This window comes from Elephas maximus, chromosome 24, assembly GCF_024166365.1.
Source record: "Elephas maximus indicus isolate mEleMax1 chromosome 24, mEleMax1 primary haplotype, whole genome shotgun sequence".
NCBI lineage: Eukaryota > Metazoa > Chordata > Mammalia > Proboscidea > Elephantidae > Elephas > Elephas maximus.
Window position 1 is genome coordinate 38,983,109 of NC_064842.1, and position 1,031,892 is coordinate 40,015,000.

A 1,031,892-nucleotide genomic window follows, 5' to 3' on the forward strand; every position below is an offset into this window, starting at 1 on the left:
ACATATTTAAAGGAAGACCACAAAATCCGTCATTTAACAGCATGAAACTGATAAATAATTTCATTAGAAAAATTATGAGTTACCAAACATATAAAAACAGAAAAATGAGATCCATACCCTGAAGAAAAACAAATCATAGAAACATACCTAGAAATGACAGATGATGAACTTAGCAGAAAATAACTTTAAAACATTTATCATTAATATGCAATGAGGAGAAAAATGGAATATATATAGAAAAACAGAAAAATACAATATCTCAAATGAAAAATTCATTGGATGGAATTTATAACAGATTAAACATTGCTGAAGAAAAAATTAGTGAACTTAAACACAGCAATGAAAACTATCCAAAATGAAGTACATAGAGTAAAAGACTGGGAAAAAGTGAACAATCTCAGTGATGCTGGAGAAAATTTCATGCAGTCTAATATATGTGTGTACGAAGTGCAAAATTGGAAATCATCAAAAATGAAATGCAATGAATAAACATCGATATCCTACGCATTAGAGAGTTGAAATGGACTGGTATTTGTCATTTTGAATTGGACAATCATGATCTACTATGCCAGGAATGACAGCTTAAAGAGGAATGGTGTTGCATTCATCGTAAAAAAGACTATTTCAAGATCTATCCTGAAGTATGATGCTGTCAGTGATAGGATAATATCCATCTACCTACAAGGAAGACCAATCAATATGACTATTATTCAAATTCACCCATCAATCACTAAAGCCAAAGATGAAGAAATTGAAGATTTTTACCAGCTTCTGCAGTCTGAATTTGATCAAACATGCAATCAGGATGCATTGATAATTACTGGTGATGGGAATGCAAAAGTTGGAAACAAAGAAGAAGAATCGGTAGTTAGAAAATTTGGCATTGGTGATAGAAATGATGCCAGAGATTGCATGATAGAATTTTGCAAGACCAGCGACTTCTTCATTCCAAATACCTTTTTTCACCAACATGAATGGCGACTATACACGTGGACCTCACCAGATGAAATACACAGGAATAAAATCAACTACATCTGTGGAAATGTAATGTAAGATCATTATATCACCAAAAGCTAATGTCATCAGTAACAAGGCCAGGGGCAGACTGCGGAACAATCAATTGCTCATATGCAAGTTCAAGTTGAAACTGAACAAAATTAGAACAGGTCCACAAGACCCAAAGTACAACCTTGAGTATATCCCATCTGAATTTAGAGACCGTCTCAAGAATAGATATGATGCCTTGAACACTAATGATAGAAGACCAGACAAGTTGTGGAATGACATCAAGGCCATCATACACGAAGGAAGCAAGAAGCCATTAAAAAGACAGGAGAGAAAGAAAAGACCATAATGGATGTCAGAAGAGACTCTGAAACTTGCTCTTGAACGTCAAGTAGCTAAAGCAAAAGGAAGAAATGATGAAGTAAAAGAACTGAACAAAAGATTTCAAAGGTTGACTTGAGAAGACAAAGTTAAGTATTATGATGACATGTGTAAAGACCTGGAGATAGAAAACCAAAAGGGAAGAACATGCTCAGCATTTCTCAAATTGAAAGAACTGGAGAAAAAATTCAAGCCTCAAGTTGCAATACTGAAAGATTCTATGGGAAAAATGTTAAATGATGCAGGGAGCATCAAAAGAAGATGGAAGGAATACACAGAGTCATTATACCAAAAAGAGTTGGTCAACATTCAACCATTTCAAGAGGTAACATATGATCAGGAACCAGTAGTACTGAAGGAAGAAGTCCAAGCTGCACTGAAGGCATTGGTGAAAAACAAGGCTCCAGGAATTGATGGAATATCAATTGAGATGTTTCAACAAACCAATGCAGTGCTGGAAGTGCTCACTCATCTATGTCAAGAAATTTGGAAGACAGCTACTTGGCCAACTGACTGGAAGAAATCCATATTTATGACTATTTCCGAGAAAGGTGATCTAGCTGAATGCCGAAATTATCGAACAATGTCATTAATATCACACACAGGTAAAATTTTGCTGAAGATCATTCAACAGTGGCTGCAGCATTATATCGACAGGGAATTGCCAAAAATTTCAGGCCAGATTCAGAAGAGGTCATGGAACCAGGGATATCATTGCTGATGTCAGGTGGATCCTGGCTGAAAGCAGAGAATACCTGTGTTTTATTGACTATGCAAATGCATTTGACTGTGTGGATCATAACAAATTATGGATAGCCTTGGGGAGAATGGGAATTCCAGAGCATTTAATCTTGCTCATGAGGAACTTGTACATAGATCAAGGGGCAGTTGTTCGGATAGAACAGGGGAATACTGCATGGTTTAAAGTCAGGAATGGTGTGCATCAGGGTTGTATCCTTTCACCATACTTATTCAATCTGTATGCTGAGCAAATAATCTGAGAAACTTGACTATCTGAAGAAGAATGGGGCATAAGGATTGGAGGAAGCCTTATTAACAACCTGCGTTATGCAGATGACACAACCTTGCTTGCTGAAAGTGAAGAGGGCTTGAGGCACTTACTAATGAAGATCAAAGTCTATAGCCTTCAGTATGGATTGCACTTCAACATAAAGAAAACAAAAATCCTCACAACTGGACCAATAAGCAACATAATAAACGGAGAAAAGATTGAAGTTGTCAAAGATTTCATTTTACTTGAAATTATAATCAACACCCATGGAAGCAGCAGTCAAGAAATCAAAAGATGCGTTGCACTGGGCAAATTGACTGCAAAAAACCTCTTTAAAGTGTTGAAAAGCTAAGATGTCACCTTGAAGACTAAGGTGTGCCTGACTGAAGCCATGGTATTTTCAATCATATCATATGTGTGTGAAAGCTGGACAATGAAAAAGGAAGACCCAAGAAGAATTGATGCCTCTGAATTGTGGTATTGGTGAAGAATATTGAATATGCCATGGACTTCCAAAAGAACAAATAAATTTGTCTTGGAAGAAGTACAACCAGAATGCTCCTTGGAAGCAAGGATGGAGAGACTACGTCTTACATACTTTGGACATGTTGTCAGGAGGGATCGGTCCTTGGAGAAGGATATCATGCTTGGTAAAGTACAGGGTCAGTGAAGAAGAGGAAGCCCCTCAACAAGATCAATTGACACAATGGCTGCAATAATAGTTTCTGAGCAAAGGATTGTGAGCAAGGCACAGGACCAGGCAGTATTTCATTCTGTAGTACACAGATAGGGCCACTATGAGTTGGAACTGACTCGATGGCCCCTAACAACAACAATATATATGTATTTGAAGTTCAGAAAATGGGGTGGGGGAGGACAGAAAAATATTTGAATATATAATGGCTGAAATTTTTCTAAATTTGATGAAAACTATAAGCCCACAGATGTGAGAAGTTCAAGGAACTCCAAGCAGGATAAACACAAAGAAAACCACATGAGGGCACATCACAAATTGATAAAAAACTAGTGATACAGAGAAAATCTTACAAAACAATCAGAGATAAAAAGACATGCTGTGAGTAGAGGAACAAAGTTAAGAATCCCCAGTTTTCTCAAATGAAACTCTGCAAACCAGAAGACAACAAAACATCTTTAAAATGCTGAAACTAAAATGCAAAACAAGAAAAGCAAACAAAACTCCTATCAGACTAGAATTTTACATCTAGTGAACATTTCTTTCAAAAATGGAGGTGAAATAATGACTTTTCAGACAAACAAAACTGAAAGAATTTGTATTGTATCCAGCAGAACTGAGCTACAAGACATATTAAAAAGACATTCTTGAGGCAGAGATTTAGACCCAAACAAAAAATTAAAGGGCTGTATATATGGTGAATATGTTGGCAAATTTAAAATATTTTTTTCTAATTTTAAAATTTTGTCAAAAGATAATCAGCTATTTTGAAGCAAAACTAATAATATAGTTTGTGATTGTGATAATTACACAAAGAGTGAGAAGAAAGAAATAGATTTATACTACTGTAAGTTGTATTTGAAGCTAGAGTGTGATCATTTAAAATGTATGTTGTAAACCCCAGGGCAACCACAAAAACAAAAAACATAGTGGTGAATTTAATAAGTAAGTTATTACTGTTGTTAGTTGCCTTCCAGTGGATTCTGACTCATGGTGACCCTGTCTGTACAGAGTAGAATTGCTCCATAGGGTTTTCAAGGCTGTGACCTTGCAGAAGCAGATCACCAGGTCTGTCTTCCAAGGTACCTCTGAGTGCATTCAAACAGCCAACCTTTTGGCTAGTAGCAGAATGCTGAACCGCTTCTACCACCCAGCTACCCTAATGAGCCAATAAAAAAAAAGACATAAAATTCAATCATAAATATTCAATTGAATCCAAAAGAAAAAGAAAAAAAAAATCAACAGAAAAAGAGGGAACAAAGCAAAGAAATGGTTGGACGAATTGAAAACAACTAGCAAGATAGTCAATTCATATTTAACCATGTCAAGAATCACATTAACTGTAAATTCTCTAAACAGGCAAACATTGTCAGAATGGATTAAAATAATAAGAACCAATTACATGTTGTCTAAAAAAAAAAACCTACATTATATATAAATAAAAAATAGGCCAAGGGTAAAATAATGGAAAAAGATATACCATGCAAAAAAATTAAAAAAAAAAAAAAATAGTGTCAGCTGGAATTGCTATAAAAATTTCAGAAAAAGAAGATTTCAGAACAAGGTATATTCCAAGAAATAACAACACAGAATAAGCATTTGAAAAAATGCAACCACCACTTATGATCAAAACTCTGAGGAACACAGGAATAGAAATAAATTTCCTTAACTTGTCTTAATGGCATCTACAAAAAAATATACAATGAACATTATACTTACTGGTGAACAACTGAATACTTTTCTACATAAGACTATGAACAATTTGAAGATGTTTGCTCTTACCACTTCTGTTTAACGTATTACTTATGGTCCTAGCTAGCGCAATAAGACAGGAATAAGAAATAACAGCATATAGGTTGGAAAGGAGAAAGAAAAATGTTCTTATTTGCAGACGATATGATTGTACAATAGAAAATCCCAAGGAATCTTAAAAGGTGTGGGGGGAGGTATTAGAACTAATAAGTAAATTTAGCAATATCAGAGGATACAAAATCAATATGCAAAAATCAAGTGCACTTTTAAATACTAGTTATAAACAATTGGAAAATTAAATAAAAATGCAATGCCTTTACAATAGCAACTAGAAACATGAAATCATAAAATACTTAGGAATAATTTAGAAAAATACTTGCAGTACCTGCACAGTGAAATCTACCAAACACTGATGAGAGAAATTAAAGAACGCTTAAATAAATGGAGAGCTATATTATGTTTATGTGTCAAAAGACTCAAAATTGCAAGTCAAATCTCCCCAAATTGGTCTGCAGATTCAATGCAATCCCAATCAGAATCCCAGAAGGCCCTTCTGTATAAATTGACAAGCTTATTCTAAAACTTAGGTGAAAATGTTATGGGCCTAGCAGAACCAAAACAATTTTGGAAAAGTAAAACAGAGTGGGAAAACTACATCATCTGATTTCAATTATTACCACAAAGCTTTTTTTTTTTTTTTATACTATTCAAGTCAGTGCAATATTGTTATAAGGATAGTCAATGGAACAAATAGAGTAGATAAAGACTATATGTATAAACACACACACACACATACACACATAGAAAAATGTATTTAATTAATGAACTTCAGTGTACGGGTTTCTGTTTGCATTCCTGCTTTCAAGCCTCATGAGTATATAATTAGGGTTAGGATTGCTGTGTTGTATGGGAGACCTATGATCAACTTTTTGAGGGACTGCCAAACTGTTTCCCATAGTGACTGTACCATTTGGCATTCCCACCAGCAATGGATGAGGGTTCCAATTTCTCCACATCCTCACTAATACCTGTTACTTTCCAACTTTTTTGGCCATAGCCTTTGTAATGGGGAAGTAGTATCTTATTATGGTTTTGATTTGCATCTCCCTAATGATTAATTTTTTAATGATTAATTTGGAGCCCTAGTAGTGCACTGGTTAAGAACTTGGTTGCTAACCAAAAGATCTGCAGTTCGAATCCATCAGGCCCTCCTTGGAAACCCTATGTGGCAGTTCTACTCTGTCCTGTAGGGTCGCTCTGAGTTGGAATCGGCTCAACAGTAACTGGTTTGGTTTTCTTGGTTTAGTGACTAATTCATCCAACTCGTAGGGGCCCTATAGGACAGAGTAGAACTGCCCACAGGGTTTCCAAGGCTGTATTCTTTACAGAAGTAGACTGTCACAGCTTTCTCCCATGGAGTGGCTGGTGGGTTCAAATCACCAACTTTTCAGTGTACAGCCAAACACTTTATCATTGGGGGAGAGGGACTTGTATATGTTAATAGAGTAGAAGTATTCTTTGGGGGTCCCAAGTAAAGAGTGATTAGTTCTGACCGGGGTAATGGGGCAGGCTTTACAGAGGAAGGGACGCTTGAGCTGCCCTGAAGGAAGAGTCAGAGTCTGATAGCCACAGATTTTAAAAGGGCATTCTGGTTGGATGAGCCAGCAATGTAGTCACTACATGATCTCATTCAAGAGAATCGTGATCGTCCAGACTTCTGGAAACTAAAGAGCCCCAAGCTCACAATGGGAGCAACCACGGTGAGAGGACAATTAAGCTGCAGCCTGTTCATGGACTTCCTGCTGAACCTAAACAGATTTCTCAGACCAGTGAGTCATCAGCAGGACAAACTACATGTACCTGTTGCACGGAACTGGTGCTTTTGGTTTATTTTTATCTTGCTTCTGTAATTCCTCTTTGTTCCATTATTAATATCCAGTGCCCCGGGCAAGACAGGCTTAGAAACGTGATGAGCTCCATTCTGGCTCTTTTTTTTTTTTTTAACGTGTTATATATTTCTGTGGCCAAGAGAAGCAAGTTTCTCCCCACACCATTCTGCTTTCTTCTTTTAGGAGGAGTAGCTATCACTTCTGCTGTTTGTTCCTCAGTGTGAAAGACGTAACCTCTTGCTATGGATATACCGATGAAACTAGTATTTACTGAGCCTTGCACTAGGCATTTGAAAGGTTTTTTCTTATTTAGTCCTCACAACAACCCTCTGAAAGAGGCACTGTTACCCCATTTTATGGATCAGACTGAAAGTGGTGAGGTAACCTGGTCAAAGTCAGCTAAGCTAGCTCAACATGCGGTGTTCTCCCTGGTGACTTTCTCTTTCTCTCATGGCTGAACAATGTTTTTGGGGCACCCAGATTGGGAAGAGCAACTGTGTGGGGGATGGGGTGAGGCACAGCCCCCAAACTATTTCTTACTTCTCTTAATGAAGATATCCCAAAAGCCCAGTTCCATGGCTACTGAGTGTCTTGTCACAAATGCTGCCAAGATTCCCATTTCTATCCTTTTCAATCAAATAGAAAATGCTTAATTCTCTCCTTTGTGACAGGCTTTTACTCCTATCCTCATTACTTACCACTCCTGCCCTCTTTAGTCTTTTCTTTTTAAGGCAAAAGAGTTTCTGTTTATAAACCTTGGTCTTAAAGGATGAAAGATGAAAAAAAAAAAAAAAGTAAGTGCTGATGTGACTATCTTCAGGAATCTGGTTAGCTCTCAAAGGTCAATTATGGGCAGATCACATTAATTTCTATGGGTGGTTTTCCTCAGCTACTGAACAATGACACCTGCCACTGCCATCTTCACCTTTATTTGAGCATTAAAAAAAAAAAGTGTATATATGTATATATATCCTACTTCTTCAATTTCCTCTTCTGTGACTTCTGGCATGAATGAAACTTGTGAAAACACTAAGAGGTTAGTAAGCCGTTTAACCTACAATTCCTGGTCAACTTTTCCATTCCTACCGATTCTCATATTTATAGAGATTTTTCCTCAACTTCTCTCATTAACCAGGAGATTTCCTTTAGTTAAAATGTTCTTTTCTCGTTAATAAGTCAACACTGCCGTGGCATTTTACCCCTTCTTCCCCCTGCCTACGGTGCTTTGACTGGTGGTGGAATTAATTGGGCCATGAGCAATCTCCTAAAAGACAGCAAATCGGGAATGGCAGGTGGAAGGAGGAAAGCATGAATATTAATTAGCTAAGATTCCAAACAGAAGCCTTTTAATTATATTAAAACGCACAGGCCTGCAGGCAGTAAGATAGTTCCTGCTGTAAATCTGTCGACAGGCCATTACCTCAGCAGCCTCAATGTCTTTTAATGAACGAATATATACATTTCAAGTGGGGGAGAAAAAAATACTTTTATGTTTATAAATATTAAAAAGTAAACTATCAATGTGAGGAGATATCCGTGACAGCTCCTCTCAAGCTGGAGGTGTTTGGGGAAGGTGGGAAAAGGCAATCTCCCTAGACGGCTCATCCCAGGCTGTGAAACTAAAGCCTGTGGCTAATAAGGGGACCAATGCAATTAAAAACAGATGACTGCTGAGCCAGGGTGAGCCAGAGGCTCAACTTCTCTGTAGGTCACCAAGTGAGGAATTTAGGGAAGTTACATTAACTTTTCAGGTCACTTCAGAACCATTCACCACAGGAAACAAGGAAGTAGGTGCCTTTCTATGGCACTTGTTTAACATGAAGGAAACATTTAAAGGTTGAAGGGTGAAGGGTCACCCTGGGGGAAGGGACTCTATGCTGAAAAAGCTTGGAATTCCAGGGCAAGAAATTTAAGAAAGCAGATTTCGGGAGGTCTACAGTCACCTTGAAAAGATCCATGCAAGAGGGTGTCAGGGAACATGGAGACACACTAGTGTGAAAGCAGGAAAGCTAGATGGGAAGCAAAGCTGGTCATGGATTATTTCACAAACTTAAAGGTCTTGAACAGAACTTAATGATCAACAAGTCCAATCCCTCTTATTTTAGAGAACTGGAAACTGAGGCCAAGAGGGGAGGATTGACTTGCCCAGTGTTAGAGCACTGGTTAAAAAAGCAGAGAAACCCTATTTAGCTACTTACATAACTACCTCCTACCTGCCTACCTACCTACTTATATATTCATGTACCACTTCCTTCTGTAAAGTATTTGAGGCCCTCTCAATCTCCTGACTGCCAGTTTAGAGGACTTTCTAAGACTTTTTGGTGCTTTCCTAACTTTAAATAAGAACACTTTTGAGGAAACTACGAGTACTGCATACTATGCACACCTTATATACTCATAAGATGACCCATCTACACTGAGCCACAGTAAAAGCAGAGAGTCTATAAGGTCCATCCCAATCAACTGGGATGTCTATTGGAAGACTGCAGTGCCCCTGAGGAATTACCCTTGCTTTTGGAAAGCTTGATAGGTATGTTAAAAAAACACAAAAAATTCACCAGAAGACATGGGAAAACACTCAGGTCTTGAAGTTCAGCTTTGGTGACTTTGAAAGAAAAGTAAATAGAAAATAATTCTTTTAAGTGCAGTTTTTAAAAAATTCTATGCATTTGAAATCCAATCAAGAGTACTCATAGTTTCGGAAAACCTAATGTAGGCATTTTAAGAATTAATTGAGAAATTAATCCTGTCCATGAGCCTGCTTCTATGTGGAGATGTGTATGTAAAGGGTCAGTCAGGGCAAGTCATGAGCTGGTCCCATCATCTAGAGAGACTATATTCTCAGTCTGGACGTACGTCTTGCCCACATCTGCCTTTAGCTCAATAGGAACTCAGGAACTAGGGTGGATGACTCAGTAAAGGAAAAGCAACTCAAAGGGTACATCAAAAAAGTAGAAGGAAAATAAATCAGTTACAAAAGGACAAATATTGTATGACCTCACTTTTAAAAAAAATTATCGTGCTTTAGATGAAAGTTTACAGGGCAAATCAGTTTCTCATCCAAAAATTTATGCACATATTGTTTTGTGACATTGGTTGCAATCACCGCAATGTGTTAGCACTCTCCTCCTTTCCCTTTACACCCTGGGTTCCCCATGTCCATTTGTCCAGTTTTCATGTCCCTTCCTGGCTTCTCCTCTGCTTTTGGGCAGGTGTTGCCCATTTGGTTTTGTATGCTTTATTGAACTAAGAAGCATGTTCCTCATGTGTGTTATTGTTTGTTTTATAGGCTTGCCTAATCTTTGGCTGGAAGTTGGGCTTTGGGAGTGGTTTCAGTTCTGTTCTGAGTTAGCAGGGTTTTCAGGGTCCATGGTCTCAGGGGTACCTCCAGTCGTTGTCAGGCCAGTAAGCCTGGTTTGTTTGTGTGTGTGTATTTGAATTTTGTTCTGCATTTTTCTCCCGCTCCGTCTGGGACCCTCTATTGTGATCCCTGTCAGAGCGGTTGGTGATAGCCGGGCACCATCTAGCTCTTCTGGGCTCAGGCTAGTGAAAGCTATGGTTCATGTGGTCCATTAGTCCTTTGGACTAGTATTTTCCTTGCATCTTTGGTTTTCTTCTTTCTCCTTTGCTCTGGATGGGATGGGACCAATAGATGTATTTTAGATGGCTGCTTGCAAACTTTTAAGACTCTAGATGCTACTCACCAAAGTAAGATGTGGAACATTTTCTTTATGAGCTTTGTTATACCAATTGACCTAGATTTCCCCTGAAACCATTGTCCGCAGCCCTTTGTCCCAGTAAATCCATCCCTCAAGGTGTTTGGATGTGTCTAGAAAGCTTCTATGACTTTGCCTTGGTCAAGCTGTGCTGACTTATTGTGTGTTGTCTTTCCTTTCACCAAAGTTAACACTTGTCTACTAGTGATTTCCTCTCCCCAGCCCTCCCCTCCCTTGTAACCATCAAAGATTGTTTTTTTCTATGTAAACCTTTTCTTGGGTTTTTACAATAGTGATCTCATCCAATATTTGTCCTTTTGTAATTGACTTATTTCACTCAACATAACGCCCTCCAGATTCATCCATATTGTGAGATGTTTCCCAGATTCATCATTGTTTTTTATCATTGCGTAGTATTCCATTGTGTATATGTACCATAATTTGTTTATCCATTCATCTGCTCATGGGCACTTAGATTGTTTCCATCTTTTTGCCATTGTGAATAATGCTGCAATGAATATGGGTATGCATACGTCTATTTGTGTGATGGCTCTTATTTCTCTAGGGTATGTTCCTGGGAGTGGGATTGCTGGATCCTATGGTATTTCTATTTCTAGCTTTTTAAGGAGGTGCCACATCGTTTTCCAAAGTGGTTGTACCATTTTACATTCCCACCAGCAGTGCATAAGAGTTCCAGCCTCTCTACAACTTCTCCAGCATTTGTTATTTTCTGTTTTATTTTTTTGATTAGTGCCAGTAATGTCAGGGTGAGATGCTACCCCATTGTAGTTTTGATTTGCATTTCTCTAATGGCCAGTGATCACCAGCATTTCCCCATGTGTCTATTAGCTGCCCGAATATCTTCTTTGGTGAGGTGTCTGTTCATATCCTTTGCCCATTTCTAAATTGGATTATTTGTCTTTTTGTTGTTGAGGTGTTGAAGTATTTTATAGATTTTAGAGATTAGACCCTTGTTGAATATGTCATAGCCAATTTTTTTTTCCTAGTCTGTAGGTTCTCTTTTTACTTTTTTAGTGAAGTCTTTTTTTTTTTTTTTTGCCTTAAATGAAACTTTACAAATCAAGTCAGTCTCTCATACAAAAACTTATACAGGCCTTGCTGCATACTCCTAGCTACTCTCCCCCCAATGAGACAGCATACCCCTCCTCTCCACCCTGTATTCCCCATGACCATTCAACCAGCTCCTGTCCCCCTCTGCCTTCTCATCTCCCCTCCAGACAGGAGCTGCCCACATAGTCTTATGCATCTACTTGGGCCAAGATGCTCACTCCTCACCAGTATCATTTTCTGTCTTATAGTCTTTTGGTGAGCATAAGTGTTTAATTTTTAGGAGCTCCCAGTTATCTAGTTTATCTTCTGGTGTTTGTGCGTTGTTAGTTATGATTTGTATGCTGTTTATGTCATATATTAGGTCCCCTATCCTTGTCCCTATTTTTTTCTTCCATGATCTTTATCGTTTTAGGTTTTATATTTAGGTCTTTGATCCATTTTGAGTTAGTTAATGTGTATGGTGTGAGGTATGGGTCCTGTTTCATTTTTTTTGGTAGATGGACATTTGGTTTTTCCAGCACCATTTGTTAAAAAGGCTGTCTTTTCACCACTTAATGGACTCTAGTCCTTTGTCAAAGATCAGCTGATCATAGGTGGTGGATTTACATCTGGGGTCTGTTCCACTCGTCTGTTTGTCTGTCTTCATACCAGCACCAGGCTGTCTTCACTGCCGTGGCTGTGTAGTAGGTTCTGAGACCAAGTAGTGTGAGGCCTCCTACTTTGCTCTTCTTCTTCAATAATGCTTTGCTTATCTGGGACCATTTTTCTTTCCATATAAATTTGGTCATTAGTCTTTCCATCTTGTTAAAGAAAGCCATTGGTATTTGGATCAGGATCGCAGTATATCTGTAGATTGCTTTGGATATAATTGACATTTTCACAATGTTGAGTCTTCCTGTCCATGAGCATGGTATGTTTTTCCATTATGTAGGTCTCTTTTAGTTTCTTACAATAGTGTTTTGTAGTTTTCTTTGTATATATCTGTTATATGTCCCTAGTTAGATTTTTTCTTAAGTATTTTATCTTTTTAGGGGCTATGATCTCACGTTTATAAAAAGACAAGAATAGGTATACATACAGAAACCAACATTTATTGGTGGTTACCAGGGATGGGAGGAGGGGAGGGGGGAATCACTCTCTAGATAGTAGACACTTGTTATTTTTGATGATGGGAAAGACAGCACCAAATGTGGGTGAAGTACACACAGTTGACCAAGGTGAATGATGTCAGTAAGAAGAACACAAGCAAAAAGTATGTTTTGGTAAATACTATGACATATAATTTTGCAACAACAACCAAAAAATATATGTGTGGTTACATATTTATGTATTCATGCATGTATGTGTATATGTATGTATATATATGTGCATATATATAAAAAAATATGTATGTATATATATGTGCATATATAGATGTACCTATATGTATATACATGTAATGTATGTGTGTGCATGCATATGTATTCATATGCATAATAAAACACATAGGGGGCACAGTTATGGGTACTTCTTAGACATAACCAAACACCTCACAGGATTGGTTTTTGGATTTGAAGGCTTAGGACCGTAGTCTCATGGAACAACTCAGTCAATTGGCCTAATATAGTTCATAAAGTTTATGTTCTACATTCTAGTTTGGTGAGTAGTTTCTGGGGCCATAAATGCTTGTGAGCAGCCATCTAAGATACTATTGGTCTCTACTCATACAGAGCAAAAGAGAAAGAAGGAAACCAAAGACTTGGGAAAGAAAGTAGTCTACAAGACTAACAGTCTACACAAACAACAGCCTCATCTATCCTGATGCCAGAAGAATTAGATCGTGCCTGGCTACCACTACTGACCATTCTGATCAGGGCCACAATAATGGATCCTGATAGAATGGGTGAAAAATGTCAAACAGAACTCAAATTCTTAAAAAGTCCAGACCTGGACAGGTTGAGACTAGAGGACTCCCTGAGACTATGGCCCTAAGATACTCTTTAAACCTTGGCTGAAACTGTCCCCTGAGGCCATCTTTTAGCTAAATAACATATTGGTTTATAAAAGAAAGAATACCATCCCCGAGTATTGTGCCACTTTAAAAAACCATGTGTATGAGACCAAATAGTCAACATTTACCCTAAAGCAAAGATAAGAAGGTAAGGGGGCAGGAAAACTAAATTACTGGAAACAAAACAACCAAAATAGAAGTGAGAACATTGACACATTGTGAAAAAATATAGCCAATATCATTGAACAATTTGTGTAGAAATTGTTAAATGGGAACTGAATTTGCTGTGTAAAGTTTCACCAAGAACACAATAAAATATTATTCAAAAAAAAAAAAAAAGAAGGAAAGTACTGCTGCAATACAACAATTATGTAGATTTTGATGTGCTCACTCTTCTGGAGAGCAGAGACCAGGCAGACTTAAAACTTTGTTGAAATGCGTTTCAGTTAGCACCATGATTAAGAGATATATTATCATAACTTATTTGGTAGCATTGGGGAGAAGGAAGAAGATGCCAAGCCACACAGCAGTATGTTAGATATAGATTCAGTTCAGTTCAATGTGCACTCAGTACCTTCTATGTGCCAGACATGGTGTTAGGATCTAGTGATGCAAAGCAGAATAAGATATAATCTCTGCTCTTTATCAGCCTATAGGAAGATAGGTCCATGAATAGGTAACATCAATAACAAGTGGTAAATGCAGTAGTTGGTGAGTCAGAATCAACTCAATGGCAACTAACAGTGACAAATACAGTAGTGTAGGTGTGCCAGGGAACAAAAGAGCATAGAAGAACTGTACTTAGCTTCACCTGTGGGGTCAGAGGAGGCTTATTGTAGAAGATAGATTCTGAGAATGAGCTGGATGGGCAAAGAGGTGGAGTGGAGGGAGAAACAGTGGCAGGGAGGGGCGAAAACATGACTCTCAGACCCAAAAGCTGGAGGAAAGGCATACATTATGGAGCACTATGTGCTCCTCCTGCTCTATGCCATGTTTTCTGATTAGAGGAAAACCTATTTTGCTGCTCCTACCTCCAGATGCCTCCAGATGCAGTTCCAGGGTTGTGTGAATTCGAAATTTGCCACTCTTATGAGATGATGATAGGAAAACTTAATAAAACAGAGCAATCAGCAACCCACTACTCATGGTCCCGACTTGCTCCCATTTTCCCACCTAAGCATTTGGAAGACTTGGCTGCTGATAATCCCCAGGAAGTGGAAACAACACAAACGCCCATCACCTGTCTGGATAATAAATTGCAGTTAATCAATATAAGCCAAGACAGGGTGATTTATCACAAACTGCCCACACTGGCTGATAGTATCTTTTCCTTTTTAATATTCACAATGAGATAGTGAAGCAGAAAGTCAGTAGTTGGATGGAAGCTACAATAGGAAGAAAATCTGTCATTGTGTCTTTGGGTGTTATTAAGTGCTCTTCTCTTTGACTGCGTTTCTTCTCTAAGGCGAGTGAGGAATGGGGCAGTTTGAGTTGTGAAGCTTGGACTAGGGAAAGACCACACCTCATCTCTGGCTCAACTTGCTTAATAGTTAACTGTCCTTGGGGCAAGGTCTTCGCAGCTGGCCCAGGTTGGATTCTTGGTTTCCTGGAGAGGGGACAGGAGAAAGTCATCTCTTTGCAGCTTCAACAGCTTTAACCTTACTCTAGAACAGGAACAAGCAGAAAATTAGAAACACTACACTCTTCTTCTTCCTTATCCAACACTATCTCCTACCTCTTTTTCCCTCCTTCTAGGCCTCTTGCTGGTCTTGGATCCACACACAGGGTTGGTCAGGGACTATACTTTTCTGGCAGGAGGAGGGAACTCTCCCGGCAGACTAGGGAGTGTTGTTTCCAGAGCCTCTTGTTGTTGTTAGTTGCTATCCAGTTGGCGCCTACTCCTGGTGACCCTTTGTATAACAAACAGAACAAAACATTGCAGGGTCCTGTGCTGTCTTCATGGTCACTGGTTTGTTTGGTGCCACTGTTGCAAATACTGGGTCAATTCATCTCATGGAGGTGCCTCATTTTTGTTGGCTCCTCTTCTTTACCAAACATGATGTCTTTTCTAGTAATTGGTCTTTCCTGATGGTGTGTCCAAAGTAAGCGAGTTGAAGTCTTGCCATCCTTGTTTCTAAGGAACATTCTGGTTTTGATGTTTTTCGTTAAGACTGATTTTTTTTTTTTTCATTCTTTTGGCAATCTCTGGTATATTCAACCATGCGAATGAGGGTATTTTGGCTCTTCCAGTCATCCTAGTGCCCTACCTGACACCACACAAAGCAGATTAAATAGCCAGTTAATCCAAAGACTCATGAGAAATAATAAATTGCTGTTGTTTTAAGTCACTAAGTTTTGGTGTGGTTTGGTAGCAATAGATAACCAAAACATGTGGGATCTCTACATTCTGGAAGGAATGACTTAACAGGAATGTAATTTTGGTCAGTGAAGCCCCTCGGGAACTTCCAGAAAGAGTTGGGGAGACTGATGGGAGTGAAGGTGAGATCTGAAGATTCTCCAGTAATGAGTAGGCATGAACTAGAAAACCCCAAGCTATACAGATTTTTAATTATTAACAATCTAACCCTAATGTTAGTTCAGTCTTCTCTTCTCCCTGAGATGTGGATAAGATTGGATTGGACTTCCAATTCCATGTCCTATGAAAGACTAGAAGACCTTCCAGATTTCTATGATATTTTAGGGAAATTACATTCTCTTCATTATCCCCGGCTCTAAATTCGCTAGGTCTCACTGTCCTTCTCATGCTGTGTCTGCCTCACATGATAGCAACCTAACACAAAGTTCAAATCATATAACATCAACCTAAACTTGAAATTCAAACTTTCTTTAATTTTCACAATTTCTACTCACAAAAACAATTGTGTGATGAGTAGACTTTAATAAGGAACTTGGGGATATAAGATTTTAAAAAGTAGTATAAGGAACTTGGGGATATAAGACTTTAAAAAGTAGTATATATAGTTCAAATTGAACCCGAGGCTGTTTTCATTTTTAAAATACCTTTGGTTGTCTTGCCACTGAGGAATTTTCACAAGTGATATCACTCTGAGCTCTGCCCAAGCCTCATCTATGCAACACTGTCCCTCTCTCTCCTTTCCATCTTGCGGTACCAAAGCAAATACCTCTCATTTTCTCGTATCTACCTGTTTATTATGCTCCAAGTATACCCTCTACCCTAAGAAGCTTATTAGGACATTTTACTCAGCAAAGACAGCTTTCCCCCATGGAGCAATAATTATGATGTCACCTGTTATAGTAATAACATTTTGCTCTCTCACATTCTACCCTACTAAAATCAATCTGTAGGCTGAGCAAATAATACAAGAAGCTGGACTACATGAAAAAGAACGCAGCATTAGAATTGGTGGAAGATTCATTAACAACCTGCAATATGCAGATGACACAACCTTGCTTGCTGAAAGTGAAGAGGACTTGAAGCATTTATTGATGAAGATCAAAGAATACAGCCCCCAGTATGGATTACACCTCAACATAAAGAAAACAAAAATCCTCACAACTGGACCAATAAGAAACATCATTATAAATGGAGAAAATATCGAAGCTGTTAAATATTTAATTTTACTTGGGTCCACAATCAATGCTCAAGGAAGTGGCAGTCAAGAAATCGAATGACATATTGCATTGGGCAAATCTGTTGCAAAAGACCTCTCTGAAGTGTTAAAAAGCAAAAATACCACTTTGAGGACTAAGGTGCGCCTGACCCAACCAATGGTATTTTCATTTACCTTATATGCATGAGAAAAGTTGGACATGAATAAGGGAGACTGAAAAAGAATTGATGCCTTAGATAATGTTGTTGGCAAAGGATATTGAATATAGCATGGCCTGCCAGAAGAAGAACAAATCTTTCCTGGAAGAAGTATAGCTAGAATGCTCTTTAGAAGCAAGGATGGTGAGGCTTCATCTCACATGCTTTGGATATGTTATCAGGAGGGATCAGTCCCTGGAGAAGGCCATCATGCTTGGTAAAGTAGAAGATCAGTGAAAGAAGGGAAAACCCTCAACGAGATGGATTGACACAGTGGCCGTGACAATAGGCTCAATCATAACAGTGTTTGTGAGGATGGCACAGGACCTGGCATTGTTTCGTTCTGTTGTACATAGGGTCACTTTGAGTTGGAACTGATTCAATGGCACCTGACAACAACAAAATAACTGCAGTTTCCTGCAAAGATGCTCAATGTTGGTTTCTCTCTCTCTGAGTGTTGGGTGAGAGGAAAGTTTAATATAATAAACTTGGGCTTGGCCAGGCTCATTGCCATACCTCTTCTTTCTTCCTCTTTAAGGTTGGAGATAATGCCCTATTAGGGACCCCTTAAGGTGTTACCTTCTTTCTAACTCTTCTACATTGGCCAGATGAGGATCGAAGAGTTTCTGGATCTCCTCTCTGGATCTGTTGACCCAGAGTCTCTCTCATCCCACATTGTGCCCTCGCCTAGACCTGGGGACACAGTCAAGCCTTGCAAACTGGGGTTGTAGGTGAGTAGCCTTTTAGGAGCAAACACAGCAACTACTTGGCTTGACATAAAGTATCGCCTGTCGTTGAGCTGAATCTGTCGGGAAAGGTCCTCCCTGCTGCACTGTGTGTGCATGGACTTCCTTGCGTACCTGTTTATGTATGTGCTTGTTTCTCTGTGGGCAAGTGGGTTGAATCACTAGGTTGGTTTTCTAGGACACCTTATCCAGACCAAATATATTTTTCCTCCCTTGGGGAGCTGCCAAGTAGGCTGATGAGGACTAGCATTTTTTGAGAAGTTTAAATGTGTTTGAGGTGTAACCACTGCTATATCTTAACCTACACGAGCCCCTTCCTACTCCCACACCCCTACCTTCTTCTCAGATTTCTACCAGTTAGTTCACGACACCCAGAGAAATCTGTTCTTGGGGCTTGGACAGAAGTAGGATGGGGGCTAAGTTTTCTCTAATTCTTCTCATTCATCACACTGGATATGAGACACATCTGGGAACTCAGAGACCGTGTCAGATTATCTTCGGTCCCCGAAAGCTTGGGCCTCTTTGCACAGCTTAAGCCTGATTCATGACCAGCTCAACATTATTTATCTTGCTGGCCTCCTTTGTGGAGGAAACTTGGGTAATTTCTGATAAAAATGATCTGTATACCGAATTTCTGAGAGTTTTTATTTTCTAAGTGACATGTCAGAGATAATGAGTGGTGTATTTCATTTAGAAATCCATTCATTCATTCATTCTTTTTTTAGTTTTTCTGGCGTGGCTTTTTAGTAGACTCTGAGCAAGTCAGAGATGAATGAGACATTGAATCTCTGGTTAAAGGAGCTTATGATTTAGTAGGAGAAATAAAGCAATCATGTTTATCCAGTTTGGCAGGGTTGATGCCGTTTTGGAAACAGGAGCTCTAACTTAATCAGAGCTAGAAAGGTTATTTACAGCACAGTCTCTGTGGAGTTAGGTTCCCATTTTGTACATTGTCAAATGATTCTTCTATCCCTCCAGATTCTCTGAAGTCTTGACCTGCAGTGTTCCTTTAGTCCAATCCATACAATTGTCTGTCAGTCCTCTTGGGCTACAGTGATGCTTTACAAAAACCAAACCCATTGCCACTGAGTTGACTCTGACTGATAGTGACCCTAGAGGACAGAATGGTACCATGGAGTTTCCAAGGAGCACCTGGTGGATTCAAACTGTCAACCTTTTGGTTAGCAGCCGTAGCACTTAACCACTATGCCACCAGGGTTTTCCTGCGATGCTTTAGACCCCTCAATGTGTCAGAGGATTTCTATCCATCTCTGATTGCCTGTTTACTTTTACCCTTTGTTTTCTCATTCATGGTTATTTCCTTGAAGAATTCTTAAGCTGCTTTAAAACTTACCTTTTAGCATCCAGCATGGTACTCACTGGAAACACTTGTGGCGAGGTGGTTAAGAGCCACGGTTGCTAATCAAAAGGCCAGCAGTTCAGATCCACCAGGCATGCCTTGGAAGCTCTACGAGGCAGTTCTACTCTGTCCTGTAGGGTGGCTATGAGTCGGAGTCAACTCGATGGCAACCGATTTGGTTTTGGCATGGTACGCATTTATTTCTTTCCTGCAGTATCATGTGCAGACATTTTCTCAGTCATTATGGGCTTAAACTGTTGTCCATAAACACAAAACAAATGGCAGAGAGATAGAATCTGATGGAGTGAACTCCCACTGCAGAACGCAGTAAGCTCGTCCCTCCCTGGGGGGACCATTTGCAATATGGTGTGATAACTTTCACTGACCAAGGCTACAGGGACCAGGCTACTATGGTACCTCTCACTGGCCAATACTCAGGTCTTGGGAAAGAGAACTATATGACTAGCATACTTTAATAGGTTTTTTTCCCTAAAAGTATTTAAGAGAAAAAAAAAATTTTTTTAGAAGTCAGCACTACAATGGAGGGGGAAAGGATGTTAAAATATATACATTAGGATAGGATGTTGCTGTTGTTAGCTGCCTTTGAGTCAGTCCCCGACTCGTGATGAACCCACACACAATGGAATGAAACACCGTCTAGTCCCTCACCATCCCCATGATCAGTTGCAGATCAGACCACTGTGATCCACAGGGTTTTCGCTGATTAATTTTCAGAAATAGATCTCCGAGTCTTTCTTCCTAGTTGTCTTAATCTGGAAGCTCCACTGAAACCTGTTCAGAATCACAGCAACACGCAAGCCTCCACTGATAGATGGGTGGTGGCTGTGCGTGAGCTGCGTTGGGCGTGAGTTGAACCTGGTTCTCCCACATGGAAGGCTAGAATTCTATCACTGAACCACCACTGCGCCCAAGGATAGGAGAGTGACCTCAAATAAATAAAACACATAAAAGACTGTTATCCTTGGCTATGGTGATCAGGGGTGGCTCTTCCTGGAGGATGTAACCTTTGATATGGCATTAACTTCTTTGCAGTGAATAATGAGATTCACCATGTGACACACAAGTTAGTTCCAGGTGAGTCAAGTGTGATCAAGAGAGCAGAAGTCTGGGTTTTTCTTAGAGAGCTGCATTTACACTTAAAAAAATACTGTAGGTTGAAAACTTTAGGAGCACTGTGGTAGGTACTATTAGGAAGCAATCCGTGGCTATAGTTTTTTTTTTTCCTTTGTCTTACCAAAGCCTAGGAACTATATCTTATTATTTTTTATAGCCTCAGAGCCTAGCATCCAATCCATTGCTGTGAAGTTGATTCCAACTGAGAGCAGCCCTATAGGACAGAGTGGAACTGCCGCATAGGTTTTCCAAGGCTGTAAATCTTTACAGAAGCAGGCTGCCACATCTTTCTCCCATGGAGCGGCTGGTGAGTTTGAACTGCCGACCTTTAGGTTGCCAGCTGAGCGCTTAACCACTGTGCCACCAGGGCTCTTCCAAACCCTACCACAGTACCTGGCAAATGGCTCAATAATCATTTCTTCACTGATTAACTGACTAAGTGAATTAATCAATCTCTCAATCTAGCAAAAGTCTTCTGACTTCTGACCATTACCAGGTCTTCACTCAGGCATTTCTTTGTCGAGTTGAAAGTGTCCATACTCACATTATGGTGCATTTGCTTGGGTAGTTCAAGACTCTGAAAGGTATAATAACACTAGGGTGGCATTCTGGTTTATTAAAAAAAATTACGAAGTAGAACAAATGTATATGTCAAAAAATGTTGAGGATTTCTCTTAGGACCTTAGGGCAGTGGTTCCCAATGAGGCTAATGGACCAGTGCCAGTCTGGCTATTTCTGATCACTTAGGAATCTTAAAACAATTCAGATATCAGGGCCCTGACCCTCTGTATTTTGGCGAATTTCCTCAGATGATTGTGATATACAACCAGATTTGAAAAGCACTGCCTTAATCTTTAAATAGTAGTAAAATTTCAGAAATACTCTCTACTGGCAAATTTTCAGAAATAGATCATATAGTTGTGGCCCATTGAGGGCACCCAGGTATCTTTTGGGAGAGAAGTATTGTCCTCCCTGAAAGTTATACTTATTAATGCAGGTACTCACCTAGTGCTTCTCTGGTCTTCCACCAACAATGTACTTATTGTGTGTTCAATCTATTACTCTGGTTGGATATACCGTATTTTTACGTAAATAATACCTGCCTTCTACATTTGTTTTTCAACTTCACCCTCCCCCCATCAGGTATTTTTGTAAGTGTGCTATGATAATTTTTTTAGAGCAACATGCAAAAAAAAAATTGGCATAGCAGTGCTTAAAATATCTCGCAGGGTGAGGGAGAGGTTGGCAAACAATTGCAGAAGGTTCACGTTATTTGCGTAAAGCATGGCAGGTCACCATTTATCTTAGGACTCTGAAAAAGCTCTAATTTCAAGTAATCTTTCCTGCTATTCTCATGAATAAAAATGGATTCCTAGTATCCATACTTCGAGATGTAGTTCCATGCTCTCGGAGGTTATAAAACCTGTTCAATGAAATAAAGCTGGAGAGGGGCGCTCAGACCATGTTTGTCTCACCATACTCTGCTGCTTGTCCTTGGTAACTGTTGGCTGAGGTTTTACTATGTCTCTGGAACTGTGTATGAGTCCTCTAGTCCTACAACAGCCCTGCAAAGAAAACGATCTCTAGGTCTCTGGAGTTCCCCATTATGTGGATTGAGTGTTCGAAGAGTTGATAATCTCAAGACCGCTGACATTTCAACCTCAGGACTATTGCCCATGTGTCTCTCTGGCAAAGACCGCTGTGTTCACTAAACTGCTGTTGTTGCCTTTTCCTCACGGACATGCAGCTACCCGTCATTTCCCAGCCTCCCTTGCAGTTAGGTGTGACCATGTGACTGAGTTCTGGCCAATAGAGTATGGGCAGAACTGATACATTACACTTCTAGATTTAGCTCATAAGCAATTCTAATATAATCCTTTGGACTCTTTCTCTTTTCCCAACTGCAGGCTGATTGCAGCAGATGAAAAAGTCCTAGAAAATGCAGAACTACACAATGGAAACAGCCTGAATGATTGTGTGAGACAGCACCACTCTGGTGGTATTAGGCAGTCATCTGGGGAGAAATAAACTTTCAGTGAGGTAAGACACTGAGATTGGCAGCTGATTTATTACAGCAGTGAGCCTCCCCTGGTTAATACATCTGCCCTGACTTTGTTCCACAGCTTTTACAACAGTAATACCAACTTCTGATCTGAGAGTCCCCAGACCAGTGGGCAAATGGAAGAGGTTCTTTCAAAAGAGCTACTAAGAGGTTGCTGTGACATGGGGAGAAGCCACAGTGCTTAAAGTTAGAAGAAATAGGCTTGAATCCTCACTTTCTGCCTAATTGTGTGACCTGAACTTATCCTGCCAGAGATTTCTCCCTGTGAAGTGGGGCTAACCTGAGACACCAAAAACCAAACCTGTTGCCATTGAGTCGATTCCGACTCATAGCAAACATATAGGACAGAGCAGAACTGCCCCATAGGGTTTCCAAGGAGCAGCTGGTGGATTTGAACTGCTGACCTTTTGATTGCAGTTGATTGTACCACCAGGGCTCCTACCAAGAGGTAACGTATATAAAAAAATTTGGCAATGGTGCTCAATAAAGCTTATTAAACCTAAGAACTCTTTAGAGATACAACAGGAGTTTCACAGAAATTGAAGGAGTTATCTAACAGAAATTGTACCTTCAAATACCAAGTTCAGAAAAGCAAAGATATCACTATGGCTAGATAGATCATCCCAAGTGGCAGGATCTACATTTTTTTTGTTAGCTTCTGTCGAGTCAGTTCAGCTTCATGGTGACCATACATACAACAGAACAAAATGTTGCCCAGCCTATTCCATCTTCATGATCACTCATGTGTTTAAGTCCGTGGCAGGCTCTGTAGTGAATGCTTTACACACATTATCACAATTTCCCCTACAACAACTCTGAGAGGTGTGTATTATTACCTCCACTTTGGACATGAGGACATTGAAGCCCTTCTAGATTGAGTTTGCCCCTGGATGATTTTTGAGGTATTTCTTTCTTTTTCTTGCCTGCTTCATAATAAAAACAGAATGTAAGTTTTATGAGGAGGGGGCTATTGTGTATCTTTTCCCCACTGTATGTTGAGCACTAGCACAGTGCCTGACACAAAATATATGCTCAGTGTATGTTTTTCTACTGAATGACTGACTGATCTCTCAGAAGAACGAAAGGGTAATTTTTTTTTCTTTCTGCCCCCACGCCTTCCTCCTATCACCTACAGGTAGAATGGCCCTTCCCTTGGGAATTATTTAATGACTTTTTGCTTCAGAGCCAAATCAAGAAATTGCTAGGTATTCATAAGAAACCCCACCATTCATATTTGTGCTTTAACTTAAAGAAGTAGAACTGACATTGAGAGAAAGATGACAGGGTGGTAGCAAGTCTGTGAGGACTGGAGGTCCAGTCCTGCTCCTTGACAGAGCCTGGGCATGCCAGAGCCTCTGATGGGGTTGCATATAAATGCCATTGCTCTGGGCATTGGGCACTGGGTACGAGGCATAGAGACCAACTCTTTCTGGTTTGCACTGGACTTTTCTGGTTTTAGAACTGAAAAGTCATGCATACTGGGAACCCCTTCAGTTCCAGCTAAAAAGAACAGTTGGTCACTCTCTACTGTCATGACTGAGGCTCTATAGTGAAAGATCACCTTGCCAAGCCTGGCATGGGGAAAATGGACCCAACCACCTTCAAATGGACTATGAGGGCTCATACATTTAGAACTCAGGTTGCCCACAATGGACAGATGTCAAAGAACAGAGGCCCTGCTCCTCTGAGATGCTTGAACAATCCTTTGGGAGGGGCAGCTCCCCGCTCCGCCTCACCTTCTCCCATCCCAAAACATCACAGAGAGTACATTTATTGCTTTCTGGTGAAGACCCAGAGTCAGATTTAACTTGATTTAGAAAAAGAGGGCAATGTGATGTTTCTTATGCCCAAGGAGGTAAGCAAATTCACATCAGCTGCAAAAAACAAAAAAAAACTGCCTAAAGGCCAATAGGTAAATAGGAATAGAACTACCTCTTGACTATTGGTCTGTCTGGCTAAAATGCTGGTTTTCTTCCCATTATACCTGCAGGACCTTAGGGGCCACAGTGGCACCAAACATTGAGTGAAAAGGAAAACAACAATTTATCCATGCAACTAGACTTTTGGACATGCTCTATTCACAACTATGATCTCTGTATCAGTGGTCCAAGACCTAACAACTGCAGCAAACCTTTTTTTTGTTTTATCTGATTGATTTGAATCTAAATTTCTCAGTCTAATATTCAAGAGGAGCACTGGGTGGTGCAAACAGTTAACATGCTCAGCTGCTAACTGAAAGGTTCGTGGTTCAAATCTACTCAGAGGAACCTGAAAAGAAAGGCCTGGCAACCTATTTCTGAAAAATCAGCAATTGAAAGCCTTATGGACCACAGTTCTACTCTGATACACATGGGATCTCCCTAAGTTGGAATTGATTTGATGACAACTGATTTGGACATTCAACACTTTCCTGATTTTAGCTCCAACAGGCCTTTTTGGGCTGACAACTTCTTCCACGTACACTGTGTTTAGGCCAAGCAGTGCTACTTTCTGCTTTCCCTCCTTCTACTGCTCCTACTTTTGTGCTTTGTCCCAGGAATGCCCTTTCCTCCAAGCCTCTTATCAAGATCCTGCCATCCTTCAAATCCTCATGAAGCCTTCCTTGATCCTTCCTTCTGTTGCTCTCCTGCAGTTGAATAAGGCCTACATTCAATAATTGCCAAATAACTCATTCTGCTTACTGGATTCCAGGTTCCTTGAGGACAGGGACAGACTATTCATTTTCCTTTTTTAGAACCTCCAAGACAACCCAGCACAGTACTCCACACATAGTAGGCACCTATAAAGATTTGTTGAAATGCAGTGGAGAGGATTAAGGGAGAAAGGAAGTCTTTAGATTTTCCCTAGAGTTGTTGTGTTGTGTGCTATTGAATCACTTCCAACTCATAGCCACCCTATAGGACAGAGTAGAACCGCCCCATAGGCTTCCTAGGCTGTAATCTTTATGGGAGCAGATAGCCAGATCTTTCTCCTGCAGAGGATTTGAACCTCCGGTCTTTTGGTGAGTAGTCAAGCACTTAACCGTTAAGCCACCAGGGCTCCCTATTTCCTAGAGTGTGACCTGGAATTGGGACAAAAGCCAAGTTGATGGAGTGCATTTGAGGAAAATCAAGTGGGACAAACTGATTATAGAAATCGAGGCCAAAGAGTGCAGCCAACAGCCCATTTCATTCTAAGTATGTCCCTGAAAGTCTCAGAAAGCCAGACCTGATCTCTCTGACCTTCATCCAAACACCAGCACACACCTCTCTGTGTTTGGAAAACCCACTCTGGGGCTATCCTTCCAGGCTGCGATTAGCTGAGGGAGGCAGACAATCCACACATCGAAGTACTGGGGATGCCAGTTGCATAAAATTATACGTTATTTTCTTCTTTGCTGGTGCGAGGGGAGGAAGGTGATGGGAAGTGGAGAGAAGAACAGCTATCAGCTCAGGAAGATTGAGGCATGAGCTAGTGATCATCGAGAAGCTAGCTCTGTCTTCCTCTTCCCTCACCACACACATCTCCTCCAAATGTGCCCTTCATATGCATTCTCCAACCCAAACAAAAAACCTGGAGAAAAAGTGATTTTGTGGCTAGCTCTGTTTTCAGTACCGTGGAACGTTTGCCTGTGTGGTGATCCATCACCAGTCATTTTTTTTAACCCAACAAAATGGCCACTTGCCTCTTTTATCAGCATGTTTGCATCCATGTTGCTACTTACTTTCTCTTGAGGCCAAGTTTCCTCCCTCCACCCCCCGATTTTTGCCATCTGTGCCATATTTCTTTAGAGTTTCTCTCCTCCTTTCCTTTCTTTGATGCCAGGAGAAAAAATACCAATGGACTGGAGAAATTCCAATGCTTGATGCCTAGGAGCTAGCTAAAAAAACTCAACAACATTACTTCACACACATTCTGGAAGCTTCCCTCTCTCTCTCTCTTTTTTTGCAAGTAGGCATGTGATAAGTGGCACAAAAGAAGAGAAGAATCACAATTCAGCCCTAATGAGCGGCCAGTCAGGTTCCCGCTTTTAGAATGTAGATCAGTGTGCCCAGCGTTCCCATTGTTGCCTAAAATTCCTGGGAGACAACATTCCCCCAGTGATTTGGGATGGCCAGACCTAGGAATCACAATTTTAGGAAGGGGAATTAAAACCTCACTCTTTACTTGGGCCTTGAACTCTATGTTTCAAGTCAGGAGCTATGAAATCCATGAAGCTTAAGACCCATCTATATTTTAAGAGAGTTGTAGAAGATTCTCCTTTTCCCTTTAAATTGTGGTGTGGTAGAAAGTGGCCTAAACTGAAAACAGAGACTTCTGCCAAATAGCTTTGTGGTCTTGGACAAGTCACCTAAAATCTCTGGATCTTAATTTCTGTATTTGCAAATTGTAAGAGTTGGAAAAATTTTGTGATTCTGTATTAACCCGTTAAAACCCTTTGCCATCGAGTGAATTCTGACTCATAGTGACCCTACAGGACAGAGTAGCACTGCCACATGGAGTTTCCAAGGAGCGCCTGGTGGATTTGAACTGCCGACCTTTTGATTAGCAGCTGTAGTTCTTAACCACTACGCCACCAGGGTTTCTGTATTAGGGGTATATACTTCATGAGATTCAGAGGTTGGGGTTGAATTGGTATGGAAAGCATGGTCTAAGGATTAGAACTCAAAATTTTATAGGGCTAATGAATTTTGTGCATTTATTTCTTTTTTGTCCCTCTACTTTCATATATCTCTCCCTGCTTCTGACTGGGAGCATCAGTTCTATGGCCACATGAAAGTCCTATTAGGCCCAATATCTTAGGCCACTTTTGTAGATTGTAAAAGACAACCAGGTTTGTAGCTCTGCCTCCATGAGGTTACCAGGCCAAACTGGAACTGAATGTTCTAATTTGTTTTGAATTATTTGCCAAGCAAATATGGAGCTCTTTTGATGTGAATAGGAGTGTTCACACTAACACGGTTCCTAGCAGTGAGCAAGCAAGCCAGATCCAACTTGGAATCTGCCTGCTTCCAGTAGCTCTGCATTAATGTTGACGTAAGTGAGTCCAACTTGCTCCTGTGGGATGTTCAAGGTTCACCACCATTGGTTTTCAGTGTATTGTGTCAAAGGCAAAGGCTGCCAGAAGCATGACTTCCTGAACAAGGATGGGATCTGAGCAAAGGCTCTGTTTGGGCACTAGAATGTTTATAAGCATGGTAGAAAGATGGCCATAAGCTTGGGATTTTAGTCAGAGAGTCAATCAGTATTTATCGGTACTGGGGATAAAGCACCGATGATGTTCGTGGACGTGCTCTTTGCCCTTTTCAAGCATTCTCACAGTCTAGTTTTCAATTAATTTTCTCAGACTGGTCACTGCTTTATTTTCATAAAGGAAGGTCACTGAGAAATTATCCTTCCTAGCATTGGTAGGAGCTCTTTACAAGGATGTGGTAAGGTCACTGCTTAACAATTTATATCTGATATTGATTAGAGGTTCTAGGTGTCAGTGTTTCTTTTTAAACTAATCCCCAGAATTTCCTTTACAACTGAAGTGTGAACAGTACCCAAAACCAAACCCATTGCCCTTCAGTCGATTCCAGATCGTGGCAACCCCATGTGTTCCAGAGTAGAGCTGCTCCGTAGAATTTTCTTGGCTGTAATCTTTATGGAAGCAGATCTTTAGGCCTTTCTTTCACAACACCACTGGGTAGGTTTGAACTGCCGACCTTTAGGTTAGTAGATGGGCACAAACCATTTGCGCCACTCAGGGACCTTGTGAGCAGTACACAAGTAAGTAAAATAAAAAGATACAAATATAAAATCAAGTGTGTTGTCTTTGTTATTTATGGAACTCATACTGAACAATAGCCTGCCCTCTGGTGAGCTTGGGCTCCGATGATGGTTAATGTTAACTGTAGCATGTGTATATCCTGGGACCTATGCCATATAGAGACCTCCTGAGAAAGGGCTGCCTGGGGCTCAAGAACGGGCTCTGACATTTTGGCAGAGGCGCTAAAGAAAAACTGTCTCTCTCACACCAAGGTTTTTCAGTCCATAAACCAGCAGCAATTTGGTGGTGGAAGACCCAGGCAGAAACAACAAGAGAAAATTGAAAACACATAAACACATTTGCCGGGTTTAATAGCCCTGCTCTCACTCTCTACCTCCGGTACCTTAGGCATAAATTGCTGACCTCTATTTAATTTTCTGAACTGCAAGAATTATGGGCCCAAAGTTCAGTGAATTGGAAGAGGTAAGCTTTTATGCCTCTGAGCCAGCTTCCCCATAAGCATTAAGTCTACAAATAAAAGCAACATTTCTATTTATACTTCCTGGGGTTGGCGTATTAGGAAAGCCAAGCACGTCCCTGCAGCTCCACGAAGGTGACTGCATTGGCAAGTCTCCGTCCAGGTAATGCAACAGAGCCTTCCAATCGTGGCCAGAGGAAATAACCAGAGCAGATGGACAAGGGATATTAAAAATAACACACGCAATTTCATTTGGAAAAGGACACCTGCTCAAACAGTGACCGATTTACTTGCGTTGGTGTTTGTTTGACTCTCCTCCTGGGCGGTAGTAACAAATGTGTGTTAGGGGAAGTCTTACGTTCATGCCCTTCCTGGGTACTCACCTTTAATCATGGCCAAAGCCCTGGAGGGCATCTAGCTTCCTGTGCCCACATGGCTCTGGGTCAAGGCAGCAGCACCTTCTCACTTCAGAAACAAAAAATAAATAAAACAGTTGCCATTGAGTCAGTTTTTACTCATGGTGACCCCCTGTGTGCCAGAGTGGAACCGTGCCCCACAGGGTTCTCAATGGCCCATTAGGAGTATATTGCCAGGCCTTTCTTCTGAGGCATCTCTGGGTGGACTAGAGCCTCCAACCTTTTTGCTTAGGAGCTGAGCACATTAAGCATTTGCACCACCCAAGGACTCCATTCAGAAGTGGAAGTGGCAGAGGCAGGAGGCATGTGGGAGGGATAACTGAAAGGTTGGAAGTTGAAGTCCACCCAGAGATGCCTCAGGAGGAAAGGCCTGGCGATCTGCTCTGAAAAATCGGCCCTTGAAAACCCTATGGAGCATAGTTCTACTTTGACACACATGGGGTCGCCATGAATCAGGATGTACTCCATGGCCACTGGTGTGTGTGAGCTCATGTGTGTGTGCACTCGGACCCCTGCAGGAGACTCACATCCACATCACATCTTTTTATTCTTGCTTGACTATTTCTGCTCTGTGTTCCCTGAAGATCATTTCTGCCTCTGTTTCTGTCTCCATCTCTGAGGCCCAGCATCAGCATAATCATCCAATCCGACACACATTTATTGAGCACTTACTTCCTGTGTGCACTCTCAGCTAGACCGGAAGTCTTCTGTTAGCCCAGAGTCCTCTGCACTTGAAGCACAAATGCAGATTTGTCCATAGCATCATGTTGGTGGTTCGGGGAGGCAAACTAAGGTTTGTGAGGTTTGCATTTGATTCCTCACTGCTATGTTTCCTTTAGCGCCTCTGCCCTCCCTCAGAGCTACTCTTTGCTGTGCATCACATCACCAAGCTTCCTATTCCTGTCAAAACATTGCCTTTCTATTCCTTTCCACCTGGATGTGTGCTACGAACAAATGCTCTGCAGGGTGTAGGTAAACCTATATCTGATGATCCTTTCCAGGGATAGCTCTGCATTTGGTCAGGGGCTTTCTGGAAGTAACACCTTAATTGAAAGGTATAAGCCAAATGATAAGGATTTTAGCCACCTGGGCTGGCTGCTGTGGGAGCTATTTTGGGGCAGGTGATGGTTCTTTCTTGAAACATGCCCAGTGCCTCTGTCCAGAGATTCGGCCTTGGCAAAGGGTAGGTCTAGGTCACCATCACCTTAAACAATTTGACTGAGGCTGAGCCCAGGGTACAGGGCTCACTGGGAGGCCCTCAGTAACTGAAGAGTTGTTGGGATAAGCGTTTTGTTTTTTTCAGACCTCTCCGTTTGGCGCTTTTTGGTATTCAGCTGTGGTGTTCTTTAGTTCATTTGTTTTTCTCTGAGGAAACAGCCAGGAGAGTGAGGGAATTTTGCAGCCCCTCCCTGCCACTTCTATGGCCACGCAGAGACTGATAAGCTAAAACCTTCATAAAACTTTGTCACATAAAAATTTCTTCTAAAGGACTTCTGCCTTTGCCTACAGCAGTATCTCTCAAAATTTCATGTGCCTGTCTCCTGAAGATCTTGTTAAAATGCAGATTCTGACTCAGTGGAACTGCCAAAGACTCAGCAGTTCTAGAAGTTTCCAGATGATGCTGGTCCATGGGCTACACTTTGCGTAGCGAGGGTGGCTACTGAGCCCCCGGAATGTGATAGTTTAAATTGAGATGTGCTGAAAGTGCAAAACACACCAGATTTTGAAGATTTAGTACAAAAAGAAAAAAGAATGTAAAATATTTCATTAATGATTTTAGAAAATATATTGATTTACATTTTTTTGAAACTTTTTTTTTGTGGTAAAATAAGCACAACATAAACTTTGCCATTTTAGCCATTTTCACACTCAGTGTTGTGCAACCATCACCACTATTTGTTTCCAACACTTTTTCATCACCCCAAATAGCAATTCTGTACCCAGTAGGCAATAACTTCCCATTTCTGCCCCCCACCCCCACCCATGGTAACCTCTAATCTACTTTCTGTGTCTATTCTAGATATTTTCATTTGCATGGAATCATACAATATTTTTCCTTTTGCACCTGGCTCATTTCACTTACCATAATGTTTTCAAGGTTCATCTATGTCATAGCATGCATCAAAACTTTGTTTCTCTTTATGGCTGAATAATATTCCATTGTGTGGATATATCACGTTTTGTTCACCCATTCACCTGTCGATGGACACTTGGGTTGTTTCTACCTTTTGGCTATTGTGAATAGTGCTGCAATGAACATTGGTCTGTTTGAGTCTCTGCTTTCAAGTCTTTTGGCTATACAACTAGGAGTAGAATTGCCTGGTCACATGGCAGTCCTAGGAGCCCTGGTGGTGCAATGGTTAAGCACTCGGCTGCTAACCAAGAGGTTAATGGTTTGAACCCACCAGCCACTCCGGGAGAGAAAAGACCTGGCAATCTGTTCCCATAAAGATCTTTGTTATAGTTAGGTGCTGTTGACTCAATTCCAACTCATAGATGCCCTATAGAACAGAGTAGAACTGCCCCCATAAGATTTCTAAGGAGTGGCTGGTAGATTCGAACCGCTGATCTTTTGGTTAAGGAGGTGAGCACTTCACCGTGGAGCCGTCAAGGCTCCCTCCATAAAGTTTCCTAGGAAACTTTATGGGGCAGTTCTACTCTGTCATACAGGGTATCTATGAGTGGGAATCAACTTGATGGCACACAACAACCTGGTATCCTGTGTTTAACTTTTTGAGGAACTGCCAATCTGTGTCCCACAGCAACTGCACCGTTGATTTACATTTTAAAATGATATTTTGGATATATTGGACTAAATAAAATATATCATTAAAATTAATTTCGCCTGTTTCTTTTTACTTTTTTTTTAATGTGGCTACTAGAAACTTTAAAATTACATGAGGGCTTACATTGTATTTCCATTGGACGACATCGACCTAGAGAACTGGGCCCATGGGAAGCCACAGAGAAGTGTTGAGTTACTGAGATCAAGATTATCCTGAGCTCTGGAACCTCCTTGCATTTCAGCCCTGTTGCCCTAGGGTATTTGATTCCAATTTGCTCCCTGCCTGGTTTGCCTGGTTTCTAACTTTAGGGCTCTAGGTTGATTGCTAATATCTTGGCATTGTCTGGGCACAGCCTACTCAGTCTCTTCTATTCCAATCCTGACCTTCCTCCCAATTTCCGTGATTCATAGCTTTCCATAACCCCAGCAAGATGGTGGCTCAAAACTGCCCAGACAGGGAAAACCACCCTGGCTGCTTAAAACGGGGCAAGAACATGTTTTATCAACTTGCCTTTATATATGAAAAAAAAGAACACATTTGAAAATATTTGATGAGTTTAATAGATATAGTAGGTTCACGATGGCTGTTTCTGCCATCTTGTCAGCCCCACCTCATGGTGAGCCCATGCACAATGGAACGAAACTCTGCCCAGCCCTAGCCCTAGTTGGTTGGAGAGCAAACCATTGTGATCCACAGGGTTTATATTGGCTGGTTTTCCAAAGTAAGTCACCAGGTCTTTCCTCCTAGTCTGTGTCATAATTGTTGTTGCTATGAAAAAATTAGAGGCCTTCAAGTTGGCCCCTGACTAACGGTTATTCCATGCACAGACTCTTGTGATCCACAGGGTTTTCACTGGCTGATTTTCAAGAAGTAGATCACTAGGCATTTCTTCCTAGCTTATCTTCGCTGAAACCTGTTCCACATCATGGCTGTGCCTGAGGTGCACTGGCCAGGAACTAAACCTGGATTACTCGCACGGAAGGTGAGAATTCTGCCACTGAACCCCTACTGCCTCATTTCACAAATAACCAAAACCAAGCCAAACCTGTTGCTGTTGAGTCGATTCCAACTCACAGTGACCCTATAGGATACAGAAAACTGCCCCATAGGCTGGTGGATTCAAACTGCCAACCTTTTGTTAGCAGCCATAGCTTTTAACCACTGTGCCACTAGGGATCCCGTGCCACCAGGGATCCCGTTTCACAAATAGAAAGAGTTTATTCTGCTTAGGATTACTGACTACAGGAAAGCCTATTTCAACCTGCTGTGACTTATCTAAATCTGATCATATGAAAGGTGTGTGTTCTAAGAAAAGAAACCCACACACTATAGCTTATCTCTGGGAGTAGCAAGAGCCTCAGGTTACAGCCCCTTTTTCATGGGTAAGGAGCCCTGGTGGCACAGTGGTTAAAGCACTCGGCTGCTAAGTGAAAGGTTGATGGTTTGAACCTACCAGCAGCTCTGCGGGAGAAAAATTTGGCAATCTGCTTCTGCAAAGATCACAGGTTTGTAAACTCTGTGGGGCAGTTCTTCTACTCTGCCCTATAGGGTAGCTATGAGTTGGAATCGACTCGACGGCAATGGGTTTGGGTTTTTCTCATGGGCAACCATCCTAAATAACCATAAAAAACAGAAACTCCTGAAACTTTTTTACGTGTAATTCAATGGCAAACACCTAGAAATATGGCTTTGAGGGGGTTTGGAAAGGAGAATGAAGGAGAAGAGCCAAGTACTTAGAATGGAAATGATTTGCTCTGCTTGAATTATAGTTTAATCCTTTGCAAATTGATAAATGCCTAGTGTTTTGGGGCATAAGAAGATCCAAAATTGTTCTTTACCGTGTTTTTCATGCTTCTGTTTCCACTCTCAAGATCAGAGGGAATCTGAAGAAGGTTGTGATAAAAATTGGAAGTGAAGAGGAATGGACCAACTTGCCATAGGGTGGAGAAAAATGAGAAGGAAGTGAAAAAGAGGTAAAGGATAAAAGAATTAAAAGTGAGAAAAAGTATCCTTAAAGGAAAAGACCATGCCCTCTTTCCCTTTCCTCCACACTGCCGGCTAGAATGTGGGTGTGGTAGCTGGAGTGCAAGTAGCCGTGTTGGAACGTGAGGCAGAAGCATGTGTTAAGCTTTGTGAAACAAGAGAGGAGGAACCCTGATCATTGATGACTGAGGAGCCCATACCTACTGTATTTGCTGACCTCCAAATTTCATTTTCATAAGAGATGAATTAAAATCTTCCATTTTGCTTAATCTATTACATTTTGGGTTTCCTATCCCTGACAGTTGAAAGAATTCTACTGATAACAAAGGCATACCATGAAAATAACTTGGGAAAAGAAGCATGGTGCCCAAAGGCACATGAGAGGCCCCCAAACTAGTGTCAGGGTTTCTTCTGTGAGCAGGTCTGTTAGGGGAAAATGAACAGAGCAGATGGGAGCGCGCCCGAGCAAAAAGAGTGTAGTATAGGGACAGAGAAGCAGCATCTATAGGAGGTGCGAGAATGGGATCAGACAGATGTGGGTGTTAATATCAGCTATGTCATTTTACTGACCCTGTGGCCTTGGAAAAGTTTGTTAGCTCTGGGAGCCTCAGTCTTCTCCTATATAAATCGGGTATAAAAACAGTTCTTCACTTTGGATTTCTTGAGGAATAAGTCAGATAAAGTGTGAAAAGTGCTTAATGGGGTGCCCAGTGCAGAGTACGTGCCACCTGTTATTATTTGAAAGTGAAGGCAGAGAGTCTTGAGCACAGATTGCATCCCGTGCCTTTGATTTTGAAGGCATCCTGACAAGTGCCTTCTTAAGACCTCATACCACAAAGTCCCTGTGAGAACATGTTACTCTAGAATCTAAGTTGATGGAATAAGGGAGCTTCACTAATTAAACTAATTAACAATTCATCATAACAGCCTGTGAGGTTACACTGTCACAGGTATCTTCACTCACAGGAAAAATAATAGCATCATTAGCACCAACCTGTCAGGGAAACAAGGCAAAAAGTTCTAAAGAAAAGCAACCATCTGCTCATTTTGTCTAATGCTTTCTTTTCCTTCCCTGGAAAGGATTACAGGTTGTGAGAAAGACATTTTGCCTCAGACAGCTAGGTAGGGCCTGGGTGAGCCTTTTTTTTTTTTTTTTTTTGCTCCTATTTAAAGTAATTATTATAATAATAATGACGGTACCAACATTAATAATAATAGCCTATTAGTTATCTATTGCCACAATAATGCTGCATAACAAACAACTTCATAACAAATAAAACCTCAGCGGTGTACAACAACACAGGTTTATTTAGCTTGTAAGTCTGTGGGGTTTAGCTGATCTGAGCTAGACTTGGCTGATCTTGGCTGAACTAGTTCATGATTCTGAGGTTAGCTGCAGGTGGGCTGGGCAGCTGTGCTTATCTAGGTTTGGTTTGTTTATCTGCCTGTGGATTGGCTACTTTGGGCTAATCTAGAATGGCTTCAGCCAGAATGACTGTTTCTCATCCTCCCAGCAGATTAGCCTTGACATGTTCTTAAGGCCATGGCAGAGGAGCAGGAGCAAGCACACCCAATCATGCAAGAACTTTTCAAGTGTCTGGTTAATCACATTTGCTAAGAACCCATTGGCCAAAGTCCAGTGTCAGAGTGGGAAGCACTACAAAGTCAACTATAGGGGGAGTGAAGAATTGGGACTAACAATGCAACCAATATACCACAAGAGGTAATGATGTTACCAGGTATTGGGAATGTAAGTCTGCTCTGACACAGTGCTATGCTCTGTTCATGTATTATTTAATCTCCCACCACCCTATGCTGTTGCTGTTAGTTGCTGTCAGGTTGGCCCCGACTCATGGCAACCTCAAGTACAACAGAATGAACCATTGCCATCTTCATGATTGGGGTATGTTTGAGTCCATTGTTGCAGCCATTGTGATTTTTTTTTTTTTAATCTAGGGGGCTTATCTTCCAGCACTATATTGGACAATATTCTGTTGTGATCTATTGGGTTTTCATTGGTTAGTTTTTGGAAGTAGATTGCTAGGTCCTTCTTTGTCTTAGTCTGGAAGTGCTGCTGAAACCTATACCCCATGGGTGACCCTGCTGGTATTTGAAATATCAGTGGCATAACTTCCAGCATCATAGCAACATGCAAGCCACCACAGTAAGAGAAACTGACAGGCAGGTGGTGGACAACCTTATGAGGGGGTACAATTACATCCTAATTTCCCAGTTGAGGAGCTGAGGCTTAGGGAGGGCATACGTTCTGGATGGGGTAGAGTTAGGCTTGGGCTTCAGTTATCGACTCCAAAGCTTATGCATTTAACCCCCTTGCCACACTTCTTCCATTCATGGCCCTGTAGAGGTAGAGCAGATATTTCTCAGAGGATTTATTTCTAAAGTGACTTTTCTTTACAGATTTTTCTAGACTTGGTTGAGGGTGGTGCAAACAGCTAAGCACTCGACTACTAGTTGAAAGTTTAGTGGTTCAAACCTAACCAGAGGCACTTTGGAAGACAGGCCTGGTGATCTGCTTCTGAAAGGTCACCTTGAAAACGCTAGAAAGTAGTTCTTCTCTGCACACATGGGGTCACCATGTGTCAGGATCAACTAACAACAGACTTGGTTGAGGATGAAAGGTAAGCAAGCATGTTCTAGAAATAATTTCATACTCTGATTGCTCCTTTGCGCTGAGTATACTTGAGACAGATTTAATTCTATTCCCCAACACTGGCTCACTGGGTGCCCACTGGCCTTCCCTCCTGGACAAGGCTCATGTATTAGAAAGTGAAGAGACTCAAATGCTGTTACATAAGCTGGACCCTCTTGGACCTCTGTGTCCACTGCTTTGTAATTATTCTCATGGGACTTGAGCTACTCTCACGCCATTCCATCTGGCATATATTTTAAGCGAGTTCTCTGAGTACTGGAGATGCTCAATAAATTTCATACTCTGACTTATTTTAAGATTCCCACACAACTTCCTTACACCTTGCCCCTGCACCAAGTTCTGTGTTCTCATACTTATTTTCCTTCTCTGTTCAGTGCTTAAGGAGCCAAATCTTTTGACTTTTGGCTGAAAAAGAGAAAGGAATAAAGACAGCCATTTCAAGGCAGAAGAGGTATGGGATGTGTGTGTGTGTGTGTGTGTGATGCGCACAACTTCTTCCCTTGACACAGGCAAATCAATGAATAAAATTAAGTTGGGAAAGATTTTTAGAAAGTACTGTGCTTACCCCAATGTAGAAAGAACAAACCTTCAACTTCTTTGTGGAAGTGCCTCGTAGGAAGCCTTAATTAGGGGCTCTCTCATTGGCTTTCTCCACCACTATGCACCTGAGGGAAAAAAAAAAAAAACCTGATGGCATAGTGATTAAGAGCTACAGCTGCTAACAAAAAGGTCAGCAGTTCGAATCCACCAGGTGCTCCTTGGAAACTCTATGGGGCAGTTCTACTCTGTCCTATAGGGTCACTCTGAGTCAGAATTGACTCGACGGCAACGGGTATGCACCTGAGAGTCTAGTTCACACAAATGCAGAATAAGCAGCCTTGTTCTAGGACCAGGCACCTTCTATTGTTAACGCCCTGACCTCCAGAATCCTGGTCCTGCTGCCCAGGCTTTCCTGTGAGCTTGACCTTTCTGCCTCTTAACCACTTAGATACCTTGACCTCTGCTCACCCCTGCATAAGTTAACCTCATGTTTCATGAATTTCTTCTTCCATGTTCTTGAGTTTCATGTTCTGAATCCAACTATTCAGCCCAGGTCTGCAGTAGCTCTTTCTTTTTTTTAGGACCCTGATGCTTTGGGGAAGGCTCTTGACTCAATTCTGCTTATTCATCATGTCGACATTGCGATTCAAAGTGTTATAGAACTTGTTTTGATTTCACTGCCTCTCACCCTCCTCTCCTAACATTTTACTTGGCTCTTTTACACTTCCAAGTGACAGAATTACCTTTCCCAAGCCTCCCCTTCCTCCTTTCCAACTCACTTCCCATACAGCTGGGATAACCTCTAGGATTAACACTCTTAACATTTATTGAGTATGTGTTAGGTGTTAGGGGTATAACAAGCACTTTACATTCATCATCTTAGTGGATCCTCACAACAGTCCTATGAGGGAAGTACAATTATTTATTTATTTTTTCCATTTTAGAGAAGTAGAAATTGAGACTTAGGGTGGTGAAGACATTTGTCCAAGATCACGCTGCTTGCAGATGACAATGCTGGGCTCTACAGACACCTGTTTGACTCCAGAGCCTGAGCCTCAATTCACTATGTTCCACTTCAGTTTTCTTCCTGAAGTCAAACCAAGTTAGTTTTTCCCTTGAGCAAGCTTGCATGATTGCTTTTAGAGATGAATGAAAAATAAAACTTATAATCTTTCTACATTCTCTTTTGGATCTGTTTCACTTTTCTTCAGGCCCTTCCCTCATGCATTCCCCCACCTCCCACTTCCATGTTGTTGTTGTTAGTTGCCATTGAGTCAATTCTGACTCATGGCAACCTCATATGTGTCAGAGGAGAACTGTGCTCCACAGGGTTTTCAACACTGTGACTTTTCAGAAGCAGATCACCAGGCCTCTGTTCCAAGGTGCCTCTAGTTGGGTTTGAACCAACAATCTTTCAGCTAGTAGTCAAGTGCTTAATTAACCACTTTCACCACCCAGGGATCCTTCTTCTCCTCCTCCCATGATCATTCAAATTCCCTAAAGCAGAATTCACACTCAAGTGATCTCTTTTTAAAGTTGCTTTATCTCATCAGTAGACAATATTTCCCAAATTCAAGCCACCTGCAAACCTTGCTGCCAGCTCTTCATTCACGGGTCTTTGAAAAGCAGACTCATAAAAAAGGCCAGTTGAGATTCTGGTTCTGAAAGTTGTACAGTCTGTTTCTGCTTGGCCCCACAGGTTTAAAAAGTTTTGGTTAAAATATGTCTGTTTGAGAAAAGAATATTCTTTGATGGTTATGAGAGGGGGGAGGAAGGGAGAGGGGTATCCACTAATTAGATAGTAGATAAGAACTATTTTAGGAGAAGGGAAAGACAACACAGAATACAGGAGAGGTCAGCACAACTGGACTAAACCAAAAGCAAAGAAGTTTCCTGAATAAACTGAATGCTTCGAAGGCTAGCATAGCAGGGGCGGGAGTTTCGGGACCATAGTTTCAGGGGACATCTAAGTCAATTGGCATAATGAAATCTATTAAGAAAACATGCTGCATCCCACTTTGTTGAGTGGCATCTAGCAAACAGCCACCTAAGATGCATCAATTTGTCTCAACCCACCTGGAGCAAAAGAGAATGGAGAACACCAAAGACACAAGGTAATTATGAGCCCAAGAGGCAGGAAGGACTACATAAAGCAGAGACTACATTAGCTTGAGACCAGAAGTACTAGATGGTGCCTGGCTACAACCAATGATGGCCCTGACAGGGAATACAACAAAGAACCCCTGAGGAAGCAGTGGGATGCAGACCCCAAATTCTCATGAAAAGACCATACTTAATGGTCTGACTGAGACTAGAAGGACCCCGGGAGGTCATGGTCCCCAGACCTTCTGTTATCCCAAGATAGGAATCATTTCTAATGCTAACTCTTCAGACAGGGATTGGACTGGACTATGGGATAGACAATAATACTCGTGAAGAATGAGCTTCTTGGATCAAGTAGACACATGAGACTATTTTGGCATTTCCTGTCTAAAGGGGAGATGAGAGGGTAGAGGGGGTCAGAAGCTGACCAAAGGGACATGAAAAGAGAGAGTGGAGGGAAGGAATGTGCTGTCTCATTACGGGGAGAGCAATTAGGGGTACAGAGCAAGGTGTTTATAAATTTTTGTATGAGAGTCCGACTTGATTTGTAAACTTTCACTTAAAGCACAATAATTTTTTTTTTAAAGTCTTTTTACATAACCATTAGAAATTGTCCCTCAGACTCTTGAAGAGACTTCAGTCATCCCTTTCCCTTTCACCTACATCCAAATATCTTGGTGGATCCTAAGGCTCACAAGGTGAAGGATGAGACTGGGATTCCTTGTTGAAGAAGCCCCTCACCAAACACTTTGAATTCAAATACCCTCATGCTGGTTTGAGCAGGCAGAAGAGACATACTGACAGCTTAGAGGGCTCAAGTGTTGTAACAGTTTCATTCTGCGTCCTACTTTGGTGAGTGGCATCTGGGGCCTTAAACACTAGCAAGTAGGCATCTAAGAGGCATGAATTGGTCTCAACCCACCTGGAGCAAAGGAGAATGAAGAACACCAAAGACACAAGGTAATTATGAGCCTAAGAGACAGAAAGGGTCGCATAAACCAGAGATAACATCAGCCTGAGACCAGAACTAGATGGTGCCTGGCTATAACCGATGACTGCCCTGACAGGGAACACAAAAGAGAATTCTTGATGGAGCAGGAGGACAGTGCGATGCAGACCCTAAATTCTCAGGAAAAGACCAGACTTAATGGTCTGACTTAGGCTGGAGGGACCCTGGAGGTTGTGGTCCCTGGATCTGCTGTTAGCCCAAGACTGGAACCATCCCCAAAGCCAACTCTTCAGACAGGGGTTGGACTAGGCTATAGGACAGAAAATGATACTGGTAAGGAGTGAGCTTCTTGGCTCAAGTAGACTATGTGGGCAGCTCCCATCTGGAGGTGAGATGAGAAGGCGGGGGGGTGGGGGGCACGAGCTGGTTGAATAGACATGGGAAATACAGGATGGAGAGGAGGAGAGTGCTGTCTCATTAGGGGGAGAGCAACTAGGAGTACATAGCAAGGTCTGTATAAGTTTGTGTGTGAGACACTGACTTGATTTTTAAACTTTCACTTAAATCACACTTAAAAAAAAAAAAAAAGGAAGAGTTGTACCAGTTTCCTTGTCTGGCTGCTGAGTTGGTATGGAGTATAGGGCATGAGCTGGTGCCAGCTGAATTGTGCTGGGCACAGAATGATAGGAAGTTGCCAGAGGCGGGCTGAAGGCAAGTGGTAGGAAGCACAGGCCCAGGTCACGGTGGCCTGACCCAGCAGGAGTCACAGGGATCTCACATCTGGCCTCTATTTCTGTTCAATTCTGCAAATATTTATTGTGGCTCCCATTCTGTTGTCCAGGCACTGTACTAGTCTCTGGGGATGCATGCACTAAGTCTAGGGTGGGGGGAAGACATATAGGAAGGGAGGAATGTGTAGGGTGCTGGTTATGACTCCAGCTGAGAGCCATAGGGGGTTTTCCTAACAAGCTATGGCATCTGTTGGGTACGTGGGTAAGAGCTTTGTGCACTGGGATGTGAATATTGTTGCTTCAATAAAGTACCCTTCCCTCTAGGCCAGTGGAGATTTCTCTGGACACCTGGTTTCCTACTCTTCATTCCACTGTGACTCCACTTAGGTCCTGCTCAGCAATTAGGAAAACTTATGCTGGGCAGAAAGTCCCAGAATATTTGGTTGTGACCAGGGGCTTTTCTTTCACATCTGGACTCTATTGAAGAGATGCTGGAAGGAGGAATAGTCTTTTGCTATTCAAATGCTATTTCTTTTTTCATTGTATCTTTGAGAGCTGTGGTTGCTGTTCCTATCTCTGTAAGTCTTTTCTGGTCCCAGACTGCAGGAAGAGCTCCAGACTGTTCAGTAGGAGGAGAGGAAAGGGGCGGCCCATTTGCTTCTTTCTAGGAAGTTCTTTTCCCCAACAATCATAATTTCTCGTAGTTCTGTAGTCGAGCCGGATTTTTTCAGAATTCAGGGGATACAGAGATAAGACACAAGCACCGCCTTGGAATGCCTTGCAGAGTCGTTAGGGAGAAGGATATAAACAAGGATAAGCCCTAGGACATTGCAATATTATCTCAGAAATCTGAATAAAATACTACTGGGGCATCTTATACATTCCATTCTTTCTCTAGAAATGTCCTTCACTTGGAAAACTCCTTTATTTAAGATCTTATGCAAGCTAACCTCTCTGTAAAATTCTCCTTGATTACTGCATGAAGTGTTTGTTTCTTTATCCTCAGTGCCCCACTAATATTTCGCTTGAACTTCCAAGATAGCCATTTTCTACAATTTATTTATGTTCGTATCTTTCTTCCTAATAAGCCTGTGATGCAGTCCAGGGCAGTCCAGGGTTGTGTCTTATTATCAGTGTATCCCCAGAATCTAGTGTGATGCCTGGTACCTAGTAGGTGCTCAATTTATGATTCCTGAAAGATCAGGTAAGGCTTGACTTAACCTCTTCTGTACTGAAGGAAGACACAGTTCAGAGGGCAAACTGAGGCTAAAATGTTGAGTTAAGATGAAGCTCAGCATATACACCAGGCTCTGACCCACATGGCCAACTAAGCTGGCCTACTCATTAAGGCCAAGAAAAATGAAAACTCAAAGCTTACCGGTAGAAAACGAGGCATTGGTGTCTCAGTGGTAGAATTCTTGCCTTCCATGGTGGAGACCAGCGTTCACTTCCCAGCCAGGGTACCTCATGTGCAACCACCAGTCTGTCAGTGGTGGCTTGCATGTTGCTATAATGGACTAGGAAGAAAGGCCTGGATATCTATTTCCAGAAATCAGCCAGTAAAAACCTTATGGGTCACAATGGTCCGATCTGCAATTAATAGACTTTGTTAGCCGTTATTTCAAAATGTCGATAGAAAGAAAGGTATCTATGATATATGGTGAATATTATTTTTTGTTCCTCTTAAATCTAAACTTGCTAATTATAAGTAGCTTTAAACTTTTGATCACAATATTTGTCTTTTAATATGGTTGTGTCTGAAATATTTACATATTGAAATTCATATTATTTCATTATAAATTATTTTGTTTGTTTTATAATATAGACTGTTAACTTTTTTATCGTTATAAAATATATATAACACAATATTTGCCAATTCAACATTTTTCAGGTGTACAGTTTACTGGTATCAATTACGTCAATCATGCTGTGTAAACATCAGTTATAGTCATTGCCAAATTTCCCATCACCATAAACAGAAACTCATTGCTTCTTAAACAATGGCTTCCCTTTCCCCCCTCCTTCCCATCCCTGGTAACCACTAATAAACTTTGGTCTATACAGATTTGTTAATTGATGTAAGTGAGATCATACAGAATTTGTCCTTTTGTGATTGAGTTATTTCACTGAGGTTTTCAAGGTTCCTATATATATTGTAGCATGTATCAGGATTTCATTTCTCTTTATGGGTGGGTAGTGTTCCTTTGTATGTATGTACCACATTTTGTTTATCCATTCACTCACTAGTAGACATTTAGGTCGTTTCCATCTTTTGCTATTGTGAATAGTGCTGCAATGAACATTGGTATACACATGTCTGTTTGTGTCACTGCTTTCAAGTCTCTTGGGTATATACCTAGGACTGGAATTGCAGGATCATATGGTAGTTCTAGGAAACCCAGGTGGCATAGTGGCTAAGTGCTACGGCTGCTAACCAAAGGGTCGGCAGTTCGAATCCGCCAGGTGCTCCTTGGAAGCTCTATGGGGCAGTTCTCCTCTGTCCTGTGGGGTCGCTACGAGTCAGAATCGACTCGACGACACTGGGTTTGGTTTTGGTTTATGGTGGTTCTATATTTAACTTTTTGAAGAACCACCAAACTATTCTCCATAGCAGCTGTACCATTTTGCTTTCCCACCAGCAATGGATAATGGGTTCCAATTTCTCCACAACCTCGCCAACATTTGTTATTTTCTGTTTTTACTTTTTTGTTTTTTAATCTTAGCTATCCTAGAGGGAATGAAGTGGTATCTCGTTGTGGTTTTCATTTGCATCTCTAATGGCTAATGGAGGAGCCCTGGTGGCACAGTGGTTAAAGTGCTCAGCTGCTACATCCAAAAAGTCAGTGGTTCAACCCAGCTGCTGCCCCATGGCAGAAAGATGTGGCAGTCAGCTTCCTTAAAGATTTACAGCCTTGCAGACCTTATCGGGCAGTTATACTCTGTCCTAGAGGGTTGTTTTGAGTTGGAATAGACTTGATGGCAATGGGTTTTTCAGAATGGCTAATGACATTAAGCATCTTTTCTTGTGCTTGTTGGTCATTTGATTATCCTCTTTGGTGAAATGCCAGTTCCTTTGCCCATTTTTTGATTGGATTGTTTGTCTTAGCATTAACTTTTTTGGAAACTATTTAGGAGACAGGTAATACTATGCTAGAATTTTTGATACATAATATTGCCTATAAAACAGGCCTTGTGGGACCCACAGGATTGAGAACAACAGATTTAGGCAAACAAGAAGAGCTACTGGGACACAGGAAAGAATTAATTATCTTTTGAATGTGGTGACATGAAACTGGACCCTTGGGAACAACTGAAAGTTTAAAATAAGAATGAAACTTGTACGGTTGAAAAGTCAAAGAAGTTGGCTTCTTTAGTGATACGCATGTTTAGCAAGTGCTTAGAAGCTCTGGTGGTGCAGTGCAGGTAAGCACTTGGCTGCTAAGCTAGAGAGTGGTTCGAATCCACCAGCCACTCCACGGGAGAAAGATGTGCAGTCTGCTTCTGTAAACATTACAGCCTTGGAAATTCTATGGGGCAGTTCTACCCTGCCCTACAGGGTCACTATGAGTTGGAATTGATTGGACAGAAGCTAGTGTTCTTTTGGTATTAAGTGCTTTCTCTGTGTCACATGCATTGCAGAGAAATTTTCCTTATTACTTTCTGTCACCTCTGGCATAGTGATGTTATTCTCAACAGAGGTGCTGAAACCTGCCCAGATCACACAGGCAATGGGTGCAGAGCCCAGATTAAAGCCTGTGTTTGTTAGCCTAGAGGACCTGCGGGATTTTAAGTCAACAAAAAAAGAAATTTGAATTTTTCCTGGCACCTACTGGACAAAAAAAAAAAAAAAACTGGACAAGGCCGCTGTTAAATGGATTGGAGAACATCTGAAAAGCTTAGGGGCCCAAGCTACCTTGCTTTGATTTCCTGCCTCAGGCTGTGGCTGTGATCTATGGAAAGGTTGGGCGAGGATGGGGTTTGGTAAGGGTAAGTTTCCTTTTCCATTGGCCTGTTCCCTTTCCTGAAGGCATGTGAGGGGCATATACATTTTGAAATAATATTTACACATGGACCACATTTCAGCAATTAAAAAGTATTTTAATGACACAGCCCAGAAACGGGAACTCTTGTTCAAAGTATTTAAAACATTTTAGGCTCTACGAAATTACCTCAGTAGGAGTTCCATTAATTCTTTCAAAAAGATAATTGTACCTTTGTCGTGTCCACAAGTTCCTGGGCTGAGGTTCCTTATCCTGCAGTTTCAAAGAGTAGGAGGAATTCCACAACCTCCTATGACATCTCTGTTGTTCTGTCCCTTTCAGGAAGGAAAATGAATCCCAAACACCAATACTGGCTTCTTCAGGCTCCCACAGTCTTGGGAGTGGCTCTACACAGAAGCAAACGTAGGAAGAAGAGGAACCAGGCTCCTAAGCATCATCCGTCTATAGCTCCCTAGACTTCCATAGACATGTCCAAGGAAAGCACCAATGTCCTGTCCTGTCCACTCTGTCCCTGCCCCTCAATTAGCCTGACTCTCTCCTCCATTGCTTTGTGTCCAAGTAACAGCCTCTGTTCAAGAAAACCATGCCAGACCCCTCTGCATTTTCTGTTTCCTTGCTCTCTTCTCTCTGCCTTCTGGATGCTGAGCCCCATATTCCAGCTTCATCCCTGCTCCTGGCCTCCTCTGTTTGGTCACTTTCCAGGGCCCTACACTCCCCTTCTGACTTTTTGGTTTGTGTCTTTCCATGGAGCTTTAGCTCAGCTGGAGTCCCTGGAAGGTGTAAACGATTAATGCCCTAGGCCCAATGACCACATTTCCAGCCCCTTGGCTTCCAGGTGAGTACATTGACTGTTTCTTTCCAGTGAAATGTGATGTGTGCCATTTCTAAACTGAGGGGATTAAGAAGGCTACTTCTCTTTCCCCACTCAGCAGCTGAAGACAAGGACTCTGAGGTTGTAAGGGAGGGTAGAAATCAGATGGCAGGGCCTGGCGCTAAATTACCCCTCACCGTCAGGAGCCTTGGTGAACCATGAGAACTTGGTAAGCCAGAAATTAACTCTATTATTCTAGGACCTGAATTTTAGGATTTGGCTGTTTTATCAGCTGGCATTTCCCTAACTCATTCCCAGCCTCCCCATCTATGGATCCTGAGCTTGTATGAACAAAACCAAGGCCTGGGGAACACCTGACCTTAACTCTAGGGCTCTCAAAGACACTGTGTACCTGAGCACTGATGACTTACCTCAGTCCTACCACTTACAGTCTGTGTGATGACCTTGGGCAAGTTCCTTACCGCTCTAAATCTCAGTTCCTGCATCTGTACAATGAAAATATTGATAGTTTGTACCTCTGTTGGTTGTTGTGATGACTGAGTGCACCAGACACAATGCATGCCTGGTGTTTAGAACAGGAGTGGAGAAAATATTCACTGCATGTTAGTTATATTAGCACTTGGCTCAGGATCCATGATGTCCTGTGTTAGGGTCACCTCTGATGTAGAAGTCCAAGGTTTAGCCCAGGTACTAAATACTGAGTAGTCCTCTTGGCATTTTTTAAGTATCTTCTTTAGCTTGGGTGAAGGAGGTAGGCAGTGAACCAGGATGTCCCTCTGTCAGTCTTTTTCAGTCATATATACAATTTTTTTCTTCTTGCATGCCTTCTGGCATCAAATTGTTGAGCCTAGGTTAATGGTCATCCCATGTGCCCTGTTCTTAATGTACACACTATTCTCCCTTGCAAGACTGTGATATCTTTGCATCTCTTCAATCCACGCTTCTCACACTGGTGAAGGTGGGAGTGTGCAAAGGACAGACAAGGACACAGAATTAATAAGCCTTCTGTTCCTGGAACACCAGTTTTTCCCAAAGATTTATTAATATCCAAACAGGAGTAGACATAATATGTAGTAAAATACAAATTTGATTTCTTTTTAATGATAAAACATGAGATATACTCTTCTTTCCCCAGAGCTGCTTCCTGGGAAAGTTTGAGAAATGCTGTTCTAAAACCTCTAATGCCCCTTGCAGGGTATTTTTTTTGCTCTCTGTTTTGATTCTAGGATTTAGAATTCCTGTCCCCACCTCAGCAACATTTTGATACTGTCATTTTTCTCTTTTTGTTTCTCCTCTGGTATGGATAGTTAGGATGGCATACACAAAGTGATTGAAAAAATTTAGGGTGGGAATACAAGAGGCCAATCAGCCCTGGAGAAGAGAGCAATCCTGGAATACCTGCAGGAAATCGCTCACATTTTTTCTTGAAGATTAGCCAAAAAAAAAAAAAAAAAAAATGCAAACAGTCGAAGTGTTTACACAGCTCGTAATGAATATTACAAATAGAAATAATCAATGCAAAATAAATCTGCTAAGGAATAAAATTGCAGACCGTCAGATTTACATCTGAGAAATTTGTCCTAGGATAACTGAACTTAGTAGGAATAATCACCACCAAAGAAAACTCACAATTAAAGCTGTAATTGGTAAATTTGATGTGGACAAATAAAATGATCTATTTTTTTTTTTTTTTTATGAATCAATTTTTTTGTTTGTTTGTTTTAACACAGACAAAACCTAAGAATTGGTCTAGGTGAAAACTGATTTTAGTAGAATAATCATCAAGATAGAAAAAACTGAAAATTATTTACAACACTGACAGAAATTGATTAAAGAAGTGACTTAATAAATTTTGAAATTTTTTTCTCTAAAAAAAAAAAACCTTTTCTTTCTATTCTTTTTTTTTTTTTTGCCCATTAGTCTCATATACATGATTGAACTATGAAGCACGTTCCTCATGTGTGTTATTGTCGGCCCTAGAGACCTGTAAATCTTTGGCTGAAGGGTGAACTTCAGAAGTGACTTCAGTTCTGAGTTAAAAGACTATCCAGAGGCAATACTCTCAGGGTTTCTCAAGGCTCTGTCAGAGCAGCAAACCTGGTCTTTTTTTTTTTTTTTTTGGTGAATCTGAATTTGGTTCTACATTTTTCTTCCACTCTGCCTGGGACCCTCTGTTGTGATCCCTGCCAGAGGTGACTTAATAAATTTTTCTCTTGAAATAATCGGTTTTCAAATAATGCTGGTTCAAATGTTTATTTGTATAACATGATGTCAAATTATTCCTAGGGCCAAAAATGGTGGCTTCAAGTCCATTGACTGGGTCCAAAGGATGAGTCAAAACAGTGTGCCAAATTGTTCTGAACCTTTGGCTTGCATGTAGAAATTATCCAGCAAGAGTTAATTAATAGCCACACTCCTTGTGTGCTTCTCTGTGCCAGGCAGCATGCAATGTAGTTCACAGGCACTATTTCATGAATCCTTCAGGCAGCCTTGTATGATGGGGTGTTAGCATATCCCTTTCATACATGAGGAAACTATGCCAGCCCAGTCATGTAACTCATCTAAAAAGGCCCAGCTTCCTGCAAGTCTATCTCCCAAGAACTCTTAAATTCTACTCTACTGCCATCCACCCACCCACCATCCATCCTGGAACAGCTCAAGACCATTGGGCATCATTTTGTTAATCACTTTAATTCAGTGGAATGAGTTGTGGTAGATTGCATTCTTGTTTCCAATAATTTGCTCCCATTCCTGTAGGAAGATTATGAATCCATGACCATAGCTATGTGACTTGTAATATTTCCCTATGTGAGACATCTACTTCCCTGTCTTATTGACATCTGGCCTGGCCATGACTTGCTTTGGGCAATAGAACATAGGTGGAAGTGCCCTATGCTACGACCCAGCTGAAGCTTTACCAGCATTCCATGGTTTTGCCATTGCTCATTTTCTGTTACAGGGTTTCTTGGCCTCCCTGCTATCGGCATTTTGGGTTGAATAATTCTTTGGGTGGGGATAAGCATTTGTCCTGTGCATTGTAGGATGCTTAGCAGCATTCCTGGCCTTTTTACACAAGTTGCCACTAGCACCCCTCCCCACATTGTGACAACCAAAAAACATCTCCAGACTTTGACAAATGTCTCCTGGGGGTCAAAATCATCCCCAGTTGAGAACTACTGCTCTGCCACAAGAATGGCACATCCCACAGGGGTGTTGTTCCTTTACCCTTGATTCCAGAATAAAAAATAAAAACAATACATGGGAGGCAGAACTGCAGCCAACACACAGCTAACATGTAACTTTTGTGAGAAATAAATCTTTCCTCTTTAAGTAAGTCTCTGAGATTTCGTTACCTGGTGAAAGCTGACTAATACAGAAATGTAGAGGAAAAGAGCAGAGTACGTTGGAGATAACAACAACAAAAAAAACAGTTGCATGTGTATCAGAGTAGAACTGTGCTCCACAGAGTTTTCAGTGACTGAAATTTCAGAAGTAGATTGCCAGACCTTTCTTTTGAGGAATCTCTGGGCTGGTCCAAATGTCTAGCCTTTCAGTTAGGTCCCGAATACATTAACCACTGCAGCACCCAGGGACTTAATACTAGACAACTCAACATTTGTTCATCTTTGGTGGTTCCTCCCAGCTGGACTTAATGAGTTGGGGAATGGCTTATTTTCCATTTAAAATCCATAGGTTATATGCTTCTTAGATTTTAATGAGAGACATGATGGATCCAGGGGACAGAGTTGGTGAGAACAAGAGTTCTAGGGGAGTTGTGGAGGGTACCCCTGCAGGGCTTTATCTTTACCTTTGCATTGGCAGAAGCAGAGTTTGCACTTGGCTGATGCTCTTGACTTGGACCACATTTCTTGGTGGCATTGGATTTTCACCCAAAGAAGACTTTAGGAAAGGCCTAAGATGATCTCACTGAAATGTCCTTCTCAGGAAAAGTCTGTCCTGTTGTGCTGGGAGTCAAATAATAATCGGTGTGTGCTGATATCCTTCAGGAAGAGGCTGTGCACTATGGAGACAGCTCTTTTCAAGCTTGATAAGCTTGTGCAAGTTGATTAAACCTCTCTGTACCTTGGTTTTCCCACCTACAAGTGAGGACCATAGTGGGGAGAAATCATAGGTTAGTTGTTGGATTAAATGAGATGATTTATGCAAATTGCTTAGTAGAATTATATTGATTAGTAGTTACCACATTGAGTATGTAGTACATAAATGTTAACACCTACTTCTTCATTTTGGAAATGGGGATGCTAGAAGTACTCACATCACAGAATTGTCATGAAGATTGAATCAATTAATGTATGTATTATTTATTACATATAAACAATACATATATTAATTGTCTAGCACTTTGTAAGTAATAAATGCTACTTTAATTGTTGTTATTATTATCACCTTTTTGGCGACATTACTGTATTTTAAGATTCAACACAGTACCAAATTTACATATTGCTCTCATTCAAGTATTTTATACTAACATGATGTATTCCAATATTTGATTTGCGAAATCCGCAACAATGCTATACACATACAGGACATCTTCCTCACTATAAGAGGGGGCTCGAAACGAGAAGAAACAGCTGCAAACATTCATTAATAATTGCAACATGGAATGTAAGAAATAAGAATCTAGGAAAATTGAAAGATATCAAAAATGAAATGGAACGCATAAAGATCTATATCCTAGGCATTAGTGAGCTGAAATGGACTGGTGTTGGCCATTTTGAATCTGACAAACATGGTCTACTATGCCAGGAATGACAAATTGAGGAGGAACGGCATCACATTCATTGTCAAAAGGAACATTTCAAAATCTATTCTAAAGTACAATGCTGTCAGTGATAGGATAATATCCATACGCTTACAAGGAGGACCAGTTAATATGACCCTTATTCAGATTTACACACTAACCACTAATGATAAAGATGAAAAAATTCAAGACTTTTACCAACTTCTGCAGTCTGAAATTGATCAAACATGCAAACAAGATGCATTGATAATTACTGGTGATTGGAATGAAAAAGTTGGAAACAAAGAAGAATCTGTAGTTGGAAAATATGGCCTTGGCAACAGAAACAATACCGGAGATCGCATGATAGAATTTTGCAAGGCCAATGACTTCTTAACACCTTTTTTCAACAACATAATTGGCGACTATACACATGGACCTCGCCAGATGGAATACACAGGAATCAAATCAACTACATCTGTGGAAAAAAAGGATGGAGAAGCTCAGTATCATCAATCAGAACAAGGCCAAGTGTTGACTGCCGAACAGACCATCAGTTGCTCACATGCAAGTTCAAGCTGAAGCTGAAGAAAATTACAGCAAATCCATGAGAGCCAAAATATGACCTTGAGTATATCCCACCTGAATTTGGAGACCATCTCAAGAATAGATTTGATACATTGAACACCAATGACCAAAGACCACATGAGTTGTGAAATGACACCAAGGGCATCAGACATGAAGAAGGCAAAAGGTCATTAAAAAGACAGGAAAGGAAGAAATACCATTAATATCACACACAAGTTAAAATTTTGCTGAAGGTCATTCAAAAGGGGTTGCAACATCTACAGGGAACTGCCAGAAGTTCAAGCCAGGTTCAGAAGAGGACATGGAATGAAGGATATCATTGATGATGCCAGATAGATCTCGGCTGAAAGAGGAGAATACCAGAAAGATGTTTACCTGTGTTTTATTGACTATGCAAAGGCATTTGACTGCGTGGATCAAAACAAATTATGGATAACACTTTGAAGAATGAGAACTCCAGAACACTTAATTGTGCTCATATGGAACCTGTACATAGACAGAGAGGCAGTTGTTCTAACAGAACAAAGGACTACCACACGGTTTAAAGTCAGGAAAGGTGTGCTTCAAGGTTGCATTCTTTCACCATACTTATTCAATCCGTATATTTAGCAAAGAACCCAAGAAGCTAGACTATATGAAGAAGAATGTGGCATCAGATTGGGGGAAGACTCTTTAACAACCTGCAATATGCAGATGACACAACCTTGCTTGCCGAAAGTGAAGAGAACTTGAAGCACTTACTCATGAAGATCACAGTCTTCCGTATGGATTACACCTCAACATAAAACAAAAATCCTCACAACTGGACCAATAAGGAACACCATGGTAAACAGAGAAAAAATTGAAATTGCCAAGGATTTTGTTTTACTTGGATCCACAATCAATGCCCATGGAAGCAGCCGTCGAGAAATCAGATGACATATTGTGTTGGGCAAATCTGCTGCAAAAGACATCTTTAAATTGTTGAAAAAGAAGAATGTCACTTTGAGGACTGAGGTGTTCCTGACCCAGCTATGGTATTTTCAATTGCCTCATATGCATGTAAAAGCTGGGCAATGAATAAAGAAAACCAAAGAAGAATTGACACATTTGAATTATGGTGTTGGCAAAAAATATTGAATATACCATGTACTGCCAGAAGAATGAACAAATTTGCCTTGGAAGAAGTACAGCCAAAATGCTCCTTAGAGGAGAAGCAAGGATAACAAGGCTTCGTCTCAAGTACTTTGGACAAGTTATCAGGAGGGACTAGTCCTTGGATAGGGACATCATGCTTGGTAAAGTAGAGGGTCAATGAAAAAAAGGAAGACCTTTAACTAGATGGATAGAGACAGTGGTTGCAACAATGGATTCAAGCATAGCAAAGATTGTGAGAATGGCTCAGGTCCAGACAGTGTTTTGTTCTGTTGTGCATAGGGTCTCTGTGAGTTGGAAATGACAGGATGGCACCTAACAACAACAACAACGACATAATAGAGGAGGTCTAAAACTTCCCACGTGACATCCCTGTTTCTGAATGTCAACGTTATAATGGCGTTACATTTGAATATATATCTTTTTTTAAGGACTACAATTAATGTCATAAATGTCCATTGCTAATATGCACTGGAGTCTTTGGGATAGTTATAGGAAGCAAGCCCTACCTGTTTTTCATAATTGAGAAAACAGTCTTAAAAATGTGTTGGGCTGAAATATTAGAAGATCTTAGGTGTGACGTAGAAGGAAATGTAGAGGTCATCTATACCAACCTCCTAATTTTACAGATGGCTCAGAAAAGCTCATTGACTTGCTCAAGGTCAGGTGCTATTAAAAGGCAGGGCAGGAATATAATTGCTGACCACTGCTCATTTGGTGATTGGTTATTTGATCATTTAGAGTCAACTGGGTTGATGGGGCTGGAACTAGAAGCCAACTTCATTCAGTCCAGTTCCACAGGGCCCGCCTCAGTGGTCTAGGCCAGAGGTTAGAGTCACCAGAGACTTTAGTCACAGTGCAGCCCTTGACCATGGCCAAACAATGCGACACTCTCCTTTGTTCTTTGAGTGCCTACAGGATATAGACCGAAGAATACCGGATTCAGAATCAAAAGACCCCAGCCCTCCCTACCCCTGGATCTGTGTTTTCTTCCCCCAGGGTTACTGAGATATAATTTACATTCAGTCACCTTTGTAAACACACAGTTCTTTGAGTTTTGACAGATGCACACAATCAGGTACCATTACCACAATCAAGAAAGAGATCAGTGCCCTACCCTCCAAATCCCTTTTTGCTTTTCTGTATTCAACTCTTTCCTCTGTCCTCAGCTCCTGGCAACCACTCATTCATTCTCTGTCCCTACAGTTTTACTTTTTCCAGAATGTCTTATAAATGGAATCATACAGAATATGGTCTTTTGAGCCTGGTTTCTTTCACTTAGCAGAATGCATTTAAAATTCATTCTGGCTCCATTTTTATCATCTTCAGTGTTAGGGTTAACCTTTTTCAGCTTCAGCATCCTCATCTGTAAAATGGGCATAGCACTGTGTCCTTGTAGTTAGAAAGAAGGAATGCACACACTAGGTAAAGTGCATTAGGAAAAAGGAAAATCAAGTGTACAAGTCTGTTTATTAATCTTGTTATGAAGTTGCCCTTTGAAGAGAGCCCAGGTGCAAAAGCAATCCTAATTGAAATACAGACCCTGCTCAGCCTTTGTTTCCCTGAAGCAGGGCAGGATCCAGCATTGCTGTTAAACACTTCCCCAGCCAAAAGGCCCCACAAGCTGATTCCAAGGCTTCTAAATGTAACAGGAAACACTTACCCAATAGGGATTGTCACCAGGGGAAATAGATTTCTGGCAGGTTGCCCCCACCATGTTAGAAGGCTTATCCATCTGTGAAATACTTTGATCTATTTGGATGAAAGGTATTTTGCAAAGTACTAGCGTTAACAGCGATAATAATTTGTAATAGTAATTGTGTAGTAGGAAAAAAAAGAAAGTATGATTATCTAACATATGGAGCACCAAACCATTCTCCAGGAAGATAGAGTTCTCTTGGCTCAAAATGCACAGGCAGGAGAGTGAAATTCTGAACTGCATTCCCTTCTGAGTGCTGTCATTCTGAGTTACAGACCATAGATGACCAACATATGTTCCCTGAGCGCATTTGCCTGGAAGTGGAACAGCGGAGGCCAGTCTTTGATACTGTCTACACCTCCTATTCAGGAGCCCTGGTGGTGTAGTGGTTAAGTACTTGGCTCCTAACCAAAAGGTTGGCAGTTTGAACCCAGCAGCCTCTCTGGGGTAGAAATGGAACAGGCTGCTCGCCCATGACGTGAATAGGATCTACGCCATTTTCCTCTCTTCTAAACTTATTCTTGACTGCTCAGTTCCTTTTTCCTTGTTGAATTTTTACTAATGGCTAATGTCCTTTTCAGACTGTAAAAACAAATCATGTGATCTAAGAAAGTCTTATGACCACCGAAATCACCCCAGGTGACCAGTCACCGCCTGGGCAGACAAGATGATACCTTGAAACCATGATCACCAGAGCCACCAGGAGAGAATGACATTCTACAAGTTCCTGAAACCAGTGATTATGCCCTATAAATCTTTGAGCCAGTCTCCATTTGGGGGAGACAGGCTTTGGAGGAGATCATTCCCCTCTGTCTCCTGTGTATTGATACACATTAAAGCTCTTGCTACTCTTCTCACCCCTGTCTCAGGAACTGGCTATCTATGGCAGGCAGCTCTGGCCTTCAAAATTGTGGTAATTTTGACATCCAACGTGGGGCTCTAGCCATCTGAGACACGGTGGCCCTGGGGCGGGGCTTGGGTCTGATCAGCAGTTCTTCTGTCTAGCAGCTGCTGGGGACATTGTTCACCTCCAAAGGAGCTGTTGGTCAGACTCAAGCTCCCCATGGCACCACTGGTCCCCGACCGTGTATCTGGAGGTGAGTAAACGGCAAGATCTGTTTAGGACCCTAAAATGAGTCCGCAACTCTCTCCCTGTTGTGTTCAGGGCCAGGGAGGATAGGGCAGACCTATGTGGTTTCCAGAACTGGATCCTAGCCCTTGGTTTCTACAGTGAGTGGCGCCCTGGATGACCGACTCCATGAGTAGGGTCGCAGAGAGGGACTCTGGGGGAACTCTAGAGTTGGAAGATTGGTGTGGTGGCAGTTGGAACAGGGAAGTCTGTGAGGTTGAGGCCTTCAAGATCACCACCCATCACTTCTTTTGGTTATCTGGGGGGAGGGTTGAGGCCGTCGAGATTACCTCTGTCACCCTTGTGTGTTAGTCTTGTGTCAGTCTAAACATTCTTTGTATGTCTATTCCCGTGTACTCATACCCCCGAATCCTTGTACCATCATCAGCGCAATCTTCACTTGTATAAAACCCCCACCAGATTCAAGAGCTATTTTGGTTTGAGGAAGTTTACGCACAGGCTAGCATGGAGTGGTGTCTGGGGGAGGTTGGGGCCCTAGGATGGGGATTCCGGGAATCCTAAGAGAATTGAGTCAATCTTACCAAAAATTGCTGTAAACACTTTAAGAAACTAGAATCCTCATATCCTTGTTTTGTGTAGTATTGTTCAGTGAGTTTAGGTGATCTTTCTGTTCTAAGAACTTGCATCTGGTCTGGAGCATTGTGTCTAAATTTCTATCTGGTATCAGGTTAGAAGCTATGGCTGACAATTGTGGGGTTTTTTTTAAGACTGTCTTAGAACCTCAATTCTTTCCTTGTCCAGAAAAACTGAGTTTTGTGTCTGTCTTGAGATTCAGATTTTTAGTAACAACTTAGAAAAACTTTTATATAAATTGGTCTATTTGAAAAGGACACCAAGACTTTTATGTTCTGTATTTTTTTTTATGTCAGTCTTAGAAGCAAAACCTTTCTAAATAACTCAAGCTAGATATTATATGAAATGTGTTTTATTCAAAGAAAAAAGGGTTAATTTTGCCTTAAAGTAAAAGTAACAGTTCCAGAACAGTAAAAGGGAAAGAAATTAGCTATCTTTTGCCTCTCAAAAACGTCTAGATCGACTTAAACATATATAAATGAATTGGAATAACCTAATCTTGCCTTCTGCCATGAGTTAAAAGGTAGGTAGGGCAGGGCAAGATCACACCTTCTCAGCCCCTAGTCCCTAGTTTCCAAGGTTGTATAGCTCCAGGGAAGCTTTTGAAAGACTCTTTCTAATTAGGTAGAGACCCTTTTAAGACAAAAGATAAGGAAAATTGCTGTTTTACTATAGTTATCAGAAACTGGGTGGATCCCGATCATAAAAGAACTATAAACAAGTTCTTTCTATTGTAGGAGAACTTTAAGAAGCCAAAAGAAATATATATATATATATATATATACACACACACATATACATATATATGCAGCATATATAGTTGTAGGGGAAAAAAATCACAAAGTTCAGTAAAGCAAAACAAAGTTTTATTCGGCATGTATTCAAAAAGACAAAAGTTGAGAAGTGGACAAGCATGCTGCCAGAGCTAATGTCTGCCCAAGTCCAAGGAAATATTACAGAGTAAGCAAGAATGGGAAAATGGACAAGCACGTTTCACAGCCATGTCTGCCCGAGTCCAGGGAACATTACAGAATAAACAAGAATGGGAAAATGGACAAGCACACTGCCACAGACATGTCTGTCCAAGTCCAGAGAATATTACAGAATGCACCAGAATGGGAAAATGGACAAGCACGCTGCCACAGACATGTCTGTCCAAGTCCAGAGAATATTATAGAATGCACCAGAACGGGAAAATGGACAAGCTTGCTGCCATAGCCATGTCTGTCCAAGTCCAGAGAATATTACAGAATACAGCAGAATGGGAAAATGGACAAGCATATTGCCACAGCCATGTCTGTCCGAGTCCAAAGAAGGTTACGGAGTCATCAGTATATTTTAACGTTACAAATGGGCAAAACCATTTTCCTTTTCACAGACTGGCTTGAAACTGTCATCCTACATTTTGAATTGTCTTTCTTAACGATCTTTGGTACAGGTTTCAGTAACGACAGTCAGGAGGGTCTTCATTGGTCCAACAATTTCTATTCACTAATAATAGAAAAAGATAAGAGTGGAAAGTCTTTTGTGTTCTGGCGTATGTGAAAGGTTCCCTAGAAGATATTTTCCAGGATTATTCTATCTATTGTCTTTATCTCAGGGCCCAACTGATGTGTCCTTGTGAGTCCTTGTGAGCTCTTGTGAGCCCAACTCCAGCCAGGTCACATTCTCTACACTCAAGGGCAGGGAATAATGATTCCAATATTACTTCCTAAATCATTCCCTCCTTTTGAGTGGAGATAACACATTGATGATCAATACCTGGACTTAGTCGAGCTCCTAGGTGGTAACCATGGCAGGTTCTTTAAACTCACAACGCTGGTTTTCCACCAGGTACCATCTGGTTCTTCAGCAGGCTCTTAAGTGCGATGTTCTCATCAATCACATTGCCAAAGCGAGCAAACTCAACGTACAGCAACATTTTAACCCAAAGCCTTCTTTTGACTTTTAGGTGTATAAGACAATAGAAGATTAAGTTTTATTATGCCTAATGCTATAAGGATATAGACTAAGAATATTACTTGTAGTAGTGCAAATAAATCTGGTGTTTGTAAGGGTGTTACAGTATGTAACCAAGTAGCTTGCTGTCCAATTCTTTTTGTATATCCTGTTTTTTTCCTGTGTTATTTATCTAAATACAACAAGAGGTATTTGCTATAGCACATATTATACTTTCTTGGACCAATAAGTAAAAATCTAAGGCTTTTTGTTATCTCGTGTTGCCTTGGTTGAATGAGGTCAAAGGGCACTGTTGTTTTTCTATCCCACTGGCAACTTTGTCTGTTATTTGTCCCACAGTGATTGGTAAATTTCTTAAAGCTTTCTCCAATTCAAATATACTGTAAGTAGGGATTAAATTTACCAACCATACCCTGGGTGTTGGACCAATAGGCTTTCTTCCGACTCTCATTTTACAAAGGATAACAAATTAACGTTACCTTTCTAGTATTTACTATGAATATCTAAAGATAATCCTAAAGTTCCCAAGGTGCGTTGCCCGCGCATTCACCAGGAATCTAAACAAGAGATTGCCCGTGTAAGTTCACTGTTAGTTAGAAAGGAATCATCCAAATTAGTATAGTTTCCCCCACCACACGAAAACATGTATCTATAAAGGGCACTCGAAGTTTGTCTAGAGAAAACAGAAGGTATAGAAAAATTTACACGTGACAAGTTTCTATTAAAGAACACATGATTAGCAAGATAATACAGATGGACTTCTGTTGGCTGTCTCCAGTTAATCTGTCTAAAACATAGTAAGTGTTTTCCCTGAGCGCAAGCTGCCTCTCCTTGGTTTACCTATTAATAGTCATGGGTCACTTATTCAGAAGCATAAGCAGGATCTTAGATAAAATGGAGTGTGAGCCATGAGGTCGATCTCCTCTGAGAACCTGATTTCTTTAAGTTACATAATTTTCTGTATAGCAAGAGGGTAAGAGTTTGGTTACAAGCATTGGACAGGTATTTCATACATTTTCTTAAAGACTGATTAAACTGATTACTGATTTACCCTAAACATAACTCTATTTACTGATCTTTGGAGTCAGTTTCCCAAAACAGACTGAATTCTTCAAAAAAAAAGCACAACACCCAGAGCAAAATGGTCTTGCTAATTTATCTGGACAGTTGTTTGACTCAAAGTGGCTTTGGGTGTAAGTTTTTTCCTCAAGACTCAAGGTTCAAAAGGACACCCAAAGGCAATGGCCTATGTAGATTACCGCAACCTCCATGAAAGCCAGAAATCTGGATTCCAGGAGAATTATATGCACGCTCTCATGGTTCCCACCTTTGGATCACGGTCTTGTTGTAGAATCTTTGATCAAAAACACTCAATAAATGGTAATTGGGCACTATCTGGTTTTTAGGATCCCAGGCACCATACATCAGAAATAGTCTCACATAAAACCCCTAGTGTCGTTTTGTTTACTCAGTCTTACGTAGGTAACTTCTGCTGCAAGTGATTCTGGATCAGCTGCAGTCTGCAAAACCATCAGCTTCTGCAGAGAGTTCTGGAAATCTTGATTGAGTCTAGTCACAGTCTTTTTTTGCAAGTTCAGGATAGTCTATCTTTTTTTGTTGAGATGTTCTTGTTAAATGTTTTCAGGAAATCAGCAAAGCAAAAACTTATCTGCAGATAATGAAACTTAATATGGCCATGATTAATTTATAAACATAACTCTTAATAGTGAAAGACCTGATAGAAATTAATTACAAGCATAATGTAAAGGCCAAATAAAATCAGTTAAAAAAAAAAAAAAAACTTTAGATAAATATTTCTAAATATATCCATTAACCATATTTTTAAAGAACTTTATAATAATCTTGAGACATAATACCATAGAGTCAGGATATACTAAGAATATACCAAGATTATCAAGTCTCTAAATACCTGAACAGTAATAAAAAATAACTTCAAGAGTAAATGATTTGACTTCTCCAGCCAAACTATTGGCTTTGATGGTGCTAGATTCAAAAAATAAAGTCTGAACCAAGTTAGTAATTAAGAAATAATAAAATTATGACATAATATTGTGCATTTGTTGTCTAATATTAAGCAAAAACACAAGAGGAAATACATATAAATTTTAACCCAAAGAGAAAGAATGAGCACTTCTCTTGATTTTAACAACATGCCCTATATGATTTATAACATGTTAAATAAACCTTTTTAGCACTTTTCCCTTAAAAAAATTTTGTGGCTTTCCATGAAGTTCTGAACTGTTCAGGAGTTTATCATAAGTTACTGTGAAACAATACTTAAGTTATTTAACCAAAGATTTCAAAATAAAAACCTTAGTGTTTTTTTTTTTTTTTTTTCCTAAAGCCATGTGGCTTGGTTTCTGATTCAGGAATCTTATTCTAATGAGAGACCAAGCCTTTGTTTTAGAGGCCGCGGATCACACTAGTAAATTAACTCTTTAACTCAGAAATCAAAGAAAATTTTGTTATTTTAACAGCGAGAAACCTAATTCTTAATGTGCTATAAAAGCTCCTAAAAATCTCATTAATTAAATCATTAAACTTCAGACAGAAAAAAATTTTGACCATATCAAAAAAATTTCTTTTTAATAAACTTCTCAAAAGTTGCCTTTGTCGTATACCTCTTTTCATACATCCCTTTAAATGGCAAAAATGAACTCACTCATTAGCTGACCCAAATATACACATATATATATATACCCTTTCTCTTGTGGTATAAAAAGCAAAAATATATAAGCTTAAATTATGACAAATATCTATTTTAAGTTTTTTGTTTTTTTTTAAAGGCCTTAGAAATTATTTTAAGCCTATATACCATAAAACATAACTATCGAAATAAAGTTTCTTTAAATATTCCAAGTTTTCATTTAACTTTCACTATTTTTCATATTTTTCCAATCTAATTTTATCAACTGTGTTTGGAAATCACAGTCTGTGCTCAACTGACTAGTTCATTGATACGGATATAATCTTAAGCCTCTGGCTACTGTTGGAAACATTTTTCCAGGCCATTTCAGGTAAGTCTCATTGTGATTTTTATTTGACCTTGGAGGCTGAGGGCTGGGGGCTGAGAAGGGAGTCATCTCAATTCATTCACATATGTTTAAGTCCACCTAGACATTTTGAAAGACAAAAGTAACTGATTTCTTTCTCTTTTGCTGTTCTGGATGGAACTATTAATTTTACTTTAAGACAAAACTATCCTTTTTCTTTAAATAAAACACATTTCATATAACATCTAGCTTAAGTTACTTAGAAAGATTTTGCTTCTAAGACTGAAGTACAGAACATAAAGATCTTGGTGTACTTTTCAAATAGACCAGTTTATCTCAAAGTTTCTCTAAGTAGCTATTAAAAGCCTAAATCATAAGATGGACTCAAGATGCAGGTTTTCTGAAGAAGGGAAGAACTGAGGTTCTGAAACAGCCTTAAAAAAACCCAACAATTCTTAGCCATAACCTCTAACCTGATACAAGACAGAAACTTAGACACAGTACTCTAGACCAGAAGCAAGCTCTTAGAACAAAAGCAGACGGAAAGATCACATAAACTCACTAAACAATACCACGCAAAACAAGGATGTGGGGATTCTACTTTCTAAAAGTGTATTTAGCATTTTTTTGGTAAGATTGACTCAATTCAACACAAAAAACAGGTTCTAGATAAAACTTATTAACTTGCCAGAGCTTCAGATGGAGGAATGTTAGACCTTTTGACAAAACCTGAGCATCTAGCATAAGTTCTCTAAAGAGGAAAGAAAGGACTACACAAACGAAAGGTCATTTTCCCAAAATGGTCGCTGAAGTTCCAAATTACTTCTGGTATACTCAGTTTATAGCATTTTTCAGTATGAACCCCAAACCACTGTCTCAGTAGCTGGAGGGAAAATTGAAGCTCGTTTATTGAAGATATTAAGTTGTAAGGTTCAAGCTTTTGATTTCCTTTTTTTGATCTTAGTTCATTCTGCTGGTTAGAGACCTATTCTCTTATTTTAGACCTTAAATATACTAGTTCTTCCAATTGGGAAGTACTTTAAAGCTACTGATGATTTTAATTTTAACATTGTGATTTTTCATTGAGAAACTATCTCATAAAAAAGATACAGAACTACCACTTCTCCGTTCAAATTTCATAACACAGGTCAGAAGCTACGACCTACCCTTGAGAATTTGGCAAAACAGGTCAGGCGCTGCCACCTCCCCCTACAAATTTGGCAAAACAGAGCACTATTTTCCAGATTTTCTCTGAGTCACAAAAAGGCCCAAACTTTGTGGCTTATGGTGATCCAGACCTCTCTGAAAATAGAATTACCTCTTTAATGTTTCAAACACCCAAATCCGGACCTAAATTGCAGTTTACCTAAAGACTTACCAAATATCACTCTGAGCCAAATGATAAAGCAAAAATCTAAGAAAGATTCTCCTTAATCAACCAGCTGGTTTTCCAAACAAATATGCCAAACAAAGCTTAAAAAAACATGGGAAAGAGAACAAAAAGGAATAAGCAAAGGCTCATTTTCCAAGAGCCTTTCCTGTTGGTGTCAAAGAAAAGTAGAGCAGAAACACGTGTGTCCAGAAAATACGACCTGTCTTTTTGTCATCTTCCGCTCCACAGTCCAGGTCTCCTCAAGTTTGACTGCATTCATAGCTTCAGAAATCCTGCCGACTACGCCATTAACTGTTGTAGGGGAAAAAAATCACGAAGCAAAAAGGTTTTATTTGGCATATATTCAAAAAGACAAAAGTTGAGAAGCGGAAAAGCATGCTGCCAGAGCTAATGTCTGCCCAGGTCCAAGGAAATATTACAGAATGAGCAAGAATGGGGAAGCAGACAAGCATGTTTCACAGCCATTCTGCCCAAGTCCAGAGAATATTACAGAATACATCAGAATGAGAAAATGGATAAGCATGCTGCCACAGACATGCCTGTCCGAGTCCAGAGAATATTACAGGATAAACAAGAATGGGAAAATGGACAAACATTCTGTCACAGCCATGTCTGTAACCAAGGAAGGTTACAGAGTCATCAGTATATATTAATGTTACAAATGGGCAAAACTATTTTCCTTTTCACAGATTGGCTTGAAACTGTCATCCTACATTTTGAATTGCCTTTCTTAACGATCATTGGTACAGGTTTCAGTAACGATAGTCAGGAGGGTCTTCATTGGCCCAACAAATTTCTATTCACTATATGATAATAGAAAAAGATAAGAGTGGAAAGTCTTTTGTGTTCAGGCGTATGTGAAATGGCCCCTAAAAGATATTTTCCAGGATTATTCTATCTATTGTCTTTATCTCAGGGCCCAACTGATGTGTCCTTGTGAGTCCTTGTGAGCCCAACTCCAGCCGGGTCACATTCTCTGTGCTCAAGGATAGGGACTAATGATTCCAATATTATTTCCTAAATCAATATGTGTGTGTGTGTGTGTGTGTGTGTGTGTGTGTGTATTTGGGTCTGCTAATGAGTGAGTTCATGTTTGCCATTTAAAAGGAAGTACTACAAGAGATAATGCAACAAAGAACATTTTAGAGGTTTATTAAAAAAAATTTATTTGATAATGGTCAAAAGTTTTATCTGACTGAAGTTTAATGGTTTAATTTATGAAATTTTTTAAAACTTTAATGTTAAATAACATATATAAAAAAATTGGGTTTCTTGCTGTAAAAATAACTAAATTTTCTTTGATTACTGAGTTAAAGGGCCAATCTATTCTTTGTGTAATTTGCCTCAAAGACAAAGGTTTGATCTTTCATTAGAATAAGATTCCTGAGTTGAAAATTAAGTTTTTTTGTTTACTTACAGATCTTTGGTTAAATAACTTTTTTTAAGTATTGTTTCACCGTAACTTATGAAACCTCCTGACAGCTTTAAAACTTAATAGAAAGCCATAAAAAAAAGTCTTTAAAGGAAAAGTGCTAAAAACATTTATTTACCATGTTATAAATTATACCTGTTGTTGAAATCAAGAGAAGTGCCTGATTCTCATTGGGTTAAAATTCACGTGTTAATATTTCCTCTTATGTTTTTGCCTAATATTATACAGCAAATGCACAATATTATATCATAATTTAAACTTTATTTTTTGATTTTAGCATCATCAAAGCCAATTGTTTAATTGAGGAATCCACATCATTTACTAGGAAGTTTTTCTTTTTTACTATTCAGGTATTCAGAGTTGATAATCTGGTCTATTCTTAGTCAAAACTATTATGTATTATATCTGAAGCCCTTTAAGATACAGTTAATGGTTATATTTAGAAATATTTTTATCTAAAGTTTTTTAAACTGATTTTATTTGGCCTTTACGTTGTACTTGTAATAAATTTCTATCAGGTCTTTCACTACTAAGGGTATTGTTTTTATAAATTAATCATGGCTATATATTAAGTTTTGTCATCTACAGATGAATTTTTACTTTGCTGATTTTCTGAAAACATTTGAACGAAAAAAGAAAAGATAGGCTATATTAGACTTAGGAAAAGGACTGTGATGAAACTCAACCAAGATTTCCAGGACTCCCATGCAGATGCTGATGGGTTCACAGACTGCAGTCAACCCAGAACCATTTGGAACAGAAATTAACTACACAAGACTGAGTAAATGAAATGATACTACGGCTTTTATGTAAAAGTACTGCTGATGTTTTAGTCTTTCTTTCCGGAAAAAAAAAGCTTTAAGGTCCTACTATCTAGATATAGGAAACCATTTCCTCTTTTCTCCTAAATTATCTAACTAGTGGGTTTAGATATTGTAACTCTTGAATTAGAATTTCCTCTCAGTAAACTTAACAAAGTTTTAAATCATAATCAGAAAAGTGCCTAAAATTTGATCTATGGTTTTATAAATTAGAATAACATTAGATTTCCTATGAGTTCTCTCAAGGAATAGTTTGTGCCTTAGTAGATAAATGTTGCTGTGTTTACATCAATACACAACCTTAGGGTTTAGAGAACACAGTTGCTGCTGAGGCACATGAAAAGCAGTTACTGATGCTGTTTACGCAGAAACGAACACCTCATGAGATTTGTTTCCTTGGTTCAAAGACCTTAGAGTCATGGTTTCATTGGTTATTTCAGACAATTTGGCCTAACGTTATTTGTTAGTGTTTCTATTTTACCTCATAATTTGCTGTGTGGTACCTGAGATCTTAAAAACCAGATAGTGCCCAGTTACCATTTATTGAACATTTTTGGTCAAAGATTATATAACAAAATCATGATTCAAAAGAGAGAACTGTAAAAGAGTTGTAATTGTCCTGAAATCCAGGTTCCTGGCTTTCATGGAGTTTGGGGCAACCCACACAGGCCATCACCCTTGGGTGTTCTTTTGAACCTAGAGCTTTGATGAAAAAGTGATTCCTGAAGCCATTTTGAGGCAAATAATTGTCCAGATAAACTAGCAAGGCCATTTTGCTCTGGGCATTGTGCTTTTTTTAAAAAACAATTTGGTCTGTTTTGAGAAACTGACTCCAAAGATCAGTAAATAGAGTTATATTTACGGTAAATCAGTAATCGGTTTAATCAGTCTTCTAGACAGTGTTGTGTGAAATACCTGTCTAATGTTTGTTATCAAACTCTCACCCTCTTGCTATACAGGAAATTACAAATCTTAAAGAAACCGGGTTCTCAGAGGAGATCGACTTCATGGCTCAGACTCCATTTTGTCTTAGGTTCTACTTCTGAAAAAGTGAACCATGACTGTTAATAGGTAAACCAAGGAAGGGCAGCGTGCCCTTGGGAAAAAACACTTAGTACGTTTTAGACAGATTAACTGGAGACCTCCAACAGGATAAGTCCATCTGCATTATTTTGCTAATCATGAATTCTCTAATGAAAACTTGGTTGTCTCATGTAAGTTTCTGTATTTTCTGTTTTCTCTAGACAAACTTTGTGTGTTCCTTCTAGATCTGTTTTTATGTGTTACATCCACCTAAACTGGTTTCGATGATCCCTTTTCAGCTGTTTGTGAGTTTATGTGGACAATGTCTTGTTTAGAGTCCTGCAAATGCATGGGCAATGTACTTTGGGAACTTTAGGATTATCTTTAGATACTCATAGTAAATATTAGAAAAAAAAAATTTTTTTTTTTTTTTAAAGGTAATGTTAATTTGTTACCTATTGTAAAACCCCATTGATCCAACACTCAGGGTATGGTTGGTAAATTTAATTCCTACTTGTGGTATATTTGAATTAAAGAAATTGTTAAGAAATTTATCAATCACTATGGGACAAATAACAGACAAAGTTGCTAGTGGGATGAAAATACAACAGTGATCTCTGACTTCATTAAGCCAAGTGACATGACATAACAGAACAGCCTTAGATTTTTATTTATTGGTCTAAGTAAAATGTAGTCTGTGCTGTAACAAATACCTCTTCTTGGATTTGGACAAATAACATAGAAGAAGTAGAACACATAGAATTGGACAATAAGCTACTTGGTTACTCACTGTAACACCCTTACAAACACCAGATTTATTGGGTTGGTTACCATCAGGAATAAGTACGTGAGCTAGATCACTACTGAAAGATAGTCCTGATAGTGTCAGACATAATAAAATCTATCCTCTGTTGTCTTACACACTTAAAAGGCAAAAGAGAAGCCTTGGGCTAAAATGTTGATGTACATTGAGTCTGCAATTGATGAAAATTTTCTTGTACTTAAGATCTGGTGAAGAATCAGATGGTATCTGGTGGAAAACCAGCACCACTGTGAGTTTAAAGAGTCTGTAATGGCCGCCATCTAGGAGCTCAACTAAGTCCAGGTATTGATCATCGATGTGTTATCTCTAATCTCCCATCAAAAAAAAAAGGAATGATTTAAGACATTATTCCCTGTTCTTGAACATAGCAAATGTGACCCAGCTGGAGCTGGGCTCACAAGGACTCACAACAACACATCAACTGGGCCCTGAGGTATACAGACAATAGCTAAGATAATCTTAGAAAATATTTTTTAGAGAACATGTCACGTAAGCCAGAAAACAAAAGACTTCCCACTCTTATCTTTTTCTACTAACATTTAGTGAATAGAAAATTTGTTGGCCCAATGGAGACCCTTCTGACAGGTTACTGAAACCTGTACCAGCTAAGACAGGCAATTTGAAATGTAAGATCACAGCTTCTAGCCAATCTGTGAAAACGTGAAGCTTTTGATGGTTTTGCCCATTTCGTACAGGACTCAGACAGACATGGCTGTGGCAACATGCTTATCTGTTTTCCCATTCTTGTCTATTCTGTAATATTCCTTGGATTTGGACAGACATGGACCTAGCAACATGCTTGTCCACTTCCCACTTTTGCCTTTTTGCATATACAAACCAGTTAAAGGATTTAAGTGGCTGTTCAAGATAAAAAAAAAAAAAAAGACTGGTAACTAAGTATCATAAAAATGAGTGCTGTAGAGATACTATGAATTGTTTTTGCTCTAGTGCTTTTATTAATTTTTATTTTAACCTTTCCTTGTATTGTCCCTCTTTCTAGACTAGCTTATGTGTCTTCCTATATGCCTTAATGAGTTGGTGCCTTCTCCCCGAAGGGTAGAGTCATTTCAGTAATTCAAAAGTTCCAGCTCCAAATGATGTTGATTAGGGATTTCAACCCATCCCCCATGGATGGCGGAGACAACAGTCCAATAAAGGGCCAATATAGATACACGAGAGTTATAATATTTTAGCTCAGACAACACAAGAGTTCCATAACTTTAACCTTTAGGGCTCTGTGCCCCCATCCAGCAGGAAGCAGATACAGAGACTCAAAGCCCTGTTTCCCAAGACTGAGAAACTCACAACAAAAAGGGGGGATTGGAACAGGCTGCTCGGCCATGACATAGACAGGACCTATGCCATTTTTCTCTCTTCTAAACTTATTCTTGACTGCTCAGTTCCTTTCTCCTTGTTGAAATTTTACTAAGGACTAATGTCCTTTTCAGATTGTAAAAACAAATGATATGATCTAAGAAAGTCTTATGACCACCGAAATCACCCCAAGAGACCGGTCATCCCTTGGGCAGATGAGATGATACCTTGGGACCATGATCACAGAAACCACCCCAGGAGAGAATGACATTCTACAAGTTCCTGAAACCAGTGATTTTGCCCTATAAATCTTTGAGCCAGTCTCCATTTGGGGGAGACAGGCTTTGGAGGAGATCATTCCCCTCTGTCTCCTATGTATTGATGCACATTAAAGCTCATGCTACTCACCTCACCCCGTCTCAGGAATTGGCTATCTGAGGCAGGTGGCTCTGATCCGTGAAATTGCGGTAACAGAAAGATGTGGCAGTTTGCTATCCTAAACGTAGCAGCATTGAAAACCCTATGGGGCAGTTCTACTCTGTCCTATAGGGTCACTATGAGTTGGAGTTGACTCAATGGCAATGGGTTTGGTTTGATTTTTTTTTTAGGTATAGATGTGTGACTCCAGCCCCGCAGACAGGTGAAGCTTCAGTGCGTAGCCAGAGGAGGAAAAAAACTGGATCGAGATTCAAGAGACCTGGGTGCTATATCTGGCCCTGGCATTAATTGTGTGATTTCACCTTTGTTTCTTCACCCATGGAAAAGGGGGCTGTAGTAGGCCCCCCAGAAAGAATCTCAGGTTACCCCACGAATGGTAGAGCCACTGACTCCCAGCTCTGTGCACTGAAGCAGAAAGCAACAACTCAAGCCTTTGAGTGAAATCCTTCAGAGAAACTCATTCTTCCCAGCACTCGCTGAATAAGATTCCTATAAACATATTGCTGAAATGTTTGTTTCCGGGTGTCATTTTAGACTGCAAGTAGCTAAAACAGATCCGGCTCCTATATATAGATACTGTGTTTGGTTGTGTTCTGGGAGGCTTTTATTACTACGCTCCCTGGCTGGCTCCCAGATGAGCTTTTCCCTCTAGGGATCAGATTTTGGAATCAGAAAGTCAGAGAGAAGCAGTGACCATATTAAGGGGTCTCTCTCTTTCTCCGCTAATGCTCTATACTGCAGGTGGACGCCAACATGGGGGCTGGCTCCTCCCTTTGCTCAAAGACTCTTACTAATAATGATGACAATGCTAATGGAAACTGACCAGCCCCATTATGGCAGCAAATACAAGCAAAACAGCTTTGGCGGCCTGTGCTTTAAAGGAGGCATAGTATAATTTGAGTTGAAATTAGCACAGATAGTCATAAACGCTCCAATCTTTAGATAAGAGGACTCAGGACCCTCTGTGGGTAGTCCATCTGATAGAAGCAAAGAAGGGGGTTATTCAGGGTGAGGTTTTTTGGGGGGGGGTAAGCGCCTGAATTTTACTTATTAATTCTTCAGGGAAAGTATGCTAAGGAAGAAGCTGAAAGGAGGAAAGTGGAGGTGGGTGCTAAAGGAAGAGGTATAGGGAGGAAGCAGGAGAGAATAGGGGTTTATTTAAAGAGACAATGTTGAAGCCTTGTAATCCAATTTTTTAAATACGTCAGATAACTAAGAGTTAGTCCTCTGCTGTGTGTCTTTTGTTTTCTGTGCACAAAGCCTAACCTCTGCCCCATTTTATAGTTTCTCTCTTCACCTGCCTCTGCAATTTCTGTGTTTAACCAGCAAGGATCTAAATGCTTTCCTGGTCTCCATATTGTATGAGCCTTACCATCTTTCTCTTTTTTCTTTTACTCTGCTTCATGCTTTTCTCCTCTCTTCCCTGTTCTTCTTTCTCAGTCCTTCCTCCTCCCAGACTCTTCTCTTCTTCCTTCGTCCCCTTCCCCTCCCCCTTCCATTTCACCCCTTTTCTCTTCAACCCTCCCTTCCCCCCTCTCCTCCCCTCCTTTCCTCTCCCCTTCTCTCCCCTCACTCCTCCCTTCTTTTCGCCCCTTTTCCCCTCGCCCCCTTTCTCCCCTTCTTTCCCCTCCCCACGTCCCCATCTCCCATCTCTTCTCCTTCTCCCCCTCTCTTTCCTCCTTTCCCTCTCCCTGCCTCTCCCTCTCGGTCCTTGTTTATCTGTCAGCTCCAGTTTCTTGTCTTATATAGATTTACCTGCAGGATAAGACACCGCTCCTCTTGCAAAAAACTGTTTAAGAAATCCATATCCTCTCCCTTCATTCCTTGGGCATTTCAGAAATGATATTCCTCCCCCAGCTACACCCGTCAAAATAAAATACATTCAGCCAGCTCCTGCTGTGTGTCCTTAAATCCATTCCCTCCAGCTTCGCTGGGTTGAAAGCCTGTACCCTAGAAGGGGCCTCCTGCATTTGCTGGCAACCCTGCTCTAGTCTGATCGCCACAGATAGTGCTTAGGAGTGAAAAAAGGGGGAAAAACCCTCTTGTTGGAGATTTCAAAACAGATTCTACCAGCTCTCAGATCTGTGCACTTGCCGAGTGGCAGGGCTTGGGGGAGAAGGGCAGGGGACTTAGGGTGCGGACGTTTGGCATAAACAAATAAGCAACAGAATTTATGCATAGATGTATGAAATTTTGGGTTTCCTTTGGCATATTTGGTGTCTGTCTCCCTGGCATCGAGGATGGGTGCTGTGCAAGTCTGACTCCTCTCACACTTTGGCTGACTCTGGGGTCTGTGTGTGTGTGTGTGGAACTGAGGAGGGGGTTGCTATGTTTTTGATCTGAGCCACTTACTTGATGGATTATCTGAATCCAGCCCACCTTTCCGCACATGTCAAACAGATGGGATCATTGTTAAAAGCCTTGAGAGAGCCGAGGCTGAGCGGTGGGTAAGGGAGGGTGGGGGAGGAGAGGAGGGGGGCCGAAGGAAGGGAGGGGGCACCTTCTAGTAGCTTTGTGTTTTTCACACATTGAAACTGACAGGAGTCCTCCTTCTCTGTGTGTGTTGGGGGGGCGTTTTGGGGGTCTGGGGCTGGTGAGGGGTGGGTTGGAAAGGAGGGAGAGAGGTGGGGTGTTGGTGGGCAGGGTTATGATGTCACAGCAAAAGTTACAACAGGAGGAAAACACAGAAATGGTTCAACATTTTTTTTTTTTTTAAACTTGGGACTGCCAAGAGCTGAAGGAGAGTGGTGAGCAAAGGAATGAAGGGGAGAGAGAGAAACTAAACTGGAAGCTTGAGTTTTGTGTGGCTTCTTGAAACCTTATGAATGGATTATTAGCAGCAGAAAGCCAGGAGAGACCTATAGGGGATGCAAGACCATTTACACATTAAAAGGGGGAGAAAAGCAAGGCGGGATGCTTCTTCCTTGCTGTGTTCTCCCTCCTTCCTGAAATGAATGGTATGAAACCTTTTTCTGAGGGTCCTGGGGGTGGCAAGAGGGAGGGGGAAGTTGACTTCTCCTTTTCTTACCTGAGCATCTCCCCTTTACTTAAACCAATGCTCCTCTCTTTCCTCCCCTCTTTTCTCTCCTAGTCTCTTTCCTCTGTCTTTCTGTTTGTCTGTCTTTCTGTCTTCTCTGACTTTTTCTACTCCCCCTACCCCTAACCCTAATCTATACTTGAACTGCTTCAAACAAACAACAAAAAAAAGACTGAGTCAGAAAGTGAGGGACATAGGGAAATGCAAAAAAAAAAAAAAAAAAAAGGACAGCCTAGGATAGAGGGCTATCTGTGCAGCAGTATCCACGTGCCTGGATTCATTTCTTCTGTGGGAACTTGCTTTTGAGGCTCCAGTGGTGTGCTGGGGATGAGGTGGCTCAGGATACAGCATTCAAGGCAAGTAAGTCAGTTATAAGCTGGGGTAGAAGAGCTTAGAAGATGATGAGGAGACCCAAGGCAGAAGAGACAGTATGTTCTTATTCCAAAGTATGTGGGCTGCATGTTTTATACGTGGGCAACACAAGCAATGGTTTTAAAAGTGTAAGAGATTTGTCTTATTATTGAATGAAGGCTCCAATGTATTTCTCTACCTTTTTGGTACCCACCTGTGGTCAAACATCCCTACCTGTGTTGAGAATTCAGCACCATGCTTTGTGTGTGTGTTTGTGTGTGTGTGTGTGTGTACATGCACATGTGATTAGGGGGTGGAGACACTGAGAGATAGCCTGCATCTAGGCAAACGTTATTACCGAAGCTGAAATCACATTATTTGCTTCCCCATCTGATCCATTCACTTCAAATCAATTGAACAAATAGTTTCTTGAGTCTGGCTGTTCATTTTTGTAAATTACTTATTTTGAGCATCTCATTTGTTTATATGTTCACTCAGCATATGGTGACTTTTAGTAACTTCAGATTGTGAAACTCCAGAGAGAAAAAAGAAGATCTGGGTAGTATGCATTCATGGCATTCCCACTTAATGCTTCTCACAGCAGAATAATTGATTTCTCATTTTTCCCAATATCCAATATAAAGTGAATTTGGGGTATTGCTCTTTTAAGTCCCAAATGATGGGAAAAAAAATACAGGAGATTTGTGACAAGATGAAAGAAAGAGATGCAAGCCTAGTTAGTCTGGATTTATTAGGCAGTGGACAGGTCTGTTCACAATGGTTTGTGAGTGTGTGTGTGTGTGTGTGAGAGAGAGAGAGAGAGAGGCAGATTACACACAGAAAAGAGTGCTCCAAAACAGTATTGATTGTTTGCTATTGATTGTGTAGGCTGCGGCTGCTGAAAGAGAAAGCCCGAGATGTTTACTGGGGAAACCAAGGGTAGCGTCTGTCCCCACTAGGCTGTCTCCCCAGTGCCTCGGTGAGGTGGGGAGGTTTTCAGGAGGAAGGAGGGGACAGGGAGTAGGTGGAGTGATGCACCGAACTTATTAGCTTTGACATCATCATTGTCTTTAAATGAAACAAACAAGAAGATAATTACAGGCAGAGAGAAAGGGAGAGAAGGGGAGGAGAGACTGGAGAGAACAGGTCCCCTGAAGTGTGCGCTCTTCTTCTCACTCTCGTTTCAATCTTTCCAGGGACCTACAAGACTCCCAGAACGTGAAGTCAAAGGCTCTCAGACTCATAAGATTATTAGAACAACAGATTGGCACCCCAAAGGAGAACTTTACAGAGGCTTGCAACATACCAACAAGTTGGAAGGGGATAAAACACCTTCAACAATCAACAACCCCAAGAACCAGGCTGAGGAAAAAATTCTAACCTGCACGGGCAGACTGGAAGCTGGTTGGGAGCTGGCTGAGGAGGACAACTGGAGAGAGCAAGTTAAGTACAAGCTTGGGTTCTTGTGTCCCTCTGTTTAAAAGTTCTTCTAGCAATTCGTTTGAAGGTAAATGTATTTTGAGTTACGGGCTACAGAGAGAAGATAACTCTGAGAGCAGGAAGAAGGAGACAGAAATGAAAATTAGAGGATAAGATTATTGTTAAGGACTCCAGGTAGCTAGGGGTGTGCGTTTGCTAGTAAGTGTGCATTTGAGAGAATTTGGCTCCGGCTCACATGTACCTCTTTTAGTATCAGAGAGGGGAGTGGCTATTGAAGAAGAAGAAGAAGAAGAAAGGAAATCTGAGCTCTCTGGGAGGAAATTTATAGGAACCAAGAGAAATCAACATCATTCTGCAAGCACTAAAATAGAGCAAGAAGAGAGGTTAAGGGAGCACCTTGAGGTGAAGAGAAACCCACAGAGTAGGGGATCCCCGAAACCACACTGGCAGAGGAGGATCCAAGGCAGGTAGTGAGAAGAGACGCTCTCTGGGGCTGCTTGAGAAAGTTTGGTCTGTGGACAAAACAGTTTCCCTGGTGACTATAGATCCGTTGCTAGCTGCCTCTTTCTCTTCTCCCCATCATTTCAGTGTGGTACCCAGAAGTTGACTTCTGATTCTGTAAAAGCTGCTGGGAGGAGGTATGATGAGCTTAAAGGTCCTGAGAATAAGCCTGGTGATTCTGGCTGGCTGGACATTCAGTCCTGCCAACTCTAAGCTGGACTGGACACACAAGAAATCCTTGGCCCAGAGGGGGCACCTGAACCAGGTGCTGTTGGAAGGGGAACGTTGTTGGCTGGGGGCCAAGGTTCAAAGACCCAGAGCTGCTCCCCAGCATCACCTCTTTGGGGTCTACCCCAGCAGGACTGGGAACTACCTGAGACCCTATCTTGGGGGTGAGCAGGGAACCCACAGTGCAGGGCTCAGTAAGGCAGACACCAAGGAAAAGGTGGAGAACCATGTTCTCCGAGACCTGACAGGAAATCCAGCAGGAAATCCAGCTGCCCCGTGGGTAGGGGGTGGTCCAATTGGGCAATCGGAGCTGCTGGGAGATGATGACACTTATCTTGGCAATCGAGGACTCAAGGAGTCTGTAGGTGAGGCTGGGACTCAGGAAAGCACAGCCACTGCTGACACCATTATCACCACCTTCACACGCCTGAAGGAACCCAAACTGGACACCCTCTGGAAGGGCCGAGCCAAGACTAGGCTTCATCGGCTAGTGGTGAAGAGGCAGGCAGAGGGCGAGCAAGGAGACTCTGACATCTCTCCTCAGCATCTCCACCCTTGGCCTAAGCCTCCCCTTATGCATGGGGTCAGAAACAGAGCATTGGAGGACAGCATCCGCAACAGTAGAGATGACCCTCACTGGGAAGGAGAGACCTTTCACCCCCAAGGAGGACTGCCTGTCTTGTATTTCTCAGGGAGGCTGGAGCGGCTGCTGCTGCGTCCAGAAGTGCTGGCTGAGATTCCCCGGGAGGCATTCACAGTGGAAGCCTGGGTTAAACCAGAGGGAGGACAGAACAACCCAGCCATCATAGCAGGTAATAACCCATTCCTGGGCTTTCTGTGGTCTTCAGGGTATGGCTGGCTCCATTTCTGACTGGGCTAGACATAGGGGGCAAGTAGGGAAAGGGAACAGAGCAGGGAAACCAGTACGGACTGGCCAGGGGGCAAGGGGCAACGGCCTTTATTCATCTGCAAGGCAGGATTCCAGACCCCATTGAAAATAAACCCACTGCCCTCGAGTCGATTCCAACTCAGAGTGGCCATTGAAAATAATGCCTCTGTAATCATTTAATCATAACAACAGTTGTCCTTCGTATTGATCTCATATAGCTCTGCAGGCTGTGTGTGCACCTAGAAGAACTTCAGCTCAACCCCTGGCCGTTTTTTAAATGGGATGACCTCTTTGGTTCTTTGTCAGTGAGAAAAGGTGTCCTACTCCATTTCTCATAGTCCTGAACGAGATACCCAGGCACCTTTCAAAACAGATGGGAGCCCAAGGAATTGGACAGTGAGTCCTGCCTAGCTTGGTCCTGGCAGTGAGGGCATAAGGCTGCCAGGTACACAGCCATCAAATTCTGACTGGCCCCCTTTGCTCCGAGCAACCCTGGAACTTGGCAGAAAGGTACTATCTGATCCAGGTCCTGGGGTTCCCTTTACTTTGTTCCAATAATTATGTGTCCAGCATAAGGGCTTTATGGAAAAGGTAGGCACACGTGGCCAGGATCCTGGGCTTCTAGTCTTGGCTGTTGTAAGAGAGACCTAAAAATGCAACCTTGTATAACTCATTGGTTTTCACCAGAGGCACCTGTCTGGGAACATTACCCATATTTGTTTTCCCCTATACCCAGATCTTGGCATTTGTGGTGAAGAAAAGAGTGGGGTTAGGAGTAATTGTCTTTCTTAACTTTACTGGGGGAGTTGGTTCAAGCAGGGGGTGGGTGATTAGACTTGATATTTCATTATTTAATATCTCATTACCTTATTGGATTTCCTATGACTCAACCCAAAGCTAGGCACATAGTAGAGCCATTTTAATCTTGCTAATTTGTATCATTTGCAACACCCTTTGATGCTGGCCAGTCTCATTACATTGATGCGGAAACTGAGGCAACAAGAAGTTTGCCAGAGGCAGGCTAGGAATAGAACTCTGGAGCTCCGAATTGCTTGACCACTCCCCAAATTAAAAACTTCAGGTTGCTGGATGCCTGTGAATAGATTTCAGACCAATGGGAAAGAAATCTGGACTGAGGGATCCTCTTCCAATGGGGCATTGCTGGAACATCCCTTCTGGACACTCTGTCTCCCCCTCTTTGGCTGTGATTTTTCCTTTGGAAGCTGGGATTCCCAGACACTGAGCACTCTAGAGTCTTCTGGTTTTGCTTTATTTTATTTTTGGTGGGAGAGGGGATAAGGGGAGGGAAGAGAGAAGGGGCTGGGCTGTAAGATAGGTGGGGGACAAAGAAAGAGTGCAAGGAAATCCTTATTCTGGAGCCAAATGGATGAAATAATGAGATGATTATCTGATCGGAGTTGGCAGCTTCACAGTTTTTCCCAGATGACATCTTCTTACTGTCTAATCTCACTTCCTAGTACCCATCTGCCAGGGAAACTGTGTGCTTTCAGTCTAGACTGAGCCTTGCAACTCTGCTTACCCCTCCAGTTGCAGTAGCAACATGGGGACCCAAAATCAGCTCCCTGAATGTACAGAATTAGAGAAGGGCCCAGTGGGAATACATATAGGAGGGTTCAAGAGACTATACTGCGTTGAGTTATTAAAGCCCAATCCTGGGGGAGACAGTTTCAGGGCAGTGAAGGTACCTGACCTCTGTTCTGTCCCTTCCAAGTCCTCCTGTCTCAGGCTCTGCATGGAGGAAAGTAGCATCATGGTTTGGTTCTAGTTACAGCACTCCCTCCCTTACCCACCTGTCCACCGCCATCAAACACCCCATCAACCTTGCCACAAAATACACACTCAGATCCTTCCCCAAAATGCCTATCTGAACTCTATTAACCTTAGGCCTGCAAAATTGGGCAGAAAACCTTAAAAAAAAAAAAAAAAACTCTTCATTGTGTTTTAGGTGAAAGTTTACACAGCAAATTAGATTCCCATTCAACAATTCATACACAAACTGTTCCGTGACGTGGGTTGCTTCCCCCACCACACACGCAGTGTGTCAGCAATCTCCCCATCTCCCCATTTCCACCCTGCCTTCCCCATTTCTGTCCCTCCAGTTTTCCTGCCCATCCTTGCCTTCTCATCTTTGCTTCTAGACAAATGTTGCCCATTTGGTCTCATATAGTTGATTGTTCTAAGGAGAACATTCCTCACAAGTTTTATTGTTTATTTTACATTGTTATTTGGCTGACAGATGACCTCTGGGAATGCCTTCAGCTCTAGATTTAAAGGGTGTCTCAGGGTGATAGTCTTGGGGGTTGCTCCAGCCTCTATCAGTCCAGTAAGTCTGGTCTCTTTTATGAATTTGAGTTCTGTTCTACATTTTTCTCCCATTCTAACCAGGACCTTCTATTGTGTCTCTGGTCAGAGCCAGCAGCGGTAGCAGGCACCATCTAGTTCTTCTGGGTCTGAGGCTGTGGTTCCTGAGGGCTATTTAATCCTGTGAATGAATTGCTTCCTTGAGCCTTTGATTTCCTTCTCTCTCCTTTGCTCCAGACGGGAAGAGACCAATCATTGTATCTTAGATGGCCACTCACAAGCTTTTAAGCCCCCAGATGCTGCTCACCAAACTAGGATGTACAACATTCTTTTTATGAGCTGTGTTATGCCAATTGACTTATATGTCCCCCGAGACTATGGTCCTTAGCCTTCAAGCCCAGTAGCTCAGTCCCACATGGTGTTTGGATATGTCTAAGAAGTTGTGATAACTGTGCCACCTACGTGCTCTATTATATATATGAATATATATGCAGCACACACAAATATATATATATGTATTTCCTTTTTAGGCCCACTGCAGGAAGGATGAGAGATAGGGGCCCACCAGGACAGGGAATACCCAGGGCTGCCTCTTCTCCACCTTCCATCCTGTTTCTTTCTTCAGCATGATGCACATTAGCAAATATTCAGTGCAGACTTAGGGTGAAAGTCTAGGAAAGGTGGAGTTTGGGAATGAGACCTTCATTCTTTAGGATTCTGGCAGCCGGGCTCTTGAGGGCTCAGGCATCCTTGTCTGAGTGCAAGTGCTTAGCTACTTACAGTTACCTGTGGACCCGACGGCTGAGACCAGGAGGTTGAAGCTCTTCTGGAGTAAAGGTCTCTGATTTGTACTAACTTACTTCTATCAGCAAATCAGCCAGACTTCCCTCTCTTACCCTCCCGTTGGCTCTTATTTGGCTACTACCTGTTCTTAGGATTGTTGGCCTTCACTTATGCAGGATGACTATGATAGAAGCATTTTCCTTGGAGCTAAACAGCTATCGTAGTTCTGCTACTCCAGAGGGTTAATCCATGGTGCTGCAAAACTTGGCTCGCACATTCTTTCCAACAGTTCTCAAACCTTACCTTCTGCCTACTTAACGTAAACTGTTTCCAGGTTCTTAATCTGCCCAACTTGGGGAATTTTATTTTCAACAGGGATATCAAGCAATCCAACTACACCAGCCCTTGTACCAGAACCCCCCATGAGACGTGGTGCCATAGGGAATACTTCCCACACAGGGCACTAGGTGGCAGTGTTGCTTCATGCACAGGGAAGTAGGCGCACCTTTGGAAGCCACGTAGTTGGAAATAATGTCTGATATTGGAGGGCTGTCCCTGCCCTGGCCTCTGGGCTGTATTTAGTCATCCCCGTCCCAGAGTTTTCTTGGTATTCATCCCTCAGGGTTAGCTTCATACAAGACTTTTTTGGAGGGCCTGTGTGAAAAAGGCTCAAGTGGCATTTTTATGGTTGTAGCAACTTGTAGCAAACTAGTAAAGAAGACAAAATCAGCTAGAGTTAACTACTTCCCCCACGGTGGGGACCACAGCTCAAATTTCCAAATTCTTCCAGAATAGGAAACTGGACTACAGAGTGGATTGCCCGATACTTTCATTTAGGTCTGAGGACAACGTAGGCCTCAGAACCTTCAGGTGCTGAGACTCCGGCTGTAAGGGGGAATGATGTGTCCGGCCCCAGCAAGTTAGCCCTTCTGAGGTTGCCTAATTCCTGTAGCTGTGAAGTAGGCAACTGAGGCCTGGATACAACCATATGCAACTGCTCTGATTTTGCTGCGTCCTCCATAAAGTGGCTACTCAGGGGCCTGCCAATTTAGGGATATGTGGACACCTAGGAGTAGCCCGAGGTCAGGGGACCATTTGGACGGGCCACTGGAAATGCGTAGTGGACGTAAGCCAACTTCTGTCCCATCCTGGTGTGAAAGCTATGGTGCCCAACCCTTAAACCATCCTGTTCCTTTCCCTTCCTTCTCAACTTCCTTTCCTCTCCTTCAACCTCAACACACACAAAACAAAAAATTTAATAGGTTCTTCCTCACCCATAATTGATTTCAAATGTTCCCTGAAGCTGCCCAGCTGAGTAACCACCTGCAGCTCCAAGCTGCAGGAGACTGAGTCACTAAGTCCATGGCAGAATTAGAGCCCGAGCCCAGGTTTCTTCATTCAACAAATATTTATTGAGTGCCTTGCCATGTATAGCATGCAAGGCACTGTGGGGAATACAAAGATGTCTAAGAAGCTGCCCCTGACTTGAAGAAGAGCTTTCCTTCTCTGGGGACCGATGTTTTAGAGCTTATCACAATGTTGCAGGAGGAAGGGCATGAACTTGGGAGTCAGACAGACCTGCCTAGAATCAGATGCCATCTCTGACAGTTATTAGTGCTGCGATCTTTGGAAATTCATTGAACTTCCCTGAGCTTTGGTTTCCTCAAATTGAAAAATGAGATAATGTCTTGCAGAGTTGTTATGATGTTTAAACAAGTCATGTATGTAAAATACCCGGCACAGGGCTTGACACGTGGTAGGCATTAACAATGGGAAACAGTTATTACTAAGAGCAGTGTATTAACCTACTCAACTTTGGTTTTAACCCACTAACCTGTAATTTCTCCTGAGATGGGATATTAACTTTAAGTTCTTAGGAATTTAGTTTGTTAATCTGTAGAACAAGAATGGTAGTAAATAGGCTTCCCCCCGCCGCAAGGTGTTCTAAAGAAGATTGAGAACATTGTAGAATCAGAGGCTTGAAAGGGTTTTTGCTTTTTTTTTTCCTTTCTAATGATCTGTTCTTTTTAGCTTAGGCAGTGCTATTTCTAAAGAATTTGCAGTGGTACTAAGGGTTTTTGGGGGCCACAAACTCTGTTGAGGATCTGATGAGATCTATGACCACACCCAAGAAAAATGTATAAATGCACATAATATACAATGTTTGGAGCTTTCTGGATTTCCTGATGGCCAAGGTCTGCTGACCTTAGGTTTAAAACCTTTTGTTTAGGGCATATTGATAGCTTTTCTGTTGTGAATGGTGTCTGTCTTAGTTATCCAGTGCTGCTATAACAGAAATACCACAAATGGATGGTTTTAACAAACAGAAATTTATTCTATCATAGTTTAGGAGCCTAGAAGTCTGAATTCAGGACGCCAGCTCGAGGGGAAGGTGTTTTCTCTCTGTTGGCTCTGGAGGAAGGTCCTTGTCAGCAATTTTACCCTGGGTCTAGGAGTTTCCCAGCACAGGAACCCTGGGTCCAAAGGACACGCTCCACTCCTGGCTCTTCCTTCTTGGTGGTAGGAGGCCCCTTCTCTGCTTGCTTGCTTAATCTCTTTTATATCTCAAAAGGTATTGACTCAAGATACAACCTAATTGTATAGATTGTGTTCTACCTGATTAACATAATTGCCTGTAATCCTGACTCATTAACATTATAGAGATTAGGATTTACAACAAATAGGATAATTACATCAGATCACAAAATGGAGAACAACCACACAATACTGGGACTCATGGCCTAGCCAAGCTGATACATATTTTGGTGGGACACTATTCAATCCATGACAGCATCTAAGTTATGAGATGTCACAAGATGCTGTGATTACACCTCTCTGTGCCTGGCAATATCCCCTTCTCCCAATAAGGAATCTATGAACTTAAAGAGAAGAGTATCACTCATATGGAATATACTCACTGAAGAAAGATTCACATAAACAGATAGACATATAAACATAGATGTAAAGAGAATTTAAAAGGTGGGTCGTGTGTTCTATCCCCCTTTTATGCAGTAGGACTCAACGATAGACAAGAAGCCAAGTCCATACCTTTCTCAGAGTTTCTCTGAAGATGAACTCTTCATGACCCTCCTCCTCAGGTGCCTCCTCTTATAGTGTTTTGCACTCTCAGGATTGCCTGAGGAATTACCTCTTCCTACCACATTATAACTCTGCTTCCCAATCGGGATCAAGATGGGCAGCTAAGTAGTGGCAAATCCACCCTCAGCATGGAAGCACCGTGGATGTAAGGGCCTGTGGGTGATCTCTGGGTAAGTGTGCTTACTGAGACAAGGTTGAGTGGCTTAGTCACTTAGTACTGCTGGAACACAAATAAAAATGGGTGGCTTTAAAGACCAAAACTTAATTTTCTCACAATTCTGGAGGCTAAAAGTCCAAATCCTGGTCTCAACCATGTTGATTCCTTCCTTTTCGGTAGCCCTGAGCATGTCTTAGTTCCTTGGCTTGTAGGCAATCCTCGCATGGCATCTGTTTTCCCCCGTATGTGTGTCTGTGTTTATTCTAGTCTTTTGATAACTCAGAAGTGATTAGGTTTAGTATCTACCTCCATACTCTTGTTACCTCATCAACGTAACAAAAAAAAAAAAACCCTATTTCCAAACAGGGTCACATTTACAGGTACAAGGGCCAGGAATTCAACACGTATTTTTGGGAGGACACAAATCAATCCATAACAATGAGATATTTATTTAAGAATGAACAAGGTATATGCCCTGACCGAGGTAAGCTAGCATCTGCCATACAGGAGAGTTTTTATCATGTGGCTATATGGCCCTCCAGAAAGAGGTGATGTGGAGGGAGAGTGTAAGATGTCTGATTTCAGACTTAAAACACACTGCCATTGTGACTCTGAGTTTCACACTCTTTTGCTGTGCCCCTCTCCTCTCTATGGAATCTTCCCTGATCCCCCTTTGTGAATATGCTCTCTACTTTTCTGCTTCCATAGCACTTCGTATGTGGTTTCCTAGGGTACATATTCCTGCCTTATTAGTTGTGTATATGTTTTGTTTCTATCCACTTTAAGTTCCTCAGGAGCCAAATCCATGTCTGATTCACTTTTGCAATCCCAAAATATTTAGCATGGTGTTACCAATTACCAGTTGCGATCAAGTCACCTCTGACCCCACACGTGTCAGAGTAGAATTGTGCTCCATGGGGTTTTCAGTGACTGTTTTTTTTGGAAGTAGATCACCAGGCTTTTCTTCTGAGGTGCCTCTGGGTGAACCTGAACTTTCAACCTTTTGGTGTGCAGTCATGTACTTAACTGCACACTCAGAAACTCTAGCACAGTGTTGGACTTTGAGTTATATTTGTTGAACAGATGAAGTAGAAATATAGATTGCTGGATGCCCATTTGGGATAAGAAAGACAGTGAGGGGAACTTACTGAAATTCTTCGTGGGAACCAGGGCAGCAGCTTTCAAATTTTGCTTTTGCGGCCTTACAGAGGTGTCTTAGGGGCTTCTGAGGGGAAATGTTGGGGCACAGGGCTCTTACCCTTAACGGGAGAAGCCCGGTTCTTCTATGTTTATATGAAGAAAAGGCTTGCTGTTTGGTGCCCTCGGGTCAGTTCCGACTCATAGCGACCCTAGATACAACAGAATGAAACATTGCCCGGTCCTGTGCCATCCTCACAATCATTGCTACGTTTGACAGCATTGTTACAGCCACTGTGCCAATTCATCTCATGGAGTGTCTTCCTCTTTTTCACTGACCCTCTACTTTACCAAGCATGATGTCCTCCGGGGACTGGTCTCTCTTAATAAAATGTCCAAAGTATGTAAGATGAAATCTTGCCATCCTTCTAAGGAGCATTTTGGTTGTACTTCTTCCAAGACAGATTTGTTTGTTCTTCTGGGAGCCCATGTTTTATTCAATATTCTATGCCAGCACCATAATTCAAATGCATCAGTTCTTCATTGGTCTTCCTTATTCACTGTCCAGCTTTCACATGCAGATGAGGTGATTGAAAATACCATGGCTTGGGTCAGATGGACCTTAGTCTTCAGAGTGACATGTTTGCTTTTTAACACTATAAAGAGGCCTTTTGCAGCATGTTTCTCTGATTCAATATGTTGTTTGATGTCTTTTTAAATAATTTTTCATCATTTGATTTCTTGACTGCTGCTTCCATGGGCATTGATTGTGGATCCAAGTAAAATGAAATCCTTGACAACTTCAGTCTTTTCTCCATTTATCATGATGTTGTTTATTGGTCCAGTTGTGAGGATTTTTGGTTTCTTTTGTTGAGGTGTAATCCATACTGAAGGCTGTGGTCTTTAATTTTCATCAGTAAGTACTTCAAGTTCTCTTCACTTTCAGTAAGCAAGGTTGTGTCATTTGCATATTGCAGGTTTTTGATGAGTCTTTCTCTAAGCCTGATGCCATGTTCTTCTTTTTTTTTTTTAATTTTTATTGTACTTTAAGTGAAAATTTACAAATCAAGTCAATCTCTCATACAAAAATTTATATACGCCTTTTTATATACTCCTAGTTGCTGTCCTCCTAATGAGACAGTACACTCCTTCCCTCCACTCTCTATTTTCATGTCCATTTGGCCAGCTTCTGACTCCCTCTGACATCTCATCTCCCCTCCAGACAGGAGCTGCCCACATAGCCTCGTGTGTCTACTTGAGCCAAGAAGCTCACTCTTCACCAGTACAATTTTCTATCCCATAGTCCAGTCCAATCCCTGTCTGAAGAGTTGGCTTTGGGAATGGCTCCTATTTTGGGTTAATGGAAGGTCTGGGGACCATGATCCCAAGGGTCCTTCTAGTCTCAGTCAGACCACTAAGTCTAGTCTTTTTACCAGAATTTGAGGTCTGCATCCCACTGCTGTCCTGCTCCCTCAGGGGTTCTCTGTTGTGTTCCCTGTCTGGGCAGTCATCGGTTACAGCTGGGCACCATCTAGTTCTTCTGGTCTCAGGCTGTTGTAGTCTCTAGTTTATGTGGCCCATTCTGTCTCTTGGGCTCATAATTACATCGTGTCTTTGGTGTTCTTCATCCCATGTTCTTCTTTATATAGCCCAGCTTCTCAGATTATTTGCTTAGCATACAGATTGAATAAGTATGGTGAAAGGATATAACCCTGTGGCATACCTTTCCTGATTTTAAACCAGAAGAAAGGGCTTAATTACATTTTTAAAATATGTTTAAGCCCTACAACTATACAGCAAAGGTCACGCACTATCGCCTATGGGCCACACCTGGCCTGAAGCCTGTTTTTGTAAATAAAGTTTTATTGGGGCACAGCCACACCCACTCAATTATATATTGCCTATGGCTGATTCCATGCTAAATGGCAGAGTTGAGTAGTTGCAACAGAGACAGCATAGCCCATAAAACATAAAATATTTACTGTCTGGCCCTTTGCAGAAAAAATTTGCTGCCCCCTGCTCCACAGCATTACTTCTCAAACTTGAATTTGCATATTAATCACCCGGGGCTCCTCTTAAAATGCCGTGGCTGCTGTGGAAATACACCTCTCAGTGGATGCCATGAGAACATGCCTCATAGACATCCAACTACTAAGGGTTTCATTGACCAAGAATTCCAGCTGCTGGGCTGTGAAATCCGTCACCGCTTTTGTACTGAAGCCACATGTCCCTTGGGCTGCTCCCAGCCATGGGAATACATATCATAGTGGATGCCATGAGAACATGCCTCAGAGACCTCCAACTACTGAGGGTTTCATTGACCAAGGATTCCAGCATCTGGGCTGTGAAATCCATGACAGCATTTGTACTGAGTCCACATGTCCTTTTGGGGTGCTACCTTTAGAGATAAAGGCAGACCAGTTCCTTGGAGACACAGGACTCCTCTGATGGCTGACTTTGACTCAAGAACTCTCGAAGGCCTTGCACAACGTTCCTTGGACTGCACAGCAGTCTAGGATGTTTTCACTCTATCTTTTTTCCTTCTCTCCTTCCCTCAATGTCAGATTTGCATTATGGTCTGATTGCTGTCCCTGCCTTTTCAGGCTCCTTATTTTCTCTCACAGGTGTCTCCCCTGATAAAGTCTTTGTACATATAATCCTATCTTGGCTTCTGCATTTTGGAGGACCAGACTGACATAAATGCAGATTCTGGTCCTGTAGGTCTGGAACAGCCTGAGAGTCTGCATTTCTAACAGGCTCCTGGAGACCCTGGGTGGTACAAGTGGTTAGTGCCCTGAGCTGCTAAGTGAAAGGGTGGAGGTTTGAGTCTACCCAGAGGCAAATCAGAAGAAAGGCCTGATGATCTACATTTAAAAAATCAGCCATTGAAAACCCTACATAGCACACAGTTGAAACACCTGGTGTCTCCAAGAGTCTGAGTCAGCTCAACGGCAATTTTTTTTTTTTTTTTTAAAATAGGCTCCTGGGTGATACTGATGTTTTTAGTATGTGAACTATGATTTGAGCAGTAAGGCTCTAGACTCATAAGTCTAGAGCAGGGGTCCTCAAACTTTTTCTGTAAGGAAACAAATAGTAAATAGTTTAGGCTTTATAGGCCATAAAATCTCTGTTGCTATCATTCAATTCCGTTGTTATAGCGTGAAAACAACCATAGACAATATGTAAACAAATTGACAAGTTGTGTCCCAATAAAACTTTATATACAAAAACAAGTTGTGGGCCAGATTTGGCTCACGGACCATAGTTTTCTGAGCCCTGGAATAGAGGGTTCTTCCTGCATGCCACGGTTTTTTGACAGCCCTCTTTTACTTTGCTTCCCAGTTCTGCACTATTCATAATAGTCCCAATAAAAGAGACTGGTCCCTAAAAACGTGTGAAGTTGTTCAAGTTAAAACAAAACTTAGCAGAGATTTCCTACAGGAAACAAATCATGCTAACTTCTTAGTATGAGTATTTCAGGTGGTTTATATTTATCTCTTTGCTTTTCAAAAAATAGCTTTATTGAGATATAATTTAAAACCATAAAGTTCACCTGTTTAAAAACCATAACTAATCATTTTTGCTGTATTTACAGAGTTGTGGAACCATCTAATTTTAAAACATTTTCATCATTCTCAAAAGAAATCTCATAACCATTATCAGTCACTTCCCATTTCTTCCTCTTTTTCATCCACCCACCACAATCTTAAGAAAACATTAATTTCCTTCCTATCTATAGATTTACCTATTCTGGACATTTCATGTAAGTAGGATCATAGAATACGTGGCGTTTTGTGTTTTGCTTCTTTCACTTGAGGATCATCTGTGTTGTAGCATGTATCAACACTCCGTTCCTTTTTATTGCCAAATAATATTCTGTGAATATACCACATTTTACTTATCCATTCATGAGTTTATGGACATTTGGGTTGTTTCCACTTTTTTGTCTCTTACGAATAATTCTACTATGAGTATTTGTGCACAGGTTTTTACGTGGATGGCATATGTTTTCACTTCTCTTGGGTAGATACATACAAATGGAATTGCTCGGCCATATGGTACTACTATGTTTAACATTTTGAGGAACTTCCAAACTGTTTCCAAAGTGGCTGCACCATTTTACAAACTCCAGCAACATGTGAGGTTCGGTTTTATATTTCTGGCCCCCTAAAATTAAATGGGCTCCTGATAAGCAGGATTTGCCACTGCTTACATCCGATAGAATCTCTGTGATCTTCTTAGAGAACGGTGCCATTGTCTTGCACAATCAGAAGAGATACCTGGGCCTCTGATGTTGATGTTCTTCCTGGTAGTGATGGTTGCTCTCACCAAGCTCCTCCAATATCTTCTCAAGGGTATCCTAAGAGGAACCCTTTTTTGCCTGGACCTGGCTCTGCTTGAATGCACTTTTGGCCTGAGCCGCACTACTTTCCACTCAGTTAACGCCTAAGTGATGTGCATTCAAGAAATACTCAGACCTTCAGAAGTCACAGTGCATTGGATTCTGATGTAACAACACCTTCAGAAAGAAAAGGAGAGAAACGGGGGGCGGGGGGGGGGGGAAGCCCATGTAACTCTCTTATAATGACATAAACTTTCTCCTGGATTCCAGGTTTCCTGGATTTCTCTGGGTCTCGCCCCAGCTGTGTATGGTGTTGCCATCTCTCTGTGGCCAACACTGTTCAGGGTCTAGTGCCTGACTCACAAGGGTTAGATACATCACTTTGGAGTTATCTGGTTGTCTGGTGTGAGTGTAGGGTAAGAAGAATCACTTCCAGGTTGCAGCATCAGAGGGCGTTTCCTTTGAGCATGGCCGTGTGGTCATCCTACTTGTCAGACATTCAGTGCCTGACATTTTTTATTCCCCTTTCTCTCCTCATTCCTTGACCTTCAGTTACTATAAAAGACACACAGTCTCAAGGAACAATGCAGTGGAGTGAGGTTTTGACTCAGGTGGCACCATCAGCTGCTCATGCTTTCATCTTCCGTTAACTGTGTGTTCTCTCCAGTCCTCAGGATGGTGACGGGGGGTGGGGGGTGGATAGTTCTTTGACAAAGCAAAGGGTGTCAGGTTGGAAACCTTCATGAGTGACAGAGGCAGGGCTAGAAGGTAGGGATTACCTTTGGCAGCCCAAATAAATTCAGCCATCTGCCTGTCACCAGCAACACTTCACCTTCTACTTCCTCCTTTGTGCATTTCTTTAGTCTTCCTCTGAGGCTGGTCATCTGATTCCTTCAGAATGTGGGCCAGGAGGTTTGGCTCCTTCTCTTTCCTATCGTAGGCCATGCCTTGGTGAGGCCAAATAAACAGAAGAGAAGGCAACACCTTCACTTGGATTCAGAGCTTGTATACCCTGAACATCCCTTAGCTTCAGTTCCTTGTGTCAAAAACAAGTACATAAATTCCATGCTGTTGTCCTCAAGTCCATGGAATTCGGTTGCTCTGGGGGCTCATCAAATCCATTTCTGCTCACATCATTCACCCTAGGATCCGAGAATCTTCCAGAAAGCATATCTCGATGCCAAGTTTATATAAAAAAAATAACACCATCTTTTCCTCCTCACGTTCACTACCTGCCTTAAAACAATTCCACTGTTTGAATTTTTTTTTAAATGAGAACATCCAGGAAATAAAACTCAGAGGGCAACAAAAACATCCCAATTCCCATCATGAGTCAGAAGTGAATGGAGAAAAGTGATTCAGATCGATAGAAAGAAAAACCTGCAGGCAGCTTTCCCCCTCTGCTGAGGAACAGCAGCCCAATGCCACCATACCTCCTCAAATCATCGTGCTTATCTTATCACGCAAACCACAGCCCTTCAGCCACTGGGCGTTGTTATGCTGTTTACCTAATTCCACAGTCACAGGACCTGCAGAGTGTATTGACGCTCAGGAAATTTCATACTGCTTGTTCTCCTAGATTATGAAAAATGTTTGAAATGACATTTAAAAAATAACCCAAAAGATTGCTGTTTTCTGGGGTGGGGAGCATGGGCGAAAGTAGACATAAGGAACATTTCAGTAGGTATGGCTGCTGGTTGCTGCTGAGTCAGCTCAACTCCTGGTGACTCCATGCACTATGGAAAGCACCACCGCCATGACCAGTTGTAGATCAGACTGTCGTGATTGATAGGGTTTTCATTGGCTGCTTTGCAGAACCAGATTGTCAGGTCTTTCCTCCTACTACATCTTAGTCTGGAAGCTCTGCTGAAACCTGTTCAGTGTCATAGCAACATGCAAGCTTCCTCTGACAGACAGGTGGTGGCCATGTATGATATACATTGGCTGGGAACAGAACCCAGCCTCCCATATGGAAGGTGAGAATTCTACCACTGAGCCACTGATGTTCTCTCGGTACATATTAAACTCTTGTTATTTATTTCCCTATGTGGGAAAAAATACAGTTGCTCAAATATACTGAGTTTTTTTTTTTTTTTTTTGCCAGTAAGTCCATTTATATTTAATGTAGGCTGTACCTCCAAGGAAACTTCCTTTCAACTGGTTGGCTACTCACAGCAGATCCCATCATGGAGGTGATCATATTAAATCAAATCTCATCACGGAAGTGATTACATCATCATACAACTGCCTAACTATCTCATAACTTTGAAACCACTGAGATTCATGGCCCAGCCAAATTGATACACAACCTTAATTATCACGGTTAGTAACTCTCTCCACCTGTGGGGAAGTGAATGGTGCAGAAGGTTTGGGAGCTTTTGTTTTTTATTAGATGAAGCATTTTTCTTTGTCAGAGAAAAGGAAGTTGTTAGAGTGGCATGTGATATGTTTCAATTGGGAGGATGCTATTGGGAGTGCTGCTAACTACCCCTTGTGGATTCTCTCCATTAGTAAGTTATTTGTTCCAACCTTAGGCAAGAAAGTGGTCTTGATACATTGGGAATGTGGAGAAGCATAAGATGGGAATGTGGAGAAGCATAAGACAGGATTGCTGGCTCTCAAGGAACTTATAATACAGTTGAAGAGATAAGTCTATATATGTCAAAATGATAGTGATAATGTTGTTGTTAGCTGCCATCAAGCTGTGCACGTAACTCCATGCACATCAGAATTGGATCATTGTGATCCATAAGGTCTTCATTGGCTGATTTTTTGGAAATAGAGATCACCAGGCTGTCTCAGTCCAGAAGCTCTGCTGAAAAATGTTCAGCATCATAGCAACAGGCAAGTCTCTACTGACAGATGAGAGCCTCCACTGGGAAATGAGAGGTGCAATGAATAATAATACTGAGTGTTCCTTATGTGCTAAGCACTGTTCTCATGGTATTACATGCATGAGTTAACTTAATCGTCCCTCGAAATCTATAAATTAGGTACTATTGTCATCTCCATTTTAGGAAGGAGGAAAACGAGATGCAGAGAACTGCTCAGTTTGGCTCGAGGTTGTAGAACTATGAAGTGGTAGATATAGTGAATCTAGCTTCACAGTCGGCTCTTTTAACGAGAACAGAATTAACCACCTTTTTGGTTCTCAGTTGAATGCCGGTCTGACTACCCTTGGTCATTTGTGGGTCTGGATCAAGGCCTTGGAGAGTCTGGGGAAGATGAAGATGGGGCAGGGTTCTGCTGGGAGATCCGCAGGAGGCCCTGAAGGTGTTGGCCACTCTCTGAAAGGCACACTAGAACTCTGGGTTTGCTATTGGGGTACCTCTTTCTGGTCTGTGAATACCTTTTTCAGCCAGAAAATAGATAACCATCCCAAGCAGTAGGTGATGAGTGCTTAACAAATGGTATGGACTACGGGTATGAAGAAAGCCATTTTGGTTTTTGCTGGGATGGCCAAGGAGAGAATCCTTAGGAAGGAGGCTCCTGCTGCTTCATCCGCCCAGGGGAGGGGTTTATTTCAGGTCAGTGGCAGTACTGGACCTGGTCCTGAGCATGCTTCATGGTGACCCAAGCCCTTTGCTTTCTAGGATTTTCCAAGTAGTACAAAATTTCTTTAAGTAATCTCTGGGCACAAAGGACATATAGAAATGGAAATGGTCAATTTACTATTCTCCTTTTAGTTATTTTCATCCTTATCATTATTGTTCCAATATTCTAACATCACCATTAGAATTTTCTAACAAATCTGATCAGGTCACTGTCTACTATGCCTTACCTTCCTCCACCTACCACCCTTCAGTGGTTTCTGATTTATCATCCAGAGTGTAAAGTCAAGACTAGTTAACTCATATTCAACATCCTTTGTGACTGATTTCAGTCAATAGATCAGGTTTCATTTCTTCTGCTACCCTACATACAGTATATAATTATTAGTTTATTCAACAAATACTTATTGAGTGTCTAATATGTGCTAATTATGGCGTTAGCAAAGAATATTAAATATACCATGGACTGCCAGAAGAATGAACAAGTCTATCCTGGAAGAAGTACAACTAGAGTACTCCTTGGAAGTGGGGGTGGCAGGACTTCATCTTGTGTACTTTGGACATGTTATCAGAAGGGACCAGTCCCTGGAGAAGGACATCATGCTTGGTAAGGTAGAGGGTCAGGAAAAAGAGGAAGATGCTCAACGAGATGAATTGACACAGTGGCTGCAACAATGGGCTCAAACAGCAATAATTGTGAAGATGGTGCTGGGCTTGGTAGTGTTTTGTTCTGTGCATAGATAGGGTCACCATGAGTTGGAACTGATTCGGTATCACCTAACAACAACAATATGTGCTAGGCTCTATTCTAGGCACCAGAGACACAACAACAAACAAGACAAAATAGCCAGAATTAATAACATCTTACATATTTGAGTGTTTACTATAGTCAGGCTTTACTTATATTAACTTATTTAATCCTTAAAACAATCTGATAAAGTAGATATTAACAAGAGTTCCATTTTACAGCTAAGGAAGCTGAGACTCAGACAGGTTGTTTATTAGGTAAATACAGAAATACAAAAACTTTTTCCTATAAATTTATGCTTATGAAAATAAAAATATTTTATACAATTTGATCCATGTATTATATATTATTTTAGAACTTTGTTTTCTAATAAATAAGCTGTGAACATTTCCTATGTCCCTGGACATTCTTATAAAATGTGATTTTTTTTTTTTGCTGTGAACCTCGATATATATTTTTTAATTGTGCTTTAGGTGAAAGTTTACAGTCCAAATTAGTTTCTCATTAAAAAATTTATAGTTCAATTATTTTGTGACATTGGTTCCAATTCCCACAATGTGTCAGCACTCTCACCCTTTCCCTTTACAACCCAGGTTCCCCATGTCCATTTGTCTAGTTTTCCTGTCCCTTCCCGCCTTCTTGTCTTCGCTTTTGGGCAGGGGTTGCCGATTTGGTCTTATTTACTTGTTTGAACTAAGAAGCCCATTCCTCACATGTGTTATTGTTTTATAGGCAAGTCTAATCTTTGGCTGAAAGTTGGACTTTGGGAGTGGCTTCAGTTCTGAGTCAGCAGGGAGTCTAGGGCCCATAGTCTTGGGGGTTCTTCCAGCCTCTGGCAGACCAGCAAGTCTGGTCTTTTTTTGTGAATTTGAATTTTGTTCTACATTTTTTCTCCTGCTCTGTCTGGGCCCTTCTGTTGTGATCCTGGTCAGAGATTGTGGTAGCTGGGCACCATCTAGTTCTGGGCTCAGGATGGTGGAGCTGTGGTTCATGTGATCCTTAAGTCCTTTGGGCTAATATTTTCTTTGTGTCTTTGGTTTTCTTCATTCACCTTTGACCCAGATGGGATGAGACCAATAGATGCATCTTAGGTGGTTGCTCACAAGCTTTTAAGACCCCAGACACTACTCATAAAAATGTGATTTTTTTAATGGCAGGATAGTATTTCTTTGGATGGACTGTACTGTTGGATGTTTAGGTTTCCTCTAATGTTCTGCTGTTATAAATGCTGTTGTGAACATCCTTATTCATCCTTGTGAACATACTTCTTAGACTGTTTTCCTACAATGATTCCTAGAAGTGAAATTATAAGGTTAGAAAATGTGAACATTGTTGGGAAATCATTGCCAAATTGTTCTACAGAATGGTTTACCAATTTTTAGTCTTTCAACAGTGCATGAGTGTGCCTATTTCTCCACAATGTCACCATGTCTGGAACAGCTTCATCTTTGCCAGGCTGATAGACAAAACTTTTCATCTTGTATGAATTTGCATTTCTTTGAGGCTGGACATGTAAAATTTTTATTTCTTCTTTTTTGACTTTCTTCATTCATATCTTTATACCTCCTATGCCTCTTTTTTCTATAGCTGCTGCCTAGTATTATTGTAGGAGTCCTGCTGGTCTCAATGGCTAAGTGCTTGACTGAGGTTCAAACCTACCCAGAAACTCCATTAGAGGAAGACCTGGTAATCTACTCCCAGAAAGAATACCTAGGAAATCCTACGGTGGCAGTTCTGCTCGGATACATGGGGTCACTATGGGTCAAAATCAACTCAATAGCCCCTAACAACAACAACTACATTATTGCATGGGTGATAAGTGAGCAGAGAAAGTCACAAACGTGGTCACTAGCTAAACGTGTCTATGCTATATGTGTATGCTTGCGTCTGTATGTGTGTGGGTGTTCGTGTCTGTCTGTCTGTAGTAAGTGAGGTGAAGTTGGGAGTGGAGGAGACTTGCCTGCTGCTATTAGTTTTATTTAAGTCACCAGATGAGTCTCTGTCCCTTACTCACTGCCAGCAAAGGCCTGTCCTCACAGACACAGATTTTGTTCTGCTCTGATTCAGATTCTTGCTACTCAGAGTGTGGTCTGAGGACCAGCAGCATTGATATCACTTGGAAGCTTCTTAGACACGCAGGATTTAGGGCAACAGTGAGGACTTACTGAATCAGAATCTGCAGCTGTTCAGATCCCTGGGTTGTTTATATGCATGGTAAAATGTGAGAAGATCTCATCCAAAGTTGGTCTTTCGGAAGGTTTGTGTGTACTTTCATCCTGACCTCCAGGCAGGCACTACCAGTTACAGAGGAGTACAGCAGGTGGTGATGCTTTTGATTTAAAACCCCTTTTGCTGACCCTCTCTCCAACAAAAAGTAATAATAATCATTCTAAGAGTCAAAAAAAAAAAAAAAAAAAGCAAAGAGTAGCCAACATTTATTGACACTTTGTGCCAGGAACTGTGCTAACTTTCTCTGGATGCCATATGTGGTCCACCTCTTCTGAGGCTGTAGACCCCTTTAGATTCTTATCCCCTATGTCACCATTCCATGGCACGCTGCCCTCTCAGGCAATCACAAAGCAAATCCTCTTCTCTCCCTGTAAATCTGCCTCATTGACTCTCAACCTAAGCATGGGTGGCCTATGGGAAGCTAGAGAAACCACCATCCTGCTTTCTGTCATCTTTGTTCATGAAGGGAGCATGACTAAAATGAAAAGTGGACTGTAAGGAGAGATTGAAAAATTTGTCAAAAAGATGCTAGTGAAACGGTTTCCAGGAAGTTTTCTCACTCTGTGCTGTAATTCCTAAAATTTTGACTCATAGATAAAAGTTGACTCTAATTCTGTCTTGCAGGAAAGCTATCTAGACAACTGAAACACCCCTCCCTGGGCTGCTTTTTTCAGTCTTTCCCACTCTTCCCGCTGACATGTGCCTGCTTGTTGCCAGGTTTGCATGGCCTTTGATGGATGGCCTCTCGCCTTCATCTTTTTGGTCCTTTGTGTGTTCCCCTGTGCTCTCACTGGGAGGTCAGGGCATTGGGTAAGTAGTTCTGCAGAAGGCAGCAGATACATGTATGGGGAGCCATGGGCATAATAACATCCTGAGAAAGGAGCTTGCCTTGTATCAGGTTGATTTATGGCAATGACCTAACCTTGTCCTGCTTTCCACTCATTTTCCTCATAAAAACATCCTGATACCACATAGCATGTTTTTTTAGTTAACACAGCTGATGACACTGTGTGCGACTCCTCTGTTTTGTTGAATACAACCTCACCTTCCTGGAAGCTGATGGGGCTTCTTGGAGAAGCAGGACTCTCACTCCTGACCTTAATCTCCCCAGGAGTGCTGAGAAGAACTCTGCCTTGGGGGTTTCCTGGAAGCAAATTTCCATGGTCATGTCTGAGCCAAGAGCAGCATTTGTGCTTGGAACTCACCCTCATCTTCTGCCACCTCGGCCTGTGCTTAAATGATCTTCTCTTCGAGATTCTGCCATAGATAGATGTTTCCTTGAGGGTGGGGATTTGCCCACGAAAAGCTCTCAATAAGTCTTACCATCTGTGCGGCAATGCAACAGTGTAGGATCCAGAAGGAAACAGCTTAGTATTTGATGACTGGTGAAAAGCACATCTAACATCAAAGGAAAGTCAAAGCACCTGTAGTTGCAAGGAGCTGCTGGTCTCTCTTGGATCATACCTTTAAGTCAGATGTAATTGCAGGATTATTGGGGGCCCCTGAGACTGGTAGGAAATGCTCCTTCTCTGGGCCAAGACTCTCATGACTCAGTCTGACATCCAGAGTACAGTGGGTGCAATGCAGGAACTAAGAACAATCTTTTCTTCCTTGGCTCTGTGGCAAACTCACAGATGTCAAAGACATGCGCCTGTCACTAAGAAGCTTTCAAGTTGTTTGGGTTACTACTACTACTAATATAACAGCAATACAACAAGTCTCAGCAATTTGCCACAGAAAAGGGAGATGACTTTGAGTAGGGTGGCCAAAGAAGACTTCATGGACAAGGCAAAACTTAAGCTGATTTTCAAAGGGCATACCTATAGAGCAATATGATATAATTTGTGTGGTTGGGAATGTACTGGGAATGTTGGTGTTAGAAAAATGATATGTTGACTAGAGAGGAAGATTTTGTTTGGGGAAGTATAAGAAAATAGGGACTCAGTGCATCTTTCTCAGCCTTGAGTCCACATAAATGCTCCAACAGGGGTATTTTTGGCTTTTCCATTTATTTGAACACTCTGAAATAAGTCTGCATACTGTTCCTGGAACAAATATACTCCTTCACTTTGTGGAAGAAGAGGGTATAAGAGTCGACTTTTTTCCTTTTGTCATTACTGTAAAATAAGAATGCCAAGGAGAGTTGGATTCCTGACCTGAGAGCTTTCAGGAGATTCATTTTTTTTTTTTTTTCCACTTTTTATTGACCTTTAAAACTCCTAGTGTAGGGTGGTGCTTTAGCCCTCATTATGCACCTATAGTTGCAAGGAAAATGCTGGTTGCAAGTATGCTGGCATAATGATGCCAGGAGCAGTGTTGAAGCATAACTCTCTGTGTCTGGTTTGTGGTCAGGGGACTCCATTCCATCAAAACCAACTGACAGAAGATTTCAGTAGGGGAGAGGGGGGATTTTTGCTGGAGAGGGAGGTAAGAGATCAGAGCAGTATGACTGGAACTGTTGAGAGGTGTGGGCAGCTCCTATCTGGTTCCATTTGGGTTATATTCTCTTCAGACACAGATTTCTACTCTGCCAGTTAAATACCTAGTGGGGAAACCAAGAGAAAGATGGATGCTGCTGGCTTGGAAGCAAGTTGTCAGTTGCACGCTCTTCACATTAGCTTCTCTCCTACCTTTTCCAACCTTCAGTTACACTCCTGGCTTTCTAATAACAAATCCTCCTTAACCTCAGAGTCCCCTACACTTGATGATGAGTGTATGTGTCACAGGAAATCCTGTGAGGCCACCCAGACATTTTACCTAATGTTCAGCAAGCCAACCTGTCAATTTAAGGACTGGCCACAAAAGAGATATTAATACATGTGTTAGCCAGTCTTTGCCTTTTCCAAACTATTTCCAGGTGTGGGTGTTCATCTGTACTTTTTTTTTTTGAGAGTCAGATCCCAGTTGCCCTCAAGTAGTGGTCTGCGAATGTATTGATAACACCACCACACTCCCCAGCTTATATTTTTCTGTTTGCCCCAAAACAACAAAGTAGCAATTTATTTGTTTTTAGTATTTGAAATATTTTAGTGTAGTGGAAACAACATGGGCTTTTCAGTTGAATAGATCTGGTTTTAATCCCTGTCTCTGGCACCTGCTCATACATTTGTGGTAAGGTTTAAAAAAAAAAAAAAAACAAAAACCCAAACCCGTCACCATCAAGTCAATTCCAACTTATAGCGATCCTATGGGACAGAGAAGAGTGGCAGGTAGATTCTAATTGCTGGCCTTTTGGTTAGCAACCATAGCTCATCATAGCTCTTAACCACTGTGCCACCAGGGCTCCTAAGGGTGCCATATGTTCAGTGCCTGGAATATAGTGGACATTTAATAAAAGGTAGTTCAAGTCTTTACTTCTTCTTGGCATAAGGAGCAGGTCTCCTGAGTGCAGAGAAATAATCCAAGAAATTGAAAGAAGCAGGAATACCCCTCTACAGGGGCCATATTTTTAAATTTCTCCATTAAACAGTTGTTTATAACTTTGTAGATGTGATATTTGCTGCTGTATTAGAATTTTTCATAATCACCCAGGGAGCCTATATCCCTAGTTTGAGAGAAGGCCTTTCTCCTTGAGGGTACTTGACTCTATTAATTCTAAACACTGACAATTAATAATAGAGAACTGAATGCAAATTATTTTTACTGAAGACTCTTATGAGTATATTGCTCTATTAAGATATCCATGGTCTTGGTTTCAGGGGACATCTAGGTCAATTGGCATAACAAAGTGTATTAATAAGACGTTCTGCATCCCACTTTGGTGAGTGGCATCTGGGGTCTTAAAAGCTAGCAAGTGGCCATCTAAGATGCATCAATTGGTCTCAACCCACCTGGAGCAAAGGAGAATGAAGAACACCAAGGACACATGGAAAATCTGAGCCCAAGAGGCAGAAAGGGCCACATAAGCCAGAGACTCCATCAGCCTGAGACGGGAAGGATTAGGTGGTAACTGGCTACCACCAATGACTGCCCTGAGAGGGAACACAAAATAGAATCCCTGATAGAGCTGGAGAAAAGTGGGATGCAGACCTCAAATTGTAGTAAAAAGATCAGACTTAATGGTCTGACTGAGACTGGAGGAACCCCAGAGGTCATAGTTCCCTGACTCTGTTAACCCAAAACTAAAATCATTCCTGAAGTCAACTCTCCAGACAAAGATTTGACTGGACTATAAGCCATAAAATGATACTGGTAAGGAGTGTGCTTCTTAGCTCAAGTAGACACATGAGACTATGTGGGCAGCTCCTGTCTTAAGGTGAGATAAGGCAGAGGGGGATAGGAGCTAGCTGAATGGGAACGGGAAATACAGGGTGGAGAGGAGGAGTGAGCTGTCTCATTGTAGGGACAGCAACTAGGGTCACATAACAATGTGTGTACAAGATTATTATGTACGAGAAACTGACTTGAATTGTAAACTTTCACTTAAAACACAATTAAAAAACAAAAGATAGCCATGGTCTCTAAATACAAGTTTTGTAGTTAAGAGTGTAAATTTATTGAAGAAGGTATACTCTCTCAATTTAACTTCTTTTCTCACGAAACTTAGATTAAATACAAGGCAAAGTATCTGCACAATTTTAAATTTTATAAACATTGACATATAATGGAAGCCAGTTGCAAGCAAGAGATGAAAGAATGGTTCTTAAAGTTTTCAGACAATACGGTCCAAATGTTTGGCTTCAGCAACATCCCAATCTTTTGAGTTACATCATTTGATCTGATTTTTCTAACCCAGGGGCTATCATAGTTCAGTTTGGTGTTGAGTGATTTCATAAATCATATTCATAATCTGGTCCCTCTGACCTTCCCAAGAATGTGGCTTTGATGAGTAAACAATAGAATGTGTTTGCTTCTGTCACATGTACATCCAAAGTTATAAAATCTCAATGTTGCACAAGCTCAGAGTTTCTCCACATACATTGTGTTGGCTTAGACGGCATTGGTTTTTGTCAGCCTTTGTTCTGTTAGACTGGGAAGAGTAGTCTCCTAGATGTGGAAATTGCATTATTTTTCTTTTGAAACAGAGTCCCTCCAGCTCTTGCTTATTGGAATCAAGGATGCAAGACTGGGGGGCCCTGTTGAGAGCATGTGGGTTAGCTGTGCAGGCTGCTCTGTGATCTCGGTTTGCAGTTGAAGGGTGCCGAAGCAGAGACCTGGGATGGACAGGTTCTATTTCACAGGTACAGTTGGTTGCCTGGTGCTCAGGTGGACATCTTAAGGCTTAAAGCCCAGTGAGGGGGCAACATTTACCCCTTTCAAATTATAAAATAATCAGGCCACCAGCAAAGCAGCCACATCTACTCTAGTAGTCAGAAGGAGAAGGAGACACTTGGCAGCTTGCATCTGCTTTCCCTTTTTAGTCGTTACAGGGCTGGAGCTGGCTTACACTGGCTCATGAAGCTGATTGCACACATTTCTTCCCAATTCCATGTTCAGTAACGTCATATTGATAACTTGAAATTGACCATTGTGGAAGTATGTCCGCCACAGAAATTGGCAAATGCTACAAGTCTCTTTCAGGGTGCTGATTGTTAAAAATGATGGACTTTCCACATCTAGGAGATTTTTCTTCCTTAGACTAGCAGAGCAAAGGCTGACAAAAACCAATGCCATCTGAGCCAACATAATATACATGGAGAAACTCTGAGCTTGTGCAATATTGAGATTCTATAATTTTGAATGTACATGTGATAAATGCAAACATGTTTTAGCTGTTGTTTACTCATCAGAGCCACATTCTTGGGAGCAACAGAGGGCCAGATCATGAATATGATAAATGAAATCACTCGATACCAAACTGAACTGTGATATTGACCAGGATACCACTGGTTTTTAGTCTAATTTGCTCTTCTCTTTTATACCTGTCATTAAACTGCTTATTATCATAACACTTAAAAGACTCTTTGCTGTCAAGCTGACTTCAACTCACAGCAATCCCATGTGTGTCAGAGCACAGCTGTGCTCCATAGGATTTTCAGTGGCTGATTTTTCAGAAGTAGATCACCAGGACGCTCTTCTAAGGCACCTCTGGGTGAACTCAAATCTCCAACCTTTTGGTTAGCATCTAAGAGTGTTAACTATTTGCACCATCCAGTGAGTCCATCATCATAGTTCATACTTATTGGTCACTTTATACGTTAGGCTGTGTACTAAGATCTTCTTACATATGTTCTTTTATTTAATTTTCACAACAACCTGATGAGGTAGGCTGTGATCTCAGCTTATGGTAGACGGGTGCTGAAGAGTACTCCTGGGATGGACAAATTTTATTTTACAAGTAAGTTTGCAAATGAGGAAACTGAGGCTCAGTAAGGTGATGCAACTTTTCTGAGGTCACATAGCCTGTGAGTGGTGGAGTGAGAAGTGAAACTTTGGCTGACTCAGGTTTGTAATCTCTGCCCCAGCATTGGTGTGGTAGAAAACTGTCCTGGCTCACAATCATGACACCTTCATTCTAGTACACTCTTTGTACCCATCCTGACACCTGACCTCTTTGAGCCTCAGTGTCTTCATCTGTGAAACGAGGCTATTGGTAATTACCCTGCCTAGCTCACAGGATAGTTTTATAGCTTAAGATGAGATTGCGTTGAAAAGTTCAACCGCTATACAAATGGTAGATATCACTATATGCTCACAAAGTGAAGGAAAAGATATTCACAAAAATGACACCACCTCCCAGTTTAGAAGATTCAGCTTAAGTGGGTATTTTATGTAAATACAGTCAAAAGGACCTCTGGAAACACCTGTAAATACTTCTAGATGAACTGCCAGAACCTCTGATCTGGCAAATGTCTGAACTTGTCTCTTTGGCTTTGGGTTCACTTAGCCTTCCAGAAGATCCCTGTGGCACAATGTTTAAAGCACTCAGCTGCTAACCAAAAGATCAGTCATTCGAACCCACCAGCCATTTCACGGTAGAAAAGAACTGGCAATCTGCTCTCGTAAAGATCACAGCATAGGAAACCCTACTGGGCAGTTCTACTCTGTCTTATAGGGTGGCTATGAGTTAGAGTTGACCTGACAGCCCACAACAACAACAGCCTTCATAGACAGTCTGACTAGTAACTAGGGTTGCCCTGGTTTCATGGGGAAGATTTGGATAGCGGATACCTTCATGGAACCAAATTAACATGATAGGTCAGCTCTAGAATGTTGACCACTAATGACATTAGGGAGAATGTCTGCAATATTATGTCCATGTTTTAATAAAGATATTCTTTTATTATACATTTCTGTTTATACTTCAGTGTAGTTTTTACTACAATGTACATATTTCATTGTAGTTTTTTACTTAAGGTTTATCTTTTGCACTATGCTGAACTCTCGTTGGCGTCAATCATCTGATCACTATAGAATCCTCAGCAGCAGCTCAGATTGGCAGCTAGTATTGCTTCATAGATACCTACTGAACAACTACATGGGTGAACTGACTACCTGGAACCCTTGTGGTAATCATATACCTCTTGTGCCACAGTTGTCCATCTAAAAGTTTAAAGAGTTTTGTTTGTTTTTACCATGTTTTAATTGCAGTTGAACCTAGTTTGACAGAGTAAGGGTCAACCACGGGATGTTTCATGCTATAATTACTGTGTGCTCTCAGGATATCAGAGGTATTTGTCAGCAGTAGGAAGACCTCCAGGTGTTTCCCAACTTACAGAGTATAGTCCAAGACCCTTAATGTGTCATACAAGGGCTACCTTGACCTGGCACATAAAGTTTAATCCCCGCCTCCCCCCCACTCCCCGCCGTTAATACCAAACTGCTTATCATTGCTCCTATGTATTAAAATCCTCACCTCCAGTGCCTTTGTTCCTGCTGTCCCCACTGCGTGGAATGATCTTCTATAATCCTTCTGTCTGGCCAACTCTTACATACTCTTCAAGGTTTGATTCAGGCCTCATCTCCTCAGGAAATCCCCTTCTGAACCCTTGGGTTGATATTAGGGCCCCTGCTTTGTGATTTTATTCACCTATGCATTCCTGATTTTAGTTCTGATATACTGAAATATCTCCTGTGTTTCTTCTCCCCCATTAGACTGTAACTCCTTAAATATGCAGGCCATCCTTTTCTTCCAAAGCTGAGAACAATGTCCGGTATGGCATGAATGGGGTGTTCAAAAAATTTTGGTAAACTAAACAGATGGATTTCAAATGGAATTCCTTTTTCCAGGGGAAAAGATGGTGAGATGAAATGTAAAACCCTTTTGGTTTAGTAGGGTGACAGCCCCTTAAGTCACTAAACACAATCCTGTTCCCACCAGCTAGGGGTGGAGGTTGGAGCTTCCAGATGAGAGGTTCAAAGTTGGGGCCAATCAGTGGTTGCCTGAACACAGGCTCCAATTCCAACCTAACTGTGGACTGACGTATTCACTCCTGAGGGAGAAAAGGATCAGATCATTCTTCACATTGGGGGGATAGGTTATTACCAGTACAGACCAAGAAGATACAAGGAGGGCAGAAAGATGTAGTTACTTGGTCCTCAAAATTCTGAAAACTCTTACTTGCTCTCATGAAAGAGGTTGAACCTGATCCCAGTGATTCTTAGGGAGATGTAAGTGATACCATGTTTCAGCGCCACAGCGTTCTCCCTTGGAATGATAGATTTTTTTCAGTTGGAGCAAAGGGTGTTTATTTCTTTGCCAGTAATCTTAAGCACAAGTTTTTATTGAAAATGATTAAAAAAAATTAATAATCAGTCTTAGACAATCATTTAGCTATATTCCCTAACAGCATTCTATCTGTGCAATTACTTATACCGGGCCCTTTTCTTTTATTTACCTCTCATTCCATTAGTGTGCTGAGTTACCAAACCAGTACGTACTACTCTTGCGTAGATACCTCAGGCAAACTTAACATGCTCAATCAGATGTGCTTTTTAAATGGTTTAAAAGAATTTCAGAGAAGCTTTCCACTTTTATGTCTGATTTAACTTATCATTGATAAAAATCTTCCAAACTTTCCTAGTCTGGTTGAAAAATACCTAGGGTTCCAACTTCCAACTTCTGTCCTCTGCATTTCCATCCACTGAGCAGCAATGAGAATTCAGTTCCTTTTGTAAATATGGGGTATCAGCAGCCATCAACATGGTTCCCTAAGAATCTGTAGTTGTGAAAGTACGCAGATGATTTTGATCTGCAGCAAGGGTAGATGACATTGAGTTAGGGAATTTGAGTTACTAAATATGCTTTTTTTTTTTTTGCTGGAAAGAGTGCAAGGCAGTGCTTCAACAACTATTTATTCACTTCCTGTAGATAAGGCCTGCAATAAAAATACATCAAATGAAGTGCAGTTATCTAAGCACCGTGGTAGTGGAAACAGTTACGTGCTTGGCTGCTAACTGAAGAGTTGGTGGTTCGAATAATCAGGGCTTCAAACTAGTTCATTTTGGTTCAAAGCCCTGCCGAGAATTTGTATTTATAACAAGTTTCCAGGCAATGCTAATACTGCTGGCTGGGGACCAATTCTGAGAACCACTAGTAGAACAGTGGTTCTCTAATTTTATTGTACATAAGAATCACCTGGGGATCTTGTTAAACTGTAGATTCTGGTTCGGTGTATCTGAGAGTGGAAATGCAAAGTTCTACCCCTGGAATGAACCGATTTGAAGCCCTGGTTCAAACCCATCCTGAGGTGCCTCAGAAGAAAGGCCCGGTGATCTTCTTTAGAAAGATCGTAGCCATTGAAAATCCTATGGAGCAGTTTTGCTGTGACACACATGGGTCACCATGAATTGGAGTGGACTCTACAACAATTTTTCTTTTTTTTTTTTTTTTTAAATCTAAGTACCTAGTAAGGTTTCCCATAAGCTGCTTAGACATCTTAATAAACTAGAAAACAAGGAATTATTACTTTGGTAACCATTCAGAAAGTAATAGTTCTACATATCTACTATGACAATTAATAAATTCCCCATGTGTCTGTCAGTTTGTTGTCCTGTGAGGGCTTGTGTATTGCTGGGATGCGGGAAGCTATGCCGCTGGTATTCGGATACCAGCAGGGTCACCCATGGCAGACAGGTTTCAGCTGAGCTTCTAGACTAAGACATACTAGAAAGAAGGACCCAGCGGTCTACTTCTGAAAAGAGTTAGCCAGTGAAAATCTTAAAAATAGCAGCAGAACTTTGTTTGATATAGTGCCAGAAGATGAGACCCTCAAGTTGGAAGGTACTCAAAATATGACTGGGGAAGAGCTGCCTCCTTAAAGTAGAGTTGACCTTAATGATATGGATGGAGTCAAGCTTTCAGGACCTTCATTTGCTGATGTGACATCACAGAGTTGACCTTAATGATATGGATGGAGTCAAGCTTTCAGGACCTTCATTTGCTGATGTGACATCGTTTAAAATGAGAAGGAACAGCTAGAAGCATCCATTAATAATCAGAACCTAGAATAGATGAGGTATGAGTCTAGGAAAATTAGAAATCATCAGAAATGAGGTGGAACACATAAAGATCGATATCCTAGGCATTAGTGAGATGAAATGGACTGGTATTGGTCATTTTGAATTGGACAATCATATGGTCTACCATGCCGGGAATGACAACTTGAAGAGGAATGTCAGGGATAGGATAATATCCATACACCTACAAGGAAGACAAGTTAATACTTCTATTCAAATTTATGCAACAACCACTGAGGCCAAAGATGAAGAAATTGAAGATTTTTACCAACTTCTGCAGTCTGAAAATGACCAAACATACAATCAGGATGCACTGATAATTTCTAGTGATTGGAACGCGAAAGTTGGAGACAAAGAATGATCGGTAGTTGGAAAATATGGTCTTGGTGATAGAAATGATGCCAGAGATCACATGATTGAATTGTGCAAGACCAATGACTTCTTATTGCAAATACCTTTTTTCACCAACATAAACGGCAACTACACACATGGACCTCGCCAGATGAAATACACAGGAATCAAATTGACTATATCTGTGGGAAGAGATGATGAAAAAGCTCAGTATCATCAGTCATAACAAGGCCTGGGGCCCACTGCGGATCAGACCATCAATTACTCATATGCAAGTTCAATTTGAAACCGAAGAAAATTAGAACAAGTCAATGAGAGCCAAAGTACAACCTGAGTACATCCCACCTGAATTTAGAGACCATCTCAAGAATAGATTTGACGCATTGAACACTAATGACCAAAGAACAGACAAGTTTGAAATGACATCAAGGACATCACAGATGAAGAAAGGAAGAGGTCATTAAAAAGACAGGAGAGAGAGAAAAGACCTAAATGGATGTCAGAAAAGACTCTGAAACTTGCTCTTGAATGTCAGGTACCTAAAGCAAAAGGAAAAAATGATGAAAGTAAAAGACCTGGACAGAAGATTTCAAAGGGTGGCTTGAGAAGACAAGGTAAAGTATTACGATGACATGTGCAAAGGCCTGGAGATAGAAAACCAAAAGGGAAGAATGCGCTCAACATTTCTCAAGCTGAAAAAAACAAAGAATAATTCAAGCTTTGAGTTGCAATACTGAAGGATTCTATGGGGAAGCATCAAAAGAAGATGAAGGGAATATACAGAGTCACTATATCAAAAAGAATTTGTCTACATTCAGCCATTTCAGGAGGTAACCACATGATTAGGAACCGATGGTACTGAAGGAAGAAGTTCAAGCTGCATTGAAGCCATTGGCGAAAAACAAGGCTCCGGGAATTGACCGAGTACCAATTGAGATGTTTCAAAAAAACAGATGCAATGCTGGAAATGCTCATTTGTCTCTGCCAAGAAATTTGGAAGACAGCTACCTGGTCAACTGACTGGAAGTGATCCATATTTATGTCTATTACCAAGAAAGGGGTTCCAACGAAATGCGGAAGTTATTGAACAATATCATTAACATCACATGCAAGCAAAATTTTGCTGAAGATCATTCAAAAGTGGCTGTGGCAGTATATCAACAGGGAACTGCCAGAAATTCAAGTCAGATTTAGAAAAGGATGTGAAACCAGGCATATCACTGCTGATGTCAGATGGATCCTGGCTGAAAGCAGAGAATACCAGAAAGATGTTTACCTGTGTTTTATTGACTATGTTAAGGCACAGGACTGGCAAATGTTTCATTCTGTTGTGCATAGGGTCACTATGAGTCAGAACTGACTCAACAGCACCTAACAACACAACAACAAGTTAATAAATGCTTTCTGATGTAATTACCATAACTACACTATAATTAACCAGAACTACACTAATTGACTCGATGGCACGGGGTGGTTGTGTACACTGGTATATGAAAATTCCATATGCTATGTAATGTCCTCCAGAAGTTCGAAATACTATTTTAGACAAACCATCAATAATTTCATAGCTTCCTCTGAGTCAAATAAGCAGAATGAATTGTTTTATTGATAATAGAAGAGAGGTGCTAAAGACAGTAAATCAAAGTGTTCACAATTGCAACTCGATGACTGTCAGGTAATCATGTTAATTATCTGGTAATTTATATGTCAAGCCTAAAAAGTTATACCCCAACTCAGACACATACTTGTGTATGCAACAAACAGAAAATACCCAAAGCCTGTTGCTGTCGAGTTGATTCCAAGTCATAGCAACCCTATAGGACAGAGTAGGACTGCCCCACAGTTTTTTTTTTTAATCTTTCCAGAAGCAGACTGCCGCATCTTTCTCCTGCTGAGTGGCTGGTGAGTTCGAACCACAGATGTTTCAGTTAGCAGCCTGGCACTTAACCACTGTATGAGCAGGAACTCAGCGGAATAAATAAGATTCTTGGTTTTATAGAAGGTGCCCTGATGGCACAGTGGTTAAAGTGCTCAAAAGTGCTCAGCTGCTACCAAAAGGTCGTCGGTTCTAACCCACCATTCACTCAGAGGGAAAAAGATGTGGCAGTCTGCTTCTGCAAACATTTATAGCCTTGGAAACCTATGGGGCAGTTCCTGTCCTATAGCGTCGCTGTGAGTCAGCTCCAGGGCAGTAGGTTTGGATGGAGGTTTTCATAGGCTTGGGGAAAAGGAATATTGATGTTAATAACCTCAGGTATCTGATCAAAGCCTAGTGTTTTTTCCATCCTTCATTCATCAGTTCAAGCAGCAATTATTAAGCACTTCCAATGTGACGGCACTGTCTTCCAGTAATTTACAAGTATAATCCGCTCCCAAGACTTTCTCTAGCTATATGCTAGCAGAGGTGCACAGGAGGAGATGGTGGGTCCATAACCCAAGATGGGCTGCGGGGAGCATCCAAGGCCTCCAAATTGCCTTCTGGGTCCTCTTTCACCTGTGGTCAGGCCACATTTGGCTCTCCCACTCCTCCCTGCTTATTAGTGGTATAGTTATCTACAGATGTTCCTGCCTTGGTTTATTTAATTTGATGTACTAGTCTTGTGCCTGCTATGGGCAAGGTGGTAAGGTAATGCATCGCTGGGGTCCTCATTTACATGCGAAAGTTTTGCTTCGGTACTGTGGGAGGCACCATTGTTACTAGAGGAATCTTTCTTATCAACTGACTCGACTAGTTTTTCAGGTGAGGTCCACGGGGCAATGCCGTTTTGCTGGCTTTGAGGGGTAACTGTTTTCTGTGGGTGGGTGCCTCTGGCCGTGGAGAGGCAACAGAGGGACTAGCAGGCTAAGAGTGAAGTCTGGCATGTAATTGTCTTCTCCAAGGGACTCCCTGTCTCACCAACTCCTCGCTTTCCCCATGCAAATGACCATTTTAATATTCAATGGAGAAAAATGCCCTTTTGAGGGGGAGGGTAGCAGATTACCTACTGGCTTTCCTAAAAGCTATGCCTGCCCTCGGGACATCTGAGGAATTGAAAGCCGCCAGGGTCAGTGAGGAAAAGGCATGGACTCCAAGTCAGTTAGCATAAGGAATATTTGTGAAGAATGAAAAGGATGGTTTACATTGGACAGCCCCCTCTAGCCGCCATTTTGGTTATTTAAAAATGCCAGAATGAGTTTCAAATGGCTAGACTCTCAAAGCAGATTCCTTTTGGGGATAGATGCTGCCAGAAACAGCCCAATATGGGCTACTGGATGGACATCCCAGGTGGGAAATCTAATCAGTTATTTTTTTCCCCCATTAAAAACCTACATTCTTATTTATTTACATGCCTTTTCTCTTCCCTGTCTCCACCCACCTTTGTGTCTGGTATTTCTTCCCTCGATTCGTCCCTCTTTCCCAGGTGTGTTTGATAACTGCTCCCACACTGCCAGTGACAAGGGCTGGGCCCTGGGGATCCGCTCAGGGAAGGACAAGGGAAGGCGAGATGCTCGCTTCTTCTTCTCCCTCCGCACCGACCACGTGAAGAAAGCCACTGTTGTGACTGGCCGCAGTCGATACCAACCAGGCATGTGGACACATGTGGCAGCCACTTACAATGGACGGCGAATGGCCCTGTATGTGGATGGAACTCAGGTGGCCAGTAGCTCAGACCAGTCTGGGCCGCTGAACAGCCCCTTCATGGTGTCCTGCCGCTCTTTGCTCCTGGGGGGTGATAACTCTGACCATGGGCACTATTTCCGTGGGCACCTGGGCACGCTGGCCTTCTGGTCAATGGCTCTCCCACAAAGCCACCTCCAGCACAGCCTAAAGCATTCCAGTGAGGCGGAGGAGTTAACCACCCTGATTCTGACAGCCAGTTTTGAGCCCCTGGAAGAACAGTGGGTCCCCTTTAGAGATGAGAAGTTCCCACGTCTTGAAATTCTCCAGGGCTTTGAGATGGCGCCTGAGATTCTGTCACCTCTGCAGCCCCCACTCTGTGGGCAAACAGCTTGTGATAATGTGGAACTGATCACCCAGTACAATGGGCACTGGCCCCTTCGGGGAGAGAAGGTGATACGCTACCAGGTGGTGAACATTTGTGATGATGAGGGCCTGAACCCCACTGTGAGCGAGGAGCAGATCAATCGGCAGCATGAGGCATTGGACCAGGCCTTCAGTCGCTACAACATCAGCTGGCAGCTGAGCATTCGCCAGGTCCACAACTCCACCCTGCGCCACCGGGTTGTGCTTGTGAACTGTGAGCCCAGCAAAATCGGCAATGACCATTGCGACCCTGAGTGTGAGCACCCACTCACCGGCTACGATGGGGGAGACTGCCGTCTGCAGGGCCGCTGCTACTCGTGGAACCGCAGGGACGGGCTGTGCCACGTGGAGTGCAACAACATGCTGAATGACTTTGACGACGGTGACTGCTGTGACCCGGAGGTGGCCAACGTGCGCAAGACCTGCTTTGACCCTGACTCGCCCAAGAGGTAAGGGACCTGGCTTGGGGGTGTCTTACTTGGAGGGTACATTTCTAACATTGTTTATTCTTTTGGCTTCTGGAGACAAAAGAGGGTTCACACAGACCCCAAATAAAACATTCCTTCTCCCATCAGACAATATTGGACTTCCCTGAGTATTAGGTGTTGTACTTAGGGATACCGGGATTACTAAAACACACTGACCTTCATGCAACTCGCCATCTATGGAGCAGACAATTATGTAAGCAAGTTTGTGACGCTACCAAGTGTGAAGTGCACCTGGAGAGCTATGCATCAGGTATGTGGAACACAGGAAAGCTGAACGGCTTAATTTACCAGAAGTCGGGGAATCTTTACAGATAACAAAGTATACACCGAGAGTAACCAATCAACACCAATTATACATGCTCCCTCTTCCTGTAGTCTTAGGTTCTCAGCAAAGTGGTACAAATCCATGAAGAGTTTGCATATCTGAGTCTGGTGCATTTTCAGCAGTTTCACAGACACAAGACATTCTACATCTCCAAATCTGAGACACACCTCCTTTAGGCAATGGGGGTCTTCCACTCTTGGCCTCCTTAAATTCCGTTCTGCACTCAACAGACAGAAAAACCTTTTGAAAAAGGTAAATCAGATCCTGTCACTCTGCTTTTTAAATTTTATTATTATTTTTAAGCTAAGAATAAATCAAAACTCCTTACTTGGCTTACAGAAGTGTGCTGCACTCTGGCCCTTGCTGACTCTCCAGCATCATCCCACCCCACCCACAATCACAGCCTCGCCAACTTCATTCTGGTTTCTTTGAATGGATCAAGCTCTTTCTTGGACTTTACATTAGCTGTTCTATCTTCTCAGACTTTGATTGTCCTTGATTTTTCCCTGGTGGGTTTTCTTTTGTCATTCAAATATGTTTAACTATCACCCCTTGGGAAGGTCTTTCCTGATCACCCAAATTAGTTACTCCATCACTATTACACCACCTGATTTTAATCAGCTACCATTATCACTTCTGATGTTTTTCTTATGTATTCATTTGTCTGTCTTTCCCCTATCTTTAGAATATTAGCTCCATGAGATCAGTGGCCTCGTCTGAGTCCCTGGGTGGTGAAAAAGATTAATATGCTCAGCTGCTAACTGAAAGATTGGCAGTTGGAGTCCACCCCGAGGTGCCTCAGAAGAAAAGCCTGCCAATCTACTTCTGAAAAATTAGCCATTGAAAACCCTATGGAGCACAGTTTTACTCTGACACTTATGGGGTTACCTTGAGTTGGGATCAACTTGATGGCAACTTTTTTTAAAAAAATGGATTTCCTGTGTTTTTTGTTCTAAGACAAAAGCCAGTAAGAGGATTCTCATTTGATGGCTAATGCAGGGGTTGGTGACACAGTGGTTAAGCACTCAGCTGCTAACTGCAAGATTGGTGGTTCGAACCTACTAGCTGCTCTGTGGGAGAACGATGTGGCAGTCCACTTTGGTAAAGATTTATAGGTTTGGAAATCATGTGGGGCAGTTCTACTCTGTCCTATAGGGTTGCGATGAGTTGGAATCAGCTCGACAGCAATGAGTTTTTTTTTTTTTTTGATTTGGCAGGGGTTGGGGGTAGAAGAGGAAGGTAAGAGGAGAGGGAGGGAGGAAAGAATAGAGGTGGATGGTAAACATGTTAATTTGTGTTAAGGGGACAAGGCTTCTCCAACATTTGTGCAAATTATAAATAGGCTCACCTGAGTTAGAGTGTAGGGGTGGTGAGAGGCAGGAGGACTGGATCTCAGCTCCTGCCCAGTAAATGGATGGCTGCTTTTGTACTGGCCACAATTTGTATAGTAAATTATGGCATCCTTGTGTGGGGGAAGTTCTCTTCGTGTCAGTTAACACTAATAGGTTGGCCTGTAGTCCATGCATTGTGGTGTCAAAGACTGAGTGTGGCATTTGGGTTCAAAGGACACAATTGAATTCTGGATTTTTATTTAACTAGCTATGTAAATTAGGCAAGTCTTTGACACTCAGATGCTTTGTCTGTAAAATGGGGGCAAATGCAATAATTCTTTGCATTATCTATATCACTTTCAAGCCTCAATTATTTTCTGCTTTGAATTTTTTATTGATACCATAGGTTTTCATTAATGGAATGCAAACTGAATCACTGAGCATGTGTGAATTTTTAGTAGGTAGTATGGATTTTTTTTTTTTCTTGCCTCATCCCTCCAATTCTACCCTCAGAGTCCAGAGGTACCTATGCATCCCACTAATTCTACCCCTCCCCACATCCAGTGGGCCATCTGTGTCCCAAAAAACTTTATCAAAATTTATATTTTTCATGCCAAAAGCATTGGTTCAGCACCACTTCATAAAATACCATGTGAAGACAGTAATTTGTAGCACATGCCTGTTTTTTCCCTTTCAAACTATCATACAAGTCTCCACCTGTCAGCAGCACACGCTGTCAGTGGGAAAGCAGCATCCTAATAAACCCCAGAGGTGGAAAATATAGGTAGGCAACTGTATATCCCAATGGTTATGAAAAGGATATTTTAGGATTGTTTTGTGAATCAAATGAAATAAAGGCATGCAAAAATGCTTGATAACGCTAAAGTATTCAATGTACAAAAATAGTCCTAAACTAACATTAGTTATTATCATTATTACAGCTGACAGATGGGGAGCCTTTGTTTAGATAACAGTAAGCAGGGAATTGATCACATTACTTGAAATATTTGCATAGGGAAGATTCTGTTTGGATTTGGTTTTCAGATTTTGATAACTTTAAGCAGAGGTTGAACCTCACCAACAAGAATGGTTGACAACTCTTAGGATCCCCAGGAGAGATGGGGAAGTCTGGCCTCTTCCCATTTGTCTTCTACCTCAGTCCTCCAACCCAGTACCCTGACTGAGAGAGCTGTCTCACAAGGCACCCAGGCCTCATTCTACTTAGAGCAGCCCTTTATCTCTCTAAGTCTCTCCCACCACTGCCCTTATCTGGGTGTTTATAACTCATTCCCTTCACTGCTGTGGTAACTCATCCATGTCTGTCTGTAGACCCAGACAGTGTTTCAATCTTTTATTTGTATGTTACTCTCTTACTCCTACATACAAAACCTGTTTTGTGGAATACAAAGGAACTGTTTATACTTTTTGATACATAAAAATATTTAAATCTAAAGAATAAATATTTGTGGTTCAAAAGATCAAATTTTACCAAAAGATATAAGGAAGAACAAAAATTCCTTGCCTAACTCTTCTTCCTTCTTTACTCTCTAGCCTTTCCCCACATAGGTACCCTTATGTAATTCTTTTATTTGTCTCCCAGTAGTTATCTCCCTATCTCTAAATCTTGTATTGCTTGATTTATCAGTTTTTACCATTATCCATTGACTTTCTCTTATAATAAAGATGAGACTAACTCTCTTCCATTGTCCCCACCTCCCTTCCTCCAAAAGTTTTTTAAATATAACCAGTAATCAGATGCCATCAAGACGACTCCAACTCATGGCAACCTTATGTGTGCCAGAGTAGAACTGTGCTCCATAGGGTTTTCCAAGGTTGATTTCCCAAATGTAGATTACTAGGCATTTCTTCTGAAGCATTTCTGGGTGAACTTGAACCTCCAACCTTTTGGTTAATTGCTGAGCTTGTTAACCACATTTGCACCATTCTATTCAGAGCCTGGTGGGGCAGTGGTTAAGAATTCAGCTGCAAACCAAAGAGTTGGTAGTTTGAATCTACCAACCAATTCTTAGAAACCCTATGGGGCAGTTCTGCTCTGTCCTATAGGGCTGCTATGAGTAGGAATTGACTGGACGGCAATGGGTTTGGGGTTTTTTTTGGTATTTACATATAGTTATTCATTATTTTTTGATAAAGCAATAATATGCTTTAACAATATATAATTTTTATATTATGACTATAAAATATCATTTGTTATAGAACACAGTCTTATTTTGTTGTTATTTCCTTTCTGGCACAGCTCCTCCCCCCACCTTCCTTGAGTCTGTCTTTTCTTCCTTCTTTCCTTTATATTTTCACTTTTTTTTTTTTTTTTTAAATGCATTATCACGCACCTAACCTGTGGAAGGAAATCCTGGTGGTGTAGTGGTTAAGAGCTATGGCTGCTAACCAAAAGGTGGGCTGTTCGAATCCACCAGGTGCTCCTTGGAAACCCTATGAGGCAGTTTTACTCTGTCCTTTAGGGTCGCTATGAGTCGGAATCAACTCAGTGGTAATGGGTTTTGGGTTTAATCCATGGAATGTGTCTTTTTTTCTTATGTCCCCCTGGAACTCTCTAGTTCATTCTATTCTCCTCCTCTGTCATGAGCAGTTATTTCTAGGTCTGTTGCACAGTTGTCATTCTGGAACTTCTTTTCACTACTTTATTGGACTGGAGCCACTGTGTCCTAAATTACACACACACACACACACAAACAAAACAAACCAAGCCCAGTGCCATCGAGTTGATTCCAACTCATAGTGACTATATAGGACAGAGTACAACTGCCACATAGGGTTTCTAAGGAGCGGCTGGTGGATTCAAACTGCCGATGTTTTGGTTAGCAGTTGAGCTCTTAATCACTAGCCACCAGGGCTCCGAACTACACAAATAAATCTCTTAATTTACTACCTTATTTTACCGGAGAATATCCTTAAGTAACTTCGTAAAAAAGAATTGTTGGTTTTTTGTTTTTTTTTTGAAAATGCATTTCTCAAAATATTTTTATTCTGCCTTTACACAAAACCGATAGTTTGTCATGGTATAAAATTCTAAATTGGAAAACATTTTCTCTGAAGCATTTTAAGAGATTTATTAAGTCACTCTAGCTTCTATTCTGATAATTGTATCAATTTTTAAGGTGAATTTTTTTTTTCTTTTAAAAATCTTTTAGAATCTTACCCTTAGCTTTATTACTTTATGGATATTGTGAACATTTTTCTTATTAATGACCTTTTGTAATTGTGCTGAGCACTCAGTGGGTCCTTTAACCTGGACACTCAGGTGCCTTACCTCTGGAAAGTTTTCTTACATTATTCCATTGTACTTTTTCACTTGGTTTTTTCCATTCTCTTATTTTCCCCCTGAAATTCCTTAGGATAGATCTCTCGAATTTATTGTCTATCTCTAATCTTTTTTTTTATTTCTGATATGTTCTATCTTCTTCTCATTTTGGGTTTTGTTTTGGAGGGGGTAGACTTCCTTGAGTTTCTCTTTCAACTCTTCTGTTGATTTTTTATCTCAGTAATCACATTTTAAAGACTTTTTTATTCTCTGATTTTTTTATATTAACCTGTTTTGTTTTAAAGATGCAACTTCTATTGAGCCTAAAAATAAGATTATTATATTTTTCTGTGTGTCATATCTAATTCATTTGGAGCCTTCTTTTCTTTTATTATTCCCCCTCCCCCCCACCATTTTTTAGAATTTCTCTCTTTGGTGGTGGTGGATTTCCCCAAATGCCTGGTGATTGTTCACAGTAAGAATCACACTTTTAAATCTCTACTTATGATGATTTAAAAAGGGGTAATTGTCTATGAGTTTCCTTTTATTTTTTGGAGGAGGAAATCTGAAGGGGAGAGGTTTTCTTTTTTCCAACTATCTTAGATTTATTTCATGTGTAGGGCTTTATTTCCCTCCCCTACCCTCTGCCTTGTATACTTTGTGCTGAATTTTTATTATTAAAAAAGTGAGTGTTTTTCATAACTCTTACTGGCATGAACCATAATTTTTTAAAAACAATTATTTCTCAATTCACTATAGTATGCTAGCCATGGTAAGAGAGGGACGAATATAAAAACTGTAAGTGGAATCAGTACTAGCAAGTTAGCGAATGGAATGAATAAGTTCATCTATATTTTCTGGGCTTAAATCCAGGCTGAGGCACTAAAAGCAGGACATGGGATGCAGACAGCTTTTCTGTGCTAGAGCTTAGCTTGCTTGAAAGGACTTTGTATTCATAGAGACATAGATCTCTGGGTTTCTGTGAGGCCCTGTGACATGGTAAAGTTAGTGGCTATCTCTGAACTAAATTACCCATCTGTACTATTTGTATTGTTACAATTAAATCACAGAGCTTAAGCTCACAATTCCATTATAGTGTGACTCTGGAAAGATCCAACTTCAACAAATGCTTTGCCAGACATTTATTGAGTAAACAGCATGTGCCAGGCACAGAGGCTGTGAACTCAGGAGCTCAGGGGTTTGTGGGGGATGTTTGGGTAGTGGGGGATACCTTATAGACAGGTTACTAACACGCAAGTACAATGATTGTTGTATGAAAAATGCTTCTCACTTCCCAAATCCCACCCAGAGCACTCACCCTCCCCCACTTCCCCGCAACCAGTGTGAAACAAGAAATGTAGCCCAAAGGAGTTCTTCTCCCAGGGTATCTGAGAGGATGAGAGAGGATGAGGAATCCAGCATTTAACATCTGTAACCCAGATGGGCCTCCTATCAAAGAGAGAGTATTTATCAGGCTTGGGGCTGGTCAGGAGGAGATATGAATTATGGATGCATCACCCAGCCAGTTGAACAGAATTACCAAGATAGAGCAACTTGGCTTGTAGTGGGGAGGGCTACATAGGCCAAATGTCTACTTCTACAAAGTAGCTTCCCTGAGAGAGGGCCTGCAATGTTTGGGGGAAGGAAGGGGTAAGTGTTCACCTTAGAGAAATCACAAATGTCATTGGCCACTCTGTATGGGAGAGCCAAGCCACGGAGTCTCAATGCTCTAAGGGAAACTCAGATTCCCTGGCCTTTCTAGGGTTCAGCTTAATTTTGGTCACTAATTATTTCTGTTATTTTTCTCTTTAAAATCATGACTCACAGTTGAAGACCTCTTTGTTACTGAACCTCCTTTTCATCCCTTGTTTTTTCTCCTGTTCACATTAGAGCTGAGCTAAGTATCCAAGCAAATCTGGAATTGTGTGCTTATCTTTGTTGGTTTCTATGTCTCAGATCCTATAACATTATCACAGGGAGAAAAAAAAAAAAAAAAAAGATCGCCAAATAAAAACAAACGACTGAGAAAGTTTAACCAGGCCATTGATCACCAAGTCTCAGGTCATGCTGTGACACAGACAATGGGATACGGTACATTCATTTTCTGAACTTGTGGTGGTCTTCGGTCTCCTTGTGTTGGTGACTCATTGGCTCTTCTCTGCCTCACTCCCCGGAGTTTTGCTGCTGGGAAGCCTGAGGGCAGAAGGGCCGTTATACACAGCAATGTTAGGGACATGGCCCCCTTCCCTCTAAAAAGGTTCTCAAGAGGGTGGGCTGGGGGGTGCCCTGCAGGTTCATGGCAGAGTGGAGTCTGCAGCTGAACACCACAGGGCATGTGTTATGGAACAGGAGGGCAGATGCATGTGGCATCAAGGGGCACAGGTGGAGAATTTGGTGCTACACAGACCTGAATGCTGCAGCTTAGCCGTGCTCTGCTCACCCACAGTCTATGGTTGTTGAGCCAAAGGAATGGTTGGGCTGGGCCCCTGCAGTGGCGGGTCTGTTAAACATCAGCCAGGCTTCATTATAGGTTTCTTTTGAAGTTGGGATTCAAAGTTCCCTGAAGCCAAAAAAAACATGCACGGGGAAAATAAGTGTAAGGGGTAGAAGAGGGCAGAGAGAAAAGAAATGGAGGAGAAACTTTAAAACTGAACAGCAAGAAAACTTCTCAATGCATTCACTTCAAAATGCACAAGCAGTGCAAACTCTGAAGAGACAAGTCTTACCTTCTCATACTCATTTCACCCAGCAAAGAGAAAAGGAGAGAAGCAGCAAGAGAACACCCTCCAGATAAGCTCAAAAAGTTCACCTACAAATAGAAATGACACCTTTGTTTTCCTACAGGCCAATTTCTCCACAGTCCCAAGCGGCACCACATTATAGAATAATCAAAATTCACAATTTTTCTGTTCACCTGGCTCAGTGAACTTTCCTCCCCAGGTGAGTGGGAAAGGCTGTTTTTCTCCTTTTCTTGGTTATTTCCTAGCCAAATAGACTTGTGAGCAAGCCATGTGGTCTGTCTAGGTTAAAAATATTTCCTCTTAGAAAATGTTTAGGAGAGACCCTAGTCTCCAACCACATTTTGGTTTTTCAAGACACTTTGGCATCTCCCTGAGAGCGGGGTGCTGGCGCTGGTATCCTTGGACAGACGCCAGTCTGTCTCAGATGATTTCATTTAGGGATTTTTTCCTAGAATTTTTTTTCCGAGGAATCTGAAAGACAGCTGCACACTTACAAATGTTTTCTTTATTTCCTCTAGGAACCCTGTTTGTATGATTACTTTAATGACTGAATAAAAGTAAAATCTTTTTGCCACAGAATATCTAACCCAGACCTGGTAATATGTTGTCCTCTCATTCCCTTGACTTCAAAGATGGAGACTGGAGAATGAGTGGAACATAGAGTTAGCCTGGGTGTGTTTGTGTGTGAGGAAGCTGTTTCTAAGGTTGTGTTTCATTACAGCGCCATCCCCAGAAGGAAGCTGATGACCTATTAACCTCTACACTTGTTCTCACTGCTCACTCAGAGCTCTGTCTACTGTCGTCAACATGACAACAAGCTTGTCACTTGGATAACTCCTACTTACCCTGCAAGTCTCAGTTAGGATGTCACTTCATCCTGGGAACATCCCTTTGTTCTCAAATATGAGTTGACTATCTCGTTTTTTTTTTTTAATCTCATTTGTATAACTTGTCCCCCTACTGCTACCACTCTACTCCAGGACTCAATTGTCTCTCCCCTAGATTATTGTAATAAACTTCTAACTGGTCTACCCACTTTTGTTCTTACACCCCCAGTCTATTTACAACACAGCAGCCAGGGTAATTCTATTAGAGCGTAAGTCAGATCAGGTCACTTCTCTGCCTAATCTGTGGTGGCTTCCCGGCTCACTCAGAGCCAAAGTCAATGATATCACTCTGACCTGTGGTGCCCTACCTGATCTGGCACCAGTAGTAAGTTCTATGTCCTCATCTCATGCAAACGTTCCCTCATTTACTCAGCTCCAGCCACACTGGCCTTCTCTCTGGCTGTACTTGCCAGACATACTCCTGCCACATGACCCTATCAGCAGCTTTTCACTCTGGTGCAATGCTCTTCCTCCAAACTTCAACCTGGTTAGCTCTTCCATTTCCTTCTAGCCTTCTTTTCAAAGTCACCTTCTGGGTGAAGCCTTTCCTGGTGACCTCATCTAAAAGTTCATGCACCCCTGACTCTTCATAGTCTCTTCCCTGCTTTATTTTTCTTTTTAGAAGTTACCACTAACATGCAGTGTCTTCATTTTGCTTAAAGTCTGTTTTCTCCACTAGAACGTCTAAGTTCCACGAGGAAAGGGGTTTTTGTATGTCTTAGTTACTATTATTCCCTAACACCTAGAACAGCAAAAGGAAGAGTAAGTGTTTAATAAATAATTGTTGAATAAATGAATTTGGCCAGCTACCTATTTTTATAAATAAATCTTATTGGAACACAGCCACACCCATTCATTTGCATATTGCCCATGATTGCTTTTGCATGGCAGAGTTGTGTAGTCAGGGCAGAGAATGTATGGCACATAAAGACTAAAATGTTACTATCTGACCCTTTATAGAAAAATTTACCAACCTCTGCCCAAGTACATCTTTATTACACTATACTGTAATCACTCATTATTGTCTGTCTCATGAACTAGACTTTAAGCTCCTTATTCACAGCTCTTAGAATATAGGATATGCTCCAGTGATTTTTTTTTTAAATGTATTGATGTATAGAATAATGAAAACTCAATGACATGAGGGAAATGACATTGTTGGTCAAGGGTTTAGACAGGGTGGAAATTTATAGGATGAGTATACTATTTATTGAAAATAGAAGGGTATTCAGAACAAACACTCTAATAATCTTTTCTACTGATCCTGTTAAAATTGCCGCATTCAGAAGTTAAGTAAAATATCCATGAAAGTGTGAACATGTTAGCTGAGGAGGGAATGGCTTCAGCCATTTTATTATGTAACTCGTTATTTGAGTAGCTTGGCTCCTAGATGGCTCTGAAAGCATGGAACACAGAGTAAATTTTAATGAGCAGAGAAATAGCTGTAATAGCCAGGAGGCAAAGTGAATCGTTCTTTAACTGGGGAGATAGTGATAGAATAAGTGGGCTCCAAAAAAGTGATATAGCATACATCGGACAGATATAACCTCTTTTAAAGGATGTGACAGGTTAGTCAAAATTCCTACCAGACATTTTAGTTAGGCTTTTCTGGTTGTAAGTAACAGAGACTCATTCAAGTTAACTAAGGAAAATGGGGTTATTCTACAATTATGTGTGGTCTGGAAGTAAAGCTAGAAGGCTACCAGGTACTGAGGCAGGTCCAGGCACTCTATTTCTCTCAAAGGTCACATGGTTCTCCACATATTAGCACATATGAACAATTCATATCTTATTATGAACCTGCTGGGACACTCCTGGATTTTGCTGCATTGTGGTTTTAGTTTAAAACATTGTTTCAGCGTGCTGTGGCTCCTAGTGTATCTCATTGAGGCTTCTGTTCAGATTCATATCCCATTGCTAATTGCCTTGGTATCTTTCAATATCTTTGTTCAAATTTTGAAGACAGTCAATGTGAAGTGGCCCAGCCCAACATTACATGTTAGGCCAGGAGTCATAGGTCTCTGGCCAGCCTTGGGTTCAAGCAACTGTGGTTAAAAGAGTAGGGCAGATGGAAAATACTAAGTGCTGTCAAGGATTTGGAAAAACAGAAACCCTTGTTCATTGCTAGTGAGAATGTAAAATGGTACAGCCACTGTGGAAAACAGTTTGACGGTTCCTCAAAGCGTTGCATATGGAACTACCATATGATCCAACAATCCCAATCCTAGGTATATACCTAGAAAGAGTGAAAGCAGCAATGCAAACAAATCTGTACACCAGTATTCATTGAAGCACTGTTCTCAATAGCCAAAAGGTGAAAATAACCAAAATGACCATCAGTGGAAGAATGGATAAACAAAATATGATATATACATACAATGGAATATTACTTAGGCATAAAGAGAAATGAAGGCCTGATGCATGCCACAGCATGGATGAACCTTGAAAACATTATGCTGAGTGAAATAAGTCAGTTGCAAAAGGAAAAATACTGTACGATTGCACTTGTATGAAGTATGCAGATAAATAAAACCCAAAAATTATTGGTGGCTACCAGTGGTGGAAGAGAAGGCAGTGAGTTTAGGTTAATGGTGGTGGAATAATTTGGAAATGGATAGCAAGAATAATTGTACAACTTGAAGAATGTAATCAATTTCACTAAATTATACATGTAGAAATTGTTGAATTGGTGCATGTTTCTTTGTGTATATTTTCACCACAATAAAAAAGAGAGATATCAGGACAGTAAGGAGGGTTCTTTAGGGTTCCAAGGCAGCAATCTTCTCAAGTATGCCAACATGCTGGGTAGAGTGAGCTGTTTTCTTGATTTTACTTCTTGGGTACTTTCCTCTTCCTTTGACCTTAAAACCAAAAACCCATTGGACAGAATAGAACTCTCCCCATAGGGTTTCCAAGGAGTGGCTGGTAGATTCAAACTGCCAACCTTTTGGTTAGCAACCTAGGTTTTAACCACTGTGCCACTAGGTCTGATAAAATGAACCACAGATCTGAGTTCACCTGAGATCTTAGGTTTTGAATTCTGAATCATCGAATCTCAGGAATAAAATCGGCCGTTAACATTCTGTGGAAGATACTTCACCAGAAATAGGCATTTCTAGTGCTGGCGGAGCAGAGTGGTGGCAATAGGGGTGATGAGTGATGCAAATGAGATAGTTAATTCGTATTTGAGAACAAAGGGTTGGATGTTCCCAGGTTGAAGAAATGGGTAGTGATGTGGGTTGTTGTTGTTAGGTGCCGTTGAGTTGGTTCCAACTCATAGCGACCGTGTGTACAACAGAATGAAACACTGCCCTTTCCTGCACCATCCTCACAATTATTGCTATGTTTGAGCCCACTGTTGCAGCTACCATGTCAGTCCATCTTGTTGAGGGTCTTCCTTTTTTACGCTGACCCTCTACTTTGCCAAACATGATGCTCTTCCCCAGGGACTGGTCCCTCCTGATAACATGTCCAAAGTACAAGAGACGAAGTCTTACCATCCTCACTTCTAAGGAACATCCTGCCTCTACTTCTTCCAAGACAGATTTGTTTGTTCTTCTGGCAGTCTGTGGTATAGTCAATATTCTTTACCAACACCATAATTCAAATGCATCAATTCTTTGATCTTCCTTATTCATTGCCATGTTCTTCTTTATATAGTCCAGCTTCTTGGATTATTTGCTCAGCATACAAAATAGAATGTGGAAATTATCAAACAATATCATTAATAACACACACAAGTAAAATTTTGTATCCTTTCACCATACATAGAGTATGGTGAAAGGATGCAACCCTGATGCATACCTTTCCTGATTTTAAACTATACAATATCACCTTTTTCTGTTGGAATGACTGCCTCTTGGTCCAGGTACAGGTTACACATGAACATAATTAAGTGTTCTGGAATTCCCACTCTTCACAATGTTATCCATAATTTGTTATGATCCACCCAGTTGAATGTCTTTGCATAGTCAATAAAACACAGGTAAACATCTTTTGGGTATTCTCTGCTTTCAGTCAAGATCCATCTGACATCAGCAATGATATCCTTCGTTCCATGTCCTCTTCTAAATCCAGTTTCAATTTCTGGCAGTTCCTTGTCCATGTACTGCTGCAACCGTTTTTCTAATTATCTTTAGCAAAATTTTACTTGTGTGTGGTATTAACGATATTGTTAGATAATTTCCACATTCTATTGGATCACCTTTCTTTGGAATGGGCACAAATATGGATCTCTTCCAGTTGATTGGCCAGGTAGCTATCTTCCAAATTTCTTGGCATAGAAAAGAGAATGCTTTCAGTGTTGCATCCATTTGTTGAAACACATCTCAGTTGGTATTCCATCAATTCCTAGAGCCCTGTTTTTTGCCAGTTCTTTCAATGTAGCTTGGACTTCTTTTAATACCATTGGTTCTTGATCATATGCTATCTCCTGAAATGGTTGAACATCGGCCAGTTCTTTTTGGTACAGTAACTGTGTATTCCTTCCATCTTCTTTTGATGCTTTTTGCATCGTTCAGTGTTTTGTCCATAGGATCTTTCAATATTGCAACTTGAAGCTTGAATTTTTTTCTTCAATTCTTCAGCTTAAGGAATGCCAAGTGTGTTCTTCCCTTTTGGTTTTCTAACTCCAGGTCTTTGCATATTTCATTATAATGCTTTACTTTGCCCTCTTGAGCTGCCCTTTGAAGTATTCTGTTCAGCTCATTTGTTTCATCATTTCTTCCATTTGGTTTAGTTACTCTAAGTTCAAGAACAAATTTTAGAAAGTTAAATAACTATCATCATTCAGTGGCAGAACAGAGATTAAACTCAGACTTCAGTGGTTAATGTTATTAACCAGTATTTTACATTGTATGTCAGATATAAATCTTAAACACCTAGCAAAGTACATAGCTCAAAGTAGGTAAGTAATAAATATTAATTTTAGGTATATAATGATTATTTCAGAAAATTTATACTTGAGAAGCTGAGGGAAAGGACAGATCACTGTGGGATTAATGATTAGGAAGGATTTTATATAAAGTGATTATTTCCTTAAAACATTTTTTTTTTTTATGCATACAGAGAAGAAGAGAAAAAAGTTTATCAGGTAAGGAAAAATGTATAAACCAAGGTACAGACTGTCATGCACAAACATATTCAAGCCACTGAACAACCTGAATACCCCATACCTTTGCCTTCGAGTGAATTTCAACTCATAGTGACCCAATAGGACAGAGTAGAACTGCCCCATAATGTTTCCAAGGAGCAACTGGTGAATTCGTACTGCCAACCTTTAGGTTGGCAGCCGAGGTCTTAACCACTGGGCCACCAGGGATCTGAACAACTCGAAAGGAGGGGACATTTCCTATGAAAGAGTCAGAAAGTGAGAAAATTGGAAAAGCTTTGTTGGGACAGTACTGGAAGGCTTTAGATGTTAGGTTAAGGGTTTTAGACAGTAAACTATTGGGAGCCAGAAAGGTATTTGATTTCCTAGTTATGATTCTTTCTTGAATCTTAGATCTTCCTTCTTGGATCAGTTTCCTTATCTCTGAAAGCTGTCTTTTGGAATTTCTGTTGTTAAAGGTTTGCTAATCATACACTTTCTCAGTTTTCATTTCTTTGAAAATGTCTTTAATTTACCAGACTTTTTAAGAGATAACTTTGCTAGATACCCAATTTTAGATTGACTTTTGTATTTTCTTATCACTTGTAAAATATCAGCACAGTCTTCTGGTTTCTACTGATGCTATTGAAAAGTCAGCTATCTAGTTGTCATTTATTTCTATTTGCCTTTTCTCTTCAGCAGTTTTTGAGACCTTCTCTTTGTCTTTGGTGTTCTGCAGTTTTGCTACAATATGTTTGATGTGGACCTTTCTTTCTTAATTATTCTATTGGGGGTTTATTGCCATTCCCAAATCTGAGCACTCATGTCTTAATCAATTATGGGATATTATCAGTCTTACCTTTGGAAACCCTGGTGGCATAGTGGTTAAGTGCTACAGCTGCTAACCCAATGGTCGGCAGTTCAAATCCACCAGGCGCTCCTTGGAAACTCTACGGGGCAGTTCTACTCTGTTCTATAGGGTCGCTATGAGTCGGAATCGACTCGACGGCACTGGGTTTGGTTTTACCTTTTCAAATATATGCTCTTTATAATTTTTCTCATATCTTTTAGGATTTCTTATTAAATATGTATTGCTCCTTCTCGCTTTGTCCTCCATATCCCTTAACAGCTCTTTACTTTTACAATATCTTCTCTGTGTTGCATTTTGAGTAACTATTTTTGGATTTATCATCCAGTTAACTATTACTTTCTGCAGGTTTGGCTAACTTGCTCTTATAACCCACTAATAAAATTTTAAATCAATTAGTATACTTTTTAATCTCCATTGGTTTTGTTTAGTTCTTTTACATTTTTGCCTAGTCATTTTTTAAAAATAAATTCCTGTTACTTTTTTATACCTTTATACGCTTTTTTACTTTTAAAAAACATTGAGGTGATTGATATGCAAACTTACACATGTAATAAAATTGCATAGAACTAAATATACACACACAAATGAGTATGAGTAAAATTGGAGAAATCTGAACAAGTTTGGTGGCTTTTATCCTGATTGTGATAATGTAGTATACTATAGTTTTGCACAATGTTATCTCACTGGGAGAATCTGGGTAAAGGGCATATGGAATTGCTCTGTAATACTTCTTACAACTGCCATGTGCATTTACAATTATATCACATTTAAAAATTTAATTAAAAAGCATATCAAGCATACTTTTTATATTTTACATCATTTGATCTGGTTCTGCTATTTGTTATTTCTGCTGGCTCTTGCTCATGGTTACTTGTTTCCTCATGTGTGCTTTGTGATTCCTGATTGTGAGCCCATGTTCCTTGAAACTTTCTGTTATATTTCAGGCTTTTTTTTTTTTTTTTTTTTTTTAATGAAGATATGCTCTTTTGATTCTGTCGAGTACCTGGGGTGCTACCAACATAAAACCACTTTAAACTATATTCTTGCCATGAGGTTTTAAGGATGATAGGGTAGTGTGAATTTGGGGTGCAAATCTATGAAGGCTGGATTGTGATTACTTTTCAGAAGAGATTTTTCTCCTTACATCTTGGGTCAAGGAATGTGTTTTTCTGCTTTCTCTTTCAATGTAGTAGGGTTTAATTTTATTTTTTTGCAGGGGGTAGTCTCATAATGACAGTATATTTCTTTGGAGTCCTCGGTTTATGTGGGACTCTTCTATCAAACTCCCCACCTTGGCTAGACTCTAAATTTTCTTTCCTATCCCAGAGTCTCACAAGGCCATCAAACTGAAGTTCTAAGGCACTAGAAATGAGCAGATCCTTCAGGGCAGCCAGTGGTTTCAGAAAATGTTTACTTTTCTTGATTCTTGTTTTTCTTTTGTATGTAGACTGTAAGGATATCCTTTAATTTCCTTCCAGGCTTGCAATGCATTTAAACTTATTTTTATATTTTATTAAGTGAGGATGGCGAGATTTCGTCGCCCATATACTTTGGACATGTTATCAGGAGGGACTAGTCCCTGAAGAAGGACATCACGCTTGGTAAGGTAGAGGGTAAGCAAAAGGAGGAAGACCCTCAAAGAGATGGATTGACACAGTGGCTGCAACAATGGGCTCAAACATAGCAATCATTGTGAGGATGGCACAGGTCTGGGCAATGTTTCATTCTGTTGTACATAGGGTTGCTATGAGTTGGAATTGACTTGATGGCACTAAACAACAACAACATGAAATTTTATTTGTTTTCAGTGGAGGGGTAATCAGGGCTTCTAAGCTCTTTACTACCTGAGACAGAAGTTGTAAGCCATTGAATATTTGAGTAATTCTCCTGAAGACTAATTTGAAGGCAGCATGCAAAATTAATGCTATAATCCAGTGAGACTGGAGGCAGGAATATAAGTTAGTAAACTGTTGCAATAATCTAGGCAGGGAAAGGTAATGAGGCGAAAACGACTAGGGAAATTATTGGGCAGGGCGAGAAGAACTAGAAAACTAGAGATTAGAAAAACTAGATTATAGTCCTAGCTCCAACCTAATCACACAATTTAACCATTTTCTCATTTGTATTTAACAAATATTAATGAGCATCTGTTCTGTGCCAGGTACTGTTTTAGGCACTGCAGATACTGCAGTGAACAAAAAATGTTCTTTCCCTCATGAAGTTTACAGTCTAGTGTGAAGGAACAAGCAATAAACAAATAAGCAAACATACAGTATGCCAGATGGTGATCAGTCCTGTGGAAAGAAATAGAGCAGAACAACGGGAACAATGAGCACTCGCTGTGGAAGCAACCCTAAAGGGTATCCAGAAAAAATGACTTACTGAAGAGATGGTGTCACAGATTGAATTTTCTCCCCCCTCTGCTGCCAAATTTGTGTCAACTCAGCTAGGCCATGATTCCCAGTACGGTGTAATTATCCTTCATTTTGTGATCTAATGTAATTGTCCTCCATTTTGTGGTATTGTGTGATTATTCTCCATTTTATGTGTTGTAAATTCTAAACAGGATCAGTGCGGGGTGTATCTTGAGTCATACCCTTACTTAAGGTATGACTCAAGTCACCACCTTACTCAAGATACATCCTTATTTAAGTCATACCCTTACTTAAGTCACACCCTTGCTTGCATCACATCCTTTATCTTGGAAGAGTTAAAAGTACAGAGAAGCTAGCAGAAAGGAAGAACCTCACTACCACCAAGAAAGAAGAGACAGGAATAGAATTTGTCCATTGGACCTGGGGTCCCTGTGCTGAGAACCATCTAGACCCAGGGGAAGATTGATGCCAAGACACATGGAGATCTCCAAGAATGCCAGGCCCATAGATGTTGAAGGAGACAAGGACCTTCCCCAGAGCTTACAGAGAAAGAAAGCCTTACCCTGGAGCTGGCACCCTCAATTCAGAACTTCTAGCCTCCTAGACTGTGAGAGAATAAATTTCTCTTTGTTAAAGCCATCTACTTGTGGTATTTCTGTCATAGCAGCACTACATAACTAAGACAGCTGAGCTTTTGACAGATACCTGGAGGAGAGAGTAAGGAAATGAGTCACATGGGTTCTGGGAGATTATTTCAGGCAATGGGAACAACCAGGAGCTTATGTGGCTGGAGCAGAATAAGTTAAGCAGAGCTTCTTTGGTGGGAGCAGGTCATATGGATCCCATTGGTCACTGTGTGCCTTTTATCTTTTACTCTTAATGAGTTGGGAGGCTGAAGCAGGGCTTGAGCAGTAGCATGACATGAGCAGGGGCATGACATCAGTGAAGGAGGGTAGAGAAGTGCCTGACTGCTCTGTCTACCTTAAAGGGATATTGTGAAGTTCAAAAGAAGTAATATTTGTTGAAAGTATTTTGGTGGAATTGACGCTACTTAAATCCTGGTGGCGTAGTGGTTAAGAGCTATGGCTTCTAACCAAAAGGTTGGCAGTTTGAATCCATCAGGCGCTCCTTGGAAACTCTATGGGTCAGTTCTACTCTGTCCTATAGGGTCGCTATGAGTCAGAATCCACTTGAAGGCAACGGGTTTAGGTTTTGGTTTGAATAAGTGAAAATGTTTGGTGAGACATTGCAGTGATGAGTTTGAAGAGATGGAGGACATCCTCAAGGAGACATCAAGCAAGTGAAAAGATATTCATTTAGGTGTACAGTTTACAGAGGCAAGATCATGCTTTCTACAGAAATAAGGATTCATCATGAACCAAAAAGCACGAGACGTTAAGGAATCTGTGTTCTATCTTTTCTCTGGGCCTCTTTGAGTGTAAAAATGGAAAGCTGAGTACAAGGAGTGTCTCTGCTATGTTTTCAGAAAGGTTTATTATTCAGAGGTCTATGCCTACCAACCATGATCAGTACCTAGCTGTTGTTGTGTGACGCCAAGTTGATTCCAACTCATAGCGACCCTATAGGATAGAGTAGAACTTCCTCACAGGGCTTCTTAGGCTGTAATCTTTACAGGAGCAGATTGCCAGATATTTTCTCTCATGAAGCAGCTGGTAGATTTGAACCACTAACCTTTCTGTTAGCAGCCAAGCGTTTAACCATGTGCCACCAGGGCCTATACTCAGAACTGCCTACTGAATGAATGCTGCAAAGCTGGAGGTTCATAGCACTAAGGACTATGACAGAGTAGGGGTTCACAATTATTTCAAAAGGATTCAATGCTGGGCTTAACAAAACACCATGAAAATTTACAGGGATGAACTTAGAATCTAGGCTATAACCTTGGAAATAGGACAGCAAGCATTATGGTTCATTCAAAGAGCAATATTAGAAGGACAATTGTTCAGATCTGACTCCATGTAGAGTGTAATAATTTCAGTTAAATGTATTTTGTCATTAAAAATTTTTTGTTCAATAGTTTCATCTATCCCTTTTCCATAGAATTTACCATAATGAAAATGTGTAAACCACAGATGGTGGAGGCCTGTGTTTATAGCAGTCAATGCGAAAATAATCTAGGATGTTAGGTAGCCATAACCTCCAAACAAAACAAAAGTGTGATGGGGCTGCTAAAAATATGCCAACAAACTTGGGCCCCATTAAAAAGAAATAGAGTGTCCAGATTTCCAGATTGCTGGAGGAGATGCTTCTACTAGACACAGCCCTGGTGAGACTAGGTCTGGAGTCTCTGCTTAGCTCTGGGCAGCAGGTTTTATGGGGAACATCAACAACCTGGAAAACATCCAAAGATTTGGGAGGAGAGTGGTGATGATCAAGATGGCAAAATGGCCCTGTTCCTCTTCAAGCATAGGTTTTTCACTTGCTTGAGAAAACAGCATACACAGAGAAATACAAAAAAGGGTCACAATGGCTTCTTTTGCATCTCATTCTATTGGTTCTTATGCCTATTCATTTATTAATTCAATTTCTAACAAATATTTAGTCATTGACTACTATAGTTTTGACCCAGTAGCAGGCCATAGGGCTCCAAATAAGCTATACATCTAATTCTTGTCCTTAAAGAGTTCAAGTGGGGAGAGTCACATGTATGCATATAATTTCAATATGGCATGGAATAGTTGAGTGCCATCTCTAATCATCTTTAGCCCTTTAAGTCTGGATTTCTACAGTAACTAACTAGTCTTTCTGCTTCAGTTTTCCCCCACCCTACTCCAAAGATTAATTCTGTACATCGTCATCAGAATAATCTTTCTAAGAATCACTTACATGTTCAGTGATTCTCCACTGGAAGGGCTCAATGGAGGAGAGCATGTGATTTGACGTTGTTCTTAAAAGATGGATAGTAGAGACCAGAAAGGAGGGTGTGTTGCACAGGGAGTAAGATCAACAGAGAATTGGCACCTGGCATATAAGTAGTTTTAGGATATTAACAACAATGTTAACTGCTATTTATTCAACGGCTTACCCGTTAACCATGGAAATAGAGCAGCAAGCATCGTGTTATATTCACAGTCCAATATTAGGAGAACAATTGTTCAGAACTGACTCCATGTAAAGCATAATACTTTCAGTTAAATATATTTTGTGATTACACAGAAATCTTCTGTTCAATAGTTTGGTCTATCCCTGTTCCGTAGATTTGACTATAATGGGGGGGAAAAGAAGCCCATCATCTTTAATTCTATCATTTTCGTACCTCCTTGCAGAAGCATGACTTCTTGGCCAGCAAATAGATAAAATCCCATTTTCTTCTTTTGTTAGTAGCCTAGCCCATCACAGATAGTTTTGATATGGACACACAGTGAAGATGGTTAGTCTATGCAGTACTGGTCTGTCCTGTTGTTAGCGTTCTCAAGAGAGTGGTTACAGCATCTTCCTACAGCTAATTTGAGTGGATCATCTTATTTCAAGAATTCATGAAGGAATTGTTTTCTAAGTCTTATCCCAATGTCTTGTTTAGTTTTACTTTCTTATATATTTGGACTTTATTTCTATCTGTGGAGAAATCTTTTTTTTTTTTTTTTTTTTGAATATGTATTTTTTAAATAAAGCATCTCCAGAAGAAAAGTTTATTCATTTGTTTAGGTGTTTAGTTATACCACACCTTATTGCTAGTTGGATTTAAGGTAGCATTTATATTTTCATATGATACAACAGTTTAAAATAAGAAATGTATAGATAAGAGTGGACAGAGGAAAAATGAGGGCTGAAGACAGAAAGGAAAGATTAAGTCTGTGATGAGGCTGGTAGGCAAAATAAGTGTACCTAGTAGAATGCTAGAGTTAGAACGCAGATTTTACTCTGAACTTCTCAGAATCAGTTCAAAGAGGAAAGCAGGATAAGTTACAAGGCTCACTCATAAGATGAAAATAAGCCAGCTGCTCAAGAGGGCAGTTAGCACATACAAACATACAACAGAAATTTCTTCCAGGCGACCACATATATAGGTAGCTGTGAAGTGCAATGATCAACATCCTCAACAGCACTCTTATGCAAAAACCTAATATTATCTTTTTTTTCATAATTTTTATTGTGCTTTAAGTGAAAGTTTACAAATCAAGTCAGTCTCTCACACAAAAACTTATATACACCTTGCTACATACTCCCAGCTGCTCTCCTCCTAATGAGACAGCCCACTCTCTCCCTCCACTCTCTCTTTTCGTGTCCATTTCGCCAGCTTCTGACCCCCTCTACCCTCTCATCTCCCCTCCAGGAAGGAGAGGCCAACATAATCTCAAGTGCCCACCAGATCCAAGAAGCTCACTCCTCCCCGGCATCCCTCTCCAACCCATTGTTCAGTCCAATCCCTGTCTGAAGAGTTGATTTCAGGAATGGTTCCTGTCCTGGGGCAACAGAAGGCTTGGGGGCCATGAACACTGGGGTCCTTCTAGTCTCAGACAGACCACTAAGTCTGGTCTTTTTATGAGTATTTGGGGTCTGCATCCCACTGCTCTCCTGCTCCCTCAGGGGTTCTCTGTTGTATTCCCTGTCAGGCAGTCATCGGTTGTAGCTGGGCACCATCTAGCTCTTCTTGTCTCAGGCTGATGTAGTCTCTGGTTTATATGGCCCTTTCTGTCTCTTGGGCTCGTAATCACCTTGTGTCCTTGGTGTTCTTCATTCTCCTTTGATCCAGGTGGATTGAGACCAATTGATGCATCTTAGATGGCCGCTTGCTTCCATTTAAGACCCCAGACGCTCTCCAAGGTGGGATGCAGAATGTTTTCTTAATAGATTTTATTATGCCAGTTGACTTAGATGTCCCCTGAAACCATGGTCCCCAAACCCCCGCCCCTGTTATGCTGGCCTCTGAAGCATTCAGTTTATTCCAGAAACTTCTTTGTTTTTGGAAAATACTAAAATTCTCTTAAAGAATCAGTCTTGCATCTGCTCCTAAGCACAAACAAAAAGTCACTTAATGTTCTCAATTTCTATCTTTTAGAGCATGTTTGGAATAATATTATCCTGGAAAAGTATAAAAGAGAAAAAATAATCAATAGAGTAACCCTTCTGTTGAGGTCAGAGAGAAGGGGATTCAGAACCAGGTAACAGGGGTGGCCATGGACTGAAGAAAGGACACAACTTTCTCTGGGACTGCAGGGAAGGAGATGAAGGTGGATGCAGATATGTTGGTTGTTGGGACAAGGGTAGGGATGTGAGAGAGGTTTTGCCTTGTAGCATAGATCTTGGTGAAGAAGGGGGCAGTTGTCTCTTGAGAGGAGACGATTGTTGGCAGAGTATGGACTTGAGGAAGGTGGTGGTGGTGGTTGTTAGGTGCTGTTGAGTCGGTTCCAATTCACAGTGACCCTATGCACAGCAGAATGAAATACTGCCCTGTCCTGTACCATCCTCACAATTGTTATGCTTGAGCCCATTGTTGTAGCCACTGTGTCCATCCGTCTCATTGAGGGTCTTCCTCTTCTTCGCTGACCCTCTGCTTTACCAAGCATAATGGCCTTCTCCAGGGACTGAGCTCTCCTGATAACATGTCCAAAGTATGTGAGACACAGTCTCACCATCCTTGCATCTAAGGAGCATTCTAGTTGTACTTTTTCTAAGACAGATTTTTTTGTTCTTTTGGCTGTCCATAGTATGTTCAATATTCTTCACCAATACTGTAATGAAAAGACGTCATTTCTTCTTAGGTCTTCCTTATTCATCATCCAGCTTTTGTGTGCTTACGAGGCGATTGAAAACACCATGGCTTGGGTCAGGCACACCTTAGTCCTCAAGGTGATATCTTTGCTTTTCAGCAGTTTAAAGAGGTCTTTCATAGCAGATTTGCCCAGTGTAATGCATCTTTTGATTTCTTGACTGCTGCTGCCATGGATGTTGATTGTGGATCCAAGTAAAATGAAATCCTTGACAACTTCAGTCTTTTCTCTGCATTCAAAATAGCCTCTTTGCAGTCAGTATTCATTGCTGAAATGAGAAGAACCTCGAGTCTAATCCTAGCTGCTGTGAAAGAAAACAATTCTGGAAATAGCTGCTGCAAACCTCTGAGGAGATACAACCAAGTTGAAGTCTGGATCACACAATGAGTCTTCTTGGATTCAGTCATAGGATGTCACGGCTGGACCTTGGAGATCATCTAGTTCAACTTTTATTTTACAGATGAAGAGACTTGTCTCAAGTCACAGAGCTAGATGATGGTCTGATTAGATAACCCAAGGAGAGGTCATCTGCCACCTAGTTGTTTTTCTACTGCACCCAGCTACCCAAACTGTTAGACAGGAGGCAGAGGACATTGTTTAGGTCTCTGCCTCAGTTTCTTCATTACCGTCAATGCCTCTGGTTTATTCTCTAACCTCAAAAATATCTTTTGAACCTCAGAAAGAGAAGTTTGAAGTTACAGATTCCTTTGCCTGTGGGTTCATGTGTGTATCTGGTTTACTACTTCCCAATAATAGAGCCATTAACAGAGTAGATGAAGCTGGAGAAGAAAAATAAGAAGGAAGATCAAAAGATAGCGGGAAGAAAAGTTCAGAATGAGAATAAAGCCCAGGGCCCATCAGTAAGGTAATGTGACTCCCAGGAAATTAGAATGGGTTGACTCTGTGGTATCTACTGTTGGCCCCCTGGGAGGCTGCTGGCTTGATGACCCAGCACCATCTCTTTGCAGTTAGCATGGAGAGCAGCATACAAGTCTCAATTTAAAAAGAACAAAGAGCCTGTGGCTATGCTTCAGTGCAATTGTCACAGAGGAGAGATTGGGAAATAATGAAAAATTCTAATGATGAGTTGGCTGAGAAAACCCTATCCTTTTCCCAGAGCAGGCAGTATTCTTCTACTTTGAAGACCGAATAAGTCATTAACCTATCCTGCGGGTTGGACAAGGGAGAGAGAGTGGTTAGATGGTGTGGGAAAGAGAGGGATGAGAGGAGGAAGAAAAAATTCGAATATAGAGGTGCTTTGTTTTTATTTTGATCAATTGTGAGCTGATTTCTTAACTTACCAGGCTTTATTAGGAGTAAAATGGAGACTAGATAGGCCCATCCATTGCAACATGGAGGGTTCACCTAAGCAATTTCCCTAGAGGTATGTAGGTTCTTTTAATTGGGTCATGTACTGAACTGTAGCAGGATCCGGTATTAGGTCAGCCTTCCTTAAAGCCTTTTTGAACGACCTCAGGTATTACAAAAAAAAAACTTGAAAGGTTAGCTAAAAGCTAAGTAAATCCTTTGGGATCAAATTTCTTTCTTAACTTCCTCCCTGACAAGGTTCATTCAAGGGCCTCCTTAGGTATCTACCACTACCACCAGTTGCCATTAAGTTGACTCAGCCTCATGGTGACCCTGTGTGTCAGAGTAGAGTGTCACAGAGTAGTTTTAATGGCTGATATTTTGGGAGTAGATTGCTAGGCCTTTCTATTAAGGCACCTCTGGGTGGGCTCGAACCTCCAATATTTTAGTTAGCAGCTGAGCATGTTAACTGTTTGTATTACCTTGGGACTCAGGTATCTAGAGCCTTTATACTGTGTCTAAACAGATGCCGAGCAATGATTAGGTCTACTTCCGAGTAAACTATGGTTGTGAAGAAGGCCCCAAGTCAAAGTAAATGCCATAGGAAACTGAAGAGGTGCTCCTTCTCAGGGCATCTAATCAGTTATAATGACTCATTTGACAATCTGAGCAGACTTAAAAAAGCTCTATAAAGGGAGGCCAATTTTTTTTTTAATGGAGTAAACAGTGGTTTGGAGCTGAGAGTGATGTTTGGAGCTACTAGATCAAATGCTAAATGGGAAAGCTGAAATTTGAGGAATGTAGCCAGGTTGTGTCAGGAAAAATATTCCCCAGGATATATTTATGACCCCAATAAATACTGATTCATGTGGCCTCTCAGCCTCAGTTTCTCCATTTGGGAATGTCTGTTATTTTGATATCAAGGTAAACCTTTAATTCCTTGGCTACTATAGACTCAATTTGGTGGTCTCCTTTCATGGTTCATATTCTGAGACCTATCTTGTCAAAACACCTTTTCTAGATGGACCAAATGGACCTTAGGAGGTCATCACCTTCATGCTGTCTTCAGACATGGGTTACCATTGACCCAATGTTTACTAATAACCACACTAAGATATGCAGACAAGGAGAATTAACAGCCTTTCAGTCAACCCCTCAAATGACCAGGAAATAAAACATTCTCCCCTGTGGCATATGCTGCTCTGTTCTTGTTTTGTACATAGCAGTTGATATTTCAATTAATGAATCTTTGTCAGTGTATCGTCCATAATGAAGTGAAGGACATTATGAGAATAATGAACAGTAAGGTCAAGAAACTGCTTTGCGAGTATTCACTTGTTTATTCATTCATTCAAACAACATTTATAAAGCATCTATGGTGTCCAAAATTCTGTGCCTTTGTGAGGTTTACTGAATTGAATAATAGTTTTTGCTATTAGTGATCTTATAATTTCAAGCTTTCGTAAATTCAACAAATGCCTTCTTTGTGTCTAGTCTATATAAGGCATGAGGGGTTAAAAGGTTGATTGGATGTGGATCCATGTACAGTGAAACACAACTGCCCTCAAATAGTTTGCAATCTAGAATGAAAAGTAGGTTGTGAAGGCATAGATTATAACTAAAAGTAGTTATTACAAAAATTTAAATAATTTGTCACATGAGAGCTATTAAGCACTACGAAGATTTTAGAGGAGGGAGAGACTTCTTCCAAATTGCAGCATCAATAGGATGACTGTACAGATCATACAAATCAGGACACTACTGAGGGTAATTATGGCAGGATAAGAGGCACGAAGAGGGACTGCTGGTGTAAACCAAAACATAGGGAAATTTCACGGATAAAGTTACGCTTAGGTTGGACTGCGAAGTAAACTTAAGCCACAATCACAAATCCTTTCTCAAATGCATTGTACTATCAGTGCTGTCTTTCCCCATGTATGCCTGGGGCTGCCTTAGAGTTAAATAGGTAGAAGGTAAGTTCTTTCAGTACTTCAGCAGCCAATCAATCTTAAAAAAGGATCTGAAACCAACTTATACCAATATTTGCTACATAAAAACCCAAACCAAACCTAGTGCCGTCGAGTTGATTCTGACTCATAGTGACCTATAGGGCAGAGTAGAACTGCCCCATAGTTTCCAAGGAGCACCTGGCAGATTCGAACTGCCTACGTTTTGGTTAGCAGCCGTAGCACTTAACAACTATGCCACCAGGGTTAGAGACTACCACTGTGGAATGTTAGTTGTTACCTATATCAGAGAAGGCACATGAATTTCAACTCAGGTGCCATCTTTAGCTGAATGATGGTAGTTTCCTGAAGCATTGTGTTGAAAAGAATTTTGAAACTTCATCCAGGTTCAGTGGGAAAGAATGCTGTGTGTAATTAGCAATGTCTGCCATGGGTACAGGAAGTCAAATTGGTGGTGCTTATTTGCTTTCTCTCATGAAAGTATTTATATACAAATTTATCAGGTAATTTTTGAAAATAAGTATACATTGTTCAGCTTGCCACTTACAGGCATGCAACCCCTGAGCAAGAGTAAAAACAGTGAAATTAAATTGAATATTCTCAGTGCTAGGTGATCCTTTCTACGGGTCTTTTAATGATCTGTTGTCTTCCTTTTTCATACAGCTTTGAATAAGCTTAAATGTGTCAAATAAAATGGCTATCTGCTAAGTTTTTGACAAGACATTAGCGAATACTATTTTGCTGTCAAAAGAAATTGTGTAAAGGGATGGGCAGAGACTTATTTAAGGTAAAGCAAGAACCTCATGATAAAACAACCTGTTTATTTTGATGGCTTCCTAGGGGAAGGTGGTATGGTTCAGTGAAGAGACTACTGGATTGGGAGCTAGAAAACTTGGATTTCTTGTCCAGATTTATCATTAGTTATATGACTCTAGTGAGGTGGTTGTTGTTGTTAGCTGCCGTCAAGCCATTCCTAACTCATGGTGACCCCATGCACAATGGAATGAAACACTGCCTAGTCCTGTACCATCCCCAATGATCGGTGGTGAATCAGACCACTGTGATTCATAGGGTTAATTTTTGAAAGTAGGTTGCCAGGCCTTTCTTCCTAAATCTGTCTTAGTCCAGAAGCTCCACTGAAACCTAGTCAGCATCTTAGCAACACTCCAGTGATAGACAGGTTGTGGCTGTGCATGAAATGTCTTTGGCCAGGAATCGAACTTGGGTCTTCCACATGAAAGGCAGGAATTCTACCACCACTGCCTTCTCTAGACAGGTTACCTAGTTCTTAAAGCCAGTCATTGAAGTATTTAATCTGTAAAAAGGAGAAATTGGGTTACTATCTTGGATTCCACATCAAAATCAGTATTTCTTGGTCATTTCAAATCAAGTTTATTAATCCACTGGTCAGCAGAGTTTTTCTATAAAGGGCAAATAGTAGACAGGTTACTCTTTGCAGGCCATATGGTCTCTGTCACAGCCACTCAATCCTGTTGTTACAGTGTAAAAGCCATCACAGGTCATACATAAATGAATTGCTATGACTGTGTTTCAATAAAAAATTATTTGCAAAAACAGGTGGCTGGCCTGCAGGCTATAGTTTGCCAGCCTCTGTATAAATCTATCCCTTCAGATACAGTGAAACCTGTAAAAGCTGGAACCTTTGTAAGGTGGAACCTGTCAGAGAAGGAAAACTCAAATAATTTCCACTAATAGAGAACAATAGGAAAGTGGTACGTCTTCACCCTGTCAAAGGTGGAAACCTTGCAAGACCTGGAAAAATAAGGCAGTCCCATCAAGATCCGGCTTTGATGTGTTTCACTGTATTAGTTATCTATTGCTGAATAACAAATTACCCCAAGATGTAGAAGCTTAAAACAATAAAAAAAAAATCTTTTGCTATCTCACAGTTTCTGTGAGTCAGGAATCCTGGAGCAGCTTAGCTGGGGAGTTTTGGCTCAGAGTCTCTCAGGAGGCTGCAGTCAAGGTGTCAGGCTAGGATGTAGTCATGTGATACTTGACTGGGTTGAAGGATCTGTTTCTAAGCTCACTCCTGTGCTGTTGGCAGGAGACATCAGGGCTTCATCATATGGTCCTCTCCATAAAACTGCTTGCCACACAGCATGCGAACTGGGAGAAAACCCAAGATGGAAGCTGCAGTCTTTTCATAGCCTAATCTCAGAAGTAGAATCTCATTACTTGTACTATTTTCTATGAAGTGGAAGTAATGTGAACCCCAAGCCACACTCAAGGGGAGGAGATTACATCAGGGTGTGAATATCAGGAGGTGGGGAATCACTGGAGACCATTATTGAGGCTGCCCACCCTACTCCATCATTTAAAAAAAAAAACAACAAAAAACCCGTTGCCATCCAGTTGATTCCGACTATGGTGGCCCCAGGCACTGCAGAGTAGAATTGCTGCATAGAGTTTTCTTGGCTGTGATCTTTACAGAAACAGATCGCCATGCCTTTCTTTCACGGCATCAGTGGGGGGATTTGAACTGCCAACTTTTAGGTTAGTAGTCGAGCAAAAACCATGTGTGCCACCCAGGGACCTCACTCCATCATAGTGGTGCTTATTAGGAAAATTTTACAGCAAAGTGAAAAAAAGGAAATAATCAGAAGTGCTTTATAAGTTTAACTCTATCAGATGCCTGGAGACTTCCAGTAGTGACGGATTATTGTAAGGCTCTAAATGTTGCTCTGTAAGTACCAGGGGTGATTCCGGAGATTCTTTTACATGCTAAGTTATTATACCCCTTCACCTTCCCCCAAAAGAGAAGATCAGATTAGGTGAATGGGTCACAATCCGATACGGAACACTTTTATTGAGTAGCTTTTGATCCACATACTAACCCCTGATCTAATCAAATATGGCAAATATGTTGTTGTTAATTTGCTGTCAAGGCGATTCCAACTCATGGTGACCTCATGAGTGCAGAGTAGAACTGCTCCACAGAGTTTTCAAGGCTGTGACCTTTCAGAAGCTGATCCCCAGGCCCGTCTTGGCAGTTCAAACCCATCTCTGATGGGTTTGAACTGCCAAGTTTTCAGCTACTAGTTAAGCACTTAACGATTTGTACCACCCAGGGACTCCTTGGCCAGTATAAAAGGGTTAATATGGTCTAAGTAGATGGCTTTGCAAACCACAAAAAAATGATGTGCAGCTGCTTCTTTCAGAAGAGGTATAATTAGCAGGCCTTTTGAGACTTCGTGGCCATTCCCAGGACTGCACCATCTGTATGTAGGAACATCTAACTGAGGGCCAATTCATTCAATGAAAATGCGTCCTAAAGACCATCCAAAGGATACACACTGAGTGTATGTTCCTGGAAGATTTTAGTGACATTTCTGTTAATACCTTTTTTGGTAAAGTTATAGCTCTTGGGCATGTATTTACTACATTAACTCTCAAGATGTCACATTACTATCTGGCACTGTCAAATTTCTTTAAGTAATACAAGTCAATGTGAAAATACTGCATTCGAGACTCAATTTATAGAAATTTACAAGCAAATGCTCTCAGAAGGCATTGAGTATGAAAAGTAAGATCAATTTCAATTTGCATTTAAAACCCATGTATGTTGCCTCAAGATAATCATTGCTTAATTTCTCCTTTTCCATATTTTTCTAATAAAGGCATAGGCATAATAATATCCTTATACATCCTAAACTCAAGGTACATTCTGGGCCTTCAGGTGCAGAGAAACCAAAGGAGAGGTGAAAGATTCTGCAGAGGGGGATCAAGAGGAAGGGAAATAGGTGGGACAACAGAGTGGTTCCTAAGAGAGAAGACAGCAGCAACAAAAAATCCCAGACCAGAAGAAGGTATCATTAACATATACAGAAGCAGAGAAAATGTTGCTTCACGAATATGCTAATAACTCAATCTGTTCTTCTGAGGTTTAGGACATCTGGTAAGCCAGTGATCTAAAAACTATTTGGGGTCTTCTGAGATGCCCCTAGACTGTGCAGTTGTTTTATTTATTTGTTCAGCAAGCATTCATTGTAATGGGAGATGACAAACCTAACAGCAGGAAGGATATAATGGGTTCATTGAGAAATCAGATGAGGCCTTGGGGGCAGTAATGAAGAAGGGACGCCATGCTTCATAGTAGTCAAAGCTAGCATCACCTCTGGCATGCTGGCTCCCTTACCCAATGTCTGGAATGACTGATAACCCCATTAGCTTTTATCCATATTTCCCAATCAGACTTCATGTTTGCAAATAATTTATCATACCAGGTCTTATATTAAACAACAACCTGAAAAATAAAAACAGAAAGAAGGCAATGACGGTTGTTTTTGACAAAGCCAATTTCTTGTGAGTGAAGGTTACAATTCCATTCAAAACTGCAGAAAGGACCAATTGATGGCAGTGATTTTCCCTGGCACAGATGACTCCCACGTGGCACCTGCTTTGTCAGTGAGGAGAACAGGATCAATTGCTTGTCTATTGCAGTAACTTCCTGTAGTAAACGTAATACAGCCTCATGCCAGGAAACACTGCTGTCTCTGACTTTCTCTCCTTTAGAAATTGTAATTAAAATTGCTTTCTACTGATTTTGAAGAGTTTTGGGCCAGAAATATTATTCACAGTTATGATCACTTGACAGCACCTTCCTAGCGTCCTTATTTCTCTATTATACTTAAATTAAAAATATCCCACAGTTTTAATTTAACATCTAAAGATGGTAGCAGAGCCAGGATCTAGAACACACACAGGAAAAAGCTTCCCAGAGTTCTCAGCCCATGGTATATATATATATAATTAAAAAAAAATTTAATTGTGTTCTTGGTAAAATCTTGCACAGAAAATTAGGTTCTCATTTAATAATTTCTACACATATTGTTTGGTGACATTGGTTGCATTCTTTATAATATATCAGCATTCTTGTTATTTCCATTTTGGTTGTTCTGTTTCCATTAATCTAGCTTCCCTATTTCCCCTTGCCTTCTCATCTTCGGTCTAGGGTAAATGTCAACCATTTGGTTTCATCCAAACAATTATTTCGAGGAGCAGAGTATTCACAAGAGAATTATTTATTTTACAGGCCAATCCATCATTTGGCTGAAAGATGACTTCTGGGAGTGGTTTGAGTTCCAATTTTAAAGAGTATCTCGGGTGATAGTTTTGGGTGTTCCTCTAATCTCTACCAGTCTAGTAGTCTGAGCTCATGATATATTGAGTAGCTATTGTTCACATCCCATTCAGAGTACTTTTGGAACCCTGCAGTGATTTCAGGCACAATTTATACTGTATGTTCCTTGAGGGAAGACAAGTATACCCATCTACTTTTGTATTGCCGTAAATGAAGAAAGTAACTATTAAGCTTTGATTTTGTATCAGATGTTGAGGTAAGTAAGTATTTTACATTTATTGGATCATTTAATTACCATTTTGAGAGATGGGTATGTTCTCATTTGACTAATGAAAAAACCTGAATCTTTCATAGTTTGTCTTGAATAATCTAGCATAGAGAATGTGATAGCCACTCAATAAATCATGCTGACTAAATTCATATAAACACACAAATTGTGACCTAAAGGAGGCCAAAGGTGATCTCTAAGAGTTTAATGGGCTCCAGAATAATCACCATAAGCCAAGGACTGTCCCTAAAAAAAAGTCCCTAGAGGTTACTTATTCAACCATTTCTCCCACCCTCCTTTTTTTTTTTTATATCAATGTGTCTTGAAGCAAGTGCTATTACTAACAAACTTGATGACGATAATGCCATAAGAATACAAGGTTCCTTCTGAGGTTGGAGTGTTGACTTTGGGCATAGCTGAGGTACAGAGCTGATGAAACATGATGGTAGGCTCAGTCCAATGAAATGGGACTTCCAGAATCACATGGCTCACATCAACTCCAGTTGTGTTCATCTAATTCTGACAGAAATAAAAATGTGGTTAAAAATAAAAGGGGGAGGGGAGGGGAGTCATTGACCAAATCAATAGCTCAAGATATTTTGTTTCCTTCATTATTATCATAACCACTCTATATTTGTCCCCAGAGCTCCCATTTTGATTCTACTCTCTGGCCTAATGTTTTTCACCTTCTCATTCTGTTCTGAAAAGAGTGTGGTTGAGTCAGTGTGTCTATAATTCAAAGAGGTGAACAGGTCTGTGTGTGTCTCTGATGATTCACTATTGGCCATGTGGATCATTGGACAGTAAAGAGGTCTGGCAGCCAGAAGGCCCTTGAAATGAATAGTGTAAACTCCAGAAGCGCCAGGAAGAGTTACAGCCAACATTCACTATGGTTGGGCTGAAAAAAAAAAAAAACAGCCAGTCCTCATTTCACCTGGGACTGTCCCTGCTAAAGACCTCCCTCCCTGAACAGCTGCTTTTCCTACCGTGTGCAGGACAGAGAGCTGTCCTGACACTCAAAGAAATAGAATCTAATGTGCAGAACTCTGGAGAGATTTCCCAAAGGATCAGGTTTTTGTTTAATTCAATTTAAATACATTCACCAGTAGTTTGTTGAGCATTTGCTATGCTCCTTCCTTGGTGATCTTAGGTAAGTCCATTAAAGTTACCGTGCATCTGGGCAGGTGCTATTCCTGCTTCTATCACCTACCCAAGAAATGAAATGGATGATAGAACTAGTACTAAAAGGGTTCAGGGTTTCTAGAAAGCTAAGCCTCATAAATCATGAGTAAGTGAATTCACACTAATCCCCAAATAACAGATTGCACTCATCTGTTTCAGGCAGTTACTTCATCATTTTTGTGATCAGAATATTTTAAATGCATGTCAACTTGGGCACATTTTTACTAGCAAGACATTTAAGAGCCTTCTTCATTTGTCTCTTAGCTACCTTTGTATTCTCTGCTTCAATCATTCGCTGAATGCATGAAACCTCTCATTGTTTTCCAGACAGGTCAGGCCTCCCCCCATCTTTACGCCTTTGAAGAAGCTGTTCTGTCTTTCTGGAATGTCCCTTTCCTTCTTCATCTGACAAATTTCTAATTAAGACTCAGCTTAATGTTTCTTCCACTTTCATCCCCATCCCCAGTCCTTCCTCTGTGCCTCCATATCACTCTGGAATCACCTCTATTGTTACATTTATTACATGATTTTATGATTTCTGTCATGATTTTAGGGGGTTTGGTAGCAAAGCCAGAGCCCTAGTGGTGCAGTGGTTAAGAGGTCAGCTGTTAACCAAAAGGCTGGCAGTTTGAATCTACCAGCTGCTCCTTAGAAACACTATGGGGCAGTTCTACTCTGTCCAATAGGGTCCTTATAAGTTGAAATAGACTCAACAGCAATCGGTTTGGATTTTTTTTGGTAGAGGAGCCAAGACTACTCAGACTATTCAGCAGAAAGATGGAGAGAGTAAGAACTCGGCAGGGCTCGGACTGAGTGATTTAGCCCAGTTGCATGACGGACCCCCATGAGGGCAGGCAGGAAGGGATTCAGTGAACATCAGTTGGCTGATCTCAGCAATAGGCAGCCCAGCCAGTGAAGGACACTGAGGGACACCAAGCCTTTCAGGGTTCCTCCATATAGGGGTGGTATCTTGGGTCCAGATGCTGAGAGATCATTCAAATCTAAGTAGGGCCATGGTCAGGGGGCAACCAGCTGGCTGGAGGAGTTCAAGGCCAATGCTAGGAAGGGAAACTGGCCAGTGGACTGGGTCAATATTACAGGGATAAAAAGCCCAGGGCTCACTCTGACCCGAATACTGAGTCTGACAATATGACCGATTCCACACTGTACCAAGGGATGGGCCCCGAGGCTGCCAGTAGAACTCAGTCCTGATAGTTGGTTTGAAAACTGGATAGAGAGAACTAGCGGAAGGGAGAGCAACCCTGCATCCAGCTAGGAAGAGTAGGAAGGTAGGCTGGGACTGTCATGGTGGCAAATTGGAAAGGTCTTCCTCACTAGACATGTACTCTTCCAGAGTAGAGCTCATACCTTACTAATCTTTGTCTCTCTAGCACCTAATACCATGCCTGACATGTAATGGATTTTCAATATATGTTTGTTGAAACAGTAAATTAAAGGATAAATGCCTCAGTCTCTTAAAACACGCTTTCTTTTATACACAGCCTACTATCAGTTGACTATGAATGCTAAGCCAATACATTAGTGATGTTATTGTTCTTAGGTGCCATCAAGTCTGTTCACATTAGTGATACAACCTGTAATTTTTTTCTGTATGGGTCTCTTTCCCATTTTTTCATCCCAGTGTTTTTCTAAACTGAAAGTTATACTAGGTCAAATTCATTTTAAAAAATAGAGCTCCTGTTCATTTTTTTTAGTGTGAAAATTATCATACATAGAAAAGAGTATGTAAACCATATGCATATAATTTAAAGAATAATTACAAAGTTAGCATGTATCACCTATGTTGAGATATAGAACTTCACAGATAACTCGGGAAAGTCCTTTGGGCACCCCATTCCTCCCTGCTCTCAAACCCCTCTCTTTCTCTCGGTATTCTGATATTTGTGATAATTCCTTTGTTTTTCTCTATAGCTTTATCATCTATGTACGTATTCCTAAAATATATATTTAGCGTGCTTGTTTTTGAACTTAACATAAATAGAATCTTTATGCATTTGTGTGTCAGCTTTGCTTCTTCTAAACATATTTATAAGATTATGTCAATTTATTTTGAGATTTTCTTTTTACCGTTTCTGTTGCAGAGATGCCTGGAGCATAAGTCTGCCTTCTACCACTGGGGTGGAAATTTCTGAATGAGCTATAAAATATACTCATGCCCATCTTTCAGAAAAGCCAACCTGACAAAACAAATATTGAGGATGGTTGTTTACTTTCCAAAAGTGTTTACCATAGCAGCCATTTAAAATAAGATCAGGTTAAAAAACTAAGACACAGCATTTTGGAAACTATCATACCAAAATTGATTTCACGTGAAGATCAAAACTGAGTACATTTGAGGGATGGGGAAAAGAAGAAAGTGTGTAATGAGCATGAGGATTAGGGAGGACAGCTGAAAGCTTCATGTCCAGACAGTGCAGGGTGAGGAGAAATCTCGTTACACTTCTAGGCCAGGTGCTCATAGAGGGAAATACTGTATTTTTTGGCAACAAGACTGGGTGTGTTGATAGTTGGCAGATTACACCTGTTTTTCCTCTTGTATCTTTATCTGTGGGGCTTCCTTTATTTCTTCCTATCTCTTCAATGATTTAGGTCTGTACAATCAAAGCTATGCTGTTGGTGCCAAGAGAAATGTTGGCACTATTTTCTAAGGGGTTCAACAACCATTTTTCCATTAATTACTCAACTAACTTCAGCTATGCAGACGTGATCTAAAACTATGTCCATATGTGTCCACTGCTTTGGTACCAAACCCAAATATGTTATCAAATGACTAGTTGTTCTGAAAATAATTAGTTGAATTAAGTCCGACAACTAGTTACCCATGAATTGTTACCAAAAAAAGCTGATTGAGGCTTTCTGGCCAACATGGTGCCATAGAATCATCACACCATCCCTCTACAGCAAAGACCTGAAAAACTAAGCAAAACAGAGACAAATGTCATTCCTGGACCCTAAGAGTCAAATGAAGAGATAAAGAACTCAGCTAAACACTGAATGGAATAAGAAACTGACAGAGGACTGAGAGTAAGGAGAGATATGTGCTGAGGTTCCTTATCAGCTAACGCAGCTCGGATTCATCATCTTGGACTCCTGTCGGAGATCAGTAGAGAGGGAGCACGGGAAAGGAGCTTCATGGAGTCCCTAGCAGGAGACAGAGCACCCGGTAACCAGTGATACACCCTTTCCCATCCCTCGTCCTCCCCCTCGCTGCTCTACCTCTGAGCTTCCTGGCTGGCTGCGGTGGCTTGACCGGCTGGGAAGTGCAGCGTCCGTGCCACCCGGATTCATCCCACTCACATAAATTGGTGGACAGGGAGTACGGGAAAGCACCTTCATAAAGTTCCCACCTGGTGAAGAGCAATATACACTTTCCTAACCCCCTTCGGCCTCCCCTGCTTCCAGCCAGCCACAGTCTCTTGGCCAGGAGGCAACTGCTTCTGCCCCGGGCTGCTTGGATTCACCCCAACCACACTGGCCAGGTCCCTGAGCTGATGTTGCTTCCTTTCACCTCTTTTGGTTTCTTCCATGCCTCCCACCACCTCCCCCTCCTTTCACTTGAACACCTGGTTCCTTGTGCCATCTGTGCTGCTTCTTCAAAGGCTATGAAGCCCTGCTTGACTGGGAATCCATTTCGCCGGCCCACAACACCACGCTGGTGGGATCCCTGGGGCTTTTTTCCTTTTGTTGTTTTGTCCTGTTTTGTTTTGTTTGTTTTCTTTCTCTTTTAGCACTTGGGAGCCCCTTCTAGCCAGGTTGCACTGCATGGCCTAGAAGCCACTCCCCCAATCTGCACAGCTGCATAGGTGAGATCCCTGAGGGAATTTCTTTTTTTCTTTCCTTTTCTTTTTCTTTTTCCCTTCTCTTTTTTTTCCCTTTCTGTCTTTCTTCATTTCTCAGTTCTCGTCTGTCTATACTTACGTTCTTTCCCTGTCTTCTGAATAGCTGGTGCTGTGTGATATCTATACCCCGTCTAGCCAGGCTATACTGTGCAACCTGGGATACTTCCCCCGTCTTCTAGGCCACGCTGATGGGACCCCTGGGGCTTTTCTTCTTTTTTTTTTTCCAAATTTTTGTCTAGTTATTTCCTTTTCCTTTTTGCTTCTTCCCATTTCTCAGGTTCTCATCTCTCCACTCCAATGGCAAGCTCCCTTTGCACTCTTTTTTTGTTTGTTTGTTTTTGGCTCCTGTTTCTCTCTCTTCTTTCCCATACCCATACTACCTCCACACATCACAACCTCTCCCCTCTTTCCTGCCTACCTGCACTGTGTACTAAACATCACACTTCTAAGCAGCACAGGCATGGCCTACTGGAACCTGCCCAGCACTAATTCTTGGCCTGCCCTGTCAGCCCTAGTACATGACAAAAACAATCCATCTCAGTCTCTCCCCTTCAGCTGGACCTGCCCTGCTGTTCCATAGCTGAATGAGTGGCGCCACCCATTGGACGAGGAGGTCAAAAGTATCACAACTACAGATGAGCAAACAACAAAGAATGCACAGCCTGCCTGCTCAGATATAACCAAATAAGACAAAAAAAAACAGGACAAAACAAATCTACAATCAAGAAATGAAGAAAATAACTACTAAGTATCCAGAAGACAGCAGACAATATCAAAACATATAAAAAACAGAAGAGGGCATTTCTAGTAGTTGTCCAAAATAAAACACCAGATGACTTTCCAGTAGATGAAAAGACACTAGAACTACCTGACAGGGAATTCAAATCTCTAATATTCACAGCTATCCAAGAGTTGAAAGAAAAGCAGACAAAAATGAAGAAAAAAGAGACAAATTTATGGAAAACGCAGACAAATTCATGGAAAATACAAACAAAAAAATGGAGGAATTAAGGGAAATAATACAGGAACAAAATGCTAAAATAAATTCACAACTAGAAATCATACAAAAACGATTAGAAATCCAAAAGATAAACAATGAGATTTCAGAAATGGACAGTGTCATAGAAGGGCTGAGGAGCAGGTTTGAAATGATGGAAGACAGGATCGGTGAAATTGAACACAAACATTTGGATACAGCTCTGAGGAAAAATCAGAAAAAAGAACAAAGAAAAATGAGGGTACCCTGAGAATTATGTGGGATACAATCGAAAGCAAAATTTTGTGAGTGATGGGAGTTCCAGAACAGGGAGAGGAAATGGAAAACACAGAGAGGATCATTGAAGAATTGTTGACAGAAGACTTCCCTAATATCATGATGGTGAAAAGTTAACCATCCAAGAAGCTCAACAAACCCCATATAGGATAGACCCCAAAAGAAAAACACGAAGGCATATCATAATCACACTCACTAAAACCAAAGACAAAAAACCCTGCTAACAGCTCGAGAAAAACAAAAAGTTACATACAAAGGAGAAACAATAAGACTAAACTCTGATTATTTGGCAAGAAAGCAATGGGATGATATATATAAAACCTTGAAAGAAAAACCTTGCCAACCATGAATAATATATCCTGCAGAACTTTTGTTCAAATATGATGGTGAGATTAGGACATTTCCAGATAAACAGAAATTAAGGGAATATGTAAAAACCAAACCAAACCTACGAGAATTATTAAAATGAATCCTTCGGTCTGAGAACAAACATCAGACACAGCCTGAATCTAGGATGCAAGATTGTACCAGCCAGATACCAACATAGGAAATGAACTCTCAAGGACTATCCAAAACCAAAAGAATTGCAACAGGAAACCAGAGAGGTTAATCTGTAAATGACAACAAAATCAGAGCAATAAAAGATGGAATAAATGGTATAGGTATAGAACTTCCTAATGGAGAGGCAGGCAAGGTGATACCAAGTAATAATAGACTGGTTCAAACCTAGGAAGATAAGGGTAGATTTCAAGGTAACCACAAAGAAAGTTAACAAACTTAGTCATCAAAATAAAGAAAAACATAAAGTCTACAAAAACATATAATACCCACCATAAGCATCTAACAGGGCTGGACGTATGGAAAGCTAAATATTTACAGAGTGCACGAACGAGTGAATAGTGGTTGAACACCATCCTGGTTTGTGTTCAGGGTCTTATTGTGGCTACGATAAGGCAACATCAATACAGCAGCTGGAAAATAAACATTCTCTCAAAGAACTTTTTTTTTAACAAGAAACAAATGGATTTCCTATCTTACTCTAAATAGACTAGGTGGCAGGAAGAGTTCCATTTTAGCTATCATTTGGTCATTATACCTAGAACGAGTGGGTAGAGGAAACCTGTATGAATCCAGCCTTATTTGTGGCAAGCCAGTTTGAATTCATTAAAATCCCAAATCATAAAAGAAAAAAAAAAAACCTGATTGACAGAATTTAACAGCTAGCTATGAATCTGAGAGCTGGAAGGGACAGCAAAGATCCCTGAGTCTAAACCCCCAGTGAACCAGAGAAGTTCAATGAACTGGCCAAAGAAGAACAAAGACTAGACCCAAGTTTCTTAGTTCCCAATCCAAAGTTCTTTCCACTGCCTTGAGGTTTTGATTTAATTTGGTTGGTGTATATAAACTAAGTTATATTTTAATCTTTTTTTTTTTTTAAGAATATAGACATAGGTGTTATTTTCATTATTTTAAAAGTTTTTTTCACACTGTAATTTATCCTTTCTTATAAGGAATAATCAAGGTACTCTCTGAAACTGGAGCCTGTCATTTTTAAATTTAATCTGTCTTGAGCCAGTCTTGTTTGATGCTATAGACGCATATAAAGACTTCTATGCTAGGATAGGGTAAGTACAATTTCGAGGCAGAGGAAGGTCATTTGAGACCCCTTCATTCACTCACTCACTCACTCACCCACTTATTCATTCATCCAACAAATACTTATTGGGTATCATCTTTCTGTCAGGCATTGTTCCTGGCTTTGAAGATATAGCAGTGGCCAAACAGAAAAACTTCTCTGTCCTTATGAAACTTACATTTTAACAGCTTATAACCAAGATAAATAGGTAGGTTAGAGAGTAATAAGAGCCAAAGAACATACATAAAGCAGGTAAAGTGAATAGAATTTAAGAGTGTAATTTAAGACTTGAAAGCCTACTCTAACTCAGAAAGTAACATTTGAGCAAAGATCTGAAGGAGACGAGCAAGTGAGCTGTGCAGATACCTGGGAAAAAACATCTCAGGTTGAGGGCATAGCAAGTGCCAAGATTCTGAGGTAGGAGCAAGGTGGGGGAAGTACCTGACTTGTTTGAGGAACAGTGAGGAGGCCAGTATGTCAGATATGGAATGAGCCAGAATAGTAGCAGTAGATGTTGTTGTTAGGTGCCGTCGAGTTGTTTCCGATTCATAGCAGTCCTATAAGACAGAGTAGAATTACCCCATAGGGTTTCCAAGGAGCAGATGGTAGATTTGAACTGCTGACCTTTTCGTTAGCAGCCGAGCTCTTAACCACTACGCCATAATTAATGGAGAAGCCAAATATTTCAGGTCTTATGCATCATTGGAAGATTTTTTTTAATCTGAATGAAATGGGAAGCTATTGTAAAATTTTTATCAGTGGCTTGATGTGATCTGTTTTATGATTTGATGGGCCATTTTATCTTAATTGTTTAAGCCTCTATAACTTCGAGGTGAGTGGATGTGTCCATTGTTTAAAAATGAAGGAGATAGTGGAGTTACATTTTAGGAAGGGGTTAGATTCTAATTTCAGGAGTCTTGCTGTAAAAGAGGAAAGTGAAATGGATGGTAGCTGGAGAAAAAAAGAGGCCAAGAGAGATTTTTTTTTCAAATGTGAACAAAAGTAACTACTTGTCTTACGTTGATGGGAATGTTTCAGTAGATAGAGAAATTTGATGGTTCTCAAGAGGGGAGAAGTTCTAGAGAAATATCCTAGAGAAGGTGAGAGGGGATGGAAGCTAGAGCACAACAGCAGGGTTGGTTTTAAGTCTGAACTTTTTCAGTTTGCTCACTTACCAGCAGGACAGGCAGAGTGTAAGGGTCTGGTGGGACAGATGGGTTAGGTAGGATGGTGGGAATTAGTCTGAGTGTACCTGTCAGTTCTGTTTCCTTCATGACACAGTCATTAAGGTAATTGGCTGAGAGCAAATGTGAGGAAGAAGGTGTTGGAGGCATGCAAAGAGAAAAGAAGGTGTGAAATAGTCACTGGGTGAGCAGGAGAATGAATGGACCAGGGAAATTTGGTACCATTTGGATGGCATAAGGGTCCGCTAGAGATTAAAGGTCATGCATGTAAATGAAGTCTAGACAGCATACTTGTATGTTTTCTCTGGTCATGTTAAGCTACATGGGTGCAGACAGTTTGTGGAAAGGTTGATTTAACTGGGTTTGGGTCTTTGCCAAGGGAGTACAGTGAAATAAGGGAAAGAAAAGTCAAGGTAGTTGAGGATGTGTGCAAGAGAGTGTTCTAATGGTAGAAACTTATGACGTCTGTGTCTCAGAAATCTTTGTCTCCTATAGATCCCATTTCCCAAATGCGGAACTGTCTTCAGACTGGGCCATAAAAAAAAAAAAAGTAGTAGTAGTACTGTAAAAGTAGTAGGCTCTAAAAGAATATTTTTGAATGTATAATTTTTAGTTAATAAAGTCATTATTAATCACGTATTTTCATCACCATGCTATGTGCAATGAAGGATTAAAAAAAAAGGAAGGCTACATAAAGAGATATACTATAATTTTGCCCTAAAGTCTTAATAATCTAAGAAATAGGACATGATGTAAAATATAATAAAATGGGGACAGAAGTCCCACGTGTGTGTGTTTTATAATGCCATTATTTGATGACTATTAGATATTTTCTCTGAATAATTGCTGTCTTTTGGATGCCTGCCAGTACAAGGTGATCTCTGGTTGATAAACCCAAGCAAAGTAAAAGTAGATACAGTGGATCTTTCTTATACAAGATAAGCTTGTATGTGCCTTTTTATTTGGTTTATCATCTGGAACTGAAGCTGCCTCTCAGTGTTGAATAAGTATTGCTGTCTCCTATTTTTAAAGACTGTGTGGCTCATAACAAATTATGTATAACTTTGTGAAGAATGGGAATTCCAGAACACTTAATTGTGTTCATGCTGAACCTGTACATAGACTACCAAGAGGCAGCTGTTTGAACAGAACAAGAGGACACCGTGTGGTTTAAAATGAGGAAAGGTATGCACCAGGGTTGTACCCTTTCACCATACTTACTCAATCTGTATGCTGAGTAAATAATCTGAGAAGCTGGATTATATGAAGAAGAACACGGCATCAGGACTGGTAGAAGATTCATTAATAACCTGCACTATGACACAACCTTCTTGCTGAAAGCAAAGAGGACTTGAAGCACTCACTGTTGAAGATCAAAGACTGCAGCCTTCAGTATGGATATTACCTCGACATAAAGAAAACAAAGATCCTCACAACTGGACCAATAAACAATGTCATAATAAATGGAAAAAAGATTGAAATTGTCAAGGATTTCTTTTTACTTGGATCCATAATCAACTCTCATGAAGGAGCGGTCAGGAAATCAAAAAACGTATAGCACTGGGCAAATCTGCTGCAAGAGACTTCTTCAAAGTGTTGAAAAGCAGAGATGTCACTTTGAGGACTAAGGTGTGCCTGATTCAAGTCATGATATTTTCAATAGCCTCATATGCACATGAAAGCTGGACAACAAATAAGGAAGACTGAAGAATTGCTGCATTTGAATTATGGCGTTAATGAGGAATATTGCATAGATCATGGGCTGTCAAAAGAATGAACAAGTCTGTCTTGGAAGAAGTACTGCCACAGTGTTCCTTGAAACAAGGATGGTGAAACTTTACCTCATGTACTTTGGACATATTATCAGGAGGGATCAGTCCCTGGAAAAGGACATCATGCTTGGTAAAGCAGAGGATCAGTGAAAAAGAGGAAGACCCTTGATGAGATGGAGTGACACAGTAGCTGCAACAATGGGCTCAAACATAGCAATAATATCGCGGATGGTGCAGGTCTGGGCCGTGTTTCTTTCTGTTGTGCATAGGGTCCCTATTAATCAAAACTGACTTTTTTAATAACAGCAGCAACATTTTTAAAGAGAATAAAAACTCTGGTGGCACAGTGGTTAAGCACTTGGCCTTCTAACTGAAAGCTTGGCAGTTCAAATCCACCAGCAGCTCCGAGGGAGAAAGATGTGGCAGTTGGCTTCCTTAAAGATTATAGCTTTGGAAACCCTATGGGACAGTTCTACCCCGTCCTATAGGGTTGCTGAATCAGAATTGACTCGATGGCAATGGATTTTGGGTTTAGTATTTTTAAAGAGCTTGCTTACAGATAAAATTCAATTTTTCTTTCTGGTTCTGCTCTTCACAAGATGTATTGCCTTTGACAGGTCTTTTATGTTAAGAGCTGAATATGGAATCCAAGACTGCAGTTGCGATTTATGCTGCCCATAAAACTTAAGACCTTCCCCAGCAACGGAAAAGCAATCAAGAATTGATGTAAACAGACCAACCTGACCCCCATCTGTTGTGCTTTATAGTATTTTCCCAGAGAGAGACATTTACTCCAAAGACTCCTTGTGATGTTAACAGGAAGTTATACACAATATCATAGACAGTCTCCTTTTGAGTAAGTAGATATAGGTGGACAGACAGGTGGTATGATTTTAGAGTCTCTAGGAGTAACTTAGTCCATCAGAAGGTGATTTCCATGAACAAACTTTGTAATGCCTGAAATTTCACAGTTAGAACATCATTTTCATGGTTTCAGCTAAATAGGAATTTTTCCCCTGTTAAAATGAAATGTAGCCTTATTAGCCATTTAATTACATATCAAAGGATTAAATAATGAAGTGTCCAAGTGGGTGGTCATAGCGATGATGTAAAATTTAGGTATGTATGTGTGAGGTCCTTGGAAGTCCAGACATAGAGGTTGGCATATAGGCAAATGACAGTAGACAGGTCTGTCAGTAAATATCAGAGCTTCAGATATCAAGATGAGGGTTAGAATTATAGATCCTGAAAGAGGTCTTTGTAAGAATTAGGTGGACTCTAATTCTGTGTGGGCTTAGCATACTCAGTGGGCAATAAGGAAAGTAACCTAGGGAAAAGACACAGGTATAAGTTCAGTAATCATAGCTGGGATATATCGCTGAAGCTGGATCTCATGAGGAAGTTCATCATTCATTCTCATTTTTTTATTCTCTAATTAACAAATGTTTATTAAGCATCTACCATGAGCCAGACTTTGGGCAAGACTTTGGAATATGAAGATAGACATAGTGATTATCATGCAATGTGCTAGGTATTGTGACACTGTGTATGTTGTGCTCTGGAAGTATTTGGGCGGATCACCCAAAGCTGACTTGGGAGAAGGGGAGTTAGAGGATGCTTCCTGGAAGATGTAATGTTATGGTGGAATTGTGTTCTCCAAAAAGATATGTTGGAATCCTGACTCCTGTACTTCGAAATGTGACCCTGTTTAAAAGAATTTATCAGTTAGGTCAACATGAGTTCATACTGGAGTAGGATGGGTCCTAATCCTATATGACAGTATCTATATAGAAGAGAAGATACACAGAGACAGGGAGACAGAAGAAGGACACCAGGTGATGCTGAAGCTACAAGCCAGTGCCTACAGCTACCAGAAGCTAGGAGAGAGGCATAGGTTTCCCCTCAGAGCCCTCAGAAAGAATCAATACCACTGACACCCTGATTTGGACTTCTAGCCTCTAGAACTAGGAGAATAAATTTCTGTTTTTATAAGCCACCCAATTTATGGTATTTTTTTATAGCAGCCCCAGGGAGTTAAAACATGTATGACTCTTAAAATATTATCGAAGATCAAACACACACCAAGCAATGTGCTAAGCATTCAGAGGACACAAAGTTAGATGGGAGGCAAGTCCTGCCTTTGAAAGCTTACAGTTAATGCAATAAATACTTCATCAGACGGTACAATGAGAGCTATCTATATCAGACAGGAAGGTTAGAGAAATCTGAGAGGTGTTGAACTTTGGATGTTGAGAAAGATTTAGGTAAAGGTGAAGACAGACACATTCTAGGCAGAACAAGGTGTACAAGAGTACATGAATGGGAAACAGCAATCAAGCAAGGTGAGACCGAAGCAAAGGCTGTATTGGGGGAAAAGGTGTTGATGATGCCAAAGAATTAGGCAAGGATAGATAATGAAGAACCTTGTATGCTAAGATATGGGGAATCATTGAGGATTACTTAAACAGATGACGTGCTAAGATTAGCATTTTGTAGCTATATGGAGAATGGGTTAGACAGGAACAACGTAAAGGCTATTATGTTAATTTCCAGAAGAAAAGACAAATGGTCAACTAACAGAAGGCAGTGTCAGTAAAAGTGGAGAGGCTTTGGGAATTTACAGGAAATGAGGCTGAGGAATGAGGAGATGACCCATGTATTTATGGCATGGACGACTAAATGCAGAGATAACATTCCCTGTCTTAGTTATCTAGTGCTGCTGTAACAGAAATACCACAGGTGGATGGCTTTAACAAACAGAAGTTTATTCTCTCACAGTTTAGGAGGCTAGAAGTCTGAATTCAGGGTGCTAGCTCTAAGGGAAATCTTTCTCTGTCAGTTCTGGGGAAAAGGTCCTTGTCTTCAATCTTCCCCTGGTCTAGGAACTTCTCAGAGCAGAGACCCCAGATCCAAAGGACACGCTTCCTTCCTGGTTCTGCATTCTTGATGGCATGAGGTCCTCCTGTCTTTCTTCTCACTTCTCTCTTTTATATCTCAAAAGAGATTGACTGAAGACACAACCTAATCTTATAGATTGAGCCCTGCCTCATTAACATAACTGCCTTATTAACATCAAAGAAGTAAGATTTATAACACATAGAAAAATCATATCAGATCACAAAATGATGGACAATCACATAATACTTGGAATCATGGCTTAGCCAAGTTGACACATTTTTGGGGGACACAATTTGATCCATAACATCCCCGTGATAAAGAATTGTTGAGAAGTAGCTGGTTTAGGAGTGGGAAGTGGGGGAAGAGATAAATTCAACTTTGGACTTACTGAATTTAAAATGTACAGAAGTACACTTAAGTAAAAATGTTCAGTACAAAACTGGGTACGCAGTTTGAAACTTAGAAAATAAGCATATGGATCAGGGATATCAACAAATGGAAAATCGTCAACAGATCGGTAACAGTGATGCTGTAGATTTGGATTAATTCATCCAGGGAGAGTCTGTAGAATGTGAAAACCAGACCATTAAATGGTGAGGAGTTCAAAGAGAAGCCATTTGAAGAAACTGGGGGAAAAAAAAACAGAAGTAGAAGAGAATGAGAAGGGTATGTTGTTCCAGAATTTGAGAAGATAATTTCTTAAAAGAATATGGAGTTGATAAACAAAATGTGGTAGGTATATGTGCATGATGAAATATTCTTCACCCATAAAAAGAAATAGAGTACTAATGTTGCTTCAACATGGATGAGCCTTGCAAATATTATGCTGAGTGAAAGAAGTCAGTCACAAAAGACCACATATTATATGACTCAATTTATATGAAATGTACAGAATAGTAAAATCTGTAGAGAAAGAAAGTAGGGTGGTAATTGCTTAGATCTTGGGGGCAAGAGAAGATAAGGGGTGACAGCTAAAGGGTGTGGGTTTCTCTTTCTGGTAATAAAAACATTATAAACTGAACTTTAGCGATGGTTGCACATATATGTGAATATGCTAAAAATCTTTGAATTGTATATTTTAAATGGGTGAATGGTATAGCATGTGACTTGTATCTCAATGTCTTCATTTGCTAATGCTATTGTGGCAGAAATATCACAGATGGGTGGCTTTAAAGAATACAAGTTTATTTTCTCACAGGTTAGGAGGCTAGAAGTCCAGATTCAGAGTGTGGCTCTAGAGGGAGGTCCTTCTTTGTTTCAGCAATCCTTGGAGTTCCTGGGCTTGTAGATTCATCTGCCTCTGTCATCATCGGATGTTGTTGTTGTTGTTAGGTGCCATCGAGTGGGTTATGCTTCATAGGGACCCTGTGTACACCAGAGTGAAGCACTGCCTGCACCTGCAGCGTCCTCACAATTGTTGCTATGTTTGAGTCCATTGTTGCAGCCACTGTGTCACTCCGTCTCATCAAGGGTCTTCCTCTTTTTCACTGACCTTCTACTTTACCAGGCATGATGTCCTTCTCTAGGGACTGATCCCTCCTGATACCTTGTCCAAATCACGTGAGATGAAGTCTCACCATCCTCACTTCCAATGAGCACTATGGCAGTACTTCTTCCAAGATAGACTTGTTCGTTCTTCTGATAGTCCGTGGAATATTCAGTATTCTTTGCCAACACCATAATTCAAAAGCATCAGTTCACCTTTGGTCTTCTCATTCATTGCCCAGCTTTTGCAAGCATATGAGGCAATTGAAAATATCATGACTTTAGTCAGGGGCACCTTAGCGCTCAAAGTAATATCTTTGCTTTTCAACATTTTAAAGAGATCTTTTGCAGTGGATATGCCCAATGCAATACATCATTTGATTTCTTGACTGCTGCTTCCATGGGTGGTGATTGTGGATCACAGTAAAACGAAATTCTTCACGGTTTCCATCTTTTCTTTATCATGATGTTGCTTATTGGTCCAGTTGTGAGGATTTTTGTTTTCTTTATGTTGAAATGTAATACATACTGAAGGCTGTGGTCTTTGATTTTCATCAGTAAGTGCTTCAAGTCCTCTTTGCTTTCAGGAAGCAAAGTTGTGTCATCTGCATAGTGCAAGTTGTTAATGAGTCTTCCTCTAATCCTGATGCTGTGTTCTTCTTCATACAGTCTAGCTTGTCAGATTGTTTGCTCAGCATATAGATTGAATAAATATGGCAAAAGGATACAACCCTGACACACACCTTTTCTGATTTTAAATCATGCAGTATCCCCTTGTTCTGTTTGAACAACAGCTTCTGGTTCTATGTACAGGTTCCACATGAGCACAATTAAGTGTCCTGGAATTCATATTCTTTGCAATGTTGTCTGTAATTTGTTATGATCCACACAGTGGAATGCTGTCTTTCACTGTGCTTCCTACTCTCTGTGTCTGTGCTGCTCCTTATAACTCAGAAGTGATTAGGTTTAGGACATACCCTGCACTGGTATGTCCTATTAACACCACAAAGAAAACCCAAACAGGATTACATCCACAGGTACAGGAGTTAGGATTCCAGTGTATACTGGGGATACAATTTAATGTAATTCATAGCAGTCAATAAAGCTGTTTAGAAAAAAAAGAGTATGGGGTTAAATCATCAAATGCAGGTATAGAGATTTGGTAAAATAAGGACAGAAAAACCTCAATTGTATTTGACAATATGGAGAGATTACTGGCAGATTTAGCTGAAAGATTCAGTGATATGTGGGAGAGAAATGCAGATGGCAGTGGTTGTGGAATGAATGGGAGGTGAAAATGTGGAGATGAACTCTTTCAAGAACCTTGGCTGAGATAGGAAAAAGAGAGCTGGAAGCTATAGGGTAGAGACAGTATTTCTCTAAAAATGGAGGTGATCTCAACATATTGTTATAGGAAGGAACCAGGAGAACATGAAAGTTTTAAACTACAAAAGTAAGAAGGAGTGACTGACAAAGGAAATTGAGAAGAGGTAGAAAGTGATGGGACCCATTGCATAGGTGGCAGTGAAATGAAGAGGAACGAAAGCAAAGGAAGAAAGTGGGGATGATGATGAAGATATTCATAGCTGAGAAGGAGTTAAAGGAAGTGCTGCCATGTAGCTTCTATTTTCTCATTAAGGTGGAAAGTAAATCTGCTAAGGTTAAGTGGGATGTGGCTTTATAGATGGCTTAAGGAGGGGTGAAAATTTCCAAAAGTGAAGGAAATGGAGGAGGGAGCTGACTAGAGACACATAGGCGGCAATGAGTGTTCAACTAAACTTGAAGACCGAGAATCAGCAGTGACACCAGTCTTTGTAGTTGTGCGTATTTTCTCCAGCAGTATTCAGGAACTTGGGAATAAGAACAAATGCTTGAGTTGATTCAACTCTGAGATTTTGTGAGACACTTTAGGAGTCCCCAGGTTGTGTGATCAGTAAAGCACACTTAACTACTAACCAAAAAGTCAGCAGTTCAAACCCACTCAGAAGTGCTTTATAAGAAAGGCCTGGCAGTCTACTTCCAAAAGGTCACAACCTTGAAAACTCTATGGAGCACAGTTCTACTCTGCACACCTTGGGGTTGCCATGAGCTAGAATCGACTTGATGGCAACTGGTTTGGTTTGTCCTCGAATTCCTGTTCAGAATTCCATGTACAGAAAATGAGAGAATAAAATGTTAAGATGAATGACTGAAGTGTTAGGTTGGAGTGGGGGGTAAGAAAGTGATGTCAGAGGGTAGAGACGGTAGCCTAGTGGTCTGGGAGGGGGTTGTTCCAACATGATTTTAGCAATGGAACTATTTTGCTTAATGCAATGATTGTGTAAGTAACCACGGAAGGGAACAAATAGAGCCTTTCTGGTGGAAACAGGGGTAAGCAACCTGAGAGCTCATGTCTCAGCTTACTCTTCCCCCTCTCAGCACTCGCTGAGTCACCTCACAGAGCCCTACATCTCTTAGAACAAACTTTGAAAACCACTGGTCTACGGAGGACATAATGAAGTGGCATAGTGAGAACAAGCTAATAGTAACAACAATAATAAACACTTATTGAGCATTTACTTTGTGCCAGGTACAAAGTGCTTTATATCTAAATTTCATAATAACTCAGGAGTTAAGAAAAACTATTATCTGTATTTTTACAGATGAGGACATTGAAACACAGACAGCTAGGTCACTTCCCCAAGGGTATGTGTGGAACAAACAGAAGTAATGGGAGTAAATTAATACTAATCTCTGAGCCGAATGGTGAGCTGGTAAAGTCTCCTGCCTTGGGCCAAAGATAGGAGTTATAGATGGCACTGCGTCTGGGAATCAAGTGACCTCAACTCTGGAGAAGATGAGGGATGCAGTGGCTTGGAATCAGGCTGGGTCTTATAGGATCAAAAGGATTTAATGAGTGATACTGGGGTCAAGGGAAAGCAAGGAGTCAAAAATGGGTCCAATATTTCATATGTTGTGTCTTAAAAAATTTGGAGGCCTGATGATGAATTTGGTTTGAGGAAGATGGGAATTATTTAAAAAAATACCTGGAGTCCCTGGGTGATGCAAACAGTTAACTCGGCTGCTAACTGCAAGGTTGGAAGTTTGAGTCCACCCAGAGGCAACTTGGAAGAAGGGCCTGGTGATTTACTTCTGGAAAATCAACCACTGAAAACCCTATGGGGCACAGTCCTACTCTTCTATTCTGACACACATGGGGTCCTCATGTGCTGGAGTCGGCTCCATGGCAACTGGTTTTTATAAAACGCATAATGGTTACAAAGAACTAAGAATTTAATATGTAAATAGGAAGATACTATTATTCACATTTGATGGATCAAGAGACTGAGGCTTTCAGAGATTAGATAGTTTGCCCAAAATGATACAATCATCAAACGATTTTATAAAAACTTGGACCCAGATGTTTCTACTTTTAGATGCATTGATTTTGAGAGTGACAATGAAGCCAGAAGGTAGCTGGATATAGATATTAGTGCCTTGGAAAGAGATAAATTCTTGAGATACAGATTTGGTATAGATCTGCTTAGTATTGTTGATTGCAGTTAAAATTTCCAGCGGCTAGTATATACACACACACACACACACGACAGAGAAGCAAAGGACTGGGGACTAAATGTGAGAAGACACTCACAAGTTACAAGTCAGAAGGCAAAAGAGGAGCTCTCTAAGAAGACAGAGAAAGAATTAAGGAGCAGAAAAGTTGACTCCTATAGCAGCAGTTTTCAATTTTTTTTTTTATCCTGAGCCTCAGTAAAACATTTTGCACGGCAGTCCAGTATGTCTATATGTGTATATTTATGTATACGTGTAAATCAAGAGTTGCCATACACAATACTTCTGTTCACATTGTATGATGCATGCTGATATTTTCCCATCTTTTCTTTTTCTTTTAAAAATATGCTGGCTAGCAACCCACTAAACTGATTTCATAACTGAACAATGGGTCCCCATCCATCACTTGGAAACATTGCCCTATAGCTATCCACACACATGTGCTGTGACTACATGGTAACACTGTGTTCTTAGGTTTGGCTGGCCATCTTAGAACAAGAGCAAATATTAAAGACATTCAAAGGATGATCCTCTATCATTTATCATGAGAAATTGTTACAATTGCCTCATCTCTAAGGCCCGCTCTCCGTCTGTGTCCATGTCCCAATATTTGTTTTCTCCTCCCTTAATTTCCTGTTTTGCACTCAACTTTTCTTGGTCACTTTGGTTTGGAAATTAATTCTTCCTGGGCTTTTCTTCTTTTTATTGTTTTCTTTTTTTTTAAATAAATTAAAATAATTTTAAGGCTGACCTTTTCATGTCATTTCCAATCTTCCCTTGTGGCTGTTTTATGCTTAACTATACTATACCACAGTAGGAGAGTGAACATTTTATTGTGTGGTACATAGTTTTCATTACACTATAATTTAATTATATGACAAATGAAGTTGTAAAACTGACGTTACTCATAGCACCTCGAACAGTGCTGCCAAATGCCCTGTGTTAATCAGACATTACCAGGAATGAATTCTGGAAACCCAGAACCCACAGATTCAGATGAAGTTTGTCATAGTTCTGAAACCAGGGAATCAGAGTAAATAACACAAAACAACTTTGCCTCAATGTTCTTTCATCCTTTTGTGGCACCCACAAAATGGCTTCCAATGATGCACTCTGTTACCGAGAATATGATAGAAACAATGTCAACAGACACAACTAATGTAAATTGACAGTTTTGTAAATTAGTGAAGAACTTCTTTTGGAGCTTCTTCGTTTTACAGAGATAATTATAGAATTTTAAGGCATGTCGACTTTGCTTATTTCTTTGTTGTCATATTTTAATTGGGAAAACGGAGGTGTGAGAGTTTAAGTGGCTTAAACTGAGATTGTCCAACTACTAATTTGTACAGCTGGACTAGACCACAATAGTGGAACCTGGGGAAGCTCTAAATTTAAATAGCTGGAAAATATCTCTAAGCTAATGGTTTTTCAGAAAGGATGGCTATGTCTGTTAATGATTAAAGACAGTAACCAGTCAGATAGGAATGACAGAGGAGAAAAATTGGGCAAATCAATCTGATTTTTAAAATATGACTTACAGATGGGAAAGTTGGTAGAATTGGTGGGTTAATTTCAACTTCCAACCTCAACCAAAATATTTGGGAGCCCTAACTTCAATAATTTTTTCTATCATTGGCAAGACTGATGCTTTACAAGTTGTGTTGTTCATCAGAATAATCTATGAAGCTTTTTTTTAAATTTTTTAATGCTTTAACTCTACTTGAATATATTTTTAACAACCCTCCATAGGTGATTTTGATGAACAGAAAAGTTTGGAAAACCCTAGCCTAAAAAGATCAGATCTTTCTGGCATATAAAGACTTAGGTTTAATCATTTATAAAATAAATATTTGTTTACTGTATACTATAAGAACCTAGGTTCTTCATGGGAGATAAAAAACACTGAGGCATGTATTCAGTGAACTTGCTATATGTAGGGGAGATAAATACACAAACATGAAACAAGGTAAAATATGGTTACCTGTTGTGAGTGAGGTCTGGGATTTCATTGTAGATAAAATTCAACAAAACCGGAGTGGTAGGGATTAGATTATACTTCTGAAGGAGGTAAAAATTCATCTCAATGTGTTGATAAGACTTGGAAGGCAAGGGTATGGGATTTCAGGCAATGGGAATAACATGAATGAAAGCATGGAGAAAAGTTTTGGGTGCATTCAGAGGGCAATCATATTTGAAAGGATTGGGGTACATAAAGAAGGATGGGGCAAAAGAAGGCTGAAGAGCAAGATCATAAAACATCTTCAACATTAAACTAAGATATTTGAAATTAATTATTGGGCAGTGAAGAACCATTTTTGATTTCTGAGAAGAGACTGACATGATCAGCACTTAGTCCTTGAAAAATTATTTTGCAGCAGGATTGGAGTTTGGACAACCTGAAGGTGAGCAGATGGGTTAGAAGGCTTACTAGGTTGCTTCAAACAAAGTCTTTCCCATTGCTTGCTCAAGGTCTTTCATCTATAATACACTCAGTGATGTTTTTCACATGATCCTCCACTGCCTTTTGAATCACTGAGTCAATAGGCAAAATTCAACAAGGCGTGTGAGTGCTTATGATCAAGGTGTTACTGGACCAGTGAAAAGTGGCCCTATAGTCATTTCAAATGTAACATGACTCATAATAAAAAAAAAAGTTAGGGGTTGTATTAGATGAGAAATCTTGAGGACAAGGTTCCAAATCAGAGTGATAGCATCACATTCATTTGAAAGAATTCAGTGGCTTTCTCTTGATAATTTGAAGGTGACGGGGCATGGGATCTATTTTCAACTCCCTAGTTTTAATTGCTTTTCTTGTGCAAGGGTGGGCAAGAGTGGTCTTTGTGGACAACAGTGGCTCCTGATTTGGTTGTCTTGCCCTATCATGAATATCTTTCTTTTCTCTGCCTACTCTTTTGCTTCTTTTCTTAATTATATGTTCTCAAATATTTTTTTTTAAATCATTTTTCTTATTTTCTCCTTACTGCCAACCTCTTCTTTAAGTCTGCCCAAAATGGTCACCATGACCTTTTTCCTTGGGACAAGAGGGGATGGGGATCGTTTGTTAGTTATTGTTTAGAGTGAAGGCATTTTCCTTTTAGTTGAATTATCTCAGTGTCATCCCAATTGCCTGACACAGTGCTAGGAAGTAAAGTTCTCAAAAAAAAAAAAAAAGCTTTGTGAAAACTTTTTTATACCATGCAACGTCAGGCATGTTAACGTCCTTAATGATGGTTGGCTCTACTTCTTAGATTTTTGATTGCAGTCATGGTTTCAAATATACTACAATATTGTCTAGTCAAATACCCTTATACTATATATAAAACAGTGTCCTAACTTGGGTTTTAGAAAATATTTTCACCATGAATCTGTACCCCAAACATCATACATATTGAAAAGAGAATATTCTTTGGATATTTTACATATTCCTCTTTGAAAAGGCCAAATGAAAAAAAGAAAGAAAAAGTGGCAGGAAGGACGAGGTGGTGGGTAGAGATTTGGTGGGTTTTCTTTAGCTCCAGTAGAAGCTCTCTCTAAAACAATTTAGCCAGCATTTTCATTGGCAGGCCTCAGCAAAGCCATTAGACATATTAAATGAATGTATTGTTTAGAGTTTTCTTTGGCCCAACCTCCTCCATTATTTAGGGAAACAGAATTGCAGATTCACAGGGAAGAGAGAAGACTGAATGCCAGAGAACTCTAGCTCTCCTTCATGGCACTGTGGATGAACAGGCAAGATAGCTGAGGAGAGTGGAGAATTCCTACCCCTGCAAATTCCCTTGTGCCAAGTGCAATATTGGATCTGATCAGGATTCTTGGATATTTTTTTCACCTTCTGGTTAAAAAGTAATCAGAGTTTTGTGAAAGCTCCCCTGATAAATTATACAGTGGCCTTTTTTTTTTTTTTTTATCTGGCAGTGAAGCCTTTTTTGAATGTCTGCTCAGGAGCAGAGGGCCCTGATTTGGAACACCCAATCTCTAGCCTAAAAATAAACCTGTGCTTTAAGAAATTATGTGTGTGTGTGCGGTGTGTGTGCATACAGAAGGCAAATAAGGGTATGCTGAACATCAAAAATACTTTGTTAATAGATCCTGAGGTTGGAAATGCTGACCTTTTTTTTTTTTTCCTTTAAAAATGGATGAGGCTGAACAGACGGCCCATCCATCCTTTCTTTTCAGCTTGTGTTTGGGAGAAATGCCAGGTGAAAAAAATCTAGGATGAACTCACTTGGTCCGTGCTCTCTGTGTCTCTGTTTTCTCTGTTAGTTATAATTGGTTGACTCCTCTTTTGGTTCCAAATACAATGTTGTTGTTAGTTGTTATAGAGTCGGCTCTGACTCATGGCGTCCTTATGTATAACAAAACACAGCATTGCCCAGTGCTGTACCACCTACACCATCTTCATAATCTTTGGTATGTTTGAGCCCATTGTTGTGGTTATTGTGTCAATTCAGCTCATTGAAGGTTCCCCTCATTTTTGCTGACCCTCTACTTTACCGACCATGATGTCCTTTTCTAGTGATTGGTCTTCTCTGATGACTTGTCCAAAGTAAGCAACCGTAAGTCTCTCCATCATCACTCCATCCTGGCTGTATTTCTTCTAAGACTGATTTGTTTGTTCTTCTTGCATCCCACGGTATATTCAATATTCTTCACCAACACCACAATTTGAATGCATCTGTTGTTCTCTCTTCTTTCTTCATTCTCTAACTTTGACATGTATGTAAGGCGATTAAAAAGATCACAGCTTGGGTCACACACACCCCCATCATCAAGGTGACATCTTTGATTTTAAAACTTTAAAGAGATTTTTTGGAACAGATTTTCCCAATGCAATATGTTCTTTGATTTCGTGACTGCTGCTTCCACGATGTTGATTGTTGATCCAAGTAGAATGAAATCATCGACAACTTCAATTTCTTCTTCATTTATCATGAAGTTGTTTATCGGCCAAATACTATGTAGAGTAGAATAATAGAAACTACTTAGTGCAACTTGTGCCTAGGGAAGCTCTTACCTAGAAAACCACTGCCCACTTTACCTTCCTTTGCAGGATATTTGGAAACCCTGGTAGTGTAGTGGTTAGGTGCAACGGCTGCTGACCAAGAGGTTGGCAGTTTGAATGCCCCAGGTGTTCCTTGGAAAGTCTATGGGGCAGTTATATGCTGTCCTGTAGGGTTGCTATGAGTTGGAATAGACTCAGCGGCAGTGGGTTTGCTTTCTGGGTTTTGGCAGGACATTCTGCTTTAGGCTATGGGTGCTGGCCCTTCAATTGTGAAGCTGGCTTTTACTATGTTGCCTGAAAAGATTGAAGGTTATAGGGTAAGTATTCTAACCAAGGACTAATTTACCCTTTTTATTCTTTAAAAATTTATTTTTCTTCTAAAATAGTATCTTCTCCCTGTAAATTTTCAAACAGTAAAGAAATAAAGTTATACATCCTATTTTTTTTACATTTCCTTTGCCTTTTTTTTTTTTGCCTACTTTTCTCTACCTTCTCACAACCTTTGAAAACAAGCCTGATTCTAAGTCTAGATCAAATTCTGAGTTTAAAAACATAAAGTATGTCTCATTTGTTTTTAAAGGGGTTATTTGAAAAAACAAGAAAAAGTGTGCCATTTTCACATATGTTTGAGAAATACTTTATATGTGCTTGGTATCATGCCATGTGCTTTACATACATTATCTCATTTAATCTGGATGGCAGTTTTAGGAGATAGGTACTATTATTTTTTTAATTGTGAAATTGAGGCTTAGAGATATTATATAACATGCCCCAAATCATATAAGAAAATGTCAAAGCCCAGATTAGCCCAGGTCATTTCAATTCAGGGATGCAATCTTAATCACTACTTATACCATCCTCAGGAATTTAAACACGTTTTAGTTTTGGCTTTTATTTAGTAAAGAGGTCTCAGAACTTTCGATAATCTGCATTTAGAATAAAGAAAGGAGTGTACTCTTCTCTCATGTTTTTGACCATAGACTCTTTTTTGTGAAAAACACCTTGGAGAACCATTGTTTAGCATTGAACTCAATCTAGACTCTCTTATCACGTTGGTCCTGTGGGTTTCTGAGTGATGGAAATGTTACTGAGACTCACTGAAGTGTTTTTGTGATCACCTAGGTAAATCAAAGAGGTCTAAACTGGTGCGTACAATTTTGCATCAAAGCTGGCTGAAATATCCACATTACTCCCAGAATTGCCACTTGAATCTGTTACCAAATTGCTACTTGTCTCTGGAGCCAAACTTAGATAAAATTGTAAAGCAGGAAGATTTCATGCTCCCAGAATATCCTTTTTATTCCATGTCCCAGTGCAGGATAACTCTTCACTTTTCACCACAATGCCCAAGCTCTCCTTCCTCTTACAGATACACTCTCAAAGACATGGCAACGTCTTTTGCCCTATAGAGTAAGAGAAAGGGATGACTATTACTTTTCTATGGTTTGTTGCTGTTTAAATGACAATGATTACTGCAACTATAAGGGATATTCAATTGCATATATTTGGACAAAAGACATTTTATAGACCCCCAAAATTGAAAAACAGCAGCTCAAGGTTCAAGAAAAGAGTATGTGCCCAATTATGTAAATTAGTGTTTTCATACACATCAGAAAACAATAGAAACAAATACATCAAAATAAGAGCCCTGGTGCCACAATGGTTAAGAGCTCCACTGCTAACCAAAAGGTTGGCAGTTCAAATTCACCAGTCACTCATTGGGAACCTTACTGGGGCAGTTCTGTTCTCTCCTATAAGGTCCTTATGAGTCAGAATCGACAGCAATGGGTTTGGTTTGTTTTTTTCCCCCCACTGCTAGGGAAGGGAATTTGGGTACTATGTACTTTTTAATTCTTTTTTGTATTCCAAATTATTGACAACATGCATGCAGTACTTTTACGATTAAAAGAGAGGGATTAGGTAGAAGGAACAACACAAGCAAAAGGACAGAAGCACTAAACCACATAGTTGAGAGTGGGAGGGCAATTCTAAGTAGTTTGATGTTGCTGGAACATGAAGCGTGAGCCAGATAGTGACAAGAGATAAGGTGGTTGCAAGCAAGACCATGGTTTGGTCATATTTGTGGTTTAGATGATGATTCCAGCAGCTATGTAAGTAAGAGTCTGGGAAAAACTGAAACTGTAGCCAAGAACAGGTAGAAGATCACTGCTGTAGTTGGACCGGTGACAGTGACATTGAAGTAGAGGGGACAAAATTGAAAATAATAGGTAAAATAGGTAAGCCTCCATGACTGGCTGTATATTAGGGTGAGAATGAATGATGAAGAAGAATAAGGATGAGTCTCAAATTTCTTCCTATAGGAATAAAAAACAGAAGGTGTAACTCTGAGATCCTCCATCAAGACATTTTAGAGCTGAATATGGAAGTGTTTGTCTTACAAGCCTCTAATCTTTATAGAATTATGGCTCTGACAAACTCTTCCTTTTGAGAGTGAAGAAATCCAATCATAGGATACTTAAGAGAGTTGGCTCATCTGTTGGTCTGAAAATGGTTGCCTTTCTTGGGTGTAGGTTATGAGCCTAAATAAAAGGTGTAGTAGACCTTGCTGAATCCAAAAATAACAACAAAAAATAGCTACTATTTGTTTGGCCCTTCCTATGAGTAAGTACAATGCTAAGGGATTTATTTAGCATGGCTTTTAATCTTTACATTAGTCACAAGAGTTAATATTTATTTAATGCTAGAATTGAGAAAACTGAGCCTCAGAGAGGTTAAATGTGTGCAGAGTCACATGGGTAGTAAGTGGCAGAGCTGGGCTGTAAATCCATGTCTGTCTGAGTTCAGACCAAGCTCTAGAAACATACCTTAGTATAGTACACTTTTACTGTAAATGGACAATTGGTACATATTTTAGCTTTGAATGCCACAAATGGTCTCTCTTGCTGCTGATGCTCCTTCTTCTTTTTCTCATGCTTCTTCACCTCCTCCTCCACATTATTCTTCTTTTATGTGTGTGTCCATTTAACAACTCTTTACAAATGCAAAAACTCTTCTTTGCTCAAAGATCATACAAAAACAGGCCACAGGCTGGATTTGACCCACAGGCCATAATTTGTCAACTCCTGGCATAAAGTACACACATACACACTCATACATGCATAACTTTTTTGGAGTTTGTTGGTGGCGAAAGGGCAATGTGGGGAGTGCTGAGGTAGAAGGACAAAAATGGAGAAATCGCTCTAGGTTTTCTGGAGAAAGGGAAATCCAGCTGGAATTGAATATCCATGGTAAACACAATGAGACCACAAGAGTGTGAGTCATCGCTAGGCCATAGTCTGAATACGCTCACTCAGCCAACGAATGATCCTCAGATGGCTTCAAAGCATTAATGTCAGGGGAGGGAGTGCGAGAGAGTTTGAGGAGAGGAAATGTGCTCTATAGATAGAATGTTGGCCTTGTCTTTCTGGGAAAAGAAGCACAGGCTTAAAGGGAGTATATTTCTGGGCACCAGCTCTCAGAGCAAAGGAAAGGGTGAGTAACAAGTTTGGAGGTGGGAATGGAGAAGGGAAGGTATGCAAAGTGCAACTATGTAAGTGTATAGAATTCCCTTTCCTTGGCCACCACAAACAACACCTGCAACTTTCAGATGGATGAGAATGGTCTGGCATCCTTCTGGAAGAGAATCCAAGTTTACAAATGATAACACAAAAGTCAAACAAAATTTTTCCCATCAAAAGCTCAGTGTCTTCATCAGGAGATACTGGTACTGAATATCTGCATAGAGTCAGTGGGCTTATGAGAATTTATCAGGTAAGAGGGTAGAATTAAGAGCTCTCTGTCCCTTGCAGCATGACGGTGAGTTTGAAGTGCACGTTCACACACCTTCTCAGCAAGCTATGAGCACCATTAGAAGGGCCAAGAGAGCTTTGGTGGATTTAGATTTCCCTACGTTGTGTCTCTTTAAGCAACAGGACTTTCCTAGATGGCAATTGCACGATATTTTTAAAATGCCTGTGTTATTATCTAGTGGTCCTTTGCGCTTAAGTATTTTGTCAAAAAGTATCAAATATGGATACAGAAATGGATGTTTTCTCCAATAAATCTATTTATCACAGTGGAGTTTATTTTAGTTCCTATTAGGGACTCAATACTGAGAAAAATTGCCTGTATCAGTAGAGGTAATACTGCATAGAGAGCGGGCTCCGGAACCAGAAGGATCTCAGTTTAAGTTTCAGCTTTCCACCAGTCACCAGCATAATGTGATAAGTTTTATGCTGGAGAGACACAGAGTATGTTAAGGGAGTATCTAGGCTTAGAACCAGATCTTGACTCAGGGGTTGGGAGGGATGTCAGGGAAGGCTTCTTGGAAGAGATTACATTTGTGCCAAATTTTGATAAATGGAGGGTTCTTAGTAGAAAAGTACAGGAAAAGAACATTCCAGGCAGAAGAAATATTTGTACAATTGCGTGGAATCAAGAGAGAGAGCGCAACACAGGTACAAGGCTACAAGTACTTTGGGGATATGGTATGCAGAATTTAAGAGGAATAAAGGCCAGAGAAGTTGGACAAGTAGCAGGGGACCAGATCATGAAGGGCTTTAAAAATTGGTTAAGTCTTTTAGATTTTGTCTCAAATGTACTAGGTCACCATTGCAGTGTTTCAAGCAGGGCTTGATCAGATTTCCATTAAAAAGATGGAAGAGGATGGTGAATGATTGGAAATAGGCCAACCAGTAAAAATTTTGCTCAATAAACCATGGGAGAAAGTGTGATGGCCTAAAGCAATGGCAATGTGGATGGTGAAGGGGAGATATTTTAGAAATATTCAGAATGTAGAATTTACTGGATTAGGTGACTGATTGGAAGTGGAATTAAGAAGGAGGGAGGAGTTTAGCATCACTCCCTGTTAGTGTTCTGGATTAGATACAACGTAATGGAGAAGCTTGCTTACATGATAGAGAAATACAAGAAGTGGAGATTAAAAGGGAGAATGAATTCTGTCTTAAACTTGTTGAGTTTGAGGTGCCTGTGTGACATCCAGGGGCTGATATTCATTAGATATGCATACTTGCCTTGAGCTCAGGAGACAGATCAAAGCTAGAGAGACATTCTGGAGTCGTCATTGAAGAAGAAGCCATGGGAGTGAATGAGTTCACTCTACAAGAGTATAGGGAGCAAGAAGTGAGAAAGCAGAGGATAGAACCCAGAGAAAACAGAGTTTAAGAGTGGAGTAGAAGAAAAAGAATCCTAGAAAGGGTGTGAGAATGAGTGACCTTAGAAATAGGAGACAAGCCAGGAGACTGCTGACTCATCGAAGCCAAGTGAAAAGAAAGTTTCAGGAAGAAAGTGCTCAATGGTGTCAAATGATTCAGAGAGATCAATATGGTAAGGACTGAAAGGTATCTACTGAATAGAGCAATTGGGAGATTATTGGTGACCTTGCAACTTTTGTTGAGAATTTGTAGTTTTACTGAGAATGAAAGCAGAACATCTTTGAGTCTAGCCTATAAGTAACAAAATTTATTACTATATAATATTTATAAATTCAACTAAAAATGAATGATCTATCTTGAAATCATTAGTAACAGCAGAAGTTTCTCTTTTTCCTACTCACTGGCTACCCCTAGGTAGGAATTATAAACGGATTGGGGAGAAAATGAGCATGGAAGTATTTGCACATTAATTCTTCCCAGCTAATGTTCCTACATCCCCTAGTCCATTCTCTCCTGTTCGCTTTCTCCCACAGTGAGTATGTTGCATCTGTTAACTCTCTTCAAATCTCTGTACCCATCACCTCACCCACTCACTCTCGGGAAATCACATTACTTTCTACTTCATTAAGAAAGCAGCATAGAGCCTGCTTATATACAACGAAACTACCATTACTGTTTTGATCAGAGTCTATAGAAGAATCCTGATCCAAAGAGGGTAAAAATGCAGAATAGAATTTATAATTCTCATGGAATCCAGACTTTCTGAAGCCATTGAGGCTGGATGAACCCCAAAACTATTTCCCTGAGGTAATCTTTAAGCCTTACACTGAACTGTCCCCTGAAGTCATCTTTAAAGCAAATGGTAGTTTAGCTTAACTAGTAAAGAATGTCTGCCTTGAACATTGTGCTCTTTTAAAGAATTGCCTATATGGGATCAAATTGACAACAGCATCTCCAATGGTTAAATGGGGAACTTATGGGGAAGTGAGTTTATCTTAATGATGATGGAATCATTTGGAAAAGGATAGTGAGAATGGTTGCACAACTTGAATGTAATCAATGGAACTGAATTGTACATGTAGAAATTGTTGAGTTGGTGTATGCTTTGCTGCGTGTTTTTTCACCAAAAATGAATAAAAAATTTTAAAAAACAGTATAAATTAGAGGAATGTTCCTTCAACACAACGGTATCAACCCTCGAACTATTTGCATATTTTCCTCCCTTCCCTCCATGTTGTTGTTCTTAGGTGCCGTCGAGTCAGTTCTGATTCATAGTTACCCTATGCACAACAGAACAAAACACTGCCCGGTCATGCGCCATGCTTAAAATCGTTGTTGTGCTTGAGCCCATTGTTGCAGCCACTGTGTCAATCCACCTTGTTGAGGGTCTTCCTCTTTTCTGCTGACCCTGTACTTTGCCAAGCATGACATCCTTCTCCAGAGACTGATCCCACCTAACAACATGTCCAAAGTATGTAAGATGCAGTCTCGCCATCCTTGCTTCTAAGAAGCATTCTGGTTGTACTTCTTCTAAGACAGATTTGTTCGTTCTTCTGGCAGTCCATGGCATATTCAATATTCTTCTCCAACACCACAATTCAAAGCCATCAATTCTTCTTTGGTCTTTCTTATTCACTGTCCAGCTTTCACATGCATATGATGCAACTGAAAATACCATGGCTTGGGTCAGGCGCACCTTAGTCTTCAAGGTGACATCTTTGCTCTTCAACACTTGAAAGAGGTCCTTTGCAGCAGATTTACCCAATGCAATGCATTTTTTGATTTCTTGACTGCTGCTTCCATGGCTGTTGATTGTGGATCCAAGTAAAATGAAATCCTTGACAACTTCAATCTTTTCTCCATTTATCATGATGTTGCTCATTGGTCCAGTTGTGAGGATTTTTGTTTTCTTTATGTTGAGGTGCAATCCATACTGAACGCTGTGGTCATTGGTCTTCATTAGTAAGTGCTTCAAGTCCTCTTCACTTTCAGCAAGCAAGGTTGTGTCATCTGCATAACAGGTTGTTAATGAGTCTTCCTCCAATCCTGATCCCCCTTTCTTCTTCATATAGTCCAGCTTCTCAGATTATTTGCTCAGCATACAGATTGAATAGGTATGGTGAAAGAACACAACCCTGACACACACCTTTCCTGACTTTAAACCATGCAGTATCCCCTTGTTCTGTCTGAACAACTGCCTTTTGATCTATGTAAAGGTTCTTCATGAGCACAATTAAGTGTTCTGGAATTCCCATTCTTCATAATGGTATCCATAATTTGTAATGATCCACACAGTCAAATGCCTTTGCATAGTCAATAAAACACAGGTAAACATCCTTCTGGTATTATCTGCTTTCAGCCGGGATCCATCTGACCTCAGCTATGATATCCCTGGTTCCACGTCCTCTTCTGAAACCAGCCTGAATTTCTGGCAGTTCCCTGTCAATATACTGCTGCAGCTGTTTTTGAATGATCTTCAGCAAAATTTTGCTTGCATGTGATATTAATGATATTGTTCTATAATTTCCACATTCGGTTCAATCGCCTTTCTTGGGGATAGGCATAAATATGGATCTCTTCCAATCAGTTGGCCAGGAAGCTGTCTTCCATATTTCTTGGCATAGACAAGTGAGCACCTCCAGTGCTGCATCCGTTTGTTGAAACATCTCAATTGATATTCCATCAATTCCTGGAGCCTTGTTTTCCGCCAGTGCCTTCAGACCAGCTTGGACTTCTTTCAGTACCATTGGTTCCTGATCATATGCTACCTCTTGAAATGGTTGAACATAGACTAATTCTTTTTAGTATAATGACTATGTGTATTCCTTCCATCTTCTTTTGATGCTTATTTGGTCATTTAATATTTTCCCCATAGAATCCTTCACTATTGCAACTCGAGACTTGAATTTTTTCTTCAGTTCTTCCAGCTTGAGAAATGCTGAGCGTGTTTTTCCCTTTTGGTTTTCCATTTCCAGCTCTTTGCTCCATACCTTGTTAAATGGCCATGTGTTCCTTCTTGTCTTCAGTGAAGTTCTTAAGAAGTGGACCCTGAAACAGAGATGTGGGTACATGTGATTTACTGAGGTGGCTCTCTTAGGAGTGGTGAGGAGAACAGCATAAAGGAGGGGAGGGGATTAAGCAAGCTGTGTCCTCAGTCGGAGTCTAGCTTCAGCCTGATCTCACAAAGAGATCAGGGAGTGAATTGTACAGTGAATTTTGTCCCATCTTGGGGGAAAGGGCCTGGTTTTGTGTACCCTCCTGTCAGTCAGTAATTGGCTGCTAGGGGATGGGTATAAGTTCTTATGAGGCAGCTCTTAAAAAGGGGCTAGCAGTGAGCTCACAGCAGCTACAAGATGGTGGTAACTTGCTTGATTGAGGCACCAACAGTATCTATCATCCACACTGGTATGTAAGGTGTATCTCTTCTGCTGGGTTCTGGATCTAACTTTCTTGGTTAACTCTCTCTTTACTCTTCGTTTGAAAACTAATTTGGTATAAGACTTGTTGTTGTTGAGTCAGTTCTGGCTCATAGCAACCCTGTGCACAACAGAACACTGCCGGGTACTGTGCTATCCTCAATCATTGTCATATTTGAGCCCATAGTTGCAGCCACTGTGTCATTCCATCTCTTCAAAGGTCTTCTGCTTTTTCTCCAACCTTCTACTTTGCCAAGCATAATGTCCTTCTCCAGGAACTGGTCCCTCCTGATAACACATTCAAAGTATGTCACATGAAGTCTCACCATCCTCACTTGCGATGAGTGCTGTGGCTGTATTTCTTCCAAAACAGACTTGTTTGTTCTTCTGGTAGTCCACAGTATATTCAGTATTCTTCGCCAACACCAAAATTCAAATGCATCAACTCTTCCTCTTCCTTATTGGTTTTCCAACTTTCACGTGCACATGAGGTGATTGAAAATACCATGACTTGAGTCAGCCACCTTAGTTCTCAAAGTAACATCTTTGCTTTTCAACACTTTAAAAGAGGTCTTTTGCCGCAGATTTGCCCACTGCAATACATCATTTGATTTCTTGAGTGCTGCTTCCATAAGTGTTGATTGTGGATCCAAATAAAATAAAATCCTTGACAACACAAATATTTTCTCTGTTTATCATGATTTTGCTTATTGGTCCAGTAGTGATGATCTTTGTTTTCTTTGTGTTGAGGTGTAATCCATACTGAAGGCTGTAGTCTCTGACTTTCCTCAGTAAGTGCTTCAAATCTCCTTTGTTTTCAGCAAGCAAGTTTGTGTCATTTGCACAGCTCAGGTTGTCAATCCTGATACCACATTCTTCTTCATATAGTCCAACTTCTCAGATTATTTGCTCAGCATACAGATTGAATAAGTATGGTGAAAGGGTACAACTCTGACACACATCTTTCCTGATTTTAAACCATGCAGTATCCTCTTGTTCTGGTCGAATGACTACCTCTTGGTCTATGTACATGAGCACAATTAAGTGTTTTGGAACTCCAGTTCTTTGCATTGTTATCTATAATTTGTTATGATTCACATAGTCATATGCCTTTGCATAGTCAATAAAACACAGGCAGACATCTTTCTGATAATCTCTGCTTTCAGCCAAGATCCATCTGACATCAGCAATGATACCTCTGGTTCCATGTCCTCTTCTGAATCAGGCTTGAGTTTCTGGAAATTCCTTGTCAGTATACTTCTGCAATTATTTTTGAATTATCTTCAGCAAAATTTTACTTGGATGTGATATAGATAATATTGTTCCGTAATTTCTGCATACTGTTGGGTCACCTTTCTCTGGAATGGGCCCTAATATGGATCTCTTTTAGTCAATTAGCCAAGTAGCTGTCTTTCAGATTTGTTGGCATAGATGAGTGAGCGCCTCCAGTGCTGCACCCATTTGTTGAAACAGCTCAATTTGGTATTCTGTCAAGTCCTGGAGGCTTGTTTTTCACCAATATCTTCAGTGCAGCTTGCACATCCTCCTTCAATACCTCAGTTCTTGATCATATGGTACCTCACAAAATGGTTGAATGTCGATCAATTCTTTTTGGTACAGTGACTCTGTGTCTTCCTTCCATCTTGTTTTGATACTTCCTGGGTCATTCAATATTCTACCCATAGGATCTTTCAGTACTACAACTCAAGGCTTGAATTTTTTTCTGCAATTCTTTCAGTTTGAGAAATGCTGAGCGTGTACTTCCCTTTAGGTTTTTTAACTCCGAGTTTTTGCACATTTCATTCTTATGCTTTACTTTGTCTTCTCAAGCTGCCCTTTGAAATCTCTTCTGTTCAGCTCGTTTACTTCATTTTTTCTCCATTTGCTTTAGCTACTCTACATTCAAATGTAAGTTTCAGAGTCTCCTGACATCCATTTTGGTCTTTTCTTTCTTTTCTGTCTTTTTAATGACCTTTTTCTTTCTTCATACATGATATCCTTGATGTCATCCCACAAGTCGTCTGACCTTCGGTCATTAGTGTTTGGTGCATCAAATCTATTCTTGAGATGGTCTCCAAATTCAGATGGGATGTACTCAAGGTCATAATTTGTTTCTAGTGGACTTGTTTTAATTTTAACGTCAACTTAAACTTGCATATAGCAATTGATGATCTGTTCAGCAGTTGGCATCTGGCCTTGTTCTGACTGATGATAATGAGCTTGGCCTTGTTCTGACTGATGATATTACATCCATTTCCAGAAATGTAGTCGATTTGATTCTCCTGTTTTCCATCCAGTGAGGTCCACATGTATAGTTACCATTTATGTTGTTGGAAAAAGATATTTGCAATGACTAAGTCATCGGTCTTGTAAAATTCTATCATGTGATTTCCGGCATTGTTTCTATCATCAAAGCCATATTTTTCTACTACCAATTCTTTTGCATTCCAATCACCAGTAACTATCAATGCATCTTGATTGCAGATTCGATCAGTTTCAGACGGTAGAAGTTAGTAAAAATCTTCAATTTCTTCATCTTTAGCATTAGTGGTTAGTACATAAATTTGAATCATGGTTGTATTCACTTGTCTTCCTTGTAGACTTGTGGATATGATCCTATTGCTGACAGCATTGTACTTCAGGATAGATCCTGAAATGTGACTCCAAACCTTTTTAATTTGTCATACCCAGTATAGTAAACTATATAGATTGTCTGAGTCAAAATGGCCAATTCCAGTCCATTTCAGCTCATTAATGCCTATGATGTGGATTTTTATGCATTCCATTTCATTTATGATGACTTCCAATTTCCCTAGATTCATACTTTGTACATTCCATATTCTGATTATTAATGGATGTTTGCAGTTGTTTCTTATCATTTTGAGTCATGCCAGTTCAGCAAATGAAGGTCCCAAAAAAGCCTTACTCCATCTACGTCATTAAGGTTGATTCTACTTTGAGGAGGCAGCTCTTCACCAGTCATATTTCTAGTGCCTTCTGATCTGAGGGGCTCATCATCTGGCACTCTATCACACAGTGTTCTCCTGCTATTGGTAAGGTTTTCACTGGCCAATTTTTTCAGAAGTAGATTGACAGGTCCTTCTTCCTAGTCTGTCTTAGCCTGGTAGCTACACTGAAATCTGTCCATCGTAGGTGACCCTGCTGGTGTTTGAAATACTGGTGGCATAGCTTCTACTATCACAGCCACACACTAGCTACTACAGTACCACAAAGTAACAGACTCGTGGTGGTTGGTAATGCTTAAGTCTCCTATTAAAAGACTCTTTCTCCTCTTCTAGATCCTGCTTATCTTTTCCTTGTCTCCCCACCCTCTTCACTGCTGAGATTCTTGTCTCTGCTCATTATCTTTTCCTTTTATGTGCTACTCATTCCCCAAACCACTGTAATCTGGTGTCTGTCTCTACTATCCTTCTGAAATGTCTTTTGTCAAATTTACCAGCAATCTCCTTGTTTCTACTTATGACGGATACTTTTCTGTTTTCTTACTCTAGTTGTCAGTAACATTTGGAATGATCTTCCTTGGCTTTGGAGATGCCATGTTGCCCTGGATTCCTTGCTACCACTTCATCACTGTTTCTCAGACCTGTATGTGGATTTTTTTTTTCCCTCTGCCTATTCCTCAAAGTTTACTGTTTCTCAGAGTTTGATCCTATGCTGTCCTTTCTCATTCTAAACACTTTTTCCTGTGCCATTGTGAGGACTTTGAGACCCTTCAGCAAAGATCTCCCCCATCACTATCTCATGATATGTAGTTTAAACATTTTTTTTTTAATAAAGCAAAATTAGTCTCTTTTTAGATTTTCAGATTGTACAATTCTATATATATATTTGAAATTCTCTCTCTCTGTCTCTCCTCATTTACTGGTTCCCTAAGCATGTGTTGAGTGTATGTACCTATTACAAAGTCAGTACTGCACTACTTCATTCATCTCATGGCTTTCATTATCATCTATGTGTCAATATTTTCTAAGTTTATATCCTGCTCAGATCAATAGTCATGCATTCGGTGCTCAAATCTATTCTTAAGATGGTCTCTAAATTCAGGTGGGATGTACTCAAGGTTGCACTTTGTTTCTTGTGGACTTGTTTTAATTTTCATCAGCTTCAACTTGAACTTGCATACAAGCAACTGATAGTCTGTTCACAGTAAGCTCCTGGCCTTGTCCTGATTGATGATGTTGAGCTTCTCTATCATCTCTTTCCACAGATGTAGTCAATTTGTTTCCTGTGTGTTCCATCTAGTGAGGTCCATGTGTATAGTTGCTGTTTATGTTGTTGAAGAAAGGTATTTACAATGAATAAGTCATTGGTCTTGCAAAATTCGGTCATGTGCTCTCTGGCATTGTTTCCATCACCAAGGCCATATTTTTCCAAGTACCAATTCTTCTTCTTTGTTTACAATTTTTGCCTTCAATCACCAGTAATTATCAATGCATCTTGATTGCAGGTTTGATCAGTTTCAGACTGTAGAAGGTGATAAAAAAATCTTCAATTTCTTCATCTTTGGCCTAGTGATTGGTGTATAGGTTTGAATAATACGCATATTAACTGGTCTTCATTTTAGGCTTATGGGTATTATCCTATCACCGATGGTGTTGTACTTCAGGATAGATCTTGAAATGTTCTTTTTGTTGTTGTTGTTCTTTAAATGAAAGTTTACAAATCAAGTCAGATTCTCATACAAAAATTTATAAGCACCTTGCTGTATACTCCTAATTGCTCTCCCACTAATAAGACAGCACCCTCCTTCCCTCCACTCTCTCTTTTTGTGTCCTTTTGGCCAGCTTCTGACCCCCTCTGCCCTCTCATCTCCCCTTCAGACGGGAGATGCCAACATAGTCTCATGTGTTAATTTGATCCAAGAAGCTCATTCTTGCCTAGTATCATTTTCTATCCCATAGCCCAGTCCAATCCCTGTCTGAAGAGTTGGCTTTGGGAATGATTCCTGTCTTGGGCTAAGAGAAGGTCTGGGAACCATGACCTCCAGGCTCCTTCTAGTCTCAGTCAGACCATTAAGTCTGGTCTTTTTATGAGAATTTGGGGTCTGTACCCCACTGCTCTCCTGTTGCCTCAGGGGTTCTCTGTTGTGTTCTCTGTCAGGGCAGTCATCGGTTATAGCCGGTCACCATCTAGTTCTTCTGGTCTCAGGCTAATGCAGTCTGTGCTTAATGTGGCCCTTTCTACATCTGGGGCTCATAATTACCTTGTGTCTTTGGTGTTTTTCATTCTCCTTTGCCCCAGGTGGGTTGAGACCAACTGATGCATCTTAGATGGCCGCTTGCTAGTGTTTAAGAGCCCAGGTGCCACTCTCTGAAGGGAGATGCAGAATTTTCTTAATACGTTTTATTATGCCAGTTGACTTAGATGTCTCCTGAAACCATGGTCCCCAAACCCCCACCCCTGCTATGCTGGACTTCGAAGTGTTCAATTTATTCAGGAAACTTCTTTGCTTTTGGTTTAGTCCAGTTGTGCTGACCTCTCCTGTATTGTGTGCTGTCTTTCCCTTCACCTAAAATAGTTCTTATCTACTATCTAATTAGTGAAAACCCTCCTCCTCCCTCCCTCCCTGCCCCCTCTCATAACCATCAAAGAATATTCTGTTCTATGTTTAAACTATTTCTCAAGTTCTTTTAATAGTGGCCTTATACCCAATTTGTACTTTTGCAACTGAGTGATTTCACTCAGCATAATACCTTCCAGATTCCTCGATGTTATGAAATGTTTCACAGATTCATCATTGTTCTTTATCAATGCATAATATTCCATTGTATGAATATGCCATAATTTATCCATTCATCTGTTGATGAGTACCTTGCTTGCTTCCATCTTTTAGCTATTGTAAACAGTGCTGCAGTGATCATGGGTGTGCATATATCTGTTTGTATAAAGGCTCTTATTTCTCTAGGATATATTCCAAGGAGTGGGATTGCTGGATTGTATGGTAGTTCTATTTCTAGTTTTTTTAAGGAAGTGCCAAATCGATTTCCAAAGTGGCTGTACCAATTTACATTCCCACCAGCAGTATACAAGTGTTCCAGTCTCTCCACAACCTCGCCAATATTTATTCTTTTGTGTCTTTTGGATTAATGCCACTCTTGTTGGAGTGAGATGGAATCTCATTGTAGTTTTGATTTGCATTTCTCTAATGGCCAATGATCATGAGCATTTCCTCACATATCTGTTAGCTACCTGAATGTCTTCTTTAGTGAAGCGTCTGTTCATATCCTTTGCCCATTTTATAATTGGGTTATTTGTCTTTTTGTGGTTGAGTTTTTGCAGTATCATGTAGATTTTAGAGATCAAACGCTGATCAGAAATGTCATAGCTAAAAACTTTTTCCCAGTCTGTAGGTAATCTTTTTACTCTTTTGGTGAAGTTTTTGGATGAGTATAGGTGTTTGATTTTTAGGAGCTCCCAGTTATCTGGTTTCTCTTCTGCATTGTTGGTAATGTTTTGTATACTGTTTATGCAGTGTATTAGGGCTCCTAGCACTGTCCTTATTTTTTCTTCCATGATCTTTATAGTTTTAGGTTTTATATTTAGGTCTTTGATCCATTTTGAGTTAGTTTTTGTGCATGGTGTGAGGTATGGGTCTTGTTTCATTTCTTTGCAGAAGGATATCCAGTTATGCCAGCAGCATTTGTTAAAAAGACTGTCTTTTCCCCATTTAACTGACTTTGGGCCTTTGTCAAATATCAGCTGCTCGTGTGTGAATGGAGTTGTGTCTGGATTCTGAATTCTGTTCCATTGGTCTATGTATCTGTTGTTGTAGCAATACCAGGATGTTTTAACTAATGTGGCAATATAATAGCTTCTAAAATCAGGTAGAGTAAGGTCTCCCCCTTTGTTCTTCTCTTTCAGTAATGCTTTACTTATCAGGGGCCTCTTTCCTATGCATATGAAGTTAGTGATTTGTTTCTCCATCTCATTAAAAAGTGTTGGTGGAATTTGCATCAGAATTGCATTGTGATTGCTTTTGGTAGAACAGACATTTTTACAATGTTAAGTCTTCCTATCCGTGATCAAGGTATGTTTTTCCACTTATATAGGTCTCTCTTGGTTTCTTGCAGTAGTGTCTTGTAGTTTTCTATGAATAAGTCTTTTACATCTCTGGTAAAATTTATTCCTAAGTATTTTATCTTCTTGGGGGTTACTGTAAATGGTATTGATTTGGTGATTTCCTCTTCGATGTTCTTTTTGTTGGTGTAGAGGAATCCAACTGATTTTTGTATGTTTATCTTGTATCCTGATACTTTGCCGAACTCTTCTATTAGTTTCAGTAGTTTTCTGGAGGATTGTTTAGGGTTTTCTGTGTATAGGATCATGTCATCTGCAAATAGAGATACTTTGATTTCTTCCTTGCCAATCTGGATGCCCTTTATTTCTTTATCTAGCCTAATTGCTCTGGCTAGGACCTCCTGCACAATGTTGAATAAGAGCAGTGATAAAGGGTATCTTTGTCTGGCTCCCAATCTCAATGGAAATGCTTTCCGACTCTCTCCATTTAGGATGGTATTGGCTGTTGGCTTCGTATAAATACTCTTTATTATGTCAAGGAATTTTCCTTGTATTCCTATTTTGCTGAAAGTTTTTATTGTGAATGGGTGTTGAACTTTGTCAAATATAGATGGATCGTGTTTTTTTTAATCCATTCTGCCACTATCTGTCTCTTTATTGGTGCATTTAGTCCATTTACATTCAGTGTAATTATGGACAGGTATGAGTTTTTTTATGAGTTTAGTCCTGTCATTTTGATGTCTTTTTTTGTGTGTTGTTGACAGTTTCTTTTTCCCATTTAATTTTTTGTGCTGAGTAGTTTGTCTTTTATTCGTTGTTGATTTTCTTTCTCCTGAGTCTCTATTTTTTTTTTGTATTTTATTTTGATGAGTAGGATAGTTTGTCTCCTTTGTGGTTACCTTATTATTTACCCCTGTTTTTCTAAATTTAAACCTAAATTTTCTTTCTTTGTATTGCCTTGTCTTGCCTGATCTCCATATGGAAGATCTATGACTACATTTCTTAGTCCCTCTTTATTGTTTTATTGTTGTCTTCTTTGACATAGTAACATCTCTGTTTCCCTGTTTTGAGCATTTTTTAATCTTGATTTGTGATTTCCCTTTCTGGGTTGAGTTTTGATTGCTCTGCCCAGTTTCTAGTGTTGAGTTGATACCTGATATTATTGATTTTCTAACCAAAGAACTCTCTTTAGTATTTTTTGTAGTTTTGGTTTGGTTTTTACAAATTCCCTAAACTTCTTTTTATCTGGAAATGTCTTAATTTCACCTTCACATTTGAAAGACAGTTTTGCTGGATATATGATTCTTGGCTGGCAGTTTTTTTCCTTCAATGCTTTTTATATGTCATCCCATTGCCTTCTTGCCTGCATGGTTTCCGTGGAGCAGTCCGAGCTTATTCTTTTTTTTTAATATAATTTTTATTGTTCTTTAAGTGAAAATTTACAAATCAAGTCAGTCTCTCACACAAAAACTTATATACACCTTGCTACACACTCCCAATTACTCTCCCACTAATGAGACAACCTGCTTTCTCCCTCCAGCCTCTCTTTTCATGCCCATTTTGCCGGCTTCTAACCCCCTCTACCGTCTCATCTCCCCTCCAGGCAGGAGATGCCAACATAGTCTCAAGTGTCCACCAGGTCAGAGATGCTCACTCCTCCCCAGCATCCCTCTCCAACCCATTGTCCAGTCCAATCCATGTCTGAAAAGTTGGCTTCAGGAATGGTTCCTGTCCTGGGGCAACAGAAGGTCTGGGGGCTATGACCACCAGGGTCCTTCTAGTTCGAGCTTATTTTTATTGACTCTCCTTTGTACGTAACTTTTCGTTTATCCCTAGCTGCTCTTAAAATTCTCTTTTTATCTTTGATTTTGGCAAGTTTGATTATAATATGTCTTGGTGGCTTTCTTTTTTAAAATCTACCTTATGTGGAGTTCGATGAGCATCTTGGATTGATATCTTCTCCTCTTTCATGATATCAGGGAAGTTTTCTGCCAAGAAATCTTCAACAATTCTCCATGTATTTTCCGTTACCCCTTCCTGCTCTGGTACTGCAATCACTCATAGGTTATTTCTCTTGATAGAATCCCACATGATTCTTAAGGTTTCTTCAGTTTTTTAAATTCTTGTATATGATTTTTCTTCAAATATATTGGTGCCAAGTGCTTTATCTTCAAGATCACTAATTCTACCTTCCACTTGCTCAATTCTGCTCCTCTGACTTTTTATTGAGTTGTCTAATTCTGTAATTTTATTGTTAATCTTCTGAATTTCTGATTGCTGTCTCTCTATGGATTCTTGCAGCTTATTAAATTTTTCATTATGTTCTTGAATAACCTTTTTAATTTCTTCAACTGTTTTATCTACATGTTCCTTGGCTTGTTCTGCATATTGCCTAATCTCCTTTCTGATGTACCGAAGAGTCCTGTGTATTAATCTTTTGTATTCTGCATCCAGTAATTCCAGAGAGCCACCTCCGTCCAGAAGATCCTTTGATTGTCTGTGTTGAAAGCTTGTTGAAGTGATCATGGTCTGTTTCTTTATGTGTTTTGGTATTGACTGTTGTCTCTGAGCCATCTATAAGTTATATTAGTTTCTTTTATGTTTGCTTACTGTTTCCTAGTTTCTTTCTTTGTTTTGTTTTGATTTGCCCGGATGGGTTGCTTGACTGAGCTAGCTTGATTATTTTCACCTTTGGAACTCTGATGTTCTGTCACCAGATTGCTAGAACTGTCATCAGGTATATGAGCTTATGAGTTCATTCAGTTTTCTTCTGTGGATTCAGCTCAGGTGTCCAGGTAGCTGGTCATCAAGTGGGTGATACGGTCCCTGTCATACAGTCTTAGAGGGGCAGGGGTGTCTGGTGTAGGTACCTGTATCTGATTGCAGCAGGGAGTCATGCTCTGAACAAGGCAGGGGGCTGAGAACTATCCCCCGAGTGTCTCTGAGAAAACCACGTCCCTGTTCCCTAAATCATATAGGTGGGTGGGTTCTGCAGACAGACCATGGGCACCTAAAGCTTTTGGTTGTAAGGGCTGGGAGGTATCAGTTATCCTTGGACCCCTGTCACAGGTGGCTGGGTGAACTGAATGGAGCCACCAGTCCTTAGGCCCCTGATGTGGGTAGGTGAGTACCCTGTTTAATAGGCAAAGTGGTGTCAAACATCAAATGCCCACCTCTCCACCACACAGCTGAAACAGTTGTAAGCTGACAAGGGCCTATTCTCCTGAAATAGGCCCACACAGGTCCATGCAGGGGAGAAAGGTACTCAAAGTCCATGGACCATTTATGCCTGGACAGGAGCCACTTTTGTCCTGAGCTCCTCTGGTTAGCAGAACCGGCAAATTATCTTTTTCCCCTGACGTGAATTTATTCCTTCTCCAAGGCCAGGACCATGGCTCAGGGTGCTCAAATGGGCCTATCTCAGAACCAGGGAATTCAACAGCCACTGAAGCCAGCTTAGGGGCTGAGGACATGGTATAATGTATACAAGTACTTAGCTTTTGCCTAGAGTGCCATCCTTCTCTGGTTCTGGAGGTATGAGTTGGCTGTGCAGCTGGCTGCTTCTCCCTGAGGAAACTGCAGCTGAATGCTACTACTGGCCCACAGCAGCCGCTCCCAGGAATGGTGCCTGAGGGGTCCCAGTGATTCAGGTCTGGGAACTCCTCTCTGCTTCTGAACTGCTTCTGTCCCCTCTGCTGCTCAGTCCATTTTCTAACTTTGCCTTTGATGTTTAGGGCTTCTAACTTGGCATAAATATAATCATTTCACTTGATTTTTCGGGTCTTGGTTGTAAGAGGGACCGCTGGAAGCATCTGGCTATTTTGCCATCTTGACTCCACCTCCAAATGCCCTTTTTGTTGACAAATGCAATGCCATTTCTCTTCAGAGAAAATACTGAAGTTGTCAAGGATTTTGTTTTATGTGGATCCACAATCGATGCCCATGGAAGCAGTCAAGAAATTACACAATGTATTGCATTGGGCAAATATGCTGCAAAAGACTTCTTTCAAGTATTAAAAAGCAAAGATGTCACTTTGAAGTCTAAGGTGTGCATGCCCCAAGCCCTGGTGTTTTCAATACCTCATATGCATGCAAAATCTGGGCAATGAATAAGGAAGACTGAAGAAGAATTGATGCACTTGAATTATGGTTTGACAAAGAATATTGAATGTACCATGGACTGCCAGAAGAATGAGAAAATCTGTCTTGGATGAAGTACAGCCAGAATGCTCTTTAGAAATGAGTATGGAGAGAATTTGTCTCATGTACTATGGACAAGTTATCAGGAAGGACCAGTTGCTGGAAAAGGATGTCATGCTCGGTAAAGTAGAGGGTCAGCGAAAAAGTGGAAGACCCTCAATGAGATGGACTGACACAGTTGATTCAACAATGGGCTCAAACATAGCAAGATTGTCAGGATGGTGCAAAACGAGGCAGTGCTTCATTCCGTTGTATATCAGGTTGCTATGAGTTGGAATCGACTTGATAGCACCTAACAATGACAACAACAGATCAACAGAACTACATAATAAAAAAAAAAAAAAGCACATATAATTGGATTATCACAAGGATCTCAAACTGCCATACAAGCCTGTTGCTACTCCTATTTCCCACCTCAGTCAATTGTGCTACCTTCAACCTAGTTACTCAATTAAAAAACTCAGGAATCATTTTAGACTCTTCTTTACTCCACCTCATCCAATTAATTACCAATTTCTATCAGTTCTATTCCAAAATATTTCTCAAACCTAACCACAGCCTATTAACTGGCTTTTCTGTTTCCAGTTTTGCACTCCTCGAACCCATTCTCTATACTTTCTCAAGACCAGTCTTTCTAAAAGGAAAAGTTAATCATGTTTCTTCCCTGCTTTAAAGAACTCTAAACTTCTTACCATGGTTTTTAGGGCCTTTTAGGTCCCGGCTTCTGTTTAACTCCTCATCATTAATCTTTCCACTTCCTTCCAATTCTTGTGAACTGCTTCTCTTCTCTTACCCAGGCCTCTGTCTTTTTGCACCAATGGCTACCTCTTCCTCCCCTACCTCCAGCTCTCCAGGTTAACTCCTTCTCATATGCCAGGTCTTGGTGTAGATGACAATTCTGGGAAGACTTTACTAATACCCCAAATCTTGGTCAGGGGCTCCTCTCTGGGCTCTCAGGGCACCTTTTACTTTCTCCGTTAGAGCACCTGCTTTGTCACAGTGAAAAACTCTATGAGGATGGGGGTACTGTCTGGGTTTTTTCAACATTTTACATTCTGGCTGTCTAGCATAGTACCTGAAATTTAGTAGGTGTTCAGTAAATTCTTTCTTAATCGATATGTCAGCTGCCTTTTAAAGATAATGTCAAAGTTTTCCAATTATTAGTGTTCTGATAATATCCATTCACCTGAAATAGAAAGTCAGAGGGTCAGTTTAGTGCCTGTATCAAAAAGAACTGCTGGTGTGTATGTAACATATTACAGAAAGATTTGTTTGAAAACAGGATTTGAAGGAAACCTTTAAAAATGTTCTAAAGCAATGGAGAAAAGAGCTTCAGGAGAAAAGAATCACAAAAGAATGAGTAAAATACCATGTGGCTTCATGAGTTTTTAACATTAGCTGAAACACATTGTGTCTGCTCTAATTATCCACAAGAACCGTTTCTCGAGGAAAAGCTTCCTATTTTTAAACCCAGCATAATGCTTGTAGGAATACATTGCCCATTCCTCCTCAGGCCTCAAGAGTTTATCATTATGCAGTGTTTTTGCCAAGAACCTGCTCTGCCTTTAGTCACCATACAAAGACTTGTCAAAGAAAGAGAAAGATTAGGCTTGGGGTATATTTTTGTCTCTTCTTCCGTACCAGCTTTGTTTATGTTACTCCTTGAGGTTCGGCCCTTTCACATGCAACTGTGGTTTAAGGGGGTTCTGTAGCAAGGCAATATCAGTGAACTTGGGATGGGGATGAAAGAGGTATTCTCTGCCTCATCTTCCAACTAGAGCCTGTCTTACCATTAATACATTCAACGATTATTAAATGATTACTTGATAATATACAAGATGATGTACTAAATTGCTGTCACACCAAGAAAGGCATGATGCTTGCCTACTAGGAACTTTGTCCAGTTGATGTGAAAAAGAATGCTCTATAATATGTCTATGTCTATATCTCTATGTGTTTTTTTTTTGAGGGGAGATACATTGTTTTTTGAAAAATACTCCACATAAAAATAACAATAGAGAAGTGTACAAAGGAGAAAGGAAAATCACTTCAAATCCCACCCCCTTCTAGATATCACTCAACATATGTATATTGATATAAGTATATGGTTTTAAATAAATACAATTACATTACACTTACTGTTGTATAGGCTGATTTTTCACTCAATAATATGTTGAGGCTGTTTTCCATTTTAATAAGCATAGATCTAGATCACCATTTTCAATGACTTCATGGTAAAAATATCGTATACTTTTAGTTAGTCTCACAAAAGTCATGTTAATGGAGATTTAAGTTCTTATATTTTGTTTATACTTTTTGCGATCATATGATTCTATTAGCATAGTATACTATGGTATTATACTATTATGCTATTGTACCAGATATTTTTGGTATTAAACTATCCTTGTAGATGTATTCGACGGCACTGGGTTGGGTTTGTAGATGTATATTTTATATCCATACAAATATATCCTTAAGTTAAATATTTAGAGGTAGAATTTCTACTGTTGGCAAATATTGCCAAAACAGGCTCGTACATTGTAATTGCTATTACAAGTTATAGACTAGAGTAAATGATGCAGGGGTTCAGATGGAGGGGCCCATTTTAGGCTGGGGTGATCACTGAGGGCTTCACAAAAATGGGATAGAAATGGGAGCTTAAATGTCATGTAGAAATCTAATATTTGAATATGGAAGGTGTCATGGATTGTGTCCCCCCAAAATATGTGTCATCTTGGTTAGGCCATGATTCCCAGTATTGTGTAGTGGTTCTCCATTTTGTGATTGTAATTTTATGTTAAAGAAGATTAGGGCGAGATTGTAACACCCTTACTAAGGTCATACCCCTGATCTAATATAAAAGGAGTTTCCCCGGAGTGTGGCCTGCACAACCTTTTATCTTACAAGAGATAAAAAGAAAGGGAAGGAACCAGAGAGGGGGTATCTCATATCACCAAGAAAGCAGCACCAGGAGCACAGCATGTCCTTTGGACCCTGGGTTCCTGCATGGAGAAACTGCTAGTCCAGGGAAAGATTGATGACAAGAACCTTCCTCCAGAGCTGACAGAGAAAGCATTCCCCTGGAGCTGACACCCTGAATTTTCACTTCTAACCTACTAGACTGTGAAAGAATAAACTTGTTTGTTAAAGTCATCCACTTGTGTTATTTCTGTTACAGCAGCACTAGATAAGACAGAATGGAAGGGCAGCTTAAGCAAAGTCAAGGAGGCAAAAAAAAAAAAAAAAAATGGATGCATGTTTGGCAGCAATAAGTAAATCAATTTACAGAGTGGTGCTGGGGCAAGCCTAGAGGGTGGCCTGGGGTCAGATTGAGAGGACTTTGAATGGCAAACTAAGGAAAGCCTATAAGACTTTATTGGGGAACCTACAGGAAACCAATAGTGAACAGGGAACACTAGTTTTGATTTTGTAGAGGATGAACTGGAGTGAATGTGATATTAAAGGAAGAGAAATAAGAATACGTTTTAAAACATCAGAAATAAAGTAATAAGGATCTATTACAGGTAGTGGTAGTGGGAAGGAAAAGAGAGATGGTTTTTAAAGACTTTATGGTGACTAATTTGATGGTTAGTGTTCTGGCTGAAGATTGAAGCCTGTGCAACTGGTAGAATTATTATGGTATGACTAGAAATGAAAATTAAATCAGACTAGAGAACATTAAGCAAATCTGCTGCAAAAGACCTCTTTAAAGTGTTAAAAAGCAAAGATGTCATTTTGAGGGCTAAGGTGCACCTGCCCCAAGTCATTGTGTTTTCAATAGCCTCATATGCATGTGAAAGCTAGACAATGAATAAAGAAGACTGAAGAAGAATTGATACATTTGAATTATGGTATTGGCATAGAATATTGAGTACACCATGGAATGCTGGAAGAACGAACAAATCTGTCTTGGAAGAAGTATAGCCAGAATGCTCCTTAGAAGTTAAGATGGCTAGTCTTTGTTTCACGTACTTTGGACATGTTAGCAGGAGGGACCAGTCCCTGGAGGAAGACATCATAGTTGGTAAAGTAGAGTGTCAACAAAAAAGAGGAAAACCCTCACCAGATGGATTGATGTAGTGGCTGCAACAATGGGCTCAAACCTAGCAATGATTGTGAGGATGGCATAGGACCAGGCAGTGTTTCATTCTGTTATATATAGAGTTGCTGTGAGATGGCTGACTCAATGGCACCTAACAACAACAACAACAGAGAATTGGGTTGTGTGGGAGGATTAAATTAATGAGTTATATGACCTGTTGATTGATGGGGCAGGGCTATCAGTTGGAAATGTTCAAAGAATATGAGAAAATCAGCACTGGACTACTAACCAAAAGGTTGGTGGTTCAAACCTACCCAAAGGCATCTTGAAAGTAAGGCCTGGTGATTTGATTCTGAAAGGTCACAGCCTTAAAAACCCTGTGGAGCGCATTTCTACTCTGCACACTTGTGGTCGCCATGAGTGGGAATTTGACTGTACTGCAACTAACAACAACAAAGATGTATAAATCATTTGCATTAATTAACAGCTGAGATAATGAGAATGTAGGAGGTCTTTGAAGCCCTGGTGGTGCAGTGGTTAAGAGCTTAGGCTGCTAACCAAAAGGTCAGCAGTTTGAATCCACCAGCCACTTCTTGGAAACTCTATGGGGCAGTTCTACCCTGTCCTACAGGATCGCCATGAGTTGGAATCGACTCAAGAGCAACGGGTTTGGTTTTTGGTTTATGACATGTTCAAGATTGTGAAAATTGAGTTTATAGGATGGTTCTACTCAATACAAAAATTCTATTTTTGTCATTTCTGAAAAGTGACCCTTTAGCTTTTGTTTGACTGTTCATAGCATCAGGGATGTCATTTCTTAACAACCAAAGTTTAGAAAGCTTTCTGTATATTGAGGCAAAATATGCGTACTTATGATTTTCCTCATTGACCCTAATCCTTTCCTCTGGAGCTATACAGAGCAAAGCTCTTATATACAATTGAATTACAAATATTTAAACAAAGTTTTCAGGCTGACACCCCCCTCTCCCTGCCCACCATCATCTAGACTATTTTTTCTTTTTTAAGATTAATATGCCCAGTTTCTCCTGCCGTTCCTCACATGGCATGGTTGCTTGATCTCCCTCCTTTTTACACTCCCTCTCTGGACATTTCTAATGTTCAGAGTCCTTAAAGAAGGACATCCCTAACCAAGCACAGGTGCAGCCTAGGACTTTATACATTTTTCCCCCAGGAAAGCCACATAACGCTACTGGCAACAGAAATCGATAGGCATTTTTTCTTACTAAACCCAGAATCCCTAATACTGTATTTTAGCAATTGGTTGTTTGTGCCTAAATTCATATTTTACTTTGGGAATTTTTTAATTCTATCTTCTGAGTTTACCCCCTGATTATAGCTATTTGAGATCTATTGGAATCTTTATTTTGCCACCATCATACTATCTTCTTTTTCAAATTCTCATTCAGGGTTTTATTCTATTTTTTCTATTCCTTCTTTTTTAATTGTTGTAAGAACGTATATAACACATTTGCCAATTCAACATTTTTCCTGTGTATAATTCAGTAATAGCAGTTGCATCTCTTTTAAATCAGTGTCACTTGCAAATTTGATGAGCTTAAATTCTATGAATTCTTGCATGAAATTGATTAAATTGTTGGGTGAAATAAAGGCAAATACAGAGACCTGGGCCAAACTGTTAAAAACTTCCCTTCCAGTAGTTTTAGGATTTATTATAAGTTGCTATGAATCCATTTTCCATCCTCCTGTAAAGATGTCATAGAGAATTTATCAAATGTCCTATTGAATCAATATACAGTTTTTCCAAAGAATCCTCTTCTTCCAAAAACTCAAAGGAAACAACAAAAGCAACAACAAAAGAACCTAGTGAGCCATGGAGGTTCTATCACCCCTTTCTTATCTAAGTAGTAGAGGTTCGTCCGTTTTATTATGCATTGAAAATATTTCCGGGAATTGACATTGAGCTTACTGATCTGCACTTCCCAAATCTCTCCTTTTTCCTATACTGGGAGTTGAAATATTGTTCAGTCTCCCTGCACCTCTCCATTATCCCCAAAGATGAAAGTAATGGTTATATAAGTACCAAAACAGACCTTTTTTTGGACCTTAGGTTAAATTCTTACAATTCTAGAGACTCATTCATTCAAAAACAATTGTTGCACTATTTCTGGAATCAGCTAAGACATCTCGTTTCTTTTAGTCCTTTTTTTTTTTTTTTTTTTGCCTGAATATGTTTTCCCTGACTTTTCTGCTTTGAGAACTAAAATTGAATATTAAAAACACAGTCGAAGTATCATCTTTGAATCCATCAAGATTTAGTAGCAGAAAACAGAAAATATTGTAGTTATTTTAATCCAAAAAGGATTAAGAACAGGAATTTAGTTGGCTATAAAATTTTTTGTGTCCCTGGTTGTTGCAAATGGTTAATGTGCTTGGCTGCTATCAGGAAGGTTGGAAGTTCGAGTCCTCCCAGAGGCACCTCGGATGAAAGTCCTAGTGATCTACTTCTAAAAAATCAGGCCTTTAAAACTCTATGGAGCACAGTTCTTCTCTGGCATACACTGGGCAGCCATGAGTCTGACATACATTGGACTTGATGGCAAATAGTTACTGGTTATAGAATCTTTGGAAGGACTTGGGTAGTAGGATTAGGTGAGCATCCAGAAATGTCCCTTAGAACACAATCATTACAGACTTGGTCTGTGAATGGAGCTGCTATCTCTGCCACAGACAGGAAGGTAGAGAATGCTGAAATCTCCATGAAAACTTTTGGTTTCAGGAACACATTGCTGCCATCACTGAGTCACACTGTGCTGGCTAGATCCACATCAGCGACAAATATTTGCCCCGTAGCCTGCTCCTCAAGTCCCACACTGCTAGTGAGTAGACACCATAGCGCTACTGCCCAGCCATGCCTGCAGGCAGAGAAGGTAGGAGCAGAGTAAGCTTGTCGTTTTATGGTCACCTTCCAACTCTAACCAGAGCACAACTGATGGGTGGGATCTAAATTACATCTAGATCCCTAGCTACAAGGAAGTTGGAGAAATGTAAATTGTAACTTCTCTGTCCTGCAAAGAAGCTAGAATAGATGTGAACAAACCAATCCACAATATCTACCTTAGCCTTTATGATGCCTTATTAATGTCTGATTCTCTAAGCCAATTTTTCACTTCATCCTCCATCCTTGCATATATTTTTGTGCATACTTCTATTACAGTGCCTGTCACTTTATATTATAATTATGTCTTTACATGGTTGTAAAGTAGACTGAGCTTCTTAAAAGCAAGACCCATGCCTTATGTATCTTTTCATTACCAGAGCCCAATACTGTGACTAACAGACAATAGAGAAGTCAATATAAGAACAGAATAAAGAATGTGGGTTTTGGAGTTAGAGGGACTTGAACTTGACTCCAAAATTTACAAGCTGTTTGGTTTTGGGCAAGTGGCTTAATCTCAGTAAGCCTTAGTTTCTTATCTATAAAGTGAAATAATTATGCCAACCTCATAGGGTTATTGTGAGATTTAAATGAGAAAATATATATGAAACACCTGGCATTTAGTCGGGATGCAATAAATTGTGATCGCTATTATTATTAGGAGAAAATAAATGGTTACAGGTAAGTAAATTATTGAATGGAATTCCACTTTAATGAATACTCTATTTGGCAGCAAGGTAGACTTCAAAGGGCTCAATTTTGATTGGCCTTCTATGCTGCTATGGAGTTCCTGGGTGGTGCAAACGGCTAATTTGCTCAGCTGCTAACAGAAAGGTTGGCAGTTTGAGTCTACCCAGAGGTGCCTTGTCAGAAAGGTCTGGTGATCTACTTCCAAAAAATCAGCCATTGAAGACCCAACAGAGTACTGTTTTGCTCTGAAACACATAGGATCTCTATGAGTTGGAATCCATTCAACAGCAACTGGTTAACCGGTAGCAAGCAGACTTTGAAGAGTTCAGTTTTCTTTTGCCCCCTGTATCATTATACGCTCTATTTTTTTTATTCTGAAAAATAGAAACGTTTACATTTATCATTCTTTTCATGTTGTGTGTGTGCGTGTGTTTATGCTGGTTCTGGACTTTGTCTTTTTTTACCCTATTTTTTACAGTTTTATGCTATTCCTCCTTCCAAAAATCTACATATATTCTCTTAAAATTTCAGCTCAGCAGAGAGTTCCCTGACAGAAGCGGGCTGTTTTTGATGCATTATCTCCTTTCTGCTTTAACTGAGACATTCTGGGATTATGTTGATTTTCAAGGTTTATATCTTTCCACCTCCAAAAACCATTTTCCCCTTGAGAGTCCTAGACCAAGGAGTCAGTCTTTCTTTCTAGAAATCTGTTTTCCTAAAGCTTGAGTCCTTGCTGGTACCAGCTTTGGCTATCATGAATACTAAGATTTCATGGTTTCTTTCACTGAAGGAACTCGTCTACTCCATGTCACCAACTAGTTCTTTCTTGTTACAGTGAATTAAAATCAAACTAGCATATTTCTTTGTTATTTTCTGGATGTTTTGAAGGATGTTATCAGGAAGTTAAGAAAAGGAATTTACCAGAAGCGCTGCTATTGTTATTAGCAGAATCAACTTTCTGGCGGAGATACTCAGCTGAAATTCTGGCTCATCGCTATATCTTTATTCGGTGTTAGTTATCTGCCTTTGGGAGATACTAAAGCTACCCTTTGCTTGACCAGGTCAACTGTACTTTGTGCCTGTAAGGGTTTTATTTCTATTTTATTTCCTTTTGTTTTCACTAAAGGTGTCCCCATCATGGGTCTATCTTCATGTCCTAGATATAAGTTCTGTTTGCTTTTTGTGGGCCAAATGCTGAAGCCCTTGATATATACGGAGTTGCCAGGTAGGAAAATGTAAGGAAATGGAAGTTGTATGGTGATGTAGTCAAGTGCCATGAGCCTGAGAGGGAGAGGGAGTTGACAGAAGGAGAACAAGCTAAGATTCTGAAGTTACGTTGGACAGCTGGGAGAATGCTTGTTGGTGCTTCTGAGGACCTACAAGCCCTGAGGTGTGGGCATAGTAGAAGTGTTGGGGAACAGGTAAAGGGGAGGAACCATAGCACATAGTAGACGGGGATGGAGGTGGCAGAGGAACCCTTCTGTATATTTTGGGTAGAAAACCATGCTTTACAGTGATGATAGGAAGGTTTAGCTTTAACCAGCCCAAAATACTTCAGCTCTTGCACAGACTGTTTTTGTGAGGGGAATTGGCTGAGGGTACTTGGGGTGTCTGGTTTGGTTCTAGAGGAGGTTGCCTTAATACCTCAGGAGGGACTTGTTCAGAGCATGGGAAGTAGGGCTGTGGGTTTTAGACTCAGTGCACACAGGAATCCTTTATATCTTGTTTTTCAACATGCCATTTTTTAATTTCGACTTTAACATCCTTAAGACACCTCAGGATCTTTTTCTTCTCTCTGATTTCATTCTTGAATTATTTCTATATAAAGGACATATTCAACTTACTAATAAACTAGTGCACTAAGGGGCAATGTTTATTTCCTTTTGCCTTATCTTCAAGGACTAGTCAGAAGCTTAGTAAGAGTTGGGTGTGTATGAACACTTAGGTACTGGTGGTAAGGCTAGGGTCACGGGTCAGGGTTGTTGTTAGATGCCATCGAATCGGTTCTAAATCATAGCGACCCTATGTACCACGAACAAAATACTGCCTGGTCCTGTGCCATCCTTACAATTATTGTTATGCTTGAGCCCATTGTTGCAGCCACTGTGTCAATCCATCTCATTGAGGGTCTCCTCTTTTCTGCTGACCCTGTACTTTACCAAGCATCATGTCTTTCTCCAGGGACTGATTCCTCCTGATAACATGTCCAAAGTATGTAAGATGCAGTTTCGCCATCCTTGCTTCTAAGGAGCATTCTGGTTGTACTTTTCCAAGACAGATTCGTTCATTCTTTTGGCAGTCCATGGTATATTCAATATTCTTCACCAACAGCACAATTCAAAGGCGTCAATTCTTCTTTGGTCTTCCTTATTCATTGTCCAGCTTTCAAATGCATATGATGCGATTGAAAATACCATGGCTTGGGTCAGGTGCACCTTAGTCTTCAAGGTGACATCTTAGCTTTTTAATGCTTTAAAGAGGTCTCTTGCAGCGGATTTGTCCAATACAATGCATCTTTTTATTTCTTGACTACTGGTCAGGGAGTGTGGCGGAAATCAATGTGAACACACTAAGTCTGGGGAACAATGAAACATGGTAGGCTGAAAACCAGGCAATGGATTTTCCCAAACCAGTAGATCACAGTCATAGAGTAATAAGACAGGTGTGCATTCTTCCAGGGTACATGTCAGGAACAGCTGGCCTGAGCAATGTGGGCAGAACAACTTGGTATGGTAGCCCCCAGGAAAACTTGTTTCTGAAACAATTTTTATAAAAATTATGACACAAGTTCACTTTGGTCTGTCTGAATCCTTCAGGGAGATGTCATGAATATCTCTATCTAGAGTGTGGAGGGCATAAGTAAAGGTGGATCCTAGCAGGAATTAAACAGAATGATGCAGTTCATTTTCTTTTTCATACATAGTTCTGGTCAGTTCCAGATCCTTGTCCTTTTTACTGCATTTTCTCATGTCATTTTAACTTTCCTTGAGTGTTAACCTCTTTTGGATGGTGAATCTCTCTCTTAAGAGATCAATTTTAAAGCAAGATGTTAAGCTCAGAGCTTAAGAATAACATACATTCTTTCCTACCCCAATTTTGAGCCTAGCTCTGGTCACATTAGTTAGCAAGCTAAGAGGTTTATCTTCATCAGCTCTGGTTAACTTCTGAACTGGTGTGTATGTATTATAACTCATTGCCGTCAAGTTGATTCTGACTCATAGCAACCCTATAGGACAGTGCAGAACTGCTCCATAGGGTTTCCAAGGAGCAGCTGGTGGATTCAAACCTTTTGGTTAGCAGCCAAACTCTTAAACACTGTGCCACCAGGGCTCAGCATTCTGCATGCAAATGACATCTACAATTTTATCCTCTTTGGGTTAGAGAATAATCTGGATAACAGTCTTAGTTTTCAACAAAATAAGACTTTCCTTTATTAATTTAATTATTCACTGTTTCTAACTGGCTCTAGATTTTTTATTTTCATTCTCTCCCTATTACTCACTGACTTCTATCTATATCTCTGTGGAGTGCAGGAGTCTAATGATCTCACCTGATTTGCCACCAGCATGACATAAACACTCTCATCTGGAAAGGTAATTTATGACTGGAGAAAGAATTGGGCAAGGAGGAAGAGGGAGATGAGTAGAACCAGCTAATGAGGTTGTTGGTGGAAGTGAAGACCTCTAGGGAGGTGCTCAAGAAAAATTAGTGGAACTGATGGGTTGAGGGAAGACAGAAAGGTGGTGGCCAAACTGATAAATGATAGAGAAGCCAGTATCACATACAAAGCCAAAGTAAACCATACCAGGGACAGTGAGTTTTGGGGAAAAGGAAGTAGGAGAAAAGAGAAGAAACTGTCAAGTTACCAGTTCTTAAGTTTAATGGGAAGCCTAGAACTGGAGGAGAGAAGGGGTGCAACTTTTCTTCACTGGTACCCTGAGCTGAGCAAAGGCCCAATCCCTGATTCTCTCTCCCTTTTTTCTTTCCTTCCTTCCTCCCTCCCTTCTTCCCTTTCTTCTTTCCTCTCCCTTTTTCATTCCTCCCACCCTTCCTTTTTTCTTTCCTTCCTTAATTTCTCACCCTTTTTTCTTTCTTTCCTTCCTTCTTTCTCTCTCTCTCTCTTCCTTTCCTGGCCTATTAAAACATCTCCGTGTTGAAGAGTTTGTTTGATGTCATCACGGCCCCAAACCATCAATTTGTCAATAAAGGAAATTGTAATTATTTTTAATGAAAGGGAATATGACTAATGTCCAGGGAAAACCGGGCAACAGCCCAAAAAACAGTGTGTCTCCAGGAAATCAGCAGAAGGAATATCCCTCTGATCACATCTGATATTACCTCATGGAATTTGGATGGTTTGTTGGGGCTGAGAATTTTTGCAAGATATTATAAGTCAATAAGAAATGGTATTTTTAAAGCCCTTTCTCCCAAGCATCTTTGCTTCCAGGGCAAGATCTTTTTTGTTCCTTTACCATAATACCACTTTTTGGTTCTGTTCCAAAAAATTCAATAACAATCTTCTTTGAAATCTTTTTATTTATCGAGTGCTCTTTGCCAGCACAGCCTACACATGGATTAAATAGATGGCATCAACCGTGTGGTTGGGAGACAGGGAGGAGAGGCAGAGCAAACAAAAGAAGAAGGGTCGTGTTGTCCTAACATTAGCTTCTGGATTGGGAAATTTCAGTGTCTGTAGCTTGTCTACCAGAATAGCAAAAATGTAGTGTAATCTGTAAAGGAAATTTCCAACTTAGGTTGAAGGATCTGTCTGTCCAGCTAAGCTGTGATGGGAACATTCCTCTCTTTAGACTGACATTGTGAGAAGTATCCAGTGTGTCTAGGAGTCCACTGAGTTCTGGTTTAGTTGTTTCTTCTTAAAATAGCTCTTCAGTAAGAAGGGTGGAGCTCTATTTGCTCATGGTAAAGTTTTAAGTTTGGCTAATGCCAGGAAGATGAAGGTCTTTGACTATATATAAGCTTATAAAGAAACCAAATGTTTATTGTTGTTTTTTTATAGGGCCATCGGGCATGTGTTTTTGATAGACCTTTAATTCTGTGAGTAAGTGCAAGGATAATATTGCCTGGTGCTTTGAAGGCCACAGAGAAAAATACTTGGTGAATATCATAAGGTAGTAAGAGTAGAGGTAGAGTTTTTATGAGTTTATGGACCGGGAAGAGAAATGCATATACAATTAGCAATCTTTTCAGTAGACTTATGATATCTTCTCTAATATCAAACTCATTTCTTTTTTTTCTTTTCTCCTTTATGTTTCCTAACCGCTGTCTTCTTTAAAAAATAAGACCCAAAGTAAGCATAAACTGAAATAGACATTCAATCAGACTTCCTATCATTGTAGAGGTCATGAAGTATGATGGAAAGAACCAGGAACTGAGAGTTAGAAGGACTTCTTCACCACGGCTTGAGGTAATTCTCAAGGCAAAGGATTGGCAGTATCATTGGATTTATCTTGAAGAAATAATCTGTGTGTAGAGTGGTGAAGGAGCCCTGGTGGTGCAGTGGTTAAGAGTTCAGCTGCTTACCAAAAAAAGGTTGACAGTTGGATTCCACCAGTTGCTACTTAGAAACCTCGTAGGACAATTCTACTCTGTCCTATAGGGTCATTATGCATCAGAATTGACTTGACATCAACAGGTTTGGGTTTTTTTTTTTTTTTTTTGGTTTAGTGTGGGGAATTGGGTATGATGTCAGATACTTAGTGGCCATACAGATATTCTAGTGGTTTAATGGCTAGAACTTGGTGTTTCAAGAGACTGGTGTTTAAGTCTAACTCTTTTACTTATTAAATTTGAGACCTTGGGTAAATTAATTTCTCCAAAAGTAAATTTCCTCATATACATAATAGGAACAATAGTAGTCTCTACCCTATAGAAGTATGAGAATTAAAATGATATAATGCGTCTATAGGCCAGCCTACAGTAATTGTTCAATAAACATTAGTTGTTACTAGTTTTGTAATTGTTAATACAAAGTAAACTACTCACCACCCCCATCATCAAACAAAAATGATTGGAACAAAGACTTGAGTTTATCGTTTTATTACTTTATATCTTATTTTTCTCACTAAAGAGAAAAGGCACTAATATCCATTTGGGATATTGTTGTTGTTGTTAAGTGTGGGTCCAGTCAGTTCCAACTCGTAGCAATCCTATATAGCAAAGGTAAATAATATCTTGCCCTTTTTAGAGTCTTGGAGTAGATTTAGATGAGAGATGTGTATAGTATTAACCATTTCCCATGATCTCAGTGTGAGCATTGGCAGCTGTTTTGGTTGTAGATGCTAGTCCTCATGAAAGCCTGGTCTTTGTCTCTCTGCCAATCCAAAAGGCAATGCTGATTGGGAGTGTCGAGTCTGATTAGATAAGGTTCTGTTTTTCTCTAAGTCCTGATTCCTTTGTGTGATATTTTCTCTTCTTTTACCTCCAGGGCATACATGAGTGTGAAGGAGCTGAAGGAGGCCCTACAGCTCAACGGTACTCACTTCCTGAATGTCTACTTTGCCAGCTCAGTTCGGGAAGACCTTGCAGGTGCAGCCACTTGGCCTTGGGACAAGGAAGCCACTAGTCACCTGGGTAAGTGAAGTGGAGGCCAAGTATGGTAGAAAAAAGCAGCAGATATGAAAGAGGCATTAGAGAAAACGCTGGCAAATACCCAGGATGTTCTAGGTAGATTTTATAATCTAGATCTAAATAAAATGCTAACATGGAATAAGATCCATTTTAAATGGACAGCCTCAAGGGGGAAACTAGCAAGAAGGTGGCTAGACTCTGAAACCTACTTTAATAATAATCACTGTGCCAGAAGACTAGTGGACTTCTTGCATGAGTTGGGCTCTTGAGAGGTCATGAGAAATTCAGCTGGTGAGCAGGCTTGCCTGTTCACCTAGGAGAAGGTTGGACACTGTAATAGTGCAAAACTGTTGCATACTTAAGCAAGCTAATCCCTTTTATAATATTTTATCATTATTATAAAGGGAATCTTACAGACCAGTCAGTGAGAGTCATTAAACCAGTTTAATAAACACGTGAACAAAAAGTAAGTGTTAAATATAGTATGTATATACTTTCAAAGAATCTTGAGTAGGAGTCTATACAAAATTATTTAAAAACTAAGTTGCCACAATTGGAAGAAATCTTTCATGTTGGGAAGAGAATGATTATAAAGATCAGAAATTATTTTATGAATGTTTTAAAAGAGGTTATGCAAAGTTAATCTTCTCAGTAATCAAATATGAAACAGAGAGGAATAAATTGAAGGAGGGCTCATATAATGGTGCCTATTTTGTTTTTATATATGTTAAGCCTGGAAACCCTGGTGGCATAGTGGTTAAGTGCTATGGCTACTAACCAAAAGATCAGCAGTTCAAATCCACCAGATGCTCCTTGAAAACTCTATGGGGCAGTTCTACTCTGTCCTATAGGGTCACTATGAGTTGGGATCGACTTGATGGCAACGAGTATGGGTATAGTATGGGTATGTTAAGCCTATGCATGATGGGATCATTATGGAGCCCAGAACATATTGAATTGATAATCAAAGAATATATGAACAAGTGTCCAAAGAGAAGCTAGGGTTATGGATTGTGGAACAAGGAGTAGATTAGCAATAGATGAAAGAATATCATTGCTATTCAAGAGGGAACCAGAACATGAAAAGCCCAAAGGTGAATCAGGTCAAGATTCAGAAGGGGTTTTATATATGTATATATTAGGTAATGAAGGAGACAATAAAAATTCGAGCATGTGGTGATCCAAACTGAATGCTTTGCTAGCATGCATGGCCCCATCTGATCAGTTTTAGAGTCCTGCAGTCCTTTTATCACTAAAATCTGTATTGACCGTTCTCAATACATGAAAAGCCAGAAATTTGTGGCAGCCTGAGGCCACCAAGGCTACCAAGGCAAGAGTTTGCATGTGTTGAGAACTTATTTCACCAATCAAGAACCGGGTATCTTCAGGGGTCCAGTATGAACCAATGAATATATTCAGATTCATCTGTAATTATTGTAAGTAGAGAACCAAGGAAAGAAGTATTGCTAGGTAGAATGAGACATTTTGTTGGGCCTGGCAAAAAAATAAAAAGGTCTTATAAATTATAGCCTATACTACTTGACTAGTAGTTTCAGGGAAAATGCCAAAAGATGTTCAATAGGGCTAATAGGGAAAGGCTATTAGTTTCAGTCATATATTTCCAAGGTGCTCAGGTAAACCAGAGATACCCCTGTGCTTTCCAGCTGAGTCATTCGAACATTCATGGTAGTGAAGGGTAGACGGAAAGGTCATCTTCCAATAAGCTATTTATGGTGAGGCTGGGGGTCTTGAATTATCCTCATAGAAAACAACAGGTGGAGGGAGCATATAACAATGTAAGGAAATACCTCCAGATTGATGCACACCTGAATCACCAAGGATAACCTTTTGAGAACGTGTGTGAGGGGGCTCCTGTCACCAAGGTTTACCCAGCAATGGTTTTCAGTAACTCTAGATCTATCGTATAGGAGCCTGGTAGTGGCACAATTAAGTACTCAGCTGTTAACCAGAAAGTTAGCACTTTAAACCTAGCCTATGGCTCTGTGGGAGAAAGATCTGGTAATCTGCTTCTGTAAAAATTACACCCAAGAAAACCCTATGGGGCAATTCTACTCTTTCACATGAGGTCACAATGAGTCAGAATCAATTCAGTGGCACCCAACAACATCAACAAAAAATTCCCTCAAAACTGACTCTTTGAAGGCATCAGACATCAGTCAAAGAAGCAATGACTTGAGGGACCTAATCTAAGAGAAAAGAAAAATGCATTGAAGGGAGACTCATATTTAACTTATTATTGTTGTTGTTAGGTGCTGTTGTACAACAGAACGAAACACTGCCCAGTCCTGTGCCATCCTTACAATCATTGCTATGTTTGAGCCTGTTGTTGCAGCCACTGTTGTCAATTCCTCTCATCTATTTTCAGGGAAATTGCCACGTTCTCAGTAAAGGAAATCAAGATAGAACAGAGAACAACAGTCTCTTGCATCAGTGTCACTACTGAGGAGACAAAAATTAGTGTTCAGATCTTCCAGGGCAGCCAAGATTTGAGGCACCAAGACCCCAGAGAAAAAGAAATCACAGAACTGTGAGCCTGATAATTCTGCTCATGATCTTCTCTTAAGATAGTTGCTAATTTTTAAACTATGCATTCTCAAGGCCAGTGGCCAAGAAAACAAGTAGAAATAACTGCTAAGAGATTACAGAGCTAAACGGTGATTTCAGAAGTCTTATATTACTGCAGAGAAAAAAAATAGTGTTGAGGTCCTGTCTAGGCAGAGGGGTTCTAAGACACCCTATGTGTAAGGGCAAACAAAAATCGTCTAGTTTACACAAGTACTGAAATTCAGTCTGAATTACTCATAATCCCTGATTGGAGAGGGTCATCTGCCTGTACCTGAATGGCCTAACAGAAAAAAATTGAATATTCTTTGGAGGAAGATGATATTATTAAAAGCCTCTATAAAATTTTATTCACAAGGTCTAGCAATCAATAAAAAATTACCAAGTATACCAGGAGACAGGACCAAATGATAGTAAACCAAAAAATCAACGCAAAACAAAACGCAACAAACCAGTAAATCAACAAATTATATTACAGACCCACAAATTATCCAGATATTGAAGTTATCAGGCACTGACTTTAAAATAAGTATGATTACCCTGACCCATTGTGTTCAAAAATAGATTAAAAAGATGGAATTGCTCAGAGAAATATAATCTACAATAAAAAATTAAATTCAAGCTTTAGAACAGAAAAATACAATAACTGAAATTAAGAAATTAATAGGTGTGATTATGAGCAGAAGAAAGAATTAAAGAACCAGATGATCATGAAAATATACACATTGAAGCACAGAGAAAATACTATGAAAATATAGAAAAGAGCTTAAGAGACATTTGAGATCTAAAGAACATTTTGTGATGTATGTGCAGTTGGAATTCTGAAAGAAGAGAGAGGAATTGGGGCAGAAGCAATATTCAAAGAGATAATGGCTGAGAGTTTTGCAAATTGATACCACACCACTGATTCAAGTATGTTTTATGAATGCTCAAGTAGGATAAATAGAATGTCACACTGAGATCCATTGGAGAAAGTGCTGAAAATCAAAGACAAAGGTAAAAATCTCAAAACTAGCCAGAGAAAAAAGATGTATTACCTTAAGAGGCATAACAGTAAGAATTATATGACGATTTTCCACAGAAACTATGGAATTCCTAAGACAATAGATTAATGTCTTCTTTTCAAATCATGATGAAAATATACACAACAAAACATTCACCCATTTAAGTTTCTACATGTACCATTCAATGACTTTGATTACCCTCTTTGTGTTGTGCAATCGCTATCCCTTTCTTCTAATTATTCTGCCACCATTAACATAAGTTCAGCACCTTTCAAGCAAAAACTCCCCCTTTCCCTCTCTCTCCCACCTAGTGACCACTAATAAGCTTTCGTTTCTATATATTTGTGTATTTCATATAAGTGATGTCATACAGTATTTATCCTTTTATGAGTAACTTATGTTGCTCAGCATAATGTTTTCAAGGTTTATCCATGTGTGGCATGTATCAGGACTTCATTTATCTTTATGCCTAAGTAATACTCCATTGTATGTACGTACCACATTTTGTTTATCCATTCATCTGTTGATGGACATTCAGTTGTTTCCACATTTTGGCTATTGTGAAAAGTGCTGCAATGAACATTGGTGTGCAGGTTTCTATTTGCATTCCCGCTTTTACTTCTTTCGAATAAGCCAAAAACCAAACCCATTGCCATTACTTTCACTTGCACTTCTGCGTTGGTTACTTCCAGACATACAAATGTGCAAAATTGTTGGATAGTAGATTTGTTACCATTGTCATAAATGTGAAGTCTCTGATAATGAGTTAGTCTATAACTGAGAAGGTGTATATATATATATATTTTTTTTTTTTTTTTGAACCACCAACCTTCAGGCTAGTAGCAAGTACAAACTGTTTGTGCCACTCAGGAACCTCTTTAGCGGAGATGAAAATCGACACCACAATGAGATACCACCTTACCCCCATTAAAATGACAATGATCGAAAAAATGGAAAACAAGAGGTGTTGGAGAGGATATGGAGAAATTGGAACCTTCATCCATTGTTGGAGGAAATGCAAAATGGTACAGCCACTGTGAAAAACCGTTTGGCAGTTCCTCAAAAAATTAAACATAGAACTACCATATGACTCAGCAATCCCAAATTTAGGTATATACTCAAAAGAAATACTGGTGGTGTAGCAGTTAAGAGCTACAGATGCTAACTAAAAGGTTGGCAGTTCGAGTCCATCAGCTGCTCCTTGGAAACCCTATGGAGCAGATCTACCCTGTCCTGTAGGGTCACTATGAGTCAGAATGACTCAGTGGCAATGAGTTTTTTGTTTTTTTTTTTTAATGGAGTCACTGAGTGGTGCAAATGATTATGCTCTCAAATACTAACTGAAAGATTGGCAGTTTGAACCCACTCAGAGGCACCTCAGAAGATAGGCCTGGTGATCTGCTTCCAAAAGGTCACAGCCTTGAAAACCCTATGGAGCAGTTCTTCTGTACACATGGGTTACCATGAGTCAAATCAACTCAATGTTAACTAACAGCAACAATGACATGTGCTGAAAACATGTAAAATGAAAATTGACAGAAATAAAAGAATAGGCAAATCCACAGTCATTTTGAGTTATTTTAAAACATTTCTCACAAAATAATAGAAGCAAACAAAAAATCCGTACAGATATTTAAGATCTGAAAAACATGATTAATATATTTGACTTAATTGATAATATTAGATCGGTGTACCTAAATAGTGAAAAATGTACATTCTTTTTATGTGCCATGGAAAATACACCAAAAGAATGTTGAACCGAAAAGCAAATTTTAAAGGTTTGAAATCCTATAGACTTCATTCTCTGACTTCATTGGAAATCTGCTAAAAATCAATTAACTACAATAACAAGGTATCTAAGGAATCCTTAAGTGTTTAGAAATCAAGCAATAAACTTCTTACCACATTATGGCTCAAAGAAAAAATCACAGTAGAAATAGGAAGATATTTTAAACTGAATGAAATGACAATATGGGATAACAAAATTTGTGGTATACAGCTAAAGCCTTATAAGGGGAAATTTATAGATACATACGTAGAAAAGAATGTCTGATCTAAGTATCTGTCTCAAGAAGCCAACAAAGGATAACACGTTAGAACCAAAGAATGAAGACATAAAGATGTAATAAAAATAAGAGATCAATAAAGTAGAAATAAAGTCATAAAAAAAATTCACAAAATCAAAAGTTGGTTCTTTTTGGGGGAAAAAAAAAACCTAGAAAGTCTGACTAATCAAGAAAAACACACAAGAGAGAAGGAATGCATTACCACTATGAGGAAAGAAAAGGAGCCCTGGTGGCGCACTGGTTAAGTGTTCGACTGCTACCAAAATGTTGGCAGTTCAAACCTACCAGCCACTCTAGCTCTGCAGGAGAAAGATGTGACAGTCTGCTTCCATAAAGATTTACAGCCTTAGAAACCCTGTGGGGCAGTTCTACCCTGTCCTACAGTATGGCTATGAGAATCAATTCAATGGCACGAGAATGTGTTTAGGAGGAATGAAAGCCATAACATCCTTACATATACAACAGGCAATAATTTCTTTCAAAAAATGGTGCTATAGCAATTGGACATTCATAGGGAAAATAAAACAAACAAAACAAAACAAAGCAAAAAAATAACCCTCAACCTAGACCTCACAGCTTATACAAAAATTAACTATAGAACTTTCAGAAGGAAACATAGGTGAAAATATTCAGGACAGGGCCAGGTAAAAGAATGCTTTTATAGGACACCAAAAGCATGATCCAGAAAAGAAAAAAAATAGATAAATCAGACTTCATTAAATTAAAATCTTTTGCTCTGTGAAAAACTCTGTGAAGAAGATAAATAAAGAAACTACAGACTGGGAGGAAATATTTGCAAACCACGTATCTGGCAAAGAACTTGTGTCTGGAGTATATAAAGAACTCTGAAAACTTAGCAATAAAACAAACATTCTAATTAGAAAATTGGCAAAGGCATGAGCAGACATTTTACCAAAGAGGATATACAGATTGAAAATAGCCCATGAAAAAAATGTTCAATATCATTAGCCATTAGGGAAATACAAATTCAAACTATAACGAGATATCACCACCCACCTACTAGAGGAGTTAAAAACAAAACAAAAAATGAATGACAATACTAAATGCCAGCACAGTTGTAGAAACTGAATCTCTCATGCATTGCTGGTAGAAAAGTCAAATGGTACAGCCACTCTGGAAAATAGTTTGGAAGGTTTTATAGAACTAAGTATACACCTAGCATATGACCCAGCAATTGGACTCCTAGACATTTATCCCAAAGAAATAAAATTTCATGTCCACTCACAAACCCGTACATGAACCTTTATAATAGCTTAATTTGTAATAGTCCCCAAATGGAAATGACCAAAATGTTGTTCAGTGCTGACTGTTTCAACAAACTATGAACATGGAACATTACTGAGCAATAAAAAGGTACAGAGTATTAATACAATCAAAAACTTTGAAGGCTCGCAAGAGCATTAAACTGAGTGAAAAAAGACAATCTCAAATGTTTACATGCTGTATGATTCCATTTATGTAGTATTCTCAAAATGGCAAAATTATTATAGAATAGATTAGTGGTTGCCAGGGGTTAGGAATGGGCTGAGGAATGGGGGAGAGGTGGTAAGTGTAACATAAAGAGGTAGCAGGAGGAAGATCTTTTTTTTTAATTAATTTTTTTTTAATTGTGCTTTAGGTGCAAGTTTACAGAGAAAGTTAGTTTCTCATTAAACAATTAATACACATATTGTTTTGTGACATTGGTAGCCAACCCCACAATGTGTCAACACTCTCCCCTCCTCGACCTTGGGTTCCCCATTTCCATTCATCCAGGTTTCCTGTTCCCTCCTGCCTTCTTGTCCTTGCTGCTGGACTGGTGTGCCCATTTAATCTCATATACATGGTTGAACTACATGTGTTTTGTTTTATAGGCCTGTCTAATCTTTGACTGAAGGGTGAACCTCAGGAATAACTTCAGCACTGAGTTAAAAGGGTGTTGGGGGGTAATACTCTTGGAGTTTCTTCAGTCTCTGTCAGACCAGTAAGTCTGGTCTTTTTTTTATCAGTTTGAATTTTGTTCTACTTTTTTTTCCAGCTGTGTCCAGGCTCCTCTATTGCTATCCCTATCAGAGCAGTCAGTGGTGATAGTCGGGTACCAGCTAGCTGTGCTGGACTCAGCCTGGTAGAGGCTATGGTAATTGTGATCCATTAGTCCTTTGGACTAATCTTTCCATTGTGTCTTTCATTGTCTTCATTCTCCCTGGCTCCAGGTGGGGTGAGATGTATCTTAGATGACCAATCACAAGCTCTTAAGATCCCAAATGCTACTTAACAAAGTATGATGTAGAACATTTTCTTTATAAACTATGTTATGGTGATTGAACTAGATGTCCCTCGAGACCGTGGCCTGCAGCCCTCACCCAGTAACTTGGTCCCTCAGGGTGTTTGAATGTGTTTATGAAGTTTCCATGACTTTGGTTATATTGTGCTGATTTCCCCAGAATTATGTTCTGTCTTACCCTTCAAATTTACCACTTATCTATTGTCTAGTTAGTGTTTTTCCCTCCCTACCCCTCCCCTCCCTTGTAACCATCAAAGATGGTTTCTTTCACTTGTAAACCTTTTCATAAGTTTTTATAACAGTAGTCTCATACAGTATTTGTGCTTTTGTGATTAACCTGTTTGGCAGCATAATGCCCTAGCACAAAGAAGATATTAATGGTGATGGACCAGTCCTGTATCTTGATTGCAGTAATGGTTACACAAGTCTATACATGTGATAAAATTGCTTGTAATCGTGCATGCTAGCATGTGTGTGTGCACACACTCACATGCACTGGTGAAATCTATGTAAGGTCTGTGACCTGCATATGTAAGCAGAGTACTTTGCATATAGCAGGTATTCTGTGAATGCTCAAAGAATGAAGATATGAATGAATAAATGAGTGAAGTTATTAAATTTAAATGATTTCAAGAAATGTTTAAATTATTTCATGAGTCACTGACTCAATAAATTGTAAAAGAAGCTAGGGATATTTATATTTTATTCTTAAACTTCCCAGGAATAACCATGTTCCTCTACAACATATTTCTTGATGTGATTTTCAGAAGTAGAAAACTAGACTGAACAGCTCACACATCTAACTCAATATTAAATTGCTTGTGTTCTTATATATTTCTTCATTTTCAGTCATCATTACGGCTGAATAAAGGAACCGTATTGACCTAAATCAGGTGTAGAGTAGTGCAGACAGCTAATATAATGCAATAGAGGCAAACATGTAGGATTTTCTAAATAGTCTATCAAGACTCAAGATTATCTGCTTGTGTCAACATACAAAGCCCCTACATTTTGAGCGTCCGCAGAATGACATAGCAAATAACCGTACTAGGGTCTAGTCTGAAAGTTTGAAAATTTAATCCAGTTTCTGACTTTCAATGGCTTAAGTCACTGTGTGGAAAGGCCAAGGTAACCTGTGGCCCAGCTTTGTCATCAGTAACATTTCTGCCTTTTGACGTAATTTTGTACTTTCAATGCCATGTTAAAGCAGGGAAGAATTTTTTTATAGGTAAATGAATGAATGAGATCCCTCTCAGCTCCAGTGTTCAGTGGTTTGATTCTATTTAGCCTCAGTACCCAGTGCCTAGACTGAACATATATCTTCAAAGACGGAATACTTAAAATACTGGTAAATCAGTTCTTCTCTAAACCAAACCAAAGATAGAACAATGAAATGAGTCCACCCCTAAGGGACTCACAGCATAACTGGGAGAGAGTCATGTAACACAATTATAACACAATATGATTTTTTTTCTTTTTTTTATGATGGCACTACACATGAGGTTAGGTAGGAACGTGGGAGGGAGAATGCCTAATTATATGAAAGCATCAGGGAGGAGTTTCCAGAGGATCTGAGGCTTGCTTTGAGAGTTAAAGGATAAACCAGAATGAAAGAACTTGTAGATGCCAAGGTTCAGAACTGTTAAAAACCTGGACATACTTAGAAGTGGAATGTACTTGGCACGGTGAGAGCAGTGCTACTTAAGCTTATTTTTGCTCTTGTAACCCCTAAAAGACTTTTGAAAAACTATGTACCCCTTCACACATTCTTAGAGTAACATCAAAAAACTTAATTACAAATTTAAGTAGTAGCAAAGGATGTAATTTCCAGCACATTAAAAATACTGACATCTCGAGATAAAACTGTTAAATCACTCTTCTAAATGTATCAATACCATAATGATTTGATAATCACTATTCATTTAAGGAGCCTGGTGGTACGGTGGTTAAGAGTTCAGCTGCTAACCAAAAGGGGGGCAGTTGGAATCCATTAGCTGCTCCTTAGAAAACCTATGGGGCAGTTCTACTCTGTCCTGTAGGGTTGTTATGAGTCGGAATCAACTCAATGGCAACGGGCTATCATTCATTTAAAAAGTACATGGCCATGCATTCTTCTTTTAACATTAGGAAATTATTCATCATTTCTTTTTCTCTTTTAATTTGTGTTTTCATTTTACTTCCCCCAAAGAACTTGATACTAATGTAGCATATACATGTATTTTTTTCAAAGTCTTTTGTTGGTCATCTACCTTTCTGCTAAAAACACATTTTGATTAAGACTTTTTTTATTATAAGTTTTTTAATTAAACTATCTTGAGATAATTGTGTATTCACATGTAACTCAGTTGTAAAAAATAATAAAATGAAATCTGTGTGTGCTTTACCCAATTTCCTGCAATGGCAACCACTTAGAAAACTACAGTACAATATCACAATCAATATATTGACACTGATACTTATCATGAGTTTTAAAGTGTTCAAAACTTCTCGATTTATTTGACATGATTACTTGTCCACAACTGATCAAAACAATATTTGAAAATGTTGATTAATGATTATTATGACAGAAATTAAAATAGGCAAGAAATGCATACTTTAATAAGATCTTTTCCCCCAAATTACTTTTATGTCTGTGGATGAATAATAATTATTCATAATAAGACAGGACTCAGTATGAATTCTATTGCTTTGTTTTTTCCTTTCTAGCTCTAGGTGCTGTTTACATAAATGTGTAGGGGAGAAAAGAGGGGTTATGCTTGATTGGCCATATTAATGGCGATGCCAAAAAGGAAAATATAGGAAAAGGAGGAGCAAACAGGGAGCCAGTTTGCTTTTGGATATGTTGAGTTTGGGGTCTCTACAAATTAGACTGAGCAGGGATTTCCACAGGAGTGGGAGGATGACCAGGACTTAGGGGTGTACCAGGAACCAAAAGAGAAAAAGGACTGAGAATGTCCACATTCTACTTCTGAATGTGATCCACAAAGACAGCTGCTACAAAGAGATGAAGTAAGTACAAGGGCATTTTGGCTGGGTTAGAGAGGAGAGTCTATTACCCTGGCACAAGAGTTAGACAGGTTGGAGTGCTCTGGTCCAACCAGACTTCTAATTGTCGTAGACTATTCTAGGGAATGTCTGTATGGCCACAGAACACTCAGAGATCCCGAAGAGATCACAAGCCAAATGCCTCAATGTGTGTGAGACCCAGAACCCTGCGGAGGAAAAATGAACCTGGCTCATAATGGAGGTTTAAACATAGAATTTTCAAATGAGACCATCCAATGTGACCCTTGTAGGTAAAAAAATATATATATATATGAATGAAGGAGAGGGCTATGGCTTCATAAAGCTAGAACAAATAGGGTCTTGAGCAAGTTATTTCCCTAAGCCTTAGTTTCTTCATGTGTAAAATAGGGATTATAAACACCTGGAAGAGTGCCTGGCACATAACCCAAAAACCCAAACCAGTTGTCCTTGAGTCAATTCTAACTCATAGTGATTCCATGTGCATCATAATAGAACTGTGCTCCACAGGGTTTTTAATGGTTGATATTTGAGAAGTAGATTGTAGGGCTTTCTTCTGACTGGCACATAATAAATAAAATATTTATGTGTCTTTGGTTGACCTTCTTCATCCTACCCTTATCCTCATGCCACACCTCCAGCTTGGAGTTTCCTAAATCCCTGGAAAGAAGTCGAGCTGTTCATAAGAAGCAAAAGGAGTTTTCTTATAAGCCAGAAAAGGAGAGGGTACATGATGGTGATCAATTTGGGGGAGGTGAGCAGCTGCAATGTAAAGTCCATGTATATCTTAAACCCAATAGGCTCAAGGAAGCAGCAATCACAGGGGTGAGGTGTGGTGGGGTAGCTATCTACAGGAAGGCAAAGCAACAGCAATATAGAGGACAGTGGGAGGTGAAAGCAGCAGAAACCAGATGACAGATGAATTACCTTTCTCACCTAGAGCTTTTAGAGAATCCCCAGGACAAACCTCGACTTCCTCCTAACCAAGCGGTTGGACATTGAGATCACAGTAGTACATCAATTGTGATATATTCAGACACACTCTGAGTAAAGCCTGAGAACTATCCATTGATTTGACAAGTGGGAATTCTTTGGTAATTTTAGCCAGATTTTCTGTGGAGTACAGGTTCAGAAACCAGACTGTGATAGGTAGAGGAGTCAACAAAAGGTTAAGAGGAGAATGTATATCTTCCAAGAAGCTTGGCTGTGAAGGCCAAAGAAGTAGTATAGAAGAGGTGATAGATAGAGGGCGATGAAGAATCTAAGAAAGCGTTAAACTGAAAGAGACTTTAACATGTTTATAGGCTGTGGAGGATGCTAATGGAGAGAGAGGGAAGCTCAGAGGCATCCCACCATTTATAGATTATAAAGGTGTTAACTGGATTCCATGTATTCTGATGGAACAAGTTATTAAATGCCTGGGCTAGAGCAAAGCAGTTCTTGCCCCTATCCACTAGTCTTCTCTTTACTATCCCAAAGCACAGTATTTCTTTCTGGAGATAAGCAATAAGCAAGGTGTATAAACTGAGGCACACCATGCAAATATGGATTATAGAATCTATGATTAGGCAGGGCACATGATATGAGCAAAATGAGGACTGTTCCTGGGAATTACCCTCTGGCTGCTATTGTAGATTATTTCATTGTCCGAAGACGGCTTTCAGCATCTTCTGGCTTGGAACTCAATGAGCCCCTTTGGGTATTGAAAATCTTAAGCAAAATTACCCTAGAAATATAAATTTCATGCCTTAAAATTGGGGTGCCCCAAAGGAATATTCATTCTCTTATAAACAGATGGAGTAAATAATCACTCACCTTTATATGTGGGGATTTGAAAGGCCTTCTGTTTTAGAACATGCTCTAGTAATCAGCGGATCCTTGTTTCCCCAGACAGTGCCCCTGACATACAGTAGATGTACAATAAATGACGAGTGAATGAATTTATTATAGAAAATATCTTTCTCACTCTGTACCTAAAATTCTTCCATGAGGTTGTATGTGTGAGTCAATGTGTGTGTGTTTTAAGAGCTGCTCCCATGCAGAAGCAAAGAAAGGTTACCTATTAATTCTCCAGTGCCTTAATAATAATATTTTCAGTTGTAATCTACCCTATTACTTTTTTCTCCATGATATGGATGTGATGAAAAAACCCTGAGTACTTGACAGGGTAAGTAGGAGGGGTTTAAAGGGTGTAAAAGAAGACAAAATGACATCAGACTCTGCAAAATCATTGCTGTCTACACATTCTTGTCTTGGTTCAGTCCTGTCTGGAACATAGACTTCCTCCTAACGAGACCACAGGCTGTAAAACCAGGAAGCCAATGTAAGATTTGGAGATGAATGGTTCCTGGGCTGGTTCTATTAAGGATTCACTTCCATTTCTGGTTTCTGTGGTCTTCTTTTTTTTTTTTCCTCCTTTATCTCCATTTCTTCCTCTCCTCTTCTCCACTACTTCTCCACCTCTGTCACTTTCTTCCCTTCCCCTTCCCCTCAGTGCTCCTTCCTTGGATCCCTAGGTGTACTGTCTGGGATTGTCCCTTAAGCTTCACTGTGGAGACTTGGGAAGTGTGTTTTAGCGAGTAACTGGAAGTAATTATGTAGGCACCTGCAGACCAGTCCTCAACCTCCCTGTTTTATGGGCATATAACATTCAGCCCTAAAAGTTTTACAGAACAGTTTTAAAGTCATTTTAAACAGTGTCTTTTTCTCAGACAGCCTGAGTTTTCTTAATAGAAGTGGCTCTTTACCATGAGCCACTCTAGGGGGCTTGTGTTAAAACTGGGAAAAGCCAGTTGAAACTTGGAGACATAACATCCCTTTGGGAGCTTGGCTGTCTGCTAGCAAGATTTCATCTTTTAATCAGAAACTTCTCTCTTCTCTTTCCCTCCACCATCCCCTAGGCCACACAACAACCCTGTCTTATTGTTTTAGCTTGTCCCTCATAATCAAGGCTGAAAGGTCTTCCAGGAAGGCATTTGTGATCCCTCTGCCAGTCCACTAAACAACAGCTGTGCCACACGTGCCCACCAGTTGTCTAACCCTGGGTGTTCTATGTACAAATTGGCAGTACTGGAATGTATTGAGTTCAAATCTCTGTATATACATTTAAGTATGCAACAAATACGATTTTTTATTTATTCTTGTATAATTGAATATAATTTCTATTTTGAGCCCACGTGTTGCTGGGTAGTAGAATTTTCCCACAATCAATTAAGCTTCTTTCTCTTGGAATTATATGCCTATATAAATGGCTTATACATGCCAATTTGTAAGTGGATAGATCCATTTTGGTTTTAGTCATCAGGTGATGCTGGTCATCTGGGATGACTCTTTTTCCCATTCACAGGGTCTTACCCTCAAAGAATCTTTTGAGAGGCTGTTTATGACCCTTCCTGGTTAGACTCACTGGTCAACCATTCTTCTCTAGAGCTAGGCTACTTTGCCATGAATCTATCACTGGAATGAGGCAAGGTCCCCCTGCTGTCAGTTCACACAAACCTACTTTGGAATTTTCTCCCTTCTCCATGATCTTGAAAGGCATGGTATAGCCTACTTTACCTGAACTCACTACTCTCCATACATTTCTATTGCTTCTCATTTATCTCTTTTCTCTTCCTCCAACTTAGGGGAAATTTTCTAGGCGAAGCTGGTTGTGGTGGTGTGAAGGCAAGGCTGGATATACCATGGAGAACTCTCAGGGGCTGAATAGCATATGCTTTGGAATCCCTACAGCCAGAAAAGTCCTTCTTCTTTCCTTGTTTTTATCTCTGTTTTATAATCCTAGTGAAGTAACAAATGCAGAAGAGTGTGGCTTCATGAATTGGGGATGTTACAAGAGTAAGGTGGACAAAGAACCACTGGGAGAAAATGCTAGTGTTTCCAAAATATTTTCCTCCACATAGACTGTTGCTTCAAAGTTTCATCTGGTCCCGTCATTAGGTCCCAACGTAGTCTTTCAAGAGGAGTGTTAGGGAAAGGAACAAAGGTGGAGAGAGTCTGATAGTGTATGAGAGTAAGGATTGAGAAGCCAGGTTTTAGTTGAAAACATATATTGACCTGTCTTTTCACTTCCTGTTTCAATGTGGCTAGTGAAAGCGGAAACCACAAAGGAGGTGATCCAATTTCAGGGAAGGACCCCCTCCCCCCATCCAAACCCTTCCACCACATTTTACTTATGACTTTTATCCCCCAAGATGAAGAGAGACAAAAATAAGAGTGATTTTCAGTCCAGAAAGTGATAATTACATGCTCCATAACTGAAAAAGGGGGAAGGAAGAGATTATTGGCACTATTGGAAAAAGGTGTCCTGTATAAATCTAACCTACCATAAAGCTCTATGAAGAATTAAGCTAACAGCCTCAATTCTTTAAATTTTCCTTTCTTCCCACAATCACTAATTTCAGGCTGCTAGGCATCAGTTTGAACAAGAATATGTTGTCTATGAAGGGAATGGGCACTGGTCTGTAACCATGTCTGAGTCTCATCTGTCTTCTGGGTGCCCATGGGTCTCTGAGTCAGAACAACATGGAAGCAAAGTGTGAGCATCTTAGCAGCAAATGAAAGCTCCTTGTGTAAAGATGATTGTTGTCTATAGTTGGTGAGGCCTGGTTTCACTTTGGGAGGTCTGTCCTGTTCCTGGTCAGACTCTAGCTTCCATTTTCTTGATAAATGAAGATGATTGGGTGGGAGCCAATGAGGTGTAGGGGCAAAGGAGTGTGTGCTTCCAGGCTGCATTACATAATTAAAATAACACTGACAAGTCATCATATATATATGTATATGTATATGTATATGTATATGTATATGTATATGTATATGTATATGTATATGTATATGTATATGTATATGTATATGTATATGTATATGTATATGTATATGTATATGTATATGTATATGTATATGTATATGTATATGTATATGTATATGTATATGTATATGTATATGTATATGTATATGTATATGTATATGTATATGTATATGTATATGTATATGTATATGTATATGTATATGTATATGTATATATATCTTGAGTTACTTTCTTTTAGGAAATAATCTAAGTGCTTATTTGCCTACATTATCTCTTTTAATCTTAGTAACAATTTTTGAGGTAGGAACTCTTATTATTCCCACTGAACAGATCAGGAAAAAGCTTTTAGAGCTTTTAAGGAACATCCCCAATGTTAAGGATCAATGTATTTCCTTCCAGTGTCCACAAAGAAGGAGCCCTAGTCATTCCAAACGCCATCTTATGAGAAAGGCTTCTGCACAGTGGTATAAGGGCCCACTTGTAACCACTGAGAGTCTGACCTATGCTGCTGGTAACAAAAACCGTGCAAAGTGTGGGGCATAGGTATGAATTCCAGAAAGTCATGCTGGCTTGTCTGAATATTGATATAAAATGGTACTGACAAGCAATATTTAGTACTATCTTTTCATTATTCCTGTGATCTTGAGCATTTCTCCTAAAGGGTGGTACAGTGGGATAGATCATTTTTGTGTAGCCTTTCTAGCCATGGTCTTGAAACTCCCATCCAAATGATTGGCAGGCTTGTGTGATAGGGCTTTTGTAGCCCACCAAAGGGAGTAGTTGGTTTTGTCATACCACTGGGCTTGAAATGAGCCACACTAAAGGTGGGAGAGAAAAAATTCCACCACTACCAAAGAAGAACAGCCAGGAGCCAGCATGTCCTTTGGACCCAGGACCCCTGCACTGAGAAGCTCCTGGACCCAGGAGACGGAGAGCCCACCATCTCCACAGAAGGTAAGACAGGCAAGAAAGCTGGCAGGGGAGACCTTCAGGAGACTGCAGTGGGCTTCCCAGTCCACAGAGCAAGAAGACTGAGTGCCTTTGGGCAGAGATTGAGGGCCAGGGAGATGCGTGCCTGTGAGCAAAGCTGGGAAGAGGCTGTCCTGATAGAAGAACTGTATCCTTAAGTGTTCCTGAGCCTGAATTGTAACCTGTTACTTCCCTAATAAACTCCATAATCGTGAGTATGGTCTGTGAGTTCTGTATGACCACTGCAATGAATTATTGAATCCAGCTGAGAAGTAAAGAGTGTCATGGAGGGATGGCTGGTGTCAGAATTGATAAAATGGTGGGGAGAGTAGGCAGGTCTGACTGGTGCCTCATAGGTATCAGCCTTGGGCTGTTGATCCTGAGTCTTCTTCCCCCTTGTGAACTGACAGGAGGTCAGACACTGCCCCGAGGCCATTTTTACAGGTGTGAATTCACAGCCCCTCAGAGCTTCCTTGGTCAGACCCAGTAGAACAGCTTAGAAGGTGGAAAAGCCATAAAGAAGTTGCCATTTGGGGGAACTCATTTTTTATATATTATTATCATGTTTTGTTCCTTCTTAATTAAAAAAAAAGTCTTACATTCATCTTTTTAAATTCTGTACAATTTTTTATGCCTCATTCAGACTGTGGCATGAATGTACTTGATGTGTGTGTGTATATATATATCCGTAGGTATATATTTGTACATCCTGAAGCACCTTGTAAGAAAGGCATAGCAATCTACTTCCGAAAGATCACAGCCATTGAAGGCTCCATGGAGCACAGCTCTACACTGACACATGTGGTGTCACCATGAGTCCATGAGTCAGGGTTGACTTAATGACAACCTGTTAGTATTCAGTTATGCAGATATATGGATGTGGAGTGTGTGACCTGGAGTAAGAAAACAAAAAAAAGGAAAAACACGCTCAGCATTTCTCAAGCTGAAAGATTTGAAGAAAAAATTCAAGCCTAGGGTTGTAATATTGAAGAATTATATGGGCAAAATATTGAACATCACAGGAAGCATTGAAAGAAGATGGAAGAAATACATAGAGTCTGTACCAAAAGGCATTGGTTGACATTCAACCATTTGAGGAGGTAGCATATGATCAAGAACCTATGGTATTAAAGGAAAAAGTCCAAGCTGCACTGAAGTTATTGGCAAAAAACAAGGGTCCAGGAATTGACGAAATACCAATTGAGATGTTTCACCAAATGGATGGAACACTGAAGGCACTCACTTGTCTATGCCAAGAAATTTGGAAGACAACTACCTGACCAACCAACTGGAAGAAATCCATATTTGTGCCCATTCCAAATAAAGACAATCCAAGAGAGTGCAGAAATTATCGAACAACATCATTAATATCACGTGCAAGTAAAATTTTGCTGAAGAAAATTCAAAAATGGTTGCAGCAATACATCAACAGAGAACTGCCAGAAATTCAAGCCTGATTGAGAAGAGGGTGTGGAACCAGGGATGTCATTGCTGATGTTAGATGGATCTTGTCTGACAGCAGAGAATACCAGAAAGATTATTGACTATGCAAAGGCTTTCAACTGTGTGGATCATAACAAATTATGGATAACTTTGCAAAGAATGAGAATTCCAGAAAACTTCATTGTGCTCATGAGGAACCTACACATAGACCAAGAAGCAGTCGTTCAAACAGAACAAGGGGATACTGAATGGTTTAAAGTCAGGAAAAGTGTGTGCCAGGATTGTATACTTGCACATACTTTTTCAATCTGTTTGCTGAGCAAATAATACGAGAAGCTGGACCGTATGAAAAGAACAGGGTATCAGGTTTGAAGCAAGACTCATCAACAACCTGCATTATGCAGATGACACAACCTTGCTTGCTGAAAGTGAAGAGGACTTGAAGGCACTTACTGATGAAGATTGAAGACTACAGCCTTCAGTATGAATTACACCTCAACGTAAAGAAAAATTCTCACAGTTGGACCAATAGGTAGCATCATGATAAATGGAGAAAATATTGAAGCTGTCAAGGATTTCATTTTACTTGGATCCACAAGCTGTGGCCATGGAAGTAGCAGTCAAAAAACCAAACAATGTATTTCACTGGGCAAATCTACTGCAAAAGACCTCTCCGAAGTGTTAAAAAGCAAAGATATCACCTTGAGGACTAAGGTGTGCCTGACCCAAGCCATGGTATGTTCAATTGCTTCATATGCATGCAAAAGCTGAGCAATAAATAAGGAAGACCAAAGAAGAATTGATGCCTTCAAATTTTGGTGTTGCTGAAGAATATTGAATACATCATGGACTGCCAAAAGAATGAACAAATGTGTCTTAGAAGAGTATAGCCAGAATACTCCTTAGAAGCAAGGATGGCGAGACTTTGTCACCTACTTTGGACATGTTATCAGGAGGAACTAGTCCTCGGAGAAGGACATCATGGTTGGTAAAGTAGAGGGTCAGCAAAAAAGAGCAAGACCCTCAACAAGATGGATTGACACAATGGCTGCAACAATGGGCTCACGTATAATAATTGTGAGGATGGTGCAAGGCTGGGCAGTGTTTTGTTCTGTTGTACACTGGGTTGCTATGAGTTGGAACCAACTCAAAAGCACCTAACAACAACATATATGCAAATATTTTTCTTTCTATTGAAACTTGAGAAAACTTTTCTAATCTAGACCATGAAACAAATTAATGCCATTCTTCTCTTGAGCACATGGGTGTATGTGTATATGTGTGTCTGAGTGATTAGTAATTTAACAAGTGTGGTATAGTTGGAATACAGAGTCACTGAGAAGAACCGTGTGGGACCTTTGTGAGTATGATTGCAGAAGGAGAGTGCAAACTGGTGGGCAAGGTGTGAGGGTTAATAGGCAGGAATCTGGGTCAGTTGAAAATATGTAGCAGGTTGGAGAATAGAATGCTTATGGTCTGCTCCTTCGGTTATTGAGAGATGAGAATCTTGGAACACAGACTAAAAGGCTGAGGTGGTGACAGTCCATGATAACGTGAATTTCCTCACATAGTATTTATGATTGTCTCACAAAGTCCCTGCATGTTAGCTCACCATAGGCATGGAATGAGAATAGAAAGATCTTAGTGATTAGCCAGTATAGCCCCCTCATTTTACACATGAGGACACCTAGGGAAAGGATGAACAGCAGGGCCAAGAACACACAGATTTTAAGGGTCAGGACCACACTCCAAGTTCCTTCCTTCTAGTCCAGTGTGATCCCATAACCTGTGCTAGCAGGCAGAATTCTGTAAGAGTTTCAGGAGCTTAGGATATATTGCTTTTTCATCACCATATAGTATTGTACACAGGACTTACTCCTAAATTAGAACATGCAGCGTTGTATTTAACACAGCTATAGTTTTGTTTTTTTTTTTTATAGTTAAGCCCATTACTGTGTGTTCCATACAGATGATTTGGAGACAGAAATCTCCTTGCTTTGGAATAAAAAATTTAACTGTCAGCAAGTGCGTGTTAGTTGCTTATGTTTTTAATTAAAATTTAAGTGTTCTCTGGTTAAACCTGTACCCTTTTGTTTTTAGAGTGTGAGAGCCCTGATCTGTTGTCCTGGACATAGAGGGGATTTGCTGAGAGTGTTGAGGACTTCGATTTTTATTCTTCTTCCTTCACTTATAAATAAGCTGGTTTATTGAAAGGTGATGATGAATATGTTGTAGAATATTCTTAGGTGTTAAAATATCTTATTTAGTATTGAGGCAGGGACTTCTAGAGATTTCCAAGATCCCACAGCTATAATGACCCACCACCCCCATATCCTCTTCACGTGCCTCCAGGGGCACACTCCTGGCCATCTCTTCTTCCTGGACACATGCAGCCTTTGCCAATCTTCTTCCTGGGATCTTCATTCTGTTAAGCCCCAATTTCTTTCTTTACTGGTGGAGAAGTTCACCAGAGGACTTTGGGGCTGGACTGACCATAGAATGAAGGGATATTTGATGTTTTCCCAGAGATAAGACATATGGGTAGAAAATAACTATTTATTGTGAGTTCCTTTTCTCTGCCAGTGCTTTCTTTTTTTTTTTAATATTTAATTTTATTTTCGATGAAAACATACACAGCAACACCCACTTCCATTCCACAGTTTCTAAATATAATGATCAGTGACATTGGTTACATTCTACACATTGTCAATATTCTCATTATTTCTGTTTTAGTTGTTTCATTTCCATTTACCTAAACTCCCTGCCCCCAACCTTCTTATCTATGCTTTAAAATAGCTGTTGACCCTTTGGTCTTCTACAGGTAATTTTTTTTTTTTTTTTAACACAGTACTCCAGGCTGACAATCTTTACTCTTTGAGCTAAACTGTTACTTAGTTTAAAGGGGACTTCAGGGGTAGTTTCAATTCAAGTTTTGAAAAGCAACTCAGGACGATAGTTTTGGGGACCCTTCTAGCCTCAATAGGTATAATAAGTCTGAATTCTTTAAGAATTTCAAGTTCTGTTTTACATTTTTCTCCCTGTTTTTCAGGATTTATCTATTGCGTCCCATATCAGAAGGTTTAGTTATGGTAGCCAGGTACCATCTAGTTCCTCTGGTCTCAAGGCAGAGGAGGCAGTGGTTCATGGAAACAATGAGTCCTGTATTTCAGTTCCTTCTCTGATTCTTGGATTTCCTATTTTCTCTTTTGTTCCAAATTAATAAAGGCCAATAGTTGTAACTTAAATGGTTGCTCATGAGCTTTTAAGATCCCAGACACTACTCACCATACTAGGAGGTAGAACAATAAACTTTAAGGACTATGTTATGCCAATCGACTGGATCGTCCCACGAAACCGCAGCCCTAAACCCCCAAACCAAGAGAACTAATCCCATGAGATGATTGATTATGTCTAGTTAGTATCGGCATCTGTAGCCACTCCTCCTTCTTTTGGTTATAGTTATTGTTACAAAGCCATATACAACCAAGCATTTGCCCATTCATCCGTTTTCCCTATGTACAGCTTGACATAAATTACATCAGTCATGCTGTGCAAACTTCACCCACATTCGATGCCACCTTTCTTATTGCTATAAACAAAAAGCGACTACTTCCAAAAGAGTGAGTCTTGGTGGTGCAGAGATTAAGCTCTTGGCTGCTAACCAGAAGGTTAGTGGTTTGAACCCACCAGCCACTCTGCAGGAGAAAAATACGGCAGTCTGGTTCCATAAAGATTACAGCCTTGGAAACTCTATGAGGTGGTTCTGCTCTGTCCTAGAGGGCTGCTATCAGTAGGAGTTAACTCTATGGCAACTTTTGTTGTTTGTTTTACCTAAGGAGTGCTCCTCGCTCTACTGGTAACCACTAACAAACATTCTATTGCCATCGAATCAATTCTGACTCATGCGTTTAACTGCCCCATTAGGTTTCCAAGTTTGTAATTTTTACAGGAACAGACTGCCACATCTTTCTCCCATGGAGCCACTGGTGAGTTGGAAGCTCCATCCTTTCGGTTAGCACACGAGCTCTTTAACCAAACGAACATTAAGTTTCTGTATATTTCGAACATTAAGTTTCTGTATATTTACCTATTTGTCATTTCATAAAAGTGAGAACATACAATATTTGTCTTTTTGTGATTGACTTACTTTGTTCAACATTATGCCCAACAGGGTTCATCCATGTCATAAAATGTTTCAGGAACTCATTTTTCTTTATTGATGAGTAGTATTCCACTGTATGTATGTACCACATTTTGCTTATCTGTTCATCCATTGATGGGCACTTAGGTTGTTTCCATCTTTTGGCTGTTATGAATAGTGCTGCGATGCACATAAGTGTGCATATGTCTGTTTGTGTCACTTCTATTAGATCCCTAGAGTATATTCCTAGGAGTGGGCCATATGGCAGCTCTAGTGGCATAGTAATTAAGAGTTTGGCTGCTAACCAAAAGGTTGGCTGTTCGAATCCACCAGCTGCTGCTCCTTGTAAACTGAATGGAACTGTTCTATTCTGACCTATAGGGTCAGAATCAACTGGACAGCAATGGATTTTATGGCAGCTATACCGGTTTTTTTTTATACCTCTAACGGGTTTTTTTTTTTAATGGGTTTTATGGCAGCTCTCTAGATTTTTGAGAAACCACCAGACTATTTTCCACAACAGCTGTACCATTTTTTCATTTCCACCAGCAATGGATGAGGGTTCCAATTTCCCCACATCCCCATCTAACACTTGTTATTTTCGGTCCTTTTTTTTTTCTTACCCATCCTAGTGGGAGTGAAATGATATCTCCTTGTGGTTTTGATTTCCATTTCTCTGATGGGTAATGATTTGAGCATCTTTTTATGTGTTTGTTGACTATTTGAATATTCTCTTTCATGAAGTATTGTTCGTGTCTTCTGCCCAGTTTTTGATTGGGTTATTTGTCTTTTTATTGTTAAATTGTAGAAGTTTTCTATACCTTTTAGATATTAGACCCTTATGAGTTATATCATTCCTGAAGGTTTTTTCCCAGTCTATAGGTTGTCACTTTTTGATGAATATAAGCATTTAACTTTTACAAGGTCCCAGTTATCTATTTTATTTTCTGCTCGTGCATTTGTTTTTGTATTTGATAATCTATCACTGAAAAAAAATTAAGTTCCAAAGTTTGACTCTTATATTTTCTTCCAAGAACTTTATGATTTTAGATTTAACATTTAGGTCCTTGATCCAATTTTGAAATAGTTTTTGTTTATGGCATGAGGTATGGATCTTGTTTCATTTTTCGGTATGCAGAAATACAGTTTTGCTAGCATCATTTATTGAAAAGTCTGCTCCTTCCCCATTAAACAGGTTTGGCTCCCTTTTCAAAAATTAATTAACCATAGATGTTTGCATTTACTTCTGAGTTTTCAATTCTACTCCACTGGTCTATGTGTCTATCATTAAATAAGTACCAGACTGTTTCGATTACTGTATTATGTAATATATTTAGAAGTTGGGAAGTGTGAGGCTTTCTATTTTGTTCTTCTTCAAAATTGCTTTGGATATTTGGGGTCTCTTCTCTTTCCCTGTAGAATTGAGGATTAGCTTTTCCATTTCTGTAAAGAATGCTGTTAGAATTTTAATCGGAATTGCATTGTATCTGTAGATTGATTTGGGCAATATTGATACCTTGACTATATTAAGCCTTCCAGTCCACGAGCATGGAGTGTCTTTCCTGGCAGTGTTTTCTGAATTGTGCATCAAGGAATCTAATATTCCAGATATGTCAAAAGATATTCTACCCCAAGCAAGTTCTGTGTTCAAATAAGTTTGGGAAGCAATGGGTTAAACAAAATCACTATAAGACTTTTCAGGACCTTTAATGTGATAATTCTAATGTACATGGTGAATCTTCAGGAGGAAAGTATGACATGCTGTATTTTTCTCAAAAATATTTAGCCACCAATATCAATTTTTTTCCTCCAAAGTATCACCTAGGGCCATAAATACAATTTGGGAAAAAACTACTCAATGTGGACACTTAAACCTTCTGTATGAATTATAGCCTTCAAAGGTCCTCTGTCTGGCAGAGTGGTTTTTGAATCCAAAGCTTAACTAAAGGTAGGGATAGGAGGAGTGTTGAGAGTGGGAAGGAAAAGGACAAGCAGTAGTAAGCATACGTAGAGGAAAGGTATGGTGAAGAAAAGGTATGATGAACAAGAAGGATGCAGAGGGCAAAGGCACTTAAAAAAACAATCAGGAGAGAGAACAGAAAACCATTATCTTAGGACATCTTCATTGATGTGAAAGTTGATATTGTTGATGGAGAACTGAGTGAATACTTGTGTATGACCTTTGATGATGATTATCACTGTAATTGGATATCTAAAACATGGAGCAATGAGCATCTTGAAAAGTAGAGCTACTGCATTTGACTAGGTTTATTCAAATACTAGGCATTCTTAACGTTATTGAGCTAGACTAGTTTTCAAGTTATTTTAATGTTATGTCGACATAATAATAATGTTTAACAAATGAGAGAAATGTAAATAAATAACTTTATAAAAGGAGAGATAAAGGAAAAGAAAGCATAATGTTGGAGAACAAGAATTTTTACTGGAAGTGGTAGAAATGGTAAACAATGGAGGGGAGATCTAGCTATATTTTGGATGTGAAAGTAGATGATATATCTCAGGATAAGGCTGGTCATGGCTTGATAAATGTCAGCATGTCTCAGTAGGCTGGCAGAGACAAGGACTTGGATCTAGAAACTGCCCTTTGCAGTAAGGTAGTCACTAGCAAGGCAAATTGAACCACTCATTAGGCAGAAACTAGTGAGTGTGTCCTGCATATAAAACCATGTATATACACCTACTTCTCACTTATTGACTATCTTATTATCTAACATTTTGCATTTACAATAGTAGTAAAAACTCTACTATCCAATTATTTTGCACATTAATGATGTACTTCTGGCAGTAACAAATGATGAGGTACAAGGTGAGAGTTACACAGGCTGTGATGGTTAAGGTCACGTGTCAACTTGACTGGGTCATGATTCTCAGTGGTTTGGCAGTTATGTAATGATGTAATTTGGCAATTATCTAAGGATGTGGTCATCTTCCATTATCACCCAACACTAATTTTTTTTTTTTTTTTTTTAATAATGACCTGGTCTTTGGAACCTAACCATGTCGGTAAGTGAAGAGTGGATGTAGTTGTCTATAGGCATTGTCTGGAGTTCAGGAATAGAATATATTCCCTGGAATATGGTCTGCCAAGAGCAAGGCAGAGCTGTTCTTCTAGAGGGCCTGTTACACACAGCAGACTATTGATACAGAAAGGGTTCAGGTATGAGGAATGAAGCAAGCACTGGAAACTGGGATCAAACCTAGGACAGAGGGGTAGGCCAGCCTATCAACACAGCCAAGGATGACTCTGGACCACAGAGAATTGATTCAAAGCTGGTGAAATCACCTGCTTCACATCCTAGAAATGAGACTGGGCCTGAGCCTGTCAATTTGAATTAAAGAAGGGAAGTCAAGTGGTTCCAACTATGGCAGCGGACAGTCAGGGGTTGGCACCCCAGCAAGTTGTACAGATAAATGTTGTGGCTCTCAGAGGTCTTTAGCCTTTCATTTTGTAAAGTCACAGTGATACTGCCAGGTCATTCATCTGAGCCCAGATTGCATGCAATTAACTCTTCTCTGAAGCATCCCCCTTGGTGTTTTCATGGAGATTTTGGGAAACGAGGGTAGAATACTCCTACAGTGCCTGTGTTATTCTGAATTTCATGGTGGTTTAGGTGGGCTTGTCTTACTGGTTGTCAGTTCTGTGAGAGTTGTTGTTAGGTGCCTTTGCGTCAGTTCTGACTCACAGTGACTCTGTGTACAACAGAACAAAACACTGCCTGGTCCTGCACCATCCTCAGAAATGTTGCTATGTTTAAGCCCATTGTTGCAGCCACTATGTCAATCCATCCCATTGAGGATTTTCCTCTGTTTTGCTGACCCTCTACTTTACCAAACATGATGTCCTTCTCCAGGTACTGGTCCCTGATAAGAACATGTTCAAAGTACAGGAGACGAAGTCTTGCCATCCTTGATTCTAAGGAGCATTCTGGCTGTACTTCTTCCAGGACAGATTTGTTTGTTCTTCTGGCAGTCCATGGTATATTCAATATTCTTTACCAGCACCATAATTCAAAGGCATCAATTCTTCTTTGGTTTTCCTTATTCATTGTCCAGGTTTCACATGCATATAAGGCAATTGAAAATACCATGGTGTCTTGGTTATCTAGTGCTGCTATAACAGAAATATCACAAGCAGATGGCTTTAACAAAGAGAAATTTATTCTCTCACAGTCTAGTAGGTTACAAGTCCAAATTCAGTGTGTCAGCTCCAGGTGAAGTCTTTCTCTCTTTGTTGGCTCAGGAGGAAAGTCTTTGTCAGTCTTTCCATGGTTGAGGAGCTTCTCAGGCACAAAGACCCTAGGTCCAAGGGGCGCGCTCTGCTCCCAGCACTGCTTTCTTGGTGATATGAGGTCCCCACTCTTTGCTAGCTTAAAAAAAAAAAAACCATTCCTTTTATCTCTTGAGAGATAAAAGGTGGCGTAGGCCACACCCCAGGGAAACTCCATTTACATTGAATCAGAGAGGTGAACTGACCAAGAGTGTTACATCTTACTCTAATCCTTTTAACCACAGGCAGAGATTATGATTTCTAAAACTTAGGAAAATCACAAAATGGTGGGCAGCCACACATGGCCTAACAAAGTTAATACACACATTTTTTGGGGGATATAATTCAATCCATGACACATAGCTTGGGTCAGGCACACCTTAGTCCTCAAGGTGACATCTTTTCTTTCTGATGCTTTAATGAAGTCTTTTGCAGCAGATTTGGGCAGTGCAATAAGTCTTTTTTTTTTTTTTTTTATTCTGTTTCCATGGGCATTGATTGAGGATTCAAGTAAAATGAAATCCTTGACAACTTCAATGTTTTCTCCATTTATCATGATGTTGCTTATTGATCCAGTTGTGGGGATTTTTTTTTTTTTTTTTTTTTATGTTGAGGTGTAATCCATACTGAAGGCTGTGGTCTTTGATTTTCATCAGTAAGTGCTTCAAGTCTTCTTCACTTTCACCAAGCAAGGTTGTATCATCTGTATGATACAGGTTGTTAATGAGTCTCCCACCAATCCTGATGCTTCATTCTTCATATAGTCCAGCTTCTCTGATTATTTGCTAAGCATACAGATTGAATAAGTCTGATGAAAGAATACAACCCGGAAGCACACCTTTCCTGATTTTAAACCACTCAGTATCCTCTTGTTCTGTAGAACAACTGCTTTTTGGTCTATGTACAGGTTCCACATTAGCACAATGAAGTGTTCTGGGATTCTGATTCTTCACAAAGTTATCCATAATTCGTTATGATACATACAGGTGAATGCCTTTGCATAGTCAATAAAACGCAGGTAAATGTCTGTCTGGTAGTCTCTGCTTTTAGACAAGACCATCTGACATTTGCAATGATATCCCTCATTCCATGTCCTCTTCTAAATCCAGGTGGGATTTCTGGGAGTTCTGTGTTGATGTACCGCTACAACTTTTTTCGAATTACATTCAGCAAAATTTTACTTGTGTGCAATATTAATGATATTGTTTGATAATTTCCTCATTCTATTGGATCACCTTTCTTTGGAATGAGCACGTATATGGATCTCTTCCAGTCAGTTGGCCAGGTGGTTGTTTTCCAAATTTCTTGGCCTAGATGAGCGAAAGCTTCTAGTGTTGCATCTGTTTGTTGAAACATCTCAATTGGTATTCCATCAATTCTGGTGCCTTGTTTGTACATCTGTATTTTTAAAAACTCCTTCAGGCCCTCTATCTGTTTTGTCTATATCATTATCCTTAGCATTTAATACAGCGCTCACCCACGGTAGGGGTTAAAGAAGTATTTATTGATTACTTCAGAAGGTGTTTGTGGCCGGAGAAGCAGAGCAGGGATTGGGTGCACTAGAAGTTATAAATTGTCTCCCTAGAGACTGAAATTGACTATTTGATGGCTATCAGAAGACATAATTAAGGGTTGGATGGCTGCTACCTATTCCATACTGAAGATGCTTTCCAAACCTTCCATTACAGGTGGTGTTGTCCTCAACCCTGCCTATTACGGCATGCCTGGCCATACCAACATCATGATCCATGAGGTGGGACATGTCCTGGGACTCTACCATGTCTTCAAAGGGGTCAGTGAAAGAGAATCCTGCGATGACCCTTGCAGGGAAACAGTGCCGTCCATGGACACGGGAGACCTCTGTGCTGACACGCCCCCTACTCCCAAGAGCAAGCTGTGCCAGGACCCAGAGCCTACCAATGACACCTGTGGCTTCACCCACTTCCCAGGGGCTCCGTTCAGCAACTATATGAGCTACACAGGTATCACAACAGCCAAGATTTTTTTTTTCCATTAAGATTATATGGGGGCTGAGGGGGATTGTGGGAGGTATAGAAGATGATGAAGTGGTCATTTGTGCCAATTTGTGTCAGAGAGTTAGAGTGTATTTATCACAGTACACTCCCTTTTTTTACATCTTTGAAGAAGTTGAAGAAATACTGAGATATTAAGGGGTCTGTTTTCTATCAGAGATATAAAAATTAAAAACACTTCTGTCTTGGATTGCTAAAAATTAAGGGACAAAACCAAAAGCCCTCTTGAGGTCCCTCATGTCTCTAGGGCTTGGTTTTTCTTGTTCTTGCCCACATCCTTTAGGCATTTACTCTGAAGGAGAGTCCAATAACAAAGGGGTAAGAGGTTTCTAGGTCAAGGTGGCTGTTTGTGCTATTTTGAAGAGGTCTATTTAATTTTTTGCTTGGGATTACTTTTTTGTTTTATGCTATTAAAAAAAGTATCATATTCTCTCTTCCAAAAACAGCCAAGGAGTAATTCTTAGCTCTCCTACCAAAAAATGACAGCATCTCATTTTAAAAATGGCATTTCTTTGACCCTGGTACCAACCGCATTGTCAGACTAGTTGTTTTCCTCAGTCCAGCTCCTTAATTCTCCTTCTTCCCTGTCCTCTCATACCTTCCTTGTTTCTGGAGAAAAGCAATGCTAGCCACAGTCTCCTGCTAAGGAGACTCACATTTACCCCCAAAACTAAAGACTGATTTGATTTGATGATATTCCCCAATGGAGAAGGAAGGGGGTAATTTTTCTATTAGGTCTAGGGGTTTGGTTGGTGATAAGTTCTAGAATTTATCTAGGAGGATAAGTTAAAAAATAATATTCAAGTTTATTTAAAAGGATAAACCACTCAGACTCTGACCATACCTTTCAAAAGGAAAAGAAAAGTAATGAGCTGGTCCCTTTTGTGAGCTCTGAAGATGTTTCTGTCTAAGTTCCACTTTGATGAATGATTCAGGCTCATCAAATTTGTAAGCACCACCACCCCTGTCTCCTCAACAAGCACGTGGTGACACTTACCAGGGGCAGAGAGATCTGACACTGGGCTGCAGAGGGCAGAGCTGTTTAGGTACCACCTGTGAGGTGGGAAGAGGAAAGAGCTATGTAGCAGGAGAAGTAGGTGACTGGTGTGTCTTCACTACGATAACTCCTTTTCTAGCCCTGTGAAAAATGTATCCACGAGAGGAACTTTGCCTGCTCCAACGGTAAGGCTGGGGCCATCATTTCTTGACATTTGAACCCTCCCCGCCTTGAGCATCATTACTGAATACTTACTCACTTTGACCAAAGTCACTGGGCAATATAGTAGGTGTCTCTAACACCACAAAGGTTCACAAATAAAAAGACCATATGCTGAAACACTGCCATCTGGTGGTTTGCTGAATAAGCAACCAACAGCTCAGAACAGCCTTGTACCTCATGACATGAGCCTCATCCTGGTCCAGCCCAACATTCAAAGTAAGGGCCCCGTTTTAGAGATCAGTAAGCACTATGTTTCTGCCTTCTCTTTCCCGCTTTCAACCAAGAAATTTCCTGAAACAGAATACATTTATTAACTCAACAAGTGTTTGTTAAGCCTAGTGAGTGCACAGTGGTGTGATAGTTGCTAGGGATTCAGCCATGAGCAAGACAGATTTGATCTTTGCGTTTATGAACTTCACAGGTTAAAACCTCATCTTTTGTGCTCCTCTTTTGTCTCTGCAGATGATGACTGCACTGACAGCTTCACCCCTAACCAAGTGGCCCGAATGCATTGCTATTTGGACCTTGTATATCAGCAATGGAGTCAAAGCAGAAAGCCCACCCCCGTTCCCATTCCACCCATGGTCATCGGGCAAACCCACAAGTCCCTCACTATCTACTGGCTGCCTCCAATTAGTGGAGTTGTGTATGACAGGTGAGAGAGGCCCTTGTGGTGGCTGAGGCCGGTACAATACTCTCTGAGGGCACAAAGAGAATGGACGTTTCTTATGAACAAGGGGAAGAATGTGAAGTGAGGGGAACCCCAAATTGGAGCTATAAATGTGTGCGCTACTGCACAGTGAATGTCTCCTCACCCGGCACAGTTTTCATCTCCTTAACAATGGCTCATCATGTGTGCACACTCCTTGGGGATGGGCCTGCCAGATGTTTCCTTGGAAATTCACATCTGGCCAGCTCCCTGGAGCTGAGAAGGAGTTGACAAGAGAAAATGATAGAGATTAAGTGGCAGAACAGAGAGAGCATTTGCCACCTATCAAGTCAGGCATTCCTCCTTGGTGTGAGGATGGGGCAGTGGCTTCCAGAGTGGTGTTAGGGGGAAGGGAAGTAAGGCGTGTTCCTCCAGGTAGTTCTGGGGTGGGGGTGGGAGGCTGCGCATTGCTCCAAGCTATGCATCAGGGGCTTTGCTGGCTGATGAGGCCATTTCTGACGCCTCCTCTGCCTCTGGTTGTACCCTGTGCCGCCCTCTCTTATGGCCACTATCTTGTGGAATTGTCGTTATCTGTTCATTTTTCTATCTTTCCCGTCAAACTGGGAACTTCTAGGGGACAGGACTATTTTTGTAATCTGTCTCTTGACCTGACACAATAGACACCTATGACACGTTTATTAAAGAAAAAACATTAGACTTGAAACTTCAGCTGTCATCCATTCTTTGAATATATCAGGAAGTATTTGATAAAAGGAGAGAAGGTATGAAAAAGCATGATAGTTGACAGTTGGTGGGGATATGGGAGAAGTGGCTTAACTAGGAGGACCAAAACCCCCACCCTGATCTGGACAGAGTCACCTATCTCAAAACCTGCTTTACGAGTTGTCAACAAATTGACTCCAACTCATGGTGACCCAATGTGTGTCAGAGTAGAACTGTGCTCTATAGGGTTTTCAATGACTGATTTTTTGGAAGTAGATTGCCAGGTCTTTCTTGATTCTAAATAACAAGAAGAGCTATTGTTTATTTGATGCTACTATGTGTGAAGCATTGTGAGAAGCATTCATCCTACAATCATCTAGTCCTTTCAATAAGCACAACTCCTGTTATATAAAGAAAAAATCCAAGGCATAGAGAAATATCCAGTGGCTACCCCAAGACCCTACAACTAAATAGAAGTGGATCTGGGGGGTAAAACGTTGATGTTGGAATTGCAGCAATGGGCAAGCAGAAACAGATGATTTCTTTGAAGTTGGAACATTCTCATTTAGCAGGTAGATAACCCCTCTTCCACTTGCCACACCTCCCTTCTGGGTGTCAGGCTCCAGCTAAGAAGCTGGATGTCCCTGAAATATTGTTTACATGTACCCCAGCTTTGCAGAATGATGGGAAGAGAGTAAAGGAAGACACATGGATAGAAGGAAGCTGGTGAGTAATCATTCAAAGTGGCGTTCCCAGCCTTCTGCAGTCTTGATAGCTGTCCTTGATGCCTTGATAATACCTAATACGTGATATCACTTAGACCTTGCAGCCCTATAAAGTAGTTATTATTGCCATCCGCACCCAAGCTTGCAACGGCTCCGTTTGTGAGTCAACACACGTCTATGTGATGCACGTAAGAACCATCTTCCTGCAAGTATGATCTTGTGCAGCTTCGGATAGATTGGCTGAACAGTAAGTCCTCGGAGGTATGTGCAAAGCAGAGTTTTACATCAGTTTATTTAACACATGTAAACAATTTAATCTTTCAATTCTCTCTCTGGTACAAACGTTACGAGAAAGCAGACATCAGTGCTGGCTTGCTACAAGTCTGTTGGCAGAAAAGGCTATAGTTTGCTTCCTTTTCTCAGCTAGGTGGGCCTCAGTTTTGAGTCCTCTCGATACGTGTGTCAGGGAGACTCACGTCACATACCCAGCAATTTGTGTCATGGTTGGGGTTATGTTTACTCCACTCCAGTAGGTATTTGGAATTCTTGTGTCAGAGAGGAGCCCCAGCTACGCACTCAGCAGCGGCCCCGGAAGGGCCAAGTGCATCAAGGAAATGTGGTTTTGAGTTGTGTCCACATTAGAAGTGAGTGCCGATTGGAGTCAGAGGTTGGAGCTTAACTACACCTTTTAGTTGCCAAAGTACTGGATACTAGATGATGCTTGGAAACATGCTCAAAGGAATTCAGGAACTTGTTATGTGACCTCAGGCAATTTATTTAACCTCTGTGAGCCTGTGTTTCCTCAGTTGTAAACACAGGGTTATTACAGGAATTAGAGGTAATTTATGAAAAGTACCTAGCGGCACAGTGCCAGGTATATAGAAAGTGTTTAATAAATGGAAGATGCTATCATAATTATTACCCCTACTTAACAATACTGTTTTTTTTAGCATATTACAAGATATTACTTTTTCTCCTTAACTATTGAGTTGTACTGATTTAATGCCTCCATTTTCAGATGTGTCGTTCATAAGTGTCTCTATAAAGATTCCAAGTATCAGAGATAAGCCTCATAAAGTGGTTTCCCTTTGTTATTTAGCTGCTATTGACTCTATTTCTTCAAGCACAAATATGGTGCTTAAAGAGTTCTTCATAAAAAAAATTTTTTTTCATAGATTGTATTAATAGCCTCAAATATGTTCATAAAACAAGCATTTATGGAAAGACTGCTGAGTTCAGTCCCTGTGCTAATTGCTGGGGATAGAAAGAGTAGTTTGATCTGGACCTGCTCACAAGCAAATGAGAAAAAAGAATGTGAATCGAAAATCTCAACACCACAGAGCAGTATCCTATGGAGGAGCCAGCAGGTGCAGTGGGAGCATAGAGGAGGGATTGCCAGCCACTCTGAAGAAATCAGGCTAGTGCCATTCAAAGGCTACATTTAAATGGGTCTTGAAGGGTAGGAGTTTGCTAAACCGAAAAGCTGGGGAAGGCTATTTGATTGCAGCAGGAACAGTACGTTTCAAGGATCTGTGTGAGGGGCATGATGCCTTGGAAATGGCAAGAGTTAATTGTGAAGGGTGCATTAAGTTCATGAGGGTGCTGTAGTAGGTGAGGCTGGAGCTAGCTGGTGAAGAACCTTGGCTCGCAGTTAGGGAAATGGATGCATCCCCATAGAAATGGAGACAAAGGGATGTTTTTGTGATGAAGAGTAAAAAAAAAAAAAAAAAAAAGGGAGTTTAAAATACAATAACATATCACTAATAAGTTGACTCTGAAAATTGTTGTCTGTATGCATGGGGAAACTCTAAGGGGCCTTTGGATGACTTATTGAGAATCAGCGTAGAAAGGAGTTTTATGTTGAAAGCTTCAAATTGTAATTGTTTTGTGTTTAACATTTCTAGGACAGGAGCTGCCCCCTTTCATCTCCACAGGCCTCATTTATGACTTAAAGTTTTCTGCTTCATGATTTTGAGATTTTCCTGTCACTATGAATTCTGCTAAGATGAGGTCTACCCAAGAAGGAAATGAGTTAAGAAATAGTTGTGTTCTCAGTTACCCTCCAGGGCCTCATTAAAATTTCCTTATCCCCGTTCATCTGATGGATTCTCCCCATCTTTCTCCCTTTGTTTTCTCAGGGACCCAGGAAGCCTGTGTGGAGCCTGCACTGAAGATGGAACATTCCGTCAGTATGTACACACAGCTTCCTCCCGGCGGGTGTGTGACTCCTCAGGTTACTGGACTCCAGAGGAAGCTGTGGGTACAGTACCGTAGCTTTTTGATCTATACATTGGTGGCCACTGAGGACGGGGGTGGAGTATTCTCATGTTGTGAAAAGCAGTGGCAGAGTAAGGAAAAGGTAGCATGTGATGTTGTGTGTGTGTGTGTGTGTGTGCGCGCATGCACATTTTTTTGGAAAACTACAGGTGCCTCAGAAAGACTCTGCCTGGCACCTTTGTGTGCTGAATATCCCATGTGTGGTTTATGTGGAGGCCTAATGTCTGTGGTGAAGCAGAGATTGGCATGTAGGACAGAGGGATGAACTGAATTCAGCTGAACTCAAGGGGTGACTTCAGGGTGAGGTGTCTCAGAAGTATAGTGTTATATGTGCCTACTGGCCCAAGGAACAGCCTTGCCACATGACAATGTAAGCTGAACTCTTGCTTCTCTGTATCAGGAGAGGAACAGAGAACACGTTGCAGAGAACACTGACACACTGGCTGAGCCAGCCTGAGCGCGGGTAGGGTGAACTAGGTGTTCTAAACTGATCGTTCTGATCTATGCTATTTTACGAGTCTATTAATCACTGGTACTTGTTGTGCCCGGAATATGATCTAAGCTAGGCTCCGGGAGGGGAAAAATGTTTTTGTCTGCCCCTTTCCCTCTCCCCTAGCTTCTCAAACACTTACATACCTCACACACATGTATATATCGTTGCCTCAAGATAAATTAGAACAGAAATCTTTTCACAACTCAAGTCCAAAAAATGCTGTCGAAACTTGGTTTTAGCACCTCCTGATGAATGGCTTGACTTCTTCCATCATCACCATCTTCAGTGTTAACCTGAGCATTATCTTTTTCCTTGTATTTATTAAGACCTAAAAAGCACTCAGTAAGTTGTGCTGGACACAGTCCTATTTCAACTAGCCTTAAGTCTTCGCTCTGACAGGAGAAAAAAGAGAACATTGGTCTTAGAGTCCATAACTACAGAGTCTGTAAGATGTCACCTTGGATTATAGATACTCAAGGAAAAGGAGCCTCAAGAAGAAATCTGAAGGGAGACAATTTACTTGATTGATTATATATGATTTTTCTCAAATGTGAGTTTTCAAGGAAGAATGGAAAATTAATATAAACTTTACATTGGCACTGCATTGGACCCATTTTGAGATTGGCATTCCATAAAAGACCATTTCTATGGCCAAGGGTTTGTCTTGCGCTGGTGTTTTAATGCTTGTTTGACTCCCTGGTCTCATACTTTTTCCTTTCTAATTCTTGAAAACATTCAATTATCTAGTAGAAGTAAAAGGAATGAGAATTCTTGTATTGTGTCTTGAAGCGAATAAAGACAACTTTTAGGTCCTCTTTTCATGTTATATCATGAGATCATGATAAAAACTTTTCTGACAAGCAGTGCTGCTGTTGGGTTGTCTTCCAAAGGGCCTTTTCTCTGCTAGTATTTTGGAATAAGCATTGGAAAATACTGCTAAGAAATACTGATCTTCCCTTTGCTTTGAAAGGGTGAAGGACCAAGCCATATTTAAAATATACACAATAAAAATGATTGAATATCAAGCAGAGCAGTCACAGTCCCATGAGCTTTCAGATACAATGATGGTGTATTTAATAACAGAATACTTGGAGCCCTAGTGGCCCAGTGGTTAAGAACTCGACTGTTAACCAAAAGATGGGAGTTCGAATCCACTCCTTGGAAACCCTATGGGACAGTTCTACTCTGTCTCTATAGGGTCACTATGAGTTGGAATCGACTTGACAGCAATAGTTTTGTTTGTTTGTTTTGGTAATGAATACTTACTGGCTACCAACTGCTTTCTAAATGCTATGGGGAATACAAAGTTGAATCAGACATAGTCCACGCTTAAATATCATCTGCTTGGAGAGACCTTCCCTGACTCTGTAATCTAAAAAAGCCCCCAACTCCACCCCATCTTTCTGTAGCTCTCCTTTATTTTTTCTTCAAAGATCCCATTACTACTTGAAATTATCGTCTATATCCCTTTATCTATTTACTGTTGCATCGATCACCTTATTGTGAGATATATGAGGGCAAAGCCTTTAGCTCTCTGATCCACTACTTTGTTTCCAGTGCCTAAATCAGGGCCAGGCTCATAATAGGGACACAATCAATTTTTGCTGAATGAATGAATGGGTGAGCTTACAATGTGGGCAAAAAGCAGCAAGGATCATAAGATGTAATAGACACACACATTCACACACACATACACACACATCTGAACTTGCTCCTTTTGGACTTTGGGACTCTATTTTCCAAAGTCTGAAAGGCTAAATAATTCTCTTGAAAATTTAGAAGCTTAACTTCCATGTAATGCTATGTAGATCTTCTATGCTAACCTAGTAAGACAGGTGGTTAAATATTATTACTTATTTTATAAATGTAGAAAATGAGGCTTAGGGAGGCCTGTTGCAGTATCACAGCTAATGACACAGTGCCAATCAACTCTGCTGATTCCGAATTCAGCACTTTCTCTTCATGTGATATAAAAGAAAACCACCTTGTATGGATTATTCCCGCAGAGCAGAACACAATGCATTTGTGATATTTGATCCTTCACTATTACGTTTTTACTTAGCTACTGAATCTCCATTTGTTCTCCCTCAGTAATGTATGCTTATGTTTCCTGCCTTCAGTTACTTACCTACTCACACCTCAGCTGAAATGGAAATTCAATGTATGGTTTTAAAGTTTGGCTAACAGTCAACTGGAGGAACTGCCAACATGGGATCTTAGGGAATCAAAGAAGTTTTGTGAAGAGCCTTTGCTTAAACAAAGAGTGCATTGACAGACTGAAATTAATGTTTTCCTTATTAATTAGTAAAACAGGGTTTCAGAGGCAGTAATTTTTATATAAATTATTAATAAACTAAGCACAAATAATTCTCTTCTGCTCAAGGATTCTTTAAGAATATGACCTAACCACTCCGCATCAGCCTTGTGTTTTTACCTAGGGCCTGGGTTACTCCATTCCCAATTCTTTGCTAGGCTTCCACCATGTAAGGGTGATGTGGTAACAAGAGCATAATACAATTGACTTGTTACACTACACCTTTGTCCTAAGTTGTACTTTAGGTCTAACTCACTAAGCTAACCAGCTTTTACATGACTTCTAAGTTCAGAAGCACCTCCTTTTTCATTCTCCTTTCTGGCCACTGACATGGGCTGCTCATTTTCAGATTTTCAGTGGTGGTACCTGATGTGTTTATCTGCTCATCTTCCCCAGGGCCTCCAGATGTAGATCAGCCCTGCGAGCCAAGCTTGCAAGCCTGGAGTCCTGAGCTCCACCTGTACCATATGAACATGACGGTCCCGTGCCCTACGGAAGGCTGTAGCCTGGAGCTCCTCTTCAAGCACCCAGTCCATGCCGACATGCTCACTCTGTGGGTCACCTACCTCTCCATGGACTCCTCCCAGGCACTCTTCGACACGGAGATCTTGCTGGAAAACCAGGAGTCTGTGCACCTGGGCCCCTTAAACACTTTCTGTGACATCCCACTCACTATCAAGCTTCATGTTGACGGGAAGGTTTTGGGGGTGAAAGTCTACACCCTTGATGAACGGATGGAGATTGATGCAGCTCTCCTGACTTCTCAGCCCCACAGTTCTTTGTGCTCTGGCTGCAGGCCTGTGAGGTACCAGGTTCTCCGCGAGCCCCCATTTGCCACTGGCTTGCCCATGGTGGTGACACACCCCCACAGGAAGTTCACGGACGTGTGAGTTGGGCAGTAGGGCCTTCTAAACCATGGGATTTTCTGGGGATTTTGGGGTGGGTTTTATGTCCTTTCCCCCCATTTTTTAATATTCTGACCTGTTCTTAGTTGGAGAAATGTTCAGATCTCAGAAGGGATTTTATCCTAAAGTGCCATATTTAAGGTGAAGAAAAACATTCCCCACGTGTTCTGACTGCTAATGCCATCATTAAAAAAATTATGGAAAAAAGAGGCTCATCTTTAAACTGCTTCAGTCAGACTGAATATGACTGCCACAAGTCAATCAGAATCAGATGCTCCTATGGGTGACACAATTTAATTTCTGATTCCTTGCTACTACTTTCTGGTAATCTGCCACCATTTCTATAATATACAAAGGCTACAGTCAGCTCTTCCTCAGCTAAGTAAAGGGACCAAGGACCCTACTGACACTATATTTAGTTCAAGACTCATTCGACATGTACATTTCATTCTTTTTCCTTTTTCTTGCTCCTCCACTCTCTCCTTCTTTTTCTTCTAGCTCTCCCTTTCCTCCTCCTTGCTAATCTTTCTACAAGCACTTAGTAAATTCTGCTCTGTTCCTGGCACTGTGTGCTCAGTGCTGGGAACACAGACTCAGATAAGATTGTTGCCTTCAAAGATTTCAATATCTAGAGTAGAAGGCTGGTAGCTCCAAAGGTGAATTCTCCCCACCTCCTAATTTTCTTCAGAGTCTGCCCTGAAGACAAAATTAGAGATCAAACAGAAGTTTTATCAGAGACACTATATCTGTTAGTTTTTGCTGCATTAGAAACCATCACAAACATAGTGGTTTAAAACAACAAACATATTATTTCTCATGATTCTGTGGTTGGCTGAGTGTTCTTGTCTGGACTGGCTTGGCCAGAACTGAGATGGCCCAGTATGGCCTCAAGAATAGGCCAGAGGTGTCAGCTGAGAGGGCTGGCATGGTTGGAAGATGAAGCCTCTTTCAACATGGTCTCTTGTTCTTTAGTAGGCTTACTTGGGCTTGTTCTCATGGGGCAGAAGAGTTTCCAGCAACAGGGGATGACAAACCCCAAAATGCTTATACTTCAAGTTTCTGATTATGTTGCTTGTGATAATTTTCCACTAGCAAATATGGCCAATTCCTGATTCAACCAAAAACCAAACCTGTTGCCTTTGAGTCGATTCTGACTCACAGTAACACTGTATGACAGAGTAGAACTGGCCCATAGGGTTTCCAAGGCTGTAATCTTATGGAAACAGACTACCATACCTTTCTCCCGTGGAGCAGCTGGTGGGTTCAAAACCCTAACCTTTCAGTTAGCAACCTAGCCTTTAACCACTGCACCACTAGGGCTCCTCCCTCTTGATTCAAGGAGTAGCAAAAAAAAAAAAAAAAAAAAAACCTTTTCATGGGAATAGCGACAAAGTCACATCGCAGGAGAGTGTGCATTTGGGATAGGGGAGAGTTTGTGGCCACTTTGCCAGTCTACATCAGCTGTACAAAAGGAGAGAAAAATGTCCACCTTTAGTGTCACTACATTTTTCTTCCCATGTGTGCTTTCTTGGTTAGAACAGGAAGACAGTGAAACAGTCAAAAATCTAATACAAATGGAAGCATAGATCAAGGAATGGATTTAAAAAGGAAAAAAAAAAAATAAAATAAAATAAAGTAATTTTTGAGCTTCTCTAATAAGAGTACTTGGATGGTACAAACAGTTAAAATTGGTGATTTGATTCCACCCAGTGGCATCTCAGAAGAAAGGCCTAGCAACTTACTTCCAAAAGATCACAACTCTCGAAAACTCTATGGAGCGCAGTTCTACTCTGACACTCGTGGGGTCACCATGAGTCAGAATTGACTTGACGGCAACTGGTGTTTTGAATATCTAACTGGATATCTAATTAAAACCCAAAACTTGTTGCCAATGAGTCGATTCCGACTCATAGCGACCCTATAGGACAGAGTAGTACTGCCCCATAGTTTCCAAGAAGTGCCTGGTAGATTTGAACTGCAGTCATAGCACTTAACCACTACACCATCAGGGTTTCTAATTGGATACACACACACACACACACACACACACACACACACAGAAAACCTTTGATGCCGATAATATCCCATTTTATAGGTGAGAAAACTAAGACTTTAAGTTGGTTGAACAGCTAGTCAGCAGCAGACTCAGGATTGAAATCCAGTTTCCTGGCTGACTCCCATTTTGGTCCTCTTTCCTTAGTAACATACTGCGTTTTACAAACTCAGATCAATGATCTGAGATCACTGAAATTTTGGGCTACCTGCTGCTGAGTTTTTCCCCCAAGAAGAGTAAGCATATGCTGACATTTCCATCTGATCATTTTCCCAACCACAGAGCAGTATAAGACTTTCATGCGTGGCTAGACAAGAGTCTGGCAAAAACCACCCTGTACAGGGAAGCCACCAGCGTGGGTAGGATATAAAATTGGTCTTGTTTTTGGAAATAGCTGGCACTCTCATGAGAGGATTGGTTTCCTGAGAAGGAAAGATAATTTGGAAATTAAAAAGTCTTTAATATTTAGATGTCTTTTCTATTAAAATGCCTAAAAGCCAGTGTAGAGGTTTTTAAAGGTGTTTTTGAAACCCCAAGACATTTCCTGTTTGCCAGTTGCAAGCATCCAGTGAGGGAGTGGAGGCTTTGTGGCTGAGTTGAAGAGCCTATTAAAGAAGAGAGAGGCTTGGCATGAGATTTATGGCAGCCACTCATGGCAGCCCCAACAACTCTCATAGATCCTTGTCCTCCTAAGCTCCAAAGTAACTCCCACCCTGGCTTGACTTTGGTGGTGGTTTTTCAATCAGGGCAGACACTGGACAAAATTAAGATAAGGGCAGCATTAGTCATTGAGACAAGCAGCCCCCCTTCTTGGTCCCTTTCTCTCTTCTAAATATTCTTCATACTCTCCACTGGGGTTCTAGAGAGAGCCTGATAAACCCCTTCCATATCTGGTATCAACTGATACAAGACTCCGTTCCTGGTATGTATACATTTTGACAGATTTGGATTGAAGAGGAATTAAATGCATTTCTTTTTTAAAAAATATAATTCATAAGATATAATTCATATACTATACAATTCACCCATTTAAAGTATATAATTTAATGGCTTTATTACAATTCTGATTGTGGAATATCCAGCATCGCAAAAATGGTGATGGAAGGTGTTCTTACCCCCTTCTATGAGAGAGTTGCTCTTACTAAAGATTCAGTCTCCTAAAGCCAAGAATTCTCTTGAGAGACAAGTAAGCTGACTGTGTTGCACTGACCCAAGAAGGGCCTCACTGAACCCGAACTGTGAAACTTTCATCTAAAGTTTCTTCGATTACTTCTAAGATAGAGGAGACTAGTTTATATATATGTATGTAGATGTATATACACGTACGTGCACGCACACACACACACACACACGTATATATAAAGATATACTTGGGATACCATCCTAATACATTGTCTAAAAACTTTTAAATTCAGTGTTAATTCAGCAAGCATTTATTACACATCTACTATGTGGCATGTACTGGGAATACAGAAATGAAGATGATTTCAAACGTTCTGTTGCTTAGTAAGACTATGTGTCCTTATCTTTGTTTCAGACAGTGTAACAAATATACCAGGTTTATGTTACCATAATATTTCCCTTAAACTCCTGCAAACCATCTTCAAACCGTGTTCCATTTTACAAATGTGATAGTCACCAGCTCATTGGTTTCCGCAGGGAGGTAACACCTGGACGGACATATCAATACCAGGTCCAGGCTGAAGCTGGAGCAGAACTGGGAGAACCTTCGCCTCCCCTGATCCATATGCATGGAGCTCCTTACTGTGGAGATGGGAAGGTGGCAGAGTGAGTAGAGTGTGTGTGAGAATGTGCAAACCAGGACATTGTCCTACTCTGGCCAGGAGGTACAACCTCCAGCTCGAGTTTGGCTTTTTTGGGAAATGTACGGGGGCAGGATACTGTGTGATTCCAGTGTTAATCTTAAAATTACAAAATTTGGAATCTGGTAGTGATCTTGCAAAATTATCATATCTTTGCATAGTTAAGAAGATACCCACTTCTATTTAGAGCTCACCCTTCTGGAGGCCTTCCTAATGCTTCTCACTGCTGGGTGGTGACCAAAGGAAGGTTAATTGTCAAATTATACTAAAAGAGGATGGGAGGTTATCTTTTGAATCAATGGCCTATCCTATGCTACGACTAGTTGTATGACCTGAGGAAGGTCAGCATAGCTTTCTGAACTGCAGCTGCTCATCTGACCTAGAGACAAATTGAACAAAATGTAATTTCTAGCTATTCTATTAGCATTACCAAGGTAAAGATGGAATCACTCCTGTCTGTTTCTTAACATGCCATGTTCCTTTTCCTATTTCCCTTTTGTGATATCAACCTAGGGGACCAAGTCACCCCGGTTTACCTGGGACTTTCTCAATTTTAGCACTGAAACTCTCACATCCCAAGAAAACTGGGAAAGCTGGTCACACTACACCAACCTATCCTTGATGTTCATTGTAACCTAACATATTACTTACATAAAACTGCAAATAGGCTGGAAAGACAGGTACTGTGATTTGTCCTGGATTCTGTATCCTAATAAGATAGGCTTTTTTACATTTCCCAGAACAGGTGAAAATATATTTTAAACCCCTAATGGGCAACAATTTTATAACTTTTCTTAGGATCCCATCCCATTGTTTAGCAATTGTTGCTCTTTCTGTTAGCTGCTGTCAAATCACTTCCAACTCATGGTGAGCACATGTGTACAGAGTAGGTCTGATTCATAGGGTTTTCAAGGTTGTGACCTTTCAGAAGCAAACTGCCATGCCTGTCTTCTGAGGTACCTCTGGGTGGGTTTGAACCACCAACCTTTTGGTTAGTGGCTTTGTGCTTAACTGTTTGCACCACTTAGGAAGCCCTAACAATCATTAAATTTTTTTTTTCTCATTCTTCTAAGATCCTTAAGCTGTAGTGTAAGCCTATTTGCTCCTTTTTGTAGAAATGTAAACACCAAATGCTTTCAGACCTTATTAATATACGAAGGTGACTGAGATCACTTCAATATTCAAAACCTTGCTAGCTTGCTGCTCCCCCCTGCTTCACAAGTCTGATTATTGTTGTCATTATTTTTCCTATCCTGGCTGCCTTCCTTGTATGACCTTGGGGTCTGCTGCCTACCAGTTAAGTTGTTTGGGGAGCTTGGTTACCACTGATACACTGGCGTGAAGGGCCCTCTTCCAAACTTGGTATGTAGCATTCTCTTCTGCACCTCCGTGCACCTTTACCTGAGGCAGCACTGATTGCCTGCAGGTCTCACAAATCTGCTTATCAAAATGATTTTTAAACTTCTGCCTAGATTTCTTCTCTGTAGAGGGTAGTGCTTAGTTTTGCCAGTCAATTGGAAGATAGCTCTGTCCTGCATTTCCTTGTCTCTCTCATGTCTGTTTCAAAATTTTGTTTCCCCAAACCCAAAGCTCTCAAGAGTATCAATTTATGCAAAGAGATACCTGAAAGGGTACTAGACTACCAGTTCTAGAAGCAACCAGTCCCTGAATTCCAGCTTTGACTCACCTGGGGCATCCCATTACACTAGAAGAAGGACTCATATGAATCATTTAATGCACTACTTAAAACTGAGAAATGTATAGACCCATTCTAAGGGGGAAAGATGATTACAGATCCCCTAAACATCATTCTCAGGCTCTAGTTTTTAAACATTTTTATTAAAAAAATACAAGTTGTCACTTTGGATATCACCAACAATAAGACAAGGAGAACAAACGTAACTGAGTTCCTGAAGTTGTGAGCAGTGTTCATTCAGAAGTTGATCATGTCAGTCTGCCCTCTCCAATATGGTAGTTACCAGCCACATGTAAAGGAGCCCTGGTGGTGCAACAGTTAAGCACTCGGTCGCTAACTGAAAAGTTGGCAGTTCAAACCCACCCAGTGGCTCCATGGGAGGAAGACTCAGCGATTGCTTCTGTAAAGATTACAGCCTAGAAAACCCTACGGGGCAGTTCTATTGTGTCACAAGGGGTCACTATGAGTCAAAATTGACTTGACAGCATCTAACAAAAACAACAGCCACATGTGCCTCTTGGATCTTTGAAATGTAGCAAGTACAAGTACAGAACTGAATGTTTAATTTTATTTAATTTTAACTGATTCAAATTTAACAACTGAAACTTGATTCAGTTATTGGAGAACGTTAAAAGTACATTTGGAAGAACTTAGGTAGGTGGATTTACTTTTTCAAGTATTTGAACTAAGATGTCCTATAAGTGAGATATACACACCAGTTTTTGAAGACTTAGTATGAAAAAGTAATGTAAAATACCTCACTAATATTTTTATACTGATTGGTTAAGAGCTACGGCAGCTAACCAAAGGGTCAGCAATTCAAATCCACCAGCCACTCCTGCCCTTGTTGGGGCAGTTCTACTCTGTCCTATAGGGTCACTATGAATTGGAATTGACTCGACATCAATGGATTTGGAATCCATTTCACAATAGCCAAATCTTGGTTCTTTCAAAGGGGCTTCAACTCAAGTTTATATATTTTGCTACCCTAAAATGCCTCATGTCCCCCTCACTCTAAACCAACTCCCCCAGCTGGATCCAAATTCAGTCATCAGCTGTAATAGCATTTGAGGTTCAAAACATTTTCTTCTCACAGTATTTTTTTCTGCCCTGCAATATATGTTAGCTGTCACCAGGTGGTAGTAGGGAGTGAGCACAGGGACCTGACTCCTAGGTTGCTCAGGACTGAGGGATAGCGGCAATCTGGCTACTCAAATCTCCTGGTATGTAAATAGGAGATTTCCATTCTGCAAAATTATAACATTTACGACTCCTTCTAGATAGGATAAGGCAATGAAAACATAAAGAAATATGAGATAAAAATGAATAGAAAGCAAAACAACACATAGGTAGCTTTTCTCCTCACCAAGTCAGCAGGCTATTTTAAGACTCCATTCGTTTTACACCAGTAGGCCTTTCCTAAGAAGTCCCTGGGTGGTGCAAATGATTATGCACTTGACAACTATTTGAAAGGCTGGTGATTTGAATCCATTCACAGGCGCCTTGGAAGACAGTCCTGGTGATCTGCTTCTGAAAGGTCACAGCCTTGAAAACTCTATGGAGCAGTTCTACCCTGCACACACTGTACCTCCATGAGTCAGAATCAACCCGAGGACAAGTAACAAGAACAATAGCAGGCCTTTTCTAAGCTTAAGACCTTCTACCAGAAACACTATCAGGATCCACATGGATTTCCTAGGTGCTTCTGAGCCATGAACTACTAGGAATTCCTACGACCTACTGGACACTCCCATTGACAGTCATTGCTCAAATTGCATTTACTTTAAATGCCTGTATGTTTCATTTGGAGACCCTAGTGGCGTAGTGGTAAGGTGATACAGCTGCTTCAAAGAGGTTGGCAGTTCAAATCCGCCAGGCACTCCTTGGAAACTCTACAGGGCAGTTCTACTCTGTCCTATTGGGTTGCTATGAGTCGGAATCGACTCGATGGCAGTGGGTGTGGTTTGGTTTTTGGATGTCTCATTTATTTATTTTTTTCCTTTCTATAAAGGCATTCTCTAAGCTCCTCCTTCCATTTAGCTTGTACTTTTTACTGTACAATGAGGAAGTTCGAGAATTTTAAAAATGTAAAAGGATGGGAGATAAACAAGGAAATTTTTATTTATTTACTTATCTACTTAAGTAAATAGATGTATGGGTGGATGGATGGATTTATGTTTTTACTTTCTAGGGGATTGGGAGAACAGTGTGATGATGGAGATCTTTTGAGCGGAGATGGCTGCTCAAGGACATGTGAACTGGAGGAAGGCTTCAACTGTGTAGGTGAGTTTAAGAGAACCTGCCTTGAGTATGTCATTATTTTTGTTCACGGTACCAGGGCCCCATTTTCAATAGCCACAGTCCTTTTGTGTCCTAAAGTAACTTAAAGAAGACAGAGGCTCTTCTTGCATAATCTCATGTGATCAATAGTCAAAGCTTTGGACAGCACTAGTTATTCAAAATTAGGTATTATGATGGAGAAATCAGTCTAACAATTGAGCTTGGAGGTCTCTCAGTGTCTTTGTGAGTTCTTGATATCCTGCAACATATAGCTTTGAGATAATAATATTTGGTGTGTTTATTATGTGTCAGGCACTGTTTAATTGTTTTATATATATTATCTTTTTTTTATCCTTACAGTAACTATGAGGAAACAAAACTGAAGCTCAGAGAGCTTAAATAACTTGTTTTGGATCATATAGCTGGAAGTGGTGAAACCAGGATTTGAACCAAGGAAGTGCAGCTCTAGAATCTGCATGTTAAGCCATAAGGTTTTACTGTCTCCTAGCTTAATGTTACCAAGGTTTTCTCTTGAGTGCTCGTGTCTAACTTCAAAATGTCAGTTAAATAGTACAATCATGTAGATTCTACGTACAATCAGACATTCTAAGCCACAGGTAGTGCGAGGTGTCTCTTGGCATCTGCGTTTAATAGATAAGATCATGAAGGATGATGGAGGGTCAGACATTTTCTTAATCCTGGAGAATCACTGGCAATAAATTATAACTAGGAGGCTTTGACTCTAGACCCTTGCAACTCAGGGAGGTGGTCCAGAAGGCTTCTCCCAATTCTGGTTTAAGCCAGAATCAATAAGTTTCTTCAGGGCAGATTATTTTCCTTTCCCATTTGCATTTGTTGCAATGATTCTGTAGAATATAACCATTTATTAAAGTTATTCTACATAGCAGTGCATTTTAAATATTTTAATGTCTCCAAATCGCAGGATAAAGTAGAATTTACTGAAGTGTTAAACACCGCATAGAACACACAAAGCCCCTATCTCTGGTGATTGTAGTGATCTTCCAATCCATCCATCCACCAGTCCATCCATCCACCCATCCAGCCGTCCACCCATCCGTCCATCCGTCTGTTCACCCATCTGCTCACCAACCCATCCACCCACCCATCCATCCAACAAGTACTTATTCAGTGCTCACTGTGTGCCACCAGTCTGATCAAGACCCTCTTCTCTACATGCATATGTATAGTCTACAAATGGCTTAGAATCCAGTTTCCCTCCTTTTCAGAAATCCCTACTACTAATTCCTGAGAGATGGGTCTCTAGTTTCTGCTTATATACTTCCAGCAGTGAAGAATGCACCTTGAAACAGACCGGTCTATTTAAATGTGGCTTTTTCTGTTATAAAATTCTCCCTTTTTCTGATTTGAAAGCTGAGTCCCAGAGAATTTTAGCGATTCCTCCAAGGGCATACAATAAGGTCTCTGCAGAGCCAGCACTGGCACTCAACTTCCCTACTGTTTTATCAAGTGCTTTTTCCCTGCTATGGAGCTACAGGGAATACATTCTCTTTTTTCTGTTTTATTTGACTTCCATTCAGATATTTGAAATGCCTCCCCATTATTCTCCTTTCCAATCCAAACATCCCCTCATGTGATTAGGTTTCCAGACCCTTTCCTATTTACCCCAAACTGGCATGCTTCTTGTGGTCAATGCCCAGAAAGGAATTCAATCCTCCAGATGTGGTCGGGTTGTGCAGAATACACTGAACCAACTACCTCCCCTCTCTGTGCATATGTATTTGTTAATGACATCTGTGTTTGCATCATTTCTTTTGGTCACCACATAGTTGGCTCATATTTAAAATATGTATGTATGTATGTATGTATACCTGTATATGTCCAAACACTGCTTTCTCCATCACAGCTCCATTTTCATTTAAATTAAGAGCTGACCTTGTTTTGTTTCTATCACATTTGACCCATTAAGTCTGGCCAATCTTTCCTTAGTCTCCAACTCCAGTAAGAGTATACCTAAATTATTTTAACTTTGCAGATATCTAGGATAATATATTCCACACCTTGACATCTGTTTCAGGGAGTAAGAAGTGCATAGTATGCTAAGCCCATTGTTCTACTCCATTATTTCTCAAAAGATACGGTTTGAAAGAACCATTATGAAATATGTTGTTTTATATGGATTTGAAAAAACAGAGGGAAACATTTTAAGGCTGTGATTAAAAAAAAAGAATAAGTGGTGACTGGGTTATGAAGTTTTGGGGGTTATAAATGCAAACCGTGGTGGCGTAGTGGTTAAGTGGTACAGCTGCTAACCAAAAGGTCGACAGTTCAAACCCACCAGGGGCTCCTTGGAAACTCTACGGGGGCAGTTCTATTCTGTCCTATAGGGTCGCTATGAGTCAGAATTGACTCGATGGCAGTAGGTTGGTGGTGGAGTGGAGTTATAAATAGAATAGAAAACTGTATGGAGTCCCTGAGTGGTGCAAACAGTTAAGCACCGAACTATTAGCCAAAAGGTTGGTGGTTTGAACCTACTCAGAGGTGCCTTAGAAGACAGGCCTGAAGATCTGCTTCTGAAAGGCACAGCCTTGAAAATCCTATGGAGTGGTTCTACTTTGCACTCATGGGGTCGCCATGAATTGGAATTGACATGATGGTAGCCATCAACAACACGTGTGTGTGTGTACAAAATATATATGGAGAGAGAGAAGAATCATCGTGGGAGAGTCACATCAAATCTACCGGATACACACATATTAACTTTGGTGGAGTGGTTTGGGTAAGCCACGGGTTTGATGGACTGCTAGGGCTGAAAACCCAAAACAGGTTTAGAACCAAGTCCTAGGATCAGTGGCTTATTCCTGGCAAGTAAAGATCGATTTACTATAGAAGGGACTTAGGCTTGAAGAGATTATTAAGGAAAATAATTAATAGCTATATGTTGATGAGCAGCTGACAAATTGCTCGAACATTCCTGTGGTATTGCTGTGAAGAATTAAAAAAAAAAAACAGTAAATTTTAGTAATGGTGTTACTGAATATGTACCTAGGGGTTATTCGTTTTGAACCTTGGTCTTATTTTTAGGCTCTATTTTTTTTTTGTTTGTTATTTTGTAGGAATGCAAAATTAGAATTGGGCTGTTAATGCCCCATATTTTGGTAGAAAACACAATAGAACTGAATAATGGTTTATACCTGCTTTTTACTTTTCCATTCTTGAAGAAAGTGAGTCTACAAATCCATAAAGAGTCAGTACTGTTCACTTAGTAGGGATTATCCTATGAGCAAGTATGGAACTTGTCCATCACATATAACTTGTTTTAAAACCCCAACAGTTTTTCCTAAGTATTTGCAACTCGCTGGTTTACTCTTGAAGACAATCACTCTGTCTCAGCTTGATGTAGCTGTGGTGTGATAGCAGGGCCATAGAACTGCATTCTGCATGTCTGGTTCAAATCCAAGCTCTGTTGCTTACGAGTCAAGTGACCTTTGGCAAGCCACTTAAAGTCATTGACTTTGAGATTTCCTGTCTTTGAAACCAGCAAACAAAAAATGCACACCTCACATAGTTACCATAAGACTAAAATAAATAATACGTATCTAACCCTTATAAAAGTGAAACCCTTATAAATCTGGAGCCCATATAGTCAAGTTTCAGAACTTTTGTACAATTCAGCAACAATAAGTAATTGGGGAAAAAAAAAAAAAAACCTCAAATACTTTAAAAACTATGAAGAGAATCCGAAGGTATAACACCATACCATTTATTAAAATCCCTTTCTTCTTTCACCTACTTCTTTTATATCCCCAGCTTCCCCTAAGTATCTCTCTCAACTATTCCTTAATATTTCTTTCTACACCTAGTCCACCACTGCTTTTTCTACATGTGTCTTCTCCCCCCAATTCCAAACATTTACATAACTTTTTTTTATATATAGTTACGTGGTTCCTGGGTGACAGAAATTGTTTGTGCTGGGCTCCTAACCAAAAAGTTGGCAGTTTGAACCCACCCAGTTTTTTTAGTGGTGTCAAGGAAGAAAGACCTGGCAATCTACTTCATAAAGATTACAACCAAGAAAACCCTACGGAACTCAGCTCTACTTGGTAACACTTGAGGTTGCCATGAGTTGGAATTGACAGCAGTGTTTTGTTTTGTCTTTTTTTCCCCTTTTGGTATTATATAGATGGACTCTACCTCGTTCAATAAAAAAAAGAATCCTTCTTCTTTAGGTGTATGTGGTGTTTGTATGGTTTGTATGCAGTATGTGTATTATCTGTGTGTTTGGGGTGGGCATTAGACTGACTGGCAATTACAGAATTCTCTTTACTGGGGGCTGGAAAGAAATGTTATGAACGTTCCCATTTTAATTTTATTTCATGACATTTATAAAAATACTTTTTCAAGTGCCATATTTCTTGGCAGGGGAACCAAGCCTGTGCTACATCTATGAGGGAGATGGGATATGTGAGTCCTTTGAGAAGGAAACCAGCATCTTAGACTGTGGGCTCTATACTCCCAAAGGATACTTGGATCAGTGGGCTACCCAAGCTTACTCCTCTCATGAAGACAAGAAGAAATGTCCTGTTTCCTTGGTAACTGGAGAACCTCATTCCATGGTAAGTCAAGCCAGACAGAGTCAAGACTGAACAAAATTGTGAAGTGACTTCTGCAGATATTTAATGAGAGCTTACATTTTTCTCCTGATTTTACCAATTTTACCATCAAATGTAGCCCTTGCTGAACTCAAAACAAGGTAATGTTAAGTGAAAATCTTCTAGACTAGCAATTAACCACCGCCCCCCCCCCCCATACACACACAGAGGCACACACACTTACTTGCACTACTTTTCATGGAGGGATGTTTGGTCTATGCAATGACTAACTCCAAGGCATACCTGAGCATCTCAAAGTTTAACTTATAAGTACACATATCAGAAATTACACTTGGGCTTTGAATTTAAGAGAATTTAATTTAAAAGAAAGGAACAGTAATGAATCAGAAAGCCTGGATTACACTACTGGGTCTACTTTCATTACCACTAAATGATGTTTGGCAAGGCACTTTACCCCTTTGGGCCCTAGTTTTCTCATATGTAAAAGAGATATAAAGACATTTTTATTATTGAAGAAATCTTCAGAGTTAGTACTAAAAATAAATGCATAGGTATACGGTTCTCCCTGTATATTTACCTATATAAACTATATAGGTAAGAGATATTCTGAACACTCTAAGATGCTATACCAATGACTTTTATGAATTTATTTGACTGTTCAAAAGATGAAGAGCTCTTGGCTCTTGGGTACCATTCCAGATGCTTCAATTACCAAACAAACTGTTCCATTTATTATAATAATAGGCAGTATAGTCCCTTCACAGAAGTGAGATTTAGTCCTTGAAGTATTTTAGGCGAGGACGAAATAATTGAATTTTTAGATCCAAGGTGACATCCCCAAGGAGACTGAGGAATCAGCCATAGTTGGTGCTTCAGTTTAAGGAACTCATCAAGGACTCAAGTGTCTTCCAGATTCTGGTCCTTCCGTCCTTGGCTTGCCGTTTCTTCCTCCTGCTCATAAGATGGCCTCTGATCCTCTAGTCATGAAGTCAGCATTTCAAGCAGGAAGAAGGGGAAGGTCAATGGGAAATAGGTGAATGCTAACTGAGTCTTTCCTTTTTTTTTTTTTGAGAAAAATGCAGCTTTTCTGGAAGTCTAACATTATAGCCTTCTACCAGCATCTTACTGGTCAGATCCAGGTTACTTCATCACCCTTCACTGTAAGGGAGTCTAAGAAGATCAGCATTTTAAAACTGGATACATGGCCACCTTGAACAAAACTGGGGTTCGTTAATGAGAAAGAAAGAGAAAATGGATATGGATGGGCAACTAGCCGTGTCTGCCACACTCTCTCAGCCTAATTCTGGAATCTTACTGCAGGAGTCCTGGTGTCTAATGACAGGAAGCCAGGAAAGTTGGGAGCTTCTGAGTTAGTGATAGCTCTCTGAAGTGGCTTTTAGTCTAGCCTGTCTGTCTTCCCTAAGTGAAGTGGAAGAAATTTCCTGGAGTTTCACTGTTCTGGCTCCTTTACCCAGCTGAATCCTCAGTGCTTCCCTGTCTCAATAGATCACTCCAGGGGCCAGCCCATCTTGTATGGTAAGGACCTAACCATCATCATAGACTTCATGGCTAATCCTAGGAGCAGTTGCCTGAGATGCACCAGGATATTCTTTGGACAAATTCTGGGCTGACGGTGGGCTGAAGGTTGTCGTGCGCATTTTTCTACCCTGGCAAGTTATATCTTGAGGTTAACAGAACATTTAGAAATTCTTCTACATTGAGAAAAGTTTTCTGCTAATAATGTGATCATTAGGGAGAAAAACTTTGGTTTTGTGTTGGAGTGTTACTTTCTCATCACTTATGTCTCACCCTGTACACTTAATTTTTCGTTGAAATTATATTTCAGATTTGCACATCATATCATCCAGACTTACCTGAACACCGTCCCCTTACTGGCTGGTTTCCCTGTGCCACCAGTGGAAATAGATCTCAGCATGAAGGGAGTGAGCAGCCAGAAGGTAGCCTGGGGAGAGAAGATGAGGTTTGGCTCCAAGTGAGTGACCTGAATAGCTTTTCGTGAAGGCTGTAGATTGTATGCGTGTGTGTGTGTGTGTGTGTGTGTGTTAAGATGGTTTTGAATGGGCAGTTAGGAAGTTTCTTTGTTATCTCAGTTTTTAGGTTTTTGAATTTATTTTTACTTTTGAATTTTTGGACTTCTTCCTTTATGAATAATCCTTTTATCAGAGTGTAACAGATACAGAGAAAAGTGTACAAATTGGATACGTAGAGCTCAGTGAATTTTTACAGTCAATACTCTCTCTAACCACCACCTGAATCAAGCAATAGAGTGTTAGCATCACTCCAAAAGACTCTCTCTTGCCCTTTCCCAGTCATTACCCTACAAAGGTATCTACTATTTTTACTACTCTCACCATAGGTTAGTTTTGCCTATTTTTGAACTTTATATGAAAATATATATATAGCACAGACTCTTTGTGTCTGATTCTTTTTCACTCAGCAGTATATACGTGGAATTCGTGTGTGTTGCATCATTTAGGAACAGTGTACGTATTTTCATTGCTACGTAGCATTCCACTGTATGGATATACCACAATGTATTTATCCATTCTAAAATTGATGAACATTTGGGTTGTTTTCAGTTTTTCAGTACTGCAAATAGTTCTGCTATGTTTCTATACATTCCTTTTTGGTGAATGTATTTAAAGAATGCATTTGTGTATATATTTGTATATCTATATTATATCTATAAAACCAAAAGTATTGCCGTGGAGTCAATTTCAACTCATACAACCCTACAAGACAGAGTAGAGCTGCTCCATAGGGTTTCCAAGGAGCAACTGGTAGATTTGAACTACCAACATTTTGATTAGCAGCCGAGCTCTTAACTACTGTGCCACCAGGGCTCCATGTGATATACAAAACCAGAAAACCAAAGCTGTCGCCATCAAGTCATAGCACAACTTATGGTGACCCGATAGGTATAAAATAAGGACCCCTGCTGGCGTAACGGTTAAGCTCTCGGTTACTAACCAAAAGATTGGTGGTTCAAACCCACCTAGAAGTTCCATAGGAGAAAGACCTGGCAACCTGCTTCTGTAAAGGTTGCAGCCTAGGAAACCCTATGGGGTGGCTCTACTCTGTTACATTGGGTTGCTATGAGTCAAAATTCAACTTGATGGCACCTAACAACGCCAACATATTTAAAATATGTCTACTGGATTATAAGCATGCGGATGATCAGTTTAGTAGTTAATCACAAATAGTTTTCCAAAGTTGTACTAATTTATACGCTTACCAGAGGTTCATGAATGTTCCAGTTGCTTCACATTTCACCAACACTTGGTATTTTAAGACTTAATGTCAATCATTTTGTTGAGTGTATATTGACATCTCCCTGTGATTTCAATTTGTGCTTCCATGAAGATTAATGAGATTGGGAGCCTTTTATATGTGTGTTTTTCCATTTGAATATCCTCTTGTTTTTAAAGTACATATTTAAGTCTTTTGCCCATTTTCTGTTGGATTATCTGTCATTTTTTTCCTCTTTTGTATGACTTCTTTCATAAATTCTGAATATAAATCCTTTTTATATGTTATTTAATATGTTATTTTTTTATGTGTTATTTAATATATTCCAACACTCTATGGCTTACCTTTTCTTTGCCTTAAGAGTATTTCTAGATGAACAGAAGAAGTTCTGCATTTTAGAAGTCTAATTTATTTATCTTTTCCTTTATGATTAGTGCTTTTTGGTATTGTATTAAAAAATACTTGTGTATCATAAAGATATAATTCTGCATGTTACAAAAAAAAACCCAAACCAAACCCAGTGCCGTCGAGTCAATTCCGACTCATAGCGACCCTATAGAACAGGGTAGAACTGCCCCATGGAGTTTCCAAGGAGTGCCTGGCAGATTCAAACTGCCGACCCTTTGGTTAGCAGCTGTAGCACTTAACCACTACACCACCAGGGTTTCCAAGTGTTTCCTTCTAGAAATGTTACTGTTTTACGTTTCATATTTAGGTCTCCAATCCATCTGGCATTTTTGCATATTGTGTGAGGTAGGGATCAAGACTTTCTTTTCCCAGATTAAAAATTTCTTTTCCCCACTAGGCTGCACTGTGTCATCTTTGTTAAAAGTCAGCTAACAATATATATGTGGAGTTCTGTTTATTGATTCTCTATTTTAAGCTATTGGTTGTTTATCCCTGCACCAGTAGCATACTGTATTAATTACTGAATATTTTTAATGAGTTTAAACATTTGGTAATGTAAGTCTGACAACTTTATTCTAGATTATTCTGGCTATTCTCAATCCTTTGAATTTCCATATAAATTGGAAGATTATCTAATCTTTTACACACACACACTAATGCAATTTTGACTGGAATTTTATTTAATCTATAAGTCAATTAGAGTTTTCTCTTTAAAATGTTGAGTCTTCTAATATCCCTGCAGGTACTTAGTCCTTTTTTAATTTCTTTTATCATTTTGTAGTTTTCTGAGAATGGGAGTTGAATTTTATCAAATACTTTATTCTGCATCTGTTGAGATGATTGCATGGTTTTGCCCTTATTCTATTAACGTGTTGACTTACACTGGTAAACTTTTAAAAGTTATGTACTTGGAAAAAAATTGGGGGTAATGCATTATTCTTTGTAAATAGTTTTTTGTTCTGTTTCAGAATATTTTGTTAAGTATTTTTTAAAAATTTGTGTTTATTAGAACTTCTAATTTTATTTTAATTTTTTTTAGGTTTTATGATCAAAGTTATGTTTGAGTCCTAAAACAAGTTTCTTTATTTCCCAATTTTCTGGGAAAATTTGTGTAAGGTTGGTATTAATTTTGGAGGTAGTGACCGGTGATGCTATCTGAGCCTGGAATTTTCTTTGAGGAAAAATTTTAAATTATGGATGGAATTTTTAAAATAAATTTGGAAAAATTTACATTTTAAATTTTTTCTTAGGTCAATTTTGGTGAGTTGGGTTTGTTTTTCTTTGAGAAATCCATAGAGTTCTTCTAAATTTCAAGTTTATTAGCATTAAATTTTTACTTAGTTGAAAGGTAATCTCTGGGAGTAGTTTCAGCTTGATGTTTAAAGGATTTCTCAAGGTGGTAGTCTCAGGGGTTCCCCAGGTCTCTATCAATCTAGTAAGTCTGGCCTTTTTTTAAGATTTTGAGTTTTGCTTTACAATTTCTCCCACTCTAGTCAGGACCATCTATTGTGTCTTAGGTGGCCACTTACAAGCTTGGTATTAAGTTTTTGATAACATTTTCTTATTTTATTTGTAATGTTTTCAGGATCTTCAGGACCTTTAATCACTCATGCTATTGCTAATTCGTGGCTTCTCTTTTATTTATTTTTTTGTTCAGTCTTGCTAAGGGTTTATTAATTTTATCAGTCTTTTAAAAGAACCAACTTCTAGCTCTGTTTATTTTCTGTATTGTACGGTCTTTGCATATACATATATTTCATATACATGTATTTGTATATATGTTTCTTTTCTTTATTTCCTTCCTTTTTATATTTACATTAACTTTTCTTTTTCTAGTAACTTGAGGTGGTGCTTAGACAATTGATTTTTAGATTTTCATCTTTTTATATATATGCATTTATGGCTATAAGTTTTCTTCTTAGTGTGACTTAAGCTATAAGCCACCCGTTTTTATATGACTTATTTCTGTTATCACTCGGTTCAAGCATATTTTCTATTTTTCATTGTGATTTTTTTTTACCTCTGAGTTATTTGTAAGTGTGCTGCTTAACTTTCAAACCTTTGTGAATTTTTTAGTTATCTTTTTGCTTTTGATTTATGGTTAATTCCTCTGTGACCAAATAATGTATTCTGTATAATTTTAATTCTTTAAAATTTACTGAGCTTTGCATGATGGATCAGCATATGGCCAATTTTGGTAAATATTTCACATACTTTGAAGGGAATGTGTAGTTTTCAATTGTTGGGTGCAGTATTCTATATATATAAGTCAAGTTTTTCCATCTTCTTGCTGAAATTTTCTATATCATATATGTCTTGTCTGGGTTCTCTAGAGAAGCAAAACCAGTAAAGCGTATGAATATATAGAGAGGCAGATTTATATCAAGGAAATGGCTCACTGGTTGTAGAGGCTGGAAAGTCCCAAGTCCCTGGGTCAGGCTGGAGGCTTCTCCTGATTCACTTAGCTGCAGGGGCTGTCGAACCCAAGAACAGCAGGTCAGATAGCAAGGCTCTTGGTTACAGGCTGCCGAGACCAATGAATGCTGAGATCGGCAGGCAAGATATCAGGTAAGCTGCTAGCTCCAGTCCCAAGAATTGGAAGTCAGACAAACAGAAGCCAGCTGCAGGATCCAAAGTGAGCAAAAACCAGTGAGCCTTGCCAGAAAGTCCACCTATATTGGATGTAGGCCACATCCCCAAGGAAACTCCCTTTCAACTGATTGGCACCTCACAGCAGAGCCCATCATGGAGATGATCACATTATATTAATTCTCATCATGATAACATGATCACAAATGATCACATCATTATACAACTGCCAAACTACATCATAACTGCCAAACCACTGAGAATCATGGCCTGGTCAAACTGACGCACAACCTTAATGATCACAATATATATTTTGTATGTATAAATTTTTTTTCTGATATTTTGTTTGCTGTTTCCATCAGTTACGATATGTGTTAATATCTCCCATCAAAATCTTGGAATTGTGTGTTTCTCATATAGTTTGTATACATTGTTTTATACATGGGGAAACTATATTTATTATTAGGTATGCAGGCAGTCCTTGCTTTACAGGATAGCGGAGGACTGTAAAAATGATGGTGCAAACTGAAACTATGGAGAGAAACCTAAATAATCAATGGAAAAATTACAATTTTTCTGTGGCCTTTAAAATTTTTTTGTCACAATGTTAAAAACTTTCCTAGTTATACATGGGTGTATAAATTTAAAAAATAGTAAAACTTAACATTTATTTAGCTCACTATAATTTAAAGCAGTAGAAACATTAAGAATTAAAATGTTTCATTTCTTTGTAAAAACCTTATCAAGAGAAGTTTGAACAGTGCCTGCCTTCTTTTTCTCATCATGACTGACATTACAAAGCAAATGTTTTTTCTATGCCTTGGTGAATTGTCACACTCCTGTCTGAGTCTGGATCAGCTCTCAACGTTTTATCCTTTGCAGTTTCAATGTCAGAAGACATAGTGAGAGTTCCATTAATGTGAATTTTCTGTTGGTATCGCTTCCTCAGGGACTCCACATATCTAGAATCTCTCAAATGGTTTCAGCGCCACCATTCCCCCAGTCAGCTGTTTTTCTGTAACTCCATTTCCATTTCATTCCAGCATTAGCACTTTTCCTTGCTCTGTGGCACTTTCCCCTTTGTTGGTTAATTCCCTGTTTTGACTACCCATTTTTATAAAATGTCTTGTGAATTTGTCACTGGAAATCAGGAGGCAACCTGACTAGACACTTTCCTGTCTGTCTGGAAAGTGAATAACCCATACACAGTGACTGATAAATGACAGATATTGAAAGAAGTGATGTGATTGGTCACTGATTATGATGCACATCTGTTATTTTCATAATGACTTGCGGACAAAAGAGCTGTTTGTGAAGTTTGTGCTTTATGGAGTTATAATCAATATACTATGTTCACTGAAATTTAAACAATGTTATTGAGGGGGTGGGTGTTATTTAACTAAATTGTGATAACAGAGATTCGTATATATTGTAACTTTCTAAAGTTAAAACTGCCAGTGTGTAATTTTAGAATTTTTATATCTACCTACTGGATTATCTAGGTTAACATTATGAAATGTCTTCTTTATATCTGCTACTACTTCTTTTTCTTTAATGTAAACTTTGATAATTAGCATAGCCATACCAATAACAGCTAGTTTTTGTTTATGTTTGCATGTCTTCTCCCATCTTAATATTTTTAACCTTTCTATATAACTATATTTAATATGCTTCACTTATAACCAGCATATAATTTCTAAAAATATATAGTAGTCTAAAATTCTTTGTATTCCAATTGGAATATTTGGCCCCCACGTGTCTGTCAGTTTGTCATACTGTGGGGGCTTGTGTGTTGCTGGGATGCTGGAAGCTATGCAACCGGTATTCAGATACCAGCAGGGTCACCCATGGAGGACAGGTTTCAGCTGAGGCTAAGACAGACGAGGAAGAAGGACCCGGCAGTCTGCTCCTGAAAACCATTAGGCAGTGAAAACCTTATGAATAGCAGTGGAACATTGTCTAATATAGTGCTGGAAGATGAGCCCCCCAGGTTGGAAGGCACTCAAAAGATGACTGGGGAAGAGCTCCCTCCTCAAAGTAGAGTCAACCTTAATGACGTGGATGGAGTAAAGCTTCTGGGACCTTCATTCGCTGATGTGGCATGACTCAAAATGAGAAGAAACAGCTGCAAACATCCATTAATAATCATAACCTGGAATGTACGAAGTATGAATCTAGGAAAATTGGAAATCGTCAAAAATGGAACGCATAAACATTGATATCCTAGGCATTAGTGAGCTGAAATGGACTGGTATTGGCCATTTTGAATCAGACAATCATATAGTCTACTATGCTGGGAATGATAACTTGAAGAGGAATGGTGTTGCATTCATTGTCAAAAAGAACGTTTCAAGATCTATCCTGAAGTACAACCCTGTCCGTGGTAGGATAATATCTGTATGCCTACAAGGAAGACCAGTTAATACGACTATTATTCAAATTTACGCACCAACCACTAGGGCCAAACATGAAGAAATAGAAGATTTTTCATCAGCTGTTACAGTCTGAAATTGATCGAACGTGCAATCAAGATGCATTGATAATTACTGGCAATTGGAATGCAAAAGTTGGAAACAAAGAAGAAGGATTAGTAGTTGGAAAATATGGCCTTGGGGATAGAAACAATGCTGGAGATTGAATGATAGAATTTTGCAAGACCAATGACTTCTTCATTGCAAATACCTTCTTTCACCAACATAAACGGCGGCTATACACATGAACCTTGCCAGATACAACACACAGAAATCAAATTGACTACATCTGTGGAAAGAGACGATGGAAAAGCTCAATATCATCAGTGAGAACAAAGCCAGGGGCCAACTGTGGAATAGACCACCAATTGCTCATATGCAAGTTCAACCTGAAACTGAAGAAAATCAGAGCAAGTCCACGAGAGCCAAAATATGACTTTGAGTATATCCCACATGAATTGAGAGACCATCTGAAGAATAGATTTGATGCATTGAACGCTAGTGACCACAGACCAAACGAGTTGTGGAATGACATCAAGGACATCATCCATGAAGAAAGCAAGAGGTCATTGAAAAGACAGGAAAGAAAAGACCAAGATGGATGTCAGAGGAGGCTCTGAAACTTGCTCTTGAGCATTGAGCAGCTAAAGCTAAAGGAAGAATTGATGAAGTAAAAGAACTGAACAGAAGATTTCAAAGGGCCTCTCAAGAAGACAAAGTAAAATATTATAATGACATGTGCAAAGAGCTGGAGATGGAAAACCAAAAGGGAAGAACGCGATCAGCGTTTCTCAAGCTGAAAGAACTGAAGAAAAATTCAAGCCTCGAGTTGCAATAGCAAGGGATTCCATGGGGAAAATATTAAACGACGCAGGAAGCATCAAAAGAAGATGGAAGGAATACACAGAGTCATTATACCAAAAAGAATTAGTTGATATTCAACCATTTCAAGAAGTGGCATATGATCAGGAACTGGTGGTACTGAAGGAAGAAGTCCAAGCTGCTCTGAAGGCATTGGCAAAAAACAAGGCTCCAGGAATTGACGGAATATCAATTGAGATGTTTCAACAAACAGGTGCAGCGCCAGAGGTGCTCACTCATCTATGCCAAGAAATATGGAAGACAGCTTCCTGGCCAACTGATTGGAAGAGATCCATATTTATGCCTATTCCCAAGAAAGGTGATCCAAACGAATGTGGAAATTATAGAACAATATCGTTAATATCACACGCAAGCAAAATTTTGCTGAAGATCATTCAAAAACGGCTGCAGCAGTATATCGACAGGCAACTACCAGAAATTCAGGCTGGTTTCAGAAGAGGACGTGGAACCAGGGATATCACTGTTGATGTCAGATGAATCCTGGCTGAAAGCAGAGAGTACCGGAAGGATGTTTACTTGTGTTTTACTGACTATGCAAAGGCATTCGACTGTGTGGGTCATAACAAACTATGGATAATGCTGCCAAGAATGGGAATTCCAGAACACTTAATTGTGCTCATGAGGAACCTTTACATAGATCAAGAGGCAGTTGTTCAGACAGAACAAGGGGATACTGATTGGTTTAAAGTCAGGAAAGGTGTGCATCAGGGTTGTATTCTTTCACCATACCTACTTAATCTGTATGCTGAAGAAATAATCCGAGAAGCTGGACTATATGAAGAAGAACGGGGCATCAGGATTGGAGGAAGACTCATTAACAACCTGTGTTATGCAGATGATACAACCTTGCTTGCTGAAAGTGAAGAGGACTTGAAACACTTACTAATGAAGATCAAAGACCACAGCCTTCAGTATGGATTACACCTCAACATAAAGAAAACAAAAATCCTCACAACTGGACCAGTGAGCAACATCATGGTAAACGGAAAAAAGATTGAAGTTGTCAAAGATTTCATTTTACTTGGATCCACAATCAACAGCCATGGAAGGAGCAGTCAAGAAATCAAAAGACACATTGCATTGGGCAAATCTGCTGCAAAGGGCCTCTTCAAAGTGTTGAAGAGCAAAGATGTCACCCTGAAGACTAAGGTGCGTCTGACCCAAGCCATGGTATTTTCAATCACATCATATGCATGTGAAAGCTGGACAATGAATAAGGAACTGAAGGAGAGTTGACACCTTTGAATTGTGGTGTTGGCAAAGAATATTGAATATACCATGGACTGCCAAAAGAACGAACAAATCTGTCTTGGACGAAGTACGGCCAGAATGCTCCTTAGAGGCAAGGATGGCGAGACTGCGTCTTACATACTTTGGACATGTTGTCAGGAGGGATCAGTCCCTGGAAAAGGACATGATGCTTGGCAGAGCACAGGGTCAGTGGAAAAGAGGAAGACCGTCAACGAGGAGGATCGACACAGTGGCTGCAACAATGAGCTCAAGCATAACAACGATTGTAAGGATGGCGCAGGACCGGGAGGTGTTTCATTCTGTTGTGCATAGGGTCGCTATGAGTCTGAACCGACTTGACGGCACCTGACAACAACAACATATTTAATGTAATTAATTATGTTTAGTTTTAAATCTACCAACTTCCTCTTTCTTCATTTATTCCACATGTTATTGGTGTCCTTTTTTCTCTTTCTTGTTTTCTTTTGAACAAGTAGTTTTATTATTCTATTAGGTTGTTAGTTGTACTTCTATTCTGTTGGTTAAGTGGCTACACTAGAGATTACAGCATGCATCTTTAGTTTATTGGAGTCTGCTATAAATTAATACTTTTGCAATTCTGTCGCTAGTCAGAGTACCTTAGAATACTTTAACTCCATTTACTGCTTCCTGATTTTTTAAGTTAGTGTAGTTTTAAATTACTCAGTATTTACCCTCTCCAGTGCATATCTTAATCTTTTCTACATTTCTATGCTTCCGTCTGAGATTCTTTTTATTCAGCTTGAGGAAGTCTACTTACTATTTCTTTCAATATGGGTCTGCTGGCAATGAATTCTCCTTAGGGCTTTGTGTGTTTGCAAATACCATTTATGAACAGTATCCTTGCTTAGTATAGAATACTAGGTGGCCAGTTGCTTTCTTTCGTCATGTTGCCTTTTTACCTACATAGCTTCTTTGGAGAGTCAGCCACACGTCCGAGATCTATTTCTTTGAAGGCAATGTCTTTTATTCTCTGGTGCTTTTAATTTTTTTTCTTGTCTTTTGTTTGAACAGTTGTACTATTATCTTCCTAGGCCTATTTCTCTTTGCATGTATCTAGCTAAAACTTTTTACGCTTCTTTAATCTGTAGCTTGATATCTTTATTTAGTTTTGGGAAAATCTTTTCAAATATTGCTCCTGCTCATTCATTCTCTCTTTTTCTTAGACTCCAAATATACGTAAGAAAGACTTGCTTTCAGTATATCCGTTGTCCTTTTTCTCTTTTTTCTATTTTAAATTCCCTTTTGTCTCCTGCTGTATCCTGATTATTTTCTACTGATATAACTCCTTTTTCACTAATTCCAGCTTTTCCTGTATATAATCAGCTGTTAAACTGTTTATTGAATTCTTAATCTTTTATTATATTTTAATTACAGAATACCTATCTAATTTTTTTCTAGATTTTTTTATTTCTTTGAAATTCTTCATCTTATAGTCTTTTAAAAATATATTACTCACAATTATTTGTGTTAACACCAATATCTTAGTGACCCAGCATCTGATTTTACTGTTTTCTTTCTTTAATTTTCTTTCATTTGGGCTTATTTACTATTATACTAAATAATGTAATAACTGAATATTATTCGCCATGAATAAATTTTGGAGACCTTGGTTAGAATCATATTTTCCCTAAAGTAATTTATTTTTGCTTTTTGACATGTAGTACATTTGGGAAAGCTCACCTTGATCTAGTCAGTAATTAAGATGACTCAAGCTTATACTTATATCTTTGCGAGTCCTGATATATTTTCAGTTTTTCTTCTCTCCTAAAGGCATTTTTTTTTTTTTAAGCCTTTCAGGAGTCTCAAATGAAAGCATCTATTAAGCCCTCCACCTTTATAATCTGTGACCCACATTTCTATCTCCTCAACAGTGTATATCTGCCAAAAGCTCTGCTTAACTTCCTGGCCTCTCACCTGCTATTTTTCTCTGTGTTTTTTTTACACTCTTATTCTGCATAGATTAAGAATTAAAAAATACCTCAGCAGCAAAAGTGTCATAAAATGTTAGGTTCTCTTCAATATATGGGTCTTTTTTTTGTTTGTGATATTGGTCTTTTAAGTTCTGACTGCCTTGGGAACCCACAAATACCTTCAAACTTTTTCCTTTTTACTTCATCCATATTTTATAGTTGTCAAGTATACTTGTTGCACTGTAAGCTACTTCATCATAGCTGAAAGCAGAAATCTCCCTTTTAATGTAAATCAGCTAAGTACCTCATGTATTTTAGGCTTGTACCCTGTCCTTACTATATGTGATCTAGGAGTAGTAGTCCTTGTATAAGAAAAAAAAAAAAAAAATTTATGAAAAATATTAAGAAAAGTTAGCACCAGGAGAAAGCAAATAATAAAAACTAGAGCAGAATTAAATGCAATAGAAAACAGAAAAACAGTTGAAAAAGTTAACAAGACCAAAAGCAGGTTCTTTGAAAAAATTAACGAAATCAATAAACCACTGACCAAACTGACAACAGAAAAACAGGGGAGGGAGCAAATAACCCGAATAAGAAGTGAGATGGGTGGTATCACAACAGACTCAACTGAAATTAAGAGTCATATCAGATTACTATGAAAATTTGTACTCTAACGAATTTGAGAACCTAGAAGAAATGGACAAATTTCTAGAAACACACTACCTACCTAAACTAACAAAACTAGAGGTAGAACAACTAAATAAACCCATAACAAAAGAAGAGATTAAAAAGATAATTAAAAAACTCCCAACAAGAAAAAAAAAAGAAAGAAAGAAAATTTGGTTTGCATAAATCTATCCATTAACTATTGTTATCTAGTCGATTCTGATTCATACCAATTGTGTAGGACAGAGTAGAACTGCCCCATAAGGTTTCCAAGGCTGTAATCTTTATGGAAGCAGACTGCTACATCCTTCTCTTGAGCATGTAGCGGGCTGGTGAGTTCAAACCACCCAACTTTCAGTAGCAACCAAGCACTTAACTACTGTGCCACCAGGGCTCCACGCATAAATCCACATGATACCAAAGAAAACAGAAAGTGATTTTAAAATATAGGCTGATTAGTTGTTTTTTTTTTTAACTTAAGTTTTCTGAGAATTGTAAGATTTCTGAGCTTTTAGTGTTCCTTCTAGTACCCGTTACACTTGATACACAAATTTGATTTGTATGCAATAGATCAGAGACAAATTTATTGCACAAGTGAGAAAAAATTGGATTAGAAAACATTAGCCTTGGAAAAATCTTTTCAAAATCCTTGGTTTACTAAAATGCTACTTTCCTAGCAAAATTTACTATCATTTCTGTTCATGTTTATGGAAATAACTTGTTTATCTTAGTTTCCTTAGTTTCTTCTATTCTTTAGCCAGTAAACCAAGAACATTGGGATTTTCTCTTAAATATGAGGAGGCTTGGTGGTACGGTGGTTAAGCACTTGGCTGCTAACCAAAAGGTCAGAGGATCGAATCCACCAGCCACTCCAAGAGAGAAGGACCTAGCAATCACTTCAGTAAAGATTACAGTTTTGGAAGCCCTACAGGGCAGTTCTGTTGTTGTTAGGTGCTGTCACGTCAGTTCCAACTCACAGCCACCTTACATTGTCCAGCTGAACTATATGAAGGAGAACAAGGCATCAGGACTGAAGGAAGACTCATTGACAACCTGTGATAGGCAAATAACATAACCTTGCTTGCTGAAAGCAGAGAGGACTTGAAACACTTACTGATGAAGATCAAAGACTACGCCCTTCAATATGGGACAGTTCTACTCTGTGCTATAGAGTCCTTGTGAGTTGGAATCTACTTGGTGGCACACAACAACAACGAGAGCATAAAAAATAGATTATTTTACTAATGTTTACACTGATAAGCACATACAAAGCCATTTAGTTCGGAAAGTACATTCTCATGTACTTTTTTAATTTGGTTCTTACAATATCCCTGAGAGTTTGGCAAGGTAGGTGTTTTTCTGCTTTAGAAGTAAGGAAGATTTGTGAGGAAGATCAAAGAGAAAAAAAGACTCAAAGACTCAAAGTATGTTCTGCACATCACTTGCCTTATTCAACCAGCATTCATTAAACACCAGCAATATGCCAAACCGGGAACTAAGCACGGGGATAGATGGGGAGATATGACATGAGCAAGAAAACAAATTAAAATATACGTGGAAGGAAAGGCTTCCTGTCTTCTTGGATTTCTTCTAAATTCTTGAAAGACGAAGTGTCTTACAGATTTAGTTCATAGAATTTGTTGAGTGTATATTGTAAAGTCTAGGTGCCATCAGGGGATAGAGAAAGAAACAGGAGGCTTGCTTCTTCCCCGAAAGTGCTTTGAATTTAAGCAATATAGACAACAAATGAAGCAATTTGAAAAGCAGACACCCAATAAGTACTTGCTGTTTGGTTTCACAGGGAGTCCATCAGCATATGCAAAATCATATGTTCATGTTTATTTTCATGACTGTTCTAAAATGTCTCCAGATTGGAACAGTGTCACTCAAGATGGACTGGTTAGCAATCCTAACAGAAACCACCACATGCTCATGGTATTTTAATACCAGGGTCCTCCACATCAGTTATAGATTACAGATCACCCTTGCTGCATAAAGCCCAAGGCCTGCTAACCGTAATTTCCTCCCTTTCTTGATCTGACTTCAACTAGCCAAACACTGCATATGAACTGTCACCAGAAAATGCCATGAATATTTAATTGATTGCATTTCAAAGATGAGAATTCCTAACCCTAGACACATGGGGAAGAAACTAACACTTATTGAGATTTACTCGGTGCCAGATATTACATTATTTATTCTAGTCAGATTCTGTATCAGAGGTATGATTTCCCTCATTCTAAAAGGGTTTGTCTTAAAACTCCGAGATTTTAAGAATTTTGGATAACACAGCTAGTAAGAAACACAGATAGCAAGAAACAGCATTCAAATTCAAATCCATCTTATTGAAAAAGCCCATGACCCTCCTTCTATACCAGAGGTCAGCAAACTTTTTGTCTAAAGGGCTGAAAGTAAATATTTCAGGGTTTGTAGGCCATATAGTCTCTGTCACAACTACTTAACTGCTGTCGTAGCATGAAAGCAGCCATAGACAATATATAAACAAATGCACTTGGCTGTGTTCCAATCCAGTTGTATTTATGGATGCTTAAATTTGAATTTCATATAATTTTCACATCATTTTTCCTTTGATTTTGTCCAACCATTTGAAAATGCATAAACCATTCTTAGTTCACAGGCCATACAAAACAGGTAGTTTGCTGTCTAGGTTTCCACTAAATACCAAAGATATATACAACATTTACCTTATTTTCACATTTATTGCCTAATATGAACAAAATATTGCATTCAGAGATGAGTGAGCCACTGTCTTCACCCTTAAGCTACATACAGTGCAGTGGGCATGTTTACATAGTACTAAAGAAGGCCGGATGTTGTAGGTTGTGTGCTACAGATAAAATAGACTCAAAAGGCCAACGGCTTGGGCTTCGAGAGGTAGAGATAAGCCTTATAGTATGCCGAATGCACCCATTTCCCCCTCTTTCACACTCTTCTACACACACACACACACAGACACACACACACACAGATACTCTAGACTTTAGTCAGAATAGTCTGCTATCAGTGCTGGGTCATATCAGGGTTTTCACATCTCCATAACATCCCAGGAAGGGAACTCATGTTTTTCCTTTTCTGTAAATACTTTCTCTACTCTGTCTCATCAAGAAACCCAACTCATTTTCTAAGATTTAGTTCAAGGATCATTTCCTTTAGAAAGCATTTCCTGAATTTTTCTCTCAAGCCCCATCTGGTATAATTGATCACTCCCTCCTGTGTGCTCCCTTAACACACCCTTCAGTCATAGTTCCTGTACACATCACTGTTCTTGTTTACTTGTCTGTCTCTCCATCTTAGGAACTCTAAGGGACTTGTTATTGTTGCATGTTGAGCACCAAGCACAGAGTCTTCCTATTGTACTCTTTGAAAATGCTTGGTGAATGCATGAATAAACGATGAGGTGTTAGGTCTTAGCCTTGGCAATGGAGAGAATTTTGATAATACTAATTGTGACACAGAACAGCTATGGTTAAACAGGACTGGGGACTGGGCTGGATTGAAATGGGGAGAAAGCATAGACCAAAAATAGAAGCAAACCACCTCTTCCTGCTAGGATTTTTAAAAGATGGGATGGGAATAAAGTGATATCTTGTTTGCATTTTTTTTTCTGATTTTTACTGAGGTAAAGCATATCACTTTACGTATGGGATAATTTAGATAATAATTAAGTATTTTGTGTTCCCTTTCTCTTTAATTTTAGTTGTATTTAGATGTATTAGTTTTTGCTAAGATCTCAAATATATTCTTTGTTTTCTTATATATTAGCTTTATAGTTCTGCCTTTCAAATTTGAAATTTATATTTGTATATAACATAGGAATCCACTTTAAAAAATATAATAGGCCAGTTTTTCTAACACCAACCATTAAAATATCTATCCTTGCCTCAATGGTTTGTGGTGCCATGTTGATTATATACTAAGTTTTGCAATATACATGGGTCTGTTTTTTTAACTCACTATTGCATGCCATTGGCCTGTTTTCCTGTTTCTTACACCAACAATACACGGTTTTTATTCTACAGCTTTTACTATGTAAACAGACCTAGTAGGGCATGACTTCCACCACCCCTTCCTTTTGCACATTAAAAAAAATCAGATTAGCTATTCATTATTTTACAAATATTTATCTTTAACTTTCATTTTAGAATAGCCTTAGGTCATTTCTCTTGCCTCTTGAAAAGCATGCTTGTATATATGAGCTAAATTTGATCAAATGCTTGGTTTGTATCAATTTATATGATCATGTGCCTTTTCTCCTTTGATCCATCATTATGATGAATTACATTAATTTTTTTTTTTAAATATAAGACCAGTTTTGCCTTGGGGAATGAACCTACTTGTTTATTACATATTTTAAATATACTGTAGATTTGATTGACTAATTTTATTTTTATATTTCTGCTTATATGTGAAATTAACATATTTATATAAAAAAATTTATATAGTCTCTTTTTATATTGCCCTTAGTGATTCAAATATTCAGATTATATAAGTCTCATAAAATTTGTTGGGCAGTTTTTCCTCTTGATTTTCTGAAACAACTTGTATAAAATAAGGATTATCTGTTCCTTCAGATTTTGGCAGAACCCACCTATAAAATGAGTTGAACCTGGGGTTTATTTGAGGAAAGATTTATGGTGCCATTTAAATTCTTTGATTTTTATTAATATATGCAATTTTTTCTAATTCCTTTCCAATTTTGCACTATTGGATATTTCCAGAAATTTATTAACTTCTACATATTTCAATTTGGTGCTGGTAGTTATTCATAATGAGTTTTTATTACACTTTTCTTCTCTATTTTAGCTTATAGTTATCATTCCCTTTATATTGTATGTCTTTGAATCTTCTTTTTCTTCTCCTGGTTACAAGTGCCAGAGATTTGTCTACCTCATTACGGTCTTTAAAGAACAACATTTAGTTTTGTTCATCTCTCTGTTTATTTTAGTTATTCTCTATTTCATTGATTTCCACCTCATCTTTATTATTTCCTTCCATCTTGTTTCTCTGGATTTATACTGATGTTCTTTTTCTAGCTTCTTGTGTTGAATGCTTAGATAATTTATTTTCTATGTTCCATAATTTTCCCTTCTAAGCACTACTTTAACCGTGTCCCATAAATTTTGACATATAATACTTTCATTGCTATTCATCTCTAAGGATTTTATAATAACCCTTATGATTTTTTTTAAACTGTGGATTATTTAATAACATTTTGTTTGTTTACAGCATTGATTTTTTAGAACATAACAACTGTTAATTGTGCCTGCTTTGTTGTTATTCGAGAATTTTCATTTTCTTCCTCTTGGCCTTATATTTTAGAAGCAATTAAATAATGAACCTTTATTCATTCAGAAAATAAGGATCAGGTCATAGTAGAAATGTGTACTCTCCCTTAGCTAGTCAAAAAGTGTCTACCACCCTTAACATTATTCTGTTTTTTTTATATGCACAAACATTTATATAATCCTTCCTGCCATTCCTCTTTTTTTGTGTGTGTTCCCTGCTATTCCTTCTTTTAGCTCTTCATCTTTTGCTGTTGTTGTACATTTTTATGTCATTCCTACTTAGGGTTGCAGATAAAATATAGGATAAAACCCCCAGTGCGGTCAAGTCGATTCTGACTCCCCTATAGGGTCGCTGCCCCGTAGAGTTTCCAAGGAGTGCCTGGCGGATTCGAACTGCTGACCCTTTGGTTCACAGCCATAGCACTTAACCACTACACCACCAGGGTTTCCAAAATACAGGATACCTCCTTAAATTTCAGATAAAGAGTGAAAATTCTTTAGTATAAGTATGTCCCATGCAATATTTGAGATATACTTATATTAAAAACTTAATGGTTGTTTGTTATTCAAATTTAAGTGGGCATCCTATTTTTTGTTTGCTAGTTCTGCCAACCCTTCTAGTTTTTTTCTTTATTTAATCAGTTAAATCCCAATAATTTATTTAGAGGTCATTTCAACCACCCATAATCAAGCAAAAAAGAAAAAGCCTATGTGTAAAAGGGACCATGTCAATCACTAAAGTCCTTGACTTTGTTCACTGAAGTTGAAAAAGACCCTCTGTTTACTTTACATAGAATTCTAATGATATTATTTGTTTTCAGCCTGCTATAGAAAAGTAGCAGCAAATTAGAAGGAGATTTAGAAACTAAAAGAAAAAATGCAATCAGAAGAATACCATTGCAAGCCCTATTTGCCATTAACCATTCAAAGGACCTTATATAAATCATGATAGACTCCCTGGGCATCACTTCTTAAAATGATGTGTTTGGACCAGATAACTCCTTCTAGCTCTGTATTTTAATTTTAAGCTTGATGGTATATTAAAAAAAATTAATAAAAATATTGCTATCTCAGTCTACTACATTCTAAGGACAGAGGTAATTAGATTTACTGATGCCTTTAGAGCCTGAGTACTCAAACTATGGTTGGCCACCTTCAATGTTGATGACATCTCAGAGCTAGTTAGTAGTGCAGAACCTCAGACCTACTGAATCATAATCTGCATTTTAACAAGAATCCCCAGGGGTGATTTGTATGCACATTAAAGTTTGCTAAGCAATGCTTTCAAGGATTGTTATTTTAGAGTTCAATCAAATAACTGATATTACGTTCAAAATGATGCCTCCAATTCAACAAGTGAAAGTTCAGTTAAATATAGGATCCTCGTTTAAGGGGCAGGAACATTTCTAATGTATGTTGGAATTATTTCCATACCTATGATTGAAAATTTTAGAATGTTCTTGTGCTTTGAAAGAAAATTTTCTGTTATTTGGAAAATTAACGTATGTGGATCCCTGCATTCCCACTTCCAACTTCATATTGGTTTTACACGGAAGCTTTTGCATGCTCAGACATGACAACTTAACATGAATGATAACTTAACATGAATAAGTTGCATGAATAATTGGGATCGTCATTTTTTCAATCAGGGTGAAAGCTTGCCTGGCTCTACAGTGCACCCATCCATCCCCTCATTTAAACATTATTGTTCCGAAGATATCTGTCTCCAGTTATGTTCAATAACACCTCTTCTCACTCTCAGACTTTGTCTTAGGTGGCTTTCCCCAGAATGCAAACTCCGGGATATAGATTTGCATGCAGACAGCTTATTGAGAACTGTCCTAGAGATCAACATCTAAGGTTGAGTGCCAGAAATAAGATTGGAAGGAGGGAGGAGTGGAGCTGTGACACAGCTGCATGAAGGTGTCAGAACCCCACAGGTGGCCAGGATGGGCCTTCAGGGTTGTCTTTCATTCTAACTCCACTCACTTCTATTAAAAGTCACTGGGTGTGGTACTGGGCGGGTATGGGCTACCCACTCCCCACTCCCAGGAAATATCATGCCCTTGTGAAAGGAAACTCTCTTCTTTTGAGGGCAATTTCCAGAAGGAGGTTTCACTGTGAACTAAGTGCCTCAGCCTTGAAGGAAAAGACTGAGCAGTGCACAACAGCATGTACTACAGACTGGTTTTGCCCATTTCTCTCCCTCCTTCTGAGCTCTTCTACCAGGGTCTCTGCAGATTTAGCCCTGGGGTCCAAAATCACAGTGCGAGGAAACGCCCTTAGAAGAAATTGAGCCAATGGGCTGATTCTAATCCAAATTCTTCCACTGACTTGCCAAGTCATCCATTTTCAAACCTCCACCCCCACAAGCAGTAGGGATCATAATAGTGGTTCCCTGTGCATTTCACAAAATGACAAGTAGACCTCTCTCTTCTGAATTAAGAATATAAGCTCATAATATGTATAGCCTTACTTGTACTGTGAAGGAAAAACACAGGAAATCAGCTCAGTTGTGACCAATCCCAAGGCAAGAATGTAGACGTGGGAATAAAGTCAAACCAGGTTTAAGCCTTTTCCCCATTTTGACACACATCCTTAAGCATGTAGATAGCACAGTGATAAGTGGCTAGTTGCCTCACATCATCCCTTCGCCTGTTGGATTTGGACTCAGGTGGGATCCAATTGAAACCATGAAACAGTCTCTCCCTTGTGAAAATTTGTAAAATCTATATAGACAGCAATATTATAAAGTTGAACTATACATAATTGCCAATATTGGCTAATATTTTACACACACACTCAGAGTATGGCTCAACCAGTAGTTCAAGGGTTCTTAATCTGATTTCTGTTGACTCCCAAGCATGGCCTTTAAAGGGGTCTCTTGGCTCCCTAAGATTGCATAACACATTTATGTCTAAGTGCTTACGTGACACCATTTTTTTTAGGCAGGACAGTGTACAAGTGTCAACAAATTTTCTAAGAGATTTATGATTTCCTGCTCATCCCAAATGAAGAGCCATTGGTATAGTAGAAATAATCCTGAACTGAAGTTGGAAGGCCCAAATTTTTTCCTCTCTAGCATTTACTAGGAGAAGTCACTTTAGTTCTCAAAATTAGTTTTCCCTTCTGTAATATAACTTTTGTATCCTGTGAATAGTATACTGAAGAAATCTCAAATAGTAATAAAAACCCAATGAGCTGGGTGGAGGCTTCAGCAAGCCATGCGATCATGCTTAGCAAACTATTAAGTGCAGTACAAACAGAAGGTAATAACAGCTCACTTTTTGCTGTTCAAGGGCCTCCTCTTTCCCTCCAGAATCACAAAGTGCCACAGATGAGTGAACATGGAAAGGCACAGAAAAAACAACAGCCCAATAACTAACCAAAAGCATTTTAAAGCCTCAAAGAAGATTCTTTTCAAGTTTGTGGTGGCGTTTCAGGGTCTGCTATCCAGTGACTACCACAAAGGATGACCTGGAAGTTGAAATGCTTGGCTTCAGAGTGCATTAAGTGTGTCTGTGCTCAGCAGGCAGACTGAAATGGGTTTCTTAAGCCCAAACAGTTCTGCATTAAGGAAACATTCTTTCAAGCTTACCCTCACCGGTAACCAGAGGTTAGATCGGGTAGTTAACGTACTGCCTTTGGATGGAAAAGCAACTGAGTGTAGGGGTTACCATCAGTCACTATCTGTCTGTCTGCCTGCCTATGTTTCTAGTTATCTGTCTGTCCATCCATCCAATCCATCATTCATCTAATCCATCATCTATCATCTATCTATCTAACCTATGTTTTCTCTAGTTCCAAAGCATTGTCTAATGGATACACTGAGTTATTTTTACTGGCAACCCCTCTATCTTGAATGGTTCCTCCTGGAGAAATGCTTGCTTTTCTAAAAGGCCTTACAACCTTCCTTATATCTGGCCATAGTTTTTTTTTTTTTTTCTTTGTAAGAGCCATGTTCAAATTAAATTGCCTGAGTAATACATAAATACAATCCCCTTGTTAAACAATAAAGCATTACCGATAAAGCTAAAGATGTTTTTAGCCTTCTAGCTCTTTGGGGTTTTTTATCTCATTCCTGGTCCACATCTCCTATCTGATTAGGCCCCCAGAGGTGCATCTTGTGTGCTTTGTCCTGCAGGGGGCAGCTGCTCCATGAAGCATTTGATGCAGTGTTTAGAGAAGCGTCACACTTGCGGTGGCAGAAGTAGCATGGTGGTAGACTAGAGCTTCATGTTGTCGTAGGGCCTGTTCAACTACTACCTATCTTTTACTTCTAGGAATATAGAAGTTATTATTTCATTTAAAGTAAAAATAGTCTGGACTGTTACATATCATACATATATTACACATATCAAGGAGCATTGGTGGCACAATGGTCAAGTGCTCGACTGCTAACGAAAAGATCAGCAGTTTGAACCCACAAGCTACTCCGAGGAAGAAAAGACTTGATGATCTGCTTTCATAGAGATTACAGCCTAGAAAACCCTATGGGGCAGTTCTACTCTGTCATATAGGGTTGCTATGAGTTGGAATTGACATGATGGCACACAACAACATTACGTATATTAAAACAGCTATGACTGGGCCTTGGAAAGAGCAACTTTTAAAAATATCATCTTTGAATAAGGAACACATGTTCAGTTTTCTTATTACACTGTTGATTCTAGAAGTTTCTATGTATACATTTTAAACAGTAGTAGGTCTGTAATAAGCACATGTTGAACTGAATTTTCTGTATATGAAATATATTTTTTCATATATTTTGTTTTTAAAGTAGAGGCATGTCCTATACCAAGAGCTTCAAATATTGCCAGTTTCTATGGAAGCAAAACCTGGAGTATCAATTCATTTCTACAAGTGCCAATTTAAAATAGCATGTGTGAAGTTTTTGTAGCCTATAAATTCCAGAAAAGCATAGTTCTTTATATGTCAAAGTACTCAGGTAAATATTGAATTTTTAAATATTCTTTCTCCTTTCCTCTCTGAAGTGTAAACAGGATAAAAACTATCTCTTGGGGGATAAGAATTATTGAATGTTGAGTCCCCATAATACAATAATACAAAAAAAATTATAGGTACTGCCTTATGTGGTGTCATTTAATCCTTATAGTAACCAGATGAGATAGGTAATCTCTATATCTCAGAAGAGTGAAAGAGGAACCCTAGATACAGAGAGGAGAAATGGATTGCTCAAATTTGCCCAACTAGTATGGGTAGATCCAAGAATACAAACACAGGGCTTCTAACTGGCTGAGTGTATCTCCAGAACAGTGAGTTTACTCAGTTCCATTTGTTGTTGTTGTTGGCTGCCATCTAGTCAACTCCTAGTTCATGGCGACTGTCTTAGTTATCCAGTGTTGCTATAACAGAGATACCACAAGTGGATGGCTTTAACAAAGATGAGTTTATTTCCTCACGGTAAAGTAGGGTAAAAGTCCAAATGCAGGGCATCAGCTCCAGGGGAAGGCTTTCTCTCTCTGTCGGCTTTCTCGTCAATCTTCCCCGGGACTAGAAGCTTCTCCACACAGGGACACACCCTGCTCCCGGCTCTGCTTTCTTGGTGGTATGAAGTCGCCCTGTCTCTCTGCTGGTGCCTCTCTTTTATATCTGAAGAGATTGCCTCGAGATACAATCCAATCTTGTAGGTTGAGTCCTGCCGCACTAACACAGCTGCCACCCATCCTCTCTCATTACCATCACAGAGGCAGGATTTACAACACAGAGGAAAATCACACAATATGGGGAATCGTGGCCCAGCCAAATTGATACACACATCTTTTTTGTGGCGGGGGTGGGGGGGAGGACATAATTCCATCCACGACAGCAACCCAATGCACAGCTGAATGAAATACTGCCCAGTCCTGTGCCATCCCCACAATGGGTTATGGACCAGATTGTTGTGATCCAAGGGTTTTCACTAACTGATCCTCAGAAGTAGATCACCAGGGCTGTCTTCCTAATCTTAGTCTGGAAGCTCTGCTGAAACCTAGTCAGCATCATAGCAACATGCAAGCCTCCACTGACAGACAGTACATTGGCCTAGAATTGAACTGGGGTCTCCTGTGTGGAAGGCCAGAATTCTACCACGGAATCATCAATGCCTCTTCAGTTCTTATTACCCCTGTTCATATCCATTATGCTCATATGTGCAGATTCAAATTACTCTCTGCTTTTGAGGCTCTGATAGTTGCATGAGAGAGTTTATACTTTCCTGTGCTTCTAGTTGCTGCTGTGGGGGCATATTTGGTGTTCAGATGAGAATGAAACTTGGCTCTGTTTCCAATTTCCCTGTGAGAGGAAATGCCCGAGTCTCGGGATTCTGTACCTTGATCAAGCCCTAGTCTCTGTTTTGTGTGGTTCAGCATTCCTCTGCCTGTCTCCTTCATAAGTCTCACCTGTGGCTTTCCTACTTGAGACATGGCCTGGAAATTCTGGCCTCGCTGCCTACCACAAATCAAGACACAGACTCATTGCCACCAGGAGCAGGCTTTGCGATTCAAAGTGGCTTGATATTCAAAGACTCTTAGAGCAATGAGGGCAATTAGTAGGGGATAGAAAGTGAGTTGGAGGTCTTGGGTGTGGGCCCTCAGGTCAGAGAAATCCACATCAAAGATCTACCTTTACTAACTAGCTGCAGGTGGGTGGTGTCTATTTTGGGACCCAACAGAAGATTAGAAAGACTGAGCTTTCCTATTCCTTATTGAAACCACCACACTCCTCAGCTCTGAGTCCTGTTGGGGTAAAGCCACCAGGTACTTGTTTGGGCTCTGTCTGTTCTTGGCTCAGGAAATAACCCAGAACTTTCTTCTAGGACTCAGGTCTCTTTTGTGGTATATGAAAAGGAAGAGGTTATGGGAGTTCCCAGGGGACTTTGATGTCATTTGCTGCTGTAGTTGAGGGCTTTGAATTAGGTTCTTGGTTGCCTTATGATGTGTTTTATGTCTAGCTGTCATCCAGCCAGGGACAAAGGACCTTGTATTACAAACCATAACCTATGGGCCTAGAGGTCTTAAGTTATGAAGGAGCATTTATTACTTCAAAGGGGGGGAATGAAGAGGGGGATAAAGGACACTGTAAAAAGAGAGTGTGGCTGGTCTTTCCCTCAAAGGAAGAAGGGAGAGCTGTGCTACTTCAACCACTGCAAGTTATAAAATCACCCTAATTAAGCCAGCAGTGCAAATGGACGCTCTATAAACACACCAAGACTCAGAAGTCAGTCTGCAGACAAGGAAGAATTCTCATTAAAATGGGGAACATGTTTGACTCTCCTGCTCCCCGCTTTTAGAGGAGGTCCCTGCCATTAGATGCTGCACCCTGTTTTAACACTGTGGACAGTTTTTCTGCAGCTTCATCAACCTTGGAACCTGAGCAAAAAGCTAGAGAAATGCTCTCAGAACTTTGTAAGGGCCTGTGCTGGATTCTAGTTAAGACATGTAACACTAGGGAAGGTTGAGATTTGCTCTCAACAGAAATTAAGAGCAATGCTGAGTTCTGAGAAATAAAACTTGAAGTACTGAATCAAATAATTATAGTGTGAGAATTAAGCTCTCCAGGTCACCTTGTTTCTCCTCCTACCTCTGAGGTTTTTTATATTAAAGGATTTCCAGGAACAAAACTTCCACTGCATACTTTGAAAATCTGTTTTAGTGTTAATCCTAACCATCTAGGAGTATTCCTTATAAATAATTACATTTTTCTGTGCCTCAGTGTTAGCTCATTTTTCAGCCATGGACAGGGTGTATGTACTTGGACATCAGGAGAACTGCATAAGTACAAACAGCTTGGCAGTTTGTAATCTCAGAAGCAACAGATTCTGCAATACTCTCCCTCTCTGTGTGTGTGTCATATTGTCCATATGCTAATGGAAGGCCCTGATGAAACTCTAGGAGAGAGGCCAGCAAAAGGAAAAGGGATAACCAGTTATGGCAATGCAGAGCTTGGAATAGTTCAGAACTAGATGTTACCTTGGTGATCATCTTGTCCACTTCCCTCACTTTGGAGATAAGGGGGTATTGGATGGTTAGGCAGATGGTTTATTGTCTCTGGCAATGCTCTCTTTGAGTGAGCTTTCTGAGAAATTTAAAATAAGACAAGTCCAAGTGAGCAAGAGACAGTCGAGGTAAGCAGTCTCAGAAAAATATGGGAAGCTCAGTAGCTAGAAGTTATCTTCTTTTCATCTTATCTTGACTTTTGGTATGACCTTGAATGCTTTTCTGTGTCTACTCCAAATTTTTCTCATTTATAAAGAAGAAGGAAGTTGTTTTATGACTGTGAGGTATCTGGGAAGAATAAACATAGTGTTTCACATGCCTTGATAGCCCCATGGAAGTAACAGCTCATATATATACATATATATATGTACTTATACCTTTTTTATACCTAGGTGTGTTTCAATAGACCGGGAGTGGCCACAGCAATTTTCATTTTCTTAACGTCTGATGGCCTGGTCCCTGGGGAGCATCAACGGCCAACAGTGACCCTCCAGCTAACTGATGTCAGTGGAAGAAACCACTCTCTTGGTGAGTTTGACAATTATCCCTTTAAGGCCACTATGGGACAACGTAATGAATTTAGGAATCGGCTTGATATCTGTATCTTCTATTGTCTGGGATTTTGCCTACATCACAGAGATATTGAGAAGATAAAATGAATACTAGCTATGGAAACATGGTGCTAGATGAATGGCTTGAAAATATTATTCATCTCCTTATTTCTCCTCAGGAACCTATGAACTGTCATGCCAGCATAACCCACTGGTTATCAATGTGACCCATCACCAAAATGTCCTCTCCCACCGTACCACCTCAATGCTGCTGAATTTCTCATCCCCAATGGTGGGCATCTCAGCAGTGGCTCTAAGGACATCCTCCCACATCAGCCCTGCAGCTCCCAATAACTGCATACCCAAGCACAAGGGACAAGATTATCAGGGACAGAGGTACAAAGTCCCCTTTCCTTCCTTCTTTCTTCCTTCTGTTCTTCCTTCTCCCTTCTTTCTTTCCTTCTTTCCTTCCTTTCTTTTTGTTTCTTTTTGTTGTTGTTGTTGTTGTGTTGTGATTGTGATATACTGCTATGATATTGGTACATAGTGTGTGTATACCCATACAAAAAAACAAAAACAGAAACAAACCCATTGCTGTCGAGTCGATTCCAGCTTACACCAGCTTACACAGTGGATGCTTAATCACTAACTGGAAAAAATGGGTGTAGGAACTACTAAAAAGACATAGGAAAAAAAGCAAAGAACAATTTGTGGAAGCCCCACTGGATTTTATGTTTTTCTTCTTTCTTTAGCTGAGCATAATTTTTTATGTAATTATTTAACATCTTTACAAGGTCTTAAAATCCTTTTTCACATAGAAAACCACTGACTTCAAATCAACATTGTTATATAAACTGCCAAAATTTCTCTGCCAAAAACTCAGTGTTCCCTAAGCAATGTATATTGTTCTACTTCCTCCCACCTGGACAGTGTATATAGCAACTTAACAATTAGTTTCTGAAACATGTCATATAATCAATTAGGCTTGCACATGGGAATCAGGAATACATTTGCTACATATCTCCTTCTGTGGACATCTGTGATTGTGAGACAGAGGGTCTGTCAGGGTCAGTGGGTTCTCAGCAGCAGCCAGTAGAGGGACTCTACTTCATGGTGTGGGCTTGCCCAAGCTTAGCCCTGGCAGGGGAGGGAGCATTACAAACACAATTATCTGCTGCTTTTGGGCTGGAATCATTCTCTGAATAGTCTAATCAATTGAGTGCGACTGTAGATAATAAAGCCTGTCCCTCAGGGAATGAGGTTTCAGGCAATCAGGATCCTAGTTGCAAGGGCTGGAGTTCCAGGCAATGCTCCGTCACCAGGTAGGAACTCTAGTACCACCATGATCATCCCAGGTATACCAGAAACCCAACCCTGATTATGGATGGGAAGTAGATAGCATTAGACCATGTAGTGTATTTGTTACCTATTACTGTGCAACAAATTACCTCAGGATTTAGGAGTTTAAAACAACAAACGTTATTTCATAGTTTCTGTGTGTGAAGAATTTGGATGCAGCTCAGCTGGGGGCCTCTGGAGTAGGGTCTCTCGTGAGGCTGTAGTCAAGCTGTTGGCTGGGGCTGCGGTTACCTCAAGGCTTGAGTGAAGCTGGCAAACTCACTTCCAATCTCATTCACATGGCTATTGGCAGGTCTCAGAAGATCTGTGTCCAAGCTTCCTCACGTGGTGCTGGCAGTGAGTGTGCTCATGTAGGTGTGGCTCAATTCGTCACCACATGGGCCTCTCCATGAGCTATCTAAATGTCCTTATGACGTGGAAGGTAGTTACCCAAGAGAGAAAGAGAGCCAAAGAGGGTGAGCGCATGAGAGATCACCTAAGAGAGAAGCCACAGTCTTTTTATAACCTAATGTTGGATGTGACAGCCATCATGTGTGTCACATTCTGTTCATCAGAAGTGAGTCAATAAGCTCAGTCCACAACAGGGGAGGAGATTGCACAAGGGCATGAATCACTGGAGGCCATCTTAGAGGCAAACTCCCACATACAGTAATGGTGTTGTTATCATCTGCTGCTGAGTCAGTTCTGACTCTTAGCGGCCATATATGACAGAGAACTGCCCCATAGGATTTCCTAGGCTGTAATTTTTACAGAAGCAGATCACGCCAGGTCTTTTCCCCTACAGAGCCCCTGGTGGGTTTGAACCACCTACCTTTTGGTTAGCAGCTGAGCACTTAACCATTGCTCTACCAGGGCTCCTTACAGTAATGGTAGTTTTTATTTATTGAGCACTAACTCTGTGCCAAGTATTGTTCTGAGTGCTAGGCAGGGAAAAACAGTGAGGGAGTCTGGATAAAGGACAGTGTCATCTGCAACTCTTAAGTATTCTTATGAGCAAACTGTTTAAATATTAACACAAGAATATAGACTATTAAAATAACATTGTTTACTAAAATTATTGCCTCTCATGTATTTTCAAATTACTTTCCCTACTGGCTCTACCTATACAGAATTTCTTTCAGGTCTCTGAAATATGTGTTCTTGATGAGCTTCATGTCTTTGCACGTAATGTTCCCACTTTCTTGAATGCCTTCCAGCCTGTCTTCACAACTCAGACTTCACCATCAGAATTCGCCTTCTGTAAAGCTTTCTGCAAATTCTATCCCTGTTTCCATAGGACATGGTACATATTCCAAAAACTCTACAAAAGCAGCTATCACCTTGGGCAATAACTATTAGTTAAGTGTTATACTTTCTCACTAAATTCTGAGCTCCGTACACTGGGAATTCTGCTCAGTTTCTCTCTGAGCCTAGCAGAGGGCCTGGCACATAGTAGGTGCTCAGAAACTGCGTGTTGGCTGAAAGTCAGAGGCATTACCTCTAAATGCTCTAAGGAACAGAACTGAACAAGCAAACCAGAAAAAAGTAGAAGTTGCAGTCTCTCTAGACCTGAGGGGCAAGAATTCCCTTCACCATCACAACTGTGAAGTTTTGACAAAGAAGTTGATTAATTGTGATCACTGCTGCTAGTTCTTCACTTATTTTCATGTGGCTCTGTGGGAAAAACAAGTTTTATATGCATGCATGCAAACCAGTAGAAATAGGATATGATTCTCCAGTTTACACAGAGTGTATCTGGAATGTGTAAGCATTTCCAAACCACATGTGACTGACAGGAGCCATGCAAATTGGCTTTTCCTTCTCAGCCAGCAAATCAGTGCAATGTAGTAAATTTTGATACACAGAAACCCTGACAGATGCCATATATTTTTTGTTGCAAACAGATTTAAAATCTGGACCCCTGTGCACTCTCAAAGAATGGATGAGTCAGGTGTCTTTTGTAGCCTTGTATCAATCACAGTTGTGTATGTAGATACATCATAATATCAAACCCTCAAATTCTGGGCATGGTGAGAGGGATTTCTGGCTACCTCCTTCTTACCCCTTATGACCTGAATTTCGGCAATACTTGCATGGGCAGAGGAGAGCTGACAGATGCCTGGAAGTGGAAGATTTGTTATCCATTTTGTGTTTAACCACTTATGTAGAGTGGCCTGTGCCTCTTACAACACTACACCTTTAAACCAGCCTGACTGCCTTGCAGGACTCTCATCTGAAGGCCAATGAGCCTAAATATGGCTCAATACTGACGTTCATGATCTTTGTCCTAGGCCCTTTGACTTTGATCTAAGTCTTAGTCTTGTTTCCCCTTCTATTATGTTGGCTACCCCGTTTATGGCCCTTTGGGCTTAGTCTACTAAGGAATGCCTAGGATATTGAAAACCAACCTTAGTTTTCCTGGTTTTGGATAACAATACTCAATAGGAGCTCAATACATTTTTACTCTACGGCTATGTTCAGCTCCAACCACTTTAGGGAAAGGTCCTGCACAACCTAACATAACATCTCATGAGTTGGGGGATCCAGAAGACCTTCAACCAACCCAGGATTTTGTTGAAGGCTTTGGGAAGTGGAAACCATATTTTTGATAAATGTGGCAGAACCTGGAATGTGTCTGAGATATAACCCAGGCACTACGTTGATTCGCTTAAGTGAATGAATTAACTTGCTGATAATCATGCCACTCAGTTCTCTACTTCGAGAATTCACAAGGTCAAGTCTAGAAGAATTTATCGATAGGAATATGGGCATGCGGTTTCTCCTGCACTGGAAGTTTGTTCTTCCAGTTATGTGAGTACAATGGAAAAGCAATTGCAACTTCTCTGACTCTACATGGTGCTATATCCATAGGAGACCCTAATGATGAATCTTCCGGAGATGGAAAACATAATCTTTTTTTCCAGAACTTGGGCTGAGAATGGTCAAAACTTTTCCTGTCTTTATATCATTTGCACTTACCCTCATATTTATTTTTCCACCTACCTACTCTATAAAAGGTCAAAAATGCTATGTAATTCTTCCAAATAACTGTGCTTCTTTCAGTTTTTCCTTTTATTTCAAACAGATTTTGCTGTTTATAGTTTGATGTTAGATAATCAGGTATATGAACGTTCATAGCGGTTTTAACTTAATTAGCATCATCTCTTCTGCCGGCCATTTTACCCCTTTAAATGCTTTTGGCTTTGGGTTCTACTTTTTCTGAAGTTAAAATTCCCACCTCTGCTTTCCTTTTGTCTGTATTTGTTTGATAAATATTTGCCTTTCTTTTATTTTTAACCTTTCTATAGCTTCACTGCCAATGAGCCCAGGGCGTATGACTTCACTGTACTGTTTACAAAGACAGGAGGATTTCATCGTGTGAAACTACTTTAAGCTTTTATTCTAGAAACACATCTTATAATCCTCAAGCCTTTAGGGTCCTTTAGGACTCTGTAGCATTTTTACCTTTGTGACATTTATCTTTCAGGATACAACAGTCTTTGCCAGTAGTTTCCCACCTCATTCAGCCCCCCTACCTCACCAAAACCTGAAGTCTTAAATGAGTAAAGAAAGGGTGTTACTGATGGGAAATGATGGATGGAGAACAGGTCTCTGACCTCTGAAAAGCAGTGGCCAGTTTCTGGTCTTTATTAGAGCCAGGGAATTAAGAGAGCATGACCGGTTTCCCTCTCTTCTTTTAGGATGGCTCAATTCCTTACTTGCTTTTTTTCAGAAAACAAAAAGTGCGTGCTTTGGCTTCCAGTGATGTTTCTCAATTTAACTCCAATACATTTCGCAGTCAGGAGGAAATCCTCACAGGTTCTGGCTGTCAGTCTTAGTTTTCAGTGTTAATAAGCATTTTCGTAGTTTTATATATGGTTGGTATGTAAGTGGAAAGCAGAAAGAAATTGCCTCATAGTATTCTTGTGAGATTAACAGAATAATACATGTGGAGCTTGTAGCATAGTCCAACACCTAGTGGGAGCACCATCCGTGCTAGTTTCCATACCATTCTCCACCCGTTTTTTAAATCATCCTCATTTTAGGTGTGCCAGTTAACAATTTGTTGCTTCCCATCTCCAAATCCACCCTTCATTACCCTGCTTTTTACTCTCTGTACTAGAGCTAGATTCTATTAGCATTTATCCTTTGCCATCTGGCACAATGTTAACTTTTGTCAGGTAAGGTTCTGAAGAGACATTCCAGAAGGAAGGGGCTCCTTTTCGCGGCTCCTGTGTCCTTGTCTTGCTCCTATGACAGGATCAGCCAGTGCTGTGCAGGGTACTCATGGTCAAATACTTGAACTCACAAGGCACTGGCATCAGTTGCCACTTTATTACCATCGATGAAAAGGGATAGTCTGATTGATTGTGATGCCACTGTATGCAGTGGGTTATTAGCATCCCATTTCCCATGGGCAGGAGCTCAGCACTGTCCTTAGGCCCAAAGGCACAACCAAACCAATCCCCAAATCATATCTTGTAGTCTATCTCCTAGTACCATTCGCAGATACAGTTCTTTCTCAGTCAGGGCCCAATCAGGACAAAGCAATTAGAACAGAGAAAGTTTAATATAAATAATTTTTTAACTAGTAACAGAGAATTAACTTTGAAAGAGTAAAAAGAACCTTAAAAATAGAAGAATGGTTGATAAAGGGAGAAATCATTATTTCTAGGGCTGAGGGAAGAGTATTCATTCAAGGAAGAAACAAATGTGGAAGAGACTCCCCACCCAAAGTTGGGATTTAGATCTCACTGGAGAGGATGGGGAAACCCTGGTGGTGTAGTGATTAAGAGCTACTGCTGCTAACCAAAAGGTCAACAGTTTGAATCTACCAGGCACTCCTTGGAAACCCTATGGGGCAGTTCTGTTCTGTCCTATAGGGTCGCTATGAGCCAAAATCAACTTGACAGCAATGGATTTCTTGATTTGGTTTGGACAGGATGGAACTCTGGCAAACTGGATGGCAAAGAAGATTGCTCAGGTCTCACAGGCTGGGGCTGGCAAGCCAAAAACTGCTCACTGGGGCACTGAACAAAGCTCATTAGGAAGATGCCTGCTGCAGCATTATCAGGGCTTGCTGGAAGGATATCTTTGGAGTGCTACTAAAACTTTCTAGCAGGTCACTCACTAGGGTACTGGTGAAACTCAATGAGATACTGCCCACTGGAATGCCACTAAAACTTACTCGTAAGTTGCTCATTGGGAAACATTTGAGGCTTGCTGAGAAACCAGCTAAGGTGCTGGTGCTAGTAGAACTAGTTGGGAAGCCATATGTGGATAGACATTGAAACTTCCCAGGAGTGGGCACCACTGGTTGTCTCAGACACTGCTGAACATCGAGTATATCAGAAGCAAAGGGAAGAAAGTACACAGAAGCCAAGAAAAGAAGACCCTTCCTCCTGCAGTATCTCTTCAGTGCCGTCAACTGATAAAACTTGCTGTCGTGGTAGTTGGCAAATGAGAAACGTTTGCAGGGCCCAATTCTAGTTCACTAAAAGGGAAATGAAGGGTAGATTTGGAACTCAAAGGCAACTGGTTGATAGGCAGAGAAGGTCTTGTCAAATAACCAAGAAGAAACTCCTTTTCTGTCTTGTATGTTCAAGATAGGATTTCCTTTTATTTCTTGGCTTGAATACTAAGACCACTTTTCACTATAACTTCTAAATAGATAGCCCCCATAGAGGCAACTGGAAATGCATATTGTCTTCTTTTAGTGTTTTAAACTCATTTTAAGAACAGGGCAAACATCATGTAGAAGTACCTCATTAGCTTATTCAATATGAATACACATTCTGATTGAGATGGAAAAAAAGAAATAGATACTCATAAATATAAAATTGTAGTTGGTTCTGAGGTTTACCTTAAACTATAGCTTATTAAGGCCAAGTATTCTAGTATAAAATTGAATGGGATATTAATCTTTTACAGCAAATATCTATGTGAAAACCTAGTTATTTCTTCTCTCTTTCTTGTTCTCAATCTCATTCTTTCTCATTCACTGTATATAATCATGCTGTAATCCTCTTCATTATTATAGACAATTTAGAGTTGATTTTATAGCGATTTAGATCTAATACAATGAATATTTTTTTCTAATGCGTACACATTGTACACACATTGATGTATTTTACTTCAAGTGGAGGAAAGGTTTCTGAAAAACTTAGTGTAAATTGATTTGTAAAACTAATTACTCTATATGGTGTGTGTGTGTATGTGTGTGTGTGTAAAGAGACTAACATTAAAAAAAAAAATTTACTGAATGCCCACAATGTGCCAGGAATCATTTTTCAGTTGAGGAAATTGAAACTCAGAGCATCCAAATTCACCCTGAGAGAAGCAAAACAACGACCAAAATCCAGGTAATTTGTTTTTAGTAAAAAAAAAAAAAGAGTTTCCATTGTATGTTGGCAAAGTATTTCAGAAATACACCCATGTCTACTATTCCACTACTGTCTGAGAAATCCTACCTCCCTTCCCCAAACTATGTTTGGATTGGGGTGGCAAGAGATTAACTTGACCTAGATTAATTGAAGAACACCTATGGTTTAGATATGTTCGTATAAATGGGCACGTTTATTTTGAGTAAACCATGAAATTAAAAAATATAGATGTGGGCTCCAAGGAATATGGGGAGCTGATGGTGTTTGATGGAGGTGATAAAAGGTGGAGCTGTAAAGATACTTTAGACTCGTAGAGAAGTTCAGGAAATGGAGTATCTTGATTAGAACAATAATAGGAGCAGAATCTCTAGGTTTGGGGTCATTAACAAAAGAGAAGTTTTGACCCAGCTCCTATAGGGTCCTATCCCAGACAAAAAGAATCTTTCTTTTTTCAGAAAAGAGAAAATAAGAGGAAAAAAATCTCCTTGAGATTAGGAGTATGGGTAAACCATGAAGAAAAGCTGTAATTTTGATAGCCTGGTTTATGTCCGTATTAGTTTTCTATTGCTCTGTAACAATATTACTACAAATTTAGCAGCTAAACAAGCTTACATTTATTATCTCACAGCTTCTGTGGGTCAGGAGTCTAGGAAAGGCTTAGCTGGAACTTCTTTAAGGTTACAATAGGTGTAGGCCAGGGCTGGGTTCTCATCTGAAGGCTCACTGGCGAAGGTCCCCGTCCAAGTTCATGTGGTTGCTGGCAGCATTCAGTTTCTTGCAGGCTGACAGACTGAGGATCTCAGCTCTTGCTGGCTGTCAGAGGCTACCCTCAGTTCCTTGCCATGTAGACCGTTCCATAGCACAAGTGGCAGCTTGCTTCTTCACAGTCAGCAAGAGTCTCTCAGCAAGAAACTCATACGATGCTATGTGACATAATCACCGAAAGGACATCTCATCAACTTTGCCATATTCTATTGGTTAGAAGTAAATCACTGGTGCCACCCACACTCAAGGAAAGGGAATTACACAATGACATGAATACTAGCAGGTGATCAAATCCACCACAATATGTTTGCCTGGGACAGGAGAACCTGTGCATAGACACTGGCGCTATACCTAACTGCAGGTGCTCATATCCTATAGTCTACATAGTTTCAACTCACTAAGCAGCTTGGGCCACAAGGGGCATGTGAGGAATGTGCATGCAAGAAAAATTTATGAGTGATTCCAAGAGCAAGGACTTCCCACCGAAATTCCCCTTTCTCTGCAGGTGGATTATCTCAGCAGCCCTCTACCACAGTGTCCTCTCAGCTCGCCATTATCCAGATCTACCATGTCTACTTCGTTAATGATCCCTGTCTAGATCTTATTCCAGGCTCATTTCCTTTATTCTTTTCCTTTCGTCAGAGCCACCTTCTCTATGGCTCAACTGGAGTTGTTATGGATTGACCCAAGTGAAATTTCATCCGTAATATCAATTTGTTTTTTAGAAAATCGTAAAATTATATAAAAATCCAAAAATAGGAAAAGTTTTTATTATTGAAGTATCTGATTCTTTTCGTAATGCTGGATCATTGAGAGTTAATTGTCTTACAATCTTGGCCTAGTAAAATATGGATATATATGTGTGTGTGTGTGTGTGTGTATAATGTATGTAGTGTGTGTGTGTGGTGTGTGTGCATTTCACTTTATGTAAGACAATCTTTTGGAAAAGGTTAATGTGCATTAATTTTTAAAACTAGTGTTTTAAATTATCTCACTTTTTCAATGATTTTGGTATTCAAAGGCGTATTAGGTTTTAAGCAAAACATAAATATTGTAAAAAGTAGCATTATCCCCAGATTTTCTCCTCATCCTTCCCTTCCTCTTCTTCCTCTCTCTTCCCTTCATGAATATGCATTTTCCTATTTACTTAAGGCAAGCTAAGCATGACAGATAAAACCTAAGGCAGGGAAAAATAATGAACAGGCACATTATATTCTTGTATGATTCTCTATTCAAGGCAATGACCCCTAAGCTGAGAATTTACTTCTTGCTTTAAATGTATTTACTATTAGGGCATTATTATGGATAGTGGTGGGAGTTCGGTCTCCAACCCTTGTATATTTATCATAAAAATCCACATACATATTCAAGTAATTTTATAATTATCATGCTTGCCATGTTTTGTTAATCATGCTTGGGTAAAGAAGAAGGTTAGATTATTGTAAAAACTGAATGTCTTAGTCTCTTAGTTCTGCTATAACTGAAATACCACAAGTGGGTGGCTTTAAGGAACAGAAATGTACTTTTTCACAGTTTAGGAGGCTAGAAGACCAAATTCAGGGTGCCGGCTCTAGGGGAAGACTCTCCCTGTTCGCTCTGGGGAATAAATCTTGTCTCTTTTGGCTTCCCTTCCTCAGTTTCTTGGTGACCTCCACCTGGCATCAATCTTCCCGCATCTGCGCTTGCTTGCTTTTGTGCTTAATCTGCTCCTTATATATCTTGAAAGTAATTGACTTAAGATATACCCTACACTGATACAGCCTTATTAACATAACAGAGAAAAGCATATTCCCAAATAGTGTTACATCCATAAGTATAGGGATTAGGATTTACAACACATATTTTGGGAGAGAGGGGACACAATTCAATGCATAATGCTGAGTAATCAAAAAAAAATGCTTATGTGCCTTGGAATGGCACAGGACCCATGAATAGAGACTGGCAGACTTAGATATATGCATACTAGTTTACTCACCTTCATTGTCTCTGTGTAGCCTCTTTTCTCCAGGTTACTGTTTCCTAAAGCAAAGTCTACACAAATAACCCAGGGGACAGACAAATCAACAGTTGGCTATAACCAACTAACTCACACTATCTATTTGCAAATTCATAGTTTTGGTGGTATGCAGGGTTAACTTTACCTCAGGCTGATCGGCCCTTGCTGGTTGGCCTCATCATACCCCCTCCCAATACCATCCCTGTGCTTGTGGATACAAAAGGTGTCTTCAACCTCTGAAAAGCATTCTTGAAAAGGTAGGTCCCCTGCCTGAGATACAGCCTGGCTCATTAAGGCAAATACAGTTGATTTCTGGGTTATCTTCCACTGTCCTGAAGAATTCACTGTTGTTGTTGTTGTTGGGTGACATTGAGTTGGTTCCAACTCATAGCAACCCTATGCACAACAGAACGAAACACTGCCGGGTCCTGCGTCATCCTTACAATCGCTGTTATGCTTGAGCTCATTGCAGCCACTGTGTCAATCCACCTCGTTGAGGGTTTTCCTCTTTTCCGCTGACCCTGTACTCTGCCAAGCATCATGTCCTTTTCCAGGGACTGATCCCTCCTGACAAAGTGTCCAAAGTATGTAAGACACAGTCTCGCCATCCTTGCCTCTAAGGAGCATTCTGACCGCACTTCGTCGAAGACAGATTTGTTCGTTCTTTTGGCAGTCCATGGTGTATTCAATATTCTTCACCAACACCACAATTTAAAGGCATCAACTCTTCTTCAGTCTTCCTTAATAATTGTCCAGCTTTCACATGCATATGGTGCGATTGAAAATACCATGGCTTGGGTCAGGTGCACCTTAATCTTCAGGGTGACGTCTTGGCTCTTCAACACTTTCTAGAGGTCCTTTGCAGCAGATTTGCCCAATGCAATGTGTCTTTTGATTTCTTGACTGTTGCTTCCATGGCTGTTGATTGTGGATCCAAGTAAAATGAAATCCTTGACAACTTCAATCTTTTCTCTGTTTATCATGATGTTGCTCATTGGTCCAGTTGTGAGGATTTTTGTTTTCTTTATGTTGGGATGCAATCCATACTGAAGGCTGTGGTCTTTGATCTTCATTAGTAAGTGCTTCAAGTCCTCTTCACTTTCAGCAAGCAAGGTTCTGTCATCTGCATAATGCAAGTTGTTAATGATCCTGATGCCCCGTTCTTCTTCATATAGTCCAGCTTCTCAGATTATTTGCTCAGCATACAGATTGAATAGGTATGGTGAAAGAATACAAGCCTGACGCACACCTTTCCTGACTTTAAACCAATCAGTATCCCCTTGTTCTGTCTGAACAACTGCCTCTTGATCCATGTAAAGGTTCCTCATGAGCACAATTAAGTGCTCTGGAATTCCCATTCTTGGCAGTGTTATCCATAGTTTGTTATGATCCACAGTCGGATGCCTTTGCATAGTCAATAAAACACAGGTAAACATCCTTCTGGTACTCTCCGCTTTCAGCCAGGATTCATCTGACATCAACAGTGATATCCCTGGTTCCACGTTCTCTTCTGAAACCAGCCTGAATTTCTGGCAGTTCCCTGTCGATATACTGCTGCAGCTGTTTTTGAATGATCTTCAGCAAAATTTTGCTTGCGTGTGATATTAATGATATTGTTCTATAATTTCCACATTCAGTTGGATCACCTTTCTTGGGAATAGACATAAATATGGATCTCTTCCAATCAGTTGGCCAGGAAGCTGTCTTCCATATTTCTTGGCATAGACGAGCGAGCACCTCTGGCGCTGCATCTGTTTGTTGAAACATCTCAATTGATATTCCATCAATTCCTGGAGCCTTGTTTTTTGCCAATGCCTTCAGAGCAGCTTGGACTTCTTCCTTCAGTACCACCGGTTCCTGATCATATGCCACCTCTTGAAATGGTTGAATATCAACTAATTCTTTTTGGTATAACGACTCTGTGTATTCCTTCCATCTTCTTTTGATGCTTCCTGCGTCGTTTAACATTTTCCCCATGGAATCCCTTGCTATTGCAACTCGAGGCTTGAATTTTTCTTCAGTTCTTTCAGCTTGAGAAACGCTGATCGCGTTCTTCCCTTTTGGTTTTCCATCTCCAGCTCTTTGCACATGTCATTATAATACATTACTTTGTCTTCTCGAGAGGCCCTTTGAAATTTTCTGTTCAGCTCTTTTACTTCATCAATTCTTCCTTTTGCTTTAGCTGCTCGATGCTCAAGGGCAAGTTTCAGAGCCTCCTCTGACATCCATCTTGGTCTTTTCTTTCCTGTCTTTTCAGTGACCTCTTGCTTTTTTCATAGTTGATGTCCTTGATGTCATTCCACAACTCATCTGGTCTGTGGTCACTAGTGTTCAATGCGTCAAATCTATTCTTGAGATGGTCTCTAAATTCAGGTGGGATATACTTAAGGTCATATTTTGGCTCTCGTGGACTTGCTCTGATTTTCTTCAGTTTCAGCTTGGCCTCGCATGTGAGCAATTGATGGTCTGTTCCACAGTTGGCCCCTGGCCTTGTTCTCACTGATGATATTGAGCTTTTCCATCGTCTCTTTCCACAGATGTAGTCAATTTGATTTCTGTGTGTTCCATCTGGTGAGGTCCATGTGTATAGTCGCCATTTATGTTGGTGAAAGGTATTTGCAATGAAGAAGTCGTTGGTCTTGCAAAATTCTATCATTCGATTTCCAGCATTGTTTCTATCCCCAAGGCTATGTTTTCCAACTACTGATCCTTCTTCTTTGTTTCCAACTTTTGCATTCCATTTGCCAGTAATTATCAATGCATCTTGATTGCACGTTTGATCAATTTCAGACTGTAATAGCTGATGAAAAATCTTCTATTTGTTCATCTTTGGCCCTAGTGGTTGGTGCGTAAATTTGAATAATAGTCATATTAACTGGTCTTCCTTGTAGGCGTATGGGTATTATCCTATCACGGACAGGGTTGTACTTCAGGATAGACCTTGAAACATTCTTTTTGACGATGACTGCAACACCATTCCTCTTCAAGTTGTCATTCCCAGCATAGTAGACTATATGATTGTCTGATTCAAAATGGCCAATACCAGTCTATCTCAGCTCACTAATGCCTAGGATATCAATGTTTATGTGTTCCATTTCATTTTTGACAATTTCCAATTTTCCTAGATTCATACTTCGTACATTCCAGGTTCCGATTATTAATGGATGTTTGCAGCTGTTTCTTCTCATTTTGAATCGTGCCACATCAGCAAATGAAGGTGCCAGAACCTTTACTCCATCCACGTCATTAAGGTCGACTCTACTTTGAGGAGGGAGCTCTTCCGCAGTCATCTTTTGAGTGCCTTCCAGCCTGGGGGACTCATCTTCCAGCACTGTATCAGACAATGTTCCACTGCTATTCATAAGGTTTTCACTGCCTAGTGGTTTTCAGGAGTAGACTGCCAGGTCCTTCTTCCTCGTCTGTCTTAGCCTGGAAGTTCAGCTGAAACCTGTCCTCCATGGGTGACCCTGCCGGTATCTGAATACCGGTGGCATAGCTTCCAGTATCACAGAAACACCCAAGCCCCCACAGTACAACAAACTGACAGACACGTCGGGGGAATTCACTGTACATAGAGGAATGGAGGGATGTGGTAGGAAGGAAAGCAATTTTTCCATTGCTCTTCACTTCTGTTGTTTTAAGTGTTCCCAGAGAATTTCTGGGAAAAGTGACTGCTCTGCATTTTGAGGTTGCAGGGACTCAGGTGTAAAAAGGTTTTTTTCCTGGTTATACACTCGGTTAAGGGTAGAGCTGGGGCTAGATCGTTAGGCTTCTGCGCCCTAGGCCAGGACCACACAGCCAAGAGCACAGCTCAGTACCTTGGCATTTCATCCCTGCTGTAATCAGTCTCTGAGTCTGGTCTTGGTAATAAGATCTTTCCATCTCTATGATCTGTCATTGTGCTTCATGCTTCATTATTCTCTGGAACCCTCTTTGCTGCCGATTTACCAATTCTTACCATGGTTTAATTATTTGGAGTTCAGATTTGAAATACCAATCCTTTCCCCTCTACCTGCACCTGGATTAGGCTTCTGTGCCCTGCCAGACCTCTTCGTCCTCTGCTCAGTTGTATGGGTTCTTTGGTTCACCTCTCTTCTGATAAATTTATGAAATGAAAGGCTCCTTCCTTTCTTTTGCTAGGGGCTGCAGGCTAAAGCATTTATTTATTTTCTGGCTCCTGTCTTTTATTTTTAGCAGAGGGTTTCCTTTTAATGCTCCGGGGTGATGGGAAGTGTTCTCTCTTGCTGCTGGGAAAGGCACTATGGAAATGAAATATGTATTGCTTTTCTACTCATTTGATTATCTTCGTTCCCAAAGCAGTTTAGCAAATTAACGCTGAATTTGTTTTTGTTTCTGCCCAGTTTCTTGTAAGCAAGGAAGGAATTATAGCTGTTCAATTGTTCCCTAGATTTGTTGCCTAACTTCCTTTCCCCAGAATGATTTGTCCACGAAATAAGAGGGAAGAAGAACCCCCTGAAGAGAATTCTGGCTCCCCTGGCTGATGATGGTTGGCTTGGTGGACAACACGTTTGCTTTTGGGGGAGGGGACCTGGTGAAGTATTTGTCTTTTCAACTGTTTGTTCTCATGGGGTCATAGAGGAAAAGAAAAAAAGGCCATAGACTTGGTCTCATTTGGGGTTTATTGAAGCATGGCTAAGATTATCCTAAAAATAGCTTTGGTTAAAATATCACCTTGTCTGAGATTTCCTTAGTGGAAGACATTCTGAGAATCGATTGGGTGGCAGCTTTCAATCAAAAGCTAACAACAGGTAAAATCAGCCTTAGGAAGAATTGGGTTTGGCCTCCACCTCCATGGAACGGGCTTGTTTCAAAATAAAGGCTCCCCAGTGACTTATCACAATGTCTGAAATTCCACCATTAGGAATCATTTTCTTCAAGTCTTGACAATCTTAAGAGATCTCTTAACTCTGAGGGAAGTAGAAATGTTTTAAGTCTTGATCAGCTATTTATACCAGAAGCATTCTCTTATGGACCTTGACAGTTCAAAAGTAGACTAGGGCCCTGCTGAGATACAACTTAGCGTAGGTATCAGGAAGTCTCTGATGGGCTCAGTTACCTCAGTTATGTCCTTTTTGGGGGCTCAGTTGCCTCATCTAAGAGAGAGAAAGTGGTGCTGAAAAGAGGGGTGAATTGAAAATGTTGCCTGTTTCCCAATTTTGCTCAAGGCTGGCTCTGTCATGGTTTGTATTCATGGCAGCTGGTGGAGTAAGCATACAAAATAAAAACAAATCAATTATTTCCAGGGTTCTGTCATTGTACCAGTCTGCCAAGTAGACAGATGCTATTGACTAATTTGACTATAAGCTCTGGTTGGAATGACACTCAGGTCGCGTCTGGTTCTGTGAGTGTAGACGCAACCTTGGAGGCAGAGGAAGGCTGGTGATTGGAGTGGCGGCAAGCCCGATGTCCAGACCCCTCTCTGTCACTTTTGGCTGAATCATCCAGTCTCACCACATGATTTTCCCTTCTTTGGCTCTTCTTTTCTCCGTAAGCAAATGGGCCATTGATGTTGCAAGGTTGGGGAGTGCTAGGAGGAGCAAAGGAGAAGAGACTAATACCCCAAATCTGATGTCAACCAAGAATTGGCACAATCTGGGATTAGAAGATGATGGAAACAATGTGTAGCTTCTGTTGGGGAGTCCAAAAACTTTACAGTGAAAGGAAGCCAAGAGGGGAGAAGGAGAGTCCCAAAAGTACCTAGCAAATATTTAATATTCTATTTCTGTTTGTGAATTTTAGATTCATTTGAGGTGCTGATTGTAAATCCTCAAGACCTCAACTTACTCATAGGTTAGGTATGACGCCTTCTTCTGCCCTATAGATAGTGTTATAGAAATGATGGTTAGAATCTCCTGCCCATTAAACTTTGTTCACGGGACTGTATTATTCCCACACTTAACTCCATGTATTTCACAATTCCCCCGGCTCAGTCTGTGAATGGGGCTGGGGAAGTGTCACTCCCAAATTAATAGTTTAATTGGTGCCCAGGGATGAATAGTAGGCAAGGGGGAGTCAGCAGTGCAGACATTTGGACGGCTCCAGTGATAATTCCTCATTAGCAAATGCCCCACGTGGAGATGGTTACTGTCTTTGCAAATTGGAAAAAGAAAAGCGCATATTGGTATATATTTCTTTTCTTTTTTCAAATTGGTGATTGTACTTCCCTGGGCAAGTGCTAGGAAGCACATTCTCTGTGTACTAGCCAGCAATTGTTTTGACTCTTCCTCTGGTATTCCACATATTTTATAATCTACATTAAAATCATGGGTTCTGAAATTTGGTGAGACAAGGCTTTTGAAAGGGAGTACTTTTGGCTGTGTGATGAAAATATGTTTCTCTTTATAAGGACAGGGGGCATTTGGAACCAGGCATGGTAAAAGCTGTACCGAGAATTAGAAATGAGTGAAGCAAGTTATCCAGTTCTGGGGTCACCAGAGTCCAGTCCTGAATTTACAAATAGGTCACATTTTAGGATGAGATAGAGATCTCATGACCAGGCTATTCTCAGAGGCCAATCTCTGTGATGAGATTTAAAGTGAGGAGCAGGGGAACCTCTACTTTCCCAGCATGCAGAAATGGAAGGAGAGGTCGGCTTGGTGCAATCACTCTTCATTTCTCTGCCATTTGAGGGAGAAATCAAAATTACTGCTGAGATTCCTCTGTTTCCCTCAGATGTGAATCTTCACAGGAGAACTTGAATTAATTTTTCCTTCCCAGTTGGTATGGTTTTTCCGTAAAACACCAGCCTAAGGAGGCTGAAAAAAAAAAATACATATGCTCTGATGTATATGATACAATAAAAAAAAAAAAAAAAAAACATTTCATCTGGTTCCTGTTGTACAGAGTAAACATGGAGCCAGAGGTGAGAATGAGGGAGACTGGGCAGCCAGAGTAGAGACCTTTTTTTTTTTTTTGTATTGCTTTGGAGAAATTGCAAACTCCTTTAAGAATGAATGTTGCTGTTGCATTTGATTTTGCAGTTGGTGGTGGGAAGTTAACAAGGTCTCCATCTCTTCCAGTCCACTCTAAATTCTGTACATCCTACTCCCATCTGCTGCCAAAACCTGAGCATACATTCCTTCTTAGCCCACACCGTCTTTTTTCAATAGGAATCAATAAAACACAGTGGGGAAATGGAGAGAAATCTGATCCTGTTTTACTAGTTAACCTTTAAAGAGCTATTTCTAGAGAAAACATGGGGAGTGCTATTTAGTCAATGGTGACATTTCTTGAATAAATGAATTGCAATATTTTGTTTAACTTAACAACAGAAACATTGGGACAATAAGTGAAAATTTATACCGGGTAGGAAAGCTTATGAGAAATGCTTGCTTGGGTTCTCCACCACATCCTGCCCATTGTTGGGTTTTCTGTACTCCCACTAAATACCACCATCACCTCATCTATGAAATCAAATACCATGTTAGATCTGGAAGGGACCTTCCAAAGAACCTAGTTCTACCCTGTCATTTTACAAATTTGCAAGCTGAGGGCCAGAGTGGTTAAGAGACTTGCTCCAGGGTCATAGAGCTAAGCAAGGGCAAGCCAAGACCAGAACCCAGGCCACATGGGTCTTAATCTACTACTTCTCCATCACACCATGCTGTTGCTGAAAAAGAGTGGTGCAGATGCCATAGTTTCTCCTGGAGTAACCTAGATTCTAGATATCAAGTTGTAGTCAGTATTTTCTGGATGACTGATGGAGGGTAGGACACTGACTTTTATAATAATTCGTAAGTGCTACTGGAGCGTTAGTCAAGCACTCAACTGCTAACCGAAAGGTCAGCAGTTTGAGCCCACCTACCATTCTGTGGGAGAAAGATGTGCCAGCCTGCTTCCGTAAAGATAACAGCCTTGGAAACCCTGTGGGACAGTTCTACCCTGTCCTATAGGGTCACTATGAGTTGGAATTGACTCAAAGGCAATGAGTTTAGTTTTACCAAAGCTGATGCCATCCTGATTTTGAGTTTGTTCTAAAGCCCAGTTAAATGCTTCTTTGGTGTGCATTGCAGTTTTAGTGAGGTAGAAAGTTCTGGAATATCATATCATTCTTTTTGGGCTCAGTTACCTCTCTCTAATATGAGGAATTTGGGGTAAATTACCTTTCAAGTCCATCTCACTTTTAGCAAGCTGTGGTTTCCTCTGAAATGTGCTGATGGTTGTTAAAGGTCTTCCTCACCCCGCAGTAGTCACATTATGGAAATAGGGTCTTAAACCTATAATCTTCCATTGACTCTCACCTGGGAGAAACAAAGGTTTCACTATAGATTCTGATTAACCCTGGAATGTTGTCATGGCCTTCTGAAATTCCTCCAGAGTGGCTTGTACACTCAGGGCAACATTGGCACAAAGCTTCAGGGCAGCTATGGGTAGAACGGCCAGGACCTTGCCCATTCATCAGGAGCTGGCTAGCTTCTCGCGGGTAGACCTAGGCTGTAAGCTATGACAACTTCCCTGTAGCAGCATCAGGAAATGAAAAGAAAAAAAAAAAAAATCAAAAGAGGTATCAGGTTTGGCATTCCCTGGGGACAGCTCATAGAAGGTTTATTAGTGGGCCTGACACTCTGTCATCAGAGAATGATGTCTGTTGCCTGGTATCAGCCTTACCCTGTCCCTCACTAAACGCTGAAAGGTATAGGAAGACTTTGTGAACTTGCCCTTGAATCTGTCTTCAGATGGAGATGATGACTCCTTTCAATATAGAACCAAAAAACAAAAAACAAAACCTCACCCATTGCCATTGAGTCAATTCTGACTCATAGAGACCTGTAGGACAGAGTAGAACAGCCCCATAGGGTTTCCAAGGAGTGGTTGATGGCTTCAAATTGCCGACCTCTTGGTTAGTAGCTAAACTCTTAACCACTGCACCACCAGGGCTCCCCTTTCAATATAGGGTTCTGTTAAATCTGCTAGATAGAATTTAATGGAAACCCTGGTGGTGTAGTGGTTAAGTGGTACGGCTGCTCTGCATATACCGTACTGAAAAGAGTCCTGGTGGTACAGCGGTTAAGTACTCCGCTGCTAACCTAAAGCTTGGCGATTTGAACCCACTAGCTGAACTGTGGGATAGGGATGTGGCAGTCTACTCCTATAAAGATTACAGCCTTGGAAACCCTATGGGGCAGCTCTACTCTGTTCTATAGAGTCACTGTGAGTTGGAATTGACTAGGCAGCAGCAGGTGTTTGAGTTTGGTGTATACTGAAATTTATTTAGTTCACAGTTGTTGTTAGGTGCTGTCGAGTCAGTTCTGACTCATAGTGACCCTATGTACCACAGAACGAAATGCCGCTAGGTCCTGCGCCATCCTCACAATCATTGTTATGCTTGAGCCCATTTTTGGAGCCGCTGCGTCAATCCATCTTGTTGAGGGTCTTCCTCTTTTTCACAGTGGTAGGGAGCAAATGGTGTTTTTGCCCAGGTTTTGAGAGTGCTACCTTTCCATGTGTTCTGTTTGTAAAGACTTGGAAGTGACTTTTCAGGAGTATTCTCCACGTCCCCTTTTCCCTTTCCATATCCTGTCTTTCAATGAGGGTGAATAAATCCCACAATGAAGCTTTCTCAGAAACAGCCATGTATATTTATAATCAGTGGCACATGGTTTTATTATTTTCTCTCTTCAGCTGTGTTCAAAGTTTCTTCAGAACAGGGCAAATGTTTTATGCTTTTGATATACCCTGTGGCTTCTAGGTGATAATTTGTGATTAATTTATTAAAGCATAATAGTTAAACATTGGGACCAGTTCCTCCTTCTGGAATCAACCTTGCTGTTTCATAGTCCTGGCCTGTGGAATTTATTGACATATCTTTCAGATTGCATATAATCAGATCTTTATGGCATTGAATTTCACTCCTGGTGGACATGAAAATCATGGAAACTTAAAAACATCACAGATGCAAATGTTGCATTAGAAAATGTTGTCTATACATATTTTTGCAACAATAAAAACAAACAACAAAAATCACAGATTTCACTCCAGGACTACAGAATCAAAATCCCTAGGGGGCAAAACCCGGTTATCTACATATTTTTTAAAGCTCCCCAGATAAGTAGTCTAAGGCAGAGCAAGAGCTGAGAAAGCCTGCCTTATGACACATGAGGACCACTATTGTATGGAACTGCGCAAAAATACAGAATCATCACAGACCCATCCAAGAAAAGACATGTGCATCCCTATGATGAGATAGTGCTAGGATCATGCTGGTATATCTATGAGTAGATTATATACATTTTGAAGAGAAGAGCCCAGGGTTAAAATATGTTTTGTAGGGGTAGAAAGCATTTCTTAAATCTCTCAAACAAAATGACTTTGGGCAATAAGGATCAGAAGACAGAGAGAATGAAGGCCTATAAAAGAAGTGGAAGAGGTAAAAAGCAAAGCTAGAATCGGGGACAATTCATATGGGGAGGTAGCCATATCTACATAGTGTGATTTCTAAGGGCCTGACATGCTTCTTCTTCCAGCCTACTGACTTAAAATTCCACCATGAAAAAACTCATTCCTTTGGCTTAAAACTTTGTCCCCATTAAAATGGAAATACCTGTGAATCACAGCTCAATGGGTTCATCACATCTTTACCCAAAAATACATTGTGATGGGTATCGGAGACAGTCTGGAAAAAATGGGTGGAAGGGCGAGGAGGTGATGCCAAAGGAGGAAACACATGCAGCACCTTGGAAAGAGTGGTGATTGGACAAATATTGTCAATTTAGTTTGCTATAGTTTAAAATAAAACATACAGTATACTTTTTCCCAACCTATCCTGCTGAAGAGTTTCTTGGCTTACTCTGGCCTAGACTGCTTTGTCAAAAGAAAACAACAGGAAAACAACCCTGTCCCTCAGGAGATGGCCTCGTGGTCTCGGCTGGCCCTGAGAGTGAAGGCTCTGAGGTGCAGGCCCAGGATTTTCTTCTGACTTGTGTGGCCTCCAGCCAATCTCCAAATAGCTTTAGTTTCCTTGTATGTCAAACCAAGATAAATACCTAACATCCCACCCTCTGGAGCATTATATGGCTTCCCTCCTGCCACTTTCATTAACGTTTGTCCAAAGACCATATGAAGAAAGCTTTTGAGAAGTTTTAAAAGTAATTACTTTTACTACTAGCATTATCATTATGATAGCAGAGCTTATGTGGCATTAGGTAGAAAGGAGAACATATTGGAAGGGTGGGAAAATGGAGAACGCAATAACTTTGCTCAGAGAAGCAGTGTTTGTAGTAGAAGAGAAACACAGGAGGGGGTTTGGGTTGAGGTACAAGGGGAGAAGTCTACAATTGGTACCAGATGCCATCTGAAACTAACGACCTGACAAACACCGTGCTCATAAAACAAATTCCTTAAAAAGGAAGCAAATGGAAATATAAGCTAGTGAAAGAATTTGCAGCAGCTGCCCTAAAACCATTTCTCACTTCATAAACAGGTCTGGGTATGGTGCTTTCTTTTTGGTCTCATTTCATTCCACTTTCCCCCTCTTGTATGCTCCCCTGTCTCACTATGCTTCCCTTGCTGCCAGTGCTGGCTGGACTTCGCACACTTGTCGTCATAGCAACAGTGATTAATGGAACCTCATCTTGATGGAAGGAAGCTCATTCAGAGTATTTGTTCTGTGTTTTGTCTCAGCACATATTTGTCTCAATGATGACACGGATTAATTGGATGGAGCCACTGAAAAACAGCACATGCTAGTTCACATTAATTTCTTGGCAATGAGCTGACATGAACAGAGCTGTTAATGAGCCTCTGTTTTCTAGTACTTACTGCTCAACACACTGAAGAAAATATTATGTTCTGTGGGCCTCAAGGACATATAACATCTATGGAGATTGGAATTCTTTAGCATTCCTAAATGAGGTGTTCTGATTGCATCCCATGGAGGATAGGTAGGTTTTAGCTCCCTTATCTAAATAAGTTGAATAAAGACTCAGAGACAAAGATTTATTTCCTGTGTTACATATCCAATTATCAGCACGGGATTGGGGGAATCCATGCTGCCAATTAGCAATCTCCCCACAATTCATATATTTCTAACCCATCAGGCTCCATGAAGTGAGCCTGAGGGCACCACATCATGATAGGGAATAACCAGAGCTTAACAAAGTATATAAGTTTGCTTTATACTACTCAACTCCAATCTCTCCATTCAGTCCCTAACAAACACATGAAAAAGAAACGAAAATGCCACTGACATGATTTAAATCCTATAGGCACAAGATTGGGGGGGGGGGGGCAGAAACTTAACATGTTCAGATCAGTGCTTTTAATCAGCTCTCAATTATTTCAATGTGTGCATATTCAATGACATTTTATTTTCCACTTTCTTATTGCCCAACCCTTTGAAAAAATCATTGATCATTAACACAATTCAAGGGCAAACAGAGCAAATTAACGATGACAAGATTCATAGTAGTCATTTTGGCTAATATTTAGCAGCACTGGCAACAGCATCAAGAACAAGATAATGCTACATTAAATTTATCCTATTAGTCTCTTGGACTAGACTATAATTTACGCTAGACTTAGTTCTTTAAGGGCATGGCTCATTATATCCTCAGTACTCAGACCAGTGCCTTGCAAACAGTAAGTGCTCAGTAAACGTCTATTAATGAATGAAGGAATGATGGTTAAATCCTTGTCTGAGAATGAAATATTTGTATTTCTGATTCTCATGTATCATTTAAAAATTTAACAGAGTTCCCATTTTGATAGTCTCTGACTTACCTTGTTGTCGATAATATGAACAAATTTAATTCAGGAAATAATTATTTTGTCTACTATAACAAGGGGTATGGTAAATATAAAAGTGGGTAAGAGTATTTGTCTTTAAGAAGTTCATAATCTAGCTAGAGAATTGAACATTTAAGAGATACTCATATACCAGTTGCCTAGTTGATAAAAGGATGAGTGAATGAATGAGTAAATGAACGAACCAAGGAATAAACAAAAAAAAAAAAAAAACAAATGCATAATTGAGCATGACAGAAGACAAAGTGAGAGAATTGTAAAAAGGGGAGTTATTTTTGAAATTCAACTGGGAGGATCAAAGGAGGGAGCTATCTGGAGGGAATTCTTAGGGAAGGGAGGCCTTTTAGAAATCTCAACAAATTGAGTAAAGGTACAGAAGTGGGAAAACCAAAAGATATGTGTGGCAAACAGTGGACAGGCCACTGTGGGTGGAACCTGGGTGTCTTGGTCATCTAGTGCTGCTAAAACAAAAATACCACAAGTGGATGGTTTTAACAAAGCGAAATTTATTCTCTCACTGTCTAGTAGGCTACAAGTCCAAATTCAGGTTGTCAGCTCCAGGGGAAGGCTTTCTCTCTCTGTTGGCTCTGGAGGAAGGTCCTTATCATCAGTCTTCCCTTGGTCTGGGAGCATCTCAATGTAGGAACCTCAGGTCCGAAGGACACGCTCTGTCCCTGGCACTGCTTTTTTGGTGGTATGAGGTCCCTGTGTCTTTCTGCTCACTTTTGTCTTTTATATCTCAAAAGAGATTGGCTTAAGACACTATCTAATCTTGTAGATCTCATCAGTATAACTGCCGCTAATCCACCTTATTATATCATAGTGATAGAATTTACAACACATAGGGAAATCACATCAGATGATAAAATGGCAGACAATCATACAAGGGAATCATGACCTAGCCAAGTTGACAGATATTTTTGGGAGGCATAATTCAATCCATGACAGTGAGCAATTGGCAGTGGAGTCGTAGGAAAGATTAATAACAATAGCTTTCATTTTTTGAGTTCCTATTGTGTGCTAGGCACCGTACTAACACTTCACATAATTTTTTTTATTTTTTATAATCTTCACAACAACTGTCTCTTGAGGTACATCTGAGGGAACTTCAGCTTCTCAAGGTAAATTGCCCAGGTTCACACAGCCCAAAGTAGCAGAGATGAGATTCGAACCCAGAAGCATTTGACTGCTAACCAAAAGGTTGGCAGTTTAAGTCCACCCAGAGGTCTGGCAGTCTACTTCTGAAAAATCAGCCACTGAAAACCCTGTGGAGCATAGTTCTACTCTGCCACACATGGAGTTGCAATGATTCACAATCAATTACACTAGTACTGGTACTAGTAGTATGCCTGATTCTGGACATAAAAGGAGACTCAATTATAGAAGGCCTTGAATACCAGAGCAGGGAATTTGTATTTAATTCAGTAGATGATGGGGATGCAGAGAAGACTTCTTCTGTCAGAATAATCACGAGTCCATTCATTTAGCTAATGTTTATAAAGAGCTTATTATGTGACAGGCATTGTTATTGGCACTGGGGATACAGAAATGAATAAAAACACAGGTCTACCTCCATGGAGCTTGCAGTTTAGTGATAACAAGATGGTCTACTTAGGAAGATAGCCAAGCCTTGTTTTTGTGTGCCGTCAAGTGGATTCTGACTCATAGCTACCCTATAGGACAGAGCAGAGCTGCCCTATACAGTTTCCTATGCTGTAATCTTTATGGGAGCAGGTAGATCACCAGGTCTTTTCTCCTACAGAGCAGCTGGTGGGTTGAACTGCTTACTTTTTAGTTAGCAGCAGAGCATTTAACCATTGTGCCACCAGGGCTCCTTAGCCAAGCCTAGAGTTGTGGAATTGACTGTAATGGAAAGAAACATGACTGGGTACATCAGTTAGTAGACTTCATAGAAAGGCCCAACTGCAAAGCAATGGTCTTGGGTAAGATGACTGAGCATGAATGACAGGAAGTGGAGGGACACAGGAATCACTCCTGCTGTGAGCTCTGTAGGCTGGTCTAGCCCAGAGCCTGGCAGGTGGGGAGAGAAAAAGTTTAAGAGGAGCCCAAGGTTCATCAAGGTGGACTGTAAATGTGGTGTCTCCCTTCACACAAGCCATGAAGACAGATGCTCAAACACATTTGCAAGGGCATTGGGAGATGATGTGCTTGATTTTGAATACAGCGGATCCACTAAGAGAGAGAGTTAGGTAATGTTTGGAAATGAAGGGAGGGAGAAGGAGACCTCAGAAATGGATTATAGGCAAGGGATATATCAGCAGAGGTGGCAGATGAGGCAATGGGAGTGGGTGAAAGTAACAAAAGCAACACCTGTTGATATGGCAACTAATATTTACTGTATTTTTATTCTCTGCTAACCAAAAACCGAATCAGTTGCCATAGAATTGACTCCAACACATGGCGACTCCATGGATGTCAGAATAGAACTATGCTCTGTAGGGTTTTCAACAGCTGAGTTTTTTGGAAGTAGATTGCCAGGCTTTCTTTCGAGATGACTCTGGGTAGATTTGAACTTTCAACCTTTCTCCACCCAGAGATTCCTTCCTTTCTTCCAGGTGTTTAAAAGCATTACCATATAATCCTTACAACAGCCTCATAAAGTAGATGCATCGCTGTCCCCTTTTATTAATGGTGGAATTGAGTACTTGGGTTGATTAAGGAATTTTCTTATGGTCACCAGCTTCTAGGTGGCCAAGCTGGGAATTATATGAGGACTGACACTAAAGTCTCCTTGTCAAAGGCAATAAGAACAAGAGAGAGAGAGAGGGAGAAGAAAAAAGAGCAAGAGTGCAAACAAAAGTGAAAGAGAGGCACAATGGAGCCAAACAAGACAGAGAAGAAGTTCAAGGATGTAACCTTAAGGATTATGCATCCAGAGGTTGTGCATGATTTACAGAAATTCCTGTGAGTCAGTTTTAAAGTCTTCAGGCTCCCAAACATTTTCTTTGTTCAATCCACGGAACTAGCTATGAGGGGAGGAGAGAAAACAATATTTGAGAAACTTGAAAGGGTTGAAGAATTAAGGAACATCGTTACAACACAAGGCTCTTCGTTACCCTCTATTTATTAATGGGGAAAGGTTTTCCCAGCTTTGTATTTATAAAAACACAAATAGAATTGATGTTGAACCATATCTTATTCTAGCAATAAGTAATGTCCACTCATGGATGCATGAATTAATTGGGGGAAAAAAAGATTCCAAACATCTCGTTAAAAGATGAATTTCCAATGGTATTTTATTTCTTATAGCTAATGATCACTGATGAAAACATGAAATATTTTAATGTTGTTTTAATCACTTGTGAACTAATAATAATTTTGATGATAAATCAACCCTGAAGAAAAATTCTAACACTTTAAATTTTGTTCTGAAAGAACATGCTAGAATGATCAGTTAAAGACTTCTAGGCATAAAAATATAGTCCATTAAGATAAAATTCTGTAGTGTAAATGGAATGAAAATACAAATTCAAAGAGAAAAAGGTAAGATGCAAACTCTTTGGATGGCTTGAATCTTTTACTGTTCACATATTTTTAAAATGGGTAATGGTGGATGTAACATCACCAGGATAGCTTAGGTTCCACTGAAGAGATTTCTAAAGTGACCCAGCAGCTTTATTTTAATGTCAGTGTTTGCAGTATGCTAGTATTCCATCCTTTGCAACAATTTAAACTTCTAACAAAATCTTTTCCATATCAATTTAAAAATTAGGAAAGTGGGAGGAACTTATTGTGTTCAAAATTCCCTTTAGGGAATATAACTTTAAACTAATTTGAAATCTATGCATTTAGACTGCTTGAGGCTGCCTAAACCTAGTTCATCACTCCCAAGGTCTCCAATATTAACAATAGTTAACATTTGTGGAGCACATTTATGTGCCGGGCACTGTTCTGCATGCCTCACATGAATTAAATCACTTTGCCCTGACTCTGAGGTGTGTACAGTCATTATCCATATCTCACCGGGAATAAGCTAATACACTGGAGAATGGTTAACTTGCCCCAAATCACCCAACTAGTAAATGGTGGAGCTGGGATTCACACCTAGACAGCCTGGGGCCAATGCTCTAATTTTTGACCTCTGTGGTTCTGCCTTGGTAAGAGGGTGGCCCACTTCTTGCTCCATCATATCCTTGTTGCGGTTCCAATCTAAGCGGACTCCACGCTGAGTCTCTCTGAACTCTGGGGAGTTTATACATCTCTCCTTTTCCTGGTTGATTGGTCCCAGCAATCCTGGCAGCACTTCTCCTTTGCTTGAGGTGATGTCTCTGGGTGCACCTAACACAATGCAAGGCATCTGTGAGTTTCCTCTGCCTACCCTGGGCTCAAATTCTGATCAGCCAGTGCTGATTCTCAATGTCATGTACTTCTGTGGCTGCGCCAGTTGTTAAAATTATCCTTACTCATCAGTAAATCAAAAACCGAACCCGCTGCTGTCAAGTCAAATTCTGACTCATAGCAACCCTATAGGACAGAGTAGAACTGCCCCCTAGGGTTTCCAAGGCTGCAGTCTTTATAGAAGCAGACTGCCACATCTTTCTACCACAGAGTGCCTGGTGAGTTCGAATCGCCGACCTTTCTGTTAGCAGCCAAGCACTTAACCACTGTGCTACCAGTACTCCTTATCAGTAAATAGATGCTGCCTTTTCTGCCATCCCAGACACCCAGGCCCTTCATACAGGGCCCCCTGGAACCGCCTTATGATCAAACAAATAAAAGGTTAATGCCTGACCCAGACAGGGGCCTCCACGATTCAGCTCCTAAAATTTGTTCTGGGTCTGTTCTGATTCTTTGGGACCCAGCAGTACTAGTTGTCAGATATTTCAACTATTACTCCCTGATCAATTAATTTCTGGAACTGTACAGGACTCTCAGAATCCACTCCCCCACCTCATCCCATCACCTAAATCTAGTTCCTCCTGGGAGAGTCACAGGAAGTTGGTTACCACTGTGCATGTTTACTATGCTGCATGGTTTCAGAAAATATATAGAAGGCGGAGAGTTCAGCATAGATTTTGGAGAACAGTTATTCTCTCTGGTTTAGAGGCACTTCCCAGAGGGAGCTATGAAATCACTCCTGCTGCCTGGCTGTTGGTTCAGAGCCAGCCCTAAGATGCTTCTGTTTCTATCCTTCCCAGCTGTGTCCATCAGCCTTGTGGGGAGCAGGGCAGCTGTGCTCCATTGCTGCTTGATCACATGGATGTGGTGAATTGTACCTCTGGTGGCCCAGGTCACATGAAGTGCGCGGTCACCTGTGAACGGGGTTTTGCCCTTCAGGCCAGGAACGGGCAGTACCTCAAGCCCATGCAGGTGAGTCGGAGTCCATGGTCAACAGGACCAAGTTCCTGGTAAGAGAGCTACTCATGCTCTTCTCCTGGCTGGGTTGGAGAAGGACAGGTGTTTTTAAATTATTTGAAAGAAAAAAGGAGGACCCTAACAAGCAAGGATGAGCAGGTTTTATAGAAATGCAGGGTATATAAGAGCATGTGCAATTCCAATTAGCTAGGGAAGGGCTTACTGTATTCTGCTTCCTTGTTTTTATCTCCCTATCAGAAATTATGGTCCCCGCTTTTGCCTCAAGATGAGAATGTCACAGTTTAGACATGCCTACGATTTGCAGAGAAGAGAGGTTTCAGTCAGCTTATCTGTGGTTCACTGTCCAGCCCCGCAGCCCTCCTATAAAATGGCTGGGAAGGAGAGCCTGATTTTCTCCCCAAAAGCATTAAATCTGTTACTAGCTTTGGTTCAAATTCCCCAATTTCTACTAGCAGATTTGGAAGACAGATTTGGAATGAAATTTTGGCTCCATTACATACTAGGTTTGTCCCTTCAAACAAAAAATAACACAAAATTAACCTCTTTAAGCTTATTTCAACTTTTATAAAATGATTAAAACAGAAGTATTTATCTCATTAAGATCTGATGATGACTACTGGAAAAAATAAGAAAGCTTCTAGTAAAATGATAGGTACATAAAGCTGCTAGTAAAATGATAGGTACATAGCACTCTAAACTCTTAGCTAATATTATTCTGAGCATGACAATGTATTCCCAGCTAGGAATTTCATTTTCCATCTTTCTTTTAAAGAGCTTACAGTACTCTACAGGGGAATTTTAAACTTGAAATCCACTGGTAAAAAACACCATCATTTGATGAGACAAAAACGCCCTAGACAAAAGGTAATGAATGGTGCCTGAGGAGAGAATCACAAAGTTGCGGTATCATGGGCAGAGTGGAAGCGTGATTGGTCAGCTAGGTGTCAATGGCTTGGAAGATTGGAATGCTTTTTCATTTTGTACCAACTGACTCCTTAACAAGTTATGAAGCCGTGGGAGAATTTCACTTGCTTAGAGATGGTCAGAAGTTACACTCATTTTTTTTGTTTGTTTTAATTGTGGTAAATATGGATGTCGCAAAACATTTGCCATTTGAAGATGTTTCATATGTACACTTTAGTGTCATTAATTGCATTCATCATGTTATGCGACTATCACCATTATCCATTCCCAGTTTTGTAGCTCACCCTTAACCAAAAAAGCTCAGTATTAAAGACATAATCTTTGATTTCAGGTTCTGCCTAGACAAACAGATACAACATGTCCTGAGGCACCAGCTTTTGGTCTAATGATGCCGTCAATTACTTTGGTCAGAAAGGCTGAGCCCTTATCACCTGTTCTTAACCCATCTTAGCCCAAATAAAGGTATATTCATACTAGGAAAGAGACAAAAAGAATGAAAAAAGAAAGAAAAAAAGAAAAGGAGATAGAGACTGAATTCACTGATGTGACAGGTAAAGAGAGTTAATGACAGAAAGAGAAGGAAAGTCAATGTTAGCAAGGCATTAAAATTAGGAAACTCAACACGAAACAGACAGTACCTAATAAAGCAAGGAGAAAATCCAATATATGCAGAGTTTGAGAGACATTCTTTCAATGATGTGTGGATCATTGTGGTTTGAACCAGACTTCCAGGCTGTGATCAGTGTGGAAGGGGCAGAATCTGGATTGGGAGGAAGAAGGTGGGGGGCTCATTCTTTGCCAACCGTCTGGTGGGGTCAGCTGACAGCCCCTGTCACCTGTGACTGGCCCCATTAAGGAAATTATACAATCCCGGCTCGTGATCACAAGACAGTGGGGATAATTGCTTTTTGTTGACACAAGAACTGAAGCTAAACAGAAAAATGTGTCTGGCTTCAACTGGGTCCCTCTGGCAGGCAATAGAAAAACACTGGGAAGCCTGGAGGAGCCACCAGCCAGGAGCTGGTGTCAGGGGGGGACAGGTGCTTTCACCAGTCATTTTACCTTTGGCTTTGGAGCCACTGTGGTCTCCTGGTGGGAATGCTGGCTTGGCGGCAGAATCTCCTCTCGCTGACTTTGGGCTTTGGTAACCCAGTGGCTAAAGTGACTAGTGTGCTTTTTCCCAAACAAGCCGTGAGCTCACAGGTTCCTAGGTCCTGCTCATTCTGTTCCCCTTCTCCCCTCACCCTGAGCACCTTCTCCTCCTGCCTGCTTCTGGCTTCTAGGAAGTCCTAGTCATCTTTCAAAGGCCTGTTGCAGAGCTACATACTCTGTGAAACTTGACCTGAACTCTTTACCTCCCTGCCCAAGGAGGGGCAGCCCCTCCAATTCCCAGAGTGCAGTTTTACTTCCACACAACAGCACGGATGATATTATAGTGTTTGATTTTCCTATATTTATGTTTTCTTTCTCCTTGATCTCAGTTTTCTACTTCGATTTTATTGTTTACATTCTTTTTATTGTATTCTCTCAAATCATTATAGAAGGGGGTAAAGGTAGGATATAACAAATAAAAATATGTTTTGCGTTTTCTTTCTTTACCTCCTTTCCTCTCTTCCTCTTTCCCTTTCTTTACACTCTTCCTCCTTAGGACATTTTCTGAGCCACTGTTCGAACATGTGTTTTGTCACTCTGTAGGTTTTTATCTCCTTCGGGGCATGTGGTTTATCCAATCCTAGTACAGGACCTGGCCCTTCTAAGTGCTCAGTAAATGTTTGTCCATTTAATTAACGGTGATGTATTCTAGAAGCAAGAGCCCTGGTGATGCAAATGGTTAAATTGTCAACCTGTAACTGAAAGAATGAGTGGTTAGAACTCACTGACTCCACGGGACAAAGACCTGGCTGATCTGCTCTCATAAACATTACGGCCTAGAAAACCCTGTGGGGCAGTTCTACTTTGTCACATGGGGTCACTATGAATTGAAATCAACTTGACAGCACCTAACAACAACAACAAGTCTAGGGCTAACCTGCTGAAAATGGTAGGGAAATGGCTAGAATCTTTCTGATTTCCACAAGGTTTTCAAGGGGCCTTGTCTGCATGAACTCCCAGCAGATCTTAGATACTATGCATCATTCTCAGTGGAAGTTTTTTTTTTCCCCAGTAGCATTATCAGTTGGCTTACCAGTGAGGGTCCTAGCAGGAAATGGATGGCATGCTCAAATGTGAGTAATCCAAGGAAAAGTTAATAAAGGGGCTATTTATAAAGGTGTAGTCAGGGTACGGGGAAATTACAGGGAGATGGTGCAGTATCCCAGGGCAAAGGGTCTCTGTGATCACTTCTAGGTCTGAAAGAATGAGCATGGGAGCAGTTAGCAGAACCCACAGAAAAAGCAGGAGCTGTGTGGAGAAGGCCATCAAAGGACGCAGCCAGCTTGTAGCAACTCCCCAGGGAAACAAGCTCCCCAGCCTCCCTATACTCCCTCCCACACCAATATCCTGCCAGTGCGTCCCGGGGCCTGAACTCAGCACAAGCCAAAGGCATGAATTCCTCACAGGCCAGCATCTCTGGGCCCAGAGCAGGATGGAAAAGGGTAGATAACAGACCTAGTGGAGCAAATGGAGGGCATCTAACTGAGTTGGACTGGAGGAGCCTGTCCATTGAATGATTCTTTTACATTCCATCAGCATTATACCTTGGTATTGTTAGACTAGGAGTCGCTAGGTGGTGCAAACAGTTCATGTGCTCAGCCGTTAATCAAAAGGTTGAAGATTCGAGTTCACCCCGAGATACCTTGGGAGAAAGGCCTGGCAATCTACTTCCAAAAAATCAGCCATTGAAAACCATATGGACCACAGTTCTACTCTGATACACATACATGGGATTGCCATGGATCGAAATTGACTCAAGGGCAACTGGTTATTGTAAGACTAGATATTAAAACAATACGGCACCAAAAAGGAGACAGACAAAATAATTTCACCTGTTTTAAATGTTTGTACAGATAATCTCTGGAGTTCTTCTAAAGCCTGTATACTATGTAGATAGGCCTTTCTATGTGACCTTGACATAGGAAATTCTGTTTCTAGAAGGAAATTCTGCTCACGTGTTCCTCTGGGCACTGGGACCGGGCTGTGAGCTGCGTGCCCCTGGACTGCGGCATTCCGGACCAGTCTTTGGTGAACTACGCAAACTTTTCCTGCTTGGAAGGAACGGGCTTTCTCAAACGCTGCTCAATCTCCTGTGTCCCACCAGCCAAGCTTCAAGGTACTGTCTGGCCAACAGAAACTGGACGCAAGTCCTTTTTATTCATTCCTGCTTTGGTGCCCCTCCCATTTGTTCTGCTGTACCACCCTCCTCTGATAACAGCAGCGAAGTCCCAAAAGGGCAAAACCATTCCTCAAAATCTGGAAGAATGCACTGGCTCAGGACATTATCAGTGAAAGAAACAGTCTTTCCTTCTCTCTTTAATTGATTGTATGCATCCTGGAGCCAAGCCAACTAATACAGTTGTTCTGATAATATTAACAATCAAAGTACCATTTATCATGCACATTTGTTACTTAGAATTTTTATTCTAAAAACAAAGTGTTGTTAGTTCCATTTGATAAATGAGAAAACAGGTATATAATTTGTCCTTGGCCACACTGCTAGTAAGGAGCCCTGGTGGCAGAATGATGAGGTGCTCAGCTGCTAACCAAAAGTTCAGTGGTTTGAATCCACCAGCTGCTTCATGGAAGAAAGATGTGGCAGTCTCCTTCTGTAAAAATTTACAGCTTTGGAAACCCTATGAGACAGTTCTACTCTGTCCTACAAGGTTGCTGTGAATCAGAATCAACTCAGTGACAATGAGTTTTTGGGTACTGCTAGAAAGAAATGAAGATGGGACAGAACCTGCCCTAACTGACCCCACACCTTGCTTTTTGCTTCACCAAGAGTTCTCGGGCTCTGGTGTGTCCAGCAGGAGGCTTGTTACAAAGACAGATTCCTCAGCCTTAACTCTGAGAGATTCTCATGTAGTAGGTCTGCTATTATGGGCAGTCTATTAAAAAAAAAAAAATTTTTTTTTCTTTTTTTTAATGGATTACTGTTTGAGGAAGCTTGAATTATACTGTACACTGAGGCATATGGTGTAGTGTTTAAGCACAGAACTTCCAGATCCAAATTGCCTTGGTTCCAACTTGACTCTGCTCCTTACTAGCTTGGGCAAGTTACCTAACCCCAATTTCCTCATCTGCAAAATGGGGGATAATAACAGTATCTATTTCACAGGATTGTTTGAGGTTTGAAGTTTATACAATTTAAACATGTAAAATGCTTTAGAACAGGGCCTAGCATATAATAAGCACTATAAAAGTGCCCTCTGCCATTATTACAATGCTTTCCATGATATTGTCACTGCTATGTTTTTATTATTGTAGGTAGGAAGGGAGATAATGACTTGGCTGGTAGCCCTTCTCTCAAAAATCAGGTCAAGAAATATTTATCCGACCTCTTTAAAAAAAAAAAAAAAAATTTTTTTTTTTTTTGTTGTTAGGATGGGAGTCCCTGGGTAGCGCAAACAATTAAGTACTCATTTGACTACTAAGCAAAAGGTTGGCTGTATGAACTCCATCCAGAGGTGCCTCGAAAGAAAGTCCTGGCTGTCTGCTTCCTAAAGTTCACAGCCCTGAAAGCCCCATGGAGCACGGTTCTACTCGGCACACATGGAGTCGCCATGGGTCAGAATCGACTGGACAGCAGCCGGTTTTGTTTTTTGGTTTATTCTGTCTAGGAGGCCACACTGGATGCTCTGTGGATGAAAAGACAGAGGGTAAACATTTGACCTGAGATTTTAGAGAAGTAGCCCAGCAAAAGAATAATGTGACTTGTTCTTTGGCAGTATGTTGATAGGTTTTTGTTTTTTCTTCTATCGTTATACCGTTGTTGTATTTTTGGGCTCTGTGTTCTAAGCATGCCGTGCTTCTCTTTCCTGGAGTCAGGACTGAACCCATGGTTGACCTGTCTTGAAGATGGGCTCTGGTCCCTTCCAGAAGTCTACTGCAAGTTGGAGTGTGATGCTCCCCCTGTTGTCCCCAACGCCAACTTGCTCCTGCCTCACTGCCTGCAGGGCAACCATGATGTGGGTTCTGTCTGCAGATACGAATGCAAACCGGGCTACTACGTGGTAGAAAGTGCGGAGAGTAAAGTCAAGAAGTAAGTTGAACTGTTTTTCTGACCTTGCAGTCCTATCTACCCTCACACGTTGCTCCTGTTCCTTCCTTTGCAAATCCCAGAAACATAGCTGTAGAAATAATATTAAGACCTTCTGGGTGCTTTGTGGCTTGTTTCCTTGGTTTTTCTGTATAATCTCTCTTCATCTGCAAAGGTTTATTCCCCAGTCATGACAAGCAGGTGAACAGGTGTGCTTTCTGTAAAGATAGCCTCTCTTTACAGGAGATTCCTCAGTCTCACTTAGGTGCTTTAAAGAAAAGAAAAGAAAAAAAAACTTTCATAATAGTTGTTTTACTTCAAAGTAAGATGTTAGGAGCTTCACACATCTTGTAAATGTCACATAAATCCAGGCCTATGCTGGACATCCTCATCAGTACGCCTTGCAGACTCTGGGGTAAACTTCATGGTGTTGCCCCACGTTCAGACACATTATCTGTAGAATGCTGGAAAGTCTTCCTCTGCCTCAGTTTTCTCATCTGTAAGATGGGAACAATAATAATATCTCCCTCCAAGGGCTGATGTAGGGGCTAGATGAATTAATACATGTAAAACATATTCAATACAATTTAGCTGCAGCCTTTCTGCTTCCTCTTTCTGGACTTTGTTTCTGACAGGGATGCTGTGTGTACCCTCCTAGACCCAGAAACCAGGAGTGCCCTCTTCTGAAGCCTGCTGTGGCTTCTGAAACCACAAAGCTTTGCAACATAATTTAGAGAAAGGGCTTTGAAGAGACTCATGCTGGGATTCGCATCCCTGCCACCCTTTTATCAACTCTGTGGGTCTGTAAATTGATGATAATGCCCACATCAGAGTGTTGATTTGAGGAGTCAGTAAGATACGCATATCCATCCCGGTACCAGCTGTGTGCCAATTGTTCAATAAATGGTAGCTTTAAGAAAAAGAAGCCTCTCACATTCAGTAAAACCGGAACTCCAAGCCTGTTGCTATTGAGTTGATTCTGACTCATAGCTACCTTATAGGATAGAGTAGAACTGCTCCATACGGTTTCCAAGGAGCGGCTGGTAGATTTGAACTGCCAACCGTTTGCTTAGCATCCGAGCTCTTTACCACTGCACCACCAGGGCTCCTCACATTCAGTAAATAATATCTATTCTTCCCCTGCCATGAACTACGTAAAAAAAAAAAAAAAAAAAAAAACAGGAGTAAATCAAATTCATGTCTTATCCCAGGACTTAGTACAAAGCCTGACCATAGTAGGTTTATTCTTTTTTTTTTTTTTTTGAGCAAACAAAATGGCAGCCATGGTATTACTAAGGATGCCAGGGGATACAAACTTTGCTTGTAAGCTAGAATTCTCTAAGGAGGCAAAAGATCGGGAAACTGACTCTCTGGCTTATACTTGCCCCTCTGCTAATTGATCCCCAGACATCTTAATATGGGGCTGATAGAGCCAAGGTTTCCTCAGTCAGGGCCTTTACTCCGGAGAAAGCTGGGGCTCACACTTGGACAGGGAAGGGCAGGCCTCCTCCCACACTTTCCGTCCAAGGAAAGAGCAAGCTGACTAGAGCTTGAACAAAGAAAGCCCATGAAAAATTCACACGCTTTGGTTCGGTGGACCCTACGGAGTGTAGTAAACAGTTTCAGACAACTCAGAGCACATTTGCATGTGATTTTAACATGATCTAGGAGCCATTTGCATAGGCACCCAGTGACAGGTAACACCATGAGTGCTCAGGTAATCTCCAAGTAAAAATGTTATTACAGCTAGCCTGAAGGCGGCTATGTTTTTGCTTTCTTCACTCTCTTATTGCCTCCCTTTCCACTCACCGGCAGCCCACTCAGATATCTGCAGAACAGCGCAGTGAAGGACAGTTGAGGGTGATAGAAAAGATTCAGGGCCAGGAGATATTAAGGATAGGGAGATGATCAGAGATGATCACCAGCTTCCGGGCCCCACGCCTGAGTGTCGCGTTGGGAACAGCGAAGCTTTCGCCCAGAACTCTGGCGTTTCTGCCTCAGCCCTGTCCCTCCAAAGCCGGCCTCCCGCTCCCCAGGAAGGGGCACTCAAGGGCCATTCATCCACCCAGCTTTCCTGGCTGAGAAACTGGACACTTGCATCACAATGTCGGCATCAGTTCTGGCTTAAACATTTACACTCGCAAGCACCATGCTGAGAAGAGATTAAATTATTTACAGCACTGTGTAAACTGATTAAATCTTAGTCCACACCTGTTTACATAGCAGGCCGCTGACTGGTAATCAGAAGTTTGCACGTCGAGCGTAAATCACTGTCACTTCTTGCTCGTGTTTACCCAAGGAACTATGTCAGCCTCGTTATTCGCATGGCGGAGAGAGCCCAGCACTGTACAAATGGGGCCCTGAAGTTCTTTCTAGGACATACAGGCAGAGAAGAGAAGAAACTGAGAAAAGCAGGCAGGAAAATCAATCCAGATGGAGTGTTCAGTGTAGTGAGGGGAAAAAAAAAAAAAGGCCTCGTGGCTAGATTCATAACTTGTTTGCATGGCTCTGGTCAATATACTCTGTTATGCGTCTCAGTTTGGGCATCTATGATGTGGTGGTAGTAATTACTTCTATCCTACAGTCTTGTTTGGGGGCTGAAATCAGGGAATCCACTGAACGCATTTTATAAACTATGAAGTTCAGTGTAAATGCTAGATAATACTTTTCTTGCATTGTGGTAAATATATATGTAACAAAGCATATGAGCATTTCGACATTCTTCACATGTACCATTCTGTGACATTATGGTTGCACAGTGGTTAAGCGGTCAGCTGCTAACCAAAAAGTTGGCGATTCAAACCCACCCAGTGGCTCTTTGGGAGAAATGACCTGGTCATCTGCTCCTGTAAAGATTACAGTCTAGAAAACCCTATCGGACAGTTCTACTGTGTCGTGTTAGGTCAACAACATGTTTATCATGTTGCTTAACCATCACCGTTATCTGTTTCTAAATTTTGTCATCACTCTTAACAGAAGCTCAGTGTCCCCTAAGCAAAGAGTTCTCTTTTTCCCTCCTTCCCATCCAACCCTGATAGCCATAATAAACATGTCCTGATACATGCTATAACATGGATGAACCTTGAAAATATTATGCTGAGTACAATAAGTCACAAAAAGACAAGTGTTATATAATCTCACTCATAAGAAGTAGGAGCCCTGATGGTACAGTGGTTAAGAGCTCGGCTGCTAACCAAAAGGTCCACAGTTGGAATCCACCAGCCATCTGCTCCTTGGAAACCCTGTGGGGCAGCTCTACTCTGTCCTATAGGGTCGCTGTAAGTCGGAATTGACTCAACAGCAATGGAAAACCCTGGTTGCATAGTGGTTAAGAGCCACACGGCTGCTAACCAAAAGGTCGGCAGTTCAAATCCACCAAGTGCTCCTTGGAAACCCTATGGGGCAGTTCTATTCTGTCCTATAGGGTTGTTATGAGTCGGAATCGACTTGACAGGAATGGGTTATATATATACATATGAAACATCTAGAGTTAAAAAAAATTAAAAAAAACGTTGCTGTCGAGTCGATTCCAACTCATAGCAACCCTACAGGACAGAGTAGAACTGCCCCACAGGGTTTCCAAGGAGGGCTGGTGGATTTGAACTGCTGACCTTTTGGTTAGCACCTGTAGCACTTAACCACTATGCCATCAGGGTTTCCTAGAGTAGATAAGTTCATAGATATCTTCCATATGTATGCATCAAAGTATCTCATTTATCAATTAACTACAATTTCTCAGTTAGGTGCTGTTCAGTCAGCTCTGACTCATGGCAACCTTATGTATAACAGAATGAAAAGTTGCCTGGTCCTACACCATCTTCACAATTGTTGATATGCTTGAGCCTATTATTGTAGGTATTGTGTATTTTAAGTACCTACATCTTTTTTTTTTACATCTTCTAGGACAATATTACACAATATTCTGTTGTGATTTATAGGGTTTTTAATGGCTAATTTTCAGAAGTAGATGGCCAGGTCTTTCCTCCTAGTCTGTGTTAGTCTAGAATCTCCACTAAAACCTGTCTGTCCCCCCATGAGTGACCCTGTTGGTATTTGGAATACTGGTGGCATAGCTTCAAGCATCATAACAACACACAAGCCACCACAGTATGACAAATTGACAGCCAGGTGATGAATTACCCTTATTACACTTCCAAATTTCTGCCAATCTTTCTGTACTATCCATTCTCTCATCTTATACTGTGAAGCTTATGAAATTTAACATGCAGTTTTGTGATAAAATTACAAGTATAGTTATAATAGGTATCAAGTTAAATGTGAGAAGTTTTTTTTGTTTATTAAGAACTTTCTGGTTGGGTTTTAATTTCTGTAGCCTTTCAGAATTGTGAAGAATTTAAGATTTTGAGTTTAATTTGGACAATAAAAATGTAAAAATAAATTAAAATATATTAGGGTCATAGTGATATAAAATGTGGTACTCTATTAATTAAGACTCTCTGTTGTGACAAAACTTGACCCAAAATAGCATAAAGAAAACAGGCTGAGGGCAAGAGTACAAAGGAGGCCCACATATCTAAGTCTAAATACTTAAAAGTTATAAAACAAATTCTAAAACTCTTAAATAAAATTTGTTCTGACCCCCTAGCTGATAAATATGCCCTTTATGATAACCTAGAAGGCCAGGTTCAAATTTAGAATCCTAGATTGTTTGGAATATTCTACTCTGTAACTTTCTACCCTCCAGCTTCCTCCTATAGTAAAAGGGGTCTTACGTGTGCACATGTGGACATGTCACCCCTTACCCCAAACTCCGTGTATTTGCATGGAAAACAACTGTCCCTTATTCCTTGGACTTAGGGGTGTGTACACCAGTGGTGCAATTCGGCCTCAAGAGGAAAGACAGGCAAGAGGCCTGTGCAGGCCCTGGAAGTGGGTTTGGAGGATAGTTGGGCACGGAATTTCAGGTTTCTAGGTACCTGAAATGTAGTCTAGAAGGAGGCATGGACTGCAGGTGGTCACTTTCCGCTTGGTCCCTTGGATTCCTTTTCCCTTCTTAAGGCATGGGTTGGTGCTGCCCACTCTGAGTCTAGTCCCTGAGGACAGGGAAATACAATGACCTGACTTGCTTAGGTCTGGGTCAAGGACTCCCATCTTGGAGTCACAGGTGGAGTCAGCATCACTAAGCCCCATGTGTTCCCCAAAGGGAAATTGGGTAGGAGGATAGACAGATATTGGAGGACAAACAGAAAAATCAATGAAACAAAAATAAATACTCATAATATGGTACAGCCATGTGAAGAAATACCCTGCGTCCACTAAAGACATTTGGAAAAATATTAAAAAATAAGAAAATATTCATGCTGCAATGTTTAGTGGAAAAAAACCAAGATACTAATTGTTATAAATGATATAATCCTACTTTCTATATTAAAACTGTATTTGTACCACTCTTTTTCAATAACTGGAAAGAAATAACATTTCATATTAATAATCATAATCTCTGTTGTGTTAGGTGCCATCGAGTTGGTCCTGACTCACAGCGATTCTATGTACCACAGAATAAGACATTGCCAGTTCTTGCGCCACGCTCACTATTGTTGTTATGCTTGAGACTGTTGTTGTAGCCACTGTGTCAGTCCATCTTGTTGAAGGTCTTCCTCTTTACTGTTGACTCTGTACTTTTCCAAGCATGATGTCTTTCTCCAGGAACTGATTTCTCCTGATGACATGTCCCAAGTATGTAAGACACAGCCTCCCTATCCTTGCTTCTAAGGAGCGTTCTGATTGTACTTCTTCCAAGGCAGATTTGTTTGTCCTTTTGGCAGTCCATGGTATATTCAGTCTTCTTCTCCAATATATAATATACAATCTCTAGGTAGTAGGCTTTTAGATAATATAACATTTCTTTTTCTGCTTCTTTGTATTTTCTAAGTTTTTTTTCACTTTTCATAATTATATAAATGACTTAACATTTAAACATAAAATAACCAACTATGAACTGTAAAAGGTGGATTGTAGTAATTTGTATGGGGGTTGTTGTTGTTAGATGCCCTCGTGTCGGTTTCAACTCATCGTGACCCCATGTACGACAGAACGAAACATTGCCAGGTCCTGTGCCAATCCCACAATCATCACTATGCTTGAGCCCATTGTTGCAGCCACTGTGTCAGTCCATCTCGTTGAGGGTCTTTCTCTTCTTTGCTGACCCTCTGCTTTACCAAACAAGATGTCCGTCTCCAGGAACTAGTCCCTCCTGATGACGTGTCCAAAGTACTTGAGACAAACTCTCACCATCCTTTCTTCTAAGGAGCTCTCTGGCTGTACTTCTTCCAAGACAAATTGGTTCATTCTTCTGGCAGTCCACAGTATATTCAAGATTCTTTGTCAATGCCATAGTTCAAAGGTGTCAATTTTTCTTTGGTCTTACTTATTCATTGTCCAGCATTTGTATGAATATGAGGCAGTTGAAAACACCATGGCTTGGATCAGGCACACCTTAGTACTCAAAGTAACATCTTTGCTTTTTAACACTTTGAAAAGAGGTCTTTTGTGGCAGATTTGCCCAGCGTAATGGGTCATTTGATTTCTTGACTGCTGTTTCCATGGGCGTTGATTGTGGATCAAAGTAAAATGAGATCCTTGACAACCTCAATCTTTTCTCCGTTTATCATGATGTTGCTTATTGGTCCAGTTGTGAGGATTTTTATATTGAGTTGCAATCCATACTGAAGGCTGTAGTCTTTGATCTTCATCGATAAGTGCTTCTCAGATTATTTGCTAAGCATATGGATCGAATAGGTATGGTGAAATAATACAACCCCAATACACACTTTTCCTGACTTTAAGCCATGCAGTATCCCCTTGTTCTACTTGAACAACTGCCTCTTGGTCTATGGACAGGTTCCTCATGAGCACAATTAAGTGTTCTGGAATTCCCATTCTTTGCAATGTTATCCATAATTTGTTATGATCCACACAGTCGAATGCCTTTGCATAGTCAAGAAAACACAGGTAAACATCTTTCTGGTATTCTCTGCTTTTGAGCCAAGGTACATCTGACACCAGCATAACATCCTTCATTCCATATCTTCTTCTGAATCTAACTTGACATTCCTGTCAATGTACTGCTGAAAATGCTTTTGAATGATCTTTGGCAAAATTTTACTTGTATGTGGTATTAATTATATTGTTTGCTAATTTCCGCATTCTGTTGGATAACCTTTCTTTGGAATTGGCACATGTATGGATCTCTTCCAGGAGGTTGGCCAGGTAGCTGTCTTCCAAATTGCTTGTCATAAATGAGTGATCACCTCCAGCGCTGCATCTATTTAGTAAAATATCTCAATTGGTATCCTGTCAATTTCTGAAGCCTTGTTTTTCTCCATTCCCTTCAGTGCAGCTTGGACCTCCTCCTTCAGTACCATCAGTTCTTGATCATATGCTACCTCCTGAAATGGTTGAATGTCGACCACTTCTTTTCGGTACAGTGATCTGTTTATTCCTTCCATTTTTTTGATGCTTCCTACATTGTTCAGTATTTTGTCCATAGAATCCTTCAATATTGCAACTTGAGGCTTGAATTTTTTCCTCAAATCTTTCAGCTTGAGAAATAGCAAGTGTGTTCTTACCTTTAGGTTTTCTAACTCCAGGTCTTTGCATATTTCATTATAATACTTTGTCTTCTCGAGCCGCCCTTTGGAATCTTCTGTTCAGCTCTTTTACTTAATCATTTCTTCTCTTTGATGTTCACGAGCCAGTTTCAGAGTCTTTTTTGACATCCATTTTGGTCTTGCTTTCTTTCTTGTCTTTTTAATTACCTTTTGCTTTCTTCATTTTTGATGTACTTGATGTCACCCCACAACTCGTCTGGTCTTTAATCATTAGTGTTCAATGCATCAATGGGGGTAGAAATTAAAAAAAGAAAATTAGGCAGGTCTTTCTAAATAGTCAAACCAAGGAGATAAAAGCACTCCAAGATGGCAGTAAGAAGGGTAAGTGGCCTTTTCACTGGGCACATGAATCTTTTTATGTTTTGAAGACAAGTCCTGTTTCTCTTCAAGGCCATTTCAAACCTTTTATCCTCCAACCCTGCCACTTGTTCCCAGTCTTCCATTGTGTCACCTCACTCCCTAATCACAGAGCACTGCACAACTGTCTGCTCAAAGCGTGCAAGTGAATCTTTACCCCAAACATGCTCTCCCCATTCTTACTTTCTAAAATGAATTCCTATACCTTTCCTCTGGATCCCATCTCCCTTCTTGGGAATTTACCTCAATCTGTTTCCCTTTTCTTTCCCACATTAATAACCTATCTCTTCCTCTCTCCTGGCTACTGCCCTTTAATTGTGCTCAGGGCTCTCCCAGGTTGAAAATCAAACAAGTGTAGCCTTTTCTTGATTCCTCATTCCCCTACAATTGCCACTCTATCTTTTTCCCTCCCCTTTCATTAGGAAACTTCTTGAAAGAACTGTATGTACTCACTGTCTCCATCTCACCATCTTCTCTCTCTTTTATATTTTGTTATTCAAGTGTTTACTCCCATCTCTCCACTAAAGCTGACCCTGCCATGGCCCTCCCCATTGCTAAATGCAATGACTCTTCTTGGACCTCATCTTATGTGAGAATATTTGCTTTATGTTATAGTCACCCCACAGAAACAGGATGCGCTCCCCTCATACAAAATTTGGTTCGGATGTCAAAACTGATGATGTCACACACACAAATACATACCGAGAGAGTATGAAAAGATTTACTGCTCACCCAACAAGGCTTTCTGAAGAGAGCAGGAGAGGCTCTAAAGCTGGTATGAAAATGTCTTAAGAGACCAGAGAAAGGAGGGTGGGATGAAGATTACCGCATGTGAACTGGGGCTTGCCAATTTGAACTTCCTGCCAGCACCAAAAAAGGGAGCACCCAGGCTTTCTTAGAGGCTTGCCCAGATGTGGGAGAGTAATGGAACTTGAAAGCTTTCAGCAAACATCAAAAATGGAGTCAAGCTCTTTATTACACCATAGTTGACCAGACCCTCATTCTTGACACTTTTTTCCTTGATTCTGTGACATCTCATTTCCTGGTTTTCCTTCCCTTCTTCTCTGACTCTTTTCAATGACCTTGTCCTAGCTTTTTCCTCCTACCTGTTTCTTCAATGTTGGTGTTTCTCTGGGCTCTCTGTTCTCTATTGCCCAACACGCTCATCAAGAATGAAGCCCATTTACTCCAAAGCCTCAAATATAATCCACGTGCTGATGATTCCTAAATCCATACCTGCCACTCTAGACTTTTCCCTGATCCTCAATCCATTATGGCCAGCTGCTTATGGATATAGCCACTTGGATATTCCACCTGAATTTCAAGCCATAACTATACAAACAAAAAAAAAAATTATAATCCCTTTCAGCTCTGTATGTCCTCCTGTGTTCCATGTGGTTTCTTCAGCTGAAAGTCTGCATATCAACTTAAAACAACTTTTCTCTCCATCCCTGCTGCTGCATCTCTATAACACGCCACTGTCATCTTTTACTTGTGAGGTGATCTTTCTGATTCATCTTTCCCTCTTCAATACAGTCACCATATTGCAGCAAAAGTGATCATCAAAAACTCAACTCTAATTATAATAATTCCCCTACTTAAAAACCACTGAGAGACCAGTCTTTCTGCCATTTCATTTAAGAACAAAAACTAGCTCTCATGGTCTTACAAGATCTGGCTGGGCCTTGCTTATTTCTCCAGCCTCATCTTTCACTCTCTTCTTTGGGACACCATTTTCCTCCAACGGTTGTACGTACTACTTTCTGTACTGTAGGCTCTAAAGCTATTAAATGTATTTCTTCAGATATGCATGACTGGCATGCCTCAGGGCCTTCATACATGCTATTCCTTCTGCTCAGAGCTCTCCCCTACCTTTTGCTTGGCTAAGCCCACTTTGCTATTTTTAGCATAGGCATGATTTCATCCAGGAAATCCAAATCTCCCCAACAGTATGAGGTGTTCCTCCCATGGGCTCCCATTGCACATAGAGCTTCCCTGGTGACATCACTTATCTCACAGAGTTCAAATAGCCTGGTTACATGTCTAAATCATTAATAGACCATGAGTCTTTTGTTTAGTATCTTGTTCAAATGGTGGAGATCTCTATTTCGAGTTCTTTTAGAGTGGCAGAACACTATAAAAACATAGTGTGTGTTTTTCTTCTACCAGTTGTCTTGGTGACATAAAAGGGCTGGTCATTCTCCAAAAACTATTTTAATTCCATTTACTCAACAGATATTTAAGTTTGATTAACATACCACTGTACCAGTTAATGGAGTTCCGGGGTGGTGCTAATGGTTAACACCTTCTGCTGCTAACAGAAAGATTGGAGGTTCAACTACACCCAGAGGTACCTCTGAAGAAAGGTCTTATGATCTACTTCTGAAAAATTGCCATTGAAAACCCTATGGAGCACAGTCACGTGGGGTTGCCAAGAATCAGAGATGACTCAGCAGCAACTTGTACAAGTTAATACTAACAGAAAAACAGAGAATTCAAAAAACTCACCAGAACAAAGTTCTCACCCTTGACTGCACATTAGAATTACCTGGGGAAATTTGTAACCGCCTACTGTCCAGGTCACACCTTGAACCAATTATACCAGAATCTCCAGGGGTTGGATCCAGACATGAGTATTTTTTAAAACTCCCCAAGTCACTACAGTGTACACACAAGGTCACGAATCACTGGCCTCCTGGAACCTTTGTTCTTCTTAGAACAACATCAATCATAGAATTTTGAATTCCCTAAAGTATACAGAAGGAGCTCTGGTGGTACAACAGTTAAGCGCTTGGCCACTAACTGAAAGGTCGGTGGCTCAAACCCACCAGTGGCACCACAGATGAAAGGCCTGGCGATCTGCTCCTGTAAAGATTACAGCCTAGGAAACAGTATTGGGTAGTTCTACTCTGTCCTGTGGGGTAGCTATGAGTCAGAATCGACTCAAGGGTATGCAGTGAAACAACAACAAAGTACCTAGATTAGGCCCGTCTCTTTTCAAAGTTAGTGTAGCAGCGCTCTTGCGTGCCATATTTTTACGTGTCTTTGAGATTAATTTTTGAAGATAATAGAGAAAATACAAACAGAGTTGTATTGCCAAAGAACCTGTGAAGTTTATGTAGTATCAGGAGTTCTTTTCCAGTCACCTTTTGTAATGCACATGAACTCTCCTTCATGTCCTTTTCTTTATTCCTATCATGCTATTTACTTCCACATATGCATTACCATTAATCACCCCTCTGTGGTTTCATTAACCTGAATTCCTAGACAAGCTAGAATAAATGTGTTTGACTTATATTTCATCCAAAAAAAAAAAAAAAAAGAGAGAGAGACCATATTATATTCTCCCTTATCTTTCACTTCCGTGGTTATCTTTTTCTCATTAGGTGCTATCTTTATGTGTGAAGGTTAGGATAACCTCATTAGGGTCCATAATTAATTTAAATTCTAAATTATCCCAACCTTCTAACTTCACTTAGACAGTCTCTCCTTCTATAAGCTGTTCATCAAAATGCCATCTGAAAGGTGCTGTGGGAGCCAGAGCTTCACAAGAATAATTGCAAACAAAAAAAAAAAAAATTTTTTTTTTCTATCCTTTCTGAGGGTCTCCCATTCTATCAGCATTCCCAAAGTACATAAATCTATTTAAGTTGCATAAAAATAAATTTAGGTCATGACTGCAATAAATAAACCTCATGTTGTGACTATTTAATCTGTTGAACAAATGTTTGCTTGGTGAACCCCTCGAGCAGGGTCTTGTATGATCTTTCTCCTCCTGATTTTGGGAGAAGGGCCTGAGAAGGGCTGGGACCAGGTGGGGTGTACTGGGTCCATCTCTACACACACAGAAAGATCATGTGGTATTGCCAGGGGTAGAAGACCCAATAGGCAAGGTAAGCACAGTTCTTACCTTGCTTACCAGACCATCTGTAGTGAACAATTTCACATTTTTCACCACATCAAAGAATCTGCTTCTAGGTACTGCTGCCATCTGTCTCTCTCCCAACCCCACGATGGCTTCCTACAGGATCAAAGCCTCTTTTCAAATTTACAATCCCTGACACAAGCAGATGACCCAGTAAGTCCAGGTAAGCATAGGCTTACTTGTGCTTACTTACTAATCTGCAGTGAACAATGTGAAATTGTTGACTACAGATGATCTGGTAAACAAGGTAAGCACTATGCTTGTCTTGCTTATAAAAAAATCCACTCCTGGGTGTGGCAGAGTTAAAAAACATAAAGCCTGGGCTCTGTTCTATTGGGTTGGTGGTGGTGAGGATGGTGATGATAATGGTGGTTTGTCACTGTGTGCTATGTGTGCTAAACACTTTACATACATTATTCCATTTATTTCTCATGACAATAATACATTTTATTGTATGATATATATATGTTGTTGTTGTTAGGTGCACTTAAGTCGATTTTCAACTCATAGTGTTGCCACCTGACAGAATAGAACTGCCCCATAGGGTTTTCTAGGCTGTAATCTTTATGGGAGCAGATTGCTAGGTCTTTTCTCCTGTAAAGTGGCTGGGTGGGTTCGAACCACCAAATTTGCAGTTAACAGCTGAGTGTTTAACTGTTGCTTCACCAGAGCTCCTTATAATATATATAATAGTATAATGTAACATAATATATATAATTTTATTATTATATATCATAATTATAATATCCTATAATGTAACATAAAATATAATTATGATATAATAATAAATAGTATATTATTTGCCCATACGTCTGTCAGTTTGTCATACTGTGGGGGCTTGCGTGTTGCTGTGATGCTGGAAGCTATGCCACTGGTATTCAGATACCAGCAGGCCAGTTCCAAAAGAGGACGGGGAACCAGGGATGTCATTGCTGATGTTAGAAGGATCCTGGCTGAAAGCAGAGAACACCAGAAGGATGTTTACCTGTGTTTTCTTGACTATGCAAAGGCATTCAACTGTGTGGATCATAACAAATTATGGATAACATTGGGAAGAATGGGAATTCCAGAACACTTAATTGTGCTCATGAGGAACTTTTACATAGATCAAGAGGCAGTTGTTTGGACAGAACAAGGGGATACTGATTGGTTTAAAGTCAGGAAAGGTGTGCGTCAGGGTTGTATTCTTTCACCATACCTATTTAATCTGTATGTCGAGCAAATAATCTGAGAAGCTGGACTATATGAAGAAGAACGGGGCATCAAGATTGGAGGAAGACTCATTAACAACCTGCGTTATGCAGATGACACAACCTTGCTTGCTGAAAGTGAAGAGGACTTGAAACGCTTACTAATGAAGATCAAAGACCACAGCCTTCAGTATGGATTATACCTCAACATAAAGAAAACAAAAATCCTCACAACTGGACCAATGAGCAACATCACGATAAACAGAGAAAAGATTGAAGTTGTCAAAGATTTCATTTTACTTGGATCCACAATCAACAGCCATGGAAGCAGCAGTCAAGAAATCAAAAGATGTATTACATTGGGTAAATCTGCTGCAAAGGAACTCTTTAAAGTGTTGAAGAGCAAAGATGTCACCTTGAAGACTAAGGTGTGCCTGGCCCAAGCCATGGTATTTTCAGTTGCATCATATGCATGTGAAAGCCTGACAATGAATAAGGAAGACTGAGAAAGAATTGACACCTTTGAATTTTGGTATTGGCGAAGAATATTGAATATACCATGGACTGCCAAAAGAACCAACAAATCTATCTTAGAAGTACAACCAGAATGCTCCTTAGAAGCAAGGATGGCAAGACTGCATCTTACATACTTTGGACATGTTGTCAGGAGGGTTCAGTCCCTGAAGAAGAACATCATGCTTAGCAAAGTACAGGGTCAGCGGAAAAGAGGAAGACCCTCAACGAGGAGGATTGACACAGTGGCTGCAACAATGAGCTCAAGCATAACAACGATTGTGAGGATGGCTCAGGACCAGGCCATGTTTCGTTTTGTTGTGCATAGGGTCACTATGAGTTGGAACCAACTCGATGGCACCTAATGACAACAACATATTATTATTATTCCCTATTACAGATGAGGAAACTGAGACTCATTGTATAGCTAAGTGGCTTTCCCATGACTACTCAGCCAGTAACTGATGAAGTTGGGGTTAAAACCATCATAACTCCAAAGCCTGTGTTCTTGGCTAACAAGACTTTGATCTTGAGCAAACTACTTCATCTGTTTGGGCCTGTTTTTCTGCATCTGTAAAGCAACAGAGAGTCTTAGGTAACTTTCAACTGTAAAAGTGTATATTGTATTTCTATCTCAACGGAATCAATGAGAAAAGCCAACATTTTGATATACCATTGAGAAAAGTAATGCATAACAATTTAGTACCACTAGGGAGAAAAAAAAAAAAATCCATTGCCATCGAGTTGATTTCAACTCATAGTAACCCTATTAGACAGAGTAGAACTGCCCCATAGGGTTTCCAAGGAGCGGCTGGTGGATTCAAACTGTGGACCTTTAAAAAAAGCAGTGATGTAAACACAAATGCTACTCAGGTTTGATCTTAGTGGGCAGTACTTAATTAGGGTGATCTTAGGGCAATACTTGGAGAACTTCTAGCCAGGATAGACAGCTGTGGTTTTATTCTCTTCCTCTCAGTGGATTTTGATCAATTGCTCTCCATTGATACTGGATGACTGAATATAGGTATCTCTTCAAGACAGACTATTTGGAGAGTTTTCAAGATTTCTAAAATTGTGACTAAAGATTAGCACTTCTACTTAAAACTTCTCAAAGAATACAATTTAGTCAAATTGCTGGAAAGGGTTTCTTTAGTCAGAGATTTCTCTCCTAGCTTAAAGAAAACAAAACCAAACCTGTTGCTGTCTATTTGATTCCAACTCAGAAATACTATGGGACAGAATAGAATTTCCCCACAGGGATTCCAAGGCTGTAATATTTATGGAAGCAGGCTGCCACATCTTTCTGCTGTAGAGCGGCGAGTGGGTTTGACCCACCTACCTTTTGGTTAGCTGAGCACTTAACCGCTATACCACCAGGGCTCCTCCTCTCTTGGCTTACTGGTTAATAACACAGACTTTGGGGTTAATGAGATCTGAATTTGAATCCTAACTCTCCTATATATTAGCTCTTTGAACTTGAACAAGCTACTGATCTGTACTGAATATCATTATTTTTATATATAAAATGGAGCTAATAGGAGCACTTATAGATTTTTCTGTGAGGATTAAAAGAACTGAGCACAGTTCTTGGTTGTATTTAGCTTTAGGTGAACAAAGCTTCTGTTGTTTATCATCATCAGCATCAAGATCATCATCATCATCATCTGCAGCAAATGAATGTCCCTTGTAAAATCACTGTTGCTGCCTGGGGTACACTTCTAGCTATGTTTAACAGGGAACCTTCCTCTTTAACAAAAATAATATACTCAGCTACATTTTTATCAGTGGCTGTTGTCTCCCATGAACTGCCAGAAGAATGAACAAATCTGTCTTGGAAGAAGTACAGAAAGAATGTTCCTTAGAAGTGACAATGGTGAGACTTTGTCTTACATACTTTGGACATGTTATCAGAAGGAACTAGTCTCTGGAGAAGGACATCGTGGCTGGTAAAGTAGAGGGTCAGCAAAAAAGAGGAAGACCCTCAATGAGATGAATTGACACAGTGGCTACAGCAATGGGCTCAAGCACAGCAACAATTATGAGGATGGTGCAGGTCCAGGCAGTGTTTTGTTCTGTTGTATGTGGAGGCACTATGAGTCAGAACCAACTCAATGGCACCTAACAACAGCAACATTGTTAGTCTGTCTGTGGTTTGTCCATCTGTGGTTGGTCTCTATGCTCCAGAAAAACAACATAAAGACCAGGAAGACCAGGGCTGGCATTCAAGGTAGGAGGTACAGGCTCTCAATTCCCAAAGGGGGGAAAGTGCATTTCTTCTGCCCATGAAAGAAACACACCACAAAACAGAAAGTTCAATGAATTAAAAATGAAAAAAAAAAAAGCACTTTCCTCCCTCAATCAAAACCCTGTCTGCATGCTTCATCTCATCCCACCATCAACCTAGTGAGTTATCCACTCACTACAGTCACTTCAAGTAGACCATGAAAAGGAAAAAAGGTGGATGTGGGAAAAAAGAAATGGAAATGAAATGGTCAGCATAACAGAACTGGAAACACTTCAAAAATTAGGGTGGGCAAAAAAGACAGGCTGGTGTGGAGTTGAAGGGGAAGGGCGTGTCCTGGAGACATTACCTAGATGTTAAGGCTCTTTTGATCTTTTCAAACCATAGTTTGAACCTCCAAGGTAATATTCAAGTGCTTTTGTGCTGCCATAGGGAAGGAAAGAAAGACTTGGTTAACGAAACAGAAATGTGCGGTTTAGGTAGATGTTAGAATTCCTTAGGTTGTATCCTGGATTTATGATTTTATTTTATTTATTTATTTTTTAAATAATTTTTTATTGTGCTTTAAGTGAAAGTTTACAAATCAAGTCAGTCTCTCACACAAAAACCCATATACACCTTGCTACACACTCCCAATTACTCTCCCCCTAATGAGACAGCCCGCTCTCTCCCTCCACTCTCTCTTTTCATGTCCTTTTCGCCAGCTTCTAACCCCTCCACCCTCTCATCTCCCCTTCAGGCAGGAGATGCCAACCTAGTCTCAAGTGTCCACCTGATCCAAGAAGCTCACTCCTCACCAGCATCCCCTTCCAACCCATTGTCCAGTCCGATCCATGTCTGAAGAGTTTGCTTTGGGAATGGTTCCTGTCCTGGGGCAACAGAAGGTCTGGGGGCCATGACCACCAGGTCCTTCCAATCTCGGTCAGACCATTAAGTCTGGTCTTATGAGAATTTGGGGTCTGCATCCCACTGCTCTCCTGCTCCCTCAGGGGCTCTCTGTTGTGTTCCTTGTCAGGGCAGTCATCGGTTGTAGCCGGGCACTATCTAGTTCTTCTGGTCTCAGGATGATGTAGTCTCTGGTTTATGCAGCCCTTTCTGTCTCTTGGGCTCGTAATCACCTTGTGTCCTTGGTGTTCTTCGTTCTCCTTTGATCCAGGTGGGTTGAGACCAATTGATGCATCTTAGATGGCTGCTTGCTAGCATTTAAGACCCCAGACTCCACTCTTCAAAGTGGGATGCAGAATGTTTTCTTAATAGATTTTATTATGCCAATTGACTTAGATGTCCCCTGAAACCATGGTCCCCAGGCCCCTGCCCCTGCTACACTGGCCTTCGAAGCATTCAGTTTATTCAGGAAACTTCTTTGCTTTTGGTTTAGTCCAATTGTGCTGACCTTCCCTGTATTGTGTGCTGTCTTTCCCTTCACCTAAAGTAGTTCTTATCTAATTAGTGAATACCCCTCTTCCACCCACCCTCCCTCCCCCGTCTCGTAACCACAAAAGAATGTTTTCTTCTCAGTTTAAACTATTTCTCAAGTTCTTATAATAGTGGTCTTATACAATATTTGTCCTTTTGCAACTAATTTCACTCAGCATAACGCCTTCTAGTTTCCTGCATGTTATATAACGTTTCACAGGTTCCTCAATGTTCTTTATAGATGCATAGTATTCCATTGTGTGAATATACCATAATTTATTTATCCATTCATCTGTTGATGGGCACCTTGGTTGCTTCCATGTTTTTGCTGTTGTAAACAGTGCTGCAGTAAACATGGGTGTGCATATATCTGTTCGTGTAAAGGCTCTTATTTCTCTAGGATATATTCCAAGGAGTGGGACTGCTGGATCATATGGTAGTATGGTAGTTCTAACTTTTTAAGGAAGCACCAAATCAATTTCCAAAGTGGTTGTACCATTTGACATTCCCACCCGCAGTGTAGAAGTGTTCCAATCTCTCCACCATTTATTCTTTTGTGTTTTTTGGATTAATGCCAGCCTTGTTGGAGTGAGATGAAATCTTGTAGTTTTGATCTGCATTTCTCTAATGATCATGAACATTTCCCCATATATCTGTTAGCTACCTAAATGTCTTCTTTAGTGAAGTGTCTATTCATATCTTTTGCCAATTTTTTAATTGGCTTATTTGTCTTTTTGCAGTATCACGTAGATTTTAGAAATCAGGTGCTGCACAGAAATGTCATAGCTGAAAAATTTTTCCCAATCTGTAGGTAGTCATTTTACTCTTTTGGTGAAGTCTTTGGATGAGCATAGGTGTTTGATTTTTAGGAACTCCCAATTATCTAGTTTTTCTTCTACATTCTTTATAATGTTTTGTATACTGTTTATGCCATGTATTAGGGCTCCTAACATTGACCCTATTATTTTTTTCCATGATCTTTACCATTTTAGATTTTATATTTAGGTCTTTGATCCATTTTGAGTTAGTTTTTGTGCATGGAGTGAGGTATGGGTCTTCTTTCTTTTTTTTTTTTTTTTAACTTTTATTGAGCTTCAAGTGAACGTTTACAAATCAAGTCAAACTGTCACATGTAAGTTTATATACACCTTACTCTGTACTCCCACTTGCTCTCCCCCTAATGAGTCAACCCTTCCAGTCTCTTGTGACAATTTTGCCAGCTTCCAACTCTCTCTATCCTCCCACCCCCCCTCCAGACAGGAGACGCCAACACAGTCTCAAGTGTCCACCTGATACAAATAGCTCACTCTTCATCAGCATCTCTCTCCTGCCCACTGTCCAGTCCCTTTCATGTCTGATGAGTTGTCTTTGGGAATGGTTCCTGTCCTGGGCCAACAGAAGGTTTGGGGACCATGACCGCCAGGATTCCTCTAGTCTCAGTCAGACCATTAAGTATGGTCTTTTTGTGAGAATTTGGGGTCTGCATCCCACTGATCTCCTTCTCCCTCAGGGCTTCTCTGTTGTGCTCCCTGTCAGGGCAGCCATCGGTTGTGGCCGGGCTCCAACTAGTTCTTCTGGTCTCAGGATGATGTAGGTCTCTGGTTCATGTGGCCCTTTCTGTCTCTTGGGCTCTTAGTTATCGTGTGACCTTGGTGTTCTTCATTCTCCTTTGATCCAGGTGGGTTGAGACCAATTGATGCATCTTAGATGGCCGCTTGTTAGCATTTAAGACCCCAGATGCCACATTTCAAAGTGGGATCTTGTTTCATTTTTTTGCAGATGGATATCCAGTTATGCCAGCACCATTTGTTAAAAAAACTGTCTTTTCCCCATTTAACTGTTTTAGGGCCTTTGTCAAATATCAGCTGCTCATATGAGGATGGATTTACGTCTGGATTCTCAATTCTGTTCCATTGGTCCATGTATCTGTTGTTGTACCAGTACCAGGCTGTTTTGACTACTGTGGCGGTATAATAGGTCTTTTTGGATGTGTGCATTTATTGATATAAATTGGCCTCTGAGCACCGCTTTTGCTGTGTCCCAAAGGTTCTGATAGGAAGTGTTTTCATTCTCATTGGATTCTCTGAATTTCTTTATTCCATCCTTAATGTCTTCTATAATCCAGTCTTTTTTGAGCAGGGTATTATTGTTCAGTTTCCAAGTGTTTGATTTCTTTTCCCTGCTTTTCCTGTTATTGATTTCCACTTTTATGGCCTTATGGTCAGAGAAGATGCTTTGTAATATTTCAGTGTTTTGGATTCTGCTAAGGCTTGCTTTATTACCTAATATATGGTCTATTCTAGAGAATGTTCCGTGTGGACTAGAAAAGAAAGTATAGTTGGTTGCGGTTGGGTGGAGTGTTCTGTATATGTCTACGAGGTCAAGTTTGCTGATTGTGGCATTTAGATCTCCCGTGTCTTTATTGAGTTTCTTTCTGGATATCCTGTCCTTCTCCGAAAGTGGTGTGTTGAAGTCTCCTACTATTATTGTGGAGCTGTCTATCTCACTTTTCAATGCTGATAGAGTTTGTTTTATGTATCTTGCAGCCCCGTCATTGGGTGCATGAATATTTAATATGGTTATATTTTCTTGGTGTATTGTCCCTTTAATCATTATATAATGTGCTTCCTTATCCTTTCTGATGGATTTAACTTTAAAGTCTATTTTGTCAGAAATTAATATTGCCACTCTCACTCTTTTTTGATTGTTGTTCGCTTGATATATTTTTTTCCATTTTTTGAGTTTTAGTTTGTTTGTGTCTCTAAGTCTAAGGTGTGTCTCTTGTAGGCAGCATATAGATGGATCTTGTTTTTTAACCCATTCTGCCACTCTCTGTCTCTTTATTGGTGCATTTAGTCCATTTACATTCAGGGTAATTATGGATAGGTATGAATTTAGTGCTATCATTTTGATGTCTTTTTTTGTGTGTTGACAGCTTCTTTTTCCCACTTGATTTTATTTGCTGAGTAGATTTTCTTTATATATTGTGCTTTCCTCATATTTGTTGTTGATTTTGTTTCTGCTGAGTCTGTATTTTTCCCTTGTATTTTATTTTGATAAGTAGGATAGTTTGTATCCTTTGTGGTTACCTTATTATTTACCCTTATTTTTCTAAATTTATAACTACATTATATTTCTTTACATCACTGTATCTTCCTCTCTACCTGGAAGGTGTATGATTACATTTCTTAGTCCCTCTTTATTATCTTAATGTTGACTTCTTTTATAGAATAACATTGCCGTTACTTTGTGTTGGGCCTTTTTTTTTTTTTTGAGCTTGCTTTGTTTTTTCTTTTTTTGGATTTCCCTGTCTGGGCTGACTCCTGGTTGCTCTGCCCAGTGTTCTAGTCTTGGGTCAATGCCTGATATTATTGATTTTCTAACCAAACAACTCCCTTTAGTATTTCTTGTAGTTTGGTTTGGTTTTTATGAATTCCCTCAACTTGTGTTTATCTGCAAATGTCTTAATTTCACCTTCATATTTCAGACACAGTTTTGCTGGGTATATGATTCTTGGTAGGCAATTTTTTTCCTTCAGGTTTTAAATATGTCATCCCATTGCCTTCTTGCCTGCATGGTTTCTGCCGAGTAGTTCGAGCTTATTCTTATTGGCTCTCCCTTATAGGTGACTTTTCTTTTATCCCTCGCTGCTCTTATAATTGTCTCTTTATCTTTGGTTTTGGCAAGCTTGATTATATACGTCTTGGTGACTTTCTTTTAAGGTCTACCTTATGTGGAGTTTGATGAGCATCTTGGATAGATATCTTCTCATCTTTCACAGTATCAGGGAAGTTTTCTGCCAACAAATCCTCAACAATTTTCTCTGTATTTTCTGTTATCCCTCCCTATTCTTGTACTCCAATCACTCGTAGGTTATTTCTCTTGATAGAGTCCCACATGATTCTTAAGGTTTCTTCATTATTTTAAATTCTTTTATCTGATTTTCCTTCAAATATATTAGTTCCAAGTGATTTATCTTCGAATTCAGAAATTCTAACTTCTACTTGCTCAATTCTGCTCCTCTGACTTTCTGTTGAGTTATCTAATTCTGTAATTTTATTGTTAATAGTCTGGATTTCTGATTGCTGTCTGTCTATGGATTTTTCCAGCTTATTAAACTTTTCATTATGTTCCTGAATAATTTTTCTAATTTCTTCAGTTGCTTTATCTGTGTGTTCCTTGGCTTCTTCTATGTATTGCCTCATTTCCTTCCTGATGTCTTGAAGGGTTCTGTATATTAAACTTTTGTATTCTGCCTCTGGTAATTCCAGGAATGCACTTTCATCTAAAAGATCCCTGGATTCTTTTGTTCTGAGAGCCTGTTGAGGTGATCATGGCCTGTTTCTTTATGTGACTTGATATTAACTGTTGTCTCCGAGCCATCTATAAGTTATTGTATTGGTTTATGCTTGCTTACTGTGTCATAGCTGCTTGCTTTGTTTCGTTTTGGTATACCCCTATGGGTTGCTTGAGTGAGCTAGCTTGATTATTTTCGCCTTTGGATCTCTGGTGTCCCGTCCCCAGCTGGCTAAAGCTGTTATCGGGTATATCAGTCTAGGAATCCATTCAGTTTTCTTGTATGAATTCAGCTCAGGTTTCCAGGTAGCTGATATCAAGTGTGTGGTACAGGCTCTGTCCTACAGTCTTAGAGGGGCAGGGGTGATTGGCGTATATACCGGTATCTGATTGCGGCAGGGGGTCACCTTCTGAACAAGGCAGGAGGCTGAGAACTGTCCCCCAAGTGTCTCTGAGGAAAACGCGTCTCTGTTCCCTAGAGTGTGCTGGTGGGTGGGCTCTGCAGAGGGACCATGGGCACCCAAAGTTTTTGTTGTAAGGACTGGGAGGTACCAGTTACCCCTGGACCCCTGTCACGGGTGGCTGGGCAACCCAAGTGGAGCCACCAGTCCTTAGGTCCCTATTGTGGGTAGGTGAGGACCTTGTCTAACAGGCAAAGCAACGTCAAACATCAAACACCCACCTTTCCACCACACCGCTGAAATGGTTGGAGTTTGCCAACAAGGGCCTATTCTCCCAAAATAGGTCCACACAGGTCCATGCAGAAGGAAAGGTGCTCAAGGTCCACAGAGGCTTTATGCGTGGACAGGAGCCGCTTCTGTCCTGAGCTCCCCCAGTTAACGGAGCTAGGAAATTATCTTTTCCCCCCAGTTGCAAATTTTTTCCTTCCCCAAGCCTGGGAGGACGGCTCCAGGTGCTCACCAGGGTCTATCTGAGGCCTAGGGATGCAGCCACTGAAGCCGGGTTGCGGGGGGCAGGGGTGTGATAAAATATACGCAAGTACTTAACTTTTGCCGAGAGCGCCCTTCTCCTCAGGTTCCAGAGGTGTGAGTGAGCTGTGTGGCTGGTTGCTTCTCCCTGAGGAAACTGTGGCTGAACGCTAAGACCAGCCCACTGCCACCGCTCTGGGAATGGTGCCTGAGGGCTCCCTGCAATTCAGGTCCGGCAACTCCTCTCTGCTTCTGAACGGTGGTTTCCTCCCCCTGCCCCTCAGTTCGTTGTCTAAGCTTGCCTTTGATGCTCAGGGTTCCCAGCTTGTCACAAATATACTCCTTTCACTTGTTTTCTTGGGTCTTTGTTGTAATGAGGGCTCGACGGAAGAGTCTGCTATTCCGCCATCCTGGCTTCGCCTCCAGTATGCCGTAATTTTATTTTTAATTCAGTAAAATAATCTACCTAATTTTTAAGCTTTGTGTCATAACATTATGCATATACATACAAGAAAAGTTTCGAAACCTATACATATCTGTATACATGTGCTATCTATGGTTTACCAATTAAAGGGTACCCTACAACCTCTGGGTATATGCCTGCATCTGTGAGAAATAGGAATTTGTTTTCTTTCCATTGAGACCTTGTCTGGCTTTATAATTAGTGTTTATAGTAAATGCAATCAGAGTTTACCCTTGAAATCCTCAAGTCTCTTGCCATTGTAGGATGATGTTAACTTTAGGCTAATTTATTACAGTCTCTTTTGGAATCAGAGCCACAGATCCTCAGCTCCAAGCCTTGGCCACTTGAATATGCACCTGGGGGCAGGCCAGTTCGCTGCTGCAGGCCTTCACTTCAAACATGGCATTTGCTGACCTCATTAATTCCCCATGACCTTCCATTCTGAGCTACAGAGCATCATATTGTAAAACTGTTGATTTCTCTATGAATCAAGAGAAAATCATTCTCTATGAATCAAACAAATATGAGTCAGAATGTGATTGTTATCTATAAGCCAGTAGGACTTTCTTCACCCCACAACTTTTCTCCTTGATGCCCTTTCTTCTTTTCCCATTTCAGCACCCCACCCTCTATCTCAGACTCATGCTAACCCCTTTTTCAGCCTCGTGGGTGAATATTTTGGTTATCTTTGGGTCAAGTCAGGCCAAAGTGATTTATGAACTGCCCTCTGGAGGATTCTGGGTGGAAGAGAATTCTGAAAAATAAAGTAGAATGGGAAAGACTGCATAGTCTATTAACATCCAGCACTCCGTGTGTGTTCTTCTGTTTATAAATTATGAGAGAGAGAGAGACAGAAAATATGACTAAATAAAGCCTTTACCCATCAAAGTTAATAATTTCTGCTGTTTTTTGAGCATTTACTGTGTGCCATTCAAAAAAAATTTTTTTTTTTTTTTGTATTCATGTACTACATGCATGACGTTCACTAACTCAGAATCCTCTAATGACCCTGTGAGCAAGGTATTATTATCCCCATTTTCACACAGGAAAAGTGAGTACCAGAGAGGTTAAATAATTTATTCAGAGTCAGAGATTTATTAAGGGTCGTGGTTGGAGTTCTAATATTAGTCTCCTGATTCCAAAGCATGTGCTTGTAACCACTCTACCACACTGTCTTCCTTGGGGAATCAGGCAGCGCAGTCACTAAAAGCCTGCTGAAGGCTACTGTGACTTCTGACTCTTCCTATTCAGTCAGGGAAGCTTAGCAAGGAGAAAGTTAATCAGCTGTTTTCATTCTAGCCCACATCTGAGTGATGCAGATGTCAGGAGGACTTTAAATGGAGGATTCACCTGTGCGAATTTAGAAGTCAGCTGCTCAGAAGTTCTGATAACCCATTAGTGAGTGGTTCAGGTTTCATCATTGCTGTGCCTTGTGGATAAGAGGCTATATAAAGAACTTTGTTCTTTGGAAGAGCAACAGTGACATACAGTGGCTGATTAGATTAATTCCCAGGTGAGGGTGTGGATTTGTGGATATACCTCTGAGTACTTTCTATCACAACTGTCTGTGACTTGAACTGACCAAGAACAGGGATATAACAATACATGGAGGAATTCTTAAACTGTAAACTTCTGTAAAGATGGCCAAAGGATTTCTTAACAAATGGGTGAACCAACCTTCTGAAATTGAACTCATAGTTTGTGGCTCTTTTCTGCCAGAATTTTGTCCCAGCTGACTTTCCCAGGCTCTTCCCCTGCCCCAGCTTTTCCCCATCCCATATGCTATGTATATGCATACTTTTCTCCACTTATATTTTGGCCAAGGCTTTCAAACACACACTGCCTTGAGATACTTCTAGGTTCTTGCATGCACTGCCCCTTCTGCCTGGCATGCCCTCTTCCTCTTCTATCTAATGAACCCATTTCAAAGTGTCTCTTTCCCGATGTCCTTCATGTCCCCAAACAGGGCTGCACTCTCCCTCTTTGGACTCCCATAGGTCAGTATTCAGGCCCTATTATGGTATTTAATTTGTTTCTACAACTGCAAGGTGTAATATAGTACTAGGTACTCAATTAGTATTTGTCGAATAAATGTATGAATGAGCAAATAATTGAATGGTGAAGGATGGGGGAAGCAAGAAGTTCCTATTTAATGTTTCCATGTTTGGGGCTCATTTCATCCCTGCATTCATTGTAGTGACCACTTCCTCAAACTTGCATGGATGGGAGTTGATATGAGAATTCTATGGAATAATGTTAATAGCTGTTGTATAAGTTTGGGTTTAAAAGGTCTGCATTGGAGCAACCTCAGAATATTTTCAGATCTGGGAGTAACCTGGAAAGAATTGTGTGGTAGGAAGATAACCCTGTCTGCTGCAAGGAGAATTGATTAGAGGGGTCAAGGGAGTCATGGAAGAAAGATGAAGTGGGGGCTGTTGAACTGGAGTGAAGAAGCTGGGCAGTTGGACAATGAAGACAGTGGCAATGAGCAATGATGACGAAGCACCCCAAGTTTGAGTTTAAGTGTTCATTCCCAGGGGGCAGGGCATTATGACACCTGTGAGTCTGGAGACCTAAGATTTAACAGCAAAAGACCAAAGATAGAAGTAAGGGGGGTGGGATAGAAGCAGAACTGTTCACACACTCTTAGAAGTTGGCAGATTGGTCATTCTGAAAGAAGCTCTATTTTACACAGAGAAGAGCTTGATGAGGGACATTTTATTGAGTCAGGGAAGCATGGAAGGCCAAAGCCTATGCATGTGGCTGGTGGGATGATCCTGCTGATACTATTTCTTGTCTAGTAGAAAAGGCTGGGGCAAGACATGGGGAGGCCTAGTATTAGAGAATGCAGAATGACGATGATCGGCTGTGGACTAACTGTGCCTGAAGTCCACCTGCTCCTCATTTAGAATATTGGCTTGAGGAACCAGGTCTGCAATTTATTAAGAGGAAAACTGGCATGGAGTTTGGAAGTGCTGATGGTTCTATTCGAGATGGGATAGACAACTGTGCCTTTTAAAATGGTCCAGGTCCATGCTCCTCAAACTTTAATGTACTCAGGAATCACTTGGGGATCTTGTTAAAATGTAGGTTCTGACTGAGTTGGTCTAGGGTGGAGCCTGAGATTCTGCATTTCTTACAAGGTCCCAGTGTTTCCGATGCTGCTGCTGCAGGGACCACACTGTGAGCAGTGAGGGGCTAGATTATACTCTGAGTAAAGAGATGTTCTTAATTTCAGTTCAAAAAATGAAACTGTGTCAGGGAAGACACCTAACCAATTAATGCCTCAGTTCCCAATCTATATAGTGAAAATAATGCAATTGCCCCTCTCCCTTACATCTCATTTTTCAGAATTTTCTATGTAGTAGGACTTTGAGGTCCTCAAAACGAATGTACAAAGTAAGGGTAGGTAATTACCTGCAGCTCCATTTCTAGGAATATGAATACTTCCATAGTTTTTTTTTATGACTTAGACACTGACATCAGACACATCCTGGTACAAATCCCTGTTCTGCTATTAACCAGCTAGATAACCCAAGGCAAGTTATTATTGTGAACTGTGCTTACCTCACCTGTAAAATAAACATTTATATACTCATCGAATGAATTTAGTATATACTCATTGAACCAATTTCATATGTACTCATTGAACCAATGAATTTCTTGGCACCCACTGTTTAGTAGGCATTGTACTGGGCATGGGAGATATAATAGTAAAAAAGATTTTGCCCTCATCAATCTTGCATTCCAGTGGGGGAAGACCAACAATAAATAAATAAAACCAATAATATTAGAGAGTATACATTCTATGAAAGCAATGAAAGTCTTTTGATTAAAATCAAAGCTTCAGAGGAGTAAAATAAAGATGTCCAAAGGTGGTGAAAATTATTCTTAAATATGAAAAAAGAGAAAAAGCCATTGGGGAGAATAGCAAGAAGAAAAGCCAGAAAGAATGGCACCCAAGCCCTAGAGGTGAGAAAGAGCTGGGATTGTACTTGGGATTCTCAGAAGTCCATGTGGATGAAATGCAATAAAGAAAGCAACTGTGACATAGAAGGAGGCCCAAAAAAGTGGGGTCAGATCATGCAGGACCTTGTAGGCTGGAGCGAGAAGTTTGGATATTATTTTTAGTGTAACGGGAAACAATTGGAATGTTTAAGCAGGGAGATCACAGGGTATGATTTATTTATAAGTGATGTCTCTGATAAGTGTTTGCTGCCTGGGTTGGAGGGGATTCAGAGTAGAAGTGGGATGTCCAGTTAGAGGTGAGAGATGATGGCGTGGGCTAATACTCCTGGCAGTGGAGATGCAGAGATATAGAGACAGATCTGAGAGATATTTGGAGGTAAATGGGATTTGCTGATGGATTGAATGTGTTAGCATGGGATTGGGTTTTGAGCAGGAGTATGAGTGAGAGAAAGAGTAGAATTAAGGAAGTCTCCTAAGTTTCAAATTTGAGCAACAGGGTAGATGGTGGTATAGTTTACTGAGCACAGAATGATTGAGGAAGGGCATGTGTAGAAATATGGGAATCAAGAACTCAAATAATAGTAATCCCTATCATACTGTGTGGATTTGAGGATAAAATGGTGTGTGTGTGTGTGTATATATATATATATATTTATATATATATATATATTTATATATATATATATATATATTCTTCTGTGCAATGCCCAGCACCTAAGTGCTCAATGTTTTATTGTTTTCTTGTTGTTATTAACGAGGGACTACCCACTGACAATACCAGATGCCCTTGGTCTACAAATACATGATGATTCTCTAGGATTCAATAAATTGTACTTTTATTTTCTCCAATGGAAAATAAATATTACTTTTGAAAACCCTGTAGTGGTGATAGAAGGATGGGGTAGACTCATGTGTGCCTCAAGCAACATCAATCAAACTTTCAGCCAAGTTTTGATTACAAGATCTTTATTTCTGGCAATGATGTAAGAAGCAGAAAGAGTGCAGCTGGATTCTCAGCATTAGGTGGATACCACAAATTCTGGAAATTGGAAAAAGTACCTTCTAACTTGGAAACTGTGGTGATTTGTCTGGAGAAGTTAGAGGGAAAATAAATACAAATCTTCCTCTGCCCCCAACTCTTCTCAATACTATTTACCGAGTAAGTTGTCTGCTTGGTCTTTGCTAAGTATGTAGCCTTTTGACCAGAGTTGTTAGGTGGGTAATCTTGCTTTCAGATTTCTACACGTATGACTTATTTTTACTAGTGTGGGAAGGTAGCATAGAGTTTAGTATATAAATACTACTGGCAAGTTTAAAAATACAGATTCCTAGGTCACATTCCCAGGAGATTTGATTCAGCGCGCCTGGCAATCTAGGTTCTTAAGAAGGCTCCTACATGATTCTGATGGGGTTGCTCTTCAAATGTCATTTGGAAACCATAGGTATAATGGTCAGGGTGTTGTTATAGAATCTGAAAACTTTGAATTCTGTTCTTGCCTTTGCAATGACTTCCTTGCTGTATGGCACTGGGAAAGTCATCTCAGAGTGACTAATGTGAAGTTTCTTGCTGTAAAATAAGATAGTTTAGCCTCACTTACCACACTGGGATGAAGGAAATATAGAGAAGTGAGGACAGTAGAGTAGAATCATTCGTGTGAAGGGCACTTGGAAAGAGCTGAGAAGTCTGGGAATCTCTGTAAGGGCCTGTCTGTCTGTATTGGTATGGTATCCAATGCCATATTTCTTTGAAGTGCAAGTCTATTCACTTCATGACTTCATGTCTCTTGATTTATATACTTCATGTGAAGGAATTGGACTATTGTGAGTAAACCAGTTTTTTCATTAATGATGTGAAAAGAGTCAGAGGTCACTCCTCAACATCAACAGACAAGAAACGTGGAGGCACTTGCAGCACTACTGGAGGTCAAAGTCCTGCCATTGCTAAATAACTGGAACTTGAGCAGGGTAGGTGGTGAGACTTGGATTTCAGTCCTGTCAAGGGTCCCACATGGAAAACAAATTTCCTGGAGCTGGGAGGAATCCAGAACACTCTGAATTCCTGCCACACTCGCAATCCCTTTTGGAACAAAAGGGCCAGAACGAGCCCATGATACTCAAGTGCCAAAGTCAAAACTTAGCCCATAAGTAGGAATCAACAGGCATCTATCCTGTGCAAGAGGGCAGTGGTGGTTCACTGGTAAAATTCTCTTTGATACGGGAGACCTAGGTTTGATTCTCAGCTGGTATACCTCAGGTGCATTCACCCCTATCTGTCAGCGGAGGCTTGTGTGTTGCCGTGGTGCGGAACAGCTTTTAGTGCTGTGAGTCGGAACTGACTCAGTGGCAATGGGTTTGGTTTGCCCAGACTAAGCTCATGGCAGCAAACAACAATGCAAATGAGGCAGCTGTCACTCTTGGGCCATGAGGAAGGAACCAATCAAATGCCCTGGAGAAGTGTGAGGGTGGGACTTAAAAAGTATCACCTGACATGTTGAGATACAGAAGCTGTAAGAGATTGTAAAAGAGACTCTAAGGGTCATAGAAACCCTATAGAAAGGAAATTGGATCTTCTAGAAGACAAAGACTTTCTCCCAACCTGTCCTCTCTCCTGACTGTACTGTGTCCTCTTGGGCCTTCAGGGACACCAGTGGGAACAGTGTTACTCTCTTGCCACCTTACAGCAGTCTCCATCCTATATCGCTGGTGGGTCACAGTGCAGGGCCTGTCACGTTGTCTGGGTACCACCCAAAACACCCATACACACTCTTCCACATCCAAGTTTGATCTGTCTATCCTAACCCCTGAGGTTACTAAACTGGCAAAGAAATATACAAAATCGGCATTCTTGAGTACTTCTTCATTCTGGGCAAGGAAAGGGAGGCTATTTCCATGGTTGGAGTGTTCCAACCAATTCAGAGAAAAATACCACACAAAGTCAAAATATTATAGTCCTGGCCAAGCAAGGGTTTCCTTTATTACCATGCTGACATGCAAGGTTTTTTACAGCCTTCTTCTCCCCTGGTGTCAGTGGTATTCCTGATCTCTCCAGCTGGGGGACATCAGTTCAGCAGAGGTAGGAGAATGATTTCATCTGGGGGAGGTGGTAGAAAGAAGAGAGTCCCTGGGAGGATATAAACCCTGTAGTGTGAAGGAAGAGTAAAATATCCAGTCTAAGAGAAGGACAAAAAGCAGCTTTGTTGCAGAGGGGAAAAAAAAAAAAAAAAAAACACCTGCAAATCCTTATTGAAAATAGACTTGGAAAGTCATTTTTAAATGCATCTTCCTTTAGGGGAAGAAACCATGTACTAAAGAATGCACCGCGTGCAGTTTCGTTTATAAGAAGTTCAAAAACAGGCAAAATTAATCTATGGGTATAGAAGTCAGAATAGTGCAGGGTGGGGGACAGTTACAGGGAGTGGATTTTAGCTTTTAGGGAACATGAGGGGTATCTTAGTTATGCAGTGCTGCTATAACAGAAATACCACAAGGGGGTCGCTTTAGTGAACAGAAAATGATCTTCTCACACTTTTGAAGGCCAGAAGTCTGAGTTCAGAGCACCAGCGCTAGTGTAGGGCTTTCTCTCTCTGTTGACTCTGGAGGAAGGCCCCTGTCTCTTTTTGGCTTCTTTTCATTGATTCCTTGGAGATCATCATGTGACATGGCATCTGTCTTCTCCCATCTGCATTTGGTTGCTTCTGTGCCTAATCTGCTGTTTTTATAGCTCAGAAATGATTGATTTAAGACATACCCTACACTGCCATGACCTCATTAACATAACAAAGAAAACCCTATTCCAAAATGGGATTACATCCACAGATTTAGGAGTTAGGATTTACAACACATATTTAGGGGGAACACAATTCAGTCTGTAACAAGGGGGGTCCAGCGGGGAATGGGAGGATGGAAATGTTCTACGTCTTGATCTAGTCATGGTTACACAGGTGGATTCCCATGTAAAATTTCCTGGAGCTTTATGCTAAGATCTGTTGTTTTTTTCTATATGTAATTTATTACTCAATATAAACATTTTAATTTCTTTTTTGCCACACTCATGAGTGTGGCATCAGGATAAAGGGCAGCTGGCATGTTCAATAGGATGGAGATGCTCTTACTCATCAGAGTGAACTATAGAGCATCAAATGAGCAGTTGCATCCTGACCCCGTGGGAAGACTGCAGACTTTGGCAGCAGCAGACTTTGGTCCAAATCCTGCCTACAGGATTACTGGGGGTCTTTGAGCAAGCTTTAAATCTCTTTTAGGCTCAGCTTCCTTCTCTCTAAACTTTGAATAATAATATTTACCTTTAAGTGTTACGCAGGTGATTCAATGAAATCATGTATATAGTTGTCTTGCCAAACACCTGAAATGCTTAAAAATAGTATTATTAGTAAATGTCCACATTGACTATGATGCTAAAGAGTTCCTAAAATCAGCTCCTTATCCTAAAATATTCCTGGGAATAAAGGTATGAATCTAAATGACTATTTAATAATAAAACATTCCCTCATTTACTTCTAAGTAGATATTGTTAAAATATGTTAAACTATGAAAAGGTTTTATTATAAAAAAATTATAATTCTGTGTTGTGAGATCTCCGGGAAGTTACCTAACATCTCTGAGTATGTTTCTTTATAAAATAGGACTAATATTATTTCATTAGGTTTACTACTATACATTAGATTCAATTTGTGAAAATATGTAATTTGCCTCACAGTGTGCCTGGTACACTGTCAATTTTGGTTAAATGATTCAATTCAGCATTTTTTTTAATGTTTAATATAAGCCAGGCATTATTGTAGTTGCTAAGGATTAACTCCCACATGTCTGTCAGTTTGCCGTACTGTGGGGGCTTGCGTGTTACTGAGATGCTGGAAGCCATTCCACCAATATTCAGATACCAGCAGGGTCACCCATGGTGGACAGGTTTCAGCTGAGCCTCCAGACTAAGACAGACTAGGAAGAAGGGCCGGGCAGTCTAATTCTGAAAAGAATTAGCCAGTGAAAACCTTATGAATAGCAGTGGAACATTGTCTGATATAGTGCTGGAAGATGAGCCCCCCAGGTTGGAAGGGACTCAAAAGATGACTGGGGAAGAGCTGCCTCCTCAAAGTGAAGTCGACTTTAATGACACAGATGGAGTAAAGCTTTCAGGACCTTCATCTGCTGATGTAGCACAACTCAAAATGAGAAGAAACAGCTGTAAACATCCATTAATAATCAGAACCTGGAATGTATGAAGTATGAATCTAGGAAAATCGGAAATCGTCAAAAATGAAATGGAACACATAAACATCGATATCCTAGGCATTAGTGAGCTGAAATGGACTGGTATTGGCCATTTTGAATTGGACAATCATATAGTCTACTATGCTGGGAATGACAACTTGAAGAGGAATGGGTGCATTCATCGTCAAAAAGAACATTTCAAGATCTATCCTGAAGTACAATGCTGTCAGTGATAGGATAATATCCATACACCTACAAGGAAGATGAGTTAATACGACTATTATTCAAATTTATGCACCAACCACTAATGCCAAAGATGAAGAAATTGAAGATTTTTACCAACTTCTGCAGTCTGAAATTGATCAAACATGCAATCAGGATGTACTGATAACTACTGGTGATTAGAATACAAAAGTTGGAAATGAAGGAGAATTGGTAGTTGGGAAATATGAACTTGGTGATAGAAAGATGCCAGAGATCACAAGACTGAATTTTGCAAGACCAACGATTTCTTCATTGCAAATACCTTTTTTCACCAACATAAACGGTGACTATACACATGGACCTCACCGGATGGAGTACACAGGAATCAAATGAACAACATCTGTGGGAAGAGATGATGGAAAAGCTCAATATCTTCAGTCAGAACAAGACCAGGGGCTGACTATGGATCAGACCATCAATTACTCATACGCAAGCTCAAATGAAACTGAAGAAAATTAGGACAAGTTGACCACGGCCAAAGTATGACCCTGAGTATATCCCACCTGAATTTAGAGACCACCTGAAGAATAGACTTGATGCATTGAATGCTAATGACCCAAGACCAGATGAGTTGTGGAATGACATCAAGGACATCATACATGAAGAAAAGAAGAGGTCATTAAAAAGACAGGAGAGAAAGAAAAGACCTAAATGGATGTCAGAAGAGACTCTGAAACTTGCTCTTGAATGTTGAGTAGCTAAAGCAAAAGGAAGAAATGATGAAGTAAAAGATCTGAACAGAAGATTTCAAAGGGTGGCTCGAGAAGACAAAGTAAAGTATTACAATGACATGTGCAAAGACCTGGAGATAGAAAACCAAAAGGGAAGAAAATGTTCAGCATTTCTCAAGCTGAAAGAACTGAAGAAAAAATTCAATCCTTGAGTTGCAATACTGAAGGATTCTGTAGGGAAAATATTAAGTGACACAGGAAGCATCAAAAGAAGATGGAAGGAATACACAGAGTCACACTATACCAAAAAAGAATCGGTCAAAATTCAACCATTTCAGGAGGTAATATATGAGCAGGCACCGATGGTACTGAAGGAAGAAGTCCAAGCTGCACTGAAGGCATTGGCGAAAAAACAGGGCTCCAGGAATTGATGGAATACAAATTGTGATGTTTCAACAATCAGATACAGAGCTGGAAATGCTCACTAGTCTATGCCAAGAAATTTGGAATACAGCTACCTGGTCAACCAACTGGAAGAGATCCATATTTATGCCTATCCCCAAGAAAGGTGATCCAACCGAATGTGGAAATTATTGAACAATATTAATATCACATGCAAGCAAAATTTTGCTGAAGATCATTCATAAGTGGCTGCAGCAGTATGTTAACAGGGAACTGCCAGAAGTTCAAGCCAGATTTAGAAGAGGACATGGAACCAGGGATATCATTGCTGATGTCAGATGGATCCTGGCTGAAAGCAGAGAATACCAGAAAGATGTTTACCTATGTTTTATTGACGATGCAAAGGCATTCGACTGTGTGAGCCATAACAAATTATGGGTACCGTTGTGGATAATGGGAATTCTGGAACACTTAATTGTCCTCTGTACATGTATCAAGAGGCAGTCATTCAAACAGAACAAGGGAATACTACATGGTTGAAAGTCAGCAAAGGTGTGTGTCAGGGTTGTACCCTTGCACCATAGCTTTTCAACCTGTATGCTGAGCAAATAATTCGAGAAGCTAGACTATATGAAGAAGAATGTGGCATCAGGATTAGAGGAAAACTCATTAACAACCTGCGTTAATGAGACAGATGACACAGCCTTGCTTGCTGAAAGTGAGGAGGGCTTAAAGCACTTACTGATGAAGATCAAAGACCACAGCCTTCAATATGGATTACAATTCAACATAAAGAAAACAAAAAAATCCTCACAACTGGACCAATAAGCAACATCATGATGAACAGAGAAAAGATTGAGGCTGTTAAGGATTTCGTTTTACCTGGATCCACAATCAATACCCATGGAAGCAGCAGTCAAGAAATTAACAGATGCATTGCATTGGGCAAATTGCCTGCAAAAGACCTCTGTAAAGTGTTGAAAAGCAAAGACATCACCTTGAAGAGTAAGGTGCACCTGATCCAAGCCATGGTGTTTTCATTCGCCTCACATGCATGTGAAAGCTGGACAATGAATAAGGAAGACCAAAGAAGAATTGATGCCTTTGAATTGTGGTGGTTGGTGAAGAATATTGAACATGCCACGGACTACCAAAAGAATGAATAAATGCCTTGGAAGAACTACAACGAGCATGCCCTTTAGAAGCAAGGATGGCGGGACTAGATCTCACGTACTTCGGACATGTTATCAGGAGGGATCAGTCCCTGGAGAAGGGCATCAGGCTTGGTAAAGTAGAGGGTCAACGAAAAAGAGGAAGACCCTCAATGAGATGGACTGACACAGTGGCTGCAACAGGGTGCTCAAGCATAGCAACAATGTAGGGATGGCACAGGACAGGGCAGTGTTTTATTCTGTTGTGCATAGGGTCGCTATGAGTCAGACCAACTCGACAGCACCGAACAACAACGATAACAAGGGTTAAAAACAATAAGCTATACTCTCGCCTTCAGGAAGCTTTCAGTTTAGTGGGAAAGAGAGATATGTGCAGAGTTATAAAACAATGTGATAAATGTTACATTCATGGAAGAGTAGAATACCGGGGAAGCATAAAGGAGATATTATACAATACCCACTGCTGTCGAGTCGATTCCTACTCATAGGGACCCTAAAGGACAGAGTAGAACTACCCCATAGAGTTTTCAAGGAGCTCCTGGTGAATTCGAACTGTCAACCTTTTGGTTAGCAGCCAAGCTCTTAACCACTACGCCACCAGGGTTTCCATATTATATTATACGATAGTCAGTTAAAATTCCGATGTAATTAGCCTTACTGAATTGTTGTTTTTGGGTGCCACTGAGTCGATTCCAGCTCATGGTGACCCCATATGTGCAGAGCACAGCTGCCCCATAAAGTTTTCCTGACTGTAATCTTTATGGAAACAGACTACCAGATCTTTCTTCCAGGGAGCTGCTGAGTGGGTCTGACCACCCAACTTTCAGTTAGCAGCTGATTCTACACGTGAAAAATATTGAATTGTCAAAGTTGTATTATCTATATTTTACAACAATTAAAAAAAAACAAATGAGACTAATATTTTCAACAATCACAGTGTCATTAAAATAAAACTAAAACCAAAAAAGAAAAAAAAAATTCAGCATGCATAGGATTATAGGCGTATTTGAATCAAAAATGGCTTTATAACTCTCAAACCTGTTGCCGTCAAGTCAATTCTGACTCATAATGACCCTATAGGACCGAGTAGAAACTGTCCCATAGGGTTTCCAAAGAGTGGCTGATGGGTTCGAACTGCCGAGCTTTTGATTAGCATCCAAGCATTTAACCGTTGTGCTACCAGGGCTCCATTATAACTCTAGAAAATGGCAATTTAAGGCTACCAAGTGATTAAGAGGGTCAATAGCCAAAGGATTATTTTTACTTTAGAATCATAAGTTTATCTGTAACCAAGAGTATTCTGATACAGAAAACACCTTCACCTATCAGAAGGGAAATAGAATGGAATTCTCAGTAGCAAGAACTCTAATTCTGTTGACTCCCATCCACCTCAAATACAGTCTCTCTGGGGGAATAAGGAGAGACAATTGTTCCAGGGAAGTATTGACTCATGTCCACTTTGGGAATCTGATGAAAGCTATGAGCATTTTCCAAGGAAAGGCTGGACTCATAAATTACAAACAAAATGGATGCAGTAATCTGAGGGAGATTACTATTCTTCTGAAGGTCAAATTAAGAGCCTTTATTTATAAGAAGGGTCACTGGTGGCACAGTGGTTAAGAAGTCGGGTGTTAAGGAAAAGTCAGCAGTTCAAATCCACCAGCCGCTCCTCGGAAACCCTGTGGGGCAGTTTTACCTTGTCCTATAGAGATTTTTTTTTTCTTTTTAATAGGGTTGCTGTGAGTTGGAATTGACTCAACAGCAACAGGTTATTTATAACAAGATTCATATTGCTGCACCTTCTCCTCTCTCTGAAAAACCAAGAAATACTGGTGACTTATTTTTTTTTTAATCAACGATGTTATCGTATCAGCCCTGATGACCCTTTGATCACTTCTGGGAAGTACGCTGAGTATGTGACCCTTTTCCACACTCCATCCTACCCAGCATTTCCCAGTGTACTTAGGTGTGATGAGTCTGCCAAGATGAAAAGCTCCAAGAAAACCCAACTGTAAACAATTTATACCCTGCGCTGACACTTACCAAACCCTCTTGATATTGACAGTTTAAATATTACTAACAACAGCTACTTGTTATTGCTGGTGTTAGGTGCCATAGAGTGGCTTTTGACTCCTAGAGAATCCATGTGACAGAATAGAACTGCCCCACAGGGTTTCCTAGGCGGTAATCTTTACAGGAGCAGAGTGCCAGTCCTTTCTCCCACAGAGCCACTAGGTGGGTTCCAACCACCAACCTTTCACTTAGCAGCCAGGTGCTTAACTGTTGTACTACTAGAGATCTTTCCACTACCAGTGATTAAATGAACATTACTATTTTCATTTCCTTGCAGAGCATTTGGCTAACAAGAACCATCTGCCCCTTCCTGTTACTGAGGATCTAGTCTTCTCCCATGACCTTGAGGGCATCTGATGAGCTATTTTGTTTTATGTCTTCTCAGAAAGTTCCTGAAGATACAGTGTCTAGAGAGTGGAATATGGGAACAAGGCAGCTGCATTCCAGTGATGTGTGAGCCCCCTTCTCCCATCTTTGAAGGCATGTATGAATGTACCAATGGCTTTGAGCTGGACAGCCAGTGTGTGCTCAACTGTAGCCAGGAAAGTAAAAGGGTAAGGATGACTTCTTGAACTTTGTTTTGGATCATGCTCTAATCTCAATCGCCAATCCAAGAATGTCGAGTAGAAATGAAAGATTCCCAACACCAGGGCTTTACTAAGTTGAGATTCTAACCAGGGTGTTGATATTATTTGGTAGGGAATTCAGAAGATAATGTTTTTGGAATGTTCTCTCCAAAGTTCAGACCTGCCTCAGAGATTAGAACCTGGTGATTGGGTACCTGGGCACATTCCAAAAAAAATCCTGGGATTCTGATTTGACAAAGTGACCTCCTCCCATGCATGGCCACTGACCTAACTTGGCTGGGATAGCTGGTATTATTTTTTTAATAGAACAAAGTCCTGAAAAGAAACATGAATTCCTCAGCAAAGCTGAAAGTGCTGTCTGACTATTACCATCCCTAGGATTTTGGCTCAAGAGATCTCAAAGGAAAACCACAGCCTTATCGTGGTTGTATGACTAAAATCAATCTTATTTTAGAATCTTTTCAAGCACCGCACACATACATGAGACAGGAAGTGAAGCAGACTTCCTAGGCAAAGATCAGTGACCTTGAGTGTTCTCCTGGCACACACCTTTATTTCAGTGTCCAGCATTCCAAGGTGTGCACTGAGTGCTGCAGGACAGATAGGAAAAGAATATGCCAAGAAATGAGATCCCAGAGAAACCAAACATCTGTTTGCACTAATGGGTTAAGGAATCTAGTTGGCCAGATGAGGGGAGGGTTATGTATAATTCTTAAATCTTACTTTCTTGGGTTTTGTGAGGTAAGCGCTATTCTTTGTGTTCTAAATACAGAATACTTTTTGATTATCGAGGGTATAAAGCCAAGAATTATGCAGATCAGTATGCATCTAAAGAAATGGAGTAGAAACATAGGTGACATCAAAGGCAACTATGCCCTTAGAGGTGTCCATTTAACCAGAAAGGCCAAAAACACCTTCAGGAAAATTATGAATTGATTTCACCAGATGAAACCCATCTTGCAAAAACTCTGACATTTGCCACAAGCAGCATTGTGTGATAGGACAGATGAATCAATGCAAAACCATACCATCTGGGAAAAAAGTCCAAAAATATCTCAGATTACATGGGCTACAGTTGATAGCTCATCATATCCTTATATAAAAGGAGAATATATTATTGTTCATGATTCCCTCTCAGCAAAAGAGTAGAGAATTCTCTTGAATTTTTTTTTTTTACCTATAACAATATGGTTTGTTGTTTAAATAGTGCCATTTAGTGCAGATTCTAGAAATTGGAGAACACTACCACCTAATTAGATTACTTCCCCCCCACACCCCGCTTGAAATGAAATTAGCAAAATAATAATAGGAATATTCTTTACCTTTGATGTTCTAGCTTCCCATCCTCTGCACTAAGGAGGGACGGTGGACCAAGGAGTTTAAGTTGTGTGAGAACCTGCAAGGAGAATGCCCACGACCTCCCTCAGAACTGAATTTCGTGGAGTACAAGTGTGAACAGGGATACGGGATTGGTAAGGATGGGAGGAGGTGGTGACTTCTGCTCCCAAGAAACCCTTGTACAGTACTAGGCCTGGCTGCAACTTGAATCAGATCCACTGTTCTCACTAGGGATAGATGGAAATGCAAGTTGACCCTTAGCTGCTTCAGTAAAAATGAACTTTATGGCAAATTTGTTCTTGTTACTCTTCCACATGTGTATAAAGTCGATCCGGCTGCTGAACCATTTGCATCATACTTGGTCACATTAAAAAGGAAGCCCCGATGGCACAGTGGTTAAGAACTCAGCTGCTAATCAAAAGGTCAGCTGTTCAAATCCATCAGCTGCTCTGTGGTAGAAAGATGTGGCGGTCTGCTTCTGTAAGGACTTACACCTTGTCCTGTAGGGTTGCTATGAGTCAGAATTGACTCAGTGGCAATGGGTCTGGTCTCTGGTCACATCACCCACTCTGCTGTGGGGCTAAGAGGTGATGAATTTGTGACAGAATCTGTAGTTCCAAAAGGAAAGGTGGGGATATGTAGCCACACACCATGCATGCGCTGGCTTCCTCCATGGTCTCTGCGCTTGTTACTGGAGCGGAGCGTTCCTGGAAGGGACGATTTGATATTGCACTTGCTTGCATTCCTCTTCAGCCATTCTTTCTCTGCAGGGGACTAGGCTCCAGAGCTTGTGGGCAACTTAGTACTCAAGTAATTGCAATTAAAGGTCCTTGTGGCCAGATCTGATTTATAGTGATGTTGACTCAACTTTGCCTGGACTGGGCCTGAGTATCACAGAAAAGTGACACAGTTTGTGGGAAACCTCATGAGATTACCCATCACTTCTGAACTGCACAGGCAAGGAGTGATCATTATAAGTCATTCTAGCCTGTGCAATGCCAGTGGGTATAATTTGAGTTAAGCAGAAACCTCATTAGTTTCTGGAATGGTTCCTTACCATCTTCAAGTTATTCTTTGCTCTTTGACATCTTGTGGTCAGCCATGGAGTATCGGGTGCTCAGACCGTGCCTCTTGAGTGGTGTTTCATGAACAAACCCTCATCATCCAAGCCTCTAATTTCAGCATTAAAATATCATACACTCATATATCTAGAGTCCTTAAGCTCTTTTGATTACCATAAAAGTTACTGAAAAATATAGACACGCAGAGAGTGACAGCTGAAAGGAACTTTGGTGATCACCATATCTAGAGGAAATAAAGGCCTTGAGGTTTGTCTTCTTGGAATAAAATTTGAGAAGATACTTGGACCCCACATACAAGTTAACAGAGCAGTATTCTCCATTGAGAGGCCAACACATGACCAAAGTCTGTGCTTCTGATGTCCCATTGCTACCTCTGTCAATCTCAGAGGTTTCTTGGCTGCCAAAGTAGTGATCTTCAGTGTAGCAACAGCCTTTATAAATGTGCCTTCATAATTGCTTGTCTAGTTTTTTCCCTAGCTAGTAAAGTTCTTAGGTACTAGTTGTTACAATTATAAGCTTCTAGGAGGTCCTATAAAGTAGGGTTGATATTAAATGCATTTAAAAGATGTCAACCAATCAGGATAGACTTTGGCTGGCCAAAGTGCTGGTAGGTCTGTCAGACCAGGAGTTAATCTTTTAATTACTGGATCATGCAGAGATTTAGGGGTCCTAAAGGATTGGAGCCCTGGTGGCACAGAGATTAAGCATCAGGCTGCTAGCCAAAAGGTCAGCTGTTTGAATCCACTGGCCGCTGCTTGGAAATCCTATGGGGCAGTTCTACTCTGTCCTGTAGGGTTGCTATGAGTCAGAATCGACTCAATGGCAATGGGTTTGGCTTGGTTTTAAAGGAGGGGCCATAATGAACTGGGCAGAGAAGGAGACACCTGGAGCAAAGGAACAGAGCTTGAGGCAGTGGAAATATCTCTAAAGGTATGCAGTAGATGAATAATCAGCCCTGCCAATAATCATCATCGTAACATGGTGACTTATAATGTGGATAGCAATTGCCCTTGAAAAATCAAAGCTATTGATTCCAGGATGGAGAAGACTGAGATTGGTGTATGTTCAAGCCTCTACCATGTATTTCTGTTCCTGCAGGTGCAGTGTGCTCCCCATCATGTGTAATCCCCCCTAGTGATCCCGTATTGCTGCCGGAGAACATCACTGCTGACACTGTGGAGCACTGGATGGAACCTGTTAAAGTCCAGGTGAGGAAAGGGATACTTCTATGTGTCAAAGATGTGAGGCTGCTGAGCACTTCTCCCCTGACAGGGTCTTGCCCGTGGTAATTTCAGAGGTCTTCAGGGCATCCTCAAAGCAAACAACCACATGGATCATTCCTAGAGGGAAAGATTAAAAATCAAAAAAGGGGAAACCTTAAGAAAAAAGTGGACCACATCTAAAGGAAATTTCAAAAGATAAGACGTAATAAATGTTCCAAGACATAACACACCATAATAGAGGAGGAAAGTGAATATTAATGAAAAACAGGACAAGAAATATTAAAATAAACAAACGACATATGTAAAGATGAAAAAAGGGTAAAAAGGGAAACATGGGTTAGAAAAGAGGAAAATAAAACTAGGAACAGGGAAAGAGTAAAAAAGGATTGAGTAAGAAAGAAGTGCCTGCTCTGTCTCCATCTCCCAACCTTTCTGCACCCTGACCCCTTCTACTGAACCCTCTCATGTTCAAGATCAGTCATCACCAATATCACTACATCTACAACCTCTTCTCTGGCTTTTGTTTGCTCTGTTTTTCGTGGGAATCTGCCTCTCCCCTGAGGATTCTGCCTCCCCACAGGGCTCACTGGTGCTGTTTGCTCTCTCACATCCCTCCTCCCACTGAGCCTGGCCCAGTAGAAGGTTTTCTTCTCCCTCCTCGTTGCCACTTCTAAGCCATTCTCCTTCCCTCCTCCCTAAACTCACCCACGTTTGAATCTCATGCCTACGGAATAAACCACTCACCATACTCATTGCCACTGTCATTTTCTGACCTTTAAGCCAACTCCCCACCCCTAGTTATTTCTTTAACACTTTATCTTCAGGGTCATAGTCACTTTTGCTAATACCCCTATGGTCATACTTCTTATTAGTTTTAACATCTACACATTTGAGTCTTCCAAAACCTGACTCCTTAGTTCCATGATCGATCTCCTTTTCTCTGATCATCTTTGCTTTGCCCTAACTCAGCCTTTCACCCCCATACCCATACACTAGAGTTTAGGGCTGAAATATGACCATTACTAATCTCTTTGGCTTCTCCTTTATCTCACTTTCAGATATTTCACTCTGACTGACTACCAACTTCTGTGTGTTCAGCTCAGTATCTTGACTCAAATGATAACTTAGCTCCCACTGGGAACTTCTACCCATTGATTAAGTGCTTGGCTGCTAACTGAGAGGTCAACAGTTCAAATCCACTTGCTGCTCTGTGGGAGAAAGATGTGTCAGTCTGCTTCAGTAAAGATACACAGCCTTGGAAACTGTATGCGGCAGTTCTACTCTGTCTTATAGGTCCCAGAGACAACAGGCTTGGTTTGTTTTGTTTTGTTTTCATTCTCCCTTACTCCTCTCATATCCTCATCTCCCTCTTTATCCGGTTTGCGTTCCATGTACAATCGCCATCAAATCGCTTACCCTCTTGCTTCACAGTACTCTCTTAGCTATACCCCACCATGTGCAGACTCTATACTTTATGAACATGCACATCTATGCCGACGAGGGTCATTTTAAGGCCATGATCACTAATCTCAAATGGACCACACTGGCCACCCAGCAATCATATGGCATTCCTTTAGTTCATTTTCTCTCCTGCTTTACTAAACATCTATTTTAAACTTCCTCTTTCCTCTCGTCTTTACCACCTTCTTTACTTGACCACAGTGAGTTTCCTATCATCACACTTAGTTAATGACTTTACTTCCTATTTCACCGAAGAAAAGGAGGTGATTGGAAGAGAACTCCTACAAATTCCTATTGCCATACCTTCCCTCATCCCTGCATCCATGCTTAAATGCCCCACCTTCTCCCCTGTTACTATGGAAGACTTACCCTTGATTTAGTTAAGGCCAGCTCCTTTTCTAATGTGCTCACCTGCTAACTGAAGGATTGGCCGTTCGAATCCACCTAGAGGCACCTAAGAAGAAAGACCTGGTGATCTACTTCCAAACAATCAGCCATTGAAAACCCTATGAGCATGGTTCTACTCTGGCACACATGGGGTCACCATGAGTCTGAATCAACTTGACACCAAGTGGTTTTTGTATCTTATCTCCTTCTATCTTTTATATCTTCTATCTTCTTCTGTCTTTACTCAATTCAATTTCTCTCCATCCATTTTCTCTTGATCCCCTCTAATCAGGTTATGCCCCCCACAACTCCACTGAAGCCACTCTCATTAAAGAGTCAATGATGTCCCTGTTGTTAAATCTAAAGATCAGTTCTCCACCTACAGCACCGAAATACATTCTTAACTTGGTTTGTAGGATAAGACACTTCCCTGGTTTTCCATGTATCTTTCTGGCCACTCCAACTTATTTCTCCTTTGCTAATTCCTTCATTTGTCCCTGATCTCTAAACAATGTCTTGTAGATTAGTCTTTGTGTACTTCTACTCTTCTTTCTACTGTCCTTCTCTAATTGATATCCAGTCTCATGGTTTTACATACCATCTACATGCAGATGGTTGATCCCGACATTATCTCTAGCCTGGACCTTTTCACTGAACCCCAGACTAATATATCTAACTGGCCTCTCAACATCTCTACCTAGATGTCTAAAAAACCAAAACCAAGCCCACTGCTGTTGAGTCAATTCCGACTCATAGCGACCCTACAGGACAGAGTAGAACTGCCCCATAGAGTTTCCAAGGAGCGCCTGGTGAATTCGAACTGCAGGCCTTTTGGTTAGCAGCCGTAGCACTTAGCCACTATGCCACCAGGGTTTCCAGATGTTTAATAGACATGTCAAATTAAACATGTCCCAAACCCCTCACCTCAACCTCAGATCTGCTTGTCCTGCAATCCTTGCCATGTTGGTTAGTGGTAATGCCATTATTCCAATTCCTCAGGTCAAAAATAATAGAATCATCTTTGACTCTTTTTTTTTTTTTTTTTTTTGCACCATACTTCCAATCTATCAGAAGGTCTTATAGCTCTATCTTTATAATGTGTACAGAATTTGAACACTTCTCACTACTTCTACTACTACCACACTAGTTAACCATCATCTTTTATGCAAGGTATTGCAGTGGTCTTCTAACTGTCCTTCTGGTTTCAACTCTTGCCCTTTTTGAATATATTATCAACATAGCAACCAGGGATATCCTACTAAAATATAAGTCAATCAAGTCACTCCCCTGCTCAAAATCCTCCAATGTCACCAGTCGCCCTCAGAGCAAAAGCCAAAGTCCTTTCTTTATCTTACAGGCCCTATGACCCAGCCCACCATTACCTTTCTGACTTCATCTCCTACACCCTTTCCTTGGCTCATCCTAATCTTGCCACAAAATTCTCTTTGCTGATTTTTGAACATACCAGGCATTCTCCCACCTCAGGATCTTTGCTGTGTGGTTCCTACTGCCTACGCGTTCCTCTCTCAGATGCCTGCACAGCTCGCTCCTTCACTTCCTTCATATCTCACCCAGAGAGGAAAAGCAGAATACTTTCTTCTCCTTTAGCTAGTGCATCAAACATTATCATCTATATCATGACTGTGATCTAGTCAGTAAATCCCTCGTTTTGGAAAATTGGTTGTCCAGGCGTTTTTTTGAGGACAGTGATACTACAGAAAGACTGTAGACCTTGGAAAGGAAAAGACATGATTTAAAAAAACAAACAAATGCAAACTGGGTTTTTACTCACCACCTCTGTTATTCCTCAGCTGTGTAACCTTAGGCAACTTTAACTGTTCTGTACTTCAGTTTACTCATGTGTAAAATGGGTAAAATACCAGGGCTTCCAACCAGTCCGGTCATGGCCAATGAAGCAAAACTGGAACAGACCCGAATTTTTTAAATTTGGGTGGTCTGGAACTTTAACCATAACAGGAAAAATTAAGGGTTGAAGCCCTGGAATGGAAGACTCTGAAGAGGCATAGTGAGGTCTTCCAAGAGCCTAAAGTGTGAGACTGAATTATTGCCAGGATTGAGGAGCACAATACACATTCAGAGCGCGCCGTCGGCCGCCATCTTTGAGTGGGACACTGCTAATTCTGACTCTGTGCCAAAATCTGATGGGCAAGAAATTGGTTGTTATGTAATACGTACAGTGTGCTTGTTTTCCAAGAGGGAGATTTAAGTTTCTAGCAGGGCTTCGTTATTGTTCCGGTTATAGTTCCAGTTCACCCAAATTTTAAAAATTCGGGTCTGTTCGACGTCACTCTCTCAGCCATGATGAACTGAAAAGAACCAGTTGGAAGCCCTGGATAATACCTATCTCGTAAGGCTAATGCGGAGTGAGATGAGAAATATCTGTATAGAACTTAATTAGGAGCTTGTGCATAGTAACCGTTACTGTTGAGTTGAGGCAGGCTGCTTCTCCCAACACATGCCTGCCTTTTTTCATTTGCCCTGCTTTTTATGATCGGGGGTCACAACTAAATTATATGGCTGGCCACAGTTTGCAAAGTTGTTGGAGGCCTGATTACTTTAGTGGGATCTTTGAGATTTGTGTCATATTGCTATATGAAAACTAAGTAGTTAAATTAGCTGCTTCCAACAATGTAGGGGAAGGGTTGAGTTATCAAAGAAAGTAAGCCTGCCCCTTTCCTTATAAGGGTAATTGGTTTCTGGGGAGAATAAAAGCCCTCAAAGGACAGAATTTCAAAAGTTGAAACACAATTAACATTTTTATGTGTTCCTGAGCCCTGAAATCAATATCCATTATGCCAAAACCAAACCAAATGATAATTCAGTAGTCAACGTTAATTGTCATAGGGTGGCGAAACAAGCTGTTACTTGAGCTCTCTCAGCAATCCCATAGATATTGCATGAAAAACAAAAATATTGCATAATTAAGGAGTATTGCTTACAACACGTACATGGGATACTCCATGTTTAGGAAATTGAAGTTGCATGTAAAGGAAAAACAAGAAAAGTAAGACAATGGGAGCAAAGGAAATGAGGATGAGAGTATTGCTCTTGTCTACTAGCAACCTCAGACCCTGTGAGATGAGATTATGCACCGGCCACAGATGATCTCAAAATGTCTATCACAGGGCTAAGGGGCATAAAATCTAACCTTGTCTTCATAAACAAGAAGAAATGCCATATAAACCAAAGCAGTTGTATTAAATGAAATTTCTCATGAAGCCAAATCCTTACAACACAAATTGACTTATCTTGAGGGTTGGTCCATGTTGTACTCAATCTTAAATTTTGGTTTCCTTAAGAATTACCTGCATAGTTTGTAAAGAAGGAACAGACCTAGGTTCTACCATTCAGAAAGGCTGGTGATACCTTGGAATATACATCTTTAACAAGCAGTCCTGGTAATTCCACCATGACACTTTGAGAAAGCTGCTATTATAAAATAAAATAATGGCAAAATAAGTATTTTAAGTACAAGCAACAGCTATTTGGGGCATAGTTCATTTGTTTAGTAAATGATGATTGGCTATTTCATGCAAATCCTTACTATCTTCCATAATTCAAATACCTTTGCATCTGGCAAGGCTACAGAGCAATGGATTAAATTGCATCATTTTCTCTACTCTGCCTCCAATAACTACATTCTTTGTAATAAAAAATGATACCTTACATTTGGGTAACACTTTAATATCTTCAAAGTAGTTTTCCATATACCCTTTCATTTGAGTCCCTTCACAAATCAGTCAGCAAGGAAAGGAAGATTTTATTATCCTTATTTTACAGATAAATTAGATGATCTGTCCAATGTTACACAGCTGGCAGAAAATGGAGAAAGAACTACAACCCAAATGAACTGACTCCAGTGTTTAGGAGGTTGAAACTACATCATCCCCTTCTCAGTACTTGGTTGTCTTTTTATTCATCCATCTATCCATTCACTCATTCTTCCGATGTATATTTAGTTTGCCTGTCAAATAGAAAACAAGTCACTCTTCTCAGCTACAAGAACCTCCTCATCCCCACAGCCCCTTCCCCTCCCCGTGGAATCTAAAAAAATAATATAGAAAAGATATTTCCTTATAATACTGATTTTCCTTACTGTGAAAGAGGTTTTTGTTTGTTTTTAAAGAATAATCAAGTATACTTTTTAGATGCCTTCTGAGTTTATTTGCCTTTGTTTGGGGATTCTATTGGTTTTTATTCCTGTAAATAATGCCTAACTCCTAGGTAATATTCTTTTGATTAAAAGGAGAACTTCTTAGGACTTAGATAGTTTGGGGTTTTGATGAAAAACAAGGTAGCAACTGGCATAAAAAGAAAAGTGAAGTCACCCAGGGTTCAAATACAGTAGGACTTACCCCTTGGATCTCTGATGACTCAACTGCAAGGATGAGGATATATTATTTAGTTTGCAGAGTTGTTATCAAAATTAAAAATAACACATGTGGAATATCTTATACAGTTCCTAGCATTTAGTTCTAAAGTAAGTAAAAATGAGATTTCGACTAACTTATTACAAATCTTTCCCTTGGAGATTTTCTCCATCTCTGAAAAGCTATTAGTAGCTATCGCTATGAGAAAGAAAAATATTTTTCTATATTTTTTGCTTTGGTTTGATTTTTGTGAGGAGACAGGAACATGTAGATCATTTCTTTATTCTTTTTCTGCCTCTTCAACAAACTGGAGGAGCCCTAGTGGCACACTGGGTCAGAGTTCAGCTGCTGACCAGAAGGTCGGCAGTTCAAATCCACCACCCACTTCTTGGAAACTCTATGGGGCAGTTCTACTCTGTCCTACAGGGTTGCTATGAGTCGGAATCGACTCGATGGGAATTTTTTTTTTTTTTTTTAGAAACTGGGTTGGGAAGAGAATTAATGGCCATTCCATGTTTTCTAATGGAACATCTCCAACTAAAGAAACAATTTCTAACAGCTTTTGTTATGAGACTAGATGATGGGAAGAATGAAAAAATGTTTTTATTTTTAAATGTCTCAAGGGCATGCTGGCTCTGGAAGATAATAGGTAAGGATTTGAAAATTCCCAAATGGACTTTCTGGGTCTTTGTCATTCAATGATTTTTCCACCCAGTCCTACTATACCCAAGAATTTAGACCTTTCTGTGGTGAGAACGGAAACCCTGGTGGCGTAGCAGTTAAGTGCTACGGCTGCTAACAAAAAGGTCGGCAGTTCACACCGACCATGTGCTCCTTGGAAACTTCATGGGGCAGTTCTACTGCTCTGTCCTATAGGATCGCTATGGGTCAGAATCAACTCAACGGCAGTGGTACGAGTTTTGGTGGTGAGAACATCAGCAGAAAAATGTCCCAACAGGAAGGAGGTATACCAGACTGCTGGTAGTCCAATAGATGCCTGCCAGCCAAAGTGACTGAGGAATGTGATCTGGGCAGTTGGGACAGCCAGGGGCAGCCATAGGGGTTCCAAAGGCTGATTTTCTAGAAGTAGATCGCTGGGCTTTCTTCCAACGCGCCTCTGGGTAAACTAGAACTGCCAACCTTTCAAATAGCAGCCTAGCAAACTAATCATTTGTACCAGTCAGGGACTCCTATTATAATCCCAACTCCTCATTAAACTATAAGTTTCTTGAGGGTAGGAATGATATCTTATTCGTCCTTCATTCCTAGTATCTCATACAAGATGAAACAAAAAATCATTTCAGAACGTGGTTGCTGAATGAAACCAAATACCTCATACACAAGAATGGCTCCCACCTCCAGAGTCATTTCTTAAGACAAACCTTTTTCTTTTTCCAAAAAACATATGTAAGATTGGATTTTTATGATTGTCTTTAACCACTGCATCAAATGAGTGTTTTATTGTATCTCATGACTTTACAGTAGGAAAGCTGAATGTTTTAACTGACTTTGTAAAGTAGTGGTCCTTTAGGAATCTGATTTCATGGAGAGATTTTTTTTTTAACATAATATGGCAATTATTTGCATGTAAATAAGTTTCTATACAATGTATTTGAAACAGTGTTTCCTTCTGAGATACAAAGCATCCTCCATACCATCTCATTACCCCTATTATTTTGCTCCATAAATTCATTTTTCATGGGCTAAACAATGCTTTTTTTTTTTTTTAGAAATATCATAATTATAAATTAAGAAGGTCCAAATTAATGAGATTTTCCTGTGGTTACACACATTAGATTTGCAAAGAGCCTCAACGCTACATGAAATCCATGTCTCAACTCCTTAGCTCTTCAACAGAATTGCTCAGTCACATCAAATCTTAAAATTTCTGACTTTGGCTTCCCAAATTGGTCCTAAAAGGATTAATAGTTTCTTTTTTTTTTTTTTTAATAAAAATAAAATGTTTTTAAAGGAAGAGAGAAATAGAAGAAGAGGAGACAATAGTACCCTCCAGGAGCCACAGTTTCCAACTGAATGATCTCACCCTCCCTCTGGTCTGCTAATCCTCATCCCCCTGCCTCCAAAGAGCACTCTTGATGGATACAACTATGTGTAACCACTCTAGTGACATTGGTTACAAACCACGCATCCATCGGTCATGGAATCATTCTCTCTTAGTTTGAATGAGTCTCTAGGGCATCAAGTCCTATATCCTCACTAGAGAAGAAGAGATAAGAAGGACCTGGAGGAGGGGGGAATGGAAACCAAACACCAAATTGCAGGATAGTGTGCCCAAGTTCAAATAAATATGCAAAACAATACTGTATTTTACTTAGAGACTATACCTAAGTAGTAGTAAGAAAATTATCACAAACCTGGGCAGCAGCAGAACTTTGTGGTCTGATGTAATTAGCAGCCCATTCTGTAAAGTAACTATTCCTGATTTAAAAAAAAAAAAAAATTGATGAGGGAGCAGGAGAGCAGTGGGATGTGGACCCCAAATTCTTGTAAGAAGACCAGACTTAGTGGTCTGACTAAGACTAGAAAGACCCCGGAGGTCATGGTCTCCAGACCTTCTGTTAGCCCAAGACAGGAACCATTCCCAAAGCCAACTCTTCAGACAGAGATTGGACTTGACTATGGGATAGAATATGATACTGGTGAAGACTGAGCTTCTTGGATCAAGTAAACACATGAGACTATGTTGACATCTCCTTTCTGAAGGGGAGATGAGAGAGCAGAGCGGGTCAGAAGCTGGCTGAATAGACACGAAAATATAGAATGGAGGGAAGGCGTATGCTGTCTCATTAGGGGGAGAGCAATTAGGAGTATATAGTAAGGTGTATATAAATTTTTGTATGAGAAACGGACTCGATTTGTAAACTTTCACTTAACACATGATAAATATTTAAAAAATAAATAAATAATTGAGCAATTTATCTGTTAAACCTTAATGTTAACTAGCCATCAATCTTGTGATAATTAACCAGATATTTAATCAGGCAACAGCCTTCACACAGCCTTTATAACCATCCTAATTACTTTTAAGAAATCCCTGGGTGGTGCAAATGGTTAAGCACTCGCTACTAACTGAAAGGTTGGCCGTTTGAACACACCAAGAGGCATCTCAGAAGATAGGCCTGGTAGTCTGTTTCTGAAAAGTCACTGCCTTGAAAAGGCTATGGAGCAATGTCCAGCGCATAGAATTGCCATGAGTTGGAATCAACTTGATGGCAACTGTTTTAGTAATTATTTTTAACTGGTTATCCATTCTTCCTTCCTTCCTTCCTTCCTTCCTTCCTTCCTTCCTTCCTTCCTTCCTTCCTTCCTTCCTTCCTTCCTTCCTTCCTTCCTTCCTTCCTTCCTTCCTTCCTTCCTTCCTTCCTTCCCTCCCTCCCTCCCTCCCTCCCTCCCTCCCTCCCTCCCTCCCTCCCTCCCTCCCTCCCTCCCTCCCTCCCTCCCTCCCTCCCTTCCTTTTTCCTTTGTCTTCTTGCTTTCTTAAAATTTAGCATCCTATAAAATGTCCCAGCCAAGACAAAATCTTTAAATTGGTCTTCTCATGAGTCTTGTCCATTTGGGAAGTTGAAAATAAATCACTGACACTTTGTTGTTCACAATCAATTCATCTGAGAAGGTTGCTTGTTGATACTGTAATAGTAATAGTTGTAATCATATAAAAAACACATGGGAATACTAATTAACAAATTCAAAATAATCGTTACCAATAAGGAAGGAGAATGAAGGAGGGGTGTGTGTGGGAGACATTAATTTAATCTGTAGTGACTTATAATACTCTGGAAGCAAAAAATGGCAAAATGTTAAAATTTGATAAAGCCGGATAGAGGATATAAGCATTTTCTTTCTATTATTCTTCATAACTTTAACTTTGTAAATGTAATATATATGATTGCAATTTATTAAAAGTATTCCAGAAAATAAGAAAATCATATTCTTCTTAACAGAAGCTAGCCTTTCTCCTCTGCCTGTTCTTCTTATTGCTTTTCTTCCTGTTTCTTTCTCATCTTTTCACCTCACCACCACAAATGTGCCCATAAAATTTAGGTCTTGAGAAACATATGAAATTTTTCTTCATTATGATAATTGGGAAGAATGGAAATTCCACAACACTTAATTGTACTCATGAGGAACCTGTACATGGACCAAGAGGCGGGATATCAGGTGGTTTAAAATCAAGAAAGGTGTATGTGAAGATTGTACCCTTTCACCATACTATTCGATCTGTATGCTGAGAGAATAATCTGAGAAGCTGAACCACATGAAGAAGATTGTGGCATCAGGATTGGTGGAAGACTCACTAACAACCTGTGATACACAGATGACACAACCTTGCTTGCTGAAAGTGGACTTAAAGCACTTACTGATGAAGATCAAAGACTACAGGCAACAGTATAGATTATAAATCAACATAAAGGAAACAAAAATCCTCAAAACTGGACCAATAAGCAACATCATGATAAATGGAGAAAATATTGAAGGTGTCAAGGATTTCATTTTTACTTGGATCCATAATCAACGCCCATGCAAGCAACAGTTAAGAAATCAAATGAATATTGCATTGGGCAAATCTGCTGCAAAAGGCCTCTTTAAAGTGTTGAAAAGCAAAGATGTCACTTTGAGGACTAAGGTATTCCTGACCCAAACCGTGATATTTTCAATTGCCTCATATACATATGAAAGCTGGACAATGAATAAAGAAGACTGAAGAAGAATTGACTCCTCTGAATTATGGTGTTGGTGAAGAATATTGACTCTACCGTGGACAGCCAAAAGAGCAAACAAATCTGTCTTGGAAGAAGTACAGCCAGAATGCTCCTTAGAAATGAGAATGGTGAGACTTCATCTCTACATACTGTGAACATGTTATAAGGAGGAACCAGTCCCTGGAGAAGGACATTATGCTTTTTAATGGAGAGAGTCAGTGAAAAAGAGGAAAACCCCCAATGCAATGGATTGACACAGTGACTACGATGATAGGCTCAAGCATAGCAATGATTATGAGGATGGCATAGGATCGGACAGGGTTTCGTTCTGTTGTACATAGAGTCCCTATGAGTCAGAAACAACAGCACCTAACAACAACAGTAACAATGATCAGTTAATAGTTCAATTAATGAAAAATGCATATCTTTACAGAAAAAGGACATCTTTATGGGATGGGTGACTTTCATAGGGTAGAAGATAGAGAAGAATCCTAGAGACACAGCATCCCATTTAGCAGTTGGCAAATACTTGTTAAATATCCCCCTGTGTAAGTAACTGAGATAGGAATTATGAGGGGGAAAGAGTTTCTATTCTCAAGGATTTTGCAATCTAGAAAGGGATAGGAGACAGGTACCCAAATTTTGTGATGTTTTCGGAGATTAAGAAGGATTGCCATCCTGGATTAGTCTCAAAACTGAATTATAGAAAATAAAAAAAATCAACACAATGGACATTGTAATTTCACCATCATGAATTTATTCAACAGATATACTTACACACATGTGAAATTACTTATACATAAACTTTGTTATTGTAAAAGACTAGAATTAAACTAAATACTCATCAATATGGATCTAGTTAAATAAATTAGGGTACATACATGTAGTGGAACACCATGCAATCAATAAAATACAACATTCTAGGTATCCTGAAATGAACAGAACCCCAAAATAAGTGAAATAAGACAATCAAGCAAACAACAACAAACCAAAGTACAGAATAAAATTATAGGATTCTACAATTTGTGTTGGAAATGAAAAATTTATATGCATATGTGGTTATGTGGAGCCTTAGTGGCACAATGGTCCATCTTCACAATCATTGCTGTGTTTGAGCCCAACGTTGCAGCCACAGTATTAATTCATCTCATTGAGGGTCTCCCTACTTACCAAGCGTGATGTCTTTCTCCAGTGATTGGTCCTTCCTGATGACATGTCCAAAGTAAGCGAGACAAATTCTTACCACTCTTGCCTCTGAGGAGCATTCTGGCTATACTTTTTCCAAGACTTATTTGTTCATTCTTCTGGCAGTTCATGATGTATTCAATATTCTTTGCTAACACCATAATATAAATGCATCAAACCTTTTTCAGTCTTCCTTCATCATTGTTGAATTTCCTCATGCCTATGAAAAAAATGCCTATGAGGCATTTGAAAATACCATGGCTTGGGTCAGGTGCACCTTAGTCATCAAAGTGATATCTTTGCTTTTTAACACTTTAAGATCTTTTGTAGATTTATCCAATGCAATAATAAATTATTTGATTTCTCAACTTCTGCTTCCATGGGCATTGACTGTTGATCTAGGAAGAATGAAATCCTTGACAACTTCAATTTCTTGGCCATTTATCATGATGTTTTCCTTGGTCTAGTCGGTAGGATTTTTGTTTTCTTTATGTATAGGTATAACCCATACTGAAAGCTGTAGTCTTTTACCTTCATCAGTAAGTCATCTTCATTTTCAGCAAGCAAGGTTGTGTCATCTGCATATCTCAGGTTGTTAATAAGTTTTCCATCATTCCTAATGCCACATACTTCTTCATATAGCCCAGCTTCTCAGATTATTTGTTCAGCATATAGTTTGAATAAGTAAGGTGAAAAAAATAGCCCTGCTGCACGCCATCTCCAGTTTTAAACCACACTGTATCCCCTTGTTCCATTCAAACAACTGCTTCTTGATCTATGTACAGTTTCTGCATGAGCACAATTAAGTGTTTTGGAATTCCCATTCTTCCCAGTGTTATCCATAACTTGTTATGATCCATACGGTCAAAGGAATTCATGTAGTTGATAAAACGCAGGTAAAAGATAAAATATCTTCTGGCATTCTCTGCTTTTGGCCAAGATCTAACTGACATCAGCAGTGATATCCTTTGTTCCACATCCTCTTCTGAATCCGACTTGAACTTTGGACAGTTCCCTGTTGCTGTTTGCTTGCAACCATTTTTTAATTATTTGCAGCAAAATTTTGCTAGCATATGACATTAATGATATTGTTGAATAATCTCCACATTCTGTGTGATCACCTTTCTTTGAAATGGGCACAAATATGAATCTCTTCCAGTTGGTTGGTGAGACAGCTGTCTTCCAAGTTTCTTGATATGGACAATTGAGCACTTACAGCGTTGCAGCTGTTTGTTGCAGCATCTCAATTGGTATTCCGTCAATACCTGGAGCTTTGTTTTTTGACAATGTCTGCAGCGCAGCTTGAACTTCTTCCTTCATTACCATCAGTTCTTGATTATATGCTACCTCCTGAAATGGTTGAACATTGACCAATTCTATTTGGTACAGTGACTGTGTATTCCTTCCATCTTCTTTTGATACTTTCTTTGTAGTTCTTTTTTTTCTTTTTTGCCAATAGAATCTTTCAGTATTGCAAGTGGAGGATTGAATTTTCTCTTCAGTTCTTTCAGCTTGAGAAATGCTGATCGTGTTCTTCCCTTTTGGTTTTCTAATTCCAGGTCTTTGCACATTTCATTATAATAATTTATCTTCCTGAGCCACCCTTTGAAATCTTCTGTTCAGCTCTTTCATTTCATCATTTCTTCTGTTCACCTTGGCTACTCTGCACTCAAGAGCAAAGTTTCAGACTGTCTTCTGACATCCATTTTGGTATTTTCTTTATTTCCTATCTTTTTAATGACCTTTTATTTTCTTGATGTTTGTTTCCTTTTATACCCTGGTGGCACAGTGGTTAAGAGCTCGGCTGCTAACCAAAAGGTCAGCAGTTCCAATCCACCAGCTGCTCCTTGGAAACCCAATGGAGCAGTTCTACTCTGTCCTGTAGGGTCGCTATGAGTCGGAATTGGCTTAATGGCAATGAGTTTTGTTTTTTTTTTTAATACTTATCGTATTTTATACCATGAACATGTATCACCTAATAATAAAATTACATAAAATACAAGTATATCAGAAATTATAGGGAAAAAGAACATTGGAGGAAAAGAATTGAAAGTAAAGACCGATACTCTTCCTTTTTCTCTTTCTATGGTGAAATGAATTCCTTTACGTGGCCTTTTGCCTTTATTCTTTGGAAAAACAGCCTGAGAAATTTTTCCCCTGAGGAAAAAAGTAACCCTGAGGAGTTACTTTTGCTCTAGTTTTCTACCCCAGAGGTTTTGTTATTTTTGTACAGGTTGATTGATATTTCCTGGGTAAGTTATAAAAATCTTGGTTTGATACTTTTTCTGGTCCTGGGCTGTAGCCTGCCCTGTGCTTGGTATGTACCTTGCAGGGATTGGTCAATAGACTATGCAAATTATCTGAGCTGTAGCCCTGCCGTGCCTACTATGCAAATTAAGTATCTGTGGCCTACTGAGAGGGGATTGGTCAGTTGACGTCCCTGGTGGGAGGGCCATGCCTTGAAATTTATGATGAGTTTGTGTATATATACAGCTAACCTCACAGAGGTTGGCAGACAGAAAGAAGCAAGAAGAGAAATATCAGGAAGAAATAGAAGGAAGTAAAGCAGAAAGAGGAAGCAGAGAGAAAGAGAGGAGGTAAGGAACCACCTAAAAGAGCCTTAACACTGGTCAAGGCATGTAACGCTGAAGACAGTGACAGGCCCGGAAGGGAGGCAGAGGCAGAGCCAGTGGCAACAGACGGCAGGGCCAAGAGGAGCCTATCCTGAGGGGGCTGGGAGGAGCCTGTCCTCAAGAGACCTGGAGGAGCTGAGAGAGCTGCTCTGCACAGAAGAAGGGAGACTCTGCCTACATGCTGCTTTATCCTGATCCTGAGCTGTAGCCTGTTGATCCTGATCCTGAGTTGTACCCTGTTCCTTAATAAATCACTTAACTGTAAGTATGGTCTGTGAGTTCTGTGTGTCCGTTGCAATGGATTATTGAACCCAGTAAAGAAGTAGAGAGTGCCATGAGAGGAATGGCTGGTGTCAGAATTAGTAAAGGCTAGATTTTTTTTTTTTTTTTTTTAGAGAGTAGAGGTATGTCTGACCTCCACCTCATAGAGATCAGACTTGGGTTGGCCTGGATTTGTACTATTTCCCTAAAGTTAGACAGGTTCTGACACTGATCGTACTATTACTCCTACCATTTTACCTCCCCCCCCCTTTTTTTTTTTTTTTGCTTGTAATAAATTTTTAGAATTTCTAAAGGAAGTAAAGAGACCAAAACCTCTGCATTTATAAAAGCAGTGGATGGAGCAGATATTTGGGAAGGTACAAGAGGAGCTGATAGAGTCAATTCAAAGTGTTGTGGCGAGTTCTGGCTGTGGTCATCATGTGAGATTGCCAAGGCTAAATATCCATTTGTCTTGAGGAATTACAGTTTTCCAACTACCTTCCCAACCAGAGTTTGAGCTCTTCAGGGGCAGTGACTAAGTTTGTGGATCTTCAGATCTCTCTGATCACTGGAAAATCTGGCTCATAGTGAGTGATCTATATGCACATTTGGTCTGAACTAAATGGCTGACTGAGGTGGGAACATGGGGGTCTTCAGTGAACGCAGTGCTATGAAGAGGAATAAAGTTGCTGTGCATTTCGCTTTCAAGGGTACAAATTACTGTACATTTTTGCCATTACTACTATCTGGGAAAAGAAACAAAGTATAAAACATTGATATTTAAATAAAAGTCATGACCACTGCTAAGTAGAGTTATAGTAGAACCTGCTTTACAAACTAAACAATAATCATTTATAGTCTGCAGAGCCATTATTTATATGCAAATGGATCTGCTTAAATGACTTTAAGTGCAGGAAGATTTTTTTCAGTAGGCTGAACACCCTTGTATTTGTTTATACTGTTTATTTGCTTTGGTAATCTTTTTTTTTTTCCTAGTGCAATGATAACTTAAGCCAAGTTAGCCTCTACATTATTAATTTTAGAATGTTGAATATCAAAATATGTGTGGGTTTATAATATTTATTTCCCCTTAAAGAAAACTGTGAAGGAAGAGTTTAGTGTATGGTAATATTCTGGTAAAATATTATAGATTTTCAACCTCCTGACTAACCAAGAGGTATATATTTATATTGCTGTTGTTGTTGTTGCTGTCGTTGTTCTGTACAACTTGCACATGAACAAAGAGGCAGTCATTAAAACAGAACAAGCAGATACTGTGTGGTTTAAAATCAGGACAGGTGCACATCAGGGTTCTATCCTTTCACCATACTTATTCAATCTGTATGCTTAGCAAATAATCAGAGAAGCTGGACTATATGAAGAATGAGGCATCAGGATTGGTGGGAGACTCATTAACAACTTGCATTATACAGATGACACAAACTTGCTTGCTGAAAGTGAAGAGGACTTGAAGCACTTACTGATGAAGATCAAAACTACGGCCATCAGTATGGCTTAAGTTTCAACATAAAGAAGACAAAAATCCTCACAGCTGGACCAGTAAGCAACATCATGGTAAACAGAGAAAAGACCGAAGTTGTAAAGAATGTCATTTTACTTGGATCCATAATCAATGCCCACAGAAGCAAAAGTCAAGAAATCAAATGAATATTGCATTGGGCAAATCTGCTGCAAAAGGCCTCTTTAAAGTGTTGAAAAGCAAAGATGTCACTTTGAGGACTAAGGTGCACCTGACCCAGGCCATGATATCTTTAGTCCCCTCATATGCAGAAAGCTGGACAATGAATAAGGAAGACCAAAGAATTGACACCTTTGAATTATGGTGTTAGCGAAGAATATTGAATATACCATGGGCTGCCATGAATATCAGAATGCTCCTTAGAAGTGAGGACACTTCATCTCACATACTTTGGACATATTATCAGGAGGAATCAGTCCCTAGAGAAGGACATCATGCTTGGTAAAGTAGAGAGTTAGTGAAAAAGAGAAAGACCCTTAACAAGATGGATTGACACAGTGGCTCCAACAATGGGCTCAAACATTGCAAAGATTGTGAGGATGGTGTAGGACTGGGTAGTGTTTTGTTCTGTTGTACATAGGGTCACTATGAGTCAGAGCCACTTAACAGCACCTCACCAACAACAACATATTAATCTCCAATAAATATCTCCAATCTAGTTATCACACAGGTCGAGCATTCTAAAATGTGTGACTTCCAATTATTAGAGGGACTGTCTTGTATAAAGCTCATGTTACACCATGTATTATTTTTCTTCCTACTGCCCTGAATTTCTGTTGCACTAAGTTAAGATGTGAGCATGAAAGAAAGTGTGCAGAAGGGTGGGTTGGTAGCAGGCTTTGGTGAGAACTTCATTTTTTCTCTTTGAAACCTGCTATGGGGCTTTCTCTTTTCCTATAGTGCAACTTTTGAAATCTTAAAATCAAAATATTGAAAGAAAAAAAACAGTGAAAATGAGTTATTATTATTTTAGCAAAGAGTAGATGACTGAATATTTGTTTCCATGGGCTATTACGTGAAAATGGCCATTTGGAATGAGAGAGTCACTGGCGTATCTTTTTTAATTATATGTCTGTCTCTCCACATACACCTGCAGACATTCATATGTGTAAGTGTATATTTATCTGCGAGTACATATGTAGAGAGAGAGGAAGAGAGAGAGAGAAACAAACGAAAGCATATGTCTACACAAAAATTTATACATGAATGTACATGGCAGCTCTATTTGTAATAACCAAAACTGGAAAAAACTCAAATATCCATCAACAATTGAGTAGATAAACATATTGTGGAACAGCCATACAATGAAATACTGTTTAGCAGTAAGGAACAATTGATTCACACAACATAGATGAATCTCAAAATAATTATGCTGAGGTAAAAAAAAAAAAAGTAAGACTATATATATGTGTGTGTGTGTGTATATATATGTTCCAAAACCAAACCCACTGCCATCGAGTCAATTCTGACTCATAGCGACCCTATAGGACAAAGTAGAACTGCCCCATAGAGTTTCCAAGGAGCGCCTGGCGGATTTGAACTGCTGACTTCTTGGTTAGCAGCCGTAGCACTTAACCACTACGCCATATATATATTGCCTGAGTCTAGTAAGAATGGGCTATTAAAGAGTACCAGGGAACTTTTTCAGTTAATAGATATATTCGTTACCTTTATTGTGGCAGTGGTTTCATGAGAATATAAATAATACTTGGAAAATTTTATACTTTAAATATGTAGAATTTATTATATGGCAATTATAGCTTAATCAAGCTGTAAAAAAGCAAATTATGCCCTGTTGAATATTACTTTTTTTTATTTTCCTCCTTTGCTCATATAAGAAGCGCTGGTGGCACAGTGGTTAAGCACATAGCTGCCAACCAAAAGGTCGGCAGTTCAAACCCACCAGCTGCTCCGCAGGAGAAAGATGTGACAGTCTGCTTCTGCAAAGATTATAGCCTTGCAAAGCTAGAGAAGGAAGCCTCCTAGACACATCCAAACACCTTGAGGGACCGAGTTACTGGTGCTGAGGGCTGGGGACCATGGTCTCAGGAGACATCATAGATCGTAAAGAAAATGTTCTACATCCAACTTTGGTGAGTAGCATCTGGGGTCTTAAAAGCTTGTGAGCAGCCATCTAAAATACATCTGTTGGTTCCATCATGTTCAGAGCAAAGGAGAATGAAGAAAACCAAAGACGCAGGGAAATTATTAATCCAAAGGACTAATGGACCACATAAACCACAGCCTCCACCAGCCTGGGCCCAGAAGAACTAGGTGGTGCCCAGCTACAACCACAGACCACTCTGACAGGGATCACAATAGAGAGTTCCAGACAGACTGGAAAAAAAATGTAGAACAAAATTCAAATTCACAAAAAAAGATCAGACTTACTGATCTGACAGAGACTGGAGGAATCCCAAGACTATGACCCTCAGACACCCTGTTAACTCAGAACTGAATCCACTCCGAAGTCCACCTTTCAACCAAAGATTAGACAAGCCTATAAAACAAACAATACACGTGAGGAACGTGCTTCTTAGCTCAATCAAGTATAGGAGGCCAAATGGGCAACACCTGCCCAAAAGCAAAAATGAAAAGACAGGAAAGCTGGATGAATGGACACAGAGAACTTGGGGTGGAAAGGGAAAGGGGGAGGGTGCTGACACATTGCAGGATTGCAGCCAATCTCACAAAACAATTTGCGTATAAACTTTTGAATGAGAAACTAATTTGCACAATAAGCTTTCACCCAAAACACACACAAAGATTACAGCCGTGGAAGCTCTATGGGGGAGTTCCACTCCTTCAGGGTCACTATGATTCGGAACCAACACAACAGCAGTGGGTTTTTTGGTTTGTTCATAAGTAATGCAATGTTGCTAACCCAAGGTTGCGTATTCCTGACCCAACATTTCAAAATTGGTTATATTTAAAGTGGTTAAATAATATTTTATCATTAAAAGTTATTTTAGAAAGTGTGGCAAATACGCAAATGTATTAAAAGTATATTTCTTACAACTCAGAAATAATGGCCGCTATTTTTTGTTTTCAGCTTCTTTCATGCATGTATAAATACATTTATTTTTTAATTGGGATTATATTGCATATAGTGTTTTGTATCTTTCTTTTTTATTTAACATTACAATATGAGGGTTTTAAAAAGTATTTTGTTGCATTTTTGGTGAAAGTTTACACAGTAAATTTGGTTCTCATTTAACAATTTCTATACATATTGCTCAGTGACATTAGTTACGTTTTTCACAATACATCAGCACTCCATTTCTGTACTGGTTGCTCTGTTTCCCTTAACGTAACTTCCCTGTCTCCCCTTACCTTCTCATGTTTGGTCTAGGGAAAATGTTTACCATTCGGTTTTATCCTGATGGTTATTTAGAGGAGCATAGTACTTACAGGTGATATTATTATTTCATGGGCCTATCTGTCACCTGGCTGAAAGGTGATCTCTGGCAGTGGTTTTAAATTCCAAGTTTAAAGGATATCCCAGGGCGATAATCTCAGGAGTTCATCCAGTCTCTACTGGTCCAGTAAGTCTGACCTTTTTTCTTTTTTTTAGGAATTTGAGTTTTGTTCTACATTTTTCTCCCATTCTATTTGGGACCATTTACTGAGTCCCTGGTCACTGGTGTTTCATGATGTGTGTGCTTTCACATCAGCTTTAATGTTGGCACCATTTTGAGTCCCAGTGGTTTCACATCAGTTGTATTTGCCCAGTGTATGGACAAGAGATAAATGTTGCTAACAAGAGTTACAGAGAGTGCAATTTAGCTCCAGTCCTTGCTTAGGCACTCACATTTTATGATCTAGAATTTCTGAGATCCATTCTAGTTGAAGATACTTATTTCTTGTACTGATACATTTTTCAGCATTTTAAAGCCCATAGTACTTTTTTTTTCTTTTCGTTGTCGAGAGCAGAGCATACACCAATTCAGCAGTTTCTACATGTACAATTTAGTGATATCGATTATATTCTTCAGGTTGTCCAACCATTCTCACCCTTCTTTTCTGAGTTGTTCCTCCCTCATTAACATAAACTCACTGCCCACTAAGTTTCCTATCCTTTTGAGTTGCTGTTGTCAATTTGATCCCTTATAGATGGTACTTCTTGATCAACACAACCATGTCACAACTTCCTGTAACATTATTTAAAACTCAAAACAAAATTTCAAAACAAATTGAGGAAATATTGTGAGTAAAACCAAATTAAATGCATTGTAATATTTAGAATGCTTTTTAGTCATACCTCTACCACTGTGGAAATTTTGGTACTCTGGTGGTATAGTGGCTAAGTGCAACAGCTGTTAACCAAGAGGTGGGCAGTCTGAATCCATCAGGAGCTCCTTGGAAACTCTATGGGGCAGTTCTAGTCTGTCCTGTAGGATCACTCTGAGTTGGAATCGACTTGACAGCAGTGGGTTTGTTTATTTGGTTTTTAGGTAGAGAAGGAGGGGATTATGAAGGGGCCTGAAATTCTGACATGAGCAAGGAGGGGTAGTTTCCATCTCACCCCCATTTAAGCCCTTTCATCCTGGGAATAGCCAATGACAAATATAAATATTCTGATCTCAGTCACAGCAGGTTTTGTCATCCCTCAGGTTTAGGCATATTGCCATGGGAAATGCCAGACAGCCTTGGGTCTCTTGATAGGGTAAGGCCAGGGTCTTGCTACTCAGGGCATGGGGTTGGGATGGTAGAGTAAGCTCAGGATTTGCCTCCTCTCTTATGAACCGACTATCTTTGATTTTGTTTACAGTCCTTTCCTCCTTCTCCTTTAGAGCATCGTGTGCACTGGGCGGCGGCAGTGGCACCCGGACCCCTTCCTGATCCACTGCATCCAGTCATGTGAGGTAAGCTGACCTCCCCACCACCCCAAACCCAGACTAGAGAGCCCTGGTCTGCTCAACTCACAGGGACCTGAGTCTGTCTAAATCTACATTCTGCTCTCCCCTGCAACCTCACTCCTCCACTTTTAGTTTAATCTTGTTTAAATTTAGCTTTGCAACCCCACTTTTACAGAAATTCGTGTTTCTGACCTTTTAAAGTAAAAGCTCCAGGGTTCCATTTGAAATGACTTAATAAAAATAAGTTAAAAAGCAAGCTTGGGTTATTTATGGTTTTGGGATCCTGTAAGTGGGCCCTGCTAGACCTTAGTTAGATCAAGGTTTTGCAGACTGATGGCCCACAGACAGGCTTTTTTGGCCAGCTCAGTGTCTAAAAACAACCTTGTTTTGGTTGCCAATGTTTAAAAATTGGGACTTTCACCTAAAATTCATATGTGTATAGATAATATTCTCTTCCCCCCCCCACACACATATACACACACAATAAATGAATAAATATAAAATTCTGAGCAGACTTTGCTCTTGAAAACTAAGAATATCTGGCAATCATGGCAACAATTAGCAGCTACAGCTGAGTAGCAGCTACAGCTTCAGAGGGACAGCTGCTCTCCACCTCATCACTGTCCTCACCTCTTCCTATGGCTTCTTACCTGGTGGGTTTCCCTCATTTACATTAAGCACCTGGGTCCTGAAGGTATCCTGTGTTTGCCACTGCTGAGGCTGACCTGAGTCCACTGGTTGACTAATCCAAATGAGACTTTACTACCTCAAGAAATCTGTCTACTTCTTCACACAGTGGATTCCTCTACCAGTGGTGGATCTGGGGTGCTCTGAATCCATTAGCTAGGTTAACTGGAGTTATTACAAGGAACAGTCAAGAATGAGGCAGAGACTTGCTGAGGAATGATAACCCTGGAATCCTGACATGAACAAGGATGGATAGTTTCCACCCACCCTGACATAAGCCCTTTCATCCAGAGAATAACTGATGACAAATATAAATATTCCAATCTCAGTCACAATAGGTTTTGTCATCCAAATCTCTCACTGGAAATAATTAAGCCACTTTGTAGCGATGCTTGGGTAATTCTGGCTCCTCTTTTGTGCTACAGAGAGAGCCTTTAACTGCCATTGATTTCCAGCACCCTCCCTTTTCGCCACCACACGCCCAACCCACATGCATGTTAATCCCTCTATTCTTCTGTATGTCTGTGCTTCTCTTGATCTAATTCTGGGAAACCAGGATGCATATGGGGCCAAAGAGGGGTAAAGGGTGGGGTTTGAGAGAAAAGGGAAAATTGGGTGGGGAAATGACAGCAATAAAAAAAAGCATTCTGAACAGTGTTAGCATGGAGTGTGTTTTGCTATGGTGGAGGCCAACAAAATAGCTCCTCTTCTGCCATCAGGAGAAAAACAGATGGCAGCGGGGTGGGGAGGAGGCTGAGAGGGGAGTGAATCATCCTCTGGGCAGGGGGTGAGAAGGGGGAAAGGGAGGCCAGGGAAGGAGGGAGATAAACAGAGGACTCAGGGAGCTGAGAAGAGATCAAAGTAATCCTGAGAATTCCCTTCTGCTGCTTCTATGCATGGTTGCAAGTGGGAGGCTGGAAGACAGGGTTTGGAGCTGACTTTGGTGTTTCCCAGAAGGTTACAATACAGAGCTTTCCCCATTTGTCCTGCCGTCCTCCCTACACACCAGCGTACCTTCTGGGTGCCTTATCTAGAACTTCCAAGTCTCCTCTAGCCCTTTGTGGATGTGATAAGGAACAGAACTTTATTCCCTCTGATGACTACTCTGCTCAACTGCCCAGGCACAGCTGAGCCTTGGCCTTCTGCTAGCTGTATCCACTCTAGTGGTTTTCAGTGTGGCCTCTGGACCACCACCATTGGCATCACCTGGAAACTTGTAACAAAGGCAAATTCTCAGGCCCCACCATAGATCTACCAAATCAGAAACTCTGGGAGTGAGGAAGGGCTGTCTGTTGTAATAAGCTCTCCAGTGATCCTGATGACCACTAAGGTTTGACAGTTTCTGCCCTATCCATTATGGGAGCAGACAAGAAGTTTCCTGGCGTGTGGATCCCTAATTTGAGGCTTTTTTGTCCAGGAATAATTCTAGCCAACATTATTTACATTCTGATTATTCTACGCTATTTCCTAAAATTCTCTGGGTTGGACAAGCTTTGAAACATTAGATTTTGGCTTCTGGTCTCCCAGCAAAGGCTAGAAAGAGGAAAAACCACCCAGAGGGGTGGAACAAAGAAGAGAAGGGAAGGGAGAATCAACACCCATAGGAAAGGAAGGGGAATTGGACAGGGAAGGAAATGGAGGAACAACTTTGAAGAAATAACTAGTAAGAAATGCAGAGAGGGAGGGAGAAAGAAAGAGGAGAGGCTGAGCCTGGCATGTTCTAGGGGCAACTTGGCAGACACTCAGGCCTCTACTGGAAAAGGTCAGCTAAATATATTAGGGAGAACTGAAGAGTGTTGAAGGCAGACAGGGCAAACAGACCTGGGGGCAAGATAAAGCAAAGAAGGGTAGGTAGGTGAGAGGAAGCTTTCAAACGTGCAGCACAACAACCTGAGCTCAAATGAGGCACTTTGTTGCTCAGTGGCTAAAAAGGGTTTTCCTTCTGACTTTCCAATTTGGAATATAATTTTAAGATGCCCCCTTTAGACATTCAATTTTACCATCCAACCACTAGAATAGAATATCTCATTCTTTATTTCTCCCAATAAGCCCAAGGCAACGAAGCCATGACCTGATGTCCCCCCAGCAAAGTCTCTCTTCATGTCACTTCTGCACCTTTGTTTGTGTTGCTCCCCTTTGCCACAGAAATTTCTACTTCAATTCCCCACCATTTTGTGCATCTCATATTCTCCAAGGATCAGCTCTAGGGTTTTTTTTTTTTTCTGTAAAATCTCTAAATAATGTTATTGTATGCCTTGAGTTGATTCCCACACATAACAACCTTATATGACAGAGTAGAACTGCCCCATGGGGTTTTCTAGGCTGCAGTCTTTATGAGAGCAGATCACCAGGTCTTTTCTCTCAGGGAGCGGCTAGTGGGTTCGAACTGCCTACCTTTCAGTTAGCAACCGAGCACTTAACCATTACGCCATCAGGGCTCCTATTTCTCTAATAAATGACATCCTCGTATTGTCATGTAAGTTCCCATTCCATCAGCAAGAACATACGCAATATCCACAATCCAGACTTGTTCATACATTAAATTCTATTTTCTAGTTGTTTCTTGCATTTGCCCCTCTGGACCTTCAGGCTTCTTGCGTTTTTATTTCTTTTGTAAGCTGCAGACAGGTAAGGGATGACAACTTGGTTAACAGAAAGGTTTTGGCATCAAACAAATCTAGGCTCAAATCCTGGTGCGCCTGAGTGGTGTGAGCCCATGTGTGTTAACCTGTAATGGGAGGTGGGGGCGCTAAAGCTATCATAAAAATTTGTTATGAGGGACTAATATGAAAAAGCACATAAAGCACTTAGCACCATGCCTGGCCCATAATAGATGCTCATAAAGTGGTAGCATTAGCTGTGAGCTATCAGCCACTTTGTGACTATTTGCTGAATGAGTAAAGCAGAAAGCAGGAGCTGCCGGTGTGGCCTCAAGATAATTAGGTGCAAACTTAGAGGATGGGAAACAGAATGAAAAAGAAAAGAGAAGGGAAACATGCCATTCCTGTGACAAATCATTGAGATTCATACTTCACAAATCACTTGGAGACAGTCAGTGGCCGTGTTCCAACAGTCACCAGGCCAATCAGCCACCAGCTTTTTATATGAGTATCTCTATTCACTCCTGGAGCTCCTGGGTGGTAAAAATGGTTAATATACTTAACTAAGTCCACTCAGGGGCCCCTCGGCAGAAAGGACTGGTGATCTACTTCTGAAAAACCAACGATTGAAAACCCTGTGGAGCACAGTTCTACTCTGACACACACTGGGTCACCTTGAGTCAGAGTTAACTCAATGACAATTTTTTTTTTTTTTGGACCAGATATTCAGTCCTACTATTTTCCCCCCTAGTTGGAGCCTCTACATTGCTCACCTGGGCTACTACAGTAGTTTCCCCTCAGTTCTCCTTTTTCTGGATCTGTGCCCATTAGTCCAGTTCATCTTCTCTATTGCTGCCACTGGATTCTTTCTACTGTGTCCCTCTTTTGCCAAACATATTTCAGGAAACCCCCCTATTGTTTTCACTTTTAAATCCAACTCTTTTGTAGGTAGTAAATGGGCCTTGGTCTTTCAGCCTCTTGTCTTTTCAATTCCCTGCATGTGCACTTCGCTCCAGACACATCAACTCACGGTGATACCGTGTTCTGGAAATTGCATGGGCTTTGCACTCTGGACCCACTTGATCTGCAACTAAATACTGGTCCTGCTTGCTGGTGATCTTGGGCAAGTTCTTAGTCTTCTTGTGCCTTGCTACCCTCAACCGAAAGGGCAACGGGGTAAGTAGTAATGCCTACTTCATAAGGTCATAGGAGGAATATGAGATAATGTAGGTAGCCTGCTTGACTAATGTGTAGTACATAATGTTGTTGTTAGGTGCCATTGAGTCAGCTCTGACTCATAGTGACCCTATAGGACACAGTAGAACTGTCCCACAGGGTTTCCAAGGAGCAGCTGGTGGATTTGAACTGCTGACCTTTTGTTTAGCAGCCAAGTTCTTAACCACTACTCCACCAGGGCTCCAGTACATAATAGTGCCTAATAAATATTATCTATTTTGATTATAATACACCTAGATCTCTCTACATTAGGTACCCTTTCTGAATCTCCAAAACCCACTCAATATTTCCTCTGAGACAATGATTCTCAATTGGGCCTATTTTGTCCCCCCAAGGGGACATTTGGAATGTCCAGAAATATTTTTGGTTCTCACAACTGGGGGAGGGATGGTTGCTATTGGCATTTAATTGGTATAGGCCAAAGAAAAAAACCCAAAACCAAGCCCAGTGCTGTCGAGTCAATTCCGACTCATAGCGACCCTACAGGGCAGAGTATAACTGCCCTGTAGAGTTTCCAAAGAATGCCTGGCAGATTCGAGCTGCTGACCTTTTGGTTCGCAGCGGTAGCACTTAACCACTACGCCACCAGGGTTTCCAGTATAGGCCAGAGATGCTGCTAAAGATGGTACACTGCACAGGGCAACCCCTGCAACAAAGAATTATCTAGCCCAAAACATCAGTAGTGCTGCTGTTGAGAAACTCTGCTCTAAGCTAACTCCTATTCATCCTTCAGCATATTTTCCAGATATCCCTTCTGTTTGGAGTGTTAAATAGCTAGCACCTCACCCACCCACCCCTTCCCCAACCACATATGAGTTGTATAACCATACTGTGGTCTCTATTTTACCAGTTATCATCCCATAGAAATTATTCGTTTTCCTGTGTGTGTTTGTCTCAATACACTATGATTACATGGACGCTGAAGTATTTTCTTTTTCATCATTGTATTTTAGCCACCTAACACAGGGTTTGAAACAGCTGGGGCTCAATGGACGTTTATTTATTGAAATAATAATCTAATTTGCAGATTGCTTACAACATTTTACACAAATATACAAATTTTCTATTATAACTGGGTAGAAACAAATATTTATTCTATCAAATACTTGTCTAGTAGAGCACATTTATTTCCCAGCATGGAGACAGAGAGGGAAGAAGGGAGAGAGGCAAAGGAAGGGAGGGAGAGAGAGGTGGAGAGGAAAGGTTTCCCTCATGTTATGGAAGAAAAGAATTGAAGTGAGTGTTCATTTCATGCATGAATACTGGGATAATATCAGATCATATATGTTACAGTCCTTTTTAAAATAAGGTTATCCTCCCTCTTTTTCTCCCTTCCTTCTTCCCTTCCCGCCTGCCTGCCTTCCTCTGATCTTCCATCTCTCCCTCCCTCCTTCCCTTCCTTTCTTTCTCCCCCCGCCTCCTTCCTTCTTTCCTTTCTCTTTCATAAAACCTTATTTATTAATTCTGCCAAAGTCCACAGTCCTAGGTTCCACTTAAACTAAGAACATTTTATTCTCTAGAGAATGTTGCTGGGGATAAAGACCACACCTAGAGCCTCCTTTTGCACAGAACTGATTAATTTCCTTTGTGTGGGGTGATTAAAATTGAGTGCCCATTGACCTACTTATTGACTCTGCTGTTTCTGTGAGCGTGTATTTCTTGCAAGCCCATCCTGTTCTTCCCAGCAGCCTCCATTTTGTATTATAGTTTCTGATCTTCTCTCTTCAGCCTTTTCCTGGTTCTGGTAGAGCTGCGCCCGTTTTCAAAAGAGGAAGCTGCAAAGGAAGACAGAGACAAAATGATGCCAGAAGAATTAGGTTCAAATTCTGACTCTACACTGTCACTACGTATAGTATCTGTCCAGCCTTCACTTGGAATCCCTATGAAATCATGTGAAATAACTGATGTTAAGATGTCGTATAAGTTGCCAGATAATATATTAGAGGTGGAATTGTCTAAGGAGCCATATACGTAGCTGTTTTGGGACAGGATCATATTGAAACAATATATTAAAAATCAGGAAAACAGCCCACTTATACCCACTCTGTATCTTTATGAATCTATTTACTATATACTGCAGATAGTTATGATTAATTGATGTGCTTGAGGCCTCTACTACAACTTATAAAGCTTTTTAAGATTTTGGGGGAATTCCAAATAAGAATCTCTGGACATTGGCTGCCGTTTCTCCAGTAAATTGTTATACTTGCCCTTGTAGTTGCTTATCATTTCACCTATCTCATTATTTCAAGATTATCTGATAGGCCCATCCTTTCAGCAGTTTGTAGACTCATGAGTGTGGCAGAAGCATTTTGTCCACCTTTGTATCCCCTTCGGAAAATGTAGGCATAATTCTCCGGTGATATCTGCTTCTACTCCCCTCAAGATAGGGCTAAGACTGGTGGAATATAGAACTTGGACTTTGAGATGCTTATGTTAGAAAAGAACGAATTGGTCTTCTGTGAATACCAGTTTTACACAATGGGGATAAGACATAGGGACAGAACACAAGGAGAATGAGAGAATAAATGACCTCTCATGGGTAGAATCAGAGGCTTTGTAGAAGGAAGACACAGTAAAGGCAGCACGGAGCAGCAGAAGGAAAGCTGGGTTGGGGATCTGGAGACAGGCTTTTGAACCTCAGTTCCATTCCTTATTAGATATTTTTTTGAGGAAGACGGTTACTTCTCTGAAGTTAAGTTTCCTCAGCTTTAAAATTACATGGATAAAATTCATTTCTTAAAATTGCTGTCAGATGCCGGGTTCAGAAAACTATGGGAGGCACACCCATGAGGTTGTGGTTTGGCCTTCAGAGAGGTCACACCTCATTAAAGTATTGGTCATGCTAAGTTTTCAGGAATAATGGCAAACTCACCCTTTTCTCTGGGGATTTTTGTCATTCATGTGATTTTGGTCTCGGTTATGCCCATGAGTCCTTCTCTTGTAGAGCACCTATTCAGATTTGTTGCCTTTTTTTTTAATTGGTTAGCCTTTAACTTCTCATTCATCGGATGAGTGACATTTTGAAAACCTGGCCTTCTCTGACATCAGTCTAAGGCCAGTCCTTATTTTGGTTTTATTACTTCCATCCTGGCGCTAGCAAGCAAGAGAAAGTCCAGTCTACGATAGGATAGATATGAGAATTAGTGCAAGTACCTATTGTATGAATGTCCAATATACATTAATTGAATGTCACTGTTTGTTGTTGTGTGCTGTCAGATTGATTCCAACTCATAGTGACCCTGTAGAACAGAGTAGAACTGCCCCAGAGGATTTTCTAGGCTCTAATCTTTGAAAAAAAAAAAAAAAAAACTTTTTTTTTTTTTAATCTTTAAGGGAGAAGATTGCCAGGTCTGTCTTCTACAGAGTGGCTGGTGGGTTCGAACCGCCACTCGTTTGGTTAGCAGCCAAGTGTGTAATTTCATTTATCAGTAATACTGAGTGACTTGTGTTACTCAAAAAAAAGGTATTGCTTTTTTTCCAATATTTATCATGGTAAGACAGGCAATTCATATATAAGTACATATATGTTGAGAGGATGAAAAACCAAGCTGGTGGGGAGAAATATTTGGTAAGAGATTGTTTAAGAAGACTCTTCTGAGCCCCTATCAGATCATTTTGATGTTCTTGCAGGAATGAGGACATATCAGAAGACTGGAAGAAAAGCCATTTTAAAAGAAAAGGGGGTTGGACAATAAAAGCTACAGACCTGCAAATATGACTTGTCTGTAAAAAAAATTCTGGGACAAATTTCTCCAAGTCTTATAAGGAACATGCTCCCCTCCACTGATACCATGTTCTATGACGGAGTGATTGACCAAAGAGATAAAAGAGATGTCACTTTTAAAATTTATCAGCTACGTCATTCCAGTCCAAATTATATGTCCTGAATTTAAGAGGAGGAGCCCTGGTGGTGCAGTCATTAAGTGCTTGGGTGTTACCTGAAAGGTTGGTGGTTCAAACCCACCAGCTGCACCACAGGAGAACGATGTGTTAGCCTGCTTTCTCAAAGATTGACAGCTTTGGAAACCCCAAGGGGCAGTTCTACTCTGTTCTATAGGATCGCTATCAGTCGGAATAGACTTAATGGCAGCAGGTTTAATTTAAGAAGGCAACTAAGGAGTTGACCACATGATGAACATCGTAGTAGATTGTGCTGACTTGGGTAGGCCTATCCAGTGGAACACAGAAGTTGTTCTGGCAGCACTTTGTCTTTAGACATTTCACAAGGACCCTGGACTCCACTGGTAGTTTTTTATTTTTTTAAGTGCGCCCAAGAATTAACCAATGTGCTTAATAAAAATGTAGACTCTTAGGTTCTGCTCTTCCCTTCTGATTCTTATATGACAAGCCTGGAGTTCAGTCCAGGAATTTGCTTTTTCAACAAATGCTCCAGGTCCTTCTAATGCAGGTGGTCCTCAACTGCATTTTTTGAACTACCAGACAGGGATTGATCAATACACTCACAGATAATTGTATATAGCAGCACCCAGGCCACACCTTGGAAGAAAAGGAGTCATCTTCCAGAGAGTTCTTGAATAGAGAACATTCCTGAAAGAGAATAGAGTTCAGAAAGGTCAAGGATAAAGGTAAAAGACATGTGGCAGATGATGGTAAGAATGAAATTATTATAACATAAAAGGTAAATTGTTTTAAAATTTATAGTTAAAAATAGGTATATTTATGGCTCATTATGGGTCAACATCAGGGCAGCCCAGGTCTAAAAGAATAAGCTACATACAAATAAGTAGAAGTGGAGCTAACAGAAAACCAGAAGCTAATTGTTTTGTCATTATTCTCACTGTGATCTAGTTCCCATTTCTCTTCAATAGCCACCAGAAAATACAGAACAAGTTGAGAGTAACAAAAATAATGTGCAGACCAGAATAATAATACCTTTGTGGGGAAATCCAAAGAACTGGGATTTTTAAGCCTGAGAAGACTAAAGGTTCATGTAGTAAATATTTTCATGTAATAAGTATTTTGTCTAGAGAAGAATTAATAGACTCCATCCCCCAGTGAGAACAAAACAGGACATAATGTGCTTAAAATTATTGAATAAGCTATTTAAAGTAAATCTGAGTAAAAATATCCTGAAAGTCTATTAGTTTATACAAGTTGTAAAAGGAAGTGTTGAAAGGCTTACTAGTCTTTGGAGTGTTTTAACGAGATCTATATTCTCTCTCCGACGCGGTTAACCAATTTCTTCCGTCTCAAGTTTACAGCATGGTTTGGTATCCTTTCGCTGTAAATCTAGCACTCCATGGATTTAAATGTAAATGTATCTGTGTTTTCTTGAACCAACCAGTACAGATATTTTTATGTGCCATTACCATATAATTGCTACTTCCATACGAATTTATATAGGAGGGAACTGGAAGTGGGAACATGCGGTAAGGAGGCCTTGGAAACAAAATGACCGGCAGCGGAGTGTTTGCATTTACTTAAATGTAGGTAGGCAGTTGTATGGTTTTTGCACATTTAGTAAGTAGTTGGTACCAAAATGCTTCCATCACTAATTCATCCCATCTGCTACACCATTCCTTGCATTCTTTCTTCTGTGTTGTCTTGGACTTCTTTCTGCCGCCCTTTCATTATTTATATTCCAGATGGTGGCTCTGTTAGCTGTGTCTGGGACATGTGCTTCTTGATCATTCCTGGGCACTGCCTGGGTTTTCTGCTATATCTGTGGGATGCGGGGGCCAATATATCATTCATGAGGTAGAAAATAATGACAGGAAAATTGAGTTTTTATTACACCTTTTTTCTTGCCCAGAGTTTGAGCCAAGAAAGGGCAGAGAGGAACTCGAGTCAAATTAAAAAGTCCCAGTTTAGGGGATGTGCATTACTCTGAGAAGCAGGATGCCTGCATGCAGGTCTGGCAGTGGGATGATCAGAGGCCAGGGCTGGGGAAGTGGCCAGCAGATTAGCCTGCCTGAGATGATGTCTGAGGATAGTGATTATTACGGGCTGCTGCATAATGGGAGGTCCTTCTGGGGGAAGGGTTCTGTCCCTCGTGATGGTTTTGTCCCCTTGTTTTTTAGGACAAGATGTGATACATAGAAATAAATAAATATGAGTCAGAGTCCTTCATATTTGACCATGTGAAGTTCCATGGCAGGGTGGTAAAGTCTCATAAAGTCAAGGGATCTTTGTTGTAAAAAATGAAACGAAAACGTGCGGTGTCTGGGAGACCCCAGGACAGCAACATTCCCTGTGACAGCTGAACCCAGCTCAGGCCCTCCCATGGGAAATAGAAAGGGACATTTGCTCCCAAGTCTGAGTACTTCAAGACATAAGTGAGTCAGACAGTTTTGCACGCCACCCATAGGACTCTCTGAGACTCATGGCTCTTAAGTGAGGTGGTGAAACTGGGACCTGCAAAGAACCAGAGTGGTCTAGGGCAATGGTGAGGTCCGAGACCAGTGGCATCAGCATCTCTTGGGATCTTGTTATAAATGCAGATTCTTAGGTCCACTCTGGATTTCCCAGATCAAGAACTCATGGCACGGACACAACAAGCTGTTTAACTAAGCCCTCCAGGCAATACAAATGCATGTTCATGTTGGAGACCCGCTGATCTAGAGTTAGGAGTCCCTTCGTCGTGCAAACGGTTAACCGAAAGGTTGGCAGTTCAAACCCACCCAGAAGCACCTCGGAAAAAAGACCTGGTGATCCACTTCTGAAAAGCCACAGCCCTGAAACCCCTATGGAACAGTTCTACTGTGACTCACATGGGGTCACCATGAGTCGGAATCAATCAACTCAATGGCAGTGGGTTTGGTTTTATGATTTGGTCTAGAGTTGGCTGCAAATAGCAACAAAATAGGGACAGTTCTGAGGGACTTGAAGAATGCACCAATGTTAAATCCCATTCTCTGACTCCAACTCTCCTTTCTGATCCCCTCGGCTTCCAACTGAAACCTATTCATTCTTTTCTCTGTTCTGTCTATAAGATTTATCTCTCTTGATTATGCTTTGGCAATGTGTTTTTCATCATTGGAGAGTCACAAATCACTTGTAGTAAATATCCAAACTTGCTAGTATTATCTCAGCCCAAACTGACCTTAGACATGTAAGCAGATGGAATTGGTACTGATCTTTCAAAAAGCACTCTCACCTGAGTATGTCTTTATAAATTCCTTGTTAAAAGAGAAAAATGAATCTTACTAATTATGTTATCTGTGTACAGAGAACCAAATGTTCTATTCCAACTTTATCACTCATGTTTTTTTTTTTTTTTTACTGTGTGATTATGGAGTTACTTAACTTCTCTTTTTTCATTTTTATATTTTTGTCATTTAAATAATAGCCAACAACCAAAATTCTCTTTGCCACACTTTAGCTATTTACAAACCAGATATAAGGATCTTTTTTTTTTTTTTTTCTCCAGTTGTTCAGAGGATAGCTCTTATGGGCTTACCATTTTTTTTTTTTTTTTTTTTTTTTAGCTCTTGACAAGGAGGTTATTTATGCTAATTACAGTAAGAATAATAATGACTTAAAAGGCAATCGGAGTCCCTGGGTGATGCAAATGGGTAGGTAACAGGTTCAGCTAATCAGAATATTTTGAGTCCACCCAGAGCCACTTCGGAAGAAAGGCCTGGCAATCTACTTCTGAAAAATCAGCCACTGAAAACTCTGGAGCACCATTCTACTCTGACATACATGGTGTCATCACGAGTCAGAGTCTCTCTGTTTGTTTGTTTGTTTTTATTTAGAAGCCAATCGTGGAGACAGCTACTCCAAGTCTGGTAGGATAGTGTGGGTCCTTACAAATCTAAGTATGTGTGTGTTAGATGTGTTAAAATCCAGAGAAAAACTGAAAATTAGCTTAAGTTGGAGCTGTCTTTCAGGCTCACTGTCTGCCAAATTCCAATCCCCTCAAGATTTGTTTGTGAATTTTGCCGCCAGTTTTGTGCAATCTCTACACCAGACTGAAAATCCGGGCCTGTCTTTAGGCTTGCCCAGAGTCCCATTCGGTTCAGAGCTCTACTTTAGATCCACCATCTGGAATCTCTGAAAATCAGGCTCCAAATGCTAATTAGAACTAGGTTTTCATTCTGAAAACTAAAACCATTGTTTTGTTTTGTTTTCTGCTTTTTAAGAGTGAAACATTAAAAGTGCAACCATGTAAATTGTAAAACCTCATCTAGATTAACAACACTTATGAGAGTTTATGCATGTCTAAAACTCCTGGGGAGCCATGCTGTGACATCCTGGTGGGCTTGCTAACAGGCTGCACTTTCCTTCATTTTCCGCCTAGGCCTCCTGGGTGGGCCACTTTCTCACTCTGTTCCCTGTCTCTTTATGGCATTGGTTGTCCCTTTTTCTGATTTACTCTGTGCTTTTCTTGTTTTTCTGTTCTTTTTCATTGCCCTTCCATTTCTAGCCCAGGCTTACAGATAATTTAAACGTTGTTACTGTGTGCCATTGAGTTGATTCCAACTCATAGCGACCATATAGGACAGAGTAGAACTGCTCCAAAGGGTTTCCTAGCATGTAATCTTCACAGGAGCAGATTGCCAGGTCTTTCTTCCATGGAGCCACTGCTGGGTTTAAACTGCCAACCTTTGGTTAGCAGTCAAGCACTTAACCATTGCGCCAGTGGGGCTCCTTATTTAAATGTTATTTGCCTACGGAACTGACATCACAGAAATGCTACCTCCTTCAACATGCCAAGACCTTCCAGTAGCTCCCCAGTAATTATGCTGAGGTTGTAAGAATTAGCAGCATGCAAATACAATCAGGTTATATCTGTAAATAAATTCCCCCTCTCCTCTTTTCATAGGCTCCGCTAAGACCTCCTCTAATTGTACTTCTCCAATGTGTTCTAAATGCATTTTAACCATGTCTCAAATCCATTCATTGAGATTCTTAAGAAATCTCTGGGGCATTGGTTATTTGATGATTTCTCATGCTATTTGGCATAACTCCTTTGAATAGTCTATTAGTCATATAGGCAAGCCCTTTCAGAAAGTTCATGTTGTTTGAATGATTCCTAATTCACCTACCAAAATAGATATCTTTTTGGTGGAATTATTGTATTAAATAATTGTATATTATAATGTTTGCATGCTAGCAAACATTCTATTACAGTTTCTTACATGTTATGTTTTCAAAATATGTAAGTATACATATATATACATATATGTGTGTGTATACATATATATACATGTATATATGTAGGAAACCCTGGTGACGTAGTGGTTAAGAGTTTGGCTGCTACCCAAAAGGTCACTGGTTCGAATCCACCAGGGGCTCCTTGGAGAAACCCTGTGGGGCAGTTCTACTCTGTCCTATAGGGTCACTATAAGTTGGAATTGACTTGACAGCAATGGGTTTGGTTTTGGTTTATATATATCCATATATATGTGTAAGGAGCTCTGGTGGCACAATGGCTAAGCACTCAGCTGCTAACTGAAAGGTTAGTGGTTTGAACCTACCCAGTGGCTCTGTGATCTGTTCCTGTAAAGATTATAGGCTAGAAAACCCTATGGGACAGTTCTCCTCTGTCACACGGGGTTGCTATTAATTGGAATGCCTTGACAGCACTCAACAACAACATATATGTATGTATATATACTTGTGTGAGTGTGTGTGTGTGTGTGTCCTAATGAGGAATACAACAATGAGGTAATGACAAAGAAATATTTGCAAATTGCAGTGAAAAGCATCTGTAGTGGGAAGAATGCAGGTTCAGATCCTGGCTAATTTGGGTATAAATCTCAGTTCTGCCTTTATTAGCTATGTTTTCAATGTCATTACGTTTTAAACTTAATTTTAATTCTACAGAAGTAATTCATGTGTCCAGTCTATAAAGCCAGTAACACCCTAGGTTTGTGTGGAAGACTGGCACTACCTGTCCTTCTGCTACCTCACCTCAGCTTCTCTTGGCAGAGGGAGCATTTTCACGTTTTTTTTTTTTTTTTTGCTTCTTCTGTTTCACTTCTTTTATTTCTTCTGAAAGTTACATTCACATATATATTTTTTAAAAACTTCTGTTGCTAATATTGATTTTTTAATTTGAGGTATTATTATCTACTGACTTCCTAACATAGAAGGCGAGGTTTAAGCTTCCTTACATCACACGCACACATGCACGGCACTCCAAATTCCCTTTAGAGAGCTGTAGTATTGCCATAGAATGTATTCATTTTTAGTTCACTGTCTAATTGTGAAAAAAAAGAAGACCGTCAACAATATGGATTGATGCAGTGGCTACAACAACAGGCTGAAGCATAACAGTGTTTCATTCTGTTTTACATTGGGTTGCTGTGAGTCAGAACCAACTCAGTGGCACCTAACAACTAACAACACGTAATTTATATGTTTAGTCTGTTCCCTCATTGGGATATAAGCCCCACAACCAGAATATTTATTTGTTTTTTTCACTGTTGTATCTCAAGTACTTAGTACAGTGACTGGCACATGGTAGATGCTCAATAAATGTTTCAAGTGAACGAAGTGTGGGAAGTCAATGGCATCCACAGTTAGGTGCAAGGATAGGCAGCAGGGTAGGGATCTTAAGCGGCTTCAAGTCTGAATAACTACTGTGGGGAAGGTAACATTTTGCTAACTTGTGAAGAGTAGAAAGATTGCCAAGAGACCCTGAGTTTATGACTCCTTTAAGAATCTTTACTACTGACAACTTTTTTGTTGAGCTGAGTCTACAGTTAGCCTAGCCCTGTACTGGGACTCTGGGGATGGATGAAGTATGGAATCCCAAGGTACCTCCAGCTCTTTGAGGGCTATTTGGGCACTAGAGAAGAAAGACTTGGTTCCACAGACTGCCTTTCTTTTCCTTGATTGTGGACCTTGATCCAAGGCATTTAACTTCTATGAAAAATATTATCTCCCCTGTTTGACTTATAAAGTTCTATTGGCCCTCAAATGAGTCAATGATTTTATACAGCATGTGCATACACTACAATGCTACACCCGTGTGTGGGATGATTGTCATTATTATTATCCCTGTGTGGGAAGCCTTCTGAAGCAAGGCCAGGCAGAGCAAGGTAACACTGTGCTAATGGATACTATGTGCCCCTTCTGACCAAGCAACCTGAATGTCTAATAGAAGATGTACCTGTAAAACTGTAACAAGGATTGATAAAGGAGACTCAAAGCCTCTGTTTATTTCCTTACAACTCAGTCTGATTTCTTTCAGACCTATGGCTTTGAGCTAGTGTTAGAGTCTCTTTGTAGCCACCTTTCCAAATGTTGGCACCCAAACTGGGCGTCAGAATCCTGATTAGGGAAGCTAAAGACAGCTCAACTCTGAGGGTTACTAGTAGCATCCTGGCTCCAGTCTAACAACTTGGGGTAACCTTCCTTCAGAATTTCCCCTTAAGAGGATGCTCATAACAGTGAACATACTGGCTGCAAACTGAAAAGTTAGAGATTCAAGTCCACCTAGAAGTACCTCAGAAGAAAGTCCTGACTGCTTTCAAAAAATCAGCCATTGAAAACTCCACGGAGCACAGTTTTACTCTGACACACATGGGGTTGCCATGAGTCGGAAATGACTTGATGGCAACTGGCTGCATTTAGCTGCACACTCCACAGAGGACGCACCTTGATTTTTCTCCATTTCATTGAACACAGTAAGAAGAAGAGAGAATATGAGCTTTGAATGTTTAACCAGACTAAAAGAAAACCCCATGCACTTATTTTGAGAACACAGACTCACTGCTTCTTCCTCTTCTCAATGCCCCTAGCCCAGTGACCCTCACTAAGCCTTTTCCCCCTAGCAGCTTCTCCATAGCTTCTTTAGCCTTATACATTGTTTTCTTTCCTATTTAAGAACAGTAATAAGAATTTGGCAGAAAAATGTCTCAAATGGGTCAGGAGACCCTTGTGGCTTTTCTCGGGCTTGTTTTCCACAGCTCATTCTAGCCTGCAACATACTTTGCAAGAATAAGTTGGCTGGAGATCTAACCCATGGTGAGAGGCCGCCACTGAAGGCAGCATTTCAGACGAGTGAGACTGGAGCCAGGAGCAGCCTTCCTGAAGCACAGAGCCTGGGTGTTTCCTTACACATGCACACGCACACACACATGCACACACAGCAGCGCGCACCCACGACCCTCATCGAGAACAGATGTTGCTGCCCACTGTGCCAGCCACGTGTCATGCATGGCATTTTCTTCTGTTAAGTTCCTGGCATTGCTGTTTTTCCTTTCTTCTCTTCTCCCTCCCACTTCTACTCCTTTGCCCATTTCCCACCCCCTACACCCATTGCATGTACAAATTCTCTCCTGATTCATAGTGGGCCAGCCTCATATTTTTGTTGTTGTTATTGCAAACACTAGATGCTTCCAAAGCTAGGGAAAAAAAAAGAAACCACAACAATCCCCAAAGAAAACATGTTCTAACCCAGGAATGCACAATGCTTCGTGCATAGGAAGCATCTTCCCACTTCTCCAAGTTTAGCTACAGAATCTAGGACTCCAAATCCCAACACATGAAAACAACAACAACAAAAAAAACCCAAATTTATCCAACTCTTTGGTATGAACCTTGTACCATTTCTCAATCTAAAATCTTGCTGCTCCCCCAAATGGCCAGGTTTTGCAGGAGTGCTAAGGCCTCCTTTCCCAGCTCACACCACAGTTACTAAACTATGATCATTCCTTCAGTTCCATCCATTCATTTCTTCACTTAAAAGAATATTTTATGAGCACCTATTCTTTGTTGAGATTACAAAATTGAGTAAGGAGTTCCCAATACTGTGCATGGAATAGAGAAGCAAAAAAGCAAATTGCAACCCAATGAGAACTAATACAAAGATGTGAACAGAGTCATATGGGAGCACAGGGAATTAAGTAAATAACTGTTCCTGATCACACAAACAAGGTCTTATAGGGAACAAATAGGAGCATGTGGAAAAGCAGATGTGGAAGGAAACATTGTGACACGTGAAGGAAATTTGGAAAGTTTTCCTGTAATAATGCTGTATAACAAGTAATCCGCAAATATCAATGTCTTTTGATAAAATTTATTTCTCATTTGTGCATCTACAGATTGGCTAAAGTAGCTCTGCTTAAGCTGTGGGTTGGGTTTAGGTATACCCCATGTGCCTCTCATTCAAGAATTGAGGCTTCAGAGTTTCAGGGTCAGCAGCTATTGAGGGTATGTTCTCATGGTGGATAGCAAGGGCAAGCAAGTAACACTTAAAGCCTCTTGTCAGGTGTGATATATGTCACATACATTCATGTCCCATTGGCCAAGTCAAACCACATGGCTAAGTCCAAATTTAGGAGCAAAGGGAATTAAACTCTCCTTATATATATTTTATATATATATATATACATATTTTTTGTGAAGCCATAGCAAAGGGAGAGTACAAAGAACTGTGAACATATAATGATATCTCTTAGTCATCCCTTTTAGTCACAAATATTTACTGCATCCAAATTCACTCACCCTTACCTGGTGGTGCAGTGGTTAAAGTAATTGACTGCTAACCAAAAGGTTGGTGGCTCAAAACCACAATCAGCTCCATGGAAGAAAGATGTGTCAGTCTGCTTGTGTGGAGATTTACAGCCTTGGAAACCCAATGAGTTTGCTATGAGTTGGAATCAACTCAACAGCAGCAGGTTTTTTTGTTTTACCCCAAGACACTTCAAATGCCTTACCCAGTCACAACATCAGGCTTGAAATCCAGAATCTTGAGCTTTACATGAGATTCCGAGGTAGTTTCTCTTAATCTGGAGCCCCATATACTAAAATCTCAAACTATCTGCCTCCCACATACCCTATGTACAAAGTGGAGCAGGGATAAAACAACTACAACAAACACTCCTTTTCATAAGGGGAAAAATGGGAGGCACTTTACAGTCACTGGTCCAGAGCAATTCTGAAATTTCTCTAAGCAAAATTGCAAACGCCCCTACTCTAAGATTAGGTAACACTTCTTGATTAGTCCCTAGTTCTCTCTGGGAGTTCTCCAGTTCATTGTTCTTCACGAGTCTTGGCTCTGCTCTGTTGTAAATCTTTCCTTTTCTATCATCCTCTTTGGCTACATATGAAGAAAGCACTGGATAACATCCCTTTTTTGGAAGTCGAGCAGCTTTCTCAGCTTATTTTCTGCTGGTAGAACGTAGGGCATCCAGAGATCTTTTTATGTTCTCTAACATTAAGTCTATTTAATCCAACCTGCTGTTGCTTTTTGCATTTCAACTCTCATAATACTATTGGTTTTGTATATATTTGCCTCCCAGCAAATCTGTATGCCAAGAACTGGACTCTCAAGCCTTTTTAAGACACTCCTTTTTCTTTAGACTTAGGTACAGGTATTTTGAGTTTTCCCTGGGACAATGTCCTTGGTCTCTTTTCTGGGAGGCATGGTGTTCAACTGAAAGGATATTCTAGGTGTCACTTTAATCCAATTAAAGGTCTTAACAAATGGTATGATGGTCTAGCCCTTAATGCGGTCTTTGCCTGAGGCTGAGTCTTAACCTCAGTCTCAGAAGGCCTTTATAGCACAAAGATTTACTCAATTTTATCTTTTATCAGCTGGAGATGACAAACGGTTTGTTTTCCAATCTTACAAGTCCTAGAATTTCCAGTACTCTATATTTCCTGTCAATTCTGCTTGCAACGAAATTCCCTTTTATGAGCTCATTAATTCCTGCAGGATCTTATCAAATGAAGGTAGTAACCACCAGCTAGCCTAGTAATATTCTGCTTCAAAACCTTTTCAACCAAAGCCATAAGGCCATTAAGTAAGTTTTCTGATGTACAAGTTATAACAGTTAACATTATAACTTTCTTCATGAGTAACCACAGGAAACATTTTATCAAGTGTTTTGCAGCTACATAATGAGGACTGTCAATTTTCCAGGCTTCTAAAACAGTTTCTTTGTTGCCTGCTGCTCCATCCCAGAGTCAATGCCACATATTTTGGTTTTTTTTTTTTTTTTTTTTTTGCAGTGGCACCCCACTTCTGGTACCAATCTCTGTATTAGTCAAATTTTGCTACAGTAATGTTGCATGACAGACATTTCAAACAACTCCAAAAGCTCAATGGCTTATAAGAGAAACTTTTGTAATTCTGCGCAGTGAGGCATAAAGAACTATGGAATAATTTGACATTAAAAAGGCAGACAAGGGGTAGATCATTAAGACTCTGTGGAGTCAAGCTAAGGAGATCGAATTTTATTCTGTAGCCAGTGTTGTTCCAATGAAGGATTATAAATAGGAGAATGTGAATTAATCAAAGAAAGCTGTGGTAACAAAGTAACCTTGAAATAGTGATTTAACATGACAAAGGATTAATTTCTCACTCATGTAAAGTCCGGTGCATGAGTGGTAACTCTCCAGGGTAGTTATCCTCCATCTCTTCCATCTTGTTCCTCTGTTCTCTCAAAATGTGGTCTCCATGATTGTCTTCAAAGAGGCAGAGAACAAATAGACAAAGACCCAAAGACCAGTACCTCTTGGGTCCATTGGACCAGAAGTAATCCATAGTTTCTGCTTACCTTCCCATTTATCAGAATATGACCATGTGGCCTCAAGCCACTACAAGTGAGGCAGGGCAACACAGGGGAGCACACAGATCTTTGGGGAGCATTACATATCTCTGTCACAGAGAAAAGATGGTAGGATTTGCATTTTACGAAGAAAATTATGGCAGCAAATTTGGACCTTGGAAGTCAGAACCTTATCATTCTCTCATCTGAACTAATTCAGCAGCCACTTTGCTAACAGAGCAACTGGAATGAGAAGGGAGAAAAGAGGCTGAATACAAAACTTTCTGAGATAGAATGGTGAAAATTTGGTGGTTGGATACGATAACTAGAGAATAGTTGAAGATGAAGTTAACTGGATTAGAAGGGGGTCGGTGGGTGATGATAACCATGGGCCTGCATCTCACACTAATGTCTCAGTTTGCTCTGACGTAAGTTCAGTCAATAGTTTATCAACACATATTGTTTGAACATGTATACTTCGGGGAACAAATGAAAGATCTGGTTCCTGCCTGTGCAATTGAAGGTGTGCTGTATTTGTGTTTTTGGTGATGTACCTATTTTGAATCTCCAGTTAAACCAGTTTCTGGAGGGCAGGAGCCATATTTAATTTCCCTGTTTTTAGATATACCCCTACAATTTGGTTTAATATTAAGCATTCAGTAAGTATCCAATAAATTTTCACATATGACTATGTGATGCTCATTTTGTTTTCTTCCTTGGCTGCTCTTGGCATATGTTCTCTAGTAAATTCCTTGTGCATTGAATATGGAATATTGGGGTTCAGAACTGGAATTAATACTTCCTCTTTAATTTAATTTTTTAATTAGAGGAACCAAGTAGTGAATTGAATATACATGATCCAGATGTAAAATATTCTGAAAAAATGGAGATAAAACTCACTTCCTGAAGTCTTCTCCCTTGTGTGCTGGTTTGGAAGTTGAAAATGCTTAAGTTCAATTTTCACCTCTGTTGCTTATTTCCTGAGTGACCTTGGGACATGGTCCTTTGTCTCATTTTCCCCATCAGCGGAATATGGATAATCATATTAATCTGCCTCACCAGGCGATGTGAGGACTAATTAAAAATGAGATTAGATTCAGCTAAAGCCTTTCTAATGTGAGAAATATTAAACTTGGTGGTGCATGTCTGAAATGCTTTTAGATTTCTGGGAATGGTCTCTGGTTCTGGAACCACTTGTGACTTTAATGACACTGTGCTGAGACTGGAGAGCCTGCAGGCTGTCCAGCTTGTAGTCCATGTCTCACCTGTCCTGGTTTCACGCCCTTTGTGCCCAGCCTGAGGGCATGACACACCCTGAATAGCCTATAGCTAAGCAGCAGTAACAGTGGTCTTTTTAACTCCTACTGCTCTCTCTGAGAGCTGCTGCTTGCCTGTCCTTCCCTTGCCTTCTTTTCATGCTTCCTCTTTTCAGACAGGATCTCTGGGAATTCTTTGGGTTGGTAAATCAAGAAAACAGCTAACTTGATAAATTCACTAAAAACATACCTGTTAGCTATTCTCCACTTAGGCTGAAAATGCCCTGATGTATAAGACTGGGCTTTCCAATTTTGTTTAATAAATAGCTACCTCCAGCAGATAATTTGGGGGATATTATAGGCATGCTCCTGTTTCTTCCCCCAAATACTTGTCCCCTTACATTGCTCACAAAGGCCTATTCTTCCCAGAATTAAAAAGTTATTTCTTGGTCCTATGATTTTGTTTTTTATTTTGTTGCAGACACATATTAGTCCTTTACCCCTTAGTATGTCCACTGGTTTCCAGAGGGGTAGGGGAATATGCAGATACTATGATGGAGCCCTCTTGGCACAGTGGTTAAGAGCTCAGCTGTTAGCCAAAGGTGGGCAGTTCAAATCTATCAGCCAGTCCTTGACAATCCGATGGGGCAGTTCTATTCTGTCCTATAGGGTCTCTATGAGTCAGAGTCGACTTGACATCAATGGGTTTGGATTTTGGTTTTATGGTAGGGATGGAGACATTGGTTTTGGGTCAGCAGAAAGAGCAAAGAGTCCAACGTGGAGGAGGGGGTAATGGAAAAAAAGGAGACACCAGAGGACTGAAGGTGAACTTTAATGTGATATTGCTGCTACACCTCAACTATCAACAATAGACCATAACAGAGATGATTGGGTATTTCAGATAACTTTGTTTATATATTTTGCCTACTTTGAGGCCATGTATGTGTAGTTATTCTGTGTCTGTGGTTGAGCAAGGTAAATGATGAGATCCCTAAGATTATTTGTCATAGTTAAAAGATAGGAAGAATGCCAATGTCATTACCCACCTTCATAGACATGGAACCATCAATAACCAGAAAATCTAGAGTCTTTGTGCTCAGGGGAAAGAAAAAAAAAAAAAAAACCCTGGGTGGCATTGTATATTTAGTGTACTATGGGAAAAGAAAAGGAAAGGAAAGGAAAAAACAACAACAACAAAAAAAAAAAACAGGAGAACAGAGATAAGGAAGAATGGATAGAATGAAAGAAAACATGAGCTAACATTTTTGAGTGTTTATTGTATGCCAGGTCCTATGTTAAACACTTTTACATGGTCCAATCTTCGCCACACTATGAGGAATTATTATTACTCCTCTTTTACTGATGAGGAAACTGAGACACTGGGAATTTAATTAAATTTCCAAAGTCCCAGAGCTAGCAAATGTGGGACGAGTAAATTAATCCAGGCGGAATGATTCCAGAGCCCATGTTCGTAAACTGGTAGAAGATTAAAAACAAAGAAACAACACCAAACTAGGAATGTTGGGCTTTTAGAAAACTCAACTAGAAGATGAACATGGGGTGTTGACCACCTGTTAGGACATCTCTGTGGACTTTGCAAGTTTTAAGTCAGAGGAGAGCATTCATTGGAGGCGTGCCAATAAATTCTGCTTAGCAAGGATCAGAGACCAAGGAAATGAGACTAGAGAACATGTTGTGAAACAGATGCAGCCAATCAGTGGATGAGTGGATAAGATACACAGACAAGCATCCCGTAGATAAAGGGAATGTAAACAAGACACTTGCACAGAGAATAGGTTCCATATGGGTGAAATTGAGACTGGATGTACCAACCAATTAACGGAGAACAGAACAACCCAGCTGACAACATAGGATGGTGTGACAGGTTGAAGACGAGAATCACAATAATCAGCCACATAAATTGAGCTGTCCACAGACAAGGGAACCAAAAATTAGACTGGGGCTAAAAGAAACAAGACTGTTGGCAAGAAAAATATTCTAGAATAAACATGTAACTTCCCTACTGCCATTCCTCAACTCAACTGGACCTACTTATTAGTGGGAGTGATAAAATAGTCAGGAAAGCTTGGCAGAAGTCGGGCAGGATAAAACACGTACTGGGATCCTCTAGACCTGGGCTTACGTGAGAAAAGAAAATATGTAGAGCTTCTCACTATGAGCATAGAACGGTGTTTTGTCATCTGTTCAGGGTCTATTTCCCATGACTTAGTCCTTAGATCATGGTAAGGATTTGTTCTAGCTGTTTTTAGAATGAGCATATTTTTCGAGCAAAGCATGTGATTTGTATAGTCCAATGTCACACAGAACCCTTCATCTCTGTTGGTCCACTACCCAAATATAACCGTTCACCAAATCCTGACAATTGCAATACCTCTCAAATCTGCTTTTTTCTTTCTATGTCATATTATGGGCAATCAATTCTATTCTTCTTAGTTCATATATAATTGGAATCAAATTCTCACTGTTCTGGGTCCCTTCAGTTCTTTCGCATATATGCCCCATACTGCCCACAGATCCAACCCTTGAAGCACAACTTTTATCATGCTCTTTAAAAAAAAAACCTTCAGTTGCTCCCAGTAATCTTCAGCATAAGGACCAAAGTCCTTTGGATGGAGATTTTGACCTTGTTCCAAACTTGGGCCGTTAATAGTAGAGGCAGGAAACCACAGATTTATCTTTTTCCATTTGAAACCTTGGCTTACATTTGGCCCTCCTGCTGAGATTTTTCTCCCCACTCTGCCTAAATCCTAGCCATCCTCCAAAGGCTAGGTCTAATCCCATACACTCTATAAGTGCCCCTGCCTTTTTACCATTCTGAGCGTTTATAGCTCTTATCCATGGCACTGTTTATTACTTTATCAGTGGTACCATTTATTACTTTGGAAATTGATTCTCCATTTACCTGTAATATCTTTCCTACCGTCTCAGATATTATTCAGAGTCTGCCGAATTGGGTGCTTGTGCCTCAAAAGCTTTTCTAAGGCAAAGACTTTGTCGTGCATAGGACCTAGTGTGCCACCTCCTGTATACAAGACACACTAAATAATTGTTATATTTATTGATTAGATCCCTCAGGGTTCCAACAACTAACCCAATAACTGGCTGCTAGTAGATGTTTTGAAATTAAATGGCCTGTATTTCTCATGGATTTCTGTGACATTGACTTTTCTTAAACAGAATGTGGCTACCTCATGCCTGTAGTTTTGGTGAGAGACGGACCAAGTGTGCAGCATTGAGAATTGGAAGAGGGCGATGATAGCAACACAGCATGCACATGGCCGGGTAGTTCCAAAGCACAGGCCTGGGCGTCAAACAGTGGCTCTGCATCTTCCCATGGCACAAGTTCCTTTACACCTCCATTCTTTGTTGTTTTTTTTTTTTTTTTTAAATCTGTAAAATGGGCATGATAATGGTGCCTACCTCACTGGGTTGTTATGCGAGTTCAATAAGATGATGCAGATAAATTGTGTTGCACAGTGCCTTGTACATAGCACATATCATACATCAATTAAATTATATATGTTGCTTGAATATAATAACTTCCAATTTGAAAAAACTGTTTTATCTTTAGGTCTTTCCTTATGCCTGGAGCATCCATAGAAATTTTATGTATGTGTGCTTATATATATACATATACTCTGTTATATATACATATACTCTGTTGTATATAATATAAATATTATAGATATATGTGTATCATGTATGAGAAAGAAAAAAGCATATACATGTATCATATGTATATATATGTGTATATCTATTTGTGTATATATATATACACACTTATTCAATCTGTATGCTGAGCAAGTAATTCAAGAAGCTAGACAATATGAAGAAGAACGTGGCATTGGGATTAGAGGAAGACTTGTTAAAAACTTGAGATCAAAACCAAAAACACCATAAAATTTAAAAAACAAACAAAAAGTCCGTGTGATATGCAGATGACACAACCTTGCTTGCTGAAAGTGAAGAGGACTTGAAGCACTTACTGATGAAGATGAAGGATTACACCCTTTAGTGTGGATTATACCTTAACATAAAGAAAACAAAAATCCTCACAACTGGACCAATTAGCAACATCATTTTTTTTTTATAAACAGAAAATATTGAAGTTGTTAAGTATTTCATTTTACCTGAATCCACAGTCAATGCTCATGGAAGCAGCAGTCAAGAAATCCAACGATAGTGAGCAGCAGTCTGAGATACTCCACCTGTCTCACCTCTTCTGGAGCAAAGGAGAATGAAGAAAACCAAAGACACAAGGGAAAGGTTAGTCCAAAGGACTAATGGACCACAGCTACCACAGCCTCCACCAGACTGAGCCCAGTACAACTAGATGGTGCCTGGCTACCACCACTGAGTGCTCTGACAGGGATCACAATAGGGGGTACCTGACAGAGCTAGAGAAAAATGTAGAACAAAATTCCAAGTCACAAAAAAAGACCAGACTTACTGGCTTGACAGAAACTGGAGAAACCCTGAGAGTGTGGCCTCCAGACATACTTTTAGCTCAGCAATGAAGTCACTACTGAGGTTCACCCTTCAACCAAAGATTAGACAGGCCCATAAAACAAAATGAGACTAAAGGGGCACACCAGCCCAGGGGCAAGGACTAGAAGGCAGGAGGGGACAGGAAAGCTGTTAATATGGAACCCAAGGTCAAGAAGGCAGAGTGTTGACATGTTGCGGGGTTGGAAACCAGTGTCACAAAACAATATGTGTACTAACTGTTTAATGAGAAACTAGTTCTATAAACCTTCATCTAAAGTACAATAATAAAAAAAAAAGAAATCAGTGTATTGCATTGGGCAAATCTGCTGCAAAAGACCGCATTAAAGTATTAAAAAGCAAAGATGTCACCTTGAGGACTAAAGCGTGCCTGACCTAAGCCCTGGTATTTTCAGTTGCCTCATATGCATGTGAAAGCTGGACAATGAATAAAGATGATCAGTGAAGAACTGATGCATTAGAATTATGGTGTTGGCAAAGAATATTAGATATACCAGGGACCGCCAGAAGAACAAACCAATCTGTCTTGGAAGAAATACAGCCAGAATGCTCCTTAGAAGCAAGGGTGGCAAAACTTCGTCTCAAGTACTTTGGATGTGTTACCAGGAGAAACCAGTCCCTGGAGAAGGACATCACGCTTGATAAAGTAGAGGGTCAGTGAAAAAGAGGAAGACCCTCAATGACATGGATTGACACAGTGGCTGCAACAATGAGCTCAAGCATACCAATGATTGTGAGGATGGTACAGGACTGGACAGTGTTTCATTCTGTTGTACATAGGGTCACTATGAGTTGGAACTGATCTGATGGCATCTATCAACAACAGTATATACGTATATATATACACGCACGTGTGTGTGTATATATATATTTATATATGTATAAACCAAACCCGTTGCCGTCGAGTTGTTTCCAATTCATAATGACCCTATAGGACAGAGTAGAACTGACGCACAGGGTTTCCAAGAAGCGGCTGGTGGATAAAAACTGTCAACATTTAGGTTAGCAGCCAAACGCTTAATCACTGGGCCATCAGGGCTCCATATGTATATGTGTGTATATATATACATATATATATACACATACACACACACAAGGAGCCCTGGTGGTGCAAACGGTTAAGCACTCGGCCACTAGCCAAAAGGTTGGTGGTTTGAACCCACCCAGTGGCTACATGGGAGAAAGACCAGGCAATCTGTTTCTGTAAAGATTATAGCCTAGAAAACCCTATGGGGCAGGTCTACTCTGTCACGTGGGGTCACTATGAATCAAAACTGGCTCAAGGGCACCTAACAACAACAACAGTGTGTGTATATATATAGGTATATGAAATGTATTTATTTATATAATACAAAATAATTTATATTTGTTTTAGTATATATTCATTTATATTTATATAAATATAAAATAAACTCATACATATGAAATAAATTTCATATGCATATGAAAGAAATACATTCACATATACATACATAAGTGTGTGTACATATATAGACACACACATATATATGTATACATGAGAATGAGAGAGAAAACAGGTGCTATTAGCTGTATCCCATGAACACCTGACAAAAACTCAAAAACAAATTTATATTGTAGTTTACACAAAAGTGTAACACTCCCATCTTTGTGAAGAGCTGGGTGTGGTATCAGAATGGCAAAAGGCTTTGTAAACTACTTTGGCTTCCCTACACTCCTCTTCTCACCCTAGGAGTCTCTTGCTTTCTCCTCCAAATTTCCCTCAGCTTGCTTGCTGAGGAAGAGAAGAGAGGGAGTGATGGAAGGAGAGAGGAGGGAGGAGGGTATGAGAGAGAATGGGGAAAAAAATAAGACGCTCAGCAAACAGCAGGAAGGCCAAGAAAAATATTTAATCCAAACAATGAATATTGTCGTTTCCTCCCACAGTCTGCATTCCCAGTCATCTTTCACGGGCAGGCACGGGGAGCCAAGAAATGCTGAGCGCTCGTTGGGGGCCGGGGTTGGGGGTGGTCAGGCACGCGTGTAAGGGGCTTCGGTGGGACACTCCCATCTCCAGCTCGGGCCTGCCTCAACCTCCCATGAACTGAAGGCCAGCCAAGGAACCAGGAGGCAGGACAGAGAGAAGTAAAGCCTAAAAGTCCGAGCAGGACCCAAACAAGCTGCCCTGGGCGCCTCCCAGAATTTACGTCCTTTCCTTCTTTTCCTAGCTGCGGGTTTTCTATCTCTGACCATACCTGTTTCCTCAATCTTTATATCCTTCACTTTTCTGAGCTCTGTCAACCCTTGTACAGACCATGTACTGCTTAATGTTCCAGTCATGTAGGGTGTGGCCCTGGCCAAGAGTGGAGGAGATGGGCAAGTGACCACCGATGCAGGGGATCCAAGGGCAGGCACCAGGAGGTCCCACCCTGCTCAGCAAGTTCCCTGCCAACCAGTACCATTGTCCTTGAGTCAATTCCAAATCGTGGCACCTCTATGTGTGTCAGAGTAGAACTGTGTTTCATAGGGTTTTCAAAGGTTGGTTTTTCAGTAGATTGCCAGGCCTTTCTTCTGAGGTGCCTGTGGGTGGACTCGAACCTCCAACCTTTTGTCTAGCAGTCAAGTGTGTTAACCATTTGTACCACCCAGGGCCTCCGTGGAGTATCTTACCATAGATGAATCTTCTGAATTATGTGAGAGGCAGGACACGTTCTCATCAGTGACAGTAGCTCATTAGAGCCAGCCTTCTCAACAGATCAAAAACTTGTAGGAAGGCTGTACAGTGTTTTTGTTTTCTAAGGCTCCTAGTATAATATGATAAGGACCCTGTGGAGGGAAGTTCTGTTCCCCCATCTCCATCCCTTGAGAACCAGTTCTCTAACTTTAAGCCAGTATTTTTCTGGTACAAATATATGCAGACTCTACCTGAGCCTTCCTTTGCTTATCTTCACTATTTGGGGATTTTAGCCCTTCCCGCTTGGGTGGGCAAGAGCCACTCAGGTCATGTTGGGCCAAGAGGAGAGGCTGTGTGGGAAGCAGGTGTGTGTGTGTTTGTGATGTGGAGCGTCTGTGTTACTCTGCGTCTTTATTTGCAGCTAAATGAAAGGAGCTGCTAGGAGGTTATTTTTGGCTGGCAAGTAAGTCAGTCACAGAGCGTCTTCTCACCTTCCTGTTTTCCTGTGGTGCATGTCAGGGAGGAGGTGTCTGTGATGTTTTGGAGTTTTTCAGAGGCTAAGACGCCCAAATTACCACTGGGGTTTTGAGGAGAGCCCTAGCTTCCTGAAACCAGTCAGTCCTTTCCCACTCTTTTTACCAGCTCCAGACCCATTTCCTTTGTCACCTGGCACCCGCTCCTTCATGACTCAGATGCCTGCACTTGTGGTGAGAGTGGACGAGGCAGGAGGCTCTCAGGATGAGAACATCCATAATTTTGACTCTAAGGTGTTGGTGGCAGGATCTTAAAGTCTGACCAGAGGCTTTATGGGGAGAACTCAGACACCAACCCACAATGGCAAAAACAATGGTAGTTTTCCTGCTGCCTTCATAAAACAACGATTTATTGAGTGCTTACTATGAGCCAGGCTCTGTGCTGAGTATTTCACCTCCATTCGCTCATTTATTCCTCACCACGACCCTATGAGGTAGGTTATTATTATTATTCTAATCTGTAAGCAGGGACACTGATGCTTAAAGAAGTTAAGTAAGGCATTCAGATCCTAATACTTGATACGTGGCAGAGCAGGGACCTGAGCATGGGTATAGCTGACACCACATCCCAGGCCCTCAGTCACTAACGATACTGCACAGCCTTGGTCATTGTTCTGGGTGGGAGTTCATCAGCTCTGGGCACCAAGAAGCAGATGAGAACATTACAGGTGGAAGAAATCGTCTGACCCTATTTTGCTTGCTTTGTGTTTTTCCATCTCAATTCATCCCAACTATTTCTCTCAGAGATGACTTTTTTCCACTATTATTTTCTATTCTAAGACTTCGCTTTGGTCCTGGTGTCAGATATAGATAAGCCAGTTTTAACCAGGCTTCTCTCTCAGCTCCTGTAAATGTACGTGTTTGCTTTTCCTTTTCTGAGGGGCTAGTAGATTGCACAGGCAGAGGTCTGAGGCCTCATACAGCTGCTGGATGACCTCCTGTGGACCAGTAATGTGCAACAGTCCACAAGACCAGATCCCAGGGCCCATCCCTGCCCCCACCCCACTCCACCCCAGAGCTTTGTCCACCAAACTGGGCCGCTTGTCGATTTCTTCTCTTCCTTCATGCCTTTCTTTCTATTGTTTGTAGAGTAGACTCTTGGCCTTCAAGAAGATACTATATGTAGCTTCAACTGTTAGCTGGTAACCCACAGGGCCTTTACCTCTCAGTGATTAGTGATTTTGCCAAGGCCTCAGTTTGAATCATGCAGGCTTTAGGGCTGGTTGTTGTTGTTGTTGTTAGCAACTGTTGAGTTGCCCCCCGACTCATGGTGGCTCCATGCATGGTGGAACAAAACACTGCCTGGTACTGCACTATCCTCATGATCAATTGGGGATTGGACAGCTGTGATCTGTAGGGTTTTCACTGGCTGATTTTCCTACATGCATTGCCAAGCCTTTCTTCCAAGTCCGTCTTAGTCTAAAAGCTCCGCTGAAACCTGTTCAGCATCATAGCAACATACAAGCCTCTGCTGACAGACAGGTGGGGGCTGTGCATTAGGTACACTCGCCGGGAATCCAATCTGAGTCTTTTATATAAAAGGGGAGAATTCCACCACGGAACCACTGATGCCTTTGTTCAGATTGGCTAACTAGGAAACTAGTTACCAGCTCATGGCGACTCCGTGTGTATCTGAGTAGAATTGTGCTCTGTAAGGTTTTTAAATGGCTGATTTTTCAGAAGTAGATTGCCAGCCCTTTCTTCCAAGGCACCTCTGGTTGAATTTGAACCTCCAGCCTTTTGGTTAGCAATTGTTTAGCAATCTTTTGGCTCCTAAGTGAGCTGAGCTACCCATGCTGCATTGCCACATGCTATGTTTTTCCATACTGGTTCTCGCCAATACCCTTATTAAAATTCTAACAGAGCCACTTAAAATGTCCTGACCTTGCAATGGCCCAAGATCTTTTAAAACCCAAACTTGATTACAGATAATTGCAAACATTCCTAGGACTGCAGGGATTTTGCTGCCTTCTTTTTGCTCTGGTTTGCAGCTCCTTCTTTCATTTTGGTCCCTAGGGATTACCCTCCCTTTCTTTTGATCCCAGTTGTAGAACTAAGAGGATATTGTTGAAATTTACCCCAAATTTCTAGGTCTTTTCTAGAGGGAGCACTTTCAGATTGCTTATGCTACTACCTCTTCCCACTTCCAGAAATGAATGCGTAATTCTCCACCTAGCCCATACTCTGCACCCATTAGAAAAAAATTTATGTATATGTAATTTATCTCAATTCTAGTGTCTGTTCATAGTAAGAAAAGGCCAAAAAAAAAACCAAAAACATTGCCATCGAGTCGATCCTGACTCATAGCGACCCTATAGGACGGAGTAGAACTGCCCCATAGGTTTTCCAAGAAGCACCTGGTGGATTCGAGCTGTTTACCTTTTGGTTAGCAACTGTAGCTCTTAGCCACTACACCATGAGGGTTTCCAGGAAAAGGACTAGATGCCCCTAAAAGCCAGACCTGTGTGTAAGTTGTGTGATTCTCATTTTAAAGCAACATGCCTAGTAAATTCTCTGATAACAAAGAAAAAATGAAAAGGAGGTATCTGGTCATAAAGTGTGCTAAAGAAATGTAATTATCTGAACCTCAGAATTGGGCAAGCATATTTATTCGTTGGAAATCTACTATGCATCGGGCACTGAACCAGTAGCTGAAACTACAAAGATGATTAGACTCTGAGCCCTTGATAGTGCAATTCAAAGGGTTAAGTCCTATAATGCACATATAGATAAAATATAGCACAGTAACTCAGAGGCAGGGAGAACTCTCTAGGTCCAGAGAGCTAGGTGGAATTTTCCAGAGGAGATTGTATCTAAGAAGCTATTCTTACACAGTCCATCTCAGGGTATCCATTTTAATACACTTTCCAAGAAGATTGTAGCGGACCCACAAAGGTGACCTCATTGACACTCCTCCATTTCCATCCCAAGAAGTGAACACTGGAGGAGTGGAACAACTCTGTTGCCTCTTTTCCTCAAAGGATTGCAGTGAGCAGCAAAATGCCTGGCTTTAGCATTCCGGGGCCCAGAAATAAATATTTCTGGGCTGCAGGCATCTGCTGCTGTGACTGGAGCATGGTGCTACTTCTTCCTAGGGATGCCAGCCTCTGGGGATATATGGACCTACCAAACCCCAATCCTCATAAGGAGCTATTGTACCAGGTAGCATATTTGGAAAGAACGTTTATCCACAGTTGAGAAAAGCAGAAGTAAGGTTGTGGGGGATCCAGAAGAACTGAGCTTATATATGACACTTTCTTGGATTCTGTGTTGGATCACTAGCCTCACTTCATTATTAATGCCCCTGGGCCTAAACCCTTTTGTAGAGATGACAAGCTACCCTGCTCCTCCAGTAAACTTAAAGAGTAATTAAATCATTGGAGAGAGGTAGCATGATATAATAGAAAGAACCTTAGATCAGGAATCAAGAGAGTTGGGCTCTGCTCCCAGGATTGCCACTAACTGGCTTTGCAAACAAGAAATTTCACATTTTTTAAAGCTCTGTTTTATCATTTGGACAATGAGGGGTTTGTACTAAATAGTTTTCAAGGCTCAATCCAGCCTTAGAATTCCATGTACCTATGGTACCTTTGGAAACCCTGGTGGCATGGTGGTTAAAAGCTGCAGCTGCAAACCGAAAAGGTTGGTAGTTTGAATCCACCAGGCGCTCCTTAGAAACCATATGGGGCAGTTCTACTCTGACCTATAGGGTCGCTATGAGTCGGAATCCACGGCAATGGGTTTTTTTCTGTTTTGTTTTTTATGGTACTTTCAAGAAAATGCAAGTAGTATTCTGGTCATCAGGGATCCCTGAGGAGCCTCAAAGGCCTTCCAAGCTCTTGAGATTCTAAGAGGCCTTGCAGTAGTGCTCTACTTTTCATGTTCTTTGCAGTCTGTGGATATGAAACCAGGCAGTATGGACAGAGTAAGCAGACACATGGGGGTGAGAAGGAGAAGGAGAATCAGGTCAGAGTCACCATTCAGTGGACAGACAGAAGAAAAAAGAAAATGCACATATTTGTGTACATTTTTATAGACCTCCCCATCTGCAATGACTCCACCGGATGCCGTACCACAGCTGCCCCGAAAAAGGGCTTCCTTTGGGCGAAATCCAGCCTAATCAATGTGAAGAAATAGATGTGGTTCTCATTTGTCAGCCCCATGACTGGAGGGTTTAGGTGGAAAATTATGTGGGAAAGAGAGAGAAGATAGTGTTAGGCATTAGTCAAAAAATTGATCAGCATCCTCTGATCTAAAACACTCCTCAAGATAATGAAACGGGATTCTGCCCCATGCTTACCTTTTTATAGGGATGCCGTCATTTCCAACTGATGGCCTGTAGATCGGCAGAACAGATAGGCTAAAGTCCAAACTTAACCTTTCTGTATCAATGTGGTCTTGAGTTCTATTGCAAACTGGAGAAGAAACACATTCTTAATCTAATTAAGTTAACGGAGGTATTATCAGTCAATCAGCAAAAGTTAAGGGGGTGTTTCCTAAGGGTGGGCTCTGTGATAGGCAGTCCTGGCCCACCCACCCCTCTATTTTACCCTCTTCTTCCCCTTTAGTCCTCCTCTAACCTTCGGAGTCATCTAGACCTAAGATCTCTCCCAAGTGTTTTAGACCAGAAGATACTAACCAAATTTTTGCCTAATACCTAGATGTAGTAGAGCCAGCCCCTGGAAGCTCCTGCAGATCCTCTGACCCAGATCTGGTTTAGGTTCTTCTCTCCTGTCCACATTTCTGTGTTTGTACTCATTACACTGAGCTATCATTGCTTAGGGTGGGTTCCTTCAAGATTTGGAGCCATGTTTTATTCATCTCTGTATCCCCATAATAGTACCTAGCACATAGTAAGTGTGGAATAAAGACCATTGAGTGATTGAATGAATGACCACGTCTGTAGACAATGGGCAAGGCCACTATCTCTATGGCTAACACCCCAAACAACGTTAAATGGGAAATAAGCCACTGGGTTATATAACATAAAGCAGAAGTTATCTTTACTTTGAGAAATTTTCAATGTAGTATGGATAGGATAGACTGACAGTCTTTCCTCCTAGTATTTTACATTCACACAGAGCCATTAACTTGGCTACCTCACCTGTCTGGAACACTGCTAGCACGGAGAGGTTGGCAAGGAAAGCCTTCATATAGCAAATATAATAAGTATTCTAAAACTCTTATGTCAAAGGAAGAATAGCCCAGGCTTGCTCTCATGTACTAGATTTACATTAGGTATAATTCTAAAAAGGTCCCTGTGTGGTGCAAACAGTTAAGCACTTGACTACTAGCCGAAAGTTTGGCAGCCCAAAACCACCCAGAGGCACCTCGGAAGACAGGCCTGGCAGTCTGCTTCTGAAAGGTCACAGCCTTGAAAACCCTATGGAGCATTTCTACTCAGCACACGTGGGGTCGCCATAAGTTGGAATCAACTAAATGGCAACTAACAACAACATTAACTGAAAGGTCAGTGGTTAAAACCCAGCCAGTGGTGCCATGGAAACAAGGCCTGGCCATCTGCTTCTGTGAAGGTTGCAGCAGAGACAACCCTGTAGAGAAGTTCTACTCCCTAACAGCGGGGGCCACCATGAGTTGAGTTTGACATGATAGCAATGGGCTTGGTTCTTTTTTAGTTTATTTGTTTATAATTCTAGAGCGTGTTACATTCCGGCTCAGAGATAAACCAGACATAAGGGGTCTGTGTGTGTGTTGAAAAAAGGCACATTTAGCAAAGTGGCAGATAGCTCAATGCAGAGAGGCTCCTGCACAGTGAAAAATAGTAAGTGTCCATGTCCATGATTTTGAATTTTCAAAGAAGCTGCATTTTGTTTTCTGTAAGTTGTTACAAGGCAGGTAAACAGGCATTTTATAAAGCTTTTTGTTTGTTTTATCGAAATGGTTAAAAAGAAAATAGACATGGTTAGAATGAAAATCAAAACCAAACAGAGTCATAGCAACCCTATAGGACAGAGTAGAACTGCGCCATAGCTTTTGAAGAGGCGGCTGGTGGATTTGAACTGCCATCTTTTTGGGTTAGCAGCTGAGCTCTTCTTAACTACTGTACCACTAGGGCTCCTGAAAATGAAAACAAGGCCCCTAAAAAATAGCCCCTAAAAGAGTAAGTTTAGGCGTTTGAAAATTATGCCCTTCATTTTCTGATGTTGGCTGATAAGTGAGGTGTATGTATGGACAGTAAATTCACCCAGTGAAACTAAGCCCAGTAACCTCCCTTGGAAAAGTTTCCTGCTGGTGGGAGTGAAGTCCCAAGTCTTACCCCTTTCAGTTATTAAGACTAAAATCTTCCTAGTCTACAGTTAGTCTTCAAATGCTTTTAAAACTTTGGATCAATTAGTCATTCTTCCCTTCCTATTTTTTCCATTGTAACTTTGGACGCAAGCTGTCAAGCTTCCCAGGCCCATGTTGCCATAGGAGACTCTGTTTGTTTAGGGTGGAGTGGTTGTTTTTGGCAGATTGGGGGAGGAGCAATTAATTCTAATAGGTATATAGTAAATTAAATACTTGGGTCTTTCCAACCTTTTCTTTGCATTTCTGCTCTTTTTATAAATTCCCTTCTCTTCTCAGATGACCCTTTAAGAGCAGAAAGAAGTAGCTTCTAGAAATCATTTCTAGGCTATAGCATTCGAAGTCTGGTGGAACCCAGAGAAGGTCACCTAGACCACTGCTTCTCTTTTCAGTGTGCCTTCTCTGATGACCCTTGAGATGAAAAGCCACCCTTGGTAAAGACCATGGGAAGAAAAATTCCCCAGGATTCCTTATGAACCCATTCAAGTGTTTAAGTTGTTCTCAAGAAAAGGAAGATCTTCTTTAGCTCTACCTTTTAATACCACTACTGAAGAGCATATTTATATATAGGAAAGCATTCTGGGTATTCTTTGGATACCCAAAATATCCAAAGACAATTACATGGAAAAGAAATAAGGAACAGATTAAGTGTTGCCCATGAGACAGGGTTAGAGGGAAAGTAACAGATGCAGTATCTGATGAGGAAAATATATTCCAAACACTTAAAAAACAGCAACAACAAAAAAGAAAACAACTGTTGGGAAATCTCAGTAAATTTATCTGGCCCTCCTGGGAGGACTCAAGAGCATCCATAGTTGTTAAGAATGCAGCTCATTGTATTTTGACTTCTATTGTTTGGCTACAATTTTGGAGCAAAGTCTTGATTATACAGTTATTGCAAGCCAGAGTAACTGGCTCCAGTGTTAAAGACACATACTCATCCCAGAATCTTTGTCTTTTATCCCAGTGAGGCCCATGTTGAAAACAGAATTCATTTTCTCTTCCTGCTTTCAACCAACTTTGCTGTGCAGCTGTGGGACAGCTGTTAACTTCCACCCCACAAGTAGCAGCATTTCAGTGGTTGGCAAACTGGTATACATCTGGTATGATGTTCAAATGACCTCAGGACCCCATAGAATAAATCGAAACATTGAAGTAATAACTTGGATGTACTTGCTCTGATGTAACTCAATTGCTGAAAATTATTTAATGGTCATTTTTTAATTTAGTGATCTGTCTCATCAAAGCACAGTCAAACAGGGAATAGTCCATCCATCTGACATTTAAGACGGGTGGGGGAAAAGAAAATTACTTGAACATATAGACTGGAAGGTGGCCTCAGAACTTGGGAGTCTACAGACTGTTTCATGGCCCAAGTTGTTGACTACGAGGTGTTTCCTGAGGCTTTGCAGCTGGGCATCAATTCAGGATGAAGAGTAGCCAATGTTATTGAGTAGGTGGGCTGAATGGTATGCTCTCCAAGAGTTGATGCAGCCTCTAGGATGCTGGGGGACAGTGTTTCCCACCAGGGATGGCTTCTGGAAAAGCAGTGCATTGGGATGCTGAGTTATTATTTAACCACTTGTTGCTGTTCTTATCATACATTTACTTTTGGGGTAAAACACTTCATTAATTTTGGTTTGGCCTGGGCGCCTTTCCCATTTTGGTTCCTGTTAACTTGTGTCAGTAATAGGAGAGAATGGAAATGGTTTAGCTTTCTCTGCTGTAACCCTGTGGTCTAGCTGCTGTGCAGGGGGTGGCTGCACACATGGGAGTATTTCTGTTCCAGTGCTGGTTTCACCAGAGCCACAGGACTCCACACCCTGAACAGTCTCATCATTTGAACTCATAGTAGCTAATCACCAGGCACTAGGGTCTCTAAGAACCAGTCTTCACTGTACGAAGAGAAGGGACAGTGGTTATGACCCTTAATCTGCAAGAAGCAGCAAAGAGTCAAGACACATGGTTTCTAATCCCCGAATTTGCCTGACCCTAGCTATGTAAGCAGGGAAATTCTTGTGGTCTTTATGCATCTCAGTTTCCTCACTGGTAAAATGGAACTTTTAAAGCCAACCCTGCCGGATCCACAGGCATTTTTCTGATGACCAACAGAGTTAAACTATATGAAACCATGTTGTAACCTATATAATATAACTACTGGTTGCTCACAAATCAATTCCAATACATGGTGACCCTATATGTGTCAGAGTAGAACTGTGCTCCATAGCGTTTTCAATGACTAGTTTTTTAGAATTAGATCTCTAGGCCTTTCTTCCACAGCCTCTCTGGGTAGACCTGAATCTCCAGCCCTTCAGTTAGCAGTTGAGCGCATCAACCATTCGCACCACCCAGGGACTTACGTAATGTAAGGATCTATTATTACGAGATGGCAGGAAAATTGATCACATAGTTTAAATGAGTCATTCAGACCCTTCAATAGCACAGGAGTAGGTGCTACAGGTGAAATCTGTTAGGGCCAATGGTCTTATCTGGAGACTTTTCAACTTCTTGAGAATGTTAAGTCAATTTGTATCCTACCCTGGGAATGCTCTACCATAATCTCTTTCCAGTCCTCGGATCATGTTGGAGGCAGAGGAGGGGGAGAGTAGAGTGAAGCATAGTGAAGCTAAATGAGACACTAATCTGCCATCTCCTTACCAGCCTTTCCAAGCGGATGGTTGGTGTGATACTATCAACAACCGGGCCTATTGTCACTACGATGGAGGAGATTGCTGCTCTTCCACACTCTCCTCCAAGAAGGTGAGTGAGGGCACCTGGGAGAGGTGGGAAAAGGCAGCAACTCAGAAATAAAGGCAGATGCCTTGACGAGCTCATTTTCATAGCGTATCATAATTGGCTTTTATTCAGCAGTCAAGCAGGAGAATTAAGATGAACCAACATTGGAACTTCTAAAGTGATAGGATTAAGGGTAATGGGCTTTAGGGTGGTTTCATAGAAAACACTCACTCTCTGTCAGTGTGGTGACTTCTTCAGAAAAGCATGGCCCCATGGCTACTAGAAGACTCACACCTGCTTATCACTTTTCATGGAGTTTCGGTGTAGGGGAAGATAACAGCCCCCACTCTTGGCGAGGCAGGATTACCAATGATGTGCTAACCAGTTGTTATTGATTTTCACAGTTAAGTTAATAATTCTATATAGTGTGTTATGAGCATATTGCAGGCACATGTTGAGCAGCCACAACAGCCAGCTGGAACACACTCTGGACCACATCCTTAGTAGGCGTCCTTTTCCTGATGCCTTTTATCCCTTTTATACTTTAGATCTGTTCAAGCAGATATGCTAGAGCTAAACCTATAAAATCAAATAGGCTGAAATTTTGTAATAATATGGATAAACATTCAAGTATCTAAGATACTTGGAGCTAGTTGGCCAATTTGATCAATAGCAAAATATGCAAGAAATATGAAGATGTTGTTTCCTTCCTTGTACTTGTCTCCACAACAAAGCCACACCTACCGTGATTACCAATACACAGACCGCAACTCCTAATTGCTAATATTTGGAGCACTCATTGTGTGCCAGGTGCTGTTCTCACCATTGGCATGACTGAACTCATTTAGTACAGAGCGCTCAGGGGCTCATCATATCACTGTGCAATCTGGCCTTTTGCACTAAAAACCAATAAATCCCAAACCAAGAGAAACAACCAATCAAGAGCATGGATTGCAGATCAGAAATCATGCCAACTAGTTTCTATTCTCACTTAGAAAAAGAAACTGGTCAAGCAGTCTATCTCTACATAGGAATGCATGATCTCTTAGGGAGAAAGCAACCCATTCTATCCTCATCTCACACTGCAAATGCTGGATTTATCTTTAATGAAGGGTCTGTGGCCAACATACCCAAGAATCAGGACTGAGAAGGGGCATCACCCTTCTGTTGACTCCTAGGTCACATTTTACTTCATGTGTGCAAACATACCAGAAAATACCCAAACAACCCCACCCATTCTCCAGCCCACTTGCCCAATTACCTATGCCTCTTCAGTGTGGTTGAACCATTCGTGTGTGATGTGCCTACTCATTTTTTATCTCATTTAATTTCCAGTTCCCAAAGAGTAGGATCTTTGCCACTTTTACATCATGAATTCCAAGTGCCTAGTGCTCTGATGCTAGTTATGGACACTTAAAAAGTGTTGTTTGTCTGTTGGTACCAGTGCAAATAGGAAGACGGGAAATTGTACTAAACCATCCAGGGATGCCAAGGGGCAATTACACAAATAGTGCCGTGGGAGAGATGCAAAGTATATTTTGGGTTTAACAAACAACCCATTGAGTCGATTCTAACTCATAGTTTCCCAGTAGGACGGAGTAGAACTGCCCCATAGGGTTTCCAAGAAGCAGCTGACCTTTTGGTTAGCGGTTAAGCTCTTAACCACGTGCCACCAGGGCTCCATTTTGGGCTTACGAAGGGCAAAAACTCATGCTTATGAAGATGGCAAAGATGACTGTATTGCTCCCAAGAACACCAAGAAGTAGGATTCTGAGAGTTAGGCTCTAGAGTCTTGACTTTAGACTTTGTGAAGAAGATAGCAACAACAATAACAACAGTAGTTGTAGAAACTAGGAGTAATATGTAAGTAGCAGTAACAGTAGTTATAGAGAAATTACTAGATGCCTGGCAGTGTATAAAAAGTTTACATTTATTGTCTTATTTAAACCACACAAATACCCTTGGGGCAGGTAGGTGCTACTGATCTCTATGCTCTACATATGAAGAAAGCAAAGTAAGGGAGAATTACTTTGCCTAAGGCATCACATTGCTGAAGAGAGAGAACTGTGTTGAATTTTAGTTTTGCGGTATTAACACTCATACTTTCTTTAGGAGCAAGTAAGAAAAATGAAAGCTGGTTGAAAAGTATGAAGCTCAGCACATTAGGTTATTTCAACTATTCTTCAATTCCCCCAGGTCATTCCATTTGCTGCTGACTGTGACCTAGATGAATGCACCTGCCGAGACCCCAAGGCAGAAGAAAATCAGTAACTGTGGGTTCAAGCACCTTCCTCCCCTGCCCTGGAGGTGGTAAGAAAGAGAGGTCACCACAGGAGGAAACAAGTGAATGAAGAAGAAAGGTCATGAAAAGAAGGAAGAAGAGTGTGGAGGAATGAAAGAGGATATTTATTGCATCAAGTGGCCCAAGTAGGGAAGGATCATAGGCAAAAGTTTCTTCAAAGTGATGGTTGATTAAAAGTGGAAGGAGAAATATGATAGATATACAAGGACCCTCCTCCCTCATTTATACTCTACTCAATCCCCATCTCAACTCTTGCCCTACTCCCCACTCTGCACCCTGCCAGCTATTCAGCCCCACCCAACTTATAAACCAATACCAAATACTAGAAGAAAAGGGATGCTCTGTTAGTACCCATTTTGAACGGTTTGCCATTTTTCAGGGCTTGTCTACTCTAAACTGGCCCTTCCCCCCTCCCATTTTTTTGTGTAGTCTCCCTTAATAATAATGTTAGTTATTAATTCTTTAAAAGTATTTAAACATAATTATATAAATATATATATTTTTTGCTGTCTACTAAGCTGAAAATTATCCATTGTTCCACACATGCTGCTGTGAAGTTCATGTCCAAAATGAATGCTGAGGGTTTGAGAGCAGATGGGCAAATCCTTCTGCCACCTTTCTGTTGATTGGCAGGTGGAGTGGGAAGTAGAGAATGAGACAGAGCGATTAGGTAGAGTTCTTAATGCTGCCATGTTAGCCGATTATCTTTTTATGAGCTGGGAGCTGGGCCCCACTTTGAGGAGATAGGTGGTTAGTATGGCTATACTAAGAAGCATGGGAAGTTGCATGAATACCCATCGTTGATGGGTCCAGGAGAACTAGACTATGGTTCTTGAATGCCCATCCAAAAAGAACGTATTAAGTTCTCTCCACTTCTCGGAACTCTCAGCTGGAGTTGGTGAGACCCAGGATTTTCTCCATTTCCACATGTGCCTGTTGCAAGCGTGGCTCTCAGCCAGCCAATCAGTCAACAAGTGTGTGTTAGGTTTAATTCCCTGATCAACAGGATCACAAAACTCACGCACTCCTCATACTTGGCCTGTGTCCTCGCTCCTTGTTAGAAGTCCCCAAGCCTGGCCATCATTCATAGCCACATGACTAATTTGTTGATTTTCTGAAAAGAATTTTATGGAAGGGACTTGGGGAAAGGTGGGAACAGATGGAAGAATAGTCAGGGATGGAGGAGCCAAGGGAGGCTCAAGAGAGGTGAGAGGTCAGGTTTAAATCAGGCACCAGAGCCAGAAAATGAAATGAGTCAAGGAGACTCAGTCCTTGTTCCAAGCCTCCCAAGAAGACAAAAGAGTACCATTTGAGCAATGTAGAGTCCAAGGTAAATTCTATTCAAATGTGACATGTAAAATCTGTGACCTTGAGATATCTACTTGTGCAAGCTATGGAAACATGTGGAGCAAGGGTGACACTCTGTGGGGAGAGAGAAGAATGTCAACTATTGAGGGTCCATTTTGTTGTCTTTACCTTTTCTTGTTCAGTAGATGGACTTTACAGAAATGATCACTTGAACCTGCCTCTATTTACATCTCAGGCTCACTATTTTCGCATGTGGTCTATTGAAGTTGGGTTTTTTTCCTGACAACTTCTGGATTAGGCTGGGGAGAAGGAGAGTAATTTCTGTTCAACATATCAGTCTAATCATTTTAGGAAAGGCTGTGAGGCTAGTTATCTCCCTGAAAGTTTCTTCTCCAATGGAAGTTAAAAACAGGCATAAAATAGGAGCTCCACCTTGGTCTCTTTAAATTGGCTGCTCTTTGTCCTGGCCACAGTTTTTGTTTGCTTATTTTTGCTTGTTTTTTGTTTCGTTTTTTTTTTAATTCAACACAGAGGCATTGCCTTTGCAAATAGGAAGAAGAAATGCTACCCACCGCTATCTTGAACCAGACTTCATGTAGGAAAGAACAATATTCTGAAATGGAAAAATCAAGGAGAAGGGGGATATACATACATTTATCTCTGGGGAGGTAGAACATGGTTGGCAAAGGCATTGAGAAAGCAAAGAACAGAGTTTACCCATCAAACAACTCTCATCTTCTATATTTCTAGCCCATAAGGGAAACTATAGCCTAGGTACCATTCACTTCCTGGTTTCACATTTAGTGTCCCAAAGAAGATAAACATTTCTGGGACTCTGGTTGATATAGGCTTTAATATGGGAAGAATAGTGGAAAAGCTTAGGTTCTTCATCTTTAAAAAAAAGTGTTACAAAATGGTTTTCTTAGGGAAAGTATCCAAACTCCTGGAAGCATGGCAAACTCCACCTCAGGGAATCCTGCCTTGTCTGGGGATGGAGTAGAGGAGTCCTGGACCTGGGTGTTCCCCAGCTCGGGGAAGGCTGCAGCCCCACACAAGCACAGGGACACTGTGTCTCATTCCAGTGCGTGTCTGTGCTCAGATTCTCCACAGAGTAACATTGAGAGCATTTTTGTCCTCCTTCATTTTAAAATTATTTAATTCTCTGTTGGTAACATCTGCAATTCACCACTCACTGCCTGGGGAAGGCTAGAGGGCAGTTCCCTTATGTGTGAAAAGCCTCTCTCTCAGGCTGAAAGTTACCCAGCCCTCTCAGCTCTAGCCCTTCAGAAATGGCAGGTTCTTCTAACCCTTGTTCCTGGGGCCTAGTGTTTTCAGATCTGACTACTTCTCAGGTCACTGATAATGTTGAAGAACTAAGACCCGTAGTCACAGATCCCCAGAGGATGTCACCTCCATGTGGTGGTCCACACTCTGCTGCTCTTACCCACCCATGGGACCACTGACAGCCTTCCCCAGGAGCTCTTTGGTCTGTTTCCTCCTGGTGTTTTGTTTTTTCTAAAATCACTTCTCTGCTTCCTCTCTTGCCTGGTAACTAGGGAGTGCTGATGCCCAGGCTTCCCAGAGCTATTGTTGTTAGCTGCTGTCTAGTGGGGTCCAAATCATGGTGACCCCACGCACAATGGAACAAAATGCTGCCAGGTCCTGCACTGTCCCCATGATCAGTTGAAAATTGGTCTGTTGTGATCCATAGCACTTTCATTGGTTGATTTTTGGAAGTAGATTGCTAGGCCTTTCTCCCTAGCCCAAGGCTAGCTGACTCTAGTAACTAACATGCCAGCCTCTGACCAGAGAGAACAGCGTGAGAATGGGCAGATACCAGTAAACTGTACATGAAAGTAAAGAGCTATTCTTGATTCCCACCTCTCCTTTCCTCCAATACAAGGCATTGGACTTGGCTCTTCCCCTACTCTGTGAGACGCTATTGTGCGCATCAGTTAGCATCCCCAGGGAATGGCTTGATTGGGAACTGTAGAGAAAGAAGCTGATCTACTGTATTGTAATGTAAAACAGCTACAGTTATTTTGTAAGACTATAAGATGTTCATTAAAAAAAAATCAGCACATAAAACGTGAAGTGTCTTTGGTGTCTTACTCTTTATTTAAATCATCCCTTCAGTTCCAAATCACTTTTCATTTGCTTGAGGCAAGTCTAGGCATCAATCATTGATTGATTGTTTGCTCAATCCTTTCAGGCATTCAAAAAGTCTATTAAGTGAATTGTATGCATAAGGCAAGTAAAACATGACAGTTCGTGAGACAAGATGACATACAAAAGTTCACAGTAGTAATGTTAAGTGTCTCATGAGTTGCAGAAATAAAATGCAAGAGCCATTTACATTTCAGAGGAAGGAGGTGTCATTTCTGGATGCCAGAAGGTAGGTAGCATCTGAAAAATGGTCCTTGAAGAATGCATATGGTTTTAATATGTACACATGAGAGAAGGAAGAGAGAGGAGTTCAGACAAAGGGAAGAACAAGGGTGAAGATGTGGAGGTAAGGATGGGAAAAAGCTGGGCGATACTGAGACACCTAGTTTAGTTAGAATGCAGAACTGAGCTAACAGGTGCCAGGCAGTTGATAAGCATAATTTTGTTAATCCTCACAACAGATGTGCAAATTATGTATTCTCATTTTGCAGATGAGGGCATCTAGCCTCAGTCTGGTGAAAAACGTTTCTCAAGGTCATACAGCTGGAGCTTGGTTCCAGCCTAGGTCTGTGGGACAACAAGATGTAGGATGGAAAAGAAAATAGGATGGGGGAAGAAGAGGGGAAGAGGTAGGAGAAATGCCAGAGATGATGCCTCTGCTTTAAGCCTACACAACACATACAGATTGTTCTCATTGACAGGAAAGGGAAGTCAGGAAAAGGAGCAGGCTTTGGAAGAAAGTATCTGTTTGCTTTTAAATAAACTCAGCTTGAGGGCCAGACAGATTATTAGCTGGAAATGTCACGTAAAGGAGTGAAGGAGGTTCCTGAAGCTAGGGGAAGCTTGCCAAGGTCTCTGGCCGGCCAGCTGGCTACCCTAAGGGCCAGGTGGCTATCTCTGCACACCTGTGAGCTATTGGGAAAACCAGTTGGGTAGATGGAGTTCCTGGAAGGTGCAAATGGTTAATGGGCGCTCAGCTGCTAACCAAAATGTTGGAGGTTCAATTCCACTCAGAGGCACCTTGAAAGACACTTCTGGCAATTTACTCCTGAAAAATCAGCTACTGAAAACTCTGGAGCACAGTCCTACTCTGACACACACGGGCTTGTCATGAGAGGAGATCAACTCGATGGTGAGTGGTAACGGGTGGAGTAGATAGTTGGAAATGTGCGCTTAGAGCTTGGGAGAGAGATTTGTGGCTAGAAATAAACATTTGCGAGTAAAAATAACATTACCTGGTATTTTCTTTATGGTTTACAAAGTGTTTTCATATGGTTTATTGCTTTTGATATTCTCAAAAAAAACATTTTTTTGAGCAAGAACAATATTTTTTTCCATTTTACAGATGAAGAAACTGAGTGTCAGAAAGGTTACTGAAACATTTAAGTTCACGTAGTTAAATGCAGGTTGGAATGTGAGTCCAAGTTTTTTGCCCCCAAATATAATGTGCTTTCCACTACGTAATGTTCAGCGCACCAGGACCAGAGTAAACCCAGACCCAGGTGCAATGGGAAAGTTTAATGTCTTGTTACCTGTTTATGTTTCGAGGTGTCCACTGGCTCTCTTGTGGCTTTCTTAGTAGCTGAGTCTCCTGTCTGTTGTCCACGGCAAATGGTAGGAAAACTGAGGGCAAACCTTCTTGAGTACCTTCCAGGGCCCTCTCCTCATGCCAGGCCCTGAGTATAAGCAGATACCCCTGCACATGCCAGCTAGGCCAGCTGAACTGAAACATTTGGCAAGGCTGACTTCTCCCTAATAGCTTCCCCAGGGAGCGTCCTGGACAGAGACTTTGGAGCTCTGGTTTCCATTGACTGACAAACTTAAATGACCCGATGAGTCACTCGTCAGCTGGACAGATCACTAGCCTTAGATTCAGGCCATCCAGATGATGAGGGGCTCAGGGTAGGGGTGAGAGGTAATGAAAAGCTTTTTCACTTAGAAATAGCTCTTGAGCATCTTTGATGGTGGCTCTGGGTCATCTCTTTTTATGTCACTGCAGGAAGACCACTGATTTTAGACCACTAAGATGTTAGATTTCCCAATGGTTTGCTCGGATAAAAAAGGGGGACGGGTTAGAATCTTATATCCCATAATGATCCATGCCCATAAGATCTTCTATGTGTGGCTTCGGTATCTGGGTCTGAAACAAGACAACACGAGCCTAGAGAATAGATGGTTTTTATCAAATCTGCCCTAGTTTGGACCTGGCTGGGCTTCAGTTCACATTTTCTGGTCAGAAATTCAGTCTGGTGGTCAACACAGTGTGAATATGTGTGGTTTGCTACATTTAACCCTTTCCTAATGACCCCTTTTTTTCCCTCCGATCCTGCTAGAAGATCTTTGGTTTATATTGCCAAATGATAGGAACTGGCGTGACAATGGAAGAGTACATTCTTGAAAGTGTCTCCAAGTCAAATTGGGTAAAGATTTCAAACGAGTATAATGAAAACATTTCTCAGCCCTGAGAGATAGTCCAGAGTAATGGTAATTGGCTAATGTTCTTCATGTTCTGCCAGAAGAACGAACAAATCTGTCTAGGAAGAAGCACAGCCAGATTGCTCCTTAGAAGCAAGGATGGCGAGACTTCATCTCATGTACTTTGGATGTGTTATCAGGAGGGAGCAGTCCCTGGAGAAGGACATCATGTGGTAAAGCAGAGGGTCATCAAAAAAGAGGAGGACCCTCAATGAGATGGATTGACAACAGTGGCCACAACAATGGGCTCAAGCATAGCAACGATCGTGAGGATGGCACAGGACCAGACGGTGTTTTGTCCTGTTGTATATGGGGTCGCTATGAGTCGAAACCGACTCGACAGCACTTAACAACACCGTTCTTCAAATCAGTTTTTCTCCTAAGGATAATTTAATACATACAAGCTTCCTTTTCTTTGTCTTTGTCCACATAAAAGTCACTTATTTGAATTAAAAAGTAAATAAATAATTGGAGGGAGAGTGTTGACTTTTTGATGTTGTCCTTGACTTTTAATGACTGCCAATTGTATCTATTTGCCTTTCCTTTCCATTAGCTATCTTAAGGCATTGCCTTTTTAAAAATGCTTATTTATACACATACAAGCCACACATTTAAATCTCACAAAAGTCTGTAAAGTCCAGAGAATTCCCCGACACCACAACTCAATACGCACAGCTCAAAAGTGCTTTCTGAATGGTGAGCCAGGTTAAGGCACAAATGACTTCCAAGGAATGATTTTGTTGGTAGTGAATTGATAACTATAGGAAGACCTGTAAGAGAATCCCTATAGCTTTAAAAACATCCAAGTAGTTTCTACTGGAAAATATGCTTCTTAACACTGGTCACACCTTCTCTACCTTGATAGGTAGCCAGATGCAAGGAGGCCGGAGCAGGGATGACCAAGTCTGAGCCTTGAAAGTCAATATGTTGTGATGTATTAGTGACTTGTGATCTGGGCCAGAAGCCTGGTGATCTGCACAGAGTTCGAGCTTTGGAGCATGACAACTCTGAATATAAATTCTGGCTCCAACACTAACTAGATCTGTCATTTTCATCAAGCTACTTAACTTCTCTAAGCCTCAGTTTCCTAAATATCTATTTTTGCAGGGGGGTGCCCAGCACAGTGCCTACACAATATCAGCAAGGAAGGGTTTAAGGAATGATTGTGGGAGGCAATGAATGTATTCTACTCTCTCAAGACGTTTGTCAGTGGAGAAGAGGGAGTTGGCATCACATGGCTCCTAAAGACCCTTAGCATTCTCAAACTCTGTGATACTCTGACATTAGAGGGTACCAGAGCTATATGTCATCCTTAGGCATGTGCCCAGGATAGTGAGAACAGATAGAGGAGTCCCAAGTTGTTTGGCTGTCAGGAGATGTTCTAGCTCATTGATCTGGAAAGAAGCAAATAGATTTGTAGGACAACAGTGGTAAAACATGGCAATGATAAAAGTCAAGCAGGCTTATGGGAAATTTTTGGAATTGGTGAAAATATTGGTAAGCTCCAAACGTTTGGAATATACCTTGAAGGTTGCATTAAGCTCTGTGAATGCCAGCTATGTTCTTCGATAGGATAATTGAATTGCTAAATTTATCTAGTTTCTAAAATAGCACTAATACAACTTTCTGCAATAATGGGCATATTCTATATCTGCATGGTCCAATACTGTAGCCACTTGCTACACGTGGCTATTAAGCACTTATTTAAAGTGTGGCAACTAGGACTAATAACAGAGTTTTAAGTTTTATTTAATTTTAACTAGCCACATATAGCTAGTAGTTACCATATTGGACAACACATATATTCTAGAATATTACACACACCTATCATTCACATTTGCTTTAAAAATATACTTTGGGGATGGTTTTTGAAATTGTGCTACTTGTATCTCATGATTGAAGAGAAGAGCATGCTCAGCTGAGTACTTGGGTTATATTATTCTCGTTTAGGAAACTTAAATTTCATTAAAAAAAAAAACATTGCCATCAAGCCGATTCTGACTCATAGAGATCCTATAGGACAGAGTACAACTGCCCCACAGGGTTTCCAAGGAGGGGCTGGTGGATTCAAACTGCTGACCTTTTGGACAGCAGCTGAGCTCTTAACCACTGTACCACCAGGGCTCCAAATTTCATAAAGTATCTAAAAATTAATGCATCCAGAAACCTCAAACAATGAATGAAAAAGCAAATAAAAAGGTCCCCTAATGACATATAGCTTCCATAAAGCCTATGCAATTTGTAAACAGATAAGGTAGCAGAGTAACCACTGGGGCCTTTACTTAGAGAAACTGGACAGTGACTGAAGGGCAGTGAAACAGTTCACATAAATGAGACAGAAGTATTCAGAGAGGTACAGAGAAGCCCAAAGTGGCTCAGCTGGTAAATGGCAGAGCCAAAATTTGGACCCAGGTAGTGTGGCTCCAGGAGCCGTGGTGGTGCAATGGTTAAACTCTCAGCTGCTAATTGAAAAGTCAACAAATCAAACCCACCAGCTGCTCCAGGGGAGAGAAGACCTGGAACTCTATTTCCATAAAGATTTCAGCCTAGGAGATCCTGTGGGGCAGTTCTACTCGGTCATATAGGGTCGCTATGAGTAGGAGTCAACTCAACGGCACAGAAGAACAATGGTCTGTCTGGCTTCAGAGTCTGCGGACTAACCCACTATGTCATACTAGAACATTCCCTTGCTCTGGGAAACCATGCACATGAAGTACAGTAGTGAGTTTTGTAGATCCTCAGCATTGAAAGGGTCTTCAAAAGACTGTATTATTCACTATTGCATCCCTTTCAATGGGCTGCCCTGTCTAATCGTGAACTGATCCAGCATAAAGAAACTCTCTCAAGATGGTACATGTTAAATCTGGGCTTCTCCAGCCTACATTTAATATCAACTAGTGAAGAAAAAAATACTTACGTTGCTGAGAGATCATTCTTTATTTAATAAATATCTATTGAGCACCTATTATGTATAAGTCACTGGGGCTATATCAGGGAACAAAACAAAGCCTTTGTCTTCATGGAGCTTGGAAAGCAGTTGGAGGAGACCTTCAATATACACATAAATAAATATGTCAGCTGGTGAAGAGTTCTATGAAGAAAAATAAGGTGGGGCAAAGGGGGTAAAAACGGATGGGGAGGTGCTCTATAATATAGGGAAGGTCTATGAATGCTTCTCAGAGACGTGAAGGCAGTAAGGAAGTGAGCCAGTGACAGCCTGGGGGAAGAGTGAGGCAGGCACAGGGAACAGCAAGTTTGAATCCCCCTAGGTGGGAGGGGGAAACTCTGGTGGCATAGTCGTTCAGTGCTACAGCAGCTGCTAACCAAAAGATCAGAAGTTCAAACACACTAGGCGCTACTTGGAAACTATGGGGCAGTTCTACTCTGACCTATAGGGTTGCTATGAGTCGGAATTGACTCGATGGCAATGGGTTTGGTTTCTTTTTTTAGGTGGGAGGGAATTTAGTGGGTCTGAGGGACAACATTGAGGCCAGCGTGGCTGCTGCAGGGTGAGCAAGGAAGGTGAGGCCAGAGAGGTAGTGAGAGGAACCTGGAAGAGTGCTGCAAGGGGGGCGATGGCGAGCCTTGTGAGCCACGATGATGATAGAGTGAGACTGTTTCCTACACCTATTTCCCTGTACTTGCACATGACTAATCATACCTCCTTCATATCTCCCACATCCATCACCCTTCTATACATGTGCCTCCTGTCTCCCTGGCTCAGGCTGCCATTACCTCTTGTACAGACCATGTAACATTGCCGAGCATGGTCCTCTCTCCTGCCCCTTTCTCCTCCAATTCATCCAGCACACTGGCTGGATTTCTGGCTGGATTCGCCCCCTGATCAGGCAGCTTTGGGCTATCCACAACCTGCACACCTGTACACGGCAGCCCTGGAAAAATGATCTTACTTGTGTTTAGATCTCTGGCACTGCCTTGTACGGTGACTTACACTGAGCAACACCTTGAAAGTTGCTGAATTAAACCCCAGCCCTGATTTTGTTGGACGTGAGAACCGAAAGAAAAGGGAAGAATGTTGTATTTGGGTGTTTGGGTTTGGGGGTGAGCGAGTGGCCTGTGGAAACCAGAACTTTCTGCTCTGCCTGGTTCTTTAACAACAGATAAATATTTAAGTAGTTAAAGAAGGAGTGATGATAATACAGGGCCAAGATGGACGACGGTAGGTTTTGAGCGCATAGTATCAACATGTCATTTCAAAGTTGACCACTGAATACAGTGCTTACTATTCAATTTTATGTCAGGGTGTTCTTTAGCACCCCTAACAGATGTACCCATTTTAAGTGTAGATGTGTAGTCCATGTGGGCTGCAAAGAAGGGGTACCAACTGTTGATCAAGCCAGATAAGAGAGTACAAAAGGCAGCCTGATCAGAGATCAAGTTGCATGATCATAAGCAAGTATTTAATGGCCTGAGGCTTAGTTTTCCCATTTGTGAAAGGGAATGATAATTCCTGCCTCAGTGCAGATTTACTTTAATGACTATAAATTGCCTTCCATGGAACTGGCACTTAAAAATTTTTTTTTTTTTTTTTTTACTATATGACTATATTAGCAATCCTGTTGGCGCAATAGTTAAGAGCTAAGGCTGCTAACCAAAAGGTCAGCAGTTCAAATTCACCAGGTCCTCCTTGGAAACTCTATGGAGCAGTTCTACTCTGTCCTGTAGGGTCGCTATGAGTCGGAATCGACTCGACGGCAAAGGGTTTTTTAATGACTGTATTGGTTTCCTGGGTGGCACAAACGGTTTGTGCTTGCTTGATTACTGACCTAAAATTTGATGGTTCGAACCCACCCAGGTACCTTGAAAGAAAAGCCTGGCCATCTGCTTCTGAAAAATCAGCCATTAAAAACCCTATGGAGCACAGTTCTACTCTGTAACACACAGGATTGCCATGAGTAAGAATCGACTCAAGGGCAATGGATTTGGTGTTGGTTGGTATCAGTATATTGCCCTAGGTAAACAGAAGTGCCCCAGGTGCAGAAAGGACCAAGAAAAAACTGAGTAGTGGGGTTGGTGATTAGCTGGCTTTTGAATTTCCATGCCACACAGTCTCACTTTCGAGCCTAAGATGTTACTTTAGCTTCCTGGCTGGTGTTCATTCTTTCTTTCTGTCACATACCACACACACACACACACAAACACACAATTAAGTGTTCTATGAACCTTTGGCTATATTTTAAATATAATTTCATTTGAAGTCATTCTGTGTGCCAGTTTAAGGCCCTAGAATAAACACTTAGAATGTGACCCCGATTCCAAGTATTAAGGGAAGAAATTAAAAAAAAAATTTTTTTTTTTTTAACTATGCTAGCCAGACAATGTTAATTCATCCACCATTTAAAAGGGCCATGCTGATGCCAGAGCATGTACGGTGCTAGGCCTAGGCAGCATTGTTGCCAATGGACACTCCAGGTCCACCCATAGTAACTTTGTTATTGTTGGGTGCTGTGGAGTCAATTTCCAACTCAAAGTGACCCCATGTGACAGAGTAGAACTGCTCTATAGGGTTTTCTTCTCTGTAATCTTTACAGGAGCAGAGTGCCAGATCTTTTCTCCCACAGAGCTGCAGGGTGGATTTGAACTGCCAACCTTGCAGTTAGCAGCCGAGCACTTAAACATTGTGCCATGAGGGCTCCTTGTAATACCTTCAGAGTTAAAGAATTACCTTCCTGAAGTCAAGAGGACCCCAGGGAGTGGCCACCACATAGGGGAAAGTAGCAGAAGCTCTTTTTAGCTGTGACTGAAGCCCCAGGAGAGACCCAGGCATCTGGGTATTTCAGGCCTTGACTCCCTCAAAGTAAACTTTGGTTCTCATTCTAGACACCCACATAACTCATGCATGCTCATTCAGAGAGTACAGTCTTTGGAATCAAGATCTAGTTTGGAATCCCAGCTCGGGGAGACCTGAGTTTGGGCAGATAAACTGTCTTTTTGGATATATTTATAAAGTGGGGATAAGTTTATATTTGCGGGGTTGATATGAGCATTCAGTGAGGTCATTGGTACCCCTCAAAAGAATCTGGCACCTAAAGTGCTCCATGTGAGTCCCTCCCCCAAAGCATAGTTAGAACTCAATAAATATTTACTAATGTAAATATCTGTTGATAAATATTTACTAATGACTGAATTTCCTTCCATCTTCTTTAATCAAGTAACCATTACTACCCTAATAGCATTTCACAGGTACTTGCCAATTATTTCATTTCCATTTGTGCTGCCCTTTAGAAAAGTTTTCTCTAAACCAGTTAAGGTCTAAAGTAATATGAAATAGGACTGGAAAAAGTTCAGTATGGAGAAAAGAAATCAAGCAGCAAGACCTGGAAGTGAAGGAAAGGTCAGATTCTGGCAAAATTTGTTTTCCAGGCTATAGGACGAGCTTCAAGGAGCCCTGGTGGAGCAATGGGGAAACACTGGGCTGCTAAACGCAAGGTTGGCGGTTGGAACCTACCAGAAGCTCTGCTGAAGAGAAAACCTGATGATCTGCTCCTATAAAGATTATAACCTAGGAAGTCCTATGAGGCAGTTCTATTCTGTCCTATAGGGTCGCCTTGAGTAGGAATCCACTCAATGGCACCTACCAAAAACTGGGCGAGCTTGAGGCCTCCTTTCATATAGATAAAGTAGCCAGCAGTTGATCTTGTTGATGCATTCTTATCAGGGTTTCTATGAATATTCCAGCTAATGAATGCCCCATCTGATCACTGAGCTTCTGACACCTGACCCTGCGTTGACCTCAGGCTTTTGCGTACTGTCTAAATCCAGTTCTCCAGGTCATAACTGCCCCACCAATTCACCAGCTCTGTGGTTTTGGCTTTCCTGGCACCAGCATCCTTCCAGACTTGTCTTTTCAACCCACTGTCACCTATACTGCCATTGCTAACACATGCCACAAATCTGTCTTTTGTTGGATCAAATTGTGTGGGCTCTAAAATCCCAGGTCCTTCCCCACAATAAGAATACCACACTGGAGGAGGGCAGTCAGCAAAGGAAAGGACAGAAGAAAACGTTTGCGGGGAATAACTTTCAAAAGGCCTCCTCATACCCTAAAGAATGTCAAACTGAGTTGGGGAAAAAAAAATAATTCATAGATCAAGTCTCTTTTGGCTTCTTGCGGAGTTTTCCAAATTTCTGCTAGGAGGCCCCCATGCTGCAGCTGGGGGTAGTAAAACCCACACCTGGGAGGCCTGCTTGTCTTTTCCATGCTTCTCTTTATCCTGGACATTTCTGAGAGGTACGGGCAGTCCCTTCTGGTGGCCTGGCCCCCGTCTCTGTGGGGAGGAATGCAGCTATACTCAGACATTCCTGTTGTTGCTCAAACCCAGTGGCACTTCGTTAAGCCCTGGGCCACACCCTCTCCTTTGAGTGTTTGCTGGTATTGCCTTGGCAAGCAAATACCGTTTCTTTATGTTCCCCCCTCCTTGACCCACTCCAGTCAACTCCATCACCAACACCTCTGTTGTAGGCCTCCTCAGATCCATCCCTAGTTGCCAAAAGACATAGAGGCTACAGGATAAGGATCAAAATATCTTCACTTTTCTGATAACCAGGAGTCAAACTGTTCAAAGGTCTGGGGTCTGAAGTGCGTTAAACTGACCTTCTTGGGGATTACCATGGTGTAGACACAACAGGTCAAAAATGAGTGTGCAAGAACACTCCTTGTTCTATAACTGTATAAACATCTGAGGAACTGAGAAGGTCTGTCTAAGAACGTGGTCAGGCTAGAAAGTGGGGTAGGCTTATGCCTTGACTCTTAAGCCAATGTAGATCAGAACTCAGTGAGGTCAGGATGGGAGGACTTCCATTTCAATTTATGCCAATAAACTCATATCACAAGGAGCTTTGAATATGCGTAAGCCCAGCTCCATAGTCACGAGACTGCTTACGACCAGGATGAAGCAGCAGGGAATGTAGAGATCGTTCTCTAGTTGTCCAAGAGCTTCCAGCTTCCAGTTCTGCTGTAGGTAAGAGCCACCCCTCTCCCCAGTAAAAGCTTATTCAATTAAATCTTGCTTTCTCAGTTCCGTTCATTCTCCATATTGAACTAATGTAGGTTCCAGGTCCAAGTGGTAAAGGGAAGGTGATTTAAGTGGGCCACATGGTAGCACTGTAGAGTTGTAAAAAGGTTATATCCTGGCTCCTAGACTTACCGACTGTATGGCCTTGGATGAGTTATCTAAAGTCTCTAAGTCTGTTCTTCCTCACCAGTAAAATGTAGATGATAATAATACTGTCTATTCACAGGGTTGTTAGAAGCTCCATACAAGTGCTTGGTGCCTGGCACATAGTACATTATTACAACTGCTGACCTTTTGGTTAGCAGCCAAGCTCTTAACCACTGTACCACCAGGGTTCCCAATAAATATTGATTGGTATTAAAAACAATAGCATCTTTAACAACAAGAGAAATGTCATATGAAATGTGGAAAATCTCTTAAAGATTAATTTCACAGGTTCAGAAGGATTTTTGACACATAATAAAGGATGCATGATGTGAACTTGAAAAATGTTCTTTTGCAACCCTACAGTGTTGCCAAGAAATACACTGGGAGAGGACAGTATCAGTGAAACGTTCGGTTCCATTTCCATGTCTAAGGAAGGCTAAGGGGGCCAAGGAACATTTACATTGCTGAGCACTTACCAAGTGTGCTTCAAGCATTGCTGTGTTTTTAGAAGCACTATCTCATTAATCCTCAGGCTGCTGTGGCAGTTACTAGGCTAGGGTCACTCAGCTCAAACCCACCCTCTGTCCTCTGTTTTGTGATGGTGGTGTGGGAACACTGCACACTTTGGTTCCTTTTTGTCAATGGATTCCATATTAAACCCAAAAAACCCATGGTCATCTAGTCGAATTCTGACTCATAGCAATCCTATAGGACAGGGTAGAACTGCCCCAGAGGGTTTCCAAGGCTGTAAATCTTTACGGAAGTAGATTACCACATCTTTCTCCCATGGAGTGGCTGGTGAGTTCGAACCGCCAACCCTCTGGTTAGCAGCTGAGCACTTAAACATTGTGCCACCAGAGCTCCTTGGCTCCTTGCTAATTTTCATAAACAGAGGGCATTAGAGGGAGCCAGGGAGGAAGGAGAAGGACTTTTTCCTTCCTGTTTGCTTGTTGTTCATGTCAGCATCATTCTACCAATGGCTGTTCACCATAGCCGCAGCAGTTTGTTACATTGCCTATCTTTGTGCACCTTGAAGAACCAACCTCATTATCTTCCCCTGCAGAAGTTTCAGCACTAAGCATATGACATCTCCTATTTGATGGCACCTAGTTTCTGTTAAATCCAACATCCTCTTTGTTCCCCCAGCCGTACAGGTGGTATCTGCCTCCTGCAGGAATTATTAATACCTCTGTGTCATCTTAGTGTTTCAAACATGCTTGCTTTTTTGATTCCCCAATATATTTTAATTGGGGGAATTAAATACCCCATATTAAATTCTGTTTATATTTTGAATGGATCTTAACTGACACACTGTTCTAATGGCAGAAACAGATAGAGACTTTGAAATCCTTTGTTTTATGTGGCCTTGTCATCATTGTTAGGTGCCTTCAATTCCAACTCATAGCAACACTATATGACAGAGTAGAACTGCACCATAGGATTTCTTGGGCTATAATCTTCATGGAAACAGATTACCAGGTATTTTTCTCCTACAGAGCTGCTGGGTAGATTCAAACCACCAACCTTTCAGTTAGCAGCTGAGCGCTTAACCACTGCACCACCAGGGCTCCTGTATGTGGATACCAAATTAACACCATTCCAAACAAACCAAACCCACTCCCGTTGAGTCAATTCTGACTCATAGCAACCCTATAGGACAGAGCAGAACAGCCCCATAGATTTTCCAAGGAGTGCCTGGTAGATTCTAACTGCTGACCTTCTGGTTAGCAGCTGTAGCATTTAACTACTACGCCACCAGGGTTTCCATTAACACTGTTATGACTATCTTAAGATACTGATTTAGAAATGAAAGGCTATGAGGCAAAACAATCTCAGAAATGTGTTTTTTTTCTCTATTTCTATTATCAACCCACAATGAATCTATACAATCACTTTTTATGTGCTATAAGTTATATACTACTGTGAGGCATAAATAATAGATTTTCCTGGATAGTCTTCTTTTCAGGTATTCAGGTATTCTTCGCTGGCTCCGGCTCATGGCGTCTCCATGTCTGTCAGGGTAGAACTGTGCTCCATAGGGTTTTCAATGGCTGATTTTTCAGGAGTAAATTACCAGGCCTTTCTTCTGAGGTAACCTAGGCAGACTTGAACCTCCAATCTTTTGGTTAGCAGCTTACGACGTTAACTGTTTTCACCCTCAGGGACTCCAATCTTATAAATTAGGGGAGGCGAGTGTATAGTGCACATCTTGTTCTTCACCATTTCCATGCCGATACCAGGCATGACCATGGACCTCAGCACTCTTTCTAGTCAGGTACAAACTCGTTCTCACAAACATTTTCAAGTCAGCTCTCTAGGCAGCCGCTGTCAATTCAGCACTCAAGTAGAAACCTATTTGCCATCCTTGTAACCAACCTTAGAATTGGTGAAAGTTTCTCAAATCTTAACATCAAAATTTTATCTTCTAGATTATCACTCAGACACTAAAGGGTCATTCAATCCCTATGTGAGGTGATATGTAATGATTTTTAGTTTGAAAAACATATTAGTTAAGGTCCAGTCAGGGAAGCACACGTTATAGGTAATACAATAGAGGAAATTCAAGATGGCAAGCTAGTTAGAAAGGCTTTGGAATACCAGAAAGGGCTTATAGGGAGTGGTGGGGCAACCAGAAGGTTAGCAACAGCAGGAACCAACTCCCTCTCTGAAGGGTTGTGGGGAGCACGAGGAAAAGGCACTGTTAGCATGGTTCAGGAGCTGGGGCCATCTGAGGGAACTGAAAACATGGCAGGGACTTGCTGGAAGAGTTCTGAGGCCATATAGGGAGCTGGAATCGCAAAGGTGGTGCTGAAGCTACTATCCAAAGCAGAGAGAGGGTGATGTACCCTGGCTTCCTTCCTCTTTGCATCCTCCAATTTTCCACTATTGCCTCCCATTGTCCCACCAGGTTGGAAGCCTGTTGACAAGGGAGTCTGGGAAATGTAATTTGCAAGAGTACTTTGTGTTACAGAGCATAGCTGCAGAAGGTTGGGAAATGGATCTGAGAACAAAGAGTTACCATGTTACGCCCAGAGATCGCTAGGACAAAATAGCATTTAAAGTATGTCCAACCTTAGTTTTACCCATGAGCAGTGTCATGGATTGAATTGTGTCCTCCAAAAATATCTATCAATTTGGCTAGGTCATGATTCCCAGCATTGTATGATCATCTACCATTTTGTCATTTGATGTGATTTCCCTATGTGTTGTAAATCCTATCATGGCGATGTAAAGAGATGGATTAGCGGCAGTTACAGTGATGAGATCTACAGGGTTGGATAGTGTCTTAAGCCAATCTCTTTTGAGATATAAAAGAGAGAAGTGAGCAGAGATACAGGGGGCATTATACCACAAAAAAAGCAGTGCCAGGAGCAGGGCTCATCCTTTGGACTTGGCATCCCTGCATGAAGAAGGTCCTACCTAGTCCAGGGGAAGATTGATGACAAGGACCATCGTCCAGGTCCAACAGAGAGAGAAACCCTTCCCTTTGAGCTAACGCCCTGAATTTGGACTTGTAGGTAACTAGACTGTGAGAGAATTTCTCTTTGTTAAAGCCATCGACATGTGGTATTTCTCTTATAGCAGCACTAGATGACTAAGACAGGCAGTAAGGTCCTATGACATCACAAGGACACGGTGTGAAGTGGTGTCATCTCTAAGTTGGTAGGTCAGAGAATACTGCCTGACTCATTGGATAGCAGTAGTCTCAGGGATACTTAACGTTTGAATCCCTTTCAACAGTGGAATATGACTGAGGTTGTCTTACCCCAAAAGATAGTCAGAAATCAATTACACTACTTTGTACGCCCACAAAAGCAGGCATATTCATAAATTACAACAGAAGACAGTTTTGGTGAAGAAATGTGCTGCCCAAACCTGTCCATTCCTAAAAGAATCATTGCAATTACAGCACCTACCGCAACATCCAGGGAACAAAGAGATCTATTTTTCTTCTCTCACTTTGGAAGACAGCACACATGAGCCAAGTCGTAGACTCCCACATATTTCAACAGAATGTTATTCTATACAACACGGACATTTCATTTGAAACTAAACTGCTCATTAATTGGTTCAGTTGAAATCACAATAAAATAGGAGTTGATGGTGGGAGCAGGGTCAGGAGGCAGTAGATGATTCAAAATCAGGGCTGGGTTTTGGGCCAACACATTAAGATTTCCTTTCCTGAAGGGCAGGAGGCCTATGTTCCCCAACTTCTCACCCAAGTGTAGGGTGTCACCATGTATGCATGTAGAACACAGAAAACAGACCAGAAAAACCATTAAAGAATGATACAGGGCAAAGTTGACCAGATGGAGCTAGAGTCAACATTTTTTGGCTCTGCATTGCCCTCATGTGACAGACAACAAAAACAAACAAACAACAAACCAACAAACAAATGACAACATGCCTGGCTTGTGAAAACAAGCTGTGCACCAAGTTGTTTACCTAATGGTAGTTCTGGGTTTGCTCTGGGCCAGTGACATTCTCTCCCATTGGCTACCACTGGATAACCACCCAGTGATTTGCAAAAATCTCACTGAGAGGTGTTTTTTTCCTTTCTAGAAAACTAAGTGAGAAACACACTCATCAAGGGCAGAGACAGTTTAGGTGTAATGGTCAGAGTCAGACAGCCCTTGTTGGAAATGCCTGTACTTCCACTTAACTGTGAACTTGGGCAAGCTATATAAAGTCTCTGAAAAGCTGTTTTCTCTTTCTTAAGAGTATTAATTCCATAGAGTTGCATTGAAAATTGAAGAATATTATACAGTTAAAGTGGTTAGCACAAAGCCTGGCACATATTAAGTGTGGGGTGAGTTCATTCTCTTCCAGGAAGTTCCAAACGCAAAGGAACAGAAAAACAAAGTAATTCCAAGAAACCCTTCCCTTCCAATATTTCTTCCTCTTTTCAAATTGCCTACTTTCTTCTTCTTTCTTTTCCCAGCCTGGTAGGGGGAACAATTCTTCTCTCTTTCAGGGCTTCCATCTAGGCTCTTGCTGTTCACCCTCTCAAAAGCATTGGGATAAAGTTCCCACCTTCACTTTGCTTCCCTCTGATGGGGGAGAGACAGGCCATCATTATTAACCCAACAAATAATAAGACTGATATTTTTATCTCTGACTCCTGTGTGCATCTCTCAAGTGGATCAGAATGAAGAAAAATCAGGGATATAATCAATAATCGCTCTTAGATCTCCCAAGCCCCAGTGATGGTCACCACAAAGAATGAGTTACAAATTATTTTAAAGTTTGTAAATGTATTTTTCATAGACAGCAGCAAATTGTGTTGACATTCTGTAGCCACACAGTAGCAAAGGAGGCATGAAACAAAAAACGCACAGAGCAGTCTATGGTATCTGTTCTGTAAACTCAATAGAGTCTAGTTCTTTGTCCTTTTAAGCACTCAGACTAGCCCTTGTATGAAATTCACTGGGGCAAACACACATATTCCTGTAGCAGGATTCTGTGTCTTAAAAAAAAAAAAAAAAACTCTGCCATCAAGTCAATTCCAACTCATAGCAACCCTATAGGACAGAGTAGAACTGCTCCAAGGAGCAACTGGTGGATTCGAACTGCTCATCTTTTGGTTAGCAGCTGTAGCTCACTCTAGCTCTTAACCACTGTGTCACCAGGGTTCCTTCTAGTCAATATAAATCAGTTGCCATTGAGCCAACTCCAACTCATGGCAACTGCAACTCGTGGCAACTCCATGTGTGTCCTAGTAGTACCGTGCTCTAAGGATATTCAATGGTTGATTTTTCATAGGTAGATCCCCAAGCCTTTCTTCCAAGGCACCTGTGGAAGGACTCAAATTGCCAACCTTGCAATATAAGACAAACCCAACTGTTACAAAACAATGCCTGAGCTGAAGATCTATCAGGAATCAAGCCTGAAGTACCATCCTGAAGACGAAATGTACATGGCTGGCTGAACTCTTTTTTTTTTTTTAAAATAATTTTCATTGTGCTTTAAGTGAAAGTTTACAAATCAAGTCAGCCTCTCACACAAAAACCCATATACACCTTGCTACACACTCCCTGTTACTCTCACCCTAATGAGACAGCCCGCTCTCTCCCTCCACTCTCTCTTTTTGTGTGCATTTTGCCAGTTTCTAACCCCCTCCACCCTCTCATCTCCCCTCCAGGCAGGAGATGCCAACACAGTCTCAAGTGTCCACCTGATCCAAGAAGCTCACTCCTCACCAGCATCCCTCTCCAACCCATTGTCCAGTCCAATCCATGTCTGAAGAGTTGGCTTCGGGAATGGTTCCTATCCTGGGCCAATAGAAGGTCTGGGGGCCATGACCACCAGGGTACTTCTAGCCTCAGTCAGACTATTAAGTCTGGTCTCATGAGAATTTGGGGTCTACACCCCACTGCTCTCCTGCTCCCTCAGGGGTTCTCTGTTGTGTTCCCTGTCAGGGCAGTCATCGGTTGTAGCCGGGCACCATCTAGTTCTTCTGGTCTCAGGATGATGTAGTCGCTGGTTCATGTGGCCCTTTCTATTTCTTGGGCTCGTAATCACCTTGTGTCCTTGGTGTTCTTCATTCTCCTTTGATCCAGGTGGGTAGAGACCAATTGATGTATCTTAGATGGCTGCTTGCTAGCATTTAAGACCCCAGACGCCACTCTTCAAAGTGGGATGCAGAATGTTTTCTTAACAGATTTTATTATGCCAATTGACTTAGATGTCCCCTGAAACCATGGTCCCCAGACCCCTGCCCCTGCTATGTTGGCCTTCAAAGCATTCAGTTTATTCAGGAAACTTCTTTGCTTTTGGTTTAGTCCAATTGTGCTGACCTCCCCGGTATTGTGTGCTGTCTTTCCCTTCACCTAAAGTAGTTCTTATCTACTATCTAATTAGTGAATGCTCCTCTCCCACCCTCCCCCCTCTCATAACCACAAAGGAATGTTTTCTTCTCAGTTTTAACTACTTCTCAAGTTCTCATAATAGTGGTCTTATACAATATTTGTCCTTTTGCAACTGACTAATTTCACTCAGCATAATGCCTTCCAGGTTCCTCCATGTTATGAAATGTTTCACAGATTCCTCACTGTTCTTTATCGATGCGTAGTATCCCATTGTGTGAATATACCATAATTTATTTATCCATTCATCCATTGATGGGCACCTTGGTTGCTTCCATCTTTTTGCTATTGTAAACAGTGCTGCAATAAACATGGGTGTGAATATATCTGTTCGTGTAAAGGCTCTTATTTCTCTAGGATATATTCCAAGGAGTGGGATTGCTGGATCGTATGGTAGTTCTATTTCTAGCTTTTTAAGGAAGCTCCAAATCGATTTCCAAAGTGGTTGTACCATTTGACATTCCCACCAGCAGCGTAGAAGTGTTCCAATCTCTCCACAGCCTCTCCAACATTTATTCTTTTGTGTTTTTTGGATTAATGCCAGCCTTGTTGGAGTGAGATGAAATCTCATTGTAGTTTTGATCTGCATTTCTCTAATGGCTACTGATCATGAACATTTCCTCATATATCTGTTAGCTACCTGAATATCTTCTTTAGTGAAGTGTCTATTCATATCTTTTGCCCATTTTTTAATTGGGTTATTTGTCTTTTTGCAGTTGGGTTTTTGCAGTATCATGTAGATTTTAGAGATCAGGCGTTGATCAAAAATGTCATAGCTGAAAACTTTTTCCCAGTCTGTAGGTGGTCATTTTACTCTTTTGGTGAAGTCTTTGGATGAGCATAGGTGTTTGATTTTTAGGAGCTCCCAGTTATCTAGTTTTTCTTCTACATTCTTTATAATGTTTTGTATACTGTTTATGCCATGTATTAGGGCTCATAACATTGTCCCTATTTTTTCTTCCATGATCTTTATCCTTTTAGATTTTATATTTAGGTCTTTGATCCATTTTGAGTTAGTTTTTGTGCATGGAGTGAGGCATGGGTCTTGTTTCATTTTTTTGCAGTGGATATCCAGTTATGCCAGCACCATTTGTTAAAAAGATTGTCTTTTCCCCATTTAACTGTTTTGCTCATACGTGGATGAATTTATGTCTGGATTCTCAATTCTGTTCCATTGGTCCATGTATCTGTTGTTGTACCAGTACCAGGCTGTTTTGACTACTGTGGCGGTATAATAGGTTCTAAAATCAGGTAAAGTAAGGCCTCCCACTTTGTTCTTCTTTTTCACTAATGCCTTATTTATCCGGGGCCTCTCTCCCTTCCATATGAAGTTTGTGATTTGTTTCTCCATCTCATTAAAGAATGTAATTGGGATTTGGATCGGAATTGCATTAAATGTATAGATCGCTTTTGGTAGAATAGACATTTTTATAATGTTAAGTCTTCCTATCCATGAGCAAGGTATGTTCTTCCACTTATGTAAGTCTCTTTTGGTTTCTTGCAGAAGTGTAGTGTAGTTTTCTTTGTATAAGTCTTTTACATCTCTGGTAAGATTTATTCCTAAGTATTTCATCTTCTTGGGGGCTACTGTAAATGGCATTGATTTGGTGATTTCCTCTTCGATGTTCTTTTTGTTGGTGTAGAGGAGTCCAACTGATTTTTGTTTGTTTATCTTGTATTCCAATACTCTGCTGAACTCTTCTATTAGTTTCAGTAGTTTTCTGGAGGATTCCTTAGGGTCTTCTGTGTATAAGATCATGTCATCTGCAAATAGAGATACTTTTACTTCTTCCTTGCCAATCTGGATGCCCTTTATTTCTTTATCTAGCCTAATTGCTCTGGCTAGGACTTCCAGCACAATGTTAGATAAGAGTGGTGATAAAGGGCATCCTTGTCTGGTTCCCGATCTCAATGGGAATGTTTTCAGGCTCTCTCCATTTAGGGTGATGTTGGCTGTTGGCTTTGTATAAATGCCCTTTATTATGTTGAGGAATTTTCTTTCTATTCCTGTTTTGCGGAGAGTTTTTATCAGGAATGAGTGCTGTTTTTGCGGAGAGTTTTTATCATGAATGAGTGTTGAACTTTGTCAAATGCCTTTTCTGCATTAATTGATAAAATCATGTGATTCTTGTCTTTTGTTTTATTTATGTGGTGTATTACATTAATTATTTTCCTAATGTTGAACCATCCCTGCATACCTGGTATGAATCCCACTTGGTCATGATGAATTACTTTTTTGATATGTTCTTGAATTCTATTGGCTAGAATTTTGTTGAGGATTTTTGCATCTACATTCATGAGGGATATAGGTCTATAATTTTCTTTTTTTGTGGTGTCTTTACCTGGTTTTGGTATCGGGGATATGGTGGCTTCATAGAATGAGTGTGGTAGTATTCTGTCTTTTTCTATGCTCTGAAATACCTTTAGTAGTAATGGTGTTAACTGTCCTCTGAAAGTTTGGTAGAACTCTGCAGTGAAGCCGTCCAGGCCAGGGCTTTTTTTTTGTTGGGAGTTTTTTTATTACCTTTTCAATCTCTTCTTTTGTTATGGGTCTATTTAGTTGTTCTACTTCTGTTTGTGTTAGTTTAGGTAGGTAGTGTGTTTCTAGGAATTCATCCATTTCTTCTAGGTTTTCAAATTTTTTGAGTACAATTTTTCGAAGTAATCCGATATGATTCTTTTAATTTCAGTTGGGTCTGTTGTAATATTGCCCCTCTCATTTCTTATTTGGGTTATTTGCTTCCTCTCCTGTTTTTCTTTTGTCAGTTTGGCCAGTGGTTTATCAATTTTGTTGATTTTTGCAAAAAACCAGCTTTTGGTCTTATTAATTCTTTCTATTGTTTTTCTGTTTTCTATTTCATTTAGTTCAGCTCTAATTTTTATTATTTATTTTCTTCTGGTGCCTGTGGGTTTCTTTTGTTGCTCTCTTTCTTTTTGTTCAAGTTGTAAGGATAATTCTTTGATTTTGGCCCTTTCTTTTTTTTGGATGTGTGCATTTTTCGATATAAACTGGCCTCCGAGCGCTGCTTTTGCTGTGTCCCAAAGGTTCTGATAGGAAGTGTTCTCATTCTCTTTGGATTCTCTGAATTTCTTTATTCCATCCTTAATGTCTTCTATAATCCAGTCTTTTTTGAGCAGGGTATTACTGTTCAGTTTCCAAGTGTTTGATTTCTTTTCCCTGCTTTTCCTGTTATTGACTTCCACTTTTATGGCCTTATGGTCAGAGAAGATGCTTTGTAATATTTCAATGTTTTGGATTCTGCTAAGGCTTGCTTTATTACCTAATATATGGTCTATTCTAGAGAATGTTCCATGTGCACTAGAAAAGAAAGTATAGTTGGTTGCAGTTGGGTGGAGGGTTCTGTATATGTCTACGAGGTCAAGTTGATTGATTGTGGCATTTAGATTTTCCGTGTCTTTATTGAGCTTCTTTCTGGATGTCCTGTCCTTCACCGAAAGTGGTGTGTTGAAGTCTCCTACTATTATTGTGGAGCTGTCTATCTCACTTTTCAATGCTGATAGAGTTTGTTTTATATATCTTGCAGCCCTGTTATTGGGTGCATAAATATTTAATATAGTTATGTCTTCTTGGTGTATTGTCCCTTTAATCATTACATAATGTCCTTCCTTATCCTTTCTGATGGATTTAACTTTAAAGACTATTTTGTCAGAAATTAATATTGCCACTCCCGCTCTTTCTTTATTGTTGTTTGCTTGATATATTTTTTCCCGTTCTTTGAGTTTTTGTTTGTGTCTCTAAGTCTAAGGTGTGTCTCTTGTAGGCAGCATATAGATGGATCTTGTTTTTTAACCCATTCTGCCACTCTCTGTCTCTTTATTGGTGCATTTAGTCCATTTACATTCAGGGTAATTATGGATAGGTATTATGAATTTATTGCTATCATTTTGATGTCTTTTTTTTTTGTGTGCTGTTGACAGTTTCTTTTTTCCACTTGATTTTATGCACTGAGTAGATTTTCTTTATATATTGTCCTTTCCTCATATTTGTTGTTGTTGATTTTGTTTCTGCTGAGTCTGTATTTTTCCCTTGTATTTTATTTTGATGAGTAGGATAGTTTGTCTCCTTTGTGGTTGCCTTATTATTTACCCCTATTTTTCTAAATTTATAAACTAACTTTTATTTCTTTGTATCTCCGTATCTTCCTCTCCATATGGAAGGTGTGTGATTACATTTCTTAGTCCCTCTTTATTATTTTAATGTCATCTTATTTTATATAATCACATCGCTGTTACCCTGTTTTGGGCTTTTTGTTGTTGTTGTTGTTCTTGCTTTGTGTTTTTTGGATTTCCCTGTCTGGGTTGACTTCTGGTTGCTCTGCCCAGTGTTCTAGTCCTGGGTTGATACCTGATATCATTGATTTTCTAACCAAAGAACTCCTTTTAGTATTTCTTGTAGTTTTGGTTTGGTTTTTACAAATTCCCTAAACTTGTGTTTATCTGGAAATGTCTTAGTTTCACCTTCATATTTAAGAGACGGTTTCACTGGATACATGATTCTTGGCAGGCAATTTTTTTCCTGCAATTTTTTAAATATGTCATCCCATTGCCTTCTTGCGTGCATGGTTTCTGCTGAATAGTCCGAGCTTATTCTTAGTGGTTGTCCTTTGTAGGTGACTTTTTGTTTATCCCTAGCTGCTCTTACAATTCTCTCTTTATCTTTGGTTTTGGCAAGTTTGATTATCATATGTGGTGGTGAGTTTCTTTTAAGATTTACCTGATATGGAGTTTGATGAGCATCTTGGATAGATATCTTCTCATCTTTCACAATATCAGAGAAGTTTTCTGCCAACAAATCTTCAATAATTTCCTCTGTATTTTCTGTTATCCCTCCCTGTTCTGGTACTCCAATCACTCATAGATTATTTCTCTTGATAGAGTCCCACATGATTCCTAATATTTCTTCATTTTTTAAAATTCTTTAATCTGATTTTTCTTCAAATATTTTAGTGCCAAGTGATTTATCTTCAAATTCAGAAATTCTAGCTTCTACTTGCTCAATCCTGCTCCTCTGACTTTCTATTGAGTTGTCTAATTCTGTAATTTTATTGTTAATAATCTGGATTTCTGATTGCTGTCTGTCTATGGAATTTTCCAGCTTATTAAACTTTTCATTATGTTCCTGAATAATCTTTCTAATTTCTTCAGTTGCTTTATCTGTGTATTCCTTGGCTTGTTCTGCATATTGCCTCATTTCCTTCCTGATGTCTTGAAGGGCTCTGTATATTAAACTTTTGTATTCTGCCTCTGGTAATTCCAGGAAGGCACTTTCATCTATAAGATCCCTGGATTCTTTGTTTTGAGAGCTTGTTGAGGTGATCATGGCCTGTTTCTTTACGTGACTTGATATTGACTGTTGTCTCTGAGCCATCTATAAGTGATTGTATTAGTTTATGCTTGCTTACTGTGTTGTAGCTGCTTGCTTTGTTTTGTTTTGGTGTACCCCTATGGGTTGCTTGAGTGAGCTAGCTTATTTTCACCTTTGGAGCTCTGGTGTCCTGTCCCCAGGTGGCTACAGCTGTTATCAGGTATATCAGTGTAGGAGTCCATTCAGTTTTCTTGTATGAATTCAGCTCAGGTTTCCAGGTAGCTGATCATCAAGTGTGTGGTACAGGCTCTGTCCTACAGTCTTAGAGGGGCAGGGGTGATTGGCGTATATACCAGGATCTGATTGCAGCAGGGGGTCATGCTCTGAACAAGGCAGGGGGCTGAGAACTGACCCCCAAGTGTCTCTGAGGAAAACGTGTCTCTGTTCCCTAGAACATGCTGGTGGGTGGGTTCCACAGAGGGACCACGGGCACCCAATGTTTTTGGTTGTAAGGACTGGGAGGTATCAGTTATCTTTGGACCCCTGTCGTGGGTGGCTGGGTGACCTGAGTGGAGCTACCAGTCCTTAGGTCCCTGATGTGGGTAGGTGAGGACCTTGTTTAATTGGCAAAGCAATGTGAAACATCAAACACCTACCTCTCCACTGCACAGCTGAAATGGTTGGAGTTTGCCAACAAGGGCCTATTCTCCCAAAATAGGCCCACACAGGTCCATGCAGAAGGCAAAGGTGCTCAAGGTCCATGGATGTTTTATGCCTGGACAGGAGCTGCTTCTGTCCTGAGCTCCCCCGGTTAATGGAGCTAGCAAATTATCTTTTCCCCCAATTGCAATTTTTTTTTTCCTTCCCCAAGGCTGGGAGGATGGCTCTAGGTGCTCACCAGGGTCTATCTCAGGCCCAGGGATTCAGCCACTGAAGCCGGCTTGGGGGTGGGGGTGGGGAGCATGGTAAAATATACGCAAGTACTTAGCTTTTGCCGAGAGTGTCTGATCTCCTCAGCTTCCGGAGGTGTGTGTGACTGGCTGTTTCTCCCTGAGGAACCTGCAGCCGAACACTAGTGCCAGCCCGCCACAGCCACCACCAGCACTGCTCTGGGAATAGTGCCTGAGGGCTCCCCGCGATTCAGGTCTGGTAACTCCTCTCCACTTCTGAATGGTCTCTTCCTCACCCTGCCCCTCAGTTCGTTGTCTAAGCTCGCCTTTGACGCTCAGAGCTCCCAGCTTGTCGCAAATATACTCGTTTCACTTGTTTTTTCAGGTCTTTGTTGTAAAGAGGGCTCGCTGCACGCATCTGTCTATTCTGCCATCTTGGCTCTGCCTCTCTTCATCTTCTTTTAATAGTCCCTGCTTGGGCAAAGACTAGGACTCTGTGATCATTACTTTTAAAGGGGTGCTATTACATGCCCAGGTCTAATTGCACCTAATACCTGGTTTGTTGAGAATTTAAAGGGAATCACAGGTATTGGTGGCAGCTAAGACAACATCTATTTAAAGTTATATTGTAAAGAGAAAGAAAAAGATGGAGTATTTTTGGCTACCCACCATGAAACATTCTTTAATAGCCAGTCGATCGTAAATGCCTGTACAGAATGTGAGAGAAGAATGTATCTGGGGGCAGCCAATGACTGCCCTGACAGGAAACACAACAGAGAACCCCTGAAGGAGCAGGAGAACAGTAGGATGCAGAACTCAAATTCTCATCAGAAGACCAGACTTAATGGTCTAAGAATAGAAGGACCCTGGAGGTCATGGTCCCCAGACCTTCTGTTAGCCCAAGATAGGAACCATTCCCAAAGCCAACTCTCCAGACAGGGATTGGACTTGACTATAAGATAGAAAATGATACTGGAGAGGAGTGAGCTTCTTGGATCAAGTGGACACACAAGACTATGTGGGCAGCTCCTGTCTGGAGGGAAGATGACAAGGTAGAGGAGAATGGAAGCTGGCTGAATGGATATGGAAATAGAGGGTTGATAGGAGTGTGCTGTCTCAGGTGGACAGCAGCTAGGAGTATATAGCAAGGTGTATATAAATTTTTGTACGAGAGACTGACTTGATTTGTAAACTTTCACTTAAAGCACAATAAAAATTAAAAAAAAAAAAAAAAAGAATGTATCTGGGGGCCCTGTTACAACATTTTTCTTAGATGCCCAATGTGTAAATTTCAGCAACCCCCATAGCATCCTGCACTTCCCTGTCATAGTTTCCTCATCCATTTAATTATGGGCTAGAGGCCTTACTTTCCCCCATAAAACTGCATGTTTGGTGATAGGGAAGAAGCTTGTCTGATTCACCACTGCCCCCTCAGGACCACCCATGGTGTCTGGCATACAGCCTATAGGCAACACTCCTTTCCTTGTCTAATTGTTTGGAGAAAATGGCGGAGAGGAAATGGAACTCACCAGTCTGTAACAATAAGTTTATATTTTGCTATGAAATATCTGATGTTTTTTCTAGTTAGGCTAGCAAGCTACAACCCATAGCAAGCTATAAAAAAAAAAGGGCCTATATATTTGGAATTTATGATATAACATTGAAAACTTTAATAATTCCTGTATGGGTCCAATCAGGTGACTTAAATTATTGAAAGACACAAGGTAACATCCACACACCCACCACTTACTAACAGCTTTGTTTATTATTTAGTTGATTATTTCCTTTTTTTATAATTGTACAATAATTGTCTTTTAAACAATACTGTTATACCTGAAGTTGATCACGATATTCTTCCTTCCTTCTACAGTTGTAGTAAAGTGTTTTTTTTTTTTTTTCACACTCAGTTTTTTTAATAGAACATTTGAATATCAAGAAGTATGGTTAACTAAAAATAATGAACAGACCAAACTCCACAGAAAATGATTGCACACTCAGTTAAAGGTCTAACGCTATTACTGTGGTTCATGTACATTCAAGAGGAAACACCAGAGGTCTCAATGGGGAGACCCGTAGCTGGGAGAGTGTTGGTGGATGTAAGTGACTCCCTTAAGATCTGTTTGGCAGCTTGGAAATGTGAGGTTTAATACTGGCTGAGCACCATCATCTCTTATATCAGCATGGGTTCTTCCAGGCAAGCTTTGGGAAATGTCAGGGAGTGACTGGGGTGTCTTCCAAGAGCAAAACCCCTCCGTTTAATTATACAACCATTCTGAGACTATCCCCTCCCTCATTCATACTGGCCCACTTTTTAACCTGAAAGTAAATGGGACCATGTCATAGGAGTTGTGTGTGTGAGTGTGTGCACACGTGCACATGTGTGCCTGCACACACAGATACAGTAAGGAGGGCACAAGGGGAAACTGAAGGAGGAAGAGAATCATGGGAACAGAGGGGACAAAAGAAAAAGGGTCATGGAAAGGAAAAGACAAAGAGGATGAAAAGGGGATGGAGGAACTTGCAAGAATGAAGAAGTAGATAGGAGAGAGGGAGATAGTATGCCTAAAATAAAAACAGGAGGAGAAAAAGAGGGATATCCCTGATGCCACTCCTTGCCCACCCTCCCTGGCCCACTGCTGGGGCAGCAGATATTGGCAGCCTCACCATCCTTCCACTCTGAGTCAGGACTTGAATAAAAGGATAGGAAAACGGTAACAGCAGCAAACTCATCCCTTGGCCCTGCCCAATTGGTTACCAATTGCCTATAGTATGGACATCTCTGTTAATGGTCAGGTCAAGATGAAAAATGTGCCCCTCGAGGCATTTAATCTGAGGCCCCTGCATTGGCCAGGGGCTGGGCAGTTAAGTTTTCTACTTGCCTTGGCTCTGGAAGTAGAAGAATCTGTCAGGCAGGTGCAATTGAGTGTGTACAATAAATCTTTCAACTTTTCTGTGGAAAAAGGCAGAGACGAAAGTGAGCCCACCTGTATTTTCAGCCTAGGGCTGACATCTGTGTCAGGTTATCACATGTCATTCCCAATCCCCAGTTGAGAAGGCAAAGCCGGTGGTCCCAAAGGGTGCTCCAACTCCAGAAGGTAAAAGTCCACTGTGGCTCCTCCTCCTTCCACCACACAGTGGGCACATCTCTACCATGGACACTTGGGGAAAGGTAAGGCTCTCTGGGCAGGCTCCCTGTAGAGCTTAGCTGGAGTGGCTGCCTGCCACAAGCAATGGTGTAAACAGTACTGAGGCTTGCAGTCGTTAAAATCCTGTGCTCTGGAGTCCAACAGCCTGAATTCATATCATAGCAAGTTGCATAACCTCTCTTTGCCTCAGTTTCCTCATCTCTCATATGGAGATGAGGCGAGTACTTCCCTTGGAGATTGTTATGAGAATTCAGTGTTCTGTAAAGTGCTTAGAGCAGTGCCTGGCACACAGTAAGCACTCACTCAATACATGTGATCTGTCATTATTACTATTTAAAAAAAAAATCAATATAGCTCAATGACTGGCCTTATAGATCCTGTATGTCCTTCCTGACTTTTCTCACGTACTTCCAAGAAGGAGCGCTAGTCAGAGGCAGGGGTATTGGAGTGTGGGGACGGCAAACATCCTCCTTGCTGGTCTGGTCAACACGGGTCTGCAGTGTTCTTTCTGAAAGGAAGGTTTCCGGTAATACAACTGTACTCTAGGCAGAAACAACACCCTAGCCCTGCACTGTAGTGCCTCCCTATCCAGATTCTCATCTACTCCCAGCAACTAGGTGGGTGGTAACAATGGTGGACTCCTCCTGCTGACGGTCACTAAAGGGAAGGATTTGTAAAATTAACAACATAATTACGCAAATTTCACAAGGGGGGAAATGGACAGAAGTTGTGTGTGTGTGTGTGAGATCAGTAATAGCTACAGTTCACGAAAACACTGACATGGAGGTACTCAACCCCTCCTGGACCAGAGCAGACATCAACAGGCCTTATCTGTCAAAGGTAAGAGGCATGGGACTAAAGCGAATCCAGGTGCTTGGCTATATATTGGTGGTCTGGAGAAGTTCATCCAAAGGAGGCACAGGAGTTTTTTTTCTTTTTTTAAACAATTAGCTCCATGTCTTTCCAGAGTGTGGTCTCATAAAAAGTCTCCCAGGTAGACTGCTCTGCAGGTCCATCTGACAGGCGGCATTTTGCTCTCATTCAAATATCATCTTGTTCCAGGAAATTTGACGGGTGACATTTTATTGGCTTTCAAAGCTCATGTCATTATGAGGAGAGGGCAGAGATCTGCCAGAGGGAGATTTAATTTCAGTCCTGTCTTGAAAGATTAAAAAAAAAAAAATTCCATGGAGTCAATTCTGATTCATGGCAGCCCAATGTGTATCAGAGTAGAACTATGCTCCACAGAGTTTTCAATGGCTGATTTTTTGGAAGTAGATTGCCAAGCCTTTCTTTCGAGGTACCTCTGAGTGGACCTGAACTGCCAACCTTTCTGTAAGCAGCCAAGTGCGTTAACTGTTTGCACCACCAGGGACTCCGTCTTGAGACATAGGAGAACCTAAAACCCTAGGAGGCCCATTGGTGCAAAAATGGAGGCTGGTTCACCTGTGAAGTATGGAGATGGCAATGGGAAGCCCTCCAAGAGAAACTGAGGCCTAGTCAGGGGTCACTTTCCCCAACCTTATTGTCTTTTCTGTGGGCTGGGCTTAGGCCCAGAGATGAGATGCTTCCTAAGGAATGCCTGAGTGTGTGGCCTGAGGAAGGTCACACAACTTTATGGCCTCATCTTGGTCCCCAATTCCAATAGACTCAGGAACTCAGTGAGTCTGCGGAGCACCAACCTGATATACCTTTCTTCGGAAGCAGAGTGCTCGCTTGAGCATTTTGATGAGCCTCTTGGAAAAAGAAATGAACACAAAAAAAAATCAACTGCAAAACTGCCCCTAAGTAACCCCCTAAAGAAAAATGATGCTGCATGAAGCCGCTGGCCGGCAGGTTGACTGATCATGCAGATGGAGAACGTCATACTGAAGAAGTCCCACAGGGAGCAAGGGTCACATTCTCACTGGTTGAGATGTTGCCTTTGGAGGTTTTAATGTTCCATTAAAAAATCTTAAAAATCTACAATCCAACCCAGGTGCCCCCTCTTCTCTCCTGCTTCACTTTGGCAGCCACTCGCTGGCATCACGGTGCTAGATGTCTTTGCTGTCCCCATAGTCGTTGTAGGGGATGCTCAGGGTCTGCTCCTCACATGTCTTCCTGAGGTCCCGGCTGAGCTCTGACCAGTCAAGTCCGTACGGCTTGATCTCGCTGTAACGGCAGCCCAGGTACTTGAGTGAGCTGCGCCTCAAGCTTATCTTGGGTTCCTGGAGAAGTCCGTTGCACCAACTGCTGAGATCCCCAAGCTGGGAAAGGATGAGGCCCGCTTTCCTATGGGTCAAATGTGGAGAGTACATATGTTAAAATGAAGGGAAGGCCTGGAAGGGTAAATAGCCACTATTAGTGTGAGACTTTGCAGTCCCTGGGTGCTACAAATGATTAACGTGCTTGCCGGCTAACCAAAAGGCTGGAGGTTCAAGTCCACCCAGAGGTACTTCAAAAGAAAGGCCTGGTGATCTCCTACTGAAAAACCAGTCATTGAAAACCTTATTGAGCACGTTTCTGCACTGACGCATGTGAGGTCACCATGAGTTGGAACTGACTCAATGGTAACTGGTTTTAATGTGAGACTTTAAAATTCAAGAGGGCAGTGCCCTACAACATAGTTCATAAAGAAAATATTCTACATCTCACTTCGGTGAGTAGCATCTGGGGTCTTAAAAGGTTGCAAGCGGCCATCTAAGACACATCTATTAGTCCCACCCCACGTGGAGCAAAGGAAAATGAAGAAAACCAAAGACACAAGGGAAATTTTAGCCCAAATAACTAAAGGATCATATGAACCAGAGATTCCACAAGCCTGAGCCCAGAAGAACTAGATGGTGCCCAGCTACCATCAATGACCACCCTGACAAGGATCACAACAAAGGGCCCTAGAGAGAGCAGGAGAAAAATGTAGACGAGAACTCAAATTTATATAAAAAGACCAGACTCACTGGTCCGATAGAGACTGGAGGAACTCCCAAAACTATGGCCCCTGGACACTCTGCTAACCGAGAACTGAAACCATTCTCAAAGCCCACTTTTTGGACAAAGATTAGACGGGCCCATAAAACAAAAAATAATGCACATGAGGAATGCGCTTCTTTGTTCAATCAGATGTACGAGACCAAATGGGCAGCTCCTGTCCTACAGCAGGAGGAGAAGGCAGAAAGGGACAGGAACTGGACGAATGGACCCAGGGAACCCAGAGTGGAAAGGGGGAGCATTCTGTCACATCATGGGAATTGCAACCAATGTCACAAAACTATATGTGTATACATTTTTGAATGAGAAATTGAGCTGCGACCTTTCACCTAAGGCACAATTTAAAAAAAGAGAGAGAGAGAGCAGTGCCCTGGCCTGTTTTGCTTACTGTTCTGTCTTTGGCACTTAAAACAGTGGGTTCTTCATAAGTACCTGGCAGGTGAATGAATGAATGAGTGAATGAATGAATAAGCTAATTAATAGGATGGATATGCAGGCATCAAACAGCAACAAAGAAACAAAATAAGGAAAAATAAAGAAGAGATGTGACTCAGAAAACAACTCATATTTCAGTGGGAATTTATACCCACTTTAAATCACAGGCATTAGCAGTTTTTCACAACAAATCAAATCAGTTTTCTGTAAAGCCAGTTATTTTTCATCATTGAATGATGAATAATGTGTTTAACCGAATATTTCCCTTTTCAAGTCTATTTCTGAACTGGGTAGAAGTGGCAGACATATAGAAATGAAAAGGATATAAAATGTGACCTATTATGCCTTTATTGAGGTAATTATAGCATAGTCTAGGTGAAGACAACAGTGCTCTCAGGTCACACAGACACAAGGCCACTGTGAGGGAAAATGCAGTCTCTCAGCTGCACCTATCACTTCACTAACCTTAAGGCGAGTTCACACCCCCTTCCTCTGCCAGCCTTGGAAAATCAGGAGGCCACTGCTTTTAAGCATCAATCAGAAGAGATGGAAAAGGAGGCAATGAGAGAGCCCCTAAGGCATTGCAGGTCCCTGAGAGAGAAATAAGCAGAGGGGTGCATGGTCACCCCCAATTCACACACACTAGAAAAGAGGCAACCCTCTGGGAATAGAGAGCATGAGAGATTCTGACATATACATAGCTTGAGTGAAGAGGCTCTTAGCAGGACCTCACTGGTGTATCACTCTTTCTGGTGCCCATGCCTCGTGTCACAGAGAGGGACCACCTGAAGGCCAGCTCTCAGACCTTAGTGGGTTTGACTCGAAACTTAAGATGCATGAAACAACAGCATCTCCTCAATCAGCTGCGTCCTTCAAAAACCTAAGAGACCCATGAAGGAAGCATCTATTTTTTTAACAAACTCATTTGAGGCTGCAAAACACTGTTCTGGAAAGCTCAAAGAGCAATACTCCTTACAGTATGTATCAATTGCTAAACTCACTTCTCAACCTAAGAACCATCTCTTTTCTAGTTTAATCAACAATTCCTTCCAGAAACTGAAAGTTTCTGCATCCCATTTAGAATGAGTTTTTAAGAACACTAACAACATTCATTTCGTTCTTCTTCTGTCCTGGCAAGGACTGTCCCCAAGGGATGACTTCACTGCATTCCGAAGAGTGCGTGTTTAGGGAAGGGTGGGGATGATGGTGAAGGAAAGGTGTTGATCTTCAGCAGCAAAGTCCAGGGGCTAAGGGTGTGAAGTCACTGGAGGGGCATTCATTTTCTCCAACTTCAGTGGTGGGCCGGAGGAAATCAAACAAACACTCTGCCTGCCGACTAAATAGCATCTTATGTGGGTAATCTGTCGTCTCCCCATCAGCCTCTGCTTTTTGGCCAAGCAGGCTTCCAAAAGTCGTGATCAACATCAATGGGAACTTTGGGAGCCCTTCTCCTTAATCTCTCCTATTGTACATCACTGGTTGTTTACAAATTCTTGAGGTGGGGGGAGTGAAGGAAAGAGGGGCAGCATCAGCATCCTCCTCCAGGGATGAATAAGGGACACATCCTAACCATCCTTTCAAGAGAATGGATTTAATTAGCCTATGTAGTCTTTGTTGCTGCTTTCATTGCTCATTTTTTTAAAAATAATAATTAGAGTCTGCACTTAATCATCCCAGAGCCTGCAGCCTTCCTCTTTCTTCGAAACAGCGCAACAGATGTCATTCTCCAAGTATTTCAACCTTCAACTCAATCTGGAAGCCTCTATGAATTTTAATGGCATTGGATTTAACTGAACTGAGAGAATCCTTTCTGCTTGCTCACAGGAAATATGTACCCTGCAGGTCCTTTTATATTAACTCTCACAACTAATCACAAAGTGGATCTCAAGGCAGAGGGCTTTTACTTTCTCTCCTAGATTCTCTCTAAGAACCATGACACGTCTACATTTTTTTCACTAATATATACCCTTGAAGACCAGCGTTCATGTTGTTGTGTGCCACTGAGTCGACTCCAACTCATAGCGGCTCTATATGACAGGGTAGAGCTGCCCAGTAGGGTTTCCTAGGCTGTAATCTTTACAGGAGCAGATTGCCAGGTCTTTTATCCCATGGAGCCACTGGGTTTGAACCTTCAACGTCTTGGTTAGCAGCCAAGTGCTTAAATACTGTGCCACCAGGGCTCCTCTGAAGACCAGTCATACACATGAAAGACCTTGCTGGGATGAGAGTTTTGGGAGGAAAGTTTATGGTGAGCAGCAGGTCTTACTTTACATTAAGGGCCTCATTTCTTCCCCTGCTCATTTTCTTCATTAACTAGTTTTCCTTCCGACTCTTCAGTCACAAGGGACAAGTCTTAAAATCAATCCAAATACCCTTGGAAATCAAGGATGAGTGCAATATTAGTACCATCCAAATGGTGACATTTATGTTTCCTGACAAAGAGCAATACATAAAAAAAATAATAATAATTACATCAGAGGGAGGCTGAAAGGGAAGGTGGGGAGTGAGAGAGAAGAGAGAAGAATGGAAGAGAGTGTGAAGGAGGGGAGATTGTTGGCAGGGGGGATGACAATAGGTGTGAGTAGTAATAAGATGGGGAGTAAACGGAACATTTCTTAATATGTATCTGTTTTCTAACCTAGCGTCTGCTTCTTATGAAAACTGAGACAAAACGCATCATAATTTCCTATTTCTCTGTGTGTCCAGGTATGGCACGCCATCTGTTCATCCAGGGACTACCACCATTTATAAACATCAGGAAATAATTTATGAAATGTGGAAATATCTTGTCTGACCTTACATGTGAAATCATTTTATTTCAGGAGGTTAACCTTAAATCTTCTCCTTCCTTCAAAAGTAAGAAAATTGGGGGGGGTGGGGTGGGGAGGTCCTGACCAAAGGTCTTCCCGGGAAGTTTATCACTGCAGGTAACAACAGGCACACGGAGGCTGAGTCTCCCTCCAGTTTAGTCAGAGATGATGGATGGATGGATGGATGGTTGGATGGATGGGATGAATTCTGGGTGATACTTTCAGCTCTGTTGGCTGGAGTGCAAGAATTCTTTAAGTGCCAGAAGATTCTACAGTATTGATTTCTTTGTTTTCTTTTTCAATTCTCACAGCTGCTGCTCTATTGTTTTTGTTGTTGTTTACCTTCATGACCTCCTAAGTAATTTGGGGGCATATAGATGACAATGTTCCATGTGAAAAATCTCTTCATCATGCCTGTCTGAAAATTCCAATATTTCCAGAGAAATCTGTTTTCTCAAAGCAACATACAGCCATTATGAATGGTGAAAAAGAAAGGTAATACCTCTACATCCGCTTCTCATTCCTCTCTTTCCGAGAACTTTATCAGGGCTGCAAAACCTAAAAACAGTGGGCACTGGGTATCAGGAAGTTGTAGCCTCAGGGCAGTGAGGGGGGATGGCAAACTCTGCCATTCTAACTTTGGGTGAGACAGAGTTCAAGGTAGGTAGTTAGCTACTCTATGTTGCCTTTCAATAGAATTTGATATAGCTTGATGTGTGTTTGTATAATGTGTATAAAATATGCAAAGTTCATACGCCATCAATATTTTTTGATAACCTCCCTAATGAAATTCCTAATTTTCTTCACAAGACAAAGTTTTTGGCTACTAGGGTTTTAGCATTTGAATGCTGTGTCAGCATGATAAAGAGTGGAAAAATAGGTCAAGAGCAAGGTTTTTTCCAAAATTTGGGAAATGCATTCATGACTTAACTACTTAAATACAGCTTACCCGGAAATAATCTGCATGAACTGAGCTATTTAAAAGCACAGGGCTTACTTCTTTTTGCCAAGCACCTAAGCTCACCCAGGACATCTGCAAATTCAGGTATGGATGCAGTATGATAGCGCAGGAGGCATCAAATTTCTTTAAAAGAGACAAGGCAGTTTGTCGAGTAACCAGCTGTGCTCTATAGGGCTTTCATGGCTGTGACCTTTCAGAAGAAGATTGGCAGGCCTTTCTTCCATGGTGCCTTTGGGAGGCTTCAAACTGCCAGCCTTTTGGGTCAGTGTTTAGCCATTTGTGCCACCCAGGAACTCCATGTTTGTTGATTACCTGGGGCCCAATTCATCCTCACACCGCCAGGTGAATTCTCCAAAACTCTCATAGTGCTGGTTATAGTGATAGAGGACTCGATGTAAGGTGGGGGAACCCAGATCCAGGAGGGTGTTGTAGGCAGTTTGTTGCTCCTTCCCACTGGTATAGCCATTGAAGAGATTGTAGATCTTATCTGCTATTTCTGAGGAGGAAAGAAAAGACAAATAAATAAATAACATGTGTCTATACACACACACATATATACATATACATATACACACAGATATATATGTATGTGTGTGTATGTGAACGAATGTGTGTGTATGTGTGTAATGTTACCCATAGATACTGAACCTGAAACCTGGAGAAAGTGTTATAAATAATTCAATTTACCTCTGAATCACTCGTCTTCAATTTTCTCTCATGTTATATGAAAGCCTTGGACAAGAATACCTCTAAGGTCAATTTCAATTATTATAGCCTGTTTCCTAAAAATATAGAGCCAGAGGCAAAAGCTCATATAGTAATCCCTTATTGGGCAGTGCAATCCCAGGGACGTGGGACTGAGGATAAAGGGAAATAAGGCAAAATAGAGGGAGGCTGAACATAACAGCCTGCATTATGGAGCTGCCAAATTTTTCTGACAAGCTGATAGCTACATTTTGCAAGAGAGGATTATCTCCAGCTCCTGTCCACTGTTGGTCCACGATTGCTCCCATTAGGCACTAGCTCCCATGCCGTTGTGGGCTGCATATGCGTGGGTACCACCCGGTTCACACAAAGACAACAGGGAAGCTTTGGGCAGCTGGTGACAGACATTTGGCTTGGGGATGAGGTGAGTGCTTTCCGGCCATGCCTGAGCAGTATGAAGGACCACACACCTGTCAGCCTGGAGAGGCCATGGTGCCAGGGTGACCTGACCCCAGGACTGCAGGAACACAAAAGCCTTTGCTAGAACCACTCAGACCAGATAAGAAGGCAAGGGTGCAGATCTGGGGGACACATAAACCGAATCCAGTACATTCTGCAGTTCATAATGGGTGATCTTTCAGTTTAATTTGTATCTCTGGTATTTCTGTCTCAAAGCCATTCATCGGTAAGAGTTAACTTGTTGTTGTTGTTGTTGGGTGCCCTTGATTAAATTTTGACTCATAGTGACCCCTGGGACAGAGTAGAAGGGTCCTGTATGGTTTTCTAAGCTGTAATCTTTATGGGCTCAGATCATCAGGTCTTTCTCCCAAGGAGTCACTGAGTGGGTTTGAACTGTCAACTTTTCAGTTAGCAGCCTAGCGCTTAACCATTGCGCTGCCAGGGCTTCTTTCAGAATAAACTTAGAGACATGAAAAAGTGGCAATGACCTTGTGAAGTCTTGGAATTTTTTTTCCTGTGGAGCTCAGAGCACTTTATCATTAAACATTTTCTCATTAAACCTGTCAGAAGGATGTGTTTGTATTTCCCCCTAAATATCTGAGAATAAAAATCTGGAGAGACATGGTTTGTTTCAAACCCATTGTTAATTCTGGGGATGAAGAAACTGAGTCCGTAGGTTCCCAAGCCCAAGCTTTACCCACCTGACCACCTCGTGGCTTAAAAGCATAGCAACCTGTTTCCTTGCCCCAATTCCAAGTGTATTCAGGGCAGCTGATAATGACAGAGCCATCACTGTAGGAGATTCTTGGGTTAAAATGAATAAATTTCTGTCCCTATCCTGCGCAGCCCACATGTGTCTGTCAGTTTGTCATACTGTAGGGGCTTGCATGTTGCTGTGATGCTGGAAGCTATGCCATCAGTATTTAGATACCAGCAGGGTCACCCATAGTGGACAGGTTTCAGCTGAGCTTCTAGACTAAGACAGACTAGGAAGAAAGACCCAGCAGTCTACTTCTGAAAAGCATTAGCCAGTGAAAACCTTAGGAATAGTAGCGGAACATTGTCTGATACAGTGCTGGAAGATGAGCCCCCCAGGTTGGAAGGCACTCAAAAGATGACCGGGGAAGAGCTGCCTCCTCAAAGTAGAGTCCACCTTAATGACGTGGCATGGTCAGCAGAAAAGAGGAAGACCCTCAACTCGGTGGATTGACACAGTGGCTGCAACAATGAGCTCAAGCATAACGACAATTGTGAGGATGGCTCAGGACTGGGCAGTGTTTCATTCTGTTGTGCATAGGGTCGCTATGAGTCAGAACCGACTCAACGGCACCTAACAACAATGACAACAACATACTGCCCAGACACTGCAATTATTTTCTTACTTTCCTATCTACTTGCTTAGGAGGACAGGTGCCAGATCTTATTTGCTTATATGTCCTGAGTGGCAGCACAATATAGATAAAAAAAAATTTTAGCTAAATGAATGGAGCTCACAACTTTGGGAGCAATTGATGTCTGCTTTGGGGAAGGGCTTTTCAGTGCTCTCTGTTCATACCAGGTTACGCCAACCCTTTGACAACCAAACTCTTATAGCTGTCATCTGTAGCTGTGTTAAAAATAATGTTAGAATAAAAAGGATCATAATAGAATACCATCAAAAATTATACTCCAACAAATTTGAAAACCTAAAGGAAACGGACAAATTTCTACAAACACACTACCTACCTGTCTCAGTCATCTAGTGCTGCTATAACAGAAATACCACAAATGGAGGGCTTTAACAAAGAGAAATTTATTTTCTTTCAGTCTAGTAGGCTAGAAGTCCAAATTCAGGGCGTCAGCTCCAGGGGAAGTCTTTCTCTCTCTGTAGGCTCTGGAGGAAGGTCCTTGTCATTAATCCTCCCCTGGACTGGAGTTTCTCTGTGCATGAATCCCAGCTTCAAAGGACATACTCTGCTCCTGGCACTGCTTTCTTGGTGGTATGCAGGCCACACCCCAGAGAAACTCCCTTTACATTTGATCAGGGATGTGACCTTAGTAAGGGTGTTACAATTCCACCCTAATCCTCTTTAATATAAAATTACAATCACAAAATGGAGGACAACCACACAATACTGGGAATCATGGTCTAGCCAAGTTGACACATATTTTTTAGGGAAACAATTCAATCCATGACACTACCCAAACTAACACAAAGTGAGATAGAAAATCTGCACAGACCCATAACAAAAGAACAGATTGAAGTAATAAAAAAAAAAAAAATCCTAACAACAACAAAAAATCCCTGGCCTGGGTGGTTTCACTGAAGAATTCTACTAAACATCCAGAGAAGAGCTCCCACCAGTACTACTCTATTTCATAGCATAGAAAAGGAAAGAATACTCACAAATTCTTTCTATGAAGCCAGCATAACCTGGATACCATAGCCAGGCAAAGACACCACAAAAAAAGAAAATCACAAACCAATATTTCTTGTGAATATAGATGCAAAAATTCTCAACAATATACTAGCCAATAGAATTCAGCATCATATCAAAAAAATAATACACCATGATCAAGTGGGATTCATGCCAGGTATCTAAGGATGGTTCAACATTAGAAAATCAATCAACATAATCCACCACTTAAATAGAGCAAAAAAAAAAAAAGAATCACATGATCATCTCAATCAACACAGAAGGCATTCTATGAAGTCCAACACCCATTCCTGATAAAAACTCTCAATAAAATAGCAATAGAAGGGAAACTCCTCAACATAATAAAAGGCATCTATACAAAACCAACAGCCAACATCATTTTCAAAGGAGAGATGCTGAAAGCATTCCCCCTGAGAACAAGAACAAGGTAAGGATGCCCTTTATCACCACTCCTGTTTAACATTGTGCTGGAAGTCCTAGCTAAAGCAATCAGCAAGAAAAATAAACGACATCCAAATTGGAAAAACAAGTAAAACTACCCCTTTTAGCAGATGATACATAGGATCTTATAGAGAGAGAACCTCAAAGATTCCACAAGAAAACCACTGGAACTAATAGATTCAGAAGAGTGGCAGGATATAAGATCAACATACAAAAATCAGTTGGATTCTTATACACCAACAAAAAGAACTTGAAAAGAAAATCAGGAAAACAAAACCATTTATAATAGCCCCTAAAAGATAAAATACTTAGGAATAAATCTAACTAGGAATGTAAAAGACTGGTACAAAGAAAACTACAAAACACTATTGTAAGAAACCAAAAGAGATCTACATAAATGGAAAAACATACCATGCTCACGGAGAGGAAGACTCAACATTGTGAAAATGTCATTCCTACCCAAAGTGATCTAATGCAATCCCAATCCAAATACCAACAGCATTCTTCATCAACATGGAAAAACTAATCACAAACTTTATAAGGAAAGAGGCTCCGCATAAGCAAAGCATTATTGAAGGAAAAGAACAAAGTAGGAGGTTCTGACCTCAGAACCTACTACACAGCCACAGTAGTCAAAACAGCCTGGTACTGGTACAATGACAGGCACATAAACCAATGAAACAGAAATGAGAACCCGGGTGTAAATCCATCCACCTGTGGTTAGCTGATCCTTGAGAAAGGACAGAAGGCCATTGAATGGGGAAAAGACAGTCTTTTTAACAAACGGTGCTTGCAAAACTTGATGTCCGTCTGTAAGAAAAAAATGAAAAAGGACCCATACACAAAACCTACTTAAAATGGATCAAAGACCTAAATATAAAACCTAAAACAATAAAGATCACAGAAGAAAAATTAGGGATGACAAAAGGGGCTGTAACACATGGCATAAATTGAATACAACCCATAACTAACAAGACACAAACACCAAAAGATAAACTAGATAACTGGGAACTCCTGAAAATTAAGCACTTATGCTCATCAAAAGACTTCACCAAAAGAGTAAAAGGAGAACCTACAGATGGGAAAAAAATTTTCCCTACAACATATTCCACAAGGGTCTGATCTCTAAAATCTAATGAATACTTCAACGTCTCCATTATGGATTGAATTGTATCCCCCCAAAATATGTGTCAACTTGGCTAGGCTACGATTCCCAGTATTTAGTGATTGTCCACCATTTTGTCATCTGATATGATTTTCCTATGTATTGTAAACTCTACCTCTATGATGTTAAAACCCCTACGTGTCCGTCAGTTTGTCATATTGCAGGGGCTTGCATGTTGCTGTGATGCTGGAAGCTATGCCACCAGTATTCAAATACCAGCAGGGTCACCCATGGTGGACAGGTTTCTAGCTGAGCTTCCAGACTAAGACAGACTAGGAAGAAGGACCCGGCAGTCTACTTCTGAAAAGCATCACCCAGTGAAAACCTTATGAACAGCAGCGGAACATTGTCTGATATAGTGCTAGAAGATAAGCCCCCCAGGTTGGAAGGCACTCAAAAGATGACTGCCTCCTCAAAGTGGAGTCCACCTTAATGACGTGGATGGTGTCAAGGTTTCTGAACCTTCATTTGCTGATGTGGCACGACTCAAAATGAGAGGAAACAGCTGCATACATCCATTAACAATTAAACATGGAATGTATGAAGTATGAATCTAGGAAAATTGGAAGTCATCAAAAATGAAATGGAATGCATAAACATTGATATCCTAGGCATTAGCGAGCTGAAATGGACTGGTATCGGCTATTTTGAACTGGACCATCAAATGGTCTACTATGCTAGGAATGACAACTTGAAGAGACATGGCATTGCCTTCATCTTCAAAAAGAACATCTCAAGATCTATCCTGAATTACAAAACTGTCAGTGATAGGATAATATCCATACACCTACAAGGAAGGCCAGTTAATATATTATTCAAATTTACCCACCAACCACTAAGGCCACAGATAAAGAAATTAAAGATTTTTACCAACTTCTCCAGTCTGAAACTGATTGAACAAGCAATCAGGATGCATTGATAATTCCTGGTGATTGGAATGCAAAAGTTGGAAACAAAGAAGGATAGGTAGTTGGAAAATATGGTCTTGGTGATAGAAACAATGCCAGAGACTGCATGACAGAATTTTGTAAGACCAACAGCTTCTTCATTGCAAATACCGTTTTTCACCAACATAAACAGCGACTATACACATGGACCTCACCAGATGGAATACACAGGAATCAAATTGACCACATCTGTGGAAAGAGACGAAGAAAAAGCTCAATATCATCAGTCAGAACAAGGCCAGGGCCAATTGTGGAAAAGATCATCAATTGCTCACATGCAAGTTGAAGTTGAAACTGAAGAAAATTAGAACAAGTTGAAGAGAGCCAAAGTACAACCTTGAATATATTCCACCTGAATTTAGAGACCATCTCAAGAATAGATTTGACACGTTGAACACTAATGACTGAAGACCAGATGAGTTGTGGAATGACATCAAGGACATCATACATGAAGAAAGCAAAAGGTCTTTAAAAAGACAGGAGAAAAAGAAAAGGCCTAAGTGGATGTCAGAAGAGACTCTGAAACTTGCTCTTGAATGTTGAGTAGCTAAAGCAAAAGGAAGAAATGATGAAGTAAAAGAACTGAACAGAAGATTTCAAAGGGCAGCTCAAGAAGACAAAGTATTACAATGACATGTGCAAAGAGCTGGAGATAGAAAAACAAAGGGAAGAACACACTCAGCATTTCTCAAGCTGAATGAACTAAAGAAAAAATTTAAGCCTTGAGTTGCAATAGTGAAGGATTCTATGGGGAAAATATTAAACAACACAGAAAGCATTAAAAGAAGATGGAAGGAATACACAGAGTCATTATTCCAAAAAGAACTGGTCGAAGTTCAGCCTTTTCAAGAGGTGGCATATGATCAAGACCCCACGGTACTGAAGGAAGAAGTCCAAGCTGCACTGAAGGCATTAGTGAAAAACAAGCCTCCAGGAACTGATGGAATATCAACTGAGATGCTTCAACAGACAGATGCAGCGCTGGAAGTGCTCACTCGTCTGTGCCAAGAAATACGGAAGACAGCTACCTGGCCAACCAAATGGAAGAGATCCATATTTATGCCTTCTCCCAAGAAAGGTGATTTAACTAAATGCAGAAATTATGGAACAATATCATTAATATCACACGCAAGCAAAATTTTGCTGAAGATCATTCAAAAGTGGCTGCAGAAATACATTGACAGGGAGCTGCCAAAAATTCAGGCCCATTCAGAAGACGACATGGAACCAGGAATATCATTGCTGATGTCAGATGGATCCTGGCTGAAAGCAGAGAATACCAGAAGGATGTTTACCTGTGTTTTATTGACTGTACAAAGGCATTTGACTGTGTGGATCATAATAAATTATGGATAACATTGCGAAGAATGGGAATTCCAGAACACTTAATTGTGCTCATGAGGAACCTGTACATAGATCAAGAGGCAGTTGTTCAGACAGAACAAGGGGATACTGAGTTTAAAGTCAGGAAAAGTGTGTGTCAGCGTTGTATCCTTTCACCATACCTATTTAATCTGTATGGTGAGCAAATAATCCAAGAAACTGGACTATATGAAGAAGAATGGGGCATTAGGATTGGAGGAAGACTCATTAACAACCTGCGTTATGCAGATGACATAACCTTGCTTGCTGAAAGTGAAGAGGACTTGAAGCACTTACTGATAAAGATCAAAGACCACAGCCTTCAGTATGGATTGCACCTCAACATAAAGAAAACAAAAATCCTCACAACTGGACCAATGAGCAACATCAGGATAAACGGAGAAAAGATTGAAGTTGTCAAGGATTTCATTTTACTTGGATCCACAATCAACACTCATGGAAGTAGCAGTCAAGAAATCAAAAGACACATTGCATTGGGCAAATCTGCTGCAAAAGAGTTCTTTAAAGCATTGAAAAGCAAAGAAGTCACCTTGAAGACTAAGGTGTGCCTGCCCCAAGCCATGGTATTTTCAATCGCATCATATGCATAGGAAAGCTGGACAATGAATAAAGAAGACCGAAGAATTGACACCTTTGAATCATGGTGTTGATGAAGAGTATTGAATATACCATGGACTGCCAAAAGAAGGAAGAAACCTGTCTTGGAAGAAATACAACCAGAATGCTCCTTAGAAGCAAGGATGGTGAGGCTGCGTCTTACATACTTTGGACATGTTGTCGAGAGGGATTAGTCCCCGGAAAAGGACATCATGCTTGGTAAAGTGCAGGGTCAACAGAAAAGAGGAAGACTTTCAATGAGATGGACTGACACAGTGGCTGCATCAACAGACTCAAGCATAACAACGATTATGAGCACGGCGCTGGACCAGGCAGTGTTTCGTTCTTTGGTACGCAGGGTCACTCAGAGTCTGAACCGACTTGACAGCACCTAACAACAACAACAACATGATGTTAATGGACAGGATTAGAGGCAGTTTTCTTAATGAGGCAGGACTCAATCTACAAGATTATTTTGCATTTTAAATCAATCTCTTTTGAGATATAATGGGCAACACCTGCTCAAAAGCAAAGACAAGAAGGCAGGAAGGGACATGAAACCATTAGGCCTCCCATACTTGACAGGTGGAAAGGGAAAGGAGGAAAGTGCTGACACATTGGGGGAATTCCAACCAATGTTACAAAACAATTTGTGTATAAATTTCTGAAGGAGAGAAAAAAAATCTCAGCTTATAAATCCATTTAGATCTTCAGGTTGTTAAAATTCCCTTTCTGAGATCAAGAGTTAAAGAGGACAGTGATTTAAAAATAGTTATTGTATCCCTAGTTATTTATTAAAGGCCCATGGGATGTCAAGAACTTTACATATGTGGGTTCCAGTTATCACAACATTACTGCAAGATGGGAATGAATGTCCCTGTTTTAGGAAAGAGGACATTCAGAGAGTCCAGGTGACCTAGGTCACCTGGCAGATTAGGCCAGAGTCAAGATTTAAAATGTCTATATGCCACTACTATTTTGCACCAATGCTCCGGGGTTGGTGAAGTTTAACCAATTTAAGACCAGGAGGCAGGGTTTTAAGGGTGGCAAACCTGGGGTGACTATCTCTAGTAGAAAACATTGATCTATTTGGTTGAACCATATATATCAAGTAGAAGGAGTCCTATTAGGTTGGCGAGAGTTCATCATTTCTGGAGTTGAAATATGAGGAAGCAGAGGGGCTAATCCAAGAACTGTGTTGTGACTGATGGGAGACAGGGAGTACTTGCTGAGAGAATGACAGAAAAAAAAAAAAAAAACCCATTCCCATTGAGACATTTCAACTCATAGTGGCCCTATAGGACAAAATGGAACTGCCCCATAAGTTTCCAAGGAGCAGCTGGTAGATTCAAACTGCTGACCTTTTGGTTAGCAGCCAAGCTCTTAACCACTGCGCCACCAGGGCCATTGAGTCAATTCTGACTCATAGCTACCCCATAGGGTTTCCAAGGCTGTAAATCTCCACAGAAGCAGACTGCCACATCTTTCTCGCTTGGAGCTGCTAGTGGTTTCAAATTGCCGACGTTTTGGTTAGCAGTCAATTGCTTTAACCACTGTGCCATCAGGGCTCCTTTTTCTAATTTCTGGTTGTGGAAAATAATAGTCCCAGGCCCATGCCCTGGTTGTGACAGTCTCCACTGAGGAACAGTGATGGCTGAGAAGGTGTCTTTTGACTTATTTACCATTCTCATATCACAAGAGTAATGTACAATTAGAAGAGACTGATGCTTCCTATCATCATCAGCACATGTGCCTGAGACCAGGTGGGATAGACCCAAGTAATCAAGATAATCTAACCCCTAGGTGTGCTTACGAGCCTACATCAGTAAACGGGGTGCTGTATTCAGCAAGATCTGCATGCCAGGCTCCTAGAGCATGGGCCTTTCTGACTCTTCCCTCCTCCACTGAGAGGATCTAGAGATACAGTAAAACCTGTGAACACCGGAACCTGTGTAAGGCAAAACCCCCTAGAGAAGGAAAACTCAAATATTTTCCACTAAAACGAGGAATAGGAAAGCAGTAAAACTGCACCCCGCCAAAGGCAGAAAACCTAAGAGACCAAGAAAAACAAGGCAGTCTCGTTGAGTGCCTCCTCTCACAGGTTTCACTGTATTATTTCATTAGCCTTCACTGCATCTCAAGAACTTGCTAACTCAAAGAATGGAAAAGAATATAAGATATTTTTAGTTCTCATTTTACCCATCTTTCAGTTTCAAAGAAGTTCTGAGTTATCCAAGATAGAAATCTGTCTTCCCTGTCTTTAAGGCGCATGATGTTCAGGAGTAAGTAAAATAATGGTGAAAAAGATGTCAAGGAGCCTGTATCCATAGTCTCATCACAAAAAAGGAAAACTGAATTATCAGAAGGGAACCGACATCTCTCAGGCAGCAGAATACATTAGCAGTGCTGGAATTGAGAGCCTCAGCCTCAAGGATAGGGTTAAGAACAAACAGAGCTGATCCGCACTACAAAAGCTGTGTGTCCTCGGACCAGAGTTGCTTAATCTCTTTGGGTTTTAGTTTTCTTGTCTGTTCAATGATTTTCAAGATTTTTGTGAGAATAAGAGTGATATTAAATGTAAAACCTTTCTTTAGGGCAGTAACAGGACATAGTAAGCGTACATATATTCATTCATTCAGTAAAATTTTTTTGTGTGTTTTTACCGTATATATGGAGTCCCTGTGTGGCACAAAGTGTTAAGCACTTGGCTACAAACTGAAAGGTTGGCAGCTTGAATCCACTCAGAGGCACCTGGAAGAAAGGCCTTGATGATCTACTTCTGAAAGATCACAGCCATTGAAAGCCCTACGGATCCCAGTCTACCCTACACACATGGAGTTGCCAGGAGTCAGAATCTACTTGATGGCAACTGTTTTTTTTTTAACCACATATACAACAATTATTCAATTTGAACAAAATCCTCCCACTCATGGTGCTTACAGTTTAGTGGGGGGAGATAGTTAAACAATAAGCATAATAAATAAGTAAAATATATAGTGTGTTAGAAAGTGGTTTAGAAAAATAAAACAAGAGAAGGAAGATTGGGGGCACTGGGGTGAGGGGCATTGTGGCTTTAATTAGGGTGGTCATTGTATGTCTCATTGAAAAGGTGACGTTGGAGCCAAGACTTGAAGGAGGGGAGGGAATGTGCTATGGGGATATCTGGGAGGAAGAACTCGTCAAGGGGAGGAAATGCCAGCTCAAAGGCTCTCAAGCTGGAGACAGCCAGCATATTTGAAAACAGCAAGGAGGCCAGGGCGGCTGGAATAAGATAAGTGAGGGGGAGAGTAGGACAAGTGCTGGTAATATATTTTTATTATTACATGTTCTCTACTAACCCAAAAAACCAAACCCATTGTCGTTGAGTTGATTTCAACTCATAGCAACCCTATAGAAAAAAAAAAGGGCAGAGTAGAAATGCCTTATAGGGTTTCTGAGGAGTGCGTGGTGGATTCAAACTGCCGACCTTGTGGTTAGCAGCCTGAACTCCTAATCGTTAAGCCACCAGGGCCCCTGTTCTCTACTAGATCATGCTTTTCCCAATGCTATGAGACAGAGAGACAGAGACAGAGAGACAAGGAGAGAGGGAGACAGAGAGAAGAAGAGATTGAAACACAGGAGTCCAAGGCACTGGGAAAAATAGTCTAATTTAAATGAGAGAAGTGATTCCAGGGGCAAAATTGAGCCTTCCCATCCCCAATGGACAGCTATTTTTATTTATTTTTTTACTGTGAAATAAGAATCCTGGGAAGCATCTATACCTTTCATCAATGGTTTCCTTAGCTGTCATAACAAAAGTCCCCTAAACAGAGGTCCTGACACATTACTTTCATTATTCCCCAAGAGCTACCTGCAATCTCGGTCTGTCCAACATTGAAGTAACTGACTATAGAATTCCATATGAAAACTTGAAGACAACAAATCCTACCTGACCTTAAAATGGCAAGGTCCCTTTCTCCCGACCCCCAACCCAGTCTGTCTTGTCCCTTTTACCCTCTTTCTGTGCTTTTTTACCATGATGCCCTGTGTTTCCTCCACTCCACGGGTCTCAAAATTGAGTGTGCATCAGAATCACCTGGAAGTCTTGTTAAAACACAGGTTGCTGACTCCACCCTCAGGGTTTCTAATTCAGCATGTCTAGGGTAGAACCTGAGAATTTGCATTTGTAACAAGTTCCCAGATGATGTTGATGCTGATGATGAGAACCACAGTATTTGAGAATCATCGTTCTATACTAACACATCCTCTCAAAACTTCCCTGTCTTCCTCTGAAATCAGCATTATTACATGGCAAACAACTTCCCTTCCACTCTTGACCTTGGCACACACTGTTGCTTCCCTCTGTATCCCTCCGTTAGCTGAAACCTGCCTGAGCCCTTTTCTAGTATGGAGGGATCCTTCTCACACACCCCAGAAAACAGTGGTCTCACAGTCTCCCATGGCCACTTGCAAGCAATTACTCCTCTGTCTTCAGGTAGAAAGTCTTCCACTTTCAAAACTCATGGTTGCCACCTGCCTCTCCTAATTTCCACATAATCTCCTCCTGACCATTCTTCTGCATCCATGGAAGAATTTGGTATCTGGTTCATAGTTATCTTCTCCACCTCATTTCTTATCATCACTCACCAAGTGAAAGACCTCTTTAAATCTGCAGGCCACGCCACCAAAAGCCAATCATTGTACCCAAGAATTGCCCCACCTTTGAAAAGGTAAATCTTAATATCATATACCCTGAAGACAACCTCCTTTCACAGCTCCTGTACTTCTTACTGCTATTATACCTGTTCTTCAATCTTATGGGAACTCAAGTTCTTTGGCTCTTCTGTCTCTCCTGGCATCATCCCTGCATTTATTTCCTTCCCTACCTAACTGAATCCACATGGCCCTTTGCTAGCACTGTCAACTAGCTTGCTCCCTTTTCTGCCTTTTCTCTTTCTTCACCTAGGCTGCTGAGGTCTGGAGGGAAACAATCACAAGGTGTTGTCCCAGATGATTCTTCTCTTGTTCCCTCAGCATTCTGTATATACCCTCTAAAGCATTTTTCACAATATACGATAAGACTGATAGGACTCTTCTTTCTCTCACGGTCCACTGGTCTACATCTAATCAATTAGCAAATTATTTTGGTTCTACCATCAAACTATGTTCAGGATTGGATCATTTTTCACCACCTCTACCACTATTATCAAGGGCAGTGGTGGTTCAGTGGTAGAATTCTCCCTTTCTATGCTAGAGACACAGGTTCAATTCCCAGCCAATGCTCCTCAAGTACACCTACCACTTAACTGCCCGTGGGGACTTTGCTTGCATGTTGCTATGATACTGAACAGGTTTCAGTGGAGCTTCCAGACTAAGATGGACTAGAAGGAAAGGTCTGGTGATCTACTTTTTGAAAATCAGCCAGTGAAAACCCTGATGGTAAGAATCACTATCATCTTAGTCTAACACAACATCAGCTCTTTTCTGTATTACCATAGACTTCTAATTGGTCTCCCCACTTCCACCTTTGATCCCCTATTATGAATCCATTCTCAACACAGCAATCAGTATGACCCTGTAAAACATTGCCTGACCAAGTCACTCTTCTGCTCAAAGTCCTCCAGAGCTTTCCATCCCAATCCCAGGCAGAGGCCAGCTCCTTACCCTGGTCCCATTACCTTTCAGAGCTCCTCTCTTGGGACTCTCCCTCTCACCATTCCACTCCAGCACACTCCTTTCTCTTCTTCAAGCATGTCAAGAATCTTTGTTCTGCTGCCTCTCTTTCTGGGGTGATCTTCCCCCAGATAACTGTGTGACTTCCTCATTCACCTTCTTCCCAAACCACTCTAGTTAAAATTCCACCCACTGCACTTCCTATCCCATTTTCCTGCTTATTTGTCTCCACAACATTTATCTCCACCTGGAATATTATGTATTTTACTATTTTTTATTGTCTGTCATCTGTACTGAAATATAAACTCCATGAGGCAGGGATTTTTGCCCCCAATGGCTAGAAAAGGTATTTAGAAAAGTAGGGTTGCTGAGTTGAAATTGACTGACAGCAATGGGTGTTTGGTTCTGGTAATATTTATGGGATGAATGAATAAATTCATAAAATCAGATTATAAAATCCTTGAAGACAGATTCTGAGTCTAATTATTTTTGTTTGTTTAGCACCTAAATCAGGGTTCAACAAATGGCTGTGGAATGAGCAAATGAATGACTGGATAAGCGTTTATGTTTGACATCAAGGAAAGGAGAACGGGTATTTGGGGGAGTATTGGAGTATTTACTAAGTGAAGTAAAGCTTAGTACAGCTTCACAAAGAACCCTTAGAATAAAAAACAAACAAACAAAGAAAACTCACTGCTGTTGAGTCGATTCCGAGTCATAGTGACCGTATTGGACAGAAATAGAACTGCCCCATAGCATTTTCAACGCTGTAAATCTTTATGGAAGCAGACTGCCACATCTTTCTCCCAAGCATCGGCTGATGGGTTGGAACTGCCAACTTTTTGGTTAGCAGCTGAGCACTTTAACCTCTGCACCACAAAGTCTCCTTGGAGGGTAAGCAAGAAGCTTGTCCCTACTAGGGGAAGGCTGGCTTCAGTAAAACATTGGTACAAACTTACATGCACAGCAGCTTTACTGCCATGAAGTGATAAAATTCTTCATGAAAAGTATCCAGCTTAAGAAAAATGCTCGTAGAAAGAATGGAGTCTGACTTCTTGATAGATAATTAGGAGTTGAAGTCATGCTTTGGGTCACCTGAAAGGTAATTCCCATTTGTTATTAGAGTTAAATTCAGATCCAAGTGAGCTATATTTACGATCACCACCTGGGTTTGAAGGAAGCAAAGCATATGTTTTTTTGCTAGAACTGTATTAATTTGCAAGGATACCCTCAATTAGTCTAACTCATTAATCTCCACATGTGCCCTGTCCAGGACTTCTTCCTGGCTGAAGGATAGCAGGACTTGGGAATATTAGTTCATTTTGACAGCACTAAATTGCCTCCTGCTCTCAGCTGGTCTGCTGGGATTTCAGGCATGCAGGGAACACAAGCAGGCAGGAGCACATCTTGACACACTCTGTGGGACTGGAGTTGAACCAAAGGAGCCCAGCAGAGAAAACAGTTCCATAGTCTCTTCTGGGCAGCCTTCCCTAGGTTGGCCACTCTTCACTCCAGAGCTGCTTTCTATCCGTCCATTCCTGCAGGTAGCATCATGCTGTATCCCTCCTACCTGCTAATCACCTCCCTGATGGCCCACCAGCCTACTGTCTTCTTAGCAAGCAGCTCCAAGGTGCTTACTGCTGCCTGCAACGATGTCAGCAAACTTGCCAAAAGAGAAATAGCTGAAACACCTTCTCATCACCTGCTCCTCTCTGACTTGGAGTAAGAAATCAACAGATGATAAAACAGGGTGTCATAGATCCTTTCCAGACAGTCTCTCATCTGAGAGTTTTCAACCCCAGACTTTGCTTTCACCATCAAGAGACTGCAGAGACCTTCAAAAGTCATCCAGTCCACAGAAGGAGATCCAGGAATCAGTGAAGGAAATTGACGGCAAGTCTAATTGCATTCATGAACTACTGTCTCCTTCGCCATGAGATCAGAATAAATGAACGGTGCCCAACTACCAGCTTTGATTTCTCAATGTTTTGATCAAGGACCCAATAGATGGATCCTGACCAAAAGGAGGAAAAATGGGGAACAGAGTTTCAAATTCTCATGGAAACTGGACTTACTAGATCCATTGAGCCTGGAGGAACTCCAGAATTTATTGCTTCGAAACAATTTTTTTAACCTTGAACTGATACTATGCCATGAAGTCATTTTAAAACTAAACAACAGTTTAGTTCAATTAATAAAGAATCCTGTCCAGAGGCAGGATGAGAAGGCAGAAAGGGACAGGCGCTGGTTGGATGGACACAGGAAACCTGGGGTGGAAAGGGGGAACGTGCTGTCACATTGTGGGGATTGCAACTAGTGTCACATGACAATATGTGCATAAAATTTTATATGAGAGATTAACTCAAGCTGAAAACTTTCACCTAAAGTAAGTAAATAAATAAATAAATAAGAATGTTCGCCTTAGCACTGTGCTCTTTTAAAGAATCGTCTATATGAGACCAAATTGAAAATAGTAACTCTAAAACACAAATGAGAACTTTAAGGGGGCAGAGAGCCTAAGTTACAGGTGATGAAACAATATGGGTGACGGTAAAAAAAAAAAAAAAAAAAAAAATTTTTTTTTTTAAATGAGAAGGGACACCACGTGACATACGTACCCTTTGTCATTGAACTACACATGTAAAAACTGTTGAGTGGGTATATGTTTTGTTGTGTATATTTTTACCAAAAAAAAAAAAAAAGTCATCCAGTCCCTGTCCTTCAAACCAGGCAGCACTCACTGCAGAGAGGGACAAGTCTGTCCTATACTCAAAGGTCTCCATCCTGCTATCATATTCTAGTACGCCCTCATACTCCTGAAAGAAAAATGCTTTTAGTGTCTAATTTGGATTCTCTTTTGTAATGTAGGCCTTTTCTTCTTCATCATTAGAAGGTTTTTGGTCTTTTACAAATAACTCTTCTAGTATCTGACGGTAACACTGTAGGTGGAATAGGAATAAGGGTTAGATAATCAGTCTGAGTGCGGGCTCTGTTGGACGTGACACCACTCAGCTTCCTCACTCTACTCTGAATCTCAGTCTCCACATCTATAGAATGAAGGCAACATTTCATTCATTCTGTAAATATTTATTAAGTTCCTGTTAGAGGGCAGACTCTATGCTTGGTTAACAATAATAATAGCAGCTAACATTTATTGAGGAAACCCTGGTGACGTAGTGGTTAAGAGCTATCTATGGCTGCTAACCAAAAGGTCAGCAGTTCGAACCCACTAGGTGCTCCTTGGAAACCCTATAGGGCAGTTCTATTCTGTCCTATAAGGTCTCTATGAGTAGGAATTGACTCAAGGGAACTTTTAGCATGTGGCAAGCACTTTTTAGAAAGTATTTTAAATGAATTAACTAATTTAATTCTCGCTAAAACCTTCTCATCTAGGGTGCTGTTAAACACCCCCCTCTTTTTTACAAATGAGTAAACTGATGCATGAGGTTAAGTAACCTCAAGCAGTTAGGTGGTGGAGCAGAAATTTGAACCTGGGCAATCTGGTTCCAGAGTCTAATTTCTTCCTTAACCATCTGGTCAGCATACTGCCTTCCAGGTGTTAGGGACACAACAGTGGGCAAAAAGAGACCAGGACACTGTTCTTATGGAGCTTCCTGTCTAGTAAGGTGGACGGATATTGAGCACATGATTATAACAACTGATAGATGTTTGGGAGGAACAGCTGCTAACCAACAGGCTGGTGGTTCAAACCCACCGAGCAGCTCCATGGAAGAAAAGGCCTGGCATAAGTGTTATAGCCAAAAAAACCCAATGGAGCAGTTCTACTCTGGAACGCCTTTAGAGTCACCATGAGCCAATATATGCAAAGGTCTTGCGGTGCAAATGGAAATGACAGGTAGGAGAAACAGGCAGTGAGGCTGGGGTGCTAAGGTTTGTGGGGGAATTGGGCAATAAGGAGCTGAAGCAGTGAGCAGGGACTTTTCCACTTATGCCCTAATATACCTAGTAAGGAAACCCTGGTGGCATAGTGATTAAGAGCTATGGCTGCTAACCAAAAGGTCAGCAGTTCGAATCCACAAGGCACACCTTGGGAACCCTATGGGGCAGTTCTTTTCTGTCTTATAGGGCGGCTATGAGTCAGAGTCAACTCAACGGAAACGGGTTTGTTTATTTATTTATTTTTGGTATCCTAGTAAACATGTTGCTCTCTGTCCTAAGATAAATGGCAAACCACTAAAGAATTTTAATAAGGGGTCTTGGTATGATCAGAATTTTGAGTTGAAAATCACCATATGCCATGGAGATTAAAGGAGGCAGTAAAGATGAAAATCCTTTCAGAAGCTGTACAGTGTTACATAAACATCAGTGTTTAAATACAGTAGGTCTAGGTCACTCATTTCCATGATTTCCCATCACGTTGTCACCTTTTGGAACATACACTCTGGGATTGTGTCCTTCATAGTTAGCTTGATACAACTGGAGTCAGGAGCCATATATACGTGGTTTGAGTTGTACCAGCCAAACAACTTGACCACACTCTCTCTTATTGAAACTTGGAAAACCTGATCTTTCTGCATCAGCCAATGGCTCTCAGTTCATTTCCATGAAATCAATATTAATGGTTGAACAGAAAAATGATTGCTAGAGTCCTGTAGAAGTGGTACCCAGGACAGATACATTTTTGTGAGCAGGGATCTGAAAAGTCACAGAGCAGTGGTCAATGCCAAGACCTGCCAAGCAGCAACATGAGAAAAAGAGGGACCAAAAGATGCACTTCCTGTGCAGTGGGTGTTGACTTAAGACAAACTATTCCGGATTGACAAGAACGCACCTTCACAAAGGAGGGGTCAATATAGCAGTTAATTCTAAATCTCCAGCTTCTATATGCATTAATTTAAAGCAATCTTTCAGATGTACCCAAACACATGAACAGAGTAAGAGGCCTGATCAGTACCCCGGAGGCAGAGGCCGTGGGCACTTCACTAGGTACCTTGTGCATGACTGTATGCTAGGGTTGCCCAACTGGTGCCTTGCCGCATGGGCTATGTGGAATAATTGGATGCAGTGAAGAGTTCCACCAGAGAGCATAGGTTGTGGTATACTTCTGGAAAGGTGATGCTGAAGGTTGTTCCTCCTGACTCCCTTGGTCCCTCTTTCCTCATGGTGGGGGGGGGGGGGGGCGGGGGGGGGGCTCTAGGCCATCCTTGTGCAGTCTGCTGGCCTCAATCTCTTACCTTGGGCTTTGACATCATCCACCACAGGGCAAGGGGTCTTCACGATCACATCGCTTGGCCTGGAGCGCCGTCCCGTGTTGTCCACTCCCCACAGGGTGAACCTGGCAGGGAGGGGGGAGATTACGATTATCGGAGAGATGTGGCTGGAGGCAGGGGCTCTGCAGCCCTGGCTGACAGCCATGGACAGGTGATGGGAGGGCCAGGTGATGCCTCTGACTACTTTTGTGACCCAGACAGGGGCAGATCCAATAGGCAAGGTTAAGCACTATATTCACCTTGTTTACCAGATCATCTGTAGTGAACAATGTCACAATTTTTCACCACATCAAAGACTCAGCTTCTAGGTATTGCCAGCATCTGTCTCTCTCTCAACCTCACAGCGCCTTCTTACGGAATCAAAGCCTTTTTTCAAATTTACAATCCCTGACTGGAGCGGGTAACCCAGTAAGCAAAGTATGCACCAAAGCTGTTGTGAAACCTGTGTGAAATTGCTTACTACAGATGATCTGGTAAGCAAAGTAAGCACTGTGCTTACATGGCCTATTGGATAATCTGCCTCTGGGCCCAGAAGTGTACTTCCTGCCATCTCTCAAGTCAGAAAATGTGCAGCCCAGAGCCTCACTGCTTCCTGGTAGTCTTGAGCTATGATTTAATGTCTTTGGTATATTATTTGCCAGAAAGATCATGGCATAGGGCAAGTGGTTCTCTACGTTTGGTCCCAGACCAACAGCATCCGCATCACCTGCCCACCTCTTCCTCCCACCCCCAGTTAGGCTTCTGCTATTGAATGCCAAACAAAATACCCCCCTTGAGTGATATAGCTGGACATAGATGAAAAGGAGAAACTCTGGGTTCTGCTCATCAGAGGGGAATTTAAATATAACCATGAACATCAGTTCTGGTGTCTGTGCCCAAAAACCACTCATAGCGACCCTATAGGATGGAGCAGAACTGCCCCATAGAGTTTCCAAAGAGTGCGTGGTGGATTCGAACTGCTGACCTTTTGGTTAGCAGCCGTAGCCTTAACCACTATGCCACCAGGGTTTCTGTCTGTGCCCAAGGCCTCTAATAACTCCACCTGAAGTTCTTGCCCTTTCCCTCTTTGCTGCATCTCCACAGGAGCCTGCATTTATTGGTGAATTTGGATTTTCTTTCCTCTTGGCTGAGTTGCCTCCAGGACAGCAGTGGGAGAAAGGGCTCAAGGCCTTGAGACAGAGCTCACAGGTCACTGAGGCCTGGTCCGTGCACAGGGGACTGGTGGAATAGAAAGGAAATGGGAATTGCCTAATGATGGAGTCAGGAAATGTGTTTCTCTCAGCAAAGAAAAAGATAATCTTGCTTCCACAAAGATTGTCTTTTCTCACAAAGATGCCCTGAGGATGATCTCTGTAAGACTTCGTGGGTGCCAATGAGTTACTTTTCCTGCCTCTGCCTTCCCTGGGGGGCACTGGTGATTCAGTGGTAGAATTCTTGTCTTAGATTCAGGAGACCCAGGTTCAACTTCTCGCAGGGGTGGATTATCCAATAAGCAAGGCAAGCATGGGCTTTCTTGTGCTTATTTACTCATCTGTAGTGAACAATTTCACATGGGTTTCACCACATCATATCAAAGTGAAACCCATGTGAAATTGTTCACTACAGATGAGTCAGTAAGCACAAGTAAGCCCGTGCTTACCTTGTTTACTGAGTCATCTGCCCCTGTCAGGGACTGTAAATTTGAAAAGAGGCTTTGATTCTGTAGGAAGGTACTGTGGGGTTGAAAGAGAGACAGATGTCACCCATACCTTGAGGCAGAGTCTGTGACGTGAAAAGATGTGAAATTGTTCACTAGAGAATAATAAATGAGCATAAGTAAGCCTGTGCTTACCTTGCTTATTGGATAATCCACCCCTGACTCCTGGCCAGGTACCTCATGTGCAACCACCACCCATCTGTCCGTGGAGGCTTTCATGTTGCCCTGATGACAACCAGGTTTCAGGAGCACTTTCAGACCAAGACAAACTAGGAAAAAAGGCTTGTGAAAACCCTATGGGTCCCAGCAGTTGGATCTGCAACTCATCATGGGGATAGCGCAGGACAAGGTAGTGTTTTGTTTTGCTCTGCATGGGGTCACCATGAGCTGGGACTAACCCCACAGCATCCAACAACAACAAGCCTTTCCCAAATGCTCAAGCTGGAATCACGGGTGCTTCACACATGCGGGCTTTATGCCACCAGGAACCCTAGTCTAGTGGGACTTACTGTGATAACTTGCCTGAGCCCAGGATGCTACAGCCCAGGCCAATGCCTGCTCGGTACTGCCTGGCTCCCTCAGCCTGCTTGCTGCCAACAGGATGGGACCAGGTGCTCAGCTTTCCCCTCCTATCTGCACAAGAGGGCTCAGTCCGTTCCCCTGGCTTCCACCTCCTGCCTTACTCCTCAGTTCTGGTCAATAGTCTTGCCTCATACTAAGCCCCACTCTGATCTCAGTTCTGTCATTCCTCTCTACCTAGGTCAGCCTGGGATCTTTGTACCCAGCCCCACGCAGTTTCCCAGTGGCATCACTGGATTGTCTGGATTCCCAGAGTGGCAGCCAATGGATTTTTTGTCATTTGCCCCACACACCTGATCAGGCTCTTGGTATTGTTTCTGGAACTGAGACTGAGGCCACTAAACCCTGAAGCTGGTACAGAGGTCAGAAATCAGCCCTGTCTGGTACCAGCTCAATTTCTGAGTCATCACACAAATGTAGCCCTGATGGCTCGGTGGTTAAGAGCTTGGCTGCTAACCAAGGGTCGGCAGTTCGAATCCACCAGCTGCTCCTTGGAAACTATGGGGGCAGTTCTACTCTGTCATATAGGGTCACTACGAGTCAGAATCAACTCAAAGGCAATAAGTGTGTGTGTGTGTGTGTGTGTGTGTGTCTCACAAACCTGGGATTGGGCCAGATGCCAATTCCCTTCTCTCCCCACTTGCTCTAGACCGTCTCGATCTAAGGTTCCCAGAAATGGGACCAGAGGTAGCACAGGGCAGATTTCAGACCTGCACCCCATGATCCAGTATCTCCACCCATGGGCAAAGCACCCCCTCATGACCATGTACAAAGGGGTGGATTAACCAGTAAGCAAGGTACGCACAGGCTTAGCTGTGTTTACTTACTAATCTGTAGTGCATGATTTCACATGGGTTTCATCACATCAAAGATGAATTGTCTGTACAGACTAGTAAGTAAGCACAAATAAGCCTGTGCTTACCTTGCTGATTGGGCAATCTGTCCCAGCTGCGTCCCCTCCATGGTGTAGGAATCCTGGGGAGAGAGGAAGGTGGGAGAGCCCACGGATTTCCACTGTCTTACAGACCTTGGTGGAACTGCCCTCTAGGGGTTTGGGTGAGCTCCTTTCTCTCGCTGGAGATCCAGTGATAGGACCCTGTGTCCATCTCTCTGACCTTTGGTGCAGACTTGCTCTGATCCCATGTGGTCAGTTTTCACCAGAGGCAGGAGAGCAATGGCGCCCTGTCCTCCCCCAGGCCAATGCTCTCGGGCTGGCATGAGACAGGCCCCCTGCTCAAATCTCACAATTGGGCTCCCCCTCTTCCTCCACTGTCCCTTCCCTCTCAACTGTGCATCTGAGTTCACACACCTGAGCCTCCTCCCTGATTTCTGTTGCTGCAACCCAGCTTGCCCAGCATTCTGTCCCCTGTAAGTATGGTACTGCTTTTTTCCTGTCCCTCTTCCAGGTTCCTGAGCATGGCCCCGAAACTCTGGGTCAGGGGTGGAGTCTTGCTACCCACTGACCGGCTATGTAACACTTCCAGCCGGCCTGTGTGCTTAAGGCTTACTGCCCCAGGTCTCTACTGCTGGGTTCTAGCCACTTTTGTAACATGCCATTATTTTATCCTGGGCCCTTCCTTTCTAACAGTTTGCCAGGACTGTGATGGGAATGTCCTAAGTCTCAGGCACCGCATCAGCTGTCAGACTGATCCTCTCTTTCTCAGTGCCCACCCCTCCCTGAGCTTGTCCCACTGCCCTGGGCAGCCCACTTTGATCTGCCCTGTCTTGCTGTAAGTTCCAGCCAAATGCTATTGGTTCTTCAGCTGCAATGAAAATGCCCATAATGAAATTAATGCTCACATTACTCTGATGGGGTAAGTACTGTAAAATTTAAGTTTCTAAGCTCGCACTATTTTTAATAGCAAAGGGAGATATCAGGAAGGAAAATGCTCCCTACGACATTCTAAGCTGAGATGGAGCTTGAGCTAAGAGCCATTGCTTCATTGTCCCGCTGTCAGCATGGGCAAGACTCCCCCCGTCCGGAGGAAGGGGGAAGGAACAGTCAGTTTATCTGTACCACTGCAGGCCTGGAGTACCTTGCACATCTCCATGTGGGAATGCCGTGTGCAGTCATTTTAGGAAGGCCTTCTCTGCATTATTGTTTCTCCCACTGAACACTCATAGGACCGGAAGAGGGTTAGCTGGAATTACTGGAAGGAAGAGATAGGCCCGGCTCCCAATCCAGAGGGCTAATGTGTAAATACATTTACTGCCTCGTCTAAAGCTTCTGGCTCTTTCCACAGCCATCTTGGCTAGGTTGTCTGTAGTTAGAGTTGATAACCCTTACTGGGGGCATGTGTGCATGTGAACAGACACAAACGGGCTCTGGTCCCAGAGCGGGCTGTGAAGGCCTGAGCCTTCAGTGCCTACAGTCTTCCTACGTCTCTTGTCAAGGGCTTTATCTGGTACTCACACACGCTACCACTCCAGGCTTGGTGGTTTCTATGGACCCTCTGATTTGGCTCCTTTTTCTGAATTATCTGACAGCTGTCACATATTCAGGAAGGCTGTGGTTCTCCTGTGAATACATGTTGTGATGAGGGAGCAGTGGGCTTGGTAGATGGCTGAGTCACCTCCCCAGTCTGGCCTCAGCCTCCTCATCAGACACACTTTAAGATCCCTTCCAGCCAAGGATGCCTAATCATTTTTTGTGCCATGGACCCTTCTCAGATTGTTTTTTAAATGTATTTCAAATAAAATACATAGGATTACAGAGGTAGCCAGTTATACTGAAATGCAGTTCTACCTCTGTGGACCATAGGTTAAGAACCAGCTCTGTATGTTAATGTGTGGTAATAAGATCATGAAGTCCCTGGGTGGTGTGAGCAGTTAACACACTCAGGTGCTAACCAAAAGGCTGGAGGTTTGAGTTCACCCAGAGGCACCTCAGAAGAAAGGCCTGGAGATCTACTTAAAAAAAAATCAGCCATTGAAAACCCTATGGAGCACAATTCTACTCTGACATGCATGGGGTTGCATGAGTTGAAATTGACTTTGGCAGCTGGTTAATAAGATGGTGCTGCTGGGTCCTCACAGTGACCTGGAGTGGCACACAATGCGGTAGAGTGAGGAAAACCCAAACCCTGATTCCATTCCTGACACCTGCCACACTCTGGATGCTTAGCTGTATGATTCTGGGGAAGTTACTTGTTTCTCCTGAATCTGTTTCCTCGACTATGAAATAGGAATGGTAACACCAGTCTCACAGAGTCAGGGAGGGTTCCAAGAGGCACTCTATGTAAAGCACCCACACATAGCAAGCACTCAATGAAGAAGGCCTCCCTTCACCCATTTTATAGATGAGAAAACTTGGTTGCTGCGAGTTTAAGTGTCTTAAACTTAACAGTGAGTAAATTTACAGCTTACAGTCACTTAGTTACTAGAAACAAAACCAGGCTTTGGTGATGCAGTGGTTAAAGCGCTCTGCTGCTAACCCAGAGGTGGGTGGTTTGACCCCACCAGCAGCTCCACAAGAGAAAGATGTGGCAGTCTGCTTCCATAAAGATTTACAGCCTTGGAAACCCTAAGGGGCAAGATGTACTCTGTCCTATAGGTCGCTATGAGTTGGAATTGACTGGATGGCAGTGGGTTTGGTTTGGTTTTAGTTTTGGGCTTATAGATCAGGGGCTCCTCTCCTTACACCAGGGACCAAAGCGCAGGCTACACTTGATCCTTCCATAGAGAGGAATGACACTACTCACCCAGGCTCTGGGACATTGCCCTCTTCATGTGATCTGCAGCGCCACCTAGTGGCCAAGGGCTGTCTTTTCCTAAGCCCCATGCACGTTCTAACTTCAATAATCAGCACTCACAGAAAGTACATGTTTTACAAAACACGGAGGGTAATAAGTTCACCACAGACAGTAGGAGTGGGAGAAGGTACTGGCCTCAGGTCTTTGATCAGGAAATGTAGCCAAATCAGGACAACACGAGGAGAGTCCCAGGCAACCCTGCCAAACTTATGGACAGAGGAACTTTGAAATTCCTAGTTAACATTGGTGACTGGAATTCTTGAACCCTTATTCTAAATGAATGAATAAAACTCTGTAACTTTAGAACTAATTCAAGCTTCATCAAATTTGGGATGTGTTACAGCAGGCTAAGTGGTCAGAGTCCCTGGGTGGTACAAATGGTTAAGTGCTCAACTACTAAACGAAAGGTTGGTGGGTCAAACTCACCCAGAGGTGCCTTGGAAGAAAGGACTGGCAATCTGTAGCTGCAAGATCACAGCCACGCAAACCCTTTGGAGTGCAGTTCTACTCTGAAACATATGGAGTCAGAATCAACTCCATGGCAACTGGTAATGCTTAGGTGGCCCACAGTCCCAAGCCCCTGTTCCTTTTGCCTGACCCCCTCCTAACAAAGGGCTACAGCTGCCTAATATCATGCGAATTGACAAAGATCATGGGATCAATGGTGTCACTAAAAAAAAGACTGAATTACCTTGGTTCTGGTATTATCACATATGTGTATATGTACTTTTCAAATTCTCCAGAATATCACTTGTCTTCATTCATTTTACTTTCATCGCTAACAGTCCCTAGTTACATCTTCTATTCCTGTACCGAAGGTTTTCAGCCTGAGCCTCTGAGTTCATCTTGCAATCAATGCCAAGTCAAATTTCTAGTGATCTTCATCTTTGAACTCTTTAACTGTGGGAATGGAAATTATTTATTCGGAAAACTTGACTCTATTCTTATGACCTCCTCTGTAAACTGTTAAGAGTTTTGCATACTGATGGGGTCAAGAGGTCCCAGAACGACATCACTATGAATTCTACGCTAGCTCCCAAATTTTTCCATCATGACTTAGAGTCTATCATTATCTCTCTTCTTTTGATGTCTTCTGCCTCTGCTTCACAAATATTATACTATTATTCTCAGAGCACAGGCAGAAATGGAGAAGCGTTGACAGGGAGAATAGGCCTGTTCCAAGTGCCATGGCATTGGAGTTTCTGTGTGTTCTTTGAAAAAAGTGCTGACCATCTCTAACCTCTACAAACTATCCATTTCACTGCCACCAGAGGTAGCTTTCTAAAGCAGAATTCTTGGCATTGTACTTCCTTCCTCGAAGCAATTCAATAGTCTCCTCTGATTTATGGCATTCACTCTACTTTCCCAGTCTCGCTTTCTCCCATTCCCTCTCATTCACTGTCTGCTTCAACCTTCTGGACTACCTGCTACTCACCTTTAAGCACTTCATCTTGGCCCTTGCTGTTTTCTCAGCCTGGTGTGCCTTTTCCAATGTTACTCTACTTAATGAAATTCTACACAACCCAATTCAGATGACACTACCCTAGTTAGAATTAATTATTTCTTTCTTTTTTCTTCCACATGTTCCTTACTCTGCTGTTCAACATTTACTTCATTCTGCCTGATGCTAAAGTTACTGGTTTATATACTTCCTTTTTATGTTGCCAACTCCTTGAAAGACGGGACTAGATTATCTTTCTTTGTCCTCCCCGCTTCAGCGCCTGGCACTCAATAAGGTGCTCTTTAATACCAGTTGGGACAACATTTCAGAGACTGAAAGTCTTTTGCCAAGTCCCTAAAGGAACTCAAGTAGCAAAAAGGAACCAGCTACCACTATACCTCCACTAGGATGGTTACAGTCATCATCATCACCACCATCATTATCATCAGACTATAACACTGAAGAGAATGGAGAGAAATTGGAACCCTTGCACCTTACTGGTGGGAATGTAAAATGGTGCAGTCGCCATGAAAAAGCGTTTGGCGGTTCCTTAAAGAATTAAACATAGAATCATCATATGACCCAGCAATTCCATTCCCAGGTATATATCCCAAAGAATGGAAATCAGGAACTCAAATACTTTTACAGGAATGTTCACAGCAGCACTGTTCACAATAGCCAACAGTAGAAACAACCCATATGCCCATCAATGGATAAACAGATTGTGGTATATACCTGCAATGAAATACTATTCAGCCATAAAAAGGGATGAAGTGGTATTATATGCTTACAAAGTAGATTCGCTTCAAAACATTACACTAAGTGAAAGAAGCCAGACACAAAAGTCACATATCGTACGACTCCATTTATGTGAAATCTCTAGAATAGAAACAGAAGGCAGATTGGTAGTTGCCAGGGCCCAGGGAGAGAGGCGAATGGAGAATGACTGTTTTATCTTAGGGTGATGAAAACATTGGGAACTCTATCAAGGTGATGGTTGCACGACATTGTGAATGTGTGAAATGCCACTGAATTGTTTACTTTAAAATGGTTCATTTTATGTTATTTGGTTTTCACCTCATTTAAAAAAAAAAAAAAGAGGGCGCCATCTAAAAGCCTTGGGGCTTCCAGGGTAAGGAATTACGAGGCAGACTGTGTGTTACTCACATGTAAATGGTGTCGGGTTCCAAGCATCGAATGATCAGAGAGATAGTGGTGAGCTGCTTGTCTGGCACCTGAGAAGGCATGGCACAAGGAGATTTCGCCCCAGAGATGATATCGTCCACAAAGCTCAGCACTGTTTCTGCCCAGAGAGAAAGAAATGGAGAAGACATAAGAAATGATGATGACCAAGCAATGAGGAGATGGCATAAACTCAGTGAAAGCATGACATTAAAATTGCTCAGTCCCCAGTCTTCTTAAATCTACAATAGAGAAACATGACTTAGAAGAAAGGACCTTTTTTGACTGTTTCATATTTAACCGATCAAGTTAAGAGCCATTTGTCCAGAGTTAGTTCAGAAACAGCCAAGGAAAGACATACATACCACATCTGTGAGTTCTTTTGTGAAAGTACCTTGGCATGGGCAGAGAACAATTGTTCTGGCCAGTGGTCACTGCTATACCTTTGCAGTACCTTTGCACATCATGGAAAGGGCCTCAAAAGAAGCAATAGAAGGCTTTCTCTGCCTGAAGGCAGCTGCAGAACATCCTCAAGCCTCGTTGACAGGTGCCCCAGAAGGCATTTGCCCTGAGTTAGATAGTGGACACTATCATCCTGCTGATGACCATACCTCATGCGTAAGCTTGAGGGATTCCTTATGTTGACCTTTCCCTATACATAGACAGTGAATACTAAGGGATGGAACATTTTCCATGGGTTATTCCCACTCCTCTAAGGCCTCCCTCTTCTAGCTGGACCTGACAAAAGTAGAGTCTGCTTCAGGACAAGACATGGGGCAAGCGCATCTGTTTGCATATGCTTTTGCCTGGAGGGGGGTTATTAGCAAAGGAATCTTTTTTCTGTAATCATGGCAGTGGTTAGCAGAGAATTGTTTCCTAATTGTGGGCTTGGATAATTAGTGTACTGTGCTGTTGTTTCTTTGTTGAGTGTGCCTAGAGGCAATGAAATGGACACCTCTTTCATAAACAAAAAGCAAAACAAAATCAAAACAAGGCTTTGTCAGATGTTCACCATGCAAAAACTCTTAAATAGACAAGATGGCTGCTGCTTGGAGCAGCAACCACTGCTTCTTCTGTCTGCTCTTCCCACATTACCCGGGAATCCTAGGGACCTGGAACAAAGCCTCAAGGCAGGGCAGGTCTCATTGGTTTTATTTTACCACCGCATTGAGATTTGCCCATGAAGTAGGAGGGGCTCACCTGTCTCCACTTTGGAATGGTCCATCCTGTCGGTGACCTTCTCTTGACGGATGAGGTAATCTACAATCTGCACCCCAATTGGTGGCTCTGAGTGCTCCCACTCCAGGACCACCAGGGTGCTGCTGGGCTCATGAACTATGGAGAGTCTTAGCCTGTGTGCAGACAGGAAGGAATACGAAATGGAGACGCAGCTGAGACTTGCAACGGTCTTCTGATATATGACCAGCCACCTCCTCAATGGTTACACTTAAACTCTTCTATCTAAACTTTCTGAACCAACAACAATTATCTGTCTGGGGCTCTGTCTCTTTCACTTAGGGGCAATGGTGGTTCAGTAGAGTTCCCACCTCCCATGTGGGAGACCTGGGTTCAATTCCCAGCCAACACACCTCATGTGCAGCCATTACTCATCTGTCAAAGGAGGTTTGTAAGTGGCTTTGATGCTGAACAGGTTTCAGCAGACTTTCCAGATTAAGATGGACTAGGAAGAAAGGCCTGCAATATACTTCCAAAAATCAGTTAATAAACACTATGGATCACAACGGTCCAATCCCAATGTGCATGGGGTCCCCATGAGTTGGAGGCTGACTCAATGGCAGCTAACAATAACTTCTTCACTAGGTAGTAGGGTTCTTAAGGATCCTTATATCTATATCTTATGCATCTTAGTGTCTGGTACAGACTGAGAACTCAACAGATAATTGCAAATAAATAAATATGTGGACGAATCAAAGCTGAATGATCATCTTCATTTTACATGGTTTTAGGGGTTATAGGGCTTTCAAAATGCTACTACTTTGTACGGCTTTCAAATAATACAATCTCTGCATTTGCTCTAGAAAAATATTAAGAGAATGTGTGTGCAATGTTCATACACAGGCCCATTGAAGGTGGTATCTGGGACAGCCTTACATTCACAAGGCCACACTTAGTTCAGTTTCCAAAGAATTCCCAGGATCTTCCCTGCCCGGGAAACCCTGGTTTCCTCTCTTGCTGAGGGCCCATATCTGCTTTCCTGGGCCCTCTGCTGGCTGGGTCTCAGACAAACTTAGTTTGAAGATAATGCTCAGAGGGGGCTCAACTGGGCAAGAGAAAGTTGGCCATATATCAAGTTCTCCTCAGGGGTAATGTCCCATCCTATTCCCTCAGGTTCTTATTTCAGTTTCTCTCTTTGCTCCCGGGTTTTTATGAATATCCGAATTCCAGCCTTTCCCAGTTCATAGTCTCCTCATTCTGTTCATGTCCACTTTGACTAGTGTCTGGGCCGGCCACCTTTACCTCCAAGATGCCCTGCTTTGTAGCTTGTGTAGACTCAACAAACATCATTGAGTCTAATGTTTAGACTCAATAAATCACTGGTATGGATCTCCTAATGGTCCAAGTGGTTTCAATTCACTGCCTTGTTCTGACTTAATGTACATGTCTCAGGTTTCTCACTTGTTTCCAATTCCTGTTTCTCTCTAGACCACTGGCTTCTGGGTATTTTCTTGATTCCTGTTCACTCCAGCCTTCCTCCCTTACATACATCTCTGACATTCACACCATCCTTGGTTCCCATAACACATGACCCCTAATCCTGGCCTTTCTACCCCTCACTCAGCTCACAGAATCCTGTCGTGGTCTTAAGAATCACTGGGCAACGTACCGTGGATGGATCATACCAAACTATCTGCACGGTTCAGCTGCAATGCAACATGTATTTATTGAGCACTCATGACTTGTAAGAACATGCTCAGTGCTGGGGATGCGTTGGTGCATACAACCTACCTCCTTTTCTTATGGAATTTAGTGGCCCATAGGAAATACACAATTGTACATGTGATTATAATAATGTGTGACAAGAGGTTCAACAAGAAAAGCACAGAGGCTGTGGAAGCAATAGCACAAATAACGCAAAACACATGCTCTTTTGCTGGTGGCTTAGTGTGAACGAGTGCATATTTTGCACATGACATTAAAGATGGAATAGGCCCAAAACAGAGTGCAGATATTGACAAACTCATTAATTAGAGTCATATGTGGAGTGCTATTTTGAAGAAAAACATTAGGAATCTTAAGTAAGTAACTAAGCCTTTCTCAGAACTTGAATTCTGTCGAAATAAGGACAAAGCCTGGCCTCTACTGAGAAATTTAAGTGTGTATGATTTACGTAGACTTGGGTAAATCTACAGTGCATCTTCTATTTCCAGCCATCAATAAAAATTGCAAGAAATTAAGATCTGCTGATGAAAGAAGGGATCAGAGTTGACAAGAAAAACAAAGTCTTTAATGGATGTTTCTTGTTGATGGAAATTTAGCCCTTTTTGATCTTCAGCTATGACATTCAGTTAACCTAAGTTTAGAAATGAGATTTTTCCCTAGGACACTGTTGGCTGGATCTTGGTATACACCTGATGATAACTGTTTGGCAGCCTCTGTTATGTTTCAAAGGTACTGTTCTTAGCTGATGAGTAAGTCTAGCAGCACCATCGTCTCATAGTGGCTCCCTTTCTACCAAAAAAAAAAGAACTTTTACCAATAGTGAGCACGAGTCTCTTTTGATGCAAGAGGTCCAAATCATGGCTGTAAAGAGGAAGCTACTGTAATGGCTGGTATATATAAAATTACACAGATAGAGAAGGAAGACTGTAGACAAGAGAAGATGTTGGCTTGTAATGACACTCTACTTTTGAGTTTTCCCCCTCTTTCTTTCAGAGGTTTCTTCCTGCTCAGTCCTAGCCCTTTAATGCCAACCCCCGCTGCCATGTAACAACTCAGAGGACAATGTTCACCAGACCAGTCTCCCACTGACTGGTTTCCTCATGTGGGCGCTTGCTCCTGCTCACTTGATCTTCCTGATACCCCAGGCTCTCGTTCCCCCTTCGACTCATGCTTCTCCAGTTTATCTTCCCAGCACTCTCAATTAGACACAGTGTTTCCCTGGCTCTGTTTTTACTCCCAGGGAAATGCCATATTAGAAGCTAAGAGGTGTTCCTGCCTTAGGCCCGGGCCCTTTAGGACTCAAATCAGCTCAGCCAGTTCTGTCTAGCTTTCTCCTGAGGGGAAGGAAATTGGATATGTTCATTCTCAGACAACCACCTTTGTAGCACTTGGTCCTGTACTCATGCCTCAAATACAGACACCCCCTAGTACTTACCTCTGGTCCTGATCTTCCCAGTCCATACTTGTTCTGGAGCATCCTTTCCTATAGCTTTGGCTCCATCTCTTGGGGTTGACTTAAATCTCTAGTGTTCAGTTTTTTTGCAGAGCTCCAGGCCATCTTTCCATCTGCCACTGGGCAGCTGTCCAGGACTGCCCCACAGTACCTCCAGAACTGAACCAGCTTCCTCGTCAAACCTGCTTATCCTTAAATGTTTCTTTTCTCAATTGTGGCATATCTATCTTCCAGCCACCTAGGTCAGAAATTTTAAGGCCTTTCTCAACTTCTTCTTCCTCCTCATCCCCACATTCAATCAATCACTAAGCACTCTTGGTTCTACCCCAAAAACATCTCTCAGTTTTATCCTCTCTATACTATACTGGCTAAGAACCTGGTCTCTTAGCTCTGCTTCCTGATCTGTGACCTTGGAAAATGTATTCAATCCATCTCTTTAGTTGCCTAGTCCTGCTGTAATGTAAATACCTCAAGTAGGTGGCTTTAAAGAACAGATATTTATTTTCTCATAGTTCTGGAGGCTAGAAATCCCAATCAGCATCTCAGTTGTGTTGATTCCTTTTCCGTTTGGTAGCACTGGACATTCCCTGCTTTTTGGCAATCCTCACATGGTCTCTGTCTTCTCCTGTGTGTTCATGCCTCTGTGTCTATGCTGCTTTTTTTTAATAACTCAGAAGTGATTACATTTAGAACCCTCCCAACTCAAAAAAAAAAAAAAAAAAACACACTCAAGTATGATCTAATTAACAAAGAAAACCCTATTTTCAACAGGATCACACCCACAGGCTTAGGATTCCCATACATATTTTGGGAGAATACATTTTAATTTATAACACCATCTGAGTTTGTTTCTTTGTCTATTAAATGGGGGAGGGGATGATAACAACACATAACTGCTTAGCACGGTGTCTAGCCCACAGGAAGCGCTCAGTAAAAGGTTGTGTTGTTGTGCTGCCAAGGTCTATGCAGGGTCTCATTATAGCTCTCTAACTTCCTCCATTGCAACAGCACTTTCACCTCCCTTATCTGGCCATACTCATTATTTCACAGTTAATCCTCTTCTTTACCCATTTGCCAACCGTATCTATTAATACTTTCTTTACCTTTGAGGAGAAGTTCAAGTGCCATCCCCTCCATGAAATTGTCACCATTCCCCAGATTCAGACTTGAATTCCCTCTTCAAAGCTCATACTTTCTTTAAATGTCTTCTATAGCACTTGTCAAGCTATTTCTTTTACTGTGACAATTTATGTAAATGCCTGCCCGCCCTAGCAGATTGAAAGCTCCTTGAAAGCAGGTACTGACTGTGTCACATTCTTCTTTCTCTTCCCTAGTACCTAGCCCATTTGTTTGCGGAATGGTGTTGAGGTACACGTGCTAGAGAGAGGCAGAGAAAGGGTACCGTACACCGGCTGTGGGAGGGGCGCACAGGTGGGGAGTCCATCAGCTCCAAAAGCAGTGGAGTCACAGCGACACCAGTCCTCAATGACATCTCCAGTCCCTGAGCACCAGAGAGAGCTCATGGTGGCCTCCTGCAAGAGCTGCAAGAGAGGGCAGAGAAAAGGAGGTATTGTCAGGAAGCCAGGGCTGGGCCGTCAGAATCAACAGATGGAATATCCAGGCTCAGCTTAGCCCTAAATAGCCTCCAACTAGTAAGTAATTACACTGCTTTACCAGTTTGGGGTCTAAAATCCCTGCCACAGAAGGTTGTTTCTGGGAAGTGTGGGCTCGTAGGAACTCTGAGACCTTGTAGGAATCACTTAGCAAAATGGTTCATGCCTGTGGTTAAGGGCCATTACCTTGGAAGTCATACTCCACCTCCATCTCTTCTTTATTCCACTCTGTCACTCCACACCTTGAGCTTACCAGATATCATCGGAGTGGCCAGCCTTTACAGCTCTTCTCTTGCCCAGAGGCACTTAGTCCCTTTTCAGATGCCTTCGTGCAGCATCTTTATCTGACCTCTCCACCCTGCCCCAGTGTTTCCTCTGCATTCCTTCTGCATTTGTACCACAATTACAATATTTTTGCAATTCTGCCTTGGGTTTTGAATATGCATTAGGCCTTTCTTTCCTAGTAGATCTTGAAAGGGAGAAGTATGTGACCCACTGCTAGGTGCTGGGTGCTTGGGGAGCCAGCCCTGGGTGAGAACCCGGCTTTGCCAATCACTGTCATGTGACCCGGGGCAAGTTCCGTAAACTCTGTTTCCTCAGTGGTAGGTGGGGATAGCAGTAGTACTTCCCTCATAGGCTTGTTGTGAAGAATAAATGAAATAATATATGCCAAAGGCAGAGCATGGTACCTGCCATACATTAGTCACCAATAAATGCCAGCAATTATGACTGTCTCTGAATGGCAGAGTTGAGTCTTACATAGAATTTTGTAACCACCACAGAGTCTGGCACAATTCCCTACATATAATAGTTTCATACAGATGTTTACTCTTAAGTAAAAGGCAAAAGGTTAAAATTAGAACAATGAGGGGACAGAACTTGTAATAGGGACAATTCCCTGGTGAATTAGGAGTACTGACCCCTCAGCAGGGCCTGCTACCCAACCCCAACTCAGGGTGAGAGAGAGGGTGAGACAGGCCACAGGGCACATGACAGTCCCAAGCTAGCCAAGGTCAGAGCTTTCTCTTTCATTCGGCTCAACATCTGTAGCCTCTGCTTTGCCTTGTGACTCTCCTTTCCCTGGCCCACTCTCACCACACCCATACTAATCAGTGAATCAGAGAAATGAAGCCTAGCTATGCCAGAAATTTTTAGATAAAACTTCAAAAAAGAAACAGAAGGAAAGGAGGGAGGGAGGAAGGGAGGGAGAAAAAAGAAGTAACTTTACAGCAATCAAAAGGTACAAGCCCAAGACCACTATCCTGTGTCCTATTCCTAAGTACAGCAGAACTTACCATAGGCTATCTTAGGTTACAATCAATGGAATAAAGGTCCTTACTGACGCCGCTCCTCAGATTGGGAGCCTCTAGGGAGCAAGCACCAAATCTTGAGCATAACTATGATTTGCGTAGTTTTATAATTTATAAGGCTCTTTCAGATACTAACATTGTCGTTTGAGCTCCATGATAAAAGTGATCATGGTTTACAGTGGAGAAAAACGAGGGTCAAAGAGGTCACATAACTTGCTCAGGGTCACAGTCAAGTGAGTGAGGCAGTGCCAGAAGCCTGAGCTCAACATGACTGACTCGAAGTCTTGGGCTTTTTCCATCAAGCTCTCTTAATTAACACTGTAGCCACTAGCTCCTAGCACAAAGCCTGGCACACAGTAGGTGCTCACTTTATGCTTGACCTGACTGAACCAAATTCAAATCAAAAGGTATATTTTTTGAAACTAGAAAAACAGAGAAATTGTTCCTGCTGCTGTACAGAGTCTTCAATCAGTAATTATTGGCTAGGCACCAGTGAGGGGCCATTTCCTGTGCTAAGCATTAGGAATACACTGCTGTGTGAGACATATATGGTTCCTGTCTTCATAAAGTTTACAGCCTGGTAACAAACAAACAAATGAAAATTACACACATAACCAAAAAACTAAAACTCTGGTAAAAAGGCTATGATGGAAAAGGACAAGACGCTTTGAATACATATGGCAGTGGGTAAGGGGAGGGGTGACCTTTGTAGAGGGGCTTGGGGAAACCTCCATGAGGATTAAGCATTTTAATCTGAGCCCTGAGGGAAGGAACAGGAGTTATTTGGTCAGAAAAATTGGAAAGAAGGGCCCAAGTGTTCCAGGTGGGGGCAAAAAAAAAAAATTAAGAAGGCCTCCTCCTGGATGAAACTTGACTTCTAAAAACAACTGGAAAAAGGCTAGTGTGGCTGTAAGGGACAGAGTGAGGGATAAAGAGATGCTCAGCCATAAGAAGGAGGCAGGGCCACATCACAAAGGGTCTTAAGGGCCATGGGAAGGAGGGGAGGCCTCCTCCTGGATGAAACTTGACTTCTAAAAACAACTGGAAAAAGGCTAGTGTGGCTGTAAGGGACAGAGTGAGGGATAAAGAGATGCTCAGCCATAAGAAGGAGGCAGGGCCACATCACAAAGGGTCTTAAGGGCCATGGGAAGGAGGGGACTTACATTCCAAGAGCAATGGGAACCCATTAAAGTGTTTTACACAGAGGGGCAACATGGTCAGATTTGCACTCCAAAGAAGTAAGGACAAACACCTATGATGGTGAATGTTTTCAAAGGCATTTCTTCAAAACTTTGACATTCCTCCTTTGCTCTACTCCACCCTAAGAGCTCCTACAATCTGAATGGTGGGCTACAGGTGATGGGCTAGAGAAAGCTGCGTGGGAGCAGAAGAGTAGAATCAAGAAGGAAACCTTTTGGAAGGGAAGAGAAAGGGAAATTACATTTTACTTAATACCTACGATGTGCCAGGCATTGCATGGGGCAGCCCATCTCCTTCAATCCTGATTCCAGGAAAGACATAGGAATTTTCCATTTTTGTTGTTTTCTTTCACCTCTAAGGAGAGCAGCTGAGCTTTCAAGCCTATTTTATCCATTCTTTCATTCATCCATTTACTCTTCCAACTATGCACAGATCACTGCTAGGCATTGGAAGTCCATAGAAGAAAAAATATTCCTCATAGTCTAGAGGGAAAACGGGCTTGTAAACAACTACGATAGTAGGTGATGCATGCTTTAAAGGATGTATGTACATGTACAATGGGAGCTACATGAAGGAACACCTGGGTTTGCCTAGGAGAGTCAGGAAGGGTTTCTGACATGATGTTCGAGCTGAAACTAGAAACAATAATAGGAGTTTGCTAATGGGGAAAAGTGGGAGAGAGCATTCCTGGGAGAGAGAATTATAAGTCTGAAGGGCCAGATACATGAAAGGACATGTTGTCTTGTGTCTGAGGAGGTACAAGGAGTTAAATTTTGGCATATAAAGTATATGGTATGGAGTGGTAACAACCTAACCAGGTAAACAAAGACAAAATCGAATCATGAAGTACTGAATGATGTTCTAAGAATGTTCGATTGTATTCAACAGGTTATGCGGAGCCATTGAATTACTTTAGTGCAATATAGTCTGGAGCCCTATTAGAGAGATGATTCAGATCAGTCTGGTCTAGTAGGGAGACTAGTAAGAAGGCTACTGTAATAAATAAGGCAGTGGCCTGACATGACGATAGATGTCTGAACTAGTTAGGGATATGATGGGGGTATTGTAAAAACAGGATGAATTTAAGAGATATTTGTGGCTCTTGGATGACAGAAGAGATTTTAGAGAGTGACAAGGAAAATCTAGGAAGCATCTCTTATCTCCAATTTGAGCAACTTAGTGGAATATAGTGTCATTCATTGTGATGGAAGCACAGCAGGTATGGGGAACAAGTTTAGGGTGGAAGATGATAAGTTCAAGTTTGGAAATGTTGGGTTGGAGATATCCAGTTGTGATATGGTAGATGATAGCTCCATTATATGGTTTGACCTTCTTGTTTATAGATTATGATCACAAGTTGTACCAAAATATGACACCAGACATCATCTCATGCACAGAGGAAAAGCACTGCGCCCCAGAGAGGTTGGGAAATTGGTGCAAAGATATACCATAGAGGTAGGATTAGAACTCACACACTGAGTTCCTTCCCTCTACTCCTCCTTTGCTTCTTCACTCCTCATCTCCAGAAGGAGAACCAGTAGGGGCTTGGGGACTCTGGAAAAAAGGGCAAAATTAGAAGGGGAAACAGAGGAGAAGAGAGAATGGCAAAGACAGAATGTGACTAGGAAGTAGGGAGGGAAGAAACATGTGATGGCGACTGAACTACAGCTGAGATCTTGTCATCAACTGAATTGTGTCCCCCCAAAATATATGTCAACTTGGCTAGGCCATGATTCCCATTATTATGTGATTACCCACCATTTTGTCATCTGATGTGATTTTCCTATGTGTTGTAAATCCTACCTCTATGATGTTAAGGAGGCAGGATTAGAGGTAGACATTAATGAGGCAGGACACAATCTACTAGATTAGTTTATATTTTGAGTCAATCTCTTTTGAGATATAAAAGAGAGAAGTGAGCAGAGAGACAGGGGGGCCTCACACCACCAAGAAACAAGAGCCAGGAGAAGAGTGTGTCCTTTGGACCCAGGGTCCCTGCACTGAGAAGCTCCTCAACCAGGAAAGATTGATGATAAGGATCTTCCCCCAGTGCTGACAGAAACAGAAAGCCTTCCCCAGAGCTGGTTTGAATTCAGACTTCCAGCCTCCTAGGCTGTGAGAGAGTAAGCTTCTCTTTGTTAAAGCCATCCACTTGTGGTATTTCTGTTATAACAGCACTAGATGACAAAGACAGGCCTCATGGCTGATGTGTTTAGAAATGAAAGTGTTCAAAATAGGGCCACACCCTCTCTTAAAGCTGGGGTGGGTAGAAAAGGAAGGGCTGAGGTTTGGCAAGTAGGGGAGGCAGGAAAGGGCTTGCTAAAGACAGACCTCCATAGGTCAACTTCCTCACTTTTCCCAAGGCCCCCTTGCAGAAAGCAGGGACTCTGAGCCCTCCTTGCCCACCAAGCTCTTTGTTATTCTGTGACTGTGCAGGGCCTGGTCTGTAGGCTGGTCCCATGTGTGAGCTCAGGAAAATGGCACAGGAGCTCTGAGGTATTGGCTGCAGCAGCCCTGGGTTCTCAGGGAAGCTAACGTGGGGCAGGTAAGGGGAGGGGCAGTCAGGGTGCTAGATTCAAGTCCATGGCAACCTGGCCCCACCCTCTCTTCATCATTTCAAGCCCATCTGGAGTGGTGTCCTCTCTCCCACTCCTCTTCCCATAGCCCCCTCTATCAGTCTGTAGAGGAAGCTGTAGGCCCAAAGGAACAGTTTATCTTTTTTTGTTGTTGTTCTTGTGAAAAGCTTATTTTCGGGCACTCAACAAAATATCCTTTCAGGAGCAGGCAGGTGAGAGAAATATATACACATGCAAAATCCCTCCTGATGGTCTAAGTATCACCTGTAAAACTATCTGTGACACAGCAGGTGTCCCTTAAAGGAGAAAAAAAGAAAGAAATTATCACCCCTTTGGGATGGGCACACCTTTCAGGCAGGTAAGCAGCTCAATGCTGTGACCCTTAATATGCCTTGCCTCAAGCCTGCCTGTCTTAGTCATCTAGTGCTGCGATAACAGAAAAACCACCAGTGGATGGCTTTAACAAAGAGAAATTTCTTTTCTCACAGTCTAGTAGGCTACAAGTCCAAATTCAGGGTGTCAGCTCCAGGGGAAGGCTTTCTCTCTCTGCCAGCTCTAGAGGAAGATCCTTCTTGTCAATTTTCCCCTGGCCTAGGAGCTTCTTGTGTAGGAACCCCAAGTCCAAAGAATGTACTCTGCTCCCAGCACTGCGTTCTCAGTGGTATGAGGCCCCTCCTCTTTTCTGGCTTCCTTTTCCTTTTTACCTCTTGTAAGATAAAAGGTGGTGCAGGTCACACCTCAGGAAAACTCCCTGTACATTGGATCAGGAATGTGACCTTAGCAAGGGTGTTACAATCCCACCCTAATCCTCTTTAACATAAACTTACAATCACTAAATGGAGGACAACCACACAATACTGGGAATCATAGCCTAACCAAGTAGACACATATTTTGGGGGGACAAGATTCAAACCATGACACTGCCTTTGGCTACAGTCTCAGAAGTCTCACACCCTGAGGTTTTTTTTGGTAGTGGTGGTGGTGGTGGTGGTGTGTGTGTGTGTTGACCCACTCTGTTCTTCAAGTCCTTCTCTGGAGTTCAGTGAGCTAGGAGAATGAGCTGTCACTGACTCTGGCACACATCTTCAACTTATTTTTGGGGTCCATTCATTTCCTCCTGAGTGTTTTTGTGAAGCAAGAAGAAGAGGCAAGGAGAAGTGCTTTGGAAATGTCATGATTTAGCATAGATCTGCTGGACACGGCATTTTGTTGTGCGAACCATAGATGGGCAGGAAACCAACCACCTTCCAGGCTCAGGCTGCTGGGTCCTGCCTTTGGGATCTGTGCCTGATATGCCCTTTCTCGTCTAACTGCAGCTGGTCGCAGGTTTGGGGACGAGTTAGGGGAGCTGGCTCTACCTCCCATGCCAGTGGTCATGATCCCATGCCAACAAGGGTGGGACAGAGCTGCACCTCCTTCCTACAGTTGTCCCTCTGAAGCATTAAGGCTCTCTGAACTATGACTTTGGTGATGGTGAGTTGTGCCTCCTTATCTACCTACTTCCTTCCAGACCTTGTTGCTCAAACAACTCCATAAGTGCTGAGCTGTGACTCCTGAGTCATACTACAGTGGGTGTTGTGGATGCATTGATTTGATTTAATATGCAAACATGCAAATATAAGCAAATTAGGTGTCTGGATTAGCTAAACAGAGTCTCACTATCCATATTCTAGCAAGGAGCTCAACAGCGCACTGCAACTTCCTTATGCCCTTCAGAAAGCCTTTGCTGTTGTCGATGTCTTCCAGAGCCAAGAGTCACAGGCCTCTTACCCTCTGGGTCTGGTTGTTGGTCACCAGTTCATAGATGGGGGATGCTCTGGTCACTTCTAGCAGAACCGGCTCAGCAGGGGTGTCAGGACTAGAAGTCACGTGGCACAGGGGGCAGGACGAGGGGCATCGTCCTTTGCTCTGGCATTCCATACGGACTCCAGCTGCCATGCGCTTGGTGCCAGATTCAGACAGGCTGACAATGTACTCTGGAAATGTGAGGACCTTGGGGTCTCTTTCCCGCTCCTCTGACTCATCGGATGGGGAATTGCCTGTCAGACACAAGAGGAAAAGAAACGGTGAAGGAGGGGAAAGAGCAAGGACTGGCATGATCCTGTGGCCTCTCAGGGCTGGGGTCAAATCCTTGAGATGGGGTAAGAATGTGATTTTGTTGTCCCACTTAATTTGGGGACCCACCCCTCTCAGTGGCCCACGGAGTTGGAAATAATCCCTTCCAGTGTGAGACCAGGTCAATCCTCTCTGACCATCATCAGCTCCACTGGTCCTCTCGTGGGGTCTGTGCTGATGACCATCATCATAACACAAACAACAGTGATTGTTCCATGACTCAGTTCCTTCACCTATAAAGTCAGGATATTAACAGTACCTACCTCCAGCATTGGGTAATGAATAAATGGCAAAAATATTTTTAAAGCATGTATCACAGTGGCTGGTTCATGTCAAACCATCATCATAACAGCTTAATCAAAATTATAGCTAAGATTCATCAAGCCTTTACTATGAAAGGGAGATCTGTTCAAGATATCACTTAAACCTTGCAACAACCCCCCACATGGAGTTCTATCATTATACCTATTTTACAGGTGAGGAAAGTGAAACCAAGAGCCTCAAATTCTCACAGTGAGTATATTGTGACAGCTGGGATTTGAGTCCAGTTTTGTCTGATTCGAAAGCCTCTAAGTCTTAGGGAAAGAACAGGGCTTCTCTGCTTCATTATTAGTCAATGACTTGAAAATGGAGATGGTTTTTTTAAGAAAAGATTTGTATTCCAAAAGCTGGGAAATTTGTATTCCACATCACTCTTGTTTGATGAGTGAAAGACAGTTAGGGAAACTCTTGGTCCATTTTTGGTGGCAAATATGGGAGATGCCTACCAGAAAACAATAGTTTTTTCCCTATGCAAGAAAGCACTGCTTCGTGTTTCTCTTCCCAGCTCTCATGGTTCTCTACTTAACCTATTAATTGTAAGGGAAGATCGAAATGGGTTGCTTAAGAAATCTCTGACTCCTTTCAGCTCAGTTGCCGTCTTGAACATGAACTGATTTTAGGAAGACCACTGGGCTTTTGGAAACAATGGGCAGATATAGAACATTCATTCAGGTCCTCCCTGGCTCATGAAGAATGCAACACTTGATGGGCCGGATCTTTGGGGAAACTGGCTGGAAGAAATTGCAAAGTGGTTCCAGAAGATGATTGTGAGATATGACTCATCGACTTCATAAAAGAGTTTTCTCCTATGGGGTCCTTGGAGCTCTCTGCTATTCTCTCCCTTGTTTGCTGTGTGATAGGAGCCCATTTGGACATGCTATGAGAAATTCAGCACTGTTGTTTCCCAGATGAGCACCATCATTGTGCGGATGACGCATTTTTACCCAGCAGCCCCACTGACGCGGGGCTCTTCCAGTGTGCTAAGGGAAAGGATCCACTCCGTGACTGTAAATATAGGACAGAATTCATTTCTCATTTGCATTTTGTTTAATAATAGATCTGGGGTTTAGCACAAGTCCTTCCTAGATTATAAAATAACTGCATAAGAGATGCTCCCAGGCACATGTACTGCAGCACTATTCACAATTGCCAAAAGGTAGAAACAACCCAAATGCCCATCAACAGATGAATGGATAAAGAAAATGTGGTATGTACACACAACGGAATATTACCCTGCCAAAAAGAAAAACGAAGCCCTGATACATAGTGCGACATGGATGAACTTTGAAAACATTATGCTGAGTGAAATAAGACAAACACAAAAGGAAAAAAGTACTGTATGATCTCACTAATGTGAAACACTTAGAATAGGTAGACATCAGAATTTAACACTGGATACTGGGGCAGGAGGGAAGAGAAATACGGGAATCTTTGTTTAGCTATCATTGAATTCCTGTTGATGAACATGGAAAATATGGCAGTGGATGTTGCTGATGGTTGTAGAACGTGATTGACGTAATTGGTTTCATTGGATTGTACAAGTGAAAAATGTTGAAGTGGCCTGTGTGTTACCTACATCTTTACAACAATAATTAAAAAAAGAACTGCATAACTACATACCAAAACCAAGAACGATGGCAACAAGTAGGAGGCCCAGAGGCCCATCCCAGCTAGCCCCAAAGTCACTAATCCACATGAAAATCTTTACTGACGTTCATGTTTATGCAACTCAGTCAACCCCCTGTTGGGAATATTTGCAAAGTGGCCACAATCTGGCTCAGGATTTTCCTCACCCAGCCCCTTCCCAGGCCCCTAATCTTCTTTACGAATAATTGGGTGGGGGAGGTGAAGAAGCCATGGTGCTGCGGTGGTTAAGCACTTGGCTGCTAACCAAAAGTAGGGGTGGGGTGAGATGATAAGATCCTCGGCATGATTTTTGGACAAATAGGACATCATTCATGGAGAGAGTAAAAGAAATTCCAAAAAAAATAAAGTAGTAAAGATACAGTGCTTCTTTTCAAGATAAAATTTTTTTAAAAAAATTTGTCTTACAAGCTTTGTCAGAGGGCTCAAAGTTCTCTTGGTTGTCCTCCAAGCATATTACGATCAAATGTATTTCATTATCAACCCATAGCCCTCCGTATTGAGAATATGTTCACCAAAGAGGAGGGGAAAAGGATTTCCATAGAGTGACCAGCAGATGGTGATATCAGTCTAAAATGCCTTCTATGACTAGAAAAGGAAAGAGGCAGTAAATTTTGCATGACCACCTTGGAACCATGGAAAATCAAGCTCTGTAAAAGTAAAGGGCACAAATGGTTAACATGTTCGACTACTAAGTGAGAGGCTGGATGTTTGAGTCTACCTAGAGGTGCCTGGGAAGAAAGGCCTGGCTATCTGCTTCCAAAAAATCAGCCATTGAAAACCCTACAGAGCGTAGTTATACTCTGACACACATGGGATCGCTATGAGTCGGAGCCAGCTTGAGGGCAAGTGATTTTCAAAACAAAGCTACTGTAAAAAATTAGTGTAGTTTGAAGTTTTTCCAATTGTATCATAAAATATTGGGGAAGTAAAACAATTCCTTAAAACATCTTAAGAAGAAAAATATACAGTAAGAAACATAAGGGAAAATAAAATTCACGTGGAGTAAAAGTTACTTTGAGGGGAGAATCATATGCTTCCAATCTTTCTGTCACCCAAAATACACAGGAACTGCCTCCACCCCCCACCATGCACACACCCATATATCCCGCTCCTTCCTTAGGCTGCACCCGTCACAGACAAAAGAGGCCACTAGAGGGCACTGTAACTCCAAACACAGCCTGAAGCTGAGTTCTGCCAGCCTTTCAGCCCTCCAGCTCTTTATCATTAAGGCCTGTAGTTGCTGCTAAACATTTGAGGGGCTGTTCCCCTTGCTGCTGTCTTCTGGCTGTCCCAATTAAAAGCAAGATGCATCTAATCTCTCTCAATATCCCTCATCCCTGAAAAGACGGCAAGGCTAGGGGCTAAACACTGACGGCAGGAGGGCGCAGGAGATGGTGGAAGACCTCTAAACTTTGTTTTCCTTAAGAACCACATTTTCCATTTCCTGAAAAAATTCAGGTCCGTATAAAAAGGGCCTTGCTGGAGGCCAAGACCCACCGTCCCTCTGGCCCCCTCATCCTGTATGTAGCATGGGGAGAAGCTAGATTTACACAGAAGTCATGAGCAGCAAGCTCCCAAAAGCCACTTAGACCCCAGCAAAGAAGAGAGTTGTGAGCCTGAGCGAGATTTTTCAAAGAAGAAAGACATTTTCTATGCTCAGTTAAAGATACAATTGGGAAATACTCCTTAAAGTGATGGAGTCCGGTGGTGAGGGCCCAGATTAGTCTCCCTCTGCAGTTCGAATCCGCCAGGTGCTCCTTGGAAACTCTATGGGGCAGTTCTACTCTGTCCTATAGGGTCGCTATGAGTCGGAATCAACTCGACGGCAGTGGGTTGGGTTATGGGTGGCCCGAAGAAAGCACCAATAACCACCATATCTCTGGCAAGTGGAAGAGCAGCTCAGGTCCTAAAGCTTCTTTGACCTTTGCTTTTACGTTTGTGTTGGAGGGGCGCTAGAATGGTTTGTGTGTGGGGAGCTGTAATGGGGAGACTCCACTTTACCTTCTCATGGTGAATGACTCCCCGCTTCCATCGCCTACTCCTATTATAGTGCTTTCGTACTTCTCTCTTCTACCCTAGGTAGGATTGCCCTAGTAATTTGAGGCACTATGTAGTCTCTCGGTTAAAGGAATATTCTATTTCAGCAAGCGCACGAACTTCTGAACAGAAGAAACAAGTTACAATGAGACGTTATACAAGCAAAGATTATAAACAACAAAGGTGCCTTCTGATCAAACGCCCAGGGGTAGCCGCACCTCCCCGAATGCTGGGTCAGTTTGCAGAATTCACCCCCTTTACCATCACAGGGAGCTCTAGAGTTGGGCCGTGACACTTAGCTTTCCTACAAGGAGAACAGCCAACATTGAGTGTAGTTAACAACCTCAAACCTGCAAAGCATTTTGCAAAGACAGTCTGCTATAAATAAATGCCATTTGCTTTAGGCTAAATCTGTATCTTACAGCACACAGTGGATGAATTTCCCCAACAAAATATTGTGGCATGAGAATATTGGCATTCTCAACGGTTACATCTCACTGTGGTTGTGTCCATGTCCTTAGGCATGTACACATTGACCTGCCTAGACTTAGGAGCAGATGAAGGGGATAAAAGTGACCGTCCCATTCTCATGCAGGGTCTGCTCTGCTGGTGGGAATTGACAGGTTGTAAAAGTGAATTAGTCACTGTAAAGTAAATTGGTACAATTCCTGTTGGATTCTGGGACTACTTAAGAATCTCTGTCCTGAGTTGGTGCCCTAGGCAATGAGATGCCAATGACATCACAGCTAGAACTAGAGAGGCAGTTCATTAGGCAGCAAAGAAATCAAATGTAAACGGTTCGGATCCCAGCTTTGGAGAACAGCTTAGGATCTGCAGAGAAGAAGGCTTGACACAGAGTGAGGGTGAGTGAAGCACAGCCATGGCAACCTGTGCCCTGAAGCCCACCAACACCCTGCATTCCAGGACAGACCTCCACCCCAGCCTGCTCCTGCTAAAAGCAGGTGTCCTGGAGTTATCTGAATTCACATTTCTACCCATCCCCAAGCTCAAAGCCTTCTCTCAGGATGTTTAATCACACCTTTGGACAAAAAATAAATAAATAAATAAATAGATATTTTTTTTGGACAGAGAGGTGGAAGTAACTCTGGACTCAAACTGAACTCCTAAAATTGCCAGGGTGACTTGTTCTCTGAGACCCAAACACAACTCAATACAATGAATGGGTAGTTAGGGAAAAGAAGATAGGGCACAAAGCAACCACTTCCCTCTGCAGCTCTGTGAGATAATGAGTGCCCTGGGTTTAGGCAGGAACCCTGGTGGCTCAATGGTTAAGACCTACGGCTACTAACCAAAAAGTCAGCAGTTCGAATCCACCAGCTGCTCCTTGGAAACCCTATGGGGCAGTTCTACTGTGTCCTATAAGGTCCCTATGAGTCGGAATTGAGTTGATAGCAACAGGCTCGGGTTTTGGGGGTTGGGCAGGGACTGTATCTTTTTCATCGCTGAAACTACTTTGCCTACGTTAGGTGCCTATGTCTGTGCCTGTGTCTGTGTCTATATGCTTGGGCATCCGCTTGAATGCCCGACTGGCGGCCCAAGCTCAGCACATCCAGACCTGTGCATCACCTCTACACGCTCCCCAGCATCCTGTTCGTCCTATTATAGGTCCTAGCTCAGCAAACAGCACCACCAGCTTCCTAGTTGCTCAAGCCAGAAATCCTGGCTTCATCCCTGTTTTCTCTGGCTCTCTCAATCCATCACCCAGTCTTCTTAGATCTACATTATTTCCCCAAGCCATCCACTTTTCTCCATACCCACTGCTGCCCGGGAGAAGGAGTGGTTTAAGACTGTCTGGGTTTGATTTCTGACCTTACCACTTGCTAGCTGTACAATTTGGGGCAAGTTGCTTTATCTCTCTGTGCCTGGGTTTTCTTGTATACAAACCCAAACAAACCCACTGCCCATAGAGTGGATTCGGACTCATAGCGGCCCTATAGGACAGAGCAGAACTGCCCCACAGGGTTTCCAAGGCTGTAATCTTTATGGAAGCCGACTGACACAACTTTCTACCTTGGGGCAGCTGGTCAGTTCAAATGCCAACCTTTCAGTTGGCAGCCAAGCGCTTAACCACTGTGCCAACAGGGTTTCTTCAGTTGCATATAAAATGGGGATAATAATTGAACTCATTCAGTAAGTTTGTGGTAACAATTATCTGATATAATCCATGACGTGTGCTTAGAACAGTGCCTGGGACATAGTGAGTGCTCTCTCAGTTTTATTATTCTCACATTGCCTGTTTACATTACGTGTCCTGCCCATCACCACCACAAAGGGTGGGCTCCTTTAAACAACGAAACGATGTCTTGTTCTCTACCACTATATCCCACAGTGCCTAACTAATGCATTCAACGATTCATTAAACAAATATTTATTGAATGCCTGCAAATGTTTGTTGAATTAATACATCGTTTCTAATGACTTGTATTCAGACTGACTATCCTCCGTCAGTCGTCTGCAGGTACTAACTGGACAAGCTCGGCTTAAATGCACTGCTTGTACCATTGTCCTGGGTTCTTCTGACATTTACAGTCTCCTATGAAGAAGGACATCGATCCAGAATGGGCTCCACTGCTTTCAGGCACAAATGGGAATTATTCGGAGATGATCTAGTTGCAGAGATTTGAGGAAATAACTGCAAAAAGTACAATTTGCAAATTTTGTAAAACACATATATCTCAAAGGTCATTAATGTGCTTTGGGTAATTACCATGGGGTTTAAGGGTTTAAGGATAAGAAAAGGAGTCGCTGGTTCTGGCTCTGGAGGACAGACAGTGTTATGCAACCAGGTACATTTTTCTCAGTAGTTCTCTTGTGGTTAGAACATGTGTTAGCTGTGGTCACTAACATCAAAAGTGACAAAAGGGCACAACTGGTGACCTGGGCCAGTGAAGCCACAGCTACCAAACAGTAGCTGAAGTGGAAGGTAAATCTGGGTAGGGGTCTCGGCAGCTCTGGAAGCAGAGCTATGGTGGTAGTACTGGGATTCTGCATCACACTCGACCCTTCACCAACAGAAAAGGCAGAAGTTACGAGAGCGAGAGAGTGACATTCTAAACCCCAAGGGCCGTCATAAGAATGAAACATGAAAACTTGCATCAACTGCATTTTTCCTACCCTGCCCAGTGCCAGCCTGTACACAGGAGCCCTTCCCGGTTTCCAGCCTCAAGTTCATCACTGCCCATGAGCTCAGCGTAAGCCTGTCTTTCGTTTGAGATAAAGAATGGAAAGCCATTGGTTTGCAACTAACATGTTCAGACATAGTTTCAACTCCAAAGAGTTATATTCTTGTCCTTTCCTACAAATGGACTCAATTTTTTTTTTAAAGTTCTTTGTCAGAATGTATCCTTTACTTTTTGTTCTAAAAATATGGTTACTATACACTTAAGACCTAGCTCTTTGGTATTTCTTTGAGAAGTTTCTGGAAATAGCAGAAGGTTTGTGATACAATCATGGCCTGAAGTCAGACCCTCAGGAATAGCATCCATCAGTGAAGTGAGGACCACTGTCACAACTAAACCAGTCGCTACGGACTAGACTCTGACTCATGGCGGCCCCATGTAGGTCAGAGTAGAAGTGTGCTCCAGAGAGTTTTCAATGGCTGATTTTTAGCAAGCAGATTGCTAAGTCTTTCTTCTGAGGGGCCTCTGGGTGGACTTAAACCTCCAATCTTTTTGTTAGGCTAGCAGCTGAGCACATTAACCGTTTCTACCACTTAGGGACTCTAGTGTACTAATCAGCAGTCATTAAATACCCACCGGGCAACTCAGCGAATGCCATGAACAGGGGTGTTCAAGAAAAGATTTCTTCCGGATAATGAACATTTTTTTTGTTTAACTGATACTTGGCCAGAAAATGCTTATTTTCCCTCTAACCCTAGTTGACATTTGTCTCTTCTAAAAATGTGGTTTTCTAATTTCCTGCCTGCCTCATGAAGCATCGCCTAACAAACAGAATTAAACCTTTCCCCAAGGTGCCTCCAGGAGATGATTTTGTACATCGATTATGACTATGCAGATTTGGAAGCTGTAGGAGACAGAAATAAAACTGTATCTATTCCCCAGAAGGCTTTTTAAAAATTGATCAATGACATAGATTATATTTTCTTAAGTTTGTCTCCTCTTAATGGGCAAGTGTTGCCAAACAAATAACTGCCAGGTTGAACTTCCTGGCTAATTAGGTTCACATTAAATTGGGTTTTTGGTGTAGGTGAAGTGCTTAGTCTTTGCCAAAATTATGAGTCCATTTTGGCATGGACACAGTACATTTTAATAACAAGTCGACTAAACTCATCAAAGCCTTTGCCAGATTCTTTTTGGTCAGTAATAGTGACATCCCATTTGGGATGAGAGGTTGGGTCAAAGAAATTACAGGATAGCAGCATACACCAACGGATTAATAAAAACCCGAAGACAGGTTTTGCTTACTGCAACCCCAATCGAACCCACCTTTTATAATCTTGGAAACCCTGGTGGCGTAGTGGTTAAGTGCTATAGCTGCTAACCAAAAGGCTGACAGTTCAAATTCGCCAGGCGCTCCTTGGAACTCTATGCGGCGGTTCTACTCTGTCCAATAGGGTTGCTATGGGTTGCAATCAACTCAATGGCAATGGGTTTGGTTTTTTTGGTTTTATCTGAGGGCTAGTCTTTGGGCTAGGAGTCCCTCTGTGGCTTAAATGGTTAAGCACTTGGCAACTAACTAAACGATTAGTGGTTCAAATCCACCCAGAGGTGCATAGGAAGAAAAACCTTTTGATCTACTTCCAAAGGTCAAAGCCATTGAAAACCCTACGGAGTGACGTTCTACTTTGAAACACATGGGGCACCATGAGTTGGAATCTACTTGATGGCAACTGGTTTGGGGATTTTTGTGCCTTAAACCTTGGGTCAAGAGAAAAGAATGAAGATAGCTCAGTGATGCAACTACCTCTTTAAGGATCCCTGGAGATCCATCTTTGTACAGCCCGAGCGTCTCAAGTAAATTCAAGAATTACTGCCAAGCCCTAAAGCTTGTACTTCAAAGCTAAACCTCTCTAGTTAGCTAGGTTGTTAGTTCCCAGTGGGCCAGAAGCTGCCTTATGCTATGCTGGATTGTAGAGGCTCTCACTCAACGCTAAGCATTCAACAAACTCACACAGAGGGTCCCTAAGAGTCGAGTAGAGTCTATGGCAAGGGGTTTGGTTTTGGTTTGATTTGATGGCAGCGCAGTAGTTAAAACGCTCAGCTGCTAACTGAAAGGTCAGTGGTTCCAACCCACCAGCTGCTCCTCGGGTGAAAGATGTGGCAGTCTGCTTCCAAGATTTACAGCCTTAGAAACTCTATGGGCCTGTTCTACTTTGTCCTATCGGATCATTGTGAATCAGAACTGACCCCACCCCAACAGGCTTTGGTTAGTCTCTCATTGGCTTAACCTCCTCAAATCCCAGCCCAAAGCCTCTTAATATTCTCCACAAAGGCAAGGGCCTGAGTTGCCTCAGAAGGATTATCTGAAAGCATTTGATAAGTGCACAAATGTGGGGAGTGTGGGAGATTGGACCGATACCATAGTCCCCATACCAGTTCTGTTGAGTCGATTCTGACTCATGGCAACCCCATGTGTGTCAGAGTAGAACTGTGCTCCATGGGGTTCTCAATGGCTGATTTTTCACAAGCAGATCCCCGGGCCTTTCTTCTGAGGCGCCTCCAGTTAGACTTGAACCTTCAACCTTTTAGTTAGCAGCAGAGTGTGTTAATCATTTGCACTACTCAGGGACTCCTGGCATATCCTAAAAAAAAAAAATTTTTAAGTTTTTTTTTTTCTTTCCCCCTTCTCTGTCTTCCATCTCCATCTATATATTGAGTGAAGGAGTCCTGGTGGTATACTGGTTAAAGCGCTTGGCTGCTAACTGAAACGCCTGTGGCTCAGCCTCTCCGTGGGAGAAAAAGGTGGCAGTCTGCTGAAGATTTACAGCCCTGGAAACCCTGTGGGGCAGTTATATTCTCTCCTATATGGTCTTTATGAGTCAGAATTGACTCCATGGCAATGGGTTGTTCGCTCTGCTCCTACCCCTAGGAGAATTCATTCTACTGGCATTTTGTACCCATGTCCATAGGAGCAGCTACTACTGATTTAGACTGTACCTGGCTTTATGTCGTGTCCCACTCATTTGCAGGCTAAGGACTGATTCACCTGTGTGTCCCCAAAGCCCAGCACCTCATATTCTGTGGGCACTCACTCGATCTTGGTTAAGTTGTAATATTTTGCATTGCATTGTCTTACACCTACATTTTGAAACCTTGAGTTAGGCAATTTAACCTTGGCCTGATTTGTTTCCTTTCTTTTTTTTTTTAAATCTGCCTCTTACAGTTCCATTTCTTTATTCGTCAAATACCTTTCATATAACTCTGAGCTGATCACCAAGGTTTTTCTTCTTATCTAGTATCTCCCTCTTTGGTGTCTACAGACTCTGACATTGTGACATTGACCTTGGGCCCTACCCTGATCCATGGCCTGTTACAATTCATTTCCCATTTATCTGAGGGCTAGTCTTTGGGCACCCTATCTTCCTCCAGGACACAGCACAGGCAGGGGCAGAGGGGAGGAGTAGGTTTCCAGCTTCATCAGCATCCCACAGCCTAGCAGCAGCTGCGTGCAGCTCCTTGTCAACGTCAAAATAAACCTGACATAGAGATTCCGAGTTCTAGCCTTCAGGATGTGCAGGGCTGCTCGGGGATTATCCCCGCTGTTTTGCCACAAACAGAGCGGCTTGGAGGGAGGGAGCAGGGAGAAAGGATGAGGCAGAGAGAGAGAGGTGAAAATGAGGAACACCTGCAGGGTTTGCTATTTTCAAATCTCCATTAGCAGAGAGACAATGTGAATGAGTGGGCATGCTCAGCACGCTCCCAGGAAAGAGCCTCCTGTGCACTTGTCTGGAGATTAAGGCTTTTTCTTTTTTCTTTTTCTTTTGGTCTTGTTTTCTTGCCTGGGAGGCTAAGCTGAGGAGCCTCCTCTGTTTCCTGGTCCTTCCCAAGAAGAGCCCAGGGAAGTAGCCCAGGCACAAGTGGAGAGGATAAACTGTAACAGAGAGAAAGATGGACAGAGTGCAGCAGAGAGGGAGCTCCCAGCAACGGTGTCTTAAAAAAAAAAAACAAACCAATTGCTCTTGAGTTGACTCCAACTCCTGGTGACCTCATGTGAGTCAGAGTAGAACTGGGCTCCGTAGGATTTCCAATCGTTCCTTTTTCAGAAGTAGATTGCCAGGCCTTTCTTCTGAGGTGTCTCAGGATGGAGTCCAGCTTCCAATCTTTCAGTTAGTAGCTGAGTGCCTCAACCTTTGCACCACCCAGGAACTTCAACGCCAACATCAGCCTCTGCTAATGTTGAGGGCACTATTGGGACTTCCGGGGGTTTCCAGTCCCTTTCCACAGAGTGGAGTTAATGATGCTTCTCTCTAGTTACCATACAGCCTTATTTCTCAGCTAGAGGGTATGTGCAGCCCTGGCGGCACAGTGGTTGAGTGCTCAGCTGCTAAATTAAAGGTCAGCAGTGTGAATCCATCCACCAGCTGCTCTTTGGAAAACCTACAGGGCAGTTCTACTGAGTCTTATAGGGCTGTGAGTTGGAATCAGCTCCATGGCAACTAGTAGGTAGGGGAGGTAGAGTATATGCATGAGTCCGTCTAGCTTGACCTGAACCATTAGCCTAGCAAGGTTCTGTCAACGGCTCCATGTAGCCCTTGGCACACCCTGCCTGATTATCTGTACTCGATCTCTCATCCTGTATATGGTCCCGCTCCTGCTTCATCATCTCTGGTCTGTCTAGCTTCAAACCTGGGCAAGACGAGCAAAGGTCAGGGAAACTCCTGAATGGGCAAAGATGATATATTACTATTACTTGCCTTGTCTCTGCCTTCCATAAGCCCAGCTTCACTCTATGTGTGCAGGGGGTGTGTGTGCAGAGGGTAGCCGGGGATGGTAACACGAGTTCCATGCAGGTGGGAGCCTCTCAGGGCTTACATGGCTGCATAGCAGGCGATTCAATACCTTGCTGAGAAACTGCAAAGGCTGGCTTATAAATATCTTTAACTACCAAATGGTCTAGAAATTTTTAATAAAAATATTATTCAATAATAATACTACTTCAACCGGCAAGGGAATGTTATAATGGTCTCCATTTTCCTCTCGATACTCATCTGGCTTCTGTTTTTCAAATGAATTTGGATGTTAAATCCTTTTGCTGCCCTGACCAATTTATTCTGCAAATTAACTATATATGACAGAACTTAAAGCCCGTTACCACTTAGCTCTGCTTCACTGAAATTTATGCTGCTTCCCTGTCCACTGGCGCCACCAGCTCAAACAGCTTGCGGCTCCTAGTGGCAATTTGGGATTCTGCACAAGTCCCTCAACTCTTGTCCTCATCTCTTGAGTTCTAAAATGTGCTGAGTGGACCTGGCTTTTTTCACCTCTCTGTGACCCGTGCCCTGTGTTCTCAGACACTCTGGTCTCTGTGGCTGCCTCTCCAGCCTTAATGAAACTCTCATTATGAGATGTGGGTTCACCTGGAGCTGTAGCCCTAACCAGTTGTGCAGGGAACTCAAGTGACTCTGACTGGGTTTCAGTTCCATTGGTTAATGGTCCAACAGCAGGGCCCATGTGATAGCAAAGGTTATAAGATGCAAGAGGTTGGCAGTAAGTTGAGTGAAGCCTGGCTGCTAAGACAGCAGATGTCAGCTTGTATGGAGAGAGTGTGGTGACCAAGGTGGTGGAGCAGGATGGTGCACAGAAGCCACATACTGTGAGCTGGTCCAGTTCTGGGTGACCCAAATGAAGCTCACCTATTAGGAATGCAAGGACAATCAGGATTCCAGGGCACCTGGAGCCAATGTCATATGAATAGTGGTTGAAGGATTTGGGACAGTTTTGAATGGATAAAAGGGGATTTGGAGCAGGGTTAGCAGTGCTCTATATTTTTGAAGGATTGTCACACAGAAGAGGGATCACATGAATTCTTTACATCTCTAGAGGGCTGAATTAAGGTCCAAGGATGGAAATGATAAGAAGAGGAGTTCATTGAACAGCAAACATTCACTGACTGCCTACTATGTGCCAAGTACAGTACCCAGTGCTAGGATACACAAATAAATAAGAAAAAAGCTCATTTTTCAGTGTGTACAGGGAATACCTAGAAAACTAGATAGCGATGTGCTAAGAGTTGTTATTAGAGGTGTGGGAAAAGTGTACACAGAAGAAAATACTTAATCTACTCTGGTGGTGGGAGGTGCTAAAGGAAGACCCTTGATTCCTTTAAGGATAGTTTTTGTAATAATTTATAGCTGATACACAGTAGAATGGGCTGCCTTGGAGATGGTGAGTACTTGGTTAGTAGAAGCTTCCACGTGGAGGGCACTCAACCACCTGTCAGGGACATCAGAGTAAGGCAGGCAGTCAGAAGAATGAGTTCTATGGTCCCTTTTAACAGCAAAATGTTAAGCTATTATTCTGTGATCTGGTCTTCCCAGTATTTCCCTAAATCATCAGGTACCCCAAGCGATTTTTTACTCAGACTGCTTTCGGACAACATTTTGAGATTTACTGCCCTATTGTTGCTGTTGTTGTGTGCAGTCAAGTTGAATCTGACTCACGATGACCACATGTGACACAGTAGAACTGTCCCATAGGGTTTCCTAGGCTGAAACGTTTACTGGAGCAGATCGCCAGACACTTTTCCCTCGGAGCTGCTCAGTGGGTTCCAATCATCAACCTTTTGATAGCAGCTGAGCGCTTACCACCATGGTTCCTCTTTACCACCCTAGACGAGAGTAATTTATTTCATATATACTGTCAGAACACTTGGAAAAAAAAAAATCTTACAAGTAACCTCAATACGTAAAAGAAATAAGGTAGGGAAGAGACTCCTTAGGCATTTAACATCATTATTGTTGGGTAAAAAGAAACAATTGTATTGTTTATGGAATCATTCAAGCATCTACTCAAAGCCATGGGGTATGAGCAGCCTAATTTGAAAACTACTAAATCAGACTCTGCTGACCTTGGCCTGAACTATTCCAGAAGTAACCAAAAGCGCTCCTCAGCTAGGGGGACCACATGTCAGCTCTGAGAAGGGTATTGTCACAAATAGCTGCAGCGTGCTTTGAGAAAGAGCTTTTAACACTTTGCTACCTGGATTTTGCTAGACAAAAAAGCTGTGTCCAGTCAGTCTTACTTTAGGGGTAACAATGAAAATCAGAGCCTCTGGGTGGTACAAACAGTTAAGTGTCAACTAATAACTGAAAGATTGGTGGTTCAAACTTATCCAGAGACTCTGTGGAAGAAAGGCCTGGCTATCTATCTGCTTCTGAAAGGTCATGGTCGGGAAAACCCAACAGAGCAGTTCTACTCTAACACATGGCGGTCACCATGACTTGGAACTGACTTGACAGCAGCTCGGGTTTTTTTGTTTGTTTTCTTTTATGAACATTTTATTGTATTTCAGGTGAAAGTTTACACAGCAAAGTAGTTTCTCATTCAACAATTTGTACACAGTTTGTTCCGAGACATTGGTTGTTATCCCTACAATGTGTCAGCACTCTCCCCATTTCTACCCTGCCTTCCCTGTTTCCATCGCTCCAGTTTCCCTGACCCTCCTTGCCCTCTCATCTTTGCTTTTGGGCAAATGTTGTTGATTTGGTCTCATATAGTTGATTGTTCTAAGAAGCATATTCCTCACGGGTGTTATCTATTATTTGGCTGAAAGGTGACCTTCGGCAGTGACTTCAGTTCCAGGTTAAAAGGATGTCTCAGGGCAATAGTTCTGAGGGTTCCTCCAGTCTCTATCAGTCCAGCAAGTCTGGTCTTTCCTATGAATTTGAGTTTTCTACGTTTTTCTCCCATTCTAACTAGGACTTTCTATTGTGTCTTTGCTCAGAGTGGTGGTTAGTGGTAGCGGGGTACCATCTAGTTCTTCTGGTCTCAGGCTAGAGGAGACGGTGGGCCATTAGACCTGTGGACTAATTGCTGTCTTCAGTCTTTAGGTTCCTTCACTCTCCTTTGCTCCAGATGTGAAGAGACCAATAGTTGTATCTTAGATAGACGCTCACAAGCTTTTAAAATCCCAGATGCTACTCACCAAGCTCAGAGGTAGAACATCATCTTTATGAACTATGTTATGCCAGTTGACCTACATGTCCCCAGTGACTATGGTCCTTAGCCTTCAAGCCCAGTAACACAGTCCCAAGAGGTGTTTGGATACGTTTAAGAAGTTTCCGTAACTGTGCCCACTATGTACTCTATCTATATGAATATATATGCAGCACATACAAATACGTATATACAAATGCCCAGAACTATACCTATATATGCACACACACGTTCTCCATATGCCCTCCCACAACTCTACAGCATACATATCTACCTATGTAACCACTCACAAATTTTTGGTTCCTATTACAGTTGTTGCAGAATTGTATATGTTCTAGCATTTACTGTAGTTGTTCTTTATTCTCACATACCTCTCAGTGTCTTCATTTACCCTGGTCACATTGTGTTAACTTTCCCCATATTGTATATTGTGTTTTCCTTCATCAGAATTAATACGTTTACTATCTAGCAAGTAATTCTTCCTTTCTCTCCCTCCCATCCCTGGTAACCATCAAAGAATGTTGTTTTCTGTGTGTAAACCTATTCTTGACTTTTTATAAAAGTGGTATCATACAATATTTGTCCTTTTGTGATTGACATTTCACTCAGCATAATGTCCTTCAGATTGATCCAAGTTATAAGACGTTTCGAGGACTCATCATTACTCTTTATTGTCGCATAGCATTCCATTGTTTGTTTGTACCACGTTTTGTTTATCCATTCATCCATGGACGGACACTTAGGTTGTTTCCATCTTTTTGCTATTGTGAATAATGCTGCAGTGAACGTGGGTGCGCATATGTCTATTTCTATCACTGCTCTTACTTCTCTAGGATGTATACTTAGAAGTGGGATTGCTGAATCATATGGTATTTCTATTTCTGCCTTTTTGAGGAAGTACTATACCATTTTCCACAGTGGTTGTACCATTTTACAATCCCACCAGCAATGTATAAGAGTTTCAATCTTCTCACAGCCTTATCAGCATTTGTTGTTTTCTGGTTTTTTTTTGATCATTGTCATTTTTGCAGAGGTGAGATGGTATCTCATTGTAGTTTTGATTTACATCTCTCTATAGGGTTGCTATGAGTCGGAATCAACTCGACAGCGATGGGTTTTAATAGCTAATGATCACCAGTATCTCTTCATGTGTTTGTAAGCCACCTGAATGTCTTCTTTGGGGAAGTGGCTGTTCATGTCCTTTACCCATTTTTTGATTGGATTGTTTGTGTTTTTGTTGCTGAAGTATTGAAGTTTTCTATATATTTTAGAGATTATACCCTTGTCAGATATGCCATTGTGAATTTTTTTTTTCTCAGTCTGTAGGTTCTCTTTTTACTCTTTTGGTAAAGGCTTTCGATGAGCATAAGTATTTAATTTTTAGGAGGTCCCAGTTGCCCCATTTATCTTCTGTCGTTTGTGGATTTTTAGTTATGTTTGATTGTATATTTATGCCATATATTAGGACCTGTAGCTTTGTCTCTATGTTATCTTACAGGAACTTTATAGTTTTACCATTTAGATCTTTGATCCATTTTGAGTTAGTTTTTGTGCGTGGTGTGAGGTATGGATCCTGTTTCATTTTTCAGCAAATGGATGATCTCTTTAACAAATGTGTCTTAGTCATCTAGTGCTGCCATAACAGAAATATCACAAGTGGACGGCTTTAACAAAGAGAAATTTATTTTCTCACAGTCTAGTAGGTTACAAGTCCAAATTCAGGGCGTTGGCTCCACGGAAAGGCTTTCTCTCTCTGTCAGCTCTGGAGGAAAGTCCTTGTCCTCAATCTTCCCCTGGTTGAGGAGCTTCTCAGGCACAGGAACCCTGTGTCCAAAGGATGCGCTCTGCTCCTTGCTGCTTTCTTGGTGGTATGAGGTCCCCAACTCTCTGCTTGCTTGCCTTTCCTTTTATCTCTTGAGAAATAAAAGGTGGTGTAGGCCACACCCAAGGGAAACACCTTTTACCTTGGATCAGGGAGGTGACCTGAGTAAGGGTGGTGTTACAATCCCACCCTAATTCTCTCAATATAAAATTACAATCACAAAATGGAGCACAACCACACAATACTGGGAATCATGGCCTAACCAAGATGACACATATTTATTGGGGGACACAATTCAATCCATGACAAAATGCCAGTATCATTTGTTAAAGAGACTATCTCTTCCCCAATTGAATGGATTTCCACCCTTTGTTGAAAATCAGCTGTCCATAGCTGAATGGATTCACTTCTGGGTTCTCAATTCTTTTCCATTGGTCTATGTGTCTGTTGTTGTACCAGTACCAGGCTGTTTTGACTACCATGGCTGTATAGTAAGTTCTTAGATAGGGAAGTGTGAGGCCTCCTACTTTGTTATTCTTCTTCAATAGTAATTTAGGTATTTGGGTCCTCTTTCCTTTCTATATAAAGTTGGAGAAAACTGAAGTTAGATCACAGCCGAAAGCAGGAAATTACGGGGAAGGCAGGAGAGGAACACATCAGCCCCGTCAGGCATCAGGGTAACCAGCTGAGGCAGAGACTCTGAGTAGATCTATCCCAGGTCACCACCTTGACTGGCAAAGACCTGTCTTCACTCAGAATTCCTGTTCAGCCCTTGCTTCAAATTCAGAGTTTGCCATTTGCTTGCTCTGAGACATGTTGTAAGATGTGTAGCCTTTTTGGGCTGCAATTTCCTTAGCTGTAAAACGCGTTAGTAACAGAACTTGCCGTATAAGATTGTTCCTTCTGGTATATTAGCTCTTATTGGTAGCTATTGTTCACCGTTATTTCCCAATTACCTGTTGTTGTTGTTAGGTACCACAGAGTCACTTCCAACTCATAGTGACCCTACATACAACACAGAGCAAAACACTGCCTGGTCCTGTGCCATTCTCACAGTCATTGTTATATTTGAACCCATCGTTGCAGCTACTGTGTCAACCCATCTTGTTGAGGGTCTTCCTTTTCTTTGCTTCTACTTTACCACGCATGATGTCCTCCTCCAGGGACTGGGTCCTCCTGAAAACATGTCCAAAGTACATGTGAAAAACTCTTGCCATCCTTGCTTCTAAGGAGCATTCTGGCTGTACTTCTTCCAAGGCAGATTTATTTGTTCTTCTGGCAGCATGTGGTATATTAATATTCTTCATCAACACCATAATTCTACTGCATCAATTCTTCTTTGGTCTTCTGTATTCACTGCTCAGCTTTTGAATGCATATAAAAAGCAGATCAAAAATACCATGGCTTGGGTCAAGAGCACCTGTCTTCAGGGTAACATCTTAGCTTTGTAACACTTTAAGGAGGTCTTTTGCAGCAGATTTGCCCAATGGAATATGTCATTTGATTTCTTGACTGCTGCTTCTAAAGGCATTGATTGTGGGTCCAAGTAAAATGAAATCCTTGACAAACAACTTCAATATTTCTCCATTTATCATAATTTTGCTTATTGGTTCAGTTGTGAAGACTTTTGTTTTCCTTATGATGAGGTATAATCCATATTGAAGGCTGTAGTCTTTGATCTTCATCAGTAAGTGCTTCAAGTCCTCTTCGCTTTCAGCAAGTGAGGTTGTGTCATCTGTGTATCACGGGTTGTTAATGAGTCTTCCCCCAATCCTTAAGCTGCATTCTTCTTCATATAGTTCAGCTTCTCATATTATTTGCTCAGCATACAGATTGAATAAGTATGGTGAAAGGATACAACCCTGATGCACACCTTTCCTGACTTTAAAACACGCAGTATCCCCCTATTTTGTTTGAACGACTGCTTCTTGGTCTATGTATAGGTTCCGCATGAGTACAATTAAGTGTTCTGGAATTCCCCGTTCTTTACAATGTTATCCATAATTTGTTATGATCCACGCAGTCAAATGCCTTTGCATAGTCAATAGAACACAGGTAAACATCTTTCTGTTATTCTCTGCTTTCAGCGAAGATCCATCTGACACTAGCAATGACATCTCTCATTCTACGTCCTCCTCTGAATCCGGCTTGAATTTCTGGCAGTTCCGTGTTGATGTACTGCTGCAACTGTTCTTAAATGATCTTCAGCAAAATTTTACTTGTGTGTGCTCTTAATGATATTATTTGATAATTTCTGCATTCTGTTGGATCACCTTTCTTTGAAATGGGCAAGTATGTGGATCTATACCAGTCGTTTGGCCAGGTATCTTCTTCCAAATTTCTTGGCATAGATGAGTGAGTGCTTCCAGAGTTGCATTTGTTTATTTATATCTCAACTGGTATTCTGACAATTCCTGGATCCTTGTTTTTTTGCCAGTGCCTTCAGTGCAGCTTGTATTTCTTCCTTCATTACCATCGGTTCTTGATCATATGTTACCTCCTGAAATGGTTGAATGTCAACCAATTCTTTTTGCTACAGTTATTCTGTGTATTCCCTCCACTTTCTTTTGATGCTTCCTGTGTCGGTCAATATTTTGCTCATAGAATCCTTCAATATTACAACTGAAGGCTTGAATTTTTTCTTCAGTTCTTGCAGCTTCAGAAATGCTGAGTGAACCTAGCACAAGTCTTTTCCACTTGTATAGTATAAGCTTTTATTTATTTATTTTTATGGTGGTAAATATATAGGTAATAAAACATTTACCATTTCACCAGTATTCATATGTACAGCTTGGTGATATTAAATATATTCATCATGTTGTTTAAACCTAGCACAGTCTTGACACCCAGTTGTTGTTAACTGCTGTTGAGTTGGCCCTCAACTCATGGAGACCCCACGCACACAGGATAAAATGGTGCCAAGTCCTGAGCCATCTCCATGATTGGTTGCAGAACAGACATTGTGATCCATAGGATTTTCATTGGCTGATTTTCAGAAGTAGATCACTAGGCCTTTCTTCCTGGTCTGTCTTAGTCCAGAAGCTCTGCTGAAAGCTGTTCAGCATCATATCAGCATGTTATCTTCCACTACAGTTGGCTGGTGGCTGCACATGAGATGCACTGGCTGCGACTCAAACCCAGGTCTCCTACATGGAAGATGAGAAATCTAACCCTTAACTACCAATATCCTCACTGGCAACCAGTAGGTTCTCAATAAATAAGTGATGAATGGAAAAAATTAGCCATGCTCAAAAAACAAAACCAGCATCTCCATTGACCAGAGGTAGAATAAGAACACTCGGTGGTAAGTAAGGACTAAACTTACAGGCTTCAGGTCTGCAGGACCTTAACCCATGCAAGGTCAACTCCTACATAGTAAAGGGGACCTCAAGTCCTCCACATTGGTGAGAAACCAAGGCAGGCACACAGGACAAAACTGGGATTGGGGCAGGGCCCCATTACTTGCCCCCTCCCCCAAGAGAAAAGGTTGAAGAGGCTGTGACTTGATTGGGGCCTCTGACAGTACTGAGCTCCCTGCCCAGGATGCAGGAGGGAGCAGAATCAGAACATGGGCCTAGATGACCTCTGTCTTTGGTGCTGGAGCCACACAGCCTCTGATGTCCCCACAGGATAGGAAAATGGGAAAGAGAAAAAATGATTTAAAATTCATAATTAGTGACAAATTATGAATTTGTGACAATGGGCTTCCACATTAAGTTTTCATATGTGACACCAATCAAAAGATGTAGTTGGTTTGCCTAATCTTTTTGCCTCTCAGGCATCCTCTTTGCTGCAGGCACACTTGTTCAGAGTGACATGATCCTTATGGTCCCAAGGGGGCCTTCAGTGCTGAGACCCAATCTCTCCGGCAGCTGGGTGATCCTTTAATCAATACTAGAGGAAAAATGGGTAGAAAAGATGTTGCTGGCCATGCTGAGTTTTACCTCTTTTAAATAAAAATGCCATACAAGTGGAAGAAAATTAAATTTTGATCCCCAAAGCTAACCTTTCTAGTTACAAAATATTCCCCTTAAAACGCAATACTAGCTGGAGGGTGCTTGCATGGAGTGGATGGTCTATCAATGGCAGTACTTAAGGACCTCTACTCCTTGTCTTGAGTAACTATTCATAATACTTAGGTGTTAGCACTAAGAGAGTGCTAAGATTTGTAATCCTTTTTTTTTATTTTCACAGAAAAGAGAAAAAACGAATCTCCAATAGACGTCAGCAAGACCCCAGGGGTATCTTTCCCCTGCCTCAATCTGGAATCAGAAACCCACAGAGAAGTACAGAAAATAAGCTACTTCATATATATTAAGTCATGAATTTTGTTTCCAAACCTTGTAGCTACAGGATCTTGTATTTAGTTGTCATTCCTACAGTAACATGCCTAAACCAAAAAAAAAAAAACAGTTGCCCTCAAGTTGATTTCAACTCATAGCGACCCTATAAGGACACAGTCGAATTGCCTCATAGTGTTTCCAAGGAGCAGCTGGTGGATTTGAACTGCCAACCTTTTGGTTAGAAGCTGAGCTCCTAGCTGCTGCGCCACCAGGGCTTGTTACCAGGGCTGTTCGTGACAAGCCTAGGGAAGGACAATTCAAATATTGTCTTTGTTCTAGTCCAGTGGTAAATAAGGAGTCCCTAGTGGCATAACTACGGCTGCTAACCAAGAGGTCGGCAGTTCGAATCCGCCAGGCGCTCCTTGGAAACTCTATGGGGCAGTTCTACTCTGTCCTAGAGGGTCGCTATGAGTCGGAAACAACTCGACGGCACTGGGTTTGGTTTTTTTTTTTTTGGTTTTCTGGTTGGTGCAAACAGTTAAGAAGAAAGGCTTTGATTTGTTTCTGAAAGTTCACAATCATGAAAACCCTATGGAGCAGTTCTACTCTTAAGCCTAAGGGGTTGCCAAGAGTCAGACTTGACTGAGTGGAAACTGGTAACTGGTAGTGTCAAATAAATAAAGCCACACAACAGAATGCCTTTCCCTGTGTGCAGGGACACACACACACACATACACACAAGTTTCTAACAAATACCTACTGCTGGGAACTTAGATGGTGTCCAGAAAATGGAGACACAAGGACACTCCTAAAATAGTTGATAAGAAACTCCATCGTTGGCATTTCTAAATTCTTGAGGCACATCCAACTTTTCACTTTCAGAAACAGCAGGAAACGAATGTTACCAACAGGTAATCGACAGTAAAATTTTGCATGCATAGCGTAAGTACCTGTCTCAAAGTTGTCATTGTTATTTCTCCATTTGAGTGCAAATCATTTCAGATCCTTCTTGTGCTTCAGCCTCCCAGGACTTTCTTTTCAGCAATAAGTTAGTTGTCATCAGGCAAAAGTCTGAAGACCCAAACTGCATGCAATTCAGTTCAATAGAGCAAATACAAAGTTATTGAATGTCTATTTATAAGGTGCAGGTCCTCTGAATATGCCAAAATGAATTATGCGTGATCCCTGCATTCAGAGGATGTATTATCTTGTAGAGGAGACAAGGCAGACAACAGAATATAGGCACCAGAAAAGAGAAGGATCAGATGAGGGCCAGCTCATATCAGATGGTTAGGCTAACGGAGGCTTCAATGCGGAGGGATTTTAGGATAAGCTTTTATACAAAAGCTACCATCTATGGCAGGGAGCAGCAACCTTTTCTGTAAAAGACCAGATAGTAAATATTTGAGGCGTTGTGAGCCATACAGTCTCTGTCTCAACCACTCAGATATGCCTTTGTAGCATGAATGAAAGCAGCTATGGACAATACATAAACAAATGGGCATTGTTATATTCCAATGAAACTTTATTATGGATACTAGCATTTAAATTTTATATAATTTTCATACCATGAAATATTATTTTCCTTTTATTTATTTACTTTTAAAAAGTCATTTAAGGAAACCATTTTTATTTAGCTCACAGGCCATACAAAAAACAGGAGGTAGACCAGATTTGCCTGCGGGCCATAGTTTGCTGACCCCTGACCTATTGAGCTCTTACCATACTTACTTTATTAAAACTGATCTCATCGAATTCTTAGACCTGTTCATTCCCATTCTCTAGATATCTCTTAGTTACCTAGCCGCCATGACAGAGATACTACAAATGGGTGGTGTTAAAGACAGAAATTTATTTTCTCACAGTTCTGGTAGCCAGAAGTCAGAATTCGAGGCGTGGCTTCAGGTGGTGTCCTTCCTCGTGGTAGTCCCAGGAATTCCTTGGCTTGCCTTGGGGTCTGTTTTCCCTTTGTGTGTGTCTTGGTATCTAGTCTAGTCTTTTTATAACTCATAAATATTAAGGTGGAGCCCTGGTGGCGTAGTGGTTAAGAACTATGGCTGCTAACCAAAAGGTTGGCATTTCAAATCCGTGAGCAGCTCCTTGGAAACTCTATGGGGCAGTTCTACTCTGTCCTATAGAGTCTCTATGAGTTGGAATCAACTCCACAGCAACGGGTTTGGTTTTTTTTGGTTTAAGTATTTAGGTTTAAAATCCACCCTACACAGGTATGACCTCATTAACATATTAAAACGAAAAAGAAAAAACTTCCAAACAGGGTCTTATTTACAAGTACCAAAACAAACGCATAGCTATCAATTCAATTCCGACTCATAGCGACCCTACAGGACAGAGTAGAACTGCCCCCATAGAGTTTCCAAGGAGCACCTGGTGGATGCAAACTGCTGACCTTTTGGTTAGTAGCCGCAGCTCTTAACCACTTTACCACCAGGGTTTCCATTTACAAGTACAGGGGTTAGGTTTTCAACACATATTTTTGAGGGGCACAATTCAACTTATAACAATATCCAAACTGAAGCTTAGAGAGCTTAGGCCACATTGATTTCAAATCCCTTGCTTTTGACCACTAGGCCATACTACCTCCCTGTAACTATAAGGAATACATGTGGATGGTAGAATGGCTAGTGCACTTAAAAATCTAAAAATACTTTTAACAAAGTATATGAAGTTTGCTGTCATTGTTCATAGTAGACTTATTTTACATCTCTGTGATTATCACGTTTTATATTTTCACAAGTCACACAGGGGATGGATACAATGTTTAATAACCTCTACTTTCCAGAATATAGGAACCCCAGTGGTGCAGTGGGTAAAGCACTTGGCTGCTAACCAAAAGGTCGGTGGTTCGAACCCACCAGCCACCCTGCAGGAGGAAGATGTGGCAGTCTGCTTCCGTAAAGATTTACAGCCTTGGAAATCCTACGGGGCAATTCTACACTGTCTTATAGGATCGCTAAGAGTCAGAATTGACTTGACGGCAGTGGATTTGGTTTGGTTGGTTTTTCAGAACATACTACTTCCCCATATTTGAAGAAAAAAGAACAGCCTTCTGACATTTGTTCCAAACACCATCATTCTCCCACCCCTCTTCCTTAAAGATGATTCACAGTTGCCCAGAAGCCACAGGTGAAAGGCCTTCCTAGAAGGCCCTGAAGTTGATGGGTATGCCAGGAGACCATACTTCTGTCAAAGTTACTAAATTCTCTCTTTCCTTCTCTCCTCACCATTCCGAGCAAAGGTTCTCTCTTACATTGCGTTTCCTATTCTCTCCAATTTAAAGACAATTTTATGGGCTAGAAAAGATGGAAGAAAAATAGAAGTTGCCATGCTCTCCCCTTCACCTGTTAAGACTACATCTGGCAAGGGCCACGACACTTCTTTGATCACGACAGCTAAAATGTGCCTTATACTGTCTTTAGAGTTTTTCACAAATGTAGGATCATACTGTATTGTCAGCTTCCAGAAAGTGTACCAACAGGTTTATCAGCTAATATATGTCTACTGATGCTCTGTCATGTGCCCAGCTCTGCGCAAGGTGTTGGGGAAGACTCTAGAGTAGTATAAGATAATGCCCTCAAATAATTTACAACCTACTTGGGAAAGCAAAACTAATAAACATGCATTAATAATACTAATGATGATGATGATAAAAACAGTTACTCTTCATTAAACATTTTTTATGTCCCAGGCACTCTGCAAAACACTTTGCATCTGTTTTTTTGATCAATCTTGGTGGTTGGTGCTGAAACTTTCCCTATTTTAGAGATGATAAAACTGAGCAACAGAGAGGTTAATTGCTTTTCTCAAAGTCACGGAGCTCATAAGCAGAAGAGTTGGAACTTGTATCCAGTTCTGTCTGACTCCGAATAGAGTTAAGTCCTAAATTACATGATAGAGACTCTAAGTAATATAGGAGTTTGGAGAAAAGAGGAAAGAGGAAGTTAGTGAGGCCAGGGAAGTCACTGAAGGTTTCATGAAGGACTATGTTTTGAAGAATGAGCAGGAGATGACTATAGGTAGTTAGGGACAACATGGATTACCCAAGCAGGGACAATAAGGTCAGAGAAATGGGGGTGAAGGTGGCCAAGGAGGTCATTAAAGACTTTAGCTCCTATGACACAAAGGTTTTAACTGAAAAAATAAAAAGCATTAAAATTACATAGATAGGATGGGGTTGTCCTGAATGAGTTCCTGAAAAACCAGAACAGGAATTTTAGACTTAAAGCACGAGTCAGGAACAAGGCTTTGCCGGAAGCTATCGCCATGAGTCTTAATTAACTCAATGGCAATTGGTTTTTAAATAGGAAATAGCATGAGGCTGAGGAAGGTGAGTCAGGCAGTGGAATGAAGACTGCTTTAGAAGAAATGAACGTCTGAATGGATGGGAAGGTGAAACGATTAGCCAGGAGGCAGCAGCAACAAGGCAGGCTTGGAGCTGTGTGTAGGAAATGAGGGGAAAATCATGAGGGTATTTTGAAAGAAACAAGAAGTTTTGATGCCAGATATGGAAGTTGCCGTTAGATGCCGTTGAGTCCATTCCGACTCCTAGCCACCCCATGTGACAGAGTGGAACTGCCCCATAGGGTTTTCTAGGCTGTTATCATTAAGGGAGCAGATCGCCAGGTCTTTATCTCACGGAGCTACCAAATATGGATAGAGGAGGTCAAAGAGAAAGCTTCCATCTTATTAGAAGCTGCATAATGACAAAAACTCATAATTTTTCTAAGTAGTTTATAGAACTTTTGTGTTTTTTTTTTTTTTGGTCTGTTAATTGCATACTCACCCCCAAAACATGTAGACAAACAACTTTCATGCTCTAGTGTGATAGGAAAACCTGAATTAAACAAAGGTAAGCAGGTTTTTATACATCTCTGAAAAACTTTTAAAATTCTAGTACGTGTTAAAATCCCTAAGAAGGAAATAATAGAATTAGTGTTGTCAAAATTAATTTGAGCACAGAACTCATTTCTTACAGACCCTCTTGTTGGACTATTGCTCCACAGAACACCCTTTAGAAAATGCCCTAATAGTTATATTATTGAGGCCCTACTGTGGGCCAGATGCTTTACCAGCTGTATGATTTTTAGCCTTTACAACTCTGTAATAAGGCCATTATCCCCATCTTGCAGATGAAGACACTGAGGCTCAGAGGCTTTAAGCCATTTGTTCTAAGATCACTCAGCCACAGACTATGTAACTATCAAGCCCTCCTCCATCTCCCTGTATATCATGCATGCCTCCTTCCTATTACAGATATACAAGATCTTCAAAATCAGATTTCCCCAGCTGCCTCTGAGACACCTGATTACCGGGTTTTTCTGAGTTGCTTTCAATATTTCTTTAAAAAAAAAAAATTTTTATTGTGTTTTTGGTGAAAGGTTACACAGCAAATTAGGTTCTCATTTAACAATTTCAACAATATTGTTCAGTGACACTAGATACATTTTTCACAATATATGAGCTTTCTCATTATTTCCATTCTGGTTGTTCTGCTTGCCTTAATCTAGCTTCCCTGTCCCCCCTTACATTCTCATCTTTGGTCTAGGGAAAATGTTTAGCCTTTTGTTTCATTTAGTTGATTATTTAGAGGTGCACATTACTCATGAGTGATATTGTTTATTTTATGAGCAAATCTGTCATTTGGTTGAAAGGTGACCTCTGGGAGTGGTTTGAGTTCCAAGTTCAAAGGGTATCCCAGCGCAATAATCTCAGGGGTCCAACTAGTCTCTACTGGTCCAGTAAGTTTGGCCTTTTTTTTTTTTTTTCTTAGGAGTTGCTTTTAACAATTTCTGAAGTCCTTTCCTAACGTATTGGATTTCATGCATCGTGGGGCTGCTGATAGCAGCTTCCAACCTATTGGCATTCACCTGCCGTTATACACGGCTTCTGGCGGTATCATTAGGATTTGAGATTACTCCTTTCCCTTTGTTCTCCAGAACCTGACATCTCTAAACATGACAACACAGGCAGGAGAGGGCACAGTGAGCAATCCCCAGCTTCTTAATGTGGGCTGGTGTGATGTGGAGGAGAGGGAGGGCACGGATAAGGTCCTGAAGTCTTACATGTCCCTGGAACTGACATGTACCATGCCAATGCTCACAGTTGCCACCAACACAAACTATTTGGTGGTAAATTTAGAATAAAAACCAATTAAAAGATAACAAGGAAACATAATGCTTTGAATGGCAAGAATCAGAGTGTTTACAGAAACATGACTTCTAGCTACTGCAGGGAAGCTTTAGTATGTTTTACAAACCTGAATCCTCCCCCACCCATTCTCAATCTTTCACCCACATCCCTAGTTCATCTCCTCCCAAATGGCTTTCACAAGGAAAAACTACTGTGAATCTCACTATAGTAGATGGACTAGTGTGTGTCTTAAAGCCACGAGATAAGAAGAATCACTGTTGGCCCCTTCTCCCGTGCTAGGCCAGACCACTGAGTCCGGTCTGGGCTCAAGGATGTGTCAGGATAATGACTGGGGCTGGGCTCAAGGTGCTTCCACTTGGGTGGCTGCCAAAGCACAGGCTATTTGTGAGATAAGTATAAAGGTGGGTATGTAATTTCCCACCGCCACCCCCCCAAAAAAAAGGCGGGTATGTAATTTCCCACCCCCACCCCCCCTCAAAAAAAGTCCAGACCAGTTGCCATCAATTCTGACTTATGGTGACCTCATGTGTTTCAGAGTAGATTTGGACTCCACAGGATTTTCAATGGCTGGGGCTTTTCAGCAGTAGGTCACAAGGCCCTTCTTCCAAGGTGCCATTGGGTGGGTTTGAACCACCAACATTTCAGTTAACAGTCAAGCAGTTAACTATTTGCACTACAGAGGGACTACACAGGTTCCTTATACCTCCTTATATCTCAAGAAGGTGTGCCTACGGTCTGGAAGACCACATGGAATGAGATATTGCTAGGATAGATAGACACCCCAGAAAGGTGAGTTTATTACTTTTGATGTCTTCAGCCATGTTAGCATCCGGAAGCAAATTGTAGGATCGAAAAAGGCAATAACTCTGCTACTCAGCAATCCATGTTACCCACGCTTAATGTCTGGGCTTCAGATCTTCAAATTCTCACTATGCCATTGTATCAGTTTCCTGGGGCTGCTGTAACAAAGTACCTCAAAGTGGATGACTTTTAGTAACAGGAATTTATTGTCTCACAGTTTGGGAGGCTAGTAGTCTGAATTCAGGATGTCAGCAGGGCTACACTCTCTCCAAAGACTTTAGGGGAAGACCTTGTCTCTCTCAGCTTCTGGTAGCCCCAGGTGTTCCTTGGTGTGCAGATTCATTTCCACGTGGCCATCCTTGCTCTTTTTTGCATCTCTGTGTCTTTTCCCCTCTTTTATAAAGACATCACTATAATTGGATTGGGGCCCCTGGTTGGTGCAAATGGTTAACGCACTTGGCTGCTAAATAAAAGATTGGAAGTCTGAATCCACTCAGAGGCTCTCAGAAGAAAGGCCTGGTGATTTACTTCCCAAAAAGTAGCCACTGAAAACCTCACGGAGCACAGTTCTGTTCTGACACATATGGGCTCATGATGGGTCCGAGTCAGTTCGAGGGCAACTGGTTGATTATGACTTGACTAGGACTCATTCCATTCTGGTATGACCTTGTGTTAATGGATAATGTCTTCAAAGACCCTCATCTACTAACAAGGTCTTGTTCACAGGTACCACAGGTACCACAGGTTAGGACTTCAACATACCTTTTTTGAGGAGCACAATTCAGTAACAGCCATCACTGGAGCAGTCACTGCAGGGTCTACAGGTTTTTCATTGACGCCTACCTAGGAGATTTCCCTGAGTGACACAAACAGTTAAGCACTTGACTACTAGCTGAAACGTTGGCAGTTTGAAGCTGCTCAGAGATACCTCAGAAGACAGGCCTGGAGATCTGCTTCTGAAAGGTCACAGCCTTGAAAACTCTATGGAGTCAGAATCTCCTCGACAGCAACTAACAACAACAGGCTTTGCCGTGATTTACTCCATCTTCATAAGGAGTCCTGATGTGCAATGGTTCAGCACCTGGCTGCTAACTGGAAGTTTGGGGCTTCAAATCCACTCAAAGGCTCCTTAGGAGAAAAGACCTGGTGATCTGCTCCCATAAAGATTACAGCCTAGAAAACTTCATGGGGCAGTTCTATTCTGACACGTGGGTTCGTTATGGGTCTAAAATCAACTCCACAGCACACAACAACAGCAACTATCTCTTCACCCTGTAAGTCCAAAGAGGCACCTACTGGTTATATTTCTGAAGTTACTGTCGCATTCATCATCCACTTGGCATTTATTCCCATGTAGTCCAGACCCTCAGTAATTCCCACTGGGTCTACTCCAAAATTTTCCTGACTGGGCAACCTGTTTCTAGTTTTCACATCTCCAAACCATCCTTCACACTGTTATCAGATGTACATTTCTAAAGCACAACCATACCACGTCTTTTCTTTACTGAAATGCATCAGTAACTCTCAAAGGACTTCAAGATAAAAATCAGACGATAGAGCATGGCTGGCGACCTTTGAAACCTGGCCTCATTCCCCGCATTTCCCAGTATGCTCCAGGTGGACATATTTGCCGTTTCTGAGATGTCCATGTTTTCTCACACCTCTGTGTTTCATGTGTCCTGCCTTTTTCCTGTTTAGAATATCCCTTCTCACAAGTCTGCCTGACTAATACTTACTCGCCTTCCATCACTCCATGCAGGCAACACTTTCGCCCCCAGAAGGTCCTCATTGATCCCTGTCCCAGTCAGGATTTGGAGCCCCTCTTTAGAGCTCCCTGTTCTCATGTCTCTTATAACCCTATCACACTTTATTGTAATTTCTGGTTTACCGGACTCCTTCCCAGATATTTTATGAACAACTTGAGGGCAGGGTTTGGCTCTTATTCTTCAATGTATTCCCAACACTTAGCAAAGGGCCTGGCACCCAATACACATTTAGTAGTAGGTATTTAATAAATGTCTATCAAATTGTGGAGTGGAACTCTCTCCCCAGGGTTGGGATGGCAAAATAAGGACTGGCAGAGGAAGTTTTTTTTTGTTAGCCATTAAATTAATATTGTCTGGTTATAATAACACTTTTAAGAATGGATGGTCTCTTTCTTGCCTGATCTGTCATCCTATGGGAAGGGGTGGCTTATCCTGGGCAGCACTGTGAGCTGATCCAAAAGTCAAGGAGACACACTCAAGTAGTAGAACAAGATCACAGAGCCCTCCTAGTCTTTAGCACATGGAAAAACAAATGAATACCTCTGGCAGGCAAGGATGATGGGTTATCAAGCCCTGGGTTCCAGCTCCAGTTCTGCTACCTTCAGCGAGTACAGACTAGTGTCTGCATGTTGTGGGCCTCAGATTCCTCCCTTCTGAAGTCAGGGGTGCTAGACTGTCATTTGGAGGTGAGGGAGGCCCTAGGGCAAGGACACAGGGTCTGCAGGCTGGAGTCCTGAGTGTGAAGTGGTTCCATTGCCCATTAGCCACAGGAGAAGTCACTGACACACTCATCCTGGGGATGCCCCAAGGGGACAAGCTCTGATTTGGAAGGTGCCTAAGAGCTCAGCTTCTAATCAAAAGGTCGGCAGTTCAAATCCACCAGGCGCTCTATGGAAGCCCTACGGAGCAGTTCTACTCTGTCCTGTGGGGTTGCTATGAGTTGGAATTGACTCAATGGTAACAGGTTTTTCCTGATTTTACAACAGAAAGCAAAGCCAGTGTAACTGAGCACAACCCACAAGACTCTTCACCAACCAGGGTCAGAACACATCACCCACCTCCTTATTTCATACGGTGGTGAGAAATGCAGTGTATGTGGAAATACAATTAACTGTATATTCCTTCAAATGCATTATCACTATCATCATTTCTCAGGGCTCTTGCAACTGTAATATTTTATGATTCACTATAGTGAACTAAGGAGTCCCTGGTTGGTGTAAATGGTTAGCGGGTTCCACTACTAATCAAAAGCTTGTAGGTTCAAGTCCACTCAGAAGTGCCTGGAGATCTACTTCTGAAAAATCAGTTATTGAAAACTACGCAGCACAGTTCTCCTCTGATACACATGGGATCGCATGAGTCGGAGCCAACTTGAGTGCAAGCAATAGAGCCTGGCCTACTAATCTTGTTCAACCTCTCAGCAAGATGAGACACAGTTATTTACTCCCTCCTTAAATCACTCATCTTACTTGAACTTTTGTCAGCACGACCCTCCTGATGATCCTCATACCTCCTGGCTGTTCCTTCACACTCTCCTTTGCTGTTTCTCACCCCCCGGCCCCACCACCCCTCCCCAATCTCCTCTACCTATGGGAGCTCTCAGGGCTTGGTACTGGGCCTGTGACTCTTCTCTGCCTTCCCCTCTAGGTGAGCTCATCCATTCCTAGGGCTTCAGATAATAGTTGAATCTTCACATTCGCAGATCTACATCTCCAGCTTTGACCTCTCCTCTGAGCTCCAAACCTGGTTATCCAACGGCACACTTGACTTCACTTGGATGTCTCTATACAACTCAAATTTGCCAAGTCCACATGCAGCTCTCTATTCTCACACCCCTCAATTTATTCCTTCACATCTCCCCCAATCTAGTAAAGTGCACACCTGTCCAATCAGGTGCTCAAGCAAAAATCTAGAAACTATCTATGATTCCTCTTCCCCTGTTCCTCCCTCTACCATATCCACCCTAACACCAAGTCTCTCTATCCCCTAAATATATCTAGATCTGTTTTTTCTTCTCCTTCCCCATGGCCTGTGTTACTGCTTTGTTGTTGTTGTTGTTAGGTGCTGTCGAGTCGTTTCCGACTCATAGTGACCCTATGCACAACAGAACGAAACACTGCCCAGTCCTGCGCCATCCTTACAATCGTTGTTATGCTTGAGCTCATTGTTGCAGCCACTGTGTCAATCCACCTCGTTGAGGGTCTTCCTCTTTTCCTCTGACCCTGTACTCTGCCAAGCATGATGTCCTTCTCCAGGGACTCATCCCTCCTGACAACATGTCCAAAGTATGTAAGACGCAGTCTCACCATCCTTGCTTCTAAGGAGCATTCTGGTTGTACTTATTCTAAGACAGATTTGTTCATTCTTTTGGCAGTCCACGGTATATTCAATATTCTTCACCAACAACACAATTCAAAGGCGTCAACTCTTCTTCTGTCTTCCTTATTCATTGTCCAGCTTTCACATGCAGTTACTGCTTTAGGTACCTAAATAGTGTCCTTGCATCCACTCTGGCTTCCCTTGAGCCCATCCTCCACCCAGTGCAGGAGTGATTCCAAAACACACATCTGACTGAGGCGTTCCGCTCAGTGCCTTCCTACCAGTCTCCTAGCTGGGGGTCTGCATGGCTCTGCAGGGCACTCCCCAGCCTTTCTAGCCTCGTGCCCGACCACTTTTCCCTGGCTCACTCAGATCTGACCCCACTAGTCTCCCCACCTCAGGTCTTTGCACTGGCCATTTCCTCTTCCTCGGCTGCCTTTCCTCCAGCTCATTTCCCACGTCTCAGCATATGTACACTTCCTGAGGCAGGCCTTTCCTGACCAAAACCAAGCCAAAATCACTGCTGTCGAGTCAATTCTGACTCATTGTGTCCCTATAGGACAGAGTAGAACTGCCCCATAGGGTTTTCAAGGTTCTAAATCTTTACAAAAGCAGACTACCACATCTTTCTCCCGAAGAGCAGCTGGTGGGTTCGAACTGCTGACCTTTCGGTTAGCAGCCAAGTGTTTAACTACTGTGCCACCAGGGCTCCCCCGACCACCTCCTCTAAATGGGCCACTGCCTCAGCTACTCTATCAGGGAATTGTCTTCATTGCCCTCATCTCCCATTCAACATGTGCAATTGTTCTGTTTATTCTTTATTTACTTGCTTGTATTCTGTCTCCCCCATGGCTGGCCCATTATTAAATTCTAAATAAGTGGAATGAAAGCAGGGATTATGTGTCTTATACAGCATTGTTTGCCCAATGCCTGGCACAAAGTAGATAATAAATATTCATTGAATCACTAATGCATAAATGAAAAAAAAATTAAAAGAACGGTTGTTTAAGATATAACAGATTTTCCTGGGTCTCATTTTCCTTTTCCTTTGATCTGTAGGTCATTAATGACCTCTACTACCAGCCCAATGAGTGCAGGATATGTGATCTATACAGACTCCAACATGATAATTGTTGATAATTGGCATTGAAAAAAGGTATTGTGGAAAATTTGAGGAACTCACACCTCTTCTTTCTACATGGCCCTGTAGAAAAAGGCAGGGACCAAGTATAGCTTAGGAGCTGGCATTTCCTGATTACCTTCCTCCACATTACTGTGATCAATATTGAATGTGAACCCACTGTGAGCAGAATCTGTGGCAACACCTATGGGGAGTTGCAAAGAAGTAGGGCCTCTGTCCCTGTTCACTAAGAAAAGAAGCCAAACAGACCAAATAAAAATACAGAAAGCCATAAATGCCCCAAACACATCAATATATACAGAAGCAATTACTGCAGTAATGGACTAGACTTGTAATAAATTGACAGCAGGAACCATGGTAGTCAGCCTGGCCAATGGAGGCACATACAAAGAGAGACTTTATATGCTGCCTCTGTGGAACAAACCTGATGAAAGGAAAACCCCAAGGAGGCAGAGAAACATCCAGGGAGTCCAGGCTGTTGGTTTACCCTATTACACTCTCTCTGCTGCTATTCCCTTTCACATTTTTCCCACAAAGCACATATTTTAACTGGTAGATTAATGGAGAAATGGAGCTAGAGAAATGCTTCTTCTGAACTTTCTTTTTTCCTTTCTTCTTCTTTTTGAATCAGCAAAAGCAAAAATACCTTAAGGAAGGTCTTTTTGAACCTGCTTGCTTTTTGCATTTGTTTTCACAGGGGGCTCTCATGGCATTAAATTCTAAATAAGTTGAATGAAAGTGGTCTCTTGCCAGACTTACACATATTGATAGACTCTGCATTGTTACGGCTTAGCTGAGCTGTCTGTTCTTTTAAATGAGAGACCAGTGTGACCACTTTCTGGGGCTTCAGGGCATGAGGGCCCAGAAAGTTAGACCTAACTCAGGCCCTTTCCCCTTCACCTCTCCAGCCTCAATGGGCATCCAGCAGACCATGAATACACTACAAACAACCCCTCTCAAAGCTGCATGGCAGTGGTCTGGGCCATCCCACATGTCCCAGAGATGTTTTAGTTTAGCCCCCTAAATCCTCTCCCCAGAAATGCTTTATGTTGCTAAGAAAGTATCTTTCATCCATAGCTCTCCACATGTATCCTCTTACCTACCTTCCAAGTCTCCCTGAGTGCATCCACCTTCAATACCGACACTTTGGTAGTTAACAGAATGTACACAAACCCTGTTCTCTGAGAAATTCTCCAAGAAAAGGGATGGACTCTCAAGGTGGGGGGAGCACCTGAGTGGTACAAATGGTTAAGCGTTCAACTACTAGCCAAAAGGTTGATGGTTCAAACCCACTCACAGGCACCTCGGAAGGTCACAGCCATTGAAAACCCTATGCAGCACAGTTCTACTCTGACACATATGAGGTCACCATGAATTGGAATCGACTTGACAGCAATTAACAACAACTCAAGGTGGGGGGTGTGTTCTGGACCTTGCAATGTCTTTCCTCTCTTCTATCCCTTGGTTCTCCTGAGGACTCAGCCAAGCTGTCCTATCGATACTGCTGAGCCAAGTACAAGAAGAGAAAAAGCAAGAGGAGGCTGGCAAATGAAATAGTTATATCTTCACCATCTAGAATTCCATAGTAGATTAGGTGCTTACTTTTATTCACCACTGCATTCCCAATGCCTAGCCAGTGCCTGATCCACGGTAGACAATATACATTTTTTAACAAATCCATAAACATCATTACCTTGCAAAGGAACAAATAGCCTTCCCTCCACATGCTGACCATTGAGACTTACATAGGCACTGACTCTGCAGGCTACAATTCATTGGTAATAAAATGAAAGTACACCTGGGAATGTTCAAGACGGAAGTAGATCTGGTTGGAAAACTGTCTTCCTATCATCAGTAATGGAGACATGAATGATATATTCTGGGACCTTTGACTGTTGTACTATGAATCACTTGCATCTTGTGTAGCCGGCAGGTAGGCCCAGGTTTGAAAATGATGTCACTACCCTCATTTTTTTTTTTAATTAATTACTTAATACTTACCTGATGTATTTATTGCTGGTTTCATTAGTTTTTTCTTACTTATTTTTAATTTTCCTCTTTAATTTACATCTTCTAATCATTGAACTGGAGTCCCTGAATGGTGCAAATGGTGGGTTAATGTGCTCAGCTGCTAACCAAAAGGTTGAAGGTTCAAGTCCACCCAGAAGCACTTTGGAAGAAAGGCCTGGTGATCTGATCCCAAAAACCCACCCACTGAAAACCCTGTGGAGCACAATTCTACTCTGACATAACATGGGGCCGCCATGAGTCCCAGTCAACTCAGCTGCAACTGGTTAACAACTGCATTAACTTCCAAAAGGTTCCATAAGCTTCAGGGAGACTCTGTCTCTAACAACAGAGGAATGGGAACTAAAAATGGACTAGAAATGGCTGGTGGCCCAAGATATGAGCTCAGATGAAAGAGGTTTCTTTATGTTGGTTTAGGTCAAAGCACCTTTATGTCTTGTTTCAGTTGAAGCACAGGTTTCACGTTAGACCTAACATATATCCTCTCACCACCCACAAAGAAACCCATCCTGCTCACTTTATGAAATAAAAGCAGCTATAGGAAGGGAAACTCTTTTACTTCGTCATCTCTTCCTTTTGCTTTAGCTACTCGACATTCAAAAGTGAGTTTCAGAGTCTCTTCTGACATTCATTTTGGTCTTTTCTTTCTTTTTTTTTTTTAATTTTTATTGTGGTTTAAGTTTACAAATCAAGTCAGTCTCTCATACAAAAACTTATATACACCTTGCTATATACTCCTAGTTGCTCTCCCCCTAATGAGATAACACACTCCTTCCCTCCACTCTCTATTTTCATGTCCATTCAGCCAGCTTCTGACCCCCTCTGCCCTCTCATCTCCCATTCAGACAGGAGCTGCCCCAATAGTCTCATGTGTCTACTTGATCCAAGAAGCTCACTCCTCACCAGTATCATTTTCTATCCCATAGTCCAGTCCAATCCCTGTCTGAAGAGCTGGCTCTGGGAATGGTTCCAGTCTTGGGCTAACAGAAGGCCTGGGGACCATGGCCTCCGGCCGGGGTCCTTCTAGTCTCAGTCAGACCATTAAGTCTGGTCTTTTTATGAGAATTCGAGGTCTGCACCCCACTGCTCTCCTGCTCCCTCAGGGGTTCTCTGTTGTGTTCCCTGTCAGGGCAGTCATCGGTTATAGCCGGGCAATATCTAGTTCTTCTGGTCTCAGGCTGAGGTAGTCTCTGGTTTATGTGGCCTTTTCTGTCTCTTGGGCTCATAATTACCTTGTGTCCTTGGTGTTCTTCATTCTCCTTTGATCCAGGTGGGTTAAGACCAATTGATGCATCTTAGATGGCCGCTTCCTAGCGTTTAAGACCCCAGATGCCACTCTTCAAAGTGGGATGCAGAACGTTTTCTTAATAGATTTTATTATGCCAATTGACTTAGATGTCCCCTGAAACCATGGTCCCCAAGCCCCTGCCCCTATTACGCTGGCCTTCGAAACATTCAGTTTATTCAGGAAACTGCTTTTGGAAGGAGGGAGGGAGAGGGGTTTTCACTAATTAGTACATAAGAACTATTTTAGGTGAAGAGAAAGACAACACACAATACAGGAGAGGTCAGCACAACTGGACTAAATCTTTTTTGTCTTTTTAATGATCTCCTGCTTTCTTCATGTATGATGTCCTTATGTCATTCCACAACTTGTCTGGTCTTTGGTCATTGGTGTTCAGCACATCAAATCTATTCTTGAGATGGTCCTAAATTCAGGTGGGATATACTGTTCAGTTTCAACTTGAGCTTGCATATGAGCAACTGATGGTCTGTTCCACAGTTGGCCCCTGGCCTTGTTCTGACTGATGATATTGAGATTTTCCAACCTCTCCTTTCCACAGATGTAGTTGATTCAATTCATGTGTATTCCATACAGTGAGGTCCATGTGTACAGTCACCATTTATGTTGGTGAAAAAAGGTATTTGCCATGAATAAGTTGCTCGTCTTGCAAAATTCTATCATGCTATCTCCAGCATTGTTTCTATCACCAAGGTCATGTTTTCCAATTACAGATTCTTCTTTGTTTCCAACTTTTGCATTCTAATCACCAGTAATTATCAGTGCATCCTGATTTGCAGTCTGAAATTAATCGAACATGCAAAGTTGGTAAAAATCTTCGATCTTCGTCTTTGGCCTCAGTGGTTGGTGGGTAAATTTGAATAATAGTCGTATTAACTGGTCTTCATTATAGACATATGGATATTACCCTATCACTGCAGTGTTGTGCTTCAGGATAGATCTTGAAACGTTCTTTTTGACGGTGAGTTGTCATTCCCAGCATAGTAGACCATATAATTGTCCAATTTAAAATGGCCAATACCAGTCCATTTCAACTCACTAATGCCCAGGAGATCAATATTTATGCATTCCATTTCATTTTTGACAACTTCCAATTTTCCTAGATGCATACTTTGTACATTCCACATTCTGATTATTAATGGATGTTTGCAGTTGTTTCTTCTCATTTTGAGTCATGCCACATCAGCAAATGCAGGTCCCAAAAGCTTGATTCCATCCACATCACTAAGGTCAACTCTACTTTGAGGAAGCAACTCTTCCCCACTTGTCTTTTGAGTGCCTTCCAACCTGAGAGGCTCATCTTCAGGTACCATATCAAACAATGTTCTGCTGCTATTCATAAGGTTTTCACTGGCTAAGTCTTTTCAGAAATAGACTTCTCTGTCCTTATTCCCAGTCTGTCTTAGTCTGGAAGCTCAGCTGAAACCTGTCCACCATGGGTGACCCTGTTGGTATTTGAATACTGGTGGCATAGCTTCCAGCATCACGGCAACACACAAGCCCCCACATTACCATAAACTGACAGACGTGTGGGGTAAGTGAAAGAGTTGAACAGAAGATTTCAAAGGGCAGCTCAGGAAGACAAAGTAAAGTATTGTAAGGACATGTACAAAGACCTGGAGATGGAAAACCAAAAGGGAAGAACACACTCAGCATTTCTTAAGCTGAAAGAACTGAAGAAAAAATTCAAGCCTTGAGTTGCAGCACTGGAAGTAGTCACTCTTCTATGCCAAGAAATTTGGAAGGCATCTACCTGGCCATTCAACTGGAAGAGATCTATATTTATGCCTTTTCCCAAGAACGGTGATCCCATTGAATGCAGAAATTATAGAACAATATCATTAATATCACACGTAAGTAAAATTTTGCTGAAGCTCATTCAAAAGCAGCTGTAGCAGTATATCAATGTGGAACTGCTAGAAATTCAAGTCAGATTCAGAATTGCATTGGACAAATCTGCTGCAAAAGACTTCTTTAAAGCGTTGAAAAGAAAAAACGTCACCTTGAAGACTAAGGTATGCCTGACCCAAGCCATGGTATTTTCAATCACCTCATATGCATGTGAAAGCTGGATGATGAATAAGGAAGACTGAAGAAGAACTGATGCCTTTCAACTGTGGTGTTGGGGGAAATATTGACTATATCATGGCTGCCAAAAGAATGAACAAGTCTGCCTTGGAGGAAGTACAGCCGGAATGCTCCTTAGAAGTAAGGATGGCGAGACTACGTCTCACATACTTTGGACATGTTATCAGAAGGGTTCAGTCCATGGAGAAGGACATCATGCTTGGTAAAGTAGAGGGTCAGCAAAAAAGAGGAAGACTCTCATTGAGATGGGTTGACACAGTGGCTGCAACAACGGGCTTAAGCATAACAACGATTGTGAGGATGGTGCAGGACTGTACAGTGTTTTGTCCTATTGTACATAGGATTGCTATGGATCAGAACTGACTCAATGGCACCTAAAAACAACAACATAGGAAGGGAGATGGTCTGGTGGCACAATGGTTAAGAGCTCAGTTGCTAACCAAATGTTGGGCAGTTGGAATCCATGAGCCGGTCCTTGGAAACCCTATGGGGCAGTTCTACTCTGTCCTATATGGTATCTATAAGTCAGAATCGACTGAACTTGATGGCAACAGGTCTTGTTTTGTTTTGTTTTTTATAGGAAGGATGGTAAAGAAAGACTATTGTTGGCTCTTACAACATTAACTGGTAGCTGGAAACTTAAGACAACAATCACAAATTGGAAGCATACAGATGGATCTATCCCAGTGGCTAATCAGTAATTCCAGTCCCGCCTTGGGCTTGATGACTTGATTTTCATGTGTAGCCTACTCTTTTAATGCCAAATTCCGGGACATGACATTATACACACACACATGCATGCAGGCACATACCTGCACACACACCAATACAACCTGGGGATATGGGAGAAAAAATGAATGGCTGGAGCCAGAAGGTTGAGGGAGAGGGCATTTAGGGAGATGCTGTTTTGGACCAATATGCTATCATTTCCTTTGGAAAGGGGAGAGGAAGAGAAAAAGCATGGCATTGAGTCCTGTATTCTTTCAACAAATATTTGTTGACTGCCTGTTAGATGTTGTGCATGGCATTATTCATTGCAAAAGATGGAGTGAGAGTAAGGAAAATCATTCAGGATGTGTAGTCATGGCCCCCACCTTTCGGCAGCCATTGACCCACTCATGCCTCTGAGAACAGAAAAATGTGCCTCTGAAGCAGGATTATTACTTGAAATTGGGACAATTGATCAGCCTAACAAAAACACAAAACCTACTTAGAAGTCATCCCTCAACCCCAACATCCACTCATGTTTGAACTTGGGATGTTAATAGGCCACGGTCCTCCCTCTGGGGCACAAGAGGAAATGGTGTCTGCATCTGTATGCAGGCTGTGAAACCCAGAGGTGCAGGCTTTGAATCTCAGGTAAAAGGAAAGGCTGATACAGCTAGACACTTTCATGAATTTTCTCCTTTTGGTAGATGAGCCTGACAGCTCCTTGCACTTAAAAGGCAGTAACACCCAGGCTGCCCATCCAAAAGCTTCTCCAGGGGCCCTACTCCAGGGAAGGCACATTCTTACAGCCCCCTGAAAAATCTCTCTCATGGGTGGGAGAAATGGAGTTTACTTTCTGGTCTTTTCCCAACAAAGGGGCTACAACTGAGACTGAAAATAGTTGGCAAAGAATGTGATACTGATCCTGATTTTTGTCATGGAGGTTTGAGTCCCTGTTTTATCAGCCTGGCTAGTAGGCAATTGTGCGTTCTGAAATATACCACCGTGTATCTGTGAAGACTAGTGACTTTCACCTGGGGTAAGTATCACTGGCATCCATTTGGAATTTTTATCAGTTACAATTTTGTTTGAAAATAGTGAGCTGTACCACAATTTTAATTCAAACAAGGCCAACAATAGTAGTAGTAATAGTAATAACATGAGTCACCATGCATTGAATGCTCACCAGGTGTTAGACATTATATGTAATCATTTTATATCAATAATTTAAATGTAGATCTGTATAGCTTTTAACTCATTCTACAAACAACTACATCAAACTGCTTTCATTATAACATCAGTTGAGCTAACCTATTCAAGCCAGGCATGATTAAATACTGTATTCTGTTGTGAGAAGTGGGTATCATTTGCTGAGATTATAGAGTGACAGAAGATTGGAAGTAGAAGAAACTCTTAAGTATCATCTAATTCAAGATAGTTCTTACACAGATGAGAAGACTATTTTGAAGAGGGTTAAATAATTTGCCCAAGGTCAGTCAGTTGGCCAATGGCTCAACTGAAACAAAGAACCCAGGCCCCCTGACACCCAGTGCAGCATTCTTTCTCCTCACCCTGCTGCCTTGGAGTAGGTTGGGCAATAGCGACAGATACCTTACTGCATAAGACACAAGGCACTTAACCCAAAGATGTGAAAACCACAAGTGATGTCCAGTTCAGGTTCATACATTTGACGTAGAATCTCCCCTTGCATCACCCTTTCTCTTGTAATCTTGTTTTTCCAACTTATTTCTTGCAGAGATAAACTATGAGTCGTAGAACGGAGCCCATAACTTAATAAAAATAAAAAGCCTGGGAGATATATGTCTTGCGCTATTAATCCTCTAGCCACACACTTGTTTCAGAATGACCACCCCATCTGGACCTTGATCTAAATGGTGGATCAAAAAGAATGGGCTAAACAAATTGGTGCCATTTTAGCTTGCTGAACCTAGGAAACAGAGGAAGCTTGGCCAGAGGTAGAGCTTCTTCTTTTCATGTTCCATCAGAGAATCCAAACCTCTTTGTTCTTCAGAGCCATGCTGGTTATCAATCTGACATTTACCGAGTACCTCCTATGTGCTCTACATTATGTTAGGAGCTATGGGAATTAAAAAGTAGGGAAAGCCTTTGCTTTTGCTATTTCCTCTGCCTGGATTGTTCTGCTCCCAGGTCTTTGCATGGCCTGCTCCTTCTTAACTTACGGGTCTCATCTCAAAACCACCACTCATCACCCTCACCAAGTTCTTCTGTCACATACCCTTCCCCATGCTAATCAGCCCTGGCTCTCCAGTCAACCTGTCACATCATCTGGTTTTATTTCTGCCTAGCATCTGTCGCTACCTGAAATTATTACTTTCATTGATTTTTTAACTTGCCATTGTCTGTCCCTTTGCACTAGGTTATAAGCTCCATAAAAGCAGGAACCTTTTCTGTCTCATTCACCATCATATGGCCAGTGTCTAGATAAGTGCCTAGATACAGAAAGTGCTCAATAGATTCTTGTTGAATAAAGGAATAAATAGGCCCACTCTCAGGAGGCAATCAATCAAGTTGTGATGGCAAAACTCATACACTTGGAGAAATCAGAATAATCCAGAATACTATATAATTAACTTCCCAATTATATGGTATGGATGATAAGTGGTTATTGTCAACCCATAATGGTATGAAAGGGGTTTGACAACAGCACCAGAATTGTCCCATCAACTAAAATACTATTCAGGTTAAAATGTCAAGCTCTATAACAATTTATAGTTTCTAGAAGAAAAAAATATGGGCCTCTTTTGAATACTGTTTTAGACAACCTGGTTTGCTGGAGCTCATAAGATGAGACAGTGTTGCCTACACCACAGAGGATTAAAGAAAATCAATTTATCACCTTTAATCCTGATTGTTGGCATGTTTCCAATTCCTGTCAGTGCCTGGGGGACTAACTCTCTGGTTCTGCACACAAGCTACATTCTGCACACATGCCTAATGATCAATGGCTTAATTGAGAAAAGTCCTGGTTCAAAGGGGAAACCTTTCAGAATAGCCCTCCTGCCTGTGCCACTCCTGCATGGCAGTGACGCCAGGACACAGCCCTGGAGGCCACTGTATCACAGCCCTAGTGTTGAAGTCCAAGCACTGGACAGGAAGAACAGGGGTAATGAAGGAGCCCGCAGCCTGTAGGTCTTCAAAAAAAGTCTGAATATTCATGTTATTCAGAACGTGGTCCTTGAACCAGCAGCATTGGGGCTTGTTAAAAATGCAGAATTTCAGGCTCCACTCGGACATACTGAATCAGGATCTCCATTTTAACAAGACCCCAGGAAACCCTGGTGGCATAGTGGTTAAGTGATACGGCTGCTAACCAAAATGTTGGCAGTTTGAATCCACCAGGCGCTCCTTAGAAACCCTATGGGATAGTTCTGCTCTGTCCTATAGGGTCGCTATGAGTCGGAATCGACTCGACGGCAATGGATTTTTATTTCGATGGATATATATATGTGTATATATATATTCATATTATATATATTCACATTAAATTTTGAGAGGTACTGCTCTGTAGGACAGCAGAACTATTCTAGCAACTGTGTCATTATTATGGATCATGGCCAAAAAAGTCCTCCAATAAACAATCAAAAATCCAGGAAACTCAAGGTGAAAGGTAGTGGATCCACTATGAAGTCTAACCAAAGATGACATGTAGCCACAGGTGGCTTTACCTTAGACTAGTGGTCTAGTCTCAGGTGCTGCCCATTCTAGGAGAACCATTATATTCTGCTCCCACTTCATTTTGCCCACTTATCTTCCTACCTTGGTCTTTCATTTATTTATGGTGCCAATGGTAGGCAAAATGGCATAGATTCATTTCCCAGTATATCTCAAGGTAAGGGCATTCTTTTTAGTCTTGGCTCTGCTACTTATTAGTATGTGACCATATGCAAGTTATTTAAACTCCCTAAGCCTTTGTTCCCTTATTCATAAAATGGGGAGGAGAAGTTATATGTATGTTTGGGGATTAATTGAGAAAAGCTATGTAACATGTTTAGAAAAGTGCCTGGCTCAAAGTAAGTGCTTAAAAAAAAAAAGGTAGCTGTTTGGTAATATTATTTCTCCCTCGATCCACAGATTCAGTTTACTCTAGACTCATTGCCTCAGAGCCTAGGGACTTGGAGACTCAAATTAAATTCTCACACATATGCTTAGGAAAGCATACAGCTTCTTCCAGGGCCTCAGCCCACAGTACCACTGGGTACAGCTTTGGCAGCACCTTTATCAGCCCTGCCCATCTGTGAAAGCCAGAGAACAGCTGTCTCCTCTAAGTGTCCCCTCTGCTCATGGAAGAGCCTTGTGTGTGGCAGGCACTCAGCAAATGTTCACTGAATGAATGAATGAATCATTTCAAGAATACAGCTATGTGCTGTAATTATTTTACCACCTGAGTGCTAACTTCTTCGTTGTGAATGTGCATAGACAGAACCTGTGGGGCCAGGTGGCAACCCCAAGGTTGTAAAAGCATTATAGAAACTTCAGTTATTACTTTTTGTTGGATTTCTCTAAGTATGTGTCCTTAACTTCATCATATTTTATGCCACGTGCACAATTATGCAAGCCAGCCTATGGACCCCCATCAGCCTCAAATATACTAGACCAGAACTTTGCTGGCCAGCACTCACAGACCAGGATCGGAAGCTGACAGATGATACAGACATTGTTTCTGATTTAGCTATAAGTCTGGGGAGAGGGACCAAATGAGTCTGTTTTGGGCTATATCCCCCCCAAACAAATAGGTAGAAATGGGAAATATGGCATCCTGCATGGTGGAAATATGCTGCCACAAAGGTGATTTACTCCTTTTTCTGACTTTAATTTGACTTATGATGACTCACAGCTAAGGGTCATCTTAGAGGAAAAACTCTCAGCTTCTGTCATGGAAGAAGAGGAAGTCATTTTCTCAGCTTTCCCCATGGAAAGGCAACAACTGGTTAAAGAAAAAAAAAAAAAGGATTATGAACTAGAAGACACTGTGGAAAGGAAGGGCTTGCTTATTGTAATTTGTCAACCCAGATCACCACAATGATGTGCACCAAAAGTAATAGAAAGAAAAGGTAATGGCAAAGGTCTGATCTCAGTAACAATGGAAGTGATATTGGAAAGGAAGGGGAAAAAAAGACCTAATGAAATCCATTCCTGAATGGAGTATAAAAAAAAAGAAAGGAAATGCATTGTGCTTAGTGTGTCAGGTGGAGGATTAAAATTAAGCCACTGGAAGTTCTTATTGAAGATGTTCAATTTTTCTCAGTCACCTCTGGCATCTACAGATCTATAGCTCTGCACTGGTTTCTGAAATAAGAACAAGATACAAGATGCATTCCTTCAATTGGCAGTAGACCCTGCTTACATGTCTGGCACTTGTCAAAGAGGAAGACTCAAAGACGAATAAGAAATGCTCATGTTGTTTTGTACTTCCTCCCAGACATTTTGTAGGTAACTTGGGTCTGTAGTTCACATAATGCAATCATGTGTTCTGCTTTATTCATTTAACTTTATATATTTTCACCCAAGACAATACAGACATTTCAGAAAATACTTTTCAATCTTTTAGAATAGCTTCTTTGTAAAAGTGGCACATGCTTATTGTGGGAAAAAAAATACAAAAGTTTGCAAACAAATATAAAAGTCCCTTCCCCATATCTCTGATTTTGGAGCAAATATATAATTTTCCCTTACATATAAATGAAATTACTTCAAGATTATATATGCACCTTCCATATATATTATGTATGTCTGTGCACACACCTACTCCTCACTTACCGACTATCTTGTTATTCAACATTTGGCATTTACAACAATAGTAAAAAATCTACTGACTACTTTGTGTATTAATGACACACATTTGGCAGTAACCCTTTCATGACTAGTGGGACATATAGTGCCCACCTACATTTTCCACCTCTTGGGTCCAGAGGGACGTATGTGCCTCACATAATATCTTGTAATATGATGTGGTCATTCTCCACTTTTTCATAATGCCAATTTTTGCATAACGACCTAGTCTTTGGAAACTAACCATGTCGATAAGTGAGAAGTGGATGTATATACAGGTAGTTCCCAACTTACGACCTGTTCAAGTTATGATAAACTGCACTTACGACCGTACATATGTATATAGAGGGGGGAGGTGAGGGAATGGGGCACGCTAGAAAATACACTAATATATATTTAATATATATTATTTTTAAAACAGACAAGACCCTAATATACTTCCTCCTCTACAACTTGCTTTGCCCACTTCCAAATAGCTAGGACTAGCATATCTCTGGATGGATACACAATAAACAGATAGCAATGGTTGTCTCTGGGGAGAAGTACTGGACTACTGGGAAATAAGAGTAGGAGGAAGATTTATTTTTCTTTTTATTTTGCTTTATACACTTTGAATTTTAGAGATAAATAAACTTTTTAAATTAAGAAAATAAGAGAAAAATAGTAAGTGCTGTCAAGTCTATTCTTATGGGAGATAGTCATACAGGGAAATGACAATACCGGGAGATGCGAAAGTGCCATAAAAGGGATATATCTGAAGAGCTATGAGAACATAAAATAGCAGCAAGGAACTCTAAAAAGAAAGTGAAGGAAGACATTGTGGATGTAGTGACATTTGAGCTGACTCTTGAAGAGTAGACAGGAGATGCTCAAATGGAGATCAAATGGAGGAAAAGTGTGAAAAGGCTCATTGCCCTCTTCCAGGCCAATGGGAACCTCAGTCCTGCACCTAGAGTTGAGGATGGACACAGGTATCATTTAACTGCAATATATAGAGCTGAAGAGAGCAATTCAAAAACACAAGCAAGAACGAGAAATCATAGCCAGGAAGACTACCTTGCTGATCTACAGGGTCTAGGGAGATCCTCCCACAAACTAGGCAATGGAATAGACACCAGAGAAAAACAGAGTTCCAAATGGAGGGCAAGCGAAGGACCCAAGAGAAAACTTCTGAGCCAGACAGAGTAGTTGTGGAGAGTTTACAAAGTATATGTGTGGCCTTGGACTGCTGTAGGGAAGGAGTCTCTGGGACCCTGCCTTGTCTGGAAGCATATGTAAGAGTTTTGGATTAACAGCAAGTAGCCTTGAATCATCAGGGTGGAGTGTGGTTGGGGTGGGGAGTGGTCAGCGATGTAGTAACTGGAGAGGTCAAGGGGTGTGGTAGGCTAAAAATGGCCCTCAAGATATCCAGGTCTTGATCTCCAGAACCTGTGACTATTAACTTATATGGCAAAAAGGATTTTGCAGATGTGATTAAGTTAAGGATTTTAAAATGGAGAGATTATCCTGGATTATCTGGGTGGGTCCAATGTAATCAAAAGGATCCTTATGAAAGGGAAACAAGAGGAGAATCAGGGTCAAAGTCAGAGAAAAGCCGGTGTGATGATAGAGTAGGAGACTGGAATGATGCACTTTGAAGACAAAAGATCAAGCCAAGGAATAGAGACAGCCTCCAAAACCTGCAGAAGGCAAGGAAAAGGATTCTCCTGAGAGCTTCCAGCAGCAAGAAGCTCTGCTGACACCTTGACTTTAGCCTAGGGAAACTGATTTCAGACTTCAGAACTGTAAACAAATTAATTTTTGTTATTTTAAGCCACCAAGATTGTGCTAACTTGTTACAGTAGCAACAGGAAACTAATAAAAAAAAAAATTGTACTGTCCATGCTAAGAAGGCAGCAAGGAGTTACCGAACGACTTTAAGCTGAAGAATGATGTCATCAAATTGCAATTACAAAGACAGCAGATGGTAAAGCATAGAATGGACTGAAGTGAAGGGAAACTGAAGGACATGAGGAAGCTGTTTGAATAGTTCTTATGAGGGCTGATACAGTAAATGAATACAACCCTGAAGACATAGAGAGGAGACATGAGTTAAAGAAATATTTAGGTGGTGAAAAGGACAGACATTATAAATGGTTGAATGTGGAAGACAGAGGAGAGCATCAAGGACTCCTCACTTTATATCTTGACCCATCAATGTAGTTCATGAATTTACAAGTGGAAATGAAAAAGAGAAATAAGATGTTGCTCATTGAGGAGGCTGCAGGACATCCAGATAGAGATGCTAAACACTCAAGGGCAAAGGAGGTTTTGACTTCAGAGAAAAGAGGAAAATTTGGTTAAGTTTAAGTGGATGTGGCAGAGAATCATCCAGCAACAGTGAAGAAAAGAAGAGCACCAAACAGGAAATCATAGAAAATGATTGGAATTTAAATGATTCCTTTAGAGGAATAAGGGGAAAAAAGAATGAGAAATAAAGGCAATCTGGACGGAGCAGCATCAGGGACACCAAAGGAAGAGAGATTTTCGAAGGTGGACATGGTCAAGAGGGACAAATTCTTCAGCTGAGCTTGATGGAATGGTCAATGAAAATGGACCTCTGATTAGGAAGCCCTTGATTTCCTTCTCCAGAGCTATTTCTAGGAGTGAAGGGGTTGCAAGTAATAATTTAAAGAGTGAAATAGAGTTGAGGAAGTAGAGAATAACTGAACCCCTCCTTCAAGAAATTGGTGGTGATGCATTGAAATGAAATAGTGGCAAAAAAAAAAAAAGGGTTGCACGTTTATAAAAAAAGATTATTTATTTGGAAGGTATTTATCTGGAAAGCGTAAGGCCAGAAAAGTGTGAATTCAGGGACTAAAGAGGTTGTAATGATTAAAAAGAAGGAGATAATGAATGAGCAAGGCCCAAGAGGAAGCAGAGCGGGATGGAAGCATGTACACAGGTGGAGAGGTTAACCTGAAGAGGAGGAACCCCACTACATTTTCTGAGGTATGTGGGCAAAGGATTATGGGAGACAATGTAACTAAGTTTAGAAGTAGAGAGAGATAAAAGGTTGGGAAATTTCATTTCTGGTATTCTTCACTAGCTCTGTAAAAAAAAAAAATTAAGATAGACACACTAATCTTAGACAAGGAGAAATGGAAGTACATTTCTCATAGGCTTCAGTCAGACTTATCTAGAGACAGGTGCTCTTAAATATTGGTACTGCTAAACCACATAGAGGTAGTATGACAAATGAGTACCTGTTGAATGGAAGCCTGCCTTCTGAAGATCTGACCAAAAACATCCATCTCCAGGTTTTCATCAGTCAGGCATAATGAATGCACTGTACATGTCCCCAGTAAAACCCACATGGGAAGTCACCACAGTCAGAGGGCTTTTACTACTACCACCACCACCACCACCATCACCACCTCCTCCTCCGCCACCACCACCACCAAGAACAACAACAAACATAGACTGAGTGCTTACCATGTGCCTGGCTGTGTGTTAGGCTCTGAGAATTTAAAATTGAATAAGGCATGGACCCATGTGATTTTGTAGGCAGAAGAGGAGAATCTTTACTCAAATGCCTAATCTGAGGACGCTCCCCACATAAAGGGGGATTCATAAGAGTCCATATACTATCAGAGCTGGAAGGGACCAACCAAACCAAACCCATTGCCATCTAGTCGATTCCGACTCTTAGCAACCCTCTAGGACAGAGTAGAGCTGCCTCATACGGTTTCCAAGGAGTGGCTGGTTGATTCCAACCGCCGACCTTTTGGTTAGCAGCTGAGCTCTTAACCACTGTGCCACTAGAGCTTCCTGGAAGTAACCAAGGAGGGTATAATAGACGAGGTACAGATAGATCATTGACTAAACCACAGTCACCTGGCCGATGCTAGATTCCCAGCCTTTAATTCCTGTACTCTTTCCATTTTATTTCACCCTGGATAAACCTCCTTTCCTATTCAGTCCATAAGCAATTTTAGGTATCTGGTCATAGCTATGTCGACTCGATGGCAATGGCCTTGGGTCACAGGTACAGAAATAAAGACCAGAGAGAGCCACCTTTCCAGAGGATGGGTTTTAAAGTTAGAGCAGGCAACAACATTATAATCAGAGGACTTGAGTTTAAAAAAAAGTGTCACATGTGTTTCATGACACGTTTGGTTCTCTCAGCACATTTATTGGCACAAGTGTGTAAAATCTCATTCTGTCCCAATCCTCTCAGTGCAGAATAGCAGGAAGAAGTCTTCCTTTGTCTAATGCACTTACATTTCATAACTAGTGGCATGCCCTCATATAGGCTTTTGAAATAAAAGAAAATTAGTCTAGGGAGGAGGAAAATATTTAAGAGTAAAATCCGGACCAAACAATAACACAGATAAACCTTATGCCTCAGAGGTAACACTCAGGAGAGTGGTAGCGGTAGACACGGAAGATTCAGGGGCATCGAAGAAGACACACAAACATGTTTAAATATATTTTAAGATTAATAATAAGTAAAACCATTAAGGAGCCCTGGTAACACAGTGGTTAAGCGTTTGACACCGTGGTTGAGTGACGGAAGGATCAGAGGTTTGAACTCCAAAAATCATATTTTTGAATATTAAAGCCAATAGTTGGACTTCGACAAAACTGGCTTCTGAGTGGCAAGAGAGGCTTGAGATCAAGAAGGGTAGGACATAGTGCCAAGGCCCTGGGCAAATTTCCCTCTTGGGCTCAACATTTTTCCTCAAGAACATAGCAATAGCTTAAGAGGAAAAAAAAAAAAAAAGCTTAGAACCAGGGTCTCTGGGTGAGGTCAGACTCTCATATACCAGAAATCCCAAACTCTGGTAATCCTTGACCCACTGTCACATAGAAATAGAGGGAGACTTGTCCCTTTGGTTCAATCCCTAGGCTCTGACATGGAAACTATAAGACAGTTTTGCCAGCTGGAACTGGTCTTATCTATATTTGCTTACATTACACTCCTCTCTTGGCAAATTGGAATCAAAAAATTTTTCAGTCCTGAAGTTTGAACGGATACCAGAAGCCTGTGGTCATAAAGAATCAAGCCTTGGGGGGAAACATCTACAGCGGCTACAGCCGAGATACAAAGGAACCTGTTGCCATCAAGTCAATGGAGCAGAGTAGAAATTCCCCAGAGTTTCCAAGGAGTGCTCGGTGGATTTGAACTGCTGACTTTTTGGTTAGCAGCTGTAGCACTTGACCACTACGCCAGCAGGGTTTCCAGTCCAGATGCAAGCCTTTTGATTCTTCTGTGAGGAGATTCCCAGCCAGAAGAAAGGCTATTATGCCTATGCTACCATCTTGAGCAAGACAAAACAAGAATTTGTATGGCTCTCAGAGAACCAAGAGCATCCCAACCAATCACCCAGTCATGTTTGCCAACATTGCAGCACTGCTAACAGCTGGAGATCCCCAGTCTCAGAGGGGCTCCTGATCAATGCGTTGTAAGAGGACCCATTTCTTGAGTTTTCACTGTGCTGATTTTAACACTTGCCCTTTAGCAATTCACATATGTACAATCTGGCCTCATTAGAATGCCATGAGCTTTAGATCAGGAGAAGAAATTCCATGAATGACAATTCTAAACCAGTCTTTGTTGATCAGAATACAAATATACCAATTAGTATGCCTACTACACCAGAAGATGAAGTCAAAAGGCTTGAATAATTCCAATTTCTTATACTTATTTTGACTAAATGCTAACTTGCCATCAGAACAGCGGACAAAGATTTATTTGCGAGGCTGTTTATCAGAGCTACACAAGCGCTTGGGTCAATGGAGGTATACTGAAAACACAAATCATTTGGAAAAATGAGCTTAAACATGGGACAGGATGAAGTGAGCAGGAGTTTACTATGTAGTTACTGTTAGGGTTTGCCAAGCAGTGCAGGTTGGGATTGTTGGGAGGTAGTATCGGAGAAGACGGCAACACTCTCCTCCTCCTCCACTACTCCACAAGAACAGGATAACACTTGTCCTCACCTGGGTAATAGAATGGATGGTGGCTAGTAAGACTCTCTAGAGGACCACTTCTATAACAATCACAGTGGTCATATGGTTTTAACCACATCCTGTATCTAAAATTGCCTCAACACCTCCATTTTGAGATTTGGCTTTAGTATCCAAATCTTAGACGTTTTAAGGATGCACATAAAACATTGAGGGGACATGTGAATTAGTCCTTCACCTGCAGACTCCATAAGTGTGGTCCTATGGCTAGCACATAGGTGGTCAGTACTTGCCAATAGGCGTGCCACTCACCTTTGCTGATGTCTTCATATTCTAGCCAGAGCCGCCGCTGGACCTGCTTGTTTGGGTACCAGATAGAGCAGGACTCCTCAAAGCCATAGATAGTTTCCTGGATGTAATGGTTGCCAAACTGATCCAACAAGGCCACAAAATCCCCACGAGAAGTAGCCCCATCCAGGGAGTGGAGAGCATTGCTGAGGGCTATGGAGAAACATAACCCAAGAGTAAGAATAAGAATTCACAGCACAGGTACCTGGATTCCCAGGCAATTCAGCCCCAAATGTGGAAGTGCCTATGTGGTCCAAAATGATACTGAAGAGTTGGAACTAGCAGGCGAATGTTTCCATTTAGCTCAACCAGATGTTCCAATTCCTAAATGAATATCTTATCAAGATGGTTGTTTTGTTAACTTCGTGCAAGTTAAGCAGAACGTTGCCAATCTCCCTCCATTAAGTCAATGTCTTTTTTTCAAATCACAGGGCATGACATTAAATCAATTTAGTGAGCTCACACAATAGCATTTGGAAAAAAGAAAAAGAATAGCATAGTCTAAAATAGAAGCACAAATACCAGCAGAGAGCATTTCACATGGTAAGATGAAGTATCGTTTCATGAAGTTTCTGTTGTGTACACGTGGGTGTGTGTGTACGTATAAGATCACGATGTTAAATGAATTCTCACTGTGGGTAGTGACCAAAAAAGTTTGCAAAATACTGCCTTCAGACATCAGAAATGGGTAATGGAAAGATAAGGGGAAGAAGAAAGGTAAGAAAAATCACTAATAAACTGCTTATATTTTATTTCACAAAATCAAAAGTAACAGACTGGGAAATGGCCAGTGGAGGAGAGCCTGTTTGCCTCCTTACCGGCCATACTAACCAAACCTTCTGGGGTTTGCTTTCTCTGTTTTAAGAGGAATATACTCATCCAAAAGATAGTCTACAAAATATTTTCCAAAGCGATTACCTTCTGTACCTTGCTTCAGCTTTATAAAGCCCTCATTGTACACACCTATGTCCTATTATCACAAAGCAAAGCCTGGTACAGTTACGAGAGTCCAAGCTTCTATGACACCATAGAGTGCAGAGTCTGCATCATGTGACACTATCCTGTGACTCTGAAAGGCATGGCAACAGAGATGTCAAGTTGCTAACATTTGATATGCAGAGCATCTATGCTGGGTATAAACTGGGTATGTGGATGGAGTAGGGTCTCTACTGCCATGTTCTCCCTGAATGAAGAGCTAGTTCTTTCTAGATGTTTTGTGCACCATTAGAGTTTACTTCTGTGAGATCCTCTGCCAACTCCTTCTTGCCAAGAACTCTAGCATTTAAAAAAAAAAGTTCTGAGTCCCTTTGCATCCTATGGAAATGTTTAATACACTTACTGCGTTCTCTTTCTCTCTGCACAAAGCTTTATCCTTTGTGGGTATACTTCTTACATCTCTTCATATGTCCCTTGGTCTTTACCTCCCTCCTGTTAGCCCTAAGGCTTCATCTCCCTACTGATGACCCTAAGATGCCTCTTTGTCTTATCCTCCTTTGTCAGCAATATTATCTGACTTCAGGGACCCCTTTATGTGATAAACACTCTATAACATAAACAGCAATGCCAGACTCTATAACATAAACATCAGACCTGGTACATTCTTCAGGCAGCCTTGGAGGAAAGCATTGAGTAATGTTCTCCTAGCCCATGGGGTTGGGGCAGAAGAGAGGTATATACCTATATTAAGAAATTTTTCCATTTGCAAAATGCATATTGGACTTGCTCAAATGCTAGGATTTTTGATTCCTGACATTTATACTAGTAAAATGTAAAGAATACTAATATAAAGGGCCTCACTGTCTTGGAACCTTTTGTTCTAAGTTTATAAGTTTAGAATTCACTACACTCTCTTATTCTCCCTCTCTCTCTCTATATGTGTGCGTGTATGTATCTGTATCTATGCCTGTATCTTAAGCATTTGGCTGCTAACCAAAAGGTTGGCAGTTTGAATCCACCAGCCACTGCTTGGAAACCCTATGGTACAGCTCTACTCTGTCCTATAGGGTCACTATGAGTCAGAATCGACTTGACAGCAATGGGTATGGCTAGAGCTGTGTCTCTATCTCTGTATCTATATAAATGTTTTTTCTCACTTGCTCTTTAGGAACCTTAAGCTTTTTCCCACCTTCCCCTGTCCCCGCTTTCTTGCCCTTTTCCTTTATTTCATTTCTTATGAGGAACCTCTACGTTATACTCCTTGCACTTGCGAAGTTTATTCTGCCAAATTTATAAAAAGTCTGCTTCTGCATATGCTTTCCACACACCGGGTGACCCCAGAAGAAACGATAAAGCTAGTGTTTACCTTCAGTGCTTCCAGCCTTGCCCTTTCCATCTTTTCTATAGCCCAAGATAAAACTTACAGTTTACACCTAGAAAAAAACCTGATTGCAGTCATTTGCCCTTAAGGGTGAACCTGAGTGAATAGGTTCTGTATTTCACGGAATAGCTACATTTTAGGTCACCTCCTTAATTGAAGGATAAAAGACTTGTTCCGTGCAAAGGAATCCAAGCCCCAGGAGCCGGTGGGCGGGAGAGCGTGCCGTCCTGCTCACCCTGAGAGATGGTCACTTGGTTGAGCTTGATGTGGTACATCACAGAGCGCACCTTCCAGTGCTGCAGCACAGGGTATCCGGACACCTCGCTGAAGTTCACCATCCCTGGAGACAGAGGAGAGGCAGGCTCAGCGTGCCAGGTGGATTCACACGTTCCAAATCTAAAGCTGTGCCCGACGCTATTAGGTTAGGGGCAATAATTGTGAGAAAATGATGAAGTGTTCTTCGATGAAGAGAATTTCTGGAACCAGAGTAACAATGGCTATCATTTATTGAACCCTTACTCTGTGCCAGGCATTTTGCTTAGCACTTTGCATATATTAAGTCATCCAATCCTTGTGAGATAGGTGTTATTATTTCCATTTTTTAATGAGGAAACAGAGGCTTCGAGAGGGTATTTGCATAAAAGCCTGACACCAGGTAGAGCCAGGATGGGGTCCAGATGTATCTGAATCCAGAGCTGGGTTCTTAGCCATTCTATCCCCTCAATGAATTGCTATTTAAATTCTGGGCTTACCATAACTCACCACATTTTTATTCTATTTAATAGTTGCAATAATTGACTCAGTTCACGTACCTGATAACATTGATTTTTCTGTCCCATTTAACTGATTGGTATCTGATATTTACGTTTTAATTACTCTGAGGTTGATAACGCTTATTTCCTCTTTACCAGGAGGGACAGTGTCAGGGTGACTAAGTCATTAAAGGGCAGGAACAGCCATATATTGACTGCCGTCTATGTTACAGGCAGTGTGATTGGCACTTCACTTTATGGCCCTCCCTTTTACCGATGCGGAAACTAAGGTTCTGAGAAGTTAAATTACTTGTCCAAGGTCACTGTCAAGAAACACATCCTTGGAGACTTTTAGAGATGTGATTAATGGACCGTTCTTACTGAGAACCTCCGAGAAAGAGCATTGCCCTATTTGAATTCTAGACATTACTATGTATATAAAAAGCTACAGAAACGAAAAATTAGGCCAGATCAAATAAAAATAAATCACCTTGCTAAGTTTAGAAAACCAATTTTAGCTCCATTTCTACACCTAATGTTTCTTATATGTGTAAATTATATAAGTAAATACATATATACATATGTATATATTCATGTGGAAACTCTGATGGTGTAGTGGTTAAGTGCTACGGCTGTTAATAACCAAAAGGGTCAGCAGTTCGAATCCTCCAGGTGCTCCTTGGAAACTCTATGGGGCAATTCTATTCTGTCCTATGGGGTCGCTATGAGTCAGAATCGACTCGACGGCACTGGGCTTTTTGCTGGGTATATATGTATGTACAAAAGTATATCTATAAAGACAATATATATAGTGATTTAGTGCATATGTATATATATATAAAGTACATATATACATACATATACTTAGTGTGTGTGTGTATATATATTTTTTAATCCTGTCATTTTGACCCAAGTTTTCTACAAGATAAATTAACCAATTTAATACCTAAATGGATGGAAAAGGGGCAGGATTAACTAGCCGATTGCCAATGTTGATCAAATTAGCTGAGTAATTACCAAATTTCCATTTCTGCATGAATCATATGTGAATAATTATTGGTAAGACAAAAAGGAAAAAGGTCAGGAATGATGCTTAGTGAGTCAATTGCTTAAATTTTATCTCACAAAATCAAGTCAAAGGTAAGGTACCTGAAACTAAGAGAAGGTTGCCAGTACTTTTTCTTTCGAATTTTCTTCTTTTAGGTCATTAAGCTTTGGAATGGCAGTATTCCACCACATATTTTGGTTTTTAATCTTTATGTTACCTTCAAAAGCATACTAATGGAATTCTAACCTTACAAGTTTAAGACTTCAGCCACAAGCCTCAAAGATACATATCATTCAAGTTAGAGATGTATACACTATGTGGAACTGTCCTATATGACATGAATTCTTTAGTTATGTGGGCTCATCAGCTTTGTTGTTACTTTGAAAAGTCTATTAATAAAAAATAGCAAGCACAATACATGAAGATTTTCAACTTAATATAAAAAACTCACTTTACTGAATTGTTTCTTAGCCAGGAAAGAAACTGGCAAGAAATCAGGCTGCCAAAGTTCTAATGTTGGCTCTGTTGCTACAGGAAGTGGTTTCAGGCTGGTGGTCACAGTGGCCTGAGAATCTGTGCTCTGACCATTCAGCCAGGGGACCTTTTGGTTCCCATTTGTTTCATCTGTAAAATGGGAGGATATTGTTCTTGTTAGCGGCCATTGAGTCAATCCCTGACTCATGGTGACCCCATGCACAGCGGAACAAAACGCTGCCTGGTTCTGCACCATCCCCATGACCAGTTGCAAATCGCACTATTGTGATCCATAGGGTTTTCACTGGCTGATTTTCAGAAGTAGATCACCAGGCCTTTCTTCCTAGGAAGAAAGCCTCCATTGACAGTGGGGTAGAGGCCGCACATGAGGTTCATTGGCCCGGAATGGAACCCATGTCTCCTGCATGGAAAGTGAGACATCTCCCCCTTAACCACCACTGCTCTCAAATGAGAGATTAGCTGTGATGATTTCTTGCTTCTTTTTCAATTCTGTGATTCCAACCAGCTATGCGACTTGGAGCTTGGCAATTCTGCATTTCAGTTTTCACGTCTGTAAAGTGGGGATAGTGGTATTCATACTGTCCTACTTTACAGTTTTTTGTGAACAAAATAAAGAAATGGGTATAAAAGAACTCTCAGAAAAGATAAAGCACTGTATATATACATTTCCATAATGTTGGAGTCTTCATCATCATCATCTTCATTTCTCATCACCCCTAACTGTGTGAATTTGACATTTCTTAATTGGTGCTTTCTATAGGGTCTCTATGAATCAGAACCTTCTTGATGGCACCTAACAACAACAACGACAAGTCTTTAGTTCCAAACAGAGGAGGGAATAAAAAATAAAGGAATAAACACAGGTTGGGGGTGGGGATGACTGTCCCACACCCATCCAGGATGAACCAGACAACAGAACTCCATTACTTAACTGCTAAACAGCAATTCCCCTGAATGCATTTATGCTACAACATACTCAGGGAAACACTTACATAGCTGTTAATGCTTGGGAAATGTTGTTCTGTGCCCACTTACAGATAATATTTCCATTAGTTAGAAAGAAAAAAGATATTTCAAAGCACTGTATCTTTTCTAGCTGAGTCATATGATTCTTTCTCAGTGTGCCCTTGACACACAACCAGCTTTAGTTTTTTATTTTATTATTATTTTGGGACACATTTCTGAAAGACTCTGTTTCAAACAAAATATCTCTACCTATGTTTTCTTGAGAAAGAACATTATTTAAAAAAAAAAAAGAATTCTGAACAGGGGTTACATGCAGTCTCAAAGGAAGGAAGGAAAGAAGGGAAAAAAAGAAGGAAGGGAGGAAAGAAAGAAGGAAAAAAGGAAGGAGATATTTCTTTTGTTATTTTATTTGAAACGTCAGAGGGATGTATTATCCTCCAAGTGCTAAAACTAACAGGCTGTTTCCTTTGGATGAACTACTACAAGTTTCAAAGATACCAGATCTCAAAATCTGCACATAGATTTAGTGATTGTGGCCCCTAAATGATCTTATCAATGTGGCCAGTAGCCTCCTTTATCTCCTTAGCCTCCTCTGGACTTCTTTCTTTTTCTTACCTTGTAACTTCAAAAAGGCCAATGAACCTCAGAATTCTTAACTGTGATTTTGAGGAAGAGCAAAGCAATCAGCAAGATAGAACACATAGATGAGTATCTTTTCAGTGTGTTGTGCAAACCAATAATTCTGCAAGATGGAAATAGTTATGTGCAAAAAAATTCTCTAGTTAAATAGGTTTGGGTTATACAAAACGAAATGGATTTCTTTACTAGAGGATTTCTCTAAACTTTGTCTATGCAAAGTGTTGTGAATCGCTGGAAGGATACTACACAAAATCTTTCCAAATATACTTGAAAACAGAATCTGTTTATGAGTGGAACATTGGTTTTTCATGAAAAAATACACTTAAAAATGATGATACAGAAGATTCCGAAGATCACTTTAGCTCTAAAATCCTCCAAGCTTGACACAGCACAACATGATGAGATTCACTATATGCTTCCCAGGAAAAATACAATTAAAATGGTGTCAGAAGCTAGACAGTTAATATGGAATAACTTTTTTCAGTCATTTCTTTAACATATTCTTGTAGCTATTCCAGGCTTTATAATAAATTTAATGTTTTCTAATAGTGATGGAAATACATGATCTTGGCCTAGCTGGCCCCATTTCCTAATCAAAGTAGATCGAAAGTAAAGGCTGGGTAGAAAAGTGTCCAGGTCAAGAAAAATTACCCCTACACTTTTAGGAATGTTAGACTTTACTGCCTCGAGACCATGAAAAATGGAAGTATCCTATTTGACCATTCTACTCCTTTTGCATCCAACAAACCACCTTAGAGGAAGTTCAAGGGCATGGGAAAAAGAAGTTTCTGATGTGGATGAAGACCAACTTTCGGTCTCTTATTTCCAAAAATGTAGATCGAAGCACATGTTCTGATAATTCCCAAATTTACCCACTTACTCTTCCCAAAAAGATTCAAGTAGCACCCAGGACCACTCTGGGTATCTTCCTAGCCTGGTGATTATTACCCCCATGATAAGTTATAATGTGTGAGACAGATGTCCCAGTGGATCTGTAAACAGAGGCCAAGTGATTTATTACCCCATTTGTATGGACTTTCACACACCTCCTTTGCGAAGCATTTTACATAATGCATAGGAAGTGTTTCTCAGCAAATGATGTGGGAAACAGACTCCCTAAGGGTAGCTATGTAGGCTTTAGGGATGTGACCAGAGGCTGCATTTTAATTTCTTCAGCTTGAGGTGTGTGTGTCAGTGCGTATAAAAGGCCTTTGAAAGAGATTTATCCTGGCCCAGAACATATCTAATTGTTTTCTCTCTTGTTCCCTCTTCTTCTTCTATAGGGAAAACACTATTCAGTAGCTTGAAGTGTCATATTACTTTCTTGCTTGCTTTGTATATTTATTTATTTAAGAAACAGAGATCCTCCTATGCATCAAAAATTGTTCCAAAACTTCATAAATATTAATTTTTATTTATTCTTCATATCAATTCTATGAAGAAGATGGTATTATAATACTCATTTTTACAGGTAAAAAACACTGGGGCCCAGAGAAGTTAGGTAACTTTCCCCAGATCATATAGCCAGTAAGGAGTGGAACCCCTCTTTCAGGCTCCAGAGTCTATTAATCACTATGCTATAGGGTCTTTGACAGACCAGCTTCTAATCCTATTCAGATCTAAACTGAAGTTTTGAACATAACTTGATATCTGGAAGAGGCTACCCTGAACTCAATCCATTCTTTATTAAAGGAAGAAGAAAAAGCAGGAAGGAAGAATAAGGAAAGTATAGAATGAGAAAGGGGGAGGAATTATGGAGAAACAAGCAAAGCGGACAATGGAATTGAGCTCACGTCCAGCCTTGCGGCAAATGATACTGAGTCCCAGTTGGTTATGTCTTTTGTGTCCATGGGACATCTTGAAATCTCTTCTTTCATACAGGAGGTGCCAGCTGGGGGACTTTAGAGGCACAGGAAAAAGATATTTCCCGTGAGGTTCCTGCCTCTTCCAACCATAGCCATACCTTGGTTCCTTAATGAGCCCAGGGGAAGAGTGTCACTGGGTACTAAACAACGTAAGGGACAGGCATTATTATCCCCATCTTACAGTGAGTGACCATGAGACCCAGTAAGATTACATTGTCTATGTCACAAAGTTAGAAAGTAGCAAAGCCAGGATTCAAACCCAGGTTTATTTGACAGCAAAGCTCTATCATTTTCTATTCCCTCACACTGCTCTATAAGGACTTGCCAGGGAACCCAACATTAGCAATGACGGACATTTAGTCTATAGTAGCAATCCATCATCTCTCTATGCCTCTATGATGACCTGGCCACTTCCTCTAATCCCACCAAGAACTCTGAACTCTTACACATCTATTATCTCATTTGTTTTCAAAGCACCACTGTGAGACCAGCAGGGAAAGGTATTATAATGACCATTTTGCAGATGACTATATAATAATATTGACAATTTTATTGACAAACTATCCTATTAGTGTTCAGTTTTATGACTGAGTTTTAATTATCAAGGAAATCAGTGGATTAGAAACCAAAATAAACACAAGGTCAAGTGTCTTGATTTCATGAGACCATAGGCAGCTGCCTGGTTTTTGGTGGTTACAAAAGGTTGGGGAGGTACACTCACCAGTCAGGAAGTCTGGGTCAGGGGTGGGCTCCGAGATTTCCTCTAGGCACTGATTCTCAAGTGGGACAGTGGCAACCACAAGGCCATCGGGCAGTTGCTGGTCTAAACCTCGAGCAAAGTTGTTTTGCCTGAAAACAGGAGCAGATCTTCATTTTCAAAGTGTTCTGGAGAACCCCCACTCCTTGACAGATAATCTATATTTCAACCCAGAATGTATAAATTCCTTCTGAACCACAAAGCTCCTCTCACCCTCAACCCCATTCAATGTACCTGTCTGCAGTAAGACATATGGATATGGGAGGCAGAGGGGGGCAGGGGGAGATGAGAAACGAGTCAGCTAAAAATGTCTACTCAAAGGATCGGATTGGGAATATTCTTCCCTCCCCCCTTCCCAGTCCTACTCCCCAAAGTCCTCTTCATACTCATTTCTAGGCTGCAGTGAAGGATCCAGGCACCACTCCACTACAAGATTAGTTATGACATCTCTAGTCTTGCCTTTGGCAAACAAATTCCCAGGCTAGAAATGCAAATACCAGTAAGGTCTCCTGTCTGTAACAGAAAACATGTCTGACTGCAAGAAGTGGCTCAGAAATTTACTCTCTGTTTGCTCACAAGATTCTAGGCCCAGGTAACTATAAACTTCCTCATTCTATACCTTCCTTATTCAATACCTTCCTCCTTCTTCTTTTCTTAAAGAACTGTAACTTATCATAATACTTATATCACCATCTTCATTATCCTCATTTCCTGGAAAGATTTTCTGAGGAAGATGTATTCAAATATTCCAAGACAGAACAGGGACAGGAGTCAAATGAAGGATCATCTAGAAATATTCTAAATCAGTGGTTTGGAATATTTTGGTCTCAAGACCCCTTTACACCCTTAAAAATAACTGAAGCCTTCAATCAGCTTTTGTTTATATGGGTTATATCTATTACTATTTATCATATTAGAAAATAAAATAGAAATTTTAAAAATATTTAATTTCTTAAAAATAACACTAAATCCATTAAATATTAACCTAGCTTATGAAAAATAACTGTATTTCCCCCTAAAAAACTGGTGAGAAGAGTGGCATTATTTTTTATGTTTTGTGAATTTTTAAACATCTGGCTTAATAGAAGACAACTGGAGTCTCACAGCTGCATTCAATTTATTGCAGTAAAAAAAAAGTTTTTTTTTTTTCTATTATTTGAACTATAAGAAGTAAATCCACTCTATCTGTAGTTAGAAAAGGCGAACCTTGAAGATCTCCTGAATGTATCTCAAGGACACTCAGGGATCTTGGACCACATTTTGAGAACACTATTTTAGGCTGGGTGTCCCTGGGTGGTACAAAGAGTTAACTCATTCAGCTGCTAAACAAAAGGTTGGAGGTTTGAGTCCACCCAGAAGAACCTTGGAAGAAAGGCCAGGCAATCTACTTCTGAAAAATCAGCCACTGAAAACCCTGTGGAGTGCAGTTCTACTCTGACACAGTAGGGTTACCATGAGTCAACTAGTATTCTAGACTGACTCACACACACTGGTTCTTCCACTCACAGGAAAAATGGAACTTGGGTATTTTTGGGTGACTTTTATGAAAAACCTTGCAGTCTCTGCCCAGGCAAGGTAAAAGCTCATTTAATACTTTTCTGTTCACCCACAGGAAGCATGGTTCTTGGATTCTGGAAGCAGGAGTGTGGACTTGAAGAAGACCATGAGAGAGACAATGACGTATTCTTCTAGGTGGTATCACATGCCTTGCTCCAAGATATACATCTTTGTACAGGGTTGTTTCATCAAATTGTACAACTGACAAATGCTGTTACCTTTTTTTTTTTTTTTTTAACAGTAAAAAAATACACATACACACACAAAAAACCAAACTCTTCAGGGAAGAAAATTCATCAACAGCTCTGAACAATCAGTTTTGTGCACGTGAGATTCACCTGAATGTTCCCTTCAGTACTTGGCCAGTGGCCACTTCCTTGGAATGATTGTTATAACCAAAGAACATCTCCCCAAAGAGGGTTTGGTTCATGGGGAGCTCCCTGCTTTCCCCACAGTCACCTCCCTCTGGGCAGGTCTCCGTGATGAGTTGGCAAGAGCGTCCATCCACTCCAAGCTTGTAATCTTCAATGCACCTAACATAACGGAAAACCCAAGATAAGAAGTTATTCCATCAATGAACTGTGTAATCAAGTCAACCCAATGAACTGGGAAGAAATGCCTCTGGGAGAGGGTTGGATAGTCAAAGGTTATGAATATTCCAATGTGACTTGACCCCTTTATAATTCATTTTCCTAAGCCTGTAAACGGAGTTTCCTTCCATGATGTGATCTTACCAACTCTCTCACCTCTCCTTTGCAAATAAGCACTTTCAGAGCTTCTGAGGGTGCTCTTTCCTCTAATAAGTACATGGTTTCCCAGATAGGTTCAGGGTGAGAATCACTAGGTATTTGTTTACAAATGAGTTAACACATTTAAATCCAGGACACTCTAGAGTCTTTCTCAAGAACTACTGACATGGCCAGGCCATATATTTGTTTGGAGGGTAATTAGGTAGCAAAAGAAATGACACTGTGCTTAAGAAATTAATAATTTTCTAATCTGATTCCATGACAAGTCAACTAAGAAATTGGAAAGATTTATCATCTCCTGGCTGTGTTCCGCTTTAATGTATCCTTTTTAATACAAGATCAACCCATATTAACTCCCTCTTCGCTCAGAGTAGTCTTTCGGAACTAAATAGAAGTCAGGACACAGGTGTTTTGTGTGAGCCATTAACTGAGCGCTACCTCCTTGGCGTTCTCCCTATTATACATGTACAATTACCCTAATGGAAAATCAGGGCTAATGTTGGTAAAAACGGGTTGATGTCTCATAAATAATTACCTGGGCCTTATTTGTAGTTATAGTGAAAAGAACATACATTTGTTAGCTCAAGTAAGAACTGCTTCTTTGATGAAGCTATCATTTAAAAAGAATATTGATTTAATTTGGGTCTCTCCTTAGAAATACACCAGATTTAAAATTTATAGACATTCATGACGTTGAAACACATCATTTATTACTGTCTACATTAATGGTTATAATAAGATAAAACCTCTCTTTTATATAAAGGAACAAATAATTATAGCTTTAAGTAGCAAGAAGCAATATTGTAATGGCAATGACTCTGCTGTTTACTGGCTGAGCTTGGGTCAATTGATTAACCTGTCTGAGCTTCAGCTTCCACACCTACAAAGGGGATAAACAAAACAAAAACAACAACCGAAGAAAAAAACAGTACTTGCTTCACTGGGTTGTTGAGAAAATAAAATGAGGTACTAAATATAAAGAACTTACGGAGCGGCCAGCGCATAGCAAGTACTCATTTAATGTTGCCAATATCAGGATTAGCAGAGGTACAAATGAGGCCCTTGTCAATGTAGTTTTAACTGCTATTTTCCCCATTTACCATTTACATATTTGTGTGAACATGTGTGGGTGGAGCACTTTAATGGATAAATACATGCAATTTGGTTAGCGTTTATAAGAACCTCAAAACAAAGACTTCTTTTGGCAGGCTATATATATATATATATATATATATCTTGGAGGGTGTTCAACAGACTTGTGTACCTAATTCTGATTGAAACAGGAAAGAAAGTCCAGTTAGGAACCTACTGTTTTAGTCCAGGCAACAGATGTGGCTGGAGGTCCACAGAGGACTCTATGGCTCCAAATTAGTGGTTGGTACAAGAGAGCGAAGTGGCTTCTTGAGCTGTAACACGGTATTTTCCAATAACACAGTATTTGGTTGGTTCAAATAAAGTCCACCCTATAGGGTTTTGGCGTAGTGGTTAAGTGCTATGGCTGCTAACCAAAGGGTCGGCAGTTCGAATCGGCCAGGCACTCCTTGGAAACTCTGTGGGGCAGTTCTACTCTGTCCCATAGGGTTGCTATGAGTAGGAATCAACTCGACGGCAGTGGGTTTGGTTTGGTTTATAAGGTTGCTATGAGTCGGAATCAACTCGACGGCAACGGGTTTGGTTTTTTTTCTTGGTATGCATCTTGACAGCTTCCACTTCCACATGCTCTGTCCCCCCACCCACTTTGTGTTCATGGCCATGTGTCCCACCTAAACTCCTTTGAGAACAGGGGCTTCCTGTTGTTTCTCCTAGATCTAATACCTAACTTGGTTCTCTGCACAAAGTAAATGCTCAAATATATGTTAATTAAATAAATCTACATAACTTTGGCTGAATTCACCTCTGTTAATTGACCAGGGTCATTCATAATGATAGCATTATAGAGAGCACTAAAATTAAGAGCAAGCTATTTATGAAATGGGATTTTACAAGAAATTGAATATGGAAAGTGCTCAACTGCCATGAAATAAAATAAAATGAAACACAATAAAATAACATTACAACTCTACTAAATACTCATTTCATGATTATTCAGCAGGCACTGGCTTTTGGCAACAATCTACCTCGTTTTATTATTATAAATATTGATTTTCTTTGCAAATCTATTAGATCCTGAGATCCTTGGGGGCAAGAACTACATGTCATTCATCTTTGCTGCCCAGGAGCCCACATGGTTTGTGGTATGAAGTAGGCATTCTCCCAGACAGGTGGGAGGGGCGTGCTAGATCCAGAGCTTGTGCAAGGGAGAGAGAGCACAGAGAAGAGAAGAAAGAAAAGGGGCAAGAAGAAGGGAGGATAGCAGGAAGAAGAAAGGAAGGAAGAATACACAAGCCAAGTATGGCTGTAGGAGAGTGGACAAGATCTTTATTTACTTCACAAATATAGCATGAAAATGTCTTTAAATATAATTCTGGTCAGTGATGTAAATTTAAAGGCTACCAGAATTTTTAAAAAATCAGTGAGAGTCTAAATTCTAGTCCTGATCCACTGACTAACGAACTCCCCAGCCTTCAGGGAGTCACTTAACCTCATCTGTAGAATGGGGTAGTGTTCCATCACAGAGTTATCCTGAGAAGAACTGAAATGAGGTGAATGAAAGAGCTGTGGACAGGAAAGGGCTCTTTAACTGCACTGAGGAATTATTAAGCCTGAGAAGGGATGGCTGCACAAAACGTGTGGGCCTTCAGGGCAGAATTTAAACATGCTTCCACTTCTCCAAAGACTCACCCCCCTTTCTTTTGATAACTGGTTAGTTTCACACAATCTTTCCCCAGATTTTATACCACAGAATCCTTTTGTCACAAAGTCTCTGGTGAACATAGCTCCACAAAACACAGTTTGAAAAATGCTGTTTAGGAAGCCAATAATTTAGGCAAACCAAGTGGTTTATTTCCCCTTGCAAGTAAATCCCTGAGGCTTAGTTTCCTCACCTGTAAACTACAGGCATTAGACTAAATTTTTCCTAAATTTCCTTTCAATACTGACTTTAAAAGTGCTCCTCGTCCTGTCCTACTGACTCGGTCCTCAGAGTCTAGGGGCTGGCCTAGGGTGACCAACGCATTCAGGTTTACTTGCCTGCTTTAGCGCTGAAAGTCCCCTGTCCTGGGAAGTGCCCTTGGCCTCAACTCACCCACAGAACATGAGGATGTTGTACAAGGTAGGGTCCTCCGGGAAGGGCGCCATCTGCTGGAGACACAGCTGCTCACAGCCGCCATTGAAGCCGTCTGAGCAGTCCACCCCGATGTGGCGGTCATAGCAGCCAGAGCTGTCCTTCATTGGGCTGAGTCCAGATGGGCACTGGCATAATCAGAAGAAAGCATCCACACAAGTGGTGAATCAGGAGACTGAGTTCTCAGGGAACCAGAATGTAACCACTGGCCCCTATTTTCATCGCTCAATCGTGAAACCATTACTATTGGCAATTAACCCATGAATTTCCCTGTACGCTGGACCCCCTTTAACAGCAAGTGACCTTTTTTGTTTCTTCTATTGGCACATATCGCACACTTTTGCATTAAAGGCGATCCCTACACACAGGCTGGAAGGGAATGTTGTAGCAAGCCAGAGTTGAGAAATGCCAGCCTCCCAATTGGTCGCCAGGCTGGCAGAAAAGTGGAAGTGATGAGCCAGAATTGAAATGCATCAGCAGAGATTCCTTTGGGCTAGGGGAAGGGAGTGGTGCTGTTTGGTCTTAGTATCAATAGGGGTCTTTCTTCGTCCAAAGCACTTGGTCAATATTGGCATCAGAAGGCAATGTTGGGGGCATGGATTGAGCCAGGGCTTCCAGCCTGAAGGAGGACCTTGACTTTCTCTGTGACCTTAGAGAGAGCTTTGATGGCTCACATAGTGGGAGTGACATAGTCATCACCTGCCTGCATCAAAGCTGACCTTAGGAAGACATGCAGACAAGGGCACCTGCCGCATAAGCATCTGCAGGTACTGTATTTGCGTTTGAGCTTTACCCCTGTCCCTTGGACATTGTTACTGTGAGATATTTAGCTTTCCTGCACTACTGAGTCCTCAATAAGTGCCTCAGGAATAACAGCAAAGGGGAGAATCTAGGAAGAGATGTCAGATCCTCCCAGAAGGCTGGGGGCTTGTTGAGCAACAATAATAGCCAACACTTACACAACACTTCTTGTGTGCCAGACAATGGTCTCACTAACTTATATTAACTCATTTAACCCAGTTAGCTAATCATGGCAGGACCATGCCTGAGACTCGGTGGGCTGGCTATTGAGTTCACGACATAGCAGCTACATCATTAGCTTACAATAGGCCCTTTTGCACAATATCAGTTGTTACCAGTTGCTGTCAAGTTGATTCCGAGTCATAGCGACCCCATGCATGTCAGTATAGAACTGTACTGTATAGAATTTTCAATGGCTGGTCTTTTGGAAGTAGGTTACCAGCCCTTTCTTCCAAGGGCCCTCTGAGTGGACTCAAAGCTCCAACCTTTCAGTTAGCAGCCAAGTACATTAATTGTTTGTACTACCCTGTGACTCCACCATTTATTGAACATTCACTGGGAGCTGGGCACTCTGCTAAGTGCTTTAGGTATTTTCTCTCACAACATCATATATCATTTTTATTTAATAGATCAGGAAGCCATTAACATTGCCAATTAATCATGAACTTCTCACTGCACTGGACTCCCTTTAAAAGTGGGTGACTGCCATCCTGCTTCTTCTGTCTATGCAACAGATCCTAACATTTTCTGTGGAGCTGACTTTTCCGAACAGGCAGGAAGGGGGAAAGTAACCTGTCCGGGGTCAAGCAGCTAGAGTGCAGTGGAGCTGGGGAGTCTGTTCAGATCTGACTCCAAAGTCTGGGCCTTTAACGAATGCACTATACACATACTATAAGGTCTCTAACACACTCCTTCAAAACAAAACACAACAAAACACAACTTTCAAAACTCACTGGAACCCAGCATTAAACGCCTCCCCTCCTGCCCTGGCTCCTAGCTTGCTCTTTCTCTTAGCTGCCAAGCTGCTTGGCCTAGAAGCCTGGAGCTTCCGCAGGTGTGTCTCTGAAAACCCGCCTCTTCTCCCTCCCCACTTCCCAGTGGAAGATCACAGCAGGATGTGCACTGTTTGCTGACACTAATTCTGTGATTTCTCAAACAAATGGCCCCCTGTGGCCCTGCCAGGCTCCCAGCCTGGTCCATCTCCTTTCTCCCCATGAAGCCAGCTGGAGCGCTGGAAGGTGACAGCATTTAAGGAAGTTTCCAAGGGCTGCCCCATGCTGTGCAAACCCAGATGTTCCAGATGATGGTAAACAAGCAAATGAGGCAGCTGAGGATTGCACCCCACGTTTTGTTAGCCCCCAACCCATCCACTTCCTTGGCCACCCAGCTGTTAGACCAGATGTGCCACCAGAAGGGAGCTGGCTTCACCACCGTGTGGCTGCCCAGGAATGGATGAGGATATTGGAACGGGGAAGTTTGATTGGAATTAAACGGGCTACAGTGGTTGCCATGGGTTTTTATTCTTTTTTTCCTTCTATAATGCTTTCGAGAAGCCATCAAGAAGAGACAAAGCCTGTTCTCCTGTTATTCCTGCCACAAGTGGTTTCAACCTTTGCACCAGCTAGCTATCTTAGTCACCAGCCAGGAATCCCCATCTTCCCAACCACCTGTTTTCTTGTTCTTTTTTTTTTTTTTTCCAGAATGTCTCATCAAGCATGATTTCTGACAAAGACTTCACCAAATGAAACAAGAGCAGACTTTGTTCGAGAATTTCCAAACCTGGCATGCCCACATCTTGCCTGGCCTAAGGTCTAGATGGCTGTTGATATCCCAGATTGGACCACATGATAGTCACACTGTCTTAGGATACTTGGAGAAGAGACAGTTAGATGCCTGGTAAGCAAGGCTAATGATAAAAATAACAGTCAGGAATTGAGCACCGTTGAGCCCTGGTGGTACACTGGTTAAGAGCTCGGCTGTTAAACAAAAGGCCGGCAGTTAGAATCTACCAGCTGCTCCTTGGAAACCCCATGGGGCAGTTCTACTCTGTCCTGTAGAGTGGCTATGAGTTGGAATCGACTGGATGGCAATGGGTTTGGTTTTTGGTTTAGTTTTTTGTGCAAGGCAAGGCTCCCTGGTGTCACAGTGGTTAAGCACTCGGCTGCTAACCAATAGGTCGGCAGTTCAAACTCACCTGCTCTACAGGGGAAAGATGTGGCAGTCTGCTTCCATAAACATTTACAGCCTTGGAAACCTTATGGGACAGTTCTACCCTCTCCTATAGGGTCACTATAAGTTGGAATCAACCGAACGGCAACAGATTTTGTGTTGTTTTTGGTATGTGTAGGGCAGTCTACATGTATTATCTTCATTCCCAACACATCAGGTGGGCTTTATTCTCCCTACTTTGCAGATGAGCAAACTTAGACTCAGAAAGATGCAGTGATTTGCTTAAGGTCACAGGAGTGGAAAATGGCAGAGTCCGACTTTGGACCTAGATCTGTCTGACCCCAAAGCTCACGCGAGTTCCTTCTCTCTGCCCTGCAGCTTCTCAAGTGTGATGAAACCTGGATTCATGAGAACGCCTAAGGAAATAAAATCAATGTGACAACAAGTTAACATAATCCTGTAGATTAGTTGTTAGTTTACATGTTTGTTTTAAGCAATCCCCAGAGTTAGGGGCAAATTATCCAATAAACAAGGTAAGCAACAAGTCACCCCCTGCTTACCTCGCTGGCTGACTGGGTCATACCTCCCTGTCAGGGATTGTAAATTTGAAAAGAGACTTTGATTCTGTAACAAGGTGCTGTGAGGTTGGGAGAGAGGCAGATGCCAGCCATACCTAGAAGCAATATCTCTGATGTGGTAAAAAAAAGAAAAAAAAAATGTGAAATTATCCACTACAGATGATCTGGTAAGCAAGGTAAGCACAGTGCTTACCTTGCCTATTGGATGATCCGTCCCTACCCAGAGTACATCTGGGGTCAATTACAAATTTGTAGATTCAGCCTAATGATCATATAATCATTCCCTCTCACTTTACACACACACATATATACACATACATATATGCACACACACACACACACACACACAACATACGTGCATGTATTTATAGGACAAAACATAGCAACCTGTCCAGAGTGATGACCTTGAAGGCAAGACAAGGTCCTCAATCCCTGAAAAAGATGCAATTATCCTCACTGCACTGTAAGTTCCTTGGGCTGCAGTTCAGAGTAAAACATTTTAGAAAGATTTCCAGCAGAAAAGGCTGAAACCAAAAATAGAGTGTTCTGCTAACCCTTGGTGAACCAGAATACCCATTTCCCAAGGAGTCTAATCAGTCGAGTTACCCATGGTGTGGATCTGTTTTTGTTTTTGCCTGAATCCTCCTTCTGCTGTTGTATTCACATTCTGGGCTCCGTCAACATCTATATCTAAATACAAAGAAATTTCAAGCTCTAAACAATGCCCCTCTTCCTACAAGCATTTTCTGCAGAGCCCAGTTTTCTAGGGAGCAATTCAAGATTTCTGCATTTGCAAGGGCTGGGCTTCTCTCCTCCTGGCTTGTGAATAATCACTTGTTTGTTAATAAAGAGAACAGGTTGTTCAGGACAGCACCCCAAGGTCATATATTAAACCCCCTTAACATAGGTTGGAAATTCTGGTGCTGTAGTGGTTAAGAGCTATGGCTGCTAACCAAAAGGTCGGCAGTTCGAGTCCACCAGGCGCTCCTTGGAAACTCTATGGGGTGGTTCTACTCTGTCCTACAGGGTCGCTGTTAGTTGAAATCAATTCGATGGCAATTTTTTTTTTTTTTTTTTTTAGCATAGGTTACATTTGGTAGACCGAGGGAGTTTATGCGCTACAAGTTTAAAAAGAAAACTCCCATTTATTATGGCAATGACTCTCCCTCATCAAGAAAGTACAATAAATGAGCTCATATTTCAAGGACCCCCTAAAATAGACAAGGTTAATCACCTTCCATGAGATGCTCACGGCTTCTTGACTTATTACTGGTCTAAAGCATAATTTGCTAATGAGATTAAAATGATTTTCCCCATTCAACTCACTTTCTCTGCCATCTTCCCCTCCCCCAGCCTTTTCCAACCCATGGTTTTGGTTGATTAATTGCTTAGGAGGCTAGTCAAATCTCACCAAACCTGAGACACACACACCTCAGTTCCAGATTAGGAAGCGAACGCCCTGTTGGCAGCTGAACATTAGTGATGGACACATTAGCATATTCAGGACCCCTGGGAAAAAAGGGACAACTTCCTGCAGCTGATCCTGCCTCACCTTACCAGGATGATTCACATGAACGAGCATGCAACCAAAATTCCTATCCAAATAGATCCTTTTACTTGATGGCAATCTTACTCCTTTCACAAATAATGATTTCTACAACCTTTTGATGGGCTCTGACAGGCAGGCCCAAGCCATGCAGGGCTTCTCCCAAGAGGAACAGTTTAGTGGAGTTAAATTTATGCTTCAGGCTGTGATAGCATCCTGCCTTCTCTGAAAGCATACTCTTCTGCTGGCTTTCCCACAGAGGGAAAGAAAATGGTCATCTGTAATGGTCTCTGCGCATCTCTGCTCCAGTGGAGGTGAAATGACACATTCCCATGAAAAACTACTGTGGACAGCTTGTGGAGAGAAGGGCAGTGGGGTTGCTGGGTAGTGCAAAGCTCATTAGAGCATAACGCTCTGGCAAGGAGGGTCATGTGTTCAGTACATGAGAAAGCTGGGCAACTGACCTCTCCCTCTTCCATGGCCATGGCCTGCTTCACCTAAAGACATTCAGACACCTCACAAAGCACACGCATTCCCTTGGCCCAATTCAGGATGAAGATGAAAAAGGAACATTACAAAAATGGGTTTTCTTTTTTTTTTTTTTTTATAGCATTGGAACTCATTTTCAAACAAAATTTTATACTAAACCTCAATACGTAGGCTGATAAGATTGAAAATTCCCGGTTAAAGGTGGGAGTGGGGAGGCTAGGGTTCTGCCTACCAAGCCTGCTCCAATTTCCACTTCTGTCCCAACTAAGGGCCCCCAAAGAAGTTCACAACCTAATCCGAGGAGCCTATGAATATGTTATTTTACACAGCAATCACTTTGTGGGTGTGATTAAGTTAAGGACCCTGAGATGGGGAGATTATTCTGGATTATTTGATGGGTCCAATGTAACCAGCAAAACCAAACCTGTTGCCGTCAAGTCAATTCCAGCTCATAGCAACCCTATAGGACAGAGTAGAACTGCCCCATATAGTTTCCAAGGAGTGCCTGGTGGATTTGAACTCCCGCCTTTTGGTTAGCAGCTAGAAGAGAGAGGCAGAAAAGGAGAGAGAGAGGGAGATGTGACTCTGAAAGAATGGTCATAGAAATGCAATGTTGCTGAGAAGGAAGGGGGCCAAGAGTCAAGGAATGAGGGCCACCTCTAAACAAAAAAAAAAAAAAATCACTGCCATCAAATCAATTCCAACTCATAGTGACCCCATAGGACAAGGTAGAACTGCCCCATAGAGTTTCCAAAGCTGTAAATCTTTACGGAAGCAGACTGCATCCTTCTCCTGTGGAGCAGCTGGTGGGTTCGAATCTGACCTTTCAGTTAGTAGCTGAGTGCTTCAACAACTGTGCCATCAAGTCTCCTTGGGCCACCTCTAGTAGCTGGAAAAGGCAAGAAAGGAATGTAGCCCTATCAACACATGGATTTGAGACCAGCAAGACCCACATTGAACTTCTGATCTACAGAATTGTAAGATAACAAATCTGTGTTGTTTTAAGGAATCTGGGGTCATGTGTTAGAGCTCTGCAGAACAGAGTGGGAACCAGTGGCCTTGTACCTTACAGGCAGGGACTGCTGCTCCCCCCTTGGCGTATTAAGCACAATGGGTAGTAGTATGACCCAGTCATCAGTGGTGGGTGACAGACCTCAGCTCTCAGAACCCTTCTGAAGGCTCAGTAAGTCCCTGCTGTTTGACAACTGTTTGGTTTGGAACACTGAGTGACTGTGGTTTGTACAGGCCTGTGCCTTGCGTGGGTATTTGTTTGCAGTCCTCAGAGGCTACATAAACAACAGGGCAATTAACTGGGTAGCAATTAACCCTGTGGGACTCCATGCATAACTGAGAAACGTGTCCAGCCTTCTTAGAACAAATGAAGGTTGAGCAGCCGATATGGGCCAAATATGAACTCCACCTCACTGTTTTAATTTAGCCAGGAAAACACACAAGTATATATATGCTTTCTCGCGTCCCACTTCTCTGTCCTTTTACCAGGTTTCCTAAGAATAAGTGTGTTCTGAGTTTCTCATTTTTCTTCTCCTTTCATAAAACTTTCCAGGGGGTCTTTCAGTTCTGCTCCCAGAGAACTGAATGTCAGGGCTTGTGTGAAGGAAGGGAGGTACCCCAGTTCTCCCCAAATCGCAGTTGATTCTGTGGATGCTTTGTCCCTGGCCCCCATTTGGATGACAAAAGACCACTCTGCTAACACACCAAGGCTCTGGAATAGTACTGATGCCCAATATTGTCAAGTTTCCAGGCTCAAAGTAAGGTCACGAGATCATGATGTGATGTGTCAGTTCTCAACCCATCAGTACCCCTGTCACAGAGGCCGTGTGCTTCCTAACCAATGAATATACAGTAAATTCTACCTGCCAATCAGCCTGCCCCCCTCCTTCTTCAAAGAGCCACGTGGGCCGGTGACTTCAAAGTATTATGCTAATAGTAAGTACCGGTATAATTAAGTGACTTTCTGCAGTGGCTCTAAAATGCAGCAGCCTTACTGCAAATGCGTATTCATTGGAACTATTCCTGCTAGCTCGTCTCACAGATCACAGTGTTTAAAGTACAAAAATACATCAGCATGGGTATATGCCAAGTAAAAGGGGCTAGGGTCACCAACAGAAGGGATCTGAAACCCTCAGGGGCTCAGGAAAGGGGCAGAAAGGCGGGAAGAGATGGAGCATATAGCCATGTGCATGTGTGTAAATGTGCGTGCACGCTCAAACTCACATGGGGATGTTTGCCCATGTGTACACACAGCAGCTCGGTCATCAGAATGACCTGTGAGAATAGTAAGGAATGAAAGGTTGAAATCCAGATGAAGAAATGCAGGCCGAACAGTAACAAAAATGTGTCTCAGCTAGGAGTTCCATTAGATAGTGAAATTGTCTCCTGAGGGACTGAGCTGGGGAGCTCATTGCTTAAGACATCTGAAAGAGGACCAGCCAAAGGGAAGGCAGTCCTGTGGGGCATCAATTTACCCCCTAGCTGCCTTTGGAAGACACGACCTAAAGAGCACTTTTCTTTGTATTTCCCTCTGATAGCCCTCTCTGTTCTTCCTTCCTCCCCTTTTGATGGATCTATCAAGTTCTCCACCTACCTGCCCCTCAGCTCTCATTCTCTTTCTCACCATCCGTTTTCTTTTCTTCATTTTCTCTCTCCTTTCAGAGGACCCATGCTCCTGTCAACTATAGCCCAGTCTCTGAAAGTTTGGGGAGGACTTAGGGAGAGTCCCACCTGGACCCCAGGCACACATCCATCTTTGCTGGTGAAGAGCTCCCTGCATAGAACAGGTACTCAGCGACGGGCGGGGGGGCGGGGGGAAGTGTGAAGAATGGCATGGGCTCAGCATCCTCACAGCTTGCCCTGCTCTGAGACTCCTCATAGGAGCACAGCTGTCAGATCAGGAAGCAAAATGGCATACCATACTACACCTCTCACCCCAGAGCTGGAAGCTCCTGCCCCTACTCTCCAAACATTGCAGGATTGCGTGTCTCAATGGATCGTCTCTCCCTCTCTCCATTCCCTTTGTGTATGGCTTCCCTGTCTTCCTTCTCTGCTCATTCCCTCTCCTCTCTGTGAGAACTGCATCATTCTGTCCTTTAAAGAACAGAGACCTGTAAACAGTCAGTAGTGTTCATGGGCATGACAACAGCCAATATAAAGGGACAAGCAGCTGAGGGCTTCATCTTCGCCTGCCTCCCTTAACCTTCATGGTTCAACACAATCTTCACATTCATGGTGTGGGAGATACCTTAGTCCACTCTAGGCCAAACAGTCTTTCTAGTTGATAGTATCACACGTTTTAAAGGTGGCCAAGTCCATAGCTGATAACAAAGTACAAGGCCACCTTTGGAGAAGTAGTTCATTGCCGTGGTCTCAATGGAGGCATTTTTTTTTTTTCTTGACCATTCCTGGTATAACGTACTTCTTTCATCACTCTAGCTCTAATTAGGTTTCTCCTAAAATTTCCTACTGCATTTACTGTCAATGTCATACTATGAAGTAGTTCATTAGTTCTCAAATTGTTTGGGGTGCGTCTCACCAACTAGACTGTAAGACTGGAGGGAAGGAATCATGCTGTATAATTCATGAACTGTCCCTTGGAGAGCTATGGCACACAGAGTACTGTTCCAGAAGTGCTTATGATTAACTGACTGGTGATTAGCTCCGCATTTTCTCTATTAAGAGAAAATTCCTAATTTAGACTGGACGGCCGTGATAATGAGGACGGGATCAACTTTGCCCCCCCCCCTTTTATTCACAGTACGCTTTCACCTATATATCCACATTGTGTCTCACCCTGTGCCTTCCTTCCATACCCCCAAAACAGAAACTACCAGCTTAGCAGGGTAGACTCACCATGCAACCAGTGGAGTCCAGCTTTCGATCTGAGATACAGCGGAAATTCTTACTGCAGCCCCCGTTATCCTTGCTGCAGTCACGCACTGGCCCAAAGGAATCCAAAAGAACTTCCAGGCTGTCGAAGGAGGATGAGGTCATCAGCTCCTCTCTGTGGGAAGAAAGAGTGGGAGGCGGGGAAGAGTCAAGAGGCCTCCAGGCGCAACAAGTAGTATTACATTCCTGTACTGTTCCTATTAAGGAGACCTGGTGGCACAGTGGTTAAGAGCTCAGCTGCTAAACAAAAGAACAGCAGTTGGAATCCATCAGCTGCTCCTTGGAAACCCTATGGGGCAGTTCTACTCTGTCTTATAGGGTTGCTATGAGTGGGAATTGACTCGACAGCAATGGGTTTGGTTTGGTTTTTGGTTAGTGGCACAATCAAGGACCCCCAGTGAGGCAGTGGTTAAGCACTCAGCTGCTAACCAAAAGGCCTGCAGTTCGAACCCACCAGTCACTCCATGGGGCAAAAAGATGTGTCAGTCTTCTTCCATAGAGATTACAACCTTGGGAACACTATGAGGCAGTTCTATTCTGTCCTATAGGGTTGCTATGAGTCAGAATTGACTGTATGGCAACAGGTTTCAATGGGTGGTGCAATGGTTAAGCGTTAATCTGCTAACCAAAGGATTGGCAGTTCGAATCCAATTATGTCTTACTCTTTCTTACAAGATGTAAAGATTAGCCATACTCTGAGCCTTCAACTAACAAATTATGGGCAACCTCCATATCTGGGAAATGTGCCCAGGTTGTAAAGCCTGGTCAAAGAAGAAGGCGTAAACTTAGGCAAGGAAATTAACATTCCATTGCCTTTCAGTCCTTAGGGTATGTGGGAAGTGCTTACGAACTCTAATTTTATGCCTTCTTCCAGCAAATAGCCTTGAGGTATGCAATACTGACCCAGAAAAAAAGTAGATCCTGGCACAGGGATCTACTGGCTTGTGATGACTCCATTCCTGGCACCCAGCACCTTCTGGTAGCTTTTCATTCAGCTTTCCAAGCAAAGAGCCCGGAGGCCAGACTCACCTGACCTCCACAGCGTCCTCCATCACTGTCATGTCCGTCTTGCACTTTGCCGATGGGTTGATGGCCAATTCGGCTGGTGGAATCACAAAACTCTTGCTGAGGGGCAGCCACATGCCCTCCCCAAGGGTGTAGGTGAATCTGCAGGGATACCCAACACCAAGTAGTTATGACTGAGGATAAGCCCCCAGTGGAAGATCTGGCATTATACCTCCAAGTGCTTCCTTCTCACCCCTAGCTGTCCTCTTCAGAAAGGAGAGCTTTTTGCCATTTTATGGATGATATGACTGAGACCTAGGGAGGCTGAGAGGCCTACTCTTACTCACATGGTCAGTCAATCAGAGAACTAATAATGGGACCCACTTGCCAGCTGTTAGAAGTGGTTTTCATCAAGTCCTAAGGAAGAGAGTTCTTCAGATTTTAAGCAAGGCTTCCCCCTGCCTTAAGTCAGATGTGATTGGAAGCATTTTAACTGACAAGAGATGCAGGTCTCCCACCATCCCCATCCCATGGGCTGTACACCTACAGCTGCAGCATTGGTTTCTCTGTGCCTGGAGGAATACTGCCAAGGAAAAGGAAGGAAAAAATCTCCTCTTTTCTGGCTTCTGTACGATGGGAGCAGAAATGACTGAAGCCAGGCGACTCCAGGGAGTGGAGAAGAGAGGAATGAACAAAACAGCCCCAGATTTGTTCTCGCCACTCCTGCCTGCACCCTTAGCTGGCAGAGTTCACCCTTGGGATACAGGGAAGTTTTTTTTTTTTTTAACAAGGGCTAAAAAGAATGATAGAATCAATCAACATTTCAAGGGAGAGCTTAAGGAAACCATGAGAGATTATTTGTTTATTTATTCATTCATTTCATTTCAAAGGCATTCAACTGTTCTGTGTTCACAGTCAAAAATAGTCTAGGGATAAAAGCCAGTGTGGGTGGGATATCACGAGGCTGTGGCAGCCTGGCATCCCCTTCCAACTTAATGTGGAGGGAGGAACAATAGAAGGATGAGTACAATTAAACAGAACCTAGCGCTGGCCTGATTAGCATGCTGGTCACAGAGCACTATTTCAGAATCTGGCTCCTTTCTGTCCTTTAACCCTCTCCTCACTCCCCTTGCTTGAGATGCTAGGAAACCACACTGATTACTTGAGGTCTTCTATGTAAAAATGGTACTCCCCTGAAGGCTGTCCCAAGAGCTGACCCACTCACAGGGGCTTATGGGTTACAAGGCAACCAAGCTACCTGGTTTCGCCCACCCTCTGAAAGATAGCCCTGGTGCTAGAGCAACTGGAAGAGGACAAAGCAGGTGCCAGCTCAGCTGCAGGGGATCCCCAGGGAAGAGGCAAAACTAAGTGGAATGGGTAAGTGAGATGTGACCAGGATTTGAGGGATTTCTCCTCCACTCACACCCTTAATCTTGGACCCCTGCTTCCCTGACATGTCAGGTGAACCTCTGCATTGAGCAGTATTGAAACACCAAAGACACTTCTTGCTTTCAAGGAGGCACCCCACTTCTCCCACCAACAGGGACATGAGGCAGTAGGTGGGGTTAGGTCTGTACAGGGAAGGGCTGCTTTAGGGAATTCCCACTAGGTGGGGGAGAGAGGAGAAGACCCACCTCCTCATTTCTCCATGTAGTAGCTGGCAAACTTGAAGTTCTTACATATACACATGCGTGCACGCACATACACACACACGCCCTTTACCTGGCAAGGTCAAGGAGCTGATTCAGGGCTAGTGACTGTCCTAAGATGCCTAGAATCTGGGATGTGAGGATGAATGCGGGTTGAAGGAAACAATCCCCAAGAATTTGAATTTCATAACGGGAATTCTTGAGATAACAACATCAAAGCAGTCAGGCTGAGCGGGTGGGGTACACCGCTACTGTTAAAATATATTATTTCAGACAGAACAAACAAAGATTTCAAGGCTACCAGGGAGGAGGCACTTTTTTGGATATAGAGGTGAGTTTTTGTTTTCTAGTTTGGCTTTAAAATTACATTTTTTGAATTGAAACTGAGTGATAAATTTGTGATCCATAGTTTATAATTTGGGTAATGCATTTTAGGAAATGGTTGATAGTTCTAGAACATTCCCAGTAGTTTTTTTTTTTTTTTTTTTTTTTGCCCTTTTGGAAGAAGGGGGTTCATGACCCCTCCATCTCATAGTTTTCACCTCCTCCCTCCACCCAGTAATATTTCTAAGGGAAAATCAAACCACATCTTTTCCCAACTTGAACTACTTAATGCTACCTCATGCCTATGGAACAAAGTTCAAGGTCTCCAAAGACATCATTCCCTCACACTTCTTCAGCTTCTTTTGTCAAATCTTGCTTCACACTTTGAGTTCCTACAATAAGAACTGAACTGTAGTTGCTAAAGTCACCCTGTGATGTTCTTATCTCTTGCTTTTGCTCTTAATATTCCTTCTTTATGAACTTGCTTCTCATCTTTGCCCAACTCCTACTCATTTAAGGCTCAGTTAAGGCCCCACCTCTTCCAGAAAGTCCTCCAGGACTTTGCCCTTATTCCTCAGGCTGGGTAAAGGGCTTCCCTCTGTACATCTGCACACAGTTCCCTTGCTGCCCTGAGATGTTGAACTGTACGTGTTTTTCCATGTGTCCATCACCTTTAAGGATGCCCTCTCTTGAATGGCAGGGAATAATTCTTTGTCATCTTTGTATCCCCACTGCCTAACAGTTTCTGGCCCAAGGCAGTTGTTCAACAAATATTTATTGATCGATCAATAAAGGGATTTTGTTACACTCTTTACTTTGCACAGGCTTCTGGGGGACACGATCTCAATTTTTCAAATTTAGAGGTAGAAGTCTTAATGAAGATTATCCTCCGTTTAGAGCAGACTGTGGGTTAACTTCAGAGTCTGGAAAGATTTAATGCTCAAAATAAATCTGAGTTTGATATCGTGAGGAACATCCTAAGCGTACAGCTTCTGAGACACTACACTGTACCCAGTTAAAAAGAAAAACAGTTTAATCTCCTTCAATCTCTAGTCGAGTCAAGTCGAAAGCCTGTAGGAGAAGCAAAGTAAGGTGTGGTGAGACTGACCTTTATTGAGGTCTCTCAGTGTGGCAGGTACCTGAAGACCTGCTGCATTTATCCTCACAACAGCCCTCTGAGATTGGTAATTTGGTCTCATAATAAAAAAATAAATAAAAATTTGTTGCCATCAAGTCGATTCCAACTCATAGTGGCCCTATAGGACTGAGTAGAACTGCTCTGTAGGGTTTCCAAGGAGCACCTTTTGATTAGCAGCTGAACTCCCACCTTTTGATTAGCAGCTGAACTCATAACCATTATGCCACCAGGGTTTCCAATTAGTCAACTAATGTTTTAAGAAGCTTAGATCCCTTACCAAGGCCACCCCACTGTAAGTGGGAAAGATGGGCCTGGTCTGACTTTCAGGTGTAGATCACAGCTGCTTCCCAGTCTGTGAAGGTTCATGGCTATTAAATTCTAAAGCTTTCATTTAGCTCCAAAACCTACTAACTCCAAAAACCAAATATAGAGCCAACTGTCAGAGAAAAGGAAACCCTGGTGCCTAGTGGTTAAGTGCTATGGCTGCGGACCAAAGGGTCGGCAGTTTGAATCTGCCGGGTGCTCCTTGGAAACTCTATGGGGCAGTTCTACTCTGTCCTATTGGGTCGCTATGAGTTGGAATCGACTCGATGGCACTGGGTTTGGTTTTGGTTTGATCAAAGAAAAGCTGTGTCCTGAAATCTCATCTGTCTTTCATTCATGCAGGTTTGGCAGAAAAGACTTCAGAAAACCACCAAAGAGAAGTTGGGGGAGCACCTGGAATGCCTTTCCAAGCTAGGCCTACTTCTCTTGTGACAGCTGGTGGTGACCACTGCAGTGGATGGTCTCAGCTGTGTGCTGGGTCCTGCACACAGCCCTATTGAAGTAGAGCTTGAAATTTCTGTTCAGAGGCAGTTATCAGAGAAAGCTGGCTGGAATAAGCCTGTGCTCTCGCCATGGCTTGGCTGGAAATAGAATTTGTACAAACTGGTAAATAGCTCTTGGCTTGACATCGCCACTCTTTCCCATAACAGGCCATTCAGCAAGAGGTATTGTTCCCAGGGATGCAGGTACACATTTGGGAGGAAGGCTGCCAAGAGATAAATTTGATCTGCACTGACCTCTGCCATCAGAGGGTCTGGTGGAATGGCATGATCCTAGCCACAATGGAATGACATATTCATCCCTAGGAATGGGTTTAGTAAGAAGACTTAGTCCCCAGGTCCAGGGTCCCCTTGGACCTTTCTCAGTCTAGGTTGTAAACTTTTTAGGTTCTTCGGAATTGCAGATTACCAAGGTTAGGTTGGACATCAAGGTCTTTTCCAAGTCTGGTTTCAAGTCTTTAATAAATACCCGAAATGATCATTCCACATATATTTATTGAAGGCTATTGTGTTCATGGAGCCCTGGTGGTGCAGTGCTTAAGAGCTCAGCTGTTAAACAAGAGGTCAGCAGTTTGAATCTACCAGCCACTCCTTGGAAACCCTATGGGACAGTTCTACTCTGTCCTATAGGGTCTCTATGAGTCCGAATCAAGTCAACCACAATGGGTTTGGGTTTTTTATTATGTTCAAAATTGTATGTTGTTAGCTGCCATCGAGTTGCCCTCTGACTCACGACAACCCCATGCACAATGGGATCAGACCATTATGATCCATAAGGCTTTCATTGGCTAATTTTTGGAAGTAGGTCACCAGGACTTTTTTCATAGTCTGTCTTAATCTGGAAGCTTCACTGAAACTCGTTCAGCGTCACAGCAACATGCAAACCTCCACTGACAAAACAAGTGGAGGATGCCCTTGAGATGCATTGGCTGGGAGCGGAACTACAGTCTCCCACATGGAAGGCTAGAATTCTACCACTGAAGCATCACTGCCCTTTCAAAATTGTATATTAGATATTAAATATTTAAAGCTGTTAGGGCACAATCCCTCCTCTCAAGCAGACAAGGATTTCATTAGGAAAACAAATAGGCAAATTAAAAATAAATATGAAATATAATAATACACAAACATTATAACCAGAATATTACAGAAATTTGGATAGCGACAAGTCATTGCAGGTTAGATTGGAGAAGCATTTGGGCAGTGTTTCTCAATCCTGGCTACAAATTAAAATCACCATGATGCTTTTAAAAACACTCATGCCCTGGCCCCATCTCCTAGAATTTTTGAATTAATTGTTTTGTGCTGGGCATAACTGTCAATCATTTTTAAGAGCACTCTGGGGATTCTCTTGTAGATTGTAGACTACTTCTTTGATAAGGCCATAAGTTCCTTAAAGGCAGGGACTATCATGGTCATATGTTTGGTCATACTTAGAATACACGAAACATTGTCTTTTAAAAGTAGGTGCTCAATAGATGCTGTGTTTAGCTAAGACATGGCCTAGACCATGTAAATGGGTAGTTTGTACACTAAACCAAAAACACCCAAACCCACTGCGGTCGAGTTGATTCTGACTCATAGCGTCCCTATAGGACAGAATAGAATTGCCCCATAGGGTTTCCAAGGAGCGCCTGGTGGATTCAAACTGTCGACCTTTTTGTTAGCAGCTGTAGCTCTTAACCACTACACCACTAAGTGCTTATACCAGTAAGAAGACAGGCTTGACTAAGAATGGAAGGTTCCATAGAAGACAAACAGCTTATTAAAAGGGAGTTGTAGGCTGACATTCAATTGTGGAAACATTTGAATGTCAAAATTGAAACTATTTCATAGTCTAAGGAAATATTCAGTGGTTTAGAATTCATCAGGGCATTAATCTTGAAGCAGAATGGAAGTAAATAGCCATGAGTTTCTTTAAGAAATTAGTCACTAAGCAGGTCATAGAATTTTCCAGAGTGGCCATTGGGAAGTTGTTTACTCAGATTCCAGAGTAATTTCAATTGGTACCCTGGTGGCGCCATAGTTAAGAACTTGGCTGCTAACCAAGAGGTCAGCAGTTCGAATCTACCAGCTGCTCCTTGAAAACCCTATGGAGCAGTTCAACTCTGTCCTAATGGGTCCCTATGAGTCAAAATTGACTTGACAGCATTTTTTTTTTTTTTCTTTAGTACCTGAAATGAGCAGATCATGTCTCATGGCTTTCATCTTAGAAAAAGTTATTGTCATGTTAGAGACCAAATGATTAGACACCTATTGATTAACACATGGGTTCCGAAAACAGTTTATCTTATGGGTCAAATTGCCTAGCTGCCCCCTCTTTAGCACTTGGGTATCATATCCACTGGGCTTCAAAAGAACAAATGCTGCTTGTGAGAATGGCAGTACAGTTCTCGTACAGGTTTTGCTCTAATAATTCAGAGTGCTGGTTTCTGACTTCTAGGGGAAAGGGAGCTTTCTCCACCAGACTCCCCATTTGCCTTATCTTTACCACCCTCCAAAGGTCCTGGCCAACAAGCAGTAGGAAAAAGTGACAAAAAAGTCAGCCCAATGATAAATCACCGTTGGAAGTTTAAATGCCCAAGTTGAAGTCCAAGGAATACAGCTGACATTCTCTTGCAGCACAAACTGTCAAAACCAGCCTGTGGCCAATGCCATTAATGTGGCCCAGCCTGCCCTGGGAGAGACACTGGGGAGGGGTGGTGAGAAGCTCCTTTGAGCAAGGGGCTCTGTAAGTCTGCACTCTAGCTAGGAGCTTGCCTTAGGAGAATGCTGCTGCGGCCAAGTGCCAAGGGAAGAGCAGAAGAAGCCGGGAAAGGGGAGTGAGCTCTGGGAGGCCAAGACAGCAGCAAAAATTAACACTTAGGCAGGAATGGCTGACACGGAGAGTCTGGGGAAGGTGGTTTGGAAAGACAGGGCAGTGAATAAGTGAGACCCAGCGAACTAAGAGTGGTGAAGAGAAAGTAAATCTATTTGTCCCACGTTGCTACCCTGCCTACCATTCCTCCCAATGATGTCATGCAGCAGCTTTCATTCTTTTTGACGTCAGACACTTTTGTAGGACTATTTGCTTTCTCTACTTGAGGGCTTGCTCACGAAGGAAGATGTACTTACGTCCATCCTGCCAGGCTGGCACAGTCTCTGGCACTTCGCAGGTACTCAGCAAATGTATATTAAGTGATGGAGTGATTGACAGAATGAATGAATGATAAGATCTTAGTTTGGAAATAAGCTTGTGCTCTGGCTAAAGGCTTGGTATGAATTCAATTTTATGAAAACCCAATCATTCATAATGGGCACCCAAATTCCTTCTCCACTTGTGGGCCTTCCTAATGTGTTATTCCCAGGTATGTAGGTAGACACTTGGGAGGGACTAGAAGCATCCAGGAGGGTGGCGACTAAAAGAAAATAATAATGAGGTAGAGCTGAGGAAAGGGGGAGGCAGGGATGGGAGATGTTCATTCTGAACAATTAAGATTTTATGAGAAAAGTATGAATGAGATGCAAAATGGGGAGGCAGACACTGACATTGTCTACTCTGTGCCAGTTTCTGCGCTAGAGGCTTTCCCTGCATTATCTTAGACGTATATTCCTCACAAGGGTCAAGTCCGGTATGTAATGTAGTCCTATTTAGCAAATGCAGAAACTAGAGACTCCTAGAGGTTAAATAAATGACTAAGGCTCACAGAGCTAGCACGGAAGAAGCCAGGAACCAAACAGAATCTGCCCAACTTCAGAGTTCTCCACACTGTCTCTGGGCATGCTTTGGGAGTAAGCGCTTCTGTTAGTAGGATGGCAGAACTATAAGTGTTTCCCATTTATACTTCACCACGAGGGGAAAGTGGGGCATGGGACTAGCAGACCTACAGAAGCAAGTCCCTAGAAAACCACCTACCTGAATATCTTATCAGAAGGCTGTTCTCCCAAAACCAGGTCAAAACCTCGCTGAAATATGGTGTAAGGCCAAGGCCTAAAAGGAGAAACAATCCAATTAAATTCAACTCAACAAATTACTCCCAGAACATCCAGTGCATGCCAGGCACCATGCTAGGTTATGAAGACCCTAGCACCATGCTAGGTTAAGAGGACACAGTTCCTGCTCTCAAGAAGCCAATTAACTTGAGCTTATATGACCTTGAATCTTGAAACTTGATGAAGAACAAGATCAACCAAATAACCACAGAGCTACTAACTGTGGAGTTGATTCCAACTCATAGCAACCCACATGTTGCAGAGTAGAACTGAATTCCACAGGGTTTTCAAGGCTGTAACCTTTCAGAGGTGGATTGCCTGGTCTTTTGTCTGAGGCTTCTCTGGGTGGGTTCAAGCTGCCAATCTTTTGGTTAGTAGCCGAACGCTTAGCTATTTGATCCTCCCAGGGGCTCCGACTGAAGCACTGGGAAGTGGAATTTCATAGGTGTGACAATTGGAACCGGAAGTCATATAGTAAAAATTATATCCAGGTGGACCTCAGATATGCATAATTCATGTTCCTTCAGATGTGACTTAACTGAAACCCAGCTTTGCCCATTTGCGATAAAGAGCAGCACAATCTCTTGGGAAAGGTGAAAGCTTCTGGTGGCCTAGTGGTTAAGTGCAATGGCTGTTAACCAAAAGGTCGGCAGTTCAAATTCACCAGGTGCTCTTTTGAACTCTATGGGGCAATTCTACTCTGTCCTATAGGGTCACTATGAGTCGGAATCAACTCGATGGCAATGGGTTCTGGTTTTGGTTCACAATCACGTAGTTCTGAGTTCAAATCCTGTCCTACCATTTAAACAACTGTCTGCCTTTGGACAGATTATTTGCCTTGTTAAGGCTAATTTATTCATTTATAAAACAGGGTTAATAATGGCTGCCTCACAGGTCATGTGAAGATTAAGCAAACCTCTTAGGCCAAGGCAACAGTTCATACAGGGTCCTTAACATGCTCCCTTTCCCTATTCAATATGACATGGGAACTCTGGGTCTTTCTTAGGTTCAAACATTTTAAGGCTACTTTTTCAAACAGAAACAATTGAAATGGTATTTTTAAATTATTCCTAAGTACAAGTCTTCCTAGAGACTAGGTATTGTACATGTACTTGAAAGTAGTGAAACTACTTCTTTTAAATAGTGTGTACCTTCTCACTAACCCATATGTTCACCCCTAAAATGATTTACTTATTCAAGCAAGTCTTTGTAAACCCCAGATCTTCTGCTGGGCGCTGAGATATTCTGGCACGCTGGATGGACTCAGCCCTTGCTCTCATGGAACTTACAGTCTCATAACTAACTCAATTATTTAAGATTGTACTGCAGCCATTTCTTTGGTTCTCAAGGAAATTTAGGAGGATAAATCATAATTATTATTTGGGGCTATATCTAATACTAGGATTTAACCCAGTGGTTGTCCAGTGTGGTGGTATCACCCAAGAGAGGGTGTCTTGGTTATCTAGTGCTGCTGTAACAGAAATACCACAAGGGGATGGCTTCAACAAACAGAAATTTATTCTCTTACAGTCTAGTAAGCTTGAAGTCCAAATTCAGCTCCAGTGGAAGGCTTTCTCTCTCTGTTGGCTCTGGAGGAAGGTCCTTGCCCTCAATCTTCCCTTGACTAGGAGCTTCTCAGCAAAGGGACCCTGGCTCCAAAGGATGCACTATTCTCCTAGCTCTTGTTTCTTGGTGATATGAGGGCTCCAGGTCTCTCTGCTCGCTTCTGTCTTTTATATCCCAAAAGTGATTGGCCCAAGCCAAAATCTAATCTTATAGATTGAGTCCTGCCTCATCAACATAACTGCCAGTAATTCCATCTCATTAATATCATAGAGATAGAATTTACAACACTAGGATAATCACATCAGGACAAAACAGTAGAAAATCATACAACACCAGGAATCATGGTCTAGACAAATTTATACACATATTTTGGGGGGACATAATTCAATCCATGACAGAGGGTATTTTGGGAAATTTATGAGATTGTTTTTGAATGACACACCGATTGGGGAACATTACTGGCATTTAGAAAGCAGAGCTGGAAAGGCTATAATAGTGTGGTGCTGGGGCCAGTTCTGCACAGTGAAAACGTTCCCCACATTCCAGAACCTGCTGAACATCCTACTGGATATTTGCGTAGGGAAAAGCTGGCTTATAATTATCTGAGTCTTGATGCTAATTCTATTTACATTTAGGAGGAACTGGTTGGTGGCATAGTGGTTAAAAGTTTGGCTGTTAACCAAAAGGTCGTCGGTTCGAATCCATCAGATGCTCCTCGGAAACCCTACAGGGCAGTTCTACTCTGTACTATAGAGTCGCTATGAGTCAGAATCAAGTCGACAACAACAGGTTCTAGTTAATATAGTTATATGGTTTTAATATATGACAAATTTTGAGGTGCATAATTACTATGTAAATGGAGGGAAGACTATATACGTTGTTATTTAGAAATTTTACCAAGACTTTTTCATAATTTTGAAAAATCATAACACTGTCTGCAATGCCGTTCATGGTCTTTGAGTCACCTGTGTAACACTGTGTAATATTGCTCTTGTATATATCATGTATTATACTAAACTACAGCGTTACACATGGTGACTCTACATTAGGTGCAAATGTGTGTCCCCTTTATTTCTTCTATTGCAATACTACCAGATAATTTACTTACTAAAATAGATATTATTATATTATTATAATTATGTTCTTATTATTTCTCATTTAGCTACTACTAGGTCATTATATTTGCTGAAATTTTATATGTATATAGATTCTATTATTTAAGGATTTTCATTTAAGAATGATAAATGTCAATTACAGTATTTGTTATAAAAAGAGGGTACTGGGTTTGATACAGTTCGGAACGACCAACGTAACCCAACTAGCTAACCAATTAACTACTCAGGGGACAGAGACACTTGTAAGTAAGGCAAGGCCATTGGAACTACACAAGGGAGTGGCTGGGATGAATGTGTTCATATTATATGCTTACTATTTATAAACACTTTATTCCTAGAATTCAATTTAGAAACACCCTGAGGCAATCAGAATTGGCTCCAGCAAGTATTCAAACACTGCTCTGTGAATAACCATGCATCAAATAGCTTCCTTCCCTCACCCCACTCCACCCCACCCCACCCCCATTGCGTTTTTCATGTTTGTTCTGTTCATTGGAAGTGAAGCCAAAGGGTAAGGTTCAAATCTGATTATTTTTGCTGAACTGTAAGCAGTGGCTTATTAGCACCTGGCAAATATATATTAATTCAAGAAAAAGTCTACAAATGATAGGAGAAAAATGTCCCATTTTGTACACCAGACACTTAGAGCAATAAGAAGAGAAAAGGGATGTGTAACTTCATGTTTAGGGCAGAATCACATTTTATTTACTATTGGCCCCTTGACAGCAATAATTTTAGACAAAGCAATTTGCCTTTGAGTCATCTCCAGTACTCAAAACTGGTACAATTTGTCATTAAAGTTAAATCTTGGCATGGTTCCTAGGTTGTCTGAAACAAACATATTTTGAGGGCCAAAATCTTAGGACTGGTGTTGATTACAATGTGAACAATTAACTGTGTGGGATAAACCTGTACTCAAGTCAGTGGTTAGTCAATCAATGCTCCAAGAAACATTTACTAAACATACATCAACATGTTGCTAGGTGGGTTAGGTCAAAGCAATCTGCTCTCAAGAGGCCAGAAATCTGAAAAAGGCAACTCGGACTCAAAGGTGTGGGTGTGTAGCTAGACCCCATCATGACCACATTGAATTCCAGTTCAGCCACCTCCTGTGTGAACTTGAGCAAGCCCCTTAACCATTCTGTCTCCATTTTCTTATCTGTTATGAGGAGGAATGAGTTAATACAGTTAAAGTATTCAGACAAGTGTCTGGCATTTAGTGAGTGCCACAGAAGCATTTGTTAAATAAGTTAAATTTACTATTTACCTGGATCAACTAAAAATACTATAATTAGTAGTGGTTCCCAATTTTCAACAGAGGGAGGAGTAGTATCATGTCTTGCCCTGAGGTGCAACTGCAGTGCCAACACCTGGCTTTAGCTGAGGTTGTAAATGTTTTGTGTTGTCTGGAGAGGAGGCAATGATGACCATGGGAAGGTCAAAGCCCCCCTCCCCGCCCCCATCCCAAGTCACAGGGAAAAGAACAGCGTTACACACAATGAGAGAGTAATATTGTGAAGTGGTAAGAGGAGGTAGACAATTGCACATTGCTCCAGCAAAGGAATAAAAGGGAATTTCCTGCCTTTCTTCCCACTAGTCAAGGACGATCTGTCAGAGTGATGGGGATTCTTATTTGATTTATTTGGCAAATATTTATAGAGAGCCTATTGTGTGTGAACTGTGATACTAGGCAGCGGGGGTTGGGATAAAGTGATTCTTGCCCTCAAAGGAATCTATAGTCTTTTTGAAGAAACACATGTAGACCCAGATAAAGAGAAGAGAATGAGATGGAAGAGAATGGAGTTATAGGAGACAAGCTAGGTGGTAGTGGCTGGAGGTAGAGCACTCACCCTGGGTGCTGAAAAGGCTGGGTGTTGGCTGTGCATGGACCCAGGGGACAGGCCACAGGGTGTCATGAGGGAAAAGGCAGGGGCACAATGATGAAGAGCTAGACCAAATGAAGCTGAAAATACTGTGAAGCTGGGTTACCTGACACTGATTGAATGAGGGAAGGCCTCTGCATTAGGGCTCTTTGGGTGCAAGTTCAAGTGAAAACACTGAACTGGCCTAACCATACAGATATCCAGGCTCAGGTGGAAGTTACCTTGAGGGTGTCTGGATGCTGTTGCTCTACACACAACAAAAAGAAGGCTGTCCATTCCTGTGTCATCCCCATAATCGGTTTCAGATTGGGCCATTGTGATCCATAGGGTTTTTGGATTGGACTCTTGTCATCCATAGCGTTTTCATTAGCTGAATTTTAGAAGTAGGTCCTAGGCCTTTCTTCCCAGTAAGTACGTCTTAGTTTGGAAGCCCCACTGAAACCTGTTCAGCATCATAACAACATGCAAGCCTCCGCTGACAGATGGGTGGTGGCTGTGCATGAGGCGCACTGACTGGAAATTGAACTCAGGTCTCTCTCACAGAAGGCAAGAATTCTACCACTGAACCACCAATATCCTCTGGGAGAGGTGCCTGGAAACAGGGTCCAAATGCCCTCAGGACTGTCCCTGTCTGTTTCCCAATCTGTAGGCTCCATTCTTTCAAAACGGCTAATGACATGGTAGGGACTTGACCTCATGTCATGAGCAGCCCCAGCCTCATGTCTTTACAGGCTCAGACCTTGAGGAGACACTCCCCCTCCTCATGGGGTGAGGGGGGAGAACATAGAAGAACTGATTGACTCGTTCTGGATCAGATGAGTAATCCTGGGCTAATCTCTGTGTCCTGGGGAGAGCAGAGGCATCTGAGCAGATGGCAACTCCCATTAGTTTTCAGGCCTAGAGCTGAGGAGGAGGGTGAGGGCCAAAAAAACAGTAATTCCCACCTCAGCCTCTATGGCCTTCTGGCAGCAAGAGTGCTGCCTCCCTGAGCAGTGGTGACATTACTGAGCAGTCTGTGCCAATATTAGTTTAGTTTTGTAGCCACTGCGGAGCCTGAGGATAGTGCCAGGCCAGATGTGGGGCAGGATATTGAAGCCTACAGTTTTCTGGAGCCCTCATTCTCTTGAGTAAGGCCACCAAAGAAAGATACATGTGGCCTCCGATATTCTTCCTTCGGCATTATGCAACCTCATCAGACCTTAGTTTAGAAAAATTAGCAGAATCATAAGTCAAAGTACACCTTTCTTCTTCTTCTTCTTTTTTTTTTTTTTTTTTAGAAATCTTTATTCTTACAGGTTAAGACCCTGAAGTAGGGACTGTCATAGATTGAATTGTATCCCCCCAAAATATCTGTCAATTTAGCTGGGCCATGATTCTCAGGTATTGGGTGATTGTCTACCATTTTATGTGATTGTCCACCATTTTATGCAATTTTCCTACATGTTGTAAATCCTATCACTATGATGGATTAGTGGCAGTTATATTGATGAAGTCTACAAGATTAGGTAGTATCTTAACCCAATCTTTTTTAAGAGATAAAAGAAAGAAGCGAGGGACACAGCAAAAGCAGTGCTCAGAGGTCAATTTATATCGATAAATGCACACATACAAAAAGAAGAAAGAGCCAAAATCAGAGAACTGTCCCTACAACTTGAACAAATAGAAAGTGAGCAACAAAAGAATCCATCAGGCACCAGAAGAAAACAAATAATAAAAATTAGAGCTGAACTAAATGAATTAGAGAACAGAAAAACAATTGAAAGAATTAACAAAGCCAAAAGCTGGTTCTTTGAAAAAATTAACAAAATTGATAAACCATTGGCCAGACTGACTAAAGAAATACAGGAAAGGAAACAAATAACCAGAATAAGAAACAAGATGGGCCACATCACAACAGACCCAACTGAAATTAAAAGAATCATATCAGAATCATATTACGAAAAATTGTACTCTTAACAAATTTGTGAACCTAGAAGAAATGGATGAATTCCTAGAAAAACACACTACCTACCTAAACTAATACAATCAGAAGTAGAACAACTAAATAGACCCATAACAAAAAAAGAGATTGAAACGGTAATCAAAAACTCCCAACAAAAAAAAGCCCTGGCCCGGACGGCTTCACTGCAGAGTTCTACCAAAATGTCAGAGAAGAGTTAACGCCACTACTACTAAAGGTATTTCAAGCATAGAAAATGAGGGAATACTACCTAACTCATTCTATGAAGCCACCATATCCCTGACACCAAAACCAGGTAAAGACATCACAAAAAATAGAAAATCACAGACCTATATCGCTCACCAACATAGATGCAAATATCCTCAACAAAATTCTAGCCAATAGAATTCAACAACATATCAAAAAAATAATCCACCACGACCAAGTGGGAATTATACCAGGTATGCAAGGCTGGTTTAATATTAGAAAAACCATTAATGTAATCCACTATATAAATAAAACAAAAGACAAAAACCACATGATCTTATCAACTGATGCAGAAAAGGCATTTGACAAAGTCCAACACCCTTTTATGATAAAAACTCTCAGCAAAATAGGAATTGAAGGAAAATTCCTCAACATAATAAAGGGCATCTACTTTTATACAAAGCCAACAGCCAACATCACTCTAAATGGAGAGAGCCTGAAAGCATTTCCTTTGAGAACGGGAACCAGACAAGGATGCCCTTTATCACCACTCTTATTCAACATTGTGCTAGAGGTCCTAGCCAGAGCAATTAGGCTAGACAAAGAAATAAAGGGCACCCGGATTGGCAAGGAGGAAGTAAAATTATCTCTATTTGCAGATGACATGATCTTATACACAGAAAACCCTAAGGAATCTTCCAGAAAACTACTGAAACTAATAGAAGAGTTTGGCAGAGTCTTAGGTTATAAGATAAACATACAAAAATCACTTGGATTCCTCTACATCAACAAAAAGAACATCGAAGAGGAAATCACCAAATCAATACCATTCACAGTAGTCCCCAAGAAGATAAAATACTTCGGAATAAATCTTACCAAAGATGTAAAAGACCTATATAAAGAAAACTACAAAGTACTACTGCAAGAAACTAAAAAGGACCTACTTAAGCGGAAAAACACACCTTCCTCATGGATAGGAAAATTTAACACAGTAAAAACGTCTATTCTACCAAAAGCCATCTATACATACAATGCACTTCTGATCCAAATTCCAATGACATTTTTTAATGTGATGGAGAAACAAATCACCAACTTCATATGGAAGGGAAAGAAGCCCCGGATAAGTAAAGCATTACTGAAAAAGAAGAAGAAAGTGGGAGGCCTCACTCTACCTGATTTTAGAACCTATTATACAGCCACAGTAGTCAAAACAGCCTGGTACTGGTACAACAACAGGCACATAGACCAATGGAACAGAATTGAGAACCCAGATATAAATCCATCCACATATGAGCAGCCGATATTTGACGAAGGCCCAGTGTCAGTTAATCGGGGAAAAGATAGTCTTTTAACAAATGGTGCTGGCATAACTGGATATCCATTTGCAAAAAAATGAAACAGGACCCATACCTCACACCATGCACAAAAACTAACTCCAAGTGGATCAAAGACCAAAACATAAAGACTAAAACGATAAAGATCATGGAAATAAAAATAGGGACAACCTTAGGAGCCCTAATACAAGGCATAAACAGAATACAAAACATTACCAAAAATGACGAAGAGAAACCCGATACCTGGGAGCTCCTAAAAATCAAACACCTATGCTCATCTAAAGACTTCACCAAAAAAGTAAAAAGACCACCTACAGCTTGGGAAAGAATTTTCAGCTATGACATCTCCGACCAGTGCCTGATCTCTAAAATCTATATGATTCTGTCAAAACTCAACCACAAAAAGACAAACAACCCAATCAAGAAGTGGGCAAAGGATATGAACACGCACTTCACTAAAGAAGATATTCAGGCAGCTAACAGATACATGAGAAAATGCTCTCGATCATTAGCCATTAGAGAAACGCAAATTAAAACTACGATGAGATTCCATCTCACTCCAACAAGGCTGGCATTAATCCAAAAAACACAAAATAATAAATGTTGGAGAGGCTGTGGAGAGATTGGAACTCTTATACACTGCTGGTGGGAATGTAAAATGGTACAACTACTTTGGAAATCCATCTGGCGTTTTCTTAAAAAGTTAGAAATAGAACTACCATACAACCCAGAAATCCCACTCCTCGGAATATACCCTAGAGATATAAGAGCCTTCACACAAACAGATATATGCACACCCATGTTTATTGCAGCTCTGTTTACAACAGCAAAAAGCTGGAAGCAACCAAGGTGTCCATCAACGGATGAATGGTTAAATAAATTGTGGTATATTCACACAATGGAATACTACGCATCGATAAAGAACAGTGACGAACCTGTGAAACATTTCATAACATGGAGGAACCTGGAAGGCATTATGCTGAGTGAAATTAGTCAGAGGCAAAAGGACAAATATTGTATAAGACCACTATTATAAGATCTTGAGAAATAGTATAACCTGAGAAGAACATATACTTTTGTGGTTACAAGGGGGGAGGGAGGGAGGCTGGGAGAAGGTTATTTACCGATTAGTTAGTAGATAAGAACTACTTTAGGTGAAGGGAAGGACAATACTCAATACACGGAAGGTCAGCTCAACTGGACTGGACCAAAAGCAAAGAAGTTTCCAGGATAAACTGAATGCTTCAAAGGTCAGCGGAGCAAGGGTGGGGTTTTGGGGACTATGGCTTAAGGGGGCTTCTAAGTCAACTGGCAAAATAATTCTATTATGAAAACATTCTGCTTCCCACTTTGAAATGTGGCGTCTGGGGTCTTAAATGCTAACAAGCGGCCATCTAAGATACATCAATGGGTCTCAACCCACCTGGATCAAAGGAGAATGAAGAACACCAAGGTCACACGATAACTATGAGCCCAAGAGACAGAAAGGGCCACATGAACCAGAGACTTACATCATCCTGAGACGAGAAGAACTAGATGGTGTCTGGCCACAACCGATGACTGCCCTGACAGGGAGCACAACAGAGAACTCCTGAGGGAGCAGGAGACGAGTGGGATGCAGACCCCAAATTCTCATCAAAAGACCAGACTTAATGGTCTGACTGAGACTAGAGGAATCCCAGCGGTCATGGTCCCCAAACCTTCTGTTGGCCCAGGACAGGAACCATTCCCGAAGACAACTCATCAGACATGGAAGGGACTGGACAATGGGTAGGAGAGAGATGCTGATGAAGAGTGAGCTACTTGTATCAGGTGGACACTTGAGACTGTTGGCATCTCCTGTCTGGAGGGGAGATAGGAGGGTAGAGAGGGTTAGAAACTGGCAAAATTGTCAGGAAAGGAGAGACTGGAAGGGCTGACTCATTAGGGGAAGAGTAAGTGGGAGTATGGAGTAAGGTATATATAAGCTTATATGTGACAGACTGACTTGATTTTTGTAAACATTCACTTAAAGCTCAATAAAAATTATTTAAAAGAAAGAAAGAAGCAAGTAGAGAGACACTGGGGACCTCATACTACCAAGAAAGCGCCGGGAACAAAGCACGTCCTTTGGACCTGAGGTTCCTGTGCTGAGATGCTCCCAGATCAAAGGAAGATTGATGACAAAGACTATTCTCCAGAGTGGACAGAGGGAGAAAGCCTTGCCCTGGAGCTGACACCCTAAATTTGGACTTAGAGCCTACTAGACAGTGAGAGAATAAATTTGTCTTTGTTAAAGCCATCCACTTGTGATATTTCTGTTATCACAGTACTAGACGACTAAGACAGGGGCAGATTATCCAACAGGCACTGTGTTTACCTTGCTTACTAGGTCAACTGTAGTGAACAATTTCACATGGGTTTCACCACATCTTTGATTTTGTTCATCTTTTGAGATTATTCACAACACATTGGTAAGCAAGCATAAGGAAGTCAATGTTTACCTTGCGTACTTACTGAGCCATCCACCCCTGTCAAGGTTTGTAAATTTGAAAAGAGGCTTTGATCCTGTAAGAAGGTGCTGTGGGGTTGGAAGAGAGACAAATGCCAGCCATACCTAGCAGCAGAATCTTTGATGTAGTGAAAGAATGTGAAATTGTTCCCTAGAGATGATCTGGTAAGCAAAGTAAGCACCATGCTTGCCTTGCCTATTGGATAATCCACCCCTGCCCTGAAGACTGTCTTCCCTTGTGGGCAGCTACGGATGGCCATTTAGGGGAATCTCAGGGCAAGAACAATCTCAAATCCATTGCCTCAAGGAGGAAAATAATCAGAGCTGCTCAATTGAGTGCGGACATAGCAGCAAGCAGTGCACAAATGCAGATAGTGTACACAGAGAACTATTAAAAAACGCGTTCCTGTTGATTCATTTCTGACTCATAGCAACTGCATTTGTGTCAGAGTAGAACTGTGCTCCATAGGGTTTTCAATGGATGATCTTTCAGAAGTAGATCACCAGGCCTTTTTCCAAATTGCCTCTGGGTGGACTCGAGCAGCCAACCTTTCCATTAGCAGTCCAGTGCATTAAACATTTGTACCACCCAGGGGCTCTGTCTTCCTTGGCAATTTCCAAGTTTTTAGCAACTCTCTTCAATTCTCTTTCCTCTTCCCCAAGACACATCAGCTGTCTCAGGGTTTTTTCTACAGCCTTGGTGTTGGGCTGAACCAGAGGTTGACTGTGGCCTTGACTTGAACCAGAGGTTGACTGTGGCCTTGACTTGAACCAGAGGTTGACTGTGGCCTTGACTTGATGCTTGGCCTTTATCCTGGTTGTTTGGTCATTCTTCCACTATTTAAACTATATGCACTGAATGAGTGAAACCCCTCATGGCCAGCCTGACTCATGGCCTCCAGCCACTTGGACTCTCCCCTCAGCAGAAAGGACCACTTCTGATCTGGACAAGAGTCTTCTAAATGCTGCTGTTTAATAACTTCTCAGTCCAGCTTCCTACCTAATGGTGGCATCTAGAAATGCTCAGAGGCTGTTGGCCAGCATGTCTGGTGATGGGCTTCCTTGTGGGGAGCTTAAGACACAGTACCTCCTGGGGGGAGGTGAAGCAGGAGGAATGCGTGCACGCACACACACACACACAAATCTTTGTCACTCTCTCTGTCTCCAAACATTCTCTCTCAACCTCTCTATCACTCTCTCTCTGTATATGTATACCAAAACCAAACCCCTTGCCATTGGGTTGATTCCAAGTATAGCAACCCTATAGGACAGAGTAGAACTGCCCACAGGGTTTCCAAGGAGTGGCTGGTGGATTTGAACTGCTGATCTTTTGGTTAGCAGCCTAAGCTCTTAACCACTGTGCCACCAGGGCTCTAAATATATATATTTTCTTTGATACAGTCCAGTGTAGGGGGAATGTTTCAGCCGGAGGCAGTGACAAATAAAGCTTTTCATGATGGGCCTTTAGAAAATAGGAGCTTCTTCTGAATTTATTATATATTCCTCCGTCTGTCGCTAAAGGGAATCTTTTACAAACAAAAATAATTTGTCCGTAGTTAAATGAACGCACCTCCTTTTTAAGCCTACCTCTGGCCCACATTAGGATAAGTTTCTGGTGAAAGTATGGTGACTGCCCAGCTGTTCACAACACTTTGGGGGTCCTGGTATGGGACGCCATATCCGTACATAATCGGAGAGGTTTTGAGTAAATGTTCTTTTTTTTAACCAGGTAAATACATTTGTGAAAGGAAGCAGTGGAACCACGAAAAGAGAGGTTCATTTAAAAAGTGCTTCTGCAGAAAGGTAGTCTGCAAGGTCCTGGAGAGAAGGGGTCAGAGATAAAATGACACAAATCGCTTCTCCAGTTACGCAACTGGCTGAACCATTCCATGCTCCAATTTATCCTAGTGACAAGATCGGGGAGATTACTGTGTGTCGCAGTCTTCACAAGCAGTGCCAGCTCTGGGAGGAATAAGTACCAGGAATGAGGATGTCCGGATTATCTGTTAAACCCGTGGCTTTATCACAGGTTAAGTAATAAGAATGGTGCTCTTCATTTATACAGGACTTCAGTGCCTCTGCAGATGCCATTTATCTGCCTTGGATTTCCTCTTCCCATTTGCTTGAATAATTTGTATTATTCTTTAAGTCTCTACTTAAAAATTACATCCTAAAATAAGCCTTCTGTGGCCTCCCAGAACTAGGTTAAGTCCCTAGGTGTATGTTCCCGTGGCACCCTGCATTTCCCTTTATAGGAACTATAACTATAATCAGTAAGATTAAAGGTTTAGGTAACATTTTCCTTCACCAGATATGGGGAAAGAACTTAGCATAGGACCATCACACAGTAGGTACTCAATAAATATTTGCTAAATAAAAAATTAACTACAGTGCAAATGAGGTTAAGCGTTGGGCAGGTCTGGGCTTGAATCCTGAATTAGGCAGTCTTTCAACTACACGATCTCTGACAAGTTGCTGAATTTCTCTAAGACTTAGTGTCTTTGTCTATAAAAATGTGGATAAAATAGTAACTACGGTTGTTAAACAGCACGTATATACTTAGCACAATACCAGGCCCATAGAACAAACTCAACTAATATTAACTATTATTCTTTATAATTTACATTCCCATTTAGTGAATAAAAAACCCGTTGCCGCTGAGCTGATTCCAATCCGGGCAACCCCATGTGATTCACAGTAGAACTGAGCATAGGGTTTTCAATGGTTGTAACCTTTCAGAATTAGATTGCCAGGCCCTTCTTTCGAGGTGCCTCTGGGTGGATTCAAATCACGAGGCTTTCGGTTAGTAGCCAAGAACTTAACTATTTGGGCCACCCAGGGCCTCCTATTTTGTGAGAAGAAAATGTATTTCTAACACTTTATTTTTAAAACAGATCCTGATGATCATGATGTCGTTGGTGTTGGGAGCCGTTGGGTTGGCCCCCAACTCATGATGACCCCAGGTGTTACAGAGTAGAACTGAGCTCCACAGGGTTTTCCTGTCTATAATCCTTACAGAAGCAGATCGCCAGGTCTTTTCTTCTGTAGCTCCGTTGGATGGGTTTGAACCACCAGCATTTTGGTTGGTAGCCAAGTGCAAACCATTTGTGCCATCCCAGGGACCTTATGACAAGCATGGTAGATTTTACAAGCCTGTGTTATTTTGAAAAATCTGTGTGTCACATATAAAGAAAAATTAATGTAAACATTTATGTGATTTTATTCATTGTTTAATGTCTATTAATAGGTAAACGGGGCCCTGGTGGTGTAGTAGTTAAGAGCTCAGCCTGCTAACCAAAAGTTCAGCAGTTCGAATCCATCTGCCACTCCTTGGAAACCCCTATGGGGCAGTTCTACTCTGTCCTATAGTTTTGCTATGCGTCAGAATTGACTCAAGGGCAATGGATTTAATAGGTAAACAAATCTAACTAGAAATTTTATACAGGAAAAAATAACATTTGTCAACATCTAAGAAAGTGGTTAGGCATGAATGCTCTGGAACCAGACTGGTAGATGTGAAACCTGGCTCTACCATTTCATTCTATGACCTTGGGTAAGTTTATTAATTCCTGCCATCAAATTATCCCTCCCACTTCCTCTCCTTGCTGCAATCATCAGCCACCAACACCACGTGCCCCATCACACCTCCACATTTCAGTGCCTAGATCTCAGTCCTTCTCTCCAACACTTCTCCCCAATTTTTGGTGACTTCAATATCTACTGAGATTTTTTTTTTTTTCAATATCCACTGAGATGATCCTTTCAATACTCAAGCCACTCAGTTCCTGCCTTCCACTCCATGGTCATATCCTAGATTACCAGTATCTGCAACCCTTCCACGATCTCAGTGTCAAGAATTCTAATCTCTGATCTTCATCTCTTATTCCCAGTTCACTCTCTCTAATGCCGAAACAACTTTTCTACACCCCTGAAACTTAAAACCCATTGATCATACCACCTTTGCCCTGACGTTCACCCATTTCATGTACTCTCTTCTCTCTTGACTCAGATTAAATTCTGTGATCCATCACTGTAATCACTCCCTTACTTATAACCTCAACTCCCTCACCCTGAGATGGATTCATCATACTTGTCAGAAACACTCCAACACTGGTTAAATTCACCCATCTCGTGGCCCCATTTCTGTCTTTTCACAGATAAATGCACTTGGCAACCACACTCAATGGTCTCATTTTAAATACCTGACCGCTAGCCTTAAGTGGGCTCCAAACACTGCCCAGTCATCAAACTACAGTCTCCTTATTCATTCGCTCTCCCACTCTGTAGCTCACTACTCCATACCTCTTTCTTTCCCCTCAACCCTCCTACACATCCTCCCTTGTCCTTATCCTCAGCTAATGATCTTGCTTCCTATATAACCGAGCAAATACAAGCAATCAGATTAAAAGCTCTCACCACCACGTCCATCCACCTACCCATCACTGTGCCCATGACGGTGCAATGTCCCAGTAACTAGGGATAAACGATCTGTTCTCCCCTCTAGAATGCTGCCATTCCACCTCACCCTTTAGCATCTTAAAGGAAATGAGTATAAGGGAAGGAGCCCTAGACGGAAGTAACAGGTTCAAACTCCCTTCTGTTTCTAAGACCTTGAGCAAACGAGAACTCCTTGAAGCCTTAAATTCATCATATGTAAAATGGAAATCACGAAGTTTAGCATCCTCCACACAAATTTGACAATGCTGAACAAAGAAAAACAAAGTACGTATAAAATTTTAGATCCTTGATAATCTTTGGTTATGTATTTTTTAATCAACAATTTTGTGTCTGTGTGCATGTGTGTGCTTTACATAACTTATGTCCTTTAGAGATCCACCAGTGAGAAATGGCCGTCATCCCTGCCTCTCTGTGTCTCAGATTTCTCATCTATAAAATTGGGAGAGCAGCTGAGCACGTTAACTGTTTGCACCACCCAGGATTCCAATGACAGTGCCTATTTCATCCACTGCACAGGATTAAGTGATGTAATACTGCAAATAAGTTATAGTAACCTTGGAATATAGTAAAAAAAATAAAATAAATAATAAGCTCTGAATAAATGTTAACAGCGACCCTACAGGACAGAGTAGAACTGCCCCATAGAGTTTCCAAGGAGTGCCTGGTGGATTCGAGCTGCCGACCCTTTGGTTAGCAGCCGTAGCACTTAACCTCTACGCCACCATGGTTTCCACATTATGTAATAATAATAAATGTTATTAATAAATGAATAAATAAATAAATGTTAGCTTTCACTTGTTATGTTGAGAAAGGTTTTACATGAAAATATTTTAAAACAATTTTGAAAATAATAAAATGTACAGAATTTTGTGACCCTTTCCCCAATTCTGCAATTTGGGTTTACAACCTTTGCTAAAAAAGTGACAATAAAGACAAAAACGCACATACAAAATCACACACATATGCATACACAAATACAGAGCTCACGCTTAGCCTTTCTGTCCACAGAACATATGTCAGGAGATAAGGAAACCAAGGGGACAGCAGCATGAACCCCAGTTATACGGGAGATACTTGTACCTCAATTCTTAACACTTGACTTGTGCAGAGAAAGAATACACACTTCCTTCTTTCTTTAGACCTAAGGGGTCATCATAAAAGGCAAAGAGGCAGAGTCCATTTGTCCTCAGATGGGGAAAGCTGGCACAAGGCTTCCTGTTTCCCTTAATACCTTGGGATCAAGGATTATATAAAGCAAAGGGAAGAAGGTGTGAATGGGTCAGAAAAAGCTGGTGCTGTTAGCTGCCATTTTCTGAGCATCTACCACCTGGCAGGCAGACTCCATGTTCAGTGCTGTACGTACAGAGAGCTATACAGTTATTACCCCAAGTTGCAAAGGTAAACAAAGTTTCAGCAAACTTAAGAAGGCTGTCCAAAGCTAGTAAAGGGCAGAGGTGGGTGTTATCCTGGATCCCGCAGCCACTGTTCCCCCCACACCTTGCCCTGTTCCTCTCACCATCATGGCCATAGAGCTGCTCAAGAAAATGCATGGAGCCAGCACTGAGTCTACAAACAGGACCACTGCCTGGTATTGGCCAGGCTTGCCACCACTGGTCTCTAGGTGCAAAGTGGTGAGTGTGGCAGATGTTATCTATAGAGTCCAGGAAGAATTACCTGCTCTTTCCTTGTATTTTCATAGAGCAATTCTAGAATATGCCATGTGGTATTAGAGTCACCTGTTTATCTACCTTCTTTAAATGTTCTCATTGACATAGCCATGAATTTCCTTTATCACTGAAACTCTCTTAAGTGGCACCTAGCACAATGATTCTCAGCCTTTGCGGCACATCACGTTCGCCCCACATGTGGGCCTTTGGATATTCTCATTCCATGTATATAGGGTTGGGCCAAGCAGTAGTATTTTTTAAAAACCGAGGTAGATGATCTCAAAGGGCAAAACAGGTTAAGAATCTCTGACCTAACGTGTCAACTCACACCCCAAGCCAATCTTGATGGATGAGTTCAACAGTCTATAAAATATGATTGCCATAAAGACAGAAATTATAATCTAGCCTAATAATTCATTGGAACCACTTTTTAAAAAAAGTCTGAATAATAATTATAGATCAAGCATATTGGGTTCCTTCCATGTCCTCATTATTGATGAATTAAGATATCCCAAATCTCATTATAATCATATAAGATGTACATTTTTTTTTTTTAATTGCTGGTCACTTTGATTTCAGTGGATCAACATTTCCATTAAAATGCTATTATGCAGAATTGAGATTTTCATACGCTCATCAATACACCCACAGGTACAGATGCCACCCCCACACTATGTATATGTGCCCGTGTGCATGCGCACATGCACACCCACAATCACAAACATGCACACCCACATTCACAAACTCACACACATGCATACACACGAACTCACACAGGTGCACACACACACACTCACAAACTCACACACATGCACACACACACACTCACAAACTCACACACTGCCACAGCTGCAACATGTCCTTTTGGGGAATGTATAGGTGGTCACATGGCTGGAGGGACATCCCATTGCTCTTCTCGTCTCTTAATCTCCTGCAAGACTGTGCAGACACCGGAAGCAGCCACGCAGAACAGAGCCAAGGAAGAGCTGCAGCCCCTGCAGGCCACCACTGGGCTTGTGGCCACCTCTACAAATCACCCTGGAAAGGTCCTGCAGATTTAATGGGTGGGACAGCAGCTCTAGAGCCAGACAGATCTCTGTTCAGGTCCAAGGTCTGGATTCAAGTACACTTGCTAGCTGTGTGAAACTGATCAGATATTCAATCTTTCCAAGCCTCGGCTCCTTCTCTGTGAAATGGGGACAATAGTAACTACTTGTTACTTACAGGACAAGTGAGAAGATTAAATGAAGGAATAAATGTAGAGTTTCAGTACAATGACTGAAACGCAATTGTCACTTTGTAAATGCAGGTTTCCTTTTCCCAGTTCTCTCTGGTCTGATGCTGAAGGCTCAGCTGATTTTTACCCTGGGCTAATGGACCCAGGGTCTCAAGTTCAATCCTCTTGAAAGCTTGTTAGTCTCGCTTCCTCCTGTCCATGGGCACACCCTGCGCCGTGTGTTCCCGGACACCCATCTTTGCTCACAAATGAACAGGATGAGAGCTTGGTAATGGATCTGTGTAAATCCATCCCCAGACAAGAAAAAAAAAAAAAAAAGCTTAACATCTGTTTGCTGCTGCCTGTGCCTTCCTTACACAAGGAGAGTGCAAACCCAGGGCTCCTTCCTCTTCTGCCACCACTGTCACCACCACAGGTACATACATTAAAAATCCCCATGAGAAGGAAGCAGAGTGCGAGGCACTAACACGAGAGAAGAGTAAAGTGTAAGAGGCAGAGGACCCGTGGTAGAAGAGACTGCTCCCTACATTTCTATGATTTTATGTCAGGGGAAACTAATGACGTAAATAAGGCAGGGAAGAATAACAAGAGTCATCCAGGGACTGAATTTAGTATGGTGCTTTTACCCTTTCCCCAAGTCCTTTCCTGTCTACTGATTTGTTTCAATTCAATACATATTTAGCAAGTTTCACTATTAACTCAATTGCTCATTCATTTATTTATTTACTTGAAAAACATTAATTAACCAATTGCCATGTGAAAAACACCTTGCTAAACACTGTCATGGGACGCAGAAACGATTACTACACAGTGACGAACTCCATCAAGGGGCTCATTAATGTGCTGATTCATTCTGTAAGCACTTATCGAGCCAGGCACTCTGGAGAGCACTGGAGGTATATGGGTAAAAGGCTGGTCCCTGTCCCAAATCATGGTGTAATGGGATAAGAATGATGAGTAAACAAACTGGCATTTAGTTTGTCAATTTTTATCATAGTGCAAGTAAAAGCCATTATTTATTGTACACTTGCTAGTGGGCAATGGGCCAAGTGCTTTACATTTATTATTTCACTTAATTCTCACAACATCCCTAAGGCAGAGGTATTATATTGTCCCCATTTAATAGATAGGGAAAGTGAGGCTAGGAAAGTAAAACAATGTTAGCCCAAGTCTCACAGCTAACATGAGGCAGAGCTAGGGTTCAAGCCCAAGGTTGTGACCTCTGTGTACTACTTCTACCTCGGTGCTGTAGGAGAACAAAGGAGAGGCACCAACCTGCTGGCAGGGCTAATGAGGTGAGGACAAAAATATCCACATTCCCATATAGAATGGGAGAAAGGCCGTAACAGAGACTCCGAGTGAAATGAGTGGGGTTCAGTGGAAGGAGACATCACATCCGGTTCAAGATAAGGGTCATGGAAAAAGCCCACGAAGGAAGAGCTATTTTAGATAAGCTCTGAAGGATGAGCCCAGTGTGGGCATTTGAAGATACAGACTTGATGCAGAAGGAACATCTGGGAACGTGAGGGGAGGTTGGAAACAGCGAAGAGCCCAGTTCATCCAATATGTAGGATCCACATAAAAGGGAAAAATAAGTTAGAGCCATATTAGGATGATACCTAAAAGTGAGTCTATCATTGGAGGGTCAGTGGGGAGTCTTAAAAAGTTCTGAATGAAAAAGCATTATTATCAGAGTTTTGCTTCTCAGAAAAAGGACAAGTGCGATAGAGGCACTCGGAGGTAGAGAAAGCAATAAAGCAACCTTTTGCCAATCGTTCACCCAGAAGCCATCAAGAAGCTATTAGGGCAAAAAGGAGTAATTAGGGCCTAAACTTGGTGGGTGGATGTGGCCTTGGAAGAGAAGGAACATCCTTAGGCAGCATCTCTTGGCAGCTAATCTTCAATAGTTGAGGAATAGGGAGTAGTTTAGGATGGCCTCAAAGTTTTGAGCTAGACTGACCAGAGTGATTTTGTCATTAATAGAAACCAGCAGTTCCAGAAGAAAAATATGTGTGGGGGTAAGGGTGAGGGGGTGGGCTAGAGGAACAAGAAATGATATGTTTGGATTGAAAAGACTGAGTTTGAACAGTTAGTATCTGGTGAGATGAACAGCAGATAATCAGATAAGCAGGGCTAGCATTTAAAAGAGAGAAAGTAGAGACGTAGAGATTGGGAGTTAAAAAAGAGGCCATGAAAGTAGACAAGATAGTAATAATAACAGAAGGCCACTGGTCAATCACTTACTATTCCCATTCATCCCCATTTTATAGATAAGTTCACTACGACTCAGAGAGGCTCAATTGCCAAAATTTATACAGAAGATAAATGAGGTAAGATCATTCATTCATTCAGCAAATACATAATCATAAACTGACATGGACCAAGCTGTGCTCTGGGGATACTGAGGTGAGCTAAAGCAAACAAGGTGGGGTTTGGCTTCATGCAGTTAATATTAATGGATATATAATTGGAAGAAAGGGAGATGGTCTTTGTGTGTGTGGTCAAGGGAGTCTCTTGGAGAAGGTGAGGGTTATGCCATGAGCTAGAAAGATCTTTTTATACACAAATTGCATCTGGGTACTACTCTGATTTAAATTCTTACCCTGGCCATCAAGACTCCTACATGAACTAGCCCCTGCCTACCACACCAACCTCACCCATGGCCCCTCTCTCCCAGATTATTACACCAGCGTCATGATAGCTGACAGCTGGGGGCCACATGGTGGTAGACTTTTTCTTCCCTAGGGCTTTTTTTTTTTTTTTTTAGGGCTATTTAGTGTGCGCTAGACTTTCCCGCCTTCCTGCCCTGGCTGGGACTTTCTCATTTCTCGGATTCAGCTTCACCACACTGCCTGAGTGGCCCTGTTCAATTCTTTATTATAGCTCCCTGTCTATTCCTCATTGCATTTTTCACAGTCTGTAGGTATTTTCTGATGTATTTGTTTACTTGTTTGTTCTAATGCCTCCCTCATCAGGTGTTAACCCCTTGTGGGCAAAAGTCATGTAAGGATCTGCAGTATAGCTGAGCCTAACACATAGTAAAGCTCTCAGAAAAGATCTGTTTAATGGATAATTTGGGTGAATATAAATGAGCAAAAGTATGTGATATTAGAAAAAACAATTTTAGAAGTTTACTTGTGTATGTATGTGGTGTTGATGTGTGTAAGAATGAGAGAGTGACTTCATGTGTATAAGAGAAAGAGAGCAAGCCAAGTTGAGTTAAAAGTTTCAAGGTAATAATTATAGCACCAGCATCAATAACCTTAATTAAGAAATTAATTAATGGCAAAAGTAGAGACAATATGTGTAGATGTTTTTCTTTAAGAAATCTGTGCTGTGAAAGTAAATGAGAAAAATAATATGAAGCCATAAATAGGGTTGAGGGATCATCTGATATTTGAATAAGGGATGGAAGATGTTTGAGTATAACAGCAGATGCAAGAAATGGTTGACTTGGGGGCAAAGGCCCTGGAAAAAGTTAAGAAGACTTGGAATGACAAATTCAGGTAGAGACTTTAGCTGTGGCACTGAAAAGGACACATCCATTTCAAAGATAGGAATGAGAGAGGGTAAAGATGAGGAGACTAGAAGATACAAGAAAAGGAAGGGAACTTGTATAGTGTGGTTTTGATTTCACTGAGTTGGGTCTGAGGTAATGGGTTGACTGCGAGTGGCCAGGACAGAGGTGGGTGCTTAAGGAGAGTGGAGGGTTCTTGGCATATGACAAGAGATGAATAAGAAGGTTGGGAGGCTGCTCTGGGTCCCTGGTTGGAATCACAGAATGAATACCCATTAATCTGTTTCTGTGAAAGTCTCCCCTAGCTCTAGGCAGCCCCAGCACAGCGAGGAAAGCAGAGAGCCATTGCAAGGAATGGGATGTGCCAGGCAGGAGTGGCAGAAGATGAAAGGGACAAGAATTTGTAGGTAGGGGCCTTAGTGGTGCAGTGGTTAAGTGTTTGGCTGCTAACCAAAAGATCAGCAGCTGGAATCTACCAGCTGGCCCTTGGAAACCCTGTGGGGCAGTTCTACTCTGTCCTATAGGGTCACTATGAGTGGAAATCTACTCAACAGCAACGGGTATGAACTTATTTTAGAAATGGCTTCACAAGGGGTCTAAGCTAGCTGGGGAGGCAGTAAAACCCCCAGGAAGGGAACAATGAACTTGATGAATATTTAGAAATGAGGCTAAGAGCAGAGTCTATGGTAGGAATGGAATGGAACAAGGAGAAGCCCAGGAGGCTGTGGAGAACATGAGTTCAAAACCTTAAAGGTAGGATGCTTGTAGGATGAGAATGATATGGAGGAGTGCCCTTGCTGGTAATTATCCAAAATAGAGAAGAATTGGAAGATAACTGATGAACTAAGAAAACTGTTAGAAGGGCAATTAATATGCACACTGTTCTCATGCAACCTGCAAACAATTACTGAGGGTTTATTATGTGTCAGATACCACAATAGGCACTGGGGAAATAAAGTTAAGGAAGACATAGGTTTTCTCCTCAAGGACCTACAGCCTAATGAAGGAGACATAAATAAATATTTTTTATATTTTATTATATTCTATAGAATGTACTCAAGGAAGGCATATTTGGGAGATTAAGGATCCACAGAAGAAGGGTATCTACTTGAGACGGGGGCAACAACAACAAAAAAGCTTTGCAAAAAAAAAAAAAAAAGGAGGTATAAAATCCAATTTTGAAGGATAAATATGAATGAATTTGACAAGAGTGGGGAAGTGTAATCCACAGAGAGATAACACTCTGTATTTAATCATGGAGATTTGGAACTGTGGTTGTTCCATCCACCTGGAGCCCAGCAACCAGGGGACAGGCACTAGAGATAAGGTAGGCAGGAGGGCAGAGCAGAGGTCAGATATGGAAGGCTTTGTTTGCTAACATAGGAGTCTGAATTTTATCCTAAAAGTAAAGAGGAGCTGCTGAAGATTTTTAAGCAGAGGAGGCAAGAAGGGTGGTTGGTGGCTAAGCAAGTAATCCCTGTGAGGCTGAGAAGATTTATAGCCTTGGAAACCCTATGAGGCATTTCTGCCCTATCTTCTAGGGTTGCTCTAGGGTTGGAATCAACTGAACAGCAAAAGGTTAGTGATTAATTGTAGTCCCTGGGTGTCGTAAATTGTTTGCACTCAGCAAACTGATGAACTGAGAAACCCACCAGTGGCACTGCAAAAAGACCTGGTTGGTGGTCGACCTCCATAACGATTACAGCCAAAACACCGGATGGAGCTCAGCCGTACACTGGAACACATGGGGTCGCCATGAGTCGGGATCAACTCTGACGGCATGGAGTTTTGGGTTTAGTGCTTCATTGGAGTAACTGGGTGTAAATGCCTAACACACTCAGCTGCTAACTGAAAAGTTGGTTTTGAGTGCACCCAGAGGCACTTCAGAAGAAAGGCCTTGTGATCTTCTTCTGAGAAATCATCCATTGAAAACCCTGTGGAGCACAGTCCTACTCTGACACACAGGGGGTCTCCGTGAGTCAGAATCAACTCCACAGCAACTGGTTTTTAGTGATTAATTGGCAGCGAGTTTGAAGGAGACCGAGGAATCTAGGATGAAATCGGGGCTTCAAACCTGTTCGGTAGGGTTCGAACCCCTGTGGAAATATTTGCGTTTCCACCTCAGATATACTGAATCAGAATCTACAGTTTAACAATAGCCCCAGGTGATTCTCATGCACATAACTTCCTAGGAACTTGTGAGAAATTGAAATTGTCAACAGGTGACTTGTTAGAAATGCCACTTCTCAGCAGGGGTTCGGACTTGACCGAATGGTTTGAAGCCCTGGATGAAACCCAGGTTTCTTGTTTGAGCAACCACGGGATACAATGGAGGAAAACTTGAAGTAAGGGTTCAGTTTTTGGTATATCGAGTTTGAAATATTTGACCTGGGTAGGGATGAGATCATCAGAAGGAAGAAGGCAGACATCTGTGCCTGTTGCACTGTGCCAAATGACAGGGTCTTGAAAAGAAGAAAGTTAAGAGGTAAACTGGAAGGACAGGTCAGCAGAAAGGTGGAAGAGGGCTGAGCAGGCAGAATTTAGTTAGTAAAGCGGCTTTTATAAGTAACCTTGCCCCAAAGCTTCCAGTTATGGTATAAGCTTGCAGAATCGCTGCAATTTCCTACTCCAGGGGCTGGCTAATCTGCAGAAAGATCCTGTAAGTGATGTAGGGGTTGTTATTAATTGATTCCCATGGGAAAGAAAAATAGGAGGAAGACAAAGAACAATTACAAAAGCATGGCCCGATGAACTGCATTTTTCCTGGGGAGGCGATCAAGGCTTGTAAACGGAGGAGGAAATAAGTTAGAATAAATATGTCAATGATCCAGTTCAGTGATCATTTATTGGCACTTAGCTTTTATAAACTACCAATGGTAGGCTTAGCCCCCAGAAATTCTGATTCAGTAGGTCTGCTATGGGGCTTGGCCCCAGATACGTTTTAAAATGCCGAGGACATTTTAATGTGCAGTGTGGGTAGAAAGGGATCACTTTACTCTGTGCCTGGTGCTGTGACAGGCACAGGGGACAAAGTGAAAAGGTATGCCCCAAGCCTTAAGGAGTTCATGGTCTGTCAGGGAGGATTAAACCAATATCAAATTGTCCCTCGAGTGGATTCTGACTCATCATGGCAACCCCATGTGTGTCAGAGTGGAACTCTGCTCCACATGGTTTTCAATGGATGATTTTTTGGAAGTAGATCTCCAGACCTTTCTTCCAAAGCACCTCTGGGTACACCTCCCTTCAAACTTTCAGTTCACAGCCAAGTGCACTAACCGTTTGAATCACCCAGGTGGAGAATTTCATGTAAGCGAAAGGCAGGTTAGTAATGGAGGGATAGAAAAGTGCAATGGGAAGCCGAGGGGAAGGAGGTCCTTTCACTGCCTGGGGAAAGCACAGAAAACCCACAAAGTTCACGTGCAGGTGGGATTTGAAAAAGGAGGCTGGAAGAGAGAAAACAGTTGCCTTTTCCAGGTTGACAAGTGGGGAGGAGGAGAGCAGTGGTGATGTTGGGGTGGGTGAAGTCTGATGATAAAAGAGTGTTCCAGTCCAGGGAGCAGGAACAGCCTAAGAACGGGTGAGGATCTGGTTTGTTTGGATTATGCAAGTGGTCCAACATGGCGGATGCACCAAGGCTCTGGGTGGCAGAGGCCTGAGAGGAGGCAGGTACAAAATCAGGAAGCGGCATGACGCCAGGCTGCGGAACTGGGCCATCAGGGAGTCATAGGCACACTTGCAGAACTCCCTACACCGGCCCAGCATTCCCACAGACAGGGCTCCATCCCCGGCTCACAGTTGGAGCCTCCCAGCAACACCAGCACCATTTCCTGCATTTTCTTGTTATTTTTCATGTAAAAGACAGATAGGGAAAAGCAATTCAGTGCCTCGGTCTTCTTAGACTGGCAGTAGATTTCAATCCCCTTATTTATGGACCTATTTTCCCAAGCGCTCCTTTTCCCTGGTATTTGTAAACACCATTTTTATTCCTCTTAATCCTTTTGGCAGCATTAACTCATTCTGCACTTAGTCCCCTTATCTTTCCCATGATAAACTTTCACAAAAAAAAAAAAAAAATTCAGAATTTTTCTGTCGCTGCTCTCTTTCAAAACTTTTTCTGACTTGGGGTTTAGGGATGTTTCCTTGCATGTGTCTTTTTTTTTTTTTTTTTTGCTGAAAGCAACTCACTCATCAGTTCAAAATGTGTTTTCTTTTTGCATCTCAGTGTGCACTGTGCACACGAGTCTCTTTCTGTGTCTCCAGCCTAGAAAGTATTCATTCTGACTTTGGACTTGGGCACAGTGGTTGAGCAGCCTCAGGCCGCTGGACTAACAAAAGGTTTCAGATCCCTGTGGCTGTCCCTCCCACCTCTCTCACCAGTCTCAGATCCACTCATACAAATGACAGCTGCTGGGCCTGCCACTGCTGGATTGTGCAGCTGTACAATGTTCCAGCCAGAGCTTAATCCATTCTGTCAAGCCAACTGCAAGTGGAGACTTCAGGAAGTCCAGTGATTGTAACAGCCCAGCCAGAGGCAAGAAAGAAAAAGAGATGGTGGCTGAGGCTGTCCTCTGAGCCTCACTGATACTGTGAATGTCAGGCGATTTCTTCAGGCTTTTAGCATTCTCCAAGATGGCGCCTTTATTCTCCTTCCACACTGCTGGTGCAGCAGCCAGGGACAAAGGGCCAAGGCTCAGTTAATTGTTCAGCACAGACAGCAAGGAGCATGGAGGGTAGAAGAGCACCATTCTGCAGAGTTTGGCTTTTGATTTCCTCTCTCTTTAATTTAACTGATGGGGGATGGTAAGCTTTGCTCAAGGAAAAAGGGAAGGGAAAAACTTTACCTCCATTAGAACCATCCAGAAATGAAAAGTGTTGCCTTGTAAGGTAGTGAGGTCTCCATCTCACTGAAAATTTCAGGGCTAGGCCCTTTTGGAAATGTCAAGATGAATACAGCATCCAGTAAAAGACTGGACTTCAAAAAAAATAAATAAATAATAAGAGATCATAAAATTACAGGACTTAGAGACCACACCCCCCACTGCAAACCCATCGTGACAGGTCCACAAAATTATGTGCACCTCAGCTCTAGCATCTCAGATTGCAGAGGATGGGGGTACCCACTGACCCCTAGGACAGAGCGTTCTAATTTGAAATGGTTTTAAGATACAGCATTTTTCTTATTTGAGCTAAAACCCGCTTACTTCTAATTTGTACCCTTTAGTTTTGGGTCTGCCTCTCTGGGGCAAAATAGAGCAAGTCTAACTTTCTTGCTGCAGTTACCATGTCCTCTCTTTGTCTTCCCTTCTCCAGTAGAAACATCCTCAGGTGCTTTAGCCAGTCTTGCCAAATGACTAAGCAGCCTCTGGACACTCCCATCTGGACACAAAGTCCAGTTTATCCCTGGACTTCCCAGACCTAAGCCTGGACATTTATGACTGGTCTGACCAACGGACCATAGAGCAATATTCACTCAAGTTTCCAACCTCACTTTGTGCCAACCCTGTCCTGAACATCCTGATGCTATCAACTCAGTGCAAGACAACTGTCTTAGTTACCTAGTGCTGCTAAAACAGAAATACCAAAAGTGAATGGCTTTAACAAACAAATTTATTCTCTCACAGTTAAGGAGGCTAGAAGTCCAAATTTTTTTTTTTTCCATTGCAGCCCTGGTGGCTGTGGTTAAGAGCTTGGCTGCTAAGCAAAAGGTGAGCAGTTCGAATCCACCAGCCACTCCTTGGAAACCCTACAGGGGCAGTTCTGCTCTGTCCTATAGGGTCACTATGAGTTGGAACTCACCTGATGGCAACGGGTTTGGTTTTGTTTTTTCTCCATTAGCTAGGCTAATTCATTTCAAACTGAATCTGGAGTCGTAGCTGTTTTTCTACTGCTTAAAACAACACAAATTTATTTTTTCACAGTTTCCATGAATCAGAAGACTCGGCATTGGTTAGTTAGCTGGGTCGTCTGCTCAGGGAGTCTCCAGGCTGAAATCAAAGTGTCAATCAGAGCTGTGATTTCAACTATTTCCTACAGCTCCCATATCCATTAAGCTACCAAAATGTATTGATTCTTAACAATACCCTCCTGAAAAAAGACTGGGTTATAGAAGACATCAAGGAGGGAATAAGGAAATTCTTAGAAAGCAACGAGAATGAAAATACTTCCTATCAAAACCTCTGGGACACAGCAAAAGCAGTGCTCAGAGGCCAATTTATATCGATAAATGCACACATACAAAAAGAAGAAAGAGACAAAATCAGAGAACTGTCCCGACAACTTGAGCAAATAGAAAGTGAGCAACAAAAGAATCCATCAGGCACCCGAAGAAAACAAATAATAAAAATTAGAGCTGAACTAAATGAATTAGAGAACAGAAAAACAATTGAAAGAATTAACAAAGCCAAAAGCTGGTTCTTTGAAAAAATTAACAAAATTGATAAACCATTGGCTAGACTGACTAAAGAAAAACAGGAAAGGAAACAAATAACCCGAATAAGAAACGAGAAGGACCACATCACAACAGAACCAAATGAAATCAAAAGAATCATATCAGATTACTACATAAAGTTGTACTCTAACAAATTTGAAAACCTAGAAGAAATGGATAAATTCTTGGAACAATACTACTTACCTAAACTAACACATTCAGAAGTAGAACAACTAAATAGACCCATAACAAAAAAAGAGATTGAAACGGTAATCAAAAAACTCCCAACAAAAAAAAGTCCTGGCCCAGATGGCTTCACTGCAGAGTTCTACCAAACCTTCAGGGAAGACTTAACACCATTACTATTGAAGGTATTTCAAAGTATAGAAAAAGACGGAATACTACCCAACTCATTCTATGAAGCTACCATCTCCCTGATACCAAAACCAGGTAAGGACATTACAAAAAAAGAAAATTTTAGACCTATATCCCTCATGAACATAGATGCAAAAATCCTTAATAAAATTCTAGCCAATAGAATCCAACAACACATCAAAAAAATAATTCACCCTGATCAAGTGGGATTTATACCAGGTATGCAAGGCTGGTTTAATATCAGAAAAACCATTAATGTAATCCATCACATAAATAAAACAAAAGACAAAAACCACATGATCTTATCAATTGATGCAGAAAAGGCATTTGACAAAGTCCAACACCCATTTATGATAAAAACTCTCACCAAAATAGGAATTGAAGGAAAATTCCTCAACATAATAAAGGGCATATATGCAAAGCCGACGGCCAATATCACTCTAAATGGAGAGAACCTGAAAGCATTTCCCTTGAGAACGGGAACCAGACAAGGATGCCCTTTATCACCACTCTTATTCAACATCGTACTTGAAGTCCTAGCCAGAGCAATTAGGCTAGACAAAGAAATAAAGGGTATCCAGATTGGTAAGGAGGAAGTAAAGCTATCACTATTTGCAGATGACATGATCGTATACATGGAAAACCCTAAGAAATCCTCCAGAAAACTACTGAAACTAATAGAAGAGTTTGGAAGAGTCTCAGGATATAAAATAAACATACAAAAATCACTTGGATTCCTCTACATCAACAAAAAGAACACCGAAGAGGAAATAACCAAATCAACACCATTCACAGTAGCCCCCAAGAAGATAAAATACTTAGGAATAAATCTTACCAAGGATGTAAAAGACCTATACAAAGAAAACTATAAAACTCTGCTACAAGAAATTCAAAAGGACACACTTAAATGGAAAAACATACCCTGCTCACGGATAGGAAGACTTAACATAGTAAAAATGTCTATTCTACCAAAAGCCATTTATACATACAACGCACTTCCAATCCAAATACCAATGTCATACTTTAAGGGAATAGAGAAACAAATCACTAATTTCATATGGAAAGGAAAGAACCCCCGGATAAGCAAAACATTACTGAAAAAGAAGAAGAAAGTGGGAGGCCTCACTCTACCTGATTTCAGAACCTATTATATAGCTACAGTAGTCAAAACAGCCTGGTACTGGTACAACAACAGGCACATAGACCAATGGAACAGAATTGAGAATCCAGATATAAATCCATCCATTTATGAGCAGCTGATATTTGACAAAGGACCAGTGTCAGTCAATTGGGGAAATAATAGTCTTTTTAACAAATGGTGCTGGCATACCTGGATATCCATTTGCAAAAGAATGAAACAGGACCCATACCTTACACCATGCACAAAAACTAACTCCAAGTGGATCAAAGACCTAAACATAAAGACTAAAACGCTAAAAATCATGGAAGAAAAAATAGGATCTACCCTAGGAGCCCTAATACAGGGCATAAACAGAATACAAAACATTGCCAAAAATGATGAAGAGAAACCAGATAACTGGGAGCTCCTAAAAATCAAACACCTATGCACATCTAAAGACTTCACCAAAAGAGTAAAAAGACCACCTACAGACTGGGAAAGAATATTCAGCTATGACATCTCAGACCAGCGCCTGATCTCTAAAATCTACATGATTCTGTCAAAACTCAACCACAAAAAGACAAACAACCCAATCAAGAAGTGGGCAAAGGATATGAACACACATTTCACTAAGGAAGATATTCAGGCAGCCAACAGATACATGAGAAAATGCTCTCGATCATTAGTCATTAGAGAAATGCAAATTAAAACTACGATGAGATTCCATCTGACACCAACTAGACTGGCATTAATTCAAAAAACACAAAATAATAAATGTTGGAGAGGCTGCGGAGAGACTGGAACTCTCATACACTGCTGGTGGGGTTGTAAAATGGTACAACCACTTTGGAAATCCATCTGGCGTTATCTTAAACAGTTAGAAATAGAACTACCATACAACCCAGAAATCCCACTCCTCGGAATATACCCTAAAAATACAAGACCCTTCACACAAACAGATATATGCACACCCATGTTTATTGCAGCTCTGTTTACAATAGCAAAAAGCTGGAAGCAAACAAGATGTCCATCAATGGACGAATGGGTAAATAAATTGTGGTATATTCACACAATGGAATACTACGCATCGATAAAGAACAGTGACGAATCTCTGAAACACTTCATAACATGGAGGAATCTGGAAGGCATTATGCTGAGCGAAATGAGTCAGTTGCAAAAGGACAAATATTGTATAAGGCCACTATTATAAGATCTTGAGAAATAGAAAAAACGGAAAAGAACACATACTTTTGTGGTTACAAAGGGGGGAGGGAGGGAGGGAGGGAGGGAGAGGGCTTTTTATTGATCAATCTGTAGATGGGAACTGCTTTGGGTGAAGGGAAAGACAACACTCAAAACATGGAAGGTCAGCCTAATTGGACAGGATTAAAAGTAAAGAGGTTTCCGAGATAAAATGAAAGCTTCAAAGGATAGCGAAGCAGGGGCTGGGGTCTGGGGAACTTGGTTTGAGAGGACTTCTAAATCAATGGGCAAAACAATTCTATTATGAAAACACTCTGCATCCCACTTTGAATTGTGGCACCTGGGGTCCTAAATGCCAACAAGCAGCCATCTAAAATACATTAATTGGTCTCAACCCACCGGGAGCAAAGGCAAAGGAAGAACACCAAGGTCACACGACAACTAAGAACCCAAGAGACAGAAAGGGCCACTTGAACCAGAGACCTACAATATCCTGAGACCAGAAGAACTAGTTGGTGCCCGGCCACAATCGATGTCTGCCCTGTCAGGGAACACAACAGACAACTCCTGAGGGAGCAGGAGACCAATGGGATGCAGACCCCAAATTCTCATTAAAAGACCACACCTAATGGTATGATTGCGACTAGAGGAATCCCAGAGACAATGCTCCCCAGAACTTCTGATGGCACAGGACAGGAACCATCCCCGAAGACAAATCATCAGGCATGAAAAGGACTGGTCAGTGGGGGGGAGAGAGATGCTGATGAAGAGTGAGCTAATTAAATCAGGTGGACACAGGAGAGTGTGTTGGCAACTCTTGACTGGAGGGGGGATGGGAAGATAGAGAGAGAGGGAAGAAGGTAAAATTGGCACGAAACGAGAGACTGTAAGGGCTGACTCAATAGGGGGAGAGCAAGTGGGAGAAGGGAGTAAGATGTATGTAAACCTACATGTGACAGACTGATTGGAATGGTAAATGTTCACTTGAAGCTTAATAAAAATTTAAAAAAAAAAAAAATGTATTGATTCTTTTTTGTGCATGTGTGTCACTCAGTATACAGTCTCATGGTAAAGCACGTGAATTCAAGAGCCAGACTACCTAGGTTCAACACCTGGCTCTGCCACTTATTAGCTGGTTCACCCGCTAATCAGAATCCTCTCCCAACCTCAGTGAGGTATTTAGCAGAATTCTGTTCCTTCCAACTGTAGGACTGAGCTGCCGCCTTTTTACTGGCTGTCAGCTGGGTGTGCTCTCAGCTCCTAGAGGCTGCCCTGGGGTCCCAGCTAATGGCCCTCTCACAACCTGGCAGCTTCCTTCCTCAAAGCTGCAGGAGACTATCCCTCCAGTTGGCTATGATAGTCTTATGAAGGTAATATGATCACTGGAGTGACCAGAGGTGGACTAAGCAGGAAGCTTGGTATGCACCAGTTTGCACTGAGCAAGGTACCCATGGGCTTAATTGTATTTACCTGCTAATCTGTGAAGAGCAATTTCACATGAGTTTCACCACATCTTTGACGTGGTGGGGGACAAGTGAAATTGTGCACTGCAGATAGGTGGGAAGGAATAATTGGGCCCATGTGTACTTTGCTTATTGGGTAATTCTGGCCCTGGGAGTGGCTATTCCATCACCTTTGCAAGATAGTATAACCTAATCGAGGGACTATCGACCTCACCCTATTCACAGGTGCTGCTCATACTTCAGGGTGCGGGCATTATATAGGGAGTGGATACCAGAGGGAGAGAATCTTGGGGGCCATCTTAGAAGTCTACCTACCACAAATATTAACTTATTCAACACTGAACAAACATTTGTTGAGTACTTACTAAAAAAAATAAATGCCCAGAATTGTGCTGAAATTGGGGTACAGAGCTGAAAAAATAAATTAGGAATACAAAGATAAAGAAGCCCACAGCCTAATGGAGGAGACAGACTTGAGAATTAATTATAAAACAAGGTAAACCAAACCAAACCAGTTGCCATTGAATCGACTCCGACTCATGGTGACTCCATGTGTATAGAGTGGAACTGTGCTCATAGGGTTTTCAAAGTTGTGACCTTTCCAAAGCAGATCGCCAGGCCTTTCTTCCATGGTGCTTCTGAGTGGATCCCAACTGCCAACCTTTTGGTTAGTAATTGAGCACACAATCATTTGTGTCACCCAAGGACAAGGTACCATGTCTATAATAATTGAATGTGGAAATGGCACAGGAAAGACAGTCAAGGAGTCTTAGCTATTTTTGTGCCATCCTCTCTCTAACATGTACACATGTGTGTGCATGCTTACACAAACACACACACACACACTGGTTTTTCTTTACATCCAGGTGGGATTCTGAATGAAAGAGGGTCTACCACGCCTGAGGAAGACAGGCCATTTTCTTGCTGTAGAGGCTGCCAACCCCAACATTCACATTTGAAACTCTGATAAACTCCCTCAGAGGGAGGACTGGATGACAGGTTTTCAGAGGTAGCAGCTGAGAACTGGCTCTCAAATCTGCTGATTGTCCCTAGAAGGACTGTCTCCCTTATGAACGCCTTCCAGCTTATTTCATTTTTCCAGATTCATCTTTCCCCCAATTCTCATCCCATTTGCACTCTCTGCAGACAGAATAACCAGGAAGTGACAGAACTTGTGCCAAGTCCAAAAAGGAAATAAAGTCAAAGACAACGCTGTGCCACAGGAAACGGATTCTAATCATTTCATCACTTAATGAGAGGGAATAAGAAATCACTATTTAAAAAATGCAGTACAGTGATAAATAACACTGAGAAAAATGACCATCTCAACAGTATTATGCATAACTTATGTTCATTCTGTTTGTGTGACTGTGTGTAGGTGGGAATCCAGAGGGTATTTGAGTGTAACAACTTAAGGTCCAGACATACCAGAAGAGATTCTCCACCTGTTTGTGGTTTGGAGTGAAGTAAAAATGATTTGGAAGTGGAGGACAAGGAGATGGCTCAGAATGGCTGTTTCCTACAGTTCCCATATCCATTAAGCCACCGAAACATATCAGTTCTTTTTTGTGCGTCACTCAGTATATAGACTCATGGTAAAGCATGTGAATTTAGGAGCCAGACTACCTAGGTTCAAAACCTGGCTCTGCCACTTTTTAGCTGGGTGACCTCCAATCACTTTACCTCTCTGTGTCTCAGTGTCCTCAGATGTAAACCTAACCAATTGCCACTGAGTTGACCCTGACTCATGTCGACCCTATGTGTCAGGGTAGAACTGTGCTCCATAGGGTTTTCTACAGCTTATTTTTTCAGAAGTAGATTGTCAGGCCTTTCTTCTGAGATGCCTGTGAATGGACTGGAATCACCAATTTTTTGGTTAGTGCCCAAGCCGTTTGCACCACCCAGGGACTTCTCTCATATGTAAAGCAATGGTAATAATGACATACGCCTCATAAGGTAATCATGATAATAGTATCTACCTCAAAGGATTGCTGAAAGATTGAAGGAATTAATACATGTAAAGTGCTTAAAGTCCAGACACATGGTAAACACTATTATAAAGTATCTGCTGTTATTATTATTACCATCTTTACTTATTGCAACTGCCTCCTAAGTAATCTCCCACATTGCTGGGCTCACCATAATCTAAGGTAGCAGTTCTCAATGAGGAGCCATTTTGCTGCCCCCTCCCCATCTGGACAATGTCTGGAGACATTTTTGGTTGTCAAAACTGGGAGGTGGGGAGGTATTGGCGTCTATTGGGTAGAGTACAGGAATGCTGCTAAGCATCCTACAATCAATGCACAGGACAGTCCCCACAACAAGCGATTATATAGACTAAAATGTCAATATAGCAAATCAAATTTTTTTCTGTAAAGAGGGAGATGGTAAATACTTTTTGCTTTGCAGGTCATAAGGTCTCTGTAAGAACTACTTAGCTTAGCCACTGGAGCATGAAAGGAGCCATGAGGAATACAAAAATAGATGGGTATGACTGTGTTCCAACAAAACTTTATTAACAAAAACAAGTGGCAAGCCAGATTTAGCCCAAGGGCCATAGTTTACAGATCCCTGATCCAATGTCTCCTGTGCCTTCCTAAAATGCCAACTTCGTCAAGTCCCTCTCCTGCTCAAAATACACTCCATACCTTCTCATTTCCTACTAAGTAAAATCCAAACTCCTTCTGGCCACTGCCTGTCTTTCTACACTTATCCTTATGCTTCTTCTATCAGAACCCACGACCCTATCACACCCACTATTCCCTGAATAAGCCATGTGCATTTCTACCTCCTCACCTTGCACTCTGCCCATAGCAGCTTCCCTACCATATACACCCTACAATCCTGCCCTGCCCTGCCCTGCCTTGCCCTCCCCTCCCCTCTTCTGTCCTCCCACCCCTTCCCCCTTTTCTTTCAAAGGGTGTGCCTAATAGCAGTGAGAACAATTAGGAGAATGTAAAAAAGTTTTAAAGGTAATAGATTGTTCCAGAGTAAGGCAGTAGCTTTGGGAATGAGAGGAGAAGCTAGGTTTGAGAGACATTTCTTAAGAGAACAAAAAGGATTTGGTGGCCACCAGGATGCATGTGAATGGGAGAAAGGAGAGGGAAATTGTGGGGGGATTCTGGAGAATGACCCCAGAGTTTCTCATCTGGGAGACTGGGTGGATGTTGATGCTATTTATACAGAACAAGAACTATGGAAGTTAGAGTATGTATCTGAGTGGGGTGGAGTTTGTGTTCAATTCTAGACAAGTTAATTTAAGTTACTTGTAGTAAATCCTATGCAAATATACAGGAGGCAGCTGGAAACAGCATTAGGGCTGAAGATATAGATTTGGAAAACACAAGCATACAGACCATGGTTGAGATTCTGGGAGACACGGGGAGGAGCACATAAGGAAAACGTTGTTGTGTGCCATTAAGTTGATTCCGACTCATGGTGACCCTTTAGGACAGAGCAGAACTGCCCCAAAGTGTTCCCTAGGCTGTAATCTTTACTGGATCAAATCATCAGATCTCCCAGTCTTTTCTTGGTTTGAACTGCCGACATTTTGGTAGCTGACGAACTCTTAACCATTGTGCCAGGGGTCTGCTAGGAAAAATGCAGAGACCAGTAATAAAAGAGGACCCAAAACCTTGAGGAAACCTCCAGGAAGAGGTAGGAAATGCAGAGAACATGACTGAAAAAAATCTTTTCTTTCAGATCCCTAAATGTTTGGCCTCTCTCCAGGACAGTTTTAATGTGGGCGACACGGAAGATGAGACGTCACTTCAGGTTATTTGCAAATTTGTAAACATGGAGAATAAAACAAACTCTTACACATTGGTAAAGTAACGAAGCAATTTTCAAATGAATTCCTGACTCCTTCAAAAGAACTTGGCTCTGGATCTAAACCTACCCTCCATCTAAGCTTAAATGCCTTTGAGAGTCTCCTCTGATATTAATTCTAACCTTGGATATGATGTGCTGAGCCAGCATTTATTCCTTGAAGGAACCTAAGAGGTACAAATTAATCTGCCTCTCTCCTGTCTTCACAGGTATTTTGGTTTAAAGCTCTTGGAAATTTTCAGTTATAGTTAACTGTTGTTGTTTTTAGCTGCCGTCAAGCCAGCCCCCAACTCATTGTGACCCCATGCACAACTGAATGAAATGCTGCCTGATACTGCTCCATCCCCATGAATGGTTGCAGATCATACCATTGTGAGCCATACAGTTTTCATTGGCTGATATTTCCTCCTAGTCCGTATTAGTCTGGAAACTCCACTGAAAACCTGTTCAGCATCATAGCAACATGGAAGCCTCCAGTGACAGTCAGGGGGTGCTGCGCCTGAGGTGCATTGACCAGGTCTCCTGCATGGAAGGTGAGAATTCTACCACTGAATTACCATTGCCCCCTAAACCAGTTGCTGTCGTGTGGATATTCCGACTCAGGGCGACCCTAAGTGTATCAGAGTAGAACTGTGGTCCATAGGGTTTTTAGTGGCTGATTTTTTAGAAGCAGATCACCAGACCTTTCTTACAAGGCACCTCAGGGTGGACTTGGACTTTCAGCCTTTTGGTTAGCAGTCCATTGCATTAACTGTTTATACCCCCCAGGGACTCATGTATAAGCTTATGCCTGGCACCTAGTACCAGGGGCAAGTGGGATAACTCACTGACGTGGAAAATGAAGATTCAGCATTAAGATCTATAGCCCAGAAGCAACTAAATGTATGTACAAATACACACATTCTTTTCTCCGTTCAGATGAGGCTAAATTGATTTCAGATGTAAGGAGCATTGGCTGTGATAGTCACTCTTTGTTCAAATTGCAAGGGTTTGAACAATGCGATTAGCATCAAGTCTAAACTTATGAATTGTCTGGAATGATCTGGGTTGACACTTGACCAACTGAGAGGTTTTAAGCACTTAATAGACTGAAATCGAAGAGTGCAACGGGTGTTTCCACAAGTCTGACTTTGCCCCAGAATGGAATCTCCATGGAATTGGATTTGGGGAAATGAAGTAGGTTTGCGACTATTTTACTCACATAGGGTTACAAGTGTGATGGAGGAAGAATACTATGACAAGATGATTCATTTTGGCATTTGGGGATTTGCATTACCTTCTGACTGACTCCAGGTTTAGGCATTCAATTTACTCTTATTTAGCAACTTTTTATCTAGCTGTGAAAGGCAACCGATCTAATCACTGCCAATTTTTTTAAGGGAAGAGTAACCACTGCAAGATCTTTTTTCTTCTTTTCAATGGTGGGAAAAGAGCCAATTAAGCTTCATCCCACAGAGGTACAATGGGCCCACAGACAAAACATAAACCTAGCAACTCCATTAAACTCTTGCATTCACTCCCCTAGAAAAATGAGATGGGGAATGATGATGTCAGCCCCTTTGGGTCTCAGGTTCATTTTCTCTTTTAAACCAAGAGTATGTGTGGCCCCCTCCCTCCTGTTATTTCTTCTCCCTTCCTACAGAGCACAGAGAGAGGAGGAAGAGAAAAGAAAAGAAGGGGTTAGCCAGGACTACGATTTTTGCCAGTAATGGACGAATAATGGCTCATTCTGGGAAGACAGAGAAAATGGGCTAAATTAGAAAACATTTCACAATGCTGGGCCTCAGTATCCAGTTGAGCCAAACTCAATCCAGCCCAGCAATTTCCCACCTCCCAACTGTTCCTGCTTGTACTCAAAGCTCCAATTATGTCAGCCTGAATGCTTCTCGTAAGGCAACGACTTCCCTTGTCCGCCTTCCCCTGCCCCCATCCCGAGCTCTCTCTGGCTCCAAAAGGGAGTTGTGACCGTCAGTGGATTTGAGCTGCATCCCCTCTTTCAGCTTTCTTGAGCTGCCTCTCTCTTCTCCAGCTTCCTTTATTAAAAATGCTAATGTTCCCACTTTCTGCCTGGATTTGCAACAAATGCAGTAAAAAGGGCTGAGGATGGGCGGGGACATGAGAGGAGAGATGATCTAAACTAAGGAGCAGCTTTTTATCTGGCTGTCCCTCAACCGAGGCTCCCAGCACAGAAGCAGAGAGAGCACAGCAGGAGGGAAGGTGGAGACGAGGCTGAATTTTTTTCCCCTCTTAAAATTAAAACCTCCTAAAAAGAGAAATGCTGTCCTTGTAACTTTGGCAGGGACTTTCAGCTTTTGTTCTCTTTGTCAGAGTAGCAAATTTTGTCTCTGATTTTGGAAGAAGACAGGGGAAGAGCAATGGCCTGGAGACCTGGAATAGGCCAGGTACTAGAGAAAGAGGAGCGGGAAGAAAAAGCAGAGAAAGTAAAAGGAACTCAAGAGTGAGTGTGACAAAGAGGGGACAAAAAAGAAGTAGGAGGGAAAGAGAAAGATGGAAAGAGGCTGGAATGGACATAAATGAACAGGAAGGGAAAATACAGAAGGGTAAAAGAATGGAAGACAAATGAAAAAACATGGCTGTTAAAGAACCATACAGATTGGGATAGGAAAGACTATTCAGTTAATCCCCTGGCATCAGGGTAATCACCCCCTCAGGTATTTTCCACAGTGCTTTTATCCAATCCAACTTTCCATAACTCAGACCAAGCAGAGCCTTCCACTCCCCCGCTCCATCCATCAAATAAATACCAATATCACGTTTTCAGCCTAATTGTTTCTTTCTCCTTCTTATCTCATTTCCTGGTTCTATCCCCTAAATAACTTCTCTGCCCTGCCCTTAAGACATTCATACCATTTAGCTATTAATAGATGACAGCCGCATCCCATTTAAGTATCCTGAACCCAAATTGTACGTCATGTTTTGCTCTTTTCATCTTTCCCTGTAAGCCAATCCACTGCCTTCATCATCAGTCTTAGTGCAAAGCCCCTCGTGTCTCTGTGCTTTAGGTGATACGGCACCTTCAACATTCTGACCAGGAATATTAGAAAGCAATAATGGGTGATTGGCCAAAGCTGGAAAGAAAGAGAAGTATACAATGGAGAAGAAATCATGCAGAGCTAAGAGCTAGGAGGGGGCATTGGTGCATCAGTGATAGAATTCGTGCCTTCCATGCAGTAGATTCAGGTTCTATTCCCGGCCAGTGCACTCAAATGCAGCCACTACTTGTCTATCCGTGAAGGCTTATGTGTTGCTATGATGCTGAACAGATTTCAGCAGAGCTTCCAGACTAAGGTGGGGTAGGAAGAAAGACCTGATGATCTATTGCCAAGAATCAGTCAATGAAAGCCCTATTGATCACAATGGTTTAATCTAGTTGTACATGGGGTCACCACAAGTCAGGGGCTGCCTCGGAGGTTCAAGTCCTAGACTAAATTGTTCTACTAATCGTTTTGTGATTGGGCTAGGCTGCTGCTGAAGCCTCTTTTAGCTCTGACAATCTAAGATCTAATCTAAGATCCAACTCTATAGCAGAGCAACATTGTAGAGGCATGTGGGCTTCAGAGTCTGCCAGTTTGGGGTTCAAATCTTGGCTCCACCACTTACAATCCATTTGACTGTGTGATTTACTTGAACCCTCTGAGCTTCAGTATTTTCAAAGGTAAAAATTGAGGATGTAATATGAAATGATACAGAGGTTGCCAAACTTTCTTGATTCATGGCACCAAGACTGTCTCACTAATTTTCACAGCCTTCTAGGTCAGAAGAAATACCTAATAGTCCCATTTATTAAGTTGTTAGGTCCAAACAACTTCATAAGTATTTACATCCTAATAACTTGGCAGCCATATGAAAAAAATAATACCCATATATTGAAAGTACTGGTAGTATCTGACAGATATCATCCTGTTTCCCTTGAAAATTGAAAATGTGTCACAGAGCCCCTGTAAGTTTGCTGGAGAGTTCTAAGTCTCTCAGTGCAGTTTGGGAACCAAGGAAATGAAGGCTAAGTAAAGTTCCTGAGAAGCACAAAGTAGATACCCAACAAACAGTAGTTATTTCAGCTACCCATTGGGACACTCCCCCAGAATCAGAATGGATCCTAATGAAGTGAATTAAAGTTGATCCCTTCCAGGTGCATTTACTTCTCCATAGTGTTAAATACAGATCTAGAGGAGATGGAAGTAAATTGAAAAGTTGGCCTTCTGGGTTGGACCCAAAAAAAAATATCTATCTATCTATCTATCTGTCTGTCTGTCTATCTATCTATCTATATCTTGGATATTGTGAACGAGAGTTACCAAGGACTACTGCAGAGAGTGGAAATTCTGCTCCCAGACTTATTAAGGATCTCCAGTTGACCTGTGTGGCCACTGACACAAAAAGGCTAGCTGAGGACTAGGATACATCCTCCTCAGGGGTCCAGTTTTAAATAGCAAAAGACACTCTTGTCTCCCTTCCTCTTTTTCAAGTGAAATTTAGGATCTTTCCTAAGATGATTTTTGTTGCAGTCTTTATCACCAGGTATTACTTTTGATGAAGGGTGCAAAAGTAAAGAGAGACTCCAAAGGTCACGAAAAATTCCTGTTACTCTTCGCTCACAGAAAGTGGCAGTAAAACTACCAACCACTTATTATATGTTCACTGTTTCTGTCACTGGTTTAACGTTTATTAAACATCTAAACCCATTGCTATACAGTTGATTCTGACTCCTAGCGACCCTACAGGACAGAGTAGAACTGCCCCATGGATTTCCAAGGCTGTATTTTTTGACAGAAGCAGACTGCCATGTCTTTCCACTGCAGAGCAGCTGGTGCTTTCGAACTGCCAACCTTTCGATTAGCAGCTGAGCACTTAACCACGGTGCCATCAGGGCTCCTTTTTGAACACCTACTATATGGCTAAGTTGTTGTTGTTAGCTGCCATAGAGTTGATTCTGACTCATAGAGACCCCATGGATGCAGAGTACAACTGCCCCATAAGGTTTTCAAGGCTGTGACCTTTTGGAAACAGATTGCCAGGTCTCTCTTCCAAGATGCCTCTGAATGGGTTCGAATAACCTACCTTTCGGCTAATAGTCAAGTGCCTAACAGTTACGCCACCCGAAGACACCTACATCAATAAGGGGAATAGGCATTGAGAACACAAAGCCATAAAAGAGACAGTCCGTGTCCTTAAGGAGTTCCCAGTCGGTGGGAAAACAGGCAAGAGTACCAATGGTTATACTAAATTGAGCTTCCCTTTGGCTGCATATAGGTGCTATGGAAGCCCAGGGGAGAATCTTTTAAATCCACTACAGCAGAGAGGAAGAGCAGAACAGAAGAAAGAGTGTTCTGCGAAAGTTTTAGGAGTAGGAGTTAGAGGTAAAGGGGAGCAGGATATTTATCCTTAAAAAACAAAAATAAAGCAAAAAACTAGTGGCTCTTCCAGGAAACCCCTCCTCCTGGAAAACCATCTGCTATAAAGTCTTGCTGCATCTCCTGCATCCATCTCACTGGTATACAATTGATGGCCTAACCTCTGTTGGCCAGTGGGACCTCTATTAGCATGTCATCTTGCCATGTAGGTAGCCGCTGACCCACCTACATTAGTACTCTGGTTATTAGTGGAGCCATTTCAGGATGACCCTGTTTTCCTCTACTGTACGTACCTAAATTGCTGTTCAAGATGCTTTATTCTCATTCATTTATTCATCTCAACTCATTTATTCATTCACTCAATAGATGTTTATGGTCACCCTCCCATTCTCCTACATCCAACTCTCTTGGATCCTATACTTGCTGTACATTGTACAATGATCTAGGCCAAATGTGAATTTCTATCAAAGTTCTGATGGAGCTTACTCACATCCTCACTTGAGGCTGACGTTCATCAGAGCCTCACCTGGGTGCTAATGTGCGTGTGTGTTTTGTCTGAGAATGAGGTAAATATCATAGACTCCATTCACTCTGACATTGTGGATATGCAGGAAAATGAACACACCCAATGAGAACTAGGAGACTGAAGAGAAACAGTGGATAAATCCCCCTTCCCTCCTGCCTACTCTTCACCCCCCATGGACTGTTAAGGGGTATAGAATTTCACAAGGCCTATCCAGAATACATCCTCTGTGTCCAAAAACTGGCTTCTTGTAAAGCAGCGACCAGCTTGCTAACGTACCACCTGGAATTCACTTTTCCTCCTTCCCTGTCTCTTGTTGCCCTGGGACTGTACTTCCCTATGGTATTTTCAATCATCTCATATGCATGTGAAAGCTGGACAAAGAATAAAGAAGACCAAAGAAGAACTGATGCCTTTGAATTATGATATTTGCAAAGAGTACTGAATATACCATGCACTGCCAGAAGAAAGAATAAATATGTCTTGGAAGAGTACAGCCAGAGTGCTCCTTAGAAGAGAGAATGGTGAGACTTCATCTCAAATACTTTGGACGTGTTATCAAGAAGAACCAGTCCCTGGAGAAGGACATCATGCTTAGTAAAGCAGAGGGTCAGTGGAAAAGAGGAAGACCCTCAATGAAATGGAATGACACAGTGGCTGCAACAATGGGCTCAAACATAGCATGTGAGGACTGGGCAGGATTGGGCAGTGTTTCATTCTGTTGTACATGGTATTGCTATAGGATGGAACCACCTCAATGGCACCTAACACCAACAACAGCATAAACCCTTAGCATATAAGCTTTGTCTCAGGATCTGTTTTTAGAGTACTCAGGCTAAGACAGTCTATGTGCTTCAATGTTCTCAACTGTAAAATGAGGACGGACAATAATAGCACCTATTTCATAAGGCCGTTGTAAAGATTAAATGAGCTAATATTAAGTGCTTTGAACAATGCCTAGCATATAAAAGCCTTATACAGGATTGTTGGCTATTATTTTTCAACTCTGTTTTCAGACACTAGTATAGTTCCTCAGACGTGGACAGTGACCAGTAAAGGTCTTTTAAATGAATGAATGATGAATGTACCCTGCTTTAGTGGCATCTAGAATACAAATGAATTAACTCAGAAAGGAACACCATGCCAAATATCAAATATAAAAAGATTGGTTTCTCTTTTGCAGATACAGAAAGTAAGCATCAAGAAATACACTGAGAAAAGCATACGGAGGTTTGCAAAGAATCTGTATACTTAGCCACAGATGCAACCATTCACTTATTCATTCAACAAACATTTATTCAGTGTTTAACAGTTCCTGGGTGGTACAAATGGTTAAGCGCTGAGCCACTAACTGGAAGGTCGGTGATTCAAATCCATCCGGAGATGCCTCAGAAGTAAGGCCTGGCCATCTGCTTTATATGCCTTGAAAGCCCTATTGAGTGCAGTTCTGCTCTGCACTCATGAAGTCGTCATGAGTTGGAATTGACTCGACAGCAACTAACAACAACAGCAACAATATTGGATGTGGCAGAAAATGTCAGAGGGTAACAAAGATGAACTAGATATAGTCTTGAATCTGAGGAGCATGGAGGCTGGAGTGGTAGTGACAGATATGTGGACAGATGCTTATAATTACCAGATAATTACAATGATGGTGTGAGAACAATGGCAGAGATGTGCACGGGGGTTACAGGATCACAGAGGAAGGCTACTTCATAAACACTGGGTAGCACAGATGGGGCCTATCTGGATGCAGACTTACAGGGGAAGTGGAGACTAGCCAGAAAAGGTTAAGGTGGGGTAGGAAGGGAAGAAGGAAAAGCCATTCCAGGCACAATACAGGCCATGAGCAAATGCACAGGAATATGGCGTAGCCTGATGCATGCACAGATTCCACAACAGAGTCAGTGTCATTGGAACACAAAGTTCTGGGCAGGAAGTAAATGAAGATAATGGAGCTGAAGGAGTTGGCAGGAACCAGGTCAGGAGTAGCCTGTAGGCCACCTTACAACTGATGTCATTGAAGTGGTTCCCACTCATGGTGACCTCATGTGTGTCAGAGTAGAACTGTGTTATCTAGGGTTTTTAATGGATGTTTTTTTCAGAAGTAGATTGCCAGACCTTTCTTCTGAGGTGCCTCTGAGTGGACTCTAACCTTCAACCTTTCAGTTAGAAGCTGGGCACATTAACTCTTTATGCTGCTGTGGACGCTTTGGCCACCTTAAAAAAAACATGTTGCTGTTGAGTTGATTCCAACTCATAGCCACCCTATTAGACAGAGTAGAGCTGCCCCATAGGGTTTCCAAGGAGCAGCTGGTGGATTCAAACTGCCAATCTTTTGGTTGGCAGCCAAGCTCTTAACTGCTGCACCACCAGGGCTCCTTTGGCTACCTTACCAAAACCAAACCTGTTGCCATTGAGTCGATTCCAACTTACAGCGACTCTATAGGGTGGAGTAGAACTGCCCCATAGGGTTTTCAAGGAGTGCCTGGTGGATTCAGACTGCTGACCTTTTAGTTAAGAGCAGTAGCTCTTAACTAGTACACCACCAGGGTTCCTTTGGCCACCTTAGAGAGCTTCAGATTTATTCTGCAGGGCAAGGAATCATTGGTGAGTTTTCGGTAGAGGATAAAATGGACAGATTTTTTGGACAGATCCTTTTGGTGGCTGGGGAGGAAGGATTTGAGGACAAGATAGGGGACAAGGAGTCAGGTGACAAATCTCTCATGGTAGTACAGGTGAGAAATGAAACGACCAGTCCTAGAGCAGTGGTGGAGCCAATGAGGCAGTATGCATGAGTGAGCAGCCAATTCGATAAACAACTCAGTGGTGAAGATGAGATGCTCCATTCTGGAGTCCACTCAGACCATCACTTAATCCTCCACAAGGCCCTCCAGACATAGGGATTCAAACGGTGCCACCTTAAGAATTCCATGAGGGAGTGCCACCAACTGGTCTTCCAAAGATATAGCACATTAGTCTGGTCAGAGTCCTTAGACTTCAGTCTTGAAATCTAAAATCTGGGACCATGCAGAAATCTAAAATCTGGGTCTAAGTGCCTGGCTTTATTAAACATTATTTCTTTCACGATAGCATAGAACATTGAAGGGATCAAGAAGCTGAAAGCAAGAAATTAAGAGGCTCCTCAAGTAAATGGCAAGTAAGAGGCAAAGCCAGGATAAAAATCCAGATTTGTTTGATCAAAGTTCAGGCCTTTCTCTCTCTCTCTGTCATTTACACACACAGACGCAGATCTTTAACTTCACAGCAGATTCCTCAGAGTAATTATCAAGTATATTCTCAGATGTAGACCCTCAGAACTGATTTCTTTCGCTTCCCAACCCCCATCCCAGAGCGCCTTTGATTACCAACTGGAACCTTAACCATATCCTACATGATATATCCCTGGTCCTCGCAAGTTTTATTGCTAAATTGGTTGAAGGCTTGAAAGAATGGGGAGAGGTTTTATGAAGCCCTCTCCCTGGGCTTCAGTTTAAAGGGATCTTGGTTCTGGGCCAGACATGAGAAACTGCTGACTTAGTGTACTTGTAAACTCCTCTCTTTCTCCCTCCACAATCCTTGGTGTGCAAGGGCACAGCAGGGGTTGCTGGGAAATGGAGTCTTTGAGGATGTGCTCTCCCTGCCGTGAAGACTAATGATTTCAAAGAGGACATCCTGCCATGCTAGGGGCTTCCGTGGAAAATCTGACTGCAGTGTAATTAGGCAAGAGTCTCGAGTTTAGGCCAGTGTGTCCAACACATGCCCTCCTCTGCCAGGCGGAAAGCACAATTTGGGGAAGGGAGAGACAAAACTTTTAAAGAGCCGGAATGTGTCTTCAGGATGACTGCTCTGATGAGGGCTTGGGAGAACAAGCAAGGTCATTAAAAAAAAATAAAAGAGAGAGAGAGAGATTGGCCAGGGATTATTGGCCAGTGGTCAAAGTTGAAAGGTTTTTCGATAATGAAGCGTGACCTCCTTCCTGAAAACCATCTCCCTGACACGTGTTATGATGCCTGATGCTAGGTCCCCTGATTCTTAGAGGAACGACCATTTATCTCACTCGTTGCCACCCCACATTATCATGTACTCTTCATGTGCCAGACACTTTTGCTTCCCATGTATTATATCATTTACTCTTCACCACAATCCTATAAGGCAAGTACTATTATTATCCCTAGGAAGTTTTGGTAGAGAGAGCTTATTTGTCCAAGGGCATCTAGTTAGTACGTGGTAGAGCCAGGAATTGGATCCAGGTGGTCCACTTGAAGAGTCTTAATCATTATGCTCTACTGGCTTAAAAAACTTAGGCCCTCACATATTCCAACTTCCTTTAAGATGGATTAAATCTCACCAGACTGTTGTGAGAATTAAATAAGGTAACCTGTTAAGGATGCTGACGTAGAAGACATCCTGAGTGAAAATGTGTTATAAGTTACATCTAAGTCCTTCTTCCTGCCCTAACATGAAACAACTTCTGTTAGTCCATTTCTTATAATGCTTGAAATCTCATCAGAAAAACCATTAAATTTTTATTGAGCTCCTTCTATGTATAAGACACTGTGTCCTACAGAATCAGCCTCAAAATTAAGCAATTGCTCCAAAAGTCTTACAGTTTAGCAGTGGGTCAAGATAAATCCACAGATAGAAATAACACAAGTCATAACATGGCAATTGCCATAAGAGAGTCACAGGCCTGAGGCAACTCAAAGGAAGAAGAGATGGCTTCCAAATAGGGAACTGGAGAAGGCTTTATGGAGAAGCAAGTATTTGGACTGGGCATTGAAGAATGGGTAAAATTAGTCAGGAGAGGCACTGGAGTAGGGAACGGGAGGTGAAGAAATGGCCTGAGTAAAATCTGGGAGAGGGTAAAGTAAAAGGTTAAGTCTGGTGAAGAACACGCAGTTCAAGAACAAGGCTGGAATCAAATGGTGGTTAGTCTTGCTGGCAGTCTTGAGTGTTGGAAGTGGCTTGTCCAGAGGGGCCACATGGTGATCATACTGGTCTCCATGCATCACCCTGGGAATCTGGACTTGGAGCCAGACTGCTGGGGTCATTCCAGTTACTTCCAATCCTACTGTGAGCTCTTGGGCAAGTTATTAGACCCCTCTGTGCCATGGCTTCTTATTTGTAAGACGTGATGAGGTAGTTATATGAATATCCATAAAGTATTTACAAACAATGCCCTCTCACAAAAAAAAAAAAAAAAATTTTTTTTTTTTTTTAAAGCACTAGATAAATACTACAGTGGTGCAATGGTTAAGAGCTTGGCTGCTAACCAAAAAGTCGGCAGTTTGGATCTACCAGCTGTTCCTTGGAAACCCTGTGGGGCAGTTCTACTCTGTCCTATAGAGTTGCTATGAGTTGGAATAGACTTGACAGTAATGGGTTTGGGTTTTGTTTGTTTAATTGATTAAATGAGGTAACAGATATAAAGCTCCCAGAAGACTAACTGACCCATAAAGGCAGCCCATGATGCATTGGTCTCCTTTTCTTGCTTATATAAGCCATGAAGCACCCCAAATATTTCTCCAAATGTACTTCCTTGTTCCCCAAAGCCTTCTCAACAAAAGCAGTTCATTCTTCTGGGTTAAACTCCACCTTCTCTTCACAGGCCTCTTTCAAAGAGCAAATGCTTCTGGGACCTGAGAGGAAAAAACCACTAAGTCTTGGAGAGTAGAGAGAATGTGATTACACTGTGAATCCCCAAAGATGGAAAATCGAGAACCTGGAGTGGAGGGCAATCCTGGAGTGGGAAATTTGTCCACCTGACTACTGTGTCTGTAGTCAGACCGGCTGTCTGATTCATATCATCCTGCTCTTGAGATGAGAAAGCATAGAGGGTGAGGACAAGACGTGAAAGGACGGGGCTCTTGCCACCCACAGATGCACTTTTCTGTAGACCATGCTCCCTTCCCAGCAGCATGAGAGTTAAGTGCATGGACTCCAGTCAGACTGCCTAGGTTGAATCATGACCTTTACTGTAGGTGTAACATTTGGGCAAGTTATCAAACTTCTCTGTGCCTCAGTTTCCTCGCCTATAAAAAGGGGATAGCATTACAGATTTGTGATAACATTAAAACATATAGCTCCTGGAAATGTGCCAGGCACAGGGTGAATACCCAGTAAATATTGGCTATTACTAGTATCTTTACCTTCACTTATCAAGTACTATCCCATACAGGGTCCCATCACTCGAACTCCTTATAAGGCAAGGCTCTAAATCAGATAAAATTACATGGCCTAAAGGAAAGGACGGACTAAGAGCCAGAATCCGAAGAGTGCGGAGAAAAATTTTCAACAGCTTTGAGCTCTTTAAAGAAAAGAAATAGATCAATATAAAGAAAAGAAAGGAATGATCTCTAAAATCTAGAATGGGTTCACTAACAAGAGGGAGGCCAGATCTAAGCTCACGGCCATTTTTGATGGTGTCTCTCATATTTCAAAGGGTAGCACAGAAGTCATTTATCTTGATCTTAGTAAGGTGTTCATTCACTGGTTTAGAAAACGTAGTAAGTGTCTATTTTGTGCCAAACAATTGACAACTCATTTATGTGGACTAGATTGTAGGTTGAGCCATTGTACATTTACATGAATCCCTGGGTGGCTGAACAAGTGTAATCAAGTTTCAATTAAGGGATCAAGCCCAACTTGCAGGAAGGTGTCTGACTGGGGCAATGCTCAGCTCTATTTAATAATTTCATTAGTGACTTGGAAAAGGTCACTGAAGGAATGCTAATTAAATTTTCAGATAATATAAAGTAGAAGGGATAGGTAATACACAGGATAAGAGAATTAAGATTCAAAAGATTTCAATGGGCTATAAGCTAAAATTATAACTGCATCAACAGGCAACTGCCAGAAATTCAAGCCAAATGCAGAAGAGGATATGGAATGAGGCATATCATTGCTGAAGTTAGATGGATCTTGGCTGAAAACAGAAAATACCAGAAAGTTGTTTACTGTGTTTTATTGACTATGCAAAATCCTTTAACTGTGTGGATCATAACAAATTATGAATGACATTGTAAAGAATGGGAATTCCAGAACACTTAATTGTGCTCACGCAGAACATGTACATAAACCAAGAGGCAGTCATTCTAACAGAATGGGGGGATACTTCGTGGTTTAAAATCAGGAAAGGTGTGAATCAGGGTTGTGTTCTTTCACATCCTTATTCAATCTGTATGGTAAGCAAATAACCTGAGAGGCTGGAAAATATGAAGAACGGGGCATCAGGATTGGAGGAAGAATCATTGACAATCTGTGATATGCAGATGACACAACTTTGCTTGCTTGAAAGTGAAGAGGACTTGAAGCACTTACTGAAGAAGACAAAAGACTATAGCCTTCAGTATAAATTGCACGTCAACATAAAACAAAAATTCCCACAACTAGATCAGTAAGCAACATCATGATAAACGGAGAAAATACTAAAGTTGTCAAGGATTTCATTTTACTTGGATCTACAATCAACACCCATGGAAGCAACAGTCAAGGCCTCGTTGTTGCAAAATATCTCTTTAAAGTGTTAAAAAGCAAACATGTCACTTTGAGGACCAAAGTGCCCCTGACCCAAGCCATGGTATTTTCAATTGACTTGTATGCATGCTAGAGCTGGACAATGAATAAGGAAGACCGAAATAGAATTGATGATGCCTTCGAATTATGGTGTTGGCAAAGAATATCGAATATACCATGGGCTGCAAGAAGAATGAACAAATCTGTACTGGAAGAACTACAGCCCGGACGCTTCTTAGAAACGAGGATGGTGAGACTTTGTCTCATGTACTTTGGACATATTATCAGAAGGAAGCAATCACTGAAGAAGGACATCATGCTTGGTAAAGTAGAGGGTCAGCAAAAAATAGGAAGATCCTCAATGAGATAGACTGACACAGTGGCTGCAACAATGGGCTCAAACGGCAATTATTGTGAGTATGGCACAGCACTGGGCAGTGTTTCGTTTTGTTGTACATAGGGCAGCTATGAGTCAGAACTGACTTGACGGCACCTAGCAGCAACAACAACAGCAACATGAGCTGAAATTGAATAGGGTATTACATAATACCTGCAATTAAAAGTAAAACAATTGACTGCACTCTTTAGTATACTTTCTCTTTTTGACACCAGCCTTGTGAAAAGAGCTCTTTGGTTCACTGTAAACTCAATACAAACCAACACCATGACCTTTCTTGTAAAAGACCTAACAGAAGTGTAGCTGAGATTTCATTAACAGAAAATACAGGGGAAGAAATGGACATGTTATATTTGATCAGTCCTGGGCAACATAGTCTTAAAGGTGTAATGACAAACAAGGAATTTTCAGAAGACAGCTGGCAGGATCTTTAAGAGATCTGGGAACCCTGTAATCTAAAGGATGGTTGAAAGAATAAGGTATACTCAGAAGAAAAGGCTTAGTGGAGAAATCACCCCATTCACAATTATCTGAGACATTATTAACACGTAGCTTATGTATGATGATTTTATTTATTCATGGACACCCAGTCCATGCTCTGCACCAGATGAGCACATGTTGTAATGCAAAAAAAAAAAAAAAAGCCATTGCCATCGAGTCGATTCTGACTCACAGAATAGAACTGTCTCACAGGATTTCCAAGGAGCACCAGGTGGATTCGAACCGCCGACCTTCTGGTTAGCAGCCGTAGCTTTTAACCACTATGCCACAAGGGTTTCCTTCTAATGCAAAGACAGCATATATGCTGGCAGTTCTGAGTAAAAACCTGTTGCCCTCAAGTCTGTTCTGACTCCTAATGTCCCTATAGGACAGATAGAACTGCCCTGTAGGGTTTCCAAGGCTATAATCTTTACAGAAACTGGCCACCACATCTTTCTACTGTGAAGCAGCTGGTGAGTTCGAGCCACTGACCTTTCAGTTAGCAACTGAATGCTTAACCACTGCACCACTAGGGCTTCTGTTCTGAGTATAGAAGAAGGATATAAACACATTCTTTGTAGTTCTAAAGGACAGAGCTGACCAAACAGAAGTTACAGAAAAACGTTTGGGCTCAGCCTAAAAAAGAACTTTCTAACAGTCTGCATTGCAATAATGGAATGAGCTGCCTTTTAAAATAACGTAGCCTCAGCCACTGAGAGTGTTGAAGCAGTGGATGGGCAGCCATCTGCTGGGAAGACTGTAGGAGGGATTCCTACACTGGGTGGCAGTTTAGATGTATGACCTCCATGTAGGCTTCCAACTCTGAGTGTCTAGAATTGTCAGTGATTCAGCAATATTCTTACTCCCACCTCCTAAAAATAAGGGGGAGGTGTTTCACCACTCTCATGAGAGAGCCTAAAGATCCAATTAGGTTCCGAAAGCAGAGGTCTATGTAAGGTCTGCCAAAACTGCCCCCAAACTTGGTAATGCTTGGAATATCGTCACGAAGTCTTAGACATTGCTTATGAAGGACAGAAGAAGGATAGGCATATTCCTTCATTTATTTAACAGATATTTATCAAGCACCAACTAAGTGCCAGGCAGTGTGTTCGGGTATAACAATAAAATGGTATATAAAAGCCATAGGTGCATCAACTGGTCTCAACCTACCTGGAGCAAAGGAGAATGAAGAATACCAAAGACACATGGAAAATATGTGCCCAAGGTACAGAAAGGACGACATAAACCAGAGACTCCATCAGCCTGAGACTGGAAGAACTAGATGGTGCCCAGCTACCACCAATGACTGCCCTGACAGGGAACACAAGAGACAGTCCCTGATGAAGCAGGAGAAAAGTGGGATGCAGACTTCAAATTCTAGTAAAAAGACTAGACTTAATGGTCTGACTGAGACTGGAGAGACCCCAAAGGTTATGGTCCCTGGACTCTGTCAGTCCAAAAGTAAAACCATTCCCAAAGCCAATTTTTCAGACAAAGATTAGGCTAGACTATAAAACTTAAAATGATACTGGTGAGGAGTCAGCTTCTTAGCTCAAGTAGACACATGAGACCAGGTAAGCAGCTCCTGTCTGGAGGCGAGACAAGAAGGCATAGGGGGACAGGAACTGGGTGAAATGACATGGGAAATGCAGGGTGGAAAGAAGGAGTGTGCTGTAACATGGTAGGGAGAGCAACTAGGGTCACATAACAATGTGTGTATAAGTTTTTGTATGAGAAACCGACTTGAATTATAAACTTTCAACTAAAGCACAATAAAATAAATAATGCAAAAAAAAAAAAAAAGACATTGTCTCTGCCCTCATAAAATTTACATTCTACACCTGGGTTATTCTAAACACAACTTGCCAAGTTGACGTTAACATCACGTTATTTGTTGGAAGTTCAAAGAACATAAAATGAGGGCATGAGTAATGCAAAACATAATTATGGGGGATACTGCCTACCTTTCTTTATTGAGTGCTTATCCTGTGCAACATATTTAGGTTTTCTTAATAATCCTTACAACAACTCTATGAAGTAGATACTATTACGCTTATTTTTATTGGTGAAGAAACTGAGGATCAAAAAGATTACAAAATTAGCCTAAGAACACAGAGCTTTAAGTAAAAGAAATGAGATTTAAGCTCTAGTCTGTCTGAGTCCACATCTGTGCTCTTCCCAAGACACTTTTTTTTCTCTCATGAAGATAAAAATCTGAGCAGATAAACATTAACCCTCTGAGAAGTAATGTGTCCACAGCCTCCTGGCTCTTGACCAAATGCATTAAGTGAAATCTGATTAATAATATCCAAGACTATATCTGGGAAGAAAACCTTCAACAATGCCCCAGCCTACCATCTCCCTAAACCAAGTCTTGAGGAAATGGCCTCATCCTTCAAATCTGAAGATGCTGTATCTGACCCACTGAGCAAGGCCTGCACTCTCATCAGTAACAAAGATCTTCCTTGGTCTTCTTATTCTCCTACCTTTGTATCAGTAAAAGGGCAAATGCAATCCCTGAATAGAGTCCCTGGTGCAGGTGGTGCCGTGCCTTCTGTTACAAATGGGCCACCTTGACATGAACCCATGGTCACGATCTCACGCTAGCCTCGGCACTGAGCTACTCAGTAATAGAGACCTGCCCCTACAGGTAGTGACCAGTCTGGGAGCCCCAATGATGTGTCTAAGTGCCTTTTTAAACCCGGATTAGGCAGTAGCCAATGGCATTTACTCTGTTTAGGCCTCCAGCTGGGTTTCTCTACTGACCTGCCACCCTCCCTAAGACTCTACATCTTTCTGAAAAAGATACTCAAATCAGGCCACATATTTGTCAGTATTTTAATCTAAGCTTCAACTCACAGACCCTCTCCCCCAGAGCCTCAAGGCTGAATCGTAGCCCTGTCTAATGCTTTCTTTTTGAGGCTCTCAGGAACAGAAGCCCTTGAGGGGTTTGGCAAGATAAAGTTCTGGGAAAAAATGGAAGGACCTGTAAAACATACACTAAGATGTCCTAGTAACAAACATGATTGTGTTAACTAGTTTCTCCTAGCTGACTTGTCTGTACAAGTAGAATTACATATTTTTATCTATATAAACAAAAATTTAGACATTCAAAAGATGTAAGGACCAAGATTCTCTTATCTTGCCTATGGGACTCTCAGTATCACTGCAATATTCAATAAATTCATTGTAAGACACTGAGGACTCTATTAATTGTAAGATACTGTGATAGGTGGGGAGTGATTAAAACTAAATCTTATGCAGGCTCACAATCTAGAGAGGAGACCAGCTTATATACATGTCTGCCTACTGTGATTCCTTTGTCAACTACTAAGCTGTGACTCAATTTTCTCACCCGTAAAATGGGGACAATAATAGTTCCTACCTCATAGTGTTGAACAAAGAATTAAAATTGTTGGTACATGTAAAGTACTTGGAAGAGTGGCTGGTACATGGCAAGGACTGTGTAAATGTCAGTGGAAACCCTGGTGGTATAGAAGTTAAGAGCTATGTTTGCTAACCAAAAACATCAGCAGTTCAAATCCGCCAGGAGCTCCTTGGAAACTCTATGGTGCAATTCTACTGTGCCCTATAGGGTCGTTATGAGTTGGAACCGACTTGACGGCAATGGGTGTAAATGTCAGCTATTATTACTATAGGGGGCATTGGAGGTTCAGCGGGAGAATTCTCTCCTTCTATGTGGAGACCTGGGTTTGATTCCAACCAATGGACCTAATGTACAGCCACTACCCACACATCAGGAAGCTTGCATGTTCCTCTGATGTTAAACAGATTTCAGCAGGGCTTCCAGACTAAGACAGGCTGGGAGGAAAGGCCTGGTGATCTACTTCTGAAATATTAGCCAGTGTAAAGCCTATAGATCACAATGTTCTGATCTGCAACCAATCATGGGGATGGTGAGGACTGGGCACCATTTTGTTCCGTTGTGCATGGGGTCGCCATGAGTCAGGTGCCAACTCAATGGCAGCTAACAACAACAAAAGCAATATTATTACTATTAGTGCCACCAATATTGTAACTACTCTTACAAGGCAGTATATAGAGAAGGCTGCAAACCCTGATACACGAAGTGCTATGGCTTATTAGTATTTACGTTCATTCAACTCCAGGTAACCTTTTCTCGGTGTGGAATATGTTCCCATTTGTGATCCTCTCAGCCTTCTCTTGTGGTATAAACAAGGGAGTCCCTGCTGTCTGTCAGGATAGAAGGAGGCCTGGGCTGAGGACTGTGGTCTAGGCAACCCCACAGAACTCCCCCACCCCTAGGGCTAATTGGTAGCATCCTTTCACAGTCCTGCACAACCCAGACCTGGGAGACACTCAACGTTGAACTGTACTCCATCCAAAGGCCAACCCCATCCGAAAGGTCCAGTCGGCTATGTCTCCTCAAGCCAACAGTGTTACTCTCAGTGTGGAAAACATTGTGGAAAGGTTGATAAACTTGTTGGAAACGGGAGCCTAAGAGGAAGAAAGGGTGATTCTGGTTGTTGAGCTGCACTGGGATTTAATGAAAGGAACCGAAATATTGGCTTCAAACACTTCGGCTCACTACTCTGTGACTCTGGCCAACTCGTTACTGAGCCTCAAATAATAATATGCACATTTCTCATTATTATATGCATATACTTTATATATGTAAATACATGTTTATATATAAATGTGTATTTTCTTTCTCTTTCACACATACACATACATATATATGTTTAAAAAGCAAGAGATATAACGGTATGATACTGTTGTTAGTAAATAAATAAATAAATAGTTTTTTTTTTTTTTTTTTTTTTTTTAAACAAAACAGTAAGTCAGTGTGAATTCTCTCTAGGGGGTAGCACTTAAAGTGATTTGGATTTCCTTTTCTTTCTTTCTTTCCTTTTTTTTTTTTTTTGATGCTTTGTTTTCTTTCTAGATTTTCTACCAATTATAGGAATTTCTTGGAAAAAAAAATAATAAATTAAAACCAAATGGCTGCTCTCAAATTTCTGGAACTGGTCAACATTAAAAATCTAGGAAAAATAATTATAGCATGAGTACTTGGAATAAGAATTCAAAGTTTTCATCTAGGAAGAAAAAGTCCTGAAAATGATTTTTACTGAAAATTTTTTCAGTGATTGTAAATGGAACAAACAACTCTAATTGCTCAGCTCTTAAAAATTACTGTTGGTAAGATTTTTATGGAGATTTGTGACAGTACTCAGAAAAAAACCTAGCAGTGTGCTCAGCAGATAGAGATGAAAACCGTTGTCATCCAGTCAGCTCCGACTCATGGCCACCCCATGTGTATCAGAGTAGAACTGTGCTGCGCAGGGTTGTCAACGGCTGATTTTCCAGAAATAGATCATCAGCACTTTCTTCCAAGGCACCTCTGGTTGGACTAGAATCTCAAAGCTTTAGTTTAACAGCCAAGCTCATAAACTGCTTACACCACCCAGGGACTCCAGGCCAGAAGACAGTACAAGCTGAATAAATGACAGATAGTAATTAATATTACACGAGGGACTGCTCAAACTTATCAGTGACATTGAAGTTGCACTGCATTAAATAATGTGCTCAATGTGAGGGTCCCTGCTTGGTGTTCAGACAGCCCTTTGTTACACACAGTTACAAAGATGTTTACAGTACAACACTTTGACCTGAATTCTAGACCCTGAATCACTTTCTCCTTTCCTCCTAAAACAGGTTAAAACAGAGGGTTCTAAGATAGATACTTAGAATAACTTCTGCATGGAAAAAGTTTTGAGAGAAAAAAAAAAATTCCACACAGACATTTTTTAAGCTTGCTTCTTTATCTTCCCGCCCCCTCCCCAATTTGGTGATTATAAAAGGAATACATGCTCATTGTGAAATTATGGGACAGAACAAAAATGTTTGCAGAATTTTAGGGCAGACGGAAGTAGGAAGAAAAGCTTGATGCATAGAAAAAGAAATTGGGAGGAAATCTGCCAAAATGGTAATGGTAGTTTTCTCTGAACATGAGATAAAGAGTGAACTTTTTCCTATTGATTTTAAAGAAAAAAGATAAATAGCCAAGAACTCCAAAGGCATGGGAAATAACAGCATTCTCAAACCGCATATTCTTAGACTGAAACCAAGGAAGCTGAAGGTCTAGTGAACATTCCTAGTGGAAAATACGCCTTCGGTAGAATATATAAATTCAGGACACTATCTGGAAAGCACAGGCAAGACATAAAACATTCATTTTTATAAAATTGAAACAATTTATCTTCCATTCTTGAGCAGATGGGATGGTAAATTGAGGTTGATTTAGTTTTCACCCTGGTGGTCATGTTGGAGGAAATATGAGTGTTCCTGCCTCCAGCATTGTTTAAAATAAGTCTCTTGGTGCTGTGACTGGACCAGGCAGAAACCACAGTGGGGTAGAGGGTCACCCCTCCTCCAGAGGGTAGGCAGTACTGTAGGTGGGCTGCAGACACTTGTCACTCATGGGGAAGAATGGGGGTGAGGATGAGTCCTCTCAGTTCTGGGGAGAGCGCGTACAAAGAAGCAGATTGTAGACTCTACAAATGGCCACCCTCCCATGTACAGCTGATCATTCTGACTTTCAGTGTTACATGCACTTCACATCACTGTCTTTTAAATTTTTACTTTTCTAACTGATTTATCTCCAGTACCCAGCTGTTACTGTAAAGCTTGACCTCTAGCTATGTGACCTTGGACAAGTTACTTCACCTCTCTGGTCCTCTGCCAATCAATAAAATGCAAGGATTCCTTTAGGATGCACTCAGCCACTAGTCTACAAATCTGTCCTTATTTTCATGGGAAGGGGACAATGCACCTGGTAAGAGTACGTGGAGACCCCATGTCTTGCCTAGAAAAGATTCTTTAGTCTGAGTGTGCTGCAAAACCATTTGGGGGAGCTTGTCAAATGTACCACTTCTGGGCTCTCTCCCAGACCTACAAAAATAAAAATCTCTGCGGGCAGAAATCAGGAAGCAGTACTATAAATAAGCTCCTCAGGAGATTTTTAAGTAGCTGGTCTGTGGACTGGCATCTCGGAGTCACTAGCTAGGGTGTGTTTTTGCTCTTGTATCATCCAATGTAACCAAGAAGTTACAGTTGCCTCTAGGAGGAGAACAAAGGGCATCACGCAAAATAACCACATCCAAGGGTAGCACTAGCTCAGCGAGTGCTTTTGTACAAATTAATATAGGTGCCCATCTGGATAACTGTGCCCTTTGGCCCCTTGGCAAACATGGTCTAGATTTCAGCTCTTAGTTGCCCTCAGCTGGATGTCTTTCCGCAATATACAGAGTATATCACTGTACTCAACCAACTGACCACGCTTTCTGAGAAAATCAATCAAGTTAACTATGTCTTCATTTAAGCATATCCCTGAGAACAAGGTACAGATTTTTCCAGAGCCAGCTGGGGGGCATGAACCCACTAAACCTGTCTGAGGAGATACTGGAAGCCAGAGATCAGTTTTCAAGCACTCTGTCACTGCCCACTCCTTCAGAAGGGTATCAGTTCTTCTAGGGGTCAACATTTTGGCTGGAATCAGGTTACAGCAAAGTCTCTGGGAAGAGAAAGAACTGGGAGCTTTACGTTTAATTCCACGAGCCTCCTTCTTCAGTTTCGAAACTGAAATGGGCAGGGAGAAACACAAGCTAGATTTCCATTGACTGTAAGAGAAAAGGAGGAAAAGGGAGGGAAGAAAATAAGAAAGAGAAATAAAGGGCCAAATAAATACACTGGAAACCCTTGTCAGGAATAAGCGACAATGACTAGAAGGAATGAGAGGCATGTGGAGAGAGAGACGCACACACAGAGAAAAGGGGAACAACAGCGAGCTAATGGGAGGATAATTGCATTTGTGGATGGCATGGCACGGGCAGGAGCCGGGCACAGACGGTGAAGTCTGGGCTGGAGGGCAGGGCAGGAGGGCGCCCAGAGATAATGCAGCAGAGGCAGCCTGGCCATCAAGTCTTGTCCAAGGGGTTGGGGAAAGGCCAAGGGCGCATTAGAGACACATAAACCAGCACAGGGGTGAAAGGTAAGAGCCAGGCAATGAGCTAGAAATGAGCAAAGGAAAAGTCAGAGAAATGTCATATGTCATGCAGGACTGAGTCTTTTTTTTTTTTTTTTTAGTAGCTTAAAGCAACACTCATTTATTATCTTACAGTTCAGAGTAGAAAGAGCTCTGGTGGCTGAGCAGTTAAGTGCTGGCCTCCTAACTGAAAGGTCGGTGGTTCAAACCCACCAGCCACTCTGCCTTGGGAGAAAGATGTGGCAGTCTGCTTCAGTAAAGATGTACAGCGTTAGAAACTCTATGGGGCAGTTCTACTCTGTCCTATAGGGTTGCTACGAGTTGGAATCTACTCGACAACAACGGGTTTGGTTTTGAATTTCATTCAGCTCAGAGATCTGACACTGGGCTAAAAGGAAGGTATTGGCAGGGCTGCATTCCTTTCTGGAGGCTCTAGAGAAGAATCCATTTCCTTGCCCTTCCATCTTCTAGAGGCTGCCCACATTCCTTGGATTGATGTCCATTTCCACCATCTTCACTACCATTTGTGTGACTCTACATCTGTCATCACAGCTCTCTGATCATAACCAGGAAAGCTTCTCTGCTTGTCTGAGTCACTTCAGAAGAGACTTTGGGCTGTTCAAAGACCACCATACACTGCCTAAGACCTGGCCTTGGAATGAGAGCTACATCTCAGCCTTCCAGTCATTGGCCTAAAATGGTGTAGGGCTTGCACTAAGATTGTCAGACAGTGGAGAGAAGGTTCTTGCTCAGTTTCAGGTGGCCAGCATAAGTGAGGATGGGCTTTGGTTCTCTTTGAGTAATCAGTAGAAGTTGGTCTCTGCTCAACGCCTAAAACCCAGAGGCAAAGGTATCCTCCCCCATGGGTTATTGCTCTGATAGGGGTCTCCAAGAAACTGTTAAGGACATCATTCAGAGAGGGTCAAATAAAATTACCCCCTGCCAGGAAGCAAGATAGAAGGGTTGAGGTTAGCCATGGTGAACACAGCCCTCATTCTTGGCTTGGAAAGGACACTGGATTCTATGTCTTGGGAACTCTGTTCCTTATATAGATTTAGAATCTCTAAGCAGCCACTCCTGGGGGTGGGGTGGGGGAGAGGTGAGGAGCAGGGAGAAGCTTTAGAAATAGAAGGAGAAAACATTTAGCACCTAAGATAATGGAAAGGTCATATTAAAGCAGCCTGGGTGGTTATGAGTGAATGTGAGCGTGTCTGCAAGTTTGTATGTGTGTGTGTGTGTGTAAGGGGTTACGTACACGTGTGTGGCTATCTGGGTATGCAATGGTAAGCGTGTCTCCTCCTGAGTAGGCAGTGAAAGGAAGAGGTATTCTGAGGAGCAGGGCCATTCCTGACAACAGCTTCGAAAGCTTTGGCGTAAGCACCTGTTCATTTTCCACAGCAGATTTCTTTCCATCTCCTGAATTATCACTCTATCACCATCCTTCAGCATTGAAATCTAGAGGCTTTTTATACTTCTCTAGTGAGGAATCCCCTTGGTATTGCCCTCTGTAGCTGAGATACCAGAATGAGAAATAAGAATATTATTTACCAGGAATCTACAAATGCATGGATTTAATTTAATTGTGGTGTTCTGAAAATGTATCTAGGGGCCCTTGGGTACATTTTTAATTTAACAAAAAACATTATTATAGGCTTTCTGAGTAATCTCCAAAGTAGCTAAATAAATTTGTTTCTTTTCTTTTTCTAATATTTTCATGTAAACCAATCTCTCTTGCCTCCTCTACTTTCATTTATTATCTTCATTTCTCATCTGAAAATTTTCAATTTGTCCTTGTTGTCCTAGCAAACAAGTAGCAAATGCTGACTCTAACAGTCTCTGGCTGTGTCGCTGCAGCCACCCGGAAGGTAGACAGAAGACATGGTAAACCCACGCGCTGGGGTACAACCTTTCACCCTTGGTACTTTGTTTGGCAACCGTGCCACGGGTTGTGTTGTGGCAGGAGATGATTGATTTTGTTGCCAACCTCAAAGACCGGGGCTGTAACCTCAAATATCCCATGTTCTTTTAATAACACATTAGAAATCTGTCATCCACGACTTTGTTTAAATCTTTTTGAAGCTATTTTTACTTTTAGTGAATAGGACCTTGTTGTGTAATGAGTTCAATGATTTCACCATCTGCCATCTGGAACCCATCACCTAAGTGAGCTGGGGCAACCAGCTTCACCACTCCAATCAATGAAGCGATGTCTCAACCTGCCTGGCTTCTCCTTGGGCACTGTTGGTAGAAATGGAGTCACCAAGAAATGACCCTGATCCCCTTGATTTGCATTCCTTGTAGGTATGGTTTCCAATTCTCTGTCATTCTTTGTTGTTCGGTCTTAAATATTCTTATCTACAGGACAAATTCAGGAATAATTTTTGTTTGGAGACTCAAACCAAAAACAAACAAAAAACCAGATCGGTTGCCACAAGTTAATTCCAACACACAGTGACCCTATAGGGCAGAGAACTGTCCCATAGGGTTCCCATGGAGCAGTTGGTGGATTCGAACTGCTGACTTTTTTGGTTAGCAGCTGAGCTCTCAACCATTGCGTCACCAGGGTCCTGGAGAATCAAAGTAAGTAAAAAGCTAGATAGTACCAAGAGATTTTACTTCTGTTTTTTTTTGTTTAGGTTTGTTTTGATTTATTAGAAAGGGGCCAGAAAAATAACGTGTAGTAAGGAGATAAGAGTGATCAGCTACTAACTGAAAGGTTGGCAGTTTGAACTCACCCAGCAGCTCTGTGGGAGAAAGACCTAGAGATCTGCTCCCGTAGATATTACAGCCTAGAAAAGCCTCTGAGGCAGTTCCACAGTCACACAGGGTCTCTATGAGTCAAAATCAACTCGCAGGCACCTAACAAGTGAGAAGATACCCCATCAAGCATACAGACACCTTGGAACTTCATAGTATACGTGGGGCTTTATGACCAAACCCTTAGCAAACAAGACCTTTGGAGATCTAGTCCTTGCCCACTTACCAACTCCTCTCCTGTCACTGTAAACTGAATCCTTAAAGCTATATTAACCTATTTATTTGCTATTCCTGGAAAAAACCCATGTTTCTTTGTTTCCGTGCCAATAGTGGGTTGAATAATAGTCCCCTAAATGATATGTCCACTTGGAACCAGTGACTGGAACCTTATCTGGGGGGGGAAAAAAACGTCTTAGCAAATGTAATTAAGGATCTTGAGATGAGATTGTCCTGGAGAAGAGAAGGGGAGAAGACACACAGAGAAGATGATGTCAAGATGGTGGCAGAGACTGGAGAGATGCATCTACAATTCAAGGAATGCCAAGGATTGCCAGTAGCCCCCAGAACCTATGAGAGAGGCATGGAAGAGATTCTCTTTCAGAGCTTCCAGAAGGAGCCCACCCTACTGACATTTTGATTTCTAACTTCTGTCCTCTAGAACTCTGAGCAAATAAATTTCTGTGGTTCTAAGTCAGCCAGTTTATGGTCATCTGTTATGGCAGCCTCAGGAATCTAGTATAATGCCTTCACCCATGTTGTTCCCTTTGCTTAGAATTACCTTTGTTACCTATCAGATAGAACAGCTCAAAATGTAACTTCGGTGAAACTCTTCCTTATGTTCTCATGTAAGTCACTTCGTCCACTATAATCCTTTATTTCAATATGTCTTAGAATTAATTTCCATTGTATGTTATGTGCCCACCTACCTATCTAGACTACTAGTTCTTCCAGACCAGAAACCACATCTTCTCGTAAAGTAGATGAGAAGAAGTAATCTAGCACAGCCTGACCCACAATAGGTAATGAAAAGAATATCTGTGGAAAACATGAACGAGTAGGAGAATAAATGCTGGAATGCAGTAGAGAGAAGGTTCCTATAAACAAGCTGGGTTACTTCTACAAAAAACAGGAATAAAAGGTCCAGTAATGTGGAGAGCAAGACAAAGGCTGGATAGAGTTACCCAGCCTAAATCCTCTGCCTCACAGAATCATCCATTTGTAACTCTTTATACCAGTGCCCTTGATCAATTTTCTTCCTGGTTTGAAAGTCACAAACGCTTATTGCTACTTTTCCCCTGATATACATTAACCTAGATTTTTCACAAGAGAATTGGTTTTAACTATCATTGGCCTAGGATTTGGTTCTGTTCCAAAAGAATGGTCCACTGTTTACACATACGCAATACAGAATGTTAAGTGAAAAACATAAATACCAGCACGTGTGTTACTTACCTCCACCTTCTGGAACATTAAATAAAATATTCAGGAAAACCAGACCTACCGTTGATTTTTCAATAATACCCCAATACGTATCATCAGTTGGGAATCTGTCAGGCAGTTTTCAATTCAAGTGACAGTCTTCACAGTCAAACCCATGCTGATTAAGTTTGTGTGAATCATTTAAAGAAACGTGGCATCAGATCCCTGATTTACATCAAGATGTATGGCATCTTCTACTTTTCGTTTATCTTGTCATTTTATGAGGGAAATGCAGTCATTTGGTAGTTTTTTAAATATACATATAAACTCATGCTGCTTTTCACTCCTGGCTCCATTATCCTCAAGATAGTCACTTTCTCCCTCGTCCTAACAGTTGCTCCATTATTTTATTAGTGCCCAAAATGAAACCCTGTAGACAGTGATGATCAGGGAATAATGGAAATTATAGATGGAAATGACAGATTAGGTCTCCTTGTCTATTTCCTGGGGCTAATGTTCCTGTCAGTCTGTAACTCAGTGCTTTAGCTTGTCTTGTTTTAAATGACACCAGTGCCGGGGCCTCCACCATTTCCCTTGAGGCTCTTGTCTACATCCTAAGACTGTCTCTACACACAGCCAGAGGGAATGACAAAGCCTTGTGCAATTATCAAGGGAAGTCAGGCCCATCCTCACATGATCTGTCTACAAGGCAAGAGATGTGGAGGCTTGAGCCATTAACCACCAAATCCAATCACTGGATCATTCAGGGCAAAAAGTGAAATGCTGTTTTCTAGTTGTTCTTCTTCAGCAGCAAGTTTGAGGGATAAGAGATAGTGAGGTGTTTTATCCTTCACCCTCTACAATATTCTACTCCATAAGAATCGCAGTCAACTGAAATTCTCAGCAAGGCCATTACATAAGCTGAAATTCTTTCTCTCTAGCAACTATGCAAGCATTTCTGGGCATTAAAAAAGGCAAAGGACTAACCTGCTTTAAATAGTGAGCGGCCCTCTTTATTTATATCCCTCTTGACATCTACTAGCCACGTCTCCTGCCCTTCTCACCAGTCTTTCAATAACCAGTCCACTCATAGGTATTCACCCTTCTACAAACACCTTTCTCTAAATTTTGTCGAGTTCTTTCTGATAGAATCTCAAATTCAGTCAAAACTGAGCAATCCTTCATTTTCACTAACAGAAAAAGTTCATGGCATTTTGACTTTCCCAAGCTTTCTGACCTGTGACTCAGGTTTCCTTTCCCTAACTTCATTCTCTCCTGTCCTTATCCCTCAACTTCAACCCGTTCCAGTACATTTGCCCTCTTCTAACGTCTGTGGGCATCTATCATGCCTTGACTTAGTCATCCGCTGGCCAAGCTCTCAGAGTTGAGTTCTTCTATCCCTTCCTCATAAATCACTCCCTTGTGCTCTTCAATCATTTTTATTGCTCTTCTCCAAACTCTGACCCATTTGTCTCCATATTTATTACTTCGAGGACACCAGGACTATATTCAATATTCTAGGCTTAGTTTCACCAGAATCATACAAAAGGGGCTCATTATCCACCTCATGGATGTGATTCCTCCATGAATATGACCGAAATTACACTGGTTTCTTTTTTTCCACCTTGTCAGACTGCAAACACATATCTAATTTGCAGTCCAGTCAATCACTCCCAGATGTCTTTTGCTCTGATTTCTTTCTAGTTGTCCTTGTTCCATTGATTGTTATTACTAGTTAGCATTTATTAATTCTTCCTCCTCCTGCCCCCTCCATGGTCCAGCCAATGCAGAAGGCAAGCACTCAGCATCCAAAACAAAGTGGAAAGTTGCTTTAAAAAAGCAACAAAGGAGGGAACTACTTCTATCCTTATCACATGTATTCTGAGAGGAAGTAAAGGTTTTACACAAATATGGTAATTGGGCATCAAACAAAAATACTATCTTACTCAATATAGAGTACTCCCTGTGCTTTGGCATTTCACCCCTGCCGACAGTGTTGGTGGAAACAAGTTTCTACTCATGTCAGTCTCGCAAAGTTTGTTGAGCTCTGGAAGAGCTACAATGGAGTCTGTGTGCCTTCGCGTGTCTCCAACAAAATCATCAGTTAAGTTCTGCCTGTGGAATCCTCATGGCTGGCAGTGGTGTGAAAAAGAAGAGAGGGACAGCTTGATTTTCAGATCCCAGCTGGAGGCTGCAGGGCTGCGAGTCAGAGGCATCATCTCTTGACTCGTAAATGGAGAAAAAGATGATATGGACGTCATTGGAATGGTATAAATATAGAAATGCACGATGACATTTATACCCATCCACTGTTCAGAATATCACCACCCCTTTAGTTTTATTCCTCTACACGCAGTTGCTCCACGTCATGTCTGTGCAAGGGAGCAGTGATATCTTGGGAACCAGCTAACTGGCCATTACCCCACTTACCCCTGGTTTGTCCCCCATTCATTGCGAATGCAGAGGTGCTTGTGTACTGGGTCCTTCATGTAACCTTCGTAGCAGAGGCATTCCCCTTAGGAACAGGGTAAGAAGGAAGAAAGAGAAACATGAATGGATTGATTAACATGTCTGTGTTTGAGAAAATTTATATGAAATGATGAGACACTGTTACTAACGGAGGCACAAATGGGACAATAAGTCCCATTATGTCATATATTCCTCTCTCCACTGCCCACCTGAATGAACACACCCAACAACCTCCATTTTCAATCAGGTGATGATATTCACTGGTAGAGGAATCTCACATTTACAAAGCACCTACTATGTGTGACCTGTAAACACAAAGATCAAGAACTCTTTGAAGGAAGGCACACTCTTTTTCATCTTGATTTCCACAGTACTCAATACGCCCCAAGGCACATACCAGGTGATCAATAAATGTTCAAAGACTGTGCAAGTGAGTTAATTCATCAACTATGTCTAAGAATCTTGAAGAACAAGTATTATTAGCTGCTTTATGCTGATAGGGGAAACCGAGGCTTGCAAAAGTTTACTGATTAGTCAACAGCTTGTAAGTGGCAGAGTTAGGATTTGAACCTGTGTCTATCTGACTCCAAAGGTCTTTTTTGTTCCCTACAGAATAACTACTATATTTAGAGGAGGCCACCTATACCTACTATTGTTTTATAGGAACTGTAAGTTTTAGTTTTTAAGTAAAAATGGCTATCTTGAGCTGGCAAATAGAAGGATCACCTACAATTCTATTTGTTTAAGATATTACTATGCTTTATTATCACTAGTTACTCCTTCGATACACAAAGAGGTCCATGAACCCTCAGAAATTGTGTGCTAAACTGTACATGGGTGTATGTGCATTTTCCCAAGGCAGGATTCCCTAACATCCATCTGGTGTACAAACAAATCCGAGACCACCAAACAATTAAGAATCATTGCTCTACTTAATACTGATCTTAAAAAAAATAGTTGCTGCTGTCTTATACTAGTAATTCCTTATACGTGGTCTGTAGCCCCACAATACTGAGACCACTTCCACCAAAGCACTAGTTTTTACTCTTTTGCTGGCTGGTTATTTAATTTTTAACTGGTGAAAGAACAAGGTATGACTTCCCGAAATTTGTAAATTTGTCCTAAGGAGACAATGGGTAGATAGTTTTCTTTATCTCCTAAGAAATAGATGGTTAAATGGATATAAAAATAGGACAATAGCTTTGAGTGTGATTTTCTTTTTCCAAAGATAAAAACCCAATAAAAATCAAGTGAACAGGCCTCACATTTAAGGGAGAAGGGCTTGACACAGGATCTGAGAAAAGTGGTTTTTGTTAGGATCTTAGTTCAACCATTCATTTCAAGACTGAATCATAAGCTACTACCCATCCGGTCCCCAATACCAGGTGACCCTCATTCTCTGCCCTGACGCCTGTCCAGCTCAATGTGAAAGTGAGTAGAATGAAAATGAGTAACTTCTTGGTTTGTGAAGGGTCCACAGAGAGTATTAGATCAGCACTTGGTTTCCTGTATGGCAAAGACAGTCTTCCACATGAGCTAGATCCACAATGGACTAAAAGTTACTGGCTTCAGTGGTACTGAACTATATCTGAAAATGGTCAGAGAGCTATGAGTCAAATATACAAAAACACAGCTTGAAATTAAAAAAAAAAAAAAATTTTTTTTTTTTTTGAAATTAGGTAGTTGATAATAAGGCATGTGGATTAAGACTGTTTTTCTGATAGAAGTAAAGATAAAGAAAGCAAGTACCAGCGAGGGCAAAGGAGAGAAGTACTAGGAGCCTGGCTGTATACTTTTTTGGTTCCAAAGAAAGCATGGACACTAGATTAAAATACACAAGGGCAGGAACAAGGTCGCTTTCCCCCCTTATAAATTGTTGTTAGCTGCTATCTAGTCGGCCCCTGACTCGTGGTGACCCCATGTACAATGGGATTGGTCTATTGTGATCCATATGGTTTTCATCGGTTGATTTTTAGAAGTAGATCGCCAGGCCTTTTTTCCTAGTCTGTCTCTGTCTAGAAGCTCCACTGAAACCTGTTTACCATCACAGCAACACTCAAGCCTCCACTGTGGGACAGGTGGTGGCTGTGTATCAAGTGCCCTGGCCGGGAATAGAATCCGGGTCTCCCACATGAAAGGTAAGAATTTTATCACTGAACCACCATTGCCCACCACATATGAATGTTGCTGTTAGGTGTCATCAAGTTGATTCCAACTTGTGATGACCTCATGTGTGCAGAGTAGAGCTGCTCCATAGGATTTTCAAATCTGTGACCTTTTGGACAGATTGCCAGGCCTGTCTTCCAAGATACCTCTGGGTGAGTTCAAACTACCACTCTTTCAGCTACTAGTTGAGTGCCCAACCATTTGTGCCACCTAGGGACTCGTCCCCATATGAATAGGGCTTCAATAAATACTTGTGAAATGAAAAAGAAATTAATTACTTAAAGGGCTTGCCCTGAATTCACAGATACTCCTGCACCCTCAAGAAGCAGATAGCTAAGCCAATTAATGGGCACAGATATACCTCTCCCTTAGTGAAAGATCCTCTTTTGATTGTCCTTGTGGATATTTCAGTATGAAAGTAAAAAACAGGGAGTCATCTTGGGAGGGTGCCAAGCCCATCACTCTGACTCTTAGAATTGCCTTGGCTGGACACCTAGCCTAGAATTAGGGACTAACAAAAAAGGGAGTCTTCTACATTTGATATCTAGTTACCTTAAAACATGTAAAAATAAATTCAGCAACAACTCAAGCAGAGCCTTATTTTGCTAATGATGGCAATATCTATGATTTGTATAGCGCATTTACCTTTCTCAAATTGCCTTCATAGGCAATATCTCCTTATGAGGCTTCCATCATTCATTACTATGTGGGGACACACCACAGCAACAGATAAAGCTTTTCTCCATATCATGGATATGCAGCCCAAAGTCAGAAAAACACAGAAATTTTAAAACATACCAGGCTAGAGTTTGAAGATATCCAAAATCTGCCTCTCATGTAAACCTCATTTCCAGAACCCACCAAACTTCCCTCTTCTGTATCCCTCCTCAAAACCAGTGGACATGATGAGGAAAGTTGCTATGGTAACCAACTGCTAAATCTTGACTTTAAGAGGGGTTTCATGCAAGCACAGGCTCTAACTGTTAGCTGTGAATTTTAAAGACCCCACAAGGGTGTTGGATGCCCTCCTAAGCTAGAAGTGTTACAGGCTCTGCATCTGCTGTGACAGATGGTGGGGAACACATGACGCGCCGGCTCCGTGGTGATGTACATAGGAATCCAGTGGAGAGACGTGTCATGGCCACAGAGAAGTGCCCAGCCGGGATAGAGGGAGCCTGCAAGAGGCAATCAGAGGCAGTACGCACTGTCCAAGAGTAGAATCACACCAAAGTGTGACTGGTACAGGGCCTGTAGCTTGCTACACTTATTTTTTACCCCGAGGACAAATGCCTCGGTTACTTTGTATGATGGGCTGTGCTTTCCGTCATTTCCCATTCTACAGATGAAGGACTGAGACACAAATCTCAATCAAGGATTAATGAAAGGCCACGAAGCTAGGGCTCTTCAGATATGATGCGCTCACCATCAGTTCTTCATGAGGTAAATGCAGATCCAGCTCAAAAGCCCTAAATCACCTCTGTCCTACAAATAGCAACTGACTTTTATTAAATGGAATTGGGTGTGCTTTGTCTAAAAGGGAAATCTTTGTAAGACATCTGCACTCAGAGAGTGTCTAATTACCTGGTCTCCTTCCCCTGTGGAGACATCAGGCAAGAGGCAGGCTCAGGGTCAAACAGTCCACCCAACTTTGGGAGGGGAGACAGCAGGAAACATGCCAAAAACACACCCTGAAGGAAAACACTTAAATGGAGATAGAAAAGTGAGTTTGGAATGAGTGGGCAATCCAAGTAGCAAGAACAAAATGGGGGCTGAGCTATCCTGCCAAAACCAAACCAAACCCGTTACTATGGACTTGATTCTGACTCATAGCAACCCTATAGGACAGAGTAGAACTGCCCCATAGAGTTTCCAAGGAGCGCCTGGTGGATCTGAACCACCAACCTTTTGGTCAGCAGCTGTAGCACTTAACCCCTATGCCACCAGGGTTTCGTATCTGGCCAAATTAGGTTCAAAAATTAGGGAAGGCTACAGAGAGGCAGTGGTTCACAGCAAACCAAGAGGAGGTGGGCTGGCTTGAGTCTGGAAACCTGCTCCAGTCCCCCTCGCCAGGTTTTACACATTTCTATATGGTTGGGTCTGGCCTATGGAAAGACCTGGGACAGAAGGGACTTCAGCGAACATCTTGAATGGAGATTAAAGCTTGATTCAGCTTGGAAGGCTGTGCTCCTCACGGACAGACAAAAGCTACCTATCTTGTAAAGGGTGATCAGGGTCTGTGCCCAGGACAGATAGATGATGAGAAATAAAGCTGGGGTGTGAAGCCTTCACAGCTGCCCATGTGGCAGAACAGAGGCCAGGAATTGAGTGGAGAGAAAAGTTGCTGAGACTTAAAACCAGGTAGTTTGTTTCCATCAGAAACAAAACAAAATAAAACAAATAACCACAACAAAGAACCTTAGAAATCCCAGGAAAATGAACTTCTGGCTTGATACAGCCAGGGCACTAGGCCATGTAACCTTAGTGCTTTGCCGTTAGCCCAACTTGGCCAGACACAGGCCTGTGGGATGCAAACCTTGGAGGGTCTGGAAGAGAATGTCAGCATGTAAGTTAGCAAAGGGCTTCATCTGAGGGCTAGTGCTCAGCTGCAGCTACTCAGAACGGGAACAATTCTAATCCTTCTGGGGTGTCCTGAAGCATGAGCAGTGGGGAGGCAGGATGGCATAGTGATCATGAATGTGAAGATGGAGTCAGGCAGCCTGGATTTGAAGTCTGGCTCAGCTGTTAACAAGGCTAGTGACTATGGGCAAGTTACTTAACATCTCTGTAAAATGAAGATAAAGATACCATCTACTTCATAGCATTGCTGTGAAAACTCAATTACATAATTTAAATAAAATGCAGTGCTTGACACAGTGAGCTCTCAATAAATGCTTTGCTGTTAGGTGCTATCGAGTTCGTTCCAATTCATAGTGACCCTATGCACAACAGAACAAAACACTGTCAGGTCCTGCGCCATCCTCACAATTGTTGCTATGTTTAAGCTCAATGTTGCAGCCACTGTATCAATACATCTCGTTGAGGGTCGTCCTCTTTTTCGCTGACCCTCTACTTTACCAAGCATGTAAGATGTCCTTCTTCAGGGACTGGTCCCTCCTGATAACATGTCCAAAGTATGTGAGATGAAGTCTCACCATTCGTGCCTCTAAGAAGCATTCTTGCTGTGCTTCTTCCAAGACAGATTTTTCCTTATTCATTATTCAGTTTTCACATACATATGAGGCTATTGAAAATACTGTGGCTCAGGTCAGGTGCATTAGTCCTCACACTGACATCTTTGCTTTTTAACACTTTAAAGAGGTCTTTTGCAGCAGATTTGCCCAATGCGATAAACGCGACCTATGATTATTTTTGCTGCAAACCACTTTTTCCACACGTTTCTCACTGGTTACCCCACCTGAAAGGGCAGGTGTGGAAATGGAAAACAATGTTTAATGAAGTGTTAGTTGGATAACCTGGGAATCTAACCCACAGTCATCCTGAGTCACCAAAAAATCAGGGACACACCTGTCAAAAGTGAGGACTGCTAGAACAGCTCTTCTTAAAGGAGAGACACTGTAACAGGTCAAGCTGTACTCAGCAGGAATTGGGGGATGGCTGACAGCCCTTGGGATATGGGCCTGCATTTATCAGGCAGACCCAAAGTCAGATCAGGAAATTTATGGACCTTGATGATTACAGTAACATGTAACACCTGCTAGTGTTTACTATATGCCAGGCATTGGGCTAAGAGCTTTAAGTACATTATATCCCTCCCGAATAATATTTTGCTAGAATGTAAATGCAGTGGGAGGCTAGAACAGAAAACAGATGAGCAAGCTTCCTCCAGCCCCAGTCCTTACCCAGATTCCTGACACATCTTGAGAAGGTCCATGTAGCCATCCTCTATACATTGGGATGGGAGGACATGAAGAGGGAGCACAACAATGCTCATTTGTTCTCTCCTTGTTCTGTCCCAGTGTATTCGTTTCCTGTTGCTACTGTAGCAAATTACCACAAACTTAGTGGCTTAAAACAACGTAAGTTTATTATCTTATGGCTCTGTAGGTCAGAAGGCCTTACTGGGCTAAAATCAAGGAGGCTTTCTGGAGGCTGTAGGGAAGAGTCTGTATTCTTGCCTTCTTCAGCTTCTGGAGGATGCCCACATTCCTTGACTCGTGGTCCCCTCCCTCCATCTTCAAAGCTGCAATGGCAGGTAGAGTCTTTCTCATATCACATCATTCTGACTTCCTGTTCTGCCACTCCCACTTTTATGGAGGCTTGCGATTACATCGCCAGTGCAAACGGTTCATGCGCTCGGCTGCTAACTGAAAGGTTGGAGGTTTGAGTCCACTCAGGGGCATCTTGGAAGAAAGCCCTGTTGATCTACTTCTGAAAAGTCATCCACTGACGTCCCTATGGACCACAGTCTTACTCTGACACACAGGGGGTTGTCATGAGTCGGCATCAACTGGATGGCAACTGGGTTACTGGTTATCATTTTTAAGGTCAGTTGATTGTGTTGTTGTTGTTGTTAGGTGTCATCAAGTCAGTTCCAACTCACAGCAACCCTACAAACAACAGAATGAAATACTGCCTGGTCCTTTGAGTAGACAGCAATTCCCAACATATTTTGAGTGTCTTCCAACCTGAGGGGCTCATCTTCCGGCACTATATCGATAAGACAATGTTCCGCTGTTATTCATAAGGTTGTTGCTGGCCAATTTTTTTTTGTTGTTGTTAAAGTAGACTGCCAGGTCCTTCTTCCTTAGTCTGGAAGCTCCGTTGAAACCTGTCCACTATGGGTGACCCTGCTGGTACTTGAAATAGTGGTGGCATAGTTTCCAGCATCACAGTAACATGTAAGCCACCACAGTATAACAAACTAACAGATGAGTGGTACCAGCTTAATTCACTTTTGCCATGGATGTGCACATCTTTGGGAGTGCCTTATACGGCCTACCACACCTGGTATTCGGAACCACTGTGCAGGTGATGGATAGACACGTGCTCAGCTTTGGGACACTCTTTGGAAGGATTCCTGAGGAGAGCTCCAGGCACCAGAGGCTGCTCCTTTTCAGTGACTGAACATCTGTGAGTGAGTGAGTGTGAGTGTTTGTGTGTGTGTGAGATAGTATACACGTGTACTTGCACAGCTCCACATATCCATATGGGCAGACCCCTCAGCATGGCTGGGAAAGCACATGTCCCAACACTCTGACACTTTCAAGTAAGCTAGCTGGAGAATTGCAAAAATAACGTCGACTTGACTTTCAGCCAATTCCCACACTCAGCTCTTTGGAGAAACGCTCTAGGATGGAGTGTGGGAGGCGATAAAGTTTCTTACTGATGAGTGTGTGGGATGACCACATCATCCCATGTGTAGAAAGGAGCAGGGTGGTGGGGAGGAGGGGGGCTTTCCAATTCCAGCATTAATGAAAATAAAAGCCTTTGCAGCATTCTTTCTCAGTTGCTATCCAAAATGAAGATGTTGCACCTTAGTTCTGTTGTGGGGTTTGTGTTTTTATTTTAGTCTCCTTCCATGGCTTTCCGGTTGAAATTCATTAGTTTTCACGGTTATAGGGAAGCCACTAGCAAGGGATGGGCTTCCCAAAGTCATTTTCAGCTAGTATTAGAAATGACACATCTGGAAGGGACTGAAGGGTGGATGGGAGAGCTTCACTATAGACAAGCAGCTTCCTCAGTTTCTGGCACATGGAACAGAGATGCTCAGTAATGGCTTTTGCTTAAATCAGTTTTGAATGACAAATATGTCAGACCTGACATGTCTGGGGAAATTAAGCAACCCTTTATAATCCCACCTCTGCTCTGATTTCATGATGGATAAAATACAAATTCTGTCTTCTGTAGCTGTGGGACCTTAGGCAAGTCATATCACATCTTCGCGTATTCAAGCGTTGATCTAAAATAAGAAGGCAGGTCCAGCTAGGTAGGCAGTTTACATTCCACTACTAACCTGAAGGTCAGTGGTTCGAGCCCACCCAGTGGTACACGGAAGAAAGGCCTTGATCTGCTTTTGTTAAGACTTCAACCAAGAAAACCCTATGGAGCGGCTCTACTCTGTAGCACATGCAGTCTTCATGAGTCAGAATCGACTCGATGGCATTCAAAAAAAAAAAAAATTACTGTTGAGTTGATTCATTTTTTGGTTTGGTTCAGCTTATCTCTAAGACCCCCTCTCAGCATAAAAAAATCAATCCCCTCTTTCCACGTGTAGTTAAAGGTGTGTCCTGTTTTTTCAACCCCAGTAGAAGTATTCAAGACCCTCTGGAGATCATTCTTCTCTCAGCAATGAGTTTAACAACTGAGATTGTCCCAAGTCCTTCTAATCCAAACCCGCTGGAGAATTGGGAGACCAGAGACCAGCTCAGTAGCATGGCAAGGCCCCACCTCTGAGATTAGCTTTTTTCTTTCTCCTGAGAACACTGGCTTTTGGATATGGTGTACAGCCCATCTGTTTGGTTTGGTGTTTGCCTGACAGCGTGGGAGAAGCAGCAAGCAAGCACAGTCTTAGACAACAGATGTTTAAAATGCTGTACTTTTCCATACGGGGGCCTAGAATCTCTGTGATGGGCCCACGTAAAAACAACTTTCAGACATAAGAAGATGAACTGCAGGCATTGCATTTATCAGTTTCTCCCAAGAGAGATGTAATAACGGATTACATAGAAGTAGGGGCTGGATCTCTTAGATTTAATCTTTAGCAAGATCTCTCTACCACAGTACTGGAAGAAGATGTATGTATGTATGCCTGTGTGTGTCTGTGTGTCTTTGTGTATGTGTCTATATGTGTGTGTCTGTGTCTGTGTGGGTGTGTGTTTGTGATATGTGGTAAAGGATATAGATGACAGAGAGTTGGAAAAGTTGGTCCTGTTATGAATTGGATTGTGTCCCCTCAAAAACGATATGCTGACGTACTAAACCGTGGTATCTGTGAACATGAGCTTGTTGGGAAACGGGATCTTTTAAGATGTTACCAGTTAACACGAGGCCACACTGGAGTAGGATGAATCCTAAGTCAATCTGAGTCATGTCCTTTCAAAAGAAGAAAAGAGACACAGAGAGACACACAGAGGAAGGAGAGCATGTGAAGATGCTGAGGAAGGTCTGGGGCACCACAACCTGGTAGAGACAAGAAAGCACCTTCTCCTAGAGACTTCTGAGGGAACAAGGCCTCTCTGACAGGTTGATTTGGAGTTCTAGCCTCCAGAACTGCCAACAGTAACTGTTGCTATAAGCCATCCAGCTTGTAGCACATTGTTATAGCAGCCCTCAGAAACTAACCCAAAAACCAAACCCATCGCCACTGAGCCGATTCTGATTCATAGGACTCTACAAGACAGAGCAGAACCACCCCATAGAATTCTAAGGCTGTAATCTTTTTTTTTTTTTTTTTAATCTTTACAGAAGCAGACTACCACATCTTTCTCCCGCAGAGTGGCTGGTGAGTTCGAACCACTGACTTTTCAGTTAGCAGCTGAGTGCTTAACCACTGCACCACCAGGGCTCCCAGAAGACTAATATATAGCCCTCAAGTACATCAATATTTTGCTGGGAGTTCTTAGGTACTACTTTATCATCTTCCTTTGCTCTAGGGCATCGAACTTCTTCTACGAAGGATCTATCTGTGGTACTCAATCTACTGGAAATGGGTCTTTAATAAGACTACTGTAGCTAAACCCCTTCTACAGTGAAAGTACAAAGCAGCTTGGAATGAGGGAACCATACCTGTGGGTATGCTGGAGCTCAAGGAAGCATGAGAGCGCTCCAATGCACACCGGGCCTGCATCTGGACCATTACTCATAGAAGATCCAGCCCCATTTGATAGTACAAGAGGCTTAAAGATGCACATGCTCTTTGACCCAGTAATCTCTCTTCTAAGAATGTATCCAAAGAAAATAACTTCAAGTGGGCCCTGCATTCATATGTAAGGATGGTCATTTTCATAGCATTTGTAAAAACTAAAATTTTAAAGCAAATCTAGCGCAACTGGTTTAGTTTTTTGGTAAATGTCAAATAACAGGGGACCATTTAAATGAGTTATGATATAGACGTACAAGGAACACTAAAAGTTCATCAAAGTTATTTATTGAGGACTATTTAATGATTCCGGAAAACTCTCATGATAGAATGTTAAGTGGAAAAAAGGAGGAAAACGCTACTAGATCTAGTACTTTCCCGAGCCTCTAAAAAAAGTCACATATAGAAAAAAGATTGGAGGGAAGATATTAAAGTTTTAAGATATTTATCTCCAAGAGATAGAATTGTTGATGGTTATCACTTTCTTCTTTAAGCTTTTCCTAAACTTTCCAGATTGTCTACAATAAGCATGCATTAATTTTAAAATCATAAAAAAATCTATCCCCCACCCAGTAACCCAGTGCCATCGAGTCGATTCCGACTCATAGCAACCCTATAGGACAGAGTAGAACTGCCCCATAGAGTTTCCAAGGAGTGCCTGGTGGATTTGAACTGCCAACCCTTTGCTTAGCAGCCGTAGCACTTAACCATTATACCACCAGGGTTTCCAAATCTATCCCCAGTAGCTAAATATCCCCCGACTGATGACAAATGTACTGTGGAGACCATCCTAAGGTGATCTTTCTGGCTTGGGGCTACAGGTAGGATCCTTTCAAGGCATCTGCCAGAAGATGACCCCACATTTTAAGCCAACATGCTCGACGGCCCAACCACATGCTGACAGCTTGCACAGTGTGGGCTGCGGGCTCCCGATGGCAGCGGGATAGTTGGGTGGGATGGCCTGAGTTTTCAGGGAATGATTGCAAGAGGCATGATGTCTCTGACAGTTACCCGCTGCCCGGTGCTCCTGCCTACCAGTTTCGGGGTCACATTGGTGTTCGCAGGGGTCCAGGAGCCGCCGGGCACAGAGATCCATGGCCCAGGGCCCACTGGAGTTCTGCTGAGAGAAGAGCACCACTTGGGCAGGGTTCAGCCAGTCGCTGGCATCCAGCTGGCTCCCCTCCAGCAAGATGAAGCGGCTCCCTGCAGCGGAGAGAGAAATCACACCCATGTGTAAACACGCAAATGTACAAAAGTCACTGGAGATGGAGAAAAGGCCATTATGCACTTTAGTCCCAGTTGGAGATCGTTACTGCCACCAGCCCTGGCCCTTGATTACCTCCAGAGCAAGGGCTCAGCAGATGGAGGCTCAGCCGTCACTTGGACTGCAGTGAGGCCAGGTGGATTAGGCCCTCCTGTCCTATCATCCCTGCTGTCTTGCCTCCTCCCGTCTCATCCAGGAGTTGCTAAGGGACACAGGGACAGAGTAGCTCTGTGATGGCTGTGGCACGGCTCCATCAGACCCAGCCCCAGGCACTGGCTCTCATCCAAGAACAGGGGCCTGCTGCCTGTCTTTGCTTGCCATGAAATAGCAGGCCCCTAACACTGGGAACAGTCCCCACCTGTTTTCAGCCTCGCAGCAACCGAGAGAACAGACATTAACAAGTCAATTAGGTACTCAGGGCTTAAATAATTCAGGGACTCTCAGAACTTATATTACTCCCTCATTATATTGGGGTCTCCCTGGATGAAAGTAAATTATTGCTTCAGAGTTCTAGGCTTAGAGCGAGTTACTGCAATTAGGAATTTCCCACCTGGGCATACCAAACTGAAGCATAGCTAATCCTTAAACACCTCTACTACTCCACTTAGCTCTTCCCCTCTCAAAGCTAAATGAACTTCAGCACCTACCTACCTGTAGCTAGTATGCTCTGCATTTCTCTACAAAGACAGGGGCTTATTTCAAAACAAGCAAAATTGGCATTAGGCACAAAAATAGAGGAGGTGATATGTTCAGTTGTGTTTTTTTTTTTTAACTTACTTATCTCATGTATGGACATCCTGATTTTCCCCCAAGTCTTATTTATTTGGGTTTATGTTTTTATTTAATGTGTGTGTGCGTTTCCTGTTATAGTAATAACTAACAGTGATCCCTGACTTCTCTATTTCTTGCCCAACCAAAAAACCTTCCTCTTTGGGGAAGGTGGTCTCATCTCAAAGAGGTAGGCTTACCATCGGCGATCAGGTGCTCGGGGACATGCAAGGTGATTTTGACAACCAGAGGGCAGCTGACATGAGAGGTGCACACAAGGCCAATCACACAGCTGGTGATGCTGATCAGCGTCAAGGTGGTCTTATTCACAGGACTCCGGGGAGAGCCCACTGGAAACAAGACAAAAGCAAGGCACATGGAGGTAAAAATCTCAGCATTGAAAGTTCAACTTGCCCTTTCACTCCTTGACTGTCCTCTCTGTAGAGCCTGGCAAAGAGGGGAGGCAACTGTCAAACCCAGCCCAGGGTGTGCAATGTCTGTAGCTGCATGACCTCTGTGACCTTAATCCCCACGGAACACCATATTATTAGTTGGACTCAAAGAGGACTTGGTCAACTAGTGGCCCTCAGGGTCAACAATGATCTGTTGGGTGCAAATCCTCTGCACTCTTCCTGGGCCAGGTTCATAAACGAGTATAAAAGGAGGAAATCTCTCCCTCCATTTGTCTCATTCCACCACTCTCATCTGTCAGTTTGTTGTACTGTGGTGGTTTCTGTGTTGCTGTGATGCTGGAAGCTATGTCGCCAGTACTTCAGATACCAGCAGGATCACCCACGATGGACAGGTTTCAGCAGAGCTTTCAGACTAAGACAAGACTAGGAAGAAGGACATGGCAATCTGCTTCTAAAAAAATTGGCCAGTGAAACCCTTATGAATAACAGTGAAACACTGCCTGATAAAGTGCCTGAAGATGAACCCCTCGGGTTGGAAAGCACTCAAAATAAGATTGGGGAAGAGCAGACTCCTCAAAGTAGAGTTGGCCTTAATGACAGAGGATGACACAAAGGACATCATACATGAAGAAAACCAAAGGTCATTAAAAAAGACAGGAAAGAAAGAAAAGACCAAAATGGATGTCAGAAGAGGCTCTGAAACTTGCTCTTGAATGTAGAGTAGCTAAAGCTAATGGAAGAAATGATGAAGTTAAAGAGTTGAACGGAAGACTGCGAAGGCTCAAGAAGACAAAGTAAAGTATTATAATGAAATGTGCAAAGACCTGGAGTTAGAAAACCAAAAGGGAAGAACACACTCGGCATTTCTCAAGCTGAAAGAACTGAAGAAAAAAATTCAAGCCTTGATTTGCAATTCTGAAAGATTCTGTGGATAAAATATTAAATGATGCAGGAAGCATCAAAAGAAGATGGAAGGAATACACAGAATCACTGTACCAAAAAAAAAAAAATTGGTCAATGTTCAACCACTTCAGGAGGTAGCATATTGATCAAGAACCAATGGTACCAAAGGAATAAGTCCAAGCTGCACTGAAGGCATTTGTGAAAAACAAGGCTCCAGGAATTGATGGAATACCAACTGAGATATTTCAACAAATGGGTACAATGCTGGAAGCGCTCACTCGTCCATGCCAAGAAGTCTGGAAAATAGCTATCTGGCCAACCTACTGGAAAAGATCCATATGTGTTCTCATTCCAAAGAAAGGTGATTCAATGAAATGCAAAAATTATTGAACAATATCATTAATATCACACATAAGTAAAATTTTGCTGAAGATAATTCAAAAACGTTTGCCTCAGTACATCGACAGGGAGCTACTGGAAATTCAAGCCAGATTGAGAAGATGACATGGAATGAGGGATATCATTGCTGATGTCAGATGGATCTTGGCTGAAAGGAGAATACCAAAAAGATGTCTACCCAAACCTGTGTTTTACTGACTATGTGAATCATAACAAATTATGGATAACATTGCAAAGAATGGAAATTCCAGAACACTTAATTGTGCTCACAAGGAACTTGTACATAGACCAAAAGGCAGTCCTTCAAACAGAACAAGGGGATACAGCATGGTTTAAAATCAGTAAAGGTGTGCACCAGGGTTGTATCCTTTCACCCATACTTAATTCAACCTATATGCTGACCAAATCATCAAGAAGCTGGGCTGTATGAAGAAGAACGGGGCATCAGGATTGGAGGAGGACTCATTAACAAGCAGATGACACAACCTTGCTTGCTGAAAGTGAAGAGGACTTAAAGCACTTACTGATGAAGATCAAAGACTACAGCTTTCAGTATGGATTACGCCTCAACATAAAGAAAACAAAAATCCTCACAATTGGACCAATAAGCAACATCATGGCCAATGGAGAAAAGATTGAAGTTGTCAAGGATTTCATTTTACTTGGATCCACAATCAATGCCCATGGAAGCAGCATTCAAGAAACCAAATGACACAATGCATTAGGCAAATCTGCTGCAAAAGACCCCTTTTAAGTATTAAAAAGCAAAGATGTCACTTTGAGGACTAAGGTGTGCCTCATCCAAGCCATGGTATTTTCAGTCACCTCATCTGCATGTGGAAACTGGACAATGTATAAGGAAGACTGAAGAAGAATTGATGCATCTGAATTACGGTGTTGGCAAAGAATATTGAATATACCATGGACTGCTAAAAGAATGAACAAATCTGTCTTGAAAGAAGTACTGCCAGAATGCTCCTTAGAAGCAAAGATGGCAAGACTTCATCTCAAGTGCTTTAGACATGTCATCAGGAGGAAGTAGTCCTGGAGAAGGACATGCTTGGCAAAGTAAAGGCTCAGCAAAAAAGATGAAGACCCTCAACAAGATAAATTGACACAGTGGTTGCAGCAATGGGCTCAAACATAGCAACAATCGTGATGGCACAGGACTGGGCAGGGTTTCATTCTGTTGAATATAGCATCACTATGATTCACGACGAGCTTGACGGCACCCAACAGCAACATTTGTCTCATTGGAGGTCCCTGGATGACACAAATGGTCTGTGCTTGACTACTAACCTGAAGTTTTGCAGTTCAAACCCACCCATCAGTGCCCAGAAGAAAGGCCTGGCAATCTACTTCTGTTAAGATTACAGCCAAGAAAACCATATGGAGCACAATTCTACTCCGTAGTACATGGGGCTGCTATGAGTGAAAATCAACTCAGCGGCATTGGGTGTGCTTTTTTGTTTGTTTTTGGTTTTACCTTCTTTGCTGAACTTCATCCTCTTGCTAAAGGGCAGTAGGAATGCTGAACTCTCTTAGTTCCCATCACTTCCGAGAGGGTGCTCTCCAGAGAGCATCTCCTCCAGGCCAGTGCCTCAAACTACTTCTGAGCTTGAGAGCCTTGTGCTGACTCTATGGGAGTGAGTTGTACCAAATGACCCTTCTTCTGTAGAGCCTGGAATGAGGGCAATGAGGGAAGGTAGCTCTGTGTGTGTAGAGGTTTTGTTGTACCAGAAGGCTTACCACAGTCCTGAAATCATGGGAGTAAGGTTGTAAGTGGAAACTTAGGGAGGAAACAATAATTGCTGGGGAATAAGAAACACTCCCAGACTGGAAGAAGGGAGCAGGCTGACTCATTAGGGGGAGAGTATATGGGAGTATGTAGTAAGGTGTATATAAGCTTATATGTGACAGACTGACTTGATTTGTAAACTTTCACTTAAAGCACAATAAAAATTATTAAAAAAAAAAAAAAAAGAAAGAAACACTCCCAGGTGTTAGGTGGAGACAGGGGTAAGGAGAGAGGTGTTTTTGCTATTACTTTGGTTTTGGGGAGTCTTAATTTTTTTTTTTTTTTTTGAGGAGATAAAATGGTAGCAAGCAGAGGGATCTTTTCTCAGATGTGAGAAAATAGAAAAGCAAGGCAAGTTTCCAACAGAGTTGTGTGGGTCCTTTGCAATTTTCTTCTGTTCCGTGTTTTATTACTGACAGTAATAAAAGGCATCTATTAGGAAGCACTAAACAAGTGGCAGACGCTGTGCTAAGTGTTTTACATACATTATTTTGATTTTAATATTTGCTTCTTTACAACAAACCTTTGCACATGTACAGGAATTACCCACTTTATAGAGAAGGAAAATAAGTCTCAAAGAGATTAGCCTCCTAGTGAGAATTAACATTTATGATGCGGTAACTAGGTTTCAGACAGTATTGCTCAGGGCTTTACACGGATCATATCATTCCATATTCACCACAGTCTGGTGAGGCAGCTCCCAGAGAGGAACAGAGGGTTAGAGAGGCTATAGGGTGTATCCAGGGTCAAGCAGCTATGAAGGAATTGGGACTGGGATCAAAATGTAAGTCTAGCTAAGGCTTTAGCCTATGAGGAACAATGCATTATTCGGTCTCCAATGGAGACTATGGAACTGCTGTTCTCAGGTACACAAGGGGTGGGTTTGGTCCATGGCTGTACCAGGTATGTTGGGAGGGAAAGACTCAAGGGTAGCAGTCCACCTCTGGGTCCTCTGGCCCAGTCGTACCTGGAGATACTCTCTTCCCTTTAGTTTCCTTTCATCATGGAGGAAATACCTCACACTCAGCAATCTGCATTTCCAGCCCAGCCTGGCCCTCAGCAGCACACCCAGCACCAGGACATCCCTCAGGCACTCAAATGCAATGTAGCCAACACTGAACTCACCATCTTCTCTCCAAATTTGTCCTCCTCCCATTTCCATTGCCTTGTGAGGGGCACTGCCATCCACTCGGTTCCCCAAGTCGAAAAATTCCATCACATCTAATTCATCCCTCTCGTTCACAAGCCACACCCTCCCTACCAACGGTGTCATTAAATCTTTTGCATTTGCCTCCAAAATGTCTCTTCTCTTCATTCTCTCCATTCCTATCTACTCCTCTCGTAACATCTGGTTATGGCAGTAGCCATTGCCTAGTTTCCCTGCCTTAGTCTCTCTCCATTCTCACTTATCCTCTTCACTGCCCTCAGAGTGATCCTCCACAAAGCCGAGCAGACTAGGGCAATACTCTTTAGAAGCTGCAGTGACTCCAAGCGAAGCATCAAGTCCAAGGCCCTTGGAGTCAAGGCTGTGTACTTCCTGGCTTCTGCTGATCTTCCAGCCTGATTTCCTAAGCAACCCACAAACCTGCGCCTTAAGCTTCACTCTCAGAAACTACTTACAGCTCCTTGACTAGACTATCATCATTTACGTCTCTGTGACTTTACACATATTATTTCCTCCTCCACAGAATGCCATTTTGTCACCTTGTCAGCCTGGTATACACCTAGTCTTCAAGTCTCAACTCATGCAACATCTCCCTGTAAACACTTCCCCGAAAACTTCAAGAACAGATTGTCACTCATTCCTTGCTGTTCCTTTAGCCCTTGGTGAGCTGTGCCTTTATAGTCCTTATCACACAGCCTCGTTTACAGGCACTCGCCACTCCCCTGTAATTGTAATGATCTGCTACTGATCTTCCTGTCTTTCTGGCCCTTCTGTATCATCAGCTCATAATCCAGCATCTCTACCTGGCTTCAACTTCCAGTTGTTCCTATTACCCACAGAGCCAAAAGCACATTCAATAACATGACATATGCATAGTCCTTTGATAGCTAGCCCCCTTCTCCAGCCTTATCTCTATCACCCCTGTGTGCACACCTTCTCTCTCTCTCTCAAGCATTCTCTAAATATATATATATATCCCAAACTATAGCTGCCATATTGAACTACTTTTACTTCCTTGAACATGCCATGTTCTTTTGTGCCTTTAAGGCTTTTTTTTTTACTATCTTCCTCAACCTGGAATGTCCTTATCCCAGACTCTTCTCTTTCAAGAAATTCTGTGCATTGTATACCATCCAGTTCTATTTATTATCTCCTTTTGTGCCTCCAATTGCTGCCAGGTAGAATGAACTGAGCACTCCTCATTTTCTGGGCACTCATCATTTTACTTTATTCGTATTATGAAATTAACTCTTACCACTGTGCCATGTTTCTATCACCTACCACAAAGCCTGACCCATCCCAAGTGGGTTCTTAAATGTTTCTGCAGGTCTGACTGATATATCCAGTTCAATTCAACAAACATTTACTAAACATCTATTAGAGGCAATGCCCTTCACTAGCTACATTGGACAAATAGAGATGAATTAGACAGGCCTCATCCCTAAGAATTTTTTTTCCTTTCATCCCTAAGAAGCTTCTAGTCTAGTCAATAGCAACAAACACTTGGGGCACTAAGAGAGCTTGATAGTTAAAAAGAAGAGTTTTATGATTCCCTACCTGCTGTAAATAAACTCATTCAAATTCATCATGTCAGTTTTCTTAAACAGGATTTTGTAAAAGCAAGGGCATACCCTATAAGTCAGGACTACACTGGTCTCTGAAGATGGGCCTTGGGTTAGCATCAACTGTATATAAATATGTCATGAGAATCAAAGAAGAAGGAGAGAGACTAATCCAAGTTCTCACCTCAGGGAAGCTGGGGTATGAGAAATTAGGCTGCCGAGAGCCCCATCCATCTCTGGAGAAAAATGGTGGGAAAACATTTGGACTGATAGTATCAGGGCCTACAAAAACTGGGATTGAGGAGGAAAAAGGCTTCTTCTCATCTCTGGGAAGAATGCCTGCAGTAAGAAGGGAACTCAGTTGGAGGTGGGAAAGAGTCCAAAAGACTATGTCTTTTGGGGGGCATTGGTTGATGATTGGTTTGGAGAAATGCTATTGAGTGTAGCGTACGGTGACGCCACACAAATATCCTCCATTGTATATCAAGGGATCCCTGTCCAGAATTCTCTAAGATGGGTCACTGCAGAACCCCAAGAGAGCCAGGCTGCCCTGTGGAGAGTTCAAACAATAACAACAATAGGAATTTCATAGTGTTTTACCAGTTACCAAGAAAATGTATTTTATTTCATTTAATCCATATAGCCCTATGTGTGAGGTATTTAATATGTGAGGACACTAAGACTCAGAGAAGTTGCTGTCTGTATCCTATGTCACACAGCAAGTAAATGGTGAAGCCAGTTGGTGCTTGAACCCAGATGCTGCTTCAGTGATGATGATAATTCCAGCACATTCACAGGCAGTGGTCGCCGCAGCTACAACAGATACAGCTGAAGCCACCAAACATCAGGGTGGAGGTCAAGGAGGCAGCTGCATGGAAGGGCAACTCTTTCAATATTGAGGAGAGCTCTCTAGCTACCTTAGGCCCTGCCGCGAGAATAAGGCGAATTGGGGGCCGTACCTCTACTCTGAAGGAGATCAACGGTTAAAGGCTATTACACACACAACTTTTAGGCCTTACATAATTCCTCAATTACCCCTGCCCCCCAATTCCTTATGATGGGGTACATATAATATCCTCTTATCAACTTTATTTTTACCACAATTTATCAACTTTATTTCCATTGTCTATATGCCACATTATGACTTCTGAGGCCTCCAGAAGGAATTGAGAGTCTTCTGACCAAGAAATAGCCTTTCAAACAACTTGGAAACTTGTTTGAGAGTGCCATTATCTGGGAGAGATGATTCTCTGAAATTTTCCACTCTAGGCTCTTCGTTCTTCCTTAGAAAAAAATCATCAATTGTGGTTCAAGGATTCTCCCTGCAGAACCCGGCTTTGGTACACAGAGCCCCAACTTGTCCCAACACCTCTAGCTCCCTTCCGTCCCCTCCCTTCAGGCTCCTTTCAGCACCGTCTGCCCCCTTCCACCTACCTCTACTGCGTCTCCGGCTCCGCGAGGGATCGGTGTAAAAGGTCAGCTGGGGGTCATTTTCTGCCTCTGTGCCTGAATCCCCTTCAGGGTTCAGGAAGGCGGATCCAGCTGTAATGAAAAGGATCATAGCAAAGACGGCACCTTCAGTTTTGTCTTCATGGCACCAAATCACTGGGCCAGTTCAACAGAAAAATCGATACAAGAGTGAGTTGACTGACAATCTGGGAGGAGTAGCCACGGGGACTGGGGTTTCCTGATATACAGATTTGTCAGTGAAGTAGACCTTCATCTGACAGCAGTCAGAGAGTCCTACTCTGTCCTATACCCGCACTCTCAGCCCGCTCTCCCACCCACTCAGGCCATTTCCGAAAAGGAAGAAGGAAACATACTCCTCATTACAGGTTACGACTCTGATTGATATGAGACCAAAATTATGTCTTAAGGGGCATAAAAAAAAAAAAAAAAACCCAGTGCCTTCGAGTCAATTTCGACTCATAGCAACCCTATAGAGTAGGGGGCATAGGACATTATATTTTGTGTGTGTGTGTGTGTGTGTGTGTGTTTTCTGGTTCTACAATTAATACATATTTAATGCACAAGAAGAAAAAGAATACACAAATATGTGTAAAGGGAACAACCCCGACCTCTAAATCCACCATTCAAAAAAACACTATTAACCTTTGATGTATATACCCCCCGTCTTTTTGTGATACAGAAGCTGATGAAGGTTTTTAAATCCTCCTTTAAAAAGGCATTATGCTATAGCTTGTATTTTATGACCTCTTTTTCTTCATTTAATATGTGGTGGGCAACTTTCCATATTAATACATATAGATCTACGTTATCATTTTCGCTGGCTGCATGGTAAATCGCTGGAGAGCAGACAGATGTGCCAGGTAGTTAGTTAACCAATTCCCTATTAATGCACACTTAAGCTATTTCTAATTTTTCACTCTTTAAACAATACTGTGATCAACAGCCTTTTACACATATCTTTGAGTGCTTGTCCAATTATTTCCTTAAGACAAATTCTTGGGGGTGAAATTACTTGGCCAAAGGTTTTGCATATTTAAATATTTTTTTTTAAGTAGCATTGAACTAGCCTCCAGAATGATTGTACCAGGGCACACTGCTCTAGCAATGCATGAGTGTGGGTAGGGAATATTAATGGCCCCGCCTCCACCGATATCAAGAAATCTACCTGTAAGCTCTAACATCAGAATGGGTACCTCTTGCTTTATTGTTGATCCGCTTTCTCTGGCTGCTGGAAGTGTGAGAGAGCAGGGTGGCCTGCTGGTGGTTGGAATCCACAGGGCTGGTGGCAATGATGTTATCCTTGTACTTGTTCATCAATGACAGCTTGGCATTGTCACTTCCTGTATAAGGATAATTCCAGGCAAAACTTTAAGAGAAAAGGCCAAAAGAAAGTCAGATCAAGGACGTCTGCACAAACTGAGTGGATGGGGTTTCAAAGAATTGAAATAAAGAACTTCTAAAGAAAGAGAGTGGCAGAAACCAAAATATTCCTCCTTGGTTTCTAGGGGGACTACAAAGCTATGGGAGAAGGAGTAAAATAAGGGTGATTACAATTGAAAATCCAATTTAACTAATTCTGTACTGATGGGTCAACACTTGTGACCCTTTGACTTTATACACACTGCAGATTTTTTTCTTTTGGTTGACACAGAGTTTTAAAAGAATTTGATTTTGAGTGCATTGAGGTAGAACACACACTCTCATCAGGCTCTGCACTATTCCTTATTGTCTGACATCAGATATTTCACATATTTATCTTATCTGTTTGGCCTCTGAAGACATCTGAGTTTGCAGCCCCTGACTACCATAGCTAATTGGTAGATTTAGCACCATGCCAGGTGTTGTGGATAATATAAGAGAAATTGAAGACATGTCCCCTATTCTCAAGTTCTCAGGCTTTAAATCCTCCTAGGAAATGGGCTATTCACATAGAATCTCTTTTAGATATTACACAGAATGGCAACCTATATGTAATTCCACTCTTTCCAACCCCCACTGAAAGTCTATATATCTTAAGCAACATTCAATATCAAAAAAGTCTTTCCCAAAGATACAGCAATTCCTTGAAGGGCCACTGTCTTAGGATTTTTTCTACAGGGAGTTGCTTATTCACAGAGGTTGGAAAAAGAGGTGAGCTGTTGTAAAAGAAGTCCTTCCCTCTCTGCCTTTTTTTTTTTTTTTTAACCTGATCTTGTCACAGCTGGTTTAGGTCCAAGTTCCTTTCACCCAGTGTCTCCACAGATGCACAAAGTATCTGAGGTGTGTCACCTTGATTGTATCCCATCTTTTTCTTTGGAGAAGCACAAACCTTATGAAGGTCACAGAGGTAAATTTCCCCAGACCAAAGTCACAGGAGTCATAAAAAAGAGCAGGTACCACCACTCCCTCCATTTCTGTGAAGACTCAAATCACCTAAGCAAATAATCTCTCCACACATGTTGATCTTTGCTATTTCCTTACTTCCTGTGCTTTGCTCCTCACACACTAAAAAGGCTCTCACTCACTCCTCTGTTGGATGTAAATGTATCTCTGCTTCCAGTACTGGGGAGGAGTGGAGAGATATGCAACTTACACTTCTTGTTCTGAGTTTCTAGATTAGAAACATCTCTCTTCATCTCAGGAAACAATTTATTCTCCTTGCCCACCTGGGGAAGGGCACTGGCAAGTCCCATTATATATGACAACCAGTTACTAAACAAGACAGCAGCTGCTCCCTACCCACTCACTAGCTACCTGAGGCAAAGGAATGAGCAACCTGTGTCCTTTTCCCATCGCACCTGGTGTGAGGTCCATCCCTGCCTTCTCATTGCAGCCCTGCAGGGAGTCAAGAGTGCGAGTGACCTGGCTGGCAAAGTCCTCCCCTCCGTTCATGCACTCCCTCTGCAGGTGGTGACGCAGGTCTGTGATGTCATACTCATAGCCGTCCAGGATGGGGGTCTCCCGGATGCTCAGGGTGCCGCTGGAGTTGTGGCCCTGCACACGGGCATTACGCAGGCTCTCCCGGCCATGCCCGCCAATCAGGACAGAGGGAATGTAGTGTATTTCGTTGGCTGCCTCGGCACTGGCACTCTTCTGGGGCTGGGGGACACGACGGCGCTTGCACCATCGCCGCCGCGTGTACAGGATCATCACCAAACACAAGATGGACAGCAGCAGAGCAATCATGCCACCCTGGGAAGAGAGGACAGCAGATGGATGCAGGAAGGTGGTGGGCTCTTCCCACAAGGAGTCACAGCCCCTTCAGCTACCTCCATGCATCAATTATTCATTAATTAATTCATTCAGGTACATTAAGCATTTATAGCAAGCATCATCCAGCAGCAAACAGTCTGCTGTGATTTGTGTCTAAGGTGAGAGAAAAATGGAATGGAGATGACCAGCGCGTCATTTCAAGTGATCCAAGGTTGCTCTGGCTTAGAAAACAATGCGAAGAAGAAAGAAGTCACTGGGATTGTAAGTGTGTGTGTGTATGATTTCAGCTTCAGAAATGGGGGCTAGGGTTAGAAATCGGAGCACAACCCTAACACTTTATTAAGGCAAATCTATTACACTGTAAAGCTGGTTCCAGACCTTTTTTTTTTTTTTTTTAACTAGGGAGATGACATCTGCTTTCTTCTTGTCTCATACCTTAAGTGGTTAAGCACTTGGCTGCTAACCAAAAGGTCAGCAGTTCAAATCCATCAGCTACTCTGCGGGAGAAAGACACGGCAGTCTGCTTCCCTAAAGATTACAGTGTTGGAAAACCTTCAGTGCAGTTCTACTCCGTCTTATAGGGTTGCTATGAGTCTGAATTGACTCAATGGCAGCAGGTTTGGTTTTGGTTTCCACACCTTAAAAACCAATCATATGTGGATTCTAATCCTACTCTCCTAATTATTTGCAAGTCTTGTAAATTCTAAACTCAGATTCCTCATCTGTAAGATGGAGTTGATATTACTTAACCTCCCATGAGGGTTGTAAGGATTACATTATGCAACTATGTCAAGTGCCTAGCACAGTGCATAGCATAGCAGAGGCTGTCCTCAGTCCCAGTTTAAATCAGGAGAAACCACTGATAAATCCAAAGAGAAGTTCACATCCATCAGGAATTTACAACCAAGCACAGGGAAGAACCTTACCATATGAACGTGACTTTTTCAGTTTCTCCCAACCACACAGTCCTGGCTGATGTCCCCTGTTCTTGCTAAAGCTCAGGGGAAGGGATTGAGACTAGTGTCTTGAGTCACGCAGGCAAAGGAGTGTCCTTCTAAACCTTCTGGTTCTCAAAGGCCATCACCTCTGAGGCCATTACTTAACAATCAGCAGCCCACTCGACCATCTGTCAGGGATAAGGGCATGACGACTTGGTGAGCCTGACTGCTTTGCCCTGACATTCATCCAGCAGAGTCTGGGGGAAGGCCTTGCAAACCCACTGCTGCACAGCGCTCAGCGGGTATAAATCTTCCGGAGCACAGTCTGTATTCACTCCTTTTATTTTGGTCAATATCCCTCCAAACCTATTTATTAGGCTGGGGTGTGCCAAATGGCTTTGCTCTCAACCTTGGGCTTCAATCACTGCCACTGTGTCATAGAGGCTAGAGATGAACCCCCTGTTCATCCCCAGGGGGCCATCTACACCAGGCAGGGTCAAGATTATTCTCTCCAACTTGTTCAACGGGGCTTTTTCCACTCTCATAATAATTATGTCTTGGATTTATAAAGTTCTCCTTGCCATAAATCTTCCCATTTATCCTCCCTCTAAACTGGGTCACTGGGTTCTCCCACCATGGCCATGAGCAAAGGAGTACACACACACACTACACATGAGATGTTGCCTCTTTCAAACAGGCATCACAGAGGAACAGAGAAATGATGAAACAGTCAGCTGACAGGTGGTGACAGGTCACTCCAGGTGGCTTGTCAGGGACATATGCTGGCTTCTTGGTTTTCAAATTTTTCTTTTATCAATGGTTAAATCTTGCATGCTGTTATGGATTGAATTGTGTTCTGCAAAAATATGTGTCAACTTGGCTAGGCCATGATTCCCAGTTCACCATCTTGTCATCTGATGTGATTTTCCAATGTGTTGTAAATCTCAACCTCTATGATGTTAATAGGGCAAGATTAGAGGCAGTTATGTTAATGAGGCAGCACTCAGTCTACAGGATTAGGTTATACGTTGAGTCGTTCTCCTTTGAGATATAAAAGAGTGAATCAAGCAGAGAGGAAGGGAACTCATACCACCAAGAAAGAAGCACTGAGAGTGGAGCGCATCATTTGGACCTAGAGTCCCTGTGCTGAAAAGCTCCTAGACCAGAGGAAGATGGATGACAAGGACCTTCCCCCAGAACCAACAGAAATAGAAAGACTTTCCCTGGAGCTAGTGCCCTGAATTTGGACTTCTAGCCTCCCAGACACTGAGAGAACGAACTCTCGTTTGTTAAAGCCATCCGCTTGTGATATTTCTGTCATAGAAGCACTAGATAACTGAGACACATGCCAACATAGAGATAGTGTAAACATGAAGCTGCTCAGGTTACAATGGGGGCGGGAATCCAAAGCCAAGTGTTCTAGGCCCTTGCTAGTGCCACCCACCTCCCTTCCATTCTGGCAGCTGCCAAGACATACAGAGCCCATGGAGCACCCAGAGCACTGTGTAGAAGACACAGCACCTCAGCGGTGCCATAACTTAACCCTGGACCAGTTCTCAAAAGCTACTTTTTGTATCTAACCCAATAGTTTTTAAGCTAAACCTTCAGACCCACTATCCCTGTCTTCACCCCAAACTGAAGCTGCAATAATAGGTAATTAAGCCACACAGAAGGAATAACTTCCTGACTGAAAGAAGTTGTCAGACATTGAATTAGGCTAGTGAAAGCAAGAGGTAATTTTATTCCCTAAAGAGCTGTAAAAGTAGCATAAACATCAATCTCTGAGGAATAGTCTAAACACCATCTTTCCTGCTCATGTGGGGGCTTTTAGAAGTCCCTTCCTCTGTAACTCTCCTTTCAATGGTGACGCTATGGTTTTGATAAGATCCAGGCTATACGTTCATTCCCCATATGAGGCAGAGATGAAACTATAGCAGCTGTCCCTTATGGAGCTTTTAATATGTCAGACTGTTCTAAATGCTCTACATTTTTTAACACTAAGAGGTAGGTACAATTATTTCCCCGTTTTACATTTATAAAAGCTGGGATACAAAGGTTAAATAGCTTGTCTAAGTTCACACAACGAATGAGTAGTAGAATTGGGATGGGAGCTCAATTATTCCCCTTTCAAAGCCTACATTTTTCTTTTTTTTTTTTTAATTTTTATTGTGCCTTTTTTTTAAGTGAAAGTTTACAAATCAAGCCAGTCTCTCAAACAAAAACTTATATACACCTTGCTACATACTCCCAATTGCTCTCCCCCTAATGAGACAGCCCGCTCCCTCCCTGCACTCTCTCTTTTTGTGTCCATTTCACCACCTTCTAACTTCCTCTACCCTTTCATCTCCCCTCCAGGAAGGAGATGCCAACATAGTCTCAAGTGTCCACCTTATCCAGGAAGCTCACTCCTTACCAGCTTAACACTCCAACCCATTGTCCAGTCCAATCCCTGTCTGAAGAGTTGGCTTTGGGAATGGTTCCTGCCCTGGGCCAACAGAAGGTCTGGGGGCCATGACCACCGGGGTCCTTCTAATCTCATGAAACCATTAAGTCTCGTCTTTTTATGAGAATTTGGGGTCTGCATCCCACTGCTCTCCTGCTCCCTCAGGGGTTCTCTGTTGTGTTCCCTGTCAGGGCAGTCATCAGTTGTAGCCAGGCACCATCTAGCTCTTCTGGTCTCAGGCTGATGTAGTCTCTGGGTTTATGTGGCCCTGTCTGTCTCTTGGGCTCATAATTACCTTGTGTCCTTGCTGTTCTTCATTCTCCTTTGATCCAGGTGGGTTGATGCATCTTAGATGGCCGCTTGCTAGCATTTAAGACCCCAGACACCTCTCTCCAAGGTGGGATGCAGAATGTTTTCTTAATAGATTTTATTATGCCAATTGACTTACATGGCCGGTGAAACCATGGTCCCCACCCCTGCTACGCTGGCCTTTGAAGCATTCAGTTTCTTTGGGAAACCTCTTTCCTTTTCGTTTAGTCCAGTTGTGCTGACCTCACCTGTACTGTGTGTCATCTGTCCCATCACCTAAAGTAGTTCTTATTTACTATCTAATTAGTGAATACTCCTCTCCCACCCTCCCCCCCATCCTCTCGTAACCATCAAAGCATATTTTCTTCTCTGTTTAAACTATTTCTCGAGTTCTTATAATAGTGGTCTTATACAATATTTGCCTTTTTGCAACTGACTAATTTCACTCAGCATAATGCCTCCCAGATTTCTCCATGTTATGAAATGTTTCACAGATTCATCACTGTTCTTTATCAATGGCCAGTATTCCATTGTGTGAATATACCATAATTTACTTATCCACTCATCCATTGATGGGCACCTTGGTTGCGTCCATCTTTTTGCTATTGTAAACAGTGCTGCAATGAATATGGGTGTGCATATATCTGTTTGTGTAAAGGCTCTTAATTCTCTAGGATATATTCCAGGGAGTGGGATTGCTGGATCTTATGGTAGTTCTATTTCTAGCTTTTTAAGGAAGAGCCAAATCGATTTCCAAAGTAGTTGTACCATTTTACGTTCCCACCAGCAGTGTATAAGTGTTCCAATCTCTCCACAGCCTCTCCAACATTTATTATTTTGTGATTTTTGGATTAATGCCAGCCTTGTTGGAGTGAGATGAAATCTCATAGTAGTTTTGATTTGCATTTCTCTAATGGGTAATGAGCGTGAGCATTTCCTCATGTATCTGTTAGCTGCCTGAATGTCTTCTTTAGTGAAGTGTCTACTCATATCTTTTGCCCATTTTTTAATTGGGTTATTTGTCTCTTTGCAGTATCATGTAGATTTTAGAGATCAGGTGCTGATAGGAAACGTCACAGCTAAGAACTTTTTCCCAGTCTGTAGGTAATCTTTTTACTCTGTTGGTGAAGTCTTTGGATGAGCATAGGTGTTTGATTTTTAGGAGCTCCCAGTTATCTAGTTTTTCTTCTGCATTGTTAGTAATGTTTTGTATACTGTTTATGCCATGTATATATTGTCCCTATTTTTTCTTCCATGATCTTTATCAGTTTTAGATTTTATATTTATGTCTTTGATCCATTTTGAGCTCGTTTTTGTGCATGGAGTGAGGTATGAGTCTTGTTTCATTTTTTTGCAAATGGAGATCCAGTTATGCCAGCACCATTTGTTAAAAAGACTGTCTTTTCCCCATTTAACTGTTTTGGGGCCTTTGTCAAATATCAACTGCTCGTATGTGGATGGATTTATGTCTGGACTCTCAGTTCTGTTCCATTGGTCTATGTATCTGTTGTTGTACCAGTACCAGGCTGTTTTGACTACTGTGGTAGTATAATAGGTTCTAAAATCAGGTAGAGTAAGGCTTCCCACTTAGTTCTTCTTTTTCAGTAGTACTTTACTTATCCGTGGTGGTGTAGTACTTAAGTGCTACAGCTGCTAACCAAAAGGTCGGCAGTTCAAATCCACCAGGCGCTCCTCGGAGACTCTGTGGGGGCAGTTCTACTCTGACCTATAGGGTCGCTATGAGTTGGAATTGACTCGACGGCAAGGGATTTGGTTTGGTTTGGTTTGGTTTGGTTTCTTAGCCGGGTCCTCTTTCCTTTCCATATGAAGTTGGTGATTTGTTTCTCCACCTCATTAAAGAATGTCGTTGGAATTTGGATCAGAATTGCATTAAATATATAGATTGCTTTTGGTAGAATGGACATTTTTATAATGTTAAGTCTTCCTATCCATGAGCAAGGTATGTTTTCCACTTATGTAGGTCTCTTTTGGTTTCTTGAGGAAGTGTTTTCTAGTTTTCTTTGTATAAGTCTTTTACATCTTTGGTAAGATTCATTCCTAAGTATTTTATCTTCTTGGGGGCTACTATAAATGGTATTGATTTGGTGATTTACTCTTTGATGTTCTTTCTGTTGGTGTAGAGGAATGCAACTGATTTTTGTATGTTTATCTTGTATCCTGATACTCTGCTGAACTCTTCTATTAGTTTCAGTAGTTTTCTTGAGGATTCCTTAGGGTTTTCTGTGTATAAGATCATGTCGTCTGCAAATAGAGATAATTTTACTTCTTCCTTGTCAATCTGGATGCTCTTTATTTCTTTATCTAGCCTAATTGCTCTGGAGAAGACCTCCAGCACAATGTTGAATAAGAGCGGTGACAAAGGGCATCCTTGTCTGGTTCCCGATCTCAAGGGGAACGCTTTCAGGCTCTCTCCATTTAAGGTGATGCTGGCTGTTGGCTTTGTATAAATGTCCTTTATTATGTTGAGGAATTTTCCTTCTATTCCTATTTTGCTGAGAGTTTTTATCATGAACCGGTGTTGAACTTTGTCAAATGCCTTTTCTGAATCAATTGATAAAATCATGTGATTCTTATCTTTTGTTTTATTTATGTGATGGACTACATTAATTGTTTTTCTAATGTCGAACCACCCCTGCATACTGGTACGAATCCCACTTGGTCATGGTGAATTATATTTTTGATACGTTTTTGAATTCTATTGGCTAGAATTTTGTTGAGGGTTTTGCATCTAAGTTCATGAGGAATATAGGTCTGTAATTTTCTTTTTTTGTGGTGTCTTTACGTGCTCTTGGTATCAGGGATATGGTGGCTTCATAAAATGAGTTTGGTAGTATTCCGTCCTTTTCTATGCTTTGAAATACCTTTAGTAGTAGTGGTGTTAACTCTTCTCTGAAAGTTTGGTGGAACTCTGCAGTGAAGCCATCTGGGCCAGCAAAGCCTACATTCTTAACTACTAGGTTACAGACATCCTGAATGAACTTTTGCTCACTGGAGACATATACATTTAGGCATTAATCTCACAAACCATAAGGTACAGTAAGGGTGTGGAGGGTTGTACCCAGATCTATCCTTACTTCTCAAAGAAAAAAGAAAGTATTCACAGGGCACATCTAGATGAGAACAAGTCAAAAGAGGCACTGTCATAAACAAAGGACCTTTACTAAAGGTAAAAAAAAAGGTAAGCACCCGCTAAATATCCTACTCCCAGATTAGTTGGTTGTGGAAAGACAATACTCACGTTTCAGTTCCCCGTTCAAATAAGACTGTGTGCATCACACATCACTACATACCTGGAAGACACCACCAGGTTCTCAATTTAGCTAAATTTTGGTGAAGAAAAGCACTAGGATATTTTTCTGTTTCAACTTACAGGCCCACTGAAAATCTCTAGGTTTAGCCTCTTCCTTTTCTAATGAAGAAAAGAAAACAAGGCCCACAGAAACCTAAGAACTAGACAGCATCCAACTAGCACTAGACTGATGTCCTCTTCGCTGCTCTTACCATGGCGCCATTTTGTTAGCTTCATCTTAAAGTCCCTTTACCATAGCTATGCGTGAAGCCTAAAGACAAAATTTGTGGTGGGTGTTGTTGCCATCAAGTCATTTCTGACTCACGGCAACCCCACGTGTGCAGAGTAGAACAGCTCCAAATGGTTTTCAAGGCTGTGACCTTTTGGAAGCAGATTACTAGGTCTGTCTTCTGAGGCACCTCTAGCTGGGTTTGAACCACCAAACTTTGAGCTAGTAGTTACGCACTTAACTATTTTTTGCCAGGGAACCCAGAAACACAATTAAGAATATTTTATTCTATTTTTTAATGTAATAACTTATACGGGTCTAGAACACAGATTTCTGTTTGGCAAAGTCAATGTATTTAGCTTCTCTAAACTTACTTTAGCAAAATGTTCTCTCTGCTTAGAGCAGTGCTCCTGATGACCTCAGCTTTCTAATAATCAATTACCAGTAATGAACTCCAGGCATTAAGTAAAACACAGCACCAACCAAGAAAACCACACCCACTGCCATCAAGTCAATTCCAACTCATGGTGACCCTATAGGACAGGGCAGAGCTGCCCCATAGGGTTTCCAAGGAGTGGCTGATGGATTTGAACTGCCAACCTTTTGTTTAGCAGCCAAGCTCTTAACCACTGTGCCACCAGAGCTCCAAAACACAGCACAAGCATAGGAAAAATGATTCTCAGGTATTCATGTTATAGTAAATTTTCTTTGCTTCTATAATCCAAAACGGTGGCAGCTGTCACAACACTTTGCCAAGACTTAGCTATTTGTGAACTATTATGTAAATAATAATATACATAATGTTAATATGTAATATTATTTAATAATAATATTATGTAACAATAATGATTTGTAAAATCATTACACACAAGTTGCTCCAAAATGTTTATATGCCTAATCCAAGTGAGGGAAATATAAAGTCCCTGGGTGGCACAGTTAAACGCTGGACTAATAACCAAAAGTCTGATGGTTCAAGCTCACTCAGAGGCACCTTGGAAAAAAGGCCTGGAGATCTGCTTCTGAAGGGTCACATCCATGAAAACTGCATGGGGCAGTTCTCCTCAGACAAGCGTGGGGTTGCCATGAGTCAGAATCAGCTCTATAGCAACGGGTTTGGTTTTGTTCTAATAAACTAAGAAAAAGTATGGGTGTAGTTGCCTTGATAACGTTCCTTCTACCTTGGAAATCCAGTGTGAGAAAGCCTAGTTCTTTGATATTTCCATTATTTTTTAACACTTTTACAGCAGACTTTGGAGCCCTGGTGGCATAGTGGTTAAGAGCTTGACTACTAACCAAAAGGTTGGCAGTTCGAATCCACCGGCCGCTCCTTGGAAACTCTACGGGCAATTCTACTCTGTCCTAATAGTGTTGCTATAAGTCAGAATCGACTGGACAGCAACGGGTTTGGTTTTGGTATTATCAGCAGGTTTTAAACAGTTTCAATGAAAGTCACAGATACTCTAGGATCTTCTTTTCAAATAATCTAATGAAATTAAGAGGTGGCAGATGGAATGGAAAGAAAGCCTAGGCCAAGGGCTATCACTGAGAGCTTCCTGGTAACCAAGACAAAAAAGAGAAACACAAGTTACACGCTTCTTATTTGACAAAAGACAGTTGTTGGGAGAAACCAACTTCCTCCACGCATTCAACTTCCACTTTGTGCATGAGTGAAAGCCAATTGCATCATCACAAAAGACTTTACACAGAGGACAAGGAAGTTCTTCAATGCACATGCCTTGCTTTTGAGTATCTGTATTCCTTAGCTGTGTGCACAGTGTATTCTTCATTTGTTTTTGTTAGCTTCAGTCTTTACGACATTAAGGATAATAATAATAATAAAAAGACATTAAGGTATATCTAGACCCAGGCAACAAGTAACAAGTTGCAAACTTTGAACATTAAAAAAATAATAACTTTGACTGCCAGACAGAAAATTGTTTTGCTCCTCATTTATCTTATAATGAGTTTACTGATTATTCTATTGATTTTCCTCAAAACTGTTAACATTTTGTAACTAGAAGTGTGTTCGGGGTATATGAAAACTCCACATCTGTTAACAAGTTCTTCATAAAAAAAAAGTGGCATTTAAAATATATTTTTCTTTTAAAAATCAATAAATCATTTGTACTGGCTTTAATAGAGATCAAACAAATGAAATCAGCTTTTGTTTTATTACAAAATTGACATTTTCAGCACTTACCTAAAAGAGTAATATGAGGCTTATCAGATAATTTGTAGCTTTTGGAATTTTTATATAATAATGTTTTATATAACTTCGACAGCAATTGCTCAGGGATGGACAATTCCAGGCAGCTCTCCATGTTATTTCACAGTAGTCCTCCAGGCCTCACTACAAAACTGCCTCCTTATCTGATCTGTATACTCATGCTGGGACCTGGGTCACACTTCTCTCCCTTAGCTGACTCCTACTTATCCTTCACAAGTCAGTTCGGTGACACACCCTCAGCCCACTCTTCCCTAGTCTTACAACACTGCCCATCCTGTAGTTCCCATAGCACTTGCCACATAATTCTAACCACAGATACTTTTCCTAAAAATTTGTTATGTATATAGATGTGTGTGTCTGTGTCTGTGTGAGTGTACGTATGCATATACACATATATATATATCTATATATCTGTCACAGACTACCAAAAGAACGAATAAATCTGTCTTAGAAGAAGTACAACCAGAATGCTCCTTAGAAGCAAGGATGGCGAGACTACGTCTTACATACTTTGGACGTGTTGTCAGAAGGGATCGGTCCCTGGAGAAGGACATCATGCTTGGCAGAGCACAGGGTCAGCGGAAAAGAGGAAGACCCTCAACGAGGTGGATTGACACGGTGGCTGCAAAAATGAGCTCAAGCATAACAACTATTTAAGGATAGCTCAGGGCCGGGCAGTGTTAAGATCTGTTGTGCATTGAGTCGCTATGAGTCAGAACCAACTCGACGGCACCTAACAACAACAACAACATATAGGTAGAGGTGTGTGTAGATAGATATATAGACAGATAGATAGACAGACAGACAGGCAGACAGATAGATATAGATATACGTTGTTGTTTTTCTTAGGTGCTGTCAAGTAGGTTCCAACTCATAGTGACCTTATGTACCACAGAACGAAACACTGTCGAGTCCTGAGCCATGCTCACAATTGTTGTTATGCTTGAGCCCATTGTTGCAGCCACTGTGTCAATCCACTTCATTGAGGGTCTTCCTCTCCTTCACTGGCCCTCTACCTTACCAAGCATTATGTCCTTCTCCAGGGGTTGATCCTCCTGACAACACGTCCAAAGTATGTGAGATGTAGTCTCACCATCCTTGCTTCTAAGGGGCATTCTGGTTGTACTTCTTCCAAGACAGATTTGTTCATCCTTTTGGCAGTCCATGACAGATACATAAAATCACACACAGACACAGACACACACACACACCGTGTTTTTATGCAAATAATGCACGCCTTCTGCGTTTGTTTGCCAGCCATACCCTCTACCCATGAGACACTTTCATAAGCGCCACCATGCCAATCCTCTTTCACATGTTGCTGTAAAAAAATTAGCATAGCATACTTAACAAAAATACCTCACGGAGAGAGGGCACACTAGCAAACAAACGCAGACAGTACACATTATTTGTGTAAAAATATGGTATCTGTATGTATATATATATGTATACAAATAAACATTCACCGAGTCATCATTTTTTACACATACAATTTAGTGACATTAATTATGTTCATCCTATTATGCAACCATCACCACTCTCTGTTTCCAAATTTATCCATCACTCTTAACAGAAGCTCAGAGCCCCCTAGGCAATACTTCTACCTTAAATTTGCTTATCTATCTCATCTACTAGACTATAAACTTTATGAGAGCAGGGGCCATGTCTGACACACCTCTTTCAGTGCTATAATCAGGCATAGTGCCTGGCATAAAGTAGCTGTTCAATAATTGTAGAAGGAAGGGAGGGAGGAAGGAAGGAAAGAATTTATCAACTTTGAAAATATTTCAGTATTGACACATTCTATATGCCTGAAAAATAAAACTTATTTTATAAGGAAGTTGCTTATGTGGCTCATTCATTCATTCAGCAAGTATTTATGGACACCTACTTTATTTTAGGGGCAGTGGTGGTTCAATGGTAGAATTCTTGCCTTCCATGCGGGAGACCCAGGTTCAAATCCCAGCCCATGCACTTCAAGTGTGACCACGACCTGTCTGTCAGTGGAGGCTTGTATGTTGCTGTGATGCTCAACAGGTTTCTGCAGAGCTTCCAGGCTAAGGCAGGTGAGGAAAAAAAGCCTGGCAACCTACTTCCAGAAAACCACCCAATGAAAACCCTATGGATCACAACAATCTGATCCTGTTGTGCATGAGGTCACCACAAATCAGGGGCTGGCCACTAACAACAGCATTTTATTTCAGCAAGGCATTTTTCTAGTGGTCACTGTTATTAGGATACTGCAGCGAACAATACAAATAAAGTTTCTTATCTCAAGGAGTTTATATTATAGTTAAAGGAGAGAATCAGCAAAATTTGGTTTTAGAAGGTAAACGCGGCACAAAAGGGACAAAAAAAGATCACAGATACTGGAAATAGCTAGTCATTACTTCTCTTTATATACAGGAAACCCTGGTAGCATAGCGGTTAAGAGCTATAGCTGTTAACCAAAAGGCTGGCAGTTCAAATCCATTAGGCACTCCTTGGAAACCATATGTGGCAGTTCTACTCTGTCCTATGAGGACTATGAGTCAGAATCGACTCACTGGCAATGGTTTTCTTTCTTTCTTTTTTTTTTTTTTTAACTCCCCTATAACGAAAGAAACTGAGGATAGGTGAATATATCACCCCTAAAAAAAAAAAAAAAATTTTTTTTTTTTTTAGGTGATATTCAGGGTAACACCTCTGGGCCAATAAAATCTTTCCCTAATCCCAAATCAGCATCCCATGATCAGAAAATCCCAGAATAAAGAATCTGGATCTATCAAATGTCACCAAAGTTTAGGGAGTCACCTGGGTTTTGTAAACTCTTGGCAGAAAAATGGAAATGTTTCCAGCTACCATCTGTCAAGAGATTGCAGCCAATCAATCAGCTCAAATTTCAAAGCTGAGTAACCAAAAGAGTGAATCTGAGACATAATTAATTATCCCTCAAGGCAACTGGATATACTGAATTCAAATTAAATTCCTAATGGAATTAAATGGTGGTTGAAAAATAAGAGTCAAATAGACAAGCTTGGTAGCCAACATTCTCTGCTTTTCTTCAATAACAATGCTCAAAGGTCGGGGCAAAGACTCTCTTTCATTTATGACAACAGTCACTCATATCTCTCTCTGACTTCCATAAAAGATAGACCAAAAGGAGAGAAATTGTACAAGCCGAACTCTGGTCATGTTTTGAACTAGAACCAAAGTGTTTCAGCTCAGGGGTAGGGGAATAGATGTGCTAGACTACTGACTTCTGAAGGTTCCTTCCAATCCTGTGATTCTGTGATCTCACTGGAAAATTAAACCTAGATTACTAATAACATGAAGGACACCAATAAAATAACGGAGCTAACTAGTTGTGTGACTTTGTGCACGTTATATAATTTCTTTGAACCTACCTCTAGGCCTTTATCTATAAAATTAGGTGATTGGAAAAAATGTATTGACTTCTTCAAACTTCAAAATTTCATGATTAATCCTTGTCAAACTAGAAATGGCTCTAAATTGGTAAAACTAATAGTAGACAAAATGTCTGTGAGTTGTTCCTGCCCGGTAAAGTCAAAAGCCACAGGCCAAAGACATGATGAAATGGATCCTGCAGATGCAGTCCATCAACACCGTTTAGACAATGGAGCCTCTGATACACAGGCCCACCCCTCTTCCAACGGTACTAGCAGGTCTTTGAAATCAGATGAACCATCTAAATTGTAGTAGCGCATTCTTTCTTGGGGACCCCTTGACTGCCAGAAGGAGTCCCCCAAACTAGAAGAGAAGCCCCTTGGTTTGTTCCTCTGAGGAGCTATCTTTTCTGTGGTGGCTGGTGAAAATAAATTCAGTATCTCCTGCCCATCTCCTTCACAAATGGAAGACAAGTGAAACACTTTAAGCAGATTAAATAGCGAGTGCAATTTATAAATTATTAGGGACATTACTTCCCCTTGGGGGTTTTCTGAAGCCTTTAATCTTGTGGAAATGCTTTTCAGTTGCCATGGGCCACCACGTTAATTAAGAGGACTCGATGTGTCCTCTGGGGCTTCTGAAGTGAACTGCACATCCCACTAGCAGGGGACAGACCCGCCCTGCCTGGTTAGCCTCTCACTGGGGCCTGATGTTACTATCACCTGCTGTCATAAAATGCTCCAGAATCCCTTCCCTACCAACTGTCCACAGCTTTGGGGTGGAAGAGGATGTCTCCCAAGATCCTCTCTCATTAAAATGCCATGGGTTGTGTAAAGGTAGGAATCTGGCAACCTTCCGCAGGAAGAGATCAACTCTAAGAACTTTCCGGGTTAGGCAGGATGATATTTGAGGACCCTTCCAAACTAAAGAGGCTGCGAGGATGAAATTCTTCCGAGTAGGAAACTCAACTTTATAACTTTTTTTTTTCCTTAAATCTAAAAGTTTTAATACTATTAGATTTGCTCACTTTCTTTCTTCTTTAATCTGGGAAGTCTGTCTTCAATTTCTTTATGAGACTTGGGGAGTTTCATCTAATGAGAGCCTGAAGCCCTACAGGGAAAGTGGCTGGAGGCTAGTGTGCTGGAGTCATCCTGGGCTATTTCAAGTTGTCCTTTTTCAGATTCTTTTTATAGAGCTGCTTTTTTGGTTCTCAGGATTTTTCTTGCCTGAGACCCTTGACTTTGCTGGACCCAAAGCAAAAAGGAGGGAGTGCATTTGTCCATGAGGAGCATTCCTGAGCTTAGAGCTTACATAATTAGTAGCTTTGGTTACCTGTCACTTGTCTTAATGAGAAAGCTAAGGCTGAGTGGTGCTGGGGGAAGCAGGTGGCAGAAACGTGGCTTGTCATGGCTTGCATTTTCAAGGTCCAATGGATTCCCTAATTCTAGAGATTAACCTAGATTGCTGAAGAGTGGGAGAGCAGCAAGGAATCAGGCCAGCAGGGCAGAGCTGAGGTCCTCCTGCCCCTCTGAATGTAGGCCTAACAATTTTCTGAGAGGTGAGGCTGTCTAGTCAGACATTACGGATGGGACCTCAACTGGTGCCATGTATTAAGAGATGCCCCAACATATAACCTGTGCGGTGTGTGTATGTTTGTGTGTGTGCATGCACGTACACAAATGTGTGTATTATGCATGACGGGCAGGCTGGGAGATAAAAGAATCCACACAGAAGCAGAAGCACTCCAGGTCACTGTCTCAGCAACCCATGGGCAGAGCTGCATGAGACAGGCTCCCTCCATGGGCTGTGTGCACCAGCCCTTCAAAACTTCACAAGCCAAGCATGACGCTAATAAATATCTCCAGCTAGATAATGCTCAACACCTATTCTTGACCATGTTCCTTTCCTCCTTTCTTCTGTGTTCTTATGCAGTAGGTGATCTTGATGAAATAAAATAATGACAATAATCTACTCCATTAAGACCAAACATTAAGGGAATTATTGAACAAGTAACAGAAGAGACAGCTAGCACAGTGTATGCTAATGACCATTAATTAGACTTTAACCCTCTTTTTCTCTGAACATAATGGAGTTGTTAAACCCTTCTTCCTCCCATCTCCTCAAAATGCAAGCAGCCCAGTTCAAGGGGCAGAGAGAAGGCCTCAGGGAGTTGATAGCTTCATTGGCAGCAGCTGCGGGCTGAGCAAATAAAAATCAACTAGTCATCGAGGAGAGACCTTATGCAAGGCACAAGTGGGGATCCCAATGACTTCAGATGAAAATAGTCCATAATTTTGTTAGTGCAGAAGAGAAAGGGTGGGGAGTTAAGATGTCAAGATTTCTCTGAATTTGGTACATATTCATCAGTATGACTATGTAAAGCAATGAAGACGTAAAAAGTCTGTTTCTTCCCTAGTTAAAAACCGAGATGGGCCCTTAAAAGCTGCACTGTTCTGAGGAGTCTGTTAGTCAGGGTGTGGCACGGGAACCTTCATTACATCCCTTTTCCACAGCACATACGTACAACTTCATCATCATGACTGCCATGAGCTCTGGTGTGCCAGGATCTAAAAACGTATTCAAGGACCCTGTCCCTGTTCTCTTTCACAGTGAACTCTCCAGGGCCACTCCCTATCCTGGCAAGGGGGAAAGACTCTACACAGCTGATGGTTACTTTGATGAAGACCTCAAAGGCCACAAACCGACTCATGGCAACCCCATGTACAACAGGATCAGACTATTGTGATCCATAGGGTTTTCACTGGCTCACTTTCAGAAGTAGATAGGCAGATCTTTCTTCTTAGTCTGTCTTAGTCTGGATGCTTCACTGAGACCTGCTCAGCAGCACAGAAACATGGTAGCCTCCGTTGGGAAACAGGTGGTGGCTGTGCTTGAGGTACAATGTCAGGTAATCAAAGCCTGGTCTCTCACATGGAGGGTGAAATTTCTACCACTGCCCCCTTTCAAGGAAACTAGGAGCTGCATTACAGTCAGGTCACCCTAAAGATCATTGACCAATAGATTTGGAGAACACAGGAGAAACACTGCAGGCCACATTTTGCATTAGGACCCAAAAGATGACAGTGAATACTCCCAATGCAAGTGACTCAATGCTGATCAAGCACAAAGGTTAACGAAACTCCTACGCATTGTACTCTGATTATAAAGCTCCTCCAACTGGCAACTTATTTGACCCGCAATGCTCAAAATTGTAATCACAAGTCCCAAAATTCTACTCAAAGCTCCAAGAAGGACAATGGGCATTGATGGTCATATCCCTTGTAACACTCCAGCTGTGACTTGATCTTGGCATCCAAGTAAGATGCATAATAGCGCTGAAGAATTATAGCAAAGGGAACAGGCAAGGGAACGTACAGACACGATTATAGAATAGTATGCCAAGATCCCCTTCAAGCCCCTCATTTCTTGTCAGCAAGCTTTGTCTGACATCAAAGAGGGGAGAAAGTGGGAAGATTGACAGTCAAAAGGATCTTCTCTTGGGCCATGCACAAAAATGCTGTGGCTCTTATTTCTCCCTCTTAAAACATTATTACAAACCAATCTTTCTCTGGACCTAATCAAGCACAAAATCTGGAGAAGAGGCCTGGTTTGTGAAGAAAATCTCTGAGCAAGACACTGGCATTCTCATTAGGACAGGCTTCGTTAAACCACTAGCTCCAACATCAGCAGCATATTGTCTTCAGCTAATTACATTTTGCTGGCAAAGCCATTGTACAAGTCTTCAAATCCTTCCTATCATTAATTAAAAAAAAAAAAGCTGCCCTGCCCAACTTCCTCCCTCCTTTGCATCCTACCCGCCACCCATCCCCTCACACTTGTCAGCCTTGTCCTTCTGGTTTTCCAAGGTTTCTCTCTTGCTTTTGGCCTTTGAGAGGGAGGTGATGAGGTGGAGTAGAGAACCTGTCACCTGTAAGCTTGATTTTTTCACTAGCTGACATGGTCCACTTTGTTCCCAGTCAGGTGCCCGTCCATACACCAGGATCTGGGGCACAAGCCCAGTGCTCATCAGTCAGAGATGGGCCAGAGCAGAGGAAAGCTGGAAGCTGAGTTCCAACCTTGTCCCCCACCTTACAAAAGGCCCAACTCTGCTATTGTTTGTCAGATTCTGATTTAATGATCAGTCATGCAGAGTGAATCCATAGGTCAGCCTGATTCAGCCAGAGACACTCACATTGCACACAGTCATGGTTCTTGCTTCCAAGGCAAACATCATCTGCCCAGCCAATTGCATAACTCTGTACCTGGGGCAGACATGTTTTCCTGACCCCAAGAGGGCCATTCCGAGCCACTGCAACATCATTACAAATTAACTCAGACATAGTGTTTCGGGAGTTTCATTTTTCTCCTTTTTAATGGTAGTTGCTTAGTTTTTCTATTTCTAACATTCATTTCTGTTAGGAGCGAGAGAAAGGGTAGAGAGAGAGAAGGACGGGGGGAGAAAGGGACAGAGGGAAAGAGGGAAGAAAAGTGGGAGAAGGCACAGGTAACAGAACTTGTGTGTGCCTTTGCTCTTTCCCTTCCCTGACACATCCTCCCTTACCCTCCTTCTACCTGAGCCCTTCCCACCTTTTTGAGTCCCCCTCCTTCCTAAAACCAGGGCTTTGAACAAGTTCACTCCAGTTCCAACCTCTGCTTAGAATTTCCATTTCCACCCTAGATATACTGAATCAGAGTCTAGATTTTAACAATATCCCCAGGTGATTCATATGTATAAGAATCACCATAAGAATGAGCCATTCAAAGCCCTGCCCAAACCTACTCTGATTACTCCAGTCCTCAGACATGCCCTTCTCTCCAAGCTCCTAAAGCATACATGGATGTTTCTTAATTAACCCTAAATCCCTAATTTTGCTGTTGCCCGGATTATCGTTCTAATTAGACTTATAGGCAGGGACCATCTCTTAGATACCTTCCTCATCCCAGGCCCTAGAACCCTGCTCAGCACATAGCTGACCCTCAGTAAACACTGCACTGCTTGATAATTACCAGGAGGCACATTCAGCTGCCTTGGCAAGGTTGATAAAGCACAGAAAGCATTACTGTTAACGTTGTTTGTCAGTCAAAACTGAAGGCCTCCATGTGGAAGCCTGCTTTCGTTCTCCTCAGCTGGCTCCTTTGGCCTGTTCTGGGGACAGGGGGGCTCCGTTGGCTGCACACAGTTCTCCCAGGAAGAAGTCAACTACAGTAGAGTGATATTTTCCTTACTAGGAGGATATTCATAGGTGGAGGTCCATGCTCCAGACTCATCATCCAGAGCTATGTTTCCAAAAGCGTGATAGGCTTACTCTTGCCCAGCCTCATTCTAGCCCGTACTTTTTGATGCCATTAGCAAGCACTTATGAGGTGGTTGAGGGCTCACATAAACTGATGAATCCTTTTTTTTTTTTAATAAAATTCACTGACCTGTACTTGGATCTAACTGTTCCTGCTCTACTCCATAGAGCTTTGCATGAATAGAGGCTCATCACCAGAGGTCAAAGAAATTTGTCATCGTATTTTAAAACATCTATTTAGCACTCGATTATAGGAAGAGCTGTACTACACCTTTTACAAAGCCAATGGTGTAAAATAAAAGTCCCTTCTCTTAGAAACTAAAGCTTTAATTTTTGTTTTTCTTACTACAGTGAAACCTGTGAGAGCTGGAACTCCACAGGACTGTCTTGTTTTCCTGGGTCTCACAGGTGTTCCACCTTTGACAGGGTGCAGTCTTACCACTTCTCTATCGCTCATTTTAATTGAAAATATTTGTGTTTTCCTTCTCTGACAGGTTTCTGCTTTACACAGGCCCTGGATTTTGCAGGTTTTACTGCATATGTGTATATGTTAGTGCACTGAAAAAAAAAAAAAAACACACATACGTATATATTTATATTTTTATTTCTTCTGAGTGACTTGCCCGGCAAAAGAGGATGCAGAAGTGCTTATTACTTCCATTTTGTCATTTGGGAAACAAAATTCTACTTAGCAGGAAGAAGAAACACTGTCAGGACCAATAGTTTTCCACATTTTTCTGTGCACCACGCCATGACAGATGAGGGCTACAAACTGGGTGGACCTCAGGGCACACTGAGGACTATGCGCACCCCGTATATACCAGCTGTAACTCCATGCTTTTCCCTCTCTCTAGGAAGGAATACCCGACTGCAACTGAGTGAGAATGACCTTATTATAAGGATAACCTTGACTCCAGTCTAATTTATATGGGAAAAAAGGGAGCCAGTCAGAAATTTCAGCAGTTTATCATCAGCATCAAATGAACTTGCCACACCTTACAATGGATGGGGACATATCAGGTTTTATGACACTGTGGCTGCAAACTTCAGAGGTGTGAAAGCAGCCACGGAGAACAGGAAATACAAGAATCTGTTTGCTTTGCTCAAAAGGGTAATCCAGGGACTGTCCACTCTTCCAGGCCCTGGGAGGGGGCCCTCTTCACTGTAAAACAGCCATGTGGTACACCCTGGCCCTTATGCCATGCCCCATAATACTCAAACATGGAGAGTCCTAACCCTGCAATCTTTCAGTCTTTTTGCTCAGTGTCAATAAAAAAGAGAGTCTGAGATGGCCTTGTGACCTAGCCACCACTGGTATGTGACAGTCTTCCCCTAAGGTTCTTATCCCATAAATATATGAAGGGAGGAAGAAAACTAAGGAGTTAGTGGAGAGAAGGGAGCCCGAACAACCAGAGAGGGGACCTGAACAGAACTTTCTGCTGAAGGTCTTGCAAAAAAAAAAAAAAAAAACAGAGGAAAGTGCATGACTGATCACCTGGTTCCCAGCTTCAAGAGTGCCACTTATCAATCATTAGGCCATTAACTTCCTTGAACCTCAGCTTTGTCTTTTGTTAAACTTGCTAAGCCTTCCTCATAGGGTCGTTGGTTCATTGGCAAAGTCCGTTTGACCTCCTAGCAAAGACCAGGCCCTCCACTAGGATACGGAGATGCATTATCCCTCCCAGCAAGGAGTTCATGCTCAAGGGAGACAGCCTCATACACAGATAAGGATGGTGGCAGAAAGATGTACCAGGAGCTGTACAGCACTACTTAACCAAACCTGAGGTAGGGGGAGGGTGGCCCAGAAGGTTTCCTAGAGGAAGCCATGGAAAGAAGCAGAATTCTAAAAGCTGTAGGAAGAGGGAAGGAAAAACATTTCAGGCCAAAAGATCAGTGTTAGTGAAATCACAGAAGTATTAAATAGCAAGGGAGGTTTGGGAATTATGACTGAGCTAAGTCAAAGAATGGTGAGCATTTTGGTGGTTCTGGCATCAACTGAGTTAGAGAATACAAGAGCTGGAGAGAGTGGTTGGGAGTATAGATGATGAATTCTCTTTGTACACATGTTACCTGAAGCACACTTGAGACATCTAGACAGGTAGATCTGCAAGCCAGAAGCCTGGGGGACAGAAGCCAAGGCTGGAGATAATGATAGTTGTAATGTTATATTCATTCCACAAACATCAACTGGGGGTGTTCCTTGTATAAAGCATTGTACTGGTGGCTGTAAGAAATATAAAACGAATTAGACTCAGACTAGGCCCTGCCATTTAAAAGTCTGGAATCCAGTAGGAAAAAAGACTTATCAAAATAGTAACACACAGGCTATAAATGGATATCAGGTATGAGAAAGGCTCAAGGAGGTCTTCCCTAGTGGCCCAGCCATAAGAAACTAATGAAACATCAGTCAAATGGTCAGGGAAGGGGGCCAGGGGGTGCACTGAATTAGGACCTGAAGGGCTGGTAGGACTTACACATGTACAGATGGTGGGGGGAAGGCACCAGGAGACAATCCCATGGCCATGGCGTGCACAGGGACACTGAGTAGGATGGTGCAGAAAGAGAAGTCCTGGGTTATATGAGGGGATAAGAAGATCTAGATCCTTCTGTTCCCAAATAATGAAAATGTACAGATGATATTCAGATGACTACCCCTCTCCTTTCTATTCTTTCTCTGCAACCCTAGTTACCTGGAATGATATTAGAAGGATAAGGCAGTATTTAACATAGACGCTAGTAAAAATTTCTGGCTGCAAAAAATAGCCCTTTGAATGTGCTAACAGTATCACACAGGAATAGTTACATGCCCCACTTCCCACTTTAACTTCTTTCATTAGATGAAATCCAGTGAAAATGAACATCAGAATCAAGCTTGATCAAAGAGGCAAAGAAACACGCAAAGGGCAGTAGCTGGGAAAGAATGAAGAAGCACTGAATCTCCAGTGCCTCAAAGAGGAAAACCTCAGTTTCCTGACGGGACTATGGGATCACCTTGTCCTTCATCTGGAGGCCACCCTGAGATTCAGGGAAGCCCACCTCTCAGGGAAGTCTGGGAGGTACGCTGTAGATCTCACCTCGGTTATTTGGCAAGACAGAGTTCCCATCTTATCAGAAATTTTCCTTCTAAAGCAGATATAACCAGGGCTTTGAACCAGTTTGAACTAGTTCAGTCATGGACAGTGAAGTAAAGCCAGAACAGTCCCAAATTTTTACAATTTGAGTGATCCGGAATGACAACCGGAACAGGTTGAAGCCCTGGAATGGAAGACTTGGAAGAGGTGTAGTGAGCCCTTTCAGGAGCCTGATAAGTGAGATTGGATTATTGGCAGGACTGTGGAAAGCAACATACATTCAAAGTGGCATTGTTGGCCACCATCTTTGAGCAGGGCACTGCTGTTTTCAACTCTGCTCAAAACCCAACAAGTAAGACATTTGGTTGCTATGTAATGTGTAAGCTGCTCTTGTTTTCTATGGGAGATTAGGTTTCTAGCAGGGCTTTGACCTGTAATTTTTCCTGTTCTGGTTATCATTCTGGTTCACCCAAATTTAAAAACTTGAGCCTGTTCCACTTTCACTTCCTCAGCCGTGACTGAACAGGACAGAACCAGTTCAAAGACCTGGATATAACTGCTGTTCTGAGAACTGAGCACACTGAGCAACTGAAGCAATCACTTCCATGAGGAAGAAATATGAAAACACTGGTTTGCCTCTGCCTACTGGAATCATTCTGCTCTAGCTTCTGCTAAGTCATTTTTGGCAGAAGGATCAATGTCCTCTTAAATGCTCTGAGAAGAGCATTGCACGAAGTCCTCCAGAACATTGCATGGTATTCCATGGCAGACTGTCCCTTACCAAACTCCCAGAATTGGAGGTTACAGCCCTTCTCTCAACCTGCTCCCTCACAGTGTCCAGGGACAATTCCATCCTGAGGACAACTCTGGGAGGCTCCTACAAAGGTTAGGAACATGTCTAGAGAGACTCCACAGAGACTGTGAGGATCAGAGCTGACTGAGCAGAGGGGCCTTGGACCAGCATTTCAGCACATCCAAGGGCACCAGCAGAGAGGCCCCACTGAGCCATAAGAAGTTCACACCACCAAAATCCTTCCAAAGGACAAGACATAAGTTCACAGTGGGGGGCAGCAGCTCCCTACCAGAGCATAACTGCCTTCCATACAACCCAAGCCACAGGCACAAGAGCCCACCATTTCTCCCAGCAGCTGGGATCTTGTGTTCAGACATGGAAAAAGAAGAGCAGAGTGGAAGAAAAGGAGGTGAGATGGAAGAAAGCTTTTTCATATATTATTCTTAAGTCAATGTCTACCAAGGATTGCTATTGTCCTATATGTTTTTCACTTTCATATCTATAGAATGTGAGAGCTGGAGGCAGATGACAAGGTTACCTGGCCTGTGATTCCCAAGGCAGAGAGTAAATACATCCCATTGATACTCTGCCAGTATGTTGTTGTTGTTAGGTGCCGTCGAGTCGGTTCTGACTCATAGCGACCCTACGCACCACAGAACGAAACACTGCCGAGTCCTGAGCCATCCTTACAATCGTTGTTATGCTTGAGCCCATTGTTGCAGCCACTGTGTCAATCCACCTCTTTGAGGGTCTTCCTCTTTTCTGCTGACCCTGTATTTTGCCAAGCATGATATCCTTCTCCAGAGACTGATCCCTCCTGACAACATGTCCAAAGTATGTAAGATGCAATCTCGCCATCCTTGCTTCTATGGAGCATTCTGGTTGTACTTCTTCCAAGACAGATTTGTTCATTCTTCTGGCAGTTCGAGGTATATTCAATATTTTTCTCCAACACCACAATTCAAAGGCATCAATTCTTCTTCGGTTTTTCTTATTCATTGTCCAGCTTTCACATGCATATGATGCAATTGAAAATACCATGGCTTGAGTCAGGCGCACCTTAGTCTTCAAGGTGAGATCTTTGCTTTTCCACACTTTAAAGAGGTCCTTTGCAGCAGATTTACTCAATCCAAAGCATCTTTTGATTTCTTGACTGCTGCTTCCATGGCTGTTGACTGTGGATCCAAGTAAAATGAAATCCTTGACAACTTCAATCTTTTCTCCATTAATCATGATGTTGCTTACTGGTCCAGTTGTGAGGATTTTTGTTTTCCTTATGTTGAGGTGGAATCCAAACTGAAGTCTGTGGTCTTTGATTTTCATTAGTAAGTGCTTCAAGTCCTCTTCACATTCAGCAAGCAAGGTTGTGTCATCTGCATAATGCAATTTGTTAATGAGTCTTTCTCCAATGCTGATGCCCCGTTCTTCTTCATATAGTCCAGCTTCTCGGATTATTTGCTCAGCATACAGATTGAATAGGTATGGTGAAAGAATACAACACTAACGCACACCTTTCTTGACTTTAAACCAATCAGTATCCCCTTGTTCTGTCCGAACAACTGCCTCTTGACCTATGTAAAGGTTCCTTATGAGCACAATTAAGTGTTCTGGAATTCCCATTCTTCGCAATGTTATCCATGGTTTGTTATGATCCACACAGACAAATGCCTTTGCATAGTCAATAAAACACAGGTAAACATCCTTCTGGTATTCTCTGCTTTCAGCCAGGATCCATCTGACATCAGCAATGATATCCCTGGTTCCACATCCTCTTCCGAAACCGGCCTGAATTTCTGGCAGTTCCCTGTCGATATACTGCTACAGCTGTTTTTAAATGATCTTCAGCAAAATTTTGCTTGGGTGTGATATTAATGATATTGTTCTATAATTTCCACATTCAGTTGGATCACCTTTCTTGGGAACAGGCATAAATCTGGATCTCTTCCAGTCAGTTGGCCAGGAAGCTGTCGTCCATATTTCTTGGCATAGACGAGTGAGCACCTCCAGTGCTGCACCAATTGGTTGAAACATCTCAATTGATATTCCATCAATTCCTGGAGTCTTGTTTTTCACCAATGCCTTCAGAGCAGCTTGGACTTCTTCCTTCAGTACCATCGGTTCCTGATCATATGCTACCTCTTGAAATGGTTGAACATCGACCAATTCTTTTTGGTATAATGACTCTGTGTATTCCTTCCATCTTCTTTTGATGCTTCCTGCGTCATTTAATATTTCCCCAAAGAATCCTTCACTATCGCAACACGAGGCTTGAATTTCTTCTTCAGTTCTTTCAGCTTGAGAAACGCCGAGCATGTTCATCCCTTCTGGTTTTCCATCTCCAGCTCTTTGCACATGTCATTATAATACTTTACTTTGTCTTCTCGAGCCGCCCTTTGGAATCTTCTGTTCAGCTCTTTTACTTCATCAATTCTTTCTTTTGCTTTAGCTGCTCGACGTTTGAGAGCAAGTTTCAGAGTCTCCTCTGACATCCATCTTGGTCTTTTCTTTATTTCCGGTCTTTTCTTTATTTCCTGTCTTTTCAATGACCTCTTGCTTTCTTCACGTATGATGTCCTTGATGTCATTCTACAACTCATCCGGTCTTTGGTCACCAGCGTTTGATGCAACAAGTCTATTCTTGAGATGGTCTCTAAATTCAGGTGGGATATACTCAAGGTCATATTTTGGCTCTTGTGGGCTTGCTTTCATTTTCTTCAGTTTCAGCTTGAATTCCAATGACTAGGAAAGGTGTTGACCATTTTTATTTTACTAAACATTCCTATCCTAGTTTGAATCCACCAGGCACTCCTCGGAAACTCTATGGGGCAGTTCTACTCTGTCCTATATAGTCGCTATGAGTCAGAATCGACTCGACAGTACTGGGGTTATATTGGAATGATTAATTATAACTTCAAACCCATGATCTTACTGACATTTTCATTTATGACAAGGCTAAAATTAGTTTAAACTGGAAAAACCAGTCAATTTAAATAAAAAATATTCAGAAAATACTAATACAAATTATATAAACATATGGCAGGAAAAAAAAAAGCCTAACGTTTTATGCTTATCTCATTCAAGCCTCTCATTTACAGATGAGAAAACTGAGGCTCAAGGAGGCTCAAAAGGGCTGGTCAGAACGTTCTTATATTTTTATGGGAAAAGGACTACAATCAGAGCCTCTTAACTCCTAAATCAGTAATCTTAGCCCAACATTAGGCTGCTTGTCTCCTCGGCCCAGCTACAGTCCCCACTGAGGACAGGCAGAGGAAATGCATCCTATATGAGTGCTGCTGGGTTCTAGGCCCATGTCACTCTGCTATGGAAGCCAGAAGCAGGGCTCTGGCTGGGGCATGTCGGTGCTTCCCCATCCCAAGCCCAGGTGGAGTCAGAGGAGGTGGCCATCCCCTAGAGAGGCTGGAGGCCTTGTCCTGATCAGCAAAGCAATGAGGAGAGTAGGGCTAAGGTCTGACACAGCCAGCTGAAAGCCCAGTGATGGTAACTTGGATGTACACACGCCATGACATTCAAGAAGTAAAAGAGGATAAAAGAGGGATGATTTAACATCGCTGTTGGGATGCAGAGCCCTTCTGAGTTTGTTCTGTGTGACAGCTTAACTCACTTCATAACAGTGTATCTAAGTCCCATAAATGCCAAATTCTGACATGTCCCCCTTACAAAATCCCAAATACCTATGTGTCTTAGTCCCAAAGCTTACCAACTTCTTCCTCAGATAAGATACAAGAAGTAAAGAAATGGAGTTGAGTAAATGTCTGGTATCTGCACAGATCTCCCATCTGGCCCTGCCTTGTTTTTGATATCAAGGTAACAGAACTCATGTATCACCTTAAGCAGTTGCATAAATCTTGAACTTTGGGATTGGAAGCCAGAGCCCAGGAGGTCCCCGATACTACCCTGTGAAGCACCTATTGTTGTCAGCCACAGCACCACATATCAATAAACTGAGCATCTCATTCATCCCAAGTTAGAAGGCTACTTGACTCATCTCTACTGCTATTCACAGACGTCAGTACCAGTGATAGTGGTATCAGGAGGGTGACTCATAAATAGCAAGACAGCAGCAAGGAGCATTTGACCTTCCAGATTTATCATGGGGACCCTGATGCAACCTCAGGAAGGGCCAGTGACAACAACCTCTCACGCAGGCAAGATTTTTAGTGAACTTTAGCAGATACTTGAAAGTGTCACTGTTGATTTTCTGCAACATGGTTTTAAATGCTTTGTCCATCCTGAGCCTCATCAGCAAGGCAGAGATGCACCACTAACTCTTAAATCCCTTACATACCAGTCCCCACACAAACCAACTTTGTCATGACATCATGTCTGGAAGCGTAAGTCAATCTCCAAGCGAGCTCATACACTTACATTAGGAATTTTGCTATGAGGGGCTATTTTAACATACTCCGGCATTTCATAAAAGTATGCTGTGTACCTCAAAGCTGAAACCAAACGAGCCATCAAACTCACAGGGAAGAAAAAATAGCTTATTTGCTAATATGTATCCTGTTTACACTTCTCTTGTCAAGTCTAAGCATATTTTTGTTTTCATCAGCTTCTGTCTTCATTAAACCCATCAATACCTCTCAGGAGAGGCTAATGTGCTTGCGTTTCACCTGGATTTGCGAATACCACATGCCTTGAATTTCTAGCAAGAACAATCTTCGTCAACGCCTGCTTTACATGACGTTTATAATCAGTCTATGGGGGTCTGACTAAAACCAGAAAACTATTATCTTTCACAATGCAAGTAGACTCCTAACGCTACTGCCAAGTTGTTAGATTTTAGTCTCTGTTTACACTTTGTAGACAAAATGAGAATGAACTAGATCCGGATCAACAAATTACGGGCTCTAGGGCAAATCTATTCTACCACATGTTTTTGTAAATATTGTTTTATTGGAATACAGCCACACCCAGTCATTTATGTGTTGTGTATGGCTCCTTTGGCATTACGATAGCAAAGACTGAGTAGCTGCAACAGAGATTGCATGGCCAATGAAGCAGAAAATATTTACCATTTGATCTTTCACAGACCTCTGAACTAGATAATCTCTTACTGTTCTGACTAGTTAAGTTCCCTCTAGTGGCTACATCTAATATGGAGTCCCTGATTATGCAGGCAGTTAACATACTTGGCTGCTAACCAAAAGGTTGAAGCTTTGAGTCTACTCAGATGTGCCTCGGAAGAAAGGCCTCACCATCTACTTCTGAAAAACCAGCCACTGAAAATCCTAAAGAGCACAGATCTACTCTGGTACTCATTGAGTCAACATAATTTGGAGTCGACTTGAGCCTGGTCTAGCTCTAGCCTATGTGTGAGTTTATGGGAAGATTTAAAGGCATCCCTCCATTAGCAATTCCCTCTAGAGAGGAAGGCAAATGATTGGAAGAAAAATAGCCCAGGGAGATATTTTGCCCAAAATCCTAGGAACCACTGATGAATCAGGGACTAATATCGCCAATCAAAGAGCCTAGAGACATGATTTGACCTTCACTACCCAGAACAATCCCAGGTGTATGAGAATCCCAAAACTCTAGAGATAGGCAGGAACAGAGGGGGAGACAGCATGGTCTAGAGGAAAGTAACGCCATCAGGAATCAGAATCTCTGAGTTTTTCCACCATTGCTGGCAGGAATGGCACCCGTCATTTAGTGCCTTCTTCCCCCAGCTGTGAACAGAAGTGATAACAATCTTTGTATATGTGGATACCTGGGTAGAAAAGGAATTCCCATAATGACATCATTTGGTTTGATTTAAAAAAAAAAGATAATAAAGAAGTGAAGTGCTTCCAGAGAATTCAAAGCTGGGATTATCATCCTAAACCATAGGACATCTGCCAGAAAACCCTACAAACAATGAGAAGGAAGTGGCCCAAGAATGCTCCGGGGTTGTAAAGGGCCCCTTCTGTTGCCCTGGTGTCCCTAATGGCCTCAGCCTTTTCCCTGAGCACATCTTTTTATGACTCCTGTGAGAGGTTACTATGATCCCAGCTGCTTTTCTGGCTCCCTAAGGAAGTGGGCCCCTTGAGTGGCACATTGCACAGAGAATTGTTGCAGGCAGCTTGCATGGCACCCCAAGAGCTTACCTACTTAATATTGTTTGGGCATTTCCCATATGCTAAGCACTTTTGTTGTTGCTGTTGTTAGGTGCTGTCAAGTCAGTTCCAACTCAAAGGGACCCAGTAGTAAGTGCTTTATAAGAATGAAATCATTGAATCATCAGGAGAGCCCCATGAAGCAGGATCTATTATTATTCCCATTTTACAGATAAGAAAACTGAGTTTAGAGTGATTAAACAATTTGTTCATGATCTCTAGTTTAGTATGTGGTAGAACTAGGATTTAAATCTGGTCTCTCTGATAGCAAAGCCCTTGCTATAAATGACCTCACTAAAGTTCAATACTATAGAACTTATAGTCCTCATTGGTTTCTCAGTGAGCAATCTTTGCTCAAAGCCAAGCCCAGCCTTCTTTGCAATGCTTGGTCTTATTGCCTGATCTAGCTCGTCACCTTTTGGAGTGACTCAGAGACCCCAACGTGACAGCGCACTGCCTGATTCTCTAGGCATCGCCTAATGTTCTTAAGTAAGGGGTTTCTGCTACTCTAGCTAAAAGAACCAAAATCATTCTACAGCCTGGAAAACTAGGAGCAAACAGCCCGTCCTGATACCAGCAAGCAGTGGAGTCTTATAGCAGAGTGGAGTCTAGAGTTAACACTTGTCCTGAATCCTGGCTCTACCTCTCACAGTGTGGACGGTCTTGGACTTATCATTTTCCTTCTCAAGTCTCAGTGTTCTGATCTGAAAAATGGGGTCCTAAATACCTATTTCACAAGGTTGCTATGAGAATTGATTGATATTATACATGAAAATGATTTCAGACAGTGTCTGTGACATAGTGAGGGTTTCGTAAGTGGTGGTTTTATTACTATAAATATTATGTTTTATAATACCTATTTAAACTCCATGAAAATGATGATTCCTACTTTGAAAAAGCTCTTTAGAGATTTTCAGAACTGAGTATTTAAAGGTAAATTGTTGGTTTCTATATCAAGTGAACTAAATTGCTGAACAAAATATTATATCAAGTTGTTTTAAAGCATTTGTATCCTTGTGAAAATTTCGCTTATTAGCTATTTTCCTTGCTGCCTGGACAGATAGGGGTAACTTAAGGCCTCAGTGAGCTTCAGGAAAGAGGAGAACAGAATCATAAAGAGGATACAAAGAATGTAAAGGAATAGTAAAGAAGATTGACGCTCCCACCTGGGTGTCAGTTCTGCCAGGGGCCATCTCCAAAAGTTAAGTATTAATAATATGATTAAACTCTCCTTGAAAATAGAAATGTGTCTTTTTCATTTTCTATCTCCTTAGTACATTAAAAAAAAAAAGTACCTGAAACCTGACAGCTATCGTTAAATGAAAGAACCAATATCTAAATAAATGAGTGAGCCAATAATTCTTTTAAGTTAATGATAGATCAATAGGTCAATGGTGCTTTTTTTTTCAACAGTGCTTTTAAAATTAGTTTTCTAGTTTCTAAAAATTTGCTGCAGAAGTGTGAAAGTATGTATATGAAGAACTCTAAGTTTATTATTGTTACATGACTTTCATACTTTTAGAACTGGAAGTCCCCAACTGTCCTTTTCCTTTCCCTGCCAATAAACCTACGGCCAGCTGTGAGGTGATACGGCTGAAGCCAAGGTTAGCAGGTGGGTTTAGCCCAGCTGAACAGAATCTGAGGTTTCGGGGTTAGCTGCCTGGTGTAGACACAGAAAGAAAGATCTGTGTTCTACCACAATCTAAGCTGAAAGTAGGATGTTGTGAGTCCCAATGCTCACAAGGTTATTAGTATCCAAGTGACAATGGGGAACAGGGTCACATGAGTCACAGGAAGACAAAAGTTGCAAAACAACAAAAGATGGTAAAAGGACACATTAGAAATACACAGTTGGTAATTACTATGGGTCAGGATATGAACTGGATGCTTCTTATAGTACAGAGTAGACTTACAGTACAGAGAGTAGACTTATAGAGAGTAGACTGAGAGTATAGAGGGTAGACTTAGAATATAAAGAGTACACTTATAATATAGAAAGTAAACTTAGGGTATAGAGAGTACACTTACAATATAGAGGGTAGACTTAGGGTACAGAGAGTAGACTCACAGTACAGAGAGTAGACTTAAGAATATGAGAGTTGACTTAGAGTACAGAGAGTAAACTTACAGTATAGAGAATAGACTTAAGAATATGAGAGTTGACTTAGAGTACAGAGAGTAAACTTACAGTATAGAGAATAGACTTAGAGTATGGAGAGTAAACTTACAGTATAGAGAGTTGACTATAGTATAGAGAGTAGAGGAGGTAGTGGCAGTAGAGGTGGTGGTGGCAGTAAGGATATGAACTGGATGCTTCTCATAGTATAGAGAGTAGGCTTACCAATTGTCTGGGTGCAACCTAGTAGTTGTTTAATTTTTGGTAACTTACTTAGCCTCTCTGGGCCTCAGGCTCCTCATATGTCAAATGGGATAATAACAAACGTGACTTCATGGTGTTTTTATGGGAATAAAAAATACATTAATATATACTTAAAGCACTTAAAACAGCGTCTGGCACATAGTAAATGCAAAATAAGATTGCTACGATGAAGATGATGGTGATGTCTGTGATATCATCCAAACTTTCCAATCTCTTTCAAGTTAGGTTTTAGTATCCCCTTTGTACTGAGCAAATCAATCACGGAATCATGACTTCTTAGACTCTGTTAAAGGAAGTGGTTCCAAGCTGTCTTTGAAGCAGTGGTGGTCACTGTCTATGCCACATAAACCCTTCTCCCCACAACTGCACCCAAGAGGAGAAGGTCAGGACTACATCCATCTATGGCATGACTTGATATGAAGAGCTCCAAAAAATAGGAACTATCGTAAACAGCTAGATCCAGCTGCTTCTTTCCCTAAGGAGTTGGAATAATTGGGGGCGGGAGGGAGGGCAAGGAACCTGGCAGTTAGCAGTAGGAACAGAAGTTAGAAAGATTGTGAAGCTGAGAGAAGTCAGAAGGGGTCATAAGTAAATGTGGCTTGATGAAGAAATGGAAACTACAAACATATAAAACCTCTGAAATGGGGGAAAAGGTTTACAGAGCAGACTGGACAAAGAAGCTAGTTCATAGCAATGGGAGCAGTTGAAACAGACTAGAAAGATCCCAGCCACAAACTACCACAACTGAGGATTGACAAGATACCTTGAATCCTCAACCACTTTCTAGTTCCAATTACAAAACTCTTTTAATTCATTTTTTAAATTGAGATATTCCTATCTCCCTTATCTCCATATGAATCCCTACAGTAAAACTCCAATGAAAGAAGGCCTAAGTACATATTCATTTTTTTAAAACTGAAAAGCCCAAGCACCCATTTCACAGATGAGATAATGAAGCTCCAGAAAATGTCAGCAAGCTACCTAAAGTGGTAAAGCCAGGATTTGAATGCAACTCGTCTAACTCTAAATGTTTTCCCCTCTACCCTGGTTCCCACTCCATAGGAATATAGGAGGGCACCAAGAAAGAATGGACTAGACAAGTAACTGAAACAGCCAAGGGATATAATGCATCTCAGAGAGAGACGCAGAGCCATCCCATAGTGCCAGGTAAGGGAGTTTGTGAGCCAAGGCTTCCCATGATGCTTGGCATAACCCCAAAGCAGACCCTGACATCTCCTGGCTCTTGTACATCAGTCTTTTCGAGATGCTCCAAGAGCAAAGAGGTTTTGTTTTTAGGGACCTTGCTTATTATTTTAGGAACTATTTTAGGAACTTCCATGTTCCTAATGGAAGGCAAAGTGCATGAGGATGGCTCTGGCAAGTGGGTAGGAATACTGTAAGGTCAGTCCAGTCCCATGCTGAATGGCTTGAATTGCTAGAAGAGTCTTCCTTGGGCTAACTCAAGATGTGCCTTTTTTGTATCTTCTAATTTATTACTCTAGATTTGTCCTTTGTGGCAACACAAGACATGTCTAACTACTCCATTTATTTCTTACAGATCAGACGGACTGGCCCTGATAAAACAAGGCGTCTTTACTTAACTAAACAAATGATACCAATCGACATAAATAGGCAAAAGTGATATTGATTAAAGAATCTGTTAATGAATTTTCATAAGATACTTGTTGATGGCAAAACGTGCTGACATAAAAAGCATCTAGCCCTTTCTCCTTTGCTCATGGGCACTTAACCTGATGGTCTTGATCACATCCAGTGATTACCACACTTGGAACTGCTCTTCTCCACCCCAGAAGTAGCTGTGCTTTAGGAAGAAAATGAAGCACAGCTTCTAGCAAAGTAACATGTGCTGCTGAGGCACCTGAGCTGTACTTGAGTGTAACAGTAAGAGCAAAAATAGGTCCTCTAGCACAAAGCTGTTATGTAGCCCTGAAAACATGACTCTACAGCATCATGCAGTCCTGAAAAAACGACTCTAGGGGGCTAGACTCTAGAGCCCCAAATGTGAATTCTCCAGAATGGTACTTCCCTCAAGTACCATTTTATTTCCTGGACTCTGGGACTTTTGTCCCCAAATCTTGATCTCTCTATTGCTTCCCTAAAAGAGAATTCTGTGCCCTGGGCTCACCTGGAACTCCAAAAAGATTGAAGTACTAGAAACAGGCTATGGCTGCTGCTGGCAGCCAGCAGTGCAAGGCCATAGGAGCCTGCAGATACTGGTCAGCGGGCTCCATACAGCTGGGGCTAGCGGGTCCTGAGTAGCACCCAGGTTTGATTGATAGGCTCTATTCACAAAATGCTCCAGGGGATTGAAAGACGCTCAAAGTTCCCCCCCTTCCACAACTGTGAATTACGCCTAAAAAAGTTGAACTACAAAAGATATTCTCTACCTGTGGGAGTTATCACTATGGGGAAAAAAAAAAAAATCAAATTAAAGCATTTTGAAAGGTACTTGCTGGGAAAAATGTACTTAACCAAACTATGCATACAGGAAAACAATTAGGACTGTCATCTTTAATCATAAAGATGAGATATCTCGATAATACATTAACATTCTATTATGTACCTTGAAATTCTTTCACACGCCATAAGATGAAAAACTGCATATCGTATGGAAAATTAGCAAAAGTACAATATGAAAATTTAAATCCACACAATATAAAGATCTAATGTAAAATCATACTGAATCTTGGTCTTTCAGAGAGTAAACAATTTGCCCTATAACTGAAGAATTCCTTTATTTTGGTTTAAACTCACCCATTAGTTCCCACTTGATGATTCTGCTTTCACTTGTTCAACGGTTTGCAAAAGAGTATCCTTGCGTACTTCTGCAATTCTAAATGTCAATTATCTTTCAAAATTTGAAATAAATCTCTTCAGCCAAGTTTGAATCATGCAAGAGGTTAAAATACATCAGCTGACCCTCAAAGCGATAATATAAAGATTTGAGGAAGGAAATCCAATTATCCCACGCAAGGAAAAAATACTGCCTCTTTGGAAAAAATAATTCAAAAATTTTAAGAGGTGATTGAAAAATAAGAAGAGCAAAAGGTTTTTCAAAGTTTTAAATTGCTCCAATTCCCAGTCGAGGTATTGGTTTTCTGCAAGTCCATGATTTTGCTGGTGGTAATGTTTTTATACTTATATTGGGTACAGTGCAAGAGAGGACCTACAAATTCACATTCATACAACATCGTAAAGATACAAAAAAAGGTTTCCCTTTGCTTCTCATTTTCTCACTACTTATATTTTGTGTTTAAAACAAAACATAGCAAATGTAAAAATAAACAGTGGTCCTTGCATTAAGGCAATATGAATGAGAAAAGTGCAAATACAAAATGAGAGAAATGCAAACTTTAGGGTTTTCACAGAACCATAAATTCCCTCTGCACATATTGGAAATATTTAGGATTATCAGTTAAGCTTTTAAAAATACATTTTCTTAACAAGCGAGAAAAAGCTGGGAATATTCATGTTTTGATAATAATCTTAACTTTTTTCTTTTTCAAAGTGTGCTATTTGGATCCAAACTGAAAACCAGCGTCAGTATTATTCATCACAGTTAATGAAAAATAGCCCTGCTATTGTTATTTCATAATTAACAGGGTTTGGGTGATAATATTGACTTAAGTGCATCTTACTAGTCAACTCTGTTACTAGCCAAAGGATTTAGCCATCTCCTGACATTTATTATGCTGCCATTCCAGATGCCTCAGATTGTTGCCCCTTTTACCTCTGAAGGATACAGTATAAAGTATATCAAATAAAGTCAAACAATCCCTGAGTCTCCCAGAAGAAACCATCAGAGACTCTAGGAACGGCATTTTCAAATAGGATACCCTCAGGCTTGGTTTCTAAGCCGAGGGAAGATATACAAACTCAGATGTTGAAACTATTTCTAAAATAAAATCTTAAGGATAAGAAAGGCAGTGTGTGAGGGTGTTTGGCACGGAACGGGAAGGAGGAAGCGGGACTGCAAGGCGGGCTGCAGTAGACTCCATTGGAGTACTCATATCTTCAGTTCCCCCTGAGATCTCTATTTTCCTGCAGGGACAAAGGTCTTCCAGAACTTTTCATGAGAGATATGGATCTATCCACACCGAAGAGACTAAGCTAAAGACAAAAACAAGACTTCCCCGCCATTATCCTGTGCCAATGGCCTTTGTACCTCTGCCTCCTCCAACTTAGCTGGAAATAAGACAAACTAAGCTAAACTAAGTATAAAAATTTCATGTGGGAAATAGAATGTCACTGATAGCCTGCCATGGATGAGCTCCATGGGTGAAGGAAAGATCTCAGAGATAGTTAAAAGCCCACCTTTTGTTCTCTCTCGATTCCAGTCTCCACTGTCCAGTAATGCTTGATTAGGCAGATACGCAGGGATCTCATGAAAAAGCATTACGAATGTAGGGCTTCTCATAAACAAACAAACAAACAAAAAACAAATCCTTTGCCATCAAGTCTATTCTGACTCATAGCGACCCTACCGGGCAGTGTAGAACTGCCCCATAGGGTCTCCAAGGGCGCCTAGTGGATTTGAATCGCTGACCTTTAGTTAGCAGCCAAAATCTTAACCACTACACTACCAGGGTTTCCTGGGCTTCTCATAGGGGTTGTTATATTTTAAGGGGCCAACCTATTTTCACAAATTCGTTGCCATCCTTCATCAGTATATTTCTGTCTTCAAAGCCACCTAGGCCCCCCACCACACACACACACACACACACACACACTTTTCTAGAACTTATTTCTGTGAAACTTATCCTTCATTTTGAGGACAGAAGGTGTGTCCTCACTACATTGAAGATGTAATACAGCAAGTAGGACAACAACTTGCTATTGACAAGCTTCAGAGTACGTTTATCTTTCCATGGATCCGCACAACATCCACGCTCCCAACTATACCTCTGCCAAATTACCTGTCTTTATCTCCTGCATTCAGAGTCTTTCCTTCATTCACAATCACACGTCAGAATTAATCTTTGGGAATCTCTATATACTTCCCTGAACCCTAAAGATTTATTTATTGAGACAAAAACTGGTTCTTTGAAATGGTCACAGACTCCTTCCCCCATCAAAACATCATCACTCATGGCCATGATTGTTTTCCACATTGATGGGAGGATGTGAATGGCTAGTGGGAAATCCACCCTTGCTCTCTTCTTTCCAATCAGACCATACTATAAAGGTAAAGACAATCTGTACTCCACATTTGTCACCCAGTCAATGCCACAGCTAATTCAGCTGATTTGCCCAATCTCAGCACTCTCCTGAAACTACTAGCTACACTGAAGACAACTTACCTGATGGAAGAAACACTGATCTTTGATTAAGGACATACAAGTATTCTAACTTCCTTGCTCTAAAGCTGAATTAACTTGTAAACGCAGCACAGAACAATGTCATTTACCTGCTAGCTTTCTGGCCTTATCTGGAGATTAATGCTTACCATTGGCTGTGAAAGGACTCTTTTCTCCATCTCACAGTTTAAATAACACAGAATGTGTATATGAGGGAAGCTTATCGAGCCAGTAGGTCAGGGTGACACTGGTTTAAGAAGAAATGTAACACATTTTGACAACTTTTATAGGGAGATTTTACATTCCAACTTTTGGAAAATAATTTTTTTTTTAAATATATTTAGAATGTGCTCAGCCACCCCACCCTAATGAACAAAATTAAACAGCAATGTAGTGATGGTACCAGAGCAATACATGGGGAATTAAAATATAGACCTGGACCTGGGCTGGTGATCTGTTGAGTTTGTTGTTGTTGTGAGGTACCATCGAGTCAGTTCTGACTACCAACGACCCAATGTACAACAGAACGAAACACTGCTGGATCCTGTGCCATCTTCACAATAATTGTTATGCTTGACCCCATTGTTGCAGCCACTGTGTCAATCCTTCTCATTGAGGGTCTTCCTCTTTTCCACTGACCTTCTACTTTACTAAGCATGATGTCCTTCTCCAGGGACTGGCCACTCCTGATAACGTGTCCAAAGTAAGTGAGATGAAATCTCACTATCCTTGCTTCTAAGGAGCATTCCGCTATACATCTTCTAAGACATATCTGTTTGTTCCTCTGGTAGTCCATGGCATATTCAATATTATTCACCAATGCCATAATTCGAACGCATCAATTCTTCTTTGGTCTTCTTTATTCATTATTTACCCTACTCATGCATACGGGGTGACTGAAAATACCATGGCTTGGGTCAGGGCGCACTTCACTCCTCAAACTGGTATCTTTGCTTTTTTTTTTTTTTTGAATTTTTATTGTGCTTTAAGTGAAAGCTAACAAATCAAGTCATTCTCTCACACAAAAACTTAAACACACCTTTCTACATACTCCCAATTGCTCTCCCCCTAATGAGATAGCCTGCTCCCTCCCTCCACTCTCTCATTCGTGCCCATTTCACCAGCTTCTAACCACCTCTACCCTCTCATCTCCCCTCCAGACAGGAGATGCCAACATGGTCTCAAGTGTCCACCTGATCCAAAAACTTGCTCCTCACCAGCATCGTTCTCCAACCCATTGTCCAGTCCAATCCCTGTCTGAAGAGTTGGCTTTGGGAATGGTTCCTGCCCTGGGCCAACAGAAGGTCGGGGGGCCATGACCACCGGGGTCCTTCTAATCTCAGTCAAACCATTAAGTCTGGTCTTTTTATAAGAATTTGGGGTCTGCATCCCACTGCTCTCCTGCTCCCTCAGGGGTTCTCTGTTGTGTTCCCTGTCAGAGCAGTAATCAGTTGTAGCCGGGCACCATCTAGTTCTTCTGGTCTCAGGCTGATGTAGTCTCTGGGTTATGTGGCCCTTTCTGTCTCTTGGGCTCATAATTACTTGTGTCCTTGGTGTTTTTCATTCTACTTTGATCCAGGTGGGTTGAGACCAATTGATGCATCTTAGATGGCCGCTTGCTAGCCTTTAAGACCCAAGGCGCCACTCTCCAAAGTGGGATGCAGAATGTTTTCCTAATAGATTTTATTATGCCAATTGACTTAGATGTCCCCTGAAACCATGGTCCCCAAACCCCTGCCCCTGCTATGCTGGCCTTTGAAGCATTCAGTTTATTCAGGAAACTTCTTTGCTTTTGGTTTAGTCCTGTTATGCTGACCTCACTTATATTATGTGTTTTCCTTCCCATCACCTAAACTCCCACACCCCCTCCCTCCCCCCTCTCGTAACCATCAAAGAATATTTTCTTCTCTATTTAAACTATTTCTCGAGTTCTTATAATAGCGGTCTTATACAATATTTGTCCTTTTGCAACTGACTACTTTCACTCACCATAAATGCCTCCCAGATTCCTCCATGTTATGAAATGTTTCATAGATTCATCACTGTTCTTTATCGATGTGCAGTATTCCATTGTGTGAATATACCATAATTTATTTATCCATTCACCCATCGATGGGCACCTTGGTTGCTTCCATCTTTTTGCTATTGTAAACAGTGCTGCAATGAACATGGGTGTGCATATATCCATTTGTGTAAAGGCTCTTATTTCTCTAGGATATATTTCAAGGAGTGAGATTGCTGGATCCGATGGTAGTTCTATTTCTAGCTTTTTAAGAAAGCGCCAAATTCATTTCCAAAGTGGTTGTACCAATTTGCATTCCTATCAGCAGTGTATAAGTGTTCCAATCTCTCCACAGCCTCTCCAACATTTATTGTATTGTGTTTTTTGGATTAATGCCAGCCTTGTTGGAGTGAGATGGAATCTCATTGTAGTTTTGATTTGCATTTCTCTAATGGCTAACGATCGTGAGCATTTCCTCATGTGTCTGTTAGCTACCTGAATGTTTTCTTCAGTGAAGTGTCTCTGTTCGTATCTTTTGCCCATTTTTTAATTGGGTTATTTGTCTTTTTCTAGTTGAGTTTCCACAGTATCATGTAGATTTTAGAGATCAGGCACTGATGAGAAATATCATGGCTAAAAAGTTTTTCCCAGTCTGTAGGTAATCTTTTTACTCTTTCCGTGAAGTCTCCTGATGAGCTTAGGTGTGTACGTTTTAGGAGGTCCCAGTTACCTAGTTTTTCTTCTACATCGTTAGTAATGTTTTGTATACTGTTTATGCCATGTATTCGGGCTCCTAACATTGTCCCTATATTTTTTTCCGTAATCTTTATCGTTTTAGATTTTATATTTAGGTCTTTGATCCATTTTGAGTTAGTTTTTGTGCATGGATTGAGGTATGGGTCTTGTTTCATTTTTTTGCAGATGGATATCCAGTTCTGCCAGCACCGTTTGTTAAAAAGACTATCTTTTCCCCATTTAACTGTTTTGGGGCCTTTGTCAAATATCAACTGGTCATATGTGGATGGATTTATGTCTGGATTCTCAATTCTGTTCCATTGGTCCATGCATCTGCTGTTTTGACTACTGTGGCAGTATAATAGGTTCTAAAATCAGGTAGAGTAAGGCTTCCCACTTTGTTCTTCTTTTTCAGTAACGCCTTACTTATCTGGGGCCTCTTTCCCTTCCATGTGAAGTTGGTGATTTGTTTCTCCATCTCATTAAAAAATGTTGTTAGAATTTGGATCGGACTTGCATTAAATCTATAGATCGCTTCTGGTAGTATAGACACTTTTATAATGTTAAGTCTTCCTATCCATGAGAAAGGTATGTTTTTCCACTTACGTAAGTCTCTTTTGGTTTCTTGCAGAAGTGTTTTCTAGTTTTCTTTGTACAAGTCTTTTACATCTCTGGTAAGATTCATTCCTAAGTATTTTATCTTCTTGGAGGCTACTATAAATGGTATTGATTTGGTGATTTTCTCTTATTAAATTTTTCATTATGTTCCTGAACAATCTTTCTAATTTCTTCAATTGCTTTATCTGGGTGTTCCTTGGTTTGTTCTGCGTATTGCCTGATTTCCTTCCTGATGTCTTGAGGGTTCTGTATGCTAATCTTTTGTATTCTGCCTCTGGTATTGCCAGGAAAACACTTTCTTCTAGAAGATCCCTTGATTCTTTGTTTTGAGAGCTTGTTGAGGCGATCATGGTCTGTTTCTTTATGTGACTTGATATTGACTGTTGTCTCTAAGCCATCTATAAGTTATTGTACTAGTTTATTTTGTGTTTGCTTACTGTGTCATAGCTTCTTGCTTTGTTTTGATGTGATATGCCCAAATGGGTTGCTTCAGTGAGCTAGCTTGATTATTTTTGCCTTTGGAGTTATGACGTCCAATCTCCAGATGGCTAGAGCAGTTATCAGGTATATCAGTCTAGGAGTCCATTCACTTTTCTTGTATGAATTCAGCTCAGGTGTCCAGGTAGGTGATCATCAAGTGTGTGGCTCTGTCCTATAGTCTTAGAGGGGCAGGGGTGATTGGTGTAGGTACTGGTATCTGGTTGCAGCAGGGGGTCACACTCTGAACAAGGCAGGAGGCTGAGAATCTTCCCCTACGTGTCTCTGAGAAAAGCGTGTCCCTGTTCCCTAGAGTGTACAGGTGGGTGGGTTCTGCAGATTGACCATTGGCACCCAATGTTTTTGGTTGTAAGAATTGGGAGGTACCAGTTATCCTTGGACCCCTGTTATGGGTGGCTGCATGGCCCATGTCGAGCTACCAGTCCTTAAGCCCCTGATGTGAGTAGGTGAGGACACTGTTTAATAGGCAAAGCAATGTAAAAAATCAAACACCTGCCTCTCCGCCACACAGCTGAAACCGTTGGAGTCTGCCAACGAGGGCCTATTCTCCTGAAATAGGCCCACACAGGACCATGCAGAGGGGAAATGTACTCAAAGTCCATGGACCATTTATGCCTGGACAGGAGCCACTTCTGTCCTAAGCTCCCCCAGTTAGTGGATTTGGCAAATTATCTTTTCCCCCCAATTGCAAATTTATTCCTTCTCCAAGGCCGGGAGGATGACTCTAGGTGCTCAGCAGGGCCTGTCTCAGGCCCAGGGAAGTCAGCTGCTGTAGCCAGCCTGGGGTGGGGGGGGATGGGGCAGTAAAATACACGGAAGTACTTAGTTTTTCCTGAGAGCACCGTTCTTCTCTGGTTCCGAGGCGTGAGTAGGCTGTGTGGCTGGCTGCTTCTCCCTAAGGAAACTGCAGCTGAATGCTAATACCAGCTCACTGCTGCCGCTCCCAGGAACGGTGCCTGAGGGCTCCCCCCAGTTCAGGTCCAGTAATTCCTCTCCACTTCTGAACCGTCTCTTCCTCCCCCTGCACCTCAGTTCGTTTTCTAAGTTTGCCTTTGATGTTCAGGGCTCCTAGTTTGTCATAAATAAACTCCTTTCACTTGTTTTTTCGGGTCGTTGTTGTAAAGAGGGCCCGCTGGAAGCATCTGTCTATTCTGCCATCTTGGCTCTGCCTCCATCTTTGCTTTTTAACATTTTAAAGAGGTGTTTTGCAGCCAATTGGCCCAATACAATACATCCTTTGATTTCTTGACTGCAGCTTCCATGGGTGTTGACTGTGGATCCAAGTAAAATGAAATCCTTGACAACTTCAATATTTTCTCCATTTATCATGATGTTGCTCATTGGTCCAGTTGTGAGGATTTTTGTTTTTTTATGTTAAAGTGTAATCCATTCTGAACGCTGTGGTCTTTGATCTTCATCAGTAAGTGCTTCAAGTCTTCTTCGCTTTCAGTGAGCAGAGTTGTGTCATCTGCATATGGCAGGTTGTTAATGAGTCTTCCTCCAATCCTGATGCTGTGTTCTTCTTCATATAGTCTAGCTTCTTGGATTATTTGCTTAGTATATAGATTGAATAAGTATGGTGAAAGGATACAACCTTGATGTACACCTTTCCTGATTTTAAACCATGCACTATCCCCTTGTTGTGTTCAAACAGCTGCCTCTAGGTTTATGTGCAGGTTCCTCATGAGCACAACTAAGTGTTCTGAAATTCCCATTCTTCCAATGTTTTTCATAATTTGTTATGATCCACACAAACTAATGCCTTTGCATAGTCAATAAAACACAGGTAAACATCTTTCTGATATTCTCTGCCTTCAGCCAAGATTCATCTGACATCAGCAATGATATCCCTCATTCCACGTTCTCTTCTGAATCCAGCTTGAATTTCCAGTAGTTTGCTCTTGATGTACTGCTACAATGATTTTTTAATTATCTTCAAGAAAAATTTTTACTTGCATGTGATAGTAATGATATTGTTCGATAATTTTCGCATTCCATTGGATCACCTTTATTTGGAACAGGTATGAATTTGAATTTCTTCCAGTCAGTTGGCCAGGTAGCTGTATTTCAAATTTCTTGGCATAGATGAATGAGCACGTAGAGCATTGCATCCATTTGTTTAAACATCTCAATCGTCATTCCATCAATTCCTAGAGCCTTGTTTTTCGCCAACGCCTTCAGTGCAGTTTGGACATCTTCCTTCAGTACCATCAGTTCTTGATCATGTCCTATGTCCTGAAATGGCTAAATGTTGACCCATTTTTTCTGATACAGTGACTCTTTGTATTCCTTCCATCTTCTTTTGATGCTTTTTGATGCATCATTCAATATTTTGCCTGTAGAATTCTACAATACTGCAACATGGGGCTTGAATTTTTTCTTCAGTCATTTCAGTTTAAGAAATGCCAAGGGTGTTCTTCCCTTTTGGTTTTCTAACTCTAGGCCTTTACACATTCATTATAATACTTTACGTTGTCTTCTCGAGATGCTCTTTGAAATCTTCTCTTCAGCTCTTTTATTTCACCATTTCTTCCATTCACTTTAGCTACTCTACGTTCAAGGGCAAGTTTCAGAGTGTCTTCTGACATCCATTTTGGTCTTTTCGTTCTTTTTAATGACCTTTTGCTTTCTTCATTATGATGTACTTGATGTTATCCCATAACTCGTCCGGTCTTTGGTCATTAGTGTTTCAATGCCTCAAATCTATTGTTGAAATGGTCTTTAAATTCAAGTGGGATATATTCAAGGTCTTACTTTGGCTCTCGTGGACTTGTTTTAATTTTCTTCAGCTTCAGTTTGAACTTGCATATGAGCAAGTGATGATCTGTTCTGCAGTTGGCTCCTGGCCTTGTTCTGACTGATGATGCTGAGCTTCTCCATTGTCTTTTTCCACAGATGTAGTCGATTCGATTCCTGTGTATTCCATCTGGTAAGATCCACATGTATAGTCACCATATATGTTGTTGAAGAAAGGCATTTCCAATGAATAAGTTGGTGGTCTTGCAAAATTCTATCATGCTATCTCCCACATCATTTCTATTATCAAGGCATATTTTCCAACTACCGATCCTTTTTCTTTGTTTCCAAGTTTTGCATTCAAATCACCAGTCATTATCAACTCACCTTGATTACATGTTTGATCAATTTCAGACTGCAAAAGTTAGTAAAAAATCTCCAGTTTCTTCATCTTTAACAGTAGTAGTTGGTATGTAAATCTGAATAATAGTTGTATTAACTGGTCTTCCTTGTAGGTATATGGATATTATTCTATTAGTAACAGCACTGTACTTCAGGATAGATCTTTAAATGCTCTTTTTGAGAATGAATGTAACACTGTTCCTCTTTAGTTTATCACTCCTGGCACAGAGGAACATACGACTGTCTGATTCGCAATGGCCAATACCAATCCACTGCAGCTCAGTGATGCCTAGAATATCAATCTTTATGTGTTCCATTTCATTTTTGATGACTTCCAATTTTCCTTGATTCATACGTCATACATTCCACATTCTGATTACTAATGGATGTTTACAGCTGTTTCTTCTCATTTTATGTCATGTCACATCAGCAAATGAAAGTCCCAAAAGCTTTACTCTGTCCACATCATTAAGGTCAACTCTACTTTGAGGAAGCAACTCTTTCCCAGTCATATTTTGAGTGCCTTTAAACTGGAGGGGCTCATCTTCCAGTATTGTATCAGATAATGTTCCACTGCTTTCCATAAAGTTTTCACTGGCCAGTGTTTTCAGAAGCAGATCACCAGGTCCTTCTTCCCAGTCTGTCTTAGGCTGGAGGCTCTGATGAAATCTACCCACCGTGGGTGACCCTGCTGGTATTTGAAATACTAGTGGCATAGCTTCCAGTATCACAGCAACATGCAAGCCACCACGTTATGATAAATTGACAGATGAGTGGTGGTCCACCATAGCACTTACTTTATAGTGAGATTCTAGAACAAGAGTTCTTAAAATTTTAAGAAGAATCTTCTAATTTTCTTTTTTTTTAAAAGTCTGTCTTTTTTTAGTTGTGGTGAAAATATACACAACAAAACATACACCATTTCAATAATTTCTACATGTACACAACTCAGTGACTCTGATTACACTCTTCAAGTTGTGCAACCATTCTTTATCCTTTTCCAAACAATTTCACATTAACATAAACTCACTGCCCCCTAAGCAAAAATTCTCCACTTCCTTCTCCTTCCCCCTCTTCTACTTTTCTTGAGTCCTCAAATTTCAGGATGGAAGAAGGAATGCTGATTTTGAAGTTTCTGAGCTGGACTAGCAGAAGGGGCAAGTATCTACTGACACACCCCTTATGGTAAGAGGAGAGAAATCCAGGATTCTCACTTTCTCTGGGCTGGCAGAAAGAGAAGAAAGCTTGGTAGCAGCATGCAGCTTAGAGATTCAGTAATTCAACAAACAATTAAGGAACTACTAAAAGATATTCTAACCTCCTAGCTGAATCATTCCAATCTAAGACAATCTCTTGCCCCCACTTGATATTACCTCTGGTTCATAAAAGCCCTTTCCTGTCTGGGCTCGGTCTTATGGAAAACACTTTGGTAACAGTACTTAGAAATTACTGCAACATTTGTTTACTCCCTAGTGAATGCATTTGCCACTGAGCATATTCTGTACTTTTATAATGTTGCCTACACTAAGACACTATGGGAAACTTACTTATTAATGGTCACTGTGGAGTTTGGTCATTGTAGAGCTTTGTCTAGGGTACTATGATGGTTAATTTTATGTATCAACTTGGCTAGGCTATGGTTCCCAGTTTTTTGGCCAAACACTAGTCTCGTTGCTGTTGTAGAGTAGTTAACTGTGATTAAATCACTTGGCCATGCGTAAAGCCAATTACCCTCCATAGTGTAAGTAATGCAATATACCAAGTCTTTTAATGTCAAAATGACACAAGCTATGACCTGAGAGGTCAAAGACAAGCTGCTCTTACCATGACCGAGATGTGGAGGATCCTCAGCTCCTCCTCGGCTGACTCATGCTGGGGCTCTTCCGTCGGGTCTTGTCCAGGGAGGCTCAGAGCACCATCTTGGTGATGGATATGAAAAAGCAAAGTGCCATTCTCCAGCCACTGCTGCCTCCAGCGCACCAGGGGGATGTCTTCCGTGTTCCCTGAGATCTCTACAGGACAAACATCAAAGGCACAGGTGAGAATTCAAACTGAACTAAATTTTCCATCTTCCTCTTTCTATGTACTCATACTGATTAACAAGTTTAAGCTGAGGGCAACAAAGGGTTCCAACTGCAGTTAGGTCAGGCTTAACACTGCTCTAAACCACAAAGAAGGGAAGAGATCCTGAAAAGAAGAGGATTATTCACTACACATCTTTCCACCCTAAATCTAGTGAGCCAGGCTCTCACCCACTGAGAAAAATAAAAGGTGAAAATTCAAGTACTTACCCTTATTTCTATGATCAGTAGCATCCTCCACACAGCACAGTTTGAATACCTGATAACCCCTCCCCTCTCCCAGGTAAATACAAGGTTGTTTGCCTCTCGTAAATATGAAAGTGCAAGTTCCCAAGCAATTACTACCAGACACACCAGTGAATCTACCAAGAAGCTAGTTGGTAATTACTGTGCAGAGAACTGGCATTTATGAAACAGTCCTGGGAGGTTACTGCAGAGCAACTGGGGCTGACAGGTTATTTCTAAAACCATAAGCATTTGCCGCATAGTCTATTGGGGATGTTTGATAACTTACTGTGACAGGCACAGTAATGTTTTTAATTCCCTTAATATTTCTCTTCAGTTTTGCACAGAATAGAGACAATATATACGAGGGTGGTAAAGAATTGGGCCTTTAGCACAGAGACAAGCATTAATCTGTTTCTCAGAGCTTCAAAACAAGGCACTGGACTATTTTTAACAAATTAATAACAAAACACCAAAAACCTATTATGTATTTCGCACTGTAGTAGGTATGAAGCTGCTGTTGCTGTTGTTAGGTGCCATTGAGTCAGTTCCGACTCATAGTGACCCTATGTACAACAGAACAAAACACTCCCCAGTCCTGTGCCATACTCACAATTGTTGCTAAGTTTGAACCCATCGTTGTAGCCACTGTGTCAATCAATTTGATTGAGCGTCTTCCTCTTTTTTGCTGCCCCTCTACTTTACCAAGCTTGATATCCTTCTCCAGGGACTGACTGGTCCCTCCTGCCAACATGTCCAAAGTACGTGAGAATTCTCGCCATACTTGCTTCTAAGGAGCATTCTGGCTGTACATCTTCCAAAACAGATTGATTTGTTCTTCTGGCAGTCCATGGTATATTCGAAATTCTTTGCCAACACCATAATTCAAACGCATCAATTCTTCTTTGGTCCTCCTTGTTCACTGTCCAGCTTTCACATGCATATGAGGTGATTGAAAATACCATGGCTTAGGTCAGGCACACCTTAGTCCTCAAAGTGACATCTTTGCTTTTTAATTAAGCTAGTATTACAAAAATACACTGTGCATGTGCCCTCTCTCGTATTCCTAAAGCATGTCTTTTCAAAGCTTTGAGAAATCCCACAGTAGAGTAACATGATTAACACAGCATTTCTTGAATTTCATTTGGCCCTCAAACCATTTTTTGCTTAACAACTATTGTCACCCTAGGGAACTAGTATTCTGCTGAACACACTTGGACAAATCATTGTTTTCCAAAATTTTAGTTTTTTAAAATGCTTGGCTTCTTCTCCCCAAATTTATCATCTTTGACAAAAAAAAAAAAAAAATTCCATAGACATAAAAAAGATTTAACAAGATACATTTAGAATAGTACTCTCATCAAGTACCAGAGCCATAAAGAGGAAAGCAATTTTAAGTATTTATGGAGTTTATAAATATCCTTCACTATTTGTGGGACAGCACAAATGATGGTCTGCTTTATTTATTTATTTACATACATTGGGTCGCTATGAGTCGGAATCGACTCAACAGCAGTGGGTGTGGTGGGTGGGTCTGTATTATGTGCCAGGCATTGGTCTAGGCACTGAGCTAGTAACCTAAATGAGGTCTTCAGTAAGTTCTCCACACCAACTCACCATGAGTCAAAGTGGCAAATGCTGTACCAGGTGGATGACGAAGTTGTGAGGGGACACAGAAGAAGGAAAGGTAATATTGCCTGGGTAGGGGGTAAGAAGGAAGGAGAATAGATTTCTCAGGGGAAGATAATATTGGTGCTGGGCCTTGAAGGATGAGTAGACTTCCTTCCAACAGGTAGAGAGGTAGGGAAAGGATACCAGGCACCGATAGGAGGAGCAAAAGGAGAAAGGAGAAAAAATATTCGCTGCTCCTTCAGGGCAGGTCAGTGAGGAGGGTTTCTATGAGCCACAGGTCATTAACCTGTCCCCAAGAGACACCAATAGCATGTGCTTCCATCCTATGGACCAGTGGGAAGAGTAAACTTGAGATGTGAGTGAAGAAGAGAAGGTTGCAAAGATAAGGTGATATGAGTTCACCTTCCTCCTTAGCCCCTCTCTCTAATCCCATAAAGGACTCAACCATCCTTTTGATAAACTGTATGTGGCCCAGGAAATGACAAATACAAGCATCCAGGAGCTGTAGTGCATGGAGGGTGTGAAAATGGAAGCTCCTCGGCCTTCTGGCCCTGGTTTGCCGTGGGCACGGCTCCATTTGTTAGGTGAGGCAGGCACACAGGCTTCCCAAGTACACCTTTCCTCTAAGGAGGCCTTTCCAGATTTCCAGGTTGAGAAACCCTTCACATGCAACACTTCACCCACACACCTTCCAATCACAAATCTCGCTCATCAGCACTTATCCCTTCCAATCACTCATTATGCCTTCACCACAAAGCACCCAGCAGATTTCTCCTGGGAAACATCCCCTCCCTCCTCAAGCCCCTTTCCCATCAAAGCAGAGAAACCAAACTCTGTCTCCTTCTCATCACAGACATAAAACTCTCAAGTAGTAACAGCTCCTAATACAGCACCTAATGGAATAATTAAATCATCCAGAGCAACAGGTACCCAGCTTCCAGCCGATACCACTGCAACCCAGCCCAGGATTTATTCCACACACATATGAGTGGCACTTCATCTCTTCCCATAATTATTCAGAAAGAATCTAGCATCTCATATCTCTGAATCGCTTAACAAACGGATTTTTATTTCCCAGAGGTCTTCATCAAGTAGGTCAGGCTCATTACCTCTGTTTTAACTATGGAGGAAAAGACAAGCAAATAATTGGACCAAGGTCACAGCAACCTGACACAGAACAAAGATGGACAAACTTCTATCACATCTGTTCCAGCCCCAACACACACATACCAGATGGCAAGACCTCAGAACATGCAGAGAGAGAGGAAGTACTTGAGCACAAAGTCCATGTGGTCTTTTAGGAGTATTTGTGCTGCAATGTTTTACGTTTTTGCATAGTGTATCAGTATCACATGACTTTTTAAAAAGTTGTGATGTAATTCACATACCATAAAATGTATCCTTTTAAAGTGTACAATTCAGTGATTTTTAGTATATTCCCAAGTTGTGCAACCAATGCCACTAATTCTAGAACATCTTCATCACTCCTAAAAAAAAAAAAATTCCATACTTATCAGCAGTCCCAGATGATTTCTATGGGGGGAGATGTTCTGCTTCAGGGTCCTAAGAATGGTGGTACCAAGGAAAGGTGCACGGTTTCAGCAGAGTTCTCCAATGAAGAGTGGGCTTAGAGCACAGAATCTTTGCCCTTGGCTTCCAGGTCAGCCGTTTGAGCCCCTCTGTGAATTATTTATGTCCATTCCCATGGATGGGTGATATACTGATCCTGCCTGGACCAGACACATCTCAGAGGGCAGAGGATGAGGGAAGGAGGGTACCACGCCTGCCAAGGGCATCCATCGTATATTAGATTCAAGATGATTACAGGATGATAGCTTCTTCCCTGGCTTTTTTCCTCTCCTGGCAAGATCTGATATAATGGTAAACTAGGAACACATTTATGTATACTATATCTGGCCTGGGTCAACCAATGGAAAAAATACACTGGGCACAATAAAAGGCTTGTGAATTTCCTTGTCAGTGGGGCTGAGATCAGAGCCCTGTTGTACATCAATGGAATCATGGTGGTCTGGATGTCAGCAGAATATGTAAAGAAGAGAAAATGCTCAGAAATTGTTTCACCAATGCAAGTCTTCCCTGAGTGCCCCCACACCAAGGAGCAAGGAGGTAATAAAATAGTTACTCCAAACCAACACTTCCTGAGATGTGAAGATGAGGCAGAGATTTTGCCATAATGTACTGAATAAAACAAGTGCCAACAGGGTCCTACATAGTTATCTCAAGACACCACAGGTGGCATGTGCACCAATACCATAATCATACTCTGTGACTAAGATTATCTGGAAAACCAAGACTGTCTTGACTTTTGCATGTCTCTTCTTCCTCTCCCCATGCCTCATACTTCTCAGCACCTCCAGAAATTGTGGACCTGCCTGGAATCCACAGAAACCAGGGTATCATTCATTCCTGTATACAACAATTACTTTTGAAGCATACTGTATTTGCCACATTCAGCAAATGGTCCCTCTTCTCAGGAATTTTCAATCTTGTAGGAAATTTAAGTCATGGCCAAGAATAACTACACAGCGGTGTTGAGTGAGAGGATGAGAGTTGGCCAGGCAGAAATGGATGGGAAGAAATAAAACGGGAAGAAATGTTGAGGAAGCAATTCCAGATGAAAAGAACAGTGTGTGTAAAGAAACAGAAGGATCGTGTGTGTTTGCAGGACTGCAGGAAGTCTGATTAAGCTGCAGAGAGGAGGATATGGAGAGGAGAAGTGGAGGACTGAGGCTAAAAATGCAGACTGATTTTAACTTTGAAAGGATCTGAATGCTAGATTGAGGAGTTCAGAGCTAATGGAAAATCATCCATAGTTTTATTAAGCAAGGAAGTAAACTAAGCCATGATTTAGGCTGAGTTCTTTAGAGAAGCAAAACCAATGAAGTATATACGATTTATTTATATACATAGAAAGATTTATTTCAAGGAAATGGCTCATACAGTTGTAGAAGCTGGAAATTTCCAAGTCTGTGGGTCAGGCATCAGGCCAGAGGCTTATCCTGACTCACATAGCTGCAGGGGCTGATGAACCCAAGATCAGCAGGTTGGAATGCAGGCTGCTGGCTCACAGGCTGCAGAGGCTGATATATCCCAAGATTCACAGGCAACTTGGGATTCATTAGCCTCTGTGAACAGGATTCATTGGCAGGCAATACAGCAGGCTGCTGGCTCAAGTCCCAAGAACCAGAGGTCGGATGATGATGAGCCAGCTGCAGGATCCAGGCCAAGCAAGTAAGGTTTACCAGAATATCCATATTATATATATGTATTTATATATATTGGATGCAGGCCAGACCCCAAAGGAAACACCCCTTACAACTGACTGGCTGATTACCTCAGATCACATCATGGAGGATGACTACATCATTACATAACTGCCAAATTACATCATTATATAACTGCCAAACCACTGAGAATCATGGCCCAGCCAAGTTGACACACAATCTTAACCATCACAATCAGGAAGACCCAGAGAGTAGCAGACAGACTAGATTCCAGTGGGGTCCCATTATGAATACAGTCATGTATTCTGATTTGGTCAAAACTGAATTGGGACTCAGATATGGTCTGAGTAACCTTGAATGAGTTGCCTAGCTTTGAGTTTTCTCATCTGTCTAATGAGGATCTGGGTAATTGAACTTCAAGATCCTTTTGTAGCTTTGACATGCCTTTATTCTAAGTCCAAAAGGGTGTGTCATACACAAGCACTTATAAAGACAATGATTTTTGTGTCCCAAATGTCTCTCAAGCATAAGCTGTACTCCACCCTTCCTTTCCCTCTAAGCACAGGGTCCACATGCTTACAATGATTTGAGCAGAGCCTTTAACAGACAGGCCCATTTTCATACTGGACCCCAGTCTGGTGATAAAGATGCTCATTCATCCTGGTACAGATACATGGCTTCAAGGAACAGAACTCAGCTTTTACATGCAATAGAGAACTGGGATGCTGGTACCTCGGGCAAGGAAAGTGATGGCAGAGAATTATCTGGGACAGGGAAAGGCAGAGAGAAGGAGGATAAGATGAAATCACTTTTAAATTAGCCTTAGTCATTGTTCTAATGTTAGCTTGTGGGCTGGGAGCTTATAGCACGGTCTATTTGTGGGGTTAGCTTAGGACACCCAAAACATTGTTTCAAAAATTCCCCTTCCACTCATCTCAATTTTCCCATACCACCTAAGTGCCCGTTTCCTTCTTTGAGCATCCCTACATACTGAGAATTCCTGAACTGAGTTGCTAAGATCATGTCATGATCAGAATTTCCTCCGAAGACAGCTTCATTGAGGACCACATTCAGAATACCCTCTTTCAAAGAATTTGAGACTTTAAAGTCAGATGTGGATTTGAACTGGGGAAATTCTCAAGGGTCCTTTAATTCAACTGAATAACTTAGAGTTGCTAGTGGCTCTATCAGTTTGGTCATTGTGGGCCCTTTTATCATTCCTGGCAAAGCCTGAGTTTCAAGCTGAATTCAGCTGAGTGGTAATGAGGTTGCCGAGGTTGCTGAGGTCAAAGCAGTAGGAAGCATTAACTTGTCAATTCTCAGCCTCATGTTGAGGGCACCTGATGAACTGACCCTGTAGTCTTTCAAGGTTGAGGATGACATTCCCTGATGGCCATTACTGACTGTTAAAAGACCTTGCTTAGATCAGGATTTTCAAGCTTGCTGTTAGTCTTGGAATCCTTTGTCCAAACAAAATCTAATGTGGTTCCTGAGGGGTTCCCTAGAGCAGAGTTAGAAAAGAACCGGCACAACTGGAGGTCAAATAAAGCCCACTACCATGAAAGACCCCTGCTGTTAGGAAGCTCGAGATGTCCACAGGTTATTAGTTTTGCTTGGTTGTTTTCAATTTTATTAAGTGTGGTATTATGAATAGTCTTGTATTCTTTGAGAAAGAATTACAAGGAAAAGGGACCATCTCTAAAAATAAATTCTGGCCATGCCTCCACTCTATGTTATATCAGCCATTATTCTGAGTTTCCCTATGTGATGAAGATTAAGCTCAGAACTTTAGCAGTGATAAGCTGACTATCCCAAACTAAGAATAACGAAAGGATCTTATCCATCAGAGACTATCATGAAGGTTAAACCCAACATTAAGGTTACCAAAGATAAACCTGTAATAGAATTACCCCCTTCCCTTCTGTTCTTTCTTGCTTTCCTTCCCCCCTCACTACCCCCCCCCCCCCGCCGTAATTTCAGAGTTTGAAGGATATTAATGGTAGTTCTAGTTTCCCACATGGTTTCATTACATCTTCTGACTGGAAATATTAGCAGTGGTATTAACTTTCAACACCTTTGTAAGAAAATCACCTGCTTAAGTCAGGGGTTAATAACTGTAAGGGATCACTAATTATTCTGAAAATTTTTATCCTGGTATCCAACGTGACCCAAGTCTTTAATGTCTCTAAAATGGCAGCCTCTAAAGACCCCAACTTGTTCCATAAACATAATGAGAGCAGCACATTAGTGTCCTGGCCATCTGTGAAGAAAGATGAGGGACAGGTGAAAAACAGACAAAGGAGAAGGTTGCAGAGTGAAAGGACAAAGTCAAGAGAAGTGAGGAAAGGAGACTAGCCAGAGAAATGACATCTCTTGGGTTGACTTGGCTGGGCCTCCACATCTCTCACCGTAGGGACCATCTGGTATGGAGTTCTAAAGTGATACAATCCCAAATTCCAGAGTAAGAGCCACATAAAATGAGGCATCCCACTGGGCCTGAATTCAACCAGCACAAATGCCAGGAACACCTATAGTTTGCCTTAAGTTTGTAACCATACAGGCCTGGCTGAGTGAACAACAAAATGGGAAATAGCATAACCTGAACATTCTTTTGTGAAAATCGGCTGATGTTCACAGACCAACTGGGAATGAAACTCTGATTGTGGTTCCTATATTCAACTCCCTGTCTGCCAGGGAGCTGCTTCCTACTGTCTCATTCTCTTTCCTCTGCCTCCAAACTGGCTTGAGCAATGGCTACAGAAGTATGTGGAGAAAAACTCTATACAAAATAGCTTTAAAAATTTCCAAATTCTCTCACCCAACAGGAGGTTCCTTTTTCACATAACTAAAACCTTCTTGACTTGCTGCGATTTGGAATAGAAATTTCCACTAGTGTCCAGGTGAAGGATAATTGAATTCCTATTTCCCTGGCTTGGTGACATTTGCCCTCAATGGCAAAAACAAAAGAGCTTTCGAGTATTAATGACACAGTGATGAGACACGGAATGGCAGGTTAAAGAGAGCATTGGACAGGGAGCCAGGAGAATGTAGCTGCTGTAATCTCTCTGCAGCTCAGTTTTCTCATCTTCAAAGGTTGTAACTAGAAGGTCACTAAGGGCTCTCCAGCTCTAACCATGTTATTCAATGACACAAAACCAGACATGACACTTGGCTGTAGTTAGGCCCCAAATCAGGTGCAGGCTGAGTATATTTCTGCATGCCAATTGGATAAACGTCTCTATGGAAGTTTTTCAAATCAGACATTTCTCCTGAAATTTGTGAATGCTTTAACCCAGTCTAGCCTATCAATTACAGAGTAATAAGGATTGACTGTATGGAAACTCATGATAGTGACCTACTGAAACTTCACTCAATGACTCCCAATTAGAAAGAGTTTAGAAAGAGCCATCTACATATAGATGTGTCCAAATGGTTTCCAGTAAGTTATTAACCCTTGATCAGCAATGTTTTTGTGGACAAGTGTAGCCTAGATAAAGAAAACTTCACCTGACCTCTCTCTGCAGCCTTGCCAATATCCCTTTATAGAGTGTACTCTAAAAATCCAGAAATGCTAACTTCCTTTTACAGCTGCCCACCCACCCACTTCTCCTTTTCCAGAAGAGGTTAAGATTGATTAAAATGAACCAACACAGGAAGCAAGAGTGATGACAGAAAGAAAATGAGGACCCTAGATAGCCCACAGCTTGTTGTCTCTGGAGGCAGGTGGAGAGGTGCCACAGGAAGCAGAGGGTGGTTTTTTAAACCAGGCTTGATGGAAAGCAGTGAAGCTTTCTATGGATGCTGCTGGAAGTAGGTCACTCTCCGCTACTCTGTGCTGGCATGAATAGCAATTGAGCAACTACACGAACATTCTATTTACCTTGCCATGGAGATGAAAACATTCCTGTGGGGCAAAAATGCAGCCAAAAGGTTCTGACACAACCAGAGAGATGAGGAGGCATTCAAATGGCTTCTGATTTCATCCAAAATGGTTTGCTTGTTCCTACCACAGTGTTTCTCTGGATCTTTTCAAACCTCTGCAAAGAGTTTATCCACATGATACTCATTAAAGTCTCATTTGAAAGGGGGGGAAAAAAAAAAAGCCCAAAGCTCTTTGAAAAAGGCAGGGTTATCTGAGCCACAGATGTACTGGGAAGAGGATTTTTAAATGTATCTAGTTCTATTCACCACTGCCACCCAACTGACCTTTGTAAATTGAGATAACGGCACGCATTTAACAAAATCTGACATCAAGTAAGACGTATAATAATATTTAAACTCTGTAATGTTAAAATATGTATTTACGGATCATTTCATACATTGTAATGAGAATAAGTCATTTTGAAGCCTGAGGTTTCACGATTGGAATTCTGATTTGAGCTTTGCAAGCCCTTGGGGGCCATTTCCCTGCAGTGGAAGCAAAATGGACACCTGGGTTTTGGAAAGCCAAAGCAGGGTGACAGCAAGGAGACTTCCCACTAGACCCAGTGAGGGCTCCATTCATTCCAAATCCTCCCTCTTGTACTCCTGGTCTTTTATTAACATTCAGGACCAAAACTCGTTGTCATCTAGTCGATTCTGACTCACAGTGACCCTATAAGACAGAGTAGAACTGCCCCCAACAGGGTTTCCAAGGCAGTAAATCTTTATAGGAGCAGAATGCCACATCTTTCCCCTGTGAAGCAGTTGGTGAGTTCCAACTGCCGACCTTTCTTAGCAGCCGAGTGCTTAACCACTGCACCACCAGGGCTCCTTTCATTTACACAGAGTTTATATGATTCTCTGGTCCTGAACCATTTCAGTAAGGTCCCCTCCATGGCTCCCACCTTATAAAAAGGATGAGAAAAGGAAGTAATAATGACAAAATATCACCTATAAATGATGCCCTGGTGGTGTAGTGGTTAAGAGCTTGGCTGTTAACCAAAAGGTCAGCAGTTCCAATCCACCAGCCGCTCCCTGGAAATCCTATGGGACAGTTCTACTCTGTCCTATAGGGTTGCTACGAGTCGGAATTGACTCGATGGCAAGGAATTTTTAGTTTTTTTATAAATGACTTAGAAAATATCACCTGTAAATGACTTACAAAAGAATAGTCCGTTGCTTTTCCTAAACTTATCTCCATCTTTAATTAGTTCTCATTCACTTGCATTTCTGCCTTTATCTATGATTCAATTCAACAAGTGATAATGCACTTATTATGTATCTGGTACTGCTAGGAAACCCTTTCAACATTCATGACTTCACTCAATCCTCAACGACCCTCTAATATGGGTATTTATGTGCCCATTCTACAGCTGAGGAAATCAAGTTCCAGAAAGGTCAACTTGCCTAACCAAGTTCACCCAATTAGTAAATACTAGAATTAAGAGAGAGAGATCTCTGCCAAAATCCACTCTGGCTATTTCTGCTTTAAGACCTGGCCATGCAGTCTTTCACATAGAGTGCCATGCTATCCATGCCCCAAGCCTGTCACAGAAGGCCAGCCCTAGTGAGCTGGCTGTCAGGCATTTAGCAAGGTAGTCATGAGTTAAAATGGGCAGGGTCCTATTTGGGATCAAGGAATAGAAATGAAGGAAGGCTATATGGCACTGTTTTTTTTTTTATATGGCACTGGGTCTGGGTATATTAAAATAACAGCCAAGCTTCCTTCAGTAGTAAACTGAGTCCTTTTTGGCAGACTTGTCTGTATAAGGGCCTCTTACATAAAGGCCGAGAGAGATTGCACTCAGGTGGAAACTTCCATTCTCATCTTCACCCTAGGGAATGAGGCTTTCCACCCTCTTCCTACAAAGCCATGAGCTCCCGTTGCTGACTACTAGCATTGCCTTTTTGTGTGCGCGCATACACACACACAGAGGGCCGAGGAGCCCAAAGCTCAGTGGGCCAGTCATTTTTCTAGGCTCTTCTCTCTAAGCCATTTCCTTCTACAGGAAATGGGGTCTAAATGACCTCTAAAGCCTCTTCTCACTCTGAAGTTCTCTGATTTTATTTTTTATCTTCCTGTGACCTACCACTGCCATACTAAGGGCTGGATGTAAAACCTACAAGTTGAAAATCCTAAAAATTAATTCTCAGAATGGCTAAGTTAGTGTCCCACTTCCATTCCAGGTAGGGAAAGATGGGCTGGAATTCAGCAAAGACCGCAGGTTCCTGCAGAGTGAATATGAGACGCAGTAATTATCTTATCCCTGCTATGTTATTCATCCTAAGAAAGGGGAGTAGAGAAGGGATTCCACAAAGACTCAAGACATGAAAAATCTGTTATTCTAATCACTGTGATACAACCTCCAAAAGGCCTTTTAAGGTCCATTTTTCATTCATCAGTCCTGTGAAGTAGGTTTTACAGAATTAGAATTAGAGCCAAAGAGGGTAAGTGACAATCTCAAGGTTTAGAACTAGTGAGATGGAGTTAACAGGGCTCAAACCCAGTGTTCTGACTCACAGCACAGTGCTCTCTCCACCAGACTATGCCATCTACCAAGACAATGTCTATTACTTACACTAAGAAATCTTATGCCTCTGTGCTTGTGTTTCAGCTTAATGAATTAGATGCACAGAAGATTATACATCAATAGTAAACAATGTCAGGAGTTTGAAGAGTTTGGGCTTATAGACTCTGGAATGAAATTGAGTTATTAACCAATTCACACTAGTATACAAATCACATGGCAATCGGATGAGATTTCACTGTGAAGTCATCCCTGGAGGATCAGAGCTGTTTCCCCCTCTCTCCGAGTCGGAGACTCTCTTGACACTGAACCCCTTTCTGGAGGCCGATTTGCATAAGCGCTCATTACAGAAGAGGTCAAGATAATCTCTAAATGACCCAGCAGAGAGATACCCTCATGGAAATGTTGATTGAGCCATCTAGTCCCTGCTGGGTGACTGATTTAAAAGTAATACAAGGTCACTTGATTCTAAGGTGTGTTGCTGCTCAGCTGGGAATAATACACATTGACAGAACCAGCTGCTGACATCTTTCCTCTTCTTCTTTCTTTATTATTGTCTGCTCTAGATTTTCACTACTTTCTATCTTAATTCTAAGGGCAAGGAAGAAGGAAGGAGGATTGACGCCTTTGGATTATGGTGTTGACAAAGAATACTGAATATACCATGGACTGCCAGAAGAACGAACAAATCTGCCTTGGAAGAAGTACAACCAGAATGCTCCTTAGAAGCAAGGATGGCGAGACTGCGTCTCACACTTTGGACATGTTATCAGGAGGGATCTGTCCCTGGAGAAGGACATCATGCTTGGTAAAGTAGAGGGCTGGTAAAAAAGAGAAAGGCCCTCAGTGATTGACAAGGTGCCGCAACAATGGGCTCAAGCATAACAATGATTGTGAGGATGGCACAGGACCAGGCAGTGTTTTGTTCCGTTGTGCATGGGGTTGCTATGAGGTGGAGCCAACTTGACAGCACCTAACAACACCACCTTAATTCTAAAGCCCTCCCTCTTCTATAGGCCCTGCACACAAAACACAGGTTAAAGGCTGGCAATGAGAAATAAGCCCTACATTATACACAAAAGATGTGTTTAAGAATATAAGGTGAAGTCTGTCTTCCATTTTGCATTCTGCACTGGCGCCTGTCCTTATGTCTGTTCGTCCTTCTATTCCTTTATTGTGCCAGCACAGCTCTGCTGTGTGTCTGAATCTGTGCATTTATAATATACACTTCATGATGCCAGAGAATGGTTTCCTCTTTTCCTCATCTCTGTTCTCAAGAGTTTTAATTCATGCTATGCACAGGCCCAGCATTCACAGTGTTAGGTAATGTGGTAACACTGAATCCGATGAGAATTAAGTGGGACAACTAATATTTAATTATTACTATTGTTCACACCAGCTAACTTTTACTGAGCACTTACCATGTGGCAGGCACTGAGTTAAACACATGCATTATTATCAAGCTACTTGACAGCCTATAAGGTAAAAAAAAAAAAAAATTTTTTTTTTTTCATTATTACCCCAGGATTAGGAAACTGAGGTACAAAGAGATTAGGAAGCTGGTGATAGGACCTTGACAATGTGCCTCTAAAAAGTAACACAGTCTTCCTGTAGCCTCACCAATTCCACTTGCCAAGTAGTAAGTGGTGAAGCCAGTGAGGGATCATCAACATCCAGGCCAAGAAATTGACTGCACTGCTTCCTACAATCGACCCAGGAAGGGCCTCTGTACAACTGTGACAAGAAGGTAAGTGAGGTTGTAGCCTCGGTATCATGTTGTGATCATGAGGATGAATAATGGTGACACATATACTGGGACCTGATAACCTATGTTCTTGTTTTTTGACCCTGACCTAGTCAAGAGTAGGAAGGCAGTATATGGGTATGTGTACAAACATCAGCCCCAAACACACACTGTCTATCAAACCAATCCACAATGATAACTAACGCTTATGAAGTATTTGTAAACTGACATACACTGTCTACGGACTTTTTAACTCATTTCATCTTCACAGGCATCCTATGAGGTGTATAACAATTACAGTATAGAGAGGTTAGGTAACTTATGTAGCATCATACATTTAGCAAGTAAAGGAGCCTGGGTACCAAACGGGATGTTTAGCTCCAGAGTGTGGGCTTTGAGCCACTATGCTTCCCTTCCCTATACCTATGGCGCCTCCTGACACATGCTCCCTATTATAAGACTAATTTCTAATCAACCAACTCGCTTACCATCAACTTGCCCCTTTTCTCTTGAGTTTCTGCCATACTCTTATTAATATTTTTGTATCTTAAATGGCATTAACCACTACTTGTCAATTTGTCCTACTGTGGTGGCTTGTGCATTGCTGTGATGCTGGAAGCTATGACAGCAGACTTTCAAATACCAGTATCTGTCTTGGAAGAAGTACAGCCTGGATGTTCCTTAGAAGTGAGGATGGCGAGGCTTCGTCTTACATACTTTGGACATGTCATCAGGAGGGACCGGTCCCTGGAGAAGGACATCAGGCTTGGTAGAGAGTCATGAAAAAAGAGGAAAACCCTCAATGAGATGGACTGACACGGTGGCTGCAACAATGGGCTCAAACATAGCAACGACTGTCAGGATGGTGCAAGACCAGGCAGTATTTCATTCTGTTGTACATAGGGTTGTTACGAGTGTGAACTGACTCAATGACACTTAACAACAGTAACAACAAATGGCATTAAAATTCCTCTGGAGTTCAGTATTTCATTTCAGCAAACCTCCACACATACTCCCACTGCAGGGTGATCCCCTAGCCCACTCCACCCCATGGATAGTTTTCCTTCTTGGCTGTTCCTGACAGAGCCTACCTATGCCAAAGATCAAGAGATTAGCAGACACAGGCGGTGTTGACATTTCCATTCCCCACCTAGTGGCACTGGCTTATTAATTAGGGGCTGCAACTAAAACTTGAGTTTTGCAAAATGAAAAAAATGATGCTGGGTTTTCTGCTTCAATGTGTAGAAGCATACTTTAAAAGTACACGGCTACAAATTCCATAAACAAGCCATTTAGACTGTGAATAAAATGATGGTAAATGGAATGAGTAGACATAAGTGAGGACACAGACAAATAACTTAGGGCGTCTACACCTTCTTCATCTAGTACTCATTCCGTGGCCAAAAAAGCACAGAGCTGGAAGGCAATTCTGTGCCAGGGTGAACTTATCTTCCCTGACATAGACCTTAAATCTGAGCTTGATCTTGGCTTCTTAGCAGCCAACTATGTCTCTTTCATTTGTAAAATTTCCAGTATTTTTTTTGGTTTGGTTTTCTCCATCTATATATATATACATATATATATATATATACACATATGTGTATATATATATATATATACATTTTTTTGTACCCTCCTTGGGAAATGAGTTCCATGTGAATACCTGCTGGGTGAAGCAGTACTTCCTTTCATTTGCTTTAAACTCATCTTACTTGGGTTTCAAACAGAGCTTTGAATCCTGTTGCTGTTAGTCACCGTCAAGTCGATTCAGGCTCCTAGCAGTTGAGTATTTGGTGAACAAAGTCACATATACTTTATGTCACAAATATCGATCATGTCCCTCTCTTTCTCTCTGCCTTTGGATATTGGAGACTCATTCATATTCCTGTCATCCGTATATGGATGTAGTGCACAGCATGTGTCACACTTTTTATTCTGCCTTCACAGAACCACACCCACTTCCTGCTGGCCATTATAGCTACCTTCCTGGGCATTTCTCTGAATTCATTAAATGTATTCCCTCGAGTGGAGTAATGCAGCACAGCAGCAACAGGGAGGATTCTAATATTGGAAAGCCTGAGTCTGAGACCAGGCTCCTGTACCCACTACATCTACGATATTTATGCCTCTGTTTTTCCAGCTTCCAAAAAATGCAAAGTGAAAATACAGGTAGAAATGCATAGAAACACATTAGCACTCTCTTATACTTGAGCTCTAAAAAAAAAAAAAAAAAAAAATACGTGAGCTCTAGTTATTATTAGTATTAATATTATTGTTAAAATTTAGTGACAGGAATAACTTATTTAATTCCTGGTAACATTTCAGTATGGTTCTAGATAAATACAGAGTAATCTGGCGATTTCCATGCCCTTCCTAAGAACACTTTGGTCCCCTTTTTAGCCAGGACAGTATATTAAAACCAAAACTAAAACAAAACAACCTGATTTCGTCTCATGGTGACCCCACAACTTTCAAAGTAGAACTGTGATCCACAGGGTTTTCAATTGCTGTAATCTTGCAGAACTAGATCACCAGGCCTTTCTTCTGCAGCACTGCTAGGTTGATTCGAACCACCAACCTTTGTTTGTAGTCAATTGCAAACCAATTGCACCACCCAGAAACTCAGCCAGCATATTAGGTCAATGTACTTAGAGAATGGTTTTAATAAACTCTGGGTTATTTTCCTGCATTATTGATGATACAGCGGAGAGCTGTTATTTTATAACTATAGCTACAGCCTTTATCTATGAGAGCATTGCCTTCAAGCTAATCACATGAAAATCACCTCCCTCTTTTCTGCCCTCTAACATAGATTCTTATAATCTTACGATCCATTCCCATCAACTTGTCTTTTTACTATCTACAGTGCCATCTAAATCATTTATAAAAATTATAAATAATACTGCTGTCATATTTGAGGCCTTGTGCCCAACAAATGGTGGTAACTTATCATTTAAAATACAAGTTTGAAAGCTTTTTGAAGATCTAAGTAGATCAGTATGTTTGATACAGCCCTAGAGAACACTGACAGTTCAGTTTGATTTCACTTTGGAGGCACCCACTGCTAGCACGCAGCTTACACCTACATGCGGTTCAGTTAGTGTTGAAGGATTTACAGATTCCATCCATGTTCGTCAGCTTTGATGGCCTGCCCCCAGTCAGGAGATCTGATCACCCAGAGTCCTTACAAATAGGGATCGTCTGCCAGATAACGTTGAACTACCTAGATAATCTGACAAAACCTTCCCAATTTTATCTCCAAAGTTCTTCAGGCTGTATGGATATATCTTATGCCTACCCAGTAATTTAACTAGTCTTCGTCCCTGGATGGTTACATGCTCAACTGCTAACCAAAGGTCTAGAGGTTCACTTCCACCTAGAGAGAGTTTCCTTGAAAGAAAGGCCTAGCGATCTACTTCCGAAAAATCAGCCATTGAAAACCCTGTGGAGCACAGTCCTACTCTGACACACAGGGCGTCTCCATGAGTTGGAGTCAACTCTACAGAAACAAGTTGGGTTACTTCGTTACCTGGTTTGGGATAGTCTTAGTATTTACTATTATTTGTTTTAGTACTTCCATTTCAGTAGATAACAGGCTTATGGAAATTCCACAAATTCTCCAACAGACACTGATCAAATTTGTTACATCAATCACTTTTCTCATGGTTATGAAATGATCTGGAGTTTTTCTGGCTGGCATTATTTCTTTATACTTCATACACCCCTGAGGGTTACTAAAATCTATTTTTGGTCAATTAATCCCTACTTAACACCCAGTGTGCCATACATAAAAAAATCAAACCTGTTGCCGTTGAGTTGATTCAGACTCATATCAACCCTATAGGACACAGTAGAACTGTCCCATAGGGTTTCCAAGGAGCATCTGGTAGATTCAAACTGCTAACCTCTTGGTTAGCTGCCGAGCTCTTAACCACTGAGCCGCCAGGTCTCTGTATCATACATTAAAAAAAAAAAAAAAAACCCACTGCCGTCGAGTCGATTCTGACTCATAGCGATCATAAATAGTGAACCATTTAATAATCTATGAGATTTTTGAAGTCTCTCCTTTAAAATTTTTTTATATATATATTTAAGTTTTCATTGGTCCAAAACATGTAGTCACTTTGCTTTCTTTACTAGAAGTTCCTCCGTCGTTTAAGAGATAATTGATATCCTTTGGTATCTTTGGTTTTTCGTGAAGAGCTGGACCTGGATTTGGTGGGAAAAAAAAGCTTCTGGTATCAAGATTGCTTTTCTTTTTCTGGGCAAACCTTTCAATCTAATGTGAGGGATCCCTAAACAACAGCAGAAATTCCTCACCCCACCCACCATCCTTACAGATGGTGGTCAGGATTAATTTTAATCTAGCTGTTCAGAATAAATGTTAAGCTGCTCAGTTTACAGAAGCAAACCAGAAAGCCTACGCTGCCTTGCCTTTGGAGCGAGACAAATGGGAGGGAGAAAGACAGCTTTTGCCAAGATGGAGGGCCAATCACTCGGGAAGGATTGGGAGAAGGAAAGATGTTTCCTAACTGGAGTTTCTAAGATTGTGTTATAGATGATAAAACTAAGACAAAGGAACTTTTCAAAAGTAGCTGGCTCGGCCTCTTTAATTACCCCGTCTAGAAAGAAAGTCTGTCATCAGGGCCAGAGACCAGCTCTGCTCAAGAGATTGATGGGGGTAAAAGACTTTTTCGTCCAATCCAGATTGCTTCAGTTTTAGTGGAATTGAGGCAGGCCATAAACCTATCAGTGACTCAAGAAAACTGAAGCAATTAAGTCTGCAGGTGTGCATATTTGTCATATTAATGATGAATCGGTGTTAATATAAGTCACAGAAGGCTTCTGTACAGCATGCTCCGTTCTGCTGAGAGTGAAACAACCTCCAGGAGGCACCGCGATTCCAGAGCGCCAATGTCAGGAGGCCCCCAGCTCAGTGGGGAGATGTCTCCATAACCCTCATAGAGCTATGTGCTCACTCCTGCACCCTACAACCGGCTGAGGATCCCCCAATCCCAATCAAATTAGTCCACAGAGACTCACTTTGACTCAGGTAAGAAAATGCTAGTTAAAGATACCTAGATGGAGGTAGAGTATAATTTGCAGGCATTTTTTGGAGTCAGACAGACTTACTTTGAATATCAACCTTAATAGAGATTTGTCTTACACAAGCTATTTAGGCCCAATATGAATTATAATATTTACATTATAAAGTTGTAAGGAGGAAATGAAATAATATCTATAAAGCTCTTAATACAGTTTCTCAGAGCTATGGTAGGTTTAATGATTTCTCTTCTGACCTTGAACACATTCTAACTCCTAGAAATTAACTTCTAATCATTCCCCACAGTCTGGCAGACTATTTCGGGGTAAGGGAGAGTGTTAGGAAGGTTTATGAAAAGATGGGGAGGCCAGTGCTCTGGACGTGTCAGTTCTAGTGTCTGCCCATTGCTCCTTCCAGGGAAATCACCCCTCCTCCCTCAGCCCCTTCCTTAGCCCTTTCTTTCCACATGACCCTCCTCAGGGTGGGCACCTCACCCAAGGGCAGCCTGTCTGAAATCTGGGCAGTGACTCCCTGACATGGCTCGACACAAAAAGATGAGCTAATCAGATTCTCACTCTTAGGAGCCTGAAACCGGGAATGGGGAACAAATCAGGCATAAGGCAGCAGACGCAGAACACAGAGAGAGGCATAGCAAAAGCACAGATGGGGAATCTGGGCTGAAAGGGCCACTTCAAGCTGGAGAGATGAGGAAATAGAAAAAACACGAGTAAGCAAAAGCTCTGAGGTACAGAAAAGGCACAGAGTGTAGAGGGAAATGCTGCGCAAGATGGCAGGGAGAAGGGAGGGAGCAGATGGGTAGCAGGCAATATGGCACATTCATGCAGGACAACACAGGGGATACCCCAAAACCCTGCTGTGGAGCCCCTAGAGCTGTCTTGGATCCAGGTCCACCTGCCGTGGCTTCTGTTCCTGAATTCCTGTGAGGTCATGGTGAGGATCCCCATTGCTGAACTAACTGGAGTGGCGCCTGTGAGTTTTGGTCAAAGGACCTTACCAACTGTAATGTGAACACCCTTCATAAGAACTGGAAGGCTGAAAGAATCCTGAACTCTGGCTTCCCACTAAATGGCTTTGATCATTGCACCCAAACCAGTTGCCGTCGAGTTGACACCGATTCACAGTGACCCCCACGTGAGTCAGAGTAGGACTGTGCTCCATAGGGTTTTCATTGACTGATTTTTCAGAAGTAGATCACCAAGCCTTTCTTCTGAGGAACCTCTAGGTGCACTTGAACCTCCAACCTCCACCTGGTTGGCAGCCGAGTGGGCGAACTGTTTGTACCACTCAGGGACTCTGCCTCTGGAGCAGGCCTCCACTAATGGTTATGTTTTACAGAGGAATTTTCATTTCCCTTGAATAACAGGTGATTATGTACCATCTACATGAGAGAAGGAAACCCTGATGGCATAGTGGTTAAGTGCAACGGCTGCTAACCAAGAGGTTGGCAGTTCAAATCCACCAGGTGCTCCTTGGAAACAATATGGGGCAGTACTACCCTGTCCTATAGGGTCACTTTGAGTTGGAATCGACTCAGCAGCAGTGGATTTTTTGCTTTTATATGAAAGAAGTCATTAAAAAAGTTTAAGACAGTGAGAGAGCAAACTGGACCCCAGATTTCTTCAGAATTCTGTCTTTCCAAAAAATGGCCCTAAAGTCTCTGTGGATTTTTTGTTTTCCCTTCTATCTGGAAAATGGGAGTCGTGACAGCACAAGCAACCTCGAGCCCCAGTACATTGCATCTGTAAGGTCATGAAACACACAGGCAGATAATGATGATGGAAATGCAATACATTCTTTTTTATTATGAAAGAAAAGATTTTCCTTTGTCAACCCACGTAGCTTAACAGTCAGCAATAATGAGAAAGGAAACAAAAAAAGGCCCTATATATGACAGCTAAAATCAGAATTGATAAAATATTCTACTTCTAAAGGGATACTGTCAAGTAAAAACAAAAAAATCAATTTGTGTAGGAAAAAAATCTAGTTTGTTTATTAGTTTTGCTCTTAATGCCACCAAATGGACCTCAATCTGAAATGGCTTTTGAAATCAAATTTGCTGTTCTCCAACGCTGCAACTTACTCTTTATGCTAATTTGCCTGCACCTGCAGGGACAAAGAAACTCGCAGCATTGGACATGAGATCCAGGAGGAAAAAGCAACACAAAGATTCAGGAAATGAAACCAGAACTAAATCATATTAGGTATATGAAAGTTGGACTTTTTTTAAAACAAGGGAAGAGTAGATTGAACGTCTGAGAGAGAATTCCGATTGTAAAAAGGGACAGATCCTAGGGGAGGGAGATAGTCTTTCCAGGTCCCAGAAAATGGCTGCCCAGGATGTGGGGCAATCAGTAAGGCTGACATTAGGAGGTCTGTCCCTCATCTTAACTTCCCTCAGTCATGAAGGTTGTTATAAAAATGTCTCGTGAAGTTTCATCCTTCAGGAATTCATCCTCTACAGGTTGGGGTTAATTTGTCCCATTTAAAATTCTCTTTATTTGGAGCTCCATTGTTTATTACAAGACCTGACATAAATAAATGTCTTTCCATGAATGTTAGGAGTCCCTGAGTGATGCAGTTAATGTGCTCGGCTGCTAACTGAAAGGTTGGAGGTTCAAGCCCATTCTAAGGCACCTCAGAAGAAAGGTGTGGGGATCTACTTCTGAAAAACCAGCGATTGAAAACCCTATGGAGCAGAGCTCTACTGTGACACACATGGGATCTCCATGAGCCAGAGTCAACTTGACGGCAATTGGTACTGGAGCTAGTATTCTGAAAGAAGAAAACCAAAAAAACCAAACCCGTTGCCATCAAGTCAATTCCAACTCATAGAGACCCTACAGGACAGAGTAGAATTGCCCGACAGAGTTTCCAAGGAGCGCCTGATGGATTTGAACTGCCAGCCTTTTGGTTAGCAGTGGCAGCACTTAACCACTACACCACCAGGCTTTCCTTTGAAAGAAGAGGTACCATGATTTGAAGGAAAAGACTCAGTCGTCATTTCCCAATGGTACTTCTCCATTATCTAGGCCCTCAAATGTTTCCCTTCTCCTGATCCCCTGCCCCCATGTCACTGGATAAATTCTATCAGGTGGCGGGAGGCAAAATTAGTACCCCAGTCATAAAATCTGAGAGCACAAGTACTACAAAAAAGCTTAGAGATACTGGTCTCGTTTTATGAATGTCTAATGCTTTCATCTATAGGGTCACTATGAGTTGGAATAGACTCAAGGGCAATGGGTTTTAATCCTTCATCAGCATAAGCTCCACATCTACTTAAAATATGACAAAAGCTCAGAGGGCCAACTACTTTTCCCAAGGTCACACAGAGAGTTAGCTCATAAGAAATGCAGAGAGAGAATCCCAGTCCAGAGCTCCTGTTATACTATAAACCAAAAAAAAAAAAAAAAAAACAACCCCATTGCCATCCGGTCACTTCCGACTCACAGCAACCCTATAGGACAGAGCAGAAGTGCCCCCATAAGGTTTCCAAGGCGCGCCTGGTGGATTCGAACTGCCAACCTTTTGGTTAGCAGCTATAGCTCTTAATCACTGTGCCACTAGGGTTATACTATACTGCCTCTCAAAAGCCTGAAAACAAAACAAAACTGAAAATACAATTTTTATATTCTAGGATGCTTCTACTTTGAATATTTGCTCTATTGTTTGGCCCAGCATATTTAAATTTAGGCTGTCTGTACTGTACAAAGCTTTGTCAAATGTCCAGTCTGTCAACAACCAGTAGCTGCTGAGGTCCGATGACTGTTATGAACATTAGGTGTTTAATGCTCAAGCAAATATGTCAATTTCCAGCTTAGAGTTGTTAGACCTAAGGGGAAAAAAACAATTTGGCACATAAAATGTTCAACAGTCACACTCCTACTGTCCTTCCTCGTTCCCTCCTCACCATCTCTTCATTCCTCCATTTTTTGCCCTATCATTACGCATAAGAGAATACAGCAGTCACAAACTGCAACAGAGACTTTGTTTAAAACTAAATAAAAAGGAAATCAATTTTTAACCCATTGCTTGATTTTCATTAGATCAGCTTTATTACTTTCTTTAGACCAATACTAGTTTCTTTTACAAACAGGGTTACTGCTATGGTTAGTAACTGTACAAAATTCATTTCTGTAGCAAATGACACAAACTAATTTATGAAGTAAGAGTTTTTCAATAACTGCTGAGGAAAGTCCGTATATCCCGTATGTGTGAATATGGAGGAAAGAGAAAATAAAAGGTTAACTGACTTTCTCAAAATCACACCATGCAACAGGATTAGAGTTAGGGTTCACAGCTCCTGCCTCTTCAGTCCAATTTGTTATTGGAATCACAGAGGAATGCCTTTTAGTGAAACTTCTTGAAATTTTATGTCCTTAATTCTGTTCTGTTTCCCTAGGGAGGAAGTGCAGTGAAGAGAAAAGAGAATGGGCTTTAGAGTAAGACAGACGTGGTTAGACTCCTAACTCTGACATTTGCTAGTCATATGATCCTAGGCAAGTTACATAACCTCAGAGCTTCTGTGTCTTCATTTATGAAATGCAGGTAATAACACCCACTTCAAAGGGTTGCTGTGAGGATTAAATGAGACCATGTATGAAATGTACATACAGCAGGCACTCAATTCCTGTGCTCTCTTCCCTTCTGTTTTTTTCCCCTCCTTTTTCTTAGACAATTAAAATATAATTGAGCAACAAGAGAGAGATGACAAACTTTCTAGAAATTATGGTTCCACCCTCAATTATTTCCAGTTAGCCTCTGAGTTCTAACTTTACAACTTGTAGTAAGATAAATTTTATATAGCGAAAATTCACTGAGGGTACCACTTTAAATGTCAGGGGTTTCTTCCTGGGCAGCATGGAGTATGGCAAACATGGACTGCAAGAAGGAAAACGAAGGATCTCTTGTTTAATATGACCACTGGCAGGTTGTGTGATCGTTCATTCATTCATTCCTTCCAATAGTTGTCTCAGTTATCTAGTGCTTCTATAACAGAAATACCACAAATTGATGGCTTTAGCAAAGAGAAGTTTATTTCCTCACAGTAAAATAGGCTAAAAGTCCAAACTCAAGGCATCAGCTCCAGGGGAAGGCTTTCTCACTCTATCAGCCTCCTCATCAATCTTCCCCCAGACTAGAAGCTTCTCGAAGCAGGAACCCTGGGTCCAAAGGATGTGCTCTGCTCCCAGCACTGCTTTCTTGGTGGTATGAGGTCCCCAATTCTCTGAAAGTTTCCCTTTCCTTTTATCTCTTTTAAGATAAAAAGTGGTGCAGGCCACACCCCAAGGAAATTCCCTTTACATTGGATCAGGGATGTGACCTTAGTTAGGGTGTTACAATCCCACCCGAATCCTCTTTAACATAAAATTACAATCACAAAATGGAGGACAACCACACAATACAGAGAATCATGGTGTAATCAAGTTGACACATATTTTGGGGGGACACAATTCAATCTATGACAATAGTATTTTACCAAATACTAAAGCTTACAAACATGAATGAGACTGTCCACAAGGAGCTTACATTTAGAATAGGGAGGAGAGAGAAAAAAAAAAAAAAATTAGGAGTGCAAAAAAGTGGTTGTGATACAAGTATACACAGGATGGAACCGCAGAATAGGTAAAGAGTGGTCACTTCCACCTAAGCAGAGAGCACTGGGGAGGCTTAAAAGAAGCGTTGAAATTTTCGCTAAGTTTAAAGACTAGGCAGAGAATGGGTAGTAAAGGGGAGACATTCTGGCCACAGGCTTGAGTAAGACATAGAGCCACACAACAATAAAAAAAAAAAAAAAATTTTTTTTTTAGCAGGGCGCTTTTTGAGAACATCTAGAGGGCACTTGGTCAAGCTGTTTGAAACTGGGTATTTCATTGGAGGCCAGATTACGGAGGACACTGTGTGCCACGCTTAAGAGTTTGAACTCTATTCTCCAGGCAAAAGGGAGTAAAAGACGTGACCAACCATGTGCTTTTAAAAAGGTAGCTCTGCAATATAAAGACCAGAAGAGCTGAGATCAAGGGAGATGTATGTACTACTGAAGAGTCAAGAACAGTGAAGGGCTTGCCCTATGACAGTACCAGTTGGATAGGAGGAGGTAAAGGGTAAAGAAAAAATTTAAAGGGAAGAGTTAACAGAGTGAGTCACTGCTTGGATGTGAGGGTGAGGGAAAGACTCGCAGATAACCCCAAAAGACTGGGTCATTGTTCATGCTATTGGCCCATGGAGGAAACACTGAATAGAGGAGAGGACCGGGTTATGGGATACTGGGTTTGGATATGCTGAGTTTGAACTGCAGGTTTGTACATCCAGGTAGGGACATCCCATGGACATTTAAATGGACAAATCAGAAGTGCACAGGAAAATTTTCTGCTAGTCATGCACAAGTTATGGTCAGTTGAGTACATGGGAATGAATGAATTCACCTAAGAGTGTGCAGTGTGTAAAGATAAACTAAAGATAAACTAAGGGCCAAGAATGATACCCAGGAGAACATCATTTAAGAGGAAGGCTCCTCTGGGCCCTCAGTTTCCTCTTCTGTTAAATGAGAGGGGATGGGCTGTGGGCTCCCTTAGGTTTCTTTTACCTCTATCATGTGTCATTCTGTGCTTTTTTATCTGGCTCAGCCTTTCACTCACAAAATGCTCTCTTTTCTTTCTTCCACCTTTGTTATTTTCGGAAAAGACTGTTTGAAGCGTAAGCTCCTCTGAAGTGGCCCCTTGATCTTTCTGTCATAAGGACATGCATACAAAGCATGCAGCAGGGGTACTTCACAGAAGAATAAAAAGAAAGGGAGAATCAGGGCAGGTCCTGTTGCCAGGACATAGCCCTTCTCATGCCTTCAAAGGAGCCACAATAGCCTGGATTTCCCTCCCTCTCGTCAGTTCTTCAGGGGAGGTGTTTTTGATACAAACATGAAGAATAACACCAGCACCTTGCATTAAATAGCCCTAGCTTCCCTTCAATACTCTGTCCTTATAATGGAAGGAGTTCTGTCACTACAGATTATGCCTAAGGTATTGGTACCTCAGGGCATCTCGTTACCTGCTAGTAGATTTAAAAATTATTAGGACCATAAAACTTTCATTGGTCACATCCCCATTTATAATTCTACCCACTCTTCCTCTTATCAACAATGCATGATAGTTCCTATTTTTCTATAGCCTGCCTGCGTAAGGCCCACATAGATGTTCTCTGTAGAAAATACACCCAAATTCCTATTAAACTCAAGATAAAGGGGAGAGAATTCAATTTATTTTTTGTATACTGCCTGTTTCTCATTAGCCTTGACTTCTTAAGCCTTTGGGTTATGGGCCAGTGCTTATTTTCATGACTGCATTACTAGATTTTATTACATTTGTACTGAGAGGCAAGATAGTCTCATTTTATATCTGGAGAAATAGGTTTAGTGACCTGGTGACAGCAACTGGCCATGGATCAGTATATTTTCCTTATTATGTGAGTCTAGTGCCATATGTTTTTGGTTGTCTGGGCAGGGTATAAATTGCATTGTTCATCACATACAAATTCAACACTAGTGATCTATTGCCCTCTTTCTGGCGCCACCCAATATGAGGAGATGACAGCCGTAGAATTTTCTACAATCCTTGTAGAAAATCTATAGGTCCAAAAGCAACATTCTTTTCTCTCTGCCAAGCCAGGGCATGGGCCATTGAGAAAGGAACACTTCATCTTTCAAAACAAAAATATTTAATTTTTAGATATTGAAAATACAGAATTCTATGTGTGAAGTCAACAATGAAAGAAACTGCAGCAACCAGGGCTTTCCTTGGATAAAACGATGGCTAACTAAAAACCAGGCTACCTTTGAGTCAGCTCTAACTCCTGGCAAGCCCACGTGCATTAGAGCAGAACGACGCTCCATAGGGTTTTCGATGGTTGACTTTTTGGAAGTAATCACGAGGTTTTTTTCGGAGGCGCCTCTGGGTGGGCTGAACCTCCAACCTTTTGGTTAGCAGTCCAGCACATTAACTCTTTGCCGATCTTTTGGTTAGCAGCCAGGCATGTTAACTGTCTGCACCATCCGATGGACTCTCTAAACGAGACATTAGTTTTCTAAGCCCTGGAATAAAATACTTCCCCTCTTGTATTTGGACTTTTACACATCAGGGAAGCAATGTGGAAGTCCTGCTTCCCTTTTTCTGGAAGAAGATAATGGGATTCATGAAACTCTTCCCCAAATTCTGAACTGACAACATAGCCTCCTAAACCTAAAGGAGGGCGACTCTCAGCAATAACTACCTGGTTTTTATCAGGACGTGAAGATTATCCAGTAAATTACAGAGCTGTAAGGAAGTCCTAATACTGACTGGACCAAAAACCCGATGAGAGCACTTCTGCATCTCAGCTGTCCACACAAATGAGGGCATTTCTAGGGACAGATGTTCCGCACCTTCTCTGAAACCCTTTCCAACCATACTTATCCTTACTTACTAAAATATTTTTCTTCTTCTGTCAAAGCGAATTCACCCTTGCTGTCATTTAAATCTCTTCCTTTTAGCATTGTCTTCTGCGGAGACGGGAAGTAACTGGTTTGGAGTCTCCTTATAATATCTGTAAATACATGACTGCCCCCCTCTGCAATGCCATATGCCCGACTCCACAGCACGGCACTGCTCCAGTTCCCCATCATGAGAGGCAATTAACTTCTTCTAGTCACACTTCAGAAACTATCAGGGAGTGAGAGGTTGGAGATGTCACAATTTCCACTTGAGGGAAAAGAAAGGCAATTGACCACACCGACCACAGGTGAGAGAACTATCTACCAGTTATGCTTCACCACAAACCCATTCCCTCTACGTCTCCTACCAAGGACAGAAGGCTGCTTCTTGGGCTCTAAGGGTTTATTATATAACTTCCCAGTTACACAGGCTGTCAAAGGGTGTACCCCCTCTCAAAATAAAAATCTCCTTAGTGAGTTGGTTTTGAGTACAGCTCCTGTCTTCATAGCTCAGACTTACTATCCCAACCCCACCAATCTGCAGGAAAGATGAATTCTCTTAATTTCCTTGACCTTCAGGATTTCTTACATCTTTACTTTTCCTTTCACCTAACCGTTTCATCTTAGAGGGAAAGCTACTCTATTTCTTCCCAAGGTTCAAACTTTCTACCTGTGCCTTCCATCCTTTGTCTTACTTGCCACCTTTGTGGGGAAAAGAGCAATGGAGTACAATACTGTAACTGGGCCAAGAACCTCTGAAGAACATGGCTTGGGCACACAAAGTGAATGTTTAATGAATGAACAAATGAACACAGGAAAGAGATGAAACAGCAAGGGGTGAGCATAAGGGATGGCATTTATTGAACGACTGGTACTAGTGTTGGATGTTATAAACTCATTATCTCATTTGATCACAGTTAATTTCGGTTCTTTATGAAGCTCTGCTGTTGACAGTCTAAACAATACTGAACAAGTGAATTAGCTTTTCTAGACCCTAGTTTTTTACCTGTAAAACAAACTGGTTGGGTTAGAGGATTTTTCATGTTGCTTGAAGTCTAAAACATACGGAGGAGAAGTATTTGGTAGTATACGTTGGAGATGAAATAGTTGTGAGAGATGAAATAGTCTTGCGCTTTCTAGAGCATAAACTGGACAGGAACCCTTGTAAATACTTTCTCTCCTATTTACCAAATGTATTTATTGGGTAATAATTCATTTTTTCTGTCTTATTATTCAAAGACATATTTTACTGGAGCCATACAGTCCAGTGACAAGATCATAGTCTTTGGAGCCAGGTAGCATGAATTTGAATCCCACTTTGCCATTCACTAGCCTTACAACTAAAGGCAGGTTATTTAGCTCATCTGAGCCTCAGACTCCTCATCTGTAAACTGCAGCAAAGGCAGGAGAATGCAACTGCAAAATCTCTCGCTCCCCAGGATTATTGGGAGAGTTGACTGAGACGAAGACCCTGGTTCACACAATGCTTGGCACAGAGAAGGCATGAAATAAATGAGTTTCCTTGGTTTCCTCCTTCTCTCTTTCTCCGATAGAAAGAGCATAGTCTCCACCAGGTTCTTAAAAAATACTGCAGATACCTCACAAACACCCATTACCTTCTCAGTGGCTCCTGGATGAGCTGGTGTCTCCCATGGGAAGCCACTGACCTACTCCAACCCCCACATTATACAATGAAATATACAAGTTTGACAAACTGTCCACATTCTAGTGGCTCGTTAGTGGCAAGGTCAAAATTAGCAACCTGATTGCTTTATTCATGTGGTTCTTATTCAAGCCCTACACAATACTCCTTGTGGGGGGATCTACGAGGTTGATTTTGTGTTCTTTGTGTCCCTCAGAAATGGAGTATTTTCTCAAACTCAATAATTATGATCTGGCAAAAAGGATTTTTCTGCCTTACTGAGGGTCTCAGATATTCTGGTCTTTCATAGTAGCACAGAAGCACACACACGTACACACACACACCATTCATCTCCTAGTGGTTTTCATTCCTCCATCTTGTCTCTCTAGTGGTACCTTCTCTATAGTATTATACCTCTATAGTATTATACCTTTAAACTTTTCTTCTCATGTCAACTAGTTTTAGACATGAATTCAAATTTTGGAAAAGGGAAGAAAGAGCAATAACACTAAAACTAAACAAACAAATGAGCAAACCAAAAAACAACGACAATTAAATTTTAAACAAATGCATATTCTGAAAAGAGAATTATTCCAAACATGTGCCTTTTAGTGTTAAACCAGCAGACACTGGAATCCATCTAGCTCTCAGCACTAGAAGAATGGATGGGTAAACAAATGACAGTATGAACATACGATGGAATGCTACATAACCACTAGCCAACATATGTTAGAAAGAACACTTAAATACAGGGTAAATCGCTTACAATCGAAGGCCAAATCATTTTTTTTTTTAATCTTCTCTTTTTAACATATAAAACATGAGCTTAGTTTTGTAAAAATAAATTTTATATGCACAGGAAATTGGCAGAATATGCAAGCAGTGTTTACAGATTATCTCTCTAGAGAGTAGGGTTATGGGTGATTTTAAATTTCTTTATATTTTGGGGTTTTTTTCCCCCTAAGTTTTCCATGATCAGTTAATATTTTTTAATTAAAACAAGATAATAGTTTTTATTTTCAAAATATAGATTGTTAGTAGTCTTCTATGGTTAACAAATATGCATACTCTGGTGTTTTGTTCATCAAACTGTCAAAGCTATTTGCATGAGCATAGAATATTACAGTTTGAGAGAACTAGAAAACAGCAGCTACTCTCAATTTTTCTTTTTTTTTAATGCCAAAACTCTTTCTTCAAAAGAAACCTTACAGAGATGTTTACTATGTCAACAAAGATAAAAGAAAAACTCTTCTCATCTCAGCAGGGATAATGGGCCCAGAGTCCCATCAATGCCACCCTCCAGCACCCCTGGTGGGACCTGAAGCATATTAGTGAAATTCCTAGAACTCTGGGTAACTAATTTAGAACAATTCTGATTTGGTACAACCTCTTCGTGCCAAAGATGAAGAATCAGGCACCAAGCGGGGCACTGACTTGCATGAGGTCATAAGGTTTCCTGACCATGCCAAAGCAGAAAAACCCAAATTTCAGACTCCTAAGCTTGTTGCAAAGAGCCCTGGTGGTGCAGTGGTTAAGAGCTTGGCTGCTAACCAACAGGCCAGAAGCTAGAATCCGTCCCTACTCTGTCCTATAGGGTCGCTATGAGTCGGAATCCACTAGACAGCAATGGGTAAGCTTGGTGCAAAGGAGCCCAGTGGCACAGTGGTTAAAACGCACAGTGCTAACCTAAAGGTCTGAGGTTCGAACCCACCAATCGCTCTATGGGAGAAAGATGTGGCAGTCTGCTTCCATAAAAATTTATAGCCTTGGAAACCCTATGAGGCAGTTCTACTTTGTTCTGTAGGGTCACTATGAGTCGAAATTGACTCGACGGCAGTGGGTTAAGCTTGGTGCAAGAGTCCCTTGTTAGTGCAAATGGTTAAGCACTTGGCCGCTAACCAAAAGGTTGGAGGTTCGAGTCCACCCAGAGACACACAGGAAGAAAGGCCTGGTGATCCACCTCAGAAAAATCAGCCCCTGGAAACCCCGTGGAACCCAGCTGTGCTCTGACACACGTGGAATTGCTATGAGTCAGTGCTGACTCGAGGACAACCGGTCTGTTAAGCCCACTGCAATGGAGACATGCCTACATGAGGTAAGCAGCTTTTAGTGGTATTCTTGGGATCCAAAATCATCAACAGTACCTGCAATGATGACCACGAATAGTTAGCCATCCTTAGCAGTGCCTCAGAAAGCCATATGCTGAATTATGCCCATTCAGCAAGAGCCTGAACATTATTTATTATTTGGAGGTGGCCATGGCCTCCTTTACAACCTTCATACTTAGTGAATTTCTGCTAATCCCCACCTCCACCCTCAGGCTGCCTAGGTTTACAAGAAATACTAGTAAATCCTTTCCCCTGGTTGCAATGAATCAGTGTCCCTCTAGTCTGCTAGTCCACAGCCGTGTTTCACGCAGGGCCAGCTTTTGGATGGAAGCATAAAACCCCAAATCTTGCTGAAGTCATTCAGAGAGCCCAAGGTGCTTATGGGAGCCAGGGAGTGTTAATCCCCACTTGCAAGGCCAGCTCCTACTCTGGTAATTACATTTTGCCTCAAAAAAGTGTCCCTGCTGCTGCCGTTAGATGCAGTCTTCATTTTCACCTCACCGAATGGAGTGTGGAGTTAAGGTCTCTCTGAGGGTGGCTCACTGACCCTGTAGGTGGCTTCATTCAGGGGATGGCTGCATTTCAGCACCGGCTGCGCTGAGTTTTCGGTCCTGGGGTTTGTCGAGCTGTTTGCAAAGAGCTTTACATTAAGGAAGTTGTGTACCTGTAAGGTATTATTATCACCTAATTTTTTTTCTATTTTCAACTCCAGTAACAGGGGTGGGGAGCCACCCTCATGTGCCTCAGACTTTCAGTTTAGTACAAGCCTAGAGGCTTAGATTTTGAAAATCTATCTGAACCCCTCAGATGTGACAGAATTGGACTGGAAATCTACTTAAGCACCTAAGGAGAATGGAAGGCTCCCTGCTATTACTCACGGAGATGCCTGCCTACCGGCCACTTCTGCCACCTCCAAGGAAACCAAGGGAAAGTGCCATTGCCAATGTCAAGTAACATTCACTCCCAAGTGTTCAGTGAAGCTTTCTTGGTGCTCCCCATTTCACATGGGAGGAAACTGAGGCAGTTCCTTTAAAGCTAGGGATCAGGCCAATAAGCCAAAGATGCAGAGGGGTTGCAGTAGCTGTAACATTGCCCAAGTGTCTGATAAGATACTTTATTGAATGTGGCTGGTGTCATCTCAGTGACATCAAGAAGGCAGGATGATCACATGAGGAAATCGCATTTAACATTTTTTTTCCTGAGTTTTCAATAAACCAAGACACACTAATTTTTCTGAAAAAAAAAATCCTACATCCTGTTGATATTATATTACTTTAAATATTTTTTTAAATGTAGCATGGTCACTTAAGAAGTCAAACAACTAGAAGTTTTTTGAAGCAAAATTTCTGCCCCTCTGCCTTCAATCCTACTCCCTAAAGTAACTAGTATTAAGATTGGAAATTTATCTTTACACACCTTTCTCCAAACTCATGTAAACATATACAAACACATATGGTGGCTTTCTTCCCTCTGTGCTTCCTTCCTTCTCTTCCTCTCCTTCTTCTCTCCTCAACAACAAAAATCAAACCAGCTGCCTTCCAGTGAATTCCAACTCATGGCGACCCCATGTGAGTCAGAGTAGAACTGTGTTCCAGAGCGTGTTCAACGGCTGATTTTTCTGAAATAGATCACCAGGCCTTTTTTTCAATAGACCTCTGGGTACTTTTGGTTAGCAGTTGAGTACTTAATTGTTTGTGCTACCCTGGGGCTCCTCCTCAACAAAAGGGGGTATTAACAATGCCAAAATGCTTTCATTAAGGTTTAGAACAACAATGCTCATTGATATGAACTGTTTCTCTGGGCCAGACTCAAGAATTGTCAAATCACTGCATTGTGTTTCTAATCCTCTCTCTCACGCCACCACTCTCTCCTCCTCATTATGGGAAGGACTATGGATAGACACATGAGCAAGCAGAAGATGGTAATTTGTCTTAGTTTACACAACTAGCCAGAGCCAATTCTTGTCCTCAAAGGCAGACATCAGAAACCTGCTGAGCAAAGGAGAATGAAGGACAACAAAGGCATATGGTACAGATGAACCCAAGAGATGGAAAGGGCCACATAAACCCAAGATTCCATCAGCCTGAGACAGGAAGAACTAGATGATGCTCAGCTACCACCAATCACTTCCCTGACAGAGCAGGAGAACAGTGGGATGCAGATCTCAAATTCTCGTAAAAAGACCAGGCTTAATGGTCTGACTCAGACTAGAAGGATCCTGATGGTCATGGTCCCTGGACCTTTTGTTAGTCCAACATTGGAACCATTCCCAAAGCCAACTCTACAGACAGGGATTGGACTGGACTGTAAGATAGACAATGATTCTGGTGATGAGTGAGTTTCTTGGCTCAAGTGGACACTTGAGTCTATGTGGGCAACTCCTGTCTGGTGGCGAGATGAGAAGGAAAAGGGGGATAGGAGCTGGTTGAATGGACACGGGGAATACAGGGTGAAGAGGACGAATGTGCTATCTCATTAGGAGGAGAGCAGCTGGAAGTGCATAGCAAGGTGTGTATAACTTTTTGTGTGAGAGACTGACTTGATTTGTAAACTTTCACCTAAAGCACAATAAATAAAAGAAAAGAAACCTGCTGAATGGGCAGAGGAGGTGCCAGGAGCCCATGACCAATCTCACCACTGTGGAGGCATGGAATACTCTTATCTCTGTGATTCTGTCAGATGGCTAGAGTGTTCCTACTCAGCATGAAGTTTAATCTATGGTGTGGCCCCTGAAGGCCCCTTGACACTTCTGGATTATTTCTGAATGAAACCAGATTTTACCCTTCCAATAACAAGGAGGGAACTAAAGCCATTTATGATCATTTGGTTAATGTATTAACCTCTGGTCCATAGCTATCATGGGGCAGAGGAGAGAAAGAGAGATATAAGACATGCAGCGTGGGGACACCACACCCTGAAAATGTTTGAACGAATATGATTAGTGAGTACACCTTGATTCTCAGAGTCCAGTTCAAAAACACCCGAAGCCTTGTTTATTGGCTCCACACACTCAGATACATATCACACATCTCACACCCACCCACTACTCACACACAGACATATGCATGAAGGGTTGCTTTGTCTTTATCCTCACACTACAGCCTCCTCCCTACACTGTCTCAGGATCCAAGCCTGTTCTTCACCCGCATATCACATTTTCTCCAACAACGTTAATAATGGTCCTCCAAATGTTCTTCCATGACCTTATACTATGCCATATCTGTTTTCGTTGAGTGGACTCCGACTCATATAGGTCCCATCAAAACCAACTTTTAGAAAAGGGCTTGAAACCAGAGATACTAAAATAGAAATCAGAAGTCACTAAAAACTGGTCACCTTTTCTGGGGGTGTTATCAGTCCATGGTTGAGTGAGCCTTTCAATTTTTTAACCAAATAGGGCATGTTGTTCATTTCTGACATGAAAAGGATTGTCACCCATATTAGTTTGGATCTGCTCACATGAACAAGAATGTGCACACATGCAAAACACTCACACACGCATGCACGCATGTGCACACACACACATCCCTCAATCACTACCATCATCATTTAAAACAATACAAAAACAAAGGCCCCAGCAAGTTAGGAAGTGCTGACTTAATACACAGTTATACTGATAACCTCTGCAATCCGTTTTTACCTTAAGAGTCAACCATCATCATATGTCAATATCCTGGAAGAAGGGAACTCACAAACCCATAGTCATGTATCCACATACGACGGCACTTTGTTGATCCACTACACGTATATATCATATTTACTATATTTATTTTGTTACTCTACCTTCCTTAATTTAAAAGATCACTAACATTGATTTATACTATGTGCTACCCGTTGCCATTGTGGCGATTCCCACTCATAGCAACTCTAAGGACAGAGTAGCACTGCCCTATAGAGTTTTCAAGGAGTAGCTGGTGGATTCAAACTGCCCACCTTTGGTTAGCAGCTGTAGCTCTTAGTCACTGTGCCACCAGGGCTGCATACTGTGTGCTAGACATAATTAATGCTTTACAAATATTATATCATTTAAAGGAGCCCTGGTGGGGTAAATGGTTAAGTGCTTGGTTGGTAACCGAAAAGCTGGCTGTTCCAGCCCACCCAGATGCTCTGCTGGAGAAAGACCTGGAGATCTGTTTCTGTAGAGATTAGAGCCAAGAAAACTCTATGGGGCAGTTCTACTCTGCCACATGGGGTTGTTATGAGTCAAAATCAACTTGAGAACACCTAACAACAACAAAAAAATTATTTCTAAAAAAAAAGCCTTGATGTTGGTATTAGTATTATTACCCTTATTAGACTGTGAGCTTCACAAGGGACAACATCCGTAAGACAGTCTTACATTTCCAATCCCTGACAGAGTGTCTAATAGATAAATAATCCCTCAGCATTGGACGGCAGAAATTTGCATCATGAAGAAATCTTAGAACTAGAATAAATTGTAAAGGTCATCTTGGTCTTTATATCCATCTGGTCATAAATTTCACCTAAACGGTCACCCAGATTGTGCCAATAAAACTCAACCAACACCCCACCTTTGGATGGAGACCACTCCATCCATGGTGAGCTCAGTTAAAATGCTCTCTATATTGAGTCAAAAAGGAGCCATGGTTGCACAGTGGTTAAGCACCTGGCAGCCAACCAAAAAGGTCCACAATTTGAACCCACCAGCCACTCTTCAAGGGAAAGGTGTGACAGTCTGCTTCCGAGCAGAAACTGCAGCCTGGGAAACTCTATAGGTTGGTTCCACTCTGTCCTATAGGGTTGCTATGAGAATCAACTCAATGGCAATGGGTTTACGGATTGAGTTAAAACATCTCCTTCCCTGAAGCCTTGACCCTTTGATCCCTTATTATACTCATTTGTCTCTTTCCACATGTACATGAAGACCTTCAAACATTTGAGGCCAGCTCAATCAGGTCTCTCGGGTCTTTTCCTGATCAGACCTAACTCCTGCATTCACCTATCCCTTGTTTTTCACCATACTTTGGAATTCCTTTACCATTCTATTTCCTTGCCTTTGTTTTTCTAGATTGCATTGAGAGTGGATGCTAAACTCAGATATTGTATAAAGAGCAGATGGGTAGCGTGCATGTGTGAGACCTGGCCTTGTTTAAGATCATGGAGGAATGATACTGGCAGGGCTGGAAGTAAAGGGAGTGAGAGGTCTGCCTCACCAAAATGCCTTCAAAAGAAAAAGCAATCTTTGCAAGAGCCACATATAACATCTATTTGGACTAGGTTCACCCACTGAACTAGATGCTTCCTGAAACGCAGCCACTAGGCCTGACCTCTATATCTGGGCATGAATAGACCAGCTCTCACAAAAGTGATGTTAATTCCTCACTGGAGTAACTATACTTGTATTAATGCAGCCAAACGTTATATTAACCTTTTAGGATGTGACATTCTGTTGACTCCCATCAGGCTCCCTGTGAACTAAAGCCTGGAATTATTTTTATAGGGCTGTTATTAGTTGTTTTTCTTGAATGCAGTTTTAGAATGCTATGTTTATTCCTACTAAATTTCTCCTCGTCAGAGTCAGCCCATCTTTCCAATCTGTCAAGATTCTTCTGAGTCCTGACTCTGCCATCTTTGCCATCCAATACAATTACTCTCTTTGCTAGTTTCATGTAACCTATAATTATGATAAACGTGTCTTCTTTTATTGAGATACAATTCACATATCATAAAATTTACTCTTTGAAAGTATAAAATTCAGCAGTTTTTAAAATTTAAAGCTGTGCAACTATCACTACTAATTCCAGAGCATTTTAATCACCCCAAAATAAACACAATCCCCATTAGCATTCACTCTCCATCCCCCCATCTTCCCATTCCCTGGCAACTACTGATCTACTTTCTAGCCCTATAAATTTGGCTATTTTGGAGATTCCAAATAAATGGAATCATACAATTTGTGGCTTTCTGTATCTAGTGTCTTTAACTTAGCATAGCGTTTTCAAGATCCATTTATGTTGTAACATGTACCAGTACTTCGTTCTTTTTATGGTCTCATTATATTACATTATATGGATATATCATATTTTGCTTATCCATTCATCAGCTGATGAGCATTCTTTTTTTTTTTTCTTTTTGGCTATTATGAATAATGTTGCTCTGAATATTCATTAATAAGTTTTTTGTGTGGACATATGTTTTCAGTTCTCTAGGGTATATACCTAAACATGGAATTGCTGGGTCATATGGTAACTCTATGATTAACTTTTCCAGGAAATGCTGAATTGCTTCCCACAGGAACTAAATAGTCTACATTCCCACCAGCGATATATGAGGGTTCCAGTTCCTCCACATCCTTGCCAACATTTTTTATTCTTTGTCTTTTTTTGACTATAGCCATGCTAGTGGGCGTGAACTTATGTCTCCTCTGGTTTTGATTTGCATTTCCCTAATGACTAATGATGTTGAGCATCTTTTCATGTGCTTATTGACCATCTGTATATCATCTTTGGATACACGTCTATTCAAAGCTTTTGCTTATTTTAAAAATTGGATTGTTTGTCTTTTTATTGTTGAGTTGTAAGAGCTTTTAATATTTTCTAGACACAAATCTTTTATCAGATACTTAAGTTACAAATATTTCTCCCATTCTATGCGTTGTCTTTTTGTCTTCCAGTAGGTGTTCTTTGAAACACAAAGAGTTAAATTTTGATGAAGTTGAATTTATCTATTTTTTCTTTTGTTGCTTGCACTTTTGGTGTCATATCTAAGAAGCCACTATCTGATCCAATATCACAAGAATTTATACCTATGTTTTCTTCTTCTAGGAGATTTAGAGTTTTCGCTCTTACATTTAAGTCTTTTATCTGTTTTGGGTTAATTTTTGTACATGGTGTGAGGTGAGGTTCCAGCTTCATTCTTTTGCATGGAATATACACTTTTGCAGTTGCCCCAGCACTGTTTGTTGAAGAAAAACCATTACTTGCCCACTGAATTGTCTTGGCACCCTTGTCAAAAATTAATTGTCCATAAATACAAGGCTGTCTTTCTGTACTCTCAATTTTATTCCATTTCTACATGTCTGTCCTTATGCCAATACCAAATTGTCTTGATTCCGGTAGCTTCATAGAATAAACATAAATTTGATGAGCTCATTCAAGTCAGTTACACAAATGGTGAACAAGACAGGACTGAGGAGAGTCCTGCAGCATGACACTAGAATTTAGGCTGCATGGAGGCAAGAGCCTTGTCTGCTCTATCACTGATGCATCCCCAGTAGCTTAACAGGCTCTGACACATGATAAAGCTCTGAATAAATATTTCTCAACCGACTGAATCAATGACTGAATGGAAAATTATAACTAGATTACACTTTCAAATTTCAACAAAGTATGAATCTATTTAATTGCATCAGCAGTCTGCCTCTTCTTCCATCATGGCTGTAAAGTTAATGTAGAAGATCTTACCAATGCCTCGCTGAAGTCCATAGGGACATTTGTGTTAATGCTCATCACCTTAGAATTACCAAAAAAAGAACAATTTCAACCATTCCTGTAGCAGTCAGGAGTTCTCCTGGTGATTTAAGAGGAAAATGGTCTATTACATACTCTCATAAAGGAATTGTAGAATTCTAGACCAATCATACTCATATCCTTTGGTAGTTCAAGAGGAAAATAAGAATGGCTGTCTCATAAGCTAATACCTTGAGGTGTCACCCTTGCCCTTTGTGAAAGAGTGAGCTCACGAAGCAACAGTGGACAATAAGCAAAAGAAGACTCTGTACACACCCTGGATTCGCTCTACCAGGACTCTTCCTCTCTCTGAACTGGGCTTGGGTGAATTGAAGAATGGCACATGGGTGCAAATTAAAGAAAGAACAGAGAGTGAGTCAAACGGCAAATGAAAGAAAAATTAATAACAGGAAGGAGAGATTTCCCACGTATTAATGGCTCTCAGTTTTGTTTTCTGAAGTTTCATGTTTTTCTTAATTGTACGTGGCAGTTGACTTTTCCATTATGCATTTGTACACATGTTGTTAGGTCTCTGCAGTTTATGGAAGGTTTGTGTTTGGGGGTTTACATTTTGATGCAGATCTATACACAAATACTAATCCGGAGCCAGCCTTGTAGAAATGCCCTTGCCTGACATCTCAGGAACTTCCAGGCAACTCTTGTAACTCACTCACTTGAGCTTCATGTACCAGTGCTGTCTCCATGTTAAGAAAGGATAGCCATCACCATTATCACTTGAAATTATTACAGATTATCTCATTTAATCCTTTCAACCGAGATAGATATCATCTGCCACTGCACAGATGAGTGCACTGAGGTTCAGAAGAAAACTGTTCAAGTTTCTTGGCTCAGAGGTCTGTAGGACACCACAGGCATGCTCTTAAACACTGTGCTACTCTGCCTCTTAAAAGGATATATGATGTACCATAAATGTGCACAAGGCAGTTTTAAATGAAGAGGGGCTATCTGTGCAGATGACTGTCTCAGAGGTGTAAGACCATCACTCCTCTTCCTCCTACTTCTGCTCCTCCCCCAGGCTTTGACCTGTTCAAATGCACATAATCCTAAACCCATTACCTTTCCTTCTTATCCTTCTAAAATCTTCAATATGTACTTTATTCTCAAAGTATACTTTTATTCCTTGTTACTACTTGAAGATCAACCCCCTAACAAGACCACAGCAGGAATTTGTAATGTCTTTGACACACTCTTGGGGACATTAGCTTAGAAAGAAAACTGGAGGTCATTCAGATGCATGAGTCTCCGTCAACCAAACCCTGCTTGAATACGTCTAGTCCTATATAACTTACTTCTAATAGGAAATCCTGGAGTCCTTGGGTGGTACGAATGGTTAAGGCACTCAGTTGCTAACTCAGAGTTTGGGGATTCAATTTCACCCGGAGTTCCCTCGGAAGAAAGGCCTACTTCTGAAAGATCATTTCCACTGAAAACCCTGTGGAGCACAAGTCTACTCTGAGACACTTTGGGCTGCCATGAGTCAGAATCAAGTCGATGGCAACTGGTAAGGTAAGATGAAACCCAGTTCAGAAAAATGGATTCAGAAACCTTAAATGGCTTCCCCAGTCTTGACAAAACTCCCATCATTTCCACTCATCACTATCATCCATCCCATCATCACCACTGCTAGGAAGGTGCTCTGATATTTTCAGGGAAAGTTTCCATTATTATTTTTTTCCCAACTGCCAAATGGTTTCACCTTATTCATATGGAAATTTCTAGGTATACATTCAGACTGACATGTGCAGCTCCTACGAACACATTCTCTGGGTTTATAAAAAAGAAAAAAAAATTTTTTTTTTTTTTTTTATATCCTAGCTCCATCAATTGTCTATGAACAACTTATTTAAGGAACTTAAGTTGCAATTTCTTTATCAAAGGATTGCCATAAATTTAAAATAAATAATACAGTGCCTGATCCTTAGCAAGTCTCATGTTAGCTATTCTTCTTTATTATTATCTAGTTCCCCGGATATTCTGGATTAGCCACTTTGCTCTACCTCATAGCCTCTTCCTATACAGTGGTGACAAGATTTCTCATAGCACTAGGTATTGTAGTGGCCAAAATAGAATAAATGAACATTGGCTGAGAAGGCGAAACACTATGCACACAGAAGAGAAAGTGAAGGGGAAGACAGATGGACAAGGTAGATAGAAGAGCAGTTTCAAAAAAGATTCATTGTTTATAATCTCCTGTGATAAACTGACCTCCATTCCCTTCTCCATCTGCCTCAGGATATAGAAATGAATACCGCTGAGTAGATCACTGAAGGAAATAAAGGTGAGGATGCTCATCCACGGCCTGTTACTAACTGGCTGCCTACTCATCTCAAATATCTAAAATGACCCAGTCTGTGATTTAGTTCCAAGAGGTCATGAAGGAACCCCGATCACCTTCTGCTAACGGTAAAGGAGTCTGTAAGTGCACTTAGGGAAGCAAATCAAAACCACTGTTAGCAGCTATTCCAACTCAGGACGCTCCTGTCTCTTAAAGGACCAGCTGCCCTTTCATGAAAGACCATTTCGTGATGAATAATGCATATACTACTAGGGAAGAATATACATTCCCATTAAGCAACATCGATTCTCAACACACTGAATATAATCTCCTGTACTGCTATAATTAAAAATTAAACACAAAGTATAATGTTGAAGAAACTCCAAAGCTGATTTTTATGTACTCTCTTTTCCCCTCCAAAAACATCATTCTTACTGGCTTTTTAATATAATTATTTTCCAAGGAAAATGGGCAGACAAAAGAGAATAAATCAACATATAATCTTTCTTTAAAGTTCTAGCTTATATTATACGATCTGTACAGCTTGTTTAAAAAAATCTGATTTGAAATTTTCTACAATAAACATATACTTATCTTCCTTTTAGTTTATGTTTTTTAAGGAAAATAACCTAAACATCAGGTCTGTTGTGCTCTTGAGACACAAGAGACAATCCCAGGTTTTCAGTAACTGTGAGGGTTTCTGTTAACCTATTTCTCTATCAGAAGTGCCTGAAGTATCCAAAATCAAACCAAACTCGTTGCTGTCGAGTCAATTCTGACTCACAGTGACCCTACAGGACAGAGTAGAACCGTCCACAGGGATTCCAAGGAGCTACTGGTGGATTCAAACCACTGACCTTTTGGTATAAACCAAACCCACTGCCATCGAGTCAATTCCGACTCATAGCGACCCTATAGGACAGAGTAGAACAGCCCCGTAGAGTTTCCAAGGAGCACCCAGCGGATTCGAACTGCTGGCCTTTGGGTCAGCAGCCGTAGCACTTAACCACTTTTGGTATAGTTGGTGCTTAATGGATATTTCCTGAGTGAATAAATATTAATATTCAGAATAAAAACTAAGAAGACATTTTGAGGTCTGGAAAATTCAATATTTTGCCAATATAGTTGCCTAATAGACCTTTCCCTCCTCTGTTCCGCTTCCCCCATTGCTAAATAAGGACAGAGAGCTATCCCAAGGGAGGCGGGAGTACCAGTATTTATGTTAGTGGCCTTTCTCCACTTAGAAGGAACATTTTCAACTTGTTTATTTAAGAAAGTCCATGAAAGAGGTCATTGAACACAGAGAAGTATGGGCATCAGAGAAGTATTGGCATCTGTCTTCACAAGCTATGAAAATTTAAATGAGAGAGTCACCTATTTCATTAAAGGGAAAATTTGGTTTGATCTGTTTCAATCAACATATCCAAAAGGCTTAAAATTCAAGTCACAGGATTTTTGCCACTGGGTAGGTTCTTAGACGTCACGGAGCCTAACCCCTCCTCTTTATAATTGTAGAAGCTGTGGTGACACAAGTTAAGTGATTGTCCCCAGGATATGAGGCTAGCAAATGGCAGACAGGACCGGTTCCCAGGCACCTCACTCCAGTTCCACCGTGTGTTCCATTACACTGAGCTCTACGATAAACCCCTCAGTGCTTTATGGGCAGGTAATAAAAATTAGTTAATGCAGACGATGACGATAATGAAATTTCTCTGTACCAGGAACAGTGAAATGAGGTCAGTTAGCTGGCATTTGGTGATGCTTTTGTTAAAGTAGAGCATCTATTATTTTCTCTCTCCCTCTCTGCATTAAAAAAAACCCTTGTACTTTGCTATGAAAAAAGCCTTAGGCAACTAAACATCATTCATTAAAACATTTAAGACAAGTGACAGTATCTACTAATATATTTCCAGAACAGAACAAGCAGGATAATGATAGCTTAGAAACTGCATACATATAGATTCTTCAACTGATATCTCAGCCACCTGCTGGCCAATTTTTAAAAGTGGGCTTTTGTTGTATCATAAATATGAACAAGCTGAAGCTTTGACATCCAGAGAAAGGTTGGCCTCTCCATGGAAAATGCTTTGCCTTCAGGAGCCCAAGATGAGAGAAAATCATTACCATTGGGTAAGGATAACTATTATGACAGAACTTGAGTACTGAAATTCCATTTCTGAGAGGCACACAAACTGCAACTTGAGGAGGTGATTCTATTTCTAAGTTGAGTCTTCCTAATGCAAGCTTGTTCTTCAGGTCTTCTCTCAACATGACCTCTAATATGACCTTGTCCTTTAACAACCTGAAGACCTAGCTTTGGAAGAACTGTTTGACAGTATCTCTGAAAGCTAAAAATTCACACCCACTATAACCTCGAATGGCACTGGGTTTTACTGGGTATAACCTCGGAGGAGTCCCTGGGTGGTAGGAATGATTAATGTACTCAGCTGTTAACCGAAAGGTTGGAGGTCTAAGTCTACTCACAGGTGCCTTAGAACAAAGTCTTGATGACCTACTTCGGAAAACTCAGTCGCTGAAACACAGCCGCAAAGCATAGTTCTACTCTGACACACATGGGGTCGTCATGAGTCAGCGGTAACTCAACAGCAACCGGTTTTCTAGCCCAGAAAGTCTACCCATAGGTATCTATCTAACTAGAATGATGTATCCCACTGTATAGACGAGTCAAAAGTCATGCCCAAAAATTTTCACAGCAGCTCTATTCAAAATAGCCCGAAACTGGAAGCCACCCCGATGGCCATTAACTGTAGGGTGGAAGAACACATCGTGGTAGAGTCATACGGCAGGATACTACTTCAGGAGCACCGTGAGGGTGAACTAACTACAGCTACTCTCAGTAACATGAACAAGTGTTCACAAAAACAGTGTTGCCCAAAAGAAGCCACACACACACACACACACGCAAAGTCTGCACTGTATGATTCTTTTATACCAAATTCAAAGGCAATCAAATTAATCTTTGGTGTTACAATTCATACCTAGTTATTCAAACAGGGTGGGACTGGGGCACTGGGTAAGTGGAAGAGGCACAAGGAGGATTTCAGGGCGGGTAGGTGGAGGATGGTGCTGTTTTCTTTCTTGATCAGAGTTCTGGTTACACTGGATTGTTAATATGTTAAAATTCATTCACCTATATGCTTATGATTTGTGAGTTTATCTGAATTTATGTATACATCATATAAGAAATCTGAAGCCCTAATTTTTTTTTACCATGGAACCGTAATAGGGAGAGAGTGAACAATTTACTGAAGAGATGTCCCATCAATAAGGTGAGGGATAACTGCACCCACAGGCAGCCTTTCCTCCCTTGCCCAGCTTATCCTTCATCAGTGCTCATTAAACTGGTCACCAGCCTGCAAATGAGGAACACGAATGTGTAAATGTCACATTCGTATGCAGGAACCAAGGTACTTACTTACTTCTTTTTGCTCCAAGGCAACACTGGGTCTCAGTTTTCATGTACTAAAAATGGACCTATTAGGATAATAAGTGAGTTCATGTCTGTCATTTTCAGATTGATTGCTGGCAGTCTGCAGTCTCTGGGATGGGTACCACTAATTACAAAGAGAAATCAGACACATTCAGGGAACATACATCATTTTGGGACATGGACTAATTGGGCATTTGTCCTCTGTGCTCCATCTGTAAGATCTATTGAGGGAACACAGAAATCTGTCCTCGAGGTTTAATAAAGGGAGGAAGGAAGGGGAATAAGCTTTTAAAGGGGCCTTCTGGGTGGCACAAAAGGTTAAGCACTCAGTTGCTAACTGAAAGTTTGGAGGTTCGAGTCCACCCAGAGGTTCCTTGGAAGAAATGCCTCACGATTTACTTCAGAAAGGTCCCAGCCCATCTCATGTATTTTGGACATGTTATCAGGAGAGATCGGTCCCTGGAGGACATCGTGCTTAGTAAAGTAGAGGGCCATCGAAAAAGAGGAAGACCCTCAATGAGATGGATTGACATAGTGGGTGCAACAATGGGCTCAAACATAGCAATGATTGTGAAGATGGTGCAAGGCTGGGCAGTGTTTCGTTCTGGTGTACGTAGGGTCACTATGAGTCGGAACCAACTCGATGGCACCTAATAACAACAATGACAATATTTTTTTTTTTTTAAAAAAGGAAAGGTCACGGCCATTGAAAGCCCTGTGGAGCACAGTTACACTCTGCAACACATGGGGTCACCATGAGTTGGAATCAATTCCATAGCAACTGGTTTGGTTTTGGTTTTCCTATAGATCTACACAGTGTTAAACATTTCTATAATCTTTGAAGCAGCTTTCAAGGGTATGTATTATTCACCTTATTTTACAGAGACGGAAGCAATCTCTGAGAGAGGTTGAAAGCTATGCAAGTTGTACTACTAGTACCTGAGGCAACAGGGACTCAAACTCAGGACCATCTGACTCATTGCACACCTTCCTACAGAGGTCAATGGCCTTTTGCCAAAATATCTGCATTCCCCAGAAACCTCTTTGCAGAGTTCCTTTCAACCCCATCTCTATTTTATCCTAGTATCAGGGAGTATTTCAAGCATAAGGAAAGACACAACTATCCCCTTGTGTGAAACAAAAGTCTTAAATAGCTGGATAGTGAGGGAATAAGATTATAAAAATTGTCACTGTTGAGTCAGACCATTATCTCAATACAGCCCAATATTCCTTTCTAACTGATGATGACATGGAAGACCTTCCAGATCAGGCCTTAACAGGCTAGGGGTTCACCTCCAATTTGTCTAATCTCGCTTAGACCCAAATGGGAATCGTTCTTAGCACTATATAACTGGCCAACATCCAAAGAGGAAAAAAAAAAAAAAAATGATGCCAACCCAAAAGACTTCAGAGAAACTACAAACCAGACACATTGCTTTGAGTTATCAGAACTGAGACTCAGACGAGACCTCCCTGAAATATAATCACTGACCCTAAAGGTCACTGTTATAACCTGGAATAATCTTCTGACTCTGCATACCTCAGTTTCCTCATACTGAAAAAGGGCAATAACAAGTCCTACCTGCCCTCAAGTGTGTTTGAGGAATTAGTTAATGTCTGCAGAAAGCTTTGATGATAAAAAATACCTTGTAAGGGCTAACCACTGCATGATCATTAGTGCAGGAAGCACTGAGCAATGCAGATCAATGTTGGTCTTTCACAGACCTCACGTGTTCAAAGCTCCCAGCAGTGAAAGTTTGAGAATGACTTCCTGACATATGATGAGATGCTAAGACAAATAAATGGTGTTGAGTTAAATTTGAGGACTGAATGGACCAAGAACCCAGGAAAAAAGGTTAGAGTGAAATTTGCCAGGCTAGAAGAGATTAACAATAAGTCTTGCCCTTGTATACAAAATTATAGAGTGGTCTTTTGTCCTCTGGACTCTTCTTTGGCACAGTAGGGCACTGCAATTAACTGAAACCACACTAAGAAGACTGACTGGGAAAGAGCAGCCACAGAGATTCTGAACTCAAACTAGCTTTAAACATGGGAACAGAGAAGAAGATACACTGAGCTACAGAGACAGGGCAGTAAATATTCAATGATTATGCAAAAATAACAAAAGAATAAATCAATCAGAGTAGCTGGCTCATGATTGGGTGGCCTCTCTAAGGCTTCCATCTGGCAGCACGCGTAAGTGAAGAATAAGAACAACCTTTTCTAGATACTGTATTAGACCATTTTATATGTTTATCATAGGGCCATAATACCAGCCCCTGAAAAGTGGGTATTATCATTTTTAAAGGCATAAGGGTCAAAGTGACAAAATAATTTGCCTAAAGAGTAAGAGGTGAGGTCATCAATAAATACATAGGTCTGGCTGACACAAAAGCCATTGCTCATTAACTGGACCCTATAAGGGAAACTCTCAATGAGATGGACTGACCCAATAGCTGTAACAATTGACTCAAACATACCAATGATCATGAAGACGGCACAGGACTGGGCAACGTTTTGTTCAGTTACACAAGGTCACTATGTTGTTTTTGTTGTTAGGTGACGTTGAGTCAGTTCCGACTGATAGCGACTCTATGCACAACAGAATGAAACACTGAGCAGTCCTGAGCCATCATTACAATCACTGTTATGCTTAAGCTCATTGTTGCAGCCACTGTGTCAATCCACCTTGTTGAGGGTATTCCTCTTTTCTGCTGACCCTGTACTCTGCCAAGCATGATATCCTTCTCCAGGGACTGATCCCTCCTGACAAAATGTCAAAAGTATGTAAGATGCAGTCTCACCATCCTTCCTTCTAAGGAGCATTCTGGTTGTACTTCTTCCAAGACAGATTTGTTTGTTCTTTTGGCAATCCATGGTATATTCAATATTCTTTGCCAACACCACAATTCGAAGGCATCAGTTCTTCTTTGGTCTTCCTTATTCATTGTCCAGCTTTCACATGCATATGATGCGATTGAAAATACCATGGCTTAGGTCAGGTGCACCTTAGTCTTCAAGGTGACATCTTTGCTCTTCAACACTTTAAAGAGGTCCTTTGCAGAAGATTTACACAAGGCAATGTGTCTTTTGATTTCTTGACTGCTGCTTCCATGACTGTTGACTGTGGATCCAAGTAAAATGAAATCCTTGACAACTTCAATCTTTTCTCCGCTTATCATGATGTTGCTCATTGGTCCAGTTGTGAGGATTTTTGTTTTCTTTATGTTGAGGTCCAATCCATACTGAAGGCTGCGGTCTTTGATCTTCATCAGTAAGTGCTTCAAGTCCTTTTGACTTTCAGCAAGCAAGGTTGTGTCCTCTGCATAACACAGGTTGTTGATGAGTCTTCCTCCAATGCTGATGCCCCATTCTTCTTCATATAGTCCAGCTTCTCGGATTATTTGCTCAGCATACAGATTGAATAGGTATGGTGAAAGGATACAACCCTGACTCATACCTTTCCTGACTTTAAACCATGCAGTATCCCCTTGTTCTGTCTGAACAACTGCCTCTTGGTCTATACAAAGGTTCCTCATGAGCACAATTAAGTGTTCTGGAATTCCCATTCTTCACAATGTTATCCATAATTTGTTATGATCCACACAGTTGAATGCCTTTGCATAGTCAATAAAACACAGGTAAACATCCTTCTGGTATTCTCTGCTTTCAGCCAGGATCCATCTGACATCAGCAATGATATCCCTGGTTCCACGTCCTCTTCTGAAACCGGCCTGAATTTCTGGCAGTTCCCTGTCGGTATACTGCTGCAGCCATTTTTGAATGATCTTCAGCAAAATTTTGCTTGCGTGTGATATTAATGATATTGTTCTATAATTTCCACATTCAGTTGGATCACCTTTCCTGGAAATAGGTATAAATATGGATCTCTTCCCGTCAGTTGGCCAGGAAGCTGTCTTCCATATTTCTTGGCATAGACGAGTGAACATCTCCAGCACTGCATCCATTTGTTGAAAAATCTCAATTGATATTCCATCAATTCCTGAAGCCTTGTTTTTCGCCAATGCCTTCAGAGCAGCTTAGACTTCTTCCTTCGGTACCATCGGTTCCTGATCATATGCTACCTCTTGAAATGGTTGAACATCGACTAATTCTTTTTGGTATAATGACTCTGTGTATTCCTTCCATCTTCTTTTGAAGCTTTCTCTGTTGTTTAATATTTTCCCCATAGAATCCTTCATGATTGCAACTCAAGGCTTGAATTTTTTCTTCAGATCTTTCAGCTTGAGAAACACCGAGTGTGTTCTTCCCTTTTGGTTTTCCATTTCCAGCTCTTTGCACATGTCATTATAATACTTTACTTTGTCTGTTCCAGAGCCCCTTTGAAATCTTCTGTCCAGTTCTTTTACTTCATGAATTCTTCCTTTTGCTTTAGCTGCTTGACTTTCAAGAGCAAGTTTCAGAGTGTCCTCTGACATCCATCTTGGTCCTCTCTTTCTTTCCTATCTTTTCAATGACCTCTTGCTTTCTTCATGTATGATGTCCTTGATGTCATTCCACAACTCGTCTGGTGTTCGGTCACTAGTGTTCAATGTGTCAAATCTATTCTTGAGATGGTCTCTCAATTCAAGTGGGATATACTCAGGGTGATATTTTGGCTCTCATGGACTTGATTTTTTTCAGTTTCAGCTTGAACTTGCATATGAGCAATTGATGGTCTGCTCCACAGTCGGCCCCTGGCCTTGTTCTGACTGATGATATTGAGCTTTTCCATCGTCTCTTTCCACAAAGGTAGTCAGTTTGATTTCTGTGTGTTCTGTCTGTTGAGGTTCATGTGTATAGTTGCCGTTTTTGTTGGTGAAAGAAGGTATTTGCAATGAAGAAGTCTTTAGTCTTGTAAAATTCTATCATTCGATCTCCGGCATCATTTCTATCACCAAGGCCATATTTTCCAACTATGGATCCTTCTTCTTAGTTTCCAACTTTCACATTCCAGTTGCCAGTAATTATCAGTGCATCTTGATTGCATGTTCGATCAATTTCAGACTGTAGCAGCTGATAAAAATCTTTTATTTCTTCATCTTTGGCCCTAGTGGTTGGTGTGTAAATTTGAGTAAGAGTTGTATTAATTGGTCTCCCTTGTAGGTGTATGGTTATTATCCTATCACTGACAGTGTTGTATTTCAGGGTAGATCTTGAAAAGTTCTTTTTGACAATGAACGCAACACCATTCCTCTTCGAGTTGTCATTCCCAGCATAGTAGCCTATATGATTGTCCAATTCAAAATGGCCAATACCAGTCCATTTCAGCTCACTGAAGCCTAGGATATCAATGTTTATGCGTTCCATTTCATTTTTGATGATTTCCAATTTTCCTAGATTCATACTTCGTACATTCCAGGTTCCGATTATTAATGGATGTTTGCAGCTGTTTCTTCTCGTTTTGAGTCGTGCCACATCGCAATGAAGGTCCTGAAAGCTTTACTCCATCCACGTCATTAAGGTCAGCTCTACTTTGAGGAGGCAGTTCTTCCCTAGCTGTCTTTTGAGTGCCTTCCAACCTGGGGGGCTCATCTTCCAGCACTGTATCAGACAATGTTCTGCTGCTATGCATAAGGTTTTCACTGGCTAATGCTTTTCAGAAGTAGACTGCCGGGTCCTTCTTCCTAGTCTGTCTTAGTCTGGAAGCTCAGCTGACACCTGTCCTCCATGGGTGACCCTGCCGGTATCTGAATACTGGTGGCATAGTAGCTTCCAGCATCACAGCAACATGCAAGCCCCCACAGTACGACAAACTGGCAGACACGTGGGGGAGGTCACTATGAGTCAGAGTAAATTTGATGGCAACTAAAAACAACAACACTGTCTTTTGTCACATTCACAGTGGGTACTAGCTTTGAGCAGATCCTTAGGCCAACTCAGTAAAAAAAATCCACACCGTGGTGGTTCTTCAGAGTTAGAGGTTATGGCATAATTCGTAAGTTAAGTGCAGTAATTCAGCAACAAGCATGTGTGAAGGGATTATTAGGAGCCAGATTTATGCTAGACACGGATGATGCAAAAAAAAAGGACTCACTCCCTGACCTTGATAATGTCCATTGGTGTTAAAACAAACATGACATGGTAGCCATGCTGGGTGAGTTCTCCACAGCACACACCTTGGCCACCATTGAAGAGACATGAGCAATCACAGAGGGTATGACCCCCTTGAAAGCCATTCTGAAGGATCCCCTCGGCAAACAGAAGCACCTTCTCTAATTTGAGTTTTGACAGTTCTTTATTAATCTCCTGAGGATTATGGCTGAAAAACTGTTCTGCATTCCTTTACTTTTAATTAGTTCTATAGAGGTCTTGATTTTTTTTTCTTTTTAAACCAAACTAGTAAAATTACTGCAGAGGGGGAAAAAAAAACTTAATAAGTTATTCATAATACTATTAAGACAAAGTCATGTTTTACTGGGCCATGGATGTTTATATTATAATGCAGAAGTCAATAAGGAGGAGCTTTAGTAATATTTTTTAGTAATATATAACCAAAAAGCAGTGGGTTTTTGGGTTGGGTTAGTAATATATAATATCTCCACATATGTTCTGCAAAACAAAGTGTCTCAGCATCAATAAATGATTTCAATAATTAAAAAGTACAATCTCTCCAGTTTAACTATCTCCTGTTGAAAGATGGCCATAGACGTTTATTCTCATAGCCTTTCATTCCCAGCTAAAACAACTGCACATTACAGGGAAAGTCACAGAGTGCAATGAAGGTTATCCAGGAAGGGGTTCTTGTCCCCCACTCCCTGACATTAACTGCAAGTGACCTTGAGGACTAGACCCTTCTTTCTTCATCTGTAAAATGAAAAGATTTAGATGTGATGATGTTGGCGTCATCCTCAGCTTTACAACTGTGAAATAGTACTCTTCTTGGCCTTACCTTTAGCACTGGTTTTTTTTTTTTTTTTTTTTGGCCTTATCTTTATCCCTTCTTTATCACCACTACCTTTAGTTAAGTATCATTTTGAAATGAGTTTCTTTTTTCACAAATGGGTATTTCTCTATGACTACGTAGCTTGGCTCTCAGAGTTTTAATAGATAGAATGAAAACTCCCCACCCATGGAGTCAAACCATGGGTCTCTCTGTGAAATGCTGTCTGCACTTGAACAGTGAGTCACTCGGGAATTCTAGGCCCATCATCTCCTCACTGATGAGGGATTATGTTACAACTCAGCTACCACAAAAGAGTGAGAGAGGATTAAGTAATATGCTTGTATGGGATTTAGCCAATACTTAATATTACACTGGATAAAAAAAAAAAATACTCAGTAATAATTACCTTTTGAGTCTCACAGAACTTACCTGAAATACCTTCCAGATTCAAGGGCTAATGGTTCCTTAAGAGGGTTTAGTTCTGTTTCATTCCCCCAAGGAGAACTGTACCAAAAACTTAGAGCCTTGATAGACCATTGAAAGCATGAATTTCCTCCACCTTAGCAATGTCTTCTTGCACTCCTCAGAGTCACTAAAGAATCATGAGCACTGTGTTCTATGGTCTCAAGAAATTGTTGCCATATTCCTTTCTAGACAGATGCTTATTACGTTGTAAACTTCAAGAGAAAATTGCCTTGCAGCTCCCGTAGGTATTTCAACACTGTTAAGAGACTCGCCCCTGCTGATAACTAACCTATCTGTCCCACTGTAAGCTACATTATCACCAAACTGGAAGAGAAAACACGGCTTCATAGTGAGAACTCACATTTAAACAGGAAATTGACCTTGAGTAGATGATAATAGTAATTATTGCTAGCATTGATTGAGAAACTGGTATATTCCTGGCATTGCCCTCAGTAATTTTCACTTATCAACACCTTCATTCCTCAAGACAACCCTGTGAGGTTGTTGCTATTTTCATGCCCATTTCACTGTATAAACAAACTACAGCTGTATAAAGAGGTTAATAGCTTCATAATGTCATACTTCCAGGAATTGGTGCACACTGGATTTGAACTCAGGCAATCTCATTAAGAGTCTATACTCTTAATCATTATGCTACTCTTCAGAGTTGGCATGATGATCTGAAAGGATATGTGTACAGAACTGGCCATAATGTAAGCACTGTGTAAACAGTGTTTTTTATATTATGCAGGTTAAAATAGCTATTTCTAAAAGTGTTGTTTCTTTTCCTAGTTGATTGCTACACAAATCCATCCTTTGCATTCCTCTCATATTTCTTAACTTCCCCTATTTTTAACTCCACTCTCCTTCTTGCTGTCTCAGCCTCTGAACACAGTGCCCCACTGGCATTCAAAATCATCCCAGAGTTATCTCCCTTATATCCTGTCTCATTACTTTCTTAGGTCCTGGCTTTCAATGTTCTTCTACAGCTTACTCTCTGATATAAAGTTCAGAGAAACAAATCCCTCTCTCCTCTCCCCTACATTTTTCCACTATTCGTAGGGACTTAAGCCTCTAATAAACTGTTCGCCTATTTTATAAGTGCTGTTTATAAGTTTTGCTGGAGTTCCAGTGAACAAGAGAGCCAAGGGTATGTTAATATATCTAAATATTACAGTCGGTGATACTTTGCCCTGTTAAAGGAATGCTTACCCTAAGATTATAGTCTACTCATTTCCAGCAGCTCCCTGTGACCCAATCACCAAAATATCATCAGCTTATTTGGCTCAGATAAGCACAAAGATGAATGTGTAAACAAATGCCAGCAACACTGAGGCAGATAACAGGACTTAGAAGACACTGTTCCCAGAAGATAATCATAGTAATTTGCTCTCATCATTCCCTCACGAATCCAGGAAGAAGAGCAGCATAAAAGCCCAGAGAGAAGACAGAAATGTTAAGCCTTGGAGAAGTCCATGGTACCCCTGAATCCTCGGAGCTAGTGTCAGAGCCAAAACATAATTGAGTGGCAGATGGCAGGCCAAGCAGCAGAAAGGCAGACCCTTCCACTTACCTCACCTAACTAATTTGAGGCAGCTGGTTGTTTATCTAAAGACCATTTTCAAATGGTGTAAGGTCTTGCTCTTCAAAGTGTGGTCCTTGGACCAGCAGCATGGGCAACACCTGAAACATGTTAACAATATGCATCTCAGGCCCTACCCCAGACCTGCGGAATCAGAATCAGAATTCAGAAGCACATTACAGTTTGTGAAGCTCTATTGGAGAAAAAATTTCTTTTTTTTTATTGGAGAGTTTAACACTCAGGTTAAGGCTAGTAGTCTGGGCCTCACTATAAAAGAGACTACATTTTGAAAATCAAGCAAACAAATAAGCACATATGATAATATAAACACAAAATAAGGAAAAGGGAAACATTTTAAACTATACTCAGGACAAATATGGTGACACCAAAGTTGAGACAAGCAAGACAGCCATATAGAAACCCAATAGGGATATTCTGTCTGCTGCCTCACATCCACCCTTCACTCTCTTTGCCTTGTTCTTGGTCCAGGGAGGCTGGACTGGATGGGATTCTTGCCTGGCCCCCTTGCCATCTGGCTTCTGCTTGGGTTCCCAGGAAAGCTGTAGGATAGAGAAGAATGACAGTCTCTGGAGGCTGGCCTCAGGCTGTTCATGTCCCTCAGTGAAGGCCATAGCTCCTTTCAGGAAGCACTCTGCAAATAGCCCTCATGTCTCTGAGTTCCAGGAACTACCCCCTTTTCTGCTTTAGGCCTAGGGCTGGACGCACCATCTTGCTGTTATTAGCCCTTACATACTGCACTATTCCTTCTTGCACCTACTTAATAACCCTCAATAAATGTTCTTTATAGTACCCAGTTGGAGTGTATAATCTGTTTTCTGCTGGTGTCCTGACTGATGAATTTAGACAAACTGTCAGCTCAAGGAAAGAAAGGAGAATGGAAAGCATGGGGGAAGAGGCTTAAAAAAAAAATGATCCATGGGTCTTGGGGTTACAAACAATTTAAACAAGGGCTGATACTCCTTCAACTTAGATGACAAATATAGGAAATATGCACTGAACAAGTTTAAGAATAAGCTCACTTTTCATCTGTTATGGATTTCTAATTCTCAAAATGGGGTTTCTACTGCATTTCAACCCAGGTTGTTCATTTATCAAGTGTAGGCTATCTGTATCTTCTAATACCAATATCAATGTAGATAATCAGCTGGCTTGCATCCATGCAACAGCTTTAGAAGATACAATATCTCCTGAAAATGTTTCCCCTCCTTCTCTTCTGTCTAAAGTGCAAAGTTGATTAGATAGGTCACTGGTTTCCCTGCAGGACTCATCCTTTCACAACCACCAAGTTGTTCAGTTTCTCCATTGCTCTGCATAGCATGAAGCCATTTTCCAGAAGCTTCCACAATTAGATCTGATTAAATTTCTTTTGTCTTCTTATTGGCCTAACATTGTTTTTAGAGTTTCTGTTCTATCTCCTAGTTCAGTGAGTAGTGCCCAGGGTCTTAAAAGCTTATGTGTGGCCACCAAGATGCAACAATTGGTCTCTAATCACCTTGAATAGCACAGGAAGAAGAAGACCCAGTAATAGGAGAAGGAAATTGACTGCAGGTTTAATTACCTCCATAAACTACTATCTCCATTATTATGAGACCAGAAGAAATGGCTGATGCCTGGCTACCATTACTGAACATTTTGATCAAGGATCCAACAGATAGATCCTGATCAAAAGGAGGAAAAAGTGGGACAGAACTTCAAATTCATATGGAAACTAGACTTACTGAATCCACTGAGCCAGGGAGAACTCCTGAATGTAATGCCTGGAAATAATCTTTAAATCTTGAACTGAAACTATCCCCTGAAGCCATCACTAAAATAAACAATGACTGCACCCAATTAATAACATTTGCCTTGAGCATCGCACTCTTATAAAGACCTACCTATATGAATTTAAACTGACAACAGTGAATCTAAAGCACAGATGAGAACTTTAAGAGGCAGAGAGCCAAAATTAGTGGCAATAAAATAATATGGGTAGACAGTGACACAATATGAAGTATGTAACCAATGTCATTGAACTATTCATGTAGAAATTGTGAATGGATGGATGTTTGGTCATGTACATTGCCACCAAAAATAAATATTTTTAAAAATTTTCTTTTGGCTCCCTCATTTCACCAAATGTCAAATGTGTATGTCATTGACCTGCCTACAAAACAAAACATGACTCTATCAGAGTGGAGTGTGGTACACACCACTTCAGAGAGCCCATCTCAACAAGAAGTCAGCAAGACCAGATCTGTTAGGCAAAAATGCATCCCTGCCATTCCCTATCAATGACGGGTACTCATGCAATAAGCCTGTTCCTACCACATCAAGTGTTACTTACTGTCTCCTCATCTAGAATCCTATCTCCAACAACCACTTCTCAGCTAACTGTACATTACCCAGCATTCAAGATCCTTAACAGGCCCCATCTTCTTTGTGAAGTCTTCCCCTGCACCTCTAAAACAGCAATCTGGCCCTTCTCCAACTCCTTTGGAACTTTTTAGCTTCTAAGTTAGGACCCAAGGAATTTCCTGTAAGCAGAAAACAAGTGCAAACATATACGGATGTGTAGGGCAGGAAAATTCAAATATGACTTTAGGTTCCTGGCTTGAGAGCCTATCATTATTGAAGTAGGGAAAAGAGAAGGAAGAGGTTTGGAAGACAAAGGGAGAAACGCTGAATCCTGTTTGAGGCATGTTAAATTGCAGAGCCTGTGAGATATACAAATGCTTATACTCAACACACACACACACACACATACATGGTTCCCGAGCTCAGAAAAACATCTGAACCGGAGGCAAAGATATTGCAGCTGTAGGCGTTCGGTGGCAACGGAAACCAAGAGAGTGGGTAAGATGACCTAGGGAGAGCAGAAATAAGTAAAATGCAAAGCGGGCCTAGGGCCGAGTCCTGAAGAACTCCAATTTTCTGGTTAGGTAAAGAAGGATGCATCAGAAAAGGAGACAGAAACATCATGCAGAAAAATAGAAGGAAATTCTGCAGAGTGAGGGGATATTTGACTCCAAAGGACAACTGGAAGAGAGGAACCAGAGATTTCCACACACATTTGAATGTCAGATCTCATCAGTTTGGTAAAACTAGGATTAAGAATAAATATAATTGAAATTTATTTTATTATGAGGCTTGGTTTTTCAAATATGGAATGTCAAAATTGAAAGAATCTGCTGGAAGCTTGCAGGAAACAATTAGTAAAACTAGAAGTTCGTTTATTCAAGAAATAGAGGAACATAAATGCCAGGAAGTTGTTCGTCACTGGTATTACATTTGTGACAAATTGTTAGAAGATGTTTGAGATACACCTGATAAAATTTTCAAAGCTGTGTTAAAGGAGAGAAATCACAGTTAACACAGACACGCACATTCACGCATCACATATCACACAATGTCTCCAGAGACAGCCAGCTTCACTGCCTAGAATCTGGGACTGCTCTGCTATGGCCCTTTTAAATGCTAGCCCTTAGCAGTACACTGTATAAAAATAATTGTTGAACAAGAAACATAGGATTTAGGTTAGACTTAAGAAAGAGCTCTTTGTGACTGAAAATTGTTAAAAACTGGAAAGCTGATTGGAATCAAGAGACCATAGAATATCCTCATCTAATGCTGTTTAAAAGCAAAAATGGGTTTTCATTGGTCTGGAACTGTCTAAGTGTGCGCATGCCTCAAGATAAAGCAGACAACTTGAAGATCTCTCACGGGTCCTTCCTTTCATAATATTATATGATTTCCTTCACTGTTTTACCACTTCTGGTAGAAGGGGCTTTCATCTTTCCAATTTCCAATCCGCTAGGAGAGGTACCCTAGCCAAGTTTCTCAGACTCACTGATTTTTCTACTTCCTTCAAAAGCTCAGTCAGCTGAAGGCATCTTTCGTCTTTAATTATACTTGTGAATATTTTTCTCTTACACTACTTATCATCAGTCCATCTTTCATTGTTCGCCCTCTCTCCATCCTTTCTCTACCTTATTTGCCTACCCATCAAATACATTGATGTTTGATCCTTCCTCCGTCACGTATAGCAATTTGAGAACTCAAAGTTGGTGGGTAAATATGAACTATACATGACATGTGAAAAAATTATTAACAGGGATTTTACTAGATTAGAATTTTATTGCTTTTGGCCAAGAGCCATCACAAGACTTGTATAAGAAAGATTATATACAAAGAGACCTTTAAAATAAGTTATAAAGATCAAATGAGAACTAAGTTAGAATGAGTTCCTCAGTGTAAAAATAAGTAACATTTCAAAGTTAATTTAATAGAATGAGTCTTAAGACCGACACATCATTGTACCATTTTGGCTGGAGTGTCTAACATAACATTAGCTCTGATTCTGAAGTATCCAGTGAGTGAATGAAGAATAAACATGATGCAAGTATCTCTAACATGTACGCTTTCTTTTCCCAGTGATATTCTAGAAAAAAAAACCTTAGTTTAATTATCTCAAGAAATTAAGTATCATTATTATAATTTGGTACAGAGGGAAGAAATAAATACATACGGAGCATCTCCTGTGTACCAGGCTCTGCCCTTTCAGCTGTATCTAACTTTTCACTTAATACTCACAATGACTCCATGAGGGATGGATGTATTAGCTCTGTTTGCTAGAAAAGGAAACAAAGCCTCAAAAAAATTAGACAACCTCTCCCATGTCACACGTTAGTAAATGGCAGAGCCAGAGTCTGAACCCAAAGTTGCTTAAGCCCAAAGCCTGTGCAGTTACACCATGGTGTACTTTAGAGAAGAGGGAATGTGAAAGGTCCTCTCATCCCAGGTCCTCTCCACTGTGGGCTCAACAGACCAGGAAATAAGCCGGTATCTTGTCTTTAATTATGAAGTAGACATGATTTGGAAAAAGATTGCCCTGAAAGCCTGGCTGAGCTTAAGAGAGGTGAGATCGATCAAACAAAGTGAAATTCTGTGTAACCCTCCTGTAACACCTGAAGGCAGTGGTTTCAACAAACACTAGCCTCTCGGGACTGGGGCAGAGTATTTTATTCAAAGGTCCTTTCAAAAAGAAGACTTGGTGACAGGGAGACCAACATTTGTTACCACTACAACCACCACCAGTTGTCATTGAGTCAATTCCAACTCACGGTAAGTCCACTTATGTCAGAGCAGAACCGTGCTCCTAGGCTTTTCAATGACTGATTTTCCCGAAGTAGATTGCCAGGACTTTCTTTTGCAGCACCTCTGAGTAGACTCAAACCTCCAACCTTTCAGTTGGTATCTGAGTGCATCAACCATTTGCACTACCCAGAGCCTCCTATCCCCTGTTAAGCCTCTCTCTTTACAGGGTACTTGCTATGCATTAGCTCACAATCACTCTGTTATTATGATTTTGTAATGGAGAAACTGAGAAGTTAGGTTATTTGGTCAACTTTAATAAATAAGAGAGCTAAGACTTGAATCCAGGGCTAATTCCAAAGACAATGCTTGCTCCACAGTGATGCTAAGTGAGAGAAGCCATACTGGAGTCATCTAGGGTAGTGCTTCTCAGACTTTAATGTGCATAGGAATCACCTGGGGACCTTGTGAAAATGCAGGTTCTAATGTAGGTCTGGGGTCCGAGATTCTGCATTTCTAGCGAGCTCGTAGGTTAGGCCCATGCTGCTAATCCGCAGACCACACTGGAATAACAAGAATCTAAGACAATAATTCTCAAAGTTTGCTGCACATTAAAATAATGGGCGGGGGGGGGGGGGCGGGTGGCGGTGTTCCAGTCAGTAGCAGAGCACTTAACCGTTTGCACCCCCCAGGGACTCCTTCTTCTCCGCCACAGCTAACAGGATAGAGAGTGGAGGCAGCAGAAATTTGTTGTGGGGTGGGAGGCTAGGTTGCCGTATGTGTATCACCTGAGGCCTCACCTCAGCTCTGCGAACATTTCCACCACTGCTTACAGCAGTCCCCTTCTGGAAAGTAGAATTTAGGTGTATTTTTCTATGATCTTAGAGGCTGCTGCTCTCCTTCAGATGATCACGATGGGATCCCACAGGCCCCCATCCACGGGCTGGCAGCTCTCAGGGAGGGTGCAGGGGCCTGGCAACTCGGAGGTGTTTCCGCAGAGCTGTTTAGAAATTCTCCGCCATGTTCCACTGCTCTTCTTTGCATTTCATTCCTTTTTTCCCTGCCCTGTCTCACTCCCAGGTTTCAGACAGCTTCCTTATCAGAGCCGCACGGCAAGCAAGCCCCCTCCATTTCTGCAATCTGGCTTCAAGGCTGGCATCCATGGAGTGTTTTGCTATTTCAGTGGAAGCCAACTTCACAGCAAACTGCCCTGGTTACCACTGGGGTCACGAAGGGTGTTTGCATAGTCTGCAAAAATTGCTTTACTTCAGCAGGAAAAAAAAAAAAAAATACTTTTTGCCATTTTTTGCAGCTGCCAGCGGCTTTTGTGTAGGGAAGAGTTCACATCAAAGGAAGAGGGAATCTGTTGATGGTACACACACCAGCTGTTTCTGGGACTGCTGCTCCGCTCCTACCTGCCACACCTCCTTCATAGCGCCCAGAGACCTTATCACCAGGGAGCAGTTCCTGGAGGATACTCTGCATTCACCCCCTGTCCAGCAGGGGTGAGTGCCGCTTGGGTGACAATCAATTGACTAGGGACACTGACTCGAAGGCACTTTTCAAATAAAGATGTGGGTAATGGGGTATGATCTGGGGGGAAGTGGATTCAAATAAAGCTTTTTGCACTTGATCAATACTGCCACAACGAGTGGATTTTGCTCCCTCCCAAACAGGCATTGCTTTTCTCTTCATCTTAAATCCCTAATGCCCTTGGGTTTGAGATTTTAGCCCGAGACGGGTATAGGGTAGAAAAGGAATGCGGTGCAGACATCCTCTCATTCTAATAAGATAGCTGCCTTACCTTTTATCTCCACATTTCACGCAGCTTAGACAGTCCTGGGGCAGCCCAGAATCCTTTTCTTTTATCCCTTTTTAGAGTCAGTGTGTTATCGTACCCAATGCGCTTCTCATTAATTTTTTTTCTCCCACATCATCGCCTGCTCCTCCCTCTGCTCTGACCTCTCTCCCTGGTGACTGGTTGTGAAGGTTCTCTTTCATTTTCTCTCGAATGCAATTTTTGTAGCGTTAACTTTAACTAGCAGAACCATTCCTTTCCAACCCTGAACAAAGCATTTCATGAAAAGGGACTCTTGAGCATTCACAGGATCGACCTGCATGAGGTCAGCAGCCCTCTCGACCCTCCCTCCCTCTTCACACTCGCTCAACATCTTCCCAGTGATAACCTGCAAACTGCCTCCCTTTATCCCAAGTTCAGGCTCAGAGCAGCACCTGGGTAGTCAATTCGCCATAGGAGGCAATAATTCATAACCATCACACTGGCTCCAAGCCAGGTCATAGGCACCTAAGGTCACTTCCAGCACCCATGTGGCAGAAAAGATCTTGTTCAACAACTAGAACTAAAAAAGACTACATACACTATGAGGACATTCAAGATTCAGTAATTAAAGTCTTACAGCAACTTGGAGCCAGGCTGGGAGATCCATGCTGCTGTCCATGTCCTGGGGCTGACTGTTCCTCCTGGAAAGCATATATGATCATATGAGCTATGGAGAAAGTTCCCTCAACACTGCCATCCTCTTGACCTTGAATGTGTTCTCCTCCTTGCCTTCCTCTACTACCATCTTGTTTCCTTTGGATGTCCCAGTTCCTGAATTAGCCTTGTTTCAGTCTTGATTTTTTTTTCTGTCTTCCTCCTTCCAGTGCACCTACTTGGATTAAACTCAGTTCTTTGCTTTCACGTATAATCTGCAGTTAAAGTGCTTGGCTGCTAACCAAATGGTTGGTGGTTCAAACCCACCAGCCACTACACAGGACAAAGATGTGGCAGTCTGCTTTTGTAAAGATTCACAGCCTTAGACACCCTATGGGGCAGTTCTCCTCTATCCTATAGGGTCACTATGAGTCAGAATCAACTCAACAGCAGTGGGGTTTTTTTTAATAATGCATTCAATCACTGACCTGGATCCAAAAACAGGACTCTACCCTGATTAGTAATTTTCACGCCCTCCATATGTTCAGCCAGTCTTGGGTTCTGCCCCCTAACTCTGCTCCCAACCTTGCTACAACTTTCCCAGTGTGGGCTATAGGCTTCATCCAAAGTCAATTACACGCCCAGCACTAACAGATGATATAGACAAGCCCCATCTAATCTGGATAATTAGTGGATGGTGAGTGGGCAGGGGGTCTCCCACTGAAACCTAAGAAAGAATTCAAATAAGACATTCACCTCTACAGAGCAGGGTAAAAACTTGATTGACCAGAGCTAATAAAATTGGTCATATAAAACTATAACATTATTTAGGTAAACTCAATGGGGAATGAGCCCAAAAGGCTCAGTACAAAGAGATGATGACTGGGAGGAGACAATATACTCCTATTTATACGAGGAATGCCCATGTGTCTGTCAGTTTGTCATACTGTGGGGGCTTGTGTGTTGCTGTGATGCTGGAAGTTACATCACCGGTATTCAGATACCAACAGGGTCACCCATGGCAGACAGATTTCAGCTGAGCTTCCAGACTAAGACAGACTAGGAAGGAGGTCCTGGCCATCTACTTCTGAAAAGCATTAGCCAGTGAAAACCTTATGAATAGCAGCAGAACATTGTCTGATACATTGCTGGAAGATGAGCCCCCCAGGTTGGAAGGCACTCAAAAAACAGCTGGGGAAGAGCTGTCTCCTCAAAGTAGAGTTGACCTTAATGACATGGATGAAGTCAAGCTTTCGGGACCTTCATCTGGTGATGTGGCACGACTCAAAATGAGAATAAACAGCTGCAAACGACCATTAAAAATGAGAATGTGGAACGTACAAAGTACGAATCTAGGAAAATTGGAAATCATCAAAAATGAAATGGAATGCATAAACTTCGATATCCTAGACATTACTGAGCTGAAATGGACTGGTATTGGCCATTTTCAATTGGACAATCATATGGTCTATCATGCCGGCAATGACAACTTGAAGAGGAATGGTGTTGCATTCATCGTCAAAAAGAACATTTCAAGATCTATTCTGAAGTACAACACTATCAGTGATAGGATAATATCCTTACCTCTATAAGGAAGACCAGTTAATATGACTATCATTCAAATTTACGCACTAACCACTAAGGCCACAGATGAAGAAATTAAAGATTTTTATCAGCTTCTGCTGTCTGGAATTGATCGAACATGCAATCATGATGCATCGGTAATCACTGGTGATTTGAATGCGAAAATTGGAAACAAAGAAGAAGGATCGGTAATTGGAAAATGTGGCCTTGGTGAAAGAAATGATGCCAGAGATCACATGATAGAATTTCGCAAGACCAATGCCTTCTTCACTGTAAATACCCTTTTTCACCAACATAAACTCCGGCTATACACGTGGACCTCACCAGATGGAATATGCAGGAGTCAAATCGACTACACCTGTGGAAAGAGACGAAGGAAAAAGCTCAATATTATCAGTCAGAACAAGGCCAGGGGCTGACTGCAGAACAAACCATGAATTGTTTATATGTGAATTCAAGGTGATATGTAAGAAAATTAGAACAAGTCAACAAGAGCCAAAGAATGACCTTGAGTATGCCCCACCTGAATTTAGGACCATCTCAAGAATACATTTGATGCATTGGACACCGATGACTGAAGACCAGATGGGTTGTGGAATGAAATCAAGGGCATTATCCATGAAGAAAGTAAGAGGTAATTAAAAAGACAAGAAAGAAAGAAAAGATCAAAATGGACTTGCTCTTGAACACCAAGTAGCTAAAGCAAAAGAAATGATGAAGTCAAAGAACCACACAGAAGATTTCAAAGGGCAGCTCGAGAAGACAAAGTATAGTATTATAATGACATGTGCAAAGACCTGGAGATAGAAAGCCGAAAGGCAAGGACACGCTTGGCATTTCTCAAACCGAAAGAACCAAAGAAATAATTCAAGCCTTGAGTTGCAATACTGAAGGATTTCACGGGGAAAATATTAAATGACACAGCAAGCATCAAAAGAAGATGGAAGGAATACACAAGGTCATTATACCAAAAAGAATTGGTTGACATTCAACCATTTCAAAAGGTAGCATATGATCAAGAACTGATGGTACTGAAGGAAGAAGTCCAAGCTGCACTGAAGGCATTGGTGAAAAACAAGGCTCCAGAAATTGACAGAGCATCAACTGAGCTGTTTTAACAAATGGATGCAGTGCTGGAAGTGCTCACTCGTCTATGCCAAGAAATCTGGAAGACAGCTACCTGCCCAATGGATTGGAAGAGATTCATAATTAAGCCTATTCCCAAGAAAGGTGATCCAGTCAAATGCAGAAATTAACGAAGAATATCATTAATATCACACACTAGTAAAATTCTGAAGATCATTCAAAAGCGGCTGCAGCAGTATATCGACAGGGAACTGCCTGAAATTCAGGCTGGATTCAGAAGAGGACGTGAAACCAGAAGTATTGCTGATGTCAGATGGATCCTGGCTGAAAGCAGAGAATACCAGAAAGATGTTTATCTGTGTTTTATTGACTATGCAAAGGCATTCAACTGTGTGAATCATAACAAATTATGGATAACATTATGAAGAATGGGAATTTCAGAATACTTAACTGTGCTCATGAGGAACCTGTACATATATCAAGAGGCAGTTGTTCGAACAGAACAAGGGGATACTGCATGGTTTAAAGTCAGAAAAGGTGTGCATCAGGGTTGTATCCTTTCACCATACCTATTCAATCTGTATGCTGAGTAAATAATTCAAGAAGCTAGATGCTGTGAAGACAAACGGGGCATCAGGATTGTAGGAAGACTCATTAACAACCTGCATTACGCAGATGACACAACCTTGCTTGCTGAAAGTGAAGAGGACTTGAAGCACTTACTGATGAAGATCAAAGACTACCGCCTTCAATATGGATTACACCTCAACATAAAGAAAACAAAAATCCTCACAACTGGACCACTAAGCAATATCATGATAAACAGAGAGGAGACTGAGGTTGTCAAGAATTTCATTGTACTTGGATCCACAATCAACACTCATGGAAGCATCAATCAAGAAATCAAAAGATGCATTGCATTGGGCAAATCTGCTGCAAAAGACCTCTTTAAAGTGTTGAGAAGCAAAGATATCATCTTGAAGACTAAGGTACACCTGACCCAAGCCATGGTATTTTCAGTCACATCATGTGCATGGGAAAGCTGGACAATGAATAAGAAAGACCGAAGAAGAACTGATGCCTTTGAATTGTGGTGCTGGCAAAGAATATTGAATATACCATGGACTGCCAAAAAAAAAAATGAATTAAGCTGTCTTGGAAGAAGTACAACCAGAATGCTCCTTAGAAGCAAGGATGGAGAGACTACGTCTTCATACTATGGACATGCTGTCAGGAGGAATCAGGCCCTAGAGAAGGACATCACGCCTGGTAAAATACAGGGTCAGTGGAAAAGAGGAAGACCCTCAAGAAGATGGGTTGTCCCATGGCTGCAACAATGGGCTCAAGCATAACGATTGTGAGCATGGTGCAGGACCGGGCAGTGTTCTGTTCTGTACTACATAGGGTTGCTATGAGTCTGAACAGACTTGACAGCACCTAACAACAACATATGAGGAAACCCTGGTGGCGTAGTAGTTAGGAGCTACTGCTATTAACCAAAAGGTCAGCAGTTTGAATTAATCAGGCACTCCTTGGAAAACCTATGGGGCAGCTCTACTCTGTCTTATAGGGTCACTACGAGTCTGAATCAACTAGACAGCAAAGTGTTTTTTTGTTTTTTTGATTTAAATGTCACCCAAGGCAAGCATACTGCCCCCCAGAGTACAGAGGGAGTACAGCATAGTGGTAAAAAGTGTAGGCTTTCAGTGAGACTGCCTGGGTTGGTGGCACACTTTGCAATTACTAGCTAGGTAAGCATGAGCAAGTTAATTAACTTTTCTGAGCTTCAGTTTCCTTATCTGTCACAGGAAAATAAAAATAATACCCATCATAAGGCTCATGAGTTGATTAAAGAAGAATGCATGTGAAGTGTCTAGTTAGCATAGTGCCTAAGACATGGAAACCAAAACCAAACCCATTGCTGTCAAATGGGTTTTGGCTCATAGAGACCCTATAGGACAGAGCAGAACTGCCCCATAGTGTTTCCAAGGAGTGACTGGTGGATTTGAGCTGCTGACTTTTTGGTTAGCAGCCGAGCTCTTAACCATGGTGTCACCTGGCCTCATAAGACATAGTAATTTCTTAAAAGGTATTTGCTTAAAAAGATGGAAGCAACCAAGGTGCCCATCAATGAATGAATAGATAAATAAATTATGGTATATTCACACAGTGGAATACTACGCATCGATAAAGAACAGTGAGGAATCTGTGAATCATTTCATAACATGGAGGAACCTGGAGGGCATTATGCTGAGTGAAATTAGTCAGTTGCAAAAGGACAAATATTGTATAAGACCACATTAAAAGAACTTGAGAAATAGTTTAAACTGAGAAGAAAACATTCTTTTGTGGTTACGAGATGGGGGAGGGAGGGAGAGTAGGAGAGGGGTATTCACTAATTAGACAGTAGATAAGAACTACTTTAGGTGAAGGGAAAGACAGCACACAACACAGGGGAGGTCAGCACAATTGGACTAAACCGAAAGCAAAGAAGTTTCCCGAATAAACTGAATGCTTCGAAGGCCAGCGTAGCAGGGGCAGGGGTCTGGGGACCATGGTTTCAGGGGACAACTACGTCAATTGGCATAATAAAATCTATTAAGAAAACATTCTGCATCCCACTTTGAAGAGTGGCTTCTGGGGTCTTAAACACCAGCAAGCAGCCATCTAAGGTGCATCAATTGTCTCAACCTACCTGGATCAAAGGAGAATGAAGAACACTAAGGACACAAGGCGATTACGAGCCCAAGAGGCAGAAAGGGCTACATGAACCAGAGACTACATCAGCCTGAGACCAGAAGAACTAGATGGTGCCCGGCTACAACCGATGACTTCCCCGACAGGGAACACAACAGAGAACCCCTGAGGGAGCAGGAGAGCAGTGGGATGCAGACCCCAAATTCTCACAAAAAGACCAGACTTAATAGTCTGACTGAGACTAGAAGGACTCTGGTGGTCATGGCCCCCAGACCTTCTGTTGGCCCAGGACAGGAACCATTCCCGAACCTAACTCTTCAGACATGGATTGGACTGGACAATGTGTTGGAGAGGGATGCTGGTGAGGAGTGAGCTTCTTGGATCAGGTGGACACTTGAGACTATGTTGGCATCTCCTGCTTGGAGGGGAGATGAGAGGGTGGAGGTGGTTAGAAGCTGGCGAAATGGACAGGAAAAGAGAGAGCGGAGGGAGAGAATAGGCTGTCTCATTAGGGGGAGAGTAATTGGGAGTGTGTAGCAAGGTGTATATGGGTTTTTGTGTGAGAAACTGACTTGATTTGTAAACTTTCACTCAAAGCACAATAAAAACTATAAAAAAATAAAAAAGTACTTGCTTAAAAACCCTTTATTTTTACTATCAGGGCAGAATCCTGAGCCACATGTGCAATGGATCTTACCCATTGACCCGTAGCCGTAGAGTCAATTCCAACTGGTAGCATAGTGTTTAAGAGCTATGGCTGCTAACTAAAAAGGTTGGCAGTTCGAATCCACCAGGCGCTCCTTGGAAACTGTATGGGGCAGTTCTACTCTGTCCTATAGGGTCGCTATGAGTCAGAATCGACTCGACGGCAATGGGCAATGGATCTTATATGACCTAAATGGCTTCCCTGATTCTTGGCTATGTCTGTAGTGGCTCATATGTAATTTTAATTTTTTAATCAAATGTTTTGTTTTGAGGTAACTGTAGATTTACATACAGCTGTAAGAAGTAATACAGAGAGATCCAATGTACGCTTCATCTGGTTTCCCCCAATGGTAACACCTTGCACAACTATAGTACAATATCACAGCCAAGATATTGGCACTATCCACCAATCTTATTCAGATTTCAGTTTGACTTATACTCATGTGCATCTGTGTGTTTAGTCCTATGCAATTTTACCACGTAGAGGTTTGTGATATACCACCACAGTCAAGACACAACATCAGTTCCATCACTACAAATACATAAAAAAAAATACGTACCTTTTTTTAAATCAATTTTTTAAGCAGCCTGATTTGGGTGACCACAGTCAAAATGCTCATTTTTGCCTTTCTTCTAGTTCCTGGTGCATTTTATCAATGATGCTCATGAAGTTTCCTGAACCAGCTCTTTACTTTCCAATGCACATGGTTCAAGCACGGCAAGAGAACAGTTGGTCAGTGGGTGAAGCAGTGCCAACCATCGAGAAGGAGGAGGAAAAGAGGTGCAGGAGAAGGAGGAGAAGGGAAAATAGGGATAGGAGGAGGAAGAGGTGGAGCAGAGGGAGAAGGGAGGCAGGGGCAGGAGGGGGAGAGGAGGAGCAGAAGGAGGGGGTGCAGGCACAGGAAAAAAAAAAAAAAAAAACAGGAATCATCCAGTCCCTCTAGTGGACAACAGACCAGGAGAAGCAACACATCCCCCATCTTGGCTTCCACCCAGGTCAGTTGTGATTTGCTTTAGTCCGGAGTCTAAATAGAGCCTGCTCAGATTCATACTGAGCTTTGGTTGTAAACACAGGCCCACAGGGGTTATAAAATTAGGCTTCCAAAACTCAGAGGAAAAACTAAATAGAAAGACGGATATGAAGGAAAATATACGGAATTACATTTTTGTGATATTTAAGTTCAGGTTTTAAGTATTTTTTATGATTTTAAAACATAACGCTTGCCCATTACATAAAACTTGGCAAATATATAAAATTATAAAGAAGAAAATAATAATCACTTATAATCCCATCAGGAGAGATAACTTCTGTTAACATTTCTAGGTACAATATTCCTTCAGTTCTTTTTCTATGCAAAGTATCTACATGTGCAACATTTAAGTTTGGAAAATTTATATCCTGGATTTTCCCTTGAATATTTTACTGGGTTTCCTCCAAGTTTCTGAATATGTTTAAAACCAGCTGCTCTTGAGTCAGTTTCAGCTCATGGTGACCCCATGTGTATCAGGGTAGAACTGTGCTCCACAGGGTTTTCAAGGCTGCGACCTTTTAGAAGCACATCACCAGGCTTTACTTCCGAGGTGCCTCTGGGTGGGTTTGAATCACCAACCTTTCGATTAGTAGTAGTCCAGCACTTAGCCATCTGCACTACCCAGGGACTCCTCGAATAGGCTTAGTATTCGCATATGATAAATTTAGAGAGGAACCATGGTTTATCTAGCCACTCCCCTGCTGTTAGATACTTGGTCACTTTGATACCTTTGTGAAGGCATACAACTTTCAGCATCGATGAGCACTTAGTTGTCTTTTAGCTCTGCTTTTGAATCATGCTTATAAAACAAAGCGCCTCTATGCTGCCACCCTGGTTTTCCACTCAACTGATACGCCAGACACCCATGTTAACCCAAGCACTGCAGTCTTTAGATTTGGGATAGAAGAGTGCTTTGAAATGTACAGAAACTTTTCTATTTACATTTCAGCAATATGCGCATTTCTCTCAACATAATTCTTTCATAGAGCAATGAAGACACTGGGCAAGACAAAAATTTTAAACTTTCAAGAAAAGGATAAAAGAATTACTTTCTTCTGACTATGTTATTTGTCTAAGAAAAAAAAAGAAAAGAAGATATGTCTTCTCGTTAAGTTTTTCTGTACCAACTCTACGCTCTGACTAGCCAAGACAAAGAATAACCACAAAAAAAAAAAAAAAAAAATTTTTTTTTTTTATTCCGGTGAGACTTGTCTCACATAAACCGATACCACTACACGATAGATCCTAGGCACGTTAACACTAGACCACAGTGTTTCTTAATTCTGGACGACTTTCCATGAAGTCCTTCTGGAAGACAGAGTGAAAGACCCACAGTCTTCCAGGTTATCTCACTATCTAGGATTCCTAACATTTTCACAAAACCAAAATTCTCAGAGTGTCAAGCTCTCACTCCATCTGACCTGATTAGCATCTTGCTTAGGACTAGATGGTGGTGTAGTGGCTGAGCGCTACAGCTGCTAACCAAGAGGTCGGCAGTTCAAATCCGCCAGGCACTCCTTGGAAACTCTATGGGGCAGTTCTACTCTGTCCTATAGGGTCGCTACGAGTTGGAATTGACTCGATGGCAGTGGGTTTGGTTTGGTTTAGGACTAGATAGCCATCACCAGGGCAACCAGGAGTCAGGCACAGACTGCGATATCGCCACACCTTTGACCCCACAGCCGTTTCAGAAAGAAACCCTCTTTCCATGGATACAATCTGAGACTGCCAAAATGATAATTATTAGTAAAACTAAATATCATCTTTATGGCTTGTGTTTGACATTTTCACATTTAAGTTATACTCAGATGTATTTTCTTATGTGTAGATAAAAGCGTATGTTTTATAATGCCTCATTTCTCAGAATCAAAATACTTTTTGGGTATGGTTAAATTTTGCATAACAGGTTCCTTCCCATGGGCTCACAAACATGCTTCCCTTCATAAAAAATAAAATGTCTTTTATTAGCTCTGATTTCCCCTGAAACTAACCCTCACCTTTTTCTTTTCCTTCATTGCCAAACTTCTTGAGGAAGGAGTAGATATTTGCGTCAGTTTTCTCATCCAACTTCTTTAATTTCCTTAAATGTCTTCTGCCTCCACCATTCCAACTGGATTTACTAGTACTCTTGACTACCAACTCCAGTGGACTCTTACCAGCCTTACATCTACTTTGTCTCCAACCATACTGAGTTCCTCTGATCACAACCTCAATCAGAAAACTTTCCTTTGACTTCTTTGACCCTTTGATCTCCTAGTTTTATTCCTGACTTTGCTACCAATTCTCAAACTTTCGGATATCCTCAGAGTGAAATGTAAGCTCTCTCCAGATTCTGTCGTCCACTCTTGTGAGTCTTGATCTCCATTCCCTGCCCAGGAGACCCAGGCCCCCCACTCCTGCGTTTCCATTATTTCCCTTACCCTAATGACTCCCATGGAAACCCTGGTGGCACATTGGTTAAGTGCTACAGCTGCTAATCAAAAGGTCGGCCGTTCGAATCCAGGTCACTATGAGTCAGAATTGACTCGATGGCAGTGGGTTTTGGTTTTGGTTAATGACTCCCACATCTTTAACTCCAACCTTCACATTTGAAACTGAGCTCCACTCCCCAAGTTTCTCCTCCGGTAAGTGTTCCCTTGAATTTCTCACAGTTGCACCTCAGATTCAAGCTTTCCAAATGCACATGCTTAGAAGACAGTTAAGGGTGATGGAAAAAGCTGGAAACAGACAACAGTGATGGCTGCACAACATGAATACAATTGCCACTAAATTGTATATGTGAAGAATACTGAAATGGCACATATCTTGTTATATACATATTTACCACAATAAAAAAAATAAAAATAAAAGAGAAAAGCAAAGCCATTCTCCCTCCCCTCGGAGCCCTCACCCTCCACCCCTTGTCACTCCTCCTGTGGGAAGTTCCATGCCTTGGTTAATGGAAGTCCCAGCCAGTTGTGTGTTTTCAGACCCATAAGGGACATATTTGAGCCTTATCCCCCATCCCTTATCCCCACATCCAGTTAGTAGCCAAGAGCCCCAGAGATTCCCTCAGTTCTCCCATTTACAGTTCTTTCCTTTCTCAGTGTCGGCTTCAGGGTTAGTGGGTATTCTCTTGAGCTACCAGAATAGTTTTCTACCTGAAACTCCTGCTTTAAATCTTTCCCTCTTCTAATTTTCACACACTCTCAGAAATAAATTCCTAAAACCTTGGTAAAATCCCACTCAACAAGCATTTACTGAGGATCTACTACGTGCTCGGCACAGGGTCAAGCATTTGGGATATGTGAGTGAACAAAGCAGATTAAAAGCCCTGCCTGTGGAGCTTATGTTCTAGTGGAGATAGACAACAAACAACCAACATAACAGTACCAACTCCTTCCTCAAGCATCTTCAATACTACTCATTTTTCTGCCCCCACCCCCACCAAAAAAAAAATAAAAAGTCAAAACTGCTTAGAATGATTTCCAAGATTCTCTAAAATGAAGTTCCCAATTTCCTGGTGTCTCACACTGGACCATTCACCATTTCGCTGAGACACCCTATGATATCACCCCTCCCAACCACTGTACAGGCTATTTTCTCAGCCTGTATTGCCCTCCTTCTCTGGTTCACTACTTACTGAAATATCACTCACCCTTCGAAGTTCTACATAAATGTTACTTCTATAGAGTCTTTCGGTCCCACAAGCTCTGGACACCCATCAAAATGGATCATTTCTTCTATGCATGTTTATACCATGTTTATTTAGTCTATCAGTCATTTTACATTTACAAGCCATGCTGTGTGTGATATGCAGTGCTAGATTATATATATATATATATATATATGTTTATATACATAGCAATTGCTTCATTCTGCTTTGTGTCATATTTATTTATACATCTCCACCATCCCTTCCACAAACACAGTAAATTTTAAGATCCTCGAGAATAGAACTTATTCTTTTTCGTATTTATATTTTCATCACAGTACCTTGAACATAGCTGTTGAATGAGTGACTAGGTATATATTAGTAGTAATATTGGTTATGATAATGACAATCTGATTATTTAGTTAATCTAGGTGATAAAGATAATCTTGGGATAAAAGTACTCAGTCACTTGAGGTGATTTTTTTTTTCTTTAAGGGCGGTGGGTGTTATTTCTCAATTATCACCAACTAATATGCACACAGAGTGTCCATGGGATGACTGGCATTGATCCTAGGGGGGGCTCTGTGGAACATTACTGAGGTGGGCCTTGCTCTCCAGTGCTCCGAAGAAGTAATTTATCTTTATATTCTTGGTGTCAGTACGCAAATTAGTGCATCCCTAGGGGCATAAAGAAATCAGCTAAAGTAAAGACCACTAAGGCAGTTCAGAGCAGGTATGTCCTTCTTTTAAAAAGTCATTATATAGAAAGTCAAACTAATAGTGGGGATTTCTTAGGGATAAAATATTCTAATTCCCAAACACAAGTCTTTTCAAATATTTAATTACAAGCTGTCTGTAAAAATCAGCCCTGACTAACCTCCCAACCCCTAAGTGCATCTGGCTTGCCAATATTCCATTTCCACATAATATAAGAAATACATTTGTCCCTTAAAGCAAGTATATAGTGAAAGCTCCACGAAGCTTGGGAAGTGTTGTGGGTCCACAGCCTTTAAATCAACTAAAGGTGGAAATGCTACAGCCAGAACCTTCAACAGCCTGGTGGGCAGAAGCAGCAGGGAGGACATATCTACCAGGTGGAGGGCTTCAAGAACATGCCCAGAAACAAAAATCACAATTTGGTAGGAGTTCCCTTCTCGAATTCTGTACCTGGGAAACTCCCACTCACTCCTTTTAGTCAGCTCTTGAATGCCATGTTTACTGGAAAGTCTTCCCAATTCCCTGCCAAAGTTAGGTACACCCTCCTCTGTGCTCGTGAAACATACTGTGCATAAATCCGCTTTGGATGTCTCTCATTGTGGGGTGACTTGTGATGTATTTGGTTACATGTGCCCAGTCCCCACGCCCCAAGCCTCACCGTAGACAATGGACTCTTCAACACCAAGGATTATTTCTTATTCATCTTGCATCCTGGCACATGCACTGTGCTCATGCATTAAAAAAAAAAAAGTTGCCATCAAGTTGATGTCAACTCATGGCAGCCCCATGTGTGTCACAGTAGAACTGTGCTCCATAGGGTTTTCAATGGCTGATTTTTCTCAGAGGTAGATCACCAGGCCTATCTTCTAAGTGTCTCTGGGTGAACTTGAACCTTCAAACTTTTGGTTAGCAGTTGAGCACATTAACCATTTGCACCACCCAGGGGCTTGTGCTGGTGTACAGCAGGTGCTGACTAAATCCAGAGGATTGCTGTATAAGACCAAGGAAGAAAAACAGTACTCGCTACTGAATACAGATTCTTATGCTTTCTATGTGTATATATTTAATGTTAATAATTCAGGAAATAAAACTTCTCCTATTCCATTTTCTGGTTCAGCAACACTATCTCCAGAGTGGGGCTGTCACAGCATTGCAGGCTGCAAGTGGGTTGCCATGGAAACAAGGTTCTGGATGGAGGCTCTGGCTAAAGAGCCCTTCTCAACTCAAAAGAAGCTGCAGACATGCAAAGGGTATTTTGGTTCCCCCCTCCTTCTCTCCTTTTGTTCTCCCAAGCCTCTCAACCTTTGGAGCAACTTGAAAGCTGAAACCAACTATGTTCTGGGAGCCAGCTCTCCTGGAATCCATGTACTCCTGGAATGGCCTTGTCTGACAGAACAGTGTGGATTTAGTTCTGGACTATTTTTAAGGCCTCCTGTGCTTCCTATTCCTTTACTCTTCCTGCCTTTTGTTGCTGTTGTTCTTGCTTCTCCTCCCTCTTTGCCTCATTCTCAGAGTCGCACAGAACTGCCCCTCGTATGTCCATCAACATCCCTGCCTCTTCTTGACAATTATCAACAAACAGAAGCAGACTCTCAATCTTAAAACTGCTGGGAAAGAAACAGGACAGCTTTGGGGAGAAATTGTTGCTAGAACCCTCTATCCGTCCACTTCCTCAGTCAGGAGCTAGGTGCCTGCTGCATGGTCCCCCAGAAGATCAAGGTCAAAAATTCCAGTCTCCTGCTTCTGGTTCTTATGTGACATCAGAAAACAGTAAGGTTTTGCTGATGTTTATGAACTTCGAGCTATGAAAAAAGAAGCAGCAATGTGGTATCAGTGCTAGGAAATGGCGGGGCAGTGGAGCTCCTGTACCTGATTTCTTACTAGAAAGTTCCCTAGAGGTATGTATGTTTGATTGACATTTAAGTATCGAAACTCTGAGCTGCAACAATGACATTTACCTTAAAACATTCTCAACCCTGGTGAGCTTTAACTCTTGTAAACCAATATAGAAATCCCATATTAGAAGGCTGACTGGCCCTGTGAGCCCCACTGGTGATGAGCTCACCTGCCTGCCATCTTTCTGCAAAGGGCTTTCTCCTTACCTCAGACATCCCAAAGGGGTTCTCTTGATTTGGATTCACACAAAGTTACAAATCCAAGGCAAAACCCTGGCAGGAACTTACTTCCACAGTCAAATCGAAAAGACCTTCCCAAGGCTAGTTCTCAGGAGTTATTTAATACTCCCAGATGCTGGGTTTCTTTTTCCTTCTCTTAAATAAGCTTATTCTTTTGATGTAATATTTATGACTCCCACACACAAAGAGGGCCCTCTATTGCAAAAAAGAAAGAACTTTCTCCTATAATGAGTTTTAGCCCTTCCTGTCTCACTCACACTGGCTCTGTCTCTCAGTTTTTCTAAGTTGCTATTTGCCTTAGCTTTCCTCTTAGCTGCTGGAGTTCTACGGGAGAAACCCAGGCAGCCAGTCCAGGTGCTAGAAAGAGGACGGAGCTATATGCTCAAGCTGTACCATGTGAAGACATTTTTCCCTGCCATGGAGTCCTTCATGCTGGTAGGGACCCTTAGCAAAGCCACCTCTCTCTTTTCTGAACTGAACCCAGCAGCTCCAATACGAATGCTTCCTTTGACCATCCCATGGCTTGCGTGTTAGACTGTTGTAAGGTGAGGCTTGGAAATGGAGACTGCTTACAAGTGGGAAGGATTTTAAGCCCAGAGAAATCAGAAAATCTGTGATTTTAAAACTCTGAAGGCAAGGTTTTGTCTGTTTTAGTTTTGTTGTTTTTGCTATTGATACAAGGAGAAGACTTGCCAGTGTCAGAATATCCAAGTTGATAACGTTGCGTGCAATTTAAAGTGCATGTCAACTTTAGAATGAGAAAAAATGTTTCAGATTTTGATCTTGATTCAGAGATAGTGCCACCAAATATAATTATCCTACAGAGGATCAAGGTGAGTGATGGGTAGTTTATAGAAAGGATGTTGGGTAAAAGACTGAGATATCTACGTCCCTAAAAAAAAAGGTGTGTGACCTTGAACAAGTGAGACACACTCTGTTTTCTTAGCAGGAAAATGAAAGGATGGTGCAGGTGAACTTTAAGGTAGGGAGAGGGCATTAGCAGGAGTGTGACCTTTAACACCAGACCTGGGTTTGTAGTTAACAGTTCTGCCCCGTGCTGGCTTTGTGGTGCTAGACAAGTTACTGTCTCTGAAGCTGAGGTTTCTCATCTACAAAAAGTGGATATACCTATCCATATCCACTTTGCAGGACAAAGATGTGGCAGTCTGCTTCTGTAAAAATTTACAGCCTTGGAAACCCTTTGGGGCAGTTCTACTCTGTCCTGTAGGGTCTCTATGAGCCGAAATCCACTTAACAGCAATGGATTTGGTTTTTTAGGATACTCACTTTTACACTTTCCAGGATTTAGGATGAAAACGGAAGGAGACAGCATGTTATTCTCCTAATATAACAGAGAAGGCAGTGGTGATTCAGTGATAGAATTCTCGCATTCCTGTGGGAAACCCGTTGATTCCCAGTCAATACACCTAAAGAGCAGCCAAGTGGTGGTTTGCGTGTTGCTCTGATGCTGAACAGGTTTCAGTAGAGTTTCCAAATTTTTGTGGACTAGGAAGAAAGGTGTGGTGATCTGCTTCCAAAAATCAGCCAGTGAAAACGCAATGGTGCGACTGCATCGTGCATAGGGTCGCCACGAGTTGGGGGTCAACTCCAAGGCACCTAACAACAACAAGCTTCAAAGAAGTGCTCTCTGAAAATCAGCATCCTCCCCTTCCGTATCCTTCCCCCAACCCCTTTAAGTCTCTAATAGCTCTCACTTTGCACAGTTCCATGATTCTCTGTTCTGAGGAGCCCTGAAATTAGGTAAATGACAGAGCTCTGGAGTATGTGCTGAGTGGCCTTTCCAAGAGTCTGGCTGTTGTAGTGAGGACCCAGATGTGACCATGGAAGTAAGTTAAATGTGTCAAGAATTCAAGCTGAGGTGATATTGCAGAAAAAACTGAAATGGTGGTCCTATCGATGGAACCGAACAGCTCAGAGATGTTGTCAACAGGGTTGAGGCAGATGCCAGAAAACAAGAGGACCTTTTGACCTACTTAGCACAGAGCTGGCACTTTCATTTCTTGGCTGGAGCAGACGGCATAAATGCTGAGGGAAGGAAGTACTGCCACTACCTGGAGCACTCTGGGGTTATTGGGTTAAAAAAGAGATCGATGGGGACCCTATCCTTACCTGCCAATTTCCATTCTCCTCCTGCCAAAGTGGTTTTTAAATGAATCGCAACAAGGAAGTAGTGAGGGTAAGTGCCGTGTTACTGAGGGACTGAGAGAGTCCAGCGAGTTAATGTAGATTATCAGGGACATGGAGCAGGAGGGAGACATGGAGCAGAAGTGACAGAAGCCACATCTCGCCTATTCTTCAAGAGGCAGAGCACGATGCCATCTGAAACAAAACCCAGAGAGGGGAACTGTCTTTGCTTCCTGCCAGCCTGATTAGTTGTAATATCTAGGGATGTTAGAACTGAACAACAGCGCAGACATACTTGATTGCTGCTGGTATGTGTCAAGGCAGCAGAGCTTCAACTGGCAAGGTCAAGGGTGTCAGGTAGAAGACATTTCAGGAGAAAAATGGGCATACTCCCATTTCTCTCTTCGCTACCCCTCCCCTCACCACCTCACAAAGCTACAACCAGCTCAGACCCCTGCTGGCAGGGCTAGGGCTACACTCCCATCTTGGTGGTTCCGTGTTTTTGCATTTGGCCACCCTACCCTCCTTCTGCTGGTTCTTACCTCATAGTGGTCAGCCTTCTGTCCAGACATTACCTAACTCAGCAGACTCACTGCATTCCTGCAAGGGAGGTGACGGGAATGACCCCACTTATTTCAAAGAACTGGAAGCAGAAATGCCTAGGACCTAAAAGGTCTTCTCAGCTGCTTGCAATAAATTGTGGAGAAGGCAGAGAGAGAAGATCCCTTGAAATAGTGAGCTAGGATCAAAACACTAAACTTCACCGCCCCTTCCGAATCCCTCGACCTTGCCCCCTCTGAGGATTATCATGGCTGAGGTACTTCTCAAGCACCAGCTACCAGCTCAAAGGCCAAGGCACCTCTCAACACCCCAGGGAATAACCAGTGCAGCTAGCTCTGCCTTGCTTATTTTAAAACCACACATAAGCCGGATTTGACCACGGGGTCAGTTACCAGTCAGGAGTGAAGAAACATTCCTCTGCGAGGTTTCATGCATGAAGTCAAGGAAACTCGCGTATGCTGGGCAGAATGCACCATTAGTGGCCCCGAGCAAAGCCTTACAGCACAGGGGATGGCTTCATTCAATGGGAAGTATGGATGGTCAACATGGATTAACAAAAGTTGTCAACTGTTCATTAAAAACAAAGGGGACAAACAAAATAAAAAGGTGGCGGGGGGAACTCGCCAAATAATAATTGTTCTGCTTTTGTGACTTTTATTTTCCACTACTGGCTACTAGAGGGCAGTGGTGGCTCAGTGGTAGAACTCTCACCTTCCATGTGGGAGACCTGGGTTAGACTTCCAGCCTAGGTGCCATGCACAGCTACCACCCCATCTGTCAGTAGAGGCTTGTATGTTGCTATGATGCTGAACGGGTTTCAGCAGAGTTTCCAGGATAAGATACTCTAGGAAGAAAGGTCTGGTGATCTATTTCCAAAAATCAGCCAATGAAAACCCTGTGGATCACAACAGTCCAATCCCTAATTATGGGGTCCAATTGCATTGTGCATAAAGTCACCAAGAGTTTGAGGGCCAACTCAATGGCCACTAACAACATTAACAGCAATTAATAACCAACAACTGCTCAGCACTTCCCGCAGTTTGCTGAGTTCTCCCAAATACAGTGAATCATCTGTTCCTCATTGGAACCCCGTGGGGGACAGTGAGGTACTCTTTTTCCCTTTTCGTAGATGAGGCAGGCAACAGAGGCTCTAAAACATATAACCCTAACCTTAACCCAGCATCCCACTGATCACAGAAGGCGGAACCTCATAGGTTCTATCTAGCTACCTCAACTTCCTACCCTAATCCCAGTGGACTCCCAGTGGCCCAGAGGCTACTTCTTTCTTCAGGCTGGGAGTTCCGGGTTCTCAGCAGATCTTCCCGACAGACAGCAGCTACTCATTCCAAGCTGAATTTTACCCGCTGTGGCTCTGTGAGCTGATTACATCTTGGCCAGTAGAACAGCCAGCAACTGGCACATCCAACCCTTTCCAGGCAGGAAGCCGAATTCAGTTGCTTGTCAGCAAGGAGAGGGGAGGTAAAAGAATTAAGCCCCAGAGTTGTAAGGCTATTTCCATTTTGGCTGGGAGGGAACAGGTCCATTGTGTAAAAGGTCTGATTTAAAGGCATTTAATTTTGTTCTCTCTGATGGAGATGTTTTCCAGGAAGGTTTTCGGCCACACATCTGATTATTGCAGGACTTTAGGAGCTGCTTCCCACTGAGGGCTAACTCTTCCTTCCAAGTACACCACATCCCTCTTTCTAAGAAGCACAGGGCACTCATTCGGCATCTTTTCCCTGCTAGGATGAATGCACTCTTTAAAACAGGAAGCCAGGGTGTGAAATAACCAGGATCCCCAACCTGCCAACAGAGCACTTCTATCCTGACTGTGCCATACATTTTAAGTATTTTCATCTCCCTTCCTCTGGGAGATAACGAACCTGAGGTTGATAGAAGGTAAGGAGCATGTTCAAGGCCACATTCATCAAGTCATTCTTGCTCCAAACTTTTTTCTCTCCTACTGTCTCCCTTCCCTTAAAATTCCAGGAGAGAAGATGAAGGCACTTGGGACCCATGAGAGATTTGGTAAGGGCACGAGTTCAGTTCCAAGTTGCTTTCACCAAAGCCTGTATCAGCTCAGATATGGGTTTGCAAGAAACTTAGTAATAATGGATTTCCCTATCTGTTGTATATGGACTTCAGCATTTTGCTAACAGCTACCACAGAAACCATTGCCCAGAGCAGCCACAAGAAAGACAGAGTGAATTCTCTTTTTAAAAATCAGGTAGGAGATTAAGCTCTCTTTATTATCAATTAGGAGGTCTTTAGGATTCAACAGCATGTTTTCATAGAGAAGGAGGAGCGAGAGTGAGTTAGTACCACTAAAAGGGGCAGTAACTTTTATTACCCTCAGTGAAAATTAAGGACTGCTTTCATTATCCAAAAGCAATGAGGAAGCATTTTCACATGGGGCTACAGACAGCCTCATGCTCACCTGGTTGCACGGCAGCACGTACACTCCTCTCCCCAAGACAATCTGTCAGTCAGCAAGCATTTACCAGGCACCAGCTCAGTGCCTGCCCTTCTGCTAGATGCTGGGGGCACAGGACAGTGTTACGAGTCCTCCTCAAAGAGGCATACAATCTAGTTAGACTTGCATGATCTATGTATAAATGAAATTATTAGCAACCGACTCAAGACAGAATAAAGTCAAGTATTTATGATTAAGACAATAAATGATAAATGATTTTAAGCTGCGAGAAGTCATGAGGAATGAAGTGGTTAGGGAAAGTTGTATGGTGAGTGTGAGAACTGGGCTGAGCCTTTCAATGCATGGATTTGGATCAACAAAGAGAGGACAGAGATGGAGATCAACTTAGGCAAAGAAACAGTGTTCAGGATGAGTCTGATGAAGCTAATGTATTTTATTATAATTGTGTTTCAAACAAGTCTGCGAAGACCAAGTGGATTGACTGTCTATTTAATTTCCCACTGATTTGTTGAGGAGGATTAAATGCTAATAGACTAAGTATTGACAAAGGCAGCGTTGTCCTTAAAGGGAACACCGCCCCTCTACAGGAATGCAGGATGCTTACCTTGACATGGAGACAAGGATTCTGATGCACCCTCCTCAACCCCCACACCTCCCTCAACTGAAAAAGTCCCTGAAATTACCATGGATATTAATGATAAAAATAGGAGTGTAAACTACTCTACATTGGCTCAGACCAATGATCCATTTAGACCAGGATTCAGGCATTGAAAATGACACCACGGATATTACAGGAAGGACATGACCGTGTTTCCTGACCTCAATCTCAAAAGGTTAGGACTAGTACCCTAAAGCACCCTTAATTTTCTCATAATAGCCGATTATGGCTTCATAAAATATAAACTTACCTAAATTATTCTTCAACCAATTTGTATTTTCTGACAGTATCACCTCTGAGGGTAATATATTTTATGTGTTTACTACCCTCTATATTAATAATATTTCATTTCTCCCCAAATTAACTCTCTCCTTCAAGCTTCAAAGGATATACCTCATTTCTAATATCCCAAGATGTTGTGAGCAAATTGTATTCGTTTAATTAGAATGTCTCTTGGCCTTCACCTCTCTCGACTAAAGAGTGTTTAACCTCTCTTTACATTAAAATTTCCTCCACATATTAATTGATTCCTGTTGGCCCCCTCAGGTGACTTCTTGGCTCCAGTTTTTGCAGTAGCAGAATGACAACAACAAAATGTTTGCAGGGTTTCTTTATCATCATCATCATTCTATCAGAGCTTCATCTGATTCCCTTGGCCTCACCTCACCTTCCTCTCAGACCTTCAGCTGCCTGCTCCACCTCAGTTGCCTTTTTGACTGATGGCAGTCCAGCATGGTTTTGCTGCCTCTGACCAATCAGCAACTTTCCTGAAAGTGACTGGCAGATCCTTCCCTTGGTTACAGGCATACAGCCAAACTAACTTGCTGCATGCCGGGAGTCTCGGCATCTCCTACAACTTCCAGATCAGATGTAACATCACACGGCAGGGTTTGAAATCTGGCTTGCCGAATGGCCACTACAGGGACTAGATGATGCAAGCCAGTATGGGGGAGTTAACTCCCCTCATACAGACTTTGGCCATTGAGAAACAGAAGGGAAGGAGCCAGGCAGATAAATGACCTCTCCATCCTTCTTTCCAATAGACTGTTGCAAGGTGTGGTACAGCCCTAGCCAAAGATTCACAACTTTGTAGAGTGAATGCACGTATCAAGCGACTTGCTGTGTTTTTCTTGTTGCTCTCATGAAACAGTGGCCACTGTGATACGTGTCATCACGCATTGCTTCCCATTCCTCCCTCTCTCACTGCCCTCTCTCCTCGCTCTTATTGTCCTTGCCTTGTACCTCCCAAATAAAGTATCAGCACTTAGTTCTTGCCACAGATACTATTCTAGGGAATCTGGGCTAAGGTAATCATCAAGAATACTACCAAAGATTTATTGAGGATCTAAGAGATTCCGAGCTCTGTGGTAGGTTCTGGTGATAACAGAGGGAAAAGACAATGTTACTGGAGAGTCAAGACATATACGAAAAATTATAAATAAAATTTTCAAGCTAACATATGCTCATTGCCAAAGAAATAATATAAACAGTAAGTATGAAAGACATCAAAGTATCCAATTATTGAAACTGTCAGACAAATCTTGTGCAAGTAGGTCATCATCATCTGTATCATGAAGAATGAAGCTTTAATTTTTTTTTTTAAAAGTTATGTTTCCATTTCCTCATCTAATCTTCTCCAATATTCCTGAAATTTATTTCTATTGGCTTGACATTCCTGTAGGTAGGAGATTTTAATGTCGATTGCACACTAAAGAAATTTCATTATGGACTCACTCTTCAATAAAATACTAAAATGCTAAATTAAAAAATTTTGAAGTAATAGTTTCTAGAAGACCCCATGGTTAATGTTCTTTATTCCGGGAAGCACTCATTTATCCTCTTCTTTGACATTTAAACCAGTTCTTTATCCATGTCACAGTATTTTCCCCCATTCCACTCACACCCAAGTACCTTCTCCATTATCAAACAGCTTCCACCCATGTAATTGACTGAATTGTGTCCCCAAATATTACGTATTGAAACCCTGGACCCTATATCTGTAAATATGATCCTTTTTGTAAATAGGGTTTTCTTTGTTATGGTAATTAGGTCATACCCAGTGGGGTGGGTTCTAAATCTAATCACTTCTGAGTTATAAAAAAGCAGAACAGACACAGACACAGACACACACACGGAGGAAGACATATGCCACATAAGGACTGCCTACAAGCCAAGGAACCAAGGAACACCTGAGACCATCCATAAAGAAGGAATCAATGTGGCCAAGGCCCTGATTTGCACTTTTGGCCTCCACTACTATGAGAAAGTAAAGCTCTGTTCTTTAAAGCTGCTTACTTGTGGTGCTTCTGTTACAGCAACATTAGGTAACTAAGACAGCCCACCTGACCCACCATGTCTGTTTGGGTCTGAAACCCAAGCCACTAATTACTATTCTGTCCTTTAACTCTGGCTTATAGTTTAGCATCTGTTCAATTATCCCTCTTTATAAGTGCTTCACCCTTTTCTTGCAATGGAAGCATGATCTGAGGACCCCGACATCTTTCTGAGAATCCCTGGTTATCTGTGACAGTTGCACAAACAATCTAGTGACTCAGCTTCTCATAAGAAGCCATATGATACATTGGGCCCACAGTTTTACACTTGCACTTTCAAGTTCTTTCAAAACTGTTGGATGGATGGCACCCCATTTTGATGGTTTATTTAAACAGTTTGTCAGGTCAACAGCATCTTGTATGCATATGATTCAAAATGTAAATGTTTGCTGTAGATGTAATTTTTCATGTCAACTTATGCACCAACAGAAAATGACCTTTATTCCAGAGAAATGTAATTTCTTTACAAATAATAACTCACAATGCCTTGGTGAAACAGTCCTCAGGTTCTGATTTAAAAAGAAAAACAAATGCTACAAATGCAAGTTTCAACTGAATAGTTATAAGGCCTTCATTTTTACTTAATTACAACCCTACATGGGGATTTAAGGGTTAGTCATAAATTTTCTGCCAGATGAATTTGACCAAACAACACATTTCTGAAGAAGAGTCATAACTTGGAAGTACTATATAAAAAACAAAACAAGAGGGTACCCATTTCCCTTTTTTCACAAGCCTCGCTGAATATTATTTCTTAGCTCTGTAGGCTATACGCACCCTACATGCTCTCAGTAAGTACCAGAGAGAATACCATATATGCTTTAGAAGTATTTTCACCAAATGTGTGCCCATGATTTGACTCCACCTTCCCTTTAAGTTCACCTGGAATCAGTCTGTCAACATCAGTAGCCGTGGGGAGGCTTCTCTATGCTGGTCATTAGCTTTTCTGTGGTGAGTTCAAACAATGAAAATCACATTTAATGTTTGAGTAATTGAATCAAAATTCAAAAAGTCAAAACATTATTAGAAGGTTAAAATTGTTACTCTCAAATTCTTCATATACTGTTTCCAAACGTCAAACAAATTACTTTTGAATAAGCCTACAATTTAAAAAATATTATCACCCTTAGTTTGGAGAAATAATACCACTGCTGTTTTTGAAGGTGGTGTGTTTGTGTGTTTATGTGTGTGTGTGTGTGTGTGTGTGCACCAAATATGACATTCTACAAGGGATTCCCAAACTAAAATCTAAAAGAAACATCTGTGAGAAAATGGGTCTTTTCTTTCTCCTGTAATTTCAGCAATGTGCTGATGGTCTTCGGGTTTTAGATAAGAGTTTAAAAAAACCAATCCCCTGTAAGGGAACCTGAAGGAAAGGGCTATTTGATTTTATAGAATGGATTGAAGAGAAACTGGGGAAGTGACTAGCAACCCAACCTAGCAAAGTCTAAACCAGCCACTGGCCTTAGCAATCACTTACGTCTGTCCTGAATATCATCTGAGGGTTGGAATTTCTTATCAGCCAAAAAACAGGAATATGATACAGAGGCAAAAGAGGTGTGAATCTAAAAACAGAGAAGGACTCAGCCTTGGATTGCCAAAGTTACAAACATGATCCAAGGAAAGGTGGTATCCACTCTTGAGATCTCTCAGTCTTTAAGACCAGGTAAATGTGCTAACCTAGCCAGTAGGTGAGATACCACATTTCACCAAATGGTAGAGTTAATCTTATAGGGGAAATGAACTAGAGAATAAGCTTGAGGCAATGTAAAAATTTCCCAGAAAAAAATGTGTAAGGGATGAGTGTGTCATTTCCAGGGCTATATAATCCTCAAGTTCACAGAACAAGTTGGTCTGAATTCCAAGTGAGAAATTAACATCTAGGTCACTGGGAACCACACCTGAATGGAAGACATAACCGTAGTTTCAAAATCAAACTAAAAAGCAGTTTAAGGACAGGAGAATAATTTAGGGAGGTGAAACATGCAGAAATAAGGGTAGAGAGCAGCTTTTGGAGGACCTGAGGATCCTACCAGACATGAAAGCAAGTTGCTAGAAGATATCAATGTTGCTACCAGAATGAGAATTGCTGTCACACCAAGTCTTTCTCAGGCTGACAGTGTAAACACTTTTGTTTAGTATCCAGTGAAGAATGAACTGAATAGAAAGAAAGGAACAGAAAAATAATAACTACTTTAAACAGTAACAAAAACCCTGCCAATTCTTGAGCCCTAACGCTATGCTAAAAGTCATGTTACATCCTCTTTCTACATTCCCTTTTTTTTAATTGTGGTAAAATGTATATAAAACATTTGCCATTTTAACCACTCTAAATGTACAATATAGTAACATTAATTATATTCACCATGTTGTGCAAACATCAACACCATCCATTTTCAATGTTTTTTCGTCCCTCTAATGTTCACAAAGGAAGTTCCGGATGGTGCAAACGGTTAAGTGCTCGATTATTAGCTGAGAGGTTGGTAGTTTGAAGCCACTCAGTGGCACTTCAGAAGACAGGCCTGGAGGTCCGCTTCTGAAACGTGATACATAGCCTTGAAAACCCTACGAAGCAGTTCTACTTTGCACACTTGGGGTCCCTGTGAGTTGAAATCAACTTAACAGCAACTAACAACAACAACAAAATGTTCACAAGAACCCTACAAAGTGAGTGCTACTATCTGCATTTCACAGGTGAGGAAACTGAGGTTCGCAAAGGTTAACCTAGTTGCCCCAAGGCCAAAGAGCTCTTGAGCAGACAATTCCATTCATGGCTAAACCCCTACTCAAATTTACATCAGTAAACCAGCCTTTATAAGCTCATCCATTTTTTGTAATTTATTTGACTTTTTTTTTTCCTGTTGAAGTTCCTTTTTCAAAGCAGTAATGGTTAAGAGCTACGGCTGCTAACCAAAAGGTTGGCAGTTCAAATCCACCAGGTGCTCCTTGGAAACCCTATGGGGCAGTTCTACCCCATCCTATAAGGTCACTATAAGTCAGAATAGACTCGACGGCAACAGGTTTGGTTTTTTGTTGTTTGTTTGGTAATCTTGCCTTAGTTAGCATGGAGGGCAAAGGATAAAACTAGACTATGTTCATGCTTGCCAGGGTAACCTGTGTAAGCCTGATCACAATGGTGGGACCCTCTCCAGAGTAGGCACTGGGTGCACCTCCGTCACAGCCCTGTGGAAAGTCAATAACGAGACGTTTTTAAAAAACAATAAGGAAAGGAAAACAGTCCGTGTCCTCAACAAGACTACTGAATGGCAGTGGAGGTAGCAGGGCACCCACCCAATTCTGACAGTCTTAAAATGGACCTGTCCCCACGGTTCTGCCCTTCAAATAATTTGTTGGTGGTGTTGTTGGGGGCCATCAAGTCGGTTCTGACTCACAGTGACCCCACGTGACAGAGTAAAACGGCCCCATTAGGTTCCTAAGCTGTAATTTTTATGGTAGCAGATCACCAGGTCTTTCGCCCATGGAGCCATTGAGTGGGTTCGAATCGCCAACTTTCTGATTAGCAGCCAAGCCCTTAGCTGCTACATCACCGGTCCTCCTTTCCTAATAACTTAAAGCCAGGAAAATCTTATGTGTCACCTCCCTCGCTCAGAGGCATCCCATTGCAGGTCATGAGATCCTGCCCTGTCACTTGTGTGGAGGTCCCTGAGGTGGGGCCTAGTGTTCTGCCCCACCTAGAGTGTCCCCTGGTGGGGCCACACTCTACAGGTAAGCCTCTAAAACCAAGCTTCAGGCCATTAGGGACCTTAGCTTGTTAAGGCCTGTCGCACACTGTCAAACGTAATTAAATCAGGGATTAGTGTCACCTAGAGAGTTTGGCGTGAGCCTGGTCCATGTTAAAGTGTTTGACACTGAGTGGTGAAAGCAGACAAGGTTACCGTTAGCTCCTGGCATGGAGCATCCTATCTGAAGCTTGCAGGGGCTGGTCCCTTGAGCTTTATATTTCCAGTTTTCCCAAAATGATATTTTCTCTACTCTGAGACCCAGTTTGTACTTATTGGATTTTTTAATTAAGGTACATGACACATTTCGCTCTTTGGATTCTATTAAAAAAGACCTTTCCCTCAATTCACCAGAAGCCACTCTTGTCTGTCCTCCCTGATAAAGGGAGATGCCCAAGCAGTCCTTGATGTCAGTGTTAACTCCCTGCGTGTCTGGGGTGCAGTGAAATGTGCCTCTCATACACTTCTTGTGGGATTATAAATTAATAGGACCATAATAAAAGTCGATTCCGACTCATAGCAACCCTATAGGACAGAGTAGAACTGCCCCATAGAGTTTCTAAGGAGCACCTGGCGGATTCGAACTGCTGACCCTTTTGTTAGCAGCTGTAGCACTTAACCACTACTCCACCAGGGTTTCCAAATACGTCCTTGCTGGAATGTAGTTTGGTAACATGTTCCAAGCACTTTAAATATGCTCATACCTGTTTGACTCAATATGTAATTATACTTCTGGGAATCTATCCTAATAATCAGAAATACAGAAAGAAGTTTGTTATACCAAAGATGTTCACTGCAGCATTATGTACAATAGTGAAAAAAAAAAAAGGAACTATCTGAAATGTCAATATTATTCAAGAGAATATTGAACATCTATATGTTGGAAATCTCTGTCCATTTTCTTCGAAACCTATTTAATGAGATAAGAACTCTGCTAGGCACTCAGAATTTAATTGTCAACATCCACACCCAGCCCCTGCCTTCCCCAAGTTTATAAAATTAATGGTTTTAGATTCGATCATGTAGAAATTTCCTACATTAAATTTCAAGTGGAAAACGAAGATTTCAAATTCTATATACAAGTATCATTTCGAGGAGGTAAAAACCATGCTTAAAAAGAAGGAAATACATCCGTGTGTCAACAGGGGTACCTCTGGTTGGTGGGGTTAAGAGCAGTTTTTTTCTTCTTTATACCTTCCTATTCTTTCTGAAACCGATACTCTGAACATATATTACCTTTAAAATTGAAGTTAATGGGGAGGAGGAAGCATTGCATTTCTTAAAAAATGCAAATAAGCAAATATAATCTATCCAACTCCTTTCCCACAGAGTAGGAAATGTCATTCTTATCTTGGCTAAGAAGACTGGCTTCTCTTTCAGGCCAGTAATGCCTATCATCTATTTGGACTTAATAACCACCAAGTAGAGATGGAGCCCTGGTGGCACAGTGGGTAAGAGTTGTGGCTGCTAACCAAAAGGTCGGCAGTTCAAACCCACCAACCATGCCTTGGGAACCCCATGGGGAAGTTCTACTCTGTCCTATAGACTTGCTATGGGTTGGAATTGACTTGATGGCAATTGGTTTTGTTTTTAATAGAGGAGTAGGGAGCAAATGAAGTCACAGAAAAAGAAGTGGTAACAGTCTTTCTCCCCATCCTGTAGCTCATTCAGATGGCTTTGTGATTCTGAAGCCGAACCCCTAAGTGCCCCCTCTTGACCCCTCCAAATCCGCAACAACCTGCTCATCAGGAAGAGATTGCGGGCAGCAGGGTCTGGGTTCCTCATCGAGATCCTCATCTCAATGAAGCATCCAAAACAGTAACTTGGAAGCAATAATCCAGAATCCTGTCAAGGCCCAAATACAAACTGGGGGGCAGGTGGACTCAAGCAGGGACTAGACTCCAAAGGTCCTGATGAAAAAACAGAGCTAATGTAAATCCACCCTGCAAGCCACTCAGTACCCTGCCTTGCTGCGTATTCTAACACTTGCCTGGCAAACTACCTGTGTTAAAAAAAAAAAAAAAAAGGTGTAAAATGCTACCATGCCAACAAAGCTGTTCACGGAAGACCTGGAATTACATACATTTGCTTGTGCAGATCCCAAGTAGCATTATAGGTATTAATGGGTATTCATACCCAGAGTGAGAAGAGGTAAAAAGATGAGGAAGGTATTCCAATGTTAGTATTCTCCCTCCCTGTGTGACCCGGCTTGGGGCAGATTCTTCAGGAAAAGAGCACTGTTTCATCACTTTATAAAGCACAGTTGATCACACACTATATTTTTAAATATAGCTTTTAGAGTAACTCTAAAATATCAGAGTCATGAATATATGTGCCCATTCTGCTAGGTCTTGTTCTTATCACATGTATCACCTTAGTTGTCAAACTAAAGTATCTGCAAAGATGCCTCCAAGCACACATCGAAATAAACATCTGAATAACATCTATTAAGTAACAATTAAAAAGTGTGCCAGATACTTTGCTGTTTCCAAACTTCCCAATGATCGAAAGAAAACATAGGCTCGGAGAAATAAGTAACTGGATAGCAATCACCCAGCTAAACACCCGCAGTCCCTGCGTGGTACAAAGGGTTAACATGCTCAGCTGCTAACCAAATGGTTGGAGGTTCGAGTCCACCCAGAGACTTCTCAGAAGACTTGGTGATCTACTTCCAAAAAATCAGCCATTGAAAACCCTATGGAGCACAGTTCTACTTTGACACACATGGGGTCGCAATGAGTCTGAGTTGACAACTAGTAGTTGGTAACTAGTAGTTAAAAACCTGTAGCTGGAGTTCAAAACAAGGTCTGTCTGGATACAAAGCCCAAGTTCTGTTACCTCCAATAATATGAGGGATTTTTTTCAGAGACTGAGACAATTCTTCTCTACCTAACAAAACACGTGATGCCAAATCTGTGTTGCTTCTCTTCTCTCTTTTCTCTCCACTCTAATTGCTGATTGGTAAAGAATACAGATGGTCAGAGTATAAAGGTATGGCAGGAACAGGGCTATATCCTGTGATTAATACTACTTGCAAGCTGAATAACATCAGAGCAAAGATGAAGGCTATTATTTTACCTATAGTCCAATTAATGTAAAAACCTTCCAATTCAACTTTTAATGGTAATTTGTAGGCAAGTACTTCTACTTATCCCAAAGGGTGGTAATGGACGAGCTTATAGGTTAGCTCCATAAAGGTCTCATTTATTGTTATTTTTGAGGTGGAGAAAATGAGGCACAAAAATGACACTAATTTGGTATACTTTTCATGCTTCTGAAAACTGCATGAGGGTAAGGAACAAATTTCATCTCAGCTGCCTTAGCTCATGTATTCACACTCATTCAGGTCATTGCTGTTGTGTGCCATCACGTCGATTTCAACTCATAGCCACCCTAAAGGACAGAGTAGAACTGCCCCATATGGTTTCCTAGGATATAATCTTTATGGGAGCAGATCACCAGGTGTTTTCTCCTGTGGAGGCTGGCTGGTGGGTACCAACCATCGGCCTTTCAGTTAGCAACTGAGCACATAACCATTGCACCACCAGGTCTCCTCACTTATTCATACGCTGGTTTATTCAACTAATTATCCTGTGTAGCTATTACATATCAGATGCCAAGGAGACAAAATCATCTGTGCCGAGTACTGTGTTTCACCTGTAGCAGTCACCCAGTGAATGCATGGTGAAAGCATGTATTGATTGCAGATAACAGTGGCAGAAATGAGAGCACACATCTCTGGATCCACAAATCCCAAAATTCATCATTCACTGTATGTAGCTGCCCTCTGTGATTCCAAGGAACACTGAGATCCACAGATTAGTAATGGACTGCAAACATAAGAATGTTATTTCATCAGCGCTAAATGGGTTCCATTTTCATTTCACTGAGTGCCTTCTTGCTTCTGAAGTGTGGGCCCAGGGAAGCAATAGCACCTGCCTGACCTCCCCAGCACTCATTTTCCACTACCTCTCCATCTCACTGGTCTAATCAGCTCTTACAGTTCTGATCTTGTTAGAGAACACTGGTCTCCCACCCCTGGAGACCTGCCTAATACACTACTGGGAACGACCGCACTGGAGATGAGAATCACAAGGGGTCTGGATTTCAACCAGATAGCCTGGTTCCTGATGTGGGTCCATTATCTACCCATTCACAGGGGTGAACTTAGCCAAACACTAAACCACTATGTTTTGGTCTTGCTATTATCCAAAAGTGAATGAAAGAAACTACCTCCCTTAATGCTTTAAAAAAATGCTTTAGAAGTATACAAAGATTTGTTATCTGATGTCTGCAAAAATCCTCAAAGAAAACTCTGGTGGAAAACAATGGGTCTTTTTTGCTTAAAATATTGGCATCCCCCCTCAAGTTTTTAAAAATGACTTCACTGGATGCTCCTATAGAATGCAAAGCGGAGGTGGTAAGAATGCATACCAGAGGGACAAGAAACTTAAAGTAATAATAACCATCCTATAAGAAGAGTATAATCATTATTTTCAAATGATTTTTGAGAAATGCCTTAGGAATTCCGAGAGGGATGTCCAAAGCTATCCATTTTGTTAGTAATAACAATGACCTGAAAAGCACCAAGATGCCAGGGAAGACATTACAGCAGATGAATACTGAAGATGTTCAAGCACATGAAGACACAGGGCCCTGCTCTCTCCTTACTTCCCCTCTCCTCGCTGCCCCCGATGCAATATTAATAGAAGGGCCGTCCCTAGGATTCTAAGGAAACATCTGCAATCCATGGAGGGGCAGGTAGATGTGCTTACTGCCACAGGATGCTGCTTTCACTTTGTGGCCTCATTTCTCAGCAGCGAGGAATGCTGGTTCCCATTAGGCTCTGTGCATCTCATCACATCAGTAGTGGCTGTGAGCCAGCTCAATGGGTGCCAGGATTCATCCGTGACCAAGGTTAGAGCCTATCTCAAAGAGGTACACTCACCAAAGACGGCACCTGCTTATCCTGCCAGCACCCTGCCACCAGTTCCCAGCCATCTTCTGCCCACCCAGCCCTGCTTCCTGCATTCCTCACATCCATCTCCTAGAGACAGCAGAAAAAGAGCAATGAGCAGCAGTGACTGCCAGCCCCCAAATGACAGAGGCATGGAAGAAATGACAGCCCAGCTATAGTAGAAATCCACGGATCACAGCAGGATCAGAGCTCACTCATTTTTAAAAAGAAAAAGCCAAGGCCCAGCAATGCTAAGTGATTTGCCACAGATTGTACAGTGGGGGCTGGGGGACCTGGGGATTGAGGAGGTATAGTAGCTGAGCTGGCCCTGGACCTCTGGTCACCATGCTCTTTCTGTGACTGTCCTAGAGTCTCCAGGCCTTAGTTTCATCATCGGTCAAACAGAGGTTTGAACTAAAGGAACTTTAAAGTACTTTCCAGCTTTAACATTGCAGAACCTTGTCACTCACCATGTGTCCATAGACGAGCAGCATGGACATCATCTAGAGCGCCTTAGAAAGATAGCATCTTGGTCCCACCCCAGACCTAGTAAAAAGAGAGTCTGCACTCTAGCAAAATCCCTGGGTGATTCATATGCCTATTAAAGTTTTACAAGCATTGTTCTAGAATACTTTACCACAGGTTTACAGAGAAACACTAGCTCTAACTTGAGAACTATAAAATAAAGCAAAATAAATGCCAGGGTCTAGATGACCCCTCTTTCTGAAGAAAGCACAACTGTTGCCCATTAAGAGGGCCTAACACTGTGCTAACACCATTGTCCAATTAAATCCCACCCTACTCAAGGTTTTGGCTCACTGTTTTCACTCACTGTAGCTACCCTTATGCCTCAGAAGTCATTGCAGCCGTCCTTGCGGCTATTCTCGTATGCAATATTCTCTTTTGAACATACCTTAACTAGATTGCCTAAGGGTCTTTAGTCTTATTGCATTTGGATAAATATCCCTATAGAGTCTTCTTTAGACAGCTCAAATAGGCTGAAGTATCATAAACGTGGACTTAGACAGACTTCCCTATCCGGTTTCTTGGATGTGCTTGTGAGATTGAAAGAAGACTAAATTCTATTACTGTCACCTACCTAGAAGTTTGATGGCTCTGTTCACCTACCCAGTGGTTAGTAAAACAATAATACATCATTTCTTCTCTCTCTTGTTGTGCAGCCTAGTGTTAGTGCTATTTACATGGAAACGACCCTACTTGATTTCTGCTCTGAAGGAATTAAAAATGGTTATACTACACTTTCTCAACCTCAGCACTACTGACATTTTAGACCTCATAATTATTTGTTGTGGGGCCTGTCCTGTGCATTGTAAAATGTTTTGCAGCATTCCTGGCCTCTACCTAAAAGAAGCATGAAGCATTCTCCACCTAGGTGTCACAACCAAAAACATCTTCAGACATTGACAAATGTTTCCTAGGAGGGAAAACTGTCTCCAGTTGAGAACCACTGGGTTAGGCAACACTGGTATGGAACATCAGGAAAATATAATAAAGTAGTCTATGTGATTCTAAAGAGCCATGACACATATGCTGAGCAATTACACTAATAAAAAAGAAATAAACAAAGCAGGTATTAATAAAGTGCGCAAGTAAAGGGCCTGGTGATTCAAAAAGGAAAAACCGAGTGGAACAGGTTACCTCTAACTCCAGCAAGCATCTCTTACCGGAGAGCATAGGTCCTAATCACATGCTGTTCCTCAGCCCTAGACATTATGAACTAAGATGGAATTAATCTAAGAGACAAAGAACAGTTCAAGGATATCAGACAAGAAGGGCTGCTACAGTATCAAAATGTTACTTTGAAGTATTAACTCCCAGAAGCAGGTCTGCTGCACACCGATTCAGAAAATCTAGAGGTGGAATGGGCATTAGATTCACCAACTCCAATGCCATCATTCTATATATATAACCAGGGAAGTAAATGTACTTGTCCAAGGTCACAGTAACCTGGAGGCAGAGTTGGAGCTCAAACCTTGAAGGCCTGAGAAGGCTCAGAGTCAGCATTAACTGTTTTTGGACCTCCAGCACCCAAAGCTGGGTTTGAAAAATAGTGAGGGCCCATGTGCAATTAATTGAACCTGGGTGTTTTTAAAGAATCTAGTTGTTTAGAGAACCCAGCCTAAGACCTTTGGTACTGGGAGTGGGGTGATTACATTATATCAGATCTCATCATGGAGATGATTACACCATTACATAACTGCCAAACTACATCATAACTGCCAAACAACTGAGAATCATGGCCTAGCCAAGTTGACACACAACCTGACCCGTCACACTGGGTCTCCTGCCTCCCATCCAATATTCTTTCTACCATGCTACTCTGCTTATTGTGATTTATGATGATTTTTATGATGTGGAAAGTCTATTAGTGAAAAATCCTAACTAAAATAGCATCTAAAAAAAAATAGCATCTAGTAGATTGGAAAACATATGTATCTATGAGTCTTAGAATAGAAAATGATGAAGATAGAGTTTAGAATGAGGTTAAGACACCAGCATTCAAGGGAGGAGGTACCTTCTGGATGACCAATGGCAGGAAAAGGAGTCCTCCAGATGCTAGAAGGGACTTATGACAAGGTATTCACTTCTCTACCCACCCTAGTGGTACAGTGGTTAAGAGCTATGGCTGCTAACCAAAAGGTCAGCAGTTCGAATCCACAAGCTGCTCCTTAGAAATCCTATGGGGCAATTCTACTCTGTCCTACAGAGTCACTATGAGTCAGAATCGACTCAACAGCAACGGGTTTGGTTTGGTTTGGGACGTATTTCTTGTCAGTCACCAGAACAACTCCAGAAATCTAGCGTCTCACACTCCACTCCCAGTCAACAGTCTCTGGTGGAGGAGAACTAGGACCCATTGCCACGGGGAAGAAGACAGGTTCCTCTTCCAAGCCAAAACATCCTATCACTTACAAATATTTAACTTGGTTTATCTTCAAGATCAACCTTAGAACAGGCAGGCTGGGATTGTAGAATCTCCCTGATCCAGAAAAATCTTGCTGCTTGCTGATGCTGGAGAGCCCTTATCCTGGAACAAGGCATCCTATTCCACCATAGACATAAAAAGACTTAAAATATAATTGCACGTTGGGGTAACACACTGGCTGAAACTTATTCACGTTCAACTACAATCACTTAATCGAAGAGCATTAGTTATATCAGCTCCTTCGTGGTTTTTCTGGAAGGGTGGAGGGGAGGCCATTGAAGAATCTCTGGTTCCTGAGGAGGGGAAAAGAAGAGGGAAAAGTACAGAAAGAGGAGACTGTGGATGCAGATATATTTAGACCACTTGGTCATTTTGCTGAGCCGACATGGCTCTATCTTCAACTGGACTAGGACAAATAGCTGTGTCCTGGAGTGGTTTTGTCATGCTAATGCACTCAGACAGCTCTGCTTCCCAAGATTTAGAGGCAGTTTTTGTGACTTTGTTTGCCCCAAGCCCAGATTCCTTAGAAAGCCTTCATTAATCAGGCTATCATTGAACTGAAAAGGAATGGGCATTTGAGAGATACCTGATTGAAGACAGAAGAGATGGTGCAGCCTGGGTGAAGTTGAGCAGAAGCAGGCAAAGATGCGTCTCCGCAGTGCCAAACACTGTGCCAGGTTCCCTACATAAATGATCTCATGCACTCTTGCAAGGAAAGTATTATTATCTCTCCTATGCAGATGAAGCAACCAAGGTTCAGAGGCTTTGGATGAAAAATTGCCTATGTTCATTCAGGAGTCCCTTGGTGATGTAAATGGTTAACACACAGCCTGCTAACTGAAAGGTTGGAGGTTTGAGTCCACTGAGCAGCACCTTAGAAGAAAGGCCTCATAATATGCTTCCGGGGAGGTGGGGGGAAGGCAGCTATTAAAAAACCCCATGGAGCACACAGTTCTACTCTGACCATGAGTCAGAATTGACTCAATGGCAGCTGGTGTGGTTTATGGTCGTTCAGTGAATAAGTGGTGTGTCGTCTGACACCAAAGCCCATGTTCTTTCCACTCTACCATACAGACAAGTGAGGAAGAAAATGACAGTTCTTTGAAAAATCTTTCCCTGTATGAGGCAACAACAGTGCTTGGGATTTAGTGAATCTCACAGATTGATTCTTTCACTATTTATTGAGCATCTGTGATGAGCATAGCATGGTGCCGGGCTCTGACAAGGACATGAAAGACACATAAGAAGTAGTACCTCATATACATGAGCTTACTGTCTAGCTGGAGAGGAAAAATAAAGAGAGCAAACAGTTAAGTAATATAAAATAATGAGAGTTGTAGATAACAAGATCTGTGGAACTCTGGAGGTAAGGAATAAGCATGTGAGAGAGAACAATTATGGGAGGTCTTTATCAGAGAGAGGGACTCGTGTTGGCTCTTGCAGAATGACTAGTATTTCAGGGATAGAGAAAGGTGAAAAGAGCATTCCAGAGGGAAGGAAATGATATGAACCAAAGCAGGGCCAATGTATGCAGGCCTGAAAAGAAGCTTACAGCTCGAATCAAAGAGGGTACTTGGATGGAGTGATGAGGATGGCCTTGCTGGTGCAGAGAGCAGAAGTTTGAAGGAACTCAAGGCATTGTGGAAATGATTGAGAACCTTGAATAACCGGAAGTATATTAGAAACCAGGGGAAAACCTAGTAAGTTTTCAGGATTTATCTGATAGTAATTATTATTCTAATTTTACCAGTAGAAAACCCAAGATAACAGAGTACAGTGACTTTGTCTACAGAGAGCAGCAAGGGGGTATGGCAAAGGCAGAAAAACCTCTACCTATTGTCCTCATTATTTTCCAGGGATCCATGGGGAAAGTGTTCCCAGCAGGAGTCATAGACCCAACACTCAAAGCACTTACACTGTTTTCTTTATAAGGTCATTTTATCACCTACAAAATAAATAACTTCAGACAAGCTTTCCCATATACAGCTGAGTGATGTTTGTATTTGGCATATAAAGAAAACAATATACTTATAAATAAGCCAAAAACCACTACCTACCAAATGAGTGAAAGCATCTCCAAAACACTGCCATTGTGAGCTCAAAAAATTTTCCAACTGTCCTCAGTCACGGAGAACCTTGATAAATAAACATACGGCTTCAAAGCCCCCTTCAAGCATCTAACTGAATGAATGAATGAATGAATGAATGCTATCATCAAAGGGATGCTACAGGCAGCCAAATGCTCTGAAAGTCTTTTTAATATGAATGAGAGTTACGCTAGCTGCAATGGCACTGTCAAGAAGCCATCATGGCTGAGAAGGTATTATCATCTTTTAACTACCTGTTCTTTTATGGGTATGTACTGGATCATAATCCTAGATCATTAAAGCGATATCTATCCCATCAAAACATCCCCCTAATTTAGCCTCATGCCTCATGGTACAAAGTGAACATCCTATAAATGTCTTGTGGATGGTCAAGTGAACATAATAATCTTCTAAGCACAATGTGTCCCAACTTACCACTTTATGGGAAATAAGGCTGACCTTCCCCCAGCATGTGTCAGTTCACAGATAAAGACAATTTTGAAAAAAGCCTGGGCACACTGTACTACCTCCATCATAAGTGATTATCCTTTACCTATATGTGGATTCCCTGAGTGTCTGGGTGTGTAGTTAGCTATAACTTACAATCATTCTTTACCATCTATTCCCTGTAAGAGCTCTCTCACCTAGGTCAGGATTGTTCTCCCCATTGAACAGATAGTAAGACTGAGATAGAGAGATACAGTACTACATCCAGGGTGCATGCTATGTTGAGAAGTGCTATTGAATGTAAAATGTCTGACACTGTAGTTAAGAGCATAGGCTTTGGATCAGGTAGATCTGAGACTAAATTTTGTTCACTTACTTTCTAGCTATGTGTTCTTGGGGAAACTACTTATCTTCTTAAGTTTTAGTTTGTATATTAATAAAATAGCAATTACTGCTATTTTACTAATGCTAGATAATGGAGGTTACGTACTTAGCACAAGACACGCCACAGTGAGTGCTAGGAGTGGCAGGGAACCTCCTTTCCCTGGGTTCAGGCTTCCATCTGTAGGAAGTCTCCATAAGGGCAGCACTGCTGGCCTCTCTGCCCTTGCCTCCCTGCCTCATGGCAAGAGGAGAAACCTATCTGATCAATGAGTATGGGAAAAAGAACTGAGCTGGTAGGGCTCTGCCCCTTCCACTCCTCTCTCTAGATATTTCTGGCATCTGCCTACCTGATGACAATGCGCTTTCTGCTTTGTTCTCTACATTCTGCAGGTGCTTAGCAGGTCAGCTCTACTTCCAAGGAGGCCTGGCATTTGGGGAATGTAAGTTTGGTTAAAAAGACTGTGAAGCAAGCCTTTTGCCCACATCCTAAACCATGTCTCCCGGTACAGTTTTATAAAAGAGATATTTTCGTTTCCAGCTGCCTGTCTCTTGCCCATCTGGCACTCAAATGATTCTAAACCCAAGGTGGAGAATAGGGATGACATTCATTGGATCTGCTCAACCCCAACAATAAGCACTTCACAGATGGAAACTTGGGGCAAAATTGAAGCATAGCTGTGTGCCATACTTTCCCACTTAACTGTGTGAAATCATCAACAGGTTAGTTAGCATCAGTGCCAGTGGTTAGCAGAACATTTCAGTCCACAGGAAGTGCAGAAGCTCCCACCTGCCAAGGTAGCATGAATAAATGGCCCAATTTACGGGAGGCCTGTCATGTATCCGGAGGGGGGGGGCTGTATCCATTTCTACCAGTAATACGGTGACCTCAGGTGACTGCACACATTATTATACCATTAATCCCAGCTCCAATCGTCATGTAGACATGCTCTGATGATGGCTCCCTTTGGTCATATTTATTCTATAGCTATTATTGTTGGTTGAGGCAATAAAATAATAACTCATTGCAAGTGGATTTACAAAATTCAGGCAAGGTGGCCAGCATGTGGCTCAGTGGTCAAATTACTGTTGTATTTTCTTAAATTATGCTTGTAATGTGGCAGTGGTGTTTACATGATACATAAACGCAGAAAATGAGATAAAAGGATGGAAAAAATAAGTTGATAAATAAAAACCAATAAGGAAGTACAGTATTTTACATGAGAAATACATTAACTACAGTTCACTTTCCTATTATTTAGAAATGAGAACACTTACTTAATCTGTTATTCCGGAGTATCCCAGGACTTGGAAAAAGTACTTTGGAATGCCAGACGATGTGGAAAGGTCTAGAAAGACAGGTGAATATAAACAAGAAAGATATGGAAGAAGACTGCTAAGTAGCAGCTACCAATCGAATGGCCCTTTATACATTGCTATTCATGCTCATGTCCAGGATTTCATATTAAAAAAAAAAAAAAATGGGGCAGGGGGAGTCAGAGAATCTGGAAGTTAGTAGAATTGAGTCTACTTTCACTAGGAAAGACGCTGGTTAAAAAAAGAAAATTCCAAAACTGCACCTGGTACCAAAAAGCACTTGTGCTCTATCTGGAGATCATTATTGAATCTAGCAAGTTCTTGATTTCTATAAGGACAGTGAAATCGGTGGGGAGGAACCTTCATTTAAACCCTGTGCCCTGCCAAATTTTCAGTCACTAGCAATGAGAACATGCATGAGAAATCAAATTCTTTGAGCTAGGGAAAAGAAGGGAGGGAATATTAAAACCAAGGCTGAGCCTCAAGAGCCACAAATTATTTAAAGTGATTTTTGACTCCTGAGGGAGCTGGGAAGACTGAACTTCAGAAGACAGATGTGGTCAGCAAATTCTCTTCCAGATTTAACACAAGTCCTTCTAGCCTTTTGCAGACCCCTCTTGGCCATCTAAACCCCTCAAATAGCTACCCTGCTCCAGAGTTCTTAGTAATCACCTTTGCACAGAACGTGGGAGGACATAAAACTGCCAGGCAGCAGCGTGATTTACATGGTGACCTGAAGATGAAAGCAGCTTTGCATTTATATTGGAGAAAACCCATTACCTGGGTAATTTACACTTCCCTCTCAAATCTCCCTCTAGTGCGAACATTCCCAAGTTGTTGCCAATGTCCAGTCTTATGAAGAACGTTAACTTCCATCATCACCACCATAATCATCAATCTACATTGTAATGTGAGAATCATAGGGAAGTCAATTTTGCTACGGACGTGTGCAGGGATGTTATTCTAGGCTTGACCACCATCAACCAACTGGACAGAGAGTGCAAATCACTCAGCAGTGGCCCCTGGAACAGGAAAGCCCACATTGACAAGCCATTATCCTAGGAGGGTCTACCAAGGTAGTACAGGGAAGGAGGCACAGTCTCAAAATTTCTAAATCATCCATTTACCTTGACAGACATTTGAGTAATACCGTCATAATTTAATTTTTTGCCATGTCCACGTACCATCGGAAATTTTCATCCCTTTCATTTTTTTTAATTAAAACTTCTTTAAATCAACTTTTTGCTTAACCCAAATCTTAGTAACAAAGTCAATGAAATCATGGATTTGACATGCCTATTGTTTTTCTAATGCACATAAACCCATTGCCGTTGAGTCGATTCCCACTCATACCCGCCCTATAGGACAGGGCAGAGCTGCACCATCGGCTTTCCAAGGAGCGGCTAGTGCCTTTTTGGTTAGCAGCCAGGCTCTTAACCACCGTGCCAGCAGGGTTCCCTAATGCAAATATTTTCTAATATATGTTTAAATATTATATTTTTTTAAAATGATAGCCCATGTACCACCTAAAATTCTCATACCAATGCTAACTTTTTAGTTTTGAATTAGGCATGACTGTAATTTTTTTTTTTTTTTTGTAATTAGGGAAACCCTGGTGGCGTAGTGGTTAAGTGCTACGGCTGCTAACCAAGGGGTGGCAGTTCGAATCCACCAGGTGCTCCTTGGAAACTCTGTGGGGCAGTTCTACTCTGTCCTATAGGGTCGCTATGAGTCGGAATCAACTTGACGGCACTGGGTTTGGTTTTGTTTTGTTTTTGGTCATTAGGAGAAGCTAGGTGAAGGGTATATGAGAATTCTCTGCATTATTTTTACAAATTTTCTGTAAGTTTAACATTATTCAAAATAGTAAGGTACCATTCTTTGGGCAATGCTGGCCTTAAACAGGGTTCCCAGGTAAACAAAAAACCAAGTTTCTTTGCCTTTAAGTTTGGCTAGAATTTTATCAAGTCCTTTTTGTGGAAAGTGTCATTTTTACATGTTTGCACAGTTCTACCTTGCTGTTTACGATGCCATGGGAAATTCTGGGATCTGATCTCTATACCAGATTAGTGGATTGAATGTGAGTAGCCCAAAAGACTACAATCAAGTCAGGTCAGGAGCAGGGAGTAGAATCCAGTAGTTTGGAGTTATCTTTGGGCTGGTTAATCGGCTAGATAACAACCTTGATGATTTAGAGGCAATTCTAATTCGGAGGTAGCACAGCTTTCATATGCATGGGAGGGTTATTAACGATCCCCCACTGAACACAAGGAATCGACACAAGGCATAACTAGAGTTCAGTCCCTTCCCACAAATATACTTTGGTCTAGAAGTAAGTTCCCAATATGTATGCCATAACATTTTCACAGGCTGCAAATGGATTGCAGGTGTGGTGCAATATTCACCTTTTTTGACCCTTAGGGTAACCAGTGGGATCTGGTGTAGCCACAGTTTCCAAAACCCGTCACCTCCAGCTGTGAGCAAACATGTCAATTTAATCCAGGAAGACTTATAGACATCATTTTTAGAGGTGTCCTGTCATAAAAAAAAAAAAAACATTCGGGAAGTACTAATATAGGAGTTTTCAGAGTGTTTTAAATCCTTAAACCTCTGACCTCCTAGGGTCTGGTCCTTGGATTGCCTAAGACCAATCCACTGGGTTTCTTTCATCTGCAACCTTGGAGAAATCAACTTTCAGCTCTGCTCCTCTAATGGTAAATGAAGGCGGAAAGACCTTGAATTTATAGTTGCTGTCTTAAAGTAACTCAGACTCTTCCGATGCCTAAAGACAAAGAATTCTAGAAGTTCTCTAGAACAATAACTATCCCTCTCTCCTTTAGTCTCAAAACCTCTGGGAAATAAGTCAAAGTTGATTTAACATCATAGTCTTGCAAGGGTACTCTCTTATGACTTTTAGGTAATGATAACGTGTCTTCCAGTCTCACTGTATGTACAAAATCCTAAATAAAGTGGCTAAAAAAAAGGCGCCTCTGAAAGCCCCTTTAAGCTCTGATACTATGAGATTCTTAGGCAACCATTTTTCCTTTCTCATCCATAGAAATTTCCCATATGGCTAAAAGGGTGGGGTAGGAGGGTAACAAAACAAATCAAATTTAATTGGTAGAGGTTATTGTGTTTGGAAGCTCTCGTTGAGTAATGGTTAAGAGCTATGGCTGCTAACCAAAAGGTTGGCAGTTCAAATCCACCAGGCACTCCTTGGAAACTGTATGGGGGCAGTTCTACTCTGTCCTATAGGGTCACTATGAGTCGAAATCGACTCGACAGCAACGGTTTCTTTTTTTTTTTTTTAATTGTGTGTGTATAAAGCTCTGCATTCCAAGGAACCACCGAATACTCATTATTTGTAACAAAAAATACAGCTGAGAGTAGAATGAGGAGACCAAGGATCTTTATTCATTCATTCATTCATTTATCCATTCATTCATCAAGCACTAAGTATCAGATATGCACTAGCACTAACTCATAGACTAGAAGAAATATCGTATTTTACACAAATAACACACACTTTCTACATTTGTATGCCAACTGCTCTCTCTCCCACCAGGTACTTTCCTAAGTGCCACTATGCCAATTTTGTTTTTTTACATGTTTCTGAAAAAGAAAAAAAAATTAACATAGTGCACTTATGAAAATACCTTGTTGGGGAAGGGAGTAACTGGCAAACAAATGTAGAAGGTGCATCTTATTTGCATAAAAATACAGTAGGCATACATACTAATAGGTTATACTGTGGGAAGTGTTATAATAAAGATATAAACCAAGTGCTGCAATATTCGCATGAAAGAAATTTAATTACCCTTGGGTCAGGTCCCAGCTGAGGTGCCATGTGAGCCAGCACACAGTTCACAAACTTCTTGGTCTCAGAACTCCTTTCCATTCTTAAAAATGATTGTGAACCCCAAATCATTTGTTTATATGGGCTATATCTATCAAATGTTTACCATATTTGAAATCAGAGCTGAGAAATGTTTTAAATATTTATTAATACATTTAAAAATTACAATATCCCATTATGTTAGCATAAATCATGTATCTTATGAAAAACACTTAAAAAAAAAAAGAAGGGTAGCATCGTTTTATATTTTTGCACATATTTTTAATGCTTGGCTTAACAGAAGAGAGCCAGATTTTCACCTCTGCTCTGCATTCGGTATATTGCAACATACAATTTTGGTGTAAGTATACGAAGAAAATCGTATCTCACACAGATATCTAGTGGGAAAAGGGGAGGGTATTTTAACAGCCATTGCAGATAATCGTGGATATTCTTCTCTGATATTACACCAAAACCCAACAAGTATTAATATCTTAAAGGTGAGTGGCAATGTGGAAACTGAAACCATACATTGAATATTTTGCAGGCTTTTCATTAATATCCATTGTCCATGTTGAAATCTGAATGTGCTTTTTTATACATGCATGATTTTGAAACATCACGCATTAGTCATTTGGAAAATATTGGTCCATGTACTTATATACATCTGCCAAATGTTGGCACGTTTCATTAAGCAATTTCAAAAACTCTCACTTATTAATGGCATCACCCACCTCATCACAAAAGTCTTTATGTGTTAGAAAGCTGTCAAGCTCACTGTGGCACATGCAAGTTTTCACAAAATTCAAATTTTTCTCTCAGCAGCCTGAATTTCATCATTGGCAACAAATACTGTCAGTAGTTTTCCAGGCTCATTTCGCTCATTTTCAAAGAAATATTGGCCGAATCACCAAGCCTATAACCAAACTAAAGCCATAGTTTGCTTTTCAGTTGTTCTTTCAAGTAAAAATGGTTTTCTACAAAGAATGTAGATAGTTCAGCTGGAAACTCAAATGATCACACTTCAGCTTGCCATGTAAGTGCCTTAAATGTACTTCCTATTTTGTCACCCAGATTATTAAAAGGTCATGTACTCAAGAGTCAACATTTAATAAATTAATCATCTGTACAGCATCATCAGAGTCCCTGGGTGGTGGAAACGGTTACCGTGCTCGGCTGCTAACTGAAAGCTTGGCAGTTCAAGTCCACCCAGAGGTACCTTGGAAAAAAGTCTGGTGATCCACTTTTTTAAAAATCAGCCACCAATCCTGAATAAACTGAATGCTTCAAAGGCCAGCATAGCAGGGGCAAGGGTTTGGGGACCATAGTTTCAGGGGACATCTAAGTCAACTGGCATAATAAAATCTATTAAGAAAACATTCTGCATCCCACCTTGGAGAAAGGTGTCTGGGGTCTTAAATGCTAGCAAGCAGCCATCTAAGGTGCATCAATTGGTCTCAACCCACCTGGATCAAAGGAGAATGAAGACCAGCAAGGACACAAGGTAATTTCGAGCCCAAGAGACAGAAAGGGCCACATAAACCAGAGACTACATCAGCCTGAGACCAGAAGAGCTAGATGGTGCCTGGCTACAACTGATGACTTCCCTGACAGGGAACACAACAGAGAACCCCTGAGGGAGCAGGAGAGCAGTGGGATGCAGACCCCAAATTCTTGCAAAAAGACCAGACTTAATGGTCTGAGACTAGAAGGTCCCCAGTGTTCATGGCCCCCAGACCTCCTGTTGGCCCAGGAAAGGAACCATTCCCAAAGCCAACTCTTCAGACAGGGATTGGACTGGATAATGGGATGGAGAGGGATGCTTGTGAGGAGTGAGTTTCTTGGATCATGTGGACACTTGAGACTATGTTGGCATCTCCTCCCTGGAGGTAAGATGAGAGAGGATAGAGGGGGTTAGAAGCTGGCAAAATGGACACAAAAAGAGATAGTGAAGAGAGGGAGCAGGCTGTCTCATTACGGGGAGAGCAATTGGGAGTATGTAGCAAGGTACTGGGTTTTTTTTTTGTTGCTGTTTTTTTTAGCAAGGTGTATATAAGTTTTTGTGTGAGAGACTGACTTGATTTGTAAACATTCACTTAAAGCACAATAAAAATTAAAAAAAAAAAAAATCAGCCACAAAAAACCTATAGAGTACAGTTCCACTCTGACACACATTGGATCATCATTCACCAGAACGGAATGAACTCAACAGCAACTAGTGTACAGCTTCATCAAGGACTTCCCTAAGTGAAACCGGTTTTAAAATAAAAAACAAAAAACTGCAAGTGAGCAAGGTGAAAAGGGTAATAACTACCAGTAGAATTTGGTGTTACTGTATTGATTTCTGGTAAAAAGCCTGCAATTATATCCACCATTGCTTTTGTACCATCAGTGCAAGTATCAACTCAGTGAAAAAGACAAGTGATATCTTACTATTATGGTGAAACCTGTGAGAGCTGAAACTCGATGGGACTACTTTGTCTTTCCAGGTCTCACAAGTTTTCTGCTTTTGACAAGGTACAGTCTTTCCACTTTTCCATAGCTCATTTTAGTGGAAGATATTTGAGTTTTCCTTCTCTGACAGGCTTCTCTCTTACACAGTTTCTGGCTCTCACAGGTTTTACTGTATAATGTTAATAGTTTCTACTTCAAAGACCCCCTTGAAAGGGTCTCATGAATCCCCGGGGAGGTCTGTGGAACACTTTGAGAACCACTGACCTAGACTTAAAAGCTACTCAGGAGTCAGTTCAGTAAAACCAAGCACAACATACATTCACTAAGTACGTACTCTGTACCACAGGAGCACTGTGCTAGATGCTGGGGATACTGAGATGGCTAAGAAACTCTGATTTAGGTGTTAATAGTCTCATGGACTATGCAAATGGGGAAGAAAATAATTTGAGAATTAGAGAGTATTACTAAGGAGAAATTCATGGAGTGCTATGAGAATACTGAGGAAGGGCAAGGAACCCTTAGAAGTTTCCTAGAACTCAGAGGTATCTCACATGTGTAGTAAAAAATGAAAGGAATTAGAAAAAAAGAAAAATAGTTCAATATTCCTGAACTATGAAGTAGAGGTGAGTTGTTGAAATGACTTGGGAGTTGTCTCCCTTTCTTACCTCTCCCCATGTGAACTGTGAGTTTGACTTCAGCCCCACCAATGTCCCCTGGTTAGTTGAAGCTAACAAGTTACTGCATCCCTCCTAACACAGAGATTGGTCCAGGGATGAGCAGGCCTAATCAATTCAAGTGGAAGAGAAACAAGGAGTCTCTTGCAGGGGGCTACTAGGAGAAAACAATCTGATCTAAACTTTAATGCCCTTCAGTAGTTAGTCTGGTGAAGCTCAGTAAATCCAAGTGCAACATGAATTCACTAAGTAATCCTGACTCTTCCTCTGGATAATTCCTCCTATGGATGTGATGTCTGGAACCAGCCTTACTACCAGACAGGGGATGAAGTGCACACACGGAGAAGGGCAAAGCCATCAGAACTGCAGAGACATGCAGTTGGAGCCCTGGTAAACAAACCTGATCATCCCTTCAGTTACCTGAACCTATGAATCTCCTTTACTATATATGTCAATTCAAGTACAGTTTTCTCTTACGTGCAATAGAAAAGTTCTACACTAATAGGAGGTTAATTTGAGATGATGCTAGAGAGCCCAGATCCAAACCATGGCTTACCTCCCACACCTTGCTAAGGATCCTGAGCATTCTCCTGCAGGTTTTGGGAGCCACTGTAAACTGAGAAATAATCTGTCCTTTGAAAGTATCACCAGCTGATTTTGGGAAGACTTTTTTTTTTTCTACTGCCCCAGCCACATTGGCTTTCTCTCAATTTTACAAGTTTTCTTTCTACAAAGGAAAAGATAATTTCAAGGAGGATCAACAGTGGTAAATGCAACAGAGGGCTATTAAGGTAAGGATAGGAAAGTGTTCCTCGGATTTAACATTAGGATGTCAATTATGGCCTCAATACAATGAAGCAGATAGGAACCCTTTTGCTGTTGTGAAGAGGAGACTGATAGGGTGCTAACTAAAAGAGTACACAGGTAAGTGGATTTTTTTTAAGATAGGAGAGACCTAAGAGTATTTATACGCTGAAGGAGAGGATCTAGGAAAGAGAAAAGGAAAGATAATGTAAAGATACAGGAGAGGGAGAAATAGAAAATTACAGTCTTAGCAAAGACACTCTTGGTTCTGTGAAGACAGGATTGTGTCTACCTTATCTTTCATTGAACACCACGAGCCTAGTATCACGGGTGATGCTTAGAGTCTGCTCAAAAATTACTAGAAATTGGAGGTGAGACAGAAAGAATGAATTCCAAAATAGGTCTACAAGTTTGAGCATTGAAGATATATAGAAACTAGTGGTAATTTATGCCTGATAGCCTCAATTCTCTGGGTAAAGTATGTAGCAAGGTTTTTTGCTAAGTGTGAAGATGCAGGAATTAAGCTGGAAACTTAACTATCTTACTAAAGGTTTGAAATAGTCACCTACCAATATGAGAAGAAAGGTTGACTAAGGAAGATGAAAAATTAATAAGCAAAACTGAGGACTGTCTTAGTTACCTAGTGCAGCTATAACAGAAATACCACAATTGGGTGGCTTTAACAAAGAGAAATTTATTCTCTCACAGTCCAGGGGGATAGAAGTCCAAATTCAGGGTGCCAGTTCGAGGGAAAGGCTTCCTCTCTGTGTCCGCTCTGGGGGAAAGTCCTTGTCATCAATCTTCCCCTGGTCCAGAAGCTTCTCAGGGCAGGGACCTCAGGTCTGAAGGAAGCACTCCCCTCCTGATTCTTCATTCTTGGTGGCATGAGGTCACCCTGTCTCTCTGCTTGTTTCTCTCTTTTATATCTCAAAAGAGATTGACTCAAGACACAACCTAATTTTGTAGATGGAATCCTGCCTCATTAACCTAATCGTCTCGAATCCTGCCTCACTAACATCACAGAGTAGGATTTACAACACACATGAAAATTACATCCAATGACAAAATGGTGGACGATCATACAATACTGGGAATCATGGACTAGCCAAGTTGACACACATTTTTTGGGGGGATGCAATCCAATCCATAACAAGGACCAAACAGATTAGAACCCAGATATTTATAGTACCTACAATTCACACAATTAGGAGAATTTATACACATAACTCAGAATTCATCTGGAAGTAGAATTAAGGTATGTGGATTTTAGGAAATTGATCCACATCTGAACTTTTAACTGGTAAACCAAACCAGCTGCCATTAACTCGATTCTGACTGATGGCGACCCTATAGGACAGAGTAGAACTGGCCCATAGGGTTTCCAAAGAGCACCTGGAGGATTTGAACTGCTGACCTTTTGGTTAGCAGCTGTAGCTCTTAGCCACTATGCCACCAGGGTTTGACTGGTAGATAATGTAAAATGACAAGAAGCAATGAAATTGAAGGTTTCGATAAAAAGGTAGTTCAGGAAAAGGAAGAGGTGCCAGAAGATTCTACCAGACATGGAAAACAATAAAAGGATCAACGAAATGGTGAATATCAAAGAATCAAATGCCTGACAGAAAGAAAGGGAGAACATGAGACAGCTAGAAAGATGAATTTGTAGTAAAAGTAGGACAAGTCACAGAGTTCAAGAACTATTAGGGATGAGGGGGTATGACCATAGTTGTTGTTATTAGGTGTCACTGAGTTGATTTCAACTCATAGCAACCCCATGTGACAGAGTAGAACTGCCTCCATGTTATGGGGGAGTAAAATGGAGTTTTGAAGATCAGCGGAGTTATGGGAATCAAGGAACTATAAAGCAGAAAGTTGGGTGTATTGTCAGTATCAAGGGTTGGGAAACTATAGCCTGTGGGTTGGTTGCCTATTTCTGTAAATAAAGTTTTCTTGAAACACAGCCACATCCATTTATTGGCGTATTATCTATAGTTACCTTTATACTACAAGGACTGAGTTATCATGACAATGACCATATGGCCTGAAAAAATAAAATATTTACTATCTGGCCCTTTAAGAAAAAGTTTGTTGATGCTGATCTACGTGGTTAATGAAATGTTCTTGGGTAAAGGTTGGAGACTGAATAGAAAGAAAAACAGAAGGGCAATGCCAAGCATATTGGTCAGGTGCCTAAAAGATTATAAATGGAGGCAACTGGGAGAGGCTGAAGGTGTGAACTTCCAAAAAGAAGGTGCTTTCTGGAAGGAGAGTGGAATTGTAGGGGTCTAAAAAAAAAAAAAAAAAAAAATTTTTTTTTTTTTTTTAAAAGAATGATTATTAACTTTTTGGTGATATAGATCTGTGGCAGGGACTGCAATTTTCCGACAAAATTTTATTTCTTCTCTCTTCTTTCTTTCCTTCCTCTCTTTAAGTTGAGCACATGACTACACAGCCAAGACTGCATTTCCAGGTCCTTTGCTGGAATTCTGGTCATGTAATAAAGTTCTCATGAATGATATGAGAGTGTAAGGGATATGTGCAACTTTTGCCTTACTTGCTTAAATAAAAAGGAAATTGTTATCCTGGACTTGTGCCATTCCCCTTCCTGAGAGCTGAAACAGGCTGGTGACCCTGTTTTCAGCATAAAGAAGAGGATAATGGTAAAAACTGCCAACCAAGAATTATATATCCAGCAAAATTATCCCTCAAATATGATGGTCAAATTAGGACATTTCTAGATAAATAGAAATTAAGGGAGTCTGTAAAAACCAGACCAACTTTACAAGAAATGTTACTGGGAGTCCTTCGCACTGAAAACTAGCAATGCCAAATAATAACCGAAATTAAAACACATGACAACATTAGACAGGTATCACCCCAGATAAAGAACTCTCAAAAATAAAATAAAGTTAAAAGACAGAAAACAGAGAAACAGAAATGTCAATCTGTAACTGACGATCACTTCAAAACATAAAGGGTGAATAAAGGGTATAGGTTTAGAACTTCCATATGGAGAAAAAGTCAAGACGATATCAAGAAATAAATTACTGCATTAAACTTAAGAATATAAAGGTAAATTCTAAGCTATTGACAAAGGATATTGACAAACCTACTCATCAAAATATAAAAGAAAATCATAAAGATTCAGTACACACAAAACCGAAAACAATGAAGGAAATGAAAAAACAAGCCACAATAAAAATTTTAAAACTCAGCATGGAAAATTAAGCAGAATGAAGAAATGGTCAGCACCACACACACACACAAAAAAGCATAAGGAAATGACAGTAATAAACTCATACCCTATCAATAATCACACTAAATGTAAATGGCTTAAATGTACCAGTAAAGGGACAGAGAGTAGTAGAATGAATAAAAAACATGAACCATCAATATACTGTCTGCAAAAGTCAGACCTTAGAGACAAAGATATAAATAAACTAAAACTTAAGGATTGAAAAAGAAAAATCAAACAAACAATAACCAATAAAAGAGCTGGAGTGGCAATATTAATCTCTGATAAAATACATTTTAAGGCAAAATTCACTATAAAAGACAAGGAAGGGCATTGTATAATGATTAAAGGGCCAATCCACCAAGAGGACACAACCATAATAAATATACACTCACCCAATGACAGAGCTCCAAAATACATAAATTCTAATGGTACTGAAAATGTAAATAGACACTTCTACAATAATAATAGAAGACTGTAACACACCACTCTCCCTGAAGGACAAAACAACTAGAAAGGAACTCAACAAAGACACAGAAGATCTAAGTAACACAGTCAACAAACTTGACCTCATAGACACATACAGAACACTTCGCCCAACAGCAGCAAAGTAAATATTCTTCTCTAATGCTCATATGAGTTGGAATCGACTCGACGGCAGTGGGTTTGGTTTTTTTGGTTTAATGCTCATGGATCATTCTCCAGAACAGACCATATTTTAAGCCCCAAAGTAAGCCTCCCAAATTCAAAAACAACAAAATAATACCAAGTATCTTCTCTGATCATAATGCTATAAAACTAGAAATCAATAAGAAGAAGAGCAAAGAAAATAAACTTAATACTATGGAAACTAAATAACACCTTGCTTAAAAACTACTGGGTAATGGAATAAATCAAAGATGAAATTTAAAAATTCCTAGAATCAAACAAGAGCGAAAACACAACATACCAAAACCTTTGCAACACAGCAAAAGCAGTGCCGGAGGTCAATTTATAGAAATAAATGCACACATCAAAAAAGAAGAAAGGGCAAAAATCAAAACATTAACCTTACATACAACTCAAGCAATTAGAAAGAGGGCAGCAAAAGAACTCCATGGTAAGCAAGAAGAAACAAAATAATATAAATTAGAGCAGAAATAAGTGAAACAGAGAACAGAAAAACAATAGAAAGAATCAACAAGACTAAAGGCTGTTTTTTTTTTTTTAAAGGATTAATAAAATTGACAAATCAGTGCCCAAATTTACAAAAGAAAAACAGGAGAAGATGCAAATAACCTGAATAAAAAATGAGATGGGTGACATTACAACAGAAACAACTGAGATAGAAAAGATCATAACAGAATACTATAAAAACTGTACTCCTACAAATTTGAAAGCCTAGAGGAAATGATGGTAGAGTGGTTAAGTGCTATGGCTGCTAACCAAAGGGTCAGCAGTTCAAATCTGCCAGGCGCTCCTTGGAAACTCTATGGGGCAGCTCTACTCTGTCTTATAGGGTTGCTATGAGTCAGAATAGACTCGACGGCACTGGGTTTTGGGTTTTAGAGGAAATGGACAAATTTCTAGAAACACACTACCTACCTAAACTAACACAAACTGAGGTAGAAAATCTGAACAGACCCATAACAAAAGAAGAAATTGAAGAGGTCATAAAAAAAAATTTTTCCAACAAAAAAACCCCGGTCCCCGGTTTGGAGTATGCTACCAAACATTCAGAGAAGAGTTGACACCAATTCTACTCAAACTATTCCAGAACATAGAAACGGAATCAATACTCCTAAATTCATTTTAAGAAGGAAGCATAACCTTGATACCAAAGCCAGGCAAAGACATCACTAGAAAAAAAAACTACAGACAAATATCCCTCACGAATATAGACCCAAAAATTCTCACTAAAATCCTACCCAACAGAATTCAACAGTATATCAAAAATAGTAATACTAATAACACATCATGACTAAGTGGAATTCATACCAGGCATGCAAAGGTGGCTCAATCAATCATCTCAATCCACTGCATAAATGAAACAAAGGAAAAGAATCACATGATCATATCAATAGACGCAGAAAAGGCATTTGATAAAGTCCAATACCCATTCCTGATAAAAACTCTCAGCAAAATAGGAATAGAAGGGAAATTTCTCAGCATAATAAAGGGACTTTATACAAAACCAAGAGCCAATATTATCCTCAACAGAGAGAATCTGAAAGTATTCCCCATGAGAATGGGAACCAGACAAGGATGCCCTTTATCACCACTCTTATTCACCATTGTATTGGAAGTTCCAGAGAGAGCAATAAGGCAAGGAAGGAAATAAAAGGCATCCAAATTGGTAGGGAAGAAGTAAAATTATCCCTATTCACAGATGAAATGACCCTATACATAGGAAATCCTAAGGATTCCACAAGAAAACTACTGGAACTAATACAAGGATTCAGCAAAGCGGTAGGGTACAAGATCAACATACAAAAATAGGATTCCTCTACATCGACAAGAGAACTTTGAAAAGGAAACCAGGAAAACAATATCATTTACAACGCCCCCCCAAAAGATAAAATACTTTAGAATAAATCTAACCAAGTAAAAGACTTATACAAAGAAAACTATGAAACACTATTGCAAGAAACCAGAAAAGACCTACATAAATGGAAAAACATACCACGTTCTTGGATAGAAAGACTTAACATTGCGGAAATGTCAATACTACCCAATAAAAAAAAACAAAGCGATATATAAATATAATACAATTCTAATCCAAACCCCGACAGCATTCTTCAACAAAATGGAAGAAGTAATCACTAGCTTTATATGGAAGGGAAAGAGGCCCCAAATAATTAAAGCTTTATTAAAAAAGAAGAACACAGTAGGAGACCTCACAGTATCTGATCTCAGAACCTACTACACAGCCACAGTAGTCAAAACAGCCTGCTACTGGTACAATGACAGACACACAGACCAAAGGAACAGAATTGAGAACCGAGACCTAAATTTACCCACCTATCGTCAGCTGATCTTTGACAAAGGACCAAATTTTATTGAATGGGAAAGAGACAGTCTCTTCAACAAATTGTGCTGGCAAAATTGATATCTAACTGTAGAAAAATGAAATGGGATCCATATCTCACACCAAACACAAATACTAACTCAATATGGATCAGAGACCTAAATATAAAATCTAAAACTATAAAGATCATGGAGGAAAAAATAGGGACAATGCTAGAGGCCCTAATATATGGCATAAATAGAATGCCAAATATAACTAAAAAGGCACACGTAGAAGATGAACTAGATGAATGGGACCTCCTAAAAATTAAACACGCCCAACAAAAGACTTCTTCAAAAGAGTAAAAAGAGAACCTACATATTGGCAAAAAATTTTGGCCACGACATATACAAGGTTCTAATCTTTAAAATTTATAGAAAACTTCAACACCTCAACAGCAAAAAAAAAAAAAAAGACAAATAATTCAATAAAAAATGGGCAAAGGATATGAACAAACATTTCACCAAAGAAGACATTCAGGCTGCTAACAAACATATGAAGAAACACTCACGATCATTAGCAATTAGAGAGGTGCAAATCAGAACTACAGTGAGATATCATCTCACCCCAACATTACTGGCACTAATAAAAAAAAATAATAATAAATGTTGGTGAGGTTGTAGGGAGACTTGAACTCTTATACAACGCTAGTGGGAATGTAAAATGACATAACCACTATGGAAAACAGTATGGTGCTTCCTCAAAAATCTAGAAATAGAAATATCATATGATCCAGCAATCCCACCCCTAGGATAGACTTCAAAAAAATAAGAGCTGTGACACTAATAGACATATGCACACCCATGTTTGCTGCAGCATTATTCACAATAGCAAGAAGGTGGAAGCAAGTTAAGTGTCCATCAACAGACGAATGGATTAAAAAACTGTGGTACATACACACAATGCAATGCTACATAATGATAGACAGTAATGATGAATCCGTGAAATTTCTCACAATATAGATGAATATGGAGGACATTATGCTGAGTGAAATAAGTCACTTGCAAAAGGACAAATATTGTATAAGACCACTATTATAAAGTAACAACAAAAGGTTTATGGAGAGGAAAAAAAAAATTTTGATGGTTACAAGGGTTGGTGGGGGGGCAAGGGAAAATTACCACATAGGTAGTAGACACATGTTAATACATGAGGGAATACACAATACGGGAGAAGTCTGCACAACACGACCAAGGCAAGAGAGGACAATGAGAGGAATGCAGGAATAAAGAACTACTGTAACTGCTATATTCTAGACAATCCTGCAACAATAGTATTAACAGACAATAATTTATGAATGGATACATAGATAGATATGCCAAGAAGTGAGGGAGGCTATAAGGTAGCATACTCACTGGCAGATATAGGTCTGGTGGTAGAAATTTCTAAATACATGATTGTAGGTGCTCCTCACATATTGATATAGACAATAGAGCACACATTTGGCACAGTCAGGGAAACCTCTTAGATATATCTAAACACCCCACAGGATGAAGTTCCCAGGCTCAAAGGCAAAGGACCACAGGCTTGGGGGATGTCTACGCCAACTGGTACAACATAGTTCCTAAAGACAGTATTCTACATTCTACTTTGGTGAGTAGCATCTGGGGTCTTTAAAGCTTGCAAGCAGCCATCTAAGATACAGCTATTGGTCTCTTCCAATCTGTAAAAAAGGAGAGTTAAAAAAAAAAAAAAAACCAAAGACTCGAGGGAGCAATTCATCCAAAGGACTAATGGACCACATGAGCTACAGCCTACACAACACTGAGACCAGAAGAACTAGATTATGCCCAGCTACCACTACTGACCATTCTGACTGGGATGACAACTACCACTACTGACCATTCTGACTGGGATGACAACAGAGGGTCCGAGACAGAGCAGGAGAAAAATGTAGAAGAAAACATCAAATTCACAAAAAAGATCAGGCTTAGTGGTCTGACAGATAATGGAGCAACCTCATAGACTATTACCCTTAAGCACCCTTCTGACCTGGAACTGAAGCCGCTCCTGGAGACCACCTTCCAGCCAAACAATGTTGTTGTTGTTAGGTACAGTCCAGTTGGTTCTGACTCATAGTGAGCCAATGCTCACAATCATTATGCTTGAGCCCATTGTTGCAGCCACTGTGTCAATCCATCTTGTTGAGGGTCTTCCTCTCTTTAGCTGACCCTCTACTTTACCACACATGATGTCCTTCTCCAGGGACTGATCCCTCTTGACAACATGTCCAAAGTGTGTAAGACACAGTCTCGCCATCCTTGCTTCTAAGGAGCATTCTAGTCGTACTTCTTCCAAGACAGATTTGTTTGTCCTTTTGGCAGTCCATGGTATATTCAATATTCTTCGCCAACACAATTCAAAGGCGTCAATTCTTCTTTGGTTTTCCTTATTCACTGTCCAGCTTTGCATACATATGATGTGATTGTAAATGCCACGGCTTGGGTCAGGCGCACCTTAGTCTTCAAGATGACATCTTTGCTTTTCAACACTTTAAAGAGGTCCTTTTGCAGCAGATTTGCCCAATGCAACGCACCTTTTGATTTCCTGACTGCTGCCTCCTTGTGTGTTGATTGTGAATCCAAACAATAGACAAGCCAAACAATAGACAAGCCCATAAAATAAAAAATAACACCCGAGAGAAACATGCTCCTTAGAACAACCAATTATAAGAGACTAAAAGGACAATATTTGCCCAAAACCAAAGAGGAGAAGGCAGGAAGGGATAGAAAATTAGAGCAAAAGGAACTGGGAAACCCAGGGTGGAAACGGGGAGAGTGCCGACATATTGTGGGTAATGAAGCCAAGGCCATGAAACACTTCTTGTACAAACTATCGAATAGGATTCTAATTTTCTCTGTGAACTTTCACCTAATGCACAATAAAAAAAGAAGAAGCGGATAATGGCCTGGGGAGTGGCAATGCAACGAGATGGAAGCATCCTGGATCTCTGAACAACTGCATGGAGTGGAGCAGCTGCCCCAATGAACTGAACCACTCACCTCAGAATTATCCTTATTTTACCTTATTCTGCCTGAGGGAGAATAAGCTTCTCTTCTTTAAGTCTCTTTGTTCCAAAATGTTCACCTCTATACGACTTATGGAATCCCTTTAAAAATCTGATTTAAGCTACACATCCTTTTTTCCAGGAAACTGCACTTACATATAAAGTTTTACACTCAATGGCCCCTGGAGCCCACGCATGGTGCTGAGCCTAAGAACACCTGGCACAGAGGCAGCAGTGAAGAACAAAGGGAATGGCTACCTCTCCCATGTACTTAGGGAACACTCTAAAAAATTGTGCAGAGGGAACTTTTCAATAAAATAGCCAGTCTGTGTCCATGTGCCTTTCCAGGGAACAGCCTGTTTAGCAAACAGAATCCAATAGTATATTAAATGAATAATTCATATGACCAAGCAAGGATTACTCCAGGAATGCAAGGACGGCTCAATATTAGGAAATCTATTTATATAATGCATCCTTTTAATAAATCTAAGGAGAAAAATGAGATGATTTTCTTTACAGAAGCTGAAAAGGTATATTTTAAAAACTCAACAACCATTCTTGATAAGGTAAAAAAAATTCAATTCTTCCTTAACATGATAATTTTTATCCATCTTAAACCAAAAGCTAGTATCATAATTAAGGACAAGGCAGCAGTGCTATTACCACTAAACTTAGGAAGAAAGCATGAATGCACATTATTACATTTTTAATTGACATTGTATTGAAGTTACTAGCCAGCGTAATTTGAAAAGAGAAATAAATTAGAGGTATACAAATTAAAGGAGTGAAAGTTATCACTATTTGCATATTATGTCTATACGCCTAAAATATCCAAGAGAATCAACTGATACTCTATGATAGAGAATTCAGTAAGGAAGTAAAAAAAAGTAAGGAAGTAAGTGTTAAAAATTAACAGAGACATCAATATCTTTCATGCACACAAAGTGTAACTATTTAAAATGTATTTAAAAAAAAAGAAAATATTCTTTTTACAAAAGCTCAAAAAAGATAAAAACCCTAGGAGTAAATATTACAAGAAATACGAAAGAATTATATGAAGGGGAAAAAAATGTTAAAACACTAAAGGGCAGACAAAAAGACTTAGACAAATACAAACATGCCAAGTTCTTAAATAAAAAAAATCAACATCATAAAGATCTTAATTCTTCCTTAGTTAATTTAAAAAATTAAGATGATTTTCAACAAAAATGCCACTATTTTTTGTTATTCTTGCTGTTTTTAGAATTAGACATGCTAAGTTGAAAGTGCATGTAAAAAAAAATGACTAGAATTGTGAAAAAGAATAGCAGCCAAGGATGACTAGCCCCACAAGATATTAAATTAACTACAAAGTTTCAATGAATAAACAATACAGCATTGGCATGAGAATAGGTAGACACAACGATAGGACAGAAGTTCAGAAACAGACCTGAATGTATTAAGAAATTCAGTATACAATAAAGGCGACATCTCAAATCAGAGGAGAAAATCATCAACTATTCAACAAATGACATTGAGACATCTGAACCGGTAGCTACAGAGCTAAAGTTGGTACTTCATACAGTATACCTACATCAGTCATATCTCATACTGTATTATCAAAATAAATTCAAAATGTATTGGATATTTAAATGTAAACAATAAAACCATTAGAGTATTGGAAGAAAAATTGGTGAACCATTTTATAATCATAAAGCCAAAAAGAAATGATTACTAATGTCAATTACATAAAATTCAAAAGTTTCTGGAAAATCAAAAAGCAAACAAAAAACACCATAATACAACAATCAAGGAAGTTTTTTTTTTGCATCTCATTTTGAACAGTCAAAGGGATGATCTCTGTAGTACCTAAAGGACTCCTAAAAAAGAAAAGTGGAATGGCAATGAAATATCACATCATACTTGGTGCACTGATAAATATTAGAATGCTCAATAATGCCAAGTGTTGGTAGGGATGTGGGGATAATAAAATCTCAAACACTGCTGATGATAGTGCAGACTGATACAGGGATTCTGAGCACAATTTGAAAGTATTTAGTCAAATAAAGTACCCATAGTCCTCATGAACTAGCAATTCTGCTCCTGCTAATACATGCCAGAGAAATCTTCACAAAGACCCTTGAGGATACATGTACAAATATGATAATTGCAGCATTATTTATACTGATGGGGAGCTAGAGGCAGCCTGGGTGTCCAGCGTAGAGGAAAAGATCAATGAAATGTGGTGAATGTCCAGCACGGAGTATTCTGCAGTAGTCAAAATCAATGGGTTAGGCCTACATTGTCCAATAAACCTTTCTGCAATGATGGAAATGTTCTATATATGCACTGTTCAATATGGTAGCCACTAGCCACAAGCAGCCACAGCTTTTGCATAAGAAAGTTGGACAATGAATAGGAAGGCAAAAGAAGAACTGACACTTTTGAACTGTGGTGTTGGCAAAGAATATTGAATATTCCACGGTCTGCCAAAGGAATGAACAAATCTGTCTTGGAAGAAATACAACCAGAATGTTCCTTAGAAGCAAGGATGGTGAGATTCACCTCTCACATACTTTGGACATGTTGTCAGGGTGGATCAGTCCCTGGAGAAGGACATCATGCTTGATAAAGTAGAGGATCATCAAAAAAGAGGAAGACCCTCAACAAGATGGATTGACATGGTGGCTGCAACAATGAGCTCCTGCACAGCAACAATTGTAAGGATGGCACAGGATTGGGCAGTGTTTCGGTCTGTTGTGCATAGGGTGACTATAAGTCCAAACCAACTCGACAGTACCTAACAACAATAACAACTGCCACATGAGGTTACTTAAGTATAACTAATTCAAATGAAAAAATAAAAAATTCAGTTCCTTGATTATACTTGTCACATATCAAGTACTCAAGAGCCACATGTGGCTAGTGCCTACCATATTGGACAAGGCAGGTATAGAACATTATCTTTATCACAGAAAGCTCTATTGGACAATGCTGGGCTCTATTCACATATAGTAACATACATAGATCTTCAAAATTTAGTGGCGAGTGAAAAGAGTAAGAATCAGAGTTACATCATATCACATCAACATTTACTTAAAAACACATGAACACAAGATAATTATTCACATTTTGCAAGAACACATACATTAAAAAAAGATAAACATCAAGCAAATTAGAATATTTGCCCATGGAGGACGGTGGGTGGGAACAAACAGGTAAATAAATGAATCACTAGAAGGAGGGTTTTTATAGACATATGTGTTGTGAATTGAGGGATAATGATTAGCTCAAATACCTGCATTGAGATTACAATAAATGAATGAATGAATACATACATAAATAAAAATCACACAAAAACCTGTACGTGAATGTTTATACCAGCTTTTTTCATAACTGCCTAAAATTAGAAGCAACCAAGATGTCCTGCACTAGGTGAACAGATGAATGGATAAACTGTGGCATATCCATATAATGGAATACTATTCTGCAATAAAAAGAAATGAGCTTTTAAACCTGAAAAGAAAAGACTTGGATGAATCTTAAATGCTTAAAGCTAAGTGAAAGAAGTCAGTCTGAAAAGTCTAAATACCATGTGATTCCAATTAAATGACTTTCTGGAAAAGACAAACCTAAAGAGATGATAAAAAGATCAGTGGTTTCCAGGAGCTCAGGTGAAGGAGGGAGTGTTGAGTTGGTGAAGTCCAAATGATTTTTTTAGGGCAGTGAAACTATTCTGTGTGATACTTTAAGTGTGGATATATGATACTATATAGTTGTCAAAACTCATAGAACTTTACAACACAAAGTACAAATCTTAACATGCGTAAATTTTTTTAACAATCTAAGAGACTGGAGGATTCCAGGATAGAATGCAGAACGTGACACAACACTCTAAGTGTGTCATAAATGTATCATATAACTTCATTATAGGGGATGGGGGGAAAAGATGCTAACCTAAGTAACTCTGGAAATGAATGGAGGCTATAGACTGAAGGCAAAAGAAACTGTACATAAGCACTGTATTCTAATTGATAAAGTTGCTCCCCAGAGGGATCTGGGTTAAAAACTCTCATACTGCTATACGTGTATACTGAAACTGAACAATTAAATAAATGTATGGCAGATGGTGGGAGTCAGGTTTCTTACTGTTAGAGGGGGAGTTTACAGATAAGCAAGGAAAAAAGATTAGAATGATCCATGTGGTAATGGATTTAAACCAGAGACATCAGTATTGCCTTAGTTATCCTGTGCTGCTATAACAGAAATACCACAAGTCGGTGGCTTTAACAAAGAGAAATTTATTCTCTCACAGTTTAATAGGTTACAAGTCCAAATTCAGGGTGTCAGCTCCAGGGGAAGGCTTGCTCTCTGTCGGTTCTGGAGGAAGATTCTTTGTCATCAGTCTTCCCCTGGTCAAGGAGCTTCTCAGGCGCAGGGACCCTGGGTCCAAAGGATGCGCTCTGCTCCTGGTGCTGCTTTCTTGGTGATATGAGGCCCCAAACTCTCTGCTTGCTTCCCTTTCCTTTTACTTCTTGAGAGATAAAAGGTGGGGCAGGCCACACCCCAGGGAAACTCTTTTACATTGGATCAGGGATAAGACCTGGGTAATTGTGTTTTACAATCCCACTCTAATCCTCTTTAACATAAAACTACAATCACAAAATGGAGGACAACCATAGACTACTGGGAATCATGGCCTAATCAAGTTGATAAACACATTTTTGGGGGGACATAATTCAATCCATGACAAGTATGAATTCATGTTCACCTTATGCAGATACAGATGGTTATAGATATGTATATATACATGAGCTAGTACAGGCGCATATATTTTCTTGCTCTGTCAGCTGAGAGGGCCTAGAAGCAACAACCCCCAGTAGCAACAAGCATACCTATTAACTAGATCTTGGTCTCTAATACCATTCTCCAATAAAAGTAATCATGGTTTCTTGGGGAAACTGTTTATTCTAGGATTGGGGCAGCAAATAGACAAGATGACCCTGGAACATCAAATAACAGAAAGTAAGAAGTGCTCAAAAACAAAAAAAGAAAACATAAACCTTCGTTAATAGGAATGTCAAAGGGGCACAGAAGACAACTGAAAAGAGCTCCCAATGACCAAAACTAGAACAATTTGAGCAAAAAACAAAATCAATAAAGTATGATTGGATTATAACCCAAAGTATATTAAAAAAAAAAAAATCCATGAGTCCATACTGATATAAATAAATGATTGAGTAAATAAATAAATGGGAGAAAAGAGACAATTTTCCCGTGTGGAAGAATTCAATGTAATTTATGTAGATATTCCACCCTCAATGGGGGAAGCGGTAACTCCCCACTCCTTAAGTATGGGCTACAAAAAGTACAAAATGGAAAGGGGGCGGGGAGAGTAACTTTGCAGTGGAGAAACCTGACAAAGACTACCTCAGCCAGGTGATCAAGGTCAACATCAACAGTGGTAAGTCATGTTGATAGCATGTACACTTGATATGATATGATGGGGAAAATGGCACTTTTATTCTGTGGTCTTTCTCCACAAAATCCATAACCTCAGTCTAAACATGAGGAAAATATCAGATGAACCCCAAGTGAGGGATATTCTACTAAATACCTGACCAGTATTTCTTAAACTGTCGAAGTCATCAAAACAAGGAATGTCTGAGAAACTGTCACAGCTAAGAGGTGCCAAAGGAGACGTGATGGTTAAACGTAATGTGGTATTCTAGAATACTGGAACAGAACCTGGACATCATGTAAAAACTAAGGAAATGTGAATAAAGTATGGGCTTTAATTAATAATAATGTATCCATATCAGTTCTTTAATTATGACACAACTATAAATGTATCATCCTACTGTAAGATGTTAATAATAGGAGAAACTGGGGTATAAGGGAACTCTCTGTACTATCTTTGCAATTCTTCTGTAAATCTAAAACTGTTCTCAATAAATTAGGCTTAAAAAAAAGGAAGAAAAACAAACAATTCAAATACTGCCAGAATCTTCGAAGCTCCTTTTACTCCCCTCCTATTTCCACTGTCTTGCCTTCTCACCAGAGGTTCTTTGTTTTTGTTTTGTCTCCTGGCTTTTCACAAAAATTTTACCACATCTGTAGGTACCCTTAAACAATACGTTATTTTGAATTTTATACAAATGGAACTGTACTATATTTATTTTCTGCTAGCTGTTTATTTTCAGATAGCATTACATTTGTAAGATTTACGCATTTTGGCATACTTTGCTTTAACTCATTTATTTTCATGGCTAAGATGAATGGAGTACATTGTATACTTCTAGTCTCCTGTTAACGGACATTGAGTTACCACCTGGTTGCTATTACCAACGATGCTGCCACAAATATTCATGTGTATCCATGTAAGAACTCCTGTCTAATAAATGCCTAGGAGTGGAACTGCTGGGCCGTAAGGTCTACACATTTTCAGCTTCATTATATAATACCAAGTTGTTTTACAAAAGGAGTCATGGCAATTTAGACTACCAGCAAAAAAATTAAATTTTTTCAAACTGTGCTCCTTTGAAACCTAGAGATCGGTAGATGTACTTTGGGTGTTTCTCAAAGTTTTAAATTGTATGCAATTAAAAACTAAAATATTGACTATTTCATATTTCTAATACAAAATGGTGACGGATGCCAAATTCACTACATTAAAGCTACCAAAGGCTTTAACTTATTCTGTGAGATTAACTTGCTCAAAACAGAGCTTTTCCTGCCATCTGTGTACATATATTTGAACTTTGTGTAAAAGTGAAGAAATAAAGACTTGGCATGTCCCTGATGACGAGGTGCCAACTTCTGTTTTTATAAACTGGACTTAATCTGAGAAACTACTAGCCTTTTAGGTTTAATCATATTCCTAAAGAAAAGAAATTATACATACACACACCCACAAGCTCCAAAAAACAAGACCTCAATCTGTCCTCCAACGATGAATAAAGAAATTAAATTTGTATTTTATTTTTCCTTCAAAAACTCCAATGACTTGAATTGAAACCATACCCGTATATCTAGGGGAACATTTAAGTACTGTAAAGTTCATCACTCTTGCATTCAAAATTCCTTTGATGTAAAAATCTACATTTCTGTAGGGAAATAGTAAATAACAACTCACTCAATACTAACTATAAATTAGTATATTCTACTAGTACGAGTTACATAAAACTGCTGAAGACCCTACCTTAAGATTGCTACCACTTATCTTACTATGCTCTGGATTAGGCTGCCACTCTATACAAATTTGTTTACTGTTAACCTAGGCAGCTCATCGTATATGAAAGCGAATGGAAGGAAAAGAAACTAAAAATTTTATAGTTTCTTGTCAAATGGGGAGATGGAGAGATAGGTGAAAAGAAGTTAGGGCTATGTGAATATCTGAATTGCTTCCAGCAAGGCCAAAGCTCACCCTTACATAGAAAATTATGCTCAAAATTACATTTTGAAGCCAATTGAAAAGTTCAGTAATTACTGCTTTAGAAGCCCCAACTGGGGGCTCTGTCAGTGGATTCTGAGCACAAGACCACCTAATACAAAGCTTAGAGATCTTGGACACTGGAGCTAAAAACAAGAGCATCTTCTAGATAGCTCCATTTAACAGTGGAGGTTCTCTCCAGGATTCCCAATTTGCATTTCGGTAGGGCCCTTCTCACAAGAGCACTAGACATGTTATCTTCATCTCCATGTATCATGCCTTGTTCTCCATTAGTGTGGGAGCTATAAGATACTGCAGGAACACAGAAACATGGCCCTCCAAACCAGGAAATTATGAATGAAATAAGAATTGCCAAATGCCGCTTAGGTAAGTATTCTTACATAGCTAAATACTTCTCAGTGAAGGTCACCCTTTTCTGCATTAAGGCTTGTGTGAGAAATCATTTGACAAGCAAAGATATTCAAGAGGTATTTGGCACAGAACCAGGTAACATTTCATTCTGTTATACAGAAGGTCGCCATGAGTCGGAGCCAACTGAGCAGCAACTATACAAACTAGTTGAGTGTGCTTTTCCTGTTGTAACTATTGCCAAAAAAAAAAAACCGCTGCTGTTGAGTCAGGGCTCCTTTTATCCAACCATGAAAAATAAGAGATTTTGAAGAATTTTAAGGTACATAAAATCGTAGCTAAGAGAAAGGCTTAAATGTCATAAAAACCTGAGTTCAAATGGTGGATCCATCAATTGCTAGCTCTGTGACCCTGAGTAAGTTACTCTACCTCTCTAATCCTCATTTTTCTCCACTGCAGGAATAAGTAGAGAGCCAGAAGTTGGCACCCAATCTGTCTCCAAAGCCTGTTCTTTTAACCACCACACTGGCCTCCAGAATACTCTAAACAGCCCTTTGCATGTAGGAACTCACTACATCTCTGCAAAGCTGATTGATTTATCTTCAGGAACACACTCTTCAATCAAAAGCCCATGGCAGCTAAAGCAAAACTCTAAGGCACAAGAGCAACAGTTTTCTTCATCAAGGTTCACACGCGTAAAAGCTCAATAATTGGGTCTGAAATAGCTGGGACTGATGATGATACTCAATTCACAGCACAGAAAACCTGGAAGCCACACTTCAGGGTAACCCCTCACCTCAAAAGCAAATATTCTCCAAAGCAGGAATGGCTACTGTTTTGAAAGCTGAGATACGAAACTTTAGTTGAGATATGAAATTTTAGTTGGCTCTTTTGGCCAAGCCTTTTATATTCTTCTAAGAGGTTTATAAGGCTTATGTATCTAAATATGTTAAATTAGGAATTACAGCTGGCTTGCAATAATTTAGAGAGTTTTACAACACTTCTGAAAGCCAGGGTTTAGATTACCTGGATTACAGTTGCCAAATAAATACCAAAAAGAGGATATATAATACAACGGGTATTGGTGGGCCATGAGCAATCTAGAGATGGCATGCCCTGACTGAAAATATTTAAATTCAAAATATTTTAAAAATATGTGTAGCCAAAAAATAAAAACACAATTAGAGTCACAATAGGCCCTTGTGCCAGTAGTTTGCAAACCCTGCCTCAGAGAACAGGAGATGCCCCCGCTTCCCAGGGGATTATCCTACAAGGAAAATTGTCAAAGCTGACGGTAGAGATAGCCTCTAGGACCTACTCCTCTCTGCTTTCTCTGTCACATTACCCTTCCTGTGCTTGGCTTTTAAGTAGAGAGCCATGCCCCACTCCCCAGAGCCAGGCATGGTCTCTCTATTTTCACACAAGTCTTTACCCTAGTCAGGCTGATCTCTGTACCATACCCATACCATTCTCATATTCACTCCAACCACTGGGCCTTTCCTCATCTTTTTTACATGACCTCCAATGTCTTCACCCTTGCTAAGTCAAGGCAAATCTACTCTACCTTTAATTTCATTCATTTGCGCTTTGTTTTGTTTTTAATTCATCCAGAGTACCCAGGAATAGAATGGACTCAGACTGCCTTGAGAGGGGAGGGATGACATGTATGCAGGGTTTAGAAGCAAGAATGGACAACCACTAAGTGGAAAAGGAAGGAAAAGCATTCTAGGCAGAGGGAATCACATGTGGGAAGTCCTCATAGAGTCCTGAAAGGCCATGGTAGGTTTGGGAAGTGGTGAGTACAGTGTGACTCCTTGGAAGGGGAACAGCTGGGAGAAGTTGGCTGAAGTCAGAATGAGGAGACCAATGTTTGCCTCACTGAAGTAAGAGCACTTGACCCTGGAGGCAAAAGGGAGTCAAAACTTTTTTTTTCCTTCAATTTTTTACCACTCAAGTGAGTGACACAATGTGATTTTGGCCAAGGTCCCTGGTCACTGTCTTCCATGGAGCCTCCTCTTATCATGTAAGCACATCCCTTCCTCAGCATTCCTATACCCCTTAACACTCATACCATATAATCAGATACAATTATTTACAGCTCTCACAGGTATCATAGTCTGTGTTTCCATTGACTAGGGGGCACATGAGAGTGGGAGTCTTTATTTATTTTTCATGTTTCCCAGGTGGCGCAAACGGTTAACACACTCAGCTGCTAATCAGAAGGTTTGAGCACACCCAGAGGTATCTCTGAAGAAAGGCCTGACAATCTATTTCTGAAAAATCATCCATTGGAAACTCTGTGGAGTACAGTTCTGCTCTGACATGCGCGGAGTCGCCAAGCGTTGGGATCGATGCCATGGCAACTGGTACTGGTAATAGTGCCTAAGAGTGCTGAGCAGTAAATGTTCAATAAATCCCCAGGACTGGCTGATTCAGACTCCTCCAGGGGATGGATTAAGCAAACTAGGTTCCAGCGACAGAGCAAGGAAAGCTCTAAACCAAAGTAAGGCACAGCCCTTACTACTGGCCATGAGTGAAGCATCCAGGACCACAAAAGTTAACTTCACAAAAGCAACTACACTTGAGTCTATCCTTCATGAACTTGGACTCCCCTCCCTTTCTGCCCAGCTCTGCTCCACCACCCTAGTTGAGATTCATTAGTGACAGGTTCTGAATATATACTGTCGCCTGCTACCCAGAGAGTGTGTGTGGTGGGGGGGATTGCAGGGGAGATAATCAATATATTTACCATAAAACGCATCTGGCCTTGAAGCAAGAGAGTATGGCTGCCCGTGTATGAATGCCAAGTTGCAGCAGGTTACCATAGCAACCCCAATAGGGAGCTGCAGTGGGCAACTTTGCGTAGAGGTGCAGAAAACCCATTTTTTAACATCTGGGTTTTTGCTGTGCACATTTGATCCTAGTCAGCACATTATGGCTTTAGGCCCTGGCTTTGGGATTCTACAAAAAGGCAGAACTTTGAATACCTACAAACCTAACCTCCTTTTGTTTTAATATAACAGACATGACCCTCTTCACACACAGCAACCACTGCATGTGGAGCCCATAATAGGCTCTTTAGAAATACATAATTTCCTGTACCCATTCCTATATACTCTGATGAACAGATTGTACTCTTACATCAGTATGATTTAGACACAAAATTAGTATACTGAATAACCCAGCAATTCCTACATTTTAATGAGCAGCATATCCACAGTGTTCCCTTTTCCAGTCAGCCTCCAGTTTTTATTTTGTTATTGTTTTATTAATGCAAAGATAAATAATCCCATCAAAGAGTGTAGGCTGGACTTAATAGGTTTCACTGAGCGTGCCACCAGAACTGGAAATCAACTTTTCAAAAGACCAGGCAATTTTGGGAAATTGCTTTTCCATAGGGTTTGGGGATTGGGGTTTTACTTGCTCACTTTCTAATGGTTTCACTGCATAGCCAGCTATCTCTTGTGCAGAAATAGCGAGAGGGATGTGCTAGCATGTCACTTGTGGCTCTAACCTACCTATGGCCATCAGGAAGCCATGTTCTTGCAAAGTGAGCTCTAGTTGGTAGGACATTAAGTAGATGGAAGGACCTCCTGGACGTTTACTGTGGTTACCTTTGAACTGTCTCCCGGGCAAAATAAGAATAATGCATCATTAAAGAAAGGGCTGCATGGTGGGTGTGCACAGCAGGGTGAGAGCTGCATATGGACATGGAGAAGTGGGAGAAATTCTGGTTAACTAAGTCACATGAACTTGTGGTGCTTCGCAAGGTGCCAGAACAGGATCACAATATCTTTGCAGCTTGGTAGTGAAAAAGGCAGATGGATTCGAGCTGATATGGGGGTTCCAGTACCTGAAGGAGTTTTGTGGCCTAAGAAAATGAAAATGGGGCACCGAGAAAGAGAGATTTAATAACAATAATAAAGCAAAAACAAAACACAAAGGAAGAGCCTCTTGCCCAGGGAGGTCACTCTGTATGCGGGAATGCCTGTGCTTATCTCAGGCAGCACTGGGAACAAAGAAGATAGGAATATTAACTCTACATTTGGATGATTTCTTCATCCACGGGATTGTGATGTGATAGGGAGACACTGAGGTGGTTAAATGAAGAGGTGGTTACATTTGGTCACATTTCGGAGTGGAGGTAGGACATCCCAGCATGGAAACCAGGGGTAAAGGGAACTTGAGTGCACTGAATGGAGGCCAGAGAGAGGCGGCAGTCACCTGGGGACAAATAAAAGGTCCTCAGTGAGTGAAGACCAGAGACCTAGCCAGTGCAATCTGGCCTGTACAAGCCGGCAAGGTGATGAGGGGAATGTCTGTTTCTACCGCCCCAAGAAATGCTGTAGGGGGGTCTGGGTGTCTGGGGTGTAAAGCAAAGAGCTGAGCATGTGGCCAGAGAGAGGTTGAGAGGGGCTTCCGGGAGTTGAGCTAGTAGCTGACAAGAAGTGCACTGTGGATATGCTCCTGAATCAAAGCCGGGAGGTCAAGGCTGGGAAAGGTTTCAGAGAGGCTCCAGGCGTGCAACCTGTTCCTTTAGGGCAGGGCGGGTGAGGAGACGCCGGGGGCCCAGCATCCAGGTTGGATTTGGGGGAGAAGTCAGGTGCACTGAGGCGCTACCCTGCAAGTGGGTGTGAAGCTGGGAGTGGGGCGGATTCGGGGAGGTAGGAGTGGGGGAGGGGAGGTCGCCGGCGTGTGGGTGTGTAGAGGGAGCGAGCCTGAGTGGGGGTGGGGGCGCCGGTCCAACGCCTCCGGCCGCCTCGACCTCCCCCGGGACTCACCCAGCACGAAGTAGGGCAGCTCCGTGTTCTCCAGGTCGTCCACCACGACCATTTCTCCGGGGAAGTCGTTGCGCACCGAGAAGAGAAGCTTGGGCTCGGAGGCCGAGGGGCTGTGCATGATGCTCAGGTCGTTCTCACGCAGGAAGGGGAGCGCCGACACCGTGATGCTTTTGAGCTTGCACTCCAGCTCTTTGGATGGATCCACGTCGCCAGCGGCCGTGGCCAGCACCGCCGCCGGTCCCCAGCAGCAGGCGAGCAGGGCGCAGAGCCGGGCTAAAGCCATCTTGAGCCCCGGCCGCCTTCCTCCCAGCGCAGCGGCGGTGGGGGAGGAAGCGAGCGGGGAGGGAGCGAGCGAGCGAGCGAGCGAGCGAGCGCGGGAGGCGGGGGAAGGTGGGGAGGGGATGTGGAGCCGGGAGAGCCTGGTCCCCCGGCTGCGATGCCGCTCGCTGTGTGCTGGGCTTAAGCTCTGAAGCCGGGAGAGCCGGGCTCTTTGTTTCCCGGAGCTGCTTATCTGGAAAAAAGGGAAGGAAGGACCTCGGGAGGAAGGAGGAAGGGGGCTAAGGATTCTAGGGAATCAGGTCAGCCCCCATCTGGCGCGGGTGCTGCTGCCTTTCTCCTCCTTTGCATCCTCCAGCAAGAGCACGCTCTTGGCCATTAACTGCCTGAACAGTATTTTTTTTTTAAATCAGTCTTTGCAATGCAAAATCTTCCCTCGGGCATCACCATCCATATGATTTGGGAAGGGCACACACGCACACACCTTAAAGGGCGCTTCCTCAGAGCAGGTGTGGGTGGACGAGATCTCTCTGGATGCAAATCCGCCCTCCGCCCCGGGTGACTTTTTGGATGCCAAGACTGTGCTGTGTATGTAGCTGGCCCTCCTCTTGTCTTTTACCCACTACTTAGTTGGATTTGAGCATTGGAGAGCGGGTGCTGAGATAAATGCACATGTGTTCATTTTTGCTCAGCAATAACTTTGCAAAATAGTTGAAGAAAATATTTGGTGTATAGATAGAGAAGCAAAACAATGCTACATACAGCTAAACAGGAGTCCAGAACATTTGCAACTCTTCTCTGCCTTTTCATCTCATTTCTATCACAAATGTTATTATCTACCAAAACCAAAAACCCATTACCCTTGAGATGAATTCCAACTCAGAGTGACCCTATAGGACAGAACAGAACTGACTCATAGGGTTTCCAAAGCTGTAAATCTTTACCGAAGCAGACTGCCACATCTTTCTCCAGTAGAGCTGGCTCTGGATTCGAACCCACAACCTTTCGGTTAGCAGCTGAGAGCTTAACCATTGCCACCAAGGTGTCCCATTATCCACAGTAAGGGATAAAAAGATCATTTGAGGGTGCTATTCTTGATAGAAAAAAGTAGAGTTAGCTTGAAGAAATGTCGAGCCTTCAATTTTGGAGATTTCAGAAAATAGAACAGCTGAGAGGAAATGGGAGAAAAAGGCTAAAGTTTCTAAGCAGCCTTGACAAATGGGAAAGGATTAAAGAATGTCCTGGGATGTGCAAAGTCAATCCAGCCAAATCAAGAGCAAAAAAAAAAAAAAAATCAAGAGTAGAACAGGGTAAATATTTAGCTCACTGTTTAATTATTCTGAGGAATAACAACAACAAAAAACCCCATATGAGATGAGTTTCCATTAGTGCTGGGCAGTCTTGCTTTTTAAAAATGATGGCGGTGTGTAATAAACAGTGGTAGGAAGGTGATGTTTGTGTGTGCTGGAATCTGATATTTAACTGAGATTTCTCTCACATGGTAGCCAGTAACTCATTTCGAAATTGTACCCCACCAAGATCATTTATTCAATGCTGATTCAAATACTAGATGTAAGAGCTCAGCTACTAACCAACCAAAAAGTCTGGAGTTCGAATGCACCAGCCGCTCTTTGGAAACCCTATGGGGCAGTTCTACCCTGTCTTACAGGATAACTATAAGTCGGAATCAACTTGATGGCAATGGGTTTGTTTTTTTGTTTGTTTGTTTATAAAGACTGTGTTATACATAGTTCCTGCCTCTAGAAATTTAATGCATCACCCTTTTCAAAGAGGACCCCTAGTTCATTCTTAGTCTACCTGCTGTCAATTTATTGGCATATGTGAATGCATGTCCTTTAAAAGAAAAAAAAAAAGGCATTTGCCATATTATTTTATAAGGTGACTCTATCAGATGAATGGAAATAGAAAAAATGGGCCATATTTAAGGTCATGTTTAAGGGGTGAGAGATCTATTTATCACACGTACACCCACCCACACACACACACAGAAACTTCATTCCAAGTTGAGTTTTTTATTCCAAGGTAAGTTTTTAAACCTAACTCTTGAGAATTAATGCAGATGTATATTACCATATGTAACATTACGAATTACTGCAAAAAAACACATATCAACTAATAACCTTTCTGAAATTCATCTTCATCTTCGTTGCTCCCCAAGTTAGTGCTCAGGGAGGCAAAGACCTAATGATACCTTTTCCTTGTCTCCCTAGCATGAAAAAAATAATAACAAAAAAAGATGAGGTTATTTGCAGTTGAATAATTAGAGTGGATGCCAGGAAGTCGTGCTTAGTCCTAGAATGTTAGGAATGGCAAGAACCTACCAGACCATCTATTAGATTCAATCTCTCATTTAACAAATGAGGAAATTGAGGCCAATGAAATATAATGAGGTGATTTGCCCAGGGTCAGTCTGCTAAGAAGGGGTAGAGTATTATGCTCTTTCTACTACACAATTATGGTATACCCTGACGCACCCAATGGGTAAAACTTCGACTTTATGGATCACTGTAATTCATTGAGCAAACACTTGAGTACTTACCATATGCTGGGCATTAGGCTAAGTGTGGGGCAGATACTAGACTTTTGAGTAGCATATAATCTACTATCATTTTGAAATTCTTCTTTCTAACCTTTCTGAAATATCTTGAGTCATGTTACAAAACCCGAGTGAGTCATTGGGTTAATTTTCTGTAAGATGACAATCTAGTCTTCTTTGCCTGCCTGTCTATCTAATTAGTCATTTGTACACCCTGCTTACTTATTCCCATTTAGAAGAAAAAGAGTGCCTATATTTAAAATGCTACTTTAAAATGCATATTGAGTTGAAAATAGTTGGAAGTTGGTATCTCAAGCCTTTATAGACCTCTCTCCCTTTATGGAAAGGTTGGGCAATAGAAGCTGTAGAAATAAAAAGAGATCATATGTTGCCAGGGCACTTGATTCCCGTAATCATGGATATAATGTCACATGGCCTCTTCTTAGGGAGTTAAATATCCTAGAGATTAGGGTAGAAGTTGGAGCTCAGTAACAAGACCACTGGTATTGTCTGATGATTTACATTTAAATGGGATGGGGAGCAATTTGCATGCACCTCAATCATCATCTTTTTGTACTGGCAACTTGATATAGTGAAACGACAGACTTGGATTCAAGTCTCAGCTGCATAATTTACTTAATTTGGGGTGAGTTTGGATATGTTACGTAACCATTCTGGATTGAATTGTGTCCCCCCAAAATATGTGCTATAAATCCTAACGTCTGTGCTTATGGTTGGAGCCCGGGTGGCACAGTGGTTAAAGCATTTGGCTGCTAACTGAAAAGTCAGCAGTTCAAACCCACCAGCTGCTTTGCAGGAGAAAGATGTGGCAATCTGCTTCTGTAAAGATTTTCAGCCTTGGAAACCCTATAAACCAAAACCATTGCTGCCGAGTCAATTCCGACTCATAGTGACCCCATAGGGTAGAGTAGAACTGCCCCATAGGGCTTGAGGAGCTGCTGATGGATTCAAACTGTCAACCTTTTGGTTAGCAGCTGAGCTCTTAACCACTGTACCACCAGGGCTCCAGACACCCTATAGGGCAGTCTTACTCTGTCCTACAGGGTCCCTATGAGACTGAATTGACCTGAGGACAGTGGGTTTTGGATGCCTGTGGTTATAATACCATTTGGGAATGGGTGTCTTTGCTTCTTTAATGAGACAGGATCAGTGTAGGGTATGTCTTAAATCAATATCTTTTGAGATATAAAAGAGATTAAGTACGTAAGCAAAAGAAGCAGAGGTGAGAGAAGAGAGATTTCAAGCCACATGAAGATTGCCCAGGAGCAGAAGCTCAAAGAGACAAGGACATTCCTCCAGAGCCTACAGAAAGAGAAAGCCTTCCCCTAGAGGCAGCACCCTGAATTCGGACTTCTAGCCTTCTAAACTGTGAGAAAATAAATTTCTGTTTGTTAAAGACATTGATTTGTAGTATTTTTGTTATAGCAGCAGGAGATAACTAAGACAGGTGTTCATTCCCCCCATTAATAAAACGAGGTCAGTGGTCTCTCTCCCTGCCCTGCAGGACCATGGTGTGTGTGATAGCCAATTAAGATAATAAATGTGCAGGTGTTTATACACATTAAGACACTATAAAATAGCAGATCTGTTATCTCTGATCCTGAGGTTCAACTTCCTAAATTTAAGTGCTAATGTCCTCTTTCCTTGACTCTTATAACAGCTTCTCAAATGCTTTCCCTGCTACCAGCTTTTCTGCACACAGCCACCAGGATAAGGTTCAACTGCCCTGGTTTGGAATTTTAAAAACTCTTCCAAATATCATACTATTTATTCTCCTAGATTGATCACTCACTACACTACCTACCCACCCCCCACCCCCCACCCCCCACACACATACAAACATCCCAACCAAATTAAAGCCCATTTCCTATTTTCACTTCTTCCATGCCATTCTATCCGCCTGAAATGCACCAATCTGCGTTCTCTAGACCTTCTCATCTCTCCAGGTCTATCTCCAGCCTCATCTATGCAGTGAAACCTTCCATAGCTTTCTTTATCATAGCTCCATTCACTGAGCACTTAGCTACACACACACACACACACACACATTCAGGAGGCAAGGACTATTTCCTAATACAGTGCTTTGCATTCAATATTCTTATATGCAAAATAGGAATCACAATAGATACTTGTTAGGATGGTTATGAGGATGAAATAAGATTAAGTCTGACATGTTTAAAGCACTTAATAGGTGCTCGATAAATAGTAGTGTTTGCCTTTATCTCCTTACTCAATTGTTTCAGAGAGAAAGCAGGCTTCAGAATTTTCTTCACAAGATTTTCCCCTGTGAGGTAGCCAAAGCAAAATAAATGATTTACACTCTTCGTTTTATACTCAGGAGAAATGGTTGCATACGTCTACCAAAAGACACGTACAAAAACCTTCATAGTGTTTACTCATGAAAAAATGGAAACAACCGAAGTATCCATCAGTAGGAGAATGGTAAATGTGATATAGTCATGCAACGGAATACTACACAGCAATCAAAAATAAATAAACATGAACATACATGGATGAATTTCACAGACATAATGATGAGTGAAAGAAACCAACATAAAAAATATGGTATACACTATATTTATGAAATTCAAGAACCAGGAAATAAATACTTGGTGATGGAAGACAGAAGAGCAGTTATTTCCGGGGGCTAGAGAGTTTTGACTGAGAATGGGCAGAAGCAAGCTTCCTGAGGTGTTGAAAATAATGGAAGTAGTAGTTACATAGATGCATATATACAGGTAAAAATTCATCAGGTTGTTCTCTTGTGGAATTTTGTAATGTATATTATGCCTCATTTAAAGAAAAATTTTTAAGTGGCTTAGGACACCATAGGAGAGGAAAGTACAGACAGATTTTTCTTTTTTTCTCGCTTCCCGCCTCTACCTCCTTCCCCTCTCCCTTTAGAGGTCTTGGAAAATTTAACTTTCTTTCACTGAGATTGCCAGTCATTTGTTCAGCCGCTCCCTCTCTTTACCTTACTCCCTTCCCCAATTTTACAAAAGCCTCAATGTCTAATGCCTCTCACCTGGCCAAGACCAGTGACCCTCTGTCTCTTGGAAGCACATGGGTAAATAACTCAGCAGTTGGACAGTAATAGGCTTTTCACAGGTTAACTGCAGTATGTGCGGAGCTGAGGGTTCTGTGCGTCATCATTCTCTGACACATTTTGTAACTTAGGCAACAGATACTTGTGGTCTGGAGAGGGAGGGTTAAAGGAGGAGATATCTATATAGGACACAGAGGAGGGAATATAGGTGAAAGTGCAATGGTGGGGCAGGGGGTGTACATGTGAGATAATATTTCAAATTTCCCCCATTCATTCAGAACATCTGGCTCTCTGATGCTTTGTAGCTAATCCTGGTTTATACTAATTTAACATTCATTAACAAGTACATTCCTTTTGTTTTTGTTCCTAGACCTTTACAAGTAATCTCTGATGCTGCCTCATCATTTTACTTTAGGGTACTAATTTTCGATACTTCTCTCCCTTTCTTCTCTGTATTCTCCTTTTCAGATTTTCCTCATCACATGACTTATTGTGGGGCCCCGAAGTTCCTTTGCCAACTCCGACCCCTGGATCCTGGATTGAATTGGATTTTTCTTCAATTATTACTCTCCCACACACACTGTTGCCAAAAATTAGTACAGCATGCCAGTTATCTGGACATAGCTCAGTTTTGCATCCTCATTTGGATATCAAAAATATATAACTCACATCCTTCAATTCAAAGTTAGTATTTTCTTCTTTTACACTTTCTCTCTCTTTCTCCCTCCCCCCCCCCCCCATTTGCAGGCCCAGCAACAGCACCTGCTTCACAGAAACAAGGCTGGTCCTGTTCTGATTTCTCTAGTCTTCCTTTAAAAACTAAACGGACACCCACAGTCCCTCTTCCTGACAGCCACTGAAGTGAAAGAAAAAGACACATAGAAGGAAAACATCACGGACAAAGCAATTCCCTTTTTTAGAAGCAGGACATTTTTTCCCCTTAATCTCTCCCCAAAAACCTGAAGTCTCCTCTTCGACTTTGTCTCCAGATTCCTGATTTGGGGACAGATTGTACCTTGATTCAGCTACTCAGAGTCTCTAGCTCTGTTTGTTTCTCTAACCTTCTTACTAAGTTCTTTTTTTTTTTTTAATTAGTTTTTGAATTATTATGATTTCCTCTCTCCTATTTTTTTTTATATCTCTGATGTGTGTGCATGTGTGTGTGTGTGTGTGTACGTGCACGCTATGAAATAAGTATTTCTCACTTGGGGGCTCATTCCTAATTAAACAATTCGGGACCAAGAGGCTAAAATGCACAACACAACAGAATGAAACCTCAAATTAGACGGAAAATGGCTCAAATGGGTCCCTATCTCTCAGAGTTCTAGTTAAGCAAGCAAACAAAATGGTGTGGGACAAATGATTATTGTAACTCGAGGAAGATTAGAAGAAAATGTAATTAGCTTCCAAGCTTCTCCCTATTTGCTCCTCGCCTTTTTTACACTTTCCAACTCCCCAGCCGTGAAGGCGTCCAAGGCTTCGTTACCCACACCAAAAAGTCTCTGCTGCAAACCTGGGAGGGTTAATGGAGCTGGTACCCCAGCCTCTCAGTTAACCAAAGGAGACAGTCGGTGAGGCCCAAAGCCCGCCCCCTGCCAGGCCGTTCAGCCAATGGGCACCTGCAGGGAGTGTGGCGCTGTATCCCATTGGCTGCCAACCTACGTGCATAAGAAAGAAAGAGCGAAGCAGGCAGGGCAGCATTGTTATCTTGAGACACTCATCTGGTGTCCGAGTCTGCAGGTGACACTGCTTAGGTGCGGAGCGCGGAGTTGGAGCAGGGAAGAGCCGGGCTGCAGCCCTGGAACGGAATCCGCCTGCACGGAAGCTGCTCGCGGCTCTTCGGCCAGTGCCTCGGCTGAGCTCGGGGGACCCCATCAGTACTCACCCAGGCTGTGCACCTGCCGCGCGGCCGGAGCCCGGGAACTGCCTCTGCCCATGTGCACGCCAGTGGTTTCGGGCGCGCGAGAGAAGGGGGGTAAGTCTCTGTAGAGTTGGAAAGAAAGCACGGTCTTGGGTTTCTCTCGGCGAAGGGGCAGGAGACTTCCCCAGCTGGGTTTTGCACTTCCCTTACCTCTCCCATCCTGCGTGTGCCCTGGCCCCGCGTCGAAGCCCCACTTCGAACACGCTTTGGGTGCCCGGAGTCCTTGCTGTTCAGCGGGAAGGCAGCAGGCAAGTGGTCTAACGACGGCGAGAGCGGCGGCAGCAGCAGCAAAAGCCGGAGCAAGAGAATTTGAAAAGAGACCTCCGCTCCCTCTCAGACGGTGAGGGGGAGGCATTCGCATGTTCCCAGATGAGAAAGAACCACAAGAAATCATGAAGTGAAAACTTTGGAAAGCTGCCACTGAAGATGTTGCACAGAAAACCGGAATCTTTGAGGAGCCTCCTCCCAGTCGTTGGAGGTTTTGGGAGCAGCTGATACAGCAAGGAGGGCTCTTGCAAGGATTCAAGGTAACAGTGCAGGGGTTCAGTGATTTCTCTCTACCCTCTTCCCACTGTCCTTTCGGTGTGTCCGTGGGTAAGGGGCTTATTTTGCACTCATACAACCCTCTTGCCCTGGTGCCTGGCAGTTGCAGGCAGAGGGGGTGATTCCACCTCGCTTAGTTTCTGTCTTGTGGAGCTGAGCAGAGGACTTTGGGCTTTAGCGAGAGATCGCTCTGGTGTTGCCTCCGGGTGTTGCATGGCTGTTACAAGGCTTGGGCACTCTGCCTGACCTATATTGCTGTTGTCTGGGTTAAGTCCTCAAAGTTAGTGCAACTCCCATTAGCTTCAGAAAATCCAATTGGGCTGCATAATTGCAGAAGATGACTAGGACGTTTGCCTGCCTAGCCCGATGCTGGACTGAACTGTGTAAGGGGTTCACTCTATTAGAGACGGACCCCAAAGAGCTGAGGTCAGGGTACATGATATATCCGTGTTCTCATGTTCATTGAGCCCTATGATATGTCTGTAGAGTCCATTTCTTTCTCCCGTGCATGCAGCCAGGAAAAAATTCTGAAGCGTGAGCCCTGTAAGTAGCAAATAGTCTCCCCAGGGTGGTGGTGGAAGCCCCATTGATTGAGTTGAGCCTGGCAGAGTACTGGAGACGCTAAGGGGAGAACATCACTATGCTGAAGGAAGGCGTGTGCTGATGTTGTCTAACAGACCTTTCTCCCTGTGTCTGAGTACACATAATTGAATGCTGCCTGTGGTGTGTGCATGTGTGTGTGTGTGTGCTTGTGCGCACAGCTGCATGCAGGGAGCAGGCTGCCCATGGAAGAGCCATGCATTTGCAGCACGCTGTCCAGTCCACAGATGCCCGGAGTGTTCCTTTTAGTAGGGGCCTGAACTTGTGAGCTGCTGTTCCAGCCCAGAGGAGTTTTCTCCTCTCAGGCAGTCCCTATCCATGGTACATATTTATCCAGAGTCTATAGACCTAAGCCAAATATTAACTAATAATCAAGTTAATGCACTGTAACGTGCCTGAACAGACCTCTGTAAAGAATCGTGTGTGCTCTTTGTAGCCTTGGGAGTCAGGTACCCTAAGCAGGAAAAAAAAAATGTTTTGTTAAAAGGATAGCAGTTATAAAAGGCCATGCTTATGACTGGGTAACCTGGGCCTTATCTAGCAGGGACAATGATATGTCAGCATAGACCAATCAGGAAGATAAAAGGCATATTGTCAGTCAAGTATTTCTGCCTCTGTCCTTCTCCAGACATGTGTATGTTGAAGTGACACTCTCTCTGACCATGTTCTCTTGAATACGCAACCTCAATATTAACCAAGCGGTTAAAGTATTTTACAAAATCCCCTGAGGGGAAGTCTGATGACATCAGACAACAGCAAAGTGATGCTGGAGTTTGTGTGTTTTCCCTCTTGACTTCACACTGTTGTGTGTATGATATTTGTTTAAGGCAAGATCCTCTGGAGTCCCCTCTCACCCAAAATAAGTTGCTTTGCAGCATGGAGGGTATGACCAGGCGGTGCTGCCATAATGATCCTGAAATCTTATCGATATCATAGCTGCTGCCTACTCTGGGGCAAGGTGCACACCTTGCTTCTTGGAGAAGAGATATGATTTGAGAAGGCGCAGACATGGATACTGTGAAATGTTTGGGGGAACAGAAGCAAATATTAGACTATGGTCTTCCCTGCTGGAGGCAGCTGGCTCCAAAGGGTCTGACAGCTGGGCTACAGCCATGGAGAAGACAGAAGATCCTCAACTCTTGCTTCCCTCTCCACACCAAAAATGGGGGCTGGCACTGTTTCCCAGAATGGAGTGATATGTACTGTAGTGTGGGCATAAGAGAGGAGGTGAGAAGGAAAGGGCTGAAGAGGGAGGAAGTTTCCTGCTATGTTAGCATTGGGCCCATCTCAAGGACAGGGAGCATCCTCTCCAAGATCATCCTCTGGGTGTTCCTCCTGGCCTCCTAACAGGTTGTTTACTGAGCAAGGCCAGAGGGCAAAGCACATGCCTGCGTCATCAACTCCTTCTGATCCCATTTCCCAAGGCACAGGCTAGCCACTGGGGAACATTGTATAGAAGAGATCCCCTCTGAGACTGTGCTCCAAAATCCCTCCCCAGCTCACAAACAAGAGGTAATCTGGCGGGACTTGACACATTTGTGTGGGTGCTTTCTGCTGACTGGGATGCTTAGTGTTGAGGTTTCCTGGTTGGTGTTTTGTTTTCCCCACGGTGCAGTATATTTTGGTGATTCAACTCTTTCCCTTAAATAATAAGATCTTATAATGGCATCCTTTTCCAAAGGCTGGGAGCATTTTATGGAGCTCATCTAGTTAATTCTCACATGGCTTATTGTCTCATTTATCTTTGATTACCCTAAAAGGTAGAGTTAGAATGATACTAGCTTTCTTCTTGCAAAAGGGTAGGCAGAGAACATCAAGAGAGATGAACTGATTTAGCCTGGGTCACACAGCAAAAAGGGGAAACTAGGGACTGAAGTCTAGGTCTCATCGCTCCTAAACCTACCCCAGGTTCCACAGATGCTCTTAAGGAATGGTTTACTCTTCATAGGGTAAACGAAGGATGGCAGGTTGCAATGACATAGGCCTTCTCCTCTGGCACTCACTTAAGTGCTTTGAGGAATAAAGGCCCTGTAAGACTTTGCCTTTGCCCTCAATGATCTTACAGTCTAGTTAGGAAAGTAAGGCTTACATAAGTGAAAAGGTAAATGGCAATATTTGTTCTAAGCAGCCATTCAGTACAAGAGAGATCACAAGACCGACCTAGTTAATCTGTGATTGATTTGAACAGATACTGAGAGCTATCAGTATTCAAAGGAAGGAAAATTTGAATGGAGCCTTCAGGGATGGAGTGGGATTTGTTGGTTAGGGAGAAATGGGGAAGTATTCCAACTGACAGAGATGCTAATTGCAGCTTAGGTGAGAAGGCTGGAAACTTCAAGGCTGGTATAATGCCTTGGGGTTTACTTTGGCTCACTTCTCCCCTTGAATCCTGGAAATACCATGTTGTTGTTGTTGTTAGGTGCCATCGAGTCAATTTGTGACCCCATATGACACAGTAGAACTGCCCCCAGAAGATTTTCTTGACTGTAATCTTTATGGGAGCAGACCTCCAGGTCTTCACTAGCTTAATTATTTTAAACACATATTGACCTAGAGGAAGTTGCCCTAGGACCCAAGCAGAACTGGCTCTGAAATGTTGGGTGTCTCATTAGGCATTAAAAGTTACCTGCCCTTCTCCCAACCCTCAAGTCTTACCCATATATTCTGGGAAAAATGCTGCGTAAGGTCAGAGGGCTTATCAATCTCATATCAAAAAATTCAGATGAGGTTTTTTGGGGAAAGCAGGCAAATTCCAAGAGCACATGAGAAAATCTTCTTATGTTTTAGAATCAGAATCAGCCTCCTAAGGGAAAGTCTTGATGTTTCTCCATTCCCTATTCCCTAACCCAAACGTCCTCTTGGGGTTTACTTGGAGCTGGCGAAATGCCAAACCCTTAGGCATAGCATTGAGCAGGAGATTTTCAATCTTAAGATTCTTGAGCATGCCCATGTACATAACCTCGTCTTCCCTCCTCTTTCACTTTTAATAAAACATATGCCGTAGCAGTCACAAAGGAGGAGACCACAAAAAGCAGGAGGGGGTAGGCTGCAATATTGCCTGCAGCTATACAATGGGGTACTGTGATTGCTCAGCTGAGCAGGAGAGGGTAGGGACAGTCTGCCAGCCCAGGCAGCTTCAAGGAAGGGCCAAGGACTACAGACCACCAGGTGGTGGTTGTGACTGGTCAGCCACAAACATTTGATTTGCTCCAGCAGTGGGCCTTCTCTCCCACAGAAAAGGTCAAGGCCAAGTGTAATGTCTGTGAGAGGACTGCTGACACAACCACCCTGCTCATTCATCTTGGTTTGGGGCATCTATTCATTCTGCAGATTGCTGGTTGGTTGAGTGGTCCCTTTCCAACGTGGAGAAAGTTTCTATCAGGCACTGAGTGGGATAACTTGCCTAAAATCACACCATAATTGCTCTCAGGTCAAGAGGAAAATACCCAAGAACCCAGGTTGTTTGCTTGCTTAGCCCCAAGAGTTTGATCTGGGGACAAGGCCCTAGGGACATTTACTTTCTCCTGAAAATCCTCCCCTAGGCCTGGCTGTCACTTGTGTTTCTTGTGGAAGTGGCCATGCAGCTAGACTGTGGGTCAGGTGCCTTTTCTCTTTACCATTCAGAAGTATCCACTGCTGTGTTTGGGGACCGAGGTAGAGGTACAAGCCTATGGGTGTGTGTTTAGTGGTTGCAGATCATAGCCTCTGCTATTTGAGAGTGAAGACACAGGCAGCTCAGTTATGCTTCAGACTTGGGCTACAATGGACAGGTCCGGTCTGTCCAATTAGGATGCAGATTGGCCTCTTTTAAATTGTGACTCTGCCTTGCAGAGTTGAGTATCACTGTTATAGCATGGAATCTTCAACAGCCAGCCCCCATGCTAGACTGGGCAAAAAAAAAAAAAAAAAAAGGCAAAGGGAGTGGGCAATTCACTAACTCATAGGACTGGGTGCTAACCTGCATCGTCCAGTATGGTAGCCACTAACAACATGTAGTTATTGAGCACTTGAAATGTATGTTGTAAGCAGAAAATACACACTGAATTTTGAAGGCTTAGTTCCAAAAAAAAGAGTGTAAAATAACTCTGTAATTTTTGGTATTGGTTATAAGTTGAAATGATAATATTTTGGATATATTGGGTGAAATAAAATATATCAAAGTTAATTTTACCTGTTTCTTTTTACTTTGTGATGGTACTCCTAAAATGTTTTAAATTACATATGCAGCTCACACTGTATTTATTTTGAACAGTGCTAGTCTAGGCCTTGCAGAGTAGTAGTGACAGGTCAACACAGAGAAAAGGCACAGGCATGAGGCAGCAGGAGCCAGAGACATGAGGAGAGAGAGAATATGGAGGGAGGAGTGAGGGGCAGTCCAGAGCAAATCTCTAGGTATGTATTTCTGGAATCTAAGATCACCCTCTGGACCCGTTGCCCTTAAGTCAGTTCTAACTCACAGTGGCCCTATAGGACAGAGTAGAACTTCCCCATAGGGTTTCCAAGGAGTGGCTGGTGAATTCAAACTGCTGACCTCTCAGTTAGCAGCTAAGCTCTTAACCACTGGTCAAGGAGGGCACAAATAGCTTACACAGGCCTATATATATTTGAGGAGGGTGGGCCTCATTAACAGTGACTCAGTTTACCCAAAGTATTTGAGAAGCACTGCAGCTCTCAGTTCAAAGAGTCAACAGTTAGGAGACTTGGTAATTTTATCCTAATATTTTCGAGTTTCTGTCTGACAGTAGAAATAACCAAATGAATTAATTTTAGGATCTCACAGCAAAGTGTGAGGACACAATAATGGGAATCAGATGAGGTGTTTGATTTTCAAATTCCCTTCTATTTTCTCCTCTCTACCATGTTATCGGAAACCCTGATGGTGTAGTGGTTAAGTGTTATGGCTGCTAACCAAAGGGCCAGCAGTTCGAATCCTCCAGGTGCTCCTTGGAAACTCTATGGGGTCGTTCTACTCTGTCCTATAGGGTTGCTATGAGTTGGAATCGACTTGGCGGCACTGGGTTTGGTTTTTTTGGTTTACCATGTTATCATCTTTCCATGTGACAGAGTTTTTCTTCTTTCAAATCAAAAAAGTTGATAGTTTGGTGGAGTGGAAGAGAAATGTCTGCTATGTGTTAAAGATTATTTTGTGAACCTATTGGTAAGAAAAATGGGAAGAAGACATAATGATTGAATTTTTTCAGTAATTACAGTTGAACATTATAATTCATTTATTATTATTATTATTCGCTGTAATAAGGTTTGGCCATTACTCAGACTCCTCATATTTGCTCAGTATTCTGTGGCTCACAAAATGTTTTTACAAGCTTTATCGCCCCTGATTATCTCACAATACCCTTGTGGATGGTTTTTATCTCTATTCAGGTTTTTCCGTGATCTGCCCCCAAATTACCTTTATTTAATCCTTTTCTTCACAGACACTCCTTTCTGTCTTGCCTAATTAAATTGATTTACTAACCATTTCACATGTTAACCATGTAAAAAAAAAAAGGGTCACTATCTCTCTGAACCTCAGTTTCATCATCTACAAAATAAAAAATAATACCGCCTGTCTCTTGAAGTGTTATTTTAAGTGTTAAATGAGATAAAATACATAAGGTACCAAATACAGTTCCAGGCATATTGTAGCTGCTCCACAAATGGTAATACCCTTTCTGACCAAAAGTCTTCACTTCAATGTCCCTAAGCTAAAATGTCCAAAGCTGAGCTCATAGTATGTACCAACTTGTATACCCCAAACCGCCCCTCTTCTGCTTTAGTTAATGGTATGACCAGACTTCCAGAGCCACAATTAAGAAACACAGGATACCCTGGGCTCTACTCTATCTCACACTGCCCCCACATCCAATCAATCATCAAGACCTGCCAGGCCTACCTCCCAATTATTTCCAAAGCCATCCTCTTCTCCCCCATGCCTCCTGCCACTCTCTGATGTCAGGCTGTCATCATTTCACACCTGCACTTTCCCAGTACTTGTTGTTCCCATTTATTCTCTTGAAGGTTAGCCAGTCCAGCCTCCTCCCTGCAGCCAGGGAGGTCTTCCACAATGGTAAATTGGATTATGCTTCTCCTGTTCTTGTAATCCTCCCATGACTCCCCACTACTGTCAGAATAAAATCCAAATTTCTTAGCATGACAAACAAGAGGCCCATCATAAACTAGTCCTAGCAGTTGTTTTGCCTGGAGAAACTTCCCCTTCCCTCTCTGTGTTTTCTGACGGTTACTGATCTTTAAGACTCTTTAAATATTTTGTCCTCTGTGAAGACTTTTCTGAGACTCTGGGACAGGATTAATTGCCTCCTCCTCTGTGCTCATACACATCTTGCTGACACTCTGCACTATACTCACCACATGGTAATGGTTGGTTTATATGGCCACCTCCTGCACCAAGAGGCAGGGTTGGCATTGGGGCTAAAAGACATTTCCCAGGAAATATCTGTTGAGTATTTATATGTGTCAGGTACTGGTCTTAGGCATCGGGGGTTCAGCAACAAACAGCACAGATAAAGGCCCTGCCATCAAGTAGCTTATATTCTAGAAGGAAGATAAGGTGGTGATGATAATAATAATAGTAATGATAATATCATGAATGTTGCTGATAATAGTTAATAATTTCATAGTGCTTATACATGTCAGGCACTATTCTGAGCACTTTACATAAATTAATTCACTTATTCCACATAATGATCCTATAACTAGGGTACTTTTATTGTCTCCATTTTATAGATGATGAATTGGAGGATCAGAGAGGTAAAACAGCTTGTCCAAGGTCACACAGCTAGTAACTGGCATTCTGTCTCCGTCAGTTTAGATCCTGAGTCCATATTCTTCATTACTGTGTTATCCAGACAATACATGTAAACATACAAATCCATGAAATAACTTCAGATGCTGATAATGAAGAAGATAAAATCGTATTGTAGGAGAGTGTGATTGAGGTGATCAGGGAAGATATTCTTAAAGGAGGTACCATTTGAAAGGAGACTTGATTTGTCAGTTCAGAAAGGTGGAAATCCCAGTATAGGGTTGAATCTGGGGATCCAAAGAAGAGAAATTGTTTACTCCGTAGCCAAGGCTCTGGCTGCTGCAATGTCCACTCCTCATAGCTGGATGTGCCAGGCCCCCATCCTAGGTGGTCTCAGGGAGCAGCAAATAGCTCAACTGTTCCCAAACCTCCTCCCGCCCTCAACAGTCCACTTATCCCCCCTATTCTTTTGAGTTAAGCCATATCTTTCAATGTGTCCAGTTTGCTGCTTGACAAGGCTCGTGCGTGGGCATGCACATACACACCCCTGCTTTGCTGAAACACTTGATTTCACTTCTCTCCTGTGAATGATGTGTCACTCAGAACCTTAGAGAAGTGACAGGCACAGGCACAGCAAAAAGGCTGGAGACAACCCAGAGGCATGAGCAAAAGGGGAAAAGAAAATTATTTTTTAACCAGATGAGACGCGAATTGGACTGGAGGGAGAAATGGGAATTTGATCAGGAAGGAACATTCAGAGGGGTGGCTCTGAGACTCTGAGACACTGACAGTGTTCTATTGCTTGACCTGGGTGATAGTTTGCTTTTTAGTTTTTCGTACACACACACACACACATATATATCTTTTTTATCTTCTCTGTGAATATTTCTCACAGTACAAAATTAAAAGAAAAGAAATAATTTGGAGAGCAGATGAAACTTGGGGCGGGGGGAAGTTCTTTTTTTAATATACATCCAAAGCCTACTTTATAATAAAACTTGTCTTAGACTCATTTTTACTTACATTATCTCATTTGATTTTTATTACAACCTTATGAAGCAAATATCAGAATGAACTTGAGGAAGTAAGAGCACAGAGGAGCTGGCATTCGGAACCAGGCCCCTTGCCTGTGCCTTCTACCCAGGAAAGCTCTGAGAGGCAGTGAGGTGGGGGAAAAAGGCTCCTGACTTCTGGGTCAGCCATACTTGGGTTTCAATTTACCCTTGGTCACTTACTAGCTGTGTGACCTTAGATAAATTTCACAACCTCTCAGAGCTTCAATATCCCCATGTGGTAAAATGAAGATGATAAAAACCTTATCTTGCACAAAACTTGTGCAAGATTAAGGACAGTGATTGAAAACTGTCAGCAGAGTACCTGCCACATAATGGGAATTCAGAAAATGGTAGCTGCTGTTTTTGTGACCCTAAAAAAAAAAAAAAATATTATTATTTTTTTTTTAAGGAGGAAAGCCAGCAAGACATTGACTGCCATGAATAGAAATGGCACTATTAGCTGTGGTCAGTGAGAGTCAGGCAGTGGCTTCAATATATAGTGTTGGCTGCCAGTGAATCAGGACCAGCCTGGCAGTAGTTCCCCTTTGCCAGTCACCATGCTAAGTGCTCTCCAGGCATTGTCTTATGGAATCATCTTACAACTCTATCAGCAAGTACTGTTATCCTCAATTTATTGATGAGGAAATTAAAGTTCAGAGAGATTAAATAACTAACCCAAGGTCACACAGCTTGGAAGTGGCAGAGCTCAGATTTGAACTCAAGTCTGTCAGATACCAAAGTCTATGCTCTTCAACAGTGGGCTTTACCATGTGGTCACTGTCTTAGGTCACATCCAGGGGAAAGAGCACCTTCATGGTCAAGGTAAGCATAGCCGCTCTGAGGTCTGAACTAAGTCCCTCAAGAGTGAGATGGCAGCATTTTTAGACCCTTAGGACAGCACTGGGTTTCACTGGGTTTAGGGCATTTCTGGAGCAGGCCAAGAGTATTGGCGCATGTTGGAAAATGCTGCAGAGTTTCCGGTGCAATGCCTTCCACCCACCGGATATTTAGAACTTCGGGCTGAATATTGGAAGTGACTCCATTTCTCTCCATTTTCAAAAGAGCAGGGTTTCAAATAAATAAAATAAGAGCTGAGTTTTGGTAGGCTTAGAGGAAAAGGTTTCCCTACATTGCACAAGGATATATTAACAGTAGTTTTCAACCTTTTTAAAAAGCAATTTAAAAAAAAAAAAAAAAACCTTTGCCGACAAATCAATTCCGACTCATCAAGGCTCTATAGGACAGAGTAGAACTGCCCCATGGGGTTTCCAAGGAGCAGCTGGTGGATTCATACTGCTGACCTTACGGTTAGCAGCCAAGCTCTTAACCACTGTGCCACCAGGGTTCTTAAAAAGCAATAGTACACTTTTTAATTAAAAAAAAAAAAAGATTTTCAAAGGAACGCCAATATATAACCAAAAAACCCACTGCCATCGAGTTGATTCTGACTCATAGCAACCCTACAGGACAGAGTAGAACTGCCCCATAGAGTTTCCAAGGAGCGCCTGGTGGACTTGAACTGCCAAACTTTTGGTTAGCAGCCGTAGCACTTAACCACTACGCCACCAGGGTTTCCAGCCAATATATGAAGCAAATAAAAATGGAGATCCTTGATCGCGGTAGGCCTGGGGGCCTGGAGCTTCCCCACATGTCACTTCGCCTTCCTAGCTCCTCAGTGGTTTCTGAGGTACTCCCTTGGGATTTCAAGGCTGGTGAAAACACATTGAAAACCACGGCACTGTAGAGTTCCTTTAAAAGGCAAGGCTTGTGATTCATTTAAGTTAACAGGTGACATACTAAAATTCATTTTAAAATATAACACTTTTCACCAACCTGGACACACCTGTGAATTTAGTGAAATTAGGAGTCCTGGTGGCACAGTGGTTAAAGCGCTCACCTGTTAATGGAAAGGTCAGCGGTTCAAAACCACTGGCAGCTCTGAAGGAGAAAGTTGTGACAATCTGCTTCCATAAAGATTTACAGCCCTGGAAGCCCTATGGGGTCCTTATGAATCGAAATAGACAGCAGTGGGTTTGATGAGATTTGGAGAACAAATTACCATTGTTCTCAGTGATTGAAAATGCGGGAAATTCAATGTATGACGAAATGCTTCTGTGTACCAGGCACACTGCTAGGCACTGTGTGTACTAGTTGTAGGATCTTATTCAATTCTAGCAACTCTTTATGAAATGGACGTTATTATTACCATTTTGAAGGTGAGAAAAATTAGGTATGAAGAGTCAATGAGCCAGGATCTCACAGCCAGTGAGTAATGCGGTTGGGATTAAAACCTGTGTCATAGGATGGAGTAGAGAGTTCCTGTCTTGCCACCAACCCTGCAGTCTCTTCATCTGTGAAGTTGAGGTAATACTGTCTCTCTCAAGGTTTCTTAGTTTTTCCAACACTGCTTGGTTGTGAGATTTTACAGAAAATCTCTCTGGACAGTTTGGCCTTCAACGACTCTGTTTTCATGGACACTCAGGCCTCCAGAAAAGGAAAGGCCCAGGCTGCAGCCCTCACTCATGGCCCCTTCCCTTCCTCATCTCCAAACCTCAGGGAGGGTCCAGCCCCAGTGGCAGGGGGACCCTGGTGATTGGGGAGGGCGTTCCTCTCTCTATCCCTCACCTCAGGGCCGAGGCTGAGAGCATGGGGACTCCGTGTCAGCTGGAGCCCAGCAGCCTGGAGATGGGGCTTACTAGAAATGTGTGGGGTTGGGCTGCAGAGGGAAGTCCTTGGAATCCCCTTGAGGTACAGAAATGCTTAAGCACTCGGTAAATTGTGCGGGGGCAGGTAATTTCTGCCTCCCCTTCACTCCTCTTTCAGCCATTTACCTTACTATAAATACGTTGTCAATCAGGAGCAGGGGCAGGTGGATGAGCAGTGTTCCAGCGGGTGATGGGGCCCTCAGAGGCTTCCTGCATGTGCCTCCTCTCTTTCCGCAATCCCCGCCCTTTGGGATTTGAGCCCTGAGGGTTGACAGAGCAAGGTCAGCATCCTGCTGAAGCTTCGGGACACTGGAGACCCCTAGAGGCGAAAGGCTGTGTTACAAGCCCCTGGCCGCAGAGGCTGTTGAGGAGTAGCTGGTGCCTTTCCTAACACCCTGCCTGTAAATACACTTCCGGCAAGTCGAAAGGGACAGCAGACCTCTGTGTGTGCGCGCGTGTGTGTGTGTGTGTGTGTGTGTGTTTAGAGAAGGAGGGAAGGGCAGCTACATTAGTGGAAGCAACACTGCCCGGAACTTAGCCGCCAACAGCCTTTCTCCCTCCCTGCCCTACCCAGCTTCCTGTGCTCCCTTGCTGCCAGCCTCTCTCTCATTCAGTCCCTGCAGCAACTCCAAGTCTGCCCTCCCCAGCAACTCCTCACCACCTCCATCAAAATTAGATCTTTCCCTCAGGGTCTTGCACACCTCTAAGTGACCTGATCAACCAATTTGTGCTGAAGTATTAATGACTAGTTTTTTTTTTTTTTTAAATGATTTAATGTGCTGCCCTTTCAATTAACACTCGAGCATTTCAAAAGAGAAATTCACAGATTTTAACCAAGTAAGTCTCCTGTTTTTCTCTTTTGAGAAGACCTGTGGGTCACTCAAAACGAACCATACAGACAGCTCTGTTCAGTATACATGCTGCATCACTCTTGGTCTTAGCAAGGCTTGGAGGTATTATGCAGTGGTTTAAGCAGAATTTTCCAAAGAAGGCCTGCTCTAATCTACAGTCCTTAAAAACAGTGCCTCCTACTGGTGGTGGGAGAATATCAGAGACCCGGCCTCTCCTGTCTCCTCCTCCAAAGCTAAAAGGATGTTTATTTAGCTAGGCAGGGACCTGTGATATCATCTATATAACCTCACTTAAGAGAAGAAACCTGGAGCGCAAGAGTTGACATACATGTCTACTGGTGTCTCAATCTTAACATTTCTTAGAAGTTTAATTGATTTTATTCACACATGAGATGGCCTAGTAATTGAGAGAAGAGACCAATCAACTTGGGTAGAAGTCTTTGGCAGGCTCTGCTATGTGTGTAACTTGCCAAGTAACTACATAAACCTCAGTTTCCACATCTGTAAAATGGAAATAATAAGACTCACTTCACAGGGTTGTTTTGAATGTGACTTGAAAAGATGCAGAAAAACCACTTAACAAAATGCTTGGTTCATGGAAAGTGCTCAACTAAATGACAGTTCTTCTTCTTAACCTTCTTATTTTTATTATTCTTACCCTATCCCAGATTTTCAGTGCTGGGTAGGATGCAGAATGTTGTTTTTGTTATTTAAAAGCAGGTGAACTAATCCAATCTCCTAGGTGTGGTTGGTTTGGTGATGAACTAGATTTCTTTCCAGATGACAGCACTGTATAAAATCTCCCCGCTCTGCTTGGTATATTTCTGCTTGGTATATTTAAATGTATTTTACAAGAGCAGTAAGTGAAATGGATTTGGCAGTGACTTTAAAAGACTTAGTGCATTTTTTTTTTTGGTAGGGGGGTGGGGGAAGCCACAACAAAAACTGGCTTGTTTCTGTGATATATGGTTCATGTGATAAGACAAAAATCCATTTTTATGCTTAGGAAAATTGGCTAATTTTAAAACAGTTGACACATGCCATATGCATAAAGAGTAATGGTAGATTTTGCTCAGGCAAACAACAGAAGAACACAGGGCCAACGATATCTCAGTTAGGGCTTTAGTTGGAGAACTTCTTACTTCATGGCAGACCTGGAAAATGGACTCTTTGTGGCCTTAGGTGCTGGAGTCATGTATTTGATCATAAAGCTACCAACTACCAAGGTTGGAACGCAGATGCCATGTTTTTCTGAAATGAGTAAGAAGAGATTTAGGAACCTACCAGTATAGGAAGCTTTATGTGTAAGAAAGAAAACACTTTATAAAGATGTTATCTGGATAAAAGGTGTGAATGGTGGAAAGGACATGAATTGGTGAGCCACCCAGACTTGGTGTCACCTTGCACGTACTGCTGGACTTTGCCTGGTCTTTTCTTCTATTGAAAACATGGATGCTTTTTTGGACTGCGGATTCGGCGTTTTTGTGCTTTGGGATCCTCTGGTTAGCTCTGCCTAAATCATACTGAAAGGGGAATCCCACATATTCGCAGTTATTGCTAGTTAGGCCAAAGAGGTTACATATGAGAACAAGTTGCTACGAAAGTTACTTTCAATATGAGAAGTTTAAGGTGGAGATAAACACTCTGTGATCTTTCTCTTGCTCCTGTAGATCACTTCAACATTGAGCTCCCAATACAGGTCAACCAGGCACCCAGCCCCCTTGTAGGCTCATGGCATGCAATCTACTTGATTTCAAAAAGCATTTGGTTTTGTACTTTATTTCTTTCAAGACGAGATTTAATTAGTAACTGCAGAGGGGGAGAAAAAGCTGAACTGCTTAGAGGAGCTTAATGGTTCGGGTCTGCAGGGCTCAGCAATTTGACATTCTAATCCTGTTATTTCCCACCTTAAACTGAACAGAGTCAGCAGGGTTGGATTTTTTTTTTTTTTTTTTTGCTTCCCATAATTCATGTACCTATTAGGTTTCCCCTTTCCTTGCTTCCCACCCTCATTTTCTGCTTCATTTGACTCTTCTTTTTTTTTTTGGATTAGTTCACTGCTGCATGTTTGGTTTTGTGTTTGTTTGTTTTCAGGATATCAAAATAACAAAAACAAAACAAAAAGCCACTACCTTGGTTGTTCATTCTGGTACTGAGTCAGTTAGAAGAGACTTTGTTCCTCCCCCTCATTTTAATTCCCAGAATGAGCACCCTGTATCTATGGCGCAAATGGTTAACATGCTCAGCTGCTAACAGAAAGGTTGATGGCACATTGGAAGAAAGGCCCCGTGATTTACTTCCAAAACATCAGCCGTTGAAAACCTTATGAGTACAGTGCTGCACTGGCAAACATGGAGTCACCATGAGTCAGTGTTGACTCAACTGCATCTGGTTGGTTTATCCCGTGTGAACTTGACTACTAACATGACTACAGCCAAAGCCTACAGTCATGTTGAGGCAAGAGGCTAAGCTGTGTCTATCGCTCCCTTCTCAATTATAGACTGTAAACACCTTGAAAGCAGGATCCAAGTCTTATTTGTCATTGTATCTCCAACATTCTCACGCAATACCTAGCTCAGGGAAGACGTTTTGTTTATTAAATTAAAAAAAAAAAAATCCCACCACTTATGCTATTCCACCCAATCTTCATTAAAATATAGGTTAGTAGGAAACTAACAAGCATCCTTCCTGTCAATGGAAATTTAGCGTTCAGAATTTCAAATTTACAGAACTGCAGAATTAGGCAAGTGCTTCCTTTACGGCAGTGGTTCTCAAAATTTAATGTGCACCTGGGGAGCTTGTTAAAATGCAGAATCTTCAGTCCCCCTTTCAGAGAGTCTGATTCTGCAGGTCTGATGTGAGACTCAGAAAAATGCATTTTAACAAGAAGATGATAGAAAGACCACACTTCGAGAAGCATCATTATAAAGCAATCCAAATGAAGTGTTAACCAAGCTGGGTGTGGGAGAATATCACTGTCCCTTAAGTGGTTAATGTGTGCCATATGGGAAAAAAAAAAGTTCTGTGCTTAGAAAATTTGGGACATCATGGTACTCTTCCCCCCTCCCACCCTGCTTCTCATACATTCTTGGAGGTTTACCTAGCATGCTAGAAGTTTCTAAAAAATCTTGCAATAAAGAAACATGTTTTAATTTTGCTTAACCAGGTATTTCTAATAGTCTTGACCTTGAAACTAACTTATTTTCCCTCTCCCTCTTTTGTTTTGCCAAATACCAATTAAATTTTGCTGAATTTGATATGGAATGCATTGTCATAATGGAATGGGCTGCCCCTACAGGATAAGGATGACATTGCATCCCAGCTCTATTACTTTGATTAAATTCTCAGACGAGAGAAGGAACTAAGTGAGTGTGGAGCTGGAGGATCATTAACCATGGGGTATATCTTACAGTCTAGATCACAGGGTTGCCATGAGTCAGAATTGACTCAATGGGAACTGTTTTTTGTTTTTAAAGAAGCATTTATCATAATAGCCATCATCTATTAAGCAGTTAATATTTACCAGACACTATTCTAAGATTTTTATATGTACAAATTCATTTAAATCTTAGAACAACCCTATGAAGCAGGCACTTTTATTTTCTCCATTTCACTGTGGAGGAAGCCAAGATAATGAGAGGTTAATAATTTGTTAAGATCACAGAGTTAAGAAGTGACAGAGTGAAATTTGAACTCAGGCAGCCTGCTTCCAGAGCCTGCCCTGTTAACCACACTATCAGACAGCCTCTCCTCCAGTAGGGGGATTATGGAAATTACTGCCAGGGAGGAATGACAGCTCCCAGCAGACATAACCTGTTTGGAAGCCATGTTACCTCTGTGCTTCAGAGCCCTCCTCTAAAAGTAAGGGCCAGTGATCATTGCCCCTTATTCATCAGAGAATTTACTATGATGACTGCCTAGACCTCTGAAAGATTTTGCTGTACTTAAACACAAAATATGCTTAGCAAAACAACCTGACAAGGATGATTCATGGATAGCAATTAAGAGCAGAATCCCGTACCTACCAAATCCTAAATTGGGTTGGAGATCTGGTCATCCTGCTGACACCTTGCTATGGAATGCAGTAGCCTGGCCCTTGTCACTCTACCCCACCCATGACCCCCTCACTGCTCCTGAACAGGAGAGGTGTCTCTGAAGGGGCAGGCTGAGCTGGAGGACACAATTTCAATTCTGGCCTTTGGCAAGTTCCTTCACTACTCTGGCCCTTAGTTTCCTAATTTTAATACAAAAAGAGGGGAGAGGAGAATTATGATACCTATGTTGTTGTTGTGGGAGCCCTGGTAGCACAGTGGTTAAGAGTTCGGCTGCTAACCAAAAGGTCAGCAGTTTGAATCCATCAGCTGCTCCTTGAAAACCCTATGGGGCAATTTTACTCTGTCCTATAGGGTCACTATCAGTCAGAATTGATTCGACGGCAAAAAGTTTGTTTTTTCTGGTATGTTGTTGTAAGGAATAAATCAGTTAATATATATAAAGTGTTTATCCCAGTGCTTGGCACAGGGAAGGTGTTCAGCCTCTTGTACTGTTAAGACTTGGGGATTGGATAGTGGCAGCAGAAGACTGTTCCTTGTCAGTACTTGTAAAAGTGTTAATGTGGAGGTAAAGGAAAGTCGAAGTATGGCTCTAGGGAGTGAGAGGGAACTAGAAAGACACATTTTGGCTCCCAGGCCCTGAATCACTTCCAGAATGCATGTGGGATATGAGTTACTGGGACTCACAATCCAACCAGTGTTTCTGGTTACTTTAACTTCCTCTTCCATAAAAACTAGTATTGGTTATAGGCATATCCCACTGGAGGACTCTGCATCTTCATTAGTGAATGCTGGAGAAGTGTCACATGGCATTGGGGGAGAATTTCCCAAACCTGATTTCCAAAGAACTAACATTCTCCAGTCATCACTGTAGATACTCTGTAAGTATAAACTAAATAGTATGCTCTTCTGAGATAAGGATGCTGAGGTTTAAGGAAGTTTGTTATTGGCCTAGGTTATAAAGTGGGAGAGGCAGAGTCTGAACTGAGGTCATAGCTGTCTGACCCAAATCCCTAGTTCTATCCTCTCAACTGCTTAGAAAATTATGGGGAGGAGAGGAAATAGGAGGAACAATTGAAAGCTGGTTCCCCAGTGATGAGAGCTTGGAAAGAGTTGCTTAAAATCACATTGGGAACATTGAGAAATAAACTTTTCCAGACTCCTCTCTGACACTCCAAGTCCTGGGGCTCCCCTAAGTTAATTCTTTCCTGCTTGATAACCTGCGCTCACTTCTTAATGGAAAATGCTTATGGTGACTAGAGGCTGGCTGACCTGCCTACCATCAGCCACCAGTCTCAGAATCTCAGATGAAGACTTCTGGTCTTAGTCCTTGGCTACTCCAAAGATTTCCCTTCCTGAACTTGCTCCTCTGAAACCCTTGGCAGTGAGTAGGTGCAGTGGAAGATTCTTTGTTGCTAAACTAAGCACATACGCTTACCAAAATGAGTCCTTCTCAGACCCCATACATCCTGAGCACAGGGTCAGGCACACAATGAGGACAGATTCTAATTTCTGTGGCTTCCCGTGAAGCCTGAATGATCAGCTTGCAAGATGAAGGAAGAAAGGGAGAAAAGAGGAATATTTCCCAACCTCGGCCTCATGAAGATAGATTCTCTGACACTTTTGTGGATGGAATTCTACTCTTTTTCCCTAAAAGCAAACATTTTTTATTCCACTTATTTGATCAAACAGCAAGTGGTTAAGATCATCACCTCTGGGAACAAGGTTGGCCATGAATTTCTTACTGTTGATTGAAGCTGAGTGATAGGTAAATAGGGTTTCACAATATAGTTCTTTCTCATTTTGTATATGTTTGGGAATGTTCTACAATTAAAAAAAATTTAAAACATCATGGATTCTGGAGTGAAAGAATCTTGAGCTGAAATCTCAGCACAACCACTTTCTTACTGTGCTATCTGGGGCCAACAGTTTAAATTTTCTGATCCTTAGTTTCCTAATCTATAAAATGAATTACTAGGAGATGGTCCAAGATGGCGGCTTAGACACATACACCATGGCATCCCCCTATAGAAAAGAACAGAGAAACCAAGTGAAACAGATACAGATGACAATCTGGGAACCGAGAACAGCAAACAAAAAGATGAAGAATTAAATTGAACACTGAAGGGAAGGAGAAACTGAATGAAAACCGTAAACACGGAGACTTTTAGACTGTAGGTGCTCTGCTAGCCAGTTTGGCACAGCGTGGTCATCTTGAGACAAAGCAAGCAGTGTTCCTGGCTGAGGAGCACAGGAATATAACTTCACAGAGTCCCCAGTAGGAGACAGAGATACTGTGTAGACAAATTCAGAGCAAACAAAGGTGAGCAGAACATGAACTGGATCTAAGGAGGGAAAGTGCAAGATGATGGGTGAATAGGGACAGAACTACTCACCAGCAGCAGTCCCTGATCATTTGGGTGGGTGGCACTGGTGGAGTGGAGGATCCTTGGAGTGGCAGATAGAGATCCTGCAGCCAACTGGACTCAGGAAAGACTCCCTTCACATTTGGTTGGGACTGGGTCCTGATTGCTGGCTGCACTCTACAGGGAGTGCTCCTGCACCCACACCAGTGATTGGGGGAATGCTCTCCTTCCCTCCTCCCCCTGCATCCTCTCAGTGACCAGCAGTATGCTCCCACTCCCCACCCTGTGATCCACAGTGCACACTCCTGTGTCATTGGACCTGTGGCCAGAGGCTGGTGCCTGCTCCACCCACTCCTGTACTCCCTACCCACCTGGTGATTGGCGTTGCGAGTTCCCATGCCACTCACCCGGTGACCAGTGATGTATAAACCCTCACCCCGACCACCTGGCAACTGGTGATGAGCACACACAGCGCCCATCCCAACCACTGGTGAGATGCTCCTTGCAGCCATGCCCTGGTGACTGGCCAGACACATCACCTCATCAGCAACACCAGTCACATCCTGACAGGCACCATCTGCACCTCTGCCAAACTACAATCAGGGGATCCTAGTGCCCTCATCCAACGTCTGCCCAGCTGCACACATCCCACACTCAAATAATGTGTGCACTTGCACTAAAACCCCTTGATACCCCAACACCTACTGAGACACCAATTTGTGCATGCACAGTAGGCCTACCCCATCTATTTGGGTAGCAGTCCATCACAGCAGATATGCAGTCATCCTGCCCTGACCTCCAGAGAGTGCATTAATAGCTAGTGCCAACCCGGAAGGACCTTTGGTCCCACAAGAGCTATGGAAGGACCTTGACCACCCAACACTTGTCACCAAATATCAGGGAAACGACCTGCTCACCCAATTCCACTCAACTGGTAAGGGAAAACATACGAGCCTAATCACAGAGGACTCACAATTGGATTGACCCACCATACCCACTAGTGAGAGTCAATAGAGACCACCAAAGTCACACATAGACCAGACCACAAAACAACAACAATTAAAATAATGCAAAAGAAGAAAGACATTGTAAAGAGAAAGAGAAGAAACAAAGCTCCAGATACATCAAAACGAAACAAAAAAAATCAGCACAAAACATACATACAACCAATAAATTAATTAACACTTTAATGCCTTGAAGACAGTAGAGAATAACAAATCATATGAAGAAACAGGATAAGGCAGCTAAAACAACTGAGCAAAATAAAGAGGAAGAAAACCTTCCTGAGTAAGAAATCATAATAGAACAGCCTGATAAGAAATTCAAAAGACATATATAGAGTCCTCAAAGAGATCAAGGAAAACGTAGAAAAAGCCCTAGAAGAATTCAGGAAAACAATACAAGAATGAAATAAAAAAAAAATACACAATTAAAAACCACACAAAAACAGCAACTAGAAATACAGAAGATTAACAATGAAATATCAGAAATAGATAACTCAATGAAAGAACACAGAAGTAGAACTGAATCAATGGAAGAATGACTCAGCAAAATAGAGAAAAAAATCCCTTCATACTAATTTATTTGGGGAAAAATCAGAAAACAGAATGAGGAAAAATTAAGAAAACCTAAGTGTTATGTGGGATACTATTAAAAGGAATAATTTATGCTCGAAAGAAATTCCAGAAGAGGAGGAGGAAAAGAAAAAAAAGCACAGACAGAATTTTGGAAGGTATATTTGTGGAAAACTTCCCTAATATCATGAAAGATGAGAAAGTTTCCATCCAAAAAGCTCAAAAAACCCCAAGCGGGATAGACTCCAAAAGAAAGTCACCAAGACATATATCATAGTTAAACTTTCCAAAACCAAAGACAAAGAAAGAATTCTGAGAGCAGCTTGTGAAAATGAAATATCACCTACAAAAGGACACTGATAAGATTAAATGCTTATTTCTCTGCAGAAACCATGCGGGGCAAGAAGGCAATGGTTGACACATATAAAACCTTGACAGAAAAGAATTGCCAACCAAGAACCATATATCCAGTAAAACCAAATATGATAGCAAAACTAGGACTTTGCCAGTAAAACAGAAATTAAGAGAATTTGTAAAAGCCAGACCAATCTTACAAGCAATATTAAAGTGAATCCTTCAGACAGAGAACAAACGCATCAGACAACAAACTGAGATTAAGACACACGACAGCATCACCCAGGTACCAACCCAGATAAGGAATTCTCTAAGTAAAATAAAGCTGTAACACTGAAAGCAGGGAACCAGATATGTCAACCAGTAAATGACAACTTCAAAACAGAAGGGAGGAATAGATAGTGTTGTTATAGAACTTGCATTTGGAGAGAAAGTCAAGATGATATCAAGATATAACAGACTGTTTTAAACTTAGGAAGATAAAGGTAAATTTCAGAGTAACCACAAAGAAAATTAAAAATCTATTCACCAAAATCAAGAAGAAAGTCAAAAAGACTCAGTAAACATAAAATCAACAACAAAGGATACGAAAAGAAAATCAATAAACAAAAAGAACTCAGCACAGAAAATTAAGTGGACAATGAAACTGTTAACATTACAAAAAGCATAATAAAAATGGCAGCAGTAAATTCTACCTTTCAATAATCACGCTGAATGTAAATGGTTTAAATGCACCAGACAAGAGACAGAGAGTGATACAATGGATAAAAACACCTGACCCATCAATATGCTGCCTGTGAGAGACACACCTTAGACACAAAGACATAAATAGGTTAAAAATCAAAGGATGGAAAAAATATATCAAGCAAGCAGTAACCAAAGTATAGCAGGAATGGCAATAATTATCTCTTATAAAATAGACTTTAAGTCAGAATCCATTATAAGAAACAAGGAAGGGCATTATATAGTAATTAAAGGGGCAATCCACCAAGAGGACATAACCATAGTAAATATTTACACGCCCAATAACAGAGTTCCAAAATATGTAAACAAACTCTAACAAAATTGAGAAGAGAAATAAACAATTCTACAATAATAGTAGGAGACTTGAACACACACGTTTGACGGTGGATGGAACAACTAGAAAAAAACACAACAAAGATACAGAAGATCTAAATAACACAGTCAACCAACTCAACTTCAAGGACATATACAGAGCACACCACCCAAAAGCAGCACAGTGTACATTGTTCTCCAGTGCACATGGATCAATCTTCAGAATAGACCATATTTTAGGCTACAAAGCAAGCTTCAATAAACTAAAAAACATCAAAATAACACAAAGCATCTTCTCTAATCATAATGCTGTAAAACTAAAAATAATAACAGAAAGAACAAGGAAAAAATTAAATAAGTGGAAGCTGAACAACACCTTACTTAAAAATTATTGGGCAAGATAAGAAATTAAAAATAATATTTAAAAATTCTTAGAAGCAAATGATAATGAAAGCACAACATACCAAAACCTTTGGGACACAGCAAAAGGATTGCTCAGAGGAGAATTTATAGCAATGAATGCACACGTCAAATAAGAAGAAAGGGCCAAAATCAAGAGTTTAACCTTACAACTCAAACAAATAGAAAAGGAGCAGGTAAAGAAGTCCACAGTCACCAGGAGAAAGGAAATAATAAAGACCAAAACAGAAATAAACAAAATAGAAAAAAAAAAAAAAAAAATCCAGAAGGCTAGAAGTTAATTTTTTGAAAGGATCAATAAAATTCACAAATCAGCGGCCAAACTGACAAAGGATAAAAATGAGAAGATGCAAGTAACCAAAATAAGAAATCAGATGGGTGACATTACAACAGGACCAACTGAGATAAAAAGGGCCATAACAGAATATTATGAACAATTATACTCCAGCAAACTTGAAAACCTAGCAGAAATGGACAATCTTTTAGAAACACATTACCTACCTAAACTAATACAAATAAAGGTAGAAAATTTGAACAGACCCATAAAAAAAGAAGAAATTGAAGATGTCCTTAAAAAAACTCCCAGCAACAACAACAACAAAAGCCCCAGGCCAGATGGCTTCACTGGAGAATTCTACCAAACATTCAGAGAAAAGTTGACACAAATTCTACTCAAACTATTCTAGAACATAGAAAAGGAAGGAATTACTCCTTAATTCATTCTATGAAGCCAACATAAGCGTGATATCAAAGCCAGGCAAAGAATTTCAACTGACAAAGAAAAGCCATTTGATAAAATCCAACACGTTTCCTGATAAAAACTCTCAGCAAAATGGAATAGAAGGGAAACTTTTCAATATAATTAAGGGCATATATGCAAAACAAACAGCCAACATTATTCTCAACAGAGAAAAATTGAGAGCATTTCCCTTGAGAATGGGAATGAGACAAGGATGCTCTTTATCACCACTCTTATTCAATATTGTACTGAAAGTCCTAGCTAGAGGAAGAAAGGCAAGAAAAGGTAAAAAAGGGTATCCAAATTGGAAAGGAAGAAGAGAAACTATCCTTATTCACAGATGACATGATCCTATACGTAGAAAATCCCAGAGACTCCACAAGGAAGTTACTTGAACTAATAGGATTCAGCAAAGAGGCAGGGTATAAGATCAACCCACAAAATCAGTTGGGTTCCTCTACACTAACAAGGAGGACTCTGAAAAAGGAAATCAAGAAAACAATACCGTTTACAATAGCCCCCCAAAGGATAAAATACCTAGGAATAAACCTAACCAGGGATATAAAAGACTTATACAAGGAAAACTATAAAACATTACTGCAAGAAACTAAAAGACATCTACATAAATGGAAAAATATTCTGTGCTCATGGATTGGAAGAATTAACATTGTGAAAATGTCAATACTACCAAAAGTGATCTATAGATACAATGCAATCCTGATCCAAATCCCAACAACATTGTTTAATGAAATGGAAAAAGTAATCTCCAATTTCATATAGAAAGGAAGCCCCTGGTAGTTAAAGCAATATTGAAGAACAAAGTAAGGGTCCTCACACTTTCCAACCTTAAGACTTACTATACAGCCATGGTAATTAAAACAGCCTGGTACTGGTTCAAGGACAGACACATAGACCAATGAAATAGAATTGCGAACCCAGAAGTAAACTCATCCATCTATGGGCAGCTGATCTTTGACAAAGGATCAAAGTCCATTCAATGGGGAAGAAACAGTCTCTTTAACAAATGGTGTTGGCAAAATTGGATTCATTTTTCCATATGCAGAAAAATGAATCAGGGTTCATACCTTACACCATGCACAAAAACTAACTAAAAATGCATCAAAGACCTAATGTTAAAGCTAAAACTAAAAAGTTCGTGGAAGATAACGTAGGGTAAAAACTAGGGGACCTAATTTTCAGTGTAAATAGCCTTTAAAATAAAACTAAAAATGCATAAACAAGAGAAGAAAACCAAAAAAAAGAAACCAAACCCAGTGCCGTCAAGTCGATTCCGACTCCTAGCGACCCTATAGGACAGAGTAGAACTGCCCCCTAGAGTTTCCAAGGACCGCCAACAAGAGAGGATAATTTGGATAACTGGGACATTGTAAGAATTAAATACTTATGCTCATCAAAAGACTGGGTAGGACCAGTGTTCATAGCATCAAAGCAACATTGCCCAAGAGGAGTTGGGAGAATCCCACTTAACATTTGAGAAATTTCGATTAAGTATAATTTTGTTACTCTATCATTTTGAATGGGTGGTGTGGTGGTTAATTTTATGTGTCCACTTTTTTTTTTTTTTACTTGGCTAGACTATGGTGCCCAGTTGTTTGGTCAAACGCTAGCCTACACTGTTATGATGTAGTTACAGGTGATTGAATCAGCTGGCCTCAAGTAAAGCAGATTACCGTCCATAATCCGGGTGGGCCTCATCCAATCAGTGAAGGCCTTAAGAGTAAAAAGAGAGTTTCTGTAGGGTGTGTTCTGTATCCAGACTACACAAGACATTTTACCAGAACTCCTTCACTCTTTACTCTTCTCTTGATTTGGGGACACAAACCTGCTGGGATCTCCAGCCTGTTGCCTGACCTCCAGATTTGGGACTTCCAGCCCCCACAGTCATGTGTGTCAATTCCTTAAAATTAAACTTTCTTTGACCAGACTTAATGGTCTGACTGTGACTAGAAGGACCCTGGAGATCATGGTCCCCAGACCTTCTGTTAGCCCAAGACAGGAACCATTCCAAAGCCAACTCTTCAGACACGGATTGGACTGGACTATAAGACAGAAAATGATACTGGTAAAGAATGAGCTTCTTGGATCAAGTAGACACATGAGACTACATGGGCAGCTCCTGTCTGGAGGGTAGATGAGAGGGCAGAGGGGGCCCGAAGCTGCCTGAATGGATATGGAAGTAGAGAGTGGAGGGAAGTGGTATGCTGTCTCATCAGGGGGAAAGCAATTAGGAGTATATAGCAAAGCATATATGTATTTTTGTATGAGAGACTGACTTGATTAGTAAACTTTCACTTAAAGCACAATAAAAATTAATTAAAAAAAAAAAAAAAAGATTTTACCAAGAGAGTAAAAAGAGAACCTACAGACTGGGAAAAAATCTTTGGCAACAACTTATCTGATAAGGGTCTATCTACTCTCTAAAATACATAGAAAATTTCAACAACTCAACAACAAAATGACAAACAATCCAATAAAAAAAATGGGCAAAGGATGTGAACAGACACTTCCCCAAAAAGGACATTCAGGTGGCCAACAAATGCATTAAAAGATGCTCGAGATCATTAGATCATTAGTTATTAGAGAGAGCCAAATCAAAACTACGGAGATACCATCTCACCCTTACAAAACGACAATGATCAAAAAACAAACAACAACAAATGCTGGTGAGGTCGTGGGGGGATTGGAACTCTTACACATTGCTGACGGGATTGTAAAATGGTACAACCAACATGTAAAACATTATGGCACTTCCTCAAAAAGCTAGAAATAGAAATACTTTATGATGCAACAATTCCACTCCTAGGTATATATCCTAGCGATATAAGAGCAGTGATGTGAATAGGCATATGCACACCTATGTTCATTACAGCGTTATTCACAATAGCAAAAAGATGGAAATGACCTAACTACCCATGAATGAATGAATGAATGAACAAATTGTGGTATATACATATAATGAAATACTATGCAACGATAAGGAATAATGAGGATTCTGTGAGACATCTTATAACATGGATGAATCTGGAGGACATTATACTGGGTGAAATAAGTCAATGACAAAAAGACAAATACCATGTGGCTGCACTGTTAGAAAAAGTCGAGGATAGATATACACACAGAAATCAAAATTCTTTGATGGTTACCCGGAATGAGAGGGAGAGGGAGGGGGATCACTTTCTAGGTAGTAGACACTTGTTACTTTTGGTGATGGGAAGGCAATTCTAAATATGAGTGAAATCGGCACAACTTGAAAAGGGTGAATAAAGACACTAAGAAGCACATGAGGAAAAGGGATAATTTTAGAAAATGCTACAACATATACAATTTTGCAACAATAGTAAAAACAACCGAAAATATGTGTGTGGTTACGTAGGTAGATATGGATGCATATGTGTGTATAGGAAGGCATATGTGCATAAGTGCGTGTGCATGTATAGGTGTATCTGTAAAAAAAACTGTAGGCATACGTATATACGTGCAATATTTGGTTGTATTGCATATATAACCACATACTTTACAAACCACATAGGTGGCACAGTTATGGAGGCTTCCTAGGCATACCCAAACAACTCGCAGGATTGGTTTAGTGAGTCTTAGGGCCATAGTCTTGGGGGACAACTTAGTCAATTGCATAGCGTAGTTCACAAAGATAATGCTCTACATCCGAGTTTGGTGGGTAGTGTCTGGGTCATTAAAAACTTGCGAGCAACTATCTAAAATGTAACTACTGTTCTCTACTTGTATGGAGCAGAAGAGAATGAAGGAAATCAAAGGCTCAAAGAAGAAACTAGTCTATGTGACTAACAGCCCACAGGAACCACAACCTCTTCTAACCTGAAACCAGAAGGACTAGATGGTGCCCAGCTACCACTACCAACCATGTTGACCAGGGACACAATTGAAGATCTCAGATAGAATGGGAGAAAAATGTAGAACAAAACTCAATTTCCTAAAAAAGGCCAGACCTACTCCATAAAGACTAGAGGAACCCCCAAGACTATCACCCTAAGACACCCTTTGAACTTGGAATTGAAGTTATTTCTTCAGGTCATCTGTTAGCCAAATATTTGGCTTATAAAATAAACAATGTCACCCATGAGTAATGTGTGCCCTTAAACAGTTAACTATATGAGACCAAATGGTCAATATTTACCCAAAAGCAAAGATGAGAAGGCAAGGATGGGAAGGGAAATTAGAAACAAAATTGAAATAATGAGAATACTGACACATTGTAAAAATGGTAACCAAAGGCACAGACGAATTTGTGCAAAAATAAAACACAATAAAATATTATTTAAAAATAGATTACTATGAAAAAAAAAAAAAGAATAGGTGAAAGAGTGAAAAAATGAGCTTAGCATAGTAACTGACCCATATAAGTGCTTTATAGTAACAACTGCCGTTGTTGTTATTATTTTATCTGTTTTGTTATTATCATTTTGTGAGTTCCTTACAGCAGGTATGGTAACTTATTCAGCTTTGTATTCATTCTCTCTAGTTCAATTTCAAGCTTATATAATATGAATAACAAATACTTATCGAGTGTCTCTGAGGTGCCAGGCACTTTCTAGGAGATGGGGGTATACCAGCAAACAAAGCAGACAAAATAAATAAATAAATAAAATCCCTGCCTTGTGGAGCTTGTATTCTGGTAGGAGGAGATAGACAATAAACAAACATAATTGATAGGTGAGTTGTATTTTTTGTTAGAAGGTAATAAGTGCTATGGAAAATAATATGTGGCACAATGATCAAGGGCTTAACTACTAGCTGAAAAGTTGGTGGCTTGAATGCTTTTTTTTTGTTTGTTTGAATGCACCTAGAGGCACCTCAGAAGACAGGCCTGGTGATCTGCATCGGAAAGGTCACAGCCTTGAAAACTCTATAGAGCAATTCTACTCTGTACCACAAGGGGTCTCCATGAGTCCCAATCAACTTGGCGGCAACTACCAACAAACAACAAGGGTTGTTAGTTGTTCTTAGTTGCCGTTGAGTTTGCTTCTACTTATGTCAACCTTATATACAACACAACAAAACATTGCCCCGTCCTACATCATCTTCGTGATTGTTGTATATTTGAATCCACTGTTTCAGCTACTAAGGGTAAAAGGTGTAAGGGAGATTAAAGCAATAGATGGAAGGTGCAATATGAAATGTGATGATCAGAGTAGGCCTCATTGAAGAGGTGACACTTGAGCAAAGACTAGGAGGTGAGGGAGCAAGCCACATGGCCATCCAGAGAGTATTCCCATAGTGAGAAATGAATATGTTTTGCCTAATGACCTCCCCATGACACTCTTTGATACCTATTTACCTCTTATATAACCTCTTAACTTCCAAGATGTGTGCTTTTCCCACTGTAGGCTCCTTGAGAACTTAGACCTTGTATTATACTCTATATTTCTTTTAGTTCCCAGAGCTTCAGCTCAGTATTATGTGTGGGTTAAGAACTCAGTAATTGTTTATAGAAAATAAACCCACACCTCTCTTTCCTGAATTTTTTTTTTCAAGATCAGAAACTGCAGTGTATATGTTTACAATAAAGCTCACTACTTTTACCTGTATCTTTGTAAAACACTCATCTTTTTAAAGGTTTATTAGCTTGATGTTTTCAATGAAACTAACTCAGGACAAAAAAAAAAAAAATTTTTTTTTTTTTTTTTCGGGACAAAGCACACATTAATTTCCGGGAAATCTATAGCTTTAGAGGATTCTTGAAGAGGTGGAGGCCAGGGTATAAGAGGATGATGGAAAGATATAATCAATGTCTTTAATTCAGCCCTAACTATGACAAAAATTTAAAAGTCATCATGCTAATTAAGAGTTGCAGATATACACTTCTGTGTCCTTAATTGAAAGCAATAGCTCCAGTTAGATTTGATTCCAAAAATCCAAACAAACGACCAAAGACTACTATTAAGGAAGGTGAAAAAAGCAAGTCTTCCAACCAGTTCCGGTTTGAACCCCTGCTGAGAATTTGCATTTCTAACAAATTCCCTGGCCATGCTAATGCTGTTGGTTAGGGACCAGTTGTGACAACCACTAGTAAAGCAGTGGTTCCCAAAATTTATTATACATAAGGATGAGATTCTGTATAGATTCTGATTCAGTATATTCAGTATATCTGGGGTGGAAACGGAAACCCTGGTGGTGCAGTGGTTGAGCGCTATGGCTGTTAACCAAAAGGTTAGCAGTTCAAATCCACCAGGTGCTCCTTGGAAACCCTATGGGGCAGCTCTACTCTGTCCTATAGGATCACTGCGTGTCAGAATCGACTGGACAGCAATGAGTTTTGGGATGGAAATACAAATTCTCAGCAGAATTCGAACTGGAAAAAAGATAACCTTGGGTTTTCTTATGAGGCAATCAGCAAGCTTTTCTACGAGGAGTCACCTGTCAGCTGAAACCTGTTTGTCAACAAGGCTGATTTGGTAAGCAAAGTGCTTCAATAACCAAACCTCCCAGACTAGGATCCAAGACAGCCCTGTCTCTGAAGGAGACTGTCCACAGTGAACGCTGTGGAGAGCTAGCAGGATGATTCATTTGGTTGCCCCTATTCTCCTCCAGAGAAGAGCCAGGGTCAACAATGGTACGTTACCATCTGAATGGTAAATTACCTTCAGACTTGTTACGATCCAAACAGAGGTACTGCTCTGTGCTCCTTAACACAGATCTGCCCTGTCTAGTGCTGAAGAATCTTTTGATCTTTTACCTCAAGCAACTGTCAATATAAATGCTTCCCAACTTGGGACCGACTCCACATTGATCATTATTTTAGACGAAAGGCTCCACATTGAGATGTTTTGTGCTCACCGAGCATGATGGAGTAACACATTGTGTGGCTGCCACTGTCTAAACAGACTCTCACAAAAGCAGGTTGTCCATCTCCTGTCTCCTAAGGCAACCTCATGAATAAACCATTTTAATGTTAAATCACGTGCATAAATTATTTACTATAGGCTTCTGGGGAAAAAGGAAAGAAGATCGTACCTTCAGAGTCCCTGGGTGGTACACTCTACTACTAACCAAAAGGTTGGTGGTTCAAACCCACCCAGAGACCCCTCAGAAGAAAGGTTTAGTGATCTGCTTCTGAAAGGTCACAACCTTGATAACCTTATGGAGAAGTTCTACTCTGCACATGTGGGGTTGTCATGAGTCCCAATTGACTTGATGGCAACTAACAACAACTAACAAATCACACCATCGGCCAAGGTTTGGGAGGGTCCTCAGAGCTTAAGATTCAACAGAGTAGAAATTCCATGATATCTATTGTCCCCCTTTTTCGAACTCAGTTAACAGTGTATGAGACCTGATAAAATTCTAAGCTTCCTTAGAATGCTCCCGCCTTTTGCTCTTCCACTAAGCTGACTCCAAATTTGAAGACTGGGTCAAGCTTTCTTCAGGAGTGAATATGGATCCTTAACTCACTGTATGGGGGAAGATCCATCTCTTGAATCTTTCACCTAGGAGTCTGCAAAAACTCTATGTGTTAGGGATGCCAACTTTGTGAAGCAGCTCACTCCTCTCATTTCTGATTGTGTCTCTCTCCTTGCTTACTTCTCCTTGCTAGACTAGAGCTATGTGGCATTTTAGAAATGTCCTTTTAAGTTTATTTACCCATCTGTCCCCTAGAGCAGTTGCTATCCCTCAATCTTCTTCTCTTCCACATATATTTCAAGCTTAGCTCTTTCTGCTTTTGTCACACTTCTCTCCAATCTCTTTCCCTTGTTCTTTGTCAGCCAGCAAAAAACTCTCTCTTCTCTCCAAAGCAGCCTACACACCATCTGTCGAGGTTGGCAGGCTCCTGTTCTTGCCTATCCTTTTTCCTCTGGTGGGAGTCAGTCAAGAAAAGCGTGCAGATTCTCCTGTGAAACAGCTATAGCCAAAATGGACCCTCTGATGTTTCCTTCTTCACTAACAGACCATAGACTCACAAGATGGGAAGCAAACTTTGGGGTGCCAGTTTGTCTGCTTGGACTCAAAAAAGGGATACATAGTGGGGTTTGGTTAAGAGAGTCAGGCTACCTGGTTTTAATTCTGGACTCTGCTAGTTGCACAATCATGGGTGAGTCATGTAATCTGTCTAAGCCTCCTCATACATAAAATGTAGATGATAAATCCTATTGTATGATAGCTCCATTTGTATAAAAAAATAAAAATCAAAGCTATCTGGCTATGTGTGCTGACCATTGTTGTAACTTCCTTTGAATCTATAATTATTTCAAAATAAAAAGCTATTATAAAAAATGTGTATGATCATATATCTTCCTTATAATGCTAAGGTAAATATTAAGTGAGATAATTCTGGGCTTAGCACAGTTGTCTGACTTGTTATGATAGCTCTTCTGATTATGTCATACCAAACCAATAGTCTAAAGCCCAATATTTCCCTCACAGCCAAGAGAAGTATCCTAACACTTTCATATTTCAGAGGGTCCTGGCTGTGTCATTAGTTGCCCAGAGACCATCATCCCTCCATGAAAGTACTATGTCTTCACTGGCTCTCAGCCCCAGAGCACTAGTTTACTAATTCAGGACCTCACCATTAAAAATCCCCATCAAAAAGTGTGTCCTAACAGAACAAGTAATAATTTGCACCAAGAGTATTTCTGGGGCTAAATTTCCAAGGGCAGCCAGGGCTTGTGTTGGGAAGGCTTTCTAATGGTAAGCTCTGTTACACAGACTCCTTCCTCTGGGAAATGCATTGCTTAAGACATTTCAAACTAAACTGGATAGAACTTTGGAGAATATGAGGATGAGAAGTAACTGCAGTAGCCCTTGGAGACACAGGACTTAGTGGCCTGGCAGTCTCTTTCCAAATCGGGTTCACTTGATTTGTTTGTCTTTCACCTCTAATGGGTGCAGAAGAAACCCAGCCTGGAACTACCAAAAGTGTGCAGTTCTGCAGCTGCAAGCTTATAAGTAAAAATTTACCAAGTGAAAAATCCTGGCTTTCTTGCAAAGATGAGATTTGTTTTCTATGTTATATAAAATATGTATCTTTTCCTGTATTTTCTTCAGTACATATCTTGCTTTACCCATACCTTTAAGAAAGAATGTTAAAATATCTCAAAAATATTGAAAAATAAGAAATATGTAATGGGAGATCCTATTTATTTCAAATAGGTTTAAAAGTAGCAGTGATCAATTGAAATGATGAAAATAATGGGAAAAAAACTTTAATTCCAGAATCTATGTTCACAGTGGAGCAAATTTTTCCAATAATTGCTCTCGTGTTAGTAGCGATAATAGAGGTCTCATGAAAAAACATCACTTTCTCTCATTACTTCCCATCTTTGATGGAGATTCTTCCCCTACTCCACAAGTTAAGAGTGATCTGATTTGAACCTCCTTTAACGTAGAATCACCACCCATCTGTCAGTTCGTTGTACAGTAATGGCTTGTGTTTTGCTGTGATGCTGGAATATAGTCACCAGTATTTCAAATATCAGTAGGGTTATCCATGGTGGACAGGTTTAGATACAGCATCCAGACTAAGATAGAATAGGAAGCAAGGCCAAGTGATCTACATCCAAAATTTAGTCAATGGAAACCTTGTGGATCACTATGACTTGCTTGCTTTGAACACATCATCAGGAAGGGTCAATCTCTGGAGGAGGTCATCGTGTTTGTGAAGTATAGTTCCAGCAAGGGCAAGGGAGAACCTTCGTGAGATGGATTGGTACAATAACCATAATGGTGAACTCAAAGATGCCGGTGACCATGAGGATGATGCAGGGCCAGGCAATGTTTCATTCTGTTGTACATAAGGTTGCCATAAGTTAGAGTCGACTCGATGGCAGCTATCTATCTAACATGGAAAGGGTAGACCACTGGCAGGTGAGACCAGAGATCTGGGGTCTTGAGTAAACAGTCTAGTTCATGTCATTACGCCTCTCTGTGTACTGGTATACGCCCACTTCTTCTGTGGATGAATAGGCCTGGTAATTATCAAGGGATTAGTCTGAGAGGGAAATGATTTGCAGAAATACAGGTGAGATTTGAGGGACCCACTGTGAAAGCTATCTGCTCCCAGGCTAAATTTCACTAATTTTTCCCCATTCCTATACTGTCTTAGTCTGTACATATATATTGGTTTATGGAGAGGAAAGGAACCCATTCACCCTCTACTCTTATTAAGAACATCACTCATCTCCCTGGCATGACTGAGTTTCAACTTTTATTACTACCACTGACCAGTGGCCAGATATTATGTTCAATTTTGGGTTATTTATAGAGGTGGCTGAGAATATGAATAAATGCAGCTCACAGAACACTTAAAATTTATTTTACCCAAGCCTTCCTACAAATATCTTGTTGGAGCAATGAACAAGGAGAAAATAGATCAAGTTTTACCCTGCTGAGCCAACATGCAGAAATTAATGAGAAACCAAACAGTCAAAAACATAAGGTAGACAAAGACCCTGAATAACTAAAAAATGACTAGCTTTAGGAATATCCAAGATTGAATAGCCCAAGAATAACTAAGGTTGGACTGATTGGTGGGAGCCAAGCTGCAAAGGCTGCAGCGGGAGCCCAGTCCAGCACACATAACTACCCAACACAGCAAACCACTGCCGACGAGGTGTCAAGGAGCCTCAGAAGAGAAGACCAGCCTGGGCTGTGAGGCATAAGCTCCTCACAGGAACAGGCTTAAGCCCACAGTGAGGGCTGGGGCCCACTCTGTCTGCCTTTTTCCTCCCTGCCTATCATTTTCTTTCTTTCTTTTTTTTTTTTTTTTTTTTTTTATCATTTTCAGTGATCTCACAACAAATAGTGTGATTCACCCACCTCTATGGTCAGAAGCCAAGAGCATGTGATGGGCGAAGGGTAGGACTCAAACCTTATAATAATACTGTCGTGTTTCCAAAGCAGTTTTGATCAGCAATAATAAATACCAAGATTCGAGCAATTACAAGCCATTTCCCAGGCTGTGAGGGGGAGGGATTAGAGAGACAATTAGACAGAATCATCTGTGTTATCTTATTGAAAGCAAATATCTGCCTTATGTTAATGGCATTTATAGGATCCACAGAGGTAATACTAATGGAATTACGGGGGACTTGGCCAGGAATGCCCGACAGGCGCTTGTGGTAATTCAATTAGAAGAACCTTCAGGAACCATAAAAAAAATCAGGAACCATATAATTGCATGAAACTCTTAGTTTCCCCCACGTTGGGCAAATTAACAAAATCTTTATTTATCTGTCTCTCTTAGCATAGAGAAGGAAATAAAAGCATGCCCTTTCTTGAACTCAAGCCATGCCACTAAAGCATCCCTCAGGTGGAGTTTAACGCAGAGAACCCTACCACGTCCAGTGGGTGCCCTCATCAAAGGCAAGATCCTGTACAATAGGCACTGTTGGGGCATTGACAGAATTGTGTTGGTCTGTGCCTGTCTTTCCCATCATGGTGAAACTGAGCTTGAGAAGTATTAGCCTGCCAGTGCTGCAGGGAGACCCAGCCACTATCTACTCCAATCGCCCTGATTTGAAGAGGTCACAGAGCTGGTTATTGGCGAAAGCTGCAACTGGGACCCAGGTCCCCTTCCTCCCAGTTGTGTGCACTTTTCACAACCCTGGGCTTTTACACGCAACTATTGCAGTGGAAATGCTGGTGTTTAGGACTAGAAAGAGACTGGCACGTCAACAAGATGTTAGTGATGCCTGCAAGATTTTTAGCTGTAAAGTGTTTGTATCATGCAGGAAAGAATAACGGTGACGTTCATTATCTCCCATCATTATTCAATAGAAGAGACTATGGGAGGATCTTTGTTTTCTGTTCTTCCCATTAACATTTTGAAGGTAACTTGTAGGAAAGCAAATTTGTAGGAAAGCAAATTTTCTATTCCTCTCTAGATACCCTAAAATCTGTGATTTCTGTAATATGATCTTAGCTCTGGTTCTTTCCAGGAACAAGTTATTTTAATTTGCCATTGTTTTGTCACCCACGATTCAAGGAAGATAGATAATGGTGATCTTTCTTCAATGAAATGTTTCATGTGATTCTGAGAACCAGGTCCAGACTGAGGACACTGTGCTGTGTATCCTGGACTCCACCTCATGAGGACACAGAAGGTTTAATTGGACAGGATCCCAAATAAAGTCTTTTTCCCATGGGCGTGGAAAGAAGGAGATGGGAAATGCTCATATGTCTGATATCAGGGATGGGGATGAGATACGTTCTTAATTTGCAGGCCCAACCTTCGTCTAGCCATTTAGTGTATCAAATCTCCTTCTATCCCCTTTTGGTTTTGATAAGCCTTCGTTCCTTTCCCACTCTCCTGAACTGCTACCCATGACTAAGAAGATTTGACTCCCTTTCCTTGTATATTTGGTATCTCATACATATTTGCATACAGACTATAAAGTGATAAGGCTGTGTGTGTGTGTGTGTGTGTGTGTGTGTGTGTGTGTGTGTTTTAAGTCTTACACATCAGGATCTGTGTTACCAAATAAGCATTAGCCCTCAGATAGCCTATAGTTTCCTTGGGAGGCTGGGTGCTTTCTGCAAAGACATTCTACTAGTGAGAACATTTTTAATTTTCCTTTTTAAAACTTTGCCTTTTGGGTTTCCTAACAAAATAATTTCCACTCATTTGTTCATTTGCTCATTGTTTCATCAAGCACTGATTGGTCACCTGCTACAGGTCAATCAATATGGCAGGGCCTGCAGGTATGAAATAAAAAATGACGCACTACCCCTTGAGGAGCTTGTGGCCCAGGTTTTCACTAAACAAACAGCGCTCCTCTTCACTAGTCTCTTTCTTATTCATCAGATTTGGTTTTAAATGACTTTTTATCCAGAAAAAAAAAAATTATTCCCTCAAAGGACAAATATTTGCCACTATTAATTATATTCACAAGAATGTGCTGCAGGTTTTGGAGGCACTTCCAAAAATATTTTTGGGTCATTGCCACATCCCTGGAATAGAACAGTGTACCTAAAGGACTTCATCGATGAGCAAAGAACTCTTCTGAATGTTTAATTCTAGCTTATTTAGCAAAACATTGCTATTATATTACAGTCTAATCTTATGCCCACATACTCAGAAGTGGCCCTAGACAGCCTTGTAAAGGGCCAAGCACGTGCCCAGTGCCCTCATTTCCTTGCAGCATGTTTATTCCTCTTCTATGCCCACTTCCTGCCTCAAAGCCCTGAATCCTCTGGTGTTGTTTTTTGCTTCAACTGGGTTTGAATCTCAGTCCTGCCACTCACTGGCTTTGTGGCTCTAGGCGAGTGGTTTAACTCCTCTGAGCTGAAGTTTCCCCAGTCATATTGTTGTTAGCTGCCGGTCTCCAGCTTATGGCAATCTCATTGTCATGGTTAATGTTATGTGTCAACTTGGCTGGGCCATGATTCTCAGTGGTTTGGCAGTTATGTAATGATGTGGTTTGGCAGTTAGGTAAGTATGTATTTTGGCAGTTATGTAATGATGCAGTTTGGCAGTTGTGTAAGGATGTAGTTTGGCAGTTATGTAATGATGTAATTTTGCAGTAATCCTCCATTTTTGTGATACAATGTAATCACCTCCATGATGTGAGCTGATGTGATCAGTCAATCAGTTATAAGGGGAGCTTTCTAGGAGGTGTGGCCTACATCCAATATATATGGACATACTGGCAAAGCTTGCTGGTTTTTGCTCACTATGGATCCCGCATCTGGATAGTCATCATCTGACCTGCTGTACTGCCTGCCAATCTTAGGATTCATCAACCTCCACAGCCTGTGAGCCAGCAGCCTACTGTCTTACCTGCTGATCTTCTGTTCATCAGCCCCTGCAGCTATGTGAGTCAGGAGGAGCCTCCAGCCTGATGCTTGACCCATGGACTTGGGACATGCCAGCCTCTAAAACTGCATGAGCCATTTCCTTGAGATAAATTTCTCTCTTTCTCTCTATTTATATATACATATATCCACAATGCTGGATTTGCTTCTCTAGAGAACCCAGCTTAAGACACCCATGCACAACAGAATGAATTGTTGCCCATCCTGTGCCATCCTTGTGATTGGTTGCAGATTGGACTATTGTTATCTATTGGGTTTTTATTGGCTGTTTTTCAGAAGTAGGTCATCAAGCCTTTCTTCCTAGTCTGTCTTAGTCTGGAAGTGCCACTGAAACCTGTTCAGCATTACAGCAACATGCAAGCCTCCCCTGACGGATAGGTGGTAGGTGTGCATGAGGTACATTGCCTGGGAGTTAAACCCTGGTATCTCATATGGTAGGCAAGAATTCACCACAGAGCCACCATGGCCCCCTGGTTCAACCATAAGATCAAGGAAATTGTGAGATGCTGACTGTGGATAGAATGAAGTCAAACCAAGAGCAAGGCCTACAAAGGTGGTGGGGGGGTGTGGGTGGGTGGTGGTGTTCAGTCCCTGAAAAGCAGCCGGCAAACAGCCAAGCCAATCTAGGGATGACAACAGACAAAACAGACCAGCTATAGAACAAGATAAGCCAAAAGCCAAGTGGAGAAAAATGTTCAGAGATGAAGTCCTGGATGAGAAGCAAAGATGGCCTGTAGGTAGCATTGTAGAAAATGCAAGGGCCAAGAGCAAAAAAAAAAAAAAAAAAAAGAAAGAAAGAAAAAAATCCTGGCAGATGGCATTTTGCTGATTTGTTGCTTTTTTAAAAAAAGGTTTGGTGTGCCCCCTCTCTGGGCTGTTGCCTCAAAGCATTTGTAAAGAATAATGATACCTTCCTCACTGGGTTATTTTAAGATTTTGATGACATACTGAGTATGAAAGCGCTTTGAAAACTGTAAAGTGCTCTACAAATGCTAATTTCTCTATTTACCCCTTTTCAAAACTGCTCAAAGCTGGCAATTTATATCAGGATAAGAGAAACAAATTCATGGTCAGGAGTAAATGATTGATAATGTTGAATGAAGTGCACATTTTAATAGATTGTGTTCCCCTACCTCAGTTGTTTTCAACCCTTGCTATACATTAGAATCAACTGATAAGCTTTAAAAACTTACTGTGTCCAGACCGTCCTCCCAGAGATTCTGCTCTGATTGGTCTGAGGAGGGGCCCAGGCATCTGCATGATTTAAAAAGTGATTCTAATGTGTTGGTGGTTTGAACTCACCCAGAAGTGCCTCAGAAGAAAGGCCTTATGACAGCCTTGCAAACTCTATGGAGCACAGTTTTACTCTGGACACATTGGGTCTCCATGAGTCAGAACTGACCCCATGGCAACTGAACTGGAATGTGTTGTTGAAATTGTGAACTACTGCCTGAAGAGAAAATCTCCTACATTAAACTTTAGGAGAAAAGCTAAATGATAAACAGGCAACTGCCCTTGCTGAGTCCAGCCAGCCCCACATATACACACATGGATGCAGAAGACTCTGCATTAATTTTTTCAATCAACAAATATTCATTGAGCAGCTGCTCTTTATCAGGCATGTACTGGGAAATCAAAGACAAATAATAGAATGCCCATCCTTAGGCCATCCACAGTCCATGGGAGATATAGACATGTGGTTTGGGTTAAGGTTTATGTTACAATTCCCCATATTAAGTTCTACAGGGGGTTTAAGACTACAAACCCTGCCTGGGAACAGCCGGAAAGCTTTTTAGTAGAAGTTAAGTTTAAGATAAGGGATGACACTAATAGACTTATTCACACCCATGTTCATTGCAGCATCATTCACAATAAATAGCAAAAAGATGGAAACAACCTAAGTGCCCATCAGCAGATGAATGGATAAACAAATTAGGGTACATAACACAATGGAATTCTATACAACGATAAAGAACAATGATGAATCCTCAAAACATCTCATAACATGAATCTCGAGGATGTTATGCTGAGTGAAATACGTCACTCACGAAAGCACAAATATAGTAGGAGACCACTGTTATAAAAACCCAAGAAAAGGTTTAAAAACCAATAAAATCAAACCTGTTGCCATTGAGTCCATTCTGACTCATAGCAACCCTATAGGACAGAATAGAGCTGCCCCCATAGGGTTTAGGTGCAGGAAAAAAAAAAAATCTTTGATGATTACAAGGGAGGGGAGGGGACGGGAAAGAGGGGAAATCGCTAACTAGATAAAAAGACAAGTGTTAACTTTCGTGAAAGGAAAGACAACACACTATTCAGGGGAAGTCAGCACAACTTGACCAAGGCAAACCCTTAGAAGTTTCCTAGACATATCCGAACACCTTGAGGGACTGAGTTACTGGGGCTGAGGGCTGGGGACCATGGTCTTGGGGACATCTAGGTCAACTGGCGTAACATAGTTCATAAGGAAAATGTTCTACATTCTACTTTGGTGAGTACTGTCTGGGATCTTAAAAGCTTGCAAGTGGTCATCTAAAATACATCTACTGGTCCCATCATGTTCAGAGCAAAGGAGAATGAAGAAAACCAAAGACACAAGGAAAATATCAGCCCAAAGTGCTAATGGACCACATGAACTGCAGCCTCCACCAGCCTGAGCCCAGAAGGACTAGATGGTGCCCAGCTACCACCACTGACCACTCTGACAGGAATTACAATAGACGGTTCTGGACAGAGCTGGAGAAAAATGTAGAACAAAATTCAAATCCACAAAAAGACCAGACTTACTGGTCTGACAGAGACTGGTAGAATCCTTGAGACTATGGCCCCTGGAAAAAAAAATATGGCCCCTGGACACCCTGCTAATTCAGAACGGAAGTCACTGCCAAAGTCCATCTTTCAGCCAAAGATTAGACTGGCCTATAAAAAAAATAATAATAATAATACACATGAAGAATGTGCTTCTTAGTTCAATGAAGTATATGAGACCAAATGGGCAACACCTGCTCAAAAGCAAAAACAAGAAGGCAGGAAGAGACAGGAAAACTGGACGAATGGACACGAGACACCAGGAGAGTATAGGGAAAGGGGGAGAGTGATGACACATTGCGGGGATTGCAACCAATGTCACTAAATAATTTGTGTATAAATTTTTGAATGAGAAACTAATTTGCATTGTAAACTTTCATTTAAACAAAATAAAATTAAAAAAAAAAAAAAGATAAGTGATGGCAGGCATGTGGGATTCTGCCAGGCAGAAAATAATACTGATAACCACCATTCATTGAACAATTAACATAACCAGTCACTGCTCTGAACACTTGGCCCTGTAACTCATCTAGTAGTTCCAAGGACAAACTTACAAGGCAGATGCCAATATTAGCCCCGTTTTATAATAGGGACATTGTTCTCAAAATGTGCTGCCTCCACTCGCAGCATTACCTGGGAATGTGTTAGAAGCCTAAGTTCTCAGTCTCTATCCCAGACCAGGGGGCATTGATGGTTCAGTGTTAGAGTCCTTGCCTTCTATGCGGGAGCCCCAGGTTCAAATCTAGGCCAATACAACTCACATGCAGCCACCACCTACTGTCAGTGCAGGCTTGTATGTGGTATGATTCTGAACAGGTTTCAGTGGAGCTTCAGACTAAGATGGATTAGGAAGAAAGGCCTGAAGATTGTCTTCTGAAAATCAGCCAGGGAAAACCATATGGGTCACAACAGTTCAATCCCTAACCGATCATGGGAATGGTGCGAGAGCGGGCAGCATTTTGTTCTGTGCATGGGGTTGCCATGAGTCAGAAACTGACTCGATGGCAGGGAACAACAGCAACAATCCCAGACCTATTGACTGAGGAACTCTATGGCTGGGGTTCAGCAGTCTATGTTTTAACAAGCCCTTTAATTGATTCTGATGCACACGCATTTGTGAGAACCACTGCAATAGGGAAACTGAAACACAAATTGATTAAGTAATCTACTCAAAGTAACACAGAGACCAAACGACAAAAGAATGATTCAAACTCAGGCAGTCTGGCTCAGAGAATCCACTTTTAGCCTCTGTGCTCAGAAGAAGGGAAAATTGTCCCACCTCTACTCCAGGAAGAGGGAAGAGCATATGTAATGGCACAGAAACAGGAAAGAGCCTGGAGTATACCAAAGCATAGCATGAATAGGATGGAGAGTAAGGTGGATGAGGGGACACATGGGGCGGGGGGATGTGAGAGGGTGATAAGCTAAAGTCAGAGAGAGTGAAGCCAGGTCCTCAAGGCCCTTGTATATAAGGGTAAAGGAGTTTAAACTTTTTTCTATGAGTTATGAAGCGTCACTGGAGGGTTTTAAGCAGATTAGATTTTCAGTTATGAACAATAACTATTAGGGGAGAGAAGGAAGGATACGAATATGGTGAATTGAGGGATGGATTGATGAGTTAGGAAGCTGTTGGATGAGTTCAATTTCAAAACAAAGGAAACATGAGCTAAGGCCGTAGTAGTTTGTGTATAATATCTAAATATAAGATACATTGTGATTAAGCTATTTATATAGAAATATCTGCATATAAATAATAACAAAACCCCAGTGCTGTCGAGTCGGTTCCAACTCATAGCGACCCTACAGGACAGAGTAGAACTGCCCCATAGAGTTTCCAAGGAGTGCCTGGTGGATTCAAACTGCCGACCCTTTGGTTAGCAGCCATAGCACTTAACCACTACACCATCAGGGTTTTTAAATAATACATATAAATAAATACATGCATAGATTTGTATGAGTATGAATGGAGAAAGCTGTGTAAGGATACACACCAAGCTGGTAACATTGCTTACTCAGAGTAGTGTAACTAGAGGGGGAAGAAGAAATAATTAATGTTCTTACACCTCTGTATTGTTTTATATGTTACAATGGGCATGTAGAACCTATTTAATTTTTAACAAATCTAATAAGGCTTGCTTGCATGCATATGCAAATGTACACTCACACCCATAAATAGTTCTGAAGCTCAGGTGTGAGATACTGGCTTGAGATGTAAAACTGGGAGATGTTGCTGTATGAGTAGTAGTGAAAACTATGGGAGTTCAGAAACCTTAAGAAAGAGGAGAAAAGTCCTCCAAGGAAGACACCTCTGTTTAAAGGGTAGACAAAGGAAAGCATATGAGCATGGTAGGACTAGTCTGAGAAGGGACACCAGAAGAAACTCCACGATCCTGAGGTAGCCGATTCCTCATTCCTCTTTGTATTCCATTTCTTCTTGACACACAATGGATGCTCAGTCTTTCATTCAACAATAACTGTGGAATGAAGGAATGTGTTTCAGGCAGGGCAGTGCCATTGATGTCACATGCTGCTGGAAAACTCAGGTTAGCCTGCAAAAATGCCCTTTAAATTTGGCAATTAGGAGGTTTCTGAGAATTAAAAGAGGGAAAGGTCATTTTGGCTTTTATTTTCCCTCCTTTCAGTCAGACTTATATCTGACATCTCCCTTCCTAATTCTGAAAGGAAATACACACTCATAGATACATAAACACACACACATATACCTTGCTGATGCTTACCCTTCACAGAGATGTTTCATTCTATTTTTATTCTTCAAGTAATGTTTTAGGAAAAGGAGAGGAAAAAAAAAAAAACCACCTCAGAGATTCTTTTACCTATTGCAAGACGGGGAAGAAGGTAGCACAGGTACCAGTGGTTGAAAAGAACTTCCACCCTTATTATGTCTTACTGCTCCCAAACAGTTGAAGTCATCAACTTTTAAACTTGGCAGCCTGATAATTCTCTTAGAGACAGTGGTTGTAGGCCAAATTTGAGGAAAATCAATGTCCTATTTGCAGCTTTGGGATGGTTTTGATCTCCAACTTTGGCCACACGCACTGGAGCACTTTTTGTTTGACTTTTTAAGGCCAAATCTGCACAGCATGAGACCAGCAGAGAGGGTGATTATTGAATAATCATCCAACCATCAGCTCCTTCTGAGGACCAAGTCACAGAAATGGGAGGACACTGGAGAGGCCACCAACCTTCTCATTAATGCCCCAAGGCACACTGAAATTGAGAGCTTTTTTAGTGATTCATTCTCACATCTAGTGAGGCATTGCATCGGATCTGTATTTCTTCAGTGTTCAAGTGGAACCTGTCATTCTACAGCTGAAACCCTTTCTCTCGTCTTTCTTCAGTGGAGATATAGAAAAGGCAGATACCATTTCCAGAGGAGGAAACTGCTTCTTAGCATTCAAATTTTATTGAGGTTGAGAAATTTGGGAATCAGGCATGTCTTAAGATTGTTTTGTTGACGTTGTTGTAGGAAAAGCAGGGTGGGAAAGATGTTGAAGAATGTCTGCTTTTTAAAAAGAAAATTGCCTTGAGTTCTAGAGGATGGCCAAACTCCTCTCTTTCCGTTGCTCCCCTCAACCAATCCATTAGTAAATACTGACAACTTGAAATTTAAAATATATACAGAATCTGAATTTTATCAACACCTTCATAGCTACCACCCTCAGTCCAAGCTACCATCATCTTTGACCAGGTCCATTGGTCTGGCCTCTGAACGGGTCACATTTGGCTCCTGAGAACTAACCAGCCAACACAGCAACCAGGGCAAGTCTTTTAAAACATAATGTCACACTCAGGTTAAAGGCCCAGGTCCCTACAGGGCTTACACAAATTGGTCTCCTGCTGAATATCTGACCTCATCTCCTCCTACTCTCCCACTCCCACTCACTGCTCTCTAGCTCTTCAAGTCTCTTCACCATTCGTCTTGCAAGCAAAGCAAGCTTCTGCTTGCACTTGTTCCTCTCTCAGCCTGCCATGATTTTATCCTCCAGATACCCCACTGGGCTCCTACCTCATTCACTTTAACTCTTGGCTCAAACACCACCTTATTGCTTGAGTAGTCTGTATAAAATAGCACACCCCATCATGGCTCTCTACCCTCTTACCCTGGTTTTTTCTTCTCCAGGGCACTTATTACTACCTGACACATTATATATTTATTTATTTATATTTATACTGTCTCTGCCCTGCCAAAGCAATGTAACCACCATACAATCAAGGAAGTTGATGAGTGATTAACATGTAGCAACTACTCAATATTTTGTGGAAAAAATATTATTTATAGTTCCTCATAATTTATAAGAGGAATTTAATAGAACTTAGGCATCTAAGAGTTCTAGAAGGCTAAACTTGGGATGGCACATCTACAGCCTTAGTTCATTGTCTTTGATCTTCTCTCTTTTAATTAAGATAGACTTGAAAAGGATTTTTCAGGTAATTTCAACTTCATCACTTGTATCATAAAGGACTATTCCTTTAATAAAAGAGAAGGTGGAAGGTATATTTGGTTTTCCCTTAAGACCCTAAAATGGGTCCTTGCCTGTCATTGGAAGCTGGATATTTTGCATCGTACCTCTTGGAAGCCTGTGTGGTAACTAACATATCACCTTACATACAGTCGATGGCCGTTAAAAATCCTTTGCCTGAAAAGCAAAAATTGATGGATATTTGGCTGATTATAGTTTATGTTCCTCAAAGCTAGGCCATGTCTGGAGCTCCCATGGTTAGATCTGGACTGAGGATCAGCCTTATCTTATTCTTATAAGCCTTGCTCTAATCTGGATCCAGTGGGATGAGTCAGGCTCCAGTGCTCTAATCTGGATCCACTGTTGTGAAGGGGGGTCCTAAAAACAGCATCCACTTCTCTTTTCATTCATTCAAGGAACAATCTGAGTACCTATTAAGTGTGATGGAGCCCTGGTGGCACAGTGGTTAAGAGCCTGGTTGCTAACCAAAAGGTCTGCAGTTCAAATCCACTTGACATCAATGGGTTATTATGTATTAGTTACTGTGCTAGGCAAAAACAAAAACAAAACAAAACAAAAAACAACCTGTTGTTGTGGAGGCAATTCTGACTCATAGCAACCCTTTAGGACAGAGTAGAACTGCTCCATAGGGTTTCCAAGGAGCAGCTAGTAGATTCAAACTGCTGACCTTTTGGTTAGCAGCTGAGCTCTTAACCACTGCACAACCAGGGCTCCACTATGCTAGGCAGTAGGGATAAAATGATCAGCTAAAATGGGTAATGTTCCTGCCTTCATGGAACTTACTAACTAGCGGCAAAGATAAACTTTAATCAAACAGTGGCCCAAACAAATACATAAAATCATAATTGACAAGTGTTGTAAATAAGAGAGACACAATGCTACAGGAGGCTCTAATGGGGACTTTAATCCTGGCAGGGAGACTCAAGGAAGGCTTCCTCAAAGAATTGATGCTGGAACTGAAGAGCTGTGGGTTGAGTAAGACCTAGCTAGTTAAACAGAGCCCTCAAGGGAACATCAGGAACAAATGTTGTGTGGTTGCAGGGCACTGGACTGGTCCCATGCCCTTAAAGATCTGTGCAGCTGGTATTCAGAAAGAGGTGGAATGTATGAAGCTAGAGAGGTGCGTAGAGACATTTATAATTTTCTAGGTCATTTTGATGATTTTTTCTTAATAACTAAAGAGTGAAGGGAAATTTTGAATGATTGATGGATTTGGGGGTTGAGGGTAGGAAGATATATTAGTTTTCTACAGCTGCATAACAAATTAATACAAATCTAGCCACTTAAACCAACACACATTTGTTATCTCCTGGTTTCCATGAGTCAGGAGTCTGTGCATGGCTTAACTTAATCCTTTGCTCAGGGTCTCACAAGGTTGCAGTCAAGGGGTTGGCTGGACTGCATTCTCATCTGGAGAGTCAACTGGGAAAGAATTCACTTCCAAGTTCATTTGTGTTTTTGGCAGAATTCATTTCCTTGTGCTTGTAGGACTGAGGGCCTTGCTTCTTTCTGGCTGTTGGCTGGAGGTGATCCTAGAAGTCATCTGCAGTTCCCTGTCACATGGCCCTCTCCATAGGCAGTTCACAACATAGTGTTTGCTTCTTCAAGGCCAACAGAAGAATCTCTTTCTATTCTGCTACAATGGTGTCTTATATACTGTAATGTAATCATGAGGGTGATACCTTATCACTTTTGCCATATTCTATTGGTAAGTAGCAAGTCATATTCTATCGGTTAGAAGCAGATCCTGCCTGCACTAAAAGGGAGAGGATTATACAAGGGTCTGGCTCATTGGGGAGGTCAACTTAGGGTGTGCCCACCATAGGAGGCGAAGAGATGACACATTCAGATTTTATGTATAATTCAGAATACATTGAAAATCCAGGAGAGAGAGAATAATAGTTTAGATTATAGTAGTGGCATGAAGACAAAGACTTAAGGATAATTTTGATCGATATGTTAGAGGTTAAATTGATTAAACTTGGTAATGGTGTGTCAGGGATTGAATTGTGTCCCCCAAATTATGTGTCAACTTGGTTAGGCCATGATTCTGAGTATTGTATAATTGTCTTCCATTTTGTGATTGACGTAATTTTCCTATGTGTTGTAAATCCTAATCTCTGCCTGTGGTTAATGAGGCAAGATTAGATTATGCTAAATAGGATTTGGGTAAGATATAAGACCCTTACTCAGGTAACATCCCTGATCCAATGTAAAGGGAGTTTCCTGGCGTATGGCCTGCATCACGATTTATTTTACAAGAGATAAAGGAAAGGAAAATGAGCAGAGAGTGGGGGACCTCATACCACCAAGAAAGCAGCAAGGGAAGCAAAGCACATCCTTGGGACTTATGGTTCCTGCACAGAGAAGCTTCTAGACCAGAAGGTTGATGACAAGGACTTTCCTCCAGAGCTGGCAGAAACAGAAAGCCTCTTCTTGGAGCTGCCACCCTGAATTCAGATTTCTAGCCTACTAGACTGTGAGAGAATAAACTTCTGTTTGTTAAAGCCATCCACTTGTGGTATTTCTGTTATAGCAGCACTAGATAACTTAAGACATGGGGCTTATACTAAATGGGCAAGGAAAAGTGACTCTCAACCATGTCTACACATTAAAATCCACTGGGGGTCTTTTAAAAAATACTGATGCCAAAGCCTGAACCCAGACTTTTTAAACCAGAATATTTGGAAAAGGGGCATAGGCATTAGTATTTTTTAAAGGCTTCCCAGGTGATTTCTGTATGTACCCAAATTGAGAATCCCTGAACTAGATGGATGACTTTGCTCTTCACTGTGGTAGAAACCACTGAAGATCATGAGGCTGGCTTTGGGTATGTTAAATGTGAAGAGGTTCTGAGGCCTCATTTGGTTAGTTATGCAGTGCATAAATCATGGGAGCTCAGGAGGGAGGCCTGGGTCAGAGGTACGAATTTCATAAGATCTGCGAGTAACTGGCTTGTCAAAACATGAGTGTGGGTGAAGTTGCTTAGGAGCAGAGTATACAGTGGGAAGGAAAAAAGGTCTACAGCTCAGCTTTGAGAAATTCCAACATTTAAAGGCTGCATAGAGGAGTATGAGCCTATAGGGAGTGACCAAGAAAAAACAGAAGAACAGAGTGTGGAGTCAAGAAAGCCAAGAGAAGAGAGTGATTCAAGAAGAGGCAGTGATTAGTGGTTTCAAATGAGCTTATGGAAGTGGGAAGTGGGTTGGGCGACACCCAAAGGCCTTAACTCTCTCCCCAATAAAGGATGTTAGAAATCCCTAATTACTTTTAATTGAACTCCCAAACCAGCATCTGCAAAACTCTGTCTCTTTTTTCTCATTACAAAGATAATGAGTGTCAAATATAGGAAATTTAGGAAAAAAAGATTAGCCAAAATGAAGGAAATTTTAATTACCCATAAACCTACCAATCAGTGATAACTACGATTGGCTATTTGGGTGTATATATGTATCCTTGGAGTCCCTTTCAAAGCATATATGCATTATTTTTTAAAGAAGCACTATTTGCATGCTATTTTATAACCTGTGTTCTTCACTTACTATATGCTAAACCATTTTTCATATCATTAAATCATTTTATATAGCATACTTTTAAATGATTACATTATATTGACTTGTACGAATATGCCATAATTTGCTCAAGCAATCTATTGTTTGACATTTAGTTGTTTTTTGTTTTCCACTATTATAAAGATGATATTATAAAATATAATGAACATTTCTGGGGATTCAGGGGGACCAATAAATAACACCCTGAGGCATAAGACACAGGTGGAGATGAAAATATCTGCTTCATTTTTGAAAAGTTGAGTAGGAAATGTAACCTAGATCTGGAACCAAATCACTTAGACAACACATCCTCTCAATCCTTACACCCCCCACCCCAAACTTCTTGGTGTTGTTAACATGAGTTGTTAACTCGTGGTGACCACATGTACAACAGAACAAAACACTGCCCAGTTTCACATACCCTCACAATGGCCAGCATGTTCAAGTTTATCATTGTGGCCACTGAGCTAAACCACTTCACTGAGGATCTCCTTTGCCCTCTTTGGCTCTCTACTTTGTAAGATATGATGCCCTCCTCCAGCAACTGATCCTTCCTGATCATGTGTTCAAAGAAAGCGAGTCATACAATGTTCTCTTCCAAGTTACCACTGTGTAACAGAAGCAGAACCTGTTATGCTAAGATTGAATGACAAAAGAGCGGGAGAAATTACACATCTATTTGCAGGCAGGCACAAAGAGAAAAATTCCAGAACTACCAGGGCTAGATGAACTCTGTTCTTCTCCCAAACTCACAGACAGAGACCAAGGGTATATCTCTTGGCAAAGACTTCTCCATATGTAGTCGCCAGCCTTCAAGATAGGGTTCAATGATCCTTGGCTCTTGGTATTCGTACCCTCATGTAGACTCCTCCCACAGTATAGCAGGGTTGTGCTGTGTGACCAAAAAATACAGCAGAAATGATGGTGTGTGACTTTCAAGTTTAGATCATAAAAGTCATTACAGCTTCTGCCTTCTCTCATTTGGATTATGGCTCTGGGAGAAGACAGCCTCCATGTTATAAGGAAGTTCAAACTGTCTTATGGAGAGGTTCATGTGAGGACAAACTGAAACCTCTTACCAACAGATAGCACTAATCTGCCAGCCTTGAGATTTAGCTACCTTAGAAATGGATCCTCCATCCTTAGTCAAGCCTTCAGATGACTGTAGCCATCTTGACTGCAACCTTATAAGAGGCCCAGAGCTGACCTAACCTAAATTCCTTCCTAACTCCTGACCCACAGAAACTGCGTGAGATAGAAAATATTTATGTTGTTTTGAGCTGCTAATTTTTTTTTGAGGTAACTTGCTACACAGTAATGGATAATTAATATGCTATGGAAATAGAATGCCAGATAAATGGAGGTTGCCGACCAACAAACATACTTGTAATAGTAGCTTTTTTTTTTTTTTTTTGGTGGTAAAAATAAATAACGGAGCCAAACGTTGGTGGTACAAATGGTTAAATGCTTGGCTGCTAACTGAAAGCCTGGCTGTTCAAACCTACCTAGCAGCTCTATGGGATAAAGACTGGGCGATCTGCTTCCAAAACCCTATGGGGACATTCTCTTCTGTCACATGGGGTTAAAAGAAGAAAAAAAAAAAGATGGCACCTAAAAACAAACAAAAATATATATAACAAAACATTTGCCAATTCAACAATTTTTATGTGTATAATTTAGTGACATTGATATGTTCATCATGTCATGTAACTGTCACCATTATCTTTTTATAAATTATTTCGTTACCATTGATAGAAACTCCGTGTGACTCCCCCTTTCCTCTTCCCTCTTTTCCCTGGTGTCTTAGTTATCTAGTGCTGCTATAACAGAGATACTACAAGTGGAGGGGTTTAACAAAGAGAAATTTATTTCTTCAGAGTGAAGTAGCCTAGCAATCCAAATTCAGGTGTCACCTGCAGGGAAAGGCTTTTTCTCTTTGTTGGCCCTCTCAACAATCTTCCCCCGGACTAGGAGCTTCTCCGTGGAGGGGCCCTGGGTCCAAAGGACGCACTCTGCTCCCAACTGCTTGCTTCACCTTCCTGTTATCTCTTGTAAGATAAAAGGTGGTGCAGGCCACACCCCAGGAAAACTCCCTTTACATTAGATCAAGGATGTAGCCTTAGTAAGAGTGTTATAATCCCACCCTAATCCTCTTTAACATAAAATTACAACCATAAAATGGAAGACAACCACATAATACTGGGAATCATGGCCCAACCAAATCGATAAATAACATTTTTGGCAGAACATAACTCAATTCATGACACATGGTAACCACTAATAAACTTCAGTCTTTCTATCTATGCCTATTTCCTATAAGTGGGGTCATAAAATATTTTTCCTTTTTTGACTGACATATTTCACCCAACATAATGTTTTCAAGGTTCATTCATGTTGTCCTTATAACTGTATCTTTGTGTACATCTTCAAAGTAATTGTCCAGATGTAGGCTTGTTGGGGGAAAGAAAATGCAGGATTCCTCTGCTATATTGTGGAATCTTAAGTGTATTATTTTAGACATCACAGTGTTGGCCTTAGAGCATATGGTCATGTCACCGGTAGTCCTGCCACACTCACATACTTGTCGGCAGATCTGTTTCCTCGTTTCCTGAGTGGAGACAGTTGGGCCAGAACAAGGTTAAGAATATACAGCGACAGGAGTCCCAGGATTGGTGGGAAGCATGGCAGGTCCTAGAATATACACTGACATTTGGAGGATCATCTTTGTAAATATGAGAAAGATATGTGTTTATGGATACTCAATATGGCTGTACTGACAAATTAGACTTCATACACTGACAGAAGTATTTGGCATGTCAGATAGAAACACACTGATAGAGGGGAATTCAAAGACTCCTAGAAAGAAGAAAAAGGACAGATGCAGAGATCAAGAAACATACATGTGGAGAGAAGAGAGAGGAAGCAAGAATAAAAGAAACAAAGAGCCCCAAAGCCATAGATAATGCATATGGCAGCAGAGAGTTAAGAGGAAGACATAACAACCACAGAAGAACAGGCGAGGGAGATTTCAGCTAATTACCATCTCATAGCAAGCTGCTCCTGTTTATGGGCAGGAAGCTATAAAGTTCCAAGAGTAGCAGCATCATGCTTTTCAAAGGCTTATTTTTAGACTGCTCCTGATAATGCCCCAGGAGTTCCTAGATCTGAATTAAAAGCCCTAGCCCCTACCCCCTTCTTTTCAAAATAAAGGTTATTGATTTACTAATGGCCTTTGTATCCTACACAAAACAACCCCTGTAGAAGAAAGATGTTACCTAGAGCCTGAGTGGTTACCAGCTTTGTAACACCAAGATCCCAGGTGGGCAGGCAGGGAGAAGATGGGCTCTGAGAAAGCTCACTGCCCAGGGCAGAAGGAGGGGAGAGCGCAGAGTTGAAAAGAGGCATTGAAGGGGGAAGAGTGAGGCCGCTGGAAATAAACATTGCCCTAAAGTCTAGCTATGTTAGGGTGGGCATGTGGATAACAGAGCAACTTGGGTATTTGTTGGAACCATAGATTTGTCAGAAAAATGGGGTGCAATGCAGTCTCTGGGGCTGGGTAACCAAGACCTGCCTTGATTCTAATCCTGGCTCTGCTACTGACTGGCTGTCCAAACCTAAGCCTGTTACTACACTCTGGACTCTATTTCTTCCTCCATGAAATAAGGGCCTTTCTCATCTACAAGTATAGAATTTCAGACATCAGCTGCTGATTTGGTAGCCATCTTCCTGAGATTTTTCTCCATCAGTATCATTGCCAGTTTTCCTCTGGTTGCTTTCCTGTCCTCACTCCCCTAAAAAGGCTGGTTCCCAGGGCTGGGAGGATGGACAGAGGATCTGAAGTAAGGGAGAGGATTTTGAGGGGAGGCAGGAAGAGCAAGAGAAGGCTAAAATACAGAAGCAAAGGAAAATCAAGGCAGGAGTGGTTGGCAGTGTGAACTGCTGCTGGGAAGGCAAGGAGATGAGGGAGACGTGGTCTGAGAAACGGAGCAGTTACAAACTGGGGTTCTGGATCCTGACAACCCATTCTGGACATATGTGTTGGCACCTTGGGAAATTGCTTAATCTCTTTAACCTCTAATTTCCTCATCTACGAGAAGAAAATTGAACACAATGTCATTTATTGTCCTGAAGATCAAATGAGACAGTAATTACTCAGTTACTGTCAGCCACAAGTACTAAAAAAAGTCCACCTGATTTGGAGAGTGAGGAGTGAAAAGCTACTGTGGATTTTGAAGAAGTCAGGTTTAGTGACCTTTGTAGAATCCCAGTTGCTAGGGTGGGGGGGGGGGGGACAGGGGAATGGTCTGTGAGTAGGGGCTGTGAGTAGGTTAAAGAACAGTGTTGAGAGGTGGTATGGGGAGGAATAGTCTAATAAGTGGAAATGGAGAAATAAGTATTTTTAAGAAGTGCACTTGCTCCTGTATGGTGGTATTACGATCACCTACTGCTGAGGTAACTGCCCTTCTGAGATAAACATCTCTGCAAGTACTGAATCCATAAGCAGTGTTCATTACTCTCTGACCCCTCCTTCACCACATTCTGTATTTGTAGCATGGCCTCGAATGTTTTAACCTCGACAAACCACCTCAGGAGGCTCTGCTCTTGGGGTACTTTGTTGGTAACCAGAAATGGCTACACAGTTAGACAAATCAGTCCTTATTGTTCACATTGTCTTTGGGTCTTTCTTACTCACACCCTTTACCCCTTTACAACTGTGCTGCATCAGCAAGAGAGGGGCTTAATTATCACTTCTGGGGGTTGTTTTAGTCTCCTAGGACTGCCATAACAAAGTACTACAAGGTGAGTGGCTTTAAAGAACAGAAATTTATTTTCTCACAGTTCTGGAGGCTAGAAGTCTGAACTCAGGGCATCATTAGGGCTGTGCTTTCTCTCTCTGCCAGCTCTAGGGGAAGACTTTCCTTGGCCCTTTCAGCTTCTTATAGCCCCAGGCGTTCCTTGTCATTCCTTGGCTGGTAGACGTATCTTTTCCTTGTGTGTGTAACTCTGTTTCATGTCTGTTCTTCCCTTTCATGAAACACCACTGAGAAGGGATTAGGAGTAGGACCCACCCTACTCTGGTATGACCTCCTTTAATTTAAGTGATAACAAAAGTAAAACTCTGTTTCCAAACAAGGTCACAGGCACAGGGGCTCCAAAAAACCAAACCTGTTGCTGTTCAGTTGATTCTGACTCATAGTGACCACACAGGACAGAGTAGAACTGTCCCACAGAGTTTCCAAGCAGTGGCTGGTGGATTCGAACTGCTGACCTTTTGGTTAGCGGTCGAACTCTTAACCACGCTTCAATATATCTTTTTTGGGGGGGGGCACAATTCAATCTGCACCAAGGGTTAAGTGAGAAGATATGGGAAGAGGCAGGACCTGGTACATGACCATGCTGGTTGTGTTCTGCTCAATTCCACAGGATGCCATTCACTTCTGCTACACTGTGAATGGTGCATCTTGGCATTGTGCAAGGATAACCTGTACTACAGTATGCAGTGACCCCACAGGGGAGGGGACAGTTCTAATTCAGTATGTTACACACACACACACACACACACAAATACACAATCTGAGAGCAGCTTTAATTGAAACTTCAGGGGACAACATGCATAGAAAGCCTATGAGTAATTGCTCTTTAGCCCCTCCATGCCAGCTGAAGTGTCAGGAGGCAATTTCACCCTGTGGGCAACTCATTAGGGCAGAGAGTGAGAATGGATGGGGTAAGACAGAAAGCCCTGTCCTGCTGAATCGCCAGTGCTAATTCCAGGATCTGCTGGGGCCATCCCCACAGGCTCCAAGGCCAAGGTCTGACTAAGAACAGGGCTGTAGAGTTGGCAGAACATCAAGGCTGGTGAGGCCAGGCCATAGTTGAAGGAATGACACTTGTGAATGAGTGTGATGAATTGTTTCTGTTTGTTTAGACTAAACCCCAGCTTTGCCTCACACAAGTGGAACAACCAAGTATGTGGTGCTGAGACAGTCCAAATGAGAGGATTGTCTGACCAGCTGGTGGCCGATGCTATCTAGTAAGAACAGCTAAGACTCAGGTCTTGCTCAGAGTCTTATAGATGATGAGCAAAATGGAGACAGAGAGTATTCCTACTACCTAATATTCAAAAAAAATTTTTTTTAATTAGGTAAAAGGATTTTTTTTTCAAATTACTAAAATAATGCATTGTTTTGTAGAAAATGCATAAAATCATAAGAAAATAAAAGGTATTTATAATTGCAGCACTTGCCAGTAATTATTCATATAAATTCATTTGCAATACTTTTCTCTCAGGAGAGCACAGCATTTTGCAGATATTTTCTAATTCATTTTGCAGTGCAGGTGTGTGAGGCTTGCTTAGGGAAGGGTAGCGCGTACTTTTATTATCATTACGGAGGAGAGATATCAGAACAGCGAATTTGGTGACTTGCTCAAAGGCAGAGGAATTTGTGAGGGCAATGACCTTAGGTCTTCTGTTGTCTGGCTCTGACCTCTAATAATAACGAAAATAACATGAACAATTAACATTTGCCTAGTGCTTTCAGTCGTAAAGGACTTTTGTTTGAGGTAGCATTCTGATGTATAGTTTCCATATTTATTCACCTAAATTCTATTTCAGAGGCACCCATGATGTAAGAGACAGTAACCTAATAGTCAGAGTAGGGTGGCACAAACGGTTAACCACTCAGCTACTAACCAAAAGGTTGGTGGCTCAAACCAACCCAGAGCCACCTCAGAAGAAAGGCCCAGTGACCTACTTTTGAAAGGTCATAGGCATTGAAAACCCCACACATATTTCTACTCTGAAACACATCAAGTTGGAAGTGACTTGACGGCAACTAGTTCTGGTTAACCTAGTATTTAAGGGAGGAATACCAGGAGCCATGACCTCTGGTCCTTTCACTTGGGTAGAACCGAGCTTTACTTAAAATCTTTCTGCTTAAGGCAACTGGATGGAAAGAGTATACTGCTCCTCGGAAGGTTAGAGTGTGTATCCATGTATGTGGATGGGTGAGCGCTGTACATACACAGGAATGTATAGCAACAAATGGATTCTGAACCTATCCAGCCCTGTGCTGTCCAAAAGCTAAATCTCTCATTTTACTTAATTTTAATTATTTTAAATTTAAAAACACATTCAATTCATTTATTGAAAAAAAAATTTAAGTATGCTTGGGTTAACTTGGGTCTGTGAATCTGTTTTTCAACTGTAAATTTTATGAAATCTAAATATAGATCAAATATGTCTGATGAAAAATTAGTACTTAAATTGAGATATGCTATTTTATAAATATATAAGTATAAAATACATACCGGGTTTCCAAGACTTAGTCTGAAAAATATTGTAAAATATCTCAGTAATAATTACTTATATATTGAAATGACAATATTTTGGATACATGGATGATATAAAATATATCATTAAAATTAACTTCATTCATTTTTTTATTTTTTTAATGTGGCTACTAGTAAAGCTAAAATTATATATGTGATTTGCATTATATTTCTGTAGGATAACGTTGGACCTAGTCAATACAAGATGGCAAATCTCCGTTTATATCTACTAAGTTATAAATGTTGAGGGTCTGTCTGTTTTATAGCAATATCTTAGACAACCCTTCATTGGTTTTAATAGACAAACATATTTTAGAATCATGGATTGATAAATAGCATAGGTGTTCGTGTTAGAACAACTTCGGGTTTCAATGTGTTGTTATTGTTGTGTACCATTGAGTCAATTTCAACTCATAGTGACCCTGTGTGACAGAGTAGAACTGCCCTATAGAGTTTCCTAGGCTTAAATTTTTATAGATTTTCAGTTAACCTTTCAGTTAGCATCCAAGTGCTTAATCGTTGTGCCACCAGGCCTCCTTATCAGCTTGTACCCATGTACAAATTTCTCTCTCTCTCTCTTTTTTTCCTTTGTACTTTGTAATAATTTCAATTTCATAGAAAAGTTACAAAAAAGCACAAAGAATGCTCGCATATCCTTGACCCAGAGACCACATTCGAGTTTTGCTACTGTCTGATAATGCCCTTGTTAGGAAAGAATCCAATCCAGGGCTGCACATTGCACATAGTGGTCGTGTCTCTTGTCCTTCTATCTGGAGCAGTTTGTTCCTTGGTCCTTCTTTGACCTTTAGACTTTTGAAGGTTATAGACTTGTTATTTTGTAGGACGTCCCTCAGTTTAGGTTTGTCTGATGTTTCCTCATGCTGAGATTCAAATTATGAATTTTTGTAGAAATATCACAGAGGTGGGTCCTATCAGGTGGCACATGATTTTGATTTGTCTTATTGCTTACCGATGATACTGACTTTGATCACTTGAGTGAGGTGGTGGCTGTCAGGGATGTCCACTGTAAAGTTATTTTTTTCTCTGTATAATTAATACACATTTTGAGGAAGAGAACTTTGAGACTATGAAGTATTCCATCCCCCATCCAAATTTCACTCCATGGTTTAGCATCGATTTATGTTTCTTTTATGAATGAATTATTACTATAATGGTTTCTAAATGATCGTTTTCTAATTCTATAATTTTTTCTACATTTATTAGTTGGTATTCTATTGTGAGAAACAGTTTTCTATTTATTTAATTATGTGTGTGTGTGTGTGTATCGGTGTGGTCTCATGGATTCCTAACTTATTCAATGGGATGTATAATCTATTAGTACCATTGTTTATTTTGGTGCTCTAATTGTCCCAGGATTCACCATAGGGGGCACTCTTTCGAGCTAGTTTGATGTCCTTCTGCTATATAATCATTATTCTTTGCTTTTTTGTTTTGTTTTCATCCAGTGGAGTGCAAGGGATGACTTACACTGGCTTGTAAGAACTCATTGTTAAATTTTGCAGGAAATTTGTGAGCCAGTTGAGATCATGTTGGTGGCTTGGAATCAGACATGGTGGGAGTATTTACAACTTGGCAATTGGCAAATGCTACAATCAAGTTTTCTCCCAGAGAGTCAGTTGTTAATCATTTACCAGCACACCAATGTTTCTGTCATAAAAAGATGTCCCAGGCTCATCTTACACTTTCCCAGCTACAATCCTATAATCATCCATTTCTCCAGGGAGCCCTGATTTCCTTTTTTTTTTGGTGGATAGCACTTCTATTCTTTGTGTGTGTGTGCGTGTGTGTATACGTGTGTATGTACATACGTATGTGCATGTGTCTAAGTACATACACTTCAATTTTAAATAAACATTTTATTTTGAAATAATTTAAGATTTATAAAAAGTTACGAAGAGTACATGGTTCCTGGGACACTTCCCCCGGGTTTCCCTAACAATATTTTACTTAACTACCGTATATTTGTCAAAACTAAGAAATTAACATTGGTATAATACTACTAACTAAACTACAAACTTCATTTGAATTTCACCAGTTTTTCCACTAATTCTTCTGCTCCGGAATCCAATCCAGGATAAAACATTTTATTTAGCGCACACATGCACATGCGCAGACAAGCACACCCACACACATTTGTATCTATCCGTCCGTCCGTCTGTCGTCAGTCCTTCCATCCACCCATCCATCTCGCTATCATGAAAATCATGAGTTTATAACTCTAATTCCAAGGCCCTACCACAGGGTTTATTCTAGCTTTTATCCTTTCCATAGGTATAACTCATTTCTTCGACTGTGACGAAGTTGGCTCCCATTGTCTTCAACATATTTACTTATTGTCCAAATCCCCCCGTATGTAACCAATATCCAGACTTCACTGGGCTGCTGTCTCACTCAACTGCCTACCTCACAGAGATCCCGAACTTTACTAGGTTCCTCTTGGCTCTTGGACTGCCTGTTGGCTTTTGTACTGAATCAGGAAGTAAAGAAGGAAGAAAGGAAGAAAATTGTACAAGTTTCTTAATCTCTCAGAATCTCATTTTCCTTATATTAATTCCTTATAGATTGATAATACCTATTTTGTAAGAAGCAAAGTGCTCAGCACAATGCCCAGTAGAAAATAAGCATTCAATAAATAGGTCTTATTATTACTGTTTTTGTTGTTACTGTTTTTGAGGACCTATTAAGTGTAAAATAAGAGGCCTAATAGGAAGAGCTGTGGAAACAAATAACGTTTAGTTTTTGCCACTATGGCATGTGTTGGGAAACCAGATAGTCATAAAAAATGTTGCTAAAAAGTTGTTTTTCCATTCTTCAGAGACACTTTATTAGTTTGAATTCATTAGAATTTGTTGGTGTAAGCAAGTTTTATTAACTTCAGCATTCTTGATGTTTAGGATCAGATAATTCTTTGTTGTGAGTGTTGTATTGTGCATTGTACAATGTTAAGTGGTATCTCTGGCCTCTATTCAATAAATGCCAGTAGCACCCCACCCCACAGTTGTTACAGCCACAAATGTCTGCAGACGTTACCACATGTTCTCTTGGGCCAAAATCGCCCCTCTGTTGAGAGCTACTGGCGTAAATGGTTGGCTCTGTTTTAAGTAAATTATTACCATGTTTGAGGAGTAGAATATACTTTTAAAAATTCTTTATGGAGTTATACTATTTTCCCAAAGAATTTGAATGAAAATCACTTATAGAATTCCTAATTATTGGCTGAAAATAACTTAACCTAAATTTTAAGTCACTGATTGGAGCCTCAGTTGTCCCTGAGTTGCGGATGTGTCCTGGTCAGCATAGTCTTGCTAATACGACTTTGGTTAACAGAGCGTGCTGCTACAGAATTGTAAAAGGATTTGCACACACCTTTCTTTCAAAGAAATCCAAGCATTACTTTCTAGCCTTTTCTCCCGCCTCCCTCTTCATACATTTTACATTCCAGCTAAATGGAATATTCTTCCTCCAATGAACATTAGCTGGATGAAAGAGTAGGTATTTGTTAACTTTCCTGTAAGGAAGGAGGTAGGAGAACTATTACCACATTTTAGAAAGGATTTAATTTTTCAAAAATGGTTTAGCAATTCAGTAGCAATCTGAGCCAGAATTAAGCCAGGTTTCTTTAGAATTACACTAGTTCTGCCATTTGGGGCTCTCAAAGAATTTTGCACAAGGACCACCAGACAGGGTCAGAATTCCTGCAGCCTATCTACGTCTATGGAAACCCTGGTGGAGTAGTGGTTAAGTGCTATGGCTGTTAACCAAAGGGTCGGCAGTTCAAATCCTCCAGACACTCCTTGGAAACTCTATGGGGTAGTTCTACTCTGTCCTATAGGGTCACTATGAGTCAGAATTGACTTGACGCCAATGGGTTTTTTATCTAAGTCTATAGCATCACTTTTTTGAAAGTGAAGAGGACCACAATGAATAAATACATACATATATACCTGAATAAATATAATTGGCAATAACGTGGCACCTGCATAAATTTAACATTATCAACACAAGTAAACCTTAACCCGTCAAAACAACAGTGAAGATGCCCTGAATGCAAAGTGCTCTTCACTTTTCACTACCACCTGGAGTGGGGATTCCAGTGATCTGGGCAGAGCAGTGGGGGGCTTTGCATCAACACCCAGGATTTTATGGCACCAAGACTTCTCAGTTGAATACTGAATGAGAGTCCTCAGTAAACTCTTCCCAGGGAGCGGATTTTAGCATCTGAATACCAACTTCTGGTAACTTGCCATTATTAATTTAATAGCTTGCTAATATATAGGCTCTGGGGTTGTCAGTGGAAATCAGTCTAAGGTGAGTCATTTGGCCCAAGAACTAAAGGAGGACTGGCAGTGATGGATGGGCTTTCTCCCCATTAGAAGGTCTTTGCAAACAACTGGGGGCCCTGGACCATATTTTAGAAATAGTGCCTTGAGGCCACCAATTCCAGAAGTTTATTGTGATTTCTTAGTCTACCTGGTATACCCCCAAGCTGGCTCCTGCCACCACACCACACGTCGTCAACGCAGCAGCCTTACTGACTGCACCCCCTTTGTCTCTTTGTCCCACCCTCCCCCCAGCTGCCCCCAGCACTAGTCAAGAGCCTGTGGAAAAAAGAAAAGTCGCCCTCATCAAGAAAAACACTTAAGGATGGATTTCTTGGACTACACTACAAAAAGGGATAATGATTCTTTCTCAGTGTACTTATTGACATTCATCGAGCAGCATATAGTTTATTTTAGCTTGAGTTTGTGATGTAGCATCTATATTTAATTCCACAAGCTGTCAGGCAACTCATGTATTTACAAACACAATCCCGGAAACAATGTGTTTGCTGGTCACAGCTGCATCTGCAACCTCTCAGGAGCTTGGTGCTGTTTGGCACAGCTCAGGGCATTATCATTTTACATTCTGGTCTGTGCCAGGGCCCAAATAGGACAGAGCCTGGGCTAAAAGTTCAGATTCAGTGACAGGCCTGGCAGAAAGCCACCAGCAAGAGTAACAATGAAAGCTGCAGGTCAGAATGAAGAGTCGCTTGTCAGCCCCACCTCAGTTCTGCAGCCTGTACAGTAATAAGTATAATCTATGTGACTTTTTTTTTTTTTATGTGACTGGCTTAGGTTTATCTGGACTCCTGAAGCCTGAGAAAATGCTTAAGCTACCTTATGTGTATACACAGGTCTGGTGGGACATGAGCTGGGGATTCAGCAATGGAAACCAGGCTGGCAGGAAAGAGGCAGGCACAGAAAAGGGTCTTTCTCTGGGATATAGGACCAAGTGGCAGTAAGGAGGATGGAGAAAATGACTAAGCCAGCTTCAGTAGCTGGACCCAGTGAGAAAGTGTATCCAGGGGCAGAGTCCAGATGGCATGATGCAGGCAATCTGGCAATTTTGGTAATAGGAGGTCCAAACTGTTAGCCAGAATACATAAAGTGGAACTCTAGGTGGTGTTGCAAGTCAGAGTCAGGCAAAGGGGTAGGCATTTCTTGGAAGTCTATCTCCCTACAACAGGAAGTGGAGGAGCTGAAAGTAGGAGGCCCAGGAACCAGCAAGGATGCAAGCCCTTACACCTTAGATGGGCATGCTGAGGTTAGGTAGAAAGGAAGGGATGGGAAACTAAGCAGAAACGAAGGGGTTGGGGGACTCGGCCACAGGCTCAGTTGGGTTTGGGGAGATGAGCAAAGAGCACTGTGACTCAGGGGCGGGCAGAAAACCAGCAACTGTGGGTTGTCCAAGGCCCGGGTTATAGGGAACCTGTCTTATTTTACTGTTGCAAGACAGCAGAAGTGAAATATAATTACCTTCTCATGAGGCCATGCTGACAACTATGTAAAGAGGAACCACACAACTTCCCAAAGAGCAAGAGACTTAAATGTCCTTATCCAAGCAAGGAAAATGATTTCAGATGATTGCTGCTTCTGAAAGATTTTAGACTTTTCTACAACCCATAGCAATTGTCTTAGTGACAGGGACCTAGAGGAATCCCCTGCCTACAGCTCACTTATCAGAGTCAAGTCTGTGGATCTTAGGTTTATACGCCATTTATTAAACCTTTCTGCTATGAACAATATTGGCCTCTCTGCCCCTGAGTCTTCTCCTCTGTAAAATGGTTATAAGAACAACACCAACCTTACAGGGTTTTATGAGAATTAAATGAGTTAATGCATGGGGATTGTTTAGATCAGTGTCTGGCACATAGCAACCAATATATAAGCCTCACTAGTTGTGATGATGATGGCAGCACTGGGACTCACGGATCCCAGCTCCTGAAAATTTCAATTTATGATCGACATTGAATATTTCAATTTATGTATGACATTGAAAAAGCCACTGCTCTTCTGTGGCCCTCAGTTTTCTTATCTATTGTGTAATGAGAAAGGGATTAGATCACTGGTTGTCAGCTGGAGAGCTGTATCAAAATCTCTTGGAGGCTTCGAAACTATACCAAAGTATAAAAATATATCCCAACCCAAGCTGTCAGTTATTTCCTCTTTCCCTCCTGCCCTTTCTGCAGCCCTCTCCCACATACACATCCTGAAAGCCACCGGGCCAGGTAATCTTTAGGATCCCCCCCACCCACACATCCCAGTCCCATATCACAATCAGGTGGAAATTAACCAGGGACCAAATGCTGTAAGAATGTAAAAAAAGAAAGAAAGAAAACTGTTGCCATGGAGTCGACTCCAATTCATGGCGACCCTATATGTGTTGGACTAGAACTGTGCTCCATAGGGTTTTCAGTGGCTGACTTTCCAGAAGTAGGTGGCTAGATAGGTGCCAGGTCTTTCTTCTGCTGCACCTCTGGGTAGACTCAAACCATCAACCTTTTCGTTAGCAATTGAGCACTTCAGCCATTTGTTATACCAGAGATGGCAGAGTAACCAAGAAATCAACACAGAGCCTAGTTTTGAAAGGCTTCTCGGAGGACATTAGTCTAAAAGATGCAATGGACAGACGCTGACTGACAGAGAGGAAAGGTGAGGTCAGTACAATGGTGAGTCCCACACCAGACATCAATATCAAGTGCTAGAGGCCACAGGATGAAGGCAAAGGGGCTCTGGACTGGGCCAAACACTGGAGGAGCAGGAGGAGGACAACAGAAGTCACACAGAGTGACCTGTGGGGACTTGCAAAGGTTAACGAGGACACACTTTTTAGCAAGAGACTTTACTTCCTCGTGCTTCAGTTTTCTCATCTGTAATAGATAAATATATAGATTAACAAGTAAAATAAATGCTGGATTAGGTGGTTCCTCTGGACTCTTTTTCTCTTTTTGATTCTAATAACCTATGTTGGAACATTACAAGAAATAATAGAGAACGCATTCATGGTCCAGGCACTTTTTAAGGGCTTTACAAATATTAACTCATTTAATTCCTACAACCCTATAAGGTAGCACTATTATTATTATCGTTTCTTTACAGATGAGAAACTTGAGGACAAAAACAAAAATAAAATTAGGTGGCGGAGTCAACCTGAGAAGCCTATGCTTGTAACCATCCCCTTGGGAGCAGCTGATGGGGATTTTCGGCATCTAGCTAGGGCAGTGAGATTATTCTTAAGGCCACAATGAGCTGTTGGACTTTGTCAAGGTAGGAGTAGGATGGAAAAGGTTTTGAGGAAGGTTAATCTGCATGGAGAACAGGTTTTAAAGGCTCTGAAAAGTGGATGTTTTCATAGACTTTCCTCTATTTGATCGGCAGTGCCTTCTCTGTCTTCTGTAGACCTCGTGACCTCACAGGAGGCTCCAGGGCAGAGGGTGTCACTGGACTGCTCACTCTGACCCTGCCTTTATCATGTGGGGCCCAGCACAATGCTGTCAGTTAACTTGTCTCTCCAAGGAAAGTACCAAGGACACCCGCCAGGCAAATATGAACCCTCAGCAACTGACAGATGCATCAGTCCTTGATAAGTGATGGCTGGTTATCACACAACAGAAACCTATCAGTCTGGGGCCCTGAGGAGATACAGCCTGCAGGTCTAACGTCACTAGCTCTGTGTATGTGTGCGTGTGCGTGTATGTGCGATTCTTTAAACTCATTGCAGTATCCTCAAGGCCTACATTGTGTTCCTGCCTCATGCAGGCAAGGGCTGAGTCTGCCTTCTTCGCCAGATTGACCTCCATCACATAGGATAGTCTTTGCGCACAGAAGTTGTTTCATCATTGACGGACAGAAGTGAGAGAGGATAAGGAGGGCTGAGTTACAGGACTCGGAGTCAGAATATCGGAGTTTTTCTTCTTCGGCTTCCCTGTGGGATGTCCTCTAGCAAGTCCCTTCACCTCTCCAACCTTCCTCTCTTAAAGGCTTCAGGTGAATGTAAGGACATTTAGCAAGCAGTCATTATGATCAGGAGTCCCAGGGGTAACCATAAGTCGGAACTGAATAGCAACTAACAACACAGTAACAAAGGGCTTACCTTTGCATAAATAATATTGATCACTCATTTTATGCAGTGAGGGTATCCATATGCCTCGACTATTTTAAGTAATTTCCTGCCCATGAGTGAGGAAATGCATAAAATGTAGCTCTCCAGGTTCATGCCAGGCCTAGGAGAGAAGCTGAAGGGTGTACGTATCCCAGAGCCTTGAAGGGACAGTGGCAGTAGAGGGGCCAGAACTTCCTGGGTTCAAATGGGGGAATGATGGGAGCTGCTGAAACTCTATGATGTGCAACCCGGGGAACACTAAAACACTATTGGGGTGAAAATGGTTACTCTCCGTTGAGGCTGGGAGATCATTCCAGCAGAAAGAGAGAGTTAAAGTCATTGATTTCAGCTGATAACACTTCTACATCCACATTTGTCGTTGGGGAGTCTACACCCCAGAATGTCCTATCATTTCTCCTGTCCATCTTCCCTTTCTAGTAAAAGCACGAGAGATTTTCTATCAAGATGTTGTGGATGGCAAGAACAAATAACACTTCTTGCAAATTTTTACCACCAACACCCTCAGATTTATTCAAGAAAACATCCCCTCAGTAGAGTTGGCCAATTAACCACTCAAATGGCTTGAAAACTTATTTAATGTCGCTGCCTAATCACTTTATTAAATGTCACTGCTCCAGCAGGCAAGGATTTCTGCTTCATACTTCGCTTCTCTTATGCTTCACTCCCTTTCTGAAACAGAGCTTCCTTCCAAAGAAGATTAAAATCTTAATGCTTCTCCTCTTATATTTGAGCCCCTGTGTTTGCAAAGAATAATGGACTTTCAGCACTGGGTGGAACTGTGGGGGTCATCTTACATTTTTCATCATTTTGCTGATGACCCAAGTGAGGTTCCCAGAGGCAAATGACTTGCCCAAGGACACCAACTTGTAAGTGGCAAAGCAGACATTTTTTTGGAAGTCATAATTCACACAAGTGGTTCGTTCAGTGAGGGCTATATAGTATAGAATCTAGAATAGGTAGACCTGGATTTCCCACTGAAATGTGAGTCCTTGTACGTTCCACTTATCTGGTATTCTCATCTGTACCTGAGCATTCTCATTTGTTAAAAGGGGAACATGGAATGTGGGAGAGGAAGATTGAGCCTAATTTTATCATCCATACTTCGTAAGCAGTAACGACTATACAAATTATTTTTATTGATGTTTATTAATGATAATTGCTAACATTAAGGATTTTGTTAATAATAGTATCACACCTATGTCCCCTTCTCTCCTGGCTTGTAACCACTGCTGTTGCTGTTACCTGCCATCGACCCATGGTGACCCCATGCACAACAGAACAAAATGCACCTGGTCCTATATCGTCCCCATGATCGGTTGTGGATCGGACCATTATGATACATAGGATTTTCACGGGTTGATTTTCAGAAGCAGATCACTAGGACTTTGCTCCTAGTCCCTCCTAGTCTGGAAGCTCACTTGAAACCTGTTCATCACCATAGCAACGTGTAAGGCTGCACCATCAGACGGATGGTGGCTGCCCAGGAGGTGCATTGACCAGGAATTGAACAAACCCAGGTCTCCCCACATGGAAAAGCAAGAATTCTACTACGGAACCACCACTGCCCCCAGCCTATAACCACGTACTAGCCATATCTTAAGCTCTTCCAATCTATAATCCAACCTCTGCAATAATTTTCAGTGAGGAAACCTCTATTTCTGTCTCACTGTGATTTAGACCACAGGAAGCCCATGCCCCAAATCCTAATTCATCCATCCTCTGACACACCAGCATAAATGGAAGTTCAGAACAACAGGAGGACAAAAAAAGTCCTCAGCTGGGTAATAATCTCAGAACAGTGGAAATAGGATTCTAATAAGCCCTCCCACGGTAAAGACGGCAATGCTCACTTCTCACGTGACTTACTCTGTACCTGATTTTCTCTACTGATAAAACTGTGACCCATTTACTTCGTGGCTAAAGAACAAATGTGAGCTAACGTGAAAAGCTCCGACATGTATTACTTGTGCCTTTGTTCCAAACCTAATTTATTATTTTTTTAGGTGTAAAGCTCTATCTTGGAAACCCTGGTGGCACAGTAGTTAAAAGTTATGGCGTGCTACAGCTGCTAACCAAAAGGTCGGTAGTTCAAACCCACCAGGTACTCCTTAAAAGCCCTATGGGGAAGTTCTCTGTCCTTTAGGGTCACTATGAGTCAGAATCGACTTGACAGCGATGAGTTTTTTTTAAAGCTCTATCCTAAGTACACTCCAAATAAGTGAAAATATTGGGATTTCACATGGAAATTTATCCTTTTTTTCCCCCCCATCAAGGAGCTATGTTAGCCATTATTTTAATACACTAACATGTGACATGGAGGTTTACTTACACAGACAGCTTTAGGACAAAAGGGATAAAGGTAAGCATCATGGGAAAAGTGTAGTTTCACCCTGCTGGATATTACTGGTGCTGCCAGAAGTCGTGAGAATTTAGGCAGTTAAAATTTGCCTGACAGGTTGCGGTTACAAAATTTCTAGTGATATTATTTGTGGAGCATAAGCAGGAAATGGCCAAAAGCTGTTCCCCTAAAAAAGCCTGATTTTTACACAGCTGTCAATGAAGCAATTATTTTGTCTTTTATTTTAAAGGTGAAGGAAGATGTTCAAGGAAAAAAAATTTTTTTAAAGAAAGTTTCGAAACTTGTTTAAAACTTCTCTTTCTTAAAAAGAGATTTTTTTTTTTAGTCAAAATGTCTTCAGATACTGAGGAAAACCAATGAAGCGGAAACTATATTATTCCAAGGCCAGGTTTTTTAGAGGAGCAGTCAGCACTGAATTCAGGCATTCTTGCTGTGCTCAGCAGACTTGGCCCGGCAATCAAAACCATTTGATTCTAACGCTGATACGCCTATAACCAGGGAGGTTCCAGAACGTTGTGAGCTCTGAAAAAGCATAATTACAAACAAAGAATGACAAGGAGCACACGTTGACTTAATATAGCACGCTTCTTTCAAAGAGCACCCAGCCTTTTTACGCATGTATGCTCTCACCTGTCCTCACAATGCCCTTGATTGGTGGGTGAGGTGGTTGCCATCACCCTCACACTACAGTATAGGACACTGAGGCACCAAGAGATTAAGGTTAAGAGGGGTTATTTGCACCTTGCTTTGTTTGCTGTCAAGCCTTGGTCTTAAATTAACATTCTCCCTTCTCTTTCATCAATATGGCTTTAAAATAAAGAGTAATATTTTGTCAAAAGTATTAATCACTAATGGTAGAATTTCAAGTGATACAATAAGCATTACCTGCTTTTGGATTGTCATAGCTTGGCAGAGCGTCTGTTATTGCCAACCAAAACTAAACCCGTTGCCATCAAGTTGAGCCCAACTCCTAGCAACGCTATAGGACAGAGTAGACTGCCCCCATAGGGTTCCCAAGTTGTAAATCTTTACGGAAGCAGATTGCCACATCTTTCTCCTGAGGTGCGGCTGGTGGGTTTGAACCAACAACCTTTTGGTTAGCAGCCAAGCACTTAACCACTGTACCACCAGGACTCCTCAACTGGTGCTTAAAAACGAAAAAACAAACCCACTGCCATCGAGTCGATTCCGACTCATAGTGACCCTGTAGGACAGAATAGAACTTCCCCATAGTGGTGGATTTGAACTGCTGACCCTTTGGTTAGCAGCCATAGCACTTAACTGCTACACCACCAGGGTTAGGAGTCCTCAATTTATGTTTCTTAAATAAAAGAGTACATGAATAATTAAATGAGAAATATTTTGGGCATCCTCATCAGGTTACATCTATATTAAAAAATGCCTAACCCCGTATGCAAGGTTGATTCTTCTTTTAATTTAAAATCCCCCCTCCCATTTAAAAGTAATGTGTGCACATTATAAAACACTTGAGAATTCTTCTTTCTATGATTCTATTTTTTATATTTAGTTTTTTAATCCATCTAGAACTAATTTCCCAATATGATATATAAAATATTCCATCCTCTACCCAATTAGTCCTTGATACTTTTTTTTTCCCTATACCAAGTTCTTATGTATAATCAGATCAATTTCCAAGCTATCTCTTCTATTTCATTGATCAGTCTGTCCTTTTTTGTGCCAGTATCACCTATTTTAATTATTAAAATTTTATAATATGTATTAAGATCTGATAGGGTAGGTGCTGCCTCATTATTCTTCTTTCAGAGCCTCTTTCAACCAGTTCATTAAGCAAGAGTGTCTATCTTGCTGCCTGCCCTAGTGCCTTTGGCAACTACAGCATCCTATGGCAAGGTCTGGATGGATGGAGTCAGAGGTAGGTCCGTGTTCTCCCTCTGTCCCTGCTGAGATTAACTCCTCTGTTGTTGTTCTTAGGTGCCATCAAGTCGGTTCTGACTCATAGCGACCCTATACACAACAGAACAAAACACTGCCCAGGCCTGCTCCATCCTTACAATTGTTGTTATGCTTGAGCTCATTGTTGCAGCCACTGTGTCAATCCACCTCACAGAGGGTCTTCCTCTTTTCCGCTGACCCTGTACTTTGTCAAGCATGATGTCCTTCTCCAGGGACTGATTCCTCCTGACAACATGTCCAAAGTATGTAAGATGCAGTCTCGTCATCCTTGCTTCCAAGGAGCATTCTGGCTGTACTTCTTCCAAGACAGATTTATTTGTTCTTTTGGCAGTCCGTGGTATATTCAATATTCTTTGCCAACACCACAATTCAAAGGCTCAATTCTTCTTCAGTCTTCCTTATTCATTGTCCAGCTTTCTCATGCATATGATGTGATTGAAAATACCGTGGCTTGGGTCAGGAACACCTTAGTCTTCAAGGTGACATCTTTGCTTTCCAACACTTTAAAGAGGTCCTTTGCAGCAGATTTACCCAATGCAATGTGTCATTTGATTTCTTGACTGCTGTTCCATGGCTGTTGATTGTGGATCCAAGTAAAATGAAATCCTTGACAACTTCAATCTTTTCTACGTTTATCATGATGTTGCTCATTGGTCCAGTTGTGAAGATTTTTGTTTTCTTTATGTTGATGTGCAACCCATACTGAAGGCTGTGGTCTCTGATCTTCATTAGTAAGTGCTTCAAGTCCTCTTGATTTTCAGCAAGCAAAGTTGTGTCATCTGTGTAACACAGGTTGTTAATAAGTCTTCCTCCAATCCTGATGTCCCGTTCTTCACACAGTCCAGCTTCTCGGATTGTATGCTGAGCAAATAATCCGAGAAGCTGGACTATATAACTCCTCTGAGTCCCAGTAAAATGTAAACTTATAATGAGGACCCTGGTGGCACTGTGGGTAAGAGCTTGGTTGCTAACCAAAAGGTCGGCAGTGCGAACCCACCAGCTGCTCCTTGGAAACTCTATGGGGGCAGTTCTACTCTGTCCTATAGGGTTGCTACAAGTTGGAATCCACTCGATGGCAATGGGTCTTATAACGATAATGCCTATATGACAAACTTACTATGAGAATTAACTGAAGACTCACCTAGCACATAGTAGGTAGCCAGTGCTTACTAGCTAGAGTGTAGGAGTGACTCTGGAGGTCTAGGAACTCATGATTTTGTCCCTCCATCCTTAGGACCAGAAACTGCAACTCTTTTTAAATCATCCTGTACAAGTGGTGGAAACCCTGGTGGCGTAGTGGTTGAGAGCTACAGCTGCTAACCAAAAGGGCAGCAGTTTGAATTCACCAGGTTCTCCTTGGAAACCCTATGGGGCAGTTCTACTCTGTCCTATAGGGTCGCTATGAGTCGGAATCAACTCGATGGCAGTGGGTTTGGTTTGGTTTTTTAAGTACAAGTGGTGAGGCACAGCTCTCTCGGACTCAGGTCAGCTTTTAGGCTGGGAGTATCCAGGATAACTGGAGTCCCTGGGTGGTACAAAATATTAACACACTTGGTTGCTAACTGAAAGGTTGGAGGTTCGAGTCCTCCCAAAAGAGCCTTGGAAGAAAGGCTTGGTAACCTACCTCCAAAAAATCAGCCATTGAATATCCAGTGGATCACAGTTCTACTCAGACACACATGGAGTCATTGTGAGTTGGAACTGACTCAAAAGTGACTGGTTATATCCAGGATAACTACTTGCTTACAGACTCTGAACAGGCCCTTCAGGGTTTGTATTGATACAAGGAAAGCCTGGTGGTTTTGTTAAACTGGAGTGGTCCCAGAATGACCTGGAGGACTGAAGGAACCATTTCCTTCTCAAGGACTGAAATTCACTTTGCCTGCCCTTGCAGAAGTCAGGAATCCAGGAAATTAACACCCTTTGCCCCAGCTGCAGCCAGGGAGCATATCTCTAGTCTTTGGCAGCCAGAGAATGTCCTCAAACCACGAATCGCAGGTACCCTGGTGGTGTAGTGGTTAAGTGCTACAGCTGCTAACTAAGAGGTCGGCAGTTTAAATCCTCCAGGCACTCCTTGGAAACTCTATGGTGCAGTTCTACTCTGTCCTATAGGGTCGCTATGAGTCGAAATCAACTCGACAGCAGTGGGTTTGGTTTTTGCTTTGGTTTTGGGGTTAGAAGTCATTCTGGCACACATCAAGGAGATGTGGGTAAGGAAAGATAGGCTGGACTCTGACAACACTTGCTATAAATTAAAGATTGAAGAAGTGAATGTGATTCTAAGAATTCAGTATGGGGGTTGAGGGGGGCTCTTAGGATCACATTCCTTTCATCTGCCCAGAGGTTTATAAAGGTGACTGGTTATCTTTAGGCAAAGGCCTGCAATGAATCACAAGGCATTCAGGGGTTTTGAAGATCAGAATCTTACTTCTTTCCTGGTAACTTCCTTCCAACTCAGTTGGAGGGAAGGCAAGACATGCACTCATTTATTTTTTCTACAAGGGTCTCTGAAGGCCTGCTGTGTACTTTCAGGGACTAAGAAGCTAGGATGCAACATGTAGACCCACCCTGCCCTCAGAAAGCCTTGATACTCTATAATGAGAGAGAGAGCATGGTAGGTATCCTTGTATGCATGGCCTCTGCTCTCTGAGCATAGTCATAAGGCAATTTGACTTTCTGGCCTTCAGTAGAAGAACAGATTGGATGTTCGAAACTAGAATGGATCATACCAGCTGCTGCAGAGTCAGTTCCGTGTGTGTCAGAGTAGAACTGTGCTCCATAGGGTTTTCAATGGCTGCTTTTTTGGAATTAGATCACCAAGCCTTTCTTCTCAGATACTTCTGGGTAGACTCGAACCTTCAACATTTTGGTTTAGCGGTTGAGTGTGTTAACCATTCGCACCACCCAGGGAAGTGCAAGGGGCCTTAAATGTTGTCTAGTCAAGACTCTTCATTTTTTATAATAGGAAACTAAACCCAGAGAAGGGAAGTGGCTTGGCAGGTACACCCAGCTTCATAGCAGAAAAAGGACGTCACTACTTCTCCACTCGGCAATTTTCCATCTGAAAAATGGGGTTGCTACTTGACTTACATCAAGCTTCCAGAGGCACCACACCGTCTGTGAGGATATTTCTGAAACATATTGAACATTTGTGAGAGAGGAAGACAGAAACAGATGGGGTTGAGCAACTCAACATAAGAGATATGGAAGCAATATTTAGGTTAGGAGTCAGACCACCGGAGTTCAAATTCTGGCTTCACCGCTGACTAGCTGTGTGAACTTAAACAACATTCTTATCGCTCTAAACCTCCGTCTTCTCATCTGTAAAATGATGATGATGATGGTGTTTCCTTGCAGGATTATTTTAAGAATTAAATGAAATGATGTACACGAGGTGCTTAGCTCAGTGCCTAGAACCAGGAGTGTTACTAGGATAAAGGATTTCTAGAAGGGGACCTTGTGGCACAAACGGTTAAGCACAGCACTACTTGCAGAAAAGTCTGCAGTTTGAACCCACCCTGAGGCACCTCGGAAGACAGGCCTGGAGATCTGCTTCCAAAAGGTCACAGCCTTGAAAACCCTAAGAAGCAGTTCTGCTATGCACACATGGGGTTGCCCTGAGTTGGAACTGACTTGAGGACAACTAACATCAAGAGAATGAGTCCTGCCCAAAACTGTTAGATGCTCACAGGCTCATGGGGTGAGACCAGGGTGCTCATGGATATCTCTCTCCCTGTTGTCCTTTTCTAGTTCTGGGAGCCCTGGAGGAGCAACACGGAAGGGGAGAGTGTGGTGAGAGAATGAAGACACCAACCGCGAGGGAGAAGCATGAGGTGGCAGTGTGGCACTCAGTTTAGAGGGTTGCAGCCGGCGACGGCCCCATGGGCAATCCTGCTGGCACTGGGTCTCCCCGGCTGGGTACTGGTTGTCTCGGCCACGGCTGCTGCTGTGGTCCCAGAGCAGCATGCCTCCTCAGCTGGTCAGCCTCCCCTGGACTGGCTGCTCACAGACCGGGGCCCCTTCCACCGCGCTCAGGAGTATACTGACTTCATGGAGCGGTACCGCCAGGGGTTCACCACCAGGTATAGGATTTACAGGTGAGTGGGGACCTCCTTGGCTGAGACAAGGATTTCCTTCAGAACCCCAGGTGGGCAGGCCCCATCGCTGTACAGGCCCCGGCTGCTAAGCCAGCTGGAATGTCCTCAGGCTAAACTAGAGGAGCAAGCTGGAGGAGCACCAGGCAGGGAAAACCAGCCTACCATGTTGGTTTTTAAAATAAGCAAGAAGAAAATACATACAAGCTGGAAAACCTGCTGATGCCTCCTGGGGAACTTAGCAAAAGGGTTTCTATTAATAGGTTGTGCTGCTTACAATTTTAGGACAAATCAGGCAACATGGAGCCAGCCTGTGGCCCGTGCTGCTGCAGGAGGTCAGAGTCAAATGCTGGGGCTGGGTTTTAACAAATGGGCTAGATACTTTCACGAGTTGTAATTATTTAGCCATGCAAATGAAGGGAGGGCAGCCTCAGCTACTGCCTGAGAGGTCTGGGAAGGGGAGAGGATCCCTGTAAGGTCAGGGATTAACCTACCCTCACTCAGGGTAACAACCACACCCTCAGCTTGCCTGTGCATGGAAATAGGCCATCTCTCCCTGTCCCCTTTTGGGTGCCCCAGGAGTATGGGAGCTGAAAGTCAAGCCTGATACCTGCCTGGCCCATCAGAGCTGATAGGCTGGACACATACTCCTTGCCACTGGACCAGTACTTCCAAAGCACAGTGCTTCCCCATGTCCTCACCCATGTGACCCTTTGAGTGAATGATTTCCAACCTCCCCGGCTTGTCATCTCTCCCTTTTCTTCATTTTGCCTGAAGTCTTCAGATAACCCTGGGAACGTTGCTAAATTTTGTCTTCTTTTTTTAAAAATAATAAAAAAAAGGACATGTATTTTCTAGTTACAAATTAATGTTTCTAATGCAAAAGAGAGAGGAGGAAAATACAGACAGAAACAAAACGACAAATTTACCTATTATTTTAGCATCTAGGGGTTGTGACCGTGAGCATTTTGACGTAAGTATTTCTAGTCATATGAACATACTGGTATTTTTGGACCTCTTACTTTGTATGCCTTATGTAAATTAACTCATTTATTCCTTCCAGCAACCTTATGTTGAAAGAACAATTATTCCCCCTGTTTTACAGAGAAGGAAATTGAGGCCCAGAGAAGTTAAACAACCTGATGAAGGGCACACAGCTAGGAAATGGCAAAGCCAGAATTAGCTCCCAAGTAGTCAGACTCCAGAGTCTGGATTCTTAAAATATTGTTAAACACAATTTTCATTTTCTAAGTTTTTTTTTTTTAGCTTATGCAGTAACCATGATACCTGCCTGGTTTAGGTTAGTGCGGGGTCTCAGAGATGAGGTTCAAGAAGTATTCATTCTTAGAAGTTTCCTAAAGGATAAGAGAGTAGCTGTTTATACAGACCATTCACCTTTTTCACAGACCCCTGCTCGGACCCAGCTGAGGGGCCAAGATCAGGTATTTGAGGGGTGGTACCTCATGGATGCAAAGGTATAGAGTAACGGGAATGGTCTGCCCCGCTGTCTTTGCAGGCTACATTTCCTTCCACTGTAATTAGGTCCAGTTTGGTCCTGGAAGTGATTGCAATTCACAGTCCCTGCTTCAGCAGCCCTGGTTCTTGCCATCTTCCATAGACTGCAGCAGAAATCCACACAGTGTCACTAAGGCAGAGAGAGAGCAACTCAGGCTGGGAGTGGCTGAGTTAACACCTGCTCAGGTGAGATTAGATGAGAGAGCTGAAGAGGTACAGAGCAGAGTGTCTTTCAATAAATGTGTGGGAATCTAGACATATGCCCCTACAAATTTTTTTTATATGGCAAATGCAGAATGATCCTTCTCTTTATCAAAGAATTTCTTCTTCCATTGCTTTAAAAACAAAAATCAGGAAATCCACCCTAGAATGTGGTTAAACCATGAATCCCTCCAGTCTGTTTAAAATGAGATTTCACTTACCTCAGACTTTTCAGTTTATCCCCAAACTATCAGAATCACAGTTATCACCAAGCAAATAATTTTAAAACAGTGTATTGGATCTGAAATGTCAGACTGGGATTCCCAGCATTACTATTCCGTTCAAACAGCTGTAGGAACTAGAGGGAATAAGTCATCAATTTCCTCCTCCCCTCAGCAGATTTTTCTTCTCATCAAGCCCCAGCCCCAAATCTGGATAGCCTGGCAGCCACTTACATCTAGGTGGTAGCTCCATGGGGAGTGTCTGTAATCACTTCCACACCATCAACTGTTCTATCAGTTGGTAATGGTTTTCTGATCATTGAATATGACAAGCTCTTACACTGTGCCATTGTGTTTCTCTGGGGTCAGTTATTGCTCATGATCCTCTACTTGGGGAAACAGTAACCAGCCATTCTGACAGGAATGTAACATCCTGATTTGTGAACCTTTCGTAAGACGAAGAGGGAATGGTCATACACCACTGCTCAGGAGCATTCTGGGAGTTTTGCCCTTAGTTATTAAGCAAAAATGGTGGCTCCCTGGATCCTCATTGGGCTCTACATTATCCCACTGGGAATTCACCCCTATTCTTCCCCATTTTGTCTCTAGTGGCAATTTTCTCTGGCAAATCTAGGACCTTGATTACTCTGACTAAAGCTGGTCACAGAAAACTGGTAAAACTAGCATCATCCCTAAATTTTTCCTCCTTTTATCCAGAAGGGCAGAGGGAGAAAAAGCTTACAGAGAATATCGAAAATGCTTTTTGGGGAGATACTGGGGTCTCAAACAGAATTAGTCTTTCATTTGATTCTTTAAGAAAACTTTTGGTCCATAGAAATCTGATAGTATCCACACGTACCTTCCGTATAAGAAAGGCAGTGGACTGTGTTTGGAGGAGGAATAAGACTTTTCAATAGAGCTGGAAGATTTGATGCAGGCACACATGTGAACAGATCATAAGTGTTCCAGAGCAAGGTTCTAATATTAAACCCCAGATCCCACTTATTCCTCTTTGGACATCAGAGCGTGCTTTCACTTTGCAGAGATACTTGATCATGCTAGAACAACTCCAGGTTCTCTAGCCATGGACCCCCAGAGATTGGTGTTCTCTCAAACAAAGTCTCAGGAGCTAGCTGACCTGGGTTCTAATCTTGGACCTACAGTTTACTAGCTGCATAATGTTGGGAAAATTACTTAATTTTCTTATCTGTAAAATGGGGATAATAATAGTGTTCACCAAGTGGACTGATGTGCAGATTAAATGAGCTGATTGATGTGAGGCACTTAGAACACTGCCTAATAAACCTTACCTATTATTGCCAAAAGAACAAGCAAATCTGTCCTGGAGGAAGTACAACCAGAATGCTTCTGAAAAGCAATGATGGTGAGACTACATCTGACATACTTTGGACATGTTGTCATGAGGGATCAGACCCTGGAGAAGGACATCATGCATGGTAAAGTAGAGGGTCAGTGAAGAAGAGGAAGACCCTCAATGAGATGGATTGACACAGTGGTGCAACAATGGGCTTAAGTATTACAACGATTGTGAGGATGGCACAGGACCAGACAGTGTTTCCTTCTGTTGTACGTACGGTTGCTATGAGTCAGAACTGACTCAATGGCAGCTAACAACAACAATAATTATTATTAGATAGTCCCCAATAAATACTAGCCGATGCAAGAATGGTAATGAGATGAGAGTTATGGGTGCTACCTTTATTTTCATGTCTGCTAAGGGCATTACACAACTTACATTTGAAGGAAAACATATTTTGCTTTTTTTTTTTATCTTTTTAGAGCATATTAATCCTACCCCTTAATCTAGCTGTCTGTTAGGAGGGGCATTTACCTGAAGAATGATGATCCTCTCTGGGGCACACTCTTACTGGCCTTGTGAGCTACTGGAGGGACCAAGATGGTTTCCAGCATAGTATAGAACAGTTACAGGTCAAGCTCTTGCCAAACGAGTAGGCCTTCCTTAAGCAAGTCCTCCAAAGGCTGCATACTGCCAAATCTCCAGTCTTAGGGATAAAATGAAATCTCAGGAAAAGAAGAGAGCCATTAAGAAAAGAGAGACAATATGCAGTTTGGTTGTTGTTAGCTGCCATCTAGTCGGCCCTGTGACTCATGGCAATCCCATGCACAATGGTCTTTGTGTTCCACGGGGTGTTCGTTGGTTGATTTTCAGGAGTAGATGGACAGATCTTTTTTTTCTTAGTCTGTCTTAGTCTGGAAGCTCCACTGAAACCTGTTCAGCATCAGAGCAACATGCAAGTCTCCACTGACAGATAGGTGGTGGCTGTATGTAACGTGCATTGGCCGGGAATCAAACCCCGGTCTCCTGCACAGAAGGCAAGAATTCTACAACCAAACCACCACTGCCTTCATAAACCTTCTTAAATAGCAAGGTAGGCATAGACATCTCACCCAATTTTTGGCAAGCCTTCCAATTAAAATAACCAACTTCTTCATATGCCCACTAGCCCTGTCAAAACAACATCTGAGAAATTGGCCCACTTCTCAGGCACTGTCTCATTGGTGGGCTAGGTGATAAAAGCTAAAAGAGCAGAGAACTTGTCTACAGTTCCATTTGTGATACCCAAACCCCTTCCTCCCTTGCTCCACTCCGTTGCACTACAGTAAATGCTTAAGTGTTCAATCTCTTAAAGAAGTCCTATGAGGCTGTTGGGACTATTAGTGTCCAGGGCAGTGAAATAGACTTGTTCAAGGTCAGAGAGGCAGCCAGTCACAGCCAGAAATAGTACTCCAGGCTCCTGAATTGAAATCTCCTGCTCATTACTTTAGACCATGCCACTTCCCTTTAACTGGTAAGTACATCTTCATCATAACACGCAGCCTAATCAGGCACCTAAATTGTGCTGATGCAAATGTAAATATGGTTTCTCAAAACACTCTAGCGGTAATCTTCCATTCTCTTCTTTCCTACAAATCAAAGTAATGAGCAGTCTGTTTTTTTTTTTTTTAATTTCTTTTTGTATTAGGTTTTAATACAGAGATAATCATGGGATTGGAATAAAGCCAAGCCACTATGATGAAACACTTAAAACTCAAAGAGAATAAATTGAAATTAAGAGGGAAAGTTAGAAATCATACAGAACAATGAGTATAATGTGGTGGTTGGGAGGAAAGCAAGGCTAGGTACAACTCCAAACTACGAAGATGAGTCATTATTATCTCCATGTCTAAACCAAAAGCAAACCAAACCCATTGCCATCAAATCAATTTCAACTAATAGTGATCCTATAAAACAGAATAGAGCTGCCCTGTAGCGTTTCCAAGGCTAAAATTGTTACGAAAGCAGACTGCCATATCTTTCTCCCACAGAACCACTGGTGGGTTCAAAGCACCAACCTCTCGGTTTAGTAGCCGAGCACTTAGCCACTGCACAACCAGGGCTCCTTTTCTCCATTTCTAGCTACCTCTTTTTTGAAAGGAAGGGCCTGGGGAAACATCAAAAGTCTTTGGGAAAGAAACTTTTTAAAAAGAAAATTAAATAGATATCTTCACTAACAAAAAGGGATATAATATTCTGAATCAATTCTGGGCAAAATTTGCAAGTTTAGAGAGCCAAAGTAAAACAAAGCTAAAAACCAAAAGGGTGAAGCAGTCCTCAAAGGTAGTCAGTGTTGAGGCAAGAGTGTGTTTTGGTCAGGGGCATCTAGAAACATCCAATAGGCAAGCAGGGATAGAACCAGCTTGATGTGGAGAATGTGGGTAGTTAACCAGGAAAAAGAATGTTTCCATGGGGACTAAGGCAATAACCCTAAGAAAACATGTCTGGAATTCATTGGGATGAAAAATAACATTTCACAATAGCTTAGACGTGAGAAGAGTGAGAAATAGGAGGAGCCAGATATTCGATCCTTACAACTGGAAGTGTAGTCTGTGGGCCAGCAGCATCCAAATCACCGAGAGCTTATTAAAAATGCATGATCTCAGGTCCCACCCCAGACTTACAGTAGAACCAGAATCTGCATCTTAACAAGATCCCCAGATGAGTAGTATGCACAGTAAAGCCTGAGAAGTGCTGTGTCTGATTATACTAAGTGCTTGGAAGATGAAAAAAAGAACAAGAATTCTCCTTCTTTCTCGAGGAGGAGAGAGGGCTTCAGGGTAAGTCTGCATCCCACAATGCATTTGAGGTGGTGAGAGAACCTACAGGAGACGGTGCAGATGAAATGAACAGCAGTCACAGGAGGTTACACTTAGGAGTTATTAGTGCCAGGGCACACGAACTCATAAGCATAGATCCTGCAGCTGGGGGGAAGTTTAAAAGCAGAAAAGGTTGGAGGGCCTAGAAGCCGCCTGTGGGTGCCTCCCAGGAGATGGAGAGAGGAGGAAGCAAACAGCAGCTGCGGAAGCAATCACAGGAGGAGGTCCACAGCTGATTTATCGCCTGGACCACGTCTCCCCGGCTAACAAATACTGATTTGGTTAAACAGCAAACCCTGGCAGAGGCACCATTTCCAATTAAGAGATCACAATCCACATAAATAAACAGCAACCAAAGGCAACGTTCATTGGCCTAGGTAAATCCCAGTGATTTCCTGGGTGTTCATTACAGTTACTGAGGTGGAGAAAGGTTGTATTATCACTTAGCTAGGTGTAAGGCCGTAGGAAGGAAGCTAGAGTTCTCATGTAGATGGGACAAGTCAGGAAGGAGGTTAGCTCTTCTGGGGCAATGACCAGAACTTGAGTAAGCTGGTTGCTGTCTTCTCACTGAGTGTATATTTTGACAACAAGAAAGTTTATAGAGATGGAAGGTGTGATGAACCAACCAGCATTGTGACTCAAATTGGAGGCGATGTGGCAATAGCGAGCCTGTAGTTATGGTCACAGACCACATGAGTGAGGAGGTAGAAAAGAGATAGAACAAAATTTACGTAACTTGCTTTAATCAAGAGTTCAATGCTGGCCAAATGTACCAAAACACCAAACCCATTATGGTCAAGCCAATCCTGACTCATGGTTTTGTCTTTTTGTGGGCTGCAATCTTTATGGAGGCACATCACCAGGCCTTTCTTCTGTGGTGTCACTGGGTGTGTTTGAACAGCCAGCCTTTAGGTCAGAAGCTGAGCACAAACAATCTATACCACCCAGGCACCTGAAAAAAATGTACAGCACCTCTGACATGTTAATACCTGATCTAGACTGAAGAATCAGCATATTTTAGACTTTCACCCAAGGGATTTCATCCCAGTGGTGTCTGAATGATGAGCCCCCAGCAAGGTCATAGGCAGAGCCTTAAATCAGGCCTCCATTTCTTGTCCTAGTGCAAAATCTCTACCTCCATATCCAACGAGGAAACACCACACCAGTACAACAGACCTATGTTAAACTTCTGTTATATACAAAGAGCTTGATGAGAAAGTGTTCTGCTCTCAGGAACAGGGAGAAACAGCATGTACACAAACAACTAATTCAAAACATGAGGACAGAAATATTCATTCATTCATTCGATGAATATTTTTGAGTGCCAACACTGTGCTTGTTAGTCTGTTAGATTCTGAAACTAAACCACGAACAAGGTGACACAGTTCTTGATCTGATGGGCCATTCAGTTGAGTACATTTGGAGAAAGTGCTAGATTACTCTGCGCAGAAAGTTCAAGGAATGGTGGAATAAAGAGGTGATGTTTAGACAAAGCCTTGATGGATGAGTAGAAATTCACCAAGTGGAGAGCTTGGGGAATGGTGTTGGAGACACAGAACAGTATGAGTAAGGGCATGGGAGTGCCAGATGTGGTCTGGGGACTAAGCCACCAGACCCCTGTGTCTAAAGTGAATGTTAAGAAGTGCATCCCCTTCCGTGCTCCTCCCTGCAGTGTTTTTTCTGCCATATCCTGTCCCTCCAATACACCGAAATGTCTCTTAGACACTGATCGTTCTAGGGTGTAATTTCAAAAAATTCTACCATTGAGAGGCATGTCATTTTCCTGCACTAGGGGTGGGTCAAACCTGATGTAAAAGTAATTGCATGTGTGGAGAAGGTAGGACCAAAGGCAATTTCCTTAGTTTCTACCTTGAAAAAATGGAATATAAGGATACTGAGTTTTAAAGGGATTTAAGTCACACAACTGATAAGGAACAGAGCCAGCGCTCAACCCATGATATAGGGGACTTGACCATTGAATGATTATCATCGATCAAATAACTCATCTGAGCCTGGGATCTTGAATGTTCAGAGAGAAATGGTTGTAACTGTACTTAACTCCAGTTATAACTTCCTGGGCTCTTTGCCCCATCCCTACTCTTCCTTTCTCACCTGGTCAGAGAACAGTAAGCAATGCCTGCCATTGGATCTGGTAATGCTACTGGTTCAACTGAAAACTCAGCATCACTTACGGTTAAAAAAAATAGGGTTCAGAAGCAGGAGCAAATTTATCCAATAGGCGAGGTAAGCACGTTACTGACCTTACTTACCAGATCATAGGTAGTGAACAATGTGAAATTGTTCACTACAGATTAGTAAGTGAGCACAAGTAAGCCTGTGCTTACCTTGCTTACTGGGTCATCCTCGCCTTTCAGGGATTGTAAATTTGAAAAGAGGCTTCAATTCTGTAGGAAGGTACTGTGAGGTTGGCAGAGAGATGCCAGCCATACCTAGAAGCAGAATCCCTGATGTGGTGAAAAAATGTGAAGTTGTTCGCTACAGATGATCTAGTAAGCAAGGTAAGTACCATGCTTACCTTGCCTGTTGGATCATCCACCCCTGGCTCAGAGTAAGCTTACTGCATCATGCATTTGCTTACTGGGCCCTCTCATGAGTGTCTGTGGAACATCTTCTTCATGCATGGTATTATTCTGGGAACTATAACCAAAAGCAAAATGAAACAAAAACATACATACAAAACAACCCATTGCTGTTTTGCCGATTCTGACTCATAGTGACCCCAGGTGTTACAGAGTGGAACTGCTCCATAGGTTTTCTGGTCTGTAATCTTTATGGAAACAGGTCATCAGTCCTTTCTTCCATGGTGCTGCTGGGTGGGCTCGAACTGCCAACCTTTTTGTGTGTGTGTGTGTGTTAAGTATATAGTAACAAAACGTTTGTATATATAACAAAACGTTTGCCATTTTAACAGTCTTCACATGTACAGTTCGGTGACACAAATTATCTTCATCATGTTGTTCAACCATCACTCTTAACCTTTCCTGAATTTTCTATCATTTTTAATGGAAGCTCAGTGTCTCCTTAGCATTGTGTCTTCCTTCCCCCTTCCTGCTGAGGGCTTTTGATGTATAAACCAAAAAAAAAAACAAAAACAAAAAACTCCTTGCCATCAAGTCAATTCCAACTCATAGCAACCCTATAGGACAGAGTAGAACTGGCCCATAGGGTTTCCAAGGAATGCCTGGTGGATTCGAACTGCTGACCTTTTGGTTAGCAGCCATAGCTCTTTACCACTACACCACCAGGGTTTCTCTTTGATGTATACAAAAATGAAATAAATTATTTTAAAAATAATAGTTCTTTGATATATAAGAACTATTATTTTTAAAATAATTTATTTCATTTTTGAATTTTTTTAAATAATTTATTTCACTTTTTGTTGAGAATATACACAGCAAAACACACCAATTTAACAGTTTTTACTTGTACAATTCAGTGACATTGATTACATTCTTTGAGTTGTGGAGCCATTTTCCAAGTTGTTCCTCCCTCATTAACATAAACTAACTGCCCCCCTAAGTTTTCCACCTAATTTTTCAAGTTGCTGTTGTCAATCTGATCCCATATAGGATAGATCTCAAAAGAGTATAATGCTAAAGTTTTCTTTACTAGTTAAGCTAAATTATTGTTTGGCTTTAAGAAGACATCAGGAGATATTTTTGGTTTAAGGTTTAAAACTTATCTCAGGGTAGTAGTTTGGGGAGTTCATCCAGCCTCCATGGCTCCAGAAAGTCTGGAGAATTTGAAGTTCTGTTCTACATTTTCCCCTTTTGATCAGGGTTTTTCTACAGAATCTTTGATCAAAATGTTCAGCAATGGTAACCGGGTACTATACAGTTTTTCTGGTCTCATGTCAAAGGAGGCAGTTGTTCATGGTGGCAATAAGCCACATACCATTTCTTTCTCCTATTTCTGACTTTTCTTCTTCCTCTGTTGTTCCAGTTGAGTAGAGACCAATTTGAACTGCCACCCTTTAGGTTAGTAGTTGAGTGCAAACCGTTTGTGCCACTGTTTGTTAAGGGCACTTTAGTAGAATACAAAAGACAAGGAAGACAGGGTCCTGTGATTTCCAGGAGTTTGCAATCCAGCTTGAGTGACAGCATACACACAGGAAAACACATTGGAGTGTAGCATCTCAAGTGCTGGGGAGAAGAAGGCAGTTAATAAGTTCTCAGAGATTAATGAACAGGTTTGTGTCAGAAAGAATCCCCAGAATTCCAGTCTCAGGTTCCCCCAGGAACACAATGACTCTTGCCCCAATTTTGCCTGTGATATTGGACCTATGCCCACGGTAGCCATTCTGGTTGTGATAAGATTGCAAAGATGGTCTGTAAATTTGACATGTGAAAATGAAAACATACAAGGAATGAAAGGAGGATCCAGCATGGCCGAGGGGAGAAGGCAGGATCAGTTTTGTTTTCTGATGAGATTTAGTGGAGAGATCTTGAGGCAGTCAGGCAGAGGAAAAGAGGATTAATTTTTGCTTCAAGAAATAATTAATTTTATTCATGAATGAATTGCTACTTAGGGACGAATATCTGTGAAAAAAAGTGAGATACGCTTCATCTATACGTTGTCATCCACAGATACAGCAGACAGAGGACACTGGCTGGTCATGTAGTCTTTTTTTTTTTTTTTTTTCCATTTCTCCTCAAGAGAAGAACTTTTTCTGGGTCAGAGATGCTCTTTTTTTTTTTTTTTAATTCAGCTTCTACTGCAATTCTTCCACCTCAGGGCTTCCCACATCTCCCACAAGAAAATTATTTTGGTACATAGACCTTAGGACAGTGAGGGGCACGTGGCAGGACATACTTATGGAGCCTCTGTATGTGCTGGCCACCCTACCAGTGCTGGGACACAACCCAGTCCTTGAGGAGCTCTGCCCTCAAGAACAACCCACACAAGAAAGTGATGGGAAGTGGGCTGAGGTCTTTGAAGAAGTGCAAAGTGCTGTGTACAAGGAGTTACCATGCCAATCACCCTTATCCATCCCCAGGGTCAGAAATGGATAAGTCTGCACACAAGGAGCTGAAGGCAAGTGGGGTAGATTTATTACTATGAAACTGGGTTAGAAATAACGGTTTTTGGGCCTGAGTCTGAAAGAAGAATACCAATCCCCACAATCCCACCTCAGATTAAAGACTACTCCATTCTGTTTGCCCATCTGACTGATTTACCCAATCCTAAATGAAGCAACTGGAGATGACATCACTGAGATTGGGGGTGGGGGTTGGGCAGGAGGCCACTACCCAATGGTGCTGTGCCAAGTGAATTAACTGTAAGAAGGAGGAAACAATCAGAGGAGTATGTCCACTTGAAGGCATGTATGTCCAAGAGATGGCAGAAGCCAAGACAATGTCTGAGAAGGCACCATCTTGAAGCACGGACCAAATGGCAGCAGGTTGCCCCAATCTCCCAGATTTTCCTGTGGGAAGAAAGGAGTAAGAGGGGCAAAGAAAATAGATGTTTATGCTATGAAATATTAGTAACTATTTTTTTTTTATAGCTAATATACATTGAGTACTTATCATATGCCCAACATTTGACTAAGTGCTAATAATTAATATGGAACCCCTGGTTACTGCAAACAGTTAAGCATTCAACTACTAGCTGAAAAGTTGGCAGTTTGAAACCAGGCAGAGGCATCTCGAAAGACAGGCCTGGTGATCTGCTTTGCAAAGTTCATAGCCTTGAAAATCCTATGGAGCAGCTCTACTCTGCACACATGGGGTCACCATGAGTCAGAACTGACTTGACTGCAACTAACAATAACAAAAGCAAGAATGTCAATTAATACACATGGATTCCAATTATTCTTACAAGAATCTTACAAGGGAGATATTATTTGCATACCATATCAGAGAAGAGAACACTGAGTTTTACAGGGATTTAAGTCATACAACTAGTAAGATGCAGAGCCAGCACTAACTTATAAAATAGGGGACCTGACCACTGAATGATTATTGAGTCAGATGCATGATCTGAGCCTGAAACCTTGAATGCTCCGAGAGAAATGGTGTCTCCAGTTGTAACCGCTTGGGCTCTTTGCCTCTCCCACTCTTCCTTTTAGCATACCAGCAGATCTTTGGAATGTGGAAGATGGGCCTCACGGGGCTGGAGGGTGGCTCATCCCACTCATAGAACCTGCAGCCCTCTGTTTCCACCAGAGTTCTCCATCTGCACATGGGCTCTGGGGAACCCTGAGTGGGAGGAAGCCTTCCAGTGAATTTGAAGATCACAACAATACCTTCCTGAAACAATCCACCCACAGACAACTCTGTACATGCTGGCTTTGCACAACTGGCATGTTTCTACAAGGGTTCAGTATAAATTGAAGTTTTGTAAATCAAATCCTCTGTAAGAGGGACCTTTGATGTCAGTCCAGAGATGCAGCATCTTATTTTGTGCCTGTCAATGGCATATAAAATTCAGTGTTAAGTAAATCCCTAGCTTATGACTTTAGGATCAGGTGACTATTGATCTATAAATACACATATTTACTTGGAAGAAAATTTTGATGCTGCAAATCACCTCTGCTTATTGGGCTACTTTGTAAATTGGCTTTTCTTACAGTGAATAGATGGGTATACGTTCTAGGATCCTCCCACTTACCCTTGGGATCCATGGAAAACTATGGAATCAGATGGAGTGAGAAAAAGGCCTAGTGGCTTGCACTTCTAAGTCAGTCTTAGGGTTTGTAGGCATACCTGTGGGCAGATTAGGGTTGTTATACTCAGGCCATGTTTTGGGGAAGATGGAGAAGTCTTTATGATGTCCTCTCTTCTGCACCCATTTAATGCTCCCTGCCAGGCTCTCCCCTGAGCCCAGAAAAGTGCCTCTTTTCCCCTTCCCTTCAAAGAACAAACAAACACTGGAAGACAGAATGAGTCAGTGAGCAGGACGTCTGTCTCCCTGGCCAGCCAGGAGGCCCTGGTGGGAAGAAAATGAGGTAGCCAGAACATTTTCCTTGCGTACAGGTAGAGCCGGTGCCTCACCTGGGGATGCGCTGGTGACGGAGGAGAGACAGGAAGGAAAACTCTTTGGGGAGTGAGTCCTCCTGAATCCACGGAGGCATGTAAACAGCTAATAATCCCTTGACATGGCCTACAGAATTGGTTTACTAGTAACAGGGGTAAACTTTAGCATGTTGAGTCAGCTTCTTGCTCCGTTGCTTCTGTATTGTGTTCTAAGTTCAAAGTCTAATGAAGGGGCTGCGGAGAGGAAGGGAGGCCATGTAAGTCCTTGCGTGTTGGCCTGGTTCATCTAGGAATTCATGCTAAAGTGAGACCAATAGAAGAATGGGACTGTGGAGGCTGGTAATACAGTCTTTTGCCCTCTGCATGCGCTAAGCAAGCTTGTGTGTATTCTTGTGCCTGCATATCTCAGTCAAGCCAGAGATGAAAACTGGGAACCACAGAACAGGGGGGCTTAATGGTGTGGATAAGAGGCCGAAGCTGAAAGTGTGTGAGTGCAAGGAAACCTGACCACATGGGAGGGGCAGATGGGAACCGAGTGATGCCAGAGTCTGTAAATTAGGAAACAAACTTTAAAATAATTTATTTCTCACCCAATGTAACCACTCTGCAAATCCCCAACAAGTGGTCAGCCAGCCTTGGCTTAAACAATTCCAGCCATGAGGTGTTCACTGAAGCCAATTTCCATTGAACAGCCCCAAATGTTTGAAAGATCTTTCTGAAATTGCATCATAGTGTTTCTTGCCATAACTTTCACTTACTGGTCCTAGCTCTGCTTTCTCTTATTTCTCTAAATGCTTTTTCTTCACAGCAGATCTCTAGATATGTGAAGACAGATAGTATTTTTCTGATTCGTAAAGTTGTTAGCACTCTATAGCTTCCCTCTAGAGATTCTTCTCTCTCTTTGCCCTTCTCTCACGTCTCACATTTTCTCTCTCCAGGCATATTTGCGCCCCTCCCAACTCTCTCTCTTTCATCTTTCTTCATAAAAAATATATATGAAATTTATTTTGGCATAATGTTTTCTCCCTGAGCCAAATCTGGTTCCTAAGGAGTTTGCTTGCTTGCTCACCTTTCAGAGTACTCAAGGATTTTGTCCCAGATCAGTATCAGTTTGCTTTTCTGGTGTTTTTCAGATCAGTCATTTTCCTTTCCCCAGACTTCTATAACTTCTTACATTCTACATCGTTCTCGAAGATTAGCAATGGTGATTCTAGATGACAGGCACACTGGAGGGACAGGAAGGAGAGTGAGTCCTCCTAAATCCACAGAGGCATGTACATGCCTCAACATGGACTGTGTGTAGTTGGTTTACCAGTAACAGAGGTCAGCGTTAGCATGTTGAGTCAGCTTCTTGCTCAGTTGACTCTGTGTTGTGTTCTAAGTGACTGTGCCCAGCAACTGAAGCACCAGTTCCGCAGGAAAAGTTGGAAATGTGTGCCAGACTTGGGTTAAGAGACTACAAGTTTTTAATTTATATTAAATGCAGGAAAAATTCTTGACTTTTTTCTCAGCTTCTCAAAGAGCTGTGTCCACCTCCTTTTTGGTTTGATTTGGTTGACCAAGATTTAGTTTCAGTAGTAAAATAGTGCCTAGAACTGAACTGATCATGTTTTCTATTGCAGTTTTTGTATTTTCCATACAACACTGACCACTAGGTTGCTGTAACCCTCTTTTCTCCCCACCCCAATTCCTCCATCTGAATTGTGTATTTTTCATGTCAGAAGCATCTTTCTAAGACAGCCTCTTCTTTTGTCTCCTGTCATCATTGTTGACCACTTGAATTTTTCTCTCTTCTGTAATCCAACCTCCTAAAAACCTCTTTGGTTCCTCATTGCCTAAAGGATAAAACTCAAACCTATTTTTTCTTTTTTTTAGCATGTAGGTCTTCAAAATCCATCCATTCACCCTTTCAGCAAATATTCAATGAATACTGGCCTTGTGCCAGTGACTGCATCACACCATTTCTTCCTGCTTGTTCTTTATTCCAGTTCCACTGAACATCTCTAGATCTGTCCAGATGCAGAAGACTCCTTTAGATACCATGTTTTTGCATATCCCATTGCCTCTTCCTGCAAAGTTCTTTCCATTTTCTCTACCTGCTGAGCTCCTACTTATCTTTCAAATCCATTCAAACACCACCTCCCTATGAAGTCTTCTTTAACTCCTGTAAGAGACTTAATTATTCCTACCTTCAATTCCCTACCACTCTGTTCATATTTCTGCTATAGAGGTTGTTCGTTCTATCTATCTATCTATCTATCTATCTATCTATCTATCTATCTATCTATCTATCTATCTATCTATCTATCTATCTATCTATCTATCTATCTATCTATCTATCTATCTATCTATCTATCTATCTATCTATCTATCTATCTATCTATCTATCTATCTATCTATCTATCTATCTATCTATCTATCTATCTATCTATCTATCTATCTATCTATCTATCTATCTATCTATCTATCTATCTATCTATCTATCTATCTATCTATCATCTATCTATCTATCTATCATCTATCTATCATATATCTATCATCTAATCTATCTGTCTCTCTCTCTCTATCATCTATCATCTATCTACCTACCTACCTACCTATCTGTCTATCTATCTGTCTCTCTGTCTCTCTCTCTCTGTCTCTGTCTCTGTCTCTCTCTCTCTCTATCATCTATCTACCATATTTTTATGCAAAGAACACATGCCTTCTACATTTGTTTGCCAACCATGCCCTCCCCCCATGAGGTATTTTCATAAGTGTGCTATGCTTTTTTTTTTTTTTTACAGCAATAAGTAAAAAAAATTGGCATAGCAGGCTTTAATGAAAATACCTTATGGGAGGAGGGCATGGTTGGCAAACAAATGTAGAAGGAGTGCATTATTTGTGTAAAAATACAGTATATACCTACTATTTATCCTTCTTTGCTCTTTACTTAGCTGTGTACTCCTTCCAGCAAGGAACACACCTTATTTCATCTTTGTATTTTCAGTTCCCAGCATCACGTCTGCACACGTAAGGACATAATAAGAAACAAAACCATTCTGTGAGAGGGAATGGAGCATTCTGGAACTGAGTTATAAGAAGTAGAAAACAGTATTACATAGTGGTTGAGATTCCAGACCCTAGAAACAGAATGCCTGGGTTTAAATTGCAGTTCTGCTGCTTTTTTTAACTGTCCAACTTTTTACAAGTTATTTTACATCTCTGAGCCTCATTTTTCTTATCAGTAAAGTGAGTAGAATAGTATCACCTTTTAATAAGAGTATTGTGGTGATAACTAAAAAACAGATATGGTGTATTTCAGGATAAACACATTTTTAAAAAAATATTTTACTGTGTTTTTGGTAAATGTTTACACGGCAAATTAAGTTCCTATTTAACAATTTCTAAACATATTGTTCAGTAACATTTGTTATGTTTTCCACATTGTGTCAACAGTCTCATTATTTCCATTCTGGCTATTCTGTTTCCATTAATCTAGCTTCCTTGCCCCCTCCTCCCCAACCTTTTCGTCTTTGTTTTAGGGTAAATGTTTACCATTTGGTCTCATATAAATTACTTTTTTTTTTTTTTTTAAGAAGCACAGTACTCAGAAGTGATATTGTTTATTTTGTGAGCCAATCTGTTATTTAGCTGAAAGGTGACCTCGGGGAGTGATTTCAGTTCAAAATTTAAAGGGTATCTCGGGGCAGTAGTCTTGGAAGTTCCTCTAGTCTCTACCAGTCTAAAAAGTCTGGCCTTTTTTTCTCTTTTTTTTAAGAATTTGAGTTTTTTTTCTATAATTTTCTCCCATTCTATGCATATTATTTTTGTGAAGAGTCTCCTAGGGGTAAATAGGGAAAACATTAGAGCAGGAAATCTAGAGAAGTGTAAGGAAGGGACAATGTAAGAGAGATTAATTGAGAATGAGGAAAGAAAGAAGAGACAGTCTTACTCTATCAAACTCTTTAAGCTGCAGTCTCCACACATTAATCAATATATCACTTAAAATCTACATATTGCTCTCCTTAACTGTAGCCTGAGTTAATCTACCCATTGATTTTATAGTTATAGGTAGTTCAAAATAAATCCACAACAGTGACAGGTGCTTTCCCTATAGAGCACAACTCATACACCAAGATTCCACAGCATAAAATCAAAGCCCCAAGACCAATGCTATCACCCATCTAGGCCCAGAAAGCAAGAAGAAGGCACATCTCATGCAGGAATGTTATTGAGCTGAAGAGAAATGGGAGCATGGCTGTTTGACCACAGAAATGATAAAAACAGGTAATTGAAAGGGACTTCTAACCAGAGAGCCAATAAAATCAAGAGTCAAGATTATTTTGCCAGGCTGGAATACTGGATTGATACTATCAAGGTAGTATTGGTCAGAGTAGATAAACTGTTGGAATACATAGTCCCAAAATTTCAGTGACTTAACACAAAAAAAAAATTTATTTTTTTGTGAAAGTCATGCTTCCATGCAATTTATTGGGAGGATAAAAAAAGGAGATTGCTTTATAAAATCATTCAGGACCAAGACTCTTTCTACCTAGTCACTCTGCCATTCTTTTGGGCCTCAGAGTCTTCCATAGAATCCTGGCAGACAGGGAAAGAAAAAGCACATGGAAGATTTCATGGGAGGTCTTGTGAGTGAGGCCTGGGTTCACATGCTATTGTTCAGAATTCAGCTACATGGTTTTAAATGTAGAGGAAGATGAGAAATGTTGTCTATCTGTAAATTCAGGAAGAAATTGAAATAGCTTAGAAAACAACATTCTATTCTCTGCCACCAAGTTAGGATTTAAGAATGGGGTGAAATGCAAAGCCCCAAGTTTAAGTTCAATATCTCAACTTCACAAACGTAGGGCATAGGAGGCCTGGCTTGGCTGTAATCCATATGAAAAAAATACATATGGGGTTGGAAGGGAATGTGGCGTTGGAAGTCCTGGTGGCATGATGTTGAGCACTTGGCTGCTAACTGGAAGGCTCCATGAGAGAAAGACATGGCAATCTTCTCCTGTAAAGATTACAGCCTAGGACAGTTCTACTCTGTCCTGTAGGGTCACTATGAGCTGGAATTGACTCGACAGCACACAACAACAACAATTAACCATAAGAATACTTTAAGCCAAGAATATTTTCATCTGTAAAAGAATGAATGCAATATTTGGTGCATTATTAAAGGAAACATGGTATAGTAGAAAGAACATAGACTGCCTTCATCTTTTACATAGCTATGTGTCCTTGGCTAAAAACATTATATGAGCCTCAGCTAGCTCAACTGTAAAATGGGACTAAAATTGATGGTATTAACAATTATGTTCATAACAAATGGCTTAAAGCAATCATCATTTATCTTCACTTATGCATCCCTGGATTGGCTGGGTTAGGTGTGCTTCAGGCTGCAGGTCTATAGCGTGGCCATTAGGTCTTTACTCCAGCTATATATGTTCTGGGCTCAGGCTGAAAGGTCAGCAGCTACAGCTACTGGGGCAAGAAATTCTAATGGCAAGAACACAGATGCAAGAGGGAAAGAGGAAACAGACAATGGTTCTTAAAACCTTGGTCCAGAATTGACCTACTGTGACTTCTGCCAACATTTCATTGTCCAGTGCAAAGTCACCCAGCCAAATCCAATATCAATGAGGGGAGGAGAAAAAGCTCTAGTCGTATAAGTGAGTGATTCTGCAAAGTCACATGTCAAAGGGCATTCTAATACAGGTGAGAGTGATGATTCAGTTTGTCACATTTACATTTGTAAGGTTGTGATGATGGTTAAATGATGGTTAAAATATATATATATATATATATATATATATATATATATATATATATATATATATATATATATATATACAGCACCCAGTTCCATGTCTGGCAACATGGAGACTCAGTAAGTAGAAACTATGACAGTGGCCATAAAGATGATGATAATGATGCATTCAGATCATGTGTCCTAGTGTACTCTGGGCAGCTCAGGATGTATCTTCTGGATTGTGTTCAATTTTGGTTGCCACCTTTAAAAAGAAATGCACTGACGACGTGTGTTATAAACACAGAAGGGCGAGCAGGAGGCCCCAATAATCTGGAAACTATGTTGAAGGAACTGAAAATATTTATCCCCAAAGAAGGGTAGCCCATATAAAAAGTAAATGCATTCAAATACTGGAGGGTCTATCCCATTGCAAAAGGCATAAACACGTAGAATAATGGGAATAACTGCCAGTCTTTGGTAATACTCTTGGAGTCAAGCAGATAATGGGAAGCCCATGCAGGCATTTGAGGGGAGACGCACGACATGCGCTGTGATGTCAGCTTGCTGAGCAAAGGCAAGCACAGCAGGAGGTGAAGAGAGGCGAACAGAGCCATTGCCTCCATAGCTGATCAGCTGAGCTCTGGGAAGCAGATGGTGGGCTCAGGACAGAGCTGGGGTATCTACTTCGGCCTCGCCTTCAGTTTCTTCTTGTCTTGTAGATTTATTGGTCCTTCATTCCAATATGGCTGTTGTATTTCATACTGATTCTGTAACCATATCACTTTCAGTGCCCTCTCTGAGTCCCCGAATCCCACCAGGGCGGGGAGGACTTGCCAACCGTGATCTCACCCTCCTCCTCAAGCTTGAGCCTCCCCTCCCTATTCTCTCAATCAGTCTTAATTAAACTGTTTGAAAGCTACAGCTTGATTTTAATTAGAACAAAAGTGGGAAGATTAGAATGAAATTGGCCAATCATTGTTTATGGACCGTTGTTTGAGAACACAGCAGGCTGCTAAATTACCTCCATGCCAGCCTTCTTGAGTTCTTTCAGACAGTGGGAAGGACTGGGGCATGGCATGAGGACACCAGGGAGAGCTGGCCTTATCTCTGCTCTTGTGTCTTCTAGAGTCACAGGGCAGAGATATTATTTAACCAAGTGACTCCTGGATTGAAACCCTCCTGCCTGATGATTCCTCCCAGCCACAGTGGTAAACAAGGTGAAAGAATAACCTGGCAAGTAAGACAGTGGTATACGGTGGTTCCTGAACTTGGGTGTACATCACGGACAGAGGCAGGTCTGGGTTCTAGTCAAACTCTGCCACTAATCAACTGAGACTCGGAGCTTGTCACTTCTCTTGGTTTCTCTGTAAACCTGGTAAAGGCTGATAGTTGAGTAACACTTTTTTCTTCCTCTCTCCTAAGGTCCTTGTATGGATAAAATAGTTAAGCATGTTTGAAAATTAAAAAATAAATAAATAAATAAAGGAAAGCACTACACAAATATAAGAGATTATGGTTTTTATTATCATTTCTTTTATAGCTCAGATTAATCATGTCTTATTTATTATAGCAGTAAAGGCTCTAATAGCCAAGTACATTACAGTCCTCTGTTGTTGAGATAGAAATCTCCTGATGATGTGATGCGTCTAGAAATATAGCCTTCTGTGCAGGAGCCAAAGCCTGATATATCCCCCAGGCCCTAAAATGTCCAGCTGGAGAACATGAAATCATCTTAGCTGAGTCATGGAGGTAAATAACTGGCATTCCTCAATGTACATGTTGGCTTTGGCTAGTCTTATTCATGTGAATTTTTCCAGATGAAGAATGTGAACTCTATGAAAAGGAAAAGGTCATAATGTGTTATCTTGGTGGATTGAGGTCTGTGATGGGAGTAGTAGTCCTACATGTGAAGTAGATTGGCTGACGGATGAAGAAAGAGAAGGCTTTTCTGGAACTCTTTAGGAAAAGCAACAGAGCTATACCCAGTGGTACTTACTGGAATTTCTCTGTCAAATTGGCAAGACCCAAGCTAGCTGAGGAAAAGCAACTTTCCAAGAGACAGGTAGGCTCTGAGCACAAAGACACTTGCACACTGGTTGGTATGTGAGAACTTTTCTCATGGGTCTTTGGTTGACAGTTTAGATGGACAAAGTAAAGTCACAGGAAAATGACAAGAAAATTATTCCTGTCCTTGGCTTAATGCCAATCCATCATTTTTTCTCCAAAGTTCTTAAATATTTTATTCAACAGCCTGCCCTGTGTCTTCCTTCATTTTTCAAGGAAAACCAGCCATAGTTTTTCTTACAAACATGGTGCATACCAAAACAACTGCCTGGAGAATCTCTTTCAGCACTGCAGTCTCTTTAGCACTTAAGGTGTGTGTGTGTGTGTGTGTGTGTGTGTGTATACACAGTTGCGGGGGCAGGGGGAAGATGTTAGCTGCTGGAAAAAGAAAAAGGAAAGGTTATTGTGTATAAATCAGGAGGGCCAAAGGATAGAGAAGGGCAATATTCCCTGTTGCCAACAGCCCACTCTTTCTGCCATTGATTGCGAAGCAGTTCTCAGATCTGGGCATCCTGAGCTCCATGGCTGCCTTAAGACTTCTCCCCAACCTCTCAGGGAGTCCCAGATCCTATTCTGAGAAATGCCACCTGAGTGAGCAGGTGATGATTGGTTGGCTCTTCAGGAAGCAGCATTGGTCGCCTCCCCAGTAACCCAGCCTGGAGTCTAACTCAGGAGAAACAAATGGCTTATAGCTCTCAGGGGCACACCGACACTGGCGTAGGATGATGCCAACCCTGCAGGGTGCCAGGGCAGGGGAGGGGATGCACGCTCCGGATACAGGAAATGTGACTTTCCAAATGACAATCATATCGGTGGTCTTGGAAATAGGCCTGAGCATACTTCTCACACAGAGGTGGAAAGATATAATGTCGATTAGAGATCTGGTAATAGAATAATCAGGCTTGTAGCACAATGTCTCAGCACATCCACCCACATTTTAGACTGCAGCATTCGTTGCCACCAGATTTCATCCTCACGGGGGTACAGTTTTGTTTCTGTTTTGAAACTATGGATTTTTTGTTTTTTTTTAATACTCTCCCCCTTAAGTCTTCATAGGGAGGGAGGCTTCATAGGTAATGACTCTTTATGGGGGCCAGATCAGTGTTCTCAGTTTACAAGCCCGGAAAGTGGTGCTTCAGTGTGCAGCTGCTGAAAATAGCACCTGGGATGGAAGGCCCCAGCTGTGCTCTTTCTGAGTCTTTCATCATCAGGAGCCCTGAGGCTCAGTAGGGGGATGCTTGCTGGCAGATCTCTGGTTGACCTTGTACAAGGCAGAGGAGCACAGTTCTGCAGGGTGACTGGTGACATTAGAATCAGTAGCCATGACTTGGAGGTACCACTTTTTATTTATACCCATCAAATGAGGAGCACCTTGTAGCAATTTAGTATCGCTTTGGAGACCTTTTTTAAAAAAAAAAAAATCTTTTTTTAAATTGTACTTTAGGTGAAGGTTAACAGAGCAAACTAGTTTCTCATTAAACAATTAATACACATATCGTTTTGTGACGTCAGTTGCCAACCCCACAACAGGTTAACACTCTCCCTATCTCTACCTTGGGTTCCCCATTACCAGCTATCCTGTCCCTTCCTGCCTTCTCGTCCTTGCCCCAGGGCTGCTGTGCTCATTTAGTCTCATTTTGTTTTACGGGCCTGTCTAATCTCTGGCTGAAGGGTGAACCTCAGGAGTGACTTTGGTACTAAACTAAAAGTGTGTTCGGGGGCCATACTCTTGGGGTTTCTCCAGTCTCTGTCAGACTGTAAATGTGGTCTTATTTTCATGCGTGTGAGTTAGAATTTTGTTCTACCTTTTTCTCCAGCTCTGTCTAGGACCTCCTATTGTGATCCCCCTCATAGCAGTCAGTGGTAGTACCCTGGGCCATTAGTGTTAAGTAGTTTGGGGTAAAGATAATTACAATCACTTCAGGGACTATATATATATGTTTGTATATATAAGCCCACCAACAAAACCTACTGCCATTGACTAAATTTCGGCTCACAGTGACCCTATAGGACAGAGTAGAACTGATCCATAGGGTTTTCAAGGCTGTAAATCTTTAAGGAAGCAGAGTGCCACATCTTTCTCCTGCAGAATGGCTGGTGGGTTCGAACTAGAGACCTTTTGGTTAACAGCTGAATGCTTTAACCATTGTGCCACCAGGACTCAGTATAAATTTATATATATATATATTATAACAAATTATGGTTAACATTGTGAAGAATGGGAATTCCAGAACACTTAGTTGTGCTCATGAGAAACCTGTGCATAGACCAAGAGGCAGTTGTTCAAATAGAACAAGGGGATACCGTGTGTTTTAAAATCAGGAAAGGAGTGAGTCAGGGTTGTATCCTTTCACCATACCTATTCAATCTGTATGCTGAGCAAATAATCTGAGAAACTGGACTATATGAAGAAGAACACAGCATCAGAATTGGAGGAAGATTAACAACCTGTGATATGCAGAGGACACAACTTTGCTTGCTGAAAGCAAACAGAACTTGAAGCACTTAACTGATGAAGATCAAAGATCACAGCCTTCAGTATGGATTACGCCTCAACATAAAGAAAACAAAAATCTTCACAACTGGACCAATAAGCAACATCATGATAAATGGAGAAAACACTGAAATTGCCAAGGGTTTCCTTTTACTTAGATCCACAATCAACGTCCATGGAAGCAGCAGTCAAGAAATCAGATGATCTATTGTGTTGGGCAAATCCACTGCAAAAGACCTCTTTAAAGTGTTAAAAAGCAAAGATTTCACTTTAAGTACTAAGGTGTACCTGACCCAAGCCATGGTATTCTCAATAGCCTCATATGCATGGGAAAGCTGGATAATGAATAAGGAAGACCAAAGAAGAATTGATGCCTTTGAATTACGGTGTTGGCGAAGAATATTGAATATACCATGGACTGCCATGGTATATTCAAGTCTGTCTTGGAAGTACAGCCAAAATACTCCTTAGAAGCAAGGATGGTGAGACTTCATCTCACATACTTTGGACATGTTATCAGAAGGGACCAGTCCTTGGAGAAGGACATCATACTTGGTATAGCAGAGGGTCAGCAAAAAAGAGGAAGATTCTCAATGAGATGGATCAACACAGTGGCTACAACAATGGGCTCAAACACAGCAACGATTGTGAAGATGGCGCAGGACCTGGCGATGTTTCGTTTTGTTGTGCATAGGGTCATATATATATATCTCCACCCCTGGGTGGTGCAAATTGTTAACGCACTTGACTGCTAACCAAAAGGTTGGATTTATTCTACCCAGAGAAAGACCTGGCAATCTATTTCTGAAAAATCAGCTGCTGAAAACTCTATGGAACAGTTTTAGTCTGACACACATGGGGCTACCATGAGTTAGAGTTGACTCAATGGCAAATGTTATATACACGTATGTATGTATGTATAGATAGATAGATAGAGATACCTCCAATCTGGAATATGCCTTTCCTAGACTTTGTTTTCATTGCTATTAATGATTTTATGGGCACATTGACCCTTTGATGGAAACATGTATATTTCAGTCTAGGCTTATCTAAAATTACATGAAGATGAAAACCTGGTCTTATCTCCCATCAGTTAAAGCAGTTTACTGAAGCAACCTTTTGAAGTGCAGCTGGACACCTTTTGCAGGGAAAAGCCCACACCGAGGAGCTCTGTTTACCCTTTGGCTTAACCTGTGAACTCTTTGTGTAATGGCTTCCACTGTTCTAGAGGTAATTTCCATAGGGGCTACACCACTGTTTGAAATGTTTGCTTTCTCAGACTGTTTACTGTGCTACAAACACAGCGGGAGAAGATTTTAGGAGAAATGACTAAGTTGAAATGGAGATTTACTTGATGCCTTAATTGAAACAAAGATGATGGCTTAATTGAAACAATGTGTGTTAATATAATTGATATATGGAAAACATCCTTTTCCTAGGAAAAAAAAGAGCCTTCGTTATTGTATTACTGGAAGGAAAAAAAAAAACTACTAAGTGAAAAATCGGAAACGAACATTTATTCTTTGAATAGCTCAGGCTGCCTTCCAGTATTGCCTTCTGAGGTTTTCCGATGCTGGAAGAAGCCAGGTTAATAAGTTCTGTAAGCACATTTTTACCACTTTCTGGCTCACACTCTGTTCACAGATGTTTCCTCCATTATTTTGATAAAAGAGGGGAAGAAACTTAGTGGAGTAGAAGAGAAAACCATTGGGAGCTCTCAGAGACTGAGTCCTGCAGCAGAGGCCTAATTCTGAGTTGACACCAACGATGGTTTATGGGGAGTCCCTGAGTGGTACAAACTGCTAAGGCACTCTACTGCTAGCTGAGAGTTTGGAAGTTCAAGTCCACCCAAAGGGACCTCAAAAGAAAGGATCGGTGATCCAAAAAAAGGAGCCATTGAATACCCTATGGAGCACAGCTATTCTGACACACATGGGGTCACCATGAATCATGGTCGACTTAACAGTGACTGGTGTGGTTTATATTGTAGGGCTGTTTTTGCCTTTGTTCAGTTTATTTTTTGTTTTGTTGTTTTGCAAAATATAGCCCACATCTTTATGTATCTATTCTTTTCCAATGACATTTAGCCTCTCTGTCTCTCTCTCTCACACGCACACATGCGCGTACACACACACACACTCACGTTATCCTGATTGCTGATTTGAATTTCCCAGGTGGAGGTGGTAAATGGCCTGGATCCAGGAGCCAGACATCCTGTGTTTAAATCCTGGCTCTGCCACCTATTGCCTGCTACCTACTGGGCAAATTAACTTATTTGTGCCTCAATTTCCTCATCTATAAAATGAAGGTAATTATATTTTCCCCTTATAGATTTTTTGGGGGTGCATTATGTTACTTAATACTTTTAAAGATGCTTGGAAAGCCCAACACATAATAAAATAATAATAATAATAATAAGAGCTCATTAAATGTTAGTCATTATTTTTTTTTTTATTATTTGGTCATAAAAACCTTCCAAGACAGTATCATTCATTTTTCTAGGTTATTCTTTATTCCATGTTATGATTTCCTGAGCAGCCATGGGAGCTGAAATCAGGCATTTATATGATTCCTCTCATGAAACCCTGTTTATGGATTTGATTTTCTCTGGGTCTCCATTTCTCCTCCTGCAAATGGATGTATTGAAGCTGCTTCAATTCAGCAAGGTTTTGTTATGGTGTAAATGTTGCACTGTGTTTTAGAAATACAGTAAATTCATATTTTATATAGATAATTAAGGAATGGAATGGTCAGGGTAATGAAACTATTTTTGTTAAAAGATACTGAACATTTAAAATATTAGAATGCAATAAAATATACACCTAACCTGAACTGCACATAGGAAAACAATGTTTTAAAAACAGCATTGTGGTATTGTCCTGGGTTTTAATTTCAACTCTGTTACTTATTGAGGTCCTTGGGTGGTGCAAATGGTTTGCACTCATCAGTAACCTAAAGGTTGGTAGTTTGAACCTGCCCAGCAGCACCGTGGAAGAAAGACCCGGAGATCTGCTTCCATAAAGATTACAGTAAGGAAAATCCCATGGAGCAGTTCTACTCTGTAACACATGGGGTTGCCATGAGTCGGAATCAGCTTGATGGCAACAAGTTTGATTTTTGGTTTGTCACTTACTAACTGTGTGACTTTATGAAGTTACTTTCTTAACCTGAGTCTCGGCTTCCTTTAAAATGAAGGAAATAATACTACTATCTCAAAGGTTATTGAGATGATAAAAATATATTAATCATGTAAAGTGATAAACAATTCCTGGCACATAGTAAGTGTTTAATCAATGCTAGGCGTTGTTGCGATTGTCACCATCAGCGGAGTTGCTGTTAATAGCACAGGGAGAAAGTCAGGGCACTGACTTGTTCTGGTTCTGCTACTACCTGGTTATATACTGCTTTAGGCAAACCACTTACCCTCTCTGTTTTGTGGTTTTCTCATAACATGAGAGGATTGGAATAGAGCTTCCCAACCAGTGTGTGTGTTGGCCCCTAGGCACACTGCAAATGGATTACAGGTATGTCAACATATTGATCCTCTCAGCCCCTGGGGAACTGCACAAGTCTGGGTAGCAGGACTCTTGTGCTAGTCTCTGGTCTGAGCAGCCTCACTCATTTATCCCAATGTGGCAGAGAAATAGAACTTTCAATGCACACAGTAATGCGAAAAAGATTGGCAAGTATTACTCAAATGTTTCTTCCAGTTCTCACAGCCCAGCTTTCCCTCTTGGTAGTTGTGTGACACCAGGCAAATTGCTTAGTTTTCTGAGCTTTGAGTTCCTCATTTAAGTAAGATATACTCAAAAATTTACTGGTTTGAATAAAATATGTGATTTTTCAAGTCCGATGTTGGACATAAGAAAATGAAGAGTTGGTAAAAATGCAAAGCTCCAAGATTGTTGTTTCTTTTGGGGATCTTTAACACTATGAATATGATACATGTGGCAGAAATTTATCAGACCCATTGCAGAGGAATGGCACTGTTGATCATCAACATTTGGTTGTAAAGCACAGCAGAGCTTGAACTGGAGTTCTTTGGTCACTGGGCTTCGAAGTGCAGTTAAAGTACACAGTCATTGGAAGTTGTCCATGTTTACTGAAGACAATGTAAGAGGATGCAGTCTTGGTTTACCAAGGCAAAAGAATATGCCAGCGATATGTTGATTTATATAAACCAACCCCATGCATAAAATGATACCCATAAATTACATTTTTATAAATATAGACAGTAGAAAAGCCAGACTTAATGGTCTGGCTGAGATTGGAGGAACCCTGGAGGGCATGGTCCCTGGACCTTCTGTTAGCCCAAGACTGGAACCATTACCAAATCTAACTCTTCAGACAGGAGTTGGACTGGGCTATAGAACAGAAAATGATACCGGTAAGGAGTGAGTTTCTTGGCTCAAGTAGACCCATGAGACTATGTGGGCAGCTCCTGTCTGGAGGCAAGATGAGAAGGCAGAGAAGTACAGAAGCTGGCTGAATGGATGCGGGGAATACAGGGTGGAGAGGAGGAGTGTGCTGTCTCATTAGGGGGAGAGCAACTAGGAGTACACAGCAAGGTGTATATAAGTTTTTTTATGAGTGACTGACTTGATTTGTAAACTTTCACTTAAAGCACAATAAAAAAATGTAAATACAGACAAAATTTTCCATTGATACGGTATACATATTGAGAAATGTTCTACCTTCATATCAGATCAATTGCTAATTGGGTGTTGCTTCTATGTATTCTCACCCTGTAAGTTTTTATTTTTTTAATCAAGGCGTCATTAGTTTGCAAACAACTAAAGGATTAGGAGAGCTATGGCATAGGATAAGTGACTTGGACGATCACTCACTCAACAAAAATATATTGATCATCTAGTATGTGCCCACATTGTTCTAGTGCTGTAAATATAGAGTTGAACAAGACAGAAAAAAATCCCTGTTACCAGAGTTTACTTTCAAGTGGAAGAAAAAGGTAATAAAAAATTATATTATGTCAGGTAGTGCTAAAAAGAAACATGAGGACAGAGCCTGGGGACAAAATGGGCCCTCTAATGGACAGGATGGTCAGAGAAAGCTTCTCTAAGGAGGTTGTTTGAGCAGTCCTGAATGTCTGAGTAAGCCATGTGACTCAATTTTCGCTTATTGTATTTAATTAAAGTGGGACCCACCTTGAGGCTAGTAGTCTTTCCTTGCAGTGAAGGGCTTAGACTATTGTATACAAACAAATAAACAAACAAAACAAACCCATTGATTCTGACTGATAGGGACCCTAAAGGGCAGGGTAGAACTGCCCCATCGGGTTTCCAAGGAGCAGCTGATGAATTTGAACTGCTGACCTTGTGGTTATCAGCCGAGCTCTCAGCCGCTACATTCCACCAGTGTTCCAAATAATAAGATAGAAAATCTTTATTAGTTAATGCTGCCTAAGCATGGCGTACCCCAAAAGAGGAATGCTGGGTTTGATGACCCTAAGTTTCTTTTTGTTAATCAGATTTTACAATTCTCATCAACGCAATTATCTATTAGCCAAAATGAGAGTATACAAGTTCTCACTCAGTCAATTGGAAATGAGATCCAGCAACTGTTTTTTATTCTGCAGTGGGATTTGGGATAGAAAACATTTTTGACAAATACCCTGCACTTTAATTAAAGTTTAGCATTTCCTACACAAAGGAAATAACTGATAATGTATTATTATGACCCTGCCTGCTTAAATAAAGCCACACAGTGGGAATCTTTAAAGACTTCATTGGAACCATGAATTATTATTCACTCATTTTCCTTTGTTTCCTTAGTAATGTTTGGCACATGTCCTTCCTCTCCGTTTTAGTTTCTAGAGCTGGATGGAGGGATTCCATATCCTGAAATTGTGCATACATTTTTATCTCTTTTGTTTTTCTGCAGTCCTGTGATTTGCCTTCCCTGGATTTTGGAGGAAGTTAGACCAAGGCTTAGCACTGTCACCATGTGCAGAGTTGGGGTGGGTGAGGGGGTTGTGAAGACTTTGTATGTTGTTCTTTCCTAAGGCAGTGGAGGAGTTCTCGTGGTACAGTGGCTATGAGCTCAGCTGCTGACCAAAAGATCAGCAGTTCAAATCCACAAGTCACTCCCTGGAAACCCTATGGGGCAGCTCTACTCTGTCCTATAGGGTCACTATGAATTGGAATTGACTTGATGGCAATGGATTTAGTTTTAAGGCAGTGGAGCTGGTCCTTAACAGTATAGTTTGAGATACAGTGGAAAACTCCCTCCTTATAATGGATATGATTCTTTAAGTGTCATCTCAGGACAGATATTCCCCCTCAAAATATATGTCCCCTTTAAAATGCAAACATTTCATTTAGAAGTAAAACATGAAGATTAAAATCTTAGGTGGGACTGAAAAGGAAATTTTCCATCTTCTGGAATAGGAGTTCTCAAAATGTGGGTACTTCTAGTCCCTTTCAGGGGTTCCATGTTGTCATTTGCGCTGAAGGTGCAAAAACAATGGTGGGTGAGACTGTTGACATCTTAATTTGAATAAAGGCACTAGTAGTCGTGTATTCATCATGACATACTTGAACTTTAAAAAATGTATATATATGTGTGTATATATATATACACATACATGATGATGATGATAATGACTAATACTGTTGAGTCAATTCTGATTCATATCGACCCTATAGGACAGATTAGAACTGCCCCATCTGGTTTCCAAGGAACAGCTGGCCAATTCAAACTGCCGACCTTTTTGTTAGCAGCCAAATACTCAACCACTGTGCCACCAGGGCTCCATATATATACATATGCATATATGATATACAGATATAAACATATACATATATATGTGTGTATGTCTTTACAACAGATTATGTCTGTGTAAGTATTTTTATGCAAATAACGTGCACCTTCTGTTTGTTTGCCAACTTCAATCTACCCTGCAAAGTATTTTTGTGAGCACTGCTATGCCAATTTCTTTTTACATGTTGCTGTTAGATGTTTTTTGCATGTTTTTGTAACCAAACCCATTGCCACTGAGTCAATTCTGACTTGTGATGACTCCACATGCTAGCTACATTTAAGAATGCCCTTGGAGAAAGACAGCACACAATACAGGGGAGGTCAGCACAATTGGACTAAACCAAAAGCCAAGAAGTTTCCTGAATAAACTGAATGCTTCGAAGGCCAGCATAGCAGGGGCAGGGGTCTTGGGACCATGGTTTCAGGGGACATCTAAGTCAATTGGCATAATAAAATCTATTAAGAAAACATTCTGCATCCCACTTTGAAGAGTGGCTTCTGGGGTCTTAAATGCTAGGAAGCAGCCATCTAAGATGCATCAATTGGTCTCAACCCACCTGGATCAAAGGAGAATGAAGAACACCAAGGACACAAGGCGATTACAAGCCCAAGAGATAGAAAGGGCCACATGAACCAGAGACTACATCACCCTGAGACCAGAAGAACTAGATGGTGCCCGGCTACAACCGATGACTGCCCTGACAGGGAACAAAACAAACAACCCCTGAGGGAGTAGGAGAGCAGTGGGATGCAGACCCCAAATTCTCATAAGACCAGACTTAATGGTCTGACTGAGACTAGAGGGACCCCAGGGGTCATGGCCCCCAGACCTTCTGTTGCCCCAGTACAGGAACCATTCCCGAACCCAACTTTTCAGACATGGATTGGATTGGACAATGGGTTGGAGAGGGATGCTAGTGAGGATTGAGCTTCTTGGATCAGGTGGACACTTGAGACTATGTTCGCATCTCCTGCCTAGAGGGGAAATGAGAGAGTGGAGGGGGTTAGAAGCTGGCGAAATGGACACAAAAAGAGAGAGTGGAGGGAGAGAGCGGGCTGTATCATTAAGGGGAGAGTAATTGGGAGGGCATAGCAAGGTGTATATGAGTTTTTGTGTGAGAGACTGACTTGATTTGTAAACTTTCACTTAAAGCACAATAAAAGTTATAAAAAAAAAAAGATGCATATTGGATTCCAGTAAAAATTAATAGTTTGTAGACTTTAAAAGATAAAATGTCAATAAATTATATTTATTATTAAAAAAAAAAGAACGCCCTTGGAGCAGTAAAATTTAATTTTATTAAATCTTGATCCTTGTGAATCTGTCTTTTGGTATGCATGCCAAATTGAGAAGTACACAAAAAGCACTTCTACGGCATACCAGAGCATAATGGTTGTCTCAAAGGAAAATACTTGTGTGATTGTTTTGAGTTGTGAGGTGAACTAGCTGCTTATTTCATGGAACCCTATTTTTTCTTGAAAGAACAACCAACAGGCAAACTATGATTATTCAGACTTGAGTGTTTGGCAAACATTTTCTCAAAAAATTAATCAAGTGATCCTTCAGCCAAAGATTAGACAGGTCCATAGAACAAACAGTAATACACATAGTTCAACCATGCATATAAGACTAAATGGGCACAACAACCCAGGGGCAAGGACGAGAAGGCAGGAGGGGACAGAAAAGCTGGATGAATGGAAATGGGGAACCCAAGGTAGAGACGGGAAGAGTGTTGACAAGTCGCAGGGTTGGCAACTAATGTCACAAAACAGTATGTATATGGTTTAATGGGAAACTAATTTGCTCTGAAAACCTTCAACTAAAGCGCAAAAAAAAAAAAAAAAGAATGAAGTGAGCCTGTGTCTTCAAGGAAAAGAAACGAACAATATTTGTTACCAATGATAAAATTTAAGCTTTCAAATAAAAATTTCAAATTTTGACAACCTCATAGTCATCATTGTGAACCTGATGACTTCCCCATATTTAAAGATTTTTCTGATGAGATTAATGGTGGTACTACCAAATGTGATTTTTGATATTATAATGAAAAGTATCAAAATGTGGAAGATCTGTATAACTCATTGATCCTATATTTTCCAGATGACCAATGTATGATGTTACAAAATCACACAGGGTAAAAAGATCCATTCAAAGTGCAAGACCAACGGGTTTTACTGTATCAGTGCATGAAAAATTCACTGATGGGGTCTCAGATTCCACTATAACTAACCTTTAAGAAACTACCATTTATGGGGTTTAGTGTGGTACCAAAGAAGAATGTCCACAGTTATCTGAAAAGGCCATTAAAATACTCCTTCCTTTTCCAACTAGATTATCTGTGTGAGGCCAGATTTTCTTCATAAACTTTGGCCAAAACAACATATCACAACAGATTGAGTGGAGAAGCAAATATGAGAATGCAGCTGTCTTCTACTAAGCCAGATATTAAAGAGATTCTCAAAAATGCAAAGCAATGCTAAATTTGTTTTGCTTCAGAACATGTAGTTATTTTCATAAAAATATGTTATTTATGTTCATGTAATTGGTTTATTATTATTATCTTTAAATGAAATACTACAAAAATAAATTTTAAAATTCTCAGCTTTAATTTCTCAAGAGCTATGTCCGTATGAACAAACATGGGGGACTCAATCATTTTTAAGAGAGCAAAGGGGTCGTAAGGCCTAAAACTTTGAGAGCTGTTGTTCCAGACCAACCTTCTGGCTTTACAGATGAGTAAACTCAGGTCCTGATGGCTGATGTGACTCAGTCACAGGGTGGCAGCTGTGACTAGACCACATCTCTGCAAACCACTGTTCCACTGTTTTTTCTACATTGCTAACCATGACTGGGAGCCCTGGTGGTACAGTGGTTAAGCACCTGGCCGCTAACTGAAAGGAGGTGGTTAGAACCCATTAGCTGCTCCGTGAGAGAAAGATGTGGCAGTCTACTTCCATAAAGATTCACAGCCTTGGAAACCCTATGGTCAGTTCTGCTCTGTCCTATAGGGTCACTATTCATCAGAAACCACTCCATGGATGGGCGTCGGTTTTGTTTTTTAACCATGACTACCCACGACTACCTCCTTGTAAATAAGCTAATCAGCTACTTCGCAATGAGAAACCTGGGTGGTAGTAGGCTCTGATGGTGGTCAGCTAACATTGGTCTATCTCACAGCCTGGGAATGAGAGACTAGATGAGAGGCCAAGAACCTCTTTCAGATATTGGGTGCCTCCATCTGGGCTGAGAGGAGAAGAAAAGGTGCAAGTTGAGGAAGATCTGTACTTGATTCAGATTTTATGCCTCTTTTTCTGAAATGGAGGCCTGGTGGTATAATGGTTAAGAACTCAGCTTCTAAGTAAAAGGCCAGCAGTTGGAATCTACCAGGTGCTCCTTGGAAACCCTATGAGGCAGTTCTCCTCTGTCCTGTAGGGTCACTATGAGCCAAAATTGGCTCCACGCAATGGGTTTCATTTTTTTTCTGAAATACACTGAGCTTTTCCGTATTCCTTGGCTTTTCCTCCAGAGAGTTTGCCCGCTGGAAAGTAAACAGCTTGGCTCTGGAAAGGAAGGATTTTTTCAGTTTGCCATTGCCTCTTGCCCCAGAGTTCGTCCGGAACATCCGCCTCCTTGGAAGGAGACCCAACCTACAACAGGTTACTGAAAACCTCATCAAAAAGTACGGCACTCATTTCTTACTTTCTGCCACACTTGGAGGTAAGCAACATTACGACCTCACACTAACTGTGTCCCAGATCATTTAAAATAGCTTGAAGACCCATTAAGTATAGCTCCAACAGTCTTCCTGGGCCTTTTGTTTTTCTCGGTCCATTGTTGCATGAGAAATGTTTTTGAGACCAATTCAGCCTCTTGTCTTCCAAATTCACCCCAGAACATGGCTATTTAATTATAAACATCCCATTGGGGAAAGATGGGGTTTAAGGAGGTTGGGATGAACATGCCAGCAGGGGGCGCTCCCAGTTTTCCTTTGACTGAGCCACTAACCCCGAGCCTAGTATTTGCTGACTACAGTTGTCAGTTGTCAGACCCATAGGCAAAGAAGTAGATGCTGTTGAGTCCTCGATCCCTGCTTCCTCCCTGTAAGGATTGGTAACCAACCAAACCACTTCCAACGTGTTCATAACGCTGGACTGGGTGCGGGCAGGGGTGGGGGTGGGATGGTACAACAAGTGGCTAGGACCCAGGGCAGAATCAAAAGCTCTGAAGAGGCAGAGTCCTCTGCCTCTTCAGAGCAGGATTAACTATAACATTTAGCTCACTGTGTGATGGGCAAAAAGAAGCTCCCCAAGGGTTCAGGCCAGCTGCCGGCATGTGGTAGGTGTTGAGTATTTGATGGGGAAGAGGGCAGTTGAGCTTCAAGGCTTTTGCCCTTTCTGAGGAAGCAGAAATATCCATGGTGACTTCTTATAAACAACTTGAGAGAGAGAATTCTGTCTCCCCCATGGAGGCAGATTGCCTGAGACAGAGATCAATAGATGTTAAATGGATAAGCTGGGTCTGCTGGCTGGGCTTTAGGAGACTTAAAGAACTAAGGAAGAAAAGGAAGGCCTCTCAGGCAGCAAGGCTGTCACCCTGTGACACAGTCTGATGAGATTATTCTAAAGATGCTAAGAGATGGGGGAAGAGGGTGACAGTAGGAGCAATGGGCTCCCTCTTAGTTCTGGCTATCTTGGACAGGGGTTTTGTGCTCTTTCTGTTAGGGTACTAGGAAGCATAAGGCCCCACCAATGAACCCCTGTTGTTTGCTATAGGAGAAGAATCTCTGACCATTTTTGTGGACAAGCGGAAGCTGAGTCGAAAGACAGAGACAGGAGGAGGTGCCCCTGTGGCCGTGGGCAGTGGAAACAGCTCTGCTGTGTCCCTGGAGACCCTGCACCAGTTGGCGGCCTCCTACTTCATCGACAGAGAGAGCACACTGCGACGGCTGCACCATATTCAGATAGCTACAGGGGCCATCAAGGTAACGGCCTGAGAGGGGCTGGTGGGGCAGGAGTGGGGAGGGACAGGCAGAGAGAAACCACAGGTGAGGCCAGAGCCTTAACCACCTCCAGGTCAGCCAGGCCTGCCTGATCTAAGAGGGAAGAATGCTTTCTGATGGAAGGTACAACCAGCCCTTAAACATGGTCTGGATCTTTCATTCCACAGCAAATATACATGTAGCATCTGGATCTATTTATGTAGATGCTACTCTATTTGTGTAGCATCTACCCAGGCTCCAACCGAGGGACTGTAGTGAAAAAGACAGACAAGGTCACTACTCTCACAGAAGTTACACTCTAGAGGGAAATGAAGAGAATAAACAAGTAAAAAAAAAAAAAAATAGCAAAGTAATTTCAAACAATAATATGAAGAAAAGAGAGTCATAAGGTACAGATATCCTGGGGTAAAGGGAGGGAGCAGCTAATATTAGCTATATTGGTCAGGGGAAAGTATTCTGGGGTTTTGACTTTGAGGCTGAGATTTCAATGATAAGAAGCCAGCTGTGTGTAGATCTGAGAGAAGAGGGTTCAGGCAGAGGGAACAGTAACTGCTAAGGCCCTGAAGTAGGAACCAGCTTGGTATCTTGGTGGAACACAGAGAAGACTGATGTGACACTGGTACAGTATGAGGTTGAAAAGGAGTCCAGAGCTAGATTACATGCCTGTGATAGGAAATGCTTGTATAATTCCAAGTGCAGTGGAAACCATTGGAGAGTTTTAAGCAGGGGGGTGATATGATCTCACGTGTGTTTGAAAAAAGATCAATAGTTATTGTGATTATAATAACTATGACCCCCATCCCATCTTCTCTACTTCCCTGTAACCTGTTGCCCTCAAATAGATTCTGACTCATAGCGACCCTATAGGACAGAGTAGAACTGCCCCATGGAGTTTCCAAGGAGCACCTGTTGGATTCAAATTGTGACCTTTTGGTTAGCAGCTGTAGCTCTTAACCACTATGCCACCAGAGTTTCCCTTCCTTACTTACATGAAGAAAACTTCTAGGAAAGTTCTTATTGTTTTAGGGAAGAGAAGACTAGTGGGGAAAAAAAAACAAAACCTGGGAATGTCAGTTATAGTTTTACTTTAAGTATTAAGTTGGGGTGGTAAGTAGAGGTGAACCTTATCTGATATCCTGCTTTTATCCCATTTGAAATTCATAAGAAATTTTTTCATTTATTTATTCATTCAATAAATATTTTATTGAGTATTTATTATGTGCCAGACACTATTCTGGGTTTTGGGAATACAAGAGTGAACAAAACAAAGTCTCTGCCCTCATGAAGCTTAAATATTATTGACAGAGACATAATTAGGTAAATATGTAATGTCAAGTGGTGACTAATGGTATGAAAAAATAAAGGCAGGTAAAGGGATAGAAATTGATGGGGACATGGTGCTTTGGAGAAGACCTGTCTGAAGAGATGCCATTTAAGCACAGACTGAACGAAGTGAAGGAGTGAGCACATGGTTATATTGAGTGAGACCATTCTAGGCAGAGGGAACAGCAACTGCAATTGCCCTCAGGTAGGAGTGTGCTTGGTATGTTTCAGGAACTCCAAGGAAGGCAGTGCAGCTGGAGTGGAACAAAAATGGGTGGGGGATCAACTGAGGGATGAGACTGCAGAGGTTGTAGGAGCCAGATCATGGAGGGTCTTACTGCTTAAGGCGGTGGGAGGAAAGGCGGATCCTGTAGACCAAAACAGTGGCAATTTCAGTGGTCAAGATGAGAAAAAATGGTGGCTTGGGCAAAGGCAGTGGTGTAGAGGTAAGGAGAAGTTAGTAGATTCAGAATATATTTTGATGGTAGAGCCTACGGTATTAGCTAATAGGCTGGAAGAAAGAAGTCATGAATGAATGCAAGATTTTTGGCCAGAGCAACCAGATGAACAGTGATTTCATTTGCTGAGAAGGATGACACTGGGAGGAGGTACAGATTTGAAGCAAATAAATCAAGAGTTTGGTTTAGGCATGTTGAATTTGACATTACTATTAAAAGACATCCAAAAAGATATATCTAAGAGGCAGTTGGATATAAACACCGGGATTTCAAGAGAAAAGTCACTACTGGAGACACAAATTTGGCATACAAATATACACATATATAGATGAAATTTGAAACTATGGGAAAAGATAAGATCCCCAAGAAAGTGAATGTAGTTAGAAAAGCAGCTCTAGGGCTGAGTTTGAGGCACCTCAATATTCAGAAATTGAGAAGTGAAGAAAGATCTAATACAGGAGGATGAGACACAACAGAGAGGGATGAAGAAAACCAGACTAAGTGGGGTCACTACAGCCAGTTGAAGAAAGTGTTTCACAAAAGAAAGAGTGAGCAACTGTGTTAAAAGCTACTGAGAAGTCACTAAGATGAAGATTCAGAGTTGACCTTCGATTTGGCAACCAGGAGGCAACTGGCAGCCTGGGTGAGAGCAGTCTCAGTGGCATGGAGGGTATAAAAACCTTAGTGGAGAAGGTTCAGGGGAGAAAGCATAGTGGGTGATCAGCGATAAGAAAAGACCACTATTAAATGGCTTTTATGTTAAGACAAACAGAAAAATGGGTGATAGCTGGAGAGGAATGAAGGGTCGGGGAGGTTGTGTTTTTGTTTGTAAGATGAGAGATATCCTAAGATATTGTAAGTTGACTGAAATGATTCAGTAGGAAGGTAAAAATTGATGGTGAATGGGAGACAGGATAGTTGCAGAGTAGGTGAGAGGGGTTGATATTCTGTGCATGAATGGACGGGCTGGCCATATAGAGGAGCATGAACACTTCATCCTTTATAACAAGATGCAGTCTGGAGTACACAAGGACAAATGCTGGTAGGATGGTAGGTGTGGTGGTGTGGGAGGATGAGGATATTCTCTTCTGAATGAGTCTATTTCTCTTCTGATTGATTCTATTTCCTTGACGAAACAAGAAACAAAGACTTTAAAAGTAAGAAAGAGAAAATGGTTGCTGAAGAGAGAGAAGAATGTATGAAATGATCTTCTCAGAGAGTAGGAACATCAATTGGCTAGCTAAGTGTAGTGGACTGCTAGGTAGCACTGAGGGCCCACTTGGGACATGTGGTCCTGATTATAATATGAGACTAGTCAGTGTAGTTCCGGGTTTTATCAGGTACATTCAGCAGTTCCTGTACAGACAGCCATGGAATAGATTGGAGAGTTGAGTTTAACCAGGATGTGTGTGTACGTGTGTATGCGTGTGTGCGTGTGTATGTGTGTGTGTGTGCGTGAGTGTGCACACAAGATGAAAGAAAAAAGAGGCAAAGGAATTAAGAGTATATACAGGGGAGTGATTATAGTGATAACCAATGAATCTAAGTCGGGCAAGGAGGGAAAAGAGGCCATTAAGGGCTGATAGAAAGTGAAAAGTTGATCGGGTCAAAGGTTTAGAAGTCTAAGTAAGTTTGATGACTTGTTAGAGAAAGTAGGAGAGTGTGATACTTAAAATTGAGATTATAGGGGGAGGGAAGTTACCATTAATATTAGGTTCTAGGGCATGGGCATGGGTGACTAAGAAAGGGTTGGAGCACAAGGTGAAGGCGTGAGGTGAGGAGGTCAGGGAACTGAGAGGCCAGCGTATTGAAGGATTATCTGTACAGATGCAAGGTCAACCTGAATGATACAGACCTAGTGTGGTAAGAAAGACAGTAAGCTTAATACTAAAAAATCCTCAATGAATGAGGAGGAATAGCAAGAAAAATAGACTGCAACAAGGAGAGGTATTGGGTGATAGAGTTCTGATGGAATATGCAAGGAGCTAGAGGTGGCTAGGGAGGAACAGTGGTCACAATACCCACAGTGAAGAGCATGGAGGACCCACATCACTTCCACTCCTAAGGAAGGTGAGGTGTGGGAAAGAAGACAGCCACTACCAGAGAAGACTGCGGGGGAAGCGTGTTCTCAGGGTCAGCAAGCTGTGGTTAGGGCACAAAGGTGAAGGGGACTCTTAAGAAGAGATTGCGGTTATAGGATTTTGTGCTGAGGGTTGCTCATAAGACCCAGAAGGCACAATGAAAGTCAGTTAAAGAGATGGAGTCAGATTAGGGGATGTGCAGTGTCTGCAATGAGCATCTGAGAGGAGGCTGACTAGAGTTAACAGGAATGTGGGGCCCTGTGTGGTGAAAACAATTTATGCCTTCAGCTGCTAACCAAGGTTGGCGGTTTGAGGCCACCCAGAGGTGCCTTGGAAGAAAGGCCTGGTGATCAACTTCTAAAAAATCATTCATTGAACATGTATGGAGTAAAGTTCTACTCTGACATACATGAGGCTGCCATGAGTCAGTATCTACTCAACGGTAATTGGTAGGGCACATTTAGGGACTAGAGTATTACCCATAAACCAAACCCATTGCCATAGTTTATTCCGACTCAAAGAAACCCTATAGGACAGAGTAGAAGTGCTCCATCAGGTTTCCAAGGTTGCAATCTTTATGAAAGTAGACAGCTACATCTTTCTCCTGCACGGCACCTGGTGAATTTGAACCGCTGACCTTTTGGTTAGCAGCAGCTGATAGGCAGCTTAAAATGATGAAAGAGGGACTTTTGGTACTTGGAGAGGGCTTTATCAAAAGGACAGAACTCTATGTAATGATCCCCTTCCCCATTCAGTCCAGCAGTGGGCTGTGTCAAAGCTGAAGAAGAGTTGGTCTTATAAGGAAATGAAAGGTATGCTTGAATCAGTACCTCAAAGGTCTCATTAATGCTCCTTCTTATCCTTCGACCTGACCAACTTTTCACTTTCTATCATCCTCTAATGGCCTCATGTCCCTCTTTGCCTGATTTAAATTCCTTGGTCCACCACTGTAAGTACTTCCTTGCATATACCTTCAACTTACCCTTGGCCTCCTTTTTATGTCCATTGCCATCCCCTAATTCAGGACTTTTTCAATTTTTACCTGATTTTCTCACACTATCCTTTTAACCAGCCTTCCTGTCTTCATCCTAAGCTTTTCTCCCTTATTCAATCTCTATGCTGCTACCATGAGTACACATCATGGCATTGTATCATCCCCCTACTTAAAACACTCCAATGGCTCCCAATAGTACATGGGTCAGAGCCCAAGCCGCTGTACCACGGTGGCAGTGTGCCACAATGGAATGAACATAGTCTGAGCTCTACCATTGCTCATGGTGTGGCTTTGACCAAGTTTCCAAATTTCTCTGAACCTCAGTTTGCTTATCTTAAAACTGTTGGACAATTCTACTTTGAAGGATTGTGGTGAGGATTAAAGAAAATATATATATATATTTATATATATATACATAAAGCATCAACCGTAGCACAATTGGAGCTTGGGAAGTAATAATTATTCTTCCTCTAAACATAGCTAAAGACCATTGGAAATGTATCCCTGCTGTCTTCTAGTCTCATCTCTCAGCAGTCCTTTCCCACCCTTTCCCATCTCCATCCTCCACCCTCCATCCGTACCTTACAGCCCAGTCATCCCTAACCACAAATCTTCCCTCAAATATGCCATGCTCTCATATTTCCCTTCCCTGGCACCTGCCGTTTGCTTTTCTTGCAATGCTTGTCTGTTCACCTGAGTGGCTCTTCCTCACCTTTCTTTGATCAGCTCAAAAAGGTACCTCTTTTGTGAAGTCTTTCCTAACTCCCCAGGTAGATATATGCCCCTCTTCAGTGTTTCAAGCATATGCCTCTTTTATGGAAGTTATCATTTTCAACTGTAATTTCCAGCTAACATGATCTCCACATGAGACTGTGTAGTCATGGTGGGAGGGACTGTATCTTATTCATCTTTGATTCTCAGTAGCCAGTACAGAGCTTGTCACAATATGGGTAAGAGTTTGTTGAAGGAATGGATAAATAAATAAATCGCTGAACATGGCATTTCCCATATAGGTTAGGCTCTTCTGCTTAGTGTGTGTGAAAGTGTACGTAAATATGTTGAGTTGCAAGAAATAGAAATCTACTCAAGGTTGCTTCAGTGTACGATGGTTTATTAAGAAGAACTCTGATGAAGAATATCATAGATCTTCAAGGAGAAGGCACTAAACCCCATTCAGACACATGAGACTTAGAAAAGGAGGTCATGCCCTCAGGTTACTCCCTCTGTTTCTTGTTGGAACCCACATCTCTTCTTTTTCTTCAGCATCTGCTTCATCTTCCTGCTTCTCTTGTCAGAGTTATTTTTTCCCTTTATTCCAGACTTTTCTGTGCCTGAGTTACTTCAGCTTGCATGTAGCTTTGCCTTGCCATGGAGCTGACCTTGGCCCTGACGGGACATTATCTTTCCCCTTCATCTCTCAGCAAGTACCATCAGGGCAAGGCCCACTCCCTTGTTCATTGTATCCTCAGTTTCTGGCACATAAGAGATGCTTGAAAATTATTTATTAACCCAATTTCATAAGTGTCCATAATCGCCCTGTCATTTCTTTTTTCTCTCGGTATCACAATTATAAATCCCCTTGAGGAACACAAAAACCTGTTTCTGACTCCACCTTTAGATCAGTACAAGGAATGAGGGCTGCAGAGCTTCAACCATGGCTGACTGGACCCACCCTTTCATGAAGTTTATGGGTAATGGCATGAGGAGTGGGCAGGCATCCCAAAACATGTCTAGTATAGTGCCTGTACTTTTCAGAACTACAGCCACTTTCCATCAGAATTCCTCCAGTCATAAACTGAATGTGAGATGACTGCTAGGCTTCCACTGGGCTGATTGTCCTGAGGTTTTCTCTGTCTAGAAGCACAATGGCTTCCCCCTATGTGAAAAAATTCAGAGAGCCATGAGAAAACAAGGATCATTTAGTGTTCTCTCCCACTTCCACTCCCCCAGTCCTCTATCTCTATACCATTGAGGTCCAGAGACCGGACAAGACCTGTTCAAGGACACACTGCTAGACTCAAGAGCCAAGGGATATGATTTATCCCATCTCACAGCTCTGTTCACATGGTGGGACAGACCTGCCAATTTTGTCCTGTCAGTAAAGGTGTTCCACAGGAGACCATCTCTTTGCTCTAAAGCACTTAGCATTTACATATCTGTACAGTAAGGGCCAATAAGCTGGATGCACCCTGCAGCACATTCTTGCTAACTAACACTCTTTTGCTGGTGCTTCAACACCTGTCACCTACTTCTATCTACCGAACATTCCATAGCAGTAGCTGAGCTGGTTTCTAGCATAGTTGCTGCTCTGGATGGGGTGAGGGTAAGGAGAATGCTACTTACCTGCCTCTGCCTTAGTGAAGAAAAAATGTTTGAGCATTTCTGCTTGTTACTTGTTTCTCTAAGCAAGTGTGCACTTATTTTTTTCCATTCCATAGCAACTTCTTTGCACAAACATGGAGAAAAAGGTGCCCTGTCCTTTCTTGTTTATCCAACACATTCCTTCGAGACCCCACTGTACATCCCCTCCATTGCAACGCTCACCCTGATCAGCACCTATATTAGAGGATTTGTCACATTATACTGCAGCTGATTACATGCCTATCTGCCCCCCCCACACAGTGACAGTAGATGCCAGAGCAGTTGGACTCTGCAGCACCCCTGCGGTTCCAGGTCCCTTCACAGTGCCTGACATGTGGAGAGCTGCTCAAGAAAATGCTTGGTGGGTGAAGGCAAGCTGCATCGTTCAGTGGGAAACAAACTTACTCAAGTGAGAAGACTTGGAAATGATTCTTGGCTTTCATGCTTACTAGTTCTATGACAAGGAGCCTTGGTGGCACAGTGGTTAAGCTTAAAGTTCAGTAGTTTGAACCCACCAGGAGCTCTGTGGGAAGAACGACCAGCTCCTGGAAAGATTTCAGCCTAGGAAACCCCGTGGGGCAATTCTGCTGTGTCTTATAGGATTGCTATGATGACTCGATGGCCAAAGCCTTGTTTTTAAGTTTTATGACCTTGAGAAATTATTGAACTCCATTTCTCTCATCCATGAGTTGGAGTTAACAAGTATTTAGGTGACCTTGTACCCAGGCTTGCATTCGACCAAGATGGCTGCTCCAGTTATTAAAATTTTGAAACACTTCCATACCACCTGGCAAATACTTCTACCCTAATCTCCCGAGGGTTACCCTAACCACCTGTACCCCTCCCCTGAGACCCCCAGATTTCTCTTTGATAGTAACCAAAGGTCTATTGCACCTCAGAAGTCTCAGATCTCTGCTTTGGTACCATGGCTGGTACCTTTTCTAATTAGTCAATATGTTCCTGTTTTATTAGTTGTTAAATATTGTGAATACCACACCTGACTCAACCAGAGGTTAGGGGTGAGTCCAGGTGACATCGTTGTTGTTAGCTGCCAAGTTGGTCTCTGTCTCATGGTGACCTCATGCACAAAGGAATTAGACTGTTGTGATCCATAGGGTTTCCACTGGCTGATTTTTGGAAGTAGATAGGCAGCTTTTTCTTTCTAGTCTATCTTAGTCTGGAAGCTCTGCTGAAGCCTTTTTAGCCTCATAGCAATACGGAAGCCCCCACTGACGAATGGGTGCTGGCTGTGTTTGAGACACATTGGCCAGGAATTAAACCCAGGTCTCCTACCTGGAAGGTGAGAATTTTACCACAGAACCACCACTGCCCCTCTCTTCATATGATATTGTCCACATGAAAACACTTTACAAACTTTAAAGGGCTATATAATTTTATGCCATGTCTGTAATTCCCTGGAAGGTATCAGGGCCCAAAAGGTGGTGGTGGGGGCGGTGGGGGCGCAGGGCGAGAATGGAGCTGCTGTTTAGGTATAGCTTACTATCTATTTTATCAAAGGCTGAGTAAAGACTAGGCGGTGAGCATTTGAGATGCCTGTGAGCTAACTTAAGAAGGCCTGTACAAAAGCTCCAGTGGGCTTCAGAACAGCAAAATAGAGCATTTCTCACAAAACATCCTTAAAAAAAACAACTTGTCCGAATTCTTCACTACAGCAGCCTGGGACCCAATTTGCAGCTCTTTTAAGCACACTCGCCATCAGCTGTGCTCTCCCTGCACAGCTCTATTGCTTACAAATCGAAGCCCATTTTCCTGGGCTCTTAGCTTTGCAGGTGTCCCTCCAGGTAGGAAGAGAGTAGTGGGGGGAGTGGACGGTGGGGGAAGGATAGCAGGTTCTTTGAAATGAGGGTTCACAGGCCTTGTATTTATGAAAATTGGACGCGCTAATGAACCTGAGATCCATCAGGGCTTTCTGAAGGCAAGACAGGCACTGTCAACAAACCAATTAGCACACAATTATTTTCCCTTTCTGAGAGCTTATCTGAGGTGCTCTTTGAAAGTATATGTCCCTGAGTGAACTGCACTTTCCGTTACCTCTGTGGGCCCTCTTCATAATATGCTGGAGCTTTCTGCTTCTTCTACAGAGAAAGGTGTGGGGCTCTCTTGACCAACCCTCCAGAGACTCCAGGGCTTTCATCCCTTGGGGGTCTTAGGTCATCCTGCTGACTCAAGTCAGTGCTCGAGCAAAATCTACACAGGGACCCTCTCTAGCACCCTCCCTCCTTCTTACCTCCTTATTTTTAGGGAGGACAGGGATGGTTTCAGAGCAGGATGGCAATGGAAAGAGTTACGGCTTTGGGAAGGACCAAGTTAAACATGAGTGGACTTTTCTCATACGTGGAGATTGGGCTTCAGATGCTCCCCCTAAATGGAAATGAACATGGGATCCCGGCCTTTGTCTCTTCCTCATTCCCATCCTTGTGCCGCAATTTAGCAAGGTGAAGCTACTGACACATTTTCAATGACTTACCAATTGATTATCCTCTATTGGAACTGATCTTTGGAAAAAGCAGAGGAAAGGTTTAAAAAAAAAAAAAAAAGCACACAGCCAGTTCCAAAGTGCTAACCAAGATGGTGGGCAGATGGATTGGTGGTAGGTAATGATGGGGTAGAGATAAAAGAGAAGACAGGAAAGCTCGTATTGTGGCTGTTCTGTGACACCTCCTACTCCTTGGGAGATGTCCTACTTCTGTATAAGGCTTGTTAGCTCCCTCTCAGCCTGGATCTGGTGCTGGGGAGGGACCAACTTAGGTTGGGTAGATAGAAAAGCCATGCAGAGCTCAGCAACAATGGTGGCCAGGTTACATGGAGGCAAAGACAGGCAAATCTCCTAAATACCTGACCCCACTTCTGCCCTCAGCTCCAAGACAGGCAGACTTTCCCAGAATAGCAAGACTAGTCCTTACCAGGGATTTTAATAATGTAAAGAAAAGAAGGTTTCACCTTGAAACAAGGCTGGCTTTGCCTTCCCACGCCAGCCTGACAATGAGCCAATCACCCACTCACTCAATAGAGACATTATTCAGAGCCTATTGTCCACCTATAGGGTCACTATGAGTCGGAATCAACTCGATGGCAGTGGGTTTGGTTTTTCGGTTTATTGTCCAGCTGTGGAGGGAGGCAGGACTTTGTGTGACAGAATATTCGGATTATATAAACATTTCCACTTATCTATTATAGCTCCTTACTGGGAGGGACTGTGTCTCATTCATCAGTGAGTTCCTGATGATCCTTGAATATTTGTTAAAGGAATAAATGAGTGAATGAATGAAAGACAGAAAAAAATAAAAAGAGAGGACAGGAGGGAGGGAGGAAGGAAGGAAGGGAGAAAGTGTTGAATGAATCCCAGTCCTGCAAGTAACTAGCTGTATGACCTTGAATAAGTTATTTAATCTATCTGGCCTTTCTTATCTGTAATATAGGGATAATACTGCTGATTTCAAGCCAATACAATTTCTTTTGCTCCATCTTAGGCTTCTAAGAACAGGTAAGATTACTAAAATATACTGGATGGACTGGTCTAGTTAAAAGCTTGGCTGCTAACCAAAAGGTTGGCCATTCGAATACACCAGCTGCTCCCTGGAAACCCTACCAGGCAATTCTGCTCTGTACTATAGGGTCACTGTGAATCGGAATCTACTCGATGGCAAAAGGTTTATGGTCTATTTTGAATACTTATTTTTAAGAGTGCTGGAGTCTAAAGGGATTTAAACTCACTTAATTTCTGCAGTCCTTTGGCCTGATGTCTCAGGAGACAGAAGGGGTATTGGACTGAAGTCTTCTAAGAGCTCCCAAGTTAAACTGCTTCTGCGTCTACTACTGAGCAGCTCTGTGGTCTTGGGCACTGTAACTCTCTGAACCTTGGTCTCCTCCTCTGGAGAGTAACTGGAATGAATTTGTCTCAAAGTGTTACTGTGAAGATAAACAGGATGATCTCAGGGGAAGAACTCGTTAAACTAGATAAGTTGTTGCTGCTTTTGTTGTGGTTTTGGTCCCATTCTTCATTCAGGCTGGGTGTATTGCCACCCACTGGCCCTCATCTGGAATGACCTCTCCCTCTGCTTCCACTCCTAGACCAATTTACAACTTATCTCCTCCATGAAGCCTTCTTGGACTACTCTAAGCTATAAGAATCTCTCCTATCTCTCTCGCCAGTAAATCTTTGAATCAGTATCGCACCACCTCTCATGCGATTACTGTGCGCCATGTGTATTTTTTAATGTGGTGGGTATTTTTTAGTATACCAAAATCCCTTTGAGGAAGTCACTTACGCTTCAGTATTCACCATGGAAACCACCAGGCTGCTGGACGTATACTGTATGTACTTTCGAGCCTGCCTGTTATAGTTAATGCTGCTCCTTCTCCTTCTTCGAGTACCTTCCATCCCTTCTCTACCTGTCGTCTTTCTACTTATCCTCAAAGCCCAACTCAGATGGTGCCTTCTCTGCTCCTTCTCCCCTGATTTGTTCTCAGAGCTCATTACAACATACTGCTGCTGCCTCAATTCAGAAGTGTGTTAGTCGTGTATGGATCTAACTCTCCCACAGGATGTAACCTCCTGGAGGTGGGAGTACATCATGTATTCATCTTTGTGTCCCCTAAAACATTCTCTCATTCATTGAGTACCTACCTACATATGCCAGTCACTGTGCTAATTGCTATCAATAACATGGCGAACCAAACAGATATGAGCCTGCCTGCCCCCATAGAGCCAATAGTGTGTGGAGGACCCAGACATTCATCAGATACTCATACAGAAGGACGCAAAACTGCAACTTGAATGCCCTCTGCAAAGCAGCAGTGCCTGGATTTAGGAGAGGGGGTTGGAGGTGTCACTGCTGACTTCCTTGAAGAACTCAAGAAAGGCGCTCTATGAATGCTTGATGAATTGTATGTAATTGAACAGTGGCTGCTCAATAAATACTCGTTGATTGGTTGATTGATTGTTGGCAAAGTCTTTGGAGATCCTGAGAAGAAAGGGCCTCCAGTCCCATCATTCTTGGTACGTAATTATTTCAGTGCATTTAAAGCTCCCCATTTTTCATCTTATACTTTAAACATCAGAGAAAATGGATGGGCCAACTTTATAATATTTTTAAATGACTTGCTGGTGTTTTGGAATATTACATGGCTATAAGAGTTTATGTATATTTAATATACTTATTAAAATATGCAGTAAGCCTATGCCTGATTTTCTCTAAGGACTTCTCAGTGCCAAGGTGGGACTTAAATGTTTAATACTAATAATAATACTTATAACTCATATTTCTCTAGTGCTTTTTGCCTTCAGGATCCCAAAACCCCGTGAGCACCACATCAAGTGGGTGCAGCTGGGCTCACCTAGGAGAGGAGAAGGGGTAACTCCAGCTTAAAGGTCTCACCCCTCCTCCAAATTCCTCTGCCTACATTTATGTAATTTTCTCCTCCCACTCTTAACTTCCCTTTGGCTCCCTCTGAAAGGCAACCACTTGTGGACAATTACTGCCACCAGCTACACACCATAGATACTCCCTGTCTCAGAGCATGAAGAAAAGTGACCTTATGCTCCTGGAGTAGGAAAAGTACATGATCTTTGGTTAATCAAGTACAGGACACAGAGACTAAGACTAGACGACTCAAGCAGGAAAGTCCAAAGGGGAAGTCTCCACTTGTCATCTAAATCCACGCTCTACCACTTCTTTCTCTAGGTCACGGAGACAAGGACTGGTCCTCTGGGCTGCAGCAACTATGACAATCTGGACTCGGTCAGCTCTGTCCTGGTGCAGAGTCCAGAGAACAAAGTACAGTTACTAGGTAAGCAGCAACTTGATGTTTTTCATGCCTTTCATGCTTGGTGAAAACCGGGATCACTAAAGGGCAGGAAAAAGTCCTGCCTACCCCACCTGGCCAAATACTTCTTAAGAACTACCAAGACTTCTGAGGCCTGTGACAACTTTTCATTATTCTTTTGAGAAAATTTATGACTTAGTTTGACCTATACCTAAGACTCTTGCTTATGTATTTGATGTCCAAATATGACGTTCTATCCCTAGTCCTTCGCAAGACCTCTGGCACTATCCTATTAAAAAAAAAAAAAAAAACCACCAAACCCACTGCTGTCGAGTCGATTCAGACTCATAGAGACCCTATAGGACAGAGTAGAACTGCACCACAGAGTTTCCAAGGAGCGCCTGGAGGATTTGAACTGCCGACCTCTTCTTGGTTAGCAGCTGTAGCACTTAACCACTACGCCACCAGGGTTTCCACTATCCTATTAGGAACATCATATTTATCCTTATAAGCCTTAACCTTGATGATTTCCTTTGTTGCTCAAAGAACCCTCTGCTTTACCCTAATGGCACAATGGCACATTGAGGAATAACTTGCCTTTGCAGAGTGGTTACGTGGCTACCACCTGTAGCTCAACTAAGAGTTATGTAGCCTGTGGGAATATTGGCTACTTTAGCCATAGCCTGTTCTCTGTTGTTAGTCTGTGATCTTCTGTGGGCAATCAGGAGAAGAGTTTGCAAGGACTGGGAGCCTTGATTGGAGGCAGAACAAGCAAAATGAGGAATAAAAACAAAAGGGAATTACACTAAATCTGGAGCCTAGGAGGTACTCAGCTCCTGTCCTCTGTTCCCCTCTGGTATCCTGGGGCCAGGGATATGCAAATTGATTCACACAGAGCTCTTTGGCAGTAGGAAAAGTTCATTTTACTTAAGGCCTAACCGAATTGGACTCTGTTTAAGATATTATTGTCCCAGCATTATAAAACCATATCAACAGGATCTAAGATTACCAGTTTTCCAGGCTATCTGAGCCAGATGCAACCCACTGGTGCCTCAGAAATTAAAGTATATGTGATAAAGAGGAGTAAACAGCTCCTATTTTTTTAGAGCTTCCTAATGCAACTAGCATCCTTCTTCTCCTACGTCCCTGGATAGTCTGGGTTTGCATCTGGAAATTAGTGATGAGTAAAGTTCAAAATGTCTGCTGGTTCATTTGGAATAGTTTATGCCATTTAATTTTATAGCCCATCACTCATGCAGACATTGCTCGGAGCACTTATTTTATGGCAGTGGAAAATGTTATGGTAAGGAGGAGGGAAGTAATGGGGGAGGTAAAAGGGAAAGACTCAGAGAGGGGTGAGTGTTGAAAGCAAAGAAGTGAACAGGGTGTGTGGGGAGGCTGCTCAGTCACCACTGTGGGCACAATGTTAAGACAGGGAAATTTGGGAGCAGCTTTGGAACAGGAGGTAGACCTCAAACAAGCACAACGAACACCCACTGCTGCTGGCAATTTTAAGAAATGTTTTGAGGTCTGCCAAAACTGGGATATACGCTTTGGGCTGTCTGATTCCATGCCAAGGACAAGGGCAAGGGGGTGAAAATAAAGAGCTGGCAGACATTTGAGGAAAGGGGAGCATATCATACCCAGAAGTCCTCATGTCCCTCACTCTTCTGCCACATGGTCTCATAACTGAGAAGGTCTTATTGGAGACTTTCCTGCAAGTCTGACCTTGAACACAGCCCAGGCTGTATCTTTAGTTTACCCCTTGGTAAGCTTCCAACAGCTGCCCTATGTATGGCTTGAAACCAACTAGGAATATGTTTTGCTACTATGTGGCCAGCACAGGGTAAACTGATATACACCACAGATGGGTGGGAAAACGGACGCTTGGAGCAATTTAGCAGATTATATCCAAGATTACAGGAAGCTAATTGGAAAAGTAGAGCTGAAAGCCATTCATATAAAGACAGGTCTGACTGATCCTGGGGTATCGACCACAATCCTATATCCTAATCTCATTAAGAGTTAAATCATATTGTGATGGGGCAACCAGTCCTAGTTATAAAGTATGACCTAATGGGAAAAGAACAGGGTCTGATACCAAGCAGACTTCACAAGCACTGCGACCTTAGGTAGGTTCCTTATGGTCTTTGGGCTTTGGTTTCTTCATCTTTAAGAGCCTCAGGATGACTATGAGTGGTACTTGCAATCGTATGTGGAAAGTACTTGGCATTGTGCCTGGCCACTGTATGCCCATAATACCTTTCTCTCCTAACTAGCCCAGCCTCCTTGGTCTTTGGGGCCGGGTGGGAAGCCCACAATGATCAGCATCCAGTAACTTCTCAGGATGGCTACTGCTAATCCCAATTAATCAAGACTTGATGGGCCTTTTGCCCATCAAGCAAAGCAAAAGGCTATTGGAGGCAAAGCAAAAGGCCCATCAAGTCTTGATTCCTCCCCCATGAGGGCTGTATGATCTGGTTTTATCTGAAACATCTTCCCTTCTCTAGTCTAGAAATGCCGATGTGCAGCCAATAAGCCTATTCTTATGATATGCATGCTCTCAATTTGGCTGATGCGAGGGGTTCGGCTAAGCCTTAGGCTTTGATGTTCTTCACGTGCATTTCCAGATCCTCCCCCATCTGTCGCTGGGGTAGCAGTAAGCCTCTCTCGCAACCAGCTCAGCAGGATCAGGCCCTGGGGCGACCGTTCTTGTGTCCAGGATGCACAAGTCAGCAGAATGCCAGCTGCGGCTCCTGCAACCTTGGGTGTGGGAAACTGAGGCCCCACTGGTTCTGCCCAAAAATTCCCTGACACGTCCTTTCCCCAGGCCTGCAGGTGCTGCTGCCCGAGTACCTGCGTGAGCGCTTTGTGGCCGCGGCTCTCAGCTACATCACCTGCAGCTCCGAGGGCGAGCTCATCTGCAAGGAGAATGACTGCTGGTGCAAGTGCGGCCCCACCTTCCCTGAGTGCAACTGCCCTGACGCCGACATCCGGGCCATGGAGGATGGCCTGCTGCAGATCCAGGACTCCTGGGCCACTCACAACCGGCAGTTTGAGGAGTCAGGTGAGCAGCCAGCAGGCTGAGAATCCTTCCCTGTCAATGTGAGGTGGCTGCAGGGTACAGGGCACAACAAGAACATGAGAAACTCGGCTTGATCCTGGCTCTGCCACTTACTGCCTCTGTGACTTCAAGTGGGTTCTATGACCACCACAAGTCTCATTTTCTTTTTTTTTTATTCATATGTAAAAGAACATACTACCTACTTAAAAGATGTGTTTTAAGGACTTAATAAGCTAAGTAAATATCCTTGGGGCCAAAGGACTTGTCTAACTTGCTGGTCACTGATTCCACAGCGCCTAAGATGGTACCTGGCACCTAGTGTGCACAATAAATATTTGTTGAATTCATGAAGCACACAGAACGGTTCTAAGGGGCAACTGGTATGTGCTAGTTATTGTTTGTTGCTGTTACAATGAATATCACCGCTGCTTTGAGGCCTGGATTCAGAGGGTGTGGATTTGCAGCCTGGCTCTGTTACTGATCAGCTTTCTGACCTTGGATTAGCCATGTCCCTTCTCAATGCCTTGGTTTCCTCATCTGTTAGACAGGGAAAGTGATAACAATAGGTGGATGGAAGGATCCTATGGGATAATGTAGATGAAATGAAAGTATGAAAAAATCTGCATGGTATATTCATAAATTGTAACAGTAAATGAACGATAGTTATGTGGCTAAATCTCAAAAATACAACATTGGATAAGAGCAAGCAAGATGAAAAAGATTATGTTCTGTGTAATATTACTGATATGATGTTAAAAAAAATGCTAACCAATACTCTAGATCTTCTGTGGATAAATATATTTATGTGATAATCATAAATAAAACATCCAGGAGAGTGGTTACCTCTGGGTAGAGAGCCAAGGAACAGTGAGGGCCTTTAAGTATACTTGGTTTGCCTGATTTCTTAAAAATAAAAACAACCTAAAGCCAGCATGGGAAAATGGCAGAAGCTCGATGGTGGGCACACGGGAGTTCATCCTGTTATTCTCTCTGCTCTTCTGTATGCTTAGGTGTTTCATAAAAACAACTATGCACATGTTAGTTGTTAGTGCCCACCTTCTCCAATCTTCTGAGAGGATGAGGAACCAGGTATTTGAGAAATCAGAATGAGCTGAGGCCCTGAGTGTGTCCATGTCAAGTCCTAGACAAGGCACTTAGTAACTAAAGGGAATATCACATTCCAATTTCCCAAGCCCAGGAGCCTTGAGCAAATGGCAGTGAGGTACGTTTGATAACCCTTAAACCAGTTGCCATAGAGCCAATTCCAACTCATGGTGGCCCATGTGTGCAGAGTACAACTGTGTTCCGTAGGACTTTCAAGACTATGCTGTTTTCAAAACAAATCACCAGGCCTTTCTTCTGAGGTGCCTCTGGGTAGATTCAAACCTCCAACCTTTTAGTTAGAAGTTCAGCCCTTAACCATTTGTGCCACTAAGGGACACCCCATAACCCTTAAACATGTGGGAAATGACTTCAAACTTTCACACTATCAGTTACTGCTAACAAGTAAAGGAGGGTGCCCAGACCTCCACCAGGAGAGATTTGGGAGCTGTGGAAACTAATAAAAGCAGAACAGATAACAGAGACCAGAGCATGAGTTCAGGAGAATGCTGTGTTCAGGAAGCTCTGGGAAGAACTCAGACTTGCAGTTGGAGCCTAGAATTAGGAAATTTGTTCCTGGATTTATTGCAGAAGAGAACAGGTATCTGGACAAATGTTGAAGTTGGAAAGAGAGGAAGGGTATCTTAAAGAGTCAGAGAGAATGACATGGAGGGAGAGGCTGGTCTCAGAGGGCTGGTTGCTGGGAAAGATTTCCGAGCTGGGTGCTGATCTTTCCTCCATGTCCATATTTGCCCAACTGTGTGCACGTCCACCTTTATGACAGTTTCACAGCTTCCCTAATGGGGCTGCGGTGTCATTGAAAAAGGTTGGCCTAAGACTGTGCTGTGTATGACTCATCAGGAGGGGTAAGAGATGTGTCTAAGGTCATAACCAAAAGCAAAATCTCTAGCCCCTCAAATGGTGACAGAAATCTGCTTCTAAAATTCAGAAGCGTATTAAGGGCAGGAAAGATGGGAAAGAATTCCAGAGCCATATGTTATGGCATGTGAATTATATCTCGATAAATCTGTTTAAAAAGAGGGGCAGGCCTGAGAGTGTGGGTGGGAAGCCTCCTTCCTTGGGCAGTGACTCAGTAGGGCCAGCTGGGCATGGGGGAGTACCCGCCACCCGCCCCTCCCAGGGCTCTGCGTAGCTCCCTTTCAGCTCAGCCCCTGTGTTCATGCCCACAGAGGAGTTCCAGGCCCTGCTGAAAAGGCTGCCGGAAGACCGGTTCCTGAACTCCACAGCCATCTCCCATTTCTGGGCCATGGACAACAACCTCCAGCACCGCTACCAGCAGCTGGGAGCCAGCTTGAAAGTGCTCTTCAAGAAGACCCATCGGATCGTCCGCCGGCTCTTCAGCCTCTGCAAGCGCTGCCATCGGCAGCCTCGCTTCCGCCTGCCCAAGGAGAGGTGAGCATCCCCAGGTGGCAGAGCCAGGGCCAGCACCTCCCCAGCAGCTGCTCCGCACGGGAGAAGCCTGTGTCCACCTCTCTCCAGCAAGAGACTTGGAGTGACCCACAGATTGCCTTTACGATTCTCCTGCTGTGCTGACCTGCTCTGAGTTAGAAGACAGAGAGAAAAAAAGAGAGACTCATTTTACTTTTCAATAAATTATAGTAGATCCAAATGTTATTCTAATAATACTCTTAATCTCACTCAGTTCCATTTTATTAAGTTTTTTAGGAATGAGAGGGGTGGAGTTAAAGCACGCAGGCCAATTGCATATGATGAGAAATAACATTGTATCATTTCAATTTTCAATCAAGTCTTCTGCTCTGAGTCACAAGCACAAAGAAAGCTGAGACCCAGTGCCGTTGAGGACAAAGTGGGCTCTCACTCATTCATCTATTTGTTCAACCAGTTATTATTAAGTCCGTATTGCATACTCTAGTATTAAGCAGGAACAAACAAAAACAAAAAAACCCCGTTGCCTTCAAGTCGATTCCGACTCATAGTGACCCTATACGGCAGAGTAGAAATGCCCATAGCGTTTCCAAGGAGCGGCTGGTGTATTTGAACTGCAGACCTTTTTGGTTCGGAGCCGAGCTCTTGATCACTGCGCCACTGGGGCTCCCTACTATTAAGCTGTATGGGATATTAATAAATTTGGAAGATTTAACAAGCACACTGAAACATCCAACCAAAAAAAATCAAACTCAGTGCCATCGAGTTGATCCCGACTCACAGCGACCCTATAGGACAGAGTAGAACTGCCCCATAGAGTTTCCAAGGAGCACCTGGCGGATTCGGACTGCCGACCCTTTGGTTAGCAGCTGTAGCACTTAACCACTATGCCACCAGGGTTTCCCACAGAAATATAGAAGCTAGAAAATTATAAATACGTGGCAGCCACTTAAAGGGCACGATACCATTTCAACAAACTTCCCTCGTAGAGTTCAGGGACATTAATTATATTCATCATGTTGTTCAGTCATCACCCTGATCCAGTCCCCAATTTTTCCGTCACCCTTAATGGACGTTCAGTATTTTGTTACATATGTATTTACCACTATAAAATAAAATAAATAAACATTGAACTGTTTGGGGGAAAAAAAAGGCACACTGTATCTTGGAACACGACCTGCTAGAGACAAATGCCAGGGAGGAAAGCCTCCTTGGAGAAGAAAGTCATGGCCAGATTGTGAGGGAAGAGATGGAAATGGCCTGGAGCATGATAGGCGGGACAGCCTTTCAGGCAAGGGGAGCTGCCTATACCAGAACCCAGAGACGCGACTCAAACTGAGGCACAGGGTAAGAAGGGAAGGACAGGCCAGCAAAGATTTTGGAGAAAGGTTCACTGATTTTTTTTCAATAAATATTCATGTCGATGAATGATACAATGTCCCTGCTCTCCTGGTGTTTAAAGGGGAGCAGTCTATGACTAAGTCAACAATGATTTTAGCTCTTGATAATTGCTGTGGATTAAATAAAAACAGGGTGATGTGGTAGAAAAGGGGTCAGGTGGCTTTTTTGAAAGGAGGGCCAGGGAGGGCCTCTTTGAAGAGGTTACATTAAGAAATTGATATCTAAATTGAAGAGTGAGTCAGCCATAGAAAATATCTTCTCTTGGTGGAAGAGTGATAGAACCAGAGGAAATAGAAACGGTGAAATGGGGATGGAGTTGGCATGAGTTGGAAAGCTTGGAGAGCCAGGTGTTGGAAGACCTTATTCAGCAGGCTGAAAACCTAGATTTGATTCCATAGATGTTGGAGAGTCTCTGTAGGATTTATAAATAAGGGAGTAAGGCAGTGCTGGGGATTGATGAACTTGCCTGCTTCCATACAAGTTTGATGTCAGGTATTTATGGTGCCATCCATCAGACACAGAGTTCCAGGCTTTACTCAATCAGTCCAAAGTGGAACACTGGGGTTTCCATCATTCAGAGAGGCACTAACATACTTGGGGCTTTTATCCTCTTCATTGCCCTCCCTGCCTATTGGTCAGTGTCCTGCTACCCTCAGGGTGGATGGCATTGTACGACTTCCTTTTACTCTTGCTTCGTTTTTATCTCCCCTCCTCAAGGCCCTTGTCCTACTGGTGGAACCGAATCCAGTCCTTCCTCTATTGTGGAGAAAGCACCTTCCCTGGCACCTTCTTGGAACAGAGCCACAGCTGTACCTGCCCGTATGATCAATCTTCCTGCCAGGGCCCCATCCCATGTGCCCTGGGTGAAGGGCCAGCATGTGCCCACTGTGCTCCAGACAACACCACACGCTGTGGGAGCTGCAACCTGGGCTACGTGTTGGCCCAGGGGCTATGCCGGCCAGAGGTGGCTGAGTCCCTGGAGAACTTCCTGGGATTGGAAACAGACCTGCAGGACCTGGAGCTGAAGTACCTGCTGCAGAAGCGGGATAGCCGCATAGAGGTGCACTCCATCTTCATCAGCAATGACATGCGCCTGGGAAGCTGGTTTGACCCTTCCTGGAGGAAGCGCATGTTGCTCACACTGAAGAGCAACAAGTACAAGCCTGGGCTGGTGCACGTGATGCTGGCCTTGTCTCTGCAGATCTGCCTCACCAAGAACAGCACCCTGGAGCCTGTCATGGCCATCTATGTCAACCCCTTTGGGGGCAGCCACTCTGAGAGCTGGTTCATGCCCGTGAATGAGGGCAACTTCCCTGACTGGGAAAGGACTAACGTGGATGCAGCTGCCCAGTGCCAAAACTGGACTATCACCTTGGGGAACAGGTGGAAGACCTTCTTTGAGACAGTCCATGTTTACCTACGGAGCCGCATCAAGTCCCTGGATGATAGCTCCAATGAGACAATCTACTACGAGCCTCTGGAGATGACGGATCCCTCCAAGAACCTGGGCTACATGAAGATCAACACCTTGCAAGTCTTTGGGTACAGCCTTCCCTTTGACCCAGATGCTATCCGGGACTTAATTCTCCAGCTTGACTACCCATATACTCAAGGTTCCCAGGACTCTGCCCTCTTGCAGCTCGTTGAGCTTAGGGACCGGGTGAACCAGCTTTCTCCACCCGGCAAAGTCCGGCTTGATCTTTTTTCCTGCTTGCTCCGGCATCGGCTTAAGCTGGCTAACAATGAGGTGGGCAGGATCCAGTCCTCCCTGAGGGCTTTTAACTCTAAGCTGCCAAACCCCGTGGAGTACGAGACAGGCAAACTCTGTAGCTAATGGGGGGCCCACTCCAGTGTTGGGCAGGGAAGAGGTCTGCAAATCTGGGGTGTAGAGATAATTCAAGCCTTCACCTTAGTGCCAACAGGGTGCCTCCATGAGACTTTCAGCACCCAGCAGATGGGACCTTGAGGCTTGGACTGAAGCAGGCGGGAGAGAAAGAAACAGCCATTACACACACACACACACACACACGCACACTCACCACACGCACATGCACACACTCCCTCTCAACCTCCCACACACACACGCGCTCCCACAGGGAGGCTACAGCTCAGCAGCTTCGAATTTGTAAAGTCGTGGCTTTCTTAAATGAGTGCAGTTGAAGGAGAGGAGTCAAGGGAGAGATTAAGAAAAAGAACCAGCCAAACCATGAAACAAACAAACAATTCTTAAAAGTGACACTTGTTATGCAAGAAAGCAAGAAGGGACAAAAACGGGAGGGGTGGAAGCTCCTCCTCACCCTCTGTGGAGTCACTTTTGTATTCTTTTTAACCAGATTTCTTACAATGTCGCTGTTTTGTGATTCCCCACATTGGTTCTTACTTTTTGTATGCTGCCGCCTCTGCGCCTCCTGTTTGTGGACTGCTCCTCAGAGCCTGCTTCCTGAGGAAACGTGAGAAATGAACCCATAGAGGAGTGAGAAGGGCAAGCAGGTGGCCTTGCTGCCCTTCCTTGCCTCTCTCTCTCTCCAGCTCCCTTATTTCCTCAGCCTCCCGGGTTTTAGGGCCCTGGCTTGCTCCACGTTCGTTCTTCTCGTGGTTTGTCCAGCTGCCTCTTCCAGTGGCCCCCAATCTATCTACGAAAGCAGCACTGTCAAGTTAGTGAGCGACAATGTATAAGGAAATGTTCTTTTTAAAAAAACAAAAACAAAAATATTTATTTTGTGATTGTTTTCCTTGTCAATCTGCTCCAGTCACATGAAATCTGAGTAAAAATTTACCTGGTTTAATATATTTTTTAAAAAGGCCTTTTTTTTTTTTTTTTTTTCCTTTGAGAGAGAAGACAAAAAGAACATAGATCGCTGAGTTGCCTGGAATTCTTTTTTTTTTTTTCTTTAATTGCTATGTTTATGTTTGTGAGATGTGAGTGTCCGTGGATGGAGGATATTGCTGTGTGGGAGGGTGGTTGATTAGTGTATACACAAATGAATGCATGCCTGTGTTGACTGCGGGGTGTGTGTGTGTGTATGTGTACATGAGAGAGAGTGTATTTGAATAAGGAATGAAGCCACACTCCCCCAGAGAGGTATCTGTCTCCTCCCTTCATTTTTTTCCTAAGTATGAGGTCAAGCACAGGTGCTACAACCAGAAGGTCCCTATGAGGAGAGTAGAGTGAAAGTTCTTGCTCACAAGGGGAACTCTAGCCTTTGTGCTGAAACCAAAGGCTGCTACCAGGCCTCCTCTTTGCCTTCCCTGCTGCTGGCACCAGGAGAATTTCCCAATCCTTTGCATCTTATGGGCTGGGATGACCCTTTGGGGAAACTGGGAGAAATACAGATGTGGCATTTGTTTCCTCCACCACTTTCCCCAACCAACAAGCAGGTTTGACAGATGCCACACAGAGCAGTAAATCATTTCCCCTTTAGTGCCCTCCTCCAGGTGCCATAAGAATCACTTCCTAGGATATCTTTTGGAGACCTACTTCTCTATTTTCCACGTTCCAAGGACAATGGATAGGCACGACAACCCCCATTTTATTGAGGTGAAAGTCACCACATAAATACTAAATATTTCATTCCCTACCTGTGGTACATCTCAGCTGGTATAGAATGAACCGGGAGACAATGAGAGGATAGTCATGCCTCTCTGCCCAAAAGCCTTCTAGGTTTATTGCTGCACAGAGAAGAATTTGGCATTATATTTACTCATTGCACCATCTTTCAACCTAGGAGACTTGGAATCTTTAGTAGATGAACATTTCTTTCTTCACAACTCCCCTAAAAGCATCTAGGGTAGGAATGCAGAAGGAGGAGAAGATCTAGAGGGGAACACAGATACTGGCTGCCTATTTCTGGTTCGGTCCTTGCTTTGCTTTGGGAAGTTTGTACCAAGCTCCTCACCTGTGGGAGATGGAATTGGCAGATGTCATCTTCATCAACAGGAGTGTTGAAATGTGCCAGAGGAGGGTGCTTTTAGTAGAAAGGTGGCTGGGAATGGTGGGACGGCTTTGACAGTTCTCAGTGATGGGGTTTGAGAGGTGTTAGGTAGATATTAGAGCCTGGGTTTAGCACTCTGAGTGTGTATATCTGCATGTTGCAGGAATGGGTGCGTGGAGTTAAAGGCCCACTTTTAGGTAGCAGTCAACTGCCTTGCACTGCAGCATTCAGAGTGGGGAGGAATGCAGTTGAGATTGTATTTTGCACAGTTAAAGTTAGCAGTGTGCAGCCTCAGGAAATGGACGTGATAGCCCCTATGGAAAACGAGTCAGTATGTAAGGGCTCATGACCCCACCTGACCCAGTTCCCAGTTGTGCAGAAGGATGGGGAACTCAGCCATCAGCCTCTGAATCAGAGACCAGATTAGGGGGAAGCACACCTATGGATTCCTTAGGTAGATGCTGCATTTCTTTATCCTGGCTCTCCATCATGGGAGGCCTTTAGGAAGAGGACGGTGTGGTACATTGTGGTTTTAGAAATATACACATCCAGTTACAAGGATTCCCACTTCTTGTCTTCCTGAAGTTTTAAATCACAAAGTTGATTGTGCCACCTCCATCTGAATTGTAGTATTACATGGTTCTTCTGAACCCAGATGCAAGATGTCTTGAGAGAAGGCCTAAAAGGTAGTATTAACTACAGCAGCAACAATGTTTATCTTTGTCCTACTCATCTGTTGTCTCTGATGGATACCTGACTCCTCTGTGTTGGGACACTGATGAGGTGTCTGGTGCTGAAGAGCTTGTATCAAACCAGCAGACCAAGGAATTTGCTTCTAGAAAGCAAGTGGAGGAGGAGAGCGGGGGTAGAGGATTCCTTAAGAGGCTTTTAAAGCATTGAAACCATGAATTCGGCATAGAGTTTCTCAGAAAGCTAGGCTGAGAAATGCCATGCTAAGAAAAGTCTGTCTGCAGTTGAAATTATAGCCTTAAGATCTATAATAATCAGAAAATGTGAACCATGTATTCCCAGACACTGTTGCAAATAAAAATTGTCACCGATTAGTACTGGGTTGTCAATGTTGGTGAACTCATTGTGGAATTATGAACCGAGTCATAATTCCATTCTTAATATACAGTGGATAATAACAATCTTGAATGCAAGTTTTAATTGTAACCCTAAAGAACTAATACATCAAATGCTAATCTCCCCTAATGTTCTAGACTAATACCTCTAATGCTAAATAATGTATTTAATACCTGCTGCTGATAATATAATGCTACGGTACGCAAGCATGCTCACACATCAACAGCCAGAACGTAAATGAAGATCACTTCAAATATTGGGTATTACAAATAATTCAGATCTAGTTCCTGGCTTCCTTTCAAAAAATGAAAACATTGGTCACGATGGGCAAGGCTGCCTTATGAATGGATGGAGTATCTCGCCTACAAGATATGTCCTGCCCCAAAATACACCTCCGAAGCCTATAATTTCATCATGTAAGTCTATTCACTGGCATTTCGGGGAGGTCTTTTTCTGCCATTACATTTTGGATGAAAATTAAAATACCCTTAGGAAGAAATAAGTCTTATAAGTCAGCCCACTGGCAAAATAGAGGATTGGATTTTGGGAGTTCAAAGGTCATTAGAGGTCATCCAGTTTAATCTACTCGTTTCTGGCAAGGGGCAAAAGAGGTTAAACGACTTGTGAGGCTAAATAGCTTGCCCAAGGTTGTGTCTAGTAGCAGAGTTACAAGTAGGAGTCTAATTTGGTTCTTTCTCTACCTCTCCTTGCCTATCAATGACATCTGGGTCCTGGGGGAAGGGGATTCATCTCAGGACTTAGGAATGTGGGAATGGAGAAGAGAGGACAATTTTCCAGGAAGGAGAACAAAGCTGCTAAGAAGTGGAAGTATCTTCACAATTTTCCCTATGGTTGGTTCTAGCAAATATAATCAGTTACTGTAACAGGACTGAAGTTGCTCCTCTGAGGCTGAGGAGCTTTAAGCATAGGGTAGATATTCATCCATCTAGGCTGGAGGTAGGGATGAGCTTCCTGGTTTCCTGATAACCCTATCAACTCACTGTTTTTTAATTGCAACACCCTGCCTTTCAAATTCTTCATATTTTTTATAAACCACCAGTTAGAGAGTTATCTTTACAAAACTGATTATTTCTGCAAAACATCTCCCTTGTGAGGGCTGAAGGGGTCTGGGTACCACCAGCACCCAAAGACCCAGGATTGCACACTCACCATAGTAAGTACATAGCTGATATTTAGGATTTAGGGCCATGGACAAGAAGACAAATGAGGCCAGAAGCTGCTGTACACTAAAACTCCTTCCTCCTTCCAGCAGTGGAACAAAGAGAATGAAGACTGAGGGAATTACCCGAGACACAAACCGGTGGCCTGAGTCTCTTGGCCTGACTTCCTTTACTATAGAAGATGCATTAGGCATGTTCAGGAGGAAGGGTAGGTTGGAAAATTTTGCACTTCAGGTCTGATTGGGACAAGACACACCTTTCTTCCTGCAGACCTGGCTCTCATCCGAGTTCTGTAACCGTGGATAAGTCACTCCACTTGTCAGGGCCTCAATTTACTCCCCTGTGAAAGAGGGAGTTGGATTTCCTATGGAGGCACTGGAGGTCTGTTAGCTCTATTATGCATTAAAAGCTGTATGGCATAGGAGACAAGACCTGGATTTGCATAGTGGATTGACCAAAAAACCAAAAACCAAACGAAACCAAAACAAACCCATTGCTGTCAATTCCAACTCATGGCAACCCTATAGGACAGGGTAGAACTGCCCTATAGAGTTTCCAGCGAGTGCCTGGTGGATTTGGACTGCCAACCTTTTCGTTAGCAGCTGTACCTCTTAACCACTACGCTACCAGGGTTTCCACTTACTATTTAAGTGACCTTAATTTTTTATTTGTATTCTTACCTGTAACCCAACTGCTTCATTTCACCTCCCTAATATTTTCTTCCTTTACTTTTTCTGAACATTCACCTCTCTGCATTTTTTTGTTCCATACTTCCAACTTCCAAATTACATGTTATTCTTCAGTTCCTTAAAAGTCTGTTTCATTTCCTTCCTTCCTTCCTTCCTTCCTTCCTTCCTTCCTTCCTTCCTTCCTTCCTTCCTTCCTTCCTTCCTTCCTTCCTTCCTTCCTTCCTTCCTTCCTTCCTTCCTTCCTTCCTTCCTTCCTTCCTTCCTTCCTTCCTTCCTTCCTTCCTTCCTTCCTCCCTCCCTCCCTCCCTCCCTCCCTCCCTCCCTCCCTCCCTCCCTCCCTCCCTTCCTTCCTTCCTCTCTTCCTCCCCCCTCCTTCCCTCCATATACAAGCACTGACACTAGGCTGGTTTGGTATGTTCAAAACTGTATGGAACATGTTCCCCTACTGTGAAGAATTGCACAATATAATGGATGGGGAGATGGATAAACAAATCAGAGTGGTAAATTCTCTAGTAGAGACGTACAAAGGATTGAAGCACCAAAAGCGAGCAACATACTCCCTGGAAGAGATATTAATAATATTTGTTGTGAACCTTCTAACAGCTGTGGGAACAATGCCCCAGGTCTCCAGATACTGGACTTCTCAGTTAGAGGGAAGCACCTACCATCCAACGTGTGCCTCCTTCCTTTCTCAGAGAGCAGAGTGCCCCATCAACAGCAGCAGAGCCCCACCAAAGGCACACACAGTCTGTCTGGTCAGTGCCCTTGTTTCTGACTCCTGGGAACCATGTCAGCGCCTTGTTATTCAGCGCAAGACACTCAAGGGAGGTCTGTTTGGTAGATGAGATGCCTCCACCCTCGAGGATGCAGTGATTCTAAGACTTTCCTAGACTTCAGTGTGCATATGATATATCTGAAGATTCCAATGCTGTAGTTTTAGGCGGGGATGAAGATTCCGCATTTTTAACAAGCCCCCAGGTGATGCTGCTGCTGCTAGTCCAAGGACCACACTTGGAGGACTATGCTCTTAGGAAGTATGTCTGTCTATTATCTTCCTGCAGTGCTCAGGACACTAGAACAGGAGCTTCCCAGGGAGCTGGTGCTGTTAGCTGCTGTGGGGTCACCCCTGACTCATGGCAACCCCATGCACAACTGAAGGAAATGTTGTCTGGTCCCATGCCATCCCCATGATCCGCTGTGGACTGGCCCACTGTGATCCGTAGGGCCTTCACTGGCTGATTTTCAGAAGTAGATCACCAGGCCTTTCTTCCTAGTCCATCTTATTCTGAAAGCTCCACTGAAACCTGGTCAGCATCCTAGCAACATGCAAGCCTCCACTGGCAGATGGGTGGTGGCTGCGCATGAGGCACACTGGCTGGGAATCAAACCTGGGTCTACCACTGAACCACCAATGCCTCTCCCAGGGAGTGCAGAGGCTAAGAAGCCAAAGATGCAATCACATCTCGTTCAGAGGTGAGGAACTCACTTAGGAAAATCTTGGCGATCTGTTGGCCTTTAATATCTCAACGAATTAGAAGCCAGGTATTTGACCTACATACACCTGTGGGATGAGAAGCAAAAGGAGAGAGAAAAGAAATAAAAAAAAAAAAAAAAGGAAACTTAACTAAATCAAAATTCTGAGGGCTTCAAGCTAGTTTGTTGGGTTCAAGCTAGCTTGCTTATGAATGTGTATTTACAGATAAGCAGCCCCAAAGACCAGCTGAATCATGCTGGGTGAGCAAAGGTCTTTTCCCCCAAGCCTATTGGAGTAAATCCTTCAGAAGTGGGACAGGGAGTAGCTGTCACTCTACAGAAATACACATACATCAGGCAACACGATTAAATGCAAACCAGCCACGTGCAAGCACCCTGAGGCCCCAGACTTCAGACTGCTAAGGTGTTTGGAGTACCCTATTTACAGGTGAATGCCACGTACTCCCTAGGCACCTCATCTAAGAAATGAAATGATTTATTTTTGTTTTTCAGTTCCGTCCTTCTTTCCTCCAAACTGTGTGGTTACCACCCTTGCATCATTAATAAAAACAACCAGCAGAATTTATGTGGGGTCCTTCTTCCAAGGATCTCAGAACTTGGAAGAATGAATCAATCAAAATTATTTATTGACATTTGCAGCTAGGAGCTGTGTGGGGAATAAAGCAAGCACGTGTTTAGTATGTACGCTCTCTTAATTCAAAAGGTTGCAGGCGGCTTAGAAAACGTAACTTGGGGGGAAGCTCTACACTAAGTGAAAGCAGAAGCTACACTTTGTATGCTTTCTAGAGTCAAGCTGCCTTGGGGTTCATTCCTAGTTTATATGCTGTGAAAGGTGGGATATGTCATTTCATCTCTTTTAGCCTCAGTTTGCATACCTGTAAAAGAGGGGAAATAACGGTGTCTATTTCATTAACATTTGGTGGTGTAGTGATTAAGTGCTATGGCTGCTAACCAAAAGGTCAGCAGTTCAAATCCACACCAGGCGCTCCTTGGAATCTCTATGGGGCAGTTCTACTCTGTCCTATGGGGTTGCTATGAGTTGGAATCCACCCAACGGCCATGAGTTTGGTTTTTTTTTTGTTTATTTCGTTAGGATGGAGTCCCTGGGTGGTACAAAGTACACAGTTGTTAACTGAAAGGTTGGGAGTTTGAATCCACCCAGAATCAGCTCAGAAGGAAGGCCTAGTGATCTACTTTTGAAAAACCAGTCATTGAAAACCTGATGGAGCATAGTTCTCCTCTGACACACATGGGGTTGCCATGAGTTGGAACCTACTTGATGACAACTGGTGCTGGTGATAGCACAGGACAGGGAGCACTGGTGGTTCAGTGGTAGAATTCCAGCCTTCCACGCTGGATACCTGGGTTCAGTTCTTGGCCAAGCAACCCATGTGTAGCCACCACTCGTCTGTCAGTGCACGCTTGTGTGTTGCTAGGATGCTGAACAGGTTCCAGTGGTGCTTGCAGACTAAGATGGACTAGGAAGAAAGGCCTGGTGATCTACTTCTGAAAATCAGCCGGTGAAAACCCTATAGATCACAACAGTCCATGGGGTTGCCATAAACCGAGGGCTTGACTGACTTGATGGCACTGAACAACAACATCTCATAGGATGTTGTGACGGTAAAATAAGATAAAGCATATAAAGGGAGGAGCCAGGCTCATAACAAGTGCTCAACAAGTGCAGGTGGTCTGTATTGCATTAGGCAGTTCCTTTGTTTTGGGGGAAAAAAAGGAAAGAGAGAAAAAAAAAAATGCATGTTACTGCAGAAGCAAACTTCTTCCCAGAAACAGAGAAGGATTTATCATCTGGGCCCTTACAGAAGGGTCATTGGGTAATATAATGGAAAAGGTCTTCAATTACAGTTTTGTGGAAGACATAGATAAGCCATTCAAATGGATATTTCTCACACAGACCCTCCATAAAAGCAGAGAATATAATATTACAACATAACTCATCACTGAAATGCCTCTGGCTGGCTGAGTCATGTGGTCCAGGTACATTGTTTCTGATGATATAACTTATTGCAGTCATAGAGTTTGGAGTATCTAAGAGAATGGCTATTTAACATGCCCATTAGGCTGTCTCTTTCTAATAGCACGTCTTAAGAGCACTTTTAGCAGGCACTGGATTGCAATCATTTCCTGTTTGAATTCTTTGATGGGGAACCAGGGTATATTGCTGCCATAAAGTTTTTGGACACAGACATGAGGGAGGCTGAGTTTTGATTCTGGTTATGCTAGAGTATAAGACACAGATAGGCAGAAAGCTGGGAAGAATATTCTAAGCAGAGGGAGCAGCACACGTCTAGGCACATATACATAGACACAACGATGAGTCAGTCCAGTGTTGACATTGCACATCCAAGCGTCCTGGGCCAAGGCCTGTCATTCTTTTCTCTTTCTCCTGCTCCCCCCCACCCACACACTCCTCCTTTATCTTTTAAAAATAGCAATTTTACTGAGATACAACTCACATATCATAAATTCACTCTTTTAAAGTATACAATTGAGTAGTTTTTATTTACAAAGTTGTTCGACTACCACCACTATGTAATTCCAGAATATTTACAGGATCCCAGAAAGAAACCCTGTATTCATTAGCAGGCATCTCCCACATCCCCTACCCTCAGCTCCTGGAAACCACTAATCTGCTTTTTTTCTCTATGGATTTGCCATTTCTGGACATTTCATATAAATGGAATCATACAATATGTAGTCTTTTGTGTCTGGTTTCTTTCACTTAGAATTTCAAGGTTCCTGTATGCTGTTGCATGTATCAGAAATTCCTTTTTAATGGGTGAGTAATATGTCATTGTATGTATATAGCACATTTTGTTTATCCATTCCTCAGCTGATGGATATTCTGGTTGTTTCCACATTTTGGCTATTATGAATAATGCTGCTATGAACATTTGTGTACACATATTTGTGTGGACATATATTTTCAGTTTGTTTGGGTATGTACTTAAAAGTGGAATCGCTGGGTCATATAGTAACTTTATGTTTAACATTTTGAGGAACCACCAGGCTGTCTTCCAAAGTGGCTGCGCCATTTTACATTCCTGACAGCAGGTCTGCACATCTTTGCCAACACTTGTTATTATCTGACTTTTTAATTATAGCCATCCTAGTGAATGTGAAGTGGTATCTCATGGTTTAGGTCTGCATTTCTCTAATGACTAATGAAGTTGAGCATGTTTTCATACGCTTATTGGACATTCGTAGATCTTTGGAGACAAGTCTACTGAAATCCTTTGTCCATTTTTAAAGCCGGTTATTTATCTTTTTATTGTTGAGTTATAAGTGTTCTTTACATATTCTTGATAGAAGTTCCTTATCTGATAAATAATTTTCAAAAATTTTCTCCCATATGGTGGATTGTCTTTTCATTTTCTTGATAGTGTTCTTTGAAGCACATTTTAAATTTTGATGAAATCCAATTTATCTATTTTTTTTCTTCTGTTGCTTATGCTTTGGTGTCATATCTAAGAAAACATCACCTAATCTGAGGTCATGAGGATTTATGCCTGCTTTCATCTAAGAGTTTTATAGTTTTAAACTCTTACATCTAGGCCTCTGATCCATTTGGAGTTAATTTTTATATATGGGCTGATATAGAGGTCCAACTATATTATTATTATTTTTTTTATGTAGATATACACTTGTCTCAGCACCACTTGTTGAAAAGACTTTTCCTTCCCCATTGAATAGTCTTGGCACATGTTTCAAAAATCAACTGACCATAAATATATGAGTTTATTTCTGGAGTTTGAGTTATATTTGATTGATCTATTTGTCTGTCATTACTCCAGCATCACACTGTCTTGATTACTATAGCTTTGTTGTTGTTGATAGGTGCTGTCAAGTTGGTTCTGACTCATACTGATCCTATGTACCACAGAATGAAACACTGCCTGGTCCTGTGCCATCCTCACAATCATTATGCTTCAGCCCATTGTTGCAGCCACTGTGTCAATCCATCTCATTAAGCGTCATCCTCTTTTCTGCTGACCCTGTACTTTACCAAACACGATGTCCTTCTCCAGGAACTGATCCCTCCTGACTACATGTCCAAAGTATGTAAGATGCAGTCTCACCATCTTTGCTTCTAAGGAGCATTCTGGTTGTATTTATTCAAAGACAGATTTGTTCGTTCTTTTAGCAGTCCATGGTATATTCAATATTCTTTGCCAACACCACAATTCAAAGGCGTCAGTTTTTCTTCGGCCTTCCTTACTCATCATCCAGCTTTCACGTGCATATAATGTGGTTGAAAATACCATAGCTTGGTTCAGGTGCACTTTAGTCTTCCAGGTGACATCTTTGTTTTTCAACACTTTAAAGAGGTCCTTTGCACCAGATTTGCCCAATGCAAGATCGCATGATAGAATTTTGCAAGACAAACAACTTCTTTATTGCAAATACTTTTTTTCACCAACATAAGCTGTGACTTTTTTTATATACATAGGGTCACTATGAGTCTGAATCGACTCAACGGCAACGGGTTTGGTTTATATATATATATATATATACATGGACCTCACCAGATGGAATACACGGAAATCAAATTGACTACATCTGTGGAAAGAGACGATGGAAAAGCTCAATATCATCAGTCAGAACAAGGCCAAGGGCTGACTGTGGAACAGACCATCAACTGCTCATATGCAAGTCCAGACTGAAACTGAAGAAAATCAGAGCAAGTCCATGAGAGCCAAAATATGACCTTGAGTATATCCCACCTGAATCTAGAGACCATCTCAAGAATAGATTTGACACATTGAACACTAGTGACCGAACACCAGACGAGTTGTGGAATGACATCAAGGACATCACCCATGAACAAAGCAAGAGGTCACTGAAAAGACAGGAAAGAAAAAAAGACCAAGATGGATGTCAGAGGAGACCCTGAAACTTGCTCTTGAACGTCGAGCTGCTAAAGCAAGAGGAAGAATTGATGAAGTAAAAGAACTGAACAGAAGATTTCAAAGGGGCTTTCGAGAAGACAAAATAAAGTATTATAATGACATGTGCAAAGAGCTGGAGATGGAAAACCAAAAGGGAAGAACACACTCAGCATCTCTCAAGCTGAAAGAACTAAAGAAAAAATTCAAGCCTCGAGTTGCAATAGCGAAGGATTCCATGGAGAAAATATTAAATGATGCAGGACGCATCAAAAGAAGATGGAAGCAATACACAGAGTCATTATACCAAAAAGAATTAGTCGATAGTCAAACATTTCAAGAGGCAGCATATGATCAGGAACCGATGGTACTAAAGAAGTAGTCTAAGCTGCTCTGAAGGCATTGGCAAAAAAACAAGGCTCCAGGAATTGATGGAATATCAATTGAGATATTTCAACAAACACATGCAGTGCTGGAGGTGCTCACTTGTCTATGCCAAGAAATATGGAAGACAGCTTCCTGGCCAACTGACTGGAAGAGATCCATATTTATGCCTATTCCCAAGAAAGGTGATCCAACCGAATGTGGAAATTATAGAACAATATCATTAATATCACATGCAAGCAAAATTTTGTTGAAGATCATTCAAAAACGGCTGTAGCAGTATATCGACAGGGAACTTCCAGAAATTCAGGCTGGTTTCAGAAGAGGACGTGGAACCAGGGATATCTTTGCTTCATTACAGATGGATCCTGGTGGAAAGCAGAGAATACCAGAAGGATGTTTACCTGTGTTTTATTGACTATGCAAAGGCATTCGACTATGTGGATCATAACAGACTATGGATAACACTGTGAAGAATGGGAACTCCAGAACACTTAATTGTGCTCATGAGGAAACTTTACATAGATCAAGAGGCAGTTGTTCGGACAGAACAAGGGGATACTGATTGGTTTGAAGTCAGGAAAGGTGTGCATCAGGGTTGTATTCTTTCACCATACCTATTCAATCTGTGTGCTGAACAAATAATCCAAGAAGCTGGACTATATGAAGAAGAACGGGGCATCAGGATTGGAAGAAGACTTATTAACAACCTGCGTTATGCAGATGACACAACCTTGCTTGCTGAAAGTGAGGGGGACTTGAATCACTTACTAATGAAGATCAAAGATCACAGCCTTCAGTATGGATTACACCTCAACATAAAGAAAACAAAAATCCTCACAACTGGACCAATGAGCAACATCATGATAAATGGAGAAAAGACTGAAATTGTCAAGGATTTCATTTTACTTGTTTCCACAATCAACAGCCATGGAAGCAGCAGTCAAGAAATCAAAAGACGCATTGCATTGGGCAAATCTGCTGCAAAGGATCTCTTCAAAGTGTTTAAGAGCAAGGATGTCACCCTGGGGACTAAGGTGCATCTGACCCGAGCCATGGTATTTTCAATCGCATCATATGCATGTGAAAGCTGGACAATGAATAAGGAAGGCCGAAGAAGAGCCGATGCCTTTGAATTGTGGTGTTGGCGAAGAATATTGAATATACCATGGACTGACAAAAGAATGAACAAATCTGTCTTGGACAAAGTGCGGCCAGAATGCTCCTTTGAAGCAAGGATGGCGAGACTGCATCTTACATACTTTGGTCATGTTGTCAGGAGGGATGAGTCCCTGGAGAAGGACATCATGCTTGGCAGAGTATAGGGTCAGCAAAAAGGGGAAGACCCTCAACGAGGTGGATTGACACAGTGGCTGCAACAATTAGCTCAAGCATAACAACGATTGTGAGGATGGTGCAGGACCGGGCAGTGTTTCATTCTGTTGTGCATAAGGTCGCTATGAGTCAGAACTGACTCGGCGGCATCTAACAACAACAAAAACAATGCAAAGGCATTCGACTGTGTGGATCATAACAAACCATGGGTAACATTGCAAAGAATGGAATTCCAGAACACTTAATTGTGCTCATGAGGAACCTTTACATAGATCAAGAGGTGGTTGTTTGGACAGAACAAGGGGATACTGATTGGTTTAAAGTCAGGAAAGGTGTGCGTCAGGGTTGTATTCTTTCACCATACCTATTTAATCTGTATGCTGAGCAAATAATCCGAGAAGCTGGACTATATGAAGAACGGGGCATCAGGATTGGAGGATGACTCACTAATAACCTGTGTTATGCAGATGACACAACCTTGCTTGCTGAAAGTGAAGAGGACTTGAAGCACTTACTAATGAATATCAAAGACCGCGGCTTTCAGTACGGATTGCACCTCAACATAAAGAAAACAAAAATCCTCACAACTAGACCAATGAGCAACATCATGATAAACGGAGAAGAGATTGAAGCTGTCAAGGATTTCATTTTACTTGGATCCACAATCAACAGCCACGGAAGCAGCAGTCAAGAAATCAAAAGATGCATTACATTGTGTAAATCTTCTGCGAAGACCTCTTTAAAGTGTTGAAGAGCAAAGATGGTCACCTTGAAGACTAAGGTGCACCTGACCCAAGCCATGGTATTTTCAATCACATCATATGCACGTGAATAAGGAAAAAGGAGAAGAATTGATGCCTTTGAATTGTGGTGATGGTGAAGAATATTGACTATACCGTGGACTACCAGAAGAACGAACAAATCGGTCTTAGAAGAAGTACAACCAGAATGCTCCTTAGAAGCTAGGATGGCGAGGCTGCGTCTTACATACTTTGGACATGCTGTCAGGAGGGATCAGTCTCTGGAGAAGGACATCATGCCTGGCAAAGTACAGGGTCAGTGGAAAAGAGGAAGACCCTCAACCAGGTGAATTGACACAGTGGGTGTAACAATGGGCTCAAGCATAACAATGATTGTAAGGATGGCACAGGACCGGGCAGTGTTTCGTTCTGTTGTGCATGGGGTCACCATGAGTCAGAACTGAGTCGATGGCACCTAACAACAACAACAACTACCAGCTGTGGTCTATAGTGGACAGCATCACTGAACTGATGCCCCTCTCACCCATGCATTGCTTATCGCTTTGACATTTGGAATGTCCTTTAGACCTTACCTTGAAACATAGATGCCTTAGTTATCTAGTGCTGCTATAATAGAAATACCATAAGTGAATGGCTTTAACAAAGAGAAATGCAGTCTCTCACAGTCTAGAAAGGTAGAAATCCGAACTCAGGGTGCGCCAACTCCAGAGGAAGGCTTTCTCTCTCTGCCAGTTCTAGGGAAAGGTCCTTGTCATCAATCTTCCCCAGTCCAGGAGCTTCTCAGTGCAGGGACCCCAGGTCCAAAGGACATGCTATTCTCCTGGCTCTCATTTCTTGGTGGTATGAGGTCCCTATGTCTCTCTGCTTGCTTCTTTCTTTTTTATCTGAAAAGAGATTGACTTAAGACACAACCTAATCTTGTAGATTGACTCTTTCCTCATTAACATAACTACCTCTAATCCTTCCTTATTAACATAGAGGTAGAATTTATAACACATAGGAAAATCATATCAGATGACAAAATGGTGGACAATCACACAATACTGGGAATCACAGACTAGCCAAGTTGACACACATTTTTTTTTGGGGGGGGACACAACTGAATCCATAACATTCTGTCCTTTGGCCCCCCAGTATTCATGTCCTTGCCACATGTGAAACACATTCACCCCCATCATACCATAGCAAAAGTCTTAAATAAACTCCAAGTCCAAAATCCAAAATTTCCTCTTCATCCGTGGAATCTAGAATACGAGTTACCTATTTCCAAAGTACAATGGTGGAACAGGCATAAGCTAGACATTTCCATTACAAATGGGAGAAATTGGAGGGAAAGAAGGGACAGCAGGCACTAAGCAAGTCAGCAGAACACATTACATTAGCCCTCAGGCTTGAAAGTAATCCTCTGTTCTCTGAGACCATTTAAACAATTGTGGCTCTGTCCTCCAGACCAGGTATTGGCCACATTCTAGGGACTCTGACTGGAGGCCCCTCAGCCCTGGGCTTCAGCTCCACCTTCGAGGCCCAGTGGAACTTCAACTCTGCTCCCTCAAATTTGGGAAACCCCATTCTTCTTGTCCATCTGAGCAGCGACTCCACCCTTTGAGACCCTAGAGGTCATGGCCCTACCCTATGAGACTGAGGTAGCTCTGCTTTCTGTGTTCCTTGTCTCTTCAGCTTCTGATTCCTGGTTCCTTGGTCTCTCAGCCCCTCAGGCCTCATCGCCCACATCTGCCCTGCTGGGGCAGGTGTTCCAAAGCTCTTTAGCTGCACCAATAAGTGCCTGAAGGCACTCCACTCAGCCAGTAAACTTCAGCCAGAAGGCACTCAGCTCTTTGCTCCATGTGTCAGCAAGCCTAGCTCCACGGAGGTACCCCACTCTGCCAGGATCCCTCCTGTGCAAAGGCACTTAGCTCATTTTCTGCTTGGGTCAGCTCCAGTGCTGTGTCATGCTTGTCTCCTGGCTCTGGGGCTGCTGTTTCTCTGCTGCTGCCTTTCTCTGACGCTGCTTTTCAAATTCTACACCATCTCTAGTGTAACATCTCTCCTCATTTCCTTCTGCGTCCTCACCAGAATTGTCTTTGATGTCCATAGTTCTACCAACAGTCTCTTCAAGATAATCTAGGTTACTATTAGGCACTTTAAAACTCTTCCAGCCTCTATCCATTCACAGTTCCAAAATCACTTCTACATTTTAGGTATCTGTTAGAGCAGCACTCCACTCTGGGTGCCAAACACCAGTTATGACCAGATGAGTAGTTGCAGAAATGAAGGCTGTAATGTTATGAGTATTTCTGCCTTGTATGTGCACATCAAATATTTTTATTTTCTTCACTTATAAAATGTAAGATGTAAAAAGGGCTTTTTCATATTAAGTTTTATGCGTGTTCATTGTATCATGTTAGGTGCAAGTATGACTTTATAATTGTCTCTATTTGGAGATTTACGTATGGTTTAAGGAGATGTGTACATGTGCCAAGTTGACAAGGGGTGGACTGTGATCATTAACGTTGTGTGTCAACTTGGCTGGGCCATGATTCTCAGTGGTTTGGCAACTATGATGTAGTTGGGCAGTTGTATGATGCCGTGATCACTTCCATGATGAGATATGATATAATGTGATCACCTCCATGATGGGATCTGCTGTGAAGAGCCAATCAGTTGAAAGGGAGTTTCCTTGGGGGTATGCCTGCATCGAATATATAAGTGGACTTTCTATCAAGACTTGTGGGCTTTTGCTTGCTCTGGATCTTGCAGCTGGCTCCTGTTCATCTGACCTCCAGTTCTTGGGACTTGAGCTAGCAGCTTACCTGTGGTTTTGCCTGCCGATCTTGGGATTCTTTGGTCCTTGCAGCCTGTGAGCAAGTGCCCTGCTTTCTGACATGCTGACCTTGGGTTCACCAGCCCCTGTGGCTACATGAATCAGGAGAAGCCTCCAGCCTGACCTATGGACTTGGGACGTTCAAGCCTCTACAACCGTGTGTACCATTTCCTTGATATCAATCTCTATGTATATTTACACACTTTACTGCTTTTGCTTCTCTAGAGAACCCAGCCTAAGACAATAGTAAACTGATAAATTTTCAGCTTATGTAGTATATATACTCTTGTATGCCTACTTCTTCGAACCTTTTGATTCCTTCCTTTACCATCTCCCATGGCAGCTCTGGCATTTCTATTTCACATTGTGCAGGCCTTTGCTTTTTCCAGCTTCCAAAAGCCATTCTAGCAACATGTCGGCATCATCTCCTTGGGAGTCAAGTCATGCAAAAAGGAGACTGCCCCCATATTAATAAACTCCTGGTTGTTTAATCTTGTATTCTACCCCTCTTGATTCAGTCCCTTAGACTCCGTCCCATGCATGTATTACTAACTCCTACAAGTCCATGTTAGTCATATCCTGCAGTTCTCGGGAGTATACTCCCTCTCCTTCCACAGAAGGTTTAGCACAACCCTAGAATGGTTGTACTTAGATTTGACCCTCCTTATTGGATGGGTTGACAGAAGGAGAGGTGGGGGTAGATCCTGAAGTGGGTAAGCATTGTCTTGTAAAGCACATGCCTCATTTGAAGTCCCTACATAATCTTCAAGCAAGGGGAGAGCTACTATATTCTAATAAGGGGAGAGGGACATTTCTGAAGGCCCACAAAGTCAAGTTTCTTAACTGCGTCTACCCAAATGGTCCCATCTCAAATCTCAGGGCCCCATTTCTTCACTGTTAAGGTCCTGATCTTGACATAGGAGACCAGCTGAGGCTAACAATGCAATCTCATCTGAAGCTCTACTGCTTTAATGATTAGGTTCTGAAACGGATCCTCTGCTCTGTTGGCACTCTGGCTGCAAGAGATTAAGGTTTCCTTAAATGTTGCTAAAGAAGCCCTCTGCCTTTCATATTTTGCCTTGAAATGGTTATTAATCATCTGAGTCTGTCATTATTTATCTTTCAGAAATCAACGGTGCTCAGCAACAGCCACCCATTCTATCATCCTTATAATTACCACTTCTATTAGCCCTTTCAAGCACTGGAGAAACTAAACCAGCCCATGGATCTTCTTTCATGTATATCCCATATCAGTTTACCACTGGTGAGAAGTAACAATTTTCTGGCTTTTAACAATTGCACTGCTACAACATCCCAGGGGCTAGCTCCACTCCATTTATTAGCAGTGATACGGTTTGCATTGCCAAAGAGCCAATGATAAACCCACTTCCAAAATTCCATTTTGAAGTCTACTTCCCAAGATCATGTCTTATATCAACTAATTCTTAGATGGTTTACTGGGGAGAGTTCTCGGAGATACATCTGTAAGCGAGGAAGTCATGACTAGACAGGGAGAAGCTGCCTTGCAATGAAGTTGTAACTGATGCCTAAACTGATTCTACAAGGAGCTCTGGAGTCTGAATGGGACTTCAGAGTTGTCTTAAATTTATGCAAGAGGGCCAAACTTCTATATACCTGTAAAAATGGCTTGTGGGTGGTATCTGTCCTCCTCCAACCCCACAAGGAGGAAGGAGAATCAAGATGAACAGCTTGAGGCTGACTCCCATGAGGTGGAAGCCAGACAAACCTCCTCTGTCTGCCATCTTTACTAATTCTGACAACAACCATCCCTCACACAGCACTCTCTACTTCTCAGCTGGGTTCAGTAATTCATTGAAATGGGCACACAGAACTCAAAGATCATACTCATAATTGTGGGGTTTATTATAAGGGAAATAACAGTTACAATTCAGGCTCAGGAACACTCAGGATATAGTTCTTTCATCAGGACAGGCTTTTCCCAACTGTGCTTGCAGGCAAGCCTCTCCCTGGTCCTAGGCCTCCCCCCAAAGGCACTCAGCTTTCTCTCTCTGTGGGCCAGGAAGTTCACTGCACCATCTCCTGCTGCCGGATCTCTGCTGCTGGGTCACTCCTGCCACTGCTTCTCACCATCTTGAGGGTTACAGCTTGCTCTCTCTCTCTCTCTCTGTCTCCTGCTTCTAGCAGCTTCTCAGCACAGGAATCCTGGGTCCAAAGGACATGCTCTCTGCTCTGGCTGTTCTTCCTTGGTGGTAGTAGGATCCTCCTCTCTGCTCTAGAATTGGCTCTCTTTTAAGGCAAAACTGCCCAATCCCCTTGGTGGGCCACAATTACCCTATCGCACAGTCCCTACCACTCAATCACCTGGGTGGGAGTTACAAGGCCATGGCTAGAAAGGCCACACTCAGAAGTAATTCTTCTACCACAATACCCAAATTAGGTAGTCATTGCCATGGATCACCTCCCTGGGAGGAGGCATAACTTTAGGCAAGGCAGTTCCTTGTGACTGAAGGCAATTCTTAATGATAGGCCTAACTGTGAACAGTCAGCAATTGATATTCCAAGAAGCTAGTGGATGTATGTGTCACCCTGAAGAAGGAACCTGTGTGGTTCCTTCACAACATCTGTTACAATGACCATCTCTGTTATCACCCCACCTGGACTGTCTGTCACAATGTCTCCCAGTCTGAAATCCCCACACCTTGGCAGATAATGTTTGTTTCTTCTGGACCTTCAGAGTTGCTTTTTAAAGCAAAAAGTAATCCAGTAAGCTTGTCTGGTGGGGTGGGGATGAGGGGCAAGTGTGAAAATCTGGTCTCAATTAGTGATGGGAAGACTAGCCTGGTCTTTTGCTCTGTTGACGCTGTGGTTGCAGGACCTTTCATTGACTCAAGACAAATAGGTTTGGAATATAAGAGAGAAAAAAAAAACTTATCTTGGCATTATAACTTTGTGGCCATGACATTATCCTGATTAATAATCACCTTGCAACTTCAGAGCATCACCCTCTAATTACTATTGCCCCTCTCCTGCAGTCTCCTCGCTCTCAAACCTCCAGGGTCAATCAGATCAAGAACAGCATATCTTAGTCTCATCGGAGACAAACGAGGAATGACTAACTGTGGCAAAGACTGACTAGTGTTTAACAAACTTTGCCCTATTTCTCCTTGGCACATAGTCCATATTTGCCAGCCTCTCTTGAAGGTAGGTATAGCCATGTGTCTGAGCTCTGGACAGAGAAACTGGTTAAAAGTGATGTACCTCCTCCCAGGACTGACCCATGGATGCTCTGACATGCAATCCGCTTCTTTCTTCTGCCTCCTACTAGCAGAAGGGGAAGGGCTCTGAGGATATGGAGAAAGAGCCATGAGATGGAAGGCACCAGGACCCTTGGATCACTGCTGAGGAGAGAGATGTCCAGGAGAGCTGCCCCTACACAGCAGACAGTTATACAAGCAATCATTTGTTGTGTCATCCAAGTGGAATGTTGGGGTTGTTTGTCACAACAGTTGAGCTTCCCTTTTACTAATACAGAGATAGCAAATTCATGTGAGTCAGATGGAATCCCAGGGAACTTGAGCTGTGCTTTTCACAAGCTCTAGGCATTAATTACTTGGTAACTTTTTTAGATTCTCAGCACCTACCCAGTGGCTTCAGTTGTTTAGAATAACCATTTTGAAAATAAACAAATATTCATTTGAAAGTCACCTTGGTGAGACTAGGAGAACTTGCCTGTGATCAGAAGGACCTAACAATACAACAAAGAGTTTTAGCTTCTATGTTATTCTTTGGATATCCTGCACGGGCTTATTATGGGGTCAAAAATGACATATCTTCCTCCTCCCCACCCTCTCTCCTCAATCACAAAGCAATGTTGTTTGCAGGATTGTATCCTGCACCTAAACAAAATGCATTTTTTTCCTGTTCTCCCAAGGCACATAGAAGCTGTTCATCTGTGAACGGGGGTTTGGCTGGGGACATTCCCTGAGAGAGCCTGGGCACACCAGCCTAAGGCAGGGAATGTGTGCTCTAGGGAAACATTCTTGCACTTAACCATGCCAGCCTGGCACTCCATGATGTTCATGCTCCTCCAATTATGCTGTTTGGTTCTCAATCATCTGAAGCTGCTGCCAACTGCTGGCTGCTGATAGAGTGGTTGCTACCCAGAATGTCAGCAATTCTGCTTCCCTGCTTCTCTGGATTGCCTTCTCTGTATGCTCCCACCTTCCCAGAGCAGGCAGGTACTCACTCCCTTCACTTGGGTGATGTGTAGACAGACCCCTGGGCAGGGCAATGGAGCTACTATGCAGTGACTCCTCTCATGCGCACAGTCCACGCCTGGTACTATGGCCATGCAATATTTTAGACACCACTCACTCAAGTGGGATGCTAATTCTTATGCCTGGTGAAGGTAAACAGCCTGGGTGGTAGAAACAATGCTGGCTGAGCACACATACTCTGCCAGCTTGGACTGGCTGCTTTATATTACACAATCTAGAAGAATCTTTATGTAAGGCAGGGAAGATGAATAGTGTTACCATATTTTTACGCAGATAACACGCACCTTCTATGTTTATTTGCCAACTGCTCCCTCCACCCATGAGGTATTTTCACAAGCGCCATGCCCATTTTTTTTTAACATGTTGCTGTTAAAAAAAAAAAAGTTAGCAGAGCACACTTATAAAAATACTTCACAGGGGGAGGGCATGGTTGGCAAACACGTAGAAGGAGTGCATTATTTGCGTAAAAATATAGTATCTCAATTTCACAAAGAAAGATTAGGAAAAGCTGTCATTTGACCATCTGTCACCTTCTCTCCATTCGCATTACCAAAACTCTAGATTAGAACTTTATCATCTCTACCGCAAATGCTTGCAAAAGCCTGCCTCTGTTTTTCAGCCTTTAGAGCCCGTCCTATAAACCAGCTGCTGTTAAGTCAATTCTGACTCACGGTGACCCCATGTGTATCAGAGTAGAATTGTGCACCACAGGGTTTTCAGCAACTGATTTACCAGAAGTAGAACACCAGGCCTTTTTTCTGAGACACCTCTGGCTGGACTTGAACCTCCAAACTTTTGGTTGTTAACCATTTGCCCTACTCATGGACTCCTAAGACATGTGGTTATTGGGCACTTGAAATATGGCTAGACCAAATTGAGATGTGCTGTAAGTATAAATTACACACTGGATTTGGAAGACTTAGTACAAAAATAAAAAATATCTCTAACATTGATTACATGTTGAAATGATTATAATGAGTATATTTTGGATTTTAGATATATTAGGTTAAATGCAAATATGCTATTAAAATTAAATTTTCTTTTTACTTTTAGTTCTTTAATGTGGCTTCTAGAAAATTTAAATTTATATATGTGATCTCATTTGTTGTTCAGATTGTCTATGCACTGGCCAGTACAGTGTCTAGAAACTGACCAGAGTATTCTCTACGAAGCCCAAAATGACCATGTCACCTCCCTGCTTCCCGTAGCCAATAGGACAAGTTCCAAGGCCCTTAACAGGGCTGACAAGACCCTCCATGTTCTGTTCCTCGTCTTGCTCATCTTTCCCCATTCTCCATTTTTAATTTTATGCTCCTGCCACCTCCAAAGGAGCCGTGGTGGCTAACTGGTTAAGAGCTTGGCTGTTCGAATCCATGGCTCCTTAGAAACCCTATGGGGCAGATCTACCCTGTCTTACAGGGCAGTGATGAGCTGGAATCAACTCGATAGCAATAGATTTTTTGTTTTTTTTTGCCACCTCCAAATATGGGCAGACATTTCTACCTACGTGATATTTCCAACACCTTTGTGTTGCTTTGCTTTGTATATGCTTTTCCCTCTGCCTGCAATGCCTTTCTCCTTAAGAGTCAGTTGGCAAACTGTTCTTCTTTCAGACTTGATGACCTCCTTCCAGGAATCTTCCCTAATCCTTCCCCTTACCTCAGGGCCAGGATTAGGTGAAGCAAGCAAAGCACCTAGGGTGAAAATTTAAGGAAGCAATCACACAAATCTGAGAGTGAGCAGTGCCTCCTTAAATTTTGTGGCCTAGGTCCCTCACTTGCCTCACTCTGGTCCCAGCCCTGCCCTATCTCACTGGATATTTCTCTCTTTGCATAATGCCTCATGTATAGGTCTATAGCTGTTCTGTCACTAGGTCTTAGAGTCCTGTCTGTATGTGATTTTGTTGAGGGCAGGGACTACGCTTATTCATCATTGAATCTCCAGCAGCCTGCTTGTTTACCGAAAAGTTGATTGTGACACTCTAGAAATACAACTTAGTACTAATCCATTCATCCACCAAACTTTTACTGAGTGCCTGTTCTGTTTATCAGGCACTGTGCTATGTGCCAGGGTTTCAGTGATGAGTAAGACAGTTCCTACCCTTGAAACACATCATAAATCCTTGTTATATGCCCTTGGCTTTCCTACTTAGAACAGAAATTTTCTAATTATTTGCAACGTTGACTACCTGAGCAGCTAACTGGAAGTACGGGTTCCCAGATTCTACCCAGAGTTTCTGATTCTGGAGGTCTGAAATGGGGCCCAGATGTTCCATGACCAAACACAGAGAAATATTCCTCCAATACATTTATTCATCCATGTATTTATTTTGCTTATTTGACTATTAGTGAGTGCCTACTCTGTGTAAGTCTTTGTGCTAGGGTCTGTCAAGGAAACAAAGATAAATTAGGGAAGAATCATGTCTTAAAGGGCCCTATAATGTATGAAAATGTCTCATATATGCAATTTTGTTTGATCTATGGATTAGGGATTATTATCTCCCTTTTAGAGGTAAGAAAACTGATTTGCCCATGATCACACATGAGTAAGTACTATGACAAGAGACAAGGTCACACATGAGTAAGTAATAGGGACTGGAACCAAGACCAGCTCTGTCTTCCCACTTGACACAAGAATTTGCCCCAAAAAAGATTATCTTGGGATTGAAAGGAATTTCATACATAAGAGTTTAAGACCAGCAAAAGGAAAGGAGAAGAAGAGAAAGGAAGGGAATCGTGGAAGCAGGGTGAGTAGATGAGAGGAGGCAAGGGCCTGTTCATCCTTGGAATTACCGCTAGCTAGCCTGAAGGTCATCACTCAACCCCAAGATGACAGGAGTGGAATATAGGATTCTGTTGCACCCATGTAGCTGTAGGGATCTGAGCTTTAGAAATCTCTTTTTCCTCCTCTTCCTCTTCTTCCTCCCCTACTTCGCCCCCTTAGTCCTAAGAACCCTTTCCTTTGTTGGATGTCCTGAGATTGCCTGACCTCTCCACAACACAGCATCCTTTGTACCCTGTGGCCCTTGCTCCCAGGATGACCAGGGGAACAGAGAGCATACCCCACCACGCTGTGCCTCTCCCTTGGCTTGGTGATGATTAGCCCAGGGCCCTGCCTCTGACAGGCCCAGTCCAGGCTCGGTGGGTGGCAGGGGAGCTCACCCTGCAGTGTGGCATCCGTGCCCCCTCCCCCTACCCCGGCCAGCCCTACCTCTCGCTGGGCTCCTCAGCTCTGGAGACCAAGTTGTCAGTTGAGAAGACCTGACAGCTGACAGCTTTCTGAAACAGCCAGAACACTTTAGCTCCCCTTCTCTTTTTTCCCCCTCTTCCTTTCCCCTGTTGTTGTTGCAAGACTGTAAGCCTGACTGGAATTTAAAGCAAAGCTTTGGGATAAAAATATATGCTAGCACCAAGCCCTGCTCTCTCAGCTGCCTTCTCAGATTGGCAGCTGTCCACTTTCTGGGGCTGAGAATAGAACACCTGCACATTGTTAGAGGCGGGGCCTAGAGAAGGAAGGTGGGGAGCAGCCACTCAGAGGCCTGATTTACCTTCTCTGTCTGAGTGCTGGTCTTGTTTTCATTTGGGGCACAGAGGGGCCAGTTAATCCCCCAGGGAAGTGACTGCAATCTGTCCTCCGGATCCTGAGGCCGCCCCTACTCTCTGGAAGCCAGGCGATGCCACGGGGCTCCTCTACCTGCCACTAATCCATCCTGCTCATGTTATCTGTCTGTTCCCCTAGCAGTCCATGTTTAAGGCAGGTGAATAAATAGGTGGATAGATAAGAAGGAGAGACCCTAAACAGGTTAGATAAACTATCCTATTTACATCTCCTGGTCCAATCTATCATTCCATTGGTCTGTCTAGTGTGTTTGTGCTCACTCTCAATCTGCCACTTCAGCCTCCATTAACCATTCGTCCATCTTCTTTTTGCCCTAGACTTTTCTGTTCCACTCCCCATTTCCCAGAATCATAATGAATCCCAAGCTGAGACACAATGAAGCATGTCCTTCCACTCCAGTTATCCCTGAAGGGTGGCTATGCGGCTGACACTGGTGGCTTTCTATGACTCCCCTCCTCAGGAAATATGCAAATGTCCTTGTGAACACTCAGAGGACAGGCACCAAGTGTCAGACTGCTGGGCTGATCCTGTGTTCACAGTTTTGCAAATAGAGCAAAAACTTCCATAATTTTGACTCTCTCGGGGGTAAGGGAGGCAGTGAGGAGTGGCAGCAGCTGCAGATAAAGAGGCAGGCAAGAAATCTCAATAAGAAGATCTAAGCTATCATTATATGTACAGAAAATACTGTTTGTTGTCACTTTTTAAGTGATTTGAACCAGCTGATGTAGTGAGGGAGTGGGAGAAGGGAGAGGAAAAGGTGGACGTTTTATCAATTTCATAATTATTAGCATCTCTTGATTTTCAGGGAAACCCTGGTGGCATAGTGGTTAAGAGCTAAGGCTGCTAAACAAAAGGTCAGCAGTTCGAATGCACCAGGCACTCCTTGGAAACTGTATGGGGCAGTTCTACTCTGTCCTACAGGGTCACTATGAGTTGGAATTGACCTGACGGCAATGGGTTTGGTTTGTTTTTTTTCTTATTGGTGTTTGAAGTCCCTGAGTGGCGCAGTTCGCGCTCAGCGATTGTCTTAGTCATCCAGTGCTGCCATAACACAAATACCACAAGTGGATGGCTTTAACAAAGAGAAATTTATTTTCTCACAGTCTAGTAGGTTACAAGTCCAAATTCAGGGCGGCGGCTCCAGGGGAAGGCTTTCTCGCTCTGTGGGCTCTAAAGGTAGGTCCTTGTCCTCAATCTTTCACTGGTTGAGCAGTTTCTCAGGTGCAGGGACCCTGTGTCCAAAGGATGTGCTTTGCTCCTGATGCTGCTTTCTTGCTGGTATGAGGTCCCCAACTCTCTGCTTGCTTCCCTTTCCTTTTATCTCTTGAGAGATTAAAAAGTGGTGCAGGTCACACCCCAGGGAAACTCCCTTTACCTTGGATCAGGGAGGTGACCTGAGTAAGGGTGGTGTTACAATCCCACCCTAATTTTCTCAACATAAAATTATATTCACAAAATGGAGTACAACCACACAATACTGGGAATCATGGTCTAACCAAGTTGACATATATTTTTTGGGCGACACAATTCAATCCATGACAGTGACTAACCAAAAGCTGGTGTTTCGATTCCACCCAGCAGCGCTGGGGAAGTAAAACCAAAAACCAAACCCAGTGCTGTCAAGTCGATTCCAACTCATAGCGACCCTATAGGACAGGGCAGAACTGCCCCGTAGAGTTTCCAAGGAGCGCCTGGCGGATTTGAACTGCCAACCTTTTGGTTAGCAGCTGTAGCACTTAACCACTACGCCACCAGGGTTTCTAATGGAGAAGAAAGGCCTGGTGATTACACATGGGGTCACCATGAGTGCATCTGACTTATTGGCAACTTGTTTTATTGATATTCAAACAGTTCACTTCTTTAGAGTTCCTAAATTTCAGAAGATGCACTGCTAACAAAGCAAGGGAGTATTTTAAATTATCAAACTACCAATAAATGGTGAAAATTCATATTTATTATACATAAAAATATCAATAATATTTTTATCAACAAAGAAAGAAGAGAACAAAGACCACCAGCCTCACCAAATTAAGAATCTTTTCTACATGCTAGGCAAAAAAAGAATAAATTAATTAAAAAGGTAGGGCACTTTGCCCTTTCCTTGGGGCCACAAGGCATCTAATTTTGCTTGGTCAGAAAATATAGGAAATCTCAGGCTTGCCATTGCCCTTGTGAAGGCCACCACAGTCCTATTCCGTAATCTCTCCCAGGATATGTGTCTCCCCACGTTGGTCCTGAGGCCTTCTCTGGTGCTCATACCACCTCTTCTGCTGACTTATGAGTAAATATGAGCAAAGGAAGGCACTTACTTTATCTAGAGACCCTTCAACAGAAAAAAAAATAACGCACTAAAATATAGCCAAACTTCATTTAAAATGAAAAATGCAGTCTGTGATTAGCCTGATCCTCTGACAGAGGTCAGGGATATGGATCTACCCAGCCATAGAAGGTGACTTGCCACAGAAGGGTAGCACCAGCTTTGGGCCCTGTGAAAGTCTGAGCCAGAGGCCCAGAGGAAAAGGAGTACCTGGGTGGAGCAAACAGTTAACATGCTTGGCTGAGACGGGAAAGTTTGGAGCATCTTGGAAGAAAGGCCTAATGATCCACTTCTGAAAAACCAGACATTGAAAACCCTGTGGGCCACAGGTCTACTCTGATACACAGGGGTCACCAGGAGTCAGAATTGACTTGACAGCAATGGTTTTGGGTTCCCCGCCCACGCCCCCCCAAATGGGTGCCCAGCTGATGCGCCCCTACTGCAGTAGTTCCCATGACAGCTTTTGGACTGCTTGGGAACATGCCTCCCTACCAACTGCTGGTGATATGAACTGAGCATCACTGGACCACAGATGCAGTAAAGACAGGGGAAGCAGGGCTCAGGGGGCAGCCTTCTACTCTCCAGGGCTGGAGAGACACTGGGAACAACTTGAGGCTCACTCCAGCCTAGAAGAATATAGTTCACAACGTTTTACTCATCCACCCTTTAAGAGATATTGGCTGGCTCTGTTTGGGGGGCATGTAATATTTATTCATAGCCTACGCTGGTAAATATAAGGTGTTAATAAGTAATTATGAGCCCTGCAGAAGAAAAGGCCCATTCCTCAAGCCAGCCAGATGAATATTGGAGAGGTGGTATTTTGAAATTAAAGGATATTGCTCTCCACATATTATAATAGAATCAAAAACTCAGAGTAAACATTATTTTAAGAAATAAAAGGGTTTGCATTAGAAGATAGGTAACCTAGACTCCACTTTGGCATTTCCGGATTCTGACCTCTGGAAATCACTTAATGTCCTGTCTTTTATTTATTTGCTTCCAAGTGGAGAAATGCAGGTGATGCCACCTGACACTGTTAAAGGCCCAGGGTGGTCTCTCAAGGCCCCCTGCCCCTGTATGACTCATGATTCTGAGAAATTCAGCCATTCATCATTTAAGGGAAGAAAAGTTTCTCCTTATTTTAGAGATAATTCCCCCAAAGAGAAAAGCAAACAGTAAAGCATAAAGGAGAATGTTCTTATATCTCTACTTACTCAAAGCCAAAAAGGAGGAAGCAGAGGTTTAAAATCATGTGGTTTGTGATGGCAAGGGATCTTCTGAGCAGGAATGTCATAGAATAAATTAGCACAGTGTCTGGTGCACGGAGGAGCATAATACCCGTTTGTAGGAATGGATGGGTATATGAATGAAGGAACTAAGATGCCATGAGTCGCAGCTATCTCACATGACCACTTGATATTTAGAACATCTCTGGTGAAGGAGGTTGAAAAACGTCCATGGATGTCTTTAAGAAGAAATGGGTTATTTTGTGTAATGCATTAGCCATGGTTCTGCATGAAGAGAGGGGGAAAGGCTGGATCGGTGTACAGACCTGCTGCATCCCATCACCTGGAGAATCTGTTAAAAATGCAGATTCCCAGGTTCCACCTCAGATCCACTCGATCAGAATTCCCAGGATAGAGCTTGACATCTTTATTTTAATGAGCTCTCAGAGGATTCTCATGTAGGCCAGTCTTCATTAGTCCCAGATCGGCACTTAGGAACTACTGTTCTAGATGAAAGGAACCCTGGTGGTACAGTGGTGAAAGCGCTTGGCTGCTAACTGAAAGATCAGTGGTTCAAACCCACCAGCTTTTCCACAGGAGAAAGATGTGGCAGTCTGCTTCCGTAAAGATTTACAGCCTTGGAAACTCTATGGGGCAGTTCTACTCTGTCCTACGGAGTCTTGATGAGTTGGAATTGATGGCAGTGTGTTTGGCTTGATTTCTTTGGTTCTAGGTGATATCTCAAGGGCCCTTTCAGCCCAAGGATTCTATGAACCTGTGCAACTGATACTGGGGAGAAGAGAGGTTAGGCAAGGAGTGCTTTTTCATTCCATAGATATTTATCAAGCATCCACTGGATCCCAAGTATTAGAAATACAACAGTGATTAAGAAAGTACTGTCATGCAGCATTATAGCCACAAGTGTTCATCAACAGTGAATAAAAACAGTGAATAGGTAAGCAAAATGTAGTATACACATGCAATGAATGGAATATTAGTCAGCCATAAAAAGAAATGAAATCTTGGCGGGGCCAAGATGGCGGACTAGGCAGACGCTACCTCGGATCCCTCTTGCAACAAAGACATGGAAAAACAAGTGAATAGATCACATACATAACAATCTATGAACCCTGAACAACAAACACAGATTTAGAGATGGAGAACGAACTAATACGAGGAAGCAGCGATTGTTTTCAGAGCCTGGAGCCAGCGTACCAGTCAGGTATGGCACAAGCACAGAGAGCTGCTCCACCCCCCTGAACTAACACCGGGAGGGGGCCCAGCCGGTTCGCGCCAGCGGCGTAGCGACGCAGCCGGTGGGAGAAGTCCCCAGGAGGCAGTGACTGGTCTTGGAGTGGGGAGAGCAGCATCCCAGCTGGGGAACTGTCCTGCCAGGACTTGGACTGGACACAGGTATGGCATAAACACAGAGAGCTACTCCACCCCCCTGAACTAACCCTGGGAGGGGGCCCAGCCAGTTCACTCGGGTGGCGTGGGACACAGCCGGTAGGAGAAGTCCCTGGGAGGCAGCGACCGGTATTGGAGCAGGGAGAACAGCATCCCAGCCGGGACACTCGGTCACGGCACAAGCACGGGGAGCTGCTCCACTCACCTGAACTAACCCCGGGAGGGGGCCCATCCGGTTCTCGGAGGCGGCACGGCCACGCGGCTGGCAGACGAGAAGTACCCGGGAGGCAGCGACTGATTTTGGAGTCGAGAGTGCACCGTCCCAGCAGGGGAGCCTTGACCCTGGGCATGGGACTGGAAGCAGAGGATCTGACCGTGACTCCAGCGGCCCAGACCCCCCGGGGGCAATCTCCACACAGCCAGCATACATAGGCGACGCGCCCCGCGGGAATCTCAGATATAATAGTCATTCCAAGCAAGACAAGCAACTCTGGCTATATTCCGAGGTGCTACTCTCCTATCTCTCTGTTCCCTCCCCCACCCTCCCCAGGCGGCTTCATTAACACCTGAATAGCCTAAGCCAGAGGGAGAACTCTGATAGGGATCTGACTGCATTTTTTTTTTTAGCGGATTTTCTGGAAAAACTAGTTTCCCAGTGATGGCTCGGAGACAGCAGTCCATATCAAACCACTTAAAGAAGCAGACCATGACAGCTTCTCCAACCCCCCAAACAAAAGAATCAAAATCTTTCCCAAATGAAGATACAATCCTGGAATTATCAGATACAGAATATAAAAAACTAATTTACAGAATGCTTCAAGACATCACAAATGAAATAAGGCAAACTGCAGAAAAAGCCAAGGAACACACTGATAAAACTGTTGAAGAACTCAAAAAGATTATTCAAGAACATAGTGGAAAAATTAATAAGTTGCAAGAATCCATAGAGAGACAGCATGTAGAAATCCAAAAGATTAACAATAAAATTACAGAATTAGACAATGGAATAGGAAGTCAGAGGAGCAGACTCGAGCAATTAGAATGCAGACTGGGACATCTGGAGGACCAGGGAATCAGCACCAACATAGCTGAAAAAAGAATCAGATAAAAGAATTAAAAAAAAATGAAGAAATCCTAAGAATCATGTGGGACTCTATCAAGAAGGATAACCTGCGGGTGATTGGAGTCCCAGAACAGGGAGGGGGGACAGAAAACACAGAGAAAATAGTTGAAGAACTCCTGACAGAAAACTTCCCTGACATCATGAAAGACGAAAGGATATCTATCCAAGATGCTCACCGAAACCCATTTAAGATTGATCCAAAAAGAAAAACACCAAGACATATTATCATCAAACTCGCCAAAACCAAAGATAAAGAGAAAATTTTAAAAGCAGCCAGGGAGAAAAGAAAGGTTTCCTTCAAGGGAGAATCAATAAGTTCAGACTACTCAGCAGAAACCAAGCAGGCAAGAAGGGAATGGGACGACATATACAGAACACTGAAGGAGAAAAACTGCCAGCCAAGGATCATATATCCAGCAAAACTCTCTCTGAAATATGAAGGGAAAATTAAGATATTTACAGATAAACACAAGTTTAGAGAATTTGCAAAAACCAAACCAAAGCTACAAGAAATACTAAAGGATATTGTTTGGTCTGAAAACCAATAATATCAGGTACCAGCACAATACAAGGTCACAAAACAGAACGTCCTGATATCAACTCAAATAGGGAAATCACAAAAACAAACAAATTAAGATTAATTAAATAAATAAATAAATAAATAAATACACATAACAGGGAATCATGGAAGTCAATAGGTAAAAGATCACAATAATCAAAAAGAGGGACTAAATACAGGAGGCGTTGAACTGCCAGATAGAGAGTGATACAAGGTGATATAGAACGTTACAAGTTAGGTTTTTACTTAGAAAAATAGGGGTAAATAATAAGGTAACCACAAAAAGGTATAACAACTCCATAACTCAAGATAAAAGCCAAGAAAAACGTAACGACTCAACTAACATAAAGTCAAACACTATGAAAATGAGGATCTCACAATTTGCTAAGAAAAACGTCTCAGCACAAAAAAGTATGTGGAAAAATGAAATTGTCAACAACACACATAAAAAGGCATCAAAATGACAACACTAAACACTTATTTATCTATAATTACGCTGAATGTAAATGGACTAAATGCACCAATAAAGAGACAGAGAGTCACGGACTGGATAAAGAAACACGATCCATCTATATGCTGCCTATAAGAGACACACCTTAGACTTAGAGACACAAACAAACTAAAACTCAAAGGATGCAAAAAAAAATATCAAGCAAACAATAAGCAAAAAAGAAGAGGAGTAGCAATATTAATTCCTGACAAAATAGACTTTAGACTTAAATCCACCACAAAGGATAAAGAAGGACACTATATAATGATAAAAGGGACAATTGATCAGGAAGACATAACCATATTAAATATTTATGCACCCAATGACAGGGCTGCAAGATACATAAATCAAATTTTAACAGAATTGAAAAGTGAGATAGATACCTCCACAATTATAGTAGGAGACTTCAACACACCACTTTCGGAGGACAGGACACCCAGTAAGAAGCTCAATAGAGACATGGAAGATCCACTTACAACAATCAACCAACTTGACCTCATTGACTTATACAGAACTCTCCACCCAACTGCTGCAAAGTATACTTTTTTTCCAGCGCACATAGAACATTCTCTAGAATAGACCACATATTAGGTCATAAAACAAACCTTTGCAGAGTCCAAAACATCGAAATATCACAAAGCATCTTCTCACACCACAAGGCAATGAAACTAAAAACCAATAACAGAAAAACTAGGGAAAAGAAATCAAATACTTGGAAAATGAACAATACCCTCCTGAAAAAAGACTGGATTATAGAAGACATCAAAGAGGGAATAAGAAATTCATAGAAAGCAACGAGAATGAAAATACTTCCTATCAAAACCTCTGGGACACAGCAAAAGCAGTGCTCAGAGGCCAATTTATATCGATAAATGCACACATACAAAGAGAAGAAAGAGCCAAAATCAGAGAACTGTCCCCCCAACTTGAACAAATAGAAACTGAGCAACAAAAGAACCCATCAGGCACAAGAAGAAAACAAATAATAAAAATTAGAGCTGAACTAAATGAATTAGAGAACAGAAAAACAATTGAAAGAATTAACAAAGCCAAAAGCTGGTTCTTTGAAAAAATTAACAAAATTGATAAACCGTTGGCTAGACTGACTAAAGAAATACAGGAAAGGAAACAAATAACCCGAATAAGAAACGAGAAGGACCACATCACAACAGAACCAAATGAAATTAAAAGAATCATTTCAGATTATTATGAAAAATTGTACTCTAACAAATTTGCAAACCTAGAAGAAATGGATGAATTCCTAGAAAAACACTACCGACCTAAACTAACACATTCAGAAGTAGAACAACTAAATAGACCCATAACAAAAAAAGAGATTGAAACGGTAATCAAAAAACTCCCAACAAAAAAAAGCCCTGGCCCGGACGGCTTCACTGCAGAGTTCTACCAAACCTTCAGAGAAGACTTAACACCACTACTTGTGAATGTATTCCAAAGCATAGAAAATGACGGAATACTACCCAACTCATTCTATGAAGCCACCATCTCCCTGATACCAAAACCAGGTAAAGACATTACAAAAAAAGAAAATTATAGACCTGTATCCCTAGATGCAAAAATCCTCAACAAAATCCTAGCCAATAGAACCCAACAACACATCAAAAAAATAATTCACCATGATCAAGTGGGATTTATACCAGGTATGCAAGGCTGGTTTAATATCAGAAAAACCATTAATGTAATCCATCACATAAATAAAACAAAAGACAAAAACCACATGATCTTATCAATTGATGCAGAAAAGGCATTTCACAAAGTCCAACACCCATTTATGATAAAAACTCTCACCAAAATAGGAATTAAAGGAAAATTCCTCAACATAATAAAGGGCATCTATGCAAAGTCAACGGCCAATATCACTCTAAATGGAGAGAACCTGAAAGCATTTCCCTTGAGATCGGGAACCAGACAAGGATGTCCCTTATCACCGCTCTTATTCAACATTGTGCTAGAAGTCCTAGCCAGGGCAATTAGGCTAGACAAAGAAATAAAAGGCATCCGGATTGGCAAGGAGGAAGTAAAATTATCTCTATTTGCAGATGACATGATCTTATACACAGAAAACCCTAAGGAATCCTCCAGAAAACTACTGAAACTAATAGAAGAGTTTGGCAGAGTCTCAGGTTATAAAATAAACATACAAAAATCACTTGGATTCCTCTACATCAACAAAAAGAACACCGAAGAGGAAATAACCAAATCAATACCATTCACAGTAGCCCCCAAGAAGATAAGATACTTAGGAATAAATCTTACCAAAGATGTAAAAGACCTATACAAAGAAAACTACAAAGCTCTACTACAAGAAATTCAAAAGGACCTACTTAAGTGGAAAAACATACCTTGCTCATGGATAGGAAGACTTAACATAGTAAAAATGTCTATTCTACCAAAAGCCATCTATACATACAATGCACTTCCGATCCAAATTCCAATGTCATTTTTTAATGTGTTGGAGAAACAAATCACCAACTTCATATGGAAGGGAAAGAAGCCTCGGATAAGTAAAGCATTACTGAAAAAGAAGAAGAAAGTGGGAGGTCTCACTCTACCTGATTTCAGAAGCTATTATACAGCCACAGTAGTCAAAACAGCCTGGTTCTGGTACAACAACAGGCACATAGACCAATGGAACAGAATTGAGAACCCAGATATAGATCCATCCACGTATGAGCAGCTGATACTTGACAAAGGACCAGAGTCAGTTAATTGGGGAAAAGATAGCCTTTTTAACAAATGGTGCTGGCATAACTGGATATCCATTTGCAAAAAAATGAAACAGGACCCATACCTTACACCATGCACAAAAACTAACTCCAAGTGGATCAAAGACCTAAACATAAAGACTAAAATGATAAAGATCATGGAAGAAAAAATAGGGACAACCCTAGGAGCCCTAATACAAGGCATAAACAGAATACAAAACATTACTAAAAATGATGAAGAGAAACCCGATAACTGGGAGCTCCTAAAAATCAAACACCTATGCTCATCTAAAGACTTCACCAAAAGAGTAAAAAGACCACCTACAGACTGGGAAAGAATTTTCAGCTATGACATCTCCGACCAGCACCTGATCTCTACAATCTACATGATTCTGTCAAAACTCAACCACAAAAAGACAAACAACCCAATCAAAAAGTGGGCAAAGGATATGAACACACATTTCACTAAAGAAGATATTCAGGCAGCCAACAGATACATGAGAAAATGCTCTCGATCATTAGCCATTAGAGAAATGCAAATTAAAACGACGATGAGATTCCATCTTACACCAACAAGGCTGGCATTAATCCAAAAAACACAAAACAATAAATGTTGGAGAGGCTGCAGAGAGATTGGAACTCTTATACACTGCTGGTGGGAATGTAAAATGGTATAACCACTTTGGAAATCTATCTGGTGTTATCTTAAACAGTTAGAAATAGAACTACCATACAACCCAGAAATCCTACTCCTCGGAATATACCCTAGAGATACAAGAGCCTTCACACAAACAGATATATGCACACCCATGTTTATTGCAGCTCTGTTTACAATAGCAAAAAGTTGGAAGCAACCAAGATGTCCACCAACAGATGAATGGGTAAATAAATTGTGGTGTATTCACACAATGGAATACTATGCATCGATAAAGAACAGTGAGGAATCTGTGAAACATTTCAGAACATGGAGGAACCTGGAAGGCATTATGCTGAGTGAAGTTAGTCAGAGGCAAAAGGACAAATATTGTATAAGACCACTATTATAAGATCTTGAGAAATAGTAAACCTGAGAAGAACACATACTTTAGTGGTTACGAGGCGGGGAGGGAGGGAGGGTGGGAGAGGGTTTTTTATTGAATAATCAGTAGATAAGAACTGCTTTAGGTGAAGGGAAAGACAACACTCAATACATGGAAGGTCAGCTCAATTGGACTGGACCAAAAGCAAAGAAGTTTCTGGGATAAAATGAATGCCTCAAAGGTCAGCGGAGCAGGGGCGGGGGTCTGGGGAACATGGTTTGCGGGGACTTCTAAGTCAATTGGCAAAATAATTCTATTATGAAATCATTCTGCATCCCACTTTGAAATGTGGCGTCTGGGGTCTTAAATGCTAACAAGCAGCCATCTAAGATGCATCAATTGGTCTCAACCCACCTGGAGCAAAGGAAAATGAAGAACACCAAGGCCACATGACAACTAAGAGCCCATGAGACAGAAAGGGCCACATGAACCAGAGACCTACATCACCCTGAGACCAGAAGAACTAGTTGGTGCCCGGCTACAATCGATGACTGCCCTGACAGGGAGCACAGCAGAGGACCCCTGAGGGAGCAGGAGATCAGTGGGATGCAGACCCCAAATTCTCATAAAAAGACCAAACTTAATGGTCTGACTGAGACTAGAGGAATCCCGGCGGCCATGGTCCCCAGACCTTCTGTTGGCACAGGACAGGAACCATCCCCGAAGACAACTCATCAGACATGAAAGGGACTGGTCAGCGGGTGGGAGAGAGACGCTGATGAAGAGTGAGCTAATTATATCAGGTGGACACTTGAGAGTGTGTTGGCAACTCTTGTCTGGAGGGGGGATGGGAGGATAGAGAGAGAGGGAAGCCAGCAAAATTCTCACGAAAGGAGAGACTGAAAGGGCTGACTCAAGAGGGGAAGAGCAAGTGGGAGTACGGAGTAAGATGTATGTAAACTTATATGTGACAGACTGATTGGATTTGTAAACGTTCACTTGAAGCTTAATAAAAGTTAATAAAAAAAAAAAGAAATGAAATCTTGATATATGCTTTAATATGGATGAACCTTGAACACTCTGAGTGAAATAAGTCAGACACAAAAGACAAATACTGGAATATCCCATTTATATGAAATACTAGAATAGGCCAATGCACAGAGACCCAGGTTTATTCGTGGTTACCAGGGGCAGGTGGGAGGAGGTATTGCTTAAGGGGCATAGAGTTTCTATTAAGGGTAATGAAAAAAATCTGGAAACAGACAGTGGTGGTGTTTCACCACAGGGTGAATGTAATTAATGTTACTGAATTGTACACGTGAAAACAGTTGAAATGGCAAATGCTTTGTTAATATTTTCCACCACAATAAAAATTTTAAAAAGAAAGGAAAAAAAGCCTTATCACATTGCTGTGGGCTCTTACTAGGGAAGAACAACGTGACCTCTAGAGAAGACCAGTAGAAATTTACCCCTATCACCACCAAGACTGTCCTCTAGGACAAGGAAATTTTTTTCCATTTTAGATTTGACAGAATAAAAATAATTCCTTAGATTAGTATAAATTCTTGCATTTTAGAAAGTGCTTTTACACACGGCATTTAACCTGATACTACCAGGTAAGTATGCTTATTATCTTCATTTCACAGTTGAGAAAATTGAGGCTTACAAAGACTCAACTACTTCCCCAGGGTCATTTAGCTTGTATATAGGAGGACCAGGAATTTGACTCTGTTTTTGACACCACTAATGCAACACTATTTCTTAGAGATACTTCACCTGTGGAATTTGGCTTAGGTCACCTGGTGAAATTGCAGGTATTTTTTCATATTTTATCTGTGTGGCGACATTAACTCTGAGGCAAGGAAAATGTCATCTTCCTTAGTAAAATAAAGCCCAGATCCAAGGGGAAAAGGGCAGCTGAACTGATCAGCTTAGACTTTTCTCCAAGATTCATCTTCCCTTGGTGAAATTTCCCAGAGTGTATTCCTTGGAATACTGATGCAGCAAAATGTTTCTGAAAAGAGTGTTCCACTGTCAAATAGGTTTGAGAAACACTCTACAACTCTGACCTTGTCCTGGAGATCCACAGTGTTTATAACATCTTAAAGGCCTTCAGAAGTCTTGCTTGGAATAAACCCATTTAAAAGTTGTTTAACCCAGCCTTCCCCAAACTTATTCGACCATGGTACTCTTTTTCCCTGTAAGGCTTATTAATACACAAACAGAATTCATATTATATGTAACCCACTTTGGAATATGCCACTTGAGGGAAATCTACTGCTAATTACTAAGGCCACCACTGCTGGTCTGGGGACAGAGCTGTTCCTACTTAATGTTCTGACCCAAACATGAGCCAGGGCCCCACCCTGCCAACTCTGTAGCACAGCTGAGACCAGGGGGGAATGTTTAAATAAGACTTTACTGAAGGCTGGGGAGAACAAAAGAGGAAAGCCAAAAGGGATATGAACATGCAAAATAATATAAAGCTAGATAATCCTGCTGCCAAAGGACTTTTTCTTTTTTTTTGTCAATCAAGGGTATACCACAGAGATGCTGCTTTGCCTGGCTCTTTGGCCATGTAGCCAAAAACATCTATAATTTCCAATATGCTACCAGGACCAGCACCAGATGCTATTGAGTCTGTTCCGACTCACAGTGACCCTGTGTGTGTCAGAGTAGAACTGTGCTCTGTATGGTTTTTAATGTCTGATTTTTCAGAAGCAGATCACCACATTTCATCTAAGGTGCCTCTGGGTGGAGTTGAACCTCCAATCTTTTGGTTAGCAGCTTAGTGTGTTGACTGTTTGCAACATCTAGGCATGCTTCCAACACCCTAGAGCACAATAAGATATTTCCGGGCTTCCCTCCTGAGAGCAAAACTCCACCTGTGCAAGCAGTCCTTGTCTGAGGATGGCTCTTCTGAAATGACTAAGATCTGGACGTTGACACTACAAGCTTCAGTAGAATAACTAAGTTGACTACAATGAGGTAACTCTGGCATGAATGGAAGAGATAACACAGTAAAAGGGCAAGAAGACCAACTTCTTCCCTTTACCTGGTTCCAGACAATAGCCTCATCCTCACCATGCAGCTGAGCAGAATCAAGGCCCACATCAAAAAATGTGGCCCAAGTCAGTGCAGGTCCCCACTCAGGCAGGGCAGGTATCGCACTGGCTTCACGGAAGTGGTAAAGGGAATCACATTAATGGGAAAGGCACATTATAGCTCCCATTGCCAGCCTCCCCTCCCTAATAGCTCCTTGTTATTATGACTATTATCATTATATTACACACCTCTTTCACATGAATGCTTGCCTATAAACCAGCACTGTTTTGTTTTATTGCCAATTGCCTACGTAGGCCATTAAGACTTTACCACCCAAGCAAAGAGATGTAATTTCATTTTTAAATAAGAAGGTTCTATGACTTCAAGACATCTGTAAACTCCAGCCAGAAGGCACTTGGCGTTTCTGTGGAGGCCAAAGCACTCAGTATCCTGGCCATTAAGGTAAGGGGTGATGGTCATGTTTCAACTGTCCCTGACAGAGTTAGCTTGGCTGTGAATTCTCAGAAAAAAAGTACAGATAGAGAGCAAGGAGGAAAGACAACCACAAGATGGAAAGATTGTCTAGAGAAGGCGCTCACACAGGACATGTGAGATGCTCACAGAAGCAGCTGCTGGCTCAAGAGGCCAGGTTTCAGATTAATTACTTAAAGGTAGACTGCCCACGCTCCTCACTGAGCTGATGCCTTTTGACAAGGAAGCGAATGGGGCTGGGGAGGGAAGACCAAGCCATATTGTCTCCACCACACTGGTACCTATTATATGAATGCTCCTTTATGACAGGGAGAATGGGGAGCTGAACTCTATTGATACTCATAATGTGCCAAAGCCAGCCTCCCAGTAATAGACTCTAAAAGCCCTCACAAAAGCTTTAGCAAGGAGCTCCGAGAGAGGTGTGTCTCTTCTTGGAATCTGAATGGACTCCTTTGTTCAAAGTGTGACCTCAGGCTCATAACAGACCACTTTCCCCTCCCTGGAAGCTGCAGAATTGCTTTATTAATAAGTTAAACAGGTGAGCCAGAGAGAAACAACTTTTATAAAAGTTTCTGTAATTTCCGTGCAATGGTGGGAGAGGAAGCCACATCCTCCTGCCAGGGCAAGGGGTAGCAAACACTCCACAGGCAGCCTCCAGAGGAAGGAGAATGCATTCTGAGCTGTGAAGGGGTGGTCTGAGAAGGGAAAATGTCACTTTGAAGGCTGAGCAGCAGGCAGCCCCCTCCCCTCTGGCTACGTGCTCCGCAGCTCTGTGGACGCTCCTCAGAACGGTGACAGCTGGAAGCAGGTGAACTGGTGCAGATAAAAGAACCCATCCCCGCCTTCAGAAGTATGAAAACAATCTCTGCTAACCTTTACATGAGGCATTTATTCTCTTCCCGCCATTGTCTCTGCCTTTCTGAAACCCTGGGCAGAGCCAGAGGCATAAATACCAATGTGCCGATTAAAAATGTAAGGATGCAAGCCCAACTGTGCCCAAGTTCATCGGTCTGCAGTGGGAAAGCGATTGGGGGGAAATAACAGAAATCTAATGGACCCCCTTGGGGATCGCCTGCCTCTACACATTGCTCCCTGCAATCATCACTGACCCAAAATGGGACCATCTGACAGGGAACGGGCTGTGCAGTCCAGACAGAGTCAGTGCCATATGGAAGAGGGATGCCAATTGCCCATTGCAATACATAAAAACAATTCAGGATTCTAACTCTATTTCCCTGGCAATCGAGTTTAACTATCACCAGGCTCGCTATAATCGGATTCTGCTGCTGTATTTATTAAATATAAGTTGTTAAACATATGGCTCAAGAGATGGGTAATAGAACGTGGAGTCAGGCTTAGCAGGGGTATCATTTTTCAGGTCTGCCCCCAGGTATTCAAGGCCAGCAGTAACAAGCGGCCTGTGGCTGCTCAGAGCCCGTGAAGAATGGGTCTTCTCGTTCATGGAAGTGGGCTCCCTTAATGGCATGTAGTTGGTTAGAAGTTATGACTCAAGGACCAAGATTGTGGGTTCAATCTCTATGCCAGATAGCTCTGTCTTCTCTTTATTCTTCCAACATTTTAGGGAAAAGCTATCGTGTACCATGCCTTAAGCTAGAATTTAAAGATAGTAAGCTGAGTAAATCATTGGCAATATATCTGCTTAGAAGCTGCTCAGCCTAATGTGGGAAGAACAGAGGAACACAGAATTTAGCTCTAGTGGGGTTTGTACTATGAGATAAATGGACACACGTTGGTATGTTTGGGAGCCAAGAAGGGGGGGCAACTAAAATATAAACCAGTTGCCATGGAGTCGATTCTGACTCAGGGGGCCCCATGTGTGACAGAGTAGAACTATGCTCTACAGAGTTTTCAATGGCTGATTTTTTTTGAAGTAGATCGCCAGGCCTTTCTTCCAAGGCACCTATGAATGGACTTGAACCACCAACCTTTCAGTTAGCAGCCAAGTACATTAACCATTTGCACTACCCAAGGACCATTAAAATATAATGGTTCCCAATATTTGTACCAAGCTTTAGAGTTTATAATATCTAAGCCTCACACAAAGCTTAGAAGTAGAATTTTTTCTTTCTTTTTTTTTTTTTGTTCACAAAGGATGGAGTTGAAGCCAGAGATGGTAAGTAAATTGTCGAAGGTTATACAGCCAATGCATGGTAGTCACAAGAAAACACACCATTCACTGGAGCCTTACCAGCCAATCCACACGTGTGAGGAGCTGATCGCACACTGAGAGCGTGCTGGGGATCAGGGAAATTCCTTCCCTAGACTCAGAGCTCAAATCCCTCCATGGGTGACCCTGCCATAGCATCTTCATAGACCAAGGAAATCAATTTTTTAATTTACCTGGATTGTGGTCCTCATTTTTTTTTTTTTTTTTTTGTGAAGAACCTAGCACACTGTGAAGAACCTGGTGCAGTGGTTAAGAGCTAGGACTGCTAACCAAAAGGCTGGCAGTTCAAATCAACCAGATGCTCTTTGGAAGACCTTGGGGCAGTTCCACCCTGTCCTATAGGGTCACTATGAGTCAGAATCAACTTGACAGCAATTTTTTTTCTTTTTGGTGCAGAACCCAAAACACTAGAAATGCATTGCCCATTATAACTGTGGAAAGTGGTGGATTAAACACACACGTGTACCTCTGCACCCACCTCAAGCTCTACAAATATGAAAATAAATGGATTTTTAAAAAAGCTGCATAAATTTATAAGGATTAAAAAAAAAAAAACATGAAAGGAGAAAACAGCCAAAACTTTTAGAGCTAGGGAGCAGTTGAATAAACGGCAATAAACTCAGCAGACTAGAGAAAGCTGAAATCAAAACTTGCAGTGCGAAAAGTCCAGAAACAAACAGGCCTATACCTCAGAACCACAGAAGAGCTGGGAAACGTGGGCAAGGATATTGTATATGTGGAAGTGGGGGTGCAGGCAGGGCTGAAAACAGGAGTGTTTGTTAAATTCTAGATTAGAGGAGCCGTGGTGGTTCAGTGGTAGAATTCTTGCCTTCCAGGTGGGAGACCCGGGTTCAATTCCTGGCCACCACCCATTGGTCAGCGAAGACTTATGAGTTTTATGACGCTGTTTGAGGCAAACCTCTAACATGAAGGACAGAAACCAAAACAAACAGAAAAAAAAGTGAAAACAGAGACAAAGCAGGAAGTAAAATATATGTTCAAGGAAAGACCCTGTAATTCTCTTAAGAGGAGAGGCAATATCACATACAGAACAGTAATAATTGACATGTATCAGGCATTTACAACGTGCTAGGCACTGCTCCAAGTGCTTTATAGTAACTTTTTTTTTTTATTGAGTTACTATACACAACAACCCTTTGTGAAGTGGGTTGTTATCCCCACTTTATGGTTGAGGAAACTGAGCCATAGAGCTGGCTAAGCAGTTGAGCTGTAGGTTGAACGCAGGCAATCTGTTTTCTCAGTCTATAATTTCAACTGCCACAAAAACCATGCTGCTCTGCAGCAAATAAGAGGCCATAAAAAGAAACATTCAGGGAACAAAAAAAGAGTTACTGGGAATTAAAACTACAATTGCAGAAATGAAACATTCATTCCTAGAAAACAAAGTTGAACAAATATTCCAGGTAGCAAAATCAAGAGTGAGAGAGAGAAAGATAGAGAATAGGAAAGAATACACGAGAACAAAAAGCCACAACTTGCCTACACAAAAATCTAGAGGATCAATCCAGCAGGTCCATCAAAAAATGAGGTGTCCCAGAAAACAAAAGAGAATATGAAGGGGTGGAAATTAGTACAGAGTAATTTGAGAACATTGCCCAGAACTGCAAGACCTGAATTTCTAGAATGAAAGGGCCCATTATGTAATGAAAAAGATCCCACAGACTCTGCACTGTGAAATTTCAGAGTACTGAGAAAATCCTAAATGCTTTCCAGAGAGAAAAAAACAGATCTCAAAATAAAAGATTAGGAATCCAAAAAAATCTGAGACTTTTGCAACAGCCACATAGGAAACTAGAAGATAATGGAGAAATGGCTTCAAGATTTGGAAGAAAAATCATTTCTATGCTGATTCTATGAGGGAGAATAAAGTTTTTGTTGTTTGTGCTTTTAGACATAGATGTTCTCTAAAGTTTATCTCCAATTCATGCACCATTTTTGGAAAGCTATTTTTTTTTTTTTTTTTTAGTAGAAGATCTGAGAGAGTAAATCAAGAACAGCGAGAAAAATGGAGATTCTCCTTTATAAAAGAGACTCTTAAATATAATTGCTAAGGGAGATCCCAGAAAGGCAGCTGGAAAGCAGATCAGATTGCAAGCCTCAAAGGGTAGCAAGAGGATCACGGCTCCAGGAGGGACGTTCCAAGAAAAGAAGTAGATCCACTACCATCTAGTTGATTCCAACTTCTAGCGACCCTGTAGGACAGAGTAGAACTGCCCCGTATCGTTTCCAAAGTTGTAAATCTTTAAAGGGAGCTCGGCTGTTAACCAAAAGGTCGGCAATTCAAATCCACCAGTCACTCCTTGGAAACCCTGTGGAGCAAGTCTACTCTGTCCTATAGGATCGCTATTAGTCAGAACTGACTAAATGGCACCTAACAACAATGACAAATCTTTACGGAAGCAGGCTGCCATATTTTTCTTCCATGGAGCAGCTGGTGGGTTCAAATATCCGACCTTTCAGTTAGCAGTCAAGCACTTTAACCACTGTGCCATCAGGGCTCCTTGAAAATAAGTAAAGCCAAGAGTAAGGCCAACAGATTATTTGGTGTATTTTGAAGCTGTTAAGAGGAGATAGAGTTCGGAGAGGAATTAGACAGAGTTACATATAAAATTGAATGAAAGGAAAATTTTGGCAAATCGTAACCTTAGGGGAAAAACCGCACAACAAAAAAATTATATTGCTCCATAGGACTCAGCAGGGTGAGCATATTTACTCCCTCACAGTTATATAAACAATCCATATTGATCTCATGAAAAGCTGTGATTTACCTATAGTGGGAGAATTCGGGGCGGGGTGGGGAAAAGAAGTGTGTGTGTGTGTGTGTGTGTGTGTCCACATGCGCATCACAGAGCCAAATCTTCAGTTTTCATAGCAGCAAAATCAATAGATTATGTCTAAAATAGAGGCATTTTTTTTTTTTAATTAGTGAGCAAAGAAATAATTAAAGTAATTGGAAGTGGTTACCTCCAGGAAGTGAGAACTTGACAGTGGGGCTGGGGGCTGAGGGTTTTATCGTAAGCCTCATAGAACTACTTCTCCTTGTGTTGTTGTTAGGTGCCGTTGAGCCGGTTCTGACTCATAGGGACCCTACGTACAACAGAATGTAGCACTGTCCAGTGTTATGTGCACTAGGCAAACATTAAAATGTTAAGAACAGAACCATAATTGTCTTATGGAAGGCAGGAACACTAAAGGATCATTTTTGACTGGACTAATACAACTCCAAGGAGCCCTGGTGGTACAGTGGTTTAAGCACCTGGCTGCTAACTGAAAGGTTGGTGATTAGAGCCCACCAGCTGCTCTGCAGGAGAAAGATGTGGCAGTCTTCTGTGAAGATTTACAGCCTTGGAAACGCTATGGGAAAGTTCTTCTCTGTCCTATAGGGTCGCTATGAGTCGGAATCAGCTTGATGGCAATGGGTTGGTTTGGTTAATACAGCTCCTTATGAATGGGAGCTGTTCCCAACTAGTCATCAGCGAGGAGTACCCAGTCTGCCTGTGTTGAACCTCAACCCTCAGGGGGCTTGACTTGTTGTGCGTGGGCATCTCATTTCTGCCAGCCACAAATGCCAAGAAATTCACTGCTAATGGATCTTCAGGGACTTGACGGGAAATACTGGGATAAGGAGGATTTCATTGTGTATGTGAATCAGACTGAGCCCAGCTGCTTTCCCAAAGGATGATGGGCTCTCTTCACTCTAACTAGGATTTTTTCCCTTCTGGGCAGGTTGTTCCGCAGCAACAGCACTGTTTAGGGAATTTGGATGAAATAGGGAAGAAGTAAGATTTCTCATTGGCTTGAATACAACAATGTTGAATGGCTTTATTCTTAACCTTGTTAAAAAGTAAGTCAAACAGCAAAAATTGAATTTCTATCATGGAACTTGACATATGGATAGATATAAAAGCAGCCCATGTGGTTTATATTCTAATGAAAGAGACAGGGAATGCATTTAGGTCAGTCATTTATTTATCGTCATGCATACACCCACAATAGTGTGAGTTGAAAGAGCTAAAAATCAGTCAAGACCTTAAAAAAGAAAGTTGTTGTCAAGTTGATTCCAACTCACGGCAACCCCATGTATTACAGAGTTGAACGGCTCCATGGGGTTTTCTTGGCTGTGATCTTTATGGAAGCAGACTGCCAGACTTTTCTTCTGCAGTGCCCCCAGGTGGGTTTGAACCACCAACCCTTAGGTTAGCAGTTGAGTGCAAATTGTTTACACCACACAGGGACCTTTAAATCAACACATACGGGGAAAAAAAAAAAAAAGCTACTGCTATTGGGTCGATTCCAACTCATAGTGGCCCTACAGGACAGAGTAGAACTGCCCCATAGAATTTCCAAGGAGTGCCTGGTGGACTCAAAATGCTGACCTTCTGGTTAGCAGCCATCACCCTTAACCATTACGCCACCAGGTTAAATCCTGAATGGACAGCATTTCACCTTGTAAATCCAGGTTAGCCATAACTACAGCCAAAACCAAAACAGAGCGCCACCTCACCCACTTCTGCTACAACCTCTGATGGGTGCTGTTGGTTGTCACCATCCAAATGGGAAACATGTTGGTGAGGACTGTGGGAGATTTTCCCCATCGAAAGCCTGGTCCCTTCCATTCTACTGTGGTAATTCATTTCTTCCTTCCTACCCCTTCTAGTCCAAACACGTACTTAGGCATATACCTAAGTAACTGTAGTGGAGATGCTGCCTTCTCTGACTTCAAGTTTCCAAATAAAGGGACCGACCACCATCTGATTAAGTCTCCTGGCCTCTGCTTCACAGAGGACAAGGCGTGACTTTTCTGACTGGTGGCTTTGGGAGAAGGAATTAAGTATATGTGGTTCAGGCCCTTTTCTTCTCTCTCTTCTTGGGATGATGGTCTGCTCACTGGGAGGAGTCATTCTCTACTTCTCTGTGGAGTCAATGTTCAGATGTAGTACCCATTGGTGGGGTTGGTATCATCCAACTAGGCCAGGGTGGGCACATTTAATTCTGAAGTGCATTAGCAACAAGCCCATTTCCCCAAAGATCTATGCCGTGTCCTCTACTCTAGCTTTTATCAAAAATAAAACTGCCACTTTGATCTCCAACTGCCTGTTGCCCCCTCATACCTCAACAGTATCACATCTCCCTAGACAAGGCTTTCTGCTTAGTTCCTGAGCATCCCAGGCTTTTTTTTTACCTTCTGGGTCCTTTGTGCCTGCTGTCTTTTCCGCCTTCACTAGCTTGAACTCCCTCCCCACCACTCTTTGTATAATGTTCCTCACTTTTCAGGTCTCAGCTTAAATATCACCCCCTCAGGGAGGCCTTTCCAGACCGTTCTATCTAGAATAGGTCTATCTCTGCTCTTTATTCTCAATCACTTCTCCCTGCTTATTGTCCTTATGGCACTAATCACAGTACACAATCTTGTTTCTTTATTGGTTTGCTTCTTTATTGTATTATATCTTTCTCTCCAGGATGAAATCTCCATGGGGACAAGGACTTTATCTTGCTCATTATTGTGTCTCCAGCACCTACCATAATGCCTGTCCCATAAGAAGTCCTCAATAAATACATGTTGAATTAATTAATGGAGTTAATGTTTTACACAAAAGAAGCTTTAGTTTTAAGGCATGGAATAGTTCTGTTGCTAATACTGGTGACTAGCTCTGTCAACACCCCTTCGGGGAGCTTTTCTCTTCTGTTTCAACAATTTATCAGCTGGTTCCTAGTCAACACTATGTCGACAGCACTGGGGCTCCCATTACCAGAAAAGTACATGTACCTGATTCTTACCTGGGACATTTTGCCTTACCTCTACGTTCTCTGTCCAACTTGTGACATGAGTCCTCAGTGCAGACTGTATTTAGTTTCAATACAATCCAGCCATTATTTGAGGTATTATGTGCCATTTCATTCCATTCAAACCTACCTTTTGGGTTTTTTTTTTTTTTTTCCCCATTTCATTCCTTTCTTCTTGTTTCCATTCTACATTTGATTTTGCCTCTCTGTCCCAAGGGAACATTTGTCACTGTCTCTGAACTCCTCCTCCAATCTGGATAACTTTTTTTTTCCTTGATATTTCTCCTTCACGGCATCATAGCACTTCTTTGCATTTAAAAATTAATACCTGCATACTTTTAAAGATTTTAAAAAGTCATGAAGACAGTACATTTATATTTCATCAGAAATAATCCCCATTCTCAGGCTGGGGGACTTCCCTGGAATGTTTAACCACAATTCTAGCAAGAGGCTATGCTATCTCTCAAAGGGCTTGTGAGTGGAACTTTACAGTTGGGAGGTAGTAACGAGGCCAAAGGGCTCCCTCTGGAGCTAGAAGACTCTATGATTGTCTGATTTAGCTCTATTCTTGCCAGGACAAGGACGAGGGACAAAGGAAGTCATGGGAGATTTTGTTCACATGAGACTTTGAGTTCAACCCAACTAAGCTTGACCTATAACTCAAAATCATTTTTCACCTTTTCTGGAACTAATGTGAGATGAAAAGATTTTAGAGATTCAACCCATCATGACTCATTGTCTTAAAATCCCTCTCCCTATGAATCAGATATACATACATACCTATGCCCATACATACGGAACCTATTTAAGGCAGAACTGTAATTGCTTTTGAAAAGAGAAAATCAAAATCCAATTGCAAGTGATGTTCCAAATTAAAATATACTTCAAAGGTGTTTTTTTTTTTTTGATATTTCCTTCCCAAGAGGAGTGGCCTAGGGGCAGAAGGGCAGATTGCTTCCATGGTTGACTTTTCCTGAGTTTTCAGAAAATTCTTATTCTTCTTACCCTGGGCTGCCTTGGATCTGGGCAGTCCAGAGGCTAAAGTGGGTGCTAATAAAGGATATTATAGTTTGATACACTAGCAGGCCCTTGTGGTAAATCTAGTAATGCACATTTGTGAGGCTTCATCCTTAGTAAAATGGCACTTATGCCCAGTAGCCTGAGAAAGCCCTGCACTACTGATGAAGTTCATGCTCTGTACCTGACAAAATACTTGACAAGACAAACGCGTTCTGTTATCTTTTCCATTAATATTTTGATCTCTTCATCCTAATGCCATGTGAAGTGAGCATAGTACTGTTCTACCCATGTTATGTCCAGTATTACAGATAAAACACACATACACTCTCGCACACACACACAGATATATATAGAGAGAGAATATCAAAATACTATAAATCTCTGTTGTTGTTAGTTGCCATCGAGCCGATTTTGACTCGTGGAAACTTCACGTGTACAGAGTAGAACTGCTCCATAAGGTTTTCTAGGAATCAGATTACCAGGCCTGTTTTCTGAGACTGCTCTTGGATGGGTTTGAACCACCTACCTTTTGGCTAGTAGTTGAGAACTTAACTGTCTGTGCCACCCAGGGACCTCTATAAATGCCTATGTCCGATAAAATGTCCTAACATTTTGACCTGACAGAAAAACTTTTTATCTCCCATTTATTGACTTAAGTCTCTTGGTTATACATATTGATGGAAAATGTTCTGTGGTAAGAGATACAAGCTTATGGAAAACAAATCTTGAAAGGTGGAAGAAGTATGTCTGATGATATGCTTAAGCTAAAGCTGTTGCTAGGGGCAACCTAACAGAGTCACTGGTTGAAAATACAGTATTGATCAGAAAGAGGGAGAATTGAAGGACTTCTCAAGAAGAAAAAGTAGAAGGAAGAGGAGGGAAGAGGAAACTGTTGTAATTGTAGGAGAAGTGGTCTTGAGGTTCTGTTATGTGACATTTCTCGCTTCTATGCCTAACCTATAGATGAGAAGACACAAGAGTGTCAGAAAGGATAGAGCTGAGACCAGGGTTTTAAAACACATATGAAACCTGTTCTTCTAATTCAAAAAGGAAGTTGGGTCTCTGGTAATAAACAGCTAGAGACATGATCAGGATTCAGAATTCTGTCCTTCTACAACTACACTGCCCTGTAAAATTCACAAGGAGTGAGATTCTAAGTACCCCTCGTGTCTGAGATGAAAAACAGAAAACCTCTTGCCACTGAGTTGACTCCTACTCATGGCAACCCCGTGTGTGTCAGAGTAGAGCTGTGCTCCATAGGGTTTTCAATGGATGATTGTTTTTCAGAAGTAAGTTGCCAGGCCTTTTTTCCAAGGCACCTCTAGGTGGGCCTGAACTGCCAAATTTTTGTTTAGGGACCAAGCTTATTAACCAGCTGTACCAGCCAGGACTCCTGGCTGCCTGAGATAGAAGTTTTTAAATTCACATGCTACAGGCCTTCTCGAAAGTTGGCCTTATCTGCATGTGAAAGCTGGACAGTGAATAAGGAAGACCGAAGAAGAATTGATGCCTTTGAATTGTGGTGTCGGGGAAGAATACTGAATATACCATGGACTGCCAAAAGAATGAACAAATCTGTCTTAGAAGAAGTACAGCCGGAATGTTCCTTAGAAGCAAGGATGGCAAGACTGCATCTTACATACTTTGGACATGTTGTTAGGAGGGATCAGTCCCTGGAGAAGGACATCACGATTGGCAGAGTGCAGGGTCAGAGGAAAAGAGGAAGACCCTCAACGAGGTGGACTGACGCAGTGGCTGCAACAATGAGCTCAAGCATAACAACGATTGTAAGGACGGCTCAGGACTGGGCAGTGTTTCGTTCTGTTGTGCATAGGGTTACTATGAGTCGGAACTGACTCGATGGCACTAACAACAACAACAACACCAGGCCTTCTCAGAGTAGCCTCTGACCTCTTTAACTGAAATCCTGTGGAAGAGAGGACCTCAAAAGAAATATAATCTTCAAAGAGAGAAAGAATATCTCAGCACTTTGGCCAGTAATTCCCCATGACGTTAGCCCATTTATATCATCCTTCCTTCACTATGAGATGGGTTGGGAAGGGCAGAGAGGGCAGTGGGTTGCTCCCAAGCCTAGCACGTAGCTCCAAACCCCAGAGTGAGGACATCAGTATTGATTGAGATGAAAGAAAGAAAAAAATCCCTAGGGCTCTAGTAACTGAGAAAGACCCCAGAGGGGCTGCTGTGACAAAAAGTCTCTAAAATGATGTGCCAGTCCAGAGGAGTGGCACCAAGATGGGATTCCAGGCGAATGACAAAAGAGGAAGGTAATTTTAATCAAGATCTGAAGATATGATGAGAATTAGATTACCATAATTTGTTAAAAATGTTCTGTAAGAGCTTGTTTTTTTTCTGATTATGTGCATCATCATCAAATTAGAAGTTGATAATGAAGTTTCTATATAAAAATAGCAATAAATATATTCTTATTTTCATTTAAGGAAAAACTACTGGGATGTAAGAAGTTTCGCCTTGCAATGTTCCTGGCACATGATAAGTCTACTAAATATATGTTGAATTAATGAATGAATGAGCCATAAGTCATATTTTTAACCTGATTAAGGAGCCTTGGTGGTGCAGTTGTTAAAGACTGCTAACTGAAAGGTCAGCGGTTTGAACCCATTAGCCGCTCTGCAGGAGAAAGATGTGGTAGCCTGATTCTGTAAGGATTTACAGCCTTGGGAACTCTATGCTGGTGTCCTATTCTATTCTGTAGGGTCACTATGAGTTCGAATTGACTCATTGGCAACAGGTTTGGTTTTTTGGTTTTGGTCTTATACACTGCCACCTAGTGGCAGCATGCATAATTGTAAGCGAAGTGCCAAATGGAAAAAAAAAACAAAAACAAAAAACAAACCCATTGCTGTGGAGTCGAGATTCTGACTCATAGCGACCCTATAGGACAGAGTAGAACTGCCCCATAGGGTTTCCAAGGAATGGCTGGTGGATTGGAACTGCTGACCTTTTGGTTAGCAGCGGAACTTTAAAATTACGTAGCATTAGTAAATGCTATTGGGAATGGGTTTCTTTGTTTTTGTTTTACCAAGGAACACACTAAAAATACATTGTATACGTGTTTTTGTTGTTAAGCTAGATGATTTAGAAGAGAAAAAGATTTAAAAAAAAAATCTCAGAAGCCTTATCTCCTTCACTTGGAATTTATATTGGTCTTTAGAGCATTTTCTCAGATTTAGGACTCTGGAATTCTTATGTTTATAATGTCCTTTTACACATCAGTCACAGGAGAACTAATGACTTAGCAATCTAAACTTTTCGAAAGAGTTTAAGGAAATATTCATTCTCTAGCATCAAGAGACAGGCACATAGGTCCAGTGGGCTTTCTGAACCACCTCCTCTTCGACGATGATGGACTCTGCTTCTAGCTAAGTAGAGAGCATAAGCGGATGACACAAGCTTTCTATTTTTTACTCTAATGAGTGCTATTTTCATTTGCTTTAGAGAGCAGTCCCCAAGAAAACTGGTGACAAGATGAAGGTTCACTGGCTTCCTTTTTCCTTGACAGGTTCAAAAGTGCTGTGCAGGTGGCAAATTAGACTTGGCTTCCCATTAATAGGTAGGAAGGAACTTTCTCTCCTGCTGTTCAGATTGTCATCGGATCCTTTAGCACACATTGAAGTTTTGTGGGATTATCATTATTATATTTATCATTGCTGCTGCTAGTGCTGTGGGCAATATCTCTGAGAAAATGATGATAATTAGAAGTTCTTCTCAATACATGTCTGAAAGTAACTAGAAATGTGAAGTAACTCTTGGTGGGGCCATATTAAGGAGGGTTTCGATGAATATAAATTCTGAGGCCTAGGTTTGAGTAAAGAAATGTATTCTGTGATTGTCTTTTGACTTAAATAATTTGAGAAGAAATAAAAGTAATATTGATGATGGTAATGATGTTGATGTGCTACCATGTATCAAACTCCTACAATGGCAAGTAGTGTACAAAGTGTTTTACCTGCATTTGGTTAGTTAACCTACAGAGCAACCCCAGGAGGTGATTGTTCTTTAAGCCCAAGAGAGGTAAGAGATTGGCCCAACTTTCTACAGCTTGTAAGTGGTAAAGCCAGTCTTCAACCCCAGTTTATAGTTGGAAGGACTACAGCAAAAAAAAATATCACAAGGTTAGGAATGTAGAGCACAAGACATTCCAGTAAATGGAGACAAAACTGGACAGGATTTAAACCCAAAGAGGGCAACTAAAGGAAGAATAGGAGAAGGAGACTTTCTAAAGATTGGTATGGAATTCAAGGAATTTTTTGACAACGATCATCTCTAAATGTTTTGTGGGATAAAATGTGAGAATGAAGCAGAGGAACACATGGCAAGCATTCTTGAACCTTTGATGGCCTTGTGATGCATTAACTTGGCTAAGCTGAACTATGTTTCCCAGAATTCCCTTTCTAGCATGCTTCTGGTTAGGGTGAGTTCTCAAGAGAGTTGGAGGGCAGAAGGGAGATACTCGCCATTTTGTAGCATGCACACACCTTCTTCCAGTTATTCAATCAAACGTTAGTCTAAGTGCTGTGGTGAAGAGATTTTGCAGATGCAATTAAAGCCCTAAATCTGTTGATTTTTTGCTAATCAAAAGGGAGATTATCTTGGGTGGACCAGACTTAATTAGCAGGAAACTCTTTAAAGAGGGACTAAGTCTCTCTGAATATCAGAAATTCAAATCTGCAGAAGAGAAGAAAAACTATAAAATATTTCTGCATTCTGGGACCTCCACACTCAACTCCTTGGCATGAAACAGCTATTGAAACTGCACTTGTTCTTCCTTGCCTCTGGACCTGTCCTTCCTGACTCCATGCCCTAAGGACTTTGGAGTTGCTATGCCAGCCACTACAATTGCACAAGCCAATTCCCTATTTTATATATATATATATATATATATATATATACACACACACACACACACACTTGCTGGCTCTGCTCTGCTCTTCTGGTTGTACTCTAACTAATAGAAACACTGAGGGAAGGTGGAATCATAATACTTTTGTAAACCAGCCCTCTCCTCCAGTCAAGTAGGCTTATGTAAGATACTGTGGGAACAGCACTCTAGGTAAAGAAACATGCAGGAAAAATTAATACAGAGTTAAGTCCAACAGCGAGGAAGAGGGAGTTCTTTTTTTTTTTTTATTAACTTTTATTAAGCTTCAAGTGAACGTTTACAAATCCAATCAGTCTGTCACATATAAGTTTACATACATCTTACTCCATACTCACACCTGTTCTTCCCCTATTGAGTCAGCCCTTTCAGTCTCTCCTTTCGTGAGAATTTTGCCAGCTTCCCTCTCTCTCTATCCTCCCATCCCCCCTCCAGACAAGAGCTGCCAACACACTCTCAAGTGTCCACCTGATATAATTAGCTCACTCTTCATCAGCATCTCTCTCCCACCCGCTGACCAGTCCCTTTCATGTCTGATGAGTTGTCTTCGGGGATGGTTCCTGTCCTGTGCCAACAGAAGGTCTGGGGACCATTGCCGCCGGGATTCCTTTAGTCTCAGTCAGACCATTAAGTTTGGTCTTTTTATGAGAATTTGGGGTCTGCATCCCACTGATCTCCTGTTCCCTCAGGAGTTCTCTGTTGTGCTCCCTGTCAGGGCAGTCATCAATTGTGGCCGGGCACCAACTAGTTCTTCTGGTCTCAGGATGATGTAGGTCTCTGGTTCATGTGGCCCTTTCTGTCTCTTGGGCTCCTAGTTGTCGTGTGACCTTGGTGTTCTTCATTTTCCTTTGCTCCAGGTGGGTTGAGACCAATTGATGCATCTTAGATGGCCGCTTGTTAGCATTTAAGACCCCAGACACCACATTTCAAAGTGGGATGTAGAATGTTTTCATAATAGAATTATTTTGCCAATTGACTTAGAAGTCCCCTCAAACCATGTTCCCCAGACCCCCACCCCTGCTCCGCTGACCTTTGAGGCATTCATTTTATCCCAGAAACTTCTTTGCTTTTGGTCCAATCCAATTGAGCTGACCTTCCATGTATTGAGTGTTGTCTTTCCCTTCACCTAAAGCAGTTCTCATCTACTGATTAATCAGTAAAAAACCCTCTCCCTCCCTCCCTCCCTCCCCCCTTCATAACCACAAAAGTATGTGTTCTTCTCAGTTTTTACTATTTCTCAAGATCTTATGATAGTGGTCTTATACAATATTTGTCCTTTTGCCTCTGACTAATTTCGCTTAGCATAATGCCTTCCAGGTTCCTCCACGTTATGAAATGTTTCACAGATTCGTCACTGTTCTTTATCGATGCGTAGTATTTCATTGTGTGAATATACCACAATTTATTTACCCATTCATCCGTCGATGGACACCTTGGTTGCTTCCAGCTTTTTGCTATTGTAAACAGAGCTGCAATAAACATGGGTGTGCATATATCTGTTTGTGTGAAGGCTCTTGTATCTCTAGGGTATATTCCGAGGAGTGGGATTTCTGGGTTGTATGGTAGTTCTATTTCTAACTGTTTAAGATAACGCCAGATAGATTTGCAAAGTGGTTGTACCATTTTACATTAGAGGCAGTTCTTTTAATGGAACAACACATACAGTGAACAAAAAGAAAAAAATGTTTCCAAATTTAGAGAAGTTAAAGCATGCACTATTCCTACTAAGAAGCCCTGGTGGCGCAGTGGTTAAGAGCTCAGGCTGCTAACCAAAATGTCAGCAGTTCAAATCTACCAGCTGCTCCCTTGAAACCCTATGAGGCAGTTCTACTCTGTCCTATAGAAACTGGCAGAAAGAGACATTCTTTTGCTGTTTAGGTAGCCACTAGGTACCTCAGCACATTTCTTACCCTACCTCCCTCCTTCACTCCTCCCCCACCAACCACTTAGGATGTCTTTGCCTTGTCTTCACCAGATAATATACCAATCATGGCTTCTTCACTGTTTTTCAAAAGAAATCCAGTCACAAACAACATTCCATAATTTGTTAGTAGGTTTTACTGAAGAATCATAGGAAAATCAGAAAGGTGAGTTTACATTGCATACTCCATAGCAAACTTCTTTGACTTCTCACCAGCTTCAACTGTCCTATCCTGCCACTGTGGTCCTCCTACACATTCCCACACTCAAATTCAGCTTTTGCTCCTTTATTGTCCCAGGTAGTTCTGCCCCCAAATTTGACTACTACATCAGATACACCAACAAAATGGTGGACGATCACACAACATTGAGAATCATAGCCCCGCCAAGGTGACACACATTTTGGGGGGACACAGCTCAATCCAGGACAATGGGCAACTTTAAATCTTGACTAAGCAGTAGGTAAGAGGTTAGGATCCCTTTCATCGGTTTACCTAAGTAACGTATCTTTATAATCACTGATTTTAAAAATTACCGTTTCAGTTTTTATATACTTCATAACTTTAGGTTATTATTATTTTTAATAAAATGTAGGGTGACAGAGGAAATTGAAAACATGTATTTCCATTCAGTGTGAATCTTCAACAATATTTTTTCAACTATGTCACATTGGAAAAACAGCGTATCTTTGGAGCTTCTCTGTGATGTCCTCAGGGTCCATATCTCAGAAATGCCTCAAAAAAAAAAAAAAGTTGCTGTGGAGTTGATTCTATCTCGTGGTGACCTCCTGTGTGTCAGAGTAGAACTGTGCTCCACAGGGTTTTCAGTGGCTGATTTTTCAGAAGTAGATCACCAGGCCTTTCTTTCAAGGTGCCTCTGGTTGGACTTGAATCTCCAACCTTTTGGTTAGCAGCCAAGAGCTTAACTGTCTGTGTCACCCACGGACATCAAATACCCCATCAGGCTATCATATTTTAATATAAACTTGTGGTCTCATCTCACAACTGAAGTGATTTTTCAAACAACACATGGTGGACTTCCTCAGAGAAGTTCCAGTGAAATATACTTTTCTCCATCTTGCTTCAAGAAAACATGGAATTCTTAAAGGAGTTTGATGCCTGTATAAGACAGGCACACCCAGCTACAAGTACACTCCCAAGTGGATGACCTTGTCATTCCAACGTGTCAGTCACTGGCAGAGGGTAGGCTGATTCAGGCAGAGGTCAAGGGTCGAGGGACAGGAAGGCTTCAAGTCATCAAAGGCAAATAGATACTATTTCCCAAAGGCCAGACTAAATTCTTCAAGAAAGAAGAAATGTAGCAAACCTAGTGTCATTACAGTCACCCGCTCCTAATCATCGAAGAGGAACAGCCACCGTCTTGACAGTCTGTTGGGACAGAGCTGGGCTCATGGAACACAGTGCAGCTCCCCCTGAAGGAATTCTCTCTGCTGCTCATAAAAATGGCTAATTTAACACGGCATCAAATTAATAATGGAACGTAACTTTGCCACAGCATTGAAGGCCTCACATTCATCAGCTGCGCTGTTGGGATGTGCCCTCCCTGTGCCCTTCCCTCATCACATTAAACAGGCGCCTCTTTCCGGGCCTCGCTGAGAATCGCTCCCTGTGGAACTCTTAAACGCGGGTGTCTGAAAAATGTTTTAGTGATTCAGTTTGGAGAGGCCACGTGGTATCACAGGGAGAGTGTGGAGACAATGCTTATGGAAGTGCTTTGCACATGGTTCCGATTACACATAAATGTACATTTTTCCTTTCTTGAGTCAGGACAACAGGGCACTAGCACTCACTCTACTAATGACCTTGAGCAAGTCATTACCTCTCTAGAATTCAATTTCCTTTTTTATAAAATTAGAGAAGTTCTAGATGCCCTGTTGAACATTCTGGATCAATAATAACCATCATCATGAGGATAACTTGTTATCTTTCAACTGCTCCATACCTACCAAGGCACTCTTCCAACTCTTTCACATGTACTAGCTTATTTATTCCTCACAGTGATCCTATGGGAGTATTAATATTATCATCCTTATTTTTCAAAATCAAAAACAGAGGCACAATGTAATTAAGTACCTTGTCCAAAGTGTTGCAGCTAAGGGATAGACAGAGGATTTAAACCTAGGTTAATTACCTCTAGTGCCTATACGCAGCCACTATGCTATACTACCGCTAGAGTATATTTTAATTATGTGCTCTATTAAAAAAAAAAAACTAGAGATTGTCAGCACAACATCAGTAAACATTGCCAGTATTCAACTGTGGATATTTTAATGGTGGTGGCAGATTTACCATAATCCAGTTATGTTCTTGTCTAGGGCTCTTATGACCAACATGGGACAGTTGGCTCAGGGTTAGTGGCACAAACCCAGGTAATGAAACAGGCAATGCTAACTGGCTTACCAGGATTGAACTCTTGACCTCAGTCATGTCATCATTTGGAAATACTTCACCTTCTAAGTTTTTGTCAATATTTTCACACACAATGCCTAGAGAACCAGGCATTAGAATCCCTGGGACTGTCTGTATTGACTGTGTATACATGGGCAAGTAGAACCTTGCCACTACTTCACAATGAAAACCAAAATTCAGAAGAGGCAGTCTTTTACTCCATGCATAGAGAAGGCTCAGTACTTCAGCTTTAGATTTGCTCTGATTTCTACTACTGCTCAGGAATGGCCTTTCCCTTCTCCCTGCTGACCCCAAACCCACCCAGCACTCAAGAGTAGCTGCCCACATTGGCTTATTCTCTGAACTCATGTAGTATCGTTAGCTCTGCCACAGAGTTGAGTGCCCAATTATGAGCTTTCTCCTGCTGCATTGTGACTGATTCATGTCTAGTCAGGTCTCACTTCCACGATCACGTACATTGGAGATAATGAAGCATACTTAAGTTTCTTGACGGCTCCTGGGTCAGTGATATACTGAGAACACACTTCTGCTACCACTAGAAAAATGCTGGCTGAGTGGGACTAAATGAGGGGATCACACACAGGAACCCTCTTCTGAAAAAGAGTCTTTAGAATCCAGGGATATTTGTAGAAATGTGAGTTCTCCTCCACTAACCACCGATTTGCGTTTGAGCTCCTATAGCCCTAACCCTGTGCCTGGCACGGCCACCAGTGAAGTTTCCTCACAATGTGAACATCAACAGAAGCTTCTAAAGGATAAATGTCACCTGGAAAGGGCCCTTTGCACTACTGCCAGCCTTTGACTGGGTGCCACAAATGGTTAAGCACTTGGCTGCTAAACAAAATATTGAAGGTTCCAGTCCACCCAGAGGCACCTTGGAAAAAAGGCCTGGTGATCTACTTCTGAAAAATCAGCCATTGAAAACTATGGAGCACAGTTCTTTTCTGACACACATGGGATTGCCATGGGTCTGAGTGTTCTCCATGGCAACTGGTTGGTTTAACATTTCGATTCCAATTAGGTTGGTAGAAAAATTCAAGCAAGAAGTCAGATCCTGATGGCATCATCTTCAGGAATGAACAAAGGTTGGGTCTAAAGAAAGAGAGGAAGCTGCTGGAGAACAAGAATTCAGAAAGCAAGGAAGGCAGGGTAAGGAAAGTAGGAATGACAAAAAAGGAAGTGAGGGAGCCAATCGCTACTTCAGTACTTCAAAATATTGTGTCGTTTTAGACCAGACTTTGGGCAGGTCTCCTGAGTATATTCCCGTGAGGACTGTATATGTTTGTATATTCAAGACATTGCATTTCCTCAAGCAGGGGATGCTATATTATAAGGGGCCCAAGGACTCTATTTGCATTGCATTGCTCTGATTTGGCATTCTAGGCCTCAGTGGAATAGTGATTTTGACTGATGTCTTATTTTGAACAAACTTCTTTTGAATTATCCAGCTCCTTACTAGGCTGAAGGGGGGTTTCAGCATCTTCATTCAGGAGACTTTCTATGGTGGGTGGTGGAATATTCGATCTGCTCAACCAAGTATGTGTGCTCAGAGTCTCTACTAAGTATGTACGTGCTCAGGTCATGGTAGGGCAGAGAGAGTGCGTTTGAGGCTTTCCATCAGGGCATTTGTGAGATTGACTGTGAAACAAATGTAGGCAGCTCTGAGCCAATGTCCATCGTTGGCCAAGGCATTTGAAAAACCACATTTGTTTTTGGCTGTGAGGGAAATGGCTTGGCTCACTCAGTCTTGCCTTCCTTTACTGCCCTGATCCCCTGGGCCAGAGGAAGGTGTCACCATTGATGTCTTTCCCAGGCATGGGTTGTTGTTTTTCTTTGTAGATTTTATGCATTGGCATATGAGTAAGGAAATGATGCTCTAGGAACAAAAAAGCTCTTTTGTATGTGACATTTAGGACATCAGACTGAATCGTCTTTCTAGATAAAGTTGGCTGGCAATGGGGAGAGTGGTATCTACGGGTCATAAAGCACCATGTCTACATATTTACTGCTGACAGACACTTACTCCGTGTGCCAATTCCTTGTGTTAATGTCAATATTCCATCTCCACTGGGTGTCTAGTTTTTTTTCACTGAATAACTCTGCCTTATGGAAGGTCTTTTGGTAGGGATAGAAAGGAAGAATGCACTGGCCTCAACACCTTCTCAAATGATTTTATTTATTTGTTGGCTACTTTAAATTTTTTTTTCTTCCTACAAAGCAAAACAATAAGGTAGAGCAAAAGTAAACAAATGCCAACTAGCCATTCATTTTTTATTTTTATTTTTTTGACTGGAGTCATAACTGGATTTTGAGTCTAGCCCTACTGCAAAAGTTTAACAAACTTTTAAAAACAAAACAGTTCCCCTATAGAGACGGGAAAGTCCCAAGGCTCCTATGGTACCAGAGGAGTGTCACAGAGTAAGTGAACAAAATATTAACCAAGTGTTATGAAAGGAGCATCTTGTCAAAGCGACGTGGCTATTTATAGAGACCTTTGCTCCTTTCTATGAACGCTGTCATATCTCCCAAACTATTTTTTTTCTAGGACATTTTTATGATCTTTATATCAAGAGAAAATATACATATGAATCTTCTTCTTAAGCCCAAACACGAGCTAGCTCCAAGGGATTTAGGGGAAAAAAAATGTATATATATACACATGTACATGGAAACCCTGGTGGCTT

The 1,031,892-nt window shown here is 41.4% G+C and overlaps 3 protein-coding genes across 4 annotated transcripts; 2 read left to right on the plus strand and 1 right to left on the minus strand.

Moving 5' to 3' along the window:
• The first annotated feature begins 70,651 nt into the window (after window positions 1-70,651).
• On the plus strand, window positions 70,652-412,702 carry PAPPA2 (pappalysin 2). The gene is made up of 23 exons (XM_049868523.1): window positions 70,652-70,882; window positions 72,510-74,294; window positions 106,890-107,961; window positions 197,045-197,190; window positions 225,485-225,778; window positions 227,511-227,703; window positions 231,284-231,405; window positions 234,626-235,115; window positions 238,847-238,975; window positions 242,898-242,989; window positions 247,388-247,581; window positions 249,425-249,571; window positions 274,742-274,877; window positions 275,080-275,296; window positions 303,304-303,475; window positions 307,496-307,673; window positions 309,389-309,602; window positions 346,724-346,892; window positions 348,262-348,397; window positions 350,444-350,553; window positions 371,941-372,012; window positions 409,918-410,016; window positions 412,189-412,702. The coding sequence occupies exons 2-23, from the start codon at window positions 73,394-73,396 to the stop codon at window positions 412,261-412,263; spliced, it is 5,358 nt and encodes a 1,785-aa protein (XP_049724480.1). The 5' UTR covers window positions 70,652-70,882; window positions 72,510-73,393; the 3' UTR covers window positions 412,264-412,702.
• A 30,323-nt stretch (window positions 412,703-443,025) lies between these two features.
• On the minus strand, window positions 443,026-835,431 carry ASTN1 (astrotactin 1). Its single transcript, XM_049868516.1, has 23 exons — window positions 835,140-835,431; window positions 707,426-707,613; window positions 662,382-662,775; window positions 660,798-660,944; window positions 659,569-659,676; window positions 652,095-652,244; window positions 650,898-651,065; window positions 639,839-639,923; window positions 575,010-575,084; window positions 567,204-567,341; window positions 566,139-566,289; window positions 556,650-556,816; window positions 553,055-553,249; window positions 551,124-551,251; window positions 544,873-544,977; window positions 542,285-542,473; window positions 490,298-490,566; window positions 483,236-483,369; window positions 478,675-478,826; window positions 477,460-477,595; window positions 468,789-468,889; window positions 450,140-450,323; window positions 443,026-444,925 (listed from the first exon to the last, which is right to left on the minus strand). Exons 1-23 carry the CDS (start codon window positions 835,420-835,422, stop codon window positions 444,688-444,690), a joined length of 3,885 nt encoding a protein of 1,294 aa, XP_049724473.1. The 5' UTR covers window positions 835,423-835,431; the 3' UTR covers window positions 443,026-444,687.
• Window positions 834,882-972,730, plus strand: BRINP2 (BMP/retinoic acid inducible neural specific 2). 2 transcript variants are annotated; one of them, XM_049868518.1, is made up of 8 exons: window positions 834,882-834,908; window positions 914,548-914,894; window positions 948,608-948,798; window positions 949,854-950,062; window positions 963,003-963,108; window positions 965,915-966,151; window positions 968,440-968,662; window positions 970,775-972,730. In XM_049868518.1, the coding sequence occupies exons 2-8, from the start codon at window positions 914,626-914,628 to the stop codon at window positions 971,889-971,891; spliced, it is 2,352 nt and encodes a 783-aa protein (XP_049724475.1). In that variant the 5' UTR covers window positions 834,882-834,908; window positions 914,548-914,625; the 3' UTR covers window positions 971,892-972,730. The 2 variants fall into 2 exon arrangements, with proteins under 2 accessions (XP_049724475.1, XP_049724474.1); XM_049868517.1 differs by lacking the exon at window positions 834,882-834,908 and adding an exon at window positions 843,340-843,487.
• Window positions 972,731-1,031,892: the final 59,162 nt, after the last annotated feature.

What these genes read in the sequence shown, in the direction of transcription:
- PAPPA2 (XM_049868523.1), top strand. Translation starts at nt 73,394, where the DNA reads ATGATGAGCTTAAAGGTCCTGAGAATAAGCCTGGTGATTCTGGCTGGC. An exon ending in CCCACCAGCCAAGCTTCAAG is followed by an intron (nt 307,674 to 309,388) that starts GTACTGTCTGGC and finishes TCCTGGAGTCAG; the next exon opens with GACTGAACCCATGGTTGACC. An exon ending in ACTGCATCCAGTCATGTGAG is followed by an intron (nt 372,013 to 409,917) that starts GTAAGCTGACCT and finishes TCTCCTTACCAG; the next exon opens with CCTTTCCAAGCGGATGGTTG.
- ASTN1 (XM_049868516.1), bottom strand. Translation starts at nt 835,422, where the DNA reads ATGGCTTTAGCCCGGCTCTGCGCCCTGCTCGCCTGCTGCTGGGGACCG. An exon ending in GATCAACAATAAAGCAAGAG is followed by an intron (nt 659,677 to 660,797) that starts GTACCCATTCTG and finishes TTTTCATTACAG; the next exon opens with CTGGATCCGCCTTCCTGAAC. An exon ending in GAGGACGCTGTGGAGGTCAG is followed by an intron (nt 566,290 to 567,203) that starts GTGAGTCTGGCC and finishes TTCTTCCCACAG; the next exon opens with AGAGGAGCTGATGACCTCAT.
- BRINP2 (XM_049868518.1), top strand. Translation starts at nt 914,626, where the DNA reads ATGAGGTGGCAGTGTGGCACTCAGTTTAGAGGGTTGCAGCCGGCGACG. An exon ending in ACCAGGTATAGGATTTACAG is followed by an intron (nt 914,895 to 948,607) that starts GTGAGTGGGGAC and finishes CTTTTCCTCCAG; the next exon opens with AGAGTTTGCCCGCTGGAAAG. An exon ending in GAACAAAGTACAGTTACTAG is followed by an intron (nt 963,109 to 965,914) that starts GTAAGCAGCAAC and finishes TCCTTTCCCCAG; the next exon opens with GCCTGCAGGTGCTGCTGCCC.